Genomic DNA, 974,604 nt, shown 5'->3' with positions numbered 1-974,604 from the left:
ACATTTTCCTTAAATATAACATTACTATCTGTTATTTAGATTGCCTTTCTTATAATTATAATACCTTTTTTATATGTTTCTAATAACTTTTATATGTTTTAAATAACTATTATTAAATTTTATTTAATTTTACAACTATTTAAATATATGAAATGAAAAAAAAATCTTTCGGTTTTAGATCACTTAATTGATAATTTTTATTGTTATTAATTTTCTGATGATGGTACAGAGGTACAAAAACCGCTAGACAATAAAATTTATCAATAATGTGACCTAACACCAAGTATTTTCATTTCATTTATTTAAAATGTCAAGTCACAATATGTTTACTTTTTATATATTTATAATATATAATTTATTGTCTTTAAATTATATATTGTTATTTACTGATTCAACTAAAATGTAACTATCCATAATATTATTATCCACTTTGTCAATAAAAATATAACCATCCATAATATTTATATCCACTGTGTCAACTAAAATATAATTAACCATAATATTACTAACCATTGTGTCAACTAAAATATAACTATCCATAATATTATTATCCATTGTGTCAACTAAAATATAACTATCCATAATATTATTATCCACTGTGTCAACTAAAATATAACTATCCATAATATTATTATCCACTGTTTCAACTAAAATATAACTATCCATAATATTATTATCCACTGTGTCAACTAAAATATAACTATCCATTATATTATAAGCCACTGTGTCAACTAAAATATAACTATCCATAATATTATTATCCACTGTTTCAACTAAAATATAACTATCCATAATATTATTATCCACTGTTTCAACTAAAATATAACTATCCATAATATTATTATCCACTGTTTCAACTAAAATATAACTTTCCATAATATTATTATCCAATGTGGTAACTAAAATTGTTTAAATCACCAAAACTTTAATGACTTAACTTACTTACGAAGACTTAAATTTAAAAATAAATTCGTTGTCTTATTTATTTTATTGATATATAAATATATATTTTTTAATTATTTTCAATGCTTTATTATTCATTTGACATTATTATTTTTGCATGTACTTTTCCCTCACTACAAACTTTTATATATTTTTTTTGTTTATCACTTTGTAACATTTAATAAAATTAAATAATTTAATTTTTTATATAAAGAAATACGTAGTATAATTAATAAATTTTAAGGGGTGGGAAAATACGATGGCGTGGTTTTTCGAAATATCATTTAAAATTATCTGGCCTCTTTTTTTATTTTTTTTTATAGTGAATACCTCACAAGAGTCCCAACTGCTCCCGTCTGGAGCCAGTGAGACTATGGCATCCCCAATTGGGGGATGTTGTGAGGCTGAAGGTAAATGGGGAAGGGAAAGAGGAAGGTGGGGAAGTACCTGGCTATTCAGATCTAGTCACTAAACACGGCTAAAGCCATTTGGAGCAACGTTTCAATTCTGAATGGTGGTCTTACACCAGGGCGATACTGGTAGTATCTTCCACTCTGAAACATGCCGCAAATATACTATATATTATTTTAATTAATTTTAATTAATTAATTGTGAAATAACACAAATCAATCAAATAAAATTTATTTGCGCACGCCGGGTACGAACCCGCGACCTTCGGAATGGCAGTCCAATGCGTTACCACTGGACTATGCAGGCCGTCTCTTGTTTTTTAAAAAGTGCAAACTTTCATTAATCTCGAAAAAAGCTGTAGATTTGTATTAAAAGTACCCCCCCAGACAATATTCGTCCCATAAATTTAGAAGAAAGATATTCTACTTTTACTTTGTACCTAAATGGTGGTAATGACATTTTTATTCAGTAAAAAGGCACTTTTACACCAATTTGGAAAAGTGTATAATGATTTTTCCGAAAAAAGCCCCTTTCAGATTGTTGCGTCGTCATGTTTTTTAATAGAAGGATCAATGAATGGCTATCCTACCTACCTATGTCACGCACAATTAAGCAATATCATCGCTTAATAACCTTCACCTTTCTTCTCTCCTCGTCTCCCCGCAATACGGGTTACAAAAATAGTGACCACGCTGGGTAAAGAGCAACACATACATATACATATTATCTATCTGGGCAGTATATTGAGAAAATCGCAAAGGAAAACGCAAAAAAATATTCATTCTTTTTTTAAATATTTGATTGTGTGGGTATGTACATTGTTTAATGTGTTGTTCGAGTTACAAAACATAGATGGCTCTAGTGTAAAGAGATCTTAAAGGTTATGATAGTAGGTATATAGGTCTGCCCCTCCATATTCAGAACCGATGCAGGCTTAGTGGGTTTCTAGCGATATTATGTTATTGAGAAGACGTTGGTCTCCAGGTCGTCCTACACACTCGTTCCTGATTATAAGAGTTTTTAGTCTAAATAAAGACCAAGTTATTTAATTATAGAGAAAGTGTAATTATTCATTTACAAGATCCAATCAAAAAAAAATTATTATTGTTGTTTAAAATTTCCCATAAGAATACTATTTACGGTATAGAATTCTATCTTTAACTGTAGAGATAAACTGATAAAAATATGATGATGTTATTTTTCTTCCATTGAAATTGTTTTCAAGAGTGATTTATTTTTTATGTAAATACCGCACAAGAGTCCCAGCCTCCTAACTATTCCCAATATTTTGGAGTAAGTGAGACTATGGCATCTCCAACTGGGGTCTGTAGTGAGGCCGAAGGTTTCGGGGAAGGGATGGAGATGGAAAATAAAAAAGTAGAGAAGTACCTGCCTATTCAGATCTGGTGACCAAACACCAGTGCGACTCTGAAAGTATTTTCCACTCTGGAACGTGCCGAAAATTTACTGTATATTATTACAATAAATTAATAAAAATGAATCAAATAAAATTTAGTTGATTTATTTATTGTTTTGGTGTTTAATTCGTAGAACTCCATTTAATTTTTCTTGAATAAATTTAAAATAAATCAAATTTAATAATGTCATAATGATTATTAAGTTCTGCAAATATTTGTTATAAAAAAATAATTTATTATTTAGTAAAAAAAAAAAAAAATAAAAAAAAATATATATATATACACGGTGTCCGGAAACTCGTAGTACAAGCGGGAAACTGGAGAATCTACACCACATGGGGAACCCAAAAAAACATAGAGTTTTTTGATTTGAGCATTTTCACAAAAAAAAAAAAAAACAAAAAAAAATATTTTTCGGCTATTTTAGGGTTAAAGTTTTTTCTGGTGTTTAGGGTTGAACAACAGATGTTTTAACCCTGCAGAGCAGAAATATTTTATGATTACACCGGACTAAATGTAGGGTGATTTCAAAATAATGCTTCAAATCCGAGTTTCTTCATTTGTTTTACTTTCAAATAGTTTTAATTAGTTGGGTACTTTGATTTTCAGTAATAATTTATAAGAATTTGATTAAAAAAAAAATAAAATCAACTTCTAACTCGATTTAATCGATAGCGAAAGCTCAAATCAAAAAAAAAATATACTACAAAATCGACTCCAAATGTGATGTAGATTCACCAGTTTCCCGCTTGTACTACGAGTTTCCGGACACCCTGTATATATAAATAAATTAAAAAAATTAGTTGCGCACGAAGCAACTGACCCTGACCTGTAGTCGAAAGGCCTCATGTTAACTGGCCACATCGTTTTTCCATCAAATTGGTTTATTCAGCAGTATGAAACTACTTTTATTAAAACTTTTGGAAAAATAGCAATTGATTGCACGATAAAGATATTTAAAATGTGAACTAATAACGGGTGTTTTTGTAGGGGTTTGTTTTTCGAATTGGTAACACATTTTCCAGTGACAGCCACATGATTTGTGCTCAGTTAGGTTTACCATTCTACCTGAATGATGATTACATAATTTCGTGTTATGGACCTGCGAATTGGCCTCAAGGATCATGCGAATCAAGGATTTTTTTTTAGATAATTTTCTGTTGGGATATTAAAAATCGTTAGTCTACGTAAATAAATCAGAGAAGATGGATGACTTGGAAGCTAACATTAGCTGTGTTATTGCCAATATTCGGCCGTAACTGCTCGAAAAGAAACTTCCAGATTGCGCTTTAATCGGGCTGGCCGCGGTGCCCATATACTCCAAATCATATTTCAACACTAATGACATAAAATGATGTATCTAATAAAGCAAATAAATTTTAAAGTTCTAAAAAACACCTTTTATAAGATATTCTTTTGTAAGATTAGAGTTGGGAGTATTTGTATTTCATTTCGACGTTATAAAAAATGTATGAAAATTAAATAATATTCTTCGTACCAATTTCCCACGCGGTGTATTTCTAAGGAGCTTGAAAAGGAATTTCAAAATTCTAATGTAACCTCAAGAAAATATTAATAATGTTGTTTTGTTGTGATTAAGAAGTACCATGTAATTTTAGAAGCACAAATCCGACAAAGGAATGAATTTTAATGCGCCGACAATATGTATTTAAGAAGGAAAAACGTTTTTTAACAACCAAAATTTCTGTAAAGGTTGGTTTCATTTTATTTGTTTTTTTAAGCTACGGTAACTCAAAACCTTTTTTTGACAAAGGTTTAACGTTTATATTAAATAATTGATAAAATGAAGTTCATGGTTTATAAATACGAGAACTTTTCAATATTACGTAGAGTAATTCAAATTGCCTATTATTATCAGGGGTTAGAAATATGTTTCTCTACATATCACTTAACCCCTCAGGCGTCAGAAGACGCTCTCAGAAGTTTGGAGGTTTCGAGTATATTTCCGCTAGCCAAAAAATTCCAAATGAATGAAATATTTTTTAACGAATATATTTATTAAGGTGATGAAATAAGCTTACAATTTTTTTGTCAAAAATAAACACATCATTTTTGAAATATTAAAATTTTGAATAGAAACATCTTTTTGTCTAAACACTTACCTAAATTTACAGAAAAAAAATATTAGTCTAATCTATTATAGACATTACTGTATGCTCATTTTTTATCGTTTCATGTAAAAGTAATTTATAAAAAATTCACAAATAAATTTTGTCTCATATTGCATTGGAACTTTTGGTTTCATAGAGCACATTTTAAATCATCTGTAATTAATTTCTAGATTTAAATTTAATATGCAGTGTTTTTCTTCTTAACACCACCGACCATTTGAACTGATAGTTGAAGAAGCAAGATCATTTCAGCAGAAGAATATAATCGATGTGACTATTAAGTTTTGAAAATTTTGATATCATCAGCGAAGAGGAGATATTTTGAGTGTTTAATGGTCTTGCTAATATTGTTGACGAATAAAAGAACGAGAAGGGGTACTAGATTCAATCCCTAGAGAATACCTGAGTTGATTTTATATTCGTGAGAAAGATGGCGTCCGTAACTGACATATTTATTGAAGATTTTTTAAGTAGCTAGCTGCGGAAGCGAGAAATTTCTGAGAGAATCCGATGGCACCATTTTTTCAAATAAAATATAGTCGACTTTGTAAAATGCTAACTCGTAGTCTGTACGAATAAAATCGACACGTACAACATTTTCAAACGACTTATTAATAAAGCATGCAAGATTCATGTGTGATTCATAAGCTTCAAGTGTGTTGAAGGTGATAGAGAGGGGCGAAATCCGTGCTGATTGTCGGTGAGTTATATTCAAACATATGGATCAATGGTTGAATTGTGAAGCTGTTTTTATATATTATCAGACACAGAAAATTTAAGAATATTGAATTAACTTCCTCAACAAATAAAATATTTTCGTGTCGTTTATATATATCTTAAAGAATATTGATGTGTATCCATAATCGACATCTCTTATTTTTTAAGTATGTATTTAAATTATATTAATCAATTTTGGGGTACTGTGCCGTGTTGCACTACAGCCTTCTTTAGCCAACTTTTTGGACGCATGCAGTGTCCACCATCAGGCAGACTCTTTGTCGATGACAATGCATTCTATCAACTTTTGGTGTCAATCAAATGCACAGATGCAGACGTGTACGTATTTCTCTGAAATCGGATGCCACTACAACAGTTGATATCCGAAATAAATGTTGGTCCTACTCGATCGGCATTTGTCGAAGTTGTTAGTGCGGTTGATTCTAATCCCTAGGATGTAAAGTACAATTCTGAGTCGAACAAAAAATGTTCAGAAGACCTTTTAAAGAAGATGAATTACAGTAAAAAAACATGGTTTTTTACGGGCTTTTTTTCAGGTTTTGGAATTGGTGTAGTGTTGTAATAATTATAAAATAGTATTTCAAAGTCGCCACACTCCGAAAGGTGACTTTGAGTACGAGATTGTTATTTTTTTTACTCCCCAAACGCATGAACATTTTTTTATGTACCTATATTTTTTGATAATGTAATTTTTGGTATTCAATAAATATTACATAAAGTTTTCCGGCAAAAGTATTTTGTTTCAGAGTTGAAAATTAAAAACTCGCTCCACTTTACGGTACTATTTATTGTTAGGATCACCGCAACTTATTGTTACTTTCGCCATCCGTAAATATTATAAAAATATGGACATTGGCCTTGAAAACTTTGAGGTTACGTCACAGTATCTGGTAACAGGATATTTTTATGTCTTCTTATATCTTGATCACATACGGGATAAGTCCGAGAAAGGGTAGAAAAGCAGATACGAAATTGTCTAATAAATAAAATAAAGTGCTGCCCCGCCAAATTTATACGGTCAAGATAAACTCAAATGGCAGATGTTGAAATATCCCAAATATTTTACGGGCAGCACGTGCATCATATAAAATTCTTTCCTTTAGATTGGTAGATACTTTCAGTATCGCCCTATTAGTAGACCACCATTCAGAATAGAAACGTTACTTGAAATGGCGTTTGCCATGTTTGGTGACTGTGTCTGAATGGCCAGCTTTTTCTCCATCTTTCTTTCTCCCGCTCCATCACCATCATCCTCACTACATATCCCAGTTGGGGTTGCCATAGTCTCACTGGCTCCAGACAGTTGGGGACAGATAAAACTCTTGTGCGGTACTGATAAACCTTTCCCTTACTATGTTAAAAAAAATCCACGCGTTCCGGTGCTGTTAGTCAATACACATCTCAAAATAAGCGATTTAACATCGGAAAAATTTGAATATTCATAGCTTATTGCTTATGTTTACTATATTTTATATCAAAAGTGATAATAATTGTAATTTAATTGCTGAAAATATGAAAAAACCATCGGCAGATGCTAATAAAACGTGCTAGGAGTCCACATCTAACGACGGTCCGCGTCCGACTGGCTGGCTGCTGGCGGCTGGCACACACACTGCTGTGCGGACGTAGGTATCGATGGTCTAAATCAAAATACAACTGCGGACGTCTATATTTCTCTTGTTCCCGCATAGCGAACTAAAGCGGGACATCAATAGCGTGTCATTTCCTCGCAAACTCTTCGCGTAGCAGTATCACACGGTTGATTGTATTGGTGTATTTGTTTCCGATTTTTAACAAAAATCTCTGATTTTTAATTGAATTTGAAAACTTTGTAAAATATTATTTTTTAATTCAGTGCATAAATGTATAACGGAGGAATACCTTAAATCTGAACCCAGAATTTATTATATTTATAGAGTTATGAAAGTTATTAGAAGAAATGTGTAGTAAATACACACCACAGATAAGGAAAGGTAAAAAAAAAAAACAATATAATGTAATATTTTATTTGTTCGACTCTGTACAGAGACTGGGGGTCGTTTGATTGGTTCCCATATGTTAACAAACGGATTGCAATCTTTACAGTACAGACGTCAGGTGGGAATACTGTCTCGTTCTAGAGGAACTTTTAATGAAAGCTGCTCCGAGAAACTAGCGTCATTGATCTCTTCAGCACGTTAGATACACAGTAGACATTTGGCAGCCCCTATATATCCTCTCCTCTTCAACATGGGTCCCCATGTTCCGTGTTCACCCCTTCCTCTCCTAAGAAACACTTCTACATAGCATCCCCAAAGACGACAAAGGCCCTGAGGGAAATTAATTTGAATACCATTTAATGATCTTTTGTCTTTTGGGATCGAAACCGGTAATTTTAGTAATCGATTCCGTTCAGAATATCTATGAAAATAACAAGATTTCTGTCGATATTGTGATGTATTTAATTAGATCATACAGCCGGTATGGACGGAACTGGTTCCTTGTCCAGATATTTGTTAGCCTTTTGGTAGGGGTGAAGTAACGCATTAAATATATATGCCCAAAAAAATAGATAAATCTCGATTCTGGTCAACCTGGTTGGGAAAGGCTTTATTGAATACATTTATGGTAATATTAAAAAAATTGAGCTTTTAAAGGGGTTGACTGTATGAATAATTTATACGAAAAGAAAATATATTCTCGCTTTCCATACGTTATTACAGTAACCCGGCAGTAGATCCCCGACAGTTGGCCCCCCGACAGTTGGCCGTCGACATTTTATCCCCTTAGACAGTTAATCTCTCTGCCACTTGATCACTCGGACAGCTGATCCCCTAATGGATTATTTCTTCTGTACGTCCTCATTGGCAAAGTTGAAAAAAACTTGCAAGTCAAATGAAACCACAAAAATCTCATTGATTTTATTAACTACAGTAAATGTCGTAAAAATATACGAAAAGCATTTTATTTTAAAAAGTAAAATATCGGTACATAAATATTATAGGTATACTGTAATTACATGTGACCCGAGTGCGGCCCGCACTAACTTTTACAACAAAAGGTTGCCAACCCATGCTTTAGCCAAGAGCTACCTGCCAAGAAATTGTTATTATTATTAGCAAAATAAACAATTCAAAGTCACCAGGGATTGACGAAATTCGAATGTGTGACTTAAAAATACATATTAATATATTAGGACCTGTTATATCGCATTTGGTCAATTTAATTTTAGAACAAGCAGTTATATAACATTACCAGATGAACTTAAAAGTAGCATCATTGGATCAATTTGCAAAGGTGGCAAACACTCAGATATACAAAATTATAGACCAATTAGCATTTTGACAGCCCTAGAAAAGATACTCGAAAAATACATTTCCATAAAACTTAATAAATACTTAGAATCATTCTACTTATTAGAACCTAACCAGTATGGATTTCAGAAGAAAAAAAGCAGGGAAATGCTTCTTCAGGAATTTTCAAATCCCATTAATCACGAATTAAATCTTAGATAAACATGTTTTGGTTTTGTTCATTGATAACTCGAAAGTATTTGATACAATCGATACAAAAAAAAACTACTAGGAACTTGGAGGCAATGGGAATCAGAGGAAAGTTGCTAGTTTTATTAAAAAAATTACTAACAAATCGACAAATATCAGTAAAATTCAAAAAAAATTTGCAAAAAATAAATATCTCAACAGATGTCGCACAGGGGTCAATTTTAGGGCCAACCCTTTATATTATATATGTTTCTACTATGAATAGATTGTTTTCCTTCGTTAAACATTTAATGTATGCAGACGATACGTCACTCGTAATATCACACGAAGACCTGATTACTGCAATGAACCTTATGCAGCTTGATTTCAATGCCCTACTGAAAAGGTCTCATGACGCGGGCCTCATAATAAATGCTACAAAAACTAAAATCATGCACAAAAGATCTCCATACGCCAGATATAATGAAACGCATTCGCTACATACACACACATTCAAATGACTGCATAAATAAAAATTTCGCACAGCCCTGTTGCTGTGGAACCATTGATTTTTCGAAAAATATGTATATCTGGGTGTAACCATTGACTGCTACATGAAATGGGATGTACACATTACTAATGTTTGTTTTAGAAGTAGGATTTATAAAATAAAATACTTCGTGCCCATAAGTACGTTAAAATGAATCTACCCATCTCTGGCCGAGTCCACTATCCGATATGGAATTACGTCTTGGGGACATTCATGTTAAACAAATATAAGCTATGTACAAATGTTACAAAACTCCATTATAAAATTATTAATCAATAAATACACAAATGCACACAGAAGTAACATCAAAATAATGTACAAGTCTTTGAATGTTTTACCTGTAAGAAGATTATTGTTGAATAATATCATAAATCAACAAATTATATTGTCGGATTTCTTGTATAAGGAAAGAGTATACCATAAACATAACACAAGATTCACTCAAAATGATGGATAAGTGTTTCCGAAATGTACCAATAAGTGCGGAGAAAGAACTCTAAACTACATTGTGCCTAGGATATCTACATATCAATATACCAATGTCAATCAAAAATAATACCTCATGTACCACTAAAGTCAAATATAATCTAAGAAAATGGGTATTGGACACAGATGATATAGGTATACTGATGCCCTACTGAGGCCCTTGTATAGCTAATTGGAATTCAAAATGGAAATATAAAGTAAATTCTACCTACCTATGTATGCTAAATATATGGATATTCTTTCGATGTGACTGTTTCAATTGTTCTTGTCTGATATATAACGCTTATCTTGCAACTATGTTTTTTTTATTTTTTGTATTCTGTGATTATTTTTATTTTATTTAAATGTCCATAGGGCTTTTACTCATAATAATGTACATCTTTATTTTTTTAGTTATACAGATTACATTAAAAAAATCAGTGTTAACAAAATACAGGTTAGGTACATAAAAAAATATAAGAGTTAACAAAATATGTTACATAAAATATAAGAGTTTAAAAAATATAGGTATGGATAGAGTACAAATAAGTGTGAAGAAAAATAGAAAATCTGCCAAAATCCTCCAAATCAACCATAATGATAATAAGAAAGTATAACAAATTAGGTAAAAGTTTGCCAAGTTCAAATTATTGTGAAATACATTTATATTGTTTAAGTATTTGTTACCAAGACTGTGTAAACGTTGTATTGGAGAGTGAAAACTATAGTTGGAATGAGATTTATTTATGTAAAATGTTAGTATTTTTGTTGATATTAACTTAACCATGTTATTTTAACTAAATCGTGTCATTGTATGCAGTTTTGCCTGTATGTACCTGCTGATAAACTGCGAAAGCAGTTTGGCAGGTTTAAATTGTACAACAAATAAATAAATAATAATAAAAAAATAATCAGATGATACGATTTAAGCTGGGAATCTTATCTTTAAAAATAGATTGAACTGGAATTCAATACTTAGCGAGTTTTTATCTATTTTCCTTTCAATCGACTGTTTCTCCACCGCCTTAGAAAAGCCTAAGAAAAGTGCAATGTTCGTAAGCTTTTGTATTTCTGATCACGTTCTGAAGCACATGTTTCAATTTCGAAATTATTGTATCTCACAGGGCTTTCCAACTAATTTCAGATTTATATTTTTCCATACTCGTTACGAGGGTACTTGAAACGTATACTTGCTTTTCAAATAAGTATAGGTATTTTTTTTTCGAAGCCTTAATTAATATTGACCGTGTTTTTAATAGTTATATAGAGGCGCATATTTTAAACAAAATGAAATAGTATCTAATTTAAGAAGCATTGCAAATAAAGAAATGAAGTAAAAAAAAAATAATATTTTAATATTAAATATCATGTAACCCCCACCACATACCACTCAGATGCTCTGTCCCTTCTCATATATTGCCTCTCTCTATCTTTATTTTCACTTATAATATATCCCGTCCAGTGGCTGAGTTGACATTGCGTTTGGATCCTTCAATCGTTCAATTAATGGGCTGGCTAAGTCCGCCATCACGACACAAGCAACATTTTCCGTTTACTGTGGTGGTAGTATAAAATAATAAGTAATCTACTGAAGATTTTCAAATATTGTCATGTTATTGGTAACCTGGGAATATTTATTTTTCTTTTAAATATATATTTATGGTAAGATTTATTTTTCTACAATATTTCCACACAGGATACCGTCAGGAAAATATTTTATCACAGGCCTATGTCGTCTTCATCACATAGAGAACCGAAAAACCTTTTTCGATCTGAGCTTTTTGTTTTTTTTTCTTTTTTTTTTGCCTTTTTTAACCGGCAACCTTTTAGAACCTAGTCCGTACTTCGATTCACCAGTTTCCCGCTTATACCACTTATTTCCGGACACCATGTACGTAAGGTAATTTTATACAACAAGCGTTGTATTTATAATGTAAGATTATTATTATATAATATAAAGCAATACAATAATAGAATACTGAAGGGTATTTTGTATGCTGTTCGACAAAGTGCGATCCCATTAATAATTATTATGTTTACTACTGTTAGTAGGAAATATCCCACCATTCACAATTGTCCAGTTCTAATTTGCTACATTTTTCAAATTCTTGCAACTGGAAGAAAAATAATTATCATAAAAAATTCTTTACCTACTTTTAAATTGGTTTCATAATTTATAAAAGAGGGCGAGTAGTAGAAAGCTTTCCACAATTACTTTGCTTACCTGTTGTTATTTTTTAATGAAATAAAACGTATATTCTCATTAGCACAATAAAAGCGCTCCAAGAAAAATGAGAGGGGCTTAAAGGCGGGAACTTGAATATTATTATCTACGCTTTTGTTGAGTGGGAATTGGCATATTTAATTAAAATATGTTATTGTGTTATATGTAGTGTCTCTAAACATATATTATCTATTTCAATGTCTCTTAACAGATGTCTTTAAAATATATAGTTTTTGTGATTTTTTAAGGTGTCTCCATAGGTGTAAATAGTGCCACATAATAGAAACAACTGTCGAACTTTGTCGAGGCCCCCGTTGTCGATTGGTAAAGCTCTCAACTAGCAAGCCGAAGGTCACGGGTTCAAATCCAAGTAAATTTTATTCCATTAATTTGTGTTATTTCTCAATTTACTAATTACAAACAATATACATCATATTTGCGGCACTTTCCAGAGTGGAAGATATTATCGGTATCGCCATTGTGTAAATTTTTCAGAATTTAAACGTTGCTTAAAACGGTTTTGGCCGTGTTTGGTGACCGGATTTGAATAGCCTGGTAGGTACTTCCCCACCTTCCTCTCCTCCGTCTTCTTCTTACCCCATTACCTCCAGCCTCACAACATACCCCATCACCAATTGGTGGTGGTGGAAAATTTTTATTCCAATCCACCAATTGGTGATGCCACAGTCTCACTGGCTCCAAACGGTTGGGAGCAGTTGGGACTCTTGCGTGGTTTCACATAAGAAAAATAATAATAATCATCTGAGAAATGTGAAGTTTTGCAAAAAATTCAAGGCCGATTTAAGCATAGTGAGTAAGACTAAGAAAGGGACGCTTAGATAGGGTTTGGGCATGTAGGTGGAATGAACGAATAAAGGAGCGTGAGTAGAGTACATACGTGATTACTCCTACAAAGACATATCAGTCAACCAAATACTTGAATCTCGCCATTTCAAAAGTTAGAATAACAGAAGAGTGTGAATAAGACCGTTTATGAATGTGAATTAGGCAAGTAGTGTGTGCAAAGACCGGATTGTTTGCCACCCCTACGGTGAAACTGCGTGATGTTTAGTTAGTTCACTTTTTTTTCAAATGGCGTGTAATGTATAATTTTCAGCAAAAATCACAACGCAAAAAGATATTAAGGTACTATCTAAATAACGTGGTATTCTCAGTATAATGTAAGAAAATCAGCCATGTGCACAAATATATGTATAATCCCTTACATTTTCCTTTGTGAAAAAATTTCTCCGTAACTCTTTACAGCAGCCTGAAAACGATAACTTGTTCTGCCTTAATTTCCTTCTTTCAGTGATTTTCAGTAATATGTACTGGAACATTTTGGCTGCTTTCAAGTACTCGGTTTTCATTATAATGCCTTGCAATCCAATTCCGGGCTTTCCGAATTCAACAACAGGGAAATGTTTATTTCTTCCGGGTATATTTAGGGTTTCCTTTTCGACAAACCCGTCGTAACCCTACAATATTTTAATTCCTTCTACTACCATAGTTACAGGCGTAAAATTTTATACTCCTATGATGGAGAACTAAGGCCCTTCTTCCACAGGGATACGCAAGTATCGAATACTACGTGTACTCACATTGCTAACAACCCTCCGCGCACAGTCCGGATACTTCTCTAGTCACTACTGAAATAACGAGACCCGCATCATCAAGAATCATTGTCGAATTCTCAAAATGTCAAAACTAGAATGCTGTCATAACCTTACTCACAGCCAAACAATTGTTGTAGCTGTCATTATTAAATACATCTATTTGAATTTCGCTATGATTGCAAATCTTAGAAGCGGAAATTAACCGACTCTCCGACACCCCATCGAGCTAAAATCAGGCAAATAGACTCGTTGTCGATGCATTCTTTAAACCTTTGGTGACAATCGTGTACATATTAACTTACATTTATTTATTAATTCAATTACAAAATTGAACATGTCGTTATAATTGTACCATTTATACAATGTATTTGCAGTGACAAAAACCTTGTAAGTACATTGTAGGTCAAGAAAAATATGCCGAACTTTTGATCAACCACATAAAGGAAATATGTAAACGTTCATGAACAAATTGGATCGATTCGCTCTACAACAAAGGAGGTTATGGCGACATCATCCCGTTTAGTAAAATATGCTAATACTTAATCAAAGCAATATCTCTACGTGTCTCTTAGGAGTGGTAATTGGTCAAGTCCAGGATATAAATAAATAGATGGGTATATTATAGCCAGGGTTTTATTTTTATTATTTGTTACATAGGCACCGATGTATTTTTTAAAAGTTTTACTATGACACCAAAACATAAGAAACTTCAATGTTAATACATTTTGTGCTACATATTCTTTAGTTTTCTCCTTATTTTATTTTATTTTGTATTATTTTACCGTACGTAAAAGGCTTCACAACTGGTGTGTAAATACTGTATTTTTCTCTGTGGAAAGGAAGGCAATAGCGATAATGTTTATGGTCTATCAGAACAATAGATTTAAGTACATTTTGTGCTGCCTCGTTATTCAAAGCATATTATCTTCTTTAGCCAACAAAAATAATTCATCCACCCAATTCCTACCCAGAATGTACGGTGTAAATTGTACACCACCCTTAAGTTTTCCACTCCCCGTTAAATTACCAATTTGGGTAAGTAGCACTTGTTGCTATATACACACAAGCATTCGTCGAAGGAATTCCGTTTTTTCATTCATAGTTCTAGGTAGGACTACCTGTCTTGGAAGGGTTCCTCTAAAACCTGATAGGTCATAGGAATCTTCAGCTTACCGTACCATACATCGATTGGAATGTACGTATTGAATCAATGGCAGTTAAAAATAATTATAAGCAAATCTCAAATACTAATACAAATTGAAAATATCTCCCGAGTAAAAATAAATGCCGCCAACGGGAATTGAACCCGCACCTTCTGATGGTTCAATTCAGGTTCAATTCCCGTTGGCGGCATTTATTTTTACTCGGGAGATATTTTCAATTTGTATTAGTATTTCGGATGACTAATTATTGCTTATAATTATTTGTTATCCTTTATGCTATTCATAAAGCCTTGTCTTATCTCGCATTCCAAGTAAAGTCGGAAACATTCAACCGACCAATATTTAACATTTTAAGTTCATATTTTTGGTCATGCCCATTTTGGTGCTGAGGCGAGAAGCACTTAATCCCATAATGAGTTCCAGCTTCCACCAAGTCTTAAGTTCGCTTCTGCCACCTGATGTTTGTTTAGGATCCTCTGACCAAATCAAGGGATACTGTTGATATTTTGAAAGCCCTCAACCAATCATAATTTGTAGGTCACATTATTAAATGGAAAGTAATTTACATACCTCGTACTACAGAATAAATAAAATGAAAATAGAATTTTTTTTTTTAAATGAAAAAAATATTTTTTTTTGTTTTTTTTTTTTGTAATTTTATAAAATAAAATTTTCACAAACGATTTAATGAATCATAAAAACAAGCATACTATACAATGGTAAGAAAAAAACATAATATCTTTGACCTGGAGAAAGGTCTCTTGTACATTGGCGATATAATTGCTTTCAAATCAGTATAGATCATACTTCCAAGAATCATCTATTCAGTTTCACGTACTCACATACCACAGCGGAAAATGTTTAAAAAACTACTGGTTACATTTTTGTGCGTGGATTTTCTGGTTAAATACTTAAGTTTAAGCTATTTCACCACGGGATAAAAGATTGATTTTTAATATGATTGTGGCATCATAGTTTAGATGTCCAAAAATAAAACTTTTTATAGCCAAGGATATAAAGATAGGGCGATACTTAAAGGATTGGCCTATTTAGCTCACCGGGGAGGTCAGTGAAGCCCTCTTTCACCAAACATTTGTCTTTTGACGTTATGTGAAGTTTGAAAATTTTCAACATTGAAAAATCATTATTTTTCTGAAAAAACTTCTTCCGGGAAATCGGAAAATTTTGTTCTAAAAATTAGTTGGAAAATAGGTTGGAATATTTTTATAAAGAACTTTAATCTTTTTAGTTTGATCTGTGAAGCTTGGAAATCTTTTGAAAATTTGTAAAATGTTTGTTCTTCGATTTTTTGTTGCTAAGAAAAAAGTCAAAAAATGGGTCGGGGAATTGTGTACAAGTTTTTGAAACTTTGAAATTCAAAGTTTTTGTAAATTTTTTTTTTGACATTTTCTCTTTAGGGATGCTGTTTGAAAATTTCAATTTCGGTTCTTTTTGGAAATAACAGAGGGCGCCATATCCGTTTACAGGAATTCAAAACTGTACCGTCATTAACAGATAGGTTTTTGTTTTATAGAATACTTATCTATTAATTTGTCGCTCGTAACATAAACAGGAAAATATGTTGTGGAATTTTTTTAAGATAAAAAACAACAAAAAACAGTATTATTTTTTTTCCGAATTATTATACGTTTCACTAAATGTTTCTCTCAGGGGATTTAAAAAATGAGTAAATAAAATCCACTAGCGAAACATGTAATGTATAAGAATCCGTGAAAAAAAAATTTTTTTTGGTCCACTTAAATATTTCCAAATAATGAGAAAAGCCTGTTGACGGCGAGGAATCATGTTGATTTCATAATACAAGGAGAAAATCTATTTTGCCTTTTTGGGTATAAAGTAAAACATAAAATTCAAATATAAATAAGTAAATATATGGTGGAAATATGCTATAGCTTTTGGTAACTTATGAACAACTTATGCTAAGGAGTTTAACATTTCATATAAATGTTTAAATAACTTCTCCCTTTAAATTACCACGCTAACGTCATAATAATACGCTAATTTTAATTACTACTACGTTTTTCTTATTGATATGTAGTTCCTTGTTTGTATGTAAATACCGTCCAAAAGTCGTAACGATTCCAAACTGTCCGGAACCGGAATGACTATAGTCAGTGGCGTGCAGTCTGTAAAGGCAGAAAAGCTTTTGAAAAATGCAAACTGTAATGTTGTTAAGTTATAATTATCCAGTTAAGATATTTTTAAGAGTTTTTTATCGGTGGCGGCACGGTCTGACAGAGATAGCATGTCGGTTGTACAGAAAAAGGTTACGGGTGCAGCCGAGGCCAGCCGATTCCTAGGCAGTGAGTTCAGTTAAAGTTGCGGTTTCCGTTAGAATAACTCATTACCTTTGATAGAACGTCCGTATGTCGTGATAAAGATTTTTTGTAATTATCTACAATAATAAAACAATGAAAATCTTAACGAACCAAATCACTGTGTGGTGTTTTTCATACCAAGACAATACTTACTTATGCACATCAGATTTCCTCGTAATAACATCACCATAACTCCTAAAATAGTTTCTAATGATTTTAATTGCATCCATAACTCTTTAATACAACCATGCTCATGTAAAAATATTGAACTCGTTTCAAAATACGTATATCTAGGCTTAACAATTGATTGTTATTTTAAATGGGATATACATATACAAAAAGTCTGCACACGGCTTAGAGCTATAGTGAACAAACTTCATAGATTTAAGTTTTTTGTTCCACCAAATACCCTCAGAATAGTATACCTATCATTGGCAGAATTCCTAATAAGATATGGACTAACTTCACGGGGAAATTCCACATAAACAATTCTCTTTCAGTCCAAAATGTAAAATATTCTTTGGTAAAACTATTATCAAACAAAGCTTAATACCAACAAAGATATGACGTACCAAAGTCATTACTACACAATTCTGTAAATTTATTATCTGTTCGTGCTATATTTTGGCTTAAAATTGCGAGTCAGCATACATCTCAATCTGAACATAGTAAAATATTTACACAAAAAATGGTAATGTGAAAGAATTTTTTTGTACTAATGTAATTATGTGTACATTTTATGTAATTGTTAAAATCGTCTATGTATTTAAAAAAAAAGTAATTGCTAAAAGAACCCGTTGACAAACTGATGTCAATCAGTTTAACGGGACTTAATAATAAAAACAGTATTTTTTAATGTTAATAAAATAAAATATATTTATTAACTACTGTATGTATTACAGTAACAGAGCAATTTTTCAGGCCTCCGTGGTGGAGGGGTATTGCTCTCAACTAACAATCTGAAGTCGCGGAATCACATTCCGGCTTAAGTAAAATGTATTAATTATTATTATTTTAGTAAACTTATGTTTAAGACAAGATTTATTATGCATAGCACAAAGGGTAACAATTATTTTTCTAAGCAATAATTATTAGCCTGAAACACTCATCCACATTGAAAAATCTCCTGATAAAAGATACATGACGCCAACGGGACTTGAACCCGTGTCCTTTCGATTTCCGGTCGACAGCTCTGACCACTGAGCTATGGCGGCTTATCTCTTATCCGCGAAATAATTCAATATATACTAGTGTTTCATTCAACAATTACTGCTTGTTACATTTTTTCACCTGAAACAACCAACTTTATTTTATACGAGAAAGGCATTGTAAGTGCTGATTCTCTCACTAGATGGCGTCGAGACAAATTGTCTACAATTTTTGGTGTAAATACTAGAACTTGTCAAATATTAAATATTATTATTTTGGTAAACTAATGTTTAAGACAAGATTTTTTATGCATAGCACAAAGGGTAACAATTATTTTTATAAGCAATAATTATTAGCCTGAAACATTCATCCACATTGAAAAATCTCCTGATAAAAGATACATGACGCCAACGGGACTTGAACCCGTGTCCTTTCGATTTCCGGTTCAAGAACCCGTCAAGTCCCGTTGGCGTCATGCATCTTTTATCAGGAGATTTTTCAATGTGGATGAGTGTTTCTGGCTAAAATGTATTAATGTTGTTCCACAATGAATACATTAAAAATATTAATTTATAGTAGTGGAAGATACTCTCAGAATCGCTTTAATGAGACACTACCATTCAGAATTGAAACTTTGTTTGAAATGACATTAGCCGTGTAAGGTAATCAGATTTGAATAACCAGATACTTCCTAGCCTTCCTATTTCCCATTACCAACCTCTTTCATCTACCTTCAGCCTCTGAACATACCCTGGTTTCACTGGCCTAAACAATTGAAAGCAAAAATAATAAAAATGCTCACTCCTGACTATAGCATACCCAATCAGGAAATGTTATGTTGTGTGGGTGTGGGAATGGCAATGACGGGGAAGATAAAGATTGTTAAGTTCCTAGATATTCAAATCTGATCTAATTCGTTCAAGCGCAAAAAAATATCATGTTCTTTTTCAATAATTTTAATAGGTTGAATGGCTTACTGAGTATCTAGGGGGGGAAGTAACCAAGTAACTACCACTTTCTCTGTTTACCCCCAAGACGTTATTTGACTGACAACTTAATCTCATGAATACGTTACCTAATCTGAATATGTGCCTACGTTAACTTATTAATAATTCAACAAATCTGGATGTATTATTCAGGTGGGTTAAATGGATACATCGCTGTTCAAAGTGCGCAAACAAAGCCTTACCGTAAATTGAACAGCAAAATTGTGGAAACAATTTCAATTTCTCGCAATAAAATCATAATAATATTTCATGTTATATCAAAATTATATCCATTTAAAAAAAAATTGTTCTGCAAGTTTGGAAAAAAAATCTGATACCTAGTTAAATATGAATGTAAAGAATGCGCGTTTGAATACATTTGTGAATGGTTCGTATTAGTTTGGAACAATCGCCCGTACTCCCTACTTAACCCGCAGTATTCTTACGATACAGTACGCCACACAAACAAAATTCTCTTTTTTTCTGATTGACCTGTCTGCATGTGTGTTTCATTACTACCCATTATCTCAGCACTGGAATGGACTAATGGACTTCAGCCACAACACATTCCAATTGCGAACTCCGTTCCATCATTTCGAAAAAAATTAGATTTTTTGTATGTTTCACACGTGTTGTATAAGTTCTAGAGTTTTCCAACGATTTGGTTTAAGATCGGTAAAAGTTGAGGTTAGGGGCAGCTAAAATCGAATATTAAATGCTGAATTTCTCGAGGGTAGACATCGTTTCATTAGGCGGAATGACAATAATTAATGCATCGAGAAGGATAAATACCAGGTGCAGTGTCTAGCAACACTGAACAGGCGGTTCGGAACTGCTCGGGAAGGCCGAACACTTCCGAACCGGTCGCGTAAACTACGGGCGCTGGCGGATCAGCGCCAGACGGAAAACCACCCCGATAGCGAGCAGACGCTACCAAACCACGATTGTACAGCTTGGTTGTAAATAGCATTTAACGTAATAAATCTGTAAATCTGTAGTAAACAACAAAAACACTACACCAAGAATTTAAATGAGAAAAAGATATGTCTTTACGTATTTCTAGAACCGCCAGACAATATCAGAATCAAAACACTTCTGAAATAATTAAAACTTATTTAAAATCTGATTTTCGAGTTTTACCTCAGTTTATGTCTTCGTGTTCTTCAGAAAATGGTTATACACCGATATATTACGGAGAAGATTACCAATTTAAGGAACATAATTATAAAAAGATCATGGGAACAGTTTTCCTATTTTATGACAAGCTTCAAAAGATAGTTACTGAACTGTCTTTAGGTGGCAGTAAAAATGTCGATGGTCAAATGCAGAATAGTTCGCTCTATTGATTGGCGCGTTCTGATTAGCAGAAGTCTTCGCAAAAAAAAATATTATATCAAGCTTACAAAACTTTTCATCTCCAAACAATCCGTAATCCTACGGAGAAAAATGAGGATTTCTAATTTATCTCTAATTGATTTCTAATTAAGAATATCTTCAAATAATTGGTAATCCGGTAAAAAACGGGAATGCAGACCTTTAACAAATGGATAAACAGGTTTTTTTTAATACTTATAATACATTTCGAATATATTTATCACGATGACGTGATAATGTATTCAAAATTTACTAAAAATTTATCAGGAAACCTGTTAACTCATTGGTTAATTATTACCAATAATTTAAAGAGATTCTTAATAAATTATTAATACTCATTTTTCTCCGTGTCTGCGCAACGCAGAGAACACGTCGGCTAATATACATAATACTCGTACATACCGAAATAAAGCTTGTAAGATTAAAAATGAATAATTTTCAAAGAAAATCTGAAACTCCTGTGTGTAAACCCAATTAGTAAGGAAATCTCTTCTGTGTAAACCATTGTACCTTTATCGAACACCTCACGCCCACAGGCCTTAATAAAATGTCAGAATGAGGAATTTATTCTAAGTGGTGATTATTTCCCCAAATATTAAGTTCAGGAACAGTTGGCATTTAAACAGCCTCGAAAAGTCCTAATCATTCAATAGACTTTGAGAAATTAAGTGAATTTTATGTGAAATGATACCAACTTTTATATTTTGAAGTATTTCGCATATGTGAAGTATGCTAAATCACTATTTTGATTAATCTTTATAACAAATTGGTGTACATTTTGAATACCAAAAAATATGCTTCAGATAAATTGAAGTTTTTCCTATCGTTTCGCTTGAGTAGAATACAAATAAAATAGTAAAAAATATAAACTACTAAGAAAATATTTTTTCAATTAATTCGTAAAGGACACAACTACTAAAAAAACAGTATTATAGCTAAGATTACCTGTGACAGTTTCACTTGAATAACTTTTTTGCTTATAAAAATTTTTACAAAATAAATAAAAACTAGTTTTGTGCTTAAAATCGAACGTTTCTAGACTCCGTTTGTCAAGCGATGTTAATGCCTATATAAATACATCAATGCCTATTACCTATAATATAAGGCATACCAAGAATGGTGACGGGATAACTCATCAAAATGACAATTCATCACATCTTTAAAAAGTTATATAAAGTCATGGAAAATGATGAAACAAAAACTTTATTAACTGGGTTAAGTAGGTTAGGTTAGGTTAGGTTCGGTTAGGTTTAATTTTATTTTCAACGTTTCTAATGACTTTATAGCACTTTTTAAAAGTGTGTTGAATTGTCACTGTGTTGAGTTATCATGGAACCCTATTAGAATTTTTCAATCCTAGAATCTCAAGAATCGGAATCCCGGGAGCCGGACCTTTGTCGGCACCGAAATCCCGGTGATGAGATGGTCTCGCGTTGTCAGGTTGTCTCGGGATTACATGTTTTTTGTTGGTTTCACGACCTTGTTCCAACCGTGTGAATTACTTTTTTTATTTGCAGCATGTCGTTAATTGCAAAATATTCTTAGGAATAAATATTTTGAGATACGTTGTATTAATAAAAAATTTTACAGCATTAACATTTTTGGTAATAACCTAAAGAAATATCGATATGAAGTAATGCGTACGATCGATTATTAATATGAGAGTATGGAATGTATCGGCAGCATCTCCTCTCCTATCCTCTTCCTATTTTCCTCTTCCTATCCTCTTCCTATTTTCCTCTTCCTCTCCCCTTCCTTTAACACCAAATTAATTTTAAGAAACTAAAACTTCATTTCTAATGCACTTGAACATAAGAAACTTCTGTGGCTTGACTTCAGTTAACTTGTATATTTATATCTATCACTGCATATTATATAAAAGCTGTTTGTTTCTTACAAAATAAATAAATAAATAATTGCGATTTTTCTTAGAATTGAGACAAGTTTCATAAAAGCTTAAATAATATTCAGCATTTAGTCTTGTTGGATAAACTCAATGGTTGATGACAAGTAAAAATCAGTCAAATGAAATATTGATTTCCTTGGATTGGAATTAAACATTGAAATTGTGGAGGAAATCGATTTAAATATATTTTCACATGAAAATCTCGATGGAGCTATTGACCATGGACTAATTTTCAAAATCTCTTCAAAAATATGAACAGATTTGATCATATTATTAAGAAAATTACAATTAGAAATTCTAAAAGCAGCTAGGAGTAAATCTAGAGATTCAAAGGCCTTACTGCCTGCTAGCATAGAATTCTTACGATTTTTTTCAGTTTGTGGGAAAATAGCGACTAAAATAAGATGTTCACTAAATTATGAAACCTTACATATTTTTTTCTCTCTTTGGAATCACATTTTAAGTCTATTGTTGTCGATCTCTTTCAATATTATATATTCAATAAGAAAGAGATCGTTTTTACTGTGCTATGTATTTTTTTGAATTTTCGTTTTTCTTTTGTACATTTGCTTTTATATCATTGATTTTTTTTAATAATGTGTATTACCCCATCTATCTACAATACCTGAAAAATAAACGTTAATTATTTGTTACAACACCTGTTATTTTAAAATAATTATTTCCCATTAAAGTTTATTTAAATTGAAAAATGCTTTAACAATCCCGGTTGTGGAGAAAATTCCCGGGAAAGACAGCCCTAGTATTTATGGTATGGTCGCATGTCGTGATGGGAAGTGATGTAAAATTTATCTGGTGATTTCATTAAATCTCTCATACGCTGCCGCTGCCGCTGGCGTATTCGGATGCGGCCGGGTAATTTCATTAGGCCGCCTCAGGAACTGCTTCTCCGCCCTAGCCAGCCGCCCAGCCGCTCCATGCGCTCCCCTAGGTACCGCCTGATCTGTTTTCCGACACAAATTTAGTCTATCTAAATACTCTTTTTATATAAGTAAAGTCAGAATATTACCATGACATGCACAACAAACAATATTGAAAATATTCTCATCAGTTAACTTTTTATTGGCCATCATCTCACACACAACGATTTTCTCTAATTAAATCCATGCAGTTTTTTTACGATTTATTACCTTTTTAGGAAATGTGTTTTTTTAGCGATTTTGCCTTGCAGGTGGAGTATAATGTAGTATAAGTTCTTACCCGGCCACCCTTGGAAATATGCAAGATATTTTTTGCCTTTTAGCCAAATTGTAATTTTAGACCAATTTATATATTATACCCGCTACCTCGTTAATCTCCAAAGAATTCAGTATAAAAATGCTGCAATAAAGTTGTTTCATCCGAAACTGATTCCGAATAACAGCTTCAGATGAACATGAACTTTGGACTGTAAATGATTCTAAAACGAGACGAAATTAATTACTTTTGCTGGAATTGTATGTATGTGTAAGGAATGAACTACGTATGAAAAGAAGGAAAACATGATGACCAATCACTTACTAAGATGGAGCATACAACACAATCACAATATAATGAGTTCCACTGCAATTACTCGAGGAAATTATCATCACAACACAATGAATGAATACTTACTAATACGATATTAAGCACTTTCAATATGGTCAACTTGCTTCTTTTCAAAAGTTATATACACGGTTAAACACTGTCACGTAACGAATCGGACACGTTCAAAACTCCCGCGAATTCAAATTAGTCAGCGGTGAGTTGTTACCATTGTCGCTGTGCGCGCGCGCCTGCCTTGTGCACGGCCAAGTTGGTAAAACTGCTCTACGCTCGACACGCCGGCCATCCAAATCACCAACAACCGCCCACACTCACAATCTAGCCTTGGCCCTGTCAACATGTCTGTTTTGCTATCAACCAGGACGCCATGATTGCGCGCCTAAATTAACGGCCGCTTTGTACAAGTATTTTCGAAGCCTGTGCCTAATTGCTGTGCCTACTCACCATGGAGAAATGTACGCGTAATAGCGCGTACAGTACGGAAGATAACCCTCCTTTTGTGGTTCAACATGTACGCAAAACCTACTACAAATTCATGTAAGCGGATTAACTATCTTTACCTTTTATGTGCCTTTTGTGACTTGAATTATGCCTACACACACGCTTGCCAGCCAGAACCTAAATTATCAAGAGAGATTGTTCCTAACGAAACGCTAAGAATATTTAGGATGTAAATGACCCATCTCATTTGTGTACCTGTTTGTAATTGTGCTTTGTGAATATACTATCATACCCCATTAATGCGTTTCCTTTGACGAATTCGAAGTGGTTTGTTTGGAAAACAGTTCCCCGTGTAAAAGCCGTAGCTGACCTGACGCCTGATGATCATGATCTCAACCTCTACCACCTGAGCTAACGCCGATATGTACTAAGGCACCCTTTTTGCAATGGACCTCTCACAGGGAAATTGCGCCCTATACACTGTCGCCTAACATGGGGCAAAATTTTTTTTTTGTCATCCCTTCATAAGCCAACAATAGACTACCTCGTGTTCGTCAATTGAAATTCTATTCATGTACATTATTCTTGTAACAACATGTGATTTCCTTAACAAATGTCCACAAACCGTTTTTTTGGCGCGCTCGCAAAAAACTGGGTTCACAAAATGGTGGCCACGCGTGCTCACACCTTGCCGCGTATCGTGAACACTCACGACAACTACAAACAAACACAACAGAGTTGTTTTTGTTTCTCAACAAGCAATAAACATCACGAATTCGTGTTTGTTTATTTTTTTTTCAACGCCCATTTCAAAACCGTAATGTCTCCTTTCACATAGCGAACATTACCAACAAATCACATTCCTTCAACTAGTGTAAATAAAAACACGGGTTTGTCTCAACACTAATTATACATTTATTCCTAATAAATTATAGGTACAACTGTTTTTTCCTCTAGTGTGCAAATACGAGTGTTAACCTTCCAAGTGCCTTCGACGAGTGTTAACCTTCCAAGTGCCTTCGACAAGTTTTAACCTTACAACAAGTGACGTGAAAAGTGAAATTAAATTCATTCCTTTTCTTCAACATCCTCAATTTCAAATCAGTAAATCTGTGGTCAATTTTTTCTCAACAAGTGAAAGTGACTAGTGAAACTAAAAAACACAGTTTTACAAAGCAAAGTCCTGGCCAATTTTTCTTCTCAACAAGTGAAAGTGACTAGTGAAACTAAAAAACACAGTTTTACAAAGCAAAGTCCTGGCCAAATTTTCAAAATTTCAAAACACTTCAAAAATTCCGCAACACAATCATCTTCCTTCTTCAAACATCAAGCAAACCTTCAAAATGGACTCACCCACTGTACCTACAGAAATTACATTTGGTGTAATCACCAACATTTTCCAATCAAAAAGAGAAATATTACTACAAGCTCTTCGTAAAAGGGACCTGTCGCCAACTGACAAATCAAGGAAGTCGCTTATAAATTACGCCTTGTACTTCAACAAGAAATACATCAGGAATTTACGTTTTAATTGCCCCGAACCAGTGGAAGCAAAAATAATTACACCAGTACCACCTGAGTCAAAAAACATACCAGCACCGGTCATTCCACAAAATAAAAGTTACGACCTATCATCCTGGAAAATTAAATTCAACGGTCGCACCGATGTGGAAAATTTTATTGACAGAATAGAAGAAACTGCCCAAGTCAGAGGAATTCCCATAGAGATCCTACATCGCAACTTTATCGATCTCATCGCACCCGAATTGCTCTCGTGGCATAAATCACAGAAAAAAAGGGCAGATTCTTGGCCCAAACTAAAATCAGCCCTCATCAGCAGTTTTGGAAAAAAGGAAGCCCAACACAAAATAAAACTATTGCTGTTTGCAATCAAGCAACTTTCAAATGAATCAGCTGCCAACTACATACAAAGAGCTGAATTCATAAACGCCAGGCTCTCTTCACCTGTTTCGGACAACGAACTGCTGCCGATTATAATTGATGGTCTCCTCCATAAATATGAGAACATCATTACTTCACAAAAAATCCTCAGCATAAACCAACTTAACGACGTTTGCCTTCTATTGGAAACATACCAAAACAGAAGAAAAGACTCTAACGATACAAACGAAATCACCAAACCAAGCAGATCCTCTGGTATCAAACCAGAATATAATGAAAGAAAAACCTGCTCATTCTGCAAGAAAACCGGTCATTCTCAAACTACTTGTTTTAAGCAAGCTAACCTCCAAGAACCCCGAGACACCAGAGCACCTAAGAGGCATTCTTCCCAAAACCGCTCTCCACCTCGTGAAAATCTACGAGAAATTTTCAAAAAATCAAGACACAATTACGAGAGATTACACGCTCCCAATAAAGTTGTCAAACCTCCACCGGACTTTTCGAAACCCCCTCCAAATTGGGTAAACAAGAAGCAAAAAAACTAATACCCAACCTCTCGGGAATCCATTTCACTCCAAGGCCTAAGGAATGGATAGAGTGGTTGAGACACGTAAAATACTTCAACCAGGCCTTACATCTTTCAACTGTTAGTTGCAAAGAAGCTCAAGACGGAAGACCCTATGCTCAATTCTCCGTCAATAATGTCACCTTTTCGGGACTTATGGATAGTGGCGCATCTATTAGTTGCCTCGGCAATAATGCACACATACCTTTCGTCAATTGCGGATTTAGAATCAAGATGCATTCTACACACGTCACAACCGCAGACAACACAGCACAAACTGTCACAGGTTCTCTAGCACTACCTGTCAGTTGCGGAAACAAAACAATCACGATCAACTTCTTAGTGATTCCTTCAATAACCCAGAACTTTATCCTCGGTGTAGACTTCTGGAAGGCCTTTAATGTCGCCCCCCAGGTATTTAACACTTGCAACAACACCTCTCACTCCACACAAGTCAAAAAAAATTCGTACAGTAATACCTTACGAAAATCTAAGTTCTGCTCAGTCACAACAATTAAAAAGGATGATCAACAAATTCGAATCAATATCCTTCGAAAAATGCGATTTAGGACTAACTAACCTAGTCGAACACCACATCAAAACCAATGGACCACCCATCAAACAAAGGTACTATAACCTAGCTCCCCAGAAACTTAAACAATTGGAAAAAGAGTTAGACGAAATGTTGAGTTTAGGCGTTGTAATTCCTAGTAGAAGCGCCTGGACCAACCCAACTCTACTTGTATCAAAAAAGGACGGCTCTGCACGATTCTGCATCGACAGTAGAAGGCTTAGTGCTTGCACTGAGGCTGACGCCTATCCACTTCATTTGTTCACGCTATCCTCGACAAACTACGAAACGCCAAGTTTATATCCTCAGTTGATCTAAGCAAAGCTTTTTGGCAAATACCATTAGATGCTGCATCTTGTGAAAAAACTGCGTTTGTCATACCAGGTAGAGGTATGTTCCACTTCAAAAGGTTACCATTCGGCCTCAAAAACAGCCCTGCCGAACTACAAAGGTTAATGGACAAGTTATTCGGCCCGGAATCGGATAATAACTTATTCTGTTACCTAGACGATCTCATCATCATAACTGACACTTTCGAAAAACACATTGAAATACTGGAAAAAGTCTTCCAACAACTCAAGCTCGCCGGTCTCACCATCAACTTGAAGAAATCAGAATTCTGCAAGTCCCGCTTGCGTTATTTAGGCTTTATTATCGACGAAAAAGGTCTGAGAACGGACCCAGCTTAAGTCGAAGCCATGGCAAATTTCCCCAGAACCAAAAACGCAAAAGAAGTCAAAGGTTTTCTAGGACTGGCCGGTTATTATAGAAGGTTCATCAAAGACTTCTCCAACATTGCAGCACCCCTCAACAAAATCACTGGTACACGCAAAGGCATCAGTAATTTCTTATGGTCTCCTGAAACCGAAAAAGCCTTCATCACTTTGAAATCTGCTCTACAAACAGCACCTGTGCTGAACTGCCCTGATTTCACACTTCCTTTCACGCTCCATACTGACGCTTCTAATGTTGGAATCGGCGGAGTACTAACTCAGGAATTTCCCGATGGAGAACACCCTGTAGCTTACTTTTCCCGAAGTTTAAACAAACACGAAAAGAACTGCGGAATAACGGAAAAAGAGTTACTGGCAGTAATGGATTCTATTCACCACTTTCGAGGATACATAGACGGTAGCAAATTCACTGTAATTACTGACCACAGCAGCCTAAAATGGCTAATCTCCTTGAACAATCCATCCGGTAGACTCGCTCGTTGGTCATCACGCTTGTCTCAATACACTTTCGATGTCATACACCGCAAAGGCGCCGACAACATTGTACCTGATGCACTCTCAAGAATCGAGCTTGCTCTCCTAAACACCGAACCAACTGCTCCCATTTCTTCCACTAAGGACACCTGGTATCTAAAGATATTCAACGGTTGCATTAACTCTCCTCAACAGTTTCCCAATTTTATCATAAAAGAAGGACAATTGTACCGTAATTGCAAACCTCCTTTGTCTATTCTCGAAGACCATGCCTGGAAACTGGTTGTTCCTCCTGAAGAAAGAGAACAAATAATATTCAACAACCACAGTGCCCCGGAATCCATACACCCCGGAACCTTCAAGACATATAAGAAAATATCCTTGAAATATTATTGGCCCGGTCTTTTTAAACAAGTGCGAAATTATATTTCTAAATGCGACACTTGCAAAGCTTATAAACACAGCACTGCACCCCCTGCTGGTCTTATGGGTAAACCCAAACGCGCCGATAGACCACTGCAATCACTGTCAATGGATCTTATTGGACCTTTCCCCAGAAGTTATGCTGGACACATGCATATACTCAGTGTAGTGGACATTTTCACCAAATATTGTTGGATTTTCCCTTTAAAAAGAGCCACCGCATCTGCAGTCGTAAGCCTTTTGGAAAAACACATATTTATACCTTACGGAACCCCCCGTACAATTATTGTGGATAACGGAAAACAGTTCATCGCAACTGAATTTAAGGAGTTCCTGTCCAAATACGGCATAAAGGACATTTTTTATAATACTCTCTACACACCACAGAACAACACTGTAGAGCGTTATAACCAAAACATCAATACTGCCCTGGCTATCCTAGTTGATAAAGACCAACGCACTTGGTGTAAAAACTTGGAAAAAATTCAAGCAGCTATAAACAACACGGTAAATCTTACAACCGGTTACACCCCATTCTTCCTCAAACACGGCATGGAACAAATTGTTCACGGCTCTCTACATCGGAATATTGATTTTCCATCATCGGTCCCCTCATCTGAAGACCCTGTAGAAACATATGCTCACCGTTTAGAAGAACTCTCTGCTATCTACAGCGAAGTAACAGACGCTTTATTACTGGCCCACCAAAAAAGTGCGGACAGATACAACTTACGCAGGAAACATGTCACTTTTAATAAAGAAGATATTGTCTGGAGAAGAAATAACACATTGTCACAAGGTGCCATGTACTTCTCTGCCAAATTGGCACCCCGCTTTATCAAGGCTAAAGTACTGAGAAAAATCTCAGATTTGGTGTACACCCTGTCCGACATTTCTGGTAAACACATAGGCAACTATCACATAAAGGACATTGTCAAGGCTGGAAATATGGAAACAATAGAAACCATCACTCCTGTCCCTACGTTTGTACCTCATTGGCAGAAACAACCACTGCCATACGCTACAAACTTTGCTTAAACAACTATCTATGACTTCTACTATTGATCTCACAAGCCGTCTACCATAGTGTTATCCGTTTTTTGTTGAAATCATTAGCCTTTTTAACCATAATGTTCTTGATTTTCATAAGTTAATCATCCATTATGGTTTGTTGTAAGTAAATCTTACACGACAAGGTACCACAAGTGTCAATTGTAACCTTGACCTCGGTACACTATTTCTTTGTATATAAACTTTTGTTACTATTATTTTTCTCACGTTTCACTTTTTCTCATGTACACACCTTTTTTGAAACTGATCATTTCAGAAAAGAGACACCTCCTCAATGTCGGTTTGTATTTTTGGGTACGCGCGATACTCGAAAATGTTCTCCATTCCCTGTTCCCAACACACCAAGTTTTCTTGACATATCATTTTATTTTTTTGCTCTTGTTCTTCCTATTGTCCTTCATATTTGTTCTAATGGGTTCCATCGTATAAAAACAATGACCCTTTTGCAACATACACCCAATTGAGGTGAATGTTCTACCCCTGTAATTTGTAATCAAAATGCGTGTGTAATTCCAGTTCGGTATCGTCATTTGATTCAAGTTACACAGGTGTAACAAATATAAGTTACAATTACCATGTTAAAGTTTTTTCAGTTTTCCGAAAATTGAATGGCGCTCAACTATCCCATTTGCTCTTGTCTTTTTTCAGAATTTGATATTGACACGTCATTTCTGAAAATAGTTGTTGTAAAGAAAAACAAATTGCAATTTGTCTTCCTCATCAATAACATTGTACCATGCATAACACCTTTCGGTCACATTGAGTATGTAAAATCATAGGATCTCAACTCCCTGACCCAAATCTGTTATTTTGTCGCACTTTATTTTGTCTTGAATGACATTAATTTGCCTTGTTAAAATACACCAAGCCAGGTCACTCATATTAAGTTATCCTGGGTCTCAAGGTGCCCTCCTTTTTGTATATAAAAATGTATAACATGTAAAGTTCACAACATTCGTGTTTGTGGCAATTGGTAACACCAAGCGTGTTTCCTTGCTCATTTTGTTTGGTCATTTTAAGTAGGTAAAACCCAATCAGGTCTTAAATAAACCACTACAAACCTTTATATTATAAGCAAAGAATATGTAAAGCCAAATAGGCCTCCTTTGCTATATATATATTTTTTTTTTTGTCTTGTATAAAAATTCTTGTTGACATATGTCTTGTATTATGTCATCACTTACCGTGTAAACTCACCTTTTGGTTGTGTCATCACAGTATATTGTAAGCAAAGAGTAAGTAAAACCAATAGGTCTCTTTCGCTATATTTGTGCGCTGTGTAAGTAATTACTACCATCACATCACATGTCTTGTACAATTGTATCTGCTTGTCATGTTACTTTTGTATTATGCTGGTACCAATAACTATCGACATCACCGAGTATGTTTATTGTGTATTTTGTTCATATGCCGTCTGTATTGAAATGGAAACTTCTTTATCAACTTAAACGTAAATTTGTCTTCCACCATGATACGAGAGATCGTTATAAAATCCACCATGATACGAGAGATCGTTATAAAATCCACCATGATACGTGCGAACGTTATAAAATCCAACGCTATACGAGAAGCTCGTCATAATCACTTAATTTTTTCGCCAATGCAGCGAATAGGTAATTTGTCTCAATGTTTTGATATAAATACCTACTGTCTTACACCCTTGCAAAACTAGGCTCGACCTTTTTTTTCAAAATCGTTCAAATTCTTACATGATACGTGAAGACGTCATAATACTCACCGTGATTCGTGTGAACGATATAATATCAATTGGCCTTTCTTAATTAAGATTGCCACCTGTTTATACTTGAACTACCTGACGTAGATCATTTTACCCGGATATGTCTTGTCATTTTAAAAACATTTGACACTTTTGTTTAACTTGCCAAACAGCAGGAAATTTCCCTCTTGGAAGATTTAAAAAAAAAAAAAATAACATTGAAGCTGTGCATTCAGCAAATTTTGGTTGAACTGATGCCTGTAGACTTCTTGTAACTAAACCCAAGAACTATCTACTATCCATTGACCATGGACTAATCATCGACTTCACTTTTAATTATGAGGTATCGTGTCGTAGGAGGTCAATCGGGACATGACACAAAAACACCTAACTCGTCGGCTGGGAAACGAATAAGAAAACTCCCAGGTTTGTGAAATTTGAACAAGGGTCTGTCATTTTCTCACAAATTTGTAGAAGATTAAATCGACCCCTAGTCTTTCATCCAATACACATGAAAGACTAGAATTGTATTATGTTGTATGTTATGTTTCATCACACCTTCTTGTATATGTAATGAGTCGGGAAACCTGCTGTCAAATATATTTCGCTCTCTCCTGAAGATCGAATCCGGACTCTAGCCAGTTTTCAGCAGATTTCTGTACTCAAACATCTTCTTTCGTCATCACTTTCACCATGTACATATTGTTAAAAATTATTCACGGATTTGGAAATAGTACGATAAGCATTGGCTTATCGTCTGTCAAATAGGACAAACCTCATCGACGAATCTTTTTTCTCACCCCTTCTTCCATCATCCCTTCACCCTTCAATGAAATATATTCACTATGTTTTCTTCCTTGAAAGCCTTACGTTGTTACCGCTTTAGCGATGACATTGACCATGAAAGGTCAATTGCTTTCAAAGAAGTTATTTTTTTGTCTCACTGCACAAACATGTTCTTGTATCAGTGGATTTTTATTCAGTACTATTGCACTGAATGGACTATACAGAGTCACCTCTTGATACGAAAACATATTTTTTTTTCACATTTGTAAAATATTAACTAGTTAGGAACATCTCTATCTTTCTCTTTCTCTGGTTTCTGGCAAGCAAATCTCTTTTTTCTACCCAAGGCACATTTGTTTCTCTCCAACCATTTTTGCATCATTGGTCTACCAGGCAGGTAAACTTCAAGAATTTTGTTCTAATAATAATTCACCCCTGTATTAAAAAGAAGCCCAGCAGCCTCTCTCATCACCAGCTGAGCCCTCTTCATAGCCGCCTTCACTACCGTCACGGAGGTCCCCCCTCTTCAGCCTCGTTATATAAAAAGCACCCGACCACACTCAACTCAATCAAGTGTGAGCCGTTTGTGCAGTTGCGAACAAGTTGTCTCACAATATAATGACACTTTCCAAACAACAACCTCCGAGCATGTCAGCTCCAGGTTAGTTGTCCGTTCCTGCCAAATCAACAGTTGTCTTTTGCTTCATCAAGCACTGACACAAGCACTGTCTTGCAAATACTAAAACACGCAGACCAACCAGTCGCCGTTCATGCAGACTCACCAAATGCCGTTTGTGCATACTCACCACCAACCTCCATTTGGCACCAACCCATGTTACTCGCAGCCCTGCACGCTTAAATAACCAGTACAACCTTGCTTACTACCAGCATGGATCCACTCTGGCATCTCTACAAACCTGAAGCACCTATTTTGACCTCTGTGATAGTAGAACCCCTCCGCAACAACAAAGTTCCACACCGTGTTCTTTTCCAAGACCCTAGTGTTCATTTGAGTGTAATCTCAAAGGGTCATGTGTTAGTGAAAATAACAAGTGCTACGCAAACTCCGACCCACTACGCAAACAAACTACGCTTCGCAAATCTTAGCTTTCCGGACCAATGATAAACTTAGAGTCATTTTTTTTCTCTCTTTCAAAATGTCACTGTGTTTTGTCTTGTCTTGTCATGTCATGTCATATGTCACTGTGTTTTGTCTTGTCTTGTCATGTCATACGTTACTATGTTCTGTCTTGTCTTGTCATGTCATATGTTACTATGTTTTGTCTTGTCTTGTCATGTCATATGTTACTGTATTTTGTCTTGTCTTGTCATGTCACTATGTGTTTTATGTTTGTCATCAATTAGCTAGCACACCCAACAATCTCTCTCTCTCTCTCTCGCAAGCCATCTCTCTGAGAAGCCAGTGGCATGTTTTAAGTAAAAGAGGATTCTTAAGCCTATTGCTTCATTGCCACGTCGCTTTTTCTCGGGCGGGCGGGGATGTGTCACGTAACGAATCGAACACGTTCAAAAGTCCCGCGAATTCAAATTAGTCAGCGGTGAGTTGTTACCATTGTCGCTGTGCGCGCGCGCCTGCCTTGTGCACGGCCAAGTTGGTAAAACTGCTCTACGCTCGACACGCCGGCCATCCAAATCACCAACAACCGCCCACACTCACAATCTAGCCTTGGCCCTGTCAACATGTCTGTTTTGCTATCAACCAGGACGCCATGATTGCGCGCCTAAATTAACGGCCGCTTTGTACAAGTATTTTCGAAGCCTGTGCCTAATTGCTGTGCCTACTCACCATGGAGAAATGTACGCGTAATAGCGCGTACAGTACGGAAGATAACCCTCCTTTTGTGGTTCAACATGTACGCGAAACCTACTACAAATTTATGTAAGCGGATTAACTATCTTTACCTTTTATGTGCCTTTTGTGACTTGAATTATGCCTACACACACGCTTGCCAGCCAGAACCTAAATTATCAAGAGAGATTGTTCCTAACGAAACGCTAAGAATATTTAGGATGTAAATGACCCATCTCATTTGTGTACCTGTTTGTAATTGTGCTTTGTGAATATACTATCATACCCCATTAATGCGTTTCCTTTGACGAATTCGAAGTGGTTTGTTTGGCAAACAGTTCCCCGTGTAAAAGCCGTAGCTGACCTGACGCCTGATGATCATGATCTCAACCTCTACTACCTGAGCTAACGCCGATATGTACTAAGGCACCCTTTTTGCAATGGACCTCTCACAGGGAAATTGCGCCCTTTACAACACCAACAACTTGCTTCCATTAGTTCAATCTTTCTTCTGTTTTTTCAGGACACTTTTCCAGCAAGGTGACGGTTAGGAATAGGTAAGAACTGGATAAATGACATTCCAGTAGGAACTATGCATATTCTCGTTTTAAAACCAAAAAGAAAATCAGATCTATTTTTTCTAACCTTTCACTGCACATCGTATTTACCATTTTTATCTGTCTCATAATGTTTACAATTATCCATACAGCGATCACCAAACTAGACTTACTAAGCATCAGCACCTAATCCATGCTCTTAAAAATAGCATGAAAATCTAACTTGCAAATATAAATGGCTGAAACGGTGGCCAACGGCCGGGGTTATATTATTGTATATTCTGAACCCCAATTAAAACTTAAGTATTCAACTCTCGGCCCTAATGCCATCCCCGAGGTCACATTTCACTTTATAATATGCTAAAGTTGGGGGTCCCGTTTGTCAACATTCAACCAAAGGTGTGGGTCTCTAATATGCGCCCTTATAAAATATACGCAACCACTCGATTTATTTTTGTGTTCTAAAATCGCTTTAAAATGTTAAACGAGTAATTCAAATGTGAAAGCGAAATTGAGTGAGTTTTCTAGAAATCGTCATTACCGAACAACTGTTCCAGCGAATTCCAACTCGATTATAATAATTTGTTAAGCTTAAAAATTAATCAGTAGTACATCGTGTGGAAAATCCTGAGGGAAATTCTTTGACATTTTATAGTTGGAGATGCTGTTTGTAGGGATTCTAAGAGTATTTAGTACTCAAAATGCTAAACTTGTGTCCGTTAAAGGGAAAAATTTAATACAGGCAGACTCCAAGTGTTCATTAAAATATCGATTCTTTTAATTCCAATACTCGCGGTGTAAACCGAACCAAATGCATACGAAACCAAATAAGACAGTATTTCACTTGTGTGGTAAGAAGTAAGAGCTTCACAGATGCACTCATAGAGGGCAGTGCATAGAGCTTGTTTAGAAGTCCGCAAGATGGCGGCTAGTAGTCAGTATTCGCCAGGACCAGTTAGATGCTAGATGTTCCCAAACAAACTTGGTTTTTCAGATCTCATTTAGCCATATTAATACGCAAAGTATTTATAAATCCCTGATTCAACTCAAAGAACATATTATTTAAAATCTCCTTCCACGACGAGTAGGAAAACTGTTTATGGGAACACAACAACTTGTTTATTAAGTTCGACTTGAGAGACGTTCTTACGTTCGCCAATTTGCTATCTGGTAATCTTGACTACGCAATCCGACTCAATATATTCCTCAGTAAGCTAGAAAATCGGACCTAAGGTTACCAAAAATGAGTTATCTAGATAGATCAAAGACTTAAAGGAAACAAAGAAAAGTACACCTAACGAAAAAAGTCTACATTAATAATACCCGAGTCCTAGAGGCGTGCCTACCCTGCCTTGCTCGCATAAAATGTTGGGGATGGTAAGCTGATACGCAAATGTAAGATGAGTGTGGTATAAAAGTACTGTCGCAGTGATGTTAATGCGATGACTCCAAACCGATGGTTGACGCAGTTGACGGACATGATCGGTGATGAATTCTCCAGGCTGAAGATCTAAATCGCGTCGGTGGGTGTTGTCGACGGCGAATCCCTCAGACCGATGGTGATCACATGTGAAGATGAGATGAACGGTGGTGAAGTGGTTGTGTCGATGAAGTCAGTGGCTCTACACCGCGTTGGTGGAGACCGGACGTGCGGGTGATGTTCAGCACTTGTGAAGACCATCGATCTTCGAGGTACTCCAGTGTGAAGGTGTGAAGTAAGAAAGTCGAAGGTACGATGGTTAGCAGAAGCGAGTGGTGGGCTCAAACTGCGGTCAAAAGCTGGGTACACGCGTAGATACTGCTTGACGCGGGAGTGGGTCGCGGAGCGCGGAGACGTTGTATACAGTGCATATACGTGGGGGGGAGGGATCGGCCGCCTGTCGTCATTTGCAACTGGACTCTTGTATGGGACTGACTGACTGGGTGCTAAGGACTTAACTTTTTAAGTTCCGGGCCAAAAAGGCCCCTTTCTCTTTCATCGTGAGTTTTAATTGGTTGTAGGAAAATAATTAGTGCTAAAGACTGACTGAGTACCGAGACGTAGCCGACTTATATAGGGCACACGCTTTCGAGATTATTCGGGCAGTCGTGTAGAGGTACTAACTAGTGCGCGCTGCTCTGAAAGACCTCGAGCTTTCGATTACTAGAACTAGTAGCTTACCGCCACAACACTCTCCCTAGAGAAGCTCGCTAAGGGCTGCCACAAAAATAAAGGGTTATAATAGTATGAGGGCAAAAGTCCAGGCTGAGGCCGGCGAACGCGTTGCTCAACCAGCCGAGTATGCTCCTAAATATAATCTTTACCTTAAAAAATATGTGCCTCGTACCAACTAGGAAACGCAGTGCCGCGCGCAACAGACCTTCTGCCCTACTATAACGTGTCAAAAGTAGAAACTAGGAATACGAAATAAATGACATGAATATCTTATTCAAATTTTGACTCTATCCCAAGATAATTTTACGATAATTGTCTGGTTTATTTGGCTGAAAAGGGTGAAAAATTTTATGTATCTAGTTATTGGCTTCTGATATGCATACAAAGAACGGTTATTCGGATATTTAATGTGATTTATATAATCCCAATCATCAGCTACAGCTAGCAGCTTCGCCATTCTTAGAGAAAACTATCACGAGCGTAATGCTTGCGGTAATTTTTACAAATATCAATTTTTTCGCTTTTTTTCCAACCTGAATACAAACTCTGTGCACGCCACTGCCATGTCACCAAACACGGGTGACCATTATTTACGAGGGTGCTATAAATAAATAAGAAAGTGTATATTGTATACATAAATCAATGAAGCTCACGTGCTTTTGCGGTACAGTAAAAATTGTCCCCATCAGTCAGTGATGTCACCGCGGGTGGAGGATCACTCCAGGCAACCCCATCAAGTAACAAGAGGGGTCGCCACGAAATGACCGTCAATATATTATCTAAAACACAAAGCACGCACAAGTAGATTGGGTCCCTTGAATTTCAGTGTTCGATGAACTTATGGTTTGGATCATGGTAGACACTGTTGAATATTTTACATTATTGTAAATTGAATGCGAAAAAAAAATTTGTTATATGGATAGTGAGATGCAATAAATAAATAAATAAATTCATTACCTTTTCATTGTAATGTAGGTATGAGTACCAAATCTATTTATATTAGCTCATGCATACGTATATTCAGGTAGAAGCAATACCTGTTTGGCTTAAAAGGTGTGTTAAAAACGGAAAACGTTCGAAATATTTATATATTGCTTGATCATCTTATGTAATTAATAATAAAGAGTTTCTTCATTGACAAAAAAATTGTGAAAGTTTACTGCATACAAACAGTTATAACTCCATTGGCAGAGCTGGGTAGATCAAATATTTTACACGACCAGGTCGCTCATGATTCACTTGCAAAGTGATCGGATCGAGAATACCCGCTCTTCGATCGCGTACTTTGATTTGTGTTTCGCGAGAAAGAGATTCAAGCTAAAATTCATACACCCATAGTTGCTCGCCATACCGGCACCCTATCGGGACACGAGTGCTGACCATTGTTGAATTGTTTTTGAAAAAGTGACCCGATTGCTCATTATTTATTTAATTTATTTATTTATTTATGTATTTATTTATATTTTACATGTATATTTACAGAATAAAAATATCCATTAACAAAGATACATTGTACAATCATAATTGCCTAATTAGCAATTTAAATTTAGTAATGCTCAGGTGGAAAATGTCGATGTCAGAGGCTAGTGAGTTGAGAAGGCCTATCATTCTTCCGAGAGGCATTGCTGATGGTAAGTTAGTCCTACATCTCGGAAGAATGAATGGTTTGTGTCTACGCGCTCTTGCGAAGTTATCAGCGACGTAAAATAAAATTTTATTCAAAATTTCTGGATTGTTGATGTGACCGTTCAACAAGTTATAGGCCATCATCAGCAAGCTTTCCGCCTGTTAACAAGACTATCAATACCTAGCATTCCGGAAAAGAAGGCTGATGGGTTGTGTTGACTCGACCTCCTAATTGTCCTAACTCGCTTGAATGAGGTTTTTATACCTCTTTCTCTCCAGCGTTCAGTTTCGATTTTGCAAAATGATATCGTGCTGAGCCTGGCTAACTCTGAATATCCCCCGCCCCTGTGATATTGCACACAGTTAAATAAGGCCTTCGCTTTGGGGTTGATCTACAATAAATTCCTTTACTTCACGTTGTGTGGTTTGTTAATTCGAAGCCCACCGTTATAAGGTGGTAGGTATTTAATGTCTCCTTTCCATGGTAACTCCCGGTTCTTTTTAGCCAAAGTGTGGGGAAAACGTCCAACGACCCTCAGCGAGTTCTACAAGAAACGAGTACGTGTCTCACCTAACTTTCGAATACTGGACCCTATTGCTAATTGACCTAATAGTTTTTATCATATCTCTACAATTTCCTTGTATCCCCGTCCTTATCTAATGTCCCCGTGTTTATAAATTCTAGATTGTGACATAGAACCGTTTCCCCCCCCCCCTCCCTTTGTGTACGTGCTATTAAACCCTTCGTTGAATAGGGTGTTGTTTCCGCATAAGTACTGGAACTCCCTCGTCGACCTCTGTAATTTATTTATTATTTTTTTTTATTTACGCCCTAATGGGCTTTTACATGAAAATATACATTTACATTGATTACAATAATTGAACATAAGAAGATAAATGGAGTTAATTGTAAGAAAGCAACACATATAATAAAATTTTGTGCAAATTAGCAAAACACTAATAAGATGGATTCAATATAAAATATACCCAAGCATGAAATAGTAAGTAAAAGAAAGTTCAACATAAAAAGTAAGTAAGTGGGTGTGTTTAAACCCAGTATTAATTGTGAGTTTAACAAATCGATAAACCAATATAAATTAGAGTGTAACTTACTCGTGAGGTAAAGAACATTATAACAGAGATTTAAAAAAAAAAAAAAAAAAAAATAACAAAATAAGAGTTGCACCTGTAAAAAGCAAAAACTAATAGAATTTAGCAATATCGACATGAATAAGAAATAATAAGATCTGAGATGGAACATAGTGTTATGTATAAAAAGTAGTTAGTAGGTATATGCATACAATTATAAGTGTATAGTAGAGCAAATAAAAAACAAACAAATATGGATATAATTTACTTGAAAGGTTTCGAATGGGAGAAGATGTAATAAAATTATTAAAGCTATAAAAGTTAATTATTAGCCGATAGAATCGAAATAAGTTGCCTTTTAAAGCTCACAAAATTGTCAAAACCAAACATATCTATAAGTTCACAGTATTTATTCGCAAGGTTGTGAATTCTAGGAATTGGTGAAAAAATAGAATAATTAGTGTTGAGGTTCTTGTTAAATTTAAAAGTATCTTTACTGCGAGTTTGCCTAGCAGGAACATTAATGCAAATAAGTTCCAACAAATTAGGGCTGTCAATTAAAGATTTAATAATTTTGAATAAAAATAGCAAATCAATTAACACTCTTCTATCAGATAATTTAAGAAGTTTAGTTTCAGCAAGCAAGTTATTGTAATTTATAAATTCGATTGGAATTTTCATTTTAAAATTAATGTACCGAAGGAATTTATTTTGTACCTTTTCTAATGATTGAGAATGGACCTTGTAGTACGGTGACCATACGGTGGAATTGTATTCTAATTTGCTTCGTACTAACGAGCAATACAGATGTTTTAATGTTGACATACTTTTAAAATTTGCTCCCATTCTCAAAATAAAACCTAGTATTCTCATCGCATCGCTTGTTATTTCATCGATGTGTTCGTTAAACTGTAGACTCTCGTGGAATATAACACCAAGATCACGAATCTGTGATACACGAAGAAGATTAGCACCATTCATAAAATAGGAAAAATTAAGTGGATTTTTGCCTTTGTAAAAACTGATAATCTGGCATTTACCTAAATTTAGTTGCAAATCATTGACAGAACACCACGCACATAGTTTATTAAGGTTCAACTGCAAAATTGCGCGATCGTCATCGTCTTTGATTATTCTGTATATCTTCAGATCGTCGGCAAATAACAGGACTTTAACATTAGTAAAAATATTAACAATATCATTGATAAACAAACAAAATAATATTGGGCCCAAGTGAGATCCCTGTGGTACTCCGCTCGAGGCAGCAAATGTATAAGAAGTAAACGAATCTATCTTGACTGCTAAGTACCTTCCTAATAGATAACTCTTAAACCATTCCAACATGCTCCCTCTTATTCCCAACAATTTTAGTTTACGTAATAATATTTTGTGGTTTACTTTATCAAATGCCTTACTGAAGTCAGTATATATGGAATCAGTTTGATGTGATGCATTAAGGGCATTAACAATATCATTCGTGTACAATATCAAATTGGTAAGAGTAGATCTACCTTTAATGAATCCATGTTGAAGGGGAGAGATGGTTCGATTGATTCGGGATATCAACTTATCTAGTACTAGGCTTTCAAAAAGTTTGGGTAAAGTAGACATTATACATATTGGCCTATAATTTGTTACTTCGCTCTTATTACCTTTTTTGAAAATGGGCGTTAAAAGACTAAACTTCCAAAGGTCCGGGAATACACCTGATGAGAGTGACTTTGTAAATAACTTATGAATAGGATATGACAATGTATGCATACAATTTACTAAAAACCTGGGCGGAACATTATCAGGTCCTGCGGATTTTCGGGAATCAAGACTCTTCAGCTTAGATATAATATCGTCTATGGTTACATTACAGTCAGATATATCAAGAGTTTCAACCAAATCAAAGCACGAAATATTGCTGTCTTCACTTGCATTAATGTAAACGCCGCTAAAAAAATCAGCAAAAAGATTAACAGTTTCCTGAAGATTTTGGGATAATTTAGAATCGAATGACACACTACTAGGTATGTAAGTACCATTTTCTTTTTGGGATTTAACATATTTCCAAAAGAAATTTGAGTCGTCCATGATAGAGCCTTCGACATCACTAATGTAATTTTTGTAACATTTTGCGGAGAGCTTATTGCACTCTGCCCTCAATTTTTGAAACGCAGTATAATCGATGGCCAGGCGACTTTGTTTGAATCTCTTATGAGATAATTTTTTGAGGTAAATTAAGTCTATCAGGTCTTTTGAGAACCATTTTGGGTATAGAGTTTCTCTGTAAGTCGTTAAAGGAACAAATTGTTCAATTGCAGAATTAACGATGAAGTAAAATTTTTTAAGGTGTACATTAATATCATCGTCGCTATCAAAGAATGACCAGTCAGTCTGTTTAAGGAAATTTGAAATTTTAACATAGTCAGCTTTTTTGAAATTTCGAGTTTCTACTACCTTTTTTACGATAGGAATTGGTTTAAGATTGGACATGCATATTTCTAGTGGTGGATGGTAAACATCGACAGGTAATAGAATTTCGGTACTTCTCACAACACAGATGTCAGACACATTTGACAGTGCCAAATCCAACGTACGACCTCCTATATTAAGAACATTATTACACTGTGTTAGACCTAAGAACAGTGCCATATCTCTAATAACACGAATATTAACATTAGAACAAGAATTGACAGAATTCATATTACACCAATCATAATGTGGCAGATTGTAATCACCAACTAGAAGTAGTTTAGTATTAGGATATTTAGCACAAATTGATTCAACCTCGTCGCAGTGATTGCTGTAGCTTTGGACATCAGAATTCGGAGGTAAGTATGCACATCCCACTATTATTTTACCTCTAGAAGTGTTCACATTGACAAATAGTTGCTCGATGGAAGTGTTTTTTGTGGATATTTTTGAAGAACTGAGATTTTTTGAGATAGCAATGGCTACACCACCTCCTCTCGTTTTGGCACTTGTTTTAGAATTCCTATCCATACGGTAGATGTTGAAATTAGGGAAGCCTAATTCGGCGGAATTGATTCCTGAGTCGAGCCATGTTTCGGTTAAAATGAAGATATCACTGCTGATAGTTGCCGCCGAAGTCAGCAACATGGGAAGTTTAGTGCGGATCCCTCTCACATTTTGGTAGTAGCATTTTATTTTTTGTTGTTTCAGTTTTTTGGCGCACATTCAATAATTTTAGGTACAGAGTTCACATATTTGATAGTTATATTGGTTTCACCGTTGTTCTTCCTCGTCTCGAGTTGTTGGCGTAAATCTAGAAGTTGAGTCCTCTGCAATGGTGTTTGGTCGTTACTGGCCTTTATACCGTTTTTCAGTTTTGCGTTCCTGGTCAAAACCTCACGAGCCGAGACAGAGTCATTGAATTCGACCTTAATCGGTCTAATTTTGTTGGACTTTTTTACACCAAGTCTGTACGACTTAACCACACTCGGTATTAATTCATTATTTATATCACTAATCGCTGAAACTACTTTATCGCTGTCCATTTTAATAATTGTTGTTGTTGATTCTGAAATACTTTCGGGAACATTAAATAAAATAATGTTCTTTGACCGGGTTTTTCTTTCCTCGGCCTCTGCGAGCAAATCATTTATTGAAGATGAAGTATTTGTCGGGTTAGTAACAATAGACTGAGTATCCGTTACACTTTTTAATGTTGACAATTCTCCTTCCAACATTCCCATACGAACAGCCATCAATCCTGTGGTTCCTAACAGATCCGTTGTTATCGGGGTAATTTTACCCATTTGCTCCTTCGTAAATTTGTTGCCGGGGTCATTAATAATTTTTATCAGCGAACAGAGTAGATCCTTGGCCTTGGTCATATAGTTAAGAGAGTTCTCGTTTAAATCCATATTAAAATTTATTTAAAAAGAGTTAAAAATATGTTAACTTTATTCGTAATTAGTAATTAGTATTAGTAATGGTGTACTGAAACTAGATAGATGGATTTAGCTGTGGTTAGTAAACTTTGGGTGTTGCGGATGGAAGTGGAAACGAGAGAGAAAGAAGATGGGAACGGATTGAATGACGAGAAAAGGTTTTTTTTGCAAACTGGGTCGGCACCTCACTGCCCCAAATGAAATGGTCGCTATTCTTCCAAATGCAAAACCCCGAGAACCAATACGTGTCTGGCTTTCCCCGAGGTCTGGTCTAACTTCTTCTTATAGTCGCCCTGACACCTCCGGACCGCTCACGTCAGAGGGAGAGGTAATGCACCTGTTGGAATATCCCAAATCACCCCGCCCTGCTTCCTCCGACGGACTACGTTACTGACTGTAAAAGGGGGATTTCATTGCGTCCCTTGTCATGATGTTAAACGCGTGCATGTTTCAAGTAGGTTTGTTCTGGTGGGGCTTTCAACGTCCACTAGCCGCCAGGCCTACTATCCACCTCACGAAGGCTGCTGCAAAGGATCTCGATGGATTTCCAGTCGAGTTGCATCAACCTCCGGGTAAACCCCGCTTTAGTATGTGTTCGTCCTCCGATTTTGAACCCTCGTTCATCACGCCGACGTCCCCTCCACGCGATTTTGAAAAACTTGGAGCCCGTTCAATTAAACGCCTTCGCAGCGAACCAAGGCCCAAACATTCCAACTTGACATTAATTTTCATACTGCCTCTCGTGTCCTCTCACCCGACCCGGCTCCGCGAAAAGGGATGACCTTCCGAACTCTTCGTGATTCTCCATACAACGTTGACGCCCCGAAATCGCGTGATGAGGAAGGTAAAAAATCTTCTGAGCCGAGGAAGTTGTGTGCTTTCCCAAGACAGCTTACGGACAACATACTCCGACGGCGAGTTCTAAGCCGAGGCCAAAGGTATTTAGGAATTTGTTAGTGAACATATAAGGTTATACAAATATTATTCATTTTATTTTTTTATTTGTTTTGAGCATGAGTTGGTTGCAGCTAGTCGCTTCCATGTTGATTTGAGGTGCCTCTGCGCGGTTGCCAACTCGGTAGAATGTACGACTTTTGTCGTCAGACACGATCGTCAAGTGATTTATGGGGGTCCCTTTTCTTCCTTTTGGGTCGTGCGCCGACACTAACTGCTTACAAATAAGTAGGTCATTGGCCTCGTGCTGAACACAGCTGTTAGAAGCAAGCAAACAGTTCTAAATGTGATATTATCTTATCAGTACCGCAGCCCTGTCCGAGCTGCGGGTTGCAGCCCCATCTTCGTCGCAATTTAAACGTTCTGGAAATATATATTCATGCAAGATCACTTACCCAAAATCGTAATATTACCAGTCCAGTCGGGATATTGACGACATGTACATTAATCCACGTCCAGGAACTGTAGGTATGAGTAGAAGCCCCAAGTGGTACTCCTCGTAGTGCGACACGTATACTTCCTTAAAGGTCCCCGGCGATTTTGTGACGAACTATCTCAAAATTCACGAAAAGACTCCAACCCGTGAATTGAGTATTGTCTAATTATGAGTCTACCCTTTATTTCTTTTTGGTTGAACCTAATTAAATTTTAAAACACTTCAATTATTCCAATTAATATTAAAACCACTCTTACTTCGTGAGAATGCCTTGATTTTCTAAATACACAACTTCACTACATTTAAAACTCTATCAGTTAAGTTTAAAAATGGCACACAAAAGCTGTCGCGACGTTAGGATCTCGAAGACCGACTACCACCAAGTTAAAACGAAAAAAGCCCTGATTTCCTCCAAACAACCCTATTTAATAATGTTGTTTTCGAATAAATCGACTTAAAATTTGTGCGACTTTCGTCTTTATCAATTCGAGGTTTCACTCCCCGTTAAGTTTAGAATTGCATAACCCCGTTTCCTGTTTTTTTGGTTCCCGCCTTCCGATTTGAGGTAGACACCTACCAACCTGCCGAGGCGGGTACAGGCCCGCACTCGGTGTCCTGACCTTCGGGCGCCCTCCCGTAATTGGTATTCAGCGATGTAGACGATTGAGCAAAATTATTTGATTATTTTTTCTCGTACACGTGTTGTGTCCGTAATATTGGTTGATTTCCGGCCTATAGACTAGGTGTAGCTCATTTCTATATCGTTGTTTTTGAAATCTTTCCGAGAAATTCGCTATTGATATGGATAATATAATCGATAAATTATCCCAACTAACGGAAGCTTTTCACCTATTATGTCCAGCGCTTGCGCAATACAGTATCCTTCCTTGTGTGCTGCCTTCTAGCATTTGAATGGTGTCTACACGATCCGTGGGTGATCCCAGGACACATATACCTTCTTCTTGGTGATGACATACGTAGGCATTCGTTCCAAAATTAGATTTGACACGTTTTTGTAATTTCGCCTACCTGTTTTGACTCTTTTCGTGATATCCGCCGCATATCTTCTGGTAATCTTTCATAACCCATCGCTGTACACTACCCGAGTCGTTGAAACCCCTTCCATCATGAGCTAAACTACCTTTCGGGTTTCTTTTCTATTCCCGGTCCTTTCTTTTCGGTGATCTACGCCCATTACATCCCTGTTTTTACAGTTTTTTGCGTCTAGTTTTAGCCCAACCCATATACTCTTTTCTCGCTTCATCCAGGAATTTTAATATATTATCCTCGTAACTTTGTTTACGCGCAAAAAAGGTCGTAAAATTTTGATCGTTAATCAAAGACTTCGTGACCCATTAACTTTTATGTCTTTTCTTAATTACCTAACTTGCATCTCCCCTGTGTTAATATAATTAGGCAATTTCGGCCAAACGTCCTATCTTAAGTTAAAATTTGTGTTCACTATCGCCACTTGAAACAGCACTCAGAAGTTCAGGGAACGTAAACAATTCTCTCTACAAGGATCAACTCGTAATATGTCTTCTGGACCAAACATTCTAAAACACCCTCTTCTTTCACCAAACCGTCACCCCCTTTTTCTGTTATCGATGGTTGGGTATCGCTTCGTTTCTGCCTTAGAATGCAAATTTATCGTCGATTTCCAAGTGCCTTTGCACGCATCGTGAGACCGGATCCCAAGGTTAGCTCAACAGTAAATCAACCTAGAGTGTTTCGTGTCTTTAGACCGCCCTTAGTCTCCGTGATTGGCGAAAAATTATTTAATTGATTTTGGGAATGGTCTGATTCGTTGAAACCCAACGCGCCCCTTTTCAATTATTACGTGGTTAACACCTATTACCGACGTAGGTTTCTATAATAAAGCTTCTAGGATGTCCCAAAGATGTCCATAGTCTGTTCGTTTCTCCCTATTCTCTGAACGTATTTTAATTTATAAAAAAAAATTCTTTACGTTGTTTTACCCCAAACAGGTCCATTACAGGGTATAAATAGGGATAGTACCCGAAGTCTCTAAGATAAAGATAACGTAGAATTTTCTTTTGTACTTTCTCTACCATAGAAGTGTACGTTGCATCCCCTGGTCCCCATATTACTGAACCACTTTCCAAAATACTACGTACTAGGCTAAAATATAGCAAGCGAACCACGGCAGAGCTGCAGAAATGCCTAGAGTTACATAGCACAAATCCAAGCATTCTCAAAGCCCTGCTGCATATCGTTTCAATATGAACGTGAAATGTTAAGTGTGGGTCAAAGGTTATTCCCAAATCTTTCGGTTCAGAAATATGTTTAAGAGAACATTGGGACATCCTATAGTTGAAATAAATCACAGTGTTTGCTCTAGTATAGCACATTATGGCGCATTTCTTAAAATTAAAACCTAATTTGTTAATCTCCATACCACGATAGCATTTATGTCTCTCTGGAGCTGTGCGCAGTTTTTTAAGGTCCGGATTCTTAAAAATAGCTTCAAGTCATCTGCAAATAACAACAATTTCGCAAACTTTATAGCATGATGAATGTCATTAATAAAAAGGGAAAAAAGTAAAGGACCAAGATTAGACCCTTGAGGAACCCCAGAGTTTGTGGGAAAGTACGACGAGTTAGAAATACCATACGTTACGTATTGCTGTCTACTTGATAAATAGCTTACAAATAAATTTAAAACTTTTACCGAGAATCCAAAACGGTCTAATTTATTTAAGAGTATCAGCGGGTCTACGGTATCAAAAACCTTTGCGAAGTCGTTGTATGAGACGTCAACTTGGTTGTTACCGTCAAGAGCTTGAGACAAATATTCCGTAAAGACCATCAGATTTGACACAGTCGATCTGCCAGATCTAAAACCATGTTGTTCGTCTATTAAATAAGGTTCTACATGGGCGTAGATATATTTATGAATTATTAGTTCGAACAATTTTGCCGGAGATGAGAGGATCGCTACTGGTCTGTAGTTAGAGACCAAATATTTATCCCCATCCTTATACAGTGGTGTAACTTTAGAGATCTTCCATAAATTAGGAAATGTTCCCGTGCTAAGTGAAAAATTAAAAATGTAAAGTAGGGGTATTAATAAAGGCTCTATACAACCCTTTAATAAAAATGACGGAATAAAATCAGGTTCAAATGACGTTTTCGCTTTGAGTTTTTTAACTGCAGCTAACATATCAGATTTTGTGATGTTAGGAATATCAACATTCTGCGCTGCTGATGATGTATAATTCCCCGGTATAAATTAACTTAAATCCGTAACTTGCTGACTGTAAACCGATTTAAAATAGTCCGCGAATGCTTCGGGAATATCAATTCCCGAGTGTGATTGTCCATTCCAAGTGACATGGTCGACAAACCCACCATCACTTCTTTGGATGAGACATATTTCCAGAACGACCTGGGATCAGATTTGATGTTTTTTTCAATGATATTAATGTAATTTGTATGGGCCAATTGCATACTGCGTTTAATTTTAGCTCTAAGACAACAAAACATTTCACGTTCTCTTACTAGTCCAGTTTTCTTCCATTTTCTAAAATGTCTGAACTTTCGCTTTATATCACTAATAATTTCATTGGAAAACCATTGAGGATACTTTCTTTCATTCTTCGGAATGCGTTTCCTTTTGAAGCACATATCGAAGTAATTATAAATAGTAGAATATAAATAGTCTACGGCTAAATTAACGTTATCAAAATTCATCAAAAGTTGCCAATCGTGCGATTGTAAGTGATTATAAATCTGTTTAAAATTGCCATATTCGAATTTCCACACGCGCATTTTACTCATAAATTTATTATTATCATTAACTGGTTCATTTTTACATTTTTTTTCATATATAGAAACTCTACGTCCAGTGATGGATGGTAAGAATCTTCGCTAACTAGCGAAGAAATAGACTTGCACACATTCAAATCAAAGTTACTCACAATGTCTAATGAACGTCCTTTCGAATTTAACACAAAGTTTTTGTTTGACATTTGAAACAAATCCAATACATACAAAAATTCAGAAGTAGTGTTTTTGAAATTTAAACACGAGTAGAAATTAAAATCACCTATTAGCAGTGTTTTTTTGTTATTTAGTAATTTGTGAATTGAGATAATATTTTCAAAGAGGCTAGTATACCTTTCAACAGGTGATGCCGGTGGAATGTAAACAATTCATGTGTATATTTTCAATCCATTTAAATTAATTTTCAGCCACATCTTTTGTCCGTCAGTCTCGAGATGTTGAAGTCTCTCGGCACGAGGTCCATCGTTATTCCGCCGCAAGGCGACCAGTACTCCTCCTCCTCTTGTCTGTCCTGTGTGACGGTCTCTTCTGTGTACTTCATAGCGCTCATCAAACAGCTGTGCATTATATACACTACTGTTCAGCCAGGTTTCTGTAATTACAATGATGTCGATCTCTTGCCCTAGCACGCTAATTAGGAAGTCCTGCGATTTCGACCTGAGTCCACGGGCATTCTGGTAGTAGAGAGACGAATGGGCGACATCATCATCGCCATCTAGTCACTTCCGGGCGCTCGTTTCCTTATCTTGGTGAGATGGTCTTGGATTAGTGGTTCGTGAGTGGGTTACAATGAGTGGGTAGTTCAAGATCAACCCAGTACTAATAAGCGTGGTTCCATAATGAGGAACGGCAACTATAAGATTATCCAGGGAAGATTAGCAAAAGACATGGTGAAGCAAAAAACTTGAAGCAGATCACAAATTTTTTGGTTTTCCCACTCTAAACAAATATCCTGTCTTCTATCAAACCTTATCTAAAATTGCCAAATTAAGTCCGTCTAATGTCTTTATTACTGAAAATTTATCAAAAATCTGTTCAAAATATTAGTAATCCGGTTAATCTGTTTCCTATTAAATTTTTAGTAGTGTGCCAACTACCGCACGCAACGGTTGTGTCCGCCGCGATGTTCGCGATGCCACCGGCTCGTTATTGTTACCGCGCGTGCAGGTAGTGCAGTGAGTGAAGCGGATACCAAATTAAGTGGGCCTCCAACTACAAACTATGCCGCTATTTAAGAGGCCGAAGACCGATAGGTCTCCCGGCCAAGGGGATTCAAAAAATATCGGAGAACAATTAAAAATATTGTCCCTGAATATTGAGGGAACCTCTCGATCAAAGGTGGATTTTTTATTAAAAATACTCACTGACAGAAATATCGATATTTTGCTACTCCAGGAAACTCATATCGTAGAAACCGACTCACCACGCTTGGATATTCCCGGCTACCTTCTAGCGGCAGTGCGGGGACACCCAAAACATGGGCTTGCAACCTACATCAAGCCGGAGTTGCAGAATATCACCCGAAAAATCACTGATGGATATCACGCGATCGGAATTCAGGTTGGAAAACTCGCTGTATTTAATATCTACAAACCTCCCAATGAACTATGGCAGTCACCAGCTCTTCCTGCATACAATCACCCGGCGGTGTATGTGGGAGATTTCAACAGCCACCACTTCCTATGGGGCTACTCGACGACCGATAAAGCTGGAGAGCAGATCACGGATTGGGCGTCAGCACAGGATTGCCAACTTATTTACGATGCTAAGCAAAAGGGAACATTTTTCTCTGCGCGATGGCGACGTGAATATACGCCAGACTTGTGTTTTGTCTCTACAGCGCCGGACGGAAAACCTATGAGGGCTTCGAGAACTATATTGAACAGTTTCCCACATAGCCAACACAGGCCAGTCATGCTAAGCATAGGCATACAGATTCCGTGTATTTCCAGCAATCCGTTGCCGCGATGGAATCTAAGAAAGGCAGAATGGCGAGACTTCTCGGAATATGTTGACAGGGTTGTGGATAACATACCACCAAAGCCGAATTCCTACGACCGTTTTTCAAACCTTTTATTTATAGCCGCAAAGAAATTTATACCTAGAGGCTACAGAAAAGTGTATATTCCAACATGGAGCTCAGAAAGTGAACAGCTTCTAGCCGAATTCGAGAGGACGAATGACCCAGACACTGCCTCTGACCTTCTCCAGTCTCTGGACGACGGACGTATGAAACGGTGGAATGAATTAATGGAGGAAATGAATTTCGAGCACTCGAGCAGAAAAGCATGGCAAACACTAAGGCGACTTGGAGCTGCAGATCAGCCAACTAAAACAATGCCCAAAGTGTCACCAAATGCTGTTGCTCAGCAACTACTCCGTAGTTCAAAAACGACAACAAGGTCTAACATAAACCACCATGTCCAAAAATCTCTGAAGGCGGCGCGGCTAAAATGGCCGGTGAACCCCAACACTGTGGTCGCCGTTACAGCTGACGATGTAGATATCGCCCTCACTTCAACAAAAGCTGGGAAAGCAGCTGGATGTGATGGAGTTCTCCCAGACTTTCTGAAACATGCTGGACCACGGACAAAAATATGGATCGCAAAACTATTTACTGAAATTTTCAAAACTGGAGAAATACCAAATACCTGGAGAAAGTCTAAAGTTATTGCGATCCTCAAACCCAACAAGCCAGCAGAGGATCCGAACAGCTACCGGCCAATTTCACTTTTAAGTACCATGTACAAACTTCTTGAGCGAGTTGTGCTCCGCAGACTTACTCCAATTTTGGAGAAAGTGGTCCCACAAGAGCAAGCTGGCTTCAGACCAGGCCGTAACTGCTGCGATCAGGTGTTAGCACTGACAACACACATTGAATCTGGTTTCCAGAAACGGCTGAAGACTGCGGCAGCGTTCATTGATCTCTCTGCGGCCTACGACACGGTGTGGCACAAAGGCCTCCTTGTTAAACTGTACGACACCATAGAGGATGGCAACACAGTACGACTCATTGAGCAACTGCTAACTGGCCGTACCTTCAGGGTTTTTCTAGGAGGGCGAAAAAGCAAAAAAATACCCCTCAATAATGGCCTTGCCCAGGGCTCAGTGCTGGCCCCATCGCTATTTAACATCTACACTCGAGACCTCCCTCACACTGAAGGCAGAAAATTTGCTTACGCAGATGACATCGCCGTCACAGCTCAAGCCAAAACCCTTAAAGCAGCAGAAGATATCCTCAATTCTGACCTAAAGGCTTTGGAAGAATATTTCCTCAATTGGCGACTAAAGCCAAATGGCTCGAAAACAGTTGCGACAGCTTTTCATCTTAGCAATTCACAAGCGGATGCCAAACTCTGTGTTCAGTTTGATGGAAAAAATATTTACCATGACCCCCACCCCCGCTATCTCGGAGTTACTTTGGACAGGAGCTTGAACTACCGGCAACACATGGAAACAGTGGGTAAAAAAACCAGGACAAGGCTTAACTTAACTTAAGTTAATAAGCTAGCTGGAACTAGCTGGGGATGCGACGCCAACACGCTCAGAACAGCATCCATTGCCCTGGTTTTCTCAACGGCTGAATACTGTGCTCCAGTATGGGCTAGAAGCGCCCACACTTCCATGGTAGACGTTCAGCTTAATGCCACAATGCGAACCATCAGCGGGACTTTAAAATCTACTCCTCTCCCTTGGCTCCCCGTACTTGCAAACATAACCCCGCCAAACATCAGGCGAGAAATTGCAACACTGAGGGAATACAAGAAGGCGCTGCAAAAAAGCGCAATACCTCTACACGAAGATGTCGTCTCCCACCCGGCATGCCGCTTGAAGTCCCGAAAGCCCTTCTGGGCGGAAGGAGAGAGGCTCCTCCGACTACCTCTCACCCCAGAAGATAGGTGGAAACTTGAGTGGCAAACGGCCAACGTGGGAAATGCCCATCTCATACAGGACCCCACCGAGAGACAGCCTGGGTTCTCACTGCCTCGCAAAACCTGGTCCGCCATCAATAGGTTAAGGTGCTCCCATAGCCGCTGTGCCCACATGATGCACAGATGGGGCCTTAAAGAGTCGGCGATGTGTGAATGTGGTGCGGTGCAGACTACCGAACATGTGGTCAACGAATGCCCGCTCCATTCATTCCCCGGCGGGATTGATGAGGTCCACATGGCGACGCCTGAGGCCCTAAAATGGCTCGCAGATCTAGATGTCCCCCTCTGACCCCCCACCATACGAAAGAAGAAGAATTAAATTTTTAGTAAATTCCCAATATATCAGACCATGTTCATGCACCTGCACTTGTCTTGATAATATACAATGACAGTGCGGAAATTTTTTGATTTTTGATTACATGTTCCCACAACAATAAATTCAAAATTATTAAACCAAACAATTCATTCCTTAAGGGCGTTTTTAACCGGATTTCTAATAATTTGAATATAAAAAATAATAAATATTAATAAGTCATTTATCTTCTTGTAGTAAGAAATAAATATAATAATGGAAAATACCTACATTGAAATCTGATTGAATTCACAAAGGGTCAACGAATCGCCTCTAACCAGAAGAAGTAAAAGATCTAGATCTAAATCAAGATTCAAGATCCAGTATAAAAACGCACGAATATTCCTCTCAATAATGTAATGTACCTAATGTATAATGGAAGGGTCCACACGTTAATCAGTGATCAGATAGCCAACAAACCACCTCTAACCAGAAGAAGTAAAAGATCTAGATCTAAATGAAGATTGAAGATCCAGTATGAAATCGCACGAATATTCCTCTCAGTAATGTAATGTAATGTATAATGGAAGGGTCCACACGTTAATCAGTGATCAGATAGCCAACAAACCGCCTCTAACCAGAAGAAGTAAAAGATCTAGATCTAAATCAAGATTTAAGATCCAGTATGAAATCGCACGAATATTCCTCTCAGTGATGTGATGTAATGTATAATGGAAGGGTCCACACGTTAATCAGTGATCAGATAGCCAACGAACCGCCACTAACCTGAAGAAGTAAAAGATCTAGATCTAAATCAAGATTGAAGATCCAGTATAAAATCGCAGGAATATTCCTCTCAATAATGTAATGTATAATGGAAGGGTCCACACGTTAATCAGTGATCAGATAGCCAACGAACCGCCACTAACCAGAAGAAGTAAAAGATCTAGATCTAAATTAAGATTGAAGATCCAGTATGAAATAACACGAATATTCCTCTCAGTGATGTGATGTAATGTATAATGGAAGGGGTCCGCACATCAATCAATGTATTAAGTCGCCAGTTTAATCTGCACCTTGACCTCAGAGGGAATTTCACACGCGTGTAATGAGCATGTTTTATTCATGGGATTAATTAGAGCGGAAAGGGCTGTGACGTTAGCTTTAGTCACCATTAAATAACCGTTATCGTATTATATTTTCATAAAAGCAGACACTTGTTGGTGTGACGTTATACCTTTCAATAAGACACCCAATTTCAAGATATAAAAAATGCAATAATTAATAAGTAATAATTAATAAAAATATTATAATTAATAAAATTATTTAAGAAATTTTACGTGACTTTTTTTTAGTTCTATGCATTAAGCATCTCTTGTGCCTATATATATTCATTCAGAGTTTTTTTGTAATTACTGTATATTAATGAAAAACACCAAAACTTCAATAAATTGACATAAAAAGTGCATATTTCAGATCATCCCATACATTTTCAATTGAGCAATATAGAACAAAAGATTTAACGTCTTAATTTATTGACAGTTAAGTAGATATTTCTTTTTTTATAATTTAATGAGTAAAACCTCAAATTATAATATTTAATCATTGAAGTCAAGATTAGCGACTTTCAAGCGAAAAAAATATATACATAACAACTTAATAAAAAATGTTAATTGATTACTTTTTATTTGTTACTTTATTATATTATTTTATTTATATTCATCCCACAGACTTCTGTAAAAAAGTCAATAGATGTCGCAGATTAAAAAAAGGTTCTATTTAACCAAGACTGCATGAAAGATAGCAGCCAATTACAACTGCGTTGAGAAAATGAGTATATTGTTGGTAATTTTTAGTCGAATTAATAATAATAATAATATAATCGACCCAATGACCGAAGGGCATTGGGTCGATTTAGCTTACTTGTATAGCAAATCTCCGGCACGGCTGAGGTTTTAGGTTCAATTTCTAGATGTGACCGAATCTTTTTTTGATTTCCTGCTTCAAATTTTCGTTGGAGAGTCGCTTATTATTATTTAATGATTAGATATTTCAAATCTTTAGAGCTTTGGATGAAATTAACGTTGCGAGCTGCAAATAGTTGCCTAGATCTAAAAATTCCAAACTGTTCGAGAGCTAATCAGAGGATCAGATTAAAGTCTTATTATTGATAATTTAAATAATGAAACGTTGGAAGAAATATAAGTAATAAAAGTAATTATTGAGGAGCCTTGGAAATAGATAAATTAAATGCATAAGGCCGACACACACCACATGCGTGCAGTCGCGCCCTTAGGCTGAAGATAGTGATTAGTGTTTGTTAACAAAGTGTTTGTCATAGCTCTTTCTGGGCAGACATCAGTTTATCACACTGCGATAATTAATCAATGTCGGGTTCGTAATCTAACCGTTAACTAGTTAATCCTCTCTTTCGGGCCCATATATCAGTTTAATAGTTAGTTATATTAATGTGATTTTAGACGTTTCGTTTTGATGTAGCCGTCCAGTAGAAGTAGTACTAGACGTATCACCTCTACATATACAAACACACAATTCACAATGATAAGCATCGGCTCTGATGGACCGAAAACGCTGTATGAAATGATTTTTTTTACTGAAAAACTAATGTTTTTATGCATAGCACAAAGGATAACAAATTACTATAAGCAATAAAAAGTTAGGGAAAAATATATAATAAGCAGTAATTGTTGATTGAAGTACTAGTACATATTGAATTATTTGGCGTGTTGGAAATAAGCCGACGTAGCTCAGTGGTCCAGAGCACCTGACTGGACATCAAAAAGTGAGGGTTCAATTCCCGTCAGCGGCATTTATTTTTTCTCGGGAGATATTTTCAATTTGAATGGATTTTTCAGGCGACTAAATTGAATTTAATAATTTAATTTATAATTTTTCACTAATTTTATTGCTGTCTGAAATGTTGTCTAAAGAAAGAGAAAGCGCAACCGGAATAATAACCCAAAAATTATCACTATAATTCAATATTATTTCTATGTTTGATACTGACAATTTGTGGTGGAATTCCATTATTTATTTATCTCTTTTTGAACGTCTATAGGGCTTTTACAGACATAATACAAGGCAATATTTTACATGATGCTGAAGTAAAATAGATAAATACAGAAAATTAATATTAGTAGGTAAAATACAGGAGTTCAACAAGTTTATACTTTTATTTGTTTATCTTCTTGCTCCCGTTGAACAGACTTGAACACATTTATTTGTATATTGTATACCATATGTTCGCAAAAACTCACTTCCATAATTAACATAATCCATAATTAAAACTTGACTTCCATAATTATTGTTAGTATAATTTCTTTTTTATTTCGGGTGTTTTCTACTGTTGTAAAATTATTTCAATTTATAATATTAACCGACGCAACGTCGCGACGTTTCTTATTTGCTTTGTTTTTATTGAAAAATGATTCTATAACCGCGTAGAAAGAATGTAAAAATGCATTTAACCTTAGTATTTAAGTTTTATTTACACATAAAGTATTTCCTAGTGAGACCATTGAGGAATATAGGCAGAGCCAACATTGCGTTCGAAGTATGGGCCACAAGCATCTGTTCATTGTCCGCTGTGAGATACCACGGGCTTCAGTCAGTTATAAACGCTCGCCGGGATTAGGTCTCCGGCGATAACCTCAAAATGACGACATGCACGCTGAGATACTAACTGCAATTCGTAGGTACTGGAAAATATGGGGAAAGCAATGGTATTACCTTTCATCGGAAAATGGTTTTACCATGGTCCGTATTCGTATAAATTGGCTTTTTAATGTAAAAAAAACTCAAGGAGCGCTTATAGTTGGCGCGCCGGTAACCAAAATGTTCCGGGCTGTGGCGCTGCGGGCGGTCCATTCGTTCAGTTCGGTCGCGGTCGGAGCGATTTGGGCGACATCGACGGCCGCCACACATACTTCAATGAGTGAGACAGGAATCGAAAAAAACACTTATAAACAAAATTTATAAAGAAATATAGTTTGTTTACAGCTGTTACTATGGCGTCCGGTTAATCGTTATTGAGGATAAAAATTTATTTATTTATAATCAATGGCACAAGTGCCGTTTAAATATATGAAAACTATTGATAGTCAAAGTACAATATGTAAAAAAAAAAGACAATTTATAAGATAATTTGAGTTATCGGTAAAAAAAGACACATTACATAGTACAAAGTTATTAAAAGAAAAAAACAAAACAAAAACCTGTTTTGCAGTGATCTTGTTAAAATATGCATTGCTAAATGTTTAATCAGTTCAGATTATTAATTATATAGATGCATATTAAAAACATCGGCTAACATAGCTTACAAGTTACCAACGGTGTGTAATCTATTTATAACAAAATTGTAGCCTGAAACCGTAGTATAATTGTTACAATAATACATACTACATAGGTAATCTTGGTCTTATAGTAGGAACATGAAAGTGAATCAACATTAATATATCAGGGCTATCCAATTGATAATTTCAAATTTTATATAAAAATATAGGATCAAAAAAATGTCTTCTGTCACTTAAAGTCAACAATTTCAGTGAATTTTATAAAAATTCACCATCTATCGATTCATAATAAATATGAAGTCTAAAATTAAAACACCTGGAAATTTATCTTTCTGTGATATTGTTAATATAATAAAGACAAGTGGCCAAATTGTAGAGTTTTATTATAGAATACTTCTTACGAGAGATGTGTACAGAATGTTTAATATGTGAATATTTTTAAAATCGTGGGAAATCCTTTTTCAAAAACCCAACATTTTCATAGCCCTGTTATCAACAGAAGTAATGAGATGCAAAGCAGAGTTTTTTATTCAAGTATTACAACTACAGAAATTAATTAAATTATCGACATTCATATTACTAACAACAACCTGGGGTTTTATGTAGAACATTTGTCCACATGAACACTTAACTCAAATGCTTTTCTATAAAATAAAATAAAAATTGAATCAACGAAATTGTTCGAAGTCAACGAACCACCACGGATAATCGTCAAGGCTTTGTTTTATTTGATTAACTCCCGATTAATTAAGTCAAATCAATGCTTTACGGATTCACGACGCGTAAACAAAAGTTCTCCCTCACATTATCCTCGTTTCGGTCACAAAACCAATAAGTCAATACCTTTTGAAGGTACAAATAATTAATATCTCAGTGGAAGCATTAATTAATCTTGCTTCGTTTACTTGTTCAGAATTAATTACGAATTGGATACTTTGGGATTTATGGAGAAAATGTTCGTGTAATTTTACCAGTGAAAATATTAATATACTTCCAGAAATATTTCTGTTTTCAACGTACACTTTTTTCAATATTCCCTAGGCTAAACAATGTTGAACCAGGAGATTATTAATTTTAAGAAACCACACATTTAAGTACAAAAAAAAGATAATGTGAAATAACTATTTACAAGGTTAAGGTTCAGTTAAATTTTGAAGGAAATTACGGTTTTTGCAAGGTAATCGCCCACCTGTTATTTTTTCTACTGCTTTGTGCTAAAGGAATTAACATGAACTTGTCAGTCAAAACCAGAAATTGAAATTACTGCCAAAGAGGCGTCTAGTGACTTTGTGACTTCTAATGACAGAGACCAGTGTTTAGTATAGTGAATTAACTGTTAGGTTCATTAGAAGGTAGGTACTGTCCTCGTGTGGACAGTACGTTTAGTGGTAAGTAGGTTGCAAGTTACCGTTTTAGATAAGTAGTAGCTATTAAATCGCTCTAATGAACACAGCCTTGGGTAAACAGTAAACAAACCATTAGCGCTTTCAGTCTTGTTTTCTTTCTTCTACACCCTTTTTCACAGTCATATCATCATGTAACGTACTAAATATCGTATAACTTTCATTACATATCCCGGGGTGAACGAAAAACTTTTATTTGATAAAGGTTCCATGATAACTCAACACAGTGACAATTCAACACACTTTTAAAAAGTGATATAAAGTCATTAGAAAAGATAAAAAAAAATTTTTAACCTAACCTACTCAACCCAGTTAAACAAGTTTTTGTTTCATCACTTTCCATGACTTTATATAACTTTTTAAAGATGTGATGAAGTATCATTGTGGTGATTTATCCGGTCACCAATGTATTTATATTATTTCTATATTGGTACTTACAATGACAACATTTGGATTTCATTTATATTTCTAGAGTAAATATTGGTTATTACCCTTTAAAGTTTCCCACAACTATTGTATTGTTTAAATTTGAATAAAGGTCGTTAAAGAAAAGTGTTTCCAAATTAATAATTTGAATAACTCGGGGGTTTCATGCATTATTTTACATTATGTAACAATTATCTTTGACGTTATATAACAATTGAACTCGGCTTAAACATATCTAGGAGCGGTGAGCGAATTATATTTTTTTTTTTGTGAATTTATCAAAATAGCTTTGGGATTATTAGATTTTTTTAATAAATTTACAGCTGCTCTAAAAGATTGAGCTTACGGCCTTTATTTTGGTATGTAACGGAGTTGGCTTATTATTATCATTGAGTGAGTGTGTTTTTATCTAGAAGATGTTTAGCAAATTGTAGCTGTATTTTATTATTTTTATCGATTGCATGTGTTCTTTGAATCTAGTATTAAAAAACAATCCAGTTTGTCCGACATATACAACATACTGTCCAGCATATACAACATATTTTCAGACATATACAACATATTATTTGACATGTACAACATATTGTCCGACAAATGTATAACGTATTGTCTAACATATACAACAAATTGTCAGACTTATACAACATAGTATCTGACATGTACAACATATGGTTCGACACATGTATAACATATTGTCTATGTTGTAATGATATCAACAATATTAGACGAGTGCTGACATCTATGTAAGTTTTTATAAAGAATAAAGTTTGTCTCTTCTCCGTCCTCGAGCGTAACGTCGTTTTATTGCCGTCTAACATATACAACATATTGTCAGAAATAAACAACATATTGTCCGACATATTCAACATATTGTCCGACATATACAACATATTGTCCTACATATATAGTTTTCAAATAATATTATATCCGTAACATAAGCTATCGACTTTCAAATTTACTCGATCTAATTGAAATATGTTCCAGGTCATGCAGTCCCAAGGCTTCCAGCTCACGAGATATAGTTATCAGGCTACGAGACCGGGGAGGAATTTACAATCATACGCCACTGGTATCTTGTACCCGTCGGTACTAAATTGCATCCCCATCTAGAAGCTACTACACAGCCACTGAAAACATAATCTCAAGTATGTAAACTATTTTTGTGCAAGAGTCCCAACAGTAAACAGGCAATGGGACTATGGCAGCTCCAATGGGGTATTTTCATTGGAATATTTTAAGTTCATTTTTATGATTATGATCGTTGTACTATTATTTAATTTTAACATTTTCATTCATAATTATTGCTTTGAAAAACCGCACATTCCGAAACGGTTCCAACTGGCTACAATGCTATTATGACATAGAAACTACCACTGGCTGGGAAGGCTGTCACCAATTTTTTTTCGGAAAGTTGTTAAAATTAACTTACATATAATAAATACAATAGATTCTATGTCAATTATGAACTTTCCGCTGATATTAAATAATACAAATGTAACTTTATTTATTTTATTTCTTATATAACAATACATAACAAAATGAACCTTTGTCTGTCCAATTGGGAAAGATACCCGTTCCAGGACAGCCAAATTGTGTATTTAGTACATAATATTCTTACAATGGAATGGCGATGCTGTGAAAACAAATGTTGGGAACATTGTTGATTGCATTCGAAGTGACAGGATGGTTTCTTAATCCTTGAAAGAATCGCAAAAGTGTAATTTATTACCAGGGTCAATTTGGATACATTAGTAATTGCATTCAGAATAGATGATTGTTTTCTTTCGGGACATCACAAGTCTGAGATTCTTTCCAGGGCATCACTATATGTTATATTATTACAATTGTGTTGAGGGAGTATGTGTGTGACTTAGAATAAAGAGACGAAGGACGGGAGTAGATGGGAAGGTAGATTGAGTGGTCTATTTATGGCGCGATCGTCGTAGTCCCGTAGTTTCGTGTTAAAGATGTCAATGTCATAATAATTTGAGTTAATGGATGTGACGTTTCCCGGTGTGATATGTGCCGTATATTTCACAAATGTAAACGATCATGACGTTTTGGCGGCAAATCGAAAATGGCACATTTTAAATCGTAACAGCAAATTTATTCGTAAAAATAAAAATACCTTATTTTCGTTTTTTTTTTCCAAAAAAAAAAAAAAACAATTATTTGGATAAGCTGTAAGGCTAAGGAAGTGAAGGTTGGGAAGTCACCAAACTCGATTAAGGTCATTTCAAGCAACAATTCGATTCTGAATGTCGATCTTTCAACAGGTCGATACTGAGAATATTTACACGGAAAAAATGGGGATTGCTAATTATTAAGAATCTTTACAAATTATTAGTGATTCGGTTAAAAATGGGATTACAGACCCTTAAAATACGAATATATTATTATGATGCAGGAAAAGTTGTAGGTGAAAATATTTTCCTAATAATTAATCCTAATATTTTCGCATTTCGTCATTACACTTTTTTTTTTTTTTTTTTTTAATTTTTGATACATTATTTTACAATATTTCATATTTTAATTCAGTAATGTTGGCCTCACTGGGTTGTTTACCCGTGCTGAGGTACATTACAAAGGTACATGAACATGTGTTCCGATTTATTAGGACTTTACTAAAATTTTATCAGGAAATAACCTGAAATTTCGTTCTTAACATGATTTCCCATAATTTGAAGAGATCAATAATTAATTAGAAAAAAATATTTTTCTCCGTGTACCACTCTGATTTCACGGACACACGGACACGCCCACAACACACTTTTATCCGTTTATCTCTTCAGTGTTCATAAAGTAAGATGCTGCAATTTGTGCATTTCTATAATGCCAAACTAATTGGCGTGTGCAACATGTATGATATTAGATTCCTGGAAGATAAATTATTACCATTTCAAAAAATTTTTCATTTCAAAATTATTTTCACCTCTTATTTTTAGAGATGCTGCCCTGCTCTTGACTATGTATTTATTTTAAAAGCGTTTTTTTTGCTCCACAATTGTCTAATTTGTTTTTTTTTCTGCGTTGTATCGTTTAACACGTTTTTTATTGGTGTACAACCTTCAATGAATGTTGATATTTCTAAACTATTAGAAAAACATTCGTTACGAATATCTTGACAATATTTTAATTCCTCCTACTTCCACCAATTTCAGCTGAAAATGTTGCTTGCGCAATCATGGTGGACTTAAGGCGAAGCTTAATACTAAATTAATGCTTTCAATTAATCTTCACTAGGAATCTGTTTACATCATGAATAGCAAAAAATATTATTTAGATAAATTGAAGCTTTTCATTTCGTTTCCCTTGAGTAACATTAAAATTTAAAAATATTATTACTTTGTAAAAATATAATCGTAAACTTAAAAAAAATATATTTCTCATTAGAAATGTATGAACGCATACTTTATAATTTTATAATTATCAATTTTATAATTTTCTGTGACTTGAGATCGGGAGTATTCAATAAAAGTTTTGGTTCTTCAATGAGTGAGTTCTTTATTTTTATCAGATTATTATTATAACGAATCTCTAGCAGGACTTACGTCCGTTTTATCTGACTCCATAAGTTATTCTAACATTGAACGAAAGTAAGAACGAGAGCTCTCTACCTAGAAACGGCCAGCATCGGCTAAGTAGTAACCATTTGGGTACAACCGACATGCTATCTCTTTCAGAAGGTGAGTACCGCCAACGATGAAAAAACCCTTAAAGCTTCATTACCTGGATAATAATAGCTTAGATTTACACACTCTATAGATATCTGATAGGCAATATCGAAACTACAACCAAATAACAACACTTTTTAACTTTTTTCTTTCTTAAATTATTCTAAAAATAAACTTTTTCGCTTGACATCGAGCGTTTCTTAATTCGCTTAGCCAGGCGTTTTTATGCATATTAAATATATTATATTCGTAGCAATATAAGGTACACTAAGAATTAACACATTTTCGACTTGTGGTTTCCTATTTTTTTGGCTTGGTGGTTCTTGTTTTCTTCCTTTTTTTGGCTAGCTACCACAGCACTGGCAACCAGTGGCTTTGGATCACTGGCTTCTAACCGGTATTATTATAGACCCAACCGGTTTATTCTTCTACAGGTTTCTTCAGTAAAACAGAATTAATGAAGTTTTTAATCACAATATTAAAACGAAAACAAATAAATCTAATATTTTTCGGTTGGTACATTATATGAAATGTATATCTACATAACATCGTTTTTACCAAACACTTATACTTTTTACTTGATACTTTTTTATTCAAGGCCTGCAATTACATTTTTAACCGGATTAAGAATATTTTGAGGAAAGTCTTAATAAATCAACATTATTTTATATCGGTTAGTTTTATCCACGTACTATCTATACTTGTAAATCCATCATTTGTAAGGAATTTAAAAAAAATGTGCCTATTATTTACAATAAATTTTCGGGGAAAACTATTCTCTCGTTAGAATTAAATACAGAACCGATGTCAATTATTTAGCAAGTCTTATATCGCCATATTAGTTAATAAGCTGATTACTCGATGGAGTAGTCCCATGTTCTAGAAACTAATTGTTACAAAGGAAATCTGCTTTGAGATAAGGCATCAAAGGGCCTTAAAGTTTTAATGGCCACAAATTGATGGAATATTATATATCACAACCCATAGGCATTTCTGTTAAGATCGGGAGATCTAACTTTCCGGGTATTACTAATATGAAACACGATCTTCAGAAGAATTTTATCAGAAGATAATAGAAGTCGCTAAAATAAAAATAAACACCCATATCAAAATACCATTTTATTTTTACTCTTTTTAATATACAGATAAAAAAAAATACATGGTAAAACAGGGTGTCGACTGTCTGGAACCAGTGGTATTATAGCATCCACACTTGAAGATAGTCGTGGAGGATGGAAAGGGAAAGGTTTGGAAGTACCTGACTAATGAATTCTGGTCATTTTTTTATTTGAATACCACACAAGAGTCCCAAGGGCTCCCAACCGTCTAGAGCCAGTGAGACTATAAATATAAATTTACAGGTGTTTTTCGATGTCTGTCTCACTAGGATATAGCTGAGTCGAGACAGACGTATTGGATACATAAATTAGTGTTAACATATTATTTGATACATGCATGTTGTGAGGCCGAAGGTAGTGGGGAGAGGAATGAGGTGTGAAAGAGGAAGATGGCGTAGTACATAGCTATTCTGATCTGATCATCAAACACGGCTGTCTCAAGCAAAGTTTCAATTCTGAATGGTGGTTTTACACCAGGGCGATACTGAAAGAATCTTCCACTCTTCCACTAAACTCGGCTAAAGCCATTTCAAGCATGTTTAATGTTAGTTGTGTGCATTTGAATGTGTTGACTGTGTTATATATCTGTCTATGTATTTTATGCCTTTGTATTGTAGCCAATGTTATTCTTCTGGATCTAATTTCTATATTGTGGCTTAAAGATATATCTGCGCTTTTTTGCTATAATTTATATTGTGAAATTGACCTGCTGACAAACTACTTTGGCAGTTTAGCGGGTGCTAATAATCAAGAATAATAAATAAATAAAACTAATTTACAAAGCAGGATTTTGATTCTGACTGGTGGGCTTTCACTAGGACAATTCTGAGAGTACGTAACATAAGACATATAAATGTAATTCTATTGAATGAATAAAGCGAGAATTCGTTGCAAATATGTTCGGTGATCTGCACAGCACCGCATTCAAACATCACCGACTCTTTAATGTCGCACATTTGCATCATGTGGGCATAGCAACTGTGGGAACACCTTCCTATTGATGGTGGACCAGAGTTTACGAGGCAGTGAGAATCCGACCTTTCTCTCGGTAGGGTCATGTGCGAGATGGTCATTTCCCGCATTGGGCAATTGCCACTGTAGTTTCCAACTGTACGGGACGTGTTTGCATGTACAAGAAAAGACTGTAAATAATAAGCACCGGTACACATGAGTCCTCGACCTAGGTAATTATTTACATAAGTAAAACTCCGTTAGTTGAAAACTGTTGAACACGTAAAAACTGCTGACAGCTTTTCACCTTTGTCAATACTATGATTTTGTTTTGGAAAATAGGGTCATCGCACTCGCAGGTATTCGACTAAGCTGCAAGTATCATCTGGTTGATATTGCATTATATTAAATTCCATCATATCATTCTTTAGGTTCGATATACCACCTATCTTCTGGAATAAGAGATAATTGGAGGAGCCTCTATCCTTCCATCCAGAGGGGATTTGGGGACTTCAAGTGGCTTGCAGGATGAGAGACGATATCGTGCAAAGTTATTGTGAAGGTATTGCGCTCTTTTGCAGTGCTCAGTGTTGCAAACTGATTTATGGCGGAGGTGGTAAGGTTCGCTATTAAAATGCTCCAGCAAAATTGTTCCCTGCCAACATTTTCCAAGTTGATGATCGTACGGTGAAAATAACTCAAATAAATAATACAATAGCGATAAATACATTTATTAAAAGATTAGTTTAGGTTAGTGACATTATTACTGGAAAATTTAGGCTTGAAACATTTGATCTGAAGATATTTTTACTGGTAACATTTTTACTATGAGCATTATTCCCTAGAACCATTTGCAAGTACATTAATCCAAGGCAGAGGGGTAGATTTTAAAGTACCTACGATTTTTTAAATTAAGTTGAAATGGCATAAATTAATAAAATACACTTACAATAAATATTATTATAATTATATAATTAATATACGTACGCTCAGAATTTGAACCCATGACCAAAGAAAATACCCAGCAAAATAACAACAAAGAAAACGCTACCAAAATAGCAAAAAAGAAAAACAAAACATTATTTCTTTTTTGTTGTTTGTTTTTGGGGTGTTATGCCGTGTTACGCTAACTCCTTCTTTAGCCGACGTTTCGGACAGCGTTGCAGTGTCCATCATCAGGGCAGATCCGGTAGATCCGAAGATCTTCGGATCTACAATCTACATCTATCAACAACAAAAATGCTTTTGGCCGTGAGAATCTTAAAACTTACAAAACATTATTTCGTTGTAAAATACCACAGCTTCTACTGAAAAATAACACGGCTTTCTCAAAAATAACGTAAATTTCCTAAAAATAACGCCAATTTCCCCAAAAATCATCGTAAAATGTTAAAGGTCCTTAGCGATTAATCAGGTGAATTTTATCACTTGGGTGGAAGGCCGTTAACCCACGAAATGTAAGAAATGAACACCACCAGGGTCCAAATTAGGCCAAGGTTCAAAGGCAAAATAATCAAATTTCAGAAGAGGAGAGGTAAAACACGAGACTGACTGATTATTCGATGACACGATTCAGAAAAGCGTCTAATTAAATGTATTTACAAATTAACGAGTTCGCAGCACGAATTTCAGACCTTTCCCTTGCCTCTAAACACGGCCACTGAAAATGTTTTTTTATTAACTTAAAATAGTTAATTTGTAAATATTTACATTTACATTTACATGGTGGTTAAATTTGTGCTTCTTTAAAAATACATATAGTATAATCAAAAACAAAACTTTATAAATTACATCACATCTTTTTTTAATGGTCGTTTATTTGGTCGGTATTTATTGGAAGATCTTCAGAGCTATATGCAGTAATGAGTTCTGTGATTTTGACATCTTTAGAAAGGGAAATCTTATTTTATCTTTTCTTCTTATGGAGTGATTATGTTTTTGTCGATGTTTTTTCTCAGTTTTCGCATAAATTCTGAGATTTGTTGTCAGTTAAACATTACAAAATGAAAAACTACGCATTACATTAATACGCAATTTGTTTAAAAGACAATTCGTTTCGATCGTTAAGAGGAAACCGGGTGGTGTTTTTTCCATACAAACGTATTCCTCATTTCCCTCTCTGGATTTTGACACTAGAGAAATTTTTTTTTTACATAATATGAATATTGACTGCAACCGTGTCGGTACGTTTTGATTTTTTTGAGTAAGTTTGTGTCGGTAAGTTACTTTTTATAGGAGTTATAACCCTTCAAAAATTGTTAAAATTGCCTTTTTTAACGCCATCAACAAACGTTCAGTATACAAATAAGACGATGTATTTTTAAAAAAAGAAAAACGTACAAACATAGAATGTTTTCTTCCAATACATTTGGTAAAAAAAATCTTGGAAATCGGTTCAGTTTTGGAGTAGAAAAATGAGGACTACAAAACCTCGATTTTGACCATTTTATTTAGGTATTATCAGGCTGAGGTGCATGTGTCCCTTTCTCTCAGTATTCGGGGGTGAGGGGGGGGGGAGAGGGTTTTGTTGAATACGTTTACAGTCAACGAAGTGATGTGACATTCTCAATAATTATATCGATACACTAGTCCACTAGTGTTGTCATGTCCCGAGTTATCGATGTTTTTTTAAAATTATTTTTCTGTTTGGTGACTTATCTTGAGTGTGCCAATACTTACCGAGCTTATTTACTAAAGTTATTGTGACAAATTTAATTTTTTTACGTCAAATAAATAGATGGAAAAAAATTGAAAAAAAACACATGTTACAGGTAGACCCCGAGATGATTCCGTTCCGTATTGCCGAGTTGGATATGGAACACAAAAATTAATTAAAATATTTTTTGATAACTTTTGAAGGTTGTACTCAACATAATAATATCCCTTTATATGACACTTTTTTTAAGATACAACTACCGAACCAAAAAAAAACTTTATATTTATATTTGACTTACTATATTGTTCTAGATTTTTTTTTTTGTTTAAATATGTTTTACAAGAAAATGTGTGATGGTAAGTACCTACATACACCACTGATCGTTTGATGGAATGCTGGTACAGCGTATGTTCAGTGGGACATGCATACATCTACCACATGTTGTTGAATCGATTACAGTGGCGGATCCAGGGGGGGGGTCACGGTGGTCATGACCCCCCCCCTGGGCCCCAGCCCAGGGGGGGTCATGACTACCTAGGTCCTGGGCCCATCCAGGACCTAGGTGGACCACTAATTAAAATTGTTAAACATAATGTTTTTATATATTTTTTGTCACAATATAAATTTTATTTAAGTACTTTCAATATTTAATTAATTTAATATAATACTTTGTTTGACGGCAAACGCATTATTCGGGAACGAACGCATCGAAAATTCGAATGTTACCGCGTCACCGCGCACCGCCACCGGCGCGCGCTTCGGCCGCCACCTTTCATATTATTATGACACATTTCGTGTAACCACGTGTGACGCTTGCGCGCGCTTTGTTTCGACTAGAGTCTAGCGTCTAGCAAAACCTAACCTCAATCGGAACGACTAAACTTTATTAATAAAGTGTTTACTTTTATTTGTTTACTAAGTTTAAAAAAATAAGTTCCAATATAAGTAATAGTGTTCTTAAAAATTGTTGCTGCAAATTCAATTCATTACAAGAAATGGTAAGTAATCTAATCAGTTTCTTCATTATGCCAGTGTATGTGTGTTTAAACTCAAATGTTATTTGTTAATGTTCTAAGGCTGGGGTTAGACTCGTAAGTTTTTTTCCTGTAAATCGCTCTTGAAGGCGAGTTTAGCCAAATTCCCAATGTAAACGACACCAAAAGTCACTTAACGTAATTTTAGTAAGTTACAGAACTTATTCTTTCGGAAGTTTTTTGACAGGTCTGGACAGGTCTAACCATAAATATACCACGGTCTAACGCGCCCGCGCGAATTACCAGCCTTCCTATACTTCCTAAAGCAATTCTTAAGGCGAGACACAACCTCGTTCATCGAGGTTTTGCCCAAGGCTAACATTTTAATTTATTTCGGCGAAATTATAATTGAATTTAAAAAAAATAAAATTATGCCGCACGAGGGATGCAAGTTATTTATATTTAAGATTAATAAAACAATACCTTACAATTAATATATTTTACGTTCAACGATTTTAAAACTTTATAACCCGTGTATAACTATAAAGTTAGCGGACTTAGCGGTAAGTACCAGATTTTATTTTTCTAGATGATGAATTAATAACTTCGGAAGTGGACACATTTTTAATATTTGTAACAAATTCTTCAGAATCAATTAAAATGATGGCTAAAAGTGTGGATAGATTTTTTTACTAAGATTACGAAAACGTTAGTAATTTTTTTTAGAAATGCATAGTATTATTTTTAATGATGGATTTTGAATGATTTACATGAAAATGTTCCGTCTCCGATTATGTTCCCTTTATTTTGTAAAATTCCACACTGATTATTTTTTTTATACGGCAACACTTTGATATCCGGGAATTTTTGAATTTGACGTTTAACGTTCACTAGATTTATTGTTTGTTCTCTGCGAACTTAACCACTTAACCTTTGATTTGACTTTTTGCATGAGTAGGTGGTTTGGTATATTTATGCTTTTTGCTAAAGATGGCGGTGTTTTGAGAGATGTTATGAACAGAACTCCGTACAATTTCATGCCATTTTTGTGACATTCGTGTGGAAAACGTTCTTTTTTAAATGACTTTCGGCTAGTTAATTACCGTTTTTTTGCACATATCATTGAGAAGAGACCTCACTATTGAGAAGAGCACGCTGGAAGGCATTATTCTACTCTTCGATAGACTGGATAGACACTTCATACCTACAGTGAATATTACAGTGGAACGATTCAAATTCTTTACCAGGAAGCAAAGAAATAACGGTCAACAAGCTGTTATTATTTCTCTATTTTGTCGTGACAAGCAAAGTGTTACAATAATAATGTCGAGTCAAATTCTGCAAATGCAGAATGCTACGGATATGGTTGGCAAGTGGAAACGTTTTAAGCAATCATTTCTTTTATATATGATGGCGAATAACTACAACGAGGAAAAGGAAATTCAAAAAGTTGCAAGATTCCTACACACAATACTATGTTGAAGACACACCTGACACCATGTTATATTGTGGTGAAATAAGAACACGATTAATAATTGTAATCTGTACTGTATTGGTTGACAATTGACATTACACGAGCCTACGCCGCCTGGGCTTGCGGAGCAAAAGACAATCTTAATGATATACCTAGTGTTACCATATCCAACAATACCTACTTTTTACTTGTATATATTATTATCAAAATTAAATTATAACTTCTTGTAACTGTAACTGACCGGACTTAAGTCCTCCATCACAACACAAGCAAGCATTTTCGGCTTTCTGTGGTGGTGGTAGGAGTTATTGTTGGGTTATTCGTAACCCGGGAATGTTTGTCTTTCTTTAAAAAAAAAAAAAAAAAACTTGACCACGACTACGTGACCCCCCCCTGGCGCCAAAGCTGGATCCGCCCTTGATCGATTATGTTATTATAATATCATATTATACAAATGAATTTTGAAATCTATGTATAAGAGGCACCATATTGTTTATTGTGCTACATATTAGGTACATACACATAACTAGTTTAGTTTTTATTTAACTTTTTTAATACGTTATATTATTACAGAAAAATGCACTTTTGGGAATACCTCCTACATCACTTGACATTTTCAATCTTCTTCATTGATCTAATATTTTTTGTTTTTAAACGCTTTATTGTAAAAAAAAATACTGTTTAACATCTACACAATGAAATTAAAACAATTTATGGTCCAGACCTTTCCCTCGCCGGTAAATTTCTTGGTATGCGACCGTCAATTATTTCTGGTAAAAGGCATTGGTGGTAGAAATTTTCTAACAGTGGAACGATTTTTTGCCAGATTTCATCGTCCCTCTCAATTTTTCCATACAGCAAACCTTTTGGACTCCACACAACAAAATAACAATAATTACGACGAGTAATATGTAACTGGCCTTGTACTTGGTAGAAGTAATTATGATTCCGTTTTAATGTTAAAGAATGGTCTTCCAATTTACAGTAATCAATTATCTTTTGTGCAATTCCCTCTTCTGGTGACATATTTGCTATACTATAAGGGCATTTAATTTCAATTATAGAATCCTCACCGATAAGGCCATCCGGACTTGCCGCTAAAAAGTTTTTGGTTTTATCGATAAATAGCCCACAAGCGGATACCTGCAAACTTGTTTTTTTTGAAAATTGCTCTATTGCTAGGCTTTTATTTTCTTTTCCATAATTTGTGGCCATAGTTCCTTTGAATTGTGAGTACAGTAAAGAGTTTTTTTTTTTTTTTGTATTAGGCAATTCACCCTAAAAAGAGTGCTATGTGCCGTTAAAATTAGGGGAGATGGTTATAAATTTATGGGAAATCTATACGGAAATAGGAAATCTCAAATATTGAAGTCATTCAAGTCTATGAACTTGTATAGAACTGAGAAAATGCGAGAATTGTTAAGAGAAAGTAAATAAGGAATACTAAGGGGAGATTGGTGGGTGATTTTTATAAGTAAACGATAAATGCCTTTGAAAGATGAATGATTTTTACAATTAAAGAAAACATGATCAAGAGTCTCATTTTCCATGCCGCACTGGCAGAGTGGACTATCTAGGAACCGGATTTTAAACAAATGGGATGCAATGGAGCAATGACCAATTCTCATTCTCGAGATACAGGAAATAAATCTTTTGGATTTTTTCTTGCCGTGGAACCAAGGTTTACTTGGTATATGATTTTGTATTCCAGCATAAAAAGCACCAGTTCGGGTTTTCGTATTAGACCAATTTTCTTCCCAGGAGCGAATCATATTGGATTTAAGAATTGGGATGACGTCAGAGATAGGAATTCTAAAATCTAAAGGATTAGAGCCAGAAATTGTTCCAAGTTTAGCTAGAGAATCGGCTTTCTCGTTACCCTCAATTCCCAAATGGCCAGGGACCCAAACCAATATTGTCTCGAAATTTAATTCATTTAAAGATTTAAGGGTGTTTCTGATATTATAAATAATATAGTCTTCTGGTTTATGGATATTTGAGGAAATTTTCAACACTGCGCTAAGTGAGTCAGTGCACAGTAAGGCTCGTCGAATATTGAAAAGCTGGATTTGGCTCAAAGCTTGTTCAATTGCGAAGCATTCTGCAGTAAATATAGAAATTTCTTTAGGCAATTTATAAGACAAATCTAAATCGAATTCGGGAATGTGTACCGCAGCTCCACAATCTTTGTTATCAGACTTAGAACCATCTGTGTAAATGAGTGAAAATTCTGGAAACATAGAAGATGTAATGTTTTTAAATTTTTCCTCAACATTTTGATTAGATGAGGTTAAAATATCAGTTCGGAAGTCTGAAGTTATAACATTGGGGATATAATTGATAGAATCAAATGGGATAGTGAAAATAGGAAGGATAGGATCTTTTTGTAGATTTTGGAGGGAAGAGGACAGAGATTTGAATGAAAGAAAACTTTTTAGAAGGAGAGGAAGTCGATTTTTATCTGTCGATCTTTTTTCGTTATTTAAGTTATTGAACAAATAATCAAGGCTTTGTTCTAAAGGGTGACGCGATACAGAAAAAGATTTAAAAATATATTTATCAGCCAGGAATTGTCTCCTCAAAATTAAGGGGGGATCAACACATTCTACCTGGAGAGAATTAATTGGAGAAGATTTCATCGCTCCAATAATTATTCTGAGCGCTTTCGACTGAATTCTTTCAAGTTTTTTGTCCAAATACTTAGGAAGAGGATCGAAAAGAAATGTTCCATAATCCAAATGGCTTCGCACTAGAGCACCATACATTAATTTAAGAGTAGTAGGATGAGATCCCCACCACACTCTGGAAACAGCTCGCATAATATTTAGCCCCTTTTCACACTTAGCCGAAATGTTCTGAATATGCGGGAGCCAGGAAAGTTTATGATCCAAAAGTAGTCCAAGAAATTTAATTTGCTTAACGATTTGAAGAGGGACATTATCAAAGCAGACAGAAAAGGGGAGTATTTTTCTTTTGCGCGTAAAAGCCACTACTTTGGTTTTAGACGTAGCTAAATTCATCCCATTTGTCAACAACCAAACTTTAATATTATGTAAAGCCAAATTCAATTCCTTCGCAGCGCGCGATAGATTTTTGTGTGATAAATATATAAGGAAATCATCAGCAAAATAAAGTCGCTTGATAGATGTTAAATAATAATGGACTGATTACGGACCCCTGAGGTAACCCCTTCCATAGTTTGCGATTTATCGTTTTTGAGGAAAAGTGGATAATAATGGATCTGTCTGTTGGTAAATTAATAATAAATTGAACTAGTTTTAAGGGAATTTTTATTTTAATTAATTTTTCTTTCAAAATGTTAATTAATACATCGTCGTAAGCTGACGAAAGATCAAGAAATGTGGCCAGAGTGCAAGAATTAAGGGACTGAGATATACGGATGTCTGTTGTTAATACACTTAAATTATCTATGGTTGATTTCTTTTTCCGGAAGCCATATTGATAAGGAGAGATAATTCTGTTATTTTCAACAAACCATTCCAATCTGTTCTTTATCAAGTGTTCTGCTACTTTCATTAAACACGACGAAAGAGCAATAGGACGATAGGATGAGATTTCAGATGGATTTTTGCCAGGTTTTAAAATCGGAAGAATTTTTTGAACTTTCCAGACTTCAGGAATAAATCCCGTTTCGAACATGTAATTAATTAGGGATAAAAAATATTCAACCGACATGTCTGAGAATGCTTTAATGAAACTATATAAGATTCCATCAGGGCCAGGAAAAGAGTCTGGAAGGGAATTGATTACTCGATTTAATTCACTTACTGAGAAAGGAGAGTCCAGCCAGCTAGAGTGAGATGGATAAGAAATAAAGGAAGGCATTTCCTCACACCTGGCAACTGACGGAGGAGCTATCTTATCAGCAAAACCTATAATAATTTCTTCTGGAATATGTTTGGAACGCTGGGGAGTATATGACGAACCGAATTTTTTTAAATTGGACCATACGGTTGACTGGGGAGATTCAGGAGACAAGCGTTCACAGAATTTTCGCCATCCAGACCGCTTTTTGTTTTTCAAAACGCGTTTCGCTTCTGGCTGGGCGCGTTTCACAGAAAGGTAATTTTCGAAAGACATACATTTACGGAAAATGGAAATTGCTTTTCTTCTGGATTTAACGACACTAGTGCATTCTTCATCCCACCATGGGGTGGAATGTTTTATCTTAATGTTTACATTACGTTTTTTAAGTGTTTTTTCTGCAGCTTTTATTATCATGTTAGGAAATAATTCACATTGTAAACTAGTGTTGACAAGGGAAGACTTAGATGCTTGAACAATGGAGTCTAATTCTGAAGAAAAATTTCTCCAATTCGCGTCTTTCGTTTTAAATTTAAAACTATTGTTTATCGAAAAGGAATGCGTGGAAGATAGATGGTGGAAGGTAATTATTATAGGAAAATGGTCACTGGAAAGTGGATCTTTAAGAATGTTCCAAGAACATATGGGAATCACCGAAGATGAGCAAAGAGATAAATCGACTGCACTTTTCCGATGTTGAGGGGCAGTGAAACGAGTTGGAGATCCATCATTTAGAATACATAAATTAAAGGTATCCATAAATTCTAATAGATTATGGCCAGAACGGTTTGTTAACTCACTGCCCCAAGAAGGAGAATGAGCATTGAAGTCCCCAAGTATCATATACGGGGGATGAATCTGGGATATAAATGTTGACCATTCGTTTTCAACAAAAATTGTAGAGGGAGGGATATATATTGATAGTAATGTAATATCAGATACAACAGCTGCTACTATCTGAAAATTATTGGGGAGAGTGTTGAAAATAATTTGTTTAAAAGGGATAGAATTATGTATAATAAGAGCAGTGCCACCTTTGCCATCCAGTCTATCATGTCTTAGACAATGATATCCAGGAATCTTAAATTGTATGAGGGTTTTAACCACGTTTCGGAGATGGCAGCAACTGAAATATTATGTTCATCAAGTAACTGTACAAGATCAATTTTGTTGGCGAATAGACTTCTACTATTCCATTGAAGTATTTTGCTCAGTTGCGGATACATCGGGAAGGCTAGAGAGTAAAGATTTCATATAATCGGCAGCGTTGGACGGTACTTTATTGTTATTTGAAAGGATCGTAATTAATAGGGTAATTAAAGTTTGAATAAAAGAAGAATTTTCAATCATGACTTTAGGTAAGATATCGGAAGTGGAACAGTTTTTTAAGGCAGTCCCATTGGGAGCCTGGGATTTATTATTCCCATTCGGGTTAAGTAAAAGATCATTATGTAGTTTTTTATCGAAAGAAGGAATAAATTTTGGATTAGATTTTATCGGTTTGAAAATTGTTTCTTTGTGGGAAGATGATAGAGGGGATTTAGGGGAAGAAAAATGAAAGATAGAAGCGTTAGACGTTATCTCTGCAAAAGATTTTTTCGTAGGAGAGAATAATTTAGAAGCCTGAAAGTAGGAAATGTTGTCTGCAGCCATTGACTGTTTGATATTTCTCTGTCTAGATAACTCTGGACAGGCCACACTAACAGCAGTATGGTTGCCCTTACAATTAATACAAATAGGGTTATTCGTTGTATTTTGACACTGTTCAAAGAGATGATCCTCTCCGCAATGGAAATAACGAGGAGGGGAACGACAAATAGGTTTTGAATGGCCAAAACGGCAACAGTTGAAACATTGGATCGTCGGGAATCTGTATACTTCAACGGAAAGAGCGTTATAATAAATAAATACACGGGATGGTAATGTTTGACCTTCAAAAGTGATAACAACGGATTGGGAAGGTTTCCATATAGTGGTGCCGGTGGAAGTATCCTTGAAATTCAAACGACGTGCTTTTAAAACTTTTGGAGTTAATTAAGAGTCATTAAGAGCGTCTACTATACCTGTTTCTGATAGATCGGTTGGGATACCTCTTACTCTGCCCATTCTGGTTAAATTGAAAGTAGGTATGAAAGATTTAAATTTATTATTTGAAAGAGAACCTATTTTTTTAACAAAATCATTAGCTAATGTGGCGGATTTAAATTCTATGGATAGTTTGTATCGACCTTCCGGTTTTATTGATCCATTTATAATACCGAGGTTATTGAGTTTTGAGCTAAAAATAAATTTACCGAAATCCAGGGGATGAATTATTTTCCCTGTTCAGTCCTTTGGACATTAACAATAAATGGAGCTGAAGATGAAATAGAATACATAAGCTCAATGGCTTTTGCTTCTGTAGGAATGGTATCATTATAACTTCCATGAGAGATTGGATTCGTTTGTTTGTGAAAGAGATTTAATTTTAGGAGGTACATTAAGACAAAGCGGAGGTCGTCGTTTTCGGGAAGGAATGGTTACAGAAGCTTGGGAATCATCAGAATCGTAGACTTCTGCAATATTAGAAATGGACTCAGGGTCAGGAGGTCGATTTTCATCCTCCTCCATTTCAACAAATTTAAAAAAATGAAACAATAAATACTATTTAAGAAATAATAAATGATAGAAATAATACACGCAACTGCGTCGCAAACTAATAATAGAAACAAAAATAATGAATACGAAAATGTAACAATAAATAAATCTTATCTGTACGCCGCGTCGCCGTCAGTCAGCCGTCAAACACAGAGCACTGGAAGTAAACACGACTGCACACTACCGAGGTTCGGTGACTCCAGTAAAGAGTTTAATACTCCCGTAACTGAAGTTTTTTGCCGAAGCTTATATATTTTTCCAAAGTTTGACGCCGTTATCCGCTTACGTCTTTCAATTGCCCACAGATTTTTATTGCTTTGGCCTACCGTATTCCGTTCGAGCTCTTCCTTATTCGTTGAAGATAATTCTTTGAGAAATTCCTCTTTTTTCGTTTCAAATATTTCAGGTGGCATATCTGGTTCTAATTCCAATTGACCATAATTTTCATCGGGCCCTCTAACTTTTTTTCTTTTTTCTGTCGTATTTTCATTATACTTTAGTTTTTTTTTTCGACACATTTGTGTATTCTCCTTCGAACGTCGTTTTCTCTCTATAAAGTGCTTCATGTATTTGCCGGGACTGTGGCCTTGGATTTTCTTTTGTATTCTTGAATGGGTTGCCAATTCACTGTTCCACGAAGCTACTGCTCCAAAACATTTTGCTTGGTAAGATCCTGTTGTAGTAAAATTTACCCTTTTTCCACCTATAAATTTGGCGATAACGTTGTTGAATTGCTCCACAGTGTTATTTGTCACGTCAATAATAAGACTTTCTGCATTTGCTATTAGAGACAATAAGAATTGTTGGATATCAGTCCATATTCCACAATCTCGAAGATCGCTTACTAAATTTGGATCATCAGTATACTTCTCCGGCTTGCAATAGTACGATACACAATTTTTATGATCACCAAACACATGATTTGCGGTATTTTTTATGTCCATTTTCAATTTTTCATTTTATCACTTTGTACTGTGTTTTCTTGCTCTTTCCTGTAATTTACTGCTCCAACTACAACTCTTCTCACGCGTAAAACGTTTGCTTCAACCTTTTTCCTTATATGAACTGGTACAAAGCCTTTAGCGTTGTTGGTTTTTTTTCCAAGTGCTTTCATTTTGTTGCAAAAATTGCGGAGTAAGTGATTTTTGCACTCTATTTTTTGTACTATAAGGTTAGGACAATATGGCATTTGTTGCATTATTTTTTTCATGATGCTGGAGTCGCCATCACCAACTAGTTTGTTAAATTTCAATCCATGCATTTCCATGCTTCTCGAGAACCCTTCTGCTATAATGTGGGCTTCCATGGCATTAGCACTGTCACGCCAGTTTATGAAGCACCTGTGCTCAGAAGCAACTATGTGTAGTTTAGTAGCTCTAGCACATATGCAGCAGTATGAGTTTCGCACTCCCAGAAATAAAACCTTTTTAGTTCGTAGTCCAAATATGCACCCTGCGTCAGATGAGGAGCTAAATCCACTTTTGTACGACCTCTTTGCCCAGGAGACATCTGCAACCACCGTTACCAAAGGATAGCCACCCTCGTCTACGTCACCGTTTAAAATGGCTAGCCTTTTTTCTTCTTCCAGTTAAGTTTCCAAAAGTAGTATCGATGACATCCATATCCCTGTAAATGCAAATGATTTATTTATTCAAATTTGTCCATCCCATTTTCCCGTTATACATGCTACATAATACACGGCTCTCATAGCATAAATCTTTAGGTTTTTCTCATAAGTCGCTCACGTAAGAGAGTTATGGCAAAATTATCAATGTAAACGATACCCATTGGTAATTTTGCCATAACTCTCTTATGTGAGCAACTTGCGGGAAAAAAAACTTTACGTACGTAAAGGTAACCTTAGGAAGGTTCAGTATTAAGAGTAACAGGTAAGCGATATTTCGATTTACCTAGATGTCGAACGTGGTGCAACATGAATCTGTCGTTTGATACTAATAATCGGTTTTTTTCGTCTAGTAGATAAAAACAAACGCGCTTTGTTTCCATTTCTTTTACCCATTATTTATCTGTAAGAAAAAAAAATTTGAGTTGAAGGTAGGTAATATAGTAGTCGATTTTATGTGACTCAATTTCTAAATACACATATATTATGCTACGTATATATTTGCGAATAGTGGCGTGCACAGAATTTGAAAATTGAAATTTCGGAAAAAAAATAATTTTCAGCTACGACAACATCATTAATGTCGTATTTTCAATCTTAGGATTCTAGCCCACTGAAAAATCAGTGCACGCCACTCTTTGCGGACAGAGACGCGAGCCGAACCACGAATTATGGTAAAGGTACGAAGCAACCGCAAGCGGCGCAGCGTTTCGGGCAGTTTGCTTTTGCTTCGTTCCTTTCCCATAATCCGTTGTTCGGCTGGCGTGTGTATACGCAGCCTAAGACGTAGAATAATATTTATTATAGGTTACTAGATATGTTAACAAATGTACCGACTTGCACTAATGCACTTTATGCATACAGTCAAAACTGATGAATTTACGTTATTCAGGGAGAGCCAAAAAACAACAACATTTTTAGCGATATTTATATGTTTAATTAAAAAAGGACCTACTGCGCCTATGCTGCCGTTTTAAGATGGTATGAATCTCCCGATATTACTAAACCAAAACAGCGTGCATCTTACTTTACTAATAGTAACAAGATGAATGAACTATGAGCGCAGAAGATATCTATTAAATAGGAATACGCACGCTCAAGTCGCGACGCATATTGACTTATCTGTTGCAGCAGGCAGCAACCTGTATACACGCACGCACAAGTCTCATTGACTTGTGCGTGTGCAGAAGATGAGCTCGGAGCAGGCAGTCACATGTATATACCTACGCACAAGTTGCGATGTGACTGAGATGATGAGTCAACAGCAGGCGCTCTAGTTGCGAGTTGCGACATGACTTTTTTATGTGTGCAGCAACCTGTATACACGCACCCACAAGTCTCATTTACTTGTGCGTGTGCAGAAGATGAGCTCGGAGCAGGCAGTCACACGTTTATAACTACGCACAAGTCGCGATGTGACTGAGGTGATGAGCGAACAGCAGGCGCTCTAGTTGCGAGTTGCGACGTGACTTTTTTATGTGAATACCGCACAAGAGTCCGAACTGCTCCCGTCTGGAGCCAGTGAGACTGTGGATTCCCCAATTGGCGACTTAATTGGACTAGTATTACAAAACCCTGTAAGCTGATAGCTGATTTGGCCGTAACTAAGTCGCCACGTGTATCATTATTTCTCCAGACAATTATTTTATATTATATTTAGTTAATATTCTTTTGAATGAATATTATTTTTAATATTGTGAAACAACATAAATTAATTAAAATTAATTTACTTGCGCACGCCGTGATTTGAATCCGAGACCTCCGGACTCGAAGTCGAAAGCCTTACCCCTCAACCACGGAGGCAAAATAAATGTATCTACGTACATATTTGTAGTAAGTAATAATAATAATAATAAAGTTAAGTACAACACAATATTAAATAATGTAGACCTCGCTATTTTATTACGAATATGTACCTAGGCACCTACTTAATTTTTGGAATAAATGAATAACAGTAAATGAAATAATAAGAACTGATCGCGATAATATGACGCGAAGTCGCTATCGGGCGCGGCGCGACGATTCGTGCTTACAACACCTGCAGCCACGCACACACACGCATTGGGGTTCACCAATACACCGATAGCGCTTTTGCTGTCCCCGCTGAGATGAACGAAATAGAAATAATTTTTACAAATACCTATCGTTAAAATTTCTCGGCGCTCCTGCGCGCCCTTAAACATGTTTTTAATTTTGGAATATTTGTTTCATGTTAGAATTATTTTCATAGCTTTATTTTGGAAAACTGTTTGGACGGGTTGTTTAACAGAATTTGAACAATTCATCAAATTTAAAAATCGATATTCAAGTTTTGTGAAGATTCTATTCAAGTTCTGTTATAATTTAAGTTTTGTGAAACAACTGGCCAATACTGATATAATAACAGAACTTGAATCTTGAACTTTCACATAAATTGAAAATAACTTTGAAATTAGATGAATTGTTCAAATTTTGTGATACAACTCGTCCTTAGTCATTCTTTTTTCCAAGAACAAAATACTTTTTCTACGGTGGGAACTTTCTGACGTTTGTATTATCATTAAATACACGAAATGCTTTAAAACCCTAGTAATAGGTACTTCGATGAAATTATGTTAACCTTACGGTAATTCTGTCGAAGTGATAACTAACTAACCATCTCGCCTTTTCCCTGAAGGGGGGGGAGAGAAGATGGATGGACACATACACTCTTAGCTTCACACATATTCGTACATCGTATAATGCACACTTTTATTTTATTCAGACTCACGACAAGACCCGATTCAATTATTTGATTCACTTGATCGTTCCATGCTACCCAGACATCCCCGACTTCTTCTATCATTTGCTTTCATCGCTTTGGCATCAATAGTTTCTTATTCGTATATATTTTTTTTATTTAAACTTTGTGGATTGTTATTCCTAAGTCTAATAGATCCTATTGAAATATTTTCCAAAGGATATCCCTGTGAAATGATAACCATACAAAAGGTCTATCACGAATGCTAGAGGATTGCCAACTATAGGCGTATTGAACTCTGATACTAGTATCTTACATTTTAAGCTAAAATGTGTTGCATAATCTTCCGTATGTTATTCTTTTCGGGATGTTCAAAGGTACGATACCGGGGTCTGTGGTGGACTGCAAACCGCATCAACAGACCACAAACTTAATATGAAATGTTATAATATTAATAAGTCTACGGTTTGCAGTCTGCCACCGACTTCAGAATTGTAGCTCTAACCTTTAACTAGGCTTTTCTTAATTTGCGAAAGAGCGGTGCCCCGGCAAGGAAGAGGTCCTGGATTCGAGTCCTAGATGTGACTGTATCTCTTTTTGATTTTTCTGTTTCAAATATTCGTTAAGGAATTGCCAACATTGTCTTCAATAGTGATTTTTTTTTTTTTAGATTAATTATTTAAGACGAATGGATGGTTTCAAAACTTGATACGTCAATACGAATAATAGAGGGAGTGCACTAATTAAAAAAAAAAGAATATAATTAATAGGGGTAAGCCAAAATATTTAATAAAGCATGGCTTATTTAAAATAGAATGAAAAATTCTCGACAATAGAACAAAATGTGTTTTTAAACATTTTCGGAATGTGAGTTCTAAAATAAAATTTACTTGTACACACCAGGATTTCAACCCGCGATCTTCGGATTGCTAGTCGAGAGTCTTACCCCTTGACCACGGAGGCCGTTTGTGAATATTTGTGAATATATATATATTGACGACAAACACATTCTTTAAAAAAAACAACGTCACTTTTCAAGGCAAAATAATATACAAATGACACATTCATAATCTAATAATAATGTATATCTGCGAATAAATTTGCTATAATGACATCTATAATCTGTCATGATTTCCGGAATTACCTGTGCATCGACCAATCTTTTTAAACCATTGATTAATATTATGAAAATTCCGGTACTCATTTTCGAGTAAAAGCTTATTTTGTAATTTTTTCGCAAATCTTTTGAATTTTTTCCAGTTCATTAAGTTCGTCCGTGAAAAATTTAATTAAATCATTTAATTTAATATTTTAAACGAAACTCCAAAAATAAATATAAAAATCGAAGGAATTTATTAAAATATTATGGCTCATTTTTTATATTCGTAGCAAAATAATTATCATATTTTAGAATGTTAAACACTACCATGTTACCAATCAAGGCTAAGAACAAATTTATTTAAACATAATATGTATACAGTGTGTCCGGAAATGCGTGGTACAAACGGGTAAACGGTGAATCTATATCAGACATGGACTCAAAAAAAATAGACCTGAGCATTTTGTTTTTTTTTCTCATTTTTAACTACAATAAACAGCTGATACTGACCCCCTAGCGACTGATTTTTTCAAATTGTACCTAAAAACCTTTCAACTTTGGACTCTATTTACTAGAAAACAAAAGTCTAATTAAAAAAATTCACTGCCATAAATCGACTTTGTGATGAATCAAGGTCTCTCCCGAGGTAGATGATATAATACGTCATAGTAGCGCTATCTGTCGGCACAGTCGCATATGAATTACAGGGAACTGCATACAAAGGTGGGGGAGTTTCCTTTAGGGTTGCGACGAAAGGGGTAGGCGTGACTTTCTGACAGGACAAAGGGAATTACAGATAGGGGGCGTGTTTAGGTTTTGATTTATATAGCATCGACCTTGGAAATATTCCCACAAAATGAATAGGTGAACGAACGGGGCTAGGATCAAGGTTAAATCACTTGACATTCTAGGAGTTCACAACCTTTTTTGAACGCATAACTTCACTCGGACGGAGCGAGATTTGGTGGCAACAGGCCTGTTACTCGAGGTTAAAAGAAGTAAGAGGGTTGCCAATTTCAGACACTTGAGAGTGTTGATTTTGGGAAAATTTCGAACATGGTTCTGCGTCATTTAGTCGGTAATAACCATTATCGAAAGTACTTAATTTTATACGTGGCTTATGGAAGACGAAAATACATTAAAATTAATGTATAGACGCTTGGCAGAGGAATTATGACCGAGTACATACGGGTTTGTTGTGAAGGGAACTTGAGACCTCTGATTGATTTGAAACGAGTTGAGGGACGAAGAGAGAAGATAGGCGTGTGACAGAATCATTAAGGCCAACACCCATAATTGCAGAGAGGAATCGTGAAAATTCAGTAATAGTTCTTAAAATGAAACTGGCCAAAGAAATAAACAGGTTATCAAACCGATGCGATCTCGGACGAAAGGCAAAGGGTGAGCGACATGATGTGTACTGGGACATTTCAACTAGAACAAGTACCGAAAGGGCCTTAGGAACTTGGAATAATCAGTGGAAAGTGTGATTATTATACTAAACTACGAAAGGGGAAGGTGAATAAATGTGCAATGTAAGAGGCGACCTTACGCAAGGGACTTATCATACGGAGGAAGGGGAATGGTTGTCAGAAGTGATCGATTCGGGAGGTAAAGGGAGGAACGGACGTGTACAGCATTCAATTCGACAAAAGGCGAGTTGCGAGTTCTATTTTCACACGGAAGAAAGAAGATTGAAGGTAGGCTGTAGGATATATCCACGAAAACGGAAAGTTAAGAGGAAAATTTTGATTAATTACGCGTAAGAGGACGTCTTAGCGCACTAAAGGAAAGGTCATCAGAACACACATCACGGACCAAATAGGAACGCGAAAAATTTAAATTAGAAAAACAGGTCAATTTTGACGGATTATAAGGCACCTGCAGGATGGGGCAAACTTCAGAATTTCACCAGTACGGGCCTGTGTTGTGAGACAGCAGATGCCCATTTTTTCTGAGAAACGCAGAAGGGTAGGTCTGATAAGTTTTAAGTCACACAGAGGATAGTGTGCGAGAAATATAAGACCGTAACGCTTCAATAAAGGTTGGATCGCAATGACAAGCGTAGTTAATTACTGCTATAAAACATCATGCGCGGGCACAAATCGAGATAGTTCGTCACAAGTCGCCGAGGACCTTTTAAGGGAGTATACGCGCCGCGCTAGGAGAAATTATCACTTTGATAACTTATCCCGGACTTTCTGGTCAAAAACATACAGTTTAATTCAGTGTTTGAAGAAATTAGACTCAGTGTCCTTGACGTAATAATTAAATTCAGGTTGAAAGGTTTTATTGGTTTAAATTCAGTAACTAAAATTAATAAACGCCAAAAATTCCTTCTCGAATAAAGTTGAACGCGATTTTATGTTTTAAATAAAGTCACGGATTATAAACGAGTTGTAATTAAAATTAATAAACGTTAAAATTCCTTCTCGAATAAAGTTGAGCGCGATTGCTATGGATTCAAATAAAGTCACGGATTATAAATGAATTGTATTAAAATTAATAAACTTTAAAATTTCTTCTCGAATAAAGTTGAGCGCGATTGCCATGGATTCAAATAAAGTCACGGATTACAAATGAATTGTATTAAAATTAATAAACGTTAAAATTTCTTCTCGAATAAAGTTGAGCGCGATTGCCATGGATTCAAATAAAGTCACGGATTATAAATGAATTGTATTAAAATTAATAAACGCTAAAATTTCTTCTCGAATAAAGTTGAGCGCGATTGTTATGGATTCAAATAAAGTCACGGATCATAAACAAAAGATTGTAGTCAAAAGATAATAAACCAAAAATATTCTTCTCGGAGAAAATTAAACGAAAGTGATAAAACTTTAATTGGGGGCTTCAATGGAGCCTCGGATTAAAGTCAAATTATAACTGAAATCTATATACCTAAGTATCTTGCTACCGCGCTTTGGGCTCGATCGAAGCCGTGTTACAACGAAATTTTTCAATAACTACTGGGTTAGGGAGGGGATATCGAAGCACATTCATTACGGCCGGTAGAGAGGGTAACACAATAAAAAATTAGGAAAATAAGGTTGAGGATGTATCAGATGGAGGTAAAGATATTATGTATAAGCTCAGGGTAAATCTAGTGATATTCGCGAACACCCCGCCCAAAATGGCAACGGTTGTGTAAAACCCAACCCGGATGTGATTGTTATTTAGCGGATAGGGGCTGGGTAAGTGTTTTATTTCCAATTCAATTCAACCAAATTCCCAGATGGACTTGGAACTCGTGATGCTGATATTTGCCGACTGACAGTTACTACTAATCCACTTTAATATGTACATAAAACCAACATGTCAATTTTCAGGATTCCCCGACAAGATCAATATTATTACCCTCAAACCTTACCTCATTCCCAAATTTACCCCTCGACTTTAAACTTCATAGTTGGTTAATGTCTGATAGCGTCGCTGCAAATCCGTATCACACAAATACGGACTAGACAGAAGGATTTTTTTTCTCACGCTATCACGTGAGAGGGGTTGTCAGCGTGGACGGATCGGGCCAACGAAGCGCTGGATGGACTACACCCTCTGACGGAGCCGTGTGGAGTTATTGGGCACGAAAGTGGAATGGAAATAGTGATGCCAATTGGTAATGAACGGGAACATGGCCTGCAGTTGGGGCGTGTAGGACGAAGGCACTTTGGACGTCTGTGAAAATCCACGTGGAGGGCGGCGGCGTGAGATGACGTGGGGATAAGTCCGCAGCACTATCACATTATCCAATGATGTCGACCGAGAGGCTGATGTAAGCCAACTGGAACGCTCCCTTGGCGGAATTACAGCAGCTTCTTTGAGGTGAACTGTAGGTCTGACGGCACGTGAGAGTTTGAGCTTCATCAGGCAAAACCTACACGACACACTTATCGCGTTAGTATCATGCATGGGATGCAATTACCTTCCCCATCTAGACTCAGTAAAGTAGCTCGTCCGGAGGAATGGGCGTTGGAGCGATTTCGGAAGTGGCGTGATGACTTAATTCGCTTTCTCTTGGACTTGAATGGATCCGACAGGTCAGGGTATCTTTATGAAATGGATCGCCAGCTGTGGGGTATAGTCTAGCCACGTCGGAGTCAGCGTTTGATTTCTGATCACCATCCACCGTTCTCGTATTTGGTCAGCGGAGGAGCCAACGTAATTTGCAAAAAAAAAAACATTTCGATCACATAGTTTACCCTTCCTCTCCCCCCCCCCCTCTCGTCCCTTCCATATAAAAGATTAAGTGTCGAATAACAAAATTAATATATGTAAAACAGAATGAAGGCGACCCCGGAGCTGAGATGGTGAAAACCGTCGCACTATGCATGTCAATACCATACTATACTAATTTGTGCAATAACGAAACTATTTCATGTCCTCGGATTTATTTAAGGTAGGAAAGAGCTTAAAAGGAAAGGTTTACAATTGATTACTACTGTATTAGAGTTAGGGGTACTGTAGGAGACGAGAGTAGGCTAAACGCGCGGTCTTATAAGAAAGTTTTAAAATTTCAATGGTAAAGGGATCATTCACTCTAATTTAAACGAACCAGGATTACCACAAATATATGCATTAATAGCCCGTTCATATCTCATATGAATTTCAAAACCAAAAATACACAACGCTGAAAAAGGGGCATTATTGCGAATTAAATCTTAAGATCTTCTGCCGTATGTTCCATACGGGGGTCGAAAGACTTAGCTAGGGTTTCTTCTTAAGGTAGTCCTCTAAGGGCGCCACCAACAGCTTAGGAAAATCGAAGGGCAATGACCAGGATGTTACAACATTTTGCAGATCGGACAGGAGAAATAACCATTATTTCAATATAGGTATAAATGTAGAAGGATGGAACCAATACAACTTCAAGTGAGTTGTATATTAATTCACCAGTTTCCCGCTTGTAGTGCGAGTTTTATTTTAAAAAAGGCACCCAAAAAATATGCTTCATGAAGGTTGGGTTATAATATTCACTGGTACCTAACCACAGGTAATTCGAATAGAAAAAATTAAAGTATAAATTCGCTTTTGACCACTGCACAAAGGAACACCCTTTTTACTGGGAGATTGAATTCACAAAGAGATATAATAATAATAATAAAAACATTTATTTGCCAAAAGATAAATTTTACATATTTTTTAACATAAATTCTATTGACAAAAAGGTAACTGCTCGGCTATACATTCCGGATCTCTCTGGGAATGCAACTGGTTTTCAGTAGTGCCTCCAATATAATAATAATAATTATATTTACGTATAATAATGAACAATGAAATAATATTAACAATAAAAAATCAAATCAACACAAACAAATAAAATAAAAATAGAAATAGTAGGTATACAAATCAGTGCAAACAAATAAATAATAATAGTCAACAAAAATTCAAAATAAACAAAAATCGCAACCACATGTACCTAAGTATCCCCTTCATTGTAACGATAGCAACCATTCGCAGTAAAGCTTTTTGAAGCAATGCAACGATGTCAATATTCGAATTGACAGTCAAGTGGTACTTCGTTCCAAAGCTTTGACAAAGAATAGCTATAACTACCTACTACTATATGTTTTTTAAGTGCATAATTTTGCATTTAAAATATCGGATGTATTATCAATTAAAGTTCCATCTTGTACCACCACCTCCCTCGTTTTTTAAAACTCAACAATTATTATTTTTTCTGGACTTGTTTTAAAAGTTGAAAATAGTCGATTACTGCCTAGATAGAGAATTCGAAATTTAAAACCTCTGCCATTTTCCGCGCATCTCGAATTGAACATTTCTCGTATTAAAAGTAGAGTAAACACTGTGCATTCTTAAAATCTGTTAAGAAGAACTAACCGGGCACCTAACACAACTAATCGTTTGTTCTTTAGGCTCCAGAATATTTCCAAATCAATTAAAGCTAATTTATTTCAGGAATGGAATATTTTTAAGGTGAAAGGTGAGTCTGGATTTAAATATTTTGACAGCTCTTAAAAATGATTGGTGTTGGATTTATTCAATTTGCATTTCTGTTTTTGGAACTGTATCATGACCCAGAGTCTAGAGCCTAGAAGGCCTGTCATCTTGTTAACCTCGAATTACACACTTTATTTTATATGCGCGTTTCAACCCGTAGTTGATTCGGAGTACGTACATTTATACCAAGTTGAGCGTATTCTTACCCCATTTCAGATCAAGTGTACGCAATAGACATGCACGTGAACATTTTTAAATTACTTTTTATTTATTTATGAATCGTTTGAAGTTTGAAATACCTGAATATTTATGTAAAAAATATTCATAAATATGAAAACAATAAAAAATATATATCTATACTTTTTTAATGCAAAAGTCCTAACGTAAAATTTATGTATGGTTATCCCAAGCTTAGAGTAGAGATGGTTTGAGTAACTTGTTGTTGAAATTAAGTAATCAGTGTAATTTGAGGAAACGAATAGGATGAAAGAACGTTCGTGGAATAATTATTTTAATCAAAGGAACTGTCTAGTGTAAACACGCAATTAACCGAAAAGTGGAAATTGTCTAAAAACAGACAATGCCTCCTGCAGAATGAAAGCTTCGAATGGACTTCGTTTTGTGTGTGCAATGAAAGGCTTACGGGTAGTCTGTTTTCCCGTTTAACAATGGTATTTTTCTTTTCCTCGTTTGAGTCGGCCGCTTTTCATGCACGGACAGGCCCAGAGTACGGAGCAACAGCCGCTTGTGGAGCCTGCCTTTTAATTGGGACAAACCTACACATATACACACTGAGCATAAAATGTCTAGAAGTGATATCGGTTCTTATTTAGGTTCCTGGTTCGAATCCTGGCCAGGACAGAGAAATTATATTTATTTCGTAAGTTTCATCTCACATATTTTAATAAATATAAAATAACATAGAAGATGGTCTGTTTCAAAAGTAACCAGCTGCTAACCCTTTACAAATCTCAAGTACGCCCAACAATTGAATTTGGGAGCCACCTCGTGTCTGGAGTCCCACAATACTTGATAAAAAAATTAATAACATACTGCGAGTTATCATGTTATTGCTGTGAATCCAGGTCACTTGCTTATCATTCATTTTATTAAAATTTGTTCAGATTAGTTTTAAGTATATATTAATGTAATAATTAAGTATATGAGTATTTCTCAAAATAAATGTACGTAACGAAAATGTAGTTACGAAATAGTGTTACGAAATAGTCATAAGACGTAACTAAATAGTAAACATAAGGCTTGTTTACACAATGGCAAATTTTATTTTACTTTTTTTATTATTTATTAAATTTAATTTGTTGTCGTCTTTTTTAAATGTAAGTAATTATCCTTTACTTTTTTATTTATTGTACATACTACAAACATACATAAACTCACGACCCAAATACTTGTATTTTGTTATACCCGTTGTAAGGGGCTTAAAAAAAACAAGGGAGTACAAATATTTTTTTTTTAATCAAATTATCAGCTCCCAAATTTAAGTACCTAACACGATATTCAACAAATCTTAAGAAGTTAAAGAACAGGCACTGTTTAAACTATTAAAAATTTAATAACATACAATTATTTAGTTTGAATCACTATCCATTAGCGTTTTATAAATTTCTTCCTCATCTTTATAATAATTGAAATCTTTCCAAGACACATTTGGTTTCACAGTCAGTTTTTCAGTCTTTGGTTTATCACTCCGCTTTGGCGCATGAATATAGTCATTTAGTGATAGAGATTTAGAGATAAGGCCCTTACGAACCACTTTCTTTTTTGTATGGATATTTTCCAGTTTTTCGTTTTTAAGAATAGTCACTCCACATGGTTTATCTTTGATTTTGTGAGAATCTTCAATTTCATTTTCATTATTCATATTTTCAATATCAGTGTTATTTTCTATGGCATTATTATTTCCTATTATAACATCTCCGATGTTGTCATCAAAATTATTGAAATTAAATTCTGCTTCATTAAATGTTATTGCATCCGACAAATATTTATCAACTGTAATTATAACTTCGTCAGTTACTAAATCGTCGAAAAAAATTATTGGCATTGAATTTAAATCAGTGGTTAACCCTTCTATCATATGACTTTTTATTTCTTTACTTTGTTTTTCTGTGTCATCTGTTTGTATTATATCAATGGGATATTTTTGTTCTTCTATAACTTGTTGGTGTTTTACTGTTGTTTTTCCTTTTCCTTTTCCTTTATTTTTTATTTTTTCTTCATCGTGTTGTGTAGAATATGTTTCGTCTTCAGTTATTAATCCTTCTTCTTTGAGGCATTTTATTTCAGTATCATAGAAAGTACGGTTTGCAGATATAAGTTTTGATGAAGATGACATTGTTGCTTTTTCTTTTTCTGTGGGTTTTCGTTTCTTGCCTTTTTCCTTATTTGATGAGTCCTAAAAATTAAAAAAATAATCATTGAAGTGTATTTTATTAATAATCCCATTGATACTATTCGAAATTTCAGAATTCTAAGGGGTATTATTAGATTTTTACCTGCGTTTCCTTGTCTTTGATCCTAAAATGCGTTTTCTCTTTAATATCTAATCTCAAATCAACTTTCACTCCTATGTTTTTAAAACTCTCTCCGTCATATGTTATCTTTAAATGACCTTCATTCTCAAATTCCATATCTATTAGATTTGAATCACTACGTAAAATTAAACTGATATCACTTTCGGTCGTAGTAGAACTATTTGTTCTTTTGAATCTTTTAGCTGGTGGGTATTGTTTTTTCAAGGCTTGACGTATGTAACTACATTGTGCTTTTGGTTCTGATAGGGTGTTGGATAGAAGTTCGTGTTCTTTTGTGTAGTAACAATTGCAACAGATATTTTTATTGCAATCAAAGCAGCTCAGCAATTTATATTTAATTGACGTGTTGCCATCCGTTGAAATTTGATGCAGCTTCATTGTACCTTTTATAGGAACAATGTTTTCAGGTATCATTTTGGTCATCTTTTGAATGTCGTTTTCATTTATATAAAACATTTTTACTTTGCTATTAACCATTAAATAGTCATATGCTTCTTTTGCGTTGGTTATATCATTGCCGTGTGAAATATGATTGTCAAGTTGTCGTTTCAATGCTCCACCAACCCCATCAGCTGGGCCTTTTCCATGAGAGGCTTCAAAGAAATTCCAAGTTGCATATTTAAATCCGTAATCTTTTATATTTTTTTGGAACAAAAAGAAATTATGTTTTTGGCGGTACTGAGTTGCAGGACTATCAGAAAAGATATGAATCTTTTTAATGTTAAAGTATTTGCATAGTTTCATTATTGGATCCAAATGAGCCCAGATTGCTCCAGGACCATGTTCATTATTTGGGGATATGGAGCATATGGATTTGGGATTCACATTTTTTCTGTAAAGTACGCAAGTGTGCAATGTGACCTGATTCCTGGATCCTCCGAAGTGTACAGCCTGAATTTCTTCCGACTGCTTGCATGAAAAGTTTTCTGAAAAATCACAAATCAATGCAGCTTCGTCTTCATCAAGGTTTTCAATACACTTTTTCCATGCTAGGTACTGATGCAAAACATTGAAGTAATGAGTTTTAAATTTTTGTACATCATCTTGAAATTCTTTAACTAATGTAATCACAGTTCCTTTCACTACTTGTTTTGAATACTTCTTTGTCTGCTTTTCTTCAGATTTCTTTATTCCAATTTTAGTATAGATATGTATTCCCATTTTCCATTGAAGCCACTGCACGGGACTATCTTCATTTATGGTCAAATCAATATCTGGTTTCTTATCTTTGCATTCAGAACACTCGGAGTACATGCATTTGAAACATTTGCTGCAAGTGACATTTTTCATAAGTTCATCAATGTCAGATGTTTGAAGCAAACCTAGCTTCTTCAACGATTTTGCTTTGAAAGATAAATTGCAATGCTTTATGCAAGCACAAGTATTCCTATCTTGAAGTCTTGGTTTCACAACGGAGAACGGTCGGAACCGATAAAAAGTTTGTATAGATGCTTTACCACCTTCTGTCCTGTATTTTCTGTAGAGCTTGTATATTGGTTCAATTAAATATCGCTTTTGTACTTTTTCTTTGTTTCTCGTTATGCACTCGTTTTTTCCCGCGCTAGATCTACTTACATCTTCTCTTTCAAAGAAATCTTTGATTTCTTTCTGGTATTTCTTTTTAATTTGGTTACTTGATTTCGTCATTCTAATTCTTCCTTTCAGCCCAAGAACATTAGAAATAGCTGTTTTTAATTTGTGTTTATTTACTATTTGGTTTGTAGCTACTTTTTTTAGTACTTTCTTTTCTCTGGGATCTGCTTTATTGAACTCTGTCTTTAAAGAATCTGTAATTGTATTTAGCAAAATTAGCTTTCTTTTCACCTTATCTTTTTCTGGCGTGGACACATTTGGTAAAGTTTCTTCTAAAAAACTATTTGATTTCGTTAATGGTGTATCGTCACACCGTGGAGTTTCAGTAGTTTCAATGGAAATAGCATCATTATTAGTTTTAGTTTGTTTATGCAATAATATTTTCAGAATGTTCACTTGCCTTTTCATCCGATTACAGCACTGTCTTAAATTCTTATTTCGACTTTTTAATCGAGTATTTTCTTCAGTCAGCTTTTGTAGTCTTTCCTTTAGGATTTTTTTATCATTTTTTCTATCTTCAAATGTATTATTGTCTTGTGTCATAGGATTAGCCATTTTCTTTCTTTCAGTTCTTTTATCATTGGCTTGTCTCCACTTTGCTCGTAGCTCTTCTTTTTCTTCTTCTGTAAGAATTTCTTTTTTCTTTTTGATATTTTCTTTAACTTTTGTTAAATGCTTAATTCGGATTTCCTCATATTTATTTGGCTTTTCCTTTTTCAGTCTTTCTCTGTAAGCTTTTTGCCTTTCGGCATTCGTTTTTGGGGGCATTCCTAAAAAAAAGTTATGCTGTAGTTATGGTTTTATCAGAGTAAATAAAAATAAATTTATATTTAAATAAGCTTTTATAAAAAACTTAAGGCACTTATAAATATTGTATAGAGCGCCTGTAGAACGGATAGTGTGTATGAGTGCCTAAAGCTTATTTAAAATAAAACCAGTATTGGACGGCTCAGCTTGATCTTCAAGTACTTGTCATTATGTATAATGCCATATAATCGCGATGATAAAACATACAAGTCCGACGAAACCTGCTCTGCCATTGACCATCAGGAATTTCCAGCGCATCCTATGTATTACAACCTACCTACTTTCCAGCGCCATCAACAGATCTGCTCTATGGTATAATAAATTTTATTTTTTTCCTATTATATCTAAATACATATGTATATTTGTGCATTGTGCATAATATATTACATTATTACCAAACTTAGATAAGACTTTCATAAAAATGCTAGACACACTAACAATATACTTACGTTTTCTTAATCACGTTGTAACTGTGTACACTCAGCTTTACATTGAACTTTTTCGTTACGTTACGAAATTCATAACAAACGTTACGAAATTGTAATAAGAATATATGTTATAAAAAGTCAATGGTTTGATAAAATTTAAAAGTGTTAATATGTAAGCTTAGCAATGTTCGTTCCGCACATATTACAAAAAGATGAGTAGAAAAAGACTTACCGTTTTGTGAAAAAAGGCTATAATATTTCCTGTTACGAAATAGTGGTCCCACTAAAGAAACACGTTGTTACTGATTTTAACAATTAATGTTATGGCGGAGAAGTCAGACCAACAACTAATCAGAAAGAGGCTAGTGTTGCCCATGTTAAATTTTACAAATGGGTTCAAAAATTACGGTGGAAGTACTAATAAAACGTAACTAAAGAGTAGTTACTAAAAAGTAAATGACTATGTCTCATTTTGTTTTTTGTGCATAAATTATTAATTTATTATGAAACCCCATAGAAAATTACTTTGTACAGAAACTACATTTAATTAAGACCCTAAAACTTACAAAAAATCACAAATTATAACGTTATTATCGCATTTTATGAAGTATAAACAAATGAGGTGGGTAGGGTGGCAATTTTATTTTGTATGGAAGGTAAAAATCGATATTTTTTAAAAAATTAAAATATTTGCGAATTAATACGATTGTAATGTTTATTCTTCGATATGTTAAAGTGTAATATTTATTCTTCAAAATGGTGCATATTTTTTTTGTATGATTAATTAAAAACATGTGTAATTTTTGAACTGTTTCTAGGCACACTTTATTTTTCCAAAATGTACACTTTTTTTGAGAAATACTCATAATCATTTTCAATTTGGGAGGCGGGTACGGGTACCGTCATATCCAATACCTCTGCCATAGCTCACCTCAAGTGATTTGTTACTATTGTTGACTAAACAGGGGTGCCCGGTCTTGGGGACAAATGCATTCGACCACCGACTGAGACCTTATGACCTCTCCAGCAGGACTCTCAGAACATCGCTTTGCACCGCAGTGGGAGGGATAGATTTATACATCCGTCACTCCTGGATACACTGACCCCAGATCCAACCCTCATACCCTTTTCCTTCCCAGAATTTCCCTCCCTTCCTTTCCTAAAAATAACCTCCACACAGCATTTACAAAGATGACATAGGCCCCGAGGGGAATTATTTTCCTCAGGGCATCCTGTGTGGAGCTAATGAATACTGTAATAATGTAACACTTGAATAATGTAACATTTTTGTTAAAAAAATTCACATTACCCATGCACCAACAACCTAAATTAGTAGGTTTAATAAGTAGCCATACTCGAACAACCGTCAGGTGAGTAGGTGCTTACAATCTGCCAATAGGGATATTGGTGTTTCACACCATGATGGGTGTGTAAAAATCGTGTTCACCTTATTGTTTTCAATTTTACTTGAATAAACGATAATCATTGACAATGCAAATAGATCCAATATAATGTATAGTGGCTACCGGATCAGTATTTCTGATGAAATGTGGTTTGTACGTAAATATACGTAAGCCGATGGAGTTTAACGGGTAATCACGTAGACAAACAAGGCTTGATTAGACACTATCGCCTCGGATTATATATTCTAGATAGACTTGACAGTTTTGCAGAAATCATGAATAACATATTTCGATAAATATATTGCGTGGTTATTGCAGTTTCCATGCTAGACGTGACATATTGCGTGCTTATTGCAGTTTCTATGCTAAACCTGGCTTATTGCAGTTTCCATGCTAGGCGTGGTATATTGCGCGCTTATTGCAGTTTCCATGCTAAGCGTTACACATTGCGTGTTTATTGCAGTTTCCATGCTAGACGTGACATATTGCGTGCTTATTGCAGTTTCCATGCTAGACGTGACATATTGCGTGCTTATTGCAGTTTCTATGCTAAACGTGGCTTATTGCAGTTTCCATGCTAGACGTGGTATATTGCGCGCTTATTGCAGTTTCCATGCTAGACGTGACATATTGCGTGCTTATTGCAGTTTCTATGCTAAACCTGGCTTATTGCAGTTTCCATGCTAGACGTGGTATATTGCGCGCTTATTGCAGTTTCCATGCTAGACGTGACATATTGCGTGCTTATTGCAGTTTCTATGCTAAACGCGGCTTATTGCAGTTTCCATGCTAGACGTGGTATATTGCGCGCTTATTGCAGTTTCCATCCTAGACGTGACATATTGCGTGCTTATTGCAGTTTCTATGCTAAACGCGGCTTATTGCAGTTTCCATGCTAGACGTAGTATATTGCGCGCTTATTGCAGTTTCCATCCTAGACGTGACATATTGCGTGCTTATTGCAGTTTTTATGCTAAACGTGGCTTATTGCAGTTTCCATGCTAGACGTGGTATATTGCGCGCTTATTGCAGTTTCCATGCTAGACGTGACATATTGCGTGCTTATTGCAGTTTCTATGCTAAACGCGGCTTATTGCAGTTTCCATGCTAGACGTGGTATATTGCGCGCTTATTGCAGTTTCCATCCTAGACGTGACATATTGCGTGCTTATTGCAGTTTCTATGCTAAACGCGGCTTATTGCAGTTTCCATGCTAGACGTAGTATATTGCGCGCTTATTGCAGTTTCCATCCTAGACGTGACATATTGCGTGCTTATTGCAGTTTCTATGCTAAACGTGGCTTATTGCAGTTTCCATGCTAGACGTGGTATATTGCGCGCTTATTCCAGTTTCCATGCTAGACGTGACATATTGCGTGCTTATTGCAGTTTCTATGCTAAACCTGGCTTATTGCAGTTTCCATGCTAGACGTGGTATATTGCGCGCTTATTGCAGTTTCCGTGCTAGGCGTTACATATTGCGTGCTTATTGCAGTTTCCATGCTAGACGTGACATATTGCGTGCTTATTGCAGTTTCCATGCTAGACGTGACATATTGCGTGCTTATTGCAGTTTCTATGCTAAACGTGGCTTATTGCAGTTTCCATGCTAGACGTGGTATATTGCGCGATTATTGCAGTTTCCATCCTAGACGTGACATATTGCGTGCTTATTGCAGTTTCTATGCTAAACGTGGCTTATTGCAGTTTCCATGCTAGACGTGGTATATTGCGCGCTTATTGCAGTTTCCATGCTAGACGTGACATATTGCGTGCTTATTGCAGTTTCTATGCTAAACGTGGCTTATTGCAGTTTCCATGCTAGACGTGGTATATTGCGCGCTTATTGCAGTTTCCATCATAGACGTGACATATTGCGTGCTTATTGCAGTTTCTATGCTAAACGTGGCTTATTGCAGTTTCCATGCCAGACGTGGTATATTGCGCGCTTATTGCAGTTTCCATGCTAGACGTGACATATTGCGTGCTTATTGCAGTTTCTATGCTAAACGTGGCTTATGGCAGTTTCCATGCTAGGCGTGGTATATTGCGCGCTTATTGCAGTTTCCGTGCTAGGCGTGACGTATTGCGCGCTTATTGCAGTTTCCATGCTCACACTCCCATCCAGTTCTCACACTCCCATTCACAGGGAAACACTTTCCTACGCAAATGCTGCGGCTGAAATGCCAGCATCCAAAAAGATAGTTGTTAATGGCTTTGAGCGTCCAATTCCACAGAAGCCACTAACGGTCTTGGTTTATCCGCAAACTCCAGAGGGTAAAACATCGGAGGAAACCCTCAAGACCCTGGAGAAAATTTTGAACCCGAGGAAGGACGACTTCCAAATCGTACGCTCCAGGAAGATCAAAGGCGCTGGCATGGCGTTTCAAGCCAAGGACATCAAGGGACTGGAAAATATTAAAAACGCCGAGGCAAAACTCGTGGCAAGTGGTCTAAAGATGATCAACCCTCTTGGCCGTCTTCCGAAAATCGTTATTTATAATGTTCCTAAATGTGAACAATCTGCTGACCAGGAGCTTTTCTCCGAGATCTACGCAAGTAATTTATCTGGCCAGACTTCTTTGTCTTTGGAGGATCACCTTCGGACCATGCGACGAGTTTCGCTCTTCGGAAAACGGGACATCCCCACCATGAATATGGTGGTGACCTGTCATCCAGCTGCTCGAAAGGTCTTACTAGACAGCGGAATGTGCTTCCTTGGGTGGAATGCCTGTCGCACTCGCGATTATACAGGCGCGACCAGATGCTTTAAGTGTCAACAGTATGGTCATATTAGTAAGTCCTGCTCTCAGGAGAAAGAAACTTGTCGCCACTGCGCCGCTGTGGGACACAAACATGAGGATTGCCCCAAGAAGGCACTTCCCGCTGTCTGTGCCACTTGCACCCGTTTAAGGAAGACTGCTGATCATCCTACTGGGGATAGAGACTGTCCTGCACAGCTTGCAGCCATCAATGCACAAGTTAGAATGACAGATTATGGCTCCTGCTAATCTCCTCTCCCTAGGTCAGATTAACTTGCAGCGATCCCGGATGGCCACCCTGGACGCGCAGCGGGTCATGTCTGACCTCAACATTGACATCTTGCTTATTCAGGAGCAGTACACTTGGGAAGGTAAAACACCAATTGAATTTCCGGGAGCGGTACTCGAAGTCGGCTCATCGCCGGGGGCGGGTGTTCTGGTCAATACATCATTGATCAGCCCCCTCCTTCTGGCAGGGCTGTCTTAATGAGTACCAAACCTGTGTATGTATTAAATTTGCTGACACTGAGATCTATCTGATCTCAGTCTATTTAAAATGGGGGAATCCGGTAGAACCACATATCCTGAGTCTGACGCGCGCCCTAAACGCGCTTAAAGGTCGTAACGTAGTTATCGTAGGGGACTTTAACGCTCGCTCTCCTCTTTGGTTTGACAATAATAAAAACCATTCAGAACGATCACGGACTGACGCCGTTGAAGACCTTATTGCTGCGCAAGGCCTTTGTATCGTTAACGAACAGAGTTCGTTCTTTACCTTTTCAAACACAATGGGAGAGAGCAACATTGATCTAACTCTTTGCTCTGGATCAGTTGCGGCCAGGATATCTAAATGGAGGGTCCATGAATGCGCAATAGTCTCGGATCATAGATTAATCACATTTACAATAGGTGTTAAGAAAACTGAAACTCCGAGATCCTCCTGGAATTTCAACACCTCTAGGGCGAATTGGGATAACTTTGGGGAGGCGCTACGAGATACATTAAGGGATTTTCATCACGTAGCAGCTAGTGATCCGGACAATTTGGGGAACTTTTTCAATTCTGCCGTTGTATCTGCGGCTGATTCCTCTCTGGGCAGATCAAACCCAAAGACGAAAATTAGAACGCCGTGGTGGTCACCTGAGCTGACTTCGCTAAAGGGGGCCTATAAAGGAGCCTATAGGGCCTTGGGACTGTTCAGGAGGGGATGCTGTACGGAGGAGGAGACAGCTACCCTTCAGGCAGCTCTCAGGAGATCCAGGGCAACTTTCAAACAGGCGGTTCTCCTTGCGAAACGAGCTGCTTGGCATGACTGGGTTAATAATGTGGGAAACGCCAACCCGTGGGAAATCCACAGCGCAATTGAAAAATCCGGGAAAGGATCGGATCGGTTTTTGTCTAGTCTCATTGGGATCACAGAAGGTAGGAATGCTGAGACGATAGATGTGGCCTCTACTCTCAATACACTTTTGGGCAAGTTAGTTCCTGTAGAATCAGTAATTGGGGAAAGTGACCACCATAAACAGGTTAGACTCCTGGCACGGCTTCCACCTAGAGACCTCGCCAAAAAGGATAGAGTCATTCCAGTCACTAGAGCAGAAATCGACCTAATAATTAAGGGTTTGGGTCCTAAGAAGGCACCAGGGCATGACAGACTTAATGGCGTGATAGCGAAGCAAGTCTGGATCCACGCTAGGGAGGAGCTCTTCCAAGTGATGGAAACGTGTTTGAGAAGAGGAATTTTCCCTTCTGAATGGAAGAGAGGCGTGCTCAGGGTCATACCAAAGGGGAATGGTAAGCCACTAACTGATGTCAAGGCCTATCGGCCCATCACCTTACTTCCAGTGCTTGGCAAGATCCTGGAAAAACTTATCCGGCATAGGCTACAACAATCACTCTCCCCGTCTAGTGATCTCCAATTTGGCTTCGTCTCCGGTAGATCCACCGTGCACGCCATTTCGTTTGCGCTTAACTGGGTGAAGGTTTGTACAAAGAGGTATGTAGTTGCAATCTTCCTCGATATTACTGGTGCCTTCGACTACGCATGGTGGGACATGATACGTATCAAGGTTAAAAATAGGAACTGCCCAAAAACCCTATTTAAATCAGTAGACAACTATTTATCGGGCCGAACTGTCATTATTTCTCATGGTGACACTGTTATTGAACGCGAGACCGATATGGGGTGTCCTCAAGGCTCCGTCCTAGCTCCTAAATTTTGGAATATAACCTTCGATGACTCCTCTAGGTTACCCTTGTTACTAAGGATAATATTCAAATGTAAGCCAACAAACCCATCAGAACCACTTTTTAGAAAACTCAGAATATTAGATATTCGACAATTATATGTTAAGACCATTCTCATATACATACGGAAAAATGACTTGGTGAATAAAACACAACAAAAAATTAACACCCGTTACTCGTCACACCTAAAATGTAAAATTCCCCAAACGAAAACAGCTTTCGCCCAGCGGCAGTTTTCTTATATTGCTCCCAAAATATTCAACTCGCTGAGTATTGATATCAGAAAATCAAAAACTCACAATTTGTATGTCATAAGTGTTCAAAATTGGTTATTTATAAAGGGAAGGAACTTTTTCAAGGAATGCCTGCCATCATTAAATTAAGCTCATTTTCTTTATTAGTCATTTTTGTTTTTCATTCAATTCTGTAAAGAAAAAAGTTTAATAATTAATTAATTAATCTTTATTTCATTATTTCAACAAGTTCATTTTCATAATTTCTACTTTATTTTCATTATTTTAACAAGTAAAGTAACCTATTTATTTGCTGATTGTGTTCATTTTATCTCATTAATATCAACAGTTTAAAATACGGTTGATGTACACTTGAGCAATCTACTGAACTGGGAACCAGTAAAAGTGTCACCTATTATACACATACATTGCATGTAAGAAAAAAAATACTTAGATTAACAAGTTATCAAATATTACATTTATATAATTATATAAACCTATGTATATAAATTTCGACTACCATAATACGGGCGTGTGTCTAGTGTGGTAGTCGAAAAGCATGTAAAAACTGTACACATTAATATTTCATGAATAAAGAAAAAAAAAAAAAAAAAAAAAAAAAAAAAAACCCTTACCTGAAGGATGTATCATGATCGACTATGCGGATGATAAAATGTATCTTGTCTCTGGGGACAGTAGAAGAGAAGTCGAATGTAAGGCTGGTGAAGGTTTGGACACCCTCCTTAAATGGGGGGAGAGGAATAAAATATATATATATCGGGCCTCCTGATGAAGGGTTCTTTCAATAAGACAAGAAACCCTACCATCCGTATGGGAGACACTAATATCAAATTTGTGGATAACGTTAAATATTTAGGTGTCACTCTAGATCGATCGTCCTCCTTTCTGGCTCATGTCAAAGATGTATCCTGCAGGGCTCAGTCGCTGTTTCTGAAGCTTCGAAGAATCTCCACGGCAGAGTGGGGACTTCGCAGACCGGCTTTGCACGCTCTCTACAAGGGGGTATATGTTGCGCAAGTTGCATATGCCGCCTCTGTTTGGGAGCATCGCCTGGATAACTGTTTAATACTTCTTGCTCTCACTAGGGGTCAGCGCACTCCCCTGCTGGCACTATCTGGGGCATATTGAACCGTTGCTTCGGACGCTTTGCCAATTTTGACTGGTATATTACCAATCGATCTAGAAATTAGGGAGGTGTTAACGAAGCAGCGATTAATCCGTGGATCCCCGGCCAACCACCTTGGTGTCGTCCTGACACCGGGTGGACCAGGAACTCTCCCAGGACTGCTCCGAACGATGAGGGACCTGTCGCTCAAAGAGTGGCAGGTCCGTTGGGATAGGTCGAGCAAGGGAAGATGGACCTTCTCCTTCTTCCCTTCAGTTAAACTCAGAATGGAAGGGGCCTTCCTCAAACTGGACCATCACGTTACGCAGCTCCTTTCAGGACATGGGGAATTCAGGGGAAGGCTTCACAGCCTTGCCCTGTCCACCCACCCCAATTGCGCTTGTGGCAATAATTACCAGTCGGCCGAGCACATTCTGTGGCACTGTGAGATTTTGAAGGATGCCAGAGACGAAATGATAGACGGTCTGAATGTCCCCATTAGACCGGTGTGGAACACCGATCTTGTTTCTAACAGTGTGAATTTTGAATGTTTGAGGAAGTTTACTAGGATCTGGGTTGAGAGATGGCCTGTGCTTAGAGTCGTTGACTAGTGTAATAATTGGGAACCCCCGGTGTACTGCTCCTGCTCCATGACTTATTATTTTACAGCTCTTTCATTATTGTATATGCTATTCTGTTTTTCTTATTTTATTATTCTTATCTTATCTTTTTTTTTACTGTACCAGCTGTTGCAGATGATTTCCATTCGTTTATATTTTGTTTTTTTTTAATTAACTTGTCTTGTACTTTTTAATTCTTATTTTCTGTTTTCTTTTCATATGTTTCTTTTTCCCTGTCTAAGGTTAACACACTGTTTTTCTTTTTACAGACACTGTAAGCACTCTTATATATCTGTGTTTACTAATTATCTCTCTTACTTTACTTTGTTATCTTATTCAATACTTACTGTCCTCTTTACAGACCATGCAGATCTTATTTTTACACCTTTACTTTTGTTTTTACTTATTTACCGTTGCCCTTATGTGGCACTTTTTGGATTGATTATTGTTTTTCATTTTTCCTCTTATTTTCTCTTCTTTTTACATGTATTTTTTCCGGTTTTCTTTTTTTTTTTTTAGTAACAGCAACGAGTTTACAGGCGAGAACTGAACTCCGTTGTCTGTTTTGTTTTGTTTATTTTCCCCATTAGGGGTTGGATAACGGGCCTCGTCCCCGCATGCACGACTGGAGCTTCTTATTATTCTTTCTTACCGGGGGACTCCGCCAATCACCTGCGCCACCCCTGATGAGCGTTGGTGGTCAGAGGGGTGACTGTGCGGGCTGGGGTAACCTCCACCCTGCCTCCGACCTCCTGACGCTTCTTTCCCCTAGGTTCTTTAGGGTTTTATCCCTCTTTTTCCAATACTTATCTTCAGGGCACCACCGGGTGGTCGGCTAAGGGGTGTGGAAGTCCTGACCTGCACCAGTCGCCCCAACCACCACCAATTTCTCAACAGGACTGCCAGTCGTGGTTCGGCGAAACTCCCCCTTCACTCTATTGTTTATTTTACTTTTATGTGTTTACAGGTACTGGAGTGTGGGTCCCCTCCACCAACTATCTGCCTGACACTTAATCTTGATTTTTTTGTTGTTTATTTTTCTGTGTTGTCCTTAGTTTAGTACTTGTAAGCGCTTGCATACCGCTTCATAACACCGTATGCGGGGACTTTGAAGGCCTAGCTTCATTTATATAAATTGTAGAGCCTTTTATTCAAAAAAATTAGATTCATGCGAGAGCTCCGAAGGGGTGACCACCTAGTAGTCACCTATACCGGGGTGGGACAGGGTGGGTTTACCTTCAAGTTTCCATGCTAAATGTGGCATATTGCTTGTTTATTTCAGTTTCCATGCTAGACGTGACATATTGCGTGCTTATTGCAGTTTCCGTGCTAGACGTGGTATTTTTTTAAATACGTCAATATTAATTTCGATTTTGTTTTCTTGAGCGAATGAAAAAACATTAATGAAATGGAATCTTGGATGTGGAAATTAACCCGAATCCCGACCTAAGATCGAGCTGAAACTCGGCGTATAGAGTTGTTGTTAATGGCAAAGCAATCTATCATTTTTTCGTGGCTTTCACCCATTTCTCTGAAATTGGATGACATTATAAATATTGACAGTAGTTAATATACAAAATAAATCTCGATATCATCCAATTGAGATTTGGCTTAAGTGATAGCGCGGTTCACTCATTTTAGTCAGTCTCTGGGAAAGAAAGTGCAATCCTAGTCAAACCAATTTGTTTTTAAGTTTAAAAGTTTACAGCAGTTGAGAGCCAGTCCCTGGGGAGGAAGGTTGAACCCTCAGTAAAACGCATATATTTATGAATAAAAATAGATGTTTATTTTTCGGAATAACTTTATTGAGTAAAACCTCAAATTGTAATATTTAATTATTGAAGACAATATTAGCGATTTCTAAACGAAAATCTGAAACAGAAAAATCAGAAAAGGATACGGTCACATCTAGGACTCGAACTCAGGACCCTTGTCTTGCCGGGACACCGCAAGAAAATAAAACTTTTTTTCCTTCTTAATTTAGTAAATTTATGTAAAAAAGTCATTTTCACAAAACTTTCTTTTTCATAACAACAGTCGATAACACGAGAGTTCAATTATAAAATGAGAGTTCCCGTTTCAGTATTTTGTTAGCACTAAACATTATAATGCCAAACTGCACCGGATCCATGGTATTTAGATAACGTGCGAGTTAGCATCCTGTTTAGTATTCAGTTTATGACGGTCAATAAAGTATTGAAGGTGCAGAAGTAGGTTCCTACCTAACTATTGCGGGATAAAGGTGCATACATTCATTTCATAATTAATATGCAGTGATATATTTACCCCTAACACGTGTAGGAAATTTCCATCAATATGATTTGAATCGCTTGCGGGCAGCTTTGTTGACATTTGTCGAAGATTAATAGTGAAAACAAGGTTTTTAATCACCCAACTGTATACGACCAATATGTTTGGCGTTGGAATATTGTGAGGAGAGTGTAAAAGGGAAGGAAGTGTGGAAGAGGAGAATTTGAATGTATCCGGATCTTCAAATCTAATCATAAAATACGGCTAAAGCCATTTCAAGCAATTCTTCGAATCTTGTCTTTGTTTTGGTTCTTTCTGTCTTTCATAAAGGCGATGCTGAGAGTATCTTTCACTCTGGAACGTGCCGAAAATATATTATAATTTAATAAAAAATAAAAAAAATAATTTCTTTTAACTCTTAAAATTTATAAACCTTTTAGTAACATTTCGATTAGATTAAATAATAACTTTCAAAAACTACCCTAAGTGAGCAGAAAATTTCAAATGAAAAATTCCTTTAGAGAAACGTAAAAACATAGCAATCTATATCAAGCAATTTAAGAAACGTAAACTGAAATAGTCTGTTTTAAGAGATAGAGTGTATTTTGAAGGTATTTCCTTTGATAAAAGAGGCAAGCATCTCTCGAAATAGACTTTCTGTTGTTAGGAATTAAATATCTACCCACAACTTTGAATGTTTGTGTTAAAGGCATCGAACAATGTTCCTGGTACTCTGTTTTCGATACTATAATTATCCAATTATTATTATTATTATTATTATTGTCACCCTAGTATCGAAAACAGAGTACCAGGAACATTGTTCGATGCCTTTAACACAAACATTCAAAGTTGTGGGTAGATATTTAATTCCTAACAACAGAAAGTCTATTTCGAGAGATGCTTGCCTCTTTTATCAAAGGAATGTCAAATAAACCAAAATAGATTTAATTATTATATAAGATTAAATAATAAACATCAAGGTGCGAATTGGAAGCTGTAGGTATACACACGGACCTCGATGTGGAACTAATGTGATGTGTTATTTTAATTTAGGATATATGTGGATCAAATTATATTTTTGTAATGGTGGGTATAATGTTCTTGAGTTGTTCCTTTCAACGGTAATTATTGCAATCGATAATATCGCATGGCAAAATTTTTTTGTAGTAGACACCAAAGCAGTTATTTATTCTGAATTTCACCAAAACCCAATGAAAGCTTTATGTTTTACAACACCTTATATTTATTCTTATTTCTCTAAGTTAATATAAAAATAAATTGCTGAATCTATCCTATAAAAACCTAAGCCAAGCTATCCAGAGAAAACCATTTCTCAATGCTCAACATTGTGTTTTTATCCTTGTTTGTTTAATATAGATACTGTACCATAGAATACCAATATTTTGCCGGTGTCAAGAGTTTTCAGTGCCAAACACAATAATTTGTAGGAACTTCTTTAATATTTTCTAACAAATAAATCACATTCACCCTTTGAAAGCAAACACTCTATCAACAATAACCTTAAAATAATATTCAATAAAGTACAAGGTATTTAATATCGCAATAATGTAAAATTAACAATTTAATAAAAAAAAAATAATTTGCTTTTCTAACTTTTAAGAAGTTATATTAAATTTAAAATACAATACTATAAAAAAATTAAATTGATATAATTGAATCTTTAAGGGTGTGGATTTCTGTTTCTTCCCAGAACATTGCGAACTACCACAATATACCTATATGTTTAAAAACCTAGTAATTTTTAATTAGATTAAAATAATTTATTAAATGGGCCCCCCTGACATATTTTCACCCCCGCCCGCGGAGTCAACATTGCATAGCAACGTTTGACAAAATACGTCATACGTGACTTTCCGTGAGATAAAATAATATTATTGTAAATATATAAAAATAGCAATGACATAAATTACGTCTTCGTGCCATCATTTTGAGCGGATCATTTATCATGAATTCAGCAAAATATGAACACATGAAAACAAAAGTCAGGAAAATGATTACGTAACAAAAGCACACAATAAATTACACATGATGATAATCTACGATATGCGAAAATTCAGGATTAGTTTTCTGAATCAAAATGAATATACATACAACCTTCTTAAGAGGAATTCATTTCTCAGTCGCATCTTTTAGATAGATCTGTTTATTTCATACTAAATAAAATCTAGAAAATTTAGAAGAAAGAAAATTCATTAGTAGAAAATTCATTTATTCATATGAATCGATTATTTTATGGTATTACCATTTTCAACGAGGCGTAGCAAAAAAAAAAAAAAAAAAGTAGATGTCATTTTAATGTCCAATGACATTTAAACGTGCACCGGTACACTGGGATCAATACTGCTAACTCCTTAGAGCAGGCTCCGTTAAAAAACCTGTAGAACAGACACAGCATGCCCTCATTGTCCCTGTGCATTAGAGATGGCAGTCGGTCTGTTAACAATGGTTTGTTTATCAGACGGACCGCTCTCCTTTGCACAGAATCAATTAGGTTTATCAAGTACTGTGCGGCTCCAGCCCAGAGGTGGCTCCTAAATTCAATTGATGGGCGTACTTGAGATTTGTATAGGATTAGCAGCTGGTTACTATTGAAGAATCTGCTTGCCCTTCATAAGACGTCCAATTTCTTAGGGCTTCCTTAGAGCCCTATACTCGACCCAGTCTGATATATTTACTCCAAGTATTTCATTGGAGTCTTTATTGGGGGGGGTTCTTCCATCAAATTGCACCAGACAGTCATTTGCAGATTTTCCTTCCCAGAACTTCCTATCTTTTCCTTTGTTGAAAAGACCCTCCACACCGCAGGGTGAGGTAAATTACCCCCTGTGTGGAGTTTACGTAAAAAACGATATGGTGAACCTGTAAAACTATTTTCGTTTCATTTTCAAATACTTTAGAGCTCGCCGCATAAAGCTTGGTTCTCAAACGTTGTTAAGCGTTATTTATGAAATAACAAAAGGCACACAAAATCAACGGAAAATAATAACTCCATTCACTTTCAACATGCGGCGCTAAGCCAGACCATTACGGCTGAAAGCATCATGGAAAATTCCGGATACCTCCCAAACTGCACTTGTAATTTTACCGAATCCGATTAGTTATCATCATTATTTTACCCGACGTAAACCAACTTTGTTACGTTACTAGTTCTCATGTATTGGTGCTTTTGAAGGCCTTTTAACTTAACTAATGAACCATAATGCCGCTTTCCGAAGGAGTAGTCAGAGAAGACGGATCGCCAAACAACTCGTTCCTGGCACACACTTCTTGCCTAGTTCACAATCATACATCGCATACTCTTATATTATTATGACTCTTGATATGGCCCAAATCAAGTACATAATTCACTTGATCGTGCCATGTCTTCCTCAGGTGTCCCCGACTTCTGTTACCATTCACATTTGGGTCATATATTCTCATTTCTACGCTCTTTCGCTCTACATGTCCAAATGATTACGCTTACTTGCATTCTTTGCGGATCTCCACATTTCTCACACGATCATACATTATTTTACACACATACACCTCAGGGATCTCATTTATACAGCATTCAGTCTACTTTAAATCTTCCATGCCTCACTGTCATACGTCAGGGTAGGTACCAGTACGTCATTGTGGACTGCTAGCATCGCTTTTTTGACATTTTTTGTTGGCGCCAACTGCGTTCAGTCCCTCATTAATGGATTTACCTGCATTTACCCTTCTTTCAATATCACTATCCGCCTTTTCATCTCTCGTAAACATAACTAACTTCTAACTTGTATATAAATAAACCATAAGTTGAATTACGCTGAATCATTTCCAGGATTAAATTCTGCCTCCAAAAGGTAATTTATTCTTGGAAGGAATCCCTCTATTTTAGACATTGTCAAGTTATTTGACGCTTAAAGAATAATGGAAATTCAAGAAAAGACATCCACTAAAACACATTTGAAGTACCTATGTTATGTAAAATAAGATAACAAATCATAGAACGGATGGTTTTTATTAACCTTTGGCATATTCTGTCAGATGGTCAGATTATTTCCACTTTGCAATAAAATATATTTCATATTTCCAAATAAATGGAATATTTCTGAACGTAAACGAAAACTATTTTTTTTAAAGTGACACAATACGCTTTCAATTTTTACTATTCGGAAAAAAAACATAATTTTTTGAATGCAAACATATACATTTATAATTTTGTTTCAAATCGCGATCGGAAATCAGTTTGATAGAAGTTTACATTTAAATATTTCTGTCGTTATTTTTAGAAGCGCGTAAATCTATATTATATAAAGCGTGGTGTTTTCTATTACTAACACCGTTCAGTACATATTTCTCACTATGACAATATGAGTTGTTCCCAAAAGCGAAGAAATTAGCCTGTCGGGTAAGAGCAGCTTAAAACAATACTAATTTCAAAAGTTTAGTTTTCTGCACCGTAAGTTTATTTAGAAACATATATTGGCATCGTTTGTGAAATGTTCAAAATACCATGATAATTATTTTTAGATTTTTCTGAGAGTTTAGAACTCATTGGTTCAGAAAATGTTTTAAACTGCTCTTATAGTCAGTTTTGAAAAAAAACATTAACTAATAGTAATCGCTGTAGATTTAAATGAAGGAGGCTGATCGTCCGATTATTTTCAGGAACCCTAAAGTTTAAAATGCTTTCTATAAGATTTAATAGAGCTCAAAAACAGGAGCCCATTACATTTAGGAATTTGAAAAATTCTGATTATTAACAGATAATTAAAAGAAATAAGATATAACCATTGAATTGAAGGATTGAAAAAACTTACTATGATTCTTTTCCATTAGTGTAAGATTCGTTTAACGCAAAAGCTCGGAATATATTGGCAGTGTGGCATTATTGTAATTCGCTAAGATATTGCGATAATTTAATATGCCTTATAACAGTTTGGGTCATTTTAACATGAAATATTCCTACTATATTTCAAAAAACAGGATCGCAAAGACATAGTGCATCGCTTCCTACCTTAACCCACCTCACAACGATGCTCAACCGGGTGGCGATATAGTTACCCTATCTTTATAATGTACAGACAGGGGCGCTCTCGTAAGAAGTCACATAAAAATTAAGAAAAAAAACTGACGTTAATTCACCAAACTTCTAATATTCGACATTCTGAATCAAAACAAAAAATAATCAGTATCTGACATGTATTTCTGTAATTTTGAGAGTCTCCTATTATTTTTGTAATGTTTTTGTAAAATTTGTTTCGTATATACCTACTACGTGTAGCTTATTATTGATGATCGTGCATTACGTTTGTAAAATATCTTAATAAAAAAAATGTCGCCTAATGAAGAAAACGACAACCATCTTCAATGTATCTTGGTTTTCTAAAAATCGTTCCCGTTATGATTCTTCAGCCACGACAAAAATAATTGCAGTAGGTGTTCCGATTTGACGTTTTCCGACAATCAATGACAAAAGATCAAAGGAGGTGGTATTGCTCATTCTACGGATGCGGTTGTCAGATTATGTATTCCTCTCACCTTGTTCATGAAAAGTTTCAGTTCATAGTGCACGTGCTGTAAGATTTATTCATTGTTCAAGCGCAAGTGTTCTGTCCTTGGTTCTGTTGCCTCTTTTTAAAACGTGAACATTTAAAACGCTTCCAATCTTGGCATTATTGCATTTTAAATGCCATGACTACAAAATAGAAAATCGTCACAAACAGGATTTCGTTACTGGAAAGTTGAAGAAATTCTGCAGACGTACAATTTTTACAAAAATTTATAAAAAAATTGCCTTGAATAACTTGAACGAATTAAATAAAGAGTGCCTATCATTCAAATCAAACTAAACATCATTCAATGCAAGACAAACTAAAAAAAACACATTCATTCCTCACGTTTTATACATTTTAAATATTTCGTACAGTGAATTCGACTTATTTAACTTGGCACCAAATATCTACACACCTAAAATCAATACAAAACAATCATAAAATACACATTACTCTACCTAGATTAGATCTATCTTCACCACCCCACCTCCGCAGGGTCTTGTCGCTATTATAAGAATCATCAGTGAAAACTATCTTTCAATTATTATACACATTATCCATACATTATAAAATATTATGACTGTTAGTTTTCCCATTAAAACAAAAAAATAAAATAAAACTTTACTATTTCACGGATCGGTCTTTTTAAATGAACTCAACAGAAAAAGTCCTGAGAAAATTAAAGAATTGATGAAAATTATGTCATCTTCATCTGGGAATGCTATGTGGAGCACTAAACTTCGTCGTTCTAGGGTGTTATTCTTATAATTATTTACACACAGAATAATTTCTTACTTACAGAAGACAGAGAGACCCCCTCTAGCACGGTGTACGAAAAACAGAGTAAAAAAATACGCTAGTCTAAGAAACATGTATTTTAAAAGATAGTGTTAATTTTTATAAGGATCTTCCAATATTTGTGGTTTTGCAAAAATGTAATGCAAGATGGAAATTCGAAATTTGAATTTTGGAAGTCACGAGTAGGTACTGCCGTCCTGCGAACCATCCAGTGGATAACCAATATCTTTGCCATAGGTCACCCCAAGTGAATCGTTACGTTTGGTGAAGTAGCAGAGGTGCCCGGGTTTGTCCTGGTCTTGGTGCCGGATGCCTCTGCCCACCAGCTGCGAAGTGGGCCGGCCAGCCGTCCGTCACTCCTGTACAGGTGTACAACGACCCCCAGATTCCTATCCACCCACGTACTTTTTTCCTTTCCAGAACTTTGAAATTCTCTATTCTGCCAATCTCTCTCCGTACGAAAAACACCTTTGTCTTACTTCCGTGAAAACGTTCAAGACATAAATAGTTTTCCATACTTCGGAATGGCTGCGGGTACACTTGAGGAAATATTCCTGTACAGTAGCAGCACGCCTAATGAGGGCGACTAACAGTCCACCAGGATTTCCAAATCCGAGGAGACATTATTTAATTTTCCCCGCCACTGAGTAATTTCTGTCTCATCCATCGACGTCATATCCCACATGTCATGTAGGAGTATATTACATACCGCAGAATGCTCTATTTCCGCTGCAGTTTACATCCGAGACGTTTAATTGCAATTAAAATGTACCAACAACTAGGCTCTGTTCGTGAGATTCTCTGATGATTCGATTTAGTGTAACCCATTAATCAATAAAACCCAATTACTACGGGAGATAAATTACTAACTAACCGTCATGCAGTTTCCTGGAAGTTTGCTCCCTATTTAATTATTAATGAATAACTTACACAATTGGTTCTGTCATTTAACATAAATGTTTTGTCATTTAACACAACTGGTTCTGTTATTTAAATTTAATCTTTTAGAGAAGTTGGATATAAAAAATAAAAATAAATTCTAATAATCCTAGAGCTAGTTTGATAAATTAACAAAAAATCAACTCGTAGAATTTAACTACAATGTATCTATTTTTATCAATAGACTTTTGGTTTTACTTCCTCCCCATGGACGGGCTTCTTTGCGGAGCACATTTTTTTAATTTTTTTTTTGTAACTTGGGTTAACCCTTCACCCCGAGGATTGGAACCAACCGTGGTAACAACTGAGCCAAATCCCAAATGGGTAAGACCGACATTTATTTCGTATATTGACTTCTGTGATGTGATCCAATTTCAGAAATATGCGCGATTGCCACTAAGTTGATGAGGTGTCTCCCAAATCCAATTTTTGGGCGTACTTGACATTTGTATAGGGTTAAGAGCTGTTTACTATTGAAGAATCTGCTATCCCTATACAAGACGCCCGGTTTCTTGGATCCCAGAAATAATCGGTCTTCTATAGAGCCGCAATATTTGATCCGGTTTGATATACTCACTCCAAGCATTTCAATGGAGTATTTTTTGGGGAGGATGCTGCCATCAAATTGCACCATGCAGCATTTTATTATTTATTTCTATTTTTTTTATACACAGTTTACACAAGTTTTGTTAACACTTCACTTTGAGAATCTGTGCTAAGGTGTTCGTATGTATTAATCTCCCCATTTGCCAAAATCAGACACACTTGTGTTTTTGAGAAGTTGAAACTGACCAGGTTGAATTTACCCCAGGCACAAACCTTCTCGAGGTGATGGTCATTTTTTTGTCTTAAAACTTCCCGATCTGTTCGGACATCATAAGTGGAAGGGGCTTGTAAAGAATTTAACCGTCAGCGTAGCAATGAGTTGGTGCACATTCACTGAGACATTGTTGATGTACTACAAAAGCAGCGTCAGCGACTGCACAGATCCTTGTGGCACGCGTCGATTTGGTTCGGAGAGGAAGATGAGCCGTCAACTACGGTTTGAATTGCTCTTCTTTTGAGAACGTCCGCAATCCAACTATGCAGGGTTGGATGGATCATGGTAATTTACCGTATAGGGTCCGGTGCCAGACCCTATCAAAGGCTTTGGAGACATCCAATTATTTAACCCGACAAAATAATATGCCCCCAAAATATGCGTCATAATTCCGAGCAAGATTGCCACACGATCGGTTTCGTCGAAATCTATATTGCCGATCGCTTAGTTATTGTTATTCGAGGTATGTGAGCAGCTTGTTACTAACCACCCTTTCCAAATACCTTTGAGAGAGTGGAAGTGATGGCTATGGGGTGGTAATTGGAAGGATCGCAGCGGTCATCTTTCTTAGGGATTGGGTGGACAATCGCCTTTATTTAAAGATCTGCTACCTTTACACTTTTGAGTGAAAGTTTGAATAATTTTGAGAGCACCGGAGTTAATTATTTGCATTTATTCATTAATTCTTTTATTTATTCACTCATTAATTAATTAATTCACGAAAACAAAGGTGAATTTCCAATAGGAAATTTAAATGAAAATCAAAATTAAAATCAAAATTAAAATCAATTTGTTTTCATTAAAATACCTATATGGAAATAATTTTAATATATCGATTATAAATGTGTATAAAAGGCGAAACAACAAACTTCAGCAGAACTTGTTTGTAAAACTGGTTCCATGCTAACTCAACACACTATTGATTGTTTAACACACCTTTAAATGATGTAAATTCATTAAAAACGATGAAAAATATATTTTTTTAACCTAACCTAATCTAACCTAACCTAACCTAACTTAACCTACTTAACCCAGTTAATAAAGTTTTTGTTTCATCACTTTCCATGACTTTTTATAACTTTTTAAAGATGTGATGATTTATCCGGTCACCGTTTGTATAACCTCGTATATGGCTGACTCTATTTAGAGTCAGACAAAATAAGAACACCATCACATTTTAAGCGTAGTTATAATAATTCAGGCAAAATGTCAGGAGTCATTTACAATTAGTTAATCGTAGTCAAACACCGTACGTTTGACGGCGTGACAAAATTGTTAATAACCGTGAAAATAATTTTCAATAATGTCATACAATTTCAAAAAATTGGGTGTGTGTTCTGCGCGTGTTTGAGTGCCGCCAAAAGTTGATAGTATGCATTGTCATTGACAACGAATCTATCCGCCGAGTATCAGCTCAATCGGATGTAAGGAAGAGGGTTATTTTCCACTTCATTCATTGATTTATTTACTTATCAAGAAAACAAAACCAAAAATTCAAATATATTCATATAGGTATTTTGAATTTGCACTACCGTTTAGTAGAGTTTAAAAATTAAATCCAATTTGATTTTGACAAGTGTTTGGAAAATAAAAAAATTACATTCCACGTATATCGATGGGAATAAAAAAATAATCACTTCCAATAAAAGAGCATATTTATGATATTGAAATAAAATTATAATAATATAATTATAATAATTATTAAGCCCAACTTAAAAAAAGTAATATGAATAACAGCCGACTATCCTGAAAGCTTTCAATCCAAATATATATACGAGGCATATCCAGAAAGAAAGTTTACTGAGGCTCTCACGACCGAATGAATTTTATTTTCGATATGTTGGCTACATTTACGTGTAGCCTGACTCTTCCCCTCCGCAACGAGACCTGTTCAAGGTCAGTACGTTGAGAAGTGTCAACGCGACAACACGTTTCGTGAAAAATGTCAATCCAATCTCCCGCCAAATGCGAAATACGCGGCGTCATCCGTTATCTCGTTTGGAAGGAAAAACCCCCGTTTGAAGTTTATAATGAGGTTAAAACTGCATATGGTGATAAAACTATGAATTGTACGAGTGTGTACAAGTGGTATCGCGAGTTTAAAAACGGTTCTCACCTCTTCACCCTCCACCAAAAAGTTCAAAACCACAATTTCAGCCAAGAAAATCGTGGCATCCGTGTTTTGGGACTGTCAAGGCATAATTTTGATTGAATATCTGCCTCAAGTGGAGACCATCAACTCTGCAAGATACTGTGAGACCCTAAAAAAATTGCGGAAGGCGATTCATAACAAGAGGAGAGGCATGCTGACAAAGGGAGTCAGCCTGCTGCACGAAAATGCCAGACCACACACGGCCAACGCCACGAAGGAACTGCTTGCTTCGTTTAAATGGGATATCCTGAACCACCCCGCGCATTCCCTTAACCTAGCACCTTCAGATTATTATCTCTTTACCTCCCTGAAGCTGTACATGGGTAGAAAAAGGTTTTCAACCGACGAGGAGGTAAAGGAGGAGGTGGAGAAGTGGACGAAGGGGTTGGCGGGAAACTTCTTCGAGGAAGGCATCAAAAATTGATACCCTGCTTCACCACCTGCATTGAGATGAATGGCGACTATGTCTAAAAATAGCTTACATATGTACTACGGTAATCATGTAATTTTTTTGTTTCAATAAAAAGATTTGTAACCTACAAAGATTCAGTACACTTACTTTCTGGATACGCCTCGTACATATGTTTTACTATACAAATGCCACGCGTATGAAATGTGGCTTTCAATATTACTAGTGATGAGATTCAAGTAGTTTGACATCGAATGACATTTCCAATGAAGTATCAGTAAAAAAAACTACTGCCCTACAATGGTAAAATCATTCAAAGTGTACAGGAAAAAATATTAAAACTTTTGGGCCTTACCAAAAAACATGTTTAAAAATTGCGTTCCAATCGCGCTTCAATTGTTTCAATGTTTTCTTATTTTAATGTTTCATATAATTCGTTTGAGATCGTTTATTATCTTCATTGATAAAATATTTAAATATATCTTTTCATAAGTGATAAGTTCTGCCTAATACACAGAAAAGTGAGACATTATTTGAGTGTTCCTTGAAACATTTAAATCAAAGTTAATTTTAAAATTAAATTATTTAAAATTAAGTATTCTGCCTACGTCAAGTCAATTTACCTACGATGCATTACGAGATTTAACTGGGTTTAAAATGGCTTTATATTTAGTGACAAGATATGAATAGCTAGGTACTCCCCAACCTTCATCTTCCCATCTCGCTCTCCTTCCCACTACTTTCAGCCTCACTAACATACCCCAATCGGGGAGACCATAATCCCACTGGCTTCAGACGGTTGTGAGCAGTTGAGACTCTTGTGCAGTATTCAGATTAAAAAATGCCCTTTAACAACTTCTACTGTCATCAGTTCTCTTCTGAGATAAATTATTCTTGCAGAACTAAATGACATATTTTGTTTTATTCTTATTATCAAATTGCGAAATCATACTTGCAATGGCACGTGTCTCTAGAGCGTCATGAGATAACCCGATCCCATACAGCTGATTTGCAGCTGATGGGACATATTACTTTACGAGGGTTAACCCGGTAACTCCTGTCCAGGAGTGGAGGAAAATAAAGATAGCTGGGAATTCTGGGAATCGCCGGTGATCAAAACTAGATTTTATTTTTATTTATTCATTCATTTAAATTTACACACAGTATAATATGTAATATACAAGATATAATGAAAATATATTTTGTGATTATTGATTATTGTACTTATCAGGTCGAAATTATTGGTTCCTAACTAGGCAAATTGCCCGTTCCAAGAAACCAAAAAATATGTGAAAGTAAGTGTGTGATTTGTCTATGTCTATAATATATCTCATTAATGTTTTAATTTGTGATGTTTAATCGTTACAATCTTATGATAGAGTCGAACTTGAGCTGTTGTGTATGTTTCAATTGTGTATGAGCAATAATTAGAATAATGGGAGATATATATAGTGTGTGATTAGTCTATTTATTACGTGACGTGTTTCATAAATCCCTCGACGAAATTTGTTTTGTATTAAGCAGATTTCAGATATAGGAATAAAATGACGAAGTCAATAGAAATTCCACAGCTAACTAGTTTATTTGTGTTGTTTGTTTTTGGGGTGTTATGCCGTGTTGCGCTAACTCCTTCTTTAGCCGACGTTTCAGACAGCGTTGCAGTGTCCATCATCAGGGCAGATCTTCGGATCTACCGGATCTGCCCTGGTGATGGACACTGCAACGCTGTCCGAAACGTCGGCTAAAGAAGGAGTTAGCGCAACACGGCATAACATCCCAAAAACAAACAACAAAAATGCTTTTGGCCGTGAAAATCTAAAAACTTACCTAGTTTATTTGTTATTTTATTCTCTAGGTAGATACATTAAAAATCACAATCATTGTTATTTGAATATTGAAGACAATATTAGTGATTTCTAAACGAAAATCTGAAACAGAAAAATCAAAAAAGGAAACGGTCACATCTGGGACTCGAACCCAGGACCCTTGTCTTTCCGGGACAGTGCTCTACCGACTGAGCAAATGGGACCCTATTCCCCTCGGTCACTTTTAACTGTATCATACTTCGAATAAGAACTACTAACATTGTCTTCATTTTTTCACCGCACATTTTTACTGGCAACTATGAAGACAATGTTAGTAGTTCTTATTCGAAGTATGATACAGTTAAAAGTGACCGAGGGGAATAGGGTCCCATTTGCTCAGTCGGTAGAGCACTGTCCCGGAAAGACAAGGGTCCTGGGTTCGAGTCCCAGATGTGACCGTTTCCTTTTCTAATTTTTCTGTTTCAGATTTTCGTTTAGAAATCACTAATATTGTCTTCAATATTTAAATATTACAATTTGAGGTTTTACTTAATAAAGTTATTCCGAAAAATAAATATTGTTATTTGATTTTGGTTTGAATCTGAAAAACAAATTTAATAAATTCGACGACTTTTCGTTATGTCGAAACCATATCTTTTGCTCTCAAATATAAATAAGGTTGTTTCGTATTAAAAAAATACTAAAAAATCACTTAATAGGCGTGCCACATAAAAAATATTAAAATAATTTGGTGTTATTTCGAATTTATTTTGTACTAGTTGCTGTTGATGATGTTGCTCGGAGAATTATAAATGGTTTGGGTAAAGTTTTGAGGTTGTGATTTCTCGAGTAGCTGAAAACTGTGAGAATAATTTTATTGTTTTGATGTTATTGTTTTTTTTAAATATAGACATAAATGGGCACAGTAGTGTTATATAAATAAAAATATATTTTAATATTTCAAAATCTCAATCGCAATCTCACCAAAAAAGAAACTGGTTCTTGTGCTTTGTGAGCGAGTTACACTAATTATAAGTAACATTAAGCAATAGGTAAGAATATATTTATAGAATATGAACAATTGAAACTTCTGGATCATCTACAGATTTCAACTGTCATTTCCTACCAATCATAATGCGAATGATAAAACCAACTGTTTATATTATAAAAAAATGCTGGCATTCGCACAACAGAAAATTGAATACTAATTTGGATTCAGGTTTATTTTTCATAGTAACTCATGTTTATTGTCAATATATTATGCATGTACCTGCACATTCAAAAATTTAAAAACTAACAAAATTAATAATGCTATGACATATGCTTTAAAAAAACATGATGTTTCTTATCAATCTCCAGTATATAAAACAAGTATACTTACTATTAAAACTGAAAATTCTAAGAAATATTAAAAAATGATACTAACAATTAAAAAAAAAATGTCCATAATCAAACTAACTGTCAATATTACAAAAAAATACTTGCTCTTACGCAACAAAAATTGGAATATTGTTATAAATTTTAAAGATGTCTATAAAAATATCTCATGTCTATTCTCAATGTCTTACAAATACGCATGTATTTTTGAATATCCACAAGATATAAAAAATAATAATTCTATAGTCTATATATACATTAAAAAACCGACAAATCTTTCATCATTCTACATACTTTAAAGTCAGGATATATGTATTTAAAACCAAAAAATTTAAATCATTCTCTATATTGAAGATAAAAAACCTAAATATTTTCTTCATGATAACACATCTCTACATACTACACTTTTATGTTTATTTTTACAATACATTACATCTACGTTCTACATTTGTATATTCCTACCAGAAAAAAGATAATACAACAACAATCCTCAACTACGTTTATCGAAGGCTAGTAAATTATAGAATACTAAAGTCTAATTAAAGATATATTAATTTGTCAAAATTATTATTATATACATTACTAACCCATATATCATGCTGCCAATATTCTATATGCAATAAATCTCTACACTATATGTTCACTTGTACTATTGATATATTCTTACACACGCTATTTTTTATTGTAATTATTATAAAAAGAAGAACGAATCAAATTAATTTTTGCTGTCAATTAAACAAACACTCAATATGTCTCCGAGTATTATCTAGTACTAACATAAAATAAATTTTATAGAAAAAATCAAAACCTACAATTTTAGATATGAACTGAAATCGAGCAAGAATAGTGTTACACTAATTATGAGCATTATTACTTATTCATTTCCTCGTAGAATTATATATACATATTTTATCACACCTAAATAAATGCAATGGAAAATTTTAACTTAAGCGAAATTGGTAAAAATCTAAATATGGAAGAATGCGTATGTTGAAGCAGCCAGTGAATGCAATAAGATGTATGACAATATAATAAATAGACTAACAATCTTGCACCTAAACATTAGAAGTATACATAAAAACATGGATGAACTTCTGGTATCCTTAAATACATTATGTTCACAGCCAGATTTCATAATACTATCCGAGGCGCACATACATGCAAACATAAATATACCAATCATCCCAAACTACATAAATTACAATACAAATTATCAGATTAAATTATCAGGCTTGGGGGGTGCATATAAATCATCCCTACTCCCATTGGAAACTATTCAAAAAATATTTATAAAAATCATCTTAAAAAAGCCATATTACTACCCAACTATAAATGTTTTTCAAGATTTCCCGGTTCCCCAACTTACAAAAATTTATGAAAAAATTGCACTTCTACAAATACATAAAGATTTCTTTAGTAAAAATAATTTACCACAATTGAATATTAGCAAAAGAATAATATCTGTTGGAGGACTAACCGTGCCACTATCACGAACCACAACAGCACAGCATCACTATATATTCAAGGGTGTAAAATTATTTAATAAATTACCCCTTGATATACGATCGGAAGAAAACTACAAAAAATATATTAAAAAAAATTAAATTAAAATACTCTTGTACCACCTCATAACCTTACTTTTTGTTTAGAAATATGTTTTTGCCTTTTCAATTCTTTTGAATCATTTATTAACTAACTAATAGTTTTATTACCTTTATTATTAAATTTTTTTGTTAAATTACTAATATTTTTTGCTTAATTTAAACAAATGTAAAAATATTTTATATTATTGTAGAAAGCAATCACTTTGTGGTTTGACATATTTAATAAAATAAAATACTTTTTTGTTTTAAAACCACGATTTTTATTAATTTAAGAACCGACCGGTTTCGCTTTACTTATCGTGGTTTTAAAACAAAAATTATTTTATTTTTTTTAAAATATTTTGTTGTCCTCTCCTAAACGCAAGTAGCTGCTTTATTAGGAGAGTTATTGAAATATTGGTGTTTATATTGTTATAAAATTGTAACCTTGTTTATATGTTTCAATTAAAAAAAAAAAAAAAAAAAAATTTAAAAAAATGTAAAGCTGTACATATATAGGATTCTGTAACAATAACTACTAAATATTGAGCAATTAAGACTCATAAGTATTTGTTTTACTTTATCGTGCCATGTCTTCCTCGAGCACCCTTTACCTCTTTAACCATTAATTTCCAAGTCATACATTATCTTTACGCCTCTTTCTTCATTCATGGCTTACGTCTAATTTTACCACAAATAATTTCTTGATGTAAATCTTCCTCGCTCAGTTTGCATATAGTATCATGAAATTCGAATTGTTACTGTTAAAAAACTACATTCCCGACTTCTCCTACCATTCACTACTCTCTAAACACTCATGGCACTAATCAGAACAATTTTTGAAAGGTTTCGGTGAAATCGGGTTAAGAAGTACATACTCTATATAGTATCGTCCTGTAATAAATCCAAATTTAGTAACCAGAATTGAATATCCCGGTATTCCAAACAAAAAATTTCCATTCTCTTTCAAGAGAAAGCTCTGCCCCATGTAGGGAGGGGGGGGGGCATAGTAGGGTACTAAACGTTTAAACATCCCTAAAAACTAAAATAATGTGATTAAATTAAAAAATTTAACTTGGAATCATAGCTTAATTCATTGCGAATGTCTATGGATACATTTATGTTGATAACGTAATTAATCTAAGAGATGTAAACACTTAAATGAAAATAGGCATTTGACCCGCAATGCCCCGTGCATAGGGGTAAAGTGGGGTCTTCTATGGGGCATTGTGGGGTGGTCATAATAAGGAACGAAACGCAATTTCAAAACGAAATAATTTTATTTCTTAGCAACATAACGACAGTTTAAAAAAATAAAAATAAAAAAAAAACACTTTAGCATAACAAATTCAGTACAAAAACTTCTCTTCATTATTATTTTTGTAGGTTAAGAAAATCAGAGATCACGTAAAAACCTTTAGCACGTTTATTTAATCGTTTATAAAACTTAAACATTAAAAAAGGAAATACAGAACCATGGTACAGTTAAGTAATGAATTACGGTTAGTTATAAACATCTCCTTTAAAACTTCAATCAAGATAACAAAATGCACAATGCACATAAATGAGTAGCCTATTCATCTTTTTCATCCTCTCCAGCACAAGAGTAGTGTGCCCATTTTGAACATTTTAGGCAATGTATCCAACCCTCGGTTGACTCTGACCACAAGTAACCACAATAGATGCATTCAGTATCTTCAACACCAGCATATTCTTCTGCAGAGCTTTTGATGCCTTTCTTTTTGACAACCTTTCTCTTTATCGGTTTGATGGATTTCAATTTTAAATCTTTAGCTACCCTCTTTTTCCGTTCTTTTAGTTCTGTGGCCTTTTTTACGACTAGAAGCTCGTTTTTGTACGGTGATTCTGTGATGATTGCTGTTTTCCCTCGTTGTTTACTAAGTCTTTTGCATGTTCTGTTCTCTTTAGGCACTGGCATTATTTGTTCTGGAGTTGTTGCAAAACTCGAGGGCCTACCGATCATCCAAGAACAACTAGATTGTGGAGAAGGTTGCACAGGTGGGGTTTGAATATTCCTTTTCTGTTGTGGTATTTGCGATGGTGGTGTCTTGTTACCGGTCAAAATTTCTAGGAGTGGTTGTCTGGGTGGCGTCTTGGCACCAGAATTACCTTCTGGGGTTTCTTGTCTCATCGAAATGTTGTCTCTCTGCGAAATGGCTTCGTTAACTAAAGGCACCTCAGCAGGCTCAGGATTGTCTGTAGTGTCCGCGGGTGCAAAATCTGCGTCATTAAAAATATCCTTGTTTACAGGTCATATACCTGTAGCTCTGAATGCATTAATAGCAGTCGTCATTGTTGCTGCAGATACAAAAGCTTTTCCGAATAGTCCAGCTTATAGTCACAGACCATGAATGTTGTTCAGTCTTCCTCTTGTATGTGCGCACCATGTTGGCTAAAAACGTAAAAAATAAATGTATTACAACTTAGAAGTCTTTAAAATGGGGCAAAGTGGGGCACTTTTCTAAAATCAAAAAAGGGGCATAGTGGGGTGCCCCACTTTGCTTTGGGAATGGTTTGTGTCACCGCTAACGCACGTTACGCATTGTTGACGTTATCCGTAAATAAATATAGTTTTTGCTAAAATAATATCTTTTATCGTAGTAAACTATAGTGTAAAGTGATTAAACAACATTGCCCTTCGGCACTTACTAACTAGCTCTGTGAACATTCCCCTCAATCTAAAAATATCGCGAATGTGAAATACGCTTGTCATCGTGATAGCTTAAAACTTAAACAAAACAACAACAAAAAAACTAATCTCGTGCTGCATACAACACAATTCTTTGCGAATCTCACCATTCAACTAGTTAAAATCACAGTGCAAAATATAGTGAACTATAGTGAAAAAAAATAAAAGTGAAAAAAAAAAACATAACAACATATTATTAAACGTCACCAACCTAGAAATATAAGAGTAATATCCACCGTCGTTCGAAAAAGGCGAATAGCTCCGTGGTCTAAAGCACCATAACCCAAGGCGACGCCCATGGTTCGATCCTCACACCGGCGAAATTATAAAATAACTTTTTATTTTTATTTTTTATAAATCTAATTTTTACTATTATTTTTTGATAATAACAAGCTATTTTCATAAATTTATTTTATTAATAATAATACCTGCCAATAAATAAATAAAAATTAAATTTAACACCTATCAGCACAAAAATAAATATGGAGAACTTCACCTGCAGCAAGTGTCCAGAACCTATAATTACAAAGGAATCGATATTTTGGTGCTCTTCCTGTGAAGAGTCTTCACTTTGCCTGCGGCGGCATAACTGAGGGTCAGTACCGGAAGCTCTCCCAAGAAAAACGAGCCAACACCAAATGCAGTGGATGCAAGACGGAACCTCGTCGAACGGCGCGATCAACTTCCACATCGATTAAAGAAATCGCACCGCCTCCTGCCAACGTCAGCAAACCAGGACTAAGTCCAGGGGAAACTCTTCTAATGGAGGATCTCCGACAAATCAAGATGGAACTCCAAGATTTCAAGGGCATCCAAACAAAAGTGGCAGTATTATATGATGAATTCAAAGAATTCGAGAATTCATTGACCTTTTTTAACTCAAAAATGGAGGGATTTGAGGATGAATTGAAAAAGACAATCCTCAAAATGAAAACAATAGATTCAGTCCAAAAGAAAAACATGGAACTTGAAGCAAAAGTTACAATGATCGAGTTTAAACTAGACGATCAAGAACGCCAACAAAAAAATTTCGCTGCCGAAATAAGAGGAATACCTGAGGCTGAAGGTGAACAGTTACAAAACATTATTTTCAACATAAATCAAGAAATACGCACAACCACCACTAAAAATGACATCGAAAAAACCTTTAGAGCTCCTGGTAGGCAAGCTCCAACAAAAATCCGGCCAATAATTGTGCGGTTCAAAGACATTCACTTAAGAGATGAATTCTTAAATTGTGTAAAAAAATACAATTTGAACGCTACCACGAACGAAGACAAACTTAACACGTGCTCCTTAGGCCTCTCCGGACCGCGCACTCCAGTTTATATATCGGAACACCTAACGTCGACAAATAAACGCTTACTCTACCTGGCGAAAAAGACGGCTACGGAAAAAAAGCTAGCTTACGTATGGGTTAAAGCGGGAAGGGTCTACGTACGCCAAACATCAGAATCGCGAGATATACACATTACATCTGAAAATATTCTTCTCACACTATGACTCACCAATACAAGCATACACATAATATTTTACTCAAACACCACACACACATCTGTACATTTACAAATCTTATCATTGTGGATATACTTGCATTATATGGCTACTCCATTTAAAATTGCGACAGAGATAATAGAACGCAATATTCATCCTCTAAAATGGCCTCAACACTGAATATTGATTTTGAAATATCATGTAATGTAGAACACACTTTCACCAATACTACAGATTTTAAAGCAACCGTCGCCGAAAATAACTCCCTAAACATAATTTCTCAAAATATTAGAAGCATTCAAAAAAACTTTGACAATTTTGCAGTATTTTTACAAGACCTTAACACTCATTTCGATATTATCATTTTAAGCGAATGTTGGATAGACGAAACTTTCACTGACATTAACATATTAGGATATACGACTTTCCACACAACTACTAAACTGAACCAAAATGATGGGATCGTTATCTTTATTAAGGACTCGCTGAACTCTTCTCTATCGGAAATAAAATTAACAGAAGCAAATTGCGTCAAAATATCTCTAGGATCAGATTTATCTATTTTGGCTATTTATAGACCTCCATGCTACAAAAATATATCACCTTTCCTAAACTCTTTACAACAACTCATGGAAAACAATAAAAATACTCAACAACTCATCTTAGCAGGAGACATAAATATAAACCTTCTTAACTGTAAACCCAAAACTAACGAATATCTAAGTCTACTAGCTCACTATGGCCTTCAGTCAACTATAAATTCTTCGACAAGAACATCACTAGAGTCAAAATCCTGTATTGATCATATTTTTGTTAAAACAAAAAATAAAACCATCTCATCCACTATTCATTCCACCGTTACCGACCATTTCACCACCACACTTGGTATGCGATTGAAAAATGAAATAAAACGTAAAATATATACAAATATGTCACAGCATATCATAGATTTCAAAGCACTTAGCTCTGATATAAGTCACGAATCTTGGATTACAACTCTAAAAGAAACGGATCCAAATAAAGCGCTAAATGAATTTCTATTAACCCTGAATACGTTTACCACTAAACACACTATAATAAAAACACGTAAAAACACTACTCACAAAACACTTCAAATTAAACCATGGATTACAGCAGGGCTAGTAAAAAGTATACACAAACGGAATATAATGCATGCAAGAGTAAACAAAAACCCAATGGACAGTAAACTAAAACACAATTATTTATTATACAGAAACCTATGTAATAGACTAGTAAAGCAGGCGAAACATGAGTTCTACAGGAAAGAAATAGATAATGCCGGAAGAGACACAAAAAAGATATGGAGAGTTATCAAAGATGCCGCTTATTCAAAACCTAAGAACAGTACTTCTATTAATAAATTGTTAGTCGATGGGGAAATCTGTTAAACACAAAACGAACCCAAAAAAATTGCAAATCACATTAATCATCATTTTTCCAACGTTGGCTTAGATTTAGCGGAAAAAATACTTACAAAGAACCATACGACAGAAGAGCTACTTGTCAAAGAAAGTTCCTCCCTGCGCTCAAATCGTTCCTTTAACATTTATAAAATAAATAAAAAAGAAATTAACGAACTCATTCTTTCTCTCAAAACTCATTGTGCACCTGGCCCAGACAACATATCTAACCAAATCCTGATTAATTTACGAGAATATATCGGTATACCTCTCCTACATATATTTAATCAAAGTTTCTTCCAATGTGTTGTACCTGACAAACTTATTGCCAGTACTACCCCGATCCATAAATCTGGAGACAAAACGTTAATCTCCAACTACAGACCTATTTCACTACTTAACTCTCTATCAAAACTCCTAGAAAAAGCAATGAAAAAAAGACTGCTATCCTACCTCGATAAACACAACTTACTATCAAGTCATCAATTCGGTTTTCGGGCAAAAATGGGCACAGAACAGGCAATTTCTGATTTAACCAACTTCATTGTAAAACATGTAGATAAGGGATCTAAAGTAATTGGAGTTTTTCTAGATCTGACTAAAGCCTTTGACACCATCTCTAATGATATGCTATACGAAAAACTTAAAAATATTGGCATCAATGGAAAACCGCTCAAATGGTTCATCAGTTATACAAAAAATAGGAAACAAATAGTTGAACTTAATAAATGCTTGAGTGACACAGCAGAAATAAAGTACGGAGTGCCTCAGGGTAGTGTCTTAGGCCCTATTCTTTTTCTTATCTATATTAATGGTCTCACTGATATTAAAATTCCAACACTCTGCTTTAATGTGATCAGCTACGCAGATGATACTGTACTTCTTTTTAAAGAGCAATCTTGGGAAAAGGCATTTAAGAGCGCCGAATTTGGTATGAGGGAGATAAAAAAAAGGCTCGACAAAAATCTTCTTACCCTAAACACCTCGAAAACCAAATTTCTAACATTCAGTAAAACAAATATTGGGCAACCAAAAACCGTCCCGCTTTTACACCTGTATCCATGTACTACATCACAAACCAAAAACTGCGACTGCGAAAAAATTGAACATTCGGATAATATTAAGTATCTTGGTTTAACAGTGGATTGCAAACTAAAATGGGAACTTCACATAATTTCACTTGCAATGAGAATCCGGAAACAAATATACATTTTTAAAACGATTAGAAACATTATGTCACTTAAACTACTAAAAAATGTCTACTTTTCTCTTTGTCAAAGCATTTTAATTTATGGTATATCGGCATGGGGTGGTGCCGCAGACACATACATCAAGCTACTTAATACAGCTCATAAAGCACTTATTAGAACTATGTTCAAAAAACCATATCTTTATCCCACTGAAAATCTTTTAATTAAAAATAAAATACTTGATATCAGGAAGCTATTCATAAAAAAAATTATCCATACAAATTGCATAAAATCGTCACCTTCACACATATCTCACTCCCAGAACACTAGAGCTAAATCTAACAATCATTTACAAGTGCCAATAATTAAATCCACTCTTGCTAAAAAACATGAATCTTACCTCGCACCTTCCATATTCAATATTTTCTTAAAAGAATCACAACATACAACTCAAATCAACAGAAAATGTACATATAAATACTTTAATACGTGGCTAATGAACAAAAAAAGAAATTGCATTAACAAGTTACTCGCAAACCTTCCATGCTAATTTTTATATGACATATTAAAATGTTCAATTACTGTTACATATGAATGTAATAATTTATATTTAGATTATTTTATCTAGGTAATCTTTTATTTTTAAATTACGTTTCTTTTTCCTGTATTTTGTATTTTTATTTATTTACTTTGTATTTTTATTCACTTTTATTATTATTTATATATGTAATAGTAGATACTGCTACCCGGCTCAGAACAGAAATTGTCTAGTGAGTCGGGTAGCGCACATAATTTGTAAACAAATATTGATGTCAATAAACGCCCGGGTTACCGGCAATAAAAAAAAAAAAAAAAAAAATATATATATATATATATATATATACCACCGCACGCGCTAAAGATACTTTAAGACAGCCTACAAATGCCTCCAGAGGGAAATTAAGGGTGAGACTACAGACCTCAGACGCCGACTTTGAACGAAAAAAGTTACGTCACTCACGCCAAAGGATAACTATCAAAGATAAAGATGCAAAGATCGCACGATCCCCCGAAGTTAGACGGCTCAGGATTGGCGATGTAACTAGAAGAAAAGGCAGACGTACTCGCCGACGGTTTCGAGAGAAACTATGCAGCCACGGACGGCCTATGCAATCCGTAAACAGACCGAATAGTGCTGAATCTCTACGAGACCTGAGTCAATCAGGGCAGACATCATATCCATTTCACTACGCCAAGCAAGGTTGCTGTCACAATCAAGCGATTAAAAACGAATAAAGCGCCGGAAAGCGATCAACATTCAAGAAAATATTTCGTTAACTTTTGAAATACGAAGTTTTGTTAACTTTAGGACATCCCGCAAGTAATGTTAATTCTGGCTTACCTTTAGCTATTTGAATAAAGTTTTTTGAGAAACCAAAAATCACGAATTCGGAGAAAATTTCGGAACTCAAAATTTTTTTTTTTAAATATCTTATAAAGCTCTATGTGCTAGTGGTAGGTACGTTTATTAACCATTTCGGAGTAGGTTTTTGTCTATTTGAAAATACAAAATTGCTGCCCAATATTGTAGAAATTTTTATAAAAATAATAATTCCTACAATATTGGGTTAGTTTCTACTAATGACATTTTTGTCATTAGTAGAAACTCAATTTAGTCACCGTTTTGTGAATGTTTACCTACCTATAAAAACTGTCATCAATGCATTATTTTTTATTCATCGGTCCATTAGTTTATGCGAGGCTTTGGTAAAAGCATGTTGCGTTGACAAAGGAAAAATATCATGTCAATTAATCTGCTTTATCGTACGATTCTATTTACATAATACTCTTTGTAATCGTCAACGCTGGAACACGTAGTTTCAGGACCAATGATGATTTATAACGTGTGGCATGTCTTTTTTTCATTTGAAAACTTGCACGATGAGATGAAAATACCTAATTAATAATAAATTAGAAACACTAGATCTTTGGGTCAAAAACATATCCAATAAGCAACTAAAATTACAATATTTGGACGAAAAACCTTACTATTCTATGGTGCTATCCTCTACAGCAAAATCCCAATCTCATTAAAACTCACAACAACATTAAAACATTTAATTCTCAAATAAAAAATCTGGATGCAAAGCATAGAGAGATCGGAAGTAAATAAAATACTGACACCAAGCACAGACTGAAACCGAAACTACTCGACTGAACAAAAAACACCATATTTATCACCATTTGAGGTTACGCTAAAGCAAATTCTTATTAAATATATTTTACGATTCAAATAATATTTATTACTCATCCCAGTCTTATCATTAGCTTACATCGTGGGCAGGTACATCTCTACATGGTGTCCGGAAATTAGTGAATTTAGATCACATTTGGAATCGATTTTGCGGTAGTTATAACTTTATTTGATTTGGTCTTTCGCCCGAAGTTCAAATTTGTTTAGGCGAAATTTAAAAAAAAATCGATGGCTAGTGTCAGCTTTTAAAATGCGTTCAAGCGTGTATACGGCTATAATAGTCTAAAGTTTTCGAAAAATTAATGCAAAATATCACTAGGTTATAATATAATACTTATCTTCAGGGCACCACCGGGTGGTCGGCTAAGGGGTGTGGAAGTCCTGACCTGCACCAGTCGCCCCAACCACCACCAATTTCTCAACAGAACTGCCAGTCGTGGTTCGGCGAAACTCCCCCGTCACTCTATTGTTTACTTTACTTTTATGTGTTTACAGGTACTGGAGTGGGGGTCCCCTCCACCAACTATCTGCCTGACACTTGAACTTGATTGTTTTGTTGTTTATTGAAGTGAAACTTCTTTAGGCGCGTAATTCGGGGACGGAGTAAAACCGAGTCAGGATCGACACGAAAATGCGGGTACCCCCACCACCGCTCACCGTTCACTGTCCCTCTCTCACCATATGCGCTTGTTGAGGTGGGGGAGCCGCTCACGAACGTTCTCTCCCGACACGGGACAACAATCGATGCAGTTTTTGCACGATTCATTAAGGATTTAAGTGCTCATGTATATATCTCGCACTTTAGTTACCATAACCCAATTATCACGACATTAGGAAATGATATTCATGAAATTGACAATGAAAATGGCACATGATTGGTAAATTGTCATTGTAATTTCTTTGTAATTTTTAATTGTAATATTGTTATTTATGTAATATTGTATACTTGTGAATAAATTGAAAATTTTTGGAACTATACATTAATCGAACGTCATTCATCTATAAGAAAATATTAGAAAAAGCAAATCCATGCTTCGTCGTTGAATTATTTAACCTCTAATTTTCAAACTAACCTAAGAGAGAAAATAGAGATGATGAAATGAAAATAGAGAGAGAGGAATACTAGAAGTTTCACTTCTGTCTTGCGTAGGCTTGACACACCCACTTTTTTTTTTTCTGTGTTGTCCTTAGTTTAGTACTTGTAAGCGCTTGCATACCGCTTCATAACACCGTATGCGGGGACATTGAAGGCCTAGCTTCATTTATATAAATTGTAGAGCCGTTTATTAAAAAAAAATAGATTCATGCGAGAGCTCCGAAGGGGTGACCATAAGTCACCTATACCGGGGTGGGACAGGGTGGTTGTACCTTCAAAGGTTATAATATTATATAATGTGAGAATGTTCAAAAATTAAAAACTTATATTTTTTGGGTTCTTCATCGAGCGATGTGGATTGCTGGGTGTTTGGTTTCCGATTCTGCCATTATATTTAATTAATATCGTACCTCCAAATATTAATACTGAAACATGGAAACTGCTTACTGCGGCTTAAAGTCAATGAATTCACCAGGATTTTACCGTTTATCTCATTTTTAGGCTTTATCCATATTTATAAGTTTCAAATGTATATTTTTTTAAATCGTTTATTTTACAATTAATTTTGAATTCATAAAAATCACCTACTTAAATTTGGGTAGCTCGATGATATTGATTCCCTAGTTTCGTATACCATGTATTCGAGGATTGAATACTAACAAACTATTTTATTTCTTCTTTTGGAAGCGATGTTTCGCGACTCGGCTACCATTAATTTACAAAGCACCATGCTCAGTAGCATGACGTCCATAGGTATACCTTAGTGAACTTACGTATGTTTGATCATACCAGCAATCCTCGGGGAGTCACAATATACCTTTGAAATTTTACTACAATTATCTGCGTGGCTCTCCAAAAAGTGCGTTTTCCCAAAAATAATACTCGCGGAAAAGTGTATATTTATTTATCAACCACTTACAAACCAGTCACAGGCATACTGCCCAAAACCTAATGTACATGATCGTTTGAAGTAATTACAATTAATAATACATTTATCAATAACCAACAAAGTAAATTACAAACAAAATGGTGAAATTTCAGTTGTTTGTTTTTGGGGTGTTATGCCGTGTTGCGCTAACTCCTTCTTTAGCCGACGTTTCGGACAGCGTTGCAGTGATGATGGACACTGCAACGCTGTCCGAAACGTCGGCTAAAGAAGGAGTTAGCGCAACACGGCATAACACCCCAAAAACAAACAACAAAAATGCTTTTGGCCGTGAAAATCTAAAAAATTACCTCACAAAATGGTGAAAGGATAAACTCGTAATACAGAAGTAATAAGTATCTATTTAACAAGCTTTTATTGGCACCTGAGCACTGATTTACTGATTACTCGTTCTTGGTATATTCCAGTTCATAAGAGAACTTACTTAACTTGTTTCTTCGTGCTAAGTTACGGCACGGCGTATGATCCAAATATGATGGGAAGTTAATTAAAAGTCTACTTCTGCAATAATAATAATTACCACTTATAAACGGTAAGTACTCGTACGTTCTTGCAGCCGTAGAATGGGGTAAGTGGCTGCTTCAACTTATGAAATAATTGGTTAAAAGCTTTTGGAAAAAAGTTTTTATTATTTTTCAAACTTAGTGTGAGGCTATTTTATTTCTTTCCGACAGTAAAAGGATGTAGGTAATTATGATTGAATTAAAATATTAAGTAGAATTCACTCTTACAATTTATTTTTTTTAATATCGCATGACTTCCTTTTTTGGTTCAGAGCCATTTTTTGGTTCGTTTCAGTCCTTCGTCGCAGCTTAGTTTTTTGTGAGGTTATGAATCGTGGGGTCCCGCGGGAGCCTGGGGTTCCGTCATGGTATTCGAGGACTGCAATACCATAGAAGTTTTTAGAATCAAGGCCGCCTAGAGTACAGGCCTGGTCACGGGCACCGCAAAGTTCAAACTTCACTGTTTAAAATCGTCTAATCTCCCTGTTTATCCAATATGCTTGTGGTGATCGGTAACAACGAGTATCTACAATAATCGCCGCCATTTTCAAACTGTATTGCTTGATGGCACTGACTTAATCTCTGTCACTTCAATATCTGTTGCGCGCACCTAAATAATAAAGCAAAGTCAAATTTTTACCCAACCATTTGACATTTCATCGGTCTGTAAATTTTTTTGTTACGTTCCAGTTCCATTTCAAGATGGTAGCCATGTTGGATACTACATTTTTATCCCGCTAGAGTTCGCATGATCGTGGACCCTACTAAGAGCTGTCAAATCGGAATGATCAGTATTTTGGTACCTCCGCCTGAAAAATGTTTGAAAAAAGAATTTTCATTAAAATATTAACATTTTTTTGGACAAACTTCATAGTGCCTCATTTGAAATTATTTAAATGTTTCGTTTAATATTTGTGGCTTATAATTAAGTGCCTACTTACAATTCAGATGAGTTTTTAAGGAAATTTTGATTTTGATTCATTAAATGATAGAAAATTACAAACATAGTTTTTTGGATGCTAGATCTACCTAAATGTTTACAGAACTACTACTAGTAGGTTGGTGAAATAATATATAATACATAATATGTATAATATATTATGTTTAAGGTTTTCACGGGTGTAAGATTTAGAATAATTTTCTTGGGTTACCCGCCGTAACGTAGTTCGCAGTTTCTGTATCGAACAATCAGTATCGAAGTTTGAGACAAAACTCAAGACATAAGGCCTCTGAAGATGGACAGTGAGATCTGTCCGAAACGTCAGGAGTTAAAAAGTCCTTTTAAAGACTACGTTACGCGGGTAAAACGATAAATTTATTTTATAAATAAATATATTTTAATTTATTTTATTTCCATGTTACATGTTGTCAGTAATCTCTTAATGCTTACTATATATATTACATAACTTGCAAATGTTATCAACTCTGATAAATGAGACATGGCCATTTTCTCAGAAAAACTTAGTAGCCCACCCGAGCTGAACATTGACAAGGTGACCTCGTTTGATAACAATGGGTAGTAATTTAATGCAACGTAAAGACCACGTTCTGAGTCCAATGGCAGTGAGTATAACTTTTTAGTGACTAATTATTTTTATATCCGGGAACGAATGGCCCATAAAGTGTTTTATCGGGGTAAGTCGTATAAAAGGGTCGTAAATAAATCTAATAAAGGTATCAATAACCTTTCTTAAATAATGTGATGAAATCTTAAAGCCTTTTAAGGCGTTTTATAATATCCTGATCAAGATGCTGTCGTTGGTGCCTTTTAAAATCGTCCTTAAATGTAGCAGTTGTCTCATTTTGAACAAGCACACCCTTTCGTTTTTGTATATTTATATATATATTTTTATGTGACACCTCACAAGTTCGCTCCTGTATATACAGTAGAGTGTCCCAGGACATAAGGAAGAATTTTTTTTTCATGAATTTAAATATGCATACCCTCTTATTTTATTCCATTTGATCCCAATAACTAATCAAATAAATATTATTTTGATTAAAAACCGGCAACCCGTGCCGACTTGATGCCAAACATATGGTACAGAGTCAATATGGAAGGATTTTCAACTTTCATTTTTGTCGGATAAATAAAATTTAAAATGCACAAATGTTCAATTATGTAGTATTTTATATTTAAAAATGGTTTATTGATTAATTTTTTTCTTCGTAGTTTGTTTTTTACAGTCAGGATAAATCTTCCGTTGTTCCTGAACGCATCGTAGCAAAAAATATTTTTGTTCCTCTTCGACCGTGAGATTAAGCCATGAAAATCTTGCATTAACTTAACAGTTCTTTCAGCTGTATCATTCACTACCCTCAGCGGCGACACCTTCTTTCTGACTTCTTGATACGAAGCATTATTTGACCACATCGTAGGGAATTCGTTAAGAAAACTGGCATCTGTTTTCAGACGATCAAAAAAATACTTGCTCTTGACTGAAATGAAGTCGTAAATATTTTTCTCTGAAACAAAAGTCACTAAATTATTATATGAACAAAAACCTCAATACAAAACATAATTTAAACTACTTAATAAACTTACCATACAATTTACCGTCAAGATCTTCCTTCGATGGGATGTAACGTTTGTCATGGGTTGATAAATTATTTTTTTTGATATTTCGAGCATTTTTATTTTAGTTGTTTGATCAGCGTCGTCAAACAGCAATAAAATAGATCCTTCATGGGTCAAATACCATAACTGCTTACTGAACAGAAATAAAGCTGCCATTGAGATGTTTTCATCAATTTTTTCTTAAGCCTTCATCGATTTCAAAAAGCACAAGTCCTGGTAAGGTGCTTTAACTGCTATAATACATTATAACCATGGCTTGACATAGGATGTTACTATGAACAGGCAAACGTCTAAAAGTGCCGCCTTATCCTTACCGGTAATTTTAAATTGCGCACAAATTATTGATGTTTTCAATGAATAAAGCGCCTTTGCCATCCATCGAGCACCTGGAGGCCGAATCTTAAATTTTCTCACTGTATCTCCTCCTAAAACTATCACGCAGAGCTCTAAAAACTCTCAATAGTCATCTTCAAGTATTTTTGTTGTCAGTGCAGTACGGTAAAAGTCAAGCAAATCATCGATTTCGGAAGCGGTTTGGTGCAATGTGAGATTTTCTCTGTAGCACTGAATTTTATCGGGATCAACATTTTTACAGTTATCTCGAAATTTTTTGAAGAGTGGTATGTCAGGACTTGTAGTCACTTGACTGATTTTTACTTCAAACACAGCTTTTAATACCAACTATGGCTATATTTCGACTGCTGAAAGGCAAAACCCTTTAAGCCACAAAACCAAAATTTTACAGGAGATGATAAAAACGAATATCTAATGACATGTTGACTTAATTTATCATTTTTAATGTTTATTTGGTAGAATATAGATAGTTTTCTGACATGGTGCAAAATTATTCGATTCCAAGCATAATAATGAAAGATATTAATGAAAAACAAAAAATAATGTGGCTTAAAGTATTTGACCTTTCCTCTATTCTCGGCTCACTTTACATTATGAAGCTTGATGGGTTTTACCAAACTGAGTTTTTAGCAAATCACTTACCTTTAAGAAGCTTGAATGTTTTTACCTTACCAGCTTTTACGCAGATGGGGTTAGAATTGTGGTTCTAACTCTCCTCACTGGACCTGCCGTATGTCTTATAATTATAATTGTATTACTTATAATAAATATTATCATTAAATTTTATGGGAAAAATAATACTTTTTATATTATGTATTACTTAATAAAAAAAATTAAATTAAACAATATTTAAAAAAATTATAATTTTATTAAAAAAAGTTGAAACAATATTTGTCCTATTTATAGATACATAGTAAAATGACAAGAAATGTTTATTATCAAGTGCAAACTAATCTACAGGGTCAGTCATAACATCCTCATCATCCGTCTCCAGTAATGTATCGGGAGCATCGCATGATTCCCCGAGGTTTTTGAATTCTGCATGATACCTCGCGGGAATAATATTTTTTGCACACAGATTCATCAGGTCCCGATATTTAGCTTTATTAATTCCCAGGGGGCTTTGGTATATACCTAGTGGAAAGGCAAGTTGATGTGCACTTGAATTTCTCCTTCCTTTCACCTTCATAGTGTGTACATCTTCAATATTGGTAAAAGTATATGCGAATTTTATCTCGTTTACACCCTTTTTAAAAAACACCTTTCTAATATTCCTTATGGAAATTTTGTGCCCAACATCCATCTTGGCGTTATTCGGGAAAATGTACTCCTGCACACCTTTCCAATTTCGGAAGTAGGTGTGGTCCAACACATTAACCTCATATGGTCCAGGATTTGACCTGGCATTTGTTATTATCGTGGGCCATTCTGAGGGAGCCCAAATTATTTTTTTTCTATAATTTGATTCGATGCATGCATGCATTGAATCAACTGGCATGTACGTATGACCTGGTAACAAAAAATTTAGAGAAACATCTAGAATATTCACAGATTTTGTTAAAAAATAATAAATCATTGAAATAACTTGACGGTTCTTGTTTTGCCCCGGGCAACTGTCGCAATATAAAGCCACACTTTTTTTTTCAACATCTGTATCTAGATCCTTCAAATAGTTGAACAAGATGGAGCAAACCTCGTTTGCTCCCCTGTTACCGTCCTTTTCACCCCACACATAAGCACAGCCTCTTCTTGTACCGCTTTCATAGAATGTAAGGTTATACATGGCATACTTCCTCGAATAATAGAGAAGCATACTTTGGCCGTGTGGGGTGTTGAGGACCTTCTGGAGATCAAATGAAGCGCATACAAAAGATTTATCATTCTTTGCACGTTGTTGATCCACATCAAATGCTGCTTTCGTTGACTCCTTTTCATTCAGGTGAATGGTAAGTGACAGATTTTCTTCGGCAGCCACTTCACTAACACCACATATGGCACACTTATCCTTTTTTGGAGTGTGAATCCCAATGTTATAATTATTTTTTAAATAATTTTTAAACACTCTTTCACCCACCGGAACCTCATTTTGCGACACTACAAAATTTTTGTAAATTTTAAACAGATTTGTATAATTTTTATATTCCGTGGGCAAGTACAATTTTGTCGAATTTGCTCTACTATAATGTGAGGGAAGAGCTGGAAGCATTTCAATAAACTTTTTGATTTGTGAATTCGTCACAGCTTTTGTTTTATTAGGCGGATCCTTTTTTCCCCGTTGATCCACTTTAGGCATATTTAATGGCGTCTTATTTCTAATGGTGTACTGAATAAAGCTTTGAGTAATGTCTAAAGTTTTCAAAAAAAATTTTTGGCATATTTGTACTTTATCGTTATTTGATGGAAAAAAGCACACCAGTCGGATTTCTCGTGAGAACCCTAAACTTAAAACATTTGGATCTTTTTGATAACGTCTTTTTATCGGACGGCTCTCAACAAAATTTATAATGAACGACTTTTTGCCGTTACCGTCTAATTTCCAATACTGTTTAAATATTTCCTGTCGGGCACAATCTGTAAATTTGGTCGAACATTGGAATTGACACTTTTTTCTAAAACATGGATCATCTTGTACACGTTTTGCTGGCATGACAATGTTGTTTTTTGTTATGTACTCTGAGCCGCTAGATTTTTGAGTTTTTCTAGAGACCCGTTTATTCTCTTTCTTTTTCTTCCGTTTCCCCTGGCTTCCAACAATTCCTATCTCTTCTGACGTTGAAGTTATTGGTACTTCTGTAAAATAAGAACAATAAATCAATTTCCTGCCGTGCAAGTTATTATTAAGAATTTATTTTCAGACTTTTAAAAAATTGTGATTCAACTACAGGTAGGTAATAATGCATGTATTTATCTGAATAATGGTGGATATTTACAATTCATATTGAAAACAGAATTTGACCAAAAATAATGAAATAATTTTACCTTCAATCAGTGCAGCCGGTTCAGATGCAGGAACTATACCAACATTACAGATATTATTATCTTGTGTATCATCCATTGCAATAAGTTCATTGAATTCAATGATTATTATATTATTATCATCCCCGGTGTAATCAATAGCAACTGGAGCTTTTTCTGAAAAACATAATAACAATTTTTATTAATTTAATTGAAGAGTTATTTTGAAGTAAATATGGAGTTAAATAGAAATATGCAAATAGATATGAGTTTTTAATAAATAAAATTATGCTACATTGATTCCAGAAAGTTTCATTCTTACCGAGAGGCAAATAATCCATCAGGATTTCATCTGAAGGAATAAGAGATTTGTCTGGACTTTCTTTAGCCGAAACAATAGATCTAATGTTACTTTCATCTGAAAATAAACAAATAAGATGCAAAAACATGTCTTAACTATGGATTATGTTAATGAATAATATGAGTTTTTAATAAATAAAAGTATGCTACATTAATTCAAGAAAGTTTCATTCTTACCGAGAGGCAAATAATCCATCGGGATTTCATCTGAAGGAATAACAGATTTGTCTGAACTTTCTTTAGCCAAACCAATAGGTCTAATGTTACTTTCATCTGAAAATAAACAAATAAGATGCAAAAACATGTCTTGACTACGGAATATGTTAATGAATAATATGAGTTCTTAATGAATAAAAGTATGCTACATTGATTCAAGAAAGTTTCATTCTTACCGAGAGGCAAATAATCCATCAGGATTTCATCTGAAGGAATAAAAGATTTGTCTGGACTTTCTTTAGCCAAACCAATAGGTCTAATGTTACTTTCATCTGAAAATAAACAAATAAGATGCAAAAACATGTCTTAACTATGGAATATGTTAATGAATAATATGAGTTCTTAATGAATAAAAGTATGCTACATTGATTCAAGAAAGTTTCATTCTTACCGAGAGGCAAATAATCCATCAGGATTTCATCTGAAGGAATAAAAGATTTGTCTGGACTTTCTTTAGCCGAAACAATAGATCTAATGTTACTTTCATCTGAAAATAAACAAATAAGATGCAAAAACATGTCTTAACTATGGATTATGTTAATGAATAATATGAGTTTTTAATAAATAAAAGTATGCTACATTAATTCAAGAAAGTTTCATTCTTACCGAGAGGCAAATAATCCATCGGGATTTTATCTGAAGGAATAACAGATTTGTCTGAACTTTCTTTAGCCAAACCAATAGGTCTAATGTTACTTTCATCTGAAAATAAACAAATAAGATGCAAAAACATGTCTTAACTATGGAATATGTTAATGAATAATATAAGTTCTAAATAAATAAAAGTATGCTACATTGATTCAAGAAAGTTTCATTCTTACCGAGAGGCAAATAATTCATCGTGATCTCATCTGAAGGAATAAGAGAAATGTCTGGACTTTCTTTAGCCAAACCAATAGGTCTAATGTTACTTTCATCTGAAAATAAACAAATAAGATGCAAAAACATGTGTAAACCATGCAATGTGTTAATGAATAATGAGTTTTTTAAATAAAAGTATCTGCCAAATAAGCAAATTTTCGAGGTTAGAATACACGTCAAATAATATCAAAACAACACTTTTGCCAGAAGATATGTTAGTTGTTTAGCTTTAGCATTGTTTTGAATATTTAAAAACCTGCGAAAATATACTTCAAATTCATTTTTATGGTTAAAATTCAAAATTAAATAATAATGTAACACGTGTTGTGAAACAAAATTCAAATAGCAAATAAATTGACTTACCATTTATGTCTCGGGTTCCAAATGATTTGAAATTGACACCACACAATTCTAAAATCTTTTGAGATCTTTTAAGTGCCATATCTACAGTAATTAATTAAAATAAGCGTTTTTAATTGCGGAAGTCGAAAATATGCACCTCACTCACTAAATGTCAAAGCGGTTTTGAGCTGCTTGAAGTTGCCACCTACCGGTAGAAAAATGAAAGTCCACTGCATTGCCGACGTAATTCCCATACAAGCCGTGTAGGGTAAACAGTCACGCAGCTTAAAGCAATTGACCGTACGGGATTATAATAACACAAAATTGAAATATCACTGATTTGAGGGTTGACTGCTTTTACCTGTTTGTGTTTTTACGAAACCTATAAATTTTCGTCTAATAAAATGCATTTTTTGGTATAAAAACAGCATTTAGCAGCTTAAATTGTTTGACCAGGTTGTTCATTGAAGGCTACTTTATATGAAACCACTGAAAAGTAACATTTCCAAAAAATGTGGCTTAAAGGGTTTTACCAAAACACAGTCGATTTGGTATATATTGACAGTTAAATTCACTTTCCGGATATTGTAGAACAAAACTTCAAGAACTTGTCCATTAGATGGCAGTTTAGAACCCGATATTTGGTGTTTTACGACTCCTATTAAAAATATACTCTTTTTAGAAGTGCGTAAATCTAACAACATCTTGCCTGAACGAGTGATTTTCGTTTACTAACAAAATAGCAAGCTACTACAAGCTCATCAACACGTTTGCTCGCAGGCGTCTTAATGTACAAGTACTGACATCTTTCGATGCAAGTCGGCACGGGTTGCAGTTGTCCAAAGTAAACGAAATTTTTTTTATAAGTGTTTTGTCATTATTAAAACAAAATTAGAGGGTATGCGTTCAAAAATAACAACTTTAATTTTTTTGGGACACCCTAATATACAGTGTAAAGGCAGAGGAGCTATGTTGCCAACCAGTTGGGCAGCGTTGTGATCAAAGGCGGCTAGTGACTTTTGGGTTACTAGAGTGCTAATATTACAAAAATTGTGTTATTTATGTTGTTGTGGCTGAAAACATTTTTTTTTTTTTGAAAAAATTATTTATTGTATGAAAATTTTCAGGAAATCCGTGCGGCGCATGGCTAAACTGAAATTTCCTTATAATTTTCAAATAAAAAAACGATCTTTGGAAAAAAAAATCGTTTTCAGCTATAGCAAGATCAGAAATGCCATTTTTAATAACATTAGCACTCTAGTACAACCAAAAAATTATGAGCCGCCATTTTCATTTTTCATTTTCGTTGTGACACATTTAAAAAAAATTAAACGACACATTTATTTATGATGAACGACTCTAGACCCTACGGCGTCCCTGCATACAGCGTCTGTTAGAACATATACACATTTACACTCAATAACAAGTGTAAATTACATAAAAAAATAAAAATAGCTTGAAGTAATTTCTCCTCCCTATTTCCGGATCTAAAAAGTAAAAGTAAAAAGTTTACAATTAAATTTATAAGCACACTTTTAAAATAATAATAAGATAGCTAGGGCAGTTTAACTCACTATCACAGGGCTGTCCCATCATGGATATGTGTAGAATTTAGCCTGGTAACGAACAGATCAAACACTTAGGGGCTATAGGGAGGGATTTACTATTGCGGGTCTTGGAAGAGGCCCGGATTATATGAAAGAGGAAAAACAGATGCCGGTAACTCGTTCCACATACAAAAATACATGTCTTACACAAAAGTGAGTCGGAGAAGCGGCCCGTTCTCATGAAGACAACATAAACTGTAAACGGGTTTTCTGTTTGTGTGACGAGTTTCACGAACCTGCACCTGTACACCAGGGATTAATGCTGTTCTTCTTAGAGCAGGCTCCATCGCAATACCCGAAGAACAGTCTCAGCATACCCACATTGCTTCCTTGCATTAGATAGCAATCGATGTGTTAACAACGGATTGTCAATTACTACTGGTCACATTGAAGATTCTGCTAGCCATATATAAGACCCCAGTTTCTTGGAAGCCAAAAATGGTGTGAATGTTTTTAATATTATACCTTTTATTCATACCCACTAAATGAATTATGTTAATTTAATGATTATGGATTTAACCGACTTGTCTTGAGAAAAATTCATCGTACTTTTGTACAAATTAGTTATTGACTCGATAGACGCATCTGTTAAGCCAAAACTGATAACAATCCGAGTAATAATTTTTACACAAGACTTCCATAGTTGTTCTTTGTTAATCCGACGAAAACAAATTATGTTCACTCCCAGCCTAAAGGCTATAAAGGGTACAGTTCCGTTGATATTTTAATTTGTTCCAACATATTAAATTTTAAAATAGATATTCCACTAATATAATGTATATTCTGCAGCTCAAATTTATTTTGATTTTTGCCCTTTATTTTATTTTTTATTTTATAAAGTAAGTGTGCACGATGTAACATAACGTACCCGAAGAACTCTAACCAGTGAATCCTGAGTATATATACAATATCAACATTTTTAACTATAATATTATGAGTTAAAAATGTTGATATTGTCATGATATATTATGTCCGATGATATATTTTTATTTAATTTAAAAATCAAACAACAACAAAAAATTCCGTCACACGTCGCCACTGGGTAATTGGGTAAAGCCTAGCGGGTCACTCCATATCTTTCCAGCAGTACTTTATCAAAAGAGAAAACTACGTTTTTTTCCTCAAATATGCTCAGAAATCGCTGGTTAAAATACTTTGGGGACGCGCTGTTATACCCGGTATTTATATTTAATTTATTGGTTTTTCTTGATTTATTTTGTACCTTTCTTATTTAAAAAAATATTATACGTACTTCTTATACTTATTTTATTTAAAATCCTTAAGAACGCAAACAAATAATTAAAGATGAATGACAATAAGAACGAGTGAAACCTGTTTATAAGGTAATTTATTCGGTTGGCTTACTGAGTGAAAATCTGTGTCTATCATTAGCAAAATCAATCATTTTGTACCTTTTTCCAAACAAACTCCCCTAATTCGTAGAGGCTTACCATTGTCTTAATTGATGTATCTGCCACTCTTCTTTCTTAGAAAAGCAGAACATAGTTGTACCACTAATATAGAAATACGATACACATGGTCACTGAAAACAACAAACTCGTTGAGGTGTGTTGTGAGCGTGTCCATATGTTACAAGTAAGCAAAATTTTTACTTACTTCTGGTCAAACTGATCAATAATTTTCAAATACAACTTTTTTCTTGAATAGATAAAACGTTTGGATTGACCTGTCTTTAAGACTTTGAAGAAGTTGAAGAGTCCATAAATTAGCAACCATATATTGTCATTATCTATATGATGGAAAGATTATTGATAAAATGATTACTTCTTCTTCACCAGTACATTAGACAACACATTAAATTGTAAATAATGTATAGGATAGCCAGGAGGTTAACGTACATTTTTCTCTTATGCTCTTGGAATCGCTCTGTTTTTGAATTCTGACATGAAATCTGCTGGAACTGTTTAAACTCTATGAACCACTAACACTAGAGCCAAAATACCATATAGCTTTAACTATTATACTATACGCGACCACTAGCAACTACTTTGGATTTGTTCCTGAAGTTCTGAGAAGACCCAAAACTAACAGAGTACGCCTAATTACGGAAGCAATTGAAATTCATAAAAAATCCCAATAATATTAATAAAGACAACGGGTTAAGCTCAATACTTCGTGGTATACGGTAATTGACGGCTTCACCAGAACTAAACGCAGAAAACCATTTTAACTTATATTGTACGTTGGCTATAAAAGGAGGTAGCGAAAAACGGCATAATACCCCAAGAATAAATTCTATATTACAGCGTAGATATCACTAACTTGCTAATGAATGTACTTGTAAACCTTCCTCCTCTCCAACTCCTTCCCTTCTCTCCTCCCTTCAGCCCCACAATATTCTCTAATTAGGGATGCCATAGGCACATCGGCCACGAAAAATTGGGACTTTTGTGTGTATTCACAAATAAACAATTCTGTTGATTATCTATTCAGTGCATAGGGCGGAAATAATGGAATGTGGAGAAAGGTGAAACTGAAACTATTTTGGTTCTCGAAATTTCTCGGCGTTTCGTAAGAAGAAAATTTAATATCAGATGACATATCGTTTTGGCTTTCGAAATTGAGATAAACGTTTCAAGCCCACATAATATTACATTCGTATGAATTTTTGTCAGACAACAGAAATTTGTATTTATTTTGAATTCTAATTTTCTTAATAAATATTACGTTTTTGATTAATTTCGTTTTAATAGATAGAATAATTAACACAATACCATTTTTAAATCCCGCCAAAACGATCGAAATCTGACGAGATACACGTGACCTCACACGTAGGTATATTTTGTCGGTTAACAGTTAGTCCATTCCCACATGAGTCGGTATGAAATTGACAAATACAAAAACCAGAAAAAAATCAATGATTGAAAACAAAGACATGAATAGTTTTGAAATATTTTATAGTGACCTATGTGCGAGTCCATGCAGAGCGAAAAACAACCAAACACGTCGTTTAAATAGTTTTATTATTCGAGAATATTATAAAGTTAAACTCGGCGTTTGTTGTTTTTGTGGTGTTTTTTGTATTTATTTAAAGTAAATAACATTTTGTACAGAAAATCCTTATATTCTATAAGTTCAACCTCTATTTGCCCATTCATCGGATAGGTGTCTCTTTAGAACGCAATTAGAATATTCTAAGCGAGTAGGTACTTCGTTGCAAAGGCTTTATTGCTTTCATCGAGAAGTCAAGATGTTATGTAACAACGTGCAAGTGTCCTGCTATCAAAAAATAAATTAAGGTTTTGTAATGTTATTTGGAAAATAGCAAGGAGTAATCAAATGCTTTGGAAAACGGATCGGTATCGTGCAAGCAGAAAATTGCTCATTTCAAGGTGTACCGGTTTATGTTTGTGAAGAAAATGCAATTTCGGACCCCTTTATAGCTGATTATTTACAAGGTTGCACAAATGAGTTATATTTTAAAACTGTCCTTCGACTTCGTTGCTTTAATTTTTTATCACTTTTGACTTGAATGAAATTACCTTCACCCGTTATAAAGTGTGTTTTAATCATAACAGTCTCTAAATAGTTGCCGTTGGTTCAATTGGAAGAATGTGCGATTTGTAAACTAAATCAAAACTTGAACGATTGCGACATATTCTTTGAAAAAATTTGGTACTTTTAGTATAAAATCAATTATAAAAATAACTTCGAAATACTATATTTTAAACTTTGTTAAAGCACTTCATTGAGTTATATGTCGACCGGTTTCGGTTGCACTCAACCTTCGGGACAATGGAAATATAAACTAAATTAAAATACAGAGGACAATTACAAGGTAAACAAAAGGAAAAGAGAAAGCAAGTGCAAGAGGGTATGGTAAGTTGAGGGGTAGGAGAAGGGTGGGGGTTACATAGGGATAAAGGGATCAACTTTAAAATAGGATTGTCAGTAAATTCTAACTGTTTATTTAAAAGTCTCCACTTATTTTTATTACTATTTTAATATAGTTTATATGTTAATTGTGCTGCAGAAGCTTGAGTTCAACTAAAACCGGTCGCCAATATAACTCAGTAAAGTGCAAGTTTTTTTTTCATTTAAATATAATTTGAAATTTTCAAAGCTTAAAGTATTATGGTGGTTTATTTTTGAAGTATTATGCAGTATTGGGCTACCTCTTTTTTTATTCAGCGTTAGAACTTGGAAAGCTATATCTCACGCTTGGACTATAATTAAGATAGTTTTATACTGGAATACTGGTTCCCTTCAGAAACAATTCAACAGAATCCAGTCCTTCTTTAGTGCCGCTTACGTACTTAAGTACTAATAATAATGCAATACATTTCATATTAAAAAAAACAGACAAATAATAAGAAAATATAGATAGGCACAAAAAATGTGTGCAAACAGCCGTTTATAGAGGATATTTGAACATCTCCAGTCTCATCGGTGGGACTCCATCCAGGCGACCATGACAGTGATGATAGCGCCATAAGCTTCCCATGTGGTGGCAGAGAAACGCTCTGAAAGAGTGCACTCGTCCCTCCAGGAACATTTTCGTAGTGCTGCAGTATCTCGGTAGGCGGAATAGTTGGCGATAAGGCTTATTGTAAGCCACTTTTAACTTATACCATCGGGATGCAGTGTAATCTACCGACAGTTCTGAAGTGTACATCGAAGTGCAGAATGCGTTTAATAGTATCCTTTTGACGTTTGTACTGCAAAAGTGAAAACGCCTTGACAGCATACCTGCTCCAACGGATATCGCTCTCTTTGTCTTTCCATGTACAACCAAACTACAAATAATATGTTAACTTTACAAAAAAGACACACATTGTCAGATCTGTTGTTTCTACATAATCTGCTAAATAATAAAATAGATAGTCCCGAATTGCTATCCGTCATTGGTTTAAATGTTCCAACGAGGCGTACCAGGCACACTACACTTTTTCATATTGAAGCCAACAATACCAATGCAGCAATCAACTCAGTAATTACACGCGCAATCACAACTTACACCCACTACGAAAAATTACTTGTCTTCTATCATGATTTCTTTCTAACACACAAAACTAACGTATTAAATTTCTTAGCGTGACACATTTCAAAAACACTTTCGCTTCATTTTTCAAAACTTCTATGTATTAACAGTCAATTACAATTCGTGGGCATATTATAATTCTTGATTTTAATTTATTTTTTTCCCTCCAAACACTTTATTCCTTTTATAACTTGTACCTCATACATAAATTTAAACTTAAATTCATTGATTTTAACTTAAAATCATTAGTTTTCAGAACAATCTCAAGCGAAATTATTTAATCATATTTTATGGACATACGTAATAGGAACTAAAACTACGTAATAACTAAAAATATCCTTAACTCTATCTTATTTTACTGTGTATGTCTTAATAAATAAATATCCTCGATGTATTTCAAGTCGTCTCAAAAATCCTAGAAAAAATTGTGATCAGACAGATAACCGCCCATCTGGCAAAAAATAAACTGCTGTCAAAGTACCAATCAGCTTATAGGAGGTACCATTCTACAAGACTGGATTGCAAATGAGTCAGGTAAGCTAGCTTTTCTATCATTATTAGATTTGAGTGCAGCATTTGACACCATTGACCACAATTTCCTGATCGACAGACTGGAAAAAACTTTTGGACTGGGTGGTGAAATTATTAAGTGGATAAAATCATACCTCTGTGGCCGAACCCAATCTGTACAAGCGGGCGGTAAAAGCTCTCCCTACGTGACCCTGACTTCTGGAGTCCCCCAGGGTTCAGTCCTGGGGCCCCTACTTTTGTATTTTGTTCATCAACGATGTTGTCAGAATAATAGAATCATTAGGAGCTCTTTCCTATTGCTATGCTAACGATCAGTAAATATATTTCTACTGTGCACCGAATGAGAAAGGCCAATTAAAATATATCACTGTTAAATGCATTGTTGTCATAACAGAGTGAATGTCTTCGAACAAACTAAGATTAAATCCATCCAAAATAGAATTTCTCTGGACAGCAACAAAAAAGCGCCAGTCAATATTAGACAAATCTCCTCTCATTACTTCAGGCTGCAACAACATATGGCATAATAAAATGGCATTAAACTCCTAGGTGTTCATCTAGATGAAGATCTTTCACTTAGATCCCAAATTAACAAAACAGTAAGCGCAGGTTACTTTCACCTGCGTCAAATCAAATCTATAAGAATAAATATTCCGGCTAACGCCACAAAGATATTGGTAAACTCTTACGTTGTATCACGACTCGACTATTGCAATGGCATATTCGCAAGTCTCCCGAAACTATACACTGACAGACTCCAGTCAGTTTTCAATGCTGCAGCAAGGCTGATTTCCGTTGTTTCCAAATATTCCTTTATTCATCTCACAATATTTGCGGAAACTTCATTGGCTCAAGTGCTCTGAGAAAATCCAATTCAAACTCTTCTGAATGGTTTTAAAATCCGTACATGACATGTCACCCTACTTGTCGGAACTGCGCATTCCAAACGATGTTAATGTTAGGCAAGCAACCCTTCGATCACCATTTTCAACAGTCATAGGTGGATTCTCAGCACCTATGCGCAATTCCAATACCAATTTTGGAGACCAGGCTTTTGCAGTAGCAGGCCCAACAGCTTGGAACAAACTCCCTTCACAGATCGACAGCTCATCTGAGCTCAAAGCAAAACTAAAGACTTGCCTTTTCAACTTGTCGTATCCAGAATAAAGACCGTTTTTATTCTCAGTAAGTATTTCATTGCTTAGTCAAGGGAATTTTTCTCCTCGACTACCCACTTTAGTTTAATAATCATTTATTATGCATAAACTATTTTTTAAATATTTTATACCTTACCACTGACAGAAGTCATTAGTTAAAAGTCTAAGTTGTAAATCACTCGAAATTAATCTTAGTTATAAGCCACTAATTATAAGTCTCTGGATATGAAACTTAGTTATAAGCCAAAAGTAATAAGTTACAAGTCTAAGTGATAAGTTATGAGTCTGAGTGATAGAAATAAATTAAGTTTTAAAGCGCCCGTGAGGTGATTTTCTCACGAAAACGGCGCTATACAGATAATCCAATCATTATTATTATTTGTCTGTGATAATATTCCCATGTATTTGACGCTACGACTAACATCCATTTTCCTTCCGTCTAGCTATACTGAGGGTAAACACCAAAACACGCATGTTTTCGTTATCACATTTGAAAACTATAACTATTGTTTTGGACGTATTATATACAATGTTTTAATTTTTTGCAAAATCTTTACATATTTGGAGTAGTTGGAATGTTCGCACAAGAAACGAATTTTTTATGAGATAAATCCAGATCTCGTTCAATGGTTCGGTGCCCTTTAGGTCAGACAATGGGCACTACTAAATAAAACGTTGACAATTTATTATTTACCCCAAACATCTTTTCTGCCGTGGTAAATAAAAACACAGTAATTACCAAAATTAGCAAAAACGTCGTTAGTATGGGAAGGTATCGAATTATTTATGATGGACCAAAAATTTTTTTTAATAGTTTTTTTAATTCTGTTTGGTGACCAAGGCATGGTTTACATTATATTGCTGCGTGATCGATGTGGGTGTGTGTCGTCAATGATAAGTATTCATTTATTTATAAGTAAATCTAGCCTTTTGGTTCCATGTTTCATTTTTGTTTAACTATTCATTCCTTCTCATAATGGTTGTAATATATTTATGAAAAAAATCACTGATCAAGAAGCTTTCAGATGACCGATCGATAAAATAAACGCTGTCCTAGTTTTTCATGGACGCACTGCTGCTTCGGAATAAAAAAAAAATTTATGAAGAAGAGAATTTTAATAATTCTAAACAAAATATTAATCAGAACAAAACACATAAAAAATATAACGGTCGCAACTGGGGATTGAACCTAGGACCCATGTTTATATTTAATTGTCTTACTGAAACAACACTAACCATCGAGCTATTGTGACTTGATTAATTAAAGAAGAAAAGAAGTTCCGGTAAGACCATACGATCTGGTCCCAGTTGCGACCGTTATTTTATCCGTTTTATATTTCATTTAGAGTTGATATTATTATATTCTTCATTGATTTTGTTTTATATATAATAAGGTTTAAAAATTTCAATAATATGTTTTTTCATAAAATTATTAAAAATAGATGATTCTGTACTGAATTTTTCGATTGTTATAATTATTATAATTTAGTGAATTTTCCCATCACTAGAATAGCAGCTGGTACTTAAGTAAATATATACATTTCCTCCAAGTACGTATTAAGAAAAACAATTTGTTTTAGTCAATTGGCAGACGTTGGCGATTCAATATTTGCATTCATTCTATAATAATTATTGTGAGTGAGCTATTTTTCTTAGTAGGTATTTGGGTACAGTAAAATGGTGTACTTACTTTTAGAATTACAGTACTAAAATATTTATGAAAATAGATGTTAAAGAACAGTAAATGAATTTCTGACAATATAATTTTTTAAATTTTTGGAGTTTAAAATATAAAAAAGGTATTTCTACTGCTCTGAATTGAAGTACTTACCGACGACTAAAAATGACCTCATATTTTCAGGTGAGGTTCCATGATGCCGTTTCTTTTAAAAACCCTGAGGCTCGCATTCTTCCTTAACCTCACGGCGGCTGATTACATGGTGCCAATTGTGCCCATTGATTCTAGCGAGGAAACCACAACTTTTAAGCCTGGTAAGTCTACCGGGTGAGCTATTGGTTTTATATTTTTTATACACCTCTTGCCTAATTTATTTATTTATCTGAAACTTTTGGGGTCAAACGAAACTAAAGTTGTTTTAAGTAAGATAATTTATTCAGGCATGCAACTGCAGAATTGCTAACGCACCCGCCAGACAAAACGAGAAATTTATTCAGGCATGGAACTTTGAAAAATTTTGACGAATTGGAGCGTAATACCAAAATAAAATAAAAATACAATGAAATGATTAAAATATAAGTGTTAAAATATCCCCCAAAGGTGAAATTAGTGCTTGAGTAATATAAATATTTTTATTATTTAATATTTTCCAATTTGTATTCCTTCTTCTAACACTCAAACGTCAGCTCCAATATGTTGGAAAAAATCCGACATCATGCTGTATTTGTGAAAGAGATGAAACCAAGAAACCACAAAAGTACTTAGGTGTAAATATTAATTTCCAAATGAAATAGACCATTAGAATAAACTGACACACTAAATATTTAAACCAATCAGTAATAAAACCATGAAACTTGTTTACAATGCACTAGTTCATTCATCCCTTTCCAATGGATTTATTAGTTACAATATTTATACCTAAGTTATAACATTTTTGGGTAATGACTGAAGATACCGTTAAAACGAGTGCATGATGTGCTTACCTAATTTATTTTTCTGTTTCTGATCCTAGTACTAAAATAAGTAATTGAATATTTTCATTAATAATTTTCATTGATTTTACAAACGATCTGATATCGCAAATTCTTATACGAGTCGATCTGGTTAAGTCGTCATTATGACGTTTAATTGCCTACGATGTCTGGCACAATGTCATCAACGGCATTTTGGCGGCATATCTTGAATAGCATTTTTTAAATGAACGTAGATTAGTTTTCCATCAAAATAATGCCATTATTATTCTGTTAATTTTAGAAAGAAACTTATTCGCATTGTTTGAATGTTTGACCTTGGTTTGGATCTTTCAGTTGCTCCCGTGTGCGAGGGCAAGCACGAGATCTGGACGGATTGTGGTAATTCCTGCGAGAGAGATTGCAGCAATTTTGGTCAAAAGGATTTCTCATGCACCCCCAGCTGCACCCCTGGCTGCATCTGCAATTGGGGATACTACCGGAATGCCGATAATTTGTGCGTAACGCTTGATAACTGTGGTGAGATACTTTCATTAAGGGCCATCTCAAAACATTTTTCGAAACTTTACGCCGATAGATGGTGTTATTTTCAATATCGTCTAATAAAACACTTTTAACACGTTATGCTTTATAATATTGAGATGAATTATTGGTTTGCGAACGTATATAAGTAATATTAATCTGTATAAATTTTTTATGGTACCTATAATTACATAATCGTAGAAAACGGCTGAAAAATGCACAATTTCATTGCAAAAAATACGTGCAAAAGACATTTCACGCAGCTCCGCGCGCGTTGGTACAGGAAATTTTTATTTACCCAACCAAAACCATTTGCGAAAAAGACTCCATTTCAAAAAATTTACGATGTTTCGCATGAGTATGAAAGAGACACGAGATAGAGGTTTGTTCAATTCACTAAACTAAATCAATGCCTGGGAAGATTAAATAATTTATAAAAGGAGCCGGCTAGGAACAACGGTATGTGTGCCGGGAGCTGGCGTTAACTGGACCTTTTTTTTAAAGGCTGCTTTTGCTAAATGGACATAATCATACCAAGCGATGTAGGTATATACCTACATAGTAACCATGTATTCGCGCGGTTACTTGCTCACAAATATTTCGCGAATAAGTCAAAAGGTTACACTTTTTCTTACATTTCTATGGGGCGCATTCATCAAACCAACGAAGTGGTTAGAATTGCCAGACGGAGAAACAAATTTGTCATATGCACAAGCTCTCGTAACATCATCTCGCATATAAATAATATTATAGGCATTTTTTTGAAATCAGCTCGCCACGTGCGTCGTAATATTATGAGTGTCCACAAAGACGATGCCTACAGTGTGCATATGAAGTCGCCTTTTCACATTAAAAAACTTTTTGTATTTTGTAAATGGGTATATTTTATTTTCACAAATGACAAACATGTCATGTTAATAATAGTAAATCCTTTATAGGGCAGAAAGGTGATTGAAAAAAAAAAAACTTTTTGTACAAATATCTTATACACGGTGTCCATAAACTAGTTGTAAAACTGCCATCACAGTAAGCGGAAAGCGTTGCCTGGGTCGTGATGGAGGAATTAGCCAGCTGTGGAATTGAACTCACGATGCCTGGCGGGAACGACGATAGTAAAAGATTTTTTATTTACTTATTTATTTATTTTTTATTCTTTTCACATATTCTGTCCATATTTCTTTTTTTTTGTAAGATCCTTTTTCTTTCAATGTTTGTTTTAATATTTTGTCCGATAGCTTGAATTGGTCTACTTTGTCCAATTAATTCATCATCTTTCTCACAGAGAAGCAGTCCTGGATTTATCAATAGGCCTTATAGGCCGCGGCCTAGGGGCGGCAGAGTTCAGGGGGCGGCACTCGCTCGCTTTGGTAAGCCGTGTATGCGATTATAAACAAAAAAAGTCCCTGTGGATAGACAGAGTTTTATAACTATTAGATGATAAATATTATTTTTTAGAGGCGCTAATTCTTAGTACTTTAGTTAGATAGTTACTTATATTTATGCTACTGCCCGGGCGGCAAGGGTAAAGGGTGGCGGTGGATCGGGGGTGGGTGATGTAACAGTCACCCCCGCTACCCGCCCGTACGAACACATAATATATCAAAAAATTTATAAAAATCCCTACATAAGTATGTACTCTAACTAGATGCTGATTAACAAATGTATCATTTATTATTATTATTTATTATTTTCTATCTTCTTTTTCTTTTCTATCCATGGTCAAAAATTTTATAAAAATCCCTACATAAGTATGTACTCTAACTAGATGCTGATTAACAAATGTATCATTTATTATTATTATTTATTATTTTCTATCTTTTTCACAATGTCATTTAATGTAATGAAATATTTAATGTATCGAAAAATATGTAAACATTTTTAATGTATCAAATACGTCTGTCTCGACACAGGTTTATCCTAGTGAGACAGACATCGAAAAAAAAACCTGTAAAAAAACTTTATATTGATAATAAAAAAAAAAATAAAAATAAAAATACCGTATCACGCGCGCGCCGGGCCGGCCGGCAGTGCAAAGCGGCAGTTTCGTGTGTATACTTGTGTCAATTTCGGAAACATCGCACTTGTCGCAACTCGAAACGTTTTCTTCGATTTGATATCCTACCAGATTGTAACGAGTCCGAATACATTTTACTTCTTGTACATTGTTTGTTGCAAATTTTAAGTTAAGTGGAAGTGCGTTCTTGATTACGCTCCAGTTTCTGTTCACAGGGGTGTGAAAGGTGAGTATGTTAACACAATAATAAATAATACTATTACATATTCTGGTTCTGCTGGGCTAGATAGATAACACTAAATAAATGATTTCGGCTCGCTAACAAAAAAAAGATTACTCAAGTTACAAGTTTCAAAAACATTAAAATTCAGAGTGTCTATGACCTTTATTACAGCGTCATCTAGTCCAGAACCTTTAAAAGTCGGCATTTTACATATATTTTTTTCTTTTAACAGATTTTTCAAAAAACTTCATATTCATACTGACGAAAAATGAGTGATGGAAGGAAGCGACTGAGTGGTGCTGAGTACAGAAAGATATCAAAATTAAAAAAGATGAACAACAACATGCTTTTCAGAAAATCAGGAAAATAGAAACTTTTTTAAAAAGTGAAAACAGCAACGATTCATTAAATATTTCACAAGAGAACTCGGGGAGTGGGAGTAGTAGTAATAAGGAAGATCAAGGTACTGGTATTCCAATTGAGCTCCGTATTCTGCGGACCCTGTTTGGCATTTGGATCTATTGAGAACAGGACCCAATTTGACCAGCAAGGTTTCAATGATTGGAAAAATGCAGAAATTCGAGTAGCTCAACACGAAAACTATCCAAATCATAAGTCCTGTATTCTCGCTTTAAGATCTAGAGGTTTGATTCACGGTTGTATTCAATCTTCACTAACTGCCCAACTAAACGAGGAAATTGCTTATTGGAAGAACATTTTAAAGAGGATCGTTGCTGTAATGAAAGGATTGGCATTAAGAGGTCTCGTTTTCAGAGGAAGTAATGAAAAATTTGGTGACCCGCACAGTGGGAATTACATTATGCTACTTGAACTAATAGCAGAGTTTGATCCATTTTTAGTCAAGTATATTGAAAGACATGCAAACCAAGGATCTGGAACTACTAGCTACCTATCAAAAACTGTCTGCGACGAAAAAAAAAACTGTCTGCGACGAGTTCATTTGCTTAATGGCTGAGAAAGTACTGAAATGCATTAGTGATGAGATAGAAGAAGCGAAATACTTTTCTTTAATTGTAGACTCTACACCGAATGCAGCACACGTAGATCAACTGACACTTGTGATTAGATATGTTTTAAATAATGGAGAGCCATGTGAGAGATTTCTTAAATATCTTACCTTCTTATTTCTTACCTTCTGTAGGAAACAAGGCTCAAGATATGTTTGATGCCATTATTTTAGAGCTAGAAAAGATGAACATAAATCTAGAAGACTGCCGGGGTCAGTCATATGATAATGCCTCGAACATGTCAGGAATTTATAATGGTTTACAAGCCAAAATTCAAGAACAAGCACCACTTGCTATGTTCGTCCCTTGTGCAGCTCATTCATTAAATTTGCTGGGAACCTCGGCCGCTGAGTCTTGCACAGAAGCCTGTCACTTCTTCATGTTGACGGAAGAGGTATATACTTTCTTTGTGAAGTCAACCGATCGTTGGAAAAAATTGGCTAATGAAATAGGAAAACGAAAGACGCTGAAGAGAGTAAACCTCACACGTTGGTCAGCAAGAGCAGATGCCTGTCAAAGTGTAAGAGATTCCTGGGATGAAGTACTTACGGTTTTAAAAATGATTGAAAATGACGCTACACAGAAACCCATCCCACGAATTGAAGCATAGGGAATTCGCCTTAAATTGGAAAAACTGGAAACGGCATTTATGATCGTATTTTGGAATGCTATTTTGGACAGATTAAATAAAGTGAGTGCTCAGATTCAGAACTCATCTGTTGATGTACTGACGGTATCTGATATTTATGGATCTCTTCTCGAATTTACAATAGCAGAGCGAGAAAACGTGCAAAATTTTTTTCGAAAAAAGTGCAATTGAAATGAGCGCACTTAAGCAATATCAGGGCGACAAGAGTAAGAGGAACCCTAAGAGAAAAAACTTCATAGATGAAGCATCAAATGAGGAAATTGAAACAACCTCCAGAGACTCTTTCAGAGTCAACACCTTTTTGGTAATTCTGGACAGACTGAAACCTGAATTAGAGAGAAGACATGGTGCATATGTAATCTTTAAAGAAAATTTTTCATTTTTAACAAGAATGAGTGAACTTTCAACACAAAGAGTCTCAGAAAAAGCTCAGTCTCTTGTGCAATATTACTGTAATGATTTAGAAGACGTATTAGTTCAGGAATGTGTACACTTTTGTAGTCACATTTCCTCCAATAAGACGGCAGAGAAACCTGAATCGACATCATTACTGAATCTTTTTAAGTTTTTGAGGAAACAATCTCTGTGTAATGTTTATCCAAACTTGGATATAGCTCTCCGCATTGCACTTTGCACCCCGGCCACAAATTGTTCTGGAGAAAGGAGTTTTTTCTGTTTGACCACTGGAAAGAAATCGGTCCGTTTTTGGACCGATTTTATTTTTCTAGGTTTGAAATCGGTCCATTTTTGGACCGATTTTCCTACCATTCGTAGAACATTTTTTTAAATTTTTTTAAATATTCCCGCGTTCCACAGTTAGCTTTGTTTGAAAAATGAAAGTATAGTTCTCATTACGGCCAAGAGATGTCACTGTTCCTATTTGTATTTAATAAATGATTTTGATTTTAAAACAGTTTGGAGAAATTTTATTGGTGAAATGTCAGCTGTCAAAGTCTTGCCGTTTTAAAATGTTGAATTTAAGTGTTTTTGTTGGTTTTTCTAATATATTTGTATACCAGTGTAATAATGATTGAAATATCAATGCTTTTAATGTATTTACTTGTCCAAATATTCAAAACTCAAGTTAATGTGATCAAATTAGTGATTAGTGGACGGTAACTGCGTAAATGACAGATCGAAATGGTGCGCTATTTGTTTCCTTTTGTCTTCTTCTCGTTAATGGCATTTAAGATTTGTGGTGGATCTAGGCAAATGTATCCTGCGGTATATCTGCCTAACACCAATTCCGGCAGGACGCAACTTCGGTAGAAGGAGATTAGTTTCTGCATCATGACATCGATGAAAGGCTCGTCTGCTTCTACTTCTACCACACAGATGTCCTCTGAGGCTTCAGATTGCGCCACATAGTAGCACTTATGAAAACGTGTTACGCGTAATTGTCCTTGAACCTGTTGGTTGAATATGTCATTGTAACAGAAAATAATAAAGAAGTTAATCGTATTACTGATTTAGTCATTTATATTGCAGACTGCACAGTACGCACCTGATAATAGTGATGGTGTTTTTTATTAAGTCGAAGAGTACCCATTTCATCCAACTTTATTGGAAAATCCTTCTTCTCTCTGATGGCGTGCTGCATGATATTAGAGGATATTTTACATTTTTCCGCCCATCTCTTTAATGATGGAAAACATTTTATTTCTACCAGTGAAGATTCTCCCTGCACTACGCCTGAAATAATAATGATAAAATAACACATAAAATAATACAACAATACGCCCCTTCCATGATCATGGTACATATAAGATAAAATAAAATAAAAATGTTAAAATAATAATATGATTATTTTTTTTAATAATAATACCATATTTTTATATAAAATATAATAATACCATCAGGACTTGCTGCTAAAAAGCCGTATTCCTGGTCAATGAAAAGGCCCGATTTCCTAACTTCCTTGCCGATTTTTTTTTCAAATAAATTTCTAATCACCGGCTCTTGCTTTTTCCCTTCAATGGTATCTTTTGTCGCAAAATCACGACCGTACAAAATGGTTTTAACGTGATTGTGGCATGGTGTTGTTGGTTTTCTTTTACATATCTGTAAGAATTAGAAATTCACCAGTGAAATATTACTTATATAATACGTAGATTATATTATATATACTTGAAAATAATGATCAAATGACCCTAAGTTAGCTACCATTCCAAATAGTGAAGCTGTAAGACGATTCGACCGCAGTGTTTTGTAAAGTTCACTGTCGAATTGCTCTCTTGTATTTGATTCGACAGAAAGTATTTCTTCTGCACTTAGCTGAAAAAAAATTATATATATATATATATAAAAGTAAATTTATAATTTGAGCAACAAACCCCTTATCTCGGACCATCATTTTTACGTGTGCTTTTTTTGAAAATATAATAATGGGATAAAACGTATGTTTATTATAATGATAAAATACTTCCAGACCTAGTTTTGACCAAATTTAATGATTTACTAGTGCTAAATACCCGGAAATAAAATATATAAATAATAGTAATAATTACCCGGAATGTATTCAACTTTGCTTCGCACTCTTCTTTTAATTCTGCCTCGTTCATTTGAGGAGGAGGGTTTGTCGCTTTTGGACCGTAATCCTTGTCAGCATTTGCAACAGGTTTTTTAAATAACCTTCGACGAACATAGCCTTTCTGCCGAATTTGAGATTTTTCTAACCGCTGCAGATGTTTTTTAAAATTTAAACCAGGGCTACGTAAGGTGGCTTTTTTCCAAGCCTGTGTTTGCCACTTGCTTCCGCAGGATTGTGCAAGGCCTGTAATAATAAAGTGAACTATTTAGTAATAACATGTTTGCAATGGATTTTCATTTATAAAGATACAAGTGCATAAATACCTGCAAGTTGAGCTCTGCGTTGGAAAGATCCGCTTTTCGTCAAACAAATTCTCTTCCCACAATTGAATTTCGCCAGCAGACTCATCAAATTTTCGGCAACGTTAGTTGTTTCGGTCGATAGCCTATCCGATTTCATTATTATGGCCTCATTGGCTGCGCAAATTTGACTCCAGACTACGGCCTCTTTTTTTATCACCGGCAAAAGATTTGTGTCTTCCATGATACTTGCAGTATTGCCCTCTTCCTTTGCCTTTTGCCACCTACAGTAATAAGAAGCACAGTCACTATGTTCGCCAAAGATGTGAACAACACCATTTCTGAGATCTTTTCGCATCATTTGCGGGTTTTGGTGATTCTTTATTATGATCATTCTTGCTAATATACTTAACTTACAAAGCCGAGGTTTCAATAATTTCCTTCCCGTTAATGGAAGTTTAGTATTAGCTAGAATCTAAAAAGAAAAACACATTATTATTCAAATTATTATATCGTAATAGAAATGGGTCTCGAAATTATCTTTGTGGTTTTTAGTTACCTTGTACAGAGCCTTTGTATAGTTCTTCACCACATGATTTTTACATTCAATTTTTTTTATTTTATCGCCGTAAGATACATTTTTACGCAGATTTGCATATACAGAGGAATCACCATCCCCAATATATGACAAATATTGCACACCATGCAATTCTTGACTGCGCCGGAAGCCTTCGACAACTATGTCGGTTTCCATTGCGGTAGAAGCCCCCGAGTAGTTACGGTAACAGTCGTGCTCTTTTGGAGTGATATTTTTTTTGTCATAGTAATGACACATGGAACAGTATTTATTTCTTATACCTAAGTAAAGGCACTTTTTTGTCTCCTTCCCGATGATACACGCCTGTAAAAAGTTAAAAGCAATCATTTCACGCAAGTAAATAAGTAGTGATAGGTTGATAGGTAATATTATGTATCGAAATTACAGAAAAATGTAATGCTCACCATTCCGGATGCAGCATTATAGTTATGGCCATACGACCTTTTGGACCAGCCTCCATCAACGTACACTGTGATGGATGGTATCCCGTCTGCATTGAAATTTCCTTTTTTAATAGCAATTTCCTTCTCCATTTTGCCAGCTTCACGCATTTGTTCTGCGAGATGCCCCTCCCATAATTTGCCCAAATTTCTCTCTATTTTACTAAATGTGTACCCGGACATTACTGGGACATCCATGGCACTAAGAATTTGAGCAGCTTGGGTGTAATAGCTGCCACTTGTAAGCGTACCCCACACAAAAGACTTATTGATAAGTTTTTCCGGTTCGGGTTCTGAGGTTTGCTTCCATGTGGTGTCACACATATTACATTGAAAAAAAAAATAGAATGAAACCCAGTACGCAATTCTTTCAACAATTCAATTTTGGAGAACGTGCATTTCAAGTAATGCTGTGACATAGCGAACGCCCACTTCAGGACGTGCTGAATGTCCACAATTCTATTGCCTTTTATTGAATGTTCATTATCATCACTGTACGCCATCACCTCTTTAATAAGATTATGGTTTTCTAAATCGGGGTCCAGAGCAGGCCAGTTTACATCTATCGTGGCCGCTGTTTCGATTGTGGTATTTGGCTGGTCGGATATACTCGTAGATGGAAATGTAGCTTCAACACGCAACAGTTTTGAACAGCTTTTATACGTTTTCACTCCACGTTCCCCAGACGTAATGTTCGAGGATGGGATTTCTCCACAAAAATTAATTTTAGGGGTCTCGTCATTCGAACACTTGTTTTCTTTATTTCCGCGCCAGTGTTTGTGGGAACTAAAAGATATAATATAAAGGCATTAAAGGAGTATAATTTTTGAGCAACATTAAATATGAATCACCCTATACCAAACGAGCGACATGGGTCATAAAATAACAAGCGTGATGGTTAGTTAGTTAGGTAGGTACCGAGAAAATATTTAAAAAATAATAAAATATTTTGAAATAATTTCATAATACTTACCTGTATTCCGATTCGCCGTGCTGACGTTTCATCCCGTTCGCACTTAGTCTTGGATTCACTCTTTTCCCGGAATACTGATGATTCTTATAAAGGGCACGCCTCATTTTTATGGAATGCTGTACAAAATCGAAAAAAGTCACTTCAAACCGCGGCAGACAATGACTGTAGAATGAATGAATGAGAGAATGTGAATTGGCGGGCGTCTAGCTAGTGATAGTTACAGATTTAAGAAAGTTCTAAATAATTACAACCGCTCTCACTATAATTATTATACAGTTAATTTTGCCTTTTTTACTGCGTGCCAAAACCGCAAATGTTCCTTGCGACGAGTAATACTGGAACATTCGTAAAAAAGCAAAACGAACATTCTATCAGAATAACAAATCAAGCCGCGCAAATTGACATTTTTACTACAAATTTACTGACCACTTTAACACCGTAGGAATGGGCTAATAGCGTGCACGTGAAACATATGGCTCGCACATATGTTTGTCTCCTTCTAACACGGATTCGAGCATTTCGGTTGGCGGTGCCCGCATAAAATAATTACTTTTGTTAATTTAATTACTTGGTTATTATAAGTGATAGAACAGTGAAATTTTCGTTCGCGATAAACTCATTACGATTATTATTTTTCGGTACTAAAATAAATAAAATATTATCTGTAGTTTTCAAATGTGGCTGAAAAATAGATTGTATGGGAATTGTCACATCTGTTTCACCTTAACATCAACATATTGTTTCCCTTATCATAGTTGGATCGGGTAAGTATCTTACGCCACACGGAGTCTTAGTCCTAGACGAAAACAAATCAGAATAGTCAGTATCCTAGAATATAGCTAATGATTTACAGATGCTGAACCACTGATGTAAACCACTGCAACACCTTTTTCATGAGAATGGAGATTCCACAAATGCCACATTACTGAGATTTTATTATTGATTCAATTTCACAAAATATATTCTAGAATGTATCGAAAATTCCAGTGCTTTCGGCGCCAGAGAACAAGAGAAAACGGCTTTCAAGTCTTTAATTTGTGCCCGTTAGAATGATGATATTTCCAAAAATGCATTTTTTGAAGTTTTAGACACTGATTCAAATTCAGACCATTTTTATTGGTACCAATCGAAATTTGACTCGATTCGGTTGTGTAGTTCCTGAGAAAACGTTTTCAAAAGTTCGAACCCAAGTCTTTCATTTGTGCCCGTTAGAATGATGATATTTATAAAACCGCTTTTTTAAAGTTTGAGACACTGATTCATAGTCAGACCACTATTTTTAGTACGAATACAACATTTCATTCGATTCGGTTGCGTAGTTCCTGGGAAAACGTATTGAAAAGTTCGAACCCAAGTCTTTCATTTGTGCCTGTTAGAACTATGATATATCCAAAAATGAATTTTTTTTTGAAGTTTTAGACACTAATTAATGTCAGACCATTATTATTTGTACCAATCCAGTATTTTTCTCGATTCGGTTGCGTAGTTCCTGAAAAAACGTCTTTAACAGTTCGAACCCAAGTCCTTAGTTTGTGCCCGTTAGAATGATGATATTTCCAAAAATGATGGATTTGGAGATTTTTACTCTGATTCATGTAAAGACCACTATTTTTAGTACGAATACAAAATTTCATTCGATTCGGTTGCTGAGTTCCTCAGAAAACGTCTTCATGAGTTCCAACCCATGTCCTGAGTTTGTGCCTGTTAGAATTATGATATTTCCAAAGCAGCTTTTTTTAAAATAAAAACTCTGATTCATGTTCAGACCACTATTTTAAGTACGAATACAAAATTTCATTCGATTCAGTTGCGTAGTTCCTGAGATAACGTTTTCAAATGTTCGAACCCAAGTTTTTCGTTTGTGCCCGTTAGAATGATGATATTTTAAAAAATGCCTTTTTGAAGTTTTAGGCACTGTCTCAAATTCAGAACATAATTACAAGACCAAATCCAATATTTCACTCGATTCGGTTGCGTAGTTCCTGAGGAAACGTTTTCAAATGTTTGAACCCAAGTCTTTCATTTGTCCCCTTTAAAATGATGATATTTTCCTTAGTCTGTTGGAATTATGATATTTCCAAAACAGCTTTTTTTAAAGATTCTAACTCTGATTTATTATCAGACAATTATTTTTAGTACGAAAAAAAAATTTCATTCCATTCGGTTGCGTAGTTCCTGAGAAAACGTCTTCAAGAGTTCGAACCCAAGTCCTTAGTTTGTGCCCGTAAGAATTATGATATTTGAAAAATGTTGTTTTTGTAGTTTAAGACACTGATTCAAATTCATACCATTATTATTAGTATTAATCCAAACTTTTACTCGATTCGGTTGAATTGTTCCTGAGAAAACGTTTTCAAATGTTCGACCCCAAGTCTTTCATTTGTGCCTGTTAGGCTGATGATATTACCAAAAATGTTGTTTTTGTAGTTTAAGACACTGATTTAAATTCAGACCATTATTATTAGCACCAATCCAAAATTTTACTCGATTCGGTTGCGTTGTTCCTGAGAGAACGTTTTCAAATGTTCGAACCCAAGTCTTTTATTTGTGCCCGTTAGAATGATGATATTTCCAAAAATGATGGTTTTCAGAAATTTTCACACTGATTCATGTTCAGACCACTATTTTTAGTACGAATACAAAATTTCATTCGATTAGGTTGCTGAGTTCCTCAGAAAACGTCTTCATGAGTTTGAATCCAAGTCCTTAGTTTTTGATATTTTAACCTTTTTGCCATTCTTTTATTTGTTTAAACAATATAGAATTTTCTTCTCTCTTGGCTATCACCGATACTTATTTTTATTAAGGCTTTGCATATGTGTTCGTATGGATGGAAAATTTCTACCCTACAACATATAAGCCTCCATGAAAATTGGACCCTTAATTTCTTTGATAACTACAGAAAGCGACTTAAAGCTCTCTTGTACTATATATCTTTATAGACATAATGTACTTAACTAATTTATACGTTATTTACGACCTTGAACGTAAATATTTTGATATTTATATTGTAATTAAATTCCATCAAACGTTGTGTAATTTTTTGGTTCATGATATAGGACTTTAATTACTTTCATTTTTGTGGTAACCCTTTTGGTTCTAATCAGGGTGTTGAGCTTCAAAATTGAATTGGTCTCTCCATTGCTAAACTAAACTTAAATGGTTTCTCTAAATGAGCTTACTTTCCTTCTGTACTATTCTGATTCCCTGCACCCTAACGAGCTCGTAGTTAAACGCTGGTAAAAGATATTATACATGTTTATTTGGACAGGTAATTAAATATAACTCTAATGGTTGGTTGTTAGTAAATTTGATTATGGTTAACCATTGTGTCTGGTTGACGTCACTCCTTTATGACTCTGCTGCTATAAGTTACATGTTAAGATTGATTTAGTAGGTTAATTTTATTAGTTAATTGTATATTTGACGAACTCAGAATAACCCTTTGCTTGCAAAATTTGGCTCCTGTCCTCCTGCAAGTAAACGAGGTGGTCGAGAGTCAACGAGAAATTCGCACAATCTTGTGACACCGTTTGTCTTTTGTGTAAGTTACCGCTTCCCAAAAGAATCTTCCTTCGTCATCATGCACTGCCTTCAAGTCTCCTCCCGAGCCCCGAAACCCCCAAATTCCTACTCCTCCTTGGACTTCAATTTACTTAGGGCGAACCGGTTTCATCCTATATACAATCATATACTTACGGTTGTTGTAATGACAAGTTTCCTAGGCTTGCCACCACTCCAAGAAGCGATGTGACATGACCATCTTAGGCCTAAAACGCCAGCTGTAGACGGGTTCACATCACCCAGTGGATAATACATTCAAAGATATATATGTAAACATACATTTTCGGAAAGGTTTATAGTTTACAATGTAACATTTTCTACAGGGTTCAACTTTAGATTTAGTTCATCCTATCCCGTGATTTTTCAACTGTTTCATGTAATTGATTGCCACATAAGAGAGTACACAACCCTCAGCTGTTTCAGGCAACTGATGGGAATCTATGCGAACACTCAATCAATAATATTCAAATGTTTCGTATAATACTTCGATATAAATCTTACTAACCCGTGATTTTTCAATTGTTGTATGTAAATGATAGGTATTTGAGAGTACGCAACTCCCAGCTGTTTCGGGTAACTAATGAAAACCTATGCGAATTACCCAATCCATAATATTCAAATGTTTCTGTAATACTTCGATATAAATCTTACTAACCCGTGATTTTTCAATTGTTGTTTGTGAATGATAGGTATATGAGAATACTCAAATCGCTGCACATTGCACAATAATATCCTGATATTCAATTTATCTTGAAATTCTAATTTATAAACCTGATAAATATCTAGTTACGGACCAAGGCCGTTTTCAAACCATTGTAATTAACCCCGTTCTCCGGTGAGCGATTTATTGTAAACATTTCGATAATGTAAACACTTCCTTTGACATACTGACCCAAATGTGAGATTTGTTTATTTGAGCCATTCCTTCCTCAGCTGTGCCTCTTTATTTTTACTGTGCATTATTAATTTCAATAATTTAAATTCCTTTTTGAAATTAAACGATTTATTTCATCATCCGAATTTTGTAAAATTACCAAAGGTTATTGTTTTTTTATTTATTTTTATTATTTCATATATATCCCGACTACAGTTAAGTAGTTTGTCAAACAGGATTTTTATTACAACTTTTTACAGATTACAACTTAGACCTTAATTTATAATATAATAACAATAAACTTACACATTAAATCGCCTAATACAAATTATTTCTACCTAATTTAATTATTAACATCGTGGTGCATTTATATTACCCACACATTATCAGGAAATTCTTATATGACAAATTTACAACTATATCATTGTGTCTCTCTGACCCCGCTACTTTACTTCCTTATTATAAGAAATTACTAGCTAACCCTCAATTCACCACTAATACCAATTGCAATTTTTATTTGTACCATTCGAAGAACATGAAATGGCTAATGTTTTCTCACAATTTATGTATTCAAAAATAACCAAAAATAAAAAAAAAAACCGAAAACCAAAAATTCTAATGTGGAACAAGTTTACATTTTACTAAACGGCAAAAATCAAAAAAATATCATAGGCAGTGTTTATATTCCGCCATCATCAGATATAAGTGTATACAAAAGTCATTTCGAGGATATTGAACAACTGTCGTTTAAATTTCCAAATAGTAAAATCACTATCATCGGTGATTACAATTTACCAAAAATCAACTGGGGTACCCGCGACAATTCTACATTATCTCAAAACTCTAGCTTAACTGACACAGAAAAAGAAATAGTTGAATTATGTGATTTCCTTAACCTAGTTCAATTAAACAATGTAAAAAATGACAATAATAGATTACTAGATCTTGTTCTTTGTACCGACTTGTCAACTGCGGTTGGAAAGTCACTCGATTCAGTTCTTCCCCCTGATTCTCATCACCCACCTTTAGATATTACTGTATTGTGTAACCCTATAAAATGCCAAATTAAAAACCAGACACAATATCCTAACTTTAATAAAGCCAATTATGTTGCAATACGCGATTATCTATATAACACTGACTGGTCTATACTAGAAGGAGGTAATCTCGATGAGAATATTAAAGCCTTTTACGATCATCTATATAAAACCATAGAAAACTTTGTCCCAATTAGTTATAAACTATCTTCAAATTTCCCTCGCTGGTTTAGCAAGGACCTCATTAACATAGTAATTGAGAAGAAAAAAGCGCATAAAATTTACAAAGAAACAACAAATCTTTCTGATTTTATAATTTTCAGCAAGCTGCGAAAAGATTGTAATAAATTATCAAACATTTGTTATAATAATTACATTAAGAATGTGGAATTTTCGATTGGTAACAATGTAAAATATTTTTTCAACTATTGTAAAGCTCAAAATAACAACAACCTTGGCATACCTGAAACTATGCACTATAAACTGAAAACTTCCTGTAAAATCAAAGATATTGTCAATTTGTTTGCAGATTTTTTCAAGGATGTATATGAAACAGATATCCCTGATGAAGACATTCCAAACTTTGAGTCCGATATAAATTTACAACTATCTCAGATACATATTGAGATTAAAGAAATTGCAGCATGTATCAAACTACTGGAACCTAAATCGTGCTCAGGGCCAGATAAAATTCCCCCCGTATTTCTAAAAAACTGTGGGAGTAGTGTCTCTTACCCTCTGTACCTACTATTTAATCAATCACTTTTAACAGGCAAGTTCCCACAAATATGGAAAAATAGCTTTCTCACTCCTATATTCAAAAGCGGAGACAAGTCTTTAGTTGAAAATTACAGACCAATATGCATACAATCGTCAATACCAAAAATTTTTGAAAAGTTAATTCTCCAAAAAATATGTTCTTGCATAAAATTTAATATCTCATCATTTCAACATGGTTTTATCTCTGGACGATCTACCTTAACTAACCTTACACTGTATGAACATTTTATCTCTGGTGCTCTTGCTAATAGAGAACAAGTTGATTCAATTTACACGGATTTTAGTAAAGCCTTTGATAAGGTTTGCATTAAAATTCTTATAAATAAATTGTCTAAATTAGGAATAAGTGGTAATTTATTATGTTGGATTAAGAATTATTTATCAAAACGTGTACTAACTGTCTGTATTAAAGAACACTTATCTTACGAATTTGAAGCCACTAGTGGTGTGCCTCAGGGTTCGCACCTTGGTCCAATATTGTTTATACTATTCATAAACGATGTCACTTCCATATTCACTGATGTTAACATATTATTATTTGCCGATGACATGAAAATATATAAAATCATAAAAAATATATACGACTGCTTGTCCCTCCAATCCAATTTTATAAAATTCGTAGAATGGTGTACCATTAACAAACTTACACTTAATATAAAAAAATGTCAAATCATGAGTTTCTTTAGAATTAAAAACCCAATCAAATATAGTTACTCTTTTAACAATCACAGTTTATTGTCAGTACCTGTAATAAGGGACCTTGGAATAACCTTCGACTCTAAACTACTATTTACCAATCACATTGATATAATAACGGGTAAAGCAATGAAAATTCTGGGCTTCATTGTAAGAATTTGTAAAGATTTTAAAAATATCCAAACATTTAAAATACTATATACAACTCTGGTTAGGAGTCATTTAGAATACAATTCCCCCATATGGAACCCTTTCTACAAAAGCCATGAAAACTCCATTGAAAGAATCCAACGCAAATTTCTCAGATCAATTAATTTCAAATTAGGTATTCCTGCGGTTGACATAAACTATGAATCTTTATTACAAAAAATGAGACTCTTATCGTTAAAAGATAGAAGAATACTCAATGATCTTATTTTCTTATTTAAAATAAACAATAACTGGTTTGACTCCCCTGAATTGGTCTCATTAATAAATTACCATGTACCTAGTAGACCGACTCGACTCAAAACACCTTTTCACTGTGACAATACTATGACGAACGCAGAACAAAACTCAACCATCAATCGCTTGCATATTTTAGGCAATGAATATGCTAATATTGATCACGCTGCCGGTAATCTGTCTTCATACAAAAGATGCGTTAAACTAAATTTGTTTGCTAGTACCACGTAAATACATCATGTAAACATAATATGCCTACCAGTACTTCTAAAACTATTAATGCACTTGAAATCATAAGTACTTGTAAAATTTATCATATCGGTTAACATAATCCAGGATTTATTACTTTTATATTTAAATCATTGTCGGTACCTTGAGATAGGTATCTTATTGGTACATTTTATTGTTTTATTTCAATCTTTAAATTTTTATTTTTATTTATACTTTTTCCTAATAAATTATGGTTTGTACTTTAATACTTTATATTTTAAACTATTCACTTTACAATTTACTTTTATACATTATAGTTTTTATACACTACTTATTACCTTACTTTTTACCTATTTTCTTAAATTTTACTAACATTATACTGTTATTCTTCATGTTGTTGTACTATTATAAGTATGTCAATTATGTTAATGGCACGTGTTGTGCCGTATATGTGTAAATAAATAAATTACAATAATTTATGTATATTATTTTATGGCAATAACTGAGCAACCAAACTTATGTACTCTTTGTTCACACATCAAAAACATAAATTTACCATCCCAAATTAATATTACCGTGTGGGTTTACTTACAGATAACTTACTCTAAAAATGATCCAACATTCTTTTGAAATTCCCGATGAATCTATGCTTACATGCAACAATTATGTAGTTGATAATCCTAAAGACATAAATAAATACTGTTGGGAATCGTACAGTCTAAAAATTGTACACCAGAATATACGAAGTATTACCAATATTGATGATCTCGATTTATTATATTGCTGTTGTTATGCGCGTAGTGCGACATTATGGCAACCATATTATATTATTAATTTTACCGGACGGGCAGTGGTATTGAGTTCCAACTTTATTTTTTCTGTTCTATTCTTATGTCTCTTTATCTTACAATTCCTACACGTTCATTACATTAACTTCTCATGCGCTAAAAACCTTATGTTTTATTTATTACCTCCAGATTATTTAAATCTTGTGCTGTGTTTGCTTAAATTATCCATGTTGTTATTTCATTCAACTTCTCTATGTTCAAATACTGTACATTACAATAACTTGTCTTTACCATTCAAGATGATTGCATATTACATAAATGGCTCCAAATAATAATAAAAAAAGTAGACTGACTATTGGTTTTCTAAATGCACAATCGCTTGGTACAGGCTTTGATGATCTATGTATCTATATTAGAGAACACGAAATCGATGCATTAGCCTTGAACGAAACTTGGATTGATGCGAGCAGAGGTACAACTGATAGAGCAATTCCGGGTTATAACTTATATCTTTCCCCTCGTCCTAAACGTGGGGGAGGTGTTGGTTTCTATGTACGTCGTGAATTATCAAGCGTTATACTACCACACGAAAACAAGTACTTGGAACAAATGTGGCTTAAAATTAAGGCTCCGAATATCGATATATGTTTAGGCACAGCATACAGAACTAGTAAAAACCTCGTCAATGACGCAATCGATTGTATCAGTGATAACTTATCTGACCACATGTTTCAGTGTGAAACACTTTTTTTACTTGGCGATTTAAATATAAACTTATTAAACAAACAGGAACCGGATGCAAAAAAGTTAATAGATGCATTGCAAGCATTTAATATGTCGCCAACTGTAAACGAACCATCAAGAGTAACAGGTACTTCCTCGACACTTATAGATGTGGTATTCACTAATAAACCTGAAATAGTTACACGTACACAAATTTACCATTATAAAACTATAAGCGACCATGGTTTAGTTATATGCGACTTAAAATTTTCAAAACCAAAATATATACCAAAAACAATAACTTACAGAAACACTAAAGACATAGACATGAATAGGCTAAATGCCAATTTGGCTAACGGGCCATGGCAACACATAAGCGCTTTGAATGATGTTGACAGTATGGTCTCACACTTCAATGCGTACGTATTGAATATTTACGATACGCATGCATCAAAACAGACAATAACCATTAAAGACAAACACAAACCTTGGATAACAGATGTCATTAAATATATGATGAAAATTCGAGATCGCGCGTATATCAGGTATTTAAAATCAAAATTAGACTCACACTACACTTATTATAAACAATTACGAAATCTAGTAACCTCTTCCATGAAAAGAGAAAAAAAAGCATTTTTTGAATATAACATCAATAATAATGTACATGACTCAAAAAAACTCTGGAAATCTTTAGAAAATTTCCTTCATGTTAAAGACAAAGTCGGAGATATACCAACACATTTAAATGACCCAGAAGCCATAAATAATCATTTTATTAATCACAGTCAAAATCTAGAACATAGTCCAATTTTAGTCAACCATTATAATACACAAAATCACTCTATAGCAAAATCATTTTCACTTCAAATAGTTGATGAAACTACAATATCAAAACACATTCATACTATCAAATCAAACGCTATCGGTTGCGATAAAATAAGTATCTCAATGATTAAACTCATACTTCCGTATGCACTCAGCACTATAACAACCATTATTAACCAATCATTACGGACAGGTATAGTTCCAGCACTGTGGAAAAATGGTTTAGTCACACCAATTCCGAAAAAGAAACCAATTTCAAGTATTAGTGATCTCAGACCGATTAGCATATTACCAGCATTATCCAAGGTACTCGAAAAAGTTGTGTTTGAGCAAACAGTAGTCTACGCTGAAACATGCGGGATTATACCTCGTCATCAATCGGGGTTTCGTAAAGGCCACAGCACTACAACAGCTCTGCAATGTATTACAGATGATATTCTTGCCTCCACTGATGCAGGCAAAGCCTCGATACTAGTTCTGCTGGACTTCTCTAAGGCATTTGACTTACTGAGCATTCCATTACTTATTGCAAAGTTGCGTTACTTTGGTTTTGACGATGAAGCAATAAAATGGTTTCAAAATTACTTCAAAGATAGAACTCAGCGCACAGTTTGCAAGGATAGTAATGGGACTCTAAAATATTCATCTGACATTATAATAACAAGAGGGGTACCCCAGGGATCGATACTAGGGCCATTGCTTTTTGCTATATATACCGCTGACATGATGCAATCTATTGAACACTGTGGTTCGCACATGTATGCTGATGACACACAACTATATTTATCGTTTGACGTAATTAAAACTCATGTGGCAGTGGATATGGTAAATGGTGACCTACGTAGAGTTTGCAGTTGGGCAAAGGAGCACGCGTTACTTCTCAATCCTCAAAAAACTGTTGCTTTATTAATGGGAACTAAGCAAAAAATATCATGCGTAAAAAATGGAGGACATGTTGTAAAAATACATGAAACCACCGTTCCCTTTGTTGATGCTGCGCGCAACCTTGGAATAATGGTGGACGGTAGATTGAGGTATGATGAACATGTTAAAAACAGGTCACAGTGGTGCTACTCGAGGCTTCGTCTATTGTACAATATAAGAGATAACATATCAGTGAAACTACGCAAGATTATTACTGATAGTCTTGTTCTCTCAATATTGGACTATGGAGACTCAGTTTACGGTCCATCTTTATTGAAAAAAACCCAAAAACAAGTACAACGAGTCCAAAATGCATGTGTCCGATATTTTTATAATGTCCCGAGACGCGAGCATATCTCGCCTTACCTCTATCGGCATCGAATACTGAATATGTCGAACAGAAGGAAGTTACATCAAATGTGTCAACTGTTCAACTTGATGAATTCAAAGGTTCCTTCCTATCTGTTTGACAGACTGCAGTGGTCCCGTGACTCACATGCACATAGTACACGCCAAAGAGACCATTTACTTGTTCTCCCCAAACATAAAACTGCTGTTTTTGAGGGTAGTTTTAGCTACTCATCGTCAAAAATTTGGAATAAAATACCACTGCTTATTCGAACAACAACATCGTTGCAGTGCTTTAAGAAGCTCTGCAGCGAATGGTTGCTGACAGCACAGTCAACCGCACAACATCATAATTGATCGAATTTAAAATGAAAGGGACACCTACTTGTGATTATTATTTTTTTTATTTTATCTATGTATTTTATGTAAATTTAATCCTGAATTTATATTTTATTTTATTTTAAAGAAATTTGTATTTATCGATTTATAACACATTATATTAAAGGCACTGCTGAAAACCAGCTACATTCCCGGAGAAATCCGGAATGTACAGCTGAGCAGTTGCCCTTTTGGCAATATAATCATCTAAATGTATGTGTACAAACTATATGCAAACATGTAAAAAATTATTGTCAAATAAAAGTTTTTATTATTATTATTATTATTACCTAGTAGCCATGTTTTCAGCAAATATCTGACTCTGTTTGGAAATTCGCATTTCTTAATATTACCAGGTAGCATATTTTATATTTTAGGCACATTATACTCAAGGGTTTGCTGTCCGTATTTATTACTATGTTTAGGTACAAGCATGCCTTCATTCTTTGTGAACCTAGTTTTGTGCCCATGTTCAACTTTCCTCTTATACTCAGAGTCAGATATGTGCTCAATCAATATTTTATACCACAATAAGGCCTGCACCGGCAAAACTGTTAAATTTTGATACAAAAGTGAAATGTTTCGTCTCTGTGAAAAAATATTTTTTTTAACTAGTAATTTAACGATAGAATTTTGTATTGATTGTGCGTAATTTAAATTTGTTTTGCAAGAATGTCCCCAAGTGGTTATTCCATATCTTAAAGTTGATTCCGCGAGTGACATGTAAATAATTCTTAAGGTATTCACAGGAACGAAACACTTCAATTTGTATATTCTACCCACTATCGCCCGCAGCCGTTTACAAATTTTGTGTATTTGTATGTCCCATTTAAAGTAGCAATCAACAGTCACGCCCTAATAAACGTATTCGTTTACTAGCTCAATCGTTTCGCATGAGCAGGGCTGCACAATATTTTGATGGATGCAGGTAAAGTTATGAGAAATTATTTCAGGCATGATGAAAACTTTTGCATGTGGAGATCTTATGTGCATCAGTTTGGTTTTTTTGTATTTATAATTAATCCTACGTCATGACACCATTTAATCAGAGATATAAAGTCTTCTTGCATATATTTAATCGCAGTATATAATTGTTCATCCGATATGACCAGCGCCGTATCGTCAGCATATACAAAGTGTTTAACATGTGAAGTGAAGAATAAATTTATAAATATAATTACAAATATCTCGATTGCCAAAATATGTTAAATAATAGTACATATATGTTAATAAATAAATATAAAATATATGATTCTACATGGACTTGAACATTAATAAATACATATTTTCTTTTCCAATAATATAGATATGTCCATAAGTAGGTACGTAAGATTGCTACCATTCCGATGTTTCAATTAATGAACGAAATACATATATATATTTCCTGTAGGACAGGTACATAAACTACTCATATATACTCTTTATATACAATACATTACTATATTTATACATATAAATACATAATATACATATATTTTAATGTGTAATTCTTTTTTGTTGTTTTAATAATTAAATTGAAATACCATCACTCCGCAGCACTTTCTTTTCCTGGGACCTGAAAATTATTTATAAAAAGGTAAACTTACCCCATCAAGGTTTTTCCGGTTGGGTTTTACACAACAAAACCTTGCTAAAGAAATCCTACCTAATTAATTGTATTTTTCAACTAATTTCAAAATAAATCTTTTCGACTATTTATTCCTATAATATTTTATTCTTGCTTGATCCATATAAATTAGCTGGTATTTAATATTTTGTGATATAGATGTGCCGTAAAATTATAAATTATTTAGGTCGAACTATTTTTGTTATTTTCACTTTTTTTTAACGCTTCCCGAATTCTCTCCGCACTTATTTTAACTGAACAATAAAATCACAAAGGGATTAAAATTTAATCAAATCTAATCATTGATATTATTTTTTTTTCGAACTGTTACTTTTAGAACAAAGGTGTGAGTATTTATTATTATTTCTTTTCGAACTGTCAAAATTGTGTTTCTTATGTGCGAAAACCCTCCCATCACTGCATCCTTGTCGTATCCAGCCGAAATCAACTTCATAATGCTGCTATTTTCGTGTATATTCCAGTTCTTGCCAATCTGTCGGTCTGTATGCGTCCTTTCTTCCAAGACCAAACTTTCTATTTAAATTTTGCTTGGAAAACAGAGCTCAAATGTTTTCATTTATACCCTTATGCACTATCTCAGTTTAAGCGTACAAGGCAGTACTTCTAACCATCTCAAATCTTTATCCACCTTAATGTCATAAGACCTGAAATGAACATTATTTTTGCCACTTTTCACCAGTTCGCCACTGTAAAGTAATTAAATATTAAGGTGTTACCCGTATTGCATCTTGTTCTCTCAAAAAAAGTCATTAATTTTTGATTTATATGGAGTCATTATTATGAAATTTTTGTACCTCAGCCATCAATTCTAGCTAATGTGTCTGCCTGTCAATTTAATGTATATAGTTCTATATAAACAGTCACATATATCCTGTGTTAATTTATTCGCTTTCCTAATTGCATATTACTCTAACGTAAACAAAAACCTTGTTCAAATTTTGATTATTTATATCCTAAAATACACATGAGACCGTCAACCTTTTATCTCGTCTCATTTCCTCTGTAATCTCGTGCAACTCTAAGATCTATCTACCATGAAAATAATTTAAAACGCCTACTTTTCTGAATTAAATCTGTCGCTTTATGTTTAGTATTATTGCCTCCCTTTGGTACTCTATAATCATGGCCCTAGGACCTTTGTAGTTGCCCAAAATCTCTGAATTGTTCCTTCGTTCAGTCGCTGCACTCTTTCTAAAATGTCCTTTTTTTTGTGAAATTTTCTTTCAAATCGTTTTCCCAATATCCCCGCTTCATCTAGAATTGACAACGATTAGTTTCCATTGTCTCCAACACTTTCATTTTTCTTAAGCACGATTTTCATCGAATTTGATACCCTCCCGCTCTCATAATTAATCGCATGACAGTTGAAAATCCTGCCAGTTATTTTCCTTCGCTTTTCTGCCCTTTTTTTATAGGAATAACATTTATAATTTTTCCATTGCATATTTGGGTGTGTTTTTCAACATGTAAAACTCTCCAAAGCACTCGATTCCTGGGGTTCGCTATCTCATGAATGTATCCGTTATTCGAAACATTCCCTAGAATTTGTCATCCTAAAACCTTGAGACGTTCGATGTTTACATTACCGTGCCTTCACCTCTAATTTCTGTGGGAATGAAAAAGTCATTAATTATCTCTTTAATTGTCGGGTACAAAGGTCATTTCTTTGTCTTTCGTTGGCACACGCCTTTCGTTTACTGATTGGTTCACTCAAAACTTGAAAGTTCTTGTTGAAATCTAATTGGCTGTTAAAATTCAATGTTTGTTTTTACGCCTAGAAAAAGGAATTCCCTGATTTGAGACGACTTTAACGACCTCTCTGCTTACGTCCTAGAACCTCGATATATACAACTTTTACAGTTGCCTACCGCAAGCGTAACTCGATCAAATTTTGTTCAACAGATGTCGCAAGGATGTCCGTTTCCATAAGTAATTGATACCTTTTTAACCGACAAAGTAGGAGCTACGGTTTATCTAGTTTCACTGTTGATCGAAGCCATTCATCACAAGTTTGTGCCCGTTAAAATGATGATAGCTCCAAAACAGCTTTTTTTAAAGTTTAAGACACTGATTCATGCTCAGACCACTATTTTAAGTACGAACACAAAATTTGATTCGATTCGGTTGCGTAGATCCTGAGAAAACGTCTGCAAGAGTTCGAACCAAAGTCCTTAGATTGTGCCCGTTAGACTGATGATATTTCCAAAAATGATGGTTTTTGGAGATTTTTACACTTATTAATGTTCAGACCACTATTTTTGGTACAAAAGCAAAATTTCCTTCGATTCTATTGCTGAGTTCCTCAGAAAAAGTCTTCATGAGTTCGAACCCAAGTCCTTCGTTTGTGCCCGTTAGAATGATGATATTTCCGAAAATGATGGATTTTGGAGATTTTTACTCTGATTCATGTAAAGACCACTATTTTTAGTAAGAATACAAAATTTCATTCGATTCAGTTGCATAGTACCTTAGATAACGTTTTCATATGTTCGAACCCAAGTCATAAGTTTGTGCCCGTTGGAATGATTATATTTTCAAAAATGCCTTTTTGACGTTGAAGGCACTGTCTCGAATTCAAACCATTATTATAAGACCCAAACAAAAGTTTCACTCGATTCGGTTGCGTAGTTTCTGAGAAAACGTTTTCAAATGTTCGTACCCTAGTCTTTCATTTGTGCCCATTAAATTGAAGATATTACCAAAAATATTGTTTTGGTAGTTTTAGACACTGAATTAAATTCAGACCATTATTATTAGTATAAATCCAAATTTTTTTCTCGATTCGGTTGCGTTGTTCATGAGAAAACGTTTTCAAATGTTCGAACCCAAGTCTTTCATTTGTGCCCGTTAGACTGATGATATTTCCAAAAATGATGGTTTTTGGAGATTTTTACACTGATTAATGTTCAGACAACTATTTTTAGTACAAAAACAAAATTTCAGTTGCTTCGATTGCTGAGTTCCTCAGAAAACGTCTTCATGAGTTCGAACCCAAGTCCTTAGTTGGTGCCCGTAAGAATGATGATATTTCCAAAAATTGTGGTTTTTGAAGATTTTACTCTGATTCATGTAAAGACAACTATTTTTAGTGCGAATACAAAATTTCATTCGATTCGGTTGCTGAGTTCCTGAGAAAACGTCTTCAAGAGTTCGAACCCAAGTCCTTAGTTTGTGCCCGTTCGAATGATGATATTTTCAAAATGTTGTTTTTGTAGTTTAAGACACTGATTTATATTCAGACCATTATTATTAGTACCAATCCAAAATTTAACTTGATTCGGTTGCGTAGTTCCTGAAAAAACATCTATAAGAAATCGAACCTAAGTCTTTCATTTGTCCCCTTTAAAATGGTTATATTTTCAAAAATTTTGTTTTTTGTAATTTTAGAAACTGATTTAAAATCATACTATTATTATTAGTACCTATCCAAAATTTTTACTCGATTCGGTTGCGAAGTTCCTGAGATAACGTTTTAAAATGTTCGAACCCAAGTCTTTCGTTTGTGCCCGTGGGAATGATGATATTTTCAAAAATGCCTTTTTGACTTTTCAGGCACTGTCTCGAATTCAGACCATTATTATAAGACCCAATCATGACCCAAAGATGACCCAATATTCGAATTCATCAACTCAAAATTCGAAGAAATGAAAACAATTATGTTTAAAAAAATAGAAACTGAGCTTCAAGAAATAAAAACGTTTAACAGCTTTATTAACGATAAATATGATGACATCATTCTCAAACTGTCACAAATCATGGATTCACCAAAACAAATAAACAAACTTAAGGAAGAAATGGCAGAAAAGGAGAAAAGATTGGCTGCGATGGAGATTCACCTGGCAGATATTGAACAATCAGGCCTATTAAACAGTATCGAAATAAGCGGCCTTAAATTACAAGAAAACATACCCCCAGCCCATACTGTAACCCAGATTGCTGAGCTCGCAGGAGTCACCATATCACCTGAGGATTCATTTAAAATTACAACTACCAAACCAAATAACCAAAAAAAAATTACAATTAATTTTGCAGACAGCAAAAAAGTTCACATCATGTTAGCAGCGAAACATACTGACCCGATAAAAAAATTCAACGGGAAAGAAGACCAATACGTCTATCTAAATCCGGCATTAACCCAGTATTACAAAAATTTACTTTGGAACACCAAACAAAGAGCCCTAATAAAAGAATATAAATATGTTTGGGTGAAATCGGGAAAAATACTTATAAGAAAAACTAAAGATTCAAAGGTTGTCGAAATAAAACATCTTAACGATATACCTACTAAGATGATTTAAACAAATCAAAAAAAAACCTATAGACACTTCATCTACTCTATATCTTTATAATGGCCTCTTTCACAACGGAAACACTTGAAAAACTGATACCTAACCCAATAATCACCACAAATACCTGCATGTTAAACCGTATAATCCAGGACGAGCTACCGATCCTGAACATAATTCATCAAAACATTCGAAGTATTAACAAAAACTTCGAAGATTTCACTGTGCTGATAAATGAATTATATTTAGAACCTGACTTATTAATCCTTACAGAATGTTGGATAAATTCCTCAACATATGTGCATAAAAACATCAACAACTACAAAGTCTTCAATACTAAACTTCACAAACATCAAAACGATGGAGTAATTGTATATTGTAAAAATAAGATGGAATGCAAAATAGAAGAAATCGAACTACAAGACGCAAACTGTTTGAAAGTAAAACTTGATCAAGATACATGCATCTTCGCTATCTACAGATCCCCTTCATCTACAAATTTGTCACCATTTCTTGAATCACTAGACTCCATTCTACTTCAAGAACGAAACATCAGGAACTTGTTCATCATAGGGGACATCAACATTAACATATTGGATACCGGAAGGCAACATCCACAAACACAGGAATACCAATTACTACTCCTCTCCCACGGGATGACTGCCGCTGTAAGGGAACCAACAAGAGTGGATCACAAAATTAATAAATCAATCCCCTCGCAAACCTGCATTGACCACATAATGACAAAAACAAATAAAAAATACTCCACAATCATACATCAATCCACTATCACTGATCACTACACTTTAATTTTTAACATCCATGCAAAGGAAAATCGACCATCGACTCAAAATTTAACGGGGAATAGACATGTTATAGACTACAACGAACTAAAAAATTCACTAAAAACTGAAACCTGGGAATTAATATATAAAGCTGAAGACCTTGAAGATGCTTGGAAATTATTTATTAAACTATTGCAATTAAAAATACATAACCACACCTCAATAAAAACTTACACATATCCACACAATAAAATTATCAAAAAAGCATGGATCACACCTGGCCTACTAAAATGTATAAGAAAAAGAGACAAGATCCATCAGCAAGTAAAAAACTATCCATACGACCTTTCCTTAAAACTATTTTACAAAAATTATAGAAACATCTGCTCCAATCTTACTAAATCGGCCAAACAAAATTACTACAGATCTAAAATTCATCAATCCAATAATAATCCAAAACTTCTCTGGCAAATAATTAAAGAAATCACCTACACAAATCAAAACAAAGCAAACCCATTGGAAGAAATCAACACAGAGAACGGCACACTCTCGCTCAACAAAAACGTACATCAACTAATTAACTACACAAACAACTTTTTTGCAAACATAGGCTCGAACTTAGCGAATAAAATAACCAAACCCCAACACTATAACCCAAAAATAAACAAACACCCAAATCCACAAAGGTTTAAATTTGCTCTAAAACAAATCACTAAACAAGAACTAATACTAATATTTTCTAAATTCAAACCAACATCTTCATCTGGTAGTGATGAAATCACAATGAAAACATTAAAATTTATACAAGATGAAATTACCGAACCGATACTCTTTCTAATAAACAAATCTATTACGGAAAGCAGATTTCCATCACAACTCAAAATAGGGACTATTACACCAATCTTTAAATCAGGAAATCGTACAGATATCAATAACTACAGACCAATCACAATTCTGAACACATTATCTAAAATCTTAGAAATAACAGTTAAAACTCAACTCATCGATTACCTAGAATCAAATAAACTATTATCACCAAAACAATTTGGTTTCAGAAAAAATCTAGGAACATCCAACGCCATAGCTTTAGTAATTGAATATATTAAAAATTCTCTAGATTCACATAAAAAATGCATTGGAGTATTTCTCGACCTTTCTAAAGCCTTCGACACAATAAATCACCAACATCTTTTTGAAAAACTAGTTAACATAGGGATCACTGATAATGAACTGATATTCTTTAAAAGCTACATGGGAAATAGAAAGCAAACTGTGAAACTTAACAACATAACCAGTGAGTGTATTGATGTCAAATGCGGGGTGCCTCAAGGAAGTATTCTGGGTCCGATTCTGTTCCTAATTTACATTAATGATCTATGCCACATAGAATGTGACGGAGAAATCATAAGTTTTGCGGATGATACTGTTCTCCTTATAAATGGGAATAATTGGACAGAAACATTTAAGAAAGCAGAAGACACACTAAACAGGATTAAAAAATGGCTAGACTACTATTCACTTACACTAAATGCTAATAAAACCAAATTCATCACTTTCAAAATAAAAAATACAAAAAACTCTGAAGAAAACCATAACTTGAAAATTCATAGCCCGCATCACTTAAATGAACATTGTAATTGTCCCTCATTAGAAAATGTTGACCACATAACGTATCTAGGTCTAAAAATAGATGGAAATTTAAAATGGACCAATCACATTAGCTATTTAGATAATAAAATTAAAAAACTAAGTTATTTTTTCAAAACTATCAGGAATGTGCTCATTAAAAAAGACTTAATCAAAATCTACATGGCTCTATGCCAATCACTGTTAGAATACGGTATTATCGGATGGGGCAGTGCAAATAAAAACATACTAAATCCACTTATTAAATCTCAAAAAGCCATAATGAAAATTATACTGAAAGTTCCTGTAAGAACTAGCACTAACGAAATCTTCACCAATCTTAACATCATGTCTATTAAACAACTATATTCTAAAACTATACTCATTTACATTCATAAACACAAAACACAAGAAATAACAACAAACACGAACAATAGAAACACTAGATCTCATGATCAAAAACTTATCCAACAAATAATTACTAATACAACTTTTGGGCAAAAAAGCTTCTTATATCACAGTATTAAACTCTACAACAAAATACCACTCACACTCAAAAACCTCAACACTTTAACATTTAAATCTGAAATAAAAAGCTGGATACTTAACATAGGAAGATCTGAAATAGAAAATTTACTGAAATCAAACACAGACTAAAACAGAATCAAATGAACTATACCAAAAAACAGTACCTTACTTATTTTAAAATTACTTAAAAAATATATATATACTACATTATACTTTGTTGTAATATTAATTTCTTATAATTAAATTATAATATGTAAATGACATCCTCAGCACGGGAGATCCCAGTGAGGATATCATTATATCTATGTGTTAATAAGAAAAGAAGACAATAAATCATTATTATTATTATTATTATTATAATCCAAATGTTTTCTCGATTCGGTGGCGTAGTTCCTGAGAAAACGTTTTCAAATGTTCGAACCCAAGTCTTTCATTTGTGCCCGTTAGAATGATGATTTTTTCAAAATGTTGTTTTTGTAGTTTAAGACACTGATTTATATTCAGACCATAATTATTAGTACCAATTCAGAATTTTACTCGATTCGGTTGCGTAGTTCCTGAGAAAACATCTACAAGAGTTCGAAACTCAGTCTTTCATTTGTCCCCTTTAAAATGATTATATTTTCAAAAATGATGTTTTTGAACTTAAGACACTGATTTAAAATCATACTATTATTATTAGTACATTTCTAAAATTTTACTCGATTCAATTGCGAAGTTCCTGAGATAACGTTTTAAAATGTCCCCAAATGTGACCCAAGTCTTTCGTTTGGGCCCGTTGGAATGATGATATTTCCCAAAATGCCTTTTTGAAGTTTTAGGCACTGCCTCAAATTCAGACCATTATTATAAGTCCCAATCAAAAAAATCTTCTTGATTCGGTTGCGTAGTTCCTGAGAAAACGTTTTCAAATGTTCGAACCCAAGTCTTTCATTTGTGCCCGTTAGAATGATGATATTTCCAAAAATGATGGTTTTTGGATATTTTTACACTGATTCATGTTCAGACCACTATTTTTAGTATGAATACAAAATTTCATTTGATTCGGTTGATGAGTTCCTCAGAAAACGTCTTCATGAGTTCGAACCCAAGTCCTCAGTTTGTGCCCGTTAGAATGATGATATTTCCGAAAATGATGGATTTTGGAGATTTTTACTCTGATTCATGTAAAGACCACTATTTTAAGTAAGAATACAAAATTTCATTCGATTCAGTTGCATAGTACCTGAGATAACGTTTTCATATGTTCGAACCCAAGTCTTTAGTTTGTGCCCGTTGGAATGATTATATTTTCAAAAATGCCTTTTTGACGTTTAAGGCACTGTCTCGAATTCAAACCATTATTATAAGACCCAAACTAAAATTTCACTCGATTCGGTTGCGTAGTTTCTGAGAAAACGTTTTCAAATGTTCGTACCCTAGTCTTTCATTTGTGCCCATTAAATTGATGTTATTACCAAAAATATTGTTTTGGTAGTTTTAGACGCTGAATTTAATGCAGACCATTATTAAAAGACCCAATCAAAAAATTTTTCTCGATTCGGTTGCGTAGTTCCTGAGAAAACGTTTTCAAATGTTCGAACCCAAGTCTTTCATTTGTGCCCGTTAGAATGATGATTTTTCCAAAAATGATGGTTTTTCGGATATTTTTACACTGATTCATGTTCAGACCACTATTTTTAGTACAAAAATAAAAATTTCATTTGATTCGTTTGCTGAGTTCCTCAGAAAACGTCTTCATGAGTTCGAACCCAAGTCCTTAGTTTGTGCCCGTTAGAATGATGATACATATTTCCAATTAGATGGTTTTTGGAGATTATTACACCGATTAATGTTCAGACCACTATTTTTAGTATATAAAAAAAATTTCATTCGATTCGTTTGCTGAGTTTCTCAGAAAACGTCTTCATGAGTTCAAACCCAAGTCCTTAGTTTGTACCCGTTAGAATGATGATATTTCCAAAAATGATGGTTTTTGGAGATTCTTACTCTGATTCATGTGAAGACCACTATTTTTAGTACGAATACAAAATTTAATTCGATTCGGTTGCGCAGTTCCTGCGAAAACGTCTTCGAGAGTTCAAACACAAGTCCTTAGTTTGTGCCCGTTAGAATGATGATATTTTCAAAAATGTTGTTTTTGTAGTTGAAGACACTGATTCAAATTCATACCATTATTATTAGTACCAATCCAATTTTTTACTCGATTCGGTTGCGTTGTTCCTGAGAAAACGTTTTCAAATGTTCGAACCCAAGTCTTTCATTAATTTGTCCCCTTTAAAATGATGATATTTACAAAAATGTTGTTTTTGTAGTTAAAGACACTGATTTATAATCAGACCATGATTATAAGTACCGATAAAAAATTTTACGCGATTCGGTTGCCTAGTTCCTTATATAACGTTTTCAAATGTTCGAACCCAAGTCTTTCATTTGACCCCTTTAAAATGTTGATATCTTCAAAAATTTTCGAACCCAAGTCTTTTGTTTGTGCCGTTAAGAATTATGATATTTCAAACACAGCTTTTTCAATTGTAAAACTCTGATTCATATTCGAACCACTTTTTTAAGTACGAATACACAAATTCATTCGATTCGGTTGCGTAGTTCCTGAGAAAACGTTTTCAAATGCTCGAACCCAAGGCTTTCATTTTTTCACTTTAAAATGATTATATTTCCAAAAAAATTGTTTTTGTAGTTTAAGACACTGATTTCAAATCAGACCATTATTATATGTATCAATCCATAATTTTACTCGATTCGGTTGCGTAGTTCGTTAGAGATAACGTTTTCAAATGTTCGAACGAAAGTCTTTCATATGTGCCCGTTAAAATGATGATATAACAAAAAATATTGTTTCTTCATATGAAGCGGTTACTTTGTGATGTGACATTATAATTTAAAATTAAACAGTAACTTTGTAAACATCACTTATGGGTAAATACTTAATGCCGACCGGGTTTCGCTACAACCGTAGCCTCATCAGGGCAGTATAATACTAAAAAATCTAAAAATTAAATTAACATGTGTAGATATCACGGTAGGTGGACAGTCTGGGCTACAGTGGAAGAGGTAGGGATAGGTGAGAGATTGGGAGGCGAGTGTTCTTTGTCAATAGGGAACAATCTGAGTATAGGGCTTTTATTTAGGTTTATTTGGTTGTTGATGACTTTGCTATTGACGTTTATGGCTTTCCTTAACTCTAACGCTTCTAAGTTATCCAACCTAAGACCTATTCCGTTTTTATGTAATAGGCTGACGCCAGTATTTTTGTCGAACGTATGGTTGGTTGCTATGAGGTGATTTGCAAATTCGGAGAATCCATTACTGTTTAAGCATCTTAGGTGTTCTTTGACTCGCGTTTTGACATTACGCGCTGTTTTGCCTATGTAAAACGCGGGACAGTCACTACATTGCAGTGAGTAAATACCTGAGTGATTTAACCGATGTTCTTTGTCTTTAACGTTCATCAAAAATTTACCTATACTATTGTTAGTGTAAAACGCTGGTTTGATATCTGGTGGGAGGTTTTTTATGCTTTTTTGAGAGAAATTATCGATGTACAAAATTCTACGCCATTGTTGAGGTTGATTATTATTAGTTGATATATTATTATTATGAGGGGAGCTGTTAAATAGAAATTTGCTTGTCGATAATCTTTTTAATTTCTTGTTTAGGATGTTATTGACCATATTTGCATTATAGCCATTATTAATCGCGATTTGTTTAATCGTCGCTAATTCTAATAAGAAGTTGGAATTTGATAACGGGACGGTAACTAATCTATGGATCATGGAATGGAAAGCAGAATGTTTGTGGGAGATGGGATGGTTAGATGAATTATTAATAGTTGTATCAGTGTAAGTGGGTTTACGATAGATTTTAAATTCTATTTTATTGTTAATGATTGATAGGGTGAGATCTAAAAAGTTTAAGCTAGAATTAGTTCCTATTTCTATTGTGAATTTAATTTTTGTATGAAAAGAGTTTATTAGTTTTAGGAAGGAATCAAGTTGGCGCTCAGTACCTGTCCAGATACAGAAATGATGTTTTCTGTATCTGGACAGGTACTGAGCGCCAACTTGATTCCTTCCTAAAACTAATAAACTCTTTTCATACAAAAATTAAATTCACAATAGAAATAGGAACTAATTCTAGCTTAAACTTTTTAGATCTCACCCTATCAATCATTAACAATAAAATAGAATTTAAAATCTATCGTAAACCCACTTACACTGATACAACTATTAATAATTCATCTAACCATCCCATCTCCCACAAACATTCTGCTTTCCATTCCATGATCCATAGATTAGTTACCGTCCCGTTATCAAATTCCAACTTCTTATTAGAATTAGCGACGATTAAACAAATCGCGATTAATAATGGCTATAATGCAAATATGGTCAATAACATCCTAAACAAGAAATTAAAAAGATTATCGACAAGCAAATTTCTATTTAACAGCTCCCCTCATAATAATAATATATCAACTAATAATAATCAACCTCAACAATGGCGTAGAATTTTGTACATCGATAATTTCTCTCAAAAAAGCATAAAAAACCTCCCACCAGATATCAAACCAGCGTTTTACACTAACAATAGTATAGGTAAATTTTTGATGAACGTTAAAGACAAAGAACATCGGTTAAATCACTCAGGTATTTACTCACTGCAATGTAGTGACTGTCCCGCGTTTTACATAGGCAAAACAGCGCGTAATGTCAAAACGCGAGTCAAAGAACACCTAAGATGCTTAAACAGTAATGGATTCTCCGAATTTGCAAATCACCTCATAGCAACCAACCATACGTTCGACAAAAATACTGGCGTCAGCCTATTACATAAAAACGGAATAGGTCTTAGGTTGGATAACTTAGAAGCGTTAGAGTTAAGGAAAGCCATAAACGTCAATAGCAAAGTCATCAACAACCAAATAAACCTAAATAAAAGCCCTATACTCAGATTGTTCCCTATTGACAAAGAACACTCGCCTCCCAATCTCTCACCTATCCCTACCTCTTCCACTGTAGCCCAGACTGTCCACCTACCGTGATATCTACACATGTTAATTTAATTTTTAGATTTTTTAGTATTATACTGCCCTGATGAGGCTACGGTTGTAGCGAAACCCGGTCGGCATTAAGTATTTACCCATAAGTGATGTTTACAAAGTTACTGTTTAATTTAAAAAAAAAAAAAATATTGTGTTGGTAGTTTTAGACACTGAATTATATTTAGACCATTATTATTAGTACCAATTCAAAATTTTACTCGATTCGGTTGCGTAGTTCCTGAGAAAACATCTACAAGAGTTCGAACCTCAGTCTTTCATTTGTCCCCTTTAAAATGATTATATTTTCAAAAATGTTGTTTTTGAATTTAAGAAACTGATTTAAAATCATACTATTATTATTAGAACCTTTCTAAAATTTTACTCGATTCAATTGCGAAGTTCCTGAGATAACGTTTTAAAATGTTCAAATCCAAGTCTTTCGTTTGGGCCCGTTGGAATGATGATATTTCCCAAAATGCCTTTTTGAAGTTTTAGGCACTGCCTAGAATTCAGACCATTATTATAAGACCCAATCAAAAAAACTTTCTTGATTCGGTTGCGTAGTTCCTGAGAAAACGTTTTCAAATGTTCGAACCCAAGTCTTTCATTTGTGCCCGTTAGAATGATGATATTTCCAAAAATGATGGTTTTTGGATATTTTTACACTGATTCATGTACAGACCACTATTTTTAGTACAAAAACAAAATTTCATTTGATTCGATTGCTGAGTTCCTCAGAAAACGTCTTCATGAGTTCGAACCCAAGTCCTAAGTTTGTGCCCGTTAGAATATTTCCAAAAATGATGGTTTTTGGAGATTTTTACTCTGATTCATGTAAAGACCACTATTTTTAGTAAGAATACAAAATTTCATTCGATTCAGTTGCATAGTACCTGAGATAACGTTTTCATATGTTCGAACCCAAGTTTTTAGTTTGTGTCCGTTGGAATGATTATATTTTCAAAAATGCCTTTTTGACGTTTAAGGCACTGTCTCGAATTCAAACCATTATTATAAGACCCAAACCAAAATTTCACTCGATTCGGTTGCGTAGTTTCTGAGAAAACATTTTCAAATGTTCGTACCCTAGTATTTCATTTGTGCCCATTAAATTGATGATATTACCAAAAATATTGTTTTGGTAGTTTTAGACACTGAATTTAATTCAGACCATTATTAAAAGACCCTATCAAAAATTTTTCCTCGATTCGGTTGCGTAGTTCCTGAGAAAACGTTTTCAAATGTTCGAACCCAAGTCTTTCATTTGTGCCCGTTAGAATGATGATTTTTCCAAAAATGATGGTTTTTGGATATTTTTACACTGATTCATGTTCAGACCACTATTTTTAGTACAAAAACAAAATTTCATTTGATTCGTTTGCTGAGTTCCTCAGAAAACGTCTTCATGAGTTCGAACCCTAGTCCTTAGTTTGTGCCCGTTAGAATGATGATACATATTTCCAATTAGATGGTTTTTGGAGATTTTTACACTGATTAATGTTCAGACCACTATTTTAAGTACGAATACACAATTTCATTCGATTCGGTTGCGTAGTTCCTGAGAAAACGTTTTCAAATGTTCGAACCCAAGTCTTTCATTTGTCCCTTTTAAAATGATTATATTTTCAAAAATTTTCGAACCCAAGTCATAAGTTTGTGCCTGTAAGAATTTTTTTTCCAACACAGCTTTTTTAAGGTTTAAATCTCTGATTCATGTTAAGACCACGATTTTAAGTACATATACACAATTTCATTCGATTTGGTTGCGTATTCCAGAATAAACGTCTTCAAATGTTCGAACCCAAGTCTTTCGTTAGTGCCCGTTAAAATGATTTTATTTCCAAAAAAGTTTTTTTTGAAGCTTAGAACTCTGATTTATGTTCAGACCATTATTTTTAGTACGAATACAAAATTTCATTCAATTCGGTTGCGTAGTTCCTGAAAAAACGTCTTCAAGAGTTCGAACCCAAGTCCTTAGTTTGTGCCCGTTAGAAAGATGTATTTCCAAAAATGATGGTTTTTTGGAGATTCTTACTCTGATTCATGATCAGACCTCTATTTTTAGTACGAATGCAAAATTCATTCAATTCGGTTGCGTAGTTCCTGAGAAAACGTCTTCAAGAGTTCGAACCCAAGTCCTTATTTCCAAAAATTTCCAGATATTTCCAAAAATGATTGTTTTTGGAGATTTTTACTCTGATTCATGTGAAGACCACTATTTTTAGTACGAATACAAAATTTAATTCGATTCGGTTGCGCAGTTCCTGAGAAAACGTCTTCGTAAGTTCTAACACAAGTCCTTAGTTTGTGCCCGTTAAAATGATTTTATTTCAAAAAAAGTTTTTTTTGAAGCTTAGAACTCTGATTTATGTTCAGACCATTATTTTTAGTACGAATACAAAATTTCATTCAATTCGGTTGCGTAGTTCCTGAGAAAACGTCTTCAAGAGTTCGAACCCAAGTCCTTAGTTTGTGCCCGTTAGAGTGATGATATTTCCAAAAATGATGGTTTTTTGGAGATTCTTACTCTGATTCATGTGAAGACCACTATTTTTAGTAGTACGAATACAAAATTTAATTCGATTCGGTTGCGCAGTTCCTGCGGAAACGTCTTCGAGAGTTCAAACACAAGTCCTTAGTTTGTGCCCGTTAGAATGATGATATTTTCAAAAATGTTGTTTTTGTAGTTTAAGACACTGATTCAAATTCATGCCATCATTATTAGTACCAATCCAATTTTTTACTCGATTCGGTTGCGTTGTTCCTGAGAAAACGTTTTCAAATGTTCGAACCCAAGTCTTTCATTAATTTGTCCCCTTTAAAATGATGATATTTACAAAAATGTTGTTTTTGTAGTTAAAGACACTGATTTATAATCAGACCATTATTATAAGTACCGATAGAAAATTTTACGCGATTCGGTTGCCTAGTTCCTTATATAACGTTTTCAAATGTTCGAACCCAAGTCTTTCATTTGACCCCTTTAAAATGTTGATATCTTCAAAAATTTTCGAACCCAAGTCTTTTGTTTGTGCCGTTAAGAATTATGATATTTCAAACACAGCTTTTTCAATTGTAAAACTCTGATTCATATTCGAACCACTTTTTTAAGTACGAATACACAAATTCATTCGATTCGGTTGCGTAGTTCCTGAGAAAACGTTTTCAAATGCTCGAACCCAAGGCTTTCATTTTTTCACTTTAAAATGATTATATTTCCAAAAAAGTTGTTTTTGTAGTTTAAGACACTGATTTCAAATCAGACCATTATTATATGTATCAATCAAAAATTTTACTCGATTCGGTTGCGTAGTTCCTTAGAGATAACGTTTTCAAATGTTCGAACGAAAGTCTTTCATTTGTGCCCGTAAAAAAGGTGATATAACAAAAAATATTGTGTTGGTAGTTTTAGACACTGAATTATATTCAGACCATTATTATTAGTACCAATTCAAAATTTTACCCGATTCGGTTGCGTAGTTCCTGAGAAAACATCTACAAGAGTTCGAACCTCAGTCTTTCATTTGTCCCCTTTAAAATGATTATATTTTCAAAAATGTTGTTTTTGAATTTAAGAAACTGATTTAAAATCATACTATTATTATTAGAACCTTTCTAAAATTTTACTCGATTCAATTGCGAAGTTCCTGAGATAACGTTTTAAAATGTTCAAATCCAAGTCTTTCGTTTGGGCCCGTTGGAATGATGATATTTCCCAAAATGCCTTTTTGAAGTTTTAGGCACTGCCTAGAATTCAGACCATTATTATAAGACCCAATCAAAAAAACATTCTTGATTCGGTTGCGTAGTTCCTGAGAAAACGTTTTCAAATGTTCGAACCCAAGTCTTTCATTTGTGCCCGTTAGAATGATGATATTTCCAAAAATGATGGTTTTTGGATATTTTTACACTGATTCATGTACAGACCACTATTTTTAGTACAAAAACAAAATTTCATTTGATTCGATTGCTGAGTTCCTCAGAAAACGTCTTCATGAGTTCGAACCCAAGTCCTAAGTTTGTGCCCGTTAGAATATTTCCAAAAATGATGGTTTTTGGAGATTTTTACTCGTAAAGACCACTATTTTTAGTAAGAATACAAAATTTCATTCGATTCAGTTGCATAGTACCTGAGATAACGTTTTCATATGTTCGAACCCAAGTTTTTAGTTTGTGTCCGTTGGAATGATTATATTTTCAAAAATGCCTTTTTGACGTTTAAGGCACTGTCTCGAATTCAAACCATTATTATAAGACCCAAACCAAAATTTCACTCGATTCGGTTGCGTAGTTTCTGAGAAAACATTTTCAAATGTTCGTACCCTAGTCTTTCATTTGTGCCCATTAAATTGATGATATTACCAAAAATATTGTTTTGGTAGTTTTAGACACTGAATTTAATTCAGACCATTATTAAAAGACCCTATCAAAAATTTTTCCTCGATTCGGTTGCGTAGTTCCTGAGAAAACGTTTTCAAATGTTCGAACCCAAGTCTTTCATTTGTGCCCGTTAGAATGATGATTTTTCCAAAAATGATGGTTTTTGGATATTTTTACACTGATTCATGTTCAGACCACTATTTTTAGTACAAAAACAAAATTTCATTTGATTCGTTTGCTGAGTTCCTCAGAAAACGTCTTCATGAGTTCGAACCCTAGTCCTTAGTTTGTGCCCGTTAGAATGATGATACATATTTCCAATTAGATGGTTTTTGGAGATTTTTACACTGATTAATGTTCAGACCACTATTTTAAGTACGAATACACAATTTCATTCGATTCGGTTGCGTAGTTCCTGAGAAAACGTTTTCAAATGTTCGAACCCAAGTCTTTCATTTGTCCCTTTTAAAATGATTATATTTTCAAAAATTTTCGAACCCAAGTCATTAGTTTGTGCCTGTAAGAATTTTTTTTCCAACACAGCTTTTTTAAGGTTTAAATCTCTGATTCATGTTAAGACCACGATTTTAAGTACATATACACAATTTCATTCGATTCGGTTGCGTATTCCAGAATAAACGTCTTCAAATGTTCGAACCCAAGTCTTTCGTTAGTTCCCGATAGAATAATGATATTTTCAAAAATGCCTTTTTGAAGTTTAAGGCACTGTCTCAAATTCAGAACATAATAACAAGACCAAATCCAATAATTCACTCAATTCGGTTGCGTAGTTCCTGAAAAAACGTTTTCAAATGTTCGAACCCAAGTCTTCCATTTGTGCCCGTAAGAAAGATGTATTTCCAAAAATGTGGATTTTGGAGATTTTTACACTGATTCATGTTCAGACCTCTATTTTTAGTACGAATGCAAAATTCATTCAATTCGGTTGCGTAGTTCCTGAGAAAACGTCTTCAAGAGTTCGAACCCAAGTCCTTATTTCCAAAAATTTCCAGATATTTCCAAAAATGATTGTTTTTGGAGATTTTTACTCTGATTCATGTGAAGACCACTATTTTAAGTACGAATACAAAATTTAATTCGATTCGGTTGCGCAGTTCCTGAGAAAACGTCTTCGTAAGTTCTAACACAAGTCCTTAGTTTGTGCCCGTTAAAATGATTTTATTTCCAAAAAAGTTTTTTTTGAAGCTTAGAACTGTGATTTATGTTCAAACCATTATTTTTAGTACGAATACAAAATTTCATTCAATTCGGTTGCGTAGTTCCTGAGAAAACGTCTTCAAGAGTTCGAACCCAAGTCCTTAGTTTGTGCCCGTTAGAGTGATGATATTTCCAAAAATGATGGTTTTTTGGAGATTCTTACTCTGATTCATGTGAAGACCACTATTTTTAGTAGAACGAATACAAAATTTAATTCGATTCGGTTGCGCAGTTCCTGCGGAAACGTCTTCGAGAGTTCAAACACAAGTCCTTAGTTTGTGCCCGTTAGAATGATGATATTTTCAAAAATGTTGTTTTTGTAGTTTAAGACACTGATTCAAATTCATGCCATCATTATAAGTACCAATCCAATTTTTTACTCGATTCGGTTGCGTTGTTCCTGAGAAAACGTTTTCAAATGTTCGAACCCAAGTCTTTCATTAATTTGTCCCCTTTATTATGATGATATTTACAAAAATGTTGTTTTTGTAGTTAAAGACACTGATTTATAATCAGACCATTATAATAAGTACCGATAGAAAATTTTACGCGATTCGGTTGCCTAGTTCCTTATATAACGTTTTCAAATGTTCGAACCCAAGTCTTTCATTTGACCCCTTTAAAATGTTGATATCTTCAAAAATTTTCGAACCCAAGTCTTTTGTTTGTGCCGTTAAGGATTATGATATTTCAAACACAGCTTTTTCAATTGTAAAACTCTGATTCATATTCGAACCACTTTTTTAAGTACGAATACACAAATTCATTCGATTCGGTTGCGTAGTTCCTGAGAAAACGTTTTCAAATGCTCGAACCCAAGGCTTTCATTTTTTCACTTTAAAATGATTATATTTCCAAAAAAGTTGTTTTTGTAGTTTAAGATACTGATTTCAAATCAGACCATTATTATATGTATCAATCAAAAATTTTACTCGATTCGGTTGCGTAGTTCCTTAGAGATAACGTTTTCAAATGTTCGAACCCAAGTCTTTCATTTGTGCCCGTTAAAATGATGATATAACAAAAAATATTGTGTTGGTAGTTTTAGACACTGATTTATATTCAGACCATTATTATTAGTACCAATTCAAAATTTTACTCGATTCGGTTGCGTAGTTCCTGAGAAAACATCTACAAGAGTTCGAACCTCAGTCTTTCATTTGTCCCCTTTAAAATGATTATATTTTCAAAAATGTTGTTTTTGAATTTAAGAAACTGATTTAAAATCATACTATTATTATTAGAACCTTTCTAAAATTTTACTCGATTCAATTGCGAAGTTCCTGAGATAACGTTTTAAAATGTTCAAATCCAAGTCTTTCGTTTGGGCCCGTTGGAATGATGATATTTCCCAAAATGCCTTTTTGAAGTTTTAGGCACTGCCTAGAATTCAGACCATTATTATAAGACCCAATCAAAAAAACTTTCTTGATTCGGTTGCGTAGTTCCTGAGAAAACGTTTTCAAATGTTCGAACCCAAGTCTTTCATTTGTGCCCGTTAGAATGATGATATTTCCAAAAATGATGGTTTTTGGATATTTTTACACTGATTCATGTACAGACCACTATTTTTAGTACAAAAACAAAATTTCATTTGATTCGATTGCTGAGTTCCTCAGAAAACGTCTTCATGAGTTCGAACCCAAGTCCTAAGTTTGTGCCCGTTAGAATATTTCCAAAAATGATGGTTTTTGGAGATTTTTACTCTGATTCATGTAAAGACCACTATTTTTAGTAAGAATACAAAATTTCATTCGATTCAGTTGCATAGTACTTGAAATAACGTTTTCATATGTTCGAACCCAAGTCTTTAGTTTGTGTCCGTTGGAATGATTATATTTTCAAAAATGTTGTTTTTGAATTTAAGAAACTGATTTAAAATCGTACTAATATTATTAGTACCTTTCTAAAATTTTACTCGATGTAATTGCGAAGTTCCTGAGATAACGTTTTAAAATGTTCAAACCCAAGTCTTTCGTTTGGGCCCGTTGGAATGATGATATTTCCCAAAATGCCTTTTTGAAGTTTTAGGCACTGCCTCAAATTCAGACCATTATTATAAGACCCAATCAAAAAAAATTTCTTGATTCGGTTGCGTAGTTCCTGAGAAAACGTTTTCAAATGTTCGAACCCAAGTCTTTCATTTGTGCCCGTTAGAATGATGATATTTCCAAAAATGATGGTTTTTGGATATTTTTAAACTGATTCATGTTCAGACCACTATTTTTAGTACAAAAACAAAATTTCATTTGATTCGATTGCTGAGTTCCTCAGAAAACGTCTTCATGAGTTCGAACCCAAGTCCTAAGTTTGTGCCCGTTAGAATATTTCCAAAAATGATGGTTTTTGGAGATTTTTACTCTGATTCATGTAAAGACCACTATTTTTAGTAAGAATACAAAATTTCATTCGATTCAGTTGCATAGTACCTGAGATAACGTTTTCATATGTTCGAACCCAAGTCTTTAGTTTGTGTCCGTTGGAATGATTATATTTTCAAAAATGCCTTTTTGACGTTTAAGGCACTGTCTCGAATTCAAACCATTATTATAAGAACCAAACCAAAATTTCACTCGATTCGGTTGCGTAGTTTCTGAGAAAACATTTTCAAATGTTCGTACCCTAGTCTTTCATTTGTGCCCATTAAATTGATGATATTACCAAAAATATTGTTTTGGTAGTTTTAGACACTGAATTTAATTCAGACCATTATTAAAAGACCCTATCAAAATTTTTTTCTCGATTCGGTTGCGTAGTTCCTGAGAAAACGTTTTCAAATGTTCGAACCCAAGTCTTTCATTTGTGCCCGTTAGAATGATGATTTTTCCAAAAATGATGGTTTTTGGATATTTTTACACTGATTCATGTTCAGACCACTATTTTTAGTACAAAAACAAAATTTCATTTGATTCGTTTGCTGAGTTCCTCAGAAAACGTCTTCATGAGTTCGAACCCTAGTCCTTAGTTTGTGCCCGTTAGAATGATGATACATATTTCCAATTAGATGGTTTTTGGAGATTTTTACACTGATTAATGTTCAGACCACTATTTTAAGTACGAATACACAATTTCATTCGATTCGGTTGCGTAGTTCCTGAGAAAACGTTTTCAAATGTTCGAACCCAAGTCTTTCATTTGTCCCTTTTAAAATGATTATATTTTCAAAAATTTTCGAACCCAAGTCATTAGTTTGTGCCTGTAAGAATTTTTTTTCCAACACAGCTTTTTTAAGGTTTAAATCTCTGATTCATGTTAAGACCACGATTTTAAGTACATATACACAATTTCATTCGATTCGGTTGCGTATTCCAGAATAAACGTCTTCAAATGTTCGAACCCAAGTCTTTCGTTAGTGCCCGTTAGAATAATGATATTTTCAAAAATGCCTTTTTGAAGTTTAAGGCACTGTCTCAAATTCAGAACATAATAACAAGACCAAATCCAATAATTCACTCAATTCGGTTGCGTAGTTCCTGAAAAAACGTTTTCAAATGTTCGAACCCAAGTCTTCCATTTGTGCCCGTTAGAAAGATGTATTTCCAAATATGTGGATTTTGGAGATTTTTACACTGATTCATGTTCAGACCTCTATTTTTAGTACGAATGCAAAATTCATTCAATTCGGTTGCGTAGTTCCTGAGAAAACGTCTTCAAGAGTTCGAACCCAAGTCCTTATTTCCAAAAATTTCCAGATATTTCCAAAAATGATTGTTTTTGGAGATTTTTACTCTGATTCATGTGAAGACCACTATTTTTAGTACGAATACAAAATTTAATTCGATTCGGTTGCGCAGTTCCTGAGAAAACGTCTTCGTAAGTTCTAACACAAGTCCTTAGTTTGTGCCCGTTAAAATGATTTTATTTCCAAAAAAGTTTTTTTTGAAGCTTAGAACTCTGATTTATGTTCAGACCATTATTTTTAGTACGAATACAAAATTTCATTCAATTCGGTTGCGTAGTTCCTGAGAAAACGTCTTCAAGAGTTCGAACCCAAGTCCTTAGTTGTGCCCGTTAGAGTGATGATATTTCCAAAAATGATGGTTTTTTGGAGATTCTTACTCTGATTCATGTGAAGACCACTATTTTTAGTAGTACGAATACAAAATTTAATTCGATTCGGTTGCGCAGTTCCTGCGGAAACGTCTTCGAGAGTTCAAACACAAGTCCTTAGTTTGTGCCCGTTAGAATGATGATATTTTCAAAAATGTTTTTTTTGTAGTTTAAGACACTGATTCAAATTCATGCCATCATTATTAGTACCAATCCAATTTTTTACTCGATTCGGTTGCGTTGTTCCTGAGAAAACGTTTTCAAATGTTCGAACCCAAGTCTTTCATTAATTTGTCCCCTTTAAAATGATGATATTTACAAAAATGTTGTTTTTGTAGTTAAAGACACTGATTTATAATCAGACCATTATTATAAGTACCGATAGAAAATTTTACGCGATTCGGTTGCCTAGTTCCTTATATAACGTTTTCAAATGTTCGAACCCAAGTCTTTCATTTGACCCCTTTAAAATGTTGATATCTTCAAAAATTTTCGAACCCAAGTCTTTTGTTTGTGCCGTTAAGAATTATGATATTTCAAACACAGCTTTTTCAATTGTAAAACTCTGATTCATATTCGAACCACTTTTTTAAGTACGAATACACAAATTCATTTGATTCGGTTGCGTAGTTCCTGAGAAAACGTTTTCAAATGCTCGAACCCAAGGCTTTCATTTTTTCACTTTAAAATGATTATATTTCCAAAAAAGTTGTTTTTGTAGTTTAAGACACTGATTTCAAATCAGACCATTATTATATGTATCAATCAAAAATTTTACTCGATTCGGTTGCGTAGTTCCTTAGAGATAACGTTTTCAAATGTTCGAACCCAAGTCTTTCATTTGTGCCCGTTAAAATGATGATATAACAAAAAATATTGTGTTGGTAGTTTTAGACACTGATTTATATTCAGACCATTATTATTAGTACCAATTCAAAATTTTACTCGATTCGGTTGCGTAGTTCCTGAGAAAACATCTACAAGAGTTCGAACCTCAGTCTTTCATTTGTCCCCTTTAAAATGATTATATTTTCAAAAATGTTGTTTTTGAATTTAAGAAACTGATTTAAAATCGTACTAATATTATTAGTACCTTTCTAAAATTTTACTCGATTCAATTGCGAAGTTCCTGAGATAACGTTTTAAAATGTTCAAACCCAAGTCTTTCGTTTGGGCCCGTTGGAATGATGATATTTCCCAAAATGCCTTTTTGAAGTTTTAGGCACTGCCTCAAATTCAGACCATTATTATAAGACCCAATCAAAAAAAATTTCTTGATTCGGTTGCGTAGTTCCTGAGAAAACGTTTTCAAATGTTCGAACCCAAGTCTTTCATTTGTGCCCGTTAGAATGATGATATTTCCAAAAATGATGGTTTTTGGATATTTTTAAACTGATTCATGTTCAGACCACTATTTTTAGTACAAAAACAAAATTTCATTTGATTCGATTGCTGAGTTCCTCAGAAAACGTCTTCATGAGTTCGAACCCAAGTCCTAAGTTTGTGCCCGTTAGAATATTTCCAAAAATGATGGTTTTTGGAGATTTTTACTCTGATTCATGTAAAGACCACTATTTTTAGTAAGAATACAAAATTTCATTCGATTCAGTTGCATAGTACCTGAGATAACGTTTTCATATGTTCGAACCCAAGTCTTTAGTTTGTGCCCGTTGGAATGATTATATTTTCAAAAATGCCTTTTTGACGTTTAAGGCACTGTCTCGAATTCAAACCATTATTATAAGACCCAAACCAAAATTTCACTCGATTCGGTTGCGTAGTTTCTGAGAAAACGTTTTCAAATGTTCGTACCCTAGTCTTTCATTTGTGCCCATTAAATTGATGATATTACCAAAAATATTGTTTTGGTAGTTTTAGACACTGAATTTAATTCAGACCATTATTAAAAGACCCAATCAAAAATTTTTTCTCGATTCGGTTGCGTAGTTCCTGAGAAAACGTTTTCAAATGTTCGAACCCAAGTCTTTCATTTGTGCCCGTTATGTATTTATGATATTTCCAAAAATGATGGTTTTTGGAGATTTTTACACTGATTAATGTTCAGACAACTATTTTTAATACAAAAACAAAATTTCATTCGCTTCGAGTGCTGAGTTCCTCAGAAAACGTCTTCATGATTTCGAACCCAAGTCCTTAGTTTGTGCCCGTAAGAATGATGATTCAGAACATAATAACAAGACCAAATCCAATAATTCACTCAATTCGGTTGCGTAGTTCCTGAAAAAACGTTTTCAAATGTTCGAACCCAAGTCTTCCATTTGTGCCCGTTAGAAAGATGTATTTCCAAATATGTGGATTTTGGAGATTTTTACACTGATTCATGTTCAGACCTCTATTTTTAGTACGAATGCAAAATTCATTCAATTCGGTTGCGTAGTTCCTGAGAAAACGTCTTCAAGAGTTCGAACCCAAGTCCTTATTTCCAAAAATTTCCAGATATTTCCAAAAATGATTGTTTTTGGAGATTTTTACTCTGATTCATGTGAAGACCACTATTTTTAGTACGAATACAAAATTTAATTCGATTCGGTTGCGCAGTTCCTGAGAAAACGTCTTCGTAAGTTCTAATACAAGTCCTTAGTTTGTGCCCGTTAAAATGATTTTATTTCCAAAAAAGTTTTTTTTGAAGCTTAGAACTCTGATTTATGTTCAGACCATTATTTTTAGTACGAATACAAAATTTCATTCAATTCGGTTGCGTAGTTCCTGAGAAAACGTCTTCAAGAGTTCGAACCCAAGTCCTTAGTTGTGCCCGTTAGAGTGATGATATTTCCAAAAATGATGGTTTTTTGGAGATTCTTACTCTGATTCATGTGAAGACCACTATTTTTAGTAGTACGAATACAAAATTTAATTCGATTCGGTTGCGCAGTTCCTGCGGAAACGTCTTCGAGAGTTCAAACACAAGTCCTTAGTTTGTGCCCGTTAGAATGATGATATTTTCAAAAATGTTTTTTTTGTAGTTTAAGACACTGATTCAAATTCATGCCATCATTATTAGTACCAATCCAATTTTTTACTCGATTCGGTTGCGTTGTTCCTGAGAAAACGTCTTCAAGAGTTCGAACCCAAGTCCTTAGTTGTGCCCGTTAGAGTGATGATATTTCCAAAAATGATGGTTTTTTGGAGATTCTTACTCTGATTCATGTGAAGACCACTATTTTTAGTAGTACGAATACAAAATTTAATTCGATTCGGTTGCGCAGTTCCTGCGGAAACGTCTTCGAGAGTTCAAACACAAGTCCTTAGTTTGTGCCCGTTAGAATGATGATATTTTCAAAAATGTTGTTTTTGTAGTTTAAGACACTGATTCAAATTCATGCCATCATTATTAGTACCAATCCAATTTTTTACTCGATTCGGTTGCGTTGTTCCTGAGAAAACGTTTTCAAATGTTCGAACCCAAGTCTTTCATTAATTTGTCCCCTTTAAAATGATGATATTTACAAAAATGTTGTTTTTGTAGTTAAAGACACTGATTTATAATCAGACCATTATTATAAGTACCGATAGAAAATTTTACGCGATTCGGTTGCCTAGTTCCTTATATAACGTTTTCAAATGTTCGAACCCAAGTCTTTCATTTGACCCCTTTAAAATGTTGATATCTTCAAAAATTTTCGAACCCAAGTCTTTTGTTTGTGCCGTTAAGAATTATGATATTTCAAACACAGCTTTTTCAATTGTAAAACTCTGATTCATATTCGAACCACTTTTTTAAGTACGAATACACAAATTCATTCGATTCGGTTGCGTAGTTCCTGAGAAAACGTTTTCAAATGCTCGAACCCAAGGCTTTCATTTTTTCACTTTAAAATGATTATATTTCCAAAAAAGTTGTTTTTGTAGTTTAAGACACTGATTTCAAATCAGACCATTATTATATGTATCAATCAAAAATTTTACTCGATTCGGTTGCGTAGTTCCTTAGAGATAACGTTTTCAAATGTTCGAACCCAAGTCTTTCATTTGTGCCCGTTAAAATGATGATATAACAAAAAATATTGTGTTGGTAGTTTTAGACACTGATTTATATTCAGACCATTATTATTAGTACCAATTCAAAATTTTACTCGATTCGGTTGCGTAGTTCCTGAGAAAACATCTACAAGAGTTCGAACCTCAGTCTTTCATTTGTCCCCTTTAAAATGATTATATTTTCAAAAATGTTGTTTTTGAATTTAAGAAACTGATTTAAAATCGTACTAATATTATTAGTACCTTTCTAAAATTTTACTCGATTCAATTGCGAAGTTCCTGAGATAACGTTTTAAAATGTTCAAACCCAAGTCTTTCGTTTGGGCCCGTTGGAATGATGATATTTCCCAAAATGCCTTTTTGAAGTTTTAGGCACTGCCTCAAATTCAGACCATTATTATAAGACCCAATCAAAAAAAATTTCTTGATTCGGTTGCGTAGTTCCTGAGAAAACGTTTTCAAATGTTCGAACCCAAGTCTTTCATTTGTGCCCGTTAGAATGATGATATTTCCAAAAATGATGGTTTTTGGATATTTTTAAACTGATTCATGTTCAGACCACTATTTTTAGTACAAAAACAAAATTTCATTTGATTCGATTGCTGAGTTCCTCAGAAAACGTCTTCATGAGTTCGAACCCAAGTCCTAAGTTTGTGCCCGTTAGAATATTTCCAAAAATGATGGTTTTTGGAGATTTTTACTCTGATTCATGTAAAGACCACTATTTTTAGTAAGAATACAAAATTTCATTCGATTCAGTTGCATAGTACCTGAGATAACGTTTTCATATGTTCGAACCCAAGTCTTTAGTTTGTGCCCGTTGGAATGATTATATTTTCAAAAATGCCTTTTTGACGTTTAAGGCACTGTCTCGAATTCAAACCATTATTATAAGACCCAAACCAAAATTTCACTCGATTCGGTTGCGTAGTTTCTGAGAAAACGTTTTCAAATGTTCGTACCCTAGTCTTTCATTTGTGCCCATTAAATTGATGATATTACCAAAAATATTGTTTTGGTAGTTTTAGACACTGAATTTAATTCAGACCATTATTAAAAGACCCAATCAAAAATTTTTTCTCGATTCGGTTGCGTAGTTCCTGAGAAAACGTTTTCAAATGTTCGAACCCAAGTCTTTCATTTGTGCCCGTTATGTATTTATGATATTTCCAAAAATGATGGTTTTTGGAGATTTTTACACTGATTAATGTTCAGACAACTATTTTTAATACAAAAACAAAATTTCATTCGCTTCGAGTGCTGAGTTCCTCAGAAAACGTCTTCATGATTTCGAACCCAAGTCCTTAGTTTGTGCCCGTAAGAATGATGATTCAGAACATAATAACAAGACCAAATCCAATAATTCACTCAATTCGGTTGCGTAGTTCCTGAAAAAACGTTTTCAAATGTTCGAACCCAAGTCTTCCATTTGTGCCCGTTAGAAAGATGTATTTCCAAATATGTGGATTTTGGAGATTTTTACACTGATTCATGTTCAGACCTCTATTTTTAGTACGAATGCAAAATTCATTCAATTCGGTTGCGTAGTTCCTGAGAAAACGTCTTCAAGAGTTCGAACCCAAGTCCTTATTTCCAAAAATTTCCAGATATTTCCAAAAATGATTGTTTTTGGAGATTTTTACTCTGATTCATGTGAAGACCACTATTTTTAGTACGAATACAAAATTTAATTCGATTCGGTTGCGCAGTTCCTGAGAAAACGTCTTCGTAAGTTCTAATACAAGTCCTTAGTTTGTGCCCGTTAAAATGATTTTATTTCCAAAAAAGTTTTTTTTGAAGCTTAGAACTCTGATTTATGTTCAGACCATTATTTTTAGTACGAATACAAAATTTCATTCAATTCGGTTGCGTAGTTCCTGAGAAAACGTCTTCAAGAGTTCGAACCCAAGTCCTTAGTTGTGCCCGTTAGAGTGATGATATTTCCAAAAATGATGGTTTTTTGGAGATTCTTACTCTGATTCATGTGAAGACCACTATTTTTAGTAGTACGAATACAAAATTTAATTCGATTCGGTTGCGCAGTTCCTGCGGAAACGTCTTCGAGAGTTCAAACACAAGTCCTTAGTTTGTGCCCGTTAGAATGATGATATTTTCAAAAATGTTTTTTTTGTAGTTTAAGACACTGATTCAAATTCATGCCATCATTATTAGTACCAATCCAATTTTTTACTCGATTCGGTTGCGTTGTTCCTGAGAAAACGTTTTCAAATGTTCGAACCCAAGTCTTTCATTAATTTGTCCCCTTTAAAATGATGATATTTACAAAAATGTTGTTTTTGTAGTTAAAGACACTGATTTATAATCAGACCATTATTATAAGTACCGATAGAAAATTTTACGCGATTCGGTTGCCTAGTTCCTTATATAACGTTTTCAAATGTTCGAACCCAAGTCTTTCATTTGACCCCTTTAAAATGTTGATATCTTCAAAAATTTTCGAACCCAAGTCTTTTGTTTGTGCCGTTAAGAATTATGATATTTCAAACACAGCTTTTTCAATTGTAAAACTCTGATTCATATTCGAACCACTTTTTTAAGTACGAATACACAAATTCATTCGATTCGGTTGCGTAGTTCCTGAGAAAACGTTTTCAAATGCTCGAACCCAAGGCTTTCATTTTTTCACTTTAAAATGATTATATTTCCAAAAAAGTTGTTTTTGTAGTTTAAGACACTGATTTCAAATCAGACCATTATTATATGTATCAATCAAAAATTTTACTCGATTCGGTTGCGTAGTTCCTTAGAGATAACGTTTTCAAATGTTCGAACCCAAGTCTTTCATTTGTGCCCGTTAAAATGATGATATAACAAAAAATATTGTGTTGGTAGTTTTAGACACTGATTTATATTCAGACCATTATTATTAGTACCAATTCAAAATTTTACTCGATTCGGTTGCGTAGTTCCTGAGAAAACATCTACAAGAGTTCGAACCTCAGTCTTTCATTTGTCCCCTTTAAAATGATTATATTTTCAAAAATGTTGTTTTTGAATTTAAGAAACTGATTTAAAATCGTACTAATATTATTAGTACCTTTCTAAAATTTTACTCGATTCAATTGCGAAGTTCCTGAGATAACGTTTTAAAATGTTCAAACCCAAGTCTTTCGTTTGGGCCCGTTGGAATGATGATATTTCCCAAAATGCCTTTTTGAAGTTTTAGGCACTGCCTCAAATTCAGACCATTATTATAAGACCCAATCAAAAAAAATTTCTTGATTCGGTTGCGTAGTTCCTGAGAAAACGTTTTCAAATGTTCGAACCCAAGTCTTTCATTTGTGCCCGTTAGAATGATGATATTTCCAAAAATGATGGTTTTTGGATATTTTTAAACTGATTCATGTTCAGACCACTATTTTTAGTACAAAAACAAAATTTCATTTGATTCGATTGCTGAGTTCCTCAGAAAACGTCTTCATGAGTTCGAACCCAAGTCCTAAGTTTGTGCCCGTTAGAATATTTCCAAAAATGATGGTTTTTGGAGATTTTTACTCTGATTCATGTAAAGACCACTATTTTTAGTAAGAATACAAAATTTCATTCGATTCAGTTGCATAGTACCTGAGATAACGTTTTCATATGTTCGAACCCAAGTCTTTAGTTTGTGCCCGTTGGAATGATTATATTTTCAAAAATGCCTTTTTGACGTTTAAGGCACTGTCTCGAATTCAAACCATTATTATAAGACCCAATCCAAATGTTTTCTCGATTCTGTGGCGTAGTTCCTGAGAAAACGTTTTCTAATGTTCGAACCCAAGTCTTTCATTTGTGCCCGTTAGAATGATGATTTTTCAAAATGTTGTTTTTGAAGTTTAAGACACTGATTTATATTCAGACCATTATTATTAGTACCAATTCAAAATTTTACTCGATTCGGTTGCGTAGTTCCTGAGAAAACATCTACAAGAGTTCGAACCTCAGTCTTTCATTTGTCCCCTTTAAAATGATTATATTTTCAAAAATGTTGTTTTTTAATTTTAGACACTGATTTAAAATCATACTATTATTATTAGTACATTTCTAAAATTTTACTCGATTCAATTGCGAAGTTCCTGAGAAAACGTTTTCAAATGTTCGTACCCTAGTCTTTCATTTGTGCCCACTAAATTGATGATATTACCAAAAATATTGTTGTGGTAGTTTTAGACACTGAATTTAATTCAGACCATTATTAAAAGACCCAATCAAAAATTTTTTCTCGATTCGGTTGCGTAGTTCCTGAGAAAACGTTTTCAAATGTTCGAACCCAAGTCTTTCATTTGTGCCCGTTAAAATGATGATATAACAAAAAATATTATGTTGGTAGTTTAAGACACTGATTTAAATTAAGACCATTATTATTAGAACAAATCTAAAATAATTTCTCGATTCGGTTGCGTTGTTACTGAGAAAACGTTTTCAAATGTACGAACCCAAGTCTTTCATTTGTGCCCGTTAGACTGATGATATTTCCAAAAATGATGGTTTTTAGAGATTTTTACACTGATTAATGTTCAGGCAACTATTTTTAGTACAAAACAAATATTTCATTCGATTCGATTGCTGAGTTACTCAGAAAACGTCTTCATGTGTTCGAACCCAAGTCCTTAGTTTGTGTCGTTAGAATGATGATATTTCGAAAAATGATGGTTTTTGTAGATTTTTACTCTGATTCATGTAAAGACCACTATTTTTAGTACGAATACAAAATTTCATTCAATTCGGTTGCGTAGTTCCTGAGAAAATGTCTTCAAGAATTCGAACCCAAGTCCTTAGTTTGTGCCCGTTATAATGATGATATTTTCAGCTTTTTTTATGTTTGAAAACTCTTATTCATGTTCAGACCACTATTTTAAGTACGAATACACAATTTCATTAGATTCGGTTGCGTAGTTCCTTAGAAAACGTTTTCAAATGTTCGAACCCAAGTCTTTCATTTGTCCCTTTTAAAATGATTATATTTTCAAAAATTTTCGAACCCAAGTCATTAGTTTGTGCCTGTAAGAATTTTTTTTCCAACACAGCTTTTTTAAGGTTTAAATCTCTGATTCATGTTAAGACCACTCTTTTAAGTACATATACACAATTTCATTCGATTCGGTTGCGTATTCCAGAATAAACGTCTTCAAATGTTCGAACCCAAGTCTTTCGTTAGTGCCCGTTAGAATAATGATATTTCCAAAAATGCCTTTTTGAAGTTTAAGGCACTGTCTCAAATTCAGAACATAATAACAAGACCAAATCCAATAATTCACTCAATTCGGTTGCGTAGTTCCTGAAAAAACGTTTTCAAATGTTCGAACCCAAGTCTTCCATTTGTGCCCGTTAGAAAGATGTTTTTCCAAAAATGTGGATTTTGGAGATTTTTACACTGAATAATGTTCAGACCTCTATTTTTAGTACGAATCCAAGATTCATTCAATTCTGTTGCGTAGTTCCTGAGAAAACGTTTTCAAGAGTTCGAACCCAAGTCCTTAGTTTGTGCCCGTTAGAATGATGATATTTCCAAAAATGATTGTTTTTGGAGATTTTTACTCTGATTCATGTGAAGACCACTATTTTTAGTACGAATACAAAATTTAATTCGATTCGGTTGCGCAGTTCCTGAGAAAACGTCTTCGTAAGTTCTAACACAAGTCCTTAGTTTGTGCCCGTTAAAATGATTTTATTTCCAAAAAAGTTTTTTTTGAAGCTTAGAACTCTGATTTATGTTCAGACCATTATTTTTAGTACGAATACAAAATTTCATTCAATTCGGTTGCGTAGTTCCTGAGAAAACGTCTTCAAGAGTTCGAACCCAAGTCCTTAGTTTGTGCCCGTTAGAGTGATGATATTTCCAAAAATGATGGTTTTTTGGAGATTCTTACTCTGATTCATGTGAAGACCACTATTTTTAGTACGAATACAAAATTTAATTCAATTCGATTGCGCAGTTCCTGAGAAAACTTCTTCGAGAGTTCAAACACAAGTCCTTAGTTTGTGCCCGTTAGAATGATGATATTTTCAAAAATGATGTTTTTGTAGTTTAAGACACTGATTCAAATTCATACCATTATTTTTAGTACCATTCCAAACTTTTACTCGATTCGATTTCGTTGTTCCTGAGAATACGTTTTCAAATGTTCGAAATCAAGTCTATCATTTGTGCCCGTTAGACTGATGATATTTCCAAAAATGATGGTTTTTGGAGATTTTTACACTGATTAATGTTCAGACAACTATTTTTAGTACAAAACAAGAATTTCATTCGATATGATTGCTGAGTTCCTCAGAAAACGTCTTCATGAGTTCGAACCCAAGTCCTTAGTTTTTGCCCGTTAGAATGATGATATTTCCAAAAATGATGGTTTTTGGAGATTTTTACACTGGTTCATGTTCAGACCACTATTTTAAGCATGAATACAAATTTTCTTTCGATTCGGTTGCTGAGTTCCTCAGAAAACGTCTTCATGAGTTCGAACCCAAGTCCTTAGACTGTGCCCGTTAAAATGATGATATTTCCAAAACAGCTTTTTTTTGTTTAAAACTTTGATTCATGTTCAGACCACTATTTAAAGTACGAATACATTTCATTTGATTCGGTTGCGTAGTTCCTAGGAAAACGTTTTCAAATGTTCGAACCAAAGTCTTTCATTTGTCCCCTTCAAAATGATGATATTTCCAAAAATGTTGTTTTTGTAGTTTAAGACACTGATTCAATTTCAGACCATTATAATCAGTACAAATCCAAAAATTTTTCTCGATTCGTTTGCGTTGTTCCTGAGAAAACTTTTTCAAATGTTCGAACCCAAGTCTTTCATTTGTTCCCGTTAGACTGATGATATTTCCAAAAATGAAGGTTTTGGGAGATTTTTACACTGATTAATGTTAAGACCATTATTTTGAGTACAAAAACAATATTTCATTCGATTCTCTCTGAGTTCCTCAGAAAACGTCTTCATGAGTTCGAACCCAAGTCATTAGTTTGTGCCCGTTAGAATGATGATATTTCCAAAAATGATGTTTTTTGGAGATTTTTACTCTGAATCGTGTAAAGAGAACTATTTTTAGTACGAATACAAAATTTCATTTGATTCAGTTGCGTAGTACCTGAGATAACGTTTTCAAATGTTCGAACCCAAGTCTTTCGTTTGTGCCCGTTGGAATGATGATATTTTCAAAAATGCCTTTTTGCAGTTAAAGGCACTGTCTCGAATTCAGACCATTATTATAAAACCCACTCCAAATTTTTTCTCGATTCGGTGGCGTAGTTCTTGCGAAAACGTTTTCAAATATTCGAACCCAAGTCTTTCATTTGTGCGCGTTAGAATGATGATATTTCCAAAAATGATGGTTTTTGGAGATTTTTAAACTGATTCATGTTAAGACCACTATTTTTTGTATGAATACAAAATTTCATTCGATTCGATTAGATGAGTTCCTCAGAAAACGTCTTCATGAGTTCGAACCCAAGTCCTTAGTTTGTGCCCGTTAGAATGATGATATTTTCAAAAATGTTGTTTTTGTAGTTTAAGACACTGATTCAAATTCATACCATTATTATTAGTACCAATCCAAACTTTTACTCGATTCGATTGCGTTGTTCCTGAGAATACGTTTTCAAATGTTCGAACCCAAGTCTATCATTTGTGCGCGTTAGAATGATGATATTTCCAAAAATGATGGTTTTTGAAGATTTTTACAGTGATTCAAGTTAAGACCACTTTTTTTAGTATGAATACAATATTTCATTCGATTCGGTTTGATGAGTTCCTCAGAAATCGTCTTCATTAGTTCGAACCCAAGTCCTTAGTTTGTGCCCGTTGAAATGATGATATTTCCAAAAAAGCTTTTTTTTGAAGTTTAAAACACTGATTTATGTTCAGACCACTATTTAAAGTACGAATACGAAATTTTATTCGATTACGTTGCGTAGTTCCTGAGAAAACGTCTTCAAGAGTTCGAACCCAAGTCCTTAGTTTTTGACCGTTAGAATGATGATATTTTCAAAACAGTTTTTTTTAGGTTTAAGACAGTTTTTTATCTTCAGACTAATATTTTTAGTGCGAATACAAAATTTCATTCGATTCGGTTGCATAGTTCCTGAGAAAACGTCTTCAAGAGTTCGAACCCAAGTCCTTAGTTTTTGCCCGTTAGAATGATGATATTTCCAAAAATGATGGTTTTTGGAGATTTTTACACTGGTTCATGTTCAGACCACTATTTTAAGCATGAATACAAATTTTCTTTCGATTCGGTTGCTGAGTTCCTCAGAAAACGTCTTCATGAGTTCGAACCCAAGTCCTTAGACTGTGCCCGTTAAAATGATGATATTTCCAAAACAGCTTTTTTTTGTTTAAAACTTTGATTCATGTTCAGACCACTATTTAAAGTACGAATACATTTCATTTGATTCGGTTGCGTAGTTCCTAGGAAAACGTTTTCAAATGTTCGAACCAAAGTCTTTCATTTGTCCCCTTCAAAATGATGATATTTCCAAAAATGATGGTTTTTTTGTGATTCTTACTCTGATTCATGTGAAGACCACTTTTTTAAGTACGAATACAACATTTAATTCAATTCGATTGCGCAGTTCCTGAGAAAACGTCTTCGAGATTTCAAACACAAGTCCTTAGTTTGTGCCCGTTAGAATGATGATATTTTCAAAAATGTTTTTTTTGTAGTTTAAGACACTGATTCAAATTCATACCATTATTATTAGTACCATTCCAAACTTTTACTCGATTCGATTGCGTTGTTCCTGAGAGTACGTTTTCAAATGTTCGAACCCAAGTCTATGATTTGTGCCCGTTAGACTGATGATATTTCCAAAAATGATGGTTTTTGGAGATTTTTACACTGATTTATGTTCAGACAACTATTTTTAGTACAAAACAAGAATTTCATTCGAAATTATTGCTGAGTTCCTCAGAAAACGTCTTCATGAGTTCGAACCCAAGTCCTTAGTTTTTGCCCGTTAGAATGATGATATTTCCAAAAATGATGGTTTTTGGAGATTTTTACACTGGTTCATGTTCAGACCACTATTTTAAGCATGAATACAAATTTTCATTCGATTCGGTTGCTGAGTTCCTCAGAAAACGTCTTCATGAGTTCGAACCCAAGTCTTAAGTCTGTGCCCGTTAAAATGGTGATATTTCCAAAACAGCTTTTTTTTTGTTTAAAACTTTGATTCATGTTCAGACCACTATTTAAAGTACGAATACATTTCATTCGATTCGGTTGCGTAGTTCCTAGGAAAACGTTTTCAAATGTTCGAACCAAAGTCTTTCATTTGTCCCCTTTAAAATGATGATATTTCCAAAAATTTTGTTTTTGTAGTTTAAGACACTGATTTAAATTCAGACCATTATAATCAGTACAAATCCAAAATTTTTCTCGATTCATTTGCGTTGTTCCTGAGAAAACGTTTTCAAATGTTCAAACCCAAGTCTTTCATTTGTGCCCGTTAGACTGATGATATTTCCAAAAATGAAGGTGTTTGGGAGATTTTCACACTGATTAATGTTCAGACCATTATTTTGAGTACAAAAACAATATTTCATTCGATTCGGTTGCATAGTTCCTGAGAAAACGTCTTCATGAGATTGAACCCAAGTCCTTAGTTCGTGCCCATTAGAATTATGATTTTTCCAATAATGATGGTTTTCGGAGATTTTTACAATGATTCATGTTCAGACCACTCTTTTGATTACCAAAACAAAATTTCATTCGATTCGGCTTCTATATTTCCTGAGAAAACGTCTTCAAGAGTTCGAATCCATGTCTTTCATTTGTGCCCGTTAGAATGATGAATTTTCCAAAAATGATGGTTTTCGGAAATTTTTACACTGAATCATGTTCAGACCACTTTTTTTAGTACAAATACCAAATTTCATTCGATTCGGTTGCTGAGTTCCTCAGAAAACGTCTTCATGAGTTGGAACCCAAGTCCTTAGTTTGTGCCAGTAAAATGATAATATTTCCAAAAAAGCTTTATTTTATGTTTAAAACTCTGATTTATGTTTCGACCACTATTTTAATACGAATAAAAAAATTTTCTATTCGGTTGCGTAGTTCCTGAGAAAACATCTTCAAGAGTTTGAACCCAGGTACTTAGTTTGTGCCCGTTAGAATGATGATATTTACAAATTTAATGGTTTTTGGAGATTTTTACACTAATTCACGTTCAGACAACTATTTTTAGTATGATTCCAAAATTTCACTCGATTCCGTTGTATAGGCCCTGAGAAAATGTTTTCAAAAGTTGGAACCCAAGTCTTTCATTTGCGCTCGTTAAAATAATGATATTTCCAAAAATGTTGTTTTTGTCGTTTGATACACTGATTCAAATTTTTATTGTAGCGGTAGGAACAATCCGCTCACATAGCAAGACTTCTAGACACGCGTTGGCATCAAATTTCAGCCGCCACTCGTTGAATTCAAGAAGCTGAGCGTTGAATTCCAGAGAAGCCGGCAGTTGGTTTTCGAGGCAGGAGGGAATCACATCGCATGACGGGCTCTTTGACCGTCGGAGATTTAATACACGCACGCGAGACAATTTTATTTATCCACATGAATTAGACACATAATCTCTTATATATCACCATGATAATAAATTCGTTTAGAAGAGTTTTCTAGACTGGCGCTCAGTGGTGATGTCTTATTTTTTAGCTTTATAGTAAATATAATCATACAAGTTAATGTCGTGGCCGAATTCAAATTATGTTTTGCTATCAAATAGCCAACCACCCCTGATTTTCTAAATTTTATGTATTGCTCTTGTAATCAAGTTTAACTCAAATATACTTCATGTTGTTTTATCACAATTGAAATTGCTGTGTCATCATTTCATTCCCCTTATTGCTGCAAGCTATGGTGGAGCATATAACCAGTATACGGTAAGTTTTTATTAATACATGGTGACAAACTGCGTAACATTATAAGTACCAATCTAAAATTTTAATCGATTCGGTTGCTGAGTTCCTCAGAAAACGTCTTCATGAGTTCGAACCCAAGTCCTTAGTTTGTGCACGTTAGAATGATGATATTACCAAAAATGATGGTATTTGGAGATTTTTACTCTGATTCATGTAAAGACCACAATTTTTATTGCGAATACAAAATTTCATTCGATTCAGTTGCGTAGTTCCTGTGAAAACATTTTCAAAAGTTCGCACCCAAGTCCTTAGTTTTTGCCCGTTAGAATGATGATTTTTCCAAAAATGATGGTTTTTGGAGATTTTTACTCTGAATCATGCAAAGAGAACTATTTTAAGTACGAATACAATATTTTATTCGATTCGGTTTGATGAGTTCCTCAGAAAACGTCTTCAAGAGTTCGAACCCATGTCTTTCATTTGTGCCCGTTAGAATGATAAATTTTCAAAAAATGATGGTTTTTGGAAATTTTTACACTGAATCATGTTCAGACTACTTGTTTTAGTACAAATACAAAATTTCGTTCGATTCGGTTGCTGAGTTCCTCAGAAAACGTCTTCATGAGTTCGAACCCAAGTCCTTAGTTTGTGCCCGTTAGAATGATGATACTTCCGAAAATGATGGTTTTTTTGAAATTTTTACACTGATTCGTGTTCAGACCACTATTTTTAGTACGGATTCAAAATTTCATTCGATTCGGTTGCGTAGTTCCTGAGAAAACGTTTTCATGAGTTCGAACCCAAGTCCTTAGTTTGCGACCGTTGGAATGATTATATTTCCAAAACAGCTTTTATTTGAAGTTTAAATCTCTGACTCATGTTCATACCACTATTTTTTGTATGAATACTAAATTTCATTCGATTCGGTTGCGTAGTTCCTGTGAAAACATTTTCAAAAGTTCGCACCCAAGTCCTTAGTTTGTGCCCGTTAGAATGATGATATTTCCAAAAATGATGGTTTTTGGAGATTTTTACACTGATTCATGTTTAGACCACAATTTTAGGTATGAATACAAAATTTCATTCGATTCGGTTTGATGAGTTCCTCAGAAAACGTCTTCATGAGTTCGAACCCAAGTCCTTAGTTTGTGCCCGTTAGAATGATGATATTTCCAAAAATGATGGTTTTTGGAGATTCTTACTCTGAATCATGTAAAGAGAACTATTTTTAGTACGAATACAAAATTTCATTTGATTCAGTTGCGTAGTACCTGAGATAACGTTTCAAATGTTTGAACCCAAGTCTTTCGGTTGTGCCCGTTGGAATGATGATATTTACAAAAATGCCTTTTTGAAGTTAAAGGCACTGTCTCGAATTCAGACCATTATTATAAAACCCAATCCAAACTTTTACTCGATTCGATTGCGTTGTTCCTGAGAATACGTTTTCAAATGTTCGAACACAAGTCTATCATTTGTGCGCGTTAGAATGATGATATTTCCAAAAATGATGGTTTTTGGAGATTTTTACACTGATTCAAGTTAAGACCACTATTTTTAGTATGGATACAATATTTCATCCGATTCGGAATGATGAGTTCCTCAGAAAACGTCTTCATGAGTTCTAAACCAAGTCCTTAGTTTGTGCCCGTTGAAATGATGATATTTCCAAAAAAGCTTTTTTTGAAGTTTAAAACTCTGATTTAGGTTCAGACCACTATTTAAAGTACGAATACGAAATTTTATTCGATTACGTTGCGTAGTTCCTGAGAAAACGTCTTCAAGAGTTCGAACCCAAGTCCTTAGTTTTTGACCGTTAGAATGATGATATTTCCAAAACAGTTTTTTTAAGGTTTAAGACAGTTATTCATGTTCATACTAATATTTTTAGTACCAATCCAAACTTTTACTCGATTCGATTGCGTTCATCCTGAGAATACGTTTTCAAATGTTCGAACCCAAGTCTATCATTTGTGCGCGTTAGAATGATGATATTTCCAAAAATGATGGTTTTTGGAGATTTTTACACTGATTCAAGTTAAGACCACTTGTTTTAGTACGAATACAAAATTTCATTCGATTCGGTTGCTGAGTTCCTCAGAAAACGTCTTCATGAGTTCGAACCCAAGTCCTTAGTTTGTGCCCGTTAGAATGATGATATTACCAAAAATGATGGTTTTTGGAGATTTTTACTCTGATTCATGTAAAGACCACTATTTTTAGTACGAATACAAAATTTCATTCGATTCAGTTGCGTAGTTCCTGAGATAACGTTTTCAAATGTTCGAGCCCAAGTCTTTCATTTGTCCCCTTTAAAATGATGATATTTACAAAAATGTTGTTTTTGTTGTTAAAGACACTGATGTATAATCAGACCATTATTATATGTACCAATCGAAAATTTTACGCGATTCGGTTGCCTAGTTCCTTATATAACGTTTTTAAATGTTCGAACCCAAGTCTTTCATTTGACCCCTTTAAAATGTTGATATCTTCAAAAATTTTCGAACCCAAGTCTTTTCTTTTTGCCGTTAAGAATTATGATATTTCAAACACAGCTTTTTCAAGGGTTTCTGATTCATATTCAGACCACTTTTTTAAGTACGAATACACAAATTCATTCGATTCGGTTGCGTAGTTCCTAAGAAAACGTTTTCAAATGTTCGAACCCAAGTTCTTTATTTGTGCCCGTTAAAATTATGATATAACCAAAAATATTGTTTTGGTAGTTTTAGACAGTGATTTAAATTTAGACCATTATTATTAGAACAAATCTAAAATAATTTCTCGATTCGGTTGCGTTGTTCCTGAGAAAACGTTTTCAAATGTACGAACCCAAGTCTTTCATTTGTGCCCGTTAGACTGATGATATTTCCAAAAATGATGGTATTTGGAGATTTTTACTCTGATTCATGTAAAGACCACTATTTTTAGTACGAATACAAAATTTCATTTTATTCAGTTGCGTAGTACCTGAGATAACGTTTTCAAATGTTCGAACCCAAGTCTTTCGTTTGTGTCCGTTGGAATGATGATATTTACAAAAATGCCTTTTTGAAGTTAAAGGCACTGTCTCGAATTCAGACCATTATTATAAAACCCAATCCAAATTTTTTCTCGATTCGGTGGCGTAGTTCCTGCGAAAACGTTTTCAAATATTCGAACCCAAGTCTTTCATTTGTGCGCGTTAGAATGATGATATTTCCAAAAATGATGGTTTTTGGAGATTTTTACACTGATTCATGTTTAGACCACAATTTTAAGTATGAATACAAAATTTCATTCGATTCGGTTTGATGAGTTCCTCAGAAAACGTCTTCATGAGTTCGATCCCAAGTCCTTAGTTTGTGCCCGTTAGAATGATGATATTTCCAAAAATGATGGTTCTTGGAGATTCTTACTCTGAATCATGTAAAGAGAACTATTTTTAGTAAGAATACAAAATTTCATTTGATTCAGTTGCGTAGTACCTGAGATAACGTTTCAAATTTTTGAACCCAAGTCTTTCGTTTGTGCCCGTTGGAATGATGATATTTACAAAAATGCCTTTTTGAAGTTAAAGGCACTGTCTCGAATTCAGACCATTATTATAAAACCCTATCCAAACTTTTACTCGATTCGATTGCGTTGTTCCTGAGAATACGTTTTCAAATTTTCGAACACAAGTCTATCATTTGTGCGCGTTAGAATGATGATATTTCCAAAAATGATGGTTTTTGGAGATTTTTACACTGATTCAAGTTAAGACCACTATTTTTAGTATGGATACAATATTTCATCCGATTCGGAATGATGAGTTCCTCAGAAAACATCTTTATGAGTTCGAAACCAAGTCCTTAGTTTGTGCCCGTTGAAATGATGATATTTCCAAAAAAGCTTTTTTTGAAGCTGAGAACTCTGATTTATGTTCAGACCATTATTTTTAGTACGAATACAAAATTTCATTCAATTCGGTTGCGTAGTTCCTGAGAAAACGTCTTCAAGAGTTCGAACCCAAGTCCTTAGTTTTTGCCCGTTAGAATGATGATATTTCCAAAAATGTGGATTTTGGAGATTTTTACACCGATTCATGTTCAGACCTCTATTTTTAGTACGAATGCAAAATTCATTCAATTCGGTTGCGTAGTTCCTGAGAAAACGTCTTCAAGAGTTCGAACCCAAGTCCTTAGTTTGTGCCCGTTAGAGTGATGATTTTTCCAAAAATGATGGTTTTTTGGTGATTTTTACACCGATTCATGTTCAGACCTCTATTTTTAGTACGAATACAACATTTAATTCAATTCGATTGCGCAGTTCCTGAGAAAACGTCTTCGAGATTTCAAACACAAGTCCTTAGTTTGTGCCCGTTAGAATGATGATATTTTCAAAAATGTTTTTTTTGTAGTTTAAGACACTGATTCAAATTCATACCATTATTATTAGTACCATTCCAAACTTTTACTCGATTCGATTGCGTTGTTCCTGAGAGTACGTTTTCAAATGTTCGAACCCAAGTCTATGATTTGTGCCCGTTAGACTGATGATTTTTCCAAAAATGATGGTTTTTGGAGATTTTTACACTGATTAATGTTCAGACAACTATTTTCAGTACAAAACAAGAATTTCATTCGAAATGATTGCTGAGTTCCTCAGAAAACGTCTTCATGAGTTCGAACCCAAGTCCTTAGTTTTTGCCCGTTAGAATGATGATATTTCCAAAAATGATGGTTTTTGGAGATTTTTACACTGATTCATGTTAAGACCACTATTTTTAGTATGAATACAAAATTTCATTTGATTCGGTTTGATGAGTTCCTCAGAAAACGTCTTCATGAGTTCGAACCCAAGTCCTTAGTTTGTGCCCGTTAGAATGATGATATTTCCAAAAATGATGGTTTTTGAAGATTCTTACTCTGATTCATGTGAAGACCACTATTTTTAGTACGAATACAAAATTTAATTCAATTCGGTTGCGCAGTTCCTGAGAAAACGTCTTCGAGAGTTCAAACACAAGTCCTTAGTTTGTGCCCGTTAGAATGATGATATTTTCAAAAATGTTGTTTTTGGAGTTTAAGACACTGATTCAAATTCATACCATTATTATTAGTACCAATCCAAACTTTTACTCGATTCGATTGCGTTGTTCCGAGACTACGTTTTCAAATGTTCGAACCCAAGTCTATCATTTGTGCGCGTTAGAATGATGATATTTCCAAAAATGATGGTTTTTGGAGATTTTAACACTGATTCAAGTTAAGACCACTATTTTTAGTATGGATACAATATTTCATTCGATTCGGTTTGATGAGTTCCTCAGAAAACGTCTTCATGAGTTCGAACCCAAGTCCTTAGTTTGTGCCCGTTGAAATGATGATATTTCCAAAAAAGCTTTTTTTGAAGTTTAAAACTCTGATTTATGTTCAGACTACTATTTAAAGTACGAATACGAAATTTTATTCGATTACGTTGCGTAGTTCCTGAGAAAACGTCTTCAAGAGTTTGAACCCAAGTCCTTAGTTTTTGACCGTTAGAATGATGATATTTCCAAAACAGTTTTTTTAAGGTTTAAGACAGTTATTCATGTTCAGACTTATATTTTTAGTACCAATCCAAACTTTTACTCGATTCGATTGCGTTGTTCCTGAGAATACGTTTTCAAATGTTCGAACCCAAGTCTATCATTTGTGCGCGTTAGAATGATGATATTTCCAAAAATGATGGTTTTTGGAGATTTTTACACTGATTCAAGTTAAGACCATTATTTTTAGTATGAATACAATATTTCATTCGATTTGGTTTGATGAGTTCCTCAGAAAACGTCTTCAAGAGTTCGAACCCATGTCTTTCATTTGTGCCCGTTAGAATGATGAATTTTCCAAAAATGATGGTTTTTGGAAATTTTTACACTGAATCATGTTCAGACCACTTGTTTTAGTACGAATACAAAATTTCATTCGATTCGGTTGCTGAGTTCCTCAGAAAACGTCTTCATGAGTTCGAACCCAAGTCCTTAGTTTGTGCCCGTTAGAATGATGATATTTCCAAAAATGATGGTTTTTGGAGATTTTTACTCTGAATCATGTAAAGAGAACTATTTTTAGTACGAATACAAAATTTCATTTGATTCAGTTGCGTAGTACCTGAGATAACGTTTCAAATGTTCGAACCAAAGTCTTTCGTTTGTGCCCGTTGGAATGATGATATTTACAAAAATGCCTTTTTGAAGTTAAAGGCACTGTCTCGAATTCAGACCATTATTATAAAACCCAATCCAAATTTTTTCTCGATTCGGTGGCGTAGTTCCTGCGAAAACGTTTTCAAATATTCGAACCCAAGTCTTTCATTTGTGCGCGTTAGAATGATGATATTTCCAAAAATGATGGTTTTTGGAAATTTTTACACTGATTCACTTTTAGACCACAATTTTAAGTATGAATACAAAATTTCATTCGATTCGGTTTGATGAGTTCCTCAGAATCCGTCTTCATGAGTTCGAACCCAAGTCCTTAGTTTGTGCCCGTTAGAATGATGATATTTCCAAAAATGATGGTTTTTGGAGATTCTTACTCTGAATCATGTAAAGAGAACTATTTTTAGTACGAATACAAAATTTCATTTGATTCAGTTGCGTAGTACCTGAGATAACGTTTCAAATGTTTGAACCCAAGTCTTTCGTTTGTGCCCGTTGGAATGATGATATTTACAAAAATGCCTTTTTGAAGTTAAAGGCACTGTCTCGAATTCAGACCATTATTATAAAACCCAATCCAAACTCTTACTCGATTCGATTGCGTTGTTCCTGAGAATACGTTTTCAAATGTTCGAACACAAGTCTATCATTTGTGCGCGTTAGAATGATGATATTTCCAAAAATGATGGTTTTTGGAGATTTTTACACTGATTCAAGTTAAGACCACTATTTTTAGTATGGATACAATATTTCATCCGATTCGGAATGATGAGTTCCTCAGAAAACATCTTCATGAGTTCGAAACCAAGTCCTTAGTTTGTGCCCGTTGAAATGATGATATTTCCAAAAAAGCTTTTTTTGAAGACTCTGATTTATGTTCAGACCACTATTTAAAGTACGAATACGAAATTTTATTCGATTACGTTGCGTAGTTCCTGAGAAAACGTCTTCAAGAGTTCGAACCCAAGTCCTTAGTTTTTGACCGTTAGATTGATGATATTTCCAAAACAGTTTTTTTAAGGTTTAAGACAGTTATTCATGTTCAGACTAATATTTTTAGTACCAATCCAAACTTTTACTCGATTCGATTGCGTTGATCCTGAGAATACGTTTTCAAATGTTCGAACCCAAGTCTATCATTTGTGCGCGTTAGAATGATGATATTTACAAAAATGATGGTATTTGGAGATTTTTACACTGATTCATGTAAGGACCACTATTTTTAGTACGAATACAAAATTTCGTTCGATTCAGTTGCGTAGTTCCTGAGATAACGTTTTCAAATGTTCGAACCCAAGTCTATCATTTGTCCCCTTTAAAATGATGATATTTACAAAAATGTTGTTTTTGTAGTTAAAGACACTGATGTTTAATCAGACAATTATTATAAGTACCAATCGAAAATTTTACGCGATTCGGTTGCCTAGTTCCTTATATAACGTTTTCAAATGTTCGAACCCAAGTCTTTCATTTGACCCCTTTAAAATGTTCATATCTTCAAAAATTTTCGAACCCAAGTCTTTTGTTTGTGCCGTTAAAAATTATGATATTTCAAACACAGCTTTTTCAAGTGTAAAACTCTGATTCATATTCAGACCACTTTTTTAAGTACGAATACACAAATTCATTCGATTTGGTTGCGTAGTTCCTGAGAAAACGTTTTCAAATGTTCGAACCCAAGTCTTTCATTTTTTCCCTTTAAAATTATTGTATTTCCAAAAAAGTTGTTTTTGTAGTTTAAGACACTGATTTTAAATCAGACCATTATTATATGTATCAATCCAAAATTTTACTCGATTCGGTTGCGTAGTTCCTTAGAGATAACGTTTTCAAATGTTCGAACCCAAGTCTTTCATTTGTGCCCGATAAAATGATGATATAACCAAAAATATTGTTTTGGTAGTATTAGACACTGATTTAAATTTAGACCATTATTATTAGAATAAATCTAAAATAATTTCTCGATTCGGTTGCGTTGTTCCTGAGAAAACGTTTTCAAATGTACGAACCCAAATCTTTCATTTGTGCCCGTTAGACTGATGATATTTCCAAAAATGATGGTTTGTGGAGATTTATACACTGATTAATATTCAGACAACTATTTTTAGTACAAAACAAGAATTTCATTCGATATGATTGCTGAGATCCTCAGAAAACGTCTTCATGAGTTCGAACCCAAGTCCTTAGTTTTTGCCCGTTAGAATGATGATATTTCCAAAAATGTGGATTTTGGAGATTTTTACACTGATTCATGTTCAGACCTCTATTTTTAGTACGAATGCAAAATTCATTCAATTCGGTTGCGAAGTTCCTGAGAAAACGTCTTCAAGAGTTCGAACCGAAGTCCTTAGTTTGTGCCCGTTAGAATGATGATATTTCCAAAAATGATTGTTTTTGGAGATTCTTACTCTGATTCATGTGAAAACCACTATTTTGAGTACGAATACAACATTTAATTCAATTCGATTGCGCAGTTCCTGAGAAAACGTCTTCGAGATTTCAAACACAAGTCCTTAGTTTGTGCCTGTTAGAATGATGATATTTTCAAAAATGTTTTTTTTGTAGTTTAAGACACTGATTCAAATTCATACCATTATTATTAGTACCATTCCAAACTTTTACTCGATTCGATTGCGTTGTTCCTGAGAGTACGTTTTCAAATGTTCGAACCCAAGTCTATGATTTGTGCCCGTTAGACTGATGATATTTCCAAAAATGATGGTTTTTGGAGATTTTTACACTGATTAATGTTCAGACAACTATTTTTAGTACAAAACAAGAATTTCATTCGAAATGATTGCTGAGTTCCTCAGAAAACGTCTTCATGAGTTCGAACCCAAGTCCTTAGTTTTTGCCCGTTAGAATGATGATATTTCCAAAAATGATGGTTTTTGGAGATTTTTACACTGGTTCATGTTCAGACCACTATTTTAAGCATGAATACAAATTTTCATTCGATTCGGTTGCTGAGTTCCTCAGAAAACGTCTTCATGAGTTCGAACCCAAGTCTTAAGTCTGTGCCCGTTAAAATGGTGATATTTCCAAAACAGCTTTTTTTTTGTTTAAAACTTTGATTCATGTTCAGACCACTATTTAAGGGCCATCTCAAAACATTTTTCGAAACTTTACGCCGATAGATGGTGCTATTTTCAATATCGTCTAATAAAACACTTTTAACACGTTATGCTTTATAATATTGAGATGAATTATTGGTTTGCGAACGTATATAAGTAATCTTAATCTTTATAAATTTTTTATGGTACCTATAATTACATAATCGTAGAAAATGGCTGAAAAATACACAATTTCATTGCAAAAAATACGTACAAAAGACATTTCACGCAGCTCCGCGCGCGTTGGTACAGGAAATTTTTATTTACCCAACCAAAACCATTTGCGAAAAAGACTCCATTTCAAAAAATTTACGATGTTTCGCATGAGTATGAAAGAGACACGAGATAGAGGTTTGTTCAATTCACTAAACTAAATCAATGCCTGGGAAGATTAAATAATTTATAAAAGGAGCCGGCTAGGAACAACGGTATGTGTGCCGGGAGCTGGCGTTAACTGGACCTTTTTTTTAAAGGCCGCTTTTGCTAAATGAACATAATCATACCAAGCGATGTAGGTATATACCTACATAGTAACCATGTATTCGCGCTTTTGCTTGCTCACAAATATTTCGCGAATAAGTCAAAAGGTTACACTTTTTCTTACATTTCTATGGGGCGCATTCATCAAACCAACGAAGTGGTTAGAATTGCCAGACGGAGAAACAAATTTGTCATATGCATAAGTCAGAAAGGGCTCTCGTAATATCAAGCATCTAAATAATATAGGCATTGTTTTGAAATCAGCTCGCCACGTGCGTCGTAATATATTATGAGTGTCCACAAAGACGATGCCTACAGTGTGCATATGAAGTCGCCTTTTCACATTAAAAAACTTTTTGTATTTTGTAAATGAGTATATTTTATTTTCACAAATGACAAACATGTCATGTAAATAATAGTAAATCCTTTATAGGGCAGAAAGGTGATTGAAAAAAAAAACTTTTTGTACAAATATCTTATACACGGTGTCCATAAACTAGTTGTAAAACTGCCATCACAGTAAGCGGAAAGCGATGCCTGGGTCGTGATGGAGGAATTAGCCAGCTGTGGAATTGAACTCACGATGCCTGGCGGGAACGACGATAGTAAAAGATTTTTATTTACTTATTTATTTATTTTTTATTCTTTTCACATATTCTGTCCATATTTCTTTTTTTTGTAAGATCCTTTTTCTTTCAATGTTTGTTTTAATATTTTGTCCGATAGCTTGAATTGGTCTACTTTGTCCAATTAATTCATCATCTTTCTCACAGAGAAGCAGTCCTGGATTTCTCCACAAAAATTAATTTTAGGGGTCTCGTCATTCGAACACTTGTTTTCTTTATTTCCGCGCCAGTGTTTGTGGGAACTAAAAGATATAATATAAAGGCATTAAAGGAGTATAATTTTTGAGCAACATTAAATATGAATCACCCTATACCAAACGAGCGACATGGGTCATAAAATAACAAGCGTGATGGTTAGTTAGTTAGGTAGGTACCGAGAAAATATTTAAAAAATAATAAAATATTTTGAAATAATTTCATAATACTTACCTGTATTCCGATTCGCCGTGCTGACGTTTCATCCCGTTCGCACTTAAGCTGCTGCCACACGCAAAGCTCACATCAACAGATAATATAAAGCACAATAGCGCTCGCCATACAATCCTATACAGACCCGACACACGTAAAAATATAACGCGCTATAAGTGTGGTTCTGAACTTCGCTAACCGAATTTATTTTACGTAACCACTCCCGACGCGATATTTGAAAAGTTATGCGTCCCCCTCTCCGCCGTAAAAAGGAGAGGGGGTCATTTTAAATTACGGAGCTACCAACTAAGTTCCGTGTTCCCTTTGACAGCCATGACATAAGGAGCCTAATAATGCATTTCTTATTTATTATGTTAGCTCATATCGTCATGTGTGCTAGTAAATTTAGGAACATAAAAAAAACTTTATTTGGCAAACATACTTAACATATATTTAAAATATAAATATAATCAATATTTGAATTTGAAGTAAACAAATTTTCGCCCTTTCAAAATTAATCATATTTTTAATCTCAGTATGTTTATATGGTAATATCATTCGGTTTTTTGATAAAGTTGGACGGCTTGGACGAAAATTGAGCTTATTTTACAATAATTTATTATATGTCGCTTTCGTCGATCGGCGTGCGAACTGCGAATTTCCTGATTCGACGGAGAGGTTATGTCAGGTTATGTGAAAATGCGCTATTTACGCGCAGATTGTTTAAAATCTAAAAAGTTTTTTAAATAGCATTTATAACTATATAGTTGGCGGCATCTTCATCTGAGGATGAGCTGTCCAACAGATCCAGCAATAGGCGACAAGTATCATCCATTTCGAAAACGTGCTCAAGCTGTCAGTAAGTAAAGTTGTCACTTTGACAAATGAAATTATGTTCCTCGGCCGCTCTCGAATTCAACTGACCCCCTCTCCTACCATAGGAAGAAATATTTGATAGCGTCGTGTGTCGGTAGAAAAGATGATGCGCTGTACATTAACTTTTGATGTGAGCTTTGCGTGTGGCAGCAGCTTTAGTCTTGGATTCACTCTTTTCCCGGAATACTGATGATTCTTATAAAGGGCACGCCTCATTTTTATGGAATAACAATGCTGTACAAAATCGAAAAAAGTCACTTCAAACCGCGGCAGACAATGACTGTTGTAGCCCAGCTACACTACTCGCGAAGTTGATCGAAGTTGACCGAATACGATAGTGTGGGCACGAACTTCGCTTCGCTTCGGTCATCTTCGCTTCGCTTCGCCCGACTTCCGATTGTTGTCGGTAAATGCGCCCGAGTCAAAGGACTCGAAGTTCGAACACGAAGTTTCTGCCCACACTACTCGGTTCACTTCAGTTCGCTTCGAGACGTCGTGTTTGGTGGTTGTGCGTGCGCAGAGTCATAGTGACTATACGTAATAAAATATGGCTTCTACACTGTGGTCACAGGACCTAATTTTTTTGTTCCTAGAAACACTCCAATCCGAGGCGGTTATTTGGGACCCAATTGAAAGGGACCATAAAGATAACTAACTAACTAACTAACCTTGAATAAACTTGACGGCCGGCATAGTCCAGTGGTAACGCATTGGACTGCCATTCCGAAGGTCGCGGGTTCGAACCCGGCGTGCGCAAATAAATTTTATTTGATTGATTTGTGTTATTTCACAATTAATTAATTAAAATAATATATAGTATATTTGCGGCACGTTCCAGAGTGGAAGATACTACCAGTATCGCCCTGGTGTAAGACCACCATTCAGAATTGAAACGTTGCTCCAAATGGCTTAAGCCGTGTTTAGTGACTAGATCTGAATAGCCAGGTACTTCCCCACCTTCCTCTTTCCCTTCCCCACTTACCTTCAGCCTCACAACATCCCCCAATTGGGGATGCCATAGTCTCACTGGCTCCAGACGGGAGCAGTTGGGACTCTTGTGAGGTATTCACTATAAAAAAAAAAATAAAATAAAATAACCATCACGCCGTTTCCCCGCAGGGGTAGGCAGAGAGGACGGACCGCCAAACAACTCGGTCTTGGCACACACTCCTTGCCTCATTCACATTCATACATCGTCTCATACATACTCTTCTATTATTCTGACTCTTGACATGGCCCGACTCGAGTATCTGATTCACTTGATCGTGCCATGTCTTCCTCGGGCGTCCCCGACTTCTGCTACCATTCACATTTGCATCATATATCCTCCTTACACTCTTATCTTCGCTCATTCGCTCTACATGCCCAAACCATCTAAGCGTCCCTTTCTTAATCTTACTCATTACGCTTACATCAGCCTTGCCCTCTTTGCGGATCTCCACATTCCTCACACGATCAAACATGGTTTTACCACACATACGCCCTTGAGGTGATTTTTCACAAAAACGGCGCTTTACAAATTATCCAATTATTATTATTATACGCCTCAGGGATCTCATTTCAACAGCATTTAATCTACTTTCATCCTTTATTTGCCACTTGAACGTCCATGTTGCCTAGTGCACGGACTCCGAGAGACTGAGCTACTCGCGAAGTTGCACGAGTGTGTGGGCACGCACTTCGGACTTCGGCTAACTTCGTCGAGGACTTCGTCGAAGCGCCGAAGCGAGTAGTGTAGCGGCCGCTCAAATGAATGAGAGAATGTGAATTGGCGGGCGTCTAGCTAGTGATAGTTACAGATTTAAGAAAGTTCTAAATAATTACAACCGCTCTCACTATAATTATTATACAGTTAATTTTGCCTTTTTTACTGCGTGCCAAAACCGCAAATGTTCCTTGCGACGAGTAATACTGGAACATTCGTAAAAAAGCAAAACGAACATTCTATCAGAATAACAAATCAAGCCGCGCAAATTCACATTTTTACTACAAATTTACTGACCACTTTAACACCGTAGGAATGGGCTAATAGCGTGCACGTGAAACATATGGCTCGCACATATGTTTGTCTCCTTCTAACACGGATTCGGGCATTTCGGCTGGCGGTGCCCGCATAAAATAATTACTTTTGTTAATTTAATTACTTGGTTATTATAAGTGATAGAACAGTGAAATTTTCGTTCGCGATAAACTCATTACGAGTATTATTTTTCGGTACTAAAATAAATAAAATATTATCTATAGTTTTAAAATGTGGCTGAAAAATAGATTGTATGGGAATTGTCACATCTGTTTCACCTTAAAGTACGAATTCATTTCATTCGATTCGGTTGCGTAGTTTCTAGGAAAACGTTTTCAAATGTTCGAACCAAAGTCTTTCATTTGTCCCCTTTAAAATGATGATATTTCCAAAAATTATGTTTTTGTAGTTTAAGACACTGATTTAAATTCAGACCATTATAATCAGTACAAATCCAAAATTTTTCTCGATTCGTTTGCGTTGTTCCTGAGAAAACGTTTTCAAATGTTCAAACCCAAGTCTTTCATTTGTGCCCGTTAGACTGATGATATTTCCAAAAATGAAGGTTTTTGGGAGATTTTCACACTGATTAATGTTCAGACCATTATTTTGAGTACAAAAACAATATTGTGCCCGTAAAATGATAATATTTCCAAAAAAGCTTTATTTGATGTTTAAAACTCTGATTTATGTTTCGACCACTATTTTAGTACGAATAAAAAAATTTTCTATTCGGTTGCGTAGTTCCTGAGAAAACATCTTCAAGAGTTTGAACCCAGGTACTTAGTTTGTGCCCGTTAGAATGATGATATTTACAAATTTAATGGTTTTTGGAGATTTTTACACTAATTCACGTTCAGACAACTATTTTTAGTATGATTCCAAAATTTCACTCGATTCCGTTGTATAGGCCCTGAGAAAATGTTTTCAAAAGTTGGAACCCAAGTCTTTCATTTGCGCTCGTGAAAATAATGATATTTCCAAAAATGTTGTTTTTGTCGTTTGATACACTGATTCAAATTTTTATTGTAGCGGTAGGAACAATCCGCTCACATAGCAAGACTTCTAGACACGCGTTGGCATCAAATTTCAGCCGCCACTCGTTGAATTCAAGAAGCTGAGCGTTGAATTCCAGAGAAGCCGGCAGTTGGTTTTCGAGGCAGGAGGGAATCACATCGCATGACGGGCTGTTTGACCGTCGGAGATTTAATACACGCACGCGAGACAATTTTATTTATCCACATGAATTAGACACATAATCTCTTATATATCACCATGATTATAAATTCGTTTAGAAGAGTTTTCTAGACTGGCGCTCAGTGGTGATGTCTTATTTTTTAGCTTTATAGTAAATATAATCATACAAGTTAATGTCGTGGCCGAATTCAAATTATGTTGTGCTATCAAATAGCCAACCACCCCTGATTTTCTAAATTTTATGTATTGCTCTTGTAATCAAGTTTAACTCAAATATACTTCATGTTGTTTTATCACAATTGAAATTGCTGTGTCATCATTTCATTCCCCTTATTGCTGCAAGCTATGGTGGAGCATATAACCAGTATACGGTAAGTTTTTATTAATACATGGTGACAAACTGCGTAACATTATAAGTACCAATCTAAAATTTTAATCGATTCGGTTGCGTAGTTTGTGGGAAAACGTTTTCATGAGTTCGAACCCAAGTCCTTAGTTTGTGCCCGTTAGAATGATGATATTACCAAAAATGATGGTATTTGGAGATTTTTACTCTGACTCATGTAAAGACCACTATTTTTAGTACGAATACAAAATTTCATTCGATTCAGTTGCGTAGTTCCTGTGAAAACATTTTCAAAAGTTCGCACCCAAGTCCTTAGTTTGTGCCCGTTAGAATGATGATATTTCCAAAAATGATGGTTTTTGGAGATTTTTACTCTGAATCATGTAAAGAGAACTATTTTTAGTACGAATACAATATTTCATTCGATTCGGTTTGATGAGTTCCTCAGAAAACGTCTTCAAGAGTTCGAACCCATGTCTTTCATTTGTGCCCGTGAGAAAGATGAATTTTCCAAAAATGATGGTTTTTGGAAATTTTTACACTGAATCATGTTCAGACCACTTGTTTTAGTACGAATACAAAATTTCATTCGATTCGGTTGCTGAGTTCCTCAGAAAACGTCTTCATGAGTTCGAACCCAAGTCCTTAGTTTGTGCCCGTTAGAATGATGATACTTCCAAAAATGATTGTTTTTGGAAATTTTTACACTGATTCGTGTTCAGACCACTATTTTTAGTTCGTACTAAAAAATTTCATTCGATTCGTTTGCGTAGTTCCTGAGAAAACGTTTTCGAGAGTTCGAACCCAAGTCCTTACTTTGTTCCCGTTAGAATAATGATATTTCCAAAACAGCTTATTTTTGAAGTTTTAAACTCTTATTCATGTTCAGACCACTATTTTAAGTACGGATACAAAATTTCATTCGATTCGGTTGCGTAGTTCCTGAGAAAACGTTTTCATGAGTTCGAACCCAAGTCCTTAGTTTGTGACCGTTAGAATGATTATATTTCCAAAACAGCTTTTTTTGAAGTTTAAATCTCTGATTCATGTTCATACCACTATTTTTAGTATGAATACAAAATTTCATTCGATTCGGTTTGATGAGTTCCTCAGAAAACGTCTTCATGAGTTCGAACCCAAGTCCTTAGTTTGTGCCCGTTAGAATGATGATATTTCCAAAAATGATGGTTTTTGGAGATTCTTACTCTGATTCATGTGAAGACCACTATTTTTAGTACGAATACAAAATTTAATTCAATTCGGTTGCGCAGTTCCTGAGAAAACGTCTTCGAGAGTTCAAACACAAGTCCTTAGTTTGTGCCCGTTAGAATGATGATATTTTCAAAAATGTTGTTTTTGTAGTTTAAGACACTGATTCAAATTCATACCATTATTATTAGTACCAATCCAAACTTTTACTCGATTCGATTGCGTTGTTCCTGAGAATACGTTTTCAAATGTTCGAACCCAAGTCTATCATTTGTGCGCGTTAGAATGATGATATTTCCAAAAATGATGGTTTTTGGAGATTTTAACACTGATTCAAGTTTAGACCACTATTTTTAGTATGGATCCAATATTTCATTCGATTCGGTTTGATGAGTTCCTCAGAAAACGTCTTCATGAGTTCGAACCCAAGTCCTTAGTTTGTGCCCGTTGAAATGATGATATTTCCAAAAAAGCTTTTTTTGAAGTTTAAAACTCTGATTTATGTTCAGACTACTATTTAAAGTACGAATACGAAATTTTATTCGATTACGTTGCGTAGTTCCTGAGAAAACGTCTTCAAGAGTTCGAACCCAAGTCCTTAGTTTTTGACCGTTAGAATGATGATATTTCCAAAACAGTTTTTTTAAGGTTTAAGACAGTTATTCATGTTCAGACTTATATTTTTAGTACCAATCCAAACTTTTACTCGATTCGATTGCGTTGTTCCTGAGAATACGTTTTCAAATGTTCGAACCCAAGTCTATCATTTGTGCGCGTTAGAATGATGATATTTCCAAAAATTTTGGTTTTTGGAGATTTTTACACTGATTCAAGTTAAGACCACTATTTTTAGTATGAATACAATATTTCATTCGATTCGGTTTGATGAGTTCCTCAAAAAACGTCTTCAAGAGTTCGAACCCATGTCTTTCATTTGTGCCCGTTAGAATGATGAATTTTCCAAAAATGATGGTTTTTGGAAATTTTTACACTGAATCATGTTCAGACCACTTGTTTTAGTACGAATACAAAATTTCATTCGATTCGGTTGCTGAGTTCCTCAGAAAACGTCTTCATGAGTTCGAACCCAAGTCCTTAGTTTGTGCCCGTTAGAATGATGATATTACCAAAAATGATGGTATTTGGAGATTTTTACTCTGATTCATGTAAAGACCACAATTTTTATTGCGAATACAAAATTTCATTCGATTCAGTTGCGTAGTTCCTGTGAAAACATTTTCAAAAGTTCGCACCCAAGTCCTTAGTTCTTGCCCGTTAGAATGATGATTTTTCCAAAAATGATGGTTTTTGGAGATTTTTACTCTGAATCATGTAAAGAGAACTATTTTTAGTACGAATACAATATTTTATTCGATTCGGTTTGATGAGTTCCTCAGAAAACGTCTTCAAGAGTTTGAACCCATGTCTTTCATTTGTGCTCGTTAGAATGATTAATTTTCCAAAAATGATGGTTTTTGGAAATTTTTACACTGAATCATGTTCAGACTACTTGTTTTAGTACGAATACAAAATTTCAATCGATTCGGTTGCTGAGTTCCTCAGAAAACGTCTTCATGAGTTCGAACCCAAGTCCTTAGTTTGTGCCCGTTAGAATGATGATACTTCCAAAAATGATGGTTTTTGGAAATTTATACACTGATTCGTGTTCAGACCACTATTTTTAGTACGAATACAAAATTTCATTCGATTCGGTTGCGTAGTTCCTGAGAAAACGTTTTCGAGAGTTCGAACCCAAGTCCTTACTTTGTTCCCGTTAGAATAACGTTATTTCCAAAACAGCTTATTTTTGAAGTTTTAAACTCTTGTACATGTTCAGACCACTATTTTAAGTACGGATTCAAAATTTCATTCGATTCGGTTGCGTAGTTCCTGAGAAAACGTTTTCATGAGTTCGAACCCAAGTCCTTAGTTTGCGACCGTTAGAATGATTATATTTCCAAAACAGCTTTTATTTGAAGTTTAAATCTCTGATTCATGTTTATACCACTATTTTTTGTATGAATACTAAATTTCATTCGATTCGGTTGCGTAGTTCCTGTGAAAACATTTTCAAAAGTTCGCACCCAAGTCCTTAGTTTGTGCCCGTTAGAATGATGATATTTCCAAAAATGATGGTTTTTGGAGATTTTTACACTGATTCATGTTTAGACCACAATTTTAGGTATGAATACAAAATTTCATTCGATTCGGTTTGATGAGTTCCTCAGAAAACGTCTTCGTGAGTTCGAACCCAAGTCCTTAGTTTGTGCCCGTTAGAATGATGATACTTCCAAAAATGATGGTTTTTGGAAATTTATACACTGATTCGTGTTCAGACCACTATTTTTAGTACGAATACAAAATTTCATTCGATTCGGTTGCGTAGTTCCTGAGAAAACGTTTTCGAGAGTTCGAACCCAAGTCCTTACTTTGTTCCCGTTAGAATAACGTTATTTCCAAAACAGCTTATTTTTGAAGTTTTAAACTCTTGTACATGTTCAGACCACTATTTTAAGTACGGATTTAAAATTTCATTCGATTCGGTTGCGTAGTTCCTGAGAAAACGTTTTCATGAGTTCGAACCCAAGTCCTTAGTTTGCGACCGTTAGAATGATTATATTTCCAAAACAGCTCTTATTTGAAGTTTAAATCTCTGATTCATGTTTATACCACTATTTTTTGTATGAATACTAAATTTCATTCGATTCGGTTGCGTAGTTCCTGTGAAAACATTTTCAAAAGTTCGCACCCAAGTCCTTAGTTTGTGCCCGTTAGAATGATGATATTTCCAAAAATGATGGTTTTTGGAGATTTTTACACTGATTCATGTTTAGACCACAATTTTAGGTATGAATACAAAATTTCATTCGATTCGGTTTGATGAGTTCCTCAGAAAACGTCTTCATGAGTTCGAACCCAAGTCCTTAGTTTGTGCCCGTTAGAATGATGATATTTCCAAAAATGATGGTTTTTGGGGATTCTTACTCTGAATCATGTAAAGAGAACTATTTTTAGTACGAATACAAAATTTCATTTGATTCAGTTGCGTAGTACCTGAGATAACGTTTCAAATGTTTGAACCCAAGTCTTTCGTTTGTGCCCGTTGGAATGATGATATTTACAAAAATGCCTTTTTGAAGTTAAAGGCACTGTCTCGAATTCAGACCATTATTATAAAACCCAATCCAAATTTTTTCTCGATTCGGTGGCGTAGTTCCTGCGAAAACGTTTTCAAATATTCGAACCCAAGTCTTTCATTTGTGCGCGGTAGAATGATGATATTTCCAAAAATGATGGTTTTTGGAGATTTTTACACTGATTCATGTTAAGACCACTATTTTTAGTATGAATATAAAATTTCATTCGATTCGGTTGCGCAGTTCCTGAGAAAACGTCTTCGAGAGTTCAAACACAAGTCCTTAGTTTGTGCCCGTTAGAATGATGATATTTTCAAAAATGTTGTTTTTGTAGTTTAAAACTCTGATTTATGTTCAGACCACTATTTAAAGTACGAATACGAAATTTTATTCGATTACGTTGCGTAGTTCCTGAGAAAACTCCTTCAAGAGTTCGAACCCAAGTTCTTAGTTTGTGCCCGTTAGAATGATGATATTACCAAAAATGATGGTATTTGGAGATTTTTACTCTGATTCATGTAAAGACCACTATTTTTAGTACGAATACAAAATTTCATTCAATTCAGTTGCGTAGTTCCTGAGACGACGTTTTCAAATGTTCGAACCCAAGTCTTTCATTTGACCCCTTTAAAATGTTGATATCTTCAAAAATTTTCGAACCCAAGTCTTTTGTTTGTGCCGTTAAGAATTATGATATTTCAAACACAGCTTTTTCAAGTGTAAAACTCTGATTCATATTCAGACCACTTTTTTAAGTAAGATTCGGTTGCGTAGTTCCTGAGAAAACGTCTACAAGAGTTCGAAACCAAGTCTTTAGTTTTTGCCCGTTAGAATGATGATATTTCCAAAAATGATGGTTTTTGGAGATTTTTACTCTGAATCATGTAAAGAGAACTATTTTTAGTACGAATACAATATTTTATTCGATTCGGTTTGATGAGTTCCTCAGAAAACGTCTTCAAGAGTTTGAACCCATGTCTTTCATTTGTGCTCGTTAGAATGATTAATTTTCCAAAAATGATGGTTTTTGGAAATTTTTACACTGAATCATGTTCAGACTACTTGTTTTAGTACGAATACAAAATTTCAATCGATTCGGTTGCTGAGTTCCTCAGAAAACGTCTTCATGAGTTCGAACCCAAGTCCTTAGTTTGTGCCCGTTAGAATGATGATACTTCCAAAAATGATGGTTTTTGGAAATTTATACACTGATTCGTGTTCAGACCACTATTTTTAGTACGAATACAAAATTTCATTCGATTCGGTTGCGTAGTTCCTGAGAAAACGTTTTCATGAGTTCGAACCCAAGTCCTTAGTTTGTGCCCGTTAGAATGATTATATTTCCAAAACAGCTTTTTTTGAAGTTTTTATCTCTGATTCATGTTCAGACCACTATTTTTTGTATAAATTTTTAATTTCATTCGATTCGGTTGCGTAGTTCCTGTAAAAACATTTTCAAAAGTTCGCACCCAAGTCCTTAGTTTGTGCCCGTTAGAATGGTGATATTTACAAAAATAATGCTTTTTGTAGATTTTTACACTAATTCATGTTTAGATCACTATTTTTAGTATGATTCCAAAATTTCATTCGATTCTGTTGCGTAGTTCCTGAGAAAACGTTTTCAAGTTTTCGAATCCCATTCCTTTGTTTGTGCCCGTTAGAGTGATGATATTTCCCAAAATAATGGTTTTTGGTGATTTTTACACTGATTCATGTTCAGACCACTATTTTTAGTACGAATATAAAATTTCATTCGATTCGGTTGGGTAGTTCCTGAGAAAACGTCTTCAAGAGTTCGAACCAAAGATAGTTCTTCTAATCTCTTTGGTTCGAACCCATGTCCTTAGTTTGTGCCCGTTAGAATGATGATATTTCAAAAAATGCTGGTATTTGTTGTTTTCGAAATTGAGTACAAGCTTTCGTGGAAAAATGATTTTACGATTTTTAAGTTTAACTAAAAATCGATATCTTTTGTTTGGACAATTGGTGTTTTGTTATGTATTTTTTTCTCGTAGTCCTCACTCAATCAATCAATCAAACAATCTAGTAATTTTTTTTCTTTTATTATTATATATATTCTTTATATATGTTATTCTTTTATTTTATTTAATTTGTTTACTCCTATATTTAAAACAAAAATATCTATGTTACTATAAAGAACGTTCTTTTATAGCTGAAGCTTAATGCGTATGCGGTAAAAGTGTGTGCTGGAATAAAAAGGAATTTTTGTAAAAAAATATGTATACCTCATAAATTTTTCGTGTAATTATTTGACGGCTTCGTTTTTTTTTAAATAAATGACACAAAACAATCATTCAAAATTCTAATTCTTTAAACTCTGTTCTTTTTTAGATTATTTAAATTTTATGACTAACTAACTAACTAACTAACTAACCATCACGCCGTTTCCCCGCAGGGGTAGGCAGAGAGGACGGACCGCCAAACAACTCGGTCTTGGCACACACTCCTTGCCTCATTCACATTCATACATCGTCTCATACATACTCTTCTATTGTTCTGACTCTTGACATGGCCCGACTCAAGTACCTGATTCACTTGGTCATGCCATGTCTTCCTCGGGCGTCCCCGACTTCTGCTATCATTCACATTTGGATCGTTGACCATTTACATAATGTCACCAACATCATAATTTTTGTGTTATTTGGTTGAAAAACCTTTGAGGTTATTTGGGTAAGATTGTATTGCCCCTTTCTTTCCAGGGATTGATGTTTGTCCCGAGCCAAACCAAGAAGTCAGCACCTGTATGGATCCTTGTCCGGAGACTTGCCGAAATCTCGGGAACAAGACAACTTGTTACTTCCTCGTCTGCCTCCCTGGCTGTTACTGTAAGGCCGGTTTCTTCATGAACGCCAATAATAAATGCGTTGCAGCGGAGGAGTGTGGTGAGTGATCATTGATCCACCAATAAGTGGCTTTTATCAGTTATTTAATTGCCATCGGTAATGAATTTTTGCATTCAGGGAGTTTAAGATAAAAAAGAATTTTGAATCGTTTTTTATATTTGATTATTATGAACTGCAAAGCAAATCAATTACCACTTCTCAGGAATTGCGAAATTAACATACATAAAACACATTAATTTGGTGTTTTGTGTACTTTAAAACTACTGTTTCTATGTACTCATAAAAAACCATTTATGCAATACAAATGCTCCCTTTTAGAGTCCTATATTTTAACAAATGACTCTGCCCTTCTAGGAAAAGCTATATTCTTATTGTGCAAGAATTAGTGGTTGTTTGCTCACTGATTTAAATCTATTTCAGCAAAAGCTGCTTATACCGTAGAGCAGATGGATGTACCTTAATGACAAATGAAATTATCTAGGATTGTGATTATCGCCATTTTTAATGTGTTGTTGGCTAAATGATTCTGTGGTTCTCCAATCCGCAGAGTCCAAGGTTGCGTGATTACTCTCGGTGTTAAAAAATGAGAATTCGAATATTTTAAATTTTGTTTTTATTGACAAAACTAACTTTACAATAATTCTATGAACAAAACAGATCGCGTACGTTAGAGGAGATTTAGGGCTCAACTGGCGGCTAGACCACTGGAGAGAGAATTAAATATTTGTAGCGCGAAGTATCGCGCGCAAGTTCACAATGATACCAGTTTCACATGAATGTGGGTCAAAGTAATGTTGTTATTATTTTCGGGAGACGTAAACTCTCTACTTAATAAATTGAATATTTATTTGTTTTCACTCATTTTACGATGACGAATCCTTTATGAAATTTATCACTGGACACATATCATTTGTCTAATGGGATTTTACGATAGTGATTAAATTTCGGTTATTTTTCTTGGTACCTCAATGCTTTTATGCATCTTGTTTATATGAAAATAAATGATCTACAGACGAATAGAAACTGTTTTATTTCTGTCCAAAAAATAAGGAAACAACAAGGCCCAATCAGTTAGTTGTACGAAAATATTCGTGAAGTCTGTGTTTCATTAGCAAATCCTTACCAAAGGTACTCCCAAAGAGGAAGCCAGAGAATGCTGTTGCTTTTAGGCCTCGTAGTAAGAGTTCAAAGATGGTTTGAAAGGGAGATATGTAAATACGAATGTTAGTGAGAATGCGTTAATATTAAAAACGATAATAATTAAGCGAAAATGGTGAAAATATTTAATAAAACACAACTCGTTTGAAAAAGAGCCAAAATATCTCGACAAATACTTTAGTTGCATTTAAACATGCGCTGTGGATTTTTTCATTCCTAATAATAACGGAACAAAGTGTGTTTTTAATAATTTTCGGATCTTTCTTTACGATTTTTTTCTATCGAGGGAATTTCATATAATTCACGTTTCGGCATAACAAATTTGTAAATATTATCTTCAAAAATAACATGTATTTTTGGGAACATAAAACTTAAGGAGTCAAAGAGAAACTTGTTATAAATCGGTAGAAATTGGGAATGCGGGGGATTAAGAGTCAAGTTTTTTTTTCTCTTTCTGTTGAATACAGTTCTCGCAGTCTTTTGTTGAAATACCACCATTTGTTAATTTAATTTTTAATACTGAAAATCCGTGGTTGAAATCATTTATAATGATATATTCAAACAATTTTTGACCTTTTATAGTAAAGAAGTAATATCATTGTAAAATTTGTTTTTATCTCCTTTGACACATTGGCGGAATAGGGAAACCATTTTTGTCGTTTTTGTTATGTTTAATTTGAAGAACAATTACCAAACTATTTTTTTTCGCAGCACCGTGCAATGGAGATGTGAACGCAAACCCCTCAGACGCATGCAACTGTAAAACGGGATACATTAAAGACAAAGCAGGAAAATGTGTTGCAATGCCTCGTAAGCATAATCTTTATAAATTATAAATTATAAATAATCAATTATAAATTATAAATTATAAATTATAAATTATAAATTATAAATTATAAATTATAAATTATAAATTATAAATTATAAATTATAAATTATAAATTATAAATTATAAATTATAAATTATAAATTATAAATTATAAATTATAAATTATAAATTATAAATTATAAATTATAAATTATAAATTATAAATTATAAATTATAAATTATAAATTATAAATTATAAATTATAAATTATAAATTATAAATTATAAATTATAAATTATAAATTATAAATTATAAATTATAAATCATAAATTATAAATTATAAATTATAAATTATAAATTATAAATTGTAAATCATAAATTATAAATATTATTAATTATTAATTATTAAAAGTAATAAATTAACGAAAAAAAAGTCCAACAAAGTTACATCATCACATTCCTAACGCCGTTTAAGTTGAATCGAATAGAATATAATTTTATTGTTGATTTTAGTGCCAAAATGCGGCCAAAACGAGGTGGTGGATAAGTGCGCGCTGTGCGATGACCTTACCTGTGCCAATGTGTTCGCTGGGGAACTGGCCAGATGTACCAAGCCCCACAGCTGCCCTGTGGAGTGCCGTTGCTTGCCTGGGCACGTCAAAGACGACAAAAAGCAGTGCATCAAGCCAGCCCAATATAAGTCAAACGGTTTTCTTTAGATTTATTCGTATACCCACCACCTTATAATCTACAAAGAATTTCAAAGGCTGCGCCTGTAGATTCCGAGAGGCCAGAGTTTATGTTCTTCGGGCCGGTATAAAATGGACATAAGCCGAGTGATCCAGACCCTGCGCAGAGAAGTCCCATAATGGACTGAGCTGATTTGACAATTATTTCATGTTTATATCAGTAATTTACATAAATACAGTACAATAAATATAAACTTAAAAGAGGATTGTGACGATTATTTTGGTTGTAACATGAATTGAAGTTATAACATTTGATAGGTGATATTAATTTTTTTAAAAGATAAATTTGACCTTTGTGGAGGAAACTTTGCTTCGTGTGGTGTCGAAGATACTTACGAATCTTTCAGGAAGGATCGTGTGTTCAGAGATGAAATCAAAAGTTCCTCGCACATTTAATAATTTATTGAATTTTACATACGAAATGTGCAGGTTACATTTAGGTGAGATCGCGGTAGGTAAAAACTTGGGAATGCGAAATAGCTTAATTTTACGCCACGTGTTCTCGGCACGAAAGTCACGACTAGAATGAAGTCCGTCAGGTTTCTCCGAACGGGGTTCACTCTAGTCGGAAATGGTGACATCACTAATGTTGCCAATGTGGACAAACGAATCAGTTAATTTATTAATTATTTTATAGTCAAGTGCTTAATCGCATTTCCATAGCCTCCCCTCCAGTGCGAACGATAAACATGAACAAATGGAAAATCGTTAAGAGAAATTATATAACTGATGTTAACCGAGTATAACAATATTTTAACTGAGGCACCTTCAGTCAAAACGAGAATAGCCTCCAATGTGTTCAGAAGATTGTGAAAGTTACTCGAGCAGAGTAGTATGGCTAGTTATTATTTTGAAGTAGATTGCTGTTATAATTTCTAGACATAACACATTGGAAGGTATTAACGGTTTTACAAAAATTTTAGCCGAAAATCTTAATTCTAATACCATGAAATCTTAAAATTAAGTGTTTAACAATAAAACGTAATGCTGAGATTACTAGACTCTTGTATTCTATAAAGCATTTTATTAGTTGCTGAAATCAGTTAATTCTTAGTTATTATCTTATTGTGAGTTATTTACAGAGTTTGACGCATCGACGAACTAAGTGTTCGAAGCGTTGGTGTACATATAGCGTGGTACATGGAATTTGAGATATGATTCCAGCTGATTGTTGTGGTACATGAAATTTGAGATATAATTCCAGCTGATTGTTGTGGTACATGGAATTTGAGATATAATTCCAGCTGATTGTTGTGGTACATGGATTTCAAGGTTTTGAATCCAGTTGGTTAATTTTCAATTAATGTATGGACATTGAATTTTGTTGCGTCGATGAACTATGTTCAGAGCTAGTAAATTTATTTTACCAAGAGTGCATAATTAGTAGCTCTGGTTGTAAAATTATTGTACATTAATTGTATAAAAAATATTTAAGACTATGACTAAACTAATCTTAAAATAACATTACACATGTTTAAAGAATCGCAAATGTATGGTTACAAGTTGTAATTTACTTGAGAAACATTTCGATGGTACGCTGTATATAGCGGAATGCTGTATTTACATAGGTTATATTGAAATAGAAAACTATAGTAAAAGGTATGTTTTATAGTAAGTTGTATCTAGTGAAAGAAATATTTAATTGATACATAAGTAGGATATAGTAGAGTTTTCTTCGTCAAAGTATTACATTTTTGGAGCCTTAGTTAGGCGTTCATCATAGCATTGTAAATACTAAAGGGTTATGCTAACTAAAGTAAAAAAAAAACTGCACATCGTCTCCAGCACGTAAAGGTGTGTTTTTTGTTGACGTAAGTCGAATAACCATGTTCCTTTACGTACGTAAGACAAAGTGGGTTTAACTTGTAATTGTACAAACATGAAAAATAAAAGTATATTTAAAAATAAATAATGAAAAAAACATACACTTAGTAAGACACCACTTTATTTTTGAATTAATAACAATAGCCAACCGGGTTTCGCTTGTCCCAAGCTTCATCAGGACTAAATATCAACTAAAGCAAATTAGATACAGGCACATATAAATATAGGTAAATGAAAACAATGAGTGAAAGAGATACAAAACAGATAGAAAGAGATGCAAATAGAAAATGTGGAGACAAATTATTAAGGATGATGAGGAGGGTGGGGGGGAAGGAAATAACAGTTTCAGCGTCGGAATAAATTTAATATGGGACTATCAGATAAATTAATTTGGTTATTTATTATATTTAAATTATTATTAACTGCTTTTTTTATTTCAAGGGCTTCTAAGTTGTTTAATCTAATTCCAGATCCATTTTTATGCAATATTTTAGTTCCCGAGATTTTATCGAATGAATGATTAGATTCTATTAAATGATTTGCGAATTCTGAAAAGGCATTATTGTTTAAACATCGTAAATGTTCTTTTACTCTTAATTTGACATTCCGGGCCGTTTTTCCGATATAAAAAGCAGAACAATCATTACAATTAAGTTTATATATGCCCGAGTGGCTTAGTTTGTCGTCTTTATCTTTAGTATTAATTAAGTATTTACCTAAATTATTATTAGTGTAAAAAGCGGGTTTTATTTCAGATGGGAATTTTTTAACGCTTAAAGAAGAAAAGTTATTTGTATACAGAACTCTACGCCATTGGAATTTTTGATTTATATTTATATTATTAGGGTTATAAGATTTGTTAAATAGGAATTTATTTGATGCTATTTGTTTCAATTTTTTATTAAGAATATTGTCTATTAATTTTGTATCATACCCGTTGTTTAAAGCGATTTGTTTAATGATGGATAATTCGTTGCAAAAATTATTATTATTCAACGGAACGGTAACCAATCTATGAATCATGGAGTGAAATGCTGAATGTTTGTGGGATATAGGATGGTTGGATGAATTGTGAATTGTAATATCAGTATACGTGGGCTTACGATAGATATTAAATTCAAATTTATTGTTAATTATACTTAAAGTTAGGTCTAGAAAATTCAAGGTTAAGTTTGTACCTAATTCTACAGTGAATTGAATTTGTTTGTGAAAGGAGTTTAATATTTTAAGAAAAGAGTTTAATTGTCTTTCAGTGCCTGTCCAAATGCAAAAAACATCGTCAACATATCTTCTCCATAGTAAAATATTCTTTAAGAGAGGTGAATTTGAAGCAAAAATATTGTTTTCTAAGTTATTCATAAAGATGTCAGCGATAAGGGGGCTTGTAGGAGCGCCAATTGCTAGTCCCTCTCTCTGCTGGTAAATAACATTATTGTATTGGAAGTAATTTTGATTCAAACAAATATTAAAAAGACGAGATAAATCATTAGCTAAATCTTTAGACAAGTGAGAATTATTCAGTAAATTAGAAATTAGGGTTTTGCTTTCAGTGACAGGTACATTAGGGAATAAGTTGACTACATCGAAAGATATTAATTTGCAATTACTGGGAAGAACCAGGTCCTTTAGTTCATCGATTAATGCTAATGAGTTTTTGATAGTATATTTTGGGAAAAACACATTGGCATCGTTAAATACTTTTGTTATAAATGAAGATAATTTAAAATTGGGGGAATTACAACAGGACACTACAGGGCGAATGGGGCAATCACTTTTATGGATTTTCAGAAATCCGTAAAGTTTTGGTGCTTTGGGGTTTTTTGTTAAAAACTTTGTTTGGTTATAAGAATCATCCTGAAAAATGGAGTTTTTAGAATTTTTTATAGCACATTTTATACTATCTAAATATTTAGATGTAGGGTCAGATGGTAAGACACTAAACACATCATTTTTGATGAAATCTTCAATTTTTGTGTTATAATCACTTTTGTTTAATATGATGACAGTGTTGCCTTTGTCGGCTTTTGTTAAAATTAAGTTGTCATTTTTTAACTTATTCCGGATACTCTTCATGATGTGGGCTTCTGGATCTGTTTTAAGGTTAAGATTAAATTTTGGGATTAATTTTTTTAAATTTTCAGCACTTTTGTATAGAAACGGTTTTGGTTTATTATGCAGAGCAGTTTCGATGTCCACAGCAACGTTTTCAACAGCATTATCGAAGTCATTTTTATTATATTTTAAGTTATATTTAAGACCTTTAGATAAAAGGGAAATTTCTTGATTGTTAAAATGTCCAGAAGAAAGATTTTTGACACGGTCAAAAAACTGATGTGTAGGTTTTACATGGGCACTATTATCTAAAGTTTGTTGAATACTGCACAGATTTTTCAGTTTTTTGTTTAAGATCTCACGTTTTTTAAAAGCTTTAATAGAGACGAAGTTTCGGATTTTATCATCGAACAGGTCCCATTCAACAGGATGAAGTTCATGAACAAGTTCAATATGTAGGAGTTTGAGTTTTAATTTTATATTGTTCCGTTTTTTGTAGGCATTCTTGAGGTCTTCTTTCAGCCAGGCTATTTTAGCTTGGCACATTGATGATTTGGATAAACTGTCGTTTTTGATACGATTAAAATTTACATTAATATATTTTGGAAACACTTTACACTTTAAACACTCTTTGTAAAAATATATATCTAAACACATAAGTCTGTATTTAATAGAATAGTTTTTATAATATTTTGCTTTTTTGGCAGTACTAGCCGATATAATATTTTCGAAGGAAGCAAATACTTTGGGGTGTGACATATTGAATGAAAAAAACATACACTTAGTAAGACACCACTTTATTTTTGAATTAATAACAATAGCCAACCGGGTTTCGCTTGTCCCAAGCTTCATCAGGACTAAATATCAACTAAAGCAAATTAGATACAGGCACATATAAATATAGGTAAATGAAAACAATGAGTGAAAGAGATACAAAACAGATAGAAAGAGATGCAAATAGAAAATGTGGAGACAAATTATTAAGGATGATGAGGAGGGTGGGGGGGAAGGAAATAACAGTTTCAGCGTCGGAATAAATTTAATATGGGACTATCAGATAAATTAATTTGGTTATTTATTATATTTAAATTATTATTAACTGCTTTTTTTATTTCAAGGGCTTCTAAGTTGTTTAATCTAATTCCAGATCCATTTTTATGCAATATTTTAGTTCCCGAGATTTTATCGAATGAATGATTAGATTCTATTAAATGATTTGCGAATTCTGAAAAGGCATTATTGTTTAAACATCGTAAATGTTCTTTTACTCTTAATTTGACATTCCGGGCCGTTTTTCCGATATAAAAAGCCTATATCCCACAAACATTCAGCATTTCACTCCATGATTCATAGATTGGTTACCGTTCCATTGGTTACCATTATTTCTAATTTACTGAATAATTCTCACTTGTCTAAAGATTTAGCTAATGATTTATCTCGTCTTTTTAATATTTGTTTGAATCAAAATTACTTCCAATACAATAATGTTATTTACCAGCAGAGAGAGGGACTAGCAATTGGCGCTCCTACAAGCCCCCTTATCGCTGACATCTTTATGAATAACTTAGAAAACAATATTTTTGCTTCAAATTCACCTCTCTTAAAGAATATTTTACTATGGAGAAAATATGTTGACGATGTTTTTTGCATTTGGACAGGCACTGAAAGACAATTAAACTCTTTTCTTAAAATATTAAACTCCTTTCACAAACACATTCAATTCACTGTAGAATTAGGTACAAACTTAACCTTGAATTTTCTAGACCTAACTTTAAGTATAATTAACAATAAATTTGAATTTAATATCTATCGTAAGCCCACGTATACTGATATTACAATTCACAATTCATCCAACCATCCTATATCCCACAAACATTCAGCATTTCACTCCATGATTCATAGATTGGTTACCGTTCCGTTGAATAATAATAATTTTTGCAACGAATTATCCATCATTAAACAAATCGCTTTAAACAACGGGTATGATACAAAATTAATAGACAATATTCTTAATAAAAAATTGAAACAAATAGCATCAAATAAATTCCTATTTAACAAATCTTATAACCCTAATAATATAAATATAAATCAAAAATTCCAATGGCGTAGAGTTCTGTATACAAATAACTTTTCTTCTTTAAGCGTTAAAAAATTCCCATCTGAAATAAAACCCGCTTTTTACACTAATAATAATTTAGGTAAATACTTAATTAATACTAAAGATAAAGACGACAAACTAAGCCACTCGGGCATATATAAACTTAATTGTAATGATTGTTCTGCTTTTTATATCGGAAAAACGGCCCGGAATGTCAAATTAAGAGTAAAAGAACATTTACGATGTTTAAACAATAATGCCTTTTCAGAATTCGCAAATCATTTAATAGAATCTAATCATTCATTCGATAAAATCTCGGGAACTAAAATATTGCATAAAAATGGATCTGGAATTAGATTAAACAACTTAGAAGCCCTTGAAATAAAAAAAGCAGTTAATAATAATTTAAATATAATAAATAACCAAATTAATTTATCTGATAGTCCCATATTAAATTTATTCCGACGCTGAAACTGTTATTTCCTTCCCCCCCACCCTCCTCATCATCCTTAATAATTTGTCTCCACATTTTCTATTTGCATCTCTTTCTATCTGTTTTGTATCTCTTTCACTCATTGTTTTCATTTACCTATATTTATATGTGCCTGTATCTAATTTGCTTTAGTTGATATTTAGTCCTGATGAAGCTTGGGACAAGCGAAACCCGGTTGGCTATTGTTATTAATTCAAAAATAAAGTGGTGTCTTACTAAGTGTATGTTTTTTTCATTCAATATGTCACACCCCAAAGTATTTGCTTCCTTCGAAAATAAAAATAAATAATTTCAACCACATGATTCACTGGATGTATAAAAGTGCCTATACATCCAGGGAAGCATGGTAAAAAAAAACTAAAATGCATAAACAATGCTTTAAAACTGTGGTTAAGAGTAACCTACTACGTACATAGTTTGTAGAGAATATAGTGTGTACGTTGATACATAATATAATATGATGAACTAAATTAGTTGTGTGGAAAGTTGGTCACACTTGCTATTACAATAATGATGTAATACATGTATTTACGCATAAATGCGGTTGCATGATGAAAAGTTATCATCTTATTTTTTAAGTTTTACGTTAGTAAAAACAGAGTGGTGCTTGTAGTACCTTTGAAGTGCACAAATTATGCAGTTGAATGATGAAAAGTTTTCATCTAAAATAGAAATGATTTAAGATTGCAAAAACATGATTAATATGTTATGTTTTTTAAAATGCATGAGTTATGCGGTAAAATGATGAAAAGTTTCATCGTATTTAAGGTGTTTCACACTTGTGAATACACAATAATGATTTAAGTTTTAGCTTATGTAAATTGGCCAGTTACAATATTAAAGAACTGATTTACATAAAATATCGTGTATTTTAATATTGTGATGTTCGCAGTATTTTAAAGAATTATATACTTTATGAATATGGTCTGCAATAGAAAGTTAGGCGAAATTTATAATTTAATTTCTATCATGAGCTATGAATGAGAAAAATGCCAAATAAAAATTTCTTTTTGTGCGTTATTCCGTTCCAAATCGCTTTGGAAAATGTACTTGCCGACCTGATCGCGTTGAGATTTTGGTTATCGGTGTAACGGGAACAGGGGGTTGAATAGTGAAATTTTCTTCAACTGGAACGAAAGCAGGCTTGAGTCTGTCTATGGAGACACGTTTTGGTTTGCCTTTTTTGATATGACAAATGTTTTGTCATCACGTTCTTCTACCTTGTAAGGACCCTCGTAGGGGTTCTGAAGCGATCTTCTTACACTATCTGTTCTCAGAAAAACATGAGTGGTGACAGGTAGGTCTTTGTGCACAAAAAAATTTCTTACGCTGTGATTGCTGGCAGGGGTCAATTTGATACTTTCGAACTTTCTCCGTAGTCATCCTATATACGTGTCGGGTTCCTCGCGGGGAGTTTCTGAGAAGAAATCGCAGGGAAGCCTTAAAGTCCTGCCATACGTAAGTTCTGCGGGGGAGCATTTTAGGTCCTCACGCACTGTAGCTCTCAAACCGAGAAGTATTAGAGGAAGGCTCTCAACCCAGTTCTGTTCTCCACATGCCATTAGAGAAGTTTTTAAAGTGCGATGCCATCTGGTAAGTTTTTTAGATTCTCACGGCTAAAAGCATTTTTGTTGTTTGTTTTTGGGGTGTTATGCCGTGTTGCGCTAACTCCTTCTTTATCGGTTTTCTAATTCTAGAATTTGCCACAAGATGGCGCCACTTTCGTTGGCATTTCGCACTTGGATGGGCCCCAGGCTAACATAAATACTGTGCTTTCAGAATTCACCACAAGATGTCGCCACTTCCGTTGGCATTTCGCACTTGGATGGGCCCAGGCCACAAATAAATAAGCACAAACTCGACAACCAAAATTTACACATCTTCGGATCTACCGGATCTGCCCTGATGATGGACACTGCAACGCTGTTCGAAACGTCGGCTAAAGAAGGAGTTAGAGCAACACGGCATAACACCCCAAAAACAAACAACAAAAATGCGATGCCATCTTTCTATAATATCGTTCGCTTGAGGATGGTATGCCGTGGTTCTAGAGTGTTTGATGCCGAACTTTCCTGCGAGTTTTTTGAAGAGATAACTCTCGAACTGTCGTTCTTGGTCAGTGGTGATGCTGTCAGGTGTACCATGACGAGCGATCCAATGCGTAATCAGTGCTGTGGCTACGGTTTCTGCTGAAATATTCTTGAGGGGGATTGCTTCAGGCCAACGAGTGAACCTATCGATCATGGTTAGTATATATTGGTAATCATTGCATGATAGAAGTGGTCCAACTAAGTCGATGTGAATGTTACGGAATCTATCCTCTGGTAATATGTACGTTGCTAGAGGTGCGACCGTATGCTTTGATATCTTAGCTTTCTGGCAAGGTATACATTGTTTAACGAAACTCTTGATGTCTTTCGCCATGTCAGGCCAAACGAATCTTTGTTTTACCGTATTTGTAGTTCCCAAGATACCAGGGTGACAAACATTATGTATGCTTGCTATGACTTGTTGTCGCACGCTGGGTGGAACAGGTGGTCTAACATGACCTGTCAAAATATCACACCACAATCGGGTGTCAGTGCCAGGGATCACCATTTGACGTAGAGCAAGCGTGCTGCCATTGTTTTCCTTCAATTGACCGTCAGGTTGGCATTGATCTAACCGCATTTGCTCGTAGTCAATTACAGTGGGACAGTTGATCTCATCGATGCGAGATAGGGTGTCCGCAACTACGTTCTCTTTTCCAGAAACATACCTGATGTCGGTAGAAAACTGCGCAATGTAATCTAGCTGTCTCTCTTGACGGAGAGAGCTAGACGCGTGTTTTTTGTTTAATGCGAAGGTGATTGGTTTATGGTCGGTGTAAATGCTGAAATGGCGGCCTTCAATGTGGTTCCTGAAGTATTTCACAGATTCGTAAACGGCGGTAAGTTCACGGTCAAAAGTGCTGTATTTCTGCTGTGCGGGGGTGAACTTTTTGGAGAACAATTCTAGCGGTTCCCAGATGTTTCCTTTTGATTGTTGTAATGAAGCGCCCAATGCTTTGTCGCTGGCATCAACCATCATTGCAAGCTTTGCGTTTGGATCTGGGTGCGCCAGTAAAGCTGCGTCCGCTAGTTGTTGCTTGCATTCTTCAAACGCCTTTGTCTGCTCCTGGTTCCAGTTGAGAATCCTCTTGTCATTCTTTTTGTAACCGGCAATACTGTCATATAAAATTGCTTGGGTGTTGATCGAATTGGGTAGGAACCTGCGGTAGTAGTTTAACATACCTAAAAAGTGACGTAGTTCTTTCGCGGTTTTAGGTAGTGGGAAATCTGTCACTGCATTGACTTTGTCCTTGATTGGCGTCATGCCCTCTGGAGTTATTGTGTGTCCGAGGAATTTCACTGTTGCGGCTCCTAATTGAAATTTCTGGATATTAATGACAAGTCTGTTATCAGCAAGTCGTTTAAGAAGCAGATCTAGATGTTTTTCATGTTCCTCATCGTCAGCGGAAGCTATCAGGATGTCATCTAGGTAGACGAAACAGAAATCTAGATCCCTTGTTATTGCGTGCATAAATCGTTGGAAACTCTGAGCTGCATTTGACAGTCCGAATTGCATGGAAGTGAATTCAAACAATCCGAACGGTGTGATGATGGCTGTTTTAGGGATGTCCTCAGGTTCGACCGGTATTTGGTGGTATGCGCGCGTTAAGTCGATGGTTTAAAAAATCTTCGCTTTTGCCAGTTTGTGGGCGAAATCTTGAAGTTTAGCTATCGGATATTTATCAGGGATCGTTTTTGATTTTAAGATCCTGTAGTCCCCGCACGGACGCCATTCGCCGTTTGGCTTCTTTACCATGAGTAAAAGATACCCTACGTCTTGTCAGGACCCACAATAATGAGAAACAAGACAAACAAGACAAACAAAAGAATAACGTGGATAACAAGAGAAGAGAAGACCCCCATTACCAGCCCGGGGATCACGTTTTTGTCCATTCCCACGCTCTTAGCAAAGCCGCAAGAGGTTTCAGCGCAAAATTAGGACCACGTCGCGATGGCCCCTACCTGATCCTGAAGCACCATGGACCGACGAGCTACGAGGTAGCTTCAATGGAAGCACCAGATGTCTCGCTAGGCACCTACTACACCTCAGCACTGACTCCATACCACGGGCACCTGACACCGCTGCCTGCTCCGGTTATTCCTCTGCGCAAACGAGGTCGACCAAAGAAGAATAAGCAGCCACCACGCTACTACAGATCTGGATCTTCGACGGGACGTTCCTCGATCCAGAGGGGGAGGATGTAGCGCGCCGTTTTTACTCTCGCCACTACTCTTTCCCCCGTACAGTGCCTTCCCGCTCACCCATACCTAGGCAAACTAGGCTGCGCAGACGCCCTCTGCGCATCTCCCACTCTCGAGTCGCCACATAAGCCACGCCCCTCTACAAGGGATGGCCTATATAATGAGCGACACGTCCTAATTCAACCAGTTCGTCTGCAGCTTGCCCTTGGCTAGTACACTCTCTTAGTTGCGCCTCGTCCTTTGGCACGACCCTCTAAGGAGTATTCTACTTCCATAAGCAAAGCACCAACCAGACCCCGACTGCTGCCTTAGTTGCGCTTCGTCCTATGGTACGACCCTCTAAGCAGACCACAGTCGCCACCGCTCGTCACCATAACGGCACGAGTCAGTTTTGTTGTTTCCAAAGTCTAATCGGCAAGGTTCCCTCCGACCCCTTGCTCAGTTGATTATTATTGGGATTTTAAACATTGTGACTATTTTACTATATGTGATCTGTGAACCTACTTTAAATAAATAACATTTACCCAACAATTGTGTTACAATATATATTAATAATTATGGTTTACTACCTAAATAACATATTTTTCTTAAGTGAGAGCATTTTGGTTTTGCTCATTGATCTTGAGGGCAAACAGTTTTTTCTTAAATATATTTATTCTATTTACGGTTGTCAGGCTATCAGAAAGGAGATTATATATGTGTACACCCTCATCTCCTATGTTTCTTTTACCACACTCTGTCTTTGCTGAATTAGTGTATAATTTATTATGTTGTCTTGTGTGGTGGTCATGTACTTGTGGTGTTTTCATTAATGAAGTATTTGTGTTTGAGGCCATTTTGGATTTTGTGAATTAATAGGCATATGTTGTATTCGTACAGTTTTCTAATTTTAAGTAAGTTATTTTCTTGGTATACTCTTTTGGTGGGGGTATCTGGTCTATAGTTAAAAAGTTTTTTTATAATTTTATTTTGTATTATTTGAATTTTGTTTAGATATGTGATGTTTGTGTTTCCCCATATTTCTATGAGATAATTTAGATGGGATTGATTTAAACTAAAGTATAATCCCCTCTTTACTTGTATTGGTAGAAGATGGGCTATTCTACCAAATACACCAATTAGTGGGATAATTTTTTCTTTTACTTTTTGTATGTGGTGTTTAAAAGATAAGTGTTTATCGATATGAAGTCCCAGATATTTTTCACTAGGTATCTGAAATTTGTAGGTTTTTTCCTTCTGTTTGCAAAGGTTTATGAGACGGCGTTTTTCTTTTTTATGAACTTAAGATCATTATATTTGTTTTTTTTTTGTGTTAATAGTTAATATATTTTTAACTAGCCAGTTATTTAATTTATTAAGATCCAGTTGGGCTTTTTCAAGTAAGTTTTCTAAGTTTTTACCAAAGTAAAATATAGCAGTATCATCCGCGTATAAAAAAAATTCCCATTTAAGTTTAACTGACAGATATCGTTAATATATATTTGAAACAAGAGAGGACCTAATATGGATCCTTGAGGAACACCATAATTTATATTATTGTGTTGACTGTTTTTGTAATCAAAGCTGACATATTGCATTCTGTTATTTAAATACGATTTAATGAGTTGGAGAGCGGGGCCGGTTACACCTATTTTTTCTATTTTTTTTAGTAGTATCACATAACTCACGGTATCGAATGCTTTTTGGAGATCTACGAGGATTGCTATAGCGTAATTTCCATTGTCTATGCTGGTTTTTAGTTTGTTTATTAGATCATTCGTTGCCGAAAGAGTATTCGATTTTTTTCTGAAACCGTATTGTTTATTATATAGCAGTGATTTGTTTGGTAGAAATTTGTTTAATCTTTCATAAATTACATGTTTGAAAATTTTTGATAGAATTGGTAAAATTGAGATTGGCTGATAATTTGACCTATCCGTTTTTTATCCAAATTTGTATATTGGTATTACCTTCGCAATTTTAAAGCAATCTGGAAAAGTCCCCTCTGTAATGCATTGGTTAATTAGTTTTGAAATAGGAGGAGCCAATAGTTCGGACAGATTGAGTATTGTTTTACATTTTATTGTGTCATAGCCAGCACTTGCATTTGGTTTAAGTGACTTAATAATTCTGTTTATTTCAACCTCCGTGGTAGGTCGAAGATAAAGTGATTGATTACTATTATGCTCTAACGTTATTTCGTTAGCTGTATTGTGTGCGGGCTTATTTTTTATGTTATCAGCTAATGAGGACCCAATGTTGCAAAAGTAGTCGTTAAAATGTTTACATATATCATCTTTATTTGATATTATTTCATTATTATAAAATAATAAAATAAATTAATTAATAAATAATAAAATAAATTATCATATTTCCAAAATAAGTTACTACCTACTGAGTCTAGTGTTGACATATTCTTACGTCTGCTATAATTTAATAAAAATCAACATAAAATTAAAGTGTACTAAACTCAAAGATCTAAACTATTAGAAATCAAAGACCGCGCTTCAAATCAGTGCATTTATATCTTGTGAAGTGCTATTTTTTCACGTTTTTTTGTCTTCACAAAGAAACTGCATGTTAACTGTCAAAAAAAAAAAAACAAATAATAAAAATAAATCTGTCATTCTGTACTAAAACGAGCTAGCTGTTAAAAAATTCAAAAGTGCCTAAACTGTGTTGAAACTATCAATTTTAAACATCATTCAATCAATTGTATTCACGGCGAAATCAATTTATTTCAACATGAATACACTGTGCATCGTTTGCGACAAAAATATTGACAGTCCAGCCGAATTCATATCTTGTGTTGTCTGTGATAATGGCTATCATCTTGTTTGTGCAGAGATTGGTGAAAACATACGTGGTGCTCGTAATTCTCAGTGGAAATGTAAAAAATGCTCTAAAGCTTTTTCTAAAAAAAAGACCAGAAATATGAATTATTATGATGAAAAAATCGATCAAGAACCATCTACCGGCAAACCTACCAAACATCTAACTCAACAGTCAACAGACACAGAGAAATTTCCTTCATCAACCATAGATGGCGCAAGCGGCATTCTTACGTCAGAAAAGTTCATTTTAGAATTAAACAATTTCAAAAAAACAATAATGGATTTTGTGGAACAAAAATATGATTCGATTATCGCACAAAACAAAGAAATCCTTGATTCATTTAAATTTTTAGCGGATCAGCAAGACCTTCTAAAAAAACGTTTAACTGTCATTGAATCCTCGCAAGAAAGGTTCATTACTGATATGCTAGAATTAAAAAAACAAAACGCTGTATTAGAAAATACTACTTCTCATCAGGACGACAAAATTGACCGGCTGGAGTACATTACACAGATGTGCAATATCGACATCAGAGGCATCCCTGAAGCAAACAATGAAAATATTATGGAAACTCTTAAAAAGATATCAAAAATCATAAATTACGGAGATACCTCGATACCTTTACAATCTGAAATCAATAAAATGTACAGACTAGGACCAAAACTGTCCGAAAAAAATCCCAGGTCTGTAATAGTGTCGTTCAATAGTATTAAATCTCGAGATGACTTCCTACTCAAAATCAAAGACTATAAAAAATCCTCTACCTCCAGTTCAAGCAAACTCAATACAGCAGATCTAGGGCTATCTCAAGAAGCAAAACGGATTTACGTGTCAGATCATCTAACTCAAAAAGGAAAATTCTTACTCTCCCAAACTAAAAAATTCGCCAGAGAAAATAACTATAAATACTCTTGGTCATCTTTGGGGCGCATTCTACTAAGACATACGGATACATCCAAAATTATTACGATTAAAAACATCACTGATCTTGATCGAGAAAAACGCCAACAACTATGACAGATGATAAAAAGTACCTCAACATTTACTGCACTGCTAAACAAAAATAATCCGGATAATATCATATTCATCGCAAGTTTTCTCATGAGTTATTTCTTTGTCTTTATAAATAATAATGTTTTAATTGAAAATAATGCATTCCTACTCTTTTTAGGAGTTCTTTCATGTGGCAAAATTATCAGTGTGAAAATTGTTTATATCAGCATTCACTATTTTTATTATACTTTACCTCCTTTGACTGTATCTCACGTTTCGTTAGCTCTCTCTAAAAAAAAATTATATATCTCCATAAATAATACTTTCACTACAAGTTTTTATTTGAATATTACCGCTATATACTTTTCACACACCCTAAGCATATTACCTAATTTTTATCAAAATAATTCTTTCTTACTTTCATTAGTAGCTTTCCCTAGTAACATCAAAATTATTATAAAAATTGCGAATCTTACAATTAAAAATTCTAACCATACTCTTCCTCTAAGCAACAAAAACCACGCTGTTTTAGTATTCTTTAAAATATCTGTTTACTGGGTAAATATTATTCTTCCTTCATGTTCTCGTAGGAATCAGAGTAGTAATATCTTATTTACTCACTATATGATGCTCTTATTTTCTTCAATAATCTTTTTATTTTGGCTAACTTTTATTATATTCACTTGTATTTACAGAATTTACATTAACTACAAATGCTCGAGCTCTGTCAAAATAATGTTTTTGTATTTCTCAAAAACCTTTACTACTGTTTTATTTACATATTTTATTCGCACATTTTTAATCATACTTTTGCATTTTTCACATGTTACTAAATTTAATTATTGTCCTTTATCACACCTAACAATTATAATCAGAAGCATTATACACTATAGTATGCACTTTACAGTTAAAATATATTTTAAGTGGGAATACTATGTATCAACATTATCATTCATGTTATATAATGTTCTCTCATTATCTCATAATAATGCACTCTCTCTATTTCCTCTCTCTGTGCTTCAATCAAACTCATATGTACGTATCACAAGCAGCGAGAGTCTTTGTAAGATTATGTTCCCAACAAATCTATGTAAATCTGGAAAAAATCTTAATTTACATAAATATGTCCTAGTATTGGTTCTTCTTTGCATTTTTCGCATGTTATGGTATTTAATTATTGTTTTTTGGCATTTTTTTTCGCATCAACTCCTCTACAGAATCAGCACATACTTTGCATTTGGCCATTTTATTGATTTTATTGTTTTCATATTTTTTGTATTTGCAGCCTTCATGACAGATATCTACATAACCATCAACTGCTTAGATTGCTCTATACGAAACATACCAACACCATCATCTTTTATAACATCTTTTACATCTAATATAATTAGTGGATTCAACTTTCATCTCGAAGTAAAATACACATCATACTCGAATAATCAGAACTCACATTCTACTATACAATATATTAATAAAACACCGATTAACAACACAGTAATTTACACTTTCGTTTTTAACTTTTTGTTTGCAGACTTTTCGCAAAAGAACTACGGGTTCACCACCACACATCATAGTAAATTTAATCATAATTATGTTTCAGTTACCTTCGGATAATTACAATGATTCTGTAATTAGCATTAATATGAATATAATTCGAGATCTGGAGAATTTAAACAACTATAACTGGGACTCATATAGTCTAAAAATCATACACCAGAATATTAGAAGCATTTCAAATCTAGATGACTTTACAATTTTTCTTGATCAATTTAATCCATCTTTCGATGTTATAATATTAACCGAATGCTGGTTAAATAAATACTACACCGTAAAATCAATCCACAATTACTCTGAATATCACACCACAACCAACCTCAACAAATCCAGTGGAATTGTTATCTACATCAAGGACGGAATTAAAGCTCATGTAGAGGAAATTACTTTAGCACAATCAAACTGTATGAAAATAGTATTGAATAATAACATATGCATATTTGCCATTTACAGATCTCCTTCCTTCATCAATATTGACCCCTTCCTTTCTTCATTGCAAGAAATTTTAAACAATGCAAAAAAATTTGAACAGCAAATTATAATGGGAGATTTAAACATTAACACTATCCCTGACTACCACCGTCAATCAATCGATTATCTATGTCTACTCGCGGAAAATGGTTTCACACAGACTATTAACAGCTTTACTCGTGAACAGGGCTCGAGTAAATCCTGTCTTGATCACATCAATGTAAAAAATATTAACTTTATTGACACTTTTGTTATACACTCAACTATTTCAGACCACTATACAACATCTCTTTGTCTTAAAAACAAGCCTCCCACTTCTTCGAAAATTAAATACGTTGCTAAAACTAATTTCAACAAGTTAATTGAGGACTTGAGCGCAGAAAACTGGCTAAATGTTCTAGATAAATCAGATACTGACTTAGCAATGAAAGAATTTATTATCAAACTACACGAGTATATATCAAAACACACAAGTAATATAACCGTATCTAATAAACAAATTAAATTCACACCATGGATCACCCTGGGGCTAGTTAAATCGATTCACAGAAGAAATCATCTTCATGAAAAGGCAAAAATATATCCTGAGAATTTGGTATTACAATGTTATTATAAAAAATATAGGAATTTGTGTAAGAAATTAATTACATCGGCGAAAGAAAATTATTATAAAAAACTCATTTACGAAAACAACTGCAATCCAAAACGTTTTTGGGATACCTTTCGCAACATAACCAAATCCAAAATCAATAAATCTTCTGAAATAAAATCGCTATACATTAACACATCAAACTCTGAAGTCCCCAAAGATATGGCAAACTTTGCAAATAGTTACTTTTCATCTGTGGGTGACACACTTGCGAAAAAAATTCTCGATAAGTGTAAGAAATCAGAAACCGCTCTCGCCAATTTAACTATCCCTAGGATCGGTCACAAAATAGACTCAATCACAACTTCAACTTACGAAGTCATGAAGATAATTGACGACCTTAAATCATCAAAAGCATGTGGTCCCGATAAGATTTCATCAAATCTTCTAAAAATCATTAAAGTATACATAGCCATACCGATTGCGTTCATTGCGAATCTAAGCTTTAATTCAGGGAAATTCCCTAACCATTTAAAACAGTCAATCGTCATTTTACTACATAAAAGTGGGGACAAATCACTGATACATAATTACCGGCCTGTTTCCTTGCTCAACTCTGTCTCTAAAATTATGGAGAAAATTGTAAAGAACCGTCTCATCCTTTATCTCGAAAATAACAACATCCTTTCTAGTAGACAATTCGGCTTTCGCAAAGGTTTAAGCACTGAAAACGCCATCGCTAATTTGACAAAAATCATCTCTAACAATCTAGATAAAGGTAGTAAATGCATTGCACTTTTTTTAGATCTAGCTAAAGCGTTCGACACTATCTCGCACAAAATTCTGCTGAATAAACTACAGCGAATTGGGATACAGGGTCAAATTTTCAAGTGGTTTGTTAGTTACCTAGAAAACAGGAGCCAAAGAGTGGATATTAACGGTACTCTAAGTGATCCAGCCAATATTAAATATGGCGTACCGCAAGGAAGTACACTAGGTTCCATATTGTTTAATGTTTATATAAATGACTTATGTAATACTTCATTTGCAGACCACATTATTACATTTGCTGACGATACAGTACTTTTATTCGAAGGCAAAACCTAGAATGAGTCTTGCATTAAAGCTGAATTTGGCATAAACAAAGTTAAACAGTGGCTAGATAGTAATCTCCTCACTCTAAACTCGGATAAAACGAAATTCATCTGCTTCAGTTCAACTCAAGCGGGTCAACCACAAGAAATTATTAACATTAGAATACACCATTGTTACGACACTATTACATGTAAATGCAATACCTTAGAATGTGTGGACAATATAAGATACCTAGGAATTATCATTGATAAATTTCTGAGATGGGACAAACACATAGCATTTACTTCCACAAAGGTCAGGAAACTTACACATCTGTTTATAGCAATAAGAAATATTCTATGTCTAAATGATTTGAAACGAATTTACTTTGCAATGTGCAATTCCATACTAGACTATGCTTCCTTAGGTTGGGGAGGTTGTGCCAAAACCATACTCGATCCCTTAGCTAAATCCCAGAAATCGCTTATAAGAGTCATACTGAAAAAACCTTTCAGGTACCCCAGCAATTCATTGTTCGCAGAGTTTCGTGTTCTTGATGTAAGACAATTATACATGAGGAAAATCATTTTACATACTCAAAAACAGAGGCACTACTTAGCTTCCGTAAACCACTGTCATAATACAAGACATGCAAAAAAAAACCCAACAGTTCCGCCCACCACTTCCTCATCTTTAGCACAGAGACAATTCTCATACTTAGGCCCTAAACTGCTCAATCTCATACCTGATGCATGGAAGGCAAAGAGTAGTAATATTCTGCGTATGCAGGTAAACAATTGGCTTCTGGTCTTGGGGAGAGTTGAATGCGAGAATATGCTAAAAAACAGTAATTAAATTGTAAATTTTGTTTTTCTTTACATTCTTCTTTACATTTTAACTTATATTGGTATTATATTAGCATTACAGGAACTGTATTTTTACATAAAGAAAGTTCGAAAATTGTTCAATTCTTCGTGATATTTTTCCTTAAAGGAAAAGTTCCTTCTTTACTTTCATTTTTAATTTTTTGTTATTTTTCATTTCCTTGTTTTATATATTAATATTTCTTTAGTTTAATATATCAGCTAAACAATAGTAAAAAAAAAAAAAATGAATATACATTTGTATTACCTTACCAACAGAATTTCTTCAATTCGGTTTCATTTTCTTGTTTTTATCTATTAATTCAGCTTATGTTATGTTAATTCAGTTATTATGTCAGCTAAATAATAGTAAAATATGTCGTGATATAACTGGAAGTATTCTAGAGTATGAATATACATATGTATTTTTTTTTTAACAACAGAATAGTCAACACTATAATGTACCATATATTACATGTAAAAACTTTATCATACTGGAATGTCCTAAAACGGGCAATCGCCTAGTTGGACATTTTAAGTTCATTAATTGTATTATGTAATATTTACAAACAAACAATAAATAAACAATAAATAAATAAATAAATAAATATTGATTATTATCTTGTTACAAGATTTGTTGAGAGTTTTTGACTTGTTTGTTAGTATTGTATTAATTAGATTCCATGTTTTCTTTGAATCATTTTCGCAATTTTTAAAGAGGGTGGTGTAGTGTTTTTGTTTTAAAGTTTTTTTTTTAGTAATATTATAACGTATATTTATGATTTCTGTTTTTAATGGTACGCTTCCCGGTTGTTTTTTTAGTTTAAGGTTTAATTTATTTCTTTTATTAATTAGTTTTAAAAGGTTTTTGGTTATCCAATCCGGGTGACATTTATTTTTTGTTTTTTTTGTGTACTATTGGAGTTTATTTTATTTTTGAGGTAGTTTACAAAGTTGTTAAAATTTGATATCGTAGTTGATCATCATAGTTGTTACAATTTGATATACCTAAGGTAATTTTGTTTACCGCGTAACACAACCAGATGACGCCGGGAGCAAATCATTCACCTCCATATAATGAATATTTCTTTATTTTTTAATGAATACCATTTCTTATATTATTGAAACAAAGTCATTTACAAGAAAGTATGCAATTTTAACAAAGACAAAACAAAATTGTTTACAAATTCTGATCCAGTAACTATAAAAATTGACAACCAACCACTCGAATATGTGTCAGAGTACATCTATCTCGGACAAATAATATCACACAAAGATCAAACCACTAAAGAAATCGAGCGAAGAGTAGCAAATGGATGGAAGAAATACTGGTCTTTGAAAGAAGTCTTGAAATCCAAGGAACTAAGTATGCAAATAAAAAGGAAAGTCTTCAACACGTGTATAATTCCAGTCATCACCTATGGATGCGAAACTTGGGCACTCACCAAACGCCACAGAGAAAAGTTGGAACGCTGCCAGAGAGCCATGGAGAGAAGTTTGACAGGAATAAGAAAACAGGACAGAGTGAGATGTAGCAAAATAAGGGAGATAACTAATGTTGCCGATATAGTTACCCGAATAGACCAACAAAAATTGAGATGGACAGGTCATATGATCCGAGACCCTCAAGAGAAATGGTGTAAAAATGTCACTGACTGGTATCCCAGAGATGGCAAGAGAAGTAGAGGACGTCAACACATGAGATGGGAAGACGACCTAAAACTCACGGCTGGACATCAATGGAGAAGAGTAGCGCGTGACAGGTCCCAATGGAAATTGTTAGAGGAGGCCTATGCCAAGAGGCAAACTGAGCTTCGGGATATATTATAATAAACAAAACATTTCTAATACTAATGTACCTAACAGAAGTTCAGAATAAAAGGCTTATTATTATTATTATTACTATGCAATTTTATGTTCAAACGATTTAATCGACAAATCATTCGATTAATTTCAAGGTTTCGTAATCATATTGTGTTTTCAGCGACAAAGTGTTTTCGGGAGGTCCATCGCTGTATAAATATTGGCATTAAAACATTATTCTGAATACTTGTTAGTCGAGTGGCAGACGTTGGAGATTCAATATTTGCATTAATGTGTATAAACATCTTTTAAGTGAATTTTAATATTATTTTGGTAAGTCTTACTTGATTATAATTACGAATTTACATTGAAAATGTGATATTTGACGATTTTAAATAAAGACTAACCTTAGAGTTATTAAAAGTAGGGTAAACCTAATTCTTTATGAAGAATTTGACGGTCGCGTGTTTCAAATAGTCACTCTTTAGCTTCACAGCTTTACATGTACCAACCTAAGATCGTGCGCCATTTGTTTTACTAAAGTTGTATTTGTAGTTTTTGCCGTTTGCATATACATTTTACAATAGATTTGAATTCAAAGAAATATTCGTTAAATATGTTGACATAATATCGCTAAAAATCACAGTTTTTTCGATAGTGACGAAGAAGAACGGCTGCACGGCATTTTTTATACAAAATATAATTTTAGATTTGATGTCAAAATACTCAACCAAACTGAATGTTCAAAAGGTATGGCGTATATCTAGTTCTGCTCAAACTCAAAATATTTATCTAAATGATAAAATATAGGTCATTAAAGATATCGATTTTTTATGATTGTGAGACAGCTTTGGATTTTTTTTGTTAGTATTTGGCAATTATTTAAAATAAATTATTTAGTCCTAGAAATATAAAAAAGATAAATTACATTTCTCAATAACCATCCGGTTATGGACACTGCGGAAAGCTGGTTCAGAAGGAATAGATTGGTTGCTTCCAATCTTATTGAAGCAAATGATAAAAAAATTCAGGCACTTTTTATCAGGTAAAGTTCCGCGATGCAGTTACTACTAAGAACTCTCTGTCTCGGATTCTTCTTCCATCTCACCACAGCTGTATACATCGTACCTACCGCTCCCATTGGTGCGGAAGAGAAAACAACAACACCTAAGCCTGGTAAGTCAAATAATGTGGTTTTATTTTGAACATTTCATTCGATTGTCTGTACCAACGTCTTTGATCTATTTTTAGAGTAATTAAAAAAAATTTCGATCACCATGCTAGGCACGCCTGTGTTCGTTGATTATATATAAAGTACATTAAAATAATTTAACAGAATATATTAAGTATGAAATATAGAAGAATTTATATGAACTAAGAGATATATTTAAGAAATACAACAAGTATATAATATAAAAGAAAATAAGCAGTATAGAATTTAAAAGAAGTTTATAAATTAGAAGAAAATAAATTAGTGTAATTTTTACTACAGTGCTTATATAAAGTACTTTAAATAATTTGAAAGAATACATCAAGTATGAAATACAAGAGTTTAAAAAAATACAAAAGTATGAAATATAAATGATAATAAAGAGTTAAGAATTCAAAAGAATAATAAAAATCCAAATTTTTGTTTTAGATGACAAAATTAAAAAAAAAAACTTATATCATTGATGTCGCTATTCCAAATTCCTGTAATATTCAAAAATCTGTTAATGAAAAAATAAGAAAATAGACCCATTTAGGAAATGAAATAAAAAGAATTTGGCATTCTCATAAATGATAGTTTATTATTTATGAGAAATAAGATATTTTCATAGACTATAAAAATATTACCATTTGTTATTTCGGCTACTGGCATTATATCTAGCTCTCTCATTAAAAATTTAGGCGTATTAGATCTATCAAAAAAATTATATATTAAATTGCAAAAATCAGTAATTTTAAATACATGTAGGATTACGAAAGATGTTTTAAATATTTATGTTGAGGGATCAGTAGGATTTATAGGCCCTGTTAGGAGTTCTACCTATATGATATGAAAATATCTGGAGTCGGTGAATTATTACGTGTTGTTCTTGTATTGTTTTGTATTTATTTTGCTTATATAATGCACTTGCATAATGTGGATTGACTAGATGATCATTTGTGTAAAAGTGTGTGGAAGGGTTTTGTTTTTCTTCTATGGAAGATTTAACCCGGACGTAAAGTCAGAAAACAACAATTGTATTGACTACTCTAGAAATCATAGATTATAAGTTCTTTCTGAATTGAAGTTTGTTTACGAACGCCAAGCGAACGGCTGCCAAAATGATGCAATGGTTTGTTTTGTTCAATGTTTATCTCATATTTACATAACAGCATATTTGTAATTGAATTACCCGTCTATTAAACGTGTTTTTAAATGTGAAGTGGTTTTTATTCATTATTTTTATCACAGTGTAAATTCTTTGCCACGTGTCTTTTACATCGTCAAATAGCTGTCTCCATAGAACGTTTTATCGAAGTAAATAGAGCAAGAATCGAGATAATAATATCCTTATTGATAATAGTAGTATAAAGTGATTTTTTTTATAAACCAAAAGCAGTTTTTTGTGGTAAAATATTTAAAATCCTAATATAGTGAAATCAATTTTGACAGTTTGCGAACCCAAGTTGACACAAATTCTATAAAATATTTTTTCATACAAAACTATTAGAACAGCTATTTACGTTTCAAATGTCTTGTAATATATATTTGTGTCTGTTATTATCAAATAGACCATAAAAATGTACAGAAGTAGAAAATATTCAATTTTGACCCAAATAAGTGTAAACTACGAAAATTTTACAATAACAAATACGCAGAATTCACATGTTTATAAAATAAATGATTTTTTAATGTTTTTTTTAAATCCTTAAATTATAAAATAAACAAAATTATGTAGGTAAACTCATTGGTCATATAGCAGAGTTATCAGTTTAAGTGCTTTCATATTAAAATTCAGAGATATGATTTTTTTTAATAATGGCGGGAAATTTCTAAAACTAATGTTTGAAAGTGTCGAGCACTGGACTCATATTTCGGTTATTGACGTGATCACTCGAGTGGAAAAAAATGTATGACAGTATCTTTATATCCATAGCTATATTCTTTTTCTATTATAATTTTTTTATGAGTTGGCTTATCAATCCTTTAAGGAATAACATTGACGTTAGGGACACCTGTGTATTGTGCTTTTTTACATTAATTTCTAGGTGAGTTTACAAAAATTATGTTTATATTTTACCTGCTCTTAAAGTTCTTGTGCTCCTAGTAAGTACATAAATATTCATGTTTTGAGAGGTTTAGTTCTAGAGTATTTTTTTTTTTTAAATGGTGACCCACATCTCCAGCGTGATATTCTCCTTGTATTTTGTGTTTGATTTTACAATTACAAGTTTTCGAATGGTAGAAACGTTGTAGAAATGAGATTCCTATGGCGTTTATTTGATAAAACTACGCGGAATATATATACGCGGAAATCTGGAAAGATTGCAAATGTTGATGAGCAAGAATAAGAAGTGGCTTTAATTGTGTCGACGAAATCTCAAAGCTCAAATAACAAAACTTTAATCCCAAAGCTTAAATCTAAATCTCTAAGCTTAAAGCTCATATAATTAAAATCTACTAGCTCAAACCTTAAAGCTTAGTGCGAGTTGTTTCGGAGAATTTGAACAATTCATCAAATTTCAACGTTCATTTTCGGGTTCTGTGAAAGTCCTCTTCACATGCTGTTGCTACATCATTGCAGGCTAGTTGCTTGACAAAACTGAAATAAAAACAGAACTTGAAAAAATCTTTCACAAAACTTGAAAACGAACGTTGAAATTTGATGAATTGTTCAAATTCTCCGAAACAACCCGTCCTTAAAGTTCAAAATTTCAATCTACAAAACTTCAAAACTAAATTATTTTGGTCGCCTGTTTAAATTTGATTTTGCTATTCTACTGCAATCACTCTAAATAACATGTCAAATTCAATTGAAAATAATACGGGGGTAGGTGTACGAGTACGGTGCAAGTATCAGCATTGAGCCTAATATTATTTAAATTTTGTAATAAACAGTAAAGCATCATTTATATTACGAACATATAATGTTTGTGTTCAAGTTTCTCCCGTGTGTTCGGGATCACATGAGATCTGGACAGAGTGCGGTAATGACTCCTGCGTGAGGGATTGCAGCTCGTTCGGCCGCAGCGATATTGCCTGCAGGCCCAGTTGCAATCCTGGCTGCATCTGCGAGTGGGGCTATTACCGGAACGCCGACGGAGTGTGCGTAAAGCCTGAGGACTGTGGTGAGATTCTGCTTGTAAACATCCCAGTAAATAAATATTCAGCACCTCTTATTTATCTAAATTACCGGCTCTGTAATAACTCTCAGAGATTCCTGGCTGCCTCAAAGGTTTTGGTTTCAGCTTCCTGTGGGATTCTACAGCTGGCTGTGTCAATTTTTAAAACTTTGAAATTCAGATATTCTTTTGAGACTTAACCCTTTTTAAAATAAGACATTTTTTTTCTGTGGAGAGTGACACACGCTATCCTTAATAATTCACAAACTTAGTTGGTTATCGTTAATAATGAGAGAAGATTTACATATGTGTCTCAGACCAGTCTGAAGATAGGCTATAATGGCTATGATAAGCTCAGTCTGAAGTAAATGTGTAACTTTCTGTAGGCATTTCAAATAAAATTAAACGATCTTGGTTTTCATAGATTGTTTATATTTATATAATTTGTAAAAGACCTATGTTTGAAAAATTCGTCATTTAATAGATAATTTGCATAATAGTTTGAAATTTGACAAAATAATTGTGCATCATGCATCAAAAATACGTGTTATTTCTCAAATATATTTGTCATAGTCGGGCACCAATTTTGCAATGAACAATGATCGCTTTTTGCCAGGAATTGACATTTGTCCCGAGCCTAACAAGGAATTCACCAGCTGTCTGTCTCCTTGTGCGGAGGACTGCCTAACTCTAGGACAAAACATCACATGCAATTTCCTGGTATGTAATCCGGGCTGTGACTGCAAACCGGGTTTCTTCAGAAATGCGAAGGCGGAATGCGTTTCACCCGATCAGTGCGGTGAGTGCTCATTTACTTACTGGCGATTAAAATAAGGCTGGGAAAGAATATTCAGTAAAGCCTCCAACTTTAATTCCACCTCAAAAATATCATTTTGTTCTCATAAGCTTTTATTTTAAATTTAAAAAAATCTAATTTTGAAGTCCTTTGAGATCCAATTCAGATCCATCTTTGTTGCGTACTAAGTTTCTTTACTCGCCTTCAAAACCTATGAAATTGCGTGAATTCTAATGTCAATACGGAAATTGGTCTTCTGTATATCGTGTGTGGTTGCCGGTCTAAATGTGTAATGTAACCACTCCAATTCACATATCAAATTCGCTTGAAAATAATACGGGGGTGCCGCAAGAATCATCCCCAGACCTTATATTATTTACACTTTGTACTAAATACTACTAAAGTCTCATTTATATTTAAACAAAAAAACATTTGTGTGTTCAAGTTCCTCCCGTGTGTACGGGCTCGAATGAAATCTGGACGGAGTGTGGTAACGACTCATGCGTAAGGGATTGCAGCTCGTTCGGACGCAGCGATATTGCCTGCAGACCCAGTTGCAATCCTGGTTGTATCTGCGAGTGGGGATATTACCGGAATGCTGACGGAGTGTGCGTAAAGCCAGAGGACTGTGGTGAGACCCTGCTAATAAACATCATAGAAAATAAATATCAGCAACTCTTATTCATCAACATTACATTCACTATAATAACTCTCAAAGATTACTCTAGGTAACTCCTCCCCTTCCCCCAAATGTTGTGCATATAACCATAATTAAAGAAGTAATTGCATGAATCCGAAGATGGCTACAAATAAGTTGAAATAGAAAAAAATTAAATAAGTTTAAAAATGCTTCAATACATCATTAAAATGGACTTCCACCATCAATTGTCAGTATCAAAAATATTAATTTTAAAACAGCCTCGGCATTTATGGAATGTTTTTAGTTTTTTGATAACATAAAAATCTTTATTTTTGAGACATTTTTTAAAAGCCTTATGCTTAAACAATTTATTATTTATAGAATGTCGTAATATTTTGAAGTTTCACAAAATCATTGAACATCAAGTATCATTTGTTCAATTCGCGTAAATATATAACTATTTGTCATATTGTGGCAACGATTTTGCTAGGAACAATAATCACTTTTTTTCCAGGAGTTGACGTTTGTCCCGAGCCTAATAAGGAATTCACTGGCTGCCTGTCTCCCTGTGCGGAGAACTGCCTAACTCTAGGACAAAACATCACGTGCAATTTCCTAGTCTGTAATCCGGGCTGTGACTGCAAACCTGGTTTCTTTAGAAATACAAAGGCGAAATGCGTTTCTCCTGACCAATGCGGTGAGTGATTATTTGCTTTATTGGCGATTAAAAAAAATAGATAAAAAGATTCGATAAAGCTTTCTAGTGTGATTCTACCCCAAGAATATGATTCCATTCTCATAAGATTAATTTTACCTTTAAAAAAATACAGAAGAAAGTCTTGTGAGATTCATCATTATTGCGTCTTTAATTGTGAGTGTGAATGTTTTTTTTTTTCAGAATGTGGTGTTAACGAGCAGGTTGACATATGTCCCAACCCTTGTCTTTCTGAGACATGTGAGAACATCGGAAAGCGCGTAGATTGTCCTCCATTTGATAGAGAAAAGTCTTTGTTAAAAGGAACATGTCGGCCCTCCTGCAGATGCAAACAGGACTACAAAAGAAACATCAACCAGGAGTGTGTTTACATTTCAGAATGTCGTGAGGATCAGTAACTCTTACTTTGTATTTTGAATAAGTATTATACCTCGTTCTAAACTACAAACGATGGAAAAATGAATTTATGAAACTGACAAACTAACGTATTGTTCTAGCCCAACCATTCCCCTGCAAAGACACTGAAGAATATCACGCTTGTCCCGACAGATGCTCGACGGATAGCTGTAGTACTACTGATGGATTCAGTTGCGCGATAGGAGGCTCTCCTTTATTGCCTTGTCATCCCCAGTGTGATTGTAAACCCAAATACTGCAGGAACAAACAACAACAATGCGTAGATAAACAAATAAATGGTAAGAAATAGGTGCTTTACATTAGTTTTGTCATGTTCAAACAGTAAAAATTCTGTGCGGAGCCCAATCATAGTCCTACTATAGAGATGCATGTGTTGCACTACGATTAACGGCTTTAAGGCGATGCCATACGTCGTAATGCAAAATCATGTGTTTTTGGTTTGAAAATTTGGTCGCCTAGAAATGTTTCAGATGCTTTAATTAAATACTGCGAGTAAAATACATCTTGGCCTTTGAAATAATCGAGTATTTTTTAGATAAGTCTTTTTTAATAGCCCAGAAAAAAAATAATGTAAAAGCCTATGAAAACTGCTTTAAAGTTCGAAATCTCCTACTTACGAACCCTTTTTCGGTAATAATTTTATTGTATAGTGTGGCAAATTAAGTTATTTATAAAATGATCGGAAAAAAATTAAATATTTATGCCTCAACATCCACAAAATAAAATAAAAGGCACTTTTTGGTCATGTTTTATTCTTGCATAAATCAAAACAGGCGGATGGTGTTAAGCGGGAATTTAAACCTTACCGCCATCTACGTAAGGGTTGTTATTGATAGCGGCTCAATTTAAAATACTACGCGACGTAGTGCATCGCCTTAAGTAAATGTTTGATGAATTGTGTAGATATTTTTAATTATTTTTAAAAGACAAATATTCCCGGGTAACGACCTGACAATATTTGAAAATCTCCTACTACCACCACAGTAAGCGCAAAATGTTGCTTTTTTGGTGATGGAGGAATTAGCCAGCCTAGAAATTGAACATACTACGCCTGGGTGGGACCCAAACGCGATGTCAACTCAGCCACCGACCGGTCCTTAAGTTATTCGGAAAAACATAATTGGATTGAACTCTTACACCACTTTCTGTGAACAAAACACCTTAGTTTTAGTACCTAGCTATGTAGTATGATCTGTCAGACAAATCTGCTTGGTTGGTTTTGTAGGATATCTTATAAATTGTCGAATTTTACGCAGAGATATGTGGAGGGGACCAAAATGCTGCCTTCCACCCCTGTGGAGACCCTTGCCCTATAACATGCCTCAACAAGGACACCCAAACAACTTGCAACAAGCCCTGTAAATACGGAGGTTGCAAATGCAAATCCGGCTTTGTAAGAGATCTTGACAACAAGTGCATCAAAGCAGAAAAGTGCTGTGAGTATATGAGACCTCTGATATTATGTACCTACTGCAAAATACCTCTGCAGTGTCTTGATTTAGGTTAGGATTTCAAAATTGAGGAAGCAATAATTTATTTTAGAGTGTTTGTTTGTTCATTTACGATAATAATATAAATGTGGCGCTATTATCACATCTTCTTGTGATTATTGTTAAGAAAACCCCTTCCCAAAGTGTTCTTTGCTTTTCTGTGATAATTTTATAAGTAATGGTTTGAAAAAATGAAATGTAAATTCTTTTGCACTTTGTCATTTTTACGCGATTTGTGTTACTTTTGCCTTTTCCCGCTAAAAACGGCAGTTTCCAAGTATTACTAAAAACTCCTACATGCGTTCAATTTTAAAAGGGCTAGTTTCTAAATCTTCAGTTACCTCCATAACTTGTACGGGCTACGGACATAGCTTGCCGAAATTATATTTTATGCTAACTATTATAACGAAATTAAAAGTGTAGTAATTATAAACGATCTAATCAACTCTCCCTCCGCTTTAAGACACTCATTTTTTTTGATTTTCAAACACAAACACGTTTTCTAAAAAAAGTCATAAGTTCTTCCCGGAAAACTTATTTTTTTAAATTAAAATACAAATTAGGCATGCTTTAAAGTTAAGATTTTAATCTTGTTTTTTTTTAATATATTTGAACATCATTTAAAAATGCAATGAATGTTTATTTTTATTCAAATAACCTACGTTCAAACTCATACTATTTCATAACACAATTATTATCCTTTACATAAAAATCATTAAAAAAATAAGTAAATCTTTACTGCTCTGCGAATTCTTTACTGAACCGTTGCATTTTTTGCAAAGTTTCGGTGCATTTAAATGCGCATATCTTTTTATTTTCCTTGCATTTTTTCCGCTCTTTAGTTCAGATGAAATTTAATTTGAATTATTTCGAGTAGAGTGAGGTATTAAAGCCTTTTTGTTTTTGTAATAATTTTCTTGTTTGTTGACAATGTATACAAGCTCCTTGCAATGGCGATGTAAATGCAAACCCCTCAGACGGATGTAACTGTAAAACGGGATACATTAAGGACAAGTCAGGAAAATGCGCTGCAGTGCCACGTAATTATAACCTTTCTTTCTTCTTTAAAGGAAAGTCTAATCAAGACACAAGATATAATATTCAACGTTTTAATTGATGAGGTTTAATGAATATGACCTTTTCAGTCCAACCCCTTTTTGATTTCAGTGCCAAAATGCGGCCAAAACGAGGTGGTGGATAAGTGCGCGTTGTGCGATGACCTTACCTGTGCCAATGTGTTCGCTGGAGGAGTAGCCAGATGCACCAAGCCCCCCGGCTGCCCTGTGGAGTGCCGCTGCAAGGCAGGATATGTCAGGAACCTTAAAAAACAGTGCGTCAAGACAGAAAACTGTAAGTAAAAATATAACACATTTTATCTGTCGCAAATTTCCATTAGCCGGTAATATTATGTAGGATTAGCCGATAATACTGTGTAGGATTAGCCGATAATACTATGTAGTATGTAGGATTAGCCGAAAATACTATAGTTATGTAGGATGATAATACACCATTGTATCCATATTACCAAAGCTTCTATCTTCCATCTCAATCCTTAGTGCTTCAATTGAATATATTCCAATTATTGTTAAATTATTGTTTTTTGTGACATTCAATGTGAGCGCATCAGCAGAATACTGTCTGCCCATTAAATAATACTAAAGAAGAACAGAGAAACACATGAAACTATTTTACATAATGGATAAGAGTTTAACAATTTTAATACCAAAATAATAATAATTGGAGAATTAATTATAATTAGCACCGTTTTTGTGAAAAATCACCTCAAGGACGATGTACATCTCAGTATTGACCTTTTCTCCACGATACGGATTTTTCTTTCAACCCAATTTTAAAATATTACATTTTTGGTACCTTCACGTCATTTTGGATGGTTGCTAATTACATACGGTTTGGTGTATGGGGGGTTATTAAGGCTAGTTGAATCAATTTTTCAGAAACGTTAATTTAAGTACACGTTTATTTATTTTTAATGTTGTTTATAATAGTATTATTAACTGTGAATAGTTGGGTATATAATTATGATGTTTGGAAACCAGTTGGCAAGTGAAAAAGTGATGTTTGAACCAGCTGACGCAACTCTTATTTAATAATTATTTCGGTTTCTTCCAGGCTGCTCCGACCCCAACTCGGAACTGGTGAGTACCCCCAGCCCTTGTGCTGGTGGCACCTGTGAGTGCCCCGCATTTGCTAACTGCAAGACCAAGCCTCCTGCCAAGGGATGTCGCTGCAAGGCCGGCTTTCTGAAGAAGAGTGCTGCAGACCTCACTTGCGTAGCAATCAAAAGTTGCCCCAAGAAAGCCAGGATATCTCCAATGTAATCCTATCTTTCACAGGAGTGATTGTGTTCTTGTTCTTCTGCAATCTTAATAAAGGGGAATGCGTAGTTATGTTTTTAGTGTTTTTCTTATAGACTAGTTCAATTTCAATGAAAAATGAACCAGTAAAATAAAAAAAAACTCCACACAGGATGCCCTGAGGAAAATACTTTCCCTCAGGCCATATGTCATCTTTGGGAATGCTGTGTGGAATATATTTTTTAATTAGAAAAAAGAGTGAACACGATTCTTAAAGAGACCCATGGGAGAGAGGAAATACAGAAATGGACAAATCCCTCCACAACCGAGCTGTTCAACTCATGAACATGACTTTTCATGAAGTTTCTGCCGTGTACAAATGTTAAGCACGCGCTTGGCGTGTTTCCTGACTACGCACCGGAGGCAAAGAGATCAATGGTGCTGGTTGTTTGGAGCACTTTCCTACCGGTATTTTACCGGTAGGACAAAAACATCATTTCTACCTGACGCCTGTGCTTTAAAAAATGCAATCCATTTTCTAAGATAGGGAATCTATCAAATAGGCCGCCCGTTTCTGCACAGAGTCAAAAGATATTTTTCAAGTATTCTGGAACGCCAGACCATAAATCAACAACAGTGAGAAGCACTTGCGATTTGTACGAGATCAGCAGTAGTGTTGGAGGGATTCTTTTTAACAGCAAATAAATATTTTTCAAGTGGATATGAAAACAGTTAAATAAAAATAAAAGTCAGTTTCCATTCAATAGTATATTCCATGATATATATTACAAGATTTTTACAACAATTATTTGTAAAGAATCAATACAAATGTCATTTTAAAGTAAACATGCATTAATAAGCTACTGTTTATGTGGAACAAAACAGAATATTTAATCCTTGGAACAAGAACAGAGATTACATCAAATAATTTATTTTGATCAAACCAAGTCTCCTGGAGGAGGAATAGCAACACGGTTTGATAAGTTAAAATCTATTCAATCAATTTACCATTTACTTTAATATCTGCGTGGGTACAAGCAGGCAATAAATGCCCCAAAGGTAAAACATTAACATGTCGTTAGCTCAGAAATAATTTAGTAATCCATCCAGTTTAGAAACTTGAGAGAACCATTAAGTTTTAGTATGCGTTGTGAGTGCATTAAACCAATACTTAATTAAGCAGAGTGGATATAATTTTCATGGCATTCGGAAACTCCAGTTGGCTTCGTAAGAATGATATCAGTAAGAATTATTTAGTTGAACAAGGGAAGTTGTTTGCGCCACAGGCAAATTTATTTACTTTTTAAGACAAGGCCTATTCGAGACTTATGATAGTATGCCTCATCTCAATTATTATATGAAATTGCATCGAATTTATTTTTCAAAATAAAAAACTGGATTTCTTGTTACATTGATAGGCCACACATTAAACAGACATTTTGACGTAAATTATTATTGATTATTTTCAAACTTTTTTACCTTGCAGTCTCACCCATAAAACAATTTTAAAAAGGTAAATAGTTATATACAAGTAGGATAACAGTGATAAACATATATAAAAAACGCAGGTGAGTTTTTTATCAACGTTAAGTTGTTATAAAACTAAATATATTGTTTATGTATTTAATTCCTCCGATATTAGCTTATTTTCACATTTAATCTATTTAATTAACGATCAAAAGCTGGTGATGATAACATATCTATTAAATAAATCGTTATATTGCTCTAATGAGTGCTATAATCTTAATAATAATGGTGTTACCCCATTTATATGAGTCACGAAGCAATCAAAGGCTGCAATTAATAGTAATACATCGACTTAAATTCATCGACCAAATCAATAAAATTGTTAAATTATATTCAGTGGCACATTCAACAACTGTTATAAACCGGAACGCCAATCCCATTTTAAATGAACAAATACAATGACATTAAAACATGACCAAAATATTAGTTCTAATATTATTACAACCTCTTTCTGTTGTTTGAAATGAAATACCATCAAATGAGTGAGAAAAGTGAAAACATTACATAGAATTTTGGTTCTGGAAATAATTAATCGTTTCTTCCTCTCTCCTTTCCTGTCCCCTGCATTTGTAATTGAGCATAATCTATTTTTACGAATGTATTAGTGGGTAAGTGTCTTCTCCTACATTCCTACCTTGGCTCTGTGCTTATGTGTATATCCCTGTCTGTTTCCTTTTTTGTTTCTTTTTGTTTGTTCTATTTCACCCCCCATTTTCTATTTCTGTACTGTTTTGTAAATGAAACTTGTAATTTACATATCAAAGTTTTGTAACTCATCGGGATTGCTCTAGCAAGAAATAAAAATAATTTAAAAAATGTTTGAAAAACAGGAATAGCGTTCCGGTTTGTTTTATATAAAATCCAAGAACTAAAAATAAATATTTTAAAGAATAATATTTATTTACACGTTTTCTTTGGTTTGGCGGCTGACAAACTGCTTTGGCAGTTTAGCTGGTAGTTTGTTAAGGAATTAAAAAAAAAAATTAAAAAACTAAAACAACATAACGTAGGTTTTTATAATCCATTAGGAATGCTATACCATTGTACACATTTAAAATATGTTTATAGAATAAAGACACTTTAGTTCGAAATAAAAATTTACTTAAATAATTTTTATTTACAAAGAAATATTAGCTTTACAAAAATTATCACACCAATTTATCGATATAAACGTTTTTAAAATATAGAAAGATCATATAATTAATTAAACATTTAGGTAAGTACTAATATAATTTGGGACCTGTAAGTTTAGTATTCATTTTCGGTTTTCAACGAAGCCACAAAAGCTCACATTTATTCCGGTCCGATATAACGCTGGCAAAGAGTGACAAAGTAAGCACAGAGTGTTCCGATGTAACTCTGGCGATGAGTAACAGAGTAAGCACATAGTGTTCCGATGTAACTCCTACCCAGAAACTGCAGTCAATTACTCTACCAAACTCGCCAAATGTCGATCGGGTAGGACCGACATTTATTTTTTATTTTAACTGCTGTAATCTGATTTCAGAAAAATGCTTGTATGTCCGTGTGTGTGTACGCGATTGCCACAAAAAATTGAAATGAATTGTCATCAACAACGAGTCGCTCTGCCGAGTTTTAGCTCTATCGGATGTCGGTAAGTGGGTTCATTTCCGTTTCAAAGATTTTCATTTACTCAATACCGAAAACAAAAATGAAATCCAAATTCCTAAAATTCAAAAGCATTAAAAAAATATGGGTTATTTTTAATTACCAAAACAATCAATTAATGCGTCGCGCGTCATACTACCTTGAATTTCCAAAATATTTAATAAAATCTGACAAAATATCTATTTTGGGAAATATGTAAAAAAAAACTTTTACAAAATATTTCCATGCATTGCCTAATTTTACCACCGCGCCTTGCGCTGGAGATTGGTAAATTTAATATTGACGCGGCTTACTCATTTATATCTTCGTGAAGTTCTCTAACATTGATAATAATTACATAAAAATAACGACTTCTAGTCACACGTAAAAAATATTTACAATATTCCATACAACAACTTAATATTTAATTAGGAGTTACATTGTCATTATAATAATAGTTATAAAAAAGACTAACAAAATATATTATCCAGAATTATGATAAAATTATAGTAAATATTTTTACAAGTATTTGAAAAAACTTTAATGACATTATAATTTCTTATCCTAGACAGTAAGCTCGATAAAGATAGATTCTCTTAGAATTCATACACTTAGTACAAATTTATAGTATCTTTAGGAAATAGGTGTCTTAAAAATCAAGTCACTATTAAAAATGAATTTGTTCTACAACTTTGAAAATATAATAATCAATAAAGTTACCATATTATATTAGCACCGCTTGAACCTCAAATAAAAAAATAAAAACACAAAAATCTTAGAAATATAATACTAATTGTAATGAATAGTAAATACATAACATTCTCGACAAAATTTCACATAAAAAAGTCATTAGTCGAACATTTCTCTAAAAACATTGGCATACTTTCTTTGGTGCGAATGCACTAAACAATTTCCCAGAAGATAACTACTTCTATTTACATATAATATTATTTGACAAGAAACCAAGACGTCGTGAAGAGACAAAGGTAAAAAATCCTTTTCAATTTCTTTTTAAAACTTCTTTAAAAAAAGAGTTAATTTCATAATTTATTTGATTTAATATTAGGTTGGACTGAAAAATAAAGAAAGAGATGCCCTTATTACAAAAATTATCAATTAACATATTTTTTCAAATTGTTGTTTGGTGTAACATTTATTATTAGACCGAATAATAATATGGTTCATTTGCCAATTAATATACCTTGAATGATCGCAAGACTGTGAAAATTTCAATGACGGGATCCGAAACTATTGTTGAAATTAGCCTGGACGAGTAAATTGAGGTCTCAATAAACTATTTTGAACAATCTACTCATATTTCAAATTCCAATATGTATTAGAATTTCTAACACAAGTTATCCTTAGTACAGACTCAGCTTACAAAGGCTCCTTTGACCCAATATTTATAAAAAATGGTACGCATTTCAAAATGAGGGTTGGCAAAAAATAAGTAAAACGAATATTGTGTTATTTTATCTGATAAAAATCAGAACTATCACATTTTTTTAAAAGATTATTTTGACAATTTTGAGTACAATATTTTGATTAAAAGTTCCACAGAGTTTTGATTAGAAGTACATTTATTTAAATAGTTTACGAAAGTTCTATTATAAAAGTAGATAAGTAAGTATATATTTAGTTTGTTGAATAAGTTACACGATACGCATCGGTTTAGTTAATTCAAAGATTGACTTTATTCGTAAAGTTCTGTGCAAAAATTATGTTAATTCAGAATGTTTTCAATGCAGGCAATAAAATCTACATTTTTTTCTAAATTATCATAGACATTTTTGTTACATAATTTACTGGGAGAATAATTACTTAATTGTTTTATATACTAACATTAATTTAATTATTTACCAGCCACAAGATATCATAATTTAATTAGTCACAAGATATCGGGAATCATTTTATTTGATTAGTTTTTGGAGTGATTTACCTCCAATACGTTTTTACTTACGCTCTGTACTTCGGCGATCGCTTTCTCATTAAACGAATCGTTCACATTGGGTGAAATAGCGTCGAGGCGATTGAAGTTTGACGAGCTGCGGAATTCCACTGAATTCTGTGGAAATGCCGGCTCTTTGTGGGAATTGTGTGGAATTTTTTGACCAAGTGAATTGGGTGAAATATTCGAGTCCATTCCATTGGAGTTTGATGAGACGTTGAATCCGTTGGGGTTTGTTAGAAACCTCTCGTTTGTTTTGAAGCCTGTGGGGGACTTGTCTTCTGAGGTCTTCATCTGCAGGGGGTGGTGGGTGGTGTAGGTGATGGTGGGGGATGGAGAGGGAGGGCCGTCTGAAGAGTTGCTGTCTTCGCGGAGGACGGAGAGGGCGGGGGGAGGATGCGAGAGGGACGGGCGATGCAGCCCTCCCTCCCGCCACTCTCCTCACACGAGGGTGTTCTCCATTGCAGAATTGTGGGGCTACAGGAACAATGTTAATTATATTATTATTGTTAGTAAGATACTTTCACATTAACGTAACATTTTCAGTAAGAGAGTTCTAATACAAATATAAAAAATGTAGAACGCTATTAGAAATCATGCAGACTCAATAAGAGAAATAAAAATGTTCAAAAAATAAAAATCCGAAAAAATTGTGAAAAGAAAAATTTTTTCATTACACAATCATATATCATAGGCACATTATATAGCTACCTAACCAGACAAAGTGTAATAATTATCGATGTTTTTCAACTGTCACCCAAGTATTAATAATTATCTGAGCGATTTTATAGTATTCTCATGACGTTTGAAAACAAGTTATTAATGAATGTTCTCAAAATTAACAAGCCAGAATAATAAATTATAAGATATGAGATCAAAACAAATACCACGCGTAGTGTAAAGAATGAAAAGTTTGTTGAATATAAATTGAGGTCAGTGGTTATTTAAATTAAAATAAAATGGAAAAAATATCATTCTTTATGAGGAGTAGGAACTCTTTGACTGTAAACATCCCAGCTTAACTCATTCACAAAGTTTTACTAAGCCTCGTTTTTTATTATTATTCTTTCATAAACCGCACTAAATTGCTGCATAAAGACGGCTTATGTTTTTATTAAGACATAAAAAAAGAACAAATATTGTTACTTTTGCAATGCACTTTTGAATTAGAATTTCTCAGATGTAATTAGTTTTTCCTTAGTGTTGGGAGGGAGGTACCTATATTATTATTGTTTTTCCTTAGTGTCGGTTCGTAGGTACTTGACATAGTTTTTCCTTGGTGTCGGTAGGTAGGTACCTATATAGTTTTAGTTTTTCCTTAGTGTCGGTAGGTAGGTACCTTTATAGTATTACAGTTTTTCCTTAGCGTCGGTAGGTAGGTACCTATATTACTGTAGTTTTTCCTTGGTAAGTAGGTACTCAGGTATCATTATTTTTTTTTCGTGAACAATATGGTACGAGAAACGAATATTATAAGTATTCAAAGTATTGGAATAACATTTGAATGTTATACACACGAATTTAATACTTATTCAGTAAAGCAGATAATATTTATAAATCCAAAAGAAATATGACACGGACCGAATCTGATTTGATCACAACCATTCGTCGTTTTACTCTTACTCTTTTGGTATTCAGTCTCTTGACATGATCCGACTCATTTAAAAAAAGATTCACTGTTGTGCCCTTTAGTCCTCGGGAGTCCTTGTATTCTTCTATCTTTCACTTTCGCGTTGTGTCATATGTTATCTTGGGACTCGTATTTTCGTTAATCCACTCCACTTGTCCTTACCATCTAAGTTTCATTATCTTAAGTTTTTTACAACAGTTTCTTGCATTCTTTCCTGATCTTCACATTTGTAGCCCGGTCAAATATGGTGTTACCACTTTTATGTCTCAGGGATTTTATTTCCACAGCATTCATTTTACTTTCAACCTCCCTCTGTCAGTTCCATGCTTCATTGCTATATATAATTTATATCAGCATGTAACTGGTCGAACATCATGTCCCTTTTTCCTGTTAAGAATATCGATCCACAGATAAAAGCGATCAACCATGGACAGCAAGCTAGGCTGACAGCTGAATGAACATTTCTAGGGCAGTTCCTGACTAGCAGGGCAATAGGGCGGGCGGGCGTACGGACACGAGGAACCAGGTTAAACATGACGTCGTCACCGAAAACGCAAAGAAAATAATATTAAATTTAGTTTTCTAAATCTTGGTTAACCATGTAACATTATTTAGTTAAGATACTTGATTTTTACGTTTAAATAATTTGGAACCCTACTAAATTCATTGATTATTTGATATCACAACATACTTTATAAAATAAACTTTTATTATGATATTCCGAGTTTGCCTTCCATTATAGATTGTTAATCATGCTTTTTTTCATTTACGCTTTCTACATAAATACTAACCATTACATTAGGTGCACATCGTGCTAAGACATAAAGTTTGCAAACACTCCATTGTGGTACCCACCGGCTGCGCCAATGTGATTAGTATTTAGAGAAAGGTAGATAACTTGGTTCTTGAACACTTCTTTAATAATAATAATTTGACAATAACACTTCTGTTATTGTATGACACAACAATTTAATAAATACTATTAATAATGTCTAGATTAGATAATGGTATGGTATTGAAAGAGACTGATTGAGATTTTTTTTTGTTTTTCTTTTGAGATCGCGCTACTCTACATAAATTCTTACCTATTGTCGTCTCACTCGTAAACAACAATGCTTTATTTTAACCCCACAGTTTAATATCCATTTTGTAATTAGACGTATAACAAAAGTTGATGTTTTCCCTACAATTTTGTTTATCTTAATTTATTTTCCTTGTAAGATGTTAAGTGAAAATGAAACCACGTTGGCAAGGAATGAGCTAAAACTGAGTAATTATTACTTTTCCGAAACCATAAAGGTTTGACGTCAAATTAATCTTCGGCTAAATACCACACCTGTCTGGAGATTTCAACTAAGCTCACGTCTTCGTACAAAGTGGGGGAGTGAAAATTTTACTGCAAGATCGTAAATCATTTAATATTGCTTCATCACCGTGTTAATAAAACATTAGCACCGTTGTGATAAAGCATCCGCAGTAACTTGATTATATTCTTACCATTTTGTACGTAAGCAGGCACTTAGATATCCATTTTGAAGTGATTTATAGATCGGAGGTACATTTTAATAATAATTCATGTAAATTTAACTGAACCACAAATTTCACAGTTTTCGCCTGATCTTTTCCATGTCATCGGAAGTGGTAAAACCAATTTTCATATTTGATATATCACAATCGGGAATTTGATATTTCAAAATTTTGTTGCATTAACCACACAAAGGAGGTCCTTAAGAAAATAATTTCCCTCATAGCCTACGTCATCTTTGGAGAAACTATGTGGAGGATATTTTTATGGAAAGGGATGAAAGGGAAAAGGTATGATGGATGGTTAGGAATCTAGGGATCAGTGATCCAAGAGTGACGTATAAATATATCCCTCCCTCTGTTAAAACACCAAAAGTATCTAACCACTTGGTGTTACCTATGGCAGAGGTGTTTGTTATCCAACAAATGGTTTCTGTGGCAGCTGTACCCAAACCCGCCTTCCAAATTATTACTATAGGTTTTTTTAGATTGTGGAAGGTTTTCCCACTACACCGATTGTGCGGGTTAATTACTTTTAAATGTTATTTAGTAGAATTTCTAATTTATTCATCATTCTTTCATGAACAATTTTGTTCTATAGCGAAGTTAAGTACTCGCTGACAGTTAAAGCATTGACCATTTTTGTAAAAGTATGGCATTGTTAACTAACATTGTGATTAAAACTCTGGTTCGATGTACTCGGATTTGTTTTGAATTTAAAAGTCAATTTCAAAATTCGAACTGATTGAGTTAAGAATTCAAAATATCCAATGATTTTTCAGTGGTTAATTATTTATTAATGAATCATTCATAAATAAAATGAAGATTTACCTGCAACAGCTTCGGGCTGATGGAGTTTGGCGGGCGGGCTAGGATGGAGCCGCCCTTGACGGAGCACGGCAATCCCACTAGCGTAGTGGTGGTGGTCTCCGATGCGGTAGACTCCCGCTTGTGGTAGATGTTGGTGGGCTGACTGTACAGCCTATGGACAAGCGGGTGGGAGGACAAAGGACATAAAGGTGTTGTTAGTAGAACAAGGTTATTCATTTCTTTCGTGGTTTCCATAAAAATGCTAAACATGAATATCCTGACTTGTGAAGATGTGAGCCTAAGAATGGACTCAGTTTGCGAACGGGCAGAGATTTTGATTAGACAGTTTTCATTGTATGTTCACGATATCGAGGTAACATGCTAATGTAGTATCTGCCACCAGCACAAAGCTTTGTTTTAAATATTTAATGACGATGGAAACATCTCTAATTGACTGTTTGTATTAAGGGCCGTTAAAGAAACCACATAAAGAAAAGTTCAATCCTTTTGAACGTTAATGCAAATAAAAGATATTCTTGGAGTTTTTCGTTTATTTTGTATCACTTTATAATACCTTAATAATATACTAATTCATCTACTTACATTTGGTAAAGAAATATACTGTTTGTGAATTAAGTTGTACAATGTTTTTACTTGAGGTTTTAATAAACATCACAGTAGTAATATATTATTATTTTTAATATATGTTACTTTAATCGGCAAAAATAATGTTTCCCTTATCATTTTTTAAAGGAACCTTTTATTAATACATTATACTAAAATTATAGTTTTGGTTAGGTAATCAAAAAAATAACTAATTAAAAATGTAAAAGTTAGTAAAGTTGTATTAGCACATTGTTAATACGTAAAATAATATATTGTTTATTTATAAAGTTAAATGATTTTTTTTCCTATTTTAATAACACTATTATAATCAGGTTGAATTTTGTACTTGAGTTTTAAGTAGGTGTAATTTGATAATGTTTTAATAAGTATTAGAATTTATTCATCTTGAAGCCTATGGATCTTGTTTGGCAGATTGCAGGTACAACCTCAAAAGGAGAGCCTATGAAAAATTTATTCTTTTAAAATTTATTCAACAAAATCTTTGGAATATATTTTTACCAGGAAATCAGAAGCATTAATGTATAATAATAAAGCCTTACTGAGCTAAAAGTAGAAAAAGGTTTTAAAAAATTCTTAGGCGCTAATTAATATTTTTGGTATTTTTTATGTAAAAAATATCCTTTTGATCTTCAATTGCGTTAAACTTTACCAGATGCCAACCTAGAACGATAAAATTCCAATGTAACCATTTTAAACATTATTTTCTATATTCTGGTTCAAATGTAAAAGGTCGTTAGTATTCCCATACAAGCAAGATGGCACTTTTTATTTTGGCATTCATTTTATCTACATTTTGCTTCTACATGATAATATGTCATCAAGAACAATGTAAAATTGTTCGACAGAGGAATACATTACTCATTAAATTTACATATGTGATGAAAGGCGATATCCCATGAGATAGTTTTGACAGGTGACTAGTTCTGTTATTATGATAGATGACATTTTATACCGTTAAACAATTCTTACGCCCTGCTTTCCATTTCTATATTCTTTCAGCAACACCGGCAGGATTCAATGAATATCTAGAGTCCTTACGGAAGCATGCTTACCTGTGATCTGCATTGACGATAGAGATAAACTTAGTCAGAAGCTCGGCGCACTGCATCTAGTGCAGACTGTATATAGTTTACTGGTACTACAAGTATTATTGTAGTGCACAACTGTTGACACTGCAAATCCCAAGTGAACTCTACTGCTGAGTTTGGTAGCCACTTCTGATTTCAAAGTGGCACATGAAAACAGCCATTGACTCTGCGCAGTAACACTTCTGTAATTGTTTTACCGTAATTTCCTTGAATGTCTTCCGATGAACTTTCATATTAATAGTTATTGGTAAATAGTTGAATAGGAGATTTATATTTTTATTCTTACCTTCTACAGTACAGGGACCTTCAAGTTTCTGGTTTCTCTGCATAAAAATATCCTCTGAGAAGACCTAGTCTCTGAGCATCGACGAGTTAATATGAAAGATTAGACCTTTGACTCCAGACAGTGAGACTCAAATAATAACCACAAATATATTCTAAAAGATAATCTAGTGGATAAGGAACAAGAAGCCGACAGTCGTCCTAATCACAATCATTGACTGGAACTGTGTTGGATATGATGCACTACTTATAGTTGAACGAAGAATTCACCGTACCTATCACTAGACTTATTCGAGAGAGAGAATTACAGATTTGAAAGGATTTGCAGTCGGATTTATGAAGTCTCTAAGAACAGGTAAATCTAGAAAACTAAAACAGAACGCCAGAAGACTCACGAAGAATAAGCCTTACTGATATCCCATGAAAATCTGTCTTCTTGGGCAAAACAATTTATTTATTTTTATTTAGAAAAATAAATAAATAATTAAATTATAATAAATCACGAACATTGACAAACACAATTTATTTGATGATTAAGCTTGTTAATTTGTTTGTTTTCACTGATCAAGCTATGCCTAGCAAAATTGATTCCGACCTAAATACAAATCAATTTCGTTTATGTACCAACAAACGAGATCGTTCTACTTCGAAAACAACTGTTTACTCAACATATTGCGCCCCCTCAATTAGAATATGTGTGAATATACTATGAAAGCAACCCCCCTTTACTTGAAGGCGAAGGCGTCATACACCAAACATACATATTAAAAACGTAACACATGTCACGTAGATAAGCAGATATATTTGTAATAATAAATTTTAAATATTTAAGGCTTTCTTCGTGGCTGGGTTTTTCGAAGCGATCATAAAATTTTCGTATCACGAATGAAAATTATAGAAAAGAAGGTATGCTTGATAATAAGTTTGCAGGTCTACGAAGCAAAGAGTGTGCGCCAAGGAAAAGTTTTGTTTTGGGAAGGAGAAGCCGCTATCATACGCGATACAGGAATTACGTGTTGCACTGCAGGTTGCTCGAGACAGAATGAACTTCCTATGAAAACTTTAAAAATTGCACTGGCTGCTTCTCTGGAACGCGCATGCGTCCCAGTGAAGAGATTTTAGAAATTGCCAGTGACTAAAATTAATAGTTCCTACATCACCACCCCCTTAAACAATACTTGCCTGAAAACTTGGAACAGACTTTCTAGCTCAGCATACATGGCATACAGCAATGATGATATTTAATAAAAATTATAAAACAAATGTTAACAATGTTAAAAAAATAAATCTTGTAATGTAAATGGTTGATTAATCTGTCATACTATAAAAAATAAGGTTCGTCCCAATGTCAAGCAGTATTCGGATCAATGAAGTTTCACGTTGCATACCATCGAATTCGACGGTAGGCATCGTGTAGCATCAAAATTTATCAATTAAGCATTAAAAACATTATTATTTTCGTGTGCACCCTAGTTTTCATAAATCTATTATCTCCCTTATTGACAATTCGTTTCCCTAATCCCAATCGTATTGACATAGACACGAGTCTGGTGTCTGGGTGAAAGACATAATATTGTATCAATAGCGAGGGACGATACGTGACTAGAATAGCCTCAAATTCACGATCGCATTATTTGACACATCACCGAAAACGAAAACGATTCGAATGTGACAATAATTCCAAACGACTTGAGGTTTATTTTTTCCTAAATACGTGAGGATCATACGCATTGGATGCTTGCGAACCAATATTAGGGGTTGACTTTTTTAAAAGAATGAACTGTGCATATTCTTTTAAGGAATATTAATTGGAATATGGAATATATATTATTTTTTAGATATGCACAGTTTTTGCTAGGGCCCATCAAAAAATCAATACCAAGCTAATTAACTAACCATCACGACGTTTCCCGTAGAAGTAGGCAGAGAGGACGTACTGCCAATTAACTCGGCCTTGGCTCACCTCATAATGCAGAACATCATATACTGATGTCAAGTCTAGTTTCTGTCACCGTGCAGCTCACACGTTTCAGAAATTTCGATAAACTCAGTAACCACAAATCACAGTGATACCCAGTTTAATATATTGTTGTTGCAAAAACAAAGCAGGCTGGCTGCGTTTAGTCGCCAGACAGCCCGCAAAAAAAAACTCATTATGGACCGAAGTGTCCAATTATTAATTGACTCAATTAAAATTGAAATAGGAAAATGCTCATCTGTCAAAGAGGCAAAACAAAGGAGTAACATAGAACAAGATAAACACCAGCTAGAGGAAATATGGTGCAAGGAAAAACTTCAACTACAAGAAAAAATAATTGAGCTACAAAATAAACTTATATTAAATGAAGAAAAACAGTCAGAAAAAATTGAAAATTATTTAAAGGAAAAAATGAATCAACTAATACAACGTACAACAAGTCAACCTTCTCAATACCTATACTAGAGGCCAAATACTCATTAATAATTGCAAGTGAAAATACTAATACAACATCTGATGATATTCGAGACATGATAGTTAAAAAAATTAAAACATCGCATTTGGGGATTGCAGTAAATGGAGTGCAAAAAGCATCAAATAAAAAACTAATCATCTCTTGCCCCAATAAGGATCACGCAAAAAAACTAACAGAACAAATAAATATGGTCTTCAAAAATAATATGATCGCGAAAGAATTAGAAAAAAAAAATCCCAAACTATTCATCAGAAATCTACCTATCGACCTATCAGAAAAAGAAATAATAGAATCATTAAAAACCCAAAATGATGGAATTAAAATCATCATGGATGAAAATCCAAAAAACTCAGTAAAATAAGTAAAAATGCTTAAACCAAAAGGACAAAATAATCTTACAAATTATATAATTGAAACAAGTGGAAAACTTAGGAAATATCTCATATCTAAAGAGAAAATTAATATTGGATACCACAGAGTGCGGGTGGAGGATGCTAATCCAATAATGCAATGCTTCCATTGCCTGAGATTTGGTCATTCAGCCGTCAACTGCTTTAATAAGGACAAGAATGCTTCGTGCCTGCACTGCGCCATGGATCATCCTTGGAAAGACTGTCCCAATAAAAACAAAGAAGAAAAATGCAAAAATTGTGATTTTCAAAACAATACTTTTAAGTCAACAAACGATACAAATCATAAAGCAAATAGCAAAAATTGTACGTATTTAAAAAAAATGATGACTATTGCCCAAGGGCGTATAAATTATGAATAGGTATGTACCTACTTTAACATTCTTAATAACTAACTTTAAAATTCTTAACAATACTAAAAACTCAATACCAAAATTTATTTTTTTGTTTCAAATACGCTTGTTTTCTGACATTTCACACAATTTAGCTATACATATTAAAACTTTAAAACAATTGAGAAACATTTTAATATTATTAATCTGCCATCGAAGAGCTAATGATTTATCAGAAATATCCAACAAATATTTAATTATCTATTTCTGTAAAATTTTAAGACAAAAACAAAGCATTAAAATATTAGCCTACTCTCAAAGTGTTAATGTTTGTAAAATATTATTTATACAAAACAAAATTAATAAACTACATAGTATGTATCATCTTTATAATATTATCACTAGTAATATAAGGCTAAGTTGTTCAATATTGTCACCAAAACTATTTCAAGTCAACCTTGATATTATCCGTGTACATATGCTGCTAATTTATAGTTTGTCATCAAAATCGAATTCAGTTTAGACAATTAGTTATAACAATGGCTTGTACCGACATGAGATACAAATACTTGTGAAAAAAAATATTTTAGTTATTAAGTACTTTCTTCATAAACATTATGTCTTTTAGTTACATAGATGATGAAAATGATATTAATTTTTGTAAGGTAAATAACCTGCATGAATGGTTTCAAAAACAAGATACAATAAAATGTAAAACGAGTAAACTTAATTTTGTGGAACTAAACATTAGATCAATATGTAAGTATTGGGACCTATTTCATGTTTATTTTAAAGACTGTTTAAATCAAATTGATATAATCATGCTTTGCGAAATTGCAATTCGTTCGGAACTTGTTAATCTGTATGATATTCCCGGATACAATTCGTATCACTATTGTAGAAGCCATAAATCCGGTGGAGGAATTCTGTTATATGTAAAGAATAACCTCTCCTTCTCACAAATAGTTCTGGACACAAAATATTTTGAGAATGTTTTTGGAATATTGACACTTCCAAATAACAGCACTTTAAATGTCTTAGCAATATACCGACCTCCGAATTTAAATAAGCAAGCATTCTTGTCAGAAATATCCTCTGTGTTTGATAACAATATTAAATCAAATGAAAGTGTTATATTTTTCGGCGATATAAATTTAAATTTATTAAATAAAAATGATGCTATCATAATAAATTATGAAAATATCCTTACTAATAACTATTTAAAAAAATGTATAGATGTCGCTACTAGGGAAGTAATAGTTCTTCAGAAAATAAACCGCTCATGTATCGATCATTTTTATGTGCGTTTAAGTGGAAAGCTACCAGCTGGATTATCCAGTACAATATCTGCGTTCGTGTGTGACTATAACATCGCAGACCACAATACAACGGCTGTTAGTATACAATATAACTCGATAGATAATTTCAAATCTTCTGATTCTAATAACGTGAAAATTCTTTCGCAAAAACTGATCGATAAAAATATTTGTAATTATGATTGGAAATCGCTTCTAAAGGAAACCGAATGTTCTGTTATTTATTTAAAAATTAAAAATTATTTTGATGACTTGTACAAAAACAGCACGATTGAAATTAGCAAAAAATCTAAAAGCAGACCTCATGCCATAAATGATTGGATATCTGCGGATGCACTATATAAAATTAAAAAAAGAGATTATTTATATAAACGTTGGAAAAATGCTCCAACAAACAAATACTATGAAAAAGAATATAAGTGTTACCGAAATGTTTTAAATAAATTGTTAGTTAAATTAAAAACCACATACTATAATGATAAATTCAAAAACCTTTTACAAGATTAAAAAAAAACATGGGACGAGTGTAATCAAATTTTAGGAAAGAAATGTAAAAATAATTGTGACCAAGTTGCCTCCAAATATTTGATGAAAGATCAGACCAAAGAAAATGTAAATAATGATTTTGTTAATTATTTCTCTGATAGTGTTTACAATATGTTACATAAATGTAATTACAGGACAACTGGGTTTGAACCAGAGGAGATGCCTCAAAGTATGTACCTACCAAGGGCCAAAATTGCTGATATAGAAAGCATTGTAAGACAACTTAAAAACTCTTCTCCTGGAATTGATAATATCAGAATGAGCGATATTAAAAAACACATATCTACCTTAGGTCCAATTATAACTCATTTTGTTAATAGAATCATATTTGAGGCAAAAATTCCAGATGAATTAAAATGTAGTATCATCCGAACCATTTATAAAGGCGGTGATCACACTGTATTGGGTAATTATAAACCGATTAGTATTTTGCCATCACTCGAAAAAATCCTTGAAAAATACATTCAGCTGAAATTGATTAAATATTTAGAAGATTTTTCTATTATTGATACAAATCAATACGGATTCCAGAAAAAAAGGGCACTGAAATGCTAATTCAGAAGTTTGCCAGCCTAATAAATAATGAATTAAATAGTAAAAATCATGTATTAGTCTTATTTATAGATTATTCCAAGGAATTTGACACTATTAATCACAAAAAATTATTGAAAATATTAGAAATCATAGGAATAAGAGGGAAACTTTTAAAACTCTTTGAAAATTACTTGAGCAACCGATGCATGAAAATAAAACTTTTGAACACCTTAAGTAAACAAAGGAAAATATTAGCAGGTGTTCCTCAAGGTTCCATATTAGGCCCAATTTTATATATAATTTATGTATCTTTTATTAAGTACATTTTTAAACATGTAAAACACTTTGTATATGCGGACGATACTACATTGGTGATTTCTCGCAGTGATTTGCAATTATGTATTGAACTATTACAAAAAGATTACATTGAACTTTTGAAATGGTCTCACGACTCTGGTTTAATTATAAATGCCAAAAAAACTAAATTGATACATATTAGATCACCCAATGCTAAGGCAAATATTATTACACCTTAAATAAAGACACACACTTCAAATTGCTTACATGTTGGTATTCCTGCAATATGTACATGTGAAAATATTGAACTGGTCACAGAGTATGTATATTTAGGTATTATTATTGGTTGTTTTTTCAAATGGGACTTACAAATAAATAAATTCTGTGAACGTCTGAGATCTATTGTTAATAGATTATATCAATTAAAATTCTATGTTCCAATAGGTACACTTAGAATAATTTATTTATCATTAGCTGAATCTATTATAAGGTATGGAATCACAGCTTGGGGACTTTCATGTAAAACCAATATAAACCATGTTCAATCAGTTCAAAATTCACTAGTTAAATTATAAGCTCATAATTTTTATACGAACAAAGGCATAATGTTCCATACCTTTATCAGAATCTTAAAATTTTCTCAGTAAGATCAATTCTGTGGTATAAAATTATATTTCAGCATATGAATAGCCCTATATACATAAATAGACTGGACCACACTTACAATACTCGTTTTACGATAAATGAAGGACTAATTGTACCTAAGCATTTAAACAAATATGGACAAAGAACACTGGACTACATGATACTTAGTTGCTTAAATATGTTACCTGCTGAAATAAAAAAAAAACCTACAAATGTAAAAACAAATATTATGTTGAAAAATTGGCTCGCTGAAAGAAATAGTTTGTATTAGAGTCTAATACAAACTATAGGTAGATACTATCACTGTTGTGTATATGTTTTTATATTTTCAAAACAAATTGTTATTTTTTATTGTTATCACTGTAGTCATTAAGTAAAATAAGTTTTTATCTTTTTTTGATATTTTTTGTGAAAAGTTGCCATCGACAAACTACTGAAAAGTAGTTTATTGGAACTTTTCTGTTTTTTTCTGTATTTTATTTTATTATTTACTGTAATATATATTTTTGTCTTGCTTTCTTTAAATAAAAAAATAAAAAAATAAATTAATGAAGGCCATCTCTGTTTCATGTTGAAAAATGGCCGCTTCCTCCCCATTAAGGTTTTCTATGGTTAACAGTCGAATGCGGAGGAATTCATAAAGTATGCCATAGCTGACTCCTTCCTACTCCCAACGCAACACAAAAAAACATGTTTGTAATATTTGGCCACGGTTGGCTACTAGTGCTGATGCTTTGGCTGATGATGTTGCAAAAACATGCAATTTTAGTAGGGATTTTTTAGGTTACAATTTTTTCCCTACCGATAAAATACAAAGCCTCCAAGTGTATAATGGTAATGTAACATTTTAGACACCCATATGAGGTAAAAATTGTGAGGCGCGTGTGACGCTGTTCTATTTTTTATGAAGAACATTAACTATAAATTCAGTCAATTTTAATGATGACACCACTTCATGGAAAATAAGAATCTAGAAAAAATATCATCTCGTACATACTTTTCTATTATTCTGACTCTTGACATGGCCCGATTTAAGTATCTGATTCACTTGATCGTGCCATATCTTCCTCGGGCGTCCCCAACTTCTTCTACCCTTCACATTTACTTCATATATTTTCCTTACACTCCTTTATTCGTTTTTTTGGTTTACATGCCCAAACCATCTAACGGTCCCTTTTTTTATCTTACTCATTACGCTTACATGAGCATTGGATTCTTTGCAGTTCTCCACATTTTTCATACGATCATACATGGTTTTACCATACATACGCCTCAGGGATCTCATTTCCACAGCATTCAGTCTGCTTGCATCCTTTCTCTGCCAGTTCCACTGTACCTCACTGCCATACATCAGGGTAGGTACCAGCAATCATTGTGAACTGCTAGCTTCGATTCTTTGAATATTTTTTTAAGCCCTTCATTAACCTTCGTTATCTGCATTTACCCTTCTTTCAATATCTATATCAACCTTTCCATATCTCTAGAACATACTTCCCAAATACATAAACTCATCCACCTGCTCCAAGTACCTATTCATCATTCACAACTATATTGCACACTGTTTTCTAAGGAATCATAATAAATGTTATGTTAATAGGTAATGCTTTTTTCATGACAATTTTATTATTACGAGGTTAAAACTGTTTCTCATTTAAATATGTATTGTGGTAATTTTTTTTTTTTTTAACCAAGAACAAGAACCGAAATACAACACCTTTAACTCAATAAACAACCTAAAACGTCGCGCCGAAAGAAGCAATTAAATGCATCTGAATATTTCATAAACTAATTCACCAGACTTTCGGACTCTTTTAAAAAATGTGAATACTGCAGAAGAATCCCAACTGCTCCCAACCTAGAGCCAGTGAGACTATGACATACCCGATTGGGTTATGTTGTGAGGCTGAAGGTATTGGAGAGGGGAAGGAGATGTGGGGGAGGAAGGTAAGGAAGTACCTCGCTATTCAGATCTGGTCTACAGTTATTTCAAACAATGTTTCAATTCTGAATGGTGGTCTTATACCAGGGCGGTACTGAGAGTATCTTCCACTCGGAGCGTGCCGGAAGTATAAAATATATTATTTTTATGAATACATTGTGAAATAACAAAAATTAATCCAATAAAATTTACTTGCGCACGCCGGGAATTGAACCCGTGACATTCGGATTGCTACTAGTGAGCCTTACCCCTCAACCACGGAGCCCACTCTGGTATTAGTCAACCCAACCCAAAGTAATAATCGCCCCAATTAAGATTGCATTTGTCGCCCGTCGTCATCGTTTCAAAATTAGAAAGTGATTTATATACCTTCTAGCTTGTATGGGTTGAATCACAGTGCAGTTATTACAATCTTTCGACGACTCAAAGATATTCGTGCTTGAACACTCCGTTAAATCAATGCTCGAAAAAGCATCCACCTTTATGTACAAAAAAGTTTAAACGAACGCCTGTCAACACATTAATTTTATTTCGACGAATGTCAGTATTGTGGGGTTAATGAGATCTTGCACGTGATTGAATACAACAATGGTTCCGAGAGAAAACTACAGTTGAATCGAATGATTTACATAAACTGTAAAACAATTGATACAATAGCAAAATAAAATGTTCATACATGCCTTCGGAGACTTATAAAATAAATATTGTTCGAAGTGGTGAATTTGTTTATAGTTTTTGTTTGATGTCTGAAGCATCTGCGCTATTGTGTAAACATTATGAAAATAATACTTTTTGCTACGGTAGTTTGTATAAATCATTAGAAATACGATTAAAAAAGTGTCGTACTTTACATGGAATATTTCATTTAATTAAATTCGACGCTGATTTAGAAAGGTTAAAAATGGATATGACTATTTTATTCTAAATCTCTTCAAATTATTGGTTTATCAATTCATTAATTAATGTCATGCAATCCCATTTGTAACCGGGTAAGTGGATGTAGGGAAGGGTAAATATTAAATGTGGATATTTGATCAATCTAATTGTTCACTTAATCCTTTTTCAATAATAGCAAAATTACTTTGTGGTGTCATTTTAATTACATGAAAATAAAATACTTTGTATAAACCACAATTTAATCGAAAAGGATCGACATGTTTGGAAACCAATGGTTACTTCGTAACGATAAACATAATATTATAATTTATTTAATACATTCGTTTGATTTTTTTAAGGCTTTATTAATATCAATAGCTTTATATCAGTAATATCAGTTCATCTTTATAAGAAGATTTATGGAAAGTGATCTTTCTCAATTAAGTGTGTTGAAAAATTTGAAAAACCCACACTGTTTAGGAACGTCATATGTTCATCCACCCTCATTTAAATATTTCTTGCAGTCTTACCGATGTAAAATGGTGGACAATCATTAGAAATAAGCTTGTAAATGCCAGAATTGCACAATAATTTTCAATGTCCTTTAAATTGATCAAAAGTTTAGACAGAAATTGACGATCTCTCTACCTCTTCTATGTCAATATTGAATGATTTATAAAATACTGATGATGGTTCAGGGTATCTATTCTCCAATCCAGGCTGCTCGAAATTGCCGTCGAAAGTACATAAATTGGTCGAAAATCTTATTCTTGAGTTTCGTCGAAGGTACATTACATAAACCAAAAGTCATTCCACTCAAACAACGAGTGGGTCAAACCACTCGTTGTTCGATTGGAATGACTTCGTCAAGAATCGAGGCCCTGGTCGAATCGAAAACGGTTTGTTTATATATTTTACTCAAATAAAGTGGTATTCAAACTAAGTTATTTTAGTCTAATTATAAAATATTTCAAAATTTCATAATTTCCATGAAATGATTTTAAATGTTTTAAAATTATAGTAATACTTATGAATGTGATAAGGCGAAATAATAATAAAGCCTTCAAAGATAAAATGGCAAAGTTTCGCCGCGTTTAATAAACGACGAAGTAATGAGCTATTCGCCGTTCATCATTATTCTAGGAAAGGTCATGAAAGTCAAATAAGACAAATCGCTTCTTCGCGTTATAATTCTCCCACAGTATTGTGGAATATAATATAATATTCCGTGAAGGAATTTGATTATATTGGCGAACTTTTATGTACATCTTGCTTCTGCGTTGAATCCTAATTCGTGGATTTATTATCTTCACATGAATACGTAGATATTTCTTCAAATGATGAGAAACATAAGTTTTGTTAGTTAGGCGGCTTCTAAAATTCTTCCAGCGATATTTTATCAGAAAACTTGGAAAATTTAGTGTATTTCACATCATCTAATTATTATTAAAAAGCTAATTTAATACCTATAAATAATAAATGTACATTGACGCTCATACCTGCGCAAATATTCTTAAAACTGCTAATTTAGTTTATTTTTAAATTTTGAAGTTATTTTGAATTTATCTGAATACCTTTTGAAGCTTTCAGTGATACTCAAAAGTATAAATCATTGCAAATAATTGAAGAAGAAAATAAGTTTAAGTTAATTGAATATATTTCTAGGGTAATAATATTTTTTCATTATAAATGACCGAATATAACCATGTTTCAATAGGTCTATTGAGAGAGTGTTGTCGTGGTAAGATAAGGTTTGGGTTCAATTCCGAGTTGCAACCGTTACCTTTTTATTATCTGTTTCTTTTTGTATTTCGCATTTCATTGATTCGTATTTCTTGTTATTCAATGATTATATATTTATTATTTATTTATTTAGATGACAAAAAACGTGAATGAAAAAAAATAGCTTTGTGTGATAGAACATATCAATAAAGACTAGTCCTTTTATATTTTAATCTTAAAACGTGACATGCGCTCCTGTTCCTTTAACTAAAAGATAGCTAAAGCCAAATAAAGATAGCAGCCGATACAAATATGAAAATGAAGATATTGTTATAAGTTATTAGTTAAAGTATGATACAGTTAAATACCACTGAAAGAAATAGGGTCGGATTAGCTCAGCGGCAGAGTAGCGCCCCGGCAAGGATGAGGTCCTGGGTTCAATTCCTAGATGTGACCATGTCTTTTTCTGTTTCAAATTTTCGTTTCAAAATCGCTAATATTATCTTCAATGATTAATGTTTGATTAGTATATACGAATACGAACTGATTAAACATACTCATAATCAAATCGATTTATTTATTCTTCCTAACATGTCTTTACACACCCAATGTTACATTGTTCTTATGCATCGTCTAATATTTGCTACTTTGTAATGTACCAATTATTATTATACGTATATATTATACAACATCATTTGCAAGTCTCTCTGAGGCTTTGTGTAATTTTAATGTATTTACAACTCGGCTACAGGTTCCAGCCGCCCTCGGGACAAGTACTAATGCTAAACGAAGTGAACGCTTGTTAGAATTAGAATCTTTCCATTAAATATTATATCATATTATAATACGTAGGGAGAATGTACTACTGGTTGTGAATTGAGACAAAAGCATTTAAAGAAAATGTGCTTTCTCCTTGAAGTATTAAGTTCTAAAAGAAAACGTGAAATATTCAATTAAGTTATAGCCAACCAACAGTATCTGATAAATCCAAAAATATTATTAACTAATGCTTTATGCTCGGCTTCTCTCTAGTTTCACAGCCAATTTATTATGAAATAATACTTTATGCAATTTATCTCTAGTTTTGCAGCCAATTTATTATTAACTAATCCTTTATGCACGGCTTCTCTCTTGTTTCACAGCCCATTTTATTATTAACTAATAATTTATGCACGACTTCTTTCTAGTTTCACAGCCGATTTATTATTAACTAATCCTTTATGCGCGGCTTCTCTCTTGTTTCACAGCCCATTTTATTATTAACTAATACTGTATGCACGGCTTCTCTCTTGTTTCACAGCCCATTTTATTATTAACTAATACTTTATGCACGGCTTCATAATCATTTTTGAAAGATTTTTACTTCGAACTAGAAAAAAAAGAAGTTTAGACGGAGCATTTTTTTGGGTTTGTTCTAACTGCCTTACCTTTTTTTTAATAGTTTCAATATCGAGGTAAAATAGAAATGTTTAAACGTTTCTCACTTTACAATTTAAAAGCTAGATAGCTTGTGACGGAAGCGAACTGAAAAAATGTCTAGTCCTAGAAATTTCAGATCATACTGTTAAAAATTCGCCCACCGTTTGCCTATTTACCAAAGAACGGACCAAAATATGAAGAGCTAAAAAACGAGCTTGAGCTAGAAAACCGTAAAATTGTAGAGTATTTAAAATACCTAATCGCTTTTTGGTAAAATATCCAAACTACGGGTATTTCAACACCAGTCGTTGCGTGTTATTTTCTCTTCTTAACATCATCAAATTACACTTTTACATAATTTCCATAACACAATTTACCTAAGCTCTAAACAAACCCAAAGCTATCTCTAAACAAATATTTTCCCTGGGGTTTTTCTTTACTAAATCGTGTTGACCCTTCAATATTCCACCTGCTTAAATTTTGCTTTGCTTTTGTTTCGTACATTTGAAAATTTCGAGCTACAGAAAATATTACAGAAAAAGAACTTCGTTTTATAAAATAAAAGCCTCAATGAGATTTATAATTGCCATATTTTTGTTTATTTATAGATTTTGTGATTCGCGGGTTTTTTCGATTCCTGTGCCAGAATTATTTTGCTATCGATGATATCATAAATTATTACTTTAATACCTCGGAGAGCGGAAATGCTTTCACATTTTAAAATAATAGCAGCAATATTTCTGTCCAAAATGGTCTACGCACTGACCCTGGAGAAGAAATCAGTATAAGCTATATGAATTTATAGCCAAATTGACATGGTTTTTGTTCTATTAAAAATGTACAAATGGTTGAATTCTAAGTATTTGAAAAAGGATTCAACATACATATGGAAGAATGGAATCATTCGAGCATTCATTAGATGAAAATGCCTAAATAGTCAGTTTGAAAATACTTCTTCACCAATATCGTTAGTAAATAGGAATGGTTCAAGGCGTTATCCCTGAGGTATTCCGGAAACGGTTTTATTTTAATTAAATCGGTTGAGGGGGTTGAAACCCGTCTTGATTATGAATGAACGCTATTCTTCGAGCTGTAGGGTTATTGGTGGAATGAAATGAACACATCATATGTATTGTTTCGTAGTGCTATCACACAAATAATGAAGTATTGAATTCTGTCAGTCTAAGTTTAAACTGTTGGGCTCACAGTTTACACCCGCAAATTTTGCAAGCTGGTTCCCTACAACAGAACATCGGACCATCTCAAATATGGTCTAACTTACTCCGCAGTAAGATTTTTTATCTCTGGCTAACGCCATTGATGCAAAAAACAATGGTCAAGACCCGGGAAAAGTGCACAATTTTGACTTTAACTTCATTTGGAAATAACACACCAAGCTGCCTGAGCTGAAGTGAGTTCGTATATTTGACAATCGCATATCATGAACATGTATTTTCCAAAACATCAAACTAATAAAACGTCGTGTAAATATAAAATTTTAATATTAGGGTTATGTGGAAAATGCGAAAAATAAACCAGCGCATTGCGTGCGACCGAATAATTCACATTTTTTATAATGAAAGCTTTGTTAACCTTTCCCTTACTGTGCTAAAAAAATCCACGCGTTCCGGTGCTGTGTAGTCAATACACATCTCAAATAAGCGATTTAATATCGGAAAAATATGAACATTCAAAGCTAATCGATTATGTTTATTATATTTTATATCAAAAGCGATAATAATTGTAATTTAATTGCTGAAAACATGAAAAACCTTCGGCAAATGCTAAAGAAACGTGCGAGGGAAACATCTAACGACGGTTCACGGGCGACTGGCTAGCGGCTGGCGGCAGCTGTGCAGTCGTAGGTATCGATGGTCTAAATCAAAATACAACTGCAGACGTTTGGATGTCTCATGTTCCCGCATAGCGAATTAAAGCGGGACATCAATAGCGTGTCATTTCCTCGCACACTCTTCGCGTATTAGTATTTACACGGTTCATTGTATTGGTGTATTTGTTCCCGATTTTTAACAAAAATCTTTGAATTTTAATTGAAATTGTAAACTATGTTAAATATTATTTTTTTAATTCAGTGCATTAATGTATAACGGAGGAATACCTAAAAGCTCAACCCAGAATTTATTATATTTATATAGTTATTAAAGTTATAAGAAGCAATGTGTAGTAAATACACACCACAGATAAGGAAAGATTAATAATTATAAGTAATTTTTGATGGTGATAATTTTAAGATCAATAAAATGAGTAAATATTGTCGAAATCTTATGTGTATTTAACCTTTGTGTGTGTTATCAATGTTCAATTTTCGTAGAATTGTTTTCAAATGTCCACGCTCGTGTTCCGATCTATACAAGTACTAACGATATCTATCAAGTTATCACTTCCAATATACTAGTAGATGTACTTTGCTTCAGTGAGGAGAGTTTCAATGGGAGTTCAAGTGTTGTAAATAATTTGTTATCATAATATTAACAAAAAATATATAGGTTGTTATTGACAAACAACACGAACTTTTGGTTTATAACTGAGCAGTTCTCTGAATTTTTCCATTAAATAACGCACCCTGCATGCAAAAAAGTTCTGCATAATTTTCACGATTGCCGTCGAATTTAAATTGCACCCCTATCGAATAATTCGCTTAAATTTGTGTGGTTACGCGCGCCGTTTTGTTAATTGTAATTTTTTAGCATCCGAATATATTTTATAGTATAATTATGTTCCTACACTTAACAAATGTACATAACAGCTTACTTTTCTACGGAAGTACAAGAAAATTATAAAGATTAAACATTTTTGTTACAACCTTAATCAAACGCTTTTTAATTAATGTTGAACTACCTAAATGAATTAATTTTTTTTACTCCGGTAAATTAAAATACTGTAGTCATCAAACAGAATTTTACAAGAAGAGTGAATTAATATTCATTGTTCGTCCCGCTATATTTTATCAAAGACTTCTGTAGTAAAATCTGGAATATTTTGCATGATTTAAAATTTTTATGGTAAATATAGAAATTGTAATATCGTTGTACGGAGCAGAAAGCAAAGAACATAATTACTTCACACTTTTTAGTGGAATATCTGGTGTATTTTGTAATATTTTACAAATTTTATCACAACTTTACACAACATAAAAAAATATCAAAAAATTAGTGAATATTCCGAACAAATTTCTACCATGAATAATTTTAACCATTTACATTGATAATAATAATACTAAAAACGTAGTTGTTCCGAGTGATAAACCTATGTAATATAGAAAATAATCAAATATTAACCGATTTAAATCTGAAAAAAAAAACACTCAATTGCAATTAGCTGAATTGGGCGGAAATTTGGAAGCAAGTTATTCCTAAGCCAATAAAAGCGGATATTTTTGTATCTGCCTTATACTTTCTTAAAGTTGTTATAATAACGAAAATCGGGGACGGGGCTCACAGTTATGGAAATTAGTGCCGCGGAAGTTTCAGTGTAAATTCTGCGAGATCGCAAATAAAACAAACACAATTTTCAATCAAATATTTGACTTTAATGTACAGTACATGGTTACACCGCCTACCGTATACGCAGAATACTTACTTATACAAATATTGCTAATTTATTAAGAATCTCTTCAAATTGGTCGTAATCCGGTTAATAAAGGTATTGCAGGCCCTTAACAAATGAATTGATATGTTTCCTAATAAACTTTAAATAAAAAAACGAATGTGTTAAGTGTTAATGTGCCATACGTTCGCTACGTTTGGTGACTTAACATGGGTGCCCAACTTAGCATTGTCTTGACGGCGGATGCTGCCGCCCTCCTACTCTGTGGCGGGCCGGATTTGGAGAGACCGTTTGAGGGTGTCCTTTTACCACTCCCATCGCCTAGCACTACAGTGGGAAGGATGAATTCAAACGTCCGTCACTCTTAGACACACTGACCCCCAGACTCCTATCCATCCCTCATACATTTTTCTTTCCCAGGTCTTCCTCTCCTTCCTTTCCTTGAAAGAGCCTCCACACAGCTTCCCTAAAGATGACATAAGCCTTGAGGGAAAATATTTTATTCAGGGCCTGTATGTGGAGCTAATATAAAAAAGTTTAACAGGAAACGGCCTGAAATCCAGTTTTAAACCCGATTTAAATAAATCAGCAATACTCCGTGTACCTTTTATTTAATAGTGCAAAGACAGTGATGAATGGCCATCCGCTCATCTATAGAACCAACCTTATGAGACCTATTGTGCTGTCGGTTTTAGATAAATTGTAATTTTTCTTACACTGAAACCATAAATATGTTGAGCCTATTGTAACTACCGGCAGAGACTTTGTCGTTAAGCACTTCCTTTAATTCCCGAGAAAACATTAAATATTATAAATGTTTTGTTCTCGAATCTAGAGAACTATCCTTAGTAAAATTCGCATTACAGCCAAATATCCTAGTAATATTCCAGAGCTCCAGATAGTGCAGCAAAGCTTTCTGCTCTTAAATTCCTAACAAACCCTTGGAAGAGTAATCATATTGACGGTATGCTCTCATTTCTTTAGCTAGGAGACTAGTCTTGGTTTAGTTGTAGGTTTGCCAACTGTTATACCCACTGTGCTCTTGCGATCTGCTCCAGACTGTTATTGTATTAGCCCTGAAAAGAGAAATGTAACATACCTTGCGTTTTCGTTCCCTTGCTCTGGTTCTGTCCGTATTTTTTCCACTGCGCACTGTAAAAAGATGTACATCTTTCTGCTCCATCTCGATACCTTATTAGCCCTGGAAAGAGAAATACAACTGACCGTATGCTCTCTGTCCTGGAGCGAGGAGACCAGTCCTTGGTGTAGTTGTAGGTATACCTTCGGCCTCCGCCCACTGTGCGCTTTGCCTGCCAACGTTCCAGATGGTGGCGCATGGCGTTCTGCACCTCCGTGTTGAGGAAGCAGTAGAAAAGCGCCACCGAGAAACCCTGCGGAATACCAAAAAACGTTATTTTATACATATCTTGGACCAAAATAAAATAATATAATCCCCCCCAGACATAAACATTAAAAATTGCTAAACGTCACGTCAATATGTCCAGTTCTAGCTAAAAAAATGTCCTTCACATCAGAATTAATTTTGTACCCAGTTTTAAATCTGCAGTGGTGTACTAAATCTTACATAACTTTTAAACTAAACATGAAAACGAAACGATTTCTTTTAATTTACTTGTGCATTGAATCAAGGTATATAAAAAATATATGCTAAGTTTAAAAAAATAATAATAATATTATTAAACGAGGATATAAAAATATTTTTTTACAAAATCAATTTTTTTTCTTAATTTTTTTTATAATTAGATTAAAAAAAGTTGTACATTAATCATACTTATTAACATAATATTTTTTTTTCAATTTGGGCTGATGTTAGCCGCCCACCACGCGTTTTACGAAAAAAATTGTCGATTCCCGAACCACACGCCATTTTGAAAAAAATTCAATGACGCTGAAATATAACAAAATTTCAATCGTAAATATCAGGAAAAAACTGTACCAATGGAGTCCTGCCAATTAGTACGAAATGAATGCTTTATTATCTCCAGAGTGATTGGCATTTAAAATTTTAAACACAGATATTACTAATGTATCCCTTTTTCGTTTTTAAGCCGACAGACATCAGACCCGCCGAGACGGCGTCGTTTGATTTTAAGACACATCGCCGTACACACGCCGGGACGGCGTCGTTTGAGGCCAATGGGTTAATTCACTTGAGTAAAGGCGAGTTTGAAAAATTGTGAAATCATGTCACTCAAAATTATCCACAGTTACATGTTAATTATACGTAATGCAATACTAAACAAAAGTATAAATAAAACACTACCTAAAGTAAAAAAAAAAACAATAATTGTTCCTTCATTAGAATAGGCTGTAATCTGCTTAGCTAGGAACTAATATCGACTTCAAAGGACATTTTAAATATTTTTGGTTGTTTTGAACGTTCTCAATATTATTGTTAATTCCTATTGTGTTATTTGATATTTAAATGCATCTAAGTAAAGTAATAAATACAATTCAGCCACCAAGTTCAATAGTTAATCATATGTGTAACCCGTAGTGGGACTAGAGTTTGTTAAATAGATGCTTTGTACCTTTAAGTAGGGTCCCAGAGACACTCAAAATCCCGTTATTCCCACAAAATGTCATAATATAACTCCTTTGATCAAAATAGCGCTGATCGCCTACACATAATGTAAATAATTATTCTGTCCCTCTTGCAAACATCGCGGTAGCCTTTTGCAATTAGCAACATAATGTTTTCACCATGTTGATACATAAATCTAAATGATCCCCTTATGTTCACATTACTTATAAGGGAGAAGGGTTTTAAAAAGTATTATCAGTTAAGCTGTGATATAATTACGTTAGGTCTTATGTACCGAGGGAAACTCACTCGAAATCACTTGAAAATGTAATCCAAACAAAGGATATTACAATTCGATCCGTTAACTTTATCCCCTAGAGTGGAGCTGGAAAGTGAACACAGGAAGAGGAAAATGCATTTAGCTTTAAGGAAACCGCAATTGTAGAAAACAAACGGAGGATGTGCCATCAATATTCCAATGGATTAATTTAAATAAATATATTTTCAAATTTAATATTTCATGCAAACTAGCTAACTTTACGTGTAATGTTATCACAGATTAAAAGTGATGACTTTCAACTTCTTTCAGGGCTTTAAAAAGTCGTGAAACTTTGATTGAATTCCACCGCTATAAAATAAAAGCAACGTTAATTGATCCCTTTTTTGTTTATTTTGTAGAATTTCAAAATATTTTTTTCCACCCCATAACATCTGCTTTTACTACCACCACAATTAATGGGAAAGGAACGGCGCGAAACGCGGCTTGACTTTACTACGTTCCTTTTCCATGATTCGTGGCTAGGCTCGCTCATTTTTCGTCATGTGTATAAGCAGCCTATGAATAAAAATGTGTTGATATATTAGAAATCGTTCGAGAGTATAGACTCTAGAATAAGAAATACATTGAAACGCCGCATTTTTGTAAATTTTCTCCCCAGAGTGCAATTTTTCCTACTCTAGCAATACAAATACTAGAAGACTAATTATTTTTATTGATAGAAAAGGTTTTTCTGCATAGTACAAAGGATATCATTTTTTTTTTTCACTTGAAAACAAACGACTTTAGTTTTGTAGGAATGGCATTGATAATGCTAAATCTCTTACTTGATTGAAAACAACTCTAATAAACAAAAAAAATTAAATGAAAAATACCAGCACATATTGAATAATTTGGCGGGTTTTGAATAAACTGACGTAGCGCAATAAGTAGAGCATCTGACCGGCAGTCAGAAGGCTGCGGGTTCAATTCCCGGTGGCAGCATGTATTTTTCTCGGAAGATTTTTTCAATTTATATAGGTGTTTCAGGCTAATAATTATTGCTGAAAATAATATACTACAAAACTACATGATTATGAAGTGTAGATCTATCTTGTTTCTATACTTCTTCAAAATTCCTCACACCATATGTATATAATGATTATATCATCTCGTAAACTAAACTACTTAACCTTGCCGTATCCACGATGTAACGGAAGTCTACAATGCTTTTTAAAAAATCAATATCTACTCAAATACTTAAAGTCAATATTTTTTTCAATAAATAAAAATAAGCATATGAAAAATATTTAAAAAAAAAAATACGTAATAAGATCAAAAACCCATAGAGTTACGCTGCGTTGAAGGAAGGCACTATGAAGGTATTTTTATCACGGTTGGTTAAGAGAGTGACACAGAAAGGATCGTATTCAGATACAGTCCCTTGACAATTTATTATGGCCACCCTCACACTTTCCTCTATATCTATGTTACAGGCCTATTACAAAAATAACATTATTTAGAGAACAATAGGTTCCTTCACTAGTGTACCTACTCACAATAGCAATGGGGGACTGTACGTGATCGAACTACATTAAAAAAATTCTACGGAAAATAGTGTATTGATAAATTAACTAATAAAGAAAAATATGATTAAAGAATTTCACTGGTAAAATTATTATTGTCAAAGAATGCCCGCTGCATTCATTCCCCGCCGGGATTGATGAGGTCCACAGGGCGACGCCTGAGGCTCTAGACTGGCTCAATGACCTAGATATTCACCACTGACCACCCGAAAAAATAAAGAAGAAGAGGTATTATGCCGTGTTATCTACTACTTTAGCCAACGTTTTGGACAGTGTTGCACTGTACATCGTCACGGCAGTTGTGTAATGGTAAGGCTTGATTTAACATTTTATATTCGTTGGAATTAAACCAGATTCCATACATATGCAATAACGTCATGATTAAACTGCATCCAATGGTTCAGTGATCCGATGAGATCCCGTTTGATAAGATTAGGTTGAAGCTAATGCAGCGGAAAGGAAGATATCAGGCAGCTTGCGGGCGGGCTCATTTAGTGGCGGAATTATCACATATTAGCGCGTCTCGTATTACGGCGGGGGTACAAATAGGCTGCATTCCGTTGAACGGGGTCATTCCATCTGAACCTTAAAACCACACATTCCGGAGAGAAACAGGGGACAAACTGCGGTAACAGATATTAACTGATTTATTGGATCATCAATTAATTATTACAGTTATGAAAAGTTAGAAAATATGTATGTACGTACTAAATCCAGAAATGCAATTTTCCAAATGGTCTCGGTGTTAAATGCGCAGAATATGAATATGGTTAAATATAAATATATATATGTTAAATATATAAACTTATGTAAGATACCATCGAAAGGACCCAATCCTTTTCAACAGAAATAAATATCAGAAAAAACAGGTAACGAACATAGCAAAAGTCAATAGAAGAAAATAAATTTTCTTATCTTCTGATATAGAATCTGAATATCTAAGTCATATATAACCATACTTTGAGAAAACATTTTTACTGAGAATTTCATTTGATTTCCAAAATTCAAATCATGGTTCAGTGTTTACAATAGTAGCTAATTTCATTGATTATCACAAAAATATTGGAAACGGCTGATTATAGATTTTTATTTTTAAAATTATTGTTTATTTGGGAGGCGGGTAGAAACATTAATTGGATAACCAACACTCCTGCCCTCCTCTCAAGTGGTTCGCTACATTGGAGACTGAGAAGGGGTGCCTGGGTTCACGAGGTGAGGTTTTGTATAGGTGTTGGCGGCGGATGCCCACCTACTGCGTGGCGGGTCGGATCGGGAGAGACTGGTTGAGGGAGAACTTTTGCCGTGCACCGCAGTGGGAGGGATGGATTTGTACGTACAATCTCTTGGACACATTGACCCCCTGATTCCTACTCTACTAAAACAAAATTGTATATTCGCATTACTTATACTAAGTTACTTCTAATGCGTAAGTGACTGATTTAAAGTATTGTAAACAATCCTCAAATATTCGTCTAGTCATCAAAAATATACTTAATTTTAAAATATAATTTCAACAATTTGTTGACATTCAATCATTGAAGGAAAATGAAAATAAAACCTTGTCTAAATGTGTAACGGTTTAGAATAACATGATGAAAAATTGATTGGAAGATTTAAGCGTTCGACCAGTGGCAACATAACCACGCTGTTAGCTACATTTGACTCTCTTCTGAGTTCAGATCTATCAGAGTAACGAGAAATAAGTGCAGACACGAGGAGACCTGGCTAGCGAAATGGCGACGCAACGAAGTTCATTAACACGTAAAGACGCAATCATTTTGTTTAGTTTCCCTATCAAAATATTGGTTTATCATGTAGTTAAACTCATTAATTATTTGAATATCTATAATATGATTATGTGGTGATATTAATAACTTAACTATCTAAATTTGTCTTCGAGTTTTTGACCACCAGACTAACATTAATCCTTTTACAATCTTGCATAGTTCATATTTTCTTTGAAAATGTTAACTTCCAACCTTTCAAGATAAACCTTTAATTTGTTATAGGTACACAACGTACGTTTAATTAAGATTGTGCCACTTCAATTATATTTTCTACTTGATTATAAACAATTACAATGGTGAACATCGTGGAAAGATTTGAAGTTTACAAAATGGACAAAAAAGTAAACGAAAAAAAAACAAAAAATGGACGAAAATTTGTCCAAACGGACAAATTAAGTAACTGTCCAAAATATTTGTCCATTGAAAATAATATTTTATTATTCATTTATGTCAATGGAGCTGCCATAGAGGTTCAACATCAAATAGCTATATATTGTATTACACATATTTAGAATGCTGCCATAGAGGTTCAACATCAAATAGCTTCATATTGTATTACACATATTTAGAATGCTGCCATAGAGGTTGAACATCAAATAGCTATATATTGTATTACACATATTTAGAATGCTGCCATAGAGGTTCAACATCAAATAGCTATATATTGTATTACACATATTTAGAATGCTGCCATAGAGGTTCAACATCAAATAGCTACATATTGTATTACACATATTTAGAATGCTGCCATAGAGGTTGAACATCAAATAGCTATATATTGTATTACACATATTTAGAATGCTGCCATAGAGGTTCAACATCAAATGGCTGTATATTGTATTACACTGATTAAGGGGGTATTTCACTATCTCTGATTATGTTCTGACTAAGCACTAATCCGCGGATTAGTCATTTTTTCGTTTTCACTATTTCTGAATAACGCTAACGCTCGGGTTAAAGTTCGATTTGACTAATCAGTGCTCGAACTTCACGTTAGGCGCTATTCCTCGAATCAAAGATGGCGTCAAAACATTCCGAGTTTGACAGCTGAGAAGTGAGTCGAATTTTGTTGAATGAATTTGAATGCTTGTATGATCCATCCTGAATTATTTGATTGTGTTCAAAATAAGAAACAATGTATTAATTCGACACGAATCTATCTAAAATGATTGCGGTGTGCGGACTGTGACGCATGACAGCCGTGGCAGTAGATGGAGTAACTGCAAACATTTTGCGATGTTGCCAGACTATTTCGAGTGTTATCTATCCGGAAGCTCGAAACAATGGTGAAACTTGGTCAATCCAAGGGAGCCTGATATGCCTTAATACAAAGGACTATCCCATCAAAACCGTGGTTTCAACAATTCCCCCATTTTCCCAAAAAAAAATTCTAATTTATTTTTACCTGACTTATTTGAATGAGGATTTGATATTGTTCCGTTCCTTTTCACCTGTTTAAAATCGTACATTCTGTGGTCTAGAAGTAGGAACTTAAGATCACAATTTTTTTTGGCTGTCCCTCTCTAAACAAATATTTACTATTCTATCAATCTTTTATGAAATTTTGTAATTTTCCAATTTAAACGTAATTAATATATAAATTCACCTTCCCTATTTAAATAATTTGAAATGATGGCCTAGAAACCCCTTGAAGGGTGAAAGCCAGAAACATTTGGAAAGCAAACAAAAAAACTTACATTTGAGTGACACAGGCGCAATGATATTATGGTTCCGTTTTTTACCAGAAAAAAAACACTTAAAATTTCTTTTGAATAATAAAATTTTTTGTGGACTGTATTTGCATTTCATCGAGAACTGTTCATTATGTTCGCGGCGAATATCCTTTGTACTTGAGGTCAAGTATTGTTAGAAACAACACAGTATTATGTGATTATAACCAGGTGTTGGTCAAATTCTATCATTTTCACAGATTTCAGGAGTAACATGAAATTTATACGAAGCTTAATATTTTGCTGCAAACTCGAATCCGGTTACCACAACTTTCCCCACACGCAATGCAACCAGCTTTTGTTAGACGTAACGACCGCTTTTCTCTCATTAATAATGCTAGTTAGGTGTTTGTTTGACAGCAGTGAGGTTTTGTTGCAAATATAATCTTGCATCAAATTACACTTATTATTGCTGCGGAGATACAAAAACAGGTTTCTGTCAAATTTAAATAAAATCAGTGACAAGCCGCTTGTGATAATTGAACAAATTTTGTAAATGGGGTTAAAAAGCTAATTAAAAGTAATTGTTTTCAACGATAAATTCATCGAATGTTATTTTTTATGAACGCCGAAATTTGCTAATATCCAAAAATAATTTAAACTAAAATATTGTGCCAAAATGTAAGTAGGTAAGCAAATGAAAAAGTAACGATTTACTAGTGAAACGCAGTGAGTCTTACTATTTTTATTCTATTAGTTTTATGGTGGTGTTCAAACTATACATATTTTGTAAAGATTGGGGGGGGGATGGAAATAAGCCGACATAGCTCAGCGGTTCAGAGCACCTGACCGGACATCAGAAGGTACGGGTTCAATTCCCGTTGGCTGCATTTATTTTTACTCGAGAGATATTTTCAATTTGTATTCATATTTCAGACGACTAATTATTGCTTTTAATTATCTGTTATCCTTTATGCTATGCATAAAACCATAATGTGCAAATGTGAATGGTAGCAGAAGTCGGGGACGCCCGAGGAAGACATGACACGACCAAGTGAATCAGATACTTGAGTCGGGCCATGTCAAGAGTCAGAATAATAGAAGAGTATGTATGAGACGATGTATGAATGTGAATGAGGCAAGGAGTGTGTGCCAAGACCGAGTTGTTTGGCGGTCCGTCCTCTCTGCGCGGCGTGATGGTTAGTTAGTTAGTTAGTTAGTGAAAACCTTGTGTTGTAAACACTAATTTATCATTAAAAAATAATAATTTTGTCCGTTTTATTTTCGACTACCGTAATCAAATTTTTGGAACATTAATAAATAATAAATGATAAATAATTAATAAAAATAATAAATAATTAATAAAAAATAACATTAATAAATGACAAACAATAATATATCATTCAACACTTCTTTTTATCCAAAGGTCAGTGGAACCGTTTATTGGGACCGAACAATATTTCTTTGAGAACAAATCCATTAACCTCGCTGACAGCGTAGTTGGGAGAAACCGATAATAACAGGTAATAAACAACGAGACAATATATTTTCTTGAGGGTCTTGGGGGTTTAGAATTTTTTTTAATTATAGTTTTGAAGATAGAAGGGTGTTGTTTTGAAGAGCACGCGGACACATAGTGATTTAATTATACATGGTGTCCGGGGGTAAAGTGCGCTAACTTAGTAGGTGGTGATTTTACTAAGTAAAAAAGATGGATATATTTTCGTAAAATTCGAACGTTTTAAAGTAGTTTTTAGGTAAGAACGTTGAATCGTTTGAATGGAAAAATAAATAATCTTTAATGGAAAAATATTTTTTTGGTTGGAAAAAATAAGTTGGAACTTCGAAAAGGTTATTGTCTTTTTTACTTCTACTTTGTGTATATATCTCAATTATTGTACCACCAGTTCCGTACAGTTGTTACGAATTTAACGGTATGTGAGTATTTTTCGGTACAAATTTTTTAAATTATATATTGAGTTAGTATTTATAGCATTTATTATTGAACTGGGGTGAACCGAAAATTTGGTTGAAAAACCAAAAAATACACCGAGAAAAAACAATTTTCGCTCTCGCGATAAATTAACTGGCCTTATTTATAAAACATAATTTTAAAAATGTTTTATCAATTTGCGTTATCATTAAAAAAACAATAAATTTCGTTGTATTGCAAAAATATATTTGGATTTTCATGAACAAAACAACACATTCGTAATTAGCTAAAAGTTTATCAGGAAACCTGTTAATTCATTAGTAAGGCCCGCTATCCCGTTTTTAACCAGTATCACCAATAATTGGAGGAGATTCTTAATAAATTAGAAATAATCATGTTTTTCCATGTAATATCTGAGTTGTTTTTCATGGTTCTATGCTATTTAGATTTTTCAACGAGAGCTCTAAAGCCATTCATTTAGAGAGAGTTTTTTTATGTAAAAGCGCTCAAGAGTCCCAACTGCTAACAACCGTCTGCAGCCAGTGAGCCTATGTCATCCCTAATTGGGGTATTTTGTGAGGCTGAAAGTAATGGGGAGGGATAGGAGACGGGAAGGGGAAGGTGCGGAAGTTCCTGGCTATTGAGATCTGGTTACCAAACAGGGCCAAAGCCAATTCAAGCAACATTTCAATTCTGAACGTTGACCTTACATTAGGGCGATACTGAGAGTATCTTTCACTCTGGAACATACCATAATCTAATAAAATTTACTTTGGGATTTGAACCCGCGACCTCTATCTTGCTAGTCGAGAATCTTACCCCTTACCGACCACGGTGGGAGATTGGGAGTAATCAGATAATACATGTTAACTACCATGATATCATCTTCACTGAATGTAATCATATAGCAAAGTGCATACCGCTGGATTTAATCGTTGATTCATTATTACAAAGTACTTTATTATTTAATAAATTAATTTTATGTTTTCATTGTCGGCAACCCGGGTGTTTAATTTATTGTGATATTATTAATTACATTGTTTTATATACCCGTCTCACTAGACAAAGTCTGTTTTGAGGCAGGTTCTGGTAGTAATTTAGTTTTAAATACACAGTAGGGTAGATTAATAATTAAAGCTGGATGAATTCTGGAAAACAGTAGGTATACGAAAAACCTATGAACTACAACTACCCCAATAGGCATAAATGTGTATCATTAATAAAATTAAAAAATGAAAATACATACGGAGATACAGTAAAGAAACATAAAATTCGTTAAAACGTTTAAGACATTTTAGGAACTAATCGCGTACATTTATTTTTTGCATACTAGCAATATTTATCGACTTGCCACATTGAGACAACTCCCGGTCCTTTGTTAGCTGACGTTCCTGATATGAAATTCACTCTGGTTCGAGGTTTATTTATGGGTTCGAGCACGCCTGTTGAGTTGTAATATCTCGCTTCCATGTTCACCTTCTGAAAAATTTTGCGTGTAACTGTACATCTTGTATTTTAATAAAGGTAGTCTACCGAAAAAAAGTTCTCTTCATTTATCTCTCTACAAACCCGCTACCATTCGCTCTTTGACATGGTAAATGCCGGGTGTAAAAAAAAATCAGGTCATTCTATGACATGAAAACAACGTATTTACATAGATACTACCAGCAATGCGAATAATACTTAAGCGCAACATATACACACGGATAAGAGACATGTTAAAGGAGCTGAATATTTTGACGGTGAAGCAAACTGTGTATTTGAATGTACTTATTTTTATACATAAAATTAAATTAGGGATGATGTCTAAGGAACTGAAAAGAAAAATAAATTACAATAACGAGATACACGGACACGGGACGAGAAATTCTAAGCAAATTAGATTGCCAACAAGAAAAAAAACAAGCACCCAAAAATCTCTGATGTACCAGGCCGTTCAACTCTATAACAAAATCCCGAAGGAAATTGCTGTGATAGAAAATAATAATAAGTTCAAAAATGAATTAAGAAAATATGTCTATCTCAATTATTAATGTTTCTTTTTTTGTGACTTTATTGAAATATTTAAAGAAAGATTATGTTTGCCAAACAATGTACATGTTTATATGTTTATAAAACTATTAGCACACACGAAGATGTGAGCTAACTTAAGATTAATAAATAAATAAATAAACCGACGTAATTTAATGTTAGAAATAAAACCTAAATTTAATATCTCACTACGATAATACGTATTCAGTAAAATTTTAGTATTAAGTACCTTTTTAGAAATAAAACCTGCTGATTATATCCACGTTTTAAACAAATATATTGAATTCTCGGAAGATTTAGTACACTCAGTTTGGTACGCTTTATAAAACACAATAATATTTGCAAAAAGATACCGCAATCAAAATAATAAATATATATTTTTTTCATGTAAATTAGCTCTCTCATTAGATGATGTCTGTTCCAGGTTTGAATATTTTATACGGAACAATTCTGTTTTATTTAAGTTCGCAAGATGAATATTTGAGCTTAAACTGATATTGAATAGGTACTTTGAAGGGTACATATTCTCTAAAAGTTTTCAAGAAGGTTAAAAGCTAGTATGCCTGGGGCGGCCGATCAACAGGTAATTGACGTTATTATCAAAGCAATTTTCCGTTTGCCGAGCAGGTTATTACTAATCATCACAAAAAACAGGAAGGTTGATGGATATTTCCAAGTTTCTTAAATAAGATCGGTGAATGGATCAGTGGTGGTATCTTTTACAATATTTATTGAGGTAAAATAAAATTAAGCAGTATTAGTTTTGATGCCATAATATTCTATCTTATTATATAATATTTATTATACAGGTATTTAGTAATTAATGTTAATAATATTTGAATAGTTATCAGCATAATTGTTTGATAGAATTATTACGCCAACATCTAGACGGAACCAACTCAATTTTAACCGAACGTAAGGTTCATTTCGGTTTGCAGGCGATTGAACCCAAAAAATTAGGTCTCGATTTCATACTAAAATAGGATCGCCTCATGTAATACGTGATTTCTTAAAAAAACATCGTTTCTGCTCATATAATTTATGGATAATATCGAAGAAAATATGTTTCAGAAAGTTAATAATTCATTGGATTAATTACATTACAATAAAAATTGTCCACAATTAGGTGTTAAATAATTGACGTTTGTAAAAAATCCACGCGTTCTGAGTGGTTCTGAGGTTCCTTGAAAATAATCAATTCGCACGGCAGCTATAGTTTCCTTGATGGCCGACAGAGCGCACCTCTGACGGCATAAGAACGAACCAATATTTAAACATGCAGCTAATATGATGAAATCTTATTTTATGCGCCCTTCATTAGAATTTGAGGCGTGATGAAATCTTCTTTATGGGCCCTTCATTGAAATAAAATTTAATCGATTTACGAAGAATTTAAAGAAAAAAATTCATTTCAACAAAAAAAAATGTTATTCTTTTATTACGAAATTATTTAAATCTACTCACGCTTTTTACGACATGTTTGTGTCTCTCGAAGGTAATGTGTTTTTATTACCTAAATTCTGTAGGTTTCTGTTTGTTTGTGAATACATTCTCAAGGATAGCTTTACGAAATATGTATATCAACCAAGGCAGTTTCTCTTCTGCATAACATCCGTTAAACGTACAACTCATAACGTTCTGGGAATCCGGGGATAAAAATATCCAAAAAGCATAATAAAATAATACAAACTGATTTTTATTTTTTCATTTCCCGTGAAACGCCATTTTACCGAACGATGATTTATTGTGAGCCTCAATCGTTTTTCTCCTCTTTTCCACAAACCTTTTTGTTCCATTAAGATGAATGATTCAGAAGAAAATACATTTTGTTTTTTTAGCGTCGTTTCGCGTTTTGAAAATTTCACTAGTGCATAAGCTTTCATAGAAGCCTTAATGTATTATTCCCGTACATTAAGTTTGGATTTCCCATGAGTAAATCCTTCAGAATATTTAACAACAGCACTACAGAGGATGAAGTTCAATAGCGATACAAACGAATAAAGTACTCAGTACTCAGACCTCAAACGAATGAAGTACTCAGTACTCAGAAGTACTCAGAACGAGTAATTATTTTCTCAATTCAGTATTATAAGCCTTCTGTAAATACACGATGACCAAACAATATGTTGTATTATATATTATTTTGGAATATTTTAATTGATATACTTTGCCAGCTTTTAACCTTGGGACTACTAAACTCAAACCCATAGATATTTATTGCTTACTACTCAAAATCAAAACTTTTAATTTTCTATCTAATTATATAATACTATCAAAGTATTTGGTAATTAATGTTAATAATATTTGGAAAGTGGTCAGCATAATTTTATAATTTTTTTTAAAGAAATTTACATTCATTTTTTAAGTACACTTTTTTAATTCACTTAGGAGATCAACAAATAGAGGAGTGTTGTAGGCCTATATGTATATCTGAGGTAAGCCTAAATTTTCTTTACGTTTGATGAAATTAAACGGTGCCGAATATTGAATTATTTTTATGATCAGATTATCCATATCATTGGCATCTCTGCGATTTCTAAGTCGAAAGGTAGTATGTAATTTGACGACGTCAGTTTTCTTTCAAATCTCTTCAAATTATTAGTCATCTTGTTAAAAACGGGAATGTACACCGTTTTCTCATTAAATGTTAGTAAATTCGTAATAATATCGGAACACGTGTTCATCCACTTGCGTTGGTCTTAATGATATATCAGGACGAAATGCAAAATGTGAAAACTTTTACGAACACGTGTTCGGACGCTATGACAAAAAATTGGTATTTTACTTGAAGTTTTTTAGGATACCTATCAATTCATTCGGTAGTGGCCTATAATCCTGTTTTAACAGGAATACGAATAATTTGAATTTATTTTTTCATAAATTAGCAATTTCTTTAACAGAAAATTATCTCCGCGTAGGACCTATCTTTTAAGTGATCAGAAATGTATACCCTTCTAAATTTTGTCTTTCCATCTTTGGGTAAAGTGCTGTTACACAATTTCCAACCATCTAATTTTCGATAATTATGTTTTACGAAACACGCAAATGCAACGAATCGTATCTAACTCTTCATCACCGAGCGGAATAAATCCAGGGCCCGTGCATGTGTTTGTCCGGACGAACATTTCAGAAGGATTACAGCGGAGAAGTTAGTGCCTCTACTCACTGCCTACATAACACGCTATTGCCTCCACCGGGGAGGCAAATAGGATTTGATCAATGTACCTAACAAGTAAGCCAACAATCCCCTTGCTTTACCTTTACCTCTATACTAGATAATGTCATAATAATATGTAATCAATACAAAGAAACAACAAATATAGATCCTTACATGGCCACCACACTATGACAAAAAAAATGTTGTTATGTCAATACGTGCTAGTGATAAAAAGTTATCATAGGTGTTTAAAGTTAATCAAAAATTACTTAATTAGTAAGAATCGATTTTTGAGAATTATTCCCAAGTAATATGTAAGGAAAGAATTACGGTTACTTAATTCATAATAACAATTTATTTACAAATGAAAGCTATTACAACATTAAAAATTACAGTCATAATTATTACAAATATTATAAATAAATGAATTTGATCACTTCTTTTTTTGGCGTATTCTTCTGGAGTTTACTTTCTGATGTTAGGTATTCGTCTAGTTCTTCTTTCATTACATTTTCAAAAATTGTAGTATATGTGATTGGAGAATCTTGCCAGGATATCATTTTAATTTAGGATTGTGCATCACTAATTTATATTTGTGTTCTGCCCGGGATAACTCTCTGGCTTTCAATAAACGTCCTATCCAGAGATTTTTGGTTGTACTTCAATGTAATTACCCACCTTCTTCTTCCCCATCTCCTTCCCCTCCCAATAAACCTGCATCTCACAACACGCCCCAATAATTGGGGATGCCATACGCTTCAAAGGCCTCAGACGGTTGGAAGCAGTTGGGACTCTTGTGCGGTATTCACATTAAAAATGAGTTACATGGTATAAAGTATGTGTCGTACTGGAAAAGGTAAGGAACGCAATGGTATAACCTTTCATCGGTAAATAGGGTTATACCACAATCAGTAGTCGTGTAAATTGGCTTTTAATGTTTAAAAAAACTCAAGGAGCGCTTGAAGTTGGTGCACCGATAAGCTAAATTTTCCGGGCAATAGCGCGGCGGGCGACCAAGAGCAACTCCGTTCGTAAGGATTCGGGCGACATCAAGAGCCGACACCCCCCCCCCCTTCCAACTTCTTGCACGGGAAAAACATTTTACACTGATTTTTCAAGGAATATAGACGATATCAATGGATCGAAATTGGTTTTTTTTTTTTTGTGGAATGTAATTTTATTATAAAAAACTGTTTAGTTAAAATGGAGTTCTACAAATCAAATTCGTCAATAATTCATAACTTGTTATGAATATTTATTTTGATTTTAGCTAAAAAGGAAGATTTTAGAAAAATTAATATAATGTTGATTTTATTTGTATATTCTAGGAGTTTCTTTCTTTATTCGAGCCATCTCACGAATGTGGTATTATTTAAAAGTTTGCTTGCAGTATGTGGTGTGTCTGGAAGAATCTATTGCTTGACGTCCTTCATTAAGATCCAGCCAAAACCAAAAATATAGACGTCGCTCACCGAAACGAATGTAGTTTTTCATATTTTTGTTAATTTAGAAAAAATAATTAGTGTACTCTGAGTTCCCTATTCTTCGTGTATAAATTTTTGGTAACCATTCTGCTAAACTCCGTCCCTGAAAACAGCAAGCCGGATAAGATTCCTAAGCTAACGTTCTCAGACCATGCATCGTAGCTTACTACAGCTCGCTTTTCTAGGGTTCATCATAAGATATTGCGAACAGTTTAGTGAACAAGACAAATACAGTTATGACCGTGTTCGGTGGAGTCAACAAAAGTTATCCCTAAAAGGAAAAACTACTCATATTGTTCGGGTCTAACCAAAACCTCCTAGATCACATTTATATATGATGTATCGGAAAAAAAACTTATGGTGACGGCGATGGTGAAAATATAATTCAAACGGTGCTTATTCAATAAATTCTGAAACCTTCACTTGATATCTGCATCAATGTTAAGTCACTTACACAAATGATAAATTTGGTATATGTGTTGTAAAAAGTCTATGGTCTGATAAAAAATAAAATATCTATAAGTTTTTTTAATAGTCATGTTTATAAACATAAAAAAATTATTTTATTGTCGTTTTCAAAATTAGAAATGATTTACTAAGAATTCAGCCCTTTTTGTTATGGTGTCCCTCACAAGAGCGCCCCTGTCTGTACGTTGTGATGCGGGTTAGGATAGGGGCTGTAGTGAGGGATTTACTAATGCGGGTCTTGAAGAGACCTGGATTATATGAAGGAGGAAAAACAGATGCCGGTAACTCGTTCTACATACGAGCCGTCTTACATAAAAACGAATCTAAGAAGTGGCCCGTTCACTTGAAGCCAACATCAACTTCGAACGGGTGTTCCACTCATGTAGGTAGAGTTTCACACACTTGCACCGGTGCACCAGGAGTCAATACTGCTAGCTCCTTAAAACAGACTCCATTAAAATACCTGTAGAACAGACTCAGCATGTCCACATCGCGTCTGTGCATTATAGATAAGACGGACTGCCCTCCTTTGCACAGAAACAAGTAGGTTTTTCAAGTATTGTGGGTCTCAAGCCCAGAGGTGGCTCCAAAATTTGATTGTTGGGCTATTTGAGATTTTTATAAAGTTCGCAGCTAGTAATTATTGAAAAATCTACTAGCCGTATACAAAACACCTAGTTTATTGGTAGCCAGATTTACTCGGCTTCTATAGAGCCCCGATACTTGAGCCGGTCTAATATACTTACTCCAAGTATTTCAATGTAGTTTTTATTGGGGAGGGTGCTTCTACTCAGAACTCAGACACGCTTGGGTTTTTGAGATGTTGATCAACTTTTTGTCTCCAAACTTCCCAAGTTGTACGGAGATCATAAGCGGAGGGGGACTTTTCAAAAAGATAACTCTCGTAAACGGCGCTGTCGTCAGCGTAGCAATGAATTGGTTCAAATTCAACGAGATCGTTGATGTGCAACAAAAACAAAGTCGGCGACAGCACAGATCCTTGTGGCACCCCCGCATTGATTTGGTGCGGAGAGGAAGAAGATCCATCAACTACGGTTTGAATTGTTCTTCCTTTAAGTAAATCCGCAATCCAACTATGAAGGGTTGAATGAATCCCATATAATGGTAACTTTCCGACGAGCGCCCGGTGCCAGACCCTATCAAAGGCTTTGGAGATATCCAACAAGACGCTTTGAGTTTCTCCAAAACGTTCTAAGTACCTCCCCAAATATGCGTTACATATCCGAGCAGATCGGTTTCGACGAAATCTATATTGCTGATTGCTTAGGATGTTATTATTCTCGAGGTATGTAACCATATTTATTGTTATTGTTATCAAGTTTAATTTGCATAACTCATTTTATGTTAAACTTTTATTTTATGGATTCAATAATATTGTTAGTCAATTTATAAAAAACACTGTTTATTATTTGTTAGCAAGTTAAACTGTTTTATGATGCCTTTAAATGGCAAAACAGCACTCACTCGTGATAATAACTACAATAGGTATATACCTATCTAAGTAGAGTTAAGTAAAGTAAGCTAGGCTAAAATAAATATAACATGAATTTACAAATCATTAAACATTACACATAATAACTTATTTACTACTACAAAATATTACTACAAGACAAACGGAAACAAATTTCAGTAAACTAGTTTTTTCAAACTTCTAGTTAGTTTATTTGTAGAATATTATTTTTTTAATATGGTATGATCACCGGAGGTTTTGATTTTGAAGACCACTGTCTTTGCAAAGGGCCCGAAGATCAGATTATTTTTATTCAAAAGACTCAATTTAATATATTATAAAAACAAACATACAAGTGAGTAATCAGAAAGCTTTCGCGAAAGCAGGCCCATCCAGTGTTGCCAATTTCTTAAGAAGGTAGCAGTGCCTCTCACCCTTCATTTAAACTGTTATTTAAAGCTGTATAGATGGGAAAAATCTAAATTACATTACTTTGTTGATTTTTTGAAAAAGTTTTTTCTTGTTTTTTATTATTATTTAATATAGACACATAATTATATAAAATACAGACAATTGAAGGCTTATAATAAAAAGTTTATTTATAAGTAGGCATCAATTATTATTTATTTTATTTTTAATAAGTACCTTTTTGAGTCGAGTTAAAAATAAATTCTGAAAGTTATTACGAAAGTAAAATATATTGTAGAATTAATGCAGGTGACCTGAAAATTGAGATTATGTAGAGACAGTGCAAATATATCTGTTACATAGTAGTTTATGCCGTACAGATAATTATTACATTTTGCACCGTAAATTTCAACAAAATACTATTAAATGCATTTGGCAACTCTCTCTGTTCCGCAGAACTGCATATCAACTATACAGTATTCCAATGGCACGAGCAAAGGGTAATATATAATAACGCATGCCGCCAACACTTCCGACTTCCGAGGTTCTGCAGCTGAACGTAAATATTCATTGAAGATTAAGTACCCCCGTGCAAAGCACTTCTCCGTCATCCCTTAAAGTAGACTGCGCCAATTCAATTGCGGAATACTCCTTGATATCCCTCTCTAAACAAAAAACATAAAAGAATCCCTCCTTAGTCAGAATCTTAAACTTTAGTTAATTATTTGCACTATTCCCAATTACGGAAGGGTCGGCATTGAAATACCATCGTAAACTAAAACTTGTCGCGGTTAAGTTTATTGGTGGCCAAATGAGGAATTGACGAACGAATGAAGTATTTGATAAAATGCTATCAACCGATGTGCCGATCTCTAGGTAAACCATACACATGATTTTTATCTAGTCGATTTGAAATTATTTGAAATTTTACTCGCCCTATAATATTGGAGAGGAAATTAAAATGCATTGATGTTGAACATGTCAGGGTCAACCGATGAATACATTACATATGCGCGGCGAATGCATATTATGTGTGTGCAATAGGAAGCCGAATGGAAATGAAATCTGCATCAGAATCTGAAATAGGACATGAAAAATGGTTGAATTTTTTGAATATTTTGATTGCATTTGATGTTAAATAAACGCGATCAGATAAAAGTCGATTAAAAAAGTTTTTTCGTAATAATATTTAAAACGATCAAAAATTAGAAGTCAAAAAAGTATTATTATTTTTATAACATAATAAAAATATTTTATTAAATGTTTTATGTACATTTGTGCAGTCGAATTCAAAACAATGGTTTTATATTATTAAAGTTATTGGTTTTCGAAAAAGATTTTTGTGTTTCATAAAATTTTATGCGAAAATATGTCGATACTCCGCATACATTATAATATAGTTTTAGCTCTATTCGACTTCACAATATTAGAAATGATTTTAATAATAATACAAATCCGAACAATTTTTAAGTTTTGTTACAATGCAAATACAATACCAAACTGAAGCAAAAATGCAAACGTGGATTAACCTTTTCAAAAATATTCTTGTTTAAATTTTTGTTATGTTCATTGAAAAGTTAAAAAGGCTTGTTTGATTTTCAAACTACGATGATAACGAATTACCTACGTGTTTGGAACTGCTATGGTAATGGATTTTCGAAAGGTTTTTAGGTTTCATTAATCTTTACGTGATAGAAACGGTGTTGATAATGCGTATAACCTGACAATAAGAGACGAATAAATAGAAGCCATACTGAATCACATTCGATATTCGGATCTATTTCAGTCATCCATGAAATCCCACAAATCGATGTGAATTCTTTCGGGGTGGAACGGTTTTCGAGAGAAGCCATTTCGTTTTACAATAAAATAAATATTGTACATTATCAGGCTACTCGAAAGGTGGTGTTGTCACCTGCCATTTCAATACATTTCAGAAACTGGTCTGTTGCAGTACCAAAATGACATTATTGTGTGGCCGATACATTCTAAAACGCTAATGAGCAGTCATTCAAAATAGACTATAAGCTTCAATAGGTTTTAGGTTTTACTTACAGTTAAGTTCTTCTCCCACAGGGATACTCATTACTCACGTCACAAACAACTTGTCGCGTACAGTCCGTTTATGTCGCTACTGAAATCACGTGACCCGCGTCGCCACAACAATAATTGTTGAACTATTATTGAAACTTTAAAACCAAAATGCTTTAATCACTTCACTCACAACCATAATGTAGCTGTCTTTTTTCTATCATGTCATTTTTCAAGTTAGTGAAGCCATGTTAAAGTGTCAAAGACGTGAGTGGGAACAACCTCGCTTGGCTTGTAGCATGTGACTGGCGTCGCCTACGAGTTTGCAAAATGTCGGCGAAGTGTGCAAGAGTGCGAAACTTTGCGCAAACACATCGTAGGTATACTTGCGTATTCCTATGGAAGAAAGACCTTACTAAACGTAGCTGAAGCCATTCTAAGCAACCCGTTGCTTCAGTAATTCACGACGCAATGTTCGTTTTTTGATGGGTGTTCCTACAGAAAAAAAATTAAATTATCTTTCTTTGTTTTGTTAGATAAGTTCTAATAGTTTCTTCAAAATTTCAATTGATTAAAGATCATTAGTATTCGGACTTTTCTCAGTTTTGAACTCCCGATTTCTGTATTGTCAACATTCTGACAAACTGACTAATTGCTCTTTTTGATAAGTCGTATTCCTACTCCTCTCGGTAAACCGTACCACGGCTCCATTGAACGGTTACTATTTTCATCATGATAAATTTAGAAAATATATAGTTGTGAACGGTGTCTAACAGTCTGAGATCTGGACTTGGACTGTACCTACACCTCGTAACTACCAAACATCTTATTTTTCTCTTGGTACGAGGCGGCGCGCGTAAGGATACAAAGAGTTGTACAATCTTTCATACGCTTTCATACAGAGACGTATCGGGCGAGCGCAGTATTCCCAATGCTCATATGCTCTGAGCTCACAGCACCCGTCCAATTTAGCCGTCGTTCAATTGAGTCAACTCCTAATATTGAGCTGGTACCGTGGCTCCCGCTCTTAATAAAATAAGTCATTATCCATCTCTACTAACTACTAAACTCATCGGTATAATATAAGGTTAAGAAATGGAGGATGGAACGACGTATACGAATAGTACACCTCTTTGGCATGTATTAAGCCCGGGCAATGCCGAGGGCTTCAGCTATTAGTCCTGTAACATATGGTAAATGTAGTATTTTTTTTAAGTTCCAGTTATCCCAGCTACATTTCTTTTTTGGAGCGAAAGGCTCATCTCGTGAATTTTTAAATTTCTTTATATCCACGTTTTTCAAATACAAAAGAGAGAAATATTTTCATCGCTGAAATCAAGCCATAGAGATCCATTTATCCCGGCATAAAATATGTATAATATTTCCACATCGACGGTGAAAAAACTGAAAGAAATAATATCACTTTTCGTGAAAAATGTTTTTTAGTTAATTCATATATTCTTATCCCAATGTTTTCAATTCAAGTTTATCAAGTTATCAGACTAAGTTTATTTTTTTCATTTTTTTTTAACTGGGTGCGCTTGAAGCTCTGAAGCAAAAATAAAGTGTGATCTACGAGTGTACCGATTTGGAAGAAAAAACAAGAAGAAACATAAAATGATGAGAAAACGCAACATGCATATTAATAAAGATGATACCAAAGGGGTTAATAGTTCTTTGTATCCGTTACTTGACGGCTACGTCAAAACTGAACTCCGAAAACAATATAAAATTAACTATCCTGAAATTCCGGCCCCAAGAGGATTAACGCGCGCAACACTGTATCACCTCTAGATACATAAACACGTACTTCACCACAATCTACACATCAGTCCTGATGATGAACACTGTAACGCTATCCGAAACGTTGGCAAATAGTGGTGTTGAAAAAATAAGGGATAAATGCAACAAGGTGAATGTAGGAAACTTTTTGAAATCGATTAGTACTAATCAATGAATAAGTGGAATCAAGTTAAAAAATTTTTTCATTATGTATATTTGTGTTTTCAGTATCAAAAATTTAAATTTTACAACTTCGATTGATAATAATAATAACGAGGTTATTATTGATTAGAGTTTTGTTTTCCTCTGATTTCATTTTTTGTTTGCAACAAATTTTTGAGTGCGTAAGTAGGTATATCCTGGTGTAATATCTTGTTGAAATTCGATTTATTTTTGCCATTTCAGAGACAATACATTTATCATAATATTATCTGCACGGCAACGAATCATTTTTTTAAAACCCTGGCTGTGAGTGACAGCAAATATAATAGTATTTATTTCAATTTATGCTAAGAATGAAAAAGTGTCATTTCATGTAAGTAGAATGATTTATCTCATATCGACATTGAATAGGGATATCTATGTTCAAGAATATTGTAAATTATCTGTCTTCTCTCAAGCGCGGTCTATGTTTTTATGTGTTTGGTTAAAAAAATATTTTGAAACGCAAATATTCTGTTATTTTTGCACACAATAAACAATATCATTCAATAGTTGTATGTTCTGCGTCGTTACACAACAAGATGATTTATTTCGCTTTAGAAATTACTATGTTGTATATAAAAATATGTTTATTTTACGACCATCATTATCAAAAACTACACTTATTTATTTAGAAATAATTATAGATGAGCATTGAAACAAATATTTATAAAATATTTCGCCATCATGTACAGACTTTATTAAGAAAGCAAAATACACAAAAAACCCGAAATGACTTATTAAATGTATTTGCTAGTAGGCATGGTTGACACATAGATCAAGATATAACGGTCCAACAACTAAATAGACAAAGTTGCTGCAACTATGCACATGCATGTTTGGAAAAAAAATGACGAAAACTGGAACAACAACAAAACAGAGAACGCTAAATATTCATCAAAGAAAAAAAATTATTCAAAAATGAACCCCGACAGACCGACAGAACTGACTTTATAACAAGGCATGACATAGAAATTTATAAAAACAAGTAAAACAGTACCTACAGGAAAACCAACAAAAAGGACCACACTTTTTCACTCGCGACAATCAAGAATGGTTTACAAATGTAGAAACACCAGAACCACATCAAAACGAAAGTCCAATGTTTTTTTCCTGATTTTAAATTGGCCAAGAATTCTGAAATTGTGGCATGTGCCCATTAACTACATGGCGCCTTTAATTACTTGAAAAAGATTCGATCATGATATCGATAAAAGATATAAGCACCATTCGAGCCAACCCAATAATATACTTCTAATTGCTATTTAGAGCTTGACAACTATTACCTTCGACGCGGTAAATAAGGCTGGGTAAATGAGAATGTTATCTACCTTAGCTTAACTTAATTTTCAACCCCGGATAACTTTAAGGTCGCAATGGAATTTCAACAACATCTTTTTAACCAAACTTATACGGAGTAGATACGGATGCCATTATCCCCTGCTTCTTGCGCCAATGGAACAGACTCATTTTGGGATATTTATTTTATTTCATTGATACATCAGCTGTATATATTTATTTTAAAAAAATGGCAATGTGAACCTCACTGATTTGAAATGGAAAGTGTTGAAATTAAATTAAATGAAATGAAGTTAAACTTAAATTAAATATTGATTTTAATTAATACCTCCGTGATCGAGGCGATTCGAAGGTCGCGGGTTCAAATCACGGCGTGAACAAGTCAATTTTATTTGATGAATTTGTATTATTTCACAATTCGTTAATTCAAAATGAATATTGGTATACTTGTGGCACGTTCCAGAATGGAAGACACTCTCGGTATTGCACAGTTGTAAGACCACCATTCAGAATTGAAATGCTTAAAATGGCTTTTCCCGTGTTTGGTGACCACATCTGAATAGCCAGTTCCTTCCTTACCCCTCGCTTGCCCATCTCCTTCCGCTCCCCCATTACCTTAAGCCTCAAGATATACCCCAATTGTGGCTACCATAGTTTCAATGGCTTTAAAAAATAGTCACTATTATTGCGTGTCTTTTTTAGAAAAATAATTATATTAATTGCTTAATTTAAGTGAATCGTTTTTCAAAATGTATTCATTATATTTCGGTAACACGTATTTGAATATGATTGTTGGTCCTGTAAACGTACTGTTATTCGGCTGTAATAGCAACTTGAAACTGTAAGAAGATTAATTTGAATTATATCTTGAGAAGGATATAATTCCGGGATAACGATACATTCATCGTTCTCTGGTTTCCATTCCAGCTACTGAATCTTAAGTTGGTAAGGAAATATATTATGTATAGTTGACGGTCTGACGCTAATGGATACGTATGGTTCTGTTAAGAAATTTAACTAACTACTTAGGTAGTTTTAACCGCGGGATAGGCTGAATCATTTAAGTTTAAGACCTACTTAGTTATTTTGTGAGACTTGAAGTGAAAATATAAACGTTTGTTCTTTGTTTTCTAAAAATCATTATGTGAAATAAAATTTTACACTGTACAAATTGTATACTGACTTTTTCAAATTGTACACTGACTTTACAAATTGCACACTGACTTTACAAATTTTACAATGACTTTACAAATTGTACACTGACTTTAAAAATTGCACACTGACCTTACAAATTTTACAATGACTTTACAAATTGTACACTGACTTTACAAATTACACACTGACTTCACAAATTTTACACTGACTTTTCTATAATCGACTTTATCCTCTCGTTTTGTATTCCGTACACTGAAAATCTGAAACAGTATGGGTACGCGGAGAAAATTGACTATTGCTAATTCATGAAGAATATCTTCCAATTATTGGTAATATTGGTAACAGTTAAAAACTGGATTGCAGGCCTTCGAATGAGTAAATAGGATTCCTGGTAAACTTTTACTGAATTACGAACACATTATCATTATGTCGGAAAACTTGTTCCTGAAAATCCGAATATTTTTGCATTTCAACGAAATGCAAATATACATTATTAAATAATTTTATAGATTTACCTTACATTTTCATGACGATACAAAGAATTTTAAAAAGTTAAAAAACAATCAAAACCTGTTAATTCATTCGTAAGGCCTGAAATCCAGTTTTTAACCGGAATTATCAATTAGTCGAATAGATTCTTATTAAATTACGAATAATCATTTTCACCGTAAGAGCTCCATCTCTTTGAATCGTTTTCATTAATTCATAGTATTTTTCATGTCTACGGATGAAAAAACCTTTTTAGGGCCAAAATTATTAATGTGATTAATTTTTAAGTAACTCTTGTTGCGTTTCCTCCGTTTTTAGACATCGTTTCGTACAGCGTTACAGTGTTCATCATCAGTGTTGGTTGTGGTGAAAAGTGTGTTTGTTGAACATTGTTTAAATGAGGAAAGGAATTGAATCGTAATGCAACAAAATGGCTCTTACACATTTATAATGTTAATATGATTGGAATATATATTATAGATATACAGTGGCAAATAATTGAAAAAATTAATTGGTTAATTTTGACATTAATATTGTTTGATCAGATTTGATAATATTATATATTATTTACTTATGTCTATATGTGAAATCATGTTCCATTTTTCAGAAATATTAATATATTATATATTTCATGGATTTGGGACGAAATTACGCAATTCCATTTACTAATATTGCTACATTTAACGTACCACTGCCAGAATTACACACTAAGAGAATTACACCTACTGGAATTACGCGTTTCAGAACACATCACAAAATCTGTTTATAGTATGATTAATTGAGTGCTACGTAAATTTAATATTTGAAAAAATGGGCTTGTTTTGGTCACGTTGTTTTTTTTACCTGTAATGTATTCCAGTAGTTAGGTATATAGGTAAATAAGGGTAGGTGAATTTAATAGTAGGTGTAATCTGATCTACTGGCGTAGTACAATACTAAAAACACATTCCATAAAATTTCGTTGTTGATAAATGCGATATTTTAATATTTTAATCTAATAAGTATAGAAACGTATAACATCGTCAAGTGTATTATCACAAAAACCTTAGGATTATTGACAAAATATCAATTACCAATTAAATAATTTATAAACTGATTATTTGGCTAATCGGTTAATATTTGAATTTATGGCGATCGAAATAGACTATGAACGGTTCTCCTCAACAATCGTGATTTTGAACGTCCAGTAGTTTATGTATATCATCCAACTGTTATTCCGCCCATGTAATATTATTGGTACCTACGTGATATTCACGCCTGTCTTAGAATCTTCACTACTGCATTTAAAACGAATGTGTGTAGCATAAAATAACTACAGTAAGTTCTTAGATACGAGTACCAGCAATTTCAATAGTTTAAAATATTTTTTTAAATTTTGTATTTGATCCCTGATATTTGGATTATTTTTAAAAACGTAAGTATGATGAAGTGGGCACGAGGCAAAGATGAATTGAATTCAATAAAGAATATAAAAAGATTTCATTTGATGAAGATTTTCAAATTCCAGATCGCTTGTCATCGGCAGTAATCGAAATAAAAATGGAGAAAATATTTTCTTTTGTGGCGAGGATTCTTTGTCCGACCAACATGGTTATGAGAGTGCATTGAAGGGGTACAGATATTTCATAATGGGTTTGTAAAGCATTTAATGATTTTCACGGAGGTCTTTCACTGAGTTTATCTCTGGGAGAGGCAATTGCTCACCACGTGGAAGGCAATGCATGGATTTTTATTTATTTATTTATTGTTATTAAGTTTAATTTGTAGAACTCCATTTTATTTTTTTATTTTTTATATATTCAATAATATTGTTATTGGGTTTATAAAAACAGTTTATTTTTAAACAAGTTTTTATTTATTTATTTTATTCACTCACCAAACACAAGAGCTTCGTCTCTTTATGGTGAGGAAAAGCTATTATTATTTACCTTGATAACACTGTATAATATGTATAATTGTATATTTATTGTAAAAAACATACAAATATTAAATAAAATAAAAAATTTAAAAAAAGTTCTGCTGTGTAATGCATGGAGACTGTTAGTTGGTGAGAAATATTAGATTAATTATATTTCATATTTTTTTGTTTGGGTTAAATATGAGTTTTATTTGATCGATTGGCTTTATCCGGTGAATATTATGTTTTCTTCGAGTTAAATATGAGTTTTATTCGATTGATTGGTTTATCCGGTGTATATTATGTTTTGTTCGAGTTAAATATGAGTTTTATTCGATTGATTGGTTTTATCCAGTGTATATTATGTTTTGTTTGAGTTAAATATGAGTTTTATTCGATTGATTGGCTTTATCCAGTGTATATTATGACGGATTGTTACATATATTATTTCACGACGGTGAATTTTACCAACAAACAGTTTATTAAATTTATTAACAATCGTGACAAATTACATAAGAGTGTGTTTTTTTAATGATGAATATTACTTTTGTAGATCAAAGAGATTTTTAAAGCTACTTTTCTATTTTTGTATGTGAATACCGCGCAACAGTCCCAACTGCTCCTAACCCTCTGGAGCCAATGAGACTATGGCATCCCCAATGGGTGTATGTTTTGAGGCTGAAGGTGGTGGGGAGAGAAAGAAGAATAGGAAGATGAAGGTGAGGAAGTACCTGGCAAATTAGATCTAGTCACCAAACACGGCTGAGGCCATTTCGAGCAACTTCCATTATTCGAGACTCTTACATCAGGGCTAAACAATACAATTTACTTGCTCACGCCGGGACTGTTTTTTTTTATTCTCGAATAACATTGCGATAATGAAGAATTAATGTTAATAAATTAACTCTTGCGATTTAAAATGTGCCATTTTCGATATGCCGACAAAACGACATGTTCGTTTTTATTCGTCAATTCGGCGGCGCTGACGTCACGCTGGGCATCCTTGGTGTCAGCCGTTTTATCAGACATGGGCAGTTTCTACGTCATCATGTCGTTGTACCCAGATGGATCCGTTTCAGAATGTGCAGGTTTTATGAATCATTAATTATGAATGAAAATACAAAAATTGCGCATTAATAGTACAATGAAATAATCAGAAAAAAAATTAACTTTAAACTTCCACACATTTTAACGGTATTCAGAGTTTGCAAACATACCGCATTCTACATGAAACATGTTTCTCAAGTAGAACCCATGAACTTGTCCAAAGTCATTGATCGCCTACCATGGGGGTTCATCAATGTTTAAATTATTGTCCATTAATCGAAATGACAATCCATTTGTAATGTTTGTTAATTTATTATTTTGCAACTACAAATTGAATGTAGTAGGTAATAACAGGATAATTAATTTCGAAAAGTGAAGATTTAATTTAAAAATTAATTGCTTCGGTACTAATTTGTTATCATTGAACTATAGAAAATACCCAAATAAATATTATCACATTTAACTTTAATATTGTAATCCAACGCGGACTATTTAGACTTAATTACTATCGGGGGAGGTGGGTGTTATGGGATGTTAGGGGGTGTTATGTGGATTGTGGGTGGATTAAGGGTAGGACGAGTACCTACTCTCTCCGCCGCCATTAATTGCAGCGTCTATGGAGTTCCAATTGCTAATTACAATTATAATGATACAACTTCTCGCGGATATGTTTTGAAAACAAGCAATGATGCGTCGCTCCGATTAATTTGTATCAACAATAATAATTTATTTGCTGGAATGTCGCCCACATTCTACGCAGTAGTTTTAATAGCGCGTTAATTTTTTCCTTGAAAAATAATCAAAAAGTTACATTATGATGTAAAGTAAAAAAAAAATATGTATTTTGGACGATCGAAAAAAAACGAAAAACAACAACATGCGTGGTGTAGAAATTAATATGAAAGTAAAAATAATAAGAGAAACTTTAAACGTTAAAAAATGAGTTCAATTAAAAATACTGTTTTTGGCTATTTGTCTGTCTTTTTTTTTATATTTACTCCACACAGGAGGCCCTGAAGAAAATAATTTCCCTCAGGGCCTATGTCATCTTTGGGGATGCTGTGTGGAGGGTCTTTTTGTGGAGAGGAAGGAGTGAACATGGGTCTTGAAGAGTCCCATGTTGTAGGAGGGAGGAAACACAGAGGCCGGCAGTTCGTTCCACAGCCGAGCTGTTGAACTTAAGAACGAATCGTAGAAGCGACCCGTTCTCATGTGACAAGTTTCAACTGTGTACAAATATTGGGCGCGCGTTTGGCGTGTATCCCGACTACGCACCGGTGCCGAAGGGATCAATGACGCTAGTTCCTCAGAGCATCTTCCATTGTAATACCGATAGAACAAGGACAGCATACCTACCTGACGCCTGTGCTCTAAAGATTGCAGTCCGTTTGTTAAGATTGGGGAATCTATCAAACGGACCGCCCGTTTCTGCACAGAGTCAAGGGTTTTTTTCAGGTATTTTGGGGCTCCAGACCAGAGATGGCTGCCAAATTCGACAGTAGGGCGCACTTGCAATTTGTACAGGGTGAGCAGTTGTGTACTATTAAAGTATCTGCGGGCCCTGTACAGTACGCCCAGCTTCTGAGAGGCCAACTTTACGCTGGCTTCGATGGAGCCCCCGTACCTGAGCTGGTCACTTATAGTTACACCAAGCATATCAATGGAAGGCCTGTTCGGAAGATTGCTTCCGTTGAAGGAGACTAGATTATCATTTGGATCCCTTTTAGACGTAATCAGACAGGATTGGGTCTTTGAAACTTTAAATTCGACGAGATTATTTTTACCCCAGGAGGAAATACTCTCGAGATAACCGTCCATTCTCTGCTTCAAAGCCCTCCGAGCCGTTGGAGTTTGTGTGCCCTTTGGGGGCTTATCAAACAAAAAGCTATCATGAACTGTACTGTCATCCGCGTAACAATAATAATAATAATAATAATAAATTCTTTATTCCAGGATGTGGGGAGGTTAGTGCGATCCCACACATCCCATAGAGGATATAAGTACAAATAATATTTACATATAGTAAAATAAATAAAAAGAGATTAATAAATTAAAAATTAAATAGAAAATGAAATTAAGTTAAAGCAGAGAAGCACGGGAATCCATCGGATCTGAGATTGTGGGAGCAAGTATCTTTCTCCAATGGTCTTCAATACTCGATCCTGAAGTCAGACGGGATTCTATGATAATAATGTTTCTGGAATGGTTTATCCTTTCCCTCAGTCCTGCAATCCTGGTTCTTAACAGAGCGAAATCTTCTACTGAGCATGTTACATTTTATACTCAGTACACGCCTCTGCCTGTCAATATCTTCATCATCCGTTAACTTGTTGTTGATGATATGTCCTAGATCCATTTCTTCCATTGATATGCTTGGTGTAACTATAAGTGACCAGCTCAGGTACGGGGGCTCCATCGAAGCTAGAGTAAAGTTGGCCTCTCAGAAGCTGGGCGTACTGTACAGGGCCCGCAGATACTTTAATAGTACACAACTGCTCACCCTGTACAAATCGCAAGTGCGCCCTACTGTCGAATTTGGCAGCCATCTCTGGTCTGGAGCCCCAAAATACCTGAAAAAAACCCTTGACTCTGTGCAGAAACGGGCGGTCCGTTTGATAGATTCCCCAATCTTAACAAACGGACTGCAATCTTTAGAGCACAGGCGTCAGGTAGGTATGCTGTCCTTGTTCTATCGGTATTACAATGGAAGATGCTCTGAGGAACTAGCGTCATTGATCCCTTTGGCACCGGTGCGTAGTCGGGATACACGCCAAACGCGCGCCCAACATTTGTACACAGTTGACACTTGTCACATGAGAACGGGTCGCTTCTATGATTCGTTCTTAAGTTCAACAGCTCGGCTGTGGAACGAACTGCCGGCCTCTGTGTTTCCTCCCTCCTACAACATGGGACTCTTCAAGACCCATGTTCACTCCTTCCTCTCCACAAAAAGACCCTCCACACAGCATCCCCAAAGATGACATAGGCCCTGAGGGAAATTATTTTCTTCAGGGCCTCCTGTGTGGAGTAAATATAAAAAAAAAAAAAAAAAAAAAAAGATATTTTGTGGTTTCTACTGTTTTCAGAATATCACCATTCAAAAAGACTGGGGGAATGTTTTTTGGGCCTTCCCCGTGTTTTATGACCAACAGTGCTGTTTATTTCGCATTATATATCATGTTGGTTTTGTGAGCAAATTCTTTACAGATTTTCAGGAGAATTCTTAATCCCCGTATTGACGGTGCCATCAGAACCATATCATCTGCGTAGCTCATATTGTTAACACATAGACCTCCGATGTGGCAGCCCACTCCAGCATTGTTTAATCTGTGGGTTAATTCGTCCATGTATAAGTTAAACAGTACTGGGGACATACATCCTCCCTGTCTGACCCCGCTTTTCAAGAAATAGGGTTCTGAGAATCCATCTTTCCACTTTACAAAGTTTTCCTGTTGACGGTGCCATGATTCGAGAATTTTTACCACTTTCCATGGTATCCCTCTTTCCTTTAGTTTTTTCCATAGTAGGGGGTGGGAAACTCTGTCGAATGCCTTACTAAGGTCCAGAAAGCATGCGTAAGTTGTTGTTTTTCTTGTCCTGTAGTATTCCAGCGTCCGTTTTACGCAGAATATGGCCGAGTCCGTGAAGCATTCTGTTTTAAAACCCATCTGATTGTCTTTCGTTTTCAATTGGGGTCCGACTTGATCTAAGAGAACTCGTTCAAATATTCTGGCGGTGGCGGTGGCGATGGATATCGGTCTGTAATTTTCCTGTAAAGTTATGTCTGTCAGTTTAGATTTTACTATCGGTATTATGATTGTCTTTGTCATGTCTTTGGGTAGATAACCACTCTTTATGATATCGGTAAACAATGTTGCCAGTAGTTTCAGAATCGCTACCCCTGCATGTTTGAGGTGTTCGATACTTAAGCCGTCATGTCCTGCTAATGTTCCGGATTTCATGTTTTTAATGGCGGTTTTCACGATGTTTGCAGTGACTATGGAGTCAATGTCATCATAGGCGTTCAAATGCGTTTCATTTGAGGAGATGGTCGGCGTAGTAGTCGCGAAATGTTTTTTGAAAATATTGGCAATTACTTCAGGATTTGTTTCTCCGTTTATGTTGCACGAAAGTTTGGAACGCATGTTCAATAGTTTATCAGACTTGTTCCAAAATGATTTGAAGTCCCGATTATCTAAGCCCGCTGCTATTTTATCCATCTGGAGTTGTGTCGAATTCTTTTGGCATTGTTTTAGAGCTGTTTTGAAGGCGGCACGCTTTGTCCTTCTATCCTCCGGAATGGGACCATTGTGCGGTCTCCCATTATCAATCCAGGTGAGCATCGCTTGTCTTGATTTTTCGTATTTGTCTGCGACAAATTCATTCCATCCACAAACTTGCTTATATTTTGGTGTAGTAGTATTTCTAAATATACTAGCTGCACTGTATCGTAATGCTTGTACTATACATCCGTAGAGGTGTTTTATTTTGGCACGTTCAGGGTTGCCACCGTCCTCAAGAGATGTATTTTTTGGCTTGATTTTAGCTAGATAAGTTTGCGAACATGAGTTGTAAATTCCGATATCACGTATATTTTTCGGATTCCATAATGCTGGATCCCTTAATATAGATGTAAATACTTCCGATGTTATTATTCCATTCGTATTTAAAGTTAGTTCGAGGGGTCGGTGGTCAGTCCAATCAACATCGTAATGTATTTTCATATCGATAATTTGTTTGTAAATATTTTTCGTAACTAGACAGTGGTCTAACCACCTGGTAGTACTATGCGCGTCACTGACGTATGTGTAAGAATTCTCAGGTAAAATTTCGGTGTCGGCACAAATGTATTCGAATTCTTGACAAAAAGATTTTAGTTCTATTCCAAAGAGTGAGTCGGGATTAGCGTTGATGTCTCCGATAATAATTGAATTGATATAATCTTTGTCGTCAATGATCGTTTGTATGGAGGCCAGGCAGTTGGTAAACTCCAGAAAGTTGTCAGTTAAGCAAGTCGGCATATAGATCGTGAAGATGGTTAAATTTTCAGTATTCAGACTCACCTCGATTCCGGCCATACGACAATTGTCCATCGGGATTGTGGTAACCCTTAAATTTTGCTTGTAAATTATCCCAACTCCGCCGTACGGCCTACCTAGTAGGGGACCGTTAGCTATATTGACGGCAGAGGTGCCCAAGCTATTGAAATGCGGGTGAATATTAGACAAAAATTCAATCTCTGTTGGGAGTAGCCACGTTTCTTGGACTAGTATAATGTCATATGATTCGCAGAGATCGTGAATAAATTTTTCGGAGCTACGGACCGATCTGCAGTTAATCGAAATAATTCTTAATTTATCGGTTGTCATTTTGATTTTTGGTTGATGTACGCGATTCTATATATTTACGAAATACTATTCCTTCCGGCCATAGTTCTTCCACCAGGTATTTCGGCCCTTCAGTTGCTCTTACAGAAAGTTTAAAGGTGTTAAATGGCGTAGGACGGTAAGGCTTAATTTTTTCGATCTTAGTATTTTCGAGACCATTATCTGCAAGGTAGGTCTTTACGTCGTCCTCGGTAGTTTCCAATGTAAAACTTGAAATATAAATTGACGTAATTAAATCTGCCGACTTCAGTGTCGTTGAGGTTGCTTTTCCTCTCAAGTTGCGTTTGGGTTTTCTAGTTACTAATGTAAATCCTCTCTCATCTTCCGCAGGAGGCCGAGGACGCGGACCGCGGTCACGCGATACCTGTTTATTATTTTGTTTTAAAGCGTGTGCGAAGTTCATTCCCGGCTGCACTGGACTATTTGTAGTGTGTTCGTTCATTGTCTTTGTGTGGTGGTTAACACTGCATTACTAGAACCAGTCGATAAGTAGGATGCGCCGCCCGTCGGTATTTGTTTATTATCTGGAAATGGTCGCTTACCCACATTTAAGTGGTTAATAATTACTTCCGAATTCCCAGTTAAGTCACTTTGTTTGTTTGGGACCTGTATATTTGCAATTTGCTCTCTTATTAGTGCCAGTTCTTGTTTTATGTCTTCATTTTTTGTGGTCAATGAATCTTTTAGTTCGGTTTTTATATGAGTTATTTCCGTTTTCAGTGCATTGAGTTCCTTAAGGAGTTTGGACACGTCTATGCTGTCGAAGTTGATGGGAGGCAATTTGTGCAATTGTTTAGCAGCGAACACTGGTAGCTTATCAGGATCGGTCTCCTTCAATGCTCTCAGGATGTCCTGGAGGTCTCGGCTGATTCTGCCATCTCCTTTCCGCAAAGTACGTTTATCCGGAAGCTTTTCAAACAGGATTGTTTTCGCCTCCTTTATTTCCTCTTCGGAGTAAGTAGAGATGCATAATTGTGTAATTGCAATCTCATCCAGAGTGTCTGCTTTGTTTTGAATGAACGTAAGACACTCGTTTATAATTATATTACATGAGTTACACGACATAGCGATGCGATACGGTCTTCTGTCGCGACAATACTAATGAATGAATCGGTGCACATGTCAAAAGGTCATTGATGTGCAACAAAAACAAAGTCGGAGACAGAACCGATCCCTGTGGGACGCCAGCATTTATGGAGTGCGAGGAAGAGGTGAAACCGTCAGCAACCGCTTGAATCGACCTATCCCTTAAAAAGTCAGCAATCCACGTACACAGGGATGCGGGAAGTCCGTAAGAATGCAATTTGTTGACAAGTCCTCGGTGCCAGACCCGGTCAAAGGCCTTGGATATGCCTAGTGCGACCGTTTGGGTCTCACCGTGACGTTCCAGGCACCGCCCCCAAACATGCGTCACATACGCGAGAAGATCACCGCACGAGCGGTTCCGCCGGAATCCGTATTGACGGTCGTTGATAATTTTGTTCTTCTCGAGGTATGTGAGCAGTTTGTCGTTGATCACACGTTCCATCACTTTGGACAGAACTGATGTGATCGCTATGGGGCGGTAGTTGGCTGGGTTGGAGCGGTCACCTTTCTTGGGAATAGGGTGAATTACCGCTTTTTTCCAATCAAAGGGCACAGTGCCACACTTCCCTGACATTTTGAAGAGCTTTGTCAAAACTGGAACTATTTCCGCAGCACACCTCTGCAATACCAGGGCAGGTATTCCATCAGGTCCACTAGCTTTGTTAACATCGAGCCCCGTATGACGTGGAGTACATCCCGATGCCGGATCCTCAGCTTTTTCATATAGAAGCCGCAGTGAGGAACCGACGGCGGAACAGCACCCCCGTCGTCGAGGGTCGAGTTTTCCGCAAACATTTTCCCTAATAAATTAGCCTTTTCGGTGGCGTTGTTTGCTAGTGAGCCGTCAGGTCTAGTAAGAGGTGGCAAACTGGGTTTGCAAAAATTTCGACCTATTGAGCCCGCAAGCGACCAGAATGCTCTGCTGCCATGCGGGCAGGCAGCCAGCTTTTTGCTGATCTGCAGGTCGTGTTCGAATTTTGACCTATTAATGATTCTCTTGCATTCCTTTGCCGATTTGTTGTATGCTGATCTGCTTTCGGGCGTTCGAGATATGTTGTAGGCTCGGTAAGCCGCGTTTTTTCGTCGAACTGCTTCGGAGCATTGTTGACTGAACCACGGCTTTGAGCCCACACCAGTTTCTTTAGTAGTCGATTGTATGAAGCCATCCATCGCCGATTTGATGACTTCACCAATCTCCTGGGCACATCTTGAAGGGTCCGAAGTCCGAAAACAAACAGCTGACCACGGAAAAGCGTTGAAATGGGCCCGCATACCGAACCAATCTGCTGACCTATAGTGCCACACTTTTCTCCTCAGTCTCTCATTGGTTGGTCTGAGGCTAACAGGGATTGATGTCGTCACTAGGCAGTGGTCAGATGATCCCAGAGGCGCTGTGACGTCAATCTTATAACCGTGTGGCACAGTAGTTAAAAATAGATCTAACAGATTGGAGCGGTGAGTCTGGACATCAAGAACCCTTGTAGGCTCCTGAACTAATTGCTCTAATCCGTAGCAAATGGCAAAGGATTCCGCCTGTCGGCCAGCCGAGTCCGTTGGGCCTGAGAACTTCAACCATGGTTCGTTATGAACATTGAAATCCCCCAGAACAACAAACTCGGCCGAAGGGTAGCGGGGCAAGAGATCATCAATAGTATCGCTCAAATGTTTGAAGAGCTCGGAAGTGTCTGATTCGCTATGGTTCGGTGAGCGGTATAGACATGCGTAGAATCTTGCCGTACTGGCAAGATTGACGCGCACCCACATTACGTCGAATCTGGAGTTTTCCAGACTCAATAGTCGTACACAGTTGACGTCAGCTCGACTATAGAGGCAGACTCCACCTTGAGTCGGAATTTGCTTGCGAGGGTAAAGCCCGGGCAGTCCAGATAGGAGAAGTCTGGCGGCTCAGCTATCTGAGTTTCGGATAGGAAAAGAAGGTTGGGACGTTGGGACAAAAGATGGTGATGGACGGAATTTAAATTTGTGTGCAGGCCGCGAATGTTGGCAAAATTTACCAACAGTTTTGGCCCGCACCGGGGACGCCTGCTACTCGCCGCTGTAATGATGTTAAAATTGTTGTGTTGTATTTTCATGAATTTAATTTTTTTTTTTTGTTAGGGTAGGAGGTGAAAGGAAAGGTCTGGAAAGGAAAGGTATGAGGGGTGGGTAGGAATCTGGGGTTCAGGCTGTCCAGGAGTGATAAGCGTTTGGTTCCAGCCCACCCACTGCGGTGCTAGGCGATAGGCTGGGAGAGTCCGGCTGAAGAGGGCATCCAATGCGCCCCAAACGCTGCTGCTGGGTCCCCTCCGGTCACGATCCGGCACAACAGCAGTGGCGGGGTTTTTTCACTCGCTGATGGGGCAGCCCACCCTTAGTCGTGAGCCTGAGGGTCGGGCCCCTGTACCATCGAGCGGCTAACTCCGTAACTCCGGTTCAATGAACTCTAGAACTTTTGCTTTGAATTTAAGGTTAATTTAAAAAAATTGAAAGTAATTTTGTGTTGTGGAGATTTCAGACACGTCATTAATACCTACCTAAAATGTTATGTTTTTAATAGAAATTTATATTTTTACGCATTTTCAATTGATATTTACATACGATACTAAGCGCAAAAAATTGTTACACGTTTTTTACCTCCAACGTTCTAATGTCGAACTACTGGAAACTACCAAATCCGGTCCCCGCGCATTGCTACTCTCGTGATACTAGTGGAAAACGTTTACACAAGATAGCAATAGCTCCTATATGACGATCCCGTGGATTTTCACAAGTCTGCGCTGGTTTATCATAATAATAACAAGAATTATTGTTAAAAGTTATATCCGTATACATCGCCAACAGAAATTTAAGTAGTTGATTACACTGTGATTAAAAATTAAGTAATATTTTTAGCGGCATTCCCCAGTTACTAGAGGTTTTATCGGGAACCACCTTGAAAATAAATAATGATGTTTTCATCATTACTTTTGTCTGTGTGTATACTACGCAAGAGCCCCAACTGCTACCAACCGTCTAAAGCCAGTGAGACTGCTGCACGCTTGGATTTGAACCAGTGACCTTCGGCATGCTAGTCTTACCACTCGACCAAGGAGGCCGTCAATAATCACACTTATACTGTCATATTATCATTTTATTTAACAAACAATGGTATTTTACCAATTTTGTTTGTTTGCGAGGCGTACAAAACATATTATTTGTTCCTATGCGTATTCGATTGTAATTCTTCCGAAAATAATGTTCAAAATATATATACGAGCCATATAATATAAAACACATTATTATTTTTTCATTTATTGGTAAATCTCGATTTAATATGAAGTTTTTGCCCAGAGGCTTGTGTCTGTTCCAGACAGTATGCGCTAATGGTGTCATTATTCAAATTTCATATTTATTTTACGCTCACTTTCATGTTAAAAATCACAAAGGTTTTAAAGGAAAAAAAATCTTTGTATTTTGGAGTTCTTGCTAATCGTCCGCTAATAAAACCAACCCAGAAACAAGATGGCCGTTGTGTAAAAAAATTACATGTCTTCACAGAATGATGACATTTATGTATAAAATAATATTAAATAAATTAAAAATATTTATTTTTGGAATAACCTAATGATTGAAATCTGAAATGGTAATATTTAATGATTGAATACAATATGAGCGTTATTTCGTTTAAGAATCACTTATATTGTCTTAAGTAATTAAATTATAAATAATTTCACGTAAATATGTAACAATAAGACATATAAATATACATTTTCATTTTGGGAGGCGGCTCTATGGGTACCGTCGCCCCGGGAACCATTCATTGGATAACCGATAACCAACACCTCCGTCATTGGTCACCCCGAGTGGTTTTCTATATTTGATGATTTAGCAGGGGTGTCCGGGTTCACGGGGGGAGATTTGTCAAGGTCTTGGTGGTGGATGAGTTTGCCCGCCGATTGCTTGGTGGGCGAGATTGAGAGAGTCTTGTTGAGGGAGATTCTTTTATCTCTCAAGTCGGACGTTCTCGAACCATCGGCAGGATGGATTCATATGTCTGTCACTCCTGGACAAACTGACTGCCAAATTCCTACCCACCCCCCATATATTTTACCTTCCCAGAACCTTCTTCATTACCCCATAAGAACTGCCACACAACATCGCCAAAACGATCAAATTAATTTCATTAGTGCCTCCTGTGTGGAGCTAACTTAAAAAATATACTGTATGATCCTGAGTTCAAATCTCGCTTGAGACAATAAAATTTGTTCTGGATTTGTTTTTTGTACATGATGTGTACATTACGGTTTATTTATTAAATTTTATTTTTTAATTATTTAGATACATTTCTAGCAAATAAACATTTATTTATTATTTAGTTAATAACGGAAAAAAAATTATAAATCCCATCTATGCAGCTATGAATAAAAATATTTATTTTATTAATTTGAATTCACTATGTAATGCAATTAATTTATACTTGTTTTATGTAAAAGCACGATAGGCGTAAATTAATAAAAAAAGTTCTAGTCAAATGTTCTTCGAAAATCTTCAAAATTCGATTGGTGCTTGCTTTTATTGTCAATTTGGACTTCCACCACGTATGTTCTTATGTTAGTAAGTCTCGACGCCGAATAATGAACTCCCATCTGAATAAGGTTCAACAAAAGCTCGGTTGTAGCAGAACCGTCGCGTCGTTCGCGAGCCACCGCAGTGCTTGGAGGTATTTTCGGAAGTTCGCCTGAGAAATATGGAAATTCATCCCAAATAATTTGACTTCGAGGTCGAGACGACAAAGTTTCTAATAATTATGTTGGAAAGTGAATGTCATCCTTGTCACCATGTTAAATTTTGGGTTATTTCAAAGCGTCTCAAAATGGGTTTTCATCGCGTTAAAATGTGAGTTAGTTCTTACAAGTCGAATATTGTTTTCAATTAAAATTCCGCATCATTTTTTAAAGCTGCAAAAAAAACTTACTTAAATAAACTTGAATTTTGTGATTTATTATTTTCTTCAGTATCTCTTTCATGCTATATATATATATATATGCTATATGCTATATTCTATATGGGGTAAGCATCGTTCTGGCCAATTTTGACGTCAAAATATTGTAGCGTCCGTATATCGGACGCTGTAAGTCGGTGGACGCTGCAATGCTATGGAGTTTTTAGGGGTCGGACGCAACAAATGTAGCGGGATATATATATCCCGCTAATATATATTAATGCGAATACCGCACAAGAGTCGCAACTGCTGAGTCTGTTGGGGACGGAAAAGTACCATCGCACCACGGAATACAATCGGAATGGAAACTTCGGATACGCCAACTTACCTTTTTCTATTCTTCCGCGTTTTCTTTCCTTTGCGCTGGTTCAAACCAAATAGACTAATTTGCACCAAAATGCGCGAAGGCTTTTCAAGTTTCGACACGGTTGAAAAAGGGGGCTTCATAATAAGACACAGCTTAGGTGTTGACAGGACGATTTTTTCAACTGAACTGAAATTACACTTAGTCGGAAAGGAAGGAATTGGGTAGGTGGGCAACAGTAAGATTCATCAAGGAAATCAAAAGAAAGGTGTAGGTAGTACGATGCTATGTACCAACAGAGCCTATGGCAACCCCGATTGGGGAAATTTGTAAGTTTGAAAGTAATGGGGGCGGAAAACAGTTGCGGACGAAGATGGTGGAGAAATTACCTACCTATTCAGATATGGTCATCACACAGTTAGAGCAATATTAAGCTACGTTTCAATTATTTATACAGTTTATTACGGATTGTTCATGCGTAGATTAATGACAAGATAAAATAAAGTAGATAGACGCCCTCGAATTATATACCTGGAGAAAAATACTTTAGGTTTCATGGGAAGCCATATTCACAAATGTGTCTATTCTGGAAGAGCTGAACATCCACAATAGGTTTTCAACTGTCTGCATACGACAAATTTTAAGACACTGGAGAAGTTTGCTGGCCATACTGGGGACTTCAACCTCATAGTCACTGGAAATGAGAAGCAGAGGACAGTGTGCTGAATACTAGATGAATAATAGGTAGGTTAGAACAAATAGGGATAGTGGTAATACAATAAAGTAGACAAAAAGGGGGTTAGAAAATAGTACAACAGATTTCAAGCAAATCCAATCATATTTAATAATAGTTTGAACTGGTGATAAAGATAGATTTATTATTGTTTTACTAGCTTTTATATAGCTCACGTAGAATTCCTTTTGTTTTGCCTTATGGACTAAATTTATCAGTCAGATAATTATTATAATCCAATACAGTGGATTTAGTTCACTATGATAGAATTCACCGTATCGCTCTTCACCCCTTTAGCAGTTCATAAAATAATTTCCTTTAAGAAGATCACATCCCACTGAGCTTCAAATCAAACACATAAATATGCACTTTATCAAATACAGAATTTCCCATTAAATAGTGATGAATTTCTTAGAAATTGGATAAAGTGTTTGCGTCAGATTTACCAGAAAATTATTGGATTATATTGGAGGGGTGAACTTATTTTCAGTTATGTTACCTGCTTACTGTCAGATATATGTATACATTATTTATTTTTGGAGATTTATTTTTGGGGTTTTATGCCGTATGGCGCTGCCTCCTTCTTTAGCCATTTAAATTTGATTCAATGAACTCGGATATATTTGAATAAGTGTCATTTTCAACATCGAAACTGATTGTCAAATGCAACAACTATAATACAAATGAAGGTAATCAAAAATCTACATCTCCTTCTTTGGCCAACGTTTCGGAAAGCATGCCAACATCTGCCCTGATGATGGATACTGTAATGCTGTGCGAAACGTTATTTAAAGAAAAAGGTAGCGCAACACATCATAATACTCCATAAATAAATTACTATAATACCTACTTTTGGCCGTGAAAATCTCAAATCATATTATATGATATTAAAACATATACCTTTATACGAACATAAAGATGTTGCGAATATAAACATGTCGAATCATAAAGGTATTTTGATGACTGCACTCAACATTAACGACTTTTACGTTCGTCGAAATATAATATCGTTATTCTGTAGTTATTTTATAGAAACCAGATCAATATCAGCTACTTGCTAGAATGCGTAAAGGTAATAAATCAAATGTAGGTTTCTACTGTACTTTTTCCGATTTTCCGGTTTTTCAGGAATTATTTTAACACTTTTTTATGTTTTCAACCTAACCAACTGTGGCAAAAACCTCCCATTTTATTTCCTCTGCATGCAAATAAATTAGAATATTGAATGTAATCATATATATATAAATATGCCTATGAGTGTGTTGTATGCCTTTGAGTGTGTGAATGCCTGGGAATGTGATTGTGTTATATCTATCTGACATGTATTTTACGTGTTTGTATTGTCACTTGCATAGAATATGCCATTTATTAATGAAGTATTAGTACTTTCATATATCGGAACACGTTTTAATATTAATACCGCACAAGAGTCCCAATGCTCAAAACCGTTTGTAGCCAGTGGGACTATGTTTTGAGGACTATGTTGAAGATTGAAGGGAGGGTAAAGAGGTGGAGAAGAGAAAGGTGGGGGAATACCTGGCTATTCATTTCTTCAGTATCTTCCATTGCATTCATGCAGATGTGTTCATCCTGTTATTATATAATGACGAAATGCGAAAATATTAGGATTTTACTAACACTTGCTCGACTTCGCCACAGCATATTCGTGATTTAGTGATAGTTTATTCGGAAATCTGTCAAGTCATTCTCTGAAGGCCTGCAGTCCCGTTTTTAATGGGATTACGAATAAATTGAAGAGATTTAAAATATTTGTTATTTTTTTGGAATAATTGAATGAGTAAAAGCTCAAATTGTAATATTTAATTATTACAGACAAAAGTAGCGATTCTTAAACTAAAATCTGTAATAGAAAAATCAGAAAAAGATACGGTCACATCTAGGACTCGAACCCAGTATCCTCGCCTTGCCGGGGCACCGCTCTATCAACTGAGCTAATGGAAACCTATCTCCTTCGGTTATATTTAACTGTATCATTCTTCGAATAAGAATTACCAACATTGTCTTCATCTGTCTCACCGCACATATGCCAGTAAAAATGTGCGATGAGAACAATGAAGACAATGTTGGTAGTTCTTATTCGAAGTATAAAACAGTAAAATATTACAGAAGGAGATAGGGTCTCATTAGGGGCACCGGCAAGGCAAGGGTCCCGTGTTCGAGTCTTAGATTTTACCGTATCTTTTTCTTAATTTAGCTTCAATAATTGAAAATTTGTCCTAAAATTTTTCTCATAGTGTGCTTTAGTATTATAATTTATATTGAGAAATTGACCTACTGACAAACTGCTTTATTTATAAAAAATAAATAAATTGAATTAAAATAAAATTCATTATTTCAGCATGATGAAAACAGTTATTTAAACAATGAATATGACTAAGGTCTATCTCAAAGACACGTAAAATGTTCAATCTTATTCAATCAATAAATAGCCTGATCAAGATAAATAATTATTAGCACCTACCTTACAATATCCTTAAAGGCCTTGAATTAGATTTTTCGAAGAACCCGTAAATAAATAACCAGCAAAGAAATCGAAAATTGTCGGCTCATTAAACAATCAACGTTTTTCGACTGGAATCAAGAAATCAAAGTTGATGGAAAAGATATTTTATGTTTCAATCATTTTCGATTTATTTTACTTCCGATACATCAATTACTAGAATCAACACTGCCAACGCTGCAAATTCGAATTTGATTTTAACGTTCTGGCCTAGATGGCCGCCGTCTTCTGTTTTTAAATTAAATTTTAACTCCTTTTAACTCCTCGAATAAATTACCTCCCACAAGACTTGATAGTGTGAGGACAGGCACTAACTAATGTTTATCATCAATATATAAATACGTTTAATATGGTTTCTTAGTACATAATTTAATATTACTATAAATTCTCAAAAATTTGTTCATAGGATTCCATTTCCATTTCCATTTGTCCGTACATTCTCCGTACTGCATTTCTGTCAATATTAAAAAGCATATTAAAAAGCATTATGTAGAACAAACAAATCCAAGAATTCTTTTGATACTAAAATGTTTTTTATATAATGCAGGACATGAAATGAATTTTTTTCTTAATCCAAGTCAAAGTCCCTGCTTTTTAACGCTTCAGTTTTTTGATCATTTGTTAAGGGAAAAGTAACTTGTCTCTCGGCGTTTCAAAAGGTCTAGCAAAGAAGATCGATAAAACCCTATGTAAATACGATATTGAATAGTCATCTTTGGTCAGTTAGCGGTATTTGAGTCAGAATATGATTCCGACAATTGGTTGACAAAAGCGCGGCCTCCGTGATGTCAGGTTTTACCATGCACGACTTTTAGGACAATGTCGTTCGTTATGCAAAATTATTGACTTATTAATGAATGGGGGTAAACTAAGGAAGCCCTTAGAAAAATTAAAAAAATCGTATATCTACACGATCCATGGACTTAATTAAATCACCTGTGATGCGATCAATTGATTCCGTTCCAGCTTCGAGAAGCAAAAGTTTTTAGTTGTGGCTAAGGACCGCAAGAACTAATAAGCTACCATTTAAGTGTCAAAAAGTACACGTGGACTGCCAATGCATATTAAAGTAATTATTTCATTTCGACATCTTCAAATTATTAGTACTTTTAACTTTTACGTAGCGGTCTTACTTTCAGGAATATCAATTCACAGAAAGAGTTCATAGCGGCATAGTTAGTAAAATGCAAAATATTATTAAATTGATAAATAAATAATACATTAACAATTGAATCACAACGCGTATGTAGAAATAGTAACCATGGGTAAACTGCACAAAATAAATAACAAAAATCGTGCATTCGTGAAACTTTTGTATTTTTTATTTATTACACATTTGATACAGAAACAAATATAGTTTACGTATTAGGCCAATTAACAGTAAAGTAATGCACATATACTTTGGAAGTATAAATTAGTCCGCACAAAGAAAGTTGTGAAACATTCCTTTAGGGGAATATTTAAAAAAATATAAATTTATAAACTAGGTCGTGTGAGGTATCGTTTACGATGTTCTTATTTGTAATGATTCGAATGAGATCACTCTCAAGTCGCTAGATTAAATATTATGTGAGGTAAGACAGGTTTTCAGTAAAGAGACATGAAAATGACAAAGGTTAACTCCCTAGAGGGTTCCGTCACTTTATTTGGGCGAACTCTGCAAATCTTTATATCTACCGCCAAGAAGAATATCAAGAATGCGTGCATTTCGTATTTTGCATTTTGAAACTATTTTACCATTACTAATTTTTGAAAGTAGAATAAATCAAAATTGTAAAAAACGGCTCTTGTGTCATAGTAATAACAAGTCGGTAAGGTACGTCGCTAATTTTCTTAGTTGCTACAGCATTTGAGCTTAATCTCAATGTCAGAGAGATTTTAATATTTCAAGAGATCTAACATTCGCTTCCTAGCTGTGCAATGTGCATACACTCGTTGCCATCATAAAGAGTGTTTTTATGTAATTGATACTGTGCTTGTTGGGAAATCGGAGAAGTATTTAAAAAATAATCACTACACTCTGTTGGTAAGACGCCAACTTTTAGGTTCGCTATAGTTGAGCTATTGCTGAGCCTTTCCTAAGCTTTCCTAACCCTTGCTTTTAGTTATTATCCCCAAAATTCAGCTTGCTTCCCATGAAAACCTTCAAAAATTAATCGCATCTGCCTATTCTGATAGCAAAGTAACAGACGGATGTTTGCTTACCTGAGTGGATAGCAGTATAGCCCTAGCATAGGTGAACAGCTCAGCGGAGTAACCGCTGGTGGGCCCGTAGAGCACCAGCAGGTATGTGATGCCTAGCAGCGGGATGAGCACCAACAGCGCCTTGGTTGCCTTGCGGTATTGTTGTGTCTCCAGCGTATTGGCGGAGCGGAGCTTGGTGATCAGCACCTAGACAAGGCAAATAGATTCATAATATAGAAATCTGAAATACACTGATACAGATAAAATTAAGTGTTTTGTTGTTCAGGTGCGTGCACCATGATATTGTAGAAAGGTTTTTTGTCATCAGAGAGGTTCATTATTACACCCCAGTGGGCCATAAAGTGGGACATTTTATTTTAGCTGAATACTATAAATGATTAGAGATATTAAGGCGATGCACTACGTCGTGTTATATTTTAAATTGAGCCGCTATCAATAACAACCCTTACGTAGATGGCGATAAGGTTTAAATTCCCGCTTAACACCAACCGCCTGTTTTGATTTATGCATGAAAAAAAATGGTCGAAAAGTGCCTTTTATTTTATTTTGTGGATGTTCAGGCATAAATATTTGAATTTTTTCGATCATTTTATAAATAACTTAATTTGCCACATTATACAATAAAATCATAACCGAAAAATGGGTTCGTAAGTAGGAGATTTAGAACTTTAAAGCAGTTTTCATAGGCCTTTACATTATTTTTTTCTGGGTTTATAAAAAGACTTAAAAAATAAGACTAAAAAAATACTCGATTATTTCAAAGGCCAAGATGTATTCTACTCGCAATATTTAATTGAAACATCTGAAACATTTCTAGGCGACCAAATTTTCAAACCAAAAACACATGATTTTGCATTATTACGTATGGCATCGCCTTAAAATAAAAAAAATAAAATAAACTAAAAGGGCCTTAGATTAAATTTTCTTGAACAATTAAAAATCAATAAAAGAACCAATGACCCTAATATAAAATTAATTAAAATTATTTATTCCCCGCTTCTAAGTATGTTCGCAAAACCCAAACAATTTAACACATTTAAATAAATTAATAACTGCTACATCATTATTAAGCAATTAAGATAACATTAATCTGGGGAAAAAAGACTTCGAAATACCCACCAAAGAATATGAAATCTATTGTCACAATTATTTTATCAGTAAATTGGTTTAAGCAGTAATAAATCATTTTAAATTGGGAGAGGTAAAATAGAATCATATAAATAAGTCGTCTAAACGTGGCTAAAACCACAGTTTGAAAATGGCCTTGAAAACCGAAACAGCTGTAACAATAACAAAAACCAAAACATACATAAATACATGTACCATTTAATCATAACCACGTAAACACCTCAGCACAGGTTCTCCCAGTGAGGTTTTCACGAAACATATAACATTATCCACCACAGTGTCACCTACTCAAACCTACCTCACACCCAGCATAAAACACCATATTTACAACAGTTCTAAATTTATGTATTATATACAAATGTAAATATTTGGTAGACACTGTAATGTATGTATAGAAATAAATAAATTAAAATTAAAAAAAAAAAATTAAACTTGCAGAACACAATAATTATATTATTAAATTTGATTTTAATTAAATTTTTAAAAAATTAAATGGAGTTCTGCAAATTAAACACAAATTCACGAAATTAGTGCGATTCTGTTTATTTACCGATAAAAAATACTTATCAATCATATCTTAAATATTTTTTTACATTTACGTTAATCTGATAACACGCCTAAATAATTTTGAATCACCTTTTGTACTTCATTCCACCAAAATTCGTCAGGAAATGTGTTTATTCTTTGGAGTAAGACGATACTGTATTGAAATCGACACTGACGTTCGGCATGGGAGCATTTAGTGAACCGGTTCTTCAAAGAACCCAAACGCGGGGTCGTTAAAGGAAACTTCTGAGAAAACGTAAAGCCAAAAGGTTTTGGATTAGTAACCCTATACTTGCTGAAGATAAAACAAAATGAAGCTGAGAAACTTTATAAGGATGGAAAAAACTTCCCTGAACTAAGAATTCACGGGCCTTTGTTTAGATCGCTGATTCTCGTGATAATGGCGGAAATACTATAATGAAGTACTGTAATATGGCGGGAACTGTGAATGCCGCTCATCGCTACAAGTTCACCTCAAAAATTCAGTCAACGATCGATAATAATTAACAACAAACAAATCAAAGCAGTAGATTCTATAAACAGGTTGGGACAGAAGTAATGACCGGAATTTGAGGTGGTATAAAAAACTAATAAACTTAGCGACTTCAAATATTTTTATTATCATTGGTAAATAATCCTATTTTGTTCATTAAATTTTGAATACCACTACAACAAGATGCTTTCAGCAGCAATATAATGCTGTCTAATTTTTTAATTATAAACTATTATTTCTGAGATAAGACAATATTTAATACCTAAAAATGTATATATTATATGTCTCGACGCCACCTAGTGGGAAATTTAGCACTAACAAAGCCATTCCTACAAAAATAAAGCTGGTTGTCTGCAGGTGAAAAAATAAAATGAGCAGTAATTGTTGATTGAAGTGGTAGTACATATTGAATTATTTGGCGGGTTGGGAATAAGCCGACGTAGCTCAATTGTCCAGTGCACCTGACCGGACATTAGAAGGTGCGGGTTCGATTCCCGTTGGCGGCGATTTTTTCAATTTTTATGGATATTTCAGGCGACTTATTATTGCTTATAATAATTTATGATAATGATGTCTATTTCTGACATTTTGGGCTGTTTTTTGCGCATTTCAAACGGTATGGCGGATGTTTCCTTGATAATTCTTGTCTTCAGTTCTTCTAAAGCGTGGAACCGATGTTTGAAAACTTTCTCCTCCAAATAACATTACAGAAAAAAAGCCGCACATGCTTAAATCTGGCGAGAGACACAACTCAAGCAGGGAATATTTGTCAGTATTTGGCCATAGAAATCCGAGCTGATGTACCACAGATCTCCCAGATAAGTTTCGTCACTCAAATATTGCAATTCGTTGCTGTAAGAATAGCAGCTCAAAACTTCAGAAAAAGACTATATCAATGTATATGTATAACTACACATATAGATAATCCAGAAGTTTCGATTTTTTTTTTTTATATTAACTCCACACAGGAGGCCCTGAAGAAAATAATTTCCCTCAGGGCCTATGTCATCTTTGGGGATGCTGTGTGGAGGGTCTTTTTGTGGAGAGGAAGGAGTGAACAAGGGTCTTGAAGAGTCCCATGTTGTAGGAGGGAGGAAACACAGAGGCCGGCAGTTCGTTCCACAGCCGAGCTGTTGAACTTAAGAACGAATCGTAGAAGCGACCCGTTCTCATGCGACAAATGTCAACTGTGTACAAATGTTGGGCGCGCGTTTGGCGTGTATCCCGACTACGCACCGGTGCCGAAGGGATCAATGACGCTAGTTCCTCAGAGCATCTTCTATTGTAATACCGATAGAACAAGGACAGCATACCTACCTGACGCCTGTGCTCTAAAGATTGCAGTCCGTTTGTTAAGATTGGGGAATCTATCAAACGGACCGCCCGTTTTTACACAGAGTCAAGGGTTTTTTTCAGGTATTTAGGGGCTCCGGACCAGAGATGGCTGCCAAATTCAATTTCATTCATTCTTATTATACATATATATATAATACATATACTAACCTATTGTATAATGTTACTGTACGGGACGTGTTTGCCTGTAAATAATAAGCACCGGCACACATCAGCCCTCAACCTGGGTAATGATTTTAGTAAAACACCGTGAGGTGTTCTATCCAAACCATTATATAAGAAAGACGATTCAAATCAAAATTCACATTTTAATAAGATCTATTGTACTGGTATACAGAACGTACAAAGGGTTGTAGCTAATAGGTACTTCCTATGTCTTATAGCCAACCCAATTCACAAGAAATAGTATTTCAATACAACTGGGTTTTAATAAAATAAAAACAATAAAATAATAACTTAAATATATTACCTACGCACAGGCTGCGCCTTAGTGGGTTCCCATTATTCGTATCGATTTATATGATATTGTATGTAATTAATGTTAAAATTGGGAAAAATAAAGGTATTAAAAAAAAAAAAAAAAAAAATACACAGATAGAAACTGAGACAATCGGAATTTGATTTGACCACATTATGCATCTTTGCGCCACACGATACAACAAAGGGCTGGCAACTGCTGCAGCAGTGGCCAGTTCAATTGGTAGCCGGGGAGAATTGGCCAGCCTCTAGGTTGTCAGCTCTCTCTCTGGTTTCAATCCTGGGATTGGTTTGCAGCAATTTCATCTAATCTCCTATTCCATTCTTCGCTGTCTTGTGCGGCTCTTTTGACTTGAGCTATGAGCAGCGCACGTCCACCAGCAGGTCCTCCAGGTACTCTCGGCGTGGGCGTCCCCTAGAGTTGATCCCCTCGGTCATACCCTCCATTATGACATGCAAGAGGCCTTCTTGTCGTATAACATGACCGATCCATCTTGCACGCCTTTCGGACAAGGTCCTGAGCAGGTGCCTTCCTCCTTTGATTCTTTAGAGAACCTCCTCATTTGTAATATGGTCTCTCCAGGAAATTCCTAACAGTTTTCTATAGGAACACATCTCAAAAGCCTCTACTCTCCGTTTATCTCTTTTGGATAGGCACCATGTTTCGAAGCCGTACATCAAGATACTCCATACATAGGTCTTGATGAGGAGTATTCTCAGTTTTAGGTCTATATTATTCGATTCTATTATTTTCGACCTTTTATTGAATGCAAGCCTAGCCTGATGTATACGGCTGTCGACCTCGCTCTTAGACCGACCGTCCCATGTTATTTTGCTCCCGAGGTAGACAAACTCCTTGGTGTTCTTTAGTGGAACTCCTGCCATCTCTACTCTCATCTGATGTTGCGTTCGGCCTACAGTCAGCAGCTTTGTTTTGTCTTTATTTATCTTCATGTTGTAGTTGTTTTGAAGAATGCTTTGCATGGTTGTTAAGGCCTCTTGCAGTTCTTCTTTGCTTTCAGCAACCAAAGCAATATCGTCAGCAAACCTTATCATATTCTTATTCTTACCTTATTCTTCCTGTACTTGCCCAAACTTAGAAAAAGTATCCCATATAAAATACCTAGGGGTCCTAATTGATCATCATCTTCGTTGGGATCAGCACTTAGCCAGCTTAACTCCCCGAATTCGCAAGCTCTGTTATGTTTTTCGAACATTAAGAAATATCCTTACTCCTACAATAATGAAAATAGTCTACTATGCTCTCTGCCAATCCCAATTAGCATATGGCATCATAATTTGGGGCGGTTGTGCACATTATCTTATTGATCCATTACAAAAAGCCCAAAAAACGATAATACGTACTATCAACAAGCGACCGACAAGATACTCCTCCACTCGACTCTTCACTGAATACAATGTCTTAAACATACGGCAACTCCACATAAAATTTACTCTAATGCATTTTTTGTACAAATATAAGAAAAAACCCTCGTACACCACAATTACACCACCAGAACAATAACCAACCGACACTACAACGTCCCTACACTACATACCACGTCAGCTCGAAGACATTTCATGTACCTAGCTCCCAAAATATTTAACCTTCTCCCTGAAAACTTAAAAACCGAAACCCAACCCCATAAATTTAAAAAACTAATATCAAAATGGATAAGTTCACTTGGAGACCACAATATATAAAAATTGGTACATGAATTAAATTATATTATAATTTTATCAACTAATTATCAATTATTATTTAATACCATTTTTATTACTATAAATACATTTAGAAACCATGATTTTAATATTTGTAATGCAATTAAATTTGTATAATTTAATAACTTTTAATTTAATTTAATTTGTATATTTTTATTACTTACTTATTATTTAATTGTATAATCTAATTGTATAATCTAATTGTATAATCTAATTAACTTATATTTCAATCTAAATTGCATAACTTTATAACTTATAATTAACTTATTTTATAAATCCAATCTGTAAATATCACCCGCCATAACACAGGGACATCCCTAACATGGCGGTTGAATTATCAAAAATATGTATAAATGTTCAACAAGTTCTTATAATAAATAAATAAATAAATATCCACCTTTTGCCCGTGTATCTTTACACCTTTTCTATGACTCATTCTCTCTCTCAAGTCATCAATTGCACTCTGTATATAAGCATTAAAAAGAACAGGTGACAGAGAACATCCCAGTCTCACCCCTTGTCTTATACTGGCTTCTTTTGTTTCACTGTCACATCTAATTATAGCGGCCTCATTCTTGTATAGCGCCTGGATTATTCGTCTCCAGGTCTATGAATACGATGAATGTGTTTTGGTTACTTTTTATTCTTTTTTCTAGTAGTATTCGTAGCGACAATATTGCTTTTCTGGTTCCTACACCTCTTCTAAAGCCATACTGTTCTCCGGAAAGGATGTTCTCTACTTTTGGTTCGATTCTTTTTAGAATGATATTAGTCAATATTTTTGAGGCATGGGATACTAGGCTAAGAGTTCTGTGTTGTTCACATTTCGTCGTGCCTACCTTCTTTGGTAATGCAACAATTAGGCATTTCTCAAAATCCTCTGGTATCTCTCCAGTCTTATACATGGTTTGTATCATTTTAAACAGGGCATCTGTGGTTCCTTTTCTTGCTGGCTTAATTAGTTCAGCCGGAACGTCATCGATTCCGGGTGTTTTCCCGTTTTTGAGATTTTTCAGTGCGAGGTCAAACTCTTCTTTAGTGATTGGATCTCGCAAGTCATTTGCGTCTACCTCATTTTCTCTTTCTATCAATGTTTCGTTGTCACAATTTCCCTTTCCGTTGTACAGCATTTCGAGATATCTTTTCCACCTTTCTCCTGTTTGGTCATTTTCGAAGAGTATTTTACCGTCCTCTCCTTCTATTGCATTATCCTTTCTAACTCTCATCCCAAAGAAGTCTTTCACCGCAACGTGAGCTCTTTCTACATTTCCTCTCTTGAGGTCGTCGTTTATCTCATCGCATTTATTCTGGTACAATGTTTCTTTGGCTATTCTTGACTCTCTATTTATTTTGTTTCTCAGCACTTTATATTCCTTTTGTGTTTCAGCTCTTTTATCATTTTTTGAGCTCTCTTTCTGGTTGTCAGCATCAATGGCTAATTCAGGCGATAGCCAGGGGGAATTGGCCAGCCTCTAGGTTGTCAGCATCAGTGGCTAACTCAGTCGGTAGCCAGGAGAAATTGGCCAGCATCTAGGTTATCAGCATCAGTGGGTAATTCAGTCGGTAGCCAGGAGGAATTGGACAGCCTCTAGGTTGTCAGCATCAATGCAGAAGGGATTGGCCAGCGTCTAGGTGATCAGCGGCAGTGAGCAGTTCAGTCGGTAGCCAGCAGGAATTCAGCGGCGGCATGGTCATTTTATTATAAGGGCCGGCACACGGAGACGCCCCATTATGATAATGATGACAGATGCGTCTGGTTCAGCTGATAGAATGCCCGCAGTAAACAGCTCGATGCACATAGTTTGTTAAATTTTAAAATGATTGTGCCGTGATGGAGTTACAGAAGCGAATACAGCTTTCAGTTGAAACTAAGGAATTTGTTATTTCAAATTATAACACATCCCGTTATAACCTGAAGTGTTCTGTGTACTGCTCATAATTCTTGAATCCTCCAATATTTTGTTTTAATGGGATATTTATAATTTCTTTAACAAGCGTCTGTATGACGTCAGCTTGCAAAATATGTTTACGTTTTTCAATGCAGGCATTGTGGTGCGAATAATATTTCACCCAGTAACAGCTTTTTGGGTTTGTCAATATTTTAATTTCGTTTTAGAAAATAGGGTTATCGAACTGTTTTATGTCCGATCCAGTCGTTTTGCCGCCTGGTAACAGATTGATGCATTTTCAACTGGTAAATATTATGATTTGGAAAAAGGGATCATCAAACTTGGAGGGGTGCAACTTTAGTCGAAGTTGATATTAAATGGAATAAAATCATTTTTCATGTTTGATACAGTTATTCTATTTTCCTTATAATTAGTGTAACTCGCTCACCAAGCACAAGAACCAGTTTCTTTTTTGGTGAGATTGCGATTATAAATATATTTTGTGGCCATATGTAATTTATTTAACATCACTGTACTCACTTACATATATTAAATAATAAAAAAAAGATATTTATGTAATACCCGTCACAATGGACGCGATATTACCGCTCCTGTTCGTTCAATCCGTTTACAAGGTTTCCATTGTTAAGAGATTGCTAAAAACTGTTCAACAAAGGTGTTGTAAGCAGTGCTTACCTTCTTAAGTAGCTAAATGTGCGTAACTATTATTGTTTAGCGGGATTTTCAATTGTTATATCAGAGTATTACCCGAATTATTATTTTTATTGTATTAACTGTCATTTTTTTTTTAATTTTATCAAAGATTTCATGTCGAAAGGGGCGTCCTTTGTTCGTGTACGAAATTCGTGAAAAGAAGAGATTTTATTTTTTATTTATATATTTTAGGTATTTTAGGGACACTTGAAGAGAGTAAGGAAGATGCAAAAAGAAACAATAAGAAATCGGCTAGAAGAGACCGGAATAGAATAGAAGAGTCGCTAAGAAGTAATAAGATTGAAGATGGGACAAGACTAACCAAGTAGGGGTGAGAAGATGCAAGAAAAACTAAAAAGAGCTAAGAAAGGACGAGAAAATGCAAAAATAGACTAGAAGAGACAAGAAGAGAAAAGAACGCACGGTAAGACGTAATAATATGCAAGAAGAGACGAGAAGGTACAAATATATGTAAGAAGAGCCAATGCGAGTAAAGAAGTGGCAAAAAGAGCGAAGACAAACTGGAAGAAACAAGAAGAGGTAAAAAGCGCCAAGAAAAACAAGAAGAGACCAAAAAAGACAATAAGAGACAAAAACAGACAAGAAGAGACAAGAAGAGGCAGTAAGAGACAAAAAGAGTCAATAAGATGTAAGAAGAGCAGAACCAAATATAATATTGATAATTATATTTAAAATGTTGACGAATGAGGAAAAAATAAAAGAGAGATGGATGAATTATTTCGAGGAAGTCTTCGAAAGCGAAGTGGGTGACAGTGATTCCAGCGGCGAATCAGATATGAATGACGATGGAGTGAATGTTACCGAAATTAGCATGGATGAGATAGAGAGCTCGATTAAATGTATGAAGAATGGTAAGGCTGTCGGGTTCGACAATATTGCTGCTGAATATTTTAAAGGAGGTAGCCGTATAATTCTCACATGGTTGTGCAATCTTTTTAACCAATGTTTAAAGGAAGGTTACACGCCTTTAGATTGGAGAAGGGCTGTGATCACGCCATTATACAAAGGTAAAGGGTCACGTATGGAATGTGTGAATCATAGGGCTATTAGCCTGCTAAGTTCAGTTGACAAGCTGTATGGTAGAATTTTGATTGAAAGAGTAAGAACGAAAACAAAGGATAAAATATGGGATGTGCAAGGTGCTTTTATGAGTGGAAGGGGGTGCATGGACCAGATCTTCTCATTGCGTATGCTCACTGAGAAGTTTCTGGCAAAAAACCAAAAACTTTTCTGTGCCTTTGTAGATCTACAAAAAGCATACGACCGAGTCGACAGGAAAAAGCTATGGAAGGTGTTTTCCAAGTATGGAGTGAATACAAATCTGACTCAGGCAATTGCGTCTCTGTATGAGGGAAGCGTTGCATGTGTTAGGGTAAACGGTGGTTTTACGGGGTGGTTTGATATCACAAAAGGTGTTAAACAAGACTGCGTAATGTCACCGTGGTTATTCAATCTATACATGGATAATTGCATGCAAGAATTGAAAGAGGTGGGATTGAGCGCGAATTTGAATAATTTAAAAGTATGTTGCCTGTTGTATGCTGATGATGCGGTGCTGATTGCTAAAAGTATAGATGATCTACAGTCTCTCGTGTCTAGGATGAACGAAGTATGCATGAAGAATGAGTTAATGATGAATGTAAGTAAGTCTAAAGTAATGGTCTTTGAAAGAGAGAGTATGAAAACAGTGTGCAATATAATTGTGAATGAGGAATACTTGGAGCAGGTGGATGAGTTTGTGTATTTAGGAAGTATGTTTACGAGAGATGGGAAGGCTGACAGAGATATTGAAAGAAGGGTAAATGCAGGTAATTCTGTTAATGGAGGACTGAACGCTGTTGGCGCTAACAAAAAATTGTCCAAAGAAGCGAATTAATCAGTCCACAACGGAGTACTGGTACCTACCTTGATGTAATGAAGTGAGGCATGTAACTGGCAAAGAAAGGATGAAAGTAGATTAAATGCTGTTGAAATGAGATCCCTGAGGCGAATGTGTGGTAAAACCATGTTTGATCGTGTGAGGAATGTGGAGATCCGCAAAGAGTACAAGGCTGATGTAAGCGTAATGAGTAAGATTAAGAAAGGGACGCTTAGATGGTTTGGGCATGTAGAGCGAATGAGCGAAGATAGGAGTGTAAAGAGGATATATGATGCAAATGCGAATGGTAGCAGAAGTCGGGGACGCCCGAGAAAGACATGGCACGATCAAGTCAATCAGATACTCAAGTCGGGCCATGTCAAGAGTCAGAATAATAGAAGAGTATGTATGAGACGATGTGTGAATGTGAATGAGGCAAGAAGTGTGTGCCAAGACCGAGTTGTTTGGCGGTCCGTCCTCTCTGCTTACCCCTGCGGGGAAACGGCGTGATGGTTAGTTAGTTAGTTAGTTAGTTAGCTATATTTAAAATAATTGACAGACATCTAAAATGTCAACGTTTTATTAGGAATTTTCATGGACAATATTGAAATGCGTTCAAAACTTCTAAAACCTAGCTCTATACCCTGCACATTGCAGTGCACCTGAAGGTATTCATGATTTCACTGAACTGCTATTGTAGTTGGTCGTATCCTAAGGGTTAAAAAGAGACAAGATGAACCAGGAAGAGCCAAAAAGAGGCAAGGCAATGAAAGAAGAGGGAAGATAAAGGAAGTTATAAAGAGGAAATATTAACAATGCTCAATAATTCCTTTATTCCTACCCATCCTAAATTCCAATATTGACTTATTAGGTTGCCTGTATGCCGGTCAATTAAACTCCAACCTTCTTACAATCCTCCAAGCACGTGTTCAAAAACCAAACCAAACAGTGCCCAGTGGTGTACCGGTCGCACTGAGACAAGAGTGCTCCTGGTTGGGGTGGTACAATTGTATCGTATCGCATCGTATTAATAAATAGAAAAAGAGTAGCGCAAGTCTCTGGCACGGTGTAGTAAGTTTCTCAAGAAATAACATGTCAATGCCGCAGACTGCCTATGATCGAGAAAGAATCATAGACATTCAAATTGACAGACTCTCCCATCATGGAAAGGGGAATAAACAACTCCAGAGACTATGCGAGAAGAGGCTGGTTGAGCACTGTTATAGTTGCACAAGCCGAGGATGCCAGGAGGTGACTTATCTTAGCAATGGTCACATACCCAAAGTGAGGCTATCCACTTTCTTTTTCACATCTTCGGAGCGTCTCAAAGAACCCTTGATAAATGTATTGACACAATACTGAATAAATACATAAACCCAACTTCTTTCTTTTTTACTGTTTTCTTTCGTGTCGACCTCTTTGTCATTCATAAACTTGAAGCCGTTATGAGTAAAGGCACGAAGAGACAATTAAATTATAGTATTATCATAAAATATCTTATTATAAGTAATTGGTACGAATACCTTCCAACTCCGATCCAAGTTTTAGCGTAGGTAGATACTTAGCACGCGTTCCACACCATTTAAAATATTTTCATATTTCATTTTAACTTAGATAACATATTTAAACCCATGATATTATAATCTAAGAGCTCCGGAGATAAACTGAAATTACAGTGCGCAAATAACACATGCTATACTTTTAAGGTGAAAATGAAAGGTGGGCATAATTACACCCGGAATAAATTACGCTAGTTAAAAATATGAAGACAATTATTTTTTTATCGTGTAGGTATCATGTTTTAAACCGGTACAACAAATAATATATATTTAAAAAATTAAATTTTCTTGTAATTTCATTTTGGTTGATTTATTCATTTAAGCTGAAGTTACAGTAATTTTCCTCTTATTTTGATCATCGAGTGTGTAAAATTTCATCAAAAAGTATCAAAGTTCTGCTTTAGGGTGGAAAATGGTTTTTTTTCGAAATCTCATGTAGACGGGGACCTTTTTCTGATTCTAAACACATACAGGGACACATTTTATTTTTATTTATATAGATTTTAAAGAAAAAATGTATGACAATATTCTTATAATGTTGTGACATGTGACATAAATTGCCAAAAATAAACAGAGATGACTGCGAAATGAGACCACGTATAGATAGATAGATATAATCAATGCCAAAAATGTAAGATAAAAAAGTTACATAAGATTTAAAGACAATAATTTCAAGTAAAAACCTGAACAAGGTTTCGATAATGTCCAGGAATTGAGACTTACAATATAATAAAGAAAAAAATGTTATTATTTGCGTAACGACTGACAAAAATAGACTCACGAGAATAAATTCAATACTGACTACAGTTCAGATGTCTCGACATTATAGACAAAAGAGAATAGAATCCTAATTTATTTTTTTGATTGAAAAATCGCATTTAATTTTTCCGGAATCTATGAGATAAGATGTTGAACTGGATTACTTAGTTATGAAAGAGAAGGTGAGTGAATTAGTATTGTTGTCCTAGTATGTTAATGGTTTTATTGGAAACCATAACATATATTTTTTCTATTATTGTTCTTATACTCTAATTTTACCTAGAATACTATACATTTTTATTTTCCTGGTATGTTTTTGAGAATGAATAAATAATACAAAATATACTTTGGATAATATTCTTCACTATTTATTTTTCGGAATAACTGTATTGAGTAAAACCTCAAATTGTAATATTTAAATATTGAAGACAATATTAGTGATTTCTAAACGAAAATCTGAAACAGAAAAATCAGAAAAGGAAACGGTCACATCTGGGACATGTGACCGTTTCCTTTTCTGATTTTTCTGTTTCAGATTTTCGTTTAGAAATCACTAATATTGTCTTCAATATTTAAATATTCTTCACATTTACCTTGTTCTTACCTCAATGTAATTCTCCAATTGTAATTTTTGTCTTTCAATTTTAAGAGTAATAAATTATGTTATATGTTAGCTCCCTTGAGGTGATTTTTCACGAAAACGGAGCTAAATAAGCGAAATATAATAATATAATGTCTTATTTTCTCCAAAGCTCGCTGTGCAATAAATACATTTCACACAAAATCTGCAAAATACATTAAAGTTTGTTTTCTTCGATGTACATAGCTATGGCAGACAACACTCTAAATAAATTAAAGTAAACAAAAAGACAAGCCGAGACGATGGATGCCATGTCTGGAAAAATAAATGATTTCAAAAGAAATTAGATTTGATATTTTCATAAGGGACTCTCCTATCAAAAATATATATTTCTCAAAACTCAATTAAGTTTCAAACAAAAGGCAAACATTTTGGAAGACCAATCTTTTCAAGACGACGAATTTCACATGGATATCTTTTGAACAATTTCGGAGAAGATCTTTATGGATTTGAATAGGTACCTACTAACTATTCAATCGTAATTTCGATTAGGACTTGCAAAAAAATATATGACAAACCAGCCTGGAAAGCGAATTTACTTTTATAAACCACATAACTATATTCATTTCTTTATCAATTTGTTTGGATTGCAAAAACAAAATTCCGTGTCTTATATAATAATAACAATATTAGATAAGCATGCAGAAAATAATATTAGATAAGTCATTTTTAACAGATATATCTAACCAAAGGCATTCTTAAAAAACCATAATTTGATGATTCCAGAAAATCCAATATTTTTCTATTTACTTTCCGTAAAAATATCCAAAACAAAGTGTCGTTAATACTGATAAACTTAAACGAAACATGAAACAGAACAACACACATAAAATAAAGCGAAATGGTCAAAACTAGGAATCGAACCCAGGATTTCTACCGGAACAGCATCTTAACTTCTCGACAATTTATTGGGACCTAGTTAGTAAAATATTTGTCGATCTCATATTTCAAATTCAGAATTAACAATATCATCTTGCAATTAATGTTTCCCCTAATTTTTAGCAACTACCTTTTTAAATGATCACAACGTTTTAATAATTCAGTTTGTTGACGTAACTATTAATCTTCCTTTAACATTGTCCTTGCATTTTCCCATCCCATTTTTACATGCAAGTACTTATATTTTCTGACTATACCCGCGTGTTTGTGTGACATTTTACAACACTAAAAGTGACTGTCAAAGCAGTTTATTGATGCAGCCTGTTTGATGAACATCTATTTGGGATCAGTTCTGTCATTAATTTCAACTCAGGGTAGAAGGCCTGTGCAGTGAACATATTCGGTTCCCTCAGTGTCTTTCGTATCCAACTTGGATGTTATGGAAGCTTGTGCGTGAAATAAATCAGATCTCCTGTGAGTCAAACCAACCATCAACATCTTTGAAGAACATCAAAGGGGTAAGTCGGATTCCTTCTTTACTCAATGTTCACCATCTCCAACCATAGTTGTGTTAACTTCAAAGTTCACAGTTAATATTTTACAGTCCCCTCTTGATGCGCCTATTGAAACCACATGGTTTGTAACCTAGATAGTGTATCGGATAAACATATCCGATTTTTATTTATATGGGAGAGCTATTGACTTTTTCTAAAAGTCCTAATGAATATTCAGAATCATTTTTTTTAAATTTTTTGAAGGTTATACCCATCAATCTAATGTATCATTGACCTTAATCGCTTTAATATTCTGTGTATTATTTTGTTTCGTGTTTCGTTCAGATTTATTAGTACTATCTTCTTCTTCAATAATATATTACATTGATGGTATAACCTTAAAGAAATTTAAAAAAATGAACAAGTTAAATGAATAGGTGTATTTTTTTACAAGACTAATTACTAAAAAAATATTAACGTTTCTCAAAACCAATGGTTTCTGTTTCTACATCAGGATACAATACAATCAGTATGCTGAAAAATACACAAAATAATTGACAAAATAAGTACCTATAGAAGTAAATTTTGTATTAATTAAAAATTAAAACCAAACAATCAAGTTGCAACCAATATGAAGAAATAACAAAAAAATAAATATGTAAATATAAACATTAATGTAACAATAAATTAAAGTGACGTAAAAGTGAAGACGATTAAAAATATATATGTATTTTTATTAATTATATTCAAATGACTATAAACAGTTATTTAATTTCTAATATTTCAAAATCATCTCATTGTAATCCCATTGTGTTTGTATGTAATCCTTTGATGGTATTTTTGTCTGTATGTAATTTATTATCTGTCTATTGCTATACGTATTATTGTTAAAATAACTTATAAAGAAACCATTGGTTTCGAAACATTCTATCGGTTTAAACCTAGTTGGTTATTTCATTTTAAAAAAATAACGCCACAAGGGCAATTCGCAATAATTATTAAAGAAATTATTATATATGTTATAAAAAATAAATAAAATATTCAGAAGCACCAACGCCATTACGTGTGATTTAAAACGCTTTAAAATGTTAATTTCGATATAAATAGGCACACGACAAAAAGCACTGAGAGTGATTTAATGAAAAAAATATTCTTCACGCGTCTTGCGCAGAGCTATAAATTTGCGCATACTGTATCTCCTTAGGTACCGCAGAGTTTCAGTAATCAATATCGATTACCTGTAGGTACTAAAGTTTAAAATTTATTTTTCTCAGCGATTTTTATCTTATTTCCTTTAACTATTTGCTACAAGAGTTCAAAATCTTCAACAACAAACGTAGACAATACAAAAAAAAACAATGTTCCTATAAGTGTTCAATATCAATCCACCTTCGAAAATCACACCCTAGGCCCTAGCGAGGATAGTTTGTGAACGGTCGAAATTTTTATGAAGAAACGGAAAAAAATACTTTACCATGTCAATATTTATCTTTATCGGTCAGCACCCGAAACTACATAAAGTGATAATACAAAAAAATGATTTGTGTGTAATTTCCATACGGGTAGTTAATAAAATGCATAAGGTTTCCAGTGAAAACAATTCTTAGATATTACATTTTTAAGTTAAAAAATTTTAAATACGAACTGGATGGAATTTTAGGTAAAACGTTTGAAATTGCCTTCACTGGTTTTTAACCCGCTTCTAGTTACACGTAAGTATTTAATAGAAATAAAAGTAAATACAGTTTGCAGATTTTTGTCACTGGAGACCTTACACACTTTCTCAACTACCCGTATAGAATTTATAAATAAATAATTTACAGTAATTGCTTGGGTCAGCAGACTACAAAGAATTTGAGTGCTGGCCCAAATAATAAAAAAATGTATTTTTTACAGAAGGTTACATCATTTCACACCCAACCTGTACATAAAGTATAGATGTATAAACATAAGATTTATTGTTATGACCCTTTCAACGCAAAACATTCAGAGTAATAAGTTGGCGGTAAAAGCAGCAACCCCGGAGTGCCGAGACAAGCAAAACCGAATTATAATTCCGTGAACACGCTTGCTGGATCTGTTTTTACGCGAAAATGCTTTTAAAATCAAATAAATCGGTGAATGCAAAATTCTGTCAGAGTTGTATCTTCTAATGCCTACCGTAATCAGATTATAAGTATATGAAGTTTAAATGTGACAAAAAATGAATGTATTGGTGTTAAAAATAAATTCAAAACAATTAACGAACAAGCAATTCAATGCCTAGAACGTATGGAGAGTTCGAAGTTTGAAGTCTGATAAATCTGATTATTCTGTTCAACAAACCCTAAACTCACCTTAATCAAACAAACTAGGTAGGTGCTTGTAAATTTAAATCATATTTAAAAAGGTATTTTAGCGAATAATAATTAGAAAATGTTAATTTTTCGTTTAACTGCAGAAAAAATAATTATTTTTACAAAACTACATAATTACATTTTTCATTACATGGTCGGGGGTAAGACTCTCGACTAGCGATCCGAAGGTCGCAGCCTCAAATCCCGGCGAGCGCAAGTAAATTTTATTAACCCTTTAAATTATATAAGGTATATTTGTGGCACGTTCCAGAGTGGAATATATTCGTATCGCCCAGGTGTAAGACCACCATTCAAAACTGAAACGTTGCTTGTATTGGCTTTGGTGACCAAATCTGAATAGCCAGGTACTTTCCCACCATTATTTTTCCCATCTCCTTCCCCTCCCTACTATCTCACAATATGCCCCAATTGAGGATGTCATGGTCTCACTGGCTCCAGATGGTTCTTGTGTTGGCTCTTGTGCGGTATTCACATAAAAAAAAAACCTCTTCGGGATTTTTAGTAAGTAACGATATAAAATAATATTTGAAATGTTTGTAAATCAACAATAATATTCATAAATAATGAGATAATAATATGAACCATGATAATGTTAACAAAAAACTTACCGGAACATTTTTCTCGAAAGGTCCATAATTTTTTAAGAATATTTAAAAAAATTAATCCTTTTTTGAGAATCAGCAAGAAACCTCAATTTCATGCCATTTATAAAATAAAATTAAAAAATAATAATTTCTAATCATTCTACTGTCATCGAAAAAGTTCCGCCAATTTGTAACCATAATATGGTTTGCGTGCTTTGCCAATGCTTAAGGTTTTATTCTATTTATAAATATTTTTGACCAACTGAAAATAATAATTTATTAGTTCTATTTCTAACGACGCGTCGTTAGAAATAGACGTATAAATCGCAAATGTACACGTTTTATAAACAAAAATAAAAATGCATGTAAAAAAGATATAAAGAAATATATACTGTAGGAATAATGTATTTTCACAAAGCCTTTTGACACAGTTGAAAAGATTCTGGGAAAAATTAAGAAAAATAATAATAGGAACAATTGAGTCATCAAACTACTGAAACTAGAATCAAATAAAATACGATGTCTCCAAACATAAATGGTGGTTACTAAATTAGGTACTGTGCAATTTATTAGACCTGCGATAAGATGATATAATTTTTTTTTAAACTCCCTACTTTAACGGTTTTGTCTATATCCGTGCACATAACACACATGCATACACAATAATGACGTAATAATTTGAAGGTTTTTATTTATTAACATCGTTAATTTTACTCATAGTTTTCACAAAGAACTCAGTACTCCACGTCACACACTCTTACACAGTATATCCAGGTGCTTAAGAATATTAATGGTGTTTTTGTCATCTACCAACCGGTCCTTGTTAGGAGTATAATAAATAGCTATATTATTTTTTGTACAAAAATGAGACAATCCGTGGTGAGAACATTAATACATGTCATCGGGGTGACATTACCACCCTTTGCAGTATCAGTATCAATCTGTAATCGTGAGATAAATATGAGACAACTTTCTATTTTTTTATTTATTGTAATATAAAAACAATAAATAAAAAGAAAGGAACCATCTTTTAGATTACCTACACACCTGCCATAGGTCACCCCAAATTGTTCGTTACGTTTGGTGGCTTAGCAGGGGTTCCCTGGTTCATGAGGTGAGATTTGTCTAGGTCTTGACGGCGGATGTATCTATGCGCCTACTACGTGGCGGGTCGGATTGTGAGAGACTAGTTGAGGGAGACCTTTTGACCTCTCCGGCCGGACTTACTCTCAACCCATCATCTTGCACCGCAGTGGGAGGAATGGATTCGTACGTACGTCACTCCTGGACACATTGACCTCTAAATTCCTACTCACCCCATACATATTTTTCCTTCCCAGAACTTTCTCTCCTCACTTTCCCTAAAAAAACCCTTTACGCAGCATTCCTAAATATGTTATAAGCCCTGGAGATTTATTTCCCTCAGAAGCTAATGTAAATAAAACCCTATTTTTTTAATGAAAGGAAGGAAAGGAAGGTAAAAGTTACGAGGTCAATTACGTGATCAGGGTATCCAGGAGTGAAGGAAATACGAACATTTGTATATTCCTCTCACTGCGGCGAAAAGCGATGGGTCGAGAGACCAGTTGGAAAGTTAAAAGAGTCTCCCCAAAGCAGCCTCTCCCGATCTGGCACGCCACGCAGCTGGTGGGCAGGCGCATCCTGAACCCAGCTCACCTGATGGAACCGGGCACCCCTGACAAATCACCAAATGTTGCGAACCAGGTTTCTTTTTAGTTCCCAGGGCGGCGGTACCCAAACCCGCCTCCTAAATTAAAATTTGATTCATTCCACCACTCTTCACTTCATGTAGTATTCATTCACTTAATGTAGTATTCATTCACTTAATGTAGTATTCATTCACTTCATGTAGTATTCATTCACTTCATGTAGTATTCATTCACTTCATGTAGTATTCATTCACTTCTTGTAGTATTCATTCACTTAATGTAGTATTCATTCACTTCATGTAGTATTCATTCACTTCATGTAGTATTCATTCACTTCATGTAGTATTCATTCACTTCATGTAGTATTCATTCGCTTCATGTAGTATTCATTCGCTTCATGTAGTATTCATTCACTTCATGTAGTATTCATTCACTTCATGTAGTATTCATTCACTTCATGTAGTATTCATTCACTTCATGTAGTATTCATTCACTTCATGTAGTATTCATTCACTTCATGTAGTAGGTATTATGAAATCGACATTATTATTGTTGAAAAATTACATGATATCGACCTTTATCCGTATCTCATTCCAGTGTAAAAAAAATGCTTTATGATTCCTCGGGCGTCCCCGACTTCTTCCAACATTCAAACCACTCTCTAAATATTCCTGAAACTTTCCGAAGAAATTATTTAAATTTTGAGTAAGGGACAAACAAAAAAATAATCGTTTTAGTTTAAAAAAGATATATTTTTTTATGAAAACTTTATGTTAACGAACTATTACGATTGGATTTGTTTGGCGATTATTGGAAAATAAAATTTTATATAAATCAACAAATAGGTCAAATAAATTCCACATTTTTCAATTATTTGTTACCAAAGGTTTAACATTTAATTAGTTTTGAGAAGAGAAAACAATTTCATACGGAATTTGTCAAACTTCAAACTTTCAACTCCACAGCAGCACATTATTCTGGAAAAGGATGCCAACTTTCAAAGAATGAAATTTATCAGTTCAACTCACAGAATAAAGTTTCCAATTGATGTGCTGAAATAGTACTGACAGCCAATATCGCGCTCTTTAAACTTTTACTGTGTTAAAATGACTTTAAGTTTGATCAAAGGAGCCTTGCAGAAAACTACTAAAACATTTATTGATTTACTGAAACGAACATTGAACATTCACACTATTTTGAAGAAAGTTTAGCTGGCTAGCTATTAATTAATCATTTACACTTTCGACATTCTGTTTAAGTTATAACTAATTTTACTACTGATTGAAATTAACTACATTTGCTTGGTACAAAATGGACTGTAAACGAAAAGAAAGCGATCACAGGGAATAACGATGAGAGATGAAAGGAAGCCTTTATCTGTTGATGCTGTTTGTTTATTTTTGAGTCCTGTTGGTTTCTGGAAGATTCGATAGGTCACTCATATTTCGTAGATTTACACCTTATAAGCACTATTTGCCGGTGATGTTCCCAATACAAACCCAGTTTACAATCACCACGTGAATATAATATACTTGGGGATGATGTGTGCACTATTTAATTGTTTTTTTCCAGAGATTATTGATACGAGACGCGAATTAATATGCACTCTCAGCTACGAAGAAAAAATAGAATGTAAAACAAGTGCAACTTGCGTCGGTAATCTTTTTTCAATTCATCTTACTTCTAAAATAAGACTTTTAGGAAAAGAACAAAAACAAGTAAAATGACAATTTGAGTAAGTACTGGGAAATGGAATATTCATAAAACTATTTCAATATTAAACAGCATCTGAGCTTCTAGGGTCCACGCTATACCTCCAGGCATGCGAAGAGTTAAATCTAGGAGAGCATAACTCAATGTTTCTATCTAACTTCGGGCTCAAAAGTAAAATTAGGTTGGAGATAAAACATAATATACTACTGCATTGCACTCATCATTTTTATAGTAATTAATCTTTTTATTTTATTTAGTTTAACGCCCTATTCGGATTTTTAAAACAATTCTAAATTATAAAATAAGATACATTACCTTCGCAACTATAATTTTTTGGTATAAATTACGCTTAATTCTATAAATGGAGTCGGTAAAAAAATTAATCGTAACTCCAAACTTGATGCTCAGATCATGCAACCTATTGGTTAGTGAGTGTGTCTGATAGTTGCTTGTATACCTGTTTCAGAAAAGCATTAATTTTATCTTGCATTTAATATACTCGTACATCTAATTTTGTTGTCGCGACAACGGCAGGGCAGTCAATTAAGTTGTTAATGACTCTGATTAATTCTCCTGCTAGACAGCGTTATAAGATGCAATTTTAATGATTCATCGAGCTTACATAGTTTATTGGTAGATTTCTAATATAGAATTGGCCAACATACATTTGGCATATGTGCGTCTGTGTCATTCAGAGATTTAGCGTAATGGTTTTATTGTATACAGTGCGATGAAAGCACGAGCAATAACATAATTAAGCCGGTAGGAATATATAACAAAATAAACTGGAAGTGAGGTAGAATTACCCAAGAGTACGGAGACGGGAGTCTAATTTATTTAAAATCTAACGGTTGCCATTGAAACTTAGGCTATTACTGTCAACCTTCTCTAGAGTTTAGTCTAGACGATGTATTTGAATATGCGACACTGAAGAGATACATTGTGATAATATGCATGTATGCCTGAAGTTTAAGTCAATTTTAACTTACTTCCAGTGAAATTAAACACGTTCAAATGTCGATTTCATTGGTCTATCTGGGGCTTAGGAGTCAAAAATTTTTACGCCAATTGGCGACTTAAGTTTTCTTTAATCAGTACGGAATCATCGAGGTATATAAATAGAGCCCACTTTGTCCGCTGTAAGATACTATGGGCTCCAGTTGGTTACAAGCGCTCGCCCCGCACAGGTCTACGGCGATAATTTCAAAATGCCGACATCAAAGCTGAGATAATGTACAAGTCATACTGGAAAAGACAGAGAAAGCAATGGAATAATTTTTCATCGGTAAATAGGGTTTAACCACAATCAGTAATAGGGTTTAAGGTATTTAAGGGTTTAGGGTATAAATAGGGTTTAACCACAATTAGTTCGTTAGCGGTCGGAAGGATTGGGGCGACATCGACAGCCGCCACACCCCCTTCCTACTTCCCGCACTGGGACAAAATTTTACACTGATTTTGCAACGAATATAGACTCTATCTATACACCGCAATGCACGTAATATGCTTTTAGTGAATACCATTCTGTTCAGTGTTTCCGACCAAACGACACATGTAAAAAAGTTATTTGTTTTAAAAATCAAATTTTAGAGTAGGTACCGTGAGATTAAGTTAGTAAATATAGAATTAGTTCTCAATGCAGACTCAGGCCTATCATCAGGACATTTGTACTGATGATGAACACTTAAAGTCTGTCCGAAACGTTGGCTGAAAAAAGAGGCCTTACGTCGCAGTGGGAGGGATATTTTCAAATGTCCGTCACTCCTGGACACACTGATCCTTAGATTCCGACCCAACCTCATACCTTTACATTTCCAAAACTTCCACTCCTTCCTTTCCTTAATAAAAACCCTCCATACAGAATCCCAAAAGAAGAAATAGGCCCTGAGAGAAATTATTTTCTTCATATGTGGGTTAATGAAAAAAAAATTATCACAATAGGAGTTTTGAATTGAAAAAGTCATACCAGTTACGTACTGTACAGTTTACGAGGATATATATATATATATATATATATATGCACACGTTACATATATTTCCACATATCTACCCAAAATATATTAAAAAATAATTGTTTTTAAAATTTAATGCAAATCAAATTAAATAATGTTATTATAAAGTTCTACAAGTATTTTAGTTTTTTATTATTGTAACAGTTGTTTCGGCGCTCAAGACTATTTTCAAAACTAGCTACGTCGACACTACTTATTTATATGATTAAATCTACCCCCCGACCAATTTCAATATATTTCCCTACAATAGATTATCTTTTCTGTAGGGTACTTTGAAATCTCTACATTAAATGGTAATGTTTTTTGACTTGTTGTTTTTAAACAATTAATCATAAAAAATAAATTAAGGTGTACAATTAAACACAAAAATAATTTATATAACTTGTGGATAAAACATTCTGTAGTACAATTAACAATTAATATAACGTATGAATACTTAAAAACACCTGTAGTACTCTGGTGGAATGTTCTAAGCGGTTTAAATATCAATTTGAAATCTTATTACCAGCTTTTCATCGTGTCACATCACATTGTACCCAACATGGTAACTTTACAGGAATCTGAGTATTATGTTAACATTTTAACTAGCGCTACTTAGAAAGTAGGTCATATTGGTACCCGCAAGACGCAGATTACAAGGCCATTAAATCCGAAAGCTTATCTGTACTGAAAATGGGATTGCTAGGTAAAGGGTGTAGGTAAGGGGATATTTTGTAACATGGGTTTATCTATTTTATCACCAGGTACTCAATTTTGATCATAAAATGATAGGTCTAAAGAAGGGATCCACTTCGAAATTATTGATTTAAATTTATGAGACAAGGTTTTTTATGCATAGCACAAAGGATAACAAATTATTATAAGCAATAATTAGTCGCCTGAAATATCCGTACAAATTTAAAATATCTTCCTAGTAAAAATAAATACCGCCGACGGGAATTGAACCCTCACCTTCTGATGTTCGGTCAGGTGCTCTGGGCCACTGAGCTCCGTCGACTTATTCCCAACCCGCCAAATAAGTCAATATGTACTAGTACTTCAATCAACAATTACTTCTTATTATGTTTTTTCACCTGTAAACAACCAACTTTATTTTTGTAGGAAATTTTAGAAAAAAATAGTTAATGCTTAATCTCCCACTAGATGGCGTCGAGACATATTATATCTATATTTGTCGGTGAAATATTTTTACCTGTCTAATATTATTATTTCTTAATGAAAAACTAATGTTTATAAGACAAGTTTTTTTATGCAAAGCACAAAGGATAAAAAAATATTTTAAGTAATAATTAGTCGCCTGAAATATCCACAAAAATTGAAAATATCTCTTATACTTGACGTAAGTTTTTGTTGCTGAAGAAATTAGTTTACTTTCAGTTTACTATCAAAGTATAAACAGCATAGAGTGTAATGTGCACTCCGTCTTTGAAGCATCATAAAACTTTACATCTAAGCTTTCCATTACCGAGATGGATTAATTTATTGTGAATGCACCGGAGCCTGGAACCTATTTGATGCGGCGAGACGAGAACAGACAAAACGAGACGGGAAGTGAAAATCTCCGGAACTTCTCAAAGGAATTACATAATTGATGGCCCCCACCTGGCGCCGCATCACGTCACTAACTTTACTCCAAAGCTACACAACATTTCAGCCGTTAAATCTTCAATGTTTTATGGAACTTAAAGTCTAGACATTGACACAGAAACTTCAAGAAAAGCTCTGCTCTGTCAGTAGTTGGAACTCAAGGATGGATTTAATTAATATGTGTAACATGGGAATTAAATTTTATAATTTCATTATACTTACCGGATGTAGAGTATTTGATATTTGAGGCGTTTTTATCCTTATTTCAATTATATGTATAATCGCAATAAGAAAATGAAAAGACAATTTTTAGAAGGTGACATGTTTATAGTTTGAAAATGAGTATTGCTGCTTTATTCAGAATCTCTTTAAATTATGGCTAATCCAGTTACAAACGCAATTGCAGGCCTTTAAACTGATAAACTTTTAGTATACTAGTCTATTCGAACTTTTAGGTCAAATCGAGCCGTACACTATAATCGCTCTTTGCGTGGAATAGACTTCCCTCAGCTCTCACTAATCTCCAGAATTGGCTGAATTTAAACGGGCTTTAAAAACAAAATTATTTAAACAATCTTACCGTTCATAAATCTTAACTTCTTTTCGATGTTTTATATTATGCCATATTCAATAACTTTCGGTAATTGTTTGGTTTCGGTTGCCTTCTTGTACCTTTTAAAATGTCTACTCAAAAGTTGCTCATTTCTGAGCACAAAAGGCCTTAGTTTCAAATTATGTTTTTAGTTTTAATGTTTTTGTTTTGTCCTGCTGTTATTGGTATTCTAAATTTTGTCATCAATTTGTATAAACAGTATATTTAATGTTATAATATTAGATCTGTATTGGGTAAGGCACACTGTAGGAATAATTTTAAGAATATGACCACTTATGCTAAATTACCGTTTTTAAGTTTGTTATAGTTAAGCGCATTATTATTGTTATTATTATTAACTGTGAATTTACTATCACGTGTCGGAACACGTTTTACTAAAATTGTAACAGGAAAGATGTTAATTTATTAGTTAAAGGTTTGCAATCCCGTTTTTATCTGGATAACCAATAATTCAGACGTACAAAAGGATATCGTAAAAACATAATTGTAACGCGTAAATGGGTGGAAGTGGTCGAGGTCAGGTTTTCTTTATCTAACCATACGAAGAAATTTATTTTTCATTGGTTATAATGTAAGTTAGTCAGAGATATTCTGATTTATCGTTACGAAAGTAGTCTCACTTTTTACATATTTACAAAATAAATTGATTAATAGTATCTTTGAAAGCCGCGTACCCAATCTTCCAATCTTCAAGTCTCTAGACTTGCGGATCATTTTTTTTTTTATTTTACTACTTATTGGTTACCATACTTGGCTTCAAAATAAGTCATTTTTTTAAGCCTGGTACTAAGTATGATGGAATTCTGAAAGAGACAATCTTTTCATCTTATTGCTCAGAGTTCATTGAATGCTGACGTCATTGTTGACTCTTTAATTTTTCTGATGACAGAACATTATACACATCTACAGCATCTTATTCTTTTTACAGCCATATATTTCGCAAGATTTTATTTTACACATTTAAAGCAATTTTTACAGAAAAGTCAAAAATTGATTTAGGTTGGTCATGTGTTTAGTTAGAAGTTTAATCAGGCAAAGTTGGGAAAAACAACCCCAGAGGATGTGCGAGGAGAGGCTTAGCCTATACTTGACAGATGCCACCGAAGTATTAGCGAGAGGCCCCCAACCGATTAAGACAAAGTGATGAAAATGAGATGATATAAACAATTTATAATTTAGTAAAATAATCACTTTATTTAAAACCCACTTTATTTAAGGTATTTTCATCACCAGTTACGGAACCACCGTTCTTTCATCTAAATAATGTTGTGTTAAATTCTTATAAGTTAAATTCTTGTATTTTCATAAGGAACAACCACAAAGCTGAATTCAGTAGTACCTACCTTTTATATCCCTGAATAATTTGGAGTAAGATATGTAGATGTGATTTCTTTTTTTCAATAAACACTTTATCACTGGATAACAGCCTAGCGGGTTACGTAAGACGCAATCCATCTATTTCCAGCAGCACGGTAACAGATGAGAGCGAGTGCCTATCGTCTGATTCGTCGAGGCATGTAACGGTGTGATCAGTGGCGATGTGTGATAGAAAAAACATGTTATAATTTTATTTGAAAATTAAATTAATTTTACCCCAATTGAGCTCACGAATCGCTGGTTCAAATCATTCGGGTACACCCCGTATAGTACAATTTCTCGTGTAGTAAGTAAGATGAAAACCTTTACATTAGTCAACTGTCAAGGGTGTTTTTTTACATTTATTAAATATTCTCTTTACATAATAATACATCCCGAAATTCCCAAGATAACATATTTTACCCGGTTTTGAGTATATACCTAACAGTTTGCGTTTCCCGAAATATTTTGTAAAAAATCACGTCTCTATTTTTAATGATTTATGATTTATAGCTGGAAGAGGAGACACTTCTGCTGACGATCTCATTATAATCCTAAGCTACTTGATATGTTTTGTGTTATCGGATAACCTTTCTTAAATTTATCAAGTTTAAATAAGCGAGCGATGCATACGCTTAATATAACTATACAATATTTCTTCTTATAAAACTTGGATTTTTTTGTGGACTATAAAAGAAATTTATGGTACCACCACTGAAGAGATTGGGGTAGGTCAGGCCAGTAAAAATGACTATACATCTTAGTATTTACTTAACTTTTGGTACACAGACATGCCCAGAATTCACACACGCCAAGTAATTCCTGCAATACCGTTTTTAACCGGATTACTAATAATTTTAAGAGCCTACCAAATTGTTTGTAGATATTGAGCAAATATAGTCGGTAGGTACGTAAATATGTACTTACCTACGAAATTGCTTCTTGAATCGAGCAGAGTCTTTGAAAATTTCAAAATATAGTAAAATTCGTATGTAACAAGCTCGTCTCTAAGGGTAAATTTCAAATTGATGTTACATTAAGCCGCCTCCTTAAGTAGCAAGTCGTAGTCAAATCAAAAGGGCTTTGAATAATAATATGGTAGGATGGAGTTAGGGAAGGTTCGGTAATCAAAGATTAAACCTGCCGGCTCTTTGTTCCATAGATAATCTCTATTGAAAGATTTCTGACCTAGGAAATAACCTTACGAGAACCTTACCATTGGTTGGTGAGGATATTGAAGGAAATAAAATCTAAGGCCTAGGCTCGATGATTTGTCAGATTGACCTTTGATTTTCAACTAACTTAAGTAATTATTACTGGACAGCCAATAAATAGCCTTGAGCCTTCCCATCCAACAAAAGAAAAAACAAATTTCTATAAACTTTCTATCGGAAAGGTTCTCATTTCTTCACCTTCAATTTTCAGATGAATCGCATTTTTAACGCCAATACAAGAACTGCCCTATCGCCGTTTGGTTGGGCAAATATATGAGGCCCATTAAGAAAGCGATTTGTTGATGTAAAGCGAGACTAGACATTCCCTCCTGGCTATCCATACAATCGTTACTATTCTAAATAGTATTTTACTATAGACACCGCGCTTATTGTGAAAGCGGGAGTTTTTTTCAGCAGAATCACTACAAACTGGCGCAGCCGGTAGAAAGGTGATAATGATTATCACAACACAGTCAAATAGGTGACTCGTTCTCGTTCTGGTCGAGAGGTAAGGCTCTCGACTGGCAACCGAAGGTCGCTGATTCAAATCCCGGCGATTCGTTTTTTTCGAATTTTGGTTTTTTTTCACAATTTAATAATTAAAAAATATATATAGTATACTTGTGGCAGGTTCTAGAGTAGAATATACTCTCAGTATCGCTCTTGTGTAAGACCACCATTCAGAATTGACACGTTGCTTTAAATGGCTTTAGCCGCTTTGTTGAACAGATCTGAATAGCCAGGTAGTTCCCCACCTTCCTCTCCCACTTCTCCATCCCTTTCTCACTAGCCACATAACATATCCGCCGTATAATGACGCCGACGTGGAAAACTAAACGATTCTACAATTCACCTGGAATATACAATTGTCTGGTAATATTACTCCGTTTCAAATGTCTCTTCATGTGTTTAGTAGTTTAGTTGCTACCAAAAGGACCGTTCTATAACATTTCTGTACTTGGCTCTAATTGCACCAGGCTCTTCTTCAGAAACTCCTTAGCCAAAAGCCTTGCCTTTAATCAAACGCTCTTGGCGTGAAGAACTAGAACCTTAACGGTCTCAACGATAAATAGCCTTTGTGAGCATCCTTAATTGGCCTTACACCATATCACTTATAGAATTGTACCCTTTTTGCAGATGCTGCCCTTACTGGACCCTAATCAAGACACCAGGCAGGCCGCTTCATTCATTTATTTAACTGTAAGTAAGACTAGACACATCCCGTGAAAGTTCAATAAATGTTAAATCCTATCAATCTAAAGTGTTTTATTCTTCTGCAATACTTACACAACCAACTATCAGACACACTCGCAAACCAATATGATGCATGATCTAGGTAACAAGTTAGCGAGTTCTATTAATATATTTATACCAGCACTTTGTTGAATCCTACATATTTTAGTAGCGTCGGTACGAGTAATGTAGTTTTAGTGATTTGTCTCATATGTAGTATTGTTCTAGTTTCTATTTCATTTTATGCTACCTTATTCACTTTTATTGTTTCATATTTAGTTTGTCAGTTTAATGTTATTTCATTCTTTAAAATCTTTGTGCATAGTTTTCTATAGTTCACTAGGTATATTCTGTTCTTATAATCCATGTAAAAGCTCAGCTGGGCGTAAAACCAAATAAAATAAAATTCCTTGCTCCATTCATGTGGAGCAAGAAAGTAATAGTTTTGATATACCATAATTAAATACATTTACGATATTATAACAAAATTTATAATAATATTAACTATAAAGGACGCAGGAATTACAGTATTATTTTCTACTTTAACCTCCACCCGTCTCTTCTCCCTAACTGATCATAAGCTTCTTAGGAATTTCCATGTTACTAGTGTTACTATTTCTATTGGATATACAAATATAAGTATAGACGTTAATACAAGGCATTGTGTTTTTCTGATGCTAACACCTTGTATAAAATATTTTCCATTATACAGCTATGACTTGAAATAACAACAACAAAAATAAAATAAATACAAACCATAACAAAAAAGGTTTTAGATTAACTTATTGTTATTGTATTTAATTTAAAGATTATAATATATATAATAATTAATGTATCTTTGTTTGTACCGTACGCGTTCCTATTCTATTCATCAGATTGCGATTGTAAACAAATTTAGAATTTTGTTCTAATAAATCGTACGAGGAGTGTTTAAAGAGTTGGTTGAATGGGATTGAATTGAGATTAGGAGAAGTCGGGTACGCCCGTGGAAGACATGGCACGATCAAGTGAAACAAATACTTATTACAATTTAATAGTATTATTTTTACCCTAAAAATACACTCAGCTGTTAGTTAGGTACGGTTCTATGATATTTGAACAAACAACATGAAAATTCAACACACCTTTAAAAAGTGATTTAGAGTCATTAAAAGTGATGAAACAAAAATTAGGTTTAAGAGTTACCTATGTAACTATTAAATTTAACCTATTTTTTGTTTCATCACTTTTCATAACTTTATATCACTTTTTGTAGGTGTGTTGAATTGTCATTTTGATGACATATCCGGTCACCGTTGGGTACACAACGTATACCCCGAGCAACTCCGGGTAAAGGTCAGCTAGTAATTGTTAAATTTAAAGTATATAAATGATATTTAATAATGCTTATATATATAATTCTGTGATTATTTTATTTATTTATTTTGTTACTTCCTTTTTAAGAGTTTTTAAATAGGAAAAGTAAAAATTATGCAGTACATAACTAAACCGCTAAATAACTATATTTCATATTTGTTTTACCATGTTAACTGATATTTCAAATATGTCCGTACATTCGTATCACACATACTAGAATATTATAACTAACTAATTAACCATCACATCGTTTCCCCGCAGGGAAGGTCGCCAAAGAACTCGGTCTAGGAACACACTCCTTGTCTCATTCACATTCATACATAGTATCATACTATGTATGCGTTTATAAGTAAATGTTTTCATGAAAACTTATATTACGTTGTAATTTTATTTGAATACCGATAAAGAAGATAAAATTCTTATTCGCTCTAAGGTGAGTGTTTATTATATCTTAGATTTATTCGGTTTGAAAGCGTTTTAAGGGTGACATTTGAGAACACTGTTTATTATTTAAGCCGTTTAAATGTGCTAAAGTCTGATTCAATTTATTCGTTATTCAATCCCGGGCATTTCATGCCTTATTTATGGCTCCATAATAAACATCTAAACCAAATCGTAAGAAATCCGTACGGTCGTATCGGATTTAAGCAGTCATTTCTATGGTACACGATTGAAGGCTATATTTTTATTAGAATATTTACTACGGTGACAAAATGATAAGAGATTTTGTTTTACGATGGTGTTCAATTACTTAATTTCAGGAGATTACAAATAAAAACTAAAAATATACATACTTATTTATAAGAATGAAAGCTTTTGTAAAAAATTAAAAAATGTTCTTTCCTTTTTGATGGGTTTAAGGCATTATATGGAAAATAAAAAAGAAACAACTTGAAAAATCAATGTTTTTTTTATTCCTTTAATAATAACAAATGAAAAATGCTCACGCATAAATTTCATTATTTGATACCTGAAAAATGAAGGTTTATTTATTGTTTTTTTACATTATATCTTATTTTTTTATTTCACTTTTTTTATTTTATTTTATATTTTTAACCTCACTAGGACAGCAAGCCTGTGTTGAAGTTAGTAATTTTACAAAATAATACAAATAAAAAATAGCTATAAGAGAACAATATTGTTACATTAACCTTTCTACGAATTACGTACACCTACAATATTACCTATTATTCTAATTCCAGCCAATTCATTACAATATAATGTAGTAAACATGCACGGTGAATATGGTATAAATTTATATTAAATTTACAAGAAAAAATATAATAAACTATTATTTTTAAAGGTAGAGAAGAAAAAAAGAGAAAAAATTACAATTAAATTATAAAAGGAGAAGTATGAAAAAATATACATATACATCATATCATACCACAATTTAAAAGGAAAAAGATGAAAGGATGTGTTGGGAATCCTTGGATAGCATAAATAATTTAACATTATTTTAAAATTTCCACATGGAATTAGACGACTTTATGTGATCTGGAAGGCTATTAAGTAGATGAGGAGCCTGGTACAAATAATGTCTTTGCCCAAATGATATAATATTTCCGTAATATAATTCCCGTTTTTAAAACGTCAATAATTATAAAAGTAGTTTTTTGCTAAGGTATTATATTATATTATAACTGCATAATTCTAAGTTTTTTTCTGAATAATTCTTCACATAATCCGTTACAATTTCGAAAACTTAAATTCAATGCAAATTAGAGTTCATAATTTCACGCAGGAATAATGCACACCACCAACAGCCTTAAGTTGTTTGTTTGATGATTATTTATCCACCTTTATAGTATAGTCCCATTTAGTGTAATATATACCTAAATTACCTCCAGAGGGCTTTTCCTTTGGTGATCTTATATATAGCCTTTTTAATTCATTTTTAAAAGGTTGAAAACCATGACCTCTATTTAAATCTAAAACTAAAGCAGTATATTAATTTGAAATATTTTTGGGGTATTATGCCGTTTTGCGCTTTACTTTTGGCTGTGAAAATCTCATTTCATGTTTAAAGCAATACGTATTGATTTCCTATGTACTGTACGTGTGTACAGTCCGACAAAGTGAATAAACAGAAATTTAAGAGACAATTCATCAACGTCGTCTGCTGCGTAATTTAATAAAAAAGATAATTACTTTTTGCGATGGAAATAGCTTCAGTGTTGACATTGTGCAAACTCGGTGTTACTGTTGGTGATATCGATTTTTCAGATAAACTTCGTGATGTGTTTTAAAAAACAAATATAAAGTACATATATTTATAACAGTTTTAAACACGTCATAAAGCGCATAATAAAATATAAGGTATTAGTTTATTTGTCTGAAACAGAAACAACCTTCGGAGAGCTCTGGTTTTATCATATATATTTATTCAAATTAATAGACTTGCCCTCGCATGAAATCTGGGTATCATTTCGACGAGCTGGAGGCAAATCACGTGACCATATGGCACCAAGACTCAAGAGGGTTCAAAAATGCTTTGATGAATACATTGAAATAACCAGACTAAAAGCAGCGCTGTCATTTGTGGGACTTATGTAGCAATGCTAAAATTAAGTGTCTAACTAAATAGTGTAACAAAATATTACATTTTGGAAACAAGCCCGAACTTTTGTTTACTCAATTTGGGATATTTTGTTAAAATTTTACGCAGCCAACGTAGCAATTTGCGCGCCATTGTAAAAAGAACTTGTAATTCGTAAGCAGATTTTATTTTCGAGGACCGAATAGTGGTATTACAATGCGAAATACCTACATACTGTCAGATTCATGGCGCAAGTTGGTTTGTTCTCCTTTTCCTAATAAGATCGTCTATTAATTTGGATGTCTATGGATTAAAGGAAATGCAGAGATTTTTTTTAAATTTTTACGTCCATTGATATCAAAATCAATTGAATATTTTAGCTAGCCTGATCTGTTTCTGATCGAAATGGGTTGAAGTGCTGAACAAAACAGGAAATAAATATGTTTATTTATATTTATTAATTATATATTATTATCATTCTATGTGATACGGCTATATGGTGGGTACATATAACTTTGCCATATTTACATATTCTGCTATCGGTTATTGCGCGTGCAAAATATTGATCTTCATCTTGCTTTAATAATGCATCATTATTTATCATATTATTTTCCACAGCACATCATAAACTGTAATCATATCATATCCAATCTCAATATTTAAACTCTTATTCACCTGCCAAAACCAACATCCTTGCTTTTGTTATTCGAACTTCACAAAACCAACACGTAAAACATTTTAAATAATGGGAAACATTTTCTCGTGGAAAGAGTACCTTTACTTATATCCTATACATAGTTAACGTATTTCGGAAAGATATTTAGTTAAAGGTTTGTGCAAAATTTCAAATACAAATACCACAAAGAAAATCAATTAAGCTTAACAGGATTCAGAAACCCATTTTTTATTAGACGGTACCAATGTTTACCTTACCTTTAGGCTAAACATGGGCATAAGAAGTCATTCGGTCGCGTATACGCCACCAACACTCTTCCATCAATTTATTATTATTTTGATGTATTATTAATTTTCTTATAATTAAATTATACATAAGTAAATGAAATCCTCAGCACGGGAGATCCCAGTGAGGATATCATTATATCTATTTGTTACACAAATTATTAAAAAACACTTATTATTATTATTATTATTATTATTACTTCAATAATAATGAATTATTTTACCCGATTCTAATTTCGGTTGTGGGGTTCGTCACTCTAGTTCAATTAACTCGGATATATTTTGAATTTAAGTGTCATTTTCCAAATTGTAACTGGTTGTGTAAAGAATTCTGAGAAGCGATGAAGTTCCTTCATATGAATAATATCTATTTTAACTTAATATTTGGGAATTTATGGCGAATATAAATAAAAATCTCTTATTTTAAGCTGCCATTTACGTTGATGATGGTCAATAAGAAAGATACGCAACACTTAAGAACGGGTCGTTTCTTTGACTCGTCTTTGTGTTAGCTACCGGCATCTGTTTTTCTTCCCCCATATAATCCAGGCCTCTTCAAGACCTGCACTGAAAATAATAATTCTCTTCCTAGAGCCTTTACCGACGTTTGGAAACAAACATAAAAATATGGTACCAAAGGTAAAAAATCCTATTTCCGACACGTTTAGTCATACTTTTTTTCGTGAATTTCAGCATTGTTTAAAAAATAAGCTTTGCATATTAACGACACAAATTTAGTTAGTTTGGAAACATTGGTAACTTTGAAATAATTCAATCTCACTCTGTGATTAATGTATTATGGTTAAATCTTTATAATATTTTTTTAATGTGTATCATGCTAACACACAACTTTTTTGGACATGCCAAAATCTATGCGTTTCTAATAATTGACTTGGCTGTTCGTAATTCTGACATATTACCAAAATCGATGTGAATCTGGTATTTTCTAATATTTGATAAGTGTATTAGTATTTACGACATTTATATATATATATAAATATATATATATCCCCTCTCGTACTATGTTGATCTTGCGCGACGGTACGCCAGGTATATGTTGATCCGTTTGCATTTGTTGATCCACCTCGGATATGTTGATCCATTACCCAAGCTGGCATACATATGTAAATCCCCATAGATCAACTTGTGTCATCGAGATTTAGCTGTAAGCCACGCCCATTTTTCGGTCGCATATACATTTTACACGATTTATTTTGTTGATCTATATATTTCTGACAAACTTGACGGCTTGCATGCGTTGTAACTTAACCGCCAATTTCGCGCGCGTTGTCGTACTTAGATCCTGTTAGTACATCCATATTCTATGAAAATGACTTTATACTTACAGAGGATAGACTTCCTCACGAGTATTTATATTGAAATGGAACTTTCGCAAACGTCAAATCCATGCTAAAAAAATCTTTTGAACTTGATTAAACAAAAATTGTAAATTTAATACATCATTTACTACGTTTCGTGACTTAGCAGGGGTGCCCGGGTTCATGGGGTGAGATTTGTCTGGGTAATTTTATAAGAGAAATTTTAAACTTTGATGGAATAAAATTTTATTTTAATGTATCTTTTACCATCTCTCCCGACGTAAGTTTCTTGTAATGATTAAGTTGAAACAAAGCGTAATATCCATAATATGTGCCTATTAAAATTGCGGCGATTAGATTGGTGAGAATTAAATTTTTCAAATTTTAAATAATGATTGCTAAAAATTTATTCTAATTTGTTTATTACTAAACATGGCTAAAGTCATTTCAAGCTACGATTCCCACCAACAATGTTTTAGTATATGTTCGTTAATCAACAGGAGCCATAATGTCTGTACATCAGAGCCCTTGAGAATTATTACAATTATGTGTACCGCCGCCCCGGGAACCATTTATTAGATAACCAATAACCCTACCATAGGTCACCGCCAACGTTTAGCGAGATTGTTGTTTATCTCTTGTATATTTTTACATCATATACATCACACAGGAGGCCCTGAGGAAAATCGTAACCCTCAGGGCCTATGTCATCTTTGTGAATGCTGTGTTGGGGGAATTTTGAAGGAAAGGAAGGAGAGTGAGTTCTGGAAAGTAAATAGGTTTGATGGGTGGGTAGTAATCTGGGGTTCAGTGTGTTCGAGTGATATACATAAGAATCTAACTCTCCTACTGCGTTGCAAGGCCATTCGTTGGAAGAGGACTAATCGATCCGGCCCACCACGCAGTTATTAGGCAGGCGCATCCGCCGCCAAGCTTCCAACACACCTCACCCCATAAACTCGGGCACTCCTGCTAAGTCACCAAACATATCCAACAACTTGGGGTGACCTATGGCAGAAGTGTGGGTTATCCAATAAATGGTTCCTGGGGCGGCGGTACACATACCCTCCTCCCAAATTGTAATAAACGTCTACTTTCAAATGCAAAACATAATTTAAAACGAACCTAAATCTCGGCCTCCGTTATCGAGGGGTAAGGCTCTCGACTAGCAATCCGAAGGTCGCGGGCTCAAATTAATTTTACTAAAATTAATTTGTACTATTTTACAATTAGTGTTTGGTAACCAGATCTGAATAGCCAGGTACTTTCCCACCTTCCTCTACGTCATCTCCTTCGAGGTCCACAATACCTTCAGTCTCACAACAACCCCAATTGGGGATGCCATAGTCTCACTGGCTCCAGACGGGAGCAGTTGGGACTCTGGTGTGGTATTCAAAATTTTTTTTTTAAATGAAAACAATATTGTAAATATTATAATCAGATACCAATTATATTTCCTACAAATATACATCTAATTTCGAGAAGTTGAATAAAGTGTTTTTAGCACGGCAAAATGGCAAAATTGCAATATTATTGTAACAATAGCAATATTATATATATAACATTATTCCTTTTGCCGCCATTTTAGATTTTTATGGCCAAAAGGTATCCCTCAACCAGTCTCTTTCGATCCGGCAAGTCCACAATGGAGTGCTGGTACCTACCCTAATATATGGAAGTGAGGCATGGAACTGGCAGAAGAAGGCTGAAAGTACACTGAATACTGTAGAAATGAGATCCCTGAGGCATAAGTGCGGCAAAATCATGTATGACGAAATCTATTCTACAGGTATTTTATTAGAGCCTGTTAAAAGGAGCTAGCAGCATTGATCCCCGGTGCACGTGCGTGATACTCGACGGTCACGAGCGGAACGCACGTTCACAATAAAGTTGATGTTGTCTTTATGAGAACGGGTCGTTTTTCCAACTCGTTTTTGCGTAAGTCCGCTCGTGTGTGTGTTTTTTCCTCCATATAATACCGTGCACCTGCTTGATACTTGGCGGACACGAGCGGAACACAGGTTCACAGTAAAGTTGATGTTATCTATATATGAACGGGTCGTTTCTCTGACTCGTTTTACCGTAAGTCGGCTCGCATGTGGAACGAGCTATCAGCATCTGTTTTTACTCCTCCATATGATTCGCGCCTCTTTCAGATCCGCATTAATAAATTCATCCCTACAGCCCCTACCTTAACCCGCCTTATAACGCTGCCCAACTGGGTGGCGACATAGTTTCTCTGTATTTAGAGTATAAAGACAGGGGCGTTCTTGTGATAGGTGTCACATAAAAAAATCATATTTGCGAATTTGAATATAAAGACATACAAAATGATCATTGTTGGGCAGCGTTATGAGGCGGGTTAAGGTAGGGGCTGTAGGAATGAATTTATTAATGCTGGTCTTAAAGAGGCGCGAATTATATGGAGGAGGAAAAACAGATGCTGACAGCTCGTTCCACATGCGAGCCGACTTACGGTAAAACGAGTCGGAGAAACGACCCGTTCATATATAGATAACATCAACTTTACTGTGAACCTGTGTTCCGCTCGTGTCCGTCGGGTATCAATCACGTGCACGGTGCACCGGGGATCAATGCTGCTTCTCCTTTTAACAGGCTCTAATAAAATACCTGTAGAATAGATACAGCATACGCACATTTCGTCATACATGATTTTACCGCACATATGCCTCAGGGATCTCATTTCTACAGTATTCTGTCTACTTTCAGCCTTCTTCTGCCAATTCCATGCCTCATTTCCATATATTAGGGTAGGTACCAGCACTCCATTGTGGACTGCTAGCTTCGCTTCTTTGGACAGTTTTTAGTTAGCTCCAACCGCGTCCAATCATCCATTAATTACCCATTATAACCAAGAACCCGGCCTCCCCTACTAAGTCACGAAGCGTAATCAGGAGAGATGGTAAAAGATACAGGTTCAAAATTTCCTACATAAAATTATTCCTTTTGCCGCCATTTTGGATTTTTATGGTCGAAAGGTATGCCTCAACCAGTTTATTTCGATCCGGCACGCCACGCAGTAGATGGGAAAACGCATTCGCCGCCAGGACCTAGACAAACTTCACCCTATGAACCCGTGTACCCCTGCTAAGTTATGATTTTTTTATGGATTTTTTTTTGCGAAATTTTCGTTTCGATCTAAATACGCATACATTTCTTATAAACAATTCAAGCAACACACGTCATTTTGATTTGAAACGGTACCATCTCACAGTCATTTCATGCGATATTCGACTCTAGAGACTAATACTTTGAGTTCAATATCACAAAAGATTACGGAATCACATAAAACCTTGTGATGAATTTGATTGGTTCATTTAGTAAAACCATATATAGGGACACAGATCAACTTTGTCTAATAACTTCTTACCTGGATCAACATACTACGGGAATAGATTAATATATATGAGATCAACATAAGTATGCCAATTAGGGTAGATCAACATAAATTGTATCTTCCAGAATGCGACGTTTACATATTGCTCAATAAAATTTAGCCTTCAGGCGCATTCCCACAGTTCGTATTTTCAAGTTTAGTGTAGTTTCCCACATTTGCAGATTCGACCCTACAATAAAACAATTCATTGGCCTGGTATTTTTATAAACATATTGTCTTGTTTGTATCATTTATGATTTAAGAATTAGTGACATTTTACTGCAAGCAGCGGCAGTTTTCAAATAGAGCTGTTCGCTTTTTATTTTATGATGACCCTAGTTAAACCATTATGCCTAAAAATATTTGCCAATACCTTTTCCACCCCTGTCCCATAGTAATAAAAACCCCAAATAAAGTTTCATCTCCCTCAAAATAATTCCTTTAAAATATTTGTATTGTTTAAGTCACGTTTGTATCATTAAGAATAGTTAAGTGCATTTTATTTTATGTTTAAGAATGTTGTTTTCCGACGAGCGGGTGGAACAACTTTATTTTTGTAATATGTCCTTCAAGAATTTAGCTTAAATACAGATACCTCCCAGAAAAAAAGTCAGTATTAGAGTGTTGCTATAACTGGTAGATACAGACGTACCTACGCAGGAGCGAGTGTTGAAATAACTGGTAGGTACATGCATACCTAGCCCCAAGGAGACGGCCAACTACAATCGTAGTGGAAGAAAAGTTCTCCTAGAGAACGGCTCACTACAAGTGTAGTTTTGAACATTTGTCATGTTCATCGCTAAATATTTAGTAAATTTAACAGTTAAACTTCAAGGTTAAAAATGTTTTGCATTGAGTTGTTTATTTTCTACCACATTCTTTTGACAGATTCTCCTTTTTACGTATAGTTTTTTTTTAACAGAACTTTTAAGTACGTTGTATCACTCTTCACTTGATTCTTATCTTCAGCGCACGCATACAGTCTTAGTTGTCCTTTCGCCGTGTGAGTGTCGCGTTCTGCTGGACACTGTTTATTGTTATATTAGGGTGTCCGTTTTTTTATTACTCTCGGAGTGTTTCTGTGTTAATATTTACTTTTATTAAGTGTTTCGTTCGTATTTATTATTATATTGTACGTATTATTTGTGAATTTAAGATCATTTTATTGTTTTGTATATTTGAGTGTTTGTTGTAACTATTTAAATTTGATTTCTAATCCTTAAAATGAATGAAGACGTCATTGAAAACTTTGTGATAGATTGCGATTCTGATTTTTCGATGAGTGATGATGAAGATTATATTCCTGAACATTTGGAGAGCTTAGAGGAAGCTTCAGAACAAAATGGAGATAGTGAAATTGGAGATTTTGAACGCTTAGATGAAGATCCCTCCAATAATATGTACTAACAATAATAATAATACGTTAATAATAATAATAATACGTTCCACCATCTTCAAATTCTAAGAGAAAATCATTTTATCGGGAGTGTCACGTATGCAAAAATTCGTCGCTAAATCCTAAACGTCGAGTTCAGACACGTTATTGGTGTTACTGTTGTCAAGTTGCCTTGTGCCCCACTACATGTTTTCGTATATATCATACTGTAGAAAAGTTTTAATAATTAAAAGAGCCCGTCGCGCTGTACAATCTTGTGGTCACCCTTTCTAATGCCGACAAGTGGCCTTGCGCAAGTGTATGCGTGTTGGCCAAATATTTTTCTGCATTGTACGAAAACATTTATTATAATTACTGTGTAGATAAAACTCATCGTAAAATTTAATAACTTGATTGCCAAAGGTTCATTTTTTGTGTGAAAAAAGGAATTTTTACGACTTGACAATAAATAAACAATCTGTGAGTATTCCATTCCGGGATTTTGTCATTTGAAGGTAATATTTTTTATTTACATTCCATTTAACACAAAATAACCCAGTAAAAATATAATATTAAGTGAACCAAACTAATTTTACAATATTAAAGAATACCGTAAAATAAATTAAAACATTGTAAAATCTTTAGGTACAGCTAAATAATATTTCAAACCTGGAGTGAGTATGAAATGTAATTTACGAAAATCTAGCCGTTTCAGGCGGGCAATTCATGCAAAATCTGCTAGTCTTCTAAGGGCTAGGCAGTCAGTCGTGAGATAATTACTAGGTTTATGTAAACCTAGGGAAAACTGAAGAATAGAGGAAACTAGACCTTTATTTCTTTCAGTTTAAGTTTTAGCAGAGGAAAATAAGATCCTCTGCAAATATATTGTGAATTAATAAATTTATATGTCAACAAGAAGAAGAAGTGTTTTCCTGCATTCCATCTGACGGCGTGTTCTCGTACCACGATAGCAGAAACATAAATTATGCATCCGATTTCCATACAAATTTTGAAAATTTTATTAACAGTATATCAAATGGTTTTTCTGGCAAACTGGCAACATTGATAATTATTGTACCACTGTTGTCAATTCATTCAGATGTATTCCATAATAGCCAAGTTATGTGGTGTTAAAGGTGGATCAACTTAGTCTAACAACTTCTTACTGGATCAACATAATACGGGAAGAGGACAATATATATATATGTATATATAAATGTCGTATATATATATATATTTTGGTATATATATATTATTGCCTTTTCTAAGGATTCTTGGGTATCAAAATGAATTAATTCCGCAAGTTATTCATTTTTTGGAACAAGGTTTTGGAAAAATCGTTCTTCTTTAGGGCAAAGTTTAGGAAGGAACGGTTGTTCCAAAACCGGTCGGCGTAAATAAAAAAATAAATATGCAGTGGTTCATACAAAGTTATCTTGTTTCATTTATTTATAATGGATAACCAAAAAATTATTTAAAATTATTATTTAAAAAATACTTTAAAATTACATTTTTTTACTTATTTCATTATATAAACTTCTCAATTAATGAAAAATATCAATTTCTGACATATCGGTCAGAAATATGAACATGATTATTAAGAGATGCATCATTTTCTGACATACATGTCAAAAATACATTCACTTTGTTAATTATGAAAAATATATAAATACCACAGACATAGGAATTAATAGACGAGAAGATAATGGGCGAGGGGTAAAATCAACTGTTGAAGAACGAAGGGAGTAAGGCTGACTGTGATTCGTCAATAAATCAATCTGACAGTAAATAGGCATCTCGCATTATAATATCACCATTTAGTTCTTAAAAGTAAAATCTGCTTTTGAATGAATAGACATTTCTACATGGGAGCGCAAATTACTCGCCACGTTATGAACTAATTTGCGAAGTCCAAATTCGGCAAAGTAAGGCAGCTTCTATTTTCAGAGTCGTAGTTAGTTTCAGAGTATTTAGTTAAGACACTTTTACAAATGTCTCATAATTTACTTACCCCAGTAAACAACGATGAGCACACTTGAGAATCGTTACATTGTGATGTGATAGTATATGTTTCTAAAACTGATCCATATAATACGGTGTGAATAAGCTTAAAATAAAGTAAAATAATGCTTACTTATGGAATGTAATACGACAATTGGGTTTATTCTCTTTTTCACATCTATTTTTACAAGTTTTCATATCACAAGTCAACATTTTGCCGTGTTATTTCGTAAAATGAACCGATGATGCCTCGACCATAGTTCGCACAAGAATGATGACGTCACGTTTTCAAATTTCACTTGAGGCCATATGCGAGCCCAGCCGGCTCAATGGAACCGGTATGGGTAGTGGGGATAATACGCTTTTAATCACTTAGGGCAGGTCTACTAATATTCATATGTCTATGATAAATACATAAAACGTTGTTGAACTGTGTTATTCGCAGAATGTAAAAGTTGTGTAACCCACTAAGAAAGGAGAAAAATTGCACAATCTCACAATATCACATGCCTGGTAATACTAAATATAATTTTGGTAAATCTAAAAAATTAGAGTTGTAATCCTCCCATTTCTATACACGCGTTAGAAAGAGAAAGGTACAGCTTTCTCAATTCTCCAATACCAAAGTACGTAGGAATGTTGCTTCAGTTTATGCTTCAGTTGGTAAAATCGTAATATGAGTTCCAAATGTAAGAAATTGGCGCAGAGTCAGAAATAGGGTGTTTTACCTTACTGGTGTTTTAAACATAAGAATTTTTGTAAAAGTATATAAATATTGTTATGAACACGAAAACTTACAAATCTTTCCAATTTTTTTTCAAAAACTGTAAACAATAATAATTGATTTCAGTCGAATCAGTATCAACTTTTTTTATAAGCGTATGAAGGGAAATCTAAAACTGATGATCTTTATACCATCAGGGTTCAGAATTGGTTATTTGTAAAGGGAACAATTGTGAAGAATGCTTCATATTGTTAAATAAATTAATTGCTCTAATAATTTTATTTTCACCTGATGATTATTTAATTTAAATATCTATTTCTATTCATGCAACAAGTAATTTTATATTATTTTCGTGCTATTTTGTTAATATCCATTTATACACTTTCAACAAGTAATTTTATGTAAGTTTTTAGATTCTCACGGCCAAAAGCATTTTTGTTGTTTGTTTTTGGGGTGTTATGCCGTGTTGCGCTAACTCCTTCTTTAGCCGACGTTTCGGACAGCGTTGCAGTGTCCATCATCAGGGCAGGTCCGATAGATCCGAAGATGTGTAAATTTTTCTTGGTTTTCGAGTTTGTGCTTATTTATTTGTGGCCTGGGCCCGTCCAAGTGCGCAATGCCAACGGAAGTGGCGACATCTTGTGGCGAATTCTGAAAGCACAGTATTTATGATAGCCTGGGGCCCATTTCGCACTTGGATGGGCCCCAGGCTATCATAAATACTGTGCTTTCAGAATTCGCCACAAGATGTCGCCACTTCCGTTGGCATTTCGCACTTGGACGGGCCCAGGCCACAAATAAATAAGCACAAACTCGAAAACCAAGAAAAATTTACACATCTTCGGATCTACCGGATCTGCCCTGATGATGGACACTGCAACGCTGTCCGAAACGTCGGCTAAAGAAGGAGTTAGCGCAACACGGCATAACACCCCAAAAACAAACAACAAAAAAGTAATTTTATATTGTCATCGTGCTCTTTTTTAATATCTATTTCTATTCTTTCAACAAGTTATTTTATATTGTTTTCATACTATTTTTTTAAATATATATTTCTATTCTTTCAACCAGTATTTTTATATTGTCAACGTGCTCTTTTTTTTAATAACTATGTCTATTCTTTCAACAAGTAATTTTATATTCTTTTGTTTTTTAATATCCATTTCTATTGTTTCAAAAAAGTAATTTGAAATTGTTTTTATGCTCTTTTATTAATATCTATTTCCATTTTTTTAACTCGTAATTTTATATTGTTTTCGTGCTCCTTTTTAATCTTTTTTGTTACTATTTTTTCACAAGATTAATGTTATAATATCTATCTTTTTTAAATGACTGCTTTCTTTCACTTTTGGTTTAAATAATATTTTTTCGAATAGATTTATTCTTGCCGTGTTGTGTTACCTCCTTTTTTTGCCAACGTTTTGGACAACATCGAAGTGTCCAACATCAGGGCAGATGTGTAATCGAAGATCGTGGTAAAGTGTGTATATATATTTTTTAAATACATGCAAATATCTTTAAACATATACGTAAATTAATTTATTATATTTGAAATACAAATGTTTACTACCATAATCCGAACATGTGCCTAGTCTAGTATTTGAAAATCACGTAAAAACTGTTGTACAAAAACATTGATACGAGCAAAGAAAAAAGAAACAAATAAAAACAATCGAAACCCACTAAGCCTATTATAGACCTAATTCGTATAAAGATTGTAGGTCACTCGGTGGTTAATCTAACGTTTAAGCTCTTTCGAAGTTACCTCCCTATTAAATTACGTATTATCATCAACGTAAGTGGATTATTTCACAAGTAGGTAGTATTTCATTAGCTCGGGTCAATGGATGTTCAAATAATGTGAAACATGTGGGTTACTTGATTACCTACAAATCATTTAATGAATCACTAATGGACACAGTCTTTGATACTAAAAAATAAACATTATTATTTATACGTGTTGTTATCGATTAGTAAATAACAATAATGGATACCTTTCTTTTCGGAATTAAGGCCTTGTGAACTCGTATATTATAAATATAGTTCACTTATTCTCTTTATTGAATGTATTATTTAAGGACATGTAACTTTTTTGTGTGTTACTGGTTTCCTAGATCTACATATTATTGCCAATGCGTTTCGGTAATTATAAGCAATAATTAATCGCCTGAAATATCCATAAAAATTGAAAATATCTCCCGTATAAAAATCAAATAAGCAGTAATTGTTGATTGATGTACTAGTACATATTGAATTATTTGGCGTTTTGGAAATAAGACGACGTAGCTTAGTGGTCCAAAGCACCAGAACGGATATCAGAAGGTGCGGGTTCGATTTCCGTCGGCGGCATTTGTTTTTATGTTTCAGGCGATTAATTATTTTATGATAAACGTTGTGTATTACGGGAGTAAGGAGGGGAGGGTAATGAGAAAGGGAAGTAACTATCTTATCAGATCTGATTACTTAAGGTTACACTTTACATTTACATTCTTTACTACCGGAAATTTGCTCGAGGCTTGCATTTTGATTAATTCTGACGAATATTAACAATAATTTATTTTCAGATCGATTCCTATGGATGTAAGTTATTTATATTGAAGATTAATAAAAACAGTTCCTTACCTCACCTTAAAATATTTTGCGTAAAACGGTTTGTAATTTATTTTTCTAGACGATGAATTAGTAACTTCTTGAGATATTCACTAAGAAACATTTTAAGTTTTGCTAATATTTACGTTTATCAGAATTAATTAGGCCTCCGTGGTTGAGGGGTAAGCAAGCCAATTTTATTTGATTAGTTTGTATTATTTGACAACTTACTCATATAAAATAATATGTAGTTTTGGCATGTTCCATAGTGGTAGATACTCTCAATATCGCCCTGATGTAAGACCACCATTCAGTATTGAAATGTTGCTTGAAATAGCTTTGGCCGTGTTTAGTGACCAGGTACTTCTCCACCTTCTTTTTCTCCACTACCTTCAGCCTCACATCATACCCCACTTAAGGATGCTTTAGTCTCACTGGCTCCAAACGGTTGGTAGCAATTGGTACTCTTGTGCAGTTTTGCACATTAAAAAAATTTAAAATAAACCCCGCAAAAAGATCAATTTTCTAGGCCAACATCAGAACGTTTATGAGTATGATAGATCTAAATGAAATTGGTATATGGCAGAAAATTTGCTTTGGACTTAGACTCTACTCTTATATTTTTTACTGTAGGTACAAAGACAAAACTATGCTAAAAAAAAAACTTTACTTAACGTTGTTAAAGAAAACTATTAAACTATTAAAAATCAAGTGTTTTTGCAATCGTTTCCCTGTGAAGATGATTTACTGACTAGGGTCCTGGCGACTGACCGCCATCCTGAATAGAAACTTTGTGCATTGCTTGAATGACGTAAGCTATGTTTAGGAACCCGACCAGCAAGGTACACTAACCCTTCTCTTCTCCATTCATTTTATTTCCCCCACCTTCTAGTCCCACGACAACCACCATATGTCCATGTCCAAAGTAAACATTATTTTCGAAAAATCATTATTTTCAAAGTATTAAGATATGAGCTTGGCAAAAATTATTCGTTTCAAGTACCGCTTCCACATTGTGCAGTTTATGTATATAATTCATGAATTCTTAGCAATATCCCGACTACTGCCGATTCAATATTGTTCTTTAGTTGTTCATTTGTCGTTCGTTTGTCAGCATTTACAATATAATACAAAGGGAACATTATAATATATTATATTTACAATATAATAAATGTAGTATTATAATCCGTAACCTCTTGCCTTCCTTATTTTATTTATTGACCCGGCAATGTAAAATTCTCACAAAAGCCTTTTGTATTGTAAGAAATTGCAGGAGAAAATATTATACTGGAGAGGTTAAATCTTGGTGGCTAGACAATGTCACAGTTTCTGGAGATTAATCGGTCTGGAAACAAAAACTGCAAATTTGAAAAAAATTACGACGCGTTGCTGAACGGTAAGGCTTCCTCTGGCAAATTTGCAAAGTCTGCACTGCACGATTTTCTTTTGTGAGCTTTTGTCATCATTTAACTAAAATAAATTGGTAATCCGTTTAAGAAAATATTCTTAGAGTCTTAGTTGTCATTGATAAGTCGCTGTGGAAATATACGACAGTATTTGAGAATATATTCTAATATATTATTGGTAACATAGCTAATGTAGCCATTTTTCTGTGAAGTCTGCAAAGGTTTCATACGAAAATATGCATTTTGGAAATATTGACCCATCATTACAAATGAAAACTTAAGTTTAATAATGTGATCGCTCCAAAAGTGAATCAAATTAAGTCTTGGGAAAATGTGCGAAAAACTGTAATAATCGACACAATTTACAGTTTCAGGTTGTGGGAAAAAATATTACGACCCAACTAATAAAACATGAAGAATATTTATGTTCTCAAAGGGTTAATAATGGTTTTTAATGCCGAAATAGCTACCACAATTATAGCAAATGAAAACCCTCGCAAAACTTTATTAGTACATTGTTGAATTTGTTTTACTTTAAATAATAAAAGATTTCTGCGAATTAAAAATAATTAATAAGCTTAAATGAATTAATTTGTGTTCTTTTGTTTTGTTTATAATCCTTAAAAGAATACTATTATTAATAAATTGATATCAAATGCTAAGATTACTGGGCTACGTAGAGCGTTTTAAAATCTCATCTTCTGTGACATTGTTTTCCTAATCAATAGAGAGCCAAGTTGGTTAATTTATTTAAAAGAATTCAATCCCTGAAAACCACGGTTGTAAAAGGTTAGCTCAAAGATGTCGATGCTTGAACGTTTTAATAAAAAAACTCATTAAATGGATGTTGAATAGCCCTGACCTCTTTACCGTGGTGGTCACAATAGATCATTAATTTTAAATATCTATGCCAAGCAATACAAAAACTTTGTTTCTGTTAGAGGTTAGAACGGTTAGAATTTTGTCTTGACATCTAACGATGCTTAACACAATTTTGTCACGGTATTTTCGATTTAAAAATGAAATCATTTCGGTGATACGGGAGAGGAAACATTTTTTTCACTGACGAGATTTACATTAGGGTGAAAGGTGTTCCTCTCACTGTTCGCCCTCTGACTACTACAGAATGTCTTACTATTGTATATCTACCCATTAACCTAATATCCACCTATTAAATGTAACTGTTGTTACTGTTGTTAGTATCACTTAAAATGGGCGAAGCCCAACTATGTGCCGCCCTAGCAGCAAAAAATCCGCGGAGCTAGTAATACACTATTATTGCCCTTTCCAGTTAAATGCATATTTTATGACTGCATTCGTGGTTTGTTTGCGGCAAGAAATTTTTAATCAAATAAATATACTGGCGGTAATTCGCGGGGAGACGGAGGTAATTTGATAGATTTGTTATTATTTAATGTAAAAAATAGTAGGTAACGGATAATGAATTTGATTATCGTGTAGTCTAAGGGTATCTAAATTATTATGTGGATATGCGATAAAAAAACTAGAAATTAGATATTGTCCAAAACTCCCGTTTGGGTTAAGTAGATTACCTGCCTTCTGAATGGGAGTGTTAAAAATGAGCATACGGGCATATAACAATTATTGCTTATTATATTTTTTATCATCAGAAGGCACGGGTTCAATTCCCGTTGGCGGCATTTATTTTTACTCTGGAGATATTTTCAATTTGTATTGATATTTCAGGCGACTAATTATTGCTTATAATAATTTTGTATCCTCTGTGCTATGCATAAAACTTTGTCTTATGAACATTTGTTTATCATTAAAAAAATAATAATATTACAATGATGGGTAAAAAAAATAATTTTACACTTTTAAAAGGGTTAAGGTATCCCATATAAATGAAAACCGGATATGTTTATCCGACACACTATGTAGGTTACAAACTAATTTCATTAGAAACTTTGTTTCCATTTAAAAAGGTAGCTGCCAAAAATATGGGAAAAATTAGTTGTAAGATAATTTGCTCATTCTGAATTTGACATCGTGAACTCTATCAAAACCCTGTTCCTGTCTTGACCTGAATTTTGTTGTTTTTATGCCTTATTTTTGTCACGGCAGTATTTTTTTAATTATCCTTTATTCTTAGATTTCTCCTTGCATTAACTTCAGGTAATATGGAATATTTTACAATTAGACATAACCCGTTAATAAATAAATAAACAAATTTGATAGTTAGTTCTTGCAACCGTAGTGTAAAATGGAACATACTACCTATCTAGTACTTCTAGTAGGTGTATGAAAAATATATAGATTTATTGGATGTTCTGGCGTTTTTGATTTCATAAAGATAGGTCAAAAATACTGGTTGTATTGAGACAGTGGTCGACAACTCACCCACATAATCCTGATCAGAAAGAGCAGATTGAGCGCCAGTCCTGCCATTGCGGGGGCCTTGTAGATCCAATCGCAGGGGTGCTCACGCATGAACAGGCACACGTTGGGCATCCCTGCAAGCTGAAACAATTAAAATAACAATAAGTTAATTGATAATCGAACGCAAATTCAAGTACACATACATTAAAATTACCTCAACATTATACCCGGAGATGTTAAGGTAGAAAACTGAGTATTGCTGGTTTATTAAAAATCTCTTAAAATTATTCGTATTTAGATTAAAAACGGGATTTCAGGCCGTTCCCGGATAACTTTCAGTATATTCTTAATATATTGGAACACGTGTTCCGACATCGTTATAATACATTCCTCTTTTACTAAAACTTTAACAGGAAAAGAAAATATTCTTAGAAAATAAATTAGCAATACACATTTTTCTCCGTGTAACATCAAAACCTCCTGATCATCTTTATATATCCTAATAAATCTAAACAAAATATGAAACAGAATAAGACAGAGAAAAATAAAAATTTAACAGTCACAACTAAGTTGAGCCCAGATTCTCTTGTCTTACACAGGCGTCTTAAACCACTGCAACCAAAAATCCTGAGTCCTGCGTCCACACCACTGCGACCAACTTACTAAGTGTGATATTTGTCGATATCATATTAAAAATTCAGAATTAACAATATCACACGAATCATGATATCAAAAAATAAGACTTTAATGTTATTTATTATTTATTTCCATTAATGAGAATAATAATATAATAATAATATAGAAGTGTGTGCCAAGACCGAGTTGTTTGGCGGTCCGTCCTCTCTGCCTACCCCTGCGGGGAAACGGCGTGATGGTTAGTTAGTTAGTTAGTTATAATATAGAAATAAAATATTTTGTTTTATAAAATGAAGGTGAAAGTAAATAATATAAAAATTAAATAGAACAGTTGTCACAAAATTAAAATACTGGCAAAACTTAATACTTGTACTTGTCTTTTTCATTTTTAAAAAAAATAATGGAGTTCTATGAATTAAACACAAAAACAATAAATAATGACTCTATTCATAAGACATTAGTTGATAAATTTTTTACAAACGTTAAAGCAAAAGCAAACAATATTTTGGTGCGGGAATATATTTCATGAAGTAAATATTTTGGTGTGGTAATATTTCACTAGGTAAATATTCAGGGAAACACGTCAACAAGTAAATTATAATGCAATGTAAACCCACAAAAAATATCCATTAATCCACAATTAGAGTTTGAATAGGATTAACTGAATTATATACCTTTAAAATTGAGTTTTAAAACAACAAAAAAATGTGTAGGAAACAAGAATACAAGGGTATGGATTTGAGATTTTCACGGCAAAAAGTATTATAGTGATTTATTTTCGGGGTATTATGCCGTGTAGCGCTACCTCCTTCTTTATACACTCTATGGGATGTGTGGGATTGTTCTAACCTCCCCACATCCTGGAATAAAGAATTTATTTATTTAGCCAACGTTTCGGACAACATTGCAGTGTCCATCATCAGGGAAGATGTGACACGTGAGATGGACACATCTGCCCTGATGATAGACACTGCAATGTTGTCCGAAACTTTGGCTAAAGAATACCCCCAAAACAAATCACCATAAAGATTACAAGTCTTATTTAATATGTTTTTTTTAACATTTCCACCACATGGTTTTAAATTATTTAAATAATCTTACGGTGAAATTTAAATTGTAAAACATAGTATTATAGATTCGCATAAAACTAGAGAAAAAAAATTGTCAAGGAAGTAGGTACATTTATTTTGGGGTGTAGAAAATTCGTGAACCTAAATTCCAGAATGTGTGACCAAAGAGAATGAGTTACAAAGTAAAAGAGACGTAAAAATAACAAGACTAGTTTTCCTTTCCAGAAAATAAATTAATGAATTCCACACATTACGGTTATCATAACAAATCCAGACTCCAAATCCAGCGATAATTTGGGGAATTTTCCTCTGATTTGCGTTCTTTCACAAGATCGGTATAGATCTTAGGGTACCGCCGCTCCGGGAATCATTTATTGGATAACGAACATCCCTGCCATAGTCACTTAGCAGAGGTATCCGGGTTCATGTGGTGAGGTTTGTCTAGGTCTTGGCGGCGGATGGGTTAAGGGAGACCTATTAACCTCTCTCCAGCCAGACTTTCTCTCGACCCTCGATGTATTCATACGTCCGTCACTCCTGGACACGTCAACCCCCATATTCCTACCCACAGTCACACCCTTTTCCTTCTCAGAACACTATCTGCTTCTTTTACCTAAAAAGATCCTCCAAACAACATCCCCAGAGATTTTTTTTCCTCAGGGCTTGAAAAAAGAATTTATAAAATTCTTCTAACTCTAAAAGACTTTTAAATCAGGGCCTCAGTGAATTTCCAATTAATATCCTCCTCACAGCTACAAAAATCCCCAAATTTTCTAATGCTATAATTCCATTGACTTTGGGTAGACAAAACAACGTTTTATATCAGATGAAAGTTAAAAAGCTAAGTTTCTTGATGAATTATATTGAATTACTAATAACAAAACAGATTTTTAAACTGGTTATTAACGTACATGTTTACGATGAAAATTATTTAATGTTTCAAAAAAGTTTGAATTCGATTCCGGTGATTAAAATTTAAGTGGAAAATTACCGGGAAGTCTGGCTTAATTCAAGTTTAAACACTGTGAGTCAAACAAACGTAAAATGAGAACTGTTAAGACTACTTTGTTATGGACTTCTAATTTTCTTTGTCCATAAATAATACTTTGTAGCGTTATTATACTTATTCTACGCTCGGGTGACTTTCAAAAGCAAATATATTACGTACTGTAAAGAAAATATTAAAAAAATTGCGATGATATTGAATAATAATTGGTTCATTTTATCGACTGTACGTAGGCTCTACTCTTCCATATTGGAGGTTGGCTATCATCAGGGGACTGATGATAGCCAACCTAAACAACTGCACTTGAGGAAAAATGAAAATAAATTTGTTAAAAAACATTATCGAACGATTGCTTAAGGCGACGAAGACTCTAATAACGGGGATTTGCTCAACGCTCACATTTTAATTATTTCTGATGAAAGTATTACTGAAAACTCAAATGTTACCAGAGCGATCCCACGAAGTTAAGTTATTTATATTTAAGATTAAAAAATCAGGAACTTAAAATTAAAATATTTTATGTAAAACAGCTTAAACAAATAGTAATACGTTCTTCAACCATAAAAATTTACGGTAAACACCAGATGTTATTTGTGTAGACGATGAACTAGTAACTTTCCAAGGTATAAATAATAAAGAGTGTAGAGGATTAAGAAGGTATTGCTACAATCTCAATAAACATTTTTAGATTTTAGAAATACGTTCATCAGAAATAATTAAGATTAACCCAACGGAAATACCGATTTTACAGATCTGTTGGGGCAAAGTCTATAAATTTTCCAATAAAAATGGCGGAATATAATGAAGTCTCAATAATTGCTTCGCGGTTAGAGCGTTGGTGCGGTAAGACAGAGATCCTGGTTCGATACCCAGTTGCGGCCTCTACTTATTGTGTCATGTTTCGTGAAGATTTACTAATTGGTGGTGCGAAACTGCGACTCCACATTATAAGTTGGTGTTAGAAGGAGCAGCTAGGATAAGCCTAGGATTAGTCCCAAAACAATGTCAACTATGTTATATGGGAAAATTAATTTCTTCGCATACGCCAAACTCGATGGACAGTACTTAACAATATTTCAAATCTGGGTTACTGGAACATAAGTCGCAGTTGAGTCCGCAAATATGCTAGCTTCAAGATGCTACATCTATAAAATTATTTTTCGCGGTCTCCTTTATGCCACACTAAACATATTATGAGTTTGAAAAGTTGGTTTTGACATCTTCTCCTTCTTGCATTAATTATTCCGGTCATGGTTATTTTATTTTTATTTTATTTTATTTTAAATACATAAACGGCTATACTGCCTTTTATAAATATACATATAATAGAGTACAAAGTAAGACAAATAATATCATAACATTATAGTAGTTTTAAACTTAAAAATAACATACAATTATTTTGTGTATCACAACCAAAAATAACAATGAGAAATATCATCATTTCATTTCAACATCTCCATATTGCGTATATAAAGTTACATTATTGAAAAATAATTTTTGAGTGCATGTTTATATTGCGCTAATTTTAAGAAATAAATGTCGCCGATGTTGGCATGTTCATTTCCCAAAATGTGTAATCGACTGATTGGTGAGTAATAATGTGATAATGTATGTGTGTTATTATAGTAGAACGGTAGAGTCAGTCTATTGTTAGCGCGACCAGGGCAATGAAATCGTATTAGCTCTATTAAATCAGGGGTATCTAGGACCGAGTGAATTATTTTATATAATTTTAATAGATCACAGATTTTTCTGCGATCTGATAAATTTACGAGATTAGTCCAGTTCAATAACAAATTATAGTCCACGGATTCTCTTGGAATACCTAATTTAAAATGAATATACCTAAGGAATCTATGCTTTTTCAATATATATTTTAGAATGGTTACATTGGACAGGTTGGACAGTTGCAGGATTCGATACTGGAACTTCCTTTCCATACAGGCTATACTAATACACATTTACCTACTCCCATACATTCTGCGTGAACGCCAATGGATCTTTGTAACCTTCAAATTGATTCTAGTGATAGAATATTAAGAGATCGCTGCTTCGTTAAAATGTAAAAAGTTTTATTTATCCGACATGACAGTCTAATTCCACCCGCCTTGAAAATACAAATAAGCGGATTCCGTAAGTGATTCCGAAATCGTTTTAAAATAAGCGCAATTTCATTCAACGAAAGTGACTTGTCTAATAACGTCTGCTTAAAATTCGTTTTGAACTCCGCTTTACCGCCGTAAAACTTTCGCCTTTGGAAACTTATTAGCGGCCTTTAGGGGGAAGACTGTGGGAACATAAAGCTGAACCACTTTCGTTAATTAGTGTTATCTGTTGGACGCCTTTGAGGAAGAAGAATAATTAAGGGGTTGAAAAGCATAATTTAGTTATTTATCATTTTATTTTATACTTGTTTCTTGTATCCGGTATAATTTGCATCGTTTTGAGAAAAGCAATCGAATTTTGATTTTAAACAAGGTAATGTTTATATAGGTATTTTCGTGGGCTAAAGCTGGACCGATCGATCACTTTACCACCCGGGTCTCTCACAATCGGATTCTTTTACACATATTAATTGCTTGGAGGTTGGGACTTGAAAGAGGCGAGTACTCATACGATGAAATTGAACAAGCTTTAAACATTTCTTCTTTAGAAAAGCGTTAAAGGGACTGTGATCTAATTTGCATATTCAAAATTATCAACGGTATTACTGACACACCTGGTTTTTTGCGGCTCATCCAGTTTAACGTCCCTTCCTTGCTGTTCCTCAATAAACATTTCACTAATTATGGTTTCCATTCTACTTTGTTCAGAATGTCGAGACTTGTAAACTCACCATCAAGTCGAAGCATTGAATTTTTTGGTGTAAACCTAAATGAATTTCGACAGTCAATACGTAATGTGTCATTTTTAAAGCCCTTTAAACCTTATTCATTCACTGTAATTGTCATGAAACACTTGTGATTGTCCTCCACCTGTACTTTTTGTATTATCTGTATATAGTCATTACTCATCATTTATATATGTTCACTTTTCACTGCCATCTTTGTTTCTTATTCGTGTTAAAAATATTATATTGTTAACGGACTATTTGTCCGTAAATAAATAGAAAAAATGCCGTAGAGTAGAAAAGAGAGATCAACATGAGTGCGCATCAACCGATCTTTTTTATCGGGTACTTTCATTTGACGTAGATAGGTAATAAGTAAAATATTGTCTATTTTAGACATCAGTTCAGTTATCTACAATCTTTATTTGTGTGTCGCGATAACGAGATTTGAGATGCCCAGTTTACAAAAAGCATTCATTTTTATTCATTTTCACACCATCACCCGTCACATGTCAAAAAGCAAATGCTGACGATCGAATCTTTGTTGAAGAAGCAACCCGCTCGCTTATTTATGGTTCGTGAGCGGGTAACAATGAGCGGGTATTTCACGGTCAATTAAGGAACCAGGACTACTTTGAACACCTGACAACTATGGCATTAATTATTTTCTTCTGATAGGCATGTGCGGGATTTTCGGAAGCTCTGGTCGTGGTATTGAGATGTAAAATAAAACTTGCGAGAAATTCAATTTCGTTTCAGAGGGCATTCCGACTCCAACTATAAATACCTTTGACGTATCAGGGTTCGCTCCTTCAATTTATCAATTAAATTATTATTTTAAGTGTTCTGAGAGTTCACTCCTGACTGAGTGTGATAAGTAAAGCCGGAATTCAATTGTCTAGTGAAGATTTCAGCCCTGTATTTGAGTATGTAAATCCTAGGTGCGGGTCCAATAGACTTAAATCACACAGGAGCGGATTGTAAATCACAATTCAATTGAAAAAAAAGATATTTTTTATTGATTTTCTATAAAAAATATGCTTTATAATATTGAAAATATCTTGTAACATGATAAAAATAAAGTCTTTAATCCTGGATCGTAAACAAGTAAACAATAAGGGCTTAGTTACTGAACGAACAAATGAAAAGCTATTCTTATAAGAATCATCAAAACTTTACGATCAATGTTAAAACCAATATCCAGAGTAGTGAAGCTCAAATTCTAATGAATTAATAAACGACAATAGAATAAAACAAACAACTCTATGTCCTAAGTCGTAGTACTATGTCACGCAGGCTCGACATTAATTATTTGATCATAAATGTAAAATAGCGAAAATTGAAATTTAATTTTCTACTTTTATTTATGTATTCATCAGTTTACTTCGAAGAGAAAGCGTAAAACATGACATATTTTGAAATATCAAATCTTTTGAATGTCCAATAAGGAAGAATCAGTATAATAATAGTAGTTGCCAACATAACGCAATGAAACTCATATTGACATTACCATGTATTATTATTATTTTTAACTAACTTAATGCAAAAAAAACACACACCAAAATGCAATGCTAAAAGTAACAAACGTCAGAAAAGCACGCACCGAAGCGTAATCAATATACAAAGTGTTAAGAGAACTACTACTTGCAGCAGTGATTTTAGAGCTATTTGGAATTAAAAAAATACAAAGCATATTGGTCTTCGGTGACCGTTTTTTTTCGTGAATGAAAGAAAGAATGTAAATCTTGAAAATGTGAAATTTATGCCACTTTTCAACATTCGATCGAGCTAAAAATAGATTATAATAATATTAATAATTGGATAATTTGTAGAGCGCTGTTTTTGTGAAAAATCACCTCAAGGGCGCTGTACAATTTATTTCCTAGGATCTACATTTGTTATTTAGAAAAGATACCAAAACATACTTACCTGGCAAGTCACTTCCGAAAAACACACTTATATTAAAAAGTGTATGCTTATAAAAGATAAAACTGCACGCAGAGGACACTATATCAAAAAACACTGGTCATCGCATGACCTTTAGTCTGCTATAGTTTTTTTATTTTAATTAAACTGTATTTTAACTGTCTTAAAAAGCCTACAAATTGTTAATTGTTATCATTTTTATTTATTTATTTTTAATTATTATTTTTATTTATTTTATTTTATTTTTAGTATTTTTTTTAAATAAAACAGATAGAATGATATATAGACAGATAGAATCGTTGTCGATGACAATGCATGCCATCAAATTTTGGTGGCAATCCCACATACACACACGCACACTAACGCAATTCTCTGAAATTGGATGACATTACAGTCGTTAATATAGTAATGTCGTTCCTACAACGTGTTTTGGCGCGTTAGCATAGTTGACCCAGTCTCTGGGGGAAAAGGTTAAATTTGCTTTAAAACCATTTTTTTTAAGTTCAAGGCATTTTAAATGTTCATAGCAGCTTAAGAGCCTTTTTTCTTTGAAATTATCTACTGGCTGGCTCAAAAGATCGAGAATTGAAAAAAGAAGTATTATGTTAAAATTTGTTTTTCATGAGTTGAATTTTTTCTTTATCGAAAAACATAACAAAAAACAGTAAATATTGGACAGTTTAGTGTCATATTGCGGTTACTCTGCTGAGATGTCTAGTTACGAAATGACGTGTCAAGGTTTTTTGTTTCAATAAATAAAAAAAAAAATTTTTTTTTAAACAAATCAAATCCACCTAAGACCAAAATTACCATTATATTTTTTCTCCAAATAAGGTCAGGAATCACTGGTTAAAGTTCAATTCAACATCCTGTATATCAAGAATCGTCAACATAAAGTATTTATAAAGATAGTTTGCATTGGTAATTAGATTTTAGGAATATTATTTTTAATGAATTTTGGATAAAAGAGTCATTACCACTGAGCTAGTCCGCCTCTGATAATACACATAGATAGAATAATTGACTATTCTCAGGACTCCTTGGGTTAACCGAATACAATGACCACGTTTTGATTTAGTTCATAAATCTACAGAAATATTAATGTATCTTGGCTCTGGTGATTAAGGACGAGAATCCTGGTTTAGGCATCTTCCCTTCTATGTTTTAGTCCTAGAGTAGAGATATCTGAATTCAATTGTCACCTTGTTTCTGAAAAGGTGTACCATTGATGGGATTACATTGTGATTGAAATTACAGACTCTCAAATCTTAATCACTTGGACTCGTATTATTAACCCTTCAGGCCAAAATTAAAACTGATTTTTTTTTACAATATTTTTTCCAATGGTTTAAAAGTTGATACTACTTTAGTTAAATCAATAGTTCTCGCGTGTTTTTCATAAAATGACAAATCTTACTCTGCGTACCAAAACTGTAACATTTTATTATATAAAATTGAAGATTGAAAAAAAAATTTCAAGCCGAAAAAATGGGAAGAAAAAAATCAACCGATTAAACACAAAAATCATAATTTTCGAGATATAATTTGTATTTAATTTCCGTTGGTATGTTTCTATGTGGTGATTTGAAAATAATTTCCCTTAGGACCTATGACATCTCTGGGGATGCTGTGTGGAGGGTCTTTATGGGGAGAATAAGGAGTGAACATGGGTCTTGAAGAGACACACGTTATTGGAGGAAGGAAACACAGAGGCTGGCAAATCGTTTGACAGCCGAGCCTTTGAACTCAAGAACGAGTCGTAGAAGCGACCCGTTCTAATGTGACTAATGTCAACCGTGTATAAATGTTGGACGCGCGTTTGGCGTGTTTCCCGGTAATGCACTGGTGCTGATGGGATCAATGACGCTTGTTCCTTGGAGCATCTTCTATTGTAATACCGGTAGAACAATAACAGCATACCTACCTGACGCCTGTGCTCTAAATATTTCAATCCGCTTGTTAAGATAGGGGAATCTAATTTGGTATTTTAGTACCTTGTATCGAACGCATGAGGGATAAGAAAGCTAGTATTTACCCGGCCGGCGAGTATTGAACACAACGCGCGCCCGGACACAGTATTTACGTGGTATCCCCTCCCCGGCTGGAGAGCACTGGGCACATCGCAAGCCGTGGACCCAGTATTTACGTCGCATCCCCTCTCCTTTGCCCAGGCGAAGCCAAGCCAAACAGTGAACGGCGACGGCCAGCCAATCACCGCAAAGCACGATAATGCTAGAAATATTTCTCTTTTCATAAATAATTGCGCAAATTAATGTTAGATTTGCGTGAGTCTCGACGCAATAATGCTAAACAAAAATATACAGGTTGAAAGGCTGGACTCGCGTCTATGTTGTAAAGTAATATTGAAATATGTAAACATTAATATTAAGTAGTTATAAGGATTTCCTCACACCATTGTCGGTCTGAGGACCCACTGATTCATATTGTACAATTTATCATAAAAACATTAAAAATGCTAGGGAAAAACAGTTTTCATGAGATGAAGCGGCGTAAAGAGTACTGTTGAATAAATAATTTTAATATTGACTATTAAAGTCATATGAAAACACACGAAGCTGCACAAAGATGCACCTCGTTTACGCGGGGCGGTTCAGACGCGCGCACACCGATGTGTGCACGCCCCCGCTAGTCCTATATATACCGCGCGTAAAGCGATCTTAACTCTCTCTCTTCCGACATCTACTCTGACCGCTTCACTCGGGACTGCTTCTCCCGCTGGAACCACTACAACCGCCTTTGACTTCTGACCTTGCGCTTCCTAGGACTACCTACTGCTCTCTCCTTGGATACACAAAATCACAGCAACCGGAAAAGGCCCTGAACATAAAGCAGCTCACCAACTAGAAGATTCAGCACCCCTTATTTACAGTCAATTTAAAAGACTTGCGTCTGATACATACCTATTTACAGATGTCAAGATTTCGGCTTTTGATTAACTAAATGAGAATAACTTCTTCGACTTCCTACCTGATGGCGGCAATGGACCCACAATATCAATATTTATATTTCTAAATCTCTCCCTGAGCGTTCCAATAAAACTGTGGGTATGCCTATTTACTTTGGCTTTCTTTCATAATATACACGTTGCGACCAACTCTTTTACGTCCCGCTGCATCTTTGACCAAACGAACATTTGTTTCAGTGTTTCATGGGTTCTTCCGATGTCAGGGTGACAAGTTATCAAGTATACGTTGCCTCCAAGACCTAGGTATGAACATATGGTCTTGCAACCCTATGGACATATGGCACCAAAAAGTTGTAGAACTTCCGAGAATCTGGACTCGTTCCAAAAGCAGAGAAGTCTCGGTGTTCCTGCTTGCGATGAGTTCTGGGTAGTTGTTTTAGTCTAACCCCACCGCTTCATAATTGATTGACGATAGAATTTTTTCACTTTAATCCTTGATAGTGCATCGGCAACATGGTTTTCTTTTCCGGGCTTTTAGACAATTTTTTATCTCTGGTCTTTGCCTTGGCGAACCATTATAGTAAATTTAGTAAATAAAGTACATCAACTAAAATATTTTACATGTCTCTACCTACTGTAATAACGTATTTTACTTATTACACTTATGATATAAACCTTCCAACCTTACGACTTATTTTGACTATCGATATCTACGCTATTTAAGTCATCCTGCAATTTGATAATCTTTAAGGTTATTTATGAATGTCTACAGATTGGCATCATTGGCAAAAGAATCCTTTTGAGATTAGTACTGTCATATCACATTATTATTATCATAATATTACAGATAAGTATTTTATGATATTTTAACATAAATGTTGCCGGCCCTATACTGACGCTAAGGGGCCAGCCGATATAAATCGGAAAGCTACAAATACGGCTGGTATACCATTCGGCAGTGATTATGAGTAAAGTGTTCCACTATCCCGTAGTTAAACGCCCGTATAATATTTATATCCGGATTACGAGAAAATGGCGTTCGCGTCTCTTTCCCAACGAAAGATGCCACCATATGAATTCCACCTGTCCTGCGCCCCCTAGGCGCTTGTAGGTAAAAGCCAGACATATTTTTGTATGTAGAGATTGCGAAAGCAATGTCGGCTACTTTTATCTTGTTTCTAATTAGTTTCTCCGACTTGCCCGTGGCTCGCAAGGAGATACCAGGAAAAGCCTGTCGCGCGTCGGACCTGGGGGGGGGCCCTGACTTTCCCTCGGCCAGCTCAGATGCGGGGGCATGAGACGTCTCTCTCATAGTCAGGGTTCGGGGTCAGCGCGAGGCTCAAGAATCCATATCCCACCGTCTACACAAAACACTCCCATACAACCGCTATCCCCAAATGAAAGAGGTTAGGTTTTTATAAATCAACATTGTATTTGAGCGGCAAGATGGACATTACATGGGTGAATGACAATAGAATACAGGTTGTTACATCCTAACTAGAATTATCATCAAAGGGTTCCCTAATCTCTCTCTGGGAAATAATTAACAGCTCTCTAGACCGACAGGCAGCGTGGACGAATTTAGGTTATTAGCGGACACATTCAAGGGTAATAGGAAATGTAAGAGACTCACAGCGTGGTGTTGTCGGGGGTATCCTGTTGATTGTAGGACTGTGCGCCGTGTTTCAAACAAACGGTGCCAGCCTGTCGATGTTCAAAGCGCGACATTGTCGTACATTTGGCTTCTCGACCGAGCGGTGCGAATTGAAACGCGGGCGCCGAAACGAACACACGTCCAGCTAGGTCAGAGGTCGGCGCGTAAGAAGGAGGAACGAGGAGCTCGGTCGCCGGGGGTGGGGGGAACTGTAGCGGATCTTTTGCGCGTTACGTTTGACCCAGCAACTAGCCTGATAATTCCCGCTACTCAAGTTGGCAACTGTAGGATCTTTGCGCCTAAAATCTGTTATATGACACCTCCCCCCGCGCTCGTAAAAAGGGCGACGTGGTAATGGAGCATCAGGGTTAAAAGATCCTCTATGTGCCTCCCTTGGGGTTTTTTGACAAAACAAGAGTTGCCCTTAGTTTGAGAGACTTGGATGGCCAGAGAGATGCCTAGCTAAAACATAATGACTAGCTTATGCCATAGGCTAGGTAACAATATTTGTGGGGAGAAATGAGGAAGGGTTCATAGCATGTTTGGAGCAAATAATTTTGGGGAGAGAGCAGGTGTGGAAACAACAAGTAAAATTATGCAATTAGAAAACAAAAGACATGGTTATGCAATTGAAAGACAAAAGACAAAATTATACAATTGAAAGACAAAAGGGCATGGTTATGCAATTGAAAAAACAATAGACAACATTATACAATTGAAAAACAAGAGACGGAATGTTAAGGTGTGATTCTAGGGTTTCATTGGTCTGGAAACTAAGTTTGCGTTGCGTTGGTTTTTTGGTTTCGAAGAGTTGCGAAGGAAACGAGATTTCACTGACTCTAAAAGATTACATTATCACTGTAATCTGACCCATTGAGATAACACTCAGGAGTACACTTAGGCCTTGGAAAGAACACTTTGCTTCGTTGTGGGCGTTGATGTTTGCGAAGTGGGGCTGTGGTTTGCGGGGCTGCGGCTATGGTTACAGTGGTCATTGGAGAGAGTAGTCCAGGTTCCGTAGTTATGCCAGTACGAGTCCTATGTGCTATTATGGTGGGCACGGATCGTATGTGTTGGTTATCGGAGCATAATGTAGCTCAGGATAACTTTTTAGAGATGCGCAGTTTGTGTTTACTGGAGGGGCAAAGGGTAATTATGTTTCACCCATGACCTGGTATGTGTCACTGCATGACAGAGCAAGAGACGGTATAACTGGCATTGGCATTGAGGGCAAGAAATTTGAACTCCGGGACTAGCGTGTCCGAAAGGTAGTTCAGAGTGTCATAAAGTATAGTGGGACAACTCGGCTTGCAGTGGTGTGACAAACGTCATACATATGAGTGGTATTGTCTGTGGTTTCAGGAACAAGATGGAACAAGATGGAACAAGTGTGTAGCGAGTAGTAGTCGAGGGGCCTTTGTAACCACAGCGCAGGCTGCTAGGAGGTGAGGCTCAGCTTGGCTGCTGGAGATGGCATCCGCCTGGGCTTCTTTTTAAATCCGGGGGGAATTATTATTAAAGCAAATTTCTTGAAGTTTACCTGCCTAGGGACCAATGAAGAAAAGTTTGGAGAGAAACAAAATGTGTCCAGAAAAAATAAACAAACGAGGTTTAACTGCCGGTCCAGAGAGTGACGAAGAGTGTGAGAGAGAGGTAGAGAGAGGTTCCTAACTAGTTTTGATTACATAAACATTATCCTTTATTAGGATGACTTGGCGTTTGCCGAATGACAAACTGTCTTGGTTGAAAAAACAACCGGCCTTCTTTGGCCTATGTTAACATACAGGTGGTAACATTTTCGTAGGATTTCAAAGAACAAGACAAAAAAATTCGTGAACGAGTCACGGCAACAGCAGGGAAACTAATTCATGAATAAAGGTTGTCAGAAAAGACAGACGATACGCCAAGTGCGTATCATACATATTCAAAATTCATGAATGTGTTTCGTTGAGGAGAGAAAAAAAAATGACAACATACGTGAAAGGTGAGGTAGGAAGCCTGTTGGTGACCGGAACAATTACCGATTCGAACTCGAAGTGAGGGCGAAATATGGTCGACAACAGATTTTCCACTTCATACATATGCCTGAGGGCATGGGGGTAGGGAGGGGGAGGAAAAAGGACGGGAATTGAGTTACGAAATTGCTAGAGACTGGACTAATTTCCAATTCAACCTCTATGTGAGAGTGAAACATATTCAAACAGCAGATTTCCTGACTCTTTACATTTTAATAAAGTGGATTAATTTTAAACAGTATTTGAATACACATTGTACTAAAGAGGCTAATCTTTTGCGTGTATTTGGCAAAAGATTAGGGGTCGTTTTAAACTTCTACATGATTGTGAGAAAAGACAGACCCTAGTTCCAATTTCACAAACCTGGGATTCTTTTTATTCGTTTCCCAGACGACGAGTTTAGTGGTTTTGTGCCCATCGATTAACTCCTGCGGCACTATGCCCCATAATTGACAGTGAAGCTGAAAACTAGTCCTTTTGGGATAGTAGATATTCCTGGGCTTCTTTTCTTTTTGGAAAGCAGCAAAAACAGGAAGTCCACGGGCATTGGCGTTGAACAAAGAGGTTTCTGTGAAATACTTACGTAGTTCACATATAAAGGTTTGATATTATTTCGTTCGCACGATTCATGGTGAGTATTGTAACGTCTTCACGTATAGTGTACGAGTATGCAGTATATGCAAGGTACAACTCAATTATAGACAGAAGTCAAAGAGTGTAAAAACAGTTCCTTAAAGGAGATGACGATGTCGATATTATGTCGTTCACACGAATCACGGTAAGTATTATTATTACGTCTCCACGTCTCGTGTACAGGGTTGTACACAATTATACACAAAAGCGGTTCTCATGACATGTTAATGACACACGACCAGATTATACACAAAGGCGGTACTCATGGCAAGTTAATGTCACACGACCAAATTATACACAAAGGCGGTACTCATGGCAAATTAATGTCACACGACCAAATTATACACAAAGGCGGTACTCATGGCAAATTAATGTCACACGACCAAATTATAACACATGGTTATAAGTATTAAGTAATTGTAACGAACTTCTCGTGTAGTGGTGGATTTTGTAAGGATCTCTCCTATCGCGTGACAAATTTTACATTTAAATATAATTCAACAAAAGCTAGCAGTATCATTTGATACTGTTTGCAAAGATTTGTTAGATTGACTAACTCCGTAGCCTGGAGAGGCGTACGATGGAACAATAGAGAAGATAAACAATTTCAATGTTACTTCATTTGTTACAAGGTGCGAGATGATGGTAGGAGGTATTTCTACTTACATCGTGCGATGGGTGAGAACAGGCCCATAATGGCTTTACATACTGTTCATTGTAGCGTGCAATTGGGTTGCAAACACTTGGTTAAATGGTGAGACAAAGGTTGGGTGTTTATATTATGCAACGATGATCGAACAAAGTCCTGTTGATTTACGTTGTGATATAATTATTTGTGTTCGAAGATCAGGATAACCGTAAGGTTTTACTAACCTGTCCCGTAGGGTTGAAACGTGAGGTACGAGACATACGTGACGTAACAGTAGAGAAAAGAAATCGAGATCTCGTCATACAATAAAAGACCTTAATGGGTTTTACATACTTTTAGTTGAAGCGAGTCCAGTTATGGTATGTGGTTTTATAGGACCGACATTTGGTTTTCTTTTATAAATACAATTTCCCAAAATGGATGTGTCAAAATCCGATTTTTGGTAAATGTGAGCTTGGGTAGGACGCCATCAATTTTTGAAAGGAAAAAAATTGAAAAAAATGAAAAAAAATTATGTACATACAAAGAAGACAATTATGTGATTAATTGCTACTTGGTTCTTGCCTTTGAGACCACTATAGGGTTTTACATACTCAAGGTAACGTTGAATTGGACAAGAAAGAATTAATGGCTGTACTTGACAGGTTTTCTTTTTTTAAAAAGGGTCGGTATTTAACACTTTGGAATTTACAAAATCCGAACTCTTTTGGATGGCACTCTTATGAGTGATTACCAATCGTTATTTTACAAGGACAGAAACAAAAGTGGGGTGGTTCTTTCTAACACGACGAAGGGAACAAAATGAAACGAAAATGGGGTGACATGACATAAACATTGCATAGTGTAGAAGTTGAGAAGCAAAAGCGGGTTCGCGACTTCCCGGCGATTGTAACTCGAAAACGTGTCTCTATTCTAAAATGATCAGTTTCAGAACAGGTGAGAAAATAAAACGTAAAAAGGGAGAAAACGATTGTCGTGAGGGAAAGAACGTTATTACAGGAATAATATTTCATGGTCATAATATGTTAATATACATTTATTTACAAAGGTAGGTTAAACTCGTTTTGACGAATAGGTTGACATGTAGTTGACACTTTACACGCCTAATTATGGTAAGACTTCATAAGCTTACAATAGTTTGTGATAATACACAATGGGTTAGTTTAAAGTTGCTGGGGTGGTGGGGCAGTTTCAACTGTCTCCTCACTTCCAGACTTTACAATGTCCTTAATATGGTAATTACCAGTATGTTTGCCAGAGGAGTCGGACAGGTAGTAAACTAAGTCCGATATTTTTCTTACAACCTTGGCTTTGACAAAACGGGGTGCCAGCTTGGCAGAGAAGTACAGGGCTCCTTGAGAGAGGGTGTTATTCCTTCTCCAGACAACATCGCCTACATTAAAAGTGATGTGTTTCCTACGTAGGTTATATCTGTCCGCACTTTTTTGGTGGGCCAGCAATAGGGCATCAGTAACTTCACTATAAATGGCAGTAAGTTCTTCCAAACGATGAGCGTAATCAACGGCAGGATTGCTTGTGGAGGTGGTTGACGTGGGGAAATTCGTGTTCCAGTGCAATGAACCATGTACCACCTGTTCCATACCGTGTTTTAAAAAGAAGGGGGTGTAACCAGTGGTTAGGTTAACAGTGTTATTCATGGCAGCTTGAATTTTATCTAAATTCTTACACCAATTACGTTGGTCTTTGTCAACCAAAATGGCCAGAGCTGTGTTAATAGTCTGGTTATACCTTTCGACAGTGTTATTTTGGGGAGTGTACAAGGTATTATAATAAATATCTTTAATCCCGTATTTAGCAAGGAAATCTTTAAATTCTTGTGCTATAAACTGTTTTCCGTTGTCAACTATTACGGTTTTGGGTGTTCCGTAGGGTATGAAAATGTGTTTTTCCACAAGTTTGACAATGGCGGCGGCGTTGGCTCTTTTTAAGGGGAAGATCCAACAAAATTTGGTAAAGATATCCACAATGCTGAGTATATGCATGTGTCCAGAATAACTCCTGGGAAAAGGTCCGACGAGGTCCATAGATAACGATTGGAGGGGTCTATCAGCACGTTTGGGTTTTCCCATTAGGCCGGCAGGGGGTGCCGTACTATGTTTGTAAGCTTTACATGTTTCACATTTGGAGATGTAGTTGCGAACTTGCTTGAAAAGACCAGGCCAGTAATACTTCAAGGAAATCTTTTTATACGTCTTGAAGGTTCCTGGGTGTATAGAGTCGGGGGCACTATGATTGTTGATGATTACTTGTTTTCTCTTTTCGAGGGGCACAACGAGTTTCCAAGAGTAATCTTCAAGGATGGACAGTGGGGCCTTACAATTGCGATATAGTTGTCCTTCTTTTATAATAAAATTGGGAAACTTTTGTTGATTGTTTTTGCACCCTTCATAGATTTTGAGATACCATTCATCTTTTGTGGATGGGGTAGAGGCAATTGTATCGATGTTTAATGTGGCAAGTTCAATTCTTGACAGGGCATCTGGGACAATATTGTCCGCACCTTTACGGTGGATGACATCGAAAGTGTATTGGGACAAACGAGAAGCCCAGCGAGCGAGTCTGCCGGAGGGATTACTTAGAGAGATCAACCATTTCAAACTACTATGGTCTGTGACTACAGTAAATTTGCTACCGTCTATGTAACCGCGAAAATGGTGAACAGAATCCAATACTGCCAGTAACTCTTTTTCGGTGATTCCGTAATTTTTCTCGTGTTTATTCAAGGTGCGGGAAAAGTAGGCTACCGGGTGTTCGCCATCGGGGAATTCCTGAGTTAGGACTCCACCGATCCCTACGTTAGAAGCATCCGTATGGAGGGTAAAAGGTAGTTCAAAATTAGGGCAATTCAGGACAGGGGCTGTTTGAAGAGCATTTTTTAAAGTCGTAAAAGCTTCTTCGGCTTCAGTAGACAAAATTAATTGTAACTGTGTTATTGTTACATTTAATTGGTAATTGCAGAGTACCGATGACTGTCTGGGGAGCATTGTCCGCAGTTGTCACGAGTGTAGGTTTGGAAAAAACTTTAAAACCGTTGTTAACAAAAGGCAGGTGGGCATTGTTGCCAAGGCAACTAACAGATGCACCACTATCTAGTAGTCCAGAGAAGGGGACATTGTTAACGGAGAAAAGGGCATAAGGTCTTCCATCTTTAGCTTGTTTGCAACAAACCGAAGAAACATTTAAGGTCTGGTTAAAATATTTAATGTGTGATAACCAATCAGTCCATTCCTTAGACCTTGGTACAGAATGAATACCTGAGAGGTTATTATTTAGTTTTTTGGTTTTCTTGCATGAAAATTCGGTGGGGGTTTAGAGAAATCCACTTGAGGTTTAACAAAGTGAGGGTCTTGCAACCTTTCCATGTTATTTCTTGATTTTTTGAAAATTTCACGCAGTTCGTCGCGTGGAGGAGAACGATCCCTGGAGCGATGTCTCTTTAAGGTTCTGGGTTCTTTAGCTTCCAGAAATTTGGCCTGCTTGAAACAAGTGGTAGCTAGGTGACCTACTTTTTTGCAAAAGGAGCAAACTTTTTTGTTGTCAAATTCTGGTTTTAATCCAGAAGGACGGCTTGGTACAGTGATATTGTCCGTGGTGGTTTTGTTGTTTTTCCTGTCTTGGTGGGATTCCAAAATGAGGCAAACTTCGTTTAAATGGGCCAACGACACAATTTTCTGTGAGGTGATAATGTTTTCATATTTTTGTAGGAGGCCATCAGTTATAACTGGTAATAATTCGGCTTCCGGGACAGGGTGGGAAAGTTTGATGTTGATGGACTCGGCCCTCTCTATGAATGTTGCCACAGTTTCGTTTACTAATTGTTTAATGGATAGTAACGATAATTTAATTCTGTGTTGGGCCTCTGATTTGCCGAAGCTAGTGATCAGGGCTGATCTGAGTTTATTCCAGTCCTTGCATTTTGATTTTTGTATTCGGTGCCACGGGATTAATTCTGGAGATATTAGTTCTATAAAGTTTTTCTGCAGCACGTCAAATGGAACATTTTTAATTGAGGCCGTTTCTTCGATTCGGTCAATGAAATCCAGTACATCAGAAACACCGTTATATTTGATCTTCCAAGGAGTGAGATCGTATGTTTTTTCTTGTGCCGTGATGGGTGCATTGTCTTGTTTTACTGTAACATGTGTCCTGGTTTCTTTGTTAGAAACGGGGATTTCCAAAACTGGGGTATTGGGTGCCTTGTCTTCACTTGCAATGGATAGGTTTATTTTCCTGATGAACTTCTTGTTGAATAACAAAGCGTATGCTTTCAATGCTGACTTTGATTTGTTTAGTGGTGATATTCCTCTGTCTTTTAAGACGGCTTGTAGGTGCACTTTGGATAAGTTGTGTACATTGGGAATGACACCCATGTCCAAAGATGTAGCCATTTGATTGGAATTCATTGTTAAAAAATGGTTTAAAAAGGGAAAAAAAACTCCGAAATTCTTCTAAGTCTTTTTGAAGAAAATTTGGCCAGGGGGACACTTTAGGATTTGCATTATTTAATTTTGTGGGCACTATTCGCACTTATATTCACTGCACTCGAGGAAAGGCACGAAAAAGGCACAAAAAACAGCACTTTAGAAGCGAAAAAACACTTTTGATGGAAAGATTTTATATTTGCTTCATTTACTGGCACTAAATCGTGAGATTGAACACACGTTCTTATTATTGCGTCGAGAAAGCACTTCTTTGCAAAAAAAACACTGCACTTCTGAAGTTAATTTGAAACAATTCACTTAAAATCACTTTTATAACAGTCAAAAGCTGAAAAAAAACAAGAAAATGGACAAACACCGTACCTATATAATTAATCGGGATAAAGAATTACTTGTGTTTTACAGGTTGTAGCTGATATATTTTTTAGAAATCAGCTTCGATGGGCCGTTGGGTGTATTGTGCTTTTTTTTTTAAAAAAAATCACTTCCGGTGTAAAAATTGGCTTCACAGTTCTAAATCCTGACTGTTATTATTACGGTGCAATTTATGCCGAAATTAAAACAGTGGGTTTGTTTTGTTTAAACAAAGAACACAGAATCTATGTTATTGAAGAAACATTATGTTCAAACTTTCGTTATCACAGCGTTTTGGCGGGAATTTCGTGCGTCTCTTTTATTCGTTCGAGAGGATTCCTACCGTTATTTTTTCGCGGCAAAATGCGCTTGACAACAAACAAAAGTTCTCGCGGCGAAAATGCGCTTGGCAACAAAATTGCATAGTACATGCTTTCAAATTGGGGGCAATCGTAAAGGCAATTCTGTGCAGTCGGGAAGGATATGTTTAAAAAAAAATTCTGCCCTATGTTGGTCGCCAGTGTCGCGCGTCGGACCTGGGGGGGGGCCCTGACTTTCCCTCGGCCAGCTCAGATGCGGGGGCATGAGACGTCTCTCTCATAGTCAGGGTTCGGGGTCAGCGCGAGGCTCAAGAATCCATATCCCACCGTCTACACAAAACACTCCCATACAACCGCTATCCCCAAATGAAAGAGGTTAGGTTTTTATAAATCAACATTGTATTTGAGCGGCAAGATGGACATTACATGGGTGAATGACAATAGAATACAGGTTGTTACATCCTAACTAGAATTATCATCAAAGGGTTCCCTAATCTCTCTCTGGGAAATAATTAACAGCTCTCTAGACCGACAGGCAGCGTGGACGAATTTAGGTTATTAGCGGACACATTCAAGGGTAATAGGAAATGTAAGAGACTCACAGCGTGGTGTTGTCGGGGGTATCCTGTTGATTGTAGGACTGTGCGCCGTGTTTCAAACAAACGGTGCCAGCCTGTCGATGTTCAAAGCGCGACATTGTCGTACATTTGGCTTCTCGACCGAGCGGTGCGAATTGGAACGCGGGCGCCGAAACGAACACACGTCCAGCTAGGTCAGAGGTCGGCGCGTAAGAAGGAGGAACGAGGAGCTCGGTCGCCGGGGTGGGGGGAACTGTAGCGGATCTTTTGCGCGTTACGTTTGACCCAGCAACTAGCCTGATAATTCCCGCTACTCAAGTTGGCAACTGTAGGATCTTTGCGCCTAAAATCTGTTATATGACAAGCCATAGCATTGTTATGAATATATTCTTAGAGGGTAAACATGTTTTGCAATTGCTGGTTATTAACGAAACGAATTAAACTAATTAAAACGAATCTAACAAATTCTTATTTGTGGAAAAGTTAGTAGGAAGTTTGTAGGAATGCCACAGCCTAGTTCGCCCTTCCACCCACAACAGGAGAAGAAATTAAAAACAGAAATTTGAATTTAATAAAAATATATATTTTCAGAAACAAAGATGGTGAATTTCGCGGAAAATTCAAAACCCTTCTGCACAAAGCAATGTCGAGCAAACATAATTACCATCGGCCCTAATTGAAGATAACACCAAGGGTTTGGACTGAAGCACTGAACAAATAATCTCTAGAAGTGTGAACTTTTTGATATAAACTGATGTCGCCAATTAACTCCTTGTGACCGTTTGATTCTAGTCCCAGAGAGGCCAAAGAAATATGGTGATTAATTTTTGGGTTATTGGTTTTGCGATTCTTCCTTCTTTTGCCAACGTTTCATGAACACGTGTTCCGATCTTTTATGAAAATACTGATAGTTTATAGAGAAATGGTATATTTTCACCTTTTTAACAGGATTATAATAAAGTAGAAGTACTCATTTTTAAATCTTGAAAATTAAAACTGCATTTCATAACTAAACAACAAAACATTATGCACAAGATATACGACCGTATCTTGTAATTATTTTTAATTTTAATTTTAATTTTATTTTATAATTTACACCTTTTAATTTGTTGAATTTTATAAAACTGTAAAACGGGGGCCTCAGCAGTCTAAGCACGGGTATCATCTAGTGATCCAAAAATATATAATATGACAACAATCGCTTGAGTGGGTGTTTAGCCGCCTGTAATAATGATGATTGCACCGGGATTGTTGAGACAGACGAGTTTTTACTTCTCTTTGTTTCTCAATTATAATGCGGATCATCTGACAGTGATATTCTCTACAAGAAATCTACTTCTCAAAATATTGAATGTTTTTTTATAGTACTACGCATTTTTTCCGATTTTAGATTTTTCATTTTGTGTAGCTATTTTTACATTGGTGGAATTTAGTTAATAATGTATGTATAGTAATTTACTTAAAAATCTACATGTAATATCCGAAAAACACAATAATTTAAATTCCCGGTGCCAACACTGGAATCTCTAGACTGATAAATACTAGCACCGTAATCCCGGTTGTGAAAAATCCCTAAAAAAGTACATAAATATATATTTTTAAAATAAATACCCGAAAGCCCAATTATGTCTAATCTTCCAATTATGACTTAATCTTTTATAAAAATTTCGCTAATAAACAATTACATAATGTTAATTAAGTGTTAATCTCAAGTGACCTACCGGGTACTTACCCGGTACTGTATATTATCAACATAAATCATTGTAGAAATGTATTACATATTTGTACAGCGTCACTGAGGAGATTTTGCACAAAAACGGAGATATACAAATCATCCAAATATAATAATAATAATTATTATAAAAGCCCTAGCATCTGAATGGCAGTTCATTCCATGAATGACGTTCTGTTCTTTCTGCCTACTCTTCCAGCGAGTCGGCGTAGAATTATTACTTCTGTTCTAAACTCGATTTCTCTTAGACGTATTGAGATAACGGCTGTTATAAATAACTATCCAATGATTTCCGTTCAACGTAATGCATCTCAAGTGGTCCAGTGGATGTTTGGTTGTGTGTTAGCACGTGGTACAGATCGTACTGAAGTGTTTAGTGGCTTCAGCTAAGTGACGAAATCAAAATCTCTATGCCTACTCCAAACCTGCATTAAGTGCGCGTTGGATTTAAATTATCCACAAATTTTTATGTTGGCAACCTTTATATTTGACATTAATCATCTGTAGTCATTTAGGTTACAAAAAAATTATCGCTTTACAAGAAAAAAGCGTTGTTATTGTTATGGATTCTATTGATGAAAACACTTAACACGGTTTTATAATTTTATTTGTAAGTCTTACAATTGTTTATGGTTACATATTATATAGTAGAGTTTTTACAGAGTTAAATGTCTCTAAGTGAAATGTTTCCAAACTGAAATCTAGAATGAATCTGCCTTGAAACAGAGCGTAATGCATCTTATAGTAATCTTGTATTTAACTAGTGTGGTAAATAAAGTCAATTAATAGTAAACATGGAAATTTACAATAGACAAGAGATATGGCGACAATCAAAATGTTGATTTTGATATGCATTGGTGCGACGGACAAATAATAGATAGTGAATGAAGCATAATAGGTTCAAAGGTTGTACAAGTATTAGAAAGGTACATAACACCTTCCTCGTTAAGATGAGATAATGTGGCGTCCATCATTATCTCACGTCAGTTCGAAGTCTTGTACTTCGTCTGAGCGTTAGGGATTCATCAGTGGACCCGGTAACGTTTTCTTCCATTTCTACGTTTGCTTCTCTTTTGTCTTTTGTTTTACAAATGTTCAAGTAATTTATTAATCTTACACGAGAATCACCTTTAAAATGATCTCTTCTAGATGTGTAACACTTAAATAGTTTATATAAAATGTAAATGATTATTAAACTTAAAAATACATAGGAAAAAAGTTATTTTTCATAATTCTAATTACAATATGGTCTTCGGGTATATTTTCTAAGTCATCGTACATTTTATTTAACTTATGGCTTGCTAAAATTAAATCATCTTTATCTAGAGTAAATATTTTTGGTATTATTAATGGAATATTTATTTTGACATTTTGTGTTTGATTTATATTGCAACAATTATCATCAGTTATATTGAACAGGGGAATTATTGATTTTGAAGCTGTTTGATTTGATATATTATAATATTGGTCTTCTACATTAACAATCACTGTTGAACTAGTGTAAAGTTTGCATTTTGGCTTTATAATTAATATTCCTGTATTCTGTAATTTAACATCGGTTGGTTCAGAATTCTTACATTTAATTGTAACCAATGTTGGTTTAGGGAGCACAAAAATCCATTTCGTTCCTTTATTTGTAGTATGCCAAATTTCGTTAATCGTATTCATTATTCTGGTTTCACAATTCGGAGGCATATGAGAAGGTTCGATTAGTAATTCTGTTTCACAAATAGATCTTTCATGTAGATTATAATAAATGTTTGTGGTTTTACAAATCGCTTTATCTAAAATGGTTTGTTTACACGAATCTATATTATCAAGAGTAACATAATTTGTTTTACTCTCGGCGATAGCTAAATATTTAACATTAGGCATAATAAAAACATATAAATCGTCTTGTCTTTTCATAGGCAAAGGTATTAACTTGTATAAATTATAGCTTACATAACTACACAAAGGGTTTGATATAACAAAAATTATTCTTCTATTTACATATGCAATGTCAATTTTTACCATTGACATTAATATATTAACATTTTTTATATTTGGTGGGACAGGATAAGATACGGAATTCGGTAAATAAGGCAAGGACTTACTTATTTCTTCAATATATTGCTGAGAAGTGATAATAAATGGGTGTATTATATTATTTTTGGAAAGCATTAATGCGTTTATGATAAGCGTATATTCGTTTTGTAATTCTGTTGTGATTAAATTCAATAGGGTAAGATGTTTTTCTGAAATGTAATGTTTTAAGTAATCTGCTAAGGTCGCGTGAGACCTTTCCTATGCACCGTTGGACTGGGGGTGATAAGCTGTTGTTTGGATTTGTTTCATTTTAAATACTTTTGCAACCAACTTCCTTTAAAATAATTGACGTAAAATCTTTTCCTTGATCTGTAAGAATTCGATTTGGTATTCCGAATACACAAATGAAGTTATTGACTAACTCCTTTGCAATAGTAATTGCTTCATGATTTGGAATTGGAAATGCTTGCGAAAATTTTGTTAGGTCGTCTTGTAACGTGAGAATATATTTATTTCCATTTTCGGATAAGGGTAACGGACCTACAATATCTAAAGATATCCTTTCAAAAGGTTTCTCAGAAGTTGTAGTTATTTCCATTGGATGAATAAATCTTTTACGAGAAATTTTATTTTTTTGACATGATTCACATTTTTTAATGTAGTTTCTTATGTCTTTTCTCATATTTTTCCAATTATATCTCTCTTTCATTCTATTATACGTTCGATGAAACCCCGAGTGTCCTGATTGTGGAGAATCGTGATTCTCCTCTATTAATTTAGCTTTATCCTTGGGATCTGGATAACTTATTTTATTTTTACAAATAGTTACCATGATTCCGGAGTTTGCAAAGACGTAATAAATAATAGTTTTTATTTTATTCCAATTTAAATTATTATCACTGCGAGCTAGTTCAGGAATTGAAAGCGATTTCTTTCCTTGTGAAATTAATACATTTTTTAATTTAAGAAAACAACAGAAAATATCTTCGTATGTTGGTTTATCCCAAAAATGTTCCATTGTTATAAGATGGTAAACGTTAAATATGTTATTTAGTTCTGAATATAATATATCTCTTACATTCGTTTTACTTTTCTTTATATCATCGTGATTATTGATTAAATTCCTTATCTCCATAGACAAACCTTCGGACATTTCCTTATCATTGGAAATAAAGTTACATAAATTATCTTTCCGTATTAGAAGACATTCGTCTGTTTCAACAATATTTTTGCAGTCAATAATGGTTTATCTTTATAATGAGACTTTATAAATTCTTCGTAAGAATTTGGTTCAGGGTTTATTCTAAAGTGTAATATTTGAGAATGATCAATTCTAGATAACGCATCGGCATTAGAATTAAGTTTTCTGGGTTTATATATTATATTATACTGATATTCTTCCAATTTTAAACGCCAACGAAGTAAGCGAGAGCCAGGGTCTTTTGTATTAAATAACCAAACTAAAGGTCTATGATCCGTTATTATATTGAATTTTACACCATACAAATAAGGTCTAAAATGTTTAACTGCATAAATTATAGCTAAAAGTTCACGTTCTGTCGTTGAATAATTTGATTCGGCTTTATTTAGTGTTCTGGAAGCAAAGGATATTGGCAAATCTTTAGAAATCTCACCTTGAGATAATACTGCACCGATAGCAAAATTACTTGCATCTGTGGTGACATTAAATGTTTTACTGAAATTGGGGAACTGTAATATTGGTTCATGAATTAAATGTTCTCGAAGTATATCAAAAGATTCTTGTTGTTTTTCCTTCCAAATGAATGGAATATCCTTCTTTAATAATTGGGAGAGAGGTTGAGCGATTTTGCTAAAATCTTTAATAAAACGTCTGTAATATCCAGCAAGTCCTAAAAATGACTTCATATCTTTTGGATTTTTTGGAATAGGGTAATTTTTTATGATTTGAATTTTATCTGGGTTTGGTTTAACTCCATTTTCTGATATAACGTGACCTAAATACATGACTTCATTACGCATAAATTCACATTTATCAGGCTGTAATTTTAAATTGTGTAATCTTAATTTTTGGAATACCTCTTTTAACCTAACCTCGTGAGTCTCTATTGTATCGGCATAAATAACTATATCATCTAGGTATGCGAAACATCTTATTCCTTGTATACCAGCTAAAACGTTATTTATAACCCTTTGAAATGTTGCAGGACCGTTTTTTAACCCAAACGGCATCCTTAAAAACTCGTAATGTCCTAGAGGGGTGGAAAATGCTGTTTTATGTGAATCTTCCGGTTTCATTGGGATTTGGTGAAATCCTGATGCAAGATCTAAGGTGGTGAAGTACTTTGAGTGTCCTAATTGATCTAATATCTCTGTGATGTTGGGTAAGTTGTAAGCATCGCCTACAGTGACCTCATTTAATTTACGGTAATCAATCACTACTCTATATTTTACTTGACCTGTTGCATCTTTCTTCTTGGGCACTACCCACAAAGGAGATGACCATGCTGAATTTGAATCTTTAATTATTCTTTGGTCCAACATTTTTTTTATTTGATCATTTACTTCCTTTTTATGTACCTCGGGGTATCTATATGTTTTTGCGTGTATTGGAATCTGTGTTGTAGTATTTATTTCATGCCTTATCGAATCGGTTTGACTCAATGTATCTCCTTCCAAGTGAAAAATATCGTTATAGTCTCGACAAATTGAAAAAAGTGATCGTTCTTCTTCTTTATTTAAATGTTCAGTCCGTAATGATGCTTTTAAAAGTTCGTACCTATTATCAATATTTTCTGTTATTTTGTTGAATTGAAAAATGTTTTTATTTTTGCATTTAACTTTCCTTTTTATCGTTCTATCATCGCAATCAGTTTCTAACATTTTGCTATCTTTTTCACTAAATTTTTCCAATATCAATTCCATTTTCTTAACTTTTACTGCTTTTTCTGTCGTATTTAAAATAGACGTAATTGCTTTTGACTTTGAATTAACCTTTGTTATACTTCTACAAAGATAAACTCCTTCCATAATCTCTATTTCTGGAACGAGTCCCTCTCCTATTTCAGGATTCAAAACATTGAATTCAACTAAGGTCTCTGTGCGAGCCTGTACAATAATTACCGAATTATTGTTTTTGACATCCGAACTTTTTGTTTTAAAATGGATTTGCATAGAACTTTTACCTATACATAATGTATTGTTGCTGTAATTAATTTTGGCATTTACTTTTCTTAGGAAATCATTTCCGATAAGTCCATCGAGTGGAACATTTGTTGCTCGAGGCAATAAATGCATCTTATTAGAAATTGGGATACCGTTGAATAATAAGTTCAATTTGACAGATCCTAACGTTTCAGTCGATTTTTCAGCGTTAATTCCTCTAATTTTAATTATTTCTTTATCATTGTATACTGTTTCACCATCTAAAACCATAGGGTTAATTAGTGATATATCTGCGCCACTGTCTAATAATAGTTTGACATATTTATTTTTACATTCTTTAATGGGGATTTTGATATATGCTGTAATATTTTCGAGATTATTTAATATTCTACCTGTAACGTATTGACCTTCTTCGTTTCGGTAGGGAACGAAGGGTCTTGGAAGTTTTCCGAAGCTTTCTTTTCTAAGAAATTTTTATATTTCCAACAATCTTTTTTGTAGTGTCCACGTTTTTGACAAAAGAAACACGTTATTGTGATGTTTCGATGCGTGTTTACAGTATTATTATTTTTGCACTGAGAATTTTTTGAAGTGAAGTTACTAAATGATTTTACTTGGTTGACACGTTTATCTTTATTGTGGAAGCAATTTATAGATATATGTCCTGATTTTTTACAAATAGAGCAAAATTTTTGGTTTGAATTACTTTGTTCTGTAAAATTGAGCATTTTTTCTTCGTTAATTGCAAATATTGAAGCTTCTTCAAAGGTTTTTGGGTTTCTAGCCCTCAAAATAATGCTGTACTGCGGTAATGCGCCCATTAAAAATGCTTGAAGAGCCATTTGTTTAATCATAGAATTTTTTCCTATTAATTCAGTGATGTCGACAGTTTCTGCTTTAGTAGCTCTCATTAAATTTGAATAGCACCTTTCAATTCTTTGTGTAAAGTTGAGAACACTCTCATTTCTATTTTGTTTACATGTCTGCAACTCTAATAATAGTTGTGGAAAACTTTTCGAATCAGCAAAATTTTCTTCAAGAAAACTTTTGTATTCCTCCCATGTACGCAAATTTCTACATGATGTTATTAAATCAGCTTTTCCAGTAACTTTGGTTTGAATATATTTAAAAATAATATCTTTTTGAGCTTTAGATGCTAGTTTATAAGCATAATCACAATTTTTAATGAATGTGTGAAGATTATTTGTATTACCATCAAATGTACTAATGAATTGTGTTAAAAATTGAAGAGATACTTCTTGTTCAGTCATTTTTAACAAAGCGATAATTGTAAATTAATAATAAGAAAAGAGATTTTAAATGCTACGTATGAGATTCTTTAGAATTCATGAAACAATAATCAAACTTACAAAAATATGAAAAACCATTCCATCTTCAGCAAGGCAGGTCCGCGACGTGCGACGTCAAGGTGTAGAATCTTCTTGATTTTCGGCTATTTGCACAGCAAAGGGCAACAACGTACTTTATCAAAAATACTCAGCAAGGCAGGTCCGCGATGTGAAGGTGAAGGTGAAGTGTAGAATTGTTGTGTTTGTGGTAAGATCCAGGGATGTTTGGGAATCTTCTTGTTTCTTTCTTCTTGGTGCTGTTCGGCTTTTTGCAAAAAAATTTTTTTTTTGCAACAACGTCACTAGTCACAAATAATTAAAAGTTACTCGTAGAATCCAGAGTTCTTTTGTTACAGTCAAGAATACTACAGTATTATCGAAATAATGTTTCCATGTAGTATTAACTTAGACCATATCGCACTTCTGACACCAATTTTTTGTTATGGATTCTATTGATGAAAACACTTAACACGGTTTTATAATTTTATTTGTAAGTCTTACAATTGTTTATGGTTACATATTATATAGTAGAGTTTTTACAGAGTTAAATGTCTCTAAGTGAAATGTTTCCAAACTGAAATCTAGAATGAATCTGCCTTGAAACAGAGCGTAATGCATCTTATAGTAATCTTGTATTTAACTAGTGTGGTAAATAAAGTCAATTAATAGTAAACATGGAAATTTACAATAGACAAGAGATATGGCGACAATCAAAATGTTGATTTTGATATGCATTGGTGCGACGGACAAATAATAGATAGTGAATGAAGCATAATAGGTTCAAAGGTTGTACAAGTATTAGAAAGGTACATAACATTATTATTGAAATCATCACAAATGCGGGAAAACTTTTGCGGAGACTGTTCGAGAAGTTTATGAAAAAAAATGAGGAACAAGTTCGGTTGTTGACAAAGAAACAAAAAATATACAATTTATTATTAATTGGTATTATTTATTGAAGCTTAAACCTTCATTATAATATTTATTCATTGAAGATTATCATTATGTGTTTCATATTTTTGTTGAAAATTGTTGATATTATCTTAAATTATCAAATAATAATTAGCAGTATTTCATTTTAAAATTAAATCCGCCATACATGATGGGCCATATTAGTTGCATATTCCTACTGATGATCATATGTTCCGAAGCGGAACATTGCAGACAACACTTATGAATCGATAAGTTTGTTTCAATTGGCATTAGATTTGATTTTTTTTATTAATTGAAAAGGTAAATTTATTCATTGAAAATGTCAAAAACTAAAAAAAAAAATTTCATGGACATATTATAGAAATTTGTTAAAAATCCGCGTGTGTATACGTGATTTCCACTAAAAATTGATAGAATGCATTGTCATCGACAAAGATTCTATCTGCCGATTATCAGATCGATCAGATGTCAGGAAATTGGTTAATTTCCGCTTCAAAGATTTGCAACAATTCATAACCGAAAACAAAATTGAAATTCAAATAGATGTTTTTAAAAAGGAAACCACTTCAGTTACAAACATTCAAAAATGATAATAATTACGTGAAAATGGAGAGAATATTTAATAAAACACGACTCGAATGAAATAAACGATTTTTTTCTATCGCGGGAATTTCATATAATTACCGTTTCGGCTTTACAAATGTATAAATAATATCTTCAAAAGAAGCATATACACGGTGTCCGGAAACTCGTAGTACAAGCGGGAAACTGGAGAATCTACACCACATGGGGAACCCAAAAAAACATAAAGTTTTTTGATTTGAACATTTTCAAAAAAAAAAAAAAAACCAAAAAAAAATATTTTTCGGCTATTTTAGGGTTAAAGTTTTTTCTGGTGTTTAGGGTTGAATAACAGATGTTTTAACCCTGCAGAGCAGAAATATTTTATGATTACACCGGGTTAAATGAAGGGTGATTTCAAAATAATGCTTCAAATCCGAGTTTCTTCATTTGTTTTACTTTCAAATAGTTTTAATTAGTTCGGTACTTTGATCTTCAGTAATAATTTATAAGAATTCGAATTTGAAAAAAAAAAAAAAAATCAACTTCAAACTCGATTTACTCGATAACGAAAGCTCAAATAAAAAAAAAATATACTACAAAATCGACTCAAAATGTGATGTAGATTCACCAGTTTCCCGCTTGTACTACGAGTTTCCGGACACCCTGTATTTTTAAGGAACTTAAAACTTACAATGTTAAAGAGAAATACGTTATAAATCGGGAGAAATCCGGAATGCATGGCCTTAAGTAACCTACATTAATATTTGGGAAACGTAATGACGCAGTAAGCACGCAGTGTAAAAACTGTAGACACGTTGAATTAATAAATAATAATAATAATTGGATGATTTGTATAGCGCCGTTTTTGTGCAAAATCACCTCAAGGGCGCTGTACAAACTTATAATACATTTCTACAGTGATCTATGTTATTACAACTATTTATGGAGAAAATATACAGTACAATTCTTACCTGGTAGGTCACTTGAGATTAACACTTAATTAACATTATCTAATTGTTTATTGGCGAAATTTAGATACAGGATCTAGGACTTAATTGAAAAATTGAATATAACTGGACTTTCTCTTAGGAATGGTATATTTAATTTAAGGGTACGACAGCTTTACCTGTGATAGATAGTACTACGAAGTACCTATATTATATCGTTTATCGAGTATAAAACTGTCCTAAAGAACAAAGAATAATAATTTCAAATAATAAAAGTTTCATCATCTGCCTTTTATAAACAATTAGACATAATGATCACTGAGACTTCATTTACATATTCATTAATTTAGTAATATCAATAGTATAAAGTTACTATAAATATATTTATATGCTATATTTTCTGAAATAATTATAAATATGTTACATTTTATTTTTAGTGCAGTCGAGTGGTTTCTGTTTCAGAATATTTTCTATTTCTGTTCTCCGTATGTTTTGTATCCAGCTTTTCATTAGTGATTTCAATGTTAGAAGTTTTGAATGTAACATAACATTGTATTATTACTTGCAAAACTTACATTTAAATGTTATATGTTTTGAATATTGTGAGTTTTTCAATGAGAGTGTGATTTCGTTGAAGAGTTTTTTTTTTTTTTTTTCTTATTATTTCTGGCTTTCACCCTTCAAGGGTGTTCTTGGCCATCATTTAAAATTATTGAGAAATGAAAGGTGAATTTAAATATTAATTTTATTTAAATACGCAAATTTCAAAATTATAATGAAAATTGGAGTCGAGTTCAAACTTAGAAGAGATGAGATGTTGAATGGAGGGGAGGCAACAGTACCATAATATCGGAATTTTGTTTGCCCAAATGTTTCAAATATACACAGTTTTCCAATAAGATGTGTTATTTTGATATTTAATCGTAAAAGATCAATGATTTCGTTGCTTGTGTAGCACGTAGCGCCGCTTTGTTAAGAGTAAACATTGTCCAGATCAATACCATCCAATTCCGGCCATAAAAAATCATTATGATCTCTCGATTGCGCAATCCATTCACCGTAACTGTTGCTCCAGCCTCATTTTCGAAAAAGGAAGGTCCAATGACTCCGCCGGACCATAAACATTAAATTAAATTAAATAGTCACACGTTGAGGATAGAGAGGCTTTTCAACAATAACTACTGGGTTTTCCGAGCCCCAGATGCGACAATTTTGCTTGTTGACGAAGCCACCGAGGTGGAAATGGGCCTCCTCACTCAAGATGATTTGCATTTAATTCACTCAAGTGAATTTTAATAATTTCAATGCATTGTTGAAGCGTGTATCGTTCCATTTTTATTAATAGCATAATTTTTACTTGTCAAATGTTAAAAAATGACAGCTTCAAAAGTAACATCTACCGAAATAGCGGGCTATTCAAAATAACACCTCTTATTGGAAAACCCTGTACTTACGTGTTAGTTATAATTTCTCGTATTTTGTATTTATGAATAAAGGTGTATTGTTTTAGAATAGAGTTATACAATTAGAAAGTCATGATGTTAATTTCTCGTGTTTTGTATTTATGAATATAAAGGTGTATTGTTTTAGAATAGAGTTATACAATTAGACAGTCATGATGTTAAGATTGTTGAAAATTTCGTCATTGCCAGTTCTTACAGGGACTTTTAGAATAATTTTCACTGTGGGTTTTTGGATTTAATTAGTAATTTTACGACATTTTCATATGTACTGCCCCATCCGATACCGTAATGGCAAAGAGCCATGTAGATTTTGATTTATTATTTTTTACTGAGGACATTCCTGACAAAAAATAACTTAGGTTGTTTCACAGAATTTGAACAATTCATCAAATTTCACAGATGATTTTCAAGTTGCGAAGCTTCAATTGTTTAATTTTTTGCTGTTATGATTTCAGTTTTGTGAAGCCCCTGACCAATAATGATACAATAATAGAACTTGAAGAGATCCTACACAGAACTTGAAATCAACTTTAAAAATTGATTAAATTTTCAAATTCCGTTAAACCGTCTTTAATCTTTTGCATTTTATTGATCGATTTTACACCTGGAAAATACAGTCAATGTTTTGTCTCAGCTTCAAATTGTCCTAAAGCCCTTTTTTTTATTTCTCTAGCGGCTAACTTAAAGGCTGAAAGTAATCAAATGTTTAATTTTAAATGTCTAATATATTTGTTTGTTATTTTATACTATTAAAAAAATTGCTCAGTGGCTTAGGCCGATCACGGAAACCAGTGATCTTCTTTAGAGCTACACTATACCAACCATCATTACGACGATTGTTTTTTATGCGCGATTTCAACAATAACTAACTAAAATAAAATAAATATGTATCAATAATCGAGCGAGAACTAAAGAAAATTTTTGATGTAAAATTATTTGTACCAAATAACTTTGAAGATATAGGATAGATTTACACTAAAAAACAAGGTAGAAACATGTATTTATTTGAATTGAAAACTATGCTACTTGCTTAGCACAGTTCAACACTTACAATATATAAAAAATCAACACTTATTTTAAACCACTTTTTTGCTTAAAAAAAGCGACATGTTTCGTTTGCAAAGGTCAATTTTCAGGATTTTTTTGCAACTGAGTGTTGATTATTTTTAATTAAAACATTGTTAGACAAACTTACCATATTACTCGATTAGGAATAACTTACATTGTCAAATTTGTCAAATTTTTTAAGTTACAACTTTAAAAAAATATTTTGAATATTAGGTCATGTTGATACGATCTTATCAAACCCGAATATGAAAAAAAGAAAAATGTCGTAAAGGAGAGTTTTAGAAGTTTACAAGTTTACAAGTTCACTTGAACCGTGAAAATACCTGAGTAAATTTGCGTAATATAACTTACTTCGGTTAGTTCAGCTGCCCCCACTTTAATAGGCACGAGCACCCTCACTATGGTCCAAAGAGTCACGAATACGGCTGGGGCTCCTGAAACAAAAACACCAAATATTACACAAAGTAAGTACATACTTCTAAGTTTGTTTTTATTTGAATTTATACAAAAACAATGATTTCTTTGAATATTAAAATATTTTCACAGTCAAATAATTATCGTGATTCTGCTTGCGCTTTGCGGATTGCGCTTCCTGGTTTTTTTAGCCCTCGTTTCTAAAGCGTTGGTATTTGCTGGTAATTTTGATACGCCCAACAGACGCAGACGTCGGTAGAAGAGTGTAGATCTATATTATTACGATCCAGTAAATTTACTTTGAAGGTTTTCTAAATATGGCCGTACTATCGGTTGTACCCGAATGGTTACGAGTACAGCCGACGCTAGCCGATCCCTAGGTATGGAGCTGACTTCCATCGGTTTCCCTCGTTAGAATAACTCACTGTCTCTGATAACGGAAGTATGTCCTTCAAGACATTAACTGTAATTTTCATACTCGACATATTCGACGAACCAAAGCATTTATTGAATACTCCTGATCTCAAGTGTATTTCATACTACTAAGATAATAAAACAGAACACCAGTACATTACAGTTTCCGACAGCTCAGGATAGATGTGTTGTTCAGGTGGAGAGTGTGTTTATATAGGTTATGGCTCTTACTGTGATTTTCTTCATTTAATTTTGGTGTAGCCATCGAATAACAAATACCAAGAACGTCATTCCATTAATGTTTATGGGGCTTTTGAGAGTTAAAATTGTCTCTGTAATTAGACAAGACGCGATGCGCTTTGGGCCTACGCAGTTTTTTAGGCACAAATCCGAAATAATAACCGGTTTCATTTAGGTGATTAAAAGCGGATCATAAATCAGAAAACAAATCGAGGTACTTAATTAATAAACGTGATTTCGACGGGTAGACATTTTCTTATTGAAATGCAATGAAGTTAATTTTTTTCAAGAACCTGCTGTATCTAATACCGGACATTAACCGGGAATTAATGATAGAATAGGAAATATGGAATAAAGCCATTAAAAATATATATATTTATTACATGTTTTTCTCAGGTAAATAGCTCATTTAACTTACCCCATCCAATAGAAGCATACACCCTCAATTTGATGTTCTCTCCAGTGAAGGTTTTTACCACGAGCATGTATAAATACAGTCCTGTAAAGAAAATTACATTATTAAACAAGAAATTGAGTTTTAAAATAATAATAATAATGAAACCAGGGTGGAAAGTGAGCTGATATCCAAATGGTGATACACGCGCCTACTCTTGTGGCAAACTCTGTCTCAAATCCCAAGACGTCACTTATCACCACCCACAATAGCACTTAGCGGGTGGAGAGAACAATCGTGCATCTGGGAACACTTCCTCAACATTCCGAAAATTGAAAGAAAACTTTATTTTATTATTGAAGACATCACAAGACAGTCACATCTAGGACTCGAACCTTGCCTTGCCGGGGCACAGCTCTACCAACTGAGCTAACGATAATATTTTGTATATATCTTCCAACTGAACTGCCAATAAAAATGTGTGGTAAGAAAAATGAAAACAATGTTGTTAGTTCTTATTCGAAATATGATACAGTTAAATAGATAGGGTCCCATTGGCTCAGTTGGTAGAGTGTTGCCCCGGCAAGGCAAGGGTCCTTGATTCGTGTCCTAGATGTGACCGTATATTTTTCTGATTTTTCTGTTTCAAATTTTTGTTTAGGAATTGCTAATATTGTTTTCAATAATTAAATATTACAATTTGAGGTTTTACTCGTTAAGTTGTCCCAAAAATTGAAAGAAAACATTATATTCAAGATTACACTTCACACTAACTAGGCCGTTATATGTAAGTGCATGTACCAATAGAATATCTCGCATGTTATGTTCATAATGTAATGTATATTAAACTTTTAATGTACGTTTATTCAGTAATAGTTAACACCAGTAATTAGAAGATAATAATGCTGCTTTTAATGGGGCCTAATTAGTGAGCTCGTAATTATTTATTTAACTCGGGCTTTGCATTAAATACACATCGAGATATCCACATAGTTTGTTTCGATACTGTGCGGGTTTTACGTTCTCATTGGATATATACAAAATATTATCCAGTCTATTCTGTGCAACCCACTGTTAAAAGTAGGATTTCTTTATTTGCCTAGTTCCGTACATTTTAAGAGCTATCTTCATTCTTTCCGACCAAATATATTTTGAGTCTGAATAGAAAAGCTCACCCTCTACCAGCATCCAAAAGAAGTTCGTCAGGTAGAAGTAATGGAAGAATACCATCAGGACCAGACATGAGATGTTATCTCTCTGAACCGACATCTGCAGACAGAAATACAGAATATTATTAATATAAAGGAGCCAGCAGAAATTTTACTTCTATAACCTATTTATTTCTTAACTATATTATTTAACTATACAAGCATTTTATTTATCTTAATATATAAAAATCACGTATCACTGTATTCGTACACGCTAATCAATTTCAATGAAATTTTGGGAATGTGTATGATTGGTTCCAGCTTGAACAGATGATAGTTTTATGAATGTGTATGGTTGGTGCCGGTTTGAACACATGATAGTTTTGTGAATGTGTATGTTTGGTGCCAGCTTGAACACATGATAGTTTTGTGAATGTGTATGGTTGGTTCCAGCTTGAACACATGATAGTTTTGTGTATGTGTATGGTTGGTTCCAGCTTGAACACATGATAGTTTTGTGAATGTGTATGGTTGGTTCCAGCTTGAACACATGATAGTTTTGTGAATGTGTATGGTTGGTTCCAGTTTGAACACATGATGGTTTTGTGAATGTGTATGGTTGGTTCCAGCTTGAACCAATGATGGTTTTGTGAATGTGTATGGTTGGTTCCAGCTTGAACACATGATAGTTTTGTGATTGTGTATGGTTAATTCCAGCTTGAACACATGATAGTTTTGTGAATGTGTATGGTTGGTTCCAGCTTGAACACATGATTGTTTTGTGAATGTGTATTATGGTTGGTGCCAGCTTGAATACATGATAGTCTTGGCCCCGATAAGTGGCGCTATTGAGGACATCTAAAATATATTTTTATAATTTTTTTCAACGAATTTGTTTTTTTTTCTTCTGTTTTTTCATCCAAATTACATACAACCACATATTTTAACTTCTCTACACGCCCCTCCCCTGAGTAATTTTACGTATTTTTAATAGGAAAAAAGGGTCGTTATTCATTCAAAAAAAAAAATTGGAGTAAACACAGATACAGACAGTAATAAACGTGACAGTAAAAACATTAATTGGAGAATTCGCCTGCATCGTTAGGATTTATTTCTCACCGATTAACGTTAGTTGTGTAAGTTTTATCTATTCATATTAGCAAAAGACGGATTATTAAAAATATTGTTCACCAAATGGCACTACATTAAATTCAAATTCATTACTTTACTTTAAACAATATTGTATAAACGTAAGAATCAATCTATATTTACCTCATTTATAACATTTAATTTTTATCCAATTAAGAATTTTCATTTTATTTATTACACTTTCAAAATTCGTTAGGGCTTTTATATTAACTAATCATAATTACATACTGATACACACACACACACACACACACACACATACACATATACATATATAAGTGTGACAAAATTTGTAACAACTTTATCGACTGTCCTGGCTTACTCAATCTAATAAACTTTAAAATACCACCCAGAACGGCGAGGCTTAACGACTTATTCCATTTAAGCCGGACGCGCACAAATGGTGGTGTCAGGGATCCAATCAGAAAAATATGCGAATTGTATAATAAAAACCAAAACCTGAAGGATTTCAACATATTTTTTGATACATATGATACTTTTGATAGGTAATTGAAGTCTGTTTTCCTATAAAAAAAAAGAAAATGTGTACTTACTTCATTCACTATACTCTTTAAGTACTTTTTTATGATTTATCTCCAAACTTGTATAAAAATATTTGTATATTTTTATTTGACACTGAGCATTATCTATACACAAAATAATTTTCTTTTTTACTTTTTCCTATCTACCAGTCTATCTGTGAGAAATAGTTAGGATGCAGGCGAATTCTCAAGTTATTGTTTTATAAAATTATCTTTTAATTACTGTCTGTTTCCATGTTTTCTCCTTAAATAAATAGATAAATAGACGTCATATTGGTGACATATTCTAAACATTTAATTAAGTTTCGAGATGTTACGGCCCATTCTAAATAAAGTTTTAGGTAATAAACATTTGAATCTCAGTAAAGGTTTGAGATAACATATTGAATGAATACATCAATAATAAAAATAATAACATTAAACTTCACGTCTAATTTTTAAGCATTTTTTGTGACATGAGATCTGAAGGAAGCTTGAAAATATTTCAAATAAAAACTGAAAACGATGGCTAAAATTTGTTATGCAAACGCTTTACTATTTGAAAAAGAATTGCGAGAAATCTCACCTGAATAGTCAAGTTCAGTATCCAAATGAAAGCGAAGAGTATATAGGTGCACATCAGGTTTGTATGGATGGTGTTGCGAAGGCATCTCAGATCTCTGTAAAAGAAACGAAAATTTGTAGGAATGTTTGTAATGTAATGCTATTCAATAATAAGCACTTAGGTATGGAATACATTATCACAGCAGTATCCTGAAGATAAGTATATTATCGGGTTTCCCTTGTCCAGCTAGCGGCTAGATGAGAGGGTGGGGGTATTCCGTATATGGTCATGCTTTTAAATGAGCGCTCTCATTGGTCAAAGCGAGCAACATTTAGTTCACGTGCATTGTCTTCAGTGTTCCATATATGGTGATGCTTCCAAATGAGCGCTCCCATTGGATGTAGGTACGTGTTGAATGTTGTTGACATGTTTTAAGCGCGTGATCAGTTTCCGGCTAAGTGGATAGGTATGTCTTCATGTATGTATGTAGGTATGTATGGGCAACCATAACAACATGGCTTCAACCAAATAACGATTCACAACCAACGACCTAAGAACAGCAAAGGGTAAAAAGTGTCACTAGGACCTTACAAAAGGCCTTACGTTTTAAATATCAATTAACGGTCATTTAAACAGCTCTGATCCTGGTGATTACGTGTAATTTTCGCATACCTAATAAATACAATAGTATTCTCTATGCTCCATTTCATGTAGTTGCTTCTCGCACTTTTTTGGAGTACAATTCTTGTTAACAGAAATTGCATCGTGTGAGGAATGAAACTTACTCTGTCGACCTGTTTAATTTTAATAACATTGCTTATACTGTTGTAAAAGCCCAACAGGCGTTCTATAAAAAGAAAGTAAATACATGCATGCGGATATTCAATAATCCTTAACTGTATCCGTTTAATACTATTGTTATCATGATTACAAAATTATAATTATGTACTGATTAATTATTTATTTTTTTAACATTAAAAGTTAAATATCAGTATCGTAAACCATTTTTTTTAAATAGAACGGTCGTGTATGTATTGATAACAAACACAAATAACTTTTATATTGATAATAAATACCAATAACTTTTGTATTTTGAAACTGAAAAAAACATTATTTAGGCATCATGTCTAATTTTTCTACGGTTCAAACGAATGCACTGACCTTATAAACAACTTAAATTAAATGATTTTCTAGTTTTGTCTTACCAAAACTTACTCTTTTGATCACATAGATGTTTTCGCTTATTAATGGTAACACATGGAAGATGTCATATCATTCTATTTTAGATAGATAAACTTTTTTAAGCTGCGATCTGCCTACATAATGCGATCAACTCTATACACAACTCACACTAACAAATAACAATAATTAATGTGGGGACATAGTATATCCGTGCACGAGACAAACAGAAAAGTTCTGCTTCACCCGGATTCCAGATCCAGATGCTAGATCGAGTATCTCTCTAACTAGGGAAACTTCTCTATCCGCTAAGTTCGGGAATGGTTTTCACAGCCGTTGCATTTCCCGCCTAGCTTTTGTTTTTCCTGGCTGCTTTTGTTTTTCCCGTTGCGTTTGAATTAGCATCAGAGAGAACCAGCAGCGCTGCAAAAACTAACAAACTGGGGGAAAAAGCCGAACCAGATGCATATATGAATAGCAATAATCAGTAGCGGTTCGTGGTATTTTTAACTGGGGGTGCAGAAATTCAAGAGAAAATATATTTAATCAAAATGTGCTGAATATTTTGTTATTGTCCTTCATCAAATTATCGAATACAACGGCAGTCACATACTGATACTGTACAATGAGGAAAGCTCAACACAACATTGCATAACTAGCGACTTAGACAATATGGCATTTGCCGCAACTTTCTTAAGTGTAAAGGAATATAACGTCTTATATAAAAAAAGGTTGAATTTTAAATAAGAAAACATAAGTAAAGATACATTAAAATCAGTTCATTTTACTAGTAGATTTGCAGGTTCCACTAAACAAACGGTTGAGGACATTCAGGAAAAGGAATATTAAAACAAAAATACAACAACTACCATAGAAAGTTAAATACCATAACATTATATTGAATCCTTATTGTGCAAAAACCAGCCGGCCACGCCACGATAGATCTCGGGCAATATCAGTTAGGTACATCGTCAATCTCTGGAGGTCGAATCGTGGCGCACAAGGCTAGTCTTAATTTGGCTCAGGTTTGGGATTAAACCATCAGGGCGATTGTGTTGTTTTGATTTTTTGTATGAAATATTTTGTACTGATTCAATAACGCACCATAATATGGGAATATAGTAAATAATATATCATATATTTATAATACACACGATCGAATTTTTCGGTGGCGTGGATTTTAAAGGCACGCTGTTTATAATGTGCTGATATTATTTAATGTAAGTTTGTCAATGAATTAAACAAATCATCTTTTTAGTGTTTTTAAATAAATTTAAAAAATCATCTTTTTAGTGATGTTTTACTGCACTTTAGAAAAAACCGCCACTGTCAATAAGTATCTAAGTACCTACTGGAACGAACGTAGACAATTTTGCTCTGACCATAAAGTATAAAGTACACTATGCGTAGCTCGTTATGATACCATTGGTATTTTATAAACAATGTCTCTTTTACTATTAATATATATTGTGTTCTATTGGGTTGAGTGATATAAATATGTATATATACTCAACCCAATAGAACACAATATTTTAACAAATAAAAGATCGGAAAATTGAAACCTAGCTTTCGCTTACAAAATTTATTTTAATGATATTTCCAAACTAGTTTCTACTAGGTATGATTTAAGATTTTAGTGGTATTATAGTGATTTGTTTTTGGGGTATAATGCCGTGTTGCGCTACCTCCTTATTTAGCCAACGTTTCGGACAACATTGCAGTGTTCATCATCTGGGCAGATGTGTAATTTTTAATTTTAATTTTTGAAAGTTATCAAAATTTTAATCAAAAGCCTAGAATGAACTTGTGTATTTGTGATTGCAACTTTTTTATTTAAAAAAAGAAGAAATAACTAATAATTTAAAATGAAACAGAACAAGACACAGATAAATAAAAAAATAACGGTCGCAACTTGAATAGTTATCTTTTAATGATATTATTTTATAACTAGTAATGGTTATCTTTTTAATTTGTTTGTTTCTAGTTCTGTTTCATGTTTCGTTTAGATTTATTTATTTATTTATATATATATACGCCTAAAAAGGCTTTTACATAGAAGTGATACATGATGCAGTGTACATAGGAGAATATGTATTATACAGGAGACATACATATTTATTGGTATATTCTTATTCAATGATATATTATATAACTTTCTTTTAATGTTTAGTTTTTTTTTAAGTTGTTAATAACTATTTATTTATTCTCTTTATTTGAATGAAATCAACAGTTTACAATATGGTTGGTTTATACATGTGCAATTAAACTGAGACAGCAATTGTAGATTTCTTCATTATGCTTATACATCATGTATTAAACAATTTAACAGTTAATATAAAATAAACAGATTTTACATTTAAAATATATTTAATTGAGAATAGATATGAAATGAAATATTTTGATAGACATCTTTAAAATTTATAACAATATTCCAGTTTTTGTTCCGTGAGAGCAAGTATTTTTTTGTAATATTGACAGTTCGTTTGATTATGGACATTTTTTTTTTAATTGTTAGTATCATTTTTGAATATTTCTTAGAATTTTCAGTTTTAATAGTAAGTATACTTGTTTTATATCCTGGAGATTGATAGGGAACATCATGTTTTTTTAAAGAATATATCATAGCATTATTAATTTTGTTAGTTTTCAAAATTTTGAAAGTGCAGGTACATGCATAATATATTGACAATAAACATGAGTTACTATGAAAAATATACCTTGAATCCAAATTAGTATTCAATTTTCTGTTGTGCGAATGCCAGCATTTTTTTATAATATAAACAGTTGGTTTTATCATTCGCATTATGATTGGTAGGAAATGACAGTTGAAACCTGTCATTTTGAAAAGTGCAGTTTACACACCTCGGTTGATTTGTTGAGGCACATTCTTTGAACAAGTGAGCAGCTCCACAGTATTAACATTAACAATTATAACAAGATGTGCCACTAAGCGTTGCTCGTGTAGACAATCACCTCGATCTTGCTTTGAAGGTCAAGTATGCAAAATTTCATCTATACAGCCTTAATTTGTATAAAAAATAAAGCCACCCACAAACACTCTTTTTTATATAGTAACTTGCTTAGTCTCTGGTGTTAAGTGTTACCAGTGTTTTTCAAAATTTCGTTTGAATGTCAAGTGGTATTTCATCAATTTCGGACTGTTGAATTGTATAAAAATCAAATCTAGGCCGCCCGCTCGCACGCTACAGATACTCTCCTTTATTTTTTTAGTTCGTCAATATGCAATAAAAGTACAGTTGGTGACTGTACAGATCCTTGTGGCACCCCGCATTTATTTGGTGCGGAGAGGAAGAAGAACCATTAAAAACGGTTTGAATTTGTCTTCCTTTAGAAGGTCCGCAATCCAACTATGCACGGTTGGATGGATTCTGTACGATGATAACCTCCTGATAAGCACCCGGTTCCAAACCCTATCAAAGACTTTGGAGATCGACTTTGACCGATTTTGGAGAAAATATTTGAGATATCGAACCCGATATCTCAAATATTTTTAATAATTGTAGATATAGATTTATATAATAATTGTAGATTTAGATTTATATTGTGTATATAGATTTGGTTCACAAATTGGAGGCGGATATTGGTACAGCCACCCCGGGAACCATATATTGGATAACCAACACCTCTGTTAAGTGGTTTGCTACGTTTGGTAACTTAGCAGGATGGGATTTTTGGTAAAACTGGTTCGAGGAGACCTTTTGACCTCTCCGACTGGTTTCTCCTGGCGGAAAGGATAGATTCGTAAGTCCGTCACTCATGGACACACTGATCTTAAGATTCTTCTCCTTTTTTTCTAAAAAACCGTCCACACAGCATCCCAAAAGATGACATAGGCATTAAGGGAAATTATTTTCCCCGCGGACTCCTGTTGGGTCCAAATTTAAAAAAAAATACAGTGTGTGACAAGCCTACGCACGACGGAAGTGAAACTTTTAGTATTCTTCTCTCTCTCTTTTCATTTCACTCTCTCTTTTTATCTGTCTTTTGACATATTTATAAGAAGCATGTGATAAAAAAAATTAAAAGTTATAAAAATATGGGATTCGAACCCGGGTCCTGCATAACGAGTGTCGAACGCTCTGCCTCTAGACCGCGAGGAGAGGTATCCCGCGCGACGAGAACCGCGTATACAACGTGTACCCCTCAATTGACTTGTCCAACGCAAATTTTCGTTTTCAAACACGGCAAATGAATAATATCACATAACGTCTCGTTAACGCTTTATATAGGGTCAAATCGAAGATATATCGGCAGTGTGAAGTCATATCTGTCGTTTTTCAAAATATTTCCTTATATTTGTCCGTTTTGGAAAAGATCTATCGTGTTTTAACAGTCTCATACCCGTATGGAGTCTGTATTTGAAAAACATTTCTAAATTTTGAAAAACTCACTTACGGCTGTGTTTTTTACTAAAAAAACTTGTGAATAATTGTAATATGTAATTAGTTGCGTTATCGGCCTTGATTAGTAATTTTAATTATTCAAAATAAAAATAATTAATAAAAATACCGAGCGACTCTACCGGCTCGATTTGTAAGCTATATTTCGACCAAAATATCATATAGTCAAAATATCTAAAAGTCGCAGCACGAGAGCATTTTATCACTTTTCCTCGTATTAAAAAAATCACAAAAAGAAAAAAAAAAATAGTTAAAGCGGAGATCGAACCTCGGTTCTTCACGATGACAGTCGGGCGCTCTGCCCCTAGACCGCGAAACTGAGTTTGGAGAGTGACCTAAACTATGTATATAATATTAGCTAGGCTCCTATAGCGAAATGATCACGGTTTTTCGTGACAGTCATTAGTCGGTTTTACTTCGGTCCTCGAAATTGCATGACGCGCGTAAAGAAGTTTCACTTCAAAAATCCTAAAGACAAAAGACAAAAATTTCAAAAGCCTGTATTTCTAGCCGCTTATACTCACCTCGCACAGTGGCAATTTGGCTGTATAAAAGTACTTAGTTAATCGGGCGTGAATTGTTTGCAAACTTTCGTTTACCCACAGCCATGTACTGTTATTTAGTGCGTAGCGCTCCCTAGCCCCTGCTGTTAGTAAATTGATTACCGGTCCACAATGTTCTGGATTTTGCTGAGCAAGTATAACCTGTGTTTTACAGGCTATTGTACCACGTTATTTCTATTAGAGAATAGCGATGTGGAATTTATAGTGAATGGGCTATTAAAACTCTCGTTTGAAACCTGTATGTAAGTACGGGCCTTCGGAAACACGTAAACTTTTCAACTTTTCATGTAATTTTTTTTCTAACTTCTTTTAAAAACCATTTCCTTTGCACATGATCTTTGTTGTGACGCTTAGTGTAGATTGTCACTTTAGTTGGATATGGTTCTTACGTCGCCTTACCAAGTTCTGAGTTGTCAAAGTTTGCAAAGACGAATTCTCACTGTCTATCTAACATTTTATGATTTAAGGTTCAATAGTTCAACATATTTTAAAAGAAAATATTTAAATACTGCGTGACCCTATCTTGGAATGGCATTAGGAAAATGAAGTTAGAACCTTATGCAATGAATAATTATGCCCTAGTTGATAGCAAATGGTCCTATATGCACGTTAAGGTATGTTTTAAAATGATAAGTATATGTCCAATTTAAATATTATCCATTTAAAAATGACAAACTAAAATACTGTACATAATATTCAACCTCAAAATCAGGAAATGGTAAATAGATAATGAGAACTCCTCTTAGTAAACTTCGACACTTCATATCTCAGAAAAAAAGGAAAGTAAAGTTAAAACCCAGTCCAAATGAGGTGACGAGTAGTTGTTATATTATGGTTATGGTAGTTTTTCTTTTCAAACTTCTTATGACAAGTTTCGTACTTATTTTGTCAGATAACATGAAAACATATGGTTTCAAAATACGTATTTTTGTTGGGGTTTTTTGTTGGGCATTCCCAAGAATTGCTAAGTCTATAAATCACATTAAAAGTTAAACTTCTCACTAAAATGGGACTTCGAACTTTTTCATGTTGAGGATTTGCAAACTTTTTCCAGACATTGATATTTACGTAAAGACAAACAATCCATTACCTTCATAGTTCAATCGACTTTTAGCATCAACCATTAAAAGTTCGTCTGAATGCTTTTTAAATGTATTTTTTTCGTATTACTTATCGTATATATGTTATTAATGGGGTTTTGGTGGATTTATAGTGCCTCCGTAACTAGGCGTGCTTGATGCGTTTTGGTGCTTCCAATATTTTAGGAACGACTCCAAAGTAATCGCCGGTTTCAATTTACACATCATTAGCCATATGTATAAATATAGGGCTAATGATGTGTAAATTGAAACCGGCGTATATATACAAGGTGTATCGGCAAGTACCCGACAAACTTTAACCAGCTATTCCTCAGCACATTTGGAGTAAAAAATGTTATGGGCGCTTTACTGTCCGGTAACATTTTTTTTTAATAAAATATTATTTTTTTATGTTAACTCCACACAGGGGATCCTGAGAAAAAAACCATCCTCAGAACCTACGTCATCTTTGGGAATGCTGTGTGGAGGGTCTTTTAACGACTTCCGTGGTCGAGGGTTAAGCCTCTCGACTAGCAAGAAAGAGGTCGCGGGTTCAAATCCCGGCTTGCGCAAGTAAACTTTATTTGATTAATTTCCTCAGTTATATAAATAAAAATGTTAATGATCGTTTGTTCAGAATCTTAAATCCCCGTAAGTTCCAAATCGCTTTGAAAATTTGACACAATGTTGCATACGAACACGCGTATGATTTTATATACATATATTATATAGATATCACCTGTGGCAGGTAAAAACATGCTTTATAGAAAAACAGCGCCATTTGTAGGGCGTAAAAGTAAAACGAACTATTGTTTTTTCTATTTGACAATACAGACTGAGCCACAGCAGTGCGTAGCGGGGTATATCTAGTTAAAAATAATATTTGGTATATTTGCGGCACGTTCCAGAGTAGGTTCAAGATACTCTCAGTATCACCCTGATGTAAGACCATCATTCAGAATTGAAACATTGCTTGAAGTGGCCGTGTTTGGTGACCAGCCTGAATAGCCAGATATTTCCCCGATCTTTTACTTCCTACACTTCTTACTCCTTCCCCTCCTCACTACTTTCAGCCTCATAACATACTCCAAAGTGTACTAGATTTTTTTCTAAAATGTACTAGAAATATATTATATTAGCATACCTAACTATGTTCAGCTTATAATATAATCATGGAACAAGTTTAACTTTTGTTTGGTAAACAGATTTATTAATTTCATTTTCCCCACTTCTCCGCCTTTCCACTGAATTTAACTACTTTTTCCGAATTCCCCTTAGCTCCTAGCAATTCAGACTTTTACAGATATCTACGGTATTTTACTAATGATAAATAATTTCATTTTAACAAATAAGGTGAAGGATCACAAGGGACTTAAATTTAAGGTTTAGAAGTAAGGTCACAGTATTATTTTTTTATCTATGATTGTAAACACGATTCCGTGGATAAAACCTTAAAAATCGTCAAAGTACATGATAACAAAATGGCGGGATTTTTTCGACGACAGTAGAAAGTTTACAAAATTTTCTTTTATTTTATTTTATAAATGGCATAAAACTTGAAGTGACAGTTTCTTACTGCTTCCCCAAAAAAACAAGGATTTATTTTTCAAATATCGATTTTTAACAAAATTATGGACGTTTCGAATCAAATTATGTTGAAAAGTTATCATTTGTGAATATCAATGTTTGTTTAATGCCATCCCCAATTGGGCTACGATGTGAGAATAAAGGTAGTGAAAGAGAGAGAGAGAGAGAGAGAGAGAGCGTGAGAGAGAGCGTGAGAGAGAGAAGAAGGTGGGAGAGTATCGGGCTATTCAGATCTGTTTACCAAACATGGCTAAAGCCATTTCAAGCAACGTTTCCATTCAGAATTGTGTTATTTCACCGGGGTGCTACTAAAAGTATGTACCACTCTGGAACATGACGCAAATATGCCATATCGTCGCATTAATTCGTAGAATGCGTAACCACCAAATGTAAAATTTTACAGGAGGCACAAAAAACCTCGTAGTGAAAAAATTAAAGACGGCTCATTCTTTTTATTTATGTTTCGAACATATAATATATTTCGAAATCCATTTTCAATCATCAAAACTTTGTAATTTAAGGCTTTCTATTTCAAATTGGAGTTAGGAAGTTTACATAAAAACCGAGAATGGAGATACGTATTTTACAAAAGATACATACTTTTATGCGAACAGTTTTATGAACAACCTAGCAGAAGATTTGGGAGATAGGAATTTTACATGTATGTATGTATATGTCGAGGCAGTCTATTTAGATGCATTTTAATGATTTTAATGATGCGGAAGGTTATCGTAAAAGGAGTGGTAATCCTTTTCTAATGTCTGTTTTAAGTCTTGTAAATGCTGGTACTTTTCCTTTCTTAAGGGATTAAATCTGGCTCTCAAGTGAAATTTTCAAACTCTGGAGATCATTAAAGATTCGGTGACGGTTTTGTGCTGGGTGAGATCTACACTGACCGGGAGTAGTCGTGTCAGAGATGCTCGTTAAGTGACGCTTGGGGTTTATGAAGGAGATTGTAGAAAAATTTGATCTGACATTGTCGATCACCCTTGTAGAGTCCTGTAGAAATAAAACTGATGTACTTACTAGGGTTTGCAAGACCCGAGCAAAGAGTAGCCATGACAGGAAACGTTGTGAAAGAGACTCCTCAGAGTGTGAAGATAGGTGGGAGAGACTTGAAAGTGGAAGTGTTTAGCAAACATGTGCTTTAAGCGTAGAAACTCTTCATGCTCAGCATCACTTTCGAGTAAAGCGAACGCTTCATCTTGCCCGGCTGGTCGATCCCGAGGCGAGAAGAAAGGACGTCGATAGATGCGTGCGTTCCTGCGTACAATGCAGGACAATTGACCCTCCGCCATCATCCCATGAAGTGGGTAATCTTAATGTTGTGACAACCTGGAGTCGCTTGGCAGTTAATGTTACTCATTTCGGTAGGAAATGTTTACTAACATTTATCGATTGCGGTCCAAGTAGATTTGCCGTGTGGCAGAAAATCGAGTCAGATAATGCAGCTTCGATTGTCAGACATTTGGAAGAAGTGTTTTGGGAAAGAGGCCCGCCCAAAGTAGTTCTCATGGACAATGGTACTCCATTTAGTTCCTACAGTGTTGCAGATAAGTGTAAGAGATGGAATGTTCGTCAAAGATTTTGTGCGGCATACCGACCAGCTGGAAACGGTATACAGGAAGCGATCCCCTGCAGGCAGTGTTTTGGTACCATCTTTGGCTGCAAAAAGTCAGGATGATCAACGTGTTGCGCTGTCTAGTATAGTTCACACTTACTCGTGGAGACACCCTTCTGCGCAAGTGAATATAGAAGTGGAAGTATTGACTGAGTTCTAAGTGGGCGATCTTGTTGCGGTTAAGCCAGTAGATGGGAGATGCACATCGTGCATGGAAGGGTGACAGGACTTACTTCAGTCAACAACATCAAAGTAGATGGCATACCAAGACATGTGCTTGACCCGCGAAAGATGCCTGACAGAGAACGGACTGTGTCTGAGGAGAGACGAGATGGAATTGCCGCACGTTCCACCGTCAATATTTTGGGTTTGTTTGAAGAGGACAGTGAAGAACCGGATCCGGATATGCATCAGGAGGAGATCCACTTGCAAAGAGATGGTGACCTTGAAGGAGAGATAATCACAGAACAACGACCTATAGGGACGCGAAGGGCTCCGGGTTGGTTAAATCAATTCATTCAGTGATGATGACATCAGGAGGGTGTGTGGTGATAAGCAGGTACCACTGTAAAAGCGGTGAACGCAACCGCAGAGGCACATAAAACAAGAGAGCTACGGCAGAGCGTCACACGGTGCAGAAGACGTCAGTTTAGACTACAGATACAAACACAATTCGTGACTTCACAATTAAAATTAAGGTTATAAAATGTTCAAAATTGATTAATCAACTTATCTCAGTCACGGTAAAACTATTACACCGTAAATGAATTTCCTCAGTCAAAAACACAACCAGCGTGCACGGCTCACCGGCCAATACTGAATTAAGGAGTTTCGAAGTATTCGCGAGTAAAAATGACACCATGGTGTTACGCAGTTTCCTAATTTGTGTTTATCTAAAAGGTTAATTTTTTTTTAAATTTGCGAGTTTAATTAGACGATGCGGGACTAATTTTAACACCAGATGGCATTAAAAACGTATTTTCGAAAAATTTGGAGTTACGCAGTCTACGAATTAATGCGACGATAAATTAAAAAATGTGAAATAACACAAATTATTCGCATTAAATTTCGTGACTACTAACTACTTAACCATGTAACCACTTAAATACATTGACATTTTACACAATATGCGAAGATTTTGAAATGTCAGATGGCAGAAGGGTTCTGGTCCCGTAAGGTATTTTTCCTTAAAAATAGGCAGATGGAATGATTCATTATTATATTTTATTCACGCAGGAGGCACTGACAAATTGACGAAAACCGTTTTCCTTGGGACATATATAATATATTCTACGTTGTGTAGAAGATCGTTTTCGTAAAAGGCGGGAGTGTACCTAAGTAAACACATGCAAATAATTCAGCAGTTCATTATTATTAAGTACGTTTATTCTAAAAGTAGGGATTTTTAAACGAAAATTTTAAAATAACAATCAAAAAAAGTTACGCTAGAATCTAGGACTTTAACCCAGGATCTCCGCCTTGCCGGGGCGCTGCGCTTCTCTACCAACGGTGCTAATAGGACCCTATTTTCTTCGGTCCGCGACGCTCGTTATATTTCATGTATTAATAGAGGGCGTTAATTAATTTATTTTATTAAAATACGCTCTTTGTAAGGTATTGCTTAATAATAAGAGAAACTATTTGTTTTTCTGACAAATTATTTGTTATTGTTTATTGGCAAGGTTAATTATAAATAAGTTAATTCGATCTAAAAGTAATCATTTGCAAGCCACTCTCTGCCAATGAAATAAATTCGATGTCAAGCTTATGTTATTATAGTGATTGTAATTTCCTTGATCTGTGTGTACAAGCTCACTCATAGATGGCACTAGATAAGTCTATTAGGCTACCCATAGATGGCGTTTAGCTGTCGAGTACTGTAGAGACCGCGCGTATGATAAATGCGGTGGGAACCTCCAGGTCGGGTATCATATCACATTAAAGTTTAAAATGCTTTATTGAGCCGGAGTTTTATTTAATAAGAGAGTTTGTAAGGAAACGCGGAGAAACATCAGAAATAATACTGAAAGGTTACACTATAAGAAATGAGGTAATGGCGTTAGAATAATAATTATTAATATCAACGATTTAAACATTAATGGGATTTATTATTAAAGGTTAGTCTAATAAGCTGAATAGGTATCGATGATTTATTTTGATGAAGAGATAAATATACTACTTCAATTGAGAACTTCCTAAATGTGGACTCGACAGTAGCTTGACAACTTGAGTTGTTTAATTGAAATGGGGCTTCTATTATTGTAATCCAGAGGGATGCAATTTGAGAAGCTAGCCCTTAAATATTATTGCAGTGATATATGGAATCAGCGGAGGAAGGGTTAAAGCAAACTAAATTAATGCAATTGAGATGAAATCTCTGAGACCGTTTGGTATTACCGTGTTCTACTGTTTTAAGAATCAGGGGATCTGAAAGAGATTACGAAGAATAATTGAAAAGAAATATAAAGGGCGAGAACCTACTCAAATCATCGAATTTGTATGCATATCACTAGTTAGAAGCCTAAAAAAACATAACTCCATAGTTTGGTTGCCTGTCTATAAAATTCATATTCATAATGTAGAATTATGAATTGAATTTTGTAGGTTTGAAATTTGGAGTTTGAATGTGAAATTTTTGTAGGTTTCTTATATTCCGTAAAAAATGTACTGTATTTGTGTGCCTTTCGCGAAGAGTTGAGTTTAAAAAATAAAACTATTTATTCATATTCATTTTGCGTATGTACAGGCGCAAACAAATAATATGTTATTGAAGAAAGCAATCACTTTGTGGTTTGACATATTTAATAAAATGAAAATAAATTACTTTTTGTTTTAAAACCACGAGTTTTTAATAATTTTTAGAACCGACCGGTTTTGCTTTACTCAAGCATCTTCAGGGTACAAATTATTACTGTAATAATTTGTAATAATTGTAATAATTTGTAATAATCAAGCATCTTCAGGGTACAAATTATTACTGTAATAATTTGTAATAATTGTAATAAGTGTAATTCGTACCCTGAAGATGCTTTAGTAAAGCGAAACCGGTCGGTTCTAAAAATTATTAAAAACTCGTGGTTTTAAAACAAAAGGTATTTTATTTTATTTTATTAAATAATATGTCTCAATATTGTAAGGCAATAACTTGAAAAAAGCGTATTTTTATTTAAAAAAAAATTAATTAACGCAATCTATACAATCTATCTACACGTAGAGTATTTTTTTTATGCTTCCGATTTTGTTGTCCGGGTTAAATCTTCCCCATAGGAAAAACTAAACCCTTCCACTCACTTTTCCACAAATGATCAGCTAGTCAATCAACACTATGCAAGTGCATTACATAAGTAAAATAAATACAAAACAATACAAGAACAACAACACGTCAACTCACCAGAGATCAGATGGGAAAAAAAATTCACCGACTCCAGATATTTTCATATCAGAGGGTTCGGCTCGGTAGAACTTCTAACAGGGCCTATAAATCTTACTGATCCCTCAACATAAATATTTAAAAAATCTTTCGTTATCCTACATGTATTCAAAATGACCAACTTTTGCATCTTTATATATAAATTTTGTTGATAGATCTAATACGCCTAAATTTTTAATGAGAGAGCTATATATAATGCCAGTAGCCGAAATAACGAACGGTAATATTTTTATAGTCTGAGAATGCCAAATTCTTTTAGTCTCATTTCCTAAATCTGTGTATTTTCTTATTTTTTCATTAACAGATTTTTGAATATTACAGGAATTTAGAATAGCGACATCAATGATATAAGTTATTTTTTTAATTTTGTCATGTAAAACTATATCTGGTCTATTATGTCTAATCGTTCGGTCTGTTAGTATAGTTTTATCATAAAATATTTTATAAAATTCGTTTTCTAAAAATGAATTAGGTTCGTATTCATAATATGGTATTATATTACGGCAGTCAATCAAGTTATGTTTAATTACCAAACTTTTATTATTATTTTTAATTACCAAATTTATACTTTTCATTCCGACTTTAATTTGTATTTCCCAATACAACGTTTTCATAGTGTAGGTAACAAATATTTAAATGATATGGCAAACTTCAAACGCCGCCTAGCATGAGCGAAATATTTCTACCTAGTATAAATTGTTGGTAACAACAATTCCAAGCGTTTTTTAAAAAATAATATTATAATTGATTTAGTAGAGGATATTATCAGATTATCAGTGTCACTTATTTTATTAACGTGACCTATATTTGTTAAATCTTTTAGGTTATGTAACCTATATTACTTTATTGTAATTTTTCAAACAAGATGTCCTGCATTGTATGTTAAAAGTCCGTTGAGCGATAAAATAAAATAAATAAATACGAAAGATGAATCATTTTTGTAAGAAAATTTAAAAAAAAATACAAACGTACTAATATTATGTATGATTCGAATGAACTAAGTTAGGTTAACTAAGTTGTGGACCCGTGTATACTGGGTATAATATACCCGCATCTAAAAATATTTGCTAACTATGTATATTGGTTAACTAAGCTGTAGACTCGTGTACACCGCGTATATTAAAAAATTTCTGCTGCTTTTGTATATTGGCTAACTAAGCTGTGGACCTGTGTACACCAGGTATACGTAAAAATATCTGATAACTCTGCATGTTGGTGAACTAAGCTAAGGACCCGTGTACACCGGGTATACTTAAAAAATATCTGCCAACTCTGCATATTAGTTAATTTACTGCTTCTGTATATTGGTTACTTAAGCTGTTTACACCTTGTATATGGAAAACAATCTGTTGGTTTTATATATTGGTTACCTACGTTGTGTACACCTTGTATATGTAAAAATATCTGCTGCTTCTGCATATTGGTTACCTAAGCTGTGTACGCGTGGTATATGTTAATAAGAGAGTTAATTGTAATACATATTTAAGTACTTTCTTACAAATCTATTGTGATATCGGGGGAAATTTTGATTTTGATTTATTCAATGAGTTAAAATTAGGAACATTCATTTTGGAACGAGAGGTGTACAGTTCACAGAATTAATAGTAATGTATTTCACAGAACTAATAGTAATAAACTAAGACAAAAAATGTTAATTATTTTGTAGGAAAACGTTGCTTGTGCAATGATGGATGACTTAGCTATCACAGGAATGAACTATATATGAACTGGATAGGAATCCAACCGTTTGCCCACTCAGCTATTAACATGGTTTGAGAGAATTACGTATTATGTGAACAGAGCATGGAGCGATTCTGTATGGCATTTAATTCTCTATATAATTCTTTCAATTCATTACCCTACGCGTGAAACCAAATAACCTCATTGAGGATTGATTTTTTAAAAATATTTGTAACATAATTTCAAAGACTTCAATTTGGGAGGCGGATATGGGTTCCACCGCCCCGGGAACCATGTATTGGATATCCAAAACTTCTGCCATAAGTCACTCCATGTAGTTTGCTATATTTGGTGACTTAGCAGTGGTGTCCGCTTTCATGTGGTGACGTTTGTCCGGGTCTTGGTGGCGGATGCATACGTTCACCAACTGGGCGGCAGGTCAGATCGTGAGAGACTGGTTGAGGGAGACCCTTTGACTTCTCCAGCAGGACTTTTTTGGAACATCGCATTGCACCGTAGTGAGGAGGATGGATTTATTCATTCCTTTCTTAAAAAAAAACATCCCCAAAGATTATATAGGCCCTCAGAGAAATTATGTTTCTCATGGCCCCCTGTGTGGATGTATTGTCAAAAAAATATCCATTAAAAAAACTTGTTTTCAATGGTCCATGAATCCTAACTGAAAAAACTCTTAAATTATGTACTAGAAGCAAATTGGTCTTCTTCAGACTTGTAATGTGATTCTGCCTCCTTCCCAACGTTTCCCTCCGGACAAGAAAATAACCTTTTTTTAATGGCCGAGCAACGCAGTTAAATAGTTTGTTTGCTGTATCAATGTTGGTATTTATTCTCACTGAAGAGCAAATGGTTCAAACATCTCAGGGGTAAGGTACCCTCGAGTTAAGTACTTGTATTCACGGACTCGCATCGGTAGCTACCTAGTACAGGCTACGTCGTTACATGCTTTTTATTAATGTACGTAACAGACAAGGTACATTAAAAAATAATAGAGAGAAAAAATACCAAAGTGTGCCATAACAGTGTACAAAAATATGTAAACTTAAAACAATAAGTAATCAAAAAGCAAGGGACAATAGAGTTTGAGAAAAGTGAAATCAAATTATAACAAGATATTTAAAATTTGTTGTAAAGTTCCGGTTAATATGTCCAGAATATTGACACTACAGTCGATGTTGTAAATATAATCGACAAATTCGTATTTTAAGAAAATTTTATCAGGAAATCTTTTTGTTTTTAAAAGGATTGCCAATATTATGAAGTGATTTTCAATAAATTGGTAATACTCATTTTTCTACGTGTAGGCCCCCAATAGGTTAAAGAAATTGATGTTCTACTCAAGAAATAAATTCGGTTTTTTTAAACAATTTATTTAAACAATTTAGTTTGAACAAATTCAATACAAGTGAAGAAAGATTGAGCTTACTTTGAGAGCACAGAAACGCCAACACGATTCTATTCTATCTGTTTATCTCATCAGTGGTAGGTACGTACTAGTGTAGGTACATTTGTACTAGGGTAGTACCGCAAACAGAGGGCAGGTCTGAACGTAAACAGGCTTATTTAAACTTGAAGATTCTTCCATTATTAATCTGGGATCGTGGAACAAATTAAAGAAGTTTACTTGGCAGGCCGAACTATGCCAGATACCTATTCCTGCGATGTAATCTCAGCTTATTTAGAAAAGCGCTGGCGCTAGGAGAAGTTTTCAGATAAAATCTTGCTTCGGAAAACAATCTGAGAAATATTAGTTCCGTAGGTACATAGCACAGCATTATTAACGTTAAAATCTTAGATCTAAAAGACAACACTTTTTTAATTCAGTTTCAAATACCTGACAGAAAATATGATAATTGATCGGTATCATTGCCAAACGAATAGCTGATTGTTTGATACGACTATTCAATATGAACTATAGAGCCGAAAATCAGAAAGAATGTACACGCAGAAAACTGAATGAAATGAAATATTTTTAATTTATTTAAAATATGGTCAAATTATTAGTTTTCATGTTAAAGACAAATACCTTTAAAGAATGATTTGACAAATTTCGTAACAAACTATCAGTAAAGCAAGAATATGTTATGACATGACGAAGTCGGAACACATGTTCTTCAAAATAATGAAGGTCGCGGGTTCGAACCCGGCGTGCGCAAATAAATTTTATTTGATTAATTTGTGTTATTTCACAATTAATTAATTAAAATAATATATAGTATATTTGCGGCACGTTCCAGAGTGGAAGATACTACCAGTATCGCCCTGGTGTAAGACCACCATTCAGAATTGAAACGTTGCTCCAAATGGCTTTAGCCGTGTTTAGTGACTAGATCTGAATAGCCAGGTACTTCCCCACCTTCCTCTTTCCCTTCCCCACTTACCTTCAGCCTCACAACATCCCCCAACAGGGGATGCCATAGTCTCACTGGCTCCAGACGGGAGCAGTTGGGACTCTTGTGAGGTATTCACTATAAAAAAAAAATAATAATAATAATATTGTAGTATCTCGTCCATTATAATTATTCGGACAAGGCCATCTGCGTCGAACACGTATTCATATATATTCTGAATGACTAGGAAGGACATTTATTAGGAAGTGGTCATGCAATCACAATCTTGAAATTATATTGGAGCTATTAATTAATTAATTTTAAATATAAAACAGACGTAATATTACTTTTTGCATATTTTTAACATCATAAATTTATTTAAAATTAAAAAATACTTAGTTTTGAGTTTTTTTATGTGTCGCACATTTCTTTAACCATATTTTTAGGAGTCAGTTCCGGTTTCCACTTTGATATCACGTTAACCAATATGTCGTTGAAGATAAGATACCAAGGTTAAATTAATGTACTTAATGAACGTATACTTTGTCCTATTAAATAAAATTCTTCAGACGTGCATTGTTAAAATAAACAAACAACATATTCCGCGCCTTTCTATTTACGAAGAAAGAAAGTTAGGGTATAATAATGCAAGCTTTATAATAAATGGCATAAAACATGATGGTTGAATACATACGAGTACCTATTCTTGTATTTTATATCAGAACGGTCTCCTCTTGATGGGCCGGTATAAATAATAATGTGATATTTGTTAACTTGTCGTGACAATGACATGTTTACCGGCGTCATGCCAAGCAGAATAAATAAATATCGTTGCCTTTGTCAAGAAAGGTAAGTATATGGACTCATGTCTTACAAAAAAACGTCCCTAGTTTAGATTCATGTATTATAAAGGATTCGGATAGAACACCAAAATAGGTACTGAGGATCAACAACAAAAACTTTAACGAAATAGGTAAAATATAACCTTACCTAACAGGGCGACTATTCGCAAACTATCGCAACAACTTTCCTTTATTTGCTAACAATAGTTCGTTGTTATTTGTTTTATTTAAGAAACAGATAAGTATGAAGAAGATTGAAACGGATCTTCTAAGATTTTATTAGGAAATACGACTTAATTCCCATTCCATTAATGTTGTTATTTTATCAAAGGTTTATTAAAAAAAATCTTTCACTAAGGAATCTGAAAGCTGAACTTGACGGATTAATTAGTTATCTTTTACATAATTATTTCATATAACCATGAAATGACTGTTCAGATTTAAAAGACTTTAATGTGAAATTTTACAAATAATGATTACACGACCGGTCAGCGGCTGGGTGGCAATCGCGTTTGGGTCCCACCCATGAGTCGTTTGTTCAATTCCTCTGCTGGCTAAGTCCTCCATCACAAAACCAGCAACATTTTCGCTTACCGTGTTGGTAGTAGAAAATTCTCTAATATTGTCAGGTTATTCCTGTATTAATAATTTCTAATTAAAAAATTAAATGATTATATTCTTAATATCGCCCTGATAAATTAAGTTAACACATTCTCGTTAATTATTTTAATCATTATGGAGATAAATAATGGTGTAGTAGTATATGTACTTTCATAGTTTTGAAGTTGTTTCGGTAGGTACTATTCTTTTTTCATTTTTTTTTAAGTTTTTCTTATTAATATGATACATTTATAAATAATACGAAATTTCGTTGAATTGGATGGTGTTTCTAAATAATTAATGTATTTGGTAATTATTTAATTTTTGCAAAACATTTCCCGCATCTCAGTTCAAGGTGAATAATATTTTTTATGAACAGCATTCTATCAAACACGGAGAAAAATATATGTCTGTTGGTGGCGCACATTACGCGGCCAGAGCGTCGATAAGCTATCAATAAGCACGACTTTTTGGATGATGTCATTCATTATGCAAAATAACTGGCTAAATAATGAATGGATGTGAATTAACTACGCCCTTAACTTACAAGAAACGTGATTCCTTTCCAACTTGAAGGATCAATAGTTGTTAGCCATAACTAAACACCTCATTAAATAATTTACTCCCTTTTTATTTTCAAAAAGTGCATGCGGACTGTCAATGTATGTAAAAGTTATTATTTAAATTTGACATTGTCAATTTATTTCAACCGTCTGACGTTAATTCATTTGCCAACAACCAGTATTGCCAGCATATATCCATTTGCTATACGACATCGGTTGACGTATCAATAGTTCGATCATGCTAGCTAAATCGCTACAAATCCGTCAGTAGTTCCGCCTATCGATTTAAAGTTATTGATATACACTGGCAACACTAGAGTTATTTGACATTCCAAATGATCAAACGTCATACATTTACGTAAAAATATTAATAAAATGGGAATTTTGAATTGAAATACTGACCTAAATATGAATTGGCAATCCGTATTTACTTTTTGTCATTGACATCAAACGGGAAGCCATCAGGGATGCTGTGAACTATTCTACTGACTTTCTTTTGGTTATGCTCGGAATGATCCATCTACGGGTCAGAAGGGAGGTACACATTGTATACATTGCTACATATTTCTTCAGACTGATTTGTGGATGGTTTGAAAACTCGGCTATCATGGAGTGCATTCATTTCTATATTCCCGATGGTAATCTGCGTCACCGACAGCAGACATCTCCCGGCCTGCAGGCCTAACTTGCCAATGGTCATGCCGGTGAGGAATAAAATCATTTCTGACATTTAAGCTGCCTTTAAAAGGCAATCTCTGTTTTTACTGGTAAAGTTGATACACCTATATTTATAAAAAAAACAATTTTTCTTGGCAAACGTATTTAAAAACGCATTACAGTGAAATGTTCTGTTATTTAAAAAAATAATAAATTGAATTCAATGAACCTGTGACTCCATCCCTCACTCTACGTCAGGTACAAAATATGTAAAATCATATGGGTACAAACGGTAACATTTCTAATTATAAAGAAATGTGGAAGCATTGTATTTGGTTTGGTATTATTAGGTTTTGGAAAAATTGTGTGCTATCTGTTTTGTTCCAGTCTAAAAGCTTTGTTTGATTTTATGCATTTGTGTATTCCATGCAGGTTGTTTCAATGAGGTAGGCATATTGAGAGTGAGTGCATTACTTGAAGTAGCAGAAGACGCCCACGGCCAGCAGCAGGGCGGCCAGGCTGAGGCTGTACCCGCCCAGGTAGAGGTGGCTGGTCAGCAGCGTGGTGGTACCGCCCTCCCCGCCGCCCGCCAGCTCCGCCTTCTCCATGCAGCGGCTGTAGTCCGTGTAGTTTTCCCATGTTCCATTGGGGAGGCAGTTGAGTGAGGCGTTCTCTGAAACAATTTATAAAAGCAATCGTTCATTTTATTGAAAAATATTTTGAATCAATTAATATTTAAGCATTGAAGATGGAAATAATACTAATAAATCTAAACGAATCATCAATAAGAATAAAAGATAGTAAAAATAAAAGATAGTTAAAGATAATATTGCTAATTCTGACAATGAAATATGAGATCGACAAACATGATATTAAAAATCAAATCATAATGGTAGAGTAGTTAGAGACGCTGTCCCTGTAAGACGGAGATGCTGGGTTCGATTCTCACCAACTACTGTTACCTTTCCATTGTTTATTTCGTGTTTCGGTTAGATTTATTAGTATTATTTTCTTCTTCAATTTTTTTCTTCGTTTGTATTTGGGGGGGGGATGATAAAAATGTGTATTGCTGATTTATTAAAATCATTTTAAAAACGTGACAGCACGTTATTTAATAACAAACTATCAGTACATTAAGAATATAATTGAATACTTGTGCTTGTGCACATTCCGTCATCCCCATAACAGATTACCTTCCCTGTTGCACCAAAATTGAATTTTTTATTTAAATTTTTTATGTGTATTTATTTAGGTATTTATAAGAAAATCACATTGTAAATTCAATGCACAGGGTAAATCAATTAAATTCCATTAATTATCTAAAAATACAAACAAATATTTCAACACAGGTGCTCATCGATATTTGGTCGATGTACTACAATGTAAACAATGTAAAAAGATCTAAACGAAATATGAAACAGATTAATATCTGTCTATATATATATTTAAATATCTGTCTATATAAATACAAATCACCTCTAAGACGCTTCAAATACATAAAAATAATACGCCAAAAACAATTTCAAGAAGAAAATTGGTAACTTGACTGGAATGTTGTGATTAGACGATATAACAACATGTTCAAATATTACATTACTACTACCAAAATATATAAATTTTTGTTTTTTAAAATTCATCAAAGAAAACTAACGATCATAATGTCTGTAAAATTTTCATTAATTAATTGCAGCAAAACACAATTTAACAAACGAAAATTTCTCAAAACTTAACAAATAGTTCAGAGTTTGATAAAAGCAAAATCCCACATTGAAATGAATTTTCAAGATTCCCTCGCGGCTGCAACAAAGCCTAGACTAGCCGGAAGCGTCCCAGTCGGCGGACTTCCGGCCAAATAAACAGGAAATTGAACCTTTCTCCCGTCCGTTCCCAGCGCACAAAGCTTCACAACTTTACCAAGCTGTTTCTGGTTAACCCTTCAGGTTTTAAAATACTTCAGAATGCTCCTTAGGTATTTAGAATGTGATACACATTATTTTTGAAGTTTCGAGAAAAAAAAAGTGGGTGTGTCAAGCCTACGCAAGACAGAAGTGAAACTTCTAGTTTCAGCTGATGCTTGGCGTGGCGCAGTTCGCTGGTGTCTGAGAGAGAGGAAAGAAGAGAAGAGAGAGAACGTTCGTGAGCGGCTCCCCCACCTCAACAAGGTTTCACTTCAAAAATGCCACAGCCGAGAATCGAACCTCGCTTAACTGATTGAAAGCCAACCACGCTGAGCACCAACTGTAAGCAAAGCCGCATAAATTGATTATATTATGTAGGTTCTGAAAATATGAGAGCTTGTTATGTTTTATAATGTTACCTACATCACACCCAAAATATAATATATTTTTAAAAATAATGTACAATGTACAGAAATAGAATCCCACACAAGATCGCGTAGTGCGCTCTAGCGAACGGATATTTTATCAGAGGGAGATAGTTTTAATTTTTTTTTCTGTAAATTATTACATATTATCAAAATAAATAAATTAATTAAATAAATGTAATACAATTATCATAATATACGGATTAGATAATAATTTTAATCCAACACAATAACGCAAAGCGCGCTCTAGCGGAGTAATGTTTTATCACAGTGAGATAAGTGTTTTTATTATTTTGCAATATTATTTTCTTTTAAAAAATGTTCTGACCTACTAAAAAATAAGATATTGAATGAAAAAGGCGTTAAAAACAAAAAAATAATGTGCGATGGCCGAGAATCGAACTCGGATCAACTGCTTGGAAGGCAACTATGCTGACCATTACACCACCAACGCCAGTTGTCGGGATGAGCTAAGAAGCATTTATATGTTACTTCAAAACTTTGACTAGATCAAATGAACTTTAATCGGTGGTGGGGGTACCCGCATTTTCGTTTCGGTCATGAGTCGGTTTTACTCCGGTCCTCGAAATTGCATGACGCGCGTAAAGAAGTTTCACTTCAAAATACAATTTTAGAAACTAGATAAAATTATCTGTATTTGAAATAAACATTAATACTTCTAAAAAGAAAAACAATTCAATATCAAACATGAAAATGTCATAAAAAAACTAAAGGTGACATTTCGACTCGAAATGTCTATAATTTTGGAAGAATTCGATATTTAGAAAACATATTCCTTTTTCGTAGGAGATTAGTCGGGAAACCCTCACTTTACTTTTTTACCAATAATACAATAAAATAATTAAAATATTTCTTAAACTTTCAAACATCAATGAAAAAATCCCTTCATTTGTAATCAACTTTGACGATTTTTTGGATTTTATCCATGTAAACATATATTAATATTTGAGACAAAATGAAAAGAATAACTATTTATCTTTTCAACGACGAAAAAATCACATAACTAAATATTATAGAAAAAAAGATAAAATTACTTTTATGATGTATGGATGCACGATCAGATCTGTCCTTCAGTGGCCCTAATGGAATATGATGTTTGTGGCTAGTAATGTACTTCCAGGTTTGAAGGGTTAACTCAAAATTTCGGAGCACTTGCGAAACTTGCATTATCCGATGAAGTTAACAATATTTTGATAAGAATAATTACGTAAAGATAACAATGTTATATTTATTACACGTGTAACGTATTCTGATTGTTTATCAGCATTAAACATTGTTGACGCACCTACTGGCATAACAAAGAATAAAATTATTTTTGAAGAGTTTGATTTAACAATGAACTATTGTTACAAATTTATTTTGAGGTCTCCGGCGTTGCCCGGGCTTAACGCGAAGTCTTAATTGTTATTACAGGACAATAATGTGTAAGATGTGTGAACATGGACTATTACACATCTGCCATGATGATGAACATTGTATTACTGTTTGAAACGTTGACCCAACATGGCACAGTACCCCAAAAAATCACTTATTACTTTTGGCCGTGAAAATCTCAAACCACATCTCTCCATCTTCCCTCTCTCTATAAAGAAGAAGAAAGGGATCTTGTGAACAAAGAAAACTTTCTTGAATCAATTTCGGAAGCGAGGAGAAAACACGTCAGTATAAATAAATCTCAGAAATAATATCGGGAGTATGTTGTCAGAAATTGATGTATCCTGACAACTTAAGTATGATATGAAACTTTCGGGACTTATTTTTTGTGGACTATAAATAATATGTCATTACGACGTGACATTCAAGTCAATGTCCCCAAATTTCACGTGACGTGACGCCTTTTTATTTTATTTGCGGCGAGAAAGTGTCTTCGTTATCAATTTGGAAAATTCTTTTCACGCAAAAAGATATTAATGCACTTAGCAGACCTTTGTTTAATGATCGTGACAGTATTTCCAGATTTAACGAAAAAATCCCACCCAAAATAGTTACGCCATATTCTACGACTTTTGAATTACTTTGATCAACGCGGATATTTGAAATAATTCTCGATACCACTCCTAAATTACTCGCTTCTTGCATGATTTTTTTGAAAGCAACAAAATAAGTGTCAAATTAATTGTTTGCTAGTTTCACATTATTCATACACATGTCGGTTGAATATTAAGTTTTTGTAAGATATTTTTGAGACAGAATAATATAAGTGCATTTCATAAATTTCTTAACGATTAAAATAATTTCTTTTCACTTATATTGGAAATTTTATTAGTGTACATATATTATGTGACAACTACGATATTCGTACAATTTTTGGGGATTGGCGTATCATCTTAATACGCGTATAGAATCATAATATATATTAGAATTGCCCCACTCCGAAAGCTTACTAGGATCGTTTTTAAATGTATTTTTGACTCCTTAAAGACAGATTTTTTAATGCATTTAGATAGTGCTGTAAATATAATATATTACATAAAAATTTTTTGAAATTTTTTTATTTATTATTTTTTTTTATTAAGTTAAAAATTGAGTTAGTCACCCCATTTTACAGTACCCGGAAACGTAAAAAAGATCGCTTACTATTATTATTTTTTGAATTGGTAGAATGTGAAATGAGATATTTTGCCAATGGAAAACAAACGAAAATAGGTATTTCTTAGTGTATTTATATTTTCGGAATACATTTTTTTTTTTTATATTAACTCCAGGAGGAGGCCCCGAGGAAAATTATTTCCCTTAGGGCCTATGTCAACTCTGGGGATGCTGTGTGGAGGGTCTTTTTAAGGAGAGGAAGGAGTGAAGTTGTAGGAGGGAAGTCGTTCCAGAGCCGAGTTGTTGAACTCAAGAACTCGTCGTGGAAGCGACTCTTTCTCATGTGACAAATGTCAAACGTGTAAATATGTAGGGCGTGAGTTTGGCGTGTTTCAGATTAGATATGCTCCGAATCGATTACGCTAGTTCTTTGGAGCATCTTCCATTGTAATACCCATAGAAAATAACAAAATACCTACCTGAAACCTGTGCTCTAAAGATTGCAATCCTCCTGTTGAGAGGGGAATCTATCAAATGGACCGCCTGTATAAATGACTCGCGAATAAATCACGCGCGATAGATCCATTTAAAAATAGTGTGTTGCTTAAAAAGCATTATAATATTGGATTTAATTCAATAGAACGGTCAGTAGTGAACAAACGCATAGGATTCTGACCTAGGCGTCGTGGGTTCAATTCGTCTGCTAGCTTAGACCTCCATTATTGCCAAGGCATTATTGCCATTTTTCGTCAATATATAGGTACATAATGTATTGTAAAATTTATTTAATTACGTTCCAAAGAGGAAAATACTCTCAGTATCACCCTGGTATAAGACCATCACTCAGAATTGAAACTTTGCTTGAAATGGCTTAAGCCGTGTTTGGTGACCAGATCTGAATAGCCAAGTTCCCCTCTACTCTCTACATTCAGCCACAGAACATACCACAATTCGGAAAGCCATATTCTCACTGGCTCCAGACGGTTTGTAGCAGTTGGTACTGAAACTGACTTGGGAATTCACATGAAAACCAAAACAGTTTTATCCGGTCAAGGTTTGCCTAATTTTTCTATAATCATTAGCATTCCTCATGAAATTTTAGTGTTTTGAGTAAAGTTTTAATGAAAATTGGGACTCGTGAATACAGATTCATTCTTGAAACCAGTTTTGTGTTCAAAACGTAACGATAAAATTCTTGTTTTGGATTTGTCCGCTTGCGCAATTCGAAGGAAACCATTCTCGTGTTTTTCAGTTTTTCAGTTTCAGTGCCGGCAACCCCGGCGTTTATTTAATTTCATGGTTGTTTACATTGTTTTCTTTTCTTTTACCCGCCTCACTAGACAAAATCTGTTCCGAGGCGAAAGTCTGTTTGAAGTGCGGTTATAAAATTCTAGTCACAGAGACCTAGTATCATGAATAACTCGATCAAATTCTTTCACACATCTGTTTGGTGTTTTGAGTCCTGTTCGATGGCTTCCAATCGTTTACAAACAAAAAACTATCGGTTATGCCACGTAAAAATTAAAAATAAAACGTTAACGTTAAAAATTTTAATTGCTCATGCTCGTTATCATATAATCTTGAAGAATCTTTTACCTGCTTTCATAAACAATATTTCATTTTATAATACGTTAAAAATTAGGGAATCTATTTTATAGTGAAGTCAGGTGGGAATACTTGACGAAATGATATTATTTTATCTAGGTTCGAGGAGTTAACCACTATTCAGAACCAAAATCCATTTGACTACCATAATACGGGCATATTACTATATTACTAGGGTGGTAGTCGAAAAGCATTTGAAAAACCCTTTGTTAAAAAAACCTACGTGAAACCATAATAATTATGTACAAACATGATCGTGTTAATTACTAGACACAAACACAAGATAGATCCTGTCAATTGCAAAATTGCCATACTTACTTAATCTAAATAATAACCGTACCCCGTAGGTACTGCCGCGTACATCACACATCACAAAACTAAAAAAAATTGACACTAGAGCTAATTTAAATTATGGGTTCTACTTCGGAAGTGTTCGTTGATTGAGGCGCGCCTCAAACTAAAATAAACGTGACTATGTTGGTTACAGTCCCATTTGACTTCCCTTCCTCCTCCGCCTTCATGAAACCAGTGGCTCTTGGAGGCTGGCCTCATCTCTACCCCACTAGCATATCTGTATTATTATCGTAATGACTGTACGGTTTAGAATTGTTGCAAACGAAAGTGGCGCATTTTGTTATTAAAAAAAACGTTGAAGTTTTGAAACCGCGGCAGCGGGTTTATTTATTTATTGTAGCGGAAAATATAGCTGAAATTCATGTGTGGCCGGCCGCGTCACGCTAATATGATGAGTTACATACATTTACCAATATACGAAAACAGGGTAATATTTTAATTGAAATTACTTTAGAGCTTGTGCAATATACAAATTGGTAATGTTAAATTGAAATTTTCGATGTATGGATAAGCGTATCTATTTCCCCTTTTCCCATATTTTTAAGGGGGCACAGCCTTCCCTGCCTCATTGCACGAACCACCACTGCATAATTTTTACAATTATGTTTTTGAAATGTGGAACGGGAACACTTGTGCGATAGATATCAAGAAAAATAATTTTAACATGTTATTCTTCAGATTTTTTTAAAAGAGGACCTACTGTTCAACAAGAAATAATATTTTTTCCGTATATAAAATAAATGGAACGTACGGGTAATGTAAAAAAAGTAGACGCGGATTTAGATCTCAAGCAAGATTGATATTAGAATGAACTGCCACACAGGCGAAGTGATGAGACGCCCTTAAAATAAATTACGAGAAGAAAGGCATCTACAAAAAGAAACCTTAAATGGTTTAGCGAAAAAATCGGAGAGATATAATTTACGATTCAGAATTAAATCAGCTTAAAACATAAAGTCAACAATTTATAAAGAAAATAATGTTTTTGACAGATGAAATGAAATGGTACATCAGAATATTTTTTTCTAAGAAATTCTAATAATGTATTCTAAACATTATTCTTTGTGGTAAACTGTGCAAACTTTTATATTGACGCTTTTACTAAAATGATACCATTTTCAATCTCGTAAAAATAATAATAATAACATGGCATTTATATAGCGCAGTTTAGTGTCATTTCACTTCAAGTGCGCTTAACTACTCGTATAACAAACTTAGTGGTTCTTAAAATTATTCCTACAGTGTGCCTTACCCAATACAGATTTAATATTATAACACTAAATACGCTGTTTATACAAAGTAATGACAAAACTTAGAATAAAAATAACAGCAGGACAGGACAAAACAAGAATATTAAAACTAAAACATAATATAAAACAGGAGGCAGTTTGTGCTCAGAAATGAGAATTTTGTGTAGAACAAAGTGTAGTAGAATCAGATCGTCGAATTTATTTGTAGTTGTTTTCATGTTTGTATTTTGTTGTCTTTCGTAATCTGAATCTAGCGGGTAGGCAGAGTAATAATTGAATGATTCATTAGTTAGTTTTAATCCTTTTGGCACGATGGTAGTAGTTGCATCATTTCACTCATTTCAACAAAATGCAAATGTTTGAAGGGTCGAAGACAGCTGGATCTCCCCGCGCGCCTTTGGTATAAATAATTAATTTATTCATTGTGATTCTGTGCAACGAAATTACTTAATTGTCATGTCATTAAGCTTTCTTCGATTAGTAATAGAATATTGTAGAACAGGTGTAAAAATCAATTTAACTGGATGTCGGCTTCATGAGAACGGGCCGCTTTTTCGACTCGTTTTATGTAGAACGATCTACCGGCATCTGTTTTTCATCGTTCATATAATTCGGGCTTCTTCTAAACCCGCATTAATTAATCCCTCCTTGCATTCCCTACCTTAATCCGCCTCACAAAGCTGCCCAACCGAATGGCGACATAGCTCCCTTGCCTTTACACTGTGTCAACAGCGGCGCTCTTGTGAGGTGTCACATAAAAAGGAAACGCTGCTTACTAAATCTAACGCTATTTATATATATTTCTATATTTAATTTTACAATATTGGAAATATATTAAACATCTGAATTTCAATATAGGTACAGTATGGTAAAATATTCCTGAGAAAATAAATGGGAGAGTCTATCAATTATAATTCATGATATTCCAGAAAAATCTGTAGAAAATACTAGAAAACACAGCGAGTTGGTTAAAACGGCATTATAGAAGTGTCGGTCAAAAGTCACAAGGAATTCAAAGTTTGACATTTGAGACGGGATTTCCACAAAGTCCCGTCCAAAACCAATATTCCCAAATAAATAGAAAATCTAAAGACGGTAATTTATTCCTCATCCTAAAAGTCAACGGTCTTCGATACATTATTCATGGTCCCGTGCGGTGAAAACCAATGCTTTTTGTATGGGAATAATCTTACATGCTGTACTATTTTTCTAGGAGGAGTTTTCATCTACTCCAAAAGATAAAATACTTACAATAAGATAATTGGGTCTGATTTTGGGATGAGGTACACCAAAAAGCATCGAATAATATCATAAATAGTGATTCGTTTCTTGCAAGATGAAAAATTATACAATGCCTAAAGCAACTTTATGAGGAAAAATCTTTTTTGTTGTACATTCCACCTACGCATATTTCTGCAAACATATTTATTTCACAAACTATGGTAAGTTTTGAATTAAATTATGAAGATGCCTTATAGTAAAGATTTATTTATGAACAGTTTTTCTTTGCAAATAAGTAATGGAAAGTCATTTCTTATTTCTAGAATTTTTATTAGATACAAACTATATCATGTAATATCATGCGGTTTCAATTATTATTACAAACGTAGCTGTAAATATTATATCTAAATATTAATGTAAATGATAATTTCATCGAAAGGCAATTGCTGAGTGAGAATGCAGGACTATAAAATAACTTATAATTCATTTAAAATACCTTGAAAATGCAGTTTAAAAGTTTATTAAAGTTTACTTAAGTTGTTTTTACGATTAAGCCGGCGTAAAAAATGAAAAGAAGGCTTGTATAGCAAAGGAAAGCGGCAAAAAACCTGTATTCTGAAATACATCTAATAAAATAATAATAATAATAATTGGATGTCTTGTATAGCGCCGTTTTTTTGCAAAATCACCTCAAGGGCGCTGTACAAATTTATAATACATTTTTACAGTGATCTATGTGATTACTAACTATTTATGGAGATATATAAAGTACAATACTTACCTGGTAGGTCACTTGAGAATAAAACTTAATTAAAATTATCTAATTGTTTATTAGCGAAATTTAGATACAGGATTTAGGACATAATTAGAAAATTGGATATAACTGGACTTTCTCACAGATGGTATATTTTTTTTAGTTTAAACCTGAATTCTGTTCGACTTGTTATGGATCTTAGTTCCGGAGGAAGTTTATTCAAGCCTTCGGCCCAGATACTCCGAAAGCGCGATCACCAAACTTAGTATTTGGCTTGCGCTTAGGTTCTATCAGTCTGCCTACAGCTGATAATGTTGCTGATCTAAGAGTTGACTGCCTCAGACCAGTGTTTTCCGGGACGCATAGTTCAGAGATGTAGGGTGGGGCCATTTCATTGATGGATTTAAACACCATCCAGCACAGTTTGTACTGGATTCTTTCAGGGCACTTGAGCCAGTGAAGGTTACGAAGGTGTTCTGAAATGTGCGAATATTTTGAAACCCCGGTTATGAGCCGTGCTGCTGCATTAAACACTGATTGAAGTTTGTCTATTTGAATTTCTATTATTTAATTCTAACTTTCTTGATCTTACTCCTTGCGCTTACATGGGCCTTGCATCTCATGATACGAAGTCAAATTAAATTCTAAATAATGTAGATTTTTGAAATTAACAATGTGGTATAAAATAGTTAATGTAAGAGAAAGTCGAGGACGCCCGAGGATGACTGAGATATGGAGTCGAATTATAGTCATTATTGTAGAAAGCAATCATTCTGTGGTTTGACATATTTAATAAAATAAAACAATTATTTTGTTTAAAACCACGATTTTTTATTAATTTATTGACCGACCGGTTTCGTTTAGCTCAATTTGCACCCTGATGATATTTGATCTTGTATTAATTTGCACCCTGATGATGTTTGGGGTAAACAAAACCGGTCGGTTAATAAATTAATAAAAAAATCGTGGTTTTAAATAAAATAATTGTTTTATTTTATCGAATTATGGTAGATATAATTTGGTTTTTAATAGCATAAATGTGGATTTGATGATTTTACATGAATTGAATGGTAAAAAAGACACAAATATTATTTGTGATAAAATGAGGCGTACGTTACAAACGAAGAAAGATGTTTGAAGACAATCTAAGACTTGTTAGTGAATGGTTGAAGAAATCTAGGACGCCCGAGGAAGACATGGCATGATCAAGTGAAATAAATACTTATTATAATACAATTATCGATCGTATTTCTACTTTTAAAAATACACCCAGTTGACAGGTAGGTACTCTAGAATTCACAACATCAAAAACTTTACCCTAAACCATTCATAAATCCTCTATCAACGCCGGGTACACCTCAGCTAGTTAGATATAAATCCTTTTCCTTTTTTTATTTTTCGGAATAACTGTATTGAGTAAAACCTCAAATTGTAATATTTAAATATTGAAGACAATATTAGTGATTTCTAAACTAAAATCTGAAACAGAAAAATCAGAAAAGGAAACGGTCACATCTGGGACTCGAACCCAGGACCCTTGTCTTTCCGGGACAGTGCTCTACCGACTGAGCTAATGGGACCCTATTCCCCTCGGTCACTTTTAACTGTATCATACTTCGAATAAGAACCACTAACATTGTCTTCATTTTTTCACCGCACATTTTTATTGGCAACTATCTTTATGTATGATCGCAAGATTCAACCCGAACTAAATGCAATCCAGACAGCGTCTTTTTAGATAAACCTATCTTATTTTTTATTTTTAATGTGCGACATCTGTTGACTTTTTTGCAAGTCTAGAATGAATATTTATTTTTCGGAATAACTGTATTGAGTAAAACCTCAAAATGTAATATTTAAATATTGAAGACAATATTAGTGATTTCAAAAAAAATTCTAGTTTAAAGTGACCGAGGGGAATAGGGTCCCATTAGCTCAGTCGGTAGAGCACTGTCCCGGAAAGACAAGGGTCCTGGGTTCGAGTCCCAGATGTGACCGTTTCCTTTTCTGATTTTTCTATTTCAGATTTTCGTTTAGAAATCACTAATATTGTCTTCCTTATCCTTTTGTTGAAATATTTTCATACATTACATAAAAATATGCATTTTGCTTATTAGCATAACATACTTATTTTCAGTTACTACTTGTTTTAGTAATTTAGTTATATTTTGGCGTTATGGCGGTTGCGTTACAGTACTTAAGATGAGATTACTCTGATTGTGAGTTCTGCCAAGTAAATACGGAATTTAACGAAGTCCCAAAATGCTATTTGCTGACTAAACATTCTCCCTGATTGAATTTTTTATACGATCTTCTATTAGCGCGGCGCAAATATAAGTTATTGTGAGTTATTTGAGATGATAAGAAAGGAAAACTAATTTAATCTACAAGAAATTTAGGGAAGAGGCGTAACATTATCTAACTTTTTATTAGTTTTTTGTAATAGGTGACTTCAAAACCTTTAACTTTTTTGTAGAAGAAAGCATTTCAAGTTCAATTTGAAATAGGACATACAAAGTGGAAATGTATTGTGCAGTAAGCTACAAAATACGAAAATTTTATTGAAATTGATTATAAATTTCCGTTTATCATTTTTTTCCAGTTTGCGGCTTACTTTTCGTCGTCGGGGGCCATACGGATGTTTGTAGTTTCCTCCGCAGTCCGGAAATTGAATTTTAAGTTTTGTTCAAAACACAAGACTGTTTTAAACTTAGGAATAACTCCACGTCAAATAATCCACGGGCTTAAATAATCGTTAAATGCGGAACAAGCAAATTTTGCAGTATTATGGTATGAAACTAGAATTCAAACTCCACTTGGATAATGCGAACGGTTTCTTTCGAAATGCGTCAGCAATTGGAATTTTTAAGCATATAAAAATGGTTTCCTCAAATGTTCGCAGCACACGGTCGGCATCTTGGATTCTATAAATCTACTTTGAAAACGGTTATGTTAGCACATGATCAATCAGCAGATGAATTATTCACACTGGGATTTTATCATTGCGTTCTGAACACAAAACTGGTTTAACTAAAGACACTTTGGGCGAGTTCCCAACTTTATTAAAAAATCCACCAAGAACACGAAAATGTTTTCCTCCGATTTTTGCAACACATAGTCCGCAACTAGAATTTTAAAACTGCGCAAACTTAAACTTCACATAAGAGAATGGTTTACTTTTTAAATGCGTCTGCAGATAAATCCATCAACTGTAATTTATCTGTAAGCGAGTCTCCAGTTTAATTAGCATTACAGTCATAATTCATCGTTATGCATTTAATATCTTATTATTAAAATAATAAAATTACAAAAGTATGTAAGATCGCCATTTAAATGTCTAAAATGCTTTCAAGTAACGTAGGTGCATACGTAAGTACCGGTCATCTATGTTATACCTTTCTCTGAGTTTTGTAATAATGTCTTAAAATATATCTGAAACACCGTGAAAGAAAACTGCGTCCTCGCGTTCTGAAATTAATTTTTATACTCTTTTTTTATGGTCAGCGGGCCGTACTAAAAGTGCTCACGGGCCGCACCAAAAAGTAGCAGGTTTCCCACCACTGGTCTAAAAATCAATCTTGGACTGTCGACATCAGTTTCTTTTAAATTGGCACAGACCACACTTCTGGGGATTGTCTGTTAAATATTGATTGATTATGATTGCCTTAAAATAAAACGACTAAAACGTTACTTCTGAATGAAATTTTTCGTCTGGCTGAAAATTTACTTCTGACTAAAACGTTACTTCTGACTGAAACGCTGCTTCTGACCGAAAAGTTACTTCTGACCGAAATATTACGTCTGACCGAAACGCTACTTCAGACCGAAAAATTACTTCTGACCGAAATATTACGTCTGACCGAAACGCTACTTCAGACCGAAAAGTTACTTCTGACCGAAATATTACGTCTGACCGAAACGCTACTTAAGACCGAAAAATTACGTCTGACATGAAAAGTTACTTTTGACCAAAACCTTACCTCTGACTGAAATATTAAGTTAGACTGAAACGTTCCTTCTGATCGTAGGCTATTGAAAAGAGTATCGTTATTTTATCAACAATGATTATTTACGGTCTGACAACACTCCCTTAACCTTAATCCCGACACATTTCAAGTTCTAATGTCCTCCACTTCACTCAAACTCTCAAAATACCCACTTAACTAACCGCTGATACGCGCTGAAGAGATGTTCTTTGAATCCTCGTCAAGAGATAACCTTTCCGTCCTACACACTAGCCGCTAGCTGCTAGCCGCTTAGAATTATTACCATAAACGATCCTGTGTGCAGGAGAATGGAGAATCCCAGCTTGATAAAAGCGTGTAAGTGATCGATCTAAAACGTGTTATGTGGAGAGAGCTTTTTCTTTCAGTTAGTACTCAGTACAAAATCACAAGTTTTAAAAACGTGTGGCTAAGTATGACTAAAATCTTGCCTTGTGTCAATCGCTTAAAGTCTGAAATATTTAATTCCCTTTACCCTGTATATAAATAGTTTTGTTGCAGATCGATAGATACTTTTATTGCGAAAAGTAAGAAGTTAAGATTGCAATCTTATTCTGAGACTCGAATTGATGCGATAAATCTCTTTCGTTATACAACGAAATCTTTCAATTTTGCAATGACGTGAATGAGTGTTTCCGAAAATGTCAAATGTATCGATGAATGAAATTTATCCCAACCGAAAAAGGCTAATTTTGTTACATTTCATTGATTATCAATTGCCTAGTGTGTGTTCACTTAATATGTTCATTTTACCAAAAACTGTTATATACACTAAAATAAAATTAAAATTGCTCACGTTAAATAGTTTTATTTTAATTTTCACGATTGGTTGATACATTGAATAGCGCGTAGGTACGTGGAACAAAAATAACTTTTCATTTTTAATTTGGTGAAAACTTTGATAAAAGTATCTTTGGGAAGTGCACACAGCAGCGACCTTACGATAGAGTACCTTATATTCGCGGCTCGTCCATCAATAGTCGGCATGATGATTGACGTTAAGTCTCCTGCACCGCAACGGGCCGAATTATTTGGAACAGATTCATTCCTTTCCTGATTGCCGAGATTATAACAGCTCGCGAAGTACTTTCGTGTTTGCTCTACACTTTCTCGTTATAATTTCAAAATTTAATTGTGACTGTTAAATGATTGTAAATATACTTAAAAGTATCTTTGTAAGCGTTCCTATAAATATAGTACCCCACCTAACACCCATAAATCTAAATTGTAAAAATGAGTTTATAAAATATATACACAAGATTGATACATCTGTTTAATTAATAAGATTTTGCCATGTATTAAAACAGACAGAGTCAGTAGACAAATTGAAGAGTTATATTTTTCCATGACGCACTGATAAGATCTAATGAGAACAATAATTAATATTACGTCTATCTTGTGTTTTCACATATAAATAGTCTCATGACGAGATCTCAATGTTAACCTTATGTAAATACAAGACTTCTCCACAAGACAGTTTGTGTGTTCAACAATAACCTGACAGATTGTAAGATACACGAAATAAAACAACAGTAAATAAAATTTACAATAAAAAGACATAAATTTGTTTTTGACCACTATAGTTTTATTTTCACTCTTCAGAAACCGGTAGAGTGAAAATAAAACTATAGTGGTCAAAAACAAATTTATGTGTTTTTATTGTAAATTATGATGAGCCACAAAGTGAATGCTTTTTACAATTACGTAAATAAAATTATCTAATTCATAAAGCTGAGTCCGAATTGCTTTTCCCAACACTTCTTGCATTGTACGCGCACATGTTGAGAGTAAACTTAATAACAACGTGAAGTTAATTACTCTCCACTCGCGGGGCCTAGTTGGCAAAAGCTAGAAAGCTCGCTACAGAGGTAGATGTTACAAATTGAGTGAAATTTTTAACAAAATGCCGCCGTTTAATTAAGGCGGCAATCACCGCGCTAACTGAATGAAAACAGTTACTAAAAATGTTACGAACATTTATTTTAACAAGGCCTTTTTGTTTGAAAATTTATGTGTTGTTAAATGTTATTTTCATTGCCTCGGGCTTTCAGAAAATGGTTTTTTAATTTCTTTGTTGAGACAATCGTTCAGAATCAAAACGTTGTTTGTAATGATATTAAACCCTTGGAAGGTCTCATAGGGACTACAATATTAGATACATATTTTTTATATAGTTGTTGATGTTGTAAATAATCTCTCAGAGCCCGAATACGACCTGCACACTTTTAAATATAACCACTATAAATATAACCACTGGAGTGATTTTTTGGCATATTTTGCCATTTTTAAAACACGTTTTGAGAGATCGCTTGTCATAATGTACCATATTTATAGAACCTGAAAATATGGGATAAACGGAGAATTCTAAAAGCAAAAGCAGTTACATGTGTTTTTATAGTAATATTTTGAGGGATGGTATTAATTAAATAATATGGTAAATGTATATATTTGACACCAATCACTCCAGTGGATAAAATAATGATACTGTAATGAAAATAATTTCAGGTTAAAGGTTATTGTAAAACACATAGCGAAAGTAGACTTTCAAGAGATCAAGTTAAAAATATACAATTTACTCAATAAAAAAAGTATTTAATGGATTTTTTGACAAAACTTCCTTCAAAACTCGATAAACTCGCAAAACTGCATCTTATACAAGGTAACTTTGATAGTTGTCACTTCAAAGCAATTTTAATATGACCTCCATTTTGATTGTTGATAATATCTGTATCTGCACACTGTTACATTTTGTGGTAAGGATATTGCTTCAGCACGTTTGCTGACGATTGGAAATTTTATGTGGTAGATATATTTCCAAAGCTTTCCACTTTATTTAGTTACCGCATCCTCTTCCTCTAATCCCCTATCCATTTCCTTTGGCGTCACAAATTTCCCCAAATAGAATACAGATAAAAAGTGTTTCTAAACTTCTAAGAACCGCGACCCTCTTCAGAGAACTAACAGAAAACTATCGCAATAAACATTCTAAACACTTAAAGTTTTCCTTTCAAATTCTCATTACAATTTTATTCCACATTGCTGTCTTTTATTTTAGGGCTACATAGAAAGCGGCATCTTACTCTCCAAATCCAATCAACGATATTTTATTATTTCCTTTTTTTAAATTCAATTTCCCATAAAGTAATACGATGAACCATGAAGGCATGTAGAGCAAATGAATGATGAAAGGATTGTAATTTTAATATAATATTTATAACACAAATGTGAATGGTAGAATAAATAAAGATGCCCGAGGATTGCCATGACTCAAATAAACCATATACTTGTTCTTGAATTTCGCTATACCACGAGTCAGAATAATAAAAGAGTACGTAAGATGGTGTATGAATGTGAATAAGGCAAGGAGTGTGTGCCAAGACCGAGTTGTTTCACAGTCCGTGCTCTCTACCTACCCCGAGAAACGGCGTAATGGTTAGTTAGTTAGTTAACGAGTTAAGTTAATTAAAAATCAAAGCATTATCCACAATTTTATAAGTAAGGAGAACTAACTTTTGTTCCCGTTAAGCCAGCATGACACTTTAGCGGCAGCTACTGAAAGGCATTACATTTGCGCGCAATATTTTAAGTAGTTACAACATTTTACAATGTCCTGGATTTGTCTGAAAACTAGAAGCGCCTTCCTTACAACTCCGAATGTAAGCAAATGTTCCGTTTAGCCCAATAGCCTGGTCTTTTTTACACTCGCCTGGCATCGTAGGTCTCCGTCCCATGTGAATTTCGCAAACACAGTTTTGTACTGGAAATTTAATTCTCGATTCAACAAAAACATATTATGTTGGTTTTTATGCTAAGGGTTACATAGTTGCTATAATTATCAATTTGATAGGTAGGCGTGTATTAATTACTTGCAATGCTATGTTTTATTTTAGATTTATAAATTTATTTAAAACAGATTTAAAAAAAAAATTGAAAGCACGGCAATTAAGTTCAAAAATACACCAAAATACTTTAAAAAAATCCTTACTGAACTGAAAATAAATAACTGAAGTGGTTCATCAGAGAATAAAATTTCTACTATCAAACAATATGTATTATTGTAAATGTAGCCCAATCGTTACATATAGTTTAAATATGCACATTTAGAATGACGTACAGGTTTGGTGGCAGTAACACGGTGACACAAATGCAAACTGACAAATTGAGAGCGTGTCCCTATTTACAATATTTACATCTAACGGTGCCATACCGTCAGATTACCAAGCAGTTTCCTGTGATCCCAGAGTCTAGAACAGAGGTTTTCAATCTTTTTGAGACCATTGATCACATTTCAACCATATTCTTTCGATGCCCTCCCCCCAGAATTACTTAGTTTAATAACGGCTGTCACAGGGTAAAATACTGCATCAGCCTTTTTTTCCGAAATCCAATTTTAGTATTTTTGGACATTGGACATACAGTAGACAATGTAGACATGCCTTTCTTTTGAAAATGAATTACGCCTACCTATGTCGCTGTAATCCAATATTTGTATTCAATAACAAAAATAAAACATTCTCATTACACAAAGAAATAAAGTTATTTAATATTCGTAAATAATTTATATTATAAACAATAAAATATGTATTTAAAAACAAAAATAATTTCAAAATAAATGAAAACAGAAAAAGCAAAAAATATATACTTTAGGTACTTGGAAATATAGTAATCGTTTTATACGTATTACCCACACTCAGACAGTGCCTTAGTGGGTTTTCATTTCTTGTTTATACTATTTGTTATTATGTATTATATGTGTAAAGAAATGAGAATAAATAAAGTTAACAAAAATAAAAACAAAAAAATCAAACATCCATTGCCAGATAAATTCAACACTACAAATCACCCATTGGTGGCAGTGGTGGGCGATACTTCCCAGGTTGGGAATCGCTGGTCTAGAGCCTTGGAGACAGGCGGTGAAATCCCTAAGAGGAATGGGATAACTTGTGACAACTATTATACCATGTCAGGTACGTTTGAAGGTATTATTATTCACAAAGTTTGTCCTTCTGTTTAGAAATTTGCATTTCGTGAGTAATGATAAATTTGAAGTTTTAGTTGAAAATATAAAGTTAAAAAATATGTATCTAGTCTTTTTGGAAAACTGGAAATCGGTGGTTCTTTTATTAATAGTTTTCACGTAAAAACATAATAAAAAGACAAAAAATCGTTTAAACAAAGGTATTATCGAAATAATTAACAACAATAATAATAATAATATTTGGCTAATTTATATAGCGCCGTTTTCGTGAGAAATCACCTCAAGGGCGCTGTACAGATATAGGTATTTCTTAAATAGTTAATACTAGAACTACTGACTTATCTCTAAGACTTATATCTAGTGATTTACGACTAAGGCCTATAACTACTATCTTAAAGACATATATACGAGTATTTACATATTTAGCAACTTACAACTAAAATTAATATTAACAATCTAATCTTACTAAAGCCAGAAGAAGAAGGAATTTCCATTATATTAGGGTGTTTTTTAGTGTTAGCTGGATATATAAAAGGTTATTGAATCGCTCAATGCGGATTATATTTTCGAGGAAAAAAATAGACAATAATTTTTTATTGGGGTAAGGGATGGTTGGGAAGCACTGAATATTCAGGGACTAAACGCTAATAATTATAATTAATCCTATTTTGTCTAACAACTTTATAATTCATGCCGGTAGTTTCTCAGAAGGGTATGTACGTGATTTACTTTAATAGGTGATTCCTGACATTATTTGGAGTAATAAAATGTAAATGAAATATTTTTTTGCGGTAACTATTTTTTAAAAATTAACTTTTTTGTTTGTTCTAAAACTTTTTCTGTTTTTAGTCACTGATTATTCAGCAACCGCCTTAAGCCTGACGTCGACCCCAGCTGTCCAATTCCTACTAATTTACTAAGTTTTTGTTGAAAAAAAAAACCTACAAAAATGTCATGGGAGACCAAAATTTTCATTACAATTTTGATTCGTAATAATTTCAGAGTCACTGGTTAAGACGAAGCTTAATGCCAAATCACGATTTTGATTAATCTTTAACGAATTGGTGTAGGTGCATTATGAATACCAAAAAATATGCTTTAGATATATTGAAGGTTTTCCTATCGTTTTCGCTTGAGTAGAATACAAATAAAAAATTTTAAAAAACTCATTAAAAAATATATATGTAAACTACTAAAAAAAATTCAAAAATTTTTTTTCAATAGAAATGTATGAACGCATAAAGGAAACAACTTTTTAAAAACACAGTATTATAGCTTATATAATCTGTGACAGTTTCACTTGATTCACTTTTTGCTTTCTTATAAAATTATTTACAAAATAAATAAAAACTAGTTTTGTGCTTGAAATCGAACGTTTATAAGGTACACCAAGAATATACACATTTTTGGCTTGTAGCTTCCTCTTAAAGTAAGCCAAGTACGTCCATTGACACCCTGTATAGGTACCTTGTACTGAAAGTATTTTCCATGTGCAGTATTTAAAAAATATATATTATAGTTTATAGTAATGTAGAAAGCAATCACTTAATGGTTTGACATATCTCATAAAATAAAATATATATTGTTTATAAAACCATGATTTTTTATTAATTTACCAACCGATATGTTTCGTTTTCCTCAAACATCATTAGGGTACAAATTAATACTGGTACGACACTGACAAAGTATTAATTTGCACCCTGATGATATTTGAACTAAACGAAACCGGTCGGTCAATAAATTAGGTTCCATTTTTTTACTTCCAATTGACTTCCAACGCTCTAACTAAAACTATCTAATCAGGTTTACGCGCACCGCTTATCGCATTTTAATAGTGGAACACGTTTCAACGTACGCAATATTGCCTCTAATTGTAAGCTCACTGTCCAATATATTTTAGTTCCTGTAAAAAGTATTTCTGTGCCAAGGAAGAGAACTTACTTTTGAGTTTGAAGTACGAGTTAAACCTAATATTAATTACAGGCTGTACACATAATAACATACCCATTTTAAGTACTAGGATGAGGTAACATTAAAGAAATGTGAGTATTGTTTTAATTAATAAAGTTACTGCTATTTTTAATGATATGACGGGTGTTTTATAATAAGGATTATATATATATTTATATACATATATAATAAAATGTAATAGCACTAAACTGTTTCTATTGCCTTCTTCGGAAATACTATTAAAATATTTTATTTACTGTGTAAAAAATTAAAGGAAATTTGATATACTCAATTTTACAATGATGAGTTTAGTTTTAATTGTTTTGGTGTGTTTTCTTGGATATTTTTAAAATTCAGTAATTTTTATAGACGTTTTCAATTTTCGCAAATTTTGAACAATGTTGCTAATGAGAACATTTGACTGAGAGTTGCATTATAGCATATTTCATATAGGATTTAATGTCACGCGTGGACAAACTGATCCATATATTCCTTACCAAACATTTACCTTCCCAGAACTTTATCTCTTTCCTTTCTTTAAAAGGACCCTCCACACAGCATTTCAAATAATGACATGCCCTGAGGGAAATTATTTTCCGCAGTTAATGTTAAGGTTAAAAAAAAATTATTGCTTTTTTTTCAGTATTACTCTGCCGATTTCTGAAGCAGAGCTTTTCCTTCTGTGTCACAGGGTGTGGGAAAAATAATAATAAAAACTTTACAGCTTTTATCAAAATCTTATTCTTTTCATTTTGTCAGATAAATCATAAAAAGCAATTGACGAGTAATTCATGGAAATATATTCAACAATTTCGTCACCGTATATTAAAGCTTATAAATGAAGCAATAAGAATAAAATTACTTAAAAACTGGGAACAAAAAGACATATTTAAATTTTAATATTTTGAATCTGATATTATCATCGAAAAAGATTCTGAGATTTAGGAAAGATTTTTCTAGAATATTTTGCCTTTTCCGTTGAAATTGGTTATGTAAATCTGTAAATCTCTCGGCAGACTGTTGTTACATGGGATGCCGAGATTATGTTATATTCTTTACAAGGCTAGTGTGATTTGGCTACCTTGTCATCTTGTCATCTTGTCATACGGCCTATTTTGTCTCAATTCTTTATATACCTTTTTATTTATTTATTTACACTGGTTTTTACATACGATCTCACTAACATGAGAACAATCCAGTTCAAAAAACTTAGTTAATACACAAATAGGTACATCAATTACAAAAATCTACTCAGATAAACAATACATTAATTTTCATACAGCTAAATAAAGATTAAAATATAAAACAAATAAAATTATAAAATAATGTGATATCTCACTCAAATGGAAAATAGTACAAAAAGTAAAAGACAGAAGAGACAAATAGAAAAACAAAAGACACAGATAGAGACGAAAGTAATACATCAGCTCAACATATTTTTTAGCAATATTTGAACATTGTTTCTGAATCCATGTAAATTATCGACAAAAATGTCTACTTCAGCATACTCTATCTTATTATATAGTCCACACATTTGGGTCAGAAGTCTAAAATAGACGATATTACTTTTTTAGTGTATTCATGTGAAACATGCGATGGGGTCTTAAACAATGGGAATTGGGAACATTTATTTCAAAATTGCTAAGACACAATGCCGTGAAGTAGCTTTGATCTTATCAATCTACATAAATGAAACAATAAAATCCGTACAAAATCTACGAATATCTTGACAAAAACATGAATAATCTTTAGGATTGAATGAAATTGAAATTTATTGGTTCTGAAATGTTTTATTTAATTCTGTTTAAAGCGAGGTATCGATTCTAATTAGTGGTCTTCACTACACGGACAAAAATTATTACGGCTGATTAATTAAAATCCCATTGAAAACATGATGGCAAGAATGTATCGGAACACGTGTTCAAGCAGCTGCACTTATCCTGATAAATTTAATTACGAAATGCGAGAAAATTAGATTTTTTATGAACGCGTTCTTCAAAACACAATCGTTATTTAATTGTAGTTTGTTAGGAAATCTTTCAATTCATTCGCTTAATGCCTGCGGTCCCATTTTAACTGGAAAACGATTTTTAATAAATTACGAATATTTTGTATCAGTTAGTTTTCTCCGTGTGTAAATATCTACAACCCTTGCTTATTTCCTACGAAGAAGCTCTGTTTTTATTGCTACACTTACTCTGCCCAGTGGAGTCCAAGCTGATTTTTTTTGATAATTCATTTAACTTAAATGCAACAAAAGTTTTTTTTGACGCGATTTTTGAACAGGTTTATCTCAAGGGGTACCGCTCGGTTAATATTTCTGAAAGGAGAGTTATTCAACCAGGATCTGAAAGAGAACTGTATCTTATATGAGAGATAAAACATATAAAGTCAATGCAGAACAAAATATCAAAAACAATATTTGAATGGATTCTCACCACCGTACATCTCAGCATTGTGTGAAGAGCAATGTAACGAACCAATGCGCATAATGCATTACGAATACAATGTAGTGCTCCAAATATACTACACATATTTCATATTAGAGTAAAGCTGTATATATAGGTTATAGAAATAAAGTTGTACTTAATAACATGATATGGTATTAAAATTAGCATTGGGAAGTGCGTCAGTGCTAACAAATATATTTTTAAATGTTCACATAATACTATTTATTCTTTACGATTTATCTTTAACTATGTCTAAATGATAAATAATAATTGTAAAAACCAAAATATAAACAAAAACATGAAATCCAAATAGTATTTTTTTATCAAGAGTAATATTTAGATAACTTTTGGTTCAAACTGCATTTAATATTAATTTATTAATCGACAACGCGTAGTCAATTCGTCTTATGTTACAAAGGAAATAATGAAACATAGTTCACTATTTTAATTTTTAATACACCAATTATTTAGTGCTTACAGATGGATGAAAATTAGCAGAATCAGTGAAAATTTTACGGTTAATTTTGAGGTCACCATCAATAAGACATAATTGAACCCCTGGGGTACACCTGATGTACATACTCCTGAGTGCGTTTTACGTGAGAGAAGTTGATGCGAAAACAAATGGCGGCGAGAAAATATCAAATGGTCCCCTTCATATGAAAATGTCATACGTGACAAATAACACGTGACTATCGACACGTGACTTCAGATATGCGATTGGTTGGTTTTACATTTTCGCGCGGTGGGCATGGCGGACGTTGGAAAATTATTATTTGTTGAGACTTTTACTAGGTACCTATTAAGTATTTAAATGTTGCTTTTTAATTTAATGAAATGTTTTTTTGTTAATTTCGTACCCTAAAGTAAAACTAAAAATGTATCCAATTACTAAAACTATATAAAATGTAACGACATATTTACAATGGAGTGTCTCTTGTTGTTATTATATACATGTAATACCTATTACAAAGATAAGATAATTTATCGTTGACCTTATACACTTTAAAAGTTAAATGCGTATTTTTTTAGTGTGATGAGTCAATCTATTTGTTTTAAGCAACCATATAGTAATTTGTTGATTTCCCTGAGAAATTTTTTTTATTGTTTTTGCACATAAAACAGCTATGATACGCAAAACTTTTATACAAGGATGTCGTTCAATAAGCCGTAGTAGTTACACAAAAAGGTTTCCTTCCAGGTGCTTCAAGGTAAGGATGCGAAACAGTTATAATCAGACTTAATCTAATAGAAAAAATAGAAGACGGAAATGAAAATAACGGTAAAGGTTATAGGACAGTTATCTAATAATAAATGTGAAGATAAACTCTTTTCTAAACGGTTTCTGCCGTTAGTAAAGTGATTTATAACTTCACTTAATTCCCATTAGTCGAACTGCGGATATTACATTTGGGATCTGTAAGGAATAAAACGGGCTTTGATGTATCACGCAAACACCCTTCATACATTCATGTAGTAGTTCAAAAGGGTACTCTGGTTTGCGGTCGGTACTAAACGTAAAGGTTTTATTCCCTTTGGCTACTTGCTCTTCAATTTGGTGGTTTGGGAATATATGTATTGTATATTAAATCATTCAAATTTTTTTGGAAACCAAAGGCACTTGGATAATTGATTTTCAATTCATAAAATCTATAATATTTTGAAACGTACAGAAAATTCATTAAAACTATTTTAATGATATCCATAGTAATTTTAATCTATTTAACATAGTCGGGAATATTCAACCAGTGTTTCAACAAGACTCCTACAGGTGTTCATGACTTTCCAAGCTTCACAGGTTTCAGTATATAATAGATTTTAAACTGAAATATTTCCTGAGTTTAACCTGAACCAGGTCCAGTTGTTTCGCAGAAATTCTATTCTGACAAAGACATCAAATGGCCATTAAGTGACATTTTGTTTTTTTGACATTTGGAAGGTCCCAGTTAAAAGCCGGTTCTAGATCTGTTTAGCTTTCCATCAAATTGTAATTAGCTGACAAGATTAACAACATCATAGTTATCCTGTTTAAAACAATTCAAAAGCTGAAATGGATATTTATACAATCGATTGGCCATTTGATTAATTATTGATTTTTATTTTTTACATTAACAGATAATTAACTAAAAAGGTTATAAGATTTATACTGTGAAGAGCTTAAGTGATGGTAATCCACTTTATTTATTATTCACATAATGCACAGTGTAGATATATTGATAAAAATTATGAACAGTAGGAAACAAACAAACATTTAATGACAATGTTTCGTGTTGAATTCGGTGAAACAATCCGTCCTTGGTCTGGTGGATGTTTTCATGGCATAATATGCGCATATATTCACGCCCATTCCAAAGCCGCCTCACGTCGCATTATATAGAGAATATAGAGTGGGGGGTATAAAGAGAGTATCAAAATGAATGAACAAAAATATGTTTATTTATTAAGAATCTCTTTAAATTATTCGTAATCCGGTTAAAAGTGGAATTGCAGGCTCTTTAAATGAATTCATAGGTTTCCTGATAAACTTTTGGCAAATACCAATGTATTGTAACGTGTTCATAATAATGATAATTTCGGCTGCTTTGTACGATTGTACATGACGTTCCCCTCCTATTTGTCCTCCTTATGGGTGGGCCATCAAGTTGGGTGGATTAAAAAATTCGTTAAAAAAAAGATTGGTAAAAACACATTTATTTAGATTTAAATAGACAACCGGATATTTTTTTTTCAATCACATTGTCCAGTTGTGAACCATCACGAGGCAATCACTCTTCAAATCTGAACACCAAATTTGTAAAACCTTGCTGGTACATTGCACTTGGAATGTAAGCTAAAGAGATCCTGCATTCAATTTCTAGTTGTGATCGTTATCTTTTTATTTTTCTGTGACTTGTTCTGTTTCATATTTTGTTTAGATTTATTAGTATTATCATTTTATTGGTGCTGATGGTAATAATACACATTAAAAAAATTCAGGCTTCACAGGGAATAATTTTCAGACCTGAAAAGATATTTCTTCTATAACATACATACAGATATTACCTCTATAAGAGGCGAAGAGAAATAATTAATTTATTATAAAAACATAACAATGAACATTCAATTTGAAGTGTCAAATATTTAAATTCTACTTTAAGAAAACGAAGAACTTGTTATCAAAGAACACTGTTCAGGGAAAAAAAGCACTCATTACCTTTGTTTCGTTATTAAAATTAAAGAGTCATTAAAATTAATTAAAGGGATTCAACCTTGTTTTCGTTTTCTTCAGCTCAATTTGCTTCTGACAACGTTTTCTTTCGGTTCGTTTAATTTTGTCTAATTTCCTTCTATTTTGTTTGGTTTTTATTGCAGTGTACAAAAAAAATTTTTTTTTAATGATAAACTAATGTTTAGATTGGTTATGCACAGCACAAAGGATAACATGTTATTTTTAAGCAATAATCATTAACCTGAAACACCCATATAATTTTTTTTTAAATACATGGCGCCGACGGGAATTGAACACGCAGCTTTCTGACTACTGTTTTAGCTCCGATTGGCTTAGTAATTAATTTTTTTACCAAGGGGTTTGGTTTCTTCTTCAACTCGTCGTTTATCGCCTCTAATCTGTTTTGAGAGAGATGAAATCCTTTGATAATGATTACAATGAGTGAATAATTTATTTTAATAACAAAAAACCCAGAATTGATAAACTCAAGAAAGGTTCACTTGGGATGATGATAACTCCGATCGTTATTTCACAGAGGGCGTGTATCGTTGTCATAGGTGGAAGTTAATTAAGGTTCAACTTGACCACCATTTACCCCCGAAAACAATGTTGTTATAAGCGGGTAGGTAACCCGAGTAAAACAAAGCCCTGCTTGAAGTTATAAAACAGAACGAAGCAGAGATAATAATATAATGCCGGCCTATTTGGGTATTTAGGGAGAGTTTCCGCTGGCCGCCGGTAGATGGCAGTAGGTTGCGGTAGTATTCCCGAAACTCATTGCTGTTTGGAGGTTAACCCTTACCTTGCGGTGGCAGTTAATACGTTTTCTCGGTAGCTATTCGATTAAAACTGTTATTTGAATAATGAAATTGAACCCTTAAAAACAAGCATTCTCTTGCTAAACTTACGTCTGCTATTTTAAAATTGCACATGGTTTTAAGGAGGTCAAAGAAAATAAAATATTTAATTGAGAGGAAAGATTTTTGAAGAACTAATTAGACACCTAATTAGTAATTTATTTACGAATTACAAAACCTAAAAAAATACTATTATAGAATATGTCTTGTGTACACCAGGTTGGAGTGATTTATTTTTATAATTTCAAAATACCTATATGTTTAATCATTTGCCCTATACCATATGAGAAAAAAATATATTTTTACCTGCGATGACATATTCAGGTGGCGCAGTTAACCTTACGTTTAGCAAAAACATATTTTTAAATGTTGCTAGAGCTCCTTTAAAACGCAATTCAAGTAGCTTTCATTATAGTCTGTGGTCTAGTAGTTTGAAATTCCAATTTGTAAATGATAATATGAAACTCCAGTTCATTTTTAATCACTAATGTACCTTCTAACTTAAACAAAAGTAATTATTTTTATAAGCAATAATTGTTCGCCTGAAACACTCATCCACATTGAAAAAATCTCCTGATAAAAAATACATGACGCCAACGGGACTCGAACCCGTGTCCATTCGATTTCCGGTCGAAAGCTCTGACCACTGAGCTATGGGGGCTTATTTCTTACCCGAGAAAATATTCAATATATGCTAGTGTTTCATTCAACAATTACTGCTTTTTACATAAGGGTAAGAAATAAGCCCCCATAGCTCAGTGGTCAGAGCTTTCGACCGGAAATCGAATGGACACGGGTTCGAGTCCCGTTGGCGTCATGTATTTTTTATCAGGAGATTTTTTCAATGTGGATGAGTGTTTCAGGCGAACAATTATTGCTTATAAAAATAATTGTTATCCTTTGTGCTATGCATAAATAAAATCTTGTCTTTAAAACATTAATTTATCAAAAAAAATAATAATTAAACAAAAGTACATATTTTTTATTGTTTTATTAAGTTTTAATAGATATAAATCATTTTTAATTTCTCGGGTCTTCCGAAAACGTATCCAATCTATGGACGTGACCTGTGAGCCACCAGTCTCAAAAGGCCTACGGTTTTTTTTCAACCGGGGCGCTGTATTTTGTATGGGAGTCGAGACATTTTTTATTCTTAATATTGCCCGCATATAACATTGAATAACAATAGGTAAATAAAACTTTAGCATCTCGTCACTAATGTTCTTGTTTTGAAGTGTAATAATGCATCCATTACCGCACCTGATAAACTATTTACCGGTGTTTTGAAATACAAACAAGAGATGGGGATATTTTAAAATTCCTCACAAGTTTTTACCTGTAAAATTCTATTGAAATTAGCATTAATTATGACACTTTCCAGTAATTTTCGGATTTTTTCTTTGGTTCTTTAGGCTATAAAAACAGACTTTTGTCGAAAACTCGTATCCAACGAAAACAAAACTTAGTGCGTTCTCACAATTAATGTGAATATTATTTTTCAGTTTGGTTGGATAATCAAGAAATGCCAAGAATCCCCACATTTGCGGGAAAAGGTTAGTTAGCAACTTTGAGGTGGATATTGTAGACCATAGATATATTACTCACGTAGACTGGTTGTAATCAGCAGATTCAGTCGCACCAACCAAACGGTATTAATGGGATGGTGTTCTATTTGTTTTTAAATGAAGGGTTATAAAATCTTCGTTTAATAATCGTTGTGTCGGTAAAGTTAGTTTTAGCAACATACCACAGATGGCAGGTCAGGTTCCGAACGGTTCCGAGAAGATTCCCGAACCTAGCCGATTGTAGACGCGGTTCCTTCAGAATAAAATAGAGTCTTGACAATGAGGATTTCAGTCCAGTAACACTATTTTGTAATTCTTATCGTAAATAAATAACCTTGACATCTAGACGAACCGTCTATGAATTATTGAAGTCTCCGATAATACGATTTTCAAATGGAATCCGAATATTAAAAGTAATTGAAAAACATTACAATAATATATGATAAAACTTATATTATTACATATATATTTCTTAAGCCATAATATTTTTCACTAGAGTTTCTCATTAAAACAATTTTCTCTTAAAATATTGTATTATAAGTGATTGATTTTAATTATTCACACACTAATACATGGTTTAATGTGCAACTAAACACGGTTTACTATTGTGTAGTTTTTTTATTAATAAATACATTTTTATTTGAACTCTTTCCAGTTTATGGGTTGTTGCCTTGCATCGTTGAATAGAGGCTTAACGTTTCCGACATTTGACGTTGTTCCGCATCCCGTTGGGATTTTATCTTACAAATTAAGCGCCCCCGGCATCAAGCGATAAAAACTTTTGTTAAATTTGGACACAGAACATTTCACATCTCCACAGGGGATTTATTGCGGGGGTCTTTCTAGGGTCACGTTAAAGGAACCCGCTTGAAATTTTAAGTTGATTTAATAATGCGGCCATTCAAAAAAAATATTAGACCGAACCACATAAATTTTAATTTCCATTGTTCTCATCCAAGGCGGAAATTAATTAAGTATTCTTATTCGCATTTATCAATCATCTAACACAGTGCTCCGCAACCGGTGTGCCGTGGCACACTGGTGTGCCGTGAGCCGGTCACAGGTGTGCCGCGGTCAAATTCAACGTATTTGACATTTCTCAATATTTCATTATGCATTTAATACACAATGACAAAATATTTTTCATAATATTGTCTGTTTTTCATTGTCTGCGGATACTATTAAAAGACGTATTCACAATATATTAGAAAACTGTTACTGGCTGAAAAATTTGCACTTCAGATCAACGAAACAACCGATATTTAAAATAAAGCACAGTTGATAGCTATTGTACTTTTCGTTGACGAGGACTTTATTAAAGAACATTATTTATTTTGTAAGGAGGTTCCAGAGCGAACTACCGGTGAAGAATTTTTTCAAGTAACCGATGATTTCTTCAATATATATAATATTAAATGGAGCAATTGCATTGCTGTTTTTCACGGATGGCGCTGCGGCAATGACAGGTAGTAAAAAGGGTATTGTCTCTTGTGTAAAACAAAATATTCAACGTTACAATTTACACACTGCTGCATACATCGAGAAGCATCGATGGTCAAAAATTTACCGAAGGATTTGAACACGATGAATGAATGCATTAAAATCGTAAACATAATTAAATCAAGAGCCCTAAACTCGCGAATCTTCGGAATACTCTGTGCAGAAATGGGAGCCGAATATGAATCCTTATTGTTTTATACTGAAATTCGTTGGCTATCCCGAGGCAAAGTTGTGGCTACATTGTTTGAGCTTCGTCACGAGGTGTGTGAGTTTCTTTTAAATCAAAATATGCCCAAACTATATCAGCACCTCGATGATAATTACTGGATAGCCAAACTTGCATACATGGCTGATATATTCGAGCATTTGAATGAACTTAATAACGAACTTTGGCAGAAAGAGTTGCAAAAAGGATGTTTGGAAATGTACCAAAGGATCAACCATAGTACAATTGAAAACAAACAATTAACTGTGGATCTGGTCCAACAAAATTTAAGTATGCTTCAGCAGAAATTTGGTCGGTATTTTTATTCCATTAATACGGAACAATACGATTGGATTCGAAATCCTTTTGCTACCAATGGAATAAATTCTACGAAAGCACTGCATCTGCAAATTCGAATAGAATTTACAAATTTAAATAATGACATGATATTAAAACTTCACTTCTCCGAAGATCAATTATATGTTTTCTGGGTTTACGTTAAAAAAGAATATCCTCACATTTCCGTCAAAGCATTCTTAACACTTCTTCCATTTTCAACGACATATTTATGTGAGCAAAGTTTTTCAAATCTTCTATTAATTAAAAATGATAAGCGGTCATGCTTAAAAGGTCTTGACCAAGAACTTCGGGTTACGCTGTCAAAAATCGAGCCGAATATAAAACTTTTGTGTTCATTGAAACAAGCGCAGGTTAATTTAACAATTAAAATTAATTTATCATTAATTTATTATTATTTTATAATAATTATTAAGATTGGGTAAAATAAATATGTTATAGTTATATGTGTATATGTATACTTTTCAAATAAAAAAAAACAAGAAATTATTGTAAAATTTGTGTATCAATTTAATATCTATATATTTTAGCTTTTGGTGTGCCGCGGAATTCTAGGAAGAAATTTGGTGTGTCGTAGGTGAGAAAAGGTTGCGGAACACTGATCTAACATACTAATACCGGTTGTCTGTGATAAATGTTAGTCTTGCGTGAAATCTGGTTCAATTAACTAAAATTTTCATTGATTTTAAGTGTCAATTTGAAAACTGTAACTACTTGTGTAAAGATTTCAGACAAGCGAAAAAGTAGGCCACCCACTAAAAGTACTGATTTCGGTAGTGCTCTGTCTGTAACTCCAGTTCAATGAACTCAAAAACATTTGCTTTGGAGTGTTTTATTGGAAAATTCAGATTAATTACCAACACATAGAGCACGCCTAATAATGGGGGCAATTGAAATTCTTAAAAATTCATGTTAGTATTCATATTAATCCAATTAACTAGACACTAAATATATAATTAATTACAGCATCAGAACAGGGAAACTCTAGTGAGGAGTTTGAAAACTATGAATTTATACTTATATTGAATCGTTTCTTAAAAAGTTGGCTAAGCCGTGTTTGGTGACCAGATCTAAATAGCCAGGTACTCCTCCACCTTCCCCTCCCCATTCTCCTCAGCCTCCCAACATACCCCAATTGGGGATGCCATAGTCGGTTGTTCTCCATACGGTTGGAAGCAATTGCGACTCTTATGGGTATTCACATAAAAAAAAACTACACAACCCAGTTCAAGGGGTCTAACAAAGACCTTACTAATTCTTTATTTAAACAGCATATTCGACTACCGTATAAGCTATAATAGATATTTTAAAAATAAGGTACTTTTCACACATTAAAAAATTGTTCTACTGAACCTAATGGCAGATAACCAAAAAAAAATTAAAAAAACATTTATTATCTTTATTTTCCAACGTTACGCCAAAGTCCATTTAAATAGTAATTCTAAAAGCTCAAGTGGGCATTACAGCCTTAATGGCCGCTTAGGCCGGATTCGCACTCTTAAGTACGGATTTGACATTAAAAAAGATGTTTTGCCATTTGCTGTAAGTGTGTGAACAAAAACATATTTTTTTAAATTTAACTGTTAGTTATACATTAATTCTCTAGGCTAATGATAGCCCAGAGAATTTTGTAAAACTGTTAGGGCCGGTAATAAAATGCACAGATAAAATGAAAAATAAATATAATTGATTTAAATTGTTTTCAATTATTTATTTAATGAAAAACACACTTTGTAATACACCACATTTTATTAAATTGATAATTAATTGGTGACAGAAAAAGATATGAATAGAAAAGAGGGAGACAAAATATTATAGGATGGGTAGGTAAGTGTAGGGGAAAACAGTTTCAGCGGGGGTTAACGGAACAAAAATAAAACTTTATTTTACCATCTTTAAACAGCTATAAAGCGAAGTTGTCAATTTGTACATCATCCGACATTGTTAATTGGGATGGTAGACAGTTTCTAAATTCTTTGTTGTTGATTTGCTCCTTCCTGACGCTGAATTCAAATTGATACCTACACCGACCTAATTGGTGTAGATTCAATGTTTTGTTTCCGATTTATTGTAAATTAACTCCACGCAGAATGCCCTGAGGAAAATGATTTCTCTCTTAGCCAGTGTCATTTTTGGGGAAGCTGCATGGATGGTATTTTAAGGAAAGAAAGCAGGGTAACGTCTAGGAAGGAAAAATGTTGGAGTAAGTAAGAATTAAGAATTCTAACTTAGAAGTTACGGATACCTATATATATATTTTATTTTTATTTTTTAATGACAGATAAACCTCTGTAGGTTACGAATAATCTGACTAAATTTGAAAATCTCTTACTAGTAAGCGGAAATTTTTGCTTGTGTTGTGATGGAGGACTTAGCCAGCCGAAGAATTGAACACTCTACGCCTGGGTGGGACCCAAACGCTATGTCAACTCAGCCACCGACCGGGCATGAATCCATCCTTCCCACTACAGTCGAGAGAGTACGGCTGTAGAGGTCAAATGGTCTCCTTAAACTAGTCTCTCATAATCCGGCCCACCACGCATCAGCCGCTAAGACTTGAGTCAATCTCAACTTGGGCAATTCGGGTACCGCCACTAAGTCATAAAACGTAATTAAACGCTGCGTGACGTATGGCAGAAGTGTTGGTTATCCAATCAATGGTCTCATGTTATCTATGTAATGGTATCAGATCCATGTAATGGTATCTGGCTCGAAAATTGACCGACAAATAAAAGAATAAACATATGTATGTGTGACATAGCAAGAAAAACAATGTTGTTTCAATATGGATATCACAAATGGTCCAGTAGTGTAAAAACTATATCATTCACCGCGGTTTGTAATGATCATAAATTGTTAATTTTGACAGCGGTTCTCACAGATTAAAACCAGACAAATGGAAAACACAATCGAATACAAGCATATTACACAAAAATTGCAAACTCGCAGTATGTGATGTCACAGGAAGACATTAAGGTTAAAGAAAAGCTCTCCCAAACTAAACCTAGTTGAGCCTAAAAGCCTCCAACGTAGTCACCTACGTACGCCAGTACTCCAACATAAAAGCGAGCAATTTCAACTTGAAACAGCAAGCATAAATGTGGGCATCACGTATCAGATTTTTTATTGTATGAGTTCCAGTCAAAATGATCTCCACATGTCGCTAGCAGGCGGTAAAACGAGTGCTTAATGGCGCAAGTTTGCAGTGATATTTCAGACGAATAATATGTATTCCGTGGTAAACAGAACAATGAAAGCAATTCAATTAAATGGGGAGGAAGAAACAATGTCTCGGAGGTTTTCTTTTTTAGACATTTTATTACGTACACGCTTTCATGGAAATATAATAAATGTTTGGGGACAAACTACACCGGTGTTAATCATTCTCACAATGGTCGTGAAGTAAAACAAATATTATTTCTGTGCGTGAAATTGTAAAGGTTGAAGAATTTTGTAATTTTTTAAAAAAATTTCTGGCAAGATACTGAATCCAGAACGATGCTTCTCGTGTGGATTATTTACTTCAATAAACTTGTATTATTTGGTTAGCGATATCAGATTGTAAAGGATCCCGTTCTATGTAGTAAAACGACCATGATTAGCTCTGTTTGCAAAAACTTTTTCCAAAGTGTGTCAAGAAATGGCAAAAGGTTCATTTGAGTTTGCTCCGGGACAACAATTCATGGAATTTTAATTAATTATGTTTGGCTTTCGCGGAAAATATGCGCATGCGTACCTGGATAGCTGCGAATGAATGGGGGTGAAAAGATTTTTTAAAAACAATGTGTTATAACCTAATCATTTTATTTAATATTAAGTATCATCCTGTAGAAAAAATATAGATTTGAATGGCCAAAGAAAATTAACCAATGTACAGAAGTATTATGTGTTAATGTATCTTTTAGTATCTAAGTTTCTATATCACCAAAAACATTGTAAGACATAATATACAGGGTGTTAATGGACGTACTTGACTTACTTTACCCAGTAATTCCTGAGACTTTTTGAAGAGAAAATTTTAATTAAATTTTGGTCTCGATATTTTAGTTTTTTATTTTTTATTTTTTTTTTTATTTTTTTTTTTTATTTTTTTTTTTGTGACACCTCACAAGAGTGTCCCTGCCTGTGCAGTGCACAGACAGGGGAACTATGTCACCACCCGGTTGGGCGGCGTTGTGAGGCGGAGTAAGGTAGGGGCTGTAGGAAGGGATTTGTTAATGCGGGCCTTGAAGAGGCTCGGATTATAGGAGGGAGGAAAAACAGATGCCGGTAGCTCGTTCCACATACGAGCCGACTTACACAAAAACGAGTCGTAAAAACGGCCCGTTCTCATGAAGCCAACGTCAACCGTGAACGGGTGTTCAGTTCGTGTCCGTCGAGTTTCGCGCACGTGCACCGGTGCATCAGGAATCAATGCTGCTAGCTCCTTGGAGCAGGCTCCATTGAAATACCTGTAGAACAGACACAGCATGCCTACATTGCGTCTATGCATCAGAGAAGGCAATCGGTCTGTTAACAACGGATTGTCAATCAGACGGATCGCTCTCCTTTGCACAGACTCAAGCAGATTTATCAAGTATTTTGGGGCACCAGCCCAAAGGTGGCTCCCAAATTCAATAGTTGGGCGGACTTGAGACTTGTACAGGGTCAGCAGCTGGTCACTGTTGAAGAATCTCCTAGCCCTGTACAAGACGCCCAACTTTTTGGAGGCCTGATTTACTCGGGCTTCTATGGATCCCCGATACTTGAGCTGGTCTGATATAGTAACTCCAAGCATTTCAATGGAGTCTTTATTGGGGAGAGTGCTCCCATCAAATTGCACCAGACAGTCATTGATCTCCCTCTTTGCCGAAATCAGACACGCTTGGGTTTTTGAGACGTTGAAACTGACCAAGTTGGCCTTACCCCAGGCACAAACCATCTCTAGGTGGTGGTCAATTTTTCGCTTCAAAACTTCCCGAGCTGTTCGGACATCATAGGTGGAAGGGGGCCCGTCAAAAAGATAACCCTCGTGAACGGTGCTGTCATCAGCGTAGCAGTGAATTGGTGCACATTCAACGAGATCGTTGATGTGCAATAAAAACAGCGTCGGAGACAGCACAGATCCTTGTGGCACCCCCGCATTGATTTGGTGCGGTGAGGAAGAAGAGCCGTCAACCACGGTTTGAATTGTTCTTCCCCTCAGAAAGTCCGCAATCCAACTATGCAGGGTTGGGTGGATCCCATACGATGGTAATTTCCCGATAAGCGCCCGGTGCCAGACTCTGTCAAAGGCTTTGGAGATATCCAACCCAACGGTTTGGGTTTCACCAAAACGTTCCATGTACCGCCCTCAAATATGCGTTACATATCCGAGTAGATCGCCACACGATCGGTTTCGACGAAATCCATATTGCCGATCGCTTAGGATATTGTTATTCTCGAGATATGTGAGCAATTTGTTGCTAACCACCCTTTCTAATACCTTCGAGAGTATGGAAGTGATGGCTATGGGGCGGTAGTTAGAAGGGTCGGAACGGTCCCCCTTTTTTGGGATTGGGTGGACGATTGCCTTTTTCCAAAGATCTGGCACCTTTCCACCTTTGAGAGAGAGCCTAAATAATTTCGCGAGCACTGGAGTCATTTCTGCAGAACACCTCTTGAGGACCAAGGCAGGTAATAATTAATATTAATAACTCCAAACATTTAAAAAAAATAGTCGTTACTGGACATATAGGGTCAAGGTGGGGGGTTGGGCAGTTACTCTGCTGAGTGACCAGTTATAACGTGTGAAAGAATTTTTTTGTTTAGTTTTGAGGGAAAAAAACATCAATAAAGACACCGGAGACCAAAATTTAAATAACAATTGGTTTTTCAAAATAATGTCAGAAACAACTGGTTAAAGTAAGCCAGGCACGTCCCTTCACCCTGTGTATTGAGAAAACATAAGAAATAATATAATTTTTAACCTTAGTTTAAGGTCCAGGTCCAGGTAACCAAATATTAATCTAAAAATGTAGGCGATTGTTACCATCTCAATGCGCCCATCTTTTTGTAGCCAAATGAGTGACTGGAATGGAAGACCGATCGGGACATTAATTCCCAGCGTAATGTGGAAAACGGTTAGTGGAGAGAGATAAAAGCTGTTAGAAAGCTGGGGCAGAGATATCTAGTCAAAACCACAGTATGTATCTACATTTCTGTATAGCTTAAAACATTTAACAATGTAAAACTTGATAGATTCGCCCGAAGGCAAATAGTTAAGCCCGTGTCCTACTTTAACCCTTCAATGTTATTCCCAAGAATGTAAGATAGCAAAAAGCACTTAAATTGTGACTAAAACATTCCAGACCTTTTTAAAGTACATAAATACATGATATCGGTATGTAAAGTCCTTTTGAAATGGACTAAAGTAATGATAAAAATTAAATTATTTGTTCAAAGAATCTTGGGTGACTTGGCTCATGGTGTGTTATTAAAAATAATTGAAAATACTGTTTAGAACATAAACGTTTTAATTGAAAAAGAACCTACATATGTATATAAAAAACATAAAAACATGTGTATGGCTGCCACAAAGCAGGCCCTGTCAAAGAAGGAGGAAAAAAACCTTGTGCAGAATGGGTAGCAATAATAATATAACCGTAATGACTCAAACACCAGTGATGTATACAGATAATTCGGTGATTATTTCTAAAATTGTGGAAGTTCTACTTCAATCTCTCGTGTCTAGGATGAACAAAGTAGTTACGCAGCAAAAACAAAAAGTCCTTCAGAAGAAGAGAGACTACGTTGAGAAAGGTGAATACTTGGATCGTGTGATAATGTTTGTGCAATTGGAAAGTATATTCACGTTCAGTAAACCAAGCTTATTGGTTTTTAACATTTACAGAGAAATTCAAAAACTTTTTCTGAATTTAGAACGATTCACCGCGACGTGTAACATTTGGAATCGGGCGAAATTATGCACTCCTTATGAAGATGGCGATAGATAGGGTTAAAATTGTATTTGTAAACCGGCCGCTTTTTTAAATCTAATGAAATTAGTTTTTGACATTTTGAAAAAAAACTATATTTGAAAAGAGGTTCGTAATAATGACATTGTGAACAATTCTTGAAACTGTTTTTTCTAGATTGTTTTTTTATAGAATCTTTATTTTACTTGAGGCTCTTATAAAATATATATTAAAATTTTGCTCATTTTGTTCTACTCGCAGCTCGCAGTATTTAATAAAATCACCTATTTTATAATTAGGCGAGCAAATTGTCATACAAAAAATATATGATTTTGCATTACTTTACATCGCATCACCTTCAAATTATTGGTGACGACGCGACGGTTAACCATTTGTCATAATTCGTTAGAAGTGAAATCAATAGTTTAAATAACAAAGGTACCGAAGCGACTGTTGTTGCGCCAACGCTTTCCTTCGAAATATTTTATAACTATTTTTCGGAAGAGATAGGTTATATGATGGTTACGTGCCTACAACTATATGTTATTATTATTTTTTCGTTGTTCGTTCCCAAATCGTCGCCCTATTTCTCATTAGTTCAAACGACCGATTAGCAAATATTTTACTGGAGGAGGTTTTCTTTATTTAATTCAATGAAACATTATAATAGGTGTTTAAGATGAAGCTATTTTCGTATAGCTAAAGGTCATATTCGTTTAAATAATTTTTGGTGAAGTGACTCATTATCATTACTTCATTTTAAGTTTTAAAATGGAGATTGAACAATTTGCTAATTGGTCGATTGGACAATCAAGAACTAGGTTGACAAGATGTTGGGTAAAAGAACAAGCCACAATCTAAAATTAACCACTGGAGGTTATTTGGTCACATTTTGCAAAACCCGCAATCTTACTCTGACCAAAATGTGTCCAATATGAAGAGAATAACTTTTTTTAGAAATTATTTCAAAAGTTCCCGCGTTTTCGTAACGGCGTCATTCACTGAGCTAATGATTCCATCATTTTCAGCAGTTATCTGTCATCTCTCTACAATACAACAAATTTAAACAAAATAATGTCAGTTGCGAGAATTTGTTTTTAGGGTTGTTTGCCGTTTCATTAAAAATTCCCGTGAATGTCTATTTTACATCAATTCTGTTATGTATTGTTTATTAATTTATTTGTTATTTAATTTTATGCTATTTAAAGTTATTACAACGTCCTGAAATTAAAAACAAAATATGAAAGTGAATTATAATTTGTCATAAAGTGTTCTTTTTCGGTGCAGTACCACAAGTATCGTCATATGAAAAGTGTAACATCTTAACTTATGTGATTTTTAATGCTTATTTAGTTAATTTAGAACAAAGAAATAGATATAATTTTTTGTCTGATAAATTAATATTGAAAAGTTATTTGCCAAGCGATAAAATGAAAGAGCGATTTTCATAAGTACGTTCTAATATTCTTTTACAATTAAAATAGTAATGCATAATGTAAATATTAATATAAAAATTTTAAACCATGGTTTTAGTTCTATTGAAGTTTAATACATGTTTACAAAAAAAAAAACCTTCAATACGTACCATTTTAAACAATTTTTGTTAACAATGACATAATCAGATAAATCAGATTATGTGATTATTTTTTATTTATTTACCTACAGACGATAAATTTCGAAATATATGTATTATTATTGGCTTTAAAAGACATTAACAGTCAATGATAATGTTTTCTTATCAATATTCGGAGGAATTCAAAACCAAGCACACGAAAATATACAGCGCTCAACGTATTTTATGTTACATCTTAGCGCTCCAGTGGAACACCCATTATTTTCTTTAGAAGGACAATGTTCGAGTTTTTTACAATTCAGTGATATCTTTTATTCAGCTGTGAAATTACCTTAGTAGTTTTCAAGGCACAGTTAAATTGCTCAGGGAACGGAACACCCAAGAGAATAAAACTTACTTACGGTCTCCATGGCGTGATGGTGTACGTGTTTGACATTGTATCTGGGAGGTTGCTGTTTCTATTCCCAAAACGATTCCTCGTGGTTGTGATGTTGTTAAATTTAAAATAATTATTAACACGACAGCTATAAACAAAAAGATAAAATTATGAAACGAACGGAACTGAACAAAAATATTTTTAGCAGCATTTCGTGAGAAAGTCGGTCTACTTTAACCCTTAAAAAACCGTCTCTCAAATCAATTCTGTTAATTATTTAATATTATTTTAATTTAATCCTAAAAATTTTTATTTGTTCACCAACTCGCAAAGTAATCCCATTTCCTTCTGATTGGTCCTGTTGATAACCAGAAATTAACAGATATATTTAATGAGTACTATTTAGACCATAGTATAGTTTTATAGGGATGTTTTGGCTGTAATTTTATGGGAATGTGGGCGCCATGTCCAAATTCTCACAGAAATATCTAGGCAAATGGGATATTAACGGATATATACGATGATTTTTTTACGTAATTTTGCATAACTAGACACTGCTTTAATAAAATAAGCATTAAGGTTTTTTCCTTGACTTCGTTCTCGCAAGGGTTACAAAAATTGTGGCTTTGTGTATCCACATCTCATTTTTAATTTTCTGTACATTCCAAGTTTTGTGATATAATACGATTAGGATAATGATACGAATAACTTTTTTACATTGTTTTTCGCACGTTTCGGTAGTTTGACAACTCGGGTGTTATAAAAAAATAGGTTTTCCCCAAAATTTCCACTTCTCTGCTCAAAATCTCAGATCGTTGACTACAAACACAACCAATACACTTCAATTAACAAATAAATATGTGAAACTAATGTACATGACATATTATCTTAGAAGTACGTTTATAGGTTTGTTAACTTATTTACTATACTAATAACATTTTATTCAATTTTAATGAAAGATTTTAAGAGAGCGAGAGAGTGCCGTGTACTCGGAGATCAGAATTAATTAAATTAATCACAGCCTCGAGATGCCAATTGTCTGCCCGGTATAGTAGTCGTGAATTTTTGTTTTCATACAAAATGTTTGAGAAGGAAGAGAATGATCGTCGATGACGTACCTACGACCTCCCCTTTAAGACCACTATAATGTTGCCAACATTTAAAAATTCTTGTGGCTGTAATGAGATATTTTTTAAATAAGTGTTATTTAAAAAATACCAACTTATTACTTGTCACAGAACTAATACAAATCAGGTATGTGCTGGTTGTGAACGATGTTAGATAAGGGTTCCATGATAAATCAAAACAATGACAATACAAAACACTTTTAAAAAGTGATATAAAATCATTAGACACGAAGAAAAAAAAATTTAAACCTAACCTAACCTAACCTAACCTAACCTAACCTAACCTAACCTAACCTACTCAACCCAGTTAATAAAGTTTTGGTTTCATCACTTTTCATGACAAGATATGATTTGAGATTTTTACGGCCAAAAGTAATATAATTATTTATTTTTGGGGTATTATGCCATATTGCGCTATCCTTCTTTAGCCAACGTTTTGGAAAGTGTAATGCTGTTCTGGTTTCCGTGGGTTATGCCTTAATGTTATAAAGAATAAGTTTAAGATGTAGTTTAATGTAACCTAAACGTCATAGAAATAAGTTGTTAGTAGATAGTAGTGGTTTATAATAGATATAAAAATGTAATTTTTTGTAACTAAATAAAAACAAACAAAAAAGAAACGTTGGCCGAAGAAGAAAGTGGTGCAAGACGGCATTATACCCAAAAATTATATACTATTAGATGTTAGGTAAGTTGACTATTTGAAATGAATTTTGTTAATTTATACGAAAACGAGTATTTTTAAGAACTGGGTACAAGACAATTTATAACACATTTTTCTAATAGTTTATCATACAGTGTTGACTTATAGTATATCCTTTCATACGTATATGTATACATAGTTATAGACGATGATAATGGTTTCAGATCGGCAGCAGTAATGGGTCTCCCTTTATTTGAAATGTCTGCGTCATTGTAGATCACTTAGAAGATGCCATAAAACCTTTGATAAAACGCCGCCATTAAGGCTTTTATCGAATTAATCTATAATACTTAAAATGGGGTCACTAACTAATAACTTTCGCACTTTAATAATAGCATGTTTTTTTGCGTTAGAAAAATTGTTTTCAATTTAAAAAAGTCGGGAACAGAATATGAAACAGACTTACAAAAAAAAAGTAAGTCAAGGTGTACATTTTCTGTAAACAGTGTTCAGAAATTAGTGGTACTTACGGAATGTAGATGATTGTACATCATCACATTATAAAGTACATTTAATATGTCATATTTAAAACAATTATGAAGCAAAAATGTGGAAGCAACGCGCACCAAGCGATTAAAGCTCTGTGGTAGAGGGGTAAGACACTCGCCTAGCAAGCTGGAGGTCACGGGTTCAAATCGAGGCGTGCGCAAGTAAATTGTATTTTATTAGTTTGTGATATTTCACAAATTACTAACTAAAAATAATATATTGTATGTTTGCTGGAGATAGTCTCAGTATCGTCTTGGTGTAAAACTACCGTTCAGATCTGAATATCCAGGTATTTCCGTACCTTCCTCATCCACATCTCCTCCCCCTCCCCACTACCTTCAGCCTCACAACATACCCCAATTGGGTACGCCATAGTCTCACTGGCTCTAGATGGTTGGGTGCAGTTGGGACGATTGGACTGTTTCAAATAAATAAAATAAAAGTAATACAAAAAGTAAAAAAAAAACAATTACGCGGTTTCCCAGTAAAATTTTGGAGTGAAACAAAAGTATAATATCTAAATATGCGGTCAGTTGTGTCAAAATGGTAACACTGTACATTTTTACTCCGCGAGTGTTGCTTATGCGTTACGAGCTGTCAAATCGGAATTATCACATAACTACTAGTTCTTAATATTTTTAATACCTGCCATTATCAAGAAGATTTTCCCCTTCGTAGTCCTTGAAATGCTTTGTGTTTATTTTCGCAAATCAGTTTAACTTTCGACCCTTGAAATATTGAGCGTAGTGCCATCAAATTTTGGGATATTGACTTTAAAGTTTTGTTGTTAGTTTATACGTTGCGGAATTTTGATTAAATGCTTCAGTGAAAGCAAAACTTCTCGATTTAAACAATTAAGGCATTAATAATAGACGATTTTGCTGTTTAATGGAAAATCTAAAATACCTTCAAGCTATTTTCATAGAATTTCTTCGGAGTGATAAATATTTATTGAAATCGTTCACAACTACTAAGAGCATATAGATCTTAAATACATCATTTGCCACCACTGGTGTGGAGCCCATAAACACTTGAAAAATTCTTATCGAAAAGATGGGTCCCCCACTCAAATAGAACAAGGAAAGAAACATGAGAAAAGATTAATGTTTCTTCATTGAAATGTTACTGAAACTCCAAATATTATCAAAACACTGTTATATAACAATCGAGCTTTACTTATTCAAGATTTAAAAAGTGATTTATTATCTTTGTTAAGGAATAAAACGGAATTTCAATGATTACTAATTAAAAACCCTAATAAAATTCAACGGTTTCTGTTTTATATTTTTATAAAAATGATGAACTTGTGTGTATCAAAGAACAAACGGTAATCAGAGTCTCCAAGAAATAATTCAATTTTTATACTGACGAAATTTGTGAAAACGTTATTTATTCATATTTCAAGAGTTTATCGCAGTTGAATTGAGATTAATTATATCTGAATTATTATCTTTTGTAGGAAAACTCTAAGTGAATTAAAACTTCTGTTTTTAAGTAATGAACCAGCGTTTGCACTAATTTATTTTAACTTTCAACACTAATTTTCTAAATTTAAGTATTTTCTTCTGAGCAAATTGTTTGTAAAATATGTTTAAAGAGGGATCCAGTCCGGAAATTGTCAAAAACGTATCTGGAAAATAATTAAAATGGGTTCAATAAATAATTTCTTTCCCGTTGAAGGAATTCAATGGTAACTGTGTACTGTGTGTCAACATTTAGTTTTTTAGCATTTAATACTTGTGTTTTTTTTATGTTTAAATTTTTTTACATGTTCTACAGCCTTATAAAGGAATATCAAAATAGCCTCTCTTCACAATAAAGAGACAAGGCTTTTGTGTTTGATGAGGAAATTCTAGCACAATTATTTAAAACCATAAAGGTAGGAAATAATAAAATATTGTTAATAAAAAAATAAAATAAAATACTTAAGAAAAACGAAAGATTGACCAAAAAGAGAAAAAAGATGTTTACAAAAATAATATCAGTTATGGACTCTTGAAGTTGTGCTTTGTTGAGTTGAAGTTGAATTTTTGAATTTAAGCTGAAATTAATAAATATTTTCGATTATTTTTAGATTTAAATGAAGTTTGTTTAAATAAGTTATTCCTAGATATAAATAACATAAATTTAATCATTGAAGACAATATTAGCAATACTCAAACGAAAAATCAGAAAAAGATCGGTCGCATCTAAGAATTGACCCCGGGACCTTAACCTTGCCTTGGCGCTGCTCTACCACCGAACTAATCCTCCGACCCCCATTTTTTCGCTCATATTTAACGTTATCATACTTCAAATAAGAATTACCAACATTATCCTTCCACATATTTTTACTGGTATTTCTTCATCTATGATCGCAAGATTCTTCCCGAACGAAATACAATCTATATAGTGTCTTGGATAAATATATACTAATTTTAATTTTGATGTGCGACATCTTTTAACTTTTCTGCAAGTCTAGGATCAATATACACATGGATATATTTTTTTAAATCTCATTTTGTAACATTTGGTCATCGAATTCAATATTAGTGATTCTCAAACAAAAATTTGAAACAGAAAAATAATACAATATTTGGTCGCATCTAAGAATTGTGACATCTTTTGAAAAAAAGAACAAGTTTGTAATAGCGATCTCTCATATCTTTTACCTTCCCAGAATTTTTCACAATACTTTCCTTTATAAAGACTCTCCAGATAGAATTCAAAAAGATAATATAGGTCCTGAGGAAAATTATTTATCTCAAGGCCTTCTGTGTGGGGTAAAAAAAACCATCAATGTGTCGTTCACTAAATTATATACTTCATATGAAAAAGTTTATATAACATTAAAGTATATAATTTGAATTAGCGAAACGTTAATGTAACGCACGGAAAAGAAACACAAGGTACACGATATATTTTTTCTTCGGTTTTATCAGTCTGTAGAAATCTTATCTTATTGTCTGTCTTTTATTGCCGTAAGTCTATATAATGTTCTCTGGTTGATATTGATTTAAGAATGTTTTCATTAAGATTACAACCATAATTATTCCCTTCAAAACACACAATAGCAGTGGCGGCTCGTACTTTTAGGTGTTTAATTACAAACAATGCATTACTTTTAGTGTTAATATTACAAACAATGCATTACTTTTAGTGTTAATATTACAAACAATGCATTACTTTTAGTGTTAATATTACAAACAATGCATTACTTTTAGTGTTAATATTACAAACAATGCATTATTAACGCTGATGTAGCAAAACTTTTTTTTTTATTATTCGATAATTCGATCTTTTCTATGAATAATTACAGTAAATCCGTGCGGCCAAACTGAATTTTTAATTTTACACAAAAAACGAATTTTCTAAAAATAAAAAAATAACGTTTTCAGTGACAACAACATCAATAATGCCATTTTATTAGCACTAGAGTACACCCAAAAGTTAGAAGCCGCCACTGCACAATAGTAAGTTTGTACAAAGTACAAACCGAAGCAACCCTTTTCATAAATTTTCATCCATAAAGATATTTAAAACCATGTTTAAGAAGGTAAATATTTAACTTTTCTTTAGTACACCATATGTAAAACAAACAAAAGGGTAATTTTCTAAGAATTTTGGAAACTCTACTTTGTTTTACCCAATGTACGGATTGGCGTTACTTTATATCGTTTATGAGTTAAACGTTCAGTAACGATATCTTTTTCATACTCATTAAGATTCATTAGGTTCCTGTCAATCGTTCCCCATATTATGTGTGCTCGAAATATTCATTCATAAAATATTTTTGGCCTAAATTGAGTGTGTAAATTATTCCTAAATGACAAACCGAATAATATTTTGAAGTTATTACTAAATAACTAAATTTTACACAACTGATAAACAATCATTAGCGTATGGTGAATCGTTGTTTATAAGTTGCTTAAAATACATTTATTAGTAAAGGATTTAGTGTAAAACTGTGCTGAGCATGTAGCACTAAGCACATAGTACAGTTTTACATTCATATACATATACATATTATATTTCACAACGATATTTTTTAATGTAAAGCTTGTATGTATTTGGTACAGTCTTACATTAAAACCTGTCGTTTCTCGCTCGATCATGGACACTTTCTTTTTTAATTACTTTTAAGTTATTTTTAAAATTGCGCGTGTAACACAGTCTTGAATTTTACAATTTTGGTTTGGATTGTGATACAATAGAGCATCATAAACGTCATTTTTTAATACTGAAAAAATAAACATACAATTATATTTAGACAAATAAAAAGACACATTAGAAAGAAAAAAAACTTAAATTACTTAACCTTAAGGTTGAGGTTAATGAAATCAGAAAAAAATGCTTTCCTGGACAATTACTGTTTATTTAAAGAACATTAATTAATAATATACGCGAAAGTGAGTTCGGAACAAAGATTTTACCGTTGGAAAAGTAAAAAATATCAATAAACCGTTATAAAAATAATATGACCACACTCGCGGAAAAGATAATGTCTTTTGAAAAATGAAAAAATGGAAGGGACGATACATTATCAGTATCAGGTCTTGAGCCTACGACCGGCTCGGGATCTCTGCTCATTCAAGGCCGTGCGTCCGCTTCTATAGACCTTCCGTGGTACATCATTCAGTAGGTGTCAGTTACTGATAGGATTTATTGAATACGCTGCACGGAAAGCAGCAATATTATTGTAATTCTATTTTGTCAATGTTTGAGGGTATATCCCAAACCCGCGGTGAATACAATTATATAAATAATTCCTAGGCCAATGTGCTTTTTGCATATTTGATTAAAGCAATCATGAGGCGCAAACACAAGTACACAATGTAGATTATTTACAGTACCTATTCGGTTATTTTGATATCACCGTTTCAAGCGACAGCTGTTCCGTGTCTTTCTCTATGATCATGTTTATTATCACAAAATTGCAATTATTACACGATTTTCACAATTTCAAAGATTTTACAATAAATATTCAACCTAAAATTGTTGTATTAAATGTCTCACATCAAAAAACTTTACATTAAAATACAAAACATTCACATGCTTTTGAAAAAAAAAACAAATAATTACGCAATATCATCAATCAACTAATTATCAAAATAATGTCTCTATTCACAATTTTGACTCTTGTGAACCCCAGGTTACACTAATCCTAAATGATTTTTCACAGTTTTTAAACTTTTAGTGTATTGTCCTATTAATATTACTTAAATCATGGACTCTAATAAACACTTTTCAGACAGTGTCTTGGAAATACATTCGATATTGGTGATCGTATAGTTATGATATGCAAAATGCATTAACCATAGTATCCCGTTATTACTTGCACGAACTAAATCTCCGGGATTTCCTGACCCTTGTCTTGGCCTTAGGCCTTTTAGAGATATAACATGAGAGAATGGTTAGATAAATAATAAGTAATGTTTAATAAACCATTATTACCAGTTTTACGATTTTTTTCAAAATTAAAGACAAAAACATTTATAAAACTTGCTATACACATGCTAGATATCCCCTTTTTTGAACTCCTTGAACGTAGAGTATAAAATCATTTCTTAATTATTTTTACTTTTCTCTTTAAATGTTATACTTGTGCATGTCATGTAACAGATCGATTGGGATTGCACTATTCTTCTAGTCCTGCTGGATTAAAAACTTAAATAATTCAAATTATTCAGAAACAATTTTTCTTTAACTTACCCATTAATGTAATATATTATTTTCTTATTTTATATGCTTATTTTCTGGGTCATGTCCTGTTTCATGTTGTGTTTAGATTTTTTAGAATTATCTTCATCTTCTTCGATAAAATAAAATAATAATTAAGACAGTTTCAGAAAAATATTAAAGTCATCTAATGATTGGATCACGTGTAAACAACGGAAGCTGTTAGGTGAGGGTCGGATGCGCCGCTTATCCGACCGACAATACCATCGAAATAAATTCTGCTTTGTCATTAGACCTCAGCAAGCACCAGGGATCCCCAAATTAACGTCAAAATGAGGCCATCGAGGTAATAATATACATAGACACTACACAGGCACGAATTTTACCTACCAATTTTACACTGCCAGCATTTCACACGGACGAAATACAACTGAAGAGAATTATCCCCAGAATCCGAACTGCTCCCAACCATCTAGAGCCAGTGAGAATATGAAATCCCCAATCGGGATATGTTGTGAGGCTGAAGATAGTGGGGCGGGAAGAAGATGCTGAAGAGGAATGGTGGAGAAAAATCTGGATACTCAGATCTGGTCGCCAATCACGGCTAAAGACATTTAAATAATTTCGATTCTTAATGGCGGTCTTTCAATAGCGCGATACTGAAAGTATCTTCCAACCTGGAACGTGTCACTAATATATTATATATTATTTAAAAAAATAGCAAAAATATTAACAAACATTATTAAATTTGTATGTAAAAGCCCAATGGGCGTATAAATAAATAAAAATAAAAATAAATGATTCAAATAAAAAAAATATTTTTCGGAATAACTTTATTGAGTAAAACCTCAAATTGTAATATTTAATTATTGAAGACAATATTAGCGATTTCTAAACAAAAATCTGAAACAGAAAAATCAGAAAAGGATACGGTCACATCTAGGACTCGAACCCAGGACCCTTGTCTTTCCGGGACACAAGAAAATAAAAATAAAATAGGTTTATCTAAAAAAAGACCCGGTCTAGATTGCATTTAATTCGGGTTGAATCTTGCGATCATACATAAAGATAGTTGCCAGTAAAAATGTGCGGTGAAAAAATGAAGACAATGTTGGTAGTTCTTATTCGAAGTATGATACAGTTAAAAGTGACCGAAGGGGATAGGGTGCCATTAGCTCAGTGGTAGAGCGGTGTCCCGGAAAGACAGGGATCCTGGGTTCGAGTCCTAGATGTGACCGTATCCTTTTCTGATTTTTCTGTTTCAGATTTTCGTTTAGAAATCGCTAATATTGTCTTCAATAGTCAAATAAAATTTACTTGCGTACTCCGAGATTTGATCCCACGACCTTCAGATTCGCAGCCAAAGATCCTAACAGCTAAATCATCTGCTATATATTTATTATTACAAATTTTAACACCACACAATCAAAGTTTTCGATTCAATTGATCACATCACATATCCAATTTTCAACCTTAAATATTAAAAAAAACTTTCAACGAAATCCAATGGGTCGCAATCTGCCAAAAAATTAGTTACGTTTCCGGAAAATCCTTAAATTAAATAATGATCTTAAACCAAATAATGTTACGTATACGTGCTTCCTAATAAAATAATAATGTATTTGTTAATTGATTTGTCCGACGCACGGTTGAGATTTTTTCTTAATTTGAAAAGGTTTTCTATGCTTCGGTCGACATTTAAATTACTATAATTAAATTATTTTCATTTGAAAACCGTTTGAAATGATAAAAGATTTCGAAATTTAATTTTTAAGCCACCATAAACGAGAAGACTTCATCACTCAAGTAAGAAGTGGCAAATGCAATTAATATTTCCAAAGCATTCGGTGCAAATCTTCCGTATTTACATCGTGTTGTGCAAGCCAAAACTTTTCTAATACTTGAAATTCTAGATGGAGAGTTATGTCGCTTGATATTTTAATTAGTTGTTTGTGAGGTAAACTGTAATTTGGCAGCTGCAAAACTATTTTCATCCATTTGTTTTTTCAATAATTAAAATTCTCCAAATAGAGGAAAGTTAGAAAAAAACTGCTTTCCCGCAAATATCCGCAGATGAAATTTTGTAATCTCTTACTAAAACAGTTTTTTTATTAAGGAAACAAACAGTCATTTATATATTTAGCTTAAACAACAATTATTTACAATATTAGACCAATAATGTTCCATTAATTCTAGTCGTTGATTCAATATTTGCACCTATACAATATATTTATAAATGACAAAGAAATATAAAGAATAAACATTATATGGAATTACAAAATATTATAAAAACAATTAAAGACATTTAGTGGTAATACAGTTTTTGCATGATTATAATAAAAACAATAAAATAAACAAGATGATAGGATTATTTCACAAAATAAAAAATTAAGTTATCAGTTTAGTAAGTTGCATTTTATATGTTTTCAAAATACACTTGAAAATGTGTACATCTCTAGAGGCATTGTGAGTTTTACAGATACGTCCTATTAAAGAGTTTTACGCATATTTGGCTTTTCCGTGTGGTGTTCTAAATAAGTCGTTCGATCTGGTGTTGTGTTCAGGGCAACGAAATGCAACATTTTCTAGCAGATCTGACGAATCAACACGACTGTTTACGATTTTGTATAAGAATAGGGCATCAGAAATTTTTCTACATTTATATAAAGCGGTAGGGTCAAACCGATGATCAATTGGTTATTACATATTTCCTATATATTGGTTTCCCGGAGGACCCAGGAAAAAAAACTATATTTTAGTTAAACAAATACATATTTTTTATTTTCCAGACCGTTAAAAATCCAAGTATTAAATAAAAATACAAACAAATAAATGTTTAAAACTAAATATGTATTACATGTAAAATAGAGAATATTAACTTTGAAAATTAAAATTACTTCAACTGAGTCAAGTTTGACCGACAACTATATTCCACGCTGGTTGCATAAAAAATAATGTTCAAATCACTTCAAGATAACCATAAGAATTTTCAATCATAAAAAGTGTTAATTTCATCTTATCGTCATAATTCAAGATGTCCCATCGGTGTTATGAGATGAAGACACCTCGCAGCGTCGCGACGTCCATTAATCAAATGGCAAAGGAAATGGAGTCGGGAAATTACAGGCTGCGCAGGGAACAGTATGAAAAGGAAAAAGAGTCCGGAAGGGGAAACGGATGTTAAATCGTAGCTCGATTATTAGAATTAAGAGCAACTGGTTTGTTTGGCATTTAAATTATTTGAAAGGCAAACCGCTTGGGAATCAAAATGGTTGTCATCATAAATTTTGCAATAAAAATAAATCTTCATTAATATTATTTACACCCACTATCCCCGGTAGAATCTAAAGCTTTAGCTTTGAAACAAGTGAATTTGTCAAGGAAATATAATATCCCAAACTGCCTAATATTACAGATACTTTCAGTATCGCCCTGGTAAAAGACTTTTATTTTAAAATTAAGAATAGCAATAGCAGTATTTAATTGCCAAGTATTTCTCAACCTTCCCATTCCCATCTCCTCCCCATCCCCTTCAGCCTTGCAACATACTCCGGGTTTTCATAATCCCAATGACTCCAGACGAAGCAGTTAGGTCTCTTATGTATTCACATACATATTTATATATTTTAAATCATTACGACGATGTCTTAGTTCATTCAAAGCATTTTGAACCTTCCTGGTGCCAAAAACATGGTCACGTGGTTTACCTCCAGCTCATCGAAATGATACCCAGATTTCAAGTTAGTACAAGTCTATCAATTTTGTTCTCTATGGAACTCCAGTCATTATTATTATTATTTATATTATAGCCGGTTTATGTCGGTTAGTTGAATAATAATCATTATTTATCGCAAGCACTATTTACATTCACAATGTTTTTTCCAATGAGGGTACATTCATTTCCTGACAAATACAACTTCGGGTTTGATAATTACACAAGACATTTCTTTATATCAATGATTATTTATCGATTCTAGATTTAAATAAATTTTCATTACATAGAATAGCAAATTTTCATCGTGCTTTATTTAAATAAGATCGCCTTCCGTACAAATATATCAGTAATTTTAAAACATTTTGGTTTCGTTGAAATTAAGTAATTTATTAATTTTATTATTTTTTAAAAAAGAAACAAACACATTGTGACTTGACATTTTAAATAAATGAAACGACAATACTTGGTTTTAAATCAATTTATTGTAATTAATAATAATCAATTAAATTTAACCGTCAGCCCAATTATAAGTATGTTCCCCATTACTTCACTTATCCCACACTCACCTCCCCCACCTTTCTCCCACAACTGTCGCACTGTCCCACTCTAGTATACTGTCCCCTTCTTTCATGATAATATGTGTATATATATGTGTTCTTCTGTATTTGATAGCATTATTTTTATAACAGTCCTGATGATGGTACCGAACCGGTAGACAATAAAATATATCAATGAAGCGACTTAAAACCAAGTATATTCGTTTCATTTATTTGTTAATATTCTCCATAAAATGGTTATGCACCAATATATTACGGAGAAATCACAAATTTGAGGTTCAGGTAAGTATGAAAGGTCACTGTGGCAGTTTTACTACTTCGAGACATTCGTCAAAAGATAGTTGCTGATCTATCTCTGTAAGTGACGTTGAAAATGTCGATGGTCAGTGCAGAATCGATAAAGTCGTTCAGTTGGTTGGCGCGTTCTGATAAATAATAATAATATTTGGATGATTTGTAAAGCGCCGTTTTTGTGCAAAATCACCTCAAGGATGCACGGGATCTTCTACGATATACTTTTTAGGGATATGTAAGTTACCTTTTTTTTAAATATAAGTGGTTTAAGTGTATTTACATTGATTAGTTTAAAAAAAATTGTGTTTAAAATTTATTTTTGGCGTGCATCTAAGGTGTTGAAATCAAGTATTCCTATGTATATTAGGATAAACAGTTCTATATTCTATCGTAAATAGAAAACGCAAAAATTACACAGCAGAACTTGTTTAAAAGCAAACTGTTTTTATAAACCCGATAACAATATTATTGAATATAAAAAAAAATATAAAATTAAAATGGAGTTCAACAAATTAAACTTAATAAGTACCAATATAAAAAAAAACCTCTTTTGTACTTTTTTTATTTCTAGGATATGATTTTGTTCAGAAGGGGGCCAAATAATAGGGCTATATTCTAGGATACAGCAAATATTTTGTTGATTGATATTTTATTGATCCAAACATTTTGTTGGCGCGGTAGCGTTGGGATCTATTAAAACGCATAATTTAATCACCTGTTTAAGCTCCTAAGGCTTATACCTGAAAACTCTTTGCAAAAATCCAACGTAGCATTCAAAAAGCACAATTTTGTGATTTCAATAAACGGTATTCAACTCAAACTTTGTTAAATTACTTGATGGAATTTGATGGCATGTTTAATAGATAAATGAATCATAACAAGAACAGTATGAATTCGGCTATGAACACGAAGCGACGGCATATTAGATTATTTTAAGCCTTCAGTAAGACGAAAAACAGAAGAAAGCCCCAAGAAACACGAAAAGGCTGTGAATAAATTTCAAGTCGACCTGGCAAATCTCCCGACTAACAACCACCTCACAACCAGGAAGGGTATTGTGAGTCACACCCTTCTGAAGAGTCGTGGTGAACGAAGTCGTAAAACAACATAACTTTGTTGTAAAAGAATAAACATCACTAGATTTTTTTAATAAACCTTCAAGTTCAATTCGATTTTATTCCTTTCAAAAACATTTCAAAATTACAATTTAAATACGTTTTAAATGTAATATTGCTTAATCGAACATTAGCTGAAGCCCACGGCGTTGCTCAGGTTGCATGCAAAGTTTTTTTCGAAATCTCGTGCGTCTTCGTCGACCTTCCTCTTATTTTGAAGGTCAAGTGTGCACAATTTCATCATTATCGAAAAAAACTGTTGATTTACAAATCTAAACAGTTAGATCACATTCATTTCAACAAAAGGTTAAAATGAAATATTAAAAAAAAAAAAATTATATGAATGCGGACAAATTATTACAAACCACAGAACACCTCGTGAAGAACGACTCCTCTCTCTCTCTCTTCCTTATATTTACTGATTCTCCTTTACCGTATGAAGAATATGAACAAGTTATGGGGTCAGACAGATGAGAAGAGCACCAGAAATAAAAGGTGTTTCGTGAAAAAAAAAGGTTCAGAGTTAAGTTAATTTGTCATTTTACTGAATCTTAATTCAAATCAAGCCCGACTTTTGATCTATGTTTCAAACCAGGTAGTACTTAGAAATAAGAGCAAAGTGTGACTGTCAACAGTCAAAACAAAGAACCGTTATCCACCCTGACTGTAATACATTCTCTAGGGATTCCGCCTTCATGACTCAGCAAAACTCCTCGCAAAAGACGATAGAACCTTATATAGTATCCAAATAGCCTGAAATAGTAACGCAAATACCTAAAACTCTGCTTAATATTATTCACGGAAAACAAAAACGCCCATTGGGGTGAAATTAAATATCTAAAATGAAATAAAATATATTTTGTTTTAAAACCACGAGTTTTTAATAATTTTTGAACCGACCGGTTTCGCTTTACTCAAGCATCTTCAGGGTACAAATTATTACTAGACAAGAAGTACAAAGTGTAAGCTTATATATAAAAAAATTTTGAGGGAGACAACATGATATAAATATAACAAACACAGAGAAATCGTATAATACATTTACACAAGTACAAAAGACATAGGAAAAACCGAACGATAATTATGTAGACTAATGGATTGTAATAATGTATATGGAGAAACAAAGCATCAACTGACATGGGGTGATAAGGAGAACTTGGACATTTTTAATGGCTTATTGGGAACAAACTTAATATTGGACTACTTGATATATCTAATTGATTATTAAGAATAGGACTTTTGGTTTTTACAGCTTTTTTATTTCCAGTGCTTCTAGATTATTGAGTCTGTTACCATGCCCGTTTTTATGTAAAATATTAGCTCCTGTGTTATGACAGAAAGTACGATCTTTGCTAATTAGATGATTGGCAAATTCAGATAAACCGTTATTATTGAGACAAGGAAGATGCTCTTTAATCCTAATGTTAACATTACGTGTTGTCTTACCGAAATAAAATGCCGCACAATTATTACAATTTAATTTATAAATGCCTGAATGGCTTAGTTTGTCGTCTTTATCTTTTGAATTGATTAGAAATTTACCTAGATTATTATTGGTATAAAAAGCCGGTCTGACTTCAGAAGGAAGGTTTTTTACACTTAAGTTAGAAAATTAATAATAAATAAAATACGGCGCCATTGATAAGTAATATTATCATTGATTTTTGATTTCCTCGTACAAAAACGCCCATTGGGGTGAAATTAAATATCTTCCACCGGATACACGTAGGAGGATGAAATCATTTTCAGATCAAGGATTAACTAAATAGTACCATCATTATTTATCAGGAGGTTGTAAATATGAACACATCTGTGGCTACGATTATTCACTTTAGAAATCAGGAAACTGTTTCTAGTGTTTGAACGTTCTTTACGTTTGAAGACAGAAACTTGCAGGAATTAAGTCACTAGTTATTATGAATCCTAGTTGAAAGCCATCTGTATTTATTATTTTATAATTTAAAGGCTATTTCAGATGATTAGAAACGGCTCTATATAAATTATTTGTAAAATTATTACTAGTTATGTTAGCATTAAATTTATAAATGAGTACCTAAATACTGATCCAAGATAAAACTAATACACAAAAAAGTATTAAATCGTTAAACATATGACATTAAAACTTTTCAAATAATATTAACTACGAATAATTTTACATCAATCAATTATCTCACCGATGTTATTTAAAACCGTTTTCCATTATTATGCACAAGTACAAAGAATAAGAATATACATCACAAATATACCCATCACATGTTCAATAAAATAAATTTAATGTGAAATTACAATGGTACAATATTAATATAACTATTATTTGATACTTCACATGCTTATACTATAAATATACAAAATTTCCACTACGTGGAGCAAATACGAGGAAAGAAGCACACGTACTTATTTACTTTAGCTCGTATTTATTTATTTATCCCATTCAGTAAATACATGCATGATATTTCTATTCTAATATCATGATGATTTCATAACATTGTCCTTCCCGGAATGAGCTCTTTCTGATTGGGGTATATTATTTTATATGAACAAGATTTATCAAATGATTTTTTTTTTGTTGTTGTTTAATATTAAAACAATTTTATGATAATTCCACATCCCAGTTCCTACGCAAATTGTCTTTTCCCTTGTTTTTGTTCCGTTCCTAAAGTCTTACCTAGGAAGAAAGAACATTTACAAAAGAAAGACAGACGATAGTATCATTAATTTGTTAGATGTTCGAATTTTCGTCGTATATTATTTCGCTTTTCATAACAATTAATCTCGTGAAAAGTCCGTAAAGTAGTGCAAATTATTATTTCCAAGATAAATAAATTAAATAGTGTCGTGTGGTGATTGTTAAAGAGTTCGTATTGTGGAAATCTCTAACATTAACGGTGCTTATAAGATGTACATCTATGAACTATAAGTGCCTACAAAATCGTACAGACTGTAACTAACTCCAAAAGAAACGACCATCATCAACAGGTAAAGACACCATCCTTTCCTCACTTCTAATATTCTTTGTAAGAATTTTTTACACATAATTTTTATATTTTGTCTAAACTCAAAGATTGACATTTTTTCACATTCACTGCCCAAATTCAAACGTGACATCACGTCAATAATATTAACTGTTCAATGAGCATACATATACACACACGCATATACACACACACTCACACATACAAACACACACCTATATACTACAGACGTCACCTGGTAATTAAGGAATAAACATACCGCTTAGCAGAGATTACAAGGAAAAATATCATAGGCATCCAACATGAAGTATCTTATTCCTGTATATTGTTTTATCACTGTAACTCATGTACTGTTTGTTTCTATAATATCAAATAAAATTAAAAGCACGATCGCTTGAATTTTTCTCTCTCGTTAAAATACAGCCGTTCCAAGTAGCATTTGTCGGTACTAAACAGTTATACTACAACGCAAATAAAATAAAAGCTCGCTTTACAGTTATAACATCAATCTGAAGTTTGAAATAATTGACAGGTTTCAATAATTCAATGGTTCAGAATAATTCAAGCACAAATAATGTTGACTAAGATTTCTGCAATTCAAAAACAACAAACTTCACCTCTGAACTGAAGACATCAACCGAGCCATGCTTCTCAATCAATTAAATCAAATAAGAAGACTATGGCCTAAAATTTCCACATGAGATTACCAGTTCTGAAATCGATTATTCTGTATAACTGCAAATCAGTTGAGTTAAGTTTGAGTTTCCTTCCAATTAAACTCGGGAAGAACTTCCACCAAACCTGAAGCGGATCAAATAATCTCTCGAACTTCCTCTCGAGGAAATGCATCCTATGTGGAAAATTATAATGTATACATCGCAGGAATCAGGTATATTCAGCACAATTTTACCATATCATAACATTTATAACAAACTGGGTGACGTGTACCCGGCGTCGTTCGGGGTGGTTTGGAGTAAAGGAATGGTTTGGAGTAAAGTTAAAAACTGAGGGCATTTTTAAGGTGAAAATAATATTATTGCATTTTTACAAGTATTTGTTTCACCTGATCGTGCCTTGTCTTCCTCGAGCGTCCTCGACCTCTTAGACCATTCACTTCCAAGTCATACATTCTCCTTACACCTCTTTCTTCGTTCATCACTTACATCTCGTTTTACCACAAATAATTATTTGATTCATGTTTTCCTCGGGCATCTCTGACTTTTTTTAACATTCACTTCATGTAGTATCATAAAATTCTCATTTTTAATGTTAAATATTTTCTGATGTCACTGTTTATAATTTACTGTATATGGTATATTTTAAACCGTTGATATTAAAATAAATAAATTTAAAAAACTTCATCATGTCGACTTCAATTCGACTCCGTATCTCAATCCAGTGCAGAGATAATGCATTAAGTCCTTCTCGATCGTCCTCGTCTTCTTCTACTATTCAAACCCAAACACTCCTGGCACTAATAAAAACAAAGTTTGAAATTTTCAGCGCAATCGGATGAATGGTATAGGAGCGCGCACGGGACAAACAAAGATACAATAAAATATATTATTTAAAAGCAAACAGGAACATAACTGTTGTTAAAAGATGGTTAGACAAGAATTCACTAACAGTGAATGTGACCAAAACAAAAAAACATTGGCTTAGCATTAAGCTTAGTATATCAGAAAATGAAATCAAAATATAATAATATAATAATTTGTAACAGTAGGCTGAGATACTATAGATATAGATGAGATAATAGTGCAACTATTCGACGAATATAATATAATATATATATATGGATAGTACAAGTAAAAAAGATCAAAACTTTTTTAAAAATTCCAACGTTATCAGCTAGTTTTCAGGTAAAAAAAGTATATTATTCTTTCATGGAAAAATATTTTTTGCATGGGAAAAAACTAAAGGAATTTCTTAAAAAGCAGTTATTATGTATTATTTTTTTTTACTTTCATCAACACGTAGAATCACCTCAAAAGTTTAGTGCATTTTACCCCCGGACAGGCAGATAGACAGATAGAAAGTAAAATTTATTGATCCCGATCGGGTTTTGAGCAAGTCAACTTGAAATGCAACGGCAGCTCAAAACATCGACGGTTTAAAGTGTCACCTTTTGGTTGAAGGCTTCATTAACAGGCTGGCATCTAGCGGATAAGTCTATTAGCATCTACTCGAAAACGGAACGCGGCACTCTCATCGCGGGAAGTGACAGGAGTGTTCAGGCGGCCGGAAGTAGACATACAATGAACTAAGGGAACTGCGGGACGGTGGGAGGATGTTGGGCCTGTCGACAATAATAGTACCCACCAACTATAGACCCAATAGCATCAAAGGACCTTCATAAACTTAGAGTTATATATTGTGAGATGCAAGGGGCGTCCAACGCAAGAGCACAAATTCAAAATCATCTTGGAATTCTGCTTACACATTTGGAAAACCCAAATTATGGGAAAGGAACGAAGAAACGGAAATAGCGCAAGACGCCTCTTGGGTTTGCTTCGTTCCTTTTCCATAATTCGAGGCTCAAATCGCGTTTCGGTTCGCAAATGTATAGTCAGAACAATATATTGTAATATACACGCAGAGATGGTGGTTGTATTTAACTGCACGGAATGTAGGTACACGGGGAATAATGAGTTTTGTTAATTTATTAAGAATCTCTTTAAATTATTTGTAATCTAGTTATAAACGGGATTGCATGCCTTAACGAATAAATTAATAGGTTTCCCAATAAATTTTTACTGACTGACGAATAAATTATCACGATTTCGGAAAGTTTGTCAGGAAACGTCCTGCAATCCCGTTTTTAACCGGCTTACAAATACATTTAAGAGATTGGCAATACTTATTTACTTAGACCCGGTACTTGAGTCGGTCTGATACTGGAACCATTTGAAAGGAGTCTTTATTGGGGAGGGTGCTTCCATCGAATTGCACCAGACATTCATTGATCTCCCTTTTTTCCGAAATCAGAATGCTTGGGTTTTGACTGCGAGTAGTTTGGATTGAGTATGCTTCTGGGTAAACATGATGGAAACCTTCATCCGCGATGGTGCGGTGGCGGTAAGGCGCTTGCTGTTACGTGGTGTCTCTACCAATCCCTATTTGTCAGGGTAAAACATCACGTCGGGCTGCATATCACGTCGGGCTGCAGTTCACGTCAGGCTGCAGATCACGTTGGGGTCACCACATTATACAAAACCGCGGCGTTTCTACCAGATACCCATAGACATATGAATATTAGTAGACCTGCCCTAAGTGATTAAAAGCGTATTATTCCCCACTCCCCATACCGGTTCCATTGGAGCCGGCTGGGCTCGCGTATGGCTTCCCGTGAATCTTGAGAATGTGACGTCATCATTCTTGTTCGAACTAGCGTCGAGCTATGGTCGAGGCATTTCAGAAATAACACGGCAAAATAGTGGCTTGTGATATGAAAACTTGTAAAAATAGATGTGAAAAAGAGAAAAAACCCAATTGTCGTATTACATTCCATATGTAAGCATCATTTTAAGCTTATTCACATCGTATAATATGAATCAGTTGTAGAAACATATACTATCACATCGAGATACATCTGGTCGAATGTAGCGATTTTCAAGTGTGAGCATCGTTGTTACTGGGAAGTAAATTATGAACACTTATAAAAGTGTCTTAACTAAATACGTAAACAAAATATTCGACTCTGAAAATAGAAGAATTTTTTTTTGCCGAATTCGGACTTCGCAAATTCGTTCATAACGTAGCGAGTAATTTGCGTTCCCATGTAAAAATGTCTATTCATTCAAAAGCAGATTTTACTTTTAAGAACTAAATGGTGATATTATAATGCGAGATGCCTATATACTGTCGGATTGATTTATTGACGAATCACAGTCAGCTTTACCCCCTTCGTTCTTCAACAGTTGATTTTACACCTCACCTTTAATTTCTAGTCTATATATTCATATGTCTGTGCAGATACCCTTTTTTAAAAACGGAGTCACAAATGTGGGTGTAGGCTTTACTGTGGATGCTGAAGAGTAAAGATGGTAGAGAAAATAATAAAGGTAATAAAATTAAATTTGATTGAGTATTTAATCTCTATTACAAAAATTACGCACGTTACACAAGTTACGCAAATAACTTAAGAGAAAGCTACAAGCCAAAGATGTGTATATTCTTGGTATCCCTTATATTGTTGGTAATAGGCATTAAAAACGCTTGACAAACGGAGTCTAGAGACGTTCGATTTCAAACACAAAACTGGTTTTTATTTATTTTGTAAATAATTTAATAAGAAAGCAAAAAAGTTAATCTAGTGAAACTGTCACAGATTATATTAGCTACAATACTGTGTTTTAAAAAAAGTTGTTTCCTTTATGCGTTCATACATTTCTATTGAAAAAATATTTTTGAAGTGAAACTTCTTTACGCGCGTTATGCATTTTCGAGGACCGGAGTAAAACCGACTCATGACCGTCACGAAAAACCGTGATCATTTCGCTATAGGAGCCTAGCTAATATTATAAACCTAGTTTAGGTCACTCTCCAAACTCAGCTTCGCGGTCTAGAGGCAGAGCGCACGACTGTCGTCGTGAAGAACCAAGGTTCGATCCCCGATTTAACTATTTTTTTTTCTTTTTTGTGATTTTTTTAATACGAGGAAAAGTGATAAAATGCTCTCGTGCTGCAATTTTGTCAGGCATACATATAAGAAGATATCTACATGATTTGCAATAATGTAGTAAAAAATTACATAAATTTGTTAATTTTAACCGAGAGTCTCCCGAAATGTCTAAATCCATTTAGTGAGACTCTAGACCGGCAGGTGTTCACTCGAGTAATTGGCTAGGAGTAACGATTGGTACCTATATGATATTTTGGTCGAAATATAGCTTACAAATCGAGCCGGTAGAGTCGCTCGGTATTTTGATTAATTATTTTTATTTTGAATCATTAAAATTACTAATCAAGGCCGATAACGCGACTAATTACCCTCGCAGACGTGCGTGACATGTTTTTTAAGTAAAAAACACAGCCGTAAGTGAGTTTTTTAAAATTCAATTGAGTCAATTGAGGAGTACACGTTGTATACGCGGTTCTCGTTGCACGAGATACCTCTCCTCGCGGTCTAGAGGCAGAGCGTTCGACACTCGTTATGCAGGACCCGGGTTCGAATCCCATATTTTTATAACTTTTAATTTTTTTTTATCACATGCTACTTATAAATATGTCAATATTAGGAATCTAGCTAAACGTTCATTTGTTAACAACACGCCTTTAAATAAATTTATGCTTTTTAAAACTATAATGTACAGCATTCTGAATAATAATAATATGAAATGAAAAGAGAGAGAGAAGAATACTAAAAGTTTCACTTCCGTCGTGCGTAGGCTTGCCACACACTGTATTTTTTTTTAGTAATTTACATTTATATTTTTAATTGGATAGTTTTTTTTATTTGTATTAATACTCAAGCGAAACGATAGAAAACCCTTCATTTTATCTAAAACATATATTTTGATATTCATAATGTACATCAATTCGTTATAAATATTACTCAAAATAGTGATTTAGCATTAAGCTTCGCCTTAAGTACTGTTACGTAATACAGTCTCCCTATTGTTGAATAGGGCATGGTTGCCCCAACTTCCCCTCACCGCGTGTGTCGAACACGCCGCCAGATGGTCAAAATACGTGACCGACACAGACCACACGCAGCGCCGCGGCCTCAAGCTAATCGCCTCGCCGCGCTCCGGCAGTCTAGCTCCGACCTCGGCCTTGACCGCATGGTCGCTCGCGGAAACGATCTACCCGCCAATGACTTGCATAAATTACGCAATAACGAACGCGATCTCGTAACAGTTTCCAAACTAGAGGCATTTCGCTAATCGACTTACAATCATGTTTACTATTACGGCTCGAGCTAACTCAATGGAGTCCCGTTCCCGTGTAAAACCCCGAGTGCATATCTTTGCCTCAACTGTCCCGCCGCCTGTGAGCGCGGGAACGTCTGGCTCAACATGATGCCCCATACCACTCCTCAAGACGAATCGTAAGCTTTCAACCTATCCCCTTTTCTTGTGTTCAATTCTCGTAAATTCATGTAGAATCCACGCTTGATCCGGTCGTCATAAATTAGTAGAGAGAGTTAGTAGGGAGATCTATGCCAACCTGTATTTCTCGAGACATTTAATATACCTTGTGCCTTACTACCCATGTGTTATTATTGTGTGATAAACCTACCCTTTGACCTCCTAACCGATGGACGAGCCTGATGACCAAAGAAGCTGCCCGCCCCTGATAGTACACGAGTCGCCTGTTCTACCATTTTATCTGAGCTTAGCCAATTTAATAACCAGGTTCGATTCCCGGTTTAACCATATGTTAGCACTGGCGCAACGTGGGTTTTTTTTGGTAATTAATCGTCCATCGGGAGGTCAAATTGGAAATAATCTTGTACTCCTTCACTCTGTTTTCATGCCTTGTTTTGTATTAACCTTTGAATAACAATGTTTTCTTCCAATAAATCATAGCTGTTCTACAAACCATAGCGTCAAATCTAAAACAACTGTGTCACATTAAAGCCATTCGGTGTTAAATTACAAGTTTTACGAATCGTCACTCGACAAATTTGTTACCGGCCATATTTTATATTAAATGCCATCCCGAACTTTGCAGATTTTCTGCGCGCCAATACTCGGTCCTCGAGTAATGTTCGGGATGGGCAGAGCATGAAACTGTCGCCAAGGCATGGGCACACAAAGGATTACAGGTTCTACTGATTGTAGTGAAATGAAAGCAGTAGTTTTGTTTTTGCACATTATAAAACATGGAGAATATATTTAAGTAAACATGTTACATATTATGACTCGGCACTTACCCCCAGGGATCAAAAATTGGTTCTTAATTCTATCTAAAACTGATTAACCACTTAATTACGGAAAGTGAGCGGGGAGCTTCCATACGGCCGGCGGTGGTCTGTCCCAGACAGATCGAGCTGGCACCATCAGGGCTTTGGTCCAGGAGACGGGTCCAGCGTCTCCGACAAGGTGGCTGATAAGCGGTTCTGGAGCGTATCGGGTCTATCGTTTATGTAACATTAATGGAGCGAATCCATCCATTGAGCTGATCGGCAGATTACTTGAGCGGGTGCCGTCCGGGCTTGTGATTTTATTATCCGTATCTTATTAAGAAAAATACGGCTTGTATCGCGCCACTTGAGGTGAATGCTTCATTTCCCGGAGTCCGCGGAATAACGATTTACAAGGGATCGCGTATATAAACTTCAGTAGAACATTATTTGTGATCTTCACGAACACACACACGGTCATCCATTATACGGACGTTTATTTAATAGAGCCTGCACCGACTTGGTTTTTGTAAAAAAGAACCGAATAACCCGCATCAGGAATACTGATGTACACTTTTTTAATACGATCGCCCATCCAGGGTAAAAATGAATTATAATCTAATTGACTGTGCGATCATTACACCGCCGTCCCGCTCGTGTAACAATTCCAGAGTGCCCAGCGAAAGGAAACGGAAACAAACAATAGACTGCCCGGCGGTCTATTTGTTGCCAGACCGTGCTCTCTATAATTTTAATCAAAATTAATGCTATGAATGGTACTTGTTCTGAAGAGGTGTTTTAAATAATTACTTTTAAATAAGACTTAACACCGCTTCATAACATTACCCCCCGCGCCACACAAATGTTTGTCCCCAAACATTAATACAACTCTAAAAAAAACTACAACTGCAATAACTAAGCTTGAAAAGATCCTCTGGGTTTCTAAAAAAAACAATCAACAATTATACATGAGCATCATAATTTGTAAGATAAGTAAGGAATAAGACAAAATCTACGATTTGGATAGCAAAACTTATGATGAATGGGTGTGCCGCAGCTTCAATCGCACCCATCGAGCGTGCAGCCGGATGGTTGAGCCTGCGATTCATCCATTCTAGAACTTAAAGATAACTTAAGATTAATGTAACTTAATTACAAATTTTAGAAGATATTACGTGAACGGAGTCTGCAAGCACCCACAGTATCGGAATACCGGGTGATGATAAATTGACGATTGTCGAAGACTGCCGTTAGCGTTACATCTGTGACGGAAAATATTCTTAAACAAAATTGTAGGTAAACCTGTAGGTATATAAAAAAATATTATTGTTCTTCTCAACACATCTAAACAACTTAAGCGTTAAAGCTTCACTGGCCCTTTAATAGGGCGATAAGCCACTCAGGCAACACTTTTTTTTTAGGGAGGTAAACCAACCCTCACTTTTCACTGAGTCTACTTCTCCGTTGGAGATAAAACACACTTCGAAGAAATTCTATCTACTCTACCTGACCTGGTTATTGGGTAAGTCTTTCGAAGAGAATTTATACAATAAGACAAAATAATCATCCTTGGAAAGCATTATTTCGTAATAGTAGAAAAAACTTTTAACCTTTACACACACGCAGGTGTGTAAGGTGGTTTAATCGAGTGGAACTGTCAACAACCAATCTTATAGATGTGGTGCAATTAGTAGTAGTATACATCCATTGTTGTAAATGGAGTCATTGGTCGAAGATTGTATACATCCATTGTTGTAAATGGAGCCATTGGTCGAAAATTGTATACATCCATTGTTGTAAATGGTGCAATTGGTAGAAAATTGTATTATTGTACTAATTTATAGATAAAACTTACTTTTACTAAATATAACTAAAGTTATAGAAGGAATTTAAGGAAAAGACATATGCTGAACCAGCTCTTATAATTGTATCATTAATTACTATGAAATTATTAAACAAAATATCAAGAGTACTAACATAAGTATACCATTTCCAAACATGACAAGATAATTATAATAAAGTAAACAAAAATATATTTGGTAAAATTCAATTCTTAATAATAAAATTTTTAAAACTGCTTAGAAAACAAAGATGTACTGGACCGGTACATCTTCACTTTCTAAGTAACGGGCGAACGTATACAATATGCACATAAGTATATATTAAGAAACCTAGAATATACGGGGATAGTGGGAAAGTATCACCGTGCATTCCAAGATTTGGGCAGTTTATATATCCCATGCTACCTAACTTTCACTTGTTTAGTCAAAGCCATATTTCACGTCGTTTTTTTTTTTTTTTTTTTTAATTATTGTCTTATAAGCTTATCTGAACAACATCATTGTCGTGTAACAAACTCGAGTAGGATACTAGAGTGTTATACTAAATTTATTATGTTTCTTTCTATTATTTACCGATTATACTAACCATTTTACGAAATTTCTATATTTTCTAAAAGAAAATTAACTAGGACAGGACTAAGGACTGTCATAATGCTGGGTCGCTCCAACTCGGGTGATCAAGCCGCTTTGTGCTCCCGTGCATTGAAAAATATTTGAAATATTAATTAATTGAGAGTACTTGGTAGGGTGGCCAGACCCACCAAAGCACTATCAGAAACATATTAATCCGGTATATTTTCTGACTTGACGATGTCTTTCACGTGAAAGTTACCAGTTTCCTTACCTTTGAGGTCTGCTAATGTATAGATTAAGTCTGATTTTTTCTTCACGACTATATTTTGCACAAAGCGTGGAGCTAGTTTCTGTGCAAAGTAATTTAAAGCGTTTGATTGGACGAAATTTCTACGCCAAACCCTGTCTCCGACTTGAAAACTAACATGTTTTCTCCGCAGGTTATAATGGTTTGCTCCTTTTTGATAAGCTTTTAGTAAAGCATCTGAGACTTGCTCATAAACTGATGACAGTTCTTCTAATTTTTGTGCGTAGATTCTCTGACTAGTACAATTTTGTGAATTAGATTCCGTATCAGCTATAGGGTTACGATGCAAATCACCGTCTAATATTTGCTCCCGACCATGCATTAGAAAATAAGGTGTAAAACCCGTAGCGCAATTTACGGAATTGTTCATAGCTGATTGTATTTGTGGTAAAAATTTTGACCAATTACGGTGGTCTGATTCAACTAATATCGATAATGCGGTGCCCAAAGTTTGGTTATATCTCTCTACCACATTATTTTGAGGGGTATAATAAGAGTTATAAAACGGAGGAGGTATATTATCATTATTTAATAAGTCCTTAAATTCTTTGGATACAAACTGACGGCCGTTATCACAAACAATGGTGCGCGGTACGCCATGTACAAGAAAGATACTTTCTTCTAAACTCTTCACAATGCTTCGCGCGGTACCTTTGCGCAACGGGAACAGCCAGGTAAACTTTGAAAAAACATCGACACAGGATAAAATAACGGTAAAACCAGAGTAACTTCTCGGTAATGGACCTACCAAATCCAACGATAACATTTGCATTGGACGTGTAACTTTTTTTGGATGTGATGAAATACCGTTAGGTGAGGCCGTACTGATTTTGTGGGCCTTACAGACCGTACAGCGATTTACAAATTGTTTAATGTCTCTGTACATATTTGGCCAAAAATACCGTAATTGTGCTTTTTTATAAGTTTTAAAAACGCCGGGGTGACAAGATCGAATAGACTCGTGAACACTACTTAAAATGTCTAATCTTTTTTCTTGAGGAATTACTTTTTTCCACGCAGTGTCTTCACACAGTGCTAAACGAGTTTTCGTGTGACGAAATAGTTCGTTTTCCCGAATTTGGAAGTTCTGAAAACGTTGGGGAAATTCTTGACAACCCTTCCAAATATTTTGATACCACTCATCTTGAATATTTCCTGAATCTATAATGGAGATTTCGGCAAGATCCATTCGCGAAAGGACATCTGGGACTATGTGTTGAGTACCTTTACGATGGATTACGTCAAACGAGAATTGGGATAGGCGTGAACTCCAACGCGCGAGACGACCGCTGGGGTTGGACAGAGAACCTAACCATTTTAGGCTTGAGTGGTCGGTTACAACTGTAAAATGAGTTCCTTCAATGTATGGTCTAAAGTGTGTAACGGAGTCTAGTACGGCTAAAAGTTCGCGCTCAGTTATTCCATAATTACGTTCGTGAACGTTTAAGCATCTCGAAAAATAAGCAATAGGGTGCTCCTGTCCATCTATAGTTTGAATTAATACCCCCCCAATGCCTACGGAGCTTGCGTCACAGTGTATAGCGAAGGGTTTCGAAAAATCTGGACAACTTAAGACTGGGGCAGAAGTAAGTGCTTGCTTTAGTGCAATAAATGCGGATTCAGCTTCCGGTGACCATTTAAAATTACTAATTCCCTTATTTGAACCAGTAATACTTGTTAAAGGAGCTGCAATGCTTGAAAATCCCTTGATAAACCGTCTAAAGTAACCGCACAGGCCAACAAATGCCCGAATTTGTTTAGCATTTTTCGGTATAGGAAAATCTTTAATACTATCTATCTTACTTGGATCAGTGCGAAGTCCCTGGGAATCCACCATATAGCCCAAGTATTTAAGCTCGGCTTTACAAAATTCTGACTTTTTTAAGTTAATGGTGAGACCCGCGTCTCGTAGACGTTCGTACACCCGATTTAACAAGTTTAAATGTGATTTCAAGTCTTCCGATACTAATATAAGGTCATCTAAATAGCAAAAAACATTATCATCGAAATCAGGTCCAAACAATGCATCCGCTAGTCTTTGTAATTCGCTAGGAGCATTTTTCAAACCAAACGGCATGCGAGTGAACTCAAAGAGGCCCCGCCCAGGAACAACAAATGCTGTCTCTTCACATGATTTTTTGTCCAAGGCTATTTGCCAAAATGCCTTGGAGAGGTCAATCGAGGAAACATATCTGGCACCGCCCAGTTTATCTAGGATACGCGCAATATAGGGAAGAGGGTAACTATCACGTACCGTGACGTTATTAATTTTTCGAGAATCAAGGCAGAATCTAGCTGTTCCGTCTTTTTTTGTTACAATTATTACTGGACTGGACCATGGTGAACGAGAAGGTTGAATAACCCCTAATTTTAGCATTTCATCAACTTCTGTTTCTAATTGTTTCTGCCGTGCGGGTGAAAGAGGGTAATACCGCTGTTTGATGGGTGGTCCTGTTGTAATTATTTTGTGTTTAACTAAGTGTGTTAGACCTAACCCCTTTTTTTCAAAAGAAATTGACTCGAATTTTTTAACTATTTTAGAGAGTTCCCTGTTCTCTTCAATAGTTAGGGATGAGGCTGGCCGAATAGCCCGCAACCCACTAATATTTCCTTCCGAAACAGGAAGAGTAGCTTTCGAAAACAGTTCCGGTGCGATGTGGAACTCCTTCCAAAAGTTAACTCCTAGAATAATTGAAGGCGACAATGTCGGGATGACGTAGAAAAGAATTTCCTTTGTGGATGATTTATACGTGACCGGCAATGACATTGTCCCTAAGACTGGTTGGTTTGAACCGTCCGCTGTATAAACACTAAACTTAACTTTAACTAACTTAATACCTAATTCCTTAAAAATTTTATAACTATTGCCTCCTAGACATGACAATGAAGCGCCGCTGTCTAGCATTCCACTGTAGAAATTATTTATAATATGTACATAAGTATAAGGACGGTTATCATTTTCAATAGCCATCTCCCGTGGCAGCGGGCCCACTGTTCCGGTTGATGGGGATGAAAGAAATTTATCAACTATTCGGAGCCAACTCTCCCACTCGCTTTTCCTCTGCGCCAAGGACGGCTTGTAGCAAGAGAGACTCCGACCTAGTTTTTTGACTTTTTATGAGCTTTGTCATTGATAGCTCCCACTTTAGGATTGTTAGACCTTGAATTTTTCTTCCTGCAATCTTCTATAACGTGTCCCGATAGTTTACAATATGAACAGAATGGTTTATTGTAAAACGTTCTAGAATTTTCGTGTTCAGTTTTTATATATGTGTTAGAAGTAGAAGAAGACGGTTTATTGTATTTATAATTATTATCTCTGTTTCCAAGACTAACTTTAGTATAGTTGTTGGAATAATTGTTGTTATTTGGTTTTCTGTACTGATTTTGGTTATAACCTTGGTGTCTATGCATATTATTATTATTAAAATTAGGTGTTTGTCTAGCAGTACTATCAAATTTCTCCGGTTTATTAGTGACAGGTAAGTCTACTTTTGGTTGAGAAACGTTGAAAGATACGAAATCATCCGACAGTGATGCATAAGATTCCAAGTTGCCTGCATGAGTAGTCAATTGCTCGAATGTCGATATATCTCTTGAGACTAGTAAATTTGTATACATAGGCAATAAAGCTTTTTTTGCCAACCGCAAAAGTTCTAATTCCGGTAGTTTAGCTTCAAGCATATTGTTTAATGATTTCATTCTGAGAGTGAATTCTAGCACTGACATACCTTTAGGTTGTGTCATGTTAAATAGTTTTACCTTAAGATCTGTTTGAAGGTCGTTTGCTTCAAATTGTCTTATCAAAAGTTTTGAAAGATCGTCCCATTTCAAATCCTGAGTGTAAATAGACCTGAACCACAGGAGTGCTAAACCTTCTAAAAGATCAGGAAAAACGCGTACAAGATGATCCTGGTTAAAATTTTTTGTCCTACATTTCTCCTCAATTAATAGTAAGAATTCCCTTACACTACTTTTTCCGTCATATTTCAGTTTCCAACCGTCTACGTTATTTGAGTGTGAGTCCCTATAAATAATCTTCGTTTGTTTAATTATGTGGGCTTTCTTAATGGTTGTGTCGTCTAATTCAGAATCCGATGATTCAGAATTCACTTCACTTATAGCAGGTATTTTAATCTCTTTATTATAAGCGCGCGCCTGTAAACGTAACTCATGAGAAGTCGACGATGGATCAATATTCCTGTCTTTAAGTTCTTTAATGAGAACCTCCTTCGAAGCCCCATTGATATTTGGTATTGGTATTGGTGAAGACATGATTACGTTCTTTGATGTTCAGATAGAAAGAAAGAAGTAAAAGAAGAGAAAAATAAATATTTAATTTTTTTTGTTTATAAAACAAAAGAAACTCTTCATTGACGGCTGTAGTATCATTAGACGTAATATTAGCTCAACTTCTATTGTACAATTGTGAAAAAAAACAAAAAAAAATTGTTAAAAAAAATATGCTCCACCCTAATGAGAATTGCGAAAAATGGACCACCCTATTATATTGTGAAACGTTATTAAACGTCGGCCTAATGTAATTGTCAATCAAAGATATCATTTAATTTGGGCGAAAAAAAATGACGTAGGTATGTATATAAATAATATTGAGTGTTTGTTGACTTACGAGTAATTAAAACGCATATCGATTGTAATGTGGACTTACAATTTGTATTGTAGAACGCCGACATAAATGTTTTTAATATTATGTATATTAGCGTAAAAATCTAATAATATTATAAAACGCAAATATGCCTTGATCAAACAAGTGAATGACATCGTAAAATAATCGTAAATAATTATGAATTAGACAGTTTGACATAACCTCCCATATAATCATCTTGTTTACCAATTAGTGTTGACATAAAATTTGACAGCTACAAAAGCATAGATAAATCATAGATTTCATGAAAGATGAAAGTTTACGCAAGATTTTACCATAGAATAACGCAAATTATGAATTATCGTTACAAGAATACTGAGTGTATTTGAGGTTATGAAACAATATTCAAATCACTTGACATATGTGATACAATATTATGTCAATTAATCATGAAACATTTCACCAAAATCAGCACAACATGCAATCACCACGAGCCAAAACACGTTGAGGCGCCAATTGTTACCGGCCATATTTTATATTAAATGCCATCCCGAACTTTGCAGATTTTCTGCGCGCCAATACTCGGTCCTCGAGTAATGTTCGGGATGGGCAGAGCATGAAACTGTCGCCAAGGCATGGGCACACAAAGGATTACAGGTTCTACTGATTGTAGTGAAATGAAAGCAGTAGTTTTGTTTTTGCACATTATAAAACATGGAGAATATATTTAAGTAAACATGTTACATATTATGACTCGGCACTTACCCCCAGGGATCAAAAATTGGTTCTTAATTCTATCTAAAACTGATTAACCACTTAATTACGGAAAGTGAGCGGGGAGCTTCCATACGGCCGGCGGTGGTCTGTCCCAGACAGATCGAGCTGGCACCATCAGGGCTTTGGTCCAGGAGACGGGTCCAGCGTCTCCGACAAGGTGGCTGATAAGCGGTTCTGGAGCGTATCGGGTCTATCGTTTATGTAACATTAATGGAGCGAATCCATCCATTGAGCTGATCGGCAGATTACTTGAGCGGGTGCCGTCCGGGCTTGTGATTTTATTATCCGTATCTTATTAAGAAAAATACGGCTTGTATCGCGCCACTTGAGGTGAATGCTTCATTTCCCGGAGTCCGCGGAATAACGATTTACAAGGGATCGCGTATATAAACTTCAGTAGAACATTATTTGTGATCTTCACGAACACACACACGGTCATCCATTATACGGACGTTTATTTAATAGAGCCTGCACCGACTTGGTTTTTGTAAAAAAGAACCGAATAACCCGCATCAGGAATACTGATGTACACTTTTTTAATACGATCGCCCATCCAGGGTAAAAATGAATTATAATCTAATTGACTGTGCGATCATTACACCGCCGTCCCGCTCGTGTAACAATTCCAGAGTGCCCAGCGAAAGGAAACGGAAACAAACAATAGACTGCCCGGCGGTCTATTTGTTGCCAGACCGTGCTCTCTATAATTTTAATCAAAATTAATGCTATGAATGGTACTTGTTCTGAAGAGGTGTTTTAAATAATTACTTTTAAATAAGACTTAACACCGCTTCATAACAAATTTTAAGTACCGGTATTCTATCACAAAGTGCGCAATCGACGTTTACTTCTTTTCGGACATCTCAAACATCACATAGTGATCCAAAACCACAATGGTTTACTTTCCAAGTGCAACTATTAGAGAGAATGAGCCACAATAAAAATACAATTCAACAGTTTCAAATCTTGTTCATGATACAAAATAAATTCCTTGTTAGTGGAGCCATAAGCCAGCATCGTTCTGCAAAATACATAGACAAGGAAAACTAACGCCCTTCTGTCATTTGATAATTCCGCTTTATATGTAATAAAGGTGGGTAGAGTATCCTTTTTGAAAGAAAAGTCTTGAAAGCCGACTTACCCTTTACATATAATTGAGATTCGCGATTGACGTAAACCCGGACTCTCGGCGCTTCTCCGCAATGGCCTGTCGATTGTCCAAGGGAAAGGGAATTTTACGAGTAAATAACCAAACACTGGTTCTGCTTAAATTCAGACAATTTGTCACGAATCACAAACAAACCCTCCAATAATTGTTGAAAAAACAAACAATACTCTCTCGAAATCTGCACTTTGAATTTTTGTTTTTTTCGGAAGAAATTTTTTTTCAAAAATTTTCTTCACTAGGACTTTGAATTTTTTTCGGAAATTTTTTTCAAAACGCACAATCTCAGGGACTTTTCCACTAAAATTGCAAGGAAACCCCTGGCCGTTTTGTTTTCACAAATCAAAGACTTGGAAATTTTTTTCAAAAATCTTCTTCACTCATCTAGGACTTTGAAATTTTTCGGAAATTTTTTTCAAAACGCACAATCTCAGGGACTTTTCCACTAAAATTGCAAGAAAACCCCTGGCCGTTTTGTTTTCACAAATCAAAGACTTGGAAATTTTTTTCAAAAATTTTCTTCACCTCTCAAGGACTTTGAAATTTTTTCGGAAATTTTTTTCAAAACGCACAATCTCAGGGACTTTTCCACTAAAATTGCAAGGAAGCCCCTGGCCGTTTTGTTTTCACAAATCAAAGACTTGGAAATTTTTTTCAAAAATTTTCTTCACTCATCAAGGACTTTGAAATTTTTTCGGAAATTTTTTTCAAAACGCACAATCTCAGGGACTTTTACACTAAAATTGCAAGGAAGCCCCTGGCCGTTTTGTTTTCACAAATCAAAGACTTGGAAATTTTTTTTTTTTTCAAAAATTTTCTTCACTCATCAAGGACTTTGAAATTTTTTCGGAAATTTTTTTCAAAACACACAATCTCAGGGACTTTTCCATCAAAAACACAAGGAAACCGCTGGCCATTTTTTTTTCCATAATTGAAACTTTGAAAATTTTTCGGAAATTTTTCAAAAAACGCACATCTCAGGGACTTTTCCATCAAAAACACAAGGAAACCGCTGGCCATTTTTTTTCCATAATTGAAACTTTGGAAATTTTTCAAAAACGCACAATCTCAGGGACTTTTCCTTCAAAAACACAAGGAAACCGCTGGCCATTTTTTTTCCATACTGGGACTTTGAAAAATTTCACAAAATTCTCCACCAACCATCACAAGCAAACCCCTGGTATTTTTTTTTGAAAAACAACCAGCCACACACTCAGACAATTCTTTTTCTTCTCACAAAGTCTAAATCAACTTCCACAAAATGAATCCTCGAAACAACACCTTAGGCATAATAGCCAACATCTGCTCTCAAAGTACTCAAAGCTTAGAAAAGGAATTAAAAGACAGGAATATTTCTCCTTTCAACAAAACCAAAAACGTCCTGATTAAGTACGCAACATTCTACAACAGGAAATATATTAGGAGACTGCAATTTCAACCCGGCAGTATAACAATCTCCGACACAAACATACCTGCTTGCACAGAAATTAAACCACCAGTTATACCCATCAAGGAAACTACAAAACCCTTCGACCTAACTGGATGGAAAATTAAGTACAACGGTAATACTAACGTAGAAGATTTCATCGACCGAATTGAAGAAACAGCCGCGATACGCAACATTCCTACTGAGATACTACACCGTAACTTCATAGATCTCATCTCGCACGAGCTACTCTCCTGGCATAGAATCCACAAGAAAAAAGTAAACTCCTGGCCCGAACTCAAAGCTGCTCTCCTGAAAAGTTTCGCACCAAAAGAAACACAGCATAGGATTAAGTCTACTCTGTTTTCCATCAAACAATTCTCCAACGAAACGGTAGCACAATACGCCCAGAGAGCAGATCTTCTAAACATCAAACTGACAACTCCAGTCCCTGAAACAGAGCTAGTTCCTATCTTGACTGATGGCCTCCTAGCAAGATACGAGAACATAATAACCTCTCAAAAAATATCTTCAGTAGAACAACTCAAAGATGTCTGTCTACTATTGGAAAACTACCAAGATAAAAGAAGAAACACCAAGCCTTCTAACGAGCCCCTTCTACCAAGCCTCGCCTCTCGGTCAACCAATCAAATCAAACCAGAGTTTAACGAGAAGAAGTTTTGCACCTTTTGCAAAAGAACCGGACATTCACAATCAACTTGCTACAAAAAAGCAAAACTTTCGTATACCCAAGACAACAGAGGCCATCAAAAGCGCCCCCGTGACCATTCTCCTCAACAGGACAACTTGAGAGAAATTTTCAAGAGATCAAGAAACAATCTTGAAAGAATACATCCTTCCAACAACTTAATTGCAAGACCACCTACAGATTTCTCCAAACCTCCGCCGAATTGGTCCAAGAGAACTCCAAAAAACTAAGATCCAACCCCTCGCAAATCCATTCAATATCCAGGCCTACTGAATGGACCGAGTGGTTGAAACACGTTGCATATTTCAAAGAGGCCTTACAACTTTCTACGGTGAGCTGCACTCAAGCTAAAGATGGTCGCCCATACGCGCATTTTTCTGTTAATGACGTCGTCTTCTCTGGACTACTGGATAGTGGAGCTTCAGTTAGCTGCCTCGGCGGTAACGCCCACATTCCCTTTGTCAACAACGGATTCACAATCAACAAACACCCCGCTTTCGTCACCACCGCAGACAACAACACTCAAAAAGTCACAGGAGCTATTGTCCTACCTGTCAAGTGTGGAAGCAAATCATTTCCAATAAATTTCCTAATCGTACCAACCATCACCCAGAAATTTATTCTTGGAGTGGATTTTTGGAAAGCATTCAACATTGCACCTCAGGTTTTCAACCCTTGCAACAACACCACACCCACCACCTCAATCAACGAAATCCGTACAATAATTCCGTACGAGAACCTTCACCCACCGCAGGCCGAACAACTGGAAGACATGATCAAGAAATTTGAATCAATCTCGTTCGAAAAGTGTGGACTTGGTTTGACAAATTTAGTCAAACATCACATCAAGACAAATGGACCTCCTATCAAACAAAGATACTACAATTTGGCTCTACCTTTGTCCCACGAGATTTGGCCCTCGTGCAGACAAACAGCATGTCTTATCGCGTTAGTTTCATATAAAAACTCGCATTTCGACCTCTGCAAGGTAACCTTCTCATTTTTTCTAAAAACACAGAAGTGTCAACTGTGGCTTTTAATCATTTCTCACCCATACATGTACTACTATGCTCTTTTGTATAAACCTTTTGTTATTTTTGTTTCTTTGTCACACCTCACCGTGTAATGTATATAAATTGTACTCATATTTTGTACATATTCTTCTCTGGAACTGATCATTCCAGTCAAGAGACTTTTTCCACCTCCAAAACGATTGATGCTCCCGGAGTCATGACCCTGGACATCAGTTGTCAGTCGTCACCATTCTGACACTTACGACACTAAATACATAACTATTTTTTGTCATAACTACCACAAAAAGTCACGTACAACATTGTATGTAAATGTTTTTTAATTCTCTCATGTTATCTGTTATTCACATTGTTTTTTCACATTGTTCTTTCACATTTGTTCGTCACATTTGTTCCATTGGGCTCCATCGTACATAAAACAATGACCCTTTGCAACATACACCCAATTGAGGTGAATTTTCTACCCCTGTAACTTGTAATCATAATGCGTGTGTAAATTCCAGTTTGGTATCGTCATTTGATTCATGTTTACAAAGGTGTAACAAATAAAAGTTACAATTATTACCTTTTTTAAAGTTTTTTCAGTTTTGTCTAAAAAATTGAATGGCGCTCAATATTCCCATTTGCTCTAATTTGTTGTTTTTTCAGAATTTGATATTGACACGTCAATTCTGAAAAAGGTTGTTGTAAAGGAGAACAAACGCCGTTTTGTCCTCCTCATCAATAACAATAACACCTTTCGGTCACATTGAGTATGTAAAGTCTTAAGATCTCAACTTTCTGACCCCAATTTGTTATATTATGTACTATATTTTGACTTAAATGACATTAATTTGCCTTGTCAAATACACCGAGCCAGGTCACTTATATTAAGTCATCCTGTGTCTCTAGGTGCCACTTGTATCAATTTGTATCATAAAGTTCACAACATTCGTGTTTGTGGCAATTTTGGCAACACCAAGTGTGTTCCCCGTTTTGTGTTTGGTCATTTTAAGTAAGTAAAACCCTAAAAGGTCTTAAATAAACCACTACAAACCTTTTTGTAAGCAAAGAGTAAGTAAAACCAATTAGGTCTCTTTTGCTATATGTGTGTCTTGTTTAAGACATCCTTATAGGCATATGTTTTGTATTATTGCCAACTTAAAGCATAAACCCAACCAAGGGTTATGCCATCTCAACATTTTGTAAGCAAAGAGTTAGTAAAACCAAATAGGTCTCTTCTGCTATACTGTGTGTCTCGCGTAAGACATCTTTAGGCATATGTCTTGTATTATTGCCAACTAAACGCATAAACCCAACCAAAGGTTATGCCATTGTCCTTTTTGATAATACCAATAGCCACTACTTGATTGTTTTTGACATTGTGTATATATCTTTTTTCCGGTATTGAAATGGTACTTTTTTATTATTGAACGTTGATATGTTATTTTCATGATACATGAGAATGTTCCACCATGAGACGAGGGATCGTTATAAAATCTAACACTATACATGAGAATGTTATAATATCTACCGTGATACGAGAAGTTCGTTATAATTACTTTTTTACTGGCTCACATACACTGTGGCCAAAGAGATAATTTGTTCCATAAATGGTTATAAATATCTATGTTGTACCGTCCTTTCAATACTAGGGTTCTTTCGTAATTCGTTCAATTTCTACATGAGACGTGGAAACGTTATAATATTTACCATGATTCGTGCGAACGATACAATATCTTGTTGTTGTTTTCTTTAAATAAGTTGACACTATGTACTTGTTCTACCAGACGTAGATCATTTTACCCTGACTTGTCGCCCTTAATTGGGACCCTTTTGTATTACTCATGACACTGAGGGAAATGTCCTTCACTGTAGTGAGAATTTTTTGTTCTCTTCAAACAAACATGAAGCTGTGCATTCAGCAATTTTTTTACGCTAACTGATACCTGTGGACTTCTTGTCAAGCGGACCCAAGAACCATCCACTATCCATTGACCATGGACTAGCCATCAGCTTCACTGTTGGTTATGAGGTATCGTGTCGTGGGAGTTAATTGAGACAGTGACACAAAACCACCTAACTCGTTGTCTGGGAGACGAATAAGAAAAACTCCCAGGTTTGTGAAGCTTGAGCAAGGGTCTGTCATGTTCTCACAAACTGTAGAAGATTAAAAACGACCCCTAATCTTTCACCAAATACACGTGAAAGATTAGATTGTTATTACTGTGTATTCTCCTTCACCTTTTCATCAAATTCATGTATATGTGTAAAGAGTTAGGAAATTTGCTGGTTGATATATTTCGTCCTCACATGGAGATCGAATTGAGAATTAGCTCAGTCACTATCAATTTTCGCTGCTCAAACCCTCCATCCTTCACCCTTCCATCAAACTCATGTATATTTGTAAAGAGCTAAGAAATCTGCTGGTTGACCACATTTCGTTCTCTGAAAAAGATCGAACGGAGAATCAGCTCCATCACCAGCAGACCTTCTCGCTCAACGCCATTTTTTCCTCATCCCTCATTATTCTTGAGGTTAATTTCATGAATCTGGAAGGTGTACCCTACGCACATAGCGTATCGTCTGTCTTTAAGACAATCTTTATCCATGAAATTTGCTTCAAAAAACTTCCTCTTCACCCCATTCCTAGGTAATCAACACATTTCTTGTAATTTTGAAAGTCGTAAGTTGTTATCGCTCAAGCGCTAACACCGGCCATGGAAGGCCAACTTCTTTCAGAAACTTGGTGTTACTACGGCACAACCACCTACCTGTACCTTGTAAATCAAATAGGTAACCTCACGCCAGTCGTGATAGTTTTTTTGTCCCCCCAATCTCGGGATACTCATGGTATAGTCAGCATAATAGATCTCTCTCTACTCTCTCCTCTCTAACCAACAACGTTTTTTGTCTTTTTGTCTTTTCTCTTGAACACAATTTGTTTCTCTCCAAACGTTTTTTCATCATTGGTCTACCAGGCAGGTAAACTTCAAGAATTTTGACTATAATAATAACCTGTCCCCGGATTAAAAAGAAGACCAGCAGCCCTCCTCATCACCTGCAAGCTGAGCTTCACTTCTTTGCCGCCTTCACTTCCATCACTCACTTCTCTCCAATCTCTGCGTACCAAAAAACACCCGACCGCACCCAAATTAGGTGTGAGTCGTGCGTGCAGTAGCAAATCAAGTTGTCTCATCATTCAAACCACATTCAAAAGAACCAACCTCAGAGCATGCCAGCTCAAGGTTAGTTATGTTCCTGCAATCAACTACCTGCCGTTTGTACAAATCAACCATTTGCCGTTGTGCAACCAACCACTTGCCGTTGTGCAATCAACTATTTGCCGTTGTGCAATCAACCACTTGCCATTGTGCAATCAACTACCTGCCGGTTTTACAAATCAACCACTTGCCATTGTGCAATCAACTACCTACCGTTTGTACAAATCAACTACTTGCCATTTGTACAGATCAACTACTTGCCGTCGTACAATCAACTATGGGCCATTGTACAAATCAACCACTTGCCGATGCGCAAACTCAACATAATAGCCATCACACGCATCAATCATCAATCAACTTACTGGTATTACTCCATGTCTTTACCAACTTCATTTCACCTTGACAACTACTGCCCCACCACATCAGCATAATGGAATTCACGCTGGTACAACATCAGAACCCGGACGCTTCTGGCCCTCAGCATCACCATCTCTCAACCACAACCAAGAAGCACAGTTCAATTTCTATGGCCCTAGTGATACTTGAGTGCAATCTCAAATGGGTCAAGTTACAGTGAAAGTGTAACTTAAATAAGTTCAGTGAAATTACGTCTACTTGATACTCAACGAACACTACGCTCTTCAAACTTAGCTTACAGACCAATTAAATTTTAGAGTCAGGTATGTTTGTCTTTTCATCACTGCATAACCTTGTATGTTTGTCTTTTCATCACTGCATAACCTTGTATGTTGTCTTTTCATCATTGCATAACCATGTACTCTTTCTTCTTTGTTTTTTTGTAAATCAACTTTTTTTTCTCTCTCTACTCACCTCACGACAAGATGAAGAGGATTTTTAGCGCCTAAAGCTTCATTACCACGTCGCCTTTTACTGGCGGAGGGGGAATGTGTTACGTAATACAGTCTCCCTATTGTTGAATAGGGCATGGTTGCCCCAACTTCCCCTCACCGCGTGTGTCGAACACGCCGCCAGATGGTCAAAATACGTGACTGACACAGACCACACGCAGCGCCGCGGCCTCAAGCTAATCGCCTCGCCGCGCTCCGGCAGTCTAGCTCCGACCTCGGCTTTGACCGCATGGTCGCTCGCGGAAACGATCTACCCGCCAATGACTTGCATAAATTACGCAATAACGAACGCGATCTCGTAACAGTTTCCAAACTAGAGGCATTTCGCTAATCGACTTACAATCATGTTTACTATTACGGCTCGAGCTAACTCAATGGAGTCCCGTTCCCGTGTAAAACCCCGAGTGCATATCTCTGCCTCAACTGTCCCGCCGCCTGTGAGCGCGGGAACGTCTGGCTCAACATGATGCCCCATACCACTCCTCAAGACGAATCGTAAGCTTTCAACCTATCCCCTTTTCTTGTGTTCAATTCTCGTAAATTCATGTAGAATCCACGCTTGATCCGGTCGTCATAAATTAGTAGAGAGAGTTAGTAGGGAGATCTATGCCAACCTGTATTTCTCGAGACATTTAATATACCTTGTGCCTTACTACCCATGTGTTATTATTGTGTGATAAACCTACCCTTTGACCTCCTAACCGATGGACGAGCCTGATGACCAAAGAAGCTGCCCGCCCCTGATAGTACACGAGTCGCCTGTTCTACCATTTTATCTGAGCTTAGCCAATTTAATAACCAGGTTCGATTCCCGGTTTAACCATATGTTAGCAGTACCTACTCCAAGATTTAAATAGCAGGTCTTGGTAATCACTGAGTTTGTACTAGAAGTGTTGCTTGGAGAGAAGAGAAGTCGCGCCGTACTGTCTATAATCTGCAAATTTGATTGTAGACACAGCGCGCAGCGTGTAAAGACGCTCTCGCGGTGCAGTGTATTCGAAAATATTCCCAAACAGTCTCTAGAGCATAACTCAACCTTATTTTGCCCACTTTGAGAATTTATTTTAGAGCCCCCTCATTTATTTTAGTTACCATCTGTCGCGAATCTGAAACAGCTATTGCCACGATTATATTTAAACGTGTAATTAATAAGACTGTAATATAGTATCGTCGTAAGAAAGGATATAACTTCTACCCTATTTCTGAGTTTTAAGAAGAATGTTTCAATGGGAACACTCATACTTAATTTTATTAAAAAGTATTTTTATTAATATTCAAAAGACACTGAATGAATGAGAAATTTGAATTTGGTGCATTTTAAGGAGATTGTTAATATCAGGCTTGATTTTATTTAAAAAAACCGTAAGTCGCCTCGTTCTCTTTCTAGTTACTCAGTCTTGTCGACGCATGTATGCTTACTCGTTGTGTGCCCCCGAAGACAGTGAGCAAGTTAGAACAAGTACAGATAATACTGTAAATTCTTGCAGGATTGCAAAAATTAACTTTTCTATAAACATTTTTTTGCTATTTTTTTACTAAAATTCTTTTATTAACTTCATCTGTGTTTATATACAAACACAGTTTGCAAGCAACGATTTAATACTGATTAACTACGATTCAATACTATAAGTATCCAGTACTAAAGTCATTTCAAGAAACGTGTCAATTCAGAATGGTAGTCTCACACCGGGGCGATACTGAGAATATCTTAAATAAATAAATCAAGTTAAAGTTATACGCGCTCGCCGGGATTTGAAACCGCGACCTCCAAATTGCTAGTCGAGAGCCTTACCCCTCGACCATGGAGGCTGTCATCTATCAATTGGTGCAGACTTTAAAGTTTCCGCATCGTTATACTGCTTCCGTTCATTGGCAAAAATAATTCGATTTCTCATGATTTTAGAGGCTTACCTAATCATTATTTGATTAAATTTTATGTTTTGTTTATACTTCTTCACAGTAACATAGGTTTGAAATAATTAAATAATTGCCAAATATGCCACTGAAATCAAGAAAATCTTTTCTTCAATGGCCTATCTCTAACAATGTAAAACACTAATAGACGAAATAACTCACAGCCGTACTTGTTATTACCTACATGCTTTGATTAAAAACAAATCATTCTGTTTGGCAGGGTATGTTGATCTAAAATCCAAAATTTAATTTTGTATGAAAAGCAGAAAAAAACTTCAGACAAACCACGCTTCATCTCCCAGTCGGTAATTTTCATCCTCTTCTAGATTTTTACTATCGCAGAAGAGCCATCTTTACAACAATTTTTCATTTCCTCGCCAGACTCTCACTTCATATTTCATTGCCCGCTTTTGGTTTTGAAGTAGTGTGTTCTTTCATATAATGGCTTTGAATAAAAATACCAATCGATTTCAAGTCCATGAATGAAGATGCCTTCATTCGTCTACCATGAACGGAATTTTTACGATTTATGACTATTTTGTATCAGTTAAATCGGTTGGAAAGCTTAAGAGAAAATAATAAATAATGAACCTCACGAATGTATTTGACATGACGTGCTTTTGATACGCAACAATTTATGAGCTCTCTTTTATTTGGCAATAATTCAATAAAATCGGAAACACGCACTTCTTTTTTGCACGAATCAAAAATATTTAAGATATTTCTTACTTGTAATAATAATTACAATATAATGTTACAACATTTCTACTAGGTATATAATAATATAATATTGCAAGTATGTACACCGAACTGTTGAGTTTGCTTAAAAGTCTAACACGTTCGCTTACATAGTAAGTAGCTTAAAGTAGCTTAAATTAGTAGACTTAGCCCGTCTTCCCATGGGTCAATAAGCATCGATGTAAGCCGAATACTGCAATAATATGCGCAGAAAGTTAAGTTCGCTAAATAAGGTACGGTCTACAGCCCAGTTCAGAGTGGAACCCGTGGGACGACTGGCCTTTAGTAAGTAATTAGTTTACTAAGTCAAGTAATCTACCAAGAAAGGCAAAAAGTTTTTTAAACAGGCGTTACATTGATTTCAGACAATTTTTTAAAACATCATTCAATTTTTGCTGTATTTTGGGGAGTATGTTACTATTTTTACCAGACACCACCGAGTTTTAACAAAGTCATCATAAATAATCTGATTTATACTGTCCTCGACAGGAGAATGCCGGCACGCAAAAACACGATATTTGATCGGGTAAAATTTTTTATAATTTTTTTTAATGCATAGAATTTTTTCTTTGACAATATTCCCAATGGGGATCTATACTACAACGCTATAGCTAAATGGTATAATTCCCAATAAATTTCTAAACAGGATACACTAAAAAATCACTGATGAATACAATAATGGTTGTTTTGCTTAGTTTTCGATTGTGATAATATTTATACTAGATGGACGGTGATAAGATTTATTTACCTGAAAATTGGCGCACGAGCTCACAAGAAAGTAAAATATAACTCTTTTCATAGTGAAATTCCCGGCAGTTTCGTACAGGGATGGATTCATTTTTGAGAACGAAAACAATATTTTTACCACGACGTTTTTCTACTAAACTTAAACTTTTCTCTGTAAAATATTTATTACCAAAACCACATTTTTCTAAAGAATTTCATCTCAAAATACGCCAATATGGTGCACCATCTCACGAGAATTCGCAAAATATGTTCCGTGTCTGAAATCCGTAACACTAGAAATATTGTGTTAGTGAAATTTGGAAAACCCGATGGATTCTAGATAATCCCAACTGCAGAAACAGGTCTCAGAATGTGCAACGAGTTGACAAACTTTTAATATACTCACAGCTATAAGTTTTCCTCTCTGAAACTGTAACTGAAATAACATATTTCTCAAACAATGGAAGGGATTCTCAAATTAAAGGATTTGTTGTAATGCTTTTCTCTAGTTTTCTTTCTTGAAGTCTTTACCGTAGTGGTGTTATGAATCTGAGAGAAGTTTGCTCCATTTAAGCAATCAGAGATAAAAGCTGCCTAATTTATTCATTTCTTAAACATGAGACCGGGAAAACAAAGCTCAAAGTATTAAACTTTTTGCAAAGCACTTAAGGTTTGTTTTGTCTTTTGTGTCAGTAGACAACTTCTGTTAATCCGCTAGGTTTTTGTTTTCAAAATAATAAATTTCCATTAGTGTCAAGCATTTTGTACGACCTATGTTTATAGTTTATCCGTGAACAAATAATTGCGCTCAAGAAATTTGACGTCAAGAGGGAGTTATTGAATTTTACAGACGAGTGAATTATTTACAAAATAAAATTACGCACACAGTCCTACTAATAAACGTGCTTGCAAAAATTTTACAAAACTTTAACAATTGTTCATAATTTTCGGAAAGTTTTAAAAAAGTTTATAGGTGAGGCCCTCGTTATCTATCCTTTCTGTATCTTTAAATCAAAATAATACGAACCTTTAATAAATTTCGAAGGACTCCATGGTGAAGGAGTAAGGCTCTCGACCAACAAGCCGAAGGTAGCGGGTTTGAATCAAGCAAGCAAATTTTATTTGAAGAATTTGTTTTATGTTCAAGAGTGGAAGATATTTTCAGTATCGATCTGGTCTAAGACTACTAATCTGAATTGAAACGTTGCTGAAATGGCATTAGCCGTCTTTGGTGACCAGATCTGAATAGCCAGGTATCCCCACCTTCATCCTCCCCATCTCCTTCTCCTCCCAACTACCTTCAGCCTCACAACATACACCAATTGGGGATGCCATAGTCATACTGGCTCCAGAGGATTGGGAGCAGTTGAGACTCTTGAGCGGTATTAACTTAAGAAATAAATAATTATAAGAAAATATATATTATGCCCAACTTTGCAAAAGTATTTATGAATATTAACTTCAATAGTGGAATAGAATTAAAACATTTTAATGTCAATGGCATTCAGTTGGATAAACTAGAAATTTTAGAGATTAGAAAGAGTGTGAATGCAAAATTGAATATTAATAACAACCAAAAATTATTTTTAAATGACCCAACCTATTAAACTAATTAAACCTATTCCCTTTGTAAATTGATCCATATTGCCTCTCTTTCCCCTATCCATTCTCATCTTTTCATTGTTGCCATTGTCTATGTCTATTATTTTTTAATGACATCATTGTCTATGTCTATTATTTCTCTATTGACACCATTGTCTATGTCTATTATTTATAATTAGTATTATTAAAACCCTGAAGAAGTGAGCGTTGCTCATGAAACATGTTGGTATTTATAAGTATTTTATTAATTTCATTTATGAATAGTTATGTTTACATGTTTTTCTAATGTCCAAACAATATTCAAAAGCTATAAGATATTAAACCATAATTATTGCGATTACATGTCTTTGTTTGTAATTCTAGTCCAACTAACAAAACTCGAATTTGCTTTGAATTTAATTGTCTTTTTCAAAAACTGATTTGTGTGAAGAATTCAGACTAACGAAAAAGTACCTACCTATAATATAACATTTTTAACCAAAAAACTGTTCAATTTGTACAAGAAATCGGCGCTTGAATTGATTAAGGTTAAATTGACACGTAATGTCAGATTGAGTGATTTTTTCAAGGGATCTGCCTTTTTTAGCTAACATACAATTATCAATCCATTAAAAAATTACAAAAACAAATTACAAAAATTACAATTTCCTGCGATCCAGGCTTGTAACTAATAACGGTGTAGAGTCGGGTGTAATTTTTTGTAAGATTTATTTTGTAAAAGTCACCTGGACAGGAATAAAAAATGGCGTTCAAAAAGACATTTTGCAATGTAGATAAATACTAATCTTGCACGGAAATGCATTACATATTATAGAATTCCATCTCTAAAAATGCAGCGGACGTGAAATGCATTTTACGAGCGTTGCAGTCACTAGCCATATTGGAGAGGTGCCAGAGACAGATGTTACTTCCATCTGGATTTATCCACCGAAGACGCAGCCAAACGTTGAAGAGTTATCAACTATTGGTTGTCATCATCTGTCAATAAAAACCCAGCTTAAATTAAAGCTCACTTTGCTGGAAAAAATTAAAAAGAATCACGTTCGATTTTAAAGTTTCAACTTAGTATGATTTAAAAAAAGTTATTTCAGCAAATGGGTGTCTGTGACATAAAATTAATGTGTCTTCTGGCAATGACATAATAATATTTAATCGAGTACACAGTACACACTGTATACTGTTACAACAAAAATACTGTTATGTAGAAGCCTTTCTAATGGCGTATAAATAAGTAAAGGGTAACCGGGCAAGTCAACACACTTTTGAAAAGTTAAATTAAGTGATGAAAAGTTGTTAAAAACTTGGTTTAATAGGTTTATGTGTACAAGAAAAGTTTATTTTATTTATTTAAATTATATAAACGTATTCATTAAAATGTAATATTTAGAATTTTTTAATGATAAACTAATGTTTATAAGACAAGATTTTATGCATAGCATAAAGGATAAAAAATAATTAGTCGCCTGAGATATCAATACAAATTGAATATATGTCCCGAGTAAAACTAAATTCCGCCAACGGGAATTGAACCCGTGCCTTCAGAAGACTAATTATTGCTTATTATTATTTGTAATATTTAGTGTATTTTCGTCACGTTCCAGAGTGGCAGATCCTTTTGGTATCGCATAAATATATCGAATAAAATCTTAGTTTTAAATGGCTTTAGCCGTGTTCGGGCATATAGCCGATCATAATTGTTTACGATTTAGTTTAATCCTGTACCCGTCCTATCTTTTGACACCAGGAGACGGGTAGTACCAGTCAGTACCTTTTCAACTGACCCACCGATAACAGGTTGCTAGTTCAATTCCGGGTTACGTGCCATTTGCTGTGGTGTTTTTGTACGTCAGAGACAGGTAACAAAGAGGGTACCAAATACAAGGTAGGGCTTTCAATATTCTGGTGGCATTCTCTCATAGATCCATTTCATTCCCCTTTCTATTATTTCGCCCACAAGAAACTCGCGGCCCGAGACAAATATTTCTATAAGAGCTATCGAAACAAGTTTGGTGACCAGATCTCAATAGTCAGTTACTTTTCATCTAAAAAATATGTTTCCCATCATCTACGTTTACTGTCCCCTCCAATTTTTATTTGTATACCGCACAAGAGTCCCAACTGCTCTCAACCAAATGGAGCCAGTGAGACTAAGGCATCCCCAGTTTGGGTTTGTTGTGGGGCTAAAGGTAGTGGAGAGTGGAAGGTGGTGGAGAAAGGAAGGTGGCAGAGTACCTGGCTATTCAGATTTGGTCACCAAAAAACGGCTAAAGCCATTTCAAGCAACGTTTCAACTCTGAATGGTGGTCCAGGGCGATAGTGAGAGAATATTCCACTCTTGAATTAATTAAATGTGAATCCGCCGAGATTTAAACCCGCCACATTCAGATTGCTAGTCGAGAGCCTTACCCCTGGAATATATAAATATAAATCTGAAAAATAAATTCCAACTCTCGATATTAAAACCTACACCGGTAAGTACCTACTCTCACCATAGAGAAGTATAAAATATTAATGGAAAAAATATATTTATGGTCGATTCACTGTGAAAAGGTTGCAAGAGGAAGCAAAGTATTTGTAATTTTTTGTAATTACATCGAAAATGTTTTCTATTTACATGAATTAAACAAATTTTGTGAGTCAAAGAACGGTTAATGGATTTCCAAATAGATGCAAACAGCTTTTTACTCAAGTTAGAAGTTTTTTTTATAAAATTCTATATTACAGAAACATTAGAACCCCAAAAATTATTATATAATGTATCATTATTAACATCCTCAAAAATTTTCATTTTAAATTTAAAATACTTTATTGCCGTAAAACTGTTCTATTTCCTAAGTACACTTCATACATTTCCCGTCTCCTTGTGTTATTTTCAGGTAAAAACACATTTATTTATTTAGTTATATAATACATTATGAAATTATAAAAATAATGTTTATAATATATGATTCCCAGTGAGTTTAAAAAAAACTTATTTCTGGAAAGAAAACATTAATAAAACAAAAGAACATATTTCTACATAAGAAATGGAAGTTCAAAGAACAATGTGATTTTAAAACAACTAGACAGACTTAACACACTCAAATGGAAAATATTTCATGAGTACGTTAAAAGATCTAAACACTGAAGTTAGAGAGTTTCAAAGAAAGAATGTGTCGCTGACCAATAAAACTGCGGAGGAAAAAGCCTTGGGCGCTTTTTTCAATATTTTTTTTGTTCGTTACTGGAAGTTTAAGTCTACTAGGTAATGCATTGTATTACTTATACGTGACGTAATGAATGTATTCGAACTCCAAATTTAGTCGTGTAAGTAGATGAGGATAAGTGTATTTGATTTCGTGATCGTGTTTTGTGCTGGTGTATGTTGAATTAAAGACTGGCTTAGTGTTGGCGTGTGAGGATTTTGAACTATTTAAATGTAAGTGGTATTTATGTTTTGGCAGAATCGTAAAAAAAATGATTTAAGTCTGTGAGTATATGTCTTTGAGATGTGTATTCCATGAAAGATAATATATATTTCTTACGGCTCTATTTTGGATAATTTATATTTCGGATATTTTTTTTTTCGTAATGCTGCCCCAGATAACTCAGGTGGAAGTGGATCATTGAATAATATGTTGCACGCAGAAGAGATGTGGGGAGCATACTTTTAAATCGATCGAGAACACCGATTATAAGAAAAGTTTTGGAGTTTACAAACTCATTATAGTAGTTCCACGAGAGGTTAGAGTCTATGAGTAACCCCAAATATTTCGTTACTTCTGTTGGAGCTTTTAATTTCCGAAAATGAATTTCATGCTCTTGTTATCTTTTTTCCTTTCCATAAGTATAAGAGGATAAATTTGTTTAATCCCAGTCTTTGCAAGATCTTCATTCATTTCATTTTCGAGTTTAAAGTTCCCACAGATTCTTATAATGATAGTAAATTAGAGTATCACCAGCGTAAAGTTGAAGTTTTCCCGAGATGTTACATTTAATTATTGATGTATAATAAGAAAAGTAGAGGTCCAAGAATCGAGCCCTGTGGCACTCCACATTGCATCGTATGTTTTTTTTTATATTTCCCGGTTTTACTTCCCGGCGTCCTGGTGAAGTTTTGACATCTGACTCAGATTTTTAAACAACATTAGGTATTGGTTAAATCAAATTGTCGATTTAATTTGCCAAATAATGATTTTGAAATACTTACCTCTATCAATTTTATGATATTCTACAAAGTTTTCTTGGAAAAGTTCTGAACGTTAATTAGTTTCAATGATTCCCAAAACGAATCCTCTATAATTTGATCATTATCAGTCTTCCCCAGATCTGATGACGGGGGATAATCGAATTGAATGTGGTATTATTAAACACAGATTCCATAAATTTAATATTACTATCGTTGCAAGTATTTCGTTCAATGGAACATTGGAAGTTTTGACCTAGAGTGCTGTTTGAACATGGATAAAAAACAGTTGTTTGATATAAATCAAAGCGGTTTGGTTGATGGAATTACAATATGAAGTATTGAAAATTTGTCAAATATTAAGTGAGAGATTAGAAATTGTCAGTCTTTTTATTCTGGATCTGTCTCCATTTTCTGATATAAAAGTTTATATCTTAGACAGCTGGGGATAGCTGTTTTCAGTTATGAATGGAAAAAAACATAATAATTATAAGAATCGGAATGTTTGGTTCAGGTATTGTATTTTTTATCCAGTTAAAATTGTAAGGAACAATAATCTAAAGGAAGGTTTTGTGAAAAACATGTCACGGAACTGTTCGATATATTAAAATAAAGTTTTTTAAAACTTATTTTAATATACTAATATACTTTATTTTAATATATCGAACTATTTTAGTTTTTCAAAACTTTATTTTAGTCAATTAAAGGAGTTACTTCTTACAATATAAGAGCGAAACATCACCTCACAGTTGATGTCGGTAGCATTAGAAGGAATCTTGTAAAATGTGGAATAAGCCATCGTCAACCCACGTAAATAAACATTCCCCAAAATTGGAAATAGTACATATTAATAAGATTTTTTGAATGATTTGTATAGTTCCATTTTTGTGCAATTTCACCTCAAGGGCTCTATAACCTTACAATCTTCTAAAAACTCCTACTACCACTACAGTAAGCTGAAAATTTTGATTGTGTCGTGATAGAGGAGCCAGCCGAGGAATAGAACTCACGACGTCTGGGTGCTAACCAAACTCGATCTCAACTCAGCTATTGATCTGTTGATTTTATCCGGGCCTATTCAATATCCGGACTGATCAATCCCTTCAGCCCACAGACATAAGAATATATAGACTAGAAATTAAAGGTGAGGGGTAAAATCAACTTTTGAAGAACGAAGGGGGTAAAGCTGACTGATTCGTCAATAAATCAATCTGACAGTATATAGGCATCTCGCATTATAATATCACCATTTAGTTCTTAAAAGTAAAATCTGCTTCTGAATGAATAGACATTTTTACACGGGAGCGCAAATTACTCGCCACGTTATGAACAAATTTGCGAAGTCCAAATTCGGATAAAAAAAAATTTCTTCTATTTTCAGAGCCGAATATTTTGTTTACGTATTTAGTTAAGACACTTTTATAAGTGTTCATAATTTACTTCCCAGTAACAACGATGCGCACACTTGAGAATCGCTACATTCGACCAATGTTGGCTCGATGTGATAGTATATGTTTCTACAACTGATTCATATTATACGACGTGAATAAGCTTAAAATGATGCTTACATATGGAATGTAATACGACAATTGGGTTTATTCTCTTTTTCACATCTATTTTTACAAGTTTTCATATCACAAGCCACTATTTTGCCGTGTTATTTCATAAAATGCCTCGACCATAGCTCGACGCTAGTTCGAACAAGAATGATGACGTCACATTCTCAAGATTCACGGGAAGCCATACGCGAGCCCAGCCGGCTCCAATAGAACCGGTATGGGGAGTGGGGAATAATACGCTTTTAATCACTTAGGGCAGGTCTACTAATATTCATATGTCTATGCTTCAGCCTCTTTTACTCGCTTTAAAACGTCGCGCGTCGCTCATCCGGTGCCGATATAATTCAATTTTCAATTTTCAATTTCAGTGCCGGCAACCTGGGCGTTTATTTATTATTAGTTATGTACATACATGATTTTTCTCCTTACCCTCCTCACTAGACAAAGTCTGTTCTGAGGCTGGTAACTAACAATTTCTAATTACATAAAAACAAATAAGTGGTAAAGAAAAAAAATATATATATATATATTATAGTAAAAATAATAATAATAAAATAAGAGGAAAATCAGAATTTAAAAACAGAGTACAAAAAAGAAAATATATAATTTTAGATATTAAGAATATTACTTATCTCTCTTCTTTCTTTGACATTCAACCAGTTTAAAAATCTTTTGAATACCCAATTCAAATTATTAGATGCGACGTAGGTCTTTGTTTGGGCTACAAACTTATTGAATATATGTGGTGCCAAGTAAGATTCATGTTTTTTTGCAAAATTCGATTTGATATATGGTACTTGTAGTTGATTGTGTGTGTTTGCTCTTGTGTTTTGCGAGTGAGTTATGAAGTGTGGTGATATTTTTATGCAGTTTTTGTAGATGATCTTCTTTATGAATAGTTTATTTATGTCTAATAGGTTATTGTTGATCATTAGCTGTTCTGTCGGATGTAGATAAGGCTTTCTGAACATAATTCTGATTATTGATTTTGTTAATTATGATTAATTTTAAGTGATTTGAGATGAGTCTCTGTTGCTGCTCCCCATACTGAAATACCATACATAAGAATACTTTGACAGAGTGCAAAATATATATTTTTTAGCTGAGGTAGTGACATAATGTTTCGAATTGTTTTGAAGATGTAAGAGAGTTTCCGTATTTTTTTTGTAATTAGGTTGATTTGGAGATCCCATTTTAAGTTATTGTCAACAGTTAAACCGAGATATTTAATATTTTGCGCATAATCAATTTTGTCACAAACACAGCGTGAGTTAGTTAATGAGGTAACTGTGCAGGGGTGAAGATAAAGTTGTGGGCGACTATCTGGCTGACCAGCTAATGTTTTACTGAAAGTTAAGTATTTAGTTTTAGAAATATTTAGTGTCAGTAGATTATTTATTAGCCATCTATTTACTTCAGTCATCCCTGTTTCCGTGTGTTTGAAGACGTTTTCCCATGATTGGGCTTTGAATAAAATTACAGTGTCATCTGCATAACTGATTACTTTGTACTCTATGTTCCCTAGGCTTATCTCAGTTAGACTGTTAATGTAGATGAGAAACAGTATGGGACCCAAGACGCTGCCTCGGGGTACTCCATACCTGTTGCCTACTTTGTCACTTTCTTGATTATTTATTTTTACAATTTGTTGTCTATTTTCAATGTAGCTAATGAACCATTTTAGTGGTGGACCTGTTATGCCAATGTTTTTGAGTTTTTGTTGGAGTAATTTGTGTGAGATGGTGTCGAAAGCTTTTGCTAGGTCTTCCAGGTTTGCTAGGTCTTCTTAGGTTTTGTATTCCAACGGACTTACAATATTCAACTATAGACTACGAGTATAAAGGCAGAAGCGCTTATGCGGTGTGTCAAATAAAAAATCGTAGTTATCAGTGTTGACACGTATTAGATAATTTTATGAAAAAATGGAATATCAAAATGTTTGGAAATGCTGGGGATGGAACCCCGGGCCATGTAAACCAAACGCTCCACCACTGATCAACATCTTCGCCTACTAGAAGTATATAGCATACTATATAATTATATTCTTGGAATAGTGATATATCTACTTCTACTCGGATTCTTATCAATTACTACAATAAGTAATAAAGGTAAAAATAATGCTTAGTCTAACAAATCATGTAACAAATTATATATTTTTATTTAAATTTTAATCCAACAGGACTGGGAGGATAGTGCAATCCCAGTCTGCCATATTACATGAAATGCAGTAAAACAATAAAATAAAGTAAGAAATTATAAAAATGGAAATAAGATAAAATAAAGAGAAAAAAATATATTAGGCAGGTACCTAAACATAAAATATAAATCAAAAATAAAAAAAATCATATAAATAGGTAAAACAATAAAAAAATTAGATAAAATTAAATGAAACCGTCCATCAGGGAGGTCGCCGCATCATCTGCATCCATCGCTCATTGAGTGGGGAACTGAGCCACTCGGATGCAGCCACAACGATGATGTTGGTTGAGTCCTACCCCAGAAGCTGGCTATTCGGTGGCGATGTAAGGCGGGTTGCCATATTTGCCATTTAGTTTGTCTTGCCTTAGAATCCATGCCTTTCTAAAGATATTTGCCAACATTTAGTTCATTTTGCCTCAGGATCCATGCCTTTCTAAAGATATTTGCTAACATTTAGTTCATTTTGCCTCAGGTCCATGCCTTTCTAAAGATATCTGCTAACATTTAGTTCATTTTGCCTCAAGATCCATGCCTTTCTAAAGATATTTGATCATGTTTATTTCTTTTTTCCTCAAGATCCATACCTTTCTAAATTAAATTTTGCCAATTTTCTTGTGCGTTAGTAATTAAACTTTCAAATATTTTACCTGTAGTAAATCTAGTTAGTTAGTAAATAGGTAACGTTCTTCATCAAGCTCTTCCAAAATTTAGAAATCTGATTATACTTGTCAACATTAATACTTAGAATATTAAACAAAAATGCGCATTTAATACATATACTTTAAATAATTTTCCGGTAAAATAAAAAATAAAAATATGTTTACATACAAGTATTATATGTTTTTAGGTAGGTGAGTATATTATCTCTTATCTGAATTCTTGACATGTCAGTTCCTATTTTAAAAATAATACTTAAATTAAAAACATTAAAAATAAAACAGTGAATATCGCACAAGAGTCTCAACTTTTCCCAAACGCTTGGAGTCAGTGAAAGTACGGCATCCCCAATTAGGGTATGCTGTTAGGCTGAAGGTAGTTAGAGGATAATGAGTTGGGAAAAAAAGAGGTAGAAAAATATTTGGTTATTCAAATCTTGTCACTAAACACGGCTAAAGCCATTACAAGCAACTGTTTAATTCTGAATTCAATGAATTCGTATCAATTCATTGAACCAGTTAAAACCCAGAACCACAACCTAAAATAGTGTGTTTGATGGTAATTTTTGGTTACTTAGTCACTGCTAGTGAAAACAGCTAGAGACTTCCAATAAAGTTAATTGCATTCCAAATATAAAACATCTATTCTCATTTAATAGCCTCTACCAAGCGCACGAGGAGCTCGTAATCGATAAGTGAATTCTGCATTCAACTCCGTTAGTGTTTTACTTCCCACTAAAAAAAGTTGGTCCATAATTTTATCTGTAGATTCATTAAACTACTTTCAGACGATGTTACAACTCGCATGCACGTCCGACGATTTAACCCTTAGAATACCAGGAGTTAAATGCCAATCGCCCGCCGTAATTAGTGTCGGCTGACGAAATAATCAACTTATTTTCTGCAGGATAATGTTTTTTTTTTGTTACAGTCTTACCAGATAAAATGTTTGCTAAAAAAATATGTATCCATTTAATTTATTTTTTTAGTGGAACCGCACAAGAGTCCCAACTGCTCCTTACCGTCTGGATCCAGTGAGACTATGTCATCTCCAATATAAGTGTGTTGTGAGGCTGAAGGTAGTGGGAAAGAAAATGAGATAGGGAATAGGATAGTGGTGAAGTATCTAGCTATTCAGATCTGGTCACCAAACACGGCTAAAGCCATTTGATCATTTTTTTTCTGAATGGTGTCTTACAGAAGGGCGATAATGAGAGTATCTTCCACTCTGGAACGTGCCGCAAATATATTATTTTAAATTAGTTTATTGCGAAATAACACAAATTAAGAGGAAAGTAGAACATAAACACAATACTAGGTTCACAAAAAATGAAGGAAAGCTTCTACCAAAATATAGCAATAAATACGGACAGCGAACCCTGGAATATACAACGTGCCCAAAATATTCAACATGTTACCAAGCAATATAAAAAATGGCGAATTACCTAAGAGATTCAGATACATACATGCTGAAAACATGGCTACTTATCAGAGTTACTCTGTATTAGTAATACTATTGATTATGGCAGTGGTCAGTGATAAATATTATGTATAAGTTGTATTGTAATTAGTAATGATATTATATACACACTAAATATTGTAATTGAACATGAAAATCCTATTAACAAACTGCTTAATTGCGATTTAGTGGGATTGTACTTTGAAGATTAATTTAAAAAAATATATATCAAATTTGAACCAGCGACGTCTGGCTTGCCTTTTACCTCTCGACCACCTGTAGTTTTCCCATGATAGTGACTAATATTTACATATATTAATATTATTAAAAAAATATAATATAATTAAGACACACGAATTTTTTTTTAGTTTTATTATATTTTCCCGGTAAATAAGCATTTTTCACAATAAACATAAATCCTACAAGGCCTTCCTAATAATCAATACACTTTTGATAATTTTGACATGGCATTTTGCGACGCGCTTTTTGTCACTTCACGTGAAGAAAAACTAGCTAGAATAATTTTAAGAGACCACCAATTATTTTCTTGCCAAGCGAATAAAATGTATTTTAGTATACAAGGAGCATTTTTTGAAGTGAAAATACTATATAATAGAGGCAAGAGCTGTGAGCCACGAGAAAATTCACATTGGATGTCTTGGCACACGATGGGTTTAAAAGTGTTTTTCACGGGTTTTCAATACATTTTTATTACATTATTGCGTTTTTACAACTTGTATTTGCTCTTACATCAGCAATGGATTTGAAAGGGTGATTATTTCGGTTTATAACGTTTTGGTTTTATGATTTAATCGTAAAAAGAAAAATTTGTATTATATAGTTTTAATGGTATTTTTAAGCAACTTAAAAAGAAACAATCCTATGATCTGCGAAAACCGAGATAAAATCGGGCTCTGAATATTATGCTAATGTACATAACCTACATTAAACTATATATGCAAAGTGTAAGTTGAAATAATATCTTCTTGAATATTTGGATTTTAAAGGAAGATATCGATAACGCAAGTTTCATTTCTCACACGATACAACTAATGTGAACAAGAATTGTAAATAATGTTCGTGCGAAAAGCAACTACGTTAAATGGAACATTGAGTCTCGTGTTGTAATTATTTCTTATCTTTAAGAAAATAACTTTCAATTCCAGTGTAGACCGATAAAAAAATTATTTACATTTTCCTGTACACTGAACAAAAATAAAAAAAAAGATAATTTTAGTATCTGTCCTGTATCCTGTAACTTCTTAGCTAGGTAAACACTATTGGGGCATTTTCGCCAAGTTTGTACAAGTTTTTATGCTTTGCACTGGGTTACTTATACTTTTTATTTTTATTTTTATGTTTTCTCTATACCACATTACCACATTATTAAAAGGCGGTATTTTTTCACTGAAGAATCTGGGACTAACTACCATAATATGTATTTCTTATAATACTAAGGGAGGGTATTAAGTGGATTCTTCAGTGGATATCTTCAATTTATTACTTAAAAATACAAAAGATTGTTTGCTGTGGCAGTTTAGTTTTGTAATAAAAACTTCCAAAAAAAATTTGTTTACAAGTTTTATAATTATATTAACTGATCTGTTGATATAAACCCCTGAAAATGGCATTAAAAATATTTAAATACACGGTCTTGAAAAGGAACTAACAAAATTCCTAATTTCAATTGGATTCCATACCAAAAAATGTAAAACGTGATTTTTTCAATGTTGGTCTGAAAAAACTGTATATTTCCAAAAAATTATGTAATCTTTTTAAGACGCTGCAAAATTAATCTTCCACCTAAAATTATTATCGAAAACAGACTTTGTTTCATTCGTCATAGAAAAGGGACACATACACTCCCTTTTGATCGAAACAATTAATTGAACATATATACAGGTTCGACAGTCGTATTGAACTGACTCAATTAAGTAAATTATTCAACTTGAGTGTTAAAAATCCACCATTCTCCCCAAACCAGCCTCTCCCGATCTGGTACGCCACGCACCTTGTTGGCAGTCGCTAGTGAAACACTCGGGGTGACCTATCGCAGACGTGTTGGTTATCCAATAAAATGGTTGCCGGGACAGCGGTATTTAAGTAACGCCTCCCAAATTGGAGTAAAGATGGGTCTAATAAACGTTTCATCTTGTCACGTAATATTTATACCTAGGTATGTTGTTTACACATAGGCACGTTATTTCGGCACATTCTTGTATTAGTCTAATGATATCTTTGTTTGCACAAGGCTCCACGCCAGCACAATATTGATAGTAGTTGAAAGCGATTATGTTTCAAGGCTGGAGGGTAGGTATTCCGTAAAAGCCTACGCACAAAAGGGAAAATTTGTATTATTATTATTGTTATTGTATGTCCATGGGATTTGAATTCCCGAAATCAATCAAATTCGGCAACAATAATTGGGAAACACGCGCAGAAACACCGCGGTGTAACTTTGTTTCAATAAGCGAGCTGATCCATTACCCAAAACAAACATTAATTATTACTCATCGAAATTTAGTCTTACGCCACAACACAGGCAATAAGTTTCTGGGTTTTGATGCTAAGCTTTTTTGAAACTGCTATCTTATACATTGTATTATTATTTATTCTCGCATTGGATTCATTTACATGTATTAATTGCTGTAGGTAAGTTGTTAAAACCCTCAGGATCCGAGCAACTACAATAGCAATTCAGTGAAATCATGACTTCCTTCAGGTGCACTGCAATGTGCAGTGTGCAGAACTAGGTTTTAGAACTTTTGAACGCATTTTACTGTCCATGATAATTCCTAAGTGAAATATAGATATTGTAGATGTCTGTCAATTATTTCATATATTATTTTCAATATTATATTTGTCTTTGAGATATTTACAAAATATTTACCCGGCTTCTAAGGGTTTTAAGGAGTACAATAATAAGAAGGTAATACTCGTATTACGAACGATTATATGAACGATTTAAGCAGATTCCATCCAAGTTATCATCGAGAGTTCTGTTGTACAAAAGAGTTAAATACTTTTTTACGATAAGAAGAGTACAAAATAAGTACTTAAGGCACAATGAAAGTAGTAACATAGCAATCTGTTGTAAATTTGTCGATATTTATAAAAATAAACATGTACAGTTTGTTGTAAAGTATGTTTGTATTTAGCAAACCTTTATTACACCAGATTGGGTGTTTTACAGAACATAGTGAAATGAATATATTTTTATAATTGAAACATCAAGTACCTACGGTTCATTTAGTTATCTCCGAAAGTAAATCACTTTTTGTTAATACCGCACAAGTTTCCCTGTTAACCGGAGTCGGTGAGACTATGGCATCCACGACTGGGGTATGTTGTGATGCTGAAGGGTGTAGGAAAAGAAATTATATTGGGAAGAGGAAGTTGGGGAAGTACCTGGCTATTGATCTGGTCACCAAACACGGCTAAAGCCATTTCAAAAACTTTTTGTTTCTGAATGTTTCACTGGGGTGATTCTAAGAAAATCGACCACAATGGAACACGCTGCAAATTACGTGTTACGTATGTAATTAAATAAAATTTACTTGCTCAAGTTTCGAACACGCAACCTCGGGCTTTGTAGTCTAGCACATTGCCCCTCGACCACGGCGGCCGGCAATATACTGATATTCAAGTCATGAAAACGACGCTATATAAATCATTATTGCTGAGTGGAAAATACTTTTAAAGAAAAAAATCACCATTCAGAATCAAAAGGTTGCTTGAAATGACTTTAGACGTATTTGGTAACCATATCTAAGTAGTCAGGTAATTCCCCACCTTCCTCTTCCCCAATCTCTTTCCCGTCCTCAATACCTTCATCCTCATAACATATCTCAAATGGTGATGCCATAGTCTCACTGCTTCCAGACGGTCGGGAGCAGTTGGTACTCTTGTGCGGTATTTAACAGATAATAGTCACTTTCCTCAACATGTCCAGCGGATTCGATAAATCTTTAAATAAAATGTTTAAAACAGTTTTCTTTTAACTGGGTATATTATATCGATCACGTCAAAAAACATCCACGTATTTGATACTGAAAGTTCGGTTTCCGTGATAGTTTATTGAAAAATTGTTAAAAAAATCCACGCATTTGATACTGAAAGTTCGGTTTCCGTGATAGTTTATTGAAAAATGGTAAAAAACATCCCCGTATTTGATACTGAAAGTTCGATTTCCGTGATAGTTTATTGAAAAATGGTTAAAAACATCCTCGTATTTGATATTGAAAGTTCGGTTTCCGTGATAGTTTATTGAAAAATAGTAAAAAAGATCCACGTATTTGATACTGAAAATTTGGTTTCCGTGATAGTTTATTGAAAAATAGTAAAAAGATACACGCATATGATACTGAAAGTTCGGTTTCCGTGATAGTTTATTGAAAAATATTAAACAAGATCCACGTATTTGATACTGAAAGTTCGGTTTCCGTGATAGTTTATTGAAAAATGGTAAAAAAGATCCACGCATATGATACTGAAAGTTCGGTTTCCGTGATAGTTTATTGAAAAATGGTAAAAAAGATCCACTTATTTGTTACTGAAAGTTCGGGTTTTTGTGATAGTTTTTTGACAAATAGTAAAAATACATGACTATGGCTAGATCACCCGCAATATTTTACTTCTTTAGTTGAGTAATACACTACGTGACTTCCATTATACCGGATTCATGTCTCCAACAAAGTGAAGTTATTAGAAAGGAAAAAATCCACCGTAAAAAAAAATGTTTTTTTTACTTTAATACATCTATTTTCAAAATGTCTTTCAAAACTTTTGTCTTTCAAAAATGTTGGTTGTACTGAGGATTGTATCTTCCTCCCCAGGAATCGGAGTCGATAACTCTACGAACCGAGCCAAACCCTGATTCGATAAGGCCGACATTTATCCCCCGCGTTATAGTCCGCGCGTGTGTGCGTGATTGCCACGAAAACTTAATAGAATTCGTCATCGATAATAAGTCTATTCGCATCCCCAATCGGGGTATTTTTTGAGCCTGAATTTAGTGGAGAGGGGAAGAAAATGGAACATAGGAAGTTGAAGAAGTATCTGGCTATTCAGATCTGGTCACCAAACATTTCTAAAGCCATTTCAAGCAACGTTTTGATTCTGAATGGCGGTCTTACCCCAGGACGATACTAAGAGTATCTTCCACTAAAAGTTAAAGTTAAAAGTTAAAACATACAATGTAATACATTATTTTCTATAATAATAATGTTAGTTTAAAAGTTGGCAACATCTTGTGTGTGGCAACCCATTTGGATTTCGTTTCTTTTATCTATGCTCTGTACACTGCTGTCATCTTTCTTGTAATACGTACATCGTCAATAAAACCAGTTATTAAAAAGTGTTATATGTTTTAATTTAATAAACACAAAAGATTACAAGAGGTTATGGGCCCAGATCACCACAGGCCACATACCTATCAAAAATAAAAGTACAGTGAAGTGACTAGTAGAAAACAATTACCGGAGAAACGCAAATAAACCTCACACCGTGTTGGCGTTGGAGGTTAAGTTGCCGGGAAGGAAAAAAATACTTGCTACATTCGGCTGCAAGGAAGGAAATACTAGTAAGAAAGGAATTGAAAGACACGATGGACGGAAATAATACAGTTATCAAACTGGAAGGAATAAAAAACTGGAATGTTTGGAAGTTTCAAACAATGGTGTTGTTACGGGGTCAAAATTTAATTAATGTCGTTGAAGGCGTAAAAGGGCAAGGCTCCGAGGAACAGAAAGCATGGGAGACACAAGATGCTAAGGCTCAAACAATGTTAGTGACCAGGATGACCGAGGAAGTGATGTTACATATATTATCTTGCACTACTGCTGCAGAGATGTGGCGAAAGTTAACGAGCATTTTTGAACAAAAAAGTGAAACAAGTATTCACATAATCCAGCAAAGATTCTTCCAATATAAATATGAAGAAGGAATGGAGATGTCAGTCTTCCTGTCAAAAATACAGGAGTTACAAAATCAACTCAAACAAATGGGTGAAGAAATTTCGGAAAAATTCATAATTACGAAGGTATTGATGTCATTGCCAGATATTTACAAACACTTCATATCAGCATGGGAGTCTGCGCCAGATAACAAACAAACCTATGATAACCTTGTCGCTCGTTTGTTAGTGGAAGAGGAGAGAGTAAGGGAAAAGGCTGAACTCGCATCGCCGTCATCTGCGTTTATGGTAAAGAAAACTGCTCCAATTAAAAGAAATATAAAGTGTTTCAAATGTAATAAGATGGGACATTATCAATCTGAGTGTATGAGTCATGTGAATAATAACCATCGTAACTTTCCAAACAAAAGTGAAAAAAAGTGTTTTTATTGCAACAAAGTTGGGCACATCAAGAGTGAGTGCTGGCATAAGAAAGGAAAGGAGAAAAATGCGTTTGTAGTACAAAAAATACCTAAAGAACTGTATCAACAGTCAAAGTGGTTGGTGGACACAGGAGCCAGCGAACATATGTGTCAAGACAAAAATCTGTTTTCGACATTTTCACCAGAAGTGTCACAAAAGTCTGTGATAATAGGTGATGGTACTCAAATAAATGTTATTGGTTGCGGACAAGTGGAACTAGAAGTATTCAATGGACAGCGGTGGGTCGAGACAATCATATATAATGTACTGTGTGTGCCAGACTTAAAAATAAACTTGTTCTCTGTAAATTGTGCGGCTGACAAAGGTTATGTCATGTTGACAGATCAAAACATTTGCAAATTTTCCAAGAATAATAAAGTATGTGCGGTAGCAAATCGTGTTGGAAATATGTATATTATGGATGTTCGTTATAAATATAAAAACTGCTTTGCAAATGTAACTACAGTTAAATCAAGTTTGAGTGAGTGGCATGAGAAACTTGTTCACCAGAATATACAGCAGGTGAAAGACGTGTTAGAGAACAATAATATTAAAGTCTCAAGTAATTCTCTTCAGAAGTGTCAAGGCTGCTTACAGGGTAAATTACACCGGCTGCCCTTTATGAACTCTGAGACAAAAACTGTTAAAACATGTGAACTGATACATGCCGATGTTTGCGGGCCGATGGAGGCAGTATCTGTCGGCGGGGCGAGGTACTTCTTGATTTTAAAAGATGATTACTCTTGCTATAGAACTGTATATTTTATTAAAAAGAAGGACGAAGTGATTAATTATATTAAAGATTTTGTAAACAAAGCTGAAAATGTCACGGGTAACAAAATAATCACTTTTAGAAGTGACAACGGCTTAGAATTCATTAATAAGGCTGTGTCAACTTTGTTCTCAAACCGGGGTATAGTACACCAAACTTCTGTACCATATACGCCACAACAGAATGGCAAGGCGGAACGGGAGATAAGAACCTTAACAGAAGCAGCAAGGTCAATGCTGTGTGCCAAGAACCTTAAAAAAAAATTATGGGCAGAAGCAGTCAACACTGCAGCCTATGTTCTCAACAGAACCAGTAGAAGTAATGAACCAGGAAAAACACCCTATGAATTATGGACAGGCAAACATTTTGATCTCAGTAACCTACATATCTTTGGTACGCCCGTAGCTGTTCATATTCCAAAAGAAAAACGAAGAAAATGGGATTCTAAAGGAGAAAATGGAATCATGGTAGGGTACGGAGAAAATGTGAAAGGGTATAGAATTTTTTATCCTGATAAAAATGATGTTCTAATAAAGAGGGATGTCATTTTTCTGGAACCTGTTATTGGGAAATGTAATAGCTTAAACCTAGAGTCTGTAACAGAAGAATACAACGATGAAACTGACAATAACCAGCAAGAGTTAGTAGAAGATGTTGTGAGTGATCCAAACATTACAAATCAGATGTCAGATGATGAGCAGCACAGCTTATATGAACCTGAAGAAACAAGTGATGAAGATAGTGAACGCGATAGTGATAGTAAATTACAGCCAGCTTCTCCTCGTCAAACCAAACGTGTCAGAAAGGCGCCACAATTCTATACTTGCCAAAATGTGTACACTGCAGAGACAGAACCAGGCACCTATAAGGAAGCTATGCAGAGGAGTGATGCCTGTCAGTGGGAAGAAGCTGTAAAACAAGAACTTGATACTCTCAAAGAAAATAATACTTGGACAGTTTGCGCTGTACCTGAAAAACAAAACATTATTAGTAGTAAGTGGGTATTTAAAATAAAGAAAGTTGATAATATTATTCAATATAAAGCAAGATTGGTTGCCAGAGGTTTTGAACAGAATGATACAAAAGATTTATATGAAATTTACTCACCTGTTGCCAAATTGTCCACATTTAGATTATTTGTTTCAGTTGCTACAAAATTAAAACTATCAATACATCAGATGGATGTCACTGGGGCTTTTTTATATGGGGATATAAAGGAAACTGTGTTTATTAAATTACCGGAAGGGGCATATAATGGTTGTGATAATATTGTAAAACTAAATAAATCATTGTATGGGCTAAAAAAATCCCCTAAATATTGGAATGAAAAATTTAACCATGTAATAAGTAAAGCAGGCTATGTAAAGTCAAAGAATGATCCTTGTTTGTTTACTAAATGTAATGGAGAAAACCAAACTTATGTCTTACTTTACGTCGATGACCTCTTGATGTTTAGTAATAATGAACAGGAATTAAGTGATCTTAAATTAAAATTACACAATGCGTTTAAGATGAAAGATTTGGGACTAATTTCAAATTTTCTTGGTATCAGTGTTAAACAGAATTTGAAAGATGGTGTAACTGAATTATGTCAAAGATCTTCTTTAGAAAATGTATTAAAAAGATTTAACATGGAAAATTGCAAACCCATGTATACCCCTATTGATCAAAATTTTAATGTAAAAATCTTAGAATCCAAAGAATGTAAGTCTGACAAGGATATTGAAAATACTTGTAGGAAAATTATTGGAAGTTTAATGTATGCGGTCTCAGGTACTAGGCCAGACCTTTGTGTAGCGGTATCTATATTAAGTAGGTACCAAAATAATGCAAGTGATGTTTTGTTGACTCATTTAAAAAGAATTTTAAGATATATAAAATATACTCTAGATTATAAGCTGATTTTCAAATGTAATGATGATGGACTTGTTGGGCATTGTGATGCAGATTGGGGTGGTGACACACGAGATAGAAAGTCTACCACTGGCTACTGTTTCAAGTTCTCCAATTGTATTATATCGTGGTGTTCTAAGAAACAGTGTTCCGTAAGCTTATCATCAACCGAGGCAGAATATGTTGCAGTCAGTATGGCGGCTAGTGAATCTTGTTGGCTGTCAAGTTTATTGAAAGACTTTAATAACATAAATGTTTGTCCTGTACCTATATACTGTGATAACCAGTCTGCCATAATGGTTGCAAATACTGATAATATTAAAAGACTAAAACATATTGATATACGTTATCATTTTGTCAAAGATTTAATTAAGGAATGTAAGATATGTTTAGTGTATGTTAAGACTGAGGATCAAATAGCTGATATGTTTACTAAGTCATTAAACAAAAACCTATTGTTTAAATTTGTTACTCAATGTGGCCTAGTGTAAAATCTCTCAGTTATAACATAGGTGGTTAAAAGTTATAGATATAGATAATGTAAGAATGTGTTACATTGAGCGGGGGTGTTAAAACATACAATGTAATACATTATTTTCTATAATAATAATGTTAGTTTAAAAGTTGGCAACATCTTGTGTGTGGCAACCCATTTGGATTTCGTTTCTTTTATCTATGCTCTGTACACTGCTGTCATCTTTCTTGTAATACGTACATCGTCAATAAAACCAGTTATTAAAAAGTGTTATATGTTTTAATTTAATAAACACAAAAGATTACAACAGGAATATATATATTTTTTATGATATTCATTGCATTGTATGCAAGGAAGCTTTCGACTGTCCAACTAGGAAGGTTTCCGGTTTTAAGATAGTCAATATAGCATATTAAATATATTATTGTAAATGAGTAAATTTTGAAATAGCACAAATTAATTCAAATAAAAATTACTTACGTGTGCCGGAATTTGGACAGCTTGCTATTCGAGAGTTTTACCCCTCTACAACGGAGACCGTCGAATCTATTCTAAATGTTTTTTAATTAAATTAATGGATTACGTGAACAATGGAACGATATATTAGATTGAGGAGAGATAATTTATTTCGATGCTATAGGAATTAAAAAATAAAAGGTCTAAAAAGTATTTTTTAAAGTTTTATTCATTATGTTATTTCAAAAATAAAATAAAATGTTCTTCCTAGACTCACAAAAAAGTCAATAGATGTCGCACATTAAAATACAAACAGTATTTTTTTCTCCAAGACCCTATCTAGATTACACTTGGTTTGAATTGAATCTTGCACATACGTAAAGATAAATACGTAAAGAAGAATATACAGTTTAATATGTTTGAAGAAAATAGGGTCCATTAGCGCAGTTGGTAGAGCAGCGCTCCGGCAAGGCAAACGTCCTATTTTCAAGTTCCAGATGCGACCTTATATTTTTCTGTTTCAAATTTTCGTTAAAAATCGGTAATATTATCTTCAATAATTAAATTGAGTCCCATTTAAACACTTTAATCCTAATTCCGAGTAATTTTCATGGATTCTATCTAATTCAATTAACTGCAATCGAGTTTCTTTATAGAATAGTATCATTTGTCTTGAGAAAATCTAAGTACCTTCTTATATCATTTATTCTTAACATGGTGTGGGGAATGAATAATATTCAAAAGGAGCTCTCAATATTGTTATGTACTAATAGCCACATCTACTAACTGTCTAAAGTCTGTAAAAGTTTTTGGATTTAATTTTTTTTTCAACCGACCAAACATCAAATGCTTTCATTTATTACGTAGGATGTTATTTTCTAAAGTGAGTAAAAAAGTGTATTAATTGGAATGCATAATATTTTCTTAATCAATGAAATTCATAATAATATTTGGAAGAATTCCTCATGAGTACAACAACTTGCAGTGAACTTGTATTCACTATTGGAACACGGAGACGCCGCCACAACTTGTTGAATTGTCGAGCGAGTGGTTCAAATCTGAATTTCCTCACGAGAAGAGACACCCGCTTTATATAATAAATACGGTAGACCACTTAAGCGATTTTTGGCATAATTTGCTAATTAACAAAAACGTTTTGAGCGTTCGCTTGCCATAATCTGCCAAATTTATTGAACCTAAAAATATGGGATGAACTGTGAAATCTAGGTGGGTTTATCGGCTTTAAGTAAATTCACATTTTTACATATTTATATTTAATGAATGATATTAACTAAGCAATATGGTAAATGTATATACATGACGCCAATCGCTCGAGCGGAACAAATTCATCGTATTCTTTCAAACCTATAGTTAGTTCACAAGCTGTTAGGCACTACTTACTAAAGGCCTCATTAATAAACGCATTTAAATTTAATATAAATATAAATAACCAATAATTTATGGTGTATAGGGTATATGTAACGCGTTTATTGGGGTGGTATCTATTCCCTTCATGAAAACTCTCTTATTAAATAAAAACTTTGATGTAATCGATTGACAATGCCCCCGACCTGGAGTTTCCCACCTTATTTGTCACACACTCGGTCTCTACAATTCTCAAGAGCTAAATGCTTTATGGGTAACCTAATAGACTATAGTGCCATCTACGGGTGAGCTCTTAGACCAATTTCACTGATATTACAATTAGTAAAGGGGTAATATACATCAACGGTACCTTACAACTAATTAGGTAACGTGGTTATATTATATACCCACCTACCCGAATAAGATTAATAAAATAAAATATTCACTTAAAAAAATAATTATTAAATTTAATACGATTTCAGTATTTTACAAAATGCCCTCCTGCCTAAGATACGGTAGAAAAGCATGGATATAATGTAGTAATTAATACAAAAGTTCATAAGATTGTAAGCATTTGAAATACAAAAGTAAATATTTTAAGTAGGTAAATATTCTCATAAAATATTTACTCGATCTTAATCTGATACTTTCGATTTGGCAATAATCTCGAAGGAAAGCTAATTTAACTTTATTGAGGGCTGAAACAACATAAAAATACTGTTTGGGTTCTATTGGAGTACCGAAGTACTTTCCTTTAAGCAACGTATTTACTAATTAGTAGTAAATAAACTAGAACAGTCTTACTTATAAATAAATAAATATTCTTGAATCCGCCACTGCAGCTTTGGTTTTGTTTATACAGTTAAGAGGGCCGTATACTTCTCGGTTGAAAATCTTTACTCATATGGTGTTCAGGTAAATGAATCGTTGGCTTACCTTAATCGATCGTGGTGCCCATAGATTATCTGTCTCTATTTTATAAATTAAAACATTGATTGAAATAAATCGAACTTTATTGTTCATTTAAATTTATCCATGAAACAATTGACAATTTATCAGAAGGAGGAAATAAGAACCAACTGTCAACGGAGAATCAGATTCAAAATGGCTAGCGCTCAGCAGCTGACGTCGCACTATGGTCCCCTTTGAGGAAACTAGCTAGACAAAAAGATTTTAACGATGTTTTTATTTATGTACAAAAATATTCTCATAACTTTGAAAAATATCCATAGTATTATGTTCACATCGATAAAAAATTAAAAACAATACGCGCGATACGTGGCAACATTGTAAACATGACACTTTGGATGTGCCAATCGTTCGCCTAGCGGTCGGTCGCTTTCGGGTGCGCATGCTGTTCGATCGTTAGTGTTGTTATTTGAAATCAAAGAGAAATTACGCAAAGACAAAAATTGAAGTCTATAGTATGTTCTTTCAAATTAATTTAATTATTTTATAATTTTTCTATTCAACATTACTTTAATTATTAATTAAAAATCGTGAAAAAAGTATCAACATTTACAATTATTTGCCAAAGTTTAATTAAACTTTCAAAATCGTGTACCAATTTGTACCACCAAACAAAACTAGTTTCATATAAAACCATTCTTTATGTATAATATCTTATAAAATTTGTTTGCTCAAACTTGCTCTTTTGTCATTTACAGAGCCTGTACCTACAGTCTATCGTTTGGATATTTTGGGGATTCTAGAAGTAAAGGGCACCTCAAAGTTGAATTGTGCTGCAATAAGGCAGTGTGTTTATGAACATATAAAATATTTTTTGAAGAAAAACAGTTTTAAAAGTCTCGAGGATAGTTTCATTATGAAAAAATCGCTTCGTTTCTATTAATATTTCATAGAAAATGGTTTGAAGTCGGAAGAAGTACTTTAAAACTGATGTTTAAACACGCAAAATGGCTTAACACAGTTTTTATTCTTCCTGTAGTGATGCGCGATGAAGGACTACGTGGTAGACCAGAAAAAAAATGGTTTATGCTCGTCAAAAAGTTTTGCGTATTTTGCTGAAAAAAATAAATGTCTTCTGAACTTTCGAAGTCCACAAGAACTATCTCATGCTACTCAAATGAGCTTGAGGTCACATGGAAAACGGGATGCTGCCAAAATACTAACGAAATATTCTGAATCGATAGTAAACTTCTGTTCCAGCGAAGAAAATACAGAAGTCTGTTAACAAAGCCACTGTTGGAACATTAGCATTTAATAAGAGTGATGATAGGGACTCGGCCAGTTGTTCATTAACAAAAAATGTCATTTGGTTTTGTTCTTATATTATGTTAAAAAAATATTTTTAACTAATAACTTTAAATAAGTACTTCGTTATGACTTAACCGAACCATTATACTATACGCATTTTATTAGTAATTAATTTTGTTTTAAAAATTCCGTAACAATGGCTAAAATAAATGTATATTTTTTTAAGTATTTTTTTTATTATATTGTGACCCTTTTGCGTCAAATGCCATGAAAAAATATTTTTGTCTAGCTAGATTGGGATTTGGGACCACTGTGCGTCGGTGCGAGGCAGTGCTGCAATCTTACAAACATTGCCAGCGGTTAAAAAAAATATTTTATGTAAATAATTTGTTAATTTTTTTTTTTTTTTTTTTTTTTTTTATTTTTTTTTTTTTTATTGTTTTTGTGTTTAATTCGTAGAACTCCATTTAATTTTTTATAAATTTAATTTAGATTAAATTTGATAATATTATTATTAAGTTCTGCAAGTGTTTTAGTTTTTTATTATTGTGACAGCTGTTTCGGCTTACAAGGCCATTTTCAAACTGTGGTTAGTCCACATTGAGACGACGTTTTTATACTATTTCAAATGTAAATTTTGAAGGTGCATACATTGATTTATTACTGGTTACACCGATGACATGATCTATTGTTGGTTAAACCAATCTATGTTTTCCCCTCAGTAAATGGTAATGGGTTCTTAATTATTTACTAATGACTTTATTGCTATGAATTATTTGGGTGCATTATACTGCTTGGGTTTTGTGAAAATACTGAGAAGTGGTGAGTAAATTATTTTCCGTACTTTATTAATTAGTGTTAAATTTGGGTCATTCGTTCGTTTATTGATTTCTAATTGTTCAAGTAAATTTAATCTAATGCCCTTTTTTTCTATATGCAATGGTTTAGGACCCTTGTTGTTAAGTGGGGTATGATTATTCACCAAGAGATGTTCTGCGAATTTTGAGGATGTGTTTTTATTATTATAACATCGTATATGTTCGTTGAATCTAGTTGAGAATGCCCTCCCCGTTTGTCCGATGTAAGTGGCGTTACAATCGGCGTGGTCACATTTTAATTCATATATGCCACTGTTATTGAGTATAGGGATTTTACTTTTAGAGTTTTTAAGGCTTGTTCCTAAATTATTGTTTGTTCGAAAAGCTATATTTAAACCACATTTTTTAATTTCTTTTGCAATTTTTTCAGATATTGGGCCGAGGAATTCGAGATATGCAAATTTTTCTATATTTTTGTTATTTACCGGATATATTAAATTGATTTTATTTTTATATTTCTTATTTTTTATTATTTTTTCAATGTTATTTGCCTCATAGCCGTTATTAATCGCGATCGTTTTTATCGTTTCCTTTTCTTTTACGTAAGCTTTATTGTCTAAGGGAATGTTAATGAGTCTATGTACCATTGAATGGTACGCTGATAATTTATGAGACCAAGGATGATTTGAATTTGAATTTATTGTTGTATCTGTAAAAGTTGGTTTTCTAAATATTTCAAAGGTATGTTTATTATTACTTTTACCAATTGTCAGATCTAAAAAGTTTATTTTACCTTCAATCTCATGTTCAACTGTGAAGCAGATTTTATTATTAACGGTGTTGGCCCAATTAGTAAAGATATCTAACTGTCGGTTGGTACCATTCCAACATATAAGGATGTCGTCTACGTATCGGACATAATATACTATATGTTTAGCTAGGGGAGATTTAAGAATTATATTTTCAATATAATCCATAAATATCTCCGCTAGAAGTGGACTTAATGGTGACCCCATGGGGAGACCATCATGTTGTTGGTAATATATATCATTGAAAAGGAAATAATTTGTATCTACGCAGATTTTTATGAGCTGGAATAACTCTTTTCTTTAAAAAAAAAAAAATAATTTGTATCTTCGCATTTCGCATTTAGTAGCGACTTCACGATTCTTCGGATGACATTTGCGATATCATTGACCCGGTCTGTTTTGAATTGCTTCGTAGTTCATTTAGTAAGTGTTCGGCCAATTCGATTATGCGTCCCGTATTTGCTTTGATAAGTCGATTTTAAATGTTCCTCTGATAGTGCTGCAATTGGATATTGCTGCTTTTTCACATTTTCACTGCGCAACCGATCGATATTAATCAAATCAACCAGATTGTTAGCAAAGTGCTCGATCACCGTCTTAACAGGTTTCTATACCTGGGGATCGAGCGGTTTATAAATCTGTCATTGTCTAATACTGTCGAATTACGGCCACTATACGCAGTACGTACGTGCGTGATTATGAGCAACAGTTTCTACTAATAGTTTATATCCCCCGTATTATCTAGATTGTTTTCGAAACGTCAATTTCTGAAAAAATATATTAATCATTATCGCTTTTATTTTTTGAGTTTCGTACATCATTTTAATGTCCATACGAGAAAATTATGTGTGTAGAAGTGATACCATGTTGCATTTATCTCGAATATATTAATTCCAAAATAATATAGCCCAAGGCTCTGACTTGAAAATTGATGGAAATATTACCGAGTAGGTTTTGCAGCATAATGTTCCTCTCGCGGAAACTAATCCGCTCGATTGCGCAAATTTTAAATTCAATAATCCACTGGCCAATTTTAAAATTAAACATCGAAGTTATGCTTACGGGAGTTGTACCAATCAAGCCAATTGGCAAAAAAATAATCTTTGGAGGTATTAATATGGAAAACACCTCATCTGAATTGCAGATTCGTATTTCAGCATTTTTAGTACAGGAAATAGGTGAATTACTGAATCCTCTGCTAAAATCGTATTTATTGGAAGCAAAACTTGCTGAGAAAGTAATATTTTTAATATCTTTTAGAAATTGAGGGTTATATTTCTGACAAGAAAATAGTTTTAAAACTACACAAAAATGATATTGAAACTAAGTTAAGTATTTTTAAAATACTTAACCAATGTTTCGTATTCTACATTAAAAAAACCTTTGAGTGTTTATGAAAAAAAAACAACCTTATTATTTTTTCAAAATTTTTATTAATTTTTAAAAGAAAAACCATCAAGGTATTTTTTGAGGATATTCAACATTTTGTAAAATGTACTGAAGAACGATAAGAAAAGGTTCATATTTCTGATTTAATTTTGATAAATGCTTAGCTTGTGTAAATCTTAAAAAAAAAAATATTTTGTTCCCATTAAAAACATTACGTTTATCATTTATCGTATTAATGTTTTCTGTAAGTATACTCTCCGTCTTCAAATGAATTTAAAATTACAAAACAAATGCGAATAAATTTGTTGGCATTCAAGAAAACCTAGTTTTAGGGCTCTACGAATATAAATGTCGATATAACGTATAACATCGCAGGTCAAAGTACAGGTCAAAGTCAAATGTTATATCACAATATTAAGTGTATTAAACTATTACATTTTACTAACACTCTTATGAAATGAATATGCTTAAATTGTCTAAGGATTTTCACTGAATTTGTATTTCTATATAAAATTCTAAATTATGCATTTGATTGTCCAGAGCTGCTTGCATTGATAAGCTTTTGGATTCCACTACATAAAACAAGAGTGAGGATTTATTTCAGTGCAGAAATTCTAGGATAAACTACTATATGGATTCTTCAATGCCCAAAATACTTTTGGAGGGAAATAAATATACCAAGTCAGTGGACATCTTCAATTTATCACTTAATAAACACAAAAGTTTATTACTGCGGCAGTTTAGTAATGTAAGTGTAAAAGCCCCTAAAAAGGCATTAATAAATAAATATTTTTAATTAGGGACGAAAATAACGTGCAATCCTTGAATTCAAACCCAAGGACTCCGGAAAAAAAATCTTAAATTATCCGTCATGTGCAGGCTCGACTTGAAAACTTTATAAAAACGAAGTTAATTAAAAAGTTAAGTAAGGAAGGCATCAAACGGAGGTGGGTTGCGGAAAATTTTAACCGTTTATTGAAGAATTAGAGAATTTTTTCTTGTAAATGTGTAATTGGTAGATTTTATTACGTCACATGTATATGGGTCTACATGAGAAAATACTTTTATAACATTATAACGGAACTATTTACTTTTTTTAAACTTAGTCAATATAATTTATAAAATCGGTATTATTTTTTTAACTTATTAACATTTAAACCTGCTAAACTACTTGTGGAGTTAGTCAGACTATTAAGTTTTTTTTGTAATGACATGGTACGTATGTAAAATAATGATACCGATAGACTAACAATTAATGTGTTAAATAAACAGAATAGTATAAATATAAATACATAAATAGCACTACAAGCATTTTATAAACAAAGTAAGAACAAATGAATAGTCACATCACTAATTTAATAGATATAATGAGGTAAATGAGGTATTTTAAATTATATCTCGTTATGTGAATTCCAATTAGCAGCACAATCAATATAATTAATACTAATCATCTATATTTGAATTTAACAGTACAAATGCCATTATTTTTATTTGTCATTAGTAGTTAAATGAATATTTTTGGTGCAATATGGTATAGGGTTCTTTCACCGTACTTTATAAGTCAATTGTTAATTTCTGCATGTATTTTAGGTTTTTACTTTTCTGTCAGCTATTTCGGCGTTATTATTCTGTAATGAAGATGACTTATTTATGTGATCGTATTTTGTCAAAACTCTATTTTAAATTGAATGAAGTTTAATCTAAATTAATAATTACGATAAAGATCAAAATTCATTATTGCGATAATAAAAGTTTTTATTCTGTGGAACACTTACCATTAAATCTGTTTCCCCATTTAATGAATAATGTAAGTATTAATTGTTTTATAATTGCTTCAGAATATTCAATAGACTTGATAACAAAAGAAAAATCTGTAAAGTGTCTAATCATATCAATATTGATCGCACTTAAATATATTGAATTTTTCAAGTTCTACATCCAGTTTTTTTTTAATAAAAAAAATAATTTTCGTTTCCCTTTATTTATCAAAAATGTATCGAAACTAACAATATTTTATAACAAATCCATCGGTATCTATCGGTAATCGGTACCAACAGAACAAATCAATCAATAAAATAAAATTTTCTCAAATATATAAATTATATGAAATATATACTATATATTTCCGTACAAATAAAAATGTACATGTTCGTTTGTTAAAATTCTTAAATCTCCGAAAGTTCTTCAACGATTGCTTTGAAATGTTGACACAATGTTGCATTTGAACGCGCGTGTGTTTTACTTACCGATATTACGTAGATCTACGTAGATAACTGAAAATCTGTTGGACAAAAACTTCAAAACAAAAAAACAAGGCATCTGTTAGACGTAAAAGTACACGCTCTGTTGTTTCTCTATTTGCACAGACTGACCGAGCCACAGCAATTCGTGACGGAGTACAGCTAGTATAAAATTAAATATTGAAGACAATATTAGTGATTTCTAAACGAAAATCTGAAACAGAAAAATCAGAAAAGGAAACGGTCACATCTGGGACTGGGGTTCGAGTCCCAGATGTGACCGTTTCCTTTTCTGATTTTTCTGTTTCAGATTTTCGTTTAGAAATCACTAATATTGTCTTCAATATTTAAATATTACAATTTGAGGTTTTACTCAATAAAGTTATTCCGAAAAATAAGTATAAAATTAACTTTTCCAAATAAATATAAATATATAATATAAACTTTACAATAATAGTTAAAAATTTATTAATTTCAAATTACCTAAAATAAGCACTCAAAAAATGTTGTCCTTTCAAAATCCAATAACAAGAATCAAAACTAATATCAAAAAAGACAGTTTTGTTTTGGCTGGACGTGTTAAAAGAAATCCTGTTTTTTCGACACAAGATTTTTGAATTCATGTTTACCATTCAAAAACATGTTTTTCCTCCATAATATGATATTTAAACACAAATTCACTAATAGCAGCGAACCCATTAAGTTTTCTTTCGAGTATTGCCACATAATCTCCTTCGTTTTTGAAAATGGAAACTTCCCTTCTTGCAGTAATAAGATGGCTTTTTAGATCCCGACCAACCTCTAAAAATAGTAAACTACCTCCAAAGTCTAAGCTTCACGCCTTTGAAATGAGCTTTCCTCTTATGATGTAATCATTCATATTCCCCTCTCAAACGCCACCGTAAAGGTAAAATAAAAAGCCACTCTTTTCCAGCCATTTTAATGTAACAGTTTCACCCAAAATCACTGTTTATTATTATTCTTAAACATTCACTCTAATTAAATCACGCATAAAGACAACATGAATTTATTCCCATTGTAGATAAACGGTTTTTTATACATAGGCACTTCTACTGAAATGTATGAATATAAAGCGATAATATATATATAAACAATAGTCTTTGGATAGGGAAGTCAAATTTTCCCCCTCAACTTAAGCGACAGCGACGTTTCGACACAATGTCATTATTCTTGTTTATTTAGGACCCTATTATTATTTGTTTCAATCCGTCAGTCCAGATTCCGGAACCTTTGACATTTGTTTATAAAATATTTATCTTTTGACCTTCTTGGAAACTTCTGTTTTTCAGAACCCCTGAATTCAGTATACAAATAAATAAAACACACAATATTTACACGACACATAAAATCTCCATTCATATTTGCCATCATTCCACAACTCTTGAAGGCTTTATGAAAGTCACACACATTTTAACGAGACCTCATTTCCTTCCTCCTCCCATTCCATTCACTCAATTTTTATAATAAATCGCATTGTTAAAATACTAGCGCAATGAAAGAAATTTAAATTAAATAATGTTTCCAATTTTCTCTCATTTAATAAAACACAACAAAAATTTCCACTGAAGTCAAAATACTTAAATATATACCATAAATATTTGGCGTAGAAAAATTTTAAAATGTCAAATAAGGAACTGCACAATTTTTCAAAGAAATGTTACATATCGGTAGATACTACAATATTTATTATTCCGATTTGACAGCTCGTACTAAGAACCACGATTATGCGAACTCTGGTGAGATTAAAAGGTAGGATCCCAAACTAAAACAGAAACGTGATAAACAAATTTATATAGACATATAAAGTGCCAAATGATCGAGTTAAAACAACAAGCGAGGGCCATTAAAAAACAAGAACTCAATTAAAAGAGATATTTTAAACCATTAACATGAAATTAATAATGGTTCACACTAACGAAGAGCCCATTAAGATATACTATTCGCAAGCCGCAAAGAGCCCGTGAAAACTACCGCATGTTGACGCTGACCTCGGTTTAGTGGAAAAAGGAGACGTTCTACTAATAGCTACACGTCCTTTATTGCTAAGTACCGACCGACCTGAAGAAATAAAGAAAATTAGATCCAAGTTATTTTGTACTAGAATGAAGCCGTCCTCGTTTGATGCAGTTTCAAAGATTTCTAACATATTTCATACTTACTCGGTTCGTAATAAGGGTAGGTTTAACGCCAGTAGAATGTATCGATTTCCGTATTTTATTCAATAGGGTTAATTCGGCCTTAGGTTAAGTTTTTCCTTGCACCACTCTTGTACTCTATACGCTTTTTTAATGACAGGACTGGTTCACCTTCAGACTGGTACAATTTAAACTAAATCTATGTTTTTTTTTCAAATATATCTATTTGAATATCACTTTTGTTTTCAGTAATGAACGAATGCATGAATGAATTTCTCTGAAATAGGATGACATCACTCAATTTGGTAGGAGGGTTTGGGTACCGCAGCACCAGCCATAGTTCACTCCAAGTGGTTCGGTTAGCACGGGTTCCCGGGTTCATCAGGTGTGGTATGTTTAGGATGTACCTGCCCACCAGCTACGTGGCGTGCCAGATCGGTAGAGACTAGTTTGCTTCTCCAACTGGTCCCTCGACCCATCGTCTTGCACCGCAATGAAAGCAATATTCTCATTTATCTGTCACTCCTGGACACACTGATCACTAGATTCCTACCCAACCCTCATACCTTTTATCTTCTCAGAACTTCCTCTCCTTCCTTTCCTTTAAAAAGACCATCCACATAGCATCCCAAAAGATGACACATGTCCTGAGGGAAATTATTTTTCCCTCGGCTTCCAGTGGGAGCTTAATTTAAAAAAAAAATTACAGCTGATAATATACAAAATAAATATTGGTTCTACTTGATCGGCATTTGGCGGCAGAGTTGTCTATTCCAGTTTCTGGGTCAGTCAAACCATTTTTAAAAACATTATAAAAAAATTACAAAATAGCAAAAACCTTGTTTTTACGGGTTGATTTCTTTACATTAAGTCCATAGTATTCTAGTCGGCGGGCCAACTGTCGGGGATCAACTGTCATGGGATCGTATTTTATTTATTTATTTCTTCCTCGGAGCACTCCGTCTTCCTTTTAAAAACTATTTTGTAGCCGATTTATCTTCTAGTTTTATGAACTACAGGATAACCAGGTATGTTGGTATAATGAATTGATTAGTAAAGTACTTGATTATAGAAGGTAGGGCAAAAGTTATGTTATAATGTAAATGTGTCATAATTTTGCAAATGGTGTAAAATGTCACCATGCTTTGACATTTATGTTTTAAATGTTAGAGAATTAGTTGACAACAAGCAATGGAGTAATACACACCTGAAGAAAGCGGAATTATTGTTACTGCTTATTTGACCAATTTCCGGTCTGTTATTTTAACGCAGCTTGAATTTCGACGTCGTTTTCGCCGTCGTACTATTATTTAACACGACGAAATAAATAAAATTAATTAACTTAACATTAATAATACTAATTATTGTAATGGACGTATTATGGGGGGGAGGTTAAGACATTTTATCTTATTATTGCATCTTGTTAGATTTCCACATTTAATTAAATGAATTGCATCTAATTTTTCGTCGCAGATTGATCACAAAAGATATTATCTAACACCATACTACCAACCTACTTATTAATTCAAACACGCCGGTAGCATGGCACATTGTGCAATAAAACAAAGGGATAAGTCTCTATTCTGCCGACTCAATTAACACGCCTTGATCCTGTAAATGAATTCTCCACGGGCTTCTAGAAATAAACGGTGAATACTACTGGATCCGTGTGTTCTGTATAATACAATTATTCCCATTGTCTTTGTATTTTCCGAGTGTATAAAAAAAACAGTCTGTTGTGAGCGTGTCCGTGTGCAAGAATTGAGCATAATTTCTAAGTCCAATTACTTCTGGCTAAATGTATTATTCAAACTTTTTGAAATATCGAAAGTATTATTTTAACACAATAAAATAAGTTTATAGGTTAGGGCTTAGAGAAAAAAAGGAATTGATATTCCGTTTTTAGTTTTGTGTAAATTGAGAATTTTTCAAAATTTATTTTAAAGTGAATACCGCACAAGAGTCCCAACTATCTGGGAGCCAGTGGGGCTATGGTATCCCCAATCGGTGTAAGATTTAAGACTGAAGAGAGTGGGGAAGAATAGGCGATTAGAAGGCTGGAATGAGCACCACCACCCATGCAACCATTCATTGGATGACCAACATCTTTCCCATAGGTTGTTTATTACGTTGGTGATTTAACAGGGTTGCCCGAACTCACGGGAGGCGTTTGTCCGGGTCTTGGCGGTGGGTGCGCCTGTCACTATCTGCGTGGCGGGTTGGGTAGGGAGATTGGAGTTTGAGAGGGCCCCTTTGAACTCTCCAGCCGGACTCTTTAGACCCATCGCAATGGGCTTCCTGACTTGGACATTCCGTCACGCCTGGATATACTTACCCCCAGATTCCAATCCACCCCTCCTACCATTTACCTTTCCACAACTTCTTCTTCTTATTTTCCTTAAAAAGACGCTCCACGCAGCATCCCCAAAGATGATGTAGGCTCTGAGGGAAATTTATTTCCTCAGGCCTTCCAGTGTATCATCTATGGAGATACTGTTTTTAGGGTATTTTTGAGGAGAGGAAAAACAAGTCGTTGGAGGGAGGAAACACAGTGGCCAGCAAATCGTTACACAGACAAAATTAAATAACTTAAGCCGTGTTTGAATAGCCACGTTCTTTCCATACTTTCTCTTTTCCATCGTCTTCCCATTGTCTTTCCTTCTCCATTCCTTTTAGCCTCCTAATTCTCGTCATCGATGGCTCCGGAGCGATGAGAACAGTTGGTATGCTTGTGCAGTATTTACTTTTTTTAATCACACTCCTACCAATTACCTGTTCAGTGGTGCATTGGATTCGCTTTTCTGGTGTCTATTTTTATTTTTATCGCTTCGGGAAATTGACTATACCACAAACACCGCATTGTCATTACAGGATACACGAGCACATTACGGCGCAATTTGTGGAATGGTGGCCTTTTCTGTTATTCCCTTTGAGCTGTTTGTTTATTGTGTTACTTTCTTTACTATGCCCCCTGCTGGTAAAGAATTTATGAAAAATAATGAAAATTTTAAATCATAATGATATGTTATATTTATACTTGTATTTATAAGTGCGGAGATCGTGAGTTCAAATCCAACGAAAGTTAATTATATGTCAATAATTTGTGTAACTTCACAATACAATTATTGATGTACATATCAATTTTCATTTCAAATAATTTAATTTATTAATTTAATTGAATTTATTGATTGACGCCCTTTTTTGGGGCTTTTACGTGTGAATATTAAGAAATATGCATTATTTTCTTGTACATAAATAAATTGCTTCATTAACAACATTTTATATTTGATAAGTGACATTGACAATTTGACAGTGGGCATGTTCAAAGATACCTTGAACCCTCCATTAGTATTCTGGGCAAAGAGGAATACATATTTTTTTTTTTTTTTTTTTTTTACAGTATTACCGCACAAGAGTCCCAACTGCTCCCGTCTGGAGCCAGTGAGACTATGGCATCCCCAATTGGGGTATGATGTGAGGCTGAGGGTATTGGGGAGGGGAGGGAGATGGGGAAGAGGAAGATGGGGAAGTACCTGGCTATTCAGATCTGGTCACCAAACACGGCTAAAGCCATTTCAAGCAACGTTTCAATTCTGAATGGTGGTCTTACACCAGGGCGATACTGAGAGTATCTTCCACTCTGGAACGTGCCGCAAATATACTATATATTATTTTAAATTAATTAATTGTGAAATAACACAAATTAATCAAATAAAATTTATTTGCGCACGCCGGGTTCGAACCCGCGACCTTCGGATCTGTAGTCAAAAGCGTATACCACTAGACCACGCCGGCCGTCAAACATATGGTACATATGGTAGTTAGTCCCAGAATTGTTGCACTGAAATAAATTCTGACTTCTAGTATTACGTTTTGGAATCCGGAAGCTTATCAATTTGATCAATACCGGACTATCAATTAAATCATTTAGAATTTTATATAGAAATACCAAGTCAGTGAAAATTCTTCTGTCTGACAATTTTAGGTAATTCGTATAATTTAACAGAGTGTTGTACTTCAACATAATTGCTGGAATACCCATTATAAAATTTATAAAACGTAAGAATTTGTTTTGTGTTCTTGGCACATGTACATAATAATGTGGGTTCCAGGCAGGAAAATTGTACTTCTTACATTGGCAAAATAAAAAATTTAATACACTTTATATTGTTAAAATTTCTGGTTAGCCTAGTTATAAGTCCCAACATTTTTAAACCTTTAGTAGAGATTTCTGTTATGTGGTTAACAAATGAAATATTTGATTGAAAAGTAATGCCAAATTATTTCATTTGTAGCATATTTGCGGCTAATTCTAGAGTGAAACATACTTATCAGTAGCGCCCTAGTGAAAAGCCACAATTAAGAATAGAAACGTTGATTTAAGTGGTTTTAGACGTGTTTGGTGACTGTATCTGAATTACTCATTCACGCTAAAAAATTTCTTTTTAAGCATCGTTCGGTTTATTATTACCATTCACATTATCAATACCATTTTTTTCAACATATTATATAAAACCTTATTCACGAGTTACATTATTTTGCATTCTTCGGCAGTGAGTTAAATGTCTTAATAAGGCTTGTACACAATATGCAGTAGAGCAGGAATCAAAATTAAAATTTTATAGAACCCATGCAGAAGAAAAGTTTTTCAATAACCTTTATTATAATTATTTTTGAGATACATAATTATAGCCTCCTTGTAACTATATTCCATGCAATTGAACACATGTACGATTTCTGCAATTGAAATTTTTGCTAACTGCATGCAATCTAGGTACTTGCCAGTATCGAAATGACTCAGCCCTGATATTATTGTTGTAATTAAAAATAATTTTCGATCGAGTAGTTCTAGTTGGAATGTTGAAGGTGAATAGACTCAATATATTAGGGCTGTCTATAATTCCATTAATATACTTAAAAATAAAAGTCGAGTTGGAAACATATCTAAATAATAATAATAATAATGATTGGATTATTTATATAGCGCCGTTTTCGTGAGAAAATCACCTCAAGGGCGCTTAACAACTTAATTTATGCATTGATCACTTAGACTTATAACTAATTACTTTTGGCTTATAACTAAGTTTCATGGATGAAGGGGTTCCATCTAAGAGCTTTAATTATTTTAATTCTTTCATCGATAGGTTGTAATTTATAGTTTATATAGGTACACCAAGTTTATAATTAATGTATCTTAGAAATGAATGCTGAATTTTGTTAGTGGAATCGGAGTGCATTTTGAAGTGAGGGGACCAGATAGAAGTACAGGGTTTTCCAATAACAGGTGTTATTTTGAATAGCCCGCTATTTTTTTTTTTTTTTTCATTTCCCAAGAGCAATACTAATTATCTTGAAAATGTATTTACAAGAAGAAGCTGTAGCACCTTTTATAGATTATGCACAAATATCGATGTGTTCAATACGAGCCTCGCAGGATTCATAGCATTCCTAAGAGAGTAGCGTTCGATCGTTGCGGGAAACTTAGTAGTGTTAATGTGTGTATTGTTTTTGTATTGGTTGAATCTGTAGTTTTTTTATTTTAATTTTTTTTTGAGATTTTCCTTTTCTACTAGTTAGTATTTATATTGTATTGTATTATTTATATTCATATATTTTTCTACCTATATATAATATGAATCTTCTGTGGAAACTTTACTGGAAACTATATGCAACTTGGTAAAAATGATTTGTATTAAAATATATTTGTATAACTGTTTGTTTCCCAAATAAAATAAAATAAAAAAAATTTAAAAAAATTATGTAGATGTTACTTTTAAAGCTGACATTTTTTGACATTTGACAAGTAAAAACTACACCATTAATAAAAGTGGAACGATACACGCTTCAACAACGCATTGAAATTATTAAAATTCACTTGAGTGAATTAAATGCAAATCATCTTGAGTGATGAGGCCCATATCCACCTCGTTGGCTTCGTCAACAAGCAAAATTGTCGTGTTACTGTTTGGTGCGGTTTATGGTCCGGCAGAGTCATTGGACCTTACTTTTTTGAAAATGAGGCTGGAGCAACATTTACGGTGAATGGATTGCGCTATAGAGAGATGATTAATATTTTTTTATGGCTGGAATTGGATGATATTGATCTGGACAACGTTTACTTTAAACAAAACGGCGCTACGTGCTACACAAGCAACGAAACCATTGATCTTTTACGATTAAATATCAAAATAACCCCTCTTATTGGAAAACCCAGTATATTGTATTCCAACGTTCTCTGTCCGTAGTTATTTACATATTTCCGAACTATTAATACATCTTCGTTGGAGAACCTAGTATTGTTAATACGTTCCAAGTTCTTTACTGCGGGTTAAACATATCTTGAATTGAATATATATGTTGAATCTACCACTAGAAGACAAAATGTTCTTACTCTTAAAAGCGCCCTTATCGTGAAAGTTTATCGAATAATTAAATAATCTTATAATTTTTTTATGTGACTTGCATTTTGGAATAATCACTCCGAAATACCAATTTTTTTGTGAGAAAACAAGTTTCCCCAAGAAAAAGTTTAGCCGCTGTGCAACGGAGCTCATCAAACGATTATTTATTTCAATTAAGCACTTTTAGTGGTGTGTTAAAAACAATTAATAGTAGTTAGTAGAAGGGCTCATACATAGATGGCCCAAGATTAGTCTATTAGGTTACCCATAGCTGGCGTTGGGCTGTCGAGCATTGTAGAGATCGAGTGCATGATGAATAAGGTGGGAACTTGCAGGTCGGGGTCCCATTGTAAATCTTATCACATTAAAGCTCAAATTGTTTTGTTGTGCCGGAGTTTTATTTAATAAGAGAGTTTGCTAAAAAACTCTGCGATACAACATTTTGTAAAACAAATATTTTCACCTCTTCAGCATTTCAACAATTCGACAAACTCGCCAGAATTGAAAAGAACCATCCTCAATAGTAAAGTGCGAAATATAATAGGAGTAGGTACCCTGCATTAGTGTCCTCACGAGAGGCCGAGAGTTCCTGCGGGGACGCATCATTGTTGTGATCATAATGGTCAGCACACAGGCTTTAATCAAACCACCCACCTCCTCCATCCCAACCACCCTATCGCAGGCGAGGGCTTTTCGTCCGGAGACTAGATTGGATGGTGACATTTAGGGGTTCATTGTCGTACACGCTCAAGTACCGCGCAATCGAAAATTAATTATGAAATGAATTAACATAATAATTGAGAGGGTAGATGGAGGGACGATCCGAACGGGGAGAGGCCTGTTTTTGTTAAGAACGACGTTAAATTCCGGGACCATCGAATAGACCACCGGTAGAAGCATGTTGTGGGCGTGTACCGTGTGACCAAAGTTGAATTTGTCCCTACTTCTGGTTAAATTATTGATTTTAGATTTGCAAAATATTTAAATATATAATAAATTATGTGAGCACCAAAAATCAGTTCAAACTCCTCGCATCCATCTGGAACCAGTCAGACTTTGTCATCCGCAAGAGGGGTATTACTAGGCCATTGCCATTTTACTATGTGTAGGGTATATTTTAGGTCAAAATTCTAATGCAGGCACATTACTGATAGGATTTTTATCTGAATTGGTACAAATCTTGCTTCAATTCTATGTTTACTGATTGTGGGTGTGAATAAGGTCCTATGCAAATTGGCGATCTCAGTTTTTATTAAAATCGGCATAGATTAGTTATCTAGAGATTGTGTGTTTAGTGGCCCGGACAGTATAAAATCAACCATCATTAAATTATATTACAGTTTCAGGAGAAATGTCTGAAAATCAAACTGAGTTCATATTGGCTGAAAGGTCGGGTTATTTGGTATGGATCATTGGCTACGCGCAAACTAAGCCGCACGACGGATCTAGCCGCTTCCAACTAACAAATAAAAATCAGGGAAAAATAAAAGGTATGAAATCAATTGTGACTACAACTAAAAAAAATATTGTGCCTTCACGTAAAATGTATTATTTTATTTATGTATTAGATACTAAAAAATACAATTACAGAATAATGAAACTTTGTTTGTCCAACTGGGAAGGTTTCCCGTTTCAAGACAGTCAAATCGATAGGTTTAATTCATATGAAGTGGGTAATGTAACAAAAATACATAACAATAAATGTTTAATATTGGAAAAATTACATTTTATATAAGAGTAAGTTAGTAACATTGTGGAAATTACTTTCATGTTTACAATATAAGAGATAAGTTAGGTAAGTATCTTAATATTTCATAGTTTCTATGATGTGTTATAATATACTTGTGTAAGAATTATTATTTTAACTCAATTAAAACGTGTTTTTAGTATATTTTATTTGAGTTTGTGAAGTTTGGTGGGAATGTTAGAATTTAGAGAGCCATTGTGAAAGATTTACTAATATTTAATATAAACATTAATAATTAATATTATCTACTTCATTTTCTAAGCAGTTACTTGCGTATTTACAAATAATCAAAATTAATATTTTTTTTTATTATTTTTAGAAAAACCTCAAATTCTAATAATTTAATCCGAATTTATCCAAGACACTATCTAGATGCATTTATTTCCGGGAAGAATCTTGCGATCATACTTAAGCTAAGATGACAGCCAATAAAAATATGCGTTAAGAAAATGAAGACAATGTTGGTATTTGGTTAGTTCTTAGTCGAATTATGATACATATAAATACTACCGAAGGGGATATGGTCGAATTAACTCGCTATTAACGCTATTTCTCATAAAAATCTGAAAAAAATGCTTCAAGTAAAATCTTATTAGAGTCTTATGTCGCCTTCAACCTCACAAAATGCCCCAATCGGAGATGCCACAGTCACTCTGACTCCGGAAGGTAAATACAAATATAAATAAAGAGTAAGATATAAGAATAAAGAAAAAAATTATTTCACTTGTGCCCCTTCGTTCAGCAACTTCTTGCGTATAAAACTACCAATGAAATTTCCCATGACCTCGGGCTCTGGAATGAAGTGACCGTCGATAGATTCTTCTTATTTCTACAAGATATAAACATAGCGATGAAAGTCGCCAGTTTCCATAGCCAATAAAGCTATTAGATCCAGTCTCCACCTATGTCGTATAACCTTCGGCGCACTGGATGACAAAACTAGCGGCCAAATTAATATTGAGTTAGTTCCACACTATTCTCTGGTGATATTGCTACACAGACATCGTTAACCCGACTGAACCGATAAACATGATGGAATATTGGCCGGACATTGGCAGTTAAAAACAAACAAATTGCAATACCAAAGTGTGCCGAGACACAATGTGGACGAGTTAATTTATTTATTTATCATTGTTTGTTTATTGGACAGTTGTAAAGCCGTTTATATAAGGTCCATAAATCTTAACTAACAATGTCACACATGTACAACGAGCAGCGCGTGTATTGTCACGAGAAAATCCATATCAACATTAAGCATATTATTTCGATAGAAAAATCCATGATAACCTTATTATATTATTATATATTTCAACATGATTTAATGTTATTATATATTTATTATAGAAACAAAACAGTAGATGGGTTACAATGAAAGTGATACAATATTACACATATTAAATATTTTATACAACTCTCTCTTTAGGATGAATTGCCTGATACAAAAAATATATATATGTAGGTATATATATATATATATATATATATTATAGTGGGTACTGTTTTATACTGTTTTAAAAGTCGTACTGTTTTAATTTACACTACACTTCCATTAAAAGCATTTGCTTGTGGATGAGGAGTGTACATTTGCGAAAAAATAATATAACTTGGTTACAAAGTAAAAAAATAATTACAAAATTAAAAACCATACAAATTGTTGTATTGTAGGAAAATTTGTGAGATTTTCAAATTAAACTAGTGGATTCAGTTTTTTTGTTAATGATTTCCCTAAAATATTGTTTTATATAGTTAAATATTTGTTTTTTTATCATTAATGCTTCTGATTTCTTCTGGTAATTTATTAAAGAAATATTTTCCTTGGTGGGTATAATGGTGCTGGGCAAAACAAGTGTGTTGGTTAGGGCATGCAAATATATATTTAAGTCTGGTTCGATTTTCAGTTATGAATGAGTTTTTATATTTTTCTTTTATAATTTGAATAATTGAATTTTTCATAAATAAGTATTTAAATGTAGGAACTTTGAATTCTTCGAATACGCGTTCAGTGGGGAAGTCTGAAGGTTTTTTTTTGTCTTTTTTTTTCTTTCTGCAGATTGAATACTACAGCGGCTTACCATATTATTCTTATATTGCTGGTGAAATAAATCCACTGCAGCTTTTTGTTATTGTAACGTTGATTGAAAAAAATCAATTCATATTCTACGATACATACTCGCATATACAAATAATTATATTTTTTAGGACCATCAGATATTTAGGTTCAGAATGAACACCTTTAGTAAACTTTAAAAATCATTATTGTTTACAATAAATTATTTAATAAAGTAATACTAGCCTTCTCTTATCGCTTGCTCGATTTGATGTATCGATTTCAATTTTTTTAAATTAAAAGTTTATTTAACTTGGATAATTTAGCACATTACGCAGAAATCAAATCACGAATGCACCCATGCACCGACAACATTTTTTTTATGTTTACAGGTAATACAGGGCACATAATTTTCTATAAAAAAATATTCACAAAGGCCTACACTATAATAAACAATATACTGGGGCGTAATTGTCAAATAACGCCTTAACTTATATAGAAATATATTATACAAAAATACCCCCCTTGTTTATTTGAAAATATTTTCTAAGGTATATGTTTAATTTTCCAGGTATTTATAGTATTTTCAAAAAATGTAATATAATATAATAATCATTGTTCTTTTATTTTATGTTATTTCTCTTCATTTCGGTCCTTCGAGCCGGATCTAAATTTTAAATATTGCACTCAATCCCTGATGATTTACAGTTAAATTACTTTTATGATATTAAAACGTAAGGAAGCTTCGGTCATAAACTGTTTATTGCAGAACTAGAAAATTTGAAGAGAAATACCGGTAACAGAAAACAAAATAACACTGATTATCGCGATAACATAGGAATCTACTTAATTGACAAATAAATAAATTGGTTGCTATGGTAAAATTAAAGTGACATCCTTTGACAATATTATATACATATACCTGTAAGATTAAACAGAATTGTCTTGAATATTCCATATACACGTGTTGCACTTATCATCTATTTACTGTAAAGAACATTTACATTTACATTTGTACATTTTGAAAATATATCAGGAAAGCTCATACTCCAGGACAAAACTAAAGTCAATATAATAGCTATCTATAGACCTCCTAATTTCAGTAAATCTTCATTTCTGACGGAATTATCATCATATCTTGAGACAATTAATAGTAAGGAAAATATTATCTTACTTGGAGATATAAATCTTAATTTGCTTGATGAACAAGATAATATTGTAACTTCGTATGAAAACTTACTTACTAACCATTATTTAACTAAATGCATCAATGTAGTAACCAGAGAAGCTGTATCAAATGGACAAATTACTCGCACGTGTATTGACCATATATTTGTCAAATTTAGAGGCAAGAAAATAACAGCTTGCGTCTGTGAAAATAATATTGCCGATCATTTTATCACTGCTATTAATATAAAATGTCATAAACGTCAGGTAGACTTTGCAAATAAGTATATTCAAATCATCTCACAAAAGGATATTGATAGACATATCAGAGATTATAACTGGAGTAAACTTATAGAGGATAAGGATTGTATTTCATTATATGAAAAAATAAAATCTTTATTTAATAAATTTTACAAGAGTAGTTCTAAAACGATAGTGCAAAACCCGAAAACACGACCTTATGCAATAAATGAATGGGTAAGCAGTGAATTATTATGTCAAATAAATAAAAGGGATAAACAATATAAAAAATGGAAAAGTACACCAACAAACAAAACATATGAAACAGAATACAAAAAATCACGAAACCTTGTCAATAAAATTATAAATAAAGATAAAACTAACTACTATAATAATAAATTTAAAAACTGTTTTAATGATACAAAAAAACCTGGGATGTGATAAATAATATTTTAGGACGTAAACCCAAAAACGATTGTGATGAAACAATAACACGATATATGTTAAAAGATAGAACTGAGGATTCTGTGTCAAATGATTTTGTGAATTACTTCTCGGATAGCATCAGCAACATGTTACATAAATGCAATCACAAAGCTACTAATATTGTACTGGAAGAACTGCCTCACAGTTTATTTATACCAAGAGCTACTATAACTGATATTGAAAACATTGTTAAAAAAATGAAAAACTCTAAAAGCACAGGTATTGACAATATAAGAATGTTTGATTTAAAAAGAAATATAAAAACTCTTGGGCCAATAATTACTCATTTAATCAATACGATAATAAAGCAAGCAAAAATTCCACAAGAATTTAAATGTAGCATTACTAGACCAATATTTAAAGGTGGAAAACACATTGAACTGGGAAATTATAGGCCTATTAGTATACTACCTGCGTTAGAAAAAATTCTCGAAAAATTTTTATCAAATAAATTAAATAATTACATTGAAAAATTCGCTATCATAGATCCAAATCAATATGGCTTTCAAAGAAAAAAAAATACTGAAAAATTACTGCAAGATTTTTCCAATTACATAAATAATCAATTAAATAATAAATTACATGTTATTGTGTTATTTATCGATAACTCTAAAGCTTTTGACACAATTAACTCTAAAAAACTGCTAGAAACCTTAGAAAAAATTGGAATAAGAGGAAATGTGTTAAATTTATTTAAAGATTATCTTAGAAATAGAAAAATATGTACCAAAATAAATAATACTTTTAGTAAAACAAAGAATGTATCTGCAGGAGTTCCACAAGGTTCCATATTGGGACCTACACTATATATAATTTATGTAACTATAATGAAAAAACTTTTCTCTTTTGTTAAACATTTTGTATTTGCAGATGATACGGCATTGGTCATATCACATAAAGATCTAAAAATTGCAATTGAACTCATGCAAATTGACTTTAATCAACTTTGTAAATGGTCACATGATGCAGGACTATTAATAAATGCTAAAAAAACCAAAGTTATGCATATAAGATCACCTAATGCCAGATTTCAATTCAATCCTAATATTATTTCTCATAGTTTTAATTGCATCCATAAAAATATCCCGACTAATTGTAAATGTGAAAGCTTAGAATTAGTTACAGAATATGTCTATCTTGGTGTTACAGTAGATTGCTTTTTCAAATGGGACAAACATATTAAAAAAACCTGTAAAAGACTCAGATCAATTGCTGGCAGAATGTACACATTAAATTTTTTCCTATCAATTGAAACACTTAAAATAATTTATATGTCAATGGCAGAATCTATTATAAGATATGGATTAACCATATGGGGAAATACTAGTACAACCAATCTGAAACAAGTCCAAGTTGTACAAAACGCAATTGTAAAATTACTAGTCGTCCCTAATATTTTTAAACAGAGACATAATACACCGTTGCTGTTTCAGAGTGCCAAAATTTTACCTGTTAAGGCTATACTATGGCAAAAAATCATAATTCAGTATATATTTACCCCGCAGCATAAAGAAAAATTAGAACATAAATACAGTACTAGATTCACGCGCAATGACGGGTTAATAGTTCCGAAATTTAATAATAAATACGGACAGAGAACGTTTGAATACAACATACCGAAGATATTTAATTTATTACCTGACACTATAAAGCAATGTAAATCTATGAATAAGGTTAAATATATGGTGAAAAATTGGCTATCGGAAAAAAAATATTTATTTTAATATGTATGAAATATTGTATGAAAAAATTGTTAATTCTGTAGATATAAGATGTAAATTATAACTTTAAAAAATGTATTTGAAACTAACTTTAAGCACCTGTTGACAAGCCAATTCAATCGGCTTAGCAGGACTTGTTTTTTGATATTATGTATTAACTATTTATTCAATAAAAAATAAAAAAATAAAATAAAAAAAACTATTTTTCGAGCAAAGAAATAAATATGTACTAAATTCCATTATTTTCTATTACTACTACTTGTTTATATATTTTTTTATTTATTTACTGTATCCGTTAGTTGTTTACATTTGTAATCTCCGTAATATGTTGGTGTATTAATGTTTTATGTAGACGATGAAATATAAATAATTATTGTAACACTTTCTAGAGCGTACAATATGGGAGGCGCCTTGGGAACCATTTATTGGATAACCACAACTTCCTATAGCTATAGGTCACCCCAAAGTGTTGCGTTACGTTTGGTGACTTAGCAGGGGCGTTCGAGTTCACTGAGTGAGGTTTGTCCGGGTCTTGACGGTGGATGCGTCTTCCCACCAGCTACGTGGTAGGCCGAAAAGTCCTGCTGGAAGGGACCTCTCCAGCAGGACTCTCTCGAAACATCTTTTTGCACCGTAGTGGGAGGGATGAATTCGTTCGTCCGTCACACCTGGACACACAACCCTTAGATTCCTACCTTTTCTTTTCCAGAACGTTCTATCATTCCTTTTCCTAAAATACCCTCCATACAGCATCCCCAAATAGCGTGGAGGTTTGTCACTTAACTGAGTGACCAGTGACGTCATGCGAAAGATTTTTTTCAAATGACGTCACTGAGTATTATTAAAATATATATTTTTTTACGATACACAAAGTTTTTAAAGAATGAAATAACATTAAACTGAATATGAAACAATATCAGTTAAACACGTAACAGTAAAATATAAAAATATAAAAAAAGAACGATATTACATATAAAACAAATCACTAAAATTACATTACCAACGTTACTAATTTGTAGAATTCAACAAAGATAAAACTTAATTTTATAAATAAAGTCATCAAAAATGTCAATAAACCCCCCAAACTTGTTGCCCAGATCATGCATCCTATTGGTTAGTGAGTGTATCAGATAGTTGGTTGTGTAGGTATTCCTGAAGAATGTTACATTTTGTCTTCTGTTCCTAGTCGGCACATGGAATTTATAAGTGGCAACGATGTCAGTTAAGTTGTTAATGACTGTGCAACACAACCAGGGCTAGTGTAATTTGTTACCTGAGTATAAGTTCAAAACTATTGTAATTTGATAAAATATAACTTTATGAAACTGAATATTCCTATCAAAGAAATAAATGTTAAATAACAATATATTTTCGCATCGCTCAAGACAAAAGTTGGTTTTCAAAACCAAATGTTTCCGATTTGATAGTGGAAAATACTCTGTCTTGGTCAAAGGAAAATAAAAGTCTCCTTTGTGAACTTAAAGCAGTTTTTCCACCTTTACTGTGTTGATTTGATAATCTATAACAGGCTGTCAAAAATTTTAACACTCTCGAGTCATTTGATAATAAGTTTTAACTCTGAAGAACTATTTGTGGATAAAATTTGCACTTCTAAATCATTCAAGTTTTTATCTCTGAAACGTGCCTCTCGTCTCTTTCAGTATAATTTATAATAAGCTGTTTTGTAATAAATAGAAAGCATATTTTATATTTAATAAATAAATTTTGTTTTGATATTTGTCTGCTCTCGCGATAATTTTGAATTTCCTGTTCGGCTTTCTGCACGGAAAAATTGACAATAGGTACAAAATTTGAATAATAACTTCAGAATATCATACTTCCAAATTCAATAAATAGCTTTCTTTGAATGTAAATTTCAATATCTGGAACAAAGGCAATCAGTAGCTGATTTAACATTTATACACGGAATTTTAAACAATAACATCGACTGTACCGAATTTCTTTGAATGTCCCCAATTAATTTTTGAGACTTGTACGCCATACAGCACTGTACCACACGATAAATTAAAAAAAAAACAAATGCAGAATCATGCTCTTCATACCTTCGATAACAATTGTCTAAACTCTAATATCGACATTTTTTTATTACTCAAAGTTCACATTTAAAAGAAGCATCATGTCAGTGATATTTATGAACGGTTCAATGTGCATACATATACTACAAACAAATCCACAGATACACACACACACCTATACACTACATGCGTCACCCGGTAATTACTATATATTCATACCACATAATATAAGAAATATCGTAGGTAACCACTATGAAATATTTAATATCTGTAAATTATTCCATCACTGTAACAAATGTGCCGTTTTGTTTCTATAATATAAAATGAATAAATAAAATCATCAGGACCTCTCTTGGTAAAACTCTTCATCAAAATAATGCAATTGGTCCCAATAACAAAATTTATGTAAATGGCACCTAACGGATTCTATTAATAATAATATTATTCCAACAACAGATTGTGTCCTTCATCAGTTTCCTGAAGGCACATCTGTTCTGAACTAAGAGCCTCCTGCTGCCGTCGACTGGCTGGTCTCAGCATCCTACTTAAAACTCTACCAACTGTCCTCCACCATACGAAGAAGAAGAAGAATCTAAATAATGCTATAATTTGCAAACAAAATTCTTGGACCCATTGAAATTAGTCGAAAGGTTCAGCTTAGATAATACCACAAATCGGAAACGAATCGAACACATGATTGATTGTCATATTATTATCTTTACCCCTAGACCAGTCGGAGAAAATCTCATTATTATCTTTACCCCTAGACCAGTCGGAGAAATCTCATCAACCGCTTTTTTCGATTTATCTAAAGGCCTTTTTTCAATGAAATTGACGAATAAGATAAATAAATAAAAACATAAGAAGACAGTCTTGAACAAAAAATCAGTCTGAAGTTTGTACTCGTATTTTAAGAACTTTAAAAAACGATTCATGTTCTTGAGAAATCCGACTTTCGTTCTGTAAATAAATACAGATCATGTTTACTCATTTCCGAAACACATAAATTTAGATTGCTCCTAACTTACGAGTGTAATAACAATCCGCAGTTGTATCAGACACAAGCGAGTCTTCTCTTATATATGTATATAATATAAGCTTAGAGCCGTGCCAGGAGTCGAGCTTAAAGAGTAATTCCAAAGAAATGATTCGTTTTTACGATGCGTCGTAGAAACTCAATTTTTGATTTTGGGGCAAAAATATCGTATATTAAAACACGAAATTGTGATTTATAACGTTTCTTATGTGTACGTATTTACGGAATCAGTCGATGAAAGGGAATACTGATAGCAAATAAGATAGAATACTGATATGTATTGTCTTGGCTGTGAGGCATGCAACAATGTAACTGACAGAGGAAGATAAAAGTAGACTAATTGCAGTAGGAAAGAATCCTTGCGATGAAAGTATTTCAAAATCATTTATTGCTGAAAAATGTAGGAGTTTCAAAAAATATTAGATATACAGGGTGTTAAGGAACGTACTTTAATCAGAGATTCCTGACATTATTTGGAGTAAAAAAAAATTATAAAATTTTGGTCTTCTGTGACTTTTTTTATTTTTTTTTCCTAAAAATATATAAATAAAATCAGTAGGAAAAGGACAACTAGGGTCGATGTGGGAAATTGGGCTATTTGAACACTGCCGATATGTAAAAGAGTTATTAAATGTTTTTTTGAAAATATAAATCAAAATTTTGAAAAAAAAAACTTAAAAAAAGTCACTGGAGACCAAAATTTTGAATTTTTTTTGTCCAAATTAATGTCAGGACTCACTAGTTAATTTAAGTCAAGAACGCCCCTTAACATCCTGTATATGAAAGCTTTACCGATAAAAATTAACTCGAATACATTATTATGGTAACTTACAGCGAATGGATTACGAAATTTGTGATGGAGAATATAATATAGTATATATTTAATTTTTATGGATTAACTGAGTAAAACCTCAAATTGTAATATTTAATTATTGAAGACAATATTAGCGATTTATAAACGAAAATCTGAAACAGAAAAATCAGAAAAGGATACGGTCACATCTAGGACTCGAACGCAGGACCCTTGCCTTGCCAGGGCACACGGGGACATATTTTTTTTCTTCTATTATATCGGGAATACAGATGCTACTGTTTAGAAGTTTGTATGCTGTTATCAGCAAAGCAGTTTTCCTTCATCGGTGAGGCTATTAATACCCAGCATTCCGGACAAAAAGGCTGATGGATATAACCAGGGATAATATCCGAAGTGTCTAAAATATTAATATCTCATAAACTAATATTGTCTTCAATAGTTAAATAAAGTATATATATACGAAAAGTATAAGGAAACATTAATAAAGATTAAATTAATACTGAAATTACGAAATATAGAAAAAGTAAACTTTCGGAATAAGCGGTCTCCACCGGAATTCGAACCCGAGATTTTTCGCACCCATAGAGAAAAATAAAAACGGTGATCTTGTATGTCATCAAAATGACAATTCAACACACCTCCAAAAAGTGATATGAAATCATGAAAAGTGATGAAACAAAAACTAATCAAAGTTAATAGTATAATTATTAAGTTCTGCAAGTATTTTTTTGTTTTTGTTATTGTTACAGCTGTTTCGGCTTTCAAGGCCATTTTCAAACTAACAATTAATAATTAGCCTTTTACTTAAGATAGATCGGGATTCCGATGCGACAAACCCTATATCATAGAGTACACAGATGAAACTACATACTTTGTAGTGTGAATAGACATTTAATAAGCCATAAGCTTAATGTTTATGTGTTTATATCCTTGATTTTCCTGCATAGGACACTTTCTTGAATTTTTGAGTAAAATAAGACGTCTTTTGTCGTATAAGTCTCTGTATTACCTATGTGTATTTCACGGGGTATGAAGTATATTTTGTTATCTGTATACAAACATTTCCAGATCTTGCATTGAGTCTTGTTTGCACAGATTGGCGCAGATTTAACATTTAAAATTTTAGTAGCTTCTTCATGACACTACAAAAAATATTTTATCTGTGTTCACATTTTCCACTTTATTATAATCTTGTATGTTTAAGAAAAACAAGTTTAAGGTTTAAAAATATTTGTTCTTTAAAATTCCATGTAAAACAATATTTAACAAAAAGTGAGTAACGCGCAGTAGTCACAATTGATCCCAACCGCCCAGAGACAGTGGGGCTATGGCATCTTCTGCTGGCATATATTACGAGGCTCTGAAACCATTTTAAACAACGTTTTATTATGATTGATGGTCTTTCATCAGTGTGACACTGAAAGTATCTACAACAAATGTAAAATATATTATAAGTAATTAAGAAATTACGAAATAAAACAAATTAAGCGATTAAAAATTGCTGGCCCTTGCCAGGATTTGAACCCACGACCATATTTTTTTTATTAAAACAGCAGTTTGTAATGTGAAAGCACTACAATCAACATGGTATAAAGATAGCAAAATATCACGTGCATCAAGAAAGAAATGCAAATAATCTCTCATTTCAAACAGAATTAATTCATTGCTAAACAATGTACTTCATTTAACCACATGCATGCACACACAGTGGATGGAATGGAACATGTGGAATTATAAATACAATGCACTTAAGACTATCACATATCAAGACTTGATATTTTTTATTGCAGAAACAAACAGTACATAATTTCATAGAGGAAAATAGTTACAAAGTTATTCAAGTTAAAACAATAATTGGTAACATTTACATGTCGCTGACATATACATATGTGGTATATTATACATTTTACTTAAGTTAGTTAGTGTGCTACGGAAGGAGAGTGGTGTGTGTGAGTGTTTGTGTGTGTGTGTGTACTTGAGGGTGTGTATGTGTGTGTTATGTGTGCGAATTCAATGTGCTAAAAAAGTTTTCCTTAAATAGAGGGAGAGAATCAAAAAATATATCGGTATTTGTGCTTGTTGGAATTGAGTTGAATTTTTGAAGGATGCGAGAAATGGAGGAATTGGCTGCAGCGTTTGTATTGTTACTAGTTATGCAAAAAAAGGTTGGTGTGACGAGTTCTTTTAGATGGGGTGTTAAAATTTATTTGGGATAGAAGTTCTGAGCAGTCTATGTCGTTGTGTATTATTTTATGGAGAAATATCATGTCAGCTACCGTTCGCCTGGACTTCAGGGATTGGAGAGTGCAGATATAATTATTGTTGTATTTATAATCGAGGTTCATTTTGAATGCGCTCTATATTATTGACATAATAAATGTATTTGGGATTCCAGACAGGCGATGCATATTCCAGTGTACTTCTGACTAATGAGGAATATGGTTTCGTAAAGGTGAAGATCTGAGTACAAATTCAAATTATCCCATTTTAATATTTGAATAGTCATCACACTTTTTTCCCTGAAAGTGAAAAGTCCGTAGAGTACGCTTTTCACTTTATTCACATTCATATCATTGCCATATATAAATAACAAAAACTCTCTAAATAAAACATTATTATTTTGTTTGTGTTTTTGAAAGTCGTTAATGTACATGGAGAAAAGTAAAGAAACAATTTTTGAACCTTGAGGAATACCGAAAAGTTTGCAGGAAAGTGCGCTGAATTAAAAAAATCAATACATAAAATATTTTCCGATTGATTAATAACCTTACAAACAAACTCAATTAATTCACTGTGGCACCAAAATGGTATTTGAGGAAAACGGTAAGTCTATCATGTAATTTTTTTTACAACCATTCTATATAGGTAATAAATACATAAAATTACTTGATTATTACCATGAATAGTTTGAATAATTAGGTAACACCACTTTTTAGGAGTAAATAAGTAACAAAATACATTTTAAATAAAAAATAAATCCTATCTCTATAAAATAGAAAAATAACTGTATGGAAAACATCTCCGTGTGCTTTTGAATGTCAATGGTTTTACTGCTACTGAAATTTCGATTTTGTTAACTCCCATTTCAAGCTCCTGTGCACACCAGAAGAGAGTTAAACAAGTAGAGGAAAATTCACAGCTCAATGAACGTTCTAAAATTAGCCCCCAAGCTGTACCGAGTGAGTAGACAAGTGATAAATTCATTTTAGGTGAAGACGAACGAGACTACATTTTTATTCAGTATGAATTACCAAAGGCCGACATTATTTATCCGTTGTAAACTATTATTATAAAAATACTGATTTCGGTTGTCTTGTCCGTAATTCAGATTCAACGAAATCTAGAACTTAGATTTGCTTTGAACTTAAGTGTCATTTTCAAAATTGGAACAGTTTTTTAAAACTATACACGGAGAAATTTTATAAAATATTGCTAATTTATTAAGAATCTCTTCAAATTATTCGAAATCCGGTTAAAAACCGGATTGCAGGCCTTGAATTGATTGGCTTCCTAATAAACTCTTAAAATACCAATGTGTTTTTGCGATGGCGGAACTGTATTTGTAAAAATTCTAATATTTTGGGATTTCGTCATTGTATATTATCAGGACATACGCAGGTGCATGAACACATGTTCCGATATATTATGAATGCACTAAAAGTTTATTAGGAAACTATTTTTTAACAGCATTTCAATAAATTAGCAATACAAAATTTTCCCCTTGTACAAGCGATTAATTACGTTTATTCAGTTTATTATATTTTACGTATTTGAGGTTTAAAATAGAAAATGTTTTTTTTTTAAAGGAAATCATCGTGATACAAATATTTATTTATAAATACTTTAAGCTTCAGATATCCCACAGTCACAAAATGTAACTTGACTTACCAAGAAGAAAACTGGGAAATTTATCATTGGGAAATTTGCGAAATCCATTTCTTAAAATGTAAATAAATCACTTAAGTCGATATATTGGAAAATCTTTTACTTTAAAAAAAATTACATGTATTTATTTAAAAGCTAAAAACTTCAAGCGCTCGGGGAAAATATGTTACTATGTTATTTCGGTGCAAATTCGATAAAAAATAGTTTCAAGTGATTTTGTGCTACGTTGTACTTTCTTATCACTAGACTGAAGAAGAAAAACATGACTTGCTTATAATGTACTTTATTATGTTTGTCCGTGTTTACTTTGTTTTAGATAAATATTCAATATGCTCACCGTGCAACGGCAACATTGGGTGAGCCGCGTCCTCCACAACTACGGTATCAGCCATGGCCTTATATCAACAAGATAATAATTAATAAGCCGACAAGAAAAAAATTGAACAGTGAACCGTGGATTTTTCTTCCACACTCATTTAAGATGATAATACTAAGTTACTTAATCTTCTTCTAGTGCATTCTCACATCGTAGATTGGCTATCATCAGGGTAATCGTCCCCCTGTGGATGAACTTCAATGATAGAAATCACGCAGATACTTTGATGTTTGTCCTTCTTGGGATAATTTCGATTAATACCAACTAAAATACTGTTGATAAACATAATAAAGAATTTGGCAATCTCAGACTATAAAAATATTACCATTCATTATTTCGGCTACTGGCATTATACCTAGCTCTCTCATTAAAAATTTAGGCGTATTAGATATATCAAAATACGATGTAAAAATTATTTACCTATCACTCGCAGAATCAATTTATCGGTATGGTTTAACTACTTGGGTTCACTCTTGTAAAACTAATTTAAACCACCTGCAATCAGTACAAAATTCTATGGTTAAATTATTAGCTCAAAAACATATTTTTTCACAGAGACGAAACATATCATTGTTGTATCGGAATTTTAAAATATTACCGGTGCAGGCCTTATTATGGTACAAAATATTGATTCAATATATATCTGAGTCTGATTATAAAAAGAAAGTGGAACATGAATATAATACAAGGTTAACAAAGAATGAAGGAATGCTTGTTCCAAAATATAATAATAAATACGGACGGCGAACCCTAGAATTTAACGTACCAAAAATGCTTAACATGTTACCCATTAATGTAAAAAATTGCGATTCTACAAATAGATTGAGATATATGCTAAAACAATGGTTACTAAATAGAGATAGTTTTTTATAAATTTTAGGTGTGTTAATTGTATAGTTATAGTAATAATAGTATGTGTTTATGTATGTAATTGATCATTAACATCCTGTTGACAAACTGCTTTATTGCAGTTTAACGGGATTGTAGCTTGAAAACCAATAAAAAAAATTTAAACATATGTTTAACGAAAGATTTTTTAAATAATATAACTCTTTACAGACAGTCGTAATAACCTCATCTGCGTATACCTCATCAGGACCTTATTTGTTTTTTGGAAACTAGTTTACCTTTATTTTGAATCGAAGTTTCATAACTTTTTTCTCTATTTTGATACATGTTTTTCTTTAAATATGATTTAAGATTTTCACGGCCAAAAGTATTTTTGTTATTTGTTTTTGGGGTGTTATGCCGTGTTGCGTTAACTTCTTTTCGTTGGCTAAAGAAGGAGTTAGCGCAACACGGCATAACACCCCAAAAACAAATAACAATTTTTTTTTCTTTGGATACCAACCGCATGCCTCATACTTGTAGTTGTAGAAATAAGTATGTCACTTCCAATTCTCTCTTTTTTACTATTGTATCTTATCATGGATTACATTTTTGACATTTTAACAGCATATCCGTAGAGTTTTTTTTAATAGTAGCAATTTTCCAGCAAAATCCCTTTTTTTTATTCATGCCAAGCAAACTTTTAAAGACAGAAAGAACGTGAGCATTAAATTTTACAGAATGCATTGTCATCAACAACGAGTATGCTTGCCGAGTTTCAACTCGATAGGATGGCGGGAGATGGGTTGATATCCATTTCTAAGATTTGCATTCATTCATTCAAAATTCAAATAGATTTATTTAAAAAGCATTCAAGTTAACCTCTGTGTTCCAGTTTTAGATAAATTGAATGGCTTCAAACCACAAAGTTAATGAAAAACGAGTAATTTTTGTTTGAACAATATCTATTTAAATAATATTTCAATATTGATTTATTATTGCGGTGTGTTATTGACGAGAGAAAACAGAGACCCAGGTTAGTCTACTAATTAAAACAGCGATGAATCAATCAGGCAATTAAAAACTTTCCAACAGAACAGAGTTGGACTCTGGGAACTGAGAGAAAAGAGGGAAGTTTCTACATGTTTTAATAAGGAACCTAATTAATTTTAATCAACGATCCTGTTAGACACGCAATCGATTTTTTGTTATTGAATTAGTTTTGCTTCATGATTCTAAATATATGTCGTAGTAGAGAAGTTAGACTTCCTTTAGCGAAGATATTGAACTCAATGAAAAGATTCTAATCATCATTTCTTTAAAAATAAAAGTTTTTTTTGGTATAACACATCTATTTTCGATCTAGTTGCGTCATATCTTGGGCCAGCTTGTAACCAATTTCAGTTGGTCTGACTGAGGATTGAATCTTCTTCCCCAGGCCGGGAGGCAACCGTGATAATAATGCGCCAAATCCCGATTGGGTAGGACCGATATTTATTTCATATATTAACTGCTGTATGTCATCGAATTTCAGAGAAATTCGTAAGCCAATTATAATTTCATTGCCACCAAAAGTTGATCGAATACATTGTCATAGACAACAAGTCTATCTGCCGGTTTCAGATCGGAATTGAACCCACAACGCCGGGGTCTGAACCAGACACATTTGTCAACTAAGCCGCCAAACGATCATGAATAAAGTGTGTTATGGGCGTGTCCGTATACTGAAAGTTGCCTCAATTTTTTTGTATTATTAATGAAATGTATCAAAGATGTTTAGATGTCATTTTTTTTCTTTTGCGATGTAATGTGAATTAATGCAATATCAATTGTTTTTTTATTTATTTGAAAATTTCATCTCTTAGAAATGTTATAGATCTAATGTTATAATCAAATGCTGCCAGTTGAACATATCTATGCAAAGTATTTTCTTGATGAGTATTTATATAAGCCTATAAAAAAATAAAAAATCAGACATTAAAAAAATGCTTTGAAGTGTATAATCACCTACCTATAAAACCCCTTAATCGATATGGTTGTACGGGATAATTTTTGAAAATGGTAAGACAAAATTTTTATATTTGTGCATGCACTTCACAAAATTAAATAAAATGTGCGAAAAAAGGAGGCTAGTGTTTACCGGGAATTTAAAACTTATCACCGGAGTAAGTCATGTTGCCATCGATATGCATATTATATTTAGATGAGACATGAAGCGATAAAATAGGTTAACAAATAATTATAAGCAATAATTAGTCATCCGAAATACTAATACAAATTGAGAATATCTCCCGAGTAAAAATAAATGCTGCCAACGGGAATTGAATCCGTGCCTTCTGATGACGAATTATTGCTTATAATCATTTGTTATCCTTTTTGCTATGCATAAAACCTTGTCTTATAAACATTAGTTTATCAATAAAAAAAAATGATAAAATAGGTGTCGTTTTTTCATCTCCAACTGACCTCCAACTCTCCCAACGCTCTAACTAAAACTACCAAATCGGTCTACGCGCGCCGCTTATCGAGTTCTAATAGTGGAACAAGTTACGACTAGATATTAGTACGCAAAATGTAGCACAATGCATGTTACGCGATTTCGTATGTTTCACGCTGAGGTTGATACATTGGTCTATCTGGAAATTTGAAAGATGACACTTCTTGTGATAATTTGTTAAATGTCAATCAAAATTATCCAGATCAAAAATGAATTACCACTCAATAATATTATAAAAATAACACATGACACGTTATATTCAAACTAACCGTACCAAAAATGTATCAGCGCTTATGAAAACGATAGTCATTCAAACAATATGTGTATGGTAATGAAATAGCTATGAATATGCACGGCCTGCTAAAGTATGTCCACCGGACCTAGTTCAATGAAATGATGAGCGTGTCACAGTATTGCATCTTCAGTCTATATATAATTTATCAATGGAAACAAATGTAGAGTTTTTTTAATTAAAATTTTCGACGTATAGCGTGTCATTACAATACGATGTTATCGTTCAATATTCAAGGCTGTGCTGGTTGAATTTTATGTTACGCCATAAAAAACGTTTTAAATGTCGCAACGCTTAAGAAATATTAAATGTTCTTATAATATTGTTATCATAATATCAATAGGCTCGTTGGTCTAGAGCTAGGTTATACAGTTAATAAACAACAGTTTATGTGAAAATCTTACTAATAGAACGTTAAATAGATACTGATATGAAATAGTTCATGGAAATATATAGTTTTACATATATTGTTTATATTGATAGACAAAGGGGGTCGTTTATCTGTTATATAAACTTGAAAAATTTCATCGAATATCTGAAGATTTCCAAGATATCTTAAATACGTCATACATTTTTTCGTTTTGAATATGTTGTAAAAACAAATACCATTAAATGAACTAGGTAAAAATCACCTTTTAGTTTTTTTGTGTTTGAAACATACTTTAATATTTATGAATTGGAATATTTTAATTTAAAACATTGAACAAATCACCTATATTTTTACTCCAAAGGTTGACAAATGGTAAAAAAAAATTACAAAACACATTTCTTTTATTTCGGGAAGCTGGAAGAAAATTGTTACTTCACTTTTAATTTCGTTTATACAACAAAATATTATAATAATTCCTAGAAAATAATAAAGGCATTAGACATTTATTGTTTTAAAAAACATCACTTTCATAAAAATCTTATTACATTCGCGCGTTCACAATCAATTAAAAATTACATGGCTGTAATATAACATAATATTTTGTGACGGGAGAGTCAGGTGTCAAAAAAGACATTTTTAATGATTACCAAATCGAATCTGCGCTTGAATAGTATTTATTCAATGTGTAACTAAAACACCGTTACAATTGAGAAGTGTATTTTTATTAGTAAATCTGCTGGAGTCTAGAGGTATTCTTTTAGGTTAAGGTGCGAAAGGTTCGGGTTCAAATCTCGGACGAATCCTTTAGTTTTTAAATCCATTTCGGACCTTTTTGATTTTGATAAATGATGATGATTCTAATAGACTATTGGAATCGTTTGATGTTGGTTAACTATCGGTCAATACTTTGATTGATATTATCTTTGTAGTGGCAGAGAAGGTGGGTAACGAGGTATTTTATTTTTGATAGCAAACTTAAAAGAGTTCGGATGGATTTACGGTGTTTTGACGATCAAAAGAAATCAGCAGTAAAGTAATTTATTACGTTTTGCGGTCCGTTTTAGCTGATTAAACAAGCAAATAAAACATTATGTGTGGGCAATAATTAGATTAATTAGTTCACTGTCTAAAAATAGATAATTTCTTACTTGTTATTGAAAATTATTAATTATACTAAATACTACAATACTTATTATTTACGCATTAAAATAAAGATTAAATGCTGATAATTAAAAAATATATGACAATTTAATTAATTATATTACGCCCTTAAGGTGATTTTTCACGAACAGTCGCTATATACATTGTCCACATATTATGATTATTTAGTTTATTTGAAGCATGTTCCAGAGTAGTAGGTATTTAAAATTTTAATGGATTTAGCATTGTTTGTGATCAGATCTGAATAGCCAGGTACTTCATTGTTTTCATCTTCCCCATCTTCTTCCCCTCCCTACTACTTTCAGCCTCACAACATAACGCGATTTGGGATGCCATAGTCTTAATGGACAGAAAGTTGGGAGCAGTGAGGAGCAGTGTTGTGGTGTACCCACATGGGCGAGGAAAGAGAGGATGCTTTAGCATGCAACTCGAAAACGCTGATTTGGAGTTGCCTCCTACTTGTGGCAAATAAAATGATAACAACAAATTCAGAATAATATTACCCACGTTAAACAATCGCCCCACAAAAATCATTTAAATAAAGTGCTTACTATACATAATAATCAATTGATCTATCGATTAATGTTAACTCGTAGAACAGTAAAATGTACTTTATCTATGTAATTCCAAACGGTCTCGTTATAATAATCAAAGTTATTAAAAATCTATGAAGTGACAGAGCGTGTTGTCGCCGATTCAAATCATGTATTTATTATAGTAAATGTACCTGTACTAAGACAATTAAGATTATAATTATTGATCCAAAGGTAATAACTCCAGTTGAACCCGCGATGCGCGTTGAGATTCGGAGAACTACGGTTCAAATCCCACTGATTCTAAAGTTTCTTTCAACAAAATTTTAAATAAATACACAAAATTCAAGTTCTATGACAATTATTATAATAATTATTTCAAATACCCGCCCATACATGCACCGAGTTTTGGATAACCTAAGTACAATTTTATAATTATTAAAAAATATACATTAAGTGCAAATGATACAATACAAGCGATATTTAAGACATTACAATAAATCCTAAATGCCCGATTCCGCGTTTACCCCCTTGGGGTTAGAGATCCCTTTGAAAAATCGGGTACTACGCCGAGGTCACCGATATTCCGGAGCTATAGTAGTCGAGAACTAGCTAAGACAAATCCGAGTCGAAAGCAAAAAAGTCGTGGATAAACAAAAAAATAAGGGAATTAAGACCAATAAGACAGGATCAATTCCCACTAACACCAGCTCTGATAATTTTACCATCACTGCAACCACAAAATCCGCACCAACAACAGCAATGTCTAGTCCGGTGCTTCTATATGCTAAAGAACACAAAACTCCTCCCCTCAAAACCAAACTGATCATGATTGCTATTAAAACCCCCCATATCCCCCAGGATCTCAGCACCATCATGGAGGACATAAAAAGGATCCAGTTGGACTTGTCGTTGTTAAAGGCACTCCACGATGACATAAAATCGTCTCCAAAATATTGAAAAACTGGAGGCACACTTTACACAACTAAAAAGTACGCACTATAGTTGAGGATGAATTGAATAAATCATCAGAAAAACTGAAAAATATAGATTTCGTCCAAAAAACATAAGGAACATGAAGCAAAATTAGTAATGTTCGAATTCAAAATCGACGATCAAGAAAGCCAACAAAATAATTTTGTTGCCGAAATAAGAGGAATACCGGAAGTTGAAGGAGAGGATTTACAAAATATCGTATTCAACAGAAGCCAAGAAGTAAACACAACCACTGCTAGAAACTGTATTGAGACCAGAGTTAGTACTGCTGGTAGGATAATCCCAGCTAAAACCAGAAATACAATCGTGCGGTTCAAACACGTACACTTGATAGATATTTTTTTAAGAAAATTTTGGTGCAAAAAAACATTTTGCTGAAATCTAGCACATAGCCGTTTTTGCACGCAACAACGCGACGATACGAAATGGCAAAAAAAAAGAATTTCACTCCTTCGGTATTGAATGATATAGTCAATTTAAAACCCATTATCACTTCATATTTTCGTATGATATCACCGCCATTACGATTTATCTTCAACGAGAAAAAAGTGCAAGCAATGGAAATAAATATATATAAAATCACAAAATATGAAACATTAATCTTTCTGATGCTGCCACATCAAGTTGATACAGAAATAAATATTTATTTTTACTGGACGGTGTGACGGTGTACACCACTGAATAGATAAGTTTTTAAATGCTTTGTATGAAGATGTGAATGGACACCAATTTCGCCACTGATAATACATTTTAGTTCTAGACCATTTAGCACGCGCTCAGTCTCTCACACACTTGCCGGACATCTTATATTGCCATCCCATTTTAATTTCATCATGAATCATTAAACACAGTTCTGTATTTGAAATTTAAGGCCGAATTGGCCAGACTTTTGGATCACGATCACGAAACACGCCTTCATCGCATTTCTCGTATTCTTCTTTAGACTGTGATTGACACGCTGACTCTGACGTTTGGCGATAAAACATTGTCGACATCTCCAAAAATTGGTACAAACAACTTGCAAATTTTGGTAATAATCTTGTTCATCCTATTATATCCGGCGCATTATGTTGTACGCATCAAGTAATCATCCTGTCTAAAGTTCTAACATATTCGCTCTTGTAATTTAAAAGAATCACATGTGCGAAAATCGCGTTTTGATTTGAAAATGCAGAAATATCCGTGATTTTACCAACTTTGTTGTGCAAAAACTAATCGCTTAGTTAATGTAATATATATATTTATCTTTGAAATTATTACAAGTTCAATACATCATAACTTAAAAAAATATATATTTAAAAAAAATTATAACAAATAAATAAAAATTACACTGACTACAGAAAAAGCTTTATGTGTATTGCACTTGTTTGATTTTTGACAAATATTTAAAAATTCGTGAAACTTACAATAATTTCATTTATTTATGTAATTACATTTATTTTTTTATTTGATACAATAACTTTACATATTTTAAAACATTATATGACACGTTGTGGACCTCACTGGGTGCTTTATCCATGCTAAGGCCCCCATTTTACAATTTAATAAAAAATACAGTGTGTGGCAAGCCTACGCACGACGGAAGTGAAACTTTTATTATTCTTCTCTCTCTCTTTTCATTTCATTCTCTCTTTTGTTCTGTCTATTGACATATTTATAAGTAGCATGTAATAAAAAAAATTAAAAGTTATAAAAATATGGAATTCAAACCCGGGTCCTGCATAACGAGTGTCGAACGCTCTGCCTCTAGACCGCGAGGAGAGGTATCTCGCGCGACGAGAACCGCGTATACAACGTGTACTCCTCAATTGACTTGTCCCGGGCAAATTTTCGTTTTCAAACACGGCAAATGAATAATATCACATAACTTTTTGTTAACGCTTTATATAGGGTCGAATCGAAGATATATCGGCAGTGTGAAGTCATATCTGTCGTTTTTCAAAATATTTCCGTATATTTGTCGGTTTTGGAAAAGATTTATCGTGTTTTAATAGTCTCATACCCGTATGGAGTCTGAATTTGAAAAACATTTCTAAATTTTGAAAAACTCACTTACGGCTGTGTTTTTTACTAAAAAATCTTGTCACGCACGTCTGCGAGGGTAATTAGTCGCGTTATCGGCCTTGAATAGTAATTTAAATGATTCAAAATAAAAATAATTAATCAAAATACCGAGCGACTCTACCGGTTTGATTTGTAAGCTATATTTCGACCAAAATATCAAATAATCAAAATATCTAAAAGTCGCAGCACGAGAGCATTTTATCACTTTTCCTCGTATTAAAAAAATCACAAAAAAAAGAAAAAAAAATAGTTAAAGCGAGGATCGAACCTCGGTTCTTCACGACGACAGTCGGGCGCTCTGCCTCTAGACCGCGAAGCGGAGTTTGGAGAGTTACCTAAACTAGGTATATAATATTAGCTAGGCTCCTATAGCGAAATGATCACGGTTTTTCGTGACGGTCATGAGTCGGTTTTACTCCGGTCCTCGAAATTGCATGACGCGCGTAAAGAAGTTTCACTTCAATAAAAGTCAATAAAAAGCTTATACTAATAAAATAAAATACAATAATATAGGCCGTAATGAAAAAAATGGCAATTATAATATTGAGGTAGAGTTTTATATAATGAAGTGTGTAATGTGTTGATATTGCGTATTACGTATACACCTTTTATTATAAATTTAAAATAAAATGTTTGTCAAATTGCCTTTTTTGTTCTTTAATCCACCTTTTAGTTTTAACATTTCTTTGAATTACACGAGTGGAATATCCGCTTCATACATATCTCGTGCACAGAGCGAACCCTCATTTGACTTTAGTTTAGTTTACTTTGATGATTTTATTCGTATTTAGGCAATAGTTGAAAAGAAACAACTTCGTAAGCATCACCCATTTCTCGTGCACTCATTCCACTAACTTTTCACTCTCCCCTTTCGTATAAACTCGACTAACGATCTTCCAACTCCGGCACAACAAAAAGCATTCAAATTATTATTATTTATCTATAAAAAGTTGACACTCGTTGGCAGCTATGTTCACTATTTTCAACTACCCAGGCAAGCGAGTGATTTAAGTATTTTACTTCGGAGCAAGGAGGTTAAATATAATAACTACATTACGTATATTTATTTTAAGATTGTTTCCTCTAAGCTTCGAAGCAAGTACATTCTATTATATTTAAACATTTTTTTAATTAAGTAAAATAATATTATTGGATTTATATCTTTTCTATCACCATCATTGATTCCTTAAAGTTTGTATGGAAAACTGTATCGGGCTATCCACCTTCAGTTCATGCCATGTTTGTGGCAATCAAGCTGTAACAAGTTTTTGTCAAATAACGCGATTTTTACAACCCTGCACGAATCGGCATGATTATCTTACTTGTTCTAACTTGCTCACACCTTATCTTTCCTATATATAATATAATGCATTTAAAAAATATATATTTTCAAAAACTGATCTTAAGATACGCAACAGATGGTAATGTAAAAAGGTAAATTTAAAAAATATGGGGAATACTAGATTTTTAAAATCTCAAATGGGCTGTTGTCGAAATATGTTTGAGAACCTGTGCTCTAGATAATATCTTATCTACAAAAAGAGACAATAAGAGGTACCTCACTTTTTTTATTCTTTCATGGGTGCTGAAAACTCTGAAGTTTGTTTCAGCGTTATAATGTTTCAAAAGTTGTTTTGTTCCAAAGATAATTGATTTTTATCTGTTATCTATATTTTGATTTTTTTTATTTATTTATTTGTCACTTTACATCGAGAGTAGGTCCATTTGTTATTTTTATGGGTGTTTTGTAAACCTCCAGATAATTTGAGAAAATAATTAATTTCCAGAGAGTTTTTAATAAAGCACAAAGGGTTTATCGCAAAACGCGCGGGATTAATGAACTACCTCTAGGAATTGCCATTAAAATAAAAAGAATTATAACACCACGTTGCTGGATAATATATTCAAAATATTAAATGCAGTCATAAAAAGTTACAAAATTGGAATGACGGAATGAAGATTTTATGTCTCTGTTTATTGATGAAATTAATATTCACTTCGGATGTAAATTGAAATATTTTTCAACCACGTCTAGTGAAAAGCTTACGTGCTGAAATTTAAATAAAAATAAATCTGTCAATAGTATTCGTTTTACTGACAAATTGAAAATCAAACATATTAATTTCGGTGGTCTGTGCTGCGCGTTTGTCGTGAGTCAAATCTGGTTCAATTAACTGAAATTTGCTTTGATTATGAGACATTTTCTAAATTAGACATGATTGTGTGACTGATTCAGACAAACGAAAAAGTAAGCACTAATCTATAATTCATTATTTTAATACATTTTCAAAATTGGAATTAATTTGTCAAGATTTCAAATTATCCCGCTAGTTCCAAATAATGATGCCTTACTTTTCAGGATTTATACAGGGTGTCCGGGGGTAAGGTGCACTAACTTCCAACAATTATTCTATAAGTGTTGGAAGTAAAAACATAAATAACTTTTTAAGAATTTCAAATTCTCCATCAAAAAATATTTTTCAGAAGAAGATTTTTTTCCATGTAAGCAATTCATATTTTTTCTTGAAACTACTTAAAAACGTTGTCTATTCAAAACAGTTACCAACATATCATTTTTATTTGTACTTTGATGTTCACCTCTTGAAGTTAGTGCACTTTACCCCCCACTACTTCCATAATACCTGGATATAAAATCAATGGATAAGCTGTTAAGTGTTGAAATCACTTCTATTTTTAACTTTTTCTCTAAATTAAGTGTTTAAAAACATAAGAATTTAATAATTTTACTAAACTACTCCCAACGAGAGCTTGTAAAAACGTTATCCTCGTTTGTTCTCTGGCTTCTCACGTGTCTTGTTTTAACCTTTTCACACCCGCATTATTGTTTCCACACTTATAAAATATGTAGTGCTTGATAATACCTCGGAAAAATATTTGAAAATTTTTGGCATTTAATTTTTTTTTTTTTTTAAATTTTTTCTATGTTAATTTGGATTAACATTGGGCGTCAGAGGGTATTTTTTTAAATAGTAACGTAAAATAAACATAACACAAAAGTAATACAAATAACTGTTTCATGTGAAAAATGCACATTGACAATGTAGTGATAATCTCTAAGATACAAACAAATAACATTTTAACTAAATTCATTAATAAATAAAGAAATAATCGAAGAAAATAAATCTTTAAAAATTCGCAATACTAGTCGAAAACATATCCGTCACTACCAGTGTTAATTTGAATGAACATTGAAATTCATTTACAATATTCTGGGAAATGACTGTGATCAGTGAATTAAACTGATGTTATTATTATAGAACACATCTTAATGCGTTAAAATATTTGTAATTCGAGTATAAAATATTGATATCTCACCTTAAATTAAGTAATCAATGATAGCAGAAATTCGATGAAATTCACAATCAGCAGATGTCAAAATATTTATCGTTGTTGTGGCGGGAATAAGGATTTTAACCGAGCGGAAAAAATAATCGCCACAGAAAAGACTACAAACTATAAGAAAACGAAAACGTGGCTTTTCTAAATCGCTACAGTTACGGTAAAAAAAATTCACAAAGTTCGTGTTAATTTGAATTAACACTGGGGCTGAAAGGGTTAAAACAAAAAAGACTGAAGATACTCGAACGATGACAATCTCTCGCTCAGACTAGTACGAGATAATTATTTAAAATTTGATGTGCGTAAGAGTGTTTTTATTTTTATTTTTACGATGGAGTGATCCGTTTAATCGTCACGATTTCAAAGTAGTTTTAGAAGTGAAACAAGATTTGCATAAAGTAGAAAAATTCTACTGGTAAATATTCTAAAGTAATTCCAAGAGAGTAGGTATCAGTCATTTAGCGTTCCTTGGAATTCCAAGGAAGCAAACTGTAATATTTATGCTAAAACTCAATTGTCATCTCCCATCAAAGATTTTCAGGAATTCGTCGTAGTGTGTGACGTTCGACCCGGTCTGTTACCTCTGGGATTTGTTTTCCCACGCCAAAAAAATCTCTATTCCAATTTTACTAGCGTGAAGTGATATGGCACGGTATATAATTTAGTTATAATCTCGGTTTGGTTAGAATGTAGAGCTTAGCGTGGCTTAACACCTAAACCGTATATAGGTCGTAAGCGTAGAAATCACCAATATTACGCGAATTGTTGATGATTTGAATAGAGAAACGTTGTTCTTTTTTCTTACCACGCTACTTGTCACCGCGTTCATTCAAATTCAAAATTTCTAAAACTAAATCCAATAATACTGACAAAAATGATCCGCTATAAAAGTAATGATAAACAATGGAATTTTCAAATGTAAAAGAACAACTTAAAAATAATAATTTAAATGATGTGTCTCTGTGTAACTCCGGTTCAATAACCTCTAGAACTTTGATTTGCTTAGATTACCAAAATTCGAACTGATTGTGGAAAAGATTCAGACAAGCGATAAAATAGGTAACAAAAAACTACTACATTTAATAATCTCATATTAAGATTGTGCAATTTTTGTTATATGCAAGATATCGTGATTTTCATATTTATTAACGCTGTTCATTCAAAAGGAAAACTTGTCGTAAATTCAAAGTAAACATTTTTTACAATAACTTTCAGCTTCACAAATGCTACAATTATATTTTTCCATGATTTATCACTGGTCTGCGCTATTACAAGACAATAGTGTTAATTTTTCTGAATAGAAAATTATTTTTAAAAAAATCTCGTTTTTGCTACAAGTTTTGCTCCATGAATTTAATTAATCTTCCTCGGTAATCACAGCACGTATTCTTCAAACCAAAATAGTACCTTCAAAATTCGAATAACAGAGTTATGTATTCATTAGTATTGTGCGGTCTGAATGCTATGAATGTTCCAATATTTCGTATTTTACGATGCGATGGACGCCGATTGCATCTCAATGATGTATTCTCATAACAATGCACCTGAAATAGATATATCTCACAAGTAACAGATGTACGAGTCGTTTTAACGTGCATTTTAATTAAAATAGCTGAATTTATTCATCATTATATAACAATCCAAAAATTTCTCAGTAACCTGTGGAGTAATATTTTTGTAGGTTTTTTTTATGCGAAACAGCACACAAGTACCAACTGCTCCAAGCCGTCTGGAGCCAGTGAAACTATGGAATCGCGATTTGCGGTATATTGTAAAGCTAATTGTACTCAAGAGGGGAAGAGGAAGGTGAGAAAAAACCTGGCTATTGAGATCTTGTCACCGAACACGGGCAAAGCCATTTCAAGCAACGTTTTAATTCTTAATGGTGATCTAACACCATGACGATACTGAGAGCATCTTCCACTAAGTTCCAAAGTTACTTTATAATTCGTTAAAATAAGATAATTGTTCAAATAAAATATACTTGCACATGCCGAGATTTGAACCCGCGATCTCCAGTCGAGAGCCTTACCCCTCGATTACGGAGGCTGTAATTTTTTGTTTGCCTGATTTATTTTTTACATTAACTCCATACAATTATTTCACTCAGCGCCTATATCATCTTTGGGGATGCTGTGTGGATGGGAGAAGAAGAAAGAGTGCACATGAGTTTTGAAGAGACCCATTTTTCAGGAAGAACGAAACGCATAGTCCTGAAAATTGTTTTACAGTCGAGCTATTGTCAACAATATAAATTTTTAGCTTGGCGTGTTTCCCGACCATTCACCGGTGCCGTAGGGATCAATGACGCTAGTTCCTTGGATTAAGAACAGCGCGAATGCTGTTCTTGGAATAAGAACAGCATCAATATGCTTGTTTGTGTCACATAACTCTCAACCGATGATTTTATGAATTTCTACTCCAAATTTCTGGGTACAATTATCGCAGCAAAATTTAATGCAAAATCTGTAATTTGAGATTCGGGTACGGGTACCGCCGCCACAGGAACCATTTATTGAATAATCAAAACCCCTGCCATAGGTCACCCCAAGTGGTTTGCTACGTTTAGTAACTTAGCAGGGGTTCCCGGGTCCATGGGGTGAGGTTTGTCTAAGTCTTGGCGGCGGATGCGTTTGACCACATGCTAACGATAAAAAAAACAGCGAAATCGAAACACATACGATTTATAATTATGGTAGTTTCTCAGTGACGTTTCACAAGGATATCACTGTTTGATGTATGTAATACACCATTATGCCAGATCTTAAGTAGGTATATGCGTTTTATTATCACAATATGTTACAGAAATACATCATTTCATTTTTAAAACGTTGTTAAAATGTTGAATTAATTTATTTTACATCTCCTTTGTGGCAACAATTACATTGCTGCGCATGCCATGCAGTCGTATAATTCAATAAACACGATGGACACTTTGTATACGATACGGGAATGAAAATGAACGGTATCAATATGTTCAATAAATGGTGCAAGAACTATAAAGTTGCATTAACCCACAGGCGTTCTTCCAATGGAAATGGTTTTTTTTTAAATAATCAATTTATTTTCATCTGTTTTGTTGTAGTCACTGTGGTTAAAGTTATTTTCCTGCTCTTTTTTTTCTTCCCTTGTTCTATTTAGGTCTAGGATTTTTATAAAACTTCCAATTTCAGGATGTTCGCTATATTGGTATAGTTCAACAATTAATTTGTATTTCTTGATAATTTTTAATACAATTACATTTTTTCCCACAATTTTCACACGCAATCAATCTATTGTTGTTTTTTGTAATAATTACACAGCAAAACGATAAACAAAAGATATTTTTTACTATGAGAATGCGTGGAAAGTACCCGCGATTCATGCATCACGATGATTTAAATATGAGAATGCTTGGAGAGTACCCGCGATTAATGTATCACGAAGATTTAAATATGAGAATGCTTGGAGAGTACCCGCGATTAATGTATCACGAAGATTTAAATATGAGAATGCTTGGAGAGTACCCGCGATTAATGTATCACGAAGATTTAAATATGAGAATGCTTGTAGAGTACCCGTGATTCATTCATCACGAAGATTTAAATATGAGAATTCTTGGAGAGTACCCGCGATTCATGGATCACGAATATTTCTTCCAGTCGAGGGGCAGTGGGGTCCTTGCAGTAACGGCGTATAATACCAAACAACTGTAGCCAGGAACGGCACCACGATCTGCTATGACGCACTGGCCCGGCATAGCATGACACGAGGTATGGCGCTATTAAATAATATTTCTAAGACTGTTGATATATTTGACGGTAGCCTTTAAGGATTCAAGGGGCATGTAAATTCCATACATTATGCATTATGGTACTTTATTTTTCTTTATAAAAATACTGAAAAAAATCTCTTACTATTATTTAATCATACTCCTATTTTCTACGTTTTTCCTCAAAATTTCTGTTGTAATACCACTTTGTATAACGTCGTTTAGAATTTTGATTATCTCAATAGCGCTTTACATTGAAAACTGTAGGTTTAAAAAAATTTTTTTGAACTATGTAATAATTTATAGAGATTTTATTTTTAGAATTTTAATTCATATGTCTCTTAATTTTCATTTACTTGCTACTGGTCTCAACACATCACACAGTGTGTGTGAGTGCTTATTAACCATTAAAGTTTTCAATGTGACTCGTATTATAACAAATTTAACATTATGCGCACACAGTATTGTAGGCTATAAGATATAATACAAATACTAGAATGGTTACTAAACACTTCACAAAAAAAATTTCTGCTATTACTTCACATTTATTTAATTATGTCGACATTATTTCCAACAAAGCTTTTGCTTTTGCAAAAAAATCTGCACCAGCTCTAAGCTTTTATTGCCTGGAGCCTCGACTGAAATAAATTACGATTCCTCTTTATGGAACTATGTATGGAATAATAAAACGTTTTTTTATTGTAAATTCGCTTTGCCTTTGACGGAGATTTATAATAAAATTAATTTATCGGTTTATTAGCGCCAAATTTAAAAGAATAACTCAATATAAATTTAATATTAATGGTTTATTAAGAGGCGTGAATCGCTGTCCGGATTTGTCAAAACGATTGGATACAATCCCGTTATGGAAGGACCGCAGATGTATTGTTGTAACATAAAGAGAGTTATAAGTAATTAATTATGTCATAATTATTATTATAACAAATTATTTAATTGTTGTTATAATATTAATAAGAAGTCAGAAATCAAGAACATCGAGCTATGGCTTAATGAGACAAGCATTAGGCAGGTTGCAACTAAAAAGCCACTAATAACAACAATTGTGAAATTTTTATAAAATATATTATGATCAAACTATACTCACAGACCGAACGATTGGTCACAATAGACCCGATATAGTTTTAACTGCAAAATTTAAAAAAAATAACTTAAATAAAAAGTAGAAAAAAAAAATATTTGGACGATTTTTTACAAACTTTTTTGTGCAAAATCACCTCAATGGTGCTGTACATATATATAATTCATTTATACAATGATCTATGTTATTACTCACTACTAGATTTAATTAGAACGGTTGTGAGGTAAAAAAATAACTTAAATAAATAAAAATAAAACAATTTTAACAGAAACTATTTGTTGTATTTTTTTCCATCGGATGTCCTTAATTTATTTGTATGGTTCGATTTTACTGGGGTTGGCACAAATCAACATTAATCACGTGCGTGCCGCTAATTTAAGCGTAAAAAAATACTTGTCAGTTTTCCAAAAACTGTGTTGTAATGTGGACATTGTTGGGTGAAAATTACTAGCATTGTTTATATTTAGAAAAAAATTAAAGCTATGACAAACATTTAATTATTATGAGTTATCAGAACGTATATTTATCAGTTCTTTGATATCGAATACTTTCTCATTCCCGCATCGCTTCGTCTCTTACTAATTAGAACGAGGGATGTTATTGGTTGGTTTTCTCCTGGCCGCTCAGGCTTACAGATGTGATCCCTGCTGTGATGACCGTTAAAAACCCGTTCAAATCAATTATGATTGTGTTCGTCAATCTCTGATGAGTAAATCATGGTCAGAATTACTTAACATTATAAATCCAGAAGACGCCTGGACGTACTTTATCAATTACTTACAGACTACCATTAACGAACATACAAACATAATTATAAAACATATACCAAATAATATTTTACCAATTAAGCCATGGATTAACCACACTATTATTAAATCTATCCGTAAACGTAACAAACTCCACAAAAACGTTATTACCAATCCTTATGATATACAACTTCGAAACTTTTATAAAAGATATAGAAACATTTGTACCCAAATAATAAGAAAGGCTAAAGAGATATATTACAAACAGAAAATAGAAAAGTGTAATAATGATCCTAAAAAACTTTGGAAAACACTTAAAGAAGCCACCCACTCTCAACCTAATCCTACGAATGACTTAAAACAACTAAAAGTAAATGATAAAATATTTAGTTTTTCTAGTAATCCCGATATTATTGTTAATCATGCAAATAAATACTTCTCAAAAGTAGGTGAACAACTCGCAAAAAATATCGATGTAAACCATACCAACTCCAGTTCACTAAGCTGTAATACAAATTTGCCCAACAACTTGCATTTTAGTCTAAAACAAATTTCAAATGAAGATACTAGATTGATCATAAACTCATTAAAAAACTCGTCTTCAACTGGCTTAGACGATATATCAAATATTGCCTTAAAAAAACTTGTATCAGAAATAACCACTCCCTTAACAAATCTTATTAACCTAAGCATCCTAAAAGGCCGATTCCCCGACAATCTAAAACACGGAATCATAATCCCAATACATAAAGGAGGCTCTAGAGCGGACATAACGAACTATCGTCCAATTACATTACTAAATTCACTATCTAAAGTCTTTGAAAAAACTATTAATAATCAACTAATTGAATACCTTGAACAAAATAACATACTATCACTCAACCAGTTTGGATTCAGGAAAAATAAAGGCACCTCCGAAGCCCTGGCAACAGTTACCGATTTTCTAAATGAAAACTTAGACAAGGGATCAAAATGCATATCAATATTCTTAGACCTGTGCAAAGCATTCGATACTATCTCTCACTCTAAACTTTTACAAAAACTATCTAATATTGGTATAAATGGTGATGAACTTACTATTATTAGCGATTACCTGTCAAACCGAAAGCAAAGTGTGAAAATCAACAACTGCAATAGCAATCAATTACCAATTAACTACGGCGTGCCTCAAGGAAGTGTTTTAGGTCCTACCCTGTTCTTAATATACATAAATGAATTATGTAATCTTCAAATAGATGCCAAAATTGTAAGTTTCGCTGATGATACGATTCTCCTCTTCAAATCAAGCAATTGGAATGATGTATACATAAAAGCTAACAGGGGCATAACTGTGGTTAAAAGATGGTTAAACAATAATACACTAACAATGAATGTGACCAAAACTAAATACATTGAATTTAGTATTAATCCTTCCTTAAGAAACCCAGAAAATCAAATTAAAATTTGTGCTTGCAACCTGACAAATCCGATAATATGTGATTGCCCTTATTTAGAACAGGTAACTAAAATTAAATACTTAGGTATTATTTTTGATAGCAATTTAAAGTGGAAAGAACATATAACCTCTACAGCAAACAAACTTAGAAAATTCATTTATTTTTTTAGACAAACTCGCAACTTTCTCAACCTAAGCCAGCTAAAAACAATCTACTATGCACTTCGTCAATCTTTAATAGAGTATGGTATCATAGCATGGGGAGGAGCAAACGCTGCCGCCATTGATCCAATATCTAAAGCTCAGAAACTTATAATAAAGATTATCCTCAAACTACCAATCACAAGCAGTTCGGATGAAATCTTTAGGAAAATCTGTGTTATGGACATTAGGCAACTTTATGCCAAAAACATACTAACATACCTCTTCAAACACAAAACTACTTTTGACAATATCCAAACTGCTCGTGATACTAGAACAAAAGGACATAATTTCTTACAAATCCCTTTCGCTAAAACAACTTTTGGCCAGAGAAACTTTAGATATTTTGCAACAAGGCTATATAATGCTCTCCCACTAGCCATTAGACTGAACGATTTTTTTCTGAAATATAAAACAGACATCAAATCTTGGATCATCAGCCAAGACAGATCCATGATAAATTGTTTTATAAAAATCCCTACATAAGTATGTACTCCAACTAGATGCTGATTAACAAATGTATCATTTATTATTATTATTTATTATTTTCTATCTTTTTCACAATGTCATTTAATGTAGTGAAATATTTAATGTATCAAAAAATATGTAAACATTTTTAATGTATCAAAAAATATGTAAACATTTTTAATGTATCAAATACGTCTGTCTCGACACAGGTTTATCCTAGTGAGACAGACATCGAAAAAAAAAACCTGTAAAAGAAACTTTATATTGATAATAAAAAATAAAAAAAATAAAAAAAAGGCCATGTTTTTACTCTCAAAAGTTAAGTTATCTAACTTCGGAAACCTCTGGCCGGTTTGACCCAAGCGGCCCTTTTAGTCCAGTCAAGATGTACATCCGTGCTTGCAAAAGGTCCAGTCATTCTGAATTTTTTATATGTTGTTAGGACCTAAACCAGTATTAAAAAAAAAAAATTGCAACTTCGAAAGTGCTGTGCGAGCGACGGTGGACCTAAAAAACCAGGAAATTTTCGGATTTTTTTCAGTTTTTGCTCAATATCTCAGTAAAGGAAGGGTCTGACCGGTATAATCTTTATGTGTACTTTTAAAGTATACTAAATTTGCTATAATTTGAAACCAAAGCAAGCTATATAAAGTCATTGGTTTTCAAGATACAGTTCTTCAAAAATAGGCAATTTTTTCCAAAAAGTGAAATTTTTTCGAAATGGTCACTTATTTTGTAAAATAATTTCTAAAATACGCATCCCACGTCAAATATTGTATGAAATAAAGTTGTTGTAAATTTAATAAGCTTTTATTTGAGACTAGATTGATATCTGTAGACTAAACGGTTCTCTCAAAAATGACAGAGAACCAAAAACAGTCATAAGTGTATTTTGGGTGAAATGCAAATAAACTGTTCTCGCTTCTTTTTATGGTTTTATTGTGCTGTGAAGTAAATCTATTAATCATCGTGGGTTTATCCTAGGGTTATAATATAATTACGACTATTTCAAGTTTCAAGTACCCATTAGTACCTATACCCATGAGTCATCATGGGTTTATTTTATGGCATAATTATCGACCAGTATAACGACCTTCAGTCAAATTTAAACAATACAATAATTGGGAAACTTACTTAACCCAAATTTAAAAGCACCACTAATATTTTAGCCAAATATTTTTACTGTCCCCGAAAAATTGAGACGAAAAAAGAAGACACGAGACTGAAAAATTGCTGCGAGACACTGAAAGGTCTCTCACTATATCAGCAGAAGAAATTGATACCTACCAAATACTAAAGGCAAAATTTAAAAGTGCCTTGGAGAAAATTGAAGCGAATGGTCCAACATCACAGTTGTATGACCACTTTGATAAAACTATTCATCCAGGCAGAGCGTGCTGGTGATTGGAACCTTCATTTGTACACTGTCCACAAGATGCTCCCTTTTTTCCACGCAGCTGGACATTTTTTGTATGCTAAGAGCGCGCACCTCTACCTTCAGGATATGATGGCTCTACAAGATCGGATGGATAAAAGTGAATACGACATGTTCACAAAAGGATCCTTCACCATTCGCCGGTTTGACAAGTTTTGGTCTGGGTTGTGGTCAGACCTAACAATTGAGCAGAAGCTGATGCGATCCATGAAAACCTACGGTGGGTTGGACCCAAGGAAGGGGAATCTCCGAAAGTGTTCTGGCAAGGTGGACAACAGGAATGGTGTTTATGTTGAACATTTGTGAAGAACTGGAAAGTTTTTGTAGCTTATCATGTCCTACTGGAGAGCAGCATGTAGACATGAGACCTTCTCGAATCATCCGAGATAATAGTGATGTGGAAAAACTAAAAAACTGGTTTGCTCTCCACCCTCCATTTCCCAAAACTGACAGCTTAATTTCTATCAGTAGTGGTTTACTGGCAGGTCCTGAAATTAATTGCCACACAGCCCAGAGAGTTGGAACGGAAGGAGTGATGAAAATTGTGGGGAAAATGTACGACAAAGTAGTAATAAAACGGAAAAATAAAGTTACCACGCTGGCATCGATCACCTCAACCGTTAAACTGCCGGACAAAAATAGAAGAGTGGCTGTGGATCCGCTCACAATTTTTCAGCGAGTGTGTATTGCAAAGAAATCTGAACAAGATTTACAGGATGACTTCAAGTATGAGCTGGCCCCGTTCCCGATGTCTCTGTTCAATGAACAAGGGATGCGCAAGGGCACAAAATCTACTCTGTACTCTGCCTACACTCCTCTTTCCAGCCACACGCCGATAGATGCCAGCACTCACGTCATTTTGGATGGTGGCTACCTCTTGCACAAGGTCGTGTGGCAGCGGAAGAGCACGGTTCGAGCACTTTTGGCACGTTATACCACCTACCTAAAAAAAAAAAAACACCAAAACAGCGGAACGACTCTGGCGCTACGACTCAGCTCATTCCAGCTAGGAATTGACGTTCGATGAATCCACAGTAATTCAAATTGCTCAAGAGCATGTATTGGGCAATTAAAATAATAAGAGACGCCTTATAACTCTTCTCTGTGACGCCTTTCAGAAGGAGGGAGTAGAAGTGGCTGTTGCCGAAGAAGATGCTGATCGAGAGATCGTCATGATGACGTTATCAAAAAGAGCAGATGCCGATCGGGTCGTCATAGTGGGAGAAGATGTCGACCTGCTCGTTCTTCTCAATGGTTTAGGCGTTGAAGAGACAAACGTCTATCTTCAGAAGAGCACGAAGGGTGAAGCTGGTTGCTGTCACTACTATACGACCGCCTACAACACCCAGGACTCCCGACAATTACCAGAAACGGTACTATTTACCCACGCGTTTGCCGGGTTCGATACCACCTCAGCACCGTTTGGCCGAGGAAAGACCAAAATCAGCACACTTCTGAGCAAGAGTGAACCACTTGCTGAGCAAGTGGAGGTCTTCCTTCGGCCAGACTCTACCCCACAAGCCGTGAATGAAGCAGTCATCAAGTGCTTCGTGGCTCTATATTGGGGTGACATCGCGAGAGATACTTTGGATTTCCTGAGGTATAAGACGTTTATCATTTCAACAAACATAAACCTTGCCCGTTTGCCACCGCCGGAAGATGCTGCAGGCCACCATGCAGCAAGGTGCTACCTCCAAGTGCAGAAGTGGCGGGGAGTCAACTTGAATCCCACTGAATGGGTGTGGAAGCTGTCTTCTCAAGGACTTACCCCCATCCCCACCACGATGGATCCCGCACCTCCTGCCCTTTTGCGAAAAATTTCGTGTAAATGCAATAAAGGATGCCTTGGGAGCTGCTCGTGTAGAAAGGCTGGGCTCCACTGCTCAGTCCTCTGTTAGTCATGCGGTGGCAAATTTTGCATTAACGTCCCGGATGTGGAGCTGACATGCTCGGACGATGAAGATGACCCGACTACAGACTGGGCGCCTCTCCCAGCTAAGATAAAAAGAAAGACATGATTTGGCAATCAAGACACAATACCTACATGATTTATATTAGTTTTATTTTTTGTGTACTTGTAATTTGTCCTTATAGTAGGTACCATGATGTTTGTACAAGCATTTTGGTATGTAGGTATATAAAACAATGTTTGAAGATGACGTAATTCCCGATAGATGTAATATCTTTTCTTTTTTTCATCAAAAATCTGTTAACTGTTTGATAAATAAAACCATAAAAAGACGCGAGAACAGTTTATTTGCATTTCACCCAAAACCCACTTATGACTGTTTTTGGTTCTCTGTCATTTTTGAGAGAACCGTTTAGTCTACAGATATCAATCTAGTCTCAAAAAAAAGCTTATTAAATTTACAACAACTTTATTTCATACAATATTTGACGTGGGATGCGTATTTTAGAAATTATTTTACAAAATAAGTGACCATTTCGAAAAAATTTCACTTTTTGGAAAAAATTGCCTATTTTTGAAGAACTGTATCTTGAAAACCAATGGCTTTATATAGCTTGCTTTGGTTTCAAATTATAGCAAATTTAGTATACTTTAAAAGTACACATAAAAATTATACCGGTCAGACCCTTCCTTTACTGAGATATTGAGCAAAAACTGAAAAAAATCCGAAAATTTCCTGGTTTTTTAGGTCCACCGCCGCTCGCACAGCACTTTCGAAGTTGCAAAATTTTTTTTTTATACTGGTTTAGGTCCTAACAACATATAAAAAATTCAGAATGACTGGACCTTTTGCAAGCACAACCCCCTTTTCATGTTTAACTTGACTGGACTATTTGTAAATCATTGATTTTAGGAGTTCAACTAACCAAGAGAAAAAAAATACCCATTGAAATCCTTTTGATAAAACAAAGGGTTAAGGGAACATATTACGTTCCTTTGATAGGAACGATACAGGTATAACCTGTTCCCCACAGAACCGAGTTAAGTAGTTGTTAAATTTTATTACACTGTATTACTATTGTTGAACTGCTATAAATGTGTATCATACTTGAAATTAATTTTACCCAAAATAAAGACAAATTGTTAATAAAAACAGCAAGCATAATCCAAAAAATTCAAATTAAGGCCTCAAAGAATATTTTTTAAAAGATTTAAAAACGCAAATACGTAATTCTTGTCGTGTTGTTCTTTGTTTTGTATCCTTTTCTATCCCCTGTATTTGTATAATCATAAAGCATAATCTACTTTTACCAATGTATTAGTACCTTCTTCTAAATTCCTACCTTGGCTCTATGCTTATGTGTCTATCCCTATTTGTTTCATTTTTTGTTTCTTCTTGTTTATTCTACTTAACCTCCCTTTTCCTAATTGTGCACTGTTTTATATGTGAAACTTATATTGTGGTATTTTTCTAATTTTTTTCTGTTTCAAATGTGAAACTTAAAATTTTGATATCAAAATATCAATGTAAAATTGAACCTATTAACTCCCTTTTGTTCCTCTTGTCCTATAATGAATTTTGTAACTCATTTTATTTAATAATCCCGTTATAAAGCAACTATTTATTGCATTCCGTTATAAAGGGGCTACAACCTTAATTGATATTCAATGGACTTGAATTAATTAGGTAGATAGTGGCAGTTTTTTCCAGTTACACTCTTTATGATAGAACACAACTCCCAAATTCGATTACATCCGCAGTACTTAAACTTACTGATATGCATTTTTAATTTAACACACGGGCACCGGTGCGTTGTTACACCCGTCCGGTTGACGTGTATTGCTTATTGGGATGGACTTATAAAAAATGTAATTCGGTTGTCATAAAGAACCTTGCCTAATAAATAATTTAACATATATGATACACAAATCAAACATTCCCGGATCAGAAATAACCCGTCAGTAAGTTCTATATTATATATTTTATTTTGATTTTTATTATTTCTATTTTCTCGCTAGTAGCATCGCGATTTATTAACAACTAAATGTTGATTTCCGCATGATGTTGAACATTTTTATGGAGTGTTAATATCTACGCACATCCCAATGGTAATTTCATAAATGTAATAATTGTTAACTCTTCAAATAATTCGTAGTGTAAATGTTCCAAGCAAAAAATAAATTTCCAGGATTCAACAATTATCATTTACGACGGGAATATGCAACATGCGTATCGGCGTTTATCCCCGTGAAAGAAGGGCCTAGCAATACTTTTTTTTCCAAGTGGTCCATTCGCTTCAGATTTTGATCCGTTTTCAATAACAGTAATAAAACGACGCTATATAGATTTTTTTACTGTTCATATCAGGTCTATAAAAGTATTTTATCGTCGCTCCACAACAAACTGATTTTAATATCAGCCCCCCTACTGTGGTGATTCAATAATACGAAATGCTAAAGATAGGATACTTATAGATGTTTTTTTACTACCCACGTAAATGATATAACGATGACTGTTTTATTGCACTGAGATTGCTGAAAGATATTAAACTTTAAATGCATACATTATATACCTCGTATTATTTTCAAGCATCAGAACAGTTTTCTATGATAAACTTATCTTTTTATGGTATCACTTCACGATATATACTTAATTTAAATTCATCATTTATGAACAAACAGGTTTTATTTTTTGGAATAACTTAGTGAGTAAAACCTCAAATTGTGATATTTAGTTATTAAAGACAATATTAGCGATTCCTAAATGAAAATTCGAAACAGAAATATCAGATAAAAATACGGTCACTTCTAGGACTCGAACCTAGGACCCTTGCCTTTTCGTGGCATTGGTGTCCCATTAAACATAAAAAGATGTTTTTATGACATTCTTATAAACGTTGATGATGCATTTGTTGTTTATATGGCCATCATTTTTTTGAAATCATGGATTTTAACACATCTATTATAGTGGAGAATTTATTTTGTTCAATGAAACCAAGCATTTAGGGAAATAGTTTTTTTTCTCAAATTAAATTAGCTTTTCCAAAATGAAGCAAAATTCTGAAATAATTAGGAAACAAGATTTTAGGCAGGCTTACCCGTCATCCCACAGGTCGGAGAGCAATCGACATAAACCAAATGCTGCAAGACCAAAATAAGTTTTACAGCACTTGGCTTATGTCGATTACTTAAAGACCCGTGTGACGACGGGCTTAGTGTTCTTCCGTGAGCATCAACATCTATTTTTTTTATAGATTTTATTGAAATTATGCAACAAAATGACTACTCACATATTTTTTAAATATTAAACCCAAAATATTTTTTTTCTATGAAAAGCTTTTATAATATATCATTCAATGGCTTCCGTGGGTGGTCAAGGGAAAAGGCTCTCAACTATCAATATGAAGGGATGATTTGAGATTTTCAGGGGCCAAAAGTATTAAAGTGATTTTTTTTTGGGGTATTATGCCGTGTTGTACTAGCTCCTTATTTAGCCAACGTTTCGGAAAGTATTGCAGTGTCCATCATCGGGGCACATATGTAATCTACATCAGATTACACATGTGCTCGGATGATGGACACTACAATGCTGTTCAAAACGTAAGCTAAAAAGGGAAATAGCGAACACGGCATAGTACCCTAAAAACAAATCTATATTATATCAATATGGAGGTCGTGGTTTCAAACCCCGACGTGCGAAAAAATATTTTTAATAAATATTTTTTGCTGTTTCACAATTCATTATTTATTTATAACCACCATCCTAATTTCCTTCCCTCCCCACCACCTTCAGAATCACAACATATTCCAATTAGGGATGCCATAGTGTTACTGGCTACAGACAGTTAGGAGCAGTTCGGACTCTTGTCCCGTATTCACATATTAAAAAAAATATTGTTCAGGTATCTACTTGAGATAAAAAAGTAAAGATAGCCACGTTTATTTATATAACTAGGAACATTGATTGAAAATGTGGGGAAAGAAGCAAATTACTTTTCAGTTTTTTGTGGACACGTGAACTATTTTTCCTCTGGTTTTTCTTAGATATTTGTTTCACCGTTCTTCAGATCTTGCTCGCTTAGCTCCCACTTATGGAAAGGCTGAGAAATCCAATCTCGGTGTAAAGATTGAAAAGAAAACCACCAGCCTATTTTCCGATAAGCTAGAAAGAAATGTGCTGCCTTGTTTTTACCCAAAGAGCTTACCGTTTCGTGGAAGTCGCTAATGGGAAAAATATATTTTTTCAATTAATCGAGTAAGTGTTGTAGGTCTGGCTTACTGTAAAAGAACCTTCTTAAATTAGAACATTTTGATGCAACATAAAAATCTTAATGACCGGAACAAGTGAGGTGGTACTTAATCATTGAAGAAGAAGATAATATCAATAAATCTAAACAAACCATGAGACAGAACAAGGCACAAAAAAAGGTAACTGTCGCAACTAAAATCCCATTTTATTGACTATGTTCTACCCAAACATATGTATCTAGGTTACAAAGGTTTATAAGGATTCTCTGTCTTGTTTTGTTTCATGTCTCGTTTATTTTCATTAAAATTATCTTCTTTTTCAATGATTAAATATTATAAACTTCAAAAGTTATTCCAATAAATTAAGATATTTATATTTTGTGTATTTAATATCCCAATTCTTGACTGTTGGTAGACAGAAAGAAGTAATGGATGGTAATAAAAAGGGAAAGAGAAGGTTATGTGGCAGTTTCTTCAAATCGTGTTGAAAAGCATAAATAGGCAACAAAGGCAACTTTAACACATATAAATATTATGGTGGTTGATGATACTATCCATATAATTTTTGCTTATACTTTGTGTTAAGCCCCGCACTACGTTTGAATCCATTTCCTCAAGGCGTACAAGATATACCCGTTATTATTTACAGTAAAAATTTGCTTATTATTTATGTTTATCTCCGCACGATGTTTGAATCCGTTTCCTCAAGGCTTAGAGTAATGCCCGTTATTATTTAGAATAATATAAGTAACAGCAACTGTATCATTGTGAAAATCAAAATACTAACAAATCTAAACGAAAAATGAACAGAAAAAGACACAGAAAAATATAAAAGAATATGTCTCAGCTGGGTAGCGAATTCATTAAGCAAATTTCGATTCCCAGTTAAGACCGTCACGTTTTTATTTTTCTGTCTTGTTTTGTTTCATGTTTTGTTTAGATTTATTATTATTGTCTTCTTCTTCAATGATATGTTGAATTACAGTCCATAACCTTCAAAAGTTATTAAAATAAGAGTTACTCCAATGAAAATTGAAAAATAAATATATTTTCTAAAAGATATTGTCCTTTTGAAAGACCACGATTCAGAATTTAAGCATTGCACGAAATGCCAGCTACTTTGTAACCACCATCTTTCACAAACTATCGAAATTTTAACATTTACAGATTTCGCGAAATTAAATTTAGTTAGAGACTGAAAATACTGTAACATTAGTCAAGTATTAAATAAAATAAAATCCTGGGCCCGAGGTACACGATATGGCTAACCATATTTAAAAAAAAAATTATTTAGAAATTTGTCCATGTTGTTCTTTCTGTGGTCCGTATTATAGGCTCTCGGCGTCTGTAGAGATAAAAGGTCTGCGTCGTTGTGACGTTTCCCAGGATTTGAATCAGACCAGATGATTTCAAAAACACATTCATGAGCAATCCGAATGTTTATTACAACGCAAACGACCACATCGCGCTGTCAAATAATCAGGACATAGGGCACCATGTTACAATTTTTCAACAACAAAAATATGATTTTTGTGTAAGCGTTGTGTGGTTACTGTTTTTAGCATTGATTACAGTCTCTCATTGCAAGATATTAACATTATTAACTCTCCCGCAGCCATGTGGGGGAGTAGTTAGTACCCAAAATTACTATTCTCATTATATTAGCTTAAATACTTGACATATTATTTTAGTGTTTTTCGTATTTCTGCGCAAATACATAAGCTACCACAATTAATTGACTGAATAATTGGAATTTCTATAGTTTAAAAGCCCATAAGACAGAAACATGTATCGGGTCGTCGGAAGATCCACTTGGTTACAGACATTTTGTTTGGCATCTTGGCCTATCAAGAGTTAATGTATCAAATTTGATGTTTAAAATATACTGATATATTTCTACTAAAGCTTTCACTTTTTTACTATTTTTTTAATTCAATTGTACACCACTGTAAAGTAAGAAGTATTTTTTTGTAACCATTGTTTTTAACCCTCGTGTACAAATGTTTTAACATTTCAATGTACTCAATGTAAAAGTTCTATGGGTGTATAAAAAGAGTAAATAAAATAAATATAATTTTTAGTTTAATTCAAGTATAAAAGAAGTTGGACTGAGTTCACTTTGGACGTGATACCAATATCACAGAATTTCCGGTATTATTCTAATATAAATTTCTCGACAATCACCAACAATTTACGTTTTGTTTAATAATATATGTATCTTCCTACCATGCTTTTATTATTAAATCCTCAATTAATTAGGATTAACTTAATGATTAAAATATTTTCAACACACTTAATCTCAATAATAAATATGAAAGAGTCAAAGACAAAGAAAATAAATAGCTAACTGTATTAGGTGGTAATAAGACAACCAATTTGTGAAACACCATTCCCTGTAAGACTAAACGATCTAGATTCAAGTACCTTTTTATTTAATTATTAAAGACAATATTAACAATTCTCGAACGAAAGGTGTGAAACAGAAAAGACAGAAAAGATTTAGTCGCATCTAGGAATTGAACCCAGGACATCTTTCCAGCCAGGAAAATGTGTCATTTTTAATTAAATCATACTTCTACTGAGAGCTACCAACTACCAATATTATCTCAATTTTCTTGAGGCAATTTTATGGGCTGACATCTTTATGTCTGATTGTAAGATTGTACCCGAACTAAATACAATCTAGATTATGTCTTGGATAAGTATATAATATATAGTATTAAAGAAGAAGAAGATAATAATAATATCTTGAAACAGAACAAGACACAGAAAAATAAAAAGGTAACGGTCTCAACTGGGAATCGTATCATATATATCTTACCGGGACAACGGTATATATAATGCCTATTCAATACATTATATATATACCGTCAGTATAGTGGTCGGAGCACTTCCCCGGCAAGGAAAAGGTCCTGGGTTCAATTCCTGGATGCGACTGAATCTTTTTCTTTTTCAGATGTTTAGTTTGATAGTCAATAATATTGTGTTCAGTGGTTATATATTAAAATTCGAGGTTGTACTCATTAAGATATTCCACTATAAAAAATGAATTATCCTTTATTTTCCATGTCTGTCTGTTTCATTTTTTTTTCATTGGTAGTTGTTTATGATTTTCAATAATCGAAATATATCATTTAAAAACAGGATTTATCAGGGAAATACCGACATAGTTTACAAAATTTAAAAAAAATATATCCTACAAGAGATTTTGTTCTTTGGAAAATAATAAACGATAAAATATATGACAGTTTCTCATCCCACAACTCCGTATAATAACAAAAAATTCATATCGCAGGATGCATTTCCCGGAAAGGTCTTTGTGAAACGTCCGGCCTTTGAGTCTAATGCCTCAGAGGAAGCGTAACGATCGAACACCTTTGTAGCGACCCATTTTCCACTGCAGTAACTTTCGTGTTGACATTAGAGTTTGCTGGGAAAAAGATCTTGCCTATCGACAAATGAAAAGGACATTTATTGCACAGTGTAAAGCTGCTCAAATAGATCTGTCTTCTTTGTGAAAAAAAATTGATAATCAGATTAATAAAAATAAAGTCCTGCAAGTAAGCTGGAGTATCGCACCATACTAAATATATATGCATTAAAATTCAGAAAAAATCTTCAGGCATATTTTTACATTTCAATGCATGCACCACGTTCTGCAAAAATTGTAATACTTTGTTTATATAGTGCATAATTCTTTTAATAGACCATTCATCATGGAATGCAATGGCAAATACGTGCCTGAAGATATACTGGTCGTAGTCCTCACCATGACTTGTTCCAGATACCATATGACGGAACCGATGTTCTAGCACAGCATAGCATGACAAGAGGAATGGTGCTATTTAATGAAATTTCCAAAACAGTAAATATTATATTTAATATCATAGTCTATAAATAACCTTAAAACCTTTTTTATTTCTATCTTCGCAAATGTAAGGAATATTAAAATCAGAAATCTTGTACTGTAAATGAATTATTTACAGTACATGAACTGTCGTATTGAATTGAAAATTATAAATTATTTTTTATTTATGCATTAAAATGAATGCAGAGCTTCATTTATGATTTATTTTTCAATTTACAGCTTAGATTTCAGATTGAATTCTATAAATCATGATGATCCGTACAAGAATGTGGTCGCTGGTGTTGAAAGCCATTAAGCTACGGGTGTTATTGTGGATGTTATATCAAATGATAACGTTATCGAACTTAATTAAAGGTATATTTACAATCAATTAACACACATAATTTAATATTAACATTTAAACTAGAAGGTGGTGAGCGAACACGGAAGCGCGCGGTGTGGTAGCCTCAACTATCAGGAGCTGAATTGTTCGGTTTGGGTTAGCTCGGCCTGGAGACTCAGTTATAACGTCCCCTATTGGTGGACGGGTCGCCATTGTGCCAGTCGAGTCGCCATTAGTATAAGGTACTTTATTGTGAGATTGCTGCCGTGTTCGCTTTCCACACTCTATGCACGAGTTTGATCACTAGTGTGGAGAGCCATTAAACCTTTTTAACGTAGGAGTAAAATGATAACTCGTATATTATATAGCGTTGGACTTGGCACAATGCCATTCATACCGAAGGTTTTTAATAATAAGCTCGCGTTCTGAAGTTTATACAAAGACAACGATAAAGTTTTAATGAATACACATGCGGATGAAGCGTTTTGCACTAGGATTATTATAATGCACATTAATTTTGGTTTCCTTTCAAGCAAAATTAAGTCTTAGACGTCAAACGTTGATCGAAATTAAATTTAAATCATCATTAAATCTTCAATGAAAACTATCAAAAAGCCAAAATGTTTTTAAACGTCAAAATATCGCGTTGCTCTATTCGTATCAGATTCAAATTTTAACTACTTGGTATGGCGACATTGAATTGCACTAAATAAATAAACTTCTTATTTGGAGAATGAGACTTGTAAAATAATATCTTAAGCAAATTAGATTTTACGAATGCCATAATTAAACTAAAGTTTGTAAGGAGCATGGTGTGGAGTGAAATTCAGATCAGGTCTTAAAGAAATTAATGTAAATAGGCTCGATGAGGGGAAGGAATCAATAAAAACAGTGGACCCTAAGCAGAAAGGTTCCACAATGACTGTGCTGCAAACCGTAATAAAATTTGCTTTTTTGTGCGGTGTCTTCGGGTTTGGGACAAGAGGATTTAATAAATGGAACATGCAGCAAAAACATAAGAGCCTATGACCAGAGAAGTTTTATCTAGATAAAACAACATGAAGAATTATTGAGAGGATTAAGCACTAAGCACGTCTTTTAGCATTAAAATATGTGAGAAACTGCAGAAATCAGAAAGCGGTCCAGAAATGTTTTACGAAGGCAGAGATAGATTGTTACCAATTATTAATGTGTTCACATCGCATCACAACATTGTTCACCATGGCTGTAAATAGTATGTACCTACTGCCACTTTACTTATACACCAAACGCTTTACATTCATTGGCTTATTGAAGCGGCGAGTCTTTCTCAAAGAGTTTTGGCGCAGATGATTGTGCATGGAGAACAGTTTAAAAAATCAATAATCTAGTGAAAAACAAAAAAGAAACTTACGTGATGAGTCGTATCGTATGCCTTCAAACTCCTCAAAACACTTGAGCAGGGCCGCGGTCCCAGGAGCGGTCTGCGGCCAGCACAGAATTCCGTCCCAGTAGACCGGGCAGTTTCCATCGGGCTGCGCTCCCGCCGCCCGCAGCGCGCAAGCCATCCCCTGACTGCGGTTCACGCTTTTAATCAACTCCAAGTCGAGGTCCCCAAACTCATGGCCGAACCCGTCCAGGTGCTCCAAGTCCCCGCTCATCTCGAAGCCGCGGTGACCGCTGTCACCGTGACCCAGTGCTGTCTGCAAGTGCGCTGGAGCCTCGGTTACAGCTTCGAAAAGCTTGCGTCCGACCTGTTTCATCAATCCTGCATCACTTGATTTTAAAAGTTTTTCCAAAATTACACTCATCTTTAAGCCGTTTATTTACTTTTTAATGTGGTCTTGAATTTAATTCATGAAATGATTATTCAATGATGTTCATAAATGTTGAAGTTTTAAAATATTATACTTTTCAACGCCATCCCAAATTACATTAACACATTAAGATTTATCTCGAAATTCTTCCGAGAATCTTTTCCGTTATCATCTTATACGGTATTTACTGTCTAGTTCTCTGTTTGTCTTCTCTTTTCCGACTCGCTGGCTAAAGTTATAATTCTAACATGCTCTCATTTGAATTTCAATTTATTCCACTTCAGAAGTTTTAAATACCAACTCTTACGTTTTCTCGAGACTTTTAACTTACTTTAGAAATACACACACGTCAATGTATTAAGCCCCGATTTAGTATCTTTAAAATTCGAAAGAAAAAACTTTTATCACTTATGTTTAGATTTCACTTAACTTTATCACTAAAAGTTTACCACTTTAGAATAGAGATTGATTGAAAATTGAAGTTTTCTCCTCGGGAAACGTTCGTGCAGCTTCCGTTGACTCTTTGAGACTAAGTTTCAGGTGTTTCTCGCATCTTGTATCTGTTAGTGGGTATTGTTGTGTGACGTCATTCTATCAACAGAGATGTTGGTTCGCTCTTTCGAGATAAGAAGCCTCTTGCAGCACCCAGAGGTTCTGTAGGCAGAGTTGGCAACTTATCTCATCGCGATAGTGAATTGTGTACTCGGTTGGAGAACTGCGCCGTTAGCTGTGAAGGGAAATAAATGTATTAAATAAACAAAGTAAATCAATACGGCTTCTCTTGTTAGATACATATTATAATGTTTCAGGAAATCTTTTCTGTAACAATACATGATATATTCAATTAAATTGATAATGTTATTCGAATCTTAATGTTTATATTTGTATGGACCTTTACAAATATTACAAACAATTTGAATTGTACTTTCTCATACCCAAACAAGACATATGCAAAACACAAATAGTAAGTATGTTTATAAAGAAGCTACATCAAACCATTGTTTTAACTTTATTCCACTTTTATTCCTCTCTAACCGTACCGTTTTCAGACAATCACGTCCATTTTCATTTTTACTTAAATCGTGGTTTTATAGTTCGTGTATTAATTTATAAAATAAGTAAGTCGTTAATTAATAAGTAATAAACAAATTAAGTATGAATACCATTTTTTTATATTAACTCCACACAGGAGGCCCTAAATAAAAATAATTTCCCTCAGGGCCTATGTCATCTTTGGGGACGCTGTGTGGAGGGTCTTTTTGTGGAGAGGAAGGAGTGAACATGGGTCTTGAAGAGTCCCATGTTGTAGGAGGGAGAAAACACAGAGGCCGGCAGTTCGTTCCACAGTCGAGCTGTTGAACTTAAGAACGAATCGTAGAATCGACCCGTTCTCATGTGACAAATGTCAACCGTGTACAAATGTTGGGCGCGCGTTTGGCGTGTATCCCGACTACGCACCGGTGCCGAAGGGATCAATGACGCTAGTTCCTCAGAGCATCTTACATTGTAATACCGATAGAACAAAGACAGCATAAACTGACGCCTGTGCTCTAAAGATTGCAGTCCGTTTGTTTAGATTGGGGAATCTATCAAACGGACCGCCCGTTTCTGCATAGAGTCAAGGGTTTTTATCAGGTATTTTGGGGCTCCGGACCAGAGATGTCTGCCAAATTCGACAGTAGGGCGCACTTGCGATTTGTACAGGGTCAGCAGTTGTGTACTATTAAAGTATCTGCGGGCCCTGTACAGTACGCCCAGCTTCTGAGAGGCCAACTTTACTCTGGCTTCGATGGAGCCCCCGTACCTGAGCTGGTCACTTATAGTTACACGAAGCATATCAATGGAAGGCCTGTTCGGAAGATTTCTTCCATTGAAGGAGACTAGATTATCATTTGGATCCCTTTTAGACCTGTCAGACAGGATTGGGTCTTTGAAACATTAAATTCGACGAGATTATTTTTACCCCAGGAGGAAATACTCTCGAGATAACCGTCCATTCTCTGCTTCAAAGCCCTCCGAGCCGTTGGAGTTTGTGTGCCCTTTGGGGGCTTGTCAAACAAAAAGCTATCATGAACTGTACTGTCATCCGCGTAACAATGAATCGGTGCACATGTCAAAAAAACATAGTTTTAACCAAAAATATACCAGTCTGGAGATGAATGTTACTGTCCGAAACCGGTCTGGTGGGAGAGAAAAAAGAGTGGAAAAAAGTTAAGTGTTTAATTGCTGTATTACTTATTTTCATCCGTACCAGTTCAGCGATGGTATAGTTAAGTTCTCCATAAGCCCGGCTTAAGGTCGGTCTAACCATACCAGCGCCGCGGTGTGTTAAGAAGTCAAGTTTTTAGCTATTCCGACCTTACGCACCCCTCAGTATTGATTATTATAACAGGGTTTCATTTAATTGTTTTAATATTAATGAATAAGAAAATAATACTAATTAATCTAAAAAAATAATAATAATAAACAAAACAAGAAACAGAAAAAGTCACAAAAAATAATAACTCAACTAAGAATCTATCTCAGGATCTTTGTCTTGCGGGGACAACGTCTTTATTCACTCGACCACTGGGACCTATTTTTTATACTTCATGTTTATTGATCTCATATTTCAAGTTCAGAATTAACAATATTATTTTGCAACTAATTTTAAAACGTTTAACTATATTAATACCAAGCAATAACAATTATTGATAAATTAATATATTTTTTTATTAAAAAGATTTGAAGGAAATTTCAATTCCCAGGACAGTGAAACTGTTCAAGAAAATTTAAAATTTAAACAAATTGTATCGTTTTTCCAGAAGTAAGCTCAAATTCACCTTACTCCTGATACACAGGCGTACTTATTGGTTACAACTTCACTGTAATATATTAGGAACAAGATGTTCCCAATTTGATCCAAATATTTACTTAACCTAGTTATAATAGTTAACTATTAGCAATACCATGACGAGAGCTGTAGTACCCATGTATATATTGTATCTTTGTGTTATTAATGTTAAATACATATTTGCCTATTTGTTAGGAAAACCTATTCGGTCTATCTGCTAATATCTTTTGAATATCTGGTAGCTCTCTGTGACAATATTTAAGTAAGATAAAAAAATTAAATCAAACATCAAATTTAGACAAACCTAAGCAGCACTTTACTTTGAAATTCTGCTGATAACAGAAAAGGCGAAATTGAACAATGGGAATTTAGTAATAATTATTTTACAACGGCTAAGGTGAGACTCTAGTAAAGCTGCAGGTTGCGAGTTCAAATCCTGACGTGAGCAAATAATTTTTTTATAATTAATTAATGTAATTACAAAATTCAATATTAATTAATTAAAACAATATATAGTTTATTTGCAGCACGTTCCAGAGTAGAAGATACTCTCAGTATCACCCTGGTGTAAGACCACCATTCAGAATTGATACTTTGTCAACCGAGTCGGTATAATTATTTCCCTCCATAAGTATTCAGGGCATTGTACATATGGTAGTTAGTCCCAAAATTACTGCACTAAAATAAATACCGACTTCTAGTATTACGTAGTGGAATCCGAAAGCTAATCGATGTGAGCAATTCTGGACGCATATTCTGTCAGACAATTAGGCAACTTGAAATTAAACAAAGTTAATACTTTCGCCGTATGGTGCGGTACCACGAATACATCATCATAACTGCTTTTCTTCAAGACGACATAAATTATAATGTGATTTGAAACTAAACCCTTAGGAAAACAAACATCTTAAGCCCGGTACTTGCATGTATAATCAAAAGAGCCCATAGCAAGGTAAATAAATGCGAATATAACAAAAACAAGAGGTGAAAAGTTTTATGGCGTCAATGTAATTTTTTTTAAAGAAATATTACATTGAAATGTCTATTTCACAAAATTTTGTTTTATCTCTCTGTCAGTAAGAAAAAAAATATTGAAATAATTTTATCTGCTAGTATTATTGTCGGAAATCCTATGTTAGTGAAGTAAAAAATGAACGATGAACGGGAAAAATAACTTGTTTTTGTTTATAAAGCATTCAAGCGATTCATGTAAAAGGGAAATCACATTGTCACCTTCTCTTAAAAATAAGAAGAAATATGTTTTGTTATCGTTTCTGGATAATGTCGGTAAAATGAGATGAGCCAAGAATAAATAATTTATTGATGTCAGCACGCATTTAGGAATGGAGATCGATTTTTCACAAAGTCGTGGATTATTTGAGAATGGGTATTCTGATCCCAGATTATTTTTAGATTCTCGTTTTACTACGTTTTCAAAGATTTGATAAATCGAAGGCAGAAATTTAAAAAAAATATCTCACAAATAATATGTCTATGAACTATGAACTGAGTCAAGGGTATTCAGCACGGTCGATCGATTAAGGATGTATCGATAATGCCGGTAACTTGTCACCATTTGGAGCATGACTATGAATCGCTAACGTACAAACAACAAATGACGTCGAATAAATGTAAAACACGTTCTGCACTGTTGTTTTTTGGCAATCTGCAGTCATGTTCAAGGTGTGAGGGATGCACACGATTCGGAGAGACATTAAAGGGAGATCTTTTTAACTTGCACCGTGTTGGGAGAGATGAATTCAAACGTCCGTTACTCCTAGACACACTGACCCCCAGATTACTACTCACCCGTCATACCTTTTTCCTTCCTATAGCTTCCTCTCCTTTCTTCCCAAAAAAACCCTCCACACAGAATCCCCAAAGATGACCGAGATCCTGAAAAAAATGTTTTCCTCAAGGCCTCCTGTTTGATCGTTTGATGTTTATCGATCGACTGTACGGGAATCTAAAGGTACGGAGATTAGGTAACTATTAAAAAACGGCTTTCATATTTTTTTGTTTCGACCATCACATTAGCGATGCGTCATGATTCATTTTATTTCAGCAGGAGTCACGATACCAGCTCAATATATTCGTACGGCTCAAAGAGTCCACTCAATTTAACGACGGCTCAATTGAACGGGAGCAATGGGCTCAGAACGTTTGAGCAATGATAGTACTTTACTCGCTTGACACACCTCGCCCGAAAACTTCTCCCCCAGTACGGCTCCCCAGTACGACTCCCCCGGTATGACTCCCCCGATACGGCTTCCGCGATACGCCAGTATTTGAACCTGCAATCTCCGGATTTGTAGCAAAGGAACGTTATTGTTCAACCATGAAGGCCACCATCTTATCATGGAGGAAATCTTTCACATTTATTTACATATTTTTGAAAGTTTATAATATCGTCTAGTAGGTGCGGCTTTATTCGAAAATATTTGATTTCAACTCAAATTAAGTTGTAAATATATACAGGGTATTAAAGGACGTACTCGGCTTACTTTAACCAGTGATTCCTGATATTAAGTAAAAAAATGTCATTGAAATTTTTAAATCCTGTGACTTTTTTTGTAGTTTTGGTTTTTTTCAAATATTATTTTTTTCAAAACCAATCAAAAATAAATTTATTCTATGTGTCGTCACTGGCCACTTAGCCTAGTAACCGACCAACTTCGATCTTAACTGTACAAAACCTAAAAAAAAAATAATGTATTAAGTTAAAAATAAAGACAAAATATCAAAAATGTCTCGAAATAATGTCAGTAATCAATGGTTAAAATAAGTCAAGTCTATCCCTTAACATTCTGTACATGGCCATATTTTTTGTAATAACTAAATGATTAATAACCTGATATTGTAATTTTTAATTACTAAAGACAATATTAACGATAATCTGAAATAGAAAAATCAGAAAAAATTGAACCCAATAAAATTGAATTGATCGAATTAAACACTAAAATTGTATTCTATTTTTTTTATATATTTTAAATTAAAATATTAATACATGCTTCAAATTACCCATAATAATCCATCACAACTTGCCAGATTCAAAAAATCAATTTTTTTCTTGATTTTTCCTAAGTCCAACGTGTTATAATTCCCAATTCCATTTCTAATACAAAGTTATAAGAAAAGCGAAGCTACGTAAGTTACGTAATTTCGTAATTTGAGTTTTACCCTAACCATCCCAACCAAGGCCAGAACACTGAATTAAGTTGCTTGCTTTTATATAGGACACTTCCTTACTATTTATGTTATCATGGTAAAACTACTGCCATAAAACATTTTTAAATGTTTTAAAATATAATTTTATAGGAGGATATTGCATAAATAGATAGTAAGTTAGAACGCCTAACACCTAAAATGTGGAATAAATTGCCACACGAATTAGAAATAATAATGAAGACCTGACAAAATTCAGAGTGGAGCTGAAAACTGAAATCTTCAGAAAATCATAAATATTAATGGTACAGTTACAAATCTTATTTACAAATCTAAGATAGTCGGTAAGTACAGAATATATAATCTGCTGCTGTACTAATTATTTAAAACTGGCACCACCTGGTATTAATCGGGACTTTAAACCTTATCGCCATACATAAAGAGTGTTATTGTTAGCGGCCAGATTCCAAATGTTACATGACGTGGTTCATCGCCTTAACCTATTGGCCTCAGACTTATTTACCTATCAAATTAGACTTCACCCCATCGTTAATAAAAATTGAAAATCTGTATTGGTTAACTAAATCTAATATAACTTTACTATAAGTTTAAATGTGTGTTAAAATATTTTGAAAATAAATAAAAAATATAGTTAAAATATATTTGAAATTAATAATATGTGGATATATGAAGATACAAAATAACATAGTATAACTAAATAAATAATAATTTGGTATGATAGTCCTCAAGTACTCAAGGTATGCATTTTTTGCATGTTCAGCGCCATTTTGAAGAAATTGAATAGCCGTCACCGCTTACAAAATTCGAACGAAAATATCAGGGAAAAACAATTCAAACATATTATTGCCAATACTAAGAGATGAAATTTTCGTAATCTGTAGAGCAGTTGGCATTTCAATTTTTGTTTTATTCATTATTTAGAAGGCCAATTTAGTCCAGCGTCCTGGCCTGGATTGAGGCAGTTTTGGTTTTGCTGTGAAATGTTCGTCCCTACCCAAATTTCGGTGTACTAATTCTGATGGTAACATAAACGATTCTGACAAATAGAAAAGATGTCAGCGCCGAGTTATTTTCATCCCGCCGTTCGATACGACAGCGGAGCGAGAAACTGGAATTACCAGAACAGATTTGTTCTTTAATGGAAGTTAAACTTTATTAATAAAAACGTCAAACGAAGGATCAATAAGCCAGATCAACAGAAATGGGAACTGAAAGTGTCAAGTTTAATTATTTTGACCAAAACCTATACAACTTTGTTGTTTAGGATTTCTCAGGTAATTTTTTTTATTTTTATTTGCGTTTTTCGTTAGCGCTGTTAAGAATCGGGTGTGACGTCATGGAGAATGATTTTTTTCGTTTGATATATATTTAGTACTTGATTTTATATTTTGCCAAATTCAAAAACGTTTTTAAATACATTTCTTTCAATTTCACTTGTTTTCCTTCATGCAGTATAATGTGTGAATGTACATATGTAATGAATGAATGCAAATCGTGAATGTGAAAATTAACCCACACTCCAACATCCGATCGAGCTGACATTCGGCAGATAGACTTGTTGTCGATGACAGATCAATATATCAACTTTGTATCAATCACGTACACACACGCTGACATATACGCATTTTTCTGAAATCGGACGAAATGATGAGTTATTATACGAATGTCAGTTTTACTCGATCAGCATCTGGCAAGGTCGGTAGCGTGGTCGACTCCGGTTTCTGGGAAAGAGGGTTCAATCCTCAGCCAAAAAAATTTTTTAAAGTTTTGAATGTCGCTTAAAAATCAACGTATTAAAGTCAAATGTTTTTTACGGGTTGTTTTTATTCTTTATTTAAACTTTTTAAATTTTTACTTTTGACATAAAAAAATGTACTACCTATTGATAAAATCAACAACAGGGGCATAAATGCATTGCAAAAATGAGTTAAATAAATACTACTACAGATAACTGTTGACTTGTAAGAAAAATGTGTATATTTCACTGTATTTTAGCAAAGATTATTTTTTTATAACAGTTAATATTTTGACGCAGCATACTCCCTTAAAAGGCTGTAAATAGTGAAGTGTACAGTTTAGGGGCAATGAAATAAATATGTCTTTGGACGAATCTGGTTTTCTAATGGGGTACTGCATATACGAGTAGGTACACAAGCGCCAGTCTTTGACTAGATCGGTATGATTTTTAGTGACTTTTTTTAGACGGGTGTAAATACATTTTAGACATTGAATTTAGAAAAAATTTTTCAACTAGAATATTTTTATTTAACTATATTTTTATTTCATTGAACACAATTTTTTTTTATTAAACTATGTTTATGTTTCTCTGAAACCTTAACGTTTTATTAAACTTTTATTATTTTTTTTGTATCAGAAGATACTAAAAAATACGTATAAATAATACACTAAGACGAATAAACATTTCTATGTTAGTCCTACCACCTACAAAGAATAACTTCAAAGCATGCAGGTAGATTGAAGTCTGATTCATATAAGTTAAAAATGACAAGTTTACATTATTAAAAATGCATCTTTCGAAACTATACACATCTGAACTGATGGTTTAAACTGTAAGTCCGTCAGAAATTATATCAAAAGAAGAAGGAAGTAGCATTACGGCTCATTATCCTAAAATAAATGATATATAAAATGTATCATTACCTTAAGAATCTTAGTATATAGTACATGACAGCACTAGTGGTGTAACCTTATACGGTGGGTAAGTGTACGCGGCGATATCTAGGACGAATTCGTGCATCTGCGCTCATTCCTCGAATCTGTAGAAGCTTCGTGCCACCTTGACACAGTCAGACACATTTGTTCGTGGTTTTCGTATTTGTTTTGCCGTTATTACTGTTGGGTGGTACAGTGGGAAATTGTATCAGAACGGTCAGTCTATGACAAATTTTGGTAAAATAATATTAGTTTCACGGGTATTGTAACAAAATTCCCATATTATAATGTATATTTTTAAAGTATATCTTATATTTATGTGTAAGCGTATGTGGTTTTGTGGGTGCGTACACTTACCTAAAATATATTTGAAGCAAATACATATAATTTCATCCCTTATTGAAATTATACATTGAAAAATATAAATAATAAAATATTCACGTAAGAACGTATCTGGTTGGGTCATTTTGCACTCAAGAGCATATGTATGGAAAGTCGACTGCGTATACTTAGACTATGGTATGCGTAGACATGCACGTGGAATGTATAAATTGCGCACGGTTACCCCAAGTGACTCTTAGTATCAATACATTGCCCAAAACCAATCTTTTCATTAACTCTCAAAGAAGAATCTCCGTATAAATCATTTTTAAAAAATAAAAAATTCTTCGCAACACAATTTAGAATTATGACCACTTTGATGCGCGTTCGTGACGATAAAAAACTATTTAAATAGACCAAAGTGACAGAATGTGAGAAGGGCGTATAAATCAAGTTATATTGGAACACGTAATCGTCCCATCGCGTGTCCTTGCAGATCGTGAAGTGTAAGTGATGTACCTACCCACTTACAAGTGATATATTTATGAAGGCCGTTCAGATACTTCCCAAATAGAAAAATCTAATAAATCAAATATGATATAAAGAAAATCTGCGGTTTTGTGGAACTTACGCTTTCCAGAAGAATAATATTTACATAACTTTTTGTCGTATGTCGTTCAATTAATAATTACGTGAGGTTTTTCTTTTACCGTGTGTTAAAATAGATTTAAACCACTGAAAAAAATAAACCGATCAAAATTTTATCATTGCCGATTTTAAATAAAACTGACGTCATCAATTAATATGAGATTTTTTGACTCCTAGGCCCCAGATAGGAAAATTAAAATGATTACATAAATGTTCGAAAAATTACATTCTATAGAAATATGGTTAGATTTGAGATTCTATATAATTCCGGTATACAAAAAAATTAATTTCATATAAATAAGTACATTATACGTTTAAATCAGTTTGGAAGCGGGTTTGGGTGCCGTCGCCTCAAAAACTACTTATTGGATAACCAACACCTCTACCATAGGTCACTCCAAGTGATTTGCTACGTTTGGTGACTAAGCAGGGGTGCCCGGGTTCATCGGATGCCGTATGTTCAGGATACGCCTGCCCACTAGCTACTTAGCGTGCCCGATCAGGAGAGAGTGGTTTGGGTAGACCCTTTGAACTCTCCAACTGGTCTCTCCTGACCCATCGCCTTGCACGGCAGTTGGGGGGATAGATCATTTGTCCGTCACTCTTGGATTTTTTTTTTTAACATTAACTCCACACAGGAGGCCCTGATGAATATAATTTCCCGCAGGGCCTATGTCATCTTTGGGGATGTTGTGTGGAGGGTCTTTTTGTGGAGAGGAAGGAGTGAACATGGGTCTTGAAGAGTCCCATGTTGTAGGAGGGAGGAAACACAGAGGCCGGCAGTTCGTTCCACAGCCGAGCTGTTGAACTTAAGAACGAATCGTAGAAGCGACCCGTTCTCATGTGACAAATGTCAACCGTGTACAAATGTTGGGCGCGCGTTTGGCGTGTATCCCGACTACGCACCGGTGCCGAAGGGATCAATGACGCTAGTTCCTCAGAGCATCTTCCATTGTAATACCGATAGAACAAGGACAGCATACCTACCTGACGCCTGTGCTCTAAAGATTGCAGTCCGTTTGTTAAGATTGGAGAATCTATCAAACGGACCGCCCGTTTCTGCACAGAGTCAAGAGTCAAGGGTTTTTTTTAGGTATTTAGGGGCTCTGGGCCAGAGATGGCTGCCAAATTTGACAGTAGGGCGAACTATCCTATACATACACTGATCTTCTCCTTTCTTTTCTTAAAAAGCCACCCTACATATAATTCCCAAAGATGATGTAAGCTCTGAGGGAAATTATTTTTCTCGGGGCCTCGTGTATAAAAAATGTAAAGGAATGTAAAAAAAATCGAAAGTTTTTGATAAACTATTTTGTCAATGGAACAGTTACAAAAATACGAATATAATGCAACGTCTAACGAAAAAATGTCGTAAACGTCAAACGTCATAAAAGTCGCTCCATGTGCATTGTGCATGGCTATTATGGTAATTTATCATTTCTTCTTTAATTTATGAATTAAACAGAAAATTATAGTTATTATAATAAGTGAAATAAAAGATAAAACACTAACTGTGAAACAACGGCCTTTGTAGTATAGAGGTAAGGCTCTCGGCTAATAATACGAAGGTCACGGGTTCAAGTCCAGGCGTGCGCAAATAAATTTCATAATTTAAAATTAACATATGTATAGTAAAATTGCGACACGTTTCAGAGTGAAAGATACTTAGATATTATTGAACGTTGCTTGAAATGGTTTAAGGCGTGTTTGGTGACAATATCTGAATAGCCAGGTATTTATCCACCTTCCTTTTCCTCTTCAGCGTCACAACATACCAAATTGGGGATGCCATAGTCTCACTGGTTCCAGACTGTTGGGAGTAGTTGGAACTCTCGCGCGGTGTTCACATAAATATAAAGAAATCACGTCATTCAAATTTTACATAAGCACATTCATTTAACGGGACACAAAGGAGAAAATGTATATTCTCTGAATATCAGAAAAACCAAGAATAAATAATAAGAATTTCAAAAAAAAATGTTTCGACGTAGAATACATAGTAAGCCTAGCAATCACTAAAAGAGAAACCTCGTCTTAGATTATTTATCCCTCTAAGTAAAAAAAAACTTTTTCCGAACAATAATTATAGGTGAATTCACTGGAGACCGGATGATAAAATTAATAATAATCGCGGGTCAACTTCTGAAATCCAATTTGTCCAAGAACAAAAAGACACGTCCGGAATTTACACGGTATTTCGGTAATCTCAATAGGATAAAGGAAACCAAAAACTTTTGGATTCCAAATCGAGAAAGTGAGTTTCTGACACCGAGTAGATTATATAAATAGAAGTGTGATCGATACCGATTTGAGAGAAATCAGATTCGATGGTTTACATTTGGTTGACCTTTGACTCCTAGGCATTATCTGATCAAGAATAAGTTTAGTAAATTGGTAGCGGGTTCGAATGATCACAGATAAAATTCATTTAATTGATATGTACATAAATGTTTTTTTTTTAAATTACAAATCAAATAACCTTTAACTTTAACAAAAATAAAATTGCATTTGTTGAAAATTTTACTAATTTAATTTTGAGAAAGTAAAATTCAATTTAAATAAAATAAAATTTAAATAAAAAAACAACAAATTTACATAGATTAATATTTCATTTGTCAAGAATAACATTCATTTTAATTGAAATTACAAAATGACATTGAATTTAAATAAAATGGCATTAAATATGTACGTATTTTAATTTTGAAATTTTTATTTTACTTTGCAACCTAGTTAGGTATATTATTTTTTCGTAAATGTACACTCCTCTTCCATCCACAAGCAAATGATTTTAATAATGGAAGTGTAGTAAAAATTAAAACAGTATGACTTTTAAACATTGTATATTTATTGTAAAAAAAAAACAAATAATAAACAAATACAAATATTATAACATTTTGAAAAAAAATATTTTTTCAGTATGTTACAATATACATAATTTAAAAAAAAATTATTGGTAATAAAGACAATTAATTTTTAAAATAACTTAATTTTTTAACAAAATTATATTTAATTTGAATCAATTAACAATTAATTGAAATCAAATAACATTTAACGTTTTTCAATTAACCTAACGTAGTGGATTTATTTACTAAATTTGTCTCGTGTTCTATTTCCATCATTTAAATACCATCCCGTTGAAAGTCTACCAATCAAAATCATTGCTTGATTTGGCTTACGCCATGACTGAACACCAAAGATAAAGAGCCAGCTACACCCTCACCTACTCATTCTTATTACTTCCACCCTTCACTCCCTTCAGCCTCGCAATGTACAATATATTGAGGATATCGTAGTCCCCTACTCTGGGCAGTTTGAACTCTTGTGCGGTATTAAAATTCATAAGTTATTCATCAATTTTACCAAAGTAAGGAAATATTGAGCTTACTTCGGAAATATGAACGCTCTTACAGCACACTTCTATCGGTGTATTTCTTCTGTGGTTTTTGGTAATCCGCGAGCTCAACTGCTGTGCCCTTGCCGTGACAGAAATGTATTGTGTGTTCACCAGTGAAAATCGTGAAAGGCAAAGTGAGATTGAGAGTAGGTACTACGCGAAATAAGAGATGGCGGTGGAACTGAAGCGGAAACGTGAACGGTTGGAATACGTAGCGCGATCTACGTGGGGTGTAAATAAAAACGTAAAGGATTGGCTGGTTTTAGGGGTGAATACATACAAATCGCAGGGCTTACCCGAGACATTCGCAATTGGTGACTTTCGGGTCACTTGCGGTCGTCAGTCGATAGATTATATGTGATCTTTCGTCTTGAGATACATACGTACCATTTTTTAACATTAGCTCCACATAGGAAATTAATTTACCTTTGTGCCTATATCGTATTTGCGGAAGCTGTATAGAAGGTCCTTTAATTAAATGAAGGTTCTGGGAAGAAAAAAGGTATGAGCGGTGGGTAAAAATCTGGGAGTCAGTGGGTCCAGGAGTGACAAACGTTTGCATCAATCCACTGTGGTGCAAGATGATAGGTCGGCCCGCCGCGCATCCGCTGCCAAGACCTGGACAAACCTCATCCCATGAACCCGGGCACCCCTGCAAAGTCACCAAACGTAGTGAACCACTTGTGTATCAGCATTACTTGCTACTACTCCTTAATCAATTACATGAACAAAACAATTTATTTTTTAAATAAATTCATTTAAATTTCAAATATCAGTTCATTTTCACTAACCGGTTTCGCTTGGCTCAAGCTTCTTCGAGGTAAAATTTAAATCTAATACTAACATTTAATGAATAAATTATTGTTCAAGGTTTTAATTCATTTAAAATATATTTTATTCCTGTGAGAGTTTTCCTCTTACAAGAATAAAATTGGTTTTTGAGTTTGCAAACTTATTATAAATATTTATAAAAAAATTTTAAAATTTTAAATATCTAAAAACAAATAACACTTTATTTTTAACAATGAAAAATGTTAATAAAAGCACATCTTATGAAAAATTATGTTATCATAATCTGTTATGTCTTGTCGTGTGGTGATGAAGAAACTTATTGTTATTTCAACAACTAACTTGTATCCAGATATCATCAACTTGTCCTTTAAAAAGAATGAGAACCTGTAATTCCTATGCTTTCCATCCGATTACAATGAAAATTTTTATAAGTGCCAGAAGTGTTTACAAAATGGTTTCGATGGTAGAAGAATTCGGTGACGCCCGAGGAAGATATGAATCAAATAATGAAGTGTTGTAAAATGAGACTTCAGAGATGAAGGAAGAAAGAGGTGTAAAGAGAATGTATATCGTGGAAGCGAACGGTAGGAGAAATCGGGACACCCGAAGAAGACATGGTACAATTAAGTGAAATAATACTTATAATAATATTATTTCCATCTAAAAAATGTATTAAGCTTTCAGGTACTCCAGAATTCACAACCTCAAAACTTTACTCCAGAACATTCGTAACCACGAATAACGCCGGGTACACGTCAGTTAACGTTATATAAATTGAATAGTTCACAAATACATACTTCTGAGTAGAACGTTGCCAATTTTCAATTGAACAAATAATGGTCCTCGGTTGAAAAAACTCACCCGTGTTAAAGTCCTAATCCGGAGAAATTGAGTCCAAGGGACTCATTTGTCTCATAGATTCGATATGTCAATTACGGGAAAACTTTATTTCCTTCTTCTTGTTTACTGAGTGATTAATTACCATTTATATTTCCCACGATAAAACTTTCATTAACATTAAGATTACTTCGCCCAATATAAAGTCAAAGGTTTTAATGGTAAAATGCACCATTATAAAGATAATATAACGGTGACAGTGAAAAACTTGACTTGAATTGGTGGACAAACGCAGTTTCAACCCAATGAAAGACCTACATTCCGAATCAAAATATTGATTGAAATGGCTTCAGCCGTGTTTAGTGACTAGATCTGAATAGCCGGTACTTAAACCTCTCTTTCTTATCCTTTTACCCTCCCCATTCCCTTTGTATTCAATATACCCCACTTGGATATGCCGTAATCCTATTGGCTCCGGACATCTTGCTTGATATTCATAATAAAAATAAAACATTTAAAATTATGCGTTTAACTATTTAATTAAAATCTAAAGACGTTTAAGATCTCTTAGAGAGGTCAGGTTTTTAATTTTAATTAAAATTACAAAGCCTTTTCCGCTCGAAATTTTTTATTCAAAGTATTTCAAATAAATGATACAGACTATCATCAAAGGGATGTTATTGTATGACTGTAACAATCACATTGAACGAGTATTCGGTTAAAACGCTACCTATAGTAACACAAAGCTCCTGTTTTTGAAACCTATCGTATTAATTTAATTTTAAAACCTCACTTTGTTTAATTTGGGCCAAGTCAATTTCACAAAGGGAATTCTTTACGAAATAAATTAACGCCAGGAGCAGTTAACCTTTCTGCTGCTCATTGTGAAACAGAACCGGGAACTGGATACTTTTCTTTAAATAAAGCAAATTGAAACATTTTTTATCATTTTACAATATGTGAAAGAAACGAAATAATACTTTCGAAAAATAGAGTACAAAATACGCCACGTTCACTGAGTTCTGTTCCGCTATAAAAATAAATAACTGCACAACTCTACCAATATAAAAGTAGCACACGAGGTGGCTTAGATAAGTAGGTAGGTACTAAGAATGGCAGAAGACTGACTAGACCAAATTAAATACTGAAGACTATTCCAAAAGAAGAAATCCAGAATGACAGAAGAGCGACTAGAACAGATGAAATACTAAAGATTATTCCAAAGGAAGACACCCAAAATGGCAGAAGACCGACTAGACTGTGTGGAAGCCAGACGCAATGTAATCTCAGCCACTGACAAATAATCCATAACCTTGTGATTTCATTTAATAAAATGAATTTATATTGAACCACGTCGCAACTACTAAATAAATATTTTTTTAATATTCGTCTCCTTGATTCCCATTCCAAAAAACCTTTTTTATACATATCATACATACCCTGAGGTGATATCTCACAAAAGCGGCGCTATACAAATTGTTCAATATTATTATTATAGTGCTCCATACCTACTTTATATTTTTCAGATGAATATCAGTATTGAATTGTGTCGAACAACTGACCCAGCGACGGTTAGGGGAACAACGAAGAATTGGTATGATCATAAATCTAGGTGTTTTTAAACCTGCTAAATATGAAACGAGGGAAATTTTCTGAAAAATACTGTTTCATTTTCCTGAAGAAAACACGCTGAGAGTTTTACAAACAAAAGATCAAGCTTTACAAAAAAATAACTGATGTAAATCATTGCCAAATACTACAGTCAAATATTAATAAGTTTAAAGATTGGTGCGTACAAAATAATCTGTTTTTAAATGTAGACAAATGCAAAACCCTGACTTTCTGCAGAAATAAAAATCCTGTTTTATTTGAATATTCCATTAACAATACAGATTTAGAAAGTGTCACGGAAATGAGAGATCCCTGGAATTATTTTGGATGAAAAACGAAGTTTCGCCAATCATATTCACTAAATTGTAAACAAAGGCATGAAAACACTAGGCTTCGTATTAAGAACAACTAAAAACTTTAACTCTATACAAGCCATTAAACTGTTATACATATCTCTAGTTAGAAGCATAATTGAATACAACTCAGTAGTTTGGTCTCCCTCTTACAAAATTCACATTAATAACACTAAGCGAATATTTCTTATTAAATACTCTAATAATACACACATTGAAAGACAGGCGTAAAATAAACAACTTTTTATTCAAGATTCTAAACTCTAAATTCGACTGTTGCAAACTTCTGTAACTCATAAACTTACGAATACCTACAATAACAACACGACAAAATACACTATTCCACTGCAACACACATAAGCGCAATTACATTGTGAACTCCCCAATACAACGGTTTCATACTATGGGAAACTAATACATAGGTGATGTCGATATATTTAATATTAACTTTGCGAATTTTGTGGATTACTTAAAAGACTTATTTCAACACTATTTCTAAAGGAATGGAAGTTATATTTTTGTAAACCAGTCAAATCGCTGCATTTTTTAATTTATGTTCTTGATATTTTTAATTTTGTTTCTTGCATATTTTATTTTTTTAATGTGATTTTATTTCTTTCTTTTGTTTCAAAACTGTCTTTAAAATTGTGTGCCAGACGTAATGTGTGACACACAAGACTGTAAACAGGGCGGTGATCCCAATCCGTGGAGGCGTGAGATGTCTTCCTTCAGTGGCGTGGAGGGGTAGATCGGGGCCGTCTCTGAAGCCGTTGTAGCTGGTCCGATGCTGATTCTGGTCCTTGTCGTAGAGTCCGGGTCTTTGTTGTAGAGGCAGAGAGGTCCGGGGTGAGGCGAGGGTCAGAAGAAGAAGAGAAGGCGAGTAGAGTCAGAAGTCGGAGCGAGGTAGAAGGCTGAGCAGAGAGAAGAGTAGAGCTGGTGGTGGTTGCTGGATATCTAATTTTTCAAGGGACTGTTGCCCGTTTTATAGGACCCCGGCGGCCTTCGCTGGCTGAGCGACGCTCACACGGGCCCGCCTTCTTTTTGATTCCTGGAATCGAAGCCCGTGTTTGTGGCGCGCCCGCGGCTCGCCGCCGGGTTGGCTACCGCCTCTCGGCCGGTAATTTCGGGCTCGTGGTCGAACGCGACCACGGCCTCTTTTTGTTCAGACACGATCCTCAGAATCGCGCTTGGGGAACGTTCTGACGGCGAATCACCTCGCACGCTACGACGGCGCACGGCCCCTTGCTTCGGGCCGGGGCCGAACGTTCCCTCTCGTATAAGCACGACTCTAATAATCGTGCCCGAATTAAAATGCTCTCATGATTGTACCAGCTCTAACAATACTTCTCTGCCCGTATACCTCTATCCAAGCTCCGACGTTTCATTTATTGTTTACATTCTCATTTACATTACATTTTTACAAACAGAGGGTTATACAAGTTATCTTTTCATACATTGACATTTTCATTTTTACATAATTTACTCCAGTTTATTAAATTTAAAGACAGGCAAAGTTAAGGAAATTAAAGGATTTTAATATGGGGCGACCGCGTCCGATCACGGAGCAGTACGTCCGTTACACTCCCCCCGTGGAGCTCGGCTACACCTTTTTAGCAAGAGGCGTGCTGCGACTGCGACGCGGCGTGGTCCCTGGCGTCCGGTCCCTCTGGCGAGTGTGTCTCGGTGGCGAGTTCGGTGGGGCGGCGTCGGGACAGGCCCCCGGCGGCACGGCCCCCGGCGGCACGGTCCCCGGTGGCATGGTCGGTCCCCAGCAGCGTGGTCCCGGGCGTCGGCAGCGAGGCCGGTGGGGCGGCGTTCGGACAAGCCATCCTCAGCGTTGTCCCGGCGTCGGCGTCGGCGTCGCGCCGGGTGCTTCCATGCGTGATCCAACCGAGGGCTGTCCGGGACGTCATCTGGCCGCTCACTTCCTTCCGCACCTCCCGCGACACGATAAGCAGCCCGTTATCTTGTCCGATCAGCAGCCGTGGTTTCACTTGCCGGCGGCCGGCCACTGTTTGCCGCGGGAGGTCTAGGTCCGTTACGGTGTGGGCCGTCACCGTGAACGCGTCTCCGTCGCCGCGCACCGACAGTCTCACCCGCCGGGACGTAGCATCGGATGAGCACATCCCATTAGCGAATTCGCAGGCCACGTACCGGACCCGCGGCTCCAACGATGTCTGCAACATCTGCCTCGACTAGGGTGATTGCAGAGCCCTCGTCAAGCAGCGCGTGCACGGTCGCTCGGCCCCCGGGGCCGCACAATGTCACGGGAATCACTTTCATTAGCACTTGTCCCTCACTTTCCCACGTGTTCGTGACTGTGTGCGTCTCGGGGTCACGAGTGTATGCGTCATCGTGCAGCAAGCGGTGATGCGGGGCCCTGCACGTCCCCACCCCGCAGTTGGTCCGGTACTCGCACCGTTTTGTCTGGTGCACACCGTCCAGACACTTAAAGCACAACCGTGCGCTTTTCACAAGTTCCCAACGCGCACTGATTGTTTCTTCGGCGAATCGGGGACACTTGTAGAGTTTGTGCGAGTCGTCTTTGCACAGTGTGCACCAAACTTCACTGCGGGGTTCCGGCCGCTCGTCGATCACGTGCACATTTTCACGATACGGGCGGGCGGCCCGCTGATGTTCGACCGAGCTGCTCGGCCGCGCTGCTCGGCCATTGTCGGTGAGGCCCGACCGCGGCACCGCGTTGGTCAGCCGCTTCAGGAACGCGGCAAGCTGCACCACGGTGGCCGCGTGCGTCTGGTCGGCCACCTTACCCAACCACAAGAGGCGTAGGGCTAACGGCATCTTCGAGGCGATTTCGCTGAGGAGGGCCGGGTTGGAGAGGTAATCGCCCCGCAGATTCCCCAGCGAAGCCACGATGTTCTGCACCGTGCCCGAGAACTCCACCAGAGCCTCGGTCGATGCGTCCTCTTGCAGTCGGGTTAGCCGCTTTATCCGGTCGAACATGACCGCGGCGACCGAGTGCGCGCCCCCAAAGCGGTGCTCCAGGACATCCATGATTTCCGGCACCTGCGCCGGGTCCAGGAGGAGAGGGCTGACGGCTTCGCGCGCCTTTCCCTTCAGGGCACGCTGTAGCCGCATCAAATTCTCGGCCGCCGTCATCCCGCAGGTGGCCGTTGACTGCAGGAATTGTGCCTTCCAGGCCTGCCACTCTATGGCGTCACCAGCGTAAGGCGGCAGGTCCTTGGCGCTGGACTGCCGGGCGATGAGCGACGCCATCCGCTCATCCTCGGGGTGGGAGCGGGGTGTACCGCCGGCCTGGGACTGCCGGAGGGCGTCGGCAAACATGGCCGTCACCTGGGCGAGAGGGACACTCCCCTGGTTCACCCAGTCCCGCGTCTGCCTCGCTGCCTCGTCTGCGCGGTTGAAAGCCCCGTATCCATCCATAGGGGGCTGCGATGGCGAGTCTGCACTCGGGGGAAATGCTGGGAACTGGGCGGGCCCGCGGGTCACACCGGGATAGCCGTACTGCGGCTCTGGTCCACCTCGCAGCGTCGCGGCGCCTGGTGGAGCGCCGTCTGTGAGTGGATCCGCAGCGTGGTTTTTCTCCGTCCCGGTTTGAGCCCTCACGGCGCGGCGCGAGCTCTCAATGACATCGTCAGTCTGGGCTGTGGCTTGTGGCACAGTGGGTTCTCCCCCCACTGTGTAGGTGAGGCTGTGACCGGGGCCGCTAGGGGGCGCCGCAGTCTGTGGAAGGCCAGTGGTTTGCGCCTCCGCTGCGTAGCTCTGAGTAGGTACGCCCGGGGGCGCCGGCGTCGGCGTCGGTCCGTAACCCAGCCGCGGCGCATTGGTGTGCGTCTCCGCTGAGTAGCCAGGACGCGGCGCAGTGGCGTGCGTCTCCGCTGAGTACCCCAGGCGCGGCGCAGTGGCGTGCGTCTCCGCTGAGTAGCCCAGGTTCCGCCCGAAGCCGCTAGATGGCGCCGCTGTCGGTTGGTACTCCGCCGCGTAGCCCAGGCGCGGCGCAGTGGCGTGCGTCTCCGCTGAGTACCCCAGGCGCGGCGCAGTGGCGTGCGTCTCCGCTGAGTAGCCCAGGTTCCGCCCGAAGCCGCTAGATGGCGCCGCTGTCGGTTGGTACTCCGCCGCGTAGCCCAGGCGCGGCGCAGTGGCGTGCGTCTCCGCTGAGTAGCCCAGGCGCGGCGCAGTTGCGTGCGTCTCCGCTGAGTAGCCCAGGTTCCGCCCGAAGCCGCTAGATGGCGCCGCAGTCGTTGGGTACTCCGCCTGTGGAGCTGTGGCGTGTGTCTCCGGTTGCCAGGCTGCAGGTGAAGCTGTCCGCGGGAGGCCCTTCAGCGTGGCGATCAGTTCTGCCATCTGTCGGGTGTGGTCCTCCTGTAGCTTCCGGTTGTGCCGCCTCTCAGCTCTCAGCTCGAGCTGCACCTGCCGGAGCGTGTCCTCGCTGGAAGCCTCGCTTCTTGACGAGACGTCGGCCGCGGCAGGGGGCGTCTGTGGTGGTGATGCGCCGGAGGGACCAGGCAGTAGGTCCGCTCGGGGATCAGAGGGGGCCGGGGGGGCGGTTGGCCGGAGTCCGGGGGGCGCGGCTGTGGCCGCCCCGGTTGGTGTGGGATCATCGCTTCCTTGCGATGAGTCCCCGTCAGCGTTATTCTTCCCAGAGCGCAGTGAAGGTGACATCTTTCCACGGAGAGATCCGGCGTCGAAGGACCACTTATGTGCCAGACGTAATGTGTGACACACAAGACTGTAAACAGGGCGGTGATCCCAATCCGTGGAGGCGTGAGATGTCTTCCTTCAGTGGCGTGGAGGGGTAGATCGGGGCCGTCTCTGAAGCCGTTGTAGCTGGTCCGATGCTGATTCTGGTCCTTGTCGTAGAGTCCGGGTCTTTGTTGTAGAGGCAGAGAGGTCCGGGGTCGTGGTCGAACGCGACCACGGCCTCTTTTTGTTCAGACACGATCCTCAGAATCGCGCTTGGGGAACGTTCTGACGGCGAATCACCTCGCACGCTACGACGGCGCACGGCCCCTTGCTTCGGGCCGGGGCCGAACGTTCCCTCTCGTATAAGCACGACTCTAATAATCGTGCCCGAATTAAAATGCTCTCATGATTGTACCAGCTCTAACAATACTTCTCTGCCCGTATACCTCTATCCAAGCTCCGACGTTTCATTTATTGTTTACATTCTCATTTACATTACATTTTTACAAACAGAGGGTTATACAAGTTATCTTTTCATACATTGACATTTTCATTTTTACATAATTTACTCCAGTTTATTAAATTTAAAGACAGGCAAAGTTAAGGAAATTAAAGGATTTTAATATGGGGCGACCGCGTCCGATCACGGAGCAGTACGTCCGTTACAAATTGTACTACCTAAATGTAAAAGCCCTCTGGGGGTTAAATAAATAAAAACAAGCAGAAGTTCACAAAGTGCAAAAATTGTAAGAAAGAATTCATTTATTGAAATGATTTTACATTACTTGAAATGGATTTTTTTTAATGTGGCAATTACTAAAACAGATTGATAAAACACTAACAGATCCGTTGTCATTTGCACTAAATATTTTAATAGTATAAATCGACGCCTTTCATGTTTTTTTTCATTTATTTTCAACCAAATATTAAAATTCGTCTTTGAAAATACTAAGTTGAATTGAAAACCTATTTCAAATTTTAATTTAACCAAAGCGATGCGTCAAAGTCGAAATTCATCAAATATTGTGGAATAATTTCCAAGAGATCTGAGATCCGTTAGGCGTCCATTATTGAAAAATCTGTGAAGCCTTATCGGAGCAAGGGTTTGATGAATTGCCACGGAGAGAGGTTTTCCTTTGAAAGGTGAAAAATGGTTCATAAAGATAATAATTGTGATCGTGGAATCCATAGGAGTAGGAATTTTGAAAATATTGCACGGGAAAATATGATAAATATCAATAGAGGCTTAACAACATGAAGGCTGCGAGTGATTTTGCAAAATTTTTCGTTTCTGTAAAAAGTTTGTAAAATAAATTTGAAAGATTTTTCCGAATTCTTTTGCTATTAAGTTCATTAAAAAATAAAACATTTTTTTCGTCTTTGGTTTAAATAAGGTAAATAGAGCTATCCGACAAATTAAAATTCAAAAATCGACTTTCAAAGCTTGTCAAATATTCACATTTCTCTTTAATTTGTCGAGTCAATCAGCGTTGTTTGCCAGGTAAATTATTGTATTTTAGAATTTACAGAGAATTGTGTGTTTCGTTGGTACTAGCACCGCTGCCGACAATACTGTTCCTGGCACAAATGGTCCATGTCAAAATGTTGATATAAATATTTTGGCTTTTTTGATCGATGTTCAATGTGAAAACCACACAAGAATCCCAATTACCCGCTCCCAACCGTCTGGAGCCAATAAGACTATGGCATCCCCAAATAGGCATATTTTGTGAGGCTGAAGGTAGTGTGGAGGGGAAGGAGATGAGGAAGAGGAAGAGGAAGATCTGAAGTACATGGCCTTTCAGATCTCTTACCAAAACCGACTAAAGCCATTTCAAACAACATTTCAATTCTGAATGGTTGTCTTAGACCAGGGCAACACTGAGAGCATATTCCACTCTGGAACGTGTGGCAAATAAACTATAAATTATTTAAAGTAAATTAATTGAATTAGCACAAATATATTATATGAACTTGACTTTCTCACACCAGGATTTGAACACGCGACCTCCGCATTACTAGTTGAGAGACTTACCCTTCGACCAGGGAGGCCATCTACATAAATAGAATATTTATTGTAACGTTTTTTTATGGATGTTTTATTATATAAAATTAATATTGCTGTCAACGATTCGATTTCGCAAAGCTTTATAAAGGATGAAAAATACAAAGTACATCATTTCGGAAATGGCGAATCACAATTATTATCTAGGCACAGATACTCGTTGCATATTGTGATGCTTTTTTGAGATATTTGTGCTTCTGTCAGCAATAACAGATTTTCTGGGTGACTCATGTTACATTCAAAACCAATTTTGGGAATATTTGACACTTCTCACATATATATGTACAATCAATGATAAATTATCAATCATTATACATTGATCATAAAAAAATCTGATGCTCAAACAAATTTCAAAAAGAACATTATAATTTGGATTAAAAGTAATAATAGGGACTTTACCAGTGCCCTTACCCAAATTTGAAACTATTGATGCAATGAAAATATTGTGTGTTTATATAATAATAAAAGTGTAGGTATACTCACAAGTATTTAAATTAACTGTTAAAATGACTGTCTCAACACAGGCTGGCCGCTAGTCTAGTGAGGCAGGTTATGAGAATCATCAACTTTGTCTAATTGTTATGTATTCTATCTATTTACATGTTTATAGTTAAAAATTTATTAAATAACGAAAATACTATTATTATTATATTTGACCCTCTTAAAAAGCAACCAGAGGACAGCCAGTTTTAAGATAACGATTAAAAGCATTTAAACTGAAACAAAGTGTTCTTGATAAAAATTGCTTCGAACTTCATTGTTTTCTCGCTTTTCCATTGGGAAAAATAACACAGACAATAAATGTCGAAGCTCCGGTAGAAAGTTCACTACCCACCGCGAACAAGCAGAAAGACCTTATGAAACAAATACTGTTTTATACCCAGAAACCACTTAATACAATCTTGCAAACTTTTAATGAAAATAATACCGTCCGCTGTATGTTTTCTTATTAAATTTTCGAGAACAATATAAAACAAGAGAAAATGTTCTTTCAAGTAATATAATATTCCACAATATACATTTTTCAAACACAAAACTGGCAGATTAGAAATAATGAAAGCATCTATCAAATTGGGACGGAATGATTGAAAGGGAAAATCAAAATATGTAAGCAAACTTTTCCCATCACCCTGGTAAAAACTTGTTTTTATTTACTTTCAGCAACAGGCTATTCAAATTAGGTTAAAGGGGAAGTTTTCAGGACACCACAAGGGCGATTTCAGTAATCCTTTCAATTTCAAACATAAATAGATTTTAAAGAGCATTTCAAAATGCTTACTCAGTTATTGAGCCGTATTTATTTCCTTTCCGCATTTATGTTGATACAAAAAAGATAAAAAATATTTTTTATTTAATTATTGAGGACAATATTAGCGATTCTTAAATTCAAATTTGAAACAGAAAAATCAGATCACAATAATATTATTCTCCTATGTGTATCACGTTAGTATCAGGTTACCTCTGCAGGGTTCCCTCTTGGGGTTAGCCCAATTGAATTTAATGTTTCTCAGACCCTCATATATATAAGACCCAGGTCGAATTTAATGTTTCTCAGACCCAATCATGTCTCATTACGTCTAAAAAGGATCGAAATTACAAACTATACTTATGAGGCGATATTGAGAGTATCTTTTACTCTGGAACGTGCCACAAATATACTATATATTATTATTGAAATAACACAAATTAATGAAATAAAATTTACTTGCGCACTCCTGGATTTGAACCCGCGATCTCCAGCTTGCTGGTTGAGAGCCTTACCCCTCGAAAATAGAGAACATCAAGAATACTTGGTGTAACTTAGTAAAACATACGCAATACACTGAGTTAAAATGATCTTTTTAAAGTCTACTATGCTCTTTGTCAATGGCATATAGAATATAGAATTATTGAATGGGGTTATGCCTCTAATACCCACATGAAGCTGATCGTTAATATATAAAAAAAGTGTTTTTTTAAAACACTAATGTTTTCAATATTATGCAACTCTACTAAAAATGATCGACTCAAATATAAAGGAAACAATTAATACCCTACTGATCAACATAGTGGAAATCAACATACATACATGAAGGAAATCATGATGGAACGCCCATACAACAACCAGAACAGGAATACCTGGTGAGGAGGACAGTGAAAAAACTACTGCAATTTGTGACAAAATAAACGACCAGTGAAAAGTGACCAGCTCAGCAACGGAGGCTTCATCGAAGCAAGAGTCATGTAAACTTCTCAGAAGCAGAGCGCTCTGTACAGGTCCCGAAAATACTGCAGATAGTACACAACTGTTCATTTTGTACAAATCGCAAGTGCGCACCACTGTTGATTTGGCAGCAACCTCTGGTCTGGAGTCCCAAAATACTTTTGACCCTGTGTAGAAATGGGCGGTCCATTTGATAGATTCCGCTATTTGAACAAATTAAGTTTATTAAAACATTTCTTAGTGGTGAGGTCCTATTTTTTTTACTGTCGGTTTTACTCAAACCTTGAAATAACAGTCTAAACTAAATTTAACACCAAAATACTCTGTGAAAATGCATTCAATTGACCTTTGAAAGTTTATGTTGTACAATGCTAACTAGTAAGGAAATCCCTCACTGTGACAGATTTAGCAACGAAGCTTTTTAAAAAATTGAGTAGTAGTAGAAAATGTGCTAGTCTGAGAAAAGCAAAGTTGTGCGACATTTTTTATTAGTAATAATTCGAAATAGAAATTACAGTCTTAGAAGAATATGCATTAAAATAACCGTTTAACGGTTGTGAAGTGGTTCTTATTAGTAAGGCTGTTTTACAATTGCTTGTTGAAATTTCAGGTGATTGTGCAGATTTTTATAAATGTTTTTTAAAAAGAACATTTTTTGTTACGTTTACTATGAATTTTTGTATAAATTACAAAACGCCAGTTCATTAGCATAAAATGTATAGAGGTTGAATTAGCAAACAGAAAGTTAAAACATAATGTAGACTGCTCCATCTAAAAGTCAAAATGGGAACAGAATATTAAGTACGCAGATACATTTACATTTGTAAAGATAAAATCTCCAGTCTAATTCAGTCAGGTACGTCAAAATACTTCCCCAAATATATTTCTGAAACATTTCACAACAAAAACATGTTCATCATAAACAATCCTCGAGCTTCAGCACCTTTTCGCGATGAAAAACAGAAAAAAAAGATACTTTTATTCCTGTTATGCCAAGTGTTTTCACAAATGATATTCTTCGGGTACACAAATCATTTCATTTATATTTATGAATTTGTTAGAATGCAAAGAACGTCTCGTTTTTACCCTTTTTAATAAAAGTAAATTATTTGTAAAATATAATTTTTTCTAGCAAGTAAGAGTCAAGGGTAGGAGTTTTCTCCAGATTATGAATATGGAAAGGTATATTTTAAATAACAGAAAACGCACTCTGAGCAAAAAAAATAACTGGAAACCAATTTTAAAAGATTTGACCAGACCAAAATGATTTCCAAAGTGAAAGAATAATAATTCTGAATAAAAATGTATATTTTCTTGTATTAAATATTAAACTAGTAAAAACACATCAGGGGAAAAAGCTTTTGTGAAAAAAACAAAAAAAAACCAAATAATCTATAAAGACTTAAACAAGTGACAGAAATGTTATCTAGCTGGATGTTGAAATGTAAATAATTATGAAAATGGTGTAAAAGCCTTCCATAAAAGAAATACTTTCAACAAATAGCGCAGCCCTAAACGAGGAATTTTGAATTTCATTATGTACAATAGATAGAATGTTCAATATTTACAATAGATAGATTACAATAAATTTTTTGGTTATGTCCAATTAGTTAAAAAAAACTGACAGTGCCCTTAATGTATGGTTTGAAAAAAATCCATGTCAATATATTTTGACACTATCGTGGTTTTCAACTTCGAAGCCTTGGTCTTATACCCCGACTGGGTAATATTATATTTATTGTTCCCAAAATACTGTTTTTATTAGTTTTGGTTTATCCATTACTCATATATCGGTAGAAAATCGGAATGTTAGATCTTAATCAGTGAAATTAATGTGGTCTTTGACATTTAGTTTTGGTGTAACCGTCTATTTCCAAATACCAAGGAATATCAAGGTTGAGCCCATCGTCCCTTTTAATTCTAATTGGGTGTTTGTTACTTCATTAATTAGGCGTGCGTTTTGGGTCTTCTCAACACTTCAGGAACAAATCCTTTTGGACAATTTAGTGTAAAATAATTATGTAGTTGTCTTTTTTTGTGACTAGTACAATTTCACCACATATAAACCTCAAGAAAACTAAAATTTATTTAAATTATTTTTAGTTTGATTGCAAGCCATATTTACGTGAGAGATTTCCTTTTGTTTATTTCATCAAATCACGTTTGATATTATCCGATCCAAATAAGCAGTAACATCATATCACATCATGTAGAGGTGACATGTTAGACAAACCGGCTCAGTGGGCAATCATTCGAGACTCCTGGTTAATAACATTGATGAAGACATGACCTAGTCCTAAGTGGATTAGGGGAGGCTCTCGAGTGGATATTTGACGGGAAATTATCAAGTTTTGAGTAATCTGAAAGTATGTTACCTGTTGTATGCTGATGATGCGGTGCTGATTGCTAATAGTATGGATGATCTGCAGTCTCTCGTGTCTAGGATGAACGAAGTATGCGTGAAGAATGAGTTAATGATTAAAGTAAGAAAGTACGTAAACAGTGTGCAATATAGCAGTGAATGAGGAATACTTGGAGCAGGTGGATGAATTTGTGTATTTAGGAAGCATGTTTACGAGAGATCGGAAGGCTGACAGAGATATTGAAAGAAGAGTAAATGCAGGTAACTCCATTAATGGATGACTGAACGCAGTTGGCGCTACCAAAAAATTGTCCAAAGAAGCGAAGTTAGCAGTCCACAATGGAGTGCTGGTACCTACCCTGATGTATGGAAGTGAGGCATGGAACTGGCAAAGAAAGGATGAAAGTAGATTGAATGCTGTTGAAATGAGATCCCTGAGGCGTATATGTGGTAAAACCATGTATGATCGTGTGAGGAATGTGGATATCCGTAAAGAGTGTAAGGCTGATGTGGTTTATGGTTTGGGCATGTAAAGCGAATGAGCGAAGAAAGGAGTGTAAGGAGAATATACGATGCAAATGTGAATGGTAGCAGAAGTCGGGGACGCCCGAGGAAGACATGGCACGACCAAGTGAATCAGATACTTGAGTCGGGCCATGTCAAGAGTCAGAACAAGAGAAGAGTATGTATGAGGCGATGTATGAATGTGAATGAGGCAAGAAGTGTGTGCCAAGACCGAGTTGTTTGGCGGTCCGTCCTCTCTGCCTACCCCTGCGGGGAAACGGCGTGATGTTTAGTTAGTTAGTTAGTTCTGTCTGTATTTCAAGTTAAACTAGTTTCTATGGAACTCGGATTTGCTTAGAATTAAAGTGTCATTTTCAAAATTGGAATCAGTTCTAGTGAAAAATTTAGACAAGCGATAAACTAGGTACTTACCTGAATTAATATAATATTTAAACTGAAAATTGTTTTCGTTTCGTGACTTAATAAATAATAATAATTGTCAAAATCGTCGGCTGCAGAGTCTCCATCTTCTATTTTCGTGTCACCTGTTCCTGTACTTCATTTTACTTAACTTAAAATCACTTTATTTTTGTAATATTCATATTTTTTGTAATACTTGCATCAACTTTAATTCGCTCCTGAGGTGATATCTCACAAAAGTGGCGCTATATAAATTAGCCAAGAATAAATTAATCGTCTTGCTGATGTTAACAAAATACCAGAAATTAAATAAATTTTTAAAACTGTGGTTGTAAACAAAATATTTTTTTTATTTTATAAAATATGTCAAACCACAAATTGATTGCTTTCTGAAATAATTTTAAATAAATTTGGTTATCATTTAACCGACAGCGTCTCCAGCGACAATATTACCACAAACACTGCACCAAATTTTTGTGCAAATAAGAAACATTTGTACAAGGCCACATAACAGAAATATAATATAAATAAAATTACAAAAAGTTCCCAAAAATTTTTGTTTTCGTCCGATGTTTTTAAATTTTATAAAATCATTTTTTACTCAGAGGCAGTAGTATTATAATATGTCAATTCTTGTACAAAAAATAATAAAGTTATAAATATGTTTGGACTACACCCCATCAACTCCACGACAATATACGTATCCTGGTTTCCAACGTATTGGAGAAATTTTCCGACCCACTGGTCCTGAAAACAAGAATGATGAATGTCACCGAAGCCACTCGAACATGAACAGTGTTGGCGAATTTCCTAAACCTACCCCGTTAGTATGTACATGAATACTTTTCTTTCAGAAGAAGACGGATTGCCTAAAAGACATATTTTTTTCTCTTTAGGTGAGAAAAATAACATTTACTTGGAAATCGAACGTGAACAATTTTTAACCATTTAATATATAACTAGTTGACGTGTACCCAGCGTTGCTCGGGGTTCTGAATGATTTCTAGTAAAGTTTTGGTATTGCGAATTCTAGGATAAGCATCGTCTTTTTTCTACTTTCTTTAAATATACCAGAATTCTAAATGATAGTGAAAATCCGTTGCGTAGTTTAGAAGAACTATGAGCACAAACAGACAGATGCGGATAGCGACTTTATTTTATACTATTTAGAGAAAAATTGTTTGTGAGATAAATCTTGCGTACGTCAAATTAATATTAGCAGAATATTATAATTATGGCCTCCGTGGTCAAGGGGTAAGGCTCTCGACTAGCAACATGAAGATCACGGGATCAAAACCCGGCGTGCGCAAGTAAATTTTATTGGATTTATTTGTGTTATTTCACAATTAAATCAATTTAAAAAATGTAAAGTATATTTGCGGCACGTTCCGAAGCGAAAGATACTCTCAGTAACGCCCTGGTGTACGAGCACCATTTAAAATTGAAAAGTTGCTTGAAATAACTTTAGCCGTGTTTGGTGACCAGTTATGAATAGCCTTCCTCTTTCAATCTCCTTCCCTTTAGCCTTACAATACACTCCAATTGGAGATGCTACAGTCTATCTCCTGGCGGTCGGGAGCAGTTGGGACTCGCATATTTGGTGCGGTATTTACGTAAATTTAAGAAAACCACCTAGCCACATCAAGACCTTTTGCAGAAATCAATTAAAAAGATTTGGGACAAATGTATTTAGTAAGGTGGCGGGATATTTAACTTTTTGTTTGGGAAATTTGTAGTGCTCAACACTAACTATGAAAACCATCCGCTTTCCTAGTTCTTGTATGTTCAATAGATCTTTTTTTGCAAAACTGAGTTATGAATGCCAATATGTCCATTAGCCTATTGTGCATTAATGAAGCTAAAAAAAAACATATTTTTTGGTTTTTAAGTGACATTTTCAGCATTTTATGAGTGCCACTCACGGAACAATGTTTTTGTTCATATTTGTTAAAAATCCCGGATATTGAACATTCAAACACTCAACGTTATGAAGATAATATTTTTTTAGAAGTTCATAGATATTTGTTCAACATCCCGCCGAATGAGGTCTTGAATGTTCAATATCCACTTTCAACCAATCAGGAGACGGCTAGTTAAGCTGAACAGCTATGTTGATTTTTAGTTGTTTTATAACAACTAAATTGTTACACTAAAAATACGTTTAATTGCGAATATATACTGTTATTGAACTGAAAAATGACTTCACCGACTTCAGAATCAATAAACCTTAGACCAGTAGATCAAATAGAAAGGTAAATCTTCAAATTAAGTCATTTATAGGCTTTTTCACCATATTTTACATGTAATTCTTGAATTAATTATGTTTCATTTATTATTTATTAATTCAATTATTCATTTACACCCTTGGGGCTTTTACCTAAAATGAGTCTTAATAAATTATATTAGTGCTTTAAAACTTATTTTTATTCAAAAAATACAACAAAAGAGCCAGGACATGGAAATGTGCAAGAAGTCAACTGTCTTCATAGTCTGATTGAAAGAAATCTACGACACATATTTAGTCCGTTATCACTTCTGATATCGTTGATGAAAACGAAGTCCAAATCATTCAATTTTTAATTCATTCAATTAAATGTTTCAGATTTATTGTTTATTAGTCACATAAAAAACAATAAATAAATTCTTATGTAGGAACTACAATAAAACCAACTAGGCACACGACTAACAATAATAAATGTAGTGTTATAATTTTTATATCATAACACAAATTGCGGGATTTTATAATTTTAGGATATTAATAGCTAAAAGTATTTAAAAATAATATGTTTTACTCACGATAATCAACATAAATAATAAGCTCAATACTAATACTAATCAGTTCCAATTTTAAACAGAAAATTGAACTTGAATAATTTTACGCATCAATCGGGATTTTTTTTATGGAATACTGCACACAGTCTTAACTGCTCCCAACCATCTGGAGCCAGTGAGACTATGGAATCCCCGATTGGGGTATATTCGTATATTGTGAGGCTGAAGGTAGTGTAGAGGGGAAGGAGATGGAGAGGAGAAAGAGAGGAAAGAGAAAAGAGAAGGTAAGTAAGTACCTATTCAGATCTGGTCACCAAACACGGCTAAAGTCATTTCAATTTTGATGGTGGTCTTTACACCATATCTCCCACTCTGGAACATGCCGCAAATAAACTCTATGTTATTTTTAATGAATAATTTGTGAAATAACATAAATGAATCAAATAAAATTTACTTACGCACGCCAGGGTTTTAACCAGCGACCTCCGGTTCTCTATTCAAGGGTACCTCTAGACCACGGAGGCCGTAATACGTACGGTGTAAGAACATTTCACATGACGCATGCACCGACAGCCGATAGTAGTATATTAGAGGTAGGTACCTTTGTACTTGTACGTTGTTTTCAAACTTACATAATATTTTTATGATTTATCATAGCAGTTTTTGTGCAGTTTGTATATTTTAAAGTAATACTTTAAGTCAACTACTACCTTAGATAAAAGTAAAGTGTTTAAAATCTGAAAATCACTCCGTATATTCAACTTACCACTAATTGGCAAATTGAACAAAAAAATACCTCAAACTTATGGCAGCCGAATTGTTCAATGTCCAGACGATATGTTCAATATCCAAAATAATCATTCATCATTTTCAAGCCATGTTCAACGTCCAAATTAAAAGTCATAGTATGGGCATATTATAGCTTTAATCTTCGAAAAATGATCTTTATATATTTTTTTTATAAAAAGAAATTACCAAAATTGAGATTTTTTTAGAATTTGCCCGTAAAAACAAAAAAAAAGTCTCCTGGAAAATTTTCTAAATGGTCTATTGAACATACAAGCACTAAGGAAGCGCATCCCAATTTTTTTCAAAGTTGAAGCCTAAATCTTTTTCGATAAATGATAACAGCTTCATATTTAGGTCAATCGTTGACTGGTCTAATGGTTATCTCATTCCCTTCCACAAAATTTACAATTGTGTTCAACTTGATTCCTTGTAAATATTCCCCACTGTGCGGTTAACCCTCCATTGGGCGCACCTGATCTGACGGGCACAGGCCGGAATCTTTTTTTAATGTACTCATTACCTATTAAGGTTATCAATTTTAATGAATATAAGATGTCTGATTCTGATTAAATATGGTCCTAGTAACATTCAAGTGCCTTCAAATATAATGTTTTACCGAGATTAAGTGTTTGGAAATGATTACGTTTACGCCCGTTATAAAATTTGATTTATTTTTGTTGTATTACTTACACTAAAATATAACTACTTTTTTAGTCATTAAACATATGTTTTAATCAATTTTCACTTATTGTCTATGAACATATCCTCATAAAAGGAGAGTGATTACTTTTGGAGAGCTAATATATTTAGTTAATAACAGTCATTTTAAAACAGGCACATTGCGGCCACAAGGGGCGCTCGACGAATGGATAAAACTGTTTTATAAACAACACCACTGCTATAGGTCACCCCAAGTGGTTCGCTACGTTTGGTGACTTAGCAGGGGTGCCCGGCATACTACGTGGTGGGTAGGATCGGGATAGACTGGTTGATGGAGGCCTTTTGATTTCTAAAGCCGGACTCTCTCTCGACCCATCGCATCGCCTTGCACCGCGGTGGAAAGATAGATTCAGAAATCTGTCGCTCCTTTCCAGAACTTCCTCTCTTTCCTTACCTTAGAAAGACCCTCCACAGATCATCCCCAAAGATGACATATTCTGTGTGAAAATAATCTTAAAAATGTTGATTTTAAAATTAGAAAACTTTTTTGGTACGGCATTTGATTGAAAAGCAGAAAATAAAGGAAACAAATAAAATCGAAATCAAACCTCCACCGTGTACAAATATCGTGAGTACAAACAGAGAAGAGGTAAACATGCTTTTCCGTTTAAATAATATAATAGCTGGAATAAGCGAAAACGTAAGCTGAATAAATGTCAAGAGATCTCATAACCAACGAACGTGAGTCAGAGTGAAACGCCGGAGAAAAATACTAACATGGAGTTAGAAATAAATCTTTCCTGGAAAGCCTTTCCAAAAATATCTTTAAATCACTGTGAAAATAAGTGTTTTAAATCACACAAAAATGGGCTTGAGGTATAATTCCACTTTAGAAAGCTGAAAAATTAGGTATTTAAAAAAAATGGATGGCTCCAATAATAGATGTTGATATAAATCTTTTTGGGTTTCAAAAAATATCTCTTACAATATATCAACATTTTTTTTTTCGGAATTACTTTAATTAGTAAAACCTGAAATTGTAATATTTATATATTGAAGACAATATAAGTGATTTCGAAACGAAAATCTGAAACAGAAGAATCAGAAAAGGAAACAGTCACGAAGTTTAGAAATCACTAATATTGTCTTCAATATTTAAATATTACAATTTGAGGTTTTACTCAATAAAGTTATTCCGAAAAAAAAAAAATTCATTCTAGACTTGCAGAAAAGTCAACAGATGTCGCACATTAAATAAAAAATAAGATAGGTTTATCTAAAAAGACGCTGTTTGGATTGCATTTAGTTCGGGTTGAATCTTGCGATCATACACAAAGATAGTTGCCAATAAAAATGTGCGGTGAAAAAATGAAGACAATGTTAGTAGTTCTTATTCGAAGTATGGTACAGTTAAAAGTGACCGAGGAGAATAGGGTCTCATTAGCTCAGTTGGTAGAGCACTGTCCCGAAAAGACAAGGGTCCTGGGTTCGAGTCCCAGATGTGACTGTTTCCTTTTCTGATTTTTCTGTTTCAGATTTTCGTTTCGAAATCACTAATATTGTCTTCAATATTTATTTTAATTTTAATTTTACATAATTTAGCCATCTCTAGTATTAGCATCCGCATAGACCTTCGAAAAAGAGCGATGTCAGCTTCGTTGATGTTATTTCTAAGTATATTTATTTATGTTGATAATATTTTTTGCATATGGAAAGGTATAGAATGTCAACCTTAATTTGTTCCATAAAAAATATTAAGTTCGCACTAGAAATAGTTACTTATTGTAGTTTAAATTTCCTAAACCTATCTCTATCCATTATTAATAATAAATTCAATTTTAATATTTATATAAAACCTACTTTTACTGATACAGTTATTCATGGTACTTCAAACCATCCCATTTCCCATAGAAATTATGCCTTCTATGGTCCACAGACTTGTCACTATTCCGGTATCTAAAGTTAACATTAATATTGAACTCTCTGTTATCAAATCCATCGCCATAAATAACGGATATACCCATACCTTAATTAATACAATCTTTGCAAAAAAACAACGACTCCAAAATCGCAGTGAATAAAAACCAGGTTAACTTAGAATTTTATTCATTTATAATTTTTCATCTTCATGTGCACAAACCTGTGGGATCTTGGTAGTGTGACAGTGAAAGATAATGATGGTGTTGAGCTACAGTGTTTTGAGTCAGTCTAATTGCGCAGTTAGGAGATGGATCTGGACCGATGAGGATGATACCATGTATAGACGGCGATGACGGCGATGGAGTGGTGGAGACCGGACTCGTGGATGTGGTTAGAACTGGTGAAGGCGTGGGGTCTTCCGTGTACTCCGGTGTGAACGAGATGGACTGGTACGCAGATGAGCGAGAGATGCTGGCCAGCGATGATACCGCGGGGTCGAGGTGAAGACTAACGTTATGCCGAGTCAGACTTGTTGAATGGAATGATGATTATACTTAGGTCCTCCTCCGTTTATATAGGTGCTGATTCCTTTGTTCTCGTCTTCCACGGGTTTGAGCAGCGTCTGGACATCGAACCCGCAGGACCTCTGACTCGGTTCATTGTATAAACGTTTGCATCACCCTGCATTCTTTCACATTCTTCTTATCAGCAGTTTACGTATCACGGTATCAAAGGTCGATATTTCAATTGATGTTTCGTAAGCCTGATTGTTGATTCAGTTTTTTTCTAGCAGCGGCGACGCAGCTGTTACAAACATGAGTAAACTTTTAACTAACTAAAAGGATAAAGAAAATAATTTAAGCAACTCAGGCATCTATAAACTTAGATGTAATGATTGCGAAGCATTTTACATTGGTAAAACTGCAAGAAATGTTTAAACGAGTGTAGTTGTGCACTTGAGATGTTTAAACAAAATAGGTTTTTCGGAATTTGCAACACATTTAATAGATACAGATCACTCATTTAATAAGTCTTCAAGTATAGATGTATTACATAGAAACGGAATAGGTCGAGGCCTCAACAATTTAGATGCGCTTGAAATAACAATAAATAAAAAATAATATTCGATCAATTCCGTAAATGTAAATCGGCATTTTCTGCCGGCAAAAATGCTCTTTTCAAACATTTTATCAATTATTTTATATTTAATTATAATTACATCCACTAAATGCAGGATTTTTTAGTCATAAATAAGTTGTAGAAATCAGAATAGGTACAATATCTAGTGAGGTTTTTCAATAATATAAAATTGCATCGAAAGTTTAAAACATAAATAAATAAAATAAAGTTTACATTTTGATTTAAACAACATATTTATTTATTTTTGGGAAATTGACTGTTTACATTTTATTTTGGATTTCTTCCTTATCACGTTACCTTTAATGAGACACAATTTAAGAAATAAAAAACAAAACATCCTTTATGACAAGTGAGTAGAACTATTAGTTTGTGAATCTTATTCTGGTGGTAATTAAAGATTTCATATTTATTATTTAGCTAGGTTGAGTACTTTGAAAAGGTCGCGCAGCCGTTTCACTTACAGATTTTTTTTAATTCTAACTAAATTGAAACTTTGCAAGAAAAAAACCTATGTTTACCTAAATCGACTTCTGAAATCTCTGTGTATGGAGGGATAATATTCATTCTTGCACGAGCCTTTCTAACGAGGGCTGCTCCGAGTCACGGGACGTGAGGGAATTTCGAAACATCTGTAAAAACAAAACACCAAAGAAGACTTATTGTGGAAATGTGTTAAGATTTGAATTTTAGATGGAAATCTCAACTATACCTAAAGAAAATGTCATATTAAATTAATATAAATTACATAAAAAATCACGAATTTTTCACTGTTTTTTTTTTTATTTTATTTAATATATGTTACATTATTTTGAAATTTACATAAAGTAGATATAATGAATCACCATACTAGGCGGCTGCCTGTGTCATGGTGACCAATTTAAGATTGATTTTATTTTCAATTAAGATTTATTTTAAGATTGTAAATACTGTATTAAGGTTAAACGCGACTAAAATAGTACCTCAGCAGGTATGTCTTTCACTCTGCAATGAAGTGGTAGTATATTTTAATTTTTAAAATTGTAAATACTGTATTAAGGTTAAACACTCTGCAAAACGAGGTGGTAATAAACATGTATTTTTATGTTTGGAAATACTGTATTAAGGTTAAACCGGCATAGTCCAGTGGTAACGCATTGGACTGCCATTCCGAAGGTCGCGGGTTCGAACCCGGCGTGCGCAAATAAATTTATTTGATTAATTTGTGTTATTTCACAATTAATTAATTAAAATAATATATAGTATATTTGCGGCACGTTCCAGAGTGGAAGATACTACCAGTATCGCCCTGGTGTAAGACCACCATTCAGAATTGAAACGTTGCTCCAAATGGCTTTAGCCGTGTTTAGTGACTAGATCTGAATAGCCAGGTACTTCCCCACCTTCCTCTTTCCCTTCCCCACTTACCTTCAGCCTCACCACATCCCCCAATTGGGGATGCCATAGTCTCACTGGCTCCAGACGGGAGCAGTTGGGACTCTTGTGAGGTATTTACTATAAAAAATAAAAAAATAAAAAAACGCGACTAAATTGGTATCTCACCAGGCATGTCTTTCTCTCTGCAACGAGGTGGTTATAAACAAGTATTTTTTACTCTTAAGACAAATAAAACACAATAATTTCGTAACTTTTGAAATCTTGGCCACTATTTTCTAACCTTTAGAAATTTGACTCATAGTGCTTCAAACGTCCTATCCGAAATGATTTATATATTCAACTGTTGCTTTTCCCTAAATTATGCATCCCCTGGCGACTACTTCCGCCTTCCTTCCTTACTTAGACCTACGAAAGAATGTTAAATGCAGAAAAAATAAATATTGGATGGGACAGATGCAGGGTTTTTGACAATTTAAATATCATGAGATGTTTTAAACGTAATGGGTTCAATCACAAGGCTATAGATTGCAGAAACCTAAAATCTTGTCCAAAATGCGCAAAAAATCATTACGTAAAAGATTGCACGGATGAGGATATTCAGTGCATCAATTGTATATTGACAAGTCAAAGATTAGGACTGAAACTAAATTGTAGTCACTCAGCCATGAATAAGGAATGCCCAATTTATAAAAGAAAACTAGAAGCAAAAATGAGCAGAATTTCTTTTTTATAAACAAAAGTTACGAGAAAGATGAAATTATATACTTGAACATACAAAGCATGATAGCACATTACGAAGAGGTCAAAATACTTTTAGAAGAGAAGAAACCTTTTATGCTTATGATGAGTGAAACACATGTGACTGAAGATATCCAAGATAGGGAAATTATATTTGATCATTATAATACCATCCGTTGTGACTCGCATAGCAGACATACAGGAGGAGTGATGATTCTCTTAAGTAATAAAGTTCTATATGAAGTGATATCAAATCACCAACACGAAAAACATTATTGGATTTTAGCCATCAGCATTAAATCAGGAATGAAGAAAGGTGTATATACTGTTATTTATAGATCACCAAACACAAGTAAATGCGACTTCTTAACACATTTTCAAAGATGAAGCATGGAAAATATGCAAGATGAAAATATTAACATAATAGTTGGAGATTTCAATATAAATTTTAAAGCAAATGCAGACATATACACAAAAAACTGAAATCTATTATTCAAACTGCAGGTATGAAACAATTAGTTAAAGATTTCACACAAATTACTAATACCTCTAAAACATTGATTGATCTGGTAATCTCAAATAAATTTAACCTGTGTGAATGTATTAGATAAACCTAAAATTACCGACCATAATATGATTCAAATTCTAATAAATGACAGAGAAAACTACAACTCCAGTAAAGAAACGCAAGTAATAACATTTAAAAATTATAGAGGATACAATAAGGAACTCTTCATTCGGACCTTAGAGACTATTGATTGGAATGAAATAAATCAAATGAAATATAACAAAACAGCTGACTAGATGACATTAAACATTAAAAAATCCATTTATGAAGTAGTTCCAGAACAGAAGATTCGTAAAGGAAACAATAATAAATGGTTCACAAAAGAACTACGCACAATGCAGCACGATAGAGATACATTTTACAAGAGAGCAAACCTTACTAATAGACTATAGATTGGAATAACTACAAAAAATTGAGAAATAAATACTCTTAAGACATAGAAAGAACGCATAATGAGTACATAAAAAATAAAATAAACTCGGAAGAAAGGGATCCCAAAAAAATTTGGAAAAGCATTAAAGAATTAGTACATGGAGATAACAAAAACCACACAAAAATAATAAACTTTCCAAAAGATATAAACGAAGAAAACATGGCTAATAGCTTTAATATTTTTTAGAAAGTATCACTCAAATTAACAAATTAAAACCTAACATTATTTTCAACCCTACAAATGATAATAAAATCTCAAACAAAGAATTATTTGTCTTCAGAAAAATAACTACAGAATATTTATTTAACATTTTAAACAAAATTTAATCAAAAAATAGTTCAGATGGATTAACTATTAGTTTAATAAAAGATGCTTTTCCAGTAATTAGATCTATTTTATTAAATATTATTAATCAGACATTTGAAGTGGGAAAATTTCCACAGTCATGGAAACTATCTACCATTATACCGGTTCCAAAGGTTAAAAATACCAGAAAATGTGAAGAATTTCGACCAATTACCGAAATATGAACAGATACTTGAAGTGATAATAAAATAACAAATATTGCAATACTTAGATGAACACAATATTTTATACCAAGAACAATCGGGATTCAGATGTAATAATTCTTGTGAAACAGCGTTAAATGTAATTTTGTGAAGAATGGAAAGAAGGAATGAATAGTAATAAATTTATCTTAGCAATATTTTTGGATTTTCAAAGGGCATTCGAAACTATAGATCGAAAAATATTGATAAGAAAGCTTAAAGAAATTGGTTTCTCAACTGTAGCCACTAAATTAATAAAAGAGTATTTGAAAGACCGAATACAGGAAACAAAAATTAATAATCAATTTTCAAAACCAATGGAAAATAAATTAGGAGTACCACAGGGATCAGTCCTTGGACCTCTACTATTCATAATCTATATGAATGACATTTTTAAAATATTTTCAAAATGCAAAGTACGATTATTTGCCGATGATACACTAATATATATAATTGGAGAAAACTATGAAGAACTAATAAATATTTTAAATTATGAACTAGATAATGTATCAAGATGGCTAAAAATAAATAATAAAAAAAACTAAATGTATAGTAATTGGTTATAAGAAGACATCCAGCGAAAGCAAAATCAAAATTGATGGTGAAATTATTGAAAATGTTACCGATTTAAAATACTTAGGAGTTATAATAGATTCCAAACTAAACTTTAACAAACATGCTGAATATACCAAAAAGAAAATTGGAAAAAAGATATCCTTTTTCGAAAGAATTCGCCAAAAACTGTCCGAAAAAACTGCAATCACCATTTATAACTCCATTATTGCTCCACATTTTAATTACTACTATCCTTTTTCTGAGTAACGACAGAGAACAAAATAAATTTCAAATTCTCCAAAATAGGGCAATGAGAACAATACTCAGACGAAATAGATATTCAAAAGTAAATAAAATGTTAAACGAACTAAATTGGCTAGCGGTGAAACAGATGTTGACCTTGAACACGATGATATTTGTACACAAAATAGTAAGCAACCTGCTACCCAAATATTTATCAAATAAAATTGTATACGACAAGGACATACACAAACATAAAACTAGGACCTGCAATGAAATCAGGCTACCAAAAAAGGACAAGGTGAATACTCAGAACAGTATATTATATAAAGGGATGAAATACTATAACGCGCTGCCGGAAAACCTAAAGTCTGCCCCAATTGAAAAGTTCAAAATGTTGTGTAGAAGCCACATAAAGCAAGAAAAAACATAGAATATTAATATCTAACAAATTAATTAGTCATTTGTAAACTTAAATGTACAAATTACTAAAATAAAATTAATAAATAAATTCTATTGGATCGATGAAAATAAAAGCACCTTCCCGCAGGTGAATCGTTTCAGGAAGCCGAGAGCATCCCTTGAAATGTAGTGCCTAGTTATTCTGTTATACCTATACCTGCCTACAAGCCCGGACATCTGGTACCTCGTGCCGCTTTCAGTAATGTAATTGCAACTAAGTGCTGCTGTTGAATACTTTAAATTGGTTCATAGCTTAATTCAAGCCCATTAACGACATTATATTATATAAAGCAACATCGTAAAGTGGCAATCAAAATAAGTTGGATTTCTGAAATAACCCAATTATTTAGTCTTTTGAATATGGAAAATAATAATCGAGTTAATGAAGAGTATTAGAAACCAAATTAAGTAAATCAAATTTGTGTAAACATTACGAAAACTCTACCAGCCTTTCTTTTGAAAAATTGGCATAAATTATTTTTGTATGAACATACTATTCAGCTGATTTACTCAAGGTTTTTGCATAAAAGAATTCTACACTCTTTTGGAAATTTGAATTTTGAATTTTGTTTGCAATCCAAACATCTTATTGACTAATTATTATTGTGATAAAATAGCAGTTCAAATCGCTTTGTAGCGTTGTACAGACTAATGGAACAAAAATTATGAACTAAATGAAATTTTGCAATATTATTTTTTTATTTTGAACATTCTTATTACAACTATAAATAATAGAACTTTTGTTTATGAAAAATGTAGCTTTTACCTGCGCAGGCAGAACAAATTACATTTTTACTGGATTGGTAATCGTACTGTCTACAGTAGCGATGGCACTAACTGCATCGAGTATGTTGTCCATCAATAAACTTATTTCATAACTTTTTTAAATTGAATTCCACACAAGAGTCCAAATTGCTCCCAACCGTCTGGAGCTAGTTTTTTTTATTTATTTTTACTATAACGACTATTTAAATATTATGCATATAAAATATGATATTGAATATTAGTATGGTAAATTGTATTTTTCAATCCTCATCACTAAGGTGACCTGTGTTGAGGCGGACTAAAGTGATCAATTTCTATTTTATTTGTTTTCTATATCGTCTTTAATTTTTTTCTCAGAGTTTTTTCACTGATCTAGTTCAGCCAGATTTTTATTCTTGATTTGTAATCGTTAAGCTTTTCTATTCGCTTTATATCTGGGGGGAGGATTATGTGGAGTTTTGTCGCAAAAAAATTTAGTTTATTTGTCCGAATGTGGTTTTACAACTAAAAATATATTTGATGTCATTGTGATTTGACCTAGTGTGATGAATACACGGTATTGTGGAGAATTTAGTATTTTTGAATAGTTTTAATAATATATTATTAGCATATCTTTGTTCTACATTTGGTACATCAAAACTATTGAAAATTTCAATCTATTCGTTTCTTGTGGATACTTTCAGTTTCGTTAACAGCTTTGGCTAACAGCTTCGTTTTCTAACAGCTTTGGCTGTCCCTAAAGTATGGTGGCGCTAGATCTAAGCTCAATAGTTCTTGCTATCCGGTAATTGACGGCTACTCAAAAATTAATAATCAATTTTCCCCAGAAAACCATTTTGAATTTTACTGTAAAACGAACTCGTAGAGTAGTGGAGCTGGCAACACGGTATCGCACAGACGTACTCAAGCACACATTTCACCACTATCAATTACACATTTGCCATGATGATGGACACTGTAGCGTTGTCCGAAACATTGGTTAAAGAAAGAGGTAGAGCAACACGGCATAATACCCCAAAAACAAAGAACAAAAATACTTTTGGCTGTGAAAATCATAAGAATGAATGTATTTTAAAAGAAGATATTTAAAGTTACAAATTGAAATATTATCTTGTTTATATTCAAATTTTGTATAAACTAACTAAGAAAAATATTTATTACTATGTTATTTTTAATAAATATTCCAGCTATACTAGTGGGTAATTGAGCCTATCCTTGTAAAAATAATCTGCTGTTGAAAATCTTTTCACATTATAAAAATAAAATATGACGATAAAATGAAACTATGTTTGATTCCTCGATAGCGAGAAGGAAGCGGCCGTACTATTATGAGAACAACATTTATCAAAATAACACTATCAATGGTTCTCATCCCGTGCGCCAGTAATTTTTATTTGATTAATTTGTGTTATTTCACAGTTTATTTATTCAAAATAACATAAGTGCCTATAATATAGCAGCACGTTCCTGAGTAGAAGATACATTTAGTAACGCCCCTGTTAAAAACCACCATTCAAAATGGAAATGTTGCTTGAAATGGCTCTAGCTGTATTTGATGAACCGATCCGAATAGTCAGGTGTTTCCCCTCTTTCTTCTTCTCCATATTTTTCATCTTCCCATTATCTTTGTAACGTATCGGAACATCCAACCCCCGGTGATAGTTACAATAACATCGATACTAGCATTGATCAAAGTGGTGTGATATCCTTGACTCTAGTCTTGAACGAGCGGTCTCAAAGGAAGATTTAGCGGACGGATTTTCCGACAGTTCATTAATTTTCATTAAGTTTACCCATTGTAAAAATGACATCGCTCTACATAAAATGATTCACATTTATACATATATTAATTTACCTACCAACATCCTTATCACAATAATCAAGCAAGTAAATTTAAGGTTATTTTAATTGAGTAAGAACTTTTCGAGCCTCATCGCCACACCTTGAAATATTTATAAATTAAATGTTAACTTCATTCTTTTCAAATAAATATTGTCAATTAGTTACATGCTCTTTTATTTATATAAGCTCTAAATATTATGAAGAAGACAGATCAATGATATTTGTAAGACCTTCAGCCTCACAACATACCCTAATTAGGGATGCCATATGCTCATTGGCTCCAGACGGTTAACTCTTTGAAGTACTGTGGTTTCAAAATTCGGCCACCTTGAAAATAAATAATTATGCTAAAACGGCCATCTATTGACAAGTTTTTTAAATGCCATGTGAGACATAGATTCTCTACTATTTAGTTTCCAATAGCGATAATAGGTGGCTTTGCACGGTTTGGTTATGTGTTTGACAATTGCCAGCGAATTGTGGTTTTTTGTGATCTCCGACTTTAAAGTGAAATATAACGGTATGTATTTCGAATTTTTGTCCATTTCTTATGAATTCTAGTGCCCTTGTATTTCATTTGTTGAATTATCAATAAGAAATGTCTATAAATATAGTATTTTTTTGTAAAATCGAAATTTTTTGGTGGTTTTGCTTTTCGACCACCGTACTTGAGGTAATTTTTTTAGTCTTACAACATGGTTATTCGGATTTTATAATTTTACAGATACACCATGCCGAAGAAAGGTCTTCGCCAAGAAGAAATCGCAGGAATACTTTTAGAAGAGATACCTTCTGATGATGACAGTTGTTATGGGTGCTCAGACAATGAGGAAGAGGATCTACAGGAGGAGCATCTAGCAAATGTCACAGTTAGCGCCTCTTCGGACGATGATGATGATGAACTGCCTCTATCTTGTGTGAGGAATCAAATCCCGGCGTCTTCTTCATCTACCACACTCGATCACCCTATAGCAGGCACATCCAGCCCTTCTGGTTCACAATCACCATCTACTTTTGATGTTCATCTTTCGCGTACGCGTAACCGACCAGTATCGTCTTCTCCATCTGCCCAGTATAGTCCTAATATCTCAATGTCCGTTTTGTCATCCACCGCTGCTGTTCCAGGCACAACTGCATCTACACCTGTCATACCTGCGATTATAGTCGTGCCTAAATGGAGCCGTAAGTTCAATACCGCCCTCCCTGGTGAATTCCGTGAAGAAACAGGACTACATAATGACTTTCTTACGATGGAAAATCCCACACCTTTGGAAATTTTTCTGAAATTTTGGACTCCTAGTTTGATTGAAAATATCTGCTTCCAGACCAATCTATACGCACAACAAGTCGGGAAAAATCACCAACCCACAACCGTTCAGGAAATTAAAAAATTCATTGCACTAAATTTAGTAATGGGAATTAAAAAATCCCCCTGTTATAGAGACTATTGGTCATCGTCCCCTGATTTACACGACCCCTATATTTCAAGATTTATGACAGTCCATAGGTTTGGCTGGCTGTTGTCAAACCTTCATCTCAACGACAATTCATTGATGCCTGCTAGAGGTCAACTTAATTTCGATAAATTATATAAAATAAGGCCTTTGTTGAACTGCTTGTCAGACACCTTTGATCGAAATTACAAGCCATCACCTACTTTGGCAATTGACGAAAGCATGGTCAAATTCAAAGGCCGCAGCACATTGAAGCAATACATGCCCAAAAAACCCATTAAAAGAGGCTATAAGATCTGGATGATGTGTGCAGAAAATGGATACAACTTAAAATTTGAAATATACACAGGAAAAATTGGTGACTACGCTGAGTCTAACTTACGGCCAAGAGTTGTCTTAAATTTTTGTCAATCTATTCAAGGTCGTAACTACACAGTTTACTTTGATAATTATTTTAATTGCTACCCCCTACAAAACAGCTGAAAGATATGAATATTCGCTCATGTGGAACTGTCCAATCAACCAGAAAATATTTGCCTAAGATGAAGGATGATAAAAACCTAAAAAGAGGTGAATATGACTGGTACGTGAGTGATACAGGAATTTCCATGATAAAATGGAGAGATAGAAGAGCTGTACACCTCCTTTCAAACTTTCACAACCCAAAGGATGCCATGCATGTCAACCGTAAAGAGAAAACTGGTGAGATCACAAGGGTGCCATGTCCGTTGGCTCTAAATAATTATAACAACTGCATGAATTATGTGGACAAGTTTGATCAAAAGAAGGCGGTTTACTTGATAAACAGAAAGTCTAAATCATGATGGGATCGTTTATTTTTCCACTTTTTAGATGCAACAATTGTAAATTCTTACATTGTTTACACAGAGCTCTGCAAGTTGGGTAAGGCTGACAAAGACAATCCATTGAGGCTCAAAGATTTCAGGAGGCAAGTTTACAGAGGACTTTTGGCTGAAGAGGAGCTGAAATGCACCAAAAAGCGTGGGTTCACATCGGAGGTGGTGGAAATTAGGAGACATAAGCCTTACGTGGACCCTGAAATACGTCTGAAAAATAGCGCCCACCGGCCAGAACATACTACTTCACGTCGTTGTGCGAATTGTAGTACAAAAGACAGGCTCATACGTTCCAACTGGATATGTTGTGTTTGCAAAGTACCCCTTTGTGTAAAAAAAGATAAAAACTGTTTTGAAAATTTCCACAATTAGTCATATAAAATGGCCTTTTTTATTTCTAATAAACTTTTGATTTGAACCTAATATTTTTTTCCCATGTGTACTGTGGTATAAAATTTTGACCACCTCATTCCTGAAAAGCCTTCAGTCCAATTTTTTTTAAAATATTTTTTCCTCGTTATTATAAGTTACATCAATTGATTAAAAAAAAAAAAAAGGTAAAAAATAAGAAAAAAAAGTTCGTACCTCAAGGAGTTAAGAGCAGTTGGGACTCTTGAACGATATTCTAAAAAAATGTAAATCGAATGTGAGAATGCAGATGGAAACTCACCCTAGATTTCTCGAAAATATATTTTTGTTTCATTACATTCAAAGTATTTCATAAAAGTTGAAAATACATCATGTGGGCATTCTACCAGTTTTTTTTATTAATATATTAGAAGCATTTAAAAATATATATTATTTGGTAATGAGAGCCGCACTGGGTGGTTACCCGTGTTGAGGTGCATACCAATGTAGATAAGAAAATATGTGGAGTCTAAGTAATTAATTTATATATTATGTAGATAGAACGGTCAGTGGCTAAGTTTGCATCGCGTATGGATCCCATCCAGACGTCGTGTGTTCACTTCCTCGGCTGGATAAGTCCTCCATCACAACACAAGCAAAAATTTTCGCTTAATATGGTGGCAGTAGGAGATTTTCAAATATTGACAGGTTAAACGTAATACGGGAATGTTTGTCTCAACAAAATTACAATAATATTAATGAAATAAAACAATATTTTTTGTTTAAAACCACGAATTTTTTATTAATTTTAAGACCGACCGGTTTCGCTTCACTCGAGCATCGTCAGGGTACAAAATTAAACTAATCAACAATACAAAATGTGTCATTATATATATACATACAGAGGGAGAGAGAAAGTAAAACCAAAATGAAACAACAATATATTAAAAGAAAACGATTAGTGTATATAAATATTATAATAATAGAGAATGGGCATTAATAATTGTAAGGTGATTAAGGGATACTGGGAATTTTACAGTTAACAGGGAATATTCCCAGTATTGGGCTTAACACTTAAGGCATGTAAAACTAAAAAATTCCACGATGATTCATATCACAAAGTAAAAAATTTTTTAACTAAAAACCCCAAATCTCCAAAATTATATGGTTTTATTAAAATTCATAAAATTTCAACCCAATTAGACCAGTAGTATCATGTTGTAATGCCCCAAATTTTATAATATTGTCATAAAACATTTTATAATATTGTCATAATACTAACGTGTTTAATAATACCAATGTTTTCACTCCTAAATACACAATTAAAAACTCATTTACATTAGTAGAAGAATTGAATGATTTGGTTCTCCCTAATAATTGTAAACTCATTTCGTTTGACGTGGTTAATTTGTTTCCTAATGTTCCCATTGGGGTAAGTAAATGTTTAATATCAGACTTATTAAATACTTCTAATTTATCCAAAGACTTTATAAAGTTATCAAAGTAACAACGAGAATTGTACAGTTCACACGCATAATATTCTGTCTCGCAAAAAAACAAAATTTAAAGAGTTCTACCGAAAGTTTTAGTGAAAATTCCATTCCTTGAAATGCTTAAGCATTAAAGTCAGAATAGTGCATTATTTTGTTCACGATTAACCATCACATAATAACTCGAAACGAATAATACAAAACAGTCAAGTGCACCAAATATATTTGCGACATTATTCAACGCGAACTGTGTGGGTAGCGGATACCAAACGCTCTCCGCATACAGTGCATAGTGTATTGCAGTGTATTGGCCAGAGGTACCTACTCGCTATCATTCATAGCGGTTACTACAAGCGCAGCGGAAACAAGGCAGTCCCACCAGCCATATCTTCAATTAAAATTTTACAATTTTTTTTATTTTTTTTTATTTAATATGGACACTCAGGCTTATATTTCACTGGCGAAGGATGCAGTCAACTTATTGACCAATATGATAATGGAGCCTAACAATAAATTTACAAAGGAGCAGATCGCTAAAATAATACCTAGAACAAACGATGTATTAGGAACCATCGCTCAAATGGCAGTAAAAATGGCAAACCTTGAGGGCGAGTTAACAGCTCTAAAAACTTCTAATCCAAATGTGTGCTCCCCACAAGCCCAAACCCAAACCGTGTGCGAAATCCTCGCTGAAATGAAAGAACAAAGCTACAGAGACAAAAATCTAATTATTCATAACATTCCGGAGAATACTTCATCATCTCAGACTGAATCAATAAATAGTGATATCGCAGCAGTTAAGAAAATTATCTCCGATATGGATGCCTCGACAACAAACCTTGACATAAAAATCTACAGATTGGGTATTCGGAAAACTGACAAACCGAGAAGTATAAAAGTCGAATTTCCGGAAGCTAAATGGCCGAAAATTCTACTAAAAAAGAAAGACACTCTGAAAAATCATATCCGAATTTATCAAGACCAGTCTTTTCTACAACGTAAACATTTAATAGATTTAAGAGAAGAACTGGAAAAAAAGAAGTCTTCAGGTGAAACATATATCACAATAAAATATATTAATAACAATCCTACAATCGTTAAAACGATCCCAAAAAACTAAACACTAAAATTTCATTATACTATCAAAACCAACGAGGAATTCGGACAAAACTACAGGACCTGAAAACAAACTTACCAACCTTGAACCACGACTCCTACGCCTTCACTGAGACTTGGCTTAATAAAAACATTGAAGCTTCCGAATTGGGCTTCTTTAATCACACAGTATATAGAAAAGACAGAAGCGAAAGCATTAAAACCAGAGGAGGAGGTGTATTGTTATCCATAAACAATAGACTCAAATCAAGAAAACTCAAGTGCATACATACACACCTTGAACAATTATTCATCATGGTGTCCACCAAAAGTGAAAAAATCATCATTGGCTGTATCTACATTCCCCCATCTTCCGACGCCCAACTATACAAGGACCACTACTTCGAAATCGAAACAATCAGAAAAAAATTTCCTGGCGCCACCATGATTATGACAGGAGACTACAATCTGCCAAATGTCATATGGGACATAGATAACAATAAAACTTCTACCACGGACAACATCAACCATGGTTCTCATGAGATAATCGAGATGTCCAATTTTCTAAATCTACGACAGTTAAACTATGTACTCAATATTAATTCTCGTCTTCTCGACCTAGTTTTTTCAAATTCTTTATTTGTTAAAGTATTCGCATCTAATGAATCTATACTCCCAATAGACAAATATCACCCCTCTCTACTGATTGAATGCAACAGTTCAATTAAAAAAATAAATCCATCAGCATCAACAAAATTGAACTTCTTCAAAGCCGATTATAATCAAATCACTAATCTTTTATCTTCAACTGACTGGAACTTCTTGGACACTGAAGAAAACATAAATGAAATGGTAGATAAATTTTATTCAATTTTAAATAAATCTATTGATTCGCTTGTACCTGTCTCAAAAATGTATGTACATAACTATCCGAAGTGGTTCAGTAACGATCTCATTAAAATAATTAGAGACAAAAAAATAGCTCATAAAATCTACAAATCAACACGCGATCCTATTGATTACGCTAAATTTAACGAACTCAGAAAGTCAACCAAAAAAATTTCCAAGCAATGTTATAAAAAGTGCATCGACAACTGCGAAGAATCGGCTCTTGCCAACCCCCATAACATCTTTGAATTTTCAAAATTACTTAACAACAATGACTCTGGTATTCCCTCTAACATGTATTTAGATAACAAAATCGCCGATAATTCCCAAGAAGTTGTTAATCTGTTTGCTGAATTCTTCAGTAAAATCTATGCTTCTACAAACAACTCACCAATGCTCGACACCACAACACCTAATAATAATAACATCGATTTCAATCAATGTATATTTGAAGAACGTGATAAAAGAACCAAATTAAAATCCCTTGACCTTAACAAATCGGCTGGTCCTGATAACATTCCACCAATCTTCTTATCGAAATGCTCATCAGTATTGACTTATCCTCTAACTAAACTTTTTAATTTGTCCATAAAAACTGGCATTTTTCCGATAAAATGGAAAACAAGCTTTCTGTCTCCAATATTCAAGAAAGGTGATAAATCTGATATATCCAATTATAGACCTATCTGTATCCAGTCGTCAATCCCGAAAATACTTGAATCTGTCCTGCTCTCTAAACTCTCGCCTGAAATCAATAAAGTAATTTCACATCGACAACACGGTTTTATAGCAAAAAGATCTACTTTAACAAACTTAATGATATATCAGGAATATACAACTAATTCTATGAACAATCGTCTTCAAACAGACGTAGTGTACACAGACTTTAGTAAGGCTTTCGACAAAGTTTCACATAAAATTCTTTTAAACAAACTAAGATCTCTGGGTATAACTGGGCATATTTTAAGATGGTTCGAAAGCTACCTTCACAAAAGAAAAATATCAGTAAAAATCAATTCACATTTTTCACATCACTTTGAAATCTTCACCCACAGGGGTCACATCTGGGCCCAGTGTTATTTTCCTTATTTATCAACAACATAACTTCCATCTTCGATGGAGTTATGATACTTTTATTTGCGGACGATTTAAAAATTTACAAAACAATAACTAATCATAATGACTGTAGCGTATTGCAATCAAATCTTGTGAGGCTACAAGAGTGGTGCACCCTAAATGAACTGTTTCTCAACATTGAAAAATGTCAATCAATAACTTTTACCCGAATCAAAAATCCCATTAAATATCAATATAGCATCAACAACAATGTCCTAAAAAGAGTCGAACAAATTAAGGACCTTGGTATATTATTTGACAGTAAATTAACTTTTGTTCCTCATATAAATGAAATAACCAACAAGGCCATGAAATGCCTGGGGTTCATTCTGAGGACGATAAAAGAATTTAAAACAATTAATTCCTTCAAATTGCTTTATACTGGGTTGGTAAGAAGTAATTTGGAGTACAACTCAACAATCTGGGCTCCATTTTATAAGACTCATCAGCAAAAAATCGAAAGAGTACAACATAAGTTTCTAAGGTTTATTAATTACAAACTTGGAATACCAATCGAAGAACTTAATTATACATATCTAATGAAATTACTAAACCTAAGCGATTTAACTACAAGACGCACAGTGAGTGACTTAGTTTGTCTTTTCAATATATCAAATGGCAACCTGGACGCCCTAGATTTAACGAGCTTAATTAATTTGCGTATACCTACCCGTGATACTCGTTTAAATGCTCTATATTTTGTTACCAAATCTGCCAATAATTACTTTGTAAACTCTCCAATTCAAAGGCTTCATACACTTGGAAACAAATATAGTTCAATCGATGTCTATCATTTCCAATCGGTTTACAAATTTAAAACCAAAATATTAGAACTTTTAAATTAAAACAATAAACATCTAGCTATTGCACTTCTTATTGAATTATTTCTTCAAGATTGACAAAACAGGTTTATACCTACAAACTATCATGTTTAGATTTGCTTTTTGCTTGGTTTTATATGTCTAAAGGTTAATGTTATATTATTGCTTTACTATTCTTTATTTAGAATCTTCACAATATTTTTTTTAAATAAACTATGTAAAATGGCTGACCGATCGCCCTCGATTTAGCAGGCCACTACAACCAGTCAAATGCAGTAAGTATATCTGTTAACAATACTACCAATAATTATTTCGTTAGCTTTCTAACTCAAAGGCCTCATAAACTATGTGTCGTATTGTATCATGTTACTGCTGCCACTACCTAGCATTTACATTATTTATTAACTAATTTAAGTCTGTATAACATAGGAGTAGGAATATTCTTATTTTTGTACTTTTTACTTGCTGTTATTATATGGATATGGTTATATCTATTTTTTCTATTATTTTTGTGAACTTGCTATCTTCAGAATATTACTTTTTTATGAACTATGTATGTAAAAACCCAATGGGCGTTTAAATAAATAAATAAATAAAAATAAATAAATGATCTCACGTCGTTATTTAACATGTGTCAAAACTAAACAAGTCAAAACTATTTCCAATTTAATAATGTTATATATCAGCAAAAAGAAGGTTTACCTATGGGTGCTCCCACTAGCCCTTTGATTGTCGATATATTTATGAATAACTTGGAGAGTAAAATACTTGCCAGTAAAATACCACTTATAAAAAACGTCTTTCTGTGGAAAAGATATGTCGATGGCATATTTTGTATATGGACAGGCACGGAACGTCAGCTAAATTCCTTCCTCAACCTTATAAATTCTTATCATAAACATATTAAATTTACATTAGAGATAGGCATTAATTTATCCTTAAACTTCCTAGACCTATCCTTATCTCTCATAAATAATAAAATCGATTTTAACATCTTTCGGAAACCTACCTACACCGATATTGTCATACATAATACATCCAATCATCCTTTTTCATACAAACACTCATCATTTCACTCAATGGTCCATCGCTTGGTCACGATTCCATTAACTAATATTAATTTCTCTAACGAATTATCAATAATTAAAAAAATAGCGTCTAATAATGGATACGATCCAGATTTTATTGATAGAATTTTAAGTAAAAAACTTAAACAATTAGCAGTTAAAAACTTCTTATTCGCGACTCCACATTATATTAATAATAATTATCTTTCTTTCCAATGGCGCCGTATTCTATTCATTAATCATTTGTCTTCCTGCAGTATAGTTAACCTTCCTTCTGAAGTCAAACCGGCGTTTTATACCAACAACAATTTAGGTAAATTTTTAGTCAATTCTAAAGATAAAGATGACACACTTAGTCATGCAGGAATTTATAAATTAAATTGTAATAATTGTCCAGCGTTTTATATCAGGAAGACAACGCGCAATGTCAACATTAGGATTAAAGAACAGCTTAGATGCCTAAATAGCAATGGCTTTTCAGAGTTTGCCAATCATCTTATTGAAAAAGATCATACCTTCAATAAAAGCACCGGTGCTAAGATTCTCCATAAAAAAGACCATAGTAACAAATTGAATAACCTAGAAGCACTAGAAATAAAGAAAGCCATTAAAACCAAAAGTTTAATTCTGAATAATCAATTAGATTTGTCAAAAAGCCCAATACTGGGAATATTCCCTGTTAACTGTAAAATTCCCAGTATCCCTTAATCACCTTACAATTATTAATGCCTATTCTCTATTATTATAATATTTATATACACTAATTGTTTTCTTTTAATATATTGTTGTTTCATTTTGGTTTTACTTTCTGTCTCCCTCTGTATGTATATATAATGACACATTTTGTATTATTGATTAGTTTAATTTTGTACCCTGACGATGCTCGAGTGAAGCGAAACCGGTCGGTCTTAAAATTAATAAAAAATTCGTGGTTTTAAATAAAAAATATTGTTTTATTTCATTAAAATGTTAAACCACAAAGTGATTGCTTTCTACGAAAATATAATATTAATGTTTTGCACTTCTACATTAGTGATATACATGTATATTTAATTCTGCAATCTTCAACTCCTTTGTTGGTAGTCATATGATTTACTTCTCAATGTTAGTAGAAGCATGAATTCGACGAAAGGAAAAGAAAATATAGTAGAAGCCTTTAACTCTGGTTACATCGCAATCGTGGAGCAAGTCGAGAGTTCTCGGGACACCCTGAATAACTGATGATTACGGAGGTGATAACAATATCAGGTACTCAAATATACGGAAAATGTCAACACTTTCAAAAGCGCAAACCGCAAAACCTTGTAGAATGTTATCAACATTTTAGGGAAACAGTTTAGCTTTAAAATAAGAGTAAGAATAAAGGTAACAGAAGAGGAAATTTGTTAAAAAAATGGTACAAATTCCTGATTCAGGTATTTATAATGTTAATTGTCTTTTAAATCAGTAGAAAATTAAGGATAAAGCGTACATGAATTGAGATTTTCACCGCCGGAAGTCCATGTTTGTGTTATTAAGTCGTGTTGCGCTTTCTTCTTCTTTAGCCAAAAACTGAAATACAGGGACTGAGAAAATTAACGCGTGTAACACGATTCACTTTTACTTTCACAAGTATCTATCCTTTCTTATTCTTTAGTCAGTAAAAGGCGAGAGAAAAAAAAACAAGAAATTCTTTTCACAAGTTGCTTACAATTTTTTTTCATAAAATGCTTTGTTATTTAGAGCTTCTTTCAAATAATTTTCATATTTATTTAGGGGAAAAATCGATCGCATGAAGACGCCTCAATATATAAATTCATTATAAAATTGTTACGTTTCAAATCTCTTGTATTTTTGTGTTTATACGGATTACTTTCGCAGTCTTTTACACTCAAAAATGTAATATTTTGTTATAATTTTAAACTTTTTTACACTTTTAGTACAGAATTTGATATTTTCAAAGCATGTCTCGGAGAGCTCTTAAGCAACTGAAGATTTTCCAAAGATTTGACAAAGCCTCCTCGAAAAAAAATCACTATCCTTTATCCTTTTGGAGATCAAAAGCGATGTCACCGTTAGCACTTCTAAGTTTTATATTTAAGTGCCTAACAATCGTATATTTTTATACATATTATATTGTTTTTTTTCAAGCATAAAATAAGCAAATGCTGACGGCTGTTTAAAAAATTTAGGAAATTTAATAAATTTAAATATTATTAAATATATTTTGTTATACTTATAAGTACCGTTAGACCTTACATGATATACATGAAAAATATTAACATAATAAACTGAACCAATGGGTAACACGGAATCAGTTTTAGAAAAAGGAAATAAAATAAATAAATAATTATGTTGAAAGTGTTGTAGGAGACGTTTAGAAAGTCTGTACAGATACTGAATTTACGATAGGACCTGACACAATTTGTCACGTAATCAGTCTCGGGGAACGTGGAGAGAAATTAAGTGAAGCCGAGTCGATTGTAGAGAAGAATTGATTTTCAAATCTGTATTTACACATGAATCTACTACTAGATAAAACTGATTTTAAACTGGGAAAGTAACTGAATTTAATGCTAAATAAAACACTGTTATTTATTTATTCTTTTTTGGGAAATCGACAGTTTACATTTAATCAGTTTATACATAAGTATTATGGTAAAATAAAACAAATTATGGATTTACTCCTTGTGACTTTAACTGAGACAGCATTTCCAGAAGTAATTTAAATTTTTGAGAAAGGAATATCGATTAAAAAATTTATACAAAACAAAAGATTATATAAAATGAAAAAATTATCAATAATACATTTATAGGCATGGAGAGAGGTTGTAGATATAAATCAAATCATAATAAAGATATAAACAAGATAAATAAAAATTATTCACAAAACATCAGAGAAATATTCATTTATGGACCTCTTGTATTTGGTATGTTCGCAACTGAAAATATCAACCTTAGATAATACGCTAATGTAATTATTGCATAGTCTGTTCAGGCAAGAATTCTGCTTAGAGTTGCTATTATGCTTGTTATATATTTCACTTGGAGACTTGGTTTCGGTTTTTAGTTGAACTGTTTTTTCTTCCGAGATGGTTGTTGAACTGTCTTTACATTAAATCTGGCTTTATATTTATAGGGCAAACTCGGGTCGGGTGTTTACAAACGTGATCCTCCCCTTTAAAGGGCAGTGAATTATTTAGGCATTTTTCCTTTCGGCTTTTGGCCTGCCAAGAAGGATGCAATGTTGTGGGTACAATACTTCTAACTGTGTCAGTTCAACTCACCTAAACCATCACCCTAAACCTCGTTTATTTATTTTACAATAAAATTTACAGTTTTACATATTGGCTTTGATGCTTAGCATTTTTTCTAAGTGCAAAAAATACAATTAGGTGTCAGTTTCAGGTTATTGTTTTAGCATATAGGTACTCATTTTTTCATGTTGATATTTAATTTCTGGTATTATTACGACCAGTTTCCCGTAATTTAGTCCTGCGTTATCATTATCAGTCTGGGCCTTTGGCTTCACCCTCTCAATTTTAAATATAAATTTATTTGAAAATGTTGGCATTATTCTCGACATATATCATACAACTGTAATTAACTATTGGTTTTATATTGAAACGGTATTCGGTAAAAATGATTTCTTTAAAAAAACAACGAGTAAGTAAATCAACGAAATGCTCTTTCCACTAAGCTGCTTTGAAATTTCATTGATCTGTCGAAAACACAAGAAGCCGTCTTGATCCTTTCATTCTATATAGGTAGTAATTAAAATCTCGGACCGGATAACAAAGTAAATGTCGATGTAGGAACATAAACACTGTCAATATTTTAATAAAACGTGCAAATGTTAAAACTCATACATTGAATAAATCCCACCATAATAAAACTTTGATTGAACTCAATGAAGCTTCTTGGACAGTGGCTATGAGCGATGTTCCATTTGAACCGCGCGAACCTCAATTGATGGACTTATATCCTTCGGGACCAGCCTCCGTTCTCGGGACTTCCCTGTAAAGAGTCTAGAGTTAATGATTCCATCTGGGATGGGAGATCTCTGGATGCGGAACGAGATTTTTCCCCAAAGACAAAATTGGGGATTTGATCATTGGGTAGAATATTATTCCGACAGAGGGGGAAGATCCTTTTACAGAATAGAATGCATTCTACGGTATTTTTATTTTTTTTATAATTGCAAACGTATATACTATGTTGTGCACAATCTAACAATCTATCTAGCGTTGCTAGACGTGCCCTAGAAATAAGCATTGTACTTCAATTCACATATTTTTCCATGAAGCGGTGAAAGTTGTTCTTAATTCAAATAGAACGGCGTCATATGCACCTCACATTTTTTAGTTCATTTGCGTGCTTAAAATGTTGCCTGGCTATTGTAGACTTAGGGGTCTTGTATTTACACCTAATATTAATGGATTTTGATTTTATTATATTTAATCTTTGAAGAAAATATTAACTACCATTAAACAAACAGAAAAATCAGAGAAAGATTTGGTCACATCTAGGAACTTAACCCAGGACATCAGCCTCGCCGGGGCATTGCTCTACCACTAGGCTTATTTATTACCCTGTCCTCTTCGGTCATATTTATTTGTATCATACTTTGACCAATAGCTACTAAAATTATCTTCAATTTCTGAATTATGATATATACAGTTTAATATGACTGAAGATGATAGGGTCAAACTTTCTCAGTGGTAGAGCAAAGTTCCGGCAAGGTGGATGTCCTGAGTTCGATTCCTATTTGCGACCGAATTTTGTTTTTTGATTTTTCTGAAAGTCGTTAATAATGCAATTTGATGTGTTACGCATCAAGTTATTCTAAATATTTAAACTTTACTTTAATAAAGATTTAAATAGTATACTATAATTAGCACAGACCCGTGAAAAATCACTGTATATTTTTTATATTCTCGACAAGTACCGTTTTTTTAAGTGTCTGTTGAAATATTATGCTGTAGATTGGCACTTTATCGCTTATCTGAATTTATTTTTCAAACGATCAGTTCCAATTTTTTAAATGCAACTATTACTATACGTCTCCAACTTCCTCTTCCCCATCTCTTCGTAGCTGTTTTCATATCATATCCCAATTTGTATTCCGTAGTGATAATGGTAGGCAGTTGGGACTCTTGCAAAAATAGTAATGGAATTCCTATTACAGACATCTACTGACATTTTGTGGTGGAATTGCATGATTTTAATGAACTTATGTCTAAATGTATGAAAGAGACATCCGTGCATGAAAGAGAGAGCATGATTATGCCGACACGTATAAATGGGTATGTCTGCTTTCGTATTACGTATTTTTACATGTATGCTTGCTTCAGTTAACTTGTACCAGTAGTGTACCAACAATCCATTATTATATGAAGTCTACCCTTCTTAAATGACTCAAAGATCATCCACTAATCTATACCAGAAGTACATCAGGCAGAGGAATAACAAATAGTTACCTACCAGTCCATTACAAGTTGGTGCATTTGAGATCATCACAATTTGGTGCAGTTGAGTTCATCACAATTTGGTGTAGTTGAGTTCATCACAATTTGGTGCAGTTGAGTTTAGCACAATTTGGTGCAGTTGAGTTTACCACAATTTGGTGCAGTTGAGTTTACCACAATTTGTGCAGTTGAGTTAACCACAATTTGGTGCAGTTGAGTTCACCACAATTTGGTGCAGTTGAGTTTACCACAATTTGGTGCAGTTGAGTTTACCACAATTTGGTGCAGTTGAGTTTACCACAATTTGGTGCAGTTGAGTTTACCACAATTTGGTGCAGTTGAGTTCACCACAATTTGGTGCAGTTGAGTTTACCACAATTTGGTGCAGTTGAGTTTACCACAATTTGGTGCAGTTGAGTTTACCACAATTTGGTGCAGTTGAGTTTACCACAATTTGGTGCAGTTGAGTTTACCACAATTTGGTGCAGTTGAGTTTACCACAATTTGGTTCAGTTGATTTCACCACAACTTGGCGCATTATTATAAGGCCTTAAAACTTTTATCCATTTTTTTTTTCAAAATAAACTACAGTGGATTAAAGTTTTAAAGCGTTTTAATAAATGAAAGTTTTTGTTATTGCTATTATTTCTCCATATTTGCGTTATATAACTTTAATGAGGTCTAGTATGAATAGCATTAAACTACAGTTTATCCTAAGATAAATAATTACTATTTACATAGATAAACCAATTAAAACTTGTATTTACAGATGTTACGATATGTGAACAAGTTCAGTCTTGTGGGATAAAATGGGAAATTTTTAATTAAATTCGAAACTTGCAGAGTAAAATAAATATTTAAGTCTGGAGGCAGTGAGACTATGGCATCCCTAACTGTTATGTTGTGAGTCTGAAGGTAGTGTGGGGGAATGATATGAGGAAGAAGAAGGGAAAAAGAACCTGGCTATTCAGATCTGGTCACCAAACACAGCCAAAGCCATTTCAAGCAACGTTTCAATTCTGAATGGCGGTCTTACACCAGGGGGATACTGAGAGTATCTTCCATTCTGCAACGTGCCGCAAATGTTCTTTGTATTATTTTAAATAAGTATTAATTGTAAATGAGTATTATTTTTAATTTGTGATATTTACTCAATAAAATTTACTTGTGCACGCCGGTATTTACCTATTATTAATTCACGGATATTATGATATTCTGAGCTACTTCTGAGAATGATGAAATTAAATTAAAATAGTGTTATTAAATTTATTATTAAATGTTTACAAGTAGGTGTGATACTATGAGAAGAAATTTTGAAGCAAAACACAGATGCAATCATAGTTACATAGATTAGTGTTCATAGAAGAGTTAAGATAATATTTTTTTATTTACGATTTCATAAAAAAATAGGTAAGCCATTAAAACCTGTTGAATTCAAATGAACTATTTAATATTCATAATAATTTAAAAAAATAACTTTATGTTTGAATACCACTTTATTGTGTATATTTATAGGTACGTGATCTTGGGGTTTTCTTGGACTCTAAACTTACCTTTGATAAACACGTTGATTACATTTTCACCAAAGCATCAAAAAGTCTAGGTTTTGTACTGAGAACATGCAAATTTTTCAAAAATACTAAGACATATCTGACTCTCTACAATTCACATGTTCATCCTCACCTGGAGTACTGTTCACCGGTTTGGAACCCGCGCTATATTGTTTATGTTAACAGGTAAGAAAGAGTTCAGGAACGATTTCTCAAATTCCTCAATTTTAAATCATTTAACATATACAACTCTTACAACGAAATCGAGAAACATTTTCGAATCACGAAACTACTCAACAGGAGGATTGTCGCTGATCAGATGCTCTTGTATAAAATTATTTACTCAAAAATTGACTGCCCGGAGTTGCTGAACAAAATAAATTTCCATGCGCCAATTCGATATAGCAGACAAAATACCCTTTTCTACATTGATAAATGCAATACCAATTCCAATCAAAATGAATTTATGCAAAGGACATGTAACTACTATAATAATAAATTAGCAAATATAGACACTCGTGCTGACATATTCACTGCTAGTTACTATCACTACAGAATTTCACATTCTAATTCATATTCACGACTGTTAAATTGATTGTACCTAATATTTTAATATTACTTGCGTGGCAACTTGCCTTATCCCTCTCCTCCCCTTTCCTGTTCCAACCCAAGTCTATTTAAGTATTAATCACATTTATTTTTTCTTCATATGAAGCGGTTACTTTGTGATGTTATTTTATTGCTGTTTATTGTTATACAAATAGGTTTTTATATATTTATTATAGGTTTATCGTTTGTTGAAGTTACATTTGTATTATTATGTTTCTTATTTGCTGCTTTATTCTGTTTTTTTCTATTTATATTAAATATTCTAGTTTACAGGTTAGTTTTATGTTTCTGAATATCTATCCGTGAACATTAATAATTGGTCTTTTTTTTTAAAATTAATTTATAATAAATAAATTCAATAATGTTAGAATAATTGTTAAGTTCTGCAAGTATTTCTGTTATTTTTACAGTTTTAATGTGACAGCTGTTTCGGCTTTTGAGGCCATTATCAAACTGTCGATATGTCCACACGGCGACGACTTATTTATATGATTTTATTTATCCCCACCCATTAAAATTTCTATAATGGTCAAAAATGATTCATTAAGAATTGGAATAACCAAAATATTTGGTAATCCAGCAGTGTTTGCACACCTGTTAAAATTAATGACCTAAGGGTTTTCTATTGTTGGTACGTGGGTGATTATGCTAAGGAATTATATTGTTTGGGTTTTTTGAAAATATTAAGCAGGGGAGGATTGATCATTTTTGTTTGATTATTAATTAGGGTTATGTTTGGATCATTAGTTCTTTTATTTATCTCTAATTGTTCTAGTAAATTTAATCTAAAATCCTTTATTTTTATGTGTAAAGGTTTAGGCTCGTTGTTGTCAAGCGGGACGTGGTTTTTCTCCAAGAGGTGAGCTGCAAATTTTGAATCAATTTTATTATTTTTATAGCAACGCATATGTTCTTTGAATCTAGTTGAAAAGGCTCTCCCAGTCTGTCCAATATAAACGGAATCACAGTCTATATGGTCGCATTTTAATTCATAAATGCCGCTATTTTTAAGTTTAGGGATTTTACTTTTAGAGTTTTTGAGGTTAGTTCCTATATTATTATTAGTTTTAAAAGCAATATTTAGACCACATTTTTTAATTTCTTTCGCTATTTTTAAAGATATTGGACCGAAAAATTCTAAACATGCAAATTTATCTAACTTATTATTACTCACCGGATATATTAAATTGATTTTATTTTTATATTTTTTCTTTCTAATAATTTTGTCGATGTTATTTGCCTCGTAGCCGTTATTAACCGCGATTGTTTTGATTGTTTCTTTTTCTTTTTGATATGCTTTATTTCCTAAGGGAATTTTAATTAATCTATGTACCATTGAACGGTAAGCTGATAATTTATGGGACCAAGGGTGAGTTGAGTTTGCATTTATTGTTGTGTCGGTAAATGTTGGTTTTCTAAATATTTCGAAGGTATGTTTATTATTATTTTTACCGATTGTTAAATCCAAAAAAAATATTTTACCTTTGATCTCGTGTTCTACCGTGAAGCAGATTTTATTATTAATGGTGTCGGCCCAATTCGTAAAAATATCTAACTGTCGGTTGGTGCCTTTCCAACATATGAGAATATCATCTACATATCTGTAGATGATATTCTCATATATTTTCACAGCCAAAAGTATGATATTGATTCATTTTTGAGGAATTATGCCGTGTTGCGCATATTCTTATTTGGTCTACTTTTTGGATAGCATTGCTTGATGAGGGACACTGTAATGCTGTCCAAAACTTTGGCTAAAGAAGGAGGTAGTGCAACACGGTATGATTTCCCAAAAATTAGCACTTTATTCCTTTTCAGTTTATTTTATTAAATAATTTCGCATCGATAAATAAATTGTACATCGATGAATAGACTTCTAACGTCTTCACAAAGATATCAAAATTTTAAGTAAAATATTATTATAATTACCACAGCTTATTTCAATCCTTTCGAAACCTGGCTGTGTTCAGAATTTAACAATAAAAATCATTGAAAAAAATTGTTGTTAAAATTGATTGCAAACATAATAATATTCACTTATATATTTAAAAGTTTTGCCTTTATGTGAATCATTAGACGTAAGAAAAATACTTTAAATTTATCTTCTACACAGTAGCTACAAATATCAACACGAAAGTGACTCTGTGGAAGTGGATACTTAGAAGTAGATACTTAGAATGTAGTACTTTGTCTATTTTTAGAGAAACTCCTGTAAGTAGACACGTCTCCAACAAATGATCGATGTTCTGAATAAAACTGGGGCCAGGGTATCAGGGTATACACAAACTCTGATATACCTACCACCCACATACACAAAACTAACTGAAATAAAATGCTGTTAATTTACTAAAAATCTGGTCAAATTTTTCATTTTCCTGTTAAAAATGGGACTGCTTGTCAATAGCAAATGAATTGAAAAAGTTCCTACCAAAGTATCAGTCAAAAGCAATTTTTTATGAGGACAGCAGAACTACAATATACTCGTAGATACAAATACTAATGACATACTTATATTGTAGCATTCCGTCATGATATCTCTTAGGAAAAGAATACGTGTTCTCGATATATTTATAAGGATGTTTGCATTATGTGTCACTTTTTTATATGATCATTTTTCGAGTAATTTTAGTTTTTTCCAGCTTACACTGGGATGTATTTTTCGCATTTCCTTTAGTGCAGTGTAATTTAATTCCAACATCATTCGTGTCATTTTGGAAACAGATAAATGTTGTTAATAAAACAAAGAAATTTAGGATGTAATTTAATTTACTGTATTTAATGATTGTGCTGTAATAAATTAGACGAAATTAAATTTTAATTTTAATTTTTAAAAATTCTGGATATCTGTTCTAAGATATTTCCGAAAGCATTTAGTAACCCGAATATTTCCTAAATTTGCCCGGTTCGTGGCCACTCTATTAAAACAACTAATGAAATCTATATCTTCTTAGATGATTTACTCACTTTTTTCGTAACATTTCCTCAGAGACAAAGAAGAAAAGGAAGGATTTACTGAATAAAGATGTAAATAAATATGTCCTTAAAATGAATAATTAAGCGGTAACTAAACCCGACGAGAACATCACTTTAAAAAATTAAAGACCTGTAACCTGTGACCTCTAATCCCAAATCTAATTAAAAACAAATAAAGCTTTTGCGTGGGTAACTAGATATCATATTACTTTTTTTTTAAATAAACTCAAATTTTACTGCTGAATTTGGGTAAATATTACAAAATATGAGAAAAATTTCATTATTGCTATAACCAGATTAAACATTTCTTTCTCTTGTGCAAATATGGGTTAATGTAGGCAAGTTTAGATATTCCTCCAATATTTACAAAAATTTGTGTTAATTTGAACAATGAGGATCAGTTAAACACAGTAGAAATAATGTTTGATGCCCAGGTTTTACGCAGAGTTTTTCCAAATCAGATGTAGGTAATAATTTTTTTTCTTATTTTGTACGTTAAATGCAAAATTGTTTTAGTCAAGAAGTATCAACATTCTGCTTTAAGGGGTGATAAAATGGGGTGGGGGTATTTTGAAAACTCACGTAGACAGTGACCTTCCTATTATTTTGAAGGTCAAGTTGGCTAAATTTCATCAATCTCGGAATAAAACTGTAGATTTGTATAAAATAAAAACCACGACCTGACCGCCAAAGACACTCATAGTAGGAGATTGTACATTTTTGGTTTAAAATTTATTTGGTGATCTAACATTATATAAGGGGCGAAATTAGATTAGATAAAGTAGAATTGAGATGCATAAGGCTTATGCTCAACTTGGCTAAACATGGATTAACTAAGCCATGTTTAGCCGAGGAAAAATAAATGTCAATAAAAGCATCACAAACAATGCTCAGAAGGCTTGGCTACCCAAACAGAATGAGTGAACATTTTTACTATTCTCCTTAAATATTTATTAATATTTATATTATTCTCCTTGAAATGAGTGAACATTTTTATTATTCCAAACCTTTATTATTCTCCTGACACTCCTTTGAGTGTCAGGAGAAATGTAATAAAGGGTATCGGGGGGTGAACCTACTTCGGAGGGTGATTCTACATGATAGTACAAGTAAAATAGATAAATGACTTATTGGGTTTATAAAAACAGTTTATTTTTAAACAAGTTCTGCTGTGTAATTATTATTACGCGTGACAGCTGTTTCGCCCTCTGAAGGCATTATCAAACCTTCAGAGGGCGAAACAGCTGTCACGCGTAATAATAATTACACAGCAGAACTTGTTTAAAAATAAACTGTTTTTATAAACCCAATAATAATATTATTGTATATATAAAAAATAAAAAAATAAAATGGAGTTCTACAAATTAAACTTAATAACAATAAATAGATAAATGACCTTTTTATAAATTATAAAGTTTACCTGAGGGTATTTTTGAAGTAAAGATGTTCAATAATTTGCAAGGGAAAATTAACATTGTCCTGTGGAAAAATATTGATGTCAACATTAAATTTCGGTTTATTTTTATTTTATAAATCTAAAGACCTTTAAAGCAGTGCTCCGCAACCTTTTCTCACCTACGACACACCAAATTTCTTCCTAGAATTCCGCGGCACACCAAAAGCTAAAATATATAGATATTAAATTGATACACAAAATTTCCAATAATTTTTGTTTTTTTATTTGAAAAGTATACATACATACATGTTATAAGATATTTATTTTTACGCAATCTTAATAATTATTATAAAATAATAATAAATTAATGAGCGATTCATTGTTAAATTAACCTGCGCTTGTTTCAATGAACACAAAAGTTTTATATTCGGCTCGATTTTTGACAGCGTAACCCGAAGTTCTTGGTCAAGACCTTTTAAGCATGACCGTTTATCATTTTAATAAAACCGTTGAAAAACTTTGCTCACATAAATATGTCGTTGAAAATGGAAGTAGTGTTAAGAATACTTTGACGGAAATGTGAGGATATTCTTTTTTAACGTAAATCCAGAAAACATCTACTTGATCTTCGGAGAAGTCAAGTTTTAATGTCATGTCATTATTTAAATCTGTAAATTCCACTCGAATTTGCAGAGGCAGTGCTTCCGTAGAATTTATTGCATTGGTTGCAAAAGGATTTCGAATCCAATCGTATTGTTCCGTATTAATGGAATAAAAATATTGACCAAATTTCTGATTTCTGAGGTGCTGATATAGTTTGGGCATATTTTGATTTAAAAGAAACTGACACACCTCGTGACGAAGCTCAAACAATCTAGCCAAAACTTTGCCTCGGGATAGCCAACGAATGTCAGTATAAAACAATAAGAATTCATATTCGGCTCCCATTTCTGCGCAGAGTATTCCAAAGATTCGCGAGTTTAGGGCTCTTGATTTAATTATGTTTACGATTTTAATGCATTCATTCATCGTGTTCAAAAGTGCCTCCGGTAAATTTTTGACCATCAATGCTTCTCGATGTATGCAGCAGTGTGTAAATTGTAACGTTGGATTTTTTTGTTTTACACAAGAAACAAAACCCTTTTTATTACCCGTCATTGCCGCAGCGCTGTTCCGTGCAAACAGCAATGCAATTGCTCCATTTAATATTATATATTTTGAAGAAATCATCGGTTACTTGAAAAAAATCTTCACCGGTAGTTCGCTCTGGAACCTCCTTACAAAATAAAAAATGTTTTTTAATAAAGTCCTCGTCAACGAAAAGTACAATAGCCATCAACTGTGCTTTATTTTTATTATCGGTTGTTTTGTTGATCTGAAGCGCAAATTTTTCAGCCAATAACAGTTTTCTAATCAGTGTTTCTAATATATTGTGAATACGTCTTTTAACAGCATCTGCAGACAATGAAAAATATTTTGTCATTGTGTATTAAATACATAATGAAATATTGTAAAATTTCAAATACATTGAATTTGACCGCGGCACACCTGTGTCCGGCTCACGGCACACCAGTGTGCCACGGCACACCGGTTGCGGAGCACTGCTTTAAAGCATGGTATCGATTAACACCATCGAATAATACGAGTTATGAGATGTTGGGACAAAATGAAATTTACTTTTCCGTGCCCGAATTTCACGCTGATGGAATTTTAGATGGACGAAATTACGCATACGTACATATGTAAATAATTACACCTACCCAAATTAAGCCTCCTGGAATAACACATTAAAAAAAATTGTTTAAATTTTTAAATGTGATCGTGATTTATTCTTGGGGTATTATAAATAGGGTAGATTTGATCTACTGTGAGGATGAATAAGTATTACCAATTTACTAAGAATTTTTTTCAAATTATTATAGTAATCCAGTTAAAATGAGAATGCCGGCCCTTACTGAATAAATCAATAAGTTTCCTGAAAAACTTTCAGTAAAATACGAATGTATTATCACGATGTCGGAAAACGTGTTAGTAAAAATCCTAATATTTTTGCATTTTTTCATTATATATTATCTAGGTAAATGCAGATGCATGAACACATGTTCCGATATATTAGGAATTTACTAAAAATGAATTAAGAAACGGCCTGAAATCTCTTATTAATAAATTAGCTATACGTACTCATTTTTCTCCGTGTAAAGCTATCTAAGCCCGTCGTCTCACGGGTCAGTAAGCATTCGATATGAACCGAGTGTTGTAAGACCCTAAGCAGAAAATTTTCGCATGGTAAGGTAACGATCGGCAGCGCGGTTCAAATTGTAACTTTTTTGCGCAGGGCCTTACAGCAGTTTTTGTCGATTGCTTACTGACCCGTGGGACGAAAGGCTAAAACGTTGGCAAAAGAAGGAAGAAACTGAACTCGGCATAACACCCCCTCCAAAACAAATCACGACAAAGTGAAGTTTTGGCCGTGAACTCTCAAATCATTTGTGTTTAAGTGTGAGCTAAATAAATTTCGCAAATAAAAACAACAACAAAAATTGGATAAGTTTAGTTATTTTTTGACGGTCGTAATTCCAGTGGGTGTAATTTAAGTAGGTTATGAGCTAGGAAATTCACGCCCGTTTCATTTCGTCGTGTAACCGGGTTAAAATACCCTAAATCACATCACCTGGAAAAATACAGATGTAATCTAACTTAAAAACACTGACCCGAGAGGTTGTTCAGATAGGAAAAAATGGCTGATATTCATTTCAACCCCTTGGATAAAATATCTTACCAAGCTCACGGGGGGTGGAAGATTGGCAACATATTTTATGACACCGTACATCATACAAGGGGAAGGTGGTAGTAATACACCACTTATAAAATGTTTGCAACTTGATTTAGCTGAGGGGGTTAGTTCATCTTTACTGAGATGAATATTCAGATGCTGGTGAAAGCGTTTTCAAAATAATAAGGATGATAATTATTTAAAAACATCCTGAATAATGTTGGAATAATTTATGAGACCGACATTAATATTCATTAAAAAATACATAGAAGGAATAGCACTCATATTATTAATATTTTCTTTTGGTTATCTCTTTCGTTGTGGTTCGCTCTCATATTTACCTATTGTTTTACATTAACCCCACACCCAAGTAAAATAATTTCCTCGCGGCCTATGTCATCTTTTGGGATGCTGTGAGGAGGGTTTTTTAAAGGGAAGGGTTGAGGGAAAGTTCTGGGAATGAAAGGAGTAGGAATCTAGGGGTCAGTGATTCCAAGAGTGACAGACGAATGATCTATCCCTCCCGCTGTAGCGCAAGGAGATGGGTCAAGTTGGAAAGGTTAAAAGGTCTCCCTAAACTAGCCTCTTACAACTAGGGTTCATAATCACAAGTGACTTACAACTAAGGTTCATAAATTCTGACTTAAAACTAGTGACTTAAATATTAAACTTATATTTAGTGACTTACGACTATGGCCTATAACTACTGTCTTAATTACATATAGATTCACATATATAGAAACTTACAACTAACATACATATATTAAAAAATACATCGATAAATATTCTTTCTAATTTTACTAGCGCTAGAAGAAGAAGGAAGTTCTATAATATTAGGTTGTTTCATAATTAATTTTGTCAGCCACGGGTGCGAAATGAGCCCAATTCATAGTAAAGTTAGTAAACATATATATCTTAAGTTAATGAATGAAATTAATCGACGATCTTTATCGCATTTATATGATTCATCTGCCAACAATTAAACCGGTTGACGTGTTATGTTCCTACTGATATTTTCTATTGATAGGCAAGTTAATGGCATTTTGAATTTATCATGAGTAGTTGAACGGAATCGCTATATAATTTATTTGTGTGCATCAACGATTACAGTATAATAAAAAAGAAAAAGAATGAAAAATATTTGGATAGAATGACGGATTTATGGAAATTAGTGTTTGGATCTAAATTTTGCTGGGCTGGTTATACATCTCAATTCCATAGGAAGTTTATTCCAAGCCTTAGAGCCTGATTAGATTAGATCAAACTTAGTGTTCGGATTCCGCTTGGGCACTTTCCACCTTCCAATTGCAGATCTAAAGTTGACTGACTTAGTTTGAACAGTATTTTCCGGAATGAATGACTCAGAGATAACTCAGGCGCCATTTCGTTGATAGCTTGAAACACCATACAGCACAACTTGTACAGGATCCTTTCGGGACACTTCAGCCAGTGAAGATTTCGGAGGGGTTCCGAAATGTGCGAAAACTCGGGTACCGCGGTGATTAGCCTGCTGCGGTGTTGAATACTGACTGTAGTTTATCTGTTTGGCATTTAGGAAGACTTGCATATATACCGTTGTGGTAGTCTAGACGTGATCCTGTATATTAGTTCACAGGTAGTTTAGTCGCGTCTATTTAAAGGTGCTTACGAACTGACTTAAACTAACTGAGTATACGCCATAGCATTCCTAAAAGAATGGGCTATCATTACAGTTTTGAAATTAAATTAAATTTAATTTTACTCAAAGCGATAGTTTAAATTAAATTTTTATATATATTTTTTATTCTTAACCATTTGTCTTAGGACGGATTTCTTCATAGAATTTGAGCAAATTATCAAATTTTAATGTTGATTTTCATGTTCTGTGATGGCTCTATTCAAGTTCTGTTATTATATCAAGATTGGCCATTTTTTTAACATAACAGAACTTGAATATTAACTTCTGTTAAATAACCCGTCCTTAGACTTTCTATCTTTGTAGCATTTTAAAACATTCGTTTTTGCGTATTTTTGGTAATAAAATATATTTGTATTTATATAAAACGTGTACTGTTTATCAGCTGAACAAAGTTCATTTAAATTATTTTCCCCTGATTATGGGCACTGTAATACTGGCCGAAACGTTGGCTAAAGAAGGATGTACCGCAACACGGTATAGTAACCTAGAAATAAACCACTACAATACTCTTCATCTTGGACGTTTTTGGAAATTGTGTTAGCTATACAGGATGTTATGGGACGTAAATGACTTATTTTAACCAGTATATTATGATATTATTTGGAGTAAAAAATGTAATTAAAATTTTGGTCTCCGGTGACATTTTTCGATTTCCGAATTCGTTTTCCGTATTCGGAATTCCGTGAGACTAGCGCAAACGTTCGTTTTTCTTCATTCGGAATGTATAAACGTCAGTACCAGTGTTGCCAACAAGGGCAATATATCGCCATTTAGGCTACTCAGAGTGAGAATCGGCGCCGAAAAAATCTAAAACTGGTCGCCAATTAAGCTACTTCAAAAACATCAATTTTAAACATGTCCCGAAATTCTCTAGCCAGCCCCCCACCCCATGAAATTTTTATTTTCACGTAAAAACATCAATTTTAAACATGTCCCACAAATTCGGCTACTTTACGCTACCTTATGTATGAGAAACGGCGATATTAGGTCAAGATCCGTTGGCAACACTGAATTACTGAACGGAAATTTCCTAACGTTTGCGTCGGCACAAGCAAAATGTATGCAAGAGCTGCGTTCCACATGACGTCATTAGGTTTTTTCCATTCGGTTTCTCCGAACGCGCCGGCTCGCATTCGGAACGTGCGTAAGGAATTTGTTCCGTTCGGAACTAAAACGATCGTGTGCGGCAGTTAATGTGTTTTCTACTGATTCCGTACATTCGGATGTCCGAATACGGAAAACGAATTCGGAAATCGAATACGGAAAACGTATTTATGCGGCCAGCCTACCACTCTGATATATAACTCCCAATCAACAAGACATATTATATGGATTTTCGTCTTGAAGTGATATTGCCGTGGAGAAATTAAAAAAGTAGCACGCAATTCTCTTTTATTTAACTTCAACATTGTGTTATGTAAATAACGCTGCTTTTTGTTTGGCAAAATTAAAATTTCATCATCGAAAAACTTCAAAATGGAAACGATGATTTCACTACACACACTGGAGTAAACGTATCTAAACGTACCTTTGAAATACGAATTAATTTGCAAACTTTAAAATCAAAAGCAACAATAGTTTTTTTAATGCGGTTGCTTCATGGGCAAACCTAAATTTGCAATCTTTTGAATAAATTCAAAAGGAAATTGATACAATATGCTGTTATGAGGTGGCAATTCACGTTGAATTTTTGGAAGTAAAATTGATTTACAATCTATTGTTAGTTACCGCAGTAATTATTCAGAGGGGGTTAACTCCTGGTAAGTAAAAAAAATCAAAAGAGTTTTTTTTAGAAGTTTAATCTATTCCAATTTGCTTTCAAAAAAATCTGAAAAGATTAAACTTCATTTAATTAAAAAAACATCGATTAAAAGATAGTCAGTTTAATAATAATAATAATAATAATAATTGGATAATTTTTAGAGCGCCGTTTTGGTGAAAAATCACCTCAAGGGCGCTGTACAATTTATTTCCTAGGATTTACATTTGTTATTTAGAAAAGATACCAAAACATACTTACCTGGCAAGTCACTTCCAACAAACACACTTATATTAAAAAGTTTACGCTTATAAAAGATAAAACTGCACGCAGAGGACACTAGGTATCAAAAAACACTGGTCATCGCAAGACCTTAAGTCTGCTATAGTTTTTATTTTAATTTAACTGTATTTTAACTGTCTTAAAAATCCTACAAATTGTTAGTTGTTTTCATTTTTATTTATTTATTTTTAATTATTGCTTATATTTATTTTATTTTATTTTTACTATTTTTTTTTTTTTTTTACATTTTGTTAATTTTAATTGCCGTCTACTGTGAAAGTGGAGGTTTCTGAAATTATGGATACGACTGTCTGAAAAGGTGCGTTTTAAGTTTAGACCTAAATTCTGTCGAGTCTGCGATCATTCTCAAATCATGCGGCAGTCCATTCCAGGCATTAGGTCCTGACACGGCGAAAGCACGCTCACCGAACTTAGTATCTGGTGTGCGCTTTGGTTCCTTCAACCTTCCGATAGCTGATGACGTTGCTGACCTAAAGGTTGACTGTCGGGAATTTGAATCTTCTAGAATACACAATTCTGATAAGTAAGCCGGAGCCATTCCGTTGAGTGACTTAAATACCATCCAGCATACCTTGAACTGGATTCTTTCAGGACATTTGAGCCAGTGCAGATTTTTGAGATGCTCTGAAATTTGGGAGTATTGAGATACTCCGGTGATAAGCCTTGCCGCGGCGTTGAAAACGGATTGTAATTTGTTAATTTGACATTTGGGGAGACTTGCATATATTCCGTTGCAATAATCTAGACGTGAAACAACATAGAAATTGACTAACAATTTAGTCGCTTCTGTTGGCAGGTTTATCAGCACTGCTTTAATTTGCCTTAATTGAAAGAACCCCGTGCTTACAGTTCTGTTCACCTGAGTTTTAAGGGAAAAATTAGCGTCCAGATTGACACCCAGTAATTTGATGCACGTTTTTGGAGTGATGTCACTTCCTGAAATGGTTATTGGGGAGTTTTCAATGTTATGCTGACGTCTGCTTGTAGCAGTCCACAGAAACTCAGTCTTTGTGGGATTCAGTTTCAATCTATTTGAGGTCATCCAGCGAGTAATTGCTTCTATACACTCAGTTATACGAATTTTTAGACTGTTTATTTCTTCTGGTAAGCAGTAAAAATAAACTTGCTGGTCATCAGCGTAGCAGTGAGAAAGAAGGCCAAATGATTTGATTATTTTAACGACATCATTTGTGAAGAGGATGAAGAGTAGTGGGCCCAGAACGGACCCTTGGGGTACTCCAAATGAAAGGGTTGCATAATTTGATTGGTTTTTTCCCACTTTTACGGTTTGTAAACGGTTGGCCAGGTACGATGTCAGCCAGATCTTAACATCACAGTTTAAACCAAATGATTCATCTAATCGTTTAATAAGAATGTCATGGTCAATCGTGTCAAATGCAGCACTCATGTCCAAGACTGAAAGAAGTGCCAGTTTACCCGACTCAATGGCAGTAGTTATGTCCGTCAAAACACGTAGTAACCAGGTTTCTGTGGAGTGGAACCGTCTTTATGCAGATTGATATTTAGTTAATAATTTATATGAATTTAAGTGACATATGACCTGTGAGGCAGCGATTTTTGTAGTTTGTAACTAAAGCGATTAGCGTATTTGTCGCCAACCAGTTACGCTACATAAGCTTAACCCCCCGCATGCCTGGTAAGGTCTGACAGACCCAGTGCATTTTAAAACAGCTGTCTGTAACTATTAAAAATTATACGCGTGAATTTTTTGCGCCATTTCAGTGGTTGCTGCCGCTAATAGATCATGCAACCTATACGTGAAGAGAAAATATTTCTACCCACTCTGCCCTAGGAAGCATACGTTGTCAATGTCCGCGCTGGTCTACTAACCTACCAGACATACAAAGAAGTTATTTTGTAAGTAACTATCATTGTTTTTATTTTTAAGAAGTTTTAATTATTTTCTTAAGTTTTTCTTTTAAGATTTGCAACAATAAAAATGTCTTCGGGACTAACCGCAGAAGACATTCTGGCGCTATTGATTAAAGAAAACCATGAATCCAATCAATTTTTTCTTTGAGTCACTCACATTCCGATACCAATTTTTTTTTATGTTTTTTTTTTTATTTGTACAGGGTTTTTACAGATGATCTCACTTATGTGAGAAAAATCCAGATGTAAGAACTCAGTTAATACGTAAACAGGTACAACAATTACAAAAATCTACTCAGACATTATAATATGAAGAAAAAAAATATTAAAATGTAAAGCAATTAAAATACAAGATTATTTTTAGAATATTTACATTGAGGGATCAGTTTGATTTATAGGTCCAATTAGAAGTTCAACAGGGCCTTACCCTCTGATATGAAAATATCTGGAATCGGTGGATTATTTTCCCGTTTGATCTCTGGTGATTTGACGTGTTGTTCTTGTATTATTTTGTATTTATTATGCTTATATAATGCACTTGCATAATGTGGATTGACTAGATGCTCATTTGTAGAAAAGTGTTTGAAAGGGTTTATTTTTTCCTGTGGGGAAGATTTAACCCGGACATAATGTCGGAAAATAAAATAAAATATGTTTAACAAATAAAAATAATAAAACAAAATTATAAAAATATATGAAAGCTCACTCAAGTGATAAACAGTGCAAAAAAGTTAGAGACAAAAGTGACACAAATAGAGACACAAGAGACACACATAAAAACACAGGAGACACAAATAGAGACGCAAGTAATACGTAATATAATCAGGGCAACATATTTTTTAGCAACACTAGAACATTTTTTCTGAATCCGAATAAATTATACAATATTACTTAATGTCTACTTCAACAAACTCTATATATTATTTTATAGCCGACACATTTGGGTCAGTGGGATAAAATAGGCGATATTATTTTTAAATGTATTCACGTAAACATAATTGGCGTCTTAAATAATGGGAATTGGGAATACTTATAAATAATTATATTGAATAACATATTGATTTTCAACTATCTCGCTGATATATAGCAATGGTGTACGACATGTCCTAACATAAATATCGCAAGACAAAGTCAACTCTTGCACTACTTATATTTGTTTGGAGCACTCAATTTTTGTCTGCCAAAAATATACGATTTTCCAAAAGGCAAAAATTATAACGAAGCTTTATCACAAATAAATAATAAATCAGTCATTTTTGAGTTAAATTTAAGCTCATCTAAATCCTTTTTGCAATTATTCTTATTTTTATTTTATGTTTCATTATATTTACAAATAATGTAGATAATTTTTTTTAAATAATTATCTTCAGCTCACAATAATGACCAACGTTGCGTCCAAAATAATAAAAAATAGACATTTTTTCGTATATTTTCTAATTTTAAACACAAATAAATAAAGTAAAACTATTTAAGCCACAATTTATTCTCACGGATTTCCTTAATTCTAAACCTTCTGTGACATGAATTATCTGCATCACACTTATCTAATTAAAACTTGCGCCATTGTATTCATCCTTTAAAGATTAATTGAAATGTGAATAATTCTCAGAATGCTAAGCAAATCCGGGTATGATGTAAAGATGCACCTATTAGCTACCGCGTCACGCCGGGAATCCACTTGTAACCACGTTTCTAATGAATCGCGCTAGCACCCAATTCATTTCTTTAAAGCAAGAAAATGTCTGTTTTTGAACATGAAAAACATGAGTTAATAAATGAATTATTATTATGTGAACGAGTTTTTTTAAACACTTTATTACCTGCTTTTAAACTATTGTTATCGAATTTAATTTATGGAACTCCGTGTCAATTTTTTTTTCACGTATTCAATAATATTATTAAATACAAAGCCATAGGTCAGAGAGCGGAACCTGCGGCCCGCGAGCACTCTCGGTACGCTCTGCTGACCACATAGAAACAAATATAAAAAAATACGTTCAGAATGCGAGAACAGAAATTCAAACGTGTTTTAGATATACTTTTAATACATTATTCCAAAATCCATCGAAAAGTATAACATAGCTGACAGGTACTATGTTATATGTATGTATGCACCTACGTTATCAGAAAGCAGTTTAGGCGCAAATAAATAAAACTCGCTTACAGATAAAATTATACTTGTGGATTCATCTGTAAACGCAACTAAGTAGGAAACTATTTCCGTGTTTAAAGTGCAGATTGTGTTGAACTCGAGCAAGGATTAACCCTAAGGTAAAATCAGTTTTCACTTCAGAATTTAGCTATGAAATTCGAGTTGTGGATTCATCTGCAGACGCAATTCGAAGGAAACCATTCTCGAGTTTGAGGCGCAGTTATATCCTGTTAAAACTCTCACTCAGAAGTCAGTCAAAACTCTAGTTCAGACTGCGTGGTTCAAAAATCAGATGAAACCATTTTCGTGTTCTGGGTGTAGTTTTAATTAAAGTTGTTAACTCGCCCAATGATAAACTCTTAAATTAAAACCAGTTTTGTGTTCAGAATGTAACGATAAAATTCCAGTTGTGGATTTATCTGCAGAGGCAATTCAAAGAAAACTATTCTTGTGTTTGAAGTGCAGTTATAAAACCTAAGTTCAGACTTTAGCAAAAGTTCAGCAAAAATCGGAGAAAACTGTTTTTGCGTGCTGGGTATAGTTTCAATCAAAACTGGGGACCCCACATATATCCAATGTACGGGAAGGGTTTGCTTGCACAGGAAAAAACTGTAAATGTAAGCACTGGCAAACATTTACCTTTCTCTTTTGTAATGATTCAATTAAAGCACTCGAGGTATTTCATTTGAATCGTTACATAGTTATTTAAAATACCATAAAAATGCAGGGAATATCGACTCTTGTTATATGTTTGCATAAACGAATGCGTCTTGAGAAAGACGATATATTCGACATTTGTAGTTTGCATTTTTAAAAGAACGCCTTTATAAAGACGGTTGTTTTTATCACGGGTAAAACTTCTTGTATCCGTCCAGGCTCAGTCCCAGATTCCCTCTCCGAGGCTGGCTGGCAAGAAGGCTCAGTCGGTAAGGCTCTCCGGGGCTGGCTGGCATGCTGGTTCAGTAAGCAGCGAAAGTGGAGCTGGGGGGGGGGGAAACGGGTTGAAATCAAACACAGCGAGTTATTTCCCAGGTAGCGAAGCGAGTATAGGCAGAACGGGCAGGGGTAGGTGTTGCTTGGTCCAAGGCTTGAAACGAATAAGTGCAGGGACCGTTTTTGCGGCGTATTTATAAGATTCATTACGACCGCGTCACCGATCCTTGTTTGTAATATCAAATTCCCGTAACGACCTTGGTTTTTTTTTGTTATGAAGCTCACGACGTTGTAGGATTAAATCTGTTTATCTCAGAAATAAAAAAAATATTTTATAATATTAGACCTTGTCTACCGCTGTCGTTTTGCCAAAACCACGTCGTCGCAATATTTTTTTTTTTTGGTTATAATAAGACATATTCTACAAGATAAGTGGTCAAATCTCTGTAACATTTTCAGAGTTTCGCTGAGTACATAATTATCTTACGTGTAACATATTTTATTTCTATTCGAGCTTATTTAATTAACATGTAGGTATAGGTCTCGCAAGTTAAGTTGGCTTCATCACAGTACTCACACAGATGCAAAACTTACATACAGCGTGTTTCGATTTAAGATTGAAAAAAAAACAATTGATGATTATTTCACAATTGAGAACTCTAAGCCAAAGCGTGTTGAAGTCGGTCACATAAAACTTATTTTGTTTTACGACATCGTTATTGAAATATTGAAGTTTATCATTTTTTTTTTCTAAACTAATGTGATAATTTTCAGGATTGAATTCAAATGGGTGGGTATTCTTAAAAAAGACAATGGTATTGCTAACAATTCTTAGTCATTTATGTAAGAATGCTGTACATAAGAAACTTCCATCGATAATGACCCTAATTCACGGAAATTACGGCAATTGGAATTTATACATAATTATTTTTCGGGGAATAATTATTATTCTGACCAGAAATATTTATTTTACAAAGCATGTTTAATGTTAATTTGATATATTTCCTAGAAGTATAATTAACCCACATTTCCAAAATTTTATCGTTTCCTAGAATATTTATTTATCTATTTTAACGAAGGGATGGTTTCTTTATGTCTTTGAAAGAATCGCAAAGATGTGATTTTTTTTACAGGGTCATTTCGGAAAACATCAATAATTGCATTCAGAGTGAATGAGTGGTTTCTTCAGTGAGATCATAAGTAGGAGATTCTTTCCATACCATTTTTTAGAGAACATTTATAATTGTATAATTAGAATGTACACATTTATAAACCAATATATTTATGACATATGAGTTCCCAATGTTTATATGACTAGATATTTAATTTTAAATAAAATACTATAATTTTTAGAATTTCTTAAGTAGTAGATTTTACTTCAAAAATTAATTAAATTATTATTAATTCAAAAATTGGTAATTATTTCACTTGCGATATGTAGGTGCACGTATGTTTAAATCAAATTACGAACTGAATGAATAGGACACCCCGTAAGTATACCCCGTAACGGTATTGTTAAAACTTGCCTCTCTTCTAACTAGTTACAATAAGTGAGCGTAAGCAAGACAGAGAGCCTTATCGCGTTAGTGGGCGGCGCTTGACGTTCACACAGTTAGACCAATACATCAATTCTAAGCATTTTTATTGCTTCCTTCTTTCGTTGCGTTACCTATAAGTATCTTTGTATAAAACTATTTAGTTAACATTGTCTCCTATTATTACAGAAAAGGCTTGCAAATTCTAGTATTTTTTTTAAATCTCTTATTGCCTGTTGACGGGAGAGCGGGTTTTTTCGTTCAACCAATGAGCGTTTGCTTTGCGAGAGCAAGATGGTTGCTTGCGTTAGGGCGAGACCACTGCTCTCCCATTTGGCATGATAAAATTTACCGTTAAACGGCAGGGCAGGTTTTTAAACATGAGTTACCTATCTGTAAGGCAGGTTAATCAACATTAGTTTTTATGGAAGGTTTTAAAAAGTTTTCGATTGTGGTAAATATGATGGCATTTTTTTGTGTTTGTTATATTTGATGTGCATGTTATATTGATGATGCTGATGACGTTCGATACATCCAATCTTAACTTAAAAGCAGTTTTGTGTTTCGAGTGATTAGTTAAAATTCATGTTCCGGATTCATTTGCTGATGCATAACAAGGAAACCGTTCTCATGTTCCGAGACGAGTTTAAATTATAGTTTCATACAATATGCTGCAAAATTTGGAAGAAAACCATTTACTTGCTCCGCGTGTAACGATTACTTAAGCTCGTGGGCTCTTACGCAGAATTACTCTTAAGTTTAAACTAGTAAAGTAATGGTAAAAAGGCATCTTTATTTATTTTAACTTATAAATGCATATGTAGTTGTATGCTTGAGTTGTTATAAATAAACTTCATCAAACTTTAGAAAAACTCTTCTTTCGACCAATTTTCGGTCCATTGGCATCACAAAATGATTTATTTTCTAGAGATTTGAAGAGAAGTTGTACTTCAGTGGCAGCCCTCTGCAAGGTGTGAAATGAGTTCCCACAGTGTTCTGAAAATTCTTCTATTCCAACACGAAAAAATAGACAAGTCATTTCTTTTAAACTAGGGTGATGTATTAAGTTGCCTGAAATATTAAGTGAGCGCTTACTGCAGAGGGAAAATTAACGATTGGGGGTCAGTCGGAGAGTCGTAAAAAATATATTAACACTTGATGGAATGGTCAATTTTGGAAAAGGTTAAAGGAAATAATGCCTTTAATCAACATTTTTGCTAAAGATCGATTTTCAATCATCTTGTTTAATGGCTCATAAGTTGATGGCTGTTCTTGTATGATACAATTATACCTTCTTAACTAGGAAATCTTCTGTCCTTATCCAAAGGATACGTTAGGGGGAACGTTTTGTTTTGTGTGATACCGTATAAGAGTTCCAACTGCTGAGTGGATCTATGGCATCCCGATTTCAGAAGTCATAAGAATAAAGGAAGATGTATAGAGGAATGATTTAGAAAGAAAAGAGCTGGAAAAAACCTGGTAAGTAAATTTTATAATTTATTCGGTGTTTCGTAATGAATTAGTTTTGAAAAATACCCATAATATTCGCAATACGGTCCCGATTTTTTACATTAACTTCACACAAGAAGCCCTGAGGAAAATAATTTCCCTCGGGGCCAATGTCATCTAAAGGGATGCTATGTGGAGGGTCTTTCTAAAGAAAGGAAGATCTGGGAAGGAAAAGGGTGTAAGGGGTGGGTAGAAATCTAGAGATCAGTGTGTCAAGGAATGACAGACTTATGAATATATCCATTCCGCTGTGTTGCAAGGCGATGGGTAGAGAGAGAGCAGTTGGAGAGGTCAAACAGTCTCCCCAAATCAACTTCTCCCGATCTGGCCACCATTCAGAATAGAAACATTGCTTGAAATGGCTTTAACCGAGTTTTGTGCAAAAAGATTTTAACAGCAAGGTACTTCCCCAATTTCACGTTACCCATCTCCTTTCCTTCCCCATCACCTTTAGCTTCACAACATACGATAGTCAAACCGGCTCCAGATGATTGAGAGCAGTTGGGACTCTTGTGCTTTATACACATTTAACTATTTATACTAACAAAACAACGTTCAATTTGAATGGTGACTTCTCACCAATGCGATACAGAGAGTATGTATCTTCTCCAATTTTAGGTATGCTCTAAATCTTAAAGAGTTGTGTAGGAAAATGGAGTGGGAAATAAGAAGGTTGAGAGGTACCTGACTATTCAGGTCTGATTGCTAAACAAAGCTAATACTATTTCAATGAACTAAACTAATTCACTTTTACTTAATAACCCACATAATTTACTTTTTCAAAAGTTTGCCATACGAGAAATTTCGAACACGCGATCCCAAATCTCGAACTCCAAGAGGTTACGAAAATCGTCACTGTATTTTTGGATTCGAAGTTTAATTTTATTCTGCCGGTATAGAGAGTCAATAAAGAATAGTGGGATAGGTTGGGGTTGCAGTGGGATTGGCAAAGGACTATCGAGTGTGGTAGGGGTGATTGCTCTTGCCTGCAAAGAGGCCCTTCGTATTGAATTGGTTATATAAAGTGCACTTATCCTATTCCATCCTTAGCCCTTTTTTCTTTTTACTTTCCTGCCATCTCTTACTTTACTTTCATCATTCTCATCCTGATATTATATTTGGCTGATCGTCGAGTCCATTTTGCAAATGAAATACGTTTTTCCTACTGATTCCTAGTTTGGAATTTTTATTTTCTCTTTATGTTTATATAATTTCTTATAGAGGAGACCTTTAGAACTAGCTCAAAGCTTTTGTGATCATGTTTGCGGAATCCATGCGGAGAATCTATTGAATATTTAAAACTGAGACTGTACACATAAATATGAAAAAGAAAACGCAAAATTGGCACTTTAATCCACAACAAAATATCCTGTTGTAAACAAATAACGCATTCATATACCGAAAATATCATACGTTCAAAGATATATGAATTCTACACACATCTCTCAATTTCTAAGATATCTCCGATAGTTGTGAAAACTTTCTCGGTTTATAAATAATTTTCGACATTTTACTCAGTAAAATCAATACAATATCAATCAATAAGGGCATAGGTTATAAAAATAAAAATAAAAATTTCTAGGCTGAAGGTGGTGGTGAGAGGAAGGAGATGTGGAAGAGGAAGGTAGGGAAGTACCTAATAATTACATAGCCGAACTTGTTTAAAAATAAACCCTTTTTACCAATCGAATAATAATGTTGTTGAATGTTATATAAATAAAAAACTTCACATTAAAATGGAGTCACTATAATTTGAACTTGACAACAGAGTTTTTATAAAACCAATAGTGGTAAAGGTCTTTGCAATTAATATGCAAATTTAGTAACTTCCTATTTGCGGAGCTATTTAACAGGCGATATCTCCATTCCGTCATCCATCAATTTCACACTTAATTTCCATGATTACTTGAACATGTCGACCTGATATAACAGGCGTTCAATCTCTTCTATTCGAAAACCCCTCTGCATCGAACCGTACCAATTCCCGGAGGAGAGAGATATCTGTACTCGGGATGCAAGAAAAACGATTGCCTAACATATATGTAACTCTATCAGCAATTGATTCCACATGAAATACATTCAGTGTTCGACCATGTAAATCCAGATTGGTAAATATTCTCGCCTTGCTGAAAAATCCTATATTATCAACATGTACAAGTTATATTTGACTAAATAAAACATCGTGCAATTCAGGTTTTTTATTAGTTGCAATTGCAAAAATTGTACACGATGTAGGTATAAAGTATAATATAAGTTTTTTTCACAGTCCTCCTCACTAGGAAGGACTGTTCTGAGGCGGCCTGTAGTTTTTAAACTTTTGTATTTAGTTTCAAGTTGTTTTTACATCGTCTGAATAATGTTTGTAGGTTGAATATCATTTTGTTCTCTCAGACATGTTTTTACTTTTGTTTTAAATATTTTCATTTCCGTAATTTTTTTGTTTGATTTGGTGGGCATTGTATAGTTTCGTGACATAGAATTTAAAATTTCTATGCCCAAAAGATGTGTTCAAACTGGGAATAACCGGTATATTCTGGTTTATTGCCCTGGGTGAGTATTTATGTTGGGCAGTGGAGTATTTAGATAGATTTTTTAAAATTTTAAATAAAAATATTTTTTAATTAAATATTTGTACATTGTAAACTTGAAAGTTATTCTAAATATTTCTTCTGTCGGAGTTCTAACCGAAACTTTTAGAATTGTCTTTAGTACTTCTTTTCGGGCCATGTTGAGCCACTCTATGAAAGTGCAAAAGACAGACCCCCAACAAGTTATCCCGTACTCTATTAGTGATTGACACAAAGCGTAGTACACTTTTTTAATGTCGTTTATGTTGAGGATATTACGGATGTTTCTAAAAAAGAATATGCACCTTATGAGTTTTTTTTGTAATTACGTCAAAATTTATTTATTTTTTATTTATTTATTTATTTATTGTAAGAAACAAACAGCAATTTTATACAGGATAATTTATACAAGAGGTTAAATATGAGGTAAGCCAAAATAGTTTCTTATGCTAATGTTGGTTAATGTGATATAATACAAAATTGTAATTGGTTATAACCATTAACTGAAAATGAAATTAACAAAAAAATAAAAATCATATAAATATATAAGAAGGAAGAAGGAATAGGAAAGGGCAAGAGGCAAAGGAAGATGGGATGGGGACAGGAGACGCTCATGTTGTACCTTTTCTATAACTGTGCATTAATTTAATTAACATTAACATAAAAAATACACGTTCCATCGGAGATTTTCATCGATTTCGATTCCAAGATATATACAAGTGGGACAGAGGCATGATAAACCTTGATTATGTTGATAGATTCCTTGGCATGCATGTAATTTGATAATTTAGTCATCTGACGGCTGTATTTTGTCTGTTATACAAAATGACAAATATTTTTTACTGACATTAAGCGTGAGGAAATTTCTCTTAAGCCAGTTTTGCAGGAGTCTAAGTCCAAGTTCCGTTTCTTTGTAGGTACTTATCCAAACTCTTTCTTTAAATAAAATTACCGTATCGTCGGCAAAACTGATGATTTTTCCCTCGTTCCTAGGTTACATATTATTTATATATATGTTAGAAATAATATTGGTCCTAGTACGCTTCCTTGCGGTACTCTATGGTTGATTAGGACAGGTTAGCTTTTTCTCTTGTTAATTTTAACTCTCTGTGTACGTTCCATCATATAACTTGTTAATATGTTTAGAGTTGTATTTCACATACCTTACTTACATACATTTGGTTATTTGTGTATTTATACTTTACATTATTTGCCAAAATAGTCAAGTGGTTATCACTAATAATCGGTACTTTTTATATATACAGCTTGTCAGATCGCAATGCGTCATCCTTAAAAAAATGGATTATTGCACTGGATGGCCGATTTTGGGAACTCACATTTTCATGAATAGTTCGTTGAATTTTCTCTTGACGGACGATGAAACAACCCAATTTATGGAAAATTGATCGATAGACGATGTGATGACTTTCTGAACGTGATTTTTTCCGAAACAACTGGCCTTTAAAAAATACTAAATTGGGTAAAAATGTCTATTTATTATAATATTCATTGATTTTTTTTAGTTTAGATTTAGATACAGTGGAAATTATCGGTGGAGAATAAATTTATTACCAAAAATATATAATATCAATTTTACAAAAAGACGTAAGTTGTCAGATAACAACATAATACGTACCGACTACAAAAAATTACTCTTTACTAATACACAAAAGTTTTTTTATAAGAGTGACAGAAATTTAAATTACAATTTTTTACCAAACTTTTATTCACAGCTAATTAAATTTCCTTATTTCTCTAAACTTCCCCGCCCCCATTATATACAAACCATCATTTCGTTGCGTATCTTACACATTAAACGGAATTCATTATAAATATCAATCAAAGTGTGTTTGAAGAAAACTCCGCATTTACAACGCCCAAGGATAAACCAATTAATAAACTCCTCAGTTAGACAGGGTTCTAACTTCACTAAACCTTGTTCTGAGATATGAGGTGTAAATGTTTTGCAAGGACGATTTTTAATTATTTTTTTCCGATCTTATTCTGAGGTTGAATCTTTTATAAAGTATTTCAGTTTAGCATATTTTAAAGAAAAATATTTAGAAAGGACGTATACTTACCATTTTAGATCATACCTAAACATACAGTTATAACCATATGCAACCATCTATGGCATACAAATTCATTGCATGAGGTTCTAATTAAATTTCTCTAATGTCATTCCCAGAAAGTTTCAGGTTATAATTAAATACTTTCCTTTAAAATATGTTAAACTAAAATACTTTGAACAATATTGAACCCCAAATTCAGAAAATAGATTATCAAAAATCGTATTTGCAAACTTTGACACCTCAGAACATGGTAATGCGATGTTAGAGCTCTATACAACTGAAGTGACGAACTTGACTGTGCCTTGTAAAAACGAATAACGTCAGATACAAACAAAAAGATCGTTGTAAATGTTTCAAAGTGATAGAAACTTGTAAAATAAATTAAAGCTTTTAAAACTTGATGTTAGAACTTCATCATACAAATATCTACGGAAATACAACACAGATGACTCCGAAATTTATTTTGTTTAAAAAGTGAGCAAAAGAAATGATTTTGCAAACAAAGGTCATTTTCGAAAGAAAAATGTTTATGACATTGTCCAACTGAGGTGACGAAATTCTGGTGATTTTCGTCGCTCGAAAGGTCACATTCCAAAAAAAGTTTTTCATAAAGAAATGCGAATCTTTTAGTTTCATCAAACTCAATGCCTAATAAAAGCACAGAATTGTCTACAGTGTTCATCCAGCCAGTCTTGCCAAAGCCTTATTGTGTTGGTTGTAGGAGGAATTCAAATCAAGAATATTAACTTTTATTATACAAAATAGAAAAAAATACTCTTGTATTTTATTCATAAGGTAGTCCCATTTCTTCCTGGAACGTATCAAGTTTTGGTTTTTTTTTATATCAACTTACGCGTTTTGCGAGTATATGAAACGATTTTCATTAGAATTTTACGTCAAAATTTCATGTGCTCGGAGAGACGGGTAGAACAGGATGTTAACGGAAGTGTGAATTGTAGGCAAATCAATTAAGGCGAAGCTTAGTGCAAAATCACTATTTTGATTAATACTTATAACGAATCGGTGTACATTATAAATTGAAGATTTTCCTATCGTTTCGCTTGTAGAATACAAATAAAATAATAAATTACTTAATAAAAAATATAAATGTAAACTATGTACAAAAAAAAATATTTTGTAAGGCGTAAAGGAAACAACTTTAAAAAAATATAGTATTATAGCCAAGTTTATCTGTGACAGTTTCACTTGACTCAACTTTTTGGGTTCTTATAAAATTATTTACAAAATAAATAAAAATCATTTTAGTGCTTGAAATCGAACGTTTCTAGTTTTTCAAGCGATTTTAATGCCTATTACCTACAATATAAGGTATACAAAGAATATACACATTTTTGGCTTGTAGCTTCCTCTTAACAGAGGAATGCAAGAGACGCAATGTAATTAAAAGATATTATGTCTTATGAGAAAAACGATAGTTATAATTTTTTTAATTTACTTAATTATTAATATTTTTAAAATAATATTTTAAATATATTTAAAGTGTTTCTACGCCTAAAAATAAATAAAAATAATGTATGACGTGGAAAAGAATAATTAAGGTAGTAGATGTTGGGGACGCCCGGAGAAAATATGGCACGATCAAGTGAAAGAAATAGTTATGTATGCTAAAACGAGGCGCATAAGACTAACGAAAAAATGAATGTAAGTAGAATGCATGAAGCGGAAGTGAACGGGAGAAAAAGTCGGGGACGCAAAAGAAAGACATGGCAGGAGTAAGAGATTCAAATACTAAATATGAGTTATAAAATTAGGTGAAATTAAATTAAATTAAATTTTGTGATGAACAAGGAAAAGTTGCAAGAAGAACATTATAATTTGACGGTGAATGGTTGAAGGAGTCGTGGATGTCCGAGGAAGATATGGCACCGTCAACTGAATCAAATACTAACGTGACGTAAAATGTGGTGTATATGATAAAAAACAAAGGGGTACGAAGAGAATGATAGAAGTCGAAAATCAAGTGAAACAATTAATTTTAAATAGTGAACTTTTTCGTTTCTTTAAAATAATATCATTTCTTCCTTTAAAATGCACTCAGTTTTCACCTGCCTACAGTAGAAATCACAACCTCAATACTTTACTCCAAACCAATAACAACCCCGAGCAACATCGGGTACACATCAGTTAGTCAGTAGATAAAAAATAATTCTGATATTTTTTGTACTTTATTCTTGTAATGTGCACATTGCAGTGAAATTTCACACCAAATCAAAATACCAACATTGGATGTTGAAAATTCATTGCGCAAAAAGCATTCATTCCTGAATAAAGTTCCACTGATAAAAACTCTTTTACCCTATGCATACCGCTATTCACACAAACCAGATTTTCACCAAATCAACCCCTCCAAGCTTTGATACATAGTCATAGAGGTGCAGGAACGAAAAATGTTTGCAATCACACTACTTTGGAAGCTTAACTTTAGATTTATTGGCATACTAAATTTGGAATCAGTACACATACTTCTATGAAACTGTCTAAGAAACAATAAACTTTGCAGTAATAAACAAATTTATGATTAAATCTTAAAAGAAATACGAACACCGGCTATCCTCATCAGAGAACTTGAAATAAATAAATAAATTGTTTGAGGTCGTGTAATGGCCCGCATAAATGTGTAATCGTCAAAAGAACACGCTTTTTTTCTAATATTTGTGGGAAGTGCAGACCGTAATATTGTGGGACGGAATTCCCTTTATAAAGACATTTTTAAATGGCTTCTCGTATTTTTGTTAAAAAAATTTACAACGCTTTCAAAAGTAATAATGTAATGGTATGAATTTCTTTTTCCTTTCGGCGAATCGAGAGAAGCTGTAAATTTGTGGAATTTCAACATTCGTCTTTCAATGCTGCCGAATTTTATTCATTACGTTTTCAGAAAAAAATATAGAAGCAAATAAGTGAAATTAAGCTTGAGAAGAATATAGAACAAATATGTTGACGTTTAAATTTTGCAAGATATCCTTTAATCAAAATATAAATTTCTACTTTTTAAATTACTAATTTGTGAGGAATTTCATTATAATAATTTTTTTTAGACATCAGACATAGTGTGCCTAATTTGTGTGGAATTTCATTATAATTTTTTAGTCATAGACAGGCGTCCAGATTGATAGACTTGGCCTAACATAAAATCTGGCTTATTTTGACGAGCTGGATGCAAACAATACGACCATATTTTTAGTCATAGACAGGCGTCCAGATTGATAGACTTGGCCTAACACAAAATCTGGCTTATTTTGACGAGCTGGATGCAAACAATACGACCATATTTTTAGTCATAGACAGGCGTCCAGATTGATAGACTTGGCCTAACACAAAATCTGGCTTATTTTGACGAGCTGGATGCAAACAATACGACCATATTTTTAGTCATAGACAGGCGTCCAGATTGATAGACTTGGCCTAACACAAAATCTGGCTTATTTTGACGAGCTGGATGCAAACAATACGACCATATTTTTGTCACCAAGAGGGTTCGATGATGCTTTTAATAAACTACAATATCAGTGGCTCATTGAACGCATTGGCACATTGAAATAACCAGATCCTGGGCAGAAACAAAAGTTCGCCATAGTAAGGCAATTGTTTGAAAGATGGCTGTGTAGTACGCTGTAGTACATTTCTGCACAGAATGTGAATGTTCGTTTTTAAACGAATTGGGGAGAGACGCTAAAATTGAGTGAGGTGGGTAAATTTAAGCATATTTGTAAAAATACATTCGGTAAGGCTCTCTACTAACAACCAAATTAAACGGTCCGATTTCTGGCGTGCGCAAGTAATTTAATTTGTGTTGTTTCGCAACTTATTCATTGAAAATAATGCGTAGTATATTAGCGGCACGTTTCAGAGTGGAAGAATTACAACAAACTTCGTTTGCATTCAGTGAAATTACCAGGATAACACTATGATACCAATACATCTGTTCTGGTCGAGATAACCACAATGACCTGTAAACCATTTGTGTATATCTTGTCCTGAGCTTCAAACACCTGAGAAAAAAAACATACCTTTATCAATTTCTGGTTTCTGTCAAAGTGGAATGTGGAAATGCGTGACGGGTGTCCAAAGACACTCAAAACTGCACAATTATTGTCAGCAACGAATGATGGCCTGCAAAAAAAAACAATAAGGTGTCAAGTCATTAAGTAATTAGTATAATTACTTTCTAAGTAAATTCTCTGTCATTTCTATTATAAAAACTCTGTTCGCAAGGCTGACTTGAGTACAGGTCTGGGCGAATTACGAAATAAATGATCTCGCTATGGAAACTTCACTGTTTAAAATCGTAGAGCAACAATTAGAGGCGCTACTGCTTACTAATATCTTATCGAAACTTTTTCTACTTTTAGAACGCGACAAGCGGTACACGTAGACCGGATTCGGTAGTTTTAATAAGAGCGTTGGGAGAGTCGGGGGTCAGCTGCAGGTACAAAAGCGGAACCTATTTTATTTCATCTAAATATAACACATCAATATTTAAAATAGTTTAATCATTCTGGTTATTTGCCATGTTTGCGGTTAAACAACGGAAAAATCAGCAGTAACAACGAGAATCGAAACAAGTTTTTTGCAAACCGTCGTTGTTCGATGACGCGGACTTGATCACGTGACGCTTCAAAATTCGTCCCGCAGACAGGCATTTTTATACCCATGCGGCCAAACGTACGTCGTACATACTCGTAAATGCTCTTGTGATGTCACGCTCGGCCGGATACGTTTGTACGTGGCTCAATACTAGGCTCAAAATGACTGGTCGTACTGAAGGGTGAATACAAAACATTTGTAATAATTTGTATTATGCGATTTAATGTGTAAGTTTATTGTTATTGTATAAATTAAGATCTAAGTTGTAATCTGTAAAAAGTTGTAATAAAAATCCTGTTTGACAAACTACTTAACTGTAGTTTAACGGGATATATATGAAATAAATAATAAAAAATAAAAAAATAAAATGAATAAAAAAAAAATTAAAAAAACTACTTGGCTGAGGCTCATATATTATAACTTCCAGTAACGAACAAAAAACATTGGCAAAAGCTCTTGAAAGCTATTTCCTCAGCATTATAATGACACATTCTTTATTTGGAACTCTCTAACTTCTGTGTTTATTTCTTTTTATGTATTTTTGAAATATTTTCCATTTAACTTTGTTAAGTCTGTCTAGTTTGTTTTAAAATATATGTGTGCTGTTCTTTGAACTCCCTTTTCAATTTGTTTTCTTAGGTAATAATAAAATTCAAATTCAAATTCAAAATTCAAAAAAATATTTATTGCACAAAAAGAGTACAAAGGGCTTATAAGTTACATTCTATTTCTTCCAGCTAACCCAACAAATAAACATTATATTACATAACCCAACAATTACATGTTAACAAATAAAAAATAAAAATAACAGTAAATAAAAAAACAGAGGTATTTAATTCATGTAAGGTATTCATTTAAGGTGTAGTGGCACTCTGGAGGTCACGGTTTCAAATCCCGGCGTGTAAGTAAATGTCATCTTATTGATCTGTGTGATTTTACAATTTGATTGATTTACAATAAAATTGGGTATAATTGCGGCACGTTCCAGAGTGAAAGATACTCTAAGTATCGCCCTGGTTTAAGACCACAGCTAAAGCCACCAATGGCTTTAGCCGTGTTTAGTGACCAAATCTGAATAGCCAAGTACTTTCCTTTTCCTCGAGTACTTCCCTTCCCTTTTACCTCCAGTCCCACACACAATATACCCCAAATCGGGAATTCTATAGTCTCACTGGCTCCAGGTAAATGGGGGCATTTAGGCGATTTTCACATAAAAAGTAAAAAAAATAAAACAAATTTTGGAAGAGATTAACCGATTATTGTGTTGTGGACGTGTCTGTGTGCCCGAAGGAAGCTTGATTTTGTCTTACTCGGGTCAAATTAGTGACACATGTTTTATTATTGTCGTATTGTTGTACAAATAATCAATTTCATTTGGCGATTTGTCGCTAATTGTTATGTATCATTGCTAATTGTCGATATCAGTTTTTTTTCTAATCTGAAACTTTAATCTTTATCTTCTTATCGGTTCTTTTTTTCTTATTTCTGTCTTAATCTTCTTCTTCTATGGATCACAATTTTCAGTGAATTAAAAGAATGATTGTTTATTTGACGACATTGGTGACGTCGATTAAAATTGTGAAAACAGATAAATACGTTCAAGTCGTCTGCAAAGAGACTTTAGTATTCGCTCGGGTTGTTAGCAACATGAAGATCTGTATTGCATATACTTGGTAGTTCATCCTTTATAATAATACTGTTATTTGGAAAAGAAGAATAATTTATTGTGGGTTAGGCCTGACCAAGACATTGTTCACTGTCAAATTAGCGTCCATCAGAGATAAAAGGGTACCTCCCGAATCTCCATCAAATATTGACAAGACCGAATTCACAGGCCCATAAAATAAACAAAACATGTCCTTTTCGACGATCAATCTTTCCCATTTGTATCCGTGCCACTTTGCGAAATTTGGCTTTGTATTTTTAACGATACCTTTATTTTATGTAAGCGTATAATGGCATCACTAAAACGGATAATAACATTCTTATTACTGAATATTCATTAAATCTTTGAATCCGTCAAAGTAAACATGTTTTAATGTTTTACAATTAATATTTTTTTGCGTTTTAAAACAATGCAATTTATTCTTCTCAGCATTGTATTTCAATGTTCAAAAGTATCGGGACTCGATGAAAACAGCAGCAAACCGTTCACAATTTATTCGCAAGCACGAGTCCAAGTTGTTTCTCTCACTGTGAAATAATTTATTCGTTTTTTTTTTTTTCGTATAATTTTAGCTTTCACTATGTAACAATTTCTAGACATTTTTGTTTTTAATGAGTTAATAGTTCTAATGGGTGCTATTATTTTATTAACTTTATTAATGCTTAAATAATAGCACCTTGCAAATCACCTCTATTGATAATGTTCCCCGTTATGTTTACTCCTCCCTCCGTTTCCCTCTCAACCCCCTCCCCCTCCCTCAAATCCCCTCCCACCAAAGAACCAAACTGAATAAAACCCCCTTTTTCTGCACTTAAAAATTTAGTTTTAAAATAGCTAGTTAATGACAAGGACGTGTTGAAACCGGTCGCTAATTAATAAAATTTATGCGTAACAAATGTACATTGGAATAATAAAACTTATTAAAAACAAAAATGTTAGTTTTTTTCCTACTACTTTTATTCGGGTCCTTCTTAATGTCACCTGTCCAAGTGCTCATGGAACTATCTACTTAATCCGTCCCTTCGCATTTGAAAGCAATCAAGTGCCCAGTTCCTATTATTGTCCTTTGTGCTAATATCGGGGTTGTATTCTTGCCAGATCTCCTCACTTACAAAGTTTTATCACGAAGGAATACGCCTCAAGGACCAACATTCAGTCCTACTTTTAACCGTCCTATAATATATATATTTATGATAAAATAATGTTTATAAGACAAGGTTTTTATGCATAGCACAAAGGATAACAAATTATTCTAAGCAAAAATTAGTCGCTTGAAATATCCATACAGATTGAAAATATCTCCCGAGTAAAAATAAATTCCCGTCGGCAGCATTTATTTAGCCATAAGCGTTGGTATTATAACTCTAGAATATACTGTTTATCTTTTTACATAAAATTAACAAACACATTCAAAATACAGACTGAATTTTGAACATCATTTACCAATCAAATCATTTTCATAACTTTAAAATACTGACTATTTCATTACGTCATGGACATGGCACATTATTCATTCACTCCGCTACTCCATCGACAGCTCGACAGTTGTTGCATTGCCCTGCGATGCAATTTGGTCATCCGCAGTCAAATCAGTGTCAATTGTCGGCTTGACCACGGACCAGTCAGCCCGCTGAACAAAACTGTGACCACTGTCATTCTGTAATACTATTTTGAAGTGAATCCCGTTTATAAATTAAGTCGTACGGAAATGGAAATTCGTACTGATGAGTTTAATTATTTAAGTGCTGGAGTGTTTTCAGAGGAGCGTTGTTTATTTGTAGATGTATTTGTGAGAGACATTGCTTTATTATTTTAATTTTTTATCTTTTTTATTAATGTCTACGATGATATTTTCAGAAAATAAACATTTTTAGAGTGCATTTCAGACAAGGATACCTACCGGAGCAATAAGAGCTTTTTAATATCATTCTAGTCGCAATATTGTATGCCAATCAGTTTTTAGGACTGTAATCAATATTTGACACGACCTTTGGGGTATCTGTAGTGAACAGTTAGAATTGGAAAGGATATTATTGATTTGAAGGACACTGCGTCGTCATCACTACACAAGCTTCTGTAATAGACTCGAATTAAACGCACTGAAGGGAGATGTTTGCTCTAGCAATTTTCTAAACAGACTGGTCATGTATAATTAAATTGTCACTGATGTAGGTACTCCATTCTGTCAGACAGGGACAGGTAGTTAGGCAGGTTGGTTGGGGGGATGCAGGAACATGTTAGAAGGAGATGCGTAGTTTACAATAATAGGGAATGTAGTCTAGTGTTGGGGGAGGGATGAGTTAAAAAATAAAGTCTAGTATCAATCCTTAAATTCTGATATCAAAAGAGAAACGTATTTCTGGTGATGAACAGTATGTAGCTTCCTAGGAAGATAATTGTTTTCATGATGAACAACTGCAAGTGTTATTATTATTATTTTCCCAAAAGTCAAACAACGTGACAAGAGTCCAGAGATATTTTTAGCAAAAGTTTTAGTGAGTAAACATTATTGAATAAATTATATGCTTATGTTTCAACAACTATGGTTGATAATCTGGCGTGTAAATAGCACAGACCATCAGGGAATATTTTAAATCCCTATAAAAAAAATGTATTGATCAATAAATTCACTCTTGTGATGAAAGGCTTTAAATCACAGTGAAAGAAAAAACAGATAAACCATAGCTGCAAAAAAATATGCAAATTATTTATGAAAACGGACATGCTAACGACATCTGGCGGAGAAAGAATTGATCCAGCTTGCTTGCAGTAGACTCCTGTAATAGTTGAAATTAAATCAAGGTTCCGGGACGAAAGCAGAGAGGTCGTAAAATCGTCTAGGACGACTGGTACTTCCCCTTAATAAACATTGAATTTTGTCAACCAATTAGATCTGAACAAAGAGCTATAAAATTTTGAGTAACCAATCAGTGAGCGGAGGGGAGTGTGTCTACGACAGACAAAGGAATAAACTTTGGATCGGGCAATGAAATAGATAATTAATGGCTTCTTCTTTCCCACAGAAATTAGAGGTGAACGCACTTTAGGGTCAACATCGACTTTCAAGGTGACAAACTCCTGGGAATGTTTACAATAACTGAGACGTTTATGGGGTATCGAACCATTGAAATCGGGTGCTTGGAAGTTTTACAAGTTGTAAAGCGCACACACAAAAATGCAATGAAAAAAATTATAAACGTGATAGTATAAAAAAGGACGGGAAAAGCGAAGGAAAATCACTGGCAGAATTTTCAACTGTAGTACAATTATTTATGATAGAAGGAGGGTGTCATGTTCGATAAAAATCGTACTAAAGAGAGGTGAGAGTTTTGGAAACAATGGAAATTAATCGTTATCAATTTAAGATGAAACGGACATATTGGTAAATCAATTTTGAATGAAAAATCTCGCAAAAAAAAATACACATTTTAGAAAAGTGCGGCGATCGAATGGAAGGATAATACAGAGATTTTGGACTGCTACGAAGGTCCTAGGGACGTGAAAATCGAGTATCAGAAGAAGACAGTAAAACTAAACATATAGCGATAGATTAGATTCAGGAAAAGGAGACATTTTACATAATTATTAGGTTAGATATATATTAGAGTTACCCAATATTACGGAGGGATCGAAACAAGATAAAAGGTTGGCGGTCTCATGTATATTTTGAAGGATAAACAATCAAAACCCGAACATGATTTTTATTTACGTTAAGGTAATAAACGATTAGAAAAGCGATTAACTTTAACGTGGACCTTATGAAGTATTTAGATTAAGCAAAAGAGATTAAAATTAATAGGTTTGAAATTAAATTAAATTTACGAGTCTAGTACCAAAATTTTAAACGTAAACAGGTGTCCAGACATATAATTTATGTGAAATCTTGTAAGTGAGGGATGGAGGATGGGGCGGAGATTGGATCAGGCAATAAAAGTGACAGATATCCCAGAGTCAAATTAGGTATATCTCCCATAGAAGTGTGGAAAACTATATATTAATTAATAATAGATGAAGTATGAAATTTTCCTGGAGACCACACACATCGGGAAAAGTGGAGAAAAGATAAAAGAAAGGGTAAAGAACGGAGATAAAGAATAATCCAAGTGGAGAAAAGTGATACAATTCAAATTTATCCGTGAAATAAATAAATACGACTTGGAAAATAATTAGTTATAGAGTTATGAGAAATAACAAAAAAATAAAGAAGAAAATTGTGCAAGAAAACGTCGCGGATAAAAGAAAATCCAAAAGATAAGGAAAAATTCAAATCTGCGGCATTAAGAGAGAAAGTACTGGTGAAAATGGAAAAGCTCATATAGGTGACAATGAAATTAAGTAGAATTTAAACAAATCGAAATTCTAAACTGCATAGTAGGGATTTCAACATGGATTTAGGCATTTTTCGCACGAGATGCATAAAATTGAGATGTATATATATATTATTGAGGACGGACCTATCGCAAATTGAGAAAAAAAAGGAACACAAAATCATGAGAATTTAACTACATTTTGTATGAACACAGGACAAAGGAAGCTTGGGCGATTAACACAGACTTACCCGATTCGGACCCTATCGATTTAGATATGTGAGATGGAAACTGACCACCGCCTTGAGCCGGAAAGCAGAACATCTTATGGAAGCACAATCGATATTGATGGAAGGGGTGTTCGAATTTACGAGTTGATAGGAGATAGAATTAAGCATCAAGAAAAATTCAGATACGTCTTTTGGAACCTGAGAGGGGTATAAAAGATGGAACACATCAGTCAGGAGACAGTCGCGCCGAGGATTCGAAAAGTTGTTACGTGGCAGTACTACGTCTTTGGTAGGATTAACAGTGAAAAATCTTTAAGTGTTAAATTTTAAATAAGCCCCTGGACTTAGGAAAATTTTGTGAAAAGTACAAGTGCTTGAGTCAGTGAAATTTAATTAGTCAGTTAAATTAAATCAAACAGTGAAAATAAAAATAGATATTAAATTCAGTGCTTAAAAGTGTAAAGTGAGAAGTGCTAAAAAGTGAATTGTGAATTAATTAAAATTTTAAAAATAATTATTTCATTCAAAGTGAAAACATTCAAATTAAATTTAAGAGTTTGTTATCGTTAAACTAAAGTGAACGTGATCGCGGATTGATATTTAAAAATAGATTATAATTTAACATCAATTTAGTAAAAAAAAAAAATAATAATAATAGTAATAAATATTTACGTCTTAGTTTAAAATAAACACAATCTAGACAGTTCGAAAAGAAATAACAACAAATGCTCAAACCTTTGTTCTAAAATTAACAGTTCGGAAAAGAAATTAATTTATTAAGAATCAAGATAATTAAAAGTCTGCGCAATTCGGAAAAAATTTTCTTATCAATTTATATAAAAAGAAATTTAGAATTAATAAATTGTTCAATTAAAATCCATCGTGCGTATAGCGACAGTGTTAAAAGTGTTTGTCGTTCTAACCGGAATTTTAATCATCAGTCTATCATTTCGAAAAAGAATTTGAAACAGCTATCATTCAAAAAGCCTAAACTAGAAAGGTGTTATTAAATCAACGGGTTTTCTGGATTAGGATTTCGTTCGGAAGAAAAATTAAATATCAGCTAATTTATACGATTCAAGCGAGAATAAAATATTAAATAGGAATAAATAGTCGAAAAGATTTATTTTGAAATTAGTTGAAAAATACAATTAATTAGGTAGGATTTCTTCATCAAGGTTGTTGTGTACTACCCGACCGGAAATACCTTGACGTGGGTGAGTTTTCCTTTTATAAATAATTTTCAGGTCCCAGGAGACACAGAAGGGCTGTGAAGTGGAAGTATATCAATTGAATATTAAATTAAAACAACAAAACAAAGAATTACACATTAATATATGTATATTGTATATTTGTATATATATTTATATTTATAAAAATAAAATAAATATTGTATATAAGGAATATATATATGAGTAATGTAATTATATATATGTATTTTATTTATTAATCGAAGCATCGAAATGGTAGCGATTTTTAATACCTACCCGAGGACATATCTATATTATTGAAAAAAAAAATAATGTATTTATTAATATTCAAGACCATGTAGAATCATATATTTTATATTTATTTATTAATATATGTACTCTTATTTAACATATTTTGATAATCGAGATATGTGTACTTATATATGTATATTTATTCTTCAATTAAACCTAGTAAGTTTACTAAATTCGGAAAATGAAAAATAGTTTAACTTCAATAAAGGATTTAAAAATATTTTAATTAATAGTGCACAATAAAAGTAAAGAGGCACAAATGACTTCTAAGGAATTTTAAAATAAACAAATCTCACATTTAGGTTAGTGTGTCAGGAGATGTTTATATTATTTGTTTACAAATAAAGAGCTCACTGGAGAATTGGGTCAACTGCATAGTTTGGAAACGACCTTGGCCGTAACTAGATAATTTACCGGAGTTATAAGGATAAACATCAGGATGTTATTGTGCAATGTGCAGCGATTTGGGCCATTCACGAATGCTTATCGTTCGCAAACGACAATTGAAAAATCACGGGTTAGCCAGATTTATATCAAAAAATTATACAAAACATTTGAATTTCATTGATTAGATAGTCGCATAGATTTTTATTAGTTACCTGGAACAGTTGGAAGATGCGTGCTCTCAAATACCTATCAGTCACAATCGACAATTGAAAAATCACGGGTTAGTAGGATTATATCGAATAATTATACGAAACATTTGAATTTTATTGATTGGGTGCTCATACAGAACCCCATCAGTTGCCTGAGATATTTGAGGGTCGAGTACTCTCTAATGTGGCAATCAACTACTTGAAACAATTGGAAAATCACGGGATAGGATGAACAAAAATTAATGTTGAACCCTGGAGGTAAAATTTAAAACAAATACAGTTCATCTATAGGAGGCAGTGGTCGCTCCTATAACAAGACCATTAACCAAATCAAATAGAGATGGCGATTCTCTTAAATAAAAACGTCAAAACCAAACAAACAAAAGCCTGGAGTTCGATAGCTCTCCAAAACAAACTATCAAATATGACCTTATTCTACTAGTATTTATTAGTATCACCTTATTAGTACGTATATATTCGGTTACCAGACCTAGAGCTTCGCAGAGTTCTTGGCGCGAGATCCGAGCTCGGGATGCGAGGTAGATAGCCTCGTATTGCGAGTTATAAACCTTTCCCAAACTGTATGTATACATATATTTATTCGTATGTACTGTTTACTGGAGAATGCGGACCTGCATACAGCTTGCATTTTAGGTCTTATAGACCACTCTCGCATTTTCTTTTAAACGTGGAATGAGGATTCACGACCCGTAAGTCCACACCAACCGTGAGTATATGATTGTATATAGGACGAAACCGGTTCGCCCTAAGTAAATTGTAGTCCAAGGAGGGGTCGGAATTTGGGGGTATCGGGACTCGAGGGGAAACTTGAAGGCAGTACATGATGACGTGGAAGGCTCCTTGGGACGCGATAACTTAGGTATCAATCAAAGAGCCGTGTCAAAGGATTGTGCGAATTTCTCGTTGACTCAAGATCATCTCGTTTACTTGCAGGAGGATTTGGAGCCAAATTATGCCAGCAAATGGGCTATTCCGAGTTCGTCAAATATGCAATTAACTAATTACATTAACCTACTAAATCAATCTTTACATGTACCTTATAGCAGCAGAATCATAAAGGAGTGGCGCCACACAGACCCAAGAGTTTACCAAAATCAAATTTACTAACAATTAACCATTTGAGTTATATTTAATTACTTGTCCAAATAAACATGTATAATATCTTTTATCAGCGTTTAACTACGACTTTGTTAGGGTGCAGGGAATCAGAATAATTACAATAGGAAAGTTAGCTCATCCAGAGAATTCATTTAAGTCTAGGTTTGCAATGGAAAGACCAATAAAATTGTGAAACTCAACACCTCGATCAGAACCAAGGGGGTTACCACAAAAATGAAGGTTATTAAAATCCTATATCATAAATCAAAAAAATTACACAACGTTTGATGGAATTTAATTACAATATAAATACGGAAATATTTGCGTTCAAGTTCGTAAATAACGTATTAATTAGTTGAGTACATATGTCTATGAAGATATATAGTACAAGAGAGCTTTAAGTAGCTTTCTGTAGATATCAAAGAAAAGGGTCCAATTTTCATGGAGGCTTATGTGTTGTAGGGGAGGATTTTCCATCCCTGCGAACACATATGCAAAGCCTTAGAGAAAAAATTAAATATCGGTCATAGCCAAGAGAGAAGAAAATTTTATATTGTTTTAAACAAATAAAAGAAAATGGTGAAAAGGCGAAAACATTACACTCTGCAGGGGAAAAAAACTTAAACCAGCCACCAAAATACATATGAACAGAAAAGACTCACCATAGAATCCCACTTGCAGTGAGTTTTGCTCCTTGATCTTCAATCAGCACAAAATATATTTGAGTTCGCACTAGGAGATTATAATGTGTCACTAGCTCTCAAGAGAGTAGAATTATTAATGATGAATCAGCACATTGCAATTCCACACGTATGTCACATTATTGTCAAAAAATATTTCAAACATTTTAGTCTTCAATAGACCTCTTTTGACAAATGATACAAACTGGATGAATCCATTTGATCAATGCAAAGGTGTCGGTAATTCGTTATCACACCTGCAGAGCAAATCTATCCAAAAATGACCAGAGATGTCTCTTTTGTCCATTATATATATTAAAAATTAATTAATTCTTTTATGTTTATTATTTAAAAATTAATTCACACTAATTTCAAATTAAATTTTAAATTTTAAATCGACTGCTTCTCCAAACAAAGTGTCTAAAACAATTTCCATCATACTTTCGACAATTCTGTAGCACAAAAATAATGCATTAGTGGTCATCAATATGTGCTATATTTACACCTGCAGATAAACGACCTTTTCAGCCTTCGGGATGCATTATTCACGTACTGCCAATAAGCCGTTCTATAAATGCACTGATCTGTGGCAGCCCCGTGTTGGACTACTCATCCGTTACGAGTGCAGTTAGCTGATAAACTGTGGCAACATGGCTGAATGAAGGCAAAGAGTAAGCAATGTTCATAATTTGCTTTAAATATAAACCTTTATTGGTTAAATTACTCGTTAAACTGATGAACGCTGTATTTGTGTAATATATATATCTACTGATTGATCATTTTGTCTTTTGATTATTCATATTTTGTCTTTATTAAGAGTTTCGAACAAACTGTGTCTACTTCAGAGCAATATGGCAACAAAATATAATTTATGTTGTGTTTGTTATTTTTATGTTGTCGTTTCCAGCGATCCAATTTTACTTACACATTTTATCGTATTTCTAAAGTAACAAAAGTGAGATTTCTCCAAAAATATTAGTTACAAATGATTGGCGAAATTGTTCCGGTAAATTATAAATTGTCTGAAAACATGACAATATGTAACCAATAATATTATTATTAAATTTACAAAAACACAATTTATTTAAAAAATTCTGTGTAATTATTATTTTATTTTACTGAAATTCCTTATTGTATTTAATGTAATTGTAACAATGTATGAAACCGTAATATATTTTTCTCAAGCTCAACTCGTTAAAGAAGTATAATGTCCCAAAGCAAGACTTTTGTGCTTTGTGAATTGGCCCTTGGATATCCGCTCCACTCCCAAGAGCTTTTACCTTAAGTGCGCTGGCAGTTGTCGTTTACATTTGTAATAAACACGATGCTAAATAAATACATTTTCCTTTATCTATGATGTCCTTCACAATATTAAACCATCGATTTTTCTCCCGACTAATTTTATTATTAACACGAATACGGGCCCTATTTTTTACATTTGCTCCACACAGGAGGCCTTGAGGAAAAAACATCCCTCAGGGCCTATGTTATTTTTGGGGATGGTATGTGCAGGGTATTTTTATGGAAAGTAAGGAGAGGAAATTCTGGGAAGGAAAAAGGTGTAAGTGGTGGCTAGGTATCTGGGGGTCAATGTATCCAGGAATAACGGACATATGAATCCATCCCTCCCACTGCTGTACAAGGCGATATGTATCAGTCTCTCCCGATTCGGCCCGCCACGCAGTAGGAACCCCATGAAGCCAGGCACCCCTGTGTCATGAAACATGGCGAACCATCTGCGGTTACCTATGGCAAATGGTTATCCAATAAATGGTTCCCAGGGCTAAGGTATTAGAGTTTTGCAAGAATTTTTGAGTAACTACTTAAAAAATAACATGTAATCACTGGCACACTTGACGTAGGTATAATATAATTGGTAACCGGATAAATCATCACAATGATAATTCATCACATCTTTAAAAAGTTATATAAAAAGTCATGGAAAGTTATGAAACAAAAACTTTATTAACTGGGTTATGTAGGTTAGGTTAGGTTAGGTTAAAAAAAATTCATCGTTTCTAATGACTTTTTATCACTTTTTAAAAGTGTGTTGAATTTTCACTGTGTTGAGTTATCATGGAACCATAAATTAATTATATATTACTATAACGCAGGCGCAGACTCATGGGAGAGTTATTGAGGCGCTGTTGCCTATGTGTTCTACAAATATCATGCGAGAAGCAGTACACAGGGACCGGAATCGTTCGGCGTTGTAGCGTTGGATGTCAAATTGGACTAATCGGAGATAAAAAAAAGTGGAACCATTTTTTTCACTTCGTGTCGCATCTAAATATAATAGAGCGATGGGTTTAGTTAGAATATCTGACAAATCAGTTTGAAAATGGCAATTAAAATAATTGTCTGTTCAAAATATTATATACAACTACCTACTTTATCGCGCACTCTCAAAACAATACTTTCTCGCTCGTGCGCACTCTCAAAACAGTACTATACGTTTTTAAAATGAAGCCTAAATTGGCGTTCAAAAAAGTGTGGTTCCATTTGAAAATCGTCGGTACCTACGCAATTCAATATTTTTTCTTGAACTGTCCCGACATTAATATTTTATTGGATGAATATGCTAATATGGGAACACCATGGGAAATCATTACTTGGGTGATGTTGACATATTCAATACCAACTTGGCAAGTTTTGTGGATCATTTAAAACATTTATTTCAACAATACTCCTAAACACACCATGTAAACCTACAAATAGCTGTAATTTTCTGTTTTTATTTCTTGTGTTTGTATGACTTGTTGCATAGCTTTTATCAAATGTAATTTTTTTCTTATTTTTTATGTTTCAAAGTATCTGTCGAATTAAAATTATACTACCAACCATGTAAAAGCCCTCTGGGCGTAAAAAAAATAAATAAAATAAAATAAATAAATATAGATAGGAAACTAACTAATAATTATTTCATTGATAAAGGTAGTTTCGGACTAATTTTAATCCACCAACACCAAATTACCTTTCACATATCACCGGTATCCGAATAATTCATTTACGTCCGTTCACAAATGCTCAAAATAGCTATCTCTCTATATTTATTGCTTTGGTCGTGGCAGCTTCTGGCATTTGGTCCATTAATATCGTGGGGCATGCAGATTACATATATTTTGTTGCTTTATTTCCCGTCAGGGATGGGCAAGTTGTCCCAGCAACCTAAATCCTCATCTCCCAGAATATAGCGTAAAAGTCCGGCGTTTAATAAATTACAAAAAAATGTTTTATTTCGATTCGTTTTTCAAATCCACGGTTTTGATTAAATCAATATTACAAGACACGAGCAATATTTTAACTAAATTAAAGTTTTTTATTTATTTCATTGTGGTCGGGAAAACAAAACTTTTTGATGTAAAACATCTTTTGGCGCGACTAAGGGGGGGGGGGGGGGGTAAAACCGACTCTTGCATAGCAAGCGTGGCAAGACGGGGCGACACTTCTTTCAGCTAGCCTCGTGACTTGTCGGCTCTTTTAGCCCGGCCGCCAAAACTCTGTGCCGCAATTTTTTCTTCTATTCTCACTGAATTGGCAATGGATCTAATCTTAATGATAATGAATTTATAATATATATAATATATTTCTTTGCTTATATTTCAATGATAATAAAAGAATATTCTTATATTCATAAATATAAAAACTTGTTTGCTTTCATTTTCAATTCCTTGAATAAAAAATCAATTTCGATGATTCGCATCTGCAAAGAGTCCTTTGACGATTTTATATATCAGTTCCCCATACAAATAACAGCTTCGCCGGGCAAAAATGGCTACTGTTTTTAAATATGTTTTTTCTCGTTTTAAAGTATCTTCTTTGGCCGCCTGCAAAGTTATTTTTTAAAACTGTATAAATAATATATTTTCTCTGTGTGGATGACCAGGTAATTCCAATGATTATTCCGATATGCATACTGGTATGTTTATTAGACCGAATACAAGGTTTGCGGAACTTCTTTACTTGTTAACTTTGGTATGTGTGAGTACTCGACCTACCTACTCTGATGCAATGTATACTTTCTATAGACCATTCAGTGTTGCCAGAGTCAACGTCTGTTATTATCCTAGACATATTACATATTTATAAGTACGTACGTACCTATGATTGATACACACACGTCATAAATTTGATATAAGCATCAAATTGTAATCAACTGTTCAAAATTCGAACATTCAAAAATTCGGTTGGTTTACCCTTTTTGTAAAATGTAATTAATTACCGGTAGGTACCTATTAGGTAATTGGAACTGGTAGGTACCGGCGAATATATATATATATTTTTTAATTTCTGTCTAATTTATTTTAACTTACATACATTATTACATTTTCTTTTGATTAATACGGCTCCTATATTCCAGCTTAAATCTATCAATTGGTGCAGATTTTGTAGTTTCCGGCGGCGTATTAAAATATTGCGTTTCTTTGTATAAGCTGTTTGGTGTACTGGCTTTGTTATTTTTTGATAGCTTAATTTCTTTACACGTTATTGTGTTTTGTCTATGAATGCTAATATAATGATTTATTTTAAATAATAGAAACCCACAGTACAATTGTTACAGTGATAAAACAATTTACGGATATTATGTACTCCATATTTTTTGCGTATGATAATTTTCCTTGTAATGTCTTGTGTGCATACTCAGTAATTACCAAGTGACATTTGTAGTGTATAGGTATGGGTGTGTGTGAATATTATACACATTGAACAGTTTATATTATTGACATGGTGTTACGTTTAAATTTGGGCAACGGGTCTAAAAAAATTCAATGTTGAAGTTTAAACAAATATTATTGAAAGAATTAAGTGCATGGTTAATTATCGAATAAGATGTTGCATTTGTTTTGATGTTAAGCGTGTGGAATAGCACCATATGTCGTGTAAGTCTCAAAGGTATCTTAACACTAATAAAGGAGAGTAGTTCGGTTAAATCAGCTACTACTCGCCTTTGCTGCAAAGTTCAAAATGTACGTTCAAAGTTATTGTTGAAATTAGAGGTAAGATGTTTTATAAACTTGTTTATAATAATTTCTTTATAGCCATAAAAAGTAAATATTGTGGATTCATTCATTAATCCATTACTTATGACTAATGCGAAATTTAACACAACAATTGTACGCGAATTTCTGAAAACTTTGCTTACACGTATCACAAAACCAATAATTTTTTACGACCTTTTAACGATTGAGTCAATGTGCTTATTAAATATAAGTTTGCCATCAAGGTAAACACCAAGGTCTTTACATTCCGTTTTAGTTATGACAGGTTCATTTTTGAGTTAATAAAAGTAATTAATTACATGTTTATTTCTGGTGAATGTCATAATTTTAAATAATTAAAAGTATTTCGGTAATAGGTTGCTCATTATTTTATGTACAAATATCACCTCGTTCAATGCAAGCATATGTTTCGCTGTAAACCAATTTAGTGCCTTTAACATTTTAGTTACTTTTGAAAATAGATTTCCTCCAACAAATATTTTCATTGCTCTATTATGATACTCAAGAATTTGATATAATGCGAGGGTAAATATTCAAATGAAATATCAAATCTAACTGTAAATTTAGTTAATTATAAAATGGTGCTGGTAAAAACATACGGTTAGTTGGTAAATAAGTACTACAATGGTTAGGCTATACTGGTAAATGAAAGCACTTTTAATTTATTTACATATATTCAATGTCAGTTTTATTGAATTTATTGCTATTATTATGACACTATGACATCCGATAAACATTGAATCGGCCATAGGCCACACGGGTACCGTTTAATGCGAATTTTATTAAATTGGGTAGGTAATGGTCGTTTTGTATAAAGACTGATATTATTAAAAAATTTAAATAAATTATCAGGTTGCTAAAATATTACCAAAAACCTTAACCCCACACTGGAGACCTTGAGGAAAATAATTTATCTCAGGGCTTATGTTATCTTTGGAAAGGAAGGAGAGGATGTTCTGGCAAGGTAACAGGTAATAGAGTTGGGTAGAAATAAAGGGATCAGTATATCGAGGAGAGAAGGACATACGAATATACCGATGCGATGGGTCAAAAGACCAGTCAAAGGGTCAAAGGGTCTCCCCAAACTAGCCTCTCTCGATCTGGCACACCACGCAGCTGATGGGCAGGCGCATCCTGAACACACTTCACACTATAAACCCGGACACCCCTGTTAAATCAACAAACGTAGCGAACCACTTGCTTATTCTACTTCGACGGTTGTTTCAAGTGCTCAGGTTTGAAAGTAAGTCATTACATTATTAAAAAGTAGGAAATTACTATGTTATTTTCTAGCTTATTCGCGCCCAAAAATACTTAGCTTTCTCATAGACGATTCAGAGCGAAGATATACAAAGTCTTGTATTTTTGGTTTGAAAATTTGATTTGAAATAAAACACATCTTTGTCTTTGCTATCATCGAGCAATTTTTTGATAAACATGGAAAAAATAAAGTATCAGTCCTTGTTCCGTCACGCCATTTGCTTTGACAGGCCGTGTGCTAACCAATCGTATCGTCAGAATTTAAACTGTGTAGTTTAAGTTCGCACACGTCAGCTAAAACCACGGAGAGCCGTGAGCCGAACCAGTCGCACAAAAACCGTTCGTCCTGTCAAAACACCATCGCCGGTTTTTCTTATCGGAATAATCATAATACGTATTTTTTATCGCAATTTAATTTAAATAACGAGTGATAACGAACCACAATCCCGTTCCAGTGCTGACAAATGAGGCTTATGCAGATTTCACCATCATTTCACCGGTAAGTTGATTGTGAAGTAACGATACGTATTGTGTTTTCGCATCGCCTGTCACAACCCATGTTCGTTCTTCGAACAGTCCTACAAAAAATGGTTTGAAGTGTATAATCCGTTATTTAAGAACTTCTTTTCAGGAATAGTTTTATTGTAAAATATGGAAAAAAAATATTTGATCATATTATTTTTTGTCCCTGAACTTCAGAAAATATAATAAAATGTGCATTTAAAATTTTTTTTTTCATAATTCAAAACTCATCGCCATCTGAATAAGAACTGTTGTAATTTCTCCCAATTCCTATTGATTAAAATACTTTTATTTACAATAACACTGTAAAAATTTAGTGGAATTTCGGATTGCTACCGGGGTAATTTAAATGTGCTTTACTTAGATGACGCTGAAGCCAACAATATATAAAAAAAACTCGGAGCAAATAAATGAATTCTGCATTCTGATAACACCAAAAAACAGCGGCGAAACAAGTGAAACTCTGAAAAAAAAAATACAAGAAAAGGTCAAGCCGGGAAAATTAGGTGTTCGTATCAACGCTATAAAACAGATTTCATCAAACAGACTCGTCATAAAGTGTCCCGAAAAAAAAGATGTAGACAAACTATCAAGTATGATAAATAACGAAGTCAGGGAAGCAAATGCAGAAGAAATAAAGAAAAAACAACCTACAATGATCTTCAAGGGAATTTCCAATGACTACAATAAAGAGGACTTTGTTGAGGACATAATCAACCAGAATGAAGGCATAAAAATAATAACTCAAGGTCTAAACAGAAGTACCCTATTTGAAATTAAAAAAATAATAAAAAATAAATTTAATGACAATGTTAGCTACATTGTCGAAATCAACAACAAAGTCAGAAAAGAAATAATAAAAGAAGGAAAAATCAACCTGGGGTATCAGCGAATATACGTGGAAGACACAAATCCTGTCGTACAATGCTATTTTTGCCTTAAATTTGGGCACACATCAAGCAGATGCCTACAAAAGGTAACAAATAAAATGTCGTGTATGCACTGTGCAGGAGACCACTCCTACAAGGACTGTGAAAATAAGGAAACTTCTCCAAAATGTAAAAATTGTGCCACAACAAATGAAAGATTCAATCTAAAAATACCAACAAATCACCTAGCAAATAATAAAGCTTGCCCATATTATCAAAGAATGCTTAAAATAGCTTTGGAAAAAATAGAATTCTGACTATATCATAAAACTAATTTACTAGTTAGATTGTATTATAAAAACTATAATATACCTTCAGTACTTTATATAAAATTCTGTATATTAATTCCCAATAATTTACATATCAATTTATTTCCATTTACGAAAAACTCTCATTGTATACTACAAATTATAATATCGTTTAAATTCTTCAAAACTTTTAATGTGTTTAAAGAAAACATTTCACAACCGTTTAAAAACTATATACAATACGATTACCAATATCATAATATTTTTAAAATATATTCCTTCGCTTCACTGAACAAAAATGCATCAAACGCTTATATATTATTTAATCCTTTTGCTAAAACTAGAAATGGATGACTACATTATTCAACATCTGGAAAAAAAATTTTACGTAAAAAATGTAATTTGTGACAACTCTAATGACTGTAACACAATACTTCAAACGACTCCAGATTCATTTACCGTAATGCATCTAAACATACGATCCATAAAGAAAAATTTTGATCATTTTCTAGTAAACCTAAATTTATTAAACAAATATCCTGACATAATCATACTGACTGAAGCACATTTAAACACCAACTCAATCATCCCAACTCTCCCCAATTACAACTACTTTCAGAGCTCACATTATATTAACAAAAATAGTGGTATTGTTATATACACGAAGACGATATTTAAAGACGTACTCTTTACTGAAACGAATATGACTAATGCAAACTGTATTATTATAAGACTGAGCATTAATAATAAACTACCTATACAAATAATATCAATATACAGGACACACTCTGCTGTTATATCCACTTTTATTGGAGAATTGAATAATATTATTTTAAATAATAAATGTACAAATAATTTTCTAATTGGCGATATTAATATTAACATTGCTGAAAATAATCACACTATTGAAAAGGACAATTATATTAACATGATGACCGTTTTAAAATTTAAACCCTGTATTAATAAATATACTAAAGAATTTAATAATCAAATACCATCATGTATTGATCACATATGGTGTAATTCCAACTACATTGATAATCTTCAAACAATAATATGGAGAAACAACATAACGGACCATCATACATGTATTCTTAACCTTAACATAGAAAAACAAAACATTAATAATAGTAATAAATCTAACATGCCTAAAATATCGATAAACCAACAAATACTTCATGAAAAACTGTCTCACGAAACATGGGAGTCTATACTCTGCACAGAAGATGTAAATAATAGTGCTTTAAAATTTCATGACATCTTACAAAAGCATATAAAAGATTCAAGCTGTGAAATACACAAAAAAATATATAAAAAAAAATTCAAAAAAATTAAACCATGGATTACCCATGGTCTAGTGGTTTCCATTAGAGAAAAAGAAAAATTATTTAAACTTACAAAAAAATTCCCACTAAATAATTCGATTATTTTACACTTTAAAAAATACAGAAATAAACTAACGGCACTAATTAAAATGACCAAAGAAGAATTCTACAAACAAAAGATGTTAAATTCAGGTAACAGTGGTAAAAAAATTTGGAATACAATAAATGAAATAATTGATAAAAAAAGAAAGACAAGTGACATTTCAAAGCTACACATTAACAATAATATGATGCAAGTTTCTGATAACCCAAAACTATGTGCGAATGCTTTCAATAATTTTTTTTCAAATGTCGGAAAAAATCTCGCAAACGAAATAACTAACAACATAGATAATACCACCACATCAGGAATTCCAGTAGCTTCATTAAATAAAACGGTAAAAACATTCGAAACGATAACCGAACAAGAAACTGTTGTTATAATACAAAACCTAAAAACTGAGTCCGCACCAGGTTTTGATGGGATAACCGTTGAAATTCTGAAAAAAAATCTTAACTTTTTGAAAAAACCTATTACACATATCATAAATAATAGTCTTAAAAAAGGAATCTTTCCATCTATTTACAAAAAAACTATTATTTCACCGATTTTTAAATCAGGTGATACTAAAGAAATTAATAACTACCGACCTATATCAGTATTATCAAATATCTCAAAAATTTTTGAAAAGGTAGCAAAAAAGCAACTGCTAAAATTTATTGAAACTAATAATATATTGAGTGACCAACAATTTGGATTTCGCGAAAAAATAAGCACACAGGACGCAATCATAGATTTAACAACAAAAATACATCAAGCACTAGACAAAGGCAAAAAATCTCTTGCAATATTCATAGACCTAAAGAAAGCCTTCGACAGCATAAGTCACAAAAAATTACTCTACAAGCTTAACAAAATAGGAATTATAGATAATGCCAAAATGTGGATAGAAAGTTTCCTGAACTCTAGAAGTCAATATGTAAAAATAAATAACACTCTCAGTGAACCGAACACAAGTGACTTTGGAATACCACAAGGCACCATATTGGGCCCTCTTCTATTCATATTATATTTTAATAATATCTTTAAATTACCATTAACAGGAAAACTCATTTAATATGCAGATGATACTGCAATTATATTTCAAGCGAATTCATTGAATGAACTTGAAATAATTGCTAACAATGATATCAATACGTTAAAAGAATGGTTTGATAAAAACTTATTAACATTAAATATTGAAAAAACATATTATATAATTTTTAGTATAAACAAAATAAACCCTTTTATTACATTAAATATTAAAATACATTCAAAAAAATGCATATCAAAAAAATCTACTTGCCAAAATAATGACTGTTTATCCATAGGAAATAAAAATGAAATTAAATATTTAGGTGTAATAATAGATAGTCAACTTAAGTGGAAAACTCACATAAACAATATCATAAATAGATTAAGAAAACTCATTTACATATTTATTAGTCTAAGAAATATACTTAACTTAAAAATTCTTGAAAATATTTACTACGCTCTAGCCCATTCAATAATACAGTATGGTATCGTTGCGTGGGGGGGAGCTTACAAATCATCACTTTTACCGCTGGAAATCACTCAAAGGCTGTTAATAAAAATTTTAATAAAAAAACCATCAGACTACCCAACCTTACAACTTTTCCAAGATTTTCAAGTCCCATCACTAAAAAATACATATACGAAAAATACGCTACTTCAAATCCACAAAGATCTGTATAAGAAGTCACACCATGCCATGGTTCGTGTCGAGAGCAATAGGCAAAATACAATGGGTCGCTTATGGACTCCATTAATGCATACCAGTTTTGCACAACACTATTACACGTACACTGGAGTGGTATGGTTTAATAAATTAACGACTGAGATGAGATTAGAACCGGACTTTAATAAATTTAAAAATAAAATTAACTTCACTACAATAAATAATTTAACGATTTAGAATGACGATGATATCTCACTATATTATTTTATAAATTATTGTATAAAAAAACTAAAATCTCTTCACTTTATATGTTTTTATGATTCTTTTTTTCTTCTATTTACATATGTATGTTAAGTTTTTATTATTTTCCTTTTACACACGAGTTTTAGACTCTTGTAAAGGTAAACATGTTTATTTTTATTGAAATATGTTCTTACTATGTAAATTTAAACATTATACTGTATTTTATAAAATAAATAAAAATATGAAAAAAAAAAAAAAATATTTATAATTTTGAAAGTTTTTAAATAGTTAAATTTTAAACTGCAATATGAAAATGTTAACAAATACAATTGCCTATTGAAACATTTTGACTTACAACAGCCATAATTATGAAAAAATTCTACGTTTAGAAAACACATAACTTTTATGTACGGAATAAATAAGAAAACTATCACATCACTTTTTATGCCCCTTATACGATAAAAATATATATATAATATTTTTTTTATCTTTCAACTGTCAATCGCCAATTTGTAATCATGCATTTAGACCTTTTTTATTTTATCCCATCAGGCTTAAGTAGGGCCCAAAGTGCAAAAAAATTATTCCTTTTTTGAACCACAAAAAATCATATTATACAAAAAGATATAAAAAATATTTTATAATGTAGGGACGCATCGGTCAGAGTTGTCCTTCAAAGCATATAATGGAATATTTTTATGGCTAGTATTATCCTTCCGAGGCTTTAGGGGTTAAAATAGATAAATATATAACTATATATTTTTTTTTAATAGTAGTAGTAAGTAACTAATACAATTTAACATTGTTCAGTCTCAATCCTTTGTAAGGACTCCTCCGTTATCGCGTCCTTGCTGTCGTATTTTCAATGGCGATGGCTTTATTGGTTGAGAATGGCAATACCAATAAATCTACTGTCGTCGTTTCCATTCTCTTCCTGAGCCGGCTTATATCCTGTCACTGGCATCTTCACTCTAATAGGATCTACTTCATCCCATATCCTGGTGCAGCGAGCTAGATACGATTTATTATGGAAAATTCGTAGAATATGGATGTACAAGGACGTTTTTTTTTGTGAATGCCGCTTAACTGTTTTTTTTTCAAAACATTATAAACCAAAAATAAAAAAACATTGTAACAAAGAAAAAATTATTAACATGACAAAAGATAAGTGCTTCAATGAGTGCTTTATAAATTTAAAAAAACTTATCGTGCTTATTAAAATTTAAAATTATTAAATAATGAAAATGAAAACAACAATATAGAAAATTTAGAATATCAACCAAGAACGATCAGCAATAATAATATCTACCGTTTTGAACTAATGAGAATATGGCATTCCCAATTGAAGTACTTTAAACTTAGCTTTAAAAATTATCAAAATATAACTTAACTTTAAAATATTTCATTTTATAATTTTATTATACATGTCTAACTAGTAATAATCCGTGTCTAACTTAACTTCACTCTGTAAACTTTCATCTTCAAATTTCACTTTGGAACTTGTCATTTTAAACTTTAAGCTTCACTATGAAAATTATCAAACTTTAAAATACACAAGTAGAATATATAAGCTATATGGTGACCGGATAAATCATCACAATGATAATTCATCACATCTTTAAAAAGTTATATAAAGTCATGGAAAGTGATGAAACAAAAACTTTATTAACTGGGTTAAGTAGAGGTTAGGTTAGGTTAGGTTATGTTAAAAAAACAAAAAAATTTCATCGTACTCGTATCAATTAGATACTGTATATCACTTTTTAAAAGGAATGATTTTCAAATCGGTTGTTGAATTTTCACTGTTTTGAGTTATCACGGAACGTTGCAAATATACTTATAATAACATAATTAATAAAATGTAATTGCGCACGCTGGGATTTTAACCCGCAACCTCCGGATTACCCGGATTAGGTCGGTTATATGAATAATGTTTGGCTCATTTCGAATGGATATTTGTTTGTGATAAATCATGTTAAAGGTGTTTTGATATATTGATTTGATATATCAAAAAAATAACCTGTGTATAGTATATTTGCACAGTGGAAGATAATCTCAGTATCGCCCTGGTGTAAGACCACCATCTTTCTAGGTAGGGAAGTTAAATTTTGTGAATGTATGTATTTTTGGACAACAAATCTGAAAAATATTTTTTTCTTCAAAAATGACACCTATCGGGTCCAAAACTATTTTATATTTCAAGCTGGAACTAACAATAAACATTCACAAAATTTCATTGAAATCGGTTAGGCGGTTTCGAAGATTAGCGTGTACTCTTATATTAAGATTTGCGGCACGTTCCAGAGTGGAAGATACTCTAAGTATCGCCCTGAGTGTAAGACCAACATCATTGTAAACAAGACCACCAATGAATATAATAATAACAAATTTTTTCATAAATGCTCATACTATGTGTCTAACCCTTATCTACCGATATATTTTGGAGCTGGAACATGATTTGTAGATGGAATATCTTTATATTGTATGTTGGAACAAATTCAGAATAACAAGGTATTTTTGGGGAAACCGATTTTTTGTTTATTTGCTGGCCTTGGAGCTGAAATATCATTTATGATTGCAAATAATGACATCATCATATTTGTCGTGTTCGGTTAAACCATAAAATTTTAACTTACTTATCCACGCTAAACATATTTATATTATTACATCCCATGCTTACTCAAAACAATAAAACACGTATAACCAATTAAATGCACTAACCATGGTGTAATTACTATGACTTAATCTATGTCTATCAGAATGCTACTGTCCACCCGTCAACAAACAATAGAAAATTACATACCTACCTATGCGATGAAGTGATTAATGAATAAGAACCTTGTATTCTATGACACATTTTATTATATCTATGATACTATTTGTTATATCCAGATATAGTTCGGTTCTATAGATTAGAGTCTATGAGGAAGACACATGATCAAGTGAATCAGATACTCGAGCCATGTCAAGAGTCAAAATAATAGAAGAGCCTGTATGAGACGGTGCATGAATGTGAATGAGGCAAGAAGCGTGTGCAAAAACTGAGTTGTTTGGTGGTCCAATCTCTCCGCTTACCCCTCGGGGAAAATGGCGTGATGGTTAATTAGTTAGATAAAAAGATTTTTTCTGAGATTCTCGGTCGAGTCGGTCAAGATCTGCTTGCAGACGCAAACATCAATCAGGGGGAGCTTATATATAGAAGAGTATATCTTCATGTCATCAGCAAATAGTTAAATTTGAGAGTAGTCAAAAAATGCTTAGTATCATTTATATAGATAAAGAAAAGCAAGGGATCCAAAGTAGATCCCTGAGGCACACCGGAATTGATGATTTTCCAGATGGAGGTAAATCCCACCATCCTGCCATCCCACAGCCGTTAATCAGTTAAAAAGAAACTAACTCGGCCATTATCCCATGGAACCGAATTTTCGACACTGCTTACCGACTGCAAGAAACGCCTAGAACGTTTCAAATTAAACACAATAAATTAATGAACATAACAAAAATTATATTAAATTTATTTTCAAAATAATAAATACCCATGTGGAATCTTCCCTCTTGAGCTTACTAAAAATCAATATCAAACACCGTCTACTAAAAACATCTAAAAACTTTCCATATTCCTTTAGAAAGATCCAACATACATAACATCGAGTAAAATAAAAATAAAAATATTGATGAGACTTAAATTTAATGAGAATTAAAATTTTTATGAGATTTAAAGAAAATATTAAAATTTTATTTTGAAAGTTCGTGTTTTTGTGGTATAAGAAAGCATAGGAATTATTATTCAAGATTTTTCAGTCAAAAGTATTATAGTGATTTTAAAATTGGATTTCAATCAATTTCAATCATTATTTTATGAATTAAACATAAAAAGTCACATCACACAATAAAATTGCCTTAAATTATTTGACGAAATAAATGTATGAAGTTTGTTTTTCAATATGATTGATATGTCTAGGTGACGGCCTCCATGGTCTAAGGGTAAGGCTCCCAACTATGAATTTGAAGGATGCGGGTTCAAATCCCGGCATGCACAAATAAATTTTATTTGAATAATTTGTGTTAATCACAAATCACTAAAAAATAATATGTGGCGTCGAGAATAATCCATTGAATAATTAATAATAAACCGCTCGACCTACTTAGTACCTACTCCCGAATTATGTACCTGCAATACAAATCGCATCGTAAACAAAACAACCTACGTACTTCAAGTACCTACCTGTCTATCGACGACAATAATACTGCAGTCCGTCTGGGATACTACGAGAACTCGCCAGAAGGTTCGAGTCTACGGCCTATGCATAATCGCCGCAATGTCAAAGGTTCCCGAAACACACAGTCCGAGCGAGTGGTCTCGATTTAATTGCAATTTACTACCTACTGTCGCCATCGGTCGTGTAGTATAAATAAGCCCGACGCAGCGAGTCAGTCAGTCAGTCATCATTCCGCCGTCAGTCTACAAGGATCAACGAGTGTTAACCCGCGCTACTCTTACTAGCGCAAAGGACGATATTCCCGGCTTCGCCCGTACCATCATGGACTCTATCGGGACACCATCATAGCGCCTCGGCCACGTCCATGGCCAGCGCTACTCGGATTACAAGCGCCCTGGTTCCAGTGTCTCTGACCAGCGCTTCTTCCACGCTACCATGACCACCACGAGGACACGCAGCATCCTCACTGGTCACACCGTTCCCGTTCAACCGCCTACAAGGTCCGCCGCACCTTCGGCCTTCTCGTCAGCACTGGAGTGCCTGAAGACCTACGTTCTTCGCCAGTGCCTGACCTTCATCGAGTCCCGGTCACCAGCGCCCGGCGTCGACTCACCGACCCGCGCTTGACCTGCCATCACAGCCAGCATCCGGTGTATTCTTCTGTCCATCGTCAACTCTCGTTACGGCTACACTGACTCACCAATAAACACTGTGACCTTCACGACACGCCTTTCATTTCATGCCTCACCATTGATCCCCAAAAATAGATATATTATACTTGCGGCACGTTCTAGATTCGAAGATACTGTGTGTATAGCCCAGGTTTAAAACCACCATTCAAAATTTTTAAGCGTTGCTTGAAATGACTTTGGCCGTGTTTGATGACACTTCTGTAAAATTTTAATTCTTATTAAATATTTAAACTAAAAAAACCAAAGCAGAAATAAAAATCTTCCATTAAATGTCCACTGAACTGGAATAAACACATTCCCGGAGGACAATAAGTACCTTAAATGCATTTTGATTTCAGGTACAAAATATGGAATTCACATAGAATAAAAAACCTTTATTGTAAAGGAATAAATTTATCTTTGTGAAAACGTGGCTCAAAGAAAATAAGTTCCATTTTAAAGTAGGTGTATTTATTCCTTTTGAAGCCAAAAATATGTATCTTTTTATGGGATAAGCAAACAATGATACAGAACTACAAGCAGCTAACAGTGTTGCCCGGAGCACCGCCGGCACCGGGTGCAGGGTAGCGGCTAGGGAGAAAGGGGTAGTTTCCCCGACATAGCAACCCCTACGTATTACAATACTATCACTGGAGAGATAAACCCATAGACATAATACAGGGTGCGTCAAAACAGAACACAACATAACAGTGCAATTTTTAAAGGGCTTTGAAAAAAAATGGCTCAACTTACAGAAATGGGGTTTATTTCATTTTATTCGTTGCATCATGCTATTTCAGGCATCAAATCCTGAAGATGACATCAGACTGATGATGGCCTCTAGAAAAAATACATTGATGAAGGCGATTTATGAAGTTTTCATCTCGACTGGTATTACGGCGATTTCTTCCGTAATTCGATCCTCGAGTTCTTCCAAGGTATGAGGCCGATGTTACAATACATTTTCCTTCTAACAGCCCCACAGAAAGAAGTCGCGAACTGCAGCCGGAAGGCTTGTGTGTCATGTCTTTTCTTTTGGTGTAATGATTATTCACTTCGAGGTTTTACTTTAATATTGGGATGGAGGAGTATAATAATAGTCAAAATACGGTAGAGCCCCTCGGGTCAGGTAGTGCTTTACGACGACTCAACGACTTTTAGGTCACGAAACATTCATTTTTGACAACGACTTTTAGGTCACGAAAGCCGTTGATTCACGTTGTGCTGTATCTGTCACAAACTGACACGTTCTCACTTTAATAAACTCTAACTTCCTTTGTATTCTGGTCAGCCTTATGAGTTAAACAGTTTTAGAAGGAGAGGAACACGAAGCTTTCTATTTGCATTTAAAAAATTACGATTAGGTATATATTATGTTCAACAAATTTAAAAGAAATTAAATTTTTGACAAATTTTGTAAGTAAATTAATGTTGTAATTATATTTCCTAGATCCGAAGGGTTAAACCAATGTATTACCTCAGGCGACAGAAGAGGGATCATTTATCTCGCTTTCTTGCCGTATCTCTCGTACAACACATCAGTCGTACGTTCATTACAGATAATTAGTATTGTAGAAGTTTTCTTTTATATAGGTGTAGATCACACATCACACTAGGAATTATTTGTTCAGTGATTGCTACTTACTACTCTTGTATTACGGCACAGAACAACTGTAAGAGATGTTTTGATTGTCTAATTGAACCTAGTAGCCCGCGGCTTGTTTACATATTAAATTAAAGCCACTTCGTGCACGACCATTTCATTCTAAAGTAAAATTTTACTTTGTGTCTGAACTATGATGGGATTGCACTGCTCTTTTCAGGTAGAAGTTTTCATTTTCAGCGATTGGATTTTAAATATTATTATTAAAGTAATTGCATATTGTTGTAACGCCCAAGAGCACTAGAAACTATGGAATCCCCCTTTGAGAAATCTAGAAAGACTAAAGGAAATAGGAAAAAATAGGGGTCTCTTGTAAGGTTGGAAGTACCCTGCTAAAGAGAGCTGACAATTGACATTTTCAATATTTTAAATAACCCATAACAATTTAAGTATTTTTTATTGGCGCATGTCCGTTTTCTAACACCCTACAAATATGTGATGAATCCAGACGACGACTAGGGCCATCATTATTTGATGATACTTGGTATATAGAACATTGGATATACAGAATATTCTATTGTCATTTGGAATTAAATTGATATTGACTAAACATATTAATAAAATCCTATTGACGAGGAAACCAAATGATATTTTTTTACGGTAAACCAAAGAGTTGAGACGACTATTGTGTAACTTTATAATAATTTGCAAGAGTATTACAATATATTTAAAAAGTCAACTTTTCAGTTTTCGAAGTGAATTTGGCTAAAACGTATGCAATAGTGCCAGGTGACGTTACACGAGACATGACACGATACAGTACAATTTATAATTTATTGGAATGGCAGTGCTGTAGTACTACCGCGCATGCACCGTGCTTTACAATCAAAATTTTGACAGTTTATATCTTCGGTACTATTCGATATTTTCCAAAAAGTTGACCCCTGAGCTCAGCATGCTCAAATATTGAATATAAAATATTAAAGCATTAATATGATAAATTAGTAAAAAAAATATTAAATTTTATTGTAAGAGACAATATCATAGGTTTTAAAACTCTCCAAAAAAAGTCTGTTTCAAAATAAGCCAGGTTAAGTTACAAGTCACAAGGCAAATCATTTTAAAAAGCGCGTGTTTGAATGTATTAGTGGTCACTGTTCGTGATTCAAATTCATTCGAATAGTTTGGAATACGCTAACGCCCGTAGTCCCCTTTTACCTTGCGGTAGTTCTATGATAAACAACACAACTACGAAAGCAAGACTAGCTTTAAAATTATTACACTGTTTGTACTACGCTTTTTATAACATATTTCTTCCTCGTAATGATAACACAGAAGGTATGACATCAAATTCTAAGATCATATTACAACATTTGTTACACACATTTCTACAATTCACGATATTCGAACGAAAAAAATGTCCAAATTAAATGACGTTTCGTGTCCTTGTTCCATATTAATAATTATTTCCAAGAAAAGTTTCCATTTCCTTGTGAATGGACCCTTTTGCGTTTAATGATGCTTGTAGTTGAAGCACCTGTTGAGTTTTGCTTTGAGGCCCGCCGAACCGACGCCGATCCCTCGTAAAAGAGCACTAATATATGATATTACAAAAATTTGCCGAAGCGCTGCAATAAGGCGGGAGCCCTTATCATTGTATATGTTATGAAGGAGGAAAAACGTTAAAAAAATCGATAAGCCTACTATAATTGGTACATAATATCTTAGTAGAATAATAATATATTTATTTAACTTTTTTAATTGTGATTTTTTTCCTCCAGTGATCGACCAAAGTATTTGATAATCAGAAAAGTGTATTTGCAATAAGTAATAAAAATGTACTAATATCGGTTGTGGGTCTGTTTGTGAGTAATTTTAACTCTGGTTCAATGAACTCGGATTTTCAATGTAAGTATCATATAAATTGGAACCCATTTTGTCAGAGAAGCAATTAAGTACCTACATATAAAAAAAATTTTTCAAGAAATATTTTTAATTTTATTCTACCATTATATTATTTGAAAAGTGTTTTTATTTCGTTTAAATTTCTTAGGGTTAATCTTGAAGAGAAAAGTCAGATTTCGTGATTTTCACGAGTCATTTTCAAGAAAGATTTATTTATTGAATAACCGAAATAACTAACATAAATACAGTGATTTCTACGCTAGTAAGATTCATATTGTTGAGAGTGTCAGTTGTTAACAGTAACTAAATATCTTATTACATGCAGAATAACTGACAAAGGATGTTATTTTTTGCTTAATGGCCAATTTCGTTTTATATTGAGCCATTCAAATATGTTAGATACTTTTCCTAGGGAATATTGGATAATTCCATTTAATATCTTTTGTGTGATCGGGAACTTTTATGGGTTCACTTAAAACTTAATTGAGAATAAGGGTCATCTTCTTGGTGATATCTAATGGCGATTAAGCAGGGGTCCTATCAACTGACCCATAATAATCCATAATCCGACACGTCTTTTACTAGTCATAACTACTTCTTTTTACCCATAATACTCGCAGGAACTATCTAAAGGTATAATTACTCGTTACTTTGTGAATTATAGAGTTAAAATTTGTTATTAGCAAGTTAATTTTACTATCATTTACTTTAGATAGTACACTTGGTGTATACATACGTACATATCTATATATGTAGCGTACGTGATAAAATGATAAATATCTACAATATAGTACATTGCGTGTTATGAAAATTGAAAATAACGAAGTCGTCTTCTTCAACGAAATTTCGTTTTTTATTTATTATTTTTTTGGTAAACTAATGTTTAAGACAAGATTTTTTATGCATAGCACAAAGGGCAACAATTATTTTACAAGCAATAATTATTCGCCTGAAACACTCATCCACATTGAAAAATCTCCTAATAAAAGATACATGACGCCAACGGGACTCGAACTCGTGTCCCTTCGATTTGCGGTCGACAGCTATTACCACTGAGCTATGGCGGCTTATCTCTTATCCGCGAAATAATTCAATATATACTAGTGTTTCATTCAACATATCAAATAATAATTAATATTTGACAAGTTCTAGTATTTCACTTAAAAATGTAGACAATTTGTCTCGACGCCATCTAGTGAGAGAGTTAGCACTTACAATGCCTTTCTCATATAAAATAAAGTTGGTTGTTTTCAGGTGAAAAAAATGTAACAAGTAATTGTTGTATGAAACACTAGTATATATTGAATTTTTTCGCGGATAAGAGATAAGCCGCCATAGCTCAGTGGTCAGAGCTGTCGACCGAAAATCGAATGGACACGGGTTCGAGTCCCGTTGGCGTCATGTATCTTTTATCAGGAGATTTTTCAATGTGGATGAGTGATTCAGGCGAATAATTATTGCTTGTAAAATAATTGTTTCATTTTTTATATATAACAAGTATTTTTATATATTAAGGGTTTCCCCAAAAAACCCCTCTCGATCTGGCACGCCTCACAGCTGATGGGCAGGGACATCCTGAACACACCTCACCTCAGGAACCCGAACACCCCTTCTAACAAGTTAAGTGTATACCCGTTTCTTATCTAATCTAGAACTTAAATGGCCTAATATATTTCATTTTCTTTGACTTGTTGTACTATTACATTTTATACTTTTCTTTCAGTTGTTGTTCTTTTACATTTTATACTTGTTACTTAATACTTTTCTTTGAGTTGTTGTACTATTAAATTTTATATTTTTCTTTCAGTTGTTGTACTTTTACTTTTATTTGAGTTGTTGTACTTTTCCATTTATACTTGTAACTTTATATCTTTCGAGGACGAAAGTCGATGACGTCCGTACAAGCTCTAGCTGGGACGTAATAATATTGTACTAGTAGATGAATATCCGCTACCTCAGGGTTTTTAATGCTAGGCCCTGCATGCGGCTTTTGATGGCTTTCGCCCTTTTAGTAAAGTTCCCTGATAGTAGAGTTTTTCCACTTTATATGTAGGTACAACAGATATCAATCAAATGTGTGCAAAAATTTGCGTTTCACATACCTGGTACCTACTAATTTTTCTATCCAAATAAAAACATTTTTGAAAGCCTACGTAATAATATGTACTGATCATAATTTTAAATTAATTGGACGAATGGAAAAAGTAACAAACTCCCATTAATTTAGAAATTAACTGCAAATGAGTATCTCCCCCCCCCCCCCCCCCCCCAACCTCCGAAATAGCAATTTTTAACAAAATTGGTTTGCGGACGCACAGCTCAAATGTTTGAATATATAAAAGCCAAAAGGAACCGATTACAAAAATAACCGGTTGCTTGGAAAAATAATATCCGGCGATCCAGTGGTAGCAAAGTCAAAGGGACAAAAAAATCGTGACAGGAGAGTAGATATAGAAAATTATTGAAAGACGTGTATGTGAAACTGTATGTGAAGTTTGTAAAAAGTTGGGTGAGTTTTTGAAAATAACAGAGGCCACACTGTACTGAAAGAGTACTGTACTGTAGAGGAACTGTACCGTCATTAAGATAATAATATAGATGTAAAATATATTTAATACTTTTATGTTAAAAAAGTTGTAATATTGTTACATTGGTGGATTACTGTATTAGTAAGTACTGTAAGTACAGTATTAGTAATATAAGTAATACATTAGTAATATTGTTATACAAGTATATACGTGATATTGAGGATATATTCAGTGCAATCATGGTGAGTGACAGACACCCAAATTATCACCCTGGTAAGCAATTTTAGCATAAGAACATAAATGTGATATTGATACGTAAGTACATTAAGGTTACACTGTTACACTAATAGGTACATTATGAATGTGATGTTGTTAAATAAGTACATAAGGATATATTCAGGACAATAGTAGAGTGAGTTATAGACACTACTCAAATTATCACACTGCTAAGAAATTGTTACATAAGAACATTACTGTGATATTGTTTTACCAGTCTATTCATTTGATATTGTCATATAAGGACATTCATCTGATATTGTTACATTAGTACATCAATGTTATATTGTTACATTAATAGCTACATAGTCAAACATTCGGAATCTAAACGATTTGCTTGAAATTGATTTACCCTTGATTTGAGATTTTCACGGTCAAAAGTATTGTAGTGATTTATTTTTTGGGTATTATGCCATGTTACGCTATCTTCTACATCTTTAGCTAACGTTTCGGACAGCTTTACAGTGTCCATCATCACATTTACACATCTTCCTGATAACAACACGGTATATATTGGGATATTAATCCCAAAAAAATCACTATAATTGATTTACCCTTGTTTAGTGACCATATATGAATATCCCTCACGTCATGGTCTCACTAATTACATCACCTACGAAAAATAAGGTACATTTCTGATCTACTATATCAGTATTACAAATAATTCATATTATGATGCCACGTATATCAGTTAATTTGGCTCACTCGGTTTCATGCCCTTTATTTATTTATCAGCTTGCTGTTAAATCATGCTTTAATTTTTTTGTGAACTTTTTGATAGCTAACTAGGTATATTCTGTTTTTAAAATTCCATGGAAAAGTCCGGCTGAGCGTAAAATAAAATAAAATAAAATTTCAGAAACTTACTGCCTGAAAATGCGAAAGACTGCATTACGAATGACATACAAAACAAATTAAAGAAACGTAAAGAAATTTGTGTTTTGTTCCCATTATTCCTCAGTAAAAGGTCTTTCAGAACGAGTAAATAATGATTGCCCCATTTCCAAGTCTGAATTCTTGTTTTCCCTTCTAAGCCATGTTCTCGGGAAATATGAGCAAGTATTTCAAAACAAAACCCATGTAACATAGACTTTTATAGCTTGCAAACAGTGGAGGCTAGTTATCTTTCTCTTGATCCAACTTTGGTGCAACAGTGTAAATATTCATTCATTCATATTAAGTAAAGTCTTATTTTCGGCTACAGAAATAATAAAGTGTTATGTCAGCTTCCCTGATCCCCAAAAATAACCACCAGCCTTCGAGGGCTGTGCAGATTTGGTAGAACACAGGTATATAAGATTTCCGTCGATTTAAAAAAAGCGAAAAACAAAATAGAATAATATTATGTATTATAGGTACATAAGTACTTTATTAGATTATTATTATAATATAAGAGGCCAAATAATTACTTTTTTTGTTATATTTAATAATTTATAATAAAGAAAGCAAAACATGCCCGGATTTCGATTATCGTGAAAATATTTATTGAGATATTTGATATACAGGGTTTTCCAACAAGAGGTATTATTTTTAATGGCCCGCTATTTCGGTAGATGTTACTTTTGAAACTGTCATTTTTTGACATTTGACAAGTAGAAACTACGTCATTAATAAAAATGGAACGATACACGCTTCAACACCGCATTGAAATTATTAAAATTCACTATTATTATTATTATAAGTATTAGAATTCCATCGAAAAATGATCTTGAGTGATTAGGCCCATTTCCACCTCGGTGGCTTCGTCAACAAGAAAAAATTGTCTCATCTGGGGCTCGGAAAACCCAAGAGTTATTGTTGAAAAGCCTCGCTATCCTCAACGTGTGACTGTTTGATGCAGTTTATGGTCCGGCGGAGTCATTGGACCTTAATTTTTAGAAAATGAGGCTGGAGCAACAGTTACGGTGAACAGATTGCGCTATCGAGAAATGATTAATGATTTTTTATGGCCGAATTTGGATGGTATTGATCTGGACAACGTTTACTTTTAACAAGATGGCGCTACATGCCACACAAGCAACGAAACCATTGATCTTTTACGATTAAATATCAAAATAACACCTCTTATTAGAAAACCCTGTATTATTAAGATGTTGCTTGTGCAACGACAGAGGACATAGTTAACCGAGGAATTAATCCCAAAACGCTTGGGTCGAAACCCGACGCATTTTCTACCTAGCTACTCACCGGTCCTACTATAAAACAGAAGAATGATATCAGTTGTTGAAAATATAATTTTTTGAGTTTATGGAAGAAATTAGTATTTTTTTCTTTCATTCTATTGCAAAAACGCATTATTCTAGGGTACTATATTACAAAGTAGACCATAAACAAATAATGCCTGCTTGAACACGTTCCTTATCGGCAGAATACAAATATCCCGGCTTAAATCTTTCGCTTTCTTTTGGAAAAAAACATCCGTACTGAAATAAATCCCGATTTCTATGATTGATGATTATGCAGTAGATTCTGACAGTGTAATATTACTAGTACATGAAATTAACCCCAGTGAAATTTTGTCATAGAAAAATATATGTATGTGAGTATAAAAGCCACATTCTGAGAAATTAATTTTCTCTTGTATCACGGATTGCGAAACACTTGTAGATGATTTTTTTATTATATCATGGATTGCGCAATACTTGTATTAAGGATTGCGCAATACTTGTATTAAGGATTGCGCATTACTTGTAGAGGAATTTTCCCGCTGCTGTGGAGTCACCGAAAAATCTTTATTTCATGGCAATCATAATTGTTACCTGACTTTTTATGTGAATACCGCAAAAGAGTCCCAACTGCTCCCGACCGTCTGGAGCCAGTGAGACTATGGCATTCCCAAACGGGGTATGTTATAAGGCTGAAGGTAGTGAGAAGGGTAAGTAGACGGGGAAAAGGAAGTCGGGGGAGTACCTGGCTATTCAGATTTGGTCACTAAACACGACTAAACCCATTTTAAGCAACGTTTCAATTATTATTATTACAGTCTAACACCGCGGGGCGATACGAAGAGTATCTTCCACCTTTTAACATGCCGAAAGTATTCAATATAATATTTTAATGAATAACGCACGCACGCCGGAATTTGAAACCGCGACCTTTCTAGTTGCGAATAATTTATATTCAAGAGCCTTACGTAAGATGGGAGGTGACAATCCATTTAATGCATATTAATATGAACTGACAAGATTATTCAGGAGAGAAAATTTAACAACTTTTCTTGAATTTTCTGTAAATTCCATCCACATTAATTAACAAAAACTCTCATAAAATTCACTCCTTATGGTTTCTTATCGCAGCGTAATTAACGTGGGCACGATGAACAAGGTGGCTAGAAAGTAACTTCACTTTAACATATTCTCTTCGCTTTTCCAAGGTTGATGTTATTCGGTATGATTTGAGATTTTCACGACCAAAGTGTTATATTGATTTGTTTTGGGGGTATTATGCCGTATTACACTACCTCCTTCTTTAGCCAACGTTTCGGACAGCATTGCAGTGTCCATCATCACACATCTGCCTGAAATCACTATAATTGATATTATTCAACTATTCCCGCGGATTGTATAAATTCAAATATTTCAATTAAATTTTATTTTAATTTTGAACATCAGCATTACATTGTTGTAACCTAAAAAGCCAAGAGATTTTTTTTTCATTTAAACAAGTCGTATTTGCCTCAGTTCCGCATTTCCTGGAAAAAGGGTCTAGATCCAAATGGAAAGCCTCGTAGGTAAATGTAAATATCTAATTCGGTTTCCAAAATTATCCCCGAAAGGTCTGTATCTTTTGAAGGTAGTAATGGAAATATGTTAATTTAAAAAAAAATTGTGACCGTGGGCTTCCACGTGTTTTCTGAAAGACAAGTCAACTGCCCATTTTTGACTAGAGCCTTTGCTAGAGCCCGTAAAGCCGGCAATGTAAGTGCAAATAATATTGGTGAGCGCTTCCGGTTATTATGCAGCTAGAGATTTACGTTATTAGAATAACTACAATATGAGTAAAAAAATTGGCCATAGTAAACTACTCTCTGTCCTTAAATATATAACAAAAATACTAGTGGAAATCTATGTTTTTTTTTTATTTAAAAATATATTTCTTTTATATAAAAACATAAATATTATTGAGAATTGGCGTGGGGCACCAGTGTTGAGTATCACGCTAGTGCCGGCTTTGGCATTGTCAGTGGTAGAATCATGAGAATCTAATTATTCAGCTCAGGTTAGGGTTGGCAAGGAATGCCTTTACACGGGGGACATTTAACAATCTAGACTCCATTTCCCTCGTCAAATGAAACTCCTATGGGAATGATAAATGGGTGTATTTACAGTCAACAGGGACATTGTATAACACATAATGGGGACCCAGTATACATCCTAAATTATTTCCTGGCTGATTGAATTGAACAATCTCTTTCTCGTATTTACTCTGACTGGCAGACGTGTTTAACAGACATTAAAAGAAGATAAATAATGGGGCAAAAGTTTGGTATACGCTTACATGAGTTGTCCCAGGGGATGCAGGAGTTGCGAGGCCATCGAGGTGTTACTCACAGTCATTGTGGTGTGGTAACCAAGGTTGTGATCATCTACATGCGCAAAACAGGCGCGTGCTAGACTTAAGTAACGTTGCGGGAACGGGGTCTGACACTCAGCTTTTGAGTAGCAAACCGCACATTTTGTTGAGACCAGGGCTAGATTTGGAATGGCGGTCGCCGCTGGTCACAGAAACCGTTGGGGCTTTGGCGTTGGTGCGCAGCAGAATGTGCGCGTCAATTTTGTTTCGCGGGTTTTTCAAAATGCGTTTGAGAAATCTACTTCGTGACACAATGTTTTTCTAAAAAAAACTAATTACAATAAAAATATTTTCTTTTTAACGTAACTACCCAATTTTATAGAGGAAAACGTTTTCTCGTGTTTTAATTCGGGAGTAGTGCCATTACAATATACATAGGGTAAGAAAAGAAAGAAAAATTTTATTTATAAAGTTAGAAATAAACAAAAGTGATTGAGTAAACCATTTTGCGTGCGTTTTGAGAACTTCTTTGAAAGATCTCGCATTTTTAAAAATGAGGAACAGTAAATTCATTAACTTGCACGAACTTATTTTTCACTTTATGTCATATGAGATGTAAAACATAATGTATAACGTTACTTTTGTTGAACCTTTGTGATTAGTACCAGCGTATTCAGAATTTTTTCAGTGCCCTGATGATAGCCAACCTCCGATTAGAGAGGGCGACAGAGGAAAAAGACGAAGCTGTATAGAATACCATGTAAAAATTTTAAAAAAACTGAAAATATTTTAGTTCTATGTAAAATAGTTATTTTAATTCTTTTTTGGCAAGCAGACCTTTTGGACCACCCGGCTCTTGTAATAAAAATGAAGACGTTATATTATTTGAACCTAAAAATAAACGAATAAAGATATTTCTGTTTAAAATTATGTAAATGTGGGTTATTCCCTTTTGTCTTTCACAGTTAGTTTACTCCGATTATTTGACTCCGTCTCGTATTTTCTAGTGGGTAGATATTTCGTCGAGTGTTTTTATTATTCAGGGTATGTAATACTTCCTGGCCGCAGGGATTTGAGTGATTTGGATTTATACAAAGTAACATTTGGGAAACACTGTAATATTCTTGTCAGAACCAGAAAACAATGTGCTTGACGTAAAGACATTAAAAATTTAATTCTCCTGTTTATGATTTCCTTGTGTTATCGCAAACAAACTTACACTAACCATAATTCCATTTATCTGCGGAGATAGGCAGAGAGGGTGAAATGATACCCGGTTGAGTCTTAGCACACACTCCTTACTAGAGCTGGGTCAATCGATTATTTTACATGACCTGGGTCGCTCACTAACCACTGGCGGCGTGAGCGGGTCGCGAGAGCCCCTTCTTTCAGCGAGAACCCATTTTTACAGATGGAAAAAAATGGGTTTTAATGAGCGGGTCATTCACAATCGAACCACGACTACTCCCAACTCTAATATTTACTATCCCGACTCTCATACCCATTTTTTTATGGTGCTGCCTTTCTTGTAAGCCTACAGTTAAAAGATTAAATTGTTTTTAAATGTTTTAACATACCCACGCAAAGGTAAACTACAAGATTAATTTTTTTATTTTCAAAAACAGTATAAATACCATTAAATTGTAAAAGCGATAAAAAATATCTTATAAGTATATAAAATATTATAAGGTTACACGTAATACAAGAAAGGTTACGTTTGGGTAAGTATAGGTAGTGAAAAATGAAAGGATACTTCTTACTTAAAGTTGTTGAAGGACATGTGGGAAATACCACAATTCCTGTGAGCCGGCTATTTTTTTTTTATTTATTATTTTTACCATACATTTATATACATTATTTAAGAAATGTTTTGACTGCCCAACTAGGAGGATTCCTAGGATTCAAAGTAGGATGAGTATTAAAATTTTGATAAGTTGTTTGATAAGTATAGTATTAAAATAATAATGAAATAATATGTATATGTACTTTTAACTGGTGCCTAAGCCTACTTAACATATTTGGTATAAATATGAATAACAAAGAGAAGAAATAGAATTTTTTTATTTTTTTTTTTTTATTAACAAAATTTTTGATACATATACAATTCAGGTACATACATAGTAATATAGAATGAAAGAGTAGCAAAAAAATCCCACAAAGGCGAAGCCTGAGCGTGGGTATTATAGTGTAAGGATAAAACAGTGGTGTTTAAAATATGTATTTTTTTAAACTTGTTAAATGTATCTATAGAGATCAATGTGATTGGTATTTTTTTTTAGAGAAGTTTTTATTTTATCTTCTTTTTTTTAAATTTACAAACATATACACACACACACACAGACACCCTTGTTTGTCCAATCCCGATTTCGAGGACTTCAACTGGCTACCCGAATTCGAGGTCCTGTTATATAATATAAAGTAGGCATGTATTCTACACTTATACGTATACTCAAGTTAATCGTGATCGTTGCTGTCTATTCGGTTTCATCATACACCCGGTAAGCACCTAGAAAACGGTCCTCAAAAAACCGGAATACACAGCCGGTAACTGAGGACTTCCCATATCCGAGGCCTGTCCACGTATTCAGGATTACACATACGTAAAATACACGGATCTCGGAAGGTCCTCGATTTAGTGGTCTATAGTTTTTGGAGGTCTTGGGTCCTCGAAATAGTGTGAAACGAATTTCTTACACGTATCTTGGAAGCGTCGCGGCTCGTCCTAACGTTCGTTCGTTCGGTGAACAGGCAACAAAAGTATACGCCTCATCGTATTGCTAAATATTTTATTGAAAAGAGGTCGTCTGTGGGAATTTTAGACAGAAACGTATACCTATTTGATAAAATAAATTCGCTTATGTTCTTGAGATCAGACACATCATTACGACAATTCGCTTTGGAATGTGGTGCTAAAGATCCCAAAGCTCTGACATCCACAAAATTACGGAAGCAAGTGGCAACTGCATCTCAGCTATTGAACCTCAAAAATAACAAAATGGACCAACTGGCAACATACATGGGCCATGACATTCGGGTTCATAGAGAGTTTTACCGTCTTCCTGAAAGTACCATACAATTGAGCAAGGTGAGTAAACTCTTGCTGGCCAAGAATGGCGGAAAGTTGGCCGAAAATAAAGGCAGAAATCTAGATACTATTGACCTTCAAGAAAAATCCGTGTCCGCGAAAATATTACCGTCTTCGGTATCCATTCCTCCGATTCCTAATGGTACAAACGTGGAAAATGAAGATTGTGATTCAGATGACCACGGAGTAGGTACGGATGAGATTCCAACAATAAATGCACATGTCACAAGGAAAAAGAAAATAACAGCAAGGAAAATGTGGACTTCTGCTGTGAAAGATGCCGTATCAAGGCAAATGGCTGTCTTCTGGATAAGAAAAAAAATTCCAAACAAAAAAGAGTGCGAAGAATGTTTGACCAATGAACCAGATTTAAGACAGAGAAAATGGAAAAACATTAAATTTTATGTGCACAACATCATACAAAAGAACGCCAAGAAATAAAATATAAAGAATCATGCCTGGAAGGAAAGAATTATATATTTTTTAAAATTTTTATTTTAACTTTATGAGTAAAACCTCAAATTGTAACATTTAATTAAATGAAGATAATGTAAGCGAAACTCAATCGAAAATCTGGAAACAGAAAAATCAGAAAAATATATTGGCACCTCTAGGACTCGAGCCCAGGACAAACAACGACGAATTTGATATCGACACCTTGGCGCAGTGGTTAGCGCGTTCGCCCGGAAGAGCGAGAGGTCCTGGGTTCGAGTCCTAGAGGTGCCAATATATTTTTCTGATTTTTCTGTTTCCAGATTTTTGATTGAGTTTCGCTTACATTGTCTTCATTTAATAAATTTTTAAATTTTTAATTTTTTTTTACTAGTGACTATTTAATTACAGGTTTGATGAGAATTACAAAATATGATAGTGTATATAAATATAAATGTTTCATCTGTTTGTTCTTAGTCCTCCTCACTAGGTGGTCCTGTGCTGAGGCGGACTGGTAGGTTTATGTTTTTAATACATTCTATTATGTCTGTATTAATTTCTACTTATGTTTTGATTTTTTCCTTAAACTTATTTATCTTTTTCAAACTTGGATGAAGGATGTTGTAGAGTTTGGTTGCCAGATATATGTGGTTTCTTTGGCCAAAACTTGTCTTGAATTTTGGAACATCTCGTATATCGATGTAGCCTGATTTCACTTGTCTCGAATATATCAAAAATATATGAAAAAATTGTAAAAAAACAAATTTGGACATTCTTAGAAGAAAATAAAATATTTTTTTTATAACCAATTCGGATTAAAAAAAAATACAAGTACTCACGACGCGATAGCAAAAATAACCAACTATTTATATACGGCCCTAGATTCCGATAAAAAATGTCTTGGCATATTTATAGACCTCAAAAAAGCTTTCGACAGCATATCACATAAAAAATTAATAAGTAAATTAAAATCAGTAGGGATTAGTGGAAAAGTCTTAGCATAGATAACTAGTTATTTACATAAAAGACCTCAACAAGTAAAATTACTCAATCAAGTCAGCGATTCAAAATATAGCGACTTTTCAATACCCCAAGGCACGGTTTTGGGACCATTGTTATTTATTATATATGTCAATGATATATTCAATATTTCCAAATACGGAGACATTGTCTCTTAGGCTGACGATACAGTCCTACTAAAAGCAAACACCTGGTCAGAATTAAATAACATGGCAAATACAGATATCAATGAACTAAAATTATGGTTTGATGAAAACCTGTTGACTTTAAATTCTAAAAAAACTTATTATTTACCATTTTTCATTAAAAAACAAGAAACACCTAAAGAAATAAACATAATTATTCACTCTGTGAAAAATACAGAAAACCACAAATGCAATATGTTATGCACAAACATAGAAAGCAAGACCGATATTAAGTACCTAGGCATAACAATAGACCAGCGTTTAAAATGGTCCCCACATATAAATATTCTGAACAACAGAATAAGGAAACTAACATATATATTTAGATGTTTAAGAGATATTTTAAACGAAAAATTACTTAGAACCAAATACTTTGCTTTCTGTCAATCAATTATACAATACGGCATTATAGGCTGGGGCGGTACATATAAAAATCAAACTCAAACAATTTACATATTACAAAAACTAATAATAAAAACTATATTAAAAAAACCTTATTCATATTCGTCCGAACTTTTATTCAAACAATTTAAGGTCAGAAAATTAAGTGCATTATACTTCTACCATGCAACATTACAAATTTATAAAAACTATATTCAAAATAAAATTGCACCCTTTAAAAATAACAGAAATCTAAGACAAACGTCAATACTTCCTACTCCTAAATGTAAAAAAACAATAGGACAGTTCAACCATGAATATCTCCGAGTTAAATTTTTTAACTCATTACCAGAAAAAATTAGAAACATGAATGCAAATATAAACGAATTCAAAAGCCACCTTAAAAAGTATTCCGAACAGTTGAACTGAATCGTACCAAATATAAACCAATATAACAACACCCCCATACACACAAGCCCTGCTTATTTATGGGGGTACATCAAATACTAATATAATGTAATTAATAACTGTACTATATTGTGTAATTATATTATGTAATTGTTATATTATGTAATTCGTGTATCTTTTTTTACTAATAAAAAAAAATAAAAATTGAGGCTCTTGTGTCATGTATCATCCGAGTTTCATTGGGAGATTTTCTGTGTTTAAAATGATGTATAAGAATATTTTTGGCATATATTTGTTTTAAATCATTATTATATTGGTTCAATAATTTTAATTATAAACGACTTTGCTGTCTTAATTTTTTTGTCAGACTACCTAAAAAACCATACATTTATTTTTTAACGATTTTGTATGTTTTATTTGATGATAATGTTACTCTGCGTTTGGTAATTTTTTCCGACTCTTCAAGATCCGCATTAATAAACCCTTCCTACAGCTCCTCCTTAACCCGCTTGATAACATCACCCATCCAGGTGGCGATATTCTTCCCTTGTCCTTAATTCAGACAGAGGCGTTTTTGTGAGGTGTAGGTAATAGGGTCATAGAGCGGATTAACGAAGAATGGAGTGAAAGAAGAATATATGATTAATATATGATTAATTAATCGGATTAATCAAATACTTGATCAGGTGTCCTAATTACTTATTAAATATTACAATACCGTACATCGAATTAAACAGTATTACAGAACATAGTTCACAATACGAACTAAACGCAATATTGAATTTTGTTTCAACAGTCAAAAACTGAATTCCTTGTCGGCACAATCTTAATAGTGCAATACTTATTATATACACATGCACGTAGGAATTTCGAACGACGGGTCCTCGGTTTAGGGCGTAGGTGAGATTTCTTGACACTCGAGCTTGCAGCGCCTCCTGGTGTTCACATTCCGGCAATCGGCACCTTTTAACACGAAACCGAGGACTTTGAGAGAGTCCTCGGTTTAGGGTCTGTGTGTGATTTCCAGCATTAGCGGCGCCGCCCTGGTGGTCACACATCCGTACTAATGAAACACTAGCCAAATTAAACACGATATTTTTCGCCACGAAAATGAGGACTCTCTCCGATCGGCCCAAAATTTCGACAGTTGACCAATCAGAACGCATAGATTATAGGTACATATTCAGTTTTTCGCATTTTGAATCCGAGGACGTCCTCGGATTCGTGTGAGTCCTCGGATTCTGGGTCTATAGGCCTGTGAAGGTCCTCGAATAAAGGTGCATACAAACTCACACAGACACACGCACACACAGACACACGCACACACACTCACGCACACACACACACACACACACCCACACACACACATAAGACATAGATGCATGTATATATTTCTTTGATTTAAAGAAATTAATCTTTAATTTACAGAAAGACATGTGGTTGTTTAGTTATTTAGAAACAGATGGCTTAAATTATAGAAAAAAGTTACTCGCTTCGAAATTGTTTCTTATCCAACTTTTAACATTTTTCTTATATAAGTTCAGGTTTTGACACATGTTGATGGAATTGGGTAAAGAATTGAACAATTTTGGGGCAATATAGTTGATGTGCCTTTGGCCCAGCCTAGTTTTGCAGTGAGGGACTGTGAACACGCATGTGGTATGTCTCTGGCTCGAGCGATTTGTGTTTTTGGTGAAATTGATAGGACGCGTAAATATAAATTTGAGACATTGAATACAATAGATCCGTCTTAGTTCCATGATTTCTGTTTCTTGAAATAACTGGTTGGTGGGATATGTCTTGGTCCTTTGGTACATTATTTTAATGATGGATTTCTGAGCGATTTCTAAGGGTTTTACGTGATTATTGTAAGTTCCTCCCCAGGCAATTATTCCATAGGAAATAGATGAAAGCACTAACGCGTCATAAACAAGTTTCATGGTTCTTATATTGACAATGTTGCTCATTCGTTTGAAAATGTAACTTAGGTATCTCAGTTTATTGACCGTCTTTTCTATATGGTAAGTCCATTTGAGTTGGCAGTCTATAGTAACTCCTAAATACTTGATATATTGTCCGAATTTCACGTCTTCGCAATTTAAGCATGTCGCAAAGTTACAATTAGGGTTGTGGAACTTCAGATTAAGATTATTTTTAGGGGATGACTTTTGGGAATTGTAAAAGGGAATAAAGATAGTTTTATTCAAATTTAGACTGAGGAGATTTCTATCAAGCCAATCTTTGACTGTTGCAATACATTTGTTGGCTTTACTGGTTGTTTCTTCCCACGTTTTACCTTGTACTGTTATTGCAGTATCATCGGCAAAAGAGAGAATTTTACCTGGTATTGCAATATTGCATAGGTCATTGATGTAGATTAGAAAGAGTAGTGGCCCTAAGACAGTTCCTTGAGGAATACCATGTTTTGTCAAGTCATAGGTGCTTAAGCTTGTTCCTATTTTTGTGCGTTGTTGGCGATTCAATATATAGCTTTTTAATAACATGAAACTTTTGTTTTTAATACCGACTTTAGAGATTTTTTTTAATAAAATTCTGTGGTTGACTGTGTCAAACGCTTTCTTTAAATCCAAGAAAATGGTTAGCGTTTTAGTGTTAGAGTCAAGGTTAGAGTATATGCTTTTGGTTAAGCTAAAGATAGCGTCATCGGTGCACAGTTTGGTTCTAAAGCCGTATTGATTAGCTGAGAGGATATCATTAGATTCTAGAAAGTTCATAATTTGTCGTTTTAAACACTTTTCGAAGATTTTGGATAATTGAGAAGTTAAAGTTATAGGTCTGTAGTTGTCTGTTTTGAATTGAGATCCGGATTTATGTATTGGAATGATGTGAGAGAGTTTGAAGTCATTGGGGTAAATGCTATGCCTGATGCAGTTGTTGAAAATATGATGTATTGGAATGATTATATGCTTTTTAATTGATTTAATTGTGGTATTGCTAATGTTATCTGGGCCATTTGCAGACTTCTCTTTAAGGTTGTCAATTTGTTTTGAGATTTCAAGTTCTGTTATTTCTTTGAAGGTAGATAGTTCATATGTAGTGAGATTAGAATCTGAAAGGCCGGGAGGAATTCGATTCGAGTGGATGCTAAGACTGGGATTATCATCTATGAGGGTTGAGGCGATGTTTGTAAAGAAGTGATTGAAATTGTTTGCAATGCTCTCAGCGTCTTCGATGGTTGTGTTATTGTCAGTAATGATTTTTTGAGGAATTTTATGAACTTTTTGGTTCCTGTTAGAGATTTCGTTTATGACGTGCCATGTTTTTTTGGAGTCGTTGTGAGCATTTTGTAGTTGTGTAGAGTAGTATTGTTGTTTTTGTTTTTTTATGATTGAGTTTAGGTAGTTTCTAAATAAAATGTATTCGTTCCGTTTGGTGTGGTTCTGTGTTTCGTTTTTGGATGTGCAATATTTTTAGTGATTTTTATAAATCTTAAAAAGTTTGTTTCTGTGTTGTATTGAGATTATTAGTCCGCGCGTAATCCACGGTTTTATGTGTTTGTGCTTACTTTTTGGCGGTGCTATTGTTTCTTGACTTTTTTTAATACAATTTTGAAGTATTTCATAGAAGGTATTTAAAGCTAAATTTGGGTTGTCATTAGATAGGACAGCGATCCACGATTCTTCGTTCAGTAAGTTATTTAAAGTTGAATAGTTGATTTTAATCATTGCTTTGTTTTTCGGTTCAATAGAGATGGATAAATTTGGTGTGTGATGGCCGTAAAAGGTGGGATAGTGGTCAGTTATGTCGATTTTTAATGTAGCGGATTTATGTTGGAAATTTTTATGTGTTTTTAGAAATATATGGTCAAGACATGTATCGTTTGGATGATTAGGTCTGGTAGTGTTGTTTATGTATGATAGGTATCCTGTGGAGTATAGAACATTTAGATATTCGTTTGCGGTCGGATTTAATACAGCGAATAAAATAAAATATCAAATTAAACATAAGATTAACTGCTGCTTGGGTAGCATTCTAATTTAAAAGTACTGGGTAGGTACATATATGCACATAATGATAAAGATTAGAACATAAATGCACATAATGATAAAGATTAGAACATAAAGGTATCTTTTATATGGTTTATTTTTTGTAAGTGTTTTTGGTGTTGTTTTTGGTTTGTGTTTGATTTCATTTTTTGTGTAGTAGAAGTTCACTCTCCTTTCTACCTAATTGATGAAATCAATTAGTGGTCAATTTATGAAGAAAAGCTGTGTTTTCCTTTTTCCAAGCATCAGGTATGAAGTTGTATAGTTTTGGACCTAAGAATGGGAAGTTTCTTTGAGCGAGAGATGTTTTAGTTGTGAGTGGTACAATTGGATTTCTCCGTGAGTGGCGGGTGTCGTGAGAGTGGTTAATAGATGGGTAGAGGTGGCTTTGTTGATGGGTGTTTAAAATTAATTTTCTCATGTATAGTTTTCTAACATCCAGAACTCGGAACTCTTCAAATAGTGCATCGCTATGATATCTAAATGGTTTTTTGAGGATTACCCTTAGTAGTGATTTTTGAGCTTTTGCTAATTCTTTTTTACGTAAGATATTTCTGATTGTCATAAACATGTACGTAAGCTTTTTAACCTTTGTGGCAACTAGATCTATGTGTCCGTCCCATCTAAGATATTTGTCTAATATAACACCAAGGTATTTTATACTGTCTACGCATTCCAATTTATAGCAATTACAGGTAGTGGAGTCAATGCATTTATGTATAAAAATATTATATGCTTCCTTGGGTTGGCAATAATTAATAGCAAAACATGATGTGATTAATTTTTTGTCAATATTTTTACCAACTATTTTCCTGTTCAATCTTCACATTTGTCCCACAAATGATACATTCTTTTACAATCCGTCTCCATACAGCAAAAAAGTCATCAACGTCTGTGGATACGTTAGAGTGCATAACGTTTTTCGTTTATATTATAATGTGGGTTCTGTTTTAATCCTCTTTGAAGTCCTTGAACTTTAATTTTATGTAATGTTCATTTTGTTCAAACTACCAAAGGCACTTATGACGTGATCTTTTCACAAAAGAAGAATTTACCCAAATTCTTGGAAAATTTGAAATTCTTCAAAGGTTAATTTTACCCTAAATTACATTGACAATATTTTAGAATGTTGCGGTATTCTAGCTATCACCTAAGATAAACGTTTCATAAAGCCTTTCCTTTTGTTTTCTTTTCGGTCGTTGTCACTATAGAAAATGGCAAATTTATATTTTTAGATAATAACAAATACAAAAATGAGATCTAAACTGAGAATTATCATTTCATCAAAGAAAATATCAAGATTTGTATAGTATTGAGATAAATGTATCAAGTATTGAATATGTATACATATATGAAACGTTTGTAAAAGCAGGTATACATATAACTCTTTGAAATCTTAATTAATTCATAAAAATATGTATATGTATTTTTTCCCTGTTGAAGAAGTAAGGTTTTCTATCCATTACCTCGATTACATCCTCTGTGGCAAAAATCTGCTTTCTCGCAATAGGAACAAAACCAAAATGTAAGAAAAAGGTTTTTTTAAATAATATCGGTAAGTGATTTGAGTCATTGAAGATCAATGCAATTTACGGTAAATCCGACATTTGTTAGTGGCCAAATCAGAGGAACAAGCCGCATCTACTGTCATTAAATTGAGAATTGATTAGATTTGGACAGATATTCAAATATTGTTCGAAAAATATATAGAAAAATAATATAAATTATATAAATAATTAAAATGTGTAGTGGCACGGCTACAATTTTCAAAAATTAAATATTAAATTTTTTTTTAATGTTTTCACTTAATAATTTTTCTGCGACACAACGTTGTAATCAACCAAGGAAAACTAAAAGCCTTTACATTTAAAAATTATCATTAAAATAAACGTAATTTTTTTATGTGACACGTCACAAGACAGTACAGTTGGACAGCGTTGTGAGCGGGTTAAGGTAGGAGCTATATGAAGAACCTTATTAATGCGGGTCTTGAAGGAGTCCAGATTTTATGAAGATGGAAAAACAGATGCTGTTAGCTCGCTCCACATACGAGCCGTCTTACATAAAAACGAGTCGAAAAAGCAGCCCATTCTCGTGAAGCCAATATCAAAGGTGAACGGGTTTTCCGCTCGTATATGTCGAATTTCACGCACGTGAACTAGTAGGTACACCGGGGATCAATACTGGTAGCTTCTTAGAGCAGGCTCTATTAAGTTGGGATCAAGGCTGGTAGCTCCTTAGAGTAGGCTCTATTAAGTTGGGATCAAGGCTGGTAGCTCCTTAGAGTAGGCTCTATTAAGTTGGGATCAAGGCTGGTAGCTCCTTAGAGTAGGCTCTATTAAGTTGGGATCAAGGCTGGTAGCTCCTTGGAGTAGGCTCTATTAAGTTGGGATCAAGGCTGGTATCTCCTTAGAGTAGGCTCTATTAAGTTGGGATCAAGGCTGGTATCTCCTTAGAGTAGGCTCTATTAAATTGGGATCAAGGCTGGTCGCTCCTTAGAGTAGGCTCTATTAAGTTGGGATCAAGGCTGGTAGCTCCTTGGAGTAGGCTCTATTAAGTTGGGATCAAGGCTGGTAGCTCCTTGGAGTAGGCTCTATTAAGTTGGGATCAAGGCTGGTAGCTCCTTGGAGTAGGCTCTATTAAGTTGGGATCAAGGCTGGTATCTCCTTAGAGTAGGCTCTATTAAATTGGGATCAAGGCTGGTCGCTCCTTAGAGTAGGCTCTATTAAGTTGGGATCAAGGCTGGTATTTCCTTAGAGTAGGCTCTATTAAATTGGGATCAAGGCTGGTCGCTCCTTAGAGTAGGCTCTATTAAGTTGGGATCAAGGCTGGTATCTCCTTAGAGTAGGCTCTATTAAATTGGGATCAAGGCTGGTCGCTCCTTAGAGTAGGCTCTATTAAGTTGGGATCAAGGCTGATAGCTCCTTAGAGCAGGCTCCATTAAGTTGGGATCAAGTTGGTAGCTCAATAGAGCAGGCTTCATTAAAATCAGTATTTTAACAATGGAGTGTCAATTAGATGGAACACCCTCCTTTGCACAGAATCAAGAAGGTTTATCAAGTATTGTGGTGCTCTTGCCCAGATGTTCGTCCCTCATATTATGGAATGTATTGCATTGCACTTGCTTAAATTCAGGAATAAACTATTTTTATTATTATAAGTTAGTTTAATATATTATATATAAGTTTTAAAATAATACAACCTTGCTTAAGGCGAAGCTTAATGCTAAATCACTATTTTGATTAATAATTTTTGATAAAAATATTTTTCCAATAGAAATGTATGAATGCGTAAAGGAAACAACTTTAAAAATAAATAAAAACCAGTTTGTGCTTGAAATCGAACGTTTCTAGACTCCGTTTGTTAAGCGATTTTAACGCCTATTACCTACAATGTAAGGTATACCAAGAAAATACACATTTTTGGCTTGTAGCTTCCTCTTAATATTTGAACATTATCTACTAAACGGGTAATCTCGTGCATTCTAATTCAATGATTAAAACAAACAATTTTCAGAGAGTACAAAGTACAAAGTACAAAGATGCTCTTGAAACGGTGATTATATTTAATTTTACACAAAACGACCAGCGACGGTCTTGCGGATGGAGGTCCTGACGGAGTACTCAAGAGGCTTTTAATGGCTGCTGATGTTATTACAGTATTATTATTACGCTCCTTTAGAGCAAACTGATGTTATTAATAATTCATATTGCAATTTTCGAGCAGTAGTTCTCCCGCCACGAGTCAAGAGGGGCGTGCTACAAATATTTCAGTCAAAAGTTGCGTAGATTCAAAACATTTTTTTTAAATTATTGTTCTTTTGAAAAAATCTTATAATAATTGATGAATGAAAAATACCAGCTCATATTGAATAATTTGGCGGATTTTAAGTAAATTGGTAGATCACCTGACCGGTACTAAGAAAAGGCTGCGGGTTCGATTCCCGTCAAATAAATATTATTGTTACTTCTTGATTATTGAAGACAACATTAGCGATTCCTAAACGAAAATCTGAAACAGAAAAATCAGAAAAAGGTACGGTCACATCTAGGTCTCGAACCCAGGACGCTTACCTTACCGGGGCACCGCTCTACCAACTGAGCTAATGGGACCCTATCTCCTTCGGTCATATTTAACTGTATCATGCTTTAATAAGAACTACGAGATAGGGTCCAATTAGCTCAGTTGGTAGAGCGGTGCCCCGGCAAGGCAAGGGTCCCGGGTTTGAGTCTAAGATGTAATTGTAATTTTTTCTACAATAAAAGATATAAATTTGTTAAGACCACTTTAATTTTAATTACACTCTACAGGTTTCGGAAGCACCCTTCCTTTGTCAGGAGAATATTCCCAAATGATTAAATATTTGTGTCATTATTTTGTAATATATTTTCACTAAAATAAATTTTTCAACAATTCGAAGTCTGCTTTTTGAAGCATTTTCGTCTGAAAGTCTAACCTACCTAACCACCTACATGAAAAGCAATCACTTTACAAAATCTACCTCTCTTATTTTTTTCGCTGTTTTTCATAAATCATCAATACTTATATCGGCAACGAAACATACGATTAACACATTCCGCAAAGGAGCTTTTAAAGCTTTACAGAAGGCTCTACTGACATCAATAAGGCTTTACATTCAATCAACCTTATCCCGGTGTTTGTGAAAAGCTTTCAATCGATCGGTTTTGAGATTACTTTGCTAACTGGTTCTTTATAATAACGGCTGGGAAAAAATCTTATTAATTATTATTTCACTTATCGGCTAAATGCTTTAGGAGGGAATTTGAAAGGTCCTTGAGAATCTGAAGACCTTTTTAAATCCTTAAGATTCCTAAAAAATGCCAAAAAAAATATTTGTAGTTCATTGCCTTTACGGGAAAAACTTTTTTTTTAAATTTAATTTAATACTCAAATACAAATGTTATTTTCACATGAAATTAAACAGATGGGTCTGATTTTACACGTGTGGCCACCATTTTTCATTGTGATTATTAAATATTTAATTAATATAAAACAATATAATATGCAGACTTGCGGGACGTTCACTAGCGGAAAGTAGTCTCAGTTTAGCCCTGTTGACAGACCACGATTCGGAATTGAAACGTTGCTCGAATGGCTTTAGCCGTGTTTGGTGACCTGATCTAAATAGCCAGTTACTCCCCACCTTCTTCTTTCCCATCTAATTTCTCTTCCCACAACCTTCAGCCTCACAACATACCCAAATTGGGGATGCCATAGTATCACTGGCTTCAGACGCTTGGGAGCAGTTGGGACTCTTGTGCGGTGATCATATATTGCATCCAATTATCCTTGCTTAACACCTTTGGTGATGTCAAACCACCCCGTAAAACCACTTTTCACTTTAATACATGCAATGCTTCCCTCAAACAGAGACGCAATTGCCTGTATAAGATTCGTATTCACTCCATACTTGGACAACACCTTCCATAGTTTTTTTTCCTGTTGACTCGGTTTTAAGCTTTTTTAGATCTACAAAGCTAGAGAAAAGTTTCTGGTGTTTTTGCCAGAAACTTCTGAGTGAGCATATCCAATGACAAAATAATCTAATAAAAAAAATGGTATATAAAATTACAGCAACGAGAAATAGAAATGGAGGATTTTTAAAAGGTTGTTGAACTTTTGAAACATAATCTGAAAAAATTGGCCTTTTTTTACCTAAGTCAGCTTCTTAAGATAATCTTATTAAAGAGCAAGAAAATCTTTGCACATTCAAAACGAGACTCGAGCCCCTGGCATTAATATCGGGTACTTTTTTTTAATTACGTCACCTGAGGATCACAGGAGTAATTGAAGGTTCAATTACTGCTCGGGGAAGAGTGTAAATTTGTCAAGATCGTTCACGTGACGTTAATTGATGTTAATTAACTATGATTGATGCTTCGGAGATTTGAAGATAGCTAAAATGCGTAAATTTACTGGAAAATTATTTGAAATAAGGAAATAATTTCCATACAAATTCTATAAAAATTCTTAGTAGATTTAAATCGCCAAAGGAAAATATAGTCCCTTGTAACTGATTTGTTTTCTATTCTCAACATAATGTTTTATGTTTGAACTTTGATTTTATTTGGAATTAAATAATAACGTAAAGGAAATAATTAAACATCAATTCGGGAATAATTTAAAGATTTGAAATCGTAAATTAAATCTTTAAATTATTAAAATTAATATTTATTAAAATGACGCCTTTTTTCACAATTTTGCGATTTTTTAAGTAGCTATTATTTTTTTAACTGTAATATTAGCAGTATTTAAAAATAACATTATTTGCTATTGTTGGCCTCATTAACAATATAATCATCAACGTACTAATTTTGATTGTCTGTGCTGTACATGAAAGTGCATAAGACATTTGTACATATATAAATATTTGGTATAAGATTTGGTAGGACGGTAAAATTTACATGTTTTAAAATATAAAAAGGAACTTTTTTATGTACATAAACAGTATCAGCCGGCGTACCAAAGCTAAGCATATATTGGTAAATGTAAGTAGATGGTAGATACGTTATTTTCGATTAATTTCCACAGTCGCTGAATACTAACATTAACATCAAATAAAATAAAAAGTCGTTCCTGGCTTAGTTCATTATCATTATTTATCGAAATCTCTTTGAAAAAAGGCCTAAGTAAAAACCGTTTATATTTATAAAGCGCAAACACCCAATAATAACGCTGAAAAATGATATTAATTTGCCTGCTTCGTTCATGAAGGAATTTCAGCGAACGCCAGCCATTTGTTTCGCCATAAAGATCTGGAGAAAATTATTTCGGGAATATGTGCGTCTCACGAAGACATTTCTTATACAACTGAGGATATACACCACTAGAAGTGTATTGTGGGTGGGTCTATATGCCCGAAAAACAAAAAACAGAAAAATACTTTTCATTATTTTGATGAAATCGATTAAACATTATCAAATATCTAAAATCTTTCTTGACCAATATATCAATTTCGTTTGTTTATCGGGATCTAGGGATTAAAGGGTCTTTTTATGTTTGGAAGATGACGCGGATGTTTTGCGTCATCCGACGGATCAGAGAGGAGAACGAAGCCTTCAAAATCCTGTGATCCCGATACAAGTTGGCATGCCACACACCAATGCGAGTATTACACAAGGAAGCGTTCTTACCGCAGAAAGTCTACATTGAACTTAACCGGAGGCCCACAATCATTGGTTGCCTTGCACAATAAAATCTGATCATAGATACTGCATGATTATCTCCCGGTGAACGTCACTTGAGAAAATCATTAACTAAAATTGTTCGAAATGAACAATCGATGTGGAATTGCAACAAGTGTGGAATTGAACATGTATGAAATCGTAGATCTGTAATTGATGCATAATATTTCAAACCCATCTAGAACCAATGGAGTATACGCCATCACGAAACAATGTTAATTGGTGACATTAGTCTTCTTCCAAATCGGTATGGATCACCCTTCTAGGCATTTTCTGTTCAGTGCTTCTACTGCTGACGTCGTGGGAATATATTATTGAGCATTACATACATTTGAACTGGAAATATGTCGACGTATCCATCTACATAAAAAATGTATTCATATTATTACTCCCTCGAAGACATCATAATATTATCATAACACGGAATGTGTTTTTGAGAATTCTGCCCACTGTAATAATCAACATTGAAATTGTAAATAAATAGAAAAATAACTGCTCGCGCTTATATATTCAGAAACAAATATTTTCAATGTGAAACACATAGGTGGTAGGTTAGGTTAGGTTAAGTGAGGTTAATTTGAAAAGGTTAGTTTAGATTGGGTAGGTATGGTAGATATAAATATATAGGAATTGTTATATTAAGGGCATTATTACATACACCTGCATGAAACAATCCTAAAATGGGACAAAAATAATGCAGATATCCTGTTAATACTATAAATTACTATTTATAAATAGTTAACTATAATAATATTTGGCTAATTTATATAGCGCCTTTTTCGTGAAAAATCACCGCAAAAGCGCTGTACAAATATATTTCTTATATAGTTAATTTATAAGAAAGATAAATAGTTAAAAGAAAAAATTATACAGACAACAAACGCAATGTTTCTAAAGGATTTCAGATAAATTTAATATTTTACTTCTTCGATAATTCAATTTAACTTTGTAGCGTCATTTGAATTTAAGTAAAATAAATGACTTTGTAGATACCACTGCCACTCCAACAAGAATCAACATGTTTCAAAACCAATTTCTTCATTAGGATAAACGTATAAATAATAATAATTATTATAAATAACACTTGCGATGTCGTTTTTGTCAGAAAATAAATAAATAACAATTATTTTGTTTTAAATTATAAACTAATGTTAATAAGACAAGGTTTTTATGCATAGCACAAAGGATAACAAATTATTATAAGCAATTATTAGTCGCCTGAAATATCCATACAAATTAAAAATATCTCAATAAAACCAACGTTGCTCAGTGGTCCCGAGCACCTGACCGGACATCAGAAGTTGCGGGTTTAATTCTAGTCGACGGCATTTATTTTTACTCGAGAGATATTTTCAATTTGTATGGATATTTCATGCGACTAATTATTGCTTATAATAAAATACAAACTAAGCGAAAAATCTTTTATTTTATTAGTCCGTATTGTTTTTTTATCTTTCATAAACTTGCAATTAATGTCCTAATGATATCAAAGATTTTTTTCGTAAATTTTAATGGGACTGACATTTTTTAATGCTCAAACACGAGCATGTTTCTATATGACCTAAGTGCTAATTAAATAGCACTCATAAAAATAGCATTAATTTTATATATATATTTATGTAACACGTCAGAAATCACTTAGTCTGGACTACTTAAAAATACACTCATAGTAATATTTTTATCTTCGATGAAATAAACATTTTACAACTTCCTTGGGTAGAATATATTTATGCTGCACAATCCTACATTTCTTGTTTTTATCACATTCCGTAGATCTTATACATAAATGTGTTTATTTTGTAAATGTACAACAGAAAACCATATTTTCCAAACGTCATTTCTATCACAGGTTCACTTGAAAAGAACCTTCACAGAACTTGAAAATAAACAATGAAATTTAATGAATTGTTCAAATTCTGCGAAACAACCCGTTCTTAGTGATTAGTGATTCCTCGTGAGTGAGAAGATATTCGCTAAAGAGTCTGTTTTCACACCAATACAAGTCTAGAGTGATGCAATGAATAGTTTTTCTGTTTTGTAACTGTTTGATTTGAGGATAAGTTTCTTGGATGCATAAAGCATCATAATCGTTGGAAACCAATAAAGAAGTTGCAAATATTTTAGACCAACAAATATTTGCAACTTACAACGATTATGATGACTTATCCTCAAATCAAACAGTTAAAAAACTATCAATTGCATAACTCTAGACTTTTATTGGTGTGAAAACAGTCTCTTTAGCGAATATTTTCTCACTCACGAGGAATCACTAATCACCAAGGAACTCTTAAAAATATAAATGTCAGTATTTAATTTTGTTACGAAATGCTATTTAATAAGAGACCTGATGTATTGACTCAACGGCACGAGGGAACGTTCAAATGACTCAAAAGAAAAATATTTACCGTTGTTTTAGGAAACATATTACGTAAACGAAAAGTATTTCCCTGCAAGAAAACACCCTCTCCGTGTAAGGGAAGGTTGGAATATATGTCTCGATATCTCTTCATTTCTACTCCTCGTTCTCCCGTTAAGTGTTTCATTTTCTGAGGCCTGAATGTTATTTTATTATTTGAGTCGGCCAGCAGGACAAAATACTCTCGAAAGGGTAAACAACTCTAGACTTCGTACCACTCTTCCAAACAACAATAATACTTAAATAACTCTAACTTAACTTTCGATTTCACGTATCATGTGGATATATGCTAGACTATTTGAGGTTAATGATGGTTAAATAAATAACAGCAATCAAACTTGTTCATATCAAATATACCTTAGTTCAAAGTTGATGACACAAATGAAAAGAAACAAAAAAACTGCTGTGCATTGAACTCGTTAAAATATTTACTGCTAAAATATTATAGCATTATGCTTCAATAGAGGCATATTAAAAAAATCAGCTGACAAGATAGCATAAGAGTTACCAATGGCGCATAACTATTTGCAACAGAATTGGAACCTGAAACCGTAGTAACAATAATATATACCAGAAAACTTTGATCTAATGGTAGGAACATGGAAGTAAATCAACATTAATATATCAGGGCTATTTATATATATCGAGAATACGGACATAACGACGAGCAATTAAAGTTTTTAAGCTGGTTTTAGTCGAGTACTTCTCATAAATAGATACCAACTGCTTGGGTCTGTAGCGCATAGAAAAGAGATGAGAAAAGAAAGATCAACAGATCTGGTAACTAGTTGCAGTGTTTGTGGCGGTCTTTTACAGAAAGTATTATATTAGCAAGATCAGAAGAATAGAACGGATGTGGAATATACTCCTAACCAAGATCTTGAATAGCCACTTTTGTTATGTTAGCAGTCTGCTATTATTCTTATTGTAATTGGCACAAATAGCACTATGTCCTCAAGCGTTGATTAAACTCAAACAAAATAATAAGTCATACTTGCAAATAAATTTGGTTTAGCTAGTAATGAACAATTTAAACGAATATGAAAGTTCAAGATGTTATTAATTAAAAAAAATAACTTTTACAATATTAAACTTTCATTGCAAATTATTATTGTTCTGGAAACCAAAAACCTTACAAAACCAATTACTTTTATTCATACATTAGAAAATGCTCACTTAAAAGGAATGCAACATGCCTTCTATTGATATGCTTGGTGTAACTCTAATTGACCAGCTCATGCACGGGAGCTCCATCGAAGCCAAATTCAAGTTAGCCTCACAAAAGCTGGGTGTACTGTACACTGCCCGCAGATACTTTAATAGTAGACGACTGCCGACTCTGTATTAGTCGCAAGAACTTGGCAGTCATCTTTGGTCTGGAGCCCCAAAATACTTAAGAATTGACTTTGTGCAGAAACGGGTGGTCTATTTAAAAGATTCTTGTATCTTCACATGCGTCGTATTTCAATGGAAGATGCTCAAAAGAACTGACGTCATTGATCCATTCGGCACCGATGCATAGGCAAGAAACGTACAAACAAACATAGGTTGACGTATTATGTCAGATGAGAATTGGTATTTTCTATGGTCATTATCTAATCTCTCTTCAGGACCCATGTTTACTCCTTTTACTCCTCAAAATGATCCTCCACACGATGACTTAGGCCTTGTGGAGTTAATATAAAAAAGAAAAAGAAACTAGTGTGGAAAACACATAAAGTTGTCACGTCGTACATACAATTCAAATAATAATTAATTTAATTTTACAAAGTATTTAAAGGAACGACATGAAATGTTTAAATTCTCGTGGTTACCAAATATTATGCAAAAATCTTTTATTTTCTATTAAGTAAAAAAATAAGTTTTTCTGAATCTCTTTGTAAGTAGTAAAAATTAGATAGAACCCCGGAACTGTAAATAAAACTATAATAAATTTCACAGAGCCCTTGATGTATTTTCACAAAAACGGCGCTGAATAATTTATATATCCTTTTTTCATGTAAACGTTTAATCGCAATTATTTTTTATTTGCAGACTTCAAACCAATTGTTCAACAAGTAGAATTCGAATAAGTGAACTGAATCAATGTAGATTTTCTAAGCTCTTAGGTTATCAAGAGTATAATTAATTAATGTCCGTCAATTATACGATACCAAATGTTTCTTAATCGGAACTCAATTTGATTCATCTAATACTTGTAGGAGTTCTAATATGTTTCATTTATTTGTAGCTCGTTATCTGTTACCAGTACTAGTTAAAGACTAAAATAGTAAATTATTGACCTTGATCAATCTTATTGGCCAATTGATAGAAACGGATCAATCAGAACCAATCAATAAAGACAACTGTTGAATACGTGTTAAAATAGTGTTCAATAAAGCAGTCAAAAATCGAATTAATATTGATGTACATACATACGAGTACTAAACATAGTATAGGAAGTACTGTTGTACAATTAATACGAGTACTAAATATGGTATAGGAAGTATAGGTGTACATTTAATACGAGAACTAAATATAGTATAGGAAATACATATCGTAATAATACTACTACTACGACGTACCTACAATGGTAAATAAATTTCATTAAAACAGCGACTAAATTCTTGAAAAATTATTACGAAAACCCAGCATTTATAATTTCTACAGAATTATAACTGAGTTTACTTGAAAACTTTTAAGTTGTTAAATTCTTAAAATTTATGTATTTATTTTTTATTATTATGTTTTTGCTTTCACGCATTAAAGATGATCTTGGCTATACAAAATATTTTTTTAGTTACATTTTTTTTTAAACAAAACAATGAACAGATAATAATAAAACTTAAGCATTACAAAACATACTTAAAATAAACGGTACAGAGCTGGTAGCAATAGGTGCCTATAAAATTAGGAGACTGTGTACAATAATAATGGGCGTTTTTCCTCATTTAGCAGAAGAGATTTTTCCAAAATAAGTTGACATTGTTTCTTTAAATGCTACCTGAATTTTTTTTCGAGAGATTTTTGTTCTATTTTAAATGTGTCATGCTTTATTGAATATTTTCTCTGACTTATTTTAATTAGATTCATGTTTGTAATATCAGCGCGCTCCTTACGACATTCGTATTCACATATCTCCCTTTCAAGCCATCTATTTCTTCTTCTTTTGTATATCCCTTATAAGATATGGAATAACCACATGTCTGGGGATATCCAACAAAATCGTACCTTAGTGTAGTTCAAAATTTACAATATTCCGCAGTCAAATTATGAAGCCGAACATAGATATGATATGCGAAGTGCCAAAACCATCGTTATACAATTCTGTAAATTCATTATCAGTTCGTGCTATGTCGTGGCTTAAAATTGTGATTCAGCACATATCTCCATCTCAATACGACAAAATAGTAGTGTTTGCTCATAACACAAGACTAACTGCAAACTATGGACTTGTAACTGCAGTGGCAGCTCGTGACTTTGGGTTTCTAGAGTGCTGATATTACAAAAAAGGCATTGTCGATGTTGTTGTAGCTCAAAACGTTTTTTTTTCACGAGCCGCATTTAACCATTGTAAATATTTCCCAGATATCAAAATAAATACGGTCAAAGAACTTTAGAATACAATATTCCCAAAAACTTATAACCCCAACAGTAAATTTTCAGAGTATGCTGTAAAATAGTGATTTAAAAAGACCTTTTTTCTTTGTTTTTCACTTTTAAGACTTTTTACTACTTCCTTTTTTTTTGTTTTTCTCTTTTAAGACTTTTTAATAATTATTTTTTTTTCTTTGCTTAAATTTATAATGTAATATAAATTCCGTAGCATAAGAATTTCAACGACCAGTCTGAAAATTTCCGTAGTAGAATGAAACCGGTCCTGGTGAAAATACATAAATTAACCCAAAAACTAGACTCACAATACCTTTGTAATTTCTACACAAATTGCAAATTTCTTTTTTTTTTATTTAAAAATCCTTTGACTAATTGATATCTACCAGTTAAACGCAACTTGTAATTTTGAAAAGTATAAGAAAAAATAAAGGGATGTATAAAAAATTTCATTTTTCGTTTCCTCTCATTTCCTATCGATTTGCATGTTTTAACTATACACCGCTGCACTCTCCGCCTTTTTCAGCAATTTCAATGACTTTTCCGAATCTTTTTTTTTCAGATACCCATTACCCAAACATGCCAAGGCACTTTTCAGTTCAAAAGCAACAGGTGCTTTTAGGTAGAAATGTAAACAGCAATGGACAATGCAGTCTAGATAGCGACGGCAAATGCATATTCATTTGAAGTTTCAGACGTTCTAATAAAGTATGTATTTTATTTAAAAAATTCTTTTACTTTTGAAATAATTACTTTCTGAAAAGTGTTAAATTATGAACTTTTCTTTGTCTTTTTTAAGGTTATAAATATCAATGCAACATTTCATTGAATAAGACAATGCTAACAAATCTAAACAAAACATGAAACAGAATAAAATTAGTTGGAAGTGAGGATAATGTTGTTAATTATAAATTTGAAATGTTAGATCGACAGATATACGTTTATTAACTAGGTCCCAATATGTAGTTAAGATCTCTTGTCCCGGCAAGACAAAAGAACCTGGGTTCGATTCCTAGTTGTGACTGTTATTTTTTTTAATTTTCTGTGTCTTGTTTTTTTTTTCAAATTTCATTTTGATTTGATAGTTTTATCATCTTTTAAATTATATATTGAATATTATTTTGTATTAAAATTAAAAACGTTATCATGCGATTTTTAAATGTCGTAAACATTTCAAAAATTGAGATAATGGATTTTAAAAAAATTTTTGAGTGAAAATGTTAAATTTGAATCATAAATCCAGCTCATGGCGGTATTCTTTATCTACTGGACGAGTTAAATAGTTTTAATATTTGTTATCCTCTCAATTAGTTTTCTGCGGGACGTGCTTTTCCGTAGGAATTCTCTGGAACTTTACACAGTTAAAAGAAGTTTATTTTTAATGACTAAAAAGTTGTTTCTAAGAAGTCAAATTAATGCAGATTCGGTTTCAAGTTGAATAAATTTTATTTAAGTAAGTTAAGTTAAGTTATATCACGGAGAAAACTTTCATCGTCAAAAAGAGTTCAACGTTGTAACTTCTTTAATTTGAATGCCTAAAAAAGAAAAGGTACAATGAAGTTAAACCGTAACGCCAGAGAAAAGGTATTTCCGAAAAAGTGAAAACTTTTTTCTACTCGAGATCCAGATTAAATAAATTAATCTTAGAATTGGTGAAATGAAGGTAAAGATTTGTTAGTGGTTCATAAACTTCCCCCCTCACACTTTCTTCAAAAGCCATTCCAAGTAATAATTTAAAAAAATATTTTTTATAATAACTTTACACAATTATTATTTATTTATCATACGCAAGTAGTTGTAATATATTATTTATTTTCTTCTAAGCCCATGTATCTCCTTTATTGGGTGTATGTAATATAAATATAAATCAATATACCATCAACTAAGGATGTCATGGCCTCACTGGCTCCAGACGGTTGACTTAATAATTATTTCAATTGCACTCGAATTTGCAAAACAAAATATTTCGTTTACCAGTCTTGCGATTGGTGCACGTACTTAAATTTACCTTATTATTAATTTTTTTTAAAGACAAACATTCCCGGGTTACGAACAAATAACCGGGCAATATTTGAAAATCTCCCACTACCACAACAGTAAGCAAAAAATGTTGCTTGTGTTGTGATGGAGGACTTAGCCAGCCGAGGAATTGAACACACTACGCCTGGGTGGGGCCCAAGCGCGATGTCAACTTAGACACCGACCGGTCAATACACTAAAACACCTCTAAATATGAATCTGTAAACATATGAAACTGCTTACTACGATTTAAAGCCAATGAGTTCACCTAGATTTTACCGTTTATCCCTGTTTTTAGGTTTTACAAATTTGGCATAATGATGGCGATCGATCGCTCAAAACGTTTTTGCAAACTTGCTCAATAACTCGCTCTTGTGATTAAAAGGATTAATTAGGATAATAGCTATCACTACCAAGTAAATTTACTTTGAACGGTAAAGAATAATAATTTGAATAATAGTTGGTAGAGAACTGGTATAATTCGTAGTAATAGAAGAATTTACAAGGTAATACAGGTATTAAAGATAATGAAACACAACAGTCATACTCTTTTATTAGAATATCCACAATCTCGCCGTCTCATTTTTACTCCGATGTCTCTTACTCGTACATACATGTTTGCTTTCGGGAAGAAACTCATATGGTATAATAGAAATCGTTGTATCTCCCTTACTCTCATGGTGAGATATATGATCTAAACAGTGTTAGAAAGATAAAATACCACACTTTATACTCAAATTTACTACAGAAAAATTTTAAAGTGCATTTCCATGGTTCCAAAGGTTTCCAATTTGAAAAAAATATTTCTAAACTTCGTAATTTTATTAATATAAATTGACAAAAAAGTGAGGAGACAATAACGCTTGTAATGCATTTATCTTTTAAAATGCATATGCTTTATAAATTTTTTCACTATCAGTAATTTTTATTACAAAAAACGTAAGATGAGCCATTTTAAAAAACATGTTCGCCTTAAAAATTTTGAAATATCAAAATTAAAATTTTTATTTTTAATAATAAAATTTGAAAGGGGATTTCATCACCTCAGTTTTTAGTTTTTAGATACGTTCAGAAATATTCCACTGACATTTTATTTTATATATAAATTCAACAGTATTATTATTAAATTTACCAAGAACAGTTTATTACTAAACAAGTTCCATTGTGTAATTATTATTAAGCATGACATATGTTTTGCATCTGAAGGTATTATCAAACTGTGGTGAAGCCAGTAACAGACGGTATATTTATATTATTTTCGTATAGGTACTTAAAATGAAAACAAAGAGATTTCATTCCTATTACCATTATTGATTTCCGAGTAAGTATCAGAGGAAAATATTCATGGTTATAACTCTTTAAAGTTTCCCCCAATTACTGTATTGTTTAAATTTGAATTAAGGTCGTTAAAGTAAGGTGTTTCTAAAATAATAATTTGGGTGACTCAGAGGTTTCATGCATTATTTTAAATTAATGTATTATTATTTATATTTTCTATAATAACTCAACTCGCATTGAACGTAACTAGGAACGGCGAGTGAATTATATTTGTTTGTTCATGTATCAAACTAGCTTTAGGATTATTAGAATTTTATTAATTTCCAACTCCTCTAAAAGATTGAGTTTACGGCCTTTATTTTGTGAATTTAACGAAGTTGATTTATTTTTATCAGTGTGTTTTTTTATCTAGGAGATGCTTAGCAGATAGTGACTGAATTTTATTGTTAGTTTTAAACGATCACATGTGTTTATTGACAGGAACGGCCAGTTTCTCCAACATATACAGCGTTGCATTCGTCACGCTGGAGAAATGCCGCTATTTTTGTTTAATTTGGGTACCTTATTTTTTGATTTTTTAAGAAATGACCTTAAACTATTGTTTGTGCGGAAGACAATTCTTAGTCAAAATATTCGAGTACTTTTGCAATTTTACTAGACGAATTTATTTATTTTATTTTTATTTATTTATTTTTCCGCAAGTCCCATTGCAATCACGCGAGTTGGTTTATGGAGTCTGAATAAAATAACACAGAAGTCAAAAAACATTCATTGACTTTTGTATGAAAACGGTTTATGTACTAAAACAAAAAGACATCAATTTAACCTTGATGAAAAAGCATCGGTGACTGGCATAGAAGTAAAACTAAAAAATAACTGAATGTTTGTTTTTATTATTCAGTTCCAACATAAGAAAGGGTTAACGCAAAGGAAGACAAATTGGATGTCACTCGTTATTTTTTACAATAGTAATAAAAAATAAGCAAAATTCTGGCGTAAATCTCATGGCGGTGTTTCGACATTGTAATAAAGAATGTTGGCATCCAACAGCCTTCTTATCGTGTTTGTTCCACGGATAAAAATGAGTAGGACTATTTTTTATCAAGGCACTGTTAAATATGTGACTGCATGACCATTTCATAATAAAATATTAGTCATTTACAATATATCTGAGCACGTGATATCGCAGGTGCGAAAATATTAATATTTGTAAGAACATGCGTTCTGATATCCCCATCTGACATATTCGTGCTTTATTGATAGTTTATTATAAAATTTGTCAAATCATTCGTTATAAGTCTCCAGTCCCGCTTTTTACATAAAAAAACGAATAATTTTACCAATTTTTTAAATAAAATAACGATATTTCAAATCAATAAATGTCACTTTTCTCGGTTCACAATTTTTGTTTTCGAAAATTCTAATTTCGGTTGTGTGTCGGTAACTCCAGTTCAATAAACTGTACAACTCTGATTTGCTTTGAATTTAAGTGTTATTTTCAAAATTGAAACCGATTATGTTAAAAAATCGGACAAGCGATAAAGTCCCTACTGCTCCCAACCGTCTGAAGTTATTTAGAATATGGCATCCCCGTTTGGGGTAAGTTGTGAGGCTGAAGGAAGTGGGTAGGGAAAGGAGATGGGGAAGATGAAGGTGACGAATTATCTGATTAATCAGATCTGATCACCAAACTGGTCCAGTTTGCTACTAGAGAGCTTTACCGAATTACTGAAACCGTCAAAAAAGTGCCTATAAGATTTTAACGGAATTTTTTTTTTCACTTGTAGGATACACTTTGTGGGTATACATAATTATAATAATTAAAATAAAATAACTTTGTTTGAATACCACTTTATTGTATATATTTATAACCAACCAGTTTCAGTTCAACCCGAACCTTCATCAGGGTTAATAAAAACATATTAAATACTCTCTTACCTAAGTCTTCCACCCCCACCAAAGTTGATGTTCTCTCTCCCTCTTCTAGCTTAACTATAAGTACCTATACACCTCTATAATTAATTTAATATGTTTTTATTAACCCTGATGAAGGTTCGGGTTGAACTGAAACCGGTTGTTTATAAATATATACAAGAATGTGGTATTTAAACAAAGTTATTTTATTTTAATTATTAGAGAATTATTTATTCGGCATACCGGTTGGCGATATATTTATCATGTCTCAACAATTACAGAGTTAATTCTATTCTAATTGTATTGTTATTGTATTTTAGGTTACATGAAGAAAAAAAAACTTTTCAAAATTGGAATTATAAAATCCCGCGATTTTTCATGGGTCTGCGCTTTGTATTTTGTAAATAAAATAAAGGTTAAAATTTGAATCATAGATAAAGCCATTCAAATCAATATAATATAAAATAGCACGAGCACAGAAATGCCACAGGGCTATTTCCGCCGTGGCGCTAATTGCTAACAATGAAATAACATTTTTTTTTAAGAAAGACAAACTTTCCCGGGTTACGATTAACTCGACAATATTTGAAAATCTCCAACTGCCTGCACAATTAGCGTAAAATTTTGCTTGTTTTGTGATAAAGGACTAAGTCAGTTTTAAGGAATTGAACTCACGACACCTGGGCGAGACCCAAAAGTGATGCCAACACAATCACTACATATGCAAAATAACAATTAACGTTAAAACGCAAAGATGTTGACAAGAACAAAATACCAGAAGTACAGAAATATGATTTTGTATTTTCATTTGCTTATTATTATTTTAAATAGTTATTGTTCAATGACAGTAGTTGTTAAAATTCACACGAGGAAACCGTTTTTGGAAATATTGTATTATTATTAAAAAAAAAATTCCAATGATTTTTCACAGGTCTGTGCTAGTTCATAACAATATATATTATTTTTATTGTGTTGTCCACAGCTTTGCATTCTCGCCCAGTAGTCAATCGCATGCCTAACTTCCTTCCTTATTGATCAATCAATATTTTCCGCTTATTACGGTAGTAGGACTAATTCAATTATTCTCAGATTATTTGAATTTAAATGTTTATCTACGTTTTTTGATTAATAAAGATGGAGTTGTGCTAACTCGACATTAAGTAAGAATCTACTTGGCAAAGTCTCCGGAAGGACGGTTCCGTCGGTTGGCATATTGGAAAGTTCAGAGAATAGGGGTAGGTGGGTACACGGCAGAACTTTAGGACAAGGAACACGGAACACGGAACAGTGCGCACGGAACATGGAACGTGGGCGCCGGACTTGACTTGAGATGACAAGAATGTGCCGGAGGCTGACAAAGATCCGATAGAAAGTTGGTGATTTCCATATCATTAGTTATGCTAGACTTAGCAACCAAATATAACACCGATGCTAGAATATTGTCAAAAAAAATATTAATATAATTTTTAAACTTCGTTGCTTTCACAAGTATTGTACTCAATTGTTTGGGTTTTGTCGCGCAATTCAATGTGTTTTCTTAGATTACTAAGAAAAAAAAATTTTTTTAGGCATCACCTTTAATATTAAAACATCGCACACCAAATGTTCATATCCGTGTCAAAGAGCAATTAAGATATCTTAATTATAATGACTTCTCACAATTTGCTAACCACTCTATACAAACCGGCCACTCTTTTAATAATAATACAGGCATGATATTATTGTTTAAAAATGTAGGTATTAGACAAGATAACTGAAAGGCATTAGAGATAGGGAAAGACAAAAAGACTAATATTAGAGCCATTTCCAAACAAATGAATCTAAATTAAAGTTGTTAATAATAATAATAATAATAATTGGATAATTTGTATAGCGCCGTTTTTGTGAAAAATCACCTCAAGGGCGCTGATAAATCCCGCCACACTTCCCTACCTCCTTCATCCCCTGTGGCTCAGTCCTTTAATAAAGTGCTGCTTAAAAAGGTATTGTTTTATTTTAAATTATTTTGTCACTTCACAAAATAACTTCTTGTTATTTCATTGGTAGCTTTATAAAGAATTGTTGGTGAAAAGCTCAATTCTCAAAATGCCCTGGACAGAGAGAGAGAGAAACTAATTTATAAGTTCTCCATCACCAATACGTACGAATAAATACAAACTCACAAATGCATCATAAAGACCATATTACAAGTCCCATGGGGACGTCAGAACAAGGACGTCTAAAACAACAGATACCTTTGAACAGTTCGACGTCCAAAGTACACAAAAAATCTATGCCAAATATATTCTGCTTCCTCACATCAAAAAAGACAAATGCTAACACCTCACATAATCATAAAATAAGACCAAAAAGCGAGTGGTCAACCTAATACTACCTTTGAACAAAGGGGCCCTTAATTTTTATTTGTTAAGTTTTATAACAAATTTCTATCAATTATCAAACAAATTGACCAAAATATTTACCTATTTCCTCAAATCAGGGCAAGGAATTATCGAGAAAAAAACTAACTAGTATCATTATTAAAACATCTTCATCGAGGTTACTAAAAACACCGCTACTCAAACCATGAAGTTGAACCGAAGAAGTCGTTGAACACCCTCTATCGAAAACCAAGATTCCCTCAGCATTTTTATTCTTTATCTTTTTTATTTTTTTCTTATACATCTTGTTAAAATTCCAAAATTATGAAACAGTAATTAAATAAAAATTTCAAAAAATAATTATTTTCCATAAGAGTTAGTGGAGTTGGGACCCCATAAGAAGACTTGGCTAGTTGAATCAAAGACTAGCAAATTGTATGTAAGGTAATGAACTTAGAAGACACGGTTATGTGGTATCCCATCTTATCTGCATATCCCTACGGAACTGGCATGATGGTTCGTCTGTTACTTTGATTAAATTTCAACACTTGGCGTGTGAAGTTCAATGGATCTATAGATTGGGAGTATAGGGAGCTTCATGTAACTTGAATTCAGAATTATATACTCGTATAATGTTATAACTGTATTTCTAGTCTTTACCAATATTTTAATAAATCAAAAGAAAGAATACAATTCATTTAATATTTTTTACCAAACACACGTATATAAAATTTCTTTATTTTTGGAATAACTTAATGAGTAAAACCACAAATAGATATATTTAATTATTATGGCGAGGATCCTGGGTTCAAGTCTCAGAGAGTCTTTTCTTCAATAATTAAACTTTAAATTTTTACCCGCAAAAGTAACTTTTGTGTATTTTTCTATTTTTCTGCTGTTGTAAAATTTAAATTGTTTTTCACGCTTTATTTGTGGACCGAGCTAAAATTTCGTCCTTTTCAATTAAGAGAATGTAATTGGGTTTAGGAAGGAGTTTTAAATATTAATTGAATTTTAATTGAATTAACTTCTGTCGTACACTTATTCAGTAGACTGAAAAGAAATACATTTTTATGGTTCATTATTGTAGAAACGAATACATATAAACATAAAGTAGGTACCAAACCTCTTTTTAATTGGTAAATTCGGACGTTGCTAGCTTCCAACTAAGAAATTTAGCATTTTCATTTTATATTAAAAATATATATTTTTTTAATTCATACGACCATGATGCATAAAACTTTTTAGCCTAGTTATAAAATAATGATTTAAGTAGAGAATAAATGGTTTTTAACCCTGGATAACTAACGTTAGTCAAAATGACGGGAATCACATGCAGTCTAACTATTTATTTAGAATGCTTCTACCGATAATACAGCCGTTACGTGTGAAGTTAGTGGCCGCTATATGTTTAATTGGTAAGTTATTTTGTTTTTGAGATATATAATTACGTATATTTATTTTTGACGAGTATTTACGCTTATTTTAGTACGTCATTTTGACGAATGGTTATTTAAACGGTTTTGATGGTTTTAATGGTTTTCTCTAACTTACGGGAAAAAAAACTAAGTACTCGTAAGTCGATTGTCATCGTTGATTTACCTATAAACCTCTTCTCTTTAAGTAAAAATGTGATGAAAGGTGACATTAATGATTTAACACTTAAAACATGAAGAATTATACGTTTTTCGTATTATGTTGATCAATTTCTAAAATCAGCCTTCTATATTCTTCTACATAAAAAAATAAAACAGTCTAATTAAATTCAAATTAAAAATAGATTTGTCAAAAAGTCGAATGGTTCGTTTATTGAGGCAAACTAACAATGTTAATAATCTAGGGTTAAACTAGTTTATTTTATAAATTAAATTTTCGTTTCAATTAATTACCAAAAGCGTACTATTTTCTTTTGAGCAAACTATGGCCAAAAAACGTTTGATGACCATCTAATTGAGATTGCTAGTTAGTAGTTAGTACTAAAAATCCTTGAAAGTTAAGCAACAAAGTTATTGAAAAAACTCCATTACCCAGCATAAATACAGAAAATTCATGTCGTAAGAGAGTGATTTATATTAATATTTTAACATTTAAAAAAAATTGAATACATTGTATAAAAAATAATATTTTACTGCCCATCGTGAATCTGCTTGATTGAGCAAATAATTTTATGGCCTAGAATTAAGCGGAAGCTTACAAATTTTACAACAGTTACGGAGGAAATCGTAAATAACTTAAATCAACAAGCCGATTATAAATATACAGTTCAATGAATCGAATAAAACAACGTTGCTTTAAGAGAGCTTTTAAAAACCAGTTTTTTCCCTCAGCCAAATTTATTTAGCATGGTACACATTGTACGTTCAATGCCACATATATTTTAGGATGTATTATAATTACGTAAAACTTCCAAGTCGTAATACGTAAGTTATGTCAGAATGTTGTTGTGTACGAATTCAAAAATTCCTTCACAAAAAGGTTTCTATTATAAATTCTACGACACACTTTTGCAAGGGAGTAAATCCGTACAAACGTGGAACGTGAAGGAAATTATTATATAATCAGTGGTTGGTGGAAAGTCGATTTTAACATAGCGATCGCACAACTTGTGAGGATTTTGTGTCAGCGCTTTATTAGCATCCGACACAAAACTGGACGGCTAACTCGGATAGTTTTTTTTTTAAATTACCTTCTATTCATGCAAGGCCGACTAGAGTACAGGCCTGGGCGCGGGACGGATTTTGAAGTGTCGAGTGATCAAATCGGTGCAATCGAGCAATAGCAGTTTGCGATTGGCGGATATTTTTCCTGACACTCGTTGTTACTGCTAATTTGTGTGTTGTTTCACCACAAGCGTATTAAATAAATAGGGTGATTAGACTATTTTAAACAGTGAAGTTTATTTAGCCACAGTACTGACTTAGTAATTTGACAGTCGCGCGCCCGGGTCTGTACTCTAGTCTAGCCTTTTATTTGTTTGAGTGACGTTTTTCACAAGATTACTTGCTTCAACATTATATCCACAGTTACAAAGCTTTATTTTTATGTATTTTAATCTAACGAAAATATATTCAACAGAAAAAAAAATTTAAAAGTGTAGGTATTACTAACATCCATGTAACCTCCATGTATTACTAACATCCATGTAATGTTCACCAACGTGAACATTACATTAGCTACACTAACTCGGTTAAAATTTCTGAAAATTAAGTAAGTAGAAACTAATGTTAGTTTCTACGTCGAAGTGCCTGAAATGTTTATACGAAAATATGTGAGTTCAAATTTGGAAGGCTCTATTTGCAAATCCATCTAATTGAAAATGGACATTTACCCTGGAAGGGACGTTTAAAAAGAAATTGCTTTTCAAGCCCGAATCAACGATTATCCCAAAAGAAAACCGCTACATTGGCGATACGTATCTTTCCGAGAGGTAACTATTCTGTTACTTTCTTTCCTCGTGTATCTGTTACGTCCTACCCTCATTTGTCTGTTACTTTCACGCTTACACCAATCACAATCCATCCCCCATCACCTATCCGTCTCTGTCGCCATCTGCGAGTAAATGGGAATCTGTTGGCATTATATAGTGAAATGATTCCATTCTCAATCGATTTCCTGTTTTTAATCGCCAAGTTTACTAAAGAACTTAACACATGTATAAATATTGACGCATCATGGACATCCAAACAAATAGACTTGCCCTAACGTGAAATCTGGGTATCATTTTGACGAGCTGGATGCAAATTAAGTGATCATATTTTTGTTACCAGGAGGTTTCGAGAATGCTTTGAATAAATTATGACATTAGTCGTACATCGACTACCGAAAACGCACATTGAAATAATCAGACCATGTAAAGGTCTGCAGCGCTGTCCATTATGGGACTTTTCTGCGCAGGATCTGAATGTTTCTTCTGAAACGAATCACCCGGCATAAAATTCTGTGTGGGGATAATGCTTCGTGCAAGTTGGTTTGTTGATTGGCTCGTATATTAATTTCATCTAATAGGCCACTTGCATCATATTTTTTAATTTTTTTTTCCGGTTAAGGAAAATATTCTAAGACATTCTGTATTATTATTATTTTTTTAATCGTTTTTTTGAAACCCTGGGGATTTTTTGAAAATTTCAATCCGAAAAATCAGACCTTTTTTTATAAACCGGAAAGACGGGACATAATTTTATAGGTGAGAAAAAACAATGATTACGTAGCCGAAAATCATTTAAAAAAAAGAACGTTTTCCACACGAATGACACAGCAGAATAACGAGGCATACCAAAAATATTACATCTCATAAATATTTTTTGCCTTGATCCATCTTATTGATCATAAATCATTATAATGTACAACGTCTATATTAATTAATCCAATGTAATATACTTGTACTTGTAAATTATAATAATAATAAGAATATTATAAAATTTGATTTTGATAAAATCAGCACCATAACCATTATACCTCTAAAACACGTACCGACATCTAAATTGTACGGGGTTCTCTTCACATCTGTCAAAAATTCAAACCAAATGAAAAGTTCGCAGAGAACAAACAATAAATCTAGTGAACGAATTCAAAAATTCGCCTGAAATCAAAGTGATGCCATATAAAAAAATTAAATCAGTATGGAATTTTACAAAATTAATAGGAACATTTTCAGTAGACGGGACATTTTCATGTAGTGACGACACGAGCCCAAATAATGGATTTATTTATTTAAAAATAAAAATAAATGTACATTTCTACAAAATTTTACTAACATTTTCGTAATCTTAGTAAAAAGATCTATCCACACGATTTTTTCCAAGTCGTTATGAAATCCATGCAAGTGGCCTATTATTAATTATTGTATTTTGTGTAACTGTTCCAATGACATGAACCAAAACGCGGTCGAAAGTCGGTATCTTTGTAGATGGCATTGGAACAGGCCTTTTATATCTTGCTTTCAAATCGGAATATTAATAAGAGACATACGTTCACGTTCAAAAGATTAAAGGTTGTTTTAATTTAAATTCTAATATATTATTATAAATTGTATGTTTTCTTAATTATATATATTTTAGCAAATACATAAACGAACTGTTAACCCGCTCGGGAAAATTATTCTAACTACATACTAGTATCAGGATTCTGATCTGTTGGTTTGTTATGTTAGCCTTTGAGGGAGTTGGAAACTAAAAATAAAAATACTGACTTCATTTTATTGCTTCACTTTCTGGTCCACCAAAAGCGAGACTGTCATTTCATCAACGTTTTATCTATTTTTTCTAGCAGATTCCCGTTCCAAATTCAATAAAAATTATATGTTCTGTACTTTGCTGGCAAAAAATACGTTCTATATCTGGTAAATGTGTACCTTCATGTATACTTGTGCTAAATACGAGAGTGAGACCTTACATATTTTACATCCGGCCCTACCCGCAAATACATTGACCTTACCCTAGCGTATCCGTCTCCTAATTCAAATGATCTAACTAATGTTTCTTTTTTTATATATATATATTTTTATAATTGACAACTACATTTGAATAATACTAGTAAAATTTGATTAATAGAAAATAGTGATTAACTTTGATTAAACCACTATTATAGGATGCGAAGGCCGACGCTTACCTCGTCGTTTTGCATGCTGTTGGGGTGTCGTGCTGATTAAAATAAAGAAGATTGTATTTCACATAATTTATCGTTTATTACACTTATTTGCAATATTACAAACATTGTATTCAATGATAAAATATTACAATTTAAGGTTTACTGCATAAGATTTTCAAAAATAATTGTTTATTAAAATAATGCCACAAAAATATTTTACAAGTGAAAAACGATTTAATTAAATTTATGAAAATGAATTAACATTTTTAATACAATTTGCCGTTTTTAGACTTCAATCCATCTGTATGTGTTTACTAAACAAAAACATTAAGACCTAAACAATGTCTAAACACAATAAATGTTATGATACATTTTTAAATGCCATATAAATAAATCTCTTTGTCTAATTGTTTTTATGTTTTTTTTAATATAATCCATTATGCTGTTTGTACAATAAAAGTACGTTAATAGTTCGGTGGCTGAGTTGACATCGCGTTTGGTCCCATCCGGGGTAGTGTGTTCAATTCCTTGGCTAGCTAAGTCCTCCATCACAACACAAACAATATTTTCCGCTTACTCTGCTGGACTACCAAGGCGATTTTAAAATATTGTCAGGTTATTCATAACCCGGTAATGTTTGTATTCCTTTAAAAAACAATAATAATAATTACGCTTTCAGAAGAGTATTCTTTATAGAATAACTTTGTCTAATTCATTGGAAGCATATAATGGAATTGTTTCCATAATACAAAAATGGTGCAAAAAAACACAGCATATATTTTTGACTTCCAGAGCGAAAGAAATTTGGAATGATCGCAAACTATTTGGTGACATCGCAATGAAAAATAATACAAATCATTTGTTTTTTTCCGGAAATTTTGCGTGGAGCATATGAGTGTTAGACAGGTAGTATACTTAACACGAAAGAAAGTCAGTGAACATATGTTTCACTACATTCATTTAAAACTTACAACAAATATATAACTGTTCTCATAACATGCAACATTACAAATTTAAAACAAAGATATTTAGTAAATCCCGAACTTCCAGAAATATAAAAAATTACCTACTAACTAACTAACTAACCATCACGCTTTTTCTCCGCAGGGGTAGGCAGAAAGGACGGACCGCCAAACAACTCGGTCTTGGCACACACTCCTTGCCTCATTCACATTCATACATCGTCTCATACATACTCTTCTATTATTCTGACTCTTGACATGGCCCGACTCAAGTATCTGATTCACTTGGTCGTTCCATGCCTTCCTCGGGCGTCCCCGACTTCTGCTACCATTCACATTTGCATCGTATATTCTACTTACACTCCTTTCTTCACCGATTCTATTATGTAATCAACAATTAACGTAACTATTTTTTTATGTAATCAATAATATGACTATTCATTTTTTTAAATTCAGAGTGTTTATAAACAAGTTCTGCTGTGTAATTATTATAACGCGTGACAGTTGTTTCTTCTTCTGAAGACATTATCAAACTGGGGTTAGGTCACTTGTCACTTAGCGATTATTTTCTATTTTTTTACAAACCTTCACTTTGAATTTTTTCAAAATATGCGTTACCTTCTATTTTCTGTCGTTTTCGTCTAAAATACAATTATTGCAAAATTCTTATACCTAAACAAATCTACGTGAATTGTGTATAACCAAACCACTGACGAGATAAAATACACAAATATAACTTGTGATAGTAACCTTTTTAAATTTTTTTTTAAGATGTTTAAATTTTCTCAAAAAGAAAGATTACAAAACTTCGTATTTCTGAAAAACATTTACTCGATTTCCCGACCCATTTTCCGGACAATTTTTTCTCTTTTTCCAATTTCCCGGAAGAAATCTTTCGCAATTTTACCGCGTGTTTTTGTTACCAATCGTCTTATTTTCACGGAAAATTAGTAAATAAATTGGCTCGATTAATGGGTGAGGAAAATTGTAAGTTTCGTGAGAAATTTCAAGTATGCTCAACTTTCTTTTTGATATTTTCTCATTGGGGATGTAAACTCAGCACGGGCAAGCCACCCAGTGAGGTCAACATTACTGGAAAATTTTAAAATGTAAAAAATTTGTACCAAATAAAAAAAAAACTTCTATGGTTCTTTTTGAAAATAACAGAGGGCCCAGGGATAGTAATTATCAAATTTAAAATATATCTGTGGAAAAGATTAAGTGAATAAATTGATAAAATTAATAAAATTAATAATTGTGAGGAAATAAAATTGTTACGGTAAGACTAGAATTTTTAAATTCAAGCCATCCTTTTAAAACTCGCATTATATTAACATATGTTTTTTTTACATTAACCCCACATAGGAGACCTTTATAAAAATAATTTCCCTCAGGGCCTATGTCATATTTTGGGATGAGAGTATTTTTGAAGGTGAGGGTGTATGAGGGTTGGGTAGGAATCTAGGGATCAGTGTGTCCAGGAGTGACGGACGCACTGCGACAAAAGGGGATGAGTCGAGAGACCAATTGGAGAGATCAAAGGGTCTCCACAAAGCAGCCTCTCAGGATCTGGCCCGCCACGCAACCGGTGGGCAGGCGCATAAAGAATACACCTCACCCGATGAACTCTGGCACCTTTTCTAAATCACCAAACATTGCGAACCACTTGGGTTGACTTATTACAGAGGTGTTGGTTATCCAATAAATGGTTTTCGGAGTAGCGGTACTTAAACCGTCTCCCAAATTGAAAATATTATGTTTTTGTCATTAAATATCGGATTACTTACATAGACAAGAAGAGATGAAAGCTCTTATAATATAATACGAATGATCTTCATCAGTGTCTTTTAAATCAGCAGAGATCTCACTTTTAGCAAATTTCAATTAATTGTATAATGTAATAGAAACGACCCAGTATAGTCATTCAGTGATGACACGAGATCATCAACACACATGTTCCGTCTGATATCGTTACCGTCAGAGTCATCTATGCGACACGCAAATGCACTTTACCTAATTCTATTCAGCACTGTCAGCTGTCACTCCGTATCTTCTCTTTTTCCATGGTTACTTTGCCGACTTTACAAAGTGGAAGTTGATTCAATGAAAAAAAATATCAGTTGCTCCTGTCCTATACTAGTATTATAGATATTCCTAAAAACTTAATCTTTTAAAGGTTGGCATCTATTTGGCATTAGATGAGGTCTCTTAAGAATAGTAAGCCTCTTTTATTTAGACAGCCTAACCTGGTAAGGATAGTTAACTATTTTCGTATTAAAGATAATGTTAGCGATTTTTAAACGAAAATTTGAAACAGAAGATCAGAAAAAAATACGGCCACATTTGGAACTTGAAAAGCCTTCGGTCATATATAATACGGTCACTGTATCATACTTCGAATAAGAACTACCAACATTATCTTTTATTTGCTGCTATCTTTAGATTCTGTTTAAAATTTTTCGTTTAAAAATCGCTTATATTATCTTTAATATTAAAATTTTGCGGTTTTCCTCAAATTTATTCCAAAAATTAAAAAATTATCGCATACCAAATAAATAAAACGTGATGCTCTATACTGCATTTCGTGTTGTATATATAACGGCATCAGTGGTCGTGGGGTAAGGCTCTCAACTAGCATTCCGGAGGACACGGGTTCAAATCCCGGCGTGCGCAAGTACATTTTATTTTATTAGTTTTTGTTTTTTAATGATTCATCAAAATTGTAAATTATCAGTTTGAACCCTGATTTATTAACGTTGATTTACTTTGTTCATTTCTATTCAATTATGCATTCATTGTGTATAATTGTAACAAGCACACTACGGTTTCAGGCTACAATTCTGTTATAAACAGATTACACCTCACTGGTAACTCGTATGCAATGTTAGCTGATGTTTTTAATACCTATGCCTCTATCTAAATATAAATTTGTACTGATTAAACATTTTAACAGTGCATATTATATTAATGAGGTCACTGCAAAACAGGTTTTTTTCTTTTTGTTTCTTCTTTATTCCTTTAAATAACTTTGTACTAATGTGTACTATTTTATTATGTTAACTTATATAACCTTTTCCGTATTGTACTTTGACTATTAATAATTTTACGTATTGCACTTTGAACATCAATAACTTTTATAAATGTAAATGGGACATGTCCCTATGTATCGTTCATTCTAAAAAACTGATAAAACGTATTAAGTTTGACGATCTTTCGAGAATGGAAGATTCTTTCAGTAACATCCTTTATTCCAACACCATTCAGAAAAGTTAATTCAAACTACTTTTGCAGTATTTGATGATAAGCTATGAATAACCAGGTACTGCCAAAACCTTCCTCTCCCCCGTCTCCTTTTCCTCCCCACTACCTTTAACCTCAGAACATATCCGAATTGGGGATATCATACTGTCACTGTCTCCGAACGATTGGGAGCAGCTCAGACTCTTGAGCGATACTCGAGAAAAATTATCTAAGCAAGTCTTCAATCTAGGTACATATTATTATTATAAATATATTTTAACCTACTTGAGTTGAATATAATAAAATGAAGATTCTAAGGATTTTATAATTCAATGAGACTCATTCCCGACTGAATGAATTGATTTAATTAGCAATATTCTGTAATCCATGTGCCAAAATTTGTTTTCCTCCGCCTATTCCTTTATTTCGGTGACCTTTTTCTCGCTCTCCGCCCAATTTCGCCTCCAAATGGAATAACAAATGAGACGTTCCATAGTTTTCTGCGAAATATATAACTGCGAGCCATTGCTTTAAAATACAAAAATTTGGCGAAAATACTATATACAATACTATAATAAAAAAATCCTGCCAAATTTATGTTACAAGTAACCGATATTCGCCTTGAAATTTGATTTTATGACTAACTAACGTTTTATGAATAAGACCAATGGGATGTAAATTTGCTTTATTTCCTTCAGTTTTGTGATAGTTCAAGGTACAAGACATAGATGGGTCTAGTATTGATAGATCAAAGATGTTATAGAGTTATCCGATAGATGTCGGTAGTGTGTAGGGTCGGCTCTCCGTGGTGGGTACCAAAGTAAAGAAAATTTGATAGCACAATAGAGCGGATGTTCTACACATTAGTTCCTGATTATAAGAGTTTTTAAGAGTTATATTCGTTAAAGACATAGTGTTTTGTTGTGAAGAAAGAGTTACTATATCTAAAATCCATAATCAACAAATTCAATCCGCCCAAGTTTCTAAATAAATTGAGCCAATGGTGTAAGAGGTTCCCATATGTTGAGGAATAAGGGTAAAGAAATTGGGAAATATGTAGGAAAGGGGAGGAGTTTGTTGATGGTCACCAATTTATTCAGGCCTAAGCACTATATATAAATACGTATTGCAAATTATTATATTTGCAGCCCGTTCCAGAGTTAGAGATTCTCTCACAATCGTCCTGGTTAAAAACCACCACTCACAATCGAAATGTTGCTTAAATGTATTCTGCCTTGTTTACTGACTGGTCAGAAGAACTACTTAACCTTCTTTTTCCTTTCCCAACTCCATTAAGACTCAAAACATACCTATCCTAATCGGAGAGGCCATAGACCAGCTGACTCCGCGAAGTTTGGAACAAGCAAAACTCTTCGTACGGCATTCGTAAAAAGACACTCCGAAATTGATTTTTATCCTTTTGTTTGCTTTTTCTTGTATTCTTTAATATTTATTGTATTGCTAGTTTTACTAAATTTCTATCTTTATTTTCATTGTTTTGCATTGCCCATCCAATTCGAAAATTTATAATGTAGCTCTTAAACGAATTTTTACAATTGGATTGTTCTCAATCAATTGGACAATCTGCAAAAACAGAAAAATTAATAAATATATTTTTATCATTTTAAACTGCTTGGATTTGAACTCACAAATTGTCAACACAAGGCCAGTAACCTTACCATTATACCAAGCTATAATATAATAGACTAGCTGTTGTTGCTAATGTGTATCACTTGTCACTAAATGATTAATATGACTTCCAACTGTTATGAGAACGATGATGAAAGAGTGTCTACGTTAATCGATATTATTTATCGACATCAAGGCCGACGGAGACAACCGAAGTATTATTTTTGTAATTAGATATTTATTTTCATTTATAATAAATTGTTGACCGGCAGAAGGCCAAATAGGAAATCCGTTATTGATCCAAAGAATGTAACATTCTTGAAAGCTTGAAAATATGTAGAAATAACTAATTAAAAGAATCTAAGAAATTTAATTTCTATTTTTGCTCTTTGGAATCACTGGCAGACATTTTCTAAGAACTGTGATTTGTATCGATTTAAAAATATCAACAGTTTAAATAGGACGTTTCATCTCCCGGGTTTTAGACAGGTCAGCGATTGAGAGGCTTTTTATATTTTAAATTTATGGATCAACAGTATTAATATTACCAGCGATTTAAAATAAACACATAAAAATTTCTGCTCACATCACGCGTTTTATGTACCTATTTTAGAAAATAACTCAGTTAACGATAGCGATTCGATCGTATTTTTTTCACAATCGATAGATTTTGAGGTGTATTAATTTTAAATTTGGAATTTCTTCAGAATCGACAGATTTTGACGTGTATTAAATTTTAGATTTGAAATTTCTTCAGAATCGACAGATTTTGAGGTGTATTAATTTTAGATTTGGAATTTCTTCAGAATCGACAGATTTTGACGTGCATTAATTTTAGATTTGAAATTTCTTCAGAATCGACAGATTTTGAGGTGTATTAATTTAAGATTTGGAATTTCTTCATTATGATTTTTTTTATTACATTTCATAAAAAATGTTGAAGTTAAGTGACAGCAGAAAATTTTTTGTTCTTAAATTTGAATATAAAATTATAATTATAATAGCCGGATAGCCCTGACATATTAATGTTTATTTATCAATAGATCAAGGTTACCTAATATGTATTATTGTGACAATTTTATTACGGTATCAATTCTGTTATAAATAGATTACACATCATTGGTAACTGTTATGCTATGTTATATGTTATCTGTTAATTACACTGAAGTTAAAGCTATACTATTTTAGTATAAAATATAAAGTTGTACTAATTAAACATTTTAGCAGTTAATATTTCGACGAGGTCCCTGCATAACAGGTTTTAGATTTTGTTTCTTCTGCATTTCCTAAATTTATAAAATAATGTTTATATATATTTTTTTATTATTTCTTTTTTGCTTCTTTCTACGTGGTACTATTACGGTCAATAACTATGATGACAATTCTATAACTAAAAGTCGGGCTGGGTGTAAAACAAACTTTTAACAAGAATGAGCTTTCTCTTGGCATCCGCACATGTCCATACACATTTATATCGGTTTATCTCCTCTGTTCCCGGAATACATTTTTCTCGAGTTTTGTATGGTTGTTAAAAAATATGGTTTATAGTTTCAAAAATATTTTTGTTTCGATTACTGATACGTTCGGAAAACTACATCACAAAAGACAACATCAAATAATACTTCAAACATAAGTAATTAATGTATTGTAAAGATTGTATAAATTACCATTATGCCAAGAGTGTGAAATACTGTGCCAGAATTTTTTTTGGAAAACAAAAGTTTTGGAGGACAACTTTACCATGTTTAGCATCAAGCGAACAGAGTTTTAGTTTGTTCGTAGATATGAGTTAATAAAAAGTCCAGATTGATGTTGGATAATGTTGGCGGGTGGCCAGAGAAAAAAAACTAAGCGGCGCACAGTGGACGGAATGAAGAAAAAACACGAATTAATTGTTTGCTGGCTAAATATTAGTGCAATATTTTTTTTTTATCTTATTAATGAATTATAACTATTTTTAAGTAAAAATATTAATATCCTCTTATGTAGAAATTTCTTCATTAATTGTAGTGAAAAATTCTTAATGTTTTTGTAAAATGTAGGGCTCAAAATGTTAGAACCTGCCGCTATGTGATATTTTTGTGTTACGTAATTAATTAAAAACTCTTTTGATTTCACAGAAGTGGCATTTAATATACACCGTTCTTTTAATGCCTCGAATAATTCTCTCCGGGGAATGCATATAGGCCTTCCTGAAAATAACAAAATTGTTCAAGGAAGGACAAAAGATGATCACAATTTATATATGTCATTAAAGGTGAGACTTTAGTCTACAATACTTATATATTCATAAATGGGAACAAACGATGTTTTGTTTCTAAATGCTAATTGAAATATGCAAAATCAAAAATAGTGTAAAATTAGATGTTAGTTCAAATCTCACACACATGATATATTGATATATAGTTTAGTAAATTAAATTAAGAATACCTTGAGGAATGTCAGCCATAACAAACTTTTGTAAATATATCCAAACGTCACTTATTACACAAAGTGCGGCGTACGAGCACAGGGAAAATGGAAAACGAAGACGGTAGTAGCCATAACATCCTCATCTTCAATTTCCCCGACAATCCGTCAGGTACAGCAAGGAAGCAAAAGCTTAGAAAATATCATTTAAGGATACTTTTTTTCATAATCCATTAAATATATTATAGATATTCATTTTTTTCCTTTTTTGTACGATTACTCCACGCGGGAGGCCCTGAATAAAATAATTTCCCTAAGAGCCTATGTCATCTTTGAGGATTCTTAATGGAAGGTCTTTTTGAGAAGAGGAAGGAGTGAAACACAGAGACCGTCAAATTTTTCCACAACTGAGCCGTTGAACTCAAGAACAAGTCAGGAAACGACTCGTTCTCATGTGGCAAATGTCAACAGTGTATGTATGTAGGGCGCGCGTTCGGTATGTTTCCCGGCTGTGTACCGGTACCAAAGGAATCAATGACGCTAGTTCCTCGTAGCATCTTCCATTGTCATTCTGGTAAAACAAGAACAGCGTACCTACCTGACGCCTGTGGTCTAAAGATTGCAATCCGTATGTTAAGATGGGAGTCTATCAAACGGACCGCCCGTTTCTGCAGAATAGTTTTCAGGAATTTTAGGGCTCCAGACCAGAGGTGACTGCCAAAATTTAATAATGGGGAGCACTTGCGATTTGTACAGGGACAGTAGTTGTATCCTATTGAAGTATATGCGCTCTCTGTAAAGCACGTCCAGCTTCTGAAAGGCTAACTTGACTCTGACATTAATGGAACCCCCGTGCCTGAACTGGTCACTTAGGGCGAGTTGTTTCACAGAATTTGAACACTTTATCAAATTTTAAAGTTGATTTGGAAGTTCTGATATTATATCATTCTTGGCCAGTTTTTCACAAAACTGAAATAATAAGAGAACTTGAAAATTAACTATTTCACTTTATGAATTGTTAAAATTCTGTGAAACAACTCGTCCTTTACGAGTTGCACCAAGCATATCAATGGAGTCCATTTTTGAACATTAGATTTTCAGTTTTATTCCTTTTAGTTGATATCATGATAGGGTCTTTGAAACATTAAATTCGACTCCTCTCCAACTGACCAAGTTTCACATAGAAACCCACTAATTTCCAAGGTTTTCAAACATTTTTAAGTGAACAAAATAAATAACGGTTTATCCATTATATTTTCTCATAAATGTTTACTTTTTTCCTCAAGATTGTGCACATTCAAACCCTATCCTCAAACTAAACGAGAAACCGCATGCAAATGTGCAATTCATGTACTAACGGTATTACGTGGCAGACATTTGCATGCATACCAGTACTTGCTCACCTGCCAAACGTGAGTGCATATACTGTATAAATATATTTATATATATGGACCAATGTATACAATAAGAGATGTATTTGGCAATGTGAAATTGAGAGGATATAATGTAATGTGTATGTATAATCCTCTGAATAGATAACACTGTAGTTTTATTATTTGGTCGTAGTTTCGATACCGCCCACCAGATGCCAGTAGAATGTGTAATTTAAAAGTTACTATTATCCAGTTAATGTATTTTTAAGATTTTTCCGTAGATGGCGGTACACTATCTGACAGAGTTAACATGTCGGTTATACCCGAATTGTTACAAGTACAACCGATGCTAGCCTATCCCTAGGTAGGGAGCTCACTTCCACTTGCTCCTTCGTAGAATAACTCATAGTTTCCGAGAAAATGGACATATGTCCTGCAATACATTGATTGTAATTATCTTACAATATTAAAGAACTCGTTATCTTTCACGAACCAAAGCAATTACCCGATCTCAAGCATATTTCATACTAAGAAGATAATAAAACAGTACATCGGTACATAAAAAATAAAAATATGATGGTGGCGGGTAAAATCATGTTTTCATTACTACCTGTGAAACCATTCAAACATTTTCAAAATCCATATAAAACCTCCGGAGAATATCACTTTCCTCGGAGCCTATTAAGAAAGCAACACATAATATATTAGTAAGAAGCATGCTTGTATATAATTTCCCTCTCAAATCACCTTTATGCAAAATACATTCACATAAAACTGAAAGAATACAGCATTAATTTTAAGGCACATAAATTGTAATTTACATACGTGTAGTGTTGTTACTTAAGCCGATTCATAGGTTGGCAGCTCTTTTGTATTTCTACTCCCCAGTAGTATAACTTATAGACTCACACAGAACGGAAGTGTATCCAGTTAGACTTTTATTGTAATTATCTACGATATTAAACTTCTTGTTATCTTGAACGAATCAAGCATTTACTGAAGACTCCCGCACCTAAGCATAGATAATACCAAATAGTACTATAGTGATACAACTTAACAGTAATTACAATTTATACTACAAATAACAGCGATTTAACGCAATTACCTTAGCTACCCGAATTGTCTAAGCGAAGAAAATTTTGCCATTATTATTTAAAATCCATCCCGGACCTGGGGAGTATGAAAATTTTAATAAAATAAGATGTATTATCTATTTAGGGATACTGTGTGGAGGATTTTTTTGTAAAATTTAATAGCCAAGCAGATGGAGGGAGGAAATATGTACACGTGCCTAAAAAAAAATTCCACGGTTAAACTGTTGAATACAAGAACGAGTCGTAGAAACAAACTGTTGTCATGTGATAAATGCCAACCATGTACAAATATTGGTGATGCTTTTGGCGTATTTTCTGGCTGCATCAACGAGGTAAAATAAAATGTCATGTTTTTTTTAAATAAAAATATCGTACTAATTAGAACATGCAGAGGACAAAACTTTTACAATTTTTGGAAAACACCGAATGACTGTATAAGTCATATATATATATATATATATGTATAAGTCATATATGTATGAAAAGCTGTACGAAAATCAACCGCAGCACTGCCATTCGAATTATGATTTGTGCCTCGTGTGATCACGAGACACTTTTGTATATATTTTACCCAAGTTCACTATGAAAGCTCATAACTTCGTCATTTTTTAAAGCACTGAAAAACTAATTTTACAGTCGTTACAAATACTTAAAACATAATTCATTTTCACCAAAATCAAAAATTAGGAGACGACCTCTTTGAAAAACTAATAGAACGAATGCAGCATGAACATATATTTAATTTGAATGGCCTATCTGGGGCCTGCTCTTTTGAAAACTCGCGAATTAAGTTTTCGTTTAAAATCCGTATACCTAGATCACACTTCTTGAAGTTAACTATTCAGTGTTGTGATCTCTCCTTCCTTGTGTATACCCTGCCGTCTTCACACCTAGGCCTTCCACTGACTTGCGGTTACCTTATACCTTGATGTGTACATTGTACATCTACATATGCATGTCATAGTTACCTGAGACAGAGGTACAATTGCTTAAAATATATTCAGTTTGTAGGTAGGGGGCTGAGCTTTTGATTATCATAGATTTAATAAAAGATTTTTGAATAGGTAAAATATCCTTACATATTGTGGACAAAACTTTTGTTCGAAAGGATTCAAATACCGTGCAAAGGGACAAAATATTATTTTTAGATTTAAAAAGGAGGTAGCGTAACATGGTAGGATACCCCGAAAATAATATTTATAAAATATTATTCAAACGGACAAAAACATTTTCCAAATAGACATACAGTTTATAGGCATTTACAAAAATATGGTATATCATGGGGAAATATGGTTCAATGGTAAAATAAAATAATTACTAAAACACCATAAAATATCTGCAAATATTAATTTATATGTATTATCATTATTATTTATCAAAAATACTGTGAAAATCATTACTTTAAAAATAAAAAGGCACCTTATAAAGAAAAAAAAAATTAAATTTATTTTTGGAATAACTGAGTAAAACCTCAAATTGTAAAATTGAATTATTGTACATAATATTAGCGACACTGTTGTACCCAGGACCTTCGCCTTGCCGAGGTGCTGCTTTACCAACTGAACTAATCCGACCCAATTTCCTTCGGTCATATTTAACTGTATCATACTTCAAATTATAACTACTTACATTATCTTAACTCAAATTTTTATTGGATGCTATATGTATGTATGATCGATAGGATTCATCTCCAACAAAATGCAATCTAAATGCCTTCTTGGATAAATATACTTTCTTTTTATTTTAATGTGCGACATCTTTTGACTTTTCTGAAGTCTGGATTAAATATGTTTTACTTTTGGAATAACTTTACGAGTAAGACCTCAACGTGTAATATTTAATGACTGTAGACAATATTAGCGATGCGCAAACTAAAAAAATACGGTTGCATCTAGGACTTTATACTCTACCAACTAATGCGACTGTATCCTTTTCTGATTTTTCTGTTTCAAATTATTGTTAGAGTATCGCTAATTAGTCTGCAATGTTTTTTTAAATACGCATTAATTTTAGTGCCTTATATTTTCATTATTAAAGCATGAATTCAATGATTAAAATGGATGACAAATCTTTGACGTCCAAAGAAAATTCGTAGCGAATGAATAGAAAAACATATCGACTACAAAGTCGATGATGTAAGGAGTTATAAGGTATTTCACGTCGACAAGAAGGCTGCGGAATTCCTTATCTGGCAGATAACCTGAAGCTACGTGACGGCTGAAGGCTGTCGGGACCTCGCTGTATAATGAGGGTAGATCTGCACGATAACCTTCTTCACAAGGATTATCTCCTACAAACGTAGGGTTTTGATTTAAGCCCTGTTATAAAGGTTAAATTTAATCCGGACGAGATAAGAAGGATAAGAGATGCTCTGAATTAAATTAAGTTTATTTCCTTTCAAAATTAATTACGAGGGAACACGTTATAAAAAATATATATATTATTTAGATTTTATTATTAGAATTAAATTAATTCTGAACTTTGGTTTCAAACGTTATAATTTTTTACCAAACATTTTTCATGTGAATACCGCACAAGAGTCCCAACAGATTCCAACCGTACATAGCCAGAGAGACTACGGCATCCCCAATTGGGGTATGTTGTTTGGATGAAGGTTGGGGTAGGGAAAGGAGATGCTAAAGAGGAAGGTGCGGAGAGTATCTGGCTATTCAGATCTAGTCATCAAATACGGCTAAAGCCATTTCTAGCAAGGTTTTGATTCTGAATGGTTCAACTCTGGAACGTGCCGCAATTATAACTATTACACTACATATATTGAGGACTGGTTGTTTCACAGAATTTGAACAATTCATCACATTTAAAACCTAATTATCAAGTTCTGTGAAAGTTCCATTCAAGTTATTTTATTATTTCAGTTGTGTGAAACAACTGGTCAATAATGGTATAATAATACAACCTTTACAGAACTTGAAAATTAACATTCAAATATGATTAATTTTTCAAATTCTATGAATCAGCTGGCCCTTACGTTTTTAACGCCAAACATAATGTTTCCACGCACTTATTGAATGAGTCTTGAAATGAGATTTTCTAAATCGATCCTTTTGTATTTCGTCTGTCTGTAGGCTTGCTTGTACGTTGCATTTCCATTTCAAGATCGTGGTCGTTTTAATAGTAATTTAGAGATTATTTTTACAAATGTGAAATCGTGTTTATTTGATTATTTTTATTTGCATTTTTTTAATATTATTGTACCTACTAACTGAAAAAAGTGTGAAAAATAATTATCGATTATTTAGTGTTAAGTTTTTAACTCAATAAGTTTCAATCGATAGTAATAATTGTTACCGCTAGATTAGTTGGAAACAAATAAAATATAATGAAATGTACAAATCTTGACTACTGCTCTGAAAAAGTATGGAGTTTTTTACAACAGAAATAATGTCTTATGATTTTATACAAAAAAATTTATATTGAAAATCAAAAGCGTCCATAAATAAAAAATTGTCTGGCAAAAGGGCTTGCTTAGAGTAATAGTATGGTGTGATAATGACTGAAACGTAGTTGATGAATAGCTTAGCAGGTAGAAATAAAAATTCGGTAGAATTTCCAAAAAAATAGTGTAACTTCCAAAGTAAGAGTGTCCTTGTCAATCATGGCTCCATGAAAAAAAGCCCGTGAGTGTCCAGGATAGGAAGATATTTTCCGATTACTAAATTCTCCAAGAATCTTGTTTCAAAAATCAGGTAATGGCGGCGTTATAACGAATTGCAGATCAGTCAACTATCAGTCCAGAGGTGGCCCAATGTTCTTGGCTGTCGATCAAGGAATTGCAGTGCTTGACTTTTTGAACTGCTCAGATGTTGTCTTCACAGCGCAGGTGTGGAAACCGAAGTATCAAAAATATTAAAGGGTTAGCAATCTAACTAATGCACAATGGTTAATTGAGTAATTACTGCAGTTGCCACAAAACCAAAACCATAGATATAAATCAATTAAAAGGAACCACACATCTTGTTACTAATCCTTTATGTATTATAATGATTGTAGGGATGGTAAGGAGATTGGAAAACGGAAGATGGAGAAGTATCTGTCTTTTCAAATCTGGTCATCTAACACAGCCAAAGCCTTTTAAAGCAATGCCAACGTTTCGATTCTGAATGGTGGTCTTTCACCAGGGCGATAATGAAAGTATCAATAACTAAAGCTAAATAAAATCATAAAAATTACTTCTATCATCGTAATTTAAATTATTGTTAGTAATAAACCATTGCATTACATCGCAAGCTAAATCTAAATAAAATCATAAGCATTAAAGTAATCTCGATAAATAATAATCTCATATTGTAAAAATTGAAAGGAGTTTCGACTATTTAAAAAAGCTGAGATTTGCAAAAACAGCTATTATTATTTGGCGCGAGCCGAGGAAATCGGGAATAACAAATGGTAATTGTTTATGAGCTTTACGAAAATCAGCATTTTTTAATTAAAACTTCACCGAGATGTGCAGAATAAATCCACGTCACGCGAAATGATTATGATTATAATTCTCGATTTGATAGAGATTTGATTGTTTTTTTCTGAATTTTATTTGCCTTTAGGCGAAGTAAATATAGTTAAAATAACTGCTGCTTTCTTTGGAAGTGTTTTTTTCTACTTTTGATGGTTTTCGCTTTAGATTTTCTTCGATTAATGATCTTTTTATATTGAATTTGTAGTTGATCGGTTTAAAAGGTTTATAATACATATTTTTGTACAAGAAAACTTGTAAGTACCGCAAAAAAATATCACAATCGGTCAACATTAATTTGCTGTGCCTACCAAACTACCGAAACCGAGCTTTCGAATCATGTGGCACTCTAAAGCTTTTTTTCACTTAAAAATGACATAATTAAAAATGATGAACGGTGGTTATGTGGCAAATTTTTTTCTTCTATACTGCATAGACATATATGTTTTACTCGTCGTTGGAAAGATAAATAATTTTTCTTCTCAGTTTTTTCTCAATTATACATGGATAATATCCAAAAAATTGAATCTAAAAGTATGATTATAAATTGGCGGGATTTTTCATACAAAGTATAAAGTTAATTTTTTTACTGTGTAAACAATGGCATAAAAGTGAAGTAATAGTTTTATTGCTAATTCCTTAAGCAAATTTCGAATTCTCACGGAATTCATTGAGGCCATTTTTCGCAATGTGAACCTATACCGACTTTTATATATCATGAACCTAAAAAACCCTGGACAGAGAGAGCATTAGAGCGATTTTATATGATTGACATCTTAGTTCTAGGAGAGATGTAGCATTACTTCTGATGGTTAATAAGCTCCTGAACGGTTTATTATCAATACCACATTTTTGAATAAAAAGGATTTCATGTCCCAGATTATTTCACGCGAGGCCGCCAACCCAGGATGTTGACTCTTCCCAGATGCAGAACTAACTTACCAATGGCGATGTCCCTGGGGCGACTAACTCTGTCAATCAAATGCCTCGAATGAATATTTTATTTTACTTTCCATATATTCTATAACGAATTTTATCACTAAGTTGACTGTGATTCCCACATGTAACTTTATGGTTTCACATACCAAATGTTTATTTTATAATTTTCTTGGATTTTATAATGTTCTGGCAAAATAAATTAAGCCAAATCTAGGTTGAGGAAAAATTGCCCGGTAGCCATTTTGTATGACAAACTTTTGAAATATTTTTTTTACAAAGTGGTATAAAATGAACAATTGTAGCGCGCCGTTTTTACTCTCGCCACTACACCATCTCTTTCCCCCGTACAGCGCCTTCCCGCTCACCCATACCTAGGCAAACTAGGCTGCGCAGACGCCCTCTGCGCATCTCCCACCCCCGAGTCGCCACATAAGCCACGCCCCTCTACAAGGAATGGCCTATATAAGGAGCGACACGTCCTAAATTCAACCAGTTCGTCTGCATCTCGCCCTTGGCTAGTACACTCTCTTAGTTGCGCCTCGTCCTTTGGCACGACCCTCTAAGGAGTATTCTACTTCCATAAGCAAAGCACCAACCAGACCCCGACTGCTGCCTTAGTTGCGCTTCGTCCTATGGTACGACCCTCTACGCAGACCACAGTCGCCGCCGCTCGTCACCATAACTGCACGAGTCAGTTTTGTTGTTTCCAAAGTCTAATCGGCAAGGTTCCCTCCGACCCCTTGCTCAGTTGATTATTATTGTGATTTGATACATTGTGACTATTTTACTATATGTGATCTGTGAACCTACTTTAAATAAATAACATCTACCCTACAATCGTGTTACACAATATTAATTTTATTATTCATTTGTTAAGCCAATTATGACGGTTTACGATTTTTCGTTTGTTTTTTTGTTGCTCATTCATCAAAATGAGACATGTTATTAAAAAAAATTAAGTAGTTAAAGGCATTTATCAAACATTTTCCCTGCCATCTTCCTTCAAATTGTTCTCAAATAGCTCTATCCAGAGACTTTTTGATTCATGATTTATATTGGACAGGTAACTGTAGTAAATATATACACGACCGCGCGAAGAATTTGTCGCTGCAATTTTCGCTTTCTCGGAAATCGAGTGAACCGAGTTATATTGTTGCCTGTTTGCGTTCAGTTGGCGTGCGGATTGATGGAACGTTTCATCAAAACCAAAAATATAGCCTTTTCGATATCCGTTTATTAAATGTGCCGGGGGTTTCGAACTCTTTGAACAGCTGCCAATATCCGCGCGAGTTTAAACGCTTGGAAGAATCCACTTCGTCTGAACCAAGCCAAAGAACACCAACCTTAAAATATGATTATTATTGTTGTATTTAAACTTTATACGAAGTTTTGTTTTATAATTTATAGTGAATTATGTAAATTGTTAGCCTCCACTTGTTGTTCAAGTTCTGTGGTTAGTAGGTATTTTAGTATTATAACAAGTTACTTTATTTTGTTTGTGTTTCAAATTCATTGGAGGAGATACTTAGTTAAGAGTTAAAGATTTACAGCCTTACTAAAAAAACGTTGTACGCAAATATTACGCAACGCGTAATGTCAGAACAGTGAGAAACTTGACATATTACAAAGGCGGTAAATCGGTCAAAACCAGGCTCAAGGACGGCTTTATCACCGCAACATTGAAAGGGCGTGTAAGAATCTAATTAGGTTTTTAATTTTCAATGGTTTAAATTTTTATATTTTGGCCCTTTAAAGATTTTCGTGGTGAGAACACATAACTTTTGTTGTCGTTGTTAAATAATGATATTTTATAATGCGCTCTTTTTGGGATTTTGAACTAAAGCAGTATGTTTATTATTCCACCTTTAATATTTAATGTCATGAGATGTTTCTGTAGCGACAAGCTACAGTTTTTGGCAGTGCAACATAGAAAACTCGAGACTTTTTTAGACTAGTAGAGGCGACGCGCATTACACCTGAAAGCTTCTAGACTCGCGACGAAAATGCGCTGGTCTACCTGCGACCTCTAGAATACTCACATAACGGCTACAACGCCACGAACACACTGGTCCACAGTTTATCTTCACCGCCACGGTGTCGAGCATCAGACTGCAGGACCAGTAAGATCTGCGACCTTTCCATCAACTGACCATCATCATCATGAGTCTCCACCACATCCCACCATGATGCGCACAGACACAACTACATTGTCTTCAAAATTAGGCACCGTGATCCATAATACAATCTTTATTTTATCTCTACCTGGGACAACTCATAGTTCAAAAAGACCTAGACGCCTACACAATAAATGGTACAATTGGTAATCATAGACTTAGCAATTATTTTACTTAAAATTGGTCACTGGTTTATAGGGCCTTTAAGCTTTCAAACCATTTCGAACCGGAACCAGAACGTAATAAACAAGTTTACGGACAGATGAAATGCCAGATGGTCAAATAAAAATAGATGAGCTACGCTCAATAGCTTAATTGGAATAACATCTCAGATTTACATTATCTACGTAAATGTGACGAGACGGGAAGAAAAGTTATTGCATTGCTTCAATGATATAGGAAAATCAATAGATGTAAATCTTACAAGTGTTTCGTCTTCGAGAAGAACAGGAGTGGATTTCGTGTTCGGAGCAAAGTATATCTTTCCACAAACTCAAGGTCTAAGCAATACTATCCAGATAATATCTCGGTTATTAAGCAGATATGAAATGTGGCTACCGTCGCGTCGTATCTCACGCATAAGCTCGAAAGTAAAATACTTTAAACAGAATAAGCCTTACGAACCTGGAACTTTAATTAGATTAGGAAAACGTCAGGGGATTATTCTCCGAGGCGGCGATTTTCCTTCTTAAAAAACACAGCCCAAAATTTACTTCAAACGTTGGCCTAACATAGAATTATTACTATCATAATCTACCAAGTTTTATCATGCCGAAAACTGGTATGCCTCAGAAAATAAAGACGTTTACTTGGTAGCATGCACAATAAAATGGAAAAGTTAAAATATTTTAATCTTTTTATTATGAACTTTTATACGAGTTATAAAAAAGGGACATTTTTTCCAGGCATATTATTGTGCGTAAAGAAGATGCCTAATGTAGACCTAAATAAAGTTCAATCACCTGTTTTCTCAGTTTCAAGTACCTTCCTTTGGAGTAAAGGCCATTATCAAAATATAAGGTTTTACAGTTCCTTAATTTTTCAATGGAAAATGCTAATTTCTAATACAATTTTAACGAGTTGGTTGTAGGTCAAAAGCCAAGTGTATTAAGTAGGTATAAGTATTGTTTTGTTGCACAAGTAAAGCATGAATTCCTTTATGCATGAGATCATAACGTACCAAAAATTTCTTTAAAAAATAGTAACTTTGTTGAAACACAATTTTTTAACAATATTTTCACTTCCTACCAAAGATGGCATGTTTCACCGAGGCTTTAAAACTGTTTATGCTTTTCAACCTAGATAAACCTTGAATACCAGTGGAATATGATCAGAATCACAAATGTTATTTGTATTGTCGCTTTGGTTTTGAGGTAAATGTTTTGAAGTATTAAATTATTGGACTTTACAATTGACTGAATATATCTCGATATTCTACCACAGTTTCAGTGGCTCCGGACAAATGAGACTTGAAATACATTGTTTCAGCCACATAATCGAAACGCTAGCGTTGCTAGAAATAATTTCAGACGTATTTGTTGATCAGATCTAAATAATCCGTTACTTTGCTATACAGTAACCAAATTGTGACGCCATAGTTTCATTGTCTCTAGACAGATAGGAGCAGTATTTGTGCGGTAATTCCTTTAAAAAAATTAACGATTTGTTTTCACTTTACGCAAGTTCTTGTTCTGACAAAAGCTACACATACCTAATTATGATAATCTTGTATAAATTTGTCAAGAAAGTCTATAACTAAAGCAGACTCCGCGGGGATTTGGACAAAGCAGCATTCATCTCTGGCTGCAAGCAAGTTCTCTCGTCTCAACAGACTCACAACTTTACAACTTGGAGCTGAGACTCGAGAGATTATTTCACCACTCCTTGCAAAGATTTCTGGTAATTATTGCATTCATCTGTAAACATTGTAGGTGTGATTACGAAGAGCGCCCGCTTGAATGGAAGGTTTAGGAAATCGTACAACTTTAGCTGAATGATGTTTCTAATAGTGATTACAAGTCTGCTTTATTATTAATAAAATATGTAACGTTAATGAATACTATTCCATGTGTTGAAGACAATAAAATCCGATTTCGTTTTGATTATTTTTGTCAACAATTAAAGTCATAAAAGAAGTAGGTTTTTTCTAAATATGTAATATTAAAATTAAATGCAAAACTAGTAAATTTCGCTAAACGTATAATCACAGTAAAAAAATCCAAAAGATTGTTTGCGAAAAGAACTAATAACAAGGACAAAAGGAATGGCTAAGGAAGAAAAAAAAAACACTTTTTTTATATAAGCTCGAATTTTATTTATTATTTATTATTGTTTTGGTCACTTAATTAAGGTTATCGATCTGTTTCTTTTCATTTTTCGGGCAATCCTTGTTGGTAGGGATGTTTGTGCTGTGTGTCAAAGTGCATTTTGAAGTTTACAAAATGAATACATTTTGGCCAAGATGATTTAAAAGTGTGAAGTGACTCCGGAGGTTTTTGCTTTGCGCTCCCGAATCGAAAGCCATCTGCCGTTGGAGATGATACAGTGACTAATTGTTGAGGTGTCTTAACCAGCGGACGAGAATTCAAATTTCGTTAAAAGACGGTCTCGCGATTGGACGTTTTTTTAGAACGAGACAGAAATACCGAATTCATTCCACTGCAAGCCATACAACTGCGCGGCTGACGAAAACTACAGCATGGTTCCGATAACAATTATTGTTGTTGAATTCTCGGTTGTAGCTTTCTTCCTAATAAGTAGTTACATACATTTTTGTAAATTATACGTCGGAGTGCGTAAACATAAATAAATACAAATGCAGTGCGATGACCTAGTAGATACAAAATAGGTAGGTATATGAATGTACTATTTCCAGTAAGTTTTATTTCTAATACTTATATTTAAAGCATGACTTGATTTGATACATATGACATTGAAAAGAGGGTTTATTCCTTAAAACTGAAGTACCTAGTATTTATATTAAAACTAGGTTTTATTTCCAACTATTTTCTATGGTAACTACCTACATATGTAGTTATGCGATTGCATAATATTGTATTGCTTTCATTATTTGTTTTCATGGTTAACGGAGCGACCTGACTCGTCTAATTTTCGAAATGTTATTAAATTCACGAGGTAAATTTCGATTGAAAAATCATAGGTTAGTATGTCTAAAATAACCTCGTCTTTTTTCCTAAAACAAGAAGCTCAATTCACAATATGTCATTATGAAAGTGACAAAAAGTAAAACAAAAAATATTAAATATGTTGAATTATACCAATGTAATAGTGAATTGGACAATAAAATAGAAATTATGAACAGTAAAATTATTTGAATCGCACATCACGAATCAAAATTCATTTGGTTTGTGCATAGACATATGAATATATAGACTAGAAATTAAAGGTGAGGGGTAAAATCAACTGTTGAAGAACGAAGGGGGTAAAGCTGACTGTGATTCGTCAATAAATCAATCTGACAGTATATAGGCATCTCGCATTATAATATCACCATTTAGTTCTTAAAAGTAAAATCTGCTTTTGAATGAATAGACATTTTTACATGGGAGCGCAAATTACTCGCCACGTTATGAACAAATTTGCGAAGTCCAAATTCGGCAAAAAAAAATTTCTTCTATTTTCAGAATCGAATATTTTGTTTACGTATTTAGTTAAGACACTTTTATAAGTGTTCATAATTTAGTTCCCAGTAACCAACGATGCGTACAGATATATCTCGATGTGATAGTATATGTTTCTACAAACTGATCCATATTATACGATGTAATTACGCTTAAAATAATGCTTACATATGGAATGTAATACAAAAATTGGGTTTATTCTCTTTTTCACATCTATTTTTACAAGTTTTCATAGCTAAGCCACCATTTTGCCGTGTTATTTCGTAAAATGCCTCGACCATAGCTCGACGCTAGTTCGAACAAGAATGATGATGTCACATTCTCAAGATTCACGGGAAGCCATACGCGAGCCCAGCCGGCTCCAATAGAACCGGCATGGGGAGTGGGGAATAATACGCTTTTAATCACTTAGGGCAGGTCTACTAATATTCATATGTCTATGGGTTCGTGGCACTTTTTGACAACCAATCACAAACTGTTTCAAGTAACTTGGCATAAGTTTTAACATTTATACATGAAACATCGATGACAGACATAAACTTCTGATAGTCCCCATAGTTGATTCCCTGGAAATTAAACAACACAAAATTATCGCGAAATGTTATAAAAAATATGTGCTTATTCTGATTGATTCTTTCGAACGACCCTGTAGCATATAAGTACGTACAATGTACACTGGTAATTAAATATCACTAACCTTTGTTTTTTTTTAAATATATCTCCTACGTACGTTTTTGATGTCGTAATTTGTGTTTTGTAATAAAACTTTTGTTCCAAGGGTATTTTCCTCCCCATTTTTAAGCAAGGAATTTCTTTAAAATGTTATTAACTAGACCGGCGTAGACTACACGTCCGCTCGCCGCCAGGTCGTGGCGGAGAATGACAAAATTTTCTCTTTCGCCGAGTTAATAAAAATGCACAAACCGCGAATCGAAATTAATTACTATTATATACTTTTTAATATATTTTTTTACTATTTATATCTTTTTGGTCATAAATTATTTCTAATGCTTTAATAATGTCTGGGTAAATTATTTTTGTAAAAAATCTGAACTATACCAATTTGTAAGACCATAAATAAATAGTCAAATTGAGGGATTTTCGTCACAAAACCGCGTGTTCGAATTTATTTATTAGTAATTTTATTCAAAATAAAAACAAAATTCTTATACATACTTTTGGTAGATAATTTGTTGATTGTTTATACTGTATTATTATATGATTTGAAATATTTGTTGTATAATACAAATTCACCTTTGAAAATGCAACAAATCTGCGCAACGTCCAACGGTAACACTTTATTATGATATGAAAATAATATTATTTTTCAAAATTTAACAGCTTGCTTTACTAGATAAAATAACGATCTTTCAAAATCAATTTGTGTTTTTTTCTAGAAAAGTGTCCATACGTCTAAAACTGGCCTCAAAAATGCTAAATTTCAGGTCAAGTCTACCTATTTCGCCTTAATCACGCGGATGCGCCCTGAAACAGAATCGAACTCGCAAAGGACTTATTTGTGGGCCTCCTCGATGAAAAGGCCTCAATGAACCCCCATCCTCCAGCACGTTGGCGGCGACCCTCCCTTTTGAAGGATCAGCTTCGCGGGATGCAGTGATCTCGTCATCCAGGCTCATGTCGCACCAAGGATCTTGCTCCGACCTCCTGTTTTCTGCGCTACTGACTTGTTCTACGCACATTCTACGTAGGATCTTTAGTTAGCTCAGTTTTTACCGTGGGTCCAGAGGTATGCTTGTTGCTTGTCAATTATCTTCGCGTATGCTATTTATTAATGCATAATTTGTCCTCGGTTTAAATATACCTTGTATGATCGCTCTAAAAAGAATATTTTATTTCAGAACAAAAGTAGAACCTTTTCCAATAACATTAAAAGCTGTCATATCCCACTTAACCTGAGAGGGTCTCAACAACCCGGCTAATTTCCAAACCTTACATTTGGCGCACAACGTTACAACTTTTATTTATGAAACAATTGTCACACGTAAAAATATGAACGTAGATCGAAGGTAAAAATTTGATAAAAAATTCACATAAAAATTGTTGGAGATCTTCAAATTAAAAACAAAACCAGTAATAATATAAGACTTCATCTCAATATTGTCTGCGTTATAGCTGGGGGATAGGTGGGATTTGATTTTTCTTTAACGGAGGTTTTAAAAAGCTTTGTAGGCTGATGTTCAAAGGTCGTAATTATATTTTAAAAATTCATCAATCAAGACGGAAAGAAAAGCACTTCCAAAACAATTATCTTGGCCTTTGAAAAAGAACGAGAAAAATAATTTAAAGGTTTTACGTGGTAAAATCTAAGATATTTACATAATTTAAATTTGTAAATCTCCAAAACAGAAGCAAATATGATTTTAGGCGGTAAAAAATCATAAAAGGAACAACCTCAATGTAATTTCCGTTTTATGTAAACTGTATTCATAGATAAAGAAATGTAATTAAAACAATGTATGCTGGTTGAACCTTAGTGTAATTTTCGTTTTATGTAAACTTTACTCATAGATAACGAAATGTAATTAAAACAATGTATGTTAGTTGAACCTTAAAGTAATTTTTGTTTTATGTAAACCTTGCTTATAGATACCGAAATTTAATAAAAACAATGTATCTTTGTTGTACCTTAATGTAATTTCTTTGTAATGTAAACTTTACTCATAGATAAAGAAATGAATCATTTTGATCGCCTCAACTTTGAAAGAAAAAACCTTAATCGTGAATAATGAAACCTGAATCATGGAATAAATAACCTAAATCGATCAATAAACATTGTGATGATTAAAGTCTTATTTTTAGATAATACTGATTAAAGTCCCGGCATTGCCCGGAGTTATTGTGGATTTTTCTAAATCAGACGTTTACAATAATTTTCCTCTTATTTTGAACGTCAAGTGTAAAATTCTATAAAATTAACACTCTAGAATTAAAACTGTAGGATTTGCTTAAATATATTGTGCCCGCCCGCCACAGACACTCTTCTTTATATCGCGGGCTTTATATGGAGTTTTTAAAAATTTTATGTAAGCAGTGACCTTACTCCTGTTTTGAAGGTTAAGTGTGCAAAATTTCAACAGTCTCGGAACAAAACTGTATAAAAATCAAATCCCCACTGCCCACCACAGACAACCTTCCAAACCAAAAACGTCGCCCGTCCGCCACGCGTTTTATAAAAAAGATAGATAGAAGAAGGAAGTCTTGTAACTTCAAAATCCCACATTGGATGATGGCGATGATAGGTATTTACATTTAGGCGGAAAAACATAATAACGTAAGAAACAACCAAATCATGAAAAAACATCCTTAATCAATCATTAGGTCATGTGGCAAAAAAATCTTTTTAAATGTAACATAAATAAGTCTTTTACCATTACGTTGCAAAATCCCAACATCCGATGGTGCACCGTACATGGAGTTTAGAAACCATTATTTATTCTGTAATACGTTACGTGACTTAAAATATAAAATTGAGAAAGAAACAGTCCTGAAAGGGACTATTTTTGTTTTTACTCCATGCAAAAGTACGAAAGGAACTTTTAATAGGTAAACAAAACTTAACTAATGTTGCGGGAATGGAAATCTATTGTGTACAGGTGCAGTGTGTGCGCATCAACTTCTAATTAAATAATCCTCAGCAGGAGTACCAGCTGAATGTGATTATGTGACACCTCTCTGTGAGAGAGGCGTGTTAAGGTCAGGGCTGTAGGAAGGGATTAATTAATACCGGTCTTAAAGAGCAGATTATATGAAAGAGGAAAAACAGATGCCGGTAGCTTGTTCAACGTACATATTTACACAAAAATGGGAAGAAGAAACGGCCCCTTCTCATGAAGCCAACATAGACTGTGAACTGGTGTTCCGCTCGTGTCTGTCGAATTTCACGCATGTGCATCGGTGCACCCGGGATTAATGCTGCTTGTTCCTTAGAGCAGTTCTTAAAATACCGCGTTGCCCGGGCTTTTCATAGACATTTTCGAAAGAGATCTGGACTTGTGGACAGTAGTTTTTCTTTTTGTTTTGAACATCAAGTGTACAAAATATCATCCAGAAATATAATATTTCTGCTTTGGGATGGAAAAAGGGTCATGTAGTTTTCTAAATCTCTTGTAGACGTAGACTGTCACCTCCCTCTTGTTTTAAAAGTTAAAGTGTCAAGTATGCAAAATTTCATCAACTTGAAATATTTTGGCCCTGGAAATGGAAACAGCATATTGTTGGTATGAAATATTACATAGGAATTATATTCCTATAGGTGCGTTCCGGATTCCGCTCCTATGAACGGATTTTCACAGGAGCGGCGGGGCGGGCGGATTTATGAGTTAAAATCAGGCGCTGTTGAAAACGTAATATTATGTAAAATGTATGTATTTTTTTTTACTTAAAAATAAAGACAAATATTCCCGGGTTACGAATAACCTGATAATATTTGGAAATCTCCTACTACCACCACAGTAAGCTGTAAATGTTGCTTGTGTTGTGAAGGAGGACTTAGCCAGCAAAGAAATTGAACAAACTACGCCTGAGTGGGACCCGTAGAGCGATCAGTAGGATTTATAGGCCCTGTTAGGAGTTCTACCGAGCCGAACTCTCTGATATGAAAATATCTGGAGTCGATGAATTATTTTCCCATTTCATCTCTGGTGATTTGACGTGTTGTTCTTGTATTGTTTTGTATTTATTTTGCTTATATAATGCACTTGCATAATGTTGATTGACTAGATGATCATTTGTGGAAAAGTGTGTGGAGGGGTTTAGTTTTTCCTATGGGGAAGATTAAACCCGGACATAAAATCGTAAAAATTAAATACTGGTCAATAATTATAATTCAAGTTTGTCTTTTTCGTCCTTAGGAGTTAATTGCTAATACACTCCTTAGCATGGCAAGAGGAATGGTGCGATTTAATGAAATTTCTAAAACCGTAAAGAAACAGTTAATAATGTAATTTTTAAATGACATTAAAACATTAACAGAAATTTTAAGGATGTTCAATTATTAAATATTGCTCTATTAATATTGTCTCTTTATGGTGAGGAAATGCTACTTTAATTTCTATTGTTTTATATCGTGTTTATATCCTGTATACTTATCTATGTAAAAAAATATTTTTTTCAAATATCAAATAAAAAAAAATTAAAAAAATGAAAAAAAATAAAAAATAGATGATTTTTTTTATTTATCTCTCATAGATTAAATAATTGATTTTTTTTAAATGTAAATACTAGGAGGCGTATATCTAAATATGGACGTCAGAAGGCTCGTAAAGAAGAAGAAAAATACTAGTATTCTTGGGGTGGTAGTAAGGTGTTAGTCTCGAAAGTCTGATGAATACGACATTTTATTACGGCTTCGTTGTCGTTGAAAAGAACTTGTATTAAATTTAGTTGTTTTATTCCGGTACGGCAGCCTGCAGCTCCAGATTTTAATAATATGCGAGTCGATCCTACACGCAGCAAACAGCGCTCGTGGCGGTGGATTCTTTTTAATTTAACTTTTGACTTGACATTACATTGAGATGGGTGTAACAATAGGTATTATCTCTCCCTAGATGAGATGAATTTAAAGAAACTAATTTGAAGTAAAAATGCAAAGGATTCAACCAATTTGCATTTCGAACGTAGAATAAAGGAGAACGCCAGAAATGCCTTCCATTATTCGAATGGAAACCAATGTCGCCACTGACATATAATGTTACCTGCCACTGAGCTAATTCAAAATATGCGTTCAGAAAAATGAAGATTCCCTTGGTAGCTCTTAGTCAAACTATGATACAGTTAACGAAGAGGATAGGGTCAAATATTCAATTAGTGATAGAGCAAAGCATCGTCAAGTCTATGTTCCTGGGTTCTATTCCTGGATGCAACCGAATCTTTGTCGGATTTAGTGTTTCACATCTTTTGTTTGAGAGTCGTTAATACTGTCTTCAGTGATTAAATATTACAATTTAAGGTTTTATTAATTATTAAGTGACGTATCTATCTATATCTACTATCTTGTCTTTTTGGTTTTCTTTCATGATGTGTGAGAAGAAAGAGGACGATAGTCGATGACGTACGAACGACCTCTCTCTGGGACTACTAAGCTCAAATATTCGACAAAATATAACATTTCGTTTTACGCTAATAAGTATTTTAATAAATTTTATCATGGCTAAATTATTTTCGAAGCCTGCGTGGACGTCGCATATCAAAAATTGACTGGAGTCCTGTTTTAAGTCGAGCACTTTGCATTTCGTCTGTATATACATTTGTTTGTGTGTTCCGTGTCCCGTCAATACTGTCAAGATGGCAGCAGTTTAAGATAGTATCTTTTTATTCCACCAGAGTTCGTATGAGCGCTACGCGAAGTCTACTGTTCACAGTATAATGATATGTCGTTCCGAAGAAATCGAGTAAATAAATTATTTAAGAGTTCTCCAGTACTTTGCCCGAAGTGTACAAAAAGTTTGTTTATATACAATATAACCATGTGACGTTATATTTTATGTAAATATTGACACTGTAAATAGAAAATACGTTACAGCACTCAAAACACTTTTTGGCTTGCACAGAATTAGAAAAATATAAAGTTTTTCAACGACAAAGCCTCACAGTGAATAAAATATTAGGCGCCTTGTTTTGGGTGTGAAATTTGGCGCTTTTCCATTTACACTAAGCGGAAGTGATTTGTCAGTTTGACATTTACAGTTTGAATAAACAAGGTGACAATATTTTTATAGTGAAGTTTCGAGCGAAATACGATAAAATTATACAACAAGTTGAACGAACTTCACATATCTTTCCTTGTCAACAGAAATATTTCAATAATATCGTTCGTTTACACTTATGAATGTAGATAATGCTATGTTCTTTCTCTGATGAATTGTGTATTAACCATCAATATTAGCCAACAAACTAAAACTGCTCGTTATAATATTTCACCAATAAATTAAGATATTAGAAATTTAGCACTAACAAAGCCTTTCCTACAAAAATAAAGTTGGTTGTTTATAGGTGGAAAAATATAATAAGCAGTAATTGTTGATTAAATCATTTGGCGGGTTGAAAATAAGTCGACATAGCTCAGTGGTTTCAGAGCACCTGACCGGACATCAGAAGGCACAGGTTGAATTGACTTTGGCGGCATTTATTTTTAATCGGGAGATATTTTCAATTTGTATTGATATTTCAGGCGACTAATTATTGCTTATAATTATTTGTTAAGACTGCTCGGTTTACGTAAACGTCCAGCATGACAATAGCTGCCTTTATACAGTCGCTCTGTCGCGCGTGAAACAGCAATAGTGCGCGAAAGAATGCGCGTGTAAAGATGAGGGATTCGGAAGGGATAGACCGTGCGATTGCTTCATCAGTATTTGACGCAATCGCGTGGTTCGAGGTTGCTTTACACGTACAGTTCTTTCGCGCACGCAAGATGGCGGACATACGCACGTGGAGTAAAGAATTAATAATAGAGTTACTTGAGTTATATAAGTCTTTTCCTTGCCTATGGAAAATTAAGTCGGAACATTATAAAAACAAAAATCTTAAGGAGGAAGCTTACATCAAAATAATCGACTTTTGTAAAGAGAAAGGATTTCCTGATGCCAATCGAGATTTTGTGGTCAAAAAACTACAAAGTCTAAGAGGCTCTTTTCGAAAGGAACTAAAGAAAGTTCAAAACAGCCACCGCAGTGGAAAAGGAACAGATGAAGTGTACAAATCCTCGCTTTGGTACTATGATCATTTGCTGTTCACTGAGGACCAAGAACTACCTACTGACAGTATATCTAACATTGAGGATGATCCAGTTGATGAAAACAGAGCTGTTGAGGAAAATATTATTTCGACCAACGAAGGCGGAATAACAGAAAGTGGCGTTGGTGAAATTGGACAGCAAACTCAAGTCGTAAGTAAATTTAATTTATTTTTATTTATTATTATTATACATTTAAATATATCCAATAGTACAGTTAAAACATTTTGACCGTTTAAGAACTCACGTTACTTAACCCTATTGGTTGTCGCACACAAAGACACACACACACGCAACTTTAAGAGAAGGTCCGACAACCTTTACATTATATTTTCTGTTTTTAAGTTCTTCCACTATTAACCATACGATCTTGCCACTCAACACTCCCATCTGTATTAAAGTATGTTTTATATTGTTCTCTGTTTCGTTTAGCTTCCGAAGTGATCTGTGTGTGGGGACGTCTTTGAAGATTGATCAATGGAACAGAATTTTGTTGAGAGTCTGTAGTAATCTCGTCTCGTGGGTAATTAGAAATAGGATATGTGTTACTGCGTTTACACAAAAAATTGTGTAAAGTGCAAATAGCAAGGACGACGTAACAAATACTTTTGTGGTTTTTTATATTTATTGCTGTTTGTAATACCCTAAACCTAGCTGAAATGATTCCAAATGCATTTTCAACTACGTTACGGGCCCTTGACAGTCTGTAATTATAAATCCTTTTTTCGTAATCTAGTTCTCTCTGAGAATATGGTTTGAGAAAATTAGGTTCTAATCGAAACGCTTCATCACCCAGAAAGACAAAGTTCAAGTTATTTACGGTATCACAATTTTCTGGAAAATTGAGATCGCCCATTTGCAGTTTATGATAAAATTCTGTTTGCTCTAAGACTCCTCCATCGGATACTCTTCCATTTTTACCCACGTCAACATAAAGAAACTCATAGTTTGGACCAACTAAAGCCATCAATACGATGCTATAGAAGTGTTTGTAATTATAGTACACAGCTCCGGAACCCGGCAAAGGCACAATGCGAATGTGCTTGCCATCCATGGCACCTCCGCAGTTGATGAATTGCCATTTCACTTCAAATTCTTTTGCTATCTTGATCCATTCTTCCTTCGTAGACGGCATCTGAAAATGAAATTATAATATGTTTTTTGTCTTATATTTTTAGAATGATGCTGCTCCTACTGGATGGGACTCGACACCGCGTAGAAATAAAAGAAAAGCTACAAACAACTACCAGGCCGAATTCTTTAAAGTCTGTGCAGATACTCTCAAATCAAATAGCAAGGAGTTTTCGGAGTTCGAAGTCGTCGGAATGAATATGGCCAAAAAATTAATTAAAATGGATCCGGTGCAGGCAATTTATGCGGAATCCTTAATAAATAATATTTTACGCAAAGGGTTGCTGAAAAAGTTGACGGAAGAAACTGACATATGCGACAATTATTGTAATAAGACCATTCGAACACCGTCTTCTGCTGACTTGCACAGGACTTCATCGATTAGTTCAGACTTATCACAGTCTATATTAGAAGGCATCTACCAAAATCAGGAAGAAACAAGCCTGAGAACTTTTTACGAATCTTCTACTGATACGTACCAATGACAATCTGATATGTATCTCAAATGAATCACAATTAATCTCAATAAAAAATACTATGTAAAACTATAATTTGGATGATGATTAAAGATATACAGGACTGATTACTTAGATTTTTATTTATAACAATAATAAAGTTACTTACCTTTAAATAATCCACCCTTAAACATTCATAAATAGCTCGACACGTTTCTGGTATTATTGAAGAAAGAGATGGAGCAGATATACCGGTACTGAATTTCAAATCTTCAAATGAGCGTCCTGTGGCGAGATATCGAAGAGTTGCTGCTAATCGTGCTTCTGCACTAATACTCTCTCTCATAATGGTGTCTTGCCTTGATATTTTATGTTTGATTTTATCTAACAACATACTAAATAACTGATCATCCATACGCAAATAATTCTTGAAATCGTCCGGATAATTTTCACGTAATTCTTCAATCAGTGGCATATGACAATATTGCTGTCTGTATTTCTTAACCCATACAGATCGTTTCTTCTTCTTTTTGAGTAGGCTAACACCAGCAAATATCATGACTTGTGCCATGATATTTCTTTTTCTTCTATCCATTTTGCTCCGTCGTACTATACTGAGTGTACGCGAACTTGAGTAAAACTTTGTAAATTGCACACACTCCAACACGCGCCAGTTCCACGCGGTCTATCGCGCATGATTAGTCTTTACACGTTCGCTCTTTCCGTTCACATGTAACGTTCACATGTAATCGCGCGCGAATGAATGTTAAGCTTCAAAACTAACAAAAAGTGATCGCGCACGATTGCGCGCACAGGCTTACCAATACGCAATCCTGTACGCTCCTGAGAATGCGCGATAGAGCGACTGTATAAAGGCAGCTAATAAGAGGTGTTATTTTGATATTCAATCGTAAAAGATCAATGGTTTCGTGGTTTGTGTGGTACGTAGCGCCGTCTTGTTAAAATTAAACGTTGTCCAGATCAATACCATCCAATTCCGGCCATAAAAAATCATTAATCATCTCTCTATAGCGCAATCCATTCACCGTAAATGTTGCTCCAGCCTCATTTTCGAAAAAGTAAGGTCCAATGACTTCGCCGGACCATAAACCGCACCAAACAGTCACACGTTGAGGATAGAGAGGCTTTTCAACAACAACTCTTGGGTTTTCCGAACCTCAGATGCGTTAATTTTGCTTGTTGACGAAGCCACCGAGGTGGAAATGGGCCTCATCACTCAAGATGATTTGCATTTGATTCACACAAGTGAATTTTAATAATTTCAATGTGTTGTTGAAGCGTGTATCGTTCCATTTTTATTAATAACGTAGTTTCTACTTGTCAAATGGCAAAAAATGACAGCTTCCAAAGTAACGTCTACCAAAATAGCGGGCTATTCAAAATAACACCCTATATAATATTGTATTCGTACGCCTTTCTAGAAGAAACTTAGTTTTTATATGGACAAAACTCTTTGTTTAAATTCATATTGCGTATGTCCACACGCCTGTATGGGCAGGAAAATAAGTTTTAATGAAAACATTTTTTTAAATGTTTGAATTGGTCACAGAAAACTTATATTTCATTGTTAGAGCATTGTGTATAGAGTTATAGGATCTTAATGTTCGCGGTATAGGTGAGAAATGTATTGTATTTGTGTGGTAAGCTTTAGTATTTAAAATGTCTTTCATCCTCCTAGTTGATTTTTTTGATGGTGTGTTGATGTTAGTTTGTGATAAAATGTTTGGAGTAAAAACTGATGCATGGATAATTTTATAGAGAAGCAATAAATCACAAAGTTTACATCTGGCTGTCAGAGAGTGTAGTTTATAGAGCGAAATTCGTTTAGTATGCGTTCCAAATTGATCAGACAAGCGATTACACGGGTTAATTTTATTTATACAGATTCGATCCTATAATTACTATGGATCTCATAATTGGGAGACCAAATAGTGGATGCGTATTTTAGAATACGTCACACACTTGATGTATCTATGGTTAAAGTTAATTCTGCACTTTTAAAACTATTTGTGATTCTAAGCGTGTAATGTTTTCGTCTTTTCGCCATTCTTTTATTTTGTTTCAAACAATATAGAATTTTCTTCTCTCTTGGCTATGACCGATGTTTAATTTTTTTTTTCTAAGGCTTTGCATATGTGTTCGCAGGGATGGAAAATTCCTCCCCTACAACACATAAGCCTCCATGAAAATTGGACCCTCTTCTTTGATATCTACAGAAAGCTACTTAAAGCTCTCTTGCACTATATATCTTTATAGACATATGTACTTAACTAATTAATACGTTATTTACGATCTTGAACGCAAATATACCCGTATTTATATTGTAATTAAATTCCATCAAACGTTGTGTAATTTTTTTGATTTATGATATAGGATTTTAATTACTTTCATTTTTGTGGTAACCCTCTTGGTTCTGATCGAGGTGTTGAGTTCAAAGTTGAATTAGTCTTTCTATTGCAAACCTAGACTTAAATGAATTTTCTGAATGAGCTAACTTTCCTATTGTAATTATTCTGATTCCCTGCACCCTAACAAAATCGTAGTTAAACGCTGATAAAAGATATTATACATGTTTATTTGCACAGGTAATTTAATATAACTCAAATGGTTAATTGTTAGTAAATTTGATTTTGGTGAACTTTTGTGTCTGTGTGGCACCACTCCTTTATGATTCTGCTGCTATAAGGTACATGTAAAGATTGATTTAGTAGGTTAATGTAATTAGTTAATTGCCTATTTGACGAACTCGGAATAGCCCATTTGCTGGCATAATTTGGCTCCAATCCTCCATCAAGTAAACGAGATGATCGGGAGTGGACTAGAAATTTGCACAATCCTTTGACACGGCTCCTTGATTGATACCTAAGTTATCGTGTCCCAAGAAGCCTTCCACGTCATCATGTACTGCATTCAAGTTTCCCCCCGGGTCCCGATACCCCCAAATTCCGACACCTCCTTGGACTACAATTTACTTAGGGCGAACCGGTTTCGTCCTATATACAATCATATACTCACGGTTGGTGTGGACTTACGGGTCGTGAATCCTCATTCCACGTTTAAGAGAAGATGCGATAGTGGTCTATTAGACCTAAAATGCAAGCTGTATGCAGGTCCGCATCCTCCAGTAAACAGTACATACGAATAAATATATGTATACATACAGTTTGGGAAAGGCTTATAACTCGCAATACGAGGCTATCTACCTCGCATCCCGAGCTCGGATCTCGCGCCAAGAACTCTGCGAAGCTCTAGGTCTGGTAACCGAATATATACGTACTAATAAGGTGATACTAATAAATACTAGTAAAATAAGATCATATTTGATAGTTTGTTTTGGAGAGCTATCGAACTCCAGGCTTTTGTTTGTTTGGTTTTGACGTTTTTATTTAAGAGAATCGCCATCTCTATTGGATTTGGTTAATGGTCTTGTTATAGGAGCGACCACTGCCTCCTATTGATGAACTGTATTTGTTTTAAATTTTACCTCCAGGGTTCAACATTAATTTTTGTTCATCCTATCCCGTGATTTTCCAATTGTTTCAAGTAGTTGATTGCCACATTAGAGAGTACTCGACCCTCAAATATCTCAGGCAACTGATGGGGTTTTGTATGAGCACCCAATCAATAATATTCAAATGTTTCGTATAATTATTCGATATAAATCTTCCTAACCCGTGATTTTTCAATTGTCGTTTGTGATTGATAGGTATTTGAGCGCACGCAGCTTCCAGCTGGTTCAGATAACTAATAAAAATCTATGCGACTATCTAATCAATGATATTTAAATGTTTCATGTAATATTTCGATATAAATCTGGCTAACCCGTGATTTTTCAATTGTCGTTTGTGATTGATAAGTATTTGAGAACACGCATCTTCCAGCTGTTTCGGGTAATTAATAAAATCCTTTGTGACTAACTAATTATGGCCAAGGTCGTTTCCAAACTATGCGGTTGACCCAATTCTCCAGTGTCTTTATTTGTAAACAAATAATATAAACATCTCCTGACACACTAACCTAAATGTGAGATTTGTTTATTTTAAAATTCCTTAGAAGTCATTTGTGCCTCTTTACTTTTATTGCGCACTATTTATTAAAATATTTTTAAATCCTTTATTGAAGTTAAACTATTTATTTCATTTCCCGAATTTAGTAAATTTACTAGGTTTAATTGAAGAATAAATATACATATATAAGTACACATATCTCGATTATCAAAATATGTTAACTAAGAGTACATATATTAATAAATAAATATAAAATATATGATTCTACATAGTCTGGAATATTAATAAATACATATTTTCCTTTTCAATAATATAGATATATCCTCGGGTAGGTATTAAAAATCGCTACCATTTCGATGCTTCGATTAATAAATAAAATACATATATATAATTACATTACTCATATATATATTCTTTATATACAATATTTTACTTTACTTTTATATAGATAAATATATATACAAATATACAATATACATATATTAATGTGTAATTCTTTGTTTTGTTGTTTTAATTTAATATTCAATTGATATACTTCCACTTCACAGCCCTTCTGTGTCTCCTGGGACCTGAAAATTATTTATAAAAGGAAAACTCACCCACGTCAAGGTATTTCCGGTCGGGTAGTACACAACAACCTTGATGAAGAAATCCTACCTAATTAATTGTATTTTTCAACTAATTTCAAAATAAATCTTTTCGACTATTTATTCCTATTTAATATTTTATTCTCGCTTGAATCGTATAAATTAGCTGATATTTAATTTTTGTTCCGAACGAAATCCTAATTCAGAAAACCCGTTGATTTAATAACACTTTTCTAGTTTAGGCTTTTGAATGATAGCTGTTTCAAATTCTTTTTCGAAATGATAGACTGATGATTAAAATTCCGGTTAAAATGACAAACACTTTTAACACTGTCGCTATACGCACGATGGGTTTTAATTGAACAATTTATTAATTCTAAATTTCTTTTTATATAAATTGATAAGAAAATTTATTCCAAATTGTGCAAACTTTTTAATTTACTCGACTATTAATAAATTAAATTTTTTCTAACTGTTAATTTTAGAACAAAGATTTAAACGTTTATTATTATCGAATCCTTTTTTTTGTTTTTGTGTTTCTTTTAACCTAAGATGAAGTATTTATTACTATTATTATTATTTTTTAACCAAATTGACGTTAAATTATAATCTATTTTTAAATATCAATACGCGATCACGTTCACTTTAGATTAACGATAACAAACTCTTAAATTTAATTTGAATGTTTTCACTTTGAATGAAATAATTATTTTTAAATTTTTAATTAATTCACAATTCACTTTTTGCACTTCACTTAACACTTTTAAGCACTGAGTTTAAATTATATTTATTTTCACTGTTTAACCAAATTAAACTGATTTAACAAAACTTCACTGGTGGGGTTTTCAGAATTTAGAAACTGAATTTAAGACTTTTTTCAAAACTTTCTAAGTCCAGGGACTTGTTCAGAATTTAACACTTAGATTATTTCACTAGAATTTTACCAATAGACGTAGTACTGCCATGTAACAACTTTTCAAACCCTCGGCGCGACTGCCTCCTGACTGATGAGTTCCATCTTTTATACCCCTCTCAGGTTCCAAAAGACGTATCTGAATTTCCTTTGGTAATCAATTCTATCTTTTACCAACTCGCAAATCCGAACATCCCTCCCATCAATATCGATTGTGGTTCCATAAGATGTTCTGCTTTCCGGCTCAAGGCGGTGTTCAGTTTCCATCTCACAAATCTAAGTCGATAGGGTCCGAATCAGGTAAGTCTGTGTTAATCGCCCAAGCTCCCTTTGTCCTCTGTTCATACAAAAATGTAGTTAGAATCTCATGATTTTGCGTTTCTTTTTTTTCTCAATTCGCGATAGGTCCGTCCTCAATAACATATATACAGATCTCAATTTTATGCATCTCGTGCGAAAATTGTTTAAATCCATGTCGAAATCTTTACTACGCATTTTTGAATTTCGATTTGTTTAAATTCTACTTAATTTTATTGTTACTTATATGAGCTTTTCCATTTCCACTCGTACTTTCTATCTCCATGACGCAGATTTGAGTTTTTCCTTTATCTTTGAATTTTATTTTTATCCGCGACGTTTTCTTGCACAAATTCTTCTTGATTCTTATGTCATTTCTCATAACTCTTATAATTACTCATTTTCCAAGTCGTATTTATTAATTTCACGGATAAATTCGAATTGTATCACTTTTTTCCACTTGGATTATTCTTTATCTCCGTTCTTTACCCTTCCTTTTATCTTTTCTCCACTTTTCCCGATGTGTGTAGTCTGCTGGGAAATTTCATACTTCATTTATTATTAATTAATATATAGTTTTCCACACTTCCATGGGAGATATACCTAATTAGACTCTGGGATATCTGTCATTTTTATTGCCTGACCCAATCTCCGCCCAATTTTCTATCTTTCTCATACCAGGATTCACATAAAACATATGCATTGACATCTGTTTATGTTTAAAATTTTGGTACTAGACTCGTAAATTTAGTTTAATTTCAAACCTATTAATTTTAATCTCTTTTGTCTAATCTAAATACTTCCATAAGGTCCACGTTAAAGTTAATCGCTTTTCTAATCGTTTATTACCTTAACGTAAATAAAAATCATGTTCGGATTTTGATTGTTTATCCTTCAAAATATACATGAGACCGCCAACCTTTTATCTTGTTTCGATCCCTCCGTAATATTGGGTAACTCTAATATATATCTAACCTAATAATTATGTAAAATGTCTACTTTTCCTGAATCTAATCTATCGCTATTATGTTTAGTTTTACTGTCTTCTTCTGCTACTCGATTTTCACGTCCCTAGGACCTTCGTAGCAGTCCAAAATATCTGTATTAACCTTCCATTCGATCGCCGCACTTTTCTAAAATGTGTATTTTTTTTGCGAGATTTTCATTCAAGATTGATTTACCAATATGTCCGTTTCAGCTTAAATTGATAACGATTAATTTCCATTGTTTCCAACACTCACTCCTCTCTTTAGTACGATTTTTATCGAACATGACACCCTCCTTCTATCATAAATAATTGTACTACAGTTGAAAATTCTGCCAGTGATTTTCCTTCGCTTTTCCCGTCCTTTTTTTATACTATCACGTTTATAATTTTTTTCATTGCATTTTTGTGTGTGCGCTTTACAACTTGTAAGACTTCCAAGCACCCGATTTCAATGGTTCGATACCCCATAAACGTCTCAGTTATTGTAAACATTTCCAGGAGTTTGTCACCTTGAAAGTCGATGTTGACCCTAAAGTGCGTTCACCTCTAATTTCTGTGGGAAAGAAGAAGCCATTAATTATCTTTTTTAATGTCGGGTCCAAGGTTCAATCCTTTGTCTTTCGTAGACACACCCCCCTTCGTTCACTGATTGGTTACTCAAAATTTTATAGCTCTTTGTTCAGATCTATTGGTTGACAAAATTCAATTTTTATTTATAGGCCTGGGAAAGGGGAAGTACCAGTCGTCCTAGACGATTTTACTACCTCTCTGCTTTCGTCCCGGAACCTAGATTTAATTTCAACTATTACAGGTGTCTACTGCAAGCAAGCTGGATCAATTCTTTCTCCGCCAGATGTCGTTAGCATGTCCGTTTTCATAAATAATTTGCATATTTTTTTTGCAGCTATGGTTTATCTGTTTTTTTTCACTGTGATTTAAAGCCTTTCATCACAGTTGTCAATCATAATATTTGTGCTGCACTTCTATAAATTGTATCTTTGTTTATTGAAGCTAAGTGACGAGTTAAATGTCACGCCCAAGTCTTTAATTGAAGCTATGTTTACTATGCATACGAACTGTAACAAAAATACAGTAATGTGTTATTTCAACATAAAATTATTTGCATGTTTATTGAAACCTTCAAGATTTATGTTGAAGATAGTAAGAGACGTATTATATAGCAGGACCATTCACCATGTCTTACTGTGCTGAGCCAACACGTTTGTTCTGTCGTGTGCTATGTTTGAGACAAACATCTTATAGCATTCCAGGAGATATGAACTCTCTAGTAAATTATGTATCATTTTATAGGCTTCTATTCTACATTACTGCTAGGACCCACTCAATCCCTCTAGACTAGAGCTTGAGAGTTTTTTTTAAATTTTATTTTTTATGTGAATACTGCACAAGAGTCCCAACTGCTCCCAACCGTCTCTAGCCAGTGAGAATATGGCATCCCCAATTGGGGTATCTTGTGAGGCTAAAGTAAGTGAGGAGAAGAAAGAGATAGGTAAGAGAAAGGTGGTAGAGTGCCTGGCTATTTATATCTGGTCCCCAAACACGGCTAAAGCCATTTCAAGCAACGTTTCAATTCTGAATGGTGATCTTACACCAGGGCGATACTGAGAGTATCTTCTACTGGGAGTGTGTCTCGGAGAGCAAAATGACTCCCTCTCATGCCATATATATAAATAAGATTATTTTATATCTATATATATAAATAAGATTTATTTATTTGTAGATTTATACCAATATATCTACATATTTTGTTCTGCTAAAGGCCCATACATTACAACATAAGCTTTCTCTAGTTTGATCCATATAATATCGTTTAATGTAATAGTCATTGCTTCGGATTTGGAAAACTGTTAAAATAAACTTACCATGGTTCGTAAAAATTACCCACGGTTACCTACGCTGTTTGAACTCTTCCCTTGCTGAAATATCAAAGTTGATTAGGAAATAAATTAGGAGAGGGTTTCAGATTTACGTGTCGTATTTAATCTGTGTTGGTACCAGTCGGATTACATAAAAAATCACCAGTGAAATGTTGCTCAAAGATGATTATCTTTTAAATAGGAAACAGAACATCATATTAAAAACATTTTCTGTAATCATGGACAGCCTCGAGGGATGTACTAAAATTATATTTCTAAGAAAGGGAAAATCTTTTACGCTCGTCAGAACTTTACATATTTTTTGTTGTTTTACTTACTCAATTATTGAAATTTAAAATTAATATATTCGCTAACTCATCCTTTGGGGTAGAAATATTTTTTAAATGAATGCTATATTTTGTAATTTTTTAATTTATTCTAGATTTATCAATTTTAACGTTGGCCTGCGTAAACACATTTAACGGTCTAGGCTCTTGGATATACCATAACTCCACTGAACATAAGATCCGTAGAAGTGGGGATCTTCACCAATGTAAAAAAACTAATGACGCGAATTTCCTAACATAGAAACCTTCGACTCTTAGGCTCCCAAACAGGTCAAATAAATAAATTTTATTTTTAAGATAATTCTGATATTTTTAAAACTTTCGATCCATTTCACTCGAAGTTAGAGAATATTTCTGCAGGCACACAGAAACGCCCACAACACACGTCTATCATCTTATCTCTTCAGTGTTCGAGTGGTTTTATCTTCTCAGTTGATAATGTCGAATCTGTATTTTGATGTATTATACTCAAAATTACGGTGAGAAAGACAGGTAAAAAAACATATTAGTTTGCAGTAGCTACGAGAATGTAGATTTTGTCCATAAAATGATAAGTACATTTGTGGCTTAAAGACCATTTGTCTCAATAAAAACATAATGTGTCGAGACGAACCGCGGGAGCCCGAATACTTCTCGCTCTCACCTGATACAACATCTCTGTCTACAAACGTAGGTGACCATAGATCCCCGTTTGGGCATCTATGATCACCTATATAACACCAATAGCTCACAATTTACCAATCAGTGGCTCGCCTTCCCACCACCTGGCGAATGATGTACAATGGATGGCCTATAAAAGCGAGTGCACAGCCCTAAACCAAGCAGAGTTCACAAACCAATCGTAGGCTCAAGACCTAATGCTTGCAACGAGATCATCCCAGAGTGTCATCCCTTCCAGCGAGGTCTTGAAGAAGTTCTAGGCTGATTACCTAACATTGATAGCAAGATGTATCGTCCCTTTCAGTGAAGTTGATGAGTATCCAGAGGAATTCATAATCCCTCGTATAAAGTCGGAGACAACACACTGCGTCACCTTTTTCTTTTAGTGTATTTATATTTATTTATTTTATTTATTAATTTTTTAAAAAAACATGACATATTACAGTGATCTTTGGCTGTCCAACTAGGAGATTACCTGTTTTAGGACAGTCAGAAATAGGCATATTTATTAAAAGCGATTCATGTTTAGTCTAGTGTATTGACTTTTACTTAGTTATTGCACTTTATAAATAATATGAAAAGTTTTCTTGGTTGATATAAGAAGTTGCTAACTTCTATTTTAAATAATATAAACGTAGAGAATAGACTAAAAGAATATTCAAATATGATAATACAAAAATAGCAATATAGTAAAAAATGATTGACATATGAGTTTATAAAATTGAAATTTTACTTTTTATTTAGATGAAATTAATATTTAAAATTTAAAAGAGAGTTGACAAATTAAAAAAAGGAAAAATAAAATAAAAAGATATAAAGAAATGTTATAAGCAGATTTTAATTTTACAATGGTAAACACATAAATTTACTGTAGATTCATAATTATTTATGGATTATTATTATTATGTTACCATTGAATAAAAGTCTTTGTTTTCAAACCCGTATATAAATTAATCGTAACTTACAAATACTGTTGTAATATTTTATATAAAAACTATGCTATGTAAAGTAAATAGCGGAACACAAAAAAATGCTATCTAAAAAGATGCGAGTATTTTGAAGATTTGATGACATTTATAAAGTTATATTAATAACTTATCCGCTTCAAAATATAAAATAAATTACTGTTGAAAAAATGTAATGCACCTGAATCCCAAGTGTGTTCGTTCAATTTGGGAGGCGGGTTTGGGTACTGTCGCCCCGGGAACCATTTATTGGATAACCAACACCTCAGCAAATAGGTCACCCCAAGTGGTTAGTTACGTTTGGTGACTTAGCAGGATTACCCGGGTTTATCTGGTGAGATGTGTTCAGGATGTGCCTGCCCATGCCAGAACCGGAGAGGCTAGTATGGGGAGCTAATCTTGACTTCTCCAACTAGCCTTGTGCCGCAGTGGGAGGGATATATTCATATGTCCTTCACTCCTGGGCCCAGATTCCTACCCAACCCTCATACCTCTTACATTCCCAGAACTTCTTTCTCTTATTTTCCTTAAAAAAACCCTCATCACAGCATCCCAAAAGATGACAAAGGCCCTAACGAAAAATATTTTCCGTAGGGCCCCTTGTATGGAATTATAAAGATAAAATAAAATTTTATTAACACTTTGAAAAATGTTTTAATAAATCAGAAGTCTGCTTCGAATAGTTCAAAGTTCATTCAATTAGAGTAGCTCAATAATTATAAATCTTCCGGTCTAATCAATCAATTAATTCAGTCATTCAATAAATGACAAGCCGCCCCCTTTTTCATTATGTTCCATTGAATAGTTCGTTTCACAAAGTAAAACTTTATCTATCCTTCTATATTAATTTTATTAAAAATCTTAAATCTGTGAAATGTCTTCACCGATTGCCTTGAAAATTTGGCGCAACGTTGAATAAGAATAAGCGTCTGTTTTTACATACTTATATTATTTAGATGTCACCTGTGACAGGTAAAAATATATATTTTTTAAACAGCGCCATCTGTTGGACGTAAAAGCAACACACGCTATTGTTTATCTGTCTGCACAGTCAGGTTGAGCCTGACTTGAACGTAAGTATTGAATAACGAAGCTAAAACAAAAATCCTTTACTGAAAACAGGCTAGTTAGAAATTAAATTGATTAAAATTGGATCCATTTTCAGGGTTTTTGGAAATGCCCAGGGAATGAAATATTATACTTTGTTTAGAGATGCTAACATCTTCGTCGAACTTTGAACAAAATTTGATCATGAAACTTTTAAAGACAAGGCATAAATTTTTCACGCACCTAATTTTATGACGTGAGAATGTGTTGATTGTTTACTGGTTTCTTTCAAGAAGATGTTTGTTTTTTTGTGTTGTATTTATAATACAGATAACGATGAAAACCAATAATGAGATTTTTTTTCGTTTATTTTTTCATCATCATATTATTATTGTACTGTTGTATACATTAAGAATCACTCTAGTAAATATTAAGTGATGTAGTTGCAATTGGTGTGAATAAATAAATAAAAATTAAGCACACATTTTTCAATCGTTTTTTGTTACACCTCGCAAGAGCGCATATGTATGGACATTGCAAAGACAGTAGAACTATATCGCCACCCGGTATTACACTACATACGTTATGTGAAAACATAATTTAAAACAATATGCTTAAGTTTTTTTCGTGATTGTCTTTTTGAATAAATTTTATTTCAAAAAAAAATTAGATAAAATATAAATTTTAATTAAAAAGTCATGGTAAAATTAAACAAATAGAAAAACGAATTAAAATAAAAATAAAATTCCCAAAATACGTTCTCCAATGTTCTTCAATGCTCTATCGTGAAATCGAACGGGATATCGTCAAGATTTTTTATTAGATAAATTATAACGGAATATAAGTTACTGAGACAACTAGTATTATTTAATATAGCACATAAGTCCGTCGGTCAGACAAGCTGTCACCGGCTGCCACAAACTGTCGCTCTATCCTCTTTTATTTGAAAAAATGGCTTCCTGTGCTTTTGAAATGTGCACAAATAATTCTCGAGCAAAAACCAAATCTGACGGAGTTTCTTTCCATTCGCATGTACTAAAAAATCACTTATTATTTCAATAAATATAATAATTTACATAGCTTTTCAAATAAAATAAAGACGAGAAATGAGAAATCGAACGAAAAACACAAGAGTGTGAAGGACAACCTAGTGATAGACTATCAGATAGTACGTCATACTCTACTACTCTGGTCGCTAATTTGTTCGTCGTGAATGAGGTTAAAAGCGGCCCACTGACGGGCGAGCATCGGGCGAGCATGTGCGCGGCGAGCAGTCTGAACATGACGTAGATACAAAAAATTTTGTACGTGACACCTAAAAATTGTATGGTGTATTTCTATAATATTACTCTAACGAATATAAAAGATTTGATTAAATATTGTATATAAAAAATAGTTTTCCGGCTGTAGAAATTTATTTTTACGAATGTCGTTAAAAGTACAATGACCATCAAATATTCATTTTATTTTAGTTATTTGTATTAGGTTCATAAACACAATAAAAAATATTCGTAGACTAAATCAGCATTTTGTTAATAAGTTTTACTGTGATATTCTTTGAGCTTTGAATAAATGTAAATGTAATATGTTTAATGAAAATAAAACGATTTCATCTTAAAATTTAAATTAAAGTTTGCTCACAACTGGCGAAGATCACAAGTGAGATACTAATTACTGAATGTTCTATTAATTACTCAAAAATATCAGAAAGTTTTTGGGTTATGAAATACTAGTCGGAATAACCAAAAAAGTTTACAAATAATAATTTCCAAAGAAGAGATGAACAAATTATCTTGATATATATGATTTAAGAAGAAGATTTATTGTTTTTGTGTTTTACTAACTTACATTTAGCTATGTTTACTCCATTAAGATTCTTGGTAAATCAAATTTAATACTATAAGAACAAAAAAAATACTTTGTTTTGAACCACTTTATTTAAGTTATATATCTATAGGTCGACCGGTTTCGGTTGCGCTCAACCTTCTTCAGGACAATGGAAATATGAACAAACTAAACAAAAACAAATAAAGTGGGTTGAAAAAAAGTATTTTTATATTTATTGAAGTGAAATTTATTTCCGCGCGTTATGTATTTTCGAGGACCGGAGTAAAACCGACTCATGACCGTCACGAAAAACCGTGATCATTTCGCTATAGGAGCCTAGCTAATATTATATACCTAGTTTAGGTCACTCTCCAAACTCAGCTTCGCGGTCTAGAGGCAGAGCGCCCGACTCTCGTCGTGAAGAACCGAGGTTCGATCCCCGCTTTAACTGATTTTTTTTTGTGAGTTTTTTAATACGAGGAAAAATGATAAAATGCTCTTGTGCTGCGACTTTTAGATATTTTGGTCGAAATATAGCTTACAAATCGAGCCGGTAGAGTCGCTCGGTATTTTGGTTAATTATTTTTATTTTGAATCATTAAAATTACTAATCAAGGCCGATAACGCGACTAATTACCCTCGCAGACGTACGTGACAAGTTTTTTTAGTAAAAAACACAACCGTAAGTGAGTTTTTCAAAATTTAGAAATGTTTTTTAAATTCAGACTCCATACGGGTATGAGACTGTTAAAACACGATAGATATTTTCCAAAACGGACAAATATACGGAAATATTTGAAAAAACGACAGATATGACTTCACACTGCCGATATATCTTCGATTCGACCCTATATAAAGCATTAACGAGACGTTATGTGATAGGAGTACACGTTGTATACGCGGTTCTCGTCGCGTGAGATACCTCTCCTCGCGGTCTAGAGGCAGAGCGTTCGACACTCGTTATGCAGGACCCGGGTTCGAATTCCATATTTGTATAACTTTTAATTTTTTTATCACATGCTACTTATAAATATGTCAATATTATGAATTTAGTTAAACGTTCATTTGTTAACAACACGCCTATAAATTAATTTATGCTTTTTAAAACTAAAATGTACAGCATTCTGAATAATAATAATATGAAATGAAAAGAGAGAGAGAAGAATACTAAAAGTTTCACTTCCGTCGTGCGTAGGCTTGCCACACACTGTATTTTTTAAAATTTATTTATATTATGTAAAGCCACAAAGTGTTTGCTTGAATTTAGTAATGTTTATTATTAAGTTCTGCAAGTATATTATGATTTTTATTATTGTGACAGCTGTTTCGACTTTCGTTGAAAGCTGATCAATGCAAGCAATTCTGGACTATCAAATGCATCATTTAGAATTTTATAAAGAAATAGTATAAGGAAATCTTTATGTCAGACAATTCAAGCATATTCACTTCAAATGATAATATATACAAAGTAACTTTTCAAGTAAAATTATACCAACTAAATCATTCAGATAGCAAAAATGAAAATTTTTAGATGTTTGAGAAAAATGCAACTCTAAAAGTGGTAGAGAATTTCCATAAAACACGAATACATTTCAACTTAGTATTATTCTATTTTCTAGTATTTTGTCAGCAAACACTGGAAAATTCAATAATCCTAGTTTGTTCTCAGCAGTGTCGTTTTCAGCACCACGCTTCTGACCATAGTAAATAGTGTACAATGGACCGCTTCGTATGTTAAAAGGTAATTTAAAAATTCTCCACGTACTCTACAAGTACTCGCGCGACGTACTGCTACGTTGAATTTAGCTAACGACTGTCCCGTCCACCTTCATTGAATGAACGCTCCTGAAATATGGCACTAACCGCTACGTGCTACGTATGTAGTTATAATTAGGAAAATTTCCGGTTCTGTTCAAAAACTGAATTAAAAAACTAGCGTCCACTTCACTGTATCGGGGGCTTGGAGGTAGTGGTAGTGGTGTATATATAAAGGGTTTTCCAATAAGAGGTGTTATTTTGAATATTTATTAAGGAATTAATCATTTTTTATAGCCGGAATTGGATGGTATTGATCTGGACAACGTTTAATTTCAACAAGACGGCGCTACATGCCAGACAAGCAACGAAACCATTGATCTTTTACGGGAAAAGTTTCCGGACCGTGTTATCTCTCGAAGAGGTGATCACAATTGGCCACCGAGATCTTGTGATTTAACACCTTGCGACTTCTTCCTTTGGGGCCACCGGAAAGAGAAGGTCTGCGCCAACAGCCCAGCGATTCAAGACCTCAAAGATGGAATTCGTGAGGCTATCGAGGACATAAGGCAGCCACTTTGCGATTTGGTTATGGAAAATTTCATGAAAAGGATATGGTCCTGTAGACGTGGTCGTGGTGGTCATTTGACCGATGTTATTTTTCACTATAAACGGCATAGTAATGAAATAAACATTTGATCATTTATATTAAAAAATGGCATTTTTCTTTGAATATCAAAATAACTCCTCTTATTGGAAAACCCTGTATAAAGGTTTATGTATATATATTTGGAAATTATCGACCCTCAAATAATATAAATACAATAACATTATTGTCATTTAATTATCAATTTACTATTTTTTCACTTCATATGGGTATGAAATAATTTCCTAGTTTCCCCGTCGAACTGTGAACAAGGATATCAAAATAAAACAACAATTCATTTATCACTTCTTGGGCTGAATTATTTGATTAATTCGTAATCTGATAGTATTATTGTCCTAGCGTCTGGACGATGTAGGCCCTCTGATTGGTCAAATTTAAATTGTTTGTTTCGGTTAAATTCCGCTAACTTCAAAATTATGACCCGATTTAATACTAAAATAGGATCCGCAGATTTCTTCAAAAGCATCTTTTCTGCTCAAATAATTTTTAGATAATATCGAAGAAAATATGTTTTAGAAAGTTCACAATGCATTGGATTAATTACATTACAGTAAAAATTATCCACAATTACGTTTTATATATTTGACGTCTGTCAAGAATCAGACATTCCAGGGTTCCTTAAAAATGTCAATCCCTCCTTTACCGGCCGCTGGAGTAGTTTTGCTATTGGCCGACAGAGCGCATAAGAGCGATATACAAATACGTACAATTTCATTTATTCAAACAACGGTAATTATTTACGTGAAACTACAGTTTTAATACGCATTTACAAATAAAACAAACATTTGATTCAACTTAATGACAATAAACAACAAGTCTTTGCATGTACGATTTTGAAAAATATTGATATTTAATATTATTTACGTAAATAATAATTTCGCACTATTTGACAGAACACCGACATGAAGTTAACAATACGCGGAAGTATAGGCACTGCCAACTCAATAAAATAACATGAAAGACAATCGGAAGATAGAAACGCTTCGTTGATTGTAAAATTAGTCAACAAATCTCTAATCTGACATGTACTTATATGTTTAATAAAACAATCATTTTGCCAGGTATATAATATACATTATATTAAGGTATTATTCGGAATCGCTGGACATAATTCTTCGGATTTACCTTAATTAATATAAAAGGAATCTGAATGCATTTGGGAATTTTTTAATTTTAGCATTTTAATTTTTAATTACTAAAATTAAAATTCGCTTTCGTTGTATTGGATGACAGCCGGAATAATTTCTATTGATGATATTTTCTTTTTTTGGTATTCCTGATATGAGTGGCTAGAATTTTTACCATTTACTCTATGCAAATACTAGGTAGGTGGTACTATTTTAGCCAAGCTCGAAAAATAAAATAAAGGTATTTTGGTTTCTTTTACAAGTAAGGAAATATTTAAAAAAAGGTTATTATAGGTTAGGATAGGTTAGGTTGGGTTATGCTAGGTTAGGTTAGGTTAGGTTGGATTAGTATAGTTCAAGTTAGTTTATAGGTTAGGTTAGATTAAGTTGGATTATTATAGGTTAGGATTAGTCAGGTTATGTTAGGTTAGGTAACGTTAGTTAGGTTATTACGGGTTAGGTTAGGTTGGGTTATTATAGGTTAGGTTGGATTTTTATAGGTTAGGCTGGATTATTGTAGGTTAGGTTAGGTTATTATAGGTGAGGTTAAATAAAATAATAATGATAATAATAGCGAAATAAATCATTTGTGTTTTTTAAGTAGGCACTATTTTGCCGGAATATTGTATTACATTATAACTTTTTAATTTACGTTTTTCAATTGTCTCTAGCCGTTCATTTCAGGAATACCGACAAAAGAAAATGTTATCAACATAAATTATTCAGGCTGTTATCCCATACAGCGAAAGCGAATTTTCATTTTACGTAATTAAAAATTAAAAAGCTAAAATTAAAAATTTCCCAAATGCTGTTCAGAAGGTATTATTTAAAAATATGTCGTATTTTTCCGTGTCCAGCGATTCCGAATAATTACCTATATTAATTTACATTTAGCCATTTAGGCAATTATTCGGGAAAGGTAAAGTTTTAGCCGAACAACTGTCATTCTTATATGCCTAAACTCCTTCCTGTTCCGTGTTTTAACAATATATACTCACCCTCTCTCTGTGAATGACCTAATATCTACCTATTAAATATAATTGTTGTTAGTATCACTTAAACTGGGCGAAGCCCAACCAAGTGCCGCCCGAAGGGCCTAGCAGAAAAAAACCCGCGGAGCGGGTTTTTAACTGCTAGTATTTATTATTGAGCCAAATAGACTAATACAAAAGCAATTATAACCATTTAGGATAGTAATTTATTCAACCAGTTATTTTGTCAGTATCGTTAAAACCGTGTCAGTGTGAAACATGTGTTATCTTTTTTAAGAAACATTCGCCAGAAAAAAATAGTGATAAATAAAATAATAAATAAATTAGTTTATTTATTATTTATCACTTGAATATATTTATTTTGAAACGCGAACTATGAAAAATGAAAACTTCAATTTTTTACTGTACGACATATTACAGTATTCATTCATTCATCTAATTACAGTACCTACAATCTTCTCATTCTGACACTCTTTACATTTGATAAGATAATTATACAAAAAACTCTTAGGGCTATATAGAAAGGAATTAAACAAATCCACTGCTTTATTCAACAGCACCATTCCTTGTGTCATTCTTTGTTACGCTAGAGCATCTGTTCAGCAGAGTGATATCTTGAACAAGTCATGGCTATGACTACGGCTGAAGTTTTCGAGTGCATATAAACTACAGCAATGGGTTTTCAATAGAGATATAAATTTTATCAAAACCATTGAAAGATTTTCATAACGTCTGGTTTTAGGCTAAATCTATTTGTTGCTTCGAGTTAGTCTATATGGCGCATGAACCACGGATAAGTTCCATGCATCCGCATATACCTGACGTATCTGAGGATTTTTTTAAAGATTTGTTCTGCATATGTATTAAGTTTGTTGGGAAGTCCATACACCACTAGCATCCTCCTGCTTACTTCTTATAAGGGCATCAAATATGGCTATATAATTGCATCTGGGTCATTAAACCGATTTCATGTTCTGATGATAAACCCCAGGAGTTTGTAGCGTGTTGGAGTGAGGTCTAATATCTTGTCCGAGAACGTCAGTTTGGAATGAAAGACGACACCGAGATCTTTAATGAAATTAACAACTACTTCTTTGAAAAGTTTTCGGCTTCAACGCCTTTGTATTCATAACTATTTTTATTGCTCAATGCCTGGGCTACACACGAACTAAATCAATATTTTTCTTCTCATTTGCCAATAAAGTGTCTACCAAGGTTTGCGATTGTTAAAATTTGCCTACTCAGCCACAGAAGTTGGCAAATTTTTCCTCATATTGACGGTTTAGGGTAAGAAAAATATTTTTTCAATGCACATTTTAATAATTTTCCCCTCAATTAATGTAATCATTGAATTTACAGGATTGGGTGCAGAAACGGCTGATCCATTTGATAGGTTTGATTTTCACTCGTTATTTTTCTCAAAAAGACCTTCTATATAGCATTCCCAAAGATGACATGGGCCCTGAGGGAGGTAAATAATAAAAAACTTAACTTTTGAACCGTTTTCTTTAGCAATTTTACAAAAATGCAAAAAATTGCAAGCGGCCAAGAGAAGTACCTTCCTGTACTCCAGCTGTTTGTAGTGTGCTTGCAATTGAGATCTCATGAATATGCACCCGTTACTATCCAGTATCCAGCCGCGCAGACGATGTAGCATGTAGACCGTGAAATTATTTATACCAGGCGAACGCGTAGGGTGCACTCACGCCAAAGAATTTGAGCCTTCCATTTTCCTGAAAGTCCAATATAACCACCACAGAATTGTATCTGACTTAATATTCATGTTGAAAATTGTAAATTATAGTATAGATAGCCCTGATTTACTTAACCTCATTGGATTTCACACAGCTACAAGAACTGCTCGTTTAAAAATCCTTTTTAAATGCAACAATACCAGGACTGAGTATTTCAAACACTCGCTTGTACTTAGATTACATAAAGTTAGTGGTAGGTACGCAGAAGTACTGGATCTATTTAACTACGTAGAAGGGAAGGTTATACTATCAAATATTATCCTTAATTCTTGCGAACAACATTGCCAGGTACAAAAACCCAACGAATTCTTCCAAAATAATTGAGATGGTTTTTTTTTTGTTTCAGTATTCGTGAATAAAGAATAAGTTTTCACTCTTTCAGAGACATCTCTAAACAATGTGCACTTACAAATCGTTTCCGGGACCTGATGTTTTTCAAGAAAAAACATTTTAAAATTTAAATTCTTTCGTTGTGAATTTCAAATCAGCCAACATAATGACATATTCAACGGGAAATGTTTGTTCGTCGAATCGCTTTTTGTAGCGGAGGGGTATTTACAGGGGGAAACGTTAACAGTGTAAACACTGAACAGATATTGCCTAGAATGGCGAACTATGTTTTGAAAGAAAACTGAGTATCCAATCTGCATAAACTTTTGACTCCTAGGCCCCAGAGACGCCTGATTGTCTGCACAAGAGAGTTTCAATTAGAGAGACGGGTATGGTGACCGCCGCAACGGCAATTATTCGTTGGATAATCAACACCTCTGCCTATTAGGTCACCCCAAGTGGTTTGCACCGTTTGCCGACTTAGCAAGGGTACCGATTTCATGGTGTGAGGTTAGTCTAGGTCTTGATGGCGGTTGTGTCTGTCCACTAGCTGGGTGGCGGCATCGGGAGAGGCTGGTTGACGGAGACCATTTGACCTCTCCGGATGAACTCCCTCGACCAATAACCATTCAGTGCGGAGTGGATGGGATGGATCTACTTGCATCGCTCTTATACAACTTCTTAATACAGTCTATAAACCTATTATACGATGTTAGGCTGATTGCTTCTATGTTATTTTCCTGGTGTTTTTGTCTTTTTTTGTTCTTTCTTTCTCTATTTTTTTTGAGCTTATCATTATATAACACATTACTGGTCAATACGATGCTGATGACATTATTTTGCGGATATTTTTCTTGATTTTATATTTTAGTATTGTTGTGTCCTAAAGGTCTTGAGCTCTCCAGTCTATTGATGAACAACTAATAAATTGCACAACCCTTACTGACTTTATTTTGTTTTGAAAATATTTATTTTGTATTTTGATTCAGGATTAATTAACTTTGTTTTTCTTTTATTTAGGCTAGAACTTAACTCCAAAATATTATGTATCATTCATCAACCCATCTAGGGGGTGGTATAAATCCGTCCCTGCATTAACCCAGGATATGAATACCCCGAGAAAGCTGTCCCGCAACACGCCAACGCCTCCCCCATCGCCATGATCTTGCCTGAGGTACGACCACGCCAATGGGACTGCCCAGCGGTTTGGCTTTCTTGGGTACGCGATGATGCAACTTCATAACCTTGTATACTTTCATTTGATTTTAGATCTCATTTTCTGTCCATTATATTATCTTTTGTTACTCTTATATTTTCAGATTGTGGTATCTGTAATATTAAACTAACTATGTAAGCACTTTCACACTGCTTGCTAACACCGTATGCAGGGACATTGGAGGGTCTAGAGTCGTTACAAACGTGTAGCTTAGTTAAATTTAAAAAGTATGGTGAAGGAGGAAATCATATATTTCCTTATAACGCCATTGGAAAGTGGTGGGGTTCCCTCCAATGACCCTTGGTTCTAGGAGGGATATCACATTACTGCTGATGGCTTTTAAGCTTCAATACCAGGTATTCTAGCTAAAATAAGATTTTATTTCATGGGAGGCTTTTGATTATTGCAAGGTACAGAACTAACTTACAAATGGTGCCCCTGGGAAGACTCACTAGGTTGATTGCCTTGCAGAAAATGTGGATATTTTCTACATGTTCCACATCAAATTAAAGTCAGAAGTATTATTTAATCTTTAATTTTTCCCATATGTACATTTATATATGTAATATGTTTATATGTTTATCACATTTAATATATTTTTTTAAGTTTCTTTGTCGCTTCTGCAACTTAGTACTCGTGTACTAGTGTACTCACTGTACTAAAGTCTTTGTTTTCGATCTTGGTCTTCGTTTACTATTATTTATTTAACTATGTAAATTAAAGCACAACGTGGGGGTGTGATCAAAACTAATTGAAATAAATTAAAAATCGTTGTAAATCATAAATAATGCATTACTCCTAGGAAGAAACAACGTAAAAATAAAACAAATATCCTTCCATTATTTGAATAGACCCTCCACACAGCATCCACGAAGAAGACATAGGCCGTGAGGCCAAAGGGCCTCTTGTGAAGAGTTAAAAAAAGGGACCGCATTTTCATATTCGAAAATAAAAGTTTACCTGACTTTCGACATACTCGTACAACACGCACACAAAATACGTTTATTGGTGTATCTCTTCAGTGAGTGTAAAAATATTTGCAAGTCCTCGCACTTCGCCGTTAAAAGACTCAAACGACATCGTTATATGAAATAAATACTAACATTAAAAAATAAACTTTTGCGTAAGGGCTTATTTATTTTGATAAACCGAGTTCATTATTTATACTTTTGATATTTATGAATATTGTTGGGTGTTTGCATTGTACGTTTATTTTGCTTTGACGTAATTTTCACATTATTTCTTTCAACAATTTATTCATCTCAAATCAAACTGTTTCTGTCAAAACCAAAATCTTTGTTTTTTGTTTACTTCGCTCAAACAGAAATTATATTCCTTATAAAATTACATTAATGTAAGTAGAACTTCTTAGAAAAATGTGACTAAAACCTTTTATTTCAATGTTAACATTTACACTCCAAGAAAGTAAAATAATATTTAAAAAATGAATGTGTTGCTGTTTAAATAAAATTACAGTTATTTAATCAAATTTAGAAGTTTATTTTATTACATAAAGGGATTATTAGTACCTTATGTGAGTCCAGTTAATTAAACCGACGATTGGTATACTAATTTTAACATAGTTAAAATCTTAATTTTGATAAGTTTTCTTAATTAAAACTAAAGTTATTTTTGCGATCGATTGAAAATATTTTTTTTTTCTCTAAAGTTGTTTTTGCTTCTTTTCTAATTTTAGCTGGCAATTGTAATTTTAATTCAACAAAAGCACGAACCAATGCAAAATCACGGGTTATTATAATAGTAGGATTTGTGAAATCTGAAAGTATTTATAAAAAACATATTTGCCTCAGGATCATTGCCTTCCAAAAGAAGAATTTTATCTTCCGAATGGAACTTGAAAATGGATGAACTTCAAGTAGACTTATATTGTTAATTAATAAAATTATTTTGTTTTATGCTTCAACACTTATAAAATTACTATTTTAAAGTACCTACATACTTTAGCGTTGGTCCGAAGAATCAGTTCAAATTTTAAAAATGACCTTTGAAATTTGAGTTCAACTTTCACGTAAAGCAGTGTACACCTGTGAAACGGAGCGTAATCGGTTTCAGACATGCTGACCATGCTTTAGTGCGTACGCGAGAGCTAAAGTACTATTACTATTAATTTGTATGGATATTTCAGTCAAATAATTATTGCTTATTATAATTTGTTGTATATAAAATAATAAAAGTTACTTGAATCACACTTTGTGAGGAGCTCTAGTAACATGTACTACTCTAGTAGAGTTTTTTTTTTTAATTTAAGGTTAACTACACCACCTAAAGGCGGTGTAGTTAACCTTAAATTAAGGCGGTGTAGTTAACCTTAAATTAAAAAAAAAAACTCTACTAGAGTAGTACAGGTCCATAAACAATTTTGAAATTCTAAAAATAAAAAAATCCACTGCTACCAATTATACAGCTCACAATGAGTGAGTACGCGGCTTTACAAGACAGGATATAATCACGCACATTCACGCAATCACCAATGGTCCTATCACCTACAGCCGAAATTAAAATGTTTAATGATGTTCACACCAACATTCATCTATGGCTATTTCACGGGTAAATTATAAGTTTATTTTCAAATGCGAAGAAGAACTTTCGAAAAAAGTAAAGAAAAACGAAAAAATTAAGTTTGTTTAATTTCAACATCACATCCTACTAGTGAATACATTCTAATTATAATTTATAAATATAATAGATAATACTACAAATAGTAAAATTGCTACACGAGTAAATATCAAGTTAATCGACTGCTAATTTAACGTGACCTTACCGACCGAACACCCAAGGTGTGTAATTTGTATCAATGTAATTATCGTTGGGTTTATGGAAATGTCTGTTAGTCAATGCGACAAGACACGAACTAGCCCTTATATTGCATGTTCACGTCCATTGGCACGAGGTACTTCCCCTATAGTTTAAGCCACATGACTGCCTAGAATCGCATTAGGAAATTTGACTTGGCTAACGGCGGTAATTCAGTTTTGTTTTTTCACTCGTCTTCAACGCAGACAGCCAAGATTTATCGCCTCCAGCAATATTTTATGTCCCTTTCGACTTTCATGTCTAATTTCGGTCTGTTTTCAGTAAAAGCACTGAATGTTTTATTGGCTTTTTTAACAAAACGATCCACATGAATGATAGTGGAAGACTCCTAAAAATATCTGCGGTTTTTCTTGAAAACAACAACAATAATTCATGATTTTCAATTGTAGAATTCTCTGAATTTACGACTATTTTATTATTTTGTTGTTATTTCACCACGTCTTGGTAGGCAAATAATTGCTTAGTTCTGAACTTGCAGACTTTGCATTATATTTTAGTTTTTTTGTTTTTATTGAAAGTACTAACAGGGATATAAAAATTAATCTAATATTATTTTAACCGCGGATTACTATTAAGTAAAAGCAAATGTTTGAACACTCAAAATGTTTGAATAACAATAATTTTTCAGAGTTTGCCAACCATCTCATTTCCACCAATCAAATTTTTATGAGTACACAATACAGGACGAACGATCTCCAAAAAAATATCAGAACACTTTCGAGCATGTAAACTCGGCCATTCTGACAAATCGGCAATTGCTGAGCATTTAATTGAAACCAGCCATTATTTTGGATTTGTTCCTGAAGTTTTGGGAAGACCCTAAGCGCATAGAGCACTCCTAATTACCGAGGCAATTGAAATTTATAAAAATCCTATTAATATTAATAACGACGGCGGGGCTAAGTTCAATACTTGATATCCGGTAATTGACGGCTACACAAAAACTAAATGAATAAAACCATTTTAAATTATACTGTACCTAGCTCCTAGCTCTTAGAGGATTGGAGTTGGCAACACGGTATCATTTCTTCGCCACAATATTCGATTGCATATTAATAAAAAGTACAAAGCAGTTTAAATTCTTCACTGTAATAATAAAGGCAACAAATTAGATAACATGGAAGCACTCGAAATTAGAAACTCCTTAAATAACCATTTTAGTAAAAATATTGATTAACTAACTCTAACTCTATTCTAAACATATTTTCAGTATGCCGCTATGTTCCTCCCGTAAATCCTTCAATTAGTATTTAATCCTTCACCTTTGTTCGCCTCCCACATCAACACCTAAATATTTATTCATGTCTGTCAGTATTTTGAATCTTATATGTTAGTTTTAATATTTTCCTAATGAAGGAAGGGAAGTTCAGAAACCGGTAGTGTTTACTATTATAACAATATGAATAACCAGCTGACGTGTACCCGGCGTTTCTTGGAGTTGTGAATGTTTTGAAGTAAAGTTTTGCGGTTGTGAATTCTAGTGTACCTGAAATATGGGCGCATTTTAAAGATGGAAATAGTATTATTGTAAAAAATTAAAAAAGATTCATTTTTTAAGTATTTTTTACACTTGATCAACTTCGTCTACCATTTATTTTAATTAATATCATGAACCCACATTTTACTGTTAAAAAACCACATCAAATTTACTTTAATTTGACTCTGTATCTCATTCCAGTTCAGAAATAGTGCGTAAAGTCTTTCTCAGACAACCCTGACTTGTTCTACCACTCAAACAACAAACTTTGAAATTTTCCACGAAATCGCTCTGGTAGTTTTTGAGTCTATAGGGAACAAACAGGAAAATTAATTTTTATATACAATTTGGATAACATAAATTTTTCGTGTGAACACTACTATTATTTAAGGCAACACTTTTATGAAATTGATTTATGCTGTATGTAATTACAAGTACTTAGGATTATTAACTTGAAACAGGATTATTACAACTGTCGTAATTTTGTTGCCAAATTCGACGAAAGTGAACTTGTAAAATATTTTGCAAGTTATTACAAAGGTCTGATGTTAGAGATCAGAACCAGACACGAAAGATGACAGGAATTTAATAGTGTGCTTTACAAAACTAAGATGGTAGAGATTACCGAAAACCTTATGCATTGAAAAGACAAATCGTGATAAGTGCGTTATGGGCGTGTCTGCGTGCCATAATTAATTCCAAATTTCCCTAACTTCGGGTGATTAAACCTACCAACTAAACAACACGCCGCATTATGGGTGAAGTATTAATAATTCTAGAAATTATTATGTTGATCTTTACAATTCTGAAAGACCAAACTTATATAAACCAATATATAGTTATTGTATGACTACTTAACAATACTTCACTCCTTAACAACACTTAAAAGCATCACAGGAAAGTAATCAATAAGCTGGGTAATTATTAAGAGCTCATCAAATATACAAGACAAATATGAATGTATTTTTAGTGTGCCTTATATCTCTACGAATATAGGTAATAAGCATAAAAATCGCTTGGCAAACAGAGTATAAGAACGCTCGATTGTAAAAATTGATAACAATGTTTATAAGCAGATACTTTATTGTTTCTATCAATATTTGATAGCCCTTCAAATTCCATTCCAAAAAACAATAAAGTTCTGCTGCCAATAACAACAAAAATGTGTTCCATATAAAAACAAAACTGTACACCGCAAAATGGATTATTTCCAATTGAAAAATAAAAAGCACCATTGATAAAGGTGTTTGAATTTGCAACTTCCACCTGCGTAATAAAACACAAGAGCCACTAAATAAAGTAAATAGTGCCACTGGATTTTAACGAAAAAGTGGTTTTATTTATTTTGTGAATTATTTTATAAGAAAGAGAAAAGCTAATAAATAATCTTTATCGAATTCCGCTGCATGCAAAGGCTACACTTGATTTCAACTTAAATATTTAATAGAGACAAACTATTTAAGACGGGGGTTTATTTATTTATTTATACTAATGGACCAAGTCCAATTAACACATTACAATTTACACGAAGTTAGTAAGATGAGAAATTTTATTATGAAAGATGCTATGCCAAAAATAGGCCACAATAACAATAGAGATAATGTCAAGTCAAGACAGGAACAAAGGAGTGGAGTTTACGACTTCAGCCATATCAATAGGAAATATTACTTGCGTAATGACTGACAAAAATCATTTAGGCTTACACCAAAAAATTCAAGGTACTGACTTGAGTTGACAAGTCTGGACATTGGTGAATGGTATCTATAATTTGTGGAGTGTTGATTGAGGAAAAGCAAATCATTATTTCTAAGTCTACGGGAAGGGATGTTGAAAGGGATGAGTTGCAACAAAGTAGGTGAGTCAATCATACTGTTAATAATTTTGAAAATGCAGATAAGATCTAAGTTCGTCCTGCCTTTTTGCTAAAGAATAAAGATTTAATTTTTCTTACATGTACAAAATAGGTTTTAAGGGTATTAGTTTGCGTTATTTTAATGATTTATGCGTATTTCCTATCCTTCAAACTTAAATTTGATTTTTTAAAAATGGAACTTTAATGCATCTTTTACCATCTCCACGACATAAATAGTTATTTTTTGTGGTAATTAAGTTGAAAAAAATTTCCATTTTAATTTGTTTGCGTGCAGCGGAACTTGACAGGTTTATCTAGTATTTTTCTTAAATGCGTTCAAACGTTTGTATTTTTAGAAGTGTACGTTTATATTACGTAATTAACAATGATTTTAATTCTATTCAAGAAGAAAAACGTTATAAAAAACTTTATTTTATCTAAAAAAAAAAAAAATCGTATTCATAATTTTAAACTAGGCATGGGCAACCTTTTCTAGGTCTGAGGCCAATTTATCATTCTGTCTCCGAATCAAGGGCCGGAGCAATATAACTAAGTAATATTAAATTATATAAAACACGTTTATTTATAGAATGGACTACATAATAAATATAATATACTGTTTTTGATTTTTTTAAGAATGGCCTTGTACTTGAATATCAATAGTGTCGTTGGTATGGCTTAAGCATCATCGCTTAGAATTTTCGAGATTTTCTACTGTTATCCTCGTTCGAATTTTTGATTAAATGTGTTTGATCTTCGAAAAAACGTTCACACGTACATGTGTTGACACAAAGAAAAATGATTTATCTTGCAAATGCGCGTAAATTTGTATATTTTTCTTCCACCAAATATATAAAAATCCGTGAAAGCAATGTTGTTAAATTGTGATTTTAGCACTAAATCCCCCTGAAGCCCAATTAGTTCTAATTAGCATCGATTGGACGAGCAAATGTCTTTGTTTTGTAAATCGGCAAAACACGTATCAAATTGCTCTATTAGTGCCGTCAGTTCATCTCCATAAGAATTATATGTGATGTTTGTATGAGTTGATAGACTAGGAAAATGATAAAAAAATTTGCCTCTTATCTGATTTTCAAAAAATCTTAGATTATTACAAAAAACTCTACAATGTCCATGCAGTTGATGAACCAACTGTCCCTGTTTTTTTTTTTAAATTTGAGTTTCAGAACATTAATGTATCCGGTCACATCTACAAGGAATGCTTAATCACACACCCATTGATTATCTTTTATTTGGTTAATTGTGTTTACTTTAATGTCCATAAAATCCTCTGTAATGTCTTATCTTAAATCAAAGAAACGTTTTAATTTTTTTTTATTCAGCCACCTCACTTGACAGTAATAAGACACATCTTTATAATCTGAAAATTGGTTTTCCAAAAACACCTTAAACTGGCGGTAATTAAGTGCACGTGATTTAATAAAATAAATGCTGGCTACTACTAATTCCATAATATTCCTTTTTTAATTTTCATTCTTAATTTCTCTATTACGTCACCGAGATGAATCAGGGCCGGACAAAATAGCTCGGCGGGCCAGCGGTTGCCCATATATGTTTTAAACGGTTCCATGCTAACTCAACACAGTGACTATTCAACACACATTTAAAAAGTGATATAAAGTCATTAAAAACGATGAAAAAAAAATTAACATAACCCAACCTAACCTACTTAACCCAGTTAATAAAGTTTTTGTTTCGTCACTTTCCATGACTTTATATAACTTTTTAAAGAAGTGATGAATTATCATTTTGATGATTTATCCGGTCACCGTTTTAAACCGAGTCGTAGTAAAGATTAATCAAAAATAGTAATTTCTCGTTAAGTTTCGCCAAACAAGTTTCTATTATCAGTTTGATAACGCTTTCAGTCGTTATTTCTACATAATCTTTCTGGAAACATCGTGTGAAAATAATCTTTCTGGAAACATCGTGTGAAAAAAAAACTTTTCATGTGAATGTTAAAATTCAAAGTACATATATGATTGATGTGTTTTTTTATGTGCTCGTGTTATTAAACTGTCCGAAATATTTTTTTTAAATGCATCAGATTTTCTTACTTGTGATTTTTAATACTTATTATTTTATTTTTACTTGCTAGACGCACTTATTCGATGTGTTTAATTCATTAGCAGCAAAAACCGATTATTAGGATGCCATTTTCATAAAACGTTCAGCTCATTTGCGCTAATTATGTTTCTTTTATGTGAGCCATGTCAGTTTCAAGAAACAGGTCATCAGGGAAACATGTCAATAAAGAAACAGGTCATCAACATTGAAAGAGTGAAAAAGTATCAGTAATCAAAATTCAAAAAAAAAAAAAATATTATTTGGTACATTATTTTTTACAATTTATGTTTTCCAGTAATGTTGGCCTCACTGGGTGGCTTGCCCGTGCTGAGGCCTTCATTTTATAATATGAAAATCTAATCTAAATATTACATTTAAAGAGAAAATAATAAATTTTAAATTAAAAATACGAAATATATAATAATACATTTAAAAATAAAAATTAATACAATGAAAATAATCTTGTGTTTAATCGTGTGTTTGTGAGTGATGTGTGTTTATATTGGTTTTGTGTGTTACGTGTAAAAAAATAATATAAAAAATAATAGTTTGGTCAAAGTTTAACCGTAATTGAGTGAAAAAGTGGATTTATAATAATAGCATATTACCAAAGCAAACAAAATTCAAAATAGTTGGCAGATAATAGACGTCATTTCTCCTGGTCAAGGCACCGAACTTAAGCATAATGAGTTCGAAAACATTTTTTTTGTAAATCACATTTAAATTAATGAATTCATAAATATTCCCAAGAATCAGTATTTCTCCCACTGTGCGTCGTATGTATTACTTCTCTCCGGGTAGGCAGAGGCGGAGTGTAGAATAGACTACACAACTGCCTTGGCACCGACACACAGCACGGTTATAAATACATGGCTTCTAAGGGATCTCATTTGTGCAGCATTCAGTATTATTTCAACCTTCCTATAACAAAACATTGCACGCCTGACTGCCGTGCATGGCAACATCATCAAATTATACTAAAAAAATGTTTTTTTTTGCGTGAGTCCCAATTGGTTGTTTGGAGCCAGTGAGACTATGGTATCCCCAATTGGGGTATGTTGTGAGGCTGAGGGTACTGGGGAAGGGAAAACTATGGGGAAGATAAAGGTGTGGAAGTACCTAGCTGTTCAGATACAGTCACTAAAAATGGCTTAAGCTATTTCTAAATTTTGAATCATGGTATTTCACAAGGGCGATATTGAAAGTATTTACAACTGATTCTAATCATTTTGGTGAACAGATCTGAATAGCAAGGTACTTTCTAATCATCTTCTTCGTCATATCTTCCTTTTTCGCTCCCTTCAACCTCATAACTTCAATTGGGGTGTCATAGTACCATTGGTTCTGGACAATTAGGAGCAGTAGGAGCTCTTTTTGAATGTACAAAAAACATTTTCGAACATCGAAATTCGTTCTATTCGTTGATAATCACCTTCATTCACCTGTCTGAGGTCTAGAAGTCGAAGGAACGTGTACATTTTGACGACTTCAGTTATATTATATTTCGGTATAGATACTCAACGAATTATCTGTTTGGTGTTTAGAAGGGGTGGGCAGGACGCTTCTCTGGTGGTCGAATAAATCCAGTTCGAACCCTAATGTATTTTCAGCATAACTTGTGCTCAGTGAAAGGGTACATTCTTTACCCTGTGGTCTCAACAATAAATCTTTGGGATACAGCTGCCACAAACATGGGAGGATACCAAGATCGGACGATTGTTAATGTTTCGAACCTATCTCTACCTAACCTAACCTAACAATCGAAAGTTGGGACGAAAAGATTTCCGGTTAAAAGGTTTTTGACGCTGTTAACGTGAACCTTTTTGAACGCCGTGTTATTCACTTCTCATAGAATACCACTTTACCGGCTATGTGCTATTCTGTACCTTTAACGTTTGGGGTAGGTACATTAGGGATGGGATACCCGTTTATTCACACTGACTATGAGATTATTCATATCATAATTTTCAGACGTTAATGGAGCTCTTAGTAGATGACGGGTGAAATTCAAACATATCCAACATATAACCTATACCATATACCCAGCAGAGGCCACCCACATGTGAATCCGAACGGGGGCAATATCGCCCAGCAGTGGGCAATTTGTCGCTCGTGGGGCGATCAAGAGTTAAAAGCTCTTTGGGGGCGATTTCGATATGATTTTGGATGATCGGTGATTTTTCTATACCCATTGAATTGGAAACAATTTTAAAAAAAATTATATAAAAAATCGTGTAATCTAGGATGTAAGTTGGGGATAAACGAATAATATAATCGTTTCAAAATATTGTAAATCGAGTTAAAACTGGATTGCAGGCCATTTCCTGATAAACTTTTAGTACTTTCATAATATATTGGAACACATGTTCATACACCTGCATTTGGGTTGATAATATATAAAGAGGAATTGCGAAAATATTAGGATTTTTATGAACACGTGTTCCGACATCGTGATACAACTTTCGTATTTTACTAAAATTTTATCAGGAAAAATATCAATTCATTCATCATATTACGAATAATTTGAGATTCTTAATAAATTGCCAGTACTCCTTTTTTTTGTTATTTGTTTTTGGGGTGTTATGCCGTGTTGCGCTAACTCCTTCTTTAGCCAACGTTTCGGACAGCATTGCAGTGTAGATGCACTTCAGGGCAGATGTGTTATTAAAATTTAAATTTTAATATTTTAATTTTTTATATTTTTTTATTTTTAACACATCTGCCCTGATGATGGAGTTAGCGCAACACGGCATAACACCCCAAAAACAAATAACAAAAATACTTTTGACCGTGAAAAACTTAAATCATAGTACTCATTTTTCTCAATTTCTCATTTTTCCAAAACAGAAACGGGGTGCGATAAAAAACGCCTGGTGAGCTTACCCTTGTAAAAGTACAATAAGATAATTTATCGCCTGCGGTGCATATCCCGTTGGTACTGAATGATTTTTTAAGGGGGAAGACATGGAGATTTTTGAAGCGTTAAAGTGGGACATGGCACAAATAAGTTTGAGAAACAGTGCCAAATCTCTTCCCTAGTAAAGACGTCCGGAGAATTTTTATCCATAGACAAACTGGACGTCAATGAATCTAAAACTCTGAATTTTTATAGAAATGTGGCGTTCATATTGTTAATTCTTTGGATAAATAATTAAAGTTTTTAATATGTTTTTCAAAATTTTTTGCAAGTGTGTTGTTACATAGTTCGAACTAGATTTATTAATACTACATGGATATGTTAATTAAAATTAATTAATATATTAATTACCACAACTTCAACTCACTTCATACACGACGTTTGATTTTTGACCAAATCTTATTATTTAAAATTCTTAACAATGGCCTCGACTCACCAGAGCTAATGAATTTATTAAATATTCATATTCCAACAAGATCAACACGGCAATCCCATTTGTTTCATTTACCTACATATAGAACTAACTTTAGAAAAAATTCACCAATTCCACGTATATGTGCCCAATATAATACTAAATTTCAAAACATAGACATTTTTAGCAATACACTTCACAAATATCGATTAGAAGTAACTCGTACGATCGAAAATTAATACAATAGTATGGAATGTATCCAGAGCATCTCCTATCCTCATCCTAAATTCCTATTTCTCCCCTCCTCACCTAAAATATTTATATATTTTTTTTTTATGCAATAAAACTTCATCTCCAATCAATTTTCATATAGGAGACTTTTTTGGCTTGACTGTTTTTAACATGTATCTATATATTTATATTTATATTTTATGTATAAGCTGTTTGTCTCTTACCTTTACCAATAAATAAATAAATGTTCGTGTTTTTGGTGAAAAAAAATTCTTCTAAATGTGTCAACGTTGGATATTTATAAAAAGCATGTTTGTGAAAGTATATTTCCTGTTCTATTATGTTTGTTCACGCAGTATTATTAATAATAAATTATATGTAGAGTTATGCAGAGTAAACATCAGCCATAAGAAATCAGCAAGTGCTATAAATTCATGAATATTGGATAATTTCAATGTCATGTTATAATATGGTGTAAAGTATATTGTTAAACGTCGTCAATACATAATTTGCGTACGTAATATTTTGGAAAGATATGCGCAATACTGTTTACAAAAAAACCATTACAATTGCCTACTACGCATTTTGCCAACCAATTATCACATATCGCATAATAAGTTGGGCGGAACAGCTAAATTAATTTAGGATCTGTTGGGTAGTGCGTCGGTAGTGCTAAAGTTAATATATAATACATAGTAGTCTGTCATGCCAAAGTTAATAGAATACAATGTACATAATAGAATACATTGTATTATATTATGCCAAAGATAATAGAATACAATGTTTACCAAATATAATAGAACACATCGTATTATATAATGCTAAAGATAATAGAATATATTGTTTTTTATCATGCCAAAGAGAATAGAATACAATATACATAATAGAATACAATGTTTACGAAAGATAATAGAATACATTGTATTATAGTATGCCAAAGATAATAGAATACAATTTTTACCATAGGTACATGTTGTATTCTATTATCTTTTTTGTAGCGTTAAAGCTGTAGTAGGAATGTTTAGTTAAAAATCTTTCGTGCACTTATCGACCTGCTTTCAAGGAAATTTAATTATTAAATGTACCTAGAGAAAAATGAGGATTGCTAATTTATTTAAAATCTCTTCAAATTATTAGTTATCCGGTCAAAATGGGATTGCAGGCCCTTAACGAATGAATTGATACTTTTCCGGAAATTTTTTTAGTATAATGTGAATGTATTATTAATATGCCGGAACACGTGTTCAAAAAAATTCTATAATTTTCGCATTTCGTAATTATATATTATTATCTCAAATGCAGGTGCATAAACACGTATTACGATATAATAGGAATTTACTAAAAGTTTATCAGGAGACGGCCTGCAATCCCCCTTTTGACAAGGATTAATAATAATTGGAAAAGATTCTCAATTAAATTAACTTACTTTACTTTCTGCGTGTACTTATATTGTCAAAAATATGCACATGAACACATCATGCTTTTTAAACTTATGCTCCTTTTCCCATGAGTCATCTTGGAGTTGCCATTTTAATCAACCAAAACTACTAACAAACAAGTACACACGATTTTAATCTATTGACAAGCATCACAATAGAAAAAAATAGAATCAAAATATTACTCCAAAACATTAGGTCGATAAATAAAAATTTTGATGAATTTACGAAATTTCTACAACAGCTTGATAATAATTTTGATATTATTGTGCTGACAGAATGCTGGTTGAATGACAAATATACACCAAAAACAATTGAAAACTATAACACACACCACACAAAAAAACACAAAAATCAAAATGATGGTATAGTTATATACATCAATGATAAAATAAACACAATCGTCCAAAAAATACACACCATAGACTACTAAATACACAAATAATATTTGAAAAAGAAACTTTTATTCTTGCAATGTACAGATCTCCATCCAAAAACAACATTACAAATTTCCTAACTGCACTTAACAATACTTAAAAGATCTAAACAAAAATAAAAAAAATATCATCATTGGAGACCTAAACATAAACATCTTACAAAACGAACACCCACAAAACATAGAATACCTAACACTACTAACACAGCATGGACTGGAGCCAACGATAAATTTTCCAACACGAGTCACACAAAACACAAAAAGTTGTATAGATCATATATTGATCAAAACAAAACTAAAACCCCAAAACCAAAATTTAAAAAAAAATCTTTTTAACGATAGCAGCGCTATGAAATTGGGTCTGATATTAAATGTCAGGCTGTACTTGTAAATCGCGGTATGTCCGTAAACACTAAGAATATTATGTACGACCTGAAGTCCCCAACGTTGCCCGGGCTTTTCCCTGGGTTTTTTTTAAATCAAATGTTTTAAAACAATAATTTTTCTCTCATGTTCAATAAGTAAAAAGTCAAAATTTTTCTTTCAGGGATAGGAAAAGGGGATGGGGTGATGTTTTAAATCTCATGCAGATAGTGACCTTCCTTTTGTTTTGAAGTTCAAGTGGTGTGCAAAATTACGTCAATCTTGAAATAAAACTGTAGATTTTCATGAAAAATAACTTCACACCGCCCGCGCCCGCCACAAACGCTCAGTTTATTAACCACTGGAGCGATTTTTGGCATATTATGCCTAATTAGCAAAAACGTTTTGAGCAATCGCTTACCATAATATACCAATGGATTCGAGTTCTAGATGGAAATATACACATCTTGCTTGTTGAAAAGTTTATAACCACTCGAACGATTTTTGGCATTTTATGGCTAATTAAGTTCGCAAAAACGTTTTGAGCGATCGCTTATTATATTGTGACAAATTTAAAGAACCTAAAAATATGGGATAGACGGTAAAATCTAGGTGGATTCATTGACTTTAAACTGCAGTAAGCAGTTTTATATGTTTCTATTCTACAATTTTGTTTAGGTTGGTTTATAAAATAAGGCTCTCGTAGCATTCTCTATCTATGGTAATATCCCGAGTTCAAGATTCCAGCTATTAAATTAATATGAGTGACAAGCTTATTCTTTACGCCTCGTTACTTGTGACATTTTCTTTTAGAATAACGTGTTCAGTGAGCGAACATGTAAATACCATTATTTGCTCTATGACGTATATATAGAGACCAAATCGGTAGTGTCCAATGACTTACAATTATTTCAATGACCAAATGTGACGAGATAATTAGAGATTTACCGTTTAGGAAGAACAATTTAACACAAGTCTTTATTTTTGATATGAGGCCAAACTACCCAACTAAACTGAATAGTTTTTTTCAAATCGAAAGGTATAGGAATTTTTAAGTAAAGACATGCGCTATTTTATTTATTTATGTTTTAAATTTTAAGATAAATGATATTAAATAATACGATTTTAAAGGTTTTAGAGGCAACTACGGCAATTTTTGTAAATAATTCTAAATTTTTTATTTGTTTTTGGGGTGTTATGCCATGGTGCGCTAACTCCTTCTTTAACCAACGTTTACGGACAATTTTACAGTGTCTATCTGCCCTGATGATGGACACTGTAACGGTGTCCGAAACCTTGGCTAAAGAAGGAGTTAGCGCAACATGGCATAACACCCCAAAAACAAATAACAAAAATACTTTTGGCCGAAAATCTTACATCATATTTGTTAATTCTAATAATTAAAAAATATATCTTGTGCAACCTAACCTGCTTTGTTAATATAATGAAATAAGAATAAAAAAATTATAGTAGTATAAAGGCGATTTTTAGGAAATACTTATTAATATGCCACAAATAAAGTACGTCAGTCAAATATAATTCAATTTAAAAACCCGTGAAATTTTATTTTTTTATTTTTCATCAATATGCATAGAATAGTGTCAACAAATAATTACAAAATTTCCTTCTAAATTCACGAAAATTCATATTTTTGTGACCTGTATTTTGCAGTTTTAAACAGAATTAAATCAAATATCTAACACTCATGTTAGATATTTGCTAAACTTTAAGGTAAAAAAAATATGTATATATTCTATTTGATCTGATAATTTGGAAAAAAAAAATTGTAAAAAAAATAAGGGAAATTTGGCCTGAAATACAATTACAAAAATATATATTGTAAGGGCTATGGCTCCCTTAGAAGGCATAACTGTCAGGAATGGTTGAATGAGAGTAGCAGAGAGAATGGAACACCACACAACTCTCTCCTGCTTATTCAGATTCATTCACACCGCCACACAGTGGCTTAAATTTGAGCGCTGGCGCGACATTGACCCCAGATCGGCATGTTCCCGAAATGATTTTTTTTTTTACCAATGTGTTCTCAGTTAATCACTGACATTAAAAAAAACATTGAAAATAACATCCGAAGCTTACTTACTCGGTAATTACGCACAGAACTGAGATGTTCGGGCGCGCAACTATGCTGCTGTATCTAGGCGAGTTTGAAGGCGTGCGGAATCAGGTTGTTTGTGTACTTGTTTCACAAAAAAAGTATTTTTAAAAATTACTTGACATATTCTTTAAGATACGTGCTTTATTTAAATAACTGAAAAAATTTTTTTTTTCATAAATTATAACTGTTGCCTTGGTTCAAAGTTTACCTTTTTTTCCAATTTTTTTTACCAAAGTTTTGCCTTTAATGGAGTAGGAATAAAAATCTTCACAAGTCTTCACGCTAATTTTAATAGGATATTATTGCTGTGTCTTTTTTGTACACGGACAAAAAAAATCACCACCAACTTTAGCCAGCCACTCCAGTAATTGCATTTTTAAGAAATGATTGTACTTAATTTTCGTCAATTTTTTTCAGAATCCTATATTTGACTCCGATATGTCAAAGAAAGATCAACTGTATGTAATATTTAGTTCTTCGTACCGTTAGAATAAAATTAAAGTTATTCCCAATTATTCACTGTCAATTTAAATTAACATTTGAAACTCAATTATTATGTAATTAGTCGCAGAACAGGGATACACTGATATTCGGGCGCGAAACTATGCTGCTGTATCTAGGCGAGTTAGAAGGTGTGCGAAATCAGGTTGTTTGTGTACTTGTTTTACAAAAAAGTATTTAAAAAAAATTCTTGAGATATTCTTTAAGATACGTGCTTTATTTAAATAACTGAAAAATATTTTTGTTTTTTGTTTTTGGGGTGTTATGCCGTGTTGCGCTAACTCCTTCTTTAGCCGACGTTTCGGACAGCGTTGCAGTGTCCATCATCAGGGCAGATCCGGTAGATCCGAAGATGTGAAAAATATTTTTTTTTCATAAATTATAACTGTTGCCTTGGTTCAAAGTTTACCTTTTTTCCAATTTTTTTTACAAAAGTTTTGCCTTTAATGGAGTAGGAATAAAAATCTTCACAAGTCTTCACGCTAATTTAAATAGGATATTATTGCTGTGTCTTTTTTGTACACGGACAAAAAAAATCACCACCAACTTTAGCCAGCCACTCCAGTAATTGCATTTTTAAGAAATGATTGTACTTAATTTTCGTCAATTTTTTTCAGAATTCTATATTTGACTCCGATATGTCAAAGAAAGATCAACTGTATGTAATATTTAGTTCTTCGTACCGTTAGAATAAAATTAAAGTTATTCCCAATTATTTACTGTCAATTTAAATTAACATTTGAAACTCAATTATTATGTGTTATGTAATTAGTCGCAGAACAGGGATACACTGATATTCGGGCGCGCAACTATGCTGCTGTATCTAGGCGAGTTAGAAGGTGTGCGAAATCAGGTTGTTTGTGTACTTGTTTTACAAAAAAGTATTTGAAAAAAATTCTTGAGATATTCTTTAAGATACGTGCTTTATTTAAATAACTGAAAAATATATTTTTTTCATAAATTATAACTGTTGCCTTGGTTCTAAGTTTACCTTTTTTCCAATTTTTTTTACAAAAGTTTTGCCTTTAATGGAGTAGGAATAAAAATCTTTACGAGTCTTCACGCTAATTTTAATAGGATATTATTGCTGTATCTTTTTTGTACACGGACAAAAAAAATCACCACCAGTTTTTTGCCAGCCACTCCAGTAATTGCATTTTTTAGAAATGATTGTACTTAATTTTCGTCAATTTTTTTTTCAGAATCCTATATTTGACTCCGATATGTCAAAGAAAGATCAACTGTATGTAATATTTAGTTCTTCGTACCGTTAGAATAAAATTAAATTTATTCGAAATTATTCACTGTCAATTTAAGTTAACATCTGAAACTCAATTATTATGTAATTAGTCGCAGAACAGGGGTACACTGATATTCGGGCGCGCAACTATGCTGCTGTATCTAGGCGAGTTTAAAGGCGTTCGAAATCGGGTTGTTTGTGAACTTATTATACAAAAAAGTACTTTTAAAAATCACTTGAGATATTCTTTAAAATACGTGCTTTATTTAAGTAACTGAAAAAAAACTTTTTTTCATAAATTATAACTGTTGCCTTGGTTCAAAGTTTAGCGCTTTCCATTATTTTTCCCTTTAATGGAGTAGGAATAAAAATCTTCACTAGTCTTCACGCTAATTTTAATAGGATATTATTGCTGTGTCTTGTTTGTTCACGGACAAAAAATCACCACCAACTTAAGCCAGCCACTCCAGTAATTGCATTTTTAAGAAATTATTGTACTTAATTTTCATAAAATACAAACTTAGCGCCCAAGTTACACGCTACTTTTTATAAAAGCATTAAAATTATTATCAACATTTCAACTAATAAGAATTAACAAAAAATAAGTGGTATTTCTTATTAATACTTAAAAAAAACATCAATGGTGCCAAATAGTCGAACGCCGAGAGCGATGTCGCGCCAAATCATTAAAATTGGCCACTGTGCGCCATCGTCCGAATTCTGTACTTCATTCCAAAATTTATAGGCGTTGTGCAAAGGCAGGCGTCGGTATGAACTTATCTCAATAACTTTAAATTGAGCTTGATTGGATTAAATTAATATTTAAAAAAAAAACCGTCATTGAGTCGCCTAAAGTAGTCCCAGAGGGAGGTCGTACGTAGGTCATTTGCGAAAAATCTTCCCTCTCACACGTCAAATCTTGTATCAAAACAGAAAGGCCTAAAGATACGACGAACGTCACGTTCGACCTGTCTTTGGGACTACTATTCGACCAAACACACTTATTTCCAAAACTAAAACACACTTTGGGCGCATAGAATTTTTTTTTTTTAAATGTCAGATTTTTTTTTAATATCTTCTAATATAATTGGGTATTTAGTTCTAAGTGCGCCATTGAATCGACAAAGTTCTGGGGTAACTTTTAAGGCGTTTGTTTATCTGTTTATTCTATGGAAGGCTTATTACGGAATTTTTTCTACTGGGCAGGTTTAAGATCAACAATAACAACATATTTGATGCTTTGGAGCAGAAATCGAACTATGAAATTGAGAGGAATTCGGGTAACGACCCTCAGGATTCAAGATCAATAAAATGTTAGTGAGTGTTTTTTCTTTTATAACAATTTAATTTGTGTTCCATACAAAATCCCGAAAATTTTGTTATTGCTCTGTCAGCATACAAGAAGAAGCCAAAATAAATCTTGTCACGTGAAATTCACAACGTATTGAATTACCACCAAGCAATAGGTATGGTGTAAGGCATAAATTATAAACTAAAACTGTATAATAAAAAAACTGAAATTACTAAAATTATATAGAAGATTGGTATCTGATACTGATTAACACTTTAAAAAAATCAATTATTCCCTTTTTGACAGCCCTTCATTATTGCAATTGATTTCGTTTAATGTTCCTTATAGAGTCACACGAACTTAAAGATCTTTCACCACACCAATGACAATTGTGACAAACCAATTCATTTATAAACTCCCTTATAAAAAAATACACAGCTTAGGTAACCAGTATTCAGAAGTAGCAGATTTTTAACAGCACCGAAAGAAAATAAGGATTTTACATTTTGAAAAAAGTTGTCAGTTTTCATTTTGTTTTCTTGTGGCTTGATTGTAAATTTTATTTAACTTGAATAAGCTTAGAATGTTTTTACTGTTTAATTGTTTTTAAAACTTTTTTATTCTGTTTATTAAGTATACAAGTATATTTACTGTGATTAAAACAATTTTATTTTATTTTATGTTTTAGCCCATCTTGGCTGTTGCATATTTTTATATTTATGCTCAATGCGTGCTGCCTCAAAATGCCAAAAGATGTAATATATGATCGTTTTTGAAGGGTGCATTGTTTTATAAATACTCTGTAGCTATGGAAGTAAATTATATTTTCCTAATTTTTTTTTTTTAAATTGATTTCTTATTTTTCAAATGATTTTTCCTGTCATCTGCGCACACGTATAGGTAAATAATAAAATCACTTTTTTTTCTTACATAAAATTATTTGAAAATAAAACACAGTACAAATAATGATGCATGCCGTACATTAAGTACATAGCAAAACAAACACTTTGTGCATAAAAAAACAAACAAAGTAATGTTTTTGCCACACTTCTATGTTTATTAATTCAATGTAAATTTCAACATTTTTCAAATAAAAATAATAAATTAAATTAAAATATAACTTCAGAACGAGGCGTGAAAAACAGATTTGACAGGGGCCCAAAAAATGTGTAAATTAAATGTTTTTTTTCCATCAGTAGGATGGCAATTTTTTATGTTTGTTAAAAAGATTACTACAGTCAAAATATGTCAGGTAACGATTTCTCGAGACAGGACTGTTTTGTAAACACTAAATAAATTTCACTCATTTATAAATATTTATTTACATATATTAATTAAATGCCACAATATGGAAGTAAACAGGCAATTTTCTTCGGGAATAAATTAGCACATAGACAGTTTAAAAACATGACTAAAGTACTACGTCTTGTTTATGCAATGTCGTATTAACTTCAAAATGAAAACGGATAACAGATCAAGGGCTTACTTTTTAAGAAATTTTTTGTTTACTCACGCAAAATGGTCTGCCAAAAGTCCAATCCCAAAAGTTTTCCACGGAATCACAAACAAACATAAACAACAATAATTAAACGATCAAATCTTAACAAACTGAAACAGAAAGAAAGGGTACACCTAGAATCGGAAAACGGCTGCGGGGAATCACTTTTCTAAAAGTATTTTACGACTTCAAGTTTCAAACTTCAAAGCTTCAGCGAAAATAGATACTTTTACACACGTCATATTCGCAGGACGACCGGCGAAACACTGAAGCAAAACGATGAGTGCAATGCTTACTGCCCCTAAACCCGTTCCCACCGCGACAGAACTGGGAAAATTGCTAGTAAAATTAAGACACCTAAAATAAAACGGACTCGTTAATGGTGCAGTATCACACAGATGAAGTGATATTTTTATTTTAGCTTGTTGCTGTTCGTTTTTTTTAATTTGTTCGAGACAACCCTTAGAAGCCGATCCGTGTTAGAAATCAATGTTGCAAGCCGTGAAAATGGAAAAATCAAAAGAAATGGTACTTAGGTTTTTGGCATCGCACTGGTATTAAATTGTTAAATCGTCCGGGTAGGTACTTTTCAGACTTACTCTTATAATTGAGTTTTCTTTCGCTGCCGAAGTTTTCGTGTACAAAATCGTCGAGAATTTACATATACTTTGCATAATTTTAGAAATAAAATAGATCGTAAAAAGTGAAGCTATAATATTTTAACGGAGAGGCTTTAAAATGGTTTGATAAGGACTAAAGATGATGTACAGGGAATAACCATAAAAATAAATTTTACATTTTAATAAACGTTACGTAGGTACTCACTTAATAAACAAAATTACACTGTATTTGAATTACTGTCAGTAAGATTAGGTGGTTTCAATCTCTCGTCAAATTTGATGACCAATTTTCTATCAGCGGCAAATTTTTTGACATTTGAACTGTCCCGTAGAATGTCAACTCTCGGTCCGTTTCTGCTTTTAACCAATCTGTGTTAAGTTGTCAAACATTGCATTCATTTTGTTTTACTAGCACCCCAATCGAGGTCATTGTCCTAGTGTAGGCATGTTGTTGTATTGGTTTATAGTTTGATATACTTACAAGATTATTTAATTGTAATTCTCCTTCAACTAGACAAGTCAGTAAAATGACTGGTCAACCAACCCAAAATACATTAACTATACCATCAAACATTGGAAACAAAGATACAGATTTTTTCAAAACACCAAATCAAACATGACACAATAAAATTTTCCTTAAATACAACATTATTATCTGTTATTTTTATTGCCATAATACGTATTTTATAATTTTCTAACGTAATAATATAACTATCCACAAAATTATTTAAATAAATTAAATGAAAATACTTGGTTTTAGGTCATTTTATTGATAAACTTTATTGTTATTAATTTCATGTCCTGATGATGGTACAGAGGTACCGAAACCAGTAGACAGTAAAATTTATCAATAAAATGACCTAAAACCAAGTATTTTCATTTCATTTATTTAAAATGTCAAGTAACAATGTGTTTGCTTTTTATATATTTATAATATAGAATTTATTGTATTTAAATAATATATTATTATCAACTGAGTCAACTAAAATACAACTATCCATAATATTATTATCCATTGTGTCAACTAAAATATAACTATCCATATTATTATTATCCACTTTGTCAACTAAAATATAACTATCCATAATATTATTATGCATTGTGTCAACTAAAATATAACTATCCATCTTATTATTATCCGCTTTGTCAACTAAAATATAACTATCCATAATATTTTTATCCAATGTGTTAACTAAGATTGTTAAAATCATCAAAACTTTAATGACTTAACTTGATTACGACAACTTAATTTTTTTTTTAAATTGCGTTTTCTTATTTATTTTATTGATATATAAATATATTATATATTTTTTATTATTTTCAATGCTTTATTATTCATTTGACTTAATTATTTTTGCATGTACTCTTCCCTCAAGACAAACTTTTATATATTTTTTTTGTTTATCACTTTGTAACACGTAATAATTTATTTTTTTATATAAAGAAATACATAGTATAATAAATAAATTTAAGGGGTGGGAATATACGATGGCGTGGTTTTTCAAAATATCATTTAAAATTATCTTGCTTCTTGTTTTGTAAAAAGTGCAAACTTTCATCAATCTCGAAAAAAGCTGTAGATTTGTATTAAAAGTACCCCCCCAGACAATTTTCTTCGCATAAATTTAGAAGAAAGATATTCTACGTTTACTTTGTACCTAAATGGTGGTAATGACATTTTTTATTCAGTAAAAAGGCACTTTTACAACAATTTGGAAAAGTGTATAATGATTTTTCCGAAAAAAGCCCTTTTCAGATTGTTGCGTCGTCATGTTTTTTAATAGAAGGATCAATGAATGGCTATCCTACCTACCTATGTCACGCACAATTAAGCAATATCATCGCCTAATAACCTTCACCTTTCTTCTCTCCTCGTCTCCCCGCAATACGGGTTACAAAAATAGTGACCACGCTGGGTAAAGAGCAACACATACATATACATATTATCTATCTAGGCAATACATTGAGAAAATCGCAAAGGAAAACGCAAAAGATATTCATTCTTTTTTAAATATTTGATTGTGTGGGTTTTACATTGTTTATGATGTGGAATCAACATTTTGAGACTTTATCTATCAATAAGGTCATATGGTATAGAAAACTCCAAAAGGAACCGTTAAAAGAACCCTGGTTCACTGAGGTTAATCTGAAAAGATCAGAAATGAGAATAATTTTTAGATTAAGATCCGGACATGCACTAATGGGAAGAGTATTGTGTTTGATAGGCCTCTCTGATTCTCCAATGTGCTCAATATGTGAAGATTTCCAACATACATTAACAAAGTGCATTAAGTATGAACAACAGTTGATTATTGAGTGACAATATTGATGACTTCGGACCCATCGGAAATTCAGAATTTAATAGCCTCAGTTCTATGCCATATCAAGAATCATGAAATTTATTCGATCATGTAAATTGAAAATATTTGAATGTGTAATCTTGGACAAAAGGCACCTTTTAAAGAACTTATAAATTATAATTACAATATTTTAATATTGTAATTTTAAAAACAGATGAGGCAAAAATGACAACATTATGTGAGTCAGAAACCTCGTTAATAATAATAAATAAATAAAAAAAATAAAAATAAAATACATTGTTTAATGTGTTGTTCGAGTTACAAAACATAGATGGCTCTAGTGTAGAGAGATCTTAAAGGTTATGATAGTAGGTATATAGATCTGCCCCTCCATATTCAGAACCGATGCAGGCTTAGTGGGTTTCTAGCAATATTATGTAATTGAGAAGACGTTGGCCTCCAGGTCGTCCTACACACTCTTTCCTGATTATAAGAGTTTTTAGTCTAAATAAAGAACAAGTTATTCAATTGTAGAGAAAGTGTAATTATTCATTTACAAGATCCATTCAAAAAATGTATTTTTATAGTTGTTTAAAATTTCCCATATGAATACTATTTACGGTATAGAATTGTATCTTTAACTGTAGAGATAAACTGATAAAAATTTGATAATGTTATTTTTCTTCCATTGAAATTGTATTCAAGAGTGATTTATTTTTTATGTGAATACCGCACAAGAGTCCCAGCCTCCTAACTATTCCCAATATTTTGGAGTAAGTGAGACTATGGCATCTCCAACTGGGGTCTGTAGTGAGACCAAAGGTTTCGGGGAGGGGATAGAGATGGAAAATAAAAAAGGTGGAGAAGTACCTGCCTATTCGGATCTGGTGACCAGTGCAACTCTGAAAGTATTTACCACTCTGGAACGTGCCGAAAATTTACCGTATATTATTACAATAAATTAATAAATTGTGATCTAACAAAATGAATCAAATAAAATTTAGTTGATTTTTTTATTGTTTTGGTGTTTAATTCGTAGAACTCCATTTAATTTTTTAAAATAAATTTAAAATAAATCAAATTTAATTATGTTATAATGATTATTAATTTCTGCAAGTATTTATTATAAAAAAATAATTTATTATTTAGTATTAAAAAAAAAAATAAAAAAAAATAATAATAATAAAAAATAGTTGTGCACGAAGCAACTGACTCTGACCTGTAGTCGAAAGGCCTCATGTTAACTGGCCACATCGTTTTTCTATCAAATCGGTTTATTCAGCAGTATGAAACTACTTTTATTAAAACTTTTGGAAAAATAGCAATTGATTGCACGATAAAGATATTTAAAATGTGAACTAATAACGGGTGTTTTTGTAGGAGTTTGTTTTTCGAATTGGTAACACATTTTCCAGTGACAGCCACATGATTTGTGCTCAGTTAGGTTTACCATTCTACCTGAATGATGATTACATAATTTCGTGTTATGGACCTGCGAATTGGCCTCAAGGATCATGCGAATCAAGGATTTTTTTTAGATAATTTTCTGTTGGGATACTTAAAATCGTTAGTCAACGTCAATAAATCAGAGAAGATGGATGACTTGGAAGCTAACATTAGCTGCGTTATTGCCAATATTTGGCCCTAACTGCTCGAAAAGAAACTTCCAGATTGCGCTTTAATCGAGCTGGCCGCGGTGCCCATATACTCCAAATCATATTTCAACACTAATGACATAAAATTATGTATCTAATAAAGCCAATAAATTTTAAATTTCTAAAAAACACCTTTTATAAGATATTCTTTTGTAAGATTAGAGTTGGGAGTATTTGTATTTCATTTCGACGTTATAAAAAATGTATGAAAATTAAATAATGTTCTTCGTACCAATTTCCCACGCGGTGTATTTCTAAGGAGCTTGAAAAGGAATTTCAAAATTCTAATGTAACCTCAAGAAAATATTAATAATGTTGTTTTGTTGTGATTAAGAAGTACCATGTAATTTTAGAAGCACAAATCCGACAAAGGAATGAATTTTAATGCGCCGACAATATGTATTTAAGAAGGAAAAACGTTTTTTAACAACCAAAATTTCCGTAAAGGTTGGTTTCATTTTATTTGTTTTTTTAAGCTACGGTAACTCAAAACCTTTTTTTGACAAAGGTTTAACGTTTATATCAAATAATTGATAAAATGAAGTTCATGGTTTATAAATACGAGAACTTTTCAATATTACGTAGAGTAATTCAAATTGCCTATTATTATCAGGGGTTAGAAATATGTTTCTCTACATATCACTTAACCCCTCAGGCGTCAGAAAACGCTTTCAGGAGTTTGGAGAGTTCGAGTATATTTCCGCCAGCCAAAAAATTCCAAATGAATGGAATATTTTTAAACGAATATATTTTTTAAGGTGATGAAATAAGCTTACAAATTTTTTGTCAAAAATAAACACATCACTTTTGAAATATTAAAATTTTGAATACAAACATCTTTTTGTCGAAACACTTACCTAAATTTACAGAAAAAAAATCTTAGTCAAATCTATTATAGACATTACTGTTTGCTCACTTTTTATCGTTTCATGTAAAAATAATTTATAAAAAATTCACAAATAAATTTTGTCTCATATTGCATCGGAACTTTTGGTTTCATAGAGCACATTTTAAATCATCTGTAATTAATTTCTAGATTTAAATTTAATATGCAGTGTTTCGTTTTCTTAACACTACCGACCATTTGAACTGACAGTTGATAAAAGAAGCAAGATCATATTGCAGAAGAATATGATCAGAAAAGATTGATATCATCAGCGAAGAGGAGATATTTTGAGTGTTTAATGGTCTTGCTAATATCGTTGACGAATAAAAGAACGAGGAGGGGTACTAGATTCAATCCCTAGGGAATACCTGAGTTGATTTTATATTCGTGATAAAGATGGCGTCCGTAACCGACATACTTATTGACGATTTTTAAGTAGCTAGCTGCGGAAGCGAGAAATTTCTGAGAGAATCCGATGGCACCATTTTTTTAATAAAATATCATAGTCGACTTTGTAAAATGCTAACTCGTAGTCTGTACGAATAAAATCGACACGTACAACATTTTCAAACGACTTATTAATAAAGCAAGCAAGATTCATGTGTGATTCATAAGCTTCAAGTCTGTTGAAGGTGATAGAGAGGTGCGAAATCCGTGCTGATTGTCAGTGAGTTATATTCAAACATATGGATCAATGGTTGAATTGTGAAGCTGTTTTTATATATTATCAGACACAGAAAATTTAAGAATATTGAATTAACTTCCTCAACAAATAAAATATTTTCGTGTCGTTTATATATATCTTAAAGAATATTGATGTGTATCCATAATCGACATCTCTTATTTTTTAAGTATGTATTTAAATTATATTAATTAATTTTGGGGTACTGTGCCGTGTTGCACTATAGCCTTCTTTAGCCAACTTTTTGGACGCATGCAGTGTCCACCATCAGGCAGACTCTTTGTCGATGACAATGCATTCTATCAACTTTTGGTGTCAATCAAATGCACAGATGCGGACGTGTACGTATTTCTCTGAAATCGGATGCCACTACAACAGTTGATATCCGAAATAAATGTTGGTCCTACCCGGTCGGCATTTGTCGAAGTTGTTAGTGCGGTTGATTCTAATCCCTAGGATGTAAAGTACAATTCTTAGTCGAACAAAAAATGTTCAGAAGACCTTTTAAAGAAGATGAATTACAGTAAAAAAACATGGCTTTTTTTCAGGTTTTGGAATTGGTGTAGTGTTGTAATAATTATAAAATAGTATTTCAAAGTCGCCACACTCCGAAAGGTGACTTTGAGCACGAGATTGTTATTTTTTTTACTCCCCAAACGCATGAACATTTTTTTATGTACCTATATTTTTCGATAATGTAATTTTTGGTATTCAATAAATATTACATAAAGTTTTCCGGCAAAAGTATTTTGTTTCAGAGTTGAAAATTAAAAACTCGCTCCACTTTACGGTACTATTTATTGTTAGGATCACCGCAACTTATTGTTACTTTCGCCATCCGTAAACATTAAAAAAATATGGACATTGGCCTTGAAAACTTTTAGGTTACGTCACAGTATCTGGTAACAGGATATTTTTATGTCTTCTTATATCTTGATCACATACGGGATAAGTCCGAGAAAGGGTAGAAAAGCAGATACGAAATTGTCTAATAAATAAAATAAAGTGCTGCCCCGCCAAATTTATACGGTCAAGATAAACTCAAATGGCAGATGTTGAAATATCCCAAATATTTTACGGGCAGCACGTGCATCATATAAAATTCTTTCCTTTAGATTGGTAGATACTTTCAGTATCGCCCTATTAGTAGACCACCATTCAGAATAGAAACGTTACTTGAAATGGCGTTTGCCATGTTTGGTGACTGTGTCTGAATGGCCAGCTTTTTCTCCATCTTTCTTTCTCCCGCTCCATCACCATCATCCTCACTACATATCCCAGTTGGGGTTGCCATAGTCTCACTGGCTCCAGACAGTTGGAGACAGATAAAACTCTTGTGCGGTACTGATAAACCTTTCCCTTACTATGTTAAAAAAATCCACGCGTTCCGGTGCTGTGTAGTCAATACACATCTCAAAATAAGCGATTTAACATCGGAAAAATTTGAATATTCATAGCTTATGTTTACTATATTTTATATCAAAAGTGATAATAATTGTAATTTAATTGCTGAAAATATGAAAAAAACCATCGGTAGATGCTAATAAAACGTGCTAGGAGTCCACATCTAACGACGGTCCGCGTCCGACTGGCTGGCTGCTGGCGGCTGGCACACACACTGCTGTGCGGACGTAGGTATCGATGGTCTAAATCAAAATACAACTGCGGACGTGTATATTTCTCTTGTTCCCGCATAGCGAACTAAAGCGGGACATCAATAGCGTGTCATTTCCTCGCAAACTCTTCGCGTAGCAGTATCACACGGTTTATTGTATTGGTGTATTTGTTTCCGATTTTTAACAAAATTTTAATTGAATTTGAAAACTATGTTAAATATTATTTTTTAATTCAGTGCATAAATGTATAACGGAGGAATACCTAAAATCTGAACCCAGAATTTATTATATTTATAGAGTTATGAAAGTTATTAGAAGAAATGTGTAGTAAATACACACCACAGATAAGGAAAGGTTAAAAAAAAACAATATAATGTAATATTTTATTTGTTCGACTCTGTACAGAGACTGGGGGTCGTTTGATTGGTTCCCATATGTTAACAAACGGATTGCAATCTTTACAGTACAGACGTCAGGTGGGAATACTGTCTCGTTCTAGAGGAACTTTTAATGAAAGCTGCTCCGAGAAACTAGCGTCATTGATCTCTTCAGCACGTTAGATACACAGTAGACATTTGGCAGCCCCTATATATCCTCTCCTCTTCAACATGGGTCCCCATGTTCCGTGTTCACCCCTTCCTCTCCTAAGAAACACTTTTACATAGCATCCCCAAAGACGACAAAGGCCCTGAGGGAAATTAATTTGAATCAAATTTGAATACCATTTAATGATCTTTTGTCTTTTGGGATCGAAACCGGTAATTTTAGTAATCGATTCCGTTCAGAATATCTATGAAAATAACAAGATTTCTGTCGATATTGTGATGTATTTAATTAGATCATACAGCCGGTATGGACGGAACTGGTTCCTTGTCCAGATATTTGTTAGCCTTTTGGTAGGGGTGAAGTAACGCATTAAATATATATGCCTAAAAAAATAGATAAATCTCGATTCTGGTCAACCTGGTTGGGAAAGGCTTTATTGAATACATTTATGGTAATATTAAAAAAATTGAGCTTTTAAAAGGGTTGACTGTATGAATAATTTATACGAAAAGAAAATATATTCTCGCTTTCCATACGTTATTACAGTAACCCGGCAGTAGATCCCCGACAGTTGGCCCCCCGACAGTTGGCCGTCGACATTTTATCCCCTTAGACAGTTAATCTCTCTGCCACTTGATCACTCGGACAGCTGATCAGCTAATGGATTATTTCTTCTGTACGTCCTCATTGGCAAAGTTGAAAAAAACTTGCAAGTCAAATGAAACCACAAAAATCTCATTGATTTTATTAACTACAGTAAATGTCGTAAAAATATACGAAAAGCATTTTATTTTAAAAAGTAAAATATCGGTACATAAATATTATAGGTATACTGTAATGACATGTGACTCGAGTGCGGCCCGCACTAACTTTTACAACAAAAGGTTGCCGACCCATGCTTTAGCCAAGATCTACCTGCCAAGAAATTGTTATTATTATTAGCAAAATAAACAATTCAAAGTCACCAGGGATTGACGAAATTCGAATGTGTGACTTAAAAATACATATTAATATATTAGGACCTGTTATATCGCATTGGTCAATTTAATTTTAGAACAAGCAGTTATATAACATTACCAGATGAACTTAAAAGTAGCATCATTAGATCAATTTACAAAGGTGGCAAACACTCAGATATACAAAATTATAGACCAATTAGCATTTTGACAGCCCTAGAAAAGATACTCGAAAAATACATTTCCATAAAACTTAATAAATACTTAGAATCATTCTACTTATTAGAACCTAACCAGTATGGATTTCAGAAGAAAAAAAGCAGGGAAATGCTTCTTCAGGAATTTTCAAATCCCATTAATCACGAATTAAATCTTAGATAAACATTTTTTGGTTTTGTTCATTGATAACTCGAAGGTATTTGATACAATCGATAAAAAAAAAACTACTAGGAACTTGGAGGCAATGGGAATCAGAGGAAAGTTGCTAGTTTTATTAAAAAAATTAATAACAAATCGACAAATATCAGTAAAATTCAAAAAAAATTTGCAAAAAATAAATATCTCAACAGATGTCGCACAGGGGTCAATTTTAGAGCCAACCCTTTATATTATATATGTTTCTACTATGAATAGATTGTTTTCCTTCGTTAAACATTTAATGTATGCCGACGATACGGCACTCGTAATATCACACGAAGACCTGATTACTGCAATGAACCTTATGCAGCTTGATTTCAATGTCCTACTGAAAAAGTCTCATGACGCGGGCCTCATAATAAATGCTACATAAACTAAAATCATGCACAAAAGATCTCCATACGCCAGATATAATGAAACGCATTCGCTACATACACACACATTCAAATGACTGCATACATAAAAATTTCGCACAGCCCTGTTGCTGTGGAACCATTGATTTTTCGAAAAATATGTATATCTGGGTGTAACCATTGACTGCTACATGAAATGGGATGTACACATTACTAATGTTTGTTTTAGAAGTAGGATTTATAAAATAAAATACTTCGTGCCCATAAGTACGTTAAAATGAATCTACTCATCTCTGGCCGAGTCCACTATCCGATATGGAATTACATCTTGGGGACATTCATGTTAAACAAATATAAGCTATGTACAAGCGTTACAAAACTCCATTATAAAATTATTAATCAATAAATACACAAATGCACACAGAATTAACATCAAAATAATGTACAAGTCCTTGAATGTTTTACCTGTAAGAGGATTATTGTTGTATAATTTCACAAGTCACCAAATTATATCGTCGGATTCCTTGTATAAGGAAAGAGTCTACCATAAACATTACACAAGATTCACTCAAAATGATGGATTAGTGGTTCCGATATGTACCAATAAGTACGTAGAAATAACTCTAAACTACATTGTGCCTAAGATATCTAATAATATACCAATGTCAATCAAAAATAATAGCTTACGTACTTACTTCGAAAGTCAAATATAATCTAAGAAAATGGCTATTGGACACAGATGATATATACTGATGCTCTACTGAGGCCCTTGTATAGCTAATTAGAATTCACAATGGAATTTAAAAATATAAAGTAAATTCTACCTACCTATGTATGCTAAATATATGGATATTCTTTCGATGTGACTGTTTCAATTGTACTTGTCTGATATATAACGCTTATCTTGCAACTATGTTTTTTTTTTTTTTTTTTGTATTCTGTGATTATTTTTATTTTATTTAAATGTCCATAGGGCTTTTACTCATAATAATGTAGATCTTTATTTTTTTTGTTATACAGATTACATTAAAAAAATCAGTGTTAACAAAATACAGGTTACATAAAAAATATAAGAGTTTACAAAATATGTTACATAAAATATAAGAGTTTAAAAAATATAGGTATGAATAGAGTACAAATAAGTGTGAAGAAAAATATAAAATCTGCCAAAATCCTCCAAATCAACCATAATGATAATAAGAAAGTATAACAAATTAGGTAAAAGTTTGCCAAGTTCAAATTATTGTGAAATACATTTATATTGTTTAAGTATTTGTTACCAAGACTGTGTAAACGTTGTATTGGAGAGTGAAAACTATAGTTGGAATGAGATTTATTTATGTAAAATGTTAGTATTTTTTTGATATTAACTTAACCATGTTATTTTAACTAAATCGTGTCATTGTATGCAGTTTTGCCTGTATGTACCTGCTGATAAACTGCAAAATCAGTTTGGCATGTTTAAATTGTAAAACAAATAAATAAATAATAAAAAAACAAACAAATGGGACGATTTAAACTGGAAATCTTATCTAAAAAAATAGATTGAACTGGAATTCAATACCTAGCGAGTTTTTATCTATTTTCCTTTCAATCGACTGTTTCTCCACCGCCTTAGAAAAGCCTAAGAAAAGTGCAATGTTCGTAAACTTTTGTATTTCTGATCACGTTCTGAAGCACATGTTTCAATTTCGAAATTATTGCATCTCACAGGGCTTTCCAACTAATTTCAGATTTATATTTTTCCATACTCGTTACGAGGGTACTTGAAACGTAAACTTGCTTTTCAAATAAGTATAGGTATTTTTTTTCCGAAGCCTTAATTAATATTGACCGTGTTTTTAATAGTTATATAGAGGCGCATATTTTAAACAAAATGAAATAGTATCTAATTTAAGAAGCATTGCAAATAAAGAAATGAAGTAAAAAAAAAATAATATTTTAATATTAAATATCATGTAACCCCCACCATATACCACTCAGATGCTCTGTCCCTTCTCATATGTTGCCTCTCTCTATCTTTATTTTCACTGATAATATATCCCGTCCAGTGGCTGAGTTGACATTGCGTTTGGATCCCATCATCGTTCAATTAATGGGCTGGCTAAGTCCGCCATCACGACACAAGCAACATTTTCCGTTTACTGTGGTGGTAGTATAAAATAATAAGTAATCTACTGAAGATTTTCAAATATTGTCATGTTATTGGTAACCTGGGAAATCTTTCTTTTAAATATATATTTATGCTAAGATTTATTTTATTTAAATCTTTCTTTTAAATATATATTTATGCTAAGATTTATTTTTCTACAATAGTTCCACACAGGATACCGTCAGGAAAATATTTTATCACAGGCCTATGTCGTCTTCATCACATAGAGAACCGAAAAACCTTTTTCGATCTGAGCTTTTTGTTTTTTTCTTTTTTGTTTTGCCTTTTTTAACCGGCAACCTTTTAGAACCTAGTCCGTACTTCGATTCACCAGTTTCCCGCTTATACCACTTATTTCCGGACACCATGTACGTAAGGTAATTTTATACAACAAGCGTTGTATTTATAATGTAAGATTATTATTATATAACATAAAGCAATACAATAATAGAATACTGAAGGGTATTTTGTATGCTGTTTGACAAAGTGCGATCCCATTAATAATTATTATGTTTACTACTGTTAGTAGGAAATATCCCACCATTATTATTCACAATTGTCCAGTTCTAATTTGCTACATTTTTCAAATTCTTGCAACTGGAAGAAAAATAATTATCATAAAAAATTCTTTACCTACTTTTAAATTGGTTTAATAATTTATAAAAGAGGGCGAGTAGTAGAAAGCTTTCCACAATTACTTTGCTTACCTGTTGTTATTTTTTAATGAAATAAAACGTATATTCTCATTAGCACAATAAAAGCGCTGCAAGAAAAATGAGAGGGGCTTAAAGGCGGGAACTTGAATATTATTATCTACGCTTTTGTTGAGTGGGAATTGGCATATTTAATTAAAATATGTTATTGTGTTATATGTAGTGTCCCTAAACATATATTATCTATTTCAATGTCTCTTAACAGATGTTTTTAAAATATAAAGTTTTTGTGATTTTTTAAGGTGTCTCCATAGGTGTAAATAGTGCCACATAATAGAAACAACTGTCGAACTTTGTCGAGGCCCCCGTGGTCGATTGGTAAAGCTCTCAACTAGCAAGCCGAAGGTCACGGGTTCAAATCCAAGTAAATTTTATTCCATTAATTTGTGTTATTTCTCAATTTACTAATTACAAACAATATACATCATATTTGCGGCACGTTCCAGAGTGGAAGATATTATCGGTATCGCCATTGTGTAAATTTTTCAGAATTTAAACGTTGCTTGAAACGGTTTTGGCCGTGTTTGGTGACCGGATTTGAATAGCCTGGTAGGTACTTCCCCACCTTCCTCTCCTCCGTCTTCTTCTTACCCCATTACCTCCAGCCTCACAACATACCCCATCACCAATTGGTGGTGGTGGAAAAATTTTATTCTAATCCACCAATTGGTGATGCCACAGTCTCACTGGCTCCAAACGGTTGGGAGCAGTTGGGACTCTTGCGTGGTTTCACATAAGAAAAATAATAATAATCATCTGAGAAATGTGAAGTTTTGCAAAAAATTCAAGGCCGATTTAAGCATAGTGAGTAAGACTAAGAAAGGGACGCTTAGATAGGGTTTGGGCATGTAGGTGGAATGAACAAATAAAGGAGCGTGAGTAGAGTACATACGTGATTACTCCTACAAAGACATATCAGTCAACCAAATACTTGAATCTCGCCATTTCAAAAGTTAGAATAACAGAAGAGTGTGAATAAGACCATTTATGAATGTGAATGAGGCAAGTAGTGTGTGCAAAGACCGGATTGTTTGCCACCCCTACGGTGAAACTGCGTGATGTTTAGTTAGTTCACTTTTTTTTCAAATGGCGTGTAATGTATAATTTTCAGCAAAAATCACAACGCAAAAAGATATTAAGGTACTATCTAAATAACGTGGTATTCTCAGTATAATGTAAGAAAATCAGCCATGTGCACAAATATATGTATAATCCCTTACATTTTCCTTTGTGAAAAAATTTCTCCGTAACTCTTTACAGCAGCCTGAAAACGATAACTTGTTCTGCCTTAATTTCCTTCTTTCAGTGATTTTCAGTAATATGTACTGGAACATTTTGGCTGCTTTCAAGTACTCGGTTTCTTTATAATGCCTTGCAATCCAACTCCGGGCTTTCCGAATTCAACAACAGGGAAATGTTTATTTCTTCCGGGTTTATTTAGGGTTTCCTTTTCGACAAACCCGTCGCAAACCTACAATATTTTAATTCCTTTTACTACCATAATTACAGGCGTAAAATTTTATACTCCTATGATGAAGAACTAAGGCCCTTCTTCCACAGGGATACGCAAGTATCGAATACTACGTGTACTCACATCGCTAACAACCCTTCGCGCACAGTCCGGACACTTCGCTAGTCACTACTGAAATAACCAGACCCGCATCATCAAGAATCATTGTTGAATTCTCAAAATGTCAAAACTAGAATGCTGTCGTAACCTCACTCACAGCCAAACAATTGTTGTAGCTGTCATTATTAAATACATCTATTTGAATTTCGCTATGATTGCAAATCTTAGAAGCGGAAATTAACCGACTCTCCGACAACCCATCGAGCTAAAACCCGGCAAATATACTCGTTGTCGATGCAATCTTTAAACCTTTGGTGACAATCGTGTACATATTAACTTACATTTATTTATTAATTCAATTACAAAATTGAACATGTCGTTATAATTGTACCGTTTATACAATCTATTTTCAGTGACAACAACCTTGTAAGTGCATTGTAGGTCAAGAAAAATATGCCGAAGTTTTGATCAACCATATTAAAGAAATATCAGTAAGTTTATGAACAAATTGGATCGATTCGCTCTACAATAAAGGAGGTTATTATGTCGACATCATCCCGTTTAGTAAAATATGCTAATACTTAATCAAAGCAATATCTCTACATGTCTCTTAGGTGTGGTAATTGGTCAAGTCCAGGATATAAATAAATAGATGGGTATATTATAGCCAGGGTTTTATTTTTATTATTTGTTACATATGCACCGATGTATTTTTTAAAAGTTTTACTATGACACCAAAACATAAGAAACTTCAATGTTAATACATTTTGTGCTACATATTCTTTAGTTTTCTCCTTATTTTATTTTATTTTGTATTATTTTACCGTACGTAAAAGGCTTCACAACTGGTGTGTAAACACTGTATTTTTCTCTGTGGAAAGGAAAGCAGTAGCGATAATGTTTATGGTCTATCAAAACAATAGATTTAAGTACATTTTGTGCTGCCTCATTATTCAAAACATATTATCTTCTTTAGCCAACCAAAATAGTTCCTCCACCCAATTCCTACCCAGAATGTACGGTGTAAATTGTACACCACCCTTAAGTTTTCCACTCCCCGTTAAATTACCAATTCGGGTAAGTAGCACTTGTTGCTATATACACATAAGCATTCGTCGAAGGAATTCCGTTTTTTCATTCATAGTTCTAGGTAGGACTACCTGTCTTGGAAGGGTTCCTCTAAAACCTGATAGGTCATAGGAATCTTCAGCTTACCGTACCATACATCGATTGGAATGTACGTATTGAATCAATGGCAGTTAAAAATAATTATAAGCAAATCCGAAATACTAATACAAATTGAAAATATCTACCGAGTAAAAATAAATGCCGCCAACGGGAATTGAACCCATGCCTTCTGATGTCTGGTCTGGTGCTCTGTATCCACTGAGCTATGTCGGCTTATTTCCAACCCTCCAAATGATTCAATATGTACCAGTACCTCAATCAACCATTACTGCTTATTATATATATATATGTTATTATATATATTATAAACCTATATATATATATTTTTTTTTTTTTTTTTTTTTTTTTTTAATTATTTTTTATTTTTAATAATATGTTTACATGGTACATAATTCATTTTACATCTTGGTTCTTTTTACTACTCTTCCATTGAAAGCATTTGCTTGTGTATGGAAGGGGAGTGTACATAAATGTTGTTGTTAGTTAGTACTTAAATAATTCATTGTACATAAATGTATGTTTGCTGTAGTATTTTTTTTTTTATAGTAGTGAAGGATAATATATTAATATAATAAATTTTAAAAAAGAAAGAAAGTTATGGAAAACTAAGGATATTTGTGAGCTTAATTAAGTGACAGTAGTTTTTTTTTCAGAATATTTTTAAAGTGTCTCTTGACAGAGAGCAGTATTTGGGTTTTATCATTAATGCTTCTGATTTCTTCTGGTAGACGATTGAAAAAGGTTCTTCCCTGGTAAGTATAATGATGTTGTGCAAAAGACGTATTTAGTTTTGGGCATAGAAAAACATGTCTAAGTCGCGTTCTGTTTTCATTTAAAAATTGATATTTATCTTTTTCTTTTATAATTTGGATTAGTGAGTTTTTAATATATAGGTCTTTAAATGTAGGTACTTTAAATTCTTCAAACAGGCGTTCTGTTGGGTAGTCAAAGGGTTTTTTTAATATAATTTTAATAATCGTTCTTTGTATAATTTCAATTGGAAGAAGGTTACATTTATACGCGGATCCCCAACTAATAATAGCGTATTGTAAAGTGGATTGAACTAAGGCATAGTAAATTATATATAGATTTTTTATCGACAGAAAGTTTCTAATTCTTAAAAATATATATATTAATTTTCTAATTTTGTTTACTACTTGACATATTTGTTCCTTCCATTTCAGATTTTTATCAATAATTACTCCTAGATATTTAATTTTATTTGTTGTTTTTAGTACTGTACAGTTTGATTTGCAATAGTTTTGGCTGTGAATTTTAGTATTATTATGTATGACAATGTTAAAATTTTTAGGAGTATCATTTGTATGGATTGCAAATGGAATTACAAATGTCTTTTCATTATTAAGTGACAGTAAATTAGTGTCGAAAAAATTCTTGAGCGTGTTGATGTCTTCTGTGGCCTTTAACTCTACTTTTTCCCAAGTCTTATCACTTATTATTAATACTGTATCATCAGCGTATGACGTAATTTGACCATGTAAAGGTTGAAAAAAAATATCGTTTACATATATAGTAAATAGAATTGGTCCAAGCACTGTACCTTGGGGGATTCCAAAGCTTGTAATCTCTTGATCACTATTAACATGATTGATTTTTACTACTTGAGGACGGTTTTTTAAGTAGTCGGTGATCCATTTAATCGCGTTGCCTTTTATGCCGATATTATTCAATTTTTTTAATAGCATCTCATGGGATATGCTATCGAATGCCTTTCTAAGGTCAATAAATATACCCGCACATTTTTTACTTTTATCTAATGATTCAGAAATGTATGAAGTTACGTTAGCAATAGCATCTTGTGTGCTGAGAGATTTTATAAAGCCAAACTGATTTTTGTGTAATATTTTATTATTATCTAGAAAATTTACCAATTGTTTTTTTACTATTTTTTCAAAGATCTTTCCTATATTAGAAATTAGACATATTGGGCGATAATTCGTTGCTTGATGTGGATCTCCAGATTTGTAAATAGGTGAGATTATTGTGGTTTTGTAGTTCATTGGAAAAATTCCAGTTGTTAAACTTAAGTTTATTAAATGAGTGATAGGTTTTATTAAGTGAGGTTTCATAGTTTTTAACATGTGTGTTGTAATAGAATCAAAACCGGGAGACGAACCTCCTTTCATATTTTCTATTATTTTCGAAATTTCACATTCTGTTGTTGTTTCAAACATTGAAAGTATATTACGTTTCTGTATATTTTTATTTTTATGGTTTTCTTGGTTTGAAGGCTTATGAATATTTTTCGCAAGATTTTTCCCAACATTTGCAAAGAACGAATTAAATATGTCTGCACATTGTTTAGGCTGTATATTGGCATCTATAATTTTTTTATCATGTTCAATGTACTTAATGTTTTGTGTTTTTTTTGTATTTTCTATGGCGAAATTAACAGTTTTCCACATTTGTTTATGGTTATTTTCTGAAGATAATATTTTATTTTTAAAATATTCTTCTTTACTTTTTTTAATATAAGATGTTAATTTATTTTTATATTTTTTATAGAAAATATATGCTTTTTCATCTTGGGGATTTTTTAAAGTTATTTTGTAAAGTTTTTCTTTATTTCTGATAGATATAATAAGTCCTTTGGTAATCCAAGGCTTTAAACATCTTAATTTTGATTTTATGTGTGTTGTTATCTCAGTTGTCGAATTTTTAATGTGTTGTGACATAATATTTTCGAAGTTAGTTGAACAAATTTCAGTATTATCACTGTTTAAAACATTATTCCAATCCTCCTTTTTTAATTTTTCAGAGAGAATAGTCATATCTATTGTTGATTTTTTGGTTATTAAATTATGTTTTTTATGTTTAGTATTATTATTATACAGAAGTAAGCATGAGTGATGATCAGTTATGTTAGTTTTCCAAACAATTGATTTTATTTTGTGAAGATCTTTAATGTTTACATTTGTCCAAATGTGGTCTAAACAAGATGGAATATGTTCTTTTATTTCCCTAGTATTTTTATTTATGCAAGATATAAAATTTTGTTCAGTCATGCAATTGATGTATTCATTTTTGTTATTATTTTCTATTTTTTCATTAATATTAACGTTAAAATCTCCTACGACGAAGCAAAGTTTATTTTTTAATTTTAATAATATGTATTTGAGGTCATTTATAAACGTAATAATACTCGAGCCATGCGTTCTATAGATAGCTATTAGATAGTATATTGATTTGCCGAGTTTGAAATGTACTTCGATGCAGTTTACTAAGTGTATTGGATGTTCTATTATGTTAACAATACTAAATTTATTGCTTGCAAATATTATTATTCCCGAATTTTTATTGATGTCTACTTTGGTAGAAATATAGTTGTACTCAGGTAAGTGATAAGACGGTGATTCAGCGTTCGTAAATGTTTCGGATAACACTATAAAGTCCGGTTTTTTAATTAAATTATTTATTTTTATAATTAATTCATCTAAATTTTTTTGAGCGCTACGGATGTTTATGTGCATAATAATTATATCATTGATGTTTTTAGAAATAATTTTGTTACACGAATCGGTACATATACATTCGTATTCTTGAATTTTAATATTTAACTCTAATTCGTTACTTAAGAAATCATCCATTTAATGCATTTTCGGTTGTATTTTACAAAAATATTTATAAGATTTTTATTCAATGTCGTAGTTAATTCTTTCTTTGGCTAATTTAAGCATGTAAGATCGGAACTTACATGTTTCGCTGTTTGTTCGGTGGTCTACTTCATTCATTTTACTGTTCAAGGAGTTTATTTCTTTCTTCTTGTTAGCTGAGTTGCAGTTAGCGCATTTGGGTGGCAGTTCCAGGGATTTACACTCGGAGATGGGATGATCTTCTGAACAGTGCTTGCATGTTGGTTTATTCATTCTATTGTAGCATTTTTGTGCTGTGTGTCCAAATCTTTGACAGTGGAAACATTGGGTAAGAGGACTGCAGTCTTCTACATAGATTCTCATGAATCCTAGATGAATTTTTTTTTTATTAATAAGATGTAGTCTCATTTCAGGATTTGTTTGTAGTATTAAGTTTTTGCTGTTAGTTTTTTTGTTGGTAATGATGGCCTTAACTTGTAATATTTCTTTGTCTTGGTATTTTTCACATATCATTTTGATGTCGTTGTTTTGTTCAATGATGTCTTCTAAGAATTCTTTTTCGGTATAGTCTTTGTCAAGACCTTTGAATATTACGCATGGATCCGTTTTCAGAAGTACCTCCGCTATTATGGTTTTGTCTACTTCATTTATCTTATCTTTTAATTTTTTTGCGTCTTCTTTTTCTGGGCATGTTATTATAAGGTTTTTTTTTGTTTTTTTAATTTCGCATACTCGAATTCCCAACTGCGATATTTTAATCTTTTGTATTTTCTCTTTTATTTTTTCAGTGTCTTCTTCTTTTAAGCTTTTAATTATTATGGGAAATCGTTTTTCTTGCGTTTGTGATATTAAGTTTTTTACTGCAGAAGAGTATGATAATGGGTATTTTTGTGCTTGGTTTTTTTCTTGAATATCACACTTTTCTTGTAATTTAGCTAATTCTATTGCCATGTGCGATATCATTTCCATGATGTTATTTATTTCTTTCATCATTTTTGATTTGGTTTCTTTAGTAAGTTTATTTTCTTCTATGATTGTATGTAAGTCACTTATGTTTTGTTTCGCCTTTGTTATGAAGGCATGCGGATCAACCGCTTCCTCCATTTTTCCAGGTTAAAAAAAATATATTTTCCGTAAATTTATGTATTTATATAATTTGTCTTGGATTGAAGGTGTTATTTTATTTATTCACCGCTTACGGCGCTCACTCGCGTCCAACACCGTTGGAGGTTTGGGCGACACTGAATATATATATATATATTTTTTTTTATATATTCAATAATATTGTTATATATAAAAATTAAAATGAAGTTCTACAAATTAAACTTAATAACAATAAAAATATTTTTTTTCACCTGAAAACAACCAACTTTATTTTTGTAGGAAAGGCTTTGTTAGTGCTAAATTTCTCACTAGGTGGCGTCGAGACATATGATATCTTCATTTATTGGTGAAATATTTTTGACTTGTCAAATATTATTATTTTTTATTGATAAACTAACGTTTATAAGACAAGGTTTTATGCATAGCATAAAGGATAACAAATAATTACAAACAATAATTAGTCATCCGAAATACTAATACAAATTGAAAATATCTCCCTAGTAAAAATAAATGCCGCCAACGGGAATTGAACCCGTGCCTTCTGATGGTTCAATTCAGGTTCAATTCCCGTTGGAGGCATTTATTTTTACTTGGGAGATATTTTCAATTTGTATTAGTATTTCGGATGACTAATTATTGCTTATAATTATTTGTTATCCTTTATGCTATTCATAAAGCCTTGTCTTATCTCGCATTCCAAGTAAAGTCGGAAACATTCAACCGACCAATATTTAACATTTTAAGTTCATATTTTTGGTCATGCCCCTTTTGGTGCTGAGGCGAGAAGCACTTAATCCCATAATGAGTTCCAGCTTCCACCAAGTCTTAAGTTCGCTTCTGCCACCTGATGTTTGTTTAGGATCCTCTGACCAAATCAAGGGATACTGTTGATATTTTGAAAGCCCTCAACCAATCATAATTTGTAGGTCACATTATTAAATGGAAAGTAATTTACGTACCTCGTACTACAGAATAAATAAAATGAAAATAGAATTTTTTTTTTAAATGAAAAATATATTTACTTTTGTTTTTTTTTTTGTAATTTTATAAAATAAAATTTTCACAAACGATTTAATGAATCATAAAAACAAGCCTACTATACAATGGTAAGAAAAAACATAATATCTTTGACCTGGAGAAAGGTCTCTTGTACATTGGCGATATAATTGCTTTCAAATCAGTATAGATCATACTTCCAAGAATCATCTATTCAGTTTCACGTACTCACATACCACAGCGGAAAATGTTTAAGAAACTACTGGCTACATTTTTGTGCGTGGATTTTTTGGTTAAATACTTAAGTTTAAGCTATTTCACCACGGGATAAAAGATGGATTTTTAATATGATTGTGGCATCATAGTTTAGATGTCCAAAAATAATTATTTTTATAGCCAAGGATATAAAGATAGGGCGATACCTAAAGGGTTGGCCTATTTAGCCCACCGGGGAGGTCAGTGAAGCCCTCTTTCACCAAACATTTGTCTTTTGATGTTATGTGAAGTTTGAAAATTTTCAACATTGGAAAATCATTATTTTTCTGAAAAAACTTCTTTCGGGAAATCGGAAAATTTCGTTCTAAAAATTAGTTGGAAAATAGGTCGGAATATTCTTATAAAGAACTTTAATCTTTTTTAGTTTGATCTGTGAAGCTTGGAAATCTTTTGAAAATTTGTAAAATGTTTGTTCTTCGATTTTTGTTGCCAAGAAAAAAGTCAAAAATGGGTCGGGGAATTGTGTACAAGTTTTTGAAACTGAGAAATTCAAAGTTTTTGTAAATTTTTTTTTGACATTTTCTCTTTAAGGGTGCTCTTTGAAAATTTCAATTTCGGTTCTTTTTAGAATTAATAGAGGGCGCCACATCCGTTTACAGGAATTCAAAACTGTATCGTCATTAACAGATAGTTTTCGTTTTTGTTTTATAGAATACTAATCTGTTAATTTGTCGCTCGTAACATAAACAGGAAAATATGTTGTGGAATTATTTTAAGATAAAAAAAAAACAAAAAACAGTATTAAAGAAAAAATTAAAAAAAAATTTTTTTTTGGTCTACTTAAATATTTCCAAATAATGAGAAAAGCCTGTTGACGGCGAGGAATCATGTTGATTTCATAATACAAGGAGAAAATCTATTTTGCCTTTTTGGGTATAAAGTAAAAGATAAAATTAAAATATAAATTAGTAAATATATGGTGGAAATATGCTATAGCTTTTGGTAACTTATGAACAACTTATTCTAAGGAGTTAACATTTCATATAAGTGTGTAAATAACTTTTCCCTTTAAATTACCACGCTAACGTCATAATAATACGCTAATTTTAATTACTACTACGTTTTTCTTATCGATATTTAGTTCCTTGTTTGTATGTAAATACCGTCCAAAAGTCGTAACGATTCCAAACTGTCCGGAACCGGTGTGACTATAGTCAGTGGCGTGCAGTCTGTAAAGGCTGAAAAGCTTTTGAAAAATGCAAACTGTAATGTTGTTAAGTTATAATTATCCAGTTAAGATATTTTTAAGAGTTTTTTATCGGTGGCGGCACGGTCTGACAGAGATAGCATGTCGGTTGTACAGAAAAAGGTTACGGGTGCAGCCGAGGCCAGCCGATTCCTAGGCAGTGAGTTCAGTTAAGGTTGCGGTTTCCGTTAGAATAACTCATAACCTTTGAGAGAACGTACGTATGTCGTGAAAAAGATTTTTTTGTAATTATCTACAATAATAAAACACTGAAAATCTTGACGAACCAAATCACTGTGTGGTGTTTTTCATACCAAGACGATACTTACTTATGCACATCAGATTTCCTCATAATAACATCACCATAACTCCTAAAATTGTTTCTTATGATTTTAATTGCATCCATAACTCTGTAATACAACCATGCTCATGTAAAAATATTGAACTCGTTTCAAAATACGTATATCTAGGCTTAACAATTGATTGTTATTTTAAATGGGATATACATATACAAAAAGTCTGCACACGGCTTAGAGCTATAGTGAGCAAACTTCATAGATTTAAGTTTTTTGTTCCACCAAATACCCTCAGAATAGTATACCTATCATTGGCAGAATTCCTAATAAGATATGGAATAACTTCACGGGGAAATTCCACATAAACAATTCTCTTTCAGTCCAAAATGTAAAATATTCTTTGGTAAAACTATTATCAAACAAAGCTTAATACGAACAAAGACATGACGTACCAAAGTCATTACTACACAATTCTGTAAATTTATTATCTGTTCGTGCTATATTTTGGCTTAAAATTGCGAGTCAGCATACATCTCAATCTGAACATAATAAAATATTGAAACAAAAAATGGTAATGTGAAAGAATTTTTTTGTACTAATTTAATTATGTCTACATTTTATGTAATTGTTAAAATCGTCTATGTATTTAAAAAAAAAAGTAATTGCTAAAAGAACCCGTTGACAAACTGATGTCAATCAGTTTAACGGGACTTAATAATGAAAACAGTATTTTTGAATGTTAATAAAATAAAATATATTTATTAACTACTGTATGTATTACAGTAACAGAGCAATTTTTCAGGCCTCCGTGGTGGAGGGGTATTGCTCTCAACTAACAATCTGAAGTCGCGGAATCACATTCCGGCTTAAGTAAAATGTATTAATTATTATTATTTTAGTAAACTTATGTTTAAGACAAGATTTTTTATGCATAGCACAAAGGGTAACAATTATTTTTCTAAGCAATAATTATTAGCCTGAAACACTCATCCGCATTGAAAAATCTCCAGATAAAAGATACATGACGCCAACGGGACTTGAACCCATGTCCTTTCGATTTCCGGTTCAAGAACCCGTCAAGTCCCGTTGGCGTCATGTATCTTTTATCAGGAGATTTTTCAATGTCGATGAGTGTTTCTGGCTAAAATGTATTAATGTTGTTCCACAATGAATGCATTAAAAATATTAATGTATAGTAGTAGAAGATACTCTCAGAATAATGAGACACTACCATTCAGAATTGAAACTTTGTTTGAAATGACATTAGCCGTGTAAGGTAATCAGATTTGAATAACCAGATACTTCCTAGCCTTCCTATTTCCCATTACCAACCTCTTCTATCTACCTTCAGCCTCGAAACATACCCTGGTTTCACTGGCCTAGACAATTGAAAGCAAAAATAATAAAAATGCTCGCCCCTGACTATAGCATACCCAATCAGGAAATGTTATGTTGTGTGGGTGTGGGAATGGCAATGATGGGGAAGATAAAGGTTGTTAAGTTCCTAGATATTCAAATCTGATCTTATTCATTCAAGCGCAAAAAAATATCATGTTCTTTTTCAATAATTTTAATAGCTCGAATGGCTTACTGAGTATCTAGGGGGGGAAGTAACCAAGTAACTACCACTTTCTCTGTTTACCCCCAAGACGTTATTTGACTAACAACTTAACTCATGAATACGTTACCTAATCTGAATATGTGCCTACGTTAACTTATTAATAATTCAACAAATCTGGATGTATTATTCAGGTGGGTTAAATGGATACATTGCTGTTCAAAGTGCGCAAACAAAGCCTTACCGTAAATTGAACAGCAAAATTGTGGAAGCAATTTCAATTTCTTGCAATAAAATCATAATAATATTAAATGTTATATCAAAATTATATCCATTTAAAAAAAATTGTTCTGCAAGTTTGGAAAAAAAATCTGATACATGTGTAAATTTGAATGTAAAGACTGCGCGTTTGAATAAATTTGTGAATGGTTCGTATAAGTTTGGAACAATCGCCCGTACTCCCTACTTAACCCGCAGTAATCTTACGAAACAGTACGCCACACAAGCAAAATTCTCTTTTTTTCTGATTGACCTGTCTGCATGTGTGTTTCATTATTACCCATTATCTCAGCGCTGGAATGGACTAATGGACTACAACCACAACACATTCCGATTGCGAGCTCCGTGCCATCATTTCGAAAAGATTTAGATTATTTGTACGTTTCACACGTGTTGTATAAGTTCTAGAGTTCTCCAACGATTTGGTTTAAGATCGGTAAAAGTTGAGGTTAGGGGCAGCTAAAATCGAATATTAAATGCTGAATTTCTCGAGGGTAGACATCGTTTCATTAGGCGGAATGACAATAATTAATGCATCGGGAAGGAGAAATACCAGGTGCAGTGCCTAGCAACACTGAACAGGCAGTTCGGAACTGCTCGGGAAGGCCGAACACTTCCGAACCGGTCGCGTTAACTACGGGCGCTGGCGGAGCAGCGCCAGACGGAAAACCACCCCGATAGCGAGCAGACGCTACCAAACTACGATTGTACAGCTTGGTTGTAAATAGCATTTAACGTAATAAATCTGTAAATCTGTAGTAAACAACAAAAACACTACACCAAGAATTTAAATGAGAAAAAGATATGTCTTTACGTATTTCTAGAACCGCCAGACAATATCAGAATCAAAACACTTCTGAAATAATTAAAACTTATTTAAAATCTGATTTTCGAGTTTTACCTCAGTTTATGTCTTCGTGTTCTTCAGAAAATGGTTATACACCGATATATTACGGAGAAGATTACCAATTTAAGGAACATAATTATAAAAAGATCATGGGAACAGTTTTCCTATTTTATGACAAGCTTCAAAAGATAGTTACTGAACTGTCTTTAGGTGACAGTAAAAATGTCGATGGTCAAATGCAGAATAGTTGTTCGCTCTATTGATTGGCGCGTTCTGATTTTTGCACTGAAGTCTTCGGTGCAAAAAAATTATTACATCTAGCTTACAAGACTTCATCTCCAAACTATCCGTAATCCTACGGAGAAAAATGAGGATTTCTAATTTATCTCTAATTAAGAATATCTTCAAATAATTGGTAATCCGGTTAAAAACGGGAATGCAGACCCTTAACAAATGGATTAACAGGTTTTTTTTTATACTTATAATACATTTCGAATATATTTATCAAGATGACGTGATAATGTATTAAAAATTTACTAAAAGTTTATCAGGAAACCTGTTAATTCATTGGTTAATTATTACCAATAATTTAAAGAGATTCTTAATAAATTATTAATACTCATTTTTCTCCGTGTCTGCGCAACGCAGAGAACACGTCGGCTAATATACATAATACTCGTACATACCGAAATAAAGCTTGTAAGATTAAAAATGAATAATTTTCAAAGAAAATCTGAAACTCCTGTGTGTAAACCCAATTAGTAAGGAAATCTCTTCTGTGTAAACCATTGTACCTTTATCGAACACCTCACGCCCACAGGCCTTAATAAAATGTCAGAATGAGGAAATTATTCTAAGTGGTGATTATTTCCCCAAATATTATGTTCAGGAACAGTTGGCATTTAAACAGCCTCGAAAAGTCCTAATCATTCAATAGACTTTAGCAAAGAGAAATTAAGTGAATTTTATGTGAAATGATACCAACTTTTATATTTTGAAGTATTTCGCACATGAAGGCAGGTTAAGGCGAAGATCAATGCTAAATCACTATTTTGATTAATCTGTATAACGAATTGGTGTACATTTTGAATACCAAAAAATATGCTTTAGATACATTGAAGGTTTTCCTATCGTTTCGCTTGAGTAGAATACAAATAAAATAATAAATTACTCTTATTTTTATAAGCAATAATTGTTCGCCTGAAACACTCATCCATATTGAAAAAATCTCCTGATAAAAAATACATGACGCCAACGGGACTCGAACCCGTGTCCATTCGATTTCCGGTCGAAAGCTCTGACCACTGAGCTATGGAGGCTTATCTCTTACCCGCGAAATTATTCAATATATGCTAGTGTTTCATTCAACACACTTTTTTTTTTTTTTTTTTTTTTTCATTTATTAAAAACATTAATTTATCAAAAAAATAATAATTAATATTTGACAAGTTCAAGTATATCACCTAAAAATGTAGACAATTTGTCTCAACGCCATCTAGTGAGAGAGTTAGCACTTACAATGCCTTTCTCATATAAAATAAAGTTGGTTGTTCTCAGGTGAAAAAAAATGTAACAAGCAGTAATTGTTGAATGAAACACTAGCATATATTGAATAATTTCGCGGGTAAGAGATAAGCCTCCATAGCTCAGTGGTCAGAGCTTTCGACCGGAAATCGAATGGACACTGGTTCGAGTCCCGTTGGCGTCATGTATTTTTTATCAGGAGATTTTTTCAATATGGATGAGTGTTTCAGGCGAACAATTATTGCTTATAAAAATAATTGTTATCCTTTGTGCTATGCATAAATAAAATCTTGTCTTAAAAACATTAATTTATCAAAAAAATAATAATTAATATTTGACAAGTTCAAGTACTTCACCTAAAAATGTAGACAATTTGTTTCAACGCCATCTAGTGAGAGAGTTAGCACTTACAATGCCTTTCTCATATAAAATAAAGTTGGTTGTTCTCAGATAAAAAAAATGTAACAAGCAGTAATTGTTGAATGAAACACTAGCATATATTGAATAATTTCGCGGGTAAGAGATAAGCCTCCATAGCTCAGTGGTCAGAGCTTTCGACCGGAAATCGAATGGACACGGGTTCGAGTCCCGTTGGCGTCATGTATTTTTTATCAGGAGATTTTTTCAATATGGATGAGTGTTTCAGGCGAACAATTATTGCTTATAAAAATAATTGTTATCCTTTGTGCTATGCATAAATAAAATCTTGTCTTAAAAACATTAATTTATCAAAAAAATAATAATTAATAAATTACTCAATAAAAATATAAATATAGACTACTAAAAAATTTTTTTTCAATAGAGATGTATGAATTCGTAAAGGACACGACTACTAAAAAAACAGTATTATAGCTAAGATTACCTGTGACAGTTTCACTTGATTAACTTTTTTGCTTATAAAAATATTTACAAAATAAATAAAAACCAGTTTTGTGCTTAAAATCGAATGTTTCTAGACTCCGTTTGTCAAGCGATGTTAATGCCTATTACCTATAATATAAAGCATACCAAGAATGGTGACGGGATAACTCATCAAAATGACAATTCATCACATCTTTAAAAAGTTATATAAAGTCATGAAAGTGATGAAACAAAAACTTTATTAACTGGGTTAAGTAGGTTAGTTTAGGTTAGGTTAGGTTAGGTTAGGTTAGGTTTAATTTTTTTTCATCGTTTCTAATGATTTTATAGCACTTTTTAAAAGTGTGTTGAATTGTCACTGTGTTGAGTTATCATGGAACCCTATTAGAATTTTTCAATCCTAGAATCTCAAGAATCGGAATCCCGGGAGCCGGACATTTGTCGGCACCGAAATCCCGGTAATGAGATGGTCTCACGTTGTCGGGTTGTCTCGGGATTACGTGTTTTTTGTTGGTTTCACGACCTTGTTCCAACTGGGAATTTTTTTTTTTTTTGTTAAGTACAATATTTTTTACAATTCAAGTTTTCCAGTAATGTAGGCCTCACTGGGTGGCTTGCCCGTGCTGAGGCCTTCATTGTATAATATGAAAATATAAACTACATAATACATTTAATGAGAAAAATTATACATTTAAAATTAAAAATACATAATAATATAATTAAAATGAAAAAAAAATAGTACATTGAAAATAATCTTGTGTGTTTGTGAGTGATGTGTGTTTATATTGGTTTTGTGTGTTACCTGTAGGTTTTATTTTTATTTTATGCTATGAAATTTTGGTAATATTGTCTTTTTTGTTCTTTTATCCATTTTATAATTTTTTGTGTGAATTTATTTTTTTTTTCCTCAATTTTAATTTCAAGTTTTAAACTGTTGAAAGCTTTTATTGCATGGTATTGGTAGTGTCTTTGTCCAAAGATAATTAGTTACGCAGACGACACAGTTTTATTATTTAAATCTAAGGATTGGAATAAGGTTTATAACATAGCGAATCTAGGAATCACGCAAGTGAAAAAATGGTTGGACTCAAATACACTCACACTAAACATATCGAAAACAAAATTCACAACGTACAGCATAACTAACACAGGACAGCCAAAAAACAATACAAACACCATAAAAATACACGAATGCATAAACACCAACATCTGCGATTGCCCCCCTCTAGAAAAAACAGAACAAATAAAGTATCTAGGAATCCTAATTGACCATAATCTTAGATGGACACATCACATCAAACAAATCACAAATAGACTCCTCAGAACAATACACATTTTCCTAAACATAAGAAACATATATAAAATAAAACAATTGAAAACAATATATTATGCACTATGCCAATCAATAATAGAATATGGAATAATTGCTTGGGGAGGAGCGACAAACGCAGCTATTGCTCAAATAGAAATTGCACAGAAAACGATATTAAAGGTAATACTCAAAAAACATAAACTAACCGACACAGACCAAATATTTAAAAGCTGTGACGTACTTGATATACGCCAATTATATGTTAAAACACTACTAAACTACATTTTCGACCAAAAAAACAAACCCCAACAAACACAAAATATCACTAATAGACCGGTCAGACAAGCGTACAAAGAAAACATAAAAACTCCGACGGTAAACACTACCTTTGGACAAAGACACCATAAATACCACGCTATTAAAGCATTCAACAGTCTTCCACTTGAAACAAAAATTGAGGAAAATAAAAATAAATTCAAACACAAAATAAAAAAATGGATTAAAGAACAAAAAGACATTATTACCAAAATACTATAACATAAAAGAATAAAACATATACACGCAACACAAAAAAAAAATAAAACACACAACACACACAAACACATATATCATTATAAATGCCGATTTACATTCTCTTTTGATATTTTTCTTTTAGTGTTATAATTATATTTTAATTTTTAATCTTTATTTTTTATTTTAAATTTATCTTTATTTTAATGTTGTTTTTCTTTTCTTTTATTTTTTTTAAATGTATAAATTCTTAAATTATAACATGGGGGCCTCAGCACGGGTAAACAACCCAGTGAGGCCAACATTACTAAATTGAAATATAAAATATTGTAAAAAAAATGTATCAATAATAAAAAAAAAAAAAAAAAAAGCTTGAATTTACTGTCGGAGTTTTTATGTTTTCTTTGTACGCTTGTCTAACTGGTCTGTTAGTGTTATTTTGTGTATGTTGAAATTTATTTTTTTGTCAAAAATGTAGTTTAGTAGTGTTTTAATGTATTATTGGCGTATATCTAGTACGTCACAGCTGTTGAATATTTGGTCTGTATCAGTCAGTCTATGTTTTTTTAGTATTACCTTTAAGATCGTTTTCTGTGCGGTTTCTATGTAATTGATAGCCGAGTTTGTTGCTTCTCCCCAAGCAATAATTCCATATTCTATTATTGATTGGCAAAGTGCTAAATATATTGTTTTCAATTGTTTTATTTTATATATGTTTCTTATGTTTAGGAAAATGTGTATTGTTTTGAGAAGTTTATTTGTGATTTGTTTGATGTGAGGTATCCATCTAAGGTTATGGTCAATGACGATTCCTAGATACTTTATTTGTTCTGTTTTTTCTAGAGGAGGGCAATCGCAGGTGTTGGTGTTTAAACATTCGTGTATTTTTATGGTGTTTATGTTGTTTTTTGGCTGTCCCGTGCTATTTATACTGTATGTTGTGAATTTTGTCTTTGATATGTTTGTAGTCTAGCCATGTTTTCACTTGCGAGATTCCCAAATTCGCTATGTTATACACATTATTCCAATCCTTAGATTTGAAGAGTAAAACTGTGTCATCAGCATAGCTAACTATTTCACCGTCTATTTTCATGCTGCAAAGTTTTAATTTATGTAAATAGTAAAAAAAACGGGCCCTAGTATGCTTCCTTGTGGAACTCAATATGTAATCGGCAGTGGTTTACTAGTATGGTTGTTAATTTTGACTTGTTGTGTTCTGTTACTCATATAACTTTTTAATAGTTTCTTGCCTTTGATACCCATGTTTTCTAATTTTTTAAAAAGTGAATTGTGGCAGATTGAGTCAAAGGCTTTAGCTAAATCTAGATATATCGCTATGCATTTGTACCCTTGATCTAAGTTGCTATGTATATAATCTATTGTACATGCCAAAGCTTCTTTTGCGCCTAATTTGTCTCTAAATCTATATTGGTTATCCGAGATTAATTTGTTTTCTTCTAGGTATTTTATAATTTGGTTTTTTAATACTCTTTCTAAAATCTTTGAAAGCGAGTTTAACAGAGTGATTGGTCTATAGTTAGTTATTTCCATTTTGTCTCCGGATTTATAAATGGGGATCACTAGTCCTTTTTTAAGAGTACTAGGAAAGCAGGAGTGTGTGATACTAAGGTTGATTAAGTGTGTCAAAGGTTTTAAAATTTCATTTTTTGATATATTTAAGCAATTCGTTGTTATCTCATCTAATCCAGGAGCAATTCGGTTTTTCAATGTGTTTATTATTTTGTCAATTTCCTCTTCCGAGGTTGTTTTTATTGTAAATCTGTGTTGTGTCGGGTTTTTATTGACATTTGATCCATTTGTTTGTGGTAGTGTGTTTGTGTTATGCAATTTGCGGTTTGCTAAAACTTTTCCTATATATGCGAAGAAGTTAAATACATGATATGCTATAGTTTCTGTATTTGTATAGACATCTAATTTTTTTGAGTTAATATTTAGATTTTCAATAGTATTTTTCTGTTTGTATTTTTGTGTGTATGTAACTACTTTTAATATTTTCCATATTTCCTTTGGGTTATTTTTTTCTTTTTTAAGTTTTTCTCTGTAGTACAATTCTTTAGCCACTCTAATAATTTTCGTGTAGATGTTTCTATATCTTTTATAGTAGTTAAGTTGTTCCATGTCGTAGGGTGTATTTTTGATTTGTTTGTGAATTTTGTCTCGTTTACGAAAACAGTTTAATATTCCCTGTGTTATCCATAGTTTATTTTTTTTTGCTTTGTGTGTGAGTTTTACTTGTTTTATAATAGTGTTATTGTTTATTTATTTTTTAATTACTTTTTTTATTTGCAGCATGTCGTTAATTGCAAAATATTCTTGGGAATAAAAATTTTGAGATACGTTGTTTTAATTGCGATGTTTCTAAGAATTGAGACAAGTTTTATAAAAGCTTAAATAATATTCAGTATTAAGTCTTGTTGGATAAAATCAATGGTTGATGACAAGTAAAAATCAGTCAAATGAAAAGATTGATTTCCCTGGTTTGGAATTAGACATTGAAATTGTGGAGGAAATCGAAAAATCTCCATGGAGCTATTGACCATGGACTAACTTCCAAAATCTCTCCAAAAATAAGAACTGATTTGAACATATTATTAAAATATTACAATTAGAAATTCTAAAAGCAGCTAGGAGTAAATATTGAGATTCAAAGGCCTTACTACCTGCTAGCATAGAATTCTTACGTTTTTTTTCAGTTTGTGGGAAAATAGCGACTAAAATAAGATGTTCACTAAATTATGAAACCTTACACATTTTTTTCTCTCTTTGGAATCACATTTTAAGTCTATTCATGTCGACCTCTTTCAATATTATATATTCAATAAGAAAGAGATCGTTTTTACTGTGCTATGTATTTTTTTCGAATTTTCGTTTTTTTTGTGCAGTTGCTTTTATATCATTGATTTTTTTTAATAATGTGTACTACCCTATTTATCTAAAATACCTGAAAAATAAACGTTAAATATTTGTTACAACACCTGTTATTTTAAAATAATTATTTTCCATTAAAGTTTATTTAAATTGAAAAATGCTTTACCAATCCCGGTTGTGGAGAAAATTCCCGGGAAAGACAGCCCTAGTATTTATGGCATGGTCGCATGTCGTGATGGGAAGTGATGTAAAATTTATCTGGTGATTTCATTAAATCTCTCATACGCTGCCGTTGGCGTATTCGGATGCGGCCGGGTAATTTTATTAGGCCGCCTCAGGAACTGCTTCTCCGCCCTAGCCAGCCGCCCAGCCGCCCAGCCGCTCCATGCGCTCCCCTAGGTACCGCCCTCGAAATCTGATCTGTTTTCCGACACAACTTTAGTCTATCTAAATACCTATTTTTTTATATAAGTAAAGTCAGAATATTACCATGATATGCACAACAAACAATATTGAAAATATTCTCATTAGTTAACTTTTTATTGGCCATCATCTCACGCACAACGATTTTCTCTAATTAAATCCATGCAGTTTTTTTACGATTTATTACCTTTTTAGGAAATGTGTTTCTTTAGCTATTTTGCCTTGCAGGTGGAGTATAATGTGGTATAAGTTCTTACATTGCCACCCTTGGAAATATGCAAGATATTTTTTGCCTTTTAGCCAAATTTTAAATTTAGACCAATTTATGTATCATAATTGGCTACCTCGTTAATTTCCAAAGAATTCAGTATAAAAATGCTGCAAGAAAGTTGTTGCATCCGAAACTGATTCCGAATAACAGCTTCAGATGAACATGAACTTTGGACTGTAAATGATTCTAAAACGAGACGAAATTAATTACTTTTGCTGGAATTGTATGTATGTGTAATTGAATGTGTAAGGAATGAACAACGTATGAAAAGAAGGAAAACATGATGACCAATCACTTACTAAGATGGAGCATACAACACAATCACAATATAATGAGTTCCACTGTAATTACTCGAGGAAATTATCATCACAACACAATGAATGAATACTTACTAATACGATACTAAGCACTTTCAATATGGTCAACCTACTTCTTTTCAAAGGTTATATACATGGTTAAACACCAACAACTTGCTTCTATTAGTTCAATCTTTCTTCTGTTTTTTCAAGACACTTTTCCAGCAAGGCGACCGACGGTTAGGAATAGGTAAGAACTGGATAAATGACATTCCAGTAGGAACTATGCATATTCTCGTTTTAAAACCAAAAAGAAAATCAGGTCTATTTTTTCTAACCTTTCACTGCGCATCTGTCTCAGAATGTTTACAATTATCCATATAGCGATCACCAAACTAGACTAACTAAGCATCAGCACGTAATCGATGCTCTTAAAAATAGCATGAAAATCAAACTTGCAAATATAAATGGCTGAAACGGTCGCCAAAGGCCGGGATTATATTATTGTATATTCTGAACCCCAATTAAAACTTAAGTATTCAACTCTCGGCCCTAATGCCATCCCCGAGGTCACATTTCACTTTATAATATGCTAAAGTTGGGGGTCCCGTTTGTCAACATTCAACCAAAGGTGTGGGTCTCTAATATGCCGCCCTTATAAAATATACGCAACCACTAGATTTATTTTTGTGTTCTAAAATCGCTTTAAAATGTTAAACGAGTAATTCAAATGTGAAAGCGAAATTGAGTGAGTTTTCTAGAAATCGTCATTACCAAACAACTGTTCCAGCGAATTCCAACTCGATTATAATAATTTGTTAAGCTTAAAAATTAATCAGTAGTACATCGTGTGGAAAATCCTGAGGGAAATTCTTTGACATGTTATAGTTGGGGATGCTGTTTGTAGGGATTCTAAGAGTATTTAGTACTCAAAATACTAAACTTGTGTCCGTTAAAGGGAAAAATTTAATACAGGCAGACTCCAAGTGTTCATTAAAATATCGATTCTTTTAATTCCAATACTCGCGGTGTGAACCGAACCAAATGCATACGAAACCAAATAAGACAGTATTTCACTTGTGTGGTAAGATGTAAGAGCTTCACAGATGCACTCATAGAGGGCAGTGCAAAGAGCTTGCTTGGAAGTCCGCAAGATGGCAGCTAGTAGTCAGTATTCGCCAGGACCAGTTAGAATGCTCCCAGACAAACTTGGTGTTTTCAGATCTCATTTAGCCAGCTCCTAGTTAGGTTGACTATCGAGTCACCATATTAATACGCGAAGTATTTATAAATCCCTGATTCAACTCAAAGAACCTATAATTTAAAATCTCCTTCCTCGACGAGTTGGAAAACTGTTTGTGGGAACACAACAACTTGTTTATTAAGTTCGACTTGAGAGACGTTCTTACGTTCGCCAATTTGCTATTTGGTAATCTTGACAACGCAATCCGACTCATTATATATTATTTTTTTTATTTTTTTTTTTTTTTTTTTAATATTTAATTTTTATTTAATATTAAATTTACAATTACATGTTATTACATTACATTAAGATTATTTTCTTTTTATTACAGTACATCGTGATACACCTTTTTTTAGAGCAAATGCTCGTGTTAAAAAGGCGGAAAAGTATTATTAGTATTATTAGTATTATCCTCAGTAAGCTGGAAAATCGGACCTAAGGTTACCAAAAATTAGTTATCTAGATAGATCAAAGACTTGAAGGAAACAAAGAAAAGTACACCTAACGAAAAAAGTCTACATTATTTATCATTAATAATACCCGAGTCCTAGAGGCGTGCCTACCCTGCCTTACTCGCATAAAATGTTGGGGATGGTAAGCTGATACGCAAATGTAAGATGAGTGTGGTATCAAAGTACTATCGCAGTGATGTTAATGCGATGACTCCAAACCGATGGTTGACGCAGTTGACGGACATGATCGGTGATGAATTCTCCAGGCTGAAGATCTATATCGCGTCGGTGGGTGTTGTCGACGGCGAATCCCTCAGACCGATGGTCAACACCATGTGAAGATGAGATGAACGGTGGTGAAGTGGTTGTGTCGATGAAGTCAGTGGCTCTACACCGCGTTGGTGGAGACCGGACGTGCGGGTGATGTTCAGCACTTGTGAAGACCGTCGATCTTCGAGGTACTCCAGTGTGAAGGTGTGAAGTAAGAAAATCGAAGGTACGATGGTTAGCAGAAGCGAGTGGTGGGCTCAAACCGCGTTCAAACGCCGGGTACACGCGTAGATACTGCTTGACGCGGGAGTGGGTCGCGGAGCGCGGAGACGTTGTATACAGTGCATATACGTGGGGGGAAGGATCGGCCGCCTGTCGTCATTTGCAACTGGACTCTTGCATGGGACTGACTGACTGGGTGCTAAGGACTTAACTTTTTGAGTTCCGGGCCAAAAAGGCCCCTTTCTCTTTCATCGTGAGTTTTAATTGGTTGTAGGAAAATAATAAGTGCTAAAGACTGACTGAGTACCGAGACGTAGCCGACTTATATAGGGCACATGCTTTCGAGATTATTCGGGCAGTCGTGTGGAGGTACTAACTAGTGCGCGCTGCTCTGAAAGACCTCGAGCTTTCGATTACTAGAAATAGTAGCTTACCGCCACAACACTCTCCCTAGAGTAGCTCGCTAAGGGCTGCCACAAAAATAAAGGGTTGTAATAGTACGAGGGCAAAATTCCAGGCTGAGGCCGGCAAACGCGTTGCTAAACCAGCCGAGTATGCTCCTAAATATAATCTTTACCTTAAAAAATATGTGCCTCGTACCAACTAGGAAACGCAGTGCCGCGCGCGACAAACCGTCCGCCCTACTATAACGTGTCAAAAGTAGGAACTAGGAATACGAAATAAATGACATGAATATCTTATTCAAATTTTGACTCTATCCCACGATAATTGTCTGGTTTATTTGGCCGAAAAGGGTGGAAAATTTTATGTATCCAGTAATTGGCTTCTGATGCATACAAAGAACGGTTATTCGGATATTTAATGTGATTTATATAATCCCAATCATCAGCTACAGCTAGCAGCTTAGCCATTCTTAGAGAAAACTATCACGAGCGTAATGCTTGCGGTAATTTTTACAAATATCAATTTTTTCGCTATTTTTCCAACCTGAATACAAACTCTGTGCACGCCACTGCCATTTCACCAAACACGGGTGACCATTATTTACGAGGGTGCTATAAATAAATAGGGAAGTGTATATTGTATACATAAATCAATGAAGCTCACGTGCTTTTGCGGTACAGTAAAAATTGTCCCCATCAGTCAGTGATGTCACCGCGGGGTGGAGGATCACTCCGGGCAACCCCATCAAGTAACAAGAGGGGTCGCCACGAAATGACCGTCAATATATTATCTAAAACACAAAGCACGCACAAGTAGATTGGGTCCCTTGAATTTCAGTGTTCGATGAACTTATGGTTCGGATCATAGTCGACACTGTCGAATATTTTACATTATTCATTACCTATTCATTATAATGTAGGTATGAGTACCAAATCTATTTATATTAGCTCATGCATACGTATATTCAGGTAGAAGCAATACCTGTTTGGCTTAAAAGGTGTGTTAAAAACGGAAACCGTTCGAAATATTTATATATTGCTTGATCATCTTGTGTAATTAATAATATAGAGTTTCTTCATTGACAAAAATTGTGAAAGTTTACTGCATACAAACAGTTATAAATCGATTGGCAGAGCTGGTAGCAGGTATTCAGTAATTTGGTAGCGGGAATGGGTACCGCCGCCCTGGAAACCATTTATTGGATGATCAACACCTCTGCCACAGGTCATCCCAAGTGGTTCGCTATGTTTGGTGACTTAGCAGGGGTGCCCGGGTTCATGTTCATGGGTTAAGGTTAGCCCGGGTCTTGGTGGCGGGTGCGTCGGCCCACCTTCTGCGTGGCGGGCCGGTTGGGAGATGCTGGTTGAGGGAGACCCTTTACAACCGGTTACCGCTGTCCGGGCCGCTCGATAGTACAGGGGCCCGACCCTCAGGCTCACGACTAAGGGTGAGCTACCCCATCAGCGAGTGAAAAAACCCCGCCACTGCTGTTGTGCCGGTTCGTGACCATAGGGGACCCAGCAGCAGCGTTTGGGGCGCATTGGATGCCCTCTCCAGCCGGACTCTCCCAGCCTATCGCCTAGCACCGCAGTGGGTGGGCTGGAACCAAACGCTCATCACTCCTGGACAGCCTGAACCCCATATTCCTACCCACCCCTCATACCTTTCCATTCCAGACCTTCCTTTCACTTCATACCCTTAAAAACAAAAAAAAAACAAAAAAAAAAAAATTAAAATCATGAATATACATAAAAACAAACTTAACATCTTTACAGCGGCGAGTAGCAGGCGTCCCCGGTGCGGGCCAAAACTGTTGGTAAATTTTGCCAACATTCGCGGCCTGCACACAAATTTAAATTCCGTCCATCACCATCTTTTGTCCCAACGTCCCAACCTTCTTTTCCTATCCGAAACTCAGATAGCCGAGCCGCCAGACTCCTCCTATCTGGGCTGCCCGGGCTTTACCCTCGCAAGCAAATTCCGACTGAAAGGAGGAGTCTGCCTCTATAGTCGAGCTGACGTCAACTGTGTGCGACTATTGAGTCTGGAAAACTCCAGATTCGACGTAATGTGGGTGCGCGTCAATCTTGCCAGTACGGCAAGATTCTACGCATGTCTATACCGCTCACCGAACCATAGCGAATCAGACACTTCTGAGCTCTTCAAACATTTGAGCGATACTATTGATGATCTCTTGCCCCGCTACCCTTCGGCCGAGTTTGTTGTTCTGGGGGACTTCAACGTTCATAACGAACCATGGTTGAAGTTCTCAGGCCCAACGGACTCGGCTGGCCGACAGGCGGAATCCTTTGCCATTTGCTGAGGATTAGAGCAATTGGTTCAGGAGCCTACAAGGGTTCCTGATGTCCAGACTCACCGCTCCAATCTGTTAGACCTATTCTTAACTACTGTGCCACACGGTTATAAGATTGACGTCACAGCGCCTCTGGGATCATCTGACCACTGCCTAGTGACGACATCAATCCCCGTTAGCCTCAGACCAACCAATGAGAGGCTGAGGAGAAAAGTGTGGCACTATAGGTCAGCAGATTGGTTCGGTATGCGGGCCCATTTCAATGCTTTTCCGTGGTCAGCTGTTTGTTTTCGGACTTCGGACCCTTCAAGATGTGCCCAGGAGATTGGTGAAGTCGGCGATGGATGGCTTCATACAATCGACTACTAAAGAAACTGGTGTGGGCTCAAAGCCGTGGTTCAGTCGACAATGCTCCGAAGCAGTTCGACGAAAAAACGCGGCTTACCGAGCCTACAACACATCTCGAACGCCCGAAAGCAGATCAACATACAACAAATCGACAAAGGAATGCAAGAGAATCATCAATAGGTCAAAATTCGAACACGACCTGCAGATCAGCAAAAAGCTGGCTGCCTGCCCGCATGGCAGCAGAGCATTCTGGTCGCTTGCGGACTCAATAGGTCGAAATTTTTGCAAACCCAGTTTGCCACCTCTTACCAGACCTGACGGCTCACTAGCAAACACCGCCACCGAAAAGGCAAACCTTTTAGGGAAAATGTTTGCGGAAAACTCGACCCTCGACGACGGGGGTGCTGTTCCGCCGTCGGTTCCTCACTGCGGCTTCTATATGAAAAAGCTGAGGATCCGGCATCGGGATGTACTCCACGTCATACGGGGGCTCGATGTTAACAAAGCTAGTGGACCTGATGGAATACCTGCCCTGGTATTGCAGAGGTGTGCTGCGGAAATAGTTCCAGTTTTGACAAAGCTCTTCAAAATGTCCCTGAAGTGTGGCACTGTGCCCTCTGGTTGGAAAAAGCGGTAATTCACCCTATTCCCAAGAAAGGTGACCGCTCCAACCCGGCCAACTACCGCCCCATAGCGATCACATCAGTTCTGTCCAAAGTGATGGAACGTGTGATCAACGACAAACTGCTCACATACCTCGAGAAGAACAAAATTATCAACGACCGTCAATACGGATTCCGGCGGAACCGCTCGTGCGGTGATCTTCTCGCGTATGTGACGCATGTTTGGGGGCGGTGCCTGGAACGTTACGGTGAGACCCAAACGGTCGCACTAGACATATCCAAGGCCTTTGACCGGGTCTGGCACCGAGGACTTGTCAACAAATTGCATTCTTACGGACTTCCCGCATCCCTGTGTACGTGGATTGCTGACTTTTTAAGGGATAGGTCGATTCAGGCGGTTGCTGACGGTTTCACCTCTTCCTCGCACTCCATAAATGCTGGCGTCCCACAGGGATCGGTTCTGTCTCCAACTTTGTTTTTGTTGCACATCAATGACCTTTTGACAAGTGCACCGATTCATTGTTACGCGGATGACAGTACAGTTCATGATAGCTTTTTGTTTGACAAGCCTCCAAAGGGCACACAAACTCCAACGGCTCGGAGGGCTTTGAAGCAGAGAATGGACGGTTATCTCGAGAGTATTTCCTCCTGGGGTAAAAATAATCTCGTCGAATTTAATGTTTCAAAGACCCAATCCTGTCTGATTACGTCTAAAAGGGATCCAAATGATAATCTAGTCTCCTTCAACGGAAGAAATCTTCCGAACAGGCCTTCCATTGATATGCTTGGTGTAACTATAAGTGACCAGCTCAGGTACGGGGGCTCCATCGAAGCTAGAGTAAAGTTGGCCTCTCAGAAGCTGGGCGTACTTTGAAGGTACACCCACCCTGTCCCACCCCGGTATAGGTGACTTATGGTCACCCCTTCGGAGCTCTCGCATGAATCTAATTTTTTTGAATAAAAGGCTCTACAATTTATATAAATGAAGCTAGGCCTTCAAAGTCCCCGCATACGGTGTTATGAAGCGGTATGCAAGCGCTTACAAGTACTAAACTAAGGACAACACAGAAAAATAAACAACAAAAAAATCAAGATTAAGTGTCAGGCAGATAGTTGGTGGAGGGGACCCACACTCCAGTACCTGTAAACACATAAAAGTAAAATAAACAATAGAGTGAAGGGGGAGTTTCGCCGAACCACGACTGGCAGTCCTGTTGAGAAATTGGTGGTGGTTGGGGCGACTGGTGCAGGTCAGGACTTCCACACCCCTTAGCCGACCACCCGGTGGTGCCCTGAAGATAAGTATTGGAAAAAGAGGGATAAAACCCTAAAGAACCTATGGGAAAGAAGCGTCAGGAGGTCGGAGGCAGGGTGGAGGTTACCCCAGCCCGCAAAGTCACCCCTCTGACCACCAACGCTCATCAGGGGTGGCGCAGGTGATTGGCGGAGTCCCCCGGTAAGAAAGAATAATAAGAAGCTCCAGTCGTGCATGCGGGGACGAGGCCCGTTATCCAACCCCTAATGGGGAAAATAAACAAAACAAAACAGACAACGGAGTTCAGTTCTCGCCTGTAAACTCGTTGCTGTTACTAAAAAAAAAAGAAAAGAGAACCGGAAAAAATACATGTAAAAAGAAGAGAAAATAAGAGGAAAAATGAAAAACAATAATCAATCCAAAAAGTGCCACATAAGGGCAACGGTAAATAAGTAAAAACAAAAGTAAAGGTGTAAAAATAAGATCTGCATGGTCTGTAAAGAGGACAGTAAGTATTGAATAAGATAACAAAATAAAGTAAGAGAGATAATTAGTAAACACAGATATATAAGAGTGCTTACAGTGTCTGTAAAAAGAAAAACAGTGTGTTAACCTTAGACAGGGAAAAAGAAACATATGAAGAGAAAACAGAAAATAAGAATTAAAAAGTACAAGACAAGTTAATTAAAAAAAAAAAAAAACAAAATATAAACGAATGGAAATCATCTGCAACAGCTGGTACAGTAAAAAAAAAGAAATAAGATAAGAATAATAAAATAAGAAAAACAGAATAGCATATACAATAATGAAAGAGTTGTAAAATAATAAGTCATGGAGCAGGAGCAGTGCACCGGGGGTTCCCAATTATTACACTAGTCAACGACTCTAAGCACAGGCCATCTCTCAACCCAGATCCTAGTAAACTTCCTCAAACATTCGAAATTCACACTGTTAGAAACAAGATCGGTGTTCCACACCGGTCTAATGGGGACATTCAGACCGTCTATCATTTCGTCTCTGGCATCCTTCAAAATCTCACAGCGCCACAGAATGTGCTCGGCCGACTGGTAATTATTGCCACAAGCGCAATTGGGGTGGGTGGACAGGGCAAGGCTGTGAAGCCTTCCCCTGAATTCCCCATGTCCTGAAAGGAGCTGCGTAACGTGATGGTCCAGTTTGAGGAAGGCCCCTTCCATTCTGAGTTTAACTGAAGGGAAGAAGGAGAAGGTCCATCTTCCCTTGCTCGACCTATCCCAACGGACCTGCCACTCTTTGAGCGACAGGTTTCTCATCGTTCGGAGCAGTCCTGGGAGAGTTCCTGGTCCACCCGGTGTCAGGACGACACCAAGGTGGTTGGCCGGGGATCCACGGATTAATCGCTGCTTCGTTAACACCTCCCTAATTTCTAGATCGATTGGTAATATACCAGCCAAAATTGGCAAAGCGTCCGAAGCAACGGTTCGATATGCCCCAGATAGTGCCAGCAGGGGAGTGCGCTGACCCCTAGTGAGAGCAAGAAGTATTAAACAGTTATCCAGGCGATGCTCCCAAACAGAGGCGGCATATGCGACTTGCGCAACATATACCCCCTTGTAGAGAGCGTGCAAAGCCGGTCTGCGAAGTCCCCACTCTGCCGTGGAGATTCTTCGAAGCTTCAGAAACAGCGACTGAGCCCTGCAGGATACATCTTTGACATGAGCCAGAAAGGAGGACGATCGATCTAGAGTGACACCTAAATATTTAACGTTATCCACAAATTTGATATTAGTGTCTCCCATACGGATGGTAGGGTTTCTTGTCTTATTGAAAGAACCCTTCATCAGGAGGCCCATAGTCTTCTGGGGAGCGAAGGTCATTTTATTCCTCTCCCCCCATTTAAGGAGGGTGTCCAAACCTTCACCAGCCTTACATTCGACTTCTCTTCTACTGTCCCCAGAGACAAGATACATTTTATCATCCGCATAGTCGATCATGATACATCCTTCAGGTAAGGGTAACCTAGAGGAGTCATCGAAGGTTATATTCCAAAATTTAGGAGCTAGGACGGAGCCTTGAGGACACCCCATATCGGTCTCGCGTTCAATAACAGTGTCACCATGAGAAATAATGACAGTTCGGCCCGATAAATAGTTGTCTACTGATTTAAATGGGGTTTTTGGGCAGTTCCTATTTTTAACCTTGATACGTATCATGTCCCACCATGCGTAGTCGAAGGCGCCAGTAATATCGAGGAAGATTGCAACTACATACCTCTTTGTACAAACCTTCACCCAGTTAAGCGCAAACGAAATGGCGTGCACGGTGGATCTACCGGAGACGGAGCCAAATTGGAGATCACTAGACGGGGAGAGTGATTGTTGTAGCCTATGCCGGATAAGTTTTTCCAGGATCTTGCCAAGCACTGGAAGTAAGGTGATGGGCCGATAGGCCTTGACATCAGTTAGTGGCTTACCATTCCCCTTTGGTATGACCCTGAGCACGCCTCTCTTCCATTCAGAAGGGAAAATTCCTCTTCTCAAACACGTTTCCATCACTTGGAAGAGCTCCTCCCTAGCGTGGATCCAGACTTGCTTCGCTATCACGCCATTAAGTCTGTCATGCCTTGGTGCCTTCTTAGGACCCAAACCCTTAATTATTAGGTCGATTTCTGCTCTAGTGACTGGAATGACTCTATCCTCTTGGGCGAGGTCTCTAGGTGGAAGCCGTGCCAGGAGTCTAACCTGTTTATGGTGGTCACTTTCCCCAATTACTGATTCTACAGGAACTAACTTGCCCAAAAGTGTATTGAGAGTAGAGGCCACATCTATCGTCTCAGCATTCCTACCTTCTGTGATCCCAATGAGACTAGACAAAAACCGATCCGATCCTTTCCCGGATTTTTCAATTGCGCTGTGGATTTCCCACGGGTTGGCGTTTCCCACATTATTAACCCAGTCATGCCAAGCAGCTCGTTTCGCAAGGAGAACCGCCTGTTTGAAAGTTGCCCTGGATCTCCTGAGAGCTGCCTGAAGGGTAGCTGTCTCCTCCTCCGTACAGCATCCCCTCCTGGACAGTCCCAAGGCCCTATAGGCTCCTTTATAGGCCCCCTTTAGCGAAGTCAGCTCAGGTGACCACCACGGCGTTCTAATTTTCGTCTTTGGGTTTGATCTGCCCAGAGAGGAATCAGCCGCAGATACAACGGCAGAATTGAAAAAGTTCCCCAAATTGTCCGGATCACTAGCTGCTACGTGATGAAAATCCCTTAATGTATCTCGTAGCGCCTCCCCAAAGTTATCCCAATTCGCCCTAGAGGTGTTGAAATTCCAGGAGGATCTCGGAGTTTCAGTTTTCTTAACACCTATTGTAAATGTGATAAATCTATGATCCGAGACTATTGCGCATTCATGGACCCTCCATTTAGATATCCTGGCCGCAACTGATCCAGAGCAAAGAGTTAGATCAATGTTGCTCTCTCCCATTGTGTTTGAAAAGGTAAAGAACGAACTCTGTTCGTTAACGATACAAAGGCCTTGCGCAGCAATAAGGTCTTCAACGGCGTCAGTCCGTGATCGTTCTGAATGGTTTTTATTATTGTCAAACCAAAGAGGAGAGCGAGCGTTAAAGTCCCCTCCGATAACTACGTTACGACCTTTAAGCGCGTTTAGGGCGCGCGTCAGACTCAGGATATGTGGTTCTACCGGATTCCCCCATTTAAAATAGACTGAGATCAGATAGATCTCAGTGTCAGCAAATTTAATACATACACAGGTTTGGTACTCATTAGACAGCCCTGCCAGAAGGAGGGGGCTGATCAATGATGTATTGACCAGAACACCCGCCCCCGGCGATGAGCCGACTTCGAGTACCGCTCCCGGAAATTCAATTGGTGTTTTACCTTCCCAGGTGTACTGCTCCTGAATAAGCAAGATGTCAATGTTGAGGTCAGACATGACCCGCTGCGCGTCCAGGGTGGCCATCCGGGATCGCTGCAAGTTAATCTGACCTAGGGAGAGGAGATTAGCAGGAGCCATAATCTGTCATTCTAACTTGTGCATTGATGGCTGCAAGCTGTGCAGGACAGTCTCTATCCCCAGTAGGATGATCAGCAGTCTTCCTAAAACGGGTGCAAGTGGCACAGACAGCGGGAAGTGCCTTCTTGGGGCAATCCTCATGTTTGTGTCCCACAGCGGCGCAGTGGCGACAAGTTTCTTTCTCCTGAGAGCAGGACTTACTAATATGACCATACTGTTGACACTTAAAGCATCTGGTCGCGCCTGTATAATCGCGAGTGCGACAGGCATTCCACCCAAGGAAGCACATTCCGCTGTCTAGTAAGACCTTTCGAGCAGCTGGATGACAGGTCACCACCATATTCATGGTGGGGATGTCCCGTTTTCCGAAGAGCGAAACTCGTCGCATGGTCCAAAGGTGATCCTCCAAAGACAAAGAAGTCTGGCCAGATAAATTACTTGCGTAGATCTCGGAGAAAAGCTCCTGGTCGGCAGATTGTTCACATTTAGGAACATTATAAATTACGATTTTCGGAAGACGGCCAAGAGGGTTGATCATCTTTAGACCACTTGCCACGAGTTTTGCCTCGGCCTTTTTAATATTTTCCAGTCCCTTGATGTCCTTGGCTTGAAACGCCATGCCAGCGCCTTTGATCTTCCTGGAGCGTACGATTTGGAAGTCGTCCTTCCTCGGGTTCAAAATTTTCTCCAGGGTCTTGAGGGTTTCCTCCGATGTTTTACCCTCTGGAGTTTGCGGATAAACCAAGACCGTTAGTGGCTTCTGTGGAATTGGACGCTCAAAGCCATTAACAACTATCTTTTTGGATGCTGGCATTCCAGCCGCAGCATTTGCGTAGGAAAGTGTTTCCCTGTGAATGGGAGTGTGAGAACTGACTGTGCGACTTTTAATAGCTTGATCCAGTTTTGTGGAGAGCGTCGACTGTGCACTAAGCATCTCATCAATGGTAGAAGACCTGGTGGAGAGCGTATTCAACTCAAGCATCAGTCTGGTGATATCCGACATCAAGTCGTCTAATGTGGTGTTGATAAGGCTTTTGTCCGCCTTATTTAACTTATTGGAGCCGTCCATCAAAACTGCTCTTATTTTCTGGCACTTATCCAAGGCTGGGATGGCCTTCCATTGGCTGGGCGTACTGTACAGGGCCCGCAGATACTTTAATAGTACACAACTGCTCACCCTGTACAAATCGCAAGTGCGCCCTACTGTCGAATTTGGCAGCCATCTCTGGTCTGGAGCCCCAAAATACCTGAAAAAAACCCTTGACTCTGTGCAGAAACGGGCGGTCCGTTTGATAGATTCCCCAATCTTAACAAACGGACTGCAATCTTTAGAGCACAGGCGTCAGGTAGGTATGCTGTCCTTGTTCTATCGGTATTACAATGGAAGATGCTCTGAAGAACTAGCGTCATTGATCCCTTCGGCACCGGTGCGTAGTCGGGATACACGCCAAACGCGCGCCCAACATTTGTACACAGTTGACACTTGTCACATGAGAACGGGTCGCTTCTACGATTCGTTCTTAAGTTCAACAGCTCGGCTGTGGAACGAACTGCCGGCCTCTGTGTTTCCTCCCTCCTACAACATGGGACTCTTCAAGACCCATGTTCACTCCTTCCTCTCCACAAAAAGACCCTCCACACAGCATCCCCAAAGATGACATAGGCCCTGAGGGAAATTATTTTCTTCAGGGCCTCCTGTGTGGAGTAAATATAAAAAAAAAAAAAAAAGATCAAAAATTTTACACGACCAGGTCGCTCATGATTCACTGGCAAAGGGATCGGATCGAGAATACCCGCTGTTTGATCGGGTACTTTGATTTGTATTTCGCGAGAAAGAGGTTCAAGCTAAAATTCATACACCCATAGTTGCTCGCCATACCGGCACCCTCTCGGGACACGAGTGCTGACCATTGTTGAATTGTTTTTGAAAAGGTAACCCGATCGCTCATTAGTGGTTCGTGAGTGGGTTACAATGAGTGGGTAGTTCAAGATCAACCCAGTACTAATAAGCGTGGTTCCATAACGGCAACTATAAGATTATCCAGGGAAGATTAGTAAAAGACATGGTGAAGCAAAACACTAGAAGCAGATCATATATTTTTTGGCTGTCCCACTCTAAACAAATATCCTGTCTTCTATCAAACCTTATCTAAAATTGCCAAATTAAGTCCGTCTAATGTTTTATTACTGAAAATTTATCAAAAATCTGTTCAAAATATTAGTCATCCGGTTAATATGTTTCCTATTAAACTTTTAGTAAATTCCCAATATATCGGACCATGTTCATGCACCTGCCTTTGTCTTGATAATATACAATGACAATGCGGAAATTTTTTAATTTTTGATTACATGTTCCCACATTGTGACAATAAATTAAAAATTATTAAACCTAACAATTCATTCCTTAAGAGCGTTCTTAACCGGATTTCTAATAATTTGAATATAAAAAATAATCAATATTAAATATAAGTCATTTATCTTCTTGTAGTAAAAAATAAATATAATAATGGAAAATACCTACATTGAAATCTGATTGAATTCACAAAGGGTCAACGAATCGCCTCTAACCAGAAGAAGTAAAAGATCTAGATCTAAATCAAGATTCAAGATCCAGTATAAAAACGCACGAATATTCCTCTCAATAATTTAATGTACCTAATGTATAATGGAAGGGTCCACACGTTAATCAGTGATCAGATAGCAAACAAACCGCCTCTAACCAGAAGAAGTAAAAGATCTAGATCTAAATCAAGATTGAAGATCCAGTATGAAATCGCACGAATATTCCTCTCAGTAATGTAATGTAATGTATAATGGAAGGGTCCACACGTTAATCAGTGATCAGATAGCCAACAAACCGCCTCTAACCAGAAGAAGTAAAAGATCTAGATCTAAATCAAGATTCAAGATCCAGTATGAAATCACACGAATATTCCTCTCAGTGATGTGATGTAATGTATAATGGAAGGGTCCACACGTTAATCAGTGATCAGATAGCCAACGAACCACCACTAACCAGAAGAAGTAAAAGATCTAGATCTAAATTAAGATTGAAGATCCAGTATGAAATCGCACGAATATTCCTCTCAGTAATGTAATGTAATGTATAATGGAAGGGTCCACACGTTAATCAGTGATCAGATAGCCAACAAACCGCCTCGAACCAGAAGAAGTAAAAGATCTAGATCTAAATCAAGATTCAAGATCCAGTATGAAATCGCACGAATATTCCTCTCAATGATGTAATGTAATGTATAATGGAAGGGTCCACACGTTAATCAGTGATCAGATAGCCAACGAACCGCCACTAACCAGAAGAAGTAAAAGATCTAGATCTAAATTAAGATTGAAGATCCAGTATGAAATCGCACGAATATTCCTCTTAATAATGTAATGTATAATGGAAGGGTCCACACGTTAATCAGTGATCAGATAGCCAACGAACCGCCACTAACCAGAAGAAGTAAAAGATCTAGATCTAAATTAAGATTGAAGATCCAGTATGAAATCGCACGAATATTCCTCTTAATAATGTAATGTATAATGGAAGGGTCCACACGTTAATCAGTGATCAGATAGCCAACGAACCGCCACTAACCAGAAGAAGTAAAAGATCTAGATCTAAATTAAGATTGAAGATCCAGTATGAAATCGCAGGAATATTCCTCTCAGTGATGTGATGTAATGTATAATGGAAGGGGTCCGCACATCAATCAATGTATTTAGTCGCTAGTTTAATCTGCACCTTGACCTCAGAGGGAATTTCACACGAGTGTAATGAGCATGTTTTATTCATGGGATTAATTAGAGCGGAAAGGGCTGTGACGTTAGCTTTAGTCACCATTAAATAACCGTTATCGTATTATATTTTCATAAAAGCAGACACTTGTTGGTGTGACGTTATACCTTTCAATAAGACACCCAATTTCAAGATATAAAAAATGCAATGTGTCTTCTTAAAATATTATATTAAATAAAATTATTTTAGAAATTTTACGTGACTTATTTTTTAGTTCTATGCATTAAGTGATCTTTTGTGCCTATATATATTCATTCAGAGTTTTTTTGTAATTACTGTATTTTAATGAAAAACACCAAAACTACAATAAATTGAAATAAAATGTGCATATTTCAGATCATCCCACACATTTTCAATTGAGCAATATAGAACAAAAGATTTAACGTCTTAATTTATTGACAGTTAAATAGATATGATTTAAGATTTTCACGGCCAAAAGTATTTTTGTTATTTGTTTTTGGGGTGTTATGCCATGTTGCGCTAACTCCTTCTTTAGCCAACGTTTCGGACAACATTGCAGTGTCCATCATCAGGGCAGATGTGTTATTTTAGGTCGTGTTAAAATGTGAGCTTATCTATGAGGTTGTGATACCGTGTTGCCAGCTCCAACCCTCTGAGCTAACATTAACGTGTCATTTTTGTTATTTGTTTTTGGGGTATTATGCCGTGTTGCGCTAACTCCTTCTTTAGCCAACGTTTCGGACAGCATTGCAGTGTCCATCATCAGGGCAGATGTCTTATTTGAGGTTGTGTTGAAATGTGAGCTTAAGTATGAGGTTGTGATACCGTGTTGCCAGCTCCAACCCTCTGAGCTAACATTAACGTATCATTTTTTTTTATTTATTTAAAGTGGTTTTCTTCGTTTAGCTCTGGTGTATCCGTCAATTACCGGATACCAAGAACTATTAAGCTTAGCTCCATCGTCTCTATTAATGTTTACGGGATTTTTATGAATTTCAATGGCCTCCGTAATCAGCCGTGCTCTATAAGTTTTCGGTCTCCCCAGGATTTCAGGAACAAATCCAAAGTAATGCCCGGTGTCAATCAAATGCTCGGCAATTGCCGATTTGTCAGGGTGGCCGAGTTTACAAGCTCTGAAGTGTTCCGAAATTCTTTTGGAGATAGTCCGCTCTGTCTGGCCTACATAGACCTTGTCACATCCGGAACAGCTGAGTTTATACACTCCATCTGTTTCCAGAGGAAACTTAGTCTTTGCAGACCTCAGTAAGTCCTGTATCTTTGTTGTTGTTCCGAAGACAGTCTTGATATTTTCCTTTCTCAAAAGCTTGGCAATTTTGTCTGTCACATTGTGCACATAAGGCAGGAAGGCACAGCCTTTCGACTCTTGTTCAACTCTGTCTTCGTTTGGTGCAGATTTGGCTCTTATGATTTGCCTTGTCTGACTTGCTGGGTAGCCGTTACGCTCCAGTGCATCGGTCAGCTTCGTAAGTTCCGCTCCGATTTTATGTTCTTCGCATATTCTGGTCGCTCGGGTCACCAATGTATGGATAAGTCCTCTCTTCTGCGCTGGGTGGTGGTGCGAATCAGCGTGTAAGTACCGATTCGTATGGGTTGGTTTCCTATATACAGTATGTCCTAGGCTACCATCGTGTTTTCGCATCACCTCCACATCTAGAAATGGCAGGATTTTATCTTCGTTTTCCAGTTCCATTGTGAATTTTATTTTGCTGTGGAGAGAATTAAGATGGTCCAGGAATTCGTTTAGTTTCTCCGTTCCATGAGGCCAAATGGCGAAGACATCGTCGACGTAGCGCCACCATACTTTAGGGACAGCCGAAGCTGTGTCGAGTGCCACTTCTTCAAACTTCTCCATAAAAAAGTTGGCTAGTACTGGCGATAACGGACTGCCCATCGCAACTCCCTCCAATTGCTCAAATAGTTCACCCTGAAATGCAAAGTATCCCGTTTTGAGGCAGTGTTCAAAAAGTTTGCAAATTTCTTCCTCATATATCTCCCTGAGCATTGTCATGGAGTCTTCTAGAGGCACATTTGTGAAAAGTGACACGACGTCAAAGCTGACCAGAATATCTCCTTCCTCAGTCTTAACTTTCTTGAGCTTACTTATCAGATCTGTTGAATCCTTAATCCACGATTCAGTTTTACCAGTTTGCATCTGTAGTAATCTTGAGAGGTATTGGGAAAGTTTGTATGTAGGAGCGCCAATAGCGCTGACAATCGGTCTCATTGGGATTTCCTTTTTATGTATTTTTGGGAGACCATACAGGGCAGGAGTTCTAGAGGCTTTTACAAAAAGCTTAGACCAATCCTCTTTCCTGATGCTAGAAGCTTTCACTAGTTCCCTTGTCTTTATGTCAATCTTGTTGGTGGGGTTGTTTTTAATCTTCTTATAGGTGCCTGAATCGCACAAGAGGTCTTCCATCTTCTTTGTGTAGTCTGCCGTATTAATCACGACAGTGGCATTTCCTTTATCGGCTGGCAGAACCAAGATTTCCTCATTGGCGCGTAATTCTTTTAGGGCCATAAACTCTCCTTTCGTGATATTGGGGCGGGGTATTTCAGCCCTTTTCAAAATATGGCAAGTCTCTTGCCGGATGTCCTCTGCTTGCACCTCTGACATTTTGTGTACTTTCATCATTGTATGTAGTGCAGTCTCTACACCACATACGATGGATTCCACAGGTATCTTTTTGGGGGCCACTGCAAAATTCATCCCCTTTGCCAGTACAGAAGTTGCGTCTGGGCTCAACGCAAGGGTCGAAATGTTGATGACAACTTTATTTTGATCGAGTTGTTTTCGATCACCTTTTTTGTCTCGGTTGAGCCTTTCAAACTTTTGTTTCTGTCTCGCATCTGTTCACTGCTTAGATCTTACTGCTTGTTGGTAAGTCATGTTGTCAACTTTTCTCCAGTCTTCTTCGGTAAGGGTTGCACTTAGGTGCAGATGTAGAGCGAAAAGGTCCCGAGATACTCCATCCAGCTCGCCTCGCACATTGTGGATCCTCTCCCTTAATAGTGCAGCCTCCGCTCTTTGGAATACTCTATCTGCTTTCCGGGATGTGATGTGTCTTTTTATTTGGATGTGTACTGGTACAATCGATTCTTCTTTACACCTCTTGAGAAAAGCAAGGCTGCCCAAAAAATGGTTTCTTTTCTTTCTCAGATTCTCCAATCGTCGTACCAGTGTGTGAACTTCCTCCCCATAGAGGTTCGTCAAATATGATTTAAGATTTTCACGGCCAAAAGTATTTTTGTTATTTGTTTTTGGGGTATTATGCCGTGTTGCGCTAACTCCTTCTTTAGCCAACGTTTCGGACAGCATTGCAGTGTCCATCATCAGGGCAGATGTCTTATTTGAGGTTGTGTTGAAATGTGAGCTTAAGTATGAGGTTGTGATACCGTGTTGCCAGCTCCAACCCTCTGAGCTCCATCGTCTCTATTAATTTTTACGGGATTTTTATGAATTTCAATGGCTTCCGTAATCAGCCGTGCTCTATAAGTTTTGGGTCTCCCCAGGATTTCAGGAACAAATCCAAAGTAATGCCCGGTGTCAATCAAATGCTCGGCAATTGCCGATTTGTCAGGGTGGCCGAGTTTACAAGCTCTGAAGTGTTCTGAAATCCTTTTGGAGATAGTCTGCTCTGTCTGGCCTACATAGACCTTGTCACATCCGGAACAGCTGAGTTTATACACTCCATCTGTTTTCAGAGGAAACTTTGTCTTTGCAGACCTCAGTAAGTCCTGTATTTTTGTTGTTGTTCCGAAGACAGTCTTGATACTTTCCTTTCTCAATAGCCTGGCAATTCTGTCTGTCACATTGTGCACATAAGGCAGGAAGGCACAGCCTTTCGACTCTTGTTCAATTCTGTCTTCGTTTGTTGCAGATTTGGCTCTTATGATTTGCCTTGTCTGACTTGCTGGGTAACCGTTGTTATGATGCGGTTCTAGTTCATATTTTTTTTTATATAATTATTAATACTTTTTCCATGTAGTACTGCATCATTACATCTCCACCCGCCTCAATGTTTATAAAGTAGGAACTGGCCTAGTATTGTTGAGTGCAACTTCTAGTTTTTGTCTATTGTTTTTAGGGTGACATCTGGGTGAGTTCCGGGAGAACTCACTTCCTTGCCTGCGGAGAAATCAGATGGTGGGCCTGATTTCTCGGCAGACGACAGTCACAGTTTTCTGGAGTGAAATTGTTTGGGAATGGTTTCCCTTTAAACGGAGAGGCAAAGTTTAATTTTATACGCGGAGATTGCATAATAAAATCGTATAAATGGTGTAAATACGAAGTTCCATAGTGGAATTAGTTCCGTGGCTCGTTCGAGTATTGTAACCACGCGGGATCGTGAATCGCAAACGGAGTCAGACGTGTTATCGGGTGTGATCTGCCTTGAATCCGACCCATCCTTTATGGGATGAAGAAGCCAGTGGCTTAAAATATTGTGCCCGGTTCCCGGAAACATAAGGATAGTGTTCTTTCTCGCAGTTTGGCACTACGCCGACCGCATTTTCACCAGGGCCGTGGGGAGGCCTATTTTTCCTCACATAAAGGGAATCCTCGCCAGGATACACGGATGCAACCGCGGGCACCTGATACCTCTTCCTCAGTCGCCAGATTACACAGTTTCCTGCCACGGACAGTCGCCAGGAGGCGGAACTGACTCTTCCTCTTGCTCCGGCTGGAGCCCCTAGGAGCTCAACCTGAGGAGGTGCTGCTCCAGCTCGAGTAGGATGTTTCTTAGTTAGCTAGATAGATAAAGTGTGCTCGGAACCTTGGGGGTAAGCTTATATCTAACTGTTATTATGTTGTTTTCTCTATAACTCATACGGTAGAGTGTGTAGACTTATATTGTATTCGAAATAATATACATTCATGTTACTCTAAATCTTCTTTCCTTGACTCTAAAGTACACCTTGTAACCTGACACATTTCTGGTTTCGTACCCAACCCCCTGAGAACCCTGGGATCACAAACATTCTTGTGGGTAACTACACCTCAAGAATTGGCGCTTCCAGTACAGGATAAAGTTTGTGATTCCACATTTATTATTATAACCTAAAATGTCTGGTGAGTATTGTAGGCTGCACGTAGCAAGTTACCCATAGCACTACTCTACGTAGCACCGTTACGCTCCAGTGCATCGGTCAGCTTCGTAAGTTCCGCTCCGATTTTATGTTCTTCACATATTCTGGTCGCTCGGGTCACCAATGTATGGATAAGTCCTCTCTTCTGCGCTGGGTGGTGGTGCGAATCAGCGTGTAAGTACCAATTCGTATGGGTTGGTTTCTTATATACAGTATGTCCTAGGCTACCATCGTGTTTTCGCATCACCTCCACATCTAGAAATGGCAGGATTTTATCTTCGTTTTCCAGTTCCATTGTGAATTTTATTTTGTTGTGGAGAGAATTGAGATGGTCTAGGAATTCGTTTAGTTTCTCCGTTCCATGAGGCCAAATGACGAAGACATCGTCGACGTAGCGCCACCATACTTTGGGGACAGCCGAAGCTGTGTCGAGTGCCACTTCTTCAAACTTCTCCATAAAAAAGTTGGCTAGTACTGGCGACAATGGACTGCCCATCGCAACTCCCTCCAATTGCTCAAACAGTTCACCCTGAAACGCAAAGTATCCCGTTTTGAGGCAGTGTTCAAAAAGTTTGCAAATATCTTCCTCATATATCTCCCTGAGAAAAGAGACACGACGTCAAAGCTGACCAGAACACTTTGCAGTGGCCCCCAAAAAGATACCTGTGGAATCCATCGTATGTGGCGTAGAGACTGCACTACATACAATGATGAAAGTACACAACATGTCAGAGGTGCAAGCAGAGGACATCCGGCAAGAGACTTGCCATATTTTGAAAAGGGCTGAAATACCCCGCCCCAATATCACGAAAGGAGAGTTTGCGGCCCTAAAAGAATTACGCGCCAATGAGGATATCTTGGTTCTGCCAGCCGATAAAGGAAATGCCACTGTCGTGATTAATACGGTAGACTACACAAAGAAGATGGAAGACCTCTTGTGTGATTCCGGCACCTATAAGAAGATTAAAAACAACCCCACCAACAAGATTGACATAAAGACAAGGGAACTAGTGAAAGCTTCTAGCATCAGGAAAGAGGATTGGTCTAAGTTGTTTGTAAAAGCCTCTAGAACTCCTGCCCTGTACGGTCTCCCAAAAATACATAAAAAGGAAATCCCAATGAGACCGATTGTCAGCTCTATTGGTGCTCCTATATACAAACTTTCCCAATACCTCTCGAGATTATTGCAGATGCAAACTGGAAAAACCGAATCGTGGATTAAGGATTCAACAGATCTGATTAGTAAGCTCAAGAAAGTTAAGACTGAGGAAGGAGATATTCTGGTCAGCTTTGACGTCGTGTTTCTTTTCACAAATGTGCCTCTAGAAGATTCCATGACAATGCTCAGGGAGATATATGAGGAAGACATTTGCAAACTTTTTGAACACTGCCTCAAAACGGGATACTTTGCGTTTCAGGGTGAACTGTTTGAGCAATTGGAGGGAGTTGCGATGGGCAGTCCGTTGTCGCCAGTACTAGCCAACTTTTTTATGGAGAAGTTTGAAGAAGTGGCACTCGACACAGCTTCGGCTGTCCTCAAAGTAGGTGGCTCTACGTCGACGATCTCTTCGCCATTTGGCCTCATGGAACGGAGAAACTAAACGAATTCCTAGACCATCTTAATTCTCTGCGCAGCAAAATAAAATTCACAATGGAACTAGAAAACGAAGATAAAATCCTGCCATTTCTAGATGTGGAGGTGATGCGAAAACACGATGGTAGCCTAGGACATACTGTATATAGGAAACCAACCCATACGAATCGGTATTTACACGCTGATTCGCACCACCACCCAGCGCAGAAGAGAGGACTTATCCATACATTGGTGACCCGAGCGACCAGAATATGTGAAGAACATAAAATCGGAGCGGAACTTACGAAGCTGACCGATGCACTGGAGCGTAACGGTTACCCAGCAAGTCAGACAAGGCAAATCATAAGAGCCAAATCTGCACCAAACGAAGACAGAATTGAACAAGAGTCGAAAGGCTGTGCCTTCCTGCCTTATGTGCACAATGTGACAGACAGAATTGCCAGGCTATTGAGAAAGGAAAGTATCAAGACTGTCTTCGGAACAACAACAAAGATACAGGACTTACTGAGGTCTGCAAAGACAAAGTTTCCTCTGGAAACAGATGGAGTGTATAAACTCAGCTGTTCCGGATGTGACAAGGTCTATGTAGGCCAGACAGAGCGGACTATCTCCAAAAGGATTTCAGAACACTTCAGAGCTTGTAAACTCGGCCACCCTGACAAATCGGCAATTGCCGAGCATTTGATTGACACCGGGCATTACTTTGGATTTGTTCCTGAAATCCTAGGGAGACCCAAAACTTATAGAGCACGGCTGATTACGGAAGCCATTGAAATTCATAAAAATCCCGTAAACATTAATAGAGACGATGGAGCTAAGCTCAATAGTTCTTGGTATCCGGTAATTGACGGATACACCGGAGCTAAACGAAGAAAACCACTTTAAATAAAAAATGACACGTTAATGTTAGCTCAGAGGGTTGGAGCTGGCAACACGGTATCACAACCTCATACATAAGCTAACATTTTAACACAACCTCAAATAACACATCTGCCCTGATGATGGACACTGCAATGTTGTCCGAAACGTTGGCTAAAGAAGGAGTTAGCGCAACACGGCAAAACACCCCAAAAACAAATAACAAAAAAAAAAGTCAAATAGATATTTATTTTTTTATAATTTAATGCGTAAAACCTCAAATTATAATATTTTATCATTGAAGTCAAGATAAGCGACTTTCAAGCGAAAAAAATAAATAAATAACAACTCAATAAAAAATGTTAATTGATTACTTTTTATTTGTTACTTTATTATATTATTTTATTTATATTCATCCCAGACTTCTGTAAAAAAGTCAATAGATGTCTCAGATTAAAAAAAGGTTTTATTTAACCAAGACTGCATGAAAGATAGCAGCCAATTTCAACTTCGTTAAGAAAATGAGTATATTGTTGGTAATTTTTAGTCGAAGTATGATACAGTTAAATATGACCGAAGGGCATTGGGTCGATTTAGCTTAGTTGTATAGCAAAGCTCCGGCACGGCTGAGGTTTTGGGTTCAATTTCTAGATGTGACCGAATCTTTTTTTGATTTCCTGCTTCAATTTTTCGTTGGAGAGTCGCTAATTATTATTTAATGATTAGATATTTCAAATCTTTAGAGCTCAGGATGAAATTAACATTGCGAGCTGCAAATAGTTGCCTAGATCTTAAAATTCCAAACTGTTCGAGAGCTAATCAGAGGATCAGGTTAAAGTCTTATTATTGATAATTTAAATAATGAAACGTTGGAAGAAATATAAGTAATAAAAGTAATTATTGAGGAGCCTTGGAAATATATAAATTAAATGCATAAGGCCGACACACACCACATACGTGCAGTCGCGCCCTAAGGCTGAAGATAGTGATTAGTGTTTGTTAACAAAGTGTTCGTCATAGCTCTCTCTGGGCAGACATCAGTTTATCACACTGCGATAGTTAATCAATGTCGGGTTCGTAATCTAACCGCTAACTACTTAATCCTCTCTTTCGGCCCATATATCAGTTTAATAGTTAGTTATATTAATGTGATTTTAGACGTTTCGTTTTGATGTAGCCGTCCAGTAGAAGTAGTACTAGACGTATCACTTCTAAATATACAATCACACAATTCACAATGATAAGCATCGGCCCTGATGGACCGAAAACGCCGTATGAAATGATTTCTTTTTACTGAGAAACTAATGTTTTTTATGCATAGCACAAAGGATAACAAATTATTATAAGCAATAAAAAATTAGGGAAAAATATGTAATAAGCAGTAATTGTTGATTGAAGTACTAGTACATATTGAATTATTTGGCGTGTTGGAAATAAGCCGACGTAGCTCAGTGGTCCAGAGCACCTGACTGGACATCAAAAGGTGAGGGTTCGATTCCCGTCAGCGGCATTTATTTTTTCTCGGGAGATATTTTCAATTTGAAAGGATATTTCAGGTGACTAATTATTGCTGTCTGAAATGTTGTCTAATAAAAAAGAAATAGGAAGCGCAACCGGAATAATAACCCAAAAACTTTCACTATAATTCAATATTATTTTGATACTGACAATTTGTGGTGGAATTCCATTATTTATTTATCTGTTTTTTGAACGTCCATAGGGCTTTTACAGATATAATACAAGTCAATATTTTACATGATGATGAAATAAAATAGATAAATATAGAAAATAAATATTAGTCGGTAAAATAAATACTTTATACACTATCGTAGAATACTCGTAGCATACAGGAGTTCAACAAGTTAATACTTTTATTTGTTTATCTTCTTGCTCCCGTCGAACAGACTTGTATACATTTATTTGTATATTGTATACCATATGTTCACAAAAATTCACTTCCATAATTAACATAATCCATAATTAAAACTTAACTTCCATAATTATTGTTAGTTTAATTTCTATTTTATTTCGGGTGTTTTCTACTGTTGTAAAATTATTTCAATTTATAAGATTAACCGACGTTTCTTATTTGCTTTGTTTTTATTGAAAAAAATATTCTATAACCGTGTAGAATGAATGTAAAAATGCGTTTAACCGTTTTATTTATATATAAAGTATTTCCTAGTGAGACCATTGAGGAATATAGGCAGAGCCAACATTGGCGTTCGAAGTATGGGCCACAAGCATCTGTTCATTGTCCGCTGTGAGATACCACGGGCTTCAGTCAGTTATAAACGCTCGCCTGGATTAGGTCTCCGGCGATAACCTCAAAATGACTGAGATACTAACTGCAATTCGTACTGGAAAATATGGGGAAAGCAATGGTATAACCTTTCATCGGAAAATGGTTTTACCATGGTCCGTATTCGTATAAATTGGCTTTTTAATGTAAAAAAAACTCAAGGAGCGCTTATAGTTGGCGCGCCGGTAGCCAAAATGTTCCAGGCTGTGGCGCTGCGGGTGGTCTATTCATTCAGTTCGGTCGCGGTCGGAGCGATTTGGGCGACATCGACGGCCGCCACACATACCTCAATGAGTGAGACAGGAATCGAAAAAAACAGTTATAAACAAAATTTATAAAGAAATATAGTTTGTTTACAGCTGTTACTATGGCGTCCGGTTAATCGTTATTGAGAATAAAAATTTATTTATTTATAATCAATGACACAAGTGCCGTTTAAATATATGAAAACTATTGATAGTCAAAGTACAATATGTAAAGAAAAGACAAATTACAAGATAATATAAGTTATCGGTAAAAAAGAAGACACATTACATAGTACAAAGTTATCAAAAGAAAAAACAAAACAAAAACCTGTTTTGCAGTGATCTTGTTAAAATATGCATTGCTAAATGTTAAATTAGTTCAGATTATTAATTATATAGAGGCATATTAAAAACATCGGCTAACATAGCATACAAGTTACCAACGGTGTGTAATCTATTTATAACAAAATTGTAGTCTGAAACCGTAGTATAATTGTTACAATAATACATACTACATAAGTAATCTTGGTCTTATAGTAGGAACATGAAAGTGAATCAACATTAATATATCGGGGCTATCCAATTGATAATTTCAAATTTTATATAAAAATATAGGATCAAAAAAATGTCTTCTGTCACTTAAGGTCAACAATTTCAGTCAATTTATTTATTGTTATTGAGTTTAATTTGTAGAACTCCATTTTAATTTTTATTTTGTATATATTTTATATATTACAGTTTGATAATGCCTTCAGAGGGCGAAAAAGCTGTCACGCGTAATAATAATTACACAGCAGAACTTGTTTAAAAATAAACTGTTTTTATAAACCCAATAACAATATTATTGAATATATAAAAAATAAAATAAAAAATAAATAAAAAAATAAAAAAATTTCAATGAATTTTATAAAAATTCACCAAGTAAATTATTGATTCATAATAAATATGAAGTCTTTAATTAAAACACCTTACAATTTTATCTTTCTATGATATTATTAATATAATTAAGACAGTAGAGTTTTATTATAGAATACTTCTAACGAGAGATGTGTACAGAATTTTCAATATGTGAATATTTTTAAAATCGTTGGAAATCCTTACTATGAAACCCAACATTTTCATAGCCCTGTTATCAACAGAAGTAATGAGATGCAAAGCAGAGTTTTTATTCAAGTATTACAACTACAGAAATGAATTAAATTATCGACATTAATATTACTAACAACAACCTGGGGTTTGATGTAGAACATTTGTCCACATGAACACTTAACTCAAATGCTTTTCTATAAAATAAAATAAAAATTGAATCAACGAAATTGTTCGAAGTCAACGAACCATCACGGATAATCGTCAAGGCTTTGTTTTATTTGATTAACTCCCGATTAATTAAGTCAAATCAATGCTTTACGGATTCACGACGCGTAAACAAAAGTTCTCCCTCACATTATCCTCGTTTCGGTCACAAAACCAATAAGTCAATACCTTTTGAAGGTACAAATAATTAATATCTCAGTGGAAGCATTAATTAATCTTGCTTCGTTTACTTGTTCAGAATTAATTACGAATTGGATACTTTGGGATTTATGGAGAAAATGTTCGTGTAATTTTACCAGTGAAAATATTAATATACTTCCAGAAACATTTCTGTTTTCAACGTAAGTACACTTTTTTTCAATATTCCCTAGGCTAAACAATGTTGAACCAGCAGATTATTAATTTTAAGAAACCACACATTTAAGTACAAAAAAAATATGATGTGAAATAACTATTTACAAGGTTGAGGTTCAGTTAAATTTTGAAGGAAATTACGGTTTTTGCAAGGTTATCGCCCACCTGTTATTTTTTCTACTGCTTTGTGCTAAAGGAATTAACATGAACTTGTCAGTCAAAACCAGAAATTGAAATTAATACCAAAGAGGCGTCTAGTGACTTTGTGACTTCTAATGACAGAGACCAGTGTTTAGTATAGTGAATTAACTGTTAAGTTCATTAGAAGGTACTGTCCTCGTGTGGACAGTACGTTTAGTGGTAAGTAGGTTGCAAGTTACCGTTTTAGATAAGTAGTAGCTATTAAATCGCTCTAATGAACACAGCCTCGGGTAAACAGTAAACAAACCATTAGCGCTTTCAGTCTTGTTTTCTTTCTTCTACACCCTTTTTCACAGTCATATATATCGTCATGGAACGTACTAAATATCGTATAACTTTGATTACATATCCCGGGGTGAACGGAAAAAAATTATTTGATAAAAGTTCCATGATAACTCAACACAGTGACAATTCAACACACTTTTAAAAAGTGATATAAAGTCATTAGAAAAGATAAAAAAAATTTTTTAACCTAACCTACTCAACCCAGTTAAACAAGTTTTTGTTTCATCACTTTCCATGACTTTATATAACTTTTTAAAGATGTGATGAAGTATCATTGTGATGATTTATCCGGTCACCAATGTATTTATATTATTTCTATATTGGTACTTACAATGACAACATTTGGATTTCATTTATATTTCTAGAGTAAATATTGGTTATTACCCTTTAAAGTTTCCCACAACTATTGTATTGTTTAAATTTGAATAAAGGTCGTTAAAGAAAAGTGTTTCCAAATTAATAATTTGAATAACTCGGGGGTTTCATGCATTATTTTACATTATGTAACAATTATCTTTGACGTTATATAACAATTGAACTCGGCTTGAACATATCTAGGAGCGGTGAGCGAATTATATATATTTTTTGTGAATTTATCAAACTAGCTTTGGGATTATTAGATTTTTTGAATTAATTTACAGCTGCTCTAAAAGATTGAGCTTACGGCCTTAATTTTGGTATGTAACGGAGTTGGCTTATTATTATCATTGAGTGAGTGTGTTTTTATCTAGAAGATGTTTGGCAAATTGTAGCTGTATTTTATTATTTTTATCGATCGCATGTGTTCTTTGAATCTAGTATTAAAAGACCATCCAGTTTGTCCGACATATACAACATATTGTCCAACATATACAACATATTTTTAGAAATATACAACATATTATTTGACATGTACAACAAATTGTCCGACAAATGTATAACGTATTGTCTAACATATACAACACATTGTCAGACATATACAACATAGTATCTGACATGTACAACATATGGTTCGACACATGTATAACATATTGTCTATGTTGTAATGATATCAACAATATTAGACGAGTGCTGACATCTATGTAAGTTTTTATAAAGAATAAAGTTTGTCTCTTCTCCGTCCTCGAGCGTAACGTCGTTTTATTGCCGTCTAACATATACAACATATTGTCAGAAATAAACAACATATTGTCCGACATATTCAACATATTTTCCGACATATACAACATATTGTCCTACGTATATAATTTTAAAATAATATTATATCCGTAACATAAGCTATCGACTTTCAAATTTACTCGATCTAATTGAAATATGTTCCAGGGCATGCAGTCCCAAGGCTTCCAGCTCACGAGATATAGTTATCAGGCTACGAGACCGGGGAGGAATTTACAATCATACGCCACTGATATCTTGTACCCATCGGTACTAAATTGCATCCCCATCTAGAAGCTACTACACAGCCACTGAAAACATAATCTCAAGTATGCAAACTATTTTTTTTCACGTTATTACCGTGCAAGAGTCCCAACAGTATATAGGCAATGGGACTATGGCAGCTCCAATTGGGTATTTTCATTGGAATATTTAGAGTTTATTTATATGATTATGATCGTTGTACTATTATTTAATTTTAACATTTTCATTGAAAATTACGAAAAACCGCACATTCCGAAACGGTTCCAACTGGCTACAATGCTATTATGACATAGAAACCACCACTGGCTGGGAAGGCTGTCACCAATTTGCTTTTTTCGGAAAGTTGTTAAAATTAACTTAATATTATAAATACAATAGATTTTATGTCAATTATGAACTTTCCGCTGATATTAAATAATACAAATGTAACTATATGTTATATTAATACAAGTGTGTTGAGGGAGTATATGTGTGATTTAGAATAAAGAGACGAAGAACGGGGGTAGATGAAAAGGTAGATTGAGTGGTCTAGTTATGGCACGATCTAATGAGTTAATGGATGTGACATTTCCCGGTGTGATGTGTGACAACGCCGTCGATTTCATAAATGTAAAGGATCATGACATTTTGGCGGCAAATCGAAAATGGCAGATTTTAAATCGTAACAGCAAATTTATTCGTAAAAATAAAAATACAATACTTTAGTTTTTTTTCCAAAAAAAAAAAAAAAAAAACAATTATTTGGATAAGCTGTAAGGCTGAAGGAAGTGAAGGTTGGGAAGTCACCAAACTCGATTAAGGTCATTTCAAGCAACAATTCGATTCTGAATGTCGATCTTTCAACAGGTCGATACTGAGAATATTTACACCCAGAAAAATGGGGATTGCTAATTATTAAGAATATTTACAAATTATTAGTGATTCGGTTAAAAATGGGATTACAGACCCTTAAAATACGAATATATTATTATGATGCAGGAAAAGTTGTAGGTGAAAATATTTTCCTAATAATTAATCCTAATATTTTCGCATTTCGTCATTACACATTACAAAGTTACATGAACATGTGTTCCGATTTATTAGGAATTTACTAAAATTTTATCAGGAAATAACCTGAAATTTCGTTCTTAACATGATTTCCCATAATTTGAAGAGATTCATAATAAATTAGAAAAACTTATTTTTCTCCGTGTACCACTCTGATTTCACGGACACACGGACACGCCCACAACACACTTTTATCCGTTTATCTCTTCAGTGTTCATAAAATAAGATGCTGCAATTTGTGCATTTCTATAATGCCAAACTAATTGGCGTGTGCAACATGTATGATATTAGATTCCTGGAAGATAAATTACTATCTTTTCAAAAAACTTTTTATTACAAAATTATTTTCACCTCTCATTTTTAGATCTGCTGCCCTGCTCTTGACTATGTATTTATTTTGAAAGCGTTTTTATTTTCTCCACAATTGTCTCATTTGTTTTTTTTCTGCGTTGTATCGTTTAACACGTTTTTTATTGGTGTACAACCTTCAATGAATGTTGATATTTCTAAACTATTAGAAAAACATTCGTTCCAAATATCTTGACAATATTTTAATTCCTCCTACTTCCACCAATTTCAGCTGAAAATTTTGCTTGCGCAATCATGGTGGACTTAAGGCTTAATACTAAATTAATGCTTTCAATTAATCTTCACTAGGAATCTGTTTACATCATGAAAAGCAAAAAATTTTATTTAGATAAATTGAAGCTTTTCATTTCGTTTCCCTTGAGTAACATTAAAATAAAATAATTATTACTTTGTAAAAATATAAGCGTAAACTTAAAAAAAATATATTTTTCATTAGAAATGTATGAACGCATACTTCATTTAATTTAATTTTATTATTATTATTATTATTATTATTTAATTTTTAATCCAGCAGGACTGGGAGGATAGTGCAATCCCAGTCTGCCATATTACATGAAATAAAACAGGGAAACAATAAAATAAAGTTAAAAAAATTATAAAAATGGAAATAAGATAAAACAAAAGGAAAAAAATATATATTAGGCAGGTACCTAAATATAAAATTAAAATATAAATCAAAAATAAAATAGTTATACAAATAGGTAATACAATAAAAACAATTAGATTAAGTTTAATTAAACCGTCCATCAGGGAGGTCGCCGCATCATCTGCATCCATCGCTCATTGAGTGGGGAACTGAGCCACTCGGATTCAGCCACAACGATGATGTTGGTTGACTTCCGAGTCCTACCCTAGAAGCTGGCTAGTCGGTGGCGAAGTAAGGCGGGGAATGAGTGCACCCTCCCTTCAGTAAACATTGTGGAGGCACTGCAGAACCTCGGTAGTTGCATGAGCTGCCTGTATGCATTATTGTAGCACACCCTCAGCTTGTCCCATTGCGCTGCTGGGTATTGTGTCCACAGCTCAGATGTGTCACCACAGTGCAGTGCAGAATGCTTTGAAAAGTAGTTTTCTCACATCATCACTACAGTGGTAGAACCGCCTTGAGATCATTCCGGCCCGTATATTGATTGCTCTTCTTTGTCGTTCCATGTCTTCTATATCCTTCATATCTTCGGTTAGGATATGTCCCAGATATTTAACCTGCGAGGCTACAAGTAGTTCTTTTCCGTCTAACCAGATTGGAGGAATATTTATTGGCTCCTTGTTGTATTTAAAAACCACGATTACTGACTTTTTTGCATTGTACAGCAGGTTATGTGAGATTGCATACTCTTCGTATATTTGAACAAGTCGTCTCATCGCTTTAATCGAAGGCGCCAACAGCACCATGTCATCCGCGAGTTAACCACCCAAGACGACCCTCACCTACAGGAAGACATCGCAGCACGCCCATTACAACCAGCACTTCATCTCGCCTAAAATAAACTATTAAACCTTAATAGTTTATGGATAGCAGTTGCATCCGGACAAGGACAATCACCGGGACGATATACTCTAATCACAATCCCTGAAACGACATATCAACACGTACCCTTCTACGGCTACTTGGAGAAGACCATTAATAAACAAACGAACATTTAGATGAACTTAAAACAACACGCGGCCACACGCGCAGCAATCCCAAAACAAAGGATCGATTTAAGAAAGACCACGTGTTCCACGTGCACTGGTACAATAACCCCATTATCGGAATGACACATTGACGCTTTGACACGCAGCCCGAAAATAGGAAGATGACGCCCCACTCCACCGCACCAGCATGGACTATATAAACCCCAACTCCAGCTTCCAGACGACATTCTATTCCGTGTATCGAATCCAAGCACTTGCTTGTCGTATTGTTCACTTAATAGTTTCCCTTTGAAATTGTACTTACATATTTTAAGTTGTATTGTTTAAATTAATTAATAAAGGATAAATCATCCACAAGTTATATTCTTTTTTTTAACACTAAGAAGACAACAAAAGTTAACTGGCGCCCAGTACGTGGGTCATTTCGAAGAAGCTGTTAAACTTGGCCGTAGCCAGGACTTCTTAGATATTCTTTAATATCTCGACGCGAAGAGGACCACACACCAAACAAATTCGTTAACTAGGCAATGAAGATCATCGCATCAATACTTCTGTGAGTACATTTTTCAATTGATCGTCTATCCCATACGTACGATAGATCCCTTCCCTTCCTTATCCAAAAGGTTAGAGAGAAAACTATTTTTTTTTTAATTAAAAGTCACTTCGTATATTTCTAATTTATTAAAATGGCACAGCCAAATGAGAGGCCCGCTCCCCAATACTCGGAATCGATATTGGAGTACAGTGGCTCTCCCCAAGATATTAATTTATTTATAAAATCAGCCAGGGGGTATATTACTCGAAACGGCAATACGCCAAATAATGTTGAGAAAATAATCTCAAGATTACGTGGGAAAGCACTTCACGTAATTCTCATGAGCGATCATGATAACAATATTGAAACAATATTAGAAACATTGAAAAATGAATGTGGGGACAATAAGTCTGTGACGTTATTACAAACAGAATTGATAAACTTCAACCGCGGTCAGAAGGATTTCGATTAAAATTAAAATTTCCGATCAATATGGAGGGCCTAGTGCCCACATATTGATGGAACCATACAAAGATACGGCTCGAAATACTTTATTAAACCTCATGCCAACGCACATTAAATGCGCAAACTTAACAAAAAATTATGATGCCCTGTGCACAGAAATAAGGATGTTGGAGGCCCATGGCGAGCTCCACCAGCGGTCTAAACAAAATCTTGTGTTTCCACAAGCAGGACCATCTAATTTTATGCGGCCAGGACAACAATCAAATAAACCTTTTACTCCGCAAACGCAAAGCTCGTTCAAACCACATAATAATTTTAATCACAATAACTATAATAATAAACCGTGGCATAATAATAACCAGACGCATAATAATAAGTTCGGACAAAACCGCCCGTGGCACGGAAATAACAACAACAATTTTAATACGCACCAGACACGTGCCGGTGATGTCAGTATGAGAACGGCCCCAATGTCCCGACCTCCTAAAGGCCCGGTCATCGACCTCGGCAACGGACGTACGGCGCAGGAGCTATTCTATACCGACAGCAATGATCAGGAACGGCCGGATTTTTGGGAAGACCAAGAATCTCCCCGAGAAACCTAATCCACCTGAATCATATCAATAATGGCCTACCATATATAGTAGCGCCATTAAATATGAAAATTCTGATTGATACGGGAAGCTCCAAATCATTCATGACTAAAAATGTATATAATAGATTGTTTCGTGACTGTAGATATATAAATGAAGAGTTTACTGTACAAACAGCGCACTCTACGACCGCCCATAGAGGTACAGTCGTGACGCCATTTTGGAGAAAAGTATTCGGCAATAATAATGCTGAAATGCGTTTTTATATTTTTGACTTTTCCCATAAATACGATGTGTTAATGGGAATAGATATGTTAAAATTAATGAATGCAACATTAATTTTAAACAACTCAAATAATATTTTAAAAACTCCAACCAAACAAGTTCAGTTGTTCCATGTAATGGATATGAGTAAACTTGATGAGTTATTGGAGAAAAATAGGGATTTATTCTCTGAAGAACTGGTAGTTAATTGCTCACCTCATGTAAAACATGAAATAAAATTACTTAAAGAAGAGCCCGTGTATCAACGCGCTTATCGATTACCGTACGAACAGAGGCTTGAAGTTGAAAGACAAGTCGCTCAACTTCTGAAGGATGGAATCATCCGACCAAGCGATTCGCCTTGGGCAAGCCCTGTCCACATCGTCGAGAAAAAACTCGACCAATCGGGTATAAAAAAGTGGAGGATGGTCATAGACTATCGGAAACTCAACGAACAGACACGTAGTGACAAGTTTCCGCTCCCAAACATCGAAGACATTTTTTCACAGTTACATGGTAATAAATACTTTTCAACTTTAGATCTGACAAGTGGGTACCACCAGATCAAAATGTCCGATCAAGACATAGAAAAGACAGCATTCACTATTCCTAATCAACACTACGAATTTGTTAGAATGCCATTCGGATTAAAAAATGCTCCTGCTTCATTTCAGCGTATGATGAATAATGTATTACGTAAATACATAGGGAAAATATGTTTGGTATATTTAGATGACGTTATAGTATATGCCAACGACGAAGAAGAACACCTCAGGCGCTTAGAAATAGTTTTCAACGCCCTGCGGGAAGCAAATTTAAAAATAAATATCAATAAATGTGAATTTGTCAAGGAAGAAATTAAATTCTTAGGCCATATTCTTAATGGTGATGGACTGCAACCTGATCCCGCAAAACTTGATGCTATAAGAAAATTTCCCTTACCAAAGACAGTCAGGGATATAAAATCTTTTCTAGGACTAATCGGTTACTACCGTAAATTCGCCCCAAATTTAAGCAGAGTGACGAAACCACTCACAGAATGTACCCGAAAAAACGTAAAAATAAATAACCAAGACGAAAAGTTTTTAAATGCATTTAGGCTATGTAAAGAATTACTGATGAATGCCCCAATATTAAAATATCCCGACTTTAACGAAGAATTCACTGTAACCACAGATGCAAGTAACATTGCTCTGGGGGCTGTGTTGAGCCAAAAATCTCAACCTATTGCCTATATTTCTAGGACACTGTCGAAAACGGAAACCAAGTATAATACGACGGAAAAAGAATTGCTTGGTATACTATGGTCCCTCCAGCAATTCCGTCCGTATATTTATGGTAAACATTTTATTATAGAAACGGATCATCAACCGTTAGTATGGTTAACCAAATTGAAAGAACCCAATGCTAAACTTACTAGGTGGAGACTTAAACTCCAAGAATATGATTATACAATTAGACATAAGCGAGGTTGTAATAATCATGTAGCCGACGCACTTTCAAGGGTCGAAATTCATTATAGTGAGGACGGTGAGGAGCACGATTCATTACGAGTAGAAGCCACCTCGGGTGCCCAGAGTGTCACTGACACCGTGCATAGCAATGTGGATGACCATGAGGGTGGAATCCCAATTCGTAACGAACACCCACCCCCGCGTATGAATAGGATTTTTATCGAATTAAGCGATATTGAGAAGAATAGTTTAAGAGCTAAAGAAAAAGGTACGGACCTTGTATGGTGCATTCCTTTAGCAAATGCGGAAGCGGTATTTTTAAAATTGATTAAAACATGTTTAGATAAGGATAAATACGCAGTAATTATAAATAATGATAGACTATATGAGTGTTTAAGCGAATGCTATAGAAAAAATATTGATAAGAACTCGTTAAAATTAATACGTTTCACAAATGTTAAGATTGAACCCATAAATTTAGAAGAACAAAAAGAAGTAATTCGTTCGACGCATATCGAGAACCAACGTCATATGGGCCTAGATGCCTTACTTAGTAAAATAAAACGGACGCACTATTTCAATAACATGCGGACCAAAATAAAAGATTTTTTAAAAACATGTATAATATGTCAAAACTCTAAATACGAAAGACACCCAAAGTCTGCCCCATTAGAGGCTACCGTTACCCCCAATTGTCCAATGGAAATATGGCAGATTGATACTTACCATTTCGGACGTCAAAAATTCTTAACCATTGTAGATAGATTCTCTAAATGGGCATCTTGTACTTTAATCACTGTCGACAACAATGTCGCCATATGTGAAATACTTGTTAAAATATTTTCGTTAATCGGTATACCGAAAGAAATACATTTAGATCGTGAAACCACGTTCACGTCCACTACGACACGAGAGTTATTAGAAACGTACAATATTAAAACACATGTGACTACTACTGGTCATTCACAATCAAAAGCTGATATAGAACGCTTTCACTCCACTCTGACAGAAATATTGAGATTAATACGCACGGCAATACCGAACGTAACATCCGAAACCCAAATTAATTTAGCCTTGAATGCTTATAATAATAACATACACGGTGTAACTAAACATACACCAAACGAGGTACACTTTTGTCATGGGAACAGAGTACCACAACCTAATGGTGTGATTACCCAAAGCTACGTAGCCGACCACGCAAATCAATGTAAAGAACTCAAAAAATTGATACATGATTTACAGCATAAAACAAAAAATAAAACACGCGAACGAGTAAACAAAACACGTACGCAGCAAGAAATGTCCGTGGGACAACAGATACTTATAAAGGTTACCGCACGGGGTAAACATAAAAATAAATTTAAAGGACCGTTCACTATTACTAAAATACTACCACATAATGTACTTGAATATAAAAGTCTGAGAGGCCTAACAACAATTCACAAAGACAGTGTTAAATTGTTTCAGGCTGACGGCCATGACGCAAGCGCTACGGATCCGCCAATTAGCAGACAATGAGCACTTCATCGTCGCGCCCCTGGGAAATGCACGAGCCGTCGAAGGACAGTGGCACGTCATTCATACCCTAGATTTATCTAAACTAATTGAACAATCGCAACAACTAGGAATTAATTACGATAAACTTATAAAATGTAACAATGTAACCTTACCACACGTAGGATTAGAACGTTTGAAATATTTAATAGATCATAATAATCAGATAATTGATAATTTAGTTATAAATAGGAATAAAAGAGGCCTAATAAACGGACTCGGTTCAATAATTAAAGGAATTACGGGAAACTTAGATGATAATGATTTGGATAAATTAGTGCAACGAATTGAAACTAACCAAAATATAAATGAAAAGAGAATCTCGTTGAGTTCAAGAACATTGGAGGATTATTACGGCAAACTAAAAAATATTTCACATAATCAATTGGTACTTTGGTCTCAAATGAGCCATGACCATTATGAATATAAAACAGACTTGTTGATTACACATTTGATTTATCAGACGGAAACTATTACCGAGTTAATAACTAGAATTACGGAAGCTATCACGTTTGCCTCTCATGGAATGTACCACCCTAGCATTATAAAACCGAAGGTATTTATGGAATCTATTTCACATGGAAATCCTGAACAACTACCTTCTAAACATTTTGATATTATTCAACGCTTTTTGCAAGTTAAATTCGTTAAAGTTAAACAAACTTTACACTTTATTCTCTCTCTAACTTTAGTAGAACGCACCGTTTATATGTATAACGAAATAATTCCCATCATTTCCAAAACTAACAATAAATGTTTCCAACCCCACCTCCTACCGAGACGATTATTGAGAGATGGAAAGCAGATGTATAATGCACACAAGTGCCAAGTTATTACAGACAGCCTCAGCATATGCAACAAGGAACTCAACTCTATTGATGACTGCACAACTACCGTACTAGAAAACCACAGCGAACAAAACTGTAGTCTACGCCAGATTATATGTCCAGAAGAATATACACATGTCATTGGAGATAATATGATGTACCTGTTTCGCAACGAACCAACAGCATTACAAGCACAATGCCCTCAACACCAACAAAATATAGTAATTTCCAAATCTGTACTTGTAACAAATGACGAGTGCAGTATACAAGGCAAAACCTTCACTATGGGAAGAATCGTTAACCAAGAAACATTACTCATCACATATTCAAAGGAAGAATTACATGTACTAAAACTACCCATCCTACATGTAGATGAAATACAAGAACCACGCAGAGAATTCGATATCCCCACCACCACGACGGGATTTGAAGGAACTATACACATCACACTTACCAGCTGCTTGATAATTACGGCCATCGGATATATCCTTTGGAGAAGATATAAACTCTTCACAGTGCGAAGGAGTTTCAATTTTAGGGGGGGAGAGTTAACCACCCAAGACGACCCTCACCTACAGGAAGACATCGCAGCACGCCCATTACAACCAGCACTTCATCTCGCCTAAAATAAACTATTAAACCTTAATAGTTTATGGATAGCAGTTGCATCCGGACAAGGACAATCACCGGGACGATATACTCTAATCACAATCCCTGAAACGACATATCAACACGTACCCTTCTACGGCTACTTGGAGAAGACCATTAATAAACAAACGAACATTTAGATGAACTTAAAACAACACGCGGCCACACGCGCAGCAATCCCAAAACAAAGGATCGATTTAAGAAAGACCACGTGTTCCACGTGCACTGGTACAATAACCCCATTATCGGAATGACACATTGACGCTTTGACACGCAGCCCGAAAATAGGAAGATGACGCCCCACTCCACCGCACCAGCATGGACTATATAAACCCCAACTCCAGCTTCCAGACGACATTCTATTCCGTGTATCGAATCCAAGCACTTGCTTGTCGTATTGTTCACTTAATAGTTTCCCTTTGAAATTGTACTTACATATTTTAAGTTGTATTGTTTAAATTAATTAATAAAGGATAAATCATCCACAAGTTATATTCTTTTTTTTAACACTAAGAAGACAACAAAAGTTAACTCGCGTAATTAATGTTGTTACTGTCTTGACCGCAGATATGACAACCAATTCGTGGCCATTATGGCCACCATTTTCTGTGACTTGAGATCGGGAGTATTCAATAAAAGTTTTGGTTCTTCAATGAGTGAGTTCTTTATTTTCATCAGATTATTATTATAATGAATCTCTCGTATGACTTACGTCCGTTTTATCTGACTCTATGAGTTATTCTAACGCTGGACGAAAGTAAAAGAGAGCTCTCTACCAAGAAATCGGCCAGCATCGGCTAAGTAGTAACCATTTGGGTACAACCGACATGCTATCTCTTTCAGAAGGTGAAAGTACCGCCAACGATGAAAAAACCTTTAAAGCTTCATTACCTGGATAATAATAGCTTAGATTTACACACTCTACAGATATCTGATAGGCAATATCGAAACTACAACCAAATAACAACACTTTTTAATTTTTTTCTTACTTAAATTATTCGAAAAATAAACTTTTTCGCTTGACATCGAGCGTTTCTTGATTCGCTTAGCCAGGCGTTTTTATGCATATTAAATATATTTGTAGCGATATAAGGTACACTAAGAATTAACACATTTTCGACTTGTGGTTTCCTATTTTTATGGCTTGGTGGTTCTTGTTTTCTTCCTTTTTTTGGCTAGCTACCACAGCACTGGCAACCAGTGGCTTTGGATCACTGGCTTCTAACCGGTATTATTATACACCCAACCGGTTTCTTCTTCTACAGGTTTCTTCAGTAAAACAGAATTAATGAAGTTTTTAATCACAATATTAAAACGAAAACAAATAAATCAAATATTTTTCGGTTGGTACATTATATGAAATGTATATCTACATAACATCGTTTTTACCAAACACTTATACTTTTTACTTGATACTTTTTTATTCAAGGCCTGCAATTACATTTTTAACCGGATTAAGAATATTTTGAGGAAAGTCTTAATAAATCAACATTATTTTATATCGGTTAGTTTTATCCACGTACTATCTATACTTGTAAATCCATCATTTGTAAGGAATTTAAAAAAAATGTGCCTATTATTTACAATAAATTTTCGGGGAAAACTATTCTCTCGTTAGAATTAAATACAGAACCGATGTCAATTATTTAGCAAGTCTTATATCGCCATATTAGTTAATAAGCTGATTACTCGATGGAGTAGTCCCATGTTCTAGAAACTAATTGTTTCAAAGGAAATCTGCTTTGAGATAAGGCATCAAAGGGCCTTAAAGTTTTAATGGCCACAAATTGATGGAATATTATATATCACAACCCATAGGCATTTCTGTTAAGATCGGGAGATCTAACTTTCCGGGTATTACTAATATGAAACACGATCTTCAGAAAAATTTTATCAGAAGATAATAGAAGTCGCTAAAATAAAAATAAACAACCATATTAAAATAACATTTTATTTTTACTCTTTTTAATATTCAGATAAAAAAAATACATGGTAAAACAGGGTGTCGACTGTCTGGAACCAGTGGTATTTTGGCATCCACACTTGAAGATAGTCGTGGAGGATGGAAAGGGAAAGGTTTGGAGGTACCTGACTAATGAATTCTGGTCATTTTTTTTATTTAAATACCACACAAGAGTCCCAACGGCTCCCAACCGTCTAGAGCCAGTGAGACTATAAATATAAATTTACAGGTGTTTTTCGATGTCTGTCTCACTAGGATATACCTGAGTCGAGACAGACGTATTGGATACATAAATTAGTGTTTACATATTATTTGGTACATGTATGTTGTAATGCCGAAGGTAGTGGGGGGAAGAATGAGGTGTGAAAGAGGAAGATGGCGTAGTACATAGCTATTCTGATCTGACCATCAAACACGGCTGTTTCAAGCAAATTTTTAATTCTGAATGGTGGTCTTACACCAGGGCGATACTGAAAGAAACTTCCACTCTTCCACTAAACTCGGCTAAAGCCATTTCAAGCGTGTTTAATGTTAGTTGTGTGCATTTGAATGTGTTGACTGTGTTATATATCTGTCTATGTATTTTATGCCTTTGTATTGTAGCCAATGTTATTCTTCTGGATCTAATTTCTATGTTGTGGCTTAAAGATATATGTGCGCTTTTTTGCTATTATTAATATTGCGAAATTGACCTGCTGACGAACTACTTTGGCAGTTTAGCGGGTGCTAATAATCAAGAATAATAAATAAATAAAACTAATTTACAAAGCAGGATTTTGATTCTGACTGGTGGGCTTTCACTAGGACAATTCTGAGAGTACGTAACATAAGACATATAAATGTAATTCTATTGAATGAATAAAGCGAGAAGTCGTTGCAAATATGTTCGGTGATCTGCACAGCACCGCATTCAAACATCACCGACTCTTTAATGTCTCACATTTGCATCATGTGGGCACAGCAACTGTGGGAACACCTTCCTATTGATGGTGGACCAGAGTTTACGAGGCAGTGAGAATCCGACCTTTCTCTCGGTAGGGTCATGTGCGAGATGGGCATTTCCGGCATTGCCACTGTAGTTTCCAACTGTACGGGACGTGTTTTCATGTACAAGAAAAGACTGTAAATAATAAGCACCGGTACACATGAGTCCTCGACCTAGGTAATTATTTACATAAGTAAAACTCCGTTAGTTGAAAACTGTTGAACACGTAAAAACTGCTGACAGCCTTTCACCTTTGTCAATACTATGATTTTGTTTTGGAAAATAGGGTCATCGTACTCGCAGGTATTCGACTAAGCTGCAAGTATCATCTGGTTGATATTGCATTATATTAAATTCCATCATATCATTCTTTAGGTTCGATATACCACCTATCTTCTGGAATAAGAGATAATTGAAGGAGCTTCTATCCTTCCATCCAGAGGGGATTTGGGGACTTCAAGTGGCATGCAGGATGAGAGACGATATCGTGCAAAGGTATTGTGAAGGTATTGCGCTCTTTTGCAGTGCTCAGTGTTGCAAACTGATTTATGGCGGAGGTGGTAAGGTTCGCTATTAAAATGCTCCAGCAAAATTGTTCCCTGCCAACATTGATCGTACGATGATCGTACGGTGATGATCGAACGGTGAAAATAACTCAAATAAATAATACAATAGCGATAAATACATTTATTAAAAGATTAGTTTAGGTTAGTGACATTATTACTGGAAAATTTAGGCTTGAAACATTTGATCTGAAGATATTTTTACTGGTAACATTTTTACTATGAGCATTATTCCCTAGAACCATTTGCAAGCACATTAATCCAAGGCAGAGGTGTAGATTTTAAAGTACCTACGATTTTTTAAATTAAGTTGAAATGGCATAAATTAATAAAATACACTTACAATAAATATTATTATAATTATATAATTAATATACGTACGCTCAGGATTTGAACCCATGACCAAAGAAAATACCCAGCAAAATAACAACAAAGAAAACGCTACCAAAATAGCAAAAAAGAAAAACAAAACATTATTTCGTTGTAAAATACCACAGCTTCTACTGAAAAATAACACGGCTTTCTCAAAAATAACGTAAATTTCCTAAAAATAACGCCAATTTCCCCAAAAATCATCGTAAAATGTTAAAAGTCCTTAGCGATTAATCAGGTGAATTTTATCACTTGGGTGGAAGGCTGTTAACCCATGAAATGTAAGAAATGAACACCACCAGGGTCCAAATTAGGCCAAGGTTCAAAGGCAAAATAATCAAATTTCAGAAGAGGAGAGGTAAAACACGAGACTGACTGATTATTCGATGACACGATTCAGAAAAGCGTCTAATTAAATGTATTTACAAATTAACGAGTTCGCAGCACGAATTTCAGACCTTTCCCTTGCCTCTAAACACGGCCACTGAAAATGTTTTTTTGTTAACTTAAAATAGTTAATTTGTAAATATTTACATTTACATTTACATGGTGGTTAAATTTGTGCTTCTTTAAAAATACATATAGTATTATCAAAAACAAAACTTTATAAATTACATCACATCTTTTTTTTAATGGTCGTTTATTTGGTCGGTATTTATTGGAAGATCTTCAGAGCTATATGCAGTAATGAGTTCTGTGATTTTGACATCTTTAAAAAAGGGAAAGCTTATTTTATCTTTTCTTCTTATGGAGTGATTATGTTTGTGTCGATGTTTTTTCTCAGTTTTCGCATAAATTCTGAGCTTTGTTGTCAGTTAAACATTACAAAATGAAAAACTACGCATTACATTAATACGCAATTTGTTTAAAAGACAATTCGTTTCGTTTAATTTTGGAATATTTGTTTTATGTTAGAATTATTTTCATAGCTTTATTTTGGAAAACTGTTTGGACGGGTTGTTTAACAGAATTTGAACAATTCATCAAATTTAAAAATCGATATTCAAGTTCTGTGAAGATTCTATTCAAGTTCTGTCATAATTTAAGTTTTGTGAAACAACTGGCCAATACTGATATAATAACAGAACTTGAATCTTGAACTTTCACATAAATTGAAAATAACTTTGAAATTAGATGAATTGTTCAAATTTTGTGATACAACTCGTCCTTAGTCATTCTTTTTTCCAAGAAAAAAATACTTTTTCTACGGTGGGAACTTTCTGACGTTTGTATTATCATTAAATACACGAAATGCTTTAAAACCCTAGTAATAGGTACTTCGATGGAATTATGTTAACCTTACGGTAATTCTGTCGAAATGATAACTAACTAACCATCTCGCCTTTTCCCTGAAGGGGTGGGCAGAGAAGATGGATGGCCACATACACTCTTAGCTTCACACATATTCGTACATCGTATAATGCACACTTTTATTTTATTCAGACTCACGACAAGACCCGATTCAATTATTTGATTCACTTGATCGTTCCATGCTACCCAGACATCCCCGACTTCTTCTATCATTTGCTTTCATCGCTTTGGCATCAATAGTTTCTTATTCGTATATATTTTTTTATTTAAACTTTGTGGATTGTTATTCCTAAGTCTAATAGATCCTATTGAAATATTTTCCAAAGGATATCCCTGTGAAATGATAACCATACAAAAGGTCTATCACGAATGCTAGATGATTGCCAACTACAGGCGTATTGAACTCTGATACTAGTATCTTACATTTTAGCTAAAATGTGTTGCACAATCTTCCGTATGTTATTCTTTTCGGGATGTTCAAAGGTACGATACCGGGTTCTGTGGTGGACTTCAAATCGCATCAACAAACCACAAACTTAATATGAAATGTTATAATATTAATAAGTCTACGGTTTGCAGTCTGCCGCCGACTTCAGAATTGTAGCTCTAACCTTTAACTAGGCTTTTCTTAATTTGCGAAAGAGCGGTGCCCCGGCAAGGAAGAGGTCCTGGATTCAAGTCCTAGATGTGACCGTATCTCTTTTTGATTTTTCTGTTTCAAATATTCGTTAAGAAATTGCCAACATTGTCTTCAATAGTGATTTTTTTTTTTTAGATTAATTATTTAACACGAATGGATGGTTTCAAAACTTGATACGTCAATACGAATAATAGAGGGAGTGCACTAATTAAAAAAAAAGAATATAATTAATAGGGGCAAGCCAAAATATTTAATAAAGCATGGCTTATTTAAAATAGAATGAAAAATTCTCGACAATAGAACAAAATGTGTTTTTAAACATTTTCGGAATGTGAGGTCTAAAATAAAATTTACTTGTACACACCAGGATTTCAACCCGCGATCTTCGGATTGCTAGTCGAGAGTCTTACCCCTTGACCACGGAGGCCGTCTTCATTCACAAATATATATATATTGACGACAAACACATTCTTTAAAAAAAACAACGTCACTTTTCAAGGCAAAATAATATACAAATGACACATTCATAATCTAATGATAATGTATATCTGCGAATAAATTTGCTATAATGACATCTATAATCTGTCATGATTTCCGGAATTACCTGTGCATCGACCAATCTTTTTAAACCATTGATTAATATTATGAAAATTCCGGTACTCATTTTCGAGTAAAAGCTTATTTTGTAATTTTTTCGCAAATCTTTTGAATTTTTTCCAGTTCATTAAGTTCGTCCGTGAAAAATTTAATTAAATCATTTAATTTAATATTTTAAACGAAACTCCAAAAATAAATATAAAAATCGAAGGAATTTATTAAAATATTATGGCTCATTTTTTATATTCGTAGCAAAATAATTATCATATTTTAGAATGTTAAACACTACCATGTTACCATTCAAGGCTAAGAACAAATTTATTTAAACATAATATGTATACAGTGTGTCCGGAAATGCGTGGTACAAACGGGTAAACGGTGAATCTATATCAGACATGGACTCAAAAAAATAGACCTGAGCATTTTGTTTTTTTTTTTTCTCATTTTTAACTACAATAAACAGCTGATACTGACCCCCTAGTGACTGATTTTTTCAAATTATACCTAAAAACCTTTCAACTTTGGACTCTATTTACTAGAAAACAAAAGTCTAATTAAAAAAAATCACTGCCATAAATCGACTTCAAGTGAGTTGTATATTAATTCACCAGTTTCCCGCTTGTAGTGCGAGTTTTATTTTAAAAAAGGCACCCAAAAAATATGCTTCATGAAGGTTGGGTTATAATATTCACTGGTACCTAACCACAGGTAATTCGAATAGAAAAAATTAAAGTATAAATTCGCTTTTGACCACTGCACAAAGGAACACCCTTTTTACTGGGAGATTGCATTCACAAAGAGATATAATAATAATAATAAAAACATTTATTTGCCAAAAGATAAATTTTACATATTTTTCAACATAAATTCTATTGAAAAAAAGGTAACTGCTCGGCTATACATTCCGGATCTCTCTGGGAATGCAACTGGTTTTCAGTAGTGCCTCAAATATAATAATAATAATTATATTTACGTATAATAATGAACAATGAAATAATATTAACAATAAAAAATCAAATAAACACAAACAAATAAAATAAAAATAGAAATAGTAGGTATACAAATCAGTGCAAATAAATAATATAGTCAACAAAAATTCAAAATAAACAATAATCGCAACCACATGTACCTAAGTATCCCCTTCATTGTAACGATAGCAACCATTCGCAGTAAAGCTTTTTGAAGCAATGCAACGATGTCAATATTCGAATTGACAGTCAAGTGGTACTTCGTTCCAAAGCTTTGACAAAGAATAGCTATAACTACCTACTACTATATGTATTTTAAGTGCATAATTTTGCATTTAAAATATCGGATGTATTATCAATTAAAGTTCCATCTTGTACCACCACCTCCCTCGTTTTTTAAAACTCAACAATTATTCGTTTTTCTGGACTTGTTTTAAAAGTTGAAAATAGTCGATTACTGCCTAGATAGAGAATTCGAAATTTTAAATTTCTCTCTCTGCCATTTTCCGCGCATCTCGAATTTAACATTTCTCGTATTAAAAGTAGAGTAAACACTGTGCATTCTTAAAATCTGTTAAGAAGAACTAACCGGGCACCTAACACAACTAATCGTTTGTTCTTTAGGCTCCAGAATATTTCCAAATCAATTAAAGCTAATTTATTTCAGGAATGGAATATTTTTAAGGTGAAAGGTGAGTCTGGATTTAAATATTTTGACAGCTCTTAAAAATGATTGGTGTTGGATTTATTCAATTTGCATTTCTGTTTTTGGAACTGTATCATGACCCAGAGTCTAGAGCCTAGAAGGCCTGTCATCTTGTTAACCTCGAATTACACACTTTATTTTATATGCGCGTTTCGAACCATAGTTGATTCGGAGTACGTACATTTACATTAAATTATACCAAGTTGAGCGTATTCTTACCCCATTTCAGATCAAGTGTACGCAATAGACATGCACGTGAACATTTTAAAATTACTTTTTTATTTATTTATGAATCGTTTGAAGTTTGAAATACCTGAATATTTATGTAAAAAATATTCATAAATATGAAAACAATAAAAAATATATATCTATACTTTTTTAATGCAAAAGTCCTAACGTAAAATTTATGTATGGTTATCCCAAGCTTAGAGTAGAGATGGTTTGAGTAACGTGTTGTTGAAATTAAGTAATCAGTGTAATTTGAGGAAACGAATAGGATGAAAGAACGTTCGTGGAATAATTATTTTAATCAAAGGAACTGTCTAGTGTAAACACGCAATTAACCGAAAAGTGGAAATTGTCTAAAAACAGACAATGCCTCCTGCAGAATGAAAGCTTCGAATGGACTTCGTTTTGTGTGTGCAATGAAAGGCTTACGGGTAGTCTGTTTTCCCGTTTAACAATGGTATTTTTCTTTTCCTCGTTTGAGTCGGCCGCTTTTCATGCACGGACAGGCCCAGAGTACGGAGCAACAGCCGCTTGTGGAGCCTGCCTTTTAATTGGGACAAACCTACACATATACACACTGAGCATAAAATGTCTAGAAGTGATATCGGTTCTTATTTAGGTTCCTGGTTCGAATCCTGGCCAGGACAGAGAAATTATATTTATTTCGTAAGTTTCATCTCACATATTTTAATAAATATAAAATAACATAGAAGATGGTCTGTTTCAAAAGTAACCAGCTGCTAACCCTTTACAAATCTCAAGTACGCCCAACAATTGAATTTGGGAGCCACCTCGGGTCTGGAGTCCCACAATACTTGATAAAAAAAATAATAACTTACTGCGAGTTATCATGTTGTTGCTGTGAATCCTGGTCACTTGCTTATCATTCATTTTATTAAAATTTGTTCAGATAAGTTTTAAGTATATATTAATGATTATTGCTGTTTTCAGTGCCATTTATTTGTATTTTTATATATTATTTATCTATTATTATTATTTTATTATTTATCAATTATACATTTTGTAAATATTTTATCCCATCCTTAGTGTTTTTGCTATAATTTGATGTGCATGTGAAAATCTGTTATAAGTTTTGATTTGTATTGTTTATAAGTTTCTTATTTATAGATATAAACAAAATAAAATAAACCTAGTTGATGCTGTGAAAAGGATGACGGTTCGTCTGATTAACAAACTGATTGCACGTGCGTGAAACTCGACGTGCACGAGTGAAACACTCGTTCACAGTTGATGTTGCCTTCACGCGAACGGGCCGCTTTTTCGACACGTTTTTGTGTAAAACGGCTCGTATTTGGAGCGAGTTACCGGTATATGTTTTTCCTCCTTCTTATAATCGGGGAACATTCAAGACCCGCATTAATGAATCCCTTCCTACAACCCTTACCTTAACCCGCCTCACAACGCTGCCCAATTGGGTGGTGCCATTGCTCACCTACCTTAACTTACAGACAGAGGCGCTCTTGTGAGGTGCCACATAATTTATTTATTTTTACAGTATCGCCCCGGTGAATAAAATGGTTTTAGGAGTGTCTGATATTAAGATCAGAATAGAATAGAATACATATTTATGCTTCCCACCTTCCTCTACTCATCTATGATGACATAGCTCAATTGGCTCCGTGCAACAAAAACACCGAGTTGAAAGAAAACTGAAGGCACCGATTAAAGTTAGATTGTTCGACAGCTAGTCACCAAACAATCCAATGGAATTGAATATCTGTTAGAAATTTATTCATTTCACTTTAAAGTAATTAAAAAAATGATAGATAAAAACTCAGAAACGCCCATAGCACATTTCTATCGTTTTATTTCCTTCAGTGCCGACAGTGTATTTAAAAATTCAAAAGAAATAAAGCTACTCTGCGAATGGGCATGTATTTTGCTTTGTTATAAAGACCGTATAACAAAAAAATATTTTCACAATGCGGATGTACCTCCTCATATATTAGAAGGTTTTCGGGTTTTAAAAGGTTTTTATTTAACTTACACTACGGCGACTTACTCATACTTACTTGTCAATTGTAATCGCAGCTTACATTGCTGTGAAAAAAAATGTAATACGAACCCCAAACTAATAAAAAATTTCACTTTATTTCAGAGTGGAAAATTCATAGTGGTAAGTAGTAAGATGCCGCTTGTGGGATAAATAAGTTTTGTGGTTGAAGTAAGTACAGAGTGAGACAGATAAGTGACAGAGTTATGCATACGAATGTTATAGGTAGATCTCTCTCTCACACCCCAGCTACTAGCTAGTGAAGACGAATCCGTAATCTTGTACACGGAGAAAACTTACTGATATAAAATACATAATGATAGTTATTAAAAATTTCATAAAATTATTTGTTTTCCTGTTAAAAACGGGACTGCAGGCCTTTAACGAATGAATCGACAGAGTTCCTGTCAAAGTATCGGTTATTTTTATTTTTTATTTGAGTATATTTAGGAAACATACGTGTTAATTAATTTTTGCATTTTAGATGTTGAGTATAAAATAAACCAATGCATCAATGTACATTTGTTACTTAAATTTTGTTTACTTTGCTACCGGTTTTGGCACAACCGTGTCATTAAATAGAAATCTTAAAACTATTGACTATATGTAGGTATGACTACTATAAATTTTAAAACTAGAATCAGAGAGCTTGAACTCTGTTTAAGAAATAATAACTATTACGAGTTTGCTAACCATTTAATAGAGACAGGCCGTAGCTTTAACAAAGAAAAAACTAAATTTTAACGATAAAACATATTTCAATTTGTGGGCTTTAGAAAGAATGGAAGAAAGAATTGTGTTAATAATATATAATAACATTAATTAAAAAAAAAAAACGGAGGAACGAGTAAAATTAAGGCTATTAAACTCGATTCATAACGCTTTAAATTTGTTATGTTACGACTTTAGGACATCAGAACAGGTTTTTTTATTATGTTTTTATTGTAGTGTGGTAGGTACTGTCAAGCTAACAATATTTTAGTGTTATGTAATATTATATTTTTGTAAATTTTATCCAACACCCACGTAAACTTGACTATCTTTGCATAATTTATTACATTTTACACTTTGGCATTCCTTTCTAAGATTCCTTGCCAATTTTTTTTTTGAACACCTGCTTTTTATCACGTAATTATAAAAATATGCCCACTAATTTAACCGTAGCAGGTTATATATGAATACCCCAGAAGAGACCTAACTAGTAAGTGTTGGGTAGAACACGATATCAGAATAAGTTTGTATAAGGTACTCAAATACTATAATGAGGTGTTGAGGTGGAGTGTCATAATATTTTCGTATCCAAATAGCTGTAATTTTCTGTTTTTGTTTCTTATGTTTGTATGACTTGTTGCATAGCTTTTATCAAATGTAATATTTTTTTTTGTAACTTTTAAAGTATCTGTCAAATTAAAATTATGTATGCTACCAACCATGTAAAAGCCCTCTGGGCGTTAAATAAATAAATAAATAAGTATCCCGGGGGAAGGGGATGCTCACCACCTCATTGACTACAGTCACCTCATATGAATGTATGTAATAGTATCAATTATGTTGTAATGTCCCTCAACTGACTTCAATCGGTTAGGAGCACTTGAGACTATTGTGCGTTATTTACCTGGCGCCTCTCCCGCCTCAACCCCCTCAGCTATTCCAGCTATTCCTCCCGCCCCTGGCATACCCGCCTCACCCTCCGTCAAAATATATCTGTGAACCTTAACGTATAGATTTGTTTTTGGTGTATTATGCCGTGTTGCCCCACCTCCTTCCTTAGATCTTCCTTATTTCATTACACCCCGATAATGGACACTATAAAACGTTGGCTAAAGAAGGAGGTAACACGGCATAATACCTTTAAAACAAATCACTAAAGTAATTTTGGCCGTGAAAATCTCAAATCAAACCAAAAATAAACTTCTACATATCTCTAAGTACCTACCTACCTACCTACCTACTTATCATACAGATTATATCATTATAACGACTTATGTAAACATAGTGATGTAACTTTAAAAAGCCACCGATTAAATTACGAAATAAATGGGAAATCCCAACGAGGAAGAACCAAGTAAAATATTTGCAAGTATTTCATAGCATTAACAAAAATTAGTTTTTGTATTAGCTCATGACGTTGAATTTGAAAAATATAATTAAATAATAAATATAATATTAAGTTTACTTATACGAATTCTTTTTTAATGATGTAATTGTAAAGCTGCACATCTTGACACAGGAATGCCTTAGTGAGATGTGCAGATTATGTTTTCTTATGTTAAAAACTATTATTTGAATAAATAAATAAACATATCACAATGAAATAAGTTACTCAAACGAGAATATGCATCTATTATAAAATTTCTCTCAACGCCAATCAACTTTAAAAACTATTTTTTCGCATTTGTGAACACCCCACAAGTCTTCCAACTACTCTCAACCCAGACTATTGCATCACCAATTGTGGCGTGTTGTGAGACTGAAGGTAGTGGAAAGAGAAATAAGATATGGAAGAGGAGGGTGGGGAAGTACCTGACAATTATATCTGGTAACCAAACACGACTAAACCCATTTCAAACAACGTTTCGTTTCCGAAAGGTAGTCTTTCACAAGGTCCATACTGAAAGAATCTACTACTCTGGAATGTGACGAAAATTGACTGTACGTTATTTTAAAAGAATAAAATTTTTAAATAACGCAAATCAATAAAATAAAATTTAATTGCGCCCGCGGGAATTGCACCTTCGACCTCCGGATGTGTAGCCAACGATCGTAACCGCTCAACCACGCAGGCAGTCAAATAAAATAAAATTAAAATAATAAACAACTACAATATAATAAGCAACCACCATTGCTTTTTCTAAAGCCATAAAAAATGTAACCAGTTTTTTTTTTGCTTTCTTAAATAAACACTACCGACAAGCGTTTTTATATTCTTCGTTGAGTCCACATCTACTTATTCTGATATTTGCTTAAACTTGAACTATTACTTGGCTATTACTATTATTCATTCATAGACAAATAATGTTCTTGTATTCGTAGTTTCGACGGTATAATATTATAGAATACATTAAATGTCGCAAAATCGGTCTGTCTATTATTATTTTTCTATTTTTGACACTGAGAATAATTTTTTGTGGAATTCAATTATAATGATTTATTGAAACAATTTACAGTTTTATCCACTTGTGGTTTTAAGACCAATCTGAAAACGGCCATGATAGGTTGATACCGGTAACAAGTTTTGAGTTGCTTTAATAAATCATTAAAAATATATTCACATTATATGATATTATATTATATTAAATTAACGAGTCGTTTTCGTAGACCTTCGGCTTCGAATCCAGGATTCGACCACACAGAGAAAAATTAGTATTGCTGATATTAAAAATATCTTGTAATTGTTTGTAAAACGGTTCAACTTAGAGTACATTCTCAATACATAGGAACACGTGTTACATAGGAACATCTGTACCATGCCACGATAACATATAATGAGAAAATAATGTGATTTTTTTTAACACGTATTCCGACATAACAGGAAAACTATCAATTCATTCGTTAAGGGCCTGTAGTCCCGTTTTAAACCGGATTATGAATACTTAGAAGGGATCCGTAAAAAATTGCAATGTTTTAACTTTTTTATTATATGAATATGAAAAATAGATTTAATTTTATTTGTACTAATCTGTTTTTTCACATTTTCGGCATGTTCCAGTCTTAGTATCGCCCTGGTTATAGACAAAAGTAAACAGATCTGTATAGCCACAGGTAGGTACAACCATGCCTTCATATTACCCATCTCCTTCCATTCCCACTCCATTAAGCTACAAAGTAAACCAAATCGGGGATTTCATATTTCCATTCGCTCAGGGCATTTGTGTTAGATAAAAAAAAACAATTTTAATAAAAAATATATTATTTTATTATCTTTTCAAAATTATACAACTTATTATATATTCTGTTTTATATTTCGTTTATATTCATTAGTATTATCTTCTTCTTCAGTGCTATATTAAACTGATTGGTATAACCTCGACGAGTTATTAAATGAAGAGTTATTCCAATAAAATTGAATATTCATTAAGACTTTTAGAAAAAGTCAATAGGTATCCCATGTAAATGTAAAAAACGCATATGTTTATCCGGGACACTATCAAGGTTACAAACAAATTCTTTAAAACTTTGTAATCATCCAAAAATTGTGGAAAAATTAGTTAAAGATATATTGTTAATTCTGAATTTCAAAAATGACGTTAAATAATTAGGTCCCTATGGCCGAGTGGTTAGAGGCGTTGTCCTGGTAAGGCATAAATGCTGAGTTCGATTCCAGGTTGAGACTGACACCTTTTTATTTTTATGTGTCTCGTTCTGTTTCATGTTTTGTTTAGATTTATTATTGTTATCTCCTTCAAAAAAATAATATGCTTTACTGGATTCCTGAAAAAAACTTTTTTTTCCAATATTTTCCCATCAATCGCATAGAGCCAATCAAATAATAATATGCTGTAAAATATGTGCATTTAGATGAAATCGGTAAAATATTGAAAACTACATTTTAATCCCGCCAGATTTCTAATAATCATGGTTCATACCACGAGCTATCAAATCTTATTATTTCATTGGATTTTTTTATTAAAAGATATTAGATAAATAGTGTTTTTAGACGCAATGTATACTGTTCACAAAACTACCAGTAGTACTTAATAATAATAATTCATAAAATATGAGTCTCGTTATCGACTTGAAAGGTTTTTTTTTAAATTTGTAATGGAATTGTAGACAGCCCTGATTTACGTAGCCTAATCAATTTTAACATACCAACTAGAACTACTCAATAGAAAATTATTTATATTGCAACAACAATATCAGGACTTAAGTCATTCAGATAATTTTACCTAAATTGCATGGAGTTGGCAATACTTTCGCAGAAATATTAGATGCGTTCAACTTCATGGATTATAGTTACAAGAAGGCTATTATAATAACATAACTAAATAGTTACCAAGGATAGCACAATTCTATTCGTGCATTGGGTTTTTATTTAATTTTAATATCAAATATTACTCCACGATTACTGTTCCACTAAACAGGACGTACATTTGTATAATACAAATAAAAAAAATATATCTCCGATTGTGCCTAATTTAATAAGGTTTCTAGCAAAAATCAGAAGGACACATCCATTAAAATATTCTTCAATGCCTTTTTGGATTTCGTTCAAACAAACACGTAGGTTCAAGAAATTATAAATTCTCCTCACGTGATTTGAGAAGAGTTGAAAAAAATATCAAGCCACCAGATGTAAAACTAATCATGAAATATATTATTTGTATTAAGTTTTCCTCAAGAATAGTAGGATGTGCGAATGATTCCTTTAAACCGGTTTTGACAGCTAACCAAAAATTCTCACTCTTAAAGAACGCCGAAATATTGATGTTTAGCATTTAATTTTGTTTTTACTTTAAAAATCAATATTTATTTTTTTTTTTTTCTTCTCTTGTTTTTCTAACTTTATTTGTAATTAAAATCAAAAAGTTACCTTCCTATGTAGTTTCGCATCCAGAATAGGAGATACTCTCAGTACCGCAGTGGTAAATGACCAATGGTTGAAATTTTGCACATTCGACCATCAAAATAAGAGAAAGGTCACTGTTTACACGAGAATTCTAATAACCACCCGATTTTTGATACTTCTTGATTAAATTCTGATACTTCTTGATTAAATTCTGCCCACTTGACTTTCAAAATAAGAGTAAAATAAGTTGTTTATATTTTAAGTTATTCTTATATACATTCAATAATATTATCATTTAATTTATTAAAAAATATATATATATTTAAATTAATATATAAGTCATAAAATAATTGGACTTCTTATCTCATTTCAGTGCAGATATATTGCGTTAAGTATTCCTCGGGCGTTAAGTATTTGTCTTAATACTGCTGGCACTAATAAGAATAAATTTTCAGCGATATCGGTCGATTACTTTTCGAGTTTGCTGGGGGTTATCCTCAGGAGATAGACATATACCATGACAAATTTTCTGTAGGCCTTTTTAAGATATACAATTCCATAGTACATCATTTTGATGTATCCCATAAGGTTTATACAGCGTTAGCAATTAAAGCCCGAAAAATTTTTTTTTCGACTTCATCATAAAACATCCACTTTCCTCTACTTTATATAAACATATTATTCGTTTATTATATATGTAAACCTTCCGAAAAAAATTCTCTAAATGATAGTGAAAATCTTATCAAAAACCGGTGAGTAGTTTAGAAGAATTAAGCTCACAAACAGACAGACGCGGATGGCCATAGACTTGTACTATTTAGAGAAGAAGATTTATTCCCAGGAAAAAATTGTGTCCTTCTCTATATTTTATATACCTACATGTTAGCTATAATAATTTTAGACTATTAAAAAAAACAGGTTAAACACCGGCAAGCTATCAATATTCTAATTTGCAAAGTGGTGCCTGTGGATACTTATAATTCTAGTTCCTTGAAGGATCTTCATTCCGAGTCGACATATCGCACCGCGTGCTTGTTTGTACTGTTCTTGGGATTTGTATAGTTCGCAATTCAACAATGAAATACGTAAGTCCTACTTTAAACCTCACATTTATATTATATTTTTAAAGCCTAGTGCGAATATTTTATTGGAAGGGTAAACCATATTGTAGCTATTTAACAAAAATATATTTTTGCTGTTTTTTCTAAAAAAAAAAATTCTTACCCGATTATAAAAAAAGTTAAAAATAAAATTCATCACCATGAATAAATTGATGTGAATTCTTGGCATTGAATATTTTAAATTCTAAATTTAAATGTATTTTAATTCACTAGCTGACTTGTACTGCGGGGACTTTTGAGTGTTTTGTTGTTTCGTGTAAAGTTTTTATGTTTTTAATTCTAGTATATCTGACCACTAAGTGAATTTTTATGAAAATAATATTTATTTTATTGTAATAAGTATTTGATTAACTCGATCGTGCCATGTCTTTCACGGGCGTCCTCTACTTCTTTAACCATTCACTTCCAAGTCATACATTATCCTTACAACTATTTCTTCTTCATCAAGTATGCCTCATATTGATACAAATAATTATTTGATTCATATCTTTCTCTAATATCATGAAGTCCACTTTAATGCTAAAAATAACTACAGTATTTTGACTTTAATTCGACTATTTGTCTCATTCCAGTGTTATATCGTTAAATCTTCTTTGGAACGCTTTCTTACTACTGTGTACCGCATTGTTACTATTTAAAAACTACATTGTATAGAATATTATTCGACTCCTCTCTATTATATTTCATTCCAATCTAGAGATAATGCGGGCGTCATTGATTTCTTCTACCATTAAAACCACTCTCTAAACACTCCTGGCACTAATAAGAACAAAAACAAATTTTTACATGTATAGAATGGATAAAAGATAGATAAATATTTCACGTCCGCAAATTAATAATCTTATTATTTTGGACGTTTGAAAGTGTTCCCAAATCTAGTTGCTCGGCTTTGTAACGTGCATAGATTGTACAGGTTTTTTACAGGTGGATAAAATATAATAAACAGTAATTGTTGATTGAGGTACTAGTACATATTGAATTATTTATAATCGGACTTCAGAATGCACGGGTTCAATTCCCTTTGGCGGCATTTATTTTTACTCGGGAGATATTTTCAATTTGTATTGATATTTCATGCGACTAATTATAGCTTATAATTATTTAATAACATTTGCGCCTATTGGTATCGCTTGTAATTATTAATTCATCTGAACAGAATGCTTGTTAGTTTATTACCCTTGTAAATCTTTCCTATAATCAAAACCGTTGGTGACCAATATAACCAAAAAAAATCGTTTAATTGAGGATCATACTCAATTTTATACAATAAAATATATTTCCTGTCTATTTGATACAATAAAGAAAATAGCCTTATCAGATCGTTAGGATGCCTACTATAAAACATAAGAAGGTTTTGTCTGTCCTACAGTATGTACGGTATGAGCTGCTTGAATTCCTAAAGAGATTCCGTTATTGATTATTACATTAATCCATGATTAAAGATATTTTTATCACAATTTCATGCAAAATCTTTGTGTTTTTGGTTTTTAATTTGATAGGCTAAAATATTATGAATGCTAAATTCCTACTGCACGGAGAAAAAATTGTTGGTAATTTATTAAGAATTCCCTTCTAATCATTGGAAAATCAGGTTTAAAACGAGATTACAGGCCTTACGAATGAAATATCGTGAAGTGGCCGACTAATTATTTTAATTTCCTGATAAAATTTTAGTAAATTATGAATATATTATCATGACATCGAAACCCGTACACATGAAAATCCAAGTCTTTCGGCATTACAACCAGAATCTTCCCGATAGTTCAATGGTAAATAACTCACATTTTATTCGCTTTCTTCAGTAATTACTAACCTATTGTTGTATGATTTATATTACGCCATTTTTGTGAAAAATCCCTCCAGGGAGTATTCAATAGGAATAAAGGACTTCTAGAAAGGCTATTTTCGTGATATCTTACAAGACACTTCATATAAAAAGTTTGTCAATTTTACAAGGGCATATTATTACGACATCTTGTTAAATATCAGAGTATCCTAATAAAATGCAATTATTATGATTTTAGACGGATGCCTTATTAGAAAATTAACAGTCATCAAATTTTGTGTTTACATAATGATGTTTTAATTTCTTTGCATCGTCATGACACATTATGAAGGCAAAACGATAAAACATTCTTAAACGATGTTTTTATTAATAACGCCTGTTAAGTGATGCGAGTAGGACTCTTCTTGGCCTTTGCTTTAATCGAGATATTTTTTTAAGACTTTTCGTAAACATACAAGAAAGTATAAGGCCTATGAAAAATGCTTCTAAGTATAAAATCTCCAAAATACGTCACAATCCCCTGTTCGGATATAGTTTTATTGTATAATTGTGGCATATTAAATTCTGAAGGTTATGATAGTAAAACATTTTAATATTTTTGCACGAATTTCACAAAATAAAATAAAATCAGTTAAGCAGGAATTTTTACCTTATGAATGCGTAATTTCAACCGATTCTTAATGTTACAAGTCGAGATGGATCTTATTTTAAATATAAATTATATTATTTTCCTTCTGTGGGTATTTCTATATCGGCAGGCTGTCTAGTCAATATAAATATGTTTGTCTTTCCTAAAGAAGTTTGTATCAAGTTTGTACGAACTTAAATTCCGTCGCAGTACCCACTGTATCTAATAATTTAAATGCATATTTTAAAGTTATTTAATTTCCAACTTTTTACTAGGTATTTATATTTGGAAAGCTAAAAGGTTTATTTGATTTTAAATATCGTCCTTCAAGGGCATTTTCAAATATTATCCTTGTATAAAAAATCAAGAGGATTAATTGCTGTCATTTAAATACGCAACCAACCAACAAACCAAACAACCAAGGCTTAGATAACCACATGATCAATAAAATTGCAATAAAACGAGTTATTAAAATAAGATATTCTAGAAATTAATTTCAAAATCGATTAAAATTTTATTATATTATTTGATATTTCCACGGCCAAAAGAATTATAATGATTAATTTTGGTGTATTATGCCGTGCTGCGTTACCTCCTTCTTTAGCCGACGTTTCGGACAGCATTATAGTGTCCATCTGCCCTAGTGCATACTGTAAAGCTATCCGAGACGTTGGCTCAAGAAGAAAACACAACATGGCATAATACCCAAGAAATAAATCATTATAGTATTATCTCATTCTTTATTTATTTACGCCATAGTGGGCTATTACATTAAATAAATTCAAATGTAATAATACAATTGTGTTTGGTATTTGTTGTAGTGCGCTTCGTTCTTCTAAACTACGCGACGGATTTTACGGCCGGGTACTCGTCAGCTAGATGTGTTACAAGATTTCGTTTCATCACTAATACGGAATCTTTAAACATGTCTACAAAAATATTACAAAGATTATGCTGTCGATTTATATTGTATGAATCATTTGTTTTATGACGTCTTCTTATTAAATTTAAACTTATAATCCTAAATACCAATATTCACGGTCATAAGTCGCGGTCATTAAGATGTAATATAATCAGTTCATCGACACGGCAGCAAATCACTAAGTGACATAACACTCATTACGAAATTAGCCTTCCTCGTAACTTATGTCATGATCCATAATCAAGTATTTGCTCGACAACCGACGTGTGAATTGGCCAACTATGAACTTATCCAACACCCTAATTTATATGCTAATAAACCGTCAACGGTTTTGACGCTGTTAAGGTAAAGATTCACGGTCATACAAAATACATCATTATTTTGAACACGTCGAAAGAACGCCAAGAGAATAATAATGCATTTTTAAAATTATACCATTTTTCTCTTACAAAAAATATTAAAAAATAATCTCTTATTTAAACCAATAGACCCGATAAAAGTGTGATGTGGGCGTGTTTTTGCGCCCGATATATTTAATTCCACTCGGTTTATTACGATAGATAAAAATACAAGAAACTAAAATTTAAAAATACATTTGTTTAAAAGTAAGATTGGAAATTTTTTTTAATATGGTCCTTAAAATTAAAAAAAAAAACACATTACAACATGTCATCTAAGTATTGATTTTCAACATTAAAATATTAATCACATTGGGTTGGGTTGGGTCTAATTTTTCTGTACAAAACTCTTTTATTTTATTTTTTTACTCTTCGATCCCTTAATGAGTTTGATAACTTATGGGAGTGCAACATCATTTGTTGTATGTTTAAAAAAAAAAAAAAATTACAACATGTCAATATCATCTAAGTATTGATTTTCCATAGTGTGAAACTGCCATATGCAGTAGAATAGTGGATTTTGTCATGTGGTTGTTCTTGTTGGTTTGTGTATTTATGGGATTCAAGAGTTCGTATAGTTGAATTATGATTCTCTCTTTTAATTGTTTATTTTGAGAGTGTATAATCATAAATAAAATTAAAATAATTTTGAGCAGAAAATCAAATTCTTTGACTTGACTGAGGCCTAGGAGTCTAAATGTTTTATATGAAATTGTAACATTAGTTCTCTTTCAAATCTGTAGGTAAAGACCACATTCTACGGATTTCCTGCTCAGATTTTAAATGATATAGCAAAACGATTTTTGGATGGTACCTACCATTAAAAATTTGCTGGAAAACTTTGGTTTTATTACTTTTTAATTTTTAATAATATCAAAATAAGAAACCGGTTTGGCAGACTAAACATAGTTACTTAAGCTTCTAGAAATTCACTTTCGAATATAAATAGTCGTATTACCTCAGAACTTCGGACATTTGACAACTGCACTAAAAATTAGAAAAATCATTATAATTATGTATCTCTTGAAAGCACCCAAGAAAATGCTGGGTGACTGTTCTTAGTACTGAGCTGTCGTGGGGTTATCTTTGCATATGTTACACCTTAACCGACGCAACATGTGACCGACGTATTAGACTAGCCGTATTTTCCCAACAGGCAAATTATTAAAAATCGTGTAAAAATATATTGAAACGGTTAAACGATACGAGCTACAAATAAAAACTTAGGCACCACGTGGTGTAACATTTGGAATCAGGCCGCTAACAATAACACTCGCTCTGCAGATGGCGATAAGGTTTAAATTCGCGCTTAACACCAGCCGCCTGTTTTGATTTATGAAAGATAAAAACATGCAATATTTAAAAATGTTTAAATGTTTTACAATTATTCTATAAAGAACTTAATTTTCCACTTTATAATAAAACTATAACCGAAAATGGGTTCGTTAGTCAAAAAGACTTGTAAAAAAATGCTCGATTATTTAAGTCAGAGATGTGTTCACTAGCAGTTTTTTAGAGCAGCTAAAATATTTCTAAAGTATCAAATTTTCAAACCTAAAACACATTTTTAATAGGTAGGTAATCAAAGAAGTGATGGAGGTACCCACACATATTATTTGATGTGTTTATAAGAAACATGTGACGTCTTAAAAATATCAAGTTTAATCAAAAAAGTTTGGGAAAAGGTTCACACCATGCCACTTCTACTAACTTGTCAAAGCTACATTTTTCTTAATGGCATGTCTCTATAAACATCCCACTCCTTTGTATGCCAATTATCATGTCAATACTTATATTTATTCTAAGTGTTTGTGCATTAATTAACTTATTTAGGAGGTGTTTAACTTTGACCAGAAGTTAAAAACATCTCTGTTCACAGAACCCACCAGCAACAGTATCTAAAGGTCAAAAGCCTGAAGTCTGCACATACTTTTTCACACATGATGTTAACCTTGACCTGCGCCCAATAATACGTCATGCCTATTGCCTATTATTGAAATGAGCCGTTGAGCGGTTAAACTAACGGTAATCTTGTAGAAAATGTAAAATAAACATCCTGACTATTTTACAATAAAAATTCTTGATAATGTAGCTTTCTGATGTTTAACTCCTCCTTGAGATAAGAAGGTGCAAAGTTTTGGCCCATCCCATCATTTGGGCATCAGTTGATTTTTTTCGTTTTGAAATTTAAAAGAAAAAACAAAAATTGTTACTTTAATATGTAATTGGTGCATTTAAAAATACTGTATCAGTACTATTTGTACTTTTATCCGTAAAAATTACAGAACGTTAATTGACTGGCCAAGATGAAAACTGAGATTTTTTGTACAGAAAGATAAAATATAAACTCTACATTTCAAATCTATATTGACATAAAGGGGAGTGGTCCGGTTCAGATTTTCATTTTCAACAACTAACATAATAACATTTTTATTTCAAGATTAATGAAGTTCTGCACAGTTAATTTTCAGAACAAAAGTTAATTTATGGCTTGTCTGGATTTGGAAAAATAATTACAAACTAGTTTTACCCCGTCACCCGTTACTGTGGCTCATTCCGTTTGTGTACTATGGAGAAAAAATAGCGCGTGTTGATTTTACTTCCAACAGATGACCCCAACTTGTCACAGGCGACATCTATATAATATAGGTACATAAAAACACACGCGTGTTCGAATGCAACGGTGTGTCAAAATTTCAAAGTACCTAATCATTCAAGAACTTTCGGAGATTTAATATTTTGAACAAACGAATATTTATTTTTTTATTTATGTAGTTATTGATAATTTTCGCGACACAAACGCATACCTCAATTCATTTGAAAATGTTGCACACATAATATGCACAAGGATTTATGTATGACACCTCGTAAGAGGGCCTATGATTCCATATGTAACTCCAAGGGAACTATGTCGCCACCCGGCTGGGAAGTATTGTGAGCCGGGTTAAGGTAGGATCTGTAAGGGCCCCAGCACTTTCCCAACGATGGTATAAGGAAACTAATGGTTTATCTCCTTCATCTTAGACGTCAACATTTTTTTAAATAAAACGAAGCTATATTTAATTATTGTGAACGACTTTAGACCCTCCAGGGTCCCCCCTGCACACAGCGCCAAAAAAAACAATTTGAAATAATTTCTTCTCGTTATAACCGAATCTACAGATAAACAAAAAATAAAAGTTTATAAAAAAACTATTTTTTATTATGGTAGGGGCTGTAGGAAGATTCAAAACAACCCGTGGAAAAAAATTATCAAAGTTCAATTTTTTATCATATTGATGATCTAACCAAATGAAGTATCAGCAATTTTTGATAGGTTAAAAATTAGTTATTTAATATGAATAATTCATCAAAGAATCTTAGAAAAATATATTTTTTTTCATTTAGGCTGGAAAAAAAAATTAAAATCTTCAGGGTTCTTTTTCAAAGAAACGAGATGCAATTTGAAATCAGATTGTTTCAGATCCCGCATCAATTGGGTTTTATCTGATGTCACATAAATTTTATTTACTAAGCACCCATTCTCATCTCACGTCCGCTTCTAAATCAATAATAAAATATTTGAAGCGTGTCAACATGTATGGTAATTTTATTTCATATTATATTATCTTTTTTTGATGGTCGTCTTGGTTGTGTAATATTATTTTGAGAATTTAAATAATATCTTTCAAAAAACAAGTTTGTTTAATTTTGTAATTTTTTAAAGCGATCATTCTTTCGGTAGACCTATTATTTTTTATGTAAAAAATAATGACGAGGCAACATTGTAATATTTTATAATAAAATAATTAGCTAACATGTTTAAATAAGTGGGAATATCTAAGACGTGTAAACCTGAATCTTTAATTGAATCGTTTTAATAAATCGAATTTCAAGGGAAATTAATTTCAGTGAATCCAAATTATGTAGCTTAATATCTCAAATTTGTTTTAAAAGGAAGTTATGTTTTTTAAATGACATAACACTGCACTAATCTTTGTCCTGGTAAATATAATTCATTGATGGTCGGAAAGTTAAAACATTACATTTTTTTAATGTTCTCCAAACTTCATACTTATTTTTATTTCTTCAATAATAGCAAAATTTTGCTTAGACTCAATTACCAGAATGTTTCAAAACCAATGGTTTCTTTATCAGGATACACAATATACAAAAAAATAATACCTAAATAAGAATAAATAAATAAGTTTATCATTTAAATACCTATATACAAAAATTTTCCGTTAATAAGTTCTTGTTTGTAAAATAAATGTTGAAGATTTATAAAAAAAATTATTGAATTAAAAATTAAACTTTTGCATGAAAAAAACAACAGGATTCTGTCATTTATTAGTAAACAAAGACACGTTGTAAATAAAAAAAATACCAATAATATGCTTCAATTTTTTATCGCACACACATAACATCCCTGACAAATTTGTAAAACGAACTTATAGACAATTACTTACTTATTTCCTGGCATGGGTATGCAGAGAGGATAAATTACACAGAGTCATTAACAACTTAATTTACAGCCCTGACATCGTCGCCACTACTAAATTCGGTCTGCTGACTAGGAACACAAAACAAACTGTAACATTAGTCTGCAATACATACAAAACCAACTATGAGACCCACTCACTAACAAATGAGATGTATGATCTGGGCAACAAGTTTGGGGGTACTATTGATATATTTACTGACTCCATTTATAGAACCAAGCGTAATCTATACCAGCACTTTGTTGATTCCTAAAATTATAGTAGCGTTGGTAATGTAGTTTTAGTGATTTGTCTTATATTTAGTATTGTTCTAGTTTCTATATTATTTTATGTTACTGTTACGTGTCTTACAAATATTGTTTCATATCCAGTTTATCAGTTTAACGTTTTTAATGCATTTAAAGCTTTGTGTATAATTTTCGATATCTCATTAGGTTTATTCTGTTCTTAAAATCTATGTAAAAGCTCGGCGGGGCATATAATCAAATAAAACCAAATAAAATATAATAACCACACAACTCTGTCATGGCACCTACAATTTCTTCGCTCGCATTCATAAAATTTTCTCTCTTGTAAAACATGCCCCAAGCATGCCAAGTAGTTGGTTCACTTGATTATGCAAACTTATCAGCGACGTCCTCTACCATGTTTGCATCATATATTTTAACTACACCCTTTACTTTCTCCACCATCTCTACATGTTAAAGTTTTCCTTTCTAATTTTGTATTTTTCTTCTTTGCAGTCCTTCTTTTTCTTGGCCGCCATGGTGGCAGTCCTCAACATGGAGGTTGCAGAATCGAAGCCTTTCTTTTTCCCATTCAACTACCGCGTAAACTTCTCCATCCCCCGAGTATGGCCCGTCTACCGCTTCCCCGTTATCCACTACACTCCTGGCACCATCCGCGTACAAAAAGTGGTGGCCCCAATCTCGTACCCTGTGGTATACAATATCCCAGCCGAGCCAGAACCAACCTACTCCTACAAGCCAGTCTACAAGAATGTTCTGAGCCACTACGAAGCTGAGAAGGTGCCAGCCACCCCTGTTGTCCATACCTCAAGCCATCACGACTCTCATGAGGATCATTCTGGTACATCAGACCACACTGGCCACACGGACAAAACTGATTACTCACAAAATACTGTTGTCGCGAGCGTAGAGAAAACTGGTTATGTGTATTGATTATGTTACTCTAAAAAGATTGTGCTATGTGAACTATGTTTTATATGGTTTGTTTCTATTTACAAATGAGATGTTAATTCTATGTAATAAATCAAGACGAAAATAAGTACAATACATTTTTTTTCAACATCACATCTGCTTGAACCCATGCGATATCTTATGTTATTAATTTGTATGACTTCTGGATGATTTTAATGAAAAAATAAGCATTTTTCTAATTTTGAAACATTATTTCGTGGTGCAAATTAGAAAATGACATACGATAAAATCATTTCGTGAAGATGATAAATTAATGTGTACACACACTGTTAAAAATCTCGTTGAATTATTGGTAATCCGATTAAAAACGGGATTTCCAGGCCCTTAACGAATGAATTAATATGTCTCATGAAAATCTTTCCGTGAAATGCATGTTGAATCGTAACTATCTTCCTATTCTCAACATAAATGTATGCTGCAACAAAGTCAGATACAAAAAATTACACGCTTCAACCTTCCTTATAACAAGTTCACGTTCTTTGTAACAGAAGCGATTACAATAAAATTAATTATTCAGTACTACAAACTGCGACGAAAATTCTTCAGCATTCCTGCCGTTAAATTTTGAATGGAAATGATGTTGAAAAAAGCTCGAAAACTGTAAATCAAAAGCAAATACGCTACGTGCGAATCTTGATTGCTTTCGTCAAATTTATTCCAAGTCCTTAGCACCTTAATAAAAGATGAACTCGTTGCCCGAAGAAAGCGTTCAATTCTTCACTGAATATTTTCACGTAAGCCTGACAACCTTTTAACCTTGCAAATTTCTTAATACCAACCTAAGAAATCAATACACAAATTAAAGTATTTTATTTATTTATTCTCATCGTAAGCCGCTATCTCACCGGGGAATTCTTGTGTCGAGATGTGCAACTGTACCATTATCAAATACATATTGTTATGATGCAGGGCTAGACTCCTTTTGTTTTAATATTTTATTCATTAATTTATTCTGCATCATCACATTTATCCTCGCCGATTCTCTAACCTAGTTAGGAACTGGGCGATTGTCGCTGGTATTGGTTTTGGTAAAATTTCGAATCATAATTTAAAATTAAAAATCTGTACCGGGCGGAAACAGAAAAAAACAAAACACTTCCTTGCCTGCGGAGAAACCAGGGAGTGGGCCTGATCTCTCGGCAGACGACAGTCACAGTTTTCCGGAGTGAAATTGTTTGAGAATGGTTTCCCTTTAATCGGAGTGGCGAAGTCTAATTTTATACGCGGAGATTGCATAATAAAATCGTATAAATGGTGTAAAATACGAAGTTCCATAGTGGAATTAGTTCGGTGGCTCGTTCGAATATTGTAACCACGCGGCATCATGAATCGCAAACGGAGTCAGAAGTGTTATCTGGTGTGATCTGCTTGAATCCGACCCATCCTTTATGGGATGAAGAAGCCAGTGGCTTAAAATATTGTGCCCGGTTCCCGGATACCTAAGGATAGTATTCTTTCTCGCAGTTTGGCACTACGTCGACCGCATTTTCACCAGGGCCGTATTGAGGCCTATTTTTCCTTACATAAAGGGAATCCTCGCCAGGATACACGGATGCGACCGCGGGCACCAGATACCTCTTCCTCAGTCGCCAGATTACACATTTTCCTGCCACGGACAGTCGCCAGGAGGCGGAACTAAATCTTCCTCTTGCTTCGGCTGGAGTCCCTAGGAGCTCAGCCTGAGGAGGTGCTGCTCCAGCTCGAGTTAGTAGGATGTTACTTAATTAGCTAGATAGATAAAGCGAGGTCGGAACCTTGGGGGTAAGCTTATATCTAACTTTTATTATATTGTTTTCGTTAAAACTCACACGGTAGAGTGTATAGACTTATATTGTATTCGAAATAATATACATTAATGTTACTCTAAATCTTCTTTCCTTGACTCTAATGTACACATTGTAACCTGACACATTTCTGGTTTCGAACCCAACCCCCTGAGAACCCTGGGATCACAAACATTCTTGTGGGTATCTAACCCTCAAGAATTGGCGCTTCCAGTACTGGATAAAGTTTGTGATTCCACATTCATTATTATAACCTAAAATGTCTGGTGAGTATTGTAGGCTGCACGTAGCAAGTAACCATAGCAACTACTCAACGTAGCAATATTTAAAGGCGATTGTCGGTTTGTGGCAGGTAAGCGAACAGGCTAGCAGTCTGGCGAGACGTGGATTTGGTTTGTATACAAAAGTACAGTTTTATAACGAGGTTGATTAAATTTTTCACACTTGACATTCAAAACAAGAATTGTCACTGTCAACATCTAAAACTCGGTGTAAAATAGGAAAACATTTTATTAGCTTACTACCAATGATAACTGTTATACGCGGGAATTTTTGAAAAAAAATCATAAACGTTTTACAAAAGGTAAAGAAAAATGGCTAATTATGACGTGCGATCACTCACGACGTTTTGCAACTTGGCATAATATGCCGAAAATCAATCGAGTGGGTAAAGGTTATTCACTATATAATAAATACATCCCTGATGAAACTACGATTGTAACGAAACCCATTCGGCATTAAGTACAAAAATAATAGTGGTGTTTATTAACTATTTTTTTTTAATTAAAAAAAAACATTTATTATTAGAAAATCCTACTTTAAAAGAGATTATCAACCCAAAAAACAATAACAAAAACAGCGAGAGTTCTTTTATCAAATGTAAATATTTTGTCTCTCTAAATTGGCCCGGGTTAAAAAGGGCAGGAATAAATTTTTCAATACAAAACCATCCGTTACACCCCAGGAATAAAATTGTATTTTCCTGTTATGGATACAGGAATTGTTTTAGATATCTTTATATCAATTTAAGGAGGCAAGCCAATATAGTATCTTAGTAGGACGGTATAAAAAGCAAAGTGATTTGCGGGGAAGAAGCAAAATAAAACGTTTTTATGTTCGCTCCTTGCCATATTTCTGTCGCCATGTGGTCGCTATTAATCAAAATCGATGCTTTATATTCGGCAATATCCAGAATTGTATATTTGAAACATGGAATAATATAAATATGTAGGGTTGCCAGTTACTGGTAAAAAATCTAGCCGTACCGTATTAAGTTGAGCACGCCAGGTCAAAATTTTAGCACTCTGTGTTCCAGTTCTAATTACAGAAGAAACATTGATAAATACGCAGATGCAGTTTTCTGTTCCTTGCAACTGTTTCAAATGCTTTATTTCAGTTTCAAAGAACTTGTTCTTTATCCATATTTATAATATATACATTCGTATACGACTGTGTTAGGAATTTTTATGTCATTGACCAATAACGACATTCAAAACTTAACATCAAAGTAAAAAAATATAATATAAAGATTTCTGACAAAGTATTTCTTAGAAAACCCCTCATAGATTATAAGGTCTTAAACATACAACAACTCCACCTAACATTTTCGCTAATACATTTCCTGTTCAAATATAAAGCAAAACTCTCTTACAACACAACTACACCACCAGAACAATAACCAACGGTCACTACAAAGTACCTTCACTACATACCACGTCAGCTCGAAGACAATTTTTCTTCTTAGCTCCTAAAATCTTTAACCTTATCCCTGAAAACCTAAAAACCGTGAGTCAACCCCATTCCTTTAAAAAAACAAATTACGAAATGGATCCTTACACACGGAATACATTTACAACTACAATACCCATTCTTTCTACACTCTATCAATTTAATCACCTTTCAGACAAAACCTAATATATCCTTATTCTCTGACTTAGCGGTATAGTACGTACATAATTAATTAGCGTGATCTATATACTATTAATTTCTCAAATTTTTCATCTTCTCATAATTCTCTAACTTCTCCATCATCTTCTTGCAACCCAAACTAGCTATAAATCATTTTTATATTACAGTAGTGTATAGATTCTATGTCCGCAAACTGTAAAATTCACCCGCCATAACACAGGGAGGGTGAAATAACACAAAAAACCACATGTACTCTCTGTGTTTCAATAAAATCAATAAAACATTTCCCTGGTTTACATTTTAGCTTCGAAAGGGTTTAAAAAACAAATAAGAGAAAGTGACGTTATTTTATTCAAACTGCTAAAAAATGTGGTGAAAAACATCAATTTAAAAAATATTTCTGTTATTTAATGTTGTTTAAAGAATATAATAAATCTAGTGACTAACATATACTACACATCTCTGCATAATCTACGTGATATATGTAGCTTCTTCCTTTGAATATGTTTTCAAGATAAGTAGTATTGCTCTTACGAAAACAAAATTTGGATAGGAGATATTCGGTGAAAAAATATTATTTTTAGTAAAACGGATGCCTTAGCTTTCTGTACATTTTTTTATTAGTTGTTGTAACCCTAAGAATGATGATAGTTCCATATTTCAACTTGTGTTGGACGTGAAACCAAAAGCACATTATTTATCAAGATACACGAAAGTCCAAAACTTAAAAAAAAAACATTTCAAATTTAGTCCACTAATATGATTCCTGATGAATACGGATATTTAATTTTTTTTACGTATTATGAAAAACAAATATTGGCTCTTTTAGAAGTAATCCACAGAAATTACCTTGTTAAAAACCTTTGAATTGGTATCACAATTTTAAAATTAAACCGTGTAAGCTAAATTTCATTTTGAGCGAAGCTTGCGCATTTATTAATTCCAATTAACTTCGTGGCAAAACTTAAATGACTTACCTATGTTAGCGCGGAGCATTGAACAGAAAAAGGTTAATGTTTTTTCCGAAGGCGGAATGAATTTGAAATGTTGAAAGTTTGAATTTAAATCAGTTGTTTTATTCATACTCATTGAACGCTTTAACCCCGGGATCAATGGTGAAATCCATTTACTCCATGGGCTCTCTGGTGTCCAGTTTTGACAGAAAATTACCGAATAGAAAATCAATGGGTAGGTATTTTAAAGAAATTTGGAGTCACCAATTTTCGTAAAATATTTCGACTTCTTGGCCACAAGAAGATCATTAAAAATAATTTCCCCCATATACGGAAACTAATGGCGCAAGCGGGAAACTGGGAATCTACATCACACATGAAGAAAACTCGCTGATAAAAAAATATTGCTAATTTATTAAGATTCTCTTCAGATTATTCGTTATGTAGTTAAAATGGTATTGCAGGTCCTTAACGAATGAATTGATAGTGTAAGAATATATATATTTTTTAATATTTATTGGTATACTGAAGGTAATCTTGGTCGTTTAGTGTATTACCATAGTTGTGAATTGAGTATATTATTAAGATCAAAGATGTGTGTATTAAAATGAATGGAGTCACCGAAGTTTAATAGTAGTGGTTTATTAAGTATGCACAATGTTAATATAACAGACTATAAATACGATAGTGTAAATTAAATTGATGAAAAGATGAAAATGAAACGAACCGAATGTAATGATGTGAACTTGAGAAACAGGAGTGAAAGAATGAATAATGGTAATGTTTTTTTTTTCGTTCGTCGATATTCCAAAATTTGAATTTCTTTTTGAGTAGTCAGTAGATAGTTAGCAGGTTATATTTATAACCAGTAGCTACCTACCTGCAATAGGTTCGTTTTTTTTTTTTTTTTAACATTATTTCTGGCTTTCACCCTTCAAGGGTGTTCTTGGCCATCATTTAAAATTATTGAGAAATGAAAGGTGAATTTAAATATTAATTTTATTTAAATGGGCAAATTTCAAAATTATAATGAAAATTGGAGTCGAGTTCAGACTTAGAAGAGATGAGATGTTGAATGGAGGGGAGGCAATTTTAGATAAGGCTTGATAGAAGAGAGGATATTTGTTTAGAGAGGGACAACCAAAAAATATGTGATCTAAAGTTCCCACTTCTAGACCACAGAATGTACAATCTGGGGAGTCAACAACGTGAATTTTAAAAAGATGGGAAGGAACGGAACAATGTCCGATCCTCATTCGAATGAGTGAAGAAATTTCTTTTTTGGAAAAATGAGGGAATTGCTGAAACCACGGTTTTGATGGAATAGTTCTTTGTATTGAGGCATAGCAGGCTCCCTTGGATTGACTAGCAATGTGCCAATACTCTGCCCAAACATTGCGGGATCTATCTTTGATGATGGAAAAAATGTCAGATAGGGGAATGTGGTTTACGAGGGTAACAACAGGGTTGGACGCTCCTTGTTTTGCCAAGGCATCCGCAATATCATTACCCATGATACCAACATGTCCAGGAATCCAAATCAGAGTTACAGTTTTACCAGAGCTTTGAATGGAGGCTATCATCTCTCGAATAAGGCATACAAAATGATCATCAGGATGAAGAAGAGGACTGGATTTAAGTTTTTGGAGGGAACTGAGAGAGTCAGAGAGAACGAGGGAATGTTCGAAATTATTTTTGATTATATATTTCAGAGATTCTATTATTGCAATGCACTCGGCTGAAAATATTGAAAATTGATTTGAAATTGAATGAAATATTCTGTCATTAGAATTATTGTGGTAAACGTTAATACCTATACAACAGTTAGGAGAGTCGGGAGATTTGGATCCATCAGTAAATAAAAGAGAAAAGTTGGGCCATTTAGATGAAATAATGTCATTGAAAATATTATTGACAGTTCGGGCCGGGAGATTGGAATGACTTTTAAGGATTCCGATCCCTTCAAATATTGTTGGGGATAGGGTGACGTGACTATATTTTAATTTGTATAAGGGAAGTAGATCATTTTGGATGATGTGGAGCTCTGAGAGAGACTTAAAATTTTTACAGATGTCAGGAAGAGGTTTAGTTGAAGCTCTGATTGTAGATGAATGGTTTGAGTCAATGAACAACGAGACGCTGGGGATAACCTGATGACATTTAGAATTTAAACATTTAAGAACAAATTTGTCAGCAAATAGTTGACGCCTTAAATAAAGAGGAGGATCAGAACATTCTACTTGAAGGGAATTGATGGGTGACGATTGCATCGCTCCAGTTATAATTCGCAAAGATTTAGATTGAATTTTGTCTAATTTATCAAGTACATTTTTTGAGGCAGTACTAAAAAGTGGGCAGGCATAATCGAGATGGCTTCGAATAAGTGCGTTGAAAAGCAACTTAATGCAAGTAGGGTGAGCTCCCCACCAAACGCCAGATAAGGATCTGATGATATTTAAATTTTTTTCGCATTTAGTAACTAAATTATTAATATGGGAAGACCATTTAAGTTTCCTATCAAATGTTACTCCCAAAAATTTTACTTCAGAAGCGTTGGGGATTGGAGAATTTTTAAATAAAATTTGAACGGGGGGGTTTTTATGGCGGTTTGAGAAGGTGACACACTGAGTCTTTTGGATTGAAAGTTCAAAACCATTTAAGGTGAGCCATGTGCAAAGGGCATTCATGGCTTCGTTAAGATATTTGACGGCGAGAGGGATGATTTTGGATGATAAGAAGAAAGCTATGTCATCTGCGAACTCAATAACTTTTACTTGTGGGGGAATAGTGACATGCATATCATATGTGTATATATTATACAGTAAGGGGGACAATACATCGCCTTGTGGTAAACTCTTCCAAACAGACCTACTTTGAGGAGAAATATCTGGAAGTTCAATGAAAATTTTTCTATCTAGAAATAGATTAATAATAGATTGGACAAAAATGGGGGGAAGGCCAAGGCCTAGAAGTTTTTTTTTCAGGATTGGGATGGAAACATTGTCAAAGGCGCCTTCTATATCTATAAAGACGGCCAGACAAACTTCCTGTTTAGAAATTGATAAATTAATATCAGTGCTGATGATGGCAAGGTTATCTTGAGTGGATTTTTTTTTCCTAAATCCAAATTGAGATGGAGAGAGAAGCTGTTTACTCTCGACAAAAAATTCTAATCGGTTTTTAATTAATTTTTCATAAAGTTTACTGAGGGTGGATGAAAGATCGATCGGCCTGTAGTTGGATCCAGAATTTGGTGATTTGTTTGTTTTTAAAATAGGGATGATTATTTGACAACTCCAGTCATCAGGCATTATACCAGTCTGGAAGATTTTGTTTAAGATGCTTAAGAAGTGGTTTAGAACATTATCATTACTATTTTTGATTATGCTGTAAGGTATACCATCTCTGCCTGGAGATGAGTCCTTGACTATTGATAAACATTTTTTTAGCTCAATTAAGGTGAATGGAGAGTCTAGCCAATGATTAGACATAGGAGTATTATAGATAGGCGTTATTTCATCTAGGTTAGGTACAGAAGGGGGGGCAATTTTGTCCAAGAATTCATCTATCCATTTAGAATGAGACGCTCGAGGAGATGGTGAACTGAAGGAGGATCGAAATCTTCGGATCATAGACCAAACTTCCGAAATTGGAGTGTTCGGAGACACTGAACTGCAGAAGTTGTACCACCCAGATCTTTTTTTTGACCTCAATACCCTTTTGGCATTGGTTTCAGCGTTTTTGTATATAAGATAGTTCTCCATAGTCATATTGTAACGATAGGAAAGAGATTTAGCTTTCCGAATTCTTACTACTTTGGAACATTCCTCATCCCACCAGGGAGTTGGAGGGAGTTTTTTTAAAAGAGATTTAGTTTTAGGGGGAGGATTTGAATCATTTATTGCAGTTATGAGCATTGATTTGAAGTTATTATAGTCATCTTTGACGGAAAATATATTGGTGTCGGGTAAATTTAGTAGGAACTTGTCCATATGAGAGTTAAATTCATCCCATTTGGTGTGTTTCGTTTTAACCTTTGTCGAAATATGAGACTTGTCCGATTGGAAAGAAGTTTGATAAGTAATGGTGATCGGGAAATGATCACTGGAGCAAGGGTCGGGGGACACCACCCAAGAGGAGAGAGAACCCAGACTAGTAGAACATATCGAGAGATCCACTGCACTGGGGTTTGTGCTGGGGCGAGAGATCCTAGTAGGAGATCCGTCATTCAAAAGGAAAAGGTTGGATTGATCTAGGAAATCCATCACGCTTCGACCATCTCGGTCGGAGAAAGCAGAACCCCAGACGGGGGAATGGGCATTAAAATCGCCTAATATAAAGAAAGGAGGGCTTAGTTGACTTACAATTTGCAACCAAATTTGTTTATTGAAGTGGGCTGTTGGGGGAAGATAGACTGAAATAAAGGATGTGTCCTTTATTTTAGCTGCAACCATTTGGAAGTCAGCATTGGGGGGTTTGATATTATTTATTGGGGAAAATGATATGGATTTCTTAATAAAAAGGGCAGCACCGCCGCCCGAACCTTCCGGGCGGTCGTCGCGGAGACAGGAATACCCTCCCACATTAAAGTGGGTGGATGGAGTAAACCAAGTCTCCGAGATAGCAGCCAAAGAAATAAAGTTGGAATTTAATAGGTAAAGGAGATCAGATTTGTTAGAAATAGCACTTCGGATATTCCACTGAAGTATTTTGAAATCTTGAAGAGTCATTTTGAATAAATGATTTTAATGTGGAAATAATAGTAGCAGCGTTGGACGGTAGATTAGTTTGAGAAGAAATAAGGTCAATTAGAAGCATAATGAGAGTTTGGATAAATGAAGAATTGTCTTGGGAGAGTTTTTCAGAAAGTTTTAGAGAGTTCATTGAGGACGGATTATAATTATTTGCACACTCATTTGTGGCATTTGAAAGAGGTGAACCATTGGGATTTAAGAGCAGTGAGTTGTGTTGTTGCTGATCGTATCCAGGAGCCGGTTTAGAGATATCGTTTTTGTATGTGAATTTAGTTGAACGAGAACAAGTTGTTGTAGAAGAGGGAAGAGGGTTGGATGAGGAGTTGCTGGATAAAGCCTCAGCAAATGATTTTTTGACAGGCGGGAATAGTTTAGAAGCCTGCAGAAAAGACAAGTTCTGAGAGGCCATAGAAATTTTTATATTTTTTTGGCGAGATTGTTCTGGGCAAGAAGTGTTGATAGCTGTATGTGAGCCTGAGCAGTTAAAACATTTGGGTGAGGAGGAAGAAGGACATTGGTCAGCTGCGTGGTTTTCTCCACATTTAAAACATCTGGGTTGAGATCTGCATGCAGCTTTGGTATGACCAAAACGGCAGCAATTGAAACATTGAGTGGTGGGATAAGTATACATTTCAACTGGTAATGAGTTGAAGAATAAATATATATGGGAGGGAAGAGATTGACCTTCAAAGGTGATAACTACAGATTGGGAGGGCTTCCAGGAAATTATACTCTCAGAGGAGTCCTTGTAATTTAGCCTCCTGGCTTTTATGGGATTGCCTATGTGTTGGGGGGTTGAAAGTGAAGACAGAATTTCTTCGATGGACAGATCGGTCGAGATACCTCTGACCAGGCCCATGCGAGTGACATTGAAAGTAGGGATATATGCCTTGAACTTTGAATTAGATGAAATGAAGATATTTTTGATGAAACTGTTGGCAGCTGACCCTGAGAGGAATTCGACGGAGATTCGGAAGCGACCCTCGGCTTTTACACCTCCAGGCTTGATTGAAAGGTTCTTGCTATTTGATAGGAATTTGCCAAATTCAAGAGGGTGGATGGTTTTTCCTTGCTCAGTTTTTTGGGCGTATACTATGAATGGGCCACGGGAATGAGGAGAATAAAAGTTTGTTGGAGGAAGTTGAGAAAGTGCTGGTGGGGATTGTGAAGTCGAAGGAGAGTCAAGTTTTATTGGGGAAGAAGGAGTAAATTTCCTTTTTTTGGTAGAAGTCAAAATGACAGAATCACTGTCAGAAATTTCTCCATTTTCCCCGTCTGGGGGGTCTGGAGAGGGATCTGGGGGCTTTGTAGGGGGTCCAGGAGGGAAATCTTCCTCCATTATTCACAACAGTAAACAACTACAATAATAGTATGGAAAATGACAGAAGTAAAAAAAGGTTATAAATATCTGGAAATCAGCAGCGAAAAGTGACTCCTGGAAGATCAGGAGGGAAAAGAAACCTCGAGGCACAACACACTACACTTTTTTTTTGCCAGAAAACAAAAAAGAATGGTAAAAAAATAATTTTAGATAGAGCAAAACAAAACAACTGATGACAGCCAAATGTTATTGTTCAATAGGTTCGTTTCTTTATTTAAATAATTCAAAACGAAATTGCATCACTAATTAAAAATTAGTGATGCAATTGATAAGCTTCCGGATTCCACAACGTAATACTAGAGAAGTCAGGATTTATTTCAGTGCAGAAATTCTGTGACTAACTAACATAATATGTTACATATTATGTATTCCTCTTTGCCCAGAATACTAATGGAGGGAAACAATTATACCAAGTCAGGGGATATCTTCAATACTACTGATAAACTTTTAGTAAAATACCAATGAATTGTCACGATGTCGGAACACGTGTTTATAAAAATCCTAACAATTTCGCATTTTTTTCTTTATATATTATTAAGACAAATCCAGATACATGAGAACACGTGTTCCAATATATTAGGAATGTGCTATGAGTTTAACAGGAAATGACCGTTTTTAACCGGATTACTAAGAGATTGTTAATAAATTCAGCACTACTCATTTTTCCCTCCCCGTTTTTGACTTTTTTCGATTTGCGTTTTAGTTTTTGAGTAAATCCAGCCAGAGGTTGGAATTTTTAAGGTCAAATTTGATTTTAAAAATCTGTCGCTGCGGGGTTACTATAAGCTGATTATTGTATTTTAACTTCTCAGGCCTCTGGCATATTGACCGTTACATCTCTTAAGGACGCTTTAGGAAGGTCGGAGAGTTTGTGTGTTTTGGAATAAAATTTAAATAATTTAATATTTCTGAATTTGTTCGAAAACCAAACACGGTTATGAAAAGGTGATGAAATACGCTTTCCAATTTTATTATCAGAAATAATACTATAATTTTTAAACACAAAATTGAATACAAACATAAAAAAGTTTAAAAAATGGCTAAAATTACGTTTTTCGTCTAAACACTGAACAAAAAATTTTAATTTCGTTTTTGCCAATAAATAAATGCAAATCTTGGAAGAGGAAAATAACCCACTACTCTGATCGAGCTGAATCTCAAATTTAGTGACAACGACGCATCGTGCGGATATATACGCATTTCTCTGAAATCGTATGAGATTACAGCATTCAATACACGAAATAAATAGTTTAATTAATAACATTCATAATTATCATATTTAAACTAAAACAATTGAAAACAATATTTTTGCACTTTGTTAATCGGTGATAGAAAGCAAAACCATTGCTTGGAGAGAAGCAACAAACTCAGCTATCGCTGATATGTAGATTGCGCAGAAAACTATTTTAAAGGTAATGCTTAAAAACATAGAATTACTGATACAATCCAAACATTCAACATGTTTGACGTACTAGATATACACCAATTATACAACATGTTTGACTACTATATATACGCCTACTATACAACGTGTTTGACGTACTAGATACACACCAACTATACATGTTTGACGTACTAGATATACACCAACTATACATAAAAATACTAATAACTTCAAGTTAATGACCAAAAAACCAATTCTCATTTATACCAGTTAGACAAACGTACAAAAAATAAATAAGCACTCCGACGGTAAACACAAGCTTTGGACAAAAATACCACAAAAACCAGGCCATAAAAGCATTCAACAATCTTTTTCTCCATACAAAAAATGAGGGAACCAAAAATAATATAGAAACAAAATTAAAAGATGGATTAAAAAACAAAAAAGGGCAAAATATTATAATATAATAATTGTGTACAGCCGTACCTCATAATACTAGCCGATTTTTTCCTTATTTTTGTTTTTTTTTCATTACTGCCTTCATTGTTTTATTTTTTTTATATCAACCCCACTCAGGAGGCCCTGAGGAAAATGATTTCCCTCAGGGCCTATGTCATCCTTTGGGATGTTCTGGGGGGGGTCTTTTTAAAGAGAGGAAGGACTGGATAGGTAAAAGTTGTGCGGTTTCGGTAGGAATTTAGGAATCAGTGTGTCCAGAATTGACGAACATATGAATGTATCCCTCCGGCTGCGGTCGAGGTCAAAGTTCTCCCCAAAGCAGCCTCTCCCGATCTGGCACGCCACGCAGCTGGCGGGCAGGCGCATCCTGAACATACCTCACCCGATGAACCAGGGCACACCTGCTAAATCATAAAACGTAGTGACCTATAGCAGAGGTGTTGGTTATCCAATAAATGGTTGCCGGTGCGGCGGTACCCGCCTTTCAAATCATTATTTCAATTTATCGTTTGATAATATCTTTGTGTTGTGTACAAACGAAGACTCTAAAAACAATATATTACGCACTAGCCCAATCAATTATCACTCACGGTATGATTGGTTGGGGTGGTGCTGCTAAAACTAATATGGACCCTCTTTTCAAAGCGCAAAAAGCCTCAATTAAAGTTATCACAAAAAAACCTTACAGATTCTCGACAATACAGTTATTTAAGGACTTCACCGTACTGAACATACAGCAACTATACATAAAAATTATAACTCTATATTACCAAAAAGACAAACATAACCATCATACTATACAACACAATTACGAAACAAGAAACAGACATCAACACATGACCCCGAAGATAAATACCACCTATGGACAAAGACATTTTCATAATCTAGCCCCAAAAATTTTCAACTTAATGGAAAAAGATATTAAAGACCTGGCAACAATTGTAAATATAAGACACAAAATACACACATGGATAGTCAACAAAGGCATTTTATACTGCGGACAGATAACATCTACAATACCACAAATTATAGCACACTCCACGCCTAAATTTTTCTCTTTTGTTCTCATTCATTTATTTGTATTTGCATTATTTCTTATGTTTTTTAATTTTTATTTATCTAATTATTTATCTTTTTTTATTTATCTTTTCTATATATCTTTTAATTTATATTTGTGATTCTATTTAAATTCGCATTATCTAAAATTAGATCAAACTCCCGCCACCTCGGAACAGGCTCAGCCTAGTGAGGTGGATTATACCAAAAAAAATGTAGGTTAATTTATTGGTTAATAAATACTTTAAAAAAATATATATATATTAATTTATTAAATATTTTCATTGAGGCCCACAATATCATATAATGTTTGAAAATTTATAATATTGTATTAATTAAATAAAAGTTAAAAGGAATTGTAAAGAACGCTTGAATATTATAAACTCAATTTGGCAAAAATGTTAGTGGCAGCAGACAAGTGTCAATAATCCAGTACAACATACGATAATAGAGACCTGTCACAGAAATAGTCCGATCTGTCAACAGAATATAACGCCCCTCTCTAATTTTAATTGGTATTTATAATTCAACTGCCATCGAGTATTTGACACGAGTCTCTCTATTTTAATACCTTTAATGAGAATATGCGATAGGCTGGCGAATGCATAATTAATCTTTGTTTTGCACAGGGCTTGTCAGGGGTCGGTATGGACGGTAGGACCCGGAACAATTGAATTATCCCCGGGCCAACCAATTTATTGAATATAAAATGCACATATATTATTATCATTTTGGCCTGTGGGAGTACATTCAACAAATGTGGGGTATGTTATTTGTTATGCCTAATTACTAAATACTCCATAAGAGGGCAGGGGAATACTTAATTGGATAAACTCATATGATTCATAATCAAATCTGATCTTAAGGTATGAGAGTTCTGATACCTTCCACGGTGTGTGGCAGCAAATACCATATAATATTAATAATACTTACAACTCCAGTAAAAAAATGGCAATATCAACAACGCTGGCCGCCAAAGGCGCTCGTGTAGCAATTTATTTAGTATTAGTATTTTGCTCTTCCTAATTTGTATTTTAATCTATATTGATTTTTAAAAAACATGTAAAATGTCACAAATAGTAGGTTCTTACGGATGCAATAATTATAAACATCAAAAACACCCCGAGTCGTTTTTCAGGATTCAAAAACATTCAGGTTGGTTATAATTGTGGGAAATGAATTGAAATGACAAATAAATATTTAGTTACTATAATTAATAAATACCCTATGATATTAACTTGTATTTTTATTTATTTAAATGGAATTAATGATAATAATTGTTATATTTATAAAATATTTTATTACCCTTCTAAACCTTCAAAGATAGAGTTAACAGTTGCTTTAATATTTTTATGCATGAGCAAAAACAGCAGTAAAGTCTTTGTAGGTTACCTTTTTTTGCTATCTAAAATTTACTAACACAAAATAAAATTTAAAATATTTCACATAAAATCCAGTAAATTGTATGAAATAAACCAAGGCACACAACTCATGCCGCTAGGAGGCGCTGGTGTAGCAAGCTACCATCAGAATGTATGGGAAATGTCAAAAGATGGAGGTATTATTAATAATATAGGGTACTAGCTGATGTGCACCTGGCGTTACTGGGGGTTATCCTTATGAGATATATACCATGGCGGACTTTTCTGTAAGCTTTTTAAAAATATATAATCTCGTAGTACATTATTTTGACGTATCTGACAAGGTTTAGCCAGCGTTAGTAATGTAAGCGCCCGATAATATTTGTTTACGAAAAGTCGTAAATAAAGATTACAAAAAACCAAATTTTCTCTACTTTCTAAAAGTATATTATCCATTTTTATGTATACAGGGTGTCCGGAAACTCGTAGTACAAGCGGGAAACTGGTGAATCTACATCACATTTGGAGTCGATTTTGTAGTATATATTTTTTTTATTTGAGCTTTCGTTATCGAGTAAATCGAGTTTGCAGTTGATTTTTTTTTTTTTTTTTTTTTTTTTTTAATCAAATTCTTATAAATTATTACTGAAGATCAAAGTACCCAACTAATTAAAACTATTTGAAAGTAAAACAAATGAAGAAACTCGGATTTGAAGCATTATTTTGAAATCACCCTTCATTTAACCCGGTGTAATCATAAAATATTTCTGCTCTGCAGGGTTAAAACATCTGTTATTCAACCCTAAACACCAGAAAAAACTTTAACCCTAAAATAGCCGAAACATATTTTTTTTTGGTTTTTTTTTTTTTTTGAAAATGCTCAAATCAAAAAACTTTATGTTTTTTTGGGTTCCCCATGTGGTGTAGATTCTCCAGTTTCCCGCTTGTACTACGAGTTTCCGGACACCGTGTATAAACCTTCAAGAAGAAATTCTCAAAATGATAGTCTAAACCGTGTTAAAATCTTATTTATTTAAACTAGTAAGTTTAGAAGAACTAAGTGCACAAACAGACAGACACGGATAGCGACTTTATTTTAAACTCTTTAGAGATTTGATGGCAGTGAGGCATGTAATTGGGGGAATAAGGAACATAATTTGAACGTATTACATCTTTGGGAACACGAAAATAATGTTGTAAAGATAAAGAATGTCTAGTGTTAACATATTTTTTCTCCATAAATATTTAGAAAACAGAAATTGAAAGTTTGCAAGCCTTCGAAAATTTGATTTTGACAAATTAAGATAGTTTTTTATTTATTTTTCGGAATAACTTTATTGAGTAAAACCTCAAATTGTAATATTTAAATATTGAAGACAATATTAGTGATTTCTAAACGAAAATCTGAAACAGAAAAATTAGAAAAGGAAACGGTCACATCTGGGTCTCATCCCAGATGTGACCGTTTCCTTTTCTAATTTTTCTGTTTCAGATTTTCGTTTAGAAATCACTAATATTGTCTTCAATATTTAAATTAATATAGTTTTTAGTTCATAGTGTAATTTTCCGTTTCTGACTTAAATAAAATATTTGGTATGGTCTTTCGTTTTGATTTTTAAGGAGGTACAATGTCTGTTCTCATGAATACCATTTCTTGGAAGATTTACAATATTTTAATAACTTTAACAGCTTTGGATCATAAATATATTTAGGAGATGCAATATTTGAACCAAATTTAAGTAGGCTGAGCACATTTCAATCAAATAATTCAATTCTTATTTTCCACTTAAATTGAAGATACAATATTGTAACCCTAGGCCATCAAAATGACGCTAAATAAAATGGTATAAAAGATCCGGGATGCTCGGGGAAGATAAAAAGTGAAGGCGTTCAGATGAAAATCTTGTCTAAAAAGGTTACATGACAGAAAAGATTAAAAAATTTACCCAACAAAAGGTGTTATATTTGCAGATTGCGAAGAATTTAGTATTGATACCAATACAGTACATATTAGGTAATTCAATTAGTGACGTTCGTTACAATCTACGTTCTCATAGATGGTGTTAATTTAATTATTTTATTTAAATAGGTTTTTTGCAACTTATGTTGTTTTACAATGTTGGTTCGAATTAATTGTTTGCGCCCGTACAAATGCAATATCAATATAAATAAATAGTTTTTTTTCCGTATGAAAACTAATTTTTTTCAAGAGAGGCATACAAATACAATACTGGATTGAATCACCGATACAATATCGATACCGGTCTCATCCCTGGGACCCAGATGTGACCGTTTCCTTTTCTAATTTTTCTGTTTCAGATTTTCGTTTAGAAATCACTAATATTGTCTTCAATATTTAAATATTACAATTTGAGGTTTTACTCAATAAAGTTATTCCGAAAAATAAATAAAAACTATCTTAATTTGTCAAAATCAAATTTTCGAAGGCTTGCAAACTTTCAATTTCTGTTTTCTAAATATTTATGGAGAAAAAATATGTTAACACTAGACATTCTTTATCTTTACAACATTCTTTTCGTGTTCCCAAAGATGTAATACGTTCAAATTATGTTCCTTATTCCCCCAATTACATGCCTCACTGCCATCAAATCTCTAAAGAGTTTAAAATAAAGTCGCTATCCGTGTCTGTCTGTTTGTGCACTTAGTTCTTCTAAACTTACTAGTTTAAATAAATAAGATTTTAACACGGTTTAGACTATCATTTTGAGAATTTCTTCTTGAAGGTTTATACACGGTGTCCGGAAACTCGTAGTACAAGCGGGAAACTGGAGAATCTACACCACATGGGGAACCCAAAAAAACATAAAGTTTTTTGATTTGAGCATTTTCAAAAAAAAAAAAAAAAAAACCAAAAAAAAATATGTTTCGGCTATTTTAGGGTTAAAGTTTTTTCTGGTGTTTAGGGTTGAATAACAGATGTTTTAACCCTGCAGAGCAGAAATATTTTATGATTACACCGGGTTAAATGAAGGGTGATTTCAAAATAATGCTTCAAATCCGAGTTTCTTCATTTGTTTTACTTTCAAATAGTTTTAATTAGTTGGGTACTTTGATCTTCAGTAATAATTTATAAGAATTTGATTAAAAAAAAAAAAAAAAAAAAAAAAAAAATCAACTGCAAACTCGATTTACTCGATAACGAAAGCTCAAATAAAAAAAATATATACTACAAAATCGACTCCAAATGTGATGTAGATTCACCAGTTTCCCGCTTGTACTACGAGTTTCCGGACACCCTAGTTAACTTTTGTTGTCTTCTTAGTGTTAAAAAAAAGAATATAACTTGTGGATGATTTATCCTTTATTAATTAATTTAAACAATACAACTTAAAATATGTAAGTACAATTTCAAAAGGAAACTATTAAGTGAACAATACGACAAGCAAGTGCTTGGATTCGATACACGGAATAGAATCGTCTGGAAGCTGGAGTTGGGGTTTATATAGTCCATGCTGGTGCGGTGGAGTGGGGCGTCGTCTTCCTATTTTCGGGCTGCGTGTCAAAGTGTCAATGTGTCATTCCGATAATGGGGTTATTGTACCAGTGCACGTGGAACACGTGGTCTTTCTTAAATCGATCCTTTGTTTTGGGATTGCTGCGCGTGTGGCCGCGTGTTGTTTTAAGTTCATCTAAATGTTCGTTTGTTTATTAATGGTCTTCTCCAAGTAGCCGTAGGAGGGTACGTGTTGATATGTCGTTTCAGGGATTGTGATTAGAGTATATCGTCCCGGTGATTGTCCTTGTCCGGATGCAACTGCTATCCATAAACTATTAAGGTTTAATAGTTTATTTTAGGCGAGATGAAGTGCTGGTTGTAATGGGCGTGCTGCGATGTCTTCCTGTAGGTGAGGGTCGTCTTGGGTGGTTAACTCTCCCCCCCTAAAATTGAAACTCCTTCGCACTGTGAAGGGTTTATATCTTCTCCAAAGGATATATCCGATGGCCGTAATTATCAAGCAGCTGGTAAGTGTGATGTGTATAGTTCCTTCAAATCCCGTCGTGGTGGTAGGGATATCGAATTCTCTGCGTGGTTCTTGTATTTCATCTACATGTAGGATGGGTAGTTTTAGTACATGTAATTCTTCCTTTGAATATGTGATGAGTAATGTTTCTTGGTTAACGATTCTTCCCATAGTGAAGGTTTTGCCTTGTATACTGCACTCGTCATTTGTTACAAGTACAGATTTGGAAATTACTATATTTTGTTGGTGTTGAGGGCATTGTGCTTGTAATGCTGTTGGTTCGTTGCGAAACAGGTACATCATATTATCTCCAATGACATGTGTATATTCTTCTGGACATATAATCTGGCGTAGACTACAGTTTTGTTCGCTGTGGTTTTCTAGTACGGTAGTTGTGCAGTCATCAATAGAGTTGAGTTCCTTGTTGCATATGCTGAGGCTGTCTGTAATAACTTGGCACTTGTGTGCATTATACATCTGCTTTCCATCTCTCAATAATCGTCTCGGTAGGAGGTGGGGTTGGAAACATTTATTGTTAGTTTTGGAAATGATGGGAATTATTTCGTTATACATATAAACGGTGCGTTCTACTAAAGTTAGAGAGAGAATAAAGTGTAAAGTTTGTTTAACTTTAACGAATTTAACTTGCAAAAAGCGTTGAATAATATCAAAATCTTTAGAAGGTAGTTGTTCAGGATTTACATGTGAAATAGATTCCATAAATACCTTCGGTTTTATAATGCTAGGGTGGTACATTCCATGAGAGGCAAACGTGATAGCTTCCGTAATTCTAGTTATTAACTCGGTAATAGTTTCCGTCTGATAAATCAAATGTGTAATCAACAAGTCTGTTTTATCTTCATAATGGCATTTGAGACCAAAGTACCAATTGATTATGTTTTAGTTTGCCGTAATAATCCTCCAATGTTCTTGAACTCAACGAGATTCTCTTTTCATTTATATTTTGGTTAGTTTCAATTCGTTGCACTAATTTATCCAAATCATTATCATCTAAGTTTCCCGTAATTCCTTTAATTATTGAACCGAGTCCGTTTATTAGGCCTCTTTTATTCCTATTTATAACTAAATTATCAATTATCTGATTATTATGATCTATTAAATATTTCAAACGTTCTAATCCTACGTGTGGTAAGGTTACATTGTTACATTTTATAAGTTTATCGTAATTAATTCCTAGTTGTTGCGATTGTTCAATTAGTTTAGATAAATCTAGGGTATGAATGACGTGCCACTGTCCTTCGACGGCTCGTGCATTTCCCAGGGGCGCGACGATGAAGTGCTCATTGTCTGCTAATTGGCGGATCCGTAGCGCTTGCGTCATGGCCGTCAGCCTGAAACAATTTAACACTGTCTTTGTGAATTGTTGTTAGGCCTCTCAGACTTTTATATTCAAGTACATTATGTGGTAGTATTTTAGTAATAGTGAACGGTCCTTTAAATTTATTTTTATGTTTACCCCGTGCGGTAACCTTTATAAGTATCTGTTGTCCCACGGACATTTCTTGCTGCGTACGTGTTTTGTTTACTCGTTCGCGTGTTTTATTTTTTGTTTTATGCTGTAAATCATGTATCAATTTTTTGAGTTCTTTACATTGATTTGCGTGGTCGGCTACGTAGCTTTGGGTAATCACACCATTAGGTTGTGGTACTCTGTTCCCATGACAAAAGTGTACCTCGTTTGGTGTATGTTTAGTTACACCGTGTATGTTATTATTATAAGCATTCAAGGCTAAATTAATTTGGGTTTCGGATGTTACGTTCGGTATTGCCGTGCGTATTAATCTCAATATTTCTGTCAGAGTGGAGTGAAAGCGTTCTATATCAGCTTTTGATTGTGAATGACCAGTAGTAGTCACATGTGTTTTAATATTGTACGTTTCTAATAACTCTCGTGTCGTAGTGGACGTGAACGTGGTTTCACGATCTAAATGTATTTCTTTCGGTATACCGATTAACGAAAATATTTTAACAAGTATTTCACATATGGCGACATTGTTGTCGACAGTGATTAAAGTACAAGATGCCCATTTAGAGAATCTATCTACAATGGTTAAGAATTTTTGACGTCCGAAATGGTAAGTATCAATCTGCCATATTTCCATTGGACAATTGGGGGTAACGGTAGCCTCTAATGGGGCAGACTTTGGGTGTCTTTCGTATTTAGAGTTTTGACATATTATACATGTTTTTAAAAAATCTTTTATTTTGGTCCGCATGTTATTGAAATAGTGGGTCCGTTTTATTTTACTAAGTAAGGCATCTAGGCCCATATGACGTTGGTTCTCGATATGCGTCGAACGAATTACTTCTTTTTGTTCTTCTAAATTTATGGGTTCAATCTTAACATTTGTGAAACGTATTAATTTTAACGAGTTCTTATCAATATTTTTTCTATAGCATTCGCTTAAACACTCATATAGTCTATCATTATTTATAATTACTGCGTATTTATCCTTATCTAAACATGTTTTAATCAATTTTAAAAATACCGCTTCCGCATTTGCTAAAGGAATGCACCATACAAGGTCCGTACCTTTTTCTTTAGCTCTTAAACTATTCTTCTCAATATCGCTTAATTCGATAAAAATCCTATTCATACGCGGGGGTGGGTGTTCGTTACGAATTGGGATTCCACCCTCATGGTCATCCACATTGCTATGCACGGTGTCAGTGACACTCTGGGCACCCGAGGTGGCTTCTACTCGTAATGAATCGTGCTCCTCACCGTCCTCACTATAATGAATTTCGACTCTTGAAAGTGCGTCGGCTACATGATTATTACAACCTCGCTTATGTCTAATTGTATAATCATATTCTTGGAGTTTAAGTCTCCACCTAGTAAGTTTAGCATTGGGTTCTTTCAATTTGGTTAACCATACTAACGGTTGATGATCCGTTTCTATAATAAAATGTTTACCATAAATATACGGACGGAATTGCTGGAGGGACCATAGTATACCAAGCAATTCTTTTTCCGTCGTATTATACTTGGTTTCCGTTTTCGACAGTGTCCTAGAAATATAGGCAATAGGTTGAGATTTTTGGCTCAACACAGCCCCCAGAGCAATGTTACTTGCATCTGTGGTTACAGTGAATTCTTCGTTAAAGTCGGGATATTTTAATATTGGGGCATTCATCAGTAATTCTTTACATAGCCTAAATGCATTTAAAAACTTTTCGTCTTGGTTATTTATTTTTACGTTTTTTCGGGTACATTCTGTGAGTGGTTTCGTCACTCTGCTTAAAT

General features: G+C 34.0%; 8 protein-coding genes, 1 long non-coding RNA gene and 1 other non-coding gene across 16 annotated transcripts; 6 read left to right on the top strand and 4 right to left on the bottom strand.

The window, feature by feature from the left end:
• Positions 1 to 135,385: 135,385 nt before the first annotated feature.
• On the bottom strand, positions 135,386 to 137,977 carry LOC149418921 (uncharacterized). The gene is made up of 3 exons (XM_089638720.1): positions 137,764 to 137,977; positions 137,466 to 137,618; positions 135,386 to 137,276 (listed from the first exon to the last, which is right to left on the bottom strand). The coding sequence occupies exons 1-3, from the start codon at positions 137,888 to 137,890 to the stop codon at positions 135,436 to 135,438; spliced, it is 2,121 nt and encodes a 706-aa protein (XP_089494846.1). The 5' UTR covers positions 137,891 to 137,977; the 3' UTR covers positions 135,386 to 135,435.
• LOC149418920 (uncharacterized) lies at positions 137,953 to 141,163 on the bottom strand. The gene is made up of 5 exons (XM_089638438.1): positions 141,064 to 141,163; positions 138,839 to 138,934; positions 138,624 to 138,719; positions 138,409 to 138,504; positions 137,953 to 138,074 (listed from the first exon to the last, which is right to left on the bottom strand). The coding sequence occupies exons 1-5, from the start codon at positions 141,161 to 141,163 to the stop codon at positions 137,953 to 137,955; spliced, it is 510 nt and encodes a 169-aa protein (XP_089494564.1).
• A 7,940-nt stretch (positions 141,164 to 149,103) lies between these two features.
• LOC149418918 (uncharacterized) lies at positions 149,104 to 234,671 on the top strand. 4 transcript variants are annotated; one of them, XM_089638715.1, is made up of 6 exons: positions 149,104 to 149,151; positions 149,379 to 149,509; positions 150,503 to 150,685; positions 231,734 to 231,940; positions 233,771 to 233,869; positions 234,381 to 234,666. In XM_089638715.1, exons 2-6 carry the CDS (start codon positions 149,389 to 149,391, stop codon positions 234,584 to 234,586), a joined length of 816 nt encoding a protein of 271 aa, XP_089494841.1. In that variant the 5' UTR covers positions 149,104 to 149,151; positions 149,379 to 149,388; the 3' UTR covers positions 234,587 to 234,666. The 4 variants fall into 4 exon arrangements, with proteins under 4 accessions (XP_089494841.1, XP_089494843.1, XP_089494844.1 ...); XM_089638717.1 differs by having other exon boundaries at positions 231,758 to 231,940; positions 234,381 to 234,660; XM_089638716.1 differs by lacking the exon at positions 149,104 to 149,151 and adding an exon at positions 149,181 to 149,257 and having other exon boundaries at positions 234,381 to 234,671.
• Positions 155,425 to 160,071, bottom strand: LOC149418919 (uncharacterized). Of its 3 annotated transcripts, XM_089638712.1 has the most exons (9): positions 158,434 to 160,070; positions 157,991 to 158,332; positions 157,849 to 157,906; positions 157,456 to 157,715; positions 157,110 to 157,375; positions 156,766 to 156,876; positions 156,456 to 156,663; positions 156,107 to 156,294; positions 155,425 to 156,011 (listed from the first exon to the last, which is right to left on the bottom strand). In XM_089638712.1, exons 4-9 carry the CDS (start codon positions 157,673 to 157,675, stop codon positions 155,751 to 155,753), a joined length of 1,254 nt encoding a protein of 417 aa, XP_089494838.1. In that variant the 5' UTR covers positions 157,676 to 157,715; positions 157,849 to 157,906; positions 157,991 to 158,332; positions 158,434 to 160,070; the 3' UTR covers positions 155,425 to 155,750. The 3 variants fall into 3 exon arrangements, with proteins under 3 accessions (XP_089494838.1, XP_089494839.1, XP_089494837.1); XM_089638713.1 differs by having other exon boundaries at positions 157,991 to 160,071; XM_089638711.1 differs by lacking the exons at positions 157,849 to 157,906; positions 157,991 to 158,332; positions 158,434 to 160,070 and having other exon boundaries at positions 157,456 to 157,815.
• Positions 234,672 to 255,763: 21,092 nt separating the features above from the next.
• LOC149418917 (zonadhesin-like) lies at positions 255,764 to 266,313 on the top strand. Of its 2 annotated transcripts, none has more exons than XM_089639076.1 (12): positions 255,764 to 255,869; positions 256,582 to 256,712; positions 259,668 to 259,853; positions 260,464 to 260,646; positions 261,089 to 261,274; positions 261,798 to 261,980; positions 262,182 to 262,382; positions 262,496 to 262,693; positions 263,672 to 263,851; positions 264,847 to 264,945; positions 265,073 to 265,255; positions 266,036 to 266,313. In XM_089639076.1, the coding sequence occupies exons 2-12, from the start codon at positions 256,595 to 256,597 to the stop codon at positions 266,242 to 266,244; spliced, it is 1,926 nt and encodes a 641-aa protein (XP_089495202.1). In that variant the 5' UTR covers positions 255,764 to 255,869; positions 256,582 to 256,594; the 3' UTR covers positions 266,245 to 266,313. The 2 variants fall into 2 exon arrangements, with proteins under 2 accessions (XP_089495202.1, XP_089495203.1); XM_089639077.1 differs by having other exon boundaries at positions 255,810 to 255,869; positions 256,568 to 256,712.
• An 8,463-nt stretch (positions 266,314 to 274,776) lies between these two features.
• Positions 274,777 to 854,084, bottom strand: LOC149418913 (diuretic hormone receptor-like). Its single transcript, XM_089638437.1, has 13 exons — positions 854,065 to 854,084; positions 707,122 to 707,224; positions 618,730 to 619,859; positions 448,286 to 448,484; positions 427,263 to 427,356; positions 425,034 to 425,127; positions 423,883 to 423,963; positions 422,748 to 422,830; positions 388,133 to 388,252; positions 339,235 to 339,420; positions 294,545 to 294,711; positions 275,289 to 275,439; positions 274,777 to 274,815 (listed from the first exon to the last, which is right to left on the bottom strand). The coding sequence occupies exons 3-13, from the start codon at positions 619,124 to 619,126 to the stop codon at positions 274,777 to 274,779; spliced, it is 1,611 nt and encodes a 536-aa protein (XP_089494563.1). The 5' UTR covers positions 619,127 to 619,859; positions 707,122 to 707,224; positions 854,065 to 854,084.
• On the top strand, positions 663,122 to 663,849 carry LOC149418916 (uncharacterized). The gene is made up of 2 exons (XR_016302998.1): positions 663,122 to 663,325; positions 663,530 to 663,849. It is a non-coding gene; the product is annotated as an uncharacterized LOC149418916 (long non-coding RNA).
• TRNAF-GAA (transfer RNA phenylalanine (anticodon GAA)) lies at positions 738,834 to 738,906 on the top strand. Its single transcript has one exon. It is a non-coding gene; the product is annotated as a tRNA-Phe (tRNA).
• Positions 810,037 to 812,009, top strand: LOC149418914 (uncharacterized). The gene is made up of 2 exons (XM_089638436.1): positions 810,037 to 810,546; positions 811,572 to 812,009. The coding sequence occupies exons 1-2, from the start codon at positions 810,073 to 810,075 to the stop codon at positions 812,007 to 812,009; spliced, it is 912 nt and encodes a 303-aa protein (XP_089494562.1). The 5' UTR covers positions 810,037 to 810,072.
• An 88,632-nt stretch (positions 854,085 to 942,716) lies between the features above and the next one.
• LOC149418912 (uncharacterized) lies at positions 942,717 to 952,380 on the top strand. Its single transcript, XM_089638710.1, has 2 exons — positions 942,717 to 942,842; positions 951,837 to 952,380. Exons 1-2 carry the CDS (start codon positions 942,834 to 942,836, stop codon positions 952,272 to 952,274), a joined length of 447 nt encoding a protein of 148 aa, XP_089494836.1. The 5' UTR covers positions 942,717 to 942,833; the 3' UTR covers positions 952,275 to 952,380.
• The last annotated feature ends 22,224 nt before the right edge of the window (positions 952,381 to 974,604 follow it).

This window comes from Hesperophylax consimilis, chromosome 13, assembly GCF_061612785.1.
Source record: "Hesperophylax consimilis isolate HC1 chromosome 13, BYU_Hcon_1.0, whole genome shotgun sequence".
Lineage (NCBI taxonomy): Eukaryota > Metazoa > Arthropoda > Insecta > Trichoptera > Limnephilidae > Hesperophylax > Hesperophylax consimilis.
This window is presented reverse-complemented; position numbering and strand designations above follow the sequence as displayed.

Coding starts and splice junctions, on each gene's coding strand:
- LOC149418921 (XM_089638720.1), bottom strand. CDS start 137,890: ATGTTTTTGCATCTTATTTGTTTATTTTCAGATGAAAGTAACATTAGA. Junction 137,619..137,763: donor GATGGATTATTTGCCTCTCG/GTAAGAATGAAA, acceptor TATGTTTTTCAG/AAAAAGCTCCAGTTGCTATT. Junction 137,277..137,465: donor ACCGGCTGCACTGATTGAAG/GTAAAATTATTT, acceptor CTTATTTTACAG/AAGTACCAATAACTTCAACG.
- LOC149418920 (XM_089638438.1), bottom strand. CDS start 141,163: ATGCAAGGAAGCAATGTGGGTATGCTGAGACTGTTCTTCGGGTATTGC. Junction 138,935..141,063: donor TCCCTGGTGTACAGGTGCAG/GTTCGTGAAACT, acceptor GTTTATTTTCAG/ATGAAAGTAACATTAGACCT. Junction 138,720..138,838: donor GATGAATTATTTGCCTCTCG/GTAAGAATGAAA, acceptor GTTTATTTTCAG/ATGAAAGTAACATTAGACCT.
- LOC149418918 (XM_089638716.1), top strand. CDS start 149,389: ATGATGCCGTTTCTTTTAAAAACCCTGAGGCTCGCATTCTTCCTTAAC. Junction 231,941..233,770: donor CGTTGCAGCGGAGGAGTGTG/GTGAGTGATCAT, acceptor TTTTTTTCGCAG/CACCGTGCAATGGAGATGTG. Junction 233,870..234,380: donor AAAATGTGTTGCAATGCCTC/GTAAGCATAATC, acceptor TGTTGATTTTAG/TGCCAAAATGCGGCCAAAAC.
- LOC149418919 (XM_089638711.1), bottom strand. CDS start 157,792: ATGATGCGAAAAGATCTCAGAAATGGTGTTGTTCACATCTTTGGCGAA. Junction 157,376..157,455: donor ACGCAGAGCTCAACTTGCAG/GTATTTATGCAC, acceptor TTATTATTACAG/GCCTTGCACAATCCTGCGGA. Junction 156,012..156,106: donor AACACCATCACTATTATCAG/GTGCGTACTGTG, acceptor TTCAACCAACAG/GTTCAAGGACAATTACGCGT.
- LOC149418917 (XM_089639076.1), top strand. CDS start 256,595: ATGCAGTTACTACTAAGAACTCTCTGTCTCGGATTCTTCTTCCATCTC. Junction 260,647..261,088: donor CGTTTCACCCGATCAGTGCG/GTGAGTGCTCAT, acceptor TGTGTGTTCAAG/TTCCTCCCGTGTGTACGGGC. Junction 261,275..261,797: donor CGTAAAGCCAGAGGACTGTG/GTGAGACCCTGC, acceptor CTTTTTTTCCAG/GAGTTGACGTTTGTCCCGAG.
- LOC149418913 (XM_089638437.1), bottom strand. CDS start 619,126: ATGAGTGTAATTTTGGAAAAACTTTTAAAATCAAGTGATGCAGGATTG. Junction 425,128..427,262: donor TACTGAACTTGACTATTCAG/GTGAGATTTCTC, acceptor TTCTGTCTGCAG/ATGTCGGTTCAGAGAGATAA. Junction 339,421..388,132: donor TTCTGATCAGGATTATGTGG/GTGAGTTGTCGA, acceptor TGCCTTGTCTAG/GTGCTGATCACCAAGCTCCG.
- LOC149418914 (XM_089638436.1), top strand. CDS start 810,073: ATGGCGGACATACGCACGTGGAGTAAAGAATTAATAATAGAGTTACTT. Junction 810,547..811,571: donor TTGGACAGCAAACTCAAGTC/GTAAGTAAATTT, acceptor TTATATTTTTAG/AATGATGCTGCTCCTACTGG.